This window comes from Periplaneta americana, chromosome 8, assembly GCF_040183065.1.
Source record: "Periplaneta americana isolate PAMFEO1 chromosome 8, P.americana_PAMFEO1_priV1, whole genome shotgun sequence".
NCBI classification, from domain to species: Eukaryota; Metazoa; Arthropoda; class Insecta; order Blattodea; family Blattidae; genus Periplaneta; species Periplaneta americana.
Genome location: NC_091124.1, coordinates 131,488,132 through 132,600,000, shown reverse-complemented (window position 1 = coordinate 132,600,000; position 1,111,869 = coordinate 131,488,132). Strand labels below are relative to the sequence as shown.

The following is a 1,111,869-nucleotide window of genomic DNA, read 5'->3' as shown; positions in this document are numbered from 1 at the left end:
GATAACGCCACAAAAATTTAAACAAGTATGCTAAACAAGTGAAAGTCCATTCTAGCTGTTCACTATCTTTTGTATTCAGCAAATCAATTAAATTATGTACAAATTCTGAATAGTGTGGGTAAAATTCCTGCTGTAAATCCCGAGCCAATGCCACAACCAATCTGAAATCACAAAAAAGAAATGGCGTTATTGTTCATCATTAAGAGAATGTGAACATAGAAAATGGCATCCTTTGGGAGCACATACATTTCCCTAAGAATATTACAAGACAAGATCAAAGAGCTGTGGTATGTATCACAGTATTATGTAATATGTTTGTTTACCTTTGCACAAGAGAGGAGAAATGAGATATTCGAAGTCTTTATAAGTTAGCAATAGTAAGTCCATGATTTCTATGAGGCACATAATTTCAACTGTTTAAGTAACAATTAGTTAGCAAATGTGCATATATTTTCGCTACTTTTCTTGACAGACAATGATATCACTCACTGAGGGCACAGTGACTGTATCTGGTGAGGCAAAACTACATTAAACATTAAACTCATTCAAAATGAGAGTTAACTCCAAACATCACACCACTTCTGTAGTGGAAAACCACAATTCAAGATGGAAAATTTCAGTGAAAGATTGAAACTTAATCACTGACCTACCTCGAAAATCTGCTATGGCCATGTTCAGATTAGTTACTAGTAGGGCCTATGACTGCCTCAGAAAACATCTTTATTGAACCATCTTATTGACTTCTCCTAAATGCTTATTATGCATAAAGGAAGAGGATGTGGACATGGGACACCAAGCAAATTGCACACCTCTTGAGACTTTTGTGGATCTGACGTCCAAATATTGGGAAGCAAGAAAGAAGATAACTTCATTGTTCACTCTTGAGCAAAAAAAAAAAAAAACACACGCACACACATACTTTCAATTTCTTTTTAGTTTCACTTTGTTCACACCATTTTGTTCATCAATCAAATAATGCAGTTAATTTCAGCACAATAAAAAAAAATCATATAAATATTGTGGACTTATTTATGAACAAGTATAACAACCACAATAGATATGACACATTGGTGCAAGTTTAATTATTTTGGCAGTGATATATGAGGGGGGGGGGGTACATGAACTATCCACAAGGTCTCAGAGTTCTGTCAGAACAATAATAAAGAGTGATTCAGTACTTGAGCTGGACTTCGATACAGTAGGTTATGTGTGTTTATTGTTAAAGAAGGCTTCACTTGTATTTACTCAAAACATGGTAAATGACAAGGATGATAGTATTAGCTCATCACAAGATGTTTCAACAAGGGCCAAATCTGTCAATAAGCCTAATGTTACAGGAGCTGTGAAATATGTTATGTTTTGTAATTAACTTCATAATTATGAAATTTCATTTAGCAATAATTGACATTGACTTTTACTGTTAGTATAAATAAATATAGTAATGCAAATAATAAACAAATTAAAACAAATGGCATAGTTTACAGTAAATTACAAAGACAATCAGACGATATCATGAACTAAAAACACTACAAATACAATTCAATACAAAATCAAGTGCAACTTCTAACACAGATTAGCTCACCACTTCGAAAAGTTTGAGCTTTCCCCCTAGCAGAAGGCCTTTGTCCTTCATGGGATACAATAGGCTATCGCTATCTCTATCTATAGTAAATTTTATTTTCTTTAACTATTAGGTCAGCAATAAGTAAGTCCTTTCTTAAATGATGAAAGTTTAAACATTAAAGACAAACATATTAACTTAAAACGTGTTAAAAGTAGGCTATTACAAACTTTTTTTATAATTGTTCTGTTCTGAAAAAATGGAGAGTCTGTACTAGATGGGACACAGAGTGTTTTTAGATTTTAAAAATGCCTAAAAAGCCTGATTTTTAGTAGCATGATGTTGAAAATACGATAATTTATAGAGTATGAAGATATTTTTACTTACTACACTAGGTCGAAAAATAGTAAAAAAAATAATGACCATGCAATTAGTGATGGGTCAAACTGACTCTTTGATGTGAGCTAGCTTGCATGCTAGCGTTCTCATGAGAATCGTTCAAAAAACGACTTCATCAGGAACTGGTTGATCTGGCTGCGTAATATCTCAAAACCGTTTCGATAATAGTCTGATGTCATTTAGGAATCAGAAGGATAACAGACACAATCGTATGAATTTAAAAAAAATACATGAAAATGCAAATCCTGTGATATAAACGTTATATCAAATATGTATGTTTTACCCAACATCAGCTGATCGAAAGCCACATAATACTGGTTCCATTTCCAACTGCTGCCGGCATATCATGCAGTTTCTCAAAGGTTATTCCTTCTCTAAGCTTCTATGAGCTGCAGATGTCATGTGACTGTGTAATAACTGCCACTGGTTACTCGAGAGAGAAAAACATGATACGAGCTGTATGCTACATGCGAGTCGATATCACTCACGAGTTGAAAGAGCTGGGTGTCTTTTGGTAACAACCAGCTCTCAATGAGCGAGCTAGCTCATTACCAGCTCACAGGAGAGTTTCAAAAGAGTTTGTTTCCGAATGACCCATAACTAAATGCAATGCAACCTACTGTCATTTATTACTCTCCCATCTAAACCACTCTAACCTTGTCACAGTCCTCGTCTTCCTGTCACTTATAGGATGACAACAGATTAAACATAGTGTTTCATTGCTACTTAGCACGTGACATCACACTTTCACACCACTAATTGATAACGAGAGGCATGACAGAGAGTAGGCCATTTTACACTTTAAGATTGATCTGAAATATGTTAACATAGTATGAATACAACAATGCTATATTTCACTATCTAGAGTCAACTGTAAATCACAGGAGCAGACTCTTACTCTTCAAGGGTTTCATGACAAATGACAATCTCCACTCCAGTATGACCAGTTTCTGCGCACTTTGAAATGTTTGTTTTTGGACTATAGCTATCCTGTAAGCAGTCTAGTCTAACCTTGTCAAAGTCCTCACCTTATGTCAGCTGTCCCCTCATCTAACTCTCTCTAACCTTGTCACAGTCCTCTGCTTTCTGTTACTTAGCTATCCTTTCATCAAACCCACTGTAACCTTGTCACCATCCTCGGCCTCCTGTTACTTAGCTATTGGGGAATATGCCACATTCTGCAGAGTATCCTCAAAAGCTAATATTGTAAATCTCTTATCCTGTGACACTCCAATAATACAGCTAGGCAACATTCAAAATGGTGCTTCTGTTCTCAATTCGTGCACGACATCATACTTCTACATCCGCAACTAAGAATGAGAGGCATGATAGAGAGGTAGGGCATTTTATACTTTAAGATTGACATGTAACATAACATAGTACATAATACAAATACAACAATGTTATATCAAACTATCTTGAGCAAACTGTATTTCACAGGAGCTGATCTGCACTCTGTCAAAGATTAAATTCAAATCACTTAATCCCCACTACAGTCTGACTGGTATGAGCATTTAGTTTCTGCACACTTTGAAATGTTTGTTGCTGGGCTACACCAACATCCACATCATGCTCGTACTATATTATGTAGTGTACAGTAGCAAGTGTAAAGATTGAGACTTGTGCGCAACAAGAGATTATGTACAGAGGTGATGTCATGATGTCATGATTATTTTAGGATTATTTTGCCCAAACTAAGGAGTATTAGCGAAAATGAGAAGACACAGGTTGCTCCATTTTTAAACACAATTAGCCTACCTAAAAATCCAACATCCTAGATTGAACGAAATGTCATTTTAGATATGATTAAAAATCCAAAAACTAGACTTATAGGAGACAAGGCCGTGACACATGTCCTCTTATTTTGAATATACTTTCACGTAGTTTAAAAAAATCCCTAATAAATCTGTGACATGGAAGTAACAACCTCCTTTTCAGAATCAAGATTAGCAACCCCAACAATCGAGACAAAACTAACTACATGAATTCAAATCAACAACACTATCATTGATTAATAGTTGGCATAACAAATGGCACAGTGAATAGTTTTTTAGCTGTGTGATTGGTCAAAATTGGGTTCCTACTTGCTTCTGTACACTGTACATACAGTATAGACTACCAAAAGCAAGGAACTGTCAATAATGAAGTTATTTTGTTTGGCCTATTGCTTATGGCAAGAATTATGTTTTTTTAATTGGTTATTTTACGACTCTTTTTCAACTACTATGGTTATATAGTGTCTGAAAGAGATGAAAGTGATAATTCTAGCAATATGAGTCCAGGATCATATACCAGAAGTTACCCAGCATTTGCTCTTAATGGGTTGAGGAAAAAGCTCAGAAAAAACCTCAACCAGGTAACTTGTCCCAAACAGGATTAGAGCCTGGGCCCACTCATTTCACAGTCAGGCATCCTGTTACTCCACAGCAGTAGACTAAAGAATTATGTTAACTGTGCCAGTCTATATACGAACAAATGTTCTCATACTCGTTATATTCTGCAAAAATTGACGATTTCATGTTTTTTTGTAATAGCAGAAAGATCTCAGACTCCAATGAAAACTTTAAATTAAAGTATTTTTGGTACGAGATCTAGACCCACACATAAAATGTCTTGTCTAGCTCATTATATGGTTCCTATAAACATCTGCAATAACATCACATCCAGGAAATCAAAACTGGACCACTTACATCATTATCACTATGAAATCAGAATTCTACAGGAACATAATATGTTCTATAGAATAAGCAGTGAATGAGAACACTTGACACAACAATATGTGGGACAGTAAAAGGTTATTACTAGGGAGCGGATGTTGATGAAAAGTCATCTTATTTTTCACATTAGGACGATGCTTATTAATATAGAAATCCTTTCTATGTTAATATCAATATAAAAAAATAATTTCTTATATTGCATTTTTTTTACGTTTTTGAACAATAGGTCATTTTTATATTTTTTCGGCATTTTTTGTCATTTTTAATACTTTGAAGAACTTTTACATCATTTGGAATGAATTTTACTTTTTTCTTTCCCGATGGAGCTGTTAAATCACTTTCTAAGCAAATAGGTCAGTAGTAGGCCTAATTACCTGCTGAATAAATGAATAACAGTGAAGTTTGAGTTTTATAGTTTGGAACAGACTCTAAAGTCCATCTCTCATTCCACTGAAGGCTTCACTTCACACAACGGAAGTAATATAAAATGTTTGACAACAGCTTAGTTTAAGTGAGGACTTTGACCGACCACCCCTGATTGAAACACATTGTCAACGATCATTAAAATCTGTAGTTTTTCCTTAAAACCTTCATTTTGTTGCATGTTCTTTTCCTTTATCTTAGCTAAATTCCAGGAAGTTGCCTCCTCTCTCCGAGATTTACAGGGCAGTCATTGAAACAAGGTGACTAATTTTTAAGAAGTTGCGGTTTGAGCATGGTGAATAATATTTAAATGTCATTCTTTCAATTTTATGTCATTTTTCTATTAGTTTAAGGGCATTTTGATGATCATTTTAAGTAGATTTTTAGGTCATCAACATCCGCCCCCTAGTTATTACTTTACTTTTATCCTCTACTTCGAATAGTCTTGCTGCAATCCAAGTCTCAGGTAATTCGAGTATTTTTATCGTCACCATAAATCTATCAAGTTAAGTACTGGTTCTTTCTGGATTAAGAGATAACCGAAGTGTGGTACTGAAGGTCAAGAAAGCTTGTGGATTGTATCTCCATGTCCAGCATATGTCGTAAGGGCCACTGTTATCTTACCTATCTCATCCAAGTTAGTATAGTCGGAGGCACCGATTTTGGCAGATGACCTCGATGACATTTCCAGTAGGCGAGCCAATATTGTTTGTGTAAGCTGCGAGAATGAGATGCGATAACATTCTGAGTCGTTCATATTTTCATAACAGCAGCTCATATCAATTATCCTTATTATGAAACACACCACGGTACAGTCCTACTCAAAGAATACCTTTAATAAATGTAAATGACTTCCGTTCGCAATGATTTTACAATACGTCTCCTACATTTTCTAAATTAAATTAATTCTTAATTAAAAGGAAAAAGCACTGCATTACGCATATATATATATATATATATATATATATATATATATATATATATAATCCTACCCTTACCAGATCAATATACAAGATTTGTCCAGTAATAATCTACGGATCGTCTACTGGTGGTGCGACAATTCAAGTTAATAAAATTACGATTCTTCTTAATAATCAAAATATAATTTGGTTAATTGGGTAAAATTGTATGCTGCGGAAGTTAGATTTATATAAGAGTATAATAAATAGGATTGTAATGGATATTACAAGGGCAATAATTTCTTCACACGCACATTGTGAATAGAATAGAGAAGAAAGCATTTTAAAATATTCGAAATCGTACAAAATATCGGAGAAACCAATTTTCCCTGCACAAATTGCACCAATTGAAAAATATAATTACCATTCACAATAAATACTGTATTTTATGGATTCTAAAAAGTTGTTTATTAATCTAGAGGTATTGGCTGATGACTATATTAAATTCCAGCACAACATTCATTCAGAATATGTAGAAATTACACTTTGGATTTTACTAAATGTATAGGCCTACTATCAAAAGGGTTACATACCCCCTTAAATACTGTACATGTGTTACCTGTGCGATATCCGATGTTTAATTTTTTAAAATATGATTCATAGTACTGAAACTGCCATATTGAATTCGCACAAATTGTATTATTCGTAATTTTCGTCTCGAAAACCCCTAAGATATCTAATTTAATTTTTCACCCATTTTTGTCCCACTCCACCACTTTGGGACAAAGTCGGACTAAATAATACCTTATTCGTATTCTGTGATCGCAAAGATCCCCAGATATTGACTTTCATCGAGATCGGATGACATGAGATTTCTCACTCCCTTCTGCCTTTTCATCAGTACCTTAGGATATGGTATTTAAAACATCTAAGAATTTTAACCAATATTGTAGAGAGTAACTTCATTTTAAATTTTACGTCTCTAGTTAAATATAGTTTAGTGAATTTTTAAAATCGTCGACTTCTTTCTCTCTCCTCTCTGCTCGGGGGGGGGGGACTGAAGTTATTTCAAGGGAGTAGCCTACATGAAATTGAATTTTTTTACTTTCCTTACACATTTTAGAAACAATTCTGAGAGATGAGATGATAGTCTAACCCAATTTTATGAGTGAATCTTTGTTTTAAATTTAAAGGCTGCACGTCTGCTGGTTAAAAAAAATAAATCGGTATAATTATTTTCATCATTACTGCCTCCCATTTTCCATCCCTTAATGTTCGTATTTCGTAAAACTCAGTCTTATCTATTGACTAAGAATTAACATATTTCCATATACATATACAGGATGTTTCAAAAGTACGGGGCATAATTTCAGGTATGTATTTGCCATATGTAGACAATCAAAATAGTTCATTACAACATGTGTCCGGAAATGCTTTATTTCCGAGTTATGGCCTTCACAACATTGAAATTCACGGAACGTTTTTCTTTCCGCAGGTCGTTGCCATCAAAGGAGACATTAAGAGGGCACTCTGACAGTTTATTCCGAGACGAAGGTTACATTCAGTGTTGTGTAGGTGTTAGACTGTGCGACATGTATTCAAATCAAGAGCTGGCAGAAATACACTTCATGTATGGTAAGGCGGACGGCAATGCTGCGCTGGATCGTCGTTTGTACCAGGAGAGGTACCTACAGCGGCAATGTCCAGATCGGAAGACATTTGTACGTCTCCATTACCGTCTGTGCGAGTATGGAAAATTTAACTCTCCTGGTTTGGGAAGGGGACGACCAAGATCTACAACTCCAGAAGTACAGGACGAGATTCTGGAGGCTGTGAACATGACTCCTTCTATCAGCACACGAAGGGTAGCATTGCAAGTCAATGTTCTTCATACGACTGTCTGGAGACTGTTGAAAGAGTATCAATTGTATCCTTATCATTTGCAATGTGTACAGGCCCTGTCACCAGCAGATTACCCTGCATGAGTTAGGTTCTGTCAGTGGTTCTTGCAGCAGTGTGGTGTAAATCCGAACTTTTCTGCCTTAGTATTATTTACAGATGAAGCACAGTTTACACGAGATGGCATAACAAATTTCCACAATCAGCATGTATGGGCATATGAAAACCCACGTGCAACTGTTTCATCTCATCACCAGGTGCGGTTCTTCCTCAACATGTGGGCCGGTATCATTGGTGATTGATTAGTTGGACCCCATGTACTTGTAAACAGACTTACGGGGCAGGCGTACACAAACTTCCTGGAAAACACCATACCTCATGTTTTAGAAGACACTCCACTGATCAATTGTCAACACATTCACTTCTTGCATGATGGCGCCCCTGCACACTTCAGTCGTACGGCTCGCCGGTACTTGGATCGAAGGTTTCCTGATCGATGGATAGGTAGAGGTGGCCCAATTGCTTGGCCTCCATGCTCACCTGGTCTGAACCCTCTCGATTTCTACTTGTGGGGCCATTTAACATCATTGGTTTATTCGTCTCCGGTGCCTGATTTGGAATCCCTTCGGAATCGAATTGTGGCATGTTCTGAGGACATACGCAATACTCCTGGAGTTTGGGATCGTGTTCGCAGGTCAATGAGACATCGATGACCTCGTGTGTATTCAAGCAGGAGGTGGACATTTTGAACATCTTCTGTAATGACAACGACCTGCAGAAAGAAAAATGTTCCGGTGAATTTCAATGTTGTGAAGGCCATAACTCGGAAATGAAGCATTTCCAGACACATGTTGTAATGAACTATTTTGATTGTCTACATGTGGGAAATACATACCTGAAATTATGCCCCGTATTTTTTAAACATCCTGTATATTTCCATATACATAACAGATTATATTTCCATTTCGTACAATATTCTGGTCACGAGACATAATCATATACTTTGTCTTTTCGGGATTTACTACCAAACCTATCGCTTTATTTGCTTCAAGTAAAATTTCCGTGTTTTCCCTAGTCGTTTGTGGAGTTTTTCCTAACATATTCACGTCATCCGCATAGACAAAAAGCTGATTAACCCGTTCAATTCCAAACCCTCTCTGTTATCCTAGACTTTCCTAATGGCATATTCTAGAATGAAGTTAAAAAGTAAAGGTGATAGTGCATCTCCTTGCTTTAGCCCGCAGTGAATTGGAAAAGCATCAGATAGAAACTGGCCTATACGGACTCTGCTGTTAGTTTCATTGAGACACATTTTAATTAATCGAACAAGTTTCTTGGGAATACCAAAGACACATATAGACTACTGTAATATTTGTTTAGTTTTTGGAGGTGACTGTTCAGAGTGCACAAATACTCAGGCGTGCATGTTTACTCTTTTGTCCTACCCATTCCACTGCGACAGGGATAACAGCCGATCTTGCAGCGGTGAGGAACTCGCTCTCCAGTTCACATTAAGAAAATCCATCTGCCAAAATCCCTGGCGCGACCTATACTTCGGTTGCTCTGTATATATGATTATGCCAAACATGGGATATTCTTACAATTTTATTAAGAACAACAATTACAATGACTTACTCTAATATAGGTTGCAGGCTCAAAGGATTTTTAAGTTTCATGTACTTAACAAGTGCAGCTACAACATCATCTTTTTGTTGCAGAAGTTGTGGAAGAGTATGTACAGAGGGAACTTCTTTCCGAAAAGATTCAAAACTTTCAGTCAGGTTCAAATCTCCCCATTTTTCCAAAGCCTGGTGAAAATAGGTTTCTGAATCTTCGGAGTTATCTTCGTACTTATGTCCCACTCGATGAAATACATCAACATCAATATTTGCTATTCTTTCAGAAAAGGGCTGGAACTGAAAAAGGAAATGCAACAAACATTTAATGTACAGTATAATGAAATAATGTAGTGGGCATCGGCCAAGCCACCATCTTCTTACAACAGAGGTTCATGGAACATACTTTCCCATTAGACTGTAAAGAAACAGACAATGTCAAATCATATGAAAACAGTGAAAATTTAAATAAGTAAAATTATATGTAGGCATTTGATAATGTATGTACTTTAGACCTCTATTGCGGAAGATTGCATGGGTGATGCTTAATACATAATAAGCCTACTGAAACAATTTCAATGAAACAAAAAAAGTTATTAATTTACTTAATTCAGTCCTAAGGAGCAGAAACACTGTAAACGAAATGTAATTCTCCAGGAAAAAGCTACAGTGAAGAAGGCACAATGTTCTTTTGCTATACTGCCTTCTGTCAGATGTAAGTAGTGACAAACCTGTGTTTTTAGTTTGCAGTCACAGTACTTACATAAAAATCGTTTGATACCTGTATTTTCTAATGCACTGTTATAGCTGCTCCTCTCATCCTGGACCTCTAACATGTGAGGTAAAGAGTAGGCCTAACAGGTGGGGCAGGGGAAAACAGTGTATTAGAATATGCAAGCATCAGTTTGGTAAAGGTTAAATTTTAAATAGTTTATGTATGTGCCACTAGAAAACATTCCTAAAATACCTGGAAAATTGCTAGCATTTATAGTATGGAGTAGTGGAAATTAGATGTGATCACTAGGAGAGCTGTATACGCACCCACCCATCCAGTCCAAAAACATACCGGTACCTTACTTATGGGCTATTCCATCTCAAATCGACCGAAATATAGAGAAAATTGACCTTGCAATTTTTAAATACAATGAAACTTTTTCTGTCCTTAGACAACTGTGATACAATGCTTTGTGCAAAGTTTGAGGCATCAGAACTTCAAAGTGTTTAAATTAAAAATATTTAAATTTATTGTATTTTCATAAAATTAGCAACTTTAAACTGTTGTGGCTCCAAAACCCTTTCACCCAATGATCAAAATCATGGTTTATTTTGATGCTGAAAAGTTAAAGTTCATATTGACATGTAAACAGTTTTTCTTACTTTTTATGGAAATGGAGAAATTTAGATTTTTCTTCATTAAGACGCTTTTGCCCCTGAAAAAATATTTTTAAATATATGGTTAGATTCCGCATTGAAAGTACAAATAAACACATATTTTTTACTGGTGCACTGTTGATAAGAAAGTACTGAAAATATCAAATAAAGAAAATAAATAGTACGCACATAAGCTAACCAGCTGACTGTGAGACGGGATCTAGCTGAGGGAAGCAAGGCCAGGAGACAAACACGTGATGTTTCGTCTAGTAGCGCATAGCTGGGCTAGCTTTATCACAGGTTTTCATAGACACAGGAGTAAAATGACGCCCAACGCTCGCTTATCTTCATCTCTCAGCCAGTGCGAGCGGTACTGCGCCATTCAAGTCCAGGCGTATGAAAATAATTTATTTAATACCTTCGAAACTTATTGCCGTGACACTAAGCAAAGAATGCCGAATCCCTCTTAATAATGCAAGGTTTTTTCTCAATATTTTTATACATTTTTACAAATGGACAAAAAGCCTAAAAGTAAGTAAAATCAGATTATCTGTCTCTCTGTGTACAATAAAAATAAGGATTACTTGTTAACATAACCTACCAAATGTCAGCTTCAAAATGAGCTCTCGTTCAATGTTCTGCAGTAAATGGTTCCAGAGTTCTGAGCACTGAAAGAGGCTTGTTTTTCTAAAATACACTAAATTTGTCACTCAACAATACGAAAACCGACTGACTTTCGATAGTATATTTTTGCAAATGCACTCTCCTCAGTACCTTATATAAATAGGGAAAAAATTAGGGTATAAAAAAAATGCAAGGTTTTTTACTGATCGATTTCATATGGAATAGCCCTTATATACCAATTTTGTCATGCATGAGGGAAGACCGACATATTTCCTTCATGTGACATAATATAAAAAAGGGGTTTCAGTGTAACCAACTGTGGAGAAATGCAAAGGCTATGCTTTTAGCGCGATGTTTGGTCGGGAGAATTATGGGAGAATAATACTGTACTCATGTGGCCTATCATGGAATTGGGGAGCATCCCCTGGGTGCAAGACAGGGGAAGGTCCGTCATTTGTTTCCAGTTCTTCTGGCTAAATCCAACAGACCCACTAATCAACAGTAGGTATGGTTCTCCAGTCATATTAAGTGTTGTGAATGGGTGATGTGACTGCCAAACATAAAAAAAAAAATGGTGCCCATTTTAAAGCAGTCATAATACTACATAAAATGGCAAAAACTATCGATGGGAAAAGATCTGGACATAAAAGAGCCACTCAGTCAGATGTCCAGGAAGAGGCCGCATTAAGAATTCTTCAGTGGAATGCTGGAGGGATGTCTCAATCGAAGAAGACTGAAGTTGCAAAGACATTAGTAGAAAATAAAATTGATATTATTATTGTGGAGGCTAACATCAAAGAAGAAAATTTGAAGTACTGCAGATTTTGTGGATATGAAATGCATCTGTTACGAAAGTCTCAGCAAGTAGCAAGTGGTATACTGGTGGGAGTAGATAAGACATCAGCCAAAGTAATAGTAGGCAATCAAATTACGAATCCATTCACAGTAAGCTCTGGAGTAAGACAGGGTGATATTTTATCTACTAGTCCTTTTAATTTAGTATTACATAAAATAATTAGTAAAATAGAAGTTACAGGAACTGCATGCAAATCCAGACAAGTTTATGAATTTGCTGATGATATTATAATAGTAGGATGTAGCATCTCCGATTTAAAAGAGATGTTTAAGATTGCAGATAATGAAGGCAAGTACAAGTAGAAGTGGGAAACAATTCAACAACTCTCTTAAGTGATCTTTCTGGCTATCAATTTAGTGGCTATTCTACGCAGAGTTGCTTTAAATGCAAGTTTATCTTTCGTTTTGTGTATTTACTATCTCCATGTCTATTTACATAGTCAATTTTTCGATTCTTGCTATATTTTGATTATGTCCGACATTGATGTCTCCACATCAGCGCCGTTTTACATGCCAACTCCACCTAACAATCTTCATCATTCCTCAAGATCATTGATTGGTGCAGTGAACGATTTTCAAATTGCGATATCAACACCTCTCTTACCGGAAATCTCTCCGATACTCCGGCTTTTGACAATCATGATACAAGTACTACTAGGGATAATGATTTTAATCTTAATGCACCGGTTACTACTAGTTGTGGCGATATTTCCAGTGATTCTTCGTCTTTATTGCCTGTCACTTATGCCCTTCTGGCTCTGCTAAACTTTTCAAAGGTTCCCGTGGCTTGCATGTTCATTGGTCTCGGGCCCACCCTAATATTCCATTTGCTCCTAATGACATTCCCTTTCCGAAATCATCACTAGACGATTTTCAAACACGTCTTATTCATAGTAAACAACATATACAGGTTTTGAGGAGAATTCCTAAATGGGCTCATGCATTAGCGGCAAGCCGTTTGTCTCATTTCATTTCCCAGTGTTTATCTCAAAATTCTGTTGAAAGTTGGTGCAATATCCTATTATTTGCCTACATCGCGCTTCGTGTTCCTGAGAAGTCTGGGAAAAAAAATCACTCGTTTCGAAGATAAAAGACAATATTAATAATTTTCAAATTGCTGATATAAAGACTTCTTCAAAATCTTTTAAGTCCTCTCATGTCCACCACATCGAACAGAAGGTAGCAGACGGTGACATACGTGGTGGTGCAGTTAGAATTCTGTCCTCTGATGATGGTGTAGCGGATTTTAACATTTCAAACTATCAAGCCTTATTAGATAAACATCCGGTTCCCTCAAGACCGAATACATTTCCTGATCCTCCTATCCTTACTGATCATTTGTTGAAGATTTCAGAAGATAATGTCATCATGGGATTACGAAGTTTTCTGAAGGGTTCAGCTTCCAGGATCGATGGCATCCGCCCACATCTACAAGATCTTGTGTCCATCTCTGCTGGCGATTCTGGCAAAAGACTGCTTACCTCTATTTCTAATTTCTGTAATTTTATGTTAGCTGGGAAAGTTAATCCTGAAATTTGCCCTTACCTTTATGGAGTGTCGCTATTGGCTATTCCAAAAAAGGATGGCGGTGTGCGTGCTATCGCAATAGGCAATACTTTTCGACGCCTTGTAGCTAAAATATCTTGCCTTCTTATTAGAGATGATATCTGTCATTATTTCCGACCATATCAATTAAGTTTTGGTTTGCCTCAGGGCTGTGAATCTGTTATCCACTCAGTTCACTCTTTCTTGAAAGATAATTCCTCCTCTAATAAGATCCTCTTAAAATTAGATTTTAAAAATGCCTTTAATTGTATTGAAAACGACGTTATGCTGGATGCCATTAAACAAAATCTTCCCCAACATTTTTCCTTTCTTTGGCAAGCCTATAGATACCTTACGAAATTGTTTTATGGATCTGACACTATCTTATCCCAATTAGGCTGTCAACAAGGGGACCCTTTTGGTCCCATTCTTTTCTGTCTTGTATTACAACCAATTATTACATCTCTTAATAGTGATTTTAAATCTTTTTATCTTGATGACGGAACCTTAGCTGGTGATCCTTTGGTTGTTCTTAGCAACCGTCAGAAAATAATTTCCCTTGATCTCAAATTGGCTTATAACTCAACCCAGACAAATGCGAACTTTATTTCTGCTCTCATAACCTCGAGAAAGTTGTATCTGCTTTTCAGCTTGTAGCTCCTGGTATTAAACTAATTTCTAAATCTGATTTAACCATTCTAGGTACTCCTATTTTTTAGATGCAGTTCAAGACATTCCAGAGCAGAAATTGCTTCGTTTGAAAACTTTGCTTGACAGGTTAGTCCCCCTTAATCCCCACATGTCTTACTTTCTCCTTAAGAACTGTTTATTAATTCCAAAATTTAACTACTTTTTGCAGACTACCCCTATATGGTTGTTTCCATCTTTCCTCTGTCAAGCTGACAATATGATATGTCATTACTTAGAAATTTTACTTAATATTTCTCTTAGTGATTGCAGTTGAATTCAAGCTTCTCTACCTATTAAATTTGGTGGGTTAGGTATTAGAAAATTGAGCAATATTTGTACGCCGGTATTTTTAGCTTCTGTGCATGGGGTTTGGACCAAATCAAATCTATTTTTCCCTCTTACAGTGATTCGGTTCAGATCCCTTTTGTGCAGGAGGCTTTAGTTCGATGGGGTGAGGTTTCCAATAACTCTGATCCTCCGTCTTTTCCAGTGGTTCAAAAGAATTGGGATGAAATACTAATCTCTCTTGTTAAGGAGTCCCTTCAGTCATCTTTTTCTTCAGATACAGATCGTGCTCGTTTTTTGGCTCTCCAACAAAATGTTTCAGGATCTTGGCTTCATGCATTCCTTCCCCTAACATCGGTACTCTTATGGATCCCAGATCCTTTACAGTTTCCGTGGCTTTATGCCTCGGTTGCAAAATCTGTCACATTCATAAATGTATCTGTGGCAATATTGTAGATTCTTATGGCCACCATGCCTTAAATTGTGTCATGAGTAAGGGGCATTTCTCTCGTTATTCATCGCTCAATGACATCATTAAAAGAGAATTAACATCCTCAGGGTTCCATCCATCTTAGAATCTTCTGGGATCAGCCATTCAGACGGCAAGAGACCCGATGGTCTGACTCTAGTCCCATGGCGTGTAGGCAAATCCTTAATTTGGGATTCCACATGTGTGGATACACTGGCCCCTTCTCATTTGTCTTCAACCTCTAAGACACCAGGATCTGCAGCAGAAAGTGCCACTGTCAGTAAACACCATAAATATAAACATCTTGCAGATAATTATATTTTTGTCCCTTTTGTGGTTGAAACGTTTGGATCATGGTGTAGTGAAGCCAAAGCTCTCATCTCCACCATAGGCAGAAGTTTAGTGCAGCTTTCTGGGGACCCTCGAAGCAGTCAATATCTACGTCAGCGCATTGGTATCGCCATTCAGCACAGTAATGCTACAAGTATTCTGGCGTCCTTCCCCGAGTCCTCTTATTTAGATGAGATTTTCTTCCTTTAATTATTCGATTTATTTGTTTTTTATTATAGAGAACCTCAGATATTCTATTACATTTAAATTGTGGATTTGTAATGCATATTTTAAATTTTGGATTTGTAATGTATAATATTTTAAATTGTGAATTTGTAAGGTACAATTTAAATTGTGGATTTGTAATGCATATTTTAAATTTGTGGATTTGTAATGTCTAATATTTTAAATTGTGAATATTGTAAGAATATTGTAATTGTAGTAGAAGAGTAATTTTATGAAGGCAAAGAGATTGACTTAAGAAAAACAAAATATATGAGATTGGATAAACAGACAAATGAAAGACTAGTAAATTTTGAAATGGAGAGTTATAATTTCGAAAGTGTTAAGGAATTCACCTTGCATCATCTATCAACAAGAAAATAAAATAGAGAACGAAATTTATAAAAGAATAATGTATGGAAATAGAACTTATTTCTCATTCTCACATATGTTCAAGTCAAGAATGCTATCTAAAGGAACAAAACTTGAACTATATACAACACTCATTCACCCAGTTGTTACTTATGGAGCAGAAACATGGACAATGAAACTGGAAGATGAAGATAGTCTTCTCATCTTTGAAAGAAAAATTGTACATAGGATTTATGGTCCAGTATACAATAAAGGAGATTGGGGAAAAAAAGAACGAATAAAAAGATTGATCAGCTATTGGAAAGCGAGAATATAGTGAGCTTCATTAAATCTATTAGGCCGAGATGGTTAGAACATGTAGTGAAAATAGAAGACTTTCTAATATGATAATGAACGCAAGAATGGAGGGAGAAAGGAGAAGAAGATCAAAGAAGAGGTGGATGGACGATGTATTGCGAGACATTACGAGCCTGGGAGTGAGGAAATGGAGGACTGTTGCTGGGAACAGAGTGAAGAGCCAAGAGAAGCCAAGGTCCACTTTGGACTACAGTATTATGATGATGATGATGATGATGATGATGATGATGATGATGATACTGGTGGAGTTAGAGCAATACAGTCAATTCATTTTCTAAAGTGAAGGAGGTAGCAGAAAATAATAAAACTGAAATAATTAAGTTAGATATATGGAAGCAAAAGGAACATATAAAAATATATAGTTTATACAATCCTCCAAGCAATAACACCACATTTGTGTAATCTTGAAACAATTAAAAAGACGGTAACGTTAGGGGATCTCAATGCTCACTTCCAAGATGTCAGATACAATGACATAAATGGTGCAGGAAAGAAAGTAAAGGACTACCTTTCTTCAAGTACCATGGAACTAGTGTACAACCTGCAGGATATCCTGACTTACCTTCAGTACAATGGAACCACGACAAATCCTGATTTATTAATGATCTCATCTGATATCTTCAACAAAGTTCATAGAAAGGTGAATAATGACTCAGGATGTGGCTATCGAATGACTGTGGTTAGTATTAAGATTGGAATAAACACAAATAAGAAATATAAAAATCCAAAGTGTAGTTGGAACTTCAGGAAAGCAAATTGAGAAGGTTTCAGAATTTAGCTTGAAAATTCCCTTACTCCAGACAATTTTGATTTTAATCAGCACAGACCAGATAAAGATGGTAAAAAATTTTGTCTAATAATAATAATGAAGGCTGCAAAGTGACACATTCCAAGAGGAAAACCATACCAATACAAACCTTTTTGGTCTGAGAAACTACGAAAGATTAAAATCGAATGGGAAGCAGCTAAAAAATAAGCTGAACTATTTAACAACACTGTCGACATAAAAAATGAAGACAAATTGACGTTCTTATGAAAAATGAAGTAAGGAAAGTGAAGAGAAAAAAGATTCAATGCAATTCTCAATCATTGGACTATCGAAAGAATAGTAAGGAAATGCACAAATTTATATCTTCAATGGATAAGGAAGAACAGCATAGAGCACCAGTCATAACAGACAAAAAAAACTTGAAGATTGAAGATAGAAGTTTTTTTACAAAACATTTCATTAAATCCGAACCACTGTCGAAAAAGTTGAAAGAAGAAAAAGAAATCATGAAAAAGGTCAAAGAAAGCTTTAAAAACAAGGATAACAAAGTATTCAACACAAAATTTTCAAATTCATGAACTAAAACAGGCAATTAAAGAAACAGAAACAGGAAAGAGCACTGGAAATGACAAAATTTGTGCAGAATTCCTCGAACATGAGTTAGTCAACTTGATCACTTGTTTATTATTGTTTAACCAAAAATGGCACTCCTGAAGAGTGGAAAAAATCTATTATCTCTCTCTTAAAATCAAAGAAGCCAATAAACAGTCTTTCGAGTTACAGCCCCTAGCATTAACGAGTATACTCTCAAAAGTAATGGAAAGAATGATTAACACTAGACTGAACTGGTATCTTGAGAGTAATAACATTATTTCACATGACCAGGCAGGTTTCTGTAAACATCGAACAACTCAACAAGTATTAAATGAATGTTAAAAATGCACTGGATGAAAAGAAAACCACTCTTATTGTGTTTGTAGATTTTAAGAGCAACTATGATTGTGTATAGAAAGCAAAATTCCAAAATAAATTACAAAATTTAATTCTGGTTTATTTAACGACGCTTGCAACTGCCGAGGTTATATCAGCATCACCAGTGTGCCGAAATTTTGTCCTGCAGGAGTTTTTAATGCCATTGACCTGAGCCGAGATCGAACTCACAACCTCGAGCACAGAAGGCCAGCACTATACCGACTATGCTACCCAGACCAACAACAAATAAAAATGGTAGAATGCTATATTGAATAAGGAATTTTCTGACTCAAAAATTGTGTTCCACCAGAATAAATAATGTTACGTCAAAATACAAAAAACAGAAGCTGGGACTACCTCAAGGAGAAGTTCTTAGTCCTGTTTCCTTACAGAAACATCTGAACTAAAAACAACCTTGTTTGCAGACGATCTGGCCATATGGATATCCTTACCCAGAAATCATCATAATGAATTATTTGAAACTATGAACATAGAATTGCAAGTCCTCGAAAGATAGTCAAATGAAAACAGAATAACAGTTAATACTGAACAAACTTTCTATCATATATTTTCTCTGGCACATAAAGTTGGAAAACTTGACCTGGAATATAAAGCTGAGAACATAAAGGAAAGTTCACATCCTAAATCTCTATAGACACAATGCTCACTACGAAAAATCGTGTCAATATAACAACTGAAAAAGTCGGAAACAAATGTCATGTATGTAAAATATGGGGATACTCATTAACAACTCTGAAGAATACATATAATACCTACATCAAACCAATAATTATACATGGAAGCTACAACTTAATAGCTGCTGCTGATACAAGCAAACTAAATAGAGCACATAACCAGGCCATGAGAATAATTACCGGCACTGTGAAAAGTAGCCCTGTTACAGCCTTGGAAATTGTGACTGATAATTCATCTCTGCATTCAGAGATAAACAAGTTGGTCCTTATACAATATGAAAAAGTAATTGGATTGCTCTCAGAGAACTTATGGAGAAACTATGTGAGAAAAGAGACAAATCTCAAAACGAAAGAATTTATTCAGTACATAGATGAAAAAATGAGACACAATTACAATCCAGACATAGAAGCAGAAGAGTTATTACACACCCGACTAACCCACTAGAATAGGTGGAGGTAAAATTAAATTTAGATCTTGCAGAAAAGGTTAAAAATGCCAAGTGCACCCTGACATATTAAAATCTATTGCATTACAGACAATAATATTTCATATCCAGACAATGAATGGCTCCACATAATCGCTGATTGCTTGTTGATGGAAAATAATCACCAGATTTCAAATATCCATTGACTTCCAGAGTGCTGGAAATACGATATAAACTTTCAAACTGGGGAAGAAGTTACATTTCAGTGGATTCCCTCTCATATTGGAATAAAAGGTAATGAAGAAGCTGACTACTTGGTGGAAAAGGGGAACAACAATATTAAACACCTCAAAAGGACATTTATCCTTCCACTCTTCAAAACTCAAAATAAAATTCAGCTTAAATCTAAATGGTTTGCAGAGTTAAAGAAATTAAGTAAAGAGAAACAATGGGTGGAGATTTTCAAGAATAAAAATTGCATACCAGAGTTACCATGAAGTGAAACTATTGCAACATTCCGCGTAGCAATGTACCATGGCTGTTTGGCAGAACACCTACACCGGATGAAAATAATAGTCTCACCCCAAATAGCATGCTATGCAATTAAGATGTCATAATGAACTTAATGAACTAGGACTATCTTAGAATGTGTGGTGCACTTCATACCTACTGGACAAGATACGATGGACAACTTTATTGGGAAGCCAGAAGATTAATGGCAAATGTTCCAAATGTCTAGAGCAGCCATTTTCAACTGGTGTGCCATAAATGATCCACTGGTACATCATGAGGAAATTAAATAGTAAAAAGTGGAAAAATAAAAGTGAAAAGAGTAGTAAAAAAAAGCAAGTCCACAAGTGTTAACTTTCTGCAAACGTGGCACAAATCAACATTCAGTAAACACAGCATGAGTGTGAGAGGGGCAGAGAAGAGATTAACTGATGCCCAGTCAGGATTGCCAGATCAGTAAAATTATAATATCGTACAAACCTTAAAAAATATCGTATTTTACTTTTCTTTATGAAAAAAAAAATTGTACATTAAATATCTTAGCAGATGAAGTTCATGAGAGACACTGCAGCAGTTTCGAAATGGGACCACAAAATAAATGATAATATCCTGAAAGAACTCACAACCTAACCAATATTACAATTTGTAAACAGCATTTCTACACCAAAGAGAATCAAATAATCCAATTAAATTAAATAGAAATATTGATAAAATTCCATTCCACCCATATTTCACAATTAAATACATTGTAGGATTCATAATTACAATAATATTAACTATTTTATCATTAAAAGAGTCTTATATTCAGTCAAAGGAAAAACTGGAAAAATTATGTCAGAAGGATGGATAGAACACACATTTGGAAACAAGTCCTGCAGTATGCTCCCCGTGGAAGAACATCTGTTGCATCTGTTGATTGCCCAGCTAAGAGATGCACTAATGTGAGACAGTAATGGACCACCTGGTATAATACATGTTTTGGATGCCGATGATTATGAAATACCTTAAGAAAACATGTAATAATATTGTATGTTTTCGTATTTTCTAAAATAACAAATTAAGAAAACGAGCATAATCCCATAATTATTATCATACTAATATTGCAGTAATGACTTTTTGCCATTAAATTTTACAGTTCTATCACAAACTTCAAATACAATTACAAAAAACGTATTATTTCTATTTGTGAATAATGGGTATTCTGTTCCTCTTCTCAACCTTTTATGTTCCATGCGCCCTTCACCATTCATCACCATACCATTCCGTGCTATATACTGACTCAAAATAATGCACAGGCAACAACATTCAAAATGTTTTATTTTACATATTAATGCATCTATATATTTAAAATATTTATTTGTTTTTATAGTCCTCATTCCCTCATAAAACCCTAAAAATTCCCCCCTGACTGGGAACCACAAATTTAAATTAAGTTAAATGAGTGCGTCACGATATTTTAAATTACACCTTTAGTGTGCCACATGTTGAAGAAGGTTGAAAAATGCTGGTCTAGAGCATTAGATTAATAATTAAATACTGTGAACCTATCTTAACCTAACCTATCACTAATCTCGAATGTAGCATCACTAAGCTCTAATGTAGGCCTCACATACTTTGTTTTGAGATGTTGCCATCTCTGCTAGATGCCAAGTTGAGAGCCACCTAGTGGAAGATGCAGAAAGTACCGCATCATGTTAAGAAGAAGTCAATATGGCGACTCTCTGAAAGCACTGCTCATAATGTTGTTTCTTAAGTGTGTTTTTTGTGCAATAGTGAATGCGTTAAAGTAGTGAACATTCCATTAGTGCAATAAAAAGAAATGTATTGTGGCAGTGATAACAGTATTGAAAGAATTTGTGGCTGCAAACCACGTGTTTGCCACTACTTTTCTTTAGGAGACAGAATCATGAACACAAACTGCAACATAAAAATATAATACTACTCACAGAAGTGGATTAACTAAGATCTTCAGCATGAATTTCAAGAATAAAGTTAAAAATAATGTTGTACCAGTAAGAAAAAAATTAAGTTAAAATAATACTGTTTAAGAAAAAGAACAACTTACAGGTAAGGTGGTATGAGCATGTAATGCGAAGATAAGACAGCAATTTAAATAGATCTTAGGCTACCTACCTTGGTTACCACCGGAAAGGAGAAAGCATGTAAGACCACAACCTAGGCCTACATAGAATGACGCAATAAGGGAAAGCATGCAATAAAGCTACATGCAAGATGAAGATTGTTTAGATCATGCCATTTGGAAAGAGAAGACTACATTTTTTGGTTCAGGGAACCTGTGCATGTAGCCCAACACATAAATGGGTCATTCTAAAATGAAAAGCAGATTTCATAAAAAAAATAAAACTATAATTTGTTCAAACAAATTGTGCATATCAGTTCCTTATATACTTCCATTTACTAATACGGCCACAATCAAAGTTGTCTATTTAAAATGAAAATAAAACTTCTGATTTTGTTCAGAAACACAGAGATGACATGGTACTTAAGTCAGCTCCATTACAATTTTCAATTAAGTACTCCACATTAAAGTTAAATGAAAAGAAGTTTACTTTTTTAATTTACAAGTTTTCTGAAAAGCAATCACAAATAAGCAATATGATAAGGAGGCCTAATTTAAAACTTCTTAATATCATGTACTGTCAACTGGGGTGCAACCAAACGAATTTAGAGTATTTTTAAAAGCTATTCATCAGGTATTGACATGTTTGAGTTTGTAATGTATCATATCACGGAGGAATTATTTGATAAAGTAATTCATGTTTCCAATACCCACATAATTAAAAAAAAATAATAATTTAAAGTGTGCGATGTCACCCCATGTAGTGGGTAAGTTCGGACACTCTTAATTTACAATATCTGTTCGAAGTTGTTTCATCATGGTGTGAAATCAGACAGTAAAAATGGTAGTACTACCAGTATTTTCTTAAACTTAGAAGAAAGGTGAAAATACTACACATAAATACTACGTCTATCATGACCGAAGATTTTAACACAAATATATATTTAATTTAAAGAAAACATTCTTATCTGTGAGTAATTATTTTCAACTTGTTTTATGAAACATTTTCTTTGAAAATAAACCTTTATTTTTCTCTTCCTGCAGCTTTTTAAGAACTTTGACAATCTTATCTTTCGGAACTGTATCATAATCATCAACATCAGGAAAAACAAATACAGAATTACTATTGCAGTGCAATCAGAGGAACTTCACTTCTACATCCTTCGCTCCTACATGTTACAACTCCTACATACTTCCTCATCAGTAATTTCCTTCCTTGTTCATAATCATAAATGACCACTACAAAAGCTTCTATATCTAATACACATTCCTGTGGCTGTCCTTCAGGTGCAGGTAAGTCTTCATTTGCCAGGTGTTCTACTTCCTCCTGCTTTAAGGCACTTTCAGCTTCTTCTTGCTCTTCAGTTTCTTTTTCCTTTTAAGCTTTACAATAATAAAGTTTTCCTGCTTTGACAGTGCTAACAGCAGCTTCTATCTAGCCTCGTAGGATCATAATTTCTCTTAGTTTAAATTTCAAGCAACTTCTTGTAAAAGAAAAGTGTGGTTTATTTCATTATAATTACACCTCAGTAAAGTACATGACAATGAACTAAAAAATTAAATTATGTGCATAAAATCAATTAGGCCTATAAGTAACAACTAAAATTCCTGATGACAGCTGGCCATTAAACATTAATTGTTGACATAAAAATACTTTAATTTGACCAGAAAACTCTCTTGTTACATAATACAAAAAAAGTGCGGAAGGAAGCTTTCAAGATGCAATTAATACAGAATGACCAATTTGGGTATGGATAAAATAAAAACACTGTTAAACATTTACTACTGAACTTTATTTGTTGAAACTCTGTGTATACGGCATTAAAAGACGGAATATTTCTCAAAACTTTCATGACCCCCATTGTGCACTCTGCACAACTCATAATGGTGATGCAATTCAGGCCATGCCCTATTTAGAAAACGAATCACCTCCCATGCCCAGTGAGGGGGTGCACCATCTTGCTGGAATACAATGTTCATATTGTTGTCTTCTTCGAGTTATGCCAACAGAAACAACTGCAACATAGAGCGTATTCCGAATCTCAGCGGTGAGCAATCTGATGGCATCAAGGTGTTCCGAATTTCACCGATGGCGTGACTGATGCTCCACCGGTGCCATCAGCTTGCAGAGGTGGTGGCAGTCTCTATAAGCTGCCATCAATAAATCTGATTGGTTCTTGTATAGGGCGGCAATTAGCAGAGGAATGACACTGTGCACTGTTGTGTCATGGCGGTGTGTTCTGCTTTAGTTCTGCTGTACTGTTTGTAATGAGCACAACGTAAAAACAATATGTTAATGGCTTATGAGCGAAAATGTCAACGGACCAGTTATTACTACCGGTTCAAGAAATAAATTGTTTATGCTCTCTTTTCTTTGAACGAGATGGCAGTAAGGAAATTTCGCAAAATTTTGCTAGCGTAGCACAGAAAACAACTTATATAGTCGCCATGACAGCTATCGATCCTTCCAGCAGTTTTTTTCCTATTTCACTGCAGCGTGACGTCATTGTTGTCCACCGGTCCGGTGAGATTCGGAATACACTGATATCCAAGTAAGATTCATAGAGTATTGTCTTTTCTGCAAAGAAGAATAGTCCATACACTTTGTGGCTCACTCCACACCATACGTTAACTTTTGGAATTGACCTTTCAAACTCATAGGAGACATGAGGATTTTCCCTTGCCTAAATAATGCAATTGTGTATGTTTACTCTCCCGCTGACAAGAAAAGTAGTTTTATCTGTAAATAGCCATTTGTTTAAGAAACAGTCATCTTCTGCAATCTGTTGGCACACCATGGATGAAAAATTGAAACGACCTTCATGATCCTCATTGCTTAAGGCTTGTAGACTTGTGAGTGATATGAGTACAGTTTCAAATACTTTCGAACAATACACTGACAGTAGTCTTAAACTTTTCGTAGGACTTCTTGTCACGGCTTCAGAAAAAGCTGCTTCTCATAGTGGGTTTTGCTTGCAATCTCTTGCATGTTTTTTTTTTTTTTAACACAGAACCTGTTTCTACAAATGTTCGATACCACAACATCATGGAATCATATTTAGGTCATTATGCACACCATACACACTGTTCTTTTTTGTTCCTGAACAATTTTTCACATACCAACACACTCATGAAATCGTATTTTTTTTTATATCTTCCCACTCGAAACTCTTGACAAAGCTTGACGAGCTATAAGAGACTTATTTTCCTTGTAGCTGAGAGTTACTTGGAGGAGGAAGTGCTTCTCATACTGAAACAGGCTGACTACTTTGGGGGATTCCGTTTCACGTCTAACAAGTCTTTAACTTTTGAATGTGATGTGTCCTTTTGGAAGTTTTCTTTAATTTGTCTATAATACCATGCTTGTTAGTTTCATTGAGCTTTTTCTCTAGTTTCTAATCTTTAGCCCTATGTTTATTCACTTGCATTCACCCTACTTGTTTCATGCTTCCCCTAGATTCTGCTTCTTCAATGTTTCACTAGCTTCACTAGCACTAGCTGAGACAGTAAGCCTATCTTCTTCAGAGCTACTGAAAAGAACTTTTATCTCGGCTTTCTTTTGCCAGGTACCATCTAGTCCTGTCCACCCAGTTTTTGATTGATCACTTAAATCAGATATGGTCTAAATTTTTACTACTGCTTATCTTTTATGATACCGTACTTTTACATTTCGTTTCTTCAGAGAGTATCAGATCAGCTATGATTCTCTCTCTAGGTATGTTTTTGTGCTGCTTCTCGTTTTTCCTTTCCGAGTTCTTCTTCATGCTGGTCACTTTGCTTATATTTACTCTTGTATATAGAAATTAAAAAGAAGTAACATCTTTTTCAACTGCATCTTCTCCCAACATATAAAGAAAATGTTTCATATATTAAATAAATTAAGGTCTACATTTTTATACCTTGAATTAAATATTTAATGACACATACTACGGTATCATGACAAAATAATAACTGAATAATCTGTTATGATTTTGTTCACCATCACGATTACTGTCACCTCCATGGGAAGCTACTTACATGGAGGTAAGTTTTCTGTTCTTCTGGACAGGGTATCTATCATATAGGAGCAACTGGCATTTCGTGTTCATTTATTAGTTAAACTTTAATATTGATAAACGTATTTTATTTTATTTTATGTGGAGGATGGTTTTGAGATGTTATATTGTAATATTGTATACTGATGTTCAAAGATTTCTGACCTAGACTTTTCTGATCATGTAAGCGAACTTTCTAAACTAGGATAAATCAGAACCAAAGACAGGCCTATAACAAATGGACTAACTCTGAAATAGTTCTGCTAGGTCTTAATATTGACAGTATTATTGGGACCAGTAAAAATGTGTTGGGGAGGGGGGGGGGGGAAATGATAATGCAGATTAAGTATAAATTCTTTGATGGGCGATCATAAGAGTACAAGTCAATTTTTTGCGAAATTGAGATATGTACAGTTTTGTCATCATCAGCTCGATATCTATGTCTGGTAAAAAGAATACAAGTCAAAACCTGCTGTAGAACGCCGCATTCTCTGATGCACATAACAGTATCTTCAAAATCATGTATGATGTTAAACAGTATTTTTGCTTTCCTGTAAAATAAGGTTTTTTGACTTGTACTCTTATGATCGCCCATCAAAGAATTATTCTCATAATTGATACTATCAGCATCTCCTGATAAACCTAGTGCTTTCTACAATGAACAGTGCGGGATGAAATTTTGAATATTATAATGAGAGTATATTTATGTGCTAGCTACTGGTGACACTGACTGTTATTTTCCCTTCTATTCATCTAAATAATAAAAACCACACTTATACGAACAAATTTCGATCACCATCGATTACTAGGTTTCAGGTACCTTTCAACATCAGTTTACAAGGTCATGTTAAGGTACTGACATGAAATACAATGATCTAAGTGCTACATCATTTCCGTGTTGGAAATATTATAGCCTATTTTCTCTGTTTATGTGATGTTGTCCATATATTGTGGGTCCCTATCACCTCGGCATAGCGCGTCCTCAGGTTGCAGATCGAGGAGATGGCCTCCAGCTGTGTAGCTGTGAATATATTGAATAAGCAGTCGCGGACAGCCGATGAGGGGTGGTCCTCCAGCTTAGGGGTTGGACGAACGGCTAACAACCCATCACCGTAAAAAACAGCTTGTTACGAATCCTTCAAATAAGCCTCGGAATGGGACTGATTCTCTGGCACGACCACAGCAAAGGAATAAGGTTTTGAGATTTGGTACTTGGAATGTTACAAGTCTATATAGAACAGGAGGGGTAACATTAGTAGCAAAAGAACTAGCTAGATATAGAATAGACTTTGTGGGAGTACAGGAGGTTAGGTTAGATGGGAACAGCATAACGCAAATAGGAGATTATTTGTGGTATTATGGGGAAGGAAACGATAATCACCAATTAGGAACAGGATTCTTTATTCATAAAAGAATAAAATCAGCAGTAAAAAAGGTCGAATTTATCAGTGATAGGTTATCGTATTTAGTACTTAAGGGTAGATGGTGCGATATCGTAGTTATAAATGCTCATGCCCCTACAGAAGAGAAAGACGACCATATAAAGGATAGCTTCTATGAGGAATTGGAACATACTTTTGATCAGTTGCCTAGATATCACATGAAAATTTTATTGGGGGATTTCAATGCTAAAGCAGGACGGGAGGATATTTTTAAACCGACTATTGGAAAAGAGAGCCTACACATAACTAGTAATGACAATGGAGTTAGGTTAGTCAACTTTGCCACATCAAAAAATTTAATTGTCAAAAGTACAACATTCCCCCATAAGGATATACATAAATATACTTCGACTTCTCCAGATGGATTGGCACATAACCAGATAGATCACATCTTGATAGATAAACAAAGACATACTAGTATAGTAGACAGTCGAACCTTCAGGGGTGCAGACTGTAATTCTGACCATTATTTGGTAACTGGAGAACTAAGAGAAAGACTATCAGTAGCCAAGCGAGTAGAGCAACAAGTTAATATTAGAAGATTCAATATTCCGAAATTAAAGGAGGAGGGAACTAAGCAAAATTATCAGGTCGAAATTTCAAATAGGTTCGACGTATTAGCAAGTTTCGACGAAGTTCAGGAAAAGTTAGATGTTAATAGCATGTGGGAAAATATCCGAGATAATATCAAAATTGCACCTGAACAGAGCATAGGTTATTATGAAACTAAGAAAAAGAAACCGTGGTTTGATGAAGATTGTTGCATGGTAGTAGAAAGAAGGAAACAGGCAAAATTGAAATTCTTAAGGATCCAGTTGAGGCGAATAGAGATAATTATTTCAATAAAAGACGGGAAGCAAATCGTACGCTTAGGAATAAAAAGAGAGATTACTTGAAGGAAAAATTGAATGAGGTAGAAACAAATAGTAAAAATAAAAACATTAGAGATTTATATAAGGGCATAAAGGAATTCAAGAATGGATATCAAGCAAGGGTAAACGTGATCAAGGACAAGAATGGTGACTTGCTTGCAGACGCTCATTCAATCCTGAACAGATGGAAAAACTATCTTGGATAACTCCTAAATATACATAGGCCAAATAGAAATGATCGGGACGAAATTGAAATACAAACTGATGAGCCATTTATACCGGAACCCACACTTTCTGAAGTCGAAATTGCGATAGAAAATCTAAAAAATTATTTTGTTGTTGTTGTTTTCTAATGTAAAGCGTTTGACAACAAAGTCATTTGACCTCTTGCACTCCAATATTTTTCAAATATATTATCCTGACCAGCCAATGAAGCACAGATTTTCTAAAAAATTATAAGTCTCCAGGTATCGATCAAATTCCAGCAGAATTAATACAAGAGGGTGGAAGCGCATTATCTACAGAAATTTATAAGCTTGTACTTACTATTTGGGAAAAGGAAATTGTACCAGAACAATGGAAGGAGTCCATAATCGTACCTATCTTTAAAAGGGGGACAAGACTAACTGTAGTAACTTTCGAGGAATATCATTTTTGTTGACGCCGTACAAACTTTTGTCCAATATTCTTTTTGAGAAGATTAACTCCATACATAGATGAAATTATTGGGGATCATCAGTGTGGTTTTAGGCGTAATAGATCAACTATTGACCAGCTATTTTGTATTCGACAGATAATGGAGAAAAAATGGGAGTATAAGGGTTCAGTGCATCAGTTATTCATAGATTTCAAAAAGGCATGTGACTCGGTTAAGAGAGAAGTTTTATATGATATTCTTATTGAATTTGGTATTCCCAAGAAACTAGTTCGATTAATTAAAATGTGTCTCAGTGAAACGCACAGCAGAATTCGTATAGGTCAGTTTCTGTCAGATGAGTTTCCAATTGACTGTGGGCTAAAGCAAGGAGATGCACTATCACCTTTACTTTTTAACTTTGCTCTAGAGTATGCCATTAGGAAAGTCCAGGATAACAGAGAGGGCTTAGAATTGAACGAGTTACATCAGCTGCTTGTCTACGAGGATGATGTGAATATGTTAGGAGAAAATCTACAAACGATTAGGGAAAACATGGGAATTTTACTGGAAGCAAGTAAAGAGATAGGTTTGGAAGTAAATCCCGAAAAGACAAAGTATATGATTATGTCTTGTGACCAGAATATTGTACGAAATGGAAATATAAAAATTGGAAATTTATCTTTTGAAGAGGTGGAGAAGTTCAAATATCTTGGAGCAACAGTAACAAATATAAATGATATTCGGGAGGAAATTAAACACAGAATAAATATGGGAAATGCCTGTTATTATTCAGTTGAGAAGCTTTTATCATCCAGTCTGCTGTCAAAAAATCTGAAAGTTAGGATTTATAAAACAGTTATATTACCGGTTGTTCTTTATGGTTGTGAAACTTGGACTCTCACTTTGAGAGAGGAACATAGGTTAAGGGTGTTTGAGAATAAGGTGCTTAGGAAAATATTTGGGGCTAAGAGGGATGAAGTTACAGGAGAATGGAGAAAGTTACACAACGCAGAACTGCATGCATTGTATTCTTCACCTGACATAATTAGGAACATTAAATCCAGACGTTTGAGATGGGCAGGGCATGTAGCATGTATGGGCGAATCCAGAAATGCATTGCGAGTGTTAGTTGGGAGGCTGGAGGGAAAAAGACCTTTTGGAAGGCCGAGACATAGATGGGAGGATAATATTAAAATGGATTTGAGGGAGGTGGGATATGATGATAGAGAATGGATTAATCTTGCTCAGGATAGGGACCAATGGTGGGCTTATGTAAGGGCGGCAATGAACCTCCAGGTTCCTTAAAAGCCAGTAAGTAAGTAAGTATGTGATGTTGTACATACACTGTAATGATCAGATCATTTTATAACCTGCTGTGTGATATTAGTTTACATATTTTTCTTCTTTTGGTGTTGCAGTGGCATTTTCTGGCAATGTGTTGATTATTCTATGTTTGTTACAAACAGAATGAGACGAAAGACGTAGACAGCCAGCTCATCACATCAATGATTGCAGTTTCGCCATCATAAGACTTACAATGCTAGGTTAATTAGCCTAATAGGACGGATATTAGTGAAAGGTTAGGGCTTGGTAAAGGGTGTATATCAGTGACAGATTAGGATTTTAGGAAGGGTATATTATTACAGAGAGGTTTGAAGTTTTTGAAGGGTATATGGGTGATTTTCTACAAATAGGCTGCATTTTTAAGTCCTTACACAAATAGCGTGCATCAAATCGGTATATCTTTCCAATTTATATAAATATTTGCTTTTATTTACATCTGTCCTCATATAACAACAATAGAAAAAATACAATTTTTTATTATAAATAATACAGGTTTTCCGAGAATGAATGGCGGGGTTTTATGAGCTCACTGTGAAGCATGTATTATGTGTAATGGATTGAAGGTGCTTGTAATTAGTTCAGTAACTCAAACAGTTTCCAAATAATGTTAGTAAATTTCAATATGATTACCATTACCAGTATGACAGATGTCTAAGTGAAATTCAATTTCAGCCCACACTCTGACAAGAACATCTGTCGTAATGCTTGTGATTACTTGTCTGATTCTTTGTTTTAGGTGATCAAAATTCTCAATTCCTTCACTCTAGACCTCATTCTTGACACAGCCCCAAAGCTGGAAGTCCAATGGAGTAATATCCAGACTCCTAGCGGACCATGGGATGAGTCCATTTCTGCCACTCCATCAGTCTGGAAATCGATGATTTAACTCTTCTCTGACATGGTTTGCAAAATGGAATGGTGCTCCATCTTGTTGAAAGATGATTTGCAACTCCATTTCCATTTGCTTCATTTGAGGAAATAAAAAATTCTGTAGTATGTCTATGTATGCAATGGCATGGAATGGACTTCTGACATCTCTGAACACAGGACTATCGGAAATCTGGTAAGATATGCAACAATGACGTAAAAGCAAACTGTTTGAGTTACTGAACTACTTACAAGCACCTTCAATCCATTACACATAATACATGCTTCACAGTGAACTCCTAAAAACCCACCATTCTTTCTTGGAAACCCTATATTTTTATTGTATTATATAAAATGTCAAATGGCATTAGCATTAATGTCCCAGGTGCAGATTTTGTTTCAAGAGATTAATTAAAGTGTCGGCTGGAACAACGTTGTAAGTTACAAAATTTTCATTTGGCATGTTTCCATGTAATAATGTTGTATGTCATGTTACCTTGCTATACTATTTGGCTTGCAACTGTCCATCAATGCAGTACGTGAAAACTGTCCACTCAAAAGTTTGCTACTCTATAAGAACAACGTTGTACGTGTATACATTTTTGCAGCTCCTGTAAATTTTACCAAATGTAACTTATAACATTGTTCCAGCCGACGCTTCAATTATTTTCTGGGCTGTTAAAGTACGTCACTACTACCCAATATAACAAAGCATCAAATAAAATATTAATACATTTTTTAAACTAATTAACATATTAGTTTCTATAAAAATTTGTCCTTTGATATTCAAGTCATTAGCATGAATAGAAAAGATAGTATTGTTGTGGAAGGGATATTTTGTAATTTCTCTCTCTCTTGTAAGGACATTTGGTTTCGTAAGTTGGAAACAGCAATATCTGTTTGGAGGGAAGAATGACAATGGCTGGTTGATTTTACACACTGCCTGCTCGAATGCATTTATGCATCTGATGGCTGCTTATACTGACTGCTCATTCAACGGTCAAACATAATATATTATATCCACAAGAGACTTCACTGACTGTTAGGAGCTGCCATCTAGCGACAATTTTTTTCTTTTTTTTGAGTTGCTCAGTCACAAAAGCTGACTATGTGACAGAATTAAGAACAGTTTCCAAGTTAAAATTGCAAATCAACTACTAGTAAGACATTTTATGGAACTTGTAAGGTTAAGTTATTATTTTTGTTCTTAAAACTGATGAAGACCATATAAGAAATGTTGGAGAAACTGCAGTTAGTGTCCCGCAAGAAATTTTTCAAAGTCCAATGATGGGACACTGCGCATGCGCAAGACACAGACAAGTAAAGTAGCTACCACACCATAGCTAAAGCTGGTGCTCTATCAGTAACATGTACTTAAACCGTTTTAGCAGGTACATTTCACAATAGCTGACACTCAACTTAACAAATGGCGGCAGTTATATTGCATCGTTTAGGGCCGTTTTCTCCAAAGTTAGTTAAATTTGGGATAAATTAAACCCGTTCAACTTTACTATTCAGTTTAAACATGCTTCCATTTTCTCCATAAATATCTGACAGCCCACCCGTTTAAACTAATGTTGGCACTAGATGCTCATGGCTTCTCATGTGTTGGCTACACTGAACAACTAGCCAATCAGAGCCAAGATTACTCATGGCGCGTCAGATTTTCAACATGTTAGCCACAGATCATGATGTCAGCTGTTTACAGAGAATTAATGCTATAATCAAATCAACGCGAATAAAGAAGGAATGCATCTACTAGTTTCACAAATAAATAAATCATTTATACCCATGTGAAGTGTTGTGTATCATTTAATCAGCTGTTTTCTTGAATTTATTGGAAAGCGTTCTCGATTCCACTTTTCTCTGATAGGCAAGATCGTACAATAATTTGTGTTTTGTGTTAATGTGCATTATCTGGTGGCATGTGTGGATCCATTTTAATATAAAAATTAATTGCTTTTAGTTTATTCCTTTCCCTCCAAAAATCACGATCTTAATTAATTTCAAGAAGACAACTTCCAGCTCTTTAACGTGTTCGGTAACCCACTAAATTAGGCCTACCTGATGTACCCAGGATCTTGATAATTCTAAGGGAAATAGCTTTTATTTTTAACATTGTAGTATGTGACCTTATCTATTTATGTAATATTCACAGGCCCTAGTTTATAATTGGCTAGAATGGGCAAATACCCAGAGCAAGGGAGTAAGAGAAAGTATTTTAAGGTCGGATGTTGAAATAATTCTTTGATGGGCGATCATAAGAGTACAAGTCAATTTTTGGCGAAATTGAGATATGTACAGTTTTGTCATCATCAGCTCGATATCTATGTCTGGTAAAAAAAGTATGTCAAAACCTGCTGTAGAACGCCGCATTCTCTGATGCGCATACAATAAATCTTCAAAATCACGTACGATGTTAAACAGTTTTTTTTTGCTCTCCTGTAAAATAAGGTTTTTTGACTTGTACTCTTATGATCGCCCATCAAAGAATTGTTAAATACATGCTCAATAAAAATATTTATAAATAATGTAATAAAAACAGCTTTTTGTTTGGTGAATTGGCACAATTATTGTTTCACATTTTTGTTTGATAACAGAAGGGATAAAGTTAAAGAAAGAGGTTAGGGTGCCAACATTTGCTCTGTCCAGTTTTCCAGTGACCTAAACCCAGGGCCTAAATATTCATAATAGGTGTCATCCTCTTGTATTATTTTTATTTCAGTAAACGGTTGGTTGCACTGTATGATTGCTTCATCATCCATTATGAATTTTGATCAGATTATCATAAGCTGATTAATGTACACTGTAAGGTCCTGTGTTTAGACATGGAGAATTCAGGGAAAAAAGTAAGAATTTTAGTCAAGTAGAAATTGATTTACGGCTCTCTTTAAAAGACAAAGAAAAAGCTTGGCAAGAGCTAGCAGAAAGTTTCAATGAAATTAATGGAACTGTAGTACCGGTAAGAGATTGGAAGATATTAAAGGGGAAGTATGAAAACCTCAAAAAGACCTGTAAAAGGAGATTTTCCGAAGATAAAAAATACACATCAGGTGCAGGTGGAGGTCCAAATCAACCGAACTTAATAATAACTTATATTAAAATAAAAGAGATTATTGGCACAATACAACTTGAGGGGCTACCATCTGTATGTGACTCAGATTGTCCTGGCCAGTCATCACTACTCGCATCTGTGGAGCACCCATCTGCAAACATTGGAAAAGCACAATTTCCTCCTCAAATCCAATCAATTCAAAATTCCAATGTAATTCCCTTTTCATCTGTGAATCTGTACAAGTCTATAGCTTCTGAATTCCAAGCATTTGTCGCAGGTGACGATTCAAATCCCACTGATCAGGTAATTGAAGATATATACCAATAGTATCTCAGGATAATATACAAATTAATGAAGTAGAAGCCATTCCATGTAGCAGTCAATTCAATATTAGGGATCTGAGGAAACCTACTTCCACTCCACTTCTAGTAAAGAAGAAAAGACCATCACTAGATAGTTCATTGACAGGAAAGAAACTTATGGCATTCTGGCAAGAAAAACAAGTTCTGCAGTTACAAAAACAAGCAACAGAGGATCAAATTCAGTTCCAAAGGATGGAGCATTAATTTAAAGTACCGGTAACATAAATATGAAAGAAGAACACAGAGTGAAGATGAAACTTACAGAACTTCATATAAAAAAATAAGGAGTTTGATCTTGAGATGAAAAGAAGAATTCTTCAACTTGATATTAGGAATAGACAATTGGACCTTAAAACAAACAGCTAACTGAAATCACAAGATTTTGAAGTAGTTATGGTGTTTATTTTGTTCAAGTCTATATGTTCTTTTTTATTTAAATTAAAAAATTTAATCTAACATATTAAATCACATTAGGTAACTTATAGACTGATAACTTCAGTTTTGTAGTGGTTTGTAGTGGTCGTAATATGTTATGATGTCATTTTGATATTTTCATAATGTCATTCAGTTTATATCATTCACTGTATTAATAATACCATATTCAACATATCACATCAGGTTATCATGCTACTTAAAACAGAAGATATTTAAATTTATGTAGCTTCTTAAATAATTGAATAACAAGTTAATCAGTAGGTAGTTTAACTTAATTCCAATTGAAAAATGAAATTTATTGCATGTTATCACCTATCACATAATTTATATATGGCTTATTTATAATATAGTAATAATACATAAGAAAAAAACAGTAGGCTAGGCCTAATTATAACATGACATCAAAATGTTCATAAATCAATTGTTAGTTTCATTTCTGATTATTTTAATAGACATGAACATAATATGAAATATACAGTATATTCCCTCCAGCTAATTTCTTATATGTTATAAAATAAACACACTGCATATTTCAAGTAATTAGTTACTTTCTTTCATTGAAATCCGACATTAATATGAATTTGATACAAATGCAGATATATTTCAACTTGTAACATCACTGCATAATTTGAAAAAAGTGGGATTTTTACATAAATTGTGACTACACTATAATGTGTTAAAATATTTGTGTATCAGTAGTAATATTTTATACAACACAGTTACAGTTAAGTCATGTCATCATTAGATTCTATATTATGGCAGTTGTGTTGCATCTAAAGCTACACCACACAAGATAATATGTCAGATTTTAAAAAATAACAATTTTAGGCTTAATAATTTATGGTGTAAGTTACTGGTACTGCTTAATTTTCAGTGAAGTAAAGTTATAATATATACTTTTGAAAATATCCAAGTTTAACATGAATAATAAACCATGTTACATGTACTACAATGAATGAAACTTACTTTATGTTAATTTCATCCCTTTGTTTCACTGATTCACAAACAAATTTTAGTCATGAACGTACTGATGGATAAGGTGCTGGTAATGCTTAATTTCCAGTGAAGTAAAGTTATAATATACTTTGGAAAATATGCAAGTTTAACATGAATAATAAACAATGTTACATGTACTGCAGTGAATGAAACTTATTTTATGTTAATTTAATCTCTTCCTTCACTGGTTCACCAACAAATCATGGAAGTACTGATGGATAAGGTGGTTTCGCCTGACATTATTTTCTGCTATATTTTGGTGGTTGTTAGCTGCTCGCGGGAAGTTATGCACAGCATTAATGGCATCCAACTGATCATCAGTAACAGGAGGTATATTTTCATTCTCATTGCAAGCTATATTGTGTAAAATAGCAGTTGCCGCAATTACACTTTAAATTCTGTCGAATTTTAGTCTGATTCCAGTAGCTAAAACAGGAAATCTTCTTTTCTATACCCCATAGCTCTCTCTGCTGAACTTCTAGTCCTTATGATGGCCTCCTGAAAAAGTTGTTCCTCTGGCGTGTGTGTAATTGTCAGTGGTGTAATGAGATAATTTTGTACAGCATATCCACTATCTCCAACTATAATCTTTTCGCTGTAAGAAAAATCCTAATGTAAACAATAGCACGTGACTGAAGTGAGGCTTCATTGGCCGCAGGTTGGCGCCATAGATTCTCCCGCCCACTCTTGTACATTCTGTTTCATGTTAAACATTTCCCGTTACTGTCAAGTAGACCTAATCTCATTACTATGCATTACTTTGCTTAGGAAACTTTTACTTTATAGTTACTGTAATTAAATTATTTTAAACTTACGTGTAAGGTCAATCGCTGCCGGACAAAGGAATTATTCCTTCCAGGATGTAGAAGCCATACTACAGTACCGCATGCTTATCTGAACAGCTACGAGATCAAGTGACGCCAGCTTGTTACAAGAACAGACTACCTCGGTGTTACTCTTGGTATTCATCCGCGTTCATAGTAAATAACAAAATATAAAAGTAGTTTTCTTTTACATAGCATTTTACATAGGAGTGAAGTTATATGTTTCATCGTATTTAACAACTAGAAATTATTTTTTTTATTTTCAAATAATACGAGATTATGTTTTACAAATACGGAACTATATTTTCCTGCGTTGTGTGAGTATTTCGACTGGCAGCCAATCACGGGTATGACAGCAACATGCTTGTGTTTACATTAGGATTTTTCTTACAGCGAAAACAGTATAGAATGGCTGCACCAAATTCTCCATCTTCAAATCGCCTCTTAATTCTTGAAGAATTAAAAATATGTGAGTCATCAGATGAGCCTGGCCACCTAGCCACAATGTCTCGAATCAACAAGGAAGAATCAGACAGTTTGCACATTAATTGAAAAAAATTCCTTGTGATTTCTGCATCTCCTCCACCTGGTGATTGTATTTTCACATGTGTTCAGTCAATTGCACTTACATAATTAGGAAAACGCGAAATCGTATAAAATCCGTGCTTAACCCTTGCCGTTCCTTTAGGTGTTGTTGGCATGTTGATATAACGCTGTGACAAATGTCCTATAGATGTAGAAGCTTTTGCAAGGACTGAGAGAACAGAGACTGGAATTAGAGTACAGAGAGTGGACTGAGAGGACAGAGAGTGAACTGAGAGGACAGAGGGGAGCCTGGGAGGATAGATAAAGCACTGAGGGATTTGGAGTAAGCTAAGAGCACAGAGACTGAACTGAGTGACAAGAAGGTGGACAGCGAGGATGGTGAGTAGACTGAGAGACCAGAGAGTGGACAGTGGGGACAGAGAGTAGACTGAGAGGAAAGGAAATGAACTGAAGAGAAGCAACTCTCCTTAATAGATTTACAATCTATCACCATATTGGACGAGGAATATACTACGGTTCATATAAAGTAGACAGAGATTACAGAGAGTGAACTGAGAGTACAAGAGTAGACTGAGGAGCAGTGAATGGAATGAAGGGACAGAGTGGACTGAGACGACAGGGAGAGGACTCAGACAACAGTATGTAGCCTGAGAGGATAAGGAGTGGACTGAGAGGATAGGGAATGAGCTAAGAGAAAAGAGTGGACTGAGAGGACAGAGAAGGGGCAGAGATTACAGAGAGTGAATTGAGAGTACATTGTGTGGATTGAAAGGACGGAAAGTGATACAAAGAAAATTGAGAGGATGAAGTGGGCTGAGGAGAAAAAGAGTGAACTGAGAAAACGCAGATTGGACTGAGAGGAGAGAGAGAGAGGACTGTAGTAGTAGAACAGGGAAAGGAAACAGAGTGGACCGATATCAAAGAGAGATTACTGAAATTACAGTGAGTGAGCACAGAGAGGACTGAGAGGAAAGAATTCTGACTCGCAGTTTCCCCAGTTCACTCTCAATCTTCTCTATATCCTCTCAGTTCACTCTCTGTACACTCAATCCACTCTCAGTTTTTCATCCCACTCTGTCCTCTCAGTCTACTCTTTGTCACCTGAGTCCATATTCTGTACTCTCTGTCCTCTCCATCCACACTGTCACCTCAGTCTACTCTCTGTCCCTTCCCTGTTCTCTCAGATCACTCTCTGTCCCATCAGTCCACTCTTTGTCTTCTCAGTCCATTCTCTGTCCTCTCAGTCCACTCTCTGTCTTCACTCTGTCCTCTGAGTCCACACTCTGTGGTCTCAGTACACTCTCTGTCCTCTCAGTCAACTCTATCCTCTCTGTCCACTCTCTCTTCTCTCAGTTCACTCTCTGGTCCCTCTATTCTTTTAGTTCCCTCGCTATCCCCACAGTGCTCCACCTATTCTCTCAGTCTACTCTCTGTCTTCTCAGACCACTTTCTGTCCTCTCAGTCCACTGCCTGTCCTTTCATTCCACCCACTCTCTGTAGGCCTACTCACAGTCCACTCTCTGTATTTTAGTCCACTCTCTGTACACTCAGTTCACTCTGTCATTTTTGTGCCTTCTCTACCCTTTGCCTTCCCTCTGTCCACTCTGTCTCGTCTCAAAGTTCAGTTCATGAAGGAAAGAGAAGACTGAGAATAAAACAATGACTGAGAAGACAGTGATGACTGAAATTAAGTGGAAGGGGTTCAATATGTAAGGTTTTTTTAGATTTAGATTTTCCAGCAAATCCTTCATACCCACATTAATGAATTTTAATTTTAAGGGGCTCGAACTAAGGAGATAGCACGCTCACTAGGTTCAAACTACAGTCCGATATTTCATGGAGGGGGTTCATTATGTATACAAGTTTAGATTTTTCCTGCAATTCTTTATTCCTACAATAAGCAATTATACATTTTCAGGGCTCGAACTCAGGATCCATCATTGGGTTAAAACTACAGACTGTAATGTGGCGGAAGATTTGCATTGTGTGTACAAGTTTTTAGTTTTTCCTGAAATTTTTTATTCCTTTAATAAAAAATTATAAATTTTAGAGGCTCGAACTCAGAGAATAATACCGTCATTGGGTTCAAACTAATTTGGCGGAAGTCGAGCAGTGTGTATACAAGTATTTAGATTTTTCCTGGAAATTTTTATGCCTCTAATAAACAATTATAGCCTATACTTTTGGTATTCGAACTCAGGAAATATTGCCGTCACTTTGTCCAAACAAGAGACTGTAATTTGGCGGAAGATGTGCATTGTCTATACAAGTTTTTAGATTTTTCCTGCAATTTTTTATGTCTCTAATAAAGAATTATAAATTTTCGGGGCTCAAACCCAGGATATAATGCCATCACTGAATCCAAACTACAGACTGTAATTTCGCAGAAGTGGAGCATTGCGTGTACATGTTTTTGGACTTTTCTGTAATTTTTTATACCTATAATGATGAATTATATATTTGTGCGAGATCGTGCGTATTTGCTTGTTTTCCGCACAGAACCAATACGCGGTAAGTGTGAAATACCACATTCAGTATTCCCAACGTAACACACATAACAATTTCCCTCTTCTTACTGCTTAAGCGCGACATTCATTTTACTGCTTTAGGCTTTTAACATATTATTTTTAGAGACGCTTAACATAGTAATAATTATAAATTGGAAACTTACCACTGCAATTTCACCTAAATTGCAATGTTAATTATTGTTTTTAAATATTTGCAAAAATTAAGTAAAGTCTACTACTCCACGAAACTTATTGCATTCCTGATACAAGTAACATTAAGGAAGCCGTGAAAAAATCAACAAGATTCCAGATGCCAATGTCATTACTGCAATATGTTATATAAATAATATTGTTAAAATATTAAAATGAAAAATAAATCATTACATAACCTTACCATTTGTTTTAAGTTCGCATTTATAGACTGGGGGAAAAAAAAAAGACAGACGTATATCACGGCCTGCTGGAGTATAGTAAACACAGAAAACATTTTATAGCAACAATGTTGAAGAAAGATATTTTGGTTTTCCGAAGTTGCCGTCATTAAACAGAAACCAATATGGAGATTTCATTGCAACTAATTAGAAATTCGTCTTTCAGGTATGTAATAAACTATCTTCGCACAAAATAATGTACGATACACGAGCGGTATGTTTGTTTTCATGTTCTCGGAAATTAAAAAAGCTCAACTCATCATCATCATCATCATCATCGACGCTACAGCCCAATTTGAGCCTCGGCCTCCCTTAGAACTCTCTTCCATGCATCTCTGTCCCTGGCAACCAACCACCATCCTTTAATTCCCACTTTCTTTAGATCCTCTAACACTCCATCCATCCATCGCAGTCTCACGATCTGCCATCCTTTGCACATGTCCTGCCCATCTTAATCTTGATATTTTAATGACTGTAACCACATCAGGGGACTTATATAGTTGGTAAAGTTCAAAGTTGCATCTTATTCGCCATTCTCCATTATCACATATTGGGCCATATATCTTCCTTAGAATTAAAAAGCTCAACTACGTTTCGATTTTTCAATCTTTTCCTCGAACATGAAAATGTCAACATACCACTCTTGTAACGTATATTACTATTTCGGCGCTCGAATTCGGCCTTACTTGGTTCCTATGGTGGCGGTTCTATAGATGAACATTTCCTACTACAAATACAATCTTTGTAATAAGACAGCAGTATTTTACACTCTTTGCGCATCTTGTACTCTCTGCTTGACCTGCATTAGGTTTTTATCGAGAGGAAGATTGGCATAAGTAACAATTTTCGTTACAGTGGAGGCAGATGAGTTAAGGTTGGTAGCGCAAAAAGCGCTAGAAATATGTTGGCACTCCTTCAGATGTTACAGCATAGCGGGACAAATACTGCAGTTGAGCCGAAATGTTTAATAGTATTTAATGTAACATTATTATCTTGTATCAAAACTGGATATTATGAGAAATATTGCATACCTTGTATTACTTTCCATAATTAATTGTTACATATTTTTTTCTTTGCTTTAGTGAGACAAAATTAATTCTGAATTCTAAGAATGAATTTACAATAACGCATTATATACCCATTGCTGACAGCTGTAAAGATAAAATTGGTAGTAATCTCATGCTTGTAATAATTAGTAAAGTTATGTGGACAACAACAGAACTTAATTTGATAAAACCTTAAAATTTCCAACACATTTTAACTTCTTTGTATTCATCAGATATTCGAGAAAAAAATGGGAGTATAAGGGTACAGTACATCAGTTATTTATAGATTTCAAAAAGGCATATGACTCGGTTAAGAGAGAAGTTTTATATAATATTCTTATTGAATTTGGTATTCCTAAGAAACTAGTTCAATTATGTGTCTCAGTAAAAATTACAGCAGAGTCCATATAGGCCAGTTTCTATCTGATGCTTCTCCAATTCACTGTGGGCTAAAGCAAGGAGATGCACTATCACCTTTAGTTTTTAACTTCACTCTGGAATATGCCATTAGGAAAGTTCAGGATAACACAGAGGGTTTGGAATTGAACGGGTTACATCAGCTTCTTGTCTATGCAGATGATGTGAATATGTTAGGACAAAATTCACGAACGATTAGGGAAAACGCGGGAATTTTACTTGAAGCAAGTAAAGAGATAGGTTTGGAAGTAAATCCCAAAAAGACAAAGTATATGATTATGTCTTGTGACCAGAATATTGTACGAAATGGAAACATAAAAATTGGAGATTTATCCTTCGAAGAGGTGGAAAAATTCAAATATCTTGGAACAACAGTAACAAATATAAATGACACTCAGGAGGAAATTAAACGCAGAATAAATAGTATGGGAAATGCCTGTTATTATTCGGTTGAGAAGCTTTTGTCATCTAGTCTGCTGTCAAAAAATCTGAAAGTTAGAATTTATAAAACAGTTATATTACCGGTTGTTCTGTATGTTTGTGAGACTTGGACTCTCACTTTGAGAGGGGAACAGATATTAAGGGTGTTTGAAAATAAGGTTCTTAGGAAAATATTTGGAGCTAAGAGGGATGAAGTCACAGGAGAATGGAGAAAGTTACACAATGCAGAACTGCACGCATTGTATTCTTCACCTGACATAATTAGGAACATTAAATCCAGACGTTTGAGATGGGCAGGGCATGTAGCATGTATGGGCGAATCCAGAAATGCATACAGAGTTGGGAGACCAGAGGGGAAAAGACCTTTGGGGAGGCCAAGACGCAGGTGGGAGGATAATATTAAAATGGATTTGAGGAAGGTGGGATATGATGGAGACTAGATTAATCTTGCACAGGATAAGGTCCGATAGCAGGCTTATGTAAGGGCGACAATGAACCTGTGGGTTCCTTAAAAGCCATTTGTAAGTAAGTAAGTAAGTAAGTTGTAACATTTTAACTTCTATTCATTTATTAGGCCTAAATAAAAAAGCTAATTTTTATTGTTCTATCAACACAGAGACGAAGGCATTAGGCCTACTAAAGAATGTTGTTTTATGATCCCTCGGAAATCGAAAGTACGATTTGGAGCAGTTTGTAATGCTGTAATTGTAGCAGTTATAAACAGCACATATACACCCTGACATTTTAACAAAGCACTAATTAATAAAACTATTTACTAGCCCAGTAACAATCTACATTATAGTATATTACAGCTTGTTTTACAGGTTTCAGCACACCCTGCCACCTAGGTAGCAGCACCTGCACAGTTCGCGCACAGAACTGCTAGCTGTGCGGTATTATTGTAGTAAGGTATTTGATACCAGTATTGTACCTATATTATTGATAAACATTTTTTAAATCCTTTTTTGTGTCAGTTTAAGTGAATAATATCACCATGGAAAAATTAACTGACAAATAGGCCGATCTACCATAGAGTTATTACTTTGATCTAACCTATTTTTATCATTAGCATGGACAGTTTCAATTGTCGTTAGTACGAACAGTACTGTACATGCTAATGATACCTGCCCAGGCTAATGACAACTTTCAAGTTCTGTTATGATAGAGACTATGTAGATATTATTTATTGGTCAGTAAAATATTTTTTAAGAATCAGTCTACATAGGGTGCCAAAGTAATAAAAAATTTAAACATCACTTTGTGAGATTGTTTGAGGTAGGGCTTTTTAATATTAAATTTCTAATGTTTACTATTATTATTATTATTTATTATTATAATTTTATAGGATCGTTACAATTAGTGCGATAGTAGTATACATAAGATTTTATTTAAATTGCAGTATTTTAATGTTTTTGCCACTTAGGTATATTGATAAAACCCTTATTAAACAACGCATTTAATTTCTTGTGATTTTATGAACGTCTCTGAGATTCTTTGTTTAAGTAATTTTTATTGTATAGGAATAACAAAAATGGCCAGATCTAAGACCGCTATGAGTAAAGAAGAGAGAAACATAACTTGCTCTTTTTTTTTTTCCAGATTATTTGAAAAAAAGTAATGAATGTAAAATTCTTGTAAGCTGAAATGCAGCCTAGGCCTATTTTAAGAATCATCCACATATATCAGCGGAAGCTGGAGTTGTTTGATGAAGTAGAGCATTTTTTTTCATAAGATGTGATGTAATGTGTGACATAACATGTGACATGATGTTTGAATTTCTGTCGAAGGTTTACTTTTGCATTGATTTCAAGGGACATTTTCGTAATGCTTCTCGCAGTTTTGGGGTTGACTATGAAGTACAGAAGTGATGGTCGGTGGTTCGAGTCTCGACATTGGTAAGGTAATTAGAATTGTGTGTTAATAGTACAGGAAATAGGTAGAGTATAGACTAATGTAAAAATTATATTGAGTAGTAGGAGTATACAGGTGGGGTACGGAAAAAAGAGGGCAAGAGTGGAAGAATAAGAGAGAGGGAATGGAAGGAGAGGATGTAAGAAAAGCGAGGTTATTTAAATTTTTCGAGGTAAAAAATTTGTCTATCATATTGTCATATTTTGAGAAAATCTGAAAGAATAGAACATACAAGCTCCGCCCACCATCTCCTCCACTTTTCCACTACTAGTTCACATGACATTCTAGTGGGAAAGAGTGAAAAGTAGGGATTTAGGGGACAAAAGTGAAACTGTAAGTCCCATCTACGAAGCAAAACGAGAACTCTGTTCCGTCTCCCTTCCTCTCTCCCCTCTCACTCTCTTTCACGCACCATCTCTATCTTTTTTACTTCTTATTTCTTCGCTTACGCTCGGATTCGATCTGTCGAATTTTCCTATGAAAAGCACGCACACCATTGGTAATGTTTAGATCACTCGGCTATGAGAAGACTTGCTGAAGGAGGGAAAAATGAATCTACTTATCTTCAATGGGGAGTACTCAATCTGCGAGTGAGGGAGGCTTTTTGGTTGGATGTGCAGTATTTCCATGTCATTTCCAGAAACTCAACACACTAGAACAATATGAAATATACAGACACACGAAAACACACCCCAACGATATTCTGGGAAAATTTTAGAACACGGACTGCACCTACCAATTTATGTCTTAAAATACTAAAAAGGGCAGATTTGTCTGCGTTTGTCGAATGCGCATCATTATATTTACGAAAAGGCACTTTTCAGTGCCAATAATTTATTTTGTGTGCACAAGGTTGGAATTTTGAAGTAATAGGGAAAGGTCATTGCAAAAGTTTTTTCTTTCTCCTGTAAAATTTCAGTTTCTTGACTCATGACCTTTTTGAAATGATCGATTCAATTGTCAGTGAGGAATCCGTATACTGAAACGTTCCCGAAAATATACACTTTTTATGATTATATAACAATGGCTGACTTAACAGCTTATGTAACGAGTACCGGGTACTAGGAAGGTTCCTTATGCCAAAATATGACCTCTTTCGACAATAATATCTATCTCCACTAACACTGAAAATGTATTCTTGCTGGTGTGATTCAAACCCCAAACACTTACTGTCCACAAATTTGTAGCTCCGCTGTGACTAAAAATGCGGGAATGCTTTCTTCCTGGTGTGGTTCAGGCCTCCATACCACACACTAATCAGAAATTTGCAACTGGACCTCTCGAGTAAACTTAAAAAGCTCACTTAAGTTTCAACAACACGTGCCATTAAGACGGTGATATATTCATTCATTACTACGTACAACAGATAAATAGTTCTAGGATCTTCGTACAATTAACCAACTATTTACCAAATAGGCTATGTACATATACAAATATTTTCCAAGCGGATATTTGAGTAACGATCAACCATTTAAGACAGGCCACGTTTAAGATGGGAAGAACTAAAAGAAAATTAACTGCGGGCCAAAACCTCATCCCATAATTTATGGTACTTAAAATTCCTTCTAAGACATAAAACAAAATATCTATTATTACCAACAAAAAATATCTCTTCTGCTAACCTGAAAAGTATTCTCTTCCTTGTGTTTCTTCGGCTTGCTTTTCATGGTTACTAAATTCAATTACAGGTATAAATTAAATCACTAAAATCTTCCAACTAACACAATTGAAAAATATATACACATTCACATTTCCAGATCCACGTCTCCACAAAAAATACCAACACCACGTGTCCACTTCACATGTTTCATCTTCCTTATTTACGAACTCTCCATCCAGTTAGTGCCTGGATATTAGCGTCATCTCGAAGTATAATGACGAACGCAGTGTAGCCAACACATAAATTATATCCCCTTCAAGTGACACAGTCTACTATATACAGTCGCGAAGCACAGTATGTAGTAAAAATGCAAACATGGGTACTTTCCCACCACTAGGATCGCTACTATCGCCTCATCATCGCTGATCTCTGGCCTAGCAGACGACGAAATATGTTACACTTTCTTTGTCGTGTTCTTTTGGAAAAATGAACACCTTCCTTCCATTATTGAAATATTAAATGCATAAAGTTAATTTATTATTTTAATGAAGTATATTAAATTCCACCATAAACTCGAAGATATCTGCAAGAAATAAGTTAATATAATTTTTGTTCGTGCAAAACGAACTGAAATTTACTATAATAGCTTCACTCATTCAAGATTATAGCGATAATTAACTATGAAACCAATAAATATTAATTTGCATTTCTCTTTACAACAATAATAATGGAAATATGAATTAATGGAGTAACTTACGTGTACCGGTACTTGTAGTGTAGGCTTACGTAGTTAACAAAGTGGGATGACGTTAAGCAATAATAATCATACCAGAATTGGAAATAAAACGTGATCAATAAATTTTATTGTAACAGACTTTTTCTACGTCTCTAGTAAGGCAACAAATAAAAATAACAAAATGAACAGCTATAATTAAAAACATATCCTTAGAAGAAAAAAGTAGGTCTAAGCAATAATAATCCCATCAGAATTGAAAATAAAACGTGATCAATAAATTTCATTAAAACAAACTTAATTTTTCTACGCCTTTAGTAAATTAACACATAAAAATAATAACAAAATTAATAGCTACAATTAAAAATATATCCTCTGGAAAAAAAAAGTAGACCTAACCTTTATTTCTCTGGAAATTTAGCAGCCCAAGTGACAGAAGTTTAACCGGTATCTAATGTCCTTTCGGTTTGACTGAAGCATTTCATTGTGAAATTTAAGGATATAATGTATTCTAACAGTCACAAAGAACTTCAAATTAACAGTTTTGTTTCTGCACAGCATTCTTGTGGAAACCCAGGAACCTTTCTGAATCTTTCGGAAATCGGAAAAAGGATATCTCTGGCCTCTTTCTCTTACTGTTGCTACAATTTATAGCACTACAAGCGTTTCCTCCTTGTCCCATATTATTATTCCAATTATTATATTTTAGCCATTAACATTTTCATTATAACCAATATCGAACATTTCACAAGCATCAATGTGAAACACGCAACGAGTTAGCACTCGATAGAAATACGACACAGTCCAAAGTCGATCATGGACAGTCTATTGTCTCTAGTTGCTTACCGCTTGGAGCGCTTTATCACCAGATTTGCAAAAAAAACACCTCAAACTTCGCGACTGTATATAGTAGACTGTGGTACGTATACGTTGGAGCAACGATAAACGATAAGAGAAATGATCTAGCGACGCTTTGGTATTATCACAGTCTACTATATATATATAGTCGCGAAGCTAAATATGTAGTAAAAATTCAAACGGGTAGTTGCTCACCACTAGGATCGCTACTATCGCCTCATCATCGCAGATCTCTCTCCTAGCAGCCGACAAAATATGTTACACTTTCGTTGTCGTGTTCTTTTGGAAAAGTTAACACCTTCCTTCCATTATTGAAATATTAAATGCATAAAGTTAATTTATTATTTTAATGAAGTATATTACATTCCACCATAAAGTCGAAGATATCTGCAAGAAATAAGTTAATACAATTTTTGATTGTGCAAAACGAACTGAAATTTACTATAATAGCTTCACTCATTCAAGATTATAGCGATAATTAACTATGAAACCAATAAATATTAATTTGCATTTCCCTTTACAACAATAATAATGGAAATATGAATTAATGGAGTAACTTACGTGTACCGGTACTTGTAGTGTAGGCTTACGTAGTTAAGAAAGTGGGATGAAGTTAAGCAACAATAATCACACCAGAATTGGAAATAAAACGTGATCAATAAATTTTATTGTAACAGACTTTTTCTACGTCTCTAGTAAAGAAACAAATAAAAATAACAACAAAAATAACAGCTATAATTAAAAACATATCCTTTGAAGAAAAAAGTAGGCCTAAGCAATAACAATCCCACCAGAATTGAAAATAAAACGTGATCAATAAATTTCATTAAAACAAACTTAATTTTTCTACGTCTTTAGTAAAATAACACATAAAAATAATAACAAAATTAATAGCTACAATTAAAAATATATCCTCTGAAAAAAAAGTAGACCTAACCTTTATTTCTCTGGAAATTTAGCAGCCTAAGGCCGGTTACACACTATACCGAGACATATGTAATGTGAAATGTGTGCCGAGAAATGCGCGAGCGAGGCGAGACAGCATTGTCCACACACAGCGCCGAGAAATGTGTAATCGAACCAAGAGTGCAGAATAGAAAATAGTTGCCAGTGTCGCGCGGTAGCTATCTTAATTTTGTGGCTACAAACCAAAACCATGTTATTATCATATTATACAACTCGTAGAAGCTAGTAAAACGAAAGAAAATTGTGCCTTTCTTTGGTGTAATTTTTCTGGAAAAATACCGTTATTCCCTCACTATATTAAACGGCATGTAGGAAATTGTATTTCACTTTATCGCGAAACGGAATGGTACTGTTCACTTTTTCATGACCAGGAATAGCATTCTCTTCAGTCCAATAATGCAACCCTTTCATCACGAGTAGGCCTACAATGATGAAAACTGAATCCTTAATAAATTATCGTGTTGACTAGCAAGTAATACATGCAGTAATATCTAATATAAAATCATATCTTTTCATTGTTAAGTATTATGTGATGTCTACACCTGTGGAGTAACGGTCAGCGCGTCTGGCCGCGAAACCAAGGTGGCCCGGGTTCGAATCCCGGTCTGGGCAAGTTACCTGGTTGAGGTTTTTTTCCGGGGTTTTCCCTCAACCCAATACGAGCAAATGCTGGGTAACTTTCGGTGCTGGACCCCGGACTCATTTCACCAGCATTATCACCTTCATTTCATTCAGACGCTAAATAACCTAGATGTTGATACAGCGTCGTAAAATAACCCAATAAAATAAAAAAATATATGTGATCATGAAGTCATAATTTCATTCGTAGCCAATGTTATGTTGAATGGCATTGCAAATTAGAAACCTAACCTAATTAATGTCCGATTATATCGGTTATCTTCTTCCATATTTATTTCCTTCTCTTATTTGAAAACCTCCCCCGAATTTGGACATAACGAACAAAACCGTAAATTGATGTTTCAATAGAGAGGAAAATTATTCAGGAGCATATTTTATTAGTGCTTTATTTACTATCACAATCATTTCACTAAAAAGGGATAAACATTTATTCAGCCATTGAGTTCAATAATTTGTTATAAATAAATGCTTTAAAATTTCTTTTCCTATCTACATCACATATTTTAATAATGTGATGTTACATTCCTTTTTCCGACGACGTCTTCAATTTAGTATTATTATAGTTATCGTCTCGTGCATCATACTTATTTGTATGACACCGATAAATTTCAATGGCCGATCTGACATATTAGGACAATTTTGCTGTTTTCTGAATTTCAAACAGCTGAAAAATGTTTTAGCGATATCTGTGTGTAATCATAATCGTTGACAGATGTCGAATGTGTCTTGAAAAATTCGCTGGGCTAGCGATCAGAACGAGAAATGTGTTTACCTCGCGCGAGGTGAGCGAGAAACTCGTTGTAGTGTGTGATGTTCCATTTAAAACAATGCTTTCGATCTGACGCATTTCTCGGCGCACATTTCACATTACACATCTCTCGGTATAGTGTGTAACCGGCCTAAGTGACAGAACTTTAACCGGTATCTAATGTCCTTTCGGTTAGACTGAAACATTTCATTGTGAAATTTAAGGCTATAATGTATTCTAAGAGTCACAAAGATCTTCAAATTAACAGTTTTGTTTCTGCGCAGCATTCTTGTAGAAACCCAGGAAACTTTGAATCTTTCGGAAATCGGAAAAAGGATAACTCTGGCCTCTTTTTCTTACTGTGGCTACAATTTATAGCACTACAAACGTCTCCTCCTTGTCCCATATTAGGCCCGTAACCAAAGACTTTGTAGTTACATATCTAGACACACAATTGGCGCTGGTGTCGTGTACAAATTTGAAACCTCTCGCGCAGGTTCGCGCGACGCCATGTTTGGGGAGCACGAATGATTGTTTCCATAAAGCATTCAGAGTTTAGAAAATACAATTGGGTATATAAGCGTTTTCTTAGCGAACATCCTCCTTCACTGTAATATAAGTAAACTTATTTACATATTTTCTAACGTATAATATAAAATAACAGAAGTAAATCTAAATATTGTAACTAAGCATTGCTTTAAATATAAACGCCTTTTATCGTTCATAAATAGACTTATTAATTTATTTATATTTCCTATGAACCGAATACATGGGATATTTTCACTTATGTTACTTTATATACGTCAGAAAATACGTAAATAATTTATTTAAATTATATTACAAAGAGAGGAATGTCGGCTAAAATGCCTATATACCCAATGGCATTTTCCAAACGCCTAAAGCAATGTAATAATAACCCTCAGTGTTTTGAGAATCTGAGGCGATATGATTCTTTAGAACTTTCAACTGCAGACATTGATTGCAATTCCCTGATTCTTACATCATTCTCAATGACACAATATTGTGAAAAGGTGATTGTATTCATTGCTGGCTTAGTTGTTAAATCATTAAGAAAATATGCCGTAATAAATCTAAAGACTCAATTTATGGTACGTGTCAGCAGTAAACAAAATCTCTTATTTTTTAACGAAATAATAATGGGAGTCTTGTCATACCATCATCTGAGATTGTAGAAATATGCCGCTTAAGTGAAAGAGCGATTATACAGGTGTTGACAGTTCAATGGCATATCCTTACATCGTGTGAAAACAATGTGATCTAACAATAGAACACTTGTACAATCTTTCCACACTTATAGGAATATATTTTAGAAAATGGATCTCAGATTCCTTCCGAGAATCATATTTTAAACTTGTTAAACTGACCATAGAAGTACATAAAGAGCTACTGACGTAGCTCAATGGGCTAAGGTCTGCCGATCCGGAGTCGCGCTCGGACGCGGGTTGGATTCGATTGAACGGAGTCAATAATAATAATAATAATAATAATAATAATAATAATAATAATAATAAATCAATAGGCAAGATGTTCTGTACACTAGGCCTGAGTTCCATTGACTAATTCATATATGTGACGTTTATTTCATACTATCATACAGTTCTGATAATAAGCTGATGCATGGTAGCACTACTTATATTTCAAACTAAAACATTAGGTATGTATTTTTATTTTACAGGAATATATTATGCAATAAGGAAGCGGATAAATCATAATAATTGTTCGTTTCTCGTCCACATCAAAGCAAACATTCGTTTACAATATAGGCCTAATATAAGGTCTTACACAGGCAGTGTTTTGTTAATAATAGCTAATACTAATAATTTTCTTTTCATCTGAACTATTACTACAATATGTATTTGTATTTCTGTTCTCTCTATATGTTGTCAAATAACTATACAACATTTTTGGTTGCGGTAAAAAATTGCTACAGTCTTCTTTCGTTTCATGTCAAACTAACGATAACTAAGGTTGATTATGTCCATAACGTGGTCGCTTTAAATGTTAATAGGTTTATTTTTTCATTTATCCATTCAAATTGATTTATGAGAGACACCAAACATATATATTAAACATTCAGCATTGTATAGTGCAGCCGTCTGCTAGCCGGTGCTTCTCCCAAAGCATGGCGGCGGACGCAAGCTTCAATTTGTCCCTACCCTAAACTTCTGCGCAGCCTTGGCTGTAGGGGCTCGCCCGTAACACACCTGCGGAGTTTTCTCCAGCGAGAAATGTGTTGCGAGAAAGAGGCGAAGAGCCTCCTCCACACACTTGGCGAGTTCTCGCCGAGCCCCTACCACGCAGTAGCGGAGAACTGAAAAATATGTTCCCAAATTGAAGCAGCAGAAAGCCGCCATTTGTTGGTAGAAAACGCGTGGGATTTCGAAACCGCTATTTGAATACGTGTCGTATTGCGTATCCGAAAGCTAAATGGTTTTGTTTAAAGGAACAATACTTTTTTTGCGATATCTTTAATAACGTGTCTCTACTGTCAGCAGAGTTGCTAGGTTTTCTGCGAGGGAAGTCGGGATATCAGAAGCTAACCTAAGACATTAGACTTGCCAACAGTTTAGCCTATCATAAGATTTATAGCAGTATTCTGCAGTGTTCGCGTGCTTTTTAATGTAATAGGCCTATTCGCCTCCGTGAGAAACACTAAAATACGAAGGACACACAGTACAGTGAACACTATAATATTTTTTTCTTTTACTAACCGCGAATAGCCTACCTTTTAACAATTTGCTAATAAATTAATTTTGGAACCGGTACTGCAACAGTTTCACTATCTGACGATGAATCCATGTTTAAACATAGTTCACTAAACTATAAAACGCAGAAATTGTATGTTTCTGTTATTAGTGTAAAGAGCGATATCAAAATCCTATCTTTCTTGCCAGTCAACGCACTTGAGATACACAATGTTTACAAATTGCGAGAACAGCGACTAGGGACCGGAACGGAATAATCAACAATGCGGTAGAACTAGAAGAAGTATTATTTTGCGAGTTTAGTTGCCTTACGGCAATCAGCTGGGCTACCTCATAGACTTACTAAATATCCGCAGGTTATCTCTGTGTTTACAATGTTACTATTTGAGTCAATATATATATATATATAAATATCGGATAATAGGAAATACAGACTAATTTGTTTAAGTATGTTCAAGGCTAATATCTGTAAAATCGGGAATTTTGTCAATCCCGACTCCCTTTAATCGGGACTCAACCAGGAAATTGGGAGAATCCCGCCTAAATTGGGATACCCGACAACCCTGGCTGTCAGACATAGGTACTGTGTTCAGACTTGGATCATTTTCATGGCAACTCTGAATGTGAACATTCATAACCACGGTTAATAAAAGAATTAATATGTCAACTTTTTAATTCAATCTGTAGGTTAAACTGATGTATGAAGTCAAAAAAGTAGTAGCAGCAGTAACAGGAATAGTAGTAGTAATAACTTAATAGCAGTAGCAGCAGCAATAGCATAAGAAAATGTTTCATTAATCCGTAAATAAGACAGGAATTACTTTCAATCAGTTATATAAAAAATATATATTTTTTATAATTTATGCAGTTTCTGTACGTTTAAGTTCGGTAAATAATTTTATTATTCATATATGCACTGAAACAACAGCTGTTTAAAGAAAATGAATGATATGGAGTAAGGACAATAACAATGTATAATAACGTAGATTGAAAGGTAATAACTATCTTAGAAATGAGTTGAACACACTGAATGATTCAATGTAGGGTAGAAATTCTCTCTGCGGATTGCACCTATCCACTTTCGGTTAAGGGAATCTTTACTCAGAGGAAACTTGAAGCATAAAGAGTCACATGGCAAGTTCAATAGTTTGTCTTCTGTAACATAATATGGAGAAAAAATCGTCGTAGAAATTAAGGATTAACTAACCAGTGATATATAACATTCCTTCCTTCTTTACCGTTACATCCGTGTGCATTGCTGCAATAAAAAGCAGCACACGAAAGAACCATTCTTATTCAGCTCTACCAAGCAAATGGCCGCTCGTAGACTGTTCAATTTGGGAACATCACACTAGCGCCAGTGAGCGGTCTAGCGGTTATTTATTAAGTCTATGGTTCTCGCTATCACAGATCACATCTCGCTATGATCATCTATGCACTGCCTTAATGCAGAAAGCAGTTTTCCGATTATAGTAATGACTCGTGGAGAGAAATATTATAGGTTATGCATTTACGTATATTGTCGTACTTAAATATATAACCTGTAAGTATATTGTCGTACTTTACAAATTACGTACGAACGCTATATTGAATCTGAGTATTCAGATGATGAGGAAATGGAGTTACATAAATATATTTAATTAATGAAAAGAAAAAGGCCTAAAATTAAAGCCAGAAATATCTGAAAATCACATTGTATCTTACGAAAATAAGGGCGAGTTTTGGACATTGGTTGCGATTTGAATGATGATACGTTTAGGCGTTATTTCAGGTTCAATGGACCACAGTTTTTTTCCATTCATGATATGATAAAGGATCCTTTGCTATGTTGTGATTAAAATTATGTAAACTGTTATGACATATTATAGTTACATTATTTCAGATGTTTAATTAATACTATTAAATCTCATCAAAATAAAATATAGCCCTATTTATTTTCAGATAATCTCCAGATTTCTTCTTTAAGTTTCGTGTTTTTAAATTTTTCATCCCGTGTATCATATAAATAGGCTTACGGGTGACATCGTACAAGTTCGATAAGTTTCTGACTGCAATTATCAGCCATCTTTCCTCATTTTCAAATAAAAACAATACAATTCATCGCCACCTGTGGTATCTTTTTGTACATTCATCGTCATAAAGAGTATAAATGTCAAACATCTTTCATAAATGTGTCAAGAAAATTCGCTCAGCTACCTATTCCATCGAGAAACTCGCGCGAGGTGTTTGCCTCGAGAGAGAATCTCTTCCAGTGTGTGGACGTCCATTTGAATCCATATTATCAATTTTTTAATTTTCTCGCAACACATTTCTCACTGGAGAAAACTCTGCAAGTGTGTTACGGGCCTTATTATTCCAATTATTATATTTTAGCCATTAACATTTTCATTATAACCAATAACGAACATTTCACAAGCATCAAAGTGAAATACGCAACGAGCTAGCACTCGATAGAAATACGACACAGTCCAAAGTCGACCATGGACAGTCTATTGTTTCTAGTTGCTAACCGCTTGGAGCGCTTTATCACGAGATTTGCAAAAAAAAAAACCTCAAGCTTCGCGACTGTATATAGTAATAAGAAAGAAGTGCGCACAAACGTGCAATATAGTTTGGTATGAGTTACTTCTCTTTACTATATTCCACCAGTGACTTCGTTCTATTCACACATTTACAAAATTATATTTTGGACACACTTCTTACACAGTTTGCACACGCATTCGGGGGAAGGTTCGTGGTACTCCGATCTTCTGCACAGTTTGTGGTGAAAACCGTGAACTCCTAGCCTTGTTATGGCGCTTCGTAACTTGTTGTTCGGCCCTGTCCAGTTGCGGTTGATCATCGCGTCCGTTCCCAACGAGCACAGAATACATAGAGTAGACACCATAGACAAATAAATAGACACTAGCATATTAATACCATTGGACGGAGTGAAGCCGGTTTGATGGACCTGACGCCATCTTGTTGCTACCAAAACATTGCAAAATAGCTATTACGCTATAGAAGATCTTATGATAATAGGAATTCCATATGTCCCTAATTTCCTGGAGGACTCACACTTTCTTGTTTGTTTCGTAATACAGAATCGCTAGGCACATATTTTTAGCAAAACTTGCAAAACTGTCATCGATAAATCACATATATACATATCTAAATTGACAGCTCTTCAAATTGCAGTATGGTAGGGTATTTATTAGGTACTCTGGAAGGTTAAACAAACAATAATGATAAAAAAGGAAGATAACAGTTTGACCTTATTTTGCTACTAGTCCAATAAAAATGCTAACCTATAATATTTACTTTTATAGGTTGATCCATTTGCTTCGATTTAATAATGCAACTTGCTTCTTAACGCAAATTATCATTCTCTTCCTTTTGCCAGTATTTCGTATAGATGTCCCGATTTTGTTTAGAGAAAAAGTGGAATATTCTTAACCATATAATATTTGATAGACTCTTCGTTTATAGTGTATAATTAGATTATAACGGCGAAAAAAAGTGAAGTTTTATCAAATGGGTCAAGTTAGATCACGACCGAGTTAATGAAGCTACTTTTGTACCAGTTTCCGGATAGGTCCTAGCTTACCAATGTTAAAAGTGCGTACACTTAATTTTCTTTTTCAGAGACTGTTAGGATTATAATCTTGAAAAAAAAATTTAAGTTGTGTGATGTACCTTTCTGATTGCTTTAATACAGCAGCTGTCAGCAACCTCATTATCATCTGATTTCGTGATTATAAAAATTAATTACAATAATATTAATACACTATTTCTTTTCCTTCATGAAACGAATACGTGTATTCGGTTGAAGAGAAACCTCGGTACACCCATTTTCTATAGCATGCGACACAAACTTCCAACTTGGGTTGTTAGGTTAGCTTCGCTCGTAAATGCTAAGTCTACAAAGCGTAAGTCTGATTTAGTGACTAAAAATTAATTAAAAAATATCAATACACTAATCCTTTCTCTTAATCAAACTAATACGTGAACAATATGAATCTAACCGACTAACCTAGGCTAAATCATTCATTATCTACCGGTAATAAGTACATTTCACACATGCATATTTACCTGTGAAAAGTTATTCCTGGAATTTTTTTTGAAAACCTGTTTGTGCAGCCATACGCAGCACATGTAGGCATATTGAAATTACTTCATTTATTAATTAAAACAACGATGCAACATCACAATCATCTGCCCATGTGCTAACCGGGAGCCCAATGTTTTGGTAGCATCATAATGGCGACTGTCCACAAAATCAGCTTCAGCTTGAAGCTGTTCATGTCTACTCTATGCATTCTGTGCTCGTTGTCCGTTCCATAGAATTCACTTTCTATTTCCGCCTTCTTCTCTTGCATGACCGTGCGTAGTCTAAGTTCTGCTGCGGTAGTTTCATGTCTACTCTATGCATTCTGTGCTCGTTGTCCGTTCCATAGAATTCACTTTCTATTTCCGCCTTCTTCTCTTGCATGACCGTGCGTAGTCTAAGTTCTGCTGCGGTAGATGGCAGCATGAGTCTGCTTCGTAGTTCCTCTATCAGGAAGGGTTCTCGCGCGAGTTCGTACGCCATTCTGGAGGGTGCATATTTTGAGATTCCCAGTGCTGCTTTTAAGAACCTTGCTTTGACGTTCTCCATGGTCTTGAGGTCATTGTAGTTTAGCCGGGTCCATGTGATGTCCAGTCCATATGACAGTATAGGGAGTTTCTTGGCATAGAAAAGCTGCATGGCTGTTGAGAGTGCTAGTTGGGTTATGTCTGTTATGTCGTGGATAGCTATTACTGCGGCCGTTGCTCGTTCTTGAGTCTGGATTCTGAAGGATTTTGCTGTCGTCTGTATCGTTACACCGAGGTATTTAAATGCATTTGTAATTTGCAGGGGTCGATTTTGTATCCAGATTGTGTCACTTTTTGCTATTCTTCCTCCCTTTCTGAATACAATTTGAACAGTTTTCGACTGGTTTATGTGCAGACCGTTTTCGTCAGCCCAAGCTGAAAGGTTGTTCATGGAGACCTGTAGCCACAGTCTAATATATACAGTCGCGCAACTTCAACACTTTTTTTGCCAACATTCGCGACACTAGCGCCCAAGCGGCAGGCAAGGCACTGGTCATAGGGTTGATACACCCAGCCAAGTCCCCACACTGCCGGCTGCGCAGAAGATAGGACCAGCGAATAGGGATTATAAAGAATGGACACTGAGCGAATTTTCCTGTGTTTTGTTTCTCTGTGCGCCAGCGTTTAGTTCCACTTTCAAGCGCTAGAGGTTAGTGTAATCGAACATACGCTAAGATAATAATTGAGTATAGAGTTGAGACACAGGATCCAAACATCGCCTACCTTATTGCATAATCCAGTAACGCTTTGCTTCAAATAAATTCAAGTTAACAGCTTTTCCTTATTTCTCAGTGACAAACTAGTTGTAATAATAATATTTTATATTTCAGATATAATAAGTTATATTATAAAATAATATAATACATTATAAAATTAAGTATCGAATTCGTTTAATATTTGTATATAATACACCGGTCAAAAAAAGTTAAGCATATTTCCAGTTTACCCAATAATACCTGATATTTATGTTTCTTTTGGTTTTATGTGGCACGTATTATGTTTACCAATTCAAACTCTTTCATTTGTTTTATTCTGCATCACTAGGTAACGTCCAAATCACGGCTAGTAAACAAAGCCTGTAATTCGAGCAAAGTTCAAGCAGTGTCGTTTTGCTAATAGTGCTTCATAGTGCAGTAAACAAAGTCTGTAATTCGAGCAAAGTTCAATCGGTGTCGTTTTGCTTCATAGTGCTTCATAGTGCAGTACAATGGCTCGGAACACCCTTATAATGGCAGACCGCATCAAAATCATCACTTTGATGAAACAAAACATGAGACAAGTTGATGTTGCTAACATCCTTCATGTGAATCAGAGTATTGTCTCCAGACTGTGGAGAAAGTTCCAGGAAACCCAGTCAATAGCAGATCGACCTCGCGAAGGCCGTCTACGCAAAACAACACCAGGTCAGGACCGGTATGTAAGGTTATCTGCACGTAGGAACCCCATAGCCTCAGCTACAACTCTGCGCCATGACCTGCGCGAAGCCACTGGTGTTGTTGTAAGTAGCCAAACTGTACGCAATAGACTTCATGACATAAGGTTGTATGCTCGAAGACCACTCAAGACTCCAGCACTCCGTCCACATCACAGGGGTGCTCGTGCAAGATGGGCTAGAGAACATGAGAATTGGGCACGAGACCAATGGACCAGAACTTTATTCTCAGACGAAGTGAGAATGGGCCTACACCCTGACAACAACTCTATTCGCGTATGGAGACGAACAGGGGAACGAAATCATCCCTCAATAACCGTGGAACGTCACCAACAGTTTGGTGGTTCAATCTTGTTTTGGGCAGGTGTCATGTTTGGACGCCGCACACCACTGGTTTCAATAGAGGGAAAAATGACTGCTGCCATGTATGAGAACAACATCCTCCAACCCATAGTAAGTGGTTTTGCAGAGACTGTAGGAGAAGGGTTCACTCTACAGGACGATAATGCTCGGCCTCATCGTGCTCATAGTGTGCAGCGGTATCTGGTAGAACATGGGATCCGAAGAATGGATTGGCCAGCATGCTCACCGGATATGAACTGCATAGAGCTTGCATGGAGCTTTCTCAGGAGAGCCATTTCCAATCGTCCACATCACCCATTAACGATTCAAGAACTCAGGAATGCTGCCTTGGAAGAATGGGACAATTTGCCTCAGGAGAGATTAGATGCGTTGGTACTGAGTATGCCCCGTCGCATACAAGAGTGCCTCAGGGTTCGTGGAGGACCAGCACGTTATTAAACAGGGTACTGAAAGCTCCATTTCCCTTTCTTTGATGATGTACGAATTTCAACTTCCCTTATCTTTTCCGTTGTTTCCAAACAATGCAACTTTTTAATTTCATATTGAGTCCATTGTTAACAAATAGTGTATTTCTACATTTAAGTTTATTCTGTGGAACCAAGAAACCCAATTATAATTTATCTATTTTATTTTAATTAATAAAAACCGTTATATGCCTAATTATGCTTAACTTTTTTTGACCAGTGCATAATATAGGTATATGGTTTTACTTCTCGTAAGAGTTTTGTTTTTCCATTTTCAGCGCTATCAAATCATTACATATTTTAATTGTTGTTGAGGTCAACGTCTCAACTCTCATTATAAAGGAACTCTTAGAGTTTAGACATTACAGTTAATAACGGATTTATTATTTTATGGATCAAATTTATTTTATTTGAGTACATAATGTATCTAGATATATTAATTATATGTGTTATATTTCCGCTGTGTCGACTGCTAGCTGGTGTGATATCAGCGCCAACTCTAGGGAGAAAGCAGAATCTCACGCTTTAGCTGGCTTGAATGTCATTGAAATCAGTCCGGCTACATCAAAGGTACCGACGCGAAGTGTCCATTCTTTATAATCCCTATTCGCTGATAGGACTGGACCCCAATTGAAGCCCCATCTTGGGGCTGTGACGATAGCGGACGGAAAGCAATGCTGATGGAACGCAATCGTAAAACAAACTAAGATTTATTACTATACAACATAAAAACAACCAAACATGAGCCTAAGAGTAACAAGGATAAAGACAAATATAAATAGTAAAACGTAATTACTTGCATTATTGTGGTATAACATCAAATAATCAAAGATATTAATACTGCAACTGTCAGTCAATAATCTTCGTCGTCTTTATGAATTGCGCGTATTTCTATTTACATAATTCATAATATCCGTAGGATGGGCTTCCTGAAATATATTTCAATGACCGAGTGAGAACATTAACTTAATCTTGCACATTGTGTGCATCTTGCGGTCGTGAAAATAGTGGACGAAAAGTAATGCTGATAGAACGCAACCGCAAAAGACACTAAGATTTATTACTACACTATAAAAAAAACAACCAAATATAAGCTAAAAGAGCAACAAGGATAAAAACAAATATAAACAGTGAAACGTAATCACCTGCATTCCTGTAGTAGTCTACAACAGCAAATAATTGAAGAAACTGGAACTGTCAATCAGTAATCGTCATCTTTGTGAACAACAAATATTAAGCTGTTATGCTAAAATTGCCAATTAAAAATACTTGTCTTCGTGATTAGGCCTATTCATATTTACACAATTCATCAAATCTGTACCGACGGAGTTCCTGAAATATTTAATTATTCGAGTTAGGACATTAACTTAATCTTGCACACTGTGTGCATTTTGCTTAGGCCTAATAATAAATATTTCAATAAACAAGGAAATGCATCAACTGTTATTATTAAATCGAATATGTGCAAGAATATCAAAATATTGTAACTAGGCTATATCTAGATAGTATGAAAATACTTAACCAGATTTATTTTGCACTCACCTATTGATTCATAAATAAAATTGATTTAGAGATTCTGTCTAACTATCTTCTTGTGCAAAGCAATACTGTATGATTTTGCAGTGTGATGACATCTGATTTTCACATACAGATTTATTGCGAGATGCATTATTCTTAAAATTTGGTTTTCGGGATATTCGTTGTCTAAAACATGGTCATGTAACTGGGGGAAAATGATTGAAGAACTGAGCTGGTCCAGAGCTAATTTTTTCACTTGACTTGCCAAAGATCCTTTTGGAGGCAGACCATTGTTTTCTTTTAACAATAACCTAACTACCTTTTCACACCAGCGACATACTGTTATCACATCCTTAGATGGAATATGAAGGCCTCCATTATTTTTCTTCAACAAAAATGACATTCCCTTGCTGTAGTTTTCATTTTCATAAAGCGCTTCTTCACAAGTGTCATAATTTATCGTTTTACTAATTTGCTTTACCACATAACCAGCTATGTATGTTACTACATTTTCTGAATATTCACTCAGTGCAAATGAAGTGAGGAAAAAGGTGCTATAGAGATCTTCTGCAGGTACAAGTAGATTACTACTGTTGTCATAGCCTATCATATTTCCGAAACACAGGGGATCTTCAGTAACGGGTTCAACATGTGCCTTGCTTGCTCCACACCAAGGTAATAATTGGACATTACTCCTCTCGGTGACGTTCCCAGTATTTTTACTCTTTACTTCATTTACAACTAATAAATGTTTGTATGCTGCTTTGAACTGCAGAGCTGTAGGGTTGTTGTTGTGTCCAAGTCTGCTTCGGATTTTATTAAAAAAGAGTTCTAAATGATCTTGACTGAATTTGTAGGTGGCTAAATAGCTCATCTGATCTGTCTCAATCAAGCCATTGTAAATGTTTCTAACTCCTCGACACAATGACAAAAAACCTATGATTGCAGTTTTTCTTGCTGTCTTATATAAAGGGATGTCATACTGATCTTTCAGCCCTAGCAAATAAGATTCAGCATAATCCAAAAACTGAAAAGAAATCACTTTATTTCTTTTACACAGAACAGACTTGTATCGCTTGGCAAATTTATTCTTTGAATTAAAAAAATCAAATAGTTTATCAAAGAATAAACAGAATTTTGCTGTTTCCTCTTAACCTTGGAATTCATTAAGACCTAGGTCATTCCAAAGAAATAATAGGGCATTACCAACAGAGGCACTAAGCACTTGGACAGCAAGCTTAACCTTCATTTTCTGTTGGACATAATTAATGTCACGCATTGATACTTTGTTTGCCAAAGTCAATCCTTCAATATCCTGAATATTCTGTAATATTTCAATAAATTTCCAGCTTATTATTTTGCCATTTTGATTTTTAATCGTTTTTAGTTCACCAAATAAATTTCTAACTAATTTTATCATGTGGCAAGCATCCGACATGACCTGAATTTTATGTTCACCTATTTCGAAAGATGGATCTAGTGATGTGGAATTTAGACATCTTAAATTTTCAATTTGTTCATTCTTTCTTTCCATCTGTTTTTCCATTAATTTACATTTTTTCTGGGACTAAGAGCATAGTTGTGCTCTGTTACGACCTGATCAGTATTTATTAAAATAGTACCGCTGTTACTTTCTTCATTTATTTTATGTTTGTCTGATTCTAATGATCTCTTTAATACTCTACGGGGTGGTTGTTCAATCTGAAATAAATTTTAGAAGTGGTAAGAATTCTGAATGTGGACATACGGGTTCCAACACATAAAAAAACATTAACTTATGAGCATTTTAATCATGATTTGCAAAATATAGACATGGATCTATGTTATAAGTAACTTTCAGTACCGTACTTCACTATAAGTTACAAATAAATGAACATAAAAAAACATTATTTTAAAGGTCAAAAATCTAACTAGGCTATGGCCTTTTAAACTTATTTTGTGATTACCTTTGTGAGATGGGCTGGAAAATTAAAAACTGATGGAACTGCGTCAGGTTTCAGTAATTTATTACCATTAGTCTTCCAGAAACAAGATTCTATGAAATGAATTGAACAAAGCCTGTGGTGAATTGATTGTATAAATTTATCGCGTTTAACAGCAGATAACTATTTACTGAGTAGCTCAGGCTTTTGCAATGGAAACCTAAAAAGAAAGTTTGCGCTTACTCCTATAAAACATTCTCTTCTATTAACACAATAAATATGTACTAACGTTCTCAGTCATTTTACAATATCCTAATACAATATATGTAACTAACTTAATTGTGAAAAGAAATTTCCGAATCCTTCTTACGTTGATTCGTACAGTTGTATGCAGGACAACTATACACCATGATTCCACTTGCGGATTTTATATAGGAGTACGATGAAAATAAATGATAAAAGAACACTCTTTGTACAGATGTATGCAGCACAAGAGCACACGATGGTTTTACTCATAACATGATTAAAATACTATATAAACACTATATGTATAGGCCTCAATATGTAGCAAAATAGTAGGCCTACACTGTGATTTCACGTATATCACAGAAGAACGATTCATTTAAACTATATAAACACTATATACACACACACACACTATTGATTAAATTAATACGCACTTACTCCTAACACATTCAATAATACTGAATAACCTTCTATGTTATCTCAAATTAAGCGGAATTGTGATGTAAACATATTGTAATCACATGGCTCTCTGCCCCAAGATGGCTATGCGCGAAAGTGTTCAATTTTTGGTCGAGGAACAGCGCTCGTAGTGAGTCTATGTTAAACTATAAAACGTCTTTGCACCCAGCACGTGCTTTAAAGCGATGCGAGATGTTATAATAACGTTTTAATCATGCGTCGGAATAAAGGCAATGTGTGCAATGACGAAAATTGCAGTAACTACAAGTTTAAATCTCCGAATTTGTCGTTCTTCAGATTCCCTAAAAGACCAAGAGAAAATCATAACCCAGTCATAACCAATAATCCACGTTGTAGATAGCCTACGTACTGTGTTCTATAAAACATTTATTACTTATCAGTTACCTATTTGTATGTAAGGAAGGTCAGTTTAAATAAAAACAAAGTAAATACCTGTTACAGTATATTATTTTTTTGCAGAGATCATATGTGTAAATGTGTAACCATTCCGATTTTGGATAATATATCTACAGTTTCCAATGCAAGTAATTCCATAATTTTTGTATTCGTGTTTTTTTCTTTATATTTTTCAAGATTGTTATATAGCATTCAAGTTGGTATCATGGTGTTAATTTTGCAAGAATTCATGGAGTATTGTAATCCTTTTGCAAAATATTCACTTCTTGAATAAATCCAGACTGTGTCGATAAATTTCTGATGTGTAGGTGTAGATTCATGTGGCAGACGTATTAAGTTCTCAAGAAATAAAAGAGCCTTTTTAAATGTAATATAAAAAGCAATCTTTTCTGTAATAATTTGCATGACTGTTATTGGTGTCGATTTTACATTCCCAGTGATTATTTGAGCCGTTCAGTGCAGAAGTGGTGTAAGTCAAAATCAGGTAATGAGGTTTAAAGTAAAAATTCTGTAAAATACAGCATAAAGTAGCAATTAATATATCCTTCGTGCTATTCACTGACTATTAATAGTTTAATTACTTTCAATATTAACTGCCACTTTGCGCCGTATTTTACAGAATATTTACTTTAACCCCTCCTTACCCATATTTGACTTACACCACTCCTGCTCTGAAAAAATTAGGCCTACATTTTCTGAGTTAATTGAAGTTACAATTTTTTCAACAAAATTGTGTTCATTTATTTGTTCTCACCTACGTCATTTTAACAGTAAGTGCATGTAAATTACGTATTATATAGGTAGGATAATTTAAAATTAGGCATTATGTGTGAAAACTTTAAATGTAATGTAAAATGCGGTAAAATTGCCATGAAAATTTAAACCATAACTTCAGCACTATTTTGACTCAAAATAATAAAGGAAATACCGGTTTTTAAGAAATGGAAAAATAATGAACTTCATATTAATGTTTAAATTCTCCCTTTTCTTTATTTTCAAGTTTACCTCAACGGCCGAGTTTACCCCAATTTGCGGTATGCAAAATCGTTAATTTCTCAGGAAATAGGGAGAGGAGTTCACCACGCGATGTACCCTACGAGATATGGCCTACAATTTTGAAGCTACTAATTTTTATTCTTCTCACAGGAAATACAAAGTTCCAATGATTCATAAATATATTTAGGAATGAATTGAATTAACCGATCACGCACGAAAAATTATATTATTTCAAACCATGATACGTGATCAGGGCAATGATTCAGTTGTAAGGAGCAGAAAGAATTGCATTTATTCCCAGCTTCTGAAACTTGTAGATTAACTGCGTGTGAAATTCTTCCAGGGTTCTAAAGTAGAATTAATAAGAACCATATACACTTATTGTATAGCATAAACATATAAAATAAATTACGCAAAACCCGTTTTCTGATGTGTTATCATATGTCGTGTGCACACTTTTAACTTGTCTGCCGCTAGAGGGCTACTGTCGCGCCAGCTGTCAAATGTTGGCATATTTTATACGTATGAGTTGCGTGACTGTATCTATTAGACTGTACTGTAGCTCTCTTCTGTTAGTAGACCCGAGCACCATGTCGTCTGCGTACATGACATGTACATCACTGTTGAGGGAGCCTGTGTCTGTATTACGTCCGCTGTCATGACGTTGAAAAGGAGCGGGCTTAGAGGGTCTCCCTGTGGTATCCTTCTAGTTTGGCAGACTTCCTTGGACTTCTGGACTGTATCGTCTACTGTATATAGTAGACTGTGGTATTATCCTAGATCATATATATTAACAGATAGCTCTCTTATATAGGCTTCAGAGTTTGCAGTTGAGGCCGGCTTGATGTAGTTCAATAATCGTCAACAGATGGCACAATGACCTACACCATCACGAGACACGAACTCTGAACCACTTGCGTCTAGAGCCCAACCATCAAAAGCAGGGGGGTGTAACTCAAATGATAGATGTTGGATGCTCATAGATGTTCCTTAGTTTGCCGCATGTGGTCAGGACAGCGCTGGCTGTATTTCGATCACACAGTTTGTAAAATTAGCAGTACAAAACTCTTTGGTTTCGAAAGTTCTTTGGTTATAAGTTTTGCCAATATGACAGTTTTAAACAGATATTATTAATATCCATTATTTACAGAATGTGTCAGTTTTATAACATTCGGATTATTATTACTATTACTATTTAGCTAATTTGCATTTTCATTCGAGGACAAAGTAGCCATACTAGTATACTGTGTATGACCTATTAACCTCATTTGTTCAGTTGATCAATTGTTGGATGTTGGCATTCCTATTCTGTTTAAATCTTGTATAAATTATGGAATGGACGAACATGGCTGCTTAAGGAAGAAATTTGAACTGATCGAGTTAATTTAGAAATTACTGGTGCTTTCCTGCAACAAGAAATAATTCGCAACGTTAAAGGTAAGAAAGAAATACGTTTGAGATTACATCTACACGGTTCAACTTTTCTTTCAACTTCACACATTCAAACAATGCCTGCAAAATTTGTATTTAATAATAACGGAAGTGCACACAATGTGCAGGATAATATATTATTTTAGCTTTCGCTGCTGCAGAACTTGGTCAATGAAACTAATCGGTTTTTACTCTCCATCACATGGTATCTTGGTATTTTAATATTAATATGGCGTACATTGTAGATAGAAAATCTTAATGGATCTTAATTCAACATGCGCTTTAAACTTGATTCTTTCAATATTCTTCCCAGGCTGCGTGCGTACGAGCATGAAAAACTGAACCGTGTAGATGCAGCTTAACTGCACCGTCATGTTTTCTAATTTAAACTGAATTCTTCCATCATATTTTAAACGTTTATTAAACTGAGATCTGTAATTGTTTTCAGGGATAAACTTCAGAACGCGATTACCTTTCCTTCTACCACTACCACATGATGAACTTACTTCTGTTTTGAATTACAAGAGTGTATTAGGCCTAACTGCAATTACGCCAAGAGCTTTAAATATAAGCTAACAGAGTTAATATACACTTTGGGTATCAACGAACATCTCATTTTTGTATATAGCTAAGTTAAGTTGGTCAGACATCTTAAAATTCGTGGGACAGAATCTGATATGACTAAATATGTTGTTCCCGGTTTAATTCTTTACAGTTGCGTTACCAAAGGATGGCGGCGTACCCTAGCTTGGTAACGCAATAGTAAAGAAGTGTCGTTCCCGAAAAAAAAGATATTTTAGAAAATTTGACTTTACAGTTAACAGTAGTACCTTTACTGGAATAATTTTGATAAAATAAAAAGAGTTAAATTGCCGGAGATATTTATTATTTTTATAGATTCTTGGATAGAATTCTTCCAGGAATATTTCACAAACGTTGATTATACTGCAATCCTTCAATTGTTCTATGAAATGTAGTGTTATTAATGCATTATATGATACTAGGCTACTGCTGGTTTGTTTCAGTTAATAGAAAGACAAATGGCGGAGTTTTACACTGTGAATGTGCTGCAGTGTACTGTCAGAAATCGGATAGTAATGAGAAGACCTGGTTATTCCTGTTTCCTGTGCCAAGTAATGCAGCACAGCTTAAAAGGTAAGCAATGGCATTGGCATAAGCTCAATGCAAAGATATCCTTATATATCTTCAGTAAATAGTCAGGGTTGGTAAACTGTAGTGATTTTTAAATTTAAGTGAGAATTATTTGTCGAATTCAGATTTGTTTATTAAAATGAGTTTTTGCCTTCTTTTGTAATTCATTTAAACTTAATTTGTGCATTCGTTCCTACATAATTGTGTATTTTTTAATGTGTTATTTTAAGTAAATAACAATATCGCTTCAAAAATAATTTACTATGTTTACACATAGGCCTCATTATTAATACATGAAGAGTTACAGCACTAATAACCTGCACTTAATGATAATAATAATTAGCTTAGACTTAGGCAAGATATTATGCTCAGTTTGTTATTCATTAGAAAAGAATTCAACTATTTAGGGAGATTAATATTTACAAATAAATTTATCAGAAGAGCTTAGCATTGTGTGTTTTCAAAATAAATACATAGTCCATTTGGCATTGTGCAACTTTTACTTTGAATATTGTTATAAGCTACAACTGTTCATTTCAATCCTCAGCATCATACTGTGCTTTAATTAGGTGGTGATTCCGAAAGTAGGCTCTACTTGACTACCTGTACCATGTGTTCTGTTGCTCCTTAATTAGGAGTTGGGAAAAGACATATGAGAAGCAAACTTTCAAAACCTGTCCATTTCTTGAGAAAATGCTAGAATTATATGTCTGTAATAAACAAAGATTTTTCTGTGGTGAAATTTTATATGAATTCATAGGAAGAAAAATATATTTCACCATAGAAAATATTTTGTTCATTGCAGAGATGCAAGTTTTTGGCGTCTGAAGTGTATTTTGTAAAAATGGACATGTCAAGTTTTGCAAGTTTGCTACTCATATATTGCTAATAGTTTTAAGAAGCAGCAGAACAATCATATGTAAAAACGTTTATATTTTTTTTCTTCAGGAAGTTAATTTCTCATCTTAATCATGTTAGGTGCATATAATTTTAATCTGTGCTTTAAGTAGTAACAATTATCTGATGTAAATAAAATGAAAATTATTTTATTTACATCATGATTAAATCATTAATTTAAATTAATACCAACCCTGGTTTGTGTATTTTTTGAAGATAATAATAGAATTTTGATTGTAACAGGTACCACATGTGGGCAGCTGTGGCAGAAAATCCTCATCCTTACAGAAGGGCCTATATATGTGCAAGCCATTTTCGCAGTAATCAGTATAACGGTGACTTCAGGCACAACTTACTAAGAGGGGCCATTCCATCAAGAGATGCTTGGTATCCCACTCAAGAACTACGACCCACTTCATCACCAGCCTACTTACATTAACCTTTTTCACCACCTAACATAATTGCTTCATTCATTGCACTTCACTGTGGCATCAATTTGAACCTGTATTCTCTTTCAGTGAGTGATTCATTCATTGTATTTATCATTTAACAAAATTGTGTCTAACGATCTTTAAGACCCTAAGTTAACATTACATAGTAATATAAATACAAATAATAATTACTAGTACAATGAGCATTTCAGTTGTGTCAGCTATAGGGCATAGGAGGGAGTCCAGTGGCAGCGATACGAATCTGCAGCTTCTGCAACTGGTGAGATTTGGGTGCATTATATAGAATTTTTAGAGTGTAAATATGTTGATGTTTTCTAATGCCAGGCATTTGACAAAGTCATTTCACCTCTTGCACTCCAGTATTTTTCAAAATTATTGTCATGGTCAGCCACTGAAGCACAGATTTTGAGGTGTTCCAAATCCATTTCTTGGTTTGAGTAGCACAATGGACAGTTAGGAGACTGATATATTCCAATTCTATGCAGCAAAATAGTCCCGCAATCGGATTTCCAGGCGGGACTACTTTAATGGTACAGAAGCAACTAAATTTCTTATAATGGAATGCTTGTCGTATAACATCAGCTAAGAAGAGAGTAAGTATGGTACAATATTTTGTCTCTTCTCACCTTATAGATCTCTTGGATATGGAACAAGTTTTGATGGTGAAATCATTGTAATAAGTGAAAGTCTCAGGAATCTTCTATGCCACATCAATAAATTTAAGAATGCAGTTATATTGTCAGACTCCAAAGCAGCTATTCTATCAATAGTCTCTAAATACACACCTTCATCTCAAAGAGCAGAAATAACTAAAATGCTGTCTCAATTAATATCACTCAATAAAAGAATTGTATTCCAATGGATACCATCCCATTGTGGAATCCTGTGAAACGAGAATGCGGATGCTATAGCAAAGAAGGGCAGCACTGCTACTTACAGACCTGTTACTAAATCTACGTATTACTCTGTGAAAAGATTTATTAAATCTACATATTTAGACTTCAACAAACAAAATTTGATAACACAATCTCAAGGGAAAAAATGGAACTCTCTGCATCATAATCCACAGTTAATTCCCGATTTACCACGAAAATAGTCTGTAGCTGCATTTAGATTGGCAACAGGCCATGACTGTCTGGCCAAACAAACACCTGCATAGAATTGGAATATATCAGTCCCCTAACTACCCACTGTGCAACTCAAACCAAGAAATAGATTCGGAACACCTCAAAATCTGTGCTTCAATGGTTGGCCATGATAATATGTTCGAAAAATATTAGAGTACAAGAGGTCAAATGACTTTATTGTCAAACCCCTGGCATTAGAATACAACAACATATTTTGAGCAATGGGGCCACAACCAAATAAAACAATCAGTATCAAAGCTCAAACTCAGGAAATGTTGCGAAGTATAGACTTACCTCTAATAAATTGTATTGCACTTTTTCTAATATGTTCAGTGTTTTGAATCAACTATACATCAGAGAATGAAAAATAATTTTTATTTGTATTTCTTAATGGTGTTTTTATTAAAAGTCTAAGTTAATTTTATGTCTGTTGTACACAAATAGTTTTATTTGTATTCTTTATCAGTGGTGATTATTGATTACTTAGATTTTTAATATCCATATATTTAACTAATGGCAGTTACTTTTAAAAATAGATGTTCAGCTCTGACGGTGTAAAACAAATAAAGAGGTGTTTTATAAATGTTTATGAACGTGCGTTGTACTATGTCACAGCAAAACATCTTATGACTATTTTCAAGCTAATGTTTGACATAAAAAAATTAAAGAGCGAATTATAATTATATAACTGACCAATAATAACTTCGAAGTCAATATTCCAAAGTCAATCTTTGTTTTTATCTTCCAATACATGATGCATAACATTATTTAAAAATAGTGCTTAAGGTGTTTTGGAGAGAAGTATCCTATCCTATTCGCATCCTGTATCTCAATTACATATTTGATCTAGAAGATGCAAAAAACTTTTATTAGTCAAATTTGATAAATTAATTTAATAAAAGGGTTAAAGGACGGTGTTAAAAGAGGGAATGTGTTAATGGTTTTCAGTTTCATGTTCAACCGTTATATTTATATTCACATGTTAAAACAAAAATGTGATATAAATATTGTGGTTAAACATGTTATTTAAACTGATAAACTATTACACACTCCTTTGGCGATATGAAAAATACTAGTATGTGTTGGTATAATAATTATCTGCAGTACCGATCGGGCTCTAATGATGGCATAGCGGATACCTGTAATACTGATCGGGCCGTGTAACAAGGGATGTAGTTCCGCATTCTGCCGCTATGTCTAACGAGATGTAGTTCCGATGTTTTGCCGCCAAGTGTCTCGACGTCGCGTCAATAGCGTGTCGAAGGTAATACATTGAGTTGGGGGTCTTTCTATTTATTTGTCTATGATCAAAAGCTTCCACTTGAGTAAGTAGTTGGAAATTCACTCACCATGTGGCAGCGGTGTTACAGTTTTCGTATTAATAGTATCTTTTGGCGCTAGATGGCGGTAACACTAAAGCCGAAAATAGTGACTGTGTTTTTGTTCAAGTTAAAAGTTATTGCATTCGTGTTAAAATGAGGTGTTAACAGTTAAATAATGGAGATAAAATTTGTTTGCAAGCTGTGCGACAGGGAGTATGATTATTATAATAACCTTAGGAGCACGTAAATAGATCTCATCCTGGGACAGTAGACGAAATTGTTCCTAAACTGAGACAAACAGACTTAAGTAAATACAAGTTTAAATGTTCTTATTGTCACAAAATGTTTTTAAAAAATATCATGCTACATTTCATGAGAGGAAAATTCATGGATTGCCCTCTAACTCAGCTCTTCATGAAAGTAAAAAGTGCCCTTTATGTAATTTTACTTGTGGATCAACAGAAGAATTATGTAATCATTTGCGTACAGTACATTCTATTACAATTGATAGAGAGACTGTAGAATTTCAAAATATGGACCAGTATGATAAATGGAAGTGTAATATTGAAAAGGAGTCATTTTCCAAATATACTAATGTTAAAAGTTATTCAAATTTGAAAGGGTATACCCGTGAATATTCTTTTTACTTTCATGAAGAGTTGAGTTAGAGGGCAATCCATGAATTTTCCGCTCATGAAATGTAGCATGATATTTTTGAAAAACATTTTGTCATAATAAGAACATTTAAACTTGTATTTACTTAAGTCAGTTTGTCTCAGTTTAGGAGCAATTTCGTCTACTGTCCCAGGATGAGATCTATTTACATGTTTCCTAAGGTTATTATAATAATCATACTCTCTGTTCCACAGCTTGCAAACAAAATTTTCCCCCATTATTTAACATCTCATTTTAACACGAATACAATAACTTTTAACTTGAACAAAAACACAGTCACTATTTTCGGCTTTAGTGTTACCGCCATCTAGCGCTAAAAGATTCTATTAATACGAAAACTGTAACACCACTGCCACCTGGTGAGTGAAATTCTTACTTACTCAAGTGGAAGCTTTTGATGTTTGGGACTCTTCGATAGACACTGCTGGTGAAAGGACGTGTTTTTTGACGCTACTTCTTACGAGCAAGTCATTGAAGAAAACTTAGTGAATTAGAATTATTTTCGTGTTGTGTTATTTAGTTCTACTGTTGTAATATATATATATATATATATATATATATATATATATAATTAAACTATTAGTGATTATAAAACATAAAACTTGTGTTGGCAGAATATCAGCACATCACCACAAGTGGAAACCCGATAGCGGGTTCTCACAACATGGCCAATTCGACTCAACGTGTCAACATGGAACACGAATCTACTACACAATCATCTGATTCTGTCGACGGCACAGCCTCTACACCCGTACGAGTCTACAGACGACCAAAGGAAAACCTGAGCATCATTGAAAGTCAACCAGGAGTATTCACTATCGTGACGGCGAGTAAAACATCGCCAACAACAACAGTAAAAAACAGCAACAAAACTGTAAGTACAAATATCACATCAACAGTGACACCGACAATAAACAATTCTTCAGCTTCCTCTTCAAAGAGAGAACCTAAACAAACGGAAACCACAAAGAAACAAAAATTAAACCAAGAGGGAAACGAACACTGGCAGTCAAATATACACCCAAGTATACCATTAAGTAATTCATTTTCTCCTCTCGAACAAGAAATGGAACAAGAACATACTTATGAACCCATGGATGACAACAATAAGCAGTCCACTACCCCAGATAATACGACTGAAAGAATTAGAATGCCACCAATATTTGTAAAAAAATTACCAGATGGAAATTTCTTTGAACAAAACAGGACAATACAAAGTAGGCTGAGTCAACCCATAAAAATTAGTTACACATCTGACGGCATAAAATACTACACTTCGTGCAGAGCTGACTATGATAAACTCTATAATATCTTACAAAATGAAAAACTTCCATTCTATTCCCATGAACCACGGGAAAACAAACTCCTACAAGTAGTACTAAAACGACTCCCCGCATCTGTTGAATCAGCTGTTGTAAAGGAAGAATTAGAAAAACTAGGATACGCAATAGAACATGTGCGACAAATGACGATGCCATATCATACACCAGACGGATCCACTCAGCGACGCCCAATTCCAATCTGGGTGATAACACTCCCAAACACTGAATTTTCTAGAACCATTTATCAATTACACGACATCAACAACCACTTAGTAACTATTGAAGCCTACCGACCAACTCCTCACGTAACACAATGTCACAAATGTCAGGGGTTTGAACACACATCAAAACGTTGCAATTTACAAACTCATTGCGTAAAATGTGGAAACGATCATTTATTTGTAGACTGCCCCTCGAAAGGAATCCAATACCCAGCTAAATGCGCCAACTGCCAAGGAACACATACTGCCAGTTACGGACAGTGCCCAATTCAACAAGAACAACGAGACTTGCTTCGACAGAAACTGAGAAACAAACAAACCATAAACTCCACAGCAAACAAACATCTATCAATGCCAACATAAGACGATTTTCCTACATTGCGACAACGAAGACCGAGAAATTTATCAGCTTTCGAAAACACTTTCGGTTCATCTTCAGCACATTCACAACCTGTTCCTGAATCTCTTGCCGATTCATTAAAAGATATTATTGCTCTTCTCCTATGAATAAACATAAAGGGAATTATTCGTACAATTAATATAATAATACAACGCCTCAAAACGACACCAGACCCTTTGTCTAAAATAATGGTTCTACTAGAAGGATTTACTCTATTCACAAATATGAACTCCACTGTCGATGGACCTTAAACCAATGATAGGACACAAAAACCTGTTATTACTAAATTTTAATGCAAATGGAGTCAAAAACCAAACCTACGAACTACAACAACTATTAAACAAATATGACATAGATATAGCATGCATCACTGAAACACACTTACAACCAAATACGAAATTTAAAATCTGCAACTATAAAATCCATCGTACAGGCAGACTTCAGAGAAATGGTGGAGGAACCGCTATAAACATAAAATCCAATATACCTCATAGATGAGCAATATTACCACAATTCAACATATTAGAAGCCACTGGAGTTTACATCAATTTCGATAATACTGAATTATTAGTGACATCTGTTTACCATCCACCGTATCTGCAAATGAACGAACCTGATATGACCTCATTAGTTTCTGTCCATAACAATTTCGTCTGCTGTGGTGATTTTAACGCAAAGAATACAGCCTGGAATTCCCGTATCACTACGCCAAAAGGTCAATTTCTATTGGACCATTGTGTAAAATATCATTATGCGATTGCAGGGCCATTAATGCCAACCCGATATCCTTGGTCACAAATACATAAACCAGATGTTCCAGACATCTGTTTATATAAAACCAATACTATCCCAACCAATCAGCAATGTCTCACAGCGTTGGATTCCGATCATATTCCAATCCTAATTACAATAAACAAACCGATCACAAAATATGAAATTAAAAATATAATAGCAAAGACGACAAATTGGGACGAATATACAAAACAACTCCACGAGTCAATACCAGTAAATCTCCGTATTTCTGAACCATCGGATATAGATACTGCACTACAATTATTTACTGACACGATTATTGAAACCTACAACTCTGTCACTACTACATCACCAATACCTTCATCCCTCAACGAATTTCCAGACCTGAAACCACTCCTTACAGCCAAAGCTAAAGCAAGGAAAAGATGGCAGGAATTCCGGGATCCACAAGCCAAGAGAGCATTTTACAGATACCAAAGGGCCATACGAAGAAAACATCAAACATACAAAATAAACGCCTTCGCCACAAAAATAGAAAATTCTCCACCAACTAAAAAATATTTCTGGAAATTAACAAAAATACTATTAGGTAAAACAAATACCTCACATAACACACCTATACAAAATACCAATCACCAAATGATATATGATCCTCGAAAACAAGCCGGAATTCTTGCAGATTCGTTCCAACATCGTTTTGAACCATATGAAGAGCCATCCCAACCTAAATTCACAGAGGAAGTCACGCAAATTGTGAAGAGCATACTACAACAGCCTACAAGACACACTATACCAGTCACCACCCCACGAGAAGTACATAACATAATCCGCAAAATCCCACTTCAGAAAACAGCTGGTCCGGACAACATTCCTCCACAAGCATTGAAGAAATTACTCCGACGCTCCATAATACACCTAACGAAGATCTACAATGCCTGTTTCAAATTCATTTACTTCCCACAAACATGGAAAGCAGCCATAATTATTGCAATCCACAAGCCAGGAAAGGACCCCACACTTCCTACAAGCTACAGACCTATCAGTTTACTTGACTTCCTAGGAAAGATACTGGAAAAACTTCTGCTATCACGACTACGTCCAATCTTAACTGCTCCAGATGTTATTCAAAACGAACAATTTGGATTCAAATCTGAACACAGCACTCGGGAACCATTGGTCAGGCTAACGCACTTCATACAGACAGGATTCTTATCTCAACAACATACCATTGCTACATTTTTAGACATAGAGCAGGCATTCGATACTATCTGGCATGATGGACGTCTGTATAAGTTACAAAAACTCTCAATCCCTGATGTATACATTCACCTAATAGCAAACTTTCTGGAAGGAAGAACATTTCAAGTTATCTCAAACAAACTTCCACTTCCAAACCAATTCATGCAGGAGTACCTCAAGGTTCCATATTAAGTCCAATTCCATATTTAGCTTACGTTCAAGATATCCCCTCGCACTCAAAATGTCAACATGCTCTCTATGCAGATGATACAGTTATATATACGAAACATTTCAATATACAGTATGCCCACAAACATATGCAACAAGCTCTAGATAAAATAACGCAATGGTCAACGAGATGGCGGCTTAAAATAAATAACACCAAATCAGAGGTAGTCATATTCACAAGACGTTTCCCCCGTATAAATGAACCACTTCATATTCAAAACCAAGCCATCCCCTTTAGTTCAACAGCAAAATATCTTGGAGTCCTCCTTGACAAGAGACTAACGTTCAAACACCATATTCATTCCGTGAGAAATAGAGCTTTTCAACGATTCATGTTCCTATATCCCATCTTCAAGAGCTCAATACCAACAAAAACCAAAACTGTACATATCCGTCATCAGATCACTCATTATGTATGCATGTGAAGCATGGTCTCACGCCCACCCCCGCCATCTTCGAAGACTCGACGGTATCCAACGTGCAGTATGCAGAACCATCACTGGAGCAGATTACCACATCCGGAATACCCAACTGTACAGAGACCTCAACATCAGTTTATTTAGTGACTACGTTCGAACGTTACGGAAAAATTATCTGGAAAAGCTACATTGTCACATCAACCCTCTCATGCAAGAATTAACTCAGTGATTACCCTCCACCTGCTACACTCAGCTCACCTATCTCCATCACTGATGAAGATAAAAGGAAGATGAAAACGTCAATGTAACATAATCATATTTCCCTACACGACTGCGAAAGGCAAGGGTCCATAAGAGACCTGGAACTTATTGAAACAGGCATATAAAGTGCCACCAATTAAAAAAAAAATTTGATGTTTGGGCTCTAGACGCAAGTTGGTCTGGTCGGTCTGAATCGATTATTTCTTGCTTACGAGATAATCTCGTAATTAACAGTATGTACTGTCACTGCCATCGTGATCTAATACAGGCCGTAAGGCAGACCCAGAGCCTTCTTTAGTTACAAGCCGGGGCATGGGTAGGTTTGGCAACGCAGAGTGGAGGCGGGAGATTTTAGAGTGATATTGTGTTTGCTCATTGCTTTCGTTATACGTAACGCGTATTTTTTTCCATATTACTTCATGCACAAAGGTAAGATCAAGATCGAGAGTATTGATGTAAATTATTACGGGTTAGAAAATAGTGTTTTATTGCAATCAATTAGCTATACTTCAGAATACGGTGTAAGTAGGCTACTTAAATATAAAGGCTGCCACTTAAAATAATTACAAAAAAAAACATGTTTTTATTGATAGTACGAAGATAAATAAATAAATAAATAAATAAATAAATAAATAAATAAAAAAGATATTCCTTGCACCGAAAATAATAAAATCAATAATGCAATAAAGACGTAAGTTCCTACGCAGTATTCTTAAGTTCCATTCAGTTAACAAATTTGTGGCTAGCAAATTGACAATGTTTTGCGACTTAATGGTGTTTCATCTGTGAAAGGTTTAGGATATATTTTAATATTATCTTCTGCGATTATCTATCGTGTTTTTCTACAAATATTTCAGATGCCTACAAAGTGCTGTGTGCCTATGTGTCGTAGCAACTACACTTATAATTAAAAAAAAAATAAAAACATACTTGGTTTTTTATTGATGGTACAAGGGAAAATAAATAAATACTTAAAGAAATGTTACTTGTACCAAAAATAAATAAAATAATGACGTACTTTCGCAATACCCTATTCCAATCAATTAACCATTATGTGGCTAGTAAATTGACAATGTTTTGCCGCTTAATGTTGTTTCACCTCTGACATGAAAGGTGTAGGATATCATATGCATTTTAATTTCATGTGATTATGTCGTGCTTTTCTATAAATATTTCAGATGTCCAGGAAGTCAGTTTTAGTTTGAACCTGGCCAGTCACCATAACAATACTGTTATCCTAAATTATTTGTTATAAACTTTTTAAAATATAATTTTAAATAAATATAACTACAGAAAACAAGCTAAGAATGTGAATTATGCAAATAGGCCTAAAATAAAATGTAAACAGAAGACATTCCTATTATAATAAAAGTATGAGGATGTAAATACAGTTAAGCCAAGTAAAACAATCTATTAAAAAAATGAAAACACATCCCTTCAACATAATACGTAACAAAACGCAAGGTGAATGTAGAGTATCCAACGCTCACTGAACGAATATTTCACTTTTATCACTGCCAATGTTGCGCTATAATCGTATATGCAAGATAGGCTATAACAAAAACCTAAACTAACCAAACCTAACCTGTCAAAGGAGCAACAAGTTATACTAAATATGTGTAAAATTGGCCTATGTCTCTATAGTGGGCGGGACATAAGTAACATTGACCAAACCAACAAACTACATGCCAATGTGCCATACATCATAAATTAATACACAATAGTCACACAAACACAATCAAACCATAATTACGACATTGCGACGACATCAAGCATCACATAACTGACTCACATACATAACAAATCAAGCATCCGTTACAACACATACACTTCAACATAGTAACCACACTTTTAAAAGTTACAAATTTGGCTCCAAGAAGAATAAATAGGACACTGTTACTAATTACTATTCTTCTACAATTCCTTAAATACATCTGTAATAAATCTGTGAAATTCCGATATGAATAATATTCACGTTTTTTTATATTGTTATCGTTCTTTAGCGATTTAAATAATATTCAAGTTATCATTTATATTCTGTTTTCCTTCATTAGCATTATAAAACAATATTCAAGTTATTTATATTGTTATTGTTCTTTCGCAATATATTAATTAAACAAACCGATATTTATCATTTATATTCTGTTATCGTTCTTTAGTGAGACTGTATAAATACTATTCAAGTTATTTATATTGTAATCGTTCTTTAGCGATATAAATAACATAAATTTAATATTAGGTTTGGAAAAATCCAGTTGCATAATACTGGTATTAGTTTTTCTTTTTGTATTATTACATACAATTGAACCACAATAAAATGAAAAGGAGTAACGAGGAATTGAACCTGAGACGTTGACATCTAAATTCCGACGTTCGTCCGCTGAGCTACGAGAGCAAAAGTGTGGAAACATTTTTGGAAAAATTGGCCCAATCACACTCTAAGATCTTCTGATGATTCGTAGAAGCTAGTCCAGGATGCGGGGGGCAAAGGCTAATTGAGATTTCCCGGTCTCTGACCGGGTCAAACATCCTGATAGAATTAATATTTAACCCTTGCCGTGACTTTCGGTGAAGTCCGGAGGGCCCAATTAGTCAAATCCACTCTCCTCATCTCCACGCTTGGGCCCCTTGGAATTTAATAAAATGTGAAAGAGATTGTGGTGTGCGGAAAGCAACGGGATGTTACCGCATTTAGGCCTATCCTTCCTAAGAAAACTGCAAACATGAACAAAGGAAGCTTTTAATAGAAGAAGAAGGATCTTCTGTGGACCTCTGGAAAAAGAACTAAGGAAGAGACTAGTGAAGTGCTTTGTGTGGAGTGTGGCATTGTATGGGGAAGGAACATGGACATTACGACGAAATGAAGAGAAACGAATTGAAGCATTTGAAATGTGGATGTGGAGAAGAACGGTGCGTGTAAAGTGGGCAGGCAGAATAAGAAATAAAATTGTGTTTGAAAAAGTGAGTGAAGAAAGAATGATGCTGAAACTGATTAGAAAGAGAAAAAGGAATTGGTTGGGTCTCTGGTTGAAAAGAATAATGGACGACATTAGGATATGTGGATCATATGCGGAGACTAAGAGGAAGGCAGAAAATAGGAAAGATTGGAGATTGCTGGGTTTGCAGTTAAAGACCTGCCCATGGACAGAACATTTATGTGTGTATGTTCAGAATGCCTGGAATATCGTGTCTAAGAACAGTCGCTATTTGCAAAGACTAGTCAATTCCATGCCCACTCGACTGCAAGATGATCGAGATAAGAGGAAGATAGACTAAATATTGAATTGTGGCTTTTTGTTTTGTTTTTTGAACGCTTAATTTTTTTAATATTTTAAGGCCGACGCCAGTAAATTTGTTATGTTTATGCCACGAAAGATATTTTATTGAGAATAAAATCTTTTTTCTTTCCATTTGCAGCCACAATATCATAATGATAATGATAAAGTCATGGCATAATATATTAATGAACCTGATGTTAATTACTAAAATAATCATAAAAGAAAAAGGAGCCATTATGTCTAGTTTGTCTCTCTCAAAAACAGAACAAAAAAGGACATAAAAAGCACGAGGTTGTAGTCGAACGCAGGACCTCATGAATAAGACGCCTGAATGCTACCATTATGCTATCGAATAACACACACTATACTTCAATTATAACTGTAGATATCAGGCAACGTGGTCCAACAACATGTAACATCGCCTGTCTCCGAATTGTAGCGAAGATACCCGAAGGGAACTTTGATACAGGAGAGCGGCCACTTTTTCTTTTGACAGCTGTACATTCTGAACCAATGGGTATAGCACCACTTGAAAATGTTGAGCACTTTAACAGTAACTTGTAAATTGTTCCATCACGTTGTCTATAGTGTTCATTTAATGTAGCACTTTTAGAATGAACGTGGTTCACATACATAAGAAGAAATGACGATGGAATGAGTCGAAGACATACAGTTTTCTTTAATTTTTAGCAAATGATGAAGTTGAATATATACTGTTACTTCATATCCTAACATAAGTAGAGTTGCCACCATAGATGTAACACCTCCGTAACAACTGAAATGAATATAAAATAAATTAATGTATTGGTAATGATACAAGAATAAAAAGAAATTAGGCTAGACATAACCTCACAAAATTACAAACACATGCTAAAAAAAACTTTACGTATCCGTATATAATAAAACTAGATATTCTAGATATAATTTGATTCACACGATAACCATCTCAGCCTATTTCGCAGCAGCCATTATTAGTTACCAGTTTGAGGTGCATTACCTAATCTCATACTAACCTTGTTAAGTTCTCTAACCTAATTCACTGATAATTACGTAACAATACACAGGTCTAAAATACAAACAAATACACATTAATTACCTAATAAGTACAGCATGAAGATAATTCATTACTTTTGTCGGTATTTTCTAAAAGAGAAAGGGAAAACAGTAACAACATTATCTTCAATGTTTACATCACGTCGTTCACATTTTCATTAGGCCTATATCAGTAATGCTTGGTAAGTGAAACAATGCATGAAATCATTCGAGAGTCGGAAAATGCAATTCGCCACTTTTAACATAAGGTTCGTTCCAACAAGCGGTTCATGGATCAGTTCATGTACGGTTCCTGTACCATCTTATGCTCATGCGCTAGTTGAGCAATTGCTATGGGATTGAAACTGGACTGGACGCTGTTGGAACGCTTTCGCGGATCGTTATGTACTAAATCCAGAGATGCTATAACTGTGATCATCTCTGCTAAGAACGGGATGCTTAATTATTATCGTTTCGCAGCTAATTCTAATTGCAGAAAATAGAATTTCGATCATTTTCTATAAAAAAGATGACAAAAAATATGGAAGGCAAGAATTCCGATAATTGACTTCAATAGTTCTTTTTTTAATTATCAATGTATGTACGTTATTTATTATATTTTTAATTAAAGCTGCATGTTGAAATTGTAATTAACTGTTTCAATAACCAAATAATTCCCATTCCCTTTCTTTTTGGCGAAAATTTAAATTAAATCTCTAGTTTTATTATTCGTCTGTACTGTCACTTTTCATCTTTAACCTCAATGATGTGAACAGTCGATCATGTCTTTCTTCAGTATCCAGGAGACGTTGGTGAGCTTATGCGCATGCGCGTCTTGCGTACTCTTCCGTACATGCCTCAATCCACGGACTATTTTTGACCGTTCCGAACCCGTGTCAAAAGCTTGTTGGAACGCCCGACTGCAGTACATGTTTCCGGTTCAGGACTGGTTCGGATTGTGTTGGAACGCTTTTTTTTTACTGCGCATGCTCACGATGGTTACGGACGGTTCCTGACTGTTGTTGGAACGAACCTATAGCATTGCTTGTTATATGAGAGAACTTTGACATTAACCTTAACCTATAAAGATACGACCTGTTGGTACAGAGTTCTTCACATAGCAAAACACAGACAATTTTCGAATATAACTTAGCTGAACAAACTTCAAATAACACTGTAATATGCTTGGCATATTTGTAATATTCGTACTCAATGAGTAATGCACAATTAATCGAACTATTTTCACGATGCACAATGCTTTGTAATGGTACTATTCATCATTTCATAGGGCAGGGAGGCGAACCTAGCGGCAGAAATTGTCATGACTCACAGAGACCTACTCTCCAGCTTGTGTAATATCGTAAGCAACGGTATTACCACAGTCTACTATATAGTAGATACCACCACAGTCTAATGGATACAGTCACGCAACTCATACGTATAAAATATGCCAACATTTGACAGCTGGCGCGACAGTAGCCCTCTAGCGGCAGGAAAGTTAAAAGTGTGCACACTACATATGATAACACATCAGAAAACGGGTTTTACGTAATTTATTTTATATTTTTATGCTATACAATAAGTGTATATGGTTCTTACTAATTCTACTTTAGAATCCTGGAAGAATTTCTCACACAGTTAATCTACAAGTTTCAGAAGCTGGGAATAAACGTAATTCTTTCTGCTCCTTACAACTGAATCATGGCCCTGATCACGTATCATGGTTTGAGATAATATAATTGTTTGTATGTGGACGGTTAATTCAATTCATTCCTAAATATATTTATAAACCATTGGAACTCTATATTTCCTGTGAGAAGAGTCAAAATTGTAGGGTATATCTCGTAGGGTACATCGCGTGGTGAACTCCTCTCCCTATTTCCTGAGAAATTAACTATTTTCCATACCGCAAATTGGGGTAAACTCAGCCGCTGAGGTAAACTTAAAAAAAGGGGAAGATTTAAACCTTAATTTGACAGACATTGATTTATGAAGTTCATTATTTTTCAATTTTTTTTTCTTATTATTTTGAGTCGCTAATAGTGCTGATATTATGGTTTAAATTTTTATGGAAAGTTTACCGCATTTTACATTACATTTCCAGTTTTGACACATAAGCTTAATTTTAACTTACCCTGCCTATATAACACGTAATTTACATGCACTTACTGTTATTATGACGTAGGTGAGAACAAATGAATACACAACTTTGTTGAAAAAATTGTAACTTCAATTAACTCAGAAAATGTAGGCCTAATTTTATTTTCAGAGCAGAAGTGGTTTAAGTCAAAAATGGATAATGAGGGTTAAAGTAAACATTCTGTAAAATAAAGCGCAAAGTAGCAGTTAATATTGAATTTATTTAAACTATTAGTAGTCAGTGAATAGCACGAAGGATATATTAATTGCTACTCTGCGCTGTATTTTACAGAATTTTTACTTTAAACCTCATTACCTAATTTTGACTTATACCATTTCTGCTCTGAACGGCTCAAATAATCACTGGTAATGTAAAATCAACACCAATAACAGTCATGCAAATTATTACAGAAAAGATTGCTTTTTATATTAAATTTAAAAAGGCTCTTTTATTTCTTGAGAACAATACGTCTGCCACATGAATCTACACCAACAAATCAGAAATTTATCGACAGTCTGGATTTATTCAAGAAGTGAATATTCTGCAAAAGGATTATAATACGCCATGAATTCTTGAAAAAATTAACACCATAATCCCTACTTAAATGCAATATAACATTCAACTTTTGAAAAATATAAAGAAAAAAAAACACGAATACAAAAATTATGGAATTACTTGCATTAAAAACTGTAGATACATCATCCAAAATGGGAATGGTTACACATTTACACATGATCTCTGCAAAACAATAATATACTGTAACAGGTATTTACTTCGTTTTTATTTAAACTCTCCTTCCTGACATACAAATAGATAACTAATAAGTAATAAATGTTTTACAGAACACAATACGTAGGCTACCTACAGCGTGGATTATAGGTTATGACTGAGTTATGATTTTCTCTTGGTCTTTAGGGAATATGAAGAACGACAAATTCGGAGATTTAAACTTGTTGTTACTGCAATTTTCGTCATTGCACACATTGCCTTTATTCCGACGCATGATTAAAACGTTATTATGACATTCGCATACCTTTAAAGCATGTGCTGGCTGTATCAACCGTATGACCAGTGCCTTGCCTGCCGCTTGAGCGCTAGTGTCGTGAATGTTGACAAAAAAAGTGTTGAAGTTGCGCGACTGTATATATTAGACTGTGGTAGATACCACAGTCTACTATATAGTAGACTGTGGTGTTACTCAATGTACTTTTCGGGTACTCTGCCAACTAATGTTGTTTATTGCAAGCTCATTTCTCGACACTAGCGACGCATAGCGTCAGTTATTTTCCAGTTGCGTCCAAATTTGATATAAGCTTGGCTGATCTGTTTTTTTATATGATCTAGGGTATTATCAAAGAATCAAGTGTTGATATTGGAGAAACGAGGATGCGGGAAGCGAACATTTTATTTATCAGTAGAAGATATTCTATGCATCCACTTAATGAAAGAAGATATATAGGAAATATCACCTGCTAAGTTCAAGGTTAATGTAACTTAAATACGTACAAAATAATAATAGGTAGAAAAGCGCAAAATATGTATATTTTGTGTCTTTGTTCCATGGATGCTTATTCACTACAGAAACTCGTTAGTGATTCGATTCTTAGTCTGCATGAGAAAATACGTACAAAATGGAACCCGTTTCTCATCCCAAAGATAGTATAAATTCGTTGTGTTGTGATTGGTTCTTGCGATCACATAACGTATCACGAATAAATACACAACTGATCAATTTGTCAATATCTACAATAATTAATTTAATAAGCCGAAATAATAATAAATCGATTAATATACGGATATATTGATAACCACCGGTATTTATACAGATTAATATTATCTTAATCAGAGATCATATGAACGACAAGAGCGAAGAAAATGGAACTTTGGTTTTTCGTCGCTTTTATCGTGCATCTTCGCTTTTATCGTTACTCCAATATGCACACCTCAATGACAATGCACGCTTCAATTCCCTCTGATATAGCATCGCTGCTTCTTTTATCGTTTATCGTCGCTCCAACGTGTACGTACCCTTATGGATAAATATCAACGAGTTGATATTATATATTTATCCCAACGAGATACAAAGAGAAGAATATAGAGTGGCCATGTTATCCTGTACAGAGCTCTTTGCGGAGCCACCGCGAAACACGGCAGATCTGAACTAAGCGCCCACCTTTGTAAAAATTCGTCTGCTTACAATGGTGTATAATGCTGGTGACAGACTACAGTAGTAATCGCGATTAGCACTTGTCGTGATCAGGCCCGATCGCGATTACCGAAAATGTGGTGACACACTACATCCCGTCTGGTCAACAGCTGAATTACCATAGAAGAAAGAATTTTCTCTATGTACATACGTATATGTTTGTTTCTCTCCTGGACAACACCTAAAGTTCATACTTTCTTTTGATGTGTGTTCATTGATTTTTTCCCCTTTCTTTGTTGTTTCTTGCAGCTTGATATGGGAATTTATTTGTTAAAATTGTTATATGCTTTACAATGTAAACTGATACAATTTATATCATTACTATTTATATTATTTTGAAAAGAGATTTTATAACCTATAAAATTTATATCATTTTTTTTTAATTTATTTGGCAATTTTTGTACATTAGTACTATAAATTGTGCTTAAATGAGACTTGTGGAGAGGGTGACGTCCATTAACGTTCCTCAAAGCATCAACAAATCAGTGTGCCTTTTCCTCTTGAGGCGACGATCAGGCCGTGCAGGGGGTAGGTTCCGAGGAATCTGGTTGATTAAGTTGTTAGAATGTGTTGACAATGTTGCAAATAAGCGTGTGTAGGAAGAATGAATTAGTCTCTATTTTGGCTAGGTCTAGATCTGAATGAAGTGTTTCATTTCTTACGTACCATGGTGCTCCAGTGATTATCCTTAGTGCCCGATTTTGGAATGTTTGAATACGCTTGATTTGGCTTATAGAAGCCGATCCCCATAATGAACATCCATAGAGCCAAATAGGTTTCAGAAGCATTACATTTCCTATTATCCGATATTTTTATTTATATATTGACTCAGATGGTTACATTGTAAACAGAGAGGTAACCCGCGGAAATTTAGAGAGGGAGAGAAAGATTTCAGCAAACTTCCGTTTTACTCTCCTTATTTCCTGACAACAATAATTCATATAACATAACGAGCCTACTTTATACACAGTATTGAATAGATATACCAATATTATTATGGTTAACTATCAGTGTAAGGTTCATCTAATTAACCTTTGGTTCTTCAGGGTGCAACTATATACTGCGTAGCCCCCTTTCTGAAACATATATTATAAGGTCGTGCGATCCATATCCTCCTCCCTGAAGTGACTGGAACAAATTGTGCTGCAACGACAACACGAGGTGTCCGAATATCTTTAACGTCAGGATCCTTTGGAAAACTGTAACACAAGTTAAATTTAAATATTAATAAACTACACACGATAACTCCGGATATTTACGTATATAATGTCTTTAGTCTCTCATACATACCCATGATAAGTTATTCCAAGTAAGTTCTTGGACTCTTCATTTCACTGCACTACAAAACGCAGCAATTGTATGTGTCTGTAATTAGTGTAAAATACGATATCAAAACGCTCTTCTTTTTTTTGGCACTCAACTCTACTGTGACAGTTGTAGACGAAGTTGGGACCTCCATTATGTCATTGGAAGCTGATACTGAAAATTAAATTCGGGTTATTCGAAGAAGAATAAGGAAGTTAAGGAAAGGATAGTTTTGTGTACAAAAAGAGCATAAGACATTGCAACAGTATAAATGGCGAGTGGTGAAATCAGTGGGTGACTTGAAAGATGTGTTGGAAACTGTGAAACAGAAAATCTTGTTTGAATACGAGTTTTGTGATATGTCACGTTCCATTCATATCTCTTCTCAAGAGACATATGAAAGGTTGATAGTAAAAAGCAAAAGAAACAGTGCGATGAAAACGTACCTACCGGTAACAATTAATTTTCTTTCCCCTAACAAAAAAGAATTTGATACAGCTCTTACTAATCTCGGACTCTATACAAATGGTAAAGTATCGTAAATGCAGTTCATTGTACACAAATGATATATTCGTATTCTTAGCATAATATGAATAAAATGTTAATATACAAATAATTGTGTTTTTTCTATGCTTATTATGTTGTAGCCTATAGTTTGAACCTTATAAATCATCAAATCTATACTACTAATAAATCTGTAGCCGAAATTTTTCTGGTAATTTTCGATTTTCCAAAAATAATTGGTCCTAACATATATAATTAACTACCCTGAAACCGAAAATCGCTTTTTTGAAATTTTTGTTTGTATGTCTGTCTGTCTGTGTGGATGTTTGTCACCTTTTCACGCAATGATGGCTGAACGGATTTCGATGAAAATTGGAATATAAATTAAGTTCGTTGTAACTTAGATTTTAGCCTATATGCCATTCAAAATACACTATTTAAAAGGGGGTTATAAGGGGGCCTGAATTAAATAAATCGAAATATCTCGCTTATTATTGATTTTTGTGAAAAATGTTACATAACAAAAGTTTTTTTTTTTTAATAATTTGCGATAAGTTTTATTCCTTGCAAAAATGTTGATAGGATTGATATTTAATGAGATAAATGAGTTTTAAAATTAAAATAACTGTCATCTAAGGCCGTGTAATGAATTAAAAAACAAATGACTTCGTCTATAAGGGACCTTGGACAGCAACAATCGAAAGCTATGAAAGATAGCCTACATACAATGTTTCTGTGTTTGTATGAAGTAATAGCGGAAGCTAAATTAACCGATTTGTATAATTAATTATTATTTCACCACTGGAAAGTGTAGTTTCTCTAGATGGACATAATGCTATAATGTTATTACAGTAACTTCTGATGTAATATGATATAATATAATATAATATAATATAATATAATATAATATAATATAATATAATATAATATAATATAATATAATATGCTATACTTTAAGTTATTTGAAAGGTTCAGAACCATAGTGGGCCAAGCGCCATTTACTGAATACGTAGAAAACAAGGGTTAAAATTAAGTTATTACCATAATTCAATGGAAACCTATAACAAGTAAAATAAAATATACACATTAAATCTAAACGATGTCAATCTTCATTAAACTATGGTTGCATGTAATAAAAATTAAGAAACATGTTAAAGGAATTGCTATTGCACCAAATGAGTGTCTCTGGACCAAAATGATCGCATTTTAATTATTTGGATGCAATTTAAATTAAGTAACATATTATACGATTTATCCTTCTATCAAACACGAATGTTCCCTGGATCAAATGTCCTATTTTAATTACTTTATATTTATTTCTAACGGGTGCAGCGGAGCGCACGGGTACGGCTAGTTTCTTAATAAAAAAATATAGCAGTGGATCAAACCAAGAACCAACAGTTTAGTAATTCTAAAAAGGTAAGTAGTGTACATAATTTCGTGGTGCAAAATATAAATTAATGAAATATAACTTTTGTTTATTTTCTTTGAGAAGTTAAATTTTGGTTGTTACTGCACTACCATGAAAAGAAAGAGATTTATATTGCATAAAACTGCAATAAGTGTATTTGTCAGACTCTTTGATGCGAAAGTGGCTCTGGAACTATGCGTTTTCAATTTTTTTTCACGGCCTTCAGTAACTATGACAATGTGGTCATAATAGAAGAGGTGTTGGAGCTTCTTTCATTGCACCCAATTATATAAAATATATTGAAAAATTATCAACATCAGACGCAATAATTCCAGCACGGATTACTAGGGAAATGACCAGTTTTCATAGTATTGTATCTTGGACCTAACGAGTATTATATTTGTAACAAGTGAGGGGGGCTGCAACAATCCATTAAAATGCAGAAGAATCAAATTTGTATAATTTTAATAAGTGTGGGGTACAAAATCGCATTAGAATACACAAGTATCAAAAGATTTTTAATCCTGAAAGTACAGTAGTTGTGGCTGCAAACCAAAACCATATTTTTATCATATTACACAACTCGCAGAAGCCAGTGAAACCAAAGAAAATTGTGCCGTTCTTTTGTGTAATTTTTCTGGAGAAATACAATTATTCCCTCACTATATTAAACGGCATGTAGTAAATTGTATTTCACTTTATCATTTTTTCATGACCAGGAACAGCATTCTCTTCAGTCCAATAATGCAACCCCTTCATCACGAGTAGGGCTACAATGAAGACAACTGAATCCTTAATAAATTATCGTGTTGACTAACAAGTAATACATACAGTAATATCTAATATAAAATCATATCCTTTCATTGTTAAGTATTATGTGATCATGAAGTCATAATTTCATTCGTAGCCAATATTATGTTGATTGGCATTGCAAATTAGAAACATAACCTAATTAATGTCTGATTAAATCGGTTATCTTTTTCCATATTTATTTGCTTCTTTTATTTGAAAACCTCCCCCGAATTTGGACATAACGAACAAAACTGTAAATTCATGTTTCAATAGAAAGGAAAATTATTTCAGGAGCATATTTTATTAGTGCTTTATTTACTATCACAATAATTATTTCACTAAACAGGGATAAACATTTATTCAGCCATTGAGTTCAATAATTTGTTATAAATAAATGCTACAAAATTTCTTTTCCTACCCACATCATACATATATTTTAATAATTTGATGTTGCATTCCTTTTACCGGGGAGGTCTTCAATTTAGTATTATTATAGTTAACGTCTCGTGTATCATACTTATTTGAATGACACCAAAAAATTTCAATGGCCGATCTGACATATTAGAACAATTTTGCTAAGTTTTCTGCATTTAAAACAACTGAAAAATATTTTCCCTATATCTGTGTGTAATTGTAACCGTGGACAGAGGTCGAATGTGTCTTGAAAAATTCGCTGGGCTAGCGATCAGAGCGAGAAATGCGTTTACCTCGCGCGAGGTGAGCGAGGAACTCATTGTAGTGTGTGACGTTCCATTTAAACCAACGCTTTCGATTAAACGCATTTCTCGGCACACATTTCACATTACACACTTCTCGGTATTGTGTGTAACCGGCTTCGGTTACACACTATACCGAAAGATGTGTAATGTGAAATGTGTGCCGAGAAATGCGCGAGCGAAGCGAGACAGCATTGTCCACACACAGCGCCGAGAAATGTGTAATCGAATCAAGAGTACAGAATAGAAAATAGTTGCAGGTGTCGCGCGGTAGCCATCTCAATTTAACCTATCATTGTATTATCATGGTGTAGTTGTGTTGTTTTAAATTTTTTTGGTAATATTTTGATAAATTGAAATATGTCGATCCGGTGTGCTATATGGCAGAGGAAATAAACAGTCCAAGAACTTACCTGGAATAACCTATCATGGGTATGTATGAGAGACTAGTGACATTATATATGTAAATATCCGGAGTTGTTGTCGTCTGTAGTTTATCAATATTTAAATTTAACTTGTGTTACAGCTTTCCAAAGGATCCTGAGGATAAAGCTGTTCGGACACCTCGTGTTGTCGCAGCACAGTTTGTTCCAGTCACTTCAGGGAGGAGGATATGGATCGCACGACCTCATCATATATGTATCAGAAAGGGGGCTGTGCTGTATATATTTGCACCCTGAAGAATGAGAGGTTAAGTAGATGAACATTACACTGATAGTTAACCTAATAATATTGGTATATCTATTCGCTACTGTGTATAAAGTAGGCTCGTTATGTCATATGAATTATTATTTTCAGGAAAGAAGGAGAGTAAAATGGAAGTTTGATGAAATCTTTCTCTCCCTCTCTCTACTGTGACAGTTGCAGACGAAGTTGGGACCTCCATTATGGCATTGGAAGCTGATACTGAAAATAAAATTCGGGTTCTGTCGAATAATAAGAAAGTTAAGGAAAGAAAAGTTTTGTGTACGAAAAGAGAATAAGACATTGCAACAGTATAAATGGCGAATGGTGAAATCAGTGGGTGATTTGAAAGATGTATTGGAAACTGTGAAACAGAACATCTTGTTTGAACACGAGTTTTGTGATTTGATGATTTGAGAGATGTGTTGGAAACTGTGAAACAGAAAATCTTGTTTGAACACGAATTTTGTGATATGTCACGTTTCATTTCAAAGACTTTTGTATCTCTTCTCAAGAGACGTATGAAAGGTTCTCAGTATAATATAAATAAATGTTAATAAACAAATAATTGTGTTTTTTCTATGTTTATTATGTTATAGCCTACAGTTTGAACCTTATAAATCATCCAATTTCTTAATAAAAATATACCAGTGGAACAAACCAAGACTCAACAGTTTAATAATACCCTAAAAAGGTAAGTTTACATAATTTCGTGGTGCAAAACATGAATTAATGAAATATAACGTTTATTTTCTTTGATAAGTTTGTTGCTCCATTACCATGAAAAGAAAAAGATTTATATTGCATAAAACTGCAATAAGTGTATCTGATAAACTAATGCTAAAGTGGCTCTGGAACTATGCGTTTTCAATTTTTTCACGGCCTTCAGTAATTATGACAATGTGGTCATAATATAGGAGGTGATGGAGCTTTTTTCATGGGACCCAATTATATAAAATATTTGGCAAAATTATCAACATAAGACACAATAGTTCCAGCAAGAATTACTGGGGAAATGACCAGTTTTCATAGAATTGCATCTTGGACCTAATGAGTGTTATATTTGTAATAACTGAGGGGGGGGGGAGCTACAAAAATGCATTAAAATACAGAAGAATTAAATTTGTATAATTTTAACAAGTGTGGACTACAACAACGTATTAGAATACACAAGTATCAAACGATTTTTATCCTGAAAGTACAATATTTCTTGCTGCACACCAAAATCATGTTTTTACCACATTATACATCTCCCAGAAGCCAGTGAAACAAAAGAAAATTGTGCCTTCTTTGGTGCAATTTTTCTGGAGAAATACCATTATTCCCTCACTACATTAAACGGCATGCAGGAAATTGTATTTCACTTTATCGCGAAACGGAATGATACTGTTCACTTTTTCATGAACAGGAATAGCATTCTCTTCAGTCCAATAATGCAACCCCTGCATGACGAGTACAATGAAGACAACTGAATCCTTAATAAATTATCGTGTTGACTAGCAAGTAATACATACAGTAATATCTAATATAAAATCATATATTTTCAGTGTTAAGTATTATGTGATAATAAAGTCATAATTTCATTCATAATCAATCTTATGTTGATTGGCATTGCAAATCAGAAACATAACCTAATTAATGTCTAATTAAATCGGTTGATATCTGCTTCCACATTTCTTCTTTTATTTGAAGACCACTCCGGAATAAAGACATAACCAACGAAACTGTAAATTCATGTTTCAGTAGAAAGGAAAATTATTTGAGGAGCATATTTCATTAGTGCAATATTTACTATCACAAACATTTCACTAAACAGGGATAAAAGTTTATTCAGCCATTGAGTTCAATTTACTGTTATAAATAAATCCTTTAAAATTTCTTTTCCTACCCACGTCATATATTTTAATAATTTGATGTTGCATTCCTTTTACCGAGGAGGTCTTCAATTTAGTATTATCACAGTCTACGATATACAGTCAAGAAGCTTGCTTGAGTTTTGAGGGTGCTAGAAACAATAGACTGGGACGGTACTATTTTGCATTGCTTGTAATGAGGCGATATTGCGATCCTAGTGGTGAGCAACTACCTAATGTTTGCATATTTACTACGTATTGAGCTTCGCGACTGTATATACAAGACTGTGGTATTATTATAGTTATCGTCTCGTGTACCATACTTATTTGTATGACATCAGAAAATTTCAATGGCCGATCTGACATATTAGAACAATTTTGCTAAGTTTTCTGCATTTAAAACAGCTGAAAAATGTTTTCCCGATATTACCTCGCGCGAGGTGAGCGAGAAACTTATTGTAGTGTGTGACGTTTCATTTAAAACAATGCTTTCGATCTGACGCATTTCTTGGCGCACATTTCACATTACACATCTCTCGGTATAGTGTGTAACAGGCCTGAGGAGGCAAACCATGTGATTCGCTTAACTCAATCACGAAGGCGGCGTTTCAACCATATTAATTAGTTGGAAAGCATAAAGAGTAACATATATTTATCTAAAATGTAATGTATTTGCATTAATAAAATTTAAAACAATGAGTATGAGACACTTCAGACATAATTCATTTGCGAGTTAAGGTGTAATATTATTCTTCGTGTGAAAATTACGTTGTTCGTATGTGTAATACCTGCCTTTATTTGGATTAAATATTGCGAAATTCTTGTACATTCATTTATGCACAATTCAATGTTAGTTTATGGAGTAGGTCCCGTCTATGACTAGGGCAAGGCATTTAATGACCTCTAAATTGGTAAAAAATGCAAAATAAAAAATGCATTTATGACCTAAAATTACAAAAAATGACCTAAAAAACAAAAAAATGACCAATAAAAAGTAAAGCATTGCCAATGAAAATACTTTTAATTACGTTAAGTACTCACTTGATTACTGAACTATATAAAATTAAAAAAATGTATATGTTACAGTACCTCGTATTGCAGAAAATTCATTTCAAGTGCACTTTTACAACAATTTTGAATTGCAGTTAACAATCAAAATTTGGCGGAGATTTTCAAACAAAAATTATTGGCTATTGTCTGCTAGTATCGACTTATAAATGGAAAAGCTTCTCTCTACTTCAACGGAAACAATTGGAGCAAACTGAAAGCAAGCAATATCTCCTGGATTTAGCTCATAGTCAGGAAGAGAAAATTTTTCACCAGACAAAGCTCTGCCAATTGAACAAAATGTTGTGTACCCCCTGTTCTTGCTTAGACAGATTTTCACTTTCATTGACACTGCATCACCCACTTTACCACATGAACGGCTCAAATCATTCATCACTTTATCCACTATTTGTAGCTGTTCCACTAATGTCACTTGGGATTTTTCCAGTGCAGTTATGACATCAGGAAGGAATCCAAAATTAGTATTTATGTAAGAAAGTTTACCAGCAATTTCTTTATCAGCTAACTGTTCTTGCGCCTTTTTTATTGACACTGACTCACCATTATCAAAAGAATCAACCACTTTCTTCACAACATCGAAATTCTTTCGGTCGAGGTGGGTTCCGCCAAGTTGGTGACCGGGGGATGCAATGGTGGCTCTCGTGCTTTTCATTTCGAACATTAATCGCCTTATCACCACCCAGCCCTTTTCGTTCTCTTATCTCTTTCATCACTGTATTTCTCCTCGCCGGCACCATTGCATGCGGAACGCCCACCACATCATCACAGCCATTTTCACCTCTCCATCCCCGCTGTTAGTTTTTGCCACGTCCGTTCCCATGACGGGATTTGTTAAGATTGCCTGATGAGGCTTCATTCTTCTTCCCCTTCTAATTCTTATATCAATTATTAGGTTAAGTTTCTTAGGTTTATAACTCCCGTCTCACCAGCGGGGATCTTTCCTATTTCCGCGGTCCTGTCCCACGGTTTCGAGCGCGACTTCCGACTTGTGTGGCCCCACAGGGCGCCCAGCAACGAAGCAATAGTGGACCCTTCATACTGCCCCTATATGCAAGTCTAGGTGCGGAGCCCGGACCAGTAGTCATGTACACTCACGTAGAGCCCCAATGGGGGCCCGGAGCTATTTAAACGTCCCGGTGACCGACTCTGCTCGCCGGGGCGGATATATCGCTCCGACGTGTTATCGCTGACGTATGGGTGTCGCAGTGTAATCAACCACAAGTCCCCTGAAGCTGCGTGCGATCTCGGATTTCTCCGGCTTTGGGAGGGTAGGTCGCAGTTACCGAAATAGTCTGGCGGTTGTGTTCAGTGTAGAGTGGGGAGCCACGGGCGGTTATTCCCGTGGTAGGGGGATAAAACTGCGACACGCCTCTGGTGTAAGACTTGCCATTAGGTGTGTAATGACCAGTTTGAAGGGTAACTTGCGTGAAGTGGGTTGCTTGGGATCGGGCTGTGGGGGGTCCCCACGGTCGGCACAGACCGAGAAGACTTTTTTGGTGTCTTTTTCTTCCGCCCCCCCCCCCGGTGGCAGGCTGACGCCGACGGTTCCGTAAGGGGGGGCAGTTTCAAAATTGCTTCTTCGCGCTCTCCTTCTCCCTCCATTAAGAAACAGAGACCAGAAGAACCTAAAAAAGTTACAGTGACTGGTGGTCTTATGTCGAACACGGCTAAGGATCTAGTCCCCGATAATGTGAAAGTATATGTGCCGCCTCCAAAGTTTACTTGTATTACATTGACAGGAACTGAAAAAAAAAAAAAACCATGAACATCAGTCCGTTTCACATCAGACGTGCACTCGATGGACTCGTGGGGAAAGTCAAGAATGACACTAGACTCCGCAACGGTAGCCTTCTCGTCGACACTTTGTCCGCCAAACAAAGTGAGACATTGCTGAAGGCGAAGTTGCTGGGGTCATATCTTATAAAGGCAGAACGGCACTCCTCGCTTAACACCACGCGGGGAGTGGTTCACACGGATGCTCTGGATGGAATGAGTGACGAGGAAATACAGCTAAAACTCGCAGACCAGTCCGTGTCCAAGGCCTACCGTTTATTGCGTAAGCGGGACGGACGGACTTATTCATTGAACACCGTTTTCTTGACTTTGGAGAAACCCCTCCTACCAGAGTACATATTTGTTGGCTATGAGCGTGTCCCTGTACGTGCGTATGTGCCGAACCCAATGCGCTGCTTTAGGTGCCAACGGTTCGGACATACGCAGAAACGTTGCACGAACGAAATCACATGTGCGAAGTGCGGCGGTGGTGACCATGGGGATTCCCCATGTCCCAACACCGCGCACTGTGTGAATTGTAAAAGGGATCATGCCGCAAATTCTAAGGACTGCCCGAAGTAACAGGTAGAGAAGGCAATACAAGAGCTCCGAGTCAGGGACAATGTTACATTCTTCTAGGCACGTAAACGATATTTTGAATCAGAAAAGAAACAGAAAGAAAAATCTTATGCGGCTGTTTTACAAAACGCAACGGAGGGAATCGATGTATGCACTCAAACGCCACCTCTTGAATGTATCCCTGGGAAGCGAGTTGAGATCGCAACCCAGACATATGTGGACTCTGGTACCCAGACCGACGAGACAGATGACAGCTGTGAGCTCGATATCACGCCACATGTACCTAAAAAGACAGGTGCGGCGACGTCACAGACAAATTCTCATCCTGAGAGAAAATCACGACGTCGCACTCCTGGTACGGAAGAGAAATCGAGAACTCGTTCTCGATTCCGTACCCGCTCAAGGTCACGGTCAGGAGCGAGACGTACTACAAGTGAGTCGCCACCATCGAAAACTAAGCTGTCACAGTCGAAGGTTCAGAGTCACAGGAAGGAACAAAAGAGAAAATCCCCCGTAAAGCCACCATCATGATTTAACTCCTCGTGATGATTGATATTATACAATGGAACGTGAACGGTGTACGCAGCAGATACACAGAACTACAACAATTGATCTATCATGAGAACCCTGCTATTTTATGTCTTCAGGAGACACACCTCCGATGTGAGCATTCCCTGAAAATCTCGGGATATAATGTGTACCGGTATGACCATCTTACCGGTATTCGTGCTAACGGAGGTTGTTCCCTTCTTCTCCATTAAAGCATCTTTTCCTCTGTTCTGAACATTAACAGTCCTCATCAATGCATAGCTGCCAGATTAACTTTACCTTCCATACAGTTTTCAATAGTCTCCGTTTATATGCCCCCGGATACACCCTTTACAGTGTTTGAAATTCAACATATTCTTTCACAGGTACCTGCACCATATCTCTTAGTGGGGGATTTCAATGCATCCCACCACTCTTGGGGCTCAAATTCCGATGACGACAGAGGAAATAAAATAGCAGAGTTATGTACACGTCTAAATCTTGTTACCCTGAATTCAGGGGAAGCAACACATCTCTCCTTGGCATGTGGTACTTACTCAATGATAGATATCTCCATTTGTAGCCCAGTTTTGTCCACGCATTTCGAATGGTCTGTGATTCACGACCTAGATGGTAGTGAACACTACCCCATCCGAATGCGTATATCCGCTTTAAATCCTGCGGAATCTCGCTCTTCAAACTGGGTTATTAAAAAGGCGGACTGGGTCGGATTTTCTGAGTCCATATCATTCGATGATAACAGACCTGAAAGTGTGGAATCAGTAGTAGACCATTTCTCAAACGTGGTTGTAAAGTCTGCGGAAATATCTATCCCCCGGTCGTCCTGCAGGCCGAAACGCTTCTCTGTTCCCTGGTGGTCGGATGCCTGCAGAAATGCAATCCGAGACCGCAGACGTGCCTTACGCCAATTTGAGCGCCATCCGACCCAAGAAACTTTTGTCAAGTTTAAACGTGTTCCAGCCAAAGCTCGTCGCACTGTATGCGATGCTAAGAAGACGTCCTGGGCAAACTACGTTAATTCAATGAAAATTAATGTCCCATCTAACATCGTATGGGACAAAGTCCGTCGAATAATGGGGAAACGTACTTCTGTAATTCCGGGAATATTAAACAATGGAGTAACGACCACCAGTCCAATAGAAATTGCAGAAATATTCAAATATTCACTACCTCGTTCGCACAGATTAGCAACTCAAATAATTATGACCCGGAATTTCTCAAAATCAAAGTTGCTGCGGGAAAACGAAATCTCAATTTTATATCAGATAACACAGAGTAGTACAATACACCGTTCACATCCGGGGGGATGGAGGGGGCACTAGACACATCCCCTGACACCTCCCCTGGGCCTGATAACATCCATAACCGTATACTTCGCCATCTTCCGCCAGCTGGAAAATCTTTTTTTCTGGCAATGTACAACAGAATCTGAACTGAGGAGGTCTTTCCATCTGCTTGGCGTTCCGCCATTGTAATCCCCGTCCAAAAACCGGGAAAGGATTCTTCTTTGTCTGGAAGCTACAGACCAATTTCTCTGACCAGCTGTGTATGCATGGTTATGGAAACAATGATAAGCAAATGCCTGATGTGGGTACTCGAATCGAAAAACCGATTATCTAATATCCAATGTGGTTTTTGTAAGCACAGATCCGCCGAAGACCATCTTGTTCTGCTAGAGACCGCCATTAGAGATGCTTTTCTCAAGAAGGAACATCTTGTGGCGGTCTTCTTTGATCTAGAAAAGGCTTACGATACCACATGGCGGTATGGCATTCTGCAAACTCTGCATGATTGGGGACTTCGTGGTAGTCTATCAACGTTTATTTCCAAGTACATGGCAGAGCGGTATTTCCGCGTTCGATTAGGCGCCACACTTTCTAACGAACATCTTCAAGAAAACGGCGTTCCGCAGGGGTCTGTATTAAGCGTTCTTCTTTTCTGCATTGCGATTAATGGAATTGCCCACTGTGTCGGTGACCGAGTATCTTCTCTGTTGTACGTTGATGACTTGAGTTTATATTATAGCTCCCGATATCTTCCATCCATCGGTCGACATTTGCAGCTGGTCATCAACGTACTATCAGAATGGGCTGTACGCAATGGCTTTAAATTCTCTACTCAGAAGATGATGTGTGTCCACTTCTATAACCATCGTGGACTACATCCACATCCTGAACTGCGTCTTAATGGAGTGGAGTTGCAATATACACACATTGCGAGATTTTTGGGCCTTATCTTTGATTATAAATAACGTGGGAGGCGCATATACGTGATTTGAGAAGGCGTTGCGAGAAATCCTTAAACATTTTACGCCTTTTGTCAGGGGTTCGCTGGTGTGCAGACCGTACAGTGCTTTTACGCCTTTACCGAGCTCTTATACGATCAAAGCTGGATTATGGCTGTTGTATTTATGGTTCGGTAAATAAATGGAAATTACGTCTTTTAGATGCTATCCATCACCATGGGATACGACTTTCTACAGGGGCCTTCCGGACCATTCGCACAGCGAGTCTTTATTGTGAAGCGGGAGAACCATCACTGTATCGGCGACGTATTGTCTTGTTGTGCTCATATGCTGTTAAGCTCCGCTCGCAGCATGAGCATAATTCTTACGACTCTTTCCATCATTCGTCTCTTTACGGCCGATACATTGAAAATCCACGGAGAGTTCGTCCAGCAGGTGTGCGATTTCGTGAACTACTCTCTGAGCTGGATATAACATCTACCATCAGTTCGCACACTGGAGTACACCACCACTCCACCGTGGATGATGCGACGTCCCATGTTTGATGTAAGAATTTTAAGAATTTTACACCAGCTTTTGTTTATAGACTTCGTTTTAGTGAACTTTTATCACGATATCCAAATTATTCATTAGTTTTTACTGACGGATCCCGGATAAATGATTGTGTTGGTTGTTCCTTCGTTACAAATGGAGAGATATTTAAATACAGACTAAGCCAATATACTAGTGTTTTTACTGCTGAACTCTATGCTTTTTACAGAGTTTTATTGTTTTTAATTAGGCAACTTCGGGGCAGATTCCTTATCTGTTCCGGCTCTTTAAGTGTCATCCAGTCATTGCAATCTATTAATGATGAACCGCTTGTCTTAAGAACTCAGGAGCTGTTCCACACTCTCCTTAGCTCTGATGATGAGATTGGAGTAGTGTGGATTCCGGGTCATGTAGGGATTCTAGGAAATGTGGCCGCAAATGCTGCAGCTAGGGCTGGTGCACTGAATGGCTCTCTGGTATATTGGCGCAAGAGGTGGCAGGCCATTCGAAACTACGTACTTGAAATATAAAATATGTTGGCAATGGGAAGGAGAATGGTCTGCACAAGAGGGAAACAAATTACGAAATATAAAAGATACTGTTCGAGTTTGGGATTCGTCCACAAGAGCGTCACGACACGAGGAGGTTTTACTCACCCGATTGAGGATTGGCCACTGTCATCTGACACATGGCCATCTCCTACGTGGCGAGCCTCAGCCGGAGTGTAATACGTGCCGTGTTCCACTTACGGTGGAATATTTTTATTGTGTTGCAGAAAATATGACAGTGCCCGCAGGCAATATGGAATTCGGCCGACACTACGTGACGCTCTTAGAAATTATTTTAATTGTAGAAATGCAGTTCTGAGATTTTTATCGAACACAGGTTTGGATAAGATGATTTAGTTTTTTATTGACCCTTTTCACCTATCCTCCGGACCTTTTACATCCGGAGGTTATATTTGTTGTTTTATATTTGATTTTACATTGTTGGCACTTCGGACTTTATACATCCAAATATTTTATATAATTTTATTGTTTTTAAAATGTGATTCTCAATTTATCTCTGGTGGCATTAATTTGTTTTATTTGTTCGTCTTGAATACCACCTAGGGTCATAGAATTGCTCACTTTTATGATTGTGTAGAAATCACCTGATGTAGACTGCATTTGTGTGCCTCGTTTTACAGTGACTACGCTTTTTAGTTCTTTTAGCACTCTGATTATTTTATTATTTATTTCTTTGTTATATTAAGAATTTTAGATAAGGGCGCAAATAGCCATAGTAGCTGACGCGCCCTTCTTAAATCCTACTACTACTACTACTACTACTACTACTACTCGAAAGTCTTGCAATAATAACTGCAAGCTTGGAGCCATGTTCCACATCTAGTCAAAACAGTTGAAAATGGCAATTGGATTTCTGGAGCTTCTGTTTTGAATGCTGAAATTCGAGAGGGGGCTTTCAAGAATACTTTCTTGACGCATCCAATTAATTTATCCACTTCAGGAAAATTTGGACGTACTTCTTCCGCGACCCGGTGTAATGGATGCGCTAAACACGTCACATGTACCATTTTTGGGTACAGTGCATTTAAAGAAGCAGCTGCTTTCATCATGTAGGTTGCTGCATCTGTTATAAAAAGCAATGCATTGGAATTTCGAATCCCATCAGGCCAAAGTATTCTCAATGCATGGTCAAATACTAAGCTGATCGTTGAGTAGTTGACTTCATCCAGCTGCTCACAATGTAGTAGAAATTGTTCTCCAGGGCTGTGTGCTTCTAAAACTCCAACAATAACATTAGCTACATAACGGCCCATAGAGTCTGTTGTCTCGTCAATGGACACGAATACATTTCTTTCTCCAATAATTTCTCTTTTTTTTTCTTTTCAAAGTTTTGCCATAGCACCGAGCTATGTATGTTCTTCTCAATGTTCTGGGATCTGGAATTAATTTTCCGGTCTCCTCTTCTAAGAAAGTTCGCAGCTTAGGATGATTCAGTTTGTGAAGTGAAATATCAGCCGAGAGAAAAGCTGCACATAGTTTCTCACAAAATGGCGAAAACATTGAACACGTATCCCCCAGAAGCATTTGCTGTAAGTTACACTGGATTTATTTTCAAGTCTCTGCAGGCCACGTTTATGTTTCTCCCGTGACATGTGTTGTTCTATCGTAAACTTTTTTTCTGCAGCCACTCTCACATCGCAGATCTTGCAGAATAAAATACGACCGTCCGTTGAAAAAATATTTTCTCCATATTTTGAAACAAATGCCTTTAATTTAACACTAGCACTTTTCTTTACTTTAGGCATTTTCCTCTTGACCTGTCCACACAGACGACTAGAAACAACTGACCACCTCAATTAACAGCATAACAATGCCAGTTTACCTGGAGAAAGGAATCTCTGTGGGAGTGTGAGTAAATTCCTAGAAGTGGGCAAGTTCATTACGCCTTGAAAAATAGGGGTACAAGCTAGCATACGCTCTAAGAATTTGAATAAAATTCCTAGAAATGGGCAAGTTCATTATGCACATACCTTGAAAAATAGGGATAGAAGCTAGCAAACATCTACTTAATTCCAAGAAATTGTATTGACAAGGAAAATACTGAATTATAATAAAAATCTCAAATCAAATACAAATAATGTCACAGCCTTCCTGAAAAGTGTAAAAAATGCTCAAAATTACCTACAAATTGCAAAAAAATGACATCCGTAAATAAGTTAAGAAAATGCAAAAAAAAAAAAAAATGCCCTAACGAATTGTTTTATTTAACCCGGTATTTAATGTCATAAATTTCCATATATGCTAGCAATGTTTAAACCTTCATAAGAAAAAGATGCAAAATCATTAATTGCCTTGCCCTAGTAATAACATAGCCTTGATCCTGGTATCACATCCGTTGAATTTCTGTACACATATCTGAGCATTTACGTAACTTTCATCACAATTTCTGTGAATGTTGCACGTAAGAGGAACTGCCATGTCTCTTAGGAAGGTATTCCGTTCTTTGTTATTTATTCGTATGATATGTGGTACATATTGTTACAGTTGTACCGCACGGATATTTAGATATGTTGAAATTATAAGTTATGTTTACTGTACTAGTTGCCCCTTAATGCCCTATTCTTTATAATCCCTATTCGCTGGCCTGTATTAGATCACAATGGCAGTGACACAGTCTATTGTTCCTAGAACTCACAGCGCTCCATGCGGCTAGCAACAATCGCGAGAAATGCAACTCGTTGGCAAAATTGCATCCCAAGCTTCGTGATGTATAGTAGACTGTGGTAATACTGGTGACAGACTAGAGTCACTAATCGCGATGATCGACGTATACTGTATAACCACAGTCTAATACATACAACTTCAAAACTCCCCCCCCCCCAACATTGGCGACACTAGCGCCCAAGCGGCAGGAAGGGCACAGGTGATAGAGTTGATACAGTCAGCACGTGCTTTTAAGGGTTGCGAGATGTTATAATAACGTTTTATTATTCGTCGGAATAAAGGCAATGTGTGCAGTGCTGTAAATTGCAGCAACAACAAGTTTAAACCTACAAATTTGTGGTTCTTCAGATTCCCTAAAGACCAAGAGATGTAAGTGTAATCAGAAAATCATAACTCCGTCATAACCAATAATCCACCATGTGTGTAGCCTACGTATTGTATTCTATAAAACATTAGGTTATCAGTTACCTATTTGTATTTCAGGAAGAACAGTTTAAATAAAAACAAGGTAAATATCTGTTACAGTATATTAAATTTGTTGCAGAGATCATATGTGTAAATGTGTAACCATTCCGATTATGGATAATGCATCTACAGTTTTTAATGCAAGTAATTCCATAATTTTTGTATTCGTGTTTCTTTTCTTTATATTTTTCAAAGTAGCGATCATGGTGTTAATTTTTCAAGAATTCATGGAGTATTGTAATACTTTTGAAAATATTCACTTCTTGAATAAATCCAGACTGTGTCGATAAATTTCTGATGTGTTGGTGTAGATTCATGTGTCAGACGTATTAAGTTCTCAAGACATAAAAGAGCCTTTTTTAATTTAATTTAAAATAGTAATCTTTTCTGTAATAATTTGCATGACTGTTATTGGTGTTGATTTTACAGTTCCAGTGTTTATTTATTGAAAATAAAAGTAAATTTTCTGAGTTAATTGAAGTTAAAAGATTTTTGAACAAAATTGTGCCTTCATTTATTTGCTCTCACCTACGTCATATTAATAGTAAGTGCATGAAAATTACGTACTATATATGTAGGATAAGTTAAAATTATGCCAATGTGTGAAAACTGGAAATACAATATGCGCCAAAATATAAAGTACTGGAACAATATGTTGCTGTTAGTTATCGGGATGATAATATAAATGTTCAAAATATTCTCCACTGCGCTGTAGACACTGTTCATAGCGATCACGCAGATTCTGGAACATAGGTTGCTGCAGAGTCCTGAAAAACGAGACGATCTTCTGACGTAATACAGGCACAGTTGTGGGTGGATCATTACAGTTGAAAATGTTCTCCTTTAACATTCCGCACACGTAAGAATCAGGTGGTGTAAAATCGGGGGAATGTGATGGGTAGGAGAACTCAGTTCCACGGGAAATGATTCGACCTGGAAAGGTTTCTTGCAGCATAGCCAGAGCCTGTCGAGCGGTGTGGCAGGTCGCCCCGTCTTGTTGGAACCACTATCTATTCATCTCAAATGTTCCTGGCACGACAAAATCTTCTTAGGTTCTGAATAAATGGCCTGACTTCGCTTTGGTGACTGCAACACCTGATTAAGGACACGTCCATGATTGTCATTTGTGGACACAGTTAATGGCCTACCAGACCTTCCCTTCCGTTGACACAATACACTACCCATATGACGAAATTTTGTAATGATATACAGCAGTGTTGCTTGGTGCCGGCTGATTAAAATGTTCACGTTATTGTTGCGCCACTAACTTTAAACTCGGCCCGCCTTGATAACCATTTCCGTACGAGAGAAAATAATACTCCACAATGAACACTTTTTCCTCCGTCGCGAGATCAATTGTCAATTCCAACCACACAGCACAGCGTTCGTTACACAACTAGCAATACATAATGGTGATGCAACAGCACGCAGACGCTCAGGCATGCGCATGCGGGCTGCGCGAAATCCAGTACTGTATATTTTGGCGCATACCGTATAATGTAAAATGAAGTAAACTTGCCATAAAAAATTAAACCATAATATCAGCACTATTTGTGACTCAAAATAATAAAGGAAATACCGGTTCCTAAGAAATGGAAAAAATAATGAACTTTATAAATCAGTGTCTATCATGTTAAGAATTAAATCCTTCCCTTTTTTATTTTCAAGTTTATCTCTGCGGTCGAGTTTACCCCAGTTTTCGATATGGAAGATAGTTAATTTTTCAGGGAATAGTGAGATGAGTTCATAACGCGATGGACCCTACGTGATACGCCCTACAATTTTGAAGCTACTAATTTTGACTCTTCTCACAGGAAATACAGATTGCCAATTATGCATAAATATATTTAGGAATGAATTGAATTAACTATCCAGGTACAATTATATTATTTCAAATCATGATACTTGATCAGGGGCATGATTAAGTTGTAAGGAGCAGAAATAATTACGTTTATTCTCAGCTTCTGAAACTTGTAGATTAACTGCGTGTGAAATTCTTCTAGGATTCCAAATTCAAATTAATAAAAACCATATCACTTACTGTGTAGCATAAAAATATAAAATAAATTACGCAAAACCCGTTTTCTGATGTGTTATCATCAGACCCCGGAGAAAGAATTGCTTACAGGGAAACGCGCGATGTAGTATAGCTAATGTTTATAAACCGAGGACTCTTGCACGCATCACTGTGCAGGTAGGAGTAGTGCCGGCGTAGCTTAGTACAACGCAGTCAAAAGCAATCGACACGGGTCTTCAGAATGCCGAGACCAAAAGTACGCAAGATAGAAGCACTAAGGAAATATGTTCGTCAATAAAGTGTGTTTTCCATCCATAGTAATGAACTGTTTTGTGAATTGTGTCATGTGAAATTGGCGGCCGACATGGCATGCAACTTTAAGAAGCATATAAATAGCAATATGCATAAACGCGCATGTAACAGACAACAGAATTTAAGCAAGGTGCAGCACGAATCTCCTTCACAATTACTTGAACGATCATTTTATGATGATATGTGTGACGCGTTTATTGCTTCAAATATTCCGTTAAATGGAAGACAAATTCGTAAAGAAGCAACACTGTGGAATAAGTATGAGCAACATGCATATAAGAAATGTCTGCGTGAAGTGAAGTGTAAATTATAAAATGAGAAAATATGGGTTTCTTTCTATAGATGAAAGCATGGACTCCGTTGGACGTCACGTTGCAAATGTGGTTGTGGCTGCCCTTAGTGCGGAATGTTGCTGTAGATCCTATTTCTTAATGAGTGAAGTGTTAGACAGGGTTAATTATTCCACCATTATGTGAACCTTTTGATAGTGCTATGGAGTTGCCATGGCCATCGTGTGTGCAATTCAAAATGTGTTACTATGCTGCTAGCTATATGAAGAAATCCGCTAAGTTTCTTGAAACACGTTATCCGAATATGATACACGTTACATGTCATGTCATAGTTCATTGCAACGCATCAATACGTAAATAATATTACCAGTATGTCAAGCACAATGAAATATTTAGGTTTCTTAATGAGAATAAAATTAGAATTTATTGCACTTTGTAAGCTTCATAGCTAATCACTGTAAACTAGTCAAAAAGACGCACAAATATTGAGACTTTCGTGTATTACTTCATTTCTGATGAACCAAACTGTACTACTGCCAGCGTCACGCTGTCTATCGTTATTTACCGCATCCTTCTCAAAGCAGGTATGCAATGTTGCATACTAAGCTGATAGCAATACTTTTCCCGGGGCGTAGTTATCATATGTCGTCTGCACATTTTAAATTGCCTGCCGCTAGAGGGCTACTGTCGCGCCAGCTGTCAAATGTCGGAATACTATTATGTAACTCAATAAGATTTTTTTCAAACCAAACAAATGTCAATAGACATAAAAGAGAAGTGCTCGGGAACAGAGAGAAAGAAGTTATTCAATACGGCAGATATGTTTCCATGTATAAGTGCTTAGAAAGTTGTGAGGTGACACGGGTGGGGGACAATTTCCTTTAGCATCATTTTTTAAGTGAAAACTGCAAACTAAGTAGTACTTTGAAGGTTGTCTGTCAACTATCCTGCAAAGCAATACATAAAATAATGTACGTAGGTACAATAGAAAGAGCCATAGGAATCCATTTTCTTAATTTTAGATTTGATATTGTGACAGCCCGGAGTCGATCGCGTCCCACAAAGGTCGGGGGTGCACGAGGAAAACGAACGACGCAGCCACCTTCTTCGCTGCGGCCGCTCGGGTCTGGAGGGGACAGACGTTAGAGGGGGCACGAGGTGGAGACGAGGACGCGACGAAGGGTGAGGAGGGAGTAAAGCAGCTGGTGACTGAGGGGAGAAATCCAGAGAACTCTGGATAGGCGTTATCTTCTAGGTATCTGTCGACCGATCGCGAACTCTCCAGAAACTATGGTTTAGTTATAAATACAACACTCGAGTGCACTTAAGCAGTGTTGTTGTAATCGTTGGATAGCAAGCCAGCCATTCTTATGTAGCAGTGAAACCAGCTTTGAGACCGAAGTTCGACTTGAGTTGTATCCGTAACTGTGGAGCCGGAAGTCTTGAGTTTGACTGCAGTGGACTGCAGTTGGGGGACCTGAGTTCGAAGTTCAGCGGATTGTCTCTGAAGGTCTGGGGTTCGAGATACTGTGAACTCGAGTGACTGAGCTAGAAGAACTAGCCAAGGCAAACGAACTGTGAACTAAGAACTGACAGTTCTGATTTGTAAATAGTGCTCTGTGAACATTAGTTAAGATTAACAGTTCACTGTTGTTCTCAATAATACAAGTAAATTGTCATTGTCGTATGTGGAGCGCAATAACGAATAATGTGTTGTTGTGTGGAGTGCAAATCCCATTGTTGACGGGAGTAGAATTAAATTGTAGAAAGTGATTATTATTGTCGTAACAATAAAGTTACATTCTTGTGTAATAAAATTTACAATTGGTGCCAGAAGCGAGACATTGTTGATACAATGGAGAACCTACAGCAGGTCCTGCAAGCCATCGCAGAAATGAAAGCAGAAATGAACAAACATATCAGTGAGGTGAAGAACGATATATTAGTGAGGTGAATGCAGACATGCAAGACGACACGAGCAAGCAAATTAATGACGTCACTACGCAAATTGCAAGCGTTTCGGCCCACGTAGATGGAATTGTCGCCATCGTGAAAGACGAACTCAAAGCCGATTATGACAACCTAAACAAGAATTTTACAACGATAAACGAGACAGTAGCCGAATTGAGACAGGATATAGACCATTGCGACGGCAAAATCCGCGATCTCGAGCGTCGTCAAGAGCAAACGAGAGAGTTGCTGGACAAGACGAGTGAGGTGATGAACAAACACGCTGAGGAAAACAAGCACATACTCGCGTTAATGGACCAACATGCTGAAGAAAACGAGCACATCCTCGCGTTGGTGGACCGCCAGGCTAAAGAACTTAAACAAATAGTTGCCAAGGAGGTTCGACGGGCCATGCAAGAAGCAGCAACAGATTTGAGGACTCCATATAGTGATCCTGCGGAGCCAACACATTCAGCCAGACATTCGAACGTCAAGACGCCGAAGTTCGTAGGAACAACGTCTTGGGCGATTTTCCGTCGCCAGTTCGAGACCATCGCAGAGCACAATGGATGGACGCCGGCAGAGAAAAGTACTCAGCTGCTGGCCGCGCTTCAGGGACAGGCATCGCAGATTCTTCACAGAGTTCCAGAAGATGGAACAGACGCTGAGATAATGGCGGCATTGGAGGGACGCTATTGTGGCTATAAACTTGCGGCAGCATTTAGGACCCAACTAAAAACGAGGGTCCAACAGTCAGGCGAGTATCTACAAGAATTTGCAATGACGGTGGAACAACTGGCACATAAGGCCCTCAGGGGCCTACCTACTGACTTCATCGCTGGAAAGGCGGTCTACACCTTCGGCAGCGGAGTTCGAGACCCCGAAATCAGACAACAGCTACTCTTGGCAGAGCATCGCACCATCAACGAAGCTCTGGCGGCGACCCTCAGGATGGAGGCGGCAAGTTGACGGCGAACGTCTCGGCATCGCACCGGATTAGGACCGTCGCGGCGGCCGACGTCGAGGAACATCAACCAAAGTCAACCGAGCGACGTAGACGAGAAGTGCCCACCTGCTGGTCCTGCGCGAACCTGGGCACTTGAGGGACTGTGAACGATCTGGTCACAAACAGGAAAACTAAAAAGGGCCTATGCGAGGAGGAATACGTCTGCGACGTCATCACCATTCCCTCGGTTGATCTTGAAGACGGTTAACAGAAGATGCGACGATGGGATGATTGCTGACGGATGGATAAGAGGCCGCCCATTCAGAGTACTGCTAGTCACTGGGGCGTCGCTCACTACCGCAAGACCGGAAGTCGTGCGTTGCCTACCTGGCAGGACGCCGCTGAGCCGATATGAGCTACGCACAGCCTCAGGCGAGAGCCTGCCCATCCAAAAAGAGGTTTTCCTGGATCTGACATTGGGAAAGAGGAGACTGGAGATGTGGGTGTTCGTCGCCAACGTCACTGAAGACGTCATCCTGGGACTTGACGCCATGCGTATAGTCAATGCAACGGTCGACGTCCGGCGCCGTATCCTCCGTTTTGGTCAGGATGAAGTGTTCCTGAGGGACGTCGAAGACCAACCCATGACTAGGAGACTCACCTTGGAGAATCAAGTGAATATCCCAGCAGGCTGCGAGATGGTGATGACGGCAAGCCTAAGAGAAACCTGCTCCTCGATTCGCAAACAACTCCGAAAGATGAGGTTTATGTTGCCAGATACCTACTCGCCAATCAGAAGGTGGTACGGGTGAGGGTCCTGAATGTCACCAATCGGGAGAAGGAGGTGCCTAGTGGAACTGTACTAATTAGCGTCCAGCCGGTGGTGTCTGTGACGTCTCTGCCAGATAACGAGGAGTATCACCGACCACGTCCAGATCTAAGCCCATCACTGAAAGAGCTGGCTCAACAATTGACGGATAATTTAAGCAAAGGAGAAAGAAGACAAGTCCACGATCTACTGACAGAATTTCAGGACGTGTTCAGTCTGTCTAAAAATGTCTACGGGAGAACGGAGAAAGTTCGGCACCGCAAGACACCGGAAATGATCGCCCAATCAACCTCATCTAAACAGAAGGGGATTGACAGCCAACTGGAGGGCATGAAAGCAAGAGGGGTCACCGAAAAATCCGACAGCCCTTGGTCATCACCTGTGGTGCTGGTGAAGAAGAAGAATAGGGACCTGCGTTTCTGGGTGACCTATGGAAGACTGAATGACGCCTTAAAGAACTGCTTTCCCCTTCCAAGAACTGACGACAGCTTGGACATCCTGACAGGAGCACAGTGGTTCTCCACGTTGGATCTCAAGTCAAATTACTGGGAGGTGGCGCTACATCCTGAGAACAAGGAGAAAACGGCATTCCCTACAGGCCAGGGACTATGGCAGTTCACGGTTATGCCTTTCGGCCTCTTCAACGCTCCGGCTAAATTCCAGAAACTAATGGAGTCCGTAATGAGAGGCCTGACATACGACACCTGTTTGCTGTACCTTGATGACGTCATCGTGGTCGGCAAGACATTCGGCGAACAACTGTCGAACATGAGGCAAGTGTTCGAGAGAGTGCGAAAAGCCAGGCTGAAGTTGAACCCGAAGAAATGTCATCTCTTCCAGAAAGTCAGCTACCTGGGGCACGTAGTGGGGACCAACGGAGTGGCCACGGACCCCTAGAAGTTACATACGTCAGAGGATGGCCGAGACCGAGGGACAAGCAGGAGTTGCGCCGCTTTCTCGGCCTCTGCACTTATTATAGAAGGTTCGTAGCTGGGTACGCCAACATCGCTAAGCTTCTAACCCAGCTGATCGAGGAGAAACGACGATTCCAGTGGACGGACGAGGCGGAGTCATCCTTCCAGTCGCTGAAAGAAGGGATCTGCACTGCTCCTGGACGGAGATATCCCAGTTCACGCTCGATACGGACGCTAGCAACGTAGGCATCGGCGGAGTACTCTCTCAGGAACAGGACGGGCAAGAGAGGGTGATTGCCTACTTCAGCCGAACACTATCCAAGGCTGAAAGAAACTACTGTGTGACGCGCAGAGAACATCTTGCCATTTTGGAAGCCCTGCAGCATTTCCACAAATATTTGTATGGCCAGGACTTCCACCTGAGGACAGACCATTCCGCACTCACCTGGTTATTGGGCTTCAAGAATCTGGAGGGGCAGACTGCCCGTTGAGTTCAACGACTGCAGGAGTACAACTTCACTTCTGAACGCCGACAAGGGAAGAAACATTCCAACGCTGATGACTTATCACGACGCCCGTGCCCGGATGGCTGAAAACACTGCCTGAAGGTAGAAGAACGAGATGGCGCTCACGCAATCAGAGCAATCGTCGCCCAACCGAGCCCAGGATGGGATAACGCCGCCATAAGGAGGGAGCAGCTGAAGGAACCCAAACATTGGACAGCTACTGCGTGGTGTGGAGTCCGGCCAGAGACCAGTGTGAGCCGATATCGTCAACCGTAGCACCACTTACAAGAGCTACTGGAACCAGTGGGAATCCTTCACTGTTAAGGACGGTATCCTGAAGAGGATTTCGGAGTCGGCCGATGGAAGGACCCGCATAGAAGAATTTGTACTGCCCAAGAGCAAAGTGAAGGAGGTGCTGGAGGAGACACATGCTGGCGTGACTGGAGGCCACCTGGGAGCTGGACAAGTTAAGACAGAGAACTACATCAGAGGACCGACACGGAACAATGGTGCCGATGGTGCGACACATGTGCAGCCAGTCGTGGACCAAAGACACGCACTAGGGGAGCCATGCAGCAGTACAACGTAGGAGCTCCTTTTGAGAGAATCGCCATCGACGTTGCTGGACCGTTCCGGGTCACGGATCGAGGGGACCGCTACCTGCTAGTCGCCATGGATTACTTCACAAAATCGCCAGAGGTGTACCCGATTCCCAACCAAGAGGCTTCGACGGTGGCAGACGCGCTGCTTGACAACATAATCTGCCGATTCGGGGTGCCCCGGGAATTTCATAGTGATCAGGAGCGCAACTTCGAATCCAACCAGATGGGAGAATTGTTCGAGCGTCTGGGCGTGCATAAAACCAGGACCACTCCTCTCCACGCACAGTCCGACGGCATGGTAGAACGCTACATCAAAACCATGGAAGAGCACCTGCGGAAGGTGGTGTCCAACCATCAGCGAGACTGGGATGCCAGAGTCCCACTGTTCCTCTTAGCCTACAGAGCTTCGGTCCACGATACAACAGGGATGACACCGGCAAACATGGTCTTCGGGAGAGATCTGCGCCTGCCCTGTGATCTGATTGGCACGCCACCCAGCGCCGACCAGCCATCAACTGACTATGTGGCAGAACTGACCGAGAAGTTGAATGGAGTCCACCAACTGGCTAGCGAGCACCTCAAGATTGCCAACGACAGGATGAAAATGCGCTACGACAAATTTAGCGAACTCTGCAGGATTCCAGGAGGGCGACCTTGTGTGGCTGGATCAACCTACCAGGACCAAAGGAAAATCACGGAAGCTGCAGCGTGCCTGGGATGGACCATACCGCGTGGTGACCCGATCAACGACGTGGTGTACCGCATCCATCGACAACCCCGAGGGAAGATGGTGGTGCACCTGGACCGACTAGCGGCCTACCAAGGGACTGTCCGGGACGGCCAGCCCTAAGGAGGGGGCAATGTGACAGTCGGGAGGCGATCGCGTCCCACAGAGGTCGGGTGTGCACGAGGAAAACGAGCGACGCAGCCACCTTCTTCGCTGCGGCAACTCGGGTCTGGAGGAGACAGACGTAAGAGGGGGGCACGAGGTGGAGGCGCGGACGCGACGAAGAGTGAGGATGGAGTAAAGTACCTGGTGACTGAGGGGAGAAATCCAAAGAACTCTGGATAGGCGTTATCTTCTAGGTATCTGTCGACCGATCGCGAACTCTCGAGAAACTAAGGTTAATTATAAATATAACACTCGAGTGACCTTTAGCCGTGTTGTTGTAATCGTTGGACAGCAAGCCAGCCAGTCTTGTGTAGCAGTGAAGCCAGCTTTGAGACCGAAGTTCGACTTGAGTTGTGTCCGTAACTGTGGAGCCGGAAGTTCTGAGTTTGAGTGCAGTGAACCGCAGTTGGGGTACCTGAGTTGGAAGTTCAGCGGATTGTCTCTGAAGGTTTGGGGTTCGAGATACTGTGAACTCGAGTGACTGAGCTAGAAGAACTAGCCAAGGCAAACGAACTGTGAACTAAGAACTGACAGTTCTGATTTGTAAATAGTGCTCTGTGAACATTAGTTAAGATTAACAGTTCATTGTTGTTCTCAATAATCCAAGTAAATTGTCATTGTCGTCTGTGGAGTGCAATAACAAATACTGTGTTGTTGTGTTGAGTGCAAATCCCATTGTTGACGGGAGTAGAATTAAATTGTAGAAAGTGATTATTATTGTCGTAACAATAAAGTTAGATTCTTGTGTAATAAAGTTACAATATTATTATATATGATGGTACGTCCTTTATATAAACTAACATCGTTAATCCATTTCGTTGCTTTATTCTTTTTAAGGAAATGAAAAAAAAAACTGGAAGAATCTCTTAGGAGTGTTTTAGTCGAAAGACAATCATAACGATGTACTAGTGTATTGAAATAACTAGAATTCGTATACTTTGAATGTACACAGACACGCACACAAAAAATTAACAAAACTTGTAACAAATGCACTTAAAAGCTACTTAAACTATTTTTCCACTTCAACACTATAAACGCGCTACCAATTTACAACAACACAATACACGATTTAGAAAAGAGAGTTGTTTGGAAAATAAAATGCCGTCAATGGCAATTTATTAAAATGATGCTTGACTTATGCTGTCAAGCCTGGTTCAGACGGTGCAAGTTTCTGTGATGGATTCCAAGGGGGTGCGCTGATGGCTGTCCTGCGTGCTCACTTGCTGGCTCCCGTGTTGGCTACGGTGATGGTAGTTCACACGGAGCTGGCTCTGTTCACAGTTCAAATTGGAAAATCATCTGCTGTTTCATCTGTTGCCAACACTCATGGATGAAAGAAACTAAACCGTGGGTGGAAAACAACTAAAGTCCTACATTAACAGTTGTAAATGTCGTAATAAAGTAATTAAGCCATCAGTGCAAAACAGCTGAAGTCCGATATTGAATTGCTGTTTCTTAGAAACTAAAGAATATTGAAAAAAAAAAAAAACAAGTTTAGTTGGAAAACAACGAACATGGCGACATGGTTTCAGTGGTGATATATTGTGGCAACACTGCTAGAAAATTCTCGCTGCATCGGGATTCAAGCACGCGTCCGGCAGAAGGGAGAGCGCGCAGGAGGCGCGAGAGACAAGGCCAGCGATTGTGAGCACTGCGGGCGCGACGCGGCGAATGGAAGGAAGACGGGCCTGCGCGAAGCGAGAGGGGGAAGCTGGAAGTTTCGAAAACCCACGCGAGCCGATTGTTGTAACGGAAGGTCCAGAAATCGAAAAGACGAGAACGTGTAATTTACTAATAAATATAGGACGCGGAGAAAAGCGAGTTTTAGTTTGGACAGCAAACCAGTCAGTTTGGTGAAGCAACTGTGAGCGAGGAATCCAGCCTGCGAGACCGGGGATCGACTTGAGTGAGTTTGTGAAGCAGTGAGTGTCCAGGCGGAAGCAACGCAGTTGGAAGTCTTGAGTTCGAAGTTCAGTGGACTGTCTCTGGAAGTCTTGGGTCCGATATACTGTGAACTTGAGTGAATGAGCTAGAAGAACCAGCCAAGGCAAACAAAATGTGAACTGAGAACTGACAGTTTTGTTTTGTAAATAGAGCTTTGTGAACGTTAGTTGAGATTAGGAGTGCATTGTTGTTCTCAATAATCCAAGTGAATTGTCATTGTCGTCTGTGGAGTGCAATAACGAATACTGTGTTGCTGTGTGGAGTGAAATACTCATTGTTGACGGGAGTGTTTAAATTCAGTTATAGAAAGTCATTCTTGTTGTAAATAAAAGTAACGTTATTGTTTTGAATTAAAAGTCAGAATATGATTATCTTTGGTTCAAGCCTGGAAACCATCACGAAAAATAGCAAGGAACCTACCCTCGAAATCCAGCAAGCTAGCCATCCAAGGAGCCTCCACAGCGCATTACTTCCGGCAAGTGAGCGTGCAGGCTACCCATTAGTGCAGTCACCTTGGAATCCATCACAGAAACACGCACCGTCTGAACCGGGCTTCATATAGGCCCCAGTGACTGTGTGAGATCTTTGCAGTGCTTATGTGCCAGCGGGGCGCGGGGTGCGGCGAGCATGTATCCAGCGCTGCGTCATCGTCTGCGTGGCTACGGTCTTCTGTTTGTGACGTCACTTCTGCACATGCGTTTCCGCGCATGCGTATTTCGTGGAACATGTTCCTGTCGTTAGTCGCTGCCAACGAGCACAGAATGCATAGAGTAGACATGAACAGCTTGAAGGTGAAGCCGATTTTGTGGACAGTCGCCATTATGATGCTACCAAAACATTGGGCTCCCGGTTAGCACATGGGCAGTTGATTGTGATGATGCATCGTTGTTTTAATTAATAAATGAACTAATTTCGATATGCTTACATGTGCTGCGTATGGCTGCACAAACAGGTCTTCAAAAAAAAAAAAAAAATTCCTGGAATAACTTTTCACAGGTAAAATATGCGTGTGTGAAATGTACTTATTACCGGTAGATAATGAATGATTTAGCCTAGGTTAGTCGGTTAGATTCGTATTGTTCACGTATTAGTTTGATTAGGAGAAAGGATTAGTGTACTGATATTATTGTAATTAATTTTTGTAATCACTAAATCAGACTTACGCTTTGTAGACTTAGCATTTACGAGCGAAGCTAACCTAACAACCCAAGTTGAAAGTTTGTGTCGCGTGCTATAGAAAATGGGTGTACCGAGGTTTCTCTTCAACCGAATGAACGTATTCGTTTGAAGAAAAAGAAATACTGTATTAATATTATTGTAATTAATTTTTATAATCACGAAATCAGACTTATGCTTTGCAGACTTAGTAGCTTCATTAACTCGGTCGTGATCCAACTTAACCCACTTCGTAATAAAACTTCCTTTTGTTCGCCGTATAGTAATGTAATTATATACTATAAACGAAGAGCCTATCAAATATTATATGGTTAAGAGCATTCCACTTTTTCTCTAAACAAAATCGGGACATCTATACGAAATACTGGCAAAAGGAAGAGAATAATAATTTGCGTTAAGAAGCAAGTTGCATTATTAAATCGAAGCAAATGGATGAACCTATAAAAGTAAATATTATAGGCTAGCATTTTATTGCACTAGTAGCAAAATAAGGTCAAACTGTTATCTTCCTTTTTTATCATTATTGTTTGTTTAACCTTCCAGAGTACCTATTAAATACCACACTGCAATTTGAAGAGCTGTCAATTTAAATATGTATAGCCTATATGGGATTTATCGATGACAGTTTTGCAATTTTTGCTAAAAAATACGTGCCTAGCGATTCTGTATTACGAAACAAACAAGAAATTGTGAGTCCTCCAGGAAATTAGGGACATATGGAATTCCTATTATCATAAGATCTTCTATAACGTAATAGCTATTTTGCAATGTTCTGGTAGCAACAAGATGGCGTCAAGTCCATAAAAGCTGCTTCACTTCGTCCAATCACAGTCTACTATATACAGTCGCGAAGCTTGAGGTGATTTTTTGCAAATCTCGTGATAAAGCGCTCCAAGCGGTTAGCAACTAGAAACAATAGACTCCACGGTCGACTTTGGATTGTGTCGTATTTCTATCGAGTGCTAGCTCGTTGCGTATTTCACATTGATGCTTGTGAAATGTTCGTTATTGGTTGTAATGAAAATGTTAATGGCTAAAATACAATACTTGGAATAATAATATTTTACTAGAGACGTAGAAAAATTATGTTTGTTTAATGAAATTTATTGATCACGTTTAATTTTCAATTCTGGTAGGATTATTATTGCTTAGGCCTACTTTTTTTGTCAAAGGATATGTTTTTAATTATAGCTGTTAATTTTGTTGTTATTTTTGTTACTTTACTAGAGACGTAGAAAAAGTCTGTTACAATAAAATTTATTGATCACGTTTTATTTCCAATTCTGGTGTGATTATTATTGCTTAACCTCATCCCACTTTGTTAACTACGTCAGCCTACACTACAAGTACCGGTACACGTAAGTTACTCCATTAATTCATATTTCCATTATTATTGCTGTAAAGGGAAAGGCAAATTAATATTTATTGGTTTCATAGTTAATTATCGCTATAATCTTGAATGAGTGAAGCGATTATAGTAAATTTCAGTTCGTTTTGCACAAACAAAAATAATACCAACCTATTTCTTGCAGGTATGTTCGAGTTTATGGTGGAATTTAATATACTTAATTAAAATAATAAATTAACTTTATGCATTTAATATTTCAATAATGGAAGGAAGGTGTTAATTTTTCCAAAAGGACACAACGAAAGTGTAACATATTTAGTCGTCTACTAGGAGAGAGAAATCTGCGATGATGAGGCGATGGTAGCGATCCTGGTGGTGGGCAACTACCCATGTTTGAATTTTTACTACGTATTGAGCTTCGCGACTGTATATAGTAGACTGTGGTCCAATGGTATTAAGATGCTAGTGTCTACTCTATGCATTCTGTGGTCGTTGGCATAGACTTACTAAATAACCGCTAGACCGCTCACTGGCGCTAGTGTTATGCTCCCAAATTGAACAGCCGACGAGCGGCCATTTGTTTGGTTGAGCTGAATACTATGGTTCGTTCGTGTGCTGTTTTTAATTGCAGCAATATACACGGATGTAAAGATAAAGAAGGAAGGAATGTTACAGTTCACTGATTAATCTTTAATTTCTACGACGATTTTTGCTCCATATTACGTTACAGAAGACAAACTATTGTACTTAAACGACTGTATTATGCTTAGGTTTCCTTTGAATAAAAATTCCCTTAACAGTATGTGGATAGGTGTAATCCGCAGAGAGAATTTCTACCTTACAACGAATCATTCAATATGTTCAACTCATTTCGAACTGCTTTCAAACTACGTTATTACCATATAGATTGTTATTGTCCTTCATCCACTCCATATCCTTCATTTTCTTCAAACAGATAATTATTCGCCGAATTTAAAGATACAGAAACTGTATACATTATAAAACGTTAATATTTTAATATGACTGATTGAAAATAATTCTTGTCTTAGTTACGGATTAATTAAACAGTTTCTTATCTTACTAGGTACTACTACTACTGCGACTACTTACTGCTGCTGCTGCTACTACTACTACTACTACTACTACTACTACTACTACTACTACTACTACTACTACTACTACTACTACTAATAATAATAATAATAATAATAATAATAATAATAATAATAACTATTATTAATAATATTATTATGCTTTTTGATTTCATATAGCAGTTTAACCTACAGATTAAATTAAAAAGTAAACATCCTTTCATTAACCGTGGATATGAATATTCACATTCAGAGTTCCTATGAAAATGATGAAAGCCTGACAGCCAGAGTTGCCGGGTATCCCAATTTAGGCGGGATTCTCCCAATTTCGTGGTTGAATCCCGATAAAGCGAATCGAGATTGGTAAAAAATCCGATTTGAGATATAACAGCTTAGAACGTAATTTAAACAAATTAGCCTGCATTTCCTATTATCCAATATTTTTATTTATATATTGACTCAAATGGTAACACTGTGAACATAGAGGTAACCCGCGAAAATTGAGCAAGTCTGTGAGGTAACCCAGCTGATTGCCGTAAGGCAACTTACTCTACTCGCAAGATAATAGTTCCCCTAGTTCTACAGCATTGTTGATTAATCCGTTTCGGTATCTAGTTGCTGCTCTCTCAATTAATAAACATTGTGTAGTTTAGGTGGGTTGAATGACAAAAAAGATAGCGTTTTGATATCGTATTTTATATTAATAACAGGCACATACAATTGCTGCGTTTTATAGTTTAGTGAACTATGTTTAAACATGGATTCATTGTCAGATGTACTGTTGCAGTACCGAACCCGAAAAAGAAAGTTGCAAAGTTAATTTAGTAGCGAATGGTTAAAACATATTAGTGATCAATAAAAGAAACAACGATTAGCTTATAGTATTCACTGTACTGTGTGTCCTTCGTATTTTAGTGTTTCTCAAGGAGGCGAATATTACATTAAAAGCACGCGAACATTACTTTGCAGAAAACAATTATAAAGCTTATGATAAAGTGATGATAAGTCTAATGTCTTAAGTCAGCTTCTGATATCCCGATTTCCCTCGCAGAAAACCTAGCAACTCTGCTCACAGCAGAAACATGTTATTAAAGGTATATCTGAAAGGAAGTATTGTTCCTGCAAATAAAAACATTTAGCTTTCGGATACGCAATACAACGCTTATTCAAATAGCGGTTTCGAAATCCCGCGTTTTGAGTCACAAATAGTGCTGATATTATGGTTTAAATTTTTATGACAAGTTTACAGCATTTTACATTACTTTTCCAGTTTTCACACATAAGCTTAATTTTAACTTATCCTACCTCTATAATACGTACATTACATGCACTTACTGTTAATATGACGTAGGTAAGAACATATAAATGAACACACAAGTTTATTGAAAAAATTGTAACTTCAATTCTCAGAAAATGTAGGCCTAATTTTATTTTCAGAGCAGAAGTGGTGTAAGTAAAAAATGGGTAATGATTCTGTAAATTACAGTGCAAAGTAGCAGTTAATATTGAATTTATTTAAACTATTAGTAGTCAGTGAATAGCACGAAGGATATATTAATTGCTACTTTGCGCTGTATTTTACAGAATTTTTACTTTAAACCTCATTACCTAATTTTGACTTACAACACTTCTGCTCTGAACGGCTCAAATAATCACTGGGAATGTAAAATAAACACCAACAAAAGTCATGCAGGTTATTACAGAAAAGATTGCTTTTTATATTAAATTAAAAAAGGCTCTTTTATTTCTTGAGAACTTGATACGTGTGCCACATGAATCTACACCAACACATCAGAAATTTATCGACACAGTCCGGATTTATTCAAGAAATGAATATTTTGCAAAAGGATTACAATTACTCCATGAATACTTGAAAAATTAACACCATGATTCCTACTTGAATGCAATATAACATTCAACTTTTGAAAAATATAAAGAGAAAACACTGATAACTAATAAATGTTTTATAGAACATAATACGTAGGCTACCTACGATATGGATTATTGGTAATGACTGAGTTATGAAGAACTACAAATTCGGAGACTTAAAGTTGTTGTTACTGCAATTTTGTGTCATTGCACACATTGCCTTTATTCCGACGCATGATTAAAACGTTATTATAACATCTCGCATCCCTGTAAAGCACGTGCTGGCTGAACGAGACTGTATCAACCCTATGACCAGTGCCTTGCCTGCCGCTTGGGCGCTAGTGTCGCGAATGTTGGCAAAAAAAAGTGTTGAAGTTGCGCGACTGTATATATTAGACTGTGACTATACTCCTTACCGATGAGAGAAAGGCTGATATCATGTATTTGAAAAGCCAATAAGTTTTAACTGTATGAAATCGTGGACGTAATTTATAGACAGAACACCAGAGTTGCATTGATACGATACCTCCAGCTCAGGAAACCCGTACGGCAAAAAACTGTTGACCAAACACATTAACCGGGTTCGATCTCCGTATAAACGTAACTGAATAGGTCATTAGAAAATGGGCCCAAATCCACAATTCTAAATTTTTCAGGAGAGACAAAAAAAAAAAAAAAAAAAAAAAAAAAGGAATAGTGACTTCTTGTCTTTTGCAGAGCTCAATGATTTTTTCTCTGATGGTAGATAGGGTATCCACACGCATGCGTGTAATGTTTGAATGTTCTACTTGCTTTAGTTTATTAAGTACATAATTATTAATTCTGCGAATTTGGGCCCTTTTTATACTGAATTAGTTTAGACGACATAAAGAAAGGAAAATGGGAAACAAATTTTTTTTATTCTGTCATCACTGCATAAAAACAGTTAACTACTAGTTACATGCAAAATATGTAGCACATTTAGAAACTAAAGAAACAAAAATATGCACGTATGTGCAATGAAAAAGCATCATTATGTCTTACTCGTCGTCTGTAGTAGTGTTAGTGGTACCTATTAAGTTCCTATAATAGACAAGAGCAATTTGTTTGGTAATGTACTTTGTGAGTTTAAGAACATCTTTGAGTTTATTTGCATTTATAGGTAGCATTGCGGTATACAAAGGCTGTGTTGGGATAGGTACTGTTTTAATACCAGGTTTTACTAACTGAAATTTCCCACCCCAGGGAAAGATATTGTCATGCATGCCTCCACACTATCTTTATGTTGATCCCTAAATACAAACTTCTTATATTTGGTTATTTGAAATTCATAACCTTTGTTTGTTACAACATTTTTGAAATACGGTACACCGAGGGCAGAAACATAATCTTTGATCATAAATCCTTTGACGTCAACAACAGTAAATTTTTCATTTATCATTGTCACCCATTCTTCATAATGTTCAGTCTTGTCCACTTTCCGCTGCATTCTTTCAAGGACGCCGAAGTGTCGATCGCATGGTAAATAGCTGTGTCCCCGTTGGAGAAAATGGTGCCTTATTTCCTGAAATCTGCCTTAAGAACTTGGGACTGCCAAAATTTTAACATAGTTAGATTATGGTTTTGCCCTCTGCAGCCGTCAGTAAATACAAACAACTTTTTTACAGAATCGGGTACAAATGCTGGTGAACAAGTGATACTACTTCGTTTGCCCCCCTTTTGGCTTCCGTTTCGGGCCAACAATACATAATACTTTATGATTTCTTCCCTGAGTATATTGACATTACGTACATCCACACTTGGCGTGAGTAAAACACATCTGTAGTAGGTAAGTTTGGATACGGCATATTCTGTTTAAAATCAAAACATATTACTTCTATGTCCTCAGTAGATTTTGCTAATTCTGTTCCTATTCTAAGTTCCCTATAAAAGGATTTTGCACGCATCTTATGGATCTTTAACTCATTAGTGAACTGGCGTATTAGAGTTGGGTTTGATTCTAGCTCTATTTTTGCTGACAGCTCTTCACAAGTGGTACAAACGTCGCATCTAGGACGCCCAAAGCCATAATTAAAGTTTCTATTAAAATAATTTAAGTAAAATTTGTATTTAACTTCTGATTTTAGTTTATGTATACCTACGTTCCCCTGTTTGAGTAACAAATAGTTTTCGACATCATAATTCTCTAAATACAGTTCATATATTTTTCTTACAGAAAGTTCACTGGAGAGGTATCTCCGTTTACGTCCGCAACCCTCATAATGCGCTACTTAATATGGAAAACTTTTAATATGATCGTCAATACTTTCAATAATCCCATCAGACTTTACATTTCCCCTTCTCTGATGTTGCCCCCTCATGTCCTTCGGTGATCGTGCTTCAGCTTTCAAAACAGCAACGCGTCGGATTCTTTTCACACCTATTCCATGCAAGCTAGCAAAGGCTTCTCGACAGACTACCTCCCCAACATGAACATCATAATGAAAATTAAAGTTACGTGTCAATTTATCACACTGTCCTCTCCTTCTTTCAACAGATGTTACTTTAATCAAAGATAGTAAATAGGCATCCTGATCTCCGTACAGGTTGAAGTTCTCCAGTATCCGCTGGCGCACTGGTTCAGTTATAAATTTCAAGCAGTTTCGTTTAGACCTAAAATAACGAAATATGAAACTTTATTGTTAGTAGAATTAAACGAACAGGAAAGAAAATAGTGATTTTATAACAGAAAATATCTACACATACCTGCACAGACTACCAGTACGTCTTTCCAGTTTTGTTTCTCCCTTTCTATTTATGTGTGCTTTCTCTTCAGCCCTTAATCTTTTAGCTTTATTGTCTTTCCAGTCTCGAGGATTCGATTTCCGTTTGCCTCCCACAAACTCAACATCTTCATCACCACTATCCATATTGTATTATTAACAGCCACCACACAGTTGCCTCCTCTTTCTTCAACTGACAATAATATAAATAGTTTTGGCGCCATCAACAGCTTGAGTAGAGACAATGTAATAAATAAAATTTCCCATTACGCAAGTAAATTTACGAACTTGAATGTACCTACGTTTAAGGTTATACCACAGTCTAAGACATACAGTCACGAAACTTCAACACTTTTTCTGCCAACATTCGCGACACTAGCGCCCAAGCGGCAGGCAAGGCACTGGCCATAGTCTCGTTCAGCCAGCACGTGCTTTAAAGGGATGCGAGATGTTATAATAACGTTTTAATCATGCATCGGAATAAAGGCAATGTGTGCAATGACGAAAATTGCAGTAACAACAAGTTTAAATCTCCGAATTTGTCGTTCTTCAGATTCCCTAAAGACCATGAGAAAATCATAACTCAGGAATAACCAATAATCCACGTTGTAGGTAGCCTACGTATTGTGTTCTATAAAACATTATTATTACTTATCAGTTACCTATTTGTATGTCAGGAAGGAGAGTTTAAATAAAAACAAAGTAAATAACTGTTACAGTATATTATTTTTTTGTAGAAATCATATGTGTAAATGTGTAACCATTCCGATTTTGGATAATGTATCTACAGTTTTTAATGCAAGTAATTCCATACTTTTTGTATTCGTGTTTTTTTTTTCTATATATTTTTCAAAAGTTGAACGTTATATTGCATTCAAGTAGGGATCATGGTGTTAATTTTTCAAGAATTCATGGAGTATTGTAATCCTTTTACAATATATTCACTTCTTGAATAAATCCAGACTGTGTCGATAGATTTCTGATGTGTTGGTGTAGATTCATGTGGCAGACGTATTAAGTTCTCAAGAGCCTTTTTAAATTTAATATAAAAAGCAATCTTTTCTGTAATAATTTGTATGACTGCTATTGGTGTTGATTTTACATTCCCAGTGATTATTTGAGCTGTTCAGAGCAGAAGTGGTGTAAGTCAAAATTAGGTAATGAGATTTAAAGTAAATATTCTGTAAAATACAGCGCAAAGTAGCAATTAATATATCCTTCGTGCTATTCACTGACTACTAATAGTTTAAATAAATTCAATATTAACTGCTACTTTGCGCTGTATTTTAAAGAATGTTTACTTTAACCCTCATTACCCATTTTGACTTACACCACTTCTGCTCTGAAAATAAAATTAGGCCTACATTTTCTGAGTTAATTGAAGTCACAATTTTTTCAACAAAATTGTGTGTTCATTTATTTGTTTTCACCTACATCATATTAAAAGTAAGGGCATGTAAATTACGTATTATATAGGTAGGATAAGTTAAAATTAGGCATTATGTGTGAAAACTGGAAATGTAAAGTAAAATGCGGTAAACTTGCCATAAACATTTAAACCATAATATCAGCACTATTTGTCACTCAAAATAAAAAAGGAAATACCGGTTATTAAGAAATGATAAATAATAAACTTCATAAATCAATGTCTGTCATATTAAGGTTTAAATCTTCCCCTGTTTTATTTTGAAGTTAACCTCAGCGGCCGGGCTTACCCCAATTTGCGGTATGGAAAATAGTTAATTTCTCAGGAAATAGGGAGAGGAGTTCACCACGCAATGTAACTTACAATTTTGAAGCTACTAATTTTGACTCTTCTCACAGGAAATATAGAGTTCTAATGATTCATAAATATATTCAGGAATGAATTTAATTAACCATCCACGTACGAACAATTATATTATTTCAAACCATGATACGTGAACAGGACCATGATTCAGTTGTAAGGAGCAGAAAGAATTACGTTTATTCTCAGCTTCTGAAACTTGTAGATTAACTGCGTGTGAAATTCTTCTAGGATTCTAAATTAAAATTAATAAGAATCATATACACTTACTGTATAGCATAAAAATATAAAACAAATTACGCAAAACCCGTTTTCTGATATGTTATCATATGTCGTGTGCACACTTTTAACTTGCCTGCCGCTAGAGGGCTACTGTCGCGCCAGCTGTCAAATGTTGGCATATTTTATACGTATGAGTTGCGTGACTGTATGTCTTAGACTGTGGTTATACTTTCCTTCAAATTCTGTCTTGAAGGTATTAATCATATTATTAAGTTGGCAATAAGATTACGTAAGTAAACAAAGTGGCGGCAAAACAAGAGCAAGATAATCAGGAAGTCTGAAAGTGATGAGAGAGAGTGCAACGTTGAGTGACTAGAAGAACGTCCCATATCCTGGAAATGGAACCTTCTTCTAGTCAACCCATACTTTAACAGCAATTTTAGCATGCTTAGAATCGGTTCAGCAGGACACTTTTCCACTCAACAGATGCGCGCTTACATCTAGTACGTTTATATGCAAAAAAGTGAGTTTCAAAAAAAAAAGTGGAGATGGGCCCTTTTTCTAATGACCTATTCAATTCCTTGGAACATGTATCAATACGAGAGAATTGCAAATAATCGTAGAATTAGAATATATGGGCAAATCGTAAAACAGCGAATGCTAAGCTCCGCCCACCCACGACCCCATTCCACTTTTCCCCTACAAGCTCACCACACACTCTAGCGGGAAAGAGTGGAAATAGGGGTTTAGGATGGGATGACATCTAGTGGAGGAAAGTGAAACAAAAAGAGTGAATGCGGCATCTATGAAGCAAAAGCGGAACTTCGTCCTGTTTCCCTCTCCAGCCTCTCCTTCTCTCTTCATGTCTCTCTCTCTCTCTCTCTCTTTTTTTCTTATGACTTAACAGAGGGTAGTATTCGACCCGGTGATCTTCCCAACGAAACGCACGCACGCTTTTTGGTCACGTTTTATACCTCTCGGCTACCAAGACGAGTTGGTGGTAGAAGGGAAAATGAATATATTTATGTTCAAGGGAACTGCCATAACTTATTGCAGAAGTGCAATATGTGTCATTGGATATGTCTTAGTACGTAAGTGATTGTCGTCTAATGCACTTCAATTTGGTTGTATTGTGTTGTGTTGTAAAATATGAAATACATGCGAGGTGGTAGGCAGTGGTCCACCGAAGCGGGGCATATAGTAGAGAGAGAGAGAGGGAGGGAGGAGAGAGCAGGGGAGCTAGGTGCCGAGCGGCGAGGGTGGGGATAACTTCCCCTACTGGCGTTCCCTGTTTTAGGATGTATCTGAATATATAATGACCCAATGACAGGACAGGGAATGGACTGAGAGCACATAGAGTGGACTGAGGGGACATAAGAGTGCACTTCGAGGACAGAGAATGGATTCAGAGGACAGAGACTGGACTGGTAGCACGAAGAGTGTAGTGACAAGACAGAGATTGTACTGAGAAGACAAAAAGTGCACTGAGAAGACATAGAGTGTACTGAGAGGACAGAGAGTGGACTGAGAGGACAGAGAGTGTAGTGACATGACAGAGATTGGATTGAGAGCACATAGAGTGGACTGAGAGGACAGAGTGTGTAGTGACAGGACAGAGATTGGATTGAGAGCACATAGAGTGCACTGAGCAGACAGACAGTGGACTGAGAGAACACAGAGTGGACTGAGAGCACATAGAGTGGACTGGGAGCGGACTGATAGGACAGAGATTGGACTGAGAGCATACAGAGAGGACTGAGAGGACACAAAAGGACAAGGGCTCGACTGGTAGGACAGAGAGGGTAGTGACAGGAAGTACATTGGACTGAGGGCACTTAGAGTGGACTGAGAATACACAGAGTGAGAGTGGACTGAGAGGACATAGAGTGGACTGAGAGGACAGAGAGTGTACTGGTAGGACTGAGAATGTAGTGACAGGACAGAGATTGGACTGAGAGCACGTAGAGTGGACAGAAAAGACAGACAGAGGACTGAGAGAACATAGAGTGGACTGATAGGACAGAGAGTGTAGTCATAGGGGAGAGATTGGACTGAGAAGATAGAGAGTGGAGTGAGAGGACATAGAGTGGACCCAGATTATATAGAGTGGACTGAGAGGACAGAGAGCATAATGACAGGAAAGAGATTGGACTGAGAGGACAGAGTGCACTGAGACGACATAGAGCATAGAGTGGACTGAGAGGGCAGAGAGTGTAGTGACAGAACAGAGATAGAACTGAGAGCACATAGAGTGGACTGAGAAGACAGAGAGTGGACTGAGGGGACATAGAGTGGACTGAGATGACAGAGAGAACAAAGACTGGACTTGTAGGACAGAGAGGGTAGTGACAGGAAGGAAACTTCTGAATTTGATGTTCCTAATTATATCAGGTGGAGAATAAAATGCATTCAGTTCTGCATTGTGTAACTTTCTACATTCGCCTGTAACTTCATCCCTCTTAGCCCCAAATATTTTCCTAAGGACCTTATTCTCAAACATCCTTAACCTCTGTTCCTCTCTCAAAGTGAGAGTCCAAATTTCACAACCATACAAAACAACTGGTAATACAACTGTTTTATAAATTCTAACTTTCAGATTTTTTGAGAGCAGACTGGATGATAAAAGCTTCTCAACCGAATAATAAGATGAATTTCCCATATTTATTCTTATTTGCTGACATATTAAACTAAATTTCACTAGTATTATTTTTGGAGAAAATTTCGTTCTGGCACTGGGAATCGAACCCAGGACTCCCCAGCTTGACGCGCTAAGTACTCTCTACCAACTGAGCTATGTCAGGATCCGAAATACAATGTTAGCTCAAACGTTCCTCCTTTAGCAACTTTTATGGCCTACACCTGTATTTAGACACTACTGTTATGCCATATTTACAGAAGGGCATATTTAAATGACTTTGTGGCCATTTCAACAACAATTGAGCCAGCACTCTGGATCAGGTTCCGGCATAGTTCAGTTTGTAAAGAGCACTCAGCATGTCAAGTTGAAGGGACCTGGGTTCGATCCCCAGTGCTGGAACGATTTATTTTTTCCGAAAATAATAGTATACATATATGTGATAACTAGAGCCTGGATTTTATGTATTACATATTCTGTTCCTATATATGTAGCTGTAGCTATAAGAAAAGCTAAAATGTCAGTGAATCACACCAAAGGGATCATTATTCCGAAGTTTTAAGTTACATATTTTGGTACATAATAAATATCAAGGTATATATTACATATTGTACATATTTTGAAGGATATTGCATACTTTGAAAGAATATCTATTTTTTCACTAATTTTCCCTCGACTTAATTCATAAGTTATACGTTTGAAAATTGTTTATAAAGCTCGTCCCTTCGTCTCTAATGCATAACAAATTTAATAATTGAAAATAATCATGTATTCTGTCAAAGAATGGACATCCCTTTGCCATGCTAAGTTTGTTTATCGCTTAAGAAGTAATGATAAAGTAGGAACAAATACCAACCCAAAGGGTGGGTCATTGACTCATTGTACTTCACTGGGTGAAGAACAGAGTGAAAATTATCATGTGGGTATGACCATTTGGCACAAACACTTCCGATCAATTGCTCTGAAAGAAAACAGTAGTTCTTTCAGTTTTCTTGAGTATCTTATTCTAACATCAGGTGATACAGCTACTATGGTAAGTATAACATGGTACATGTCATGGACTGGATGCACAGTAGCAAACTCTGCCAGTGACGTCAGCCATTGTACACTCCAAATGGCAGGAGTTGTCAGTCGAACAGTAGTTTGACGGTTTGAGTGGACTGACCTCGTGAAATTGTGTTACATCTGTTGCTACGTATTTTTAAACTGTTTCTTTTTTTACGTGTGTAAATAGTGTTGTACATTATTTTGTGTTTGGTTGTGATAGGCCTACTGTACATATAAGTAAGTTTAATCATATGGTAATTTCTTTCAGTAATAATTTCTGGAAAATGTTAATAGAAATACTGTTTATGCTACATATCTCAGTAAAATGTTCTATAACTGTATATTGCATAATTGAAATATAAATTTAATTTGTTCTAGGGACTAACATCATGACGTATTATTGAAAGTAACTGTTGTGAAAACAAATAAAGGAAAAAGTGCCTTTTGCATGCTCCAGTGCTACCTGCTCAAATACAACAACTGTTCGTGCGAGTATCCCTTTCCACAGATTCCCTAAACAACATAAACATATAAAAAGATGGGACTATATGTAAAAGACAAAATTCTTTCTATGAAGAAAACACAAGAGCCTGTTCTAATCTTTTGATGAAAATGATTATGAAAGGGATCTTAAAGCAGAGCTTTTAAATTTGAAACCTACAAGAATACTATGTTAATGCGTTGAACCGCATCTAAATATATCAAATTCTAATCCTGATTCAAATCAAATGGGGATTCTGCAGAATGCCAGGCGCAACACATGGAAAGAGGAAATAACAAAAAGATCCTAGAAAAATGTGTTGGATTCTAGCTTCTCGAACACAAGAGAGAAAATTATTGTCCTACAATTAATAATGAAAATAAAAAGTGTCCAGTAACTCTAGTATCTCTAACATGGAAAAATTGATATAGGAAAATAAACTGTTGAAATCATAAAATGAAATTGAAGCAAATTGTAGAGCTAGAAGAAACTTTGAAGAAATTAAAACATGAAAATGCGTATTTAGAAGCTCGTATTAAGACCTTTTAAAATGAAAATATTAAATTATCCTCCATTTTTAGTCTTCAACAAAAATTCCTGTTAATAACTGGAAGAACAGTAACTTGGAGGGATGAGGATGTTGCTACAGCAGTCACGTTACGAGCTCTCCCTAGAAAAGCCTATGATTTTGTAAGACAACTTAAATATCCATTATCCTCTAGTCTTCTACTAGTGATTTGTGCATAGCATTGATTGCTGCAAACATACCATGATATAAACTTGGAGTGCCAAAGTTTCAAGCATTCCTATGCAAATACTGCAACTTCAATATTCCGGATGAATCAACACTCCAGAAAAATTATTTGAACTCCTGCTACACTGACACAATGCAAACGATTAGAGCTGAACTTGGTGGTTGCTGTTGAAGAGTCACCAATGCCTTGGATTGTTTTATCGCAAATCTGGTCACAGGTAAATTGGTTCTAGAGATTCGTCTAAGCCTTATTTAATTTTCTGCAAACCACTGGAACAGACAAATCATGCTACAGTTTCGCGATTCGTCAAGAACGGACTTAAAAGAGATAAGGCAGAAACACATTATTGACATGGCATGGCAAAGAATGTAATTGCCTGTGCTGTCATGTTCTGCATTCAATGTGTGGCACTCGTTTTCTCCATTTATTTAATGTTGCTTAGAATCACACTGTTCCCACACCACGAACACCACATCCTCTCCAGTGTAGCACTAGTGCCATCACATTTCGATTTTCTGTTGCACCGGACCATTGCTTACGAGATTATATACAAGCTGGCGCAAAGCACGATCAAAAGAGTGTCTTTGAACATCATGACAATTTCTGCCACTAGGTTCGCCTCGCAGTTCTATTAAATGATGAATAGTTCCATTACTAAGCATTGTGTATCGTGAAAATTCTTTGATTAATTTTGCATTACTGATCGAGTACGAAGATTATAAACATAACAAGCATAGTACAGTCTTATTTGAGATTTATTGATGATCTGTTAAATATCAATATGGAGATTTTCAGCGTCATTTAATGGAATTTACAATTTTGTTTCCCGAAAGTCTGAATTTGTTCAATTAAAATTTTTGCTTCCAAACTATAATTATTGTTCATCTGTTTCATTTACTTTGGCAAGTTGATTGTTTTTAGTTCCGTGTTTTTCCTTTATATTTTGTTCCCTCTAATTTGTTATAATTGCTGAAAGTGAACTACCGGTGTCTTTTATTTCAGACATTATTATTATTATTATTATTATTATTATCATCATCATCATTAAACTAGTATAGTTCTTAGTTTATCTTGCCTTAAACAATCAGCAGCGTTATTCGAGGAAAAGAGTATGACTTACCATCTTCATTTATAGTGGCGAAATATTTCACGACAATGGTTAATTATTACTGCTGAATATTGACACATATACGATTTGCATTATTTAGGATACAACATACGCAGCAATGCGATTTTAATGTTGAGCATGCTGAGCATAGGCGGAGAGAGAATCGTTTCCTTGGCGGGGGAGTGCACAGCAAAACTATACAATCCCGATATAACGAGGTTATGGGGGATATCATTTACTTACTCCCCTGTTATAGCGTGACTGTGGTACAGTACAGTATATCGGAATATGATCATTTAATAAAAGTATTTTTGGGGTACATGTTTATTATAATGTTACATCTATATCCACGATGTTTCAGACCGAGTTATATAGGGCTTCAACTGTACATCTACTACAAATTATAATAGGGCATAACCATAGGCAGAGTTATGGGAGGGTATGTGGGAGCACTGCTCTCCCCCCCCCCCTCAAAAAATTTGTCCGAACTCTTTTTTTTTCTATTAACATTACAAAATATTGAATTCAGGAGACTTTTCTTGCTTTTGTTTATGAATGGGATATTATTTGTAAATGCTACCATCGTACCATCTTCCTGGAAAATGGCTGTTTTCACAAAAAAATCTTTGAGCTATGGTTGTTTTATGAAAACTACTCAAAATTTTCACTCCTTTAACATGGGACTATGATTTTCTTTTTTTTTTCACTAACACCTAATTCAGTAGATGGCCACTGCAGAATTCTAACACAGGAGTACAGGCTGTTGCAAAAGAAACATTACAGTGCTTCCATTCCTCAAACGAGGTATAGAAATTCTTATAAATTCAGGAATTCAAAATAAATATAGTCTAGACCAGCGGTTCCCAAAGTGTGCTCCACGGAGCCCTTGGGGCTCCGCAAGTGAGTCTCAAGGGATCCGACCGCGGCAGTTATGAAAATGACAAAAATTTCTGCTTTCATCTAGTCTCTAGTGCGAAAAACGTACATTACTTCCATCAAGCGAATAGTACTTTCTCAGAAAGTAGTTTGATTTTTTCTTGCTAGATAGAAGCAGGAATAATAGATTTACTAGAGTCATCAGCCATCAATCAGTGCTCAGTCAAAGGGGGATAACATCAGCTGTAACCTTACTTTCGAAGAAGATAGTGCGAATTATTTAGGATTGAGTTCAGAATATGCTGCACATGATCCTGCTTCAGAGTTTACGATGCCTAGTGTAGAGGTAACCAAAGGAAGTAAAAAACGAAAATATTGTGATTCATATTTGGATATGGGATTCACTGAATTTGCTGACGGACGTCCACAGTGTGTGAAATGTAACAAAGTACATCATAATAATAATATATGCGTAAATAATCACTTAGTGATTGAAGATGGCGCTCATCCCGTCGGATCCCGGTCACTTAGTCACTTGTAATGAGTGTACCTCTGTACATAGTGCATTGGATATTGTGCTACTGTCACACAGTACATGAGGGTAGGCACAAAAGGTAAAACTGAGAGACAGAACTTAAATTGAGGGGATTCGATCTGACATTGGAACTGGAATCTGGTGTGGCTTAGTGGATAAAGTGTCAGCACGTAGAGCTGAAAACCTGGGTTCGAGTCCTGGTGCTGAAGAGAATTTTTCTCTGTTCTATCCTCCTTCATCGATACCATGAGACATTTGCATTAACGTATGCACAGATGAAGCAAAGACCATGTTAGGTCCTGTTACTGGCACTGTTACAAGGGTCAAGAAAGTTTGAAAAAACTGTACAAGTAGTCATTGTGCACTACACCGACACGCCCTCGCAACGAAAAAAAAATGCCAACATTATTAAAGCGAGTACTAGACAACGTCGCCTAAATTATCAACTTTGTTAAGGCACGACCTTTGCAGTGTAGGCTACTCAAAATCCTGTACGCAGATATGGGAAGTATACACAAGTCATTGTTATTAATTATTTATTACACAGAGAGGTGTGCTGGTTGTCGCTTGATAAGCGTTGTCTTCACTTTTGAATGACCTAAAGTGTTTGCTAGCAGATTATTTGAATGATTAGGAATGGTTTTGTAAATTATGTTACTTGGCACATATTTTAAAAAAATTAACAAATTCAGCACATCCATACAAGGGAAACAGAAGAATATATTCAATGCTAATGACAAAATTGCCGCATTGAAGAAAAAAATAACGTTCTACATGAAAAGAGTCTAGAATAAGGATCTGACATGTTTCTCATTGACTTCAAACTTTATAGAAGAAAATAACATAAAATGAATAACTCATTCATAGCAATAATAAAATAGCACCTTGATAATTTTCTTCAAAATATGAATTCATACTTTCCAAGGGACACTCAAGAATCGATTCGAAACAAATATGAGTTGATAGTAGATCCATTTCGAGTGAAGTCAAAACTATCAGCCCTCAACGCAGCAGAATATGAGGTCCTTATAGACATGGTTTCGGACAGCCACTGTCAGGCATCATGTAAAAGCAAACCATTTCCCGAATTTTGGGCTGTTAGGGGAGGATCATTCCATATTAAGTTCAAAAGCTAAATTGTTTGGATGCAGAAGACTCTTTCCTTCCATAAATAAGCTTCAAATATGACGAACAGTTTCAAAACTTTCTCATTCCATCCTATGTACTGTCACAAAACTGTCTAGATTAGATTAGATTTATTTATTTAACCTGGTAGAGATAAGGCCGTCAGGCCTTCTCTGCCCCTCTACCAGGGGATTACAACTATAACATGAACAATAAGATTACAATTAATATTAAATTTACAATTACAATTACAATAAAAATTAAAGTACGACAAGAATACCTGTCTAGTGCCATACATGAATTTATTTTTCAAAACTTTCTCCATACATAACTAGGATTGGTAATAGTCATTCTTTGGCTTCCAAAACTCTCTCCATCCGTCTTTTAAATTTCCTTACAAATACCCTCTTATTTTATGTTTCTAGCAGTGTTTCCAGCAGTTTTCAACAGTGTAATAGCACAAATTATAATTATGAACATTGTCACTCTCATACCCATTGTTACATGGTCATAAATAGTACAGACACTCTATAAATAAGAAGACAGTGTTTTCAGTTCACTGCTCAAAAATACAAGCTAATTAAGTACTATTCTTACAAAATGGAAAGTAAAATAATGATATCACCTCCTGGTAAAGGACTGAAGAAATTGAAAGATATTTCGAAGTGGGAAAAAAAAATCAAGAAAAACACTAGAGGTAGGAGGAATTATTATTTCACTAAATCAGTGGAAAATAGGCCTATATGTTATTTGAACTGTTGAATAAGTTGCTTGTAAAAAGGGACGATTATTAATTCTTTGTGACTTATTTCGAGTTAAGACATAGACCAACTTCTCTCCCAAGACACCCTGGATGTAAACACAAAAAGAGTACGTATGGTTGTGCAGATTTGACAATGCAGGATATTAGAAAATTTCATAACGCCTTTTATGCAAATAATACAAAAATTGACCAAAATAAATTCATTATGAAGCACACGTCGCAAAGGTTGCCTACAAGTAAGCGTCTCGTAACAGGAACTCGCCCAGGTAACTCAGTTACTACATGTTATTTTGTAAAAACAAACAAAGGAATAGTTTCAGTCTGCAGTGCTGCCTTCCTCAAAATCCTTGGAATTTCAAGGTTTCGAGTACAGAATCTAAGCAGAAATTTCATTATCAGTGGCAGTATTCCTAAAGAAAACAGAGGGGATGATAAACGCAGTAATGTTCTCAGGAGTCGTAAGGAGGCAGTTGTTAAATCTGGGAGATACCGAGGTCATGAAGCTGTATGCCGATGGTGTCCAGGACAAAATAGAAATATTACAATGATGGGAATGTTAATGTCTTGGCTCTAAAATAGCAAATCAACTGTGAAGGAACTGCATGCATGTTACTTTCACTATTGTCGGCCACTCTTTTCTTCCAGCCGATAGAATTTTTGGAAGAATAAAGAAAGTCATTAGGAAAAGGGATAGGCCTACTATTATCGAACCATGTGAATATAGAGAAATTATTGGACAAGTGCAAATGTGAAGTAACTGGGGAAGGATTTTGTTATTTTTGATTGGAAGAAAATAATGCAAGCTATTCTCAAACCTTCTGGACAGTGGCACTTCCAGTTGTCCGCAGCTAAGTGAATCATTCTAAAAAAAACTGTCTCTGGAAAAAATGTGATTGTGAAAGGGAAGTAAATTATTTAACAGATATAGGAGCATTCAAATCTGTGTTAAAGAGAGGAAAAAACTTTTCGCAGAAGATACCAGAATCCCTCTCAAATCAAGTTTCCTTGAAGGAAGAGAAACTATCCGATGTCAACACTTTACTGAAGAAGCACTTTGGTTCCGAGTGGAGAAACATGACTGATTTGTCATTTTACAAGACTGTAATAGAGGGTTATTCAAGGTTAAACAGAGAAGAAAATGCAAATGAGGATTTATTATGGAAGAAGAAGACTTAAGAATCTGAACTGAAATGTAATAACCAAACAGAATAATGCATTCATTTTGTATGAACATTAATTTTAATATTTGAGTTCAATGTCATAGAAAAAAATAGGAATTGTAGTTGTAATAGATTATCGGTATTGTTTTTACATTAAAAAGAAGCCTCTTCTAAAATATTAGTAACGAAACAGAATTGTGTAATTTTCCAAAACTCTCTCGTTCCAGCCTTCAGTTTCAAAACTGTCTCAATCCAAACAAAAATCTGAAATAATTCCTGAAATATCGATCCCTGATTTTCAGGAATATCACTCATTCCAAGAGTGTTTCTCAACTGTAAAATAAAAAAAAAAAAAAAAAAAAAAAATAGAACACTGCAAACAATTAGGAAAAAAAGTTATCAGTTTTTGGCCTTTCCTGAAAAATGTTAAAAATGGATTAGACAGTTTTGGAATTGGAGGCTTCATATATATATATATATATATATATATATATATATATAGACACACACCTTATTATTCATACTTCCGTATACATATCATGTGTATTATGTTTCATAGAACATATACAGACAGAACTAAACACTAAACATTTCTTGGGGCTCCACGAGAAACTTTTGCTTGAAAAAGGGCTCCGTGGCTCAAAAAGTTTGGGAACCGCTGGTCTAGACACATGATCTATGAAATTCACCAAATTCCTCCCATTCCAAGTTTATATCATGCATCCACTTCCGATACTATTTTTCCTGAATGATAATAGTCGGAACCACATTTTCGATGTCTTCTTCCAACTCTGAAGAATTGCGGGAACTACTAATCCATTCACCTTCCATTTCTGCTACAGAAAAGCTACTGAATAAAAGAGTGACTAAACTGATTGTAAGTGTGAAGTGACATGGCGTGGCTATAATGTGCACACAGCATGACACAGCACGTGCCTTCCAATTTATATGACCTCACAGGAGAACACATGCCATGGCAATAGTGTGATTCCACCTTTAGGGATTAACAAAGGACAGGTACTGGTGCTCTACTCAGATACTGCATTCTATATGCTAAAACAGTGGTCATCAGCACTCGCTGAAATGTGCAAAGGGTAGACAGAGCTGTCCCGTGTGCCCCGTCGTGCAGCAGGAAGAGGTACAGAGCATACCCGCTAGCAGCTACGAGTGCACCATGGTGTACTGTGTTCTCTGCGGGTAAGAGACGCTAGCCCCAGGGTGCTCTGTGCTGACGACTGCTGTGCTAAAAGCTGCAGGTGCCCTGTCTTTGTCTTACCCCAATATGGTTCACTTCATGTGTTTGGCACATGGACTACACTGAGTGGCTGAGACCATAAGAGATAATCAGCAACTAAAAAGTGCTCCATAAATCTCCCAATCACATGCACTGCTACAAGAAACTGTTACCAGATGTGCCTTTACCTCCACAGCCTGTGATTACTAGATGGGAAATGTGGATAAAAGCTGTGAACTTCTTTAATGAACATTTCGAGACAATGAATCGGTCGTGGAAACATTTTCTCTCGAAAGTGTGCGTGAGTCAATGAGTGCCTTTCAATTCGAAGGTACTGGACTGGCCCTCCATGAATCTATGTCGGTAGTGGAAGATGCAACCAATAAACTGACTGTTGTGCTGGGAGTAATCGGTGAGTGTTTCACTAAAATTTAATGATGTATTGAAAAAAAAAAACCCAGGATACACAACTTTTTCCAATGTATAGAAAATACTTAAAGATGAGAGTGTGCAGCTCCCTGAGAATATTGTTCTGAGTATCATTCCTCATCTAAAATACTAGCTAATTACTTCGTGTGAAGTTGAGAGGCTGTTTTCCATTTATAAGAACATTCTTAGAGACAAAAGGCAATTGATAACCACAGAAAATATGGAAAAATATTTAATTATTAATTGCGCCTCCGAACAATAATTACATGAGGTTGAATCACATGTGCAGCTGTAATTTTTTTCAGTTCTGTTTTTTTTATCTGTGAGCAAAAATACATCTAATAAAGCTTAGCTTTTGAATTACATATTTCTCATTTTCATATTACATAAAATTCGGACTCTAGTGATAACTACAAAAAGTAATGTAAAGTACACAATATTCAATATATTTACAGTATAATATGCTTCAGTCATATACTAAATTTTGTTGCTTTTAATCTCTCTCCATAGCACTATACATTTCCTTACTCATTTTGTACTCCCCACTCATCAGCTCTCTCCTCAGCCATAGTTTATCTGGGTTAATCACACACATACGCTAATTTAATTTATTTCAATAAGTATAAACAATGGCACACTTTTTCAATATTGCTACAGTTTTATCTCATAGATATAAATAAGTGGTAGGTATTTGTATTCATAGTATTCGTATAAGATTATGAATAAATTTCTGTGACAAGAAACACCACTTTGTTAAATTAGAACTGTTTTAATGAAAACTCACTTTTATTTTAAAGAAGCAAAAATGCACAATTCGACCCTCCCAAGTACTAACATTGTAACTCAATTTTTTTATGGTTTCGAGTTATCCTTGTTAATATGGTCTTAAATCAGTCTTGCGATGGATACTAATAACTGCGGGTGAGAGCTATTTTATGCCCGCTGGGCGCGCCTGGAGCTCTTTTACCTGTAAACATTGCTAAAGGATGTACAGATCTTAGAACACAGCGCATCATGACGGAACGGAAGCGCTTGAAGCTTTGAAGGAAGAGTGGAAGATACAATATTTATGCTTCGAACATGGTGATGAAGTCCAGTGTTTGTTGTGCAAAAAAAAATATATATATCATTTGCAAAAAAAAAGCAACATAAAACGGCATTATGAGACCAAAAAAATATAGGCATTATTCAGGAGAAGAGAGAAATTAAATTCATTTCGAAATTGACATCGAAGGTAAATTAATTTACATTTGGGTCAGTAGATAGTATCTAGATTCCTTTTATTTCTTTATTTTAAATGTATTGTTGATTTTTATTTTAGTAGGTTATTTTACGACGCTTTATCAACATCTTAGGTTATTTAGAGTCCGAATGAGATGAAAGTGATAATGCCAGTGAAATGAGTCCAGAGTCCAGCACCGAAAGTTACCCAACATTTGCTCATATTGAGTTGAGGGAAAACCCCGGAAAAAACCTCAACCAGGTAACTTACCCCTACTGGGAATCGAACCCGGGCCACCTGGTTTCGCGGCCAGACGCGCTAGCCGTTACTCCACAGGTGTGGACTGTATTGTTGATGTTTTATTTGTTGCTTGTTTCTGGATATTTACTTTTATTAGACTACGTGTTTCTTTAATTTAGAAATAACATTTTATCTTTGATTGCACTTTAACTTATACTATTACTAAACTCAAAATGCTAATTCACTTTTATTCCAATAACTATTTTCAGGATTTTTAGCAAATATGAACTAAACATTTTGAAAACTTTGATGCAAGGAGCTTTTTTAGTAACGTCAATATAAAATATACTTAAAAATATAATTTCAAAACTATTAGACCTAATTGCACCAAATTTTGTACAGATGATATTATTATTATAGATCTGTTTATATTGTTTAAATTTCACAAATTTTGGCCGAAATTGTGGAAGCTTTATTTTTTTATTTTATTTTATTGGGTTATTTTACGTTGCTGTATCAACATCTAGGTTATTTTGCGTCTGAATGAAATGAAGGTGATACTGCCAGTGAAATGAGTCCAGGGCCCCTCAACCCAATACGATCGTAATGGGTTGAGGGAAAACCCCGGAAAAAAACCTCAACCAGGTAACTTGCCCCGACCGGGATTCGAAACCGGGCCACCTGGTCTCGCGGCCAGACGTGCTGACTGTTACTCCACAGGTGTGGACTGAAAGTTTTAAAAGTCATACATATCCCCTTAAATGATTGACCCCAAAAATTACGATAGCTCTTAATATCTTAATTTAATCAATTTCTTTTTTTCGTTTTACGTCTGGAGAGTAAGGACTACATTTTCACAATCACATAATCAATATACTCTATTGCAATCAATATTGCCATTATTATTTTTTCAACAAATACTCAAAAGTACTTAGAGATCACACACGTCGAGCAGGTAGACCCTATTAGTTTCTCCTAACCAATGAAGTGAAGTATTTACATAATAAATAATTGCTTTTAACAATAACACGGTTTACATACAATTAACTTTTCCTATTTCTCTTTTTGTTCCTAAAAACCCTTCCCTTTGCGATTTTTTATATATGTACATGTATATTAAATAACTTAGTAATTAGTTCTATTACATAGCCAGAAATTTAGTAACGCAAGTTATTGTAATAATTGCTGCCTTTATTCGCTGCATGTGCATGTACTGTACATCCCTGTTGTCTACGTTACGATGCCAATAAGTGGATGCGCTATGCGCTCACAATCAAGGTCGAGCTCTTCTACCGTGATTGGGAGCTAATATCGTCTCATCCCCGTCTTAAATTGTTTCTTTTTCTTCCAGTACTATCATTGTAACTCTAAACCTCCCTAATTATATGTAAAATCTTATTGTTACTCTACGTATCTGTATACACTAATTTACACGATCATTTTGAAACTTCATTTTCATCTCCTGAAAAATGTAAGAAAGTGAGTTACAATGTTAGTACTAGTGAGGGTCGAATTATGAAATACAATCTTACTAAATATACTGGCTTTTGAAGTACAGAGTGTTTCAAATGTTAAATGTATTGTTGTGCCCTCTTCTCACAAGGAGGGCAGATGGGATTCGAGCGGTGAGCACTTGAATTCATTATCTCTGTTTATACCCCAAGTATACTCAATGTTATACTAATGCAGATTCTGACTCCATTACTGCATAATCAATAGAATTATTAAGGATTAAGATGAGGATTCCCACTTGGCAATAACTTGAGGTTATTCGTAATTTATTTAGAAGTTTGCACTTCTAGAAACTGAAGTCTAGTTCACAACAACACAAGATTTATTTAGACTAAGTTTGGAACTTGAAGTACAGAGTGGGGCATGGGAACCAAGTGTTTTTGGAATGGCTTGTAGTCGGTCAATATGAAAGGGAGAGACGTGCGGCATGTGAGATTCCATTCCGTGGCTCATAGCATTTCACCTGCAGTTGGCATCATGGAGCACATTCCGTGGCTCATAGCATTTCACCTGCAGTTCGCATCATGGAGCAGAGGACGCATGTTTTTGTATGATTGTTTTATTAGGAGTGTCGAGTCAGTGACCATGGTACGGCGTGAGTTTTGCTACAGATTCTGTTCCCGCGCGTGACACAATCTTATGTTGGGTTAACAATCTTTGAATAAAAGGCGCAATACTGAAGAATAAACTGCCCAGCGATACTGCGCAGCCCAGGCCACTCTGCTCAAAGACATTCAGCTGCACTTGGAATCAGCAATCGTACGGTAAGACAGATTTTGCATGACGATTTACATTTACACCCATACAAGATGGGTGATTGTGTAGAAATTCAATGTAAGGGATTACCCCAACGATGAATTTCGCACTCCACGAGCAGTATGAAAACATGATGGTTGCAATGAGTGATGAAGCCCATTTCCACCTTAATGGAGCCGTTAACAGGCAAAATTTTCGGTATTGGGCTGCTGAAAATCCGCGACACTTAACGAAAAATCTCTGCATAGCCTTAAAGTAACGGTTTGGTGGGCGGTGGGGCAGTTTCGCGTCATCGGTCCCTACTTTTTTCAAGAAAATAGGGTTACAGTTACTGTAAACTGTGTGCGTTACGTTGAGATTATTAATACCTTTTTCTTCACCTCTTAGTTACAAAGAAGGGGTATTGATCGTCAACGTTTGTGGTTTCAGCAAGATGGGGCCACGGCGCCATACCGTCAGAGCGTCAATGGCAGTTCTTTGCCCTCTGTTTCCCAATCATCTCATTTCAAGATCTGGTGATGTTTCATGGCCCCCTCGTACCCTGATCTGTCCACATGTGATTTTTTCTATGGGGGTACCTAAAGGCACGTGCTTACGAAGATAAGCCCCGAATATTAAATGAATTAAAGGACGCGATACGTCAACACATCACTCAAATCAACAGAGATCTCCTCGAAAGAAAAGACGTGAATTTTCGTCAGTGCCTTCAACAATGCGTCAACGCAGATGGACATCACATCCCAGATGTAATTTTCCGCTCATAAATGAAATGGTATGTTCTCACAAATGTTGTTCTACCAATAAATTGTGTTGAAAACAAAAAATAACTATTTTATGATTATTTTAAAAACACTTGATTCCTATGTCCCACCCTGTACATGAAAATATGATAATTTCTACTTACAATAAATTGTAGACCTGATGCCTCTATCCATTGGTAACTGGACGTCCTCGCCTGATGCCATAGTTACTGCTTTGTCTCGAAGTCCGGCCTTCTGGCTTCTGACTTCATCAAGTTGAACCTTCCATTGGGAACCAAACTGACTGGCTGCCTCCTAATTGACTGACTACCGACTGTTGATTCACTGTCGAGACATCTTGGTCTCTATCTTCACTTCCGAAAAACTGCCTTCCAACGTCGACTTGGGGAAGGGGTGGGTGTGAGAGAAGTCAAAGGGCTTATGTGTCGGTTTTACCCGAAACTAAGATATTTCTTCAATGATATACAAATGAGAATTTATGGTGGAAAGAACGTCTTAAGGGTCTTAAACGAGTTACAATCACGTGATCAATGACGTATATCTTAATTAGATCAATAGCTTCATACAGTAACGCCTTTTGGGTGTTGTTTGTAAGAAATCATTTGTAAGTCTCCCTGCACAGGGTTTGAAGTCACACGCTATTGTATGTTTGCTGACACAGGTTCATGTGGAATGACAAGTACTTTTCCACACACTGTTCACATACTAAAATACTGACGGTGGAAAACTGATGGCTAGCGCTTTGGGAAGCAGACTGTGCAGCTCGGATATTACCTTGTCCGGTCTGTTGCTGCTATTACGAAAAACTAAAAGTAATGTTCGTAAATCTTAGCCAATAAATGCAAATATCATTAGATTCAATAAATGAATAAAATAATTATTTCCTAACCATATCTCATGATCAAATAAATGTTAAAAAAAAACGTCCTGTCGGGGCATAACAATATCATCAGCTCTTCAAGTATAGAAAGATGCAAATGTCCTGTTATTCTGCTCTCTTTTCAATGGATACCAATGAATATCAGGATTTTAATGTTTAAACACTCTGTCTGCTTTCAGCTGATTAACATAAGTACAGTAAAACCTCGATAAGACCCGCTTATTACGCTATACCATGTAATACGCTTTTTTTTTTTTGTCCGATTCCTGCACATTTCATATATAACGCCTTTATAAAATACCCCATTTGTTGCACTCTAGTCCCGCATAATGCGCTATTTTTGTGGAATATTTCCGATGCATTTTTCACCAATGTAACAACAATGAAACATTTTGGCCATTGAACTCACTGGTGCCATTAACCTGAAAAATACTGGTATTCGGCCCTATACCTGCGCACTTAATCTTCATACTGTGCAATACCCCACCCTCTTGTTATGCTCGCTTGTTCGACTCTCTACCTGCGCACTTAAAGCCTACATACAGTTACAATATCCCACCCTCTTGCTAACCCTCTCTCTCAAACAACATTCCTCACTCGGCCATAATAAAATTCTGGAAATTTTTGCTAGTCAGTTTGTTGTCCTTTAGTGTATTGAAGTGTTGCTGAGTGTGATTACAATGAATGTTAAACAAAAAGCGCTTTCTGTGTCTGAAAAATTGGAAATCATACGAAAGTACGATGAAAACAGTACTCTTAATCAGAAACAACTCTCTGATTCATTAGGAATCCCATCATCGACATTAAGGATGATAATAAAAAATTGCGACTCAATCACTGCAGTTGCGATGTCGGGAGGATGTAAGCGGAGGAAAGTGAAATGTGGTGAACATGAGGACTTGGAGAACATGCATACGGCAAACAACTATAAATGATCTTTTTCGAAAGAATTAAGTACAGTACATATTGGAAATGTCTTTGACGCACAGTACAGTAATTACATAATGGAGTAATACTGTATCATGAATCATGTATTTCAATAAAGAAAAATACTAACAGATACTGTATATAAGTAAAAATTAGTATACCCGCCTAATATGCAGTCTCAGTTAATACACGGTTTACACACGGTCCCTTGAATGGCATCTTATCGGGGTTTTACTGTAGATAATGTGCAAGAATGGCTAGTAGTGTGTGTATTGACACATAAACGTCCAAAGACTGGAAAAACAACAGCCCCACTGAAACAGATATTACTGAAGTGGGAACATAAGCTATTCACAACTGAAACAATGTTGGATAAAATGACTGGGAGACCACAGACAAGGCAGGGATATTTGGACAAGGATGTCTCAAGAAGTCACTGAGAAAACAATCAGCAGAACTTAGTATCCCAAAAATCGCAATGCTAACCCACAGGGAAAAAAAAAAAAAAAATTGCAACTGAAGTCCTTTCGTCCTGTTTTATCAATAACTGAATGATAATGATGATGATACTGAGAAAAAGAGTGCAGCATCTGCGATATTAATTAAGATATTAGTAACAGTCTCTCAACATGGGAAGGTTATGTGCAATGATGAATGTGTAATTTATCAACATGCCTGACAAAGGAGCTTTTATTTTTAGAACAAAGAAAATTCACATTATTACGGGGAATTATGAGCACAATCCACTATATACGAGGAGTATTGAATTAAAATGTGCTGAGGCTATCTACAAGTTATTTTAATAAGGCTTTCACCTATTTTGATAGAGCTAAATCCATTTATGTTGTTGGTTTGTCTTAAAAATCGCTTCTTCCATGTCTATATGAGCCTCAAATTACATTGTTTGGTTCAAAAAGCATGATTTATCAGTGAATTAAACTTTCTCTCTTTCGAAAAGTATTTTATTATGGACTAAGTCCACTTTGATTCAATGTTCCTATGATGATTTTGGCAGCTATGTTTAATAAGCTTTTGATGGGTCCATACTTCAACAATTCGATCAAACAACATTCCTACCTCATCATGCTGAGGGGCTGGCTTGTTCCTTGCTACTCCTGGTAGAACAAGATCAAACTCCACTACCAAGAGAATTCTTAAATGAAGTGTTTCAGGATTTGTGAATTGAGAGAGGATCTATTATGCCTGTGCCTCTCACATGGCCTTTGCAGAATTTAGAGCTCATCTCTTGTAACAATTCTCCACCGGACACTGTGAGAAGAAGCTGTTTGTTTTGCCTTTACATAAATTTATAAGGACCTGATCTGTAAAATATCGTACAGGATATGGAAACCAACATTTTGTATCATAAAAATAGTGAAATTCATATTGACCTTCTGGGTCACCACGGTGGTCTAGTGGCTAGAGCACTGGACTTACAATCTTGTGCATCCAGGTTCGATCCATAGCTTACCTCCGATTTATAACTTGTATTGGGCAAACCTGTGGTCCAGTTAACACAGGAATTCTCTGGGAGCTCTGGTTCTCTTGTGGCATCCCAAAAAATCTCCATCATCACCATCATCATCATCATCATCATCATCATCGTCATCATCATCATCATTTCATCGCGGGTGAAGTGTAGATCAGTCTTCTATGGTGCACCCTGGGCAATGACTCTGTTAGTAAATTAGTCTACACAACTCGCTTCATATGGGTGAAGGATAAACAGTCAAAGTACCTGACATTGGTTAAAAAAATATTGACCTTCTGAATCCGTAAATATACAAAACAAGTGAGATAAATGAGAAGGGAAAAATGGAATAAAATCAGTATGAAGAACTGAAGTATTCAGAAAAATCTTAGATCACAAATATGAATTCTTTAGATTCAAAACCCCCTAAAGACCATTTTGTTCATAATTGAGTTATGCCCACATATTGCTTGCTAAGAATGAATTCTAATGATTTATATAGTTTGAATTTTAAAAAAAAATCACTGAATTTAGAGCAAAAGGTTTGTTAAAAGTCACTATTAGATTGAAAATTTCCTCTATTTGCCACCAGTTACTGTCAAAATCCTTTAATTTGTGAAAGTGGATATAGGGGATTTTGAATCTATTGGATTCAAATGTTTTCCAACAACATTCTACATGATCACTTCAGAATTAAACTTCTCTCCTGTATGTCGGATTGTGACTAAGTAACATCTTGCCCACCATCTTGAGATTATCTCGAAATCAATTATTTGTAGCATCACAATACTTTCTGTTTATACTTCACATAATGATATTTATAATAATTTTATATGTGTGCATTTAACATAAAGAATTCAACAGAAAAAAAGGAGGGAGGAACAGCAGTCTAGCAAACAGGTGTACTCTGAGAAAGTCTGCCCAGCACTTTCCTATTCATCATAAATTCTTCTTGAATTCGTTTATGAAAAAAATACTCTAGTAAATCAGTATATAGCACATGTATTAGGTTCCTATGAAAATGATTTAGCACGTACTTCATTATGTGAGTCATTTAACCTTCAATTCCTTTCAATTCACGAGCATCAGATGAAATTCTTCATACCAAGTTGTGTTGTATATAACTGAACACATATTCACAGATGTCACATAAATATCACTAGCCACCATGTAAAGTAGAAATGAAGAGAATGCTGTCTTTCTCCTTCACTTCGTAGTTCAACTGCCCCTGCAAGAATTTTTTTACATTAAAATACATGTACCTTATATATCAATATGTCATCTTCATCAAGAATTACAGAAAAAATATAAAAGACACAACCTATATTATTCCGATTAACAATAATTCTAGATTTCAATCCTGAAAAACAACAATTTTAATACATGATTACTTCTCTGATAGATTACAGATTCCAGCATCATCATCATCATCATCATCATCATCATCATCATCATCATCATCATCATCATCATCATCATCATCATCTTCATCATCATCATCATCATCATCAACAGCATGGCTTAGGCTTTTGGCCTGTTCCGGCTTCAAGTATTGTGCTTAGGTGAAATATTAAAGTGCTATATTATAATGGTGTTGAGTTTTTGTAAAATATTAAAATTTACAGCTTAAAATACTAAAATATTATTCAGTGTTAATTAAAATTGATCTCTCCATCGTTTACACAGACGTCCTTGATCTCTTCCGCTCTTGGGATAATAATTCAATAATACTCTTGGGAATCGATCTTGATTCATTCTTTCCACATGTTCCAACCATTTTATCTGATAGTTTTTTATTCTGGAAATGATATCTTCTATCTGCAATTCTCTTCTTATATCCTCACTTCGTCTTTGATCAATAAGCCGATATCATGCCACCGCTCTTAAAAAACGCATCTCGGCTGCTTCCAGTCTCTTTTTTAGTTGTTGAGTCAATGTCCAACATTCAGATCCGTACAGAAGGGTTGGGATCGCCATTATGTTGTAGAACTTTAAGATAGTCTCCTTTCTAACCCTTCCAATCAGGGTTCTTCTTAGAGTTCCACATATATGTTGGAATCTTTGTAACTTATCATTGATATCTCGTCCTGTATTATATCCCACGTTGAAACCTAGATATTTGAAATACATTACTTGTTCTACTGTTACCTTTGTTTTCTTCTCCGAAATTTTCATATTATATTCGCCAGCAACTATGTTTAACTTATATATTGCTCTTTGTAGACCATCTTCCGAGTTTGCTATTAATACCTGATCGTCAGCATAGAGAAGAGTATCGATTTCTATATTGTTAACAAAAAAAATTATTTTTAAGTTCATTTTTCCATCTGTTAATGATGTCGTCAATGTATATATTGAACAATGCGGGTGATAATAGACACCCTTGTCTTACTCCTTGATTTATAGCCCTTTTAGTATTATTCCTTTTCCCGTTTATTTCAATCATTATTTGATTATGATATAGACTCTGTATTGCTCTCACTAAATGTTGAGGATAGCTTTTCATCATTATATTCCAAAGCTTGTTTCGATTTACTTTATCGAATGCTTTTTCGTAGTCAATGAAGGCTAAAAATGTCGGGAGATTGTGTTCCTTCCTCTTCTCTATTAACTGTGTCATGGTGAATATACAATCTGTGCAAGAGCGGCCTTTTCGAAAACCATGTTGGTAATTTGATATAATATGTTCCGAGATTGTAGTTAATCGAGTGTTTAGGATTTTTGAATACAACTTATAACAGGAGTTTAACAAACTTACACCTCTATAATTATTACAATCATTTCTATTTCCTTTTTTATATATCGGAATAACAATTGCTAGGTTCCATTCTTCCGGAACATGTCCAGTTTTCCAGCATCTGTTTAGTGAATCTAACAATCTTATTAATAATGTAGGTGGTGCATATTTTAAAAGTTCTGTATTGATATCATCGGAGCCTGGAGATTTCTTATTTTTAAATTGTTTCAAACATAACATCAATTCATCAAGGGTAATGGGATCCACATTTACATCATTTGGTATCCATACAAATGATCTTGTTCTTTAGTTGTCCATAATGTTTCGAAGAAGTCTAACCATTCATTAGCAGCAATTGGATTTAGTAGTACATTATCTTTCATTTCCTTATTTAGATTCTTTAATATCTTAAAAACTTTATCTTGTTTCCCGTGTACATTATATTCCAAATTAGCTACATATCTATCCCAGTGTTCTCTATTTAACTTTCTGGTTTCTCTCTTAACTATGGCGCTTTTCATTTTATAATCTGCTTTATCTTCACTTGAAGCAGTATTTAAAAATTTAAAATAGGCTTGCTCTCTTTGACAGTAAATATTTCAATTGCAAATCAATGTCCTTTTTAAGCTACTGAGAGAATTCGTAGACGGAAATTGGCTGAACAAGAATGGTATGTGACATCACAGTACTCTTCAATATCGTATACATCGCGTTTAGTTGTTACTGTATTTGCCTGTGGACCAAAAGTATTATGGATTATGGATTTCTGAACAAAAAAATCCATGGTGCAACTCCCACAAAAAAGATAAAAATAGGAGATCGTATATCACACAAGTTTGTGGCATATAAAGAACAACCTTCAACAGATTAATATAAGAGTCAAAATTCTGAACAGTCTTTGCATCATCTTGGTGGCTCCACCAGAAAACCCTTGACAGTGCCGAATTTCAAATATTCAATTCAATTATTGTAAAGTTAGCAGAATTCTGCACATATCTTACAAAATGAAGTTGCAAATTAGAAAAGTGATATTTTAAGGATATTCATACCAAATTACAGGGTTTGAAGTGTAGACTGCTCAAATAATAATAATAATAATAATAATAATAATAATAATAATAATAATAATTTATTTTATTTAATATTTATGTGCTGTACAACAGTCAGAGGACAATTAAAGTTCAGCACAATACAAAGCAATACAATAGAGAAGGATACAAAGAAGACAAAATATTAATTAAAATGAATATAAAATACAATGGATAACGAGAGTAATAAATAAATAAAATACTAGCAAAATACATAATTAACTTATTTACTAATATATTTTGTGCTGTACAACAGCCTGGGGCCAATAACAGTTCAGCACAAAATAAAAGTTAGCACAAGATTTACAGTGAACAAGGAATTACAAAAGCAATGCATAAAAATAAAATTAGAGACAAATACAAACAGATAATAATGACAAAATGAATAGATAACTGCAAAATACAAGATAAAGAATAGCTCAAAAACAACACAAACGAATGAAACTGATGTGAATGTGATTTTGATGTGTATACTTAATACAAGAATAACCAAACAACAAACTATACGTTAAATGGATCCGAATTAATACCATGTAATTGGTAGCTTTCATGCATCTGACAACTGGAGAGAGAGATTTCAGCTTATAGGTATGAACATTTTCTTGAAATCTTAAACCATTACAAGGGACACGAAGGTAGATATTGCTTATGAAGGATTCACAATCAATATCGCCCTTTAATGCCTTACAAAAGAATAAGCAGTCAAGTTCAAGACATCTAGCATAAAGGCTAGAAAAATTAAAATATTTACAGGTACGCTCATAATTCAAAACAGATGAATTTGGTAAAAACCTAAAAACATAAATTTTCTTTGAATGATTTCCAATTTAATTGATCTAATACAGTCTTTCTTTATTATGCCGATATTATTAAGAGTATAATTAAATTTAAAGGAAGTGGTTTTTTTAGAGACGGAAATGACTAAGTTTTCGATTCATTAATTTACATTCCATTATCAAAAATAGCGTTTATATCATTTTGCAAAGTTATACAATTTGCCAGACTATTAATTTTGCGAAAGATTTTCACGTCATCAGCAAATAAAAGGCAGTTAGAACTTATTCTTTTATACATATCATCTATAAATAATAAAAATAACAGAGGCCCCAAAGTGGAACCCTGTGGAACTCCACATAAACTTATAAATGGATTGGAGTAAGAATTTTCAAGTCTAACACAGGACTGTTTATCTTTTAAATAATTTCCAAACCACCCTAGGTAGTTAGTGGTAAGACCAAAATATTTAATTCACTCAATGACATATTATGGGGAACAACATCAAACGCTTTGCTAAAATCAAAATAAATGGAATCAATTAGACCCCAAGTTTCAACTACATGCATAGCAAGACAGATATGATACTAAATTAGTAGTTGTAGATTTAATTTTTGTAAATCCATGTTGGGCCGAATTGATTTTGTTTTTCACGTAAAAAGAAATATGTTTATGAATTATTTTTTCAAAAATGTTTGAAAAGTTATTAAGAATGGAAATAGGTTTATCATATTACTTATAATAGCTTTATTACCACTCTTAAATATAGGAATAATAGATGCTTCTTTCCAAAGAGAAGGATATATCCCTATTTTCAAACTCAAATTGAAAATGTAGGTTAAAACAGGTACAAGAATTTCAGAGCATCCTTCAATAATAAAATTAGGGATGCCAACCGTACCTCTAGATTTATTCGACTTGTCATTTTTTATGGCCTTCCTGACATCCTCACAAGAGAGAATTTGTGGATACAGATTATTGAAAATGGATAGTTTGAGATGTTCTAACGTATGGTCCCTTGCCCCTTGTTGACAATAATAAAGTGTTGATGGACTTAATTAAAGAACATTTACTAATCTTGTGGCAAGTACAAAAATTATTTTGGAGAGTGTGTTCAAGATTTTGATTGGGTTCGTGATCCATTCATTGTTGATTCAAAACATCTTCCAAATAATACAAGAGGAACTGGCAGATTTAAAAGCAGACAGAACATTGAAATTAAAACTTTTCGAAGTGCCTTTGGAAACATTTTGGTTGTCAATAAGGAGTGAGTACCCAGCTATTTCCGAGATGGCAGTTATTGCCATTTTCAACTACATATACGTGTAAACTGTTTTTCTTGACGTTAAATTAAAACATCACAGAGGGAGAAACTCAAATCCACTGATGAAAAAATTAGGCTTGCACTGTCAATGATCTGCCACAGATCGATCACCTGTGTGCAGCTAAGCAGACCCAAGTATCATATTGTAGGTATGAGTAGAGTTATTTACTTTAATATTAGTAATATAAGTGTGTATTTTCTGAAGTGAATTACAGTTAATAAACGCAAGAGTCGATTTCTGTTTTATAATAATGATGACAATAATAATAATAGTAATAATAATAATAATAATAATAATAATAATAATAATGATAATAATAATAATAATAATAATAATAATAATAATAATAATAATAATTCATTAGCCCCTATGCCGCTAAGCATCGGGGCACCTTGTTTTGTCCATTTCATCCACTCCTCTTGATCTTGGCTCATTCGCTTCATCTCCATCCTAGTTTTCCCACGCTTCAGTCCAACTTTTTCTTTTCTATCCTCCCATGTGTTTCTCGGCAGTCCTCTTCCTGCTGTACCCTACACCCAAATTTCCATTACTTGCTTTGCTTTCCTGTCCTCACTCATTCTATTCACATGTCTAAACCACCTTCAACTGACACTCCTCTACCACCTCACAAATTGCCTTTTTTTATTTTACCTCTTCTTGTATTCTCTCATTGCGTATTCTGTCTCTTCTAGTTCTTCCCATTATTCTTCTCAGACATTTCATCTCTATAGTTTGGAATTTGCTGAGATGTTTATCCTGCAGTGGTAAGCTTTCTGTGCTGTACAACATGATGGGAACAAGGATGGAATTGTAAAGCTGCATTTTAGTTTTTATGCTGATTTCTCGTTTACTCACTAATGTGTTGCTCATTTGATAATATGCTGAGGCTGTCTTCTTTGTCCGATTCATTACTTCCTGTTCTATTCTCCCATCACTGCTTAATATAATGCCTAGATATTCATATTCTTCAAATCTCTCTAATTGCTTTTCATCACATGTTATTATTTAGATCTTCATTTTGCTTGCCCTCTTTAGTCACCCATATTACTTTACCTTCATGCCTTTTCTTTATAACTCCTCATTCCACTCCTTCACTGCCTGTTGGAGCCTTTCGGGTGTGTCTGATATTAAAATGATATCATCAGCATATTGCTGGCTAAATGTTACAAGGGTGAATGTAGTAATATTTCTGATATAGACATAGAACCTTGTAATATTGAGCCAGCGATATAGCAGAGCTTGAAGGTACATTGTTTGTAACCTCCACATGCCTAATTTCGATCTATGGATTTGTTGCTTACACATTTTAACAATTTCATCTAAGAAGAAATTGAATAGGATTGGACTAAGGCTGTCTTCCTGCTTTATACCTTTTTCAATATTGAATTCTCCTGAGAGTTCTCCATCCATTCGCACTACGCCCACAGGACTATGATATACAGTTTTCACTGCATTGAGCAATTTTGTTGGAACATTCTTTGCCTCCAATGCTTCCCATATGTGTTGTCGAGGAACTGAGTTAAAAGCAGCTTTCAAGTCGAGGAAGGCTAGGAATACATCTCTATTTTTGGCGATTCTCTTCTCCATAATAATTCTTATGATATACACATGATCTTGTATCTGTCTTTCGGGATGAAACGTTGCTTGTTCTTCTTCCATATCTTCCTCTACTATTTTTCTGAGAAATCTCTCTAACACCCTTGTATAAAGTTTATATACAACTGACGAGAGGCATTTGATCCTGTAGTTGTTACAATTATAACTGCTTCTCTTCTTGTGTAATGGAATTATAAGATTTCTTCTCCAGGCATTTGGTATCCGGTTCTCATTCCATACTTTTTGAAACAGCTTAGTCAGGAGCTTTATCACTTCTGGCCCCCCATATTTTATTAATTCTGGAGCAATCTAATCCGATCACAACAATAATAATAATAATAATAATAATAATAATAATAATAATAATAATAATAATAATAATAAATCTGATTACATTACATAATTATATTGAGAGAGTCAGATCATATGTTTTTGAAGGGATTAACATTTTGGTGTGCTGTGTTGAGTGTAGGTCTGCATAGGGTATGCCGTGAGTAGAAAAAGGTTGTGGAACACTGGTGTAGAAGGTATGAGTATGTAGAAATTTGATTAATTCTGTTCTCAACCTTTATGTACTCTTTTTTTTTTAAGTTTCCAATCATATGATTTATCATATTTTGCAAAATTATTATTTGCTAATACATTTTACAGAAGAAACTCTATGAACATTTTCACCAATATGACATCATCAGATATTCAAAATGTTACAACGAAATCTAAATGTAAGTCCAATAAGGTATATATATTAAGATATATGTAATTTTAAATTGGTTTAAATAGAATGTAAATATTTGTGATAACTGGGAGGGATGCAATTTAAGCTAATATACTGTATTTTAGTTTTCAATATTTAAAAAGGGTTATAAAGTGCGTGTCACTCGATGTTACGAAAACTATTGTGTCGATGGTTTAAACAGACCCTATAGATTGCAGAAAAGTCGTATTCAGCTGCAACTACTTGCACTTTTCTGTTTAATGTGCGAAAATTAAGATACATATAGTATTATTCATTACTATTCAGATGACTACTGTTTTTTACACCGTGAAATCATGGAAGCCCTGCTACAAAATAATAATAATAATAATAATAATAATAATAATAATAATAATAATAATAATAATAATAATGACAGCAGTACATGAGTTTATTTCATAATTTAGAATTACGTGAAAATTGTCCACATGATTTTTCTTCAGAACTAAAGAGAAAAATTAGTTCATTCTGCAGTAATTTTAATAAAAGATAGCAAAACTGCTACAGAATGAAAAATAAATAGGAAGAAAAATATGGCAGTTCACTGGATCAAGAATTTAAGCTGTCTCCATGTAATAAATTTCATGTTGAACATGTGGCTGGATGTTCATAGTTGTACAGTCACTCTGATCAGCCAAGAAAATTGTTCTCTGAATCGTCTAAGAAGACTAAGAGGAGGAAAACTGAACATCTCAGAGAAGCTGCTGATCCTGCTGTGCTTGCTCTTGCTATTCAGATAAGTCTGAAGGCTTCTGGTAAAGAGAAGCAGCTACTAATGGAAAATGCTCTCAGTACACCAACCCATGCAGCAAAAATTCTAACTGCATATAACGAGCACAGTGGTTCCTGCAAAAATGTTGCAAAATATAGTGGTGATGACGTTTTAGCCCTGATAATGAATGCGAAATTATCTAAGTACCAGTACACTTTATTGAGACTACAAGCAAAACGTAGAACTGTAGATTTATATCCAAGATACAATGAAGTTCGAGAAGCAAAGCTGCATTGCTATCCAAGTGATATTACTGCGACAGAAATAAGTGCAGAAGTGAAGTTACAGAGTCTATTAGATCATACAGAAAGACGAATTATTCAGAGCGTTACAACAATAATTCCATCACTTTCTTCTGAAACATAAAATTTCGCATTGTTTAATAGTGGGATTGTGATGGCAGTACAGGACAACACCAATACAAACAGAACAGAAGGAGAACAATATAGTGACAGTGACATCTTTTTAACATCCTGTGTGCCTCTAATTCTGTATGCAGAATAAGAAGACGACTCTAATGTGAGAAGAGTGTACTGGGAAAATCCTCGACCCTCTTCAACCAAATACTGCAGGCCTATACGCATTAGGTAAACTGCAGCAGGAATAAACAGAACTCATAAATGAAGAAGTTGCTCATGTAAGAGAGCAGATAGAAATTCTTGTGCCCACGACAGTCACGATATCAAATCATTACGAATGAAACATGAGTTGATGCTGACAATGATAGACGGAAAAGTTTGTAATGCTAGTGTTGGGATTAAATCAGCTCAGGTGTGTTACGCTTGTGGAGCATCACGGAAAGAAATGAATCGTATTGATGTCATTCAACAGAGACCAGTTGACTACAGTACATTTGCCTTCGGTTTGTCTACTCTCCACGCCTGGATCCGCTTTTTTGAATGTTTATTGCACGTAGCATACAGAATTAATTTTAAGAAATGGCAAATCCGTGGCAAAGACTTATGAACTTATGAAAAGGAGAAAGGAAGAAATTCAGAGTCGGTTTCGAAATGAGATAGGACCTCGTGGACAAAACAAAACCAGAGGGGAGTGGAATCAAAATGACGGGAATAGACCTATTACTAGATTCTTCTCAAATCCCAAATTAACATCATCCATAATCGGGAGAGATAAAAAATTAATTATACGTTTTGCAGTTATTCTTCGAATAATTTCTAGTGGAAGAGACATTAAAGTTGATTATTTCAATCAATATGCGCTAGAAAATAGAAAATTGTTCTTTCAGAAGTATCCCGTAGCGTACATAAAATTCTCATCCATGGGTCTCAGATTATATTAACTCAGCTCTGCTTCAAATTGGACAGTTGTCTGAGGAGGCTCATAATAAAGATATTAAGATATATCGAGAGCTCCACACAAGGAAAAGTTCTCGTAAAAACACAATGACAGATTTAGTCAACAAGCTTCTCAAATCTTTCGATCCTCTCATTTCAAGACTTATCAGACAGTCATACAAACAGCACAAAACTCCCTTGTGGAAGGAAGCATTACAGCTACTGAAAGACTCAAGTGAAGAAGAAGAAGAAGAAGAAGAAGAAGAAGAAGAAGAAGAAGAAAGTGCTATTCATGAAGAAAATGTCAGTGATGAAAATGTAATGCTGAGGAGTCAGATACTGAATAAAAACAACTGTGTGATGTGAAAGTACTTTTAATTTAGAGCAAAAGTGAAAACTATTGAATAACTATTGATTTTATGCATCCAAGAAAACAATAGAGACAAAAAATAATTCTGTCCCATTTTGAGTCGATTCTGGCCCACTGTGCAATGGAAAAAAGTTTCCAAAACATAATACAGTAAAATTCCTCATAACCAGCACCCAAATAATCAGCAATACCAAAATAACGGCACTTTTGGCTGGGCCAAAAAATGTTTAAATCTGCCACATTGCCACAGTTTGAGCCATCAGTTTTGCCACATTAGGAAGTTCACACGACTTCCGTTTTCAGTAAATATTCTAATCTAAAATTAGTGTAATATTTGTGTTGTGTGATGTCTTTTAATAAAGAAAATCCACACAGTTTTTATGTTTGTTTAGTTATGTTTGAAGTGTCAGTGTTGCCACATTAGAATTTCGCACGAAATTCCATTTTCAGTGAATCTTTGAACCTAATATTAGTGTATTATCTGTGTTGTGTAATGTGTTTTAATAAGAAAAATCCACACAGTTCTTAATGTTTATTTAGTTATGTTTGGGCAGTCAGTGTTGCCACATTAGGAAGTTCGCATGAACTTTAATTTTCAGTGAATATTCTAACCTAGAATTAGTGTATTATTTGAGTTGTGTGATGTGTTTTAATGAGGAAAATCCACACAGTTTTTATGTTTATTCAGTTATGAGCAAGTGATAGAGAAATAAGCTTCACATGAATGCAGTTTCAACATTTGGTACCATGAAATACGAACTTTTTTTTCGCATATAACAGTATTATTTATTCAATTATCCGGAAAAATCTCGTATCCGGAACTAGTCTGGTCCCTTTGGTGCCAGTTAAGAGTGATTCTACTATAATAATAATAATAATAATAATAATAATAATAATAATAATAATAATAATAATAATAACTCACAATCTGGACAAGAATTTTTTCGAGAATAACTGCAGGTGTCGCATTTCTATAGCCATAAATAGCCACTGGTTGGACCCAATTGTGCAAAAAAGGAACAAACGTAAATACTAATGCATGACTGCCTATTTGATTTTTCTGAGGAGCTGAGTTATATCACCCATGTCAACGAACTCGTCTAATTGAAGAAACCAATTATTAAGATTAAGCTTTTCCCTCAACTTCATCGAAAATTACTATCCCATATTTTTTATTTTCATCATTTTCGGCTTTGTAACATTCAGCCTGAAAGAACATTTAAGTCCTTTACAAAGGTTCCTAGATGATACTATGAAAGGAGAGGTAACAATCAATACTTAAGACAGTGTCTGTATCCGTTTGGGAATTTTATTTTTAGCAGCAAAGTCTCTAAATTGAAATCATACTATATCTCATGCCACGGGAACCTCTTAATTGGCATTTCTTAACCATAGCATCAATAATAATTTTTTTCTTTTTTATTGAGATTTTTATTATTTGTACATTGACAATTACTTGATTTCAGTTTTTGTTCAAGTAAATTAATCCTAGCATTGGCTGTACTGAGATTAATTTTAGTTGAGTTAGTGTCCATTTTAGACTTTTAATTTGTCTTTTTAAAAGTGCATTTTCCTTCAAAGAGTCTATTTAGTTCTCCTCGCCTGAATGGAATATGAGGCCTCTTGTTCCATTCTGTATATTCTTATCTTCATTCGTCATCCTTCTTTTGTAGGCACTTCATGTCGAATCACTGGTATTTTTCGGGACTTAATCGGAGATGATAAATATTTAGGCAAATTAGGGAATATATGAGGGACTGTTCCTGGTTTCAGTTTTCAATTGTCCCTGGGTATTTCCACCTTTTCACCCCTCACAGTGAAAGAATCTGTTTAATTATCAACTCTTCGCTAAAATGTAAATCCTACTTTTATCTGAAAGCTGCATATCTTTTCGAGGACTCACTCTAACCTATTTTGAAAAAATCATGTGTCTTTCGGTGGCTGTCCTGCATGTGAGCATAGTGGCATGCTAATAAAATCATACATCTATTAATAAATTGAGTACCTCAGTGGAAAAACGGCAGATTCCAACTCAAAGCAATTGTGAGATAATCGCAGTTAAAGTTTATTGTAAATTACTACTGATGTATAGGACATACATGTATCAAACCTGGAATAGAGGAAAGAAGACAGATGTACAAATACGACTGCAAATCGGTAGTGCCATAGTTATGAACATAGTGTATTAGTATTTATTCAAAATTGAAGATAGCATTACAGGTATATATATATATATATATATGACTACTCAAACTCTGTCTCATCATCAATAAATTCGATGTTTTCACCCATACTTGTGTCATTTACAGTCTTAAAATTTCTGATAAACAGGAGGAATCAGTGGTAAGAGTTTCATTAGGTCGTCATACTTGGACAGCTTGATGCAGTGTCCACTTGGGTACCTGAGGTTGAAAGTGATCACTGTGCTTGCTTGTCGACCCCTTCTTTTGTGTTTACTTTTATCCACTCATCTTGATGGCCATAAGTATAACTGAGACCAATAATCTCAGGTTCATCACAGTGACGTTCATAAAAATTAAACATTTCCTGAACAGAGTGGACACTTGAGATGTACGTCTTATTTGGGGTTCTTGATCTACTGTAATGTGATTGGTACTTTGGAAATGACTGTATGTGTTTCCTGATCTCTTCTTTGTCCTCATCTTTGATTTAGTGTGGCTGACTAGTATGCCTAACTCGCTGATCTTGCGAAGGTGTGAGACGTGCTGTCTTTGGAGACGGTGTCATATTAATGTTTTCACTTAGAATGGGGAAACCGCGTAAAACTCACACAGAAAACACGTATCATAATAATAATAATAATAATAATAATAATAATAATAATAATAATAATAATAATACTTGATAACAATGGTAATAATAATAATAATAATAATAATGATGATACTAATACTAATAAATTAATAATAATAATAATAATAATAATAATAATAATAATAATAATAATAATAATTCTTGGTAATAATAATAGGCGTACCTCGTACTGTTCGCAGTCTCCATACAAAATATTGACAACAGGGCCTTCTGGCACACAGGAGCTCGCCGATTGTTAATAGGATCACAGTACTTGTCAGTCCAGTTTCTTTGGGAATAGTCTGAATTCACTCTGTATTTTTATAAGCCTTCTTCTTCATACATTTTTCAATAAGGCCAAAAAGGTAGGTGTTCTGTCTGTTGTAGTTCCCCATATCATAGAACAAGGTAAGGCTACTGTATTGGCATACCGACTCGGGCATTCGACAACATGAGACCAAATTCACCCTACACTTTTTTAACACGTGCTTGTGTGATGCATTTATATATTCCTCCCCTCTATTTCTACATATTTTTCGTTTATTCTTCACCCAATCCTGGAAAGTTCGTGATCGTTTTCTAGCATTCACAGCAGCAACTTAGCCACTCCACTCATTGCGGACACCATTCTGAGACTGGTTGGGATATGCCGATCTTCCATTAGGCTAGAGCGCGGCAAGCAGTTTTGCAGAAACAAAGAATACAGGTTACAGCCAAACGACATATCCCAACACAACAAATCGTTTCTCAACATGTTACTAGATCATAGCAGTGTACAATTCTAGTGAAACATGCATTTTGATGGCGAGTTGGGATCTGCCGTTTTTCCACTGAGGTACTCAATTGGTATAGACCCTCATTGCATATTCTATCATAAACAACTTACAGATGTCAGTTTAGGCTAACATAATAAATCTCACTTCTCTTCCACTTTTTAAATATAATGAAATCCTGCTGTGGAACTTCGCTTTATTCACTACTTATTCTACCCCGAACTACGAGATTTAAGAGCTCATTACAATCGTCATGCCTTTAGTTCAGCAATCCACCACCAACAATGGGTTTATACGGAAGTCAGAACACTATTAGTTCTATTCATTCTGGGCATACTCTAGAGCAAAGTTAAAAAGTAAATGTGGTACCGGTATTGCATCTCTTTGCTTTAGCCCACAGTGAATTGGAAAAGAATCTGACAGAAACTGACCTATACGGACTCTGCTGTACATTTCACTGAGACACATTTTAATTAATCAAACTAGTTTCTTGGGAATATCAAATTCAATAAGAATATCATATAAAATTTCTCTCTTAATCGAGTTGTATGCATTTTTTAAATTTATGAATAACTGATGTACTGTACCCTTATACTTCCATTTTTCTCCAATATCTCTCGAATACAAAAAAATTGATCAATATTCCATCTATTACGCCTAAAACCACACTGATGATCCCCAATAATTTCATCTACGTATAGATTTAATCTTCTCAAAAGAATATTTTATACAATGTCGACAAAAGTAATATTCCTCTAAACAAAGGTCAAATTACAGAAATAAAATCTGATCTGACTGACACTTTTCAGAAAAAAATGTAACAAACCATTAAATGTGCCATAGACCTAATTTCACAAAACAAATATATTACCCAAAACCCAATCATATCAATTTTGAAAACTTTACCTAAAACCCATAAAGAAAATCTTTTCATGAAGCCGATTCTCAATAGTAGGCTATGCAGGCACCAAACCATAAAATCAATAAATTTCTCTTGGAATATCTTAAAAAGAATCCTCAAAATTGAAAATAAAAACACGTTACTAAACACCAAACAGCTCATAGATCAATTAAATAAACTGAAAATTAACAGTAAATTGAAAATGGTTTCATTAGACATCGAAAATTTATATACAAACATACCTATTAATGACTTAATACAAATAATAGTCAACAAATTACATGAATTATATACGGATTCAAAATTAATCGAGCAGAATCAGAATTTGTTAAATGTTTCCCTACAACAAAACTATTTCCTTTCCGACAATAAATTTATAAACTAACAAAAGGTGTTGCAATGGGCGATCCTTTATCCAATTTCATAACCGAAATTTTCCTACAAAGCCTAGAAAATCTCAACATAGAAAATATAGAACAACAATATAATATAGTTTCCTATTCAAGATATGTTAATGATACCTTAATAATATATGACGGAAATACACAAGGAATAAATACAGTCACCACATTCAATAATCTGCACTCCAATCTCAACTTCACTTTCGAAGATGAAAAAAACTGTTCAATAAATTTTCTTGATATAACTATTACACTAAAACGCTCAAAAATCTTTTACAAAATTTTTCGTAAACCCACAGCCACAAACCACACCATACATCAAACTTCAAACCACCTTTTTCTCACAAAATTAGCAAATTTAGGTACCTTATTGACCGATTAATAAATACACCTACAAGTAAATCCCACTGTAAAAAGAATACGATTACATAATACAACTAGCTACAGAAAATGGCTTGGGAAAAAAAAAACATACCAAACATCATTAATAAACATAACAAAACATACTCTTCAACTAGTAAATTCAAGAAAAGGTAAAAGAGGGATCACCATGACACCATAATCAAAATATTCAGTTAATAAATGAACAAATCACGAATCCTCAGAACCCTCTCTATCACATGTCACGGAGAGATTTATAATCTATTACTTCCGCCTGTCAAGTGAGCATTCCCCTCCCAATCTTCCATTGCTCTCGTAAACCCTCTTGTGAAACCACTATGATCTAGTTAATTGGCATCCGAGCTACAGGTAAGGTCTCCATTCGACAAACTGTAACTGAACCCCCAGGTTACATCCTTTCAGCAGTTTAATTACAATATCTAAAGTCACAAAATCACATATTTCAGATGCCTGTTAGCTAGAAACATCAAGGTTAAGCAGGTACAATGGAAATCTCCAAATACAATCCCAACTGACACAAACTGACCAATTTGAACGAAATTTATACCAACATGTAATAACTATGTTATCAAGTCTTTTTAATGTTGATTTTAACACTTGTTTTTAATTTAGTTATATTGTTAATATGTATGATCTTAATATATCCTTTTTAAAATTTAACTCATAACATAATGCCCTGCTTCAACCATGTGTACCATATTTCACTGGATTTTTTGTTCATATACTTGTTCTTAATAACCTGAAGATGAACTAATAGGGTCGAAAACGTTTTTTAAATAAAATATTTACAACAAAATTATAATGGGTCATTAACCCATCACCTACTTGACAAGTTATTAGATCGAATCATCTTTGAAAAATTTAATAACTCGTAATATAAGTTAACTTGTTTTGTTAGTTCCAAAAGAATTAAAATAAGAATTTATAAAAAATTAATTTAAATCTGTTGTAGTATATGGAAGCGAAACTTAAACTTTACCTGATCAAACGATCAAAGCCCTTAATACCTGGTAAAGGAAAATACTAAGAAAATATCGACCTAGGGCTGTATGTCACTAAGGAGACTGACGAATTAGAACAACAAACATGGAACTTCAAAATTTATATAGAGATATCAATACTTTCATTTATATTACACTCAGAAGATTGGAACTACTTGAACACTTACTTAGAATGCTTTATAACAAAATTTCAGTAACCATTCTGGATAAAAATAGAGGTAGAAAATAAAGAGTTGGCAAGCCGAAAATACGATTGCTAGATGATGTCCAGAATGACTTTGTTAATGTGGGAATAAGGAGGAGAAGGAGATTGAGAACTTTAGATCGGAATGACTGGAAGGCTGTTAATTAGGGAGGCAACAACTAAACTATAAGAGCAGTTTACCAATTGCCATATAAAGATAAAGTTAATAATGATAATGATATTTATATGAATACTTACAAGCAATTCCCAGTCTGCATCATTCACCAAAACCAGGATACCAGGTCTTCTGCAAGACAACATATATAGCATTACTACAGCATACAAATTTAGTTAAATGTTAAATTTTAAGGAATTCAGAGGAGAAATTTTGAAGCTAATTGCTTTCTTTGAACGGTGATCTACATATTTTGTAAGTTGTGTTAAACACAAGGGTGGAAACGAAGATTCATTGAAGGACACTGTAACATCAAAAAGCATTGTAACATGTAGCATTGTTAGAGCAGCAAAAGGAGTATTCACTTCAAATTCAAAGGCAGTCGGAGATTTTTTCGTCACTTTCCAATTTATAAAATAGATAACCTTTTTTGCAAGCATTTCACAGAAAAATATACACACAAAAAACTTCAGAATCAACACTTCTCAAAAGGTATCTGAAAGATCTGTTATGCTGATATTCTTGCCAACATAAGAAAAACAGTGGCAGACAGTAACATCTGGATTTCCTTAGACGAAACAAGAAGATGTGTTGCCAATGTTATTGTGGGAATAATGCTTCACGATACATAGATCTGGTAACAAGTTTTTGTTAACCTCCGAGGTAAATGAAAAAGTGAATTACAGTACTATTGTCTTAGATCAAAGAGCATGACAATATCCTCCTCCTAATCACTCATGGTGTTCTATATGAGGAGCATCGTTTCAATATGTGTTTTCTGCATTCTGTGAACGCAGAATTCAAATCTGCAAAGGTAACATAGCAAAATGAGTTTTCTCCCATCCTAATATGATGTTAAAAAGGAAGTGATGGTCTCAGCAGACCGGATAAAAGCATTCAAACGACAGTGATATATCTAGAATTGATTTTCAACTTGACATTCAAAAGTACCTGGCAATATTGCAACATAACAAGAAGGTGAAGGAAAATAGAGAGTTAGTTAAACACTTAATTGATATTGTCTGCCATTTAGGAAAGAGAGAATTGGCCCTGTGTGGTCACGACAGAGGCGATAATTAGGTTGACAGTGGTAATTATGTTCAAGTAGTTCATTTATTAAGGAAATATGTCCCTATATTGAATGACTACATTAAGGATAGTATGCATTTACTGGTTTATCTAATCGAATTCAAAACGATCTGATTGAATCAATAAGTAATGTAATTATAGCAGAAATTAGAAAAGAAGTCCACAATGCCCCATTTCTTGCAATAATGGTAGATGAAACGACTGATATTCAAAGCCAATCAGCACTCTCAGTTGTACTTAGATATATAACTAGTGATAGAGTAGTGCAAGAACGATTTGTAGGATTTTCAGATGCGAGTGCTGATCAAACTGCTTTAGCATTAGCCGATTGGGTTATTGACTGTATAGTTCAGTAATGATTTTGGTAGTAAAACAGTGACTCAAACATATCACAGTGTAGCGGTCATGCCAAGTGAAATTAACAAGCTACAAGATAAAGTCAGAGACAAGTTTTCGGATACCATATTCATTCATAAACTTAACCTTGTGCTTTCACAATCTGTGTCATGCATTAAGGAGTGTAATGTATTTTTCAAAACTCTTAACGGTTTTTCTTTTCTTTTTCCTCAAAATCATCAAAGAGGGCTTATTATTTAGACCAAGTAGTGAAAAAGAGATTTCCAAAAGTCGCACCAACAAGGTGGAACTACAACAGTCATCTTGTAGAGACCGTGTATGAGAATAAATCTGAATTAAACACAATGTTTGAAAATATAACTGAAAATCCAGATGGTTGAGATAACGAAACCTACATTGCTGCTCGAGGGTTTCTTTCTGTTCTGAAAGATTTTACCTTCAATTTTCTTCGGAATATGTATGGTAAGACTTTCCTGTGTTAAATTTCAACCAAGTCTGCTCAAAATGGGTTTCCCGAAGTCACACTAAAGACCACAAGCTGCAGAGGAAAGCCATTTCTTCTGAATTGTCAGAATGCTTTGAAGCCGAAGAGGAGACCTTTTCGTCCTGGACTGCTACAGGTGACAAAACTTGAGTGGAGAGCTTGAGACAAAAAGGCTGCAAGTATCATCACCCAGAAAGAAGAAATTCAAAACAACCCCCATCTGCAGGAAAGTCATGGTTACTGTCTTTTGGGATTGTGAGGAGTCATTCTTGTGGATGTGATGCCAAGGGGAGCAACCATAAACTCAAAGGTGTACATCAACACCCTGAATAAGTTCAAGAAATGTTTCTGACGAGTTTGGCCTGGCAAGAATCCAGCAGAAATGTTACTCTAACATGAAAAGCACGCCCTCACATTAGTCTCCAAACCCGAGAACACATTACCAAAATGGGTTGGATCATGCTGCCCCATGCATCCTACAGTTCATATCTGTCACCATCAGACTTTCACCTTTTGGGTCGCCTAAAGATGTTTTGCGTGGAACTCATTTTGAAAGTGACAAAAGCGTAACTGATGCAGTGAGGAAGTGGTTATGCATGCAGGACAAGAGCAGGTACTGCCAAGGAATATATGCACTTGTGCCATGCTGGCATAAGGCCATATGTGATGAAGAATTTCTAGAAAAACAGTATGTGAAGAAGAAACATTCAAAGCATTCTAACAATTTGTATTGTCACCAAACTGCAACAATTTCTGAGAAAAAACTATAGGACATAATTTTTTGAATGATCCTCATATATTAAGCAAACATCATCCATCACTTTGGATCACCATGACAGACTGTGTAACATCATTTCCGATATACGAGGTGTGTGTGTGTATACACATCGTATATCGCAAATTATGTTACACAGAGTGGCGTGCGCATGCACGCACGCACACACACAGGGTTAATTAAAAGTCCTGTACCACCTAAATAACTTTTGAAACATGTAGTTCAGTGACATGAAACTTAGTGTGTGGGGATAATGATATACTAAGAACTCGATAATGGTATTAACGTGTTTTTAATACTTCCGGTTTATCCGGAAGTAACTCCAACTCTCTTATTTTCAATGGAACATACAATCAATATATATATATATATATATATATATATATTTAATAATGCTCATTAAGAGCTTTTCAAAAAATATCCACACTTGATACTTCTGTACAAATGCAATGTTGCTAAATTAAGAAAACAGAAAAGTGTATCAAATATTAAAATAATAAAACACTCCTTCCTTAACAAAAACAAAACGAAGCTAGTTCACCTTCTAAATTCTGTGTTCAAACTGGTAGCCCTCATCTGGTCGACAATATGCCAGTCAATCATAGAAACCATTCAAGGAATGTTTAACCAGGCTTTAGGAATATCTTGTACCACTTCCATTATTCAATGCCCCAGATCTTCTAAGTTGTTGGGTCTTTCTCGATATACTACTGACTTCAAATGGCCCAATAAAAAGAAGTCTAAAGGTGACAAATTTGGGGATCTAGCTGGCCACTCTATGTGGCCTCTCCTACCAATCCATCGAGGTGGAAAAACCTAGTCTAAATGCTCACAAACATTCTGTTCATAGTGAACTGGAGCTCTATTTTGTTGGAAATAGATATCTCTGAGTAGATGATGGTTGGTACTACCTGATTTTGGAGCAAATCCAAGTATCTATTAGACTTTACCGTTTCTCTAAAGAAAGGATCAGTAATATGGTCACCAATAATACCAGCCCAGACATTAAGTTTCTGTGGAATCTTCGTGTGGTTCTCCTCCATCCATTGTAGATTTATGTCTGTCCAGTAACGACAATTGTGTCTGTTGACAAATCCATTCAGGCAGAATGTGGCTTCATCTGAGAATACAATTTGTCTAAGAAAAGCCGGATTGTTAATGCGTTCCATCATTAATTCACAAAACTTTATTCTTCTGTCAGGATCATCCTCTGAAAGTTCCTGCAAAAGTTGAATTTTATAAGGATGTTGCTTGGCACTTTTAAGGATTTTCATCACGGAACTCTGGCTTATATTAGATTCTAACGCCAAATTTGTAGTAGATACTTTTGGATTTTCTTGCACATGGAGGACAATATCCAATAAAATCTTATCACAGTCTGTATATACAGTCACGAAGCTTGAGTTTATGAGGGTACTAGAAACAATAGACTATTTCGCATTGTCTGTAATGAGGCGATAGTAGTGATCCTAGTGTTTAGCAAATATCTACGGATGCATATTTACTACATATTGAGCTTCGTGACTGTATATACTAGACTTTGGTATTATCATCAGTTGCACTTTTCAGGCGACCTGATCTTGGTAAGTCATTTAAGCTTCCAGTTTCAGTGAATTTCCTTACGATCCTTGTCACTGTTGTATGTGGAATTGGATTGCAATCCGGATGCATACCATTAAAAAATTCGCTACCTCTCGATGAGATCATTGTCTGTCTCCATAGCCAATAATCATCAAAATTTGAATTCTTTCCCTTTCATTCAACATCAGACAGAATTATTTAACACACTAGAATGTCAGATTCAATTCCTTAAATAAGATGTCTGTACCAATAAACATGTTTCCATGGATATAAACAATGGACAATCAAATTATAGTAAACAAAAGAAGCGTTTATCCATATTCCATGGATATAAACAAAGAACAGTCAAATCATAGTAAACAAAAGAAGTGTTTTACCTGTATTCCATGAATATAAACGAAGGACAGTCAAATCACAGTAAACAAAAGAAGCATTTTACTCGTATTATTCGTTAGATCTACACTTTTCTGTTTTCTTGATTTAGCAACAGAAGTATCAAGTGTGGGTGCTTTTTGAAAAGCTCTTAATGAGCACTATTCAAATATATAAATATATATATATATATATATATATATATATATATATATATATATTTTGGGTGTTCCATTTAAAATAAGAGAGTTCTAGTTACTTCCGGTTAAACCGGATGTAGAAAAATCTCTATAATACCATTATTGAGTTCTTAGTATATGGTTATCCCCACACACCAAGTTTCATGTCACCGAACCACATGCTTCAAAAGTTATTTAGTTGGTTCAGGATTTTTTTTTAGTTGGTTATTTAATGACGCTGTATTAACTATGAGGTTATTTAGCGTTGATGAGATTGGTGATAGCAAAATGCTATTTGGCGAGATGATGTCTGGCATTCATCTTACAGTTGGAGAAAACCTCGGAAAAAGCCCAACCAGGTAATCAACCCATGGCCGAGAGCAAATTCAGACTGGCAGGCAAGCGCCTTATCCAACTGAGCCATGCTGGTGGCTGCGGGACTTTTAACTAACCCTGTATGGAATATTGCTAATAACTAGTTAAATTTTAATTTTACAAAAAAAAAGTTTTATACACAAGCTGTTGGAGATAAACCATAGAATATGATACCAGTGTTCGAAAGAAGTTAGATATTCAGGCATACAGAGTGTGGCAGTAAACTTAATTTCTTTAAATGGCACCCTATATTAAAATTTGCATATTACGTAAGAGTGCGTAAATGTTTTACCCGTTCACTCGTTCCAGTCTTTTAATCAATTATTTATTAATCTTGTTTCATGGACTTCAAACTTGAGATAAATAAGTATCTAAAATGATTGATGATCGATGTCCCAGTCTATCACGGGGAAAAAAAAAAAACACGCACGCACATACACACACACACAAACAAAAAGAAATATATGTAGGTTGAGATTAGGAGACCTTGGGAGTCATTCAATACTTCCTCTTTTGCCAATACACTATCCTAGAAGTTTTTGGTTCAAACAATTCACTATCACCCTTCCATAATGTGCATGGTACCATCTTGTTGGAATAAGATATCATCTTGAATTCCTTTTGGTTCTCCAGGGAGTAAATACCAGGAGGTGGAACTACTTCATTCTGCAGAAGGTTTAAATACAGTTCAGAATATAAGTTCCCACTATGAAAAATGGATACACCAGCCCACACATTTACATTTTGTGGACATTATGTTTGGCGTTCTATCTTCCTATGTGGATTCTCTGGAGCCCAGTAATGGCAGTTGTGAATATTTACAGTATCATCACACAGAAAACATTTTATCAGTGGATTTAGAAAGCAGCTCTGAAAATAATTATTTTAATCTCATAGCATCCCGTCAATATATAATGAAAATAATGGCAGTGATAAAGGACAGTCTTTCCTAATATACTAAATTATGCAAAAAATATCTGTAACTAAACAGCAACAAAACAAAAATAAAGAACAATGAAACCATTATAATTTATGAAGTAATAGAACAAGATCATTCAAATACTTAGGATGTACTATCTTGATACACGAAATGAATATGTATACAGTATGTTTCAAAAGTTCAGAAACTCATATTTTGAGAATTGCATTCAGTCTAACAATCTGTGCTTTCAGCATGTGCAGGTGATCTTGAGAAAGATCTCTGAGAAATGTTATGGACAACTGATTGTGCCCATGAGCGGGCAAAGGCAAGAAGTGAGTGCCAGTCAACCATGAATCTTAACCAGTCACATGGTTACTTTGTTAAAAATGTTGACTAAATCTTATGAATGTTGTATGATGAAAGACGAGTGGAACAGAGCAAAACTCTTTCAGGTACCGGGATTTGAACCTGGGTTTTCAGCTCTATGTGCTGACGCTATATCCACTAAGCCACACCAGATTCCCATCCCAATGTCAGATTGAATCCTCTCAGTTTAAGTTCCACCTCTTGGGTTCCCTCTAGTGGTCTATCCTCATGCACTGCGTCATAAGATATATGACAGTGGCACAATGTCAATACATGAGCAGAGGTGCACTCGTTATGAGTGACTATGAGCGTATTCCGAATCTCACAGGTTAGCAATCCAATGGCATCACGGTGTTCCGAATTCCGATGACGTCATTGATGCTCCACCGGTGTCGCAACGGTGCCATCAGCTTGCAGAGGTGGTGGCAGTCTCCATCAGCCGCCATCAGTGAATCTGATTGGTTCTTGTATAGGGTGGGAATTAGCAGACTAATGACATTGTGCACTGTTGTGTCATGGAGGTGTGTTCTGCTTTAGTTCTGCTGTATTGTTTGTAATGAGCACAATGTAAAAACAATATGTTAATGGCTTATGAGCAAACATGTCAACAGACCAGTTATTACTACAGGTTCAAGAAATAAGTTGTTTATGATCTCTTTTCTTTGAATGAGATGGCAGAACGGAAATTTCGCAAAATTTTGCTAGTGTAGCACAGATAACCACTTACACAGTCGCCATGATAGCCATCGATCCTTCCAGCAGTTTTGTTCCTATTCTGCTGCAGCGTGACGTCATTGTTGTCCATCGGTCCGGTGAGATTCGGAATATGCTGTATGTGGCCGGGATCTGACAGAGTAAGCGCCGTCTTAAATCACTAAGGGTGCTATTCATAGACATTTCGCAGCACGCGCTACGAGTGTACTAAGCTAGCCCCGGCTATCGACTGGTTACTTGTACAGAATTAAAATCATATCCTATCGCTAACACTGGTTTATGAATACGAAAAACGCTGATCATCCACCAGAAACCAGCGCTAAAAATATCTATGAATACGGCCCTAAGTGATTATTTTTCGCATATCATATATTATTACGATGTACTCAAGTACATATGATATTTCCATGCAGAAACTGAGAGGTTTCAATCCGACATATCGAGATGGGAATCTGGTGTGGCTTAGTGGATAGAGCATCAGCATGTAGAGCTGAAAACCTGGGTTCCAATCCCAGGACCGGAGAGAGTTTTTCTCTGTTCCACTCATCTTTCGTCATATGATGACGCAGAATTTCTGCACAGGAATATCATATGCACTTCGGTACATCGTAATAATATTATCAATGTTGTGCTGAAATCCTTAGTGGGAAATTTCTTGATATGCCCAGACCAGGTACAACTACAATTCACTACAATGAAGTAGTGAAACATCTTTGCAACACACGAACTGCAAAAGAAAACAAGAAGCAGGCAGCCATCAATAGTGACCAGAACATTTGGAGCAAGCTAACCTATGATTGTTGCAGTGTACCAATAAATCACCGATGCATTTGTGATAAGAAGTGAAAGCATCTGGTTCAGCTGTTCACAAGGCTACTAAAATATTGAAACTACGGCCATAGAGTCAGAGTAGCACAAGAACTATACCCATTGCAGACAGCTAAGTGTGTTCAGTACTACATTAATACAAGAAATTTGTACTCAACAATAAAAAAACGAGCACAACTAAGGAAAACTGCAGAGCACAGAGGCAAACCAGAAGATATACAGAAGTGGCGCCAAAAGGCACCAAGCCTAAAGAAAGCAGTACAGGAAGCTAAACACAAGGTCTTCCACAACTTTATTTCAACTACCAACTTTCGACAAGCACAACATAAATCTCACAAATTTTTAAACAATATACTGTACAGATCAAGAGATCCACTATAAAGAAAGCACCAGTAAACTATGAAAATCAGATACTTACATCAGATCATGATATTGCTAACGATTTTGCCAAATCTTTTACCCAGGCACAAAAGAAAAGCTCCCTTGCTATGAAAATGTCGAAAATCTTAAACAAAGACATTATCAAGATGAAGAAAGAACCATGTAAGAATCCAAACTCAGTCTTTGACGAGGATTTCTCATATGAAGAGCTGATAACTGCAATCAAAGAACTAAAAAAACAAAAAATCTCCTGGAGAAGACAGGATCCACAATGAATTCATCAAACACCTCAGACATAACACCCAGGGAAACAATACTTTTATGGACAAACAAACTCTGGCAAACAGGTATCATACCAGCACAGTGGAAAAAAGCGATGATTATACCTATCCTAAAAAAGGATAAAGACCCCTCATATATTATACAAAATTATAGACCTATCTCACTAATTAGCAACTTGGGTAAAACTATGGAAAAAATTGTTAATGAATGATTAAACTCTTACATAGAAACATCTCACATATTGATAAATGAACAAACAGGCTTCAGAACAAACAGATCTACTAATCAACAGGTCACAAAATTAAGCCAACATATAAAGGATGCATTAAACAGAAAACATATCTTAACAGCAATTTTCGTTGACTGCTTATGATTCTGTATGGAAGGAACGACTACTCCAAAAACTTATCGGAGCTGGCATAAATTCCAAAATGCACAATTGGATAGAAGCCTTTATCCGTGAAAGATCCTGCAAAGTCAATTACAACAACCATCTATCAAACTCCAAACTACTTCAAACTGGTGCTCCACAAGGTGCTGCAACTAGCTGCACATTATTCAACATTTATGTCAACGATCTGATTTTGGAACTCAACAAAATTACAGGAGTGAAATGTCTCATGTATGCAGATGATATAGTCTTTTGGGTGGAAACTCCGAAATTGAAAGCTAAAATTAAAACTGGACAAGCCCTGAACGCAGGTCTTATTGAACTCGAAAACTGGTGCTCTCAAAATATGAGGCATGTTCTTAAAGTACGTTCCAAAAGGGTGTAGTAAGTAAATGGGAAGATATTTACAAACCATTTTTGTTGCATTGTATTCCCCACACTTCAATTACTTCTCAACATAATCTCCACCATTATTGAGGCATTTATCGAGTCGTGGCACAAGTCTTTCTATCCCCTCATTGTAGAATTTGCCCGCCTGCGATGCGAACCATTCCCGCACTGCTGTTTTCACTCATCGTCGCCATCAAAATGTTGACCACCGAGGAACTTCTTGAGGTGCAGAAAGATATGAAAGTCACTCGGAGCCAAATCCGGTCTGTAGGGGGGATGGTCAATTTGTTCCCAGCCAAATTTCAAGATGAGATTTTGGGTGTCATGAGCTGCGTGTGGCCGAGCATTGTCATGAGCAACACAACTCTGTCGATCAGCATCCCACGTCTCTTGTTCTGAATTGCGTGACGGAGCTTCTTCAAGGTCTGACAATAGGTTTCTTTATTAATGGTTTCACCCCGAGGCAAGAATTCGATGAGTAGGACTCCTTTTCTGTCCCAAAAAACAGTGCACATGATCTTGCATGTTGACATGGTTTGTTTGAATTTCTTTTTCCTTGGCGATGCACTATGCCTCCATTCCATGGACTACTGCTTCGATTCAGGTGTCATGTGAGACACCCAAGTCTCATCACCTGTCACGATATGGTCAAGAAACTCATTGCCTTGCTCACTGTAACGTGTGAGAAAGCTCAATGCACTGGAAGCTCGTTTGGATTTGTGTTCCTCGGTGAGCATCTTGGGTACCCATCGTGAGCACAATTTTCGATATCATAATCGATCTGTCACAATTTTGTAGAGAACACTCCGAGACATTTGTGGAAAATTCAAGGAAAGCGAAGAAATTGTGAACCTCCTGTCCTCATGAATTTTTTCATCGACAGCACACACCAAATCGTCATTGATCAAAGATGGCCGACCGGTACGCTGCTCGTCATGCACAGAGACGCAGCCCTCGTTGAACTTCCTAACCCATCTCCTGACTATTCCATCACTAATGGCATCATCACCATACACCTCACAAAGTTGACTATGAATGTCGGCTGGTTTGGTGTTCCTCGCATTCAAGAAACGGATAACAGACTGCATCTCACAGTCAGCAGGGTGCTTGATCACTTTAAACATTTCAACTGATCTCGCACACGCGCACGCGCACACGCACACGCACGCACACACACATACACACAAACACACGGACTGAAGCTCTGAAACTGCATGCACAGCTTGCCTGAGGACTGAAGAAGAAAACACGCATGTGCAAAATAACAATAGCAGTGATGCGACGGCTATAATTGAAAACGGAACTTACTTTAAGAACACACCCCGTAAAATCTTATGTACAACCAATGTATTCTTTTATGTAGCAAAAATACGTTGTTAAGCACTTTAACATAGAAATAAAACCTGAACTCTCAATTGGGAAACTTTTCTTACATCATAAAATGCACTGAAAGCTCGCATTAGTGGCTATTAATTACTGAGGAAGTACTGTACATGAGGAAAGAAATAAAATTATGACTATATAATGTAAATTCTGTATGTCTTGAAAATAATCAATACAATCAAATCTTGTTTGAAATAACAAGGAACGTAAGTCAACACAGAAATTTTCAATGTAAAGGAACAGTCTCGTGTTTGGTTTCAATATGATGGGTCTCTCAAGTAAGAAATATAACCAAAATACACAGTGATATAACAATTGTAGAATGCTATGAATGTGAAGTCTGAGTACTCAATGAACATTTGAACATTAATACAGTATATTAAGACAGTACCCATCTAGAAAAGTGTAATATTATTTACAGTTGCGCTCAAACCTCCTGACGTTTCGCGAAAGCCAGTAACATGCGAGCGCGATGTTGTCACAACTACTCTCTCCGTCTCTGTCTCTGCCTGTCTCTTCAGGCTGCATCGAATGAAATTAAAAGTCACAAAATATAGAAAAATTAGTTGAGTCAGATGTAACTCGCTGAATTTATATCGGTTTTGTAAGTTTAACTTTTATTAGGGTTAATAAAGTTGTCGAATAACACAAAGGCGCAGTTTCATCAAATAAATTGAATGATAGGATTAATATTTTAAATAGCAATTTTCTGTACAAATGAATTGATTGAACTGACATGGCCCTAAATAGCATTATGTCCATGCTGTCTGTGTTTCGTTGAAGGAAAATGATGAATTAATAAAACGTACCTTTTGTGCTGCAAATGTCTACTCCAGTGGCAGAGCTAATGGTGAGCCAACATCGTCGTCGTCATCCCCCTCACCATCAGTTTTACTGTCATCTGTGTCAATGTCTTCTTGTAAATTAATGACCACTGGTTCTAAAATGTTTCCCCGACCTAACTCTTTAGCGAAATCTTCCTCTTGTAATTTCACCGCGTGTTTCACGCATTTTACCCAGTCCTCAATTGTAACATTATCAAGTTCCTTATTTACAAGTTCTTCCACATCCGACATTTTAAAGTTTTGTTGTATCTAGCAACCTCCCTTTTCACCCAGATCCAAATTAGTTCTATTGGATTATACTGGCAATGATAAGGTGGGAGTCTTATCACTTATGCCCCATTTCATTGGCCAGCTGATCAAGTTCATACATTTTTTCACTGCTTTTGAAAGGCAACACTTTTTCCTAAAGTTCTGACTTAGTTTCTGATGGAGAAAAACTAACAACTTTATTTTTCAGCCATTCACTGAATTCATCGTTTTTAGAGGAGGTATTTGGTGTTCTATTAATGCTAGTGGAATGGTATGGAGTATTGTCCATTATAATTATACTCCCTTCCTCTAGATGACTTAGAAATCTGTTTAAGAAACAATCGCGAAATGATTGTGCCGTCATTTCTTCGTGATAATCACTGGTTTTCTTTGATCTGAATACCCATTTACAACCTGGAACGAAACCTGTTTCAGCTGATCCTACATGGCAAACAATAAGTCTACCTCCCTTTCCTAAAGGCACATTAAGACCTCTATTTCTATTTGAGTCTTGCCAAACATATTTCAGAGAATGATTTTTGTTGACCCACGTTTCATCAAGGTAAAATGTGGGTCGAGTGTCACCTGATGATCCGATCATGTTTATTTTGCGCAGAAACTTCAGTCTTGCGGCAACAATATCATTCCGTTCCATTAGATATTTTCGCCCATTAATGGTTTTCCTATAGCGGAATCCCAACTGATTCAATAATCTTTTAGTGGAAGATACTGAACCTGAGTAATTAATCTTTTTTTCTAAGCAGTATGGTTAGTTTGTCAGCTGTCGGAAATTTTCCGTTATCATAAAAGTAAAAAAATGTACGTCGTACAACGTCTTTTTGGAAGTCATCTAGATTTGTAACTCTTTTAGGAACAGTTATATGCTTTCAAAGAGAATGGAACAATTTATCGGCATCCTGTGTTTGCGCTCTTTTAACTTCTCTGCATACACGGGACACTATACAGACACTTAAAGAACACGCCTTGGCAATCAGTGCTTGGAATTTTGAAAAGTTAATATTTTTACGCATTTCTTCAGAAGAGTATTTCCTAAAGAAATTATAAACACTAAACACCATTTTCCGAATTTTACTGACATATTCACTCGATCCACCATTCCCATTTGTACTGGGCTCACTAAGAGACATATTAATTGTTTTGAGAATGCCAAATTGCCAACACACGAAAAAGATATTACATTACACTTTCATATACCGTACTTTTAACAGAGCCAACTGCACACAACACCATCAGAAATCGAAGTGACACTTCAATTTAGTAGTCTCTCTTCTCCCCTCTCACAAAGAGATAACTCTGTTTATATTGTGACAGCTGTGTCGGGATTCGAACGCATGTCCGACAGGGCGCCCGGCAGACGAAACATTGGTCACTTAGGTGTGGCGGCGAGGGGAGCGTCTGCAGCCGAGAGAGGGCAGAGGGGCGGTGTACTACGACGCGGCGAGGGGACGTTGCGCGCGCATCTGGTGCTTGCAGAGAGAAGAAAGGGGAAAGAGCGACCGCGGCAGAGAGGAGAGGGGTCCGGATTGTTCGAGTGCTACCTCTGGAGTGCTATCTCTGGACACGCGTGGAAATTTCGAGAACTCGTACTTACTCGCAATTATGGTGTGAGTATAAATTACGCACGCAAGTGAACTTGAGTCAGTCAGTCAGTAAGCCAGTGTTGTTACAGTCAGTGGACAGCAAGCCAGCCAGTCTTGTGTACCGGAGTTCGACTTGAGTGTGTGTCCGCAACTGTGTGAGCATCCGAAGGCCTGAGTTCGAGTGCAATGGACCGCAGTTGGAGGGACCTGAGTTCGAGTGCAGTGGACCGCAGTTGGAGGGACCTGAGTTCGAGTACAGTGGACTGTCTCTGAAGGTCTGTGGTTCAAGATACTGTGAACTTGAGTGACTGAGCTAGAAGAACTGTGAACTGAGAACTGACAGTTCTGATTTCTAAATAGTGCTTTGTGAACATTAGCAAAAAATTAACAGTTCATTGTTGTTCTCAATAATCCAAGTAAATTGTCATTGTCGTCTGTGGAGTGCAATAACGAATACTGTGTTATTGTATGGAGAGCAAATCCTATTGTTGACGGGAGCAGAATTAAATTGTAGAAAGTGAAGAGTAATTGTTGTGTTGGAAGAATAAACTACATTATTGTTGAGATAATAAAATTACACTGGTGTCAGAATCGGGATATTATCGACAATGGAGAACCTACAGCAGAACCTGCAAGCCATCGCGGAAATGAATGCTGAGTTGAAGAACGATATAAGTGAAGTGAAAACGGAGATGGAAAGTGACATAGGTGAAGTGAAAACGGAGATGAAAAGTGACATAAGTGAAGTGAAAGGCGACATAAGAATGAAAGATGACGTCACTACGCAAATTGAAAGTGTTTCGACCCACGTAGATGGAATTGTCGCCATCGTGAAAGACGAACTTAAAGCCGATTTAGATAAACTAAACCAGAATTTTACAACTATAAACGAGACAGTAGCCGAGTTGAGACAGGATGTAGACCATTTTGTCGGCAAAATTCGCGCTCTCGAACGTCGTCAAGAGGAAACGAATGTGCTGATGGACCAACATGCTGTAGAAAACAAGGACATCCTCGCGTTGGTGGATCACCAGGCTAGAGAACATAAACAGATAGTTGCCGAGGAGGTTCGACGTGCCATGCAAGGAGCGGCCGCAGAGTTGAGGACTCCATATAGTGGCCCTGCGGAACCATCGCCTTCAGCCAGACATTACAACGTCAAGACGCCGAAGTTCGACGGTACGACGTCTTGGGCGATATTCCGTCGCCAGTTAGAGGCCATCGCAGAGCACAATGGGTGGACGCCAGCAGAGAAAACTACTCAGCTGCTGGCCGCGCTTCAGGGACACGCGTCGGAGATTCTTCACAGTGTTCCAGAAGATGGGACAGCTGCTGAGATAATGGCGGCCTTGGAGGGACGTTATGGTGACCATCAACTTGCGGCAGCATTCAGGACCCAACTGAAGACGAGGGTCCAACAGTCAGGCGAGTTCCTACAAGAATTTGCGATGGTGGTGGAACAACTTGCCCATAAGGCTTTGTGAACATTAGTAAAAATTAACAGTTCATTGTTGTTCTCAATAATCCAAGTAAATTGTCATTGTCGTTTGTGGAGTGCAATAACGAATACTGTGTTATTGTATGAAGAGCAAATCCCATTGTTGACGGGAGCAGAATTAAATTGTAGAAAGTGAAGAGTAATTGTTGTGTTGGAAGAATAAACTAAATTATTGTTGAGATAATAAAATTACAATATTGTGAAGAGACCCTTTGTTTGCTCAAGCTGTAAGTTTATGGTTCTCAAAATTCTTACATATAAACATTCCTTATCGCATCGCAGCTGTATAAACACCGTCCACTACTTCATTGCTGGAAGTCAGCACAAAAGCAATGAGAAAGAGGCAACTATGACGGAAAAAATGGAAATCTTACGAAATTACGATGAAAGCAGTAGGCCTACTCTTAATCAGAAACAACTCTCTGATTCATTAGAAATGCCATCATCCACATTAAGAACAATAATAAAAAATCGTGACTTAATCTCTGCAGCTGCGACGTCGGAAGGATGTAAGCACAGGAAAGTGAAGGTGATAAACATGAGGACTTGGAAACACGCACGCGACAAATAACTATACATTATTTTTTTCGAAAGAATTGAGTACAGTATATACATTGTAAATGTCTTTGACGTACAGTATAGTAATTACATAATGGAGTAATACTGTATTACCTTTCATGAATCATGTATTTCAATAAAGAAAAATGCTAATAGATACTGTATATAAGTCAAAATTAGTATACCCATCTAATACGCAGTCCCGATTAATACGAGGTTTACACGCGGTCCCTTGAACAGTGTCTCATCAGGGTTTTACCATATTAACCCATAAAATTGGAACCACTGGGAGTAGAAATGTGATTTTTGTTCCTATGTGTTCAGAAAACATTAAACATTCATCATATATACATGCAGGGTCCCAACAACATACCAATTTGCCCAGCACACTTGTTATTTGATTTTGAGATTTCTAAGCGGCGACTATGCAGCGGGTCTGCATAGCCCATATGTTGCAATGCAGCACTGCCGCTATTGGCTATCGCCGATAAGCAGACACACCTGCAAACATCAGGAGGTTTGAGCGCGACTGTAGAATTTACCACAACAATCACGAAAAAAATTAGAAACTATATGTGATGCAGAAAAGTGTTTTTTATCCGTGGCGCTACAGCCCGTGAAGGGCCTAGACTGACCAGCTGGCTGCTGGCCTCACGCCCACATGCCGAAGCAGAGGTGGACGATCATCCAACCAGAATGGAGGTATCGTGTGGTTAGCACGATGATCCCCCCAGCCGTTATAGAAAAGTGCTAGTGAACAAAATTAAAAGTAACTTATTCGTGCATGATTCCAATACTGAATATTGCTACAGTCATCACGATCCTTCTATAATTTAACTGGTAATTACCAATACGTGGGTTTGCTAATTTTGTACATAGTTCTAATTTACTTATGTTGGTGCATAACTAATTTTTTTAAAGTACTGTACATCTTTACTTTAATAAGAATGTTCACCTGTCGCAAGATTTCTGCAAGCATGGATGATGTCACAGAGAGAATTAGTGCGAAGCTCAGTACAAACATGAATGTGTAATATGAAAATATTGACTGTGACCACTTCTAACCACTAAAACATACCACAGCTATATTATCCAATTCTGTATCATCTTCAGATTTAATGCCATCACTATGATTGTCATTGACAATGTCATTATCTATATCACCCAAATGTATTATTATAAAGACAAACATACTAGAAATTGGAATTATTTATTGTATGTTTTGCCATCAAAATAGCTTATCTTATGCTAAGTGTTCACTAAAATAGCTTGATTTATAAATTAAGTTAAATTAAAACATGGTTTATTTAAAGACGCTCGCAACTGCAGAGGTTATATAGCATCGCCGGTGTGCCAGAATTTTTGTCCCGCAGGAGTTCTTTTACATGCCAGTAAATCTACTGACATGAGCCTGTCGCATTTACACACACACTTAAATGCCATCGACCTCGGCCGGGATCAAACCCGCAACCTCGAGCATAGAGGCCCAGCACTATACCAACTGAGCTACCGAGGGCAACTATTGATTTATATGACAAATACAAATACAGATTAACATTTTCGACAAGTTATTTTGCAATCTTCAGATCAATTAAATATGAGTATAACAATAAAATATATGAACACATTACAGGGATAAAACTGCAGTGTTAAAAATTAAAATGTAGTTACATATAAATGTAGTTAAAATAATTGTTGACAGGTAACAGGTTGTTTGATATATAAATTGAAGAAATGGGCCGGCGACAAATGTCTAAGTTCCAAAAATCAGAACAATGCGCATGTCCATCTCCTTGAAGCTTCAGTTCACAAGATGACACAATTAAATCATGTAAATGTGCTGTATTTTGTTCTAAAATATGTTACAAAGTAAAACGAAGGGTTGATTGTAGCTGCATCAGGGCCTCTGAAGAGTGAAATTGCAATAAAATTGATAAATACTCAATCCATCGAAATGGGGTACACCATTTATCGAAAAGATGATGAACGAGAAAGCTAGGTAATACGCCGGATTAACCATTATAATGTAGGTGCCTTAAGCATGGTTCTAAACCAGATAGCACTGGTTATAGTAGGTTCGAATCTCCGTTACTCTTAATTTTTTACATTACAAATTTACCATAATAAAGTTTTTATAAACACCATTTACACAAGTACCAAATGGTGACATCGACTGGAAGGTCGACCTGGTTGGCACGTTGGTATAGCGCTGGCCTTCTATGCCCAAGGTTGCGGGTTCGATCCCGGGCCAAGTCGATGGCATTTAAGTGTGCTTAAATGCGACAGGCTCATGTCAGTAGATTTACTGGCATGTAAAAGAACTCCTGCAGGACAAAATTCCGGCACATCCGGCGACGCTGATATAACCTCTGCAGTTGCGAGCGTCGTTAAATAAAACATAACATTTTAACATTTCGACTGGTAGTCGACTGAATGTATAGCAAATACCACAACCCATCCCACAGGGAACACTATTCTCTGTTAATAAAACCGTCTCCATTTATATCTGATTTATACCTTTTAAAAATATGTTTAACTACAAGATTAAAACATGTTACCTTGTAAACATTAATTTAGTTCTATTTGTTTTGATAATGGCAATACTGAAGTGATACTGTTTACCATTCTTCAGTTCATATTGGAGTTTAGCTTTCTGTATGTTTTGTTTACCTATATTCTTTACAGAGAGCATTGACAACGTTTGAAAGCCAATTTTCATAAATAATAAAACAATATTAGAAATAGTTAAAGGTATAGCTAAAATATGTTATAATAATATATAACATATTATATTGATTTTTCATATTCTTCGTCAGTCATATGTTGGATACTTACAGACGTTTAGGTTCTTGAAGCCCTTTTTCGGACCTGTCATGCTACTGCAAAAATTAATTAGGGCCTACATATTGAATTAAACTGTAAAATTGTGCGTGGGATCTAGATCAGAGAAGGATAGTTCGTCTTTTCATTTCGCTATATATTAAAATTATTTTATTTTGATATGTGTTTTGAATACTAACTCCAGAAATAAATGTATTTTCGTCCAAAAACACCCGTGACACCTACAAAAGTTTCACAACTCTCATAATGTAGGATCACTCACATCTTACAAATGTGTTATGACAAGGGAAGAGAATCCTATTACAATGAGACAATCTTCACTCGGAGCAACGATTATGTGGCTTGGTCTGGAAAATTTATCAACAAACAAGTAGAAATAATATCATCATCATCATTATACTTTACGACATGGATTAAGTCAAGTTTGTTCCGGCTTCAAAGTGGTTTAATATTTGTCTGATCAGCTTTTCTTGGGCGTCCTATGTTTCTCCTTTCAATTGGTTTGTAATGCAGCAGTTTATATGGTATTCTAGGAAGTTCTATTCATTCTACGTGTTCTTTTCATTTATTATTGTAATCTTCTGCTTATTGAGATATTTAATTGTAATTTCTCCCATATAGCATATAAATAATATTGCATACAATTGTTAATTTCTGCGAAGTATAAAGGTCTGCAATAATAATAATAATAATAATAATAATAATAATAATAATTATTATTATTATTATTCTAATACTTCTATACACTGAATGGATCGAAATCGCCTACATGTAAGTTAGCATGTTTAAATACGTCTGGAGACCGGCGAGGAAGATTTAGAATTTCTAATATAGAAGAGTTTGTGATGTCTCATGTCCTTCATAGGAATACGAAGGCTGACACTGTTTAAGAAATATTGACAATTAATGTTACCTTTAAGGACCTTACATAAGAATAAGTAATCGAGATCATGACGTCTAGCATACAAGTTTCGGCATTTAAAGTGCTCGCATTTTTATCAGAGTTATACCCAGAGTTATTAGGCAGAAATGTGTACGAACATAATGAAATAAATTTCCTTTGAATATTTTCCAGTTTTGCTGAATCAGTACTAGTAATAGAGTTCCAAACTACAGATGCATATTCGAGTTTCGATCTCACTAATGTATAGTATAGTATTAAAAGAGAGTCAGGTGTTGAAAAAGAATAATTAATTGACCAGATTGTTCCTAACATTCTTATTGCATGGTTATAAATATAACAGTGGCGATTCCTCCATGGAACAGAGGGAACAGGCTGTTCCCTTCCTCCCTGCCCCTTAACTGAGATTGTGAGATATACTTCATTCTAAAGAATAGGCCTACTTGCAGTTTTCGAAAAGCGAAAACAGCTATCGTTAGCAGGCTTATTGCAGTGAAGTGAAAACGGCTCGAGCCCTTCTCGTTTGCTGTGCGTGATGATGTGAGTGGGAGTCTCAAGCAATGTTTTCTCCGAACCAGGCTCGAGCGGACACAAACTTACCCAAGTATCGTTGGAAGGTGTAGAGTTATCTCTTCCCTCGCAAAGTATTGAGAAGTGTGGAATATACTCTTTCATCAAGCTAGATTATTTATATAGTGATAATTTGGAAAACAATTAAGTTCGAAGAGTTTTTCGTGTGACATAATATTGTGTGTGAAATTATACAATAGTTCTAAAAAAATCCGTACGATTTAAGCATTCACGGCCTAAGTTAAATCTGTCGAAATAATGACAATGGAACAGGTGACTCCTGCCTGTTCCAACTTCAATGAGGCCGAGTGGGAGCGCTCTGATGCGAACCAAGACAGCGAGTGTTGTGTTATCGATCAGCTTAAGTCGAGAGCATTTAATTCGATCCATGTTGCTGAGAAAAGCGCGGTTATTTTGAACCAGCTGTACCCATGCACTCCACTGCACTTATTAGAAATAAATATAAAGTAATTACATAATTAAAATAGAACATTGGGTCCAGAGAACATTCGTTTTTGATAGAAGAATAAATCGTTTAATACGCTACTTAAATGAAATTGTATTTAAATAATTAAAATGCTATCATTTTGGTCCAGAGACCACTGATTTGGTGCAAATATAATTCGTTTAACATTTTTCTAAATTAGTCTTGAATGCATCCTTTAATAAATCACTCCAAATTAATAGAGTTGATTGTGTACGAAGATCATTTTATTTAACCTTACTGTGCATCTTTTTTTTTTGTTAAGTTTATTTTATTCACGCCTTAACATCTGTCGTCATGTTGCATGTTTAGAATGTGTGGGTATATCAGTAGGCCGTTTTTACTCTTGTTGAGTTCCTGTTTCTATTGTGTGTTGTAGATGGCTTGTGTTCATGTAACTGATTATAGACTTTGATTAATGTTTTTGGTATTGATAATTGAGAAGGTGATGAATAATGGCATGTATCTTTCCAATCCGGCATTTGCCTTTATGACTAAGGGAAATCATGAAAAACCTCAGTCAGATTGGTCGGCCACAGGGTTTGAACCCGGGACCCCGAATGTGTGTCTCAAATGCTACCGCCTGAGCCAACTCGCTCGGTTGTATATCATTGTTTATGCAAATAAAAAAATGAGGTACACTACATAAATATTATTTTAAGAAACACAGGAAACGAATATGGGTAAATTATGAGCGCAGGAACGCCATTTCATGACACCTTTTAAAATACCTCAGCTCCAGTGATATCTATGTTAAAATGAGTGTATAAAATTGGAGTATTTTATGTGGACCAAATAAAGTTGCAATAATCAAGTTATACAATATTTCGCAGAATATCAAGTTTTCTGTGCATACAGATTTCTTTTCATCTTATGAGGTCATTTGCAGCATTACGTCTATCTAGAGAAACTACAAATTTCAAATAGTGAAGGTTAATTAGCTTCTGTGATTACTTCATACAAACACACAAAATATTCTCTGTATATTAATATTGATAAACATCAAGGCCGCCTTAAATAGACAGAGTCATTTGTTTTGATTTCATTGTAGCCATCATCATCGTTCCTGCAATAACTCCTATGTCACATACCGATTTTCAGAATTTTGCTCTGTTAAATAACTTAAAATAGTGATGCAGCAAATAATACAATCTACTATATATAACTTAATTATATTTATTTCTTTCGAAAATGTAAGAATTCACGATCTCCTATGCACTACTGCCATAGAATGAATAAATTTGTTTTTCTTCCTACTAAAAAAATTAATATTTTGCACATAGAAGTTACGGAACAACGACACTATAATCTGAGGCGGCGGTGGAAATGTATTGTATTGCTATTTTAAAACTCTTGTATATCCTTAAATATCAGTCCTATCAAAATTTTTCCTGGGATAAAACTTATCGGAAATCCTTTTTAAAGAAACTTTTGTTATGTAACATTTTTCACAAAAATCAATAATAAGCGAGATATTTCGATTTATTTAATTCAGGCCCCCTTATAACCCCCGTTTTAAATAAAGTATTTTGAATGCCATATAGCCTAAAATCTAAGTTACGACGAACTTAATTTATGTTCCAATTTTCATCGAAATCCGTTCAGCCATTATCGCGTGAAAAGGTAACAAACATCCAGACAGACAGACATACAGACAGACAAAAATTTCAAAAAAGCGATTTTCGGTTTCAGGGTGGTTAATTATATATGTTAGGACCAATTATTTTTGGAAAATCGAAAATTACCAGAAAAATTTCGGCTACAGATTTATTATTAGTATAGATGACAAACCTACTCCTCTCCTTACATACTTAAAACTAAAACAAAATCTCATACAAGACATTTTCAAAATTCTGTGAAATGGTTAACTGGGTGGTCGTGAGGTTTTTTTATTATTAATTAACTGTATTATATATTTAGGCCTAATAATAATAATAATAATAATAATAATAATATCATTAATACGTTTTACATTAACATATTTTTTTTTTGATTACGTTGTAAATGAAGTAAAAAAAAAAGGAATTGGTAATGTTGCTAAATCATACTTATTATTATTATTATTATTATTATTATTATTATTATTATTACTTACAAATGGCTTTTAAGGAACCTGCAGGTTCATTGCCGCCCTCCCTATCCTGTGCAAGATTAATCCAGTCACTATTATCATATCCCACCTCCCTCAAATCCATTTTAATATTATCCTCCCTCTACGTCTCTGCCTCCCCAAAGGCCTTTTTCCCTCCGGACTTCCAACTAACACTCTATATGCATTAACAGATTATTATTATTATTATTATTATTATTATTATTATTATTATTATTATTATTGTTGTTTCTGACCTGTTCCCCATCGAGAAATAGCACCGCACACCACTGAAATATAATCAATGTGGTTGTGAAAATATAATTTATTGTCAATTAATACACCGAGGTCTCTAATACAATCTTTTCTGTTAATTAATACTTTTTTTAGATGATAGTTATATTTTAGTGTAGAGGTTTTCCTTGAAAATTATATTACGTAAGTTTTGGATTCATTAATCATCATCCCGTTATCAACAGACCAATTGGTAATTGAATTAATGGCATCCTGAAGAAATTGACAGTCAGCAACACTGTTGATTTTTTCGAAAAATTTTAAGATCATCAGCGAATAACACTGGTCAACTGAATGTTTCCTGCACTTGATGAGTCAATTCACACTAAGTTTGGGTTGAGAAAAACGAATATGACAATGAAAAATTTTTCTTAGCTCTAGTTTCTGTGATACACAATAGGTGGAAGTATTTCAGTTTAACAAATTAAGAGAAAACGATACATTTTAATTACATATGCCAACAACATTGAAAGTGGATTTGAATTTTTTTAAATGGCAGTTACATTCTAAGAGTTCTAAATTGATGGAAGAATATCTGGCAGATGGTTCGGTCTGAAGAGAATCATGTGGTGGCTTCATGAGATCGTCGTCTTTTAGGTTGCCTCTTGTAAGTGAGTTCCGGAGCATCCCTACACAAAGATCAGCAGTAATCCGCAAGCATTGTTTCATTCCAACGGCCCTGATATCTTTGTTCTATAACAGAAATATCCTGATGGAATCTTTCTCCGTATTCATCACTGACAGCTGCACAACTAGGAGGGAAAAAGTCTAGCTGGGAGTGGGGAATATGGATTTTAAGGGACATGTTGCATCCGAGTTGATGGTATTTTTTCAGGAGCACTGTCACCAACTGGGTGTAGTTATCATCTTTTTTTTGCCTAAAAATCCATGACTAACTCCCTTGAAGGCCTCCCAAGCTTCCTTTTCTTTCCCCTCCAAAACTTGGTCAAATGGAGGATCCTTTACAAGTTCTCGAATTTGTGGGCCCACAAAAATACCTTCCTTAACTTTGGATCACTTAATTTCGGAAATTTCTCTTACGTACTTAAAGGTCTGTCCTTCTTGGTTCATACCTTCGACAAAACTTTTCATCAAATCCAGCTTAATATGCAAGAGTGGAAGAAGAACATCTTTTGGGTCCACGAGAGACTCAGGAACGACATTTTTCTCGCTAGGGTTAAGATTTCTTGCAGGCCAGTCTACTTGAATATAATGTGATTTCCTATCCCTGCTGTCCCACATACATAGAAAGCAGCAATATTTTGGGTACCCCAGTTGCATTCCTAAGAGTACAGCAATGACTTTTAGATCACCACAGATTTTCCACTTGTGTTCATGATATTTGATTGAGTCGAAGAGGGCTGTCATATTTGCATAAATCTTCTTCATATGAACTGTATGACCAACAGAAATAGAAGAAAGACAGTTGCCATTGTGAAGTAACACAGCTTTCAAACTAAGCTTGGAGGAGTCTATGAATAGCCTCTATTCAGTTGGATCATGGTTCAAATACAAACATTTCATTAAGCCATTAATGTTGCAGCAAACAACAAGATTGTTTTTCTTCTCAAAAAAGGGAAGCAGATGCCTGCGACGTTGTCTGTACTGTGAGACCCTGACATCACGTTCGAGAAGATTCCATTGCAGTAGTCTAGACCCTAGAATTTCTGCCTTCTCCTTTGACAGGTCAAGGTCTCTAATGAGATCACTCAATTCCGCTTGACTCAGTCTGTGCGGTTTATCATCTGTTTTCCTCAAAATCAGGGTCATGGGATGTGGAAGGCTTGTTGGGTTCTTCTTCTTGTTCCACACTGTCTTCATTTTCTACTTCAAACACACAATTTTCGTGGCATTTTTACAAATTTTACACTTGAAAAACACTTCCAAACCAGAAATTCTGCATTAATTACAGCAGAAACAATATGAAATGCACAGTCACAGCAACAATATCTATGTTTGTAACTTACAAACAGCTGAAGAACATTTGTGTTTTGTTATTTGACAAGTGTGCCAACTCTCAAAACAAAATTTCCCCCAAATTTCCCCCACACTGAAAATGTTGACTCTAAAAAATGAAATGTCACTTTATCTCCAAACCAAGCGCTAATCTGTCATTTTTATGGTGATTTTTGAATTCAGCAGGTGGAAATACATAAGAATTAGCTATTTTTGAGCCCGAAACATTTTCATTGTTGCCCAGTGTAATAGATAGTCAGAACCCTAGATCATATATGTAACAGATATGTCGGGCTTACAGGCTTTGAGGTTAACAACTTTTGTCAGGTTTACTACGCTGCCATCTAGTTGTTACATAAGGAGTCACGTCATAATTCCCATTTGAAATGCATTAGCGACTGTACTGCCATCTCATGTTCATTTACAGCGGACGGGTGGCGATCCTGGCGGTTGTTCTCTTCAAAGTGCTGCCGATTTTAACATAGCGAGGAGTTATCCGTTACATATATGATCTAGATCAGAACTTATTCTTTTGCAAATGTCGTCAATGAAAATTAAAAATAGAAGAGGTCCTAAAGTTGAGCCCTGGGGCACACCACAAATAATATTAAATGGACAGAGAGAATATTCGAAATTCGTATACTTGATTGTCTATTGTGTAAATAATTTTCAAACCAGCTTACGTAGCTTACCGATAGTCCTATATTATCTAATTTAGACATTAGAATAGAATGTGGAACTATATCAAATGTCTTACTGAAATCAAAATATATTGCATCTGTTTGGCCCTGGGATTCAACAACTGGTACAATCTAATTCAAATAAGAGACTAAGTTAGTTGTAGTAGATTTGGATTTAATAAATCCGTGTTGTACAGAATTTAATTTGTTTTTTACAAAAAAAGAAATATGTTTGTGAATTATAGTTTCCAAACTTTTTGAGAAAATATTTAAAATAGAGATAGGTCTATAGTTACCAACTACATTCCTTTTCCCAAATATCAATAAATAAATAAATAAATAAATAATTATTATCATTATTATTATTATTATTATTATTATTATTATTATTATTATTATTATTATTATTATTATTATAAGAGTCCTATGGTGAACACACGAAACTGACTATAAATTTTATTTACTTATATTTTTTGTGTGTTTTTGATTTTCGAGAAAGCAAATAAACTATTAATTTTGTATATACGCCAGGTCATGCCTAATAATAGTCCACGAATGATGGGCTGTAATATGTTTGCAAGACTTGCATAACAAAGTTTATTAACAAATTCCACTAACACTTGTCATCAAAAATATTAAATAATACAATAAATAAAATCAACTCCACCGGGAAGCAAACTTACATCCTCTAATCCCGAAATCAGAAACCTTACCCCTACGCGTACAGCACCCTTGCTGCACTGTAGACGAATCACTATCAAAGAATCAACCGAAACAAACATCACAGCATTGCCTTCGAATCCAATGAGCTTACTTATGTGAACGTGACTTAAAACTTTACATTTAAACTACCAAGTGTCGGCCCATTTTTTTTGAACCCAATTATACATATCTCAGTTACATATCTTATATTACATGTCACAACCGTCTATTCATTGAACCTAATTATTCATTTCTTCAATGTTACATATCAAACAACCTGTCATTTATCAACAATTATTTTAGCTACAGTTACATGTAACTACATTTTAATTTTCAACACTGTTTGCAATTTTATCCCTCTAATGTGTTCATATTTATTGTTACACTCATATTTAATTAATCTGAAGATGACAAAATAACTTGTCGAAAATGTTAGTCTGTATTTGTATTTGTCATATAAATCAAGTTATTTTAGTGAATAGTAAGTCACTTAGCATAAGATAAGCTATTCAGACGGCAAAACATATAATAAATAATTCCATTCACATCAGCTTATTGTAACTTATACAATATGACCGTAAAAAAAAAAAAAATTAGAAATTGTTACAACCCACGGTAATTGCCACATGATGAATTGAAACGTAAATATTTTTATGTTACACACAACCAACTTCCACATTAGGATGGAGTGAAAAAATGAAATTTTGAGTTCGATTGATGTAATACTCGCCAAAAACTGATTTGTATAGTATTATTTTTCTGTAAAATTTCAGCCATTCTAAATAATATCTTCAGGACTCTACCAAGCTTTAAAGCTGAGCTAAGTTACATAAAAATCATTAAGTAGAAAACAGTTTCCTTCAATTTTCGCAGTTGCAAACCAGTTAATAATTTTATTAGTCTGATCATGTTCATTTTCACTGTTCAATCTATTTCATTCTTTTCATTGAGCTGTTGCAGATATAGAAGAAAAATGGGAAATGATTTACAAAATAATGTCAAATGCAGGTGCCTTTTCCTACTGGGGCAAAGACGTGAAAGGATTGGTAAAAAAAAAAAGACTGCATTAAGGAAAAATTTAAAATGTATTTAATCGAAAATTAGTCATTACTTGAACAGCCAGGATCCGAATATTTGAGACAAAGTACATAAATATCTAGTTCAGCACAGAATATTGCAAAGCTCATAAATCGGGCATCAATTCAGATAGTCACTTAACAATATTATTGATTGCAATGGTATGGTGGTTAACACAATTTACAAAAAAAGATTATGTACAATTCTTACAGCTAAAGTAGGACCTCGCCCATTTGAGTTGCTTATATACCAATTACATATGAATGAGTTTCCTCTTCGTCACTTGATAGAGGTATTGTAGGGCCAAAAGAATAATCTGGAAAGGCAGGGAAGGCATTAGCATCTTGTGAATTGTTGCCTGTTGTGACATTATTTCCTTCAGCTAGGGGAGATTTACCACAAATAGAAACAACGAAGGTTCATGAACTCAGTACTGATCAGAAATACCTACATGACATTTGTATAGCTGTTCTTTCTGGGAAGTATCTACTGATTTGGCATTAAAAAGTCCAGGGAAAATTTGACATGCTTAATGGCTCACAACTGTTAGTCTTATAATTATTGCGCCTTTACTCATAGGCACTGAGAACTCATTGTACAATTTAATAATAACTGCAACCTGCATTGTTTAGGTCCATATGCCCACATGATTTTTTCAGTTGATTATTTAACGATGCTGTATCAACTATGAGGTTATTCATCTACTGTCCATGTTTCCATAACAACCAAGTATTTATTTGCACTACGAACTTACGCACCAATCCAATTTATACTATGTACTATTTTATGTTTGTTAATCTTGTCAAAATATCCAATTTATGTGACGCAGCAAAGAAGTATGATTTTCCCTTTATACTCTACATAAATCCTCTGATTGAGGTTCTGTCTGATATCAGGCAGTACATCTCACTTGACAATATGTGTCAGAGGAAGAACAATTGTTTGTATGCATCTGAAGTCTGACTAGTGTAATATGTAGCTAGTCGGCGATGTATGCAATGAAGGGGGAAAGTAACTGGCCACCCTACCCCATTATCTTCTCGCCTAGTTGCCTAATAAGTGGTGCCTTCTTAGTATCACTTGTGATGATCAGACCTGTCTTCGGACAGTTGACTAAACAACAACAACAAATAAATAAATAAATAAATAAATAAATAATTAATGTTATGATTTCATTTGTAACTTTTCTCTTTTGGTGGTACCTCTTATTATTATTTTATAATTCTTACTGTGATGATTACATTACTATTTACAAGACATACTATCACTAACTACGTATAATTACTGAAGTAATTTAAAAACTCTAAAACATGACTGATTAATATCTTTTGCTACATATTTCTAAACATTCAGTTTATGTGAAAGAGCAGAAAATCCATGTTTTTTCCCCCTTATTTCTGTCTACATGGCTGTTAATTTGCGACTTTGGTGACATTATTCCTCTTTATGGGATTAAATCATTGTACTTTTATTAATCTGTGAATTAAAATATTATATATCTACAGGAAGCATGAAAAACCGGGTAAGTCCACTTTTTGTGAAATATGAGTTATTAGCATGTATCGAGTCCCAGTGCCGAGTTTTATGACGTGAAAAACCGGGGAAGTTTAATACAAATTAGTGTAGGTGCTATAACATACTGAAATAACGGGTAGAACAGAAATTTATGTAAAATTGTTGGTAAGTCGACTAAGCTTGTTATTCACCTGCTAAGGCCGTATCTCAAAGCTACATTTTCAGCTGAAGTAAACTAGACTGTTGACTAAATAGCCAGATGTGACGTCAGAAGTTATGATCCAAAGCTACATAGTGCATAGCAATCAAGTCCGTAGTAGCTAGTAAACGAAAATGCTTGCTCGATTGTTGACTTGTTCACTAAACAAACATGGATACCTCATCAGCAATTGGGGTTGGAAGTGAAATTATGTAAATATAATGTAGAATAACACGTTAACTTTGAACACTGACATTGTTAGTACCTTCTGTACAATGTTTTAAACATTATTTTAATATATTAAGCCCTCATCTTTTCCACGTAATTCGTAATGAGACTGCATTAGGACACTGCCTTCTTAATTCAGTGCTGCACCATGATGTCATGGTTTTTAGAAAAACAGTCTATGAAGAAGGCCATATTTCAAGCATACATTTCCAAAGCTCTCTAGTGTGTAGCTTACAAGTCACCTAGTTGTTAGTCACTAGTGTGTAGTATGGACTTGAGCTTTGAGACACGGCCTAAGTACAAACGAGCAAAAGCATGTAAGTCCAATAATTACATCACTATTCGTTTGTCATGTCTTCATTTTGGTTGTGTGAAAAACCGGTTAAGTCGAATTACTTAGTTATTATAGACATTAGAGTTTCGTCTCAAGAGGAAAGCAGTGCAGTAAGTTGATTTGTTCTCTTCTTCACGTCCACATAATTTCTTCTGTGTCGAGTTACCAAACATTTTGCTTGTCAGTTTCCAACAAGGAAAAGGAAATCGATTTATTATAAACAATTAGAACACCCATATTCGGAAAGAAAACGTCGACAATATGGATCGGAATTAAATTTGCTGTATTACTTTTTCCTTGTGTTAGCAGCAGACAGGCACGAACTAAGTTATTTCTGTATCCACAACAATCACAATCCCACCAAATCACATCTGCCTTGTGAATAAGCTGTGAGTTAAGCATTTATTGTATGGTTTAATGTCATACAGCAGCAAAGTGCACTGTGGTTCGACTTACACAATGTCACATCGTGCACGTCTTCTTGTTAATCTTGGTATAAAAAATACTCAAAGTGATAACTTGTTTTGAAGAAGATCCTAAGAGAATAAAGATAACTTATCCTCAGGAAATTGCTGACCACAGTGGTATTGGTAAGTGATATTGTTTTTAACAATGTTGACAGCCTTGACACAGTATTTATCACATATGCTACTTTCTTGGTACTTCAATTCAGCGGTCCCCAACCTGTGTCTCACGGATCCCAGGGAGTCCATGATAGATTCAAAAGCGGTTCCAAAGCCAAGATGTATTTTGAAATAGTATTTCAATTATTAAGCCTAACTTTAAGTTTTTCTATTGCTTTTCTCAGCTTCTTGGAATATTTATTTGTTATGCCCTACTCTAATACAGAGTTCACCAGGAATGCTTTCTGCTATAAGTTAAGCATTTTAAACTGAACCAAATTTGAGTATGAACGTTAAGGGGTCCATAACACTAAAAAAGTTGGAAACTCCACTTTAATTGACTGGTGTGCAATATGCGGCTCATGGGCAACTTGTAAGCATAAAGAAATTTAAAAGACAAAACATAACTTAAAATCCGATTAAGCAAATAGTTACAAATTATCAGATGTATGAGGGGGATCCAGGAAATAACGACCGTTTTGTTGTAATAATTAAAAAAAAAATATTTATTTGAAAAAACAAAGTCTGTTACATAACTGAAGCTTCCTTTACTTCTCTACACAATCACCACCTACATTTTAACATTTGTCGTATCTGTTCACTAGCTTTAGAATTCCCGTGTTATACTCCTCTGCCGCCAGTTCATTAAGCTACGTGTTCACTGTCTTCTTCAACTCTTCATCACTTCCAAAAGTGTTTCAGCTTAGTAAAAAGGTGAAAATCGCTAGGAGCAAGGTCTGGACTATAGGGCGGAGGATCAAAGATTTCCCAAACGAATTGATCCAGCAATTCTCGAGTTGAAGCAGCAGTGTGCGGGCAGGCGTTGTCGTGAAGAAGCACAACTCCTCTCGAAAGCATTCCTCGCCTCTTGTTTTGGATGGCTCGCCGTAGTTTTCGTAAAGTCTCACAATAACGATTTGCGTTGATCGTAGTGCCTTTTGGCATGAAATCCAGCAAAAGAACACCTTTGCGATCCCAAAAGACAGTAGCCATGACTTTTTGTGTTGAGTCTGTTTGAATTTTCTCGGTTTCTTGGGTGATGAGGGATGATGTCACTGACGTGATTGGCGCTTGGTCTCTGGGGTGTTGTGAGACACCCAGGTCTCACCACCAGTCACAATTTGATCAAGAAAGGCGTCTCCATCTGTGTGATATCGCATCAAGAATGTCAATGCTGAGGCCATTCTCTGAGTTTTGTGTTGGTCACTCAGTTGCCATGGAACCCATCGTGCACAGATTTTGTGGTAGCCAAGATGTTGCGACACAATTTCACCAAGCAAAGGACGAGAAATGTTAGGAAAGGCAATATGCAATTCGTCGAGTGATGTGCGCCTGTCTTGCAAGATTCTGTTCACTTTAGTCTTCAGGTCTTCTGTGATGAGTGATGGGCGTCCGGGTCGAGTTTCATCGTGGACATTTGTTCGCCCATTGTTGAACATTTCGCACCATTTTCTCACATTTCTTTCATTCACTACAGTATCACCATACACTTCTTTCAATTGCCGGTAAATTTCTGCAGGTTTCAAATGTCGGGCATTCAAAAATCGAATCACACTCCTCACCTCACAGTCGGTGGGATTATCAATCACGTCATTCATTTTGAAGTAACACAAAATGCACAATGGCGACTTGTTGCAACCAGTACTCACAACATTATGAGAACACATGTTAAGGAAGCCAGTTGACCTTCAAACATGGAAGGGGAATCAGCTGCGCGGCGGGTATGCGCGAACGGTCGTTATTTCTTGGATCCCCTCGTATGTTCGACATTCATTTTTTCATTGTTGTGAAAAACATTGAAATCGTGAGCTGATCTGAAAGTAAACATATGGAGGACTGAGTGTTACAATTTTAGGACCCTTATTTTTAGGTACATTTCCATTGGCGCCTGCACAAAAATCATGCAGTGAAGATCTACTGAATATATTTGGACCAGATGTAAATCAGTGTACTGAGCCTGTATATTTCGATTCCGATGACAGTGTAAAAGATGAAGACATAGCAAACAATCAGTTTTACACCGTAATGGATGAGAGTGAGGAGGAAGAAAATTCTGAAGACACCAATGTATTCAACAACGATCAGGAACAGCAGTCAGAAAATTCTGAGCCAGATGCTGCTGTTCAGAATGAAAGGACTAGGAAGGACAGACAAATTAACAAAGAATTGAGGAATAAAGAAAAATCCTATGTATCAGAAAAAGGGAAGGAAGTGAAAGCAAGGGAAATGCTTTCCCTTAAACCATGCCTAATGAAGAGTCTTGAAAAGTTTATGGAAAAAGATTGCCAAAAGTGTTTTGAGGAATTTGGGCTACTGGTAATCATGATAACTGGGTCAGATATATTTCCTTATTAATAACAACTAGTAAACTCATCATGTGGTTGAAGACAACGCGAAGCTACGGGAAATAGTTTGTAAATATGAAATTATAATTCAAGGCAATAATCAGCCCATCTGCATGGAATGCTTTCGTAGAACATTTGGGGAAACAACCAGTTTCACTGAATGGGTAGCTAGTAAGAAGCAGAAATCGTTTTCTGGAATTATTGCACCTGATACCAGAGGAAAGTTTGCTCCTGCAAACAAAACAAGAATGGAAGATTTACAGTCTGCAGAAAGTCATATTCTCTTCATCTCCATCCCTAGCTATGAGAGTCATTATTGCCGAAATAGAAATTCTAAGCGGTGTCTGTCCTCTGATCTTAATATATCAAATATGTATGATTTGTACAAGGACTGTACTAAAAATCCTGTTTCACTGAAAATTTATTCTAATGCTTCAATGAACTTGATCTGGAATTCAAAAACCTAAACAAGACACTTGTCACAAATGTGATGTACTGAAAATGAAGATCAACACTTTGGCAGGAGAAGCTAGGGACTCTGCAATACAAGAACGAGATACCCACCACAAGGCTGCGGAGGAGTCATACGAAGCCAAGAGACATGATAAGGAAGTGGCTCAGAAAGATGACAGAAAAGTTGTGTTAGCCTATGATTTGCAGCAGTGCCTACTGACACCTTACCTTACAACATCAGTTTCCTTTTATAAAAGGCAATTATGGACATTCAATCTGACAGTCCATAATCTAGTCACCAACGAAGCTACATGTTTTATGTGGGATGAAACATCTGGAAGAGGGCCTAATCAAATAGGTTCCTGTCTCTATCAGTTTATTTTGCAGTTGCCAGGTCATGTAGAAGAGATCACATTTTATTCAGACTCTTGCGGGGGACAGAACAAAAACAGTATTGTGGCAGCTATGTTTTCTTTTGTTATTCACAAGAATCCTAACATCCGTGAAATTCACCACAACTTTTTTGAGTGGGCATACACATATGGAGTGCGATGCAGACCATGCAGCTATCGAGAGAGAAAAGAAGAGGACAGGGATGAAAATAAACCATCCAACTGATTGGTATCAGCTCGTGAGGTCTTGCAAACGTAAGAAGCCATTAAAAGTATTTGTGATGGAGGGACAACATTTTTCTAGACTTCAATTCCTTGACGAAAATAAGTGGGCCCTGCCTAATGAAGAAAGTTGACACGGAAGGTAATAAATTTCTGTGGACCAGCACTCAATGGCTGAAATACACTCGAGAGACAGCGAAAATATTTTTCAAGAGTTCTCTCTCCAAGGAGGAATCTTTCCGAGAACTATCCATCCGGAGTCGTGCAGAAGTACATTACCCACATCACTGCCTATGATTCATGAGGGTCCTGTTTCTGTCAGTGCTGAAAAGAAGGACATCTTGAAACTTTTACCATTGATCGACAATGTCTTCCATGATTTCTACAAGAACTTGAAAGTTGACAACATTCCCAATATTGAATAGGACTTGGAGGAACTGGATGCAGATGCAGAAAATACCAAATGATATGTGTAATAACAAAAGATTTTGTAAATGCCTTAGAAGACATTATTGTATTATGCAAAAGTTCTTATACTGTATTATTAAATATTTTGAAAAGTAATGAATAATAATTAAAATGTATGTTTATGTATATACGTAAATAATGATTTTTTTAAATTTGTAGGCTACATAAATATGTAAGTCCCTGTAAGAATTTAACAATAGACAAGAAAAACCGGGTGTCACTTTAAGCCAAGAACCATTAGTGATAGATGACTGTACTCATTTCCTTTTGAAACCCCGTATGTGAATACACATTTATGCAGGATTTCAATTCCCCAAATTAATTACACAATTTAGGAGAGTCTTGTAAACTTTGTTTTCTTCATCCTTTGAAATTTACTTATGGAGACTTACCCGGTTTTTCACGCTTCCTGTAGATTTTTTAAAAAATTTTATTGGGTTATTTTACAAAGCTGTATCAACATCTAGGTTAGCTTTAAAGTTAAAGTTATGTTTTATTTAACGACGCTCGCAACTGCAGAGGTTATACCAGCGTCGCCGGATGTGCCAGAATTTTGTCCCGCAGGAGTTCTTTTACATGCCAGTAAATCTACTGACACGAGCCTATCGCATTTAAGCACACTTAAATGCCATCGACCTGGCCCGGGATCGAACCCGCAACCTTGGGCATAGAAGGCCAGCGCTATACCAACTCGCCAACCAGGGCTCTAGGTTAGCTTCCTGTAGATATAAAGACATGGTAATTCAGGTTTTACTTGTAAATAAATTTACAGAATTTACGAAATAAAATAAAAGGTTGGATAAAGGCCCCAAGATGTTACTCCATTAGAAAATCAAAGCTATTATATTAAATATCTCTGTAAGACAACTTTTCCTTACTATTACAGATGTCTCTGTAAGACGAACTTTTTGTCACTGTTACAGTTTTCAAATCAAATAAAAGCTAAATAAACCATGTTTTTTATGACCCTATGAAAAAAAAACACAGAAGAAACTTTGTTTATGCAGGCAAGAAAACTTTATACCGAGCAATGTAGCTCTGTGGTCTGGAGAGGTCTCAGGTTAAGAATCCTGGATATGCTAGTCTCATCAATGTTTTTAGTAGTTTTCTCGACCATAAAATAACTAGGAAATTCGTTATTTAAAATGTAATTGCCAGATTAGTTCCCAGTTCGCACGCACGCACGCACACACACACACACACACACTCTCTCTCTCTCTTTTTTTTTTTTGTAAGATTGAATCCCTAAGGACTGTACTTGGTGGGCATTAGATAGCTGTAACTGTGGGTGTTTAATGACTGGCCAGTAATGGCACCAATCCAACATATAATTCCAAAGAGACAATCGACATTCAAAATATTATGACCTTGCAGTTAAAGTGACTACAATAGACCTAAAATAATTAAAATAAATTGTACATTATTGTGTGCAATCATGTTTTTTTTATTTTTATGGTTGTTTTTTAGCTGCATAAATCTGCTACTGTTCAAAGCAGGTATCAATGGAGATTTATTAATGGTTTCCATTTTTATACTTATTTGTAAACCAAATTAATTTACATGATTATTTCCAAATATCAAACAATTTCACAGTTTCGATTTATTCAGTAATACATATTGATGGTGCTTCTATAGACTGCCATGCACGAACAGTGGAACCAAAAAATAACTCTCTCTGCTGTAGTAAGTCATCACTTACACAGAATCTCCTTGAAGAAAAAGTTCTGGTCGCTCCTTCAGTAAATTATCTTTAATCCACACCAGTAAACTTTTTATTGTCCCTGAAATTAAATTAACAACATTCTATTAGGTTGCTTCTATTGCAAGACAGAATAATCATCCTCCTTTGCCACCAGCACCTCCACCATCACTATTATTATAAGTATTATGTTATATAAACACTTTGTTATTAGCATCATGACGTTGGACAGCTATATCTACAGTGTAATTCTTATGGTTGTCCGCATAAGTAGTTTCTGCAAGCTAGCACCCAGCGAAGATACAATGTAAGAGCCAAGACTATACCATTCACTCGCATGAAGAAAAAAAAAAGACCTGACTATACAATGTGCATGTATGTAATAAAAGAACAATTGTCATTATTAATAAACAGAATTTAAAAAAAAATAATCTGACATACCACATTACAGCAGATGTTCAAAATGCTTCAAAAGATAACATTGAGGATTTAAAGACACTATATTGAGTGCAATACTTAATGGCATATGAAGGACAGCCAATGCCTGTGCAGAGTGGTTTTGCCAAACCTAGTAGGCATATAATAGTTGAAACCCTTCAACACACTGAAAATTATGCAGGAATGAAAATCTTACCTTGTTGATATTAATTACTAACATACTTTAAAGCAATGGAACGATAAGCTGTTCAGAGGTGTCATCTTCATCACTTCACTCAGAATCATCACTTTCTTCTCGCAAGTTAATTATAATACACTGCACACTTTCATCCCTTGCAACTTCTTTGTTAAAATCTTCCTTCTGAAGCTGTTCTGCATGCCTAACATTCTTTTTTTTATTTTTATATTATTTTTATTTTATTTTAGTAGGACGCCTAACATGAGAGACCCAGTCTTCTTTAGTGACATTGTCTACTAACTATGTCATGCGTAAGTTTTTTGACATCCGTTAATCTAAAGTTGTGTTTCAGTTGGTGACTTTGGCAGTGGTGGCGGCAGTGACAGTCAAGGATTTCCCTCATGATGTGGTGCACTTGGGCACGTCAAATATTCAGTGCTGAGGCAACATTACCCATGATAACCTGTCAGTCGGCGATAATCATGGCATTCTCACATTCGACATTCATCTCTGTAGTCAATGTCCCTGGGCATTCAGGCTGCAGTTCGTCTGTCACAATCTCACGCCCATCACATACAACATAAATTTCTAAACTTTATCACTATGGTATCATCAGAGTCGAATTGGAACTGTTTAGAACTTATCTGAAACGGCATAATCAAATAGTATTTCATAATGATACATACTCGAATGAGACTGAAATTGAGAGCAAAGTTTCTCAAGGATCGGTTCTTGGACCCTTTCTGTTTTTGGTCATGGTTAATAATAATAACCTACCATGAAAATGTGGACAAGTAAAAAATTAAAAATGTATTAACTCTATTATTAATGGAGCATAAGATAGGAAAAGCATTGTAGTTTTGTAGCATAAAATAATTGTGTTTAGTATTTTATCATTTATTCATTTTTAATATAATTTATAGATAAGAGAAATACTTACCAGCAGAGGGGTTCTGACAAATAAAATTAGCAATAAGTTACTGTGAAAGTGAAGAGGAATACCAGGTCATTGTTGGCTGAAGACTGCTTTAAGAAATCTTATTATCTACTCCATAGCTTATGTTAGTAAGTTTTTGTTTGTGTAATTCTTGGGTAAATATAACACAGTTCCAATATCACACCCGTTACAAAAATAGTAAAAGTTTATTGCAGTGACATATGATAGTGATTAACATGCTTTTTTTTTTTGGAGAGTGAGGTTAACATTGGTTTCTAACAATGTACTTTAAATGAACTTTATTTTCACTGAAAGAAATATGTAACAGGTGTGACAAGCAAAATAAGAAGAGATTTAAATATCGTCTATAATGACTACAAAAAATTCACTGATATACATTGGTTTGCAAGAATATTTAAGTAGGTACATACTGCATAATAATTATTCTTTTAGTTATTGTTTTATATAAAATTTCATGAAATTAAGCACACAAATTATTTTCGATTCTCTCTTAAGAAAATGAAATTATAAGCTGTATACAACTAGAATGCAAAGAATGAGAAAAAATTAAGAAAGATTTAGAAAAATGTGAAACTCACTTTGAAAGAGAAAGAAAGAGGGATGCAGAAAGAAGAAAAGGGAACTATTAAAAAGAAGGCCAATACCAACCCAGAAAATCTCATTGCATCCATGAATTCTTACAAAAACTACTCGGTCATTAGGAAAAGCCACAAACAGGGTGAAACATCATTTGCCACATACACTAGTCCCAGGAAGAAATTAGCTTTTGTTCGTAAATTAATTATGGATATAATTCCACCAGAAAATGAAAGAAGACAACTTTTTCATAAAACGAACAAGGAATTGACAAAAAAAAATGGTGTAGCAGAAGAAACAAAGAAACTGGTAGAAGAATTTTGCTGCAAAGACAACATCAGTTGGCAAGCACCTGGATGTAAAGACATATCACTGAAATGGCATGGCACTGGGAAATGCAAACATGTTTCTAAGCATTATTTCATCAAGTTCATTGGTGAATTATTAAAAAATTTTCAGTTACAGTGTCCTGATATTAAAATCAGAAGATCGTTTTTTTTTTAATTTTCACCCACATTTGAATCAGTCAGAGATAAAAGGCATTATGTCAGTTTTTACAACTTTCTAGGAGATTAAAAAAAATTTACATATCTTCAAAAGTTTTTTTGTACACATTTTTCACTCATTCAGTATTGTAGAGTACCGACAGAAGCAACATTTTCAATAATGAATAAATATTTAGAGTTGTTTAATCTTTTACAAATAAGTATATAAAACTGTCATAATGTCTTTTAGCACGGAAATTGATTTCCAATAATGGAACCAGTTTGAAATTTTATATAACTCAAAATTAATAACTAGATAATAATAGGTTTACTTGTATAAAAAGTCAACACAGGCTATTTAAAAAAATTTGAAAAATTAGCAAAAAAAAAAAAAAAAAAAAGCTGTTCAAATACATTACATGTTAAATTCTCTATCCATTACTGATCTGTCATCATCTCCTCCCCTGGCGGTAGTATCTCCTGCAAGCTATTTCAGAATTTTTTCTTAAAAACTCAGTGCCTTAGGTTTCACACATTTAACTAATATTTTAATATCCTGTATCTTTTAGAATTGGTTCGTACTTTCCCATCAAAATATGCTTTATCTTGAAACTTTGTACAAAGAATGTTTAACTCTGACTTTCTCAGAGAGAGTGTCTGTTTCATTGAAGAAACTGTAAAATCTGAAATATACAAGGGATTAAAAAAGTATCCATTATTTTAAGAGGTTGAATTGAATTTGAATTGAATTTAACGGAGGGGGGCACTATGGCCCAGCACTGCGACCTGTTAAGATCTATTGCGTTGATCCTCTGGTGATGCATTCCCAAACCCACACCAGCTGACCACACTAAGGTTCTCTGTGTGTCCAGGTTTCGAGCAGGCAACCCCACTCGTCCCTAGGCCAGCACCCTTCATACGTCACCAGCTGACATTCGGGGAATGAAAAAAATCCCAGATCTGACCGAGAATCGAACCTGGGCCGTCTGTGTGACAGTTTGAAGGTCTTCAGCCACTGCAGAGGTTTAGGAGGTGATAGTATGCATCAAAACAAGAAAATAATGTCTAATAGACAATAGAGTCCTACAATACACACTTCCTGAGCTCTGTACATTTGTTAATAAGAAGTGCTCAATGTGACGTCCATTTATGACAATGCATTTCTCTGCCCTACAATACAGCAGACTGCCTCATAATCATACCGTAATTGACACCCCTATCATGGAATAATGATACGTCACAAGGAATACTGAAAACAAAAGTCTGGTTGCTGATTTGAGTGGGATTCAACAGAGATGGTGTTGTGAATTTTCATAATCGGCATGTGTGGGCAGATGAAAATCCCGATGCAGTTGAAGAAACAAGGCATCAGCACCAATTCTCAATCACTGTAGGGGACAGGCATTCTTTGTGATAGATTAATAGGGCCATACATGCTATCATAGAGATTAACTGGGGATGGTTATCAGGACTTTCTTATTAACATATTAAAACAAATTTCAAAGAGTGAATGAGTCCTTACGCCTAAGGGTAGAGGAATGCATTGCCATGAATGGATATCACACTTAGCACCTCTTATGAACTAGTGTTCAGATCTCAGAAAATAGGCTACGTGTTGTAGGACCTATGTTTATTAGACATTATTTTCATGTTTCGATGCATACTAACACCTCCTAAAATATTGGATACTTTTTTTAACACCATGTATAAACTGTTTAAAATATGCAGTAGAGAATACTCTTGCTTTTGTTTCTTTCAAGTAATTTAGTTTCATTAGAGATAGCGATTTTCTTGAATAGTTTAAGCCACCGGGTATCAAAATTTAATATTTCACCTTAGTCCACAACATGAACTTCAACTTACTTCTTGCTATTTGCTGCAAGTTCTACATATTCTTGGGGTTTGTGCGCTCTGTCAAACTTGTTAAGTTTTTTTAAATTGCCGAAATTTCTGCCATATGACAGATGAAAATGCCTGTGTTCAGGAAATCTATGTGTTATTGTATTAAACCTTCTTTTGACTGTTAAAGACATGCACATTCTTATCATGGTGTGGTTTTTATTTTGTAGGTATTAAACTTGTCAGAATATAGTTTTTTTTCATCTTCACTAAAATGTTTCAAAACATCAAAATCTGATGTATTTCTTCATAAGTTCTGTAGTGCGAAATTAAGTGATATAATTTGTAATAATACATTTGCACTAACTTGTAGTCTTCTCCTGTTTTCATTTACTTGTTGTCCACCATTAATTTACATCAGCCAAGCCTTTAACAACAGCATTTTTAATAACATTTCTTTTGTGACTAGATTAATTTCTTTTCCTTTTTGGAACATTTCTCACAAAATCACCACACAAAAATAAACTATAACACACAATATAATCAACAGAATAAGTATTGAAAATTAAAAAGAGCATGTTCATTGTTGAGTGTGATATTTACATGTGAAATCATAACAAAGCGAGTTATACCTCAGTGTTGCCACACAGCTCACAATGTCTATGGCATGTTGTCAGTGACATAATGCTTTTCCCCTCCGTATGCCCTAATATAAATAGTGATTCCTAGCATAAGGAGAAGTCTGACAAAATTATTTTCTCCATCGTTCGATACAGCTTACTTTTAAACCCCTAATTAAATAAAAACATAAAAATAGGATTTTTTGACATAATGCCTTTTAGCTACGACCAATTCATTTGTTTTTTCACTTTCTGCAGTCTCATAATATTTGAGTATGTATTTACCATGAAAATTTCAAATACTTAACTAAACTTAATTCTCTTTCTACGATTTTGACTAATTTTCCATCCTTGCTCAATGAATTTCTTTCCAAAGTTTCTTGTGACATTCAGTGGCGGCTCGTGAGTTCTAGGCTAGGGGGGCCAGATAAAAAATAAACTCATGTCTTATACCGTATGACTCTATAGGTTCCTCTCGAATGTCGTTATAGTTACATCAACATATGAGTTCATATTATCAACCGTTGGACTAGAAAAAATACTTAAGAATAAAACATCAATCAATCTTCTTAATGTATCCAGCTGTTTGCTGACAACATATAGTCCACTGTAGTCCATTCAGCCGTTGCCCCTCACGAGAAATGAGGGATATTTTAATTGGTGTTCATTATAGATGCCTGTTGCTAGTAGCCAGAGTTGGGGTGTAGTCAATATATACTGCAGGGCTGTGTCTTCTGCAACTGGTATTGATGATTTTAATTTACTTGTTTTGTGGTTTATGGATGGATAGTATAGAAGAATGTGTTCCAGATCTTCATCATGATTATTACACCACAGACAAGTAGGATTATCATAAATGTGAAATAGGTATAGGTACAATTGAGTGACAATGTGATCTGTTCTGGCTCTTGTTAAAAATGTTTGAACATGTCTGGGCAAGTTTTTGTACATTTCCAGGTCATTTGGTTTCTTTTGAACAGACTGTAAAATTTTTCCTTTGTCAGAAGAGAGCCAATTGTTGATCCATAGGTTTGTAAAATGAGACTTTATTGAAGCAAAAGCAATGGATAGAGATATCACTTGAAGAGATCTTGGTTGCAAATATGTTGCCTGTTTTGCAATATTATCGACTTTCTCGTTTCCAAGTATGCCACAATGACTAGGTATCCAGTGAAATGTTATTTCCTTTTTGAGTTTTTTTAGTTTACTTAGTTGTTTCTGAATTGGAATAATTCTATGTGCATATAGGTTTGGTACATATTTAATTATATTAAATATAGCCCCTTTGGAGTCAGTAAGTATGCAAATAGATTTTTCAGAAATTTGAGTAACACACTGAAGAGCAGCATCAATAGCTAGCAATTCAGTGTCAAGGCTGGAGGTGGATGAACATGGTATGAAATAACTTTCTTAATATTTTGGAATATGATACCCTACTCCTGATGTCTCATTATTAGGATTTAGAGATCCATCTGTATAAATTTGAAGGAGATCCTTATATGTGCTGCAGAGTAGTTCCATGGCATCTATCTTAAGAATGTATGGAGGATCATTTTTGGAATGATTTCCTGGAATGTATATGCTATGTTCTGGAATCACCCATTTCCATGGAGGAATTTCGTTCACAACTGGAGTTTTGGCAATGACTGTGTCTGTGATATAGATTGGTATTTCTTCTTTTTTTATTTTATAGAAATTACACAGGATATCATCTGACAATTTGAAGGATATCTGAGATCTGGATGACGCTTGCAATTTTAAATGTATTTTTAGATCCTTTCGTAATATATAGTGTCTGATTGGTTGAATATTACATTCAATTTCTAGGGTAACAGTTGATGTGGTTTTTGGTACCCCTAGGCATAATCTTAAGGCTGAGTTTTGAAGAACAGAAATTTTTTCTAGATGAGTTGCTGATGCTCCTCCCAATATTTCACATCCATACGTCAATTTTGATCATATATAAGCATCATAAAACAGGCGGATTGTCGTGATATCTGATTCCCATTTCCTATTAGCTATGATCTTCATGAGATTTAATCGTGGTAGACACTGTGAAGCAACATTGGTTAAATGTGTTTTCCATAAAAGTTTTTCATCAAAAATTAATCCTAGGATCTTAGGAGTTGGATTGTACTGAATTTCTTGATTTTTCAAATAAATGTGAGGTTTATAGTTTTTTAAGCTATATCTTCTTGTGAAGATAGTATATTCAGTTTTTGATTGTGAGACAGATAGATTCCACTTGGATGCCCAATTACTGATATTATTTACAGCTGTTTGTATAACTCTTAATGATTCGTTTGGATCTTTGTTCGTAGCCCATACTGTAACATCATCTGCATAAATACTTATTTTTACCTCAGGTGAAACAACATCAGGTAAGTCATGTAACATTATATTAAATAAATTTGGGCTTAAAACAGAACCTTGAGGTATACCACCTGCAATTTTTTTGGATAAAGATAAATGATTACTTACTGAGGTACTGAGGTGGGTACTCACTTTGTCGTGGTGAGGGGGCTTAAACTTGTTGTTTAAGCTAACAAGTAACAAAGAGGTACCCACATAAGCTGCATTAACACCAACGCAGTCCCACTATATTTTTCACTGCTTATGATTCATGGAGTCCCTCAGTGTAAAATTCTCCGGAGATAAAATAGTCCCACAATCTGATCTCCGGGTAGGGACTGCACTGAGAGATGCCAAGAATCGTACTGAAGTACTTATTTGAAACACCAAAAGTCACACCGTCCAGTCAATCCGAGCCAAATTTAATATTGAAAAGAATAAAACATGCAATAATTAAAATATTTCTACACAATGGTTATAGTACCTGCATAATTAGCTTAATAAAACAATAATCAAGTTAAACAAATCAACAAACTTACAGTGGCCGATTATTTGTATAGCTATGCTGCTTTTCTATTCTTTTGATGCGCAAATTTTTCAATCACTTTCGAATTATAGTTCGTTATTTTGTGTACGTAGTTCCTTGTGAATATAAAGAACACCCTGTGAATTTAATCTTTCTTGTGTCATAGTGTTTCTCAAAGATTTTATGCGCTTAAGAGTGCTGAAACGACGCTCTGCTTCGGCAGTAGCCACAGAGTCACAAGAACTATTTCCAACAATTTTGTTACTTCCTGGAGTGTGTCTGTAAGGTCATTTGTATGGAGTAAACATTAACGACTAGAGATACCTAGGTACATTCCTGAACATGGGATTAGAGTACAATGCACTTAGTTCATTTCTAAATCTTTCCGTATTCAGCATTTTGTATCGCACAATAAGGGTATGAAGCAATGACTCACGGAAATTATATAGGGAATTTTTTTGGATAAACTATCGAAAATGCAGAAAAAATTCCCGAAGTTTGGAATCTGTCACTTTATTTGACAAGTTATGATGTCACACGCTTCTTTTGAATTGACACAACACTTAAAGTTTTAGCCTATATGCTATAGCGTTGTTAATATGTGTTGTAGAATTTTCACATGATTTTACTCTCCCAGACAAAAAATGCTTTAAATCTGTGCACCCCTTGTTAGACCACAGAGTTTTGCCCCCAAAAACCAGACAATGAAAACAATAAGTTACTATAACGATTTTCGTTTCTCACATGCTTATCAAACCATTCAGAACAAAATTTTCTGCATTTCTTTCCATCCTGTTGAACGATATTAATATTTTTAGGCTGAAAAGGTCCGAGAGCTTTAATTGTCAAAGAAGTGTGAATCAAACTGTCTACTGTATTCATTCTTTCAAACGCTTTTGCACACTTTATAATACTTTTACTTAATGGTATAATGTTATACACATTTTTGTAAACATACTTATACACATTAAACGCTGTACATACTCACATGCACTTTTCGTGTAACTTAATGTATTATAGGCAGAACTAAGCAGAAGGGCCGGCCCCAAGTAACACTAGAAGACTGTGAAGGGATGGGGAAAGGGATGGAGAAGAACTGCTTGTGTTACTGTCCAAACTTTAGCGCTAAAATGAACTACGTACAGGGAGGACTGTCACAGGTCCAGTCAGTCCATTCTCTCGCGGAATTGTGTCAATGTAGCCTATATATATATATATATATTTTCCATATTGGAAACACATTAAGGAAGACGATTTTAATATGAAATATACTGCATTATATTGTAATTTGCGTTCTCAAAAATGGGGACTGGGGCAGGGCCTAAATGGCCCTTAAAGAGGAGCCATTCATAGTGAAACATGGATGGAAAATATTTGTGAAAAATGTAAAAAATATAGGCTACCTTATGCATGATGCAATCAATGCAGAAACATCAATAACATTACTTACTGTTAGTGGACATTATGATGAATGTGGTAAACGTAACTTGATAGAGGTAAATGATTCAACTCCTGGGTCATGTTTCAGGTAAGCAAGCAAAGATGTTCCAGGTGAATGCAGAAGAGATTTCATATGTAAGTTTTGATCAAATAAAAGCCATTCTTCCAGAATCAGAACTAATGGTAAAAGGCAACAAAAAGTATTACAAGTTTCAGAAAACTATAAATATATGGTAAATATAATGTTTTCTATTCTGTGAATTCCTTGTGTTCCATTCTTAATAAGTCACACCAGTTACAAAAGGGTGTCACACCTGTTACACTTTTTTTTTATCTTTCTCATTCTAGTGCCGAGGTCATGGAAAGCATGGGGCTCTACCTCCATGCCCCCCAAGTGCCTTCATGGCATGTTACGGGGATACCTTTACCTTTTACCTTTACTCCAAACTATTTATCAGCTTTGTATTTTGAGAGGTTTTGCGAATATTAGGCTATATTGTAAATTATTTTCATTTGTTAAAGATTTAACAAATCATAGAGTCTTACAAATGAATTAAGTAAGTTGAATGTTGTGTCCATACATTGTCACACTCATTATAGCACTTTAAGGAAATATATTTCTGTTATCAATCAATTTTCTAAATCCATTTTCTTGTGATTGCAGCTTGAGACCTAGGCCTATATTTTAATGACGTTTTCTTCAGATTTTCACTTTAATGGGAATTGTAAATTTTACTTCTTTCTTTCCAAATGTCACACCCATTACAATGGATTGACCCTTTAAATATTAGTGGCAACTGCTCCCAATTTGCAGATGACACCACTCTATTTTGTTTGGATAATAATATTGTTTGTTTAATCAACTGTCTGAACCTCACAAGCAATACCAATATAGCACCACTTTTGAGACAACTAGACCAGGAGATAATGGAGTAGGGTGACCAGTTTCTTTCTCCCTCCATTGCATACATTATCGATTAGCTACATATTACTCTAATCAGACTTCAGATGCATACAAACAATTGCTTTCCTCTGACACATATTGTTAAGTGAGATGTACTGCCTGATAACAGATGTACATATCAGTCAGAACCTCAATCAGAGGTAGATAATAATATTATAGGATTATAATTAAATTAATCTATGACCTGATTTTTGAATGAAACATCTTAATGGTTCGGTTCAAGGCTAATGGTTTTTGTCTCAATGAAAATAAAACACACAATATTTTATTTTCTTTAAGTAAACTTGACAAAGAATGTATTGATTCTCAGGTGAAACTTTTAGAAATAATTTTGGATTCTAAAATGACATGGCCACCACATATATATTGATTCTTTCTTGTCTACTGTCAATAGTTACATATCTTTTAAAAGGTTTTAAAAAAATCTCATATTAAAAATTTATCTGAAAAACATATATTTGGCTCTTTTTCATAGCATATTGAGTAATTTTAAAGATATGATGGAAGAGCTGTGATGTCGATACAGCAAGCATATGCATAGATTGAATATAGTCGCCATTTTCGTAATAAATTTTATGAAACCCACAGGATATAAAATATACAAGTTTATTAAATTTTAGGGGCTATGCTCCCTATCTCCCGAATATTCACTGCATCAACAAAGCTTCCAAACATCATATAGTACCACAACATAATAAAACAAAACAATATATCACACAAAATCCTATGGTTTTCATAAAATTTCTTATGAAAATAGTGACTACCGGTACATCAAATTAATCCAATATGGCCACTGTATAGGGTACAAAACTGTTTGCGATGCCAACAATATGATCAGCATGCTTTCGAAGTTGTGAAAATTTTTCTTGTGGTAAGAGTGCCATAAATTCCTTTGGTGTCATCCTCAAATTGCTGTCCTTCAGAATTCTGTAACATTGTAATTCAATGGGTTCCATCTGAAGTTCCAACCTGACCTCTGACAGAATAAGGGGAAGAGAAAATAGAGAAATATTTTTCCAGACTTGCGAAATCCCTGAATCTGCACTAAAATTCTTCTTTTAATTCCTGTTATAGTTGTGTATACTTTGAAATTAAATTCTCGTTTATTTCTACTTGGAAAGATTGTAGGGCTTTAAAGTGATACAAACTCTTTGCTATTATTTGTAAATGGAGTAAGTTAATGTCAGCTTTGTTTGGAAGGCCCTTATCATATGAAACAATTCAATAATTATAACCTCTCTGCCTTGCACTGTAGTATTTAGAATAGGTTGTTCAGGTGATTGGTGATGTCGCAAAACAAAGAAAGATCCTATAGGATCATAGTGTCATATAGTTCAGGAATGTTTTGCCCTTTCATTTCCATAAACAAGATAATTTCTTCCTTCAATTCGAGAAATTGTTTCAGAACAACTCCTCTACTTACCCATCTCACGTAAGTGTAATATGGCATGTCTTCATAATCGCTGTCTAAGTCAACCAACAGTGCTCCAAAATGTCTATGGTTCAAACCATAGCACAGTGTTTCCAAGAGGCTCAAAAGCTGGTCAAAAATGATTTTTTCACTTTTAATTTTATGGTGTTTGCAATATACCCCAACTATCTCCAAGGTCTGGCGGTCATAAAACAGCCACCCTCGTAGCAGGTCTAATTCTACGCAGTTGTATTCGAACCTTTGAAAGTAGTGCCTGAAGTGTCGTTTTTGCTGTGTTGTGATTGTTTGTTTTTCAATTAGAATTTCAATTATTATTTTTTATACTTCTGTGGTTGATTCTCAGGTAAATGTTATTATGGATTGTTAGAGTTATGTTTCTGAATTAAGAATACGTTATTATTATAATGATTAAGTATATTATGATTCGCTGAGGAATCATAATCATATTATGTAAAATTTTATTTTGTGATTCCTTATGTTCGGTCTTTATGCAGACCAGCAAAAATTGCCTCACGTTGCCCCATGTTATTTCCTTGACCAACGTGTAGCCTGACATGTTTACTTGATGATCTTGAAAGGTAAAATTGCCCATATTTGCCCCTTTTGATAAAATTTAGATAAATATATGTATTGGCGTATTTCAAATTAATCGTCTAAAATACGAATATTCTCAGTATCAGTTAATTTCTTCTCTACAGCAAAACTATGTTCAATTTGGCTATCAAATAGTTATAAAAGTAAAAAATAACAAATTTTTAGTAATTTATTTTGGTTCCAGAATTGAGTACCGTTGCAAAAGGAAAGAATTGTTTGATACTTTACAGAAGGAAAAAAGTGGTCGTAAGAAACAGAAAGACGTAGTATTGCAGTTTCTTATTACAAAATCGGTCTAGAAGTCTCCCATGATCAAATTAAATTGTTAGAAAGACATGTTTCTCGTTTTTTCATTAATTTGTTTCGCAGAATCGATAAATCTAACAGGATGAGTGATAGATTAAAAAAAAACGAGTAGTGGTTTAGATAAAGAGTTTGTATGTGATTTAAATACTATAAAACCTACTCTACAGAAAAGAGGAGGACCACAGGCAAAGTTTGGGGAGAGCAGTAGTAGGTCTAAGCATAGAAAAACTCAAAATGTAAAAAAATCTGCAGAGATTGCGAAAAATTTAACATTCGCTGCAAAAATAAAGTAAGTGCAGAAATAACAGGCATTGACAGGAATCTCATCCACAGATGTGGAATTATACTTAAAACCATATCCCGTGGATCTGAAATAAACACAAATGAATTTGAAAAATATACAACTGAGACTGCCAGATTATTTGTCTCACTGTAGCCTATTTTTGGTATCCCATGCCTGTCACTATACATAGAATAAACATTCATGGTTCGACTATTATTTCCGAGGCATTACTTCCAATTGAATGCTGAATTTACAAAACGACTTATGTCCCTAGAAGTAGTTTTGAGAAAATTAAAGAAAACTGTTTTTGACTTCGCTGAACCATATATTGTTACAATATAATTTTTTATATGTAAAAGAAAAATTTTTAGTATAAAAATTCATACTTCTGTACTCTTCTTCAGGTTGTAAAAAAATTTAATTATCTTCAGGACTTAAGTTGTTCTGCAAATTAACTTCAATTCTGCATCATAATTATTAGCTTATTGACACATAAACATGTTTAACTAAATGTATTTAGCCTATTCAAAAATCATAAAATAACCTTATTGCAATTGTTGAACAACATTATTTTGAACAATTTTTTAATCACAAGAGCACAGACCTCTGATGGAGAAAAGTATGATGTTGAAGAAATGTTTCTGAGCACTTATTGCCATTAAGAATTGGATTAGTGGGCTGTTCTTATTTTGTCCCGGATAGTTCTTTAATATACTGGACGTGACATAGTTATCGAAGTAGTGTGCAGGAGAAAATTACATACCTCATTAAGACGTTTCTTGGCCTGTCCCTCATGGTAGACACAAAAGGACATTTCACTAGTTTTCATGCTGTGCACAGAGAAAACTGAGACGGTGAGCTGGCGATAGTAGTACATATCCTGAACTGGTGTTAGGCAAGCATACATTTTTCATGTAGTCAAATGTGACAGCAAGGAAATCCTCTCTCTCTAGATACTTAACTTGGCTCCATTTTGCAATACTTTTTACTTCAGCTACAAGTTTAGCACGATTACTGAACATATTGCTTTTCATTTTCATGCTCTGTTTTTCAAACGTAATAAATTTTCTCAACTGAAGAATTACCAATGACAACAGACAAAAAACATTTTGTCAGCTGATTATATAATTAAAATTACATATTATGTAAGTTTCTTCAGTACTTGACAGGCAAAATAACTTAAGACCAGGACTAAATTTATTTTACCCCTTAACCAAACATTCTGCTGCTAAGGAAAACTATACAAAAGTCGTGGATTAAAGTCATTCTGTTACTAAGCGATGACCCTTGCACATAGTAACATAATCATGCTCTCAACTCAAAACCCCCAAAATGTGGACTTAAGTCGTTTTGCAAATTTACCATTCAATTGGACAAATTTCAGAAGAAGCACAAGAAGCAAGGTATAAACGCCTTAAGCAATTTCGTGAACAGTATGCCAGAAAGATTTCAAGAGAGGCCACTAATCGGGATGTATTCAATTGACTCCTTGCCACCTCTGATCCTTTTATAACATCCTTCCGCCAAGAGAACCGAACAAAATACAAGAAAAGGATACCACATGTGGCAGTCATAAACCTATTGAGTTCTGAAACAAACAAGGGACGGCTCAGGCCTACTGCAAGCGCAGTCGCAACTTTCGGAGGGGAGGACAGTACCAATACTAGTAACAGTGATCAATGAACATTCTTTACCCTACTAAAGTGCTACAGTGTTTCTGAATCTGTATTGTGTGCGTGCTCACTTAGAATTTATTATTTATTAAGTGCCTCCGTAATAAATATAATAAACAGTGTAGTTACTTTAACATGTAACAATCATTAAAAAGTTACTATTAAACAGTCCTGAACATAATCGTAAAATGTTTGTAATACTTAATGCACAGATTAATTCAATGAATACTAATTATATATATAAAGTGTTAAATTAAGCGCCTTTAATATGGACGGAAAAAACTGGGTCTACCACTTTACTGTTCAAGTATACCCAGTGGAATGCGAGCCATTAGTTGAGAAACACTGTCCTAAGATAAGCAAGTAGACCTGATATATTGTTAATATGATATTATCTTTCAGTTGGTACCAAAAATTGGTAAAAAAAAAAAGTGTTAAAGTGGCTTTTAGTATTTTTGGCCAGCTTTTATGCCTCTAGGAAACACGTGTACAGGCACGTATACAGAGTGAACTGTAAGTAGGCCTAATGTCATCAATTTCAGAGGGTTATTCTTGAGATGTTTCAAACAAAAAGGTTTAATACAATTTCACTCGTTTTTCTTCCTTTTCAAGATAAAAATTGTTTTATATAAAACATTTCATAGTGTGTTCTGGGAAAGCCACCAATGTAATAATTCCCAATGTGCTCAGTCAATTTAAGAGAGCAGTGTATTATGATAATAAATGATTGAAAGAATTTTAGTTTTGTCCTTTAACTGTGCAGAAATTTGATCTGAAGAAATGTAACTTTTCGTTCTGCAAAGGAATTTTACAATATATGAGAGTGTAAATAAGCAATGGAATATTTTATTAAACAATAAAAATTTAATTCCAGAATGTCCAAGAATGAAAGCTGTCGCACTTTTTCGATTATTTACAGTACAGGATTGTTTGGCTACCCATCAATATAAAATAAATATTTTTCCTACTAATTGTTTATCAGTACTTTGTAAAAAATATAATACTATAATGGATATGACACACCTCAAGAACATTTAAGTTACTGTAAAATTTTAACAGCTGCAGATCTGTCATTACAATACTGGAAAGCATGAAAGCAAATGGGTGAACTTCAACATGCTAAGCATCAGCAACTAACTAACCACCCAAGTCTCTCAATACTACCGCCATTGAAAAGAAACTAGTTAAACAACTTGCTATTGATCAGAGTTTCAAGAAATGAGTAACTGACACTTTTGCAATCAAGAAGAATCGATCCTGGACTGCTGCATAAAAAAATATAAGGTAAGCAGATTTTTTCAGCCTACCCAGAATTTACACCTTAGCTTTGTCACTGCTAACTTGTTCACATACGTCTACCAGTGAAACTTCAGTATCTTCCCACACTCCACACATGAGAGAAAAAGTACTTACATCACAAAAACCTCTTCACATTTTTCAGTCTCACATCACTTAACTATCCCCTCAACTAGTCCACTAACCTTGTCATATACCTCTGTTTCATGACACTTGGCTATTCCCTCATTCAATCCATCTAATTCATAACGAAATGCAAATTAGAGGTCAGTTCCGTATGTGGTGTGAAAAGATATCAAAGATTGGCTGGTCTACCTCGACCTCATGTCATTTAGTTATCTCCTCATTTAACCTATATAACCCATAACAAAAAGCAAATCAGACGTCAGTCCCGTGAGTAATATGAGGAGATATTAAGATTGGCCCCCAAAATTCCTAGCTCTACTTATCTTGAACCACATATTTTACAAGCATCTTCGGTTATCAATTATTTGGTTCAGGGCACATCTATTTGTGCACATAACTTACTGTATAAATAACATATTCTTATATTATTCAAATATAGAATATAATGTAACTAATAACGAGTACAGCGTCTGGCCACGAAACCAGGTGGCCAGGGTTCGATTCCCGGTCGGGGCAAGTTACCTGGTTGGGGTTTTTTCCGGGGTTTTCCCTCAACCCAATATGAGCAAATGCTGGGTAACTTTCGGTGCTGAACGCCGGACTCATTTCACCGGCATTATCACCTTCATCTCATTCAGACGCTAAATAACCTAAGCTGTTGATAAAGCATCGTAAAATAACCTACTATAAATAACGAGTACAGTGACAAGTGCAATAAAAGGACCTGGACAGAAGATGACCAGTGGCCAGTGGGTTCTTATTTTGGCAACACTGACTTTTCGAAATAGGTAATTGTGCATAAATGGCATAAAGCCAGTCTGTGGGAACTGGTCTAAAGAATGACCCCCCCCCCCCCCCCTCTTTTTGTTAGGCTCTCCTTTTATTACATTTAGGGTTGCCAGATTTTGAGATGGGAAATAAAGAACACCTTCATCCACATTCGGTTTCTTAGAAAAAACATTGAGTATATAAGAAGAGAATTCATTCATTCTTAGTTTTCTGACCAAATGCATGTATTTCACTGAAACTCAGCATTCTGCAATCTTTCCTATGTTCTGCCTTCCTCTTAGTCTCTGCATATGATTCATATATCTTAATGTCGTCTGTCATCTGATAGTTTCTTCTGCCCCAAACTTTTCTCCCCTTCACCATTCCTTCTCAGTCAGTTACCCAACCATATTACATATTAATTAATACAATTAATCTTATGATTTATGCATTATATATTGTAATTATTTATTACGTCATATAGGTAATTATATTGTTAACTTACGCTTTCATTTTATATATTCCTGTACTTAACCTGTATTTCCCACTTGAATATGCCATATTTAACTATTTAGTTATATAACAAAATCTTCTCGTAAAATTCACTTTAGTTTTCATCATTGTTGAAATATGCAAAAAGTTCATTTTTTATAACATTTGCAGTATTCTATTCTTTTCATCCTTCCATTTAGTAGCCATAACTGAAAATAATCGCCATAAATGGGGAAAAGCTTAGCAAGAACTTTATTACAAATACAATTATGTTTCGGTTTTTGTGCATCAGTTTAATCTATAAAATACACCAATTTTCCTGGTAGGCCTACTGTCATACATACTACTATGCCACCACCAACAATACTGAAAATGTGACGTAGATACTGTGCATGTGATTTGGAATTTGAAAATGAAACATTTGGCATACAGTTTAAGACTCGCACCATACACAAAGTAGAAAGAGCTAAAATCGTATTGTTCTGGGTAAAACTGTACATCTGGCAACCCTAATTACGTTACATAATGCTAAGTGGTCATTTTTCAAATTCAAAACCAGATTATTTAAAATAAAGAAACAAAGTGTAGCAGCAAAACAACATGGTTTTAATGAAAAAGATGCAAAAGTATTCACTCTACACTCCTAATTTTACTTCTTATATCTTATTTTTTTTTTAAGAGTAGATTGATTTTAATAATATTTCGTTTTCCTGGATGTTCTTATAAAATTCCATACAAGATTGGTTAAAATTATATTGGAGTACATTTGCAATAAGTCGGCATGTCTTCCAGTCAACAAAGCCAGTGACTAGGCACTGTTCCATGTCGAAAGCAGTTGCTTTCAGCATTCTGTACAAGGATGACAAATTTTTAGTCTTATACCTATTAAATTTGGATGCAAAGTGCGAGGTGTGGATCATAAAACTGAAAACTGTGGAGATGCAGTTGATTGTATGTGCAAGGCATAACAAAAACCAAAAGTAACCAAATCTAACTTGTCACAGATTCGTATATATGCAAGGTGTATAAGCAGAGTATGAAGGGAACACCTCAGCGCTAGTTTAGCCAAAATTATTAATGGCTAAACTAGTGCTGAGTTTGTTCCTCGTACTCCACTTCCACATCTTTAGCTGTCTCCTTTGTAATACTAACATAACTTTGGTGACATTACGAAAGTTTCACGTTATGCCTTGCACATATGAAACTGAAACAGATCAGGTTAGTTTAGACTTTTATTATGCCTTGCATATTCACTGGGCAAAGGCTGGTGATTTTTTATTTTCTGATGTCAGTAATAAGGCAGTGTAATGACGGATTTTCCCTTCCGAAATCATCGGAAAAAACTCTGGTTTTCTCGATGATTTCGGAAAGGAAAATCCGCCATTACAGTACTTTATTGCTGACATCAGAAAATAAAAAAATATGCAAGACATAATAAAAGCCTAAACTAAACTAACCTAACCTGTCACAGATTCGTATATGCAAGGTATAACAAAAGCCTAAACTTACTTAACCTGTCACAGATTCGTATAGACCCTATGCAAGTCATAGCGTGAGTGTACAATAGCTTGAAACTTTCGTAATGTTACAAAAGTTATGTTGGTATTACAAGAGGGCTAAACTAGCCCTAGGGTAGTTCCCTTCGTACTCTGCTTATACACCTTGCATATACGAATCTGTGAGCTACATTTGGTTCGTTTAGGCTTTTGTTATGGCTTGCATATACGATCAACTGCATCTCCACAATTTTGTTTTCAGATCCACATGATTTTCCCCTTCCGAAATCATCGGAACAAACTCAGTGCTATTTTCTCCATAATTTTTATAGCTTGCTTCTTACAGATTATCCTGGTCAAGTTTTATTACTCTACTGCCACTTCCAACGGACTCCTAACGAATATTCACATGTTTATCACTGGGATTGTGGCGCTGGAAATCAATTTAGAACACTTTTATCTCAGCCAAGACACATTAAAATTTTTAATGTACAATAATAAATGCAATTATCACTACAATGACACAATAATTATTGCAGATAATACAGAAACAACTTCGCAAACGTAATTAACAGAGTCGCAGTTTCACTTCACTTCCACTAGATGACTCTTGAGTTCCAGGCTATAGGCGTAGCAGGGATGCCAATATTGGCAAACGAAATGAAACTGTGAGGAATGTTACAACAGGTGTGCTAAACGTTAGGAATGTTACAATAGGTGTGTAGTATGTTAGGTTAGGTTACGTTAGATTAGGTTTTGTTAGGTACATAAAGGCGGCTTTACATTGAAGCAACCATAGGCAATCACGCAGCATGCGGCACGATCGCATGCTGCAAGATTCTCACTTTGAGTATGGCTTGCGGCGCTAATCCTCCGGTTGCTCCAGTTCGCAAGCTTAAAATGTCTTTACACTGAAGCACCCTAGGCAATCACGCAGCATGCGGCACGATCGCATGCTGCAGGGTGCTCACTTGTCTAGGGTGGCAGGACTCGAACCCACAACCTTTCGGACCAAGCGATAGAGACAAAAATAAAACAAAGCTTCTAATTGCAGAATACCATGAAAATCACATTTTGTGGGACTTGCGAGATCCCAATTACAAAGATAATAGAAAGTAGTTGAAGTTATGGGAAAAAAATAGCTTTAAAGTTCGATTGTGGCAGTAAAGGAAGCTAAAGACAAAGTAAAAAATTTGAGAACAACATTCCACAGCTACAGGAAGAAAAAAAGCTGGTCAGCTCAGGGTGATCAGTGGGTGCATTTCGCTTCACTGTGTTTTCTTCTTGATGTTGACGCGCCAAGAAAGTGACTTTCAACTGATAAGAATATTGATTCCGAGGCAAGTGTTTGTATTTAGTGTACATAAAATCATGATATTATTGATCAAATGCATTTTTATGTAAAATTAAAATAATAGGATGCCTGTTATGAAATAAATGCATTGTCAGGAAAATAATAAAGAGCCGGTTTAATTATTTAAATGCCTTTATTATATACAATAATAGCAATGAACATTTTCCATAAATACTTTCACTTTTAGCACAAATCTTCAGTTTTATGCCAAATTTTAACAGGATAAACACGTCTAAATATAAGTGCCTTGCTATGAGACACTTCCTTCACTTGACACGAAGTAGGCTTTAAACTCATCCCTGATAGCCTTTGTTGCTTCTTTCTGTCTTCTAGGAAGTCTCTGAAGGTCTAGAATGCCTGTGTCTCCTCGAGTTACAATTCGCTATGCCCCGGGATAATTGTTTCATCCTGCCTTTCACACTCGAAACTTCCTGACCCGTTTTGTTTTCTACATTCAAAAGTAATGTTTTCGGAATACACAAAATACCGAACACATTAAAAATGTGCAATGTAGTTTTTCAGCTGGTATACTACCTCGATAAATAATTTGTATCGGATTTTGAAATGAGAAGGTAATCGAAGTCCTCTTTACTAATTCAGGTAAAATTTCTGAACAGATAAGCGTCATCAGCAAGCAGTTTATTTAAAAAGTCATTGCGATGTATATCACTATTTATGAAGCTCTTCCTACACCAAGTCTTTCCCTGAATAAGTTTCCTCCTCCTGTTCAAAAGTAGGTAGGCAACAGCAGCAACTGTCTGCACCGACATTTCTGCATAAACTCGCTCAAAAATTAAAGCAACCAATCGCAATGGGCGTAAATGAGTCGGCAGCATGCTGCAATGATTGCTCCCGACAGCATGCTGCGTGGCAACCCAAGTGGCAACCAACAATCGCAGGCTGTAGGCAACTAGTTGCCTCGGTGTAAAGGCCCCTTAAGATAATATGAATGGTTACCACAGTTGGCGACACTGCAATCATTCTCCCACTCTACCTATATAAGTAAGGAACCTATTTAGGGCGGGTTGGGTGGAACCACAGCTCTCCCAGTGATCACATCGAGTTTCTACTACTCCACACTACAAAACTAAGGTATTTTCAGTGTTTGTTTTTAATTTCCTATGCTGGCAGTACATCAATAAAACTTCACCATTGCCCTTTACACCTAACTAAACTGTACTGGTTACATTTCACGACTAACCAGGGCAATGTCCCAAAAACCAGTACTATACTGGTAAAATCAGTACCTACGTATGGTCATCTTACATAATGCTATGAGCTAATTGCTACAGTAATGAGGTTAGGTTAGGTGTATTTCTGTACTTGAGTAAATAAGATCGAGATGTTGAGGATGTCTCAACATTTATTCCGTTAATGGAATTCCAACTCCAATCATTTACTACATTACGTGTCTTTTCGGAATGTGCAATAGCTATTCAAACACATTATCGTGAAAGAAGAACCCTTTTACTTACACTTTTCCTTTGTTTCTGGTAAGGTAACATCGTGTTTCTTAATATTGTCAAACAGTAATTCTGCTCCTCCACTGTAACAAGTACAATAAAAGTACAATAGTTTAAAGCCTTCAGTGCGAATATTACGATACCGCGCAAGAACAGTAATCAATGCAAATTGAAACTGTTTATACATATATCAACGTTATGAACTTCAAAAAAAAAAAATTACCCAAATTCAAGTGTCACATGCATATCTTCCGCAGCCATTTTCAAACAATGGTGAATAACCAGTGTAGCCAACGCGATTCTTAAAAATCCGCTAAGATACAGAGCAGAAACCGCTAAATTGCTACATTGTCAATGTAAAATAAGATTATTTTACCGCTGTGCGTGTTAAAAAGGACCGCTAAACCCCCATATGAGCAATAGAAAGTTCATAAATTTTACCTGCTACACTAACACTGAAAAACGCTAGACATAGCGGGAAAACCGTTTAATTGGCGACACTGTGAACAATTGTTCCCAACAACTTTGTGATAAAATCTCTCTATTAAAAACTTAGAATAACTCTTCTCGGGTTCTCAGCCAGGTGAGTTTGAGATTAGCTTCCAAGGTTTCGACGGCTAGCTCTGCCATCTTCTTCATCAACCTGAGAAGAGTTATTCTATATCAAACGCCGGGAAAGCCACAAGTCATACATTATTAAAAATTTGTAAATTAGCCAAAGAGTACGGTACTGTTTGAAATTACCTCCTATTTTTTTTTTTTTTGGTAATGGAAATTTTTCGTATTTTTGGGTTCTTTACGCTTTCGTCTATCTATTTAAATATGTCGTATAGGAGTAGTTGACGCATAGTTTGAAAATTCTTTAGTTTCCCAAAATATTTGTCAATATAATTCTTCAAAGTGATAAATCACGGCCATCTTAATCAACGATGGACATGATTTTAAGATTAAGATGGCCGTAAATGTTTTCGATAACATTTTTTTCAGTAAATACCATTTTATATTTGTAATTCAATAAAAGTGAGGAGATTGACAGTTAATAGTGAAATATTTCGCAAGATATTTTTTTAGAAAAAATTGGTTGCGTGGAATATTGTAAAGCTGATATGTGATATCCAAATTGGTGCAAGAATAAAGAAAAAATCTTCTAAATCTGGAGATGTCAAACATTGTTTATGGACGTTTGTGGTGTATACTTTGAAAGTTTTAAAAGCGCACCTGTTTAGTTGTTAATGTAGTTTGTTTGCTGGGTGATTGTGATGTGAAAAAACAAGTATTGGACTATTGATAGCATACAGACGAGAGAGAGAGAAAAATCCAAAGTTTACAAATATTTATGCGCTTTAATTATACCGATACCAACGAAACTAGAGAAAATGAGCGATATGGAGACATCAGCGTTTTCAGTTTCGAAAGTCGAAAGCGCAATAATTTAGTCCTCGTCTGAATCTCAATTTCCGCAGATCATGGTTACTAACTTCTCAAATTTATCATTGAAATTTGACAGCTTTCAGTCATTACCAGTTCCATCATTGACCCGTGTTGACAGCGTTTGTGAAGACGTCATTGAGGAAGAAATTATACCAGGCAGTGATTATGGCCCGTATGGAAAAGACTACAAGGAAATAACAGAAAAACATTTGAAGCAAATAGCACTGGATCTTGGCCTTATTAAATTACATTGGCCAGAAAAGTCAATACCTGACGCTGATCAGTATGTTTGAAGTACTGTACAATATGTTGTATTTGCATAGTAATTAATTCATAAACATAATGAAAATTGGCACCCTTGTGCAAAACAAATTTCTAATAAGTTTACGGAATTGCTATATCTGATAGCCTATGGAAAACTGGTTAATCACACACACACATGCTAAATTATACATTCGCTACCTATGTATGTCCCCAAATTTAGAGTTTGCATAATTATGGACCCAAAAATACATCTTTGTTTCCCCAAAAATATGATTATGATTAGCATTAAAGAATAATAGCTTTATCTACTCAATTGTACCAGTACATAAAAAAGATATATCATAATTCTATTCTCATAAAAATAACAGCGAAACTGAATAGGCTATATCAATTCTACTATAATGACATTAATACTGTGATAGTTACTATACAAAGAGAGAGGCTAGTCTGAGTGATTTAATAATAATAATAATAAGAAGAAGAAGCGCACAATGTGCATATAGTTAGTAACCTAATTACGATTCACAAAATTTTGTTAAAGACACTGTTCTACGTTCGCACTTCGCTGCATGGTATCTGTCGCAAATGTCTCCACAGAGCTTACAAACACAGTGATCATTCGGCTGGTGGTATTTTTCGACACTACATAGTTTGAAGTGAAACCCATGGACTGCGAATCGCATCACATGTCTCAGTTCGTAGTTGGCCTTCTTCCATTCTGTGTTCATCATTGCGTCCGTGGCGTAGAACTCCGTACATATATCTGCTCTCTTTGCCTTTAGTTCCTGGAGTAGGTCCTCATATGCCTTCGTAGATGTCAGTAGCAGTTGATATCTCAGATCTTCGATGTTGAAAAATTCCTTGGATAATATGTAGGTAAGACGTGATGGGGTGTATTTGGATAGACATAATGCTTTCTTCAGGAATGTCGCTTTGACTCTCTCGATGTCTGCTAGATTGTTTTTCCTTAGGTGTTCCCATATTAAATCTATTCCATATGTTATTATGGGTGTGATTTTGAGCTCGAAAAGCTTCATTGCTGTCGACAGGGATATCTTGTGTAGGTTTTTTATTCCGTTCATGGCTATCACTGCTGCTGCTGCTCTTTCCATTACATGCAATGTGTATACATTGCCCTGCATCTGCATGGTGATCCCTAGATATTTAAAGTGTGGGACTCTTGTCAGTGGTTCCTTTCCATACATTATGACGTCGTTGACTGCTGCTCTACCCCTTTCCTGAACGTCATTGTGACTGCCTTCTTTTCGTTTAGGAGTAAACTCGTTTTTGTTTGCCCATTCTTTAAGGTGATTGAAGGTTGTCTGAAGGTCTTCTATGTCTGTGGATAGAATCACCATGTCATCCGCATAGGTGTAGATTTTGACATTGTCTGCTTCAATGTCTTTGTAGACATCTGATGTTGCTATGTTGAATAGCAGCTGGCTTAGTGGATCGCCCTGTAGCACTCCATTTGTCTGTTCCAGTGGCTGAGATCTGTCGATATTGTCGTCAATTTGCACATAGTTGCTTTCCATGATGTTCCTTAATAGTCTTGTGATGTAGTTCTTTCCAGTGATTTATCTATAAGCATTGTTCTGTTCACAAGATCGAAAGCCTTTGTATAGTCTATAAAGACTGCATGTAGTTTCCCTTTTTGCTTATTTAGTCCTTCTTCTATGTGTTCCTGGAGGCACATCACTGCCTGAAGCGTCGACTTCCCTTTTGTGAAACCGAACTGCACTTCTGGTATTGCATCTTCTGTGAGCTTGTATAGTCTTTTCGTTATTAGACTTGTCAGTATCTTAAATGGTGCACATCCCAGGGCTATGCCCCTGTATGAATTTGGGTCACTTATATTACCTTTGCCTTTGTACAGGACTTTTAGTGTTGCACGCCTCCAGTTCTCTGGAATTTTTTCTTCTTCTAGGCATTTATTGTAGATTGTTGTCCATATTTCTTTGAAGTATGTTGCCGTGATTGATTTAAACATAGAAAGGAGATATCAATTGCGTCATTCATCATCATTCTCATACTTCTGGGAAGAAGGTACTTGCTTTAGAAAATAGATTAATTGTTTTCTTTGACGAAGACATAAAAATATACGCATGAAAATTGTGAATTTACTTGTTTGAACCAATACTTTTACCTCGTTTACTTGAAGTCTATTCCTTTCAGATGTCCAAATGATTTTCATTAAAAAATGCTCTCTCCACACGTGCAGAAATTACTGGGAGACAGTAATATCCTGCACAAATTCTAAAACGTATTTAAAACTGTTGTATTTCGCTTCACTTTCATTCAATTTGTTGAAAAAGTTAACACACAGAGTTACACTTTTCAGTTTTGTATTCGAGTCTGTATCTTCTCCTTTCTCCTTCTCCACAATTATTTTGATTTTTTAAGCACAAGATTGGCGAGCACGATCTCATCAAAATGTTTGTCAATGTTGATGGTAGCATTAGGATTAGAAACGAGTGTATTTTTTGTCAACGTTGATGACAGCATTAGAATTAGAAACGAGTGAATTTATATAGGCTAAACTGAACTAATTTCTCGTTACTGCTGCAGTGTAATTCATAATCAGGAAACTGCTTAGCACCCTCAAAACTCCCCTCGAGATTTGAAATGCACTTACCATAGATGTTCTGAATATTTTCTCCAAAATCCTCGTCATTCGTTCCACCTTTAGTGATCAATATCGCCAGCTTTGTTTAGCTGTCTCGGGAATAAATTGATATTTTCTTCTAGAAGTGAACTTCGTAATCTGTGAATGCATTAGTTTGGTCTTTGATGCGTCTTTAAAACGAAAGTACAGTACAAAACAGTGGCTATTGCCATTGGTTACTATGTAGTACTCCTCTGATTGAGATTCTGGCTGTTGTGTAACTTACATCTATTAATCACACAGCATATCTTACTAGATCTAATATGTCAGAGGAAGAACATTTGTTTGTATACATCTGAAGTCTGATTAGTGTAACATCTAGCTAATCGGTATGTATGCAGTGGAGGGGGGAAAGGAACTGGTCACCCTACCGCGTTATCTCCTGATCTAGTTGCCTCATAAGTGATGCCTTATTGGTATCATTTATGAGGTTCAGACCTGTCTTCGGGCAATTGACTAAAACAAACTATGTAGTGCAGAGGCACCAGCTATGACCCCTTCCAAGCGTTTTTTATCAGTATTAATTTAATTGCTCATCAATATCTAAATTTGGAACAAGGGAAAAATATTTAAAAAGAACAAGGTAAACATCTATCAAATGGATTCAGAGTGTAAGGAATAAAATATCTGACATGGTTTTTTAATAGTAATAGTTTTTAATGTAGGCCTAAGTATATTTAAATATGTCACTTTTCTTCAGCTATGGACATCTGCATCTCACTTATGGACACCTCTGTCTCCAGCTATGGCCACTTCTGTTTTTTTTTTTTTTTTTTTGCAAATAGGTTCAACATTAAGCAGTAATTAAATTAAACAAGGAAATACTAATATATGATATGATTTATTGTCCTGCTGGCCCTTCACATTTCTGTATTCGGGCCACCATTCCTATTTTTACACTACTTACATCAATTTTAATTTAGTAAATGATTCATGCACTTATCTTCCTTTATTCAATGCTGTGTCCTTTCGTGTTCGTTCTTTTACGTATCACTTCATCTATTTCACACTTTATTCATCTGACAGTATGTATCATTCTAACACCTATTTAAACCTATTTTCCTACCCCTACCATTATGTTTGCTATTTATTTCAGACTCTATTTTCACTATACATACCTTCATTACCGTTTCTATCTCTTACTTATTGTACTCATATGACATAAAACATTTTTTTTCGTATTCTCTATCCCACCTGATATTACTATATTCCTTACTTTTCTAATTCTTAGTCCTTGCTGACATGTAACATGGTTAATTCACTTTGCTATTTACACCACTTCACTAATTAATTTACTACCTTTACACTATATTCTTACACTTTACATAATTTAAATGACTCATGCACTTATCTTCCATTGTTCTACACTGTGTCCTTCTATGTCCTTTCTTTTCTCTTATCACTTCGTCTATTTTGTACACAATGCAGGAGATAGTATAACCATATCTATGCACAGTGTGCACAATCCCAAACTATTATTATTTGTACTTTACTCATCTGACACTATTTACCGCTCAAAATCTATTTCAATATAAATCTAATTCCCTATTCCTCACACTAAGTTTACTATTTATTCCAGACTCAACTTTCACTACTACTTAGAGCTTACTGACATGTATCATGGTTACTTCCTGCTCCTAGCTCAATTTACTTCTTACATCACTTCATTATTTCAATTATCTCTACATTATATTTATATTCTTCTCAACATGTGTAACATTATGATTTTCTCACTCTTTTTCATTTTTTCTTTTCAATGTCCTTTGTCATTTTCTCCCCACTTACACACCATTTTCTTAAATAAAATTGTAAGTTGGTTTTTCTTCCCTGTTACATTTTTGCTTCACACTCTCTGTTTGATTCTCATTGTCATTTACTATTCGACCTATCTCTTTCCTTCCCTTTATCTTCATTTCCGGCCTTCTCTTGACTCTTCACCAGCTGACAGTCTTCATTCCCCTCTCCTCTTGCTCAGTCTTGGTTTGACGCCATCAGTGCTTTACCCCAAGCCTCGAAGCCGCTATTCCCCACTCTTTTCCTGACGTCATTCCCTCTGCTCATTATCTTCATTGTCACGCCTGTTAAGGTTCTTGACCTCGCACCTGTGGAATTACTGAAATTTGCTGTGTCTTGATATTTAAACACCTCCACACTCTCTTGTGTTCTTGACCTTCCATTCCCATCTGTTTCGACCATTTCTATCCTTGAATGTTTCCTTACTGTGTCTCTTACTCTGTCTTTCAGGTCTCTTCTTTTTTTCTTTATTTACATGTTCCCCTAATCTGTCTGGTTTATACTTTCTAGGCAAAATTCTACATCAAAGAGCTCACCATTGATTTTCAGCTTATCTTTGTATAGCTTTGTAAAATATTCATTTCCCCTTGCTGCCAACAAAAAAGATACCAAAATATTTCTCTTACATCTCACTTCGTATTCGAAGTCATTTTCTATACTAATATTTGAGCCTTTTAGTAATTTTCTCTTTCCCAAAATCTTCTCTTTTGTCATTACATTCTCGAACTTCACCAATATAAGCCTGTTTTTCTTTCCTCTTCCTAACCTTGAAACATCCTTCACTTGTCCATTTCCAATATCAAGTCCCAACCATTCCCATCACATTCACTATCATTTCATAAGTTTCCTATGATTGTTCCTTGTCTTTTTCTTCCTTTGTTCGTCTTCCAAATATTTTAATTTTCTTTTCAGCTTATTATTTTCCTCCTGTAAAGTCTCTATCTTCCTATTTATTTAATCAGTGTTCGCCCTTATGCTCACTATATCCATTATGTTCAGTTCTTTTCCACACACTTTCTTTCACTCTTCAAGTCAATTACTTCACTTCGCTACTAATGCAGGAACTGAGTTGTCATCCTTCTACACTTTCTCTAAACTCTATATATTCAAGTTGCATCATTTCTTCCTTGCCTTTTTCCTTCTGCAAGTGTGAAGGAACTTCTCTCAATACAATTTTTGTGAAATCAACATTTTTGACATCAAAGGGAAACAGACTTGTTGCTTTGAAGCCAGACTGTATGTTCTTAGGCACTGTGGTATCACTAATAATTTCCGATAATAGAACAGGAACATCACTTTAGGATATTTCCCTGCTGTTGTGATCATTACGCCATTTTCTAATAGTCTTTTCCCCACTTCTTTTTCATTGGGCCGAATACAACCACATCCAAGGATTGAAGAATGTGCATGGAATTAGGGAACAAGGTGACAAGAATTATTTGATTTTCACGGCAAAACTGACTTGGATGCAGAGTTACATGTGACCAAGTCCACACCTGTGGAGTAACGGTCAGCGCATCTGGCCACGAAACCAGGTGGCCCAGGTTCGAATCCCATTCGGGGCAAGTTACCTGGTTGAGGTTTTTTCCAGGGTTTTCCTTCAACCCAATACGAGCAAATGCTGGGTAACTTTCGGTGTTGGACCCTGGGCTCATTTCATTGGCTTTATCACCTTCATTTCATTCAGACGCTAAATAACCAGAGATATTGATACAGCATCGTAAAATAATCTACAAAAATAAAAAAATACATGTGACCAATACCATCCAAAATATAATTACAGGTCGTACAATTTTAATCTCATTCAGAAATGGAACAAATACATTTGTCATAAGTTCAAAGAAACTTTCTGCTGTCATCCATCATTTTCTGTTTTACCAATTCCCCAGTTCTTTGGGACTAATTTCACAACATGTGCAGATAACCTTTCATATTTGTACGAGGTCAGAGAGGGTGCAAATTTACCTTCACCATTAACTGAAAATAATGTTGCATTTTCCTTGTCTAAGTTAATGTGCTCATCATAAACATGCATTCCTCGTGGACTAATAATAATTATATCACCTTTTGGAGTAATGAAGAAATATGTTTCATCCATGTTAAACACTCTTTTTCTTTCTTGTAGAATTTCAACATTATCACCTAGCAAATCACTGACTTCTGTGAAACAGTTTCCAATTTTCTCCTCTGTTACTGTTCCTCTTGCTTTATTCACGTACTCAGCATGTTTTTGGGAGAGGTTGGGGTGTCTTACCATGAAGGAATAATAACACTTCTTTTCAGATCGGTTGTTAATGAATGGAGTTTTAAATTTTGAATCATCAACAAGTTTTTTTACAGTTGAAAGTAGCCCTTCCTTGTCAATAGGGAAACCTATGTCTGCACATGTTAGAATCCAATCTACTAGTGATTTTTCAACCTCCGCACCAAGGATAGATTGTGTATCACTATGTTCTATTATTTCAGTAGGGGATTTTCCTATTAACTTATTTTGGAGTGTTGTTCGAGGAACTCGAAATTGTTTGCTGCCAGTTGAAACATGCTTTCCCTTATTAATTGCATCAAGTACCTGCTTTACTTTGGATGGGGAATACTGAAATCTTCTCTTGGCTTGCATCTGAGACTTTTTGGGAGCCATTATAAGGAAACCTATAAAAGAGGACAGAAATAATGTAGAACGTATCTCCTGTGTTTAAGGATTCTAATACAAGTTAGAACAGACATAATATTGGAATTTTTTTTTAACCTGACCGTAAGTGGAAACTTATTTAATTCTACCTATGCCCACTTAGTCACTATAACTTAAATGATAAACAGTATCCATTTGTGGCCTTGTGGATTACAGGTTATATTGATATTTTTTGTGATTGTTTGATGATAATATAAAATGTATACACTATTCCTTATCTTTAGACACTTTGCAGAATTTGAATAATGAAGTTGATTTGCAGATGTCATCAGATTAAAATCGGTTGCACCTTAAGAAAACTTTAACAGTGGGAACTAAGTCACATCTTCTCCTTTTTTCCCTCCAAATCTGTTATTGGTTGCATGCAAGAATGCTAACTAAACACATTCAAGTGGAACTGGAACTATGGAACTATACTAAATTTTAAGACTCTTGCTGAAGGGATATTTCAGTAACTTAATATTTGCAAAGAATTTTAATGTGGCCATAGTGTGTGTGTGTCTGCGTAAGTGTGTAGGATGTAGGAACTAATTATTATTATTAATCCCCTTTCCTAGCCTGATCCAGAAAATACGGACATTTCGTCACTTTTTTCTTGCACGATACGGACACAGACACGAGTCTTAAAATACAAACTGTCTGTACAAAATACGGACATATGGTAACCCTACCCAAATTCATTACAGTGTTGGGTGGGCACCAGTCCCGTACACACGCCAAAATTTCATGAAAAATTTCCTTCCCCATGAGACTCAAATCAGTTTGCATTTCGTAATGTTAGTCCTAGCTATGATGTCTTAAATCATGATGCTATGGAGTGGGACCTTAAATTAATTAGGCTGTATTAATTTGCAAAAATCAACATTTTATTTATTAATATGATACGCAAAATTTCATTGCTGTCGAATGAAATATATGTGATTTACTGTTGGACAGAATGTACCAGTATGTAGGCTAATGATTTATTTATCACAGAACATGAAATTAAACCCTTATTAAAATGTAGGAAAATAAAACAACGAAACTCAATTGGAATTCACTGTTTGTCTTTTCTAATAAAATAGCTTAAGTTGTATTTTTTTACACCTTTATTTTGACGAGTTTCATGTTACTGCACTTGATACTCTTTTAGTTAGTTATTTGTTGTTTAATGTCTTATTAGGCCAAGCCTATAAATTTGTGTGTATATTAATGATCTTGGGGAAATGTACACTCCTAGAGAAATGGAACATTAACTTTTATAGTGGCCACTGGTGTATCTCAGGCAGTAGTGCGTTTGCCTGCTAATGTGGAGTTGCACTCGGGCTTGGGTTCAATTCCCACTTGGGCTAATTACCTGGTTTGGTTTTATCCGAGATTTTCACCAACCGTAAGGTGAATGTCAGGTAATCTATGGCCAATATTCGGCCTAATTTCGCCAAATACTATCTATCAACAATTCCTCGATGCTAAATAACCCAGTAGTTGATACAGCGTTGTTGAATAACCAAGAAAAATAAACTCCTACAGTAACATAAAAAAATTCCTAGAATTATTGCACCCCCTACAATATAAACTCCTATAATTATTCGAAACACAAAATCTTGATCAGAATTTGGCCAGTCAGTGACTACTGTGGATTGTAGGCCTATATTAAAATAAATACACCTAGGTACTTGGTGCAATCAACTTCGGTTATAGTGAACCTCTGCAGACCAGCATATTTCGTTCACTATATCTGAGGTTCACTAAAACCGAAGTGTCTGTGTTTATACTACTGAAATTGGTGTACATACAGTATTAATGCCCGTTTGGGTCAGACCATGTTCAATATCAGTACTAATGTTCGCTGTATCTTCCACTTTATGCTTCGACATCCTGATGTTGACAGTTCGAAACTTGAATCTAATCTGGTCATGTAGGTAATAGGCATTGACTGATTTCGCACCTCTTCCCACTAGAGGTATGCTGCTATGTACCGGTACTCGGCCTTGGAATTTTCCCGGGTTCACTTTTACCAAGATGCGGGAGGAAGGGTTGAGGACCATTATACTCTAATTCTCCTTGTATTTACACTTTGGTCATCACTCTACTCCCTTTTACAAAAGAAAACCTCTTTTAAAGGAGTTGGAACTAATCCTTCCTTCATCTCTCACTGCGTACACTATTCTCTTTAACATGTTTCAAACTGTCCAGAAAGTGGAACGAATCCTTTGTCTTTCAATGCACTTAAAGAGTAGAAGGTTTGAGATTTTGTTCTGAACATATTCATGGAAGTTTATAGGAGAAAGGGTTTCCTAAATTACCATTTTGGCCATTTTAAAATTACATTTTCTTGAAGTTATAGTTTTAGGTTCACTATAACCGAAGTGAGGGTTCACTCTAAACAGAAATATTAATGTACTTTTTAATGTATGTGGGTCGGGACCAACGATTTAGGTTCACTATAGCCGAATGTTCACTATAACCGAGTTCACTATATCCAGAGTTGACTGTATTAGGTATTACATAATAAAACATTCTCATTAAATCAGTGGTGTGGTTAAAAATTTTGTGCTTGTTTCTGTCTTTAAAAAATTCTTCAATAAGCCTGCACTGATACTTAAAAAAATCTTCAGTAAGCCTAATACTAAAACATGTTTTGTTAACAACAATAGTCTTTTAACTCTTTGCAGCATAGTGGTTGTTCAGAAGAACCACCATTTTCTTTCGTACTATATTTTATGGCACAGATATTCCACCAAGGAACCACCTCCTGAGTATACACAGAGGTGCTATCTATGTTTTGAAATTGTGTGCAGAAAAATGTTGAAAAAAATTGACCGAAGCTTTGTTATGATCCATGAAATGAAAAACATAAAAAAAATAATTTGTGCTGCAAATGGTTAACAGTAAAATCTTATTATCTTATTCAGTTTTGTGTGTAAAATTGTAGTGTACTTTGTAAATGTGTAGTGTTTTTTATAACGCAGTTTTGCTCGTGGTTGAGTGTTAGAGAAGGCCATATGGCCATTATTATTATTATTATTATTATTATTATTATTATTATTATTATTATTATTATTATTATTATTAAAATTACTGTAAGTCAGTATGTGATAAAATCTTTTGTGCTTGTTTCTGTTGTAAAACATCAATGCACAAATACTAAACACACATAGAACTTGAGTTCACACTTTTCCAGTGGTGCGTATTCCATAGACGTAGGGTAAGCATTGCTTACCTTCAGTGGTGGATTTAACATTTTTGCGTCCTTAGATACAGTGTATAATATATACCCTCCCTACAAACATACTTTAATACCTGCACATATAGTTTTAAAATAACCAGGAATATGCTGTAAGTTGCAATGGCAAAGCTAGTTGTAATTTACGGAGAGTCTGAGACTTACTTTAGATCTTTTTGTAGATTAACTCCATACGATGCTCTTTCTTCTCTGCAAATACATCAACATGATCCCTGAAGCTCTCATTCTTAGATAGCTCATTCAGTAGAGATTTCTCTATTGAAAGTGTACTCAAGTTGTTTAGTCTAGTGTTCTTCATTGAGTTCCTTGAGAATGTTTGATGCATTTTAATGTGCTCATGAGTCATTCACTGGAACATGTTGTCATAGGAAATGTGGGGACTAATGAATTAGACGTGTTGTCTCTTCATAAACTTATCAAGACCATTGTCCGAAATATATCATAGTAGCATTTGTGGTGGTAGATGTTTGGTTTAATCAGAGTAGGCCTGCATGTTCACAAGTTCATTCTGTAATTGTTCACTCTCAAAGAATGGATACATTTTCAAACTTACTTCAATTTCGTTGTTGGGAAAGCTTTGTTATACCCTTGAAATTGCTTTTCATCTAACAGTTCAAAAAAATGAAAGTTTTCAAAGTCTCCAAACCTCATTTCCATCTGAATCACTATGGTACTGGTATCAATTATTTCATATTTAAGCATGTTATGTGTTGGTGCTGGAAATGATTGTGATGCCGTGAGATTGATACATTCGTTAAATGATTGTGATGCTGTGAGATTGATACATTCGTTCACTGTATCTTCACTTCGTAGATTTTTTAAATTTCGTATGGTTTGTTTTATCTCGTGGTTGCAAATATTTACATTAGATGTGCATTTAGTTTGCAGTATTTTAAATAAATGAACTGTGAAACAAAATATCTTGTTATACAAGTACAGCAGGAAGACGACTGTACAGTCTTCCACTCTCTTAACCATTCTTATAGCACCATTAACAGATTCCTGTGTCCCATTTTCATCATTATCAACAATATTCATAAGAGCTTCTTTTTTAAGTCCTTGAAATGACTCGCAATTGTTGCTTTTGTTCTGGAGTGGAAGTTTCATCTTGTTATGCATGCTTGGAGTAGTTTCAAATCTGCATCTCTCAGGACTTTAGCTCTCTGTGATGACTTGCTAAAATATGTATGGAACACTCTCAGATCATAAATGAAGAGATTTTGATCCATACAAGTTTTAGTTTTTGTGCGTAACAATGAATGAACATTGCAAGTGAACACTCATGTTTTATGATTCTTTTCACACCACCACCATTACAGTCAGGGCCGTATATTGCGGGTGTTCAAGGTGTGCGCTGAACACCCTGTAAATTCGGTAATCTCATTTTTTAAGTTGTTTTATATAATAGGCTACAACAACAATTTTAGTTTATGACAATTTTAATTTATCACAATTTAAATGCATGGTAATCTCATTGGAAGTTGACGTATATAGTTCAAGACTAATTTTAATTTATTACCATTTAAATATTTTAAATGCCTGCTGGTTGAATGTGCACACCATCCCCAGAATGGCTTTCATTTTATAACGTAGGCTGCGCTCTGCCTGACAAAGTGGAATGAGGTCTGGTCTGGTTGTCCTGCCCATACAAAAGAATATCCTCGGTTGAGAGTTACTGCTATAATTCTCTGCGTGTGCACGGTGGAGTGGTCGTCCTATATACAGGCAGCTCAACTTGTCAATTGTAGCCTTATAATATATTGTGTTTGACTGCTTGTGTGAGTGAATTTACTGTGTTTAGGTTTTATTAGAGTTCATAGCTCTGTGCCAGCTGTGTAACAATAGCACTTGGAAATGTATACCGTACTGTAAAATATCTTTTGCAAAAATCATCCTCTTCTCCCCACTAGAAGAGAAATAATTATATATAATGAATAAGGGTAGATCTACCCCGCCACTTCCGAATTCAGTGCAGCAATATAAAACAAAAAGCGGACAATACACTAGACATTTTCTATTTCACAATATGAATGGTTAGCGGGTTGTGAAATTTCAAACAGGTTATTTTGCTGGCCATGCTTATTGTTTTGTAACAAAAATGAGGTTTGAAGTAAGTATATGAATTTGCTGACTTAAATCACTTGTGTAGTGCAATACAAAAACATTCAAAATCTGAAACTCATGTACAGTGTTTCCTGAAATCAAAACTTTTCGGCAAACAATGAATTGATATGCAAATATGACTTCCAGGTAGAAACTCCCTGTGAAGTAGGCTTGAATAATTTCAAGGGAAAAATTGTTCCGGGGCTGGGTATCGATCCCGGGACCCTTCGCTTAGTGCATGAATGCTCTACCGACTGAGCTACCCCAGGAACCATACACGACACTATCACAATTCTTCCCTTTATATCCACACAACTTAAATGGGGATGATAAATTGTCATATTTAGTACACTTGTTTAGATACTGAACTTCAAATTCTGTTTCACAAATCTTCTTACAAATTCTACCAACAAAAGATTTATAGTTAGTCTCTCTTTCCTGCCACACGAATTAAAGAAAATTTTCTTCTTTTATTTCTTCTAAATTTGCTTGAACAATCAACTTAGTGTCACTTAAGTTGAAATGGCATCTTCAATATCATTATCATTAGCACTAACACATTCCTCGGCTCATCTGCAGTCTCTTCTGAATTATCTTCTGGAAACAGAACTTGTGGCTTCAACTTCTTCTGTTTCTGAACTTTATCCATCATATTTCTCTTCTCACTTAAATTTATTTTTCTTTCTTCTATCTTGGTTTTCGCTAGCATATCTGTTAAAAGGTATGCCTTTCCTTTTTTAGGATTATGAGTTATTCTTTTTCTGGGAGGAGCATAATTTAGCTTTGTCAGGGTTTGTCTCTTGATTTTTAATTTGCTGTGCGGCATTTACACTGAAGCTGATACCCCATAAAAGTCATTATTAAATGATATGTTTGATTACTCATCATAAGAGTAACTTATTTACAAAAATATTTAAAATATAATGAGATTTACCTGAAGACAGTTGTCCCCAGGTACATCATCCCTAGGTACATCAGGAACCAGTAAAATAAATCTCAGCAAGTTTTCAAGACCGAAGTTAGGAAAACAAGCCAGTAACCACATGGATTCGTAGCTAGAATAACAGGGTTTAAAAATATAGATTTAAGTTTTTAATCGTGTATTAAAGAATTGATTTAAAATATATCATTAATTAAAAAATTACTTACATTTTAGGTTCAAAAACAGATTTTTTAAAAATAAAATCTCTCCAGATTGCTTCAACAAAAACTAAATCATTCACAAAACATCTGAATGATGAAATTAGAGTGGTCAGCTGTGAAAACTAAAATTCCACCACATAACTTACTTATATCTTTTAAGGAATCCAGAGGTTCATTGCCGCCCTCACATAAGCCAACCATCACTTCCTACCCTGAGCAAGATTAATCCAGTCTCTATCATCATGTCCCACCTTCTTCAAATCCATTTTAATATTATCCTCCCATCTATGGATCAGTCTCCCCAAAGGTCTTTTTTCTTCCAGTCTCCCAACTAACACTCTATATACATTTCTGGATTCGCCCATACGTGCTACATGCCCTGCCCATCTCAAATGTCTGAATTTAATGTTCCTAATTATGTCAGGTGAAGAATACAATGTATGCAGTTCTGCATTCTGTAACTTTCTCCATTCACCTGTAACTTCATCCCTCTTAGCCCCAAATATCTTCCTAAGCACCTTATTCTCAAGTACCCTTAACCTCTGTTCCTCTCTCAAAGTGAGAGTCCAAGTTTCACAACCATACAGAACAATCGGTAATATAACTGTTTTATAAATTGTAACTTTCAAGTTTTTTGAGACCAGACTGGATGACAAAAGCTTCTCAACCGAATAATAACAGGCATTTCCCATATTTATTCTGTGTTTAATTTCGTCCCTAGTGTCATTTATATTTGTTAGTATTGCTCCAAGATATTTGCATTTTTTCACCTCTCGAAGGATAAATGTCCTATTTTTATATTTCCATTTCATACAATATTCTGGTCACGAGACATAATCATATACTTTGTTTTTTCGAGATTTACTTCCAAACCTATCTGTTTACTTGCTTCAATTAAAATACCCGTGCTTTCCCTAATAGTTTGTGAATTTTCTCCTAAAATATTCACGTCATCTGCACAGACAAGCAGCAGGTGTAACCCATTCAATTCCAAACTCTCACTGTTATCTTGGACTTTCCTAATGGCATACTCTAGAGCAAAGTTAAAAAGTAAAGGTGATAGTGGATCTCCTTGCTTTAGCTCGCAGTTCCAAAGCTTATTGTGTGGTTTCGTAACAAGCTGTTTTTTTATGGTGATGGGTTGTTAGCCCTTTGTCCAACCCCCAAGCTGGAGGAACACTCCTCATAGGTTGTTCATGACTGCTTATCCAATATATTCGCAACTACCTTCCATATCTGGAGGCCGTGATAGGGACCCACAATACATGGTTCCACCACATAACCATGAAATTAAACCAAGTGTCTCCAGGTATAATTTGTCCCTAGGTACAACAGCTTCTCCTACTTATTTCAACCTGAAAACTTTAAAACAAAGATGAAGAAAGAAAAGAAAACTCACCACTCAGAAATTTGTGACAGGCTTTGATGGTAGCATACTCATTAATCATATTTTATAGTTCATTTTGGAGATTGTTCCAATAAGTCTGTTATCAGATGATTCAAGATATAATAGTTTATTTTCGGTTTATACGACTTACCAAAGTTAATGTTTAATGTTAAAAAAAATTATTACACTTACATATACATATAACATTTGTTCTTACAATAAATGAAGAGCAACTCTTCAAAATGCATAATGTCACAGGAAAGTAAATTTTCAGGAGAAGTGAAAAACTGATCACCTAAGAAATATTTATTGCATTTTTTTCAAATTCACAAACACGAATAAGGACGAGAACCTGAAAGAGGACATGTTTTTGAAAAGTGAAAAAAATTAGTGTGTGTCTTATTGGAAAAGTTTTTATGATGGACTAAATGCACTTCGTTTCGTCCTAATGGACAAAATTCTATTTGATTAGTCAGTTTTGGACATTATGCATTTTGTCAATAATTTATTAACATTAAAATGATAATTGTGATGAAACAGATTTTAATCATGAATTTATTATTTAGGCACATTTACATTATAACTTAATTGTAATCAAATCCTTATAAAATAATATGACAAATTTTGGGTCCAAGCAATTTGTTTACAATTTTCTAAGAACTTTTCCTTATCTTAACAGTCAAAACGATTGGTAGTTACGTAATCAAGAAAAATTATTTATAATATTTTCCCAAGAACAGGTTCCTCATCTGAACAGTCACAAGCAACGTCTTCTTCGTCGCCAAAGTGAATACAAGGAAGGCGGAGGCAGTTTATGAGGAGCTTCAGTTCTTCATTTTGCTTCCAATTTTCTTCAAATCTGTGTGTTGGCAATTTTTTCACGTTATCCTTTTTTTCTTGTTTAACTCTACTTAAAAGTGGTACTAAAGATCTGTTGGCAATTTTTACAAAGATATGTCCACGTTTACTCAAGGACATGAAACTCTTTGATGTATCATCAGCGAAATAACTCAACTGGGTTTGGATTTCAACATCATTAACCTTACTACCTATCATTAATTTCTTTAACTCAATCCTTTTTACGTCACTGATTCCATTAATAAGTTTCAGGTTGTAGCCCAGTTCTTTGTAATCACGTATGTCCCAATCTTTTCCTAACACTCTCATTTCACCCACCTCCATGTAAGTTTTTTGGTATGTCTTAGGATTCAATATTTTTGGGATTTTTCAGAGCTTCTTTTCCACACGGCAAAGACTCGATCAGGTGGTAAAAATGAGTGTCCTCGAACTGGGAAACAAAGATGTACTTCAGTCACATGTGGTGGGGATTCTTTGAATAGCCAGAAAGCAATGGCATGTATCATTTGTTTATTTTTATTCTGACCAGCACATCCGTCGGCAAAAAATCTGAGACTAGTTGTTGAGTTATCAATGTCCATCTTATTTAAGAAATCGGTGATGGCTGAAGAAACTTCTTCTGCCCCTCTACCTGCTTGCGTTTCATTCCAAATGTAAAATATAGGCTCTGTGGCTTCTATGTGTGTTACACACAAACTATAAAGAGCTATCTATCTGGCATAATACACCTCTCCAATGTTTAATTTTGACAATGGTTGAACCTGTTACAAATCAAATGCGAATGTCTTGCTATAATTAGGAATAAGCCTCATTAATTATGAAAGGATTTTGCCTTCAGTCTGTGTGATCCAAGTTCAGTCATTAGCTTATTCTTTTTATTCATGTCTGTGGCAATATTCTTTTCATTTCTGCTCTGTGCAGGCTGTTTACTGGAATAGAACAACATCGGAAACGTCCTACTCTATGTTGGCATGGCAGATCAAATTTCATTAGTTGAGTTGAGGATCGTTGTCTCGATACCTGTAATGCAAAGCAACAAAACTAAATGAATGAATGAATTATTAAGGAATTAATTAATTAAAAGCTAATACTTCAATTTTGTAAACAGAGTTATGTATTTTTAATCTCCTTTTATATGTTCAGGCCCTGCAATACCATATTACATTGTTCTTACCTGTTTTCATGTTCAATTTCTCTTATTGATTTTCTCTTTATCTGCTTCCTTGTTCCTCGATCTTTTTCTTCTCCAACTATAACACTAGAACTTTGCATCAGATGACCCATTGTTCTGATAGTGAAAGTACAGAAACTTCCACCGAACAAATTTACTTTACAATGAGAATGAAAAATATCTCGACAACGCATATAAATGAAAATAAAAATTATTAATTAAAGTGAACACTAACATTGTTGTATGATTCTGTTGATTGTTTGAATTTAAATTCTAGTTTAACATAGTTGCTACACTATTTCGTGTCGGAAGGAAAACATTAGTTTAGGGAGAAATGGACAAAATTCTGTTCACACTAGAGAACAAAATGCTATTCGGTCTGTCCACTACATTTCGAAGCTCTATTACAAAGTGTTAAAATGCGTTTTGTTGAAATCTGAATGCAGGAGCGTGTACGGCATGTTAAAAACTATACCATTTGATATCAAACTCAATTTTGTCCATGGGTGGACATTATGCGTTTTGAAGAGTTGCTCCTCAAATGGTACCTGTACATACAGCACAATATGAAGTTCCAAATACTACATAATACAGCTTAACGGATGACAATACCAGTCTCCCAATACAATGTGAATTGCAATATATGAAATATCTCAGATTAAATTTTATAATAATATAAACAAACCACGAACTAATCATAAAATACAATATTAAATTCACTACATGTACAACAAAATACAAGGTTATGAATTGATAAACAATATAACATCAAAAGGAAATGAACATTTAACTGTATTTATTTAGTGTAAATCAATATATTGGAAATTTCATTAATTTATTCATACGTATATAGGTTTGAATTTCAGTGTACTAGTTTATACATACAACATCATACATACTTTTAATAATTATAGCATGTAGACTTATATACATATCTATTTATTATATTATATTTTATGTATAATTTTAACATTTAACTTATTATATTCCAATGTATATCACTTCAACCTCTTCATATGCAACATATAATTAGATATTGTTACTACCATCTGATTATACCGTATTAGACGAAAATGTTAGGCTTATATAATGTAAGTGTTTGTGTTGGCTTCCGCAGATGGTGTACATGGTCTGTGGATAAGCTCCGGGGCTTCTACCGCGTTGTCTTGGTGTTGGTGGCTGACGTTTTGACCGCTGTGTTGTGGTCATCTTCAGAGCAGTTGGATAGGGAAATAGTCTGTGAGCTCTGAAGATGACCACAACACAGTGGTCGAAACGTTAGTCACCAACACCAAGACAACGCGGTAGAAGCCCAGAAGCTTATCCACAGACCTTATATAATGTAAGTTTAATAATTTGTTTTTAACATTAAATATTACCTTTGATGAGTCCTATAAACTACTATATTTTGAATCATCTCATTGATCATAGCTTTATAGTTGTGACTGTCATCCAGTGAGGAGGTCAGCTTCACTGTGAAGAATTGAACAAGGTGTTCAGTTTATTGTCATAATCCGAAGTGCCGCGAAGTGTACACATTCACTTGGGAGGTTGGTTCTAAATCAGTGGCGGCTTGTGAAAAGTGAAATTGGATGGTTGCATAATATTGGGTTGTAAAAAGCACATAAACGAAGAAAACCCCATGAAAGACACTATAAGCAGAAAATAACACAGAAATATCCTAATACACATACCTAAAAATTTGTATATCAGATGAATGTGCCTTTCTTTAGCTATAGCAAATTCAAGTCTGCTTCACAGGAAGCTTTACCTGAAAGCTAGATTTGCTCATTAACATTGTCCATTTACTATCAGTTCTGTAACATTTCGTTTTTTGTAACATAGTGGTGATATCATGCCTTACCAGCCACTTGAGCTGACAACATGCAAAGAAAGGATAGAAAAAAAAATTGATAAAAAATTACTTCACGTTCTTGTTGAATTCAGAAATGTCACGAATCACTTTCTTCTCCAGAGTTTGTGTGCACTCAATGTGGGTTTCTGGCTTCTTGTCAGCCCACTCGAGTTATATGTATAAAAAGGGAAAATTTGAGATGATGTTGGGTGAAGTTCATGGGTAGCTCAGTTTGTAAGAGCATTAGTGCATTTAGCCAAAGGTCCTGGGATCGATACCTGGCCCCAGAACAATTTTTCCCTTGAAATTATTCAAATCTGCTTCACAGGAAGCTTTACCTGAAAGCTAGATTTGTATAATATATACATTACGTTAACAGAAAACCACAATTTCAAGTCACACAGAGTTTGTGTGCACTCGATGTGGGTTTCTAGCTTCTTGTCAGTCCACTCGAGTTATGTGGACATAAAGAAAAAAGTTGAGGTGGTGTCAGTTGGAGTTTGTGGGTAGCTCAGTTGGTAAGAGCATTGGTGCATTCAGCCAAAGGTTCCAGTATCGATACCCTGCCCTGGAACAATTTTTCCCTTGTAATTATTCTAGTCTGCTTCACAGGGAGCTTTACCTGAAAGCTAGATTTGCTCATTAACATTGTCTATTTACTGTCAGTTCTGTAACATTTCGTTTTTTGCAACATAATGGTGATATCATGCCTTACCAGCCACTCGAGCTGACAACATGCAAAGAAAGGATAGAAAAAAATTTGATAAAAAATTACTTCACGTACTGTTTGTACTAAAGTAAATAATTAAATACATCCTTAATATTTCTGTTGAGAAATACATTTATTTATTAGTTTATATATGTATTTATATTTACTCATGTCCATTACCCTGTCATTACATCTGTTTCGAATATGTGGTGTCTACTGATTCCAACTGACTTTTGCAGTGCACAACTATGACTAGTGATATTAAAATCTATAAAGGCTCTATCGTACCAAAGTGGGAACATAAAATTTACTCTTAGCTGTTGGGTGAATTATAAATAAGTGATTCATAATTAAATCATTTATTAGATATTAAGTAATACGAACACTTTACACGAGGCAAACCTAAGTTAATTACGTTATCTGCTTGTAAATAAAGCCATTCTTCTTCTGTATTGCACAGTGGTATATGACAATTTAAGTTCGTGAAGCCAAAAGCTACTTTTCAATCAAACACACTGTAAGTTCACAAAGTCGGCCCTATTTCATTGTATTCTGCACTAATGTTTTCACTCTTAAAATAAAGAAGCACCATACTGCATGGTCGCTATCACTGTGATCTGCAAGAATTTGACAGTCTCCAGAAAAAAACTCAGCAAATTGATTTCATAGATACAGATTAGCAATGTTAAAGCACCTTCTGCATTTGCACAATCTGTTCAGTTGAAGGGCACATTCAGTTCATGGCATAATTTCTGACTCATCAGCTACTCTCAAGAAAAAAAAAAAACGTTACCAACACAATACCCTAGTGAAATCTGAATAAGCGAGAGAATGCCAAAGGCAATGGAGGAGGTATTATTAAGACTGCAGTTGAGTCTTATTCGCACTGTAGTGACACTTTCAACCATTCGATCTTCTAAACACTACAAGATTCATCTATGCTACTACAGTTTCGGTTCTCGAAAACATCTTCACATTTTGTTGTCATATCAGCAATTCCAAACATATTTACTACCAGTACAGATAACGACTGAAAAGAGCAAGAATTCATGAAAGTTAAGCACCCATGATAACGTTGAAAAATATTTTCCAAATTTTTGTAGGAGCAGCTCTGTCTAAGAGCCTTACATTAGGAACTTCAGTTGCTAGTATGTGTCTAACAGTATCTCTAATAGTAGGCACTAAATAGATGAATGGTGGAAAGGAGAGTTATTCTATACAAGCTGATACTAAGTATAATTTTATCCATATTTTTGAGCTCAATTTTAAGGGAATATGAGGGAATGGCATTTTTCTGACTATTTTAAGTTTATAGATAGAGCTATTCAACACACCTATTCTCATTGATTAACTTTACAACTTCTATACTGTGTTAACTTTTTAGGAAATTACCTGGCTGACTAGTTTCGAAGTGTTTTGGGCAATGAACAACACTTCGAAACTACTGGGTGTTCAGTTCAAAATGTGTCATGGCTCGCTGTATGTCGTCATGTGGCTATCCGATGAGCCTAGAGAATTCAATCTTCCTACACTTCCGCAGAGGCGTATTACCTAAATGCGAGAGAAGTTGCCTAGCAAGTACGGCGTTCATTCTGAAGATTACTTACCGATACGTACGGTAACACCAATAGTGGCAAGAATGTGAACTGTTTGAAAACACGTACTGAAGTGAGTTTTTTTTCTTACGTCGGGATATGGGGAGAGGGTTAAGACGATTACTTACGTATTTCTTAACATTAACTTCGATGGTCAACATGGCACGGAGCATTTGATTTGTATTGTGGAATGTTGCCGTACGCAATCGATGATAACAAATATCCTGCGTACGACTTGCCCACGCAAAACACAGTTCGAAAGAGGTTATGGTAGCACACAGACTTTGCTACATCTGTTGCTACGACATTCAAGTTATACCGTACACGTTCTCAAGTTCAGATTATTGAATGCCTTGATTAATAGGCAACTTCTCTGACATAAAAGCTGAAACTCTCTTCAAATCGCTGACTCACAACAGTGACGTCATGACACACTTTGAAATGAACACTCAGTAGTCAGCCAGGTTAACACAGTAAAGAAGTTGTAAAGCTAATCAGTGATTATAAAAATGTTAAAAGTATATATAGGACAATGAAGACACCAATTCTTTTTGGAGGAATGAGCTCAGGGAGAGTTCTCCCACGTTATTGGCTACAAAGTAATCACTGCTTGAATGTGATGAAAAGTTGACTCAGTTTAGTGACAAACACAGGAAGAGGCTAGAATTTTTCTTCTTGCCGTAAATTCAAGAATGAGTCTATGGTCCACTCAACTTCCTTTAAAATTAAGTACTGATTATTTGTTATTGATCAGTGAGACCAAATTGTGCTGATTACATCTCTTTCTTTTATAAAGATCCAGAAAGTGTGGGAGTTATACCCCTGATATAACTGTAAGAACTATAAATAGCTACCTGAAAATAGACTTACGATACTTATAAATAAGAGGCTATGTTCTTCTAAGAAATTGACAGTAAACAGTGAGAATATTACTAAAAACTGCTTTTCAACATAGATATTAGGAAAATTGAGGCATATAGTGCGCAGAAAGAGTGCCTCTGCTGTTCCATACACATTCTGAAAGCACATTTCACGTGTGATGAAGACGTTGAATACAATGCTAAAAAGTGGCTGAAACAATAGAGACATTCCTGCTCTGCATCCGGAACCAAATCCTATGCTGTGACCTGTCTGTGAGTCCCTGAGTCACTATGTTGATAAGAATATCTGTATGCTGTGCATTCAGGTTCTAGGTCTCCTAATTTTTTCCTCAGGACTGGGTGCAGATAGAAACATACAATTGAGCTTAAAAGATGCGGACACTCTATGAATCCGTGACACAGATGGCAGTACTGTAAGGCACACAGAACTCAAGTGGCTGCAGCGAGAGTTAGAAGGTATTTCCGATACATAAAATGGCGACGTTCTCATTACAAGATCAATGTGTTATAATCCGGTTTCTCCACTTGCGTGATGTGAAACCCATCGACATTCATTGTCAGTTGAGTAAGACATGCAGTAATGGTGTCATGGATGAAACAGTTTAAAGGAGGTCGAATGTCTTGTGAAAACGAACCGAATGAGTCTCAGCCAGACTAACTACAGGATTGCATGATTGGAGCATCCATGATACCATCACTGCAAGTCTCACTTTACTGACGAATATCAATGGGTGTCACGCCACCAGATGATAACATGATGGTCTTGTAATGAGAATGTCGCTATGTTAAGTATCACAAACACCATCTAACTCTCTGCAATCGAGTTCTGTGCCCTGTACAGTGCTGCCATCTCTGTGTCACGCATTCACAAAGAATGCCGCATCTTTTAAGCTCAGTCGCAGGTTTCTGTCTGCTCCCGGCCCTGAGAAAAAAAATTAGGAGACTTTAAAATTTGAATGCAATTTGTACTGCCCATTCTCATTTTCTTCTAAAATATTTTCGACTTATGTGAGCTCATTTTCACGATTGGCCTATTGGGTACTTTAAATCCATTACATGTTCATAGTTAAATATAAATTTTAAAGGAGAATGTGGCATTAATGAGAATATCCACTTCCAGGAGGAAGCACTATCCATCGTCATATATCCAGAATAACAATAAGGAGAAGTTGCTGCTATGGTATACTGAAAACTTCAGGAGACACTATCACTTTGTGTATAAAGATCGGAAGCCTCTCTTCTTAGCTGCTGCAAATGAATGTGGGCTTCAGGTAATTTTATACACTCTCATCATGAATATATAATATGTAGGCTACAATATAACATTTAGTTGATCATTACGCCTATTCAGCTGTTTGAGAGCTATGTGTTAGATTATTTTGTTCTCCTGTCTCATTCCATTCCTTGACTTCAAACAACTAACAGGTGTATTATCATCTTGCGTTTTTATAATGTTCGTTTGCAGTGTTTTAAAATGTGTTTTTAACAGTTTAATTGCCTATTCCTGTCTATATAATATATCAAGGCATAAAGGGAGAGGTAGGGAAAGAAGAGAGAGATAAGGGATATACAGTAGAGCGTCTTGTTTAGGCACAGTGAAAACGTAAACAAAGTGCAGGTAATGTGTGTGGGGGGAGGGGGGGGAAGACGAGCCGCACAATAAACACGAGAGATGCACAAAGTTTTAGTTACAATATTTATGGCGGAGCATTAATTGAAATTATATTTTCCACAAATACATTAATTGCATAATGTTATCATATACAAATTTTAACAAACAAGCAATTCTAACATTGAAATAATTCAATATAATGAATCAAATTTTGCTACTTACATGATGTTGTTTTCAAGCAGCATTTTTTACGGTCATGAATTTCATTTTCTGTATGACTAACATAATATCATTGTCTTCTGTGGCCGAATTAACAAAATTACAGTATATTGATCTGAACTGTATCTGAATAAATTGAACTTTGAGAAGGGATAATTACGTTTAGGAAGTAGTGTTGTCACTTCAGATCAGTACAGAAAATGAAATTCATGACCGTAAAAATGCTCCTTGAAAGCAACATCATATAAGTAGCAAAATTTGATTTGTTATATTGAATTATTTTAATATTACAATTTTATTGCTTGTTTGTTAAAATCTGTATAATTATGATAACGTTATGCAATTTGTGTTCTTTTGTTTTGTATGTTTTTGAAAGATATAATTTCATTTAATGCTCCATCATAAATGTTTTAACTAAAAGCTTGTGCATCCCTTGTGTTTATCGTACGGCTCGTCCTTCCCCCACACTTTACCTGCACTTTGTTTATGTTTTCACTGTGCCTAAATGAGATGCTCTACTATACCACCTTTATCCCTTGCCCCCTCTCTGTCTCTCTGTCTGTCTCTATCTCCATCTGTCTCTGTCCGTCTCTCTCTCTCTCCCCCTCCCTATCCCTCCCATCCCTCCCTCTCCTCCCCTCTCTCCTTGAAATTATATAAGTAAGCATTGAGCATTAATCGCACAACTAAATAGCATAGCTGCACTCTGCAAATTGAGGATTCAATCCTATCGAAGGTAGCTTTCAGTTTGATCTATAAGCCTATCCTGAAATAAGATGTTATTATGTCTTAGAAAAGTCATGATTGCTACGTTGTAAATCTCTTTCATTTTACCAATTCATTGCTGTTATTAACACTGATTAACCTTTACTGCTGAAAGCACTATGAGAGAAAATGCCAAATAAGTGAACAAAATTGAAAATACGCTCGCTGTATTAATATGTAATTTTCCGGAATGCATATGTAGTAGATAATGATGATTTGCGTGTTTTTCATTGCTTAAATCTGCAAGTGAGACCATCAGTATGGTTTAAAAACTACTCTTTGTATAAAAGAAGAGATACTTATTACTCGATAGGAAAATAGATGTGGTTTTTAAAACTGCTTTTTGTATAGAAAATAAGATACTTTGTGTGGAAAGAGGTAGAGCACCTATATTTATTTATATAAATTCGACACTGAAAATATATGAGCGATTAATATTATAGTTCGACCGTAGGTGAACACCATCACCATATTGTTTAAAATTGTGGAAAAAATCTTTGCCCTTCAGGAACATAAATAACAACTCTCTTATTCTCTGTATACTATCCAACAACCAGAGAAAACCCAGTGAAAAAATTTGTCGAACATTACGTCATTTACTACTGAAGCAAAAGATAAGAAGTAGGAGAAAAATAACAGTTCAAAAACATATGCCTTTCTGAATGCGTAACTTCCTATATGAAGAGATTTAAAGGCGGTATAATATCAATCAAATGTTATTAAAAGGGTAATGTGATAATGCATTATGTTTATACTATGTCAGATAAGATGCATGTGAGCTTGCTTGTGAAGTCAAATACAGTAAAAGCCTGAGATAGCATGGTTGTTGGAAGACGTACTTAACTCCTTCATTACAGCTGAACTGCGATATATGGGAAGTGATTATAGTCCATGTGTTAAGGAAATGACAAGTCACATGGAGATGGGTAAATTCGGTAACTCTATACATGAATTTAAATAATATAATACATTTTGTAATATAAACTGAACATTCACCAGTTATGCAGTTTATTCCATAAAACTTGTTGTTGTATTATTTTTAGCAATAGTTCACTTCACTGTTTAGACTATAAACTAACACTGATTGGTTCACTTTGCCTTTCCGACCAAGACATTACATTATTTAGATGAGGTGTCACTTCAGTAACATTTGGAATATTGTCTTTTTCTTCTACAGCATTTTCATCACTGCCATCTTCATAGTCGTTTTCTTCATTTTCACCACCATTTTCGTCTTTTATAACATTTATGATATTTTCACCCTCTAATTGTACCTTCTGGAATGCTGCATTCTCGCAACAAGTTTGCCTTTGTTTCTCCACTTTTTACATGGTCAATTATTTTAAGTTTTTGACTCATTGAATACTGTATGTTTTTCGTTTTTGCGACATTACTGCACTTAACATTTAATTATATTGAGACTCAGAACGTGTGACACAGACTAAAACACGGTACAGTAGAGCTTTCATTTTACAAGATTTGAGAAAACTAAAATAAAAACACATTAATGACTTTTTAAGGTACAAATTGTTCCCATTATGCCTCAAAATCTCCTGGAATGCAGTTTTATAACCCCGAAGAAAAGGTCATTGTCCACTAAGAGCTGTGCATATACCTGCTGATGCAGCACATTATACTGCAGAAGCGTTATACTGGTTTTTTTTTTAAGATTAATTCCACTAAATATATTGTATATTTTATGTTTTCATTGGGGGACATACTTTCCCTTGTTAAATACGAATTCGCGATAAATCAGACTGCGCTATATTGGGCTTTTACTGTAATATCAAGTTACCCCTGGACAACTCAGACCGCTGAGAATATCTCCTGCTTGGCATAGAGTATGTATTTTTTTTATCCAATGACGGTTATTTGACTTTGCATTAGTCACCCAAGCATCCCCATCTAGGAGCAACGTGCTAAAGCTGTAGTTCTTCCTGCTGCCATATGCATTGCACTCATGCACCATGGGAGGCACACACATAGTACTGCATTGTGGTGATAGTGATTAATGGAACAATGGTAGAATGCTGGTAAGAAAAACAAAAGTACCGGTACACCACAAAAACTTATCACCAAGGACTATCTTTGTTCACCACAGATTCCATTTGAACCTGCTGGAATTCTGACCTAGATTACTTATCATGGAAAGCCAATGCTGTAGCCGTTCAGCTAATAGTGCATTGAATATGTATTATAACAGTTATTACTTTCCACTTAATTTTTCTAAATAAAAAATAATCACACACACACTATCTCTTTCTCTCTCACTCATTCTCATGGTCACTGTCTATCAGTCTCTCTCTCTAAAAAAAAACAATAATATTGTACCACTGCAGATCTTATATTTCATTTCTTTAATTGTTTTCCATAGGTCTTACATCATTACATCAGCTGTAGCTCTAAGACATGGAACAAGTCAAAAGTTACACAAAAATATGCAATACATAGCAAATAGATAATTCAGTTTACAAGTATAGGCCTAAACAATTCATCAGTTGAGCACAAGGCAGAAAGTTGATTAATTCTGTTCTCAACCTTTACTCTTGGCCTTCACACGTGTCATCATCCTTATAGCTTCTTTTGTATAACAAAAATATGTTTAACTTCAGATGAGTTGCTTCAGAGTATTAATCCATATTTCACTGTAGAATGTAAGCATGCAAAGTATAACATTTTAAGGATGTTTATATCGCCAATAGAAGATAAGAATCTTAGTGCATAACAGGCAGAGCTCAATTTAGGAATAATATATTCTAGGCCTATATGTGTTTTCAGTTCAAATGATTCTCCAACTCCAAACCAACAGATTCTTTGAGATTACATTACATACCGATACTGTATTGTAGGAAAACTAAGCATTATTATGTGACTAAATTTATTATAAAGTGCTGGTTTATTTGCACTAAACTTTTCATTCATCAGATTTAACGCTGCATTAGAAGTACATATAAAGTGATCATAATGGGTCATTCCATGTCAATTCATCCAGACCATGTCTCCCATTGTGTCCAATTTTATTTTGCTCATACTTCGCATATGTGTTACATATTTCAGTGAATGGCTTCCTTTAAAATTGTATTGAAATCCGTAAAGTTGTTGAAGGAGAAAATAGTAATATTGTTATGAATGTAGTAGCATTTCAACAGTTGGAAAAATTACAAATAATGCCACAGTTTCCAATTCAATCATTGGATTTTTATTAAACTTGCTCTGTCACTGAGATTTATATTGAAGATTATAAAAATTGTACATTTAAATTGCTATTATGCTTTTACCTTTTTTTTAGGATTTTTTTTTGCGTTTATTGGAAATTATTTTTTTTCCAAACCTTAGAAAATGCTGAAAATTATGTGTAGTAATGAGAACACAGTAGATAAAAAATTATAATGGAAAAATTATAACTCACTTTTTGGCAGAGAAATGAATGCAGTTATACCCCTTTCACTCTTTATATGTACATATGCTCGCATGGTTAAAGTAATGTATAAATGTGAAGATTTTAACAGCTTAATGGAGTGCAACAAAAATTCTAATACAATATTAGTCCCAAATGAATACTTTTCTCAGAAAAAAAATAATTATCCCGTAAATGTTCACATTGCATTGTTTTACTTGATCAGTACTATCCATACGATTCTGATTTTTACTCTTTATCATTAGAGAAACTGATAAGGATTATTTATCCGTTTGCAGTTTTTAAATAAAATGGTTTTCTTGCAAATTAACCCTTTCTGCTCGAATGAGTCCATTTGGAATCACTACCATTTCTGTAATCTCTCACTCATATGATTTGCCTGATGATTCCATTTGGTATCCTCAGAAGTAGTTTCGTTCTTTACCGATAGAGTGCAGCACCCGCCAGTTCCTTCGCCAGCTGTTGTTAGGAAGAGAATTGCTTTGTTTTTTGTTTCTCTGGAGTGTCTCTATGAAGAAATTCAGGTCAGAAAGGGTTAAACAAAAAATTAACAAATAGCCTTATTGTTATTTCTTGCCATTAGAAAGTCTAGCAACCCTACTGCTGCGTGACTAAGAGACTGAATGCTGCTATTCAGACCGAGTTCGTGTGTGAATTTTTAGATGATCTGGCGATGCGCTTTTGCCAAACTACGGAGACTTTCTGCCTAATTTTCTAATTAACCATAACCATGCACTTTATTACAAAACATATAATAGGTTTTTTATTTATTTTAACGTATCCCATTGCCCCCTTCAGTCTGCACAATTACATCATTTTCACCTCGACATACATACATACATACATACATAGACAGAGGACACATACACAATTATAAAATGTTTAATTATATATACTGGGTGTTCAGTTCAAAGTGTGTCATGGCTCGCTGTATGCCGTCATGTGGCTAGTCAATGAGCCTAGAGAATTCAATCTTCCTACACTTCTGCAGAGGTGTATTACCTATGTGCCAGAGAAGTTGCCTAGCAAGTATGGCGTTCATTCTGACGAGTACTTACTGATACGTATGGTAACACCGCTAGTGCCAGGAATGTGAACATGTACTGAGGTGAGTTTTTTCTTACTGTCGGGATATGGGGAGAGGGTTAAGATGACTACTTACGTATTTGTTAACATTAACTTCGACGGTCAACATGGACATGGAGCATTTGATTTGTGTTGTGGAATGTTGCTATACACAACCGATGATAACAAATACCGGTACCCTGTGTAGACTTGGCCGCGCAAAACACAGTTCGAAAGAGGTTATGGTAGCACAAAGACCATACAGACCGCCATCTGTTGCTACGACGTTCAAGTTATACCATACACGTCCTCAAGTTCAGATTGAACGCCTTGATTAATAGGCAACTTCTCTGACACAAAAGCTGAAACTCGGTTCAAATCGCTGACCCATCAACAGTGACGTCATGACACACTTTGAAATGAACACCCAGTAGACAAACACATAATATTATATGATGTTGTAAGTATAAAATATTCTATTGATGTAAGTCACGAATAATAATAATATTAATATTATCGTTATCATCATCATCATCATCATCATCATCATCATCATCATCATCATCATCATCATCATCACCATCACCATCACCATGTAAGAACTAAACAAACTTACATTTAAGTGTAGCCTAAGTACTGTTCAACTTTCTTTTAAAATTGATACAATTTCTGTAGGCCTATAGGTTTTGTTTCTATTAGTAGGAAGTTATAATATTGTGACTTTTAATTCAAACAATAATGTTGCTTTTATTCACAACAATAATGACTTTCTATAACTGAATTTAAACACTCCCGTCAACAATGGGTATTTCACTCCACACAGCAACACAGTATTCGTTATTGCACTCCACAGAAGACAATGACAATTCACTTGGATTATTGAGAACAACAATGTACTGCTAATCTCAACTAATGTTCACAAAGCACTATTTACAAAACAAAACTGTCAGTTCTCAGTTCACAGTTTGTTGCCTTGGCTAGTTCTTCTAGCTCATTCACTCACAGTATATCGAACCCAAGACTTCCAGAGACAGTCCACTGCACTCGAACTCAAGACTTCTGGATACGCCGCACTCGCCGGGTCGCTGCCACAGTTGCGGTTCTCCTCAAGTCAAACCCAGGTCTCGAAGGCTGGCTTTCTTGCTCGTCCACTGATGCTTAACAAGACTGACTCGCTGTTCTAAACTGAACTGGCTTGCTGTCCAAACTAAAGGTGGCTCTCTTCGAAGGCTGCTCGCTTTTTATTAGTTAAACCACACTTCGCGAACCTTCGACCGTGGAAGTTTCTGTTTCTGGAAACGACTCGAGTTTCTCCACTACCGCCGCAGTCAGCCACCTTCCCTTCTTGGCATATAGACGTTCCCCTCTCCTCTCTACATCACGCTCAGTGCCCCGCAGAGCTCGCCTCGTCCCTCACGCCTCCTGCACACCCTCCCCTCCGCTGGATGCGCGCCCAAACCCCAAGGCAACGAGAAGCTTCTAGCAGGGTGGCCACAATATTTAAAGCCTCCATATACTGCAAATTGAATGCCATATTGGTAGAATTTGATGATGTTAGTTTTTTTATTTTTTTTTTTTTTGGTACCGGTACAATGATTATACTACGTAACAAAATTTAAGCAACTTTTTGTTTATCTTATTTTTGTTGTGTTTATTGCTTAATTTGGTGATGCTGATTATGAATATGAGGGTGGTTTTTTCCCAATGTCGATATTTTGGATGTAATAATCCAGTCTTCAGTATTCTTAAAAACAACCAAAATTACATGTTTACTTAATATAACTAGAGAAATAAAGTAAAATCTAACCTACAATACATTCTATAGTGGTTCACACAAGTTCAAATAATACTGAATAACACTGAAAAAAGGAAAACAACAATACTATCATTCAAAAATGTACATGAGAACGGCTTCTCCTTTTATGTTCTGTTGACTCCTCTGCACATACGATGCTCCATATATAGTCTCCCATCATTGCACAATACCAACGACCCTGATACCTTCTTTCCATAAGCTGAATGTCCTGGTGAAACCATTCCCCATGTTCCTCGCTTACATCTCCTAAATTCTAAAGAAATCAATATGAGAAAACAAATAGTGCATTTTGACTGAAATTCTGCACTCTAGTATATGGTAACTCTGTATCAAATTCTCAATCAGTTTCTTATAATTGTCACTTTTTTTGTTGCCCAAAAACTATTGCACTACCATTCTAAACACTTCAAAAGCATTGCGTTCGTCAAGAGTCGTAACATCTACAAGTTCTTTAGACTGTAACATCACTCGAATCTGAGCCCGGTAAAAATTCCATCTTTTATTTTGCTTCAAATAACTTGGGAACTACAGGGGCGGACGCAAGGGGGGGGGGATTAAGGGGATATATCCCCTCCCGAAATTTTGAGAAAAATACGAAACAAGAAACAGAAATAATATTGATTTTAATTCGTGAATGTACATAGCAATTAGAGGGTTTTCCACGTAAATTCTCTTTGCTAAAATGTTAAATAAATGTATCTTTGCATTGAAAGAAACCCCTATATCTAGGATTTTTCTTGTCTCTGCTTCGCAACTCTGATCCACTGCCCACTGGAGAGTAGCACTGTTCTCTGACACTTACTACAAGAGATCCAACGCAAGAGGACTAATAATATAACTCGTTATGAGTGACTAAGTGGCCAGGATCCGATGGAATAAGCACCATCTTAAATCACAAAGTGATTATTTTTCGTATATCATGATATGCACCTCTGCACATGTATGGACATTGTGCCATTGTCATACATCTCTATGACGCAGTGCATGAGGGTAGGCCACTAGAGGGAACCCAAGAAGTGGAACTTAAACTGAGAGGATTCGATCCGACATCGGGAGGGGAATCCAGTGTGGCTTAGTGGATAAAGCGTCAGCACGTAGAGCTGAAAACCCGGGTTCAAATCCCAGTACTGGAGAGAATTTTTCTCTGTTCCACTCTTCCATCATCATATGATGACGCAGAATTTCTGCACTGAAATATTATCATATGTACTTCGGTACATCGTAATTTAAGCCACAGAGAGATCAACATTTTTGGTATCTATAATTGTAGCTAGCCATGTTTTTAGCCTGTCACATGGTTTAGAAAGTCTACTACAGTCAGAACAGATGGACCTTAAGACATGCACTGAACTATGTGGGAATCTAGAAAGAGAACTAGAAGATTTTCGTTTAAATTTTCAGCCAGTGAACCTAGAGGCAAAAAGTGTTGCTGAACTTACTGGAATTACGCTGGAAATTCCAAGAACTGCAGGGAGACAAATACAGCATTCTAACTTCAAGACAGAGAGTCCTGAAGAGTATTTTAGGCTTTCAATTCTCCTTCCCTTCTTAGACTATTTCATTAGTCAGCTCAAGGACAGGTTTTTAAATCATAAGGGAATCCTAAAGTCCATACAAACTTTGCTGCCTAAAAACATAGTGCGAGCATCAGATGAAGATTTAGAAACTGCTGTTGAGGCTATAGTAAATCAGTGGCCCAATGATGTTGATGCATCACCAGAGTCTTTCTTCAATGAATTGAAGATGTGGAGAAGAAATTTCCTTGATCAGAAAAATCTTCACCTAATACTTACTGATTTTATATCATCTTTGAACAGGTGCAATGAAATTATTTTTACCTGCACTCACAAGGCTCTGAAACTTTTCTGCACGTTGCCTGTAACTACAGCAACACCAGAACAGTCGTTCTCAACTTTGCGGTATTTGAAGACTTACTTGAGGAGCATGATGGGAGCAGACAGATTAAATGGACTGGCCTTGATGTATATACATAAAAATGTAGAAGTAAATGCTCATGAAGGACTGGATGAAATGTCTAAGAAGCCTCTCCGCCTTCTCCTGTAAATGTCATTCTGTCATTGTTTTTGTATTGCAGTCATTATAAATATTAAAATTTAAAAATTGTGGTTTATTTAACAACTCTCGCAATTGCCGAGGTTATATCAGCATCACTGGTGTGCCAGAATTTTTTCCCGCAGGACTTCTTTTATATGCCAATAAATTTACCGATATGAGGCCTGTCACATTTAAGCACACTTAAATACCATCGAACTGTGCTGGGATAGAACCCGCAACTTCGAGCACAGAAGGCTATACCGACTATGCTACTTGTAAATGTTTGTGACTCCGAAAAAAATTGTGAGTATATAAACTTATTTCTCATTATTCCATTTTTACTATCTCCTCAAATCCCTCCCCGAAAAAAAATCCTGCGTCCGCCCCTGTGGGAACATGTGTCTGATGAGAGCTAGAGCCTCAGAGTTACTGTTCACACCTTTGATAAATTGTTTGATTAGTCCAAATTTGATATGCAGTGAAGGTAACAGAATCTTCTCTGTAGACACAAGAGGTTCATTTATTACGTTGTGTGTGCCTGGCTTCAATTCTTTTCTTGTTGCCCAGTCTCTTCTGTGTAATGCTGACCGTCTACCCTGTTGTCCCATAGGCAGAGGAAGCAGGAATATTTGGTGTAGCCGCCTTGAAGCCCAACATTTTAAAATCACCACAAATATCCCACTTGTGGCATCCATAGTTGAGTTTTTTCAAGAGGAGCTTGACATTTTCATTTGTTTCTTTCAGCCGTGCAGAATGAGCCACTGGAATGGAAGGAAATTTGTTTCCATTGTGTAGTAGGACAGCTTTAAGACTGGTGCTTGAGCTGTCTATAAAAAGACGCCACTGGTCTGGTTCATGAGGAATCTGGATATATTGAAAGAGAGCATTAATATTGCTACAAAAACATAGATTTTCAGACATTTCATAGAAGCACGCAAAATGCTTATATTTTGTTATTTTGCATCCTTTAGCAAGCAAGTTATGTTCCTTAAGACAGGATGCAAGGAGTTTGGCCTTTGATTTGGTTAGTTCCAACTCCCTTATAAGGTTGTCCAATTTTTGTTGAGTGAAGAACTATGGTTTATTTGTTTGGCTTTCATCACTATTGCAGAAATCACTGTCATCACTAGGATTTTGTACATCTTCATCTTCAGCTACATTCTGTTGCAGTGGCGATGGAATTGCAGCTCCTCAGAGTGCGGTACTGGAGCAATAGATGACTGTATGCTAGGATATGGAATATGTTTTCTGTTCTTGGTACTTTTATAATGTATAATGTCAACCATACAGATGATATAGTTTTGTGGACTTCTGGATCTTACAGACATAGAGACAAAATTCAAAATTCTGCTCTTAAAGCTCTAAATCAACTACATGAATGGAATACATCAAATTTGATGACACTCAATTTAAGCAAAAGTAACTACCAAATATTTTCATTCGGTAAAAAAGAAAGAGAATTCAATATCCAATACAATGGCCAACACCTTCCCAGGACTTATGAATCCAAATATCTTGGAGTTATTTTCGATAGTAAGTTAGCATGAAATACATTTCTGAAAAAGCTCGTGAAAGATTCTCCCTTGTAAAAAGACTAGCAGGAAAGAAATGGGGATGCTCTAGGAATACTTTGAACACTACATACAAAATGTTTATACAGCCAGTGCTTACATACTGCGGAGAAATTTTAATTACTTCACCTTTCATAACCGACATAGAATATGTTCAAAACCAAGCTCTCAGACTCATTACTGGTGGAATCAAAACAACGCCAATAGATTCTATGAGATTCCTCACTAATATTAACAGCATCAAAATGACAATAGAAGAAAAAGCACTGATTCAATATGAAAAACTTATCAGATTACCAGGTAACAATTGGCATTCATACAGTCCTCTCTGTAGATTGAAAACTCAAAAAAGTTTAATATCCATTGTTCAAGAATTAAAACAGAAAATCAATATCCCGAATTTAAAAGAAAACTTACAAATTAAACCAAACCCTTTAACGCTATTAAATATAGAATATAATCTAAATTTAACGAAGAAATACTGAAATCAGAAGTAAACACTGAAATACTGAAACAATTGTCTTTAGAGACAATTAATATTAGGTACCCTCCACAAAACTGGCTTCATTTATACACCGACGGATCCTTGATCTCCAGAGAACAAGGTGCCGGTGCAGGCGTTACGTGCTGTCTCTTCTCACTTTATAGATCTCTTGGATATGGAACAACAAGTTTTGATGGTGAAATCATTGCAATAAGTGAATGTCTCAGGAATCTTCTATGCCACATCAATAAATTTAGGAATGCAGTTATATTGTCAGACTCCAAAGCAGCTATTCTATCAATCGTCTCTAAACATACACCTTCATCTCAAACAGCAGAAATAACTAAAATGCTCTCTCAATTATTATCACTCAATAAAAGAATTGTATTCCAATGGATACCATCCCATTGTGGAATCCTGGGAAACGAGAATGCGGATGCTTTAGCAAAGAAGGGCAGCACTGCTACTTACAGACCTGTTACTAAATCTACGTATTACTCTGTGAAGAGATTTATTAAATCTACATACTTAGACTTCAACAAACAAAATTTGATAACTCAATCGCAAGGGAAAAAATGGAACTCTGCATCAGAATCCACAGTTAATTCCCGATTTACCACGAAAATCGTCTGTAGCTGCATTTAGATTGGCAACAGGCCATGATTGTTTGGCTAAACACCTGCATAGAATTGGAATATATCAGTCCCCTAACTGCCCATTGTGCAACTCAAACCAAGAAATGGATTCGGAACACCTCAAAATCTGTGCTTCAGTGGCTAGTCATGATAATATCTTTGAAAAATATTGGAGTGCAAGAGGTCAAATGACTTTATTGTCAAACGCCTGGCATTAGAAAACAACAACAACAAAAGTAACAGTTGTCGTGATGGTTGGTTGGCTCTCTCCATATTTGAGGAACTGCAAAAGGCATAAATTTTCTTGCTCCACATAGCCAACCCTCTAAGGTAGACCTACAGCTACTGCAAGACACATGAGGATCCCATCCAACATTTTGATCTCCAACTAGTACACCGAAATAAGCTTGGTAAGCAGTACAGAATTTTGTCCCAAACACAATTCTGTTTCACTTTTTTAGATGCGATATAATGTCCACAAACATAAACAAAATGAGTCTGCATACTGCATACGTCTGGATACTGACATATTCCACTAAAAAACAACAATCAATCGTTTTTATAATCCCTGAACTGCAATAGTTGCAATTTAGAATTTCACAAACAACAGGAAGACGTTTTGTGCAAAATATCGATATATATCGATATTCATTGATATGAAAAAGATGTCGATGAATACTGATGTTACTAATGAAAAACCCCATTACCATCTACCGATAATCGCTTAAACTATGTACTAAGATTGTCATAAAAGAGCGAAAAATTCAAAATTATTAGCAAATTTTTAAAAAACCATAATAGTTGTTTATTTAAAAAAGTATCGACATTTGAAAGAAACTAATGGTATATTCGTGTTTAGCAGGTCGATTTCATCCAGTAAACACTAAGAAATGAACATAAACAATTTTTTGTTACATAGTGTTATGTACTTCAATGTTAAGTTTGAATTTGAGATTTAAGTGGGTAAGTTTATTTTACATTTTACATATGAAAATTATTCCTAATGCTTTTACTAACATTTAACAGATAAAATTTTGGCATTGAAATACAGTATAATTCTCTATTTGAAGTTCCATATCATGAGATCTCATAGAAGATTCTGATTGATCGCCTTTGTAGTATTTCCAATTCTTCAGTTAATTTTTTGTTATATGTTCGCCGAATTGGATTCAGATAACTAAAATGGGAATTGACCAAGGCATAATATGGTATACATTTCCTAGTTGTTACTTTCTTAATACTCCTTTTAGTCTGCATAACACCTGTAACTGGGATAATAAATTTGTCTTCTTTGTATAATTTATGTGATCCTGCCAAGTAAGATTACTATCCATTAAGTTATTAGTTCTACGTATTTAAATTTTCTAACTATTTCTAAGATTTCCTCACCTAGTTTTAATTACCAGTGGCAGCTCGTGATCATTTTTGTTGGTGGGACCAGATATTTCACAAATTTTGTGGTATAGTTAAATAATGCACCAAGATTTTTTTATATACTTACTTACTGGCTTTTAAGGAACCCGGAGGTTCATTGCTGCCCTCACATAAGCCCGCCATTGGTCCCTATCCTGAGCAAGATTAATCCAGGCCCTACCATCATATCCTACCTCCCTCAAATCCATTTTAATATTATCTTCCCATCTACGTCTTGGCGTCCCCAAAGGTCTTTTGCCCTCCGGCCTCCCAACTAACACTCTGTATGCATTTCTGGATTCGCCCATACGTGCTACATGTCCTGCCCATCTCAAACGTCTGGATTTTATGGTCCTAATTATGTCAGGTGAAGTATACAATGCGTGCAGCTCTGTGTTGTGTAACTTTCTCCATTCTCCTGTAACTTCATCCCTCTTAGCCCCAAATATTTTCCTAAGAACCTTATTCTCAAACACCCTTAATCTCTGTTCCTCTCTCAAAGTGAGAGTCTATGTTTCACAACCATACAGAACAACCGGTAATATAACTGTTTTATTAATTCTAACTTTCAGATTTTTTGACAGAAGACTAGATGACAAAAGCTTCTCAACCGAATAATAACAGGCATTTCCCATATTTATTCTGCGTTTAATTTCCTCCCGAGTGTCATTTGTATTTGTTACTGTTGCTCCAAGATATTTGAATTTTTCCACCTCTTCGAAGGATAAATCTCCAATTTTTATAGTTCCATTTCGTACTATATTCTGGTCACGAGACATAATCATGTACTTAGTCTTTTCGGGATTTACTTCCAACCCTATTGCTTCACTTGCTTCAACTAGAATTTCCGCGTTTCCCCTAATCGTTTGTGGATTTTCTCCTAACATATTCACGTCATCCGCATAGACCAGTGGCGTATACTGGTTTAAGGGTCTGGGCTACCACTGACCCTATTATTACACAAAATATATTTTTAAAACCCTATAATAAAATTCCTTACCTATTTATATGTGAATTCCAGACGTCTTGATTGGGACGAAAATACTTTGATGACTTCGTCATTGAAATTACAGTTGGGCCGCTTGCGAAGTTTCTGTAGAAATGACTTTTCAATTGACATCAGTGCCAAGCCGGATAAACGTTCTTGTGTATGAGTTGATCTACAGTAGGATTTTATTCTCTTCAACGCAGAAAATGTCCTTTCTACCGATGCTGACGTAGCTGGTATTGTCACAATTAATGTTGCCAATTTAAGGACTTCAGGAATAACTTGGTTCAGCTGGTTTTCATATATGGCAGATAATATTTCATGGATAGATTTGTTCGAAAAATCAAAGACTTCTGCTGAATATATTACACTTAATTCATTTTTCAAACGTACTTGATCAAAGTGACTGTTATAGGACTGAAATAATTTGTTTAGTGCCTCATTCGGGAAGTTTTCTCTATAAGCAGAAAATTTTTGAGAATCTAGAAGATATATGAACTGAAGCTTTCCATAATCAGAAAATCTGTCAGTAATTTCCATGTGCATACGATCTAGTATGCTGTAGTACAGCTGCCTGTATTTCAATTCATCATCTCCTTTTCTTCGCATTAATGGTGGTTCCATTGTATTGTCTGAAGAATTTTCATTTTCCATATTACTCCATATGGACGGAAACCCACTACATCTGAACGCGGATATAGTATGTTTTAACTTTGATACCTCTTGCAAGCAGTATGCTATGTCTAGACTTTTTGTCTGAAGAATATTGTAGAGCACATCTGTATGTGCGAACACTCTAGCATAGACTTCAAGAAGAAATATATTCTGAAACTGTGTGAACAAATACAAATATCCTTGAGCCTGCACAATTACATCATCAACCCAGTTTTCTTCAGAGTCATTACAAATGATATTTTCAAAGAAAGCAGTCAGTTGTTCTCTGTATTCCTTTACTGTATTTACAACCAGAGATGTAAAATTCCATCTAGTTGGTGCTACTTTTGGGAGTTTCTTTTTCATAAATTCCTTGAGTTTTTCTGATCTTTTAGGAGATGATGAGAAAAATGCAGCTAAACCCGACAGTGTTTTGAAAAAAATGCGGCATTCTGGAATGGATAAAGTAGTTTGTTGCAAAACTAAATTGAGAACATGGCTGTAACAATGGACAAATAGTGCTTGAGGATACTTTTCTTGAACTTTTGTTTTTAAGCCATTAATATTTCCCGCCATAACTGAAGCACCATCGTATGTCTGTGCAATTAACTTATTGCCGACATTTTATTCTGCTATAACACCTTCCACATGCTGAAACAAAGCAGCAGCAGTTTTGCCCGAACTGACATTTGTGAATCCTATAAACCGTTCTTGAACATTGGCAGTACTGTCGACGTATCTTAAAACAGTGGGCAATTGACTCTGATTAGAGCAGTCACTTGTTTCATCAACAACAATGGCCGCAAAAGGTGCTTCTTCTATTTCAGATTTTATGTTCTTTATCATAACCCCACTTATAGCAAATATTAAGTCATTCTGAATTGCGGGAGAAGTACCACGGAATACTATTGAACTCTCAAGATGATTGGCCAGTAAATGGTCAAATTCACTTAAGGAACTTAAATATTCAAAATAATATCCTCTATTGTCTGATTCCATACTCTCATTATGACCCCGAAAAGCCAATTCTTGTTTTCCTAGAAAGCAGACTGTGTTAATAAGACGCAGTAAAATCTCCCGATTTTTTTTCACAAGAGCATTGTGTTGGTTGATGTGTAGAACTTTTTGCTTATCTAGCTGTAAATCAATTCTTGTCTTCCCAAAGTTTGCAAAGTTCATGTTACAATAAATATGAGCTTTTGATTTGTCGTGTTTTAGGACTGCCGTTCGAAGGGAGTTCATATTAGAAAACCACTCTTTTGACCACACATTAGTTTCGCAGCTAAATAACAAACATGGCCAGCAAAATAATTTAGACAGTTTAGAACTACCACACAACCAATTCCACTTACCATATGATGTTGAAGTGAAATGGCGTGTGTACTCACGCTGTTTTTCTTTTACGTCCATGGACAAATTTAACTCAGGAGTTGGTCTTTCCATTTTCACAATTTCAAGTTTCTCGTTGTATGTACGACGGTTAAAATGTCTACATGTTGTTATATTATGTCTACAAATGTACATATTTTAGCGAAATGTCTTAATATGATCTACAAGTTCAACATGTCTATTCATGTTAAATTCTCTAGGTATTTCGATTATAATTTCAAGCCTTCAATCAAATTAATGTTTATTCACCGTATGTATCTATATGTTATGTCTCTACATACGTAAGTATGCATGTATTTATGTATGTATGTATGTATGTATGTATGTATGTATGTATGTATGTATGTGTGTATGTGTGTGTATGTGTGTATATTAGCTAAGTGTCATAATATTATCTATAAGTGTAACATGCTATTCATGTTAAATTCTCTATGTTTTTCGACTGTAATTTCAAGGCATTAATCTAATTAATTTATATATGTTACACTCTTACAAGTGTATATTTATTGTATGGTAGTCTGTAAGTTTCAATTTGTTATGATTAGTTTAAAATATAACCCTAATATACTATATGTAAAATAGGGTTTATAAATATGGAATAAATACTACTACTAATATACCTTCTATTACAGTCATTTTCAACAGAAACCTCTCCAGAAACTTGTTCTGCCATATTTTTCACAATAGCACTTAATTGGGAAATTAAAAACTTAATAATTCACAATTAATATAACTCTTAGACACTCGAACAAATCACAAATTTAAAATACTGCACTGCAAGAACACAATCACATTAATGAGCTAGCGTACTAAGCATAATGTTGCTTCGCGCCTTCCAAGAAACCGATCACGAGAGTGGCAACTCACCCACCTACAGTGCACGATGGAAACAGGAGGGAGCGGGGGGACAGGGAGTTGTGCGACGTGAGCGGAACAGTCACAGGCTACCCTTCGCGGCAGCGGTTTCTCCAGTGATGCCGCTTTGACAACTTGTTTCTTTTTGAGAGCAGAGAGCGCATATAAATCTAACAATTACTTTAATTTTAATTACTGTGGTAAAACTAATACGGTAATACAAAATTATTACATTATGTTATATTATAAACTTTTTCTTTTGTAATTTCCTTGGGCTACTGCCGGTAGCCCCGGTAGTCCGCAAAATACGCCCCTGGCATAGACAAGAAGCTGATGCAACCCGTTCAATTCCAAATCCTCTGTGTTATCCTGAACTTTCCTAATGGCATATTCTAGAGCGAAGTTAAAAAGTAAAGGTGATACTGCATCTCCCTGCTTTAGCCCACAGTGAATTGGAAAAGCATCAGATAGAAACTGGCCTATACGGACTCTGCTGTAAGTTTCACTAGGACACATTTTAATTAATCAAACTAGTTTCTTGGGAATACCAAATTCAATAAGAATATTATATAAAACTTCTCTCTTAACCGAGTCATATGCCTTTTTGAAATCTATGAATAACTGATGTACTGTACCCTTATACTCCCATTTTTTCTCCAATATCTGTCGAATACAAAAAATCTGATCAATAGTTGATCTATTACGCCTAAAACCACACTGATGATCCCCAATAATATCATCTACATAAGGAGTTAATTTTCTCAAAAGGATATTCGACAAAATTTTGTACGACGTCAACAAAAGTGATATTCCTCGAAAGTTACTACAATTAGTCTTGTCCCCCTTCTTAAAAATAGGTACGATTATGGACTCCTTCCATTGTTCTGGTACAATTTCCTTTTCCCAAATTGCAAGTACAAGTTTATAAACTTCGCTAGATAATGCCCTTCCACCCTCTTGTATTAATTCTGCTGGAATTTGATCAATACCTGGAGACTTGTACTTTTTCAGATTTTCTATCGCAATTTCGACTTCAGAAAGTGTGGGTTCCGGTATAAATGGCTCAGTAGTTTTTTTATATAATTTTAGTTAATTGTTTCTGCTTAAAAATTAGTTCATTATAATACAACTAAAAGTACCAACTACATAATAACGCAAATTCAACATTAAACTAGTTTCCTAATAAAACAAATACAGGGGTTGGGGCGAAGCCCCCAATTAATAATTTTATTTTTCTGTCGCTTTTCTACATAGGCCTAATAAGCTAGAGACTTACAGTTCTAAAAATAGTTTCCTATTAAAACAAATAGAGGGTTTGGGGCCAATTAATACTTATATTTTTCTATCGCTTTTTTACATAGGTCTAATTAGCTAGAGGCTTACAATTCTAAAAATAGTATCCTAATAAAACAAATAGAGGAGTTGGGGGCGAAGCCCCCAATTAATACTTTTTTCTATCACGTTTTTACATAGGCCTAATTAGCTAGAGGCTTACAATTCTAAAAATAATTTCCTAATAAAACAAATAGAGGAGTTGGGGACGAAGCCCCCAATTAATACTTTTATTTTTCTATCGCTTTTTTTTTTACATAGAGGCTTACAATTCCAAAAATACTTTCCTAACCATACAAATAGGTGGGTTGGGGGGCGAAGCCTCCCCCAGTTGTTTTACTAATCATTTTTGAATGTTGAAAAGTAGATAAAATTTACTAACTGCTTTCGATGTACTTGTTTGAACAAAATTCAGTGATGTTTTTCTTCCTTCCCTATTTCTACTAGCATGTCTTTACTACCTTTCTTCTTTTTTTTGGGGGGGGGGGGAGGGGGGAGGAGGCTTTCTCTATTCCGTGGTCTAAACATACCTCTCGGCAGAGCAAGCTCTAATCCACTATTGGTTTTGGTGTTGTACAGTACTTCTGAATACCTCGTAAGTACTTACGTCGTTATTGCATTATTGAATTACTTATTTTTGGTTTCAAGGAACATCTTGTAAGTCTAAAGCATTCAAGGAGGCCTTGCCTTGATAGTTCATATGGCATATTTATGGATATTTTCTAGGTATAATAATGAATATCATTATATGTGTTGTGCTAAAGTGAAGTTCATCGGCTGGTGATTTGTTACAAATATTAGTAAAATGTGGCTTACTATAATTGGACAGTTATATTGATTTATCTTTTAGTGATACAATTTTCATCAAGATTTACGAACTTTTAAGCTAAATTTAATGTGTTTTATTGTTGGAGTTGTCGTTAGAAACCACATATTTTATTTTACAAGATAATCCGAAATTTCTGTGAATAGAAACAAATCCGATAAAGAAATCAACTTCTGTTAAATGTAAATTATGTCATAAGCAATTTACTGTCCGAGGTCTGCATCTTCATATAGCTCGTAGTCATAATAATGATGATGGTGATGTATTGCCTCAGCACACATCTGACAAAATAAGTGATTCTACTCCAAACTTACATTCAGTACATCTAATGACAGAGACATCATTGCACCAGGAGGATGATTCGCCTAAGCAGTTAAAATGTGAATTATTTGGTCGTTTCTTTAAGAGTATTAACCGCCATTTAGTGTGTTCCCATCATCAAGAAATAGGAATAAAATAACTCAGTCCTACCAAAAAGGAGAATCTCTCTCACAGCTTCGTGCCGTCCAAGAGACTTGCACATCAGCAGACACACATGAAGACGCTGACCTTCAGGTATGGGAACACAAATTTGAATCACTAGCGCTTTTGGACCTCCCTAATAATAATGTATTTGATGATACTGTACATAGTTATTGCACCTTTTTAAAGGATGCTATTAGTAGATGTAAAGGGCCTGAACATCCATCCATTACATATTACAAACATCGATAAAAATGTAAAAATAATCCTGATGGAATGACTTATAAAAGATCAACTAATCCCAAGAAAACTAGTCGTAAAAATGTCGAGCGGAGGAAAAATAAATTTAACTTTGAATTAGCTCAGTTCTATTACCATTTTCAGCGTAGGAAAGTTGTTCAGTAGATGTCTTCTTTTACTTCGGTTGAATGCAAGATAGTTGAACCAATTGTCTCCGACCATTTTAACAATCTGTTTGGAGTCAGTAATAACTACTCGCTCAAAGGCTATGAATATGCTACTAAAGAAGAAAATTTTGAATCAGAGAATGTAATAGTGAAAGATATTGAAGCAATTAACGCTTGCAAGGGTATCAAAATTGACACTGCTCCTGGCAAAGACAGTATATGGATGAAAGTTATAAAAGATCTTAGAGCTTACAAAACCATCTCATATATTGCTTCCTGTATGCTTCGATGGGGCCATGTTCCACCCTGTTTAAGATGTGGTAAAACCATTCTCATTTACAAGAATGGTAATCCTGATAATATCAATAACTGGCGGCCTATAACTATCTTTTCGTTACTTCGCAGAATAATCGAAAGGGTAATTGATAAAAAACTCCGATCATATCTTGAACTCAACATCAATCAGCGTGGATTCATGTCCAGCCCTGGAACGTTTATCAATTCATCAATTTTGAATGGTTGTCTGAAGGACTCTAAACTGAACAAGAAAGACTGCTGTATCGTTATGCTCGATATTTCTAAAGCATTCGATAACGTCTCTCATGCTCATATTGAAAGAAGCCTTAACAAATTTCCTATTCCTCCCAAACTCAAGGCTCTTGGCTCAGCCCTTCTTCAGGAAAATTCAACCAGCATATATATATATATATATATATATATATATATATAAAAATAGAACCACAAAAAGTCGACAAATTCCAATGAAAAAAGGAGTGGCCCAAGGAACCCCCTTCTCCCCTATCCTTTTTAATCTGGCCTTAGATTTCCTATTAAATGAATTAAGTGAGAGTCAGATCACAGAAGAATATGGTTCTGATGTAATTCCTCAAATGGAAAACTTATTGATCCTCGTTTTGCAGATGATTTGTCCCTTGTATGTAAAGATGAAGATGCAGCTAAACACCTTATAATGCTAGTCATGAGCTCTCTAGCAAACATAGGTCTAGAGATAAATACTAGTAAAAGTAATGTAATTTCACTTCACAGAGGTCAGCTTAGTTCCCATTCTCTTACTACAGCTGATGGCAATGAATTCCATTGCATTGCCCCTCACGAAACGATTAAATATCTAGGGATTAACTTCAATGATGAAATAAAATTTAATGCTTCTGAAGTTATTGCTCAACTCGCTACAAACCTGAACCAACTTGTGTCATCCGCCTTGCTGATTCCTGACCAAAAGTTAAACATCATTAATCAGTATATCTGGCCGCAGCTCATATATCTCCTGCAGTGTGCACCATTGAAAGATCTAACTGCAAAGCTTCTGCTCACGTGGATAAAATTATCCGTAGTTCTGTTAAAGAAATCATAGGATTATCAATGGACATCCCTGATGCCATGATATTTGCACCGTGAAAGTTAAGAGGTCTAGGAGTTTTCAGAACTCAGTGGGAAGCATTTCTTCGGCACATAAATGTATGTTGGCTGCTTCTGAATGAAAACAATCCTTATATTGCTGCTACCCGAAACCTTCAAGACGAAATTGATCTGAGTATTAGTCACTTACCCCTTCAGCCAGACCAAGTTAACGATTTTCGTCCAAAATGTTTGAGAAGAACACTTCGTGAGGACTCCTTTAAGAAATGGAGCGAACTTCCTGGAAAAGGGAAAGGTGTCACATTTTATTCCCACTGGAAGGAAGGGAATGCATGGATTTCCAACAAGAAGGGTCTCTCCAGCAGCTAATGGACTGAAGCGATCAAAATGAGCTGCAACGTTATTCCAGTCAGAACCCTCCCAGGCAGAAGCCTTGGTACTACCCATTGCAGAAGATGCGATGAGCAAGAAACCTTAGCCCATGTACTGGGTTTTTGCTGGAAGGGAGAATTACTGAGAATTGACTCTCATAATAAAATTCGCTCCATGATTGCCAATGAACTTCGCCAGGCTGATAAGTATGAGGTGTATGAGGAAATTGGGTGCCTTTCTGCTGACGGTTCAACTCGAAGAGCAGATATCTTTATTATAGACCAAAAAAAAAAAATTGTGGACTCATTCACGATCCCACAGTCTGTTTTGAGAACAGCGAGGAACAACCTAGAGAAGTCTGCAAAGAAAAACAGGCAATTTATCTGCCATGCTGCAGCGATTTGGGGACCAAATATAACATCAAGACAGGATGTTATAGGAATTATGATTGGGGCTAGATGCACAATCCCATGGGAGTCCTTAGAAGTCTTCCAAAAATTAAAAGTTCCTGACAGCACCCTGGACATGATATCCTCCACTGCACTGAAGTCATCGATTAACATAATTAATCATCAATTATATTCATTTTAAAATGTAATTTTTCTTGTTGCCTAAATTGTTTGTTGCATTTCCAATAAATTTCTCAATGATAGCCTACCTAACTAGGGTTTCTATTAAAGAAAAAACTGAATTAAATATAAATATTCATTTAGAGTTGCTTAGGAGGCGATTATTAAACCCTGGTTGGGACAGCTATCAACTATCTATTATTTTTCCATGTACCATCAATGCAAGCCATGTGTGTTTTTAATTACTCTAAGTGGCATAGACTTTCTGTATCAGTACTTACGTGGGTACACTACTCCGTCGATTTAGTAGAATGCGTTTGAGTCTAAAGAAAGCAACATAACAATACCGACCCTAAAACAAAATTCAGGTGGCCCAAATTTTGTTTCTGGGTCTGTGCAACATAGTCTGTAATTGTGACAATATTCCCAAGCCTCCGCATACTGACAAGGCATCGTGTCACAATCACTTTCACGTCTGAATATTTTTCACAAAGTAAATATTATTCAGCCCCTTGAAAGAGGCGCAAATATTAAAGATATTGCTGGAGAGATGGAGGTAATATTTATTTATCCATTAATTTATTTATTTTTCATATTTATTTATTTATCTATATGTTTACTTATTTATGTACGTGTAAAGAAAACACCATTTAGAATTTAAGGCTTTACTAAACAGAAAACCAATACAGGTTACTACAACAAACAAACACGTTGCTATGACACCAAGTACTTCATTTTTACTACATTCTTCCCCTCTTTGATGTTACTTGCTAACATAGTCATCCAGGTACTTAGATGATACTCTTGTCCGATTAGAACGACGAAGCTGCTGTTCTTGGAGACCATTATCACTGTTATTTTCGTTCCCACCATTAACTGTAGAGTCCTGTCTTACAGGGATGCTGTTCTGTTCATCATTGACATACTCTGTGTGTTTTTCTATGAGATCCCACTCTTTGTTGTCATTCTCATGTGGTAACAAAGATGGCGATTCCTGGGCACATGGAGCTAACTGCCTTGTAGATACAGTATCTTCTCTACCATCCGAGTAGCGGACATGAGCATACTCAGGGTTCGCTTCTAGAAGTTCTACCTCATCAACCAAAGGGCAGTATTTTGTAGGATGCTCATTACGTTTTAGCAACACTGGTCCAGGTGTTGTTAGCCATGTTGGTAGAGAAAAACTGTAAGATGATCTCCTGGAATGAATAAACATACGTTCGTGGGGAGTCTGGTTAGTTGCAGTGCACAGCAACGATCTTATTGAATGAAGGGCATCCATGAGAACTGTCTCCCACTGTGATACTTCTAACTTTCTGTCTCTCAGAGCTAATAAAATAGTTTTCCATATTATCCCATTGTACCTTTCAGCTTGCCCATTGCCTTGAGGATTATACGGAGTAGTGCGACTAGATGCTATACCATGACTTGCTAAGAAAGCTTTCAATTCATACGATATAAGGGATGTATCTCTGTCTGAATGGATGTAAGAGGGCATACCAAATATGGAGAAAAGTTGTCATAAACATTTAATTACTGTCGAAGACTTCATATCTGAGCAAGGAAATGCGAAGGGATATCTAGAATATTCGTCCACAACTGTCAGAATGTACCGATTTCTAGTAGTTGAAGGGATTGGTCCCTTGAAGTCTATATTTAATCGTTCGAAGGGTGAGGTTGCCTTTATTAATTTTCCATTGTGTCTGAAAAATGTAGGTTTAAGTTCTGCACATACATTGCATGATGCAGTTACTTTCTTAATATCATCAAGCGAGTACGGTAAGTTTTTACTTCTTACCCAGTGATAAAGACGAGTTATTCCAGGATGGAAGAGTGCTTGATGTAATGTTCTTAGTTTGTCTCCAGGCATTTCTGTAGCAGAACATATATGGGAGAATGCATCAGCAACTGCATTTTCTCGTCCAGGCTGGTAAACTATATCATATTTATAACACGACAGTTCAAGTTGCCATCTCTTAATCTTCTCATTCTTTATCTTGTTCTTTGTAGTAATATTAAACATGAACATAACTGATTTCTGATCGGTTATCAGCTTAAAATAACAACTTATGAGGTAATGTCTCCATTTATGCAAGGCCTCGACAATAGCATAGGCTTCCTTTTCGACAGCAGAGTGCCTCTGTTCGGTTTTAGAAAGAGTTCTAGAGAAGAAAGCAACTGGTCTCCCTGACTGTGACAAAGTCACTCCAATAGCAAAATCAGCGGCATCTGTTTCAGCTGTAAATGTGGAGTCTTCGTCAATAGAAGTTACAATTGAATCTGCAACTTCTTGTTTTAGACCTTCAAAAGCAAGTGCAGCATCCTGAGTCATAGGAAAAGCCTTACATTGAACAAGAGGTCGTACCTTCTCGGAAAATTTGGGTATCCACCCTGAATAATGTGCAAACATTCCCACTGCACGTCGTAAAGTGCGACTGTCACCAGGTTGAGGTAAATTTAACAGAGGGCGAAGTCGTTCAACATCTGGCTTGATAGTTTTATTCACAATTGTATAGCCTAATAAATTGATACGTCTAGTAGAGAAGACAAATTTATTCTCATTTAGTGTGAGTTGAAATTTCTCTGCAGCTTTGAGAAAACGTTGCAAATTAATATCATGTTCTTCCTGAGTACGTCCACATATTGTTACATCATCCAAGTACGAAAATGTGTATTTTAGATTTTGTGATTCAATAATAGCGTCAATAGCTCTTTGGAAACATGCGACCCCATTCGTTACACCAAAAGGAATTCGACAGAACTGATATAATCCACCACACGCCTCGAAAGCCGTATATGGCTTATCTTTCGACATAATAGGTATCTGGTGATACGCACTACGCAGATCTATAGTGCTGAATATTTCATATTTACTCACTTTCCTTACAACGTCTTCTAATTGAGGTAGAGGATATGTGTCTGAAAGAGTGAATCTATTAATCGTCTGAGAAATCTATTACCATTCGTCTTTTATGATTATCACCGGAAGTGATTAAGACCTGTGCTCGCCATGGAGATTGACTTTCTTCTATGATTCCCTCTGATAATAATTTTTCAACTTCTCGTTTTATGAACTCATTGTCCTCATTTGAGTGTCGTCGAGATTTTATGGCAACAGGAGTGCAATCAGAAGTAAGTATGTTAAAAAGTGATGCTGGAGAGACAAGAGCAGTAACTAAACTGCATACTGAAAGAGGATCTTTAGATCCACCAAACGAAATATTGAGACTAGTGTGCTGTCTTAAAATGTCATGTCCAATAATTACATCAGCACATAAGCCTTTTAAAATTAGCAGGCTAATACGATTATATGTGTGATCCTTTAATTGTAATGTTACTATACACATTGCTTTCACATGAGATTGGAGAGATGTAGAAGCCATAGACACATGACCTTGAGCTGGTAAAATCTTGAACTTATGAGTAGATACAAATTCAAGACTAATGAAACTTGTGAACTTCCTGTATCCACTAATGCATCAGTTTCAGAGCCATTAACTTTAATTTGTATAATGGCTTTAGAAAGACAGGATGGTGAAGCAGTTAAGAGGGACGCTGAAGTTTTATCTTGAGATTGTTTAAAAAATTTCGATTTACAAACTTTAGCAAAATGCCCCATTTTGGCACATTTCTTACAGATGGCATTTCTAGCCGGACACAGAGTACGAGGGTGCTTTTTGTGACCACAAAAATAGCACAACATTTTCGTAGCTGCAGAAGTAGATCCGTCTCCATAAATAGAGTTTTCATGGTTTAAAGGTTGTTTATTCTGGTCAAGTTCAGCATTAACAGACGGATTTACAGCAATAAAAGATTTTGAATTTTGTTCCGCCATTTCTAATGATCTGGCTTCACTAATGGCAACATCTAATGGCAGTGTTAAATTTTCAAGTAGATGTTGCCTTAAATGCTGTGATAATAGACCACTGATAAATGAATCACGTATAAATTCATTTTTATTTTGGTCAGCTGACACAGCCTTGAAATTGCAATCTTTGCTTAATAATTTTAATGCTTCAACATATTGATCCACAGATTCACCCTGAAACTGACATCTAGTAGAAAGTTGGTACCTGGCAAAAACTTCACTCTTCGGTTTAACATACAAGGATTCCAATACTGCGATAGCAGCAGAGTAGGTACAAACTTCGCTGATATACTCGTATACAGAGGGAGCAATGTAATTAGTGAGCAGCAAAAACTTCTGTTCTTCATTAGCTTTTGTAGATTCCACGAAATTTTTAAACGTACAATACCAGTGCTTCCACTGCTGTTCTGCGCCATTAATATTTACCTCTACATCAAATCTTATAGGACGTAATAATTTATCCAGAGTTACTTTATTATTTTATGTTTCTGTTAATTAAATTATAAAGAAAACGCCTTTTAGAATTTAAGACTTTAATAAACAGAAAACCAATACAGGTTACTAAAACAACAAACACGTTGCTATGACACCAAGTAATTCATTTTTACTACAGTACAGTACTTATCTATTTGTTTACTTATTTATTTATTATTGTATTTTAAAGATATTCTACGAAATAAAATTAATTTCTATTAACGTTGTATCAGTTCCACTTTTTTTAAATGAATTAACAACTCTTAAATGCCCATCCCGTATGATCGATTTTTTAATTCCCATAATATTCCTTGATTTTCATGCTTTACCTTAACATTATGCTTGCTGATTGTAGGGGATTTGCTCCGTGTATTATATGAATTATATCTATGTAGGTAAACATTGACTTTCTCCTTTATCGACTGAGCACTGTATTCTAAAGAATAGTGTGCACAGACCATTTTGTATCGAAGTTTGCCTTGGCTGTTCTCGTGATAACCATTTGTAGACCTACATAATATATCGCTACACTTTTTAACAATATAATAGTAAATGAATAGAAATCGATAGTTCTAACTTTCTTTATTCTATTATGTAATCTTTGATGTTATGTAATTATTAACATATGAATAGCATTTATGTTTTGCTCCAATCTATTTTTGCAACAGTTTCAAAAAATGTTGTTATGTCTTCTCCCTTACTTTTCAATAATTTCTTGAACATGTATTGAGCATGGTAGTTAAAGTTTCTTTGTTATATGCTGGTAATGAGGCCTTAACATGCCTCCATGTGCTCTCAGTGGTATTGGCTGCACTCCTGTTTTCTGATGTCTGAATTCAATTTTGTGATTTATGGTAAGACGCTGGAAACCATAATTACTTAAGTTTGAGTACCCCTTCCAACAATGTGATATTACTGTCGTCTGTGGTAATATCCACTCTCTTATTATCTCAATAAGAGTTTTTTCTCTTCTATTATCTACTGCTACCAAAAAGCAGTTGCCACTTTCCCTTTCTACTCCTCTGAAAACCCATGGTCCTTCAATGAAATGGCCTCGATTATACTTTCTTTTTCCAAATTTACTTCCGTCAATGTCAACCATTTTTCCAAGTCCTCCTATTTTGTCACTATTTTCTTCAATGTATTCTACTATTACCTCATCAACAAATTGTCTGCAATCTATTATTGTATGGTCACTAAAGAAGTATTCTTTTTCTATTTGTGTATTACTGCAACCATTTAAAATGTCATATGTTAATAGCAATATTTCTTGAAATTTCAATTTACTTTGTGAGAACCATGATCCAAAACGAACTGATTTCATTTTTCCACATCGTTTCCCTTGAATTCTATGATTGCATCTCTACATTTATCCGTCACGTTTATCTGAGCGCTTCTTCAAAGTCCTTTCTATATTGCATTGTTCACAAAACATTAAGTTTCTAATTAAACATAAATCACATAAAAACGAATACAACATATCTTTGTTTGAACACACGAAAATTAAAAAAATTCGAGTAATAACTCCATAATTACCATTTTTTGCCTTGCAATTTAACCCTGTAGGAAGTTTTTTTTTTTTTTTTTTCAATTTCACTTTGATATTTACACGTTTGAAATACCCGCCATGGTGACATGCAAACAAACTTTGTTTCTCAATATTATTCAAACAATAGGTATCGATAGTTGAATGTCGATAGTTTCATTTATCGAACTGCTAGGAAATTACAAAAGAAAAAGTTTATAATATAACATAATGTAATAATTTTGTATTATTAGTTTTACCACAGTAATTAAAATTAAAGTAATTGTTAGATTTATATGCGCTCTCTGCTCTCGAAAAGAAACCAGTTGTCAAGGCGGCATCGCTAGAGAAACCGCTTGCTACGTGAGGTAGCCTGTGACCGTACCGTGCACGCTGTTCTGTCGCACAACTGCCCATCCCCCCGCTCTCTTCTGTTTCCATCGTGCAGTGTAGGCGGGTGAGTTGCCGCTCTCGTGATCGGTTTCTTCGCAGGCGCGAAGCAACAATACGCTTAGCACGCTAGCTCATTAATGTGATTGTGTTCTTGCAGTGCAGTATTTTAAATTTGTGATTTGTTCGAGTGTCTAAGAGTTATATTAATTGTGAATTATTAAGTTTTTAATTTCCCAATTAAGTGACATTGTGAAAAATATGGCAGAACAAGTTTCTGGAGAGGTTTGTGTTGAAAATGACTGTGTAATAGAAGGTTTATTAAGTGCCTTTTAACCGTCGTACATACAACGAGGAAGTTGAAATTGTGAAAATGGAAAGACCAACTCCTGAGTTAAATTTGTCCATGGACGTAAAAGAAAAACAGCGTGAGTACACACGCCATTTCACTTCAACATATGGTAAGTGGAATTGGTTGTGTGGTAGTTCTAAACTGTCTAAACTATTTTGCTGGCCATGTTTGTTATTTAGCCGCGAAACTAATGTGTGGTCAAAAGAGGGTTTTCTAAAATCAACTCCCTTCGAATGGCAGTCCTAAAACACGACAAATCAAAAGCTCATATTTATTGTAACATGAACTTTGCAAACTTTGGGAAGACAAGAATTGATTTACAGCTAGATTAGCAAAAAGCTCTACATATCAACTAACACAATGCTCCTGTGGAAAAAAAATCGGGAGATTTTACTGCGTCTTATTAACGCAGTCTGCTTTCTAGGAAAACAAGAATTGGCTTTTCGGGATCATAATGAGAGTGTGGAATCAGACAATAGAGGAAATTATATTGAATATTTAAGTTCCTTAAGTGAATTTGACCATTTACTGGCCAATCACCTTGAGAGTTCAACAGTATTTCGTGGTACTTCTCCCGCAGTTCATAATGACTTAATATTTGCTATAAGTGGGGTTATGATAAAGAACATAAAATCTGAAATAGAAGAAGCACCTTTTGCGGCCATTGTTGTTGATGAAACAAGTGACTGCTCTAATCAGAGTCAATTGCCCACTGTTTTAAGATACGTCGATAGTACTGCCAATGTTCAAGAACGGTTTATAGGATTCACAAATGTCAGTTCGGGCAAAACTGCTGCTGCTTTGTTTCAGCATGTGGAAGGTGTTATAGCAGAATACAATGTCGGCAATAAGTTAATTGCACAGACATACGATGGTGCTTCAGTTATGGCGGGAAATATTAATGGCTTAAAAACAAAAGTTCCAGGAAAGTATCCTCAAGCACTATTTGTCCATTGTTACAGCCATGTTCTCAATTTAGTTTTGCAACAAACTACTTCATCCATTCCAGAATGCCGCATTTTTTTTCAAAACACTGTCGGGTTTAGCTGCATTTTTCTCATCATCTCCTAAAAGATCAGAAAAACTCAAGGAATTTATGAAAAAGAAACTCCCAAAAGTAGCACCAACTAGATGGAATTTTACATCTCTGGTTGTAAATACAGTAAAGGAATACAGAGAACAACTGACTGCTTTCTTTGAAAATATCATTTGTAATGACTCTGAAGAAAACTGGGTTGATGATGTAATTGTGCAGGCTCAAGGATATTTGTATTTTTTCACACAGTTTCAGAATATATTTCTTCTTGAAGTCTATGCTAGAGTGTTCGCACATACAGATGTGCTCTACAATATTCTTCAGACAAAAAGTCTAGACATAGCATACTGCTTGCAAGAGGTATCAAAATTAAAAAATACTATATTCGAGCTCAGACGTAGTGGGTTTCCGTCCATATGGAGTAATATGGAAAATGAAAATTCTTCAGCCAATACAATGGAACCATCATTAAAGCGAAGAAAAGGAGATGATGAATTGAAATACAGGCAGCTGTACTACAGCATACTAGATCGTATGCACATGGAAATTACTGACAGATTTTCTGATTATGGAAAGCTTCAGTTCACACTTCTTCTAGATTCTCAAAAATTTTCTGCTTATAGAGAAAACTTCCCGAATGAGGCACTAAACAAATTATTTCAGTCCTATAACAGTCACTTTGATCAAGTACGTTTGAAAAATGAATTAAGTGTAATATATTCAGCAGAAGTCTTTGTTTTTTCGAACAAACCTATCCATGAAATATTATCTGCCATGTATGAAAACCAGCTGAACCAAGTTATTCCTGAAGTCCTTAAATTGGCAACATTAATTGTGACAATACCAGCTACGTCAGCATCAGTAGAAAGGACATTTTCTGCGTTGAAGAGAATAAAATCCTACTATAGATCAACTCATACACAAGAACGTTTATCCGGCTTGGCACTGATGTCCATTGAAAAGTCATTTCTACAGAAACTTCGCAAGCGGCCCAACTGTAATTTCAATGACGAAGTCATCAAATCATTTTCGTCCCAATCAAGACGTCTGGAATTCATATATAAATAGGTAAGGAATTTTATTATAGGAACTTTAAAATACATTTTGTGTAATAATAGGGTCAGTGGTAGCCCAGACCCTTAAACCAGTATACGCCACTGAAATTTTCAGACATTGACAAACTGGAATTCCTAGTGTTTCTTAATTCTGAGGGGTATACGAACTTCGCAGAAGTGTTTCCGGGAAAACCCTTTCTGATCTTGATGCAAAACTATGAGTCATTCTTTAATATGATGCGATTGAAAAATGAACTGTTGTACATACATTCTTCTCCCGAATGTACTAACAAGTCTGTGTATGAGTTAGGTTTGAACTTTCATGCCATTGGTCTCACAGAAGCTCTGCCGGAAGTTACCAAACTCTGTAATTTGATTTTAACAATTCCCGCGACAAGTGCTTCAGCAGAAAGGTCATTTTCAGCTCTGCGACGTATACATACTTACCAGCGGAATATTCAAGGGCAGAACAGACTATTTGGACTATCCTTAATGTCGATAGAAAAAATGTCTTCTCTTGAACATGAAAAAAGGACCGACGTTCAGTGACTCTGTCATAGATCTCTTCTTACAGAAGAATCGCAGAATCGAATTTCAGTACAAGTAGTCTACAATATCTCAGTAGCAGTAAGTCTGAATAAAGTTCTGATGTTGTGGTCAGGCTAAGTTGTATTGATTAATGACCGGTAACACCCATGTAATACTCACGCCACGTCACTGGTAACGGGTAAGGGGTATATCGGAATATGCACCATCGTGGAGAAGGGAGAGGGAGAAAGCATATCTGCCAGCAGCCACGGATTCTCGTACATTTTGTGTACATCGCACAAAAAATAAGAAACCGCGTATGAGTACTGGAATATTTGTACATAATGATAGCCGTGATGTGATAAAAATGGCGTGTCAGTGCTCATGACTGTGATGTCAGATGAGCACTCCGTAGTGTTGATGTTGTCTTCATGAGTGGCTAAACCAAGACCTTCTCCAATACTCAGACCATAGTACAGAAACAAAGTTGGCCCCCATTGCGGTTCAACCATTTCCATGGTGTATATATATATAAACGGTTCCGCCATGTTCTTATGTGAAAATAGTATTTTTCGTATTTATTAAGTTGAATTACTAAATTGTGTCTTAAATAAACTTCCAGCGTTAATTTATGAGCAATGTTAGGTTCAACTATTTCAAAGGTGAGACAACAAAATAAGTACGGTACGAGTAGAAACACATTGCTATAATATTATGAACTTGACAGTGCAACTCAGCCTGAAAATACTAGTTTTTAATAAGTTGAAAATCGTACCCTGAATTCCGTATAAGTTACTGCTGTAAATGCAAACGTTTGCTAATAGTTGTTGAGCATACAAAAGGATAACACATACTCCCCAAAATCAATAACACAAACAAATACAAATAGTAAAATGTAATCACCTGCATTCCTGTAGTATACCGCAAATAATTAAAGATGTAATGCTTAAACTGTCAGTCAGTAATCCTCGTCACCTTCGCGAGTTAGGACAAAGGGTATACAGTAATTATATATATATATATATATATATATATATAGTACAACTGTTATTTTTTGTTAGTTTAATGATCTCTTTAATACTCTGCGGGGTGGTTGCTCAATTTGAAACAATATTTTTTGCACGATCGTGTTTTTTGTTGTATTTACAGCTATTGTCGTTAAGCCTTGAAAGTTAGAATTCCACACAGAAACTTGTTGCTAGGGAAACACTTCTTCATAACCAGGCAGCACATTTTCGTTCCCAAACGTACAGTGGATCGAGTGGTTTCTTCTGGTAGCTAATCTATTACGTCACATGGATGCGTAAGCAAGGTCGAATTGCAGCCAGGTACGCATGGGGTCATTGAATAATAACGATGTAATGTATTATAAATATGCTCTTGTAACGTCATGTGACGTAGAAAGAGTTTACGTGAGTTTAAACAAATTTTATGTGATGTTCGTAAAAGATTAGCATTTCATAACCTCAGATTATATATTTTCGTCAACTGCAACCGGATAGGTTGATAAACGAATTATTTGTATATATTGTGTAAAATACAAATATTGATAATTTGTATATTGATTTTTGTTATTATTTTGTCCCTGTAGCGTCATGTGAAAAAAACATTTTCTTAGCTTAAACAAATTTTTACTGGCAGTTATAGTAAAAGATATGAATTTCATAATCTCAGTATATAGGGTATATCTTTTTGTTCACCGTAACGGAGTTGATTTCATTAAATTAATTAACTGAATATATTATATAGGCTAAAGAGTATTTAAAGTTAATGTGTATTATGTTCAATATTACTACTTACTTACTTACTGGCTTTTAAGGAACCCGGAGGTTCATTGCCGCACTCACATAAGCCAGCCACGGTCCCTATCCAGTCTCTATCATCATATCCCACCTCCCTCAAATACATTTTAATATTATCTTCCCATCTACGTCTCGGCCTTCCCAAAGGTCTTTTTCCCTCCGACCTCGCAATTAACACTCTATATGCATTTCTGGATTCGCCCATAAGTGCTACATGCCCTGCCCATCTGAAACGTCTGGATTTAATGTTCCTAATTATGTCAGGTGAAGAATACAATGCGTGCAGTTCTGTGTTGTGCAACTTTCTCCATTCTCCTGTAACTTCATCCCTCTTAGCCCCAAATATCTTCCTAAGCACCTTATTCTCAGATACCCTTAACCTCTGTTCCTTTCTCAAAGTGAGAGTCCACGTTTCACAACCATACAGAACAACCGGTAATATAACTGTTTTATAAATTCTAACTTTCAGATTTTTTGACAACAGACTGGATGATAAAACTTCTCAACCGAATAATAACAGACATTTCCCATATTTATTCTGTGTTTAATTTCCTCCCAATCATGTTTAATATTATGTTCTATAATATATATAATATATAATAGTATACAATATATAGCCTATTATAGAACATAATAATAAACATGATACGCATTAACTGTAAATATTCTATATATAATATATTCAGTTAATTCATATAACGAAATCAACTCTGTTACGGGGAACAAAAACATATATACAGAGGGTTGTTTCCGATCTCTGATAACGAATTTGAATGACGTCATGTGCGTCAGGAATCACACCGACAGCTGAATTGCGGCGAGAAGTGGCAGAACAGTAATGAGTGATTTCATAATCAGAGTGCACGGTGTACCACAGTAGCATTGCCCAAGAAAATCGAGACTTTTTGGGAGGGTTACATAACAACTCTTTCCAATGCCAAGTACAGTTACGTGAAAATCATGAGAGCCTGCAAAAAAACGTGGTTTCGTTATTTCCAAGAAAGACATCTTGTGTGTACGTAATAAGACTGGCAAAGCTCGGATGGGATTAATTCCAGAGTGGAAAAAGCAAGCAAATCCACCCCCGTCACAGTCACCGCACCCCACGAGATGATACAAATTAATTCCATTCGAGCTTTACCAATCTTATTAAGTACACAGAAGATGTCTTTCTTGGAAATAACGAAACCCCGTTTATTTCAGGCTTCTTTTATTTTTACTTTACTGTACTTGCCATTGGAAAGGGTCGTAATGTACTCTTCCCAAAAAGGCTCGATTTTCTGGGAATTTCTGCTGTGAGTCGCCGTGCACTCTGACTATGAGATCACTCACTACTGGTCTGTCACCTCGCGCTACAGTTCAGCTGTCGTGTGACTCCTGACGCACAAGATGTCATTCAAATTCGTTATCAGAGTTCGGAAACAATTCTGTATTCTGAGATTATGAAATTCATATCTTTTATTATAACTGCCAGTAAAAATTTGTTGAAGCTAAGAAAATGTTCTTCCTACGTCACATGACATTACAAGGACAAAATAATAATAACAAAAATCAATATAAAAATTATCAATATTTATACTTTACAGAGTTTTTTTTACTTTTTATTTTAGTAGGTTATTTTACGACGCTTTATCAACATCTAAGGCTATTTAGTGTCTGAATGAGATAAAGGTGAATAATGCCGTGAAATGAGTCCGGGGTCCAACACCGAAAGTTACCCAGCATTTGCTCATATTGGGTTGAGGGAAAACCCCTGAAAAAACATCAACCAGGTAACTTGCCTCGACCGGGAATCGAACCCGGGCCACCTGGTTTCGCGGCCAGACGCGCTGACCGTTACTCCACAGGTGTGGACCTTTACAGAGTATATACCAATAATTCGTTTATCAAAACCTATTCCGTTGCAATGAACGAAAACGTATAGTCTGAGGTTATGAAATGCAGATCTTTTACAAACATCACATAGCATTTGTTTAAACTAAAATAATGTTCTTTCTACGTCATAAATGACGTTACAGGGACATATTTATAATAAATTACATTATTATTATTTAATGACCCCATGCGTACCTGGTTGCAATTCGACCTTGCCTACGTATCCACGTGACGTAATAGATGTAGCTACCAGAAGAAACTATTCGATCCGCTGTACGTTTGGGAACGAAAATGCGCTGCCTGTTCATAACATAGAACTATGCTAAAATAGACCCATTATAGTCCACTTATTGTTACTTAGTTACCATTACAGTGCAGTTTTACGAAGGCTTTAGAATAATATTGCTATAAATTTTCAATGCAAAATACAGAGTGAATCAAAAGTCTGGAACCATATAAATTTCTTTCAAATGCTTGATTTTCGATTACCGTACTACAGTGTTACCAGTATTTGTAAGACAGAAACACAATGAAGTGAGCAAAGCGTATGGTATAAATTTGTCGCGTTTAACAGTAGATAAACATTTACTGAGAAACTAAGAATTTTGCAAGTTTGCGCTTATTCCTACAAAACCTTTTATTATCAAAATAAAAATGTAGAAATAGTTTTCAGTCATTTTACAATATCCTAATACATTATAGGGTGTGTCGAAAAAAAGTAATTTTTGAAAAATGAAGGTGGTTAGTGCGGAAAAGTTGCGACTTGTGGCAGAAAGAGACTGCAGGAGAAAGAAAATTAAATTTAATCAATATCTTGTGTCTCCACATCAATACTGAAGATTCGAATTTATAACGCATACTTGTAAAAATTATTATAACGACAGTTCTCATACCTATACAACTACTCCCCCGTCAATCAGATCTTTTCAACGTTAGCAAAGATAGTACAGGAAGAGAAGCATCTGGCATCTGTATATTCTTGTGGAGTGAGAGAAGAGGGGGATTCTGGAAGCCAGGGTAGCTTCTGCCCAGCAGTCGTATTTGGTAAGCTGCGCTGGCCAGGTTTGTATCGTTGTTGTTCCTGTGACATAGTGTACCATGTCATTGGTTTAGTTGTACATGCAATAGTTCTTATGCATCGTGTTGTCATGAGTGGAAAAAAATAATTCCGTACTCGCCGTACATACTGTTGAGAGTCCTTTGTTCGGTACACCAGGACCGATAAGAGAGTCGCAAATTCCAACCTATAAGGATGTGATAACTAGACATCGGATTTTTAGGCACTAAAAATTGCAGTTTTAGGCGCCTAAAATAAGCTCAAAATTTGTAAAATTAGGCTCTATTTTAATGAAAATAGGCATTTTCGGCACATCAAGGTATCATACTTATTTCTTTCACTGAAATTTTTAGTTATACACTAAAATACGCACAAAAAAGTATGTTTAAACATTAAAAAAGAATACTACATTATATTTATAAACAGAGCTGCACAAATGTAATATATTGAAACTAATGAAATAATGATTATTAATATCAAGATTACCGTACTCATTTTAAGTTATTGAAATTCAGTTCCATGCTCAGACTTTATTATAATTATCTGCACAGTACACCACCAGAATTTTTTCTAAATTCTCCACAGTTAACATTTGCCTTTTGTCACTGAGAATCATTTTGAAAGCAGAAAAACTTCTTTCAACCGAAACTGATGTGAGAGGCGCAAATTTTAAATTAGGTACAATAGAAACATCAATACTTACTGGGACATTTACACTTTCCCCCGATATCACTCTTGATACTTTTTCCAACAATGAAAATCCTACATTCTTATTTAATACGTTGTCCCACTTATTTTTAACTTTTTTCCCAGTTTCGCCCAAAGCAGAATGTATGTTCACTTGAGCTTCCTTTACTATTGCTATTTGGCTACAAAGAGATTGTTTTTCACGTTCTAATTGTTCAATGCTTGCAGGTATGAAAGAAAAGTTTGATGTTATGTAGGCAATATCGTTTTTCACTCGTGAGTCATTCAGACAATCTTTCACTGCTTTCACACACGCTGCACTATCAGTTTCAGGTAATTTATCAATAACTGTGACCACTTCTTTAAAATACTTAGAATAATACACCACTGACTGAATCCAGGTTCCCCATCGTGTAACAACCGGCTGAGGTGGGAGTGGGATATCTGGAAAGTTCTCTCTGAATATTGAAATCCTGGATGGGGCTTTACAAAAACATTTTTTTGTGTCAGAAATAAACGAATTGACAAGAGGAAATTCATTCCGGATTGTTTCAGAAACCATGTGAAGCTAGACAGGTTACATGCTTGAGGTTAGGATAAAATGTTTTAAGAAGTGGAGCTGCAGCAACCATGTATGAGGCAGCATCACTACAAAACAACAAAACTTTAGAATCGTCTATATTACCTGAGTATAAAGACTGTAGGCCTTTATTTACAAAATAAGCAATGGCTTGGCTATTCACTTTCGAAAGTTCCTTAACACATACGAGGTGTGGAATCGAAGGTCCATCAGGACTAAGTTTTCCTACTACCATATTTGCTATATACCTATTCATAGGATCTGAGGTTTCATCCACAGAGACCCATATGTAAGAATCACCTATATCCTCCCGAATGGAAGCTAAAGTTTCATTGTATATTCTAAGTAATTTTTTCTTAGGGTCGACTCAGATGGGATATTTTGTTTGCAGTATTTTTGTAAAAACTGTCTTAAAACCGGATTTTCAATTGCATTCCAGGGAATGTTAGCAGCAACAAACGCTCTGGTTAAATCAGCATAGAAATTGCTGCTGAGATTGGATGAAGTAGGCTGTGTTAGTAAAGTTTGTTGCAGTTGATTTTTCTGCTGAGCTTTAGCCTTATGAGCCGCTCCTTGCACATGCTGCTTTAGGTGGCACTTCTTTTCTTGCGAAATCTAAAAATGTAAAGTAAACTGAATTAAAATAAAATCCTAATTGTTGTATTGCCGTATTTCTATCACAAAGTTAGTGGGTTCGAACAATCAAAATTTTAATGACCTGCAAATACTTTAACTATCGGAATTTAAAAGGTTAAAGTGTAGTGGTCTTAAAAAGAATTATACCTCAGGATAGCTCAGTCAATGTATAAATATTATGGGCCTACTCATTAAAATTAATAGAATTTATATATTTCAACTATTGTTACATACCTGTTTGCTACAAATCTAGCAGAATATTATTTTTCCATCATAAGTGAATTCTGAATATTTTGTTAGCCATTGCCGGATCAATGTAGATTTTGCACTTATATTTTTCGGCATTATCGCGTTAAACTTCACAGGAAAACGTCCTACCGCTCAAAACTTCTCAACACAAATAAGGTGAGGGAAAGAGCAACTGTTAACGAGCATTCAAATGAACCGTTGTTATTGAGATTCAATTGGACAAAAATACGATGTTCCACTTATTGTTGCATTTCCTGGTAGTGTTAACACTAGGAGGGCCATTCTTTTAAATATTTTGTAACGGTTTACCCTACTAATTCGCAGTTTTACGACTTTTCATAAATATTTCAAAAACACTCTTTCTCCAAAAATTGTGATTTTATGACACAACTAATCGGTTTCAGACCGAAAACAGTCATTTTTGTAATATAGTATATCTCTGAATCGGTAGCAGCACATGTTGTGATTGTTGCCTGCTTCAAAACTAAGGTTGGTTCTTTGTCGGCATTTATGCCTCCGAACATGTTAAATTCGGTGAAATCTATTGCGAGTGTCGTGAGATTCAAAACATTTTATTTCCTTTATCAATGGTTTCATGGCCGGTGTGAAGCAAACTTTCCACTTTTTAAATACCTTAAATTTCGCAGTGAATGCATGTATAAATGATAAAAAGTAAGAGTAAAATACGAAACTTTACAGTGAGTTAGGCATTTTTAGGCGAATATTAACAAATTAGGCTCTAATAACCGTTTTAGGGCATTTTAGGGCACTATAAAACTCTTTGAATACCTTTCAATTTCCATGAAACACAAATATTAATAATTATTTTTACTTTTCTCCTAAAGAAACAAAATAGGCATTTGCCCTAGAATCCGATGTCTGGTGATAACACACTTTCTTTGGATCAGACAGTTAAAGACAAACGAACTAGGTGGAAAACACCTTTCAGTAAAAGATACACCTCAGCTCATGCTACTGCCCACAAACTTACCGAGGTTTGGAAAACAACAAGCCTTCCTACCATCAACAAGCGTAGAGTAGTGGAAATGATAAAATTGTATCATAGTATCAGAATATTCTGAAATCGCACAAACGAAGTGGGCCAACCTCAAGGGCGCATTACTAGGCTTTTATTAATAAAGGTCGAAAATTGTTTGATATATCCACTTGTAAGTGCCCGGACCCCGACAGACTCTGTGAATGTGAGTTATGTAGGAAAGATCCGTCGATAGAACTATCCTTTCTAAAGACCAGAGAAATGAACGAAATATGATGATTGGTAATATCGACATTGTGACGACCAAGACACTATTTAAGAGTGAATATTAATTTGTCTTCTCATGCAAATGAACTTCTACTTCGCCATCTAATGAAACATTTCGCTGGTATCACTACAGGCCCAGGAACACGTTCTGGGCACATCGGAGAAGAGTTACTCCATTGTGAGACAAAATCAGTGGCGAATTTCAAAGCTCTTGAAGTATCCTGGATCAAAAAAAATTAATGTGAAACGGATCTCCAATCTTAGTACTGACCAGGAGTATCTCCTGGGTCTCTGTCAAGCTGTTCATTCTGGCCATTGTCCGACAGAACTTGAAAGGAAGAAACCAGGTTCAGTTGTTCAATCTCGATAGCTTACAACTGCTTGTAGGATTCTCGCTTGTATGTGAGCCGTAGGAATCCTTCACATAATTTAGTGTGCATAGCTGAGAAATGCCATGCTTCGGAACGAAGTCTGTCAACATTTGACACCGGAGTATTCTACTAAGGGTGGGTGGAGGGATGGGGCTCGAAGAAAAGTCACCTCCTCGTAGTGAGCCCTGGGTTATTTCTGAGTGTAAATTTAAAGAAATAGGCGAAGAGCTGCACTAAAAAAATTTGAAAACAGACATAGAGCACTAGGCTCGCGAAACTTTAGAGCTGATGCGGAGACACAGGATATTGTCGAATTACTATTTATTTTTTTCTACGCTCTTTCTGCCACAAGTCGCAACTAGCCATCTTCATTTTTCACAAATTTTTTTTTCGATATACCCTGTAATACAATATATGTAATGTATACAATGTATTAACTCAATATGTAGATGAAATTATTGTGGATCATCAGTATGGTTTTAGGCGTAATAGATCAACTATTGATCAGATATTTTGTATTCGACAGATAATGGAGAAAAATGGGAGTATAAGGGTACAGTGCATCAGTTATTCATAGATTTCAAAAAGGCATATGACTCGGTTTAGAGACAAGTTTTCTATGATATTCTTATTATATTTGGTAGTCCCAAGAAACTAGTTCGATTAATTAAAATGTGTCTAAGTGAAACATACAGCAGAGTCTGTATAGGCCAGTTTATGTCGGATGCGTTTCCAATTCACTGAGGGCTAAAGCAAGGAGATGCACTATCACCTTTACTTTTTAACTTCGCTCTAGAATATGCCATTAGGAAAGTTCAGGATAACAGGCAGGGTTTGGAATTGAACGGGTTACATCAGCTTCTAGTCTATGCGGATGACGTGAATATGTTAGGAGAAAATGCAGAAACGATTAGGGAAAACACGGAAATTTTACTTGAAGCAAGTAAAGAGATAGGTTTGGAAGTAAATCCCGAAAAGACAAAGTATATGATTATATCTCGTGACGGGAATATTATACGAAATGGAAATATAAAAATTGGAAATTTCTCCTTGGAAGAGGTGGAAAATTTCAAATACCTGGGAGCAACAGTAACAAATATAAATGATACTCGGGAGGAAATGAAACACAGAATAAATATGGGAAATGCCTGTTATTATTCGGTTGAGAAGCTTTCATCATCCAGTCTGTTGTCAAAAAATCTGAAAGTTAGAATTTATAAAACAGTTATATTACCGGTTGTTCTGTATGGTTGCGAAACTTGGACTCTCACTTTGAGAGAGGAACATAGGTTAAGGGTGTTTGAGAATAAGGTTCTTAGGAAAATATTTGGGGCTAAAAGGGATGAAGTTACAGGAGAATGGAGAAAGTTATACAACACAGAACTGTACGCATTGTATTCTTCACCTGACATAATTAGGAACATTACATAAATCCAGACGTTTGAGATGGGCAGGGCATGTAGCACGTATGGGCAAATCCAGAAATGCATAAGAGTGTTAATTGCGAGGTCGGAGGGAAAAATACCTTTGGGGAGGCCGAGACGTAGATGGGGAGATAATATTACAATGGATTTGAGGGAGGAGGGATATGTTGGTAGAGACTGGATTGATCTTGCTCAGGATAGAGACCAATGGCAGGCTTATGTGAGGGCGGCAATGAACCTCCGGGTTCCTTAAAAGCCAGTAAGTAAGTGAGTAAGTAAGTAAGTAAGTAAGTAATTAACTAAGTAAGTAAAGTAAGTAAGTAAGTAAGTAAATGTATGTATGTAACCAACTTACTTGTGAAAAAATATCCCCGAATCCTTCTTACGTCGATTCTTACAGATACATGCAGCACAAGAATGTAATATGATTCCACTTACAGAGTTTTGCACAGTAGTACAAATAAAATAAACTATATATTCGCCAAGTTGTATGCAGCACTAGAATATAACATGATTTCACGTACTCCACTGAAGTAAAATTAAAATTAACTACATAAACACTATTTGTACAGTTGTATGCAGCATAAGAGCACACGATGGTTTCACTTGAATACAGAAGTCCGATTAAAATAAATTACCGTACATATATAAACACTATTCGTAGGTATATTATTATTTATTATCTATATTATTATGACGTACCGAAGTACTATTTCCGTGCAGAAATTCTGCGTCATCATAATTGTGATGAAGGATGAGTGGAACAGAGAAAAATTCTCTTATGCACCGGAATTTGAACCCGGGTTTTCAGCTCTACGTGCTGACGCTCTATCCATTAACCCACACCGGATTCCCATCCAGATGTCGGATTGAATCTTCTCAGTTTATGTTCCATTTCTTGGGTTCCTCTAGTGGCCTACGATATGTCATAATAATATATGATATGCGAAAAATAATCACTTTGTGATTTAAGACGGCGCTTACTCCGTCGGATCTCGGCCATTTAGTCACTCATAACGAGTGCACCTCTGCACAATTATGGACATTGTACCACTGTCATACTAGGGTAGGCCACTAGAGGGTAGGCCACTAGAGGGAACCAGAGAGGTGGAACTTAAACTGAGAGGATTCAATTCGACATCGGGATGGAAATCCGGAGTGGCTTAGTGGTTAGAGCTTCGACACGTAGAGCTGAAAACCCGGGTTCATATCCCGGTGCCGGAGAGAATTTTTCTCTGTTCCACTCATCCTTCACTATTTGTACGGTTATATACAGCACAGAAGTACACCATAATTTCACGTGTATCATAAGACAACGATTACAACAAACTATATAAGCTGCATACATACGCCCTATTGATTAAATTAATACATACTTACTCCTAACACATTAAATAATATTAAATATCATTAAATAACATTCTATGTTATTTTAAATCACACGGGATCGTGATATAAACATGCTGCAGTCACATGTGTCTCGACCTGAAGATGGAGATGTGTGAAAGTGTTCAGTTTTGGGTCGAGGAACAGCGCTCATAATGAGTCTAGGTTAAACTATAAAACGTCTTTGATAATACCGGAGGTACTCACACTATTCGAAATTGTAAACTGTAATGAATTTACTTAAAAGTTTATTATAAATGGAAAAATGTTTTCCCTCATTAAATCACCTTTTTTTTAAATACTGGGCACAGTCTAGAAGACGTGCAGACTATATATCCACATTACAGATTAAGTTGTATTAATCTCTACTAGCCTCTAAAAATATTACATTGTAGGCCAACTTATTTCTATTGGAAATTTATACATATTATAAAATCCTTATAGTATAATAAATACTTACCTCTGACTTAACAAATTTTTATTTCTTAAATCTTTCTGTACAAAGTGATCCGAGCATACTACGAAACATTTATTCAAATGCTCTGGTCCATTTTGGTTAAAAATGTCATCAAAGTCTGGTCTCCTGCAGGGAACAACTCATTGTCTACATCTAAAAGAAATAATAAAAATTAGTTAGCATATGATATATGTATATGTATATGTATATATATATATATATATATATTGATATATATATATATATAGTCGCGTCGCTGTTATTTCCGGCGTGACTCCGCCTCTTTGCTTACGCCTTAGAAAGTGAAGGCTCTATACTATTTAGGTAGGTAGTATCGTTCGCCGTTTTTGTTCTTCGTTGCCGAGCTACCAGACGAGGAATCTAGAGGATGGCACACGAAATGTCATACCATTTAATTATCTCATTAAAATTTTAATATTGTAGTTGCGATGTTTCTAACTGCGCTAGTGGATGCCGAAATTCATGGAAAATCCGATAGGTAGCATCACAATTCGATTGTAACCATAGCTACGAACACAAACATCAATTTGTGAAATGGCGGACAACGAGCGATTGACTGGTGAACACAAGGTGAAAGTTGTTCTGTTTTTCGCCGAAACGAAGAGTGTTGTGAGGACTCAGAGACGTTTTCGTGCTCACTTTAATACAAGATGGGTTCCTAGTAAGCAAACAACTTACAGATTGTCCCAACAGTTTGAAACTAACGGTTCTGGATTGGAAAAAAAGCGGCCGCGACGCGCTAGTGTCCGTACACCTGTAAACGTCGAAGCGGTTCGCGTGGCTTTGGCTCGAAGTCCCTCTAAATCAACAAGGAGGGCTTCTGCCGAGTTGTGAATCGGTCGTCGGTCAGTGCAAAGGATCATGCATTCAGATCTTCAATTGTATCCCTACAAAATTACCGTTCCGCATAAACTTACAGAGAGATAAGGAGCGGAGGCCACAATTTGCGTTGTGGGTAATGGAAGAAGAGGCTGTGCTCTACAACACATGGTTTATAGAGGAGGCCTACTTTCATGTAAACGGTGTTGTGAATAAACAAACAAAACGTTCGATTCTGGGCGAAGAAACCTCCTCGCGTACTGCATGAAAAAGAAATGTTTGGGGCAAAAGTTTCTACATTTCGACCCAAGAAATCATCGGTCCAATTTTCTTTGATAAAACTGTCAACCAAGTTCGATACAAAACCATGTTGGAAAGCAGTTGTATCCCCCATCTCATGACAAAAGGTCTTCCTATGGAAACACAGTGGTTCATGCAGGATGCAGCCCGTCCACACATTGCAAACACCGTTCTGGATTACCTGCACGTGATGTTTGATCTTCGTGTGATGTCACTCGGTTTCCTGAACGACATGGGTGCGGCAAAATGTGGCCGCCTCATAGCTCGGACATTAATCTGTGCGATTTCTTTTTATGGGGATTCCTAAAAGAGAAAGACTACCAAAGGAGGCCAGAAAATGTGATGCACCTCAGAGCCCTTCTAGTGGAGTTGTGCCATGCGCTATTTGAAGACTTGTGTCGAAAAGTGATGACGAATGCAAGGGTTCGTTTGCAAGAGGTTGTGAGGCAAAACGGCAGTCATATGGAACATGTTCTGCATTAGAGATAAAATTCCAAATCCTAATTATTAATTCTGTATAATTTTGTAAAGTTTTAATACAAATCAATACGTGTTATATGTAAAATAAATGGTATGACATTTCGTGTGCCAACTTGTATTTGCCGCACAGTTAAACATTATCATGTTGTAGCTCCTATGATAATAAATCAAATGCATTATAGTTGAGCAAATAATTGAGCGACAAATAATGTCCTTGTGTGCTTTTTGTGAACGCCAACGAAGAACAAAAATGGCGGGCGATTATATTAAGTAGGCTATTTAGCGAGTCTTAGGAAGTGCATAACGTCATCAGCAGCGAATGACAAGACGCACACGTTTAAATGTAACTGACCTGCAACGTGATCGGCTGCCGGAAATAAGAGCGACTGGACTATAAAATAGATATAATATAATATATAAAAATATACGCGTAATTAAAAGAGAGAAAAATATAACCTCATTTTAGAAGTCATACTTGCATTTCTTTATTTCTTGAAACCGGTAGAAAGACTTTGGATTGTTTGTTATCTGTAATTATTACATCGATATACAGCATAAAAACTTTCTCTTCCATTAATTTTTGTGCTATTAACATAATAAACCGGTCGAGGTGGGTTCCTTCAAGTCGGTGACTGGGGGGTGCAATGGTGGCTCTCGTGCTTTTCTTTTCGGCCATTTTTCGTCTTATCACCGACCACTCCTTTTGTTCTCTCGTCTTTTTCGTCACTCTATTTCTCTCCGCCGGCCACCATTGCATGCGGAACGCCCACCACATCATCACAACCATTTTCACCTCTCCATCCCCGCTGTTGGTTTTGCCACGTCCGCCACAATGACGGGATTGATTTGTTAAGGATGCCTTGCTAGGTTACATTCCTCTTCCTCTTCTACTTTTTATATACATTATTAGGTTAAGTATCTTAGGCTTATAACTCCCGTCCCACTAGCGGGGATCTTTCCTATCTCCGTGGTCCTGTCCCACGGTTTCGAGCGCGACTTGTAACTTGTGCGGCCCGACAGGGCCCCCAGCAACGAATCAATAGTGGACCCTTCATACTGCCCCTATATACAAGTTTAGGTGCCGAGCCCGGACCAGAGGTCAAGTACACTCACGTAGAGCCCCAATGGGGGCCCGCGGCGATTTAGAGGTCCCGGTGACCGACTCTGCTCGCCGGAGCGAATATATCGCTCTGACATGTTACCGCTGACTTATGGGTGTCACAGTGTAATCAACCACAAGTCCCCTGAAGCTGCGTGCGGTCTCAGATTGCTCCGGCTTTGGGAGGTGGGTCGGAGTTAGCCGAGTGGTCCGGCGGTTGTGTGCAGTGTAGAGTGGGGAGACACGGGCGGTTATTCCCGTGGTAGGGGCATAAAACTGCGACACGCCTCTCGTGTAAGTCTTGCCATTAGGTGTGTAATGACCAGTTTGAAGGGTAACTTGCGTGAAGTGGGTTGCTTGGGATCGGGCTGTGGGGGGGGGGGTCCCCACGGCCGGCACAGACGGAGAAGAATTTTAGGTGTCCTTTTCTTCCGCCCCCCCCGGTGGCAGGCTGACGCCGACGGTTCCGTTGGGGGGGCAATTCAAAATGTCCTCGCGCTCCTCTTCTCCTCCCTCAGAAAAAACTAATAAGAAACAGAAGACAGGAGAAAGTACGACTGGTGGTCATATGACGAAAATTCCTATGGAATTGGACCCTGAGAAAGTTACTGTAAATGTGCCGCCTCCAAAATTTATCAGTATCACCTTGGACGGAACGGAAAAGAACTATGAAAGACATTAGTCCATTCTACGTGAGACGTGCGCTCGATGGACTCGTTGGAAAGGTCAGAAATGCAACTCGACTCAGCAACGGTAGTCTCCTCGTTGAGAGTGCGTCTGCAAAACAGAGTGAGACACTGTTAAGAGCGAAGTTGCTGGGATCCTACCCCATCAAAGTTGAGCGACACTCCTCGCTGAACACCATGCGAAGAGTTGTGCATACGGATTCTCTAGATGGTATGTCCGATGAAGAGATCGAATTAGAGCTGGCGGAATAGTCCGTGTCCAAGGCTTACCGTTTACTACGGAAGCGGGACAGAAGGACTGAACCCCTAAGCACAGTCTTTCTGACCTTTGAGACGTCTCTTTTGCCAGAACATATCTTTGTCGGCTACGAGCGTGTCCCTGTGCGTGCGTATGTGCCGAACCCAATGCGGTGCTTTAGGTGCCAAAGATTCGGACATACGCAAAAACGTTGCACAACCAATATCATCTGTGCAAAATGCGGCGGTGCTGACCATGGGGATTCCCCATGTACCGGCGCCGAGCACTGTGTGAATTGTTCTGGGGACCACGCTTCAAATTCTAAAAACTGCCCAAAGTATATGCTGGAAAAGACGATTCAAGAGCTTAGAGTCCGGGAAAATATTAGCTTTTTTGAGGCACGTAAGCGTATTTGAGATAAAGAAAAAAAGGCAACTGAAAAGTCCTATGCGTCTGTGCTGCAGAAAGCAACAGAGAGAATCGATGCAACCACACAAACGCCACCTCTTACAAACATACCTGGGAAACGAATTGAGATCGCAACCCAGACATATGTAGACGCCGCTACTCAGACTGCTGAGTCAGACGACAGTTGTGGACTTGACATCAGACCTTACGTCCCTAAGAAAATCATTGCTGTGACAGCAGAGAAGGATTGTAGGCCTAGTGGAACACCAGAACGTCGCACTCCTAGTTCGGGTGGCAGGTCGAGATCACGTTCTCGATCACGTCCTCGATCAAGATCACGATTAGGAGTGCGACGAACTGCAAGTGAGTCGCCAGAATCGAAGACAAAGCAGTCACAGGCAAAAGCATCTTCCCATAGAAAGGAAAAGAAGAGAAGATCCCCTGTTAAGCCACCAACATGATATAGCTCCTCTTGATGACTGATATTGTACAGTGGAATGTGAACGGTGTACGCAGGAGATATACAGAACTACAGCAATTGATCTATCATGAAAACCCTGCTATTTTATATCTCCAGGAGACTAACCTTCGGCCCGAAAACTCCCTGAGTATCTCGGGATACTACGTTCGCCGGTACGATCACCTTGCCGGTAATCTTGCCAACGGAGGTTGTGCCCTCCTATTCCGCCAAAGTATCTTTTCCTCTGTTATCAACATCAACAGCCCACATCAATGCATAGCCGCTCGAGTCACTCTACCTTCCATCCAGTTCTCAATAATCTCTGTATATATGCCCCCAGACACACCTTTCACAGTGCATGAAATTGAAGACATTCTCTCACAGCTACCTGCTCCATATCTTGTAGTGGGGGATTTCAATGCATCCCACCATTCATGGGGCTCAAATTCCGATGATGACAGAGGAAATAAAATAGCAGAGGTATGTACCCGTCTAGATCTTGTTACCCTGAATTCAGGGGAAGCAACACATCTCTCCTTGGCTTACGGTACATACTCCATGATAGATGTCTTCATTTGTAGCCCAGTTTTGTCCACGCATTTCGAATGGTCTGTGATTCACGACCTACATGGTAGTGACAACTATCCCATTCGAATGCATATATCCGCTTTACGTCCTGAGGAATCTCGATCTCCAAATTGGGTTATTAAACAGGCGGACTGGGTCGGATTTTCGGAGTCCATATCATTCGATGATAACGGACATGAAAGTGTGGACTCCGTAGTAGACCATTTCTCAAATGTGGTTATAAAGTCAGCGGAATTATCTATCCCCCGGTCGTCCTGCAGGCCAAAACGCTTCTCTGTCCCCTGGTGGACGGATGCCTGCAGAAATGCTATCCGTGACCACAAACGTGCTTTACGCCAATTTGAGCGCCATCCGACCCAAGAATATTTTGTCCGGTTTAAACGTCTTCGAGCCAAATCTCGTCCCATTGTGTGCGATGCTAAGAAGACGTCCTGGACAAACTACGTCAATTCATTGAAACACAACGTCCCAGCTAACACCATATGGGACAAAGTCCGTCGAATAATGGGGAAACGTAGTTCTGTAATTCCGGGCCTTCTAAACAATGGAGTATCGACCACCAGTCCAATAGAAATTGCTGGAATATTTGCTACCACATTTTCACAAATAAGCAGCTCAAATAATTATGATCCGGAATTTCTGAAAACCAAAGATACTGCAGAAAAACGAAACCTAACTTTTCAATCTGACAACACTGAACACTACAATGCACCGTTCACATCCAAGGAGCTGGAGGCGGCACTAGACACATCCCCTGTCACCTCCCCTGGCCCTGATAACATCCATAACCGCATGCTTCGTCATCTTCCACCAGCTGGAAAATCCATTCTTCTGTCTATATATAATAGAATCTGGACTGAGGGTGTATTTCCATCTGCTTGGCGTTCCGCCATTGTAATTCCAGTCTAGAAACCGGGAAAGGACCCTTCTTTACCTGGCAATTACAGGCCAATCTGTCACACCAGCTGTGTATGCAAGGTTATGGAAAAGATGATAAGCAAACGCCTGATGTGGGTACTCGAATCGGGAAACCGATTATCTAATATCCAATGTGGTTTTCGTAAGCACAGATCCTCCGCAGACCATCTTGTTCGGCTGGAGACCGCCATTAGAGATGCTTTCCTCATGAAGGAACATGTTGTGGCGGTCTTTGATCTAGAAAAGGCTTACGATACCACGTGGCATTATGGAATTCTGCAAACTCTGCATGATTGGGGACTTCGTGGCAGTCTGCCAACGTTTATTGCGAAGTTCATGGCAGAGCGGTATTTCCGAGTTCGAGTAGGCATCACACTTTCTAACGAACATCTTAAAGAAAATGGCGTTCGCAGGGGTCTGTATTAAGCGTTCTTCTTTTCTGCATTGCGATCAATGGCATTGTCCCTGTGTGGGTGACCGAGTATCTTGTCTCTTGTACGTTGATGAGTTCAGTCTATATTACAGTCCCCGATACCTCCCATCTATCGGTCGACAGTTGCAACTGGTCATCAACGTGCTATCGGAGTGGTCTTTTCGCAATGGCTTTAAATTTTCCACTCAAAAGACGCAGTGTGTCCACTTCTACAACCATCGTGGATTGCATCCACATCCTGAACTGCGTCTTAATGGAGTGAAGTTGCAATATACAGACACTGCGAGATTTTTGGGCCTTATCTTTGATTATAAATTAACGTGGGAGGCGCATATCCGTGATTTGAGAAGGCGTTGTGAAAAATCTTTAAACATTTTACGCCTTTTGTCAAGGGTTCGCTGGGGTGCAGACCGCATAGTGCTTTTACGTCTATATCGTGCTCTTATCCATTCAAAGCTGGATTATGGCTGTTTTATCTATGGCTCCGAAAATAAATCTAAGCTACGTCTCTTAGTCACTATCCATCATCATGGGATACGACTCGCTACAGGTGCCTTCCGAACGAGTCGGATAGCGAGCCTGTATTGTGAAGCGGGGGAACCATCACTGTATCGGCGACGTAATGTCCTGTTGTGTTCATATGCGGTTAAGCTCCGCTCGCAGCCTGAGCAGAATTCTTTCGACTGTTTCCATCATTCGTCTCTTTACGGCCGATACAGTGAAAATCCACGGAGACCTCGTCCAGCAGGTGTGCGATTCCGTGAACTGCTCTCTGACCTCGACGTCCATCTACCATCCGTTCGCACACTAGAATACACCACCACTCCACCGTGGATTATGCGACGCCCCATGTTTGATATAAGCCTGATCCAAAGTTTTAAGAATTTTACACCAGCTTTTGTTTATAGACTTCGTTTTAGTGAACTTTTATCATGTTTTCCAAATTATTCTTTAGTTTTTACTGACGGATCCCGAGTAAATGATTGTGTTGGTTGCTCCTTCGTTGCAAATGGACAGATATTTAAATATGAACTGAGCGAATATACCAGTGTTTTTACTGCAGAATTATATGCTTTTTACAGAGTTTTATTGTTTTTAGTTCGACAACCTCGGGCAGATATTTAATCTGCTCCGACTCTTTAAGTGCCATTCAGTCTTTGCAGTCTCTCTATTTAGATGATCCCCTTGTGTTAAGAACTCAGCAGCTGTTCCACACACTCCTAAGCTCTGATTGCGAAATTGGAGTGGTGTGGATTCCTGGCCATGTCGGAATTCCTGGGAATGAGGCCGCAGATGCTGCAGGCAAAGATGGTGCTACGAATGACACTCTGGTATATTGGCGCGAGAGGTAGCAAGACTTACAAAATTATTTGAAATATAGAATATGGTGGCAGTGAGAAGGAGAATGGTCTGCACAAGAGGAAAACAAATTACGAAGAATAAAGAATACTGTTCGAGTTTGGGATTCGTCCACAAGAGCGTCACGACACGAAGAAGTTTTACTCACCCGATTGAGCATTGGCCACTGTCATCTGACACATGGCCATCTGTTACGTGGCGAGCTTCAGCCGGAGTGTAATCTATGCCATGTTCCACTTACGGTGGAACATTTTTTGTTGCATTGTAGAAAATATGATCGTGTCCGTCGGTAATATGGAATTCGGCCGACTCTTCGTGACGCTCTTGGAAATGATTTTAATTGTACAAATGCAGTCCTGAGATATTTATCGAGTACTGGACTTGACAGGGTGATTTAGTTTTTTTTATTGACCCGTTTTTCTGTCCTCCGGACCCTTTACATCCGCAGGTTACATTTGTTATTTAGTATATAAGTTTTTTAACAAACTTGACATTCGGACCTTTTACATCCGAGTATTTTAGAAATACGCCAGATAATTTATTTATGGTAGCATTTATATTGTTATTTTATTGTCTCTTTTTAAATACTAGTCAAGGTATGAGATTTTTATAATGTTTTATGCATCACCCTGTTGAAACTACATTTGTGTACCTCGTTTTAACCGTGACAACGTTTTTTAGTTCTTTTAAGCATTCTGATTATTGTATTATGTCTCTGTTCTGTAAAGAATTTTAGATAAGGGCGCAAATAGCCATAGATACTGACGCGCCCTTTTTAAACCCCACTAACTAACTAACATAATAAATCTTTAAGTATTATATCACCTTCACATTGTATGACAACAGCTGATGAGGGCGGGATATTAGTGTTAACTTCGTGCCACCAGAGTGAGTTAGTATCGGTGTCGCAACTTTTTAGGTAGAATTTCCGCTATTATTTATATAAGCTATTTGATGTTACCTCTGTTGAGGCGAAGGGAGAAGTGTTTTTCCCAAGATTTCATAGTATCTACTACTACTAGTTGTTGTAGTATTGTGTGGCTAGAGCGGGTTAGGGACGATCCTTCAGCACATCGGCTCGACAGTAGCCTATTGTGCACCCCGAATTATGGGATGAATAAGAATGAGGTATACCAACCCACCGGCCGCACGAGACTCCTCACCCGCTCACCCTACCCTACGCTTTAAATTCATACCGCCAAACAGCACAGGATCCATTCCGACAACCTTCTAACGTATCTAAGCGCCCTCGAAAATGCTCTTAAGGAATGAATCCTGGCAGAGATATTGCGAAAGCTTGGAACCCAGCAACGATTTCGGAGAGGACGTCCCTCCTGCAAGCGGACGGAGACATACGTCATGGCCTCAATATGCCTATGGAATGAGATGATATGAAATCTAAATTCTTTTTCCACAGGGAAGAGGAAGGAAAATGGACCGTGGCAATGAAAATTATAACCCGGCATTTGCCTAAGTGACTGTGGAAAACCACGAAAAAACCACAGTCAGGTTGGTCAGTCAGGGGATTTGAACCGCGGACCTCCCGAATGCTTTCCTTTTCTCTGCATAAATATTTAGATTTGCATCGGAGATGTATGTTTGTGCTCTGTGCAGGAGTTCAATCGTTTCTTTTCACTGTTTGTAGCACTCAGCATTAAACGAAGGTTTGACTGTCCTTCACCTCTGGAGGATGAGTGATGAACTGATTATGTATATAGCAGTGATACTCATTACGCGGCCCGCGGGCCGCATACGGCTCTCAAAGATATTTATTGCGGCTCTTGAACTGATATTCTCTTCCTGGTGATATTTTTTAAATTTTTGTAATGTTCAACTGGAGAAAACTTTGGTTACCCTACATTTATAGGCAATAGTCTAGTTTTCTATTCTTTTCAGAGCATGACCAAATTGGCCCTTTTTAAGGAATGATGAAGCTTCGTCAATTGGTTGTTTTCTGGTTTCTAGTTATATTCCCTACAGTTTTCTTGGGACAGCAGGAAATGTTAATGCTTTTTGTTGGCTTCTCTGCTTTGTTACTGTAATTGTTGACTCTACCAGTAGAGGTTTTCTTAGAACGGCAACTGGTGAGGAAGAGCATATTACTTGTCATAAGGTCATTTGAAAATGAAAGCTACTCGTATTATAGGCTATTATACCACGTGGAATGAAAACATTCATTAGTCCCAGCCAATGGCTCATAAGTCATAATCACAGGGCGTTGGAATACTGGTACTGCCATTTCCTCTCATTGGCTACCCACCATAATTGGTAACTCGTCAGTGAATGGAAAACTGAGCATATACGCGCCATAAGGTAGGATAAAAACAGATCCTTACGCACAGAAAACTTGATATGGTATTGAACATTTTTATTACATAACTAGCTATACCCGTGCGCTTCGCTGCACGTCTTGTTATAAATAAATATCATTGACTTAAATCTGTTATATTCCAAATACAGCTTTGTTATTATTAATGAATATGCCAAGTAGTTTATAAGTTATAAATCGTTTGCTCCTGAATTATTTTCGAAGTTGTGTTCACAAGTATGAATGAAACTATTATTACCATGCAATACACTCTGAAGTTGTTCAATTAATTCTACTTTTAAGCGTGGTATTACGACCTAACAGCGTCTGAAACAGAATATATTTGTAAGAACAGAGGATTGTTTTCTCAACTGGAAGAAGGCTTTGTGATCAAACGACACCACCTGGAATGAGATGTTGCACTTGCCTTATGTTATTTAAAACGTGTGTTGATAACGGATATACTACTGTAAGTTTTTTAATGTTTATGGGGGATCTTGACTCTCAGAAATAACAACGCTTCCAGAAACACAACATAATCCGTTTGGTCCTTACCCCATTTTGCGTTTCTTTTGATCTGTTTTACCTATTTGACTATCATTAAAATGAGCATAATCGATATCGTAATGGAATGCTAACATACATATTAACATGCGCATTAACTCTCGAATACGCTGTCCAGTTCTAGCAATACCCTCTCATTGTTAATTCTCTGAGAACGTTCAGCGCTGTTTTCTGTTTTTCGACCCTGGTAAGTTCGAACTCTCTTATTGGGGTCATTCCATATCAAATCAACAAGGCGCTCAACCCGACCGACTCAGATTCCTTTCAAAATTTGAGGGTTTGTTTTACCTGCCGCGCTAACTAAAACTGCCGAGTTTCATATGTTCTGTGCTTTTTGTTTCCTGTCAGTGGCGTTTCAAACATGAAGAAAAATCATATTTTTTTAAGCACGCCGCTTCAATTAAAATTATATATCTCAACAACGTCTCCAGATAAATTTACAAAAATTGGTGATACATTCTTAATATGTGATAGTTTTTATTGCTTATATTGTTTTCTGCATGTATTCAATTACACAAAAAAAAAAAAAACGTGGTGAAACAATTTTCATATATTCATATTTAAAAATGCGGGGATTCTATTTTAAGGGAAAAATATATATAGTACGCCTCAATTAGTGATATAAAGAACTGATAAGTTTCAACTTGGAATCATCATAGGTTACAGAGATAAAAATTATTATGTCACTGCAAGCGTAAGCTAACCGTATAAGTCGCGATAATTATGTCCCACACATTCGTTGTATTTAATTATATTTGATCATATTTTTGAATGTCGCAATGTAATTTAACATGTAGTACATAATTCGAATTTTTTAAATTATTACCTCAAATAAATTATTGTCACATGGATTTTGTTAAATCTGAAGTTCTGTAAGAAATGCTTACCTTTCATTGCTGAGATGAAATAGCCTGATCATCTTTCCAGACAGGATGCTGCGTTGTTTCAGCTGCATTTTAAAACTGCTTAGCAAGTATAATACCCATTCTAAACAGCAGGACTGTATGACACTTATGTTCCAGGCACTGCGGTGGATTTTGCAAATCGAAGAGCAAGCATTTTTTTCTCTTCAGTATAGCTTTTTCAGTCACATAAACGGTATTAATGTTTGAGAGATGATCCCTTGTCCAGTCGTACAATTCCCTAGGTGTAGTTATTTGTTTATCGGATGGTCTCTGCAAACTAGCACAAGCCGCAAACCTTTTAAGTGTCCCACCTACAACGTCGCATGCTCTTTTGCCATCCGATATGCAAAAATAATTCAATTCTGCTGGAAATCCAAAATCTTCTTCATGTATTGTGAGGTTCAGGAAATTTTTTCCTGTTTTTATACTGAGCAGAGAATCCATCGGAGAAATGCGTAATTTTTGTGGTGAATTACAGATGTTTGTTTTAATGACTCCATTAGATATTTTTGAAACAGATGTACAGCTGTAGTGTGAAATTATTACCAGATTTTTAATAGAGACTGTATCGGATGACGATTCGTTATAATATATTACGAAAGTATGAATGGTTGTCTGCACATTAGTCCTGTGATATGTCTGAATTTCATCTTGGATTACGAAATAACAGTTTTCAGCGAAGTCGCATAACACAACAAACTGGCATGGCTGTAGATATGATTTCATATCACGTAGAAACTTACTTTGTTCAGATGATATAAATGAGTGAGTCAGTAAATCACCAAGTTTCTCCATGAGACAGTCGAAAAATTTGTCTGTGGGTTTCATTATGGTCTCAAGCGTTGATCGGTCAGTCGTCATCCACTGCTTGTAGGTCACTGATTCACTGAAGTCTTATTCGAAACATTTCTCTAAACCCTCTCTTATTTTGAAATGTTCTGGACATTCCGTACATTTCCTGAAAAAGCAATTTATATGAGGAGGATTGCACACCATAGTAGTCAAGAGAGTTGATAAATTGGAAGGTATAAAGAAAAATTTTCTAGAAATCCACGTAGACTTGAAACTTTAATAAATTGCTTCCGGGATAAGTTTTACATTCTGATGAGGACACAAACACAGACAGTATAGTTCCACTAACTCCAGTTAGAATACAATTTCTTGGTCTAAGAGCTGAAAATTTGGAGAATATTACCTTCATTTCAGGGTTAGAATTTTTAAACGCTGCATGTAATTCATTTCTGCTCATGTGATTTACTTCCCAATTCTTTAATCATAACAAATATTTCTTACCAGGCATCATTCTGCTTATCTCGTCAGAACAACAGAATTCTCTAACTTTACCGGCAACATCCGCGAGCAAGGGTTTTCCAGGTTTCGGATTTGGTGAACACAAAATTCCCTTTCCCTTTGCCAGAACTTAGGCTTTCCGAATTATGTATTCGAAAGCTGAAAGACACTCTTTTTTATAATTATTTATGCTCCAGCTTTTAAGTAGTAGTGTTAAAATGGTGATTTTCTCACGTTTACCCGAATTTTGACAATTTTCCTGCAACTGAGACAAAATTTCAGAATCAGGACTTGATGAAAGTCCTGGTTCCTCGAGTCTTTAATATCGAAGACTTTATCTTTTACAATATTGTGACAGCGACGTGAGAATCGAACTCACGACCAGCGTCCCGCAAGAAAGCAGATCGCACAGGCTCCACGGAACATTGAGTGACGTCGCGCGGTGGAGAGAAGAGAGAGGGTGTATTACGTCACGCGACGAGTCCGCGCGCGCAGCTGCTTACGGAGGGAAGGGGGAACGGACCTTCCCGGCCCTTCCAGAAATGTCGATGTAGAGATATTGAGATAATTCTCTACACACCTGTAGAAGGTTCTCGCAACTATGATTTTGCTATAAAAGAGCAGGCGCCAGCGAACTAGGGAGTTGTTGTTGTAGAGTTTTCCAGTTTTCAGTTGATTAGTCAGCCAGTCAGTGAGAAAGCAAGCCAGTCTTGTGTACCGGAGTTCGACTCGAGTGTGCGTCCGCATCTGCGTCAGCATCCGAAGGCCTGAGTTCGAGTGCAGTGGACCGCAGTTGGAGGGACCTGAGTTCGAGTGCAGTGGACCGCAGTTGGAGGGACCCGAGTTCGAGTACAGTGACCTGTCTCTGAAGGTCTGTGGTTCGAGATACTGTGAACTCGAGTGACTGAGATAGAAGAACTGTGAACTGAGAACTGGTAGTTCTGATTTGTAAATAGTGCTTTGTAAATATTAGTTAAGATTAACAGTTCATTGTTGTGCGTAATAGTCCAAGTAAATTGTCATTGTCGTCGGTGGAGTGCTATAACGAATACTGTGTTGAGTGAAGATCCAATTGTTGACGAGAGCGTTTAAGGTGAATTGTAGAAAGGAATTATTGTTGTGACGAATAAATTACATTGTTGTTACTAAATAAAAATCACACTGGTGTCAGAAACCTCTTTAGGAGCGTCGCGGCGGCCGACGTCGAGGAACGTCAACCGAAATCACCCGAGCGACGAAGACGAGGAGTGCCCACCTGCTGGTCCTGCGGCGAGCCTGGACACCTGAGGAGGGACTGTGACCGATCTGGTCACAAACAGGAAAACTAAAAGGGGCCGATGCGACGAGGGGCACGTCGGCGCCGTCATCACCATCCCCTCGGCTGATCTTGAAGACGGTTAACAGAAGATGCGACGATGGGCTGATTGCTGACGGATGGATAAGAGGCCGCCCATGCAGAGTACTGGTAGACACCGGGGCGTCGCTCACTATCGCCAGACCGGAAGTCGTGCGTGGCCTACCTGGGAGGACGCCGCTGCGCCGGTATGAGCTACGTACTGCCTCAGGCGAGAACCTGCCCATCCAAAAAGAGGTTTTCCTGGATCTGACATTGGGAAAGAGGAGACTGGAGATGTGGGTGTTCGTCGCCAACATCACTGAAGACGTCATCCTGGGACTCGACGCCATGCGGATCTTCGATGCCACGGTGGACGTCAGGCGCCGTATCCTGCGTTTTGGTCAGGATGAAGTGTTCCTGAGGGACGTCGAAGACCAACCCATGGCCGGCAGACTCACCCTGGAGAATCATGTGACAATCCCGGCAGGCTGCGAGATGGTGGTGACGGCAAGACTGGACGGACAACCTAAGAGAAACCTGCTCCTCGATTCGCAAACAACTCCGATAGATGGGGTTTATGTGGCCAGATCCCTACTCCCGAATCAGAAGGTGGTACCGGTGAGGGTCCTGAATGTCACCAATCGGGACAAGGAGGTGCCTAGTGGAACTGTACTAGGTAGCGTCGAGCCGGTGGTGTCTGTGACGTCGCTGGCAGAAAACGAGGAGTGTCACCGACCACATCCAGATCTAGACCCATCACTGAAAGAGCTGGCTCGAGAATTGCCGGCGAATTTAAGCAAAAGAGAAAGAAGACAAGTCCACGATCTACTGACAGAATTTCAGGACGTGTTCAGTCTGTCTGAAAATGACTACGGGAGAACGGAGAAAGTTCATCACCGCATCGACACCGGAAATGCTCGCCCAATCAGACAACCTCCTCGACGCGTCCCTCTAGCTAAACAGAGGGAGATTGACAGCCAACTGGAGGGCATGAAAGCAAGAGGGGTCATCGAGGAATCCGACAGCCCTTGGTCATCACCTGTGGTGCTGGTGAAGAAGAAGAATGGGGACCTGCGTTTCTGCGTGGACTACAGAAGACTGAATGACGTCACCAGGAAAGACTGCTTTCCCCTTCCACGAATTGACGACACCTTGGACACCCTGGCCGGAGCAGAGTGGTTCTCGACGTTGGATCTCAAGTCAGGATACTGGCAGGTGGCGCTACATCCGGAGGATAAGGAGAAAACGGCATTCTCTACAGGCCAAGGACTATGGCAGTTCACCGTTATGCCGTTCGGCCTCTGCAACGCCCCGGCTACATTCCAGAGACTAATGGAGTCCGTAATGAGAGGCCTGACATACGACACCTGTTTGCTGTACCTTGATGACGTCATCGTGGTGGGCAAGGCTTTCAGCGAGCAGCTGTTGAATCTGAGGAAAGTGTTTGAGAGACTGCGACAAGCCAGGCTGAAGTTGAACCCGAAGAAATGTCATCTATTCCAGAAGAAGGTCAACTACTTGGGACACGTAGTAGGGACCAACGGAGTGGCCACGGACCCGGAGAAGCTACAAGCCGTCAGAGGATGGCCGAGACCGAGGGACAAGCAGGAGCTGCGCCGCTTTCTCGGCCTCTGCACTTATTACAGAAGGTTCGTAGCTGGGTACGCCAACATCGCTAAGCCTCTAACCCAGCTGACCGAGGAGAAACGACAATTCCAGTGGACGGACGAGGCGGAGTCATCCTTCCAGTCGCTGAAAGAGGCGCTCTGCACTGCTCCTGTACTGGGATATCCCATCCCTGGAAGGAAGTTCACGCTCGACACGGACGCTAGCAACGTAGGCATCGGCGGAGTACTCTCTCATGAACAGGACGGGCAAGAGAGGGTGATTGCCTACTTCAGCCGAACACTATCCAAGGCTGAGAGAAACTACTGTGTGACGCGTAGAGAACTTCTTGCCATTGTGGAAGCCCTGAAGCACTTCCACAAATATTTGTATGGCCAGGAATTCCATCTGAGGACAGACCATTCTGCACTCACCTGGCTATTGGGCTTCAAGAATCTGGAGGGGCAGACCGCCCGTTGGGTTCAACGTCTGCAGGAGTACAACTTCACCTCTGAACACCGACAAGGGAAGAAACATTCCAACGCTGATGCACTGTCACGACGTCCGTGCCCGGATGGCTGCAAACACTGCCTGAAAGTAGAAGAGCGGGATGGCGCCCACGCAGTCCGAGCAATTGCCGCCCAGCCGAGCCCAGGATGGGATAACGCCGCCATAAGGAGGGAGCAGCTGGAGGACCCAAACATTGGACAGCTACTACGTGATGTGGAGTCCGGCCAGAGACCAGTATGGGCCGATATCGCCAACCGTAGCACCACTTACAAGAGCTACTGGGCCCAGTGGGAATCCTTCACTGTCAAGGACGGTATCCTGAAGAGGATTTGGGAGTCGGCCGATGGAAGGACCCGCATAGAACAACTTGTCCTGCCCAGGAGCAAGGTGAAGGAAGTGCTGGAGGAGACTCATGCTGGAGTGACTGGAGGCCACCTGGGAGCCAACAGGACGCTGGACAAGTTAAGGCAGAGGTTCTATTGGTTGCATCAGAGAACCGACACGGAACAATGGTGCCGAAGATGCGACACCTGTGCAGCCAGTCGCGGACCAAGGACCCGCAGCAGGGGAGCCATGCAGCAGTACAACGTGGGAGCTCCTTTTGAGAGGATCGCCATCGACGTTGCTGGACCGTTCCCGGTCACGGATCGCGGGAACCGCTACCTGCTAGTCGCCATGGATTACTTCACAAAATGGCCACAGGTGTACGCGATTCCCAACCAAGAGGCTTCGACGGTGGCCGACGCGCTCCTTGACAACTTCATCTGCCGATTCGGGGTGCCCCGGGAATTGCATAGCGATCAGGGGCGCAACTTCGAATCCAACCTGATGGGAGAATTGCTCGAGCGTCTGGGGGTGCATAAAACCAGGACCACTCCCCTCCACCCACAGTCCGATGGTATGGTGGAACGCTACATTAAAACCTTGGAAGAGCATCTGCGGAAGGTGGTGTCCAACCATCAACGAGACTGGGATGCCAGAGTCCCACTGTTCCTCTTGGCCTACAGAGCTTCGGTCCACGATACAACAGGGATGACACCGGCAAACATGGTCTTCGGGAGAGAGCTGCGCCTTCCCTGTGATCTGCTGTTTGGCACGCCACCCAGCGCCGACCAGCCAGCAACTGACTATGTGGCAGAACTCACCGAGAAGTTGAATGGAGTTCACCAACTGGCCAGAGAACACCTCAAGATGGCCAGCGACAGGATGAAGGTGCGCTACGACAGATTAGCCAACTCTGCAGGATTCCAGGAGGGCGACCTGGTGTGGCTGTATCGACCTACCAGGACCAAAGGGAAATCACCAAAGCTGCAGCGTGCCTGGGATGGACCATACCGCGTGGTGACCCGGATCAACGACGTGGTGTACCGCATCCAGCGACAACCTCGAGGGAAGATGATGGTGGTGCATCTGGACCGATTAGCCGCCTACCAAGGGACTGCCCGGGACGAGCAGCCCTAAGGAGGGGGCAATGTGACAGCGACGTGAGAATCGAACTCACGACCAGCGTCCCGCAAGAAAGCAGATCGCACAGGCTCCACGGAACATTGAGTGACGTCGCGCGGTGGAGAGAAGAGAGAGGGTGTATTACGTCACGCGACGAGTCCGCGCGCGCAGCTGCTTACGGAGGGAAGGGGGAACGGACCTTCCCGGCCCTTCCAGAAATGTCGATGTAGAGATATTGAGATAATTCTCTACACACCTGTAGAAGGTTCTCGCAACTATGATTTTGCTATAAAAGAGCAGGCGCCAGCGAACTAGGGAGTTGTTGTTGTAGAGTTTTCCAGTTTTCAGTTGATTAGTCAGCCAGTCAGTGAGAAAGCAAGCCAGTCTTGTGTACCGGAGTTCGACTCGAGTGTGCGTCCGCATCTGCGTCAGCATCCGAAGGCCTGAGTTCGAGTGCAGTGGACCGCAGTTGGAGGGACCTGAGTTCGAGTGCAGTGGACCGCAGTTGGAGGGACCCGAGTTCGAGTACAGTGACCTGTCTCTGAAGGTCTGTGGTTCGAGATACTGTGAACTCGAGTGACTGAGATAGAAGAACTGTGAACTGAGAACTGGTAGTTCTGATTTGTAAATAGTGCTTTGTAAATATTAGTTAAGATTAACAGTTCATTGTTGTGCGTAATAGTCCAAGTAAATTGTCATTGTCGTCGGTGGAGTGCTATAACGAATACTGTGTTGAGTGAAGATCCAATTGTTGACGAGAGCGTTTAAGGTGAATTGTAGAAAGGAATTATTGTTGTGACGAATAAATTACATTGTTGTTACTAAATAAAAATCACAATATTTTCAAATGTCTGTCTCTTATATTGGTCTTGTTGTAGCCTTTTTTTGTTTAATAAGGAACACACCTTGGTCAAAAAGACTTGTATGTAATTAACTTACATTTGCTGTAGAATCGACGTATTCTTCATTACTAGAGTCATTCCGAGGATTCTGCGTAATAGTATCATATTATATTTTTATTTATTTGCGACACATAGCGCACACGTTTTGTTCCTGTTTTAAATCAGGAAATACATTAAGCATCCATGATAAAACACTTCTTAAATTTTTTCTCTAATTACAATGCCCTGATTTCTCGAAGGGATTGCAGCAAACATATAACTTAAAACGCGACTCCATTACATCGCACAAAACTACCACATACTACAAAAACTAACGACACTGCACTTGAAACAGATCGCACGTTTTGTATAAATTGAAGACTGTATAAATTGCCACTCATGACGGCCTGACAGATCAACGACGCAGATAATCAGACAAGTACGAACTCGCACGCATGCAGTGTTGGTGTAAGGTGGGTTTAAGTGCTACAAACGAAGACATTGATATATATTTTTTTACTGATATTCCTGAAACGTTACCAAAATGAAACTTACACCAAGAGGAGAATGCTCTTACCTGTATAACATATATCTTTTGCGAAATAATTTGCATCCTGCATTTTTAGATATTCATTGTTAAAATGTGTTTCACGTGACCATTCAATAAAGCATTCGATACTTTGACGCAAACCTATTTTTATTGAAAAGTATGATTCCTTAGATTTAAATTAAGCCCAAGTTTAAGATTCTACCTCAATTAGAAGAGAAGTTATGAATTATTTTTGTTGACATAGTATGCAACATTTTTTACATTTTTTTATCATATTGACAGAATTGCTGTATGGATATTGTGCATTATTGAGGGCTAAAATTTTACATAATTAATTAACCAAATTTAATGAAAATCTGAGGTGGTCGGGTTGAAAAGTCCACTTTTTTTGTGTTGATTTGACATGGAATGGCCTGAATGAATTGGCATGTCAATCAAAGCGTTTGATGCTACTTTCTCTTCCTCGAACCACTGAAATGTTTGCATAGTTATTTAAAAAACGATTCTCCCGTTCTTCCTCACTCTTATTAAGTCTCCGAATTTTGTTTTTCCTTCAGGCAGAAGTGTTTCGGTATAACTGAAACATTTGCTTGGCATATTCAAACAGCACAGGCCTGCCTGCCTATTGTTAAGGTATACAATTTTTTCTCACAGAACACTATCCGAAATGATTAATGTCCAACTTTTATTTAACCATTAAATGAACGAAACACAAATCGAATTCAAAACACCACATGCACTACAACTCCTCTAATAATCAGCAGAACCTGAGTGCTGTCTGCCACGATTCTCGGTAGAGCAAGGCACAATCGCATGGTGTTATCTACAGAGCGTTCCTTTACATAATATAGGTCGACCGACATGAAGGTGTAGCAACCCGCGGCAAACCATCTCTCGAACGCTCAACAGTCCATTTCAGTAAATCTGTTAGAGTGGCTGTGTTGACATTAGATTGCGTGTTATTTTTCTGATTGTGTTAGTAAAGTGTTTAGATTAGCTCGTTCAAATAGCGCCACAGAAATGTTAAATTTAAATTAAAGCAAAGGATTTTCATGGTAGAGACTTATCGGAAAAGAGTGATTGCGGAAAGGTAAAAAATAATTTGCAAGAAGATTTTCTAATGTTACTGTTCCACATGTCAACATTATACGCAACCTCGTTAAACATTTAGAGAAACTGGGTTAATATTGATTAAACGCAGCAAAACACCAACGTTATATATTTACTGAGGAAAAACTGGATAAAATATGAGAAAGATTGGATCACACCTCATAAAAGCATCTCCTTCATCTCGCGCAAAAAATTGGTGTCTCTAAAACCAGAGCATATGAAGCCATTGAAACTCTTAAATCCTTCAAAGGTATCAGAGATATGTTGCAGCAGAAGGTTATCATTTCCAATACCTCTTATATTTCAAGTAAGTTCAGTAATAAAACTGCCGAGCGGACGCGAGACGGTTTGCCGCGTGTTGCATGACCTTCGTGCCGGTCGCGCGTCGCCCGGTCGATATACATTTTGTAAGCGAATGTTCTCTAGTATATAGAACCAAAAAAATTGGACACATTATTTATTGATGTTCAACTTACATAACAAACTAAGATGAAACTTCGATATCCTCACACCACAGTGTACCTAAATAACCTCAGAATTATAACACACTACTCCACAGACACGATGTGATCACTGAGAAAGTTATATACTTAATAAGTAAGAGTTCTGTATTGTTATGGCCTAATTTTATGAGTAAAAATAATTAGCAATAGGTATCTCAGTCATAACGTCATACAATATCAGATGGAACTATGAAGTAATTACGTAATTAAAATACGACTATTTGGTCCGGGGAGCATCCATTTTTGGTGCAAGAATAATTCGTTTAATATGTTTCTAAATTAGTCTTGAATACATTCCTTAACAAATCATTTCAAACCAATATGAATATAGCGAAGATTGTGTACGAAAGTAATTTTTGTGTTGGCATCATTGCGCATCTTTGTTTACGTAAATAAAAGGACATTAAAGTAAACATGGTACATAAATATTATTAAAAAAAACATAGGAAACAAATGTGGGTAGTTAATGCGCAAAAGAACGCTATTTCATGGCAGTTTGTAAAATGACTCGGATAATCTTAAAAAAAAAAAACAGTTCCAGTGAGCTCCAAGGTAAAAATACTAATATTTACTCAATTTCTATTTAGTTTTGGTCCAGATGAAATAGGTTTACTTGCCTTTAACGACAACATTCGTAAAAATGCGATTATATTCCAGGGACAAAAGAAAATCTAGTGAAAAGTAATATTTTACATGGACCAAATAAGTTTTAAATACTGTATGCATTACCTTAACCTCACCCAAATATGTAATTAAACAATAGAAATATGTACCGTTATCTTACTGAATAATTAATACTTAATACGTATGTGTCGCGTGTACAATATATTTGTAAAAGTATTCCATACCTGACTATCGTTGGTTCATAAATAAAGCCAACGCAAAAGCAGACATAACATTTTATTGCTTTCTAATAACATTAAATTTAACTACATATCGCTCGACAGTATATCAAGTTTTCTGTGCGTAGGCCTAAGAGTCTGTTTAATCATACCTTATCATGCAATTGAAGACATTATTACAAAAAAAAACAGCCCTTGTCAATTTTTAACGAAAATGAGTTAAGAGCACCATCGCGTGAAGGCGCATTTTTGCCACAATCTGAAATGTGTTTAAAAGCCAAAAACTATCTGCGTCAGGTGCAGTTGCCATAAGAAAAAACATGGATTCTACAAAAACAGCCAATATCATTCTGCTTTCGTACAAAATTGCTGACATGGGTTGTTCTTTTGTTAAATGTTTTAGCATTGAATTGATTAGGTACATTATACATTAAATAATAATTATTGGCAGCATTGTGTTAAATTGAATAAATATTGCAACAATGAAGTCATTGAGCATTCCATTTTAGTCTCTTGTACAGTAGTGGCAAAAAAACCCGGACCGACCTTTGTAGCTGATTTCAGAGCCTTGTTCACTCCAGAGCGTCGGTGCATATTCCTTGGACCCGAATAGCATTTTCCAATTATCCGGCAAAATCAGGTATCCGGCACTGGCTTTGTCCCACAGTTGCCAGATACGAGGAATTCTACTGTATAAACCATATTTTGCCTACATATTACTCATTTTCTTTATGAAGATAATATGGGTTTTTGCTACTCAATGAAGACGAAAACAGTAACCAGCTGCGTGGCTGTTGTTCAACTGCACAGGTGGTTTGAGGTCCAAGGAATATGCACCGACGCTCTGGAGTGAACAAGGTTCTGAAATCAGCTACAAGGGTCGGTCCGGTTTTTTTTGTCACTACTGTACATCATGGCTAGTAACGATGAAAGTGGATTAAAATTTTAGAAAAGAAAACGAAAGGGCAGAAAGGAAGATTTTATTAAGAAAATTAAAGTAGAGGGACAATAACATACTAATCACGTAGGGAAATATGTGGCAGCTTCTATTATAAGGTGAGAATAAGTTCAGATGGTATATCCAAATATGTGCCTGTTTGTCGCAATGTGTTTATGAGTTTGCATGGGATAACAAGAGGGCGTCTTCGTACTGTACAGTCATAATTGCTGAACTATCAGAAATCTCCTACTGACTCCAGAGATAAACACACTAATCGCCCCAAGGCGGTTTCAAAGAAAATTGAAACGCTGATTATGCATCGATTATCATTCAAACCTCGTCAGTATCATTACTCTATACGGAGAAATCCTCATAAATTGTACCTCCTAGAAACACTTTCAATTAAAGAAATGCGCAATATGTTTATGGAGGTAGGCTACATCACATTCAAGTATCATACGATATCTAAGTACTGGTATATTTTTACAGAAAAATTTAATATTTCCTTCGGACTACCTAGCTCTGATACCTGAACCTTATGTGATACCTTGACCCAACAAATAGAAGCTTGTGAAAGCAATGATGAAAAATGTCAAACTCATGACCAGAAACAAATACATCTTTCAAACAGAGGCTTTCTATGACATGAAACGATCATACAGAGAAGGAGCTCGTAGAGGCATAGCTACAGTATCGAGTTTCGATTACATGCAGAATTTGCATTATCCATATCTAAGATCCAATGTAACCTATTACTCTCGCCAGCTTTGGCATTATTGTTTTGGAGTACATGATTTGTCAAATGATGAGGTAACACTGTTTACCTATCATGAAACAGTTGGTAAGAAGGGACAAAATGAAGTTATGTCTTTGCTCTTTGGTCACCTAATATCAGACGGCTGTCCAGACAAAAATAAACATTTTGGTATGGTGTACTTCTTGTACATGCTAGTACACTGTTTTCGAATGTTCAAACGAGTTATATACTTGTTCCCCATAAGGGGCCAATATTTTTGTCAAACGATCAGGACTTTTTCTTAATTGCAAAGAAAAAACGAACTGCTTTTGTGCAAACTCCAAATCAGTGGGATGATATAATAGCTAGGTGCAGAGTTCATCCAAAACCTTTTGAAATATTGTTACCTATCATGCGTTCATGAATCTTGAGTCCAGTTGCATATTATAGATTCTATTCCAATTTCAACCAAAGAATGTGAATGAGTATCACTCAGTGGCGTGTGGTGATAAATAACCCTGGTGGTGCACAACTATTTATTATGATTATGATTATCATATTATTAGTACACCCTATTATTATTATTATTATTATTATTATTATTATTATTATTATTATTATTATTATAGGTACTAACTACGAATATCTATTAATATATGTTATATAGGTATAGATTTACATAATTTTGTTAGTCAAGAAATTGCAGTTAATCAGTTTCCTATGTAGGTCCAGTAATAGCAAAGTAAAGTGTTCAATTTCTATTGCAGCACACCGTAAATAATATTATTTTCACTATATTGCGTTTTATAACAAAGTTCACACGTTCAGAAGCATTCTATACGTGTGTCGTCTCATCAGCCTTAACTGCTAAAAGTCAGTAGCATTCTTTATTTCTTTGAAATCTCATCATGGCATACATGCAAAATGGCTTGGAGGATTTCGTTCTGTATAGTGTTTGATGTGCTCTTAAACACTGTTGCTCTTTCCAAATGTTCCTTAAGAGTGCGTCTAATTCAGAACTAAAATTGATGAGGCCAAGAAAAATACTAGCGTTTAAAGATGAGTTTCCGTCATCGTGACCTCTTAAAGCCAACTCAAAAGCTCCACAAAACCGCACGCACATATCTGTTCCTGGTAACTTTATCATTGTGAAGTTCGACAGTCTAATTGAATCCAATTGTGTCTGTATGTTTGTTTGAACCAACACTGCTAATTTAACATTATTGATGTGTCCAGGGATGTAGTGGAGGCGGAGCGTCGCTCCGGCACTGTGTTCGAAGGTGGAGCGGAGCTCCGGCACTGATTAGGAATTTTAAAATCTGATATCACAATATTTTCCCAGCTAACGATATCTTAGTTAATGTCAGAATATTTAGTGATTATATTTTCTGTGCTTCCTTTAGAAAATCGGAACAAGTTCGGAAGTAGAGGTTCGCGAGACCATTATAAGTGACAGGACAACCACCAAACTAAACTTTAGTGCGTCTGCGCGAAATGATCACATTCCTAATTCACTTTCGTTTCGTATCGTATTTCGTTAGTTTTCGCGTCTTTGTACGATACAGGAGATTGTCTATGGTGTTACTTACCGAAATGTGTTGTGTTTGTTTCCTAGTTATTTTACGAAGTGAATTTTAAACAGCTAATTTACTGCCTATAACGTGATTAAAAGACTGCTTGAAACTTTTGTTTTTATCTATTGTCCTTCAGTAAATATGAAACAAAATAAACATAGACAAAAAACATTAACTTCTTTCTTTTCTCGTGTCATTGCTGTTACTAGTGGAGTTACAAAAGCTTCCTCTCCTGATGTTGTTGATATCTCAAACCTATCGCTTCTATTTGATGAACCTAGTAATTCAACCAGAGGTACTGTTATAAAGGATACAGACAGTTCCAGTATGACTGCGAAGAATATTCAACGTCATAATGTTCAAAATAGTGAAAGCCAAACAGTCGGCCTGCAAAGTGAGTGGCCAAATATATGGAATGAAAAAAATGTGTGGTCAAGAAAAAAAGAAGTTTATCTGTTGATTGAGTGTAAGCAATGTAAGCTAGGCTGTAAAGTGTGTCATGAAATATCTACATTAGGTGCATTAAAAAAAGACTATTTATGTATCTAATGAATGGCGCTCATATTCAGTAAATTACTACGGATCGAACAGATCAGATCAGATCAGCTTAAGTCACTACGAAAAAAATTATTGAACACAAGAAATCCAGTGCTCATAATATAGCACAAAAAATTATTCATATGTCTGAAAAGCAATCAATTGAAAATGTTGGCGAATAAACGAGTGAAACAACAAAAGCGAAATTAAATCAGCTTAATACATTGCGCAGAATGATTACCCTTACAGTGACCATTTCGGTTTACTTGAGCTTCAGAAGCTAAATGGAGTAGATATTGATTGGTTTTGCTTTGCATTCTCCTTACAGTCTTACTTTATGGAATTTCTTTCTTTGTCTTTTTTTTTTTTTTTTTTTGCATCCAAACCTTCCCCTTCCCCAAAAGTTAAAAAACATAAAGAGCTCCGGCACTGTAAAGTTTGGGTCTACAACCCTGGATGTGTCCACATAAAATATCACTTTTACTAGATTTTATTATTATTTTTTTGTCCATGGAATATGACCGTATTTTTACGAATGTTGTCGTAAAAGACAAGTAGGCTTATTTCACGTGGACCAAAATTAAAAAAAAATAAATAAAATGAGTAAAAATTTGTATTTTACCTTGGAGCTCACTGGAACTGTTAAATTTCTAGATTATCCGAGTCATTTTACAAACTACCATGAAATGGTGTTCTTTTACGCATTATGTACCCATATTTTTAATGATATGGTTCTTAAAATAATATTTATGTACCATGTTAACTTTAAACTTTTTTTTTATTTGCGTGAACAAAGATGCGCAATGATGCCTACACCAAAAATTAACTTCGTACACAATCCACGCTATATTTGGAGTGGTTTGTTAAGGACTGTATTCAAGACTAACTTAGAAACATGTTAAACGAATTTTTCTTGCACCAAAAACGGATGCACCATGGACCAAATAGTTATATTTTAATTATGTAATTAGGCTACTTTATAGTTACATCTGGTATTGTATGATGTTATGACTGAGATACCTATTGTTAATTATTATTTTTACTCATAAAATTAGGCCATAACAGACTGAGTACATAAGATCTCGCGCTCAAAGGAGTGGAGTTCGAGGTTTGGGGTGGCTTGCAAATCTTGCTAAAGATGTTTCTTTGTTAATTATTCAGTATAAAGTGTTGTGTACTATACATAACTATTACCTATTAAGTATATAACCTTCTCAGTGATCACATCGTGTCTGTAGAGTAGTGTGTTATAATTCTGATGTTATTTTCAGTAGGCTGGGAATTAATAAATAATGTGTCCCATTTTGTATGTTCTACTGTACAGTATATGAGCCGTTCAGAGGAGAAGTGGTGTAAGTCAAAATTAGGTAATGAGGTTTAAAGTAAAAATTCTGTAAAATACAGCGCAAAGTAACAATTAATATGTCCTTCGTGCTATCTAGTGACTAATAATAGTTTAAATAAATTGAATATTAATTGCTACTTTGCGCTGTATTTTACAGAATGTTTACTTTAACCCTTATTACCCATTTCTAACTTACACCACTTCTACTCTGAACGGCTCATATAGGCCTACTAGAGAGCAATCGCTTACATAATGTAGATCGACCGGGCGACGCGCAACCGGCACGAAGGCCATGCAATACGTGGCAAACTGTCTTGCGTACGCTCGGCAGTTTTATTATTACTGAACTTACATTGAATATAAGAGGTGATAGAAATGACGATCTTCTGCTGCAACAAATCTCTGATAACTATTAAGGATTTAAGAATTTTAATGGCTTCATATGCTCTGGTATTAGAGACACCAATTTTTGCGCAGGATGACGGAGATATTTTTGTGAGGTGTGTTTCAATCTTTCTTATATTTCATCCAATTTTTCCTTAGTCAGTACACAACGTGGTTTTTTGCTGCTTTTATTCAATACTGACCTAGTTTCTCTAAATGTTTAACTAAGTTGCGTATAATGTTGACATGTGGAACAGTGACATTAGAAAATCTTCTTGCAAATCATCTTTTTATCTTTCCGCAATCACTCTTTTCCGATAAGTCTCTACCATGAAAATCGTTTGCACTAATGTAAATTTTAAATTTCTGTGGTGCTATGTAAACCAGCTAATCTAAACACTACACTAACATAATCAGAAGAATAACACGCAATCTAATGTCAACACAGCCACTCTAACAGATTTACTGAAATGGATTGTCGAGCCTTCGGGAGATGGTTTGCCTCGGATTGCTAGGCCTTCGTGCCGGTCGACCTATATTAATGTAAACGAACGCTCTGTAGATGACACCACGCTGAACGTTCTCAGTACGCATGTTAATACGTATGTTAGCATTCCATTCCGATCTAAATATATCGATTATGCTCATTTTAATGATACTGAAATAAGTAGAACGGATAAAATGAAACGCAAAAATGGGGTAATGGACCTAACGGATTATATATACAGTGAAACCTCTGATTTACGGACATCGAAGGGACGTAACAATCTGTCCAAATCTGGGAGGTGTCCTTTATTGGGAGGGAGGCTCCCCAATCTAACAGTAAATTTATAATATGCATTATGTATCCTTTCACGCTTTAAATGAAATTATTACTGTAGTTTAATTCTAAATACAGTCTACTGTACTACAGTAAATTCTTTGCGACTCTGAACTACAGTAGATAAGACCGAAAAAGGGAAAAACAGTACTGTGCCATGCAATTTTATTCTAAGTCTACAGTTATGCAGTACTGTAATTTACAGTTTTCAGCTAAACTTTTACGTTCAGGTGCCATGTCTCTCGAAACCGAACAACTGATTGAAGTGAAGAGAATAATCCTACTAACCCTATCATGTGTCGAATACAATTTCACAATCGCTGAAACCTGGACCCATCAGACAGGGTAAATTTTATGACTTTTGTTTATCCACCAGCTTCCAGCCAACAAGGGTTAGCAAGCTGGGCTAGTGGTAGCCTCGAGACCCTTATTATCTTCTTTCATGTGAAGGAATTTTTGTACAGTTCTCAAAACTAAATTTTCCATTTTTGTAACGCATTACGTCTTGAAATCCAAGTTCTGTCCACAGTCAGGAGGTAAAGCAAGCTTTAGGACTATGTAACAGCTGTCCGTGTCCATGTCTGAGAGTGTCCGAAAACGAGAGTTAAATTTATCTTTATTTCTATATCTGTCCGTATATGAGGAGTGTCCGTATCTTGCGGGTGTCCGTAAGGAGAGGTTTAACTATATATTTCTCTCGCTGTTATTTATTTATTTATACTTTGGTCACATCGCGAGTTAATCTTTTGGGTGAAATCCGAAGGCTTGTGTACTATTGTTGAAAATTTGTCTATTGTTGAGAACTAGATGGCGACTGTATATTAGGCTGACCAGATTTTTTATGGTCCAACAGGAGACATCGGAAATTTCAAGAAAAACCACGAACGGTTACCTAGTCGCTCTCCGTTGAAATGTTGCAGAAACAGTAGATACAATGATATAACTTTGCATATTAAATTTTTAGAGTACCTATGTTAACTTTTTTAATTAAATGCATAAACACACGTAACTCCTATACATAATTATAGCCACTAAGAATTCAATTTCAGTACTGACGCATGCATGGAAGTCTTTCACATAATATTGTATACATTGAACTCTAACACACATTTTACTACGTGCTTGTCTGAAGAATGTATCTTTTTAAGAATCCACATTAAGTTCTTCAAATGAGGAATGGAAGTTTGTTTTCACTTGTAAAAAAGCTTTAAATGTTTCAACTTTCTTTCTTGACTTTTCATCAGTCCAGATTGAGTTCATTGTGGAGACAATTTTTTTAACTGATGAATTACTGACTGTGAGACACTTTATTAATGATTATTTTGAGAAGATTTTGAAATGGAACGGATTTTTTTTAAATGTTGAAAAGCATCATAGCATATTTCACCTGTTGGTTTGTCACAAAATTCCTCATTTTTTTAACTACTTAAAATGGACGCTGCGGCAGTTCTAATGTTTCCGCGCAACGCGAATGCTAAGATGACCAAAGACAAAGATGCTATGTTCTTCTCGAAGAGTGCAGAATATCTCACACTGTGCTCGCTGGTTCTTCTGTCTGATAGGCTACTGAGAACTGTTCAGAAATGTACACGAGTCGCAGCAGTTCCAGTAAAATGTTATTGAAACAAAATCAAAGCTTCTAGGGACAAAATTAATTTCCGGGGACAAAACTGGTACTCAAAATCGGGGACGTCTGGTCAGCCTACTGTATATGTATCATTGATTTGTTATGAATATGATTTCGGTGATCAATGAGGTCGGTGATATTCAGGGATGTTGTGACCCGAATTTCCTGGCATTTGCCTTACGGTTGAAAGAAAACCCTGAAAAACCTCAACCAGGGAATTCAACCCGACCGGGAATCGAATAGTAGTACATCCGTTATCAACACACGTTTTATATAAATAAGATAGTGCAACACCTTATTTCAAGTGGTGCCGTTTAGCGACAAAACCTTCTTTCAGCTGAGAGAACAATCCTCAATTCTTACAAATACAGTAGGCCTACATTCTGCTTCAACGCTTATATAGGCCTATACATACATAATTATAAATTCCAAATGTATATGTTCTAGAGCATATCATATCTTTATAATTTGTTCATTGCAATTCGAAATGTTGCGATTAATAATAGAATGGATTATAATATAAGAAATAGGACTTAGCTACTACAGTCGTGCATAACTGGTTATGGAAAATAGAAAAAAAATCATATAATTGCTATTGAATGCCTGACACTGTAGTCAGTATGCAAAGCTCTTCAGTCTCGCGGAGTGTCTCAGTATTCGGTTTAACGAGTATTCGAGTTGTTTCTCACTCTTTGTGAGTGGACGGCTAAGGCAGACCACATTGATTAATGCAGGAGTTCCAAGAGTCTTTGCAAGGACGCGTTTGTCATCGTGTACGACTACCATTTAATTGATCATTCTTTTTCTCTCACTACACCCAATCGATCAATTAAACACCGATCCATCCAACCATTGACTCATTCATTCATTCATTCATTCATTCATTCATCCATCGATTCATTGATTGGTTAATTAACTAATTGATTCATTCATCCATGTATTACAGTTGGGTATCAACAACATGCATCGTGAAAGTACAAGCATTAGAGCTGAGAGTACTTTAATTTATTTTTGTTAACAACACTCGATCTTCTTAAAAAAAAATTATTAAAATAATAATAATGCAGCTGTTTAGAGTAATTAAGAGGCATTATATATTAACAACTACTGTCTTAGAAATATGCATTTTGAGTTTAAAATGTAAATGTTACATTAGAATGTATCTACTTATTTGCTCTTATATTTAGTATAAATGATTAGAATTCATTCTATTTTTGTATTTCTTTGCATTGTTCATTTATGTATTAGTTATGAAGATAAATGTATTATAGTGTCCAATCAATAGTTGTAGGTCTGTATCAAGCAAACACATTTTTTAATAAGACAAAGTAAATTTCCTTCAATTGTTACTTCAATTGTGTACTCAGAATATGTCAGTTTCATGTATGATGAAGTACGCCTGGTGTACTGTTTAAGTGTCTAGCATGCAAAACATAAGGGGTAACCGGTTGAAATTCGAACATTCGGTTGGATGCCCGACCTTGACAGATGTTCTTTGACCGGTGGAATCTAAACCGGTTCTATGCCCTATTCTGCAGCTCTCTATTAGCTTAACCAGATCACACTAACGCCATCTGTTGTTGAAATATTGTAACTTCCCATTACTGCAGTTCTCTCCATACAATTTTTGTTTATACTTAGTTTTTTGAAAGATGGGACATGACAGGAGCGTTGCGATCGGAAAAACAGCTGAATGTCACATAGCGTGGTAGGCCTGTTGCTATGGTAACAACGGTTGAGTTGCCAAACTTACAGTTCCCACGTGGTGAGTGCTTAATAGCTCTCTTGACAACATTTATTGTGCACACAATGTTAGCATTGGTACGTTTCGTGTTTGATTCTCTGTCGATTTTTGTATTGTTTTCTTACCTTCGCGTCAATTGTCAATTAATGTTTTAACGTCATTCCATCAGCTGGCAGCATGATAGTCCATATTGGCAACATAGCACTGTAGTTCCAAGCTCGGCCGCTTAACTGTCATGTCCCATCTTTCAAAAAAACAAGTATAGTAAAATTATTATGATTTTATCTTTACGTAATTCTTAGTAATGCTTACAATTTCATTCAATTAAATCATTTCCAAGTTCTTATTCCTTTACACTTAACAATCTGTGTAGAGAAATGAAATTCTGTTTATGATTTCCATATACACTATCCTTTTTATCTGGTATTTATTTACAGTCGCTTTAACTCCTAGATCATATCGCAACTGTCTGTAGTTTATTGTTGGGGATGCTTGTTTCTGTTGTACTGTCTATTATTCCATCGTAATTGGGGTCCAGTCGGGCATTCGCCTTTATAGAAATGAAATAGTTATATTCAGTCAAGGAAAACCACGGATAAACTTCGACCAGATTGGTCGGCGTCAGGGATCGAACACAAAAGTTACCGAATGAGAGTTTAGTGCATTAGCACTGAACCATCTCGCTCGGTTATATTTATCTCCTACGACAAATTACAGACAATTGTTACAGTTATGAATTACTGAAGATGAATACAGATGTAGAAGAATATCACTACAACATTTTCTCATTTTAGAAACCAGCTTGAGATCGGATCTGAGCTATTCAGTGTTGTTTGACGTAGACAATTATTTTTTTGGGATGATTGTAACTCATTCAAAGGTGCTATAAATGATGAGAGTAAAATCACGGAGACACGATGCTATTCATAGATATTTCGCTAGCCCGCGCTACGAGCGTGCTACACTAGCCCCGGCTATCGACTGGTTACTTCTACAGGATTCATATCATATCATATCATATCATATCATATCATATCATATCATATCATATATCATATCATATCATATCATATCATATCATATCATATCACTTTACAGGAAGCTTTACCTGAAAGACTAGATTTGCATAATACGAAAAACGTTAGTTCGCTGATCATCCACCGGAAGCCCGCGCTAAGAATGTCTATGAATACGGTCCTTAAGTTTTACGAGTATATACAGAGTGTTTCAGAATTCAACAGAAGAAATTTATCTGGTTATAGAGAGGTTGTAAATAAGCAATTTGATGTTATGAATCCAGGGTCTCCGACAAGTTATCAGTTAGCCTATTATTAAAGTTGTTTTCATTTGATACTCATAGAATAGAATAGAACAGAATAGAATGTTTTATTTTCGCTGGCAGAGTTAAGACATAAGGTCTTCTCTTCCACTCAACCAACCTTAATCAATACAATACATATTTAAATTACGAATATTTACACTACACTTAAAAGATTCTCCATCAATATTCTTCAGTTAAGTTTTAACGACTAGTACATGTGTATTTAAATTTAGATAAACCTATAAGATAAAGTAGTAACTTAATTTATGAGTTAATTTAATTCAATCAATTATAATTAAGCTGAAATAGCCAGCAAAATGATGAGAATTAATTTAATATAATTTTACTATAACTATGTTATAGGGAGTTATCCAGCATTAAAATGAAATAGAAGTGTGGAATGGTACCCTACCTATGCGATGGTTTCGGATCTTACTAGGGAATGCATGAAGCCCAACTGTTAAGGAGTAATCAACCGCGTTTCCAAAATTTAACTTTCACGAAATCTGTAAAATTGCCGGCAAATAATGAGACAGCACGCCACTGCACTGCTTGTTTTCGTTATTGTACCTATTTTAGAATGGGATTATCGACATAAGGTTTCGGAGTAACGGATAACGCGTCACACCTCAGGCCAAAAGGTAGTATGTTCGAGTCTCATCACGGTAGTTTTGTCTTTAATCGCAATACTTTTTTATTTTATTGATGAGACATCTAAATTCTTTCTTTTCTGGACCATCAAAATACGTATTATAGTATTTATTTATGCTTTCGGTAAGAATATACTGTATAACACTAACCATTGGTCCATTACAGTTCACTCGAGATCAAGTCAGTTGTATTGGACTCCTACGGAGCTCAGATATTAAATTTGTTAGAAACATGCTGGAGTTTGGTTGGAAATGCGAAGAGTGCATGGCCTTTTTGTATTCTGTATTATTATTTTCATGCATTTTTGTCCCATTTTGATTTTAAGTTATATGAAATTCGTTGTACGTAGTTTGTAATGGTCAAGCCAGAATAATTAATAAACTTCAGAAGAAGTAGCTACTTGATTTGTTGCACAAAAATACTGTTCTTAAGGCGGAGACCGTTACTTTGAACAATCCTGTAACTTGTTTTCCAACTGGCAGTGAGTAGTGAATAGTACTTTATGCAACGAACCTATAATGGTAGTAATTAATACGCGAGTATGTTTTCATACGAGCGTCTTAATTACCATTACAGGCAAGTTTCATACGACTTTTCATGCTCGACCATATTTCTAACTTGAAATTATTCATAAGTATTCATGTTATGGTTATGTAAGTGACGAGCGGAACTGACCTGAATTGTGAGATGTGCGCAGACGCGAAAGTATTGATTTTTTCCGAGGCACAAATGTCATTGACCTTGATAAGTTATAACCTAGAGAATAAGATGAACATTAGTCTTGATATAACCTGGAAATTGATTTAGAATTGAAAAACGAGATGACAAATTGAATTTATTTGAATATTATTTACAATTAACGCTAATTATTATAGTAACAGAACATAACCTTCTGCGACATTATTGGATTTCCAGCCTCCGTGACTTTTCGCTAATTGTCTTTCGATTGCATATCCGAGAATAATCGATACTTGCGGTTTTATAATGGTACAAAGGTGATTTCTCATTGACTGAATAACTGAATTACAATGAATAGGTGTACTTTAATGAGGTGCATTAAAGGGCTACTTCCAGGTGTATAATTACTACATTTCGGCATGGTCGAGCATAAAGAATAATTTGTTTTCCTTTATTACAATATACGTACGTACTGTACAATAAATCGTGAATATTGCTTACTTCCTCTTCTAAGGAAGACGAAAAGGGAAATTTCTTTCTTTTCTCATTTATCCATATATATATATATATATATATATATATATATATATATATATATATATATATATGGGATTTTCCTCTTATGTAAAGTATCTTGTTTATCATATCCAAATAACTGTTATATTAGCATCCGGCGTTGCCCGAGTTGTCCTTTATGCTTTTTCTTTCTTTTCTTTTTTTTAATTAAATGGTTGTTAAGACTTTTCAGAAATCTCAGAAACTCAACTATAGACAACCAAAACCAATTGTCTTTAATAAGCTTTCCTCGTCCATAAAGATGGATCTTTATATAGCGTCACGTACATGAAATAATAAACATTTAACAAAATGCCTGAAAGGATTAACTCAATTTAAAACAACTGCAGATCAGGCAACGAAAGAAAACATTTCATCACGTTCCTTACTTTCAAATGTTTTTTAATTTGTATACTATATACGTAATATGCTTATTAATTTATTTTGGCGTAGTTAAGGCCATCAGGCCTTCTCTTCCACACCACCAGAAATACAAGTAAAATAATAAAAAAAACCAAACTACAAATAAAGTAAAGTGTATATTATATGCTAGTCACACAAACTTTAAACGAACTAGCAATGTCTTGAAGTTCAACAAAACAAAAAACACACCCCTCGGTCTCTATAGGCCCACTTACCAGTGTATCAATTTCTACAGATCTTTCATTTTATCTCTGCCGGTCAGTGACTGTTAAATTTCAAGTGGCTTATCTTAGTCATGGGAGTCAATGTATTAAAAAGCATTACAACCTTTCTGCCGTCTCCTTCCCTCCCTAAAAATGTGACGTTGCACAGAGATAGAGATAAAATAATTATAAGATCTGTACATTGATCTGAAGCTGTGAATTTCACGTAATTTCATGCTATGTGTGCTTTCACTTGAATTTCAGAGACAGCTGACGATAAACAGGGAATTCCCTTCTTCCCAGTCTGAACCCGTTGAGATGTCATTATTAGTCAAAATTTATCTCTGTCAGTCGTACCAAAGAATCAATATAATATACGTAGGATAATATTTAATTTATACTGGAGGATTTTTTACCCCTTGACCGCGGTACAGTTGTCAAAAAAAAAAAAGTGGCCGCACTCGTGAACAGTGAAAATTTTCTAAGTCCACTTCGGGTCACGGCGATGTTACACGATGCATATCCTTGTAGAAGCAGTTCTGGAACTAAGTAATTATTCCGTATCTGCGTCTCATAGATCAACAGTAGAGTGCTCACTTAATGATTCGAAGAGTGTGAGTTCGGGCTTTGTTCAAGTTCTCATTTTATTTTTTTAATAGTTCTTTAGTGATATAAATAATATTCAAATTATATTTTGTATTCTGTTATCGTTCGTTAGCGTTACAAATAATATTCAAGTTAACATTTGTATTCTATTATCGTTCTTTATCGATATAAATAATATTCAAGTTACTTATATTTTGTTATCGTTCTTTTAGTGATATAAATAATATTCAAGTCATCATTTGTAATCTGTATCGTTGTTTAGCGATGTAAATGATATTTAAGTTATCATTTATATTCTGTTATCGTTCTTAGTGATATTAATAATATTCGAATTATAATTTATATTCTGTTATCGTTCTTTAGCGATATAAATAATATTCAAGTTATTTATATTCTGTTATTGTCCTTTCGCGATATAAATACTCTGATTTTATACAAGTAATATAAATAACCATTTTTCTTTGTAAAATAGGTTATTTTATTTAAATATATAATTAATTATATATTATATAATATCTTATATTAATTAAACAAAGCGATATTTATCATTTATATTCTGTTATCATTGTTAGCGATATAAATAATATTCAAGTTATTATTTATATTCTGTTATCGTTCTTTAGCGACATAAATTTAATATTAGGTTTGGAACACTACAGTTGCATAATACTGGTGTTAGTTTTCTTTCTTTTTATATTATTACATTATACTATCTTCAAACACAATAACATGAAAAGGAGAGACGAGGAATTGAAACTGAGACGTTTAGTCAAATCCACTCTCTCACCGCCACGCTTGGGCCCCTGGGATCTATTAAGATTCGAAAGAGACAGTGGTGTGCGGAAAGCAATGGGAAGTTAACGCATTTATCCTTCCCATGAAAAACTGCAAAATTGAGCAAAGGAAGCTTTTAACAGAAAAAGGAGCAACTTCTGCGGATCTCTGGAAAAAGAACTAAGGAAGAGACTAGTGAAATGTTTTGTGGAGTGTGGCACTGTATGGGGAAAAAACGTGGACATTACAATAAAATGAAGAGAATCGAATAGAAGCATTTGAAATGTGGATGTGGAGAAAAATAGAATGTGTGAAGTGAACAGACAGAATAAGAAATGAAGTTGTGTTGGAAAAAATGGATGAAGAAAGAATGATGGTGAAACTGATTAGAAAGAGGAAAAGGAATTAGTTGGGTCACTGGTTGAGAAGAAACTGCCTACTGAGGGATGCACTGGAAGGAATGGTGAACGTGAGAAGGGTTCGGGGCAGAAGAAGATATTAAATAATAGACGACATTAAGCTATGTGGATTATGTGCGGAGACTAAGAGGAAAGCAGAAAATAGGAAAGATTGGGGAATGTTGGGTTTGCATTGAAATACCTGCACATGGGCAGAACACTTAGGCCTATGTATGTCCAGGATGCTTGGAATGTCGTGGCTGAGAACCGTCGCTATTTGAAAAGACTCTAGTCGATTCATGCCCACTCGACTGCAAGATGTAATCGAGATGTGGGGAAGATAGACTAAACATATTGAATCGTGGCTTTTTGTTTTGTTTTTTGAACGATTAATTTTTTTAATGTTCTAAGGCAGACGTTAGTAAGTTTGTTTTGTATATGTCACGAAACAGATTTTTGTTGAGAATAAAATCTTTTTTTCTTTTCATTTGCAGCCATAATGTCATAACAAATAATGATAAAGTATGGCATAATACATTCATGAACCTGATGTTAATTGCTAAAATAACCATGAAAGAGAAAGGAACAATGATGTATATTATCTATCTGTCTTAAAAACAAAACAAAAAAGAAGATAAAAAAAGCAGTAGGTTGTATTCGAACGCAGGACCTCACGCATAACAGGCTGGAATGCTATCATTACGCTATTAAGTAACACAATGAATATTTGAATTATAACTGTAGATATCAGGCAACGTGGTACAACATGTAACATCGCCTGTCTCCGAATTGTAGCGAAGATACCCGAAGCGAACTTTGCTTCTGGAGAGCGGCCACTTTTTCTTTTGACAACTGTACATCCGCTTATATCTTTTTTTTTTTTTTTTATTTTAGTAAGTTATTTTACGACGCTTTATCAACATCTTAGATTATTTAGCATCTGAATGAGATGAAGGTGATAATGCCGGTGAAATGAGTCCGGGGTCCAACACCGAAAGTTACCTAGCATTTGCTCATATTGGGTTGAGGGAAAACCCCGGAAAAAACCTCAACCAGGTAACTTGCCCCGACCGGGAATCGAACCCGGGGCCACCTGGTTTCGCTGCTAGACGTGCTAACCGTTACTCCACAGGTGTGGACTCCGCTTATATCATAACCTGTTTTTTTTTTGTAATGTGATTTGATAAATCATATCTCACAAATTCAGAACATATCAATTCTTATTTTATACAATTACATAGTACAGATACAATATAAACTTGCAATATGTCATTTTTTAACATGAAGACTAATATTCTGGGAGACGTATACAGGTGTTTTAATGCAGTGTTATTTTCAGTCGTATTACTTACTCGTACATTCACACAACCTACTACATTAGGACCATGACAAAATTATCATTGAATTGCTTTTTGATATGTGTAATATATATTTTTTTCACTCTTTGTGTAAAATATAGTTGAGAATGTTAAAATCACGCAGTTTTTAAGTTAATGTCTGCTACTTTGAGCGACTGTCCTTGAGCATCATTTTAACCCGAATCTGCCTAGCGGTACCGTATGGTACCACAGGTACATATAGTAGTTTCCAGTCGCTGTGTTGGCAACAATGATTATTTTCACAATTTCTCATTGTTTAATTTACTCACTGACATTCCAGTCCTTGTTAGGAAAACAATATTTTAAATATATTTGGCTTGGTATGCGTAGTGGCATTCGGTAATTATACACATTTTCTTGAATCACTCAATTTTGGTATCGGTTTGAAGTAAATATTTGAATACATTCAATTAGGATTATAATTTTGAATAAATTCTGATTTCATATATTGGAAAAGGCTTATAGTAAAGCATTCAATTCATGTTTTCACTATAAATATACGAACTGCCAAATATATATGATGTAGAGTTAGTCTGGTACCGTATGGTACCACTAGGCAGATGCCATAGCATTTTGTAAGGAATCGACTTTTTCCTCTATATAGCATTCATATTGATAATTTATTATGGTTCCTGGGACATAACTCTTATTGAAGCTGTAAGAATTATAGGGGATGACAGTATAATAATCTAAGTACTACTGTATCTATATTGATCCACCAGACGTCACAGTGAATTCTGATGAAGATTATAGAAGGGAAGATACAGGCGGTTTACTTGATAATCTCTTAGGAAATCAATTTTATTACAGTGAAAGGCATATGATTTATCTAACTGTGATGAAGATAGTGATGTGACAAATAAAGAAAGTTAGAAGAAATAAGAAAACATAAAGAAAACTTTTACTTTGAAGAATCGAAAGAGGTTTGAGTCTAAGAATAAAGATGAGATGAGGACAAGTAGTTCAATTTCGTGCTCACAAAATACAGAAGGAAAGCATAACCAAGAAGGAAACAATCAAACTCACACGAAAACCAACTTCATAGATACATGATGAACATCCTCATTCTAACAGTAGCATTTTTCCTGTAGTTGACTACACATTTTATAGAGGAAAATAGCCTACAGAATTGTTTGAAGTATTCTTTGACTGTAATGTTATTGATTTTATTTTGTAAGAGAAACCCAGCATTACGCTTTATTTCCAAATGTACAAGGTTTACAAATAACAGCTGAAGAAATGAAGTTCTTAATCGGAATTCTTCTCTTCAATGGCTACAGTTTTATACCTAGCAGAAGATGCTACAAGGAAAATGCACTGGACACGCAATGAATTAGTTTGCAATTGCATGTGGTGTGATCGATTTGAAAAAATCGTGCAATTTGTCCATTGTGCCGATAATGCCAAATTTTAGATCAGCAAGACAAAATGTGTAAGCTCCGACCTCTGGTAAATCTGATGAAGGAGAGATTTATAAAAAATTACATTCTGGCATAATGTATGAATTTTGATGAATGTATGATTCCCTATAGACGTCATCCTGCAAACATTTCATCAGGGGAAAGGTTCGGCTTCAATTATGGTGCCTAAACATTGTTTATGGACATATCTGATATCTTTTGAAATATGCCAAGGGAAGAGGGTAAGTGCAAATGATCACTTTGAATTTCATTATGGTAAATGTGCAGCACCTCTCGCTGAAATGCTCGACAACTTACCACATGATATGAAGAGCCTACCCTTCCGACTGTACGTACTTTGATAACCTGCAAGGACAGGCAGGCTGGCTAGCTGACTGTCCTCGTATACTCACACAATGCACTATGAGTGAAGTGGGACTCTGTGTAAAATGTTTTGAAAAATGATATGTAAAATCTTAGCAAGTGCAACTAAACCAAGGAGCATTGAGGTACGAACCCTTGCTATTTGTAAAAGCTAGCTCCATTGCCCTGTTATTATCATACAAGAAATAAAATAATAAAAGATAGTGAATGATATAGTGAAGTTTGTCTGTCATTCCAATAAATAACGACTTAAAATGATGAAATCTGAAGAAAAGAAATCTTGCACCCGTATCTGCCTAGCGGTACCACTCCTTATCTTTGAAAGTAGATGATTTTAAACAAAACCGAGTTTAATTCCATAATAAGGACGTAAGTTTGAACAAATGTTGAAAAAAATTACAAAAATCGCCACATGTCAGAAAACCAGGCAGATTAGGGTTAATATGGCCATTACAAATGCTAGCTGCGCTGAAATTGCAATTGCTTAAAATCGAAAGGGATGTTATTGGGTATCATAGCAATACGTGGGATAAAAACATCTTTCGTTTTTCCAGTTAATATTTCCACTTCTATTACGTTTCGCTCGAGTTTTTCACACTAATTCTTGTTCCATTGGATAATTTTAGTGGGTCATTACTTCGCAGTAGTACTATTGGTGATTCAATATTAAGTATTAAATTATGTGGTAGCAATCCTTGTAGTCTCAAAGAATTCAAGAATTCAGTTGAGTAAAACACAGCCTGTTCACTGTCTACAACTGCATCGAGAAATTCATAATATGGTCCTGGATTGCGTAAAGATACTTACTGCATGAATTGTCTACATTTTAGCCTTCATGATGTATCAACAGTGTTATTTAATTTCGTGTTATAATTTTCATGGCCTCGTGAAAGTTGATGTTGAACACAACAGACGATAATAAAAAAAAACAATTCACTATAGAAGAGTTCATTTTAAAATTACATAAAATGTTTGATCGTATTTATTTTTTTATCTTTTATTCAATTTAACACCCATATGCACAATTTTAATATAGCCTGTTTTTCTCCTGGTTATGAAGGTTAAATGTGCAAACTTTGGCACATATTGGTCAAAGCGTGATTTGTATAGAGAACATACACACTCACATTCACTTATATATATAATTGTGTAAGTGTAATAATGACACTAGCATTTTTTATTATACAAAATTAAGCACAAGTTAAAATTTGTTAAAAATTGGATCGTTGTCAAAAATTACGTTTAAAAGATTTTATAAGGATATTCATGAATATATTCTATTAGAACATAGTACAGTAATAATAAATATACTGTAACATAACAAAATAATAATACAAAAAATTTAAAATACCGATGATGTAGATTGTAAACAACTTTAATAATGACCGCTCCCTGACAAACTTCTGTGCACAATAAAATTTATATTCACAAGTTAATGGATAATCACATTGTGATTACTTTGTCGACAGTAATTGATATGCATTTCTCAAACTACATTCCCTTTTCACTCTTCTAAATAATAAAATTATTGTCATTATTATGTACATTACAAAATAACTAGAACTGGCCTTTTAATGATACCACACTAGTTTAAAATTACATACCTTAAGTTAAAAAAAAAAAATTACCTGCTGCAGTTTAAACTTTGGACCTCCTCTGGCAGAAACCATCTACAATGTTTACTGATTGTGCCAGACACATAGCAGTGTTGTATCCGACACATTTGGAAATGTATCGCTATGTCGTGTGCAGGTTCAATCAGTGGTGTACTGGTCCAAAAAATATTTCACGCCATTACGCGCAAATTTGAACCTGCAGATCCCTAGTTCCTATCTCAGAATACTTTCCTAGGAACCTTCTACAACTCCTTAAATTCGACTGAATTCTGAAACACCCTGTATAAAATCCCAAACCTACCAGCTTCCTAGTCTGGTCAGTCCATTCCATTGTCACCATAATTTCCAAAATGTTCTATTTCATGAAGCAGTGAAAGCACTTTGTTCTTTTTGGTTCTACAAGAGAAATCTTAAAGCACATACATGACTAATTAATGTCCTTACTACCTCTCCTCTTCATTTTAATAGCAGAATTTGGATTGTAGACTGATAATTTCTCACAAACAACTTATAATTTAGACGCTCAGAAACTAAATTTATCTTGAAGAGAATTCGTTGACTCTGTAGGAAGAAAAAACCAGAGGGAGTGAGGAAATGGAATTCCTGAAATAATTTTAACACAAAAATAACATCGTGTAGTAATTCATTCCCCAAAAGAAATATGTTTTTAAAATATAATATGAGTTTCAATGTGCAGTAACACGAGAAGAACTAGGAAACTTTGTCAACATCAATTGTTTTGATTTTTGTCTTATTCGTGAATCATTATGAAAAGTACAAAAGAACAGATTTCAAACTTTTATTTTACAAAATAATAGAACTTGTGAACATGTCACACATACAACTGATGTACAATTTACATGGCTTTATTACACACAAAATGACCAACATCCTATTAAAGGGAATAGTGATATTTGTACAAGTGAGTAGAAAATATATATATAATATATATTTAAATCTCCTTTTTGGTAATATTAAATTATTAACTATTCTTAATTTTTAATGAGGAATATTATTTTTCCTCCAGACTTGTTTCCAAATAAAGGAAAATCGAACAAAAGACATATGCCCTGATCATACATAAATGCGGCAGACCAGGAATTGTCTACATTTCTGCTCATACCCTGTTTCTCTCACTTCAATTACGCATATCAATTAAGCATTGGTATTTAAATGATCTTAACCATGTCAAAAACATTCGTTCAAACTGGTACATCTGTTTGCTATCTCAGTACGAGAAAGCTGGCCAGTCTTCCCAGCAACATTGCCCATAGAAGTCCATGAGCACAGCTATGAAATTTTTAAATATATAATACCTTGAAAATTAGTTTACAGAAGAGGACATAATAGTCTAATAATTTCTTCTCATTAGATTTTCAGATGCTTAGTGGTCAACTCCAATACATCTCTTTAACACTCCATAATAATTGCAGCTTCCTAATATTTAATTATAGTCTACTGTGGTGTCTTACGCAAATAGTGTATTTATCTGAACATAACGTGATATTTTTTTTCGTAATACATCTCAAAAACAGAAGCGATATATAGGGTATAAACCACACAACTGGAAGTTAATTTGCCACAATGGAATTATCAAAATAAAGCATTAGTAAATCTTTGGTTTTGTCAATTATTTTGGCTCTCATATCACTAAAGCAGTCATGAAATTAGATCCTTTGTACATAAAGGCCAGAGCTCAGGGCAGCGTGGGCTTCCTAAATGTGTGATCACATATCTGGTTTGTACAGGATTCTACTGATTGTTAATTAATGTAAGAACTATGAAGATCTTCTTTATCCGAGGTATTCTTATTTTGAGAGAAATTTACGGTAACCACATTGCAAAACAGAGTTGAAAAATAGTAACGATATAAAAGATTATGGTGTCTAATTGCAACAGCATATATATATATATATATATATATATATATATATAGTGTGTGGCATGTAAGTGTAAATAACTCAACAGATTCTGTAAATCAATGTGAAAAATTAAACCTAAGAACCCACCCTATCTCCAAACCTTTTGTTACAAACAGTTATAGTGGATAATTTTTAATTCTGATTTGCATTCAAATAAACACAGTATGATTCATCGACTATAGGCCTATTTAAGTAAAATACAGATAGCTAGCTTGATCTATTCCAAAGGAACCAGGTCACAAGATGGCTCAGGTGTGGAATGTTATACTAGTTGAACATTTCTTGAAGTGAACAGTGTTGTGTTCGGTTATAATTGGAATTTGCGAGTTCATTTTGAATTACACTAAACAATCAGAGCAAAGTGTTCAGCTGTCAAATTAATACAAAAAAATTCTTCCCATAACTATGGACAAAGGCTACTGCTGTAGTGTCTTCTGCAATATTTACATATGAAGAGATATTTCTAACATACTGTAATTCACCTTAAGAAATAAGTTACTCAACAATAGGATTCAGATACTCGTATGTTTAATATTGTTTCTTCTGCTGTAAATATATGTGATAAACTTCAGTCCTCAGATTTGATTTCATAGTAATTCTATCTCCCTACCCTTCTATACGAGTTTAAGGTATGCACACCATGTAGTTTTATTACTATATAGAACACTAATCTCACTGACAGATGTGTTTTAGGACACAGTGTTCCAAAATATAGTGGAGAAATAAGTCCTGATTCAAGGGAGGTGATAGAGATTTATGATCGGCAAAACATGCTGAAAATTTGTTATTTATTGTGAAAGTTGAACAAATCTTCAAAACGCGAATTCTTTTGATGGCCAAATTCATAACCCCCTGCAGGTCGAAGACAATACACTAAATCATTAAACTAAAGCCATATTAAGTATCATCTAGATGATCTAGTGACTTTCAAGGAACAGTTCACTCTTTATTATTAAAAGATTATATTTTTTAAAGAGATACTGTATACTTTGAAAATTATGGACTATTTTAAAATAAATTATGTGCGCAATACGTATCTATTAACAATTACGTTCGTTCTCTTCATTCTGTACCACAGCCCATAAAGATAGAAATGAGTCAGGAGCCAGTACTGTTACATTTGAAATGTTTAAAGGTATAATACTAATTCATGTTTTGATATTGGGCACATAACATTATGCTATGATGATATTGGGCACACAATATGGTATGCATAAGTTGTTTCCTTCCTCCATTAAAAAAAAAAAAAAGAGAAAAGAAAAAGTTCAGGTCATAGTCGAAACGAAAATAGAATGCTTGTATAAAATGGAATTAATGTCCTAGTACTGTGAATAGAATTTACACATTAAAATGATTTGGGTTATATGTATATGAATTCATACTTGAACTATGCCATTTTTATCATGTTTAGGCCTACTGCTTTGTATAAAAATGTAATGGCGAAGCTGCAGCCAGTAACGCATCAGTGAAATAAACTGATATTTAACCGGCTATTAGTACTACGACTTCATAGTTAATACACAAATACGGCACAATTGTTAAAATGTTCCCATCATTTATTTCTCTTGCTACTCGTCTGTTTTTACTATTTGAAAATTAAGAACTATGTTAATAGCTAAGTATAATAAGTAATAGAAATGTATTAATTTTGCTATAAAATGTTCATGATATTAAAATGTCACCAAAACTAGTGTAACTATTTAATTTTGAACTATTCTGTCTTCAATGCTGCACACAACTCAATTACAAGAGAATATATTTTTATATGTAATTATAATTTGTAAACAGGTTGTTACAGATCAACATCAGATTTGATATTTTTTAGTTTTATGAAGTCCAAGTATCTTATATAAGTATATTTACATTAGAGAAAAAAGAAAGGAACATGAAGTTGATATTTTATTTTTAGAAATAGTGTGAAAGGACGAAATAAAAACATAGCCTACAGTTTATGTCCGAAAATTAATAATCTACTTTAAATTATTTTGAAGCTATTAAACACTTGGACACAAAAGAAATAAGCCTATGGGACGTAACTGTTGTTTCTTTATGGAGGCAGATTGAAGCTAAACTATCTAATATCGTAACCTGCCAAATTGTGAAGATACAGGATGTATGAAGTTACTTCGACTCATTTCCACTTTAGTACCGGTACCCTGAGACTGCTTTCATTATTATTCTTTACCTTAAAAAAACTCCAATAAATCACTTTACAGTAATTAAAACCATAGAAGAAAAACTAACTGGTTTAAACATTATGGAATTTCTAACAAGTTTCTAACATATGTTCATTGAACAAAAGTCTTTGCTAATGTGGGAGGGGGGGATAAATATATATACTATTCCTCATTGAGACATTATAATAACATAAATAAAATCTTTACTTCTCTGCGATCACATTAGAGAAACAATTTGGTCTCACTTTTCACCTGCAAATGAGGCAACAAGACATGTAGGAACTTTACAATAAACACAATGACACCTGATTATACAGATGAATCTCAGAACATCAAGTGGTGTAGTGCCACCATGTGACCTAAAGATGGTTATCTCAATAGGATATGCAAGAATAAAGTTGATGCGGTTGTACTCAATACTGTTGTACTTTTAGACTGCTTGCTAATGCTGACTTTTTACCTCTAAAATATATTTTGCTGAATAAAAAGACGAGGAAAGTTTTAATTTGAAAATAGTTTTTAACTTATCAAATTATGTTACCAAATTAACTGAGTTATCTTCGTTTTTGTGAGAAAAATACGTTCAGAATTTAGATTTGTTTTGTTATCTTTTTCATGGTAACGAAGACAGACATTTTGTGATGTGTACAATGGTGTGATAATTTGAGTTCACACTTGTTACTTATATAAGTAATTCAGCTTTTGATCTTAATACACACAACAGTTATTTTATACAGGCATATGGAGGAAATAATTATTTTAGTTTTAATTATTGTAATATTTGCTGTGTATGTGTGTAATCCGAATAGTTTCAATAATTATAAAATACATGTTTTTATTTGGAGTCATTTAAAATTACAAATTGTAAATATCCTATTACTGGATAGTAAATGCATAAGAGATTATCAACATTAGCAAGGATACTTCTTTCATGAGTACGGCAGTACTGCCAACTTCTCAAGAACCCCACATCCTTTGTTTCTTGCCAGTGTAGTGCAAGTCAGGTTGAGATAATAAATGTAAACAAGTTTGGAACTGCCACAGTAGAATAAAGGAAACACATACAGTATATATGTTGCTGACCAGATGCAAACAAGCTACCGGCAAGCACCAATTACCTGACTTAGCAGTGTTAAATACAGAACACACACAGCAGCAATATAGTTCATGTTTATCTTTACCTTATTTACTTGCACTGGGAGCAAGCCTGTGTAATCACGTTTTAAACCTGAAGACAAGTGTTTTCTGACATTCAATTTTCAAATCGTAGTTGATGACAAAATGCAACGCCAACACTGAAAAAAAAAAAAAACATTCACAAAATAATAATAATAAAAATAACATCTTTTATATAGAAAATGGTGTGCACCACAATCCGGCCAACTACCATCCGGTTTCCAGAGTTCAGAACGTGGGAGGGCTGTTCCAGCTTTGTGGCCGATCATCTTGATTACGAACCACTAGAGAAACCAGGACTGCCGGTAAGTGAAAAAATACACATTGCCTCTATGCATACATTTCCTGTAACAATCAGTCAAGTTTTTCTTTAAGTATCATTTTAAATTTTACGAGCCAATCGCATAAATGAAAATTGTTTAGGATGGAAGCTATCACCTATTAATGAAAGAAATGGCCTAACTGTTCTGTTATCATGAAAAATATACTGAATACTGTTCGTGACACGTTGGCGATTGGTTATGGACTTGTATATTAAAGCTGGACTATTACCTGTAAACATCATGGTTCTACAGTACTGACAATAGGTACAGTAGATGGTAACACTGACAGCAGGTACAAGAGTTCCAACCTACTTGCGCCTGGACCGTGTTTTGGTCTTGGTTTGTTTTGCTCTTCGATCTGCACAGGCACGAACATTGTTAAGGAGATACCGAAACTGTAAGATCTGCATAGCGGTGACACTTGGGTCGGAGCAACACTCCAACCAGCGAAGGAACTTCTCTCCGTGATTGACAGCCTCTGCTGCCGTTGCCGGAGGCTCATCTTCCTCTTCGTCATCGTCGTCAGACTCTTCTGTCTTCAGTGGACTGTTCACGTTGTTATTGTCTTTAGCATTCAATAGTACACAATCCAGGGTTGATCGGATATTAGTGGTATTGTTAGTTACCGGTATCGTGTGACCGTTGGCTTTCGGAAGTCCAGGGGTCAGGGACTCACAATTCACTTTTGTCTTTTCCACCTGTTGGAGGGGGTCCGGGTACTGGGAAAACCCATAGCGCTTGTACCATCGCCAGAACCAACTGCTTCCGTCGGCCACACCGTTCTTGTTGAGGTCGGTGGCGCCCTTGGTGTCGAGCAGCTGGCTGGCACTCACAGACAATCCTACCTGCTGCTGCTGCTTCAGCCAGAACCACAGGGCTTCGTCCAGCTCGGGCTGCTTCACTTCCGCCGCTTCCGGGCGCGCGCGTTTCCGGTCCGATGGGCCGCCATCGGTGACGTCTCCTCCTCCCCCGCCCACGCCCGGCTCACTCCTCCCGATATCTTTGTTGTCTGGTTCGTCCACAGAGTGTTGCGATTCCGGGGTGCCGCATGAACGGGCAACATTGCGAAGTTTATCTTCACTCTTGCACCACCCCCGCAGCGTCGACTCCGGTACGCCGATGTCTCGGGCGACGGACGCTTTCGATTCCCCATTATGCACACGCTGGATGGCGTCGAGCTTTTCTCGCACGGATAACTGTCGTATAGGTCTCTTGACGGAGACCAGACCCTTCGTGGCCATCTCCACCTCTCTTTCTTTTTTCAAATTATTTCTGTATACGCTGCGAGTTGATTCACAAATACTGCAGATAATTCGATAGCTCCACCCACTGTTTCGTATTGGCGCGAAACAACGACCAATCAGAACACTTTTTACCACGCACACTTTCACTCGTAATGTAAAGTTATTAAAAACTTTCCGGCGGCGCGGCGGCGAAAACAAAAGTTGGAAAAGTTATGCTGCGCGACTCCTCGCGATACTGGATCCAGGAGGGAAGTAAGCGGACGTACGGACGGTCAGCTTCGTGAAGGCAGCAGCAGGAAGGAAAGGGAAGGTCCTTTGTCCGATCAATAACCCCCTGGCCCACAGCTTGCTTGCCTGTTGGGTCGCACGGTCGGTTCTGGCCAGGCAGGCAGGCGGGCGGGCGGCCGGGTTGGGTGGACATCACTGCCCGCCCGCGGCCGCCGCGAGAGGGGCGGGGAGGGAAGCCCGTTACCAAGCAACGTGTGGGGAGGGGAAGATGGCAGCTGCAGTGTGCATGCCCACGCTCTCTCTCAGAGGGTGAGGACAACCTGTTTTTTGTTTCTATTCCCAATATGGAACTTCTTGTAACCCATTTTACTGATTAATTGCAGAAAGTCGCAGGCTCCAGTTTTGTTATGAAACCATATCGACGCACGCGCAGAAGCCCGGAGAGCAACTTTTATTGTAAAGTAAAATCATATTTACATCCTAATTCAATTTGCTTGCACGTCATCAACTCGAGAACTGCGACCGTAGCAGTGGTGCACTGCCCGTGTATTGCATATTACATTCCCCTTCGTAGAGTAATGTGAGGTTCGAGCGGGATATTCGCGCAAAATCTGCGAAACAGAAGAACGGTATTATCCTAACATTTCTTTTCAGAATTATATTCTGTTGTTTAAAAGTGATACACGTCAAATACCGGTATGCACTTATTGCAATGCACTGCATTAAAATGTCATTCTTGCGCGTTGGTAAGTTTCTTATACTTTCTCATTGTTGGAAATGTCAAGATACTGTAACCAGTATCTAGTCATTGTTTGGAGTAGATATTTTCAGATTCCTCATGCCGAAAAAATTGGTTTCTTATTTCAAGTGTTACGTAAGTTTTGTCTATACAATTTGTTTTATAGCAAGTATTTATGGATTATTTAAAATAAAAATGCTCGCGTACCTTTTACAGTCTTAGTTCTAGTTATTAGTAATGTAATGATAGTCTATATCATATAAATTCAGAAACTACAACAACAAAAATCACAAAATGGAAATTTGTGTGAAATAATTTTTCCTCATTTTCTTATCTTAATTAAATAATCATGACTGTGAAGTGGGTAGCAAAACGAAGTCAGTTTATATATTTTTATTAGAAATATATGTATCTTGGGCTCGGCTCTCGACGTTGGAAGCAGTGCTCGGGGCACTTTTTTAGTACTACTCCTATTTTTCTGCCTTTATTTATTTCTCCATAATTCACTATTCTTATATTTGGCGCACTAGCAACGAACCTTTCAAATAGTAGTAACACTTGGAATCCCTGGAATAGATGCCGACGCATTACTTTTCGGGTAGGACCAAGAAAGGCGCAAATCTTAATAATTTTATAATTGTTTTTAAGCAGTAATGGTCTTACAAAATAGGATTCTTCAAAATTGACTTTTCTTCAGGAAAAAACTATACCGGTTAAATACATTATATATTTTACAGTTAAACACATAGTGTGCTTGCAAAATGTCTAGCTCATAGAATTTGTCTCGCAACGTTCGCCGCTATCCTTTTCATGCAAGACTCTGGAGCTGTTACACGAGTATAATACGTGTAGTTCACCATAACAACCGTTTCTTAGCTATGTTAGTTGCATTTAATTTTTTTGAAGAAATTAACGGTGGTGGTAATAATAATAATAATAATAATAATGATGATGATGATGATGATAATAATCGTAGATAATATATGCCTTTAAACGGTATATCTAGCACACTGTTAACACACCAAAAGAGATGACGGTAATAATAGGAGATTAAGTCTTCGCAGTAGTCCAAATGTTTACATTTCCGGCTACATTTGCAGCAGATCCGGATTCGATTCCCGATAATGTCATAGATAGGCTTATTTATCTGCCTATCATAGTTATAAAGGCGTTTAACGGACAGGACATGGAGCAATCCAAAGCACTTCAGCCAAAAGAGGCTTTTGTGCACTCGTGATGGAATGAGTTGCGTGCCTATTGTGCTGTCCGGGTAAGCCGGCCTTATAATTCCCCATATTAAGTATTCCTCTCCAGCCTTCATCACCGTACCTCTGGTGATGATCTGCCGTTCCTCATTGATCTACAAGTATACAGAACGTTAAAAAGAAATATTCCATATTTTGAGAGAAGGTAGTATGCACCAAAACAAGAAAAAGAACTCTAACAATTATAGATCCTAAAACTCGTACCTTAAGATCTATGAGCACTTGCTTATCATCGCTATAGGAGGTGATCAATGTGATTTCCATTCATAGTAATGCATCCTTCTGCCCTACGTCTTAGGAAATCACGCACTCTTTGAAACATTCCTGGTTGGTCTCGGATGTGCTGGCAGGCATTGATGACGCGCTCCTGTAGTGCTTATAGTGCTGTTAAAAGAAAAAGTGGCCACTCTCTGGAAACTGAGTTCCCTTCTGGTATCTCCGCTACAATTCGGAGACAGGCATCCTGGACGAGTTTCCACAAATCAGGACGTCTTGGAGGGGGATTGGGCCAATTTTTCCGCATGTGTTTCTTTACTTGTATCCCCGTAGCTCAGTCGGAAGAACGTCGCATTTAGATGTCACGTCTCAGGTTCATATCCTCGTCACTCCTTTTCATTTTATTGTGTTACAGGATAGTATATAATGTAATAATATAAGAAAAAAACTAGCATTAGTTAGTATTATGCAATTGTATTGTTTCAAATCTAACATTAAATTTATATTACTTATATCGCTAAAGAACGATAACAGAATACAAATGATAACTCGAATATTATTTATATCGCTTAAGAACGATAACAGAATACAAATTACAATAACTTGGATATTAATTATATCGCTAACGAACTATGACGAAATAAAATGATAACTTAAATATTATTTATAACGTCAAAGAATGATAACAGAATATAAATGATAACTTGAATATGATTTATATCGCTGAAGAGTGATAACAAAATAAAATGATAGCTCGAATATTATTTATATCGCTAAAGAACGATAATGGAATATAAATGATAACTTGAATATTATTTATATCGCTAACAACGATAACAGAATATAAATAACTTTAATATTATTTATACAGGATCACTAAAGAACGATAACAATATAAATGATAAATATCGGTTTGTTTAATTAATATAAAATGGCGGCCGGGTAGCTCAGTTGGTAGAGCAGCTGGCTACGGACTAGAAGGTCCGGGGTTCGATCCCAGGTGGTGACAGGATTTTTTCTCGTTTCCAAACTTTCAGAACGGCCCCGAGGTTCACTCAGCCTCCTATCAAATTGAGTACCGGGTCTTTCCCGGGAGTAAAAGGCGGCCAGAGCGTGGTGCCGACCACACCACCTCATTCTAGTGCCAAGGTCATGGAAAGCATGGGGCTCTACCTCCATGCCCCCCAAGTGCATTCATGGCATGTTACCTTTTTACCGGTATTTAAATAAAATCAGAGTATTTATATCGCGAAATATTGGTAAAAGGCATGCAACCAATATATTAGATATAAGATCTAAAAGAGGAGCACATTGTAATTCAGACCACTATTCAGAGTAAAATACAGGGCTAATGTTAGAATAAAGTACCGAAAACAAGGAAAAGGTAAAAGAAGAGAAAAAATTAATATATTCATATTAAAGGATGAGAAAGTACTAAATGAATAAAAGATGAAATAAACAAGAAATTAAATAACAATATAATCAAGGATATATCAGATGTTGAGGAAGCATGGAAGTATCTGAAAGAGCAGATAATACTGTAGATACGGCACAAGTGGTTTTAGGGAAGGAACCCAAGAGAGACAGAAATGAGTGGTTCGTTGAGGAATGTAAGAATATGATGGAAGATAGTAACAAGGCATATAAGGAATATCTGACGAAACTTATACGTCAAAAATATGAATTCTACAGAAATCAAAGAAGAGAGGCTGATAAAATCTGTAGAAAGAAGAAGATAACAGTGATAAATAAATATATTATATGTATGGCTGAAGATTTTAAGGATAACAGAATATTTGATGGCTTTAAAAAAGTTAAACAATTAAGAGAAGGCTTTAAACCCAGGACGACACTATGCAGAGATACTAATGGAACATTTTTAAGTAATCCTAACGAAATACAGAATAGATGGAATGGCTATTTTAATACACTATTGAACACAAATGAGCATGTTGATGAGAGGATAGAACAGTTAAACCAAATATTGGGAAATGGCGATGGAGAGGATGTAGAAGGAATGTGGAAGCCAGATGAATTGGGTGTGGAGATAGCACTATCCAAGCTGAGAAACAATAAAGCACCAGGAATTGATGGAATAGCATCAGAATTAATTAAAGTAAATAGTGGACACATCATTATTAAGCAACTACATGAAATAATAACCGAAGTATGGGAAAATGAAGAAATACCAAAGGATTGGAGGCAGAGTGTAGTATGTCCAATATCTTATATATAAAAGTCAATGTGACTATGTATGTATGTATGTATGTATGTATGTAGGCTCAATACAAATCTACACGCTTTGACCGATATTTGCCAAAGTTGGCACATTTAACCTTCATAACCCGGAGAAGAACATAGGCTACATTAAAATTGGACAGATGGACGTTAAATTATTGAAAACAATAAAAATTAGAACGTAAAAAGGCCTTTATGATATTAAAGTGGCCTCTTCTACAATCAATTGTTTTTTATTGACGTCATCCAGTCACGTCTTCTTCCGTTGTAAAAGGGACCATCTTTACTAATAATAAATCTGTAGCCGAAATGTTTCTGGTAATTTTCGATTTTCCAAAAATAATTGGTCCTAACATATATAATTAACCACCCTGAAACCGAAAATCGCTTTTTTGACATTTTTGTTTGTATGTCTGTCTGCCTGTATGTTTGTTACCTTTTGACGCGATAATGGCTGAACCGATTTCGATGAAAATTGGAATATAAATTAAGTTCGTTGCAACTTAGATTATAGGCTATATGGCATTCAAAATACGCCATTTAAAAGGGGGGTTATAAGGGGGCCTGAATTAAATAAATCGAAATATGTCGCTTATTATTGATTTTTATGAAATATGTTACATAACAAAAGTTTCTTTAAAAATGATTTCTGATAAGTTTTATTCTCTGAAAAATTTTGATAGGACTGATATTTAATGAGATAAATGAGTTTTAAAATTAAAATAACTGCCATCTAAGGCGGTGTATGAAATAAAAAACAAATGACTTCGTCTATAAGGGGCCTTGGACACAACAATCGAAAGCTATGAAACATAGCCTACACACAATGTTTCTGTGTTTGTATGGTAATATCGGAAGCTAAATTAACCGATTTGTATAATTAATTATTATTTCAGCATTGGAAAGTGTAGTTTCTCTGGATGGACATAATGCTATAATGTTATTACAGTAACTTGTGAGTGAATTGAGGACAGGTAAGATTAAAATAGCTTCTTATGCACAGAAAACTTGATAGGTTATTCTGTATATTAATTTCCTGTATTTCTTATAATAATGTTTATGAACATATTCATTTTTATCTCAGAGAATTAACGAACAACGGGAGTGTATTGATTTAGTATGTAGTAATAGTACGTTAGCTTAGCAATCCATTATTTTATAATTCAAATTTTAACTATGCTCAATTGAATCGTGTTAAAATACATAAAATACATATGCAATAAATGCAATGCAAAAAATTGGGTAATGAGCCAAGCAGATTATGTTGCGCTGTTTTAAAAGCTGTTCCTCCTGAGATTCAAGAGCTCCCACAACAAATTAAAAACTTTCTAATTCGAGTACATCCGTTATCAACACACTTTTTCATAATATAATATAATATAATATAATATAATATAATATAATATAATATAATATAATATAATATAATATAATATAATATAATATAATATAGTATAATAAATCTGTAGCCAAAATTTTTCTGTTAATTTTCGCTTTTCCAAAAATAATTGGTAATAACAATTAAGAAACATGTTAAAGGAATTGTCATTGCACCAAATGAGTGGTTTCTGGATCAAAATGATCGCATTTTAATATTTTAAATACAATTTAAATTAAGTAACATATTAAACGATTTATCCTTCTATCAAACACGAATGTTCCCTGGATCAAATGTCCTATTTTAATTATGTAATTACTTTATATTTATTTCTAACGGGTGCAGCGGAGCGCACGGGTACGGCTAGTATAAAATAAAATATTAAATTAAAATTACGTAAATGAGGTACGATCTCTTGATTGAATGTATCATGGGCAATAATATACAATACAAAATGACATAAAACATATATTTGTTTAGTTTTTATAAATTCAAAATCAAACATAATAGACAGCAAACGTAAAACATTCATAATACTTAAATTCAAGCATTTCAATAGATAGCTCTCTGTAGCGTAGTGATAAGATGAGTGATTATAGTGTAAGGGGTCACAGGTTCGAACCTGAGCTCAAGTCCTCTTTTTTTTAATTTTGATAATTTATTTACATTATTTTAGATACGTTATTTTATTTTAACCCGCCATAAAGGGAGTTTTACTACATAAATAATATACCCGTAGTATTTTATTTATGCTGTCTCAAACAAAGTTACCATACAATTAATACAATGATGTCTTAATATATATGGTAAAAGTGAATGTGGGTATGTATGTTCTCTATACAAATCTACACGCTTTGACCGATATGTGCCAAAGTTTGCACATTTAACCTTCATAACCAGGAGAAAAACATAGGCTATAATAAAATTGTACAAATGGACGTTAAATTAATTAAAATAGAAATAAATACGACCAAACATGTAATATTAAAATGCTATCTTCTATAGTCAATTGTTGTTTTATTATTGTCTTTTGTATTTAACATCGACTTTCACAAGGCCATGGAAATTATAACACGAATAACATTGTTGGTAAACATCATGAAGGCTAAAACTAGATAATTCGTACAATAAATATCTTTACGCAGTCCATGACCGTATTATGAATTTCTCGATGCAGTTATAGATAGTGAGCAGGCTGTGTTTTATCCAACTGAATTCTAGAATTCTTTCAAACTACAAGGATTACTACCACATAATTTACTTAATATTGAATAACCAGACGTACTATTGCGAAATATTAACCCACCAAAATTATGCACCAATATGAATTGGTGTGAAGAACCCATGCGAAACGTAATAGAAGTCGCAATATTAACTGGAAAAACGAAAGTATAAGATGTTTTTATCTCACGTATTGCTATGATACCCATTCTATTTAATACAATTGCAATTTCAGTGCGACTAGCATTTGTAATGACCATATTAAAATGAAGCTCAAGGACAGTACCTCAAAGTTGCAGACATTTACTTAAAAACTGCGTGTTTTTCACATCCTCGACTATACAGTATTTTGTACAAAGGAGTGGGGGGAAAAAAAAAAAAGATTTTACACATATCAAAAAGCAATTCAATGATATTTCTGTCATGTTGCTAATGTAGTATGTGAATGTACATAAGCCGACTGACAATAGCATTGTATTAATTCTAAAATATACGTATCTCAAAATATTGTTGTTCACGTCTGAAAATATGTTACTGCGAAATTCTATCTGTATAATCACGTTGCAAATGTAGTATGTTATGCGTTGTGGAAATAATCTCTTAATTTCTAAAATACCGTCAAACCTATACGTCTCTCAGAATATTAGTCTTTATGTTAAAAAAAAATACTTATTGCAAGTTTATATTGTATCTGTATTCTGTGTATAAAATAAGAATTAATATAATATGTTCTGAATTTGTGAGATATAGTTTTCCAAGTCATATTAAAAAAAAAACTGGATATGATAGGGGAACTAGGCCTAAAATGACATACCTTAAGGAAATCTTGAAAAAATATGTATCCTTACCAAATTTGTTTTTGTCAATTATATATATCTAATACTACAACATTAACACATATATTAAGATCAACAGAAAGTGAAAAATACTGACAGACAATCTTTAACTGAAAGGTATGTTTGAAAATAGACAAACTATGTCATTTTACCCAAGTTACTAGGGTAAAGTGACACACTTAAGTTAATTTTTACATAGTTCAAAAAAATTGTTCCCTTAGATACACTTGCACATTCATTGTGTGCCCATGAGAAACATTTCTTTGCATTGTAGCCATGTTTCTTCTGGTTTATATTGGCTGTAAAATTCATTGCAGTACAGACACCATCGAAGTCACTCTCTTCATCTTGGTCCCCATTGCTTAGATCAAACTGAAGCTGTGTTTTTCCTCTGTTTGCTGAACACCTTTCTTCTACAGCTTTTCTTTCAGCTTCCTTTAATTTTAATTGGTTAATAAAAGAGATGCTCGATTTGGGACCCTTCATGTGTTCTCTTTCTTCTCGCCACCGATCTAGTGCCAGAGGGAATCGGGGAGATCTCTTGCTATGTCACATGAGGTGAAGGCCTCGTTTGTGACGTTTCCGCTGCTGGAGCAGTTGTTGGTGATGGCTCTATCATATGTTCTTTTGCATTTCTTGTTGTTGAACTGCTCTTCTGTGTTGCATCCTTTGGCCTTTCTGTAGGGACTGCATTCGTTAGAGGTCTGTCTGTGGGCGCTGCAGGACTAAATAAGTGATCAGGAAATATGTCCGAATTGAGTGGACAAATTCTTGTTGAAGAAAATCCACCCAATGCATTGGTGATGGTTGCAGCTTTTCCATAGACTTCAGAAAATAAGTCCGCAATTTGAAACTGTGTTATCACCCATACAGGATGGTTGCTATGCCACTTTGTAACGACCTGATCATATGTTTTCAAAGGCGCGAAGAAAGAGCCATCAAGTGGCTGGAGTCGGTGGGTGCCAACGAGCACAGAATGCATAGAGTAGATATAAACAGCTTGGAGGTGAAGCCGCTTTTGTGGACAGTCGCCATCATGATGCTACCAAAACATTGGGCTCCCGATTAGCACATGGGCAGTTGATTGTGATGTTGCATCGTTGTTTTAATTAATAAATGAAGTAATTTCAATATGCCTACATGTACTGCGTATGGCTGCAGAAACAGGTTTTCAAAAATAATTCCTGGAATAACTTTTCACGGGCAAATATGAAAAAAATCGAAAAATCGAAGGAGAATTGGGAGGAAAATTTAAAAGGTACGCAAAACGCGTCCTTGCAAGGGGTTGGGGGCTGTACAAAACTAAATATGTGAGCTCCAAGCCTGTTGGCCACTAGTCTCACTCCGGGTTACGCTGCTCCCCTGAAGGAGCTCTAGAAAATTTTGAAGGGGAAGCCGAAATTGGACGTAACCTCTTAGGTACCACATACGCGAGGGGGGCTGAGATTGATCAATTGATCACTGAACGGGGCGAGGTGGAGTTGGCTGGTGTTTGCCGTTAGGATGGCAAGACGCCGTCATCTGTTGTTCGATGACAAAGCAGGTGAAGGCCGTCGGAAGAAGCGCCGTGATATCTAAGCTGCAATTTGAGAGGTCCCTGTCCTTTCAATTTGCGACTTATTGAGTGACCTCGTATGTTTAATAGACTATTAATATTATCTGAACTAGGGCATACATAATTTATAATAAAGGTGGAGTATATATGGGGAAGGGCATATAGGTCCGTGGCCCATTTCTTATAATGCTCATCCCGACATTTGTCTTACGCCTGAGGAAAACCACGGAATACCTTAGGCAGGATGAGTTGTCTCATATAAGAGACTAGCCAATTTGGCTATTATGTAGGAGGTCATGAGCCTTGTTGATTTGTCTCAATTTCGAGACCAGCCATTTGGCTATATGATGGCTCAATTGCGAAGAGGGGGGAGAGATGTAATTGCAAATATGCATGTGTGAAATGTACTTATTACCGGGAGGCTAGATACGGTAATGAATGATTTAGCCTAAGTTAGTCGGTTAGATTCGTATTGTTCACGTATTTGTTTGATTAAGAGAAAGGATTAGTGTATTGATATTATTGTAATTAATTTTTATAATCACTAAATCAGACACGCTTTGTAAACTTAGCATTTACGAGCGAAGCTAATCTAACAACGCAAGTTGGAAGTTTGTGTCGCGTGCTATAGAAAATGGGTGTAACGAGGTTTCTCTTCAACCGAATGCACGTATTCGTTTGATGAAAAAGAAATAGTGTATTAATATTATTGTAATTAATTTTTGTAATCACGAAATCAGACACGCTTTGCAGACTTAGCATTTACGAGCGAAGCTAACCTAACAACCCATGTTGGAAGTTTGTGTCGAGTGCTATAGAAAACGGGTGTACCGAGGTTTCTCTTAAACCGAATGCACGTATTCGTTTGATGAAAAAGAAATAGTGTATTAATATTATTGTAATTAATTTTTATAATCACGAAATCAGACACGCTTTGCAGACTTAGCATCTACGAGCGAAGCTAACCTAACAACCCATGTTGGAAGTTTGTGTCGAGTGCTATAGAAAACGGGTGTACCGAGGTTTCTCTTAAACCGAATGCACGTATTCGTTTGATGAAGAAAAAGAAATAGTGTATTAATATTATTGTAATTAATTTTTGTAATCACGAAATTAGACTTATGCTTTGCAGACTTAGTAGCTTCATTAACTCGGTCGTGAACTGACTTGCCCCACTTGGTAATAAAACTTCACTTTTGTTCGCCATTATAATCTAATTATATACTATAAACGAAGAGCCTATCAAATATTATATGGTTAAGAGCATTCCATTTTTTCTCTAAACAAAATCGGGACATCTATACGAAATACTGGTAAAAGGAAGAGAATGATAATTTGCGTTAAGAAGCTAGTTTCATTATTAAATCGAAGCAAATGGATCAACCTATAGAAGTAATTATTATAGGGTAGCATTTTTATTGGACTAGTAGCAAAATAAGGTCAAACTGTTATCTTCCTTTTTTATCATTATTGTTTGTTTAACCTTCCAGATTATCTATTAAATACCATACTGCAATTTGAAGAGCTGCCAATTTAAATAACCTGTATATATGTGATTTAGCGATGACAATTTCGTAATTTTTGCTAAAAATACGTGCATAGCGATTCTGTATTACGAAACAAACAAGAAATTAGGGACATATGGAATTCTTATTATCATAAGATCTTCTATAACGTAATAGCTATTTTGCAATGTTTTGGTAGCAACAAGATGGCGTCAGGTCCATCAAACCGGCTTCACTCCGTCCAATGGTATTAAGATGCTAGTGTCTGCTCTATTGTATTCTCGTTGGTGGGTGCAGTGACGAGGGAAGGCTAACATGACGTGTAATCACTGTTGCCAACTTCTGTGCACTATAGAGCTGCAAATCCAAACTCATCTTACAATGTTTTGCACAAAAGCGCTTTTTGGTGAAGTAGGTGCAAGTAAACTTCAGACTCTCAAAGCCTAGCTCATTCATAAGAGGATAAATCAGAGTAACAAAATTCAGTGCATATACATATTGAAAATATATTTATTTTAGAATCTTTAGGGTTTTATATATTTTAAAGAAATCCCCATCTCACCTATTTTAAAATCAGTTAGCTTTACGAAAAATTCAGTCGAGCAATGAGAGAGATGCCACTAAATATTACATAATTTCACAGAAGTAATCACTAATCAGCCATTGTAAACAAATTTGACACCAATTTTGCAAATCGCTATCGCCCATAATATATGGCTTCTCATTTCCAGTCAGAAACATGCACTTAGGTAAAATGACATAGTATGTCAATTTTAGCCAAGTAGGTGGTATGTCATTTTACCCGGAATGAAGAAGAATAAGAAGTAGTGTTAGTACGACCTAACCTCTTTATGAATTTTGATATTGTAATGCTTTTTATATAGGGAAATATTCATGTTTTCAGTCATGAACATTATTTCACCAGTATCTGAAGCTTAAAAGGACAAAAAATACATAACATACCTCAACAATATTATATCGTCTTGCACTTTTTCCTTTAGTTGCACTTGCTTCACCAAAAAGCGCCTTTGCTTGCTAAAACTTGGATGTAATCACTGTTTCCATCTTCTGTGCACTATAGAGCTGTAAATTCAAACTCAGCTTACAGTGTTTTCACAAAACACATAGTATGTCATTTTAGGCCTAACTCCCCTATAAGTGGGTGTACAGCGGTCAAGGGGTAAAAAATCTTCCAATATAAATTAAATTATATATGTACATATTGATTCGATGCTGAAACTGATCAGAAAGAGGAAAAGGAATCATATTATCGTTGGGTTTTACTTTGTTCATAGTTTGATTTTTCTATCATTTTATTTGTATTTCTGGCGGTGTGGAAGAGAAGGCCTAATGGCCTTAACTACACCAGAATAAATAAATAAAAACAAATATATAAATAAATAAAAACCTTGAACGTCAGGCACATGATGACATGTTTTCTTTCGGTGCCTGATTTACGATTGTTTTAAATTGATTTAACGCTAGCAGGCATTTCGCTAAGGAGTTCATCAATTCATGTAAGTGACGTTAAGTAAAGAATAAATCTTAGCTTAGTAAAGGCAATTCGTTTTGGTTGTCTATAGTTAGGTTTCCGAGATTTCCAAAAATGTAATAAGCAGTTTAATTGAAAACAGAAGCAGAAAGGAAAACCCGTGCAATGCCGGGTGCTTTTAGCTAGTATAAAAATAAAGGAGATACGTTGAAATGTACAAACTATATTATGTAACTGCTATAAAGTCTTTACAATGATATTGAAAAACAGATTATAACCACATGCAAAACAGGTAATAGGTAGATACGAAGCAGGATTTAGAAAGAGTAAATCAACAATAGACCATGTATTTACTGTTAAGATAATTCTGGAAAAAAAAAACTATAGGAATTTAAAATAGACTTATATTAGCTTCTTGTGGACTTTAAACAGGCATATGACTCTATTAATAGAGAGAAATTGTATAGTATCATGCTGGATTTTGGTGAAAATAACCATGGATAATTAGTCTTCAGAGTTGAAAAACAAGAAGAACTTATGGATATGGTATATACTACCAAACGTTGATGGGTTGGCCCCGGTTCTCTTTAATATAGCACTGAAACATGTAATAAGGAAACTATAAAATACATACGGATGGAACTCTGATTCACAAATCCTTGCAACTCGTCGCTTATTAAGATGACATAAACATAATGGCAAGGACAAAAAGGGACCTAACTAAAACTTTTCAAGATCTTCAAGAAATCTCGAAAGAAATTGGTCTATAAGTAAATATGGAGAAAATCAAAATGTTAATACAAACATGCAGGAATAACCTGAATAATAATACACAACAATTAGATCAAATAGAAATAAATACAGAGTGTTTAAAAATACGGGGCATAATTTCAGGTATGTATTTCCCACATGTAGACAATCAAAATAGTTCATTACAACATGTGTCCGGAAATGTTTCATTTCCGAGTTATGGCCTTCACAACATTGAAATTCACCAGAACGTTTTCCTTTCCGCAGGTCGTTGTCATTACAGAAGATGTTCAAAATGTCCACCTCCTGCTTGAATACAGACCTCACATCGATGTCTCATTGACCTGCGAACACGATCCCAAACTCCAGGAGTATTGCGTATGTCCTCAGAACATGCCACAATTCGATTCCGAAGGGATTCCAAATCAGACACCAGAGACGAATAAACCAATGATTTTAAATGGCTCCACAAGTAGAAATCGAGAGGGTTCAGATCAGGTGAGCGTGGAGGCCAAGCAATTGGGCCACCTCTACCTATTCATCGATCAGGAAACCTTCGATCCAAGTACCGGCGAGCCGTACGACTGAAGTTTGCAGGAGCGCCATCATGCAAGAAGTGAATGTGTTGACGATTGATCAGTGGAGTGTCTTCTAAAACATGAGGTATGATGTTTTCCAGGAAGTTTGTGTACGCCTGCCCCGTAAGTCTGTTTACAAGTACATAGGGTCCAACTAATCGATCACCAATGATACCGGCCCACATATTGAGGGAGAACCGCACCTGGTGATGAGATGGAACAGTTGCACGTGGGTTTTCATACGCCCATACATGCTGATTGTGGAAATTTGTTATGCCATCTCGTGTGAACTGTGCTTCATCTGTAAATAATACTAAGGCAGGAAAGTTCGGATTTACACCACACTGCTGCAAGAACCACTGACAGAACCTAACTCGTGCAGGATAATCTGCTGGTGACAGGGCCTGTACACGTTGCAAATGATAAGGGTACTATTCAACAGTCTCCAGACAGTCGTATGAGGAACATTGACTTACAACGCTACCCTTCGTGTGCTGATAGAAGGAGTCATGTTCACAGCCTCCAGAATCTCCTCCTGTACTTCTGGAGTTGTAGATCTTGGTCGTCTCCTTCCCAAACCAGGAGAGTTAAATTTTCCATACTCGCACAGACGGTAATGGAGACGTACAAATGTCTTCCGATCTGGACATTGTCGCTGTGGGTACCTCTCCTGGTACAAACGACGAGCCAGCGCAGCATTGCCGTCCGCCTTACCGTACATGAAGCGTATCTCTGCCAGCTCTTGATCTGAATACATGTCGCACAGTCTAATGCCTACACAACACTGAATGTAACCTTCGCCTCGGAATTAACTGTCAGAGTGCCCTCTTAATGTCTCCTTTGACGGCAACGACCTGCGGAAAGAAAAACGTTCCTGTGAATTTCAATGTTGTGAAGGCCATAACTCGGAAATAAAGCATTTCCGAACACATGTTGTAATGAACTATTTTGATTGTCTACATGTGAGAAATACATACCTGAAATTATGCCCCGTATTTTTTAAACACTCTGTATAGTTCAAGATTTTACATATTTATTTAGGTACGATAATCAACAACAATAATAATGGAATTCAAGAGATGAAAATAGATTGTCTAAAGCAAACAACGCCTACTTTCAATTATTATCCATATTTAAGACTAAAGATATAGGCTTACACCGACAAACAAAGATAAGACTTTATAAAACAATAATAAGGGCATTACTAATATATGGTTGCGAAACAAAGACAATAACAAAGAAAATAGAAAACACGTTAAATGCTTTTGAAAGGAAGATATTGAGAAGGATTTTTGGTCCAGTGAATGAACGCGGGCTGTAGAAAGTCAGATATAATAACGATATATATTAGATATGTAAGGACCAGACATAATGAAAGTAGTTAAATTGAGAAGGTTGCAGTGGGCAGGTTATGTGCTAAGGATGAGCGCACAAAGCATACCTTTAAAATCTTTAAAGGGAAAACGTATGGAAATAGACCAATCGGTAGACAGAGAGATTATGGTTTGATGAAGTCAGAGAAGATGGAAGGATTTTGGATAGTAGAAACATGGAAAGGGATGCGACAAATTGGGAAGAGTGGAAGCAACGTCTGAAAGAAGCCGAGACCCGATTTGGACTGTAGAGCTACAGAAGAAGAAGAAAAAGAAGAAGAAAGAACGATAAAATAAAATGATATCTTGAATATTATTTGTAATGTTAAAGAACGATAACAGAATATAAATGAAAACTTGAATATTATTTATATCACTAAAGAACGATAACAAAATAAAATGATAACTTTAACAAAGCTCAACCTCACAACTTTCGAATCATTAAGCGAAAACACTACCGTTGCTGTACGAGGCCCAGATGTGAACGACTCCTGCTTAAACATCTTAGTTCCGAAAGTGCTTCTAAAAGCGCATGCATCATGTAACATCACCGTTATCCGAAGTGGACTTAGAAAATTTTCGCTGTTTACGAGTGTGGGGCCACTTTATTTTTTATTTTTTTTTTGACAGATGTACATCACTGATGAGGGTTGCATACACCAAAGCCTAGATCATATATGTAACAGATAACTCATCGCTATGTTAAAATCGGGAGCACTATGAAGAGAACAACCGCCAGGATCGCCACCCGTCCGCCGTAAACGAACAGGAGATGGCAGTACAGTCGCTAATGCAATTCAAATGGGAATTATGACGTGACTCCCTATGTAACAACTAGATGGCAGCGTAGTAAACCTGACAAAAGTTGTTAACCTCAAAGCCTATAAGGCTGACCTATCTGGGTATATATGATGTAGGACCAAAGCCTTCAAGTGTCCCCAAAACAAAAATAAAAAATCCAAGGGATTAAGGTCAGGTCAGGGGAACGAGCAAGCCAACGTACTGGACCTCCCCGACCAATCCATCGTCTATTAAATTCTGTGTTAGATGTTGTCTCGGTGGAAATATGCTTGTGCTCCATCATCCATGAACCACATCCCTAACCTTCGAAAGTATGGCATTTTCTCCAAGACAGGCAATTCGTTTGCTTTGAAATGATCATACATTGCACCATTCTGTTTGGTAGTATGTAAGATCCTATTAGTCTATCACCAATAGTTCCTCCCTAAATATGAATTGAAAATTGCTTCTTTAACTGCGAGAGGATTTTCATCAGCACACACATGTTTATTATAGAAATTAACAATCCCATCTCTCGTGAAACCAGCCTCATCTGTAAACAACATCTTTGTGTATTTTACAAAAAAGCGATGGTGAACAAGTGCTCAGAGCTCTTAAGTTATGACTTTTAGGATCCATGTTTGTTAAACTTTTTTCTTTATTTTGGTGCATAGGCTCTACTGCCTCCTCTCAAAATATGGAATACTTTTGTAACACACTATAGGCTATATGTATGAGTCCTCATCCCCGATTGGCAGGAAAGAACCGGTACCTGTTATATAAATCTTTGAGTCGTCTAGAACCCACTATCTACCAATCTTTGTAAGAACATCCAATGTGAGGAATGGCCGATTCAGAGTCACGCAACACAGGAGATCCCATATTTTTTCGAGATAATAATAATAATAATAATAATAATAATGATAATGATAATGATGATGATAATAATAATAATGAAATGGGAATTGTGGACAGTGTTAGTATGACGAGGGAAAACGGGAGAAACCCGAGAAAATTCCTTACAAGTTTGGCTTTGTCGACCACAAATTTAACACCGTCATCGCGGAGTTGCCTTGTTAGATCACTTCGTAGAGCGCTGACCTACGATGACTTCAGACCTTAGCTCTGCAAGTGAACTAATAAGGCGATTTCCTTATTATTGATATTCGGTACCGGTAAATGTTCTTTAAATTATGTTCATATTTTGTTGACTTAAGCAGTGTCTTTGCATCGTGATAGTGCTCTGGAAGTTATATTGAGTTGTAAGTTTTTCAGAGTGAAAATTTCCTCGAAATGTAGGCCTATAGAAATTGTCCTCTATAGGCGACATTTTTTTAGACGTTTTACATTTTAAATATCACAGTTTTCTATTTTACTTAGTATAATTTTTTTAATGTAAGAACATTCAATAAATATGTGGGGAAAATGATTACGTAACTATGAATATCTTTCTTCACAACGTTATTGTTGATTTAGATATATTACTCACTCCACGGGCGTACGCATGAAGGGGTTACCGGGTTTGAACCTCCCCACCTTGAACTTAAAATGATATTTAGATTTCAATATATTTTTTATACATAATCGTTTTCCCTTCTATAATGTTTCACTGTTAGAGTAACAAAATTTACATCGATATAAGGCATAGTGCTGCTACCCTTCCTTCAGTATAATCGCTGTGCTTAGTGCTGTGGCATATTCGAATTATGACAATGCTGTCTTTGTTATAGAGAGACCTACCGCATAGTACCGACCTTGTAAAAAAATGAAGCCCACACAATATGAAATTGAACTTGTTTGTTAAAAATTGGATGACTGTGAAAAAATTCCGTTTCAAAGATTTTATAAGGATATTAATGAACATGTATCATTAGACCATAGTATAATATTAATAATTATACCGTAACATAATAATAATAATAATAATAATAATAATGCTGATAATAATAATAATAATAATAATAATAATAATAATAATAATAATAATAATAATAATAATAATACACAAAATTTAAATTTAAAATACCGATAATGTAAATTGTAAACAATTTTAGTAACGACCCCTTTCTTGACAAAATTCTGCTTTCGCCACTGGTGCACTTTATCAAAATCGTAAAAGGGATAAATATTGGATATAGCTACCACTTGACAGTGTAACTTGAATGTGTTCACTCATCCTTACTTTATTGTTATTAGGTTCAGTGAAAACTAACACCTGCACAATTTTGAAGCCAGTTGTATTAATGTGAAAACGCGTTTGTCATTGTCGAGTTCTGGAATAACGGGAGTTACACAGAAGTATCAATATATTTATTTTGTCATCTAACGCAACCGTATGAGTTTACTGAGCGAGAAGCGGAAACTTGGCTATTGGCAGATGCGCTCCCACGCATAAGTTACGGAAAGAGCGCTTTATTGATGAGTGAACAAGCGATTGGACAGCAGTCTCAACTTAACTTAATCTTAGTGGAAGCCAAGACGAGATTATATGTGTTATATGTTCTCATGTTTATAATTTGTAGCTTGAAATGGCACACATATTATAGCATTGAATAGTGAGTGTTTATTACGATAATTATCAGTTCTCAGTGAGCGACGAGTGGAGCTGGACGTGAATGATCGCGCGCCGTATGAAGTAGCGGAGAGAAATAGTACAAGCAAATCGTTCTGAAGTTTAAAGAATTGTGAAGTGAGGGGTTCCGATTAAAATGGATCCGGAAAGTATTAGTGAAAGCATCGTTAAATTAATAAGATGGTAGAAGAATTGCAAAAGGGAAACAAGACGCTGAAGAGAAAAGTGAAAGACTTGGAAGAAGAGAAGCGGAAGAATAATTTAGTATTTTTGGGGATTGAAGAACAGGAAAGAGAGCAATCTTGGGATGAGGTGATATTGAATGTGTGTTGGGAGTGGTTGGGATTAAACATTAGTAACGGGCAAGTGAAAGAGATCTGTAGAGTAGGATGTGGGGCCAACCGGCCTATAGTAGTCAAATTAGCGAACGCAATGATAAAGAAGAAGATAGTGAGCAAAAGGAAAGAGTTAAAAGACTCAAATATTAGCATTGATAATGACTTTGATTACGAAGTGAGATGCAGAAGGAAAGTGCTAGTGCCTTTTTTGAAAGCACCAAGGTCCAACGGTCACTACGCGAGACTAGTGAAGAACAAATTAAAAATAAATGATGAGATATTCGACGTAGAATTATATTAGGATAGCCTAAATAAAGCTGGGATAGGAGAGAATATAAATGAAGAAAAGAGAAAAGTGATCAAGAATAAAGTAAGGGGAATAGTGAAAAAAAAACTCAATTAGTATTAGGAACGAAGTCGTGAAAAGTAAGAAGTCAGAAATGCAAGAGAGTGCGGAAGTTGAATGCAGCAAATTCCGATCGAGCAGCAGGCAGCACAACGAAGACTCCGGACATTTGGCTGACGACATGAGAAAATAGAGAGAAGGCCGTGAGGAGTCGAAAGAGGAGAAGTGGGAAAGAGTAGTACATACTATAAAGATGGTAAGAGTAGATGAGCTAAAAGTAGAATTAGCCTAGATAGGTATCAATAGGGACAAAGAGGTGATACAGAGTGATGTAAAGTAAATAATAGAGTGTAACTAAGATTATTATGTATTATATAGTACAGTAACATGATTATAGTGTAATTGTAAATAAATAGGGACTGTAGGAATACGGAAGTTGTTATGTTTTGTTATGAATAAGAAATAGCAGAAAGGATTAGAGCGTTGCTCATTCGGTCCTCAAATTTTGTTAATATTATTGTAATAAATAATCCGTGGCGCTACAGCCCGTGAAGGGCCTAGACCGACCAGCCGGCTGCTGGCCTCACGCCCACATGCCGAAGCAGAGGTGGACGATCATCCAACCAGAATGGAGGTATCGTGTGGTTAGCACGATGATCCCCCCAGCCGGTTATAGTTGGTATTCGCAACCAGATTTCACTACCTATCGTAGCTCCCCAAGTGCATCATGATGCTGGGTGGGCACCGGTCCCATACACTGGCCGAAATTTCATGAGAAAATTTCTTCCCCCCTTGAGGACTCGAACCAGCGCGCATTCCGTAACGCGAGTCCTAGGCGGGATGCCTTAGACCGCGACGCCGCGGGACTAGTATTATTGTATCTTCTTTTTATATTTATTATATTATTTCTATTTCTATTTCTATTTCTATTTCTATTGTTGTAATTATATTATGTAGTCTAATGTATTATTCTGTATTACATGTTCTGTTCAGTATTATTACATAAATTTGTACTTGACTATGTTATAGCACCTTCCGATGCATTTGAAATTTGAAAATTTGACATTTGAAATTTGAAATAAACATTTGAAATACTAAAAAATAAGGTAAAAAGGATTAGATAATAAACGTAGAAATATAGTAACAAGTGTAGGAAATTATTGGGGATCATCAGTGTGGTTTTAGACGTAACAGATCGACTATTGATCAGATTTTTTTGTATTCAACAGATATTGGAGAAAAAATGGGAGTATAAGTAGTGGCGTCCTTGGCCTAGAATTTGTTCGGGGCTATTTGATTATAGTTTGTCATGCATGGTACTAAAACTAAAAAGTCATTTCATTATTGCTCTTATGAATGAGCCTTCACTTGCAACATCTATGTTATAGGATCTAGCATCTCCGTGCACTGAGCGCTACGTCGAACCAGGAACCATAGAGAAATAGCGCACGTTGAATTAAGATGGATGAAGATTTTGTATTGGTACGCCATATTACATACCAATCTTGCATGCATTGCTTGAATGTGTAAAGTTCAAAGAAAAGTTGAACCGTGTAGATGACGTTAAGTCTGGTAATCTCAAACGTATTTCTTTCTGCAAATTAAACTTTCAGGAAGTTAAGTTAATTTGAATAATTTCGAGGGAAAAATTGTTCCGGGGCCGGGTTGCTTGACGGTTGTCAGCCCACTTTGAGGTCTGTGGATATAGAGGGAAAAATTGGATCAGTGTCGGGTAGAGTTCCCGGGTAGCTCAGTGGGAGAGCGTTGGTACGTTTAACCAAAGGTCCCGGGTTCGATACCCGGCCCCGGAACAATTTTTCCCTCGAAATTATTCGTATTTCTTTCTTACCTTTAACGTTGGGAATTATTTCTTGTTGCAGCATAGCATCAAATATCTTCCTTAAGCATTCGTCGTCCTTTCATAATTTCTTCAAGATTTAAACGTAACGGACTGCCAACATCGAACAATTGATCAACTGAAAAAATGAGTTTAATAGGCCATACACAGTAGAATAATATGGCTACTTTGTCTTCGAATGAAAATGCAGATCGGCTGTACAATAATAGTAATAATAATCCGAATGTTATAAAACTGACACATTCTGTAAATAATGGATATTAATAATATCTGTTTAAAACTGTCATATTGTCAAAACTTATAACCAAAGAATTTTCCAAACCAAAGAGTTTTGTATTACCAAATACTCTCTAACATTAATACTGGAAAGCTTTCCTGTTTAGCATTGCAAGCGGCGGCGAAAAGTAACAGTGCTGCCATCTAGCGGCTTGAAACGTTCGCACACTCCGTGCGTCGTGCTGGGTTACGTGAGGAAAAGAGAAGTGTGCATTTGATTTCAATAAGAAGCTGCAAAGCAATAAATAGTATACTTTAGAGTCACTTTGTTCACAACATTTTTAATTAATAACAAATTACAAAGTTATTAGAATAGAAATGAATTGATAAATTCTTATATTTTCAAATTTGATGAAATTTAGTTGTGCATGACTTTAGCAGCTTTCATACATCGCTTGTTTTATTTTTTAGCTGTATGGTTGTCCATTTTATTTTTTATGTAACAATTTATTAACACATTGAAATAGTTATCAATGAAGACATTGGCACAGTCACTGCAAATGGACATGTTAACAGGGAGCACTACCATTTCAACTAGTTCTTTTTTACACCAATTCTAGTTTTACAAATAACATGATCAATTTCTTTGAAAACATCAGAACACAATTGGCTGAGCATTAGAGAAACATCATTAGGGAAAACAATTTTTGAATCTTTACAGTATTTTTTATTTGCGATGTGCGTTGTTACGTCATCGTTGGGGTTTTCTTTACAAGATAAATTTCTTCGACAAATTTCGTGTTTTATTCTGCTACACACCCAACCTGCAACATATGCCATTGCATTTTCTTGCAACACAGTTTCTTCATTTGTATGCTGTACATTTTTGTCATCAACAGTTACATCCAAATCGGAGGCATCTGTAATACCGCCTTCCCATTTTTTCTTTCTTTTTAAGCGCACTTGCGACATAATGAATTCATCATTAGAAACAATTTTGATTAAATCAGTATTTGAACTGGTTGTCTTCAGAGCTCTCACTTCCGCCCGAAGAGATGAAATAATTTTTTTGTGTTTAGATACCAGCTTTTGAGCTGCAATCAATTTCTTAGAAAGTGTCTTTATCTGAAGATCTTGAGCCATCTTTGACCTTTTAGGATTTCTTGCATCTTAAAAAATAAACAGGGACTTAATTTAGTGAAATATTAATAACGTCTTGAAAGTCTAGCGCTAGGTAAATAATATTTTACGAATAACTAACTGAATCAGTTTTTATGAGAAAACATGAGTTCACATACTTTCTTCACAAAATCAATAATTCGTATTTTTATGTTACGTAATATGCGTCTATTTAGTTTGAAAAAGTCATGACCTTCAGTATTTTATATGGAGAAACTATAAAGAAATTGTGTTTGGTATGATGGAAGTAAAGTAGTTTTATGCAGTTTAATAACTGATTCACTTAGCACAGAGAACATGTTATTGCTAATGTACTATCTGATTATGAGGTACCTGGTAGAGGACTATCGTCGTTTCTGTCTGAAATCGGAGAACCTGTCGCCTCCTCGATGGAAGGTCTCATTCATTCATTCATTTATTTTATTCCATAGATCTTACATGAGCAATGAAGCTTTAAGATGTGGAACATGTCAACATTTTACAATATTACAATTACAATTTTTACAAATTTGTATAGTTTTACAATTTAGTAATTTTCTACAATTTTTACAATTTTGTACAATTTTTTTACATTTTTTTACATTTTTTTACATTTTTTTACATTTTGGCGAGATGTAGTGAGATGAGATGAGGTCCGAGGATTCGCCAAAATATTACCCGGCATTTGCCTTTTCGGTGGGGGAAACCTCGGAAAAACCCAACCAGGTAATCAAATCAAAGGGGTTGATGTCAAGGACTCGCCATAGACCATCCGGCTTCAGTCCCACGGCTGGGGAAAACCTCCGAAGAAACCAAAGTCCAAAGGGGGGTCCAACCCAAGCCCGAACGCAGCTCCGGATCAGCAGCCCAGCGAGTCTGTCGACTGACCAACATCGATGGCTCTACTAAAAGTATACAATACATAGCCAATCAGATTATTAAATTTACAAACGCAAACGATCATTCATAAGTTGAGCTATATTATAATACAAAACAATTTAATTAAATTTAAGGCATAAACAATTCAACCAGTTGTGATATACAGAAATTGATAATACATATCATGCAAACTACTTCAAATTACAAACAAACAATTTATCAGTAGAGCTATATAGATTACTATTCAATTTAAAGCATATACAATTCATCGGCCAAATCTATACAAATATATACAATACAAAGTAGCATACTTTCATTAAGCTATACAAATTTGTGCAATTAATATCAAGTAGATTAATTCAATTTATAATCATAAACAATTCATCAGTTGAGCTATACATATTACCATTCAATTTACAGTAGGTCTGTATACAATTCATCAGTAGAGCTACACTGACTAGTAATCATTTAAGAACATATACAATTCATCAGCCAAACTATACAAACATATACAATCAAATTAGTTCAATTTACAAACTTATTTTCGTTAAGCTATACAATTCATATGAAGTAGATTAATTCAATTTATAAGCTTAAACAATTCATCAGTTGACCTATACAGTATACTATTCAATTTACAGTACATACAAATCATCAGTTATGCTAAACAAAAAATACAATACATAGTAAACAGATTAAGTCAATATAAAAACATATTTTAGTTGAGCTATATAAAATTGTACATGTCATTTAAGTAGAATAATTCAATTCACAAGCATAAACAATTCATCAATTGTGTAGAAGGTATGAGTATGTAGAAATTTGGTTAATTCTTTTCTGAACCTTTTCTCGTTGTTCTTCAAATCTTTAAGATAATTAGGCAGTGCATTGAAGACTGTTATACATGAATAGCGAACTCCTTTTTTAAAACAGCTTAGACTAACAGAGGGTAGATGAAGATCTGATTTATGTCTTGTATTAAAATGATGAATGTCTTGATTAGTACTGAATTTATCTTGGTTCTTAATATACAGCATCATTACGGAAAGAATGTATTCACAAGGTAAAGTCAAGATTTCTAAGTTTCGGAAAATATTTTTACATGAGGTCCTTTTATGCACACCGGCCATTATTCTTATAGCTTTCTTTTGTAAAACAAAAACGTGTTTAGCTTCAGACGAGTTACCCCAGAATATTAAGCCATATTTCATTACAGAGTGAAAATATAATGCGTTTCTTTGGGGACCTTCGCGGTTCTTTCATCGTACTTTGACCCATATTTTCGGAAGAAGGAGCTGTTAAATTCAGTGAAGGAATAGCTGTTCTCTTCAGTCTGTTATTTAAAAAAATATTAAAAATTAACAGGTCTATGACTCATTTGAAACTTCGGTACTTTTCCAATTACACCTTATTTTTACTTACCCCTGACTTTTCAAATTTGGGTTATTGAAGTCCGATAATCTAAAGTGATCTGAACATATTCTGTGATTTTTGTACAGATACTCTGTTCCTCTAGTTTTAAACGTTTCGTCTAGATCCTGTCTTTTACATTTATTTACCCATATGGCACATCTATAAGACAAAAACAAATAATAATAATAATAATAATAATAATAATAATAATAATAATAATAATAATAATAATAATAATAATAATAATGTGATGATGATGATGATGATGGTGAGGACACGAGACCTATCATGTGAATCGTGCGAGTGGGGAAAGAATGAGCTAACAGAAAGAGAGTTTGTTTCATGATTAAAATTATACGAATCTACTGACACGAAAGTTCATCTCAGACTAATTATCTTCCTTCTCCATATCCATTGGTGATAGCCACAACACATGATAAGGTCACAGAACAAGTTATCTACTGTCTCCTCTACTGTAATAATAATAATAATAATAATAATAATAATAATAATAATAATAATCGTGTGGCAGAAAATTAATAGACTTCTCGTATTTACATGACTACTCACTCACCTATCTGTATCTTTCGGAAATCTGAAGAACGATCTAGCATCTTTTTGCCAAGCGTAGTTTTTACAGAAGAACACAGAACAAACAATTCCACTTTTCCCTGACATTTTGTGGAACAACCATGAGAATAATCCTTACGACTTACACCACGTGTTGAAGTACAAAATTCTTGTTAGATGCAGTTTACCGCGCTACGTGTCACGTTATCCTCACTGTCAACATTCCCTGCCGCTAGATAGCACTGATGAGTCATTCGCCTCTCTTATCGTGAACTTTCCAGTATTAATGTTAGAGAGTATTTGGTATTACCCTAGATCATACAAATTCTTTGATCAAAATACAGCGCTGTCCCGACCACTGCGGCAAACTAAGGAACATCTATGAGCATCCAACATCTATCATTTAAGTTATACCCCCCTGCAGGAACTACGCCATACTCTCCTCGTAAGGTCTGTATCGGGGATCTAGCATCTCCGGGCTAGAATTTATCTGTCGCTTCTACAACAGAAGACTGTAGCATCTCCTCTGGGCAGATGAAGTCCAAACCTTGACTATAAAGAGAACGAAACATTCTCTATATTTGAGAGTTATTCGTAAATATCTGAAATAATATATTACGCAAATTTTCATGCGGGGCTGAGCCCCGAAAGCCCCAAACGACGAAACACCCCTGAGTTTAAGGGTACAATACATCAGTTATGAATAGATTTCAAAAAGGCACATGACTCTGTTAAGAGACAAGTTTTATATAAAATTCTTATTGAATTTGGTATTCCGAAGAAACTAGTTCGATTAATTAAAAAGTGTCTCAATGAAACTTACAGCAGAGTCCGTATAGGCTAGCTTCTGTCTGATGCTTTTCCAATTCACTACGGGCTAAAGCAAGGAGATGCACTATCACCTTTACTTATTAACTTCGCTCTAGAATATGCTATTAGGAAAGTTCAGGATAACAGAGAGACTTTGGACTTGAACGGGTTACATCAGCTTCTTGTCTATGCGGATGCCGTGGATATGTTAGGATAAATTCCAGAAACAATTAAGGAAAACACGGAAATTTTACTTGAAGCAAGTAAAGCGATAGGTTTGAAAGTAAATCCCGAAAAGACGAAGTATATGGTTATGTCCCGTGACTAGAATATTGTACGAAATGGAAATATAAAAATTGGAGATTTATCCTTCGAAGAGGTGGAAAAATTCAACTATCTTGGAGCAACAGTAACAAATATAAATGATACTCGGGAGGAAATTAAACGCAGAATAAATATGGGAAACGCGTGTTATTATTTGGTTGAGAAGCTTTTGTCACCTAGTCTGTTGTCAAAAAATCTGAAAGTTAGAATTTATAAAACAGTTATATTACCGATTGTTCTGTATGGCTGTGAAACTTGGACTCTCACTTTGAGAGAGGAACGGAGATTAAGAGTGTTTGAGAATAAGGTTCTTATGAAAATATTTGAGGCTAAAAGGGATGAAGTTACAAGAGAATGGAGAAAGTTACACAACGCAGAACTGCACGCATTGTATTCTTCACCTGACATAATTAGGAACATTAAATCCAGACGTTTGAGATGGGCAGGGCATGTAGCAGATATGGGCGAATCCAGAAATGCATATAGAGTGCTATACTAAAAGCCAGGTTATGAACCGACTAAACCGGAAGCAACGTCCTGTTGGTCTCTTTCTGAGCTCTGTTGCCACATAGTGGGGAGAGATTCAAAGCGTGTTCAGCGTTTGTCACCGATATGTTTAAAATAACTACTGTATATAGTTCTCGATAACACTATCAACAATATTAGTAATTAAAATTACTGTTTTTAAGAAAGCACGAGCTAATGACGCTGGTACGAAATGCGACTCGTAATGCACGTGGTACTGCAAATGAACTGGCTACACTGTCTCCGTGATTCCGTTGCCAGATTTTCGTTAGCAGACGACATTTTCACGCGAGGTCCAATGAAAAGCTCCGTTCTCGTTCTCCCCTCCATCCCTCACACTCAACGTGTCATCACTGCACTGGCTACCCCTCTAACCCGCACTTACCTCTCGCCCATCCAACTACTTCCTGTTTCGTCGGTTCATAACCTGGCTTTTAGTATAGTTGGGAGGCCGGAGGGAAAAATACCTTTGGGGAGGCCGAGACGTAGATGGGAGGCTAATATTAAAATGGATTTGAGGGAGGTGGGATATGATGATAAAGACTGGATTAATCTTGCACAGGATAGGGACCGATGGCGGGCTTATGTGAGGGCGGGTTCCTTAAAAGCCATTTGTAAGTAAGTTGTAACAAGTGTCGTGAATGAACATGAAATACATAGTGGATGAGCAATGAAATGATGAATATGCGTCGGTCTTAAACGTGTGGTAGTGTAAAAGTTGTAAATAGTGTAAGAACGGGAATGCTGGCCCTAATACAGAAATGTGGAGGACCAACAGGACCATAGAGATCAGTGTGAGATCATATATCATATCATATCATATCATATCATATCATATCATATCATATCATATCATATCATATCATATCATACCATATCATATCATATCATACCATATCATATCATATCATATCATATCATATCATATCATATCATATCATATCATATCATATCATATCATATCATATCATATTATATCATAAAATCGATTCATCGTGTTTCGCAGGAAATTGATATAATTTTATAGTTATGTGCATGCTACAATCCTATTGAAAATTGTTGTTGAGTAATGCTGAGTTCTTGGCAATAAAGCGATTAACTGTCTTGCTGTCCAATATTTCTCACACACAATCGTTTTAGACGCAGCCGTTCAGAAGCGTTTTGACTCGCGGAGTCCTTTTAGAATCAGTTTTTGTAGCAGAACCCATTAGGCCTTCAGTATGTCTTTCAAGTTAATGATGTTTAGAAGTGGTGTTACGGGGGGGAAGAGGAGATAGATATTAAGAGAATGTAAAGTAAAGAGCTGCCTAAACAAATGTGCAATGTCCATGGAATGAAATTACATTTTAAAAACTCTGAAATTTACTACATCTGAAATCATTCTCAACTTCTGTCAATACACATGATGTTGTCAAAATTTGACCATACATAAAAAAGTTCTTTCAAAGTTCAATAAAAATAATAATAATAATAATAATAAAATAATAATAATAATAATAATAATAATAATAATAAATACAACATATATCGTATTTTACATAGTTGGTGAGAGCAACAATGTTTAATGAGACACTTTTGGTGCCATTTTTTTGCACAGTTTTCTTTTTTCAGATTTAATGCTTTCTCAGACAAGATTTTGAATTCATCTCATAAGTGCAGCCAAAACTCCGGTAGACTTCGGTTTTGAAATGAGATTTTTTGTTCGCTGCGAGATTCAAATCTATGAGGACTTCATATTCCGCTGAGTTTAAGCTTTATGATTTTTGTTCACGCTGAACACATTCAGTACCCAGGTAAAGTCATCAAGAACCTTCTCTTGAGCTGTCGGAAAATAATATTCAAACGAGTCTTTCAAAGCTTCGAGATGCGCCAGAATATTTTTCTGTACCTATATTTTCCTGAATCTTGATTTTTTCATTCAAGAAACGTTTTGTAAGAAGAAAACAATCGATATCTTCCTTTTCCTCGCACTTCAACCGTACATCAGTTTCATTTTAAAAGAAGACACTTTTGCGCTTGCGTAATAAACTGTAGCAGTTTTTCCTCGCAATGATACTAGATGCACTCCTTTCATTTTCCTGAAGAAGTCGGCTATATACTACAGTTTGCATATTCAGTCCTTATCATTTAAACCAGGCATGTCAGAAATCAGACTCTAAATATGCAGTTATGTGCGCGGATCGCCGGTCTATGCAGGTTGCATCAATCAAGCGTTGCTCTTACCCGTTCTTAGCTGGAGGGGCGTACAATAATCTATTTTGCGCTTCTAGGGTTGGATTAAATAGACATTTGGACATTATAAACGTAGTTAACAGAACGAAAAAAACACAATTATTATCAGTGTCTATATTTGACAATTGTAATACAAGAAACTTTAGGCTTACTCAGTTATACTTCACAAAGTAGTGGTTTGTAAAGCATAATTTATTAATATGATTTTTATATTTATTTTATTTATTTATTCTGATGTAGTTAAGGCCATCAGGCCTTCTCTTCCACAACACCTGGAATACAAATACAATAATAGAAATAAACAGAAAAAAATACACTATATACAAAATAAAGCTACACAAGAAATAAAGAGAGAGAGAGAGAGAGAGAGAGAGAGAGAGAGAGAGAGAGAGAGAACACTATAAACAAAGTAAAGCCACACAAAAATATACACAGGTTGCAGTCACATAAACTTTAAATGAGTGATTAAGTATCATAATTAATTGTATCCTAACTAATTAACTAAACAAGAAACTTGGAATTTTAATCTAAGCAGTATTTGAAGAAAAAAAATTTCAGTAATTTTGAAACAACAAGAAACGAACAAGTATTTCATTTTACGTAGTAGGTACTAATTATTTTAAAGTAATAGACCCTACTCTTTCATTGTTCGTCAAGCATTATTATTTACTGTGACCATTGGTGCACAAATGTTGAAGAAAATATTATACTCCCAATTAATTACATGCAGTAGGACATTGTGAAGTTTTTACATGAAATAATTTCTTTTCTGTACGTCAATATAAATTAATATTAATATTAATATTAATAAATATAAATTAAGCTTAGAATTTAAATTCATATATAGTTTATTTGAAAACGTTGAGAGCAAGTATCGAAAAGTTGGGAGCGTTACTCAAAGAAATTAAAAGTGTAGTTCACAAGCTGTGAAGCGACGATATTCTCTTTATGTCAGATTTAAAGATTTATTAATATAAGTATATTGAATTAATATTGTGACGTTAGATGGATAATTTGCCATTATATATTTTTCCAGAAAAATTTTCCGCCTTGCAAATAGTTGCTTTCTTCTCTCCTTACAACCTCAAGAGCCTCACATGTATTCCTCACTATATTCTCATCACTTACCAGTTTATGAAATGAAAGTCGTAAGTCGTCTAACCTTTGATTGCTGTGTTAGTACAGACTCCAAAACAACGCCATTGTCAAGTAATTTTGCCGTGAGAGTACTGATTAAGAAATAAGCGCTGGCAATATCATATTTTGAGAACTTTACTAATCTGATCTAAATTGTCACCTCACAACACTATTACCTCGACATAGGCTGATGAAAGCCTTTCATTTTAAAATAATTATTATTGTTGGCTGAGGAAAACAGTATAACAATTATATTATATAATTCGTAATTTCTCTTCTCCGTTATCTGTGAACTCCTCACTTTATTTATCATAACTCATTTACAGACACAGCCAAATCGGCACTCGTACTGAAACTGTGTTACTGAAACAAAAGCTGCTGCTGGTATTGTATAGCCCTGTCGCGTTCCCCTCCAAAGCGATTCACTACCTCCAGGTAGGGGAATAGAGAGTGCACATCGCACAGAGACAGTTGTACAATGTGCGCGACTGCACAATGTGCAGGGTTTTGACATGCCTGATTTAAACCGTCGCCAATAGAACTTTATGGTCAATCAAAAATGCTGTTACCTCTGTACGCATTTCCCTCAAACGTGTCGACGCTCCTCGAGACAACCACTTTACTTCAGAATGCAGCAGGAGTGACTGATGGTGACTTCCCGTATCTTCATACATTAGTTTGAAGAGCCTGCTTTTAAGAAGTCGCGATTCAATATATTTTATTATTATTATTATTATTATTATTATTATTATTATTATTATTATGGCATCATTCAACACTATCATGCATTTTTCTCGTGGCTAACGCGTGTGTATGAAGAACACAATGGCTGCTGCTACATTTCTTAGCCTTTTCTTTAATTTTGGCATCGGTCCCAGCATTGTGATCCATCATTGCCTTTGTACCATCACTGCATATATTTGCACAGTTTTCGACGTATTTCATTTGATGAGAGGAATCCATCCAAAATATTAAATATTTCGCCCCCTGATGTGTTGGTTGGTCTGCAAAGAAGAAGTCTTCCTGAGAACTTTGTAAGTAAACTTAACGAAAAAAATACCATTAAAACCGCCAACCCAGCGACGTATGTCCATTCATCCATTTGTGATGCGAATTTGGTACACCCTATGCGACTGATAAGTATCTCTTTCACGTTATCAGCCATATCACTGATTCGTCTAGCAATGGTATTATTTGACAAAGGAATATTGGAGACTAACTTAACAACTTTTTCATCAAAGAAACACTTGACAATATTGATTGTACAAGGTTTAATAAGAGTCTCTGGAATGGTATGAGCCTCACCAGCTCTAGCTCTATAGGTAACTTATGAGGTAGGACGCTTTAAGTACTTTTTCATTATTGATTTCAGCAAGTGTTGTCATAGTTTTCTGTGCAGCCAAAATTTCGCTGCACTTTCTCTTGAAAAAATCAGACGGTTTATCTTTAAACTCGGGTTGGTTTCCCTCGAAATGACGCCACAGTTTAGCCGGAAACGTGGAACTGTTGGACAACACACTTCCGCAAATCACACGAGAGACCGACCATCATTTGTTTCTGTGAATCCCATATTGGAGTAACTTTATTCGTATTTTCGTTTTTTACTGGGAGGTCTTTGTCCCCACTGCCCACTTCTGTCGCGTTTTGCAAACAATGAGTGATGTGGTGCCGCAGATTCAGAAATTGATTCTTTTGCGGAAAGCTTCCCTGACAAACAAATGCTAGAGTGCATTGCTAGGTTATCATCTTTCTTGTCGTTGGCTCATCTAGCGAAGTACTAGTAGGCTAATGGAGTGAGCTGCTGGTTTGTCCTCCTTTTCAAACGTAAATCGTTTTCTTCAAAGTACCTGTTTGAAACCAGCGATCCATGCCTAAAAGAAAATCACACAGGAATATGAAAATAACCGACTTTATCTGTCATAATCCAGGACACAAAATAAAGCAAATAAAATATTTATAGTAAAATACGAATACTCCTCTGATTGAGGTTTTGGCTGATATGTAAATCTATTATCAGGCAGTAGGCCTACATCTCATTTGACGGTATGTGTCAGAGGAAGAAGAATTGTTTATATGCATCTGAAGTTAGGCTTGTATAAAATGTAACTGCTCGGCGATGTATGCAATGGAGGGGGAAAGGAACTGGCCACTCTATCTCATTATCTCCTGGCCTAATTGCCTCATAAGTGGTGCCTTCTTGGTATTACTTGTGAGGTTCAGACCTTTCTTCGGACAGTTGACTAAAACAACAACAACAACAACAACAATGCGAATACTTGCCTACTTGAAAACTAATAAAAGTACCTGAATCAATCAATAATGTAACATTCTTTTTACCGAAAATGTATCGCAATAGTTCTAGATTCGAACATAAGAGCAGAGCGTTTAGAATACCCGCTCTGATAAGAGTATAACAAAACACAACACTTCATTAATGAGCACTTAATAACTACACAACTAAACTCACAGGAAGAACCTCAATGTTATCGCTATCAAAATTCACTGTGAATTGACTCCAAATCAACTAGCCTGCCTTTATTTATATATGAGAGTAAGTTTCGAGAAGCTTCGAGTAGATTCCAGGAATTCTCGAGAGGTCGAGAATGAGCGAGAAATTTCCCGAATGTGCAGTTCCAAGAAATCACTCGGACATTCAGTTCCCTGCGGCACACGACAGGCCGGAAACCCCGCTCAATCTCGTCTCTCCATCTCGCGCTACAATAATTGAGGAACTGAGATCAAAAACGGGACTAGCCATGCAGAGATAATTTTAAGAAAAACACAAGAAACTTCACAGACTGCATATCATTTACTTTAACCCCTCGTTTTTGGTATTGTTACTTTGCACTTGGCCAGATCTACTTGTTTCAAAGGAGTTAATTTAAAAGAAAAAGTAACATATAGAAAATAGTTTTGAAAACTGTTGCCATGTTCCCTTTTTGATCTAAAGGAACAGAATTTTACAAAAAATAGTAAATAAATTAAATACGATAATCTTTTTTGATATTATATTACTATTATTACATAAACATTAAAGCACAAAATTCTATTTGTAAACAAGTTGAAACCTCTGTAAAACATTATCCAATAGGATCACCTTCACTGTCTCACAACTCATTCCACAACTTCATTTTGTTTAACACTGTATTTCGATATGCATGAAACACTTTGTTAGAAGAAGGGAACTAGTCTCTTGAGAAGTGTTACTTCTTATGTCCCTTAACGCTAGAATTCTACAATGTTCCATTTTTACATTAAATGGTGAAGGGTCGCTCATATGATATGGGTTAAATCTTAATTCGGATGCCCCAAAATTGATGACAAGTCCCGTTTTTGATCTCAACTCCTCAATTTTGGAGCTAGTGGCAGCAAAATGGCCAAGCGTCGTCTGCTATCATCTGCTACAGGAGGCGCAAAATTCAACTTGGTAATTTCCAGTCATAATGTAATTTCTATTTTTTTTTATTTTGATTCCACTTTTTGTTTCTTATTCTTTAATTTCATTCCATTTACATTTATTTTATTTTCCTGGAGCGGCTGCGGAGCCCCTAGAAAGTGCACTAGGGACTCCGCAAAGCACAGATTAGGAAACACTGGTGTAGAGGAAAAGGCTGGACATCGCTGAAGATGATTCTGATTATTTATTTCGTCCTGAAGACTGTACAATGGACAAAGTGGTGAAAAAGTAATTCCAATTTTATTCAAGTGTTTTGACAGTCATGCCCTGTGAGCAGGGCTGGGCAAAATACTGACATCCAAGTATTTCAAATACAAATACAAAATACTTCAAATAATTGTATTTGAAATACAAATACAAAATACTTTAAAAAAATTAACCAAAATACATTTGTATTTCAAATACTCAAAATACATTTGTATTTCAAATACTCGATAAAATATATAGGCCTAAAGAAATAAGAATATTACTGAAAATCTAAAATATTATATTAATATTAAAAGTATTTTTACCTCGAAGTTTTATATAAACACTGTAACTGAACTTCTTCCTTTTCCCAGTCAGCAATGAAATTATGCTACATATGAGTAATTACTGCTCCCTTTGAAAACAACCAGTTCCTCAAATGTTCATAAGATAAAGATCCCCTTGCTTGTGAATGAACAAATCCTGCAAAACAGAACAGTCTTTCTACGGGCGTAGAGGAACACAAACTTGTATTATATTTATAAAAGCTTGTTTCACTGTTGGGTAATTCTCTAGAGTGCACAGGGTTGTCCTTTTGCCATTGAAGAATTGTATGAGCTCATACTCCACAACACATATTCTGTGTCCTCTTCTTATCACTTAGTGAGGAAATGTCAGGTAGCCATCTCATTATCAATGATGGGTGGAGCAAGCTGCCAAAATAGCTCAATTTTCTTCTGGGATCAGATCAAACATCACCTTAAATCTTGATGAAAGTGAACTTATTAGGATTGGAGTTGGAATAGATGGCGTAGATTAATAGATAACAGAATATGTAATCTGTTTTTAAGGGAAATTAATGTGGACAAAAGTTGGCCGTAAAAGCACGTCTTCTCATTTGCATTAAATTAAGGGCTACGGCAATGGGTTTCAGAACTACACAATATTCTTCAAGGTACTGAAACTCAACATCTTTGAAGGTTGGCAATCCCAGTTTTTCACATATACTGTTTATATCATGTTTGAATTGCAATATTTGAGAGATTGAGTCATAAAGAGAATTCCATCGAGTTGGGAAAGGAAACTTTAATGAATATTTCAAGACATCTGATATAATTTCTGAGTATTAGAGTCTCCTAGACGCATTCCATAATGCTAAACATTTAGCAAGTGTTGGGTGATGGATCCTTGATGCTGTTGGAGATTTCTTCATGGCATTAAGGAAATCAGTTGTGGCAAGAAAACTAAGTGTATGGCTAGCACAACTGAAATGGGTAGGCAAATAAGACAAAAATTCATTCTTCAAATCGAAATCCAAAACTTGAAGAACAAGAAGAAGAAAAAAGTATTTTGAGTATTTGAAATACAAAATACATCAATTTTATGTATTTAAATACAAAATACTTTCGAAAATCCTTACAAATTACAAAATACAAGTGTATTTCAAATACTGCCCACCCTGCCTGTGAGTAATCGAAAAGATGTAAGTGCAAATTTCCTTGGATACTCAGGAATTATATTTTGTTGTATATTATTATTATTATTATTATTATTATTATTATTATTATTATTATTATTATTATTATTTGAAAATTCGTGAATATAGTATGGTATTACATCTTTATATTTTGAGTTGATTGATATTTTAACCTTTGTGAATTGTAAAATTGACATGGTGTTTCGTAAGGTATTACTTTCCTTCTTAATAAAACGATAAGCAGCTTCATTACCAGATAATTCACTGTGTAGCGATACCAATTGAAAACTATCCTTTTGTTAAGCTCTATCGTACAAATTCTAGTAATCAGTTATTTTTTGGCTCTTATGTGACAGATCGTTTGTTGTAGCAGTAATAATTACTTTAGAATTACTGAATATAACAACAAGAGATCCGGTACAGCAGACTTTGAAGTGTCGAATAGATGGCTTCAACTTTTCCATCAAAATTTGTAGCTCCTTAACCTAAGGATATATATATATATATATATATATATATATATATAGGAATAGACATGTAGCACCAGCACCTGCTCCATTTTGGTTGGACAGTAGGGATCCATAAATGAAAATATGAAGCCATTCTTTGTTACGGTATCTATCATGAATAGCTCTCAATGTTAGCAATTTTAGGACATCTTTTGGAGTGTCACTTTTCTTACTATCTTCAACCAGCTCTAGATAATACTCTTATTTCTTGTGTATAAATTAGTTTTATGAATTACATATTGTTTACTTGTTAGGAGATTTATCTTTTCATAATTTCATGTAGGTCTACTCGTACTTTAGAGAGAAACCTTTCCTGAGATTTAAAGTTAACTATGAAGTTTCATAGCTCCCAATTGCTAAATGGAAATGATCAATTTTTGGTATTGAATAATAATAGCTTTTTCTGGTTCATATTCAGTAGGGGACTGTTGAACAAATAGCTGCATTGCAGAGATATTGGACTAGAATGACAGTTTCTGTAAATAATCAGAAGTAAAAACCTAAAAAAAAAAAAAAAAAAATGTACAGTATTGCAAAAACTGAGAAGCAGTGATGTTATAATCAGGCGTAGATTTTGTAAGTGAAATTTAAATGATAGGGCATAAAGGCGAAATTGACTCCAATCTCTCTCTCTCTTTCTCTCTCTCTCTCTCTCTCTCTCTCTCTGCCGCTATTGCTGGGAAAGGAACTCCCGGTATGTTTTTAATTTTTAATTATACAATGTATGAAGGGAAAGTACTATGATGCTGCGAAAATTCATTTCGAGATTTTCATCCTTCATATAGATTTTCTTTTAGCATCCTATCTATTTACAGCGATTTCTGCTAAATCATCGTACGGGAGTAGCATCTTGGTAATTCAGTTGGTAGAGCGATGGTTTACGATGTCTGAGGATCCGACCTCAAATCCCGGCGTTAGCAGAGCAGTATTTGTGGTAGTCAAAGCCAAGGTTGCGAAGGTTTTCTGGAGCTTCTCCTGTTCTTCCTACGTCATTCCACCACCACTACCCATAATTTCTCTCATTATCATCCCCGCTTCGAAAAAAATAATGTATACTAATGTTTTTACGGTGCCAAATAGATCGTTAGCCGTGTTGGATGTCCAATTATTGGTAGATGACAGTTGTTGTGGTGGAGCCAAGTTTCCCAGGAACTTACCTTCCTTCTTGACACGGACATGACGACTTCAGCATGATTACGAGGTACGACAGACCACCGAAAAATATAGTATACGGATTTGATGGCTGCAAAAGATTCATTTCGTTATCTTATTTTTTCTTTCACTTACACGAAATGTAAACCATTATGAATAATGGTGCAAAAAGAAAGCGATTTAAATATTTTCACGGCAATTTGCGTCAGTTAAACCGAAGGAGTGTTTTTGGATAGGCCTACCTATGCCATTTGTCTGTGTACAACGATTGCTCCTGATGTGCTGGATTAATTTTATTTATTTTAATTCATTCGGGAATAATACACACAAAATATATTTTTTCCTAAAATGAAAACAAACATTAATGATGAGTAACGTGGTATAGAGTATTTATCTCCAAATACTTGCGCCCAGAAATTATTATTTATACAATACTGTAACAGCCCCAATAGAAAACTTATTCAGACAAGCATTTTGAGGCTTAAAAATATCTTTTGTAGACATAAATAAAAACAATAGTAAGTGAGATCTGAAAAAGGAATTGCATACAACAAACAGACATAATAATGAACTTATTGGACAATGGGGTAGTATGTTTTAGTAACAAGTATTATCAGAAACAGTATGTGTTCGATATAAGTGTACTCAAAACAAGAACAAAGTCGTAAAAGTGGCAATTTAGGATGATCTAAATCAAGTTGTTAAGCTTTTAAAGGTGAGAATTGTCGAATGATCTAAATCAAGTAGTTAGGTTTTTTAAAGATGGAAATAATGGTCAATTTAAAGAGCGTCTATATAAGGTATATCTGTAATGAACGTAATTGTGGCACCGGATACAAAAATTGTGAGGTCCACATTACATGGATGCAAATGTTGGCAATCAAATACAATACAATACAAATAAAAACAATAATCATGTTCTATTAAAGCTTGATTTTAGAAACGCCTTTAACTGTATAGAACCCGATTCTATGCTCGAAATCGTTCAAAATTGTGTCTCCCAATTATATGCTTTTGTATGGCAAGCCTATCGGGAACCTTCTAACTTGTATTATAATCTTGATATAATCTCCTCTCAAACAGGAGTTCAACAAGGCGACCCTCTCGGTCCCCTTCTTTTCAGTCTTACTCTTCAATCCGTAGTATCTAAATTAAACAGTCCTTTGAATCTCTTCTATTTGGATGATGGCATTTTATGCGGTCCTCCGGATATTGTCTTATCTGACCTTGCAACATTTATTAATTCTTGCCAACCTATTGGTCTTTAGTTAAACCCGGATAAATGCAAGTTACATTTTTGCTCCTCACAGGATGATACTGTATTTACAACTTTTAATGCTCTCACTCCTGGAATTCGACTTTCATCCCCTTCCACTTTGACACTCCTTGGTTCTCCAATATTACTGCCAGCTGTGAAGGTTGTTATGCGTGATAAATGAGATACTATGAAGCATTTATTTATTGGCCTACAATCTCTTTGCACTCATACAGCGTGTTTCCTTTTAAAAAATTGCTTTCACATACCTCGCCTAACATATTTCCTTCGCACTACCTCTCTCTGGTTATTTCCCTCTCTTCTTCTAGAGCAGAGATCTCCAAAAAGCGTATCGTCATTCGTACTCTCGATGCTGCCAGCGAACACAGTGTGCTGTAAGGCTAGAGAAGGGGGAGAGACTCGTACCTCAACACATGGAAGCGATCAGTGGGGGATCGCGGCAACAGTCTGCTTATGTTTACAAATAATAACATCAAAAGAATAAGAAATATCATACGTTTGTATATTATTTTGACATACTATGAAGCTGGAGCCCCGTCTGTTGCTATTGACACAAGCCATTGCAAATTCAATCAGTTGTATTTTGTAATTACATCTAGAAGATATTCAGACACAGTAAAATGTTCATTAACTCCTCGGATGAAAATGGCTAGGCGAGGTTTGTCATTTCTATCTGTGCTTTCATCCAATGCAAGTGAATAAGCTACAAACTGGTTAATTGTGGTTTCGACTTCAGATTCAATTGCATTTACAATTTTGAAATCCCTTCTCTGAACTGTAATTGGAAACAATTTAATTTTCTTAAACTTTGACTTTGTTTTGGACACAGTATTTTAGTAACGTCGTGTATGCACGATTTTATAAATGATGCTTATGTAAAGGGCTTCATTGATTTTCCAATATTCCAAGCTAGAACATAGCTAACAAGAAGCTTCTTTTGTTTAATACTGAGGACACGTGTGTGATTTGTGTTTGTATTTTCTTGTTTTATACTGTATTTATCAAAATATTTGTAGGCCTACGCATTTCACCTAAATTAAACGAAAAACTATATGTTTGTCATGCGGAACTGCATGTAAAAGTATTGTAATATACTGATTATTATGTATAACCAACAGTTATACAGATAGCCCCAAAATAATTATTTTCACATGTCCAACATACCTATAATTGTTTGATATTCTTTGTGAAGAGTCGAGTATTGTTGAATTTCAACACACTCTTAAGAATTTTCGAACAAATTAAGCATTTAACATTCTCCCCACTAACACAAAAAATGTCTCTTCCTATTCAACCTTGACTGTACTACGTCCATGATTAGAATACATTGTGAAACGTTGGAACACTCCGACCAACACAATGATAATGGCAGTCCGCCACTGCTCTTCCTTTGCGCATAAACATTGAATACAGTACAGGTGGGGATGGGTGAGGCGGAGCTCGCTTATTACTTACTGGCTTCGGTTCCGTTCAGGGGCTTACTCGCGAGTATGCTTTTGGAGACGTCTGTTCTAGAGGCTGATTGTATTTTGCGGGATTGTTTGGAATCTATTCTTAATATCCAACTTGACAATCATTCTTGGTCCTTCGCTACTTTGCCTATTTCATTTGGTGGTCTTGGCATTCGCAATGTTAGCGATATTTATGTGCCTGCGTTTTTAGCCTCGGCTCATGGAGCTCTGAATTTCGTCAAATCTACTCTCTCTAGTCACAGTGATGAAATCAGAATCCTTCATATATCTGAGGCCTTTGAACAATGGTCCTCCGTTACTCACATTGTGGATCTTCCAAACAGTCCAGAGTCTCAAAAATGCTGGGATCTTATTCTTGCTTCCAAAACATTTGACAACCTATTTGCGTCTTCCTCCTCAGATTTTGACAGAGCCCGTTTTCTTGCGTTACGAGAAAAAGGATCAGAATGCTGGCTTCAAGACTTACCTTCTTCCAACATAGGCACCTTAATGGATAATACATCCTTTAAGATTGAAATTGCCTTAAGGCTTGGCATTAAAATTTGTTTTCCACATAAATGTATTTGTGGTGCAGATGTCGATTCTTCTGGCCTCCATGGATTAAGTTGCCTCAAAAATTCTGGACGATTTTCCAGACACGTCATGATTAACGACATCATTAAAAGGGCCCTAATAAAGGGCATAAATCGTTCCGATGGCAAACGTCCAGATGGCTTAACTTTAACACCATGGTCCAAAAGCAAATCACTTTTATGGGATGCCACTTGTTATAACACCTTCGCTTCTTCTTATTTGCCCAAAACTTCCAAACTCGCTGGGTCAGCCCCTGCATCTGCTGTGTAAACGCAATAAGTATCTCGATCTTCTGGATCGATATAATTTTGTCGTTTTCGCCGTAGAATCTATGGGTCCATGGTGTTCCGAGGCGAAGTTGTTAACTCCTGATATCGGCAAATATTTATCAGCACTTAACGGTGACTCTCGCTCTACGGCTTTCCTCCGCCAAAGAATTAGTATTGCCATTCAACGAGGGAACGCTGTAAGTGTTATGGCGACTTTTCCAGAATCTAAATCGCTGGAAGAAATATTTTATTTCGTGTAGAGCTGTAGAGAGTATTTCGCATCCTTTAGTTTTGTTGCTAATTTCTAGTTTGTCCCTTACTCAATTTTTTAATTTAATTTCAAAATTGAATTAAAGTTTATTTTGTATAAGACAGTTTTCTATATGAATTAGGTCTACTTAGAAAATTTAATGTAACCTTAGCCGATGTGGAAATAGAGCAAGAGAGATATAGTACGTAAATAATGTTATGTAACAATTTTACGATCGACATAAATCGTGAATGCACCTTAGGAAATCTTTTCTCGCCATAAATAATTTTTGTAGCTCCAAGTCCACAGGTGTTATGTCATTTTTTTTTTTAATTTTCAATAGACAGAATTTAAAGTTTTAACAAACTCCTCATTTTCACATAGGTACCTGTATTCACTACTTAGGCTTAATATTGGTCAGTGTAATTTCAGATGACATTAGTAATTTCCTGAAAAAATCGCACTAAATGGACATATCACTTTTTGCCATAAAATTATGGTTCATATTTACTCATTTATTGTTAACGACCAAAGCTCAGTGTTTGGTCACTTTTCACACTAATTAGGTAAGTAGTGACTCTAAGCTAAGGCTATAGACAGGCGCAAATGATGCGTTAACGTACTGTACTTTCCTGCCTCTTGTGTATCAGATACACGGATGCAGTCGGTTAACACAATATATTTTGTACAATTGTAAACAACGGCTTCATTATTTATATATATTGTATATAGGATATGAGCCGTTCAGAGCAGAAGTGGTGTAAGTCAAAAATGGGTAATGAGGGTTAAAGTAAAGTAAAGTAGCAATTAATATTCAATTCATTTAAACTACTAGTAGTCAGTGGATAGCACGAAGGATATATTAACTTTGTCTATAGGCTGTGTTGCCAGTTTAGCGCCTTTGAACTGTTTTTTTGGGAACAGTTTCTTTTAACTTCTCTATTGCTTAACTTAAATAGAAATTTAACGATTTTTCAGCACCCTCTAACGACAAAAATAAAACTTTCTCCATTGATAATAAGGAATTGAGCGACTTTTGAACTACTGTTTGGTGACTTTCTGTATACTTCAGTTGGTAACACTGCATACGTTGTTATTTTGTCAACCGTAAAACCTCATCTTAAACGAATCGGATTACGTGTCACTTTATTAGTGTATCGGTACGGGAAAGTGACTCATGCGTAGAACATGTCAGCTACCTTAGCGTTTAACGTAAATGTCAGCAAGCTGAGCAAAATATCTCTAATATTTGTTTGGCTTAAAATACGTCGTATTAGAATTGAAATATCGAAGTGTCTACTTAATTATGCATTGTTGCCGGTTCCATCAACTAATATTTTTTAATCTAATAAGGGCCCCGTAAGACGTAAAAGGAAACGGCGATGGTGCAAATTTTGGTTACTCCAACGAAACATATTTTTTCCCACATTAACCCTGGACTGCTCACCCTTTTTTGGATATCATTACTGCTCACCTGGGGTATGTTGTCATCCAACGATTTTTTTATCCTCTCTACCTCCACTACAGGTAACTGAAACTTTTATTGTCTTTAAATAGCACAAGCTATTGTTAAATTATTAGACAAAACTACACAATAAAATGGAATCATCTGGGTGACGCGTCACCCCGGGGAGCATTGCAGGGTTAATTTGTTACAAGAGCTCAGATATAAACCTGTTGATTGGTGAAAGTACTTGAGGATGCACGAAGGGCTATAGGTCTATATAAATTTATTAAACTTGGTAATATCTTTAATAAAAAAATCGGGATTAGGCTGTATCGGAGAAACAGCCACAAGTTTTATGTGTGAATACATCACTAAAAAAATTGCAGTTGAGGTAAACGTCAACAGTGACAGTCAACATCTCTTCTTACCAAATGCTTGAAAACCCGGTATAGGCCTATCTTCGCTGTGCTTGGACTCGTAGTAGTAGCCATATTGTATGCTTTGAGAGTAAACATATCGGTTGCTATGGTAGCCATCGTGTTCTATCATTTGCTACTCGTTGCTTATACGCCAGTTCCATTTGCGCTGCACATGTCTCCACATTACTCAATTTCACTCGCGAATTTTTGCAATTTAACTTGTTGACTCTTGATTTTTGCTCAATTTAGATTGTAGCCTGATTCGTTACGAATCGTTTGACATCACTGTGAACGTCCTATCGCTTCATATTCTCAAATTACACTGCGTCGGCTTCCGCGCGATCTGTCAGTTCGTGCAACTTTCCCCTCTCGCTCATCCATTCTAACTCAAGATCACTTGAATACAATGATTCGCCTTTCGATCGCTGTTTACTTAATTGGAATATGTTGTGTAGCTTTTATAGGCGCGACAAAGCTCGCCTGAAAATATGTCGATCGACTTTCTGGGATGGCACCGTAATACTGGACTGAACTTATAGACCTATTCACGTCAAACAAGAAGATACCAATCTCAGGTCCCCCCATATCACCTCATGAATAGAGACTGGCACAAAATAACAATTTTACCGAAATGTGAAATTTATTTTGCAAAATATGGAAGTATGAAATAAATATTTAAATGTTACAATATCTTCGTTCCTAAACCATTTTGAGCATGTTTAAGTAATTATTTGCAAAGTAAGCGTTTAGAGATTAATAGTTTTGGCTATATTTAGGCCTAATATGCTATAAAATGAAATACAATAAATCTGCATAATAAAATAAAACATCTTTCATCATCATCAAATCCTTACGTGGATGCAAGGGCTAGGTAACTCGATTCTTTTTTTACACTGAAGAGAACAAAAACACAAAATATAGTTATTATATTGGATGAACTCAACACGGTTACAATACAACACAAGTAACTTTTCTATGTTTTCTGGCAAAAGATTAGATATAGGCCTACCTTCTGTAAATTAAGATTGTTTCGTACTATGAAATACTTATGAAGTTTCAAAAAGAGCAAACATGGAGTAAACGAAAAATTGATTGTTCAAGCCCGCTTAAGACATTAATTTTCCGTATAGGAAATAGACATGGTTACACTGAAAAGAGTTCGATTAGAAAGAATGAACAAAGTCAGAATAGGAACCATTTGCTTTGTTTTGTCTTCTCGAATTCATTGACGCTAAAGTGGAATTTGGACATTTCACTTGCTCTTGGGAATCCCAGAAATTTGGTGGAATGGGTGGCTTGGCTTTTTCAGGTATTTCCTGCAAAACATCTCTTTTGTGTCCTTGTAATGTCTGGAAAGTGTGGTTCAGTGGTACCGTAGTAGTAGAAATATTATCGGGAGGAAGAAAATCGTACAAAATAAAATTAAAAAAAAATGAAGATTTTTATGAAATGTAAAAATTTTACCAAAATATTATGCAACATGACATTTTTTGGGCGTTAATTGCGTTCTATATATGAGTCATTCCACGTCATTTCGGACAGTTTAAACAGAAAAATGACTTTCATGTCACTAGTTTTTATGAAACATTTTAAAGGCATTTTTGAGTAAAAATACACATAGCCTACAGTTGTTTTTATTGTCCCCAAACTCCTTTAAATTAATAGTCACAAAATACATAAATTTTCATAAATATATGCACATCATTTCATATTAACTTTAATATCTCATATTCTAATTGTCGTAGGAACACCATTATAAGCTCGTTTTAAACTTAATTAAACACGCTTTCGATACGTATGACGTTGTAATAGGTAAAATGTCTCAGTTTGTGTGTAAACTATAATTATATTTTAAAGTTTTCAATTTAAGGAATTCATATTGTAACTTTTATTACAAAACAATAATGAAATTTTATTGTTTCAACAATAGCCACTTCCAATAATTTAAACTCTTCCGTCAACAATGGTATTTCCACTCCACACAGTAACACAATATTCGTTGCACTCCACAGACGACAATGACAATTTATTTGGATTATTGAGAACAACAATGAACTATTAATCTTAACTAATGTTCACAAAGCACTATTTACAAAAACAGAACTGCCAGTTCTCAGTTCACAGTTCGTTTGCCTTGGCTAGTTCTTCTAGCTCAGTCACTCGAGTTCACAGTATCTCGAACCCCAGATCTTCAGAGATAATCCACTGAACTTCGACCTCAGGTCCCCCAACTGCGGTCCACTGCACTCAAACTCAGGACTTCCGCCTCCCACAGTTACGGACACAACTCAAGTCGAACTCCGGTCTCGAAGCTGACTTCACTGCTACACAAGACTACAACAACGATTACAACAACTGCATCTAACTAACTCAAGTTCACTTGTGTCTCTTCTTTTATAACCAAACCATAGTTTCGAGAAGCTACGATCTCGCGAACAATCTTCAGATGTCGAGGAGATGGCGTCTTTCGATTTCTCTAGATTTTTTCCTTCAGTCGCAGGCGCATTACTTATCCCCTCTCTGCCGCGGAACAGCGTGTCGCCTCCTCCCCTCTCCTCTCCACGCCGCGCGCCGCCCCGCAGTGCTCCGTGTCCCGCGCGACCTGCCCTCTTGCGGGACGCGTGATCGAGTCTCGATGTGGCTGTCACAATATGTTTACAAAATTCTTTCTATTCTTATATTGTGCACTCACGCCGTCAAGAAGAATTAAATCATTTTGTTAATATTCTCTACCTCTTCCTTTAGAAACGTTATTAAATAAAGTTGAAAAAGATGAGCTGCTCTGGTTTCATATTTAAGACACTTAGGTATTACACTAGATTCCTCTGTTTCACTTCACATTCTTGATACAAACGGATGCAACGTGGTCTGTGGCCTGATCGTTATTCCAGCGAGCACTCCACAGAATCTTGAATGACGAAGGTATAATTTTCCGAAAAATCACATTTGACTAAGCACTCTCCTTTCTGCACGTTTTCATTCTCTGAGAAATTTAGCTTGCAGCTGTCAAATAAATGCATGGGATGCAAGGGATTCTAATTTTGTGAACAACTTTTCTAAAGAAAATACTCGTCTTGTGACTATAATTTCTCAATTTGTTCTATCAACTACCACCCATTGCTTGTAAGTAATTTTCTCAATAATATTTCCTTCATAAAAATCTTGCAAGTTATTAAATAAGACCCCTTTCTGGAAGGACATATGTTATACATTTGTGAAGTGTTAATGGCAGACTTGCTGTTTTTCTGAACACGCGTAGGCAATGCGATATTTGAAGTACTGTAGCTGGAAAACTAATTAAGATTGTCATGAAATAATGTGATTTGTAGACAGAGTCCATAGCAAACCTTGCAATGAGGCGTGATAACCTACTGTATTCCAAACACGAGAAAGTCTCCAGGGAATTAAACGAAGCGGGATGATGCTGTGAATGAATGTTGATGTCATAAGGTCACACACATGGGTACTCGTATCTCTATTGGCTATCTCTCAAACCACAAACCATAACACTGATATACACATTTTTATACTACCCTAGTTACAAAATTAGATCACTGTTAATCTCCTGGTCTTTTAATCCCTCCATACAGGAAATAACATATGCAGGAGAGCGCATGATTTTTAAACTGACGTTATAACTCTAATATTATCTATCTACTTCGCTCCAATAGATGACGCAATAGTAAGCACATTCCTTTCACGGTTTATCTCCTGGTTGGAGGACAGTAACAAGGAGGTCGTGTAATGGTGCGTCACCACTCAAAACACAAACTCGAGATGTAGAAACGATGGTCGGTCAGTCAGTTTCTATTATTATTTGCGGTTTGTTGTGTATTATAATACGGCGTACTTTGTCGGTGCTGTGCAGTGTTAAATTGCGTGTAATCAACGACTTGCGACTTACGTACTGTACAGTAATAGTACAAGCTATAATGGCTAGTCAGTTACCAGTAATTCAGGCCTTAAACCTCACAGGATCATAAGGAGAAATCCTTTAGATACAGTCCGTTACTTGACGTGGACACTTCGTAATATAAGTACATTCTTGTAAAAATCCCCTATGCATTGGATGTTTTATGTTAGGTTGTTAGTTTAAAATAATTATCTATTATGTCACGTCATCTGTCATTGTTCCACACGTGTCGATGCATGCTTCATTTTCCGGTGTGAACACAGAACCAATCGTCTGTTGGGGCTTAGAAGGATTTTGCGGTATGTTTGTTGATATACGGAGTCTTTATATACTTATGGAATGAGGATTAGTGTAATTTTCCGCACGGAAGTGTTTACTCAACAGCATTGGTGAATTCTTTCATGACGATCAAAATATATCTCCCGTCAGATCCTAATAGCTGAGCGGAGCTATGTATCCTACGAGTACAGGCAGTGCACGCACTTTCCAAAATATTTCTTTGCAATTCATTTTCCGCAGTTCCAGCCTCAAATTACACACACATTGATAAAATTAAAACGGGAAACAAATTGATTATTTATTTCTTTTTTTAATTCTTGCGAACAAGTTGAAAATTCAACTTTAAAAATGTATTAGTGTTGTAAAGAGCGTTCGAGCCAAAATGGCCTCCACTACTATGAAAACTGGTTGGGGGCGGAAATCATGCGAGCTCCGGCGTTATGCCTTTCGCTAGTTACGGCAGATTCCCACGGCTCTCAAGTCAATATACAGTGAGTCTTTGTTGTGCGCATTTGTGTTGGGATGTACAGTATAGAACAACGCATTTTTATATGCAAGACTGTCGTGAAATATACGTGGAGAACGTGTTGCCGTAAATTCGGACGTCGTTTCCCCGATGGTCCTGTGCCAAATAAGAAAACAATATAACTTACAGGCTAGTAAAGAAATTTAACGAGACAGACTCGCTTCAAAATAATAATCGTCGAGTAAATAAACGGATCTTAACTGAGGAAACATTAGGTGAATTAGATTTTCGATTAGAACGAAACCCTCAGAAATCTTTGCGCAGATTAGCCCAGGAAGTAGGGGTGTCAAAAACCTCAGTTTAACACGCCACTAAATTGTTGAAGTTAAAACCATACAAAACCATGTAGTGCATCACATAAGTGAAAATATATTACAGAAAATGTCTGGGAATGTGCTGAAGCGATGTCAAGGATGCCTGAATGCCGAACGTCACCATTTCCAGCAATTAGTACAATAAGGTAGGCCTAAGTCTTTTATTTCAATATTGTGAGTTTTATTTTGCCGTAAATTACGGTCACCGTTTGTCGGTAGACAGGCGACCCTATAGCATGCGGAGGCCGCGCGGTCACCAGTAGTAAGTGGACATCTTGACTCGAACGCTCTGTATTTACAATAAATTATTCCAAAAAACGATATTAGTGATGTGAAATAGAACTTTCAACTTTCAGTTGAGCCTAAGATGAGTTCTGCGAGACACACGGAACCAAAGTTATTATCAATGCGCGTTCATTTTTAATTTTTTCAATTTTGATTTAAATTCCAACAATTTTTTTTTGGCTGAAATAAAAATATATAGGGTTTATTTTTTAACCTTAACACACACAAAAATTTTCGAACTGTTTCGGAACATCAAAGTCGCAAGCTTGTCTCGATTTAATGTGGAATGCCTCATATCGTGAATCGTGAAAATCCTTTTCCCATACCGCTAACCGGAATGGTCCAGAATTTGAAATTTCATATTTAACGTGTTTACTCATGAACGTCTGAACTCTTGCTACAGGGCATAAATACGCTGATCTGAAGTATTGAACAGTGATTCCAGCGTCCTCTCTTATTTCTGAAACTTGCCGGGCCCTAATTAAAGTAATGGAAGACTTCATGAAAGCAAGTAACTTTATTGAAACTCCATAATATGGTAACATGAATTCTGGTGCTACGATAATATCAACATGTAATAACATAAACGCTGCAAAGTAAATATTCAGGTTTGCTACTAGAGAGACCTACGTACTTATTGGAATTATAACCCTGGGACCTATTTCATAAAAGTAATAATTTAATACCATTACTAAAAAGGTAATAGCATTAAGTAATATTTTTACTGTTCTGTTTCATAAAAGTAATAGTTAATAATATTATTTATTACTGTAAACGCTCATAATATTACTGAAATAAATAATAATATTACTAAAGTGTTTCATAATGCAGCAAAGATAATTAAATTTATTAATAATATGAACGTTAGTTCCATGACTGTATTTTAAGTAATAGTTTAATAATTTGTAAAAAGTAAATGTTAATGTAGCGTTAGATTTTGAAGATATAACCGTGAAAAAATTTGAAATGGATAATTCTAACTCAAATAGTGATGAAGAGGGAGTGTTTGTTAGACGTCCAAGAAATTTTAGACAACGAATATCCTACAACCATACAAGAAAGTTACGAATATAATGAAAGGTTTTGCTTAAATTTTGAAACATTTGGATATGTCCTTCAAAGAATTGATAACTTGTTAGAACATCCCACAGAAAGGAATAAAGCGTTAACTTCTCAGCAACAGCTACAAATTGATCTGCATTGGTTGGGTAGTGATGCACAATATCATTGTGTATCAGACATGCATGGAATTAAATTAAAACATACTAAAATACAATTGTAGACAAAGAAAAATATTACGTACTTAACACAGTTCTGGTTCTCATGTTTGGCCATGTTGCGTTACGTACATAAATATAATTTTTATCACTCGTTACCAAGCCAATTGATACAGCAAAATCCCGCAATTCCATCCAAGCTTCTTTCTTAGAGTTTTTTGTTACGTTGGTGAAAACCCCCAAATAGTTGACCTTTCAATTTGTGAACTTTTCGCAAAAAAAAAGTCTGTTTCTTCAAGTTATTTTCACGTCTTTTCCCCATTTTAAAAACCACCAGAGACAAAATGAATGACTAACCAAGTCCCTCTCCATACTTACAAATACTTACAAATTGTCATAGACGCCAATGTAGGTGGACCATGCTGAAATTGAAAGCTATCTTATCTAATTGTAAAAGAGGAACAATTGGAAAGAGTCAAACCTAAATTAAATTCAATTACAGTATAGAACTGTTAGAAAGTAATTACTGTATATTTTACATTATTTTATGTTCTTTGAATGATTAAACTTAACGTTTTTTCCCTCCTTTCTCGTCATTTTTTAAATTATAATAATTGTTCAGAAATATATGCCTATGGGATATTTACATCACAAAATACAGTAATATTAACATTTTCTGTACCTATTGAAATGTTTTTTCAGTGTATACTTGTGACAACCTGAATCTATATAGCCTACTCTTCACTAATTAACATTGTGAAGATCTTGGTGAGCCAAGATCTTGTGCAGACATATATCAACAAGTAGATCTATTACAAAATATATGGACTACTTTAAACCACCCCTATTGATAAACTAAAATTAATTTACGAGATTTATAGGTACCGTATCCTCAATTCCACATCACAGTCTCTAATTAGAACATATTTGCATTTTGTATAGTCAGGTAACTTCTTGAAAACACTACTTACAACATAATCAGCAATAAAAACCCATTAAGACAATTTCAGTATTTTTATTAATTTCGTCATAACATTAATCTTCTACAACATCCACACATTCAAACTCAAATACGATATTTTCTAGGAACAACTTCACCTCGTAAGTACGTATGTCGTTATAACATTTGTATTTATTTACTCTTGCACCAATAATTTTTAAGCTTTTTTATGTAAGTACTTACGCAGTATTCCGAAGTATAACAGAACTTGAAATATCGTACATAAGACGCTTTATAGGGTCCACTAACCCTGTCGTTAACACTGTCCGTAAGGCTGCTACAATACTATTATCATCAAAAGTTTTCACTGCTTAACATTTTCATATGGTACTTCTTTAGATAAAGAGCGTGCAAATTTTACACACATACACACACGCAACACAAACACACACACACACACACGCTTCTGTCACTGATACACTGTTTTTGGAATTGCAAACTTTACAACAGCAGAGACGTGAACAATTAGGAATGATAAATATCTGGGTGTACCAATATCTGTTCACAATATTTTAGATTTATAAATTATTTCTTTTACTCGTAAATCAACTGAATCAAATAACAGAAACAATAACTTCGAGTTGCAATGATTTACAATCTTATCTTAAATAAATTGTCTCCCAAACCTTTACACATATTACGATTTACTCTGTTGTTGCTATTAAACATAGTACTTCAAAACTTATTTCATTCAACAACTGTTAACAGAGAGGATAATATAAATAGCTGTAGAGTGCAGACCAACTAGGTTATGTTTGTCAGCCTTAACCTCAAATCATCTGGCTGCAAACGATATAAACATACTATAACCACTGTTTACTATGCATGACCATTCATAACCGAAGTCTGATAGAATGCGCTCATTAAGAAATTAATAATATTACTGTACGTATTTTATGACTCGTGCAAAACGTTTATGAAACAGAATTTAATCGGTTAATAAAATTATTTTCATGACTGTAATACTATTACTTAATATTATTACTGTGTTTATGAAACAGGCCCCTGGTCATTATTTAACTGGAAAAGCTGTAGCCTATGTAAATTTCCGTGTGACGTTGATGTAGAGGTTCGAGTTCTTTAATTTCATCTACTAACATTCATAATATCATCTATTTTTATCCTTATTATTATTATTATTATTATTATTATTATTATTATTATTATGTTCATCTTTTTGTTGCCAAAGACACGCACGTGCACGATATGTTTCAATAAATGATAGACCTACTATAAATTCACGCTCCATGTTTATTGTAGCGGACAAGTGATTGTGAGCAGTGTTATCAGAAAACTAAGGCTTGAAATGACGCGTCCGTTAGACGATCATATGTCATGAGGCTGCAACTGAGACCTGACGTATTGACTTTCACGCATCACACCACGCCTCGAGCCACGTCTGTCCTTCATTTCTTCCGTTTACACGATCATTTGGCGTGAATTGAGGCTTGAACTGAAAGGAAAAATGAATGTCTATGCCCGGTTGCATAAAACTCGAGATATCTATTGTTACCTGTTCCATAATTTTATGAGATAGATAAGCCTGTGCCCGTTTCTGAAAGCAAGTTAATCTATCCAATAGCTATCCATTCGATAACACGCTTTAAATTTGACCCCTAGATGGTGGGACGTGCTTCTAGTTTGATTTGAGGAGTCTTGCAAAGTTGATAATTTTTAAATTCAATTTAGCTACAGAATATTACACATTACTGAAGTTCATATAGGAATGCATCGACTTTTTAACTTCTCACGGGACAAAAAACATAATACTCCTCATCGATGATACAGGTATTTATCGACTTCAGCACAGTTTCTTTAAGGCCTTTCATAAATTATAGTTGCCAACACTGATTATATGTAATTACTTGCTGTAAAAATTACAATGAAACATGAAAGAAATTTCTACGATTTTCAAAAGAATTTCGTTATAAAAATATTTTTTCCGCGACGCATTTTTCTATTCTTGCACATTTATCTTCTTATATTAAAATAAAGTTCTTATTAGGGGAAGGTTGTCATATATTTATGCTGCTGAAGTGTCCTGTATGTGCTCATAGTATGTTATCAGGTTTGACGACAATAAAATAAATATAGGAATAATGAGAACTGACAAAAATACAGTACAATTCAAAAGCAAAAATCTAAACAAAATTACGCTAATTCGATAGGGTTTTGGGTGAGTATTTATTTGCCTATATTTCTAATGGTCAAACTTAGCTTATTGTAAGATAATCCCGTAAAATATCATGGGAGAATATAATAATTTACTAGGGAACACTATTTTTACCTAAGGAAAACTAATGATTGTTCTCTTTGTCAATTTTTATGTGTAGAAACCGAATATTTTGTTAGATTAGTTTATCGGGCCTTTGTCTTTATTTACATTCAACTTCTGACCATGATATAATTAGGTTTAATATCATGTACAGTAAATACAAAGTTTTTGTTACTTGTATTTTGTACAATGAATACTTAAAAGTCTTTATACGCAGTTTAAAACATACCTAATTCTTGCACTGCATAATATTTAAACTTGGTGGATTCCCTAATCCTTAAACCTTACGTATAATGCAGGTAGAACTTTGTTACCTGAGATGGGAGCGCCAGAGCAGAAGAACTAAATTGTTTTGTATTGAAAATAAGTGTTATCTTAAAATATAAATATTGACCCTACTAATAAAAATGTTATTTTATTACTTATTTTAAAGAAAATTGCTCTGGGTGAAACTTTCCTTTGGAGATTTCGTTTGATAATTTAGTCTAGTGCTGTTGCTCTCTGAAGCGAGATAGTAGTGTCTTATTGTTAGTCTATGCCAGCAGTGATTTTATTTCTGTGCTCAACATGGATGAAAGTAACAGACGTTAGTGTCGTAATCATTCAGACAATTTTTGTGATGATTGTGAAAAGTTCACACCAAAATACCAGAGGAAAAAATCTATGAAATTACTAAAACTGCTTATTTTCACTCTGAACATATAATTGTGATTAAAGAAAGCAGATTGTCAGTATACTGAATAGAGGTAGCAGTGGTTTCTATTACCCACAAGAATTATTTCTCAGTTCAACTAAGGGTGTTTTCGTTGGCCTAAAGTTATGGAACCTTTTGAAAGTAAGTTAACAAATGTGGTACTGGCGGCCTGGCGTGTTTTTTAGGTAGTGGTGAAAGAGTTTCTTGGCAATAGGAAGGATGAACAATATGAATATTTAGTGGACACATTACTACATTGTTATAAAGAAATGTCACCGAAAGTGCATTTTCTCCATTTGCACTTAGAAATATTTTTTCTGAAAATTTGAGTGCTGTTAATGATGGCTAGGGAGAGAGTTTTTTTATCAGGGGACATCCATAATGTAAAAACTTTAGGATCCTGCAATGCTGGGGGATTATTGCTGGTTTCTGCAAAGGGACAGTATTTCTGAATACAAGAGAAAGCCACCAAGTAGCAAGCATTTTTAGGATCTATGTAGGTATGAGTTATAAATTATTTCTATAGCTAATATTTTAAGGAGTTTATATATATATATATATATATATATATATATATATATATATATATATACATTTTATACATTGTCCTTAAATGTATTATAATTTCAGTTGACAATTAAAAATTGCATAGTTTTCATTTTATTTCATTTTTCTTTAATATCTCATGAACTAAGCCGGCTAGGAATCACTGCATGGATTTCCATGAGAATAAACTGTTTTCACTTTGGAGGTATGGCAAAAAAATGTATTACTGAATTATTATTATTATTATTATTATTATTATTATTATTATTATTATGAATTATTTTTATCCGATATTATTTTTCAGTGTTACTGAATTTATAATTAACTTTATGTAATTGTTGTCACAGTCCATACACATATGACAAATGTAATTTTATTCCTAAACTATAGTATGTAGCTATTAATTATAATTCTCCAAGCTGCATTCCCTTAGACATCATTAATTTGTGTAACATCAAGATTTTCTGGCTCGGGTATCAGTGCCATATTGAATATTTATCGAATACATAAGAAGTTATCTGGTCGTATAGTTTCAAATAACATATGGGAAGATTTATGTAATCGATAACTGCTATCGACGTTTCAGAAACACTTATCGAACAAATAGGGCTATTGAATAAATATCTGACGTTCCAGAAACCGGTAATAAATGGGCCTTTAAACAGAGAACATTCTTCTAGCTAAGGGATCCAACATGATCTCTGCGTTGAAAGAGTCGTTAAGATAAAACTGTAAGTTCTCAATGACTAAAAACGCACAATAATCGGTATTTCGCTTGCATTGTTCTCGAATCTTGATAATCGGAATGTTAATGCTTGTTAACATTAAATGTGCATAATTACATATCACATTTCAAACGGAACGTAATTATATTTATTTTGTATGCATTTTCCAAATGCCTAAATTCCATTTTATACCAGTGCAGCAACATTACTCGTCGGCTGTCCACGTCAGAAATCCGGATTCACTACTCTGAAATTTGTGACGGAAAAACACGGCACTGACGGAAGTTTTCTCAGGTTACTCCAGTTTTCTTGTGATGAGCATAGCGGTTCTTCACCCACTGTTATCCTTACAATGAAATAGACTAAGTATTTTGCTACTAAGATGTGACCCACCCATCAAAGACACATTACTCGTTCACCTAATTCAATACGCCTAAGAATAAATCACAGTTATTTTCAGCTTATTCTCAAGTACCACAAATATAATACAAGTTCTTAAGGCAATGCATTAAAAAGTAGCAGCCATATAGAACACATTTCTTAGCAATTGACATAAAACCAGATTTTACAGTGAATTAATTCGTGTTATTTTTACTTTCAGTATTTTTATAATTATCTAATCAGCAACCTATAATAAAGCTACTGGTTCTTAGAATAAAAAACTGAAAAATGTTTTTGGGGAAGAGATTGATATTTTATTAAAACGCCATTAATGCTTTTTAATAACTTACAGAGAGGGTGTAGCATACCATTATGATATTACTTATAAGGCCTACTTATATGAAATGCACAGACGAAAAATTTAATACTTTCAATATGTTATAATATTCATGCTTATTATTCAATACTTTTTTAATTACTCTGAAAATAGTTTAACTAAATGCAACACTCAAACCCAATGCCAGAAGACACTGAAAGTTCTCTGTTCCCGATGCCCTGTAACGCTATGTTGGGTACCAGGACATGTGGGTATCAGTGATAAGGAAATTGCCGATACGTTGGTGAGAGAGGGCTCTGCAAATACATTTATGAGGCCAGAACCTTTCTTGGTATCGTTCCACAGAGGACCAGATGAGAAGTCACGCAATCGGTAATAGACCAGCAGGGCTCACTATGGAGAAATCTCATTAACACAAGGCAAACTCTAACATCGATAGAGGGTTCTACCAGAAAGATTCTTAGGATACTCTTATCCGTTAACTGTGCACTTGTAATCTTCTCTCCACGTATTACGTAAAGGCAGTGGCGGCTCGTGAACTTGTGGATTGGGGGAGCTGCAGTAGATTTTGGTACATACAAATTTCACTTCTTGATATCATTACTAATAAGTATAGGACAAAAATAAATGCACTACATATCGAAAAATCAAAACTTCCTGACTTAGTTGGGAGATGTCTGTGGCATCATTTGCCATAATCGCTAAAAAAAAAAAAAAACTAATACCATCGATTTCAGTCTGAATTTCAAATCGGCAGACACTCAACATGCAATCTACCAGTTCATCCTGAATTGTTTTAGAATTACCTTCAAACAGTGGCATGTTCCAAATGATTTTTGAGAGACTCGTTTAGATTACTTACGAAATACACCAGAGTTCTTCGAATCGTTTTTTCATCACGTCCCCTAAGGGGAAGTTCATATTGGCCACAAAATTTGATACAATAAATATTTTTTAAAATAATTTCACGACTTTTTTTCATTTCTTGATTATGTTTGAGAATGTTTGTTCTGTTCATTTCTCTTAGTTGCGCAGCAATATTAATTTTTCCTAACATAGCCAATGAAACAACATTTTTCAGATGAGATTGCGAAGATTCGTGCTTTTTAATTTTTAGGGGCAAATGTCCTAAATCTGTCACATCACTCCTAGTCTATGCAGTATCACCAGGGAAGAGGAGGCAAGGAAAACAAAATACAGATTCTTTTTTTGTTCACATCCACGTAACCACAAATGCTTAGCGTAAATTTCATTGTTAGACTTCCTTACATAAATGCACTATTTCGGCTGGATGAAGCATGAGTAAGATTTAAGTCGGGTAACGGACGACCCTGTAATTTCACTTCATTACATCAATCTTCTCCGCGAGGGAAAGTTGAGAAAAATAAAATGAATATTCTGTAATTCACACACACTTATGCTTGCACATTTGCACTGGTTAAGTTACGGTACTAAGACGTCACACCAAAGCAACACTCAGATATACTGATGGTCAACAATGTTCTAAAACTGGAAAAGAAGTCTCTTTCGTATTTTACGTGCTGTATGAAAAGGATTCTACTCGTGCAATCATTTTGAGTTAAGGCAAATCCTAAGATTCTACTGGAGGCTGGATATATACGTAATAATAAGGCAAAAAATATTAATTTCGCTATATTAACTCGATAAGATTCTACAACAATAAGTATGTGAAGAGAAAATAAAAATATTGTCATTAAGTTTCAAGGGAATAGAGAATCCATTTGACGTAGTATTACAATAGCGATGTGGGAGTGGAGGAAAGACCTTCCCTTATGGCCTGGCTCTGCAAGCCACTGCAGCGAAATATGGGTTTTAAACAGCGGCAGTTTCCCTCTGCTTTCCTTCACCTCTCTACCCCCTGACCTTGCAAGACACACTCTCTCATCCTGCAGATCCCAGGACGACTTTGAATGCAGTGTCAATTCCAATACAGTCGACGCGCAAAAAGATTATGCATAAGATAATAGTACATATTCCCGGCCAGATGAAATATAAAGCAACTTACCAATAAAAGCTGTAACAATTCTTCTACAAATTAAAACAAATATTATTATTATTATCCTGTCAAAGCAGGGAGTGCTGCAGCTCCGCAGCTCTTATGAACGAGCCGCCCCTGTGTAAAGGCCTGAGAGCCATAGTGAGCGAAGTTCATTTTCAGAGGTTTGAAGCTCACACCATCTCTTAATTGTCTGCTGAGTCATGTACTCAATATATAGCGTTATTTGGTCCAAATCCCTCACGTCATGAAATAATTAAGGCAAAAAAAAAATACTCTCTCAAGCAAACGTCAATGTTCTTGAGAAGAAGAGTGGGTCATGTTCAAACGTTCAATGAAAACTGCTACTTCTTGTCACGTGATTAGATGTAGAACATGGCGGGCGAAATGAAATAAAATAACTCAACTAAGGTGAACTCTAGGAAGAGTGTGAAAAACTGCGATAATTTGGAAAAGAATGTACGTAAGATAAAGAGAAAGAAATCGTGGCCAAGAGTATGTAAATGCAAGTGAAAGATCTGTATCTACCAAAATTTACACTGACAAAGACTACAAAAATGTGGATTATGTTATATTGAACGTTTTGGTGATGAAAATGATCGTGCACATGTGAATGATACATTCTGGTCAACATCTTGCAGGAATGGTTCATGTTATGATTATAAACAGGTACAGAGGATTTACCGATGCAGAAGATAGTCATAAAGAGCATTCACGTATATACCATATTTAATATTAAGTCAATGGTAGCCTACGTACCATAAAATCAGAAATTATACTTTCTGCATAGTCATAATCAACACATCTAGCTGTTTAAATAATTACATCTTTTAATATGAAGACTTTACTTTCTGATGTAATAAAATTTCATTAATTTAGCGGTGTACTGTACAATTTTGCCTAACTTTGTTAGATAATGCAATTAATTTATACTAAATGAAAAAATGTGCTTATTTCATAAATTAGTTGTCATTCAATTTATAAAATCGTATTTCAAAAGAAGACGAATTTTTGAGCAAGGAAATTAGTTTAAATTGAAGGGTTTAGAACAAAAAGCATGTAAGTGACATTATTTAAAGAAATGAGGTACGGTATGTGAAAAAAATATTTTTATTTCATAAATTAGTTTTCATTCAGTGCATAAAATCGTATTTCAAAAGAAGGCGAATTTTTGGGCAAGGAAACTAGTTTAAATTGTTATCGCTGTCAAAGTAGCCTATGTGTACTTATGACAGAGTCCTGCAGGCTGGCCCACCGCTCAGCACTGTCAGTCCTAATGCGTAAGCAGCCCAGCCCACCCAAGACTGCTTGGCGAGGCCGCTTCCTAGCCCATCGCGCTGGGCTTCGCAGCCTACCTTAGCCCACCGCACTGCTCAGCTCTCGTCTCAGGATTGACGTCATCCCACCAGTTGATTGTATTCTACTGTTTTCGTGCTTGCCCGCATTGGTTGTGCTTTCGCTTGGCGTGTGGCATGAACATACCGGACACATTACAAAATTAAAATATTTTTCACTGTTGTCGAACACAGTTCTAAAAACTGTCCCTATGGTACTTTTTAAAATTTCCATCCGACTCTGTATTTTTAAACTTTCTAGCAATGATTTTCTCCTTCACTACTTTTTCTCTAGAGAGATTGTATTTTAGAATGTATGCTTTCACGGCCGGTGTCTGTGATAAAGTTTCTCCGGGCTGAGATGTCGTGGTCTACTGGTAGACCACGGCATCTCAGCCCGGAAAACCTTAGTCAGGCTGCTATTACACTATCAAAGTTTTTTTGGCAAAGATCTTTTTATAAACTATATATTATACAATATATGACAGTGTAGTGGGTTTTCTTTTATTAAAGTTCCCTTGATAAAAGATCTTTTATAAAATGTAAGTGCAGCTTGTTACGTTTGATCAAAGATTTTTATACCGTGAAACAAATATGGAGTAATGCAAATATAACTGTACTGTTGCTACCACAAAAATTCTTATATCGGAGTATGAAGGAAATGAAATGTAAATAAATAATTTTTATAATATAATATAATATTAATATTATATGGGCGAATCAAGAAATGCATATAGAATGTTAGTTGGGAGGCCGGAGAGAAAAAAGACCTTTGGGAAGGCCGAGACGTAGATGGGAGGCTAATATTAAAATGGATTTGAGGGAGGTGGGATATGATGATAGAGACTGGATTAATCTTGTGCAGGATAGGGACCGATAGCGGGGTTATGTAGGGCGGCAATGAACCTGCGAGTTCGTTAAAAGCCATTAGTAAGTAAGTAGGCAATATTTTATAATAATTTGTATAACTTTTCAAGTTTTCTCTTTGTAGCTCTTTCAATAACGTCTAATGTATACCTCTCTTATCACCAGGCTTCGATTCTTTAGACCCGATACAATAAGTTTACTGTGCATGCACTATAGGTTGTTGACTCGCTGCAGGTAGATAGAGCGTATTCCGAATCTCAGCGCTGAGCAATCTGATGGCATTACGGTGTTCCGAATTTCACCGATGGAGTCACTGATGCCCCACAGGTGTCGCACCGGTGCCATCAGCTTGCAGAGGTGATGGCAGTCTCGATCAGCCGCCATCAGTGAATCTGATTGGTTCTTGTATAGGGCGGGAATTAGCAGACGAATGACATCGTGCACTGTTGTGTCATGGCGGTGTGTTCTGCTTTAGTTCTGCTGTATTGTTTGTAATGAGCACAATGTAAAAATAATATGTTAATGGCTTATGAGCGAACATATCAACGGACCAGTTATTACTACCGGTTCAAGAAATAAATTGTTTATGCTCTCTTTTCTTTGAACGAGATGGCAGTACGGAAATTTCGCAAAATTTTGCTAGCGTAGCACAGACAACAATTTACAATATACAGTCGCCATGACAGCCATCGATCCTTCCAGCAGTTTTGTTCCTATTTCGCTGCAGTGTGACGTCCGGTGAGATTCGGAATACGCTGATAGGGATGTGTTGAGGTAACAACGTTGCTATTTAGAGTAGAGTACGGTAGTATGGGGAAACACACACATATGTACATTCTGAAAGTAAATATACATTACACAATGATAATGTCAAAAGAATGTGAAAAGCATTATTCTCCTGTCTTTTATAAGCATTTGAGTTTAATTATACACAGTGTTAATGGTGGAAATAAGCATGTAGCAATTTTAATTTTTTCATTTATCCTATTGGTCGTCTTTAGGAAGTGCAGTTACAATACCTAATTGCGATGTACCTACTACAAGATACATTCTCAGTGTCTCAAACGTAAATCTTTTTCGGTTATCTACCAAAGTTTGTACTGTAGAAAGCTGCGCTCTACGTCGCATGACGTGATAGGAGCAAAACGAAAAAACCTGACATCATTGCAGTCTCTAAGAGACTGTCCTTTATTCTCGGGTGACTCTATGTCCACTAATTTGCTGTTTATGTTACACAATTTTCCATATCCGTTATTTTTACATAAAATTGATTTCCACTTCTGTTTTACACATTCAGTAACCGGTGTACTTGATGTCTCATTAATTCTCTGCATCATTTTCTAAATTAATTTGAGGGCTTCCGGCATCTCTTGCTCTGACTTTTCTAACCGTATAATAGTTTCAGACACAGTTTGTATGAAAACCAAATTATTCATCAGAACCTTCACATCCAGAGCGTTTTCCTTTGCATATTTTGTTGGCATTCATTGTACAGTACCCCCACCCACTATACGCTTTACCACTATACTCAGTACGCCGTTACGCGGATTTCCCACTGAACTGCTCTATTGGGTCCGAAGTCTCAAAGCCTGCTGATCACGTTTTGCAATCCATGGTTTAACCCCTAATCACATATTTGTATTGTAATCAGGAGTTTAACCCAAAGGCGTTTCTTTCTCAGTAACATGTATATTGTAATAATTGAACTAATTGAAGCTAAACAAATCATAAACTTAAGGCGTAAATATCAGTATCAACAAATCCATGGAACACATATTCATTGTTGTGGAACAAGTGTTAGGAGAGATTTGTTCCTAATTTTATGTTATGTTTGATAAAATCAAAGATATTTGATGAAATATTTTATCATAATATTCTCTGTCAAAGAACTTCGATAGTGTAATAGCAGTCTCACAGAGACTGTATTTTCTTTGCGACGCACCATTACAGTATTTGGACTCATCTTGAAAAACAGAAATCAAAAACGAAAACGTTTCAAACAGTAGCTGATCGTTGATCGAACCGTATACACAAGCACAAACCCGCGCCAACTCAATTCATGAGTAACTGATAGAAGCGGAAACTTGGGCTCGATGCTTTGATAGAAACAAGTCCACCGCACTAAACCGCTCCACAAGCAGTCCACCGCGACCCGTGCGGTGATGCTGGGTGACGTCACGGGATAGTTCCGTGCGACACTGTGTAGCCCAGTGCGGTGCAGTGATAAAGCAGCCCATGGACTGGGCCGTTATGTAGGACTCTGACTTATGGTAAACATTAATTTTTATTTTTATGGTGACACTAATATCCGAGTGTGCAAAACGATGGTCCTCAATTTGTATGACATTAGTAATAGGCGGCTGTTTCGTATACTTCGAAGCAAGTGAGATCTTCATCCCGGTACTCTGCATAATGGACCTCGTGGCAAACATGAACCAAAGTACAAGATGCCTGAAAGAGGCATTGGATTTATGGAAGAACATATTAGATATTATCCGACTGAAACGAGCCATTATTGCCATATAGATACTGAAGAACGCCAGTATTTTTCACAATAATTATCACTAGGGCTGGGTTTTTTATGATCTAAAAATCTAAAAAATATGCAGTATAAAATATGTACTTATGACCTAAAAATTCCAGAAATAATATTATAATTAGGTAATAATTTCAGTTGTAAAATATATTAGTAAATCAGTTTATGACACTGAACTATTTATATTTATTTTTAAGAATAAAATGCACATGAGAAGCAACCTAAAGTATGGAATTTGACATTGTTATATGCTTTTTATTTTATTAAGATTATCAGTAGTTGGCGTATGCAAAGTGTTTTCTTCGCATGCTTCTTTTTGTTCAGTTTATGAGTCCTGAGTTGCAATGTACAATGAATACCTTGTGCAAATTTTCAAATGAAAAAGATTTCTTATTGTTAGCCAACAAAGCCTTGTACTTCGAAAAATTTCCTTCTACTTCAACTGACACAAGAGGAGCATATTTAAAATGGGAATTATCATTTGAATCTAATTCTGAGTCATTAAGAGAACAATTTTTACTCGACAAAATCATTGAAATGAAACATAATGTATGGATACTCTTTGTTTTTTTCTAACACTTTTTTCATTTTCTTTGACACTTCTTGCCCAACTTTACACAAACAACATAAAAGTTATTCACAGTTTTTTTCACTGATTCTATCTGCTTCACTAGTAGCACTTCTGATTGCACCAAAGCAGTTATAGCAGCAAGAAGAAACCCAAAATTGGATTTGGTATATGAAAGTTGGCCTGAAGTGTTGGAATTAGATATTAATTCTTGGGCTAGTCTAATTGAAGCGGCTTCCCTGCTGTCAAACGAATCAGTGATGTTTTTCACAACCTTGAAATTCTGACAGTAATAGTTGTAGGCATCAATCCAGGACCTCCATCTTGTCAAAATGGGAGAAGGCGGCAAGGAAATGTCTGTAGCTACCAATTTAAATGATGCAGACATGAAGAGGCTTTCAAGAAGAACTTTTTGACACAACCAATTTATTTATCAACCTCACTAAATTGACCACGAATCTCTTCTGCAACTCTGTATAAGGCGTGAACCATATAAGTCACATGCACCATTTTACTTTATAATGCTTTGATTGAATCCGCAGCTTTCACCATATAAGGCGCAGCATCCGTTACATAGAGCAGTACATTGTCATGCTGAACGCCTTCGGGTAATATGACACCCATAGATCTGTCGAACAGTTTACCAATGGTGGAAAAATTGGCTTTTTCTAAATGTTCACAATTTATCATAAAATTTTCACCTGGACCATCTTCTTCCAAAGTTCCCACAATAACATTTGCAATGTATCTTCCCATAGAATTTGTGGTCTACTACACACACTTCCGACTTCAACAAGATTCAATAACTCAATGAGTCCCTTATCTGCAGTCCGGTACCCAGATTATAAAGACAGGCTCCAGTAGCTACCTGCTTGTCGCGAAACAATAGGTCTACAAAAATATTTGTTCACTGGTACGTAAGGGTAAAGTCCATATTGTGAATTTAAACGAAATAGGGGAAGAAGGTACATTTTACCGTTTTCCAGGAAACAAAATGCGATATGTAATTCTGAGAAATTTAATATCTAAAATGAACATGGAAGAAAAAAATTGTATGAGGAAAGTTCTCTACTTCTTGAAAGGGTAAAAATATGTCGAATATGACCATTAAATTACTCAAATATGCTCTATCACATAGAAATGATCAAATGTGCATACATATGGCTGAACAAAGTACAGTTACCCTTAAAAGGAATGAGACGACTCTTGGTCGTCGGAAGTTAAAGTTCTACAGCGCGGTTCACTCGATATCGACGTAGGCCTAACAATAAATACCATGACATATACAACAAGAATTGTTACAAGGACCACAAGGACAAGGACCAGAATAAGAATCACGAAGAAGATTGCCATTTAAGGCCACGATTTCACAACATTGCTCGAGTCACAAAATATCATTGATTCTCTGTACCGAATGGCAAATGCCTGCTATGGGATCTATATTCTGGACTGCTACTATCGCTGTCTTATCTCGGTAGCTCATATAGTAGCGTGTCGGTTCCACTGTATAACCGAAACGTCTCGTGTTCGATCCCAGGTAAAACTTTTTTTTATTGAGGTGTAATTAATTTCTTCAGATTCCTTCGACTGTCTAATTTGTCGAAAAATATGGAATAATTTATGCCCAATTTCTGTGGGATGAACCTCGTCAAAAAATATCTTACTTGGAAGTTAAAGTATTCTTCCTCAAACAATAATCATAAGAAACAAAAAGAGACCTGTTAACTTAAAATCTTGTCCACATTCCATCTGCTTCTATTATAGCTCTAAGTCAATCCGGCATGGATGTCACGAGATTGTGGAATAGGTTCTGATCCCCGGCGAGATCTTCCCAGGTGTCAACAACGTGATTCCACAATTCGTCTCGCTTTCGAGGGCGTCGGTGGGCATAGGTGGCTATTCTGTAGTGACATAAACATAGATTATCTCTCGGAACTTTTCCGTAAAAGTAAATTAAATTCACTCCTTGAAACTGACAACCTCTAGTCGTAGCGTAATTTTTCCACCAGCATAGAAGCTTAAGTAGCACAGTCATTGATAAAATTTTTTTACATAGAATTAGACTGAATTTCTATAATTGATGGCTTGTCTCAACATGATAAACAAATCCTAAGTGTTTCCAATGTCACTGAATAATTTCAAAATATTAATTTAAAAACTAAAAAAGGGTCGTAAATACTGTATCTAGTGATTATTTACATTTATGTCTACAAAATGAATCTTGGAAAAACGTATATAATATTGGTCCTACGGATATTAAGAGTAAATGTATTGTATCTTTCACTTAATTTCAGAATCACTTCAGTGGATGTTCTCCACTCAATGTTGTGAAAAAATTCAAAAGTAAATAAATATAGATAACGCAGGGACTTAAAAATCTCATGTATTAAAAAGAAGAATTTCTATGTAATGAGCTGCAATGTAATGATCCTCATGTTCTTAAATACTATAAGAAGTACAGTGTAATTTATCAAAAATTATGAAAGAGGGAAATAGAATACATTTGAATAGAAAAGTACAAAATTCAGATAATGCAATTAAAGCTATTCGGAATGTTATCAAAGTTAAACTTGTAGATATTCTAAGAAAGAAAATATTTTTTCATTAAAACAAGTGATTATAAAGTAGAGGATTCCAAATCTATTGCAAATTCTTTCAACGTCTTATAGTATATGGAACAGAAATATTATTGACAACTTAAACATGAAAGATTTTGCAAAAGATACTACAATTAGTTACTTAACAGTTGCATTTAATAATTAGTATTAATACTGTATATGTAATTAGTCAATAACTGCAACATTGATTTTTCATTCAATCATAACATGAATAAAATTGAATGTACATTAAATTAAACACTATTGGAAACACGTAGATAAAATAGTTAAAATCAACTAAAGGGGTGAGAATGAAATAATCCAAAGCCACACTTTTAACAAAAAGTGTTTTGTGCGAGTGCATTTCTTACACATATGGGAAAGCTACTAATAAAATATTGTAATAATTACTCAGCAAATGACATAGCCTAAGGACTCTAAACCTTTGTAAAAGTTTGGTTGTGTGGCTTAGGAATATTTTTAAATTTCATTTTAATTGTTAGTTTTTAATATATATGCATTTACATTGTATATGTGTGTGTATATAAATGCATTCACTAGAATAACGTTTATAATATTATAACTTGTAATTTTGCATTGTCTGTGATCATTAACACTTAATCTCAGGACTTTGTGAAACTCTATTTCAACGTTACTTAGCTATTGAACATTATTTAGACAAAAAAAATCGTTGATGTAGACTGAGAATCGAACTCGCTCTTTTCTACACAACAGGCAGAAGTCTTAGCGTCTGAGCTATTGAAACGACACGAAAGTTTTCCTTTCTGTGCGGAGTGTCGAGCTAGCCATGAAGGTCCATTGTCGATTTATCTACACGATTTACGTATATATTTATATTTTATTTACGTAATATCATATTTTTTGCAGTATTTGAAGTGAATTTCGGAACGATGGTAGTAACAAACCAAATAGCCTGCATTTAAGTAACTCAATATTCGTTATCTTGTGTATCAGTGCTCTGGTCTCCGATCATGCGCAGTATCTTACATCTGAGACTTAGGAATATTCAATCGTCTCATCCTTTTCCAGGGAAACTGTACATTAAATCAATTTTTTTTTTCATAACAAGCTATATATATATATATATATATATATATATATATATATATATATATATATATATATATATATATTTAAGGAACACATCAATTTTACCAAAAAATATATGCCACATCATAAAATACCTGGCCCTACTTATCAATCAGAAAAATGTATGAACTGTATTTTAAGATATGTAAGGAAAGAAATTTTAGTCTCGTTAATGAATGGTGCTATAGAAATACATTTAATAGGCCTACTAAATTTAATTTCTTTTTCAAAGAACCAAAGAGTGACATATACTCTGTTTGCAATAAAATGCCCGTTTCTGTTACTGTGGGAGGGAGTAATGAAGTAGAAACATCTCAACTGATGTCTGAAAGGGAGTTACACAAGAGGCGTGCAAAGAAGACTCAATGTGAGTTGAAAAGAGACATTAAGAATTCTAAAAATGGTAGGCCTGCAGTGCATACATGGAGCAAACATTACCTTTACCTCTTCTTACTACTAACGTGTAATTCTATAAGCGAAAATTCTGGTTATACAACGTGGGAGTGCAAGACTGTGAACATGATGTTGAGTACATGTACTTGTGGGGAGAAAACATTGCTCAGAGATGATGTCTGAAGTGGAGTCATGTCTACTGGCACACCTTAAAACTGGAACCAACCATTTACTAGCATATTCAGATATATGTGTAGGAACAAAACAGAAACCAGTACATAGCTTCATTGTGGGCCTCTATTGTGCAACATTCACACACTAAGACAATAGACTATAAATTTCAGAATCTGGGCATTCTTTCCTTTCTAATGACAGAGACTTCAGCACTATTGAGTCAGCTAAACGCAAAACCAAAGCTCTCCTTACCGTAAACAATTATGTGGGTTTAATGCAAGAGGAGAAAAAAAACCTTTGCTGCTGCAAAGAAAATGGAATGGAACAGTCAGCTTTCTCAATATCAAAGATCTTGCAAAATTCAATTTTTTGATGCGCAAAGAAATTACAGATAATAACAGGTTCAGTGGATGAAAATTAAATGGCTCAGGTGCGAATCAACTGAACCAATGAAAATTAAATTCCGTTATTCTATAAATGAGCTATAAGCATGAAAGGGAGGCCTTATAGTTACTTCTCTAGTAAATAGATGAAGGAAGTCTATGAAGGTTACATCTACTGTTTTCTCCAAATGATTGTTACCACCAGCTTACAATGAACCTGTGAAAATTGCAAAATCAATATACAATATGATGACCTGATGTCCTTACTGCTTCCACTCCACCAGTTTCCAGTAATATATATATATATATATATATATATATATATATACTTTTTTCAAAATTTATAAGTGAAAACTAGGCACTGAGACAGCTTTTGGAGATGACCCACTAGCACATTTTTGTTTAGACGAGATAAATATAGAGCCATATTGGGCCAACTCCAAGAATTTGAAATATTATACAAGGTGCGGCAAAGGAATCGGATGGTTTATAATGCCGTTTACTGAGCAACATGAGGGTTTATGGATATCGATCGACCGTCGTTTATTAGCATTTTTTATGCCATTTTGTGTCATCATGGAAGTATGGAGCTCGGAGCATCGTGCTTTCGTTATCGAGACATTTTAAAAAAATGGTGATTCAGTTGTGAAAACCCAGCATGCCTTTCGTCTGCAATTTAATGTTGGCCGCCACGGAGCCGTTCCTGCTCGCAATACCATTTTGAGATGGGTACAATACTTTCGATTATCAGCATCTGCTTGCAAGAAGAAATCACCAGGACACGTTCGAAGTGTTCGAACGCCAGATAACATTGAGCGAGTAAGAGTGGCTGTTACGAGGTGTCCACATCGATCAGCTAGACGCTAGCTATAGCACTACGACTTTCAGAACGTCCTGTGCGCCGAGTATTGCATTCAGATCTTAAGTTTTCATTCATATAAACGTATGATTGTTCAGCAATTGAACGAGGGAGACTATGTCCAACGCAGGACATTCCCGAGAGAATGGTGGAAATTTAGGTTGATGAAGTTATGTTCATGAATGGCGAAGCACATTTCCATTTAAATGGTTATGTTAATAAGGACTTCAGATACTGGGCCCCCAAAAACGAGCGTCCACTTCACTGTGCAAAGGTTACAATTTGGTGTGCTGTGTCTAGATACTGCGTCATAAGTCCATGTTTTTTTTTTTTTTTGAGGAGAACGGGAACACTGTGACAGTGAATAATGAACGCTACGTCGAAATGCTGAGGAAATTTCTTCAACCAGAACTGCGTAGGCATCTACGTGGTATTAACAGACAAATTGTATGGTTTCGGCAAGATGGTGCCACGGCTGATACGGCAGAAAATCCAATGACTGTTCTGCGCCGCATGTTTCCAGGGCACATCATTTCTCGGCGTGACGACATTCCCTGGTCTCACCGCTCGCCTTATCTTACTATCTGCGACTACTTTCTTTGGTGTTACCTGAAGTCCAAAGTGTACGTAAACAGGCTCCAAACAACTGAAGATTGTCATTGCCCAGGAAACGCCAACATTGATGGCGAAATGTTGGAAAAAGCGATACACAACTTCAGGGAAAGAGTTGAAAAGTGCATAGAGAGCGGCTGACACCATTTGAAGGACTTAATTTTCAAGACAATTAAAATGTATGTCAACAAAATGGCATACATAGCCAGCTTCTTTTTGGCAGTAATAGATTTGTTCTAATAGACATAACTACTGAGTTATTTCCATTTGAAAATCGACGGATTCCTCTGCCGCACCTTGTATTTGATTTCATGATGTTATAAGTAGGGTGAATTTTTTTCTTTTTCTTGTCATACATATTATAGTTTCATCAGTGCCTTGTTTATGTATTAAATTCACAATTACTTATAAATATACATTCAATGAATAATAATAATAATAATAATAATAATGGTTTTATTTAACCTGGCAGAGTTAAGGCCGTAAGGCCTTCTCTTACACTCAACCGGGATTAAAACTTGCTTACACAGTATTATGTATGTAACTTTACCTCAATTTTTCTCAGTTTCAAGTCGGAATTGCGAGCTTTAATGTTTTCATTACTGCAAAAATTAAGTATCATTTGAGATTTGTGTCCTCCTGCTAAGAACATTGTTGTAAATGAAGTTCAGGGCTGGTGTAATGCGACTAACCTTTTTCTTCTTGAAGAAGGTGAGATGCTGTTCTTGCGTAGTTGCCTGCCGTCGCTGCCTTATTACGCTAATCTCTAAGCCAGTGTCAGAGTTGTAAGCTCCAATACCGGTTGCGGAGTTAGATCGGAGCTTGAACTTGCTTATGTCTGTGGAAACACCGGAGCACGCAACCAGTCTAGTGGAGCGCTCCGCTCCGTTTAGTCCCTGTCTGACATCGCTGCTCTAAGCTGTGAGCATTTCCCACCTACACCGACCGATCGCGCTAAGGCACGCTGCGTATCCAGGGGGCACGCAGTCAACTCCAAATGCCCTTGAACTAGCATTATCTGCAGTTTGCCGACCGGTGATCGGGGAAATACTGGTGAAATGAAAGAATGTTGCTTTCGTCTATAACGGGGAAACGAGAGAACTCTGGCATTGTCACTTTGTATTTTTCAATGAAAAACCTGAATTCTTACCGGGACTCGAACTAGGACTGATGGCCCAGACCACGTAGCTATCATAAGTCACACACAAGTAAAACCTCTGTCGTGCATCGACAAGGATTATATCTAATAACAGAATGATGGGTATGAGCTGACGAGGGAACCTGCTGTCCTAATATAATAAGTGTTTATTACAAACCGTATAATAAATGTAATATGAACTGTGAAGTAACAGCAGTACAGAATATGAACTTAATTAACGCTGTTGAGATGCAATTTTATTGGACTGCTAAGAATAATCGGCGAAAGATACCTACTGTTCTCCAACCAGGAGATCAACCGTGAAAGGAATGTGCTTACTATTGCGACATGCATTGGAGCGAAGTAGATATATAATATTATCGTTATAACGTCTGTTTAAAAACCATGCGCTCTCCTGCATTTGTTATTTCCTGTATGGAGAGATTAAAAGACCAGGAGATTAACAGTGATCTAACTTTGTAACTAGGGTAGTATAAACATGTGTGTATCAATGTTATTGTTTGTGCTGTGACAGCGAGCCAATAGAGATATGAGTACCCACGTGTGACCTTATGACATTTTATGACATCAACATTCATTCACAGCATTACTCCCTTTCGTCTCATCCGGCGGAGACTTTCTCGTGGTTGGAGCACAGTAGAGAAGAATAAAGAAGTGTACTGCCCGTGCCTCACTTCCTGAGCTGTTTCTTTGCGGGGCGAGACGCAGAGGGGGTGAGTGGGCGGTCCTGGATACCCTACGTTCAACACATCGGCCTTTTCAGGATTCCTTTCGTCAGCTATGGAGCAAGATCAGCCATGGACAAGCGAATGTATAGGCTGTCCCCTCACAAAATAAATTATGTCCTTCTCATCAATTCCTGTAACTAAACACTAATACCAGTGGTAGACTACAGTCTCTACTTGAGATTATCGACCTAATCGCGATTATGGTTGTCACGTGTACACATCCGTAAACTCTTTCCTCTATGGCAGTGTTTCTCAAACGTTTTTCCACCGCGAAACCCCTTTTAATCTAAAGTGTAACTGCGGAATCCTTGTAATATTTTATTAGTATTTAATAGTTAACAGACAAGTGAGGGCTAGTATCTCAATAATTCTGTTCAGTGGGACGAATGTATTTGTTTTTTAAGCCTGCAATTTGGTTTTATGGCGGAAAGTTGTAGTCTCATTTATGCTATACTTCTGCATTTTGTCTTTTCGGTATTTTGTTTTAGTGGACACTTACGCAGAGAATCCAGTGATGAAAGTGATAAGTATTATGGGTATTTTCCGTTTTAGATGTTTATTAGGCCTAAACGTATTGTTATTACTAGACTTCGTGGAATTGCCACGAGAATCGTAAGGTTTACTACGCATGCGGTATAGACTGTATGAGAAAGGGGCGTGCAACGGATGGAATATGCCTCTAATGTAAACACTGAACAGTATACTACGGTTACAATAAAAACTGCATCCTGCATTCAAGAAATATAATAATGATCATTGAAGTAGGAAACGTCTAAACATGTAAATACACAATTATTTTATAGTTAGATATATTAACTCTTAAAATTTAATGTAATATACTCACATCATTCTTGAATATGTGCATTGCAGTGAAGAGTTACGTACATTTTGAGCGACTGCAAAGTGAACCTCCTCCGATGGTCACTCAAACAGATTTTATATTGGGAAAATGTATGTTCAACAACACACGATGTAATACGTACTGTCACTTTATTTCAACTCAACAATAGGATTTTATTCTTCCAACAATAATTCCTTTCTACAATTCACCTTAAACGCTCTCGTCAACAATAGGATTTTCACTCAACACAGTATTCGTTATATCACTCCACTGACGACAATGACAATTTACTTGGACTATTACGAACAACAATGAACTGTTAATCTTAACTAATATTTACAAAGCACTATTTACAAATCAGAACTATCAGTTCTCAGTTCACAGTTCTTCTAGCTCAGTCACTCGAGTTCACAGTATCTCGAACCACAGACCTTCAGAGACAGTTCACTGTACTCGAACTCAGGTCCCTCCAACTGCGGTCCACTGCACTCGAACTCAGGCCTTCGGATGCTGGCACATTTGCGGACGCACACTCGAGCCGAACTCCGGTACACAAGACTGGCTTGCTTGCTCTGGCTTACTCGCTGACTGGCTGACTAATCAACTGAAAAACTGCTCGAGTTCGCTGGCGTTTCTTCTTTTATAGCAACAGCGACGTAGCCTCGAAAGTTCGACGCGTCTCCAGAGATAGCACTCCAGAACAATCCAGAGCCCTCTCCTCTCTGCCAGCACCAGATGCGCGCGCAATTTACCTCGTTGCGTAGGCCCTTTCCCCTCTCTTCTCTCCGCCGCGCGCCGTCCCTCAGTGCTCCGTGGAGCCTGTGTCGGCTCACGCGCGGTCTGCTGTCTTGCGGGACGCTGGTCGTGAGTTCGAATCTCACGTCGCTGTCACAGTACATATTTGAAGAACGGAAAATCACTACTTTTTAGTACACCAACTTCAGACGTCTTGTCGTGACCTGATGGTACATCATTAATAATACGAAGTTGTGAATAGGCACAATTTTTAGCAATAATGTTTCTCAACTTACATTTCACTTTTTCTGAAATTAGTGAATTGTTATTTTGGATAACGGTTTGTGATACTTTATACACTATATTAAGAGCTTCTGAGAGTTGTAGTTTAGACGATTCTAACACACGATTTTAAAATTAGAATCAATGAACAGAATATCTTCCAATAGCTGTTCAGAAGGCAATGATTTAAATCTGCAAAAGCAGAACTGTCCGTACTATCCAATGCATCAATTACCTCCATTATTTTGCCGTAATGTTCTGCATAATAATTAACAGCATCCAACCACGTTCCCCAACGGGTCAAGAATGGCGGCGGGGGTAAGAGTATTCCAGGGGCAATTATTTGGAACAGCAACACTCTCATTGTAGTATGTTTGATTGAATTCTTGTCTGTACTGAACAAATGTTAAGCTTTGACTATTCCAACCACAGTAATGCAAAAACAAGTGCTTACATAGGTATACATTAGCTGTAGCTGCTCTATCTATTTGGACCGGTCACAACTCTTAACATGAACTGCTTATACTACGAGACCGGGCGGACGCTCACCTCCTCTATACTACCGTACATCGGCAACCTGATTGCATGCTGCGTGTGGCAATTCAACGAAGTCTAGTTATTACGCATATTATTGTAATATTATTATTACTCATATTCTTGGAATATTATTATTATTATTATTATTATTATTATTATTATTATTATTATTATCATCGGTTGTTTCATGTTATTATTGATTCATATTTTCGTAACATTTATATATTTTTATAGTATCCATTAAGTATAAAATAGCCACTGGTGCAGCCCAGTCGGCTAAGGCGCTTGCCTATCGATCCAGAGTTGCGCTCGGACACGGGTTCGATTGCCTCTTGGGCTGATTACCTGGTTCGATTTTTCCCCGAGGTTTTCCCCAACCGTAAGGCGAATGTCATGTAATCTTTGGCGAATCCCCGACCTCATCTCATCAAATACCATTTCGCTATCATCAATCCCATCGATGCAAAAAAACCTAGTAGTGATATCATGTCGTTAAATAACCAAGTAAAAAAAGTATAAAATAAAATTTAAAATCATGTAGGGCTCACGAAACTCCGGAACATACTTTGAGAAATGCTGCTCTATGGCAATTCAGCAATTGTCCAGACTGAACGAAGAGGGCCTAGTGTGTATTTACATCGCCATCGCCGTCAGAGATAATAGCGATAGTGGTAACCACGATTAGAGTATCCAGTATTATAAACAGTAAAGACCCCTGCAATGGCATAGGATAATGTTTTCAGCACATGTAATATGCTGCCGTGCCACACGCTGGAACTGCCGTGCCGTCCGAGCAGATCTAAGAGGCGTGGTTATAAGCACTAGGGAGCTCTCGGTTCAGGACGTGAGACACGGGCAGTATGTAGTATTTGTGGACCTAGAAAAGGCTTTTGACAAAGTGGATTGGAATAAACTTATGGGGATCATAAAGAAAATAGGTGTGGAGTGGCTGTTCAGTAATCGTTATATGAAACAATGAGTTCAAGTCGGGATAGGAGAAGAAATGTCGGAAGAGAATGAAATAGCGAGAGGAGTACGACAATGATGCCCCTTATTACCTACTCTGTTGAACATCTACTTGAAGGATATAGTGAAGAATTGTTTTCAGAAGATGGGAGGTGTGATAGTAGAATGAAGAAGAATAAAGTACATAAGGTTTGCTGATGACATGGTATTGTTAGCGGAAGACGAGATGATAGTAAGGCATATGCTACAGGACTAAATGACAGCTGTGAGCAGTATGGGATGAAGATGAATGGAAATAAGACGAAGACCATGGTCATAGGAAGAAAAATAAAGGCAAACGTGCGAATACTACATGAGGCATTACACTACATTAATCGCCTTATCACCACCCAGCCCTTTTCGTTCTTTCATCTTTTTCATCACTGTATTTCTCCTCGCCGGCCACCATTGCATGCGGAACGCCCACCACATCATCACAGCCATTTTCACCTCTCCATCCCCGCTGTTAGTTTTTGCCACGTCCGTTACCATGACGGGATTTGTTAAGAATGCCTGATCAGGCTTCATTCTTCTTCCCCTTCTAATTCTTATATCTATTATTAGGTTAAGTTTCTTAGGTTTATAACTCCCGTCTCACCAGCGGGGATCTCTCCTATCTCCGTGGTCCTGTCCCACGTTTTCGAGCACGACTTCCGACTTGTGTGGCCCGACAGGGCGCCCAGCAACGAAGCAATACTGCCCCTATATGCAAGTCTAGGTGCGGAGCCCGGACCAGTAGTCATGTATACTCACGTAGAGCCCCAATGGGGGCCCGGAGCGACTTAAACATCTCGGTGACCGACTCTGCTCGCCGGGGCGGATATATCGCTCCGACGTGTTGCCGCTGGCGTATGGTTGTCGCAGTGTAATCAACCACAAGTCCCCTGAAGCAGCGTGCGATCTCGGATTTCTCCGGCTTTGGGAGGGTAGGTCGCAGTTAGCCGAAGTAGTCTGGCAGTTGTGTTCAGTGTAGAGTGGGGAGACACGGGCGGTTATTCCCGTGGTAGGGGCATAAAACTGCGACACGCCTCTGGTGTAAGACTTGCCATTAGGTGTGTAATGACCAGTTTGAAGGGTAACTTGCGTGATGTGGATTGCTTGGGATCGGGCTGTGGGGTGTCCCCACGGCCGGCACAGACCAAGAAGACTTTTTTGGTGTCTTTTTCTTCCACCCCCCCCCCCGGGTGGCAGGCTGACGCCGACGGTTCCGTAGGGGGGGGCAGTTTCAAAATGGCCTCTTCGCGCTCCCCTTCTCCCTCCATTAAGAAACAGAGAACGGAAGACCCTAAAAAAGTTACAGTGACTGGTGGTCTTACGACGAACACAGCAATGGATCTGGTTCCTGAAAATGTGAATGTTTATATGCCGCCTTCGAAGTTCATTAGTATTACTCTGACAGGAACGGAAAAAACAATGAAGAACATCAGCCCGTTTTATATCAGACGTGCACTCGATGAACTCGTGGGGAAAGTCAAGAATGCCACTAGACTCCGCAACGGTAGCCTGCTCGACGAAACTTTGTCTCCCAAACAAAGTGAAACGTTGCTGAAGGCGAAGTTGCTGGGGTCATATCTTATAAAGGCAGAACGGCACTCCTCGCTTAACACCACGCGGGGAGTGGTTCATACGGATGCAGTGGATGGAATGAGTGATGAAGAGATACAACTCGAGCTTGCAGACCAGTCCGTGTGCAAGGCCTACCGTTTTTTGCGTAATCGGGACGGACGGACTTATCCATTGAGCACCGTTTTCTTGACTTTCGAGAAATCCCTCCTACCTAAATACATTTTTGTCGGATACGAGCGTGTCCCTGTTTGTGCGTATGTACCGAATCCAATGCGCTGTTTTAGGTGCCAAACGTTCGGACATAGGCAGCAACGTTGCACGAACGACATCGCATGTGCAAAGTGCGGCGGTGGTGACCATGGCGACTCTCCATGTCCCAACACCGCGCACTGTGTGAATTGTGAAAGGGACCATGCCGCCAATTCCAAGGACTGTCCGAAGTATCAGGTAGAGAAGGAAATACAAGAACTCCGAGTCAGAGACAATGTAACTTTCTTCGAGGCACGTAAACGTTATTTTGATCTTGATAAGAAACAGAAAGAAAAGAAATTCTATGCTGCTGTCTTACAACAAGGAACGGAGAGTACCGATGCGTCAACTCAAACGCCACCTCTTGAGTGTATATCTGGGAAGCGAGCTGAGACAGGAACCCAGGCGTATGTGGACGCCGGTACCCAGACTGACGACTTAGACGACAGCTGTTGCCTTGATATCAGGCCCTATATACCGAAAAAGACGGTTGCTCAGACGTCACAGACAAGTTCTGAGCATGAGAGAATATCACGACGTCGCACTCCTGGTACGGAAGAGAAATCGAGACCTCGTTCTCGATCCCGTACGCGATCAAGGTCACGATGAGGAGCGCGACGTACTGCAAGTATTTCGCCACCGTCAAAACCTAAGCTGTCGCAGTCGAAGGGACAGAGTCATAGGAAAGAACAGAAGAGAAAATCGCCTGTAAAGCCACCACCATGATTTAGCTCCTTGTGATGATTGATATTATACAATGGAACGTGAACGGTGTACGCAGTCGATGCGCAGAACTACAGCAATTAATCTATCAAGATAATCCTGCTATTTTATGTCTTCAGGAGACACACCTCCAAATTGAAAACTCCCTGAATATCTTGGGGTACTATGTCCACCGGTACTATCATCTTGCCGGTATTCCTGCCAACGGAGGTTGTGCTCTCCTTCTCCGCCAAAGTATATTTTCCTCCGTCATCAATATTACCACTGTACATCAATGCATAGCTGCCACAATAAAACTACACAACATTCAGTTTTCTATAATTTGTATGTATATACCCACTCATACAGCTTTCACAGTAAATGAAATTGAAGATATTCTGATGCTGGTACCTGCTCCATACCTGTTAGTGGGGGATTTCAATGTATCCCAACACTCTTGGGGCTCCAATTCTGATGATGACAGAGGAAATAAAATAGCAGAGGTATGTACCCGTTTCAATCTGATTACCCTGAATTCAGGGGAAGCAACTCATCTATCCTTGGCTTACGGTACATTCTCTATGATAGGTATCTCCATTTGTAGCCCAGTTTTGTCCACGCATTTCGAATGGTCTGTGATTACCGACCTCCATGGTAGTGACCACTACCCATTCGAATGCGTATGTCCGCTTTACGTCCTGAGGAATGTCGCTCTCCAAACTGGGTTATTAAAAAGGCGGACTGGGTCGGATTTTCGGAGTCCATATCATTCGACGATACCGGACATGAAAGTGTGGACTCCGTAGTAGATTATTTCTCAAATGTGGTTATAAAGTCAGCGGAATTATCTATCCCCCGGTCGTCTTGCAGGCCAAAGCGCTTCTCTGTCCCCTGGTGGACGGACGCCTGCAGAGATGCTATCCGTGACCGGAAACGTGCTTTTCGCCAATTTGAGCGCCATCCGACCCAAGAAAATTTTGTCCGGTTTAAACGTCTACGAGCCAAAGCTCGTCGCACCGTGTGCGATGCTAAGAAGACGTCCTGGACAAACTACGTCAATTCATTGAAAAACAACGTCCCAGCTAACACCGTATGGGATAAAGTCCGTCGAATAATGGGGAAACGTAGTTCTGTAATTCCGGGTCTTGTGAAAAATGAAGGAACGACCACCAGTCACATAGAAATAGGTGAAATATTCGCTTGATCATTTTCACAGATAAGCAGCTCAAACAATTATGATCCGGAACTTCTACAAATCAAGGATACTGCGGAAAAACGAACACTGAACTTTATATATCTTAACACTGAAAACTACAATGCACCGTTCACATCCGAGGAGTTGGAGGCGGCACTAGACACATCCCTTGACACCTCCCCTGGCCCTGATAACATCAATAACCGCATGCTTCGCCATCTTCCACCAGCTGGAAGATCCTTTCTTCTCTCAATTTACAACATGATCTGGACTGGGGGTGTATTTCCCTCTGCTTGGCGTTCCGCCATTGTAATCCTAGTCTTGAAACCGGGAAAGAATCCTTCTTTACCTGGCAGTTATAGGCTAATATGTCTCATCAGCTGCGTATGCAATGTTATGGAAAAGATGATAAATAAACGCCTGATGTGGGTACTCGAATCGGACAACCGTCTATCTAATATCCAATGTGGGTTTCGTAAGCACAGATCAGCCGCAGACCATCTTGTTCGGCTGGAGACCGCCATTAGAGATGCTTTCCTCATGAAGGAACATCTTGTGGCGGTCTTCTTTGATCTGGAAAAGGCCTACGATACCACATGGCGGTATGGCATTCTGCAATCTCTGCATGATTGGGGTCTTCGTGGTAGACTACCAACGTTTATTGCGAAGTTCATGGCAGAGCGGTATTTCCGAGTTCGAGTAGGCACCACACTTTCTACCGAACATCTCCATGAAAACGGCGTTCCGCAGGGGTCTGTATTAAGCGTTCTTCTTTTCTGCATTGCGATCAATTGAATTGCCCACTGTGTGAGTGACCGAGTATCTTCTCTGTTGTACGTTGTTGACTTCAGTTTATTTTACAGCTTCCGATACCTTCCATCCATCGATCGACAGATGCAACTGGTCATCAACGTGCTATCAGAGTGGTCTGTTCGCAATGGCTTTAAATTCTCCACTCAAAAGACGCAGTGTGTCCACTTCTATAACCATCGTGGACTCCATCCACATCCTGAACTGCGTCTTAATGGAGTGGAGTTGCAATATACAGACACTGCGAAGTTTTTGGGCCTTATCTTTGATTATAAATTAACGTGGGAGGCGCATATACGTGATCTGAGAAGGCGTTGTAAAAATCGTTGAACATTTTACGCCCTTTGTCAGGGGTTCGCTAGGGTTGCAGACCGCATAGTGCTTTTACGTCTTTATCGTGCTCTTATCTGGTCAAAGCTGGATTATGGCTGTTTTACTCGTATCTATGGCTCAGCAAGTAAATAAAAGTTACGTCTCTTAGACACTATTCACCATCATGGGATACGACTCGCTACAGGGGCTTTCCGAACGAGTCGGATAGAGAGCCTGTATTGCGAAGCGGGGGAACCATCACTGTATCGGCGACGTAATGTCTTATTGTGCTCGCATGCTGTTAAGCTTCGCTCACAGCCCGAGCAAAATTCTTACGATTCCTTTTACCATCTATCGCTTTATGGCCGATACAGTAAAAAACCTCGGAGTCTTCGTCCAGCAGGTGTGCGGTTTCGAGAACTACTGCCCGAGCTCGGCATCCGCTTGCCAACAGTTCGCACACTGTAGTACACCACCACTCCACCCTGGACTATGCGACGTCCCACGTTTCACGTAAGTCTGAGCCGATGTTTTAAAAAATTTACGCCAGCGTTTGTGTACAGACTTCGTTTTAGTGAACTTTTATCACAGTATCCAAATTACTCATTAGTTTTTACTGACGGATCCCGAGTAAATGATTGTGTTGGTTGTTCCTTTATTGCGAATGGACAGATATTTAAAAATAAACTGAGCCAGTACACCAGTATTTTTACCGCAGAATTTTATGCTTTTTATAGAGTTTTATTGTTTTTAATTAGGCAACCCCGGGGTAGATTCCTTATCTGCTCCGACTCTCTAAGCGCCATTGAGTCCCTGCAGCATCTGAATTCTGATGATCCGCTTGTGTTGAGAACCCAGGAACATTTCCACACTCTCCTAACCTCTGATTATGAGATTGGAGTAATGTGGACTCCAGGTCATGTTGGCATTCTTGGAAACGAGGCAGCGGATGCTGCAGCAAGGGACGGGGCTATAAATGGGTGTGAGGTGTACTGGCGTGAGAGGTGGCAAGATATTAAAAATTATTTGAAACATACGTTATGGTGGCAATGGGAAGGCGAATGGTCTGCACAAGAGGGAAATAAATTACGAAGAATAAAGAATACTGTTCGCGTTTGGGATTCGTCCACAAGAGCGTCACGACATGAAGAAGTTTTACTCACCCGGTTGAGGATTGGCCACTGTCATCTGAGGCATGGCCATCTCCAACGTGGCGAGCCTCAGCCGGAGTGTGATCTATGCCATGTTCCACTGACCGTGGAATATTTTTTATTACAGTGTCGAAAATACGACCGTGCCCGTCAGCAGTATGGAATTCGGCCGACTCTACGTGACGCTCTTGGAAATGATTTTAATTGTACAAATGCAGTTCTGAGATTTTTATCGATTACAGGACTTGACAAGGTGATGTAGTTTTTAATGACCCGTTTTACCTATCCTCCGGACTCTTTACATCCGGAGGTTTCATTTTTTAGTGTACTATTTTAACAAATTTGACATTCGGACCTTTTACATCCGGTAATTTTATTAATGCGCTAGATAATTTATCTCTGGTGGCATTTGTTTTATTGTTTTGTTGTTTCTTTTTAAATACTACACAGGGACTGAGAACTTCTCACTTTTAGGTTTTTATGCTTCACCTTGTTGGAACTGCATTTGTTTGCCTCGTTTTAACCGTGACAACGATTTTTAGTTCTTTTCAGCATTCTGGTTATAGTATTGTGTTTATGTTTAGTGAAAGATTTTAGATAAGGGCGCAAATAGCCATAGTAGCTGACGCGCCCTTTTTTAAACCCCACTACTTGGGGTTTACTACAAGCAGTAACATGAGCTGCTGCCAGACGTCAAAAGGAGAATAGCAATGGCAAAATAGGCTTTTAATAGAAGAAGGAGAATCTTGTGCGGACCTCTGAAAAAGTAACCAATGAAGAGACTAGTGAAGTACTTTGTGTGGAGTGTGGGATTGTATGGGGCAGAAACATGGACATTAAAACGAAGTGAAGTGAAGCGGCTAGAAGTATTTGAAATGTTGATATGGAGAAAAATGGAGAGTGTGAAATGGACAGACAAAATAAGAAATGAAATTGTGTTGGAAAGAGTGGGTGATGAAAGAATGATGTTGAAACTGATCAGGAAGAGATAAAGGAATTGGCTGGGTCACTGGCTGGGAAGAAACTGCCTACTGAAGGATGCACTAGAAGGAATGGTGAACGGAAGAAGAATTCGGGACAGAAGAAGATATCAGATGATAGAAATCTTGTCTGACATTAAGATCTATGAATCACATGCGGAGGCAAAGAGGAAGACAGAAAATAGGAAAGATTAGAGAATGCTGGGTTTGCGGTGAAATACCTGCCCTTGGGTAGAACACTATGAATAAATGAATGTCATATTGTTTGATAAAATAATATATTGTACAGTGTTTTCATTTCAAAACTAGAACGTTGCAACAACTATCTATTGAAAGTAAATTTTATTAAAAAATACGTTGTTTTAGTATATGGAAGAAGAAGTTTGAAACCAATATTGAATATACATTAGGTTTCTCACCCTTACCAAAGCCTCTCTGAAATTTCAAATGGTACCCCCGACCATGTGTTATACCATGTTAAGAGTGGGATAAGGCCTCACGTAGCCAACGTACCTTCAGATTCGTCTTGGATATGATCCACCTTGTAAACATACTTTATTTACAGACACAATTTACATGCCCTGTAATCAATAACCTGTCTAATCGCCTTTTGCTGGAAATAATTAAGCTGTAGATGAAAGTGAACGATTATTTTGCGTTGGCGAAAACACGCGCGTACTGGATTTTACAGCTCTCAAAATCAAAGCGACTCGGTCCCAAGTGCCTCGTTCATGAAAATAAGACGCACACGGCAAGTTGTGGGTGACAGTGAGAGACGGTCCTACGCCTCCAGCCTCCGATAGAACATGAAATATCGATCAGTCAACAGAGTGGTTGGTCAGTCGCTCCACCCCTTCCCAAAATAGGGATTATCCGCGAGTGGCTTTATCAGTGCGCGTGTTTGTTTTTAAATATAACAATTTGCGAAACATGTCTTCTGGGCTTCTTCAGATGCTTTTTCCTTATCACTGTCGTCTTTATCATCATCATTATCCACTGTTGGATTGAAAAGTTCTCTCTGCCTCAAATTGCAATTTTTCTGCTTTTATATTGTGTTTTTTTTTCAGCTGTATGCTACGATTTAATGTCTATTCTTTTGAGGTCATGTAAATATCCATTAAAATGATCTGTTTTATACTTACTACTCATTCTATCAGTATTATACTGCCACTGTTACTATTACTCCTATTACTACTACTGATACTATCAGAGTGCTGCATTGGAGTTAAATCGCTCGCTTGAACTCGGTCGAATGTCGCACGCTCGAGCAAGATAAGATCGGTCATGATACGCTCGTAATAAATAGAAGCACAGTACAAGGTCATCTCACCGACATGTCTTATCTTGTATGGAAGGCGACAGATAAGATATACATATGTTTTACTCACACGATAAAAAATAAGGCTTTATTTTATGCGTTTATGACAAACGTCTAATGGAACGTACCAAAACAGTAACATGAAGTTATAAATAAAATAGTATGAAAAGCTTCGATATACAGTTATTATTCCTAATTAATAATTATTTAGTATTTGATTTACCACATACATATGATAGGTCCATACATAGTGTTCCGCCTATATACTGCGACAATGTAGAAACGTTTTACAAAATATTATTATATAGCAGTAAATTAATAACAATATTAGAACAGAGATAACGTCACAGAAAATATAATAAAACGAATAATCATGCTGCACAACTGTTACAGATGCAAAGATTGATACACTAATTATTAGAGATTATTATTATTATTATTATTATTATTATTATTATTATTATTACTAGAAAACTTTGTACGATTCTTGCATTATCGTGATTATGTTCTCCGTTTATTTACATCCATATTCAATAACATCTATCAGATGTGGCAAAAACAAAATCGTTTGGGGGGGGGGATATCTACAACATTTATATTACATTTTAAAGCAAGTTTTGTAGTTGTACTATGGAGAGGTTAGTTAAACACTGAAAAGTTTTGAAATGATAAACATCTATGATGTTACTACACAGTTCATCACTGTAACAAGAACGAATGTCTAACGCTCGACCTATACCGTTCGACGATTTATCGCTCGCGACAATTTTACCCATTATGCATGTGCGCTACCTATCGGATTATGCTATGAACTACTTGGCGCTCGAGCGAAAACGTCCGATGCAGACCTCTTGATACTTACTATACACTATAGTTAATACGAGTACTACTGCTAGAACTATCTAGAAGTGTCGGTTGGACAAAGAGGTACTTCTTCGCGACCTTCACTTTCTCAGCTTCTTCGCTTCCCGCGCTGTTAGGAAAATAATGCATAGACGCCGACTATGCGGCAAGAGGGCACGTGCTTCCGAGGACGTCATCGCTGCCCCCAAGCAATTCGCCGCTGCATTATAAAATTATTTTTTAACATAAATTATGTAAAGCTATTCTATATGAAAAGAACATGGATTGCCTAATGAATTAATTACCATTTCATACAGTCTCGGTTATATGCAGTCTAGCTATGTTTTATTAGTTCACGATGTCGTCATGGTTACTGTCGGTTCTACAAAAGTTTCTGCTATAAACATATGTGTTGACTCGGGTTTTCTTTGACACTGATAATCTAGCCAAATGACTAATACGTGCCGGTTAATTGCTCGTCATTCCTCACACGGTGCAAAACGTAACAAAACAATTCCGCGTCCAGCCGCACGCGTACCGAGCCAAGCGGCGCGTTGTTTAAAGTATCTCTGGCCTAAAACAGCAGTTCTCAGAGAGCTTGCTTAGCTTCTCTCACTACAGTTGCTGTTGTACGTAGATGTTTACAATACGAGTTTCACATTCCTGCTCTACCCTATCAAAGCGCTTTATTTGTTTTTATATCCCATTATAACGGGAGGTTATTGTTATTATAATGAGGGTCACGTAAGAACAGTTCCTAAACAGCAAATATTGCCGTCTTGTCAGTGTTGCCAACTGTTACCAGATATCACCATATGAAGTAAAATCACGACCCTACGTACTGAATGACTTATTTACTTACCGTACTTTACCTTCATTTGGAAGGTTATTCTACTCGTAAATAATTCAATAATTTGTAACATATTTTCGTATGCAAACTATACGAGAAAGGGATCAACATGTTAGATAAGGTAAAGTACCCAAATAAGAGACAGGTTCCTAATAAGAGATACATTGTTAATTTCTCCGGTATAATTTTCCATCTCTCGACAACTATAGGAAATCAATCTGTGTGCTTCTAAGACATCGTATTCTTTGTCTAACCTCAGTTGAAAGTAAGCAACGAAGCTGAGAACAAGCAAAGTAGTTTTTCACATTTTGAACTTTTTGATGGTTTCTGTTGAGGAATTGAACAGCAGTTAATGTAAGGTACAACAAAATTATTATTAATTTTATTAAATTGCTGGCAAAATGTTGCATATAATAAGGTAGGTTGCTAATAAGAAAGATAATAATTTATGACCTTGGGTAGCTATTTCGTTTTTATTTATTCCGTTCCCTAATATGAGATACCTAGGGGTCCTATTAAGAGATAGTACTGTATCTCTTATTTAGAACCCTTATTTGGTTTTATTATGATGCTCACCTTTGAGGATTTACGAAAGGCGTTAATGCTTCTAGTCGTGTCAGTTTGTCTGCCATAAACTACATAAGAACCAATGAAAGATTAATTGAACTATTAATTAAAATTAATTACAAATTAGGTCAATCATTAATTATCCATTCTCCTCAATTATCCATTACAAAAATTACTAATTGAAATGATTGTTATCATTATTAACGATTAAAATTAATTATTCATTGAGATGACAATAATATCAATAGTTAAAATCAATTAAAATTGGCTAGTCCGACAATATTTACCTTACTTAAAGATCAAAACATAAGTGCGTAATTCGTGAAATATTCTCCACATAATTCAAATAAAAATCTTGTGCAATTATTAAAACTATTAAATTTAATTTTGATTCCTGGTTTCAAGAATTTCGTTTGACCCGTGTAAATATCGCCATTACAGCCAGTGCCAGCGTTTGTGGCGCTTGTCCTTGAGTAAAAAGCCAGTCAGTGAGCACTTGTTGCCAGTATAGCTGAGAACGGTAACACCCAACACGTCATGAAAGTAATCTGCCAATCACAGTTGTCAGTCTTATTGGCCACTGATTGCATCAAAGGCAATACACTCTCACTTTGCGTTTCTCAGATGTGTCCTTGAGTACACTGTCTAGTCAGTGGCATCTGTTACCATTTCGGCTGAGAGTGGTACCATCTCCTAAACAGATGTGACGTCAACAATCTGCCAATCACAGTTGTCAGCTTTCATGCCCACAGACTGTGGCAAAGATAAGTTATTCGCTCTCAACGTTCCCATTACTTATTTCACGTGCCAGAAACGGTGACTTTAGTTATATCACAGTTACAGAAGCAGCAACAACCACCTCAAGACCCGCAAGATTCAACCAGTGAGGAGTCGCATGTTAAGTATCTAGGGCAGGAAAAGGAGCTATCATAATATCAACTCTTTAATAGAAACAAATGAGAAAGAGTTTAGATAAGAAAAAACAAAGAAAAGATGGAACTCGCAAGAAGTTGTTCGAAAAACAACAAAAACCACAGAAAAAATCAGTCCAAGAAGCACTGCTTGAGTTCGTCCAGTAGTGAAGAATCCGATGTGGGAATGCAATTAATTAACTCTAGTGACTCGGAATATGGAGAAAATTATTATGATGGAGAGTGCTTGTTTTGCACTGGATTTTTTTCAGAGGACATCAGGGCCTGGGGGGGGGGGGGGAGAAATAGACTCAGTGTTCAAAATGTCGTCGTTGGGCACACGAAGACTGTGGCTATGATGAAGAACTTTTTATTTATCCAACTTGCTCAATACAGCGAAATAAGAATTGTGTCAATTAAAGGGGTCACAAAATAAGTGCAGTCAACTTAAATTTAAAATATGGAGATCGAAGTTTAATATTCTACCATTTTTTCTTTCTCTAGTAAAATATTAACGTTAGCAATAGTCTCCTAAGTAAGATTAGTACATTCATGTCCGATTTTACCGACTTTGTGTTATTTTCGTAAACCATCTTAATTTCACTTGGAAAGATTTCAAATAAACAACAGAATTTCTGTTGAGAGGACTTAGACTACTGTTGCACGGTCCCCTTCAATTTTAAAATGTTCCTGAATTTATTAAAATATCTATATGATTTAACAATGTTATATATTGCTTCAATTTTCATTCAATGATAATAACTTTTGTCCATGTTCAAAAATAGAGTTAAATAACACTCGTATCTCTTATTTGGAACCTCTTTCCAAAACATAATTATTTCCCAGTTTTACTTCTTTTTATAATTAAAAATAATAATAAAAACTGACTAAAATTTTTATTGTCAATTCTAAAAATAGACGAAATGCTGTATGCATTCCACTCATTCAGATAAAAAAAGTCTATTCTCATCCTCATTTATAAGCAGTTAAAAAAAGGTGTCTCTTATTTGGGTACTTTACCTTATTTTGTCTGGCAATATGAAATTCATTGGTTTGACTAGACAATTGATTCACGAGCCCTAACCTAAAAATATATTTTTTTGATCACATGAAATTATTAGTACTAACTCCGAAAACCGAATTATCACCATGAAATGTATGCTTAAGAATACTTACTCCTAATAATTTTGTTATTCTAGTTATAATTGCTGTCTCGATTAGCATAATTCCTTCTTCATTATCTTCTTTCGGTTAAATCTGAAAGAACAGAACCCCAGTAGAGGAAGTTATCGCCACTCTCGCAGCACGTTTTACGCTGACTTGGTGGAGTCGCTGACATGCTTTTTCCTCTTTTTGACGTTATTATAATAAAAATCTAATCACGAAAGAAATTAATAAAAATGTGAAATAGTATTCTATCGATCACCCAGCTGCATTATCACACCCAAGTATGTTATATTTATTTACACTAGGCCTACCTGACTATAGTCTTGAATTGTAACCACAACGCAACACATAAAATAACTATTATGTATTAATATTAATCTGATATTAACTGATTATTACTATGTTCAAATTTCACTAGCTTCCAGTAACAGCTACTAACATAACAGTTACAAAATCACTACCATTTGTAGTATTTAGGTTATCGAAATTCGAAACGAAGTTGGCAAAAGAAAATTCAACCTGCAAACTATATAACCTTTATTTGAAAATAAAGTGAACATAAAAAAAAAACGTAGAAAATCACCACAATCTACTAGCATATGTAGTAATGGGTATGGTATCCAGATCATTGTATACCCAGATTGCTCGGCCTTATAGGCTTTGACGATAACAACTTTACTATGCTGCCATCTAGTTGTTACGTAAGGAGTCACGTCATACCTCCCATTTGAATTGCCTTAGCGGCTGTGCGTGTTCGTTTACGGCGGACGGGTGGCGATCCTGGCGGTTGTTCTCTTCGAAGTACTACCGATTTTAACATAGGGATGAGCTGTCTGTTATATATATGATCTAGGAGGGTATGAAGTAAGCTGATCCGGACTACAGCTGTGGAACGGAGTGCGTATGAACTGCAAGGCCGACGCTGATAAGCGGTATGGCATAGTTGCGCCCCACGATCAATTGGGAGGCCTAAGCATGGCATAGTTGCGCCCCGAAGAAATCAGGTAGCAGAATGGACATGGCATAGTTGCGCCTCGAAGAAGTCAGGTAGCGAATGGACATGGCATATTTGCGCCCTGATGGGCATAGTACACACGAAAGTGATTGTCAGAAAATAAATAAATTACTTAAAAATATTATAATGGTAGCTGCACTGAAATCAGATAGCATATGATCAATTTTGCTATTTAAAATAACACTTTTCTATCGATCACACACAATAAATGAAATTGCCTTTTTTATTTGTAAACCGATATCTTAACCCTACGGTACAGGTCTATTAATGTGATGTTACTTTGGCAGATATTAATAAAACTGCTTGAGAGTGAGTGAGATGTATCGGACAACTCAGTGAGTGGTAAAGGGTCGAGTGAGTGATTAGTCTGAATTTAATATTAATAAATATTTTCCCCTCCTCGACATATCTCACTCGTGACTCTGAGTTGTTACTCACATTTTATCGCCTAGACATAGCTGTGCAAGTTATCAATGTTTAGACTAGATCTCTTTGCAGAGGGAAGTCTTCCTTCTTAAATTTGTACAAATCCTTTAACTATGTTTACAAGCTTGTCTGCGATGTTTATACCTTTTCTTCTGCGTTATACAACAATAATATACCTCGTCATTACGATTTTTTAACTTCACTCAACCTCTTTGAGTCACCTATTCATGTAACTCAGAAAGTTGGTAGTATAAACTCAGTTATATGAGTGAGTAGTAACGTTTATTAATATCGAATAGTGACTTGTCTCTCGTCTGTTGCGTCATCGAGAGTTGTTACTCAAAGATCAAAGGTCAGTGCCAGCCAACGTGAGAGATAAGTACCTAATACACATGCGAGTTAGAACTCGGAATTGTCGAGTGATAAGTAACAACTCAACATTGTTAATATCTCCCACTTGACAGAAAAACTTGCTACGATTTTTCGAAGAGTTTAAACACATTATAGGATTTGGTTTTTATTGATACTAATTTCGTAATTTGATGACGACTAAAGTCTTCAAGTCAGTTCATTTTTTATTGTGAATAATTTATCTGAAAATTGGTATTAGCCATTATGTTAATGCCCTCCAGGGAATTTAGAAAACTCGGGTCTGTGGAGTATCATCGTCTATGGTCATGACGTGTTGTCATGTCGAAATGAACTGCGAGGCTCGCTCCCACGTTACCAAGCTTTGTGAAAAAGTAACAAATGAAGTGAATAAAACAGCGTATATGGAAATAAACGATAATGGGATATAGGCTATATCTTCCGTTGGTAACAGGCAAAGAAAGGATTACAAAATATGTGTGCGTGTGTGTGTGTGTGCGTGTGCGTGTGCTTGCGCGTGCGTGCGTGTAAAAGAAACTAATCCTTTCCTCTTATTAGCTCTTGCGTGTCTTAGTTTGGCTTTATGAGGCTGGACCCAAAACGGGTCTTTGCACTTAGGCTTGCTTTGGCCCATTGTAGGCCCTATATATGCTATGATTTTCCAAGTGCGTGAGGTGGCCTGGATGGCATTTGTGACAGGTGGGCCATCCTGCCTCAACCCTGACGGTACCAGGTTCTACCCTCGGAAGAGTAGCCGGATAAACCCCAGAGCCCGGTGCCCCAAGCCCTTCCTATATCAGCATCGGAAATCCGTTCTATTCTAACTCTATATTTTATATGGCAAACGACAGATGAGATGAGATGAAATTTTGATGGAATGATAGAGGGAAACGGGAGTATCCCGAGAAATATTCTCTGTACTCTCTGCTTTGTCCACAAATTCCAACACGATCTGGACGAGAGACCAGCGCGCGGATAGCCACTTCTATTTCTAGTACACTGTTGTCGCTGCTACCACCACCACTATTGCTATTGTTACTGCTGCTGCCAACGCTAGCACACTGTACTATTATTGCTCAATTTTGCGTGAAGCTCCGAAATACCGTTCAGTGCACATCAAAATTCTCTAACTCTATTTTTATTACTTAAACCCCTGATCAAATATGACAGATCGATCAGCTTAACGACTTTCAAGGCAACACTTTTTATGAAGTTCACTTTACTGTTATTTAGCGACTGCAAAAGAAGTCACGTTATAACCCCTATGGAATTGCATGGAACAACTGTAGGATACTTCCATCGAGCTGTCGTTGCCAAAAAATGTCTTTTCGACGATGGAGGCTCTAACAATAGTAATAATAGTTTTATTTTCCTTGCCAGAGTTAAGGCCATCAGGCCTTCTCTTCCACTCAACCAGGATCAAATCACATACAGGAAAATACATACCGGTATACAAATATTAACTTAAAAATAGTGGTTGTTCTCAATTTATGTTGCCATTTCATAACATGGGAATGGCCAGTGTGGTATATACAGGTTGAACCATTAGTAATGTCATTAATTTCAAGCTGTTATTCTTTGAGTTATTTAAAACAAAAAAGTTTAATATAATTTAGCTCTTCTGTGCTTCCTTTTCGAGAAAAAAATTATTTTATATGAAACATTTCATAGCGTATTTTGGGAAAGTTAATGAATTAATTCCCAATATGTTCAGTCAGTTTAAGAGAGGAGTATTTTATGATGATAAATGATAGAAAGAATTTTAGTTTTGTTCTTTAAATATGCGGAAATTTGATCCATACCAATGGAAGTTTTCGTTCCGCAAAGGAATTTTAAACCCTGCTGCGCTGTGACAACACTGTAAAGCTGCCTAGACAGATGCAGCTCGCGTATGCAAGGAATGGCTGAGACAACGAGAAAAGGAACGTAACACATTGCTTTTAAATGTGGCTCGAGAAATTTGATTTCTTGTATGTAAGTTTATCGATTACTACTTAAAAATGAAATTGGAGGTAATTATTTCTAATTGGCTGAAGAAAATGCTCGTAGTACGACAAAAATAAATTTTTTAAATAATCATTAATTACATTTGTATAACCCTAATATAAAGTAAGCTTTTCTTATTGGTCGTGTTCACCGAATATGTAATTAAAATTTAGTCGAAGGGTTTGAAAATAAAATTGTTTGTACATCAGCATTATAAACAGTCTTTATCGTTAGTGAAAATCGTGCTTAATATCCCACATTATCGTACTAGTGCTGTAAAATATTACAATGACAACTAAAACGTCATGAATTCCTTTAAGAAGCAAAACTTGTATCATAAAGTTAACATCATGAAACGATTTTCCAGGGCTAGCCTATAATATTTAATATATCAAATTTGTCATAGCAACCTCTTTTTTTATAGAGCATGATATCAAACTATACATCATTACAAATCTGGTGTTATTTCTTTATATATATGTGTGTGTGTGTGTAATTTGAACTGGTAATGAAAATTACGGGAAAACAGCTGAACGGATTTTAATAAATGACCCCTCATTTTGAAGCTTGGAACCCAAAGTTTTTTTCAGAAAAATAGTAATTTTTAGTGAAATGTCAATTTTCCTACATAATTTTCCTATTTTCCAAAATCCATCTGTCGTCAGTTTTGAGAAATAGGCAATGACTCTTTCAGAATAAAATAAAACAAAACACAACACACTACAATAAACAATATCACACGAAGGCTATGACCTGCAGAATTGCTGACATATTTGGAGTTCAGATGGCTGACATAATGCCAATATGTTGATCTTCATTTGTGTAACTTTTTCTGAACGTTTCTTTAATATTGGTTACCGGTATTAAAAACTTCAAGACTTACTAAGAAGAAGATTCTCTGGTGTGTAATTTTCTGAGTACAGCTGTCTGTGTATTGAATATTACAAACTACAAAACTTAAGAATGTTTGATGACATTATTACCATTAAAAATGAAATATTATAGTGAATGCCATGGTGTATTTTGTCACTAATTATAAGATTAATGCTTTATTGATGATATGAAAATGAAACCTTTTAGGGTTATATATGTAGGCGTAGAGAATATCTGAAGTTAGATCTTCATTTCTATAATATTTACTGAGTGACGGCTATATATCGTAGTAGTATACAAAACTTACGTAAGATAACAATATTGTTATGAAAGTTAAATATTTTATAGTTATTAATCAAGTGGTATGGGTCTTTTCCATATATTTAATGGCGGTGTAGTGTAGATGTTTAAAGCTGAAAATTAGAATTTATAAAACAGTTATGCTACCGGTTGTTCTTTATGGTTGTGAAACTTGGACTTTCATTTTGAGAGAGGAACAGAGATTAAGCGTGTTCGGAAATAAGATGCTTAGGAAAATATTTGGGGCTAAGAGGGATGAAGTCATAGGAGAATGGAGAAAGTTACACAATGCAGAACTACACGCGTTGTATTCTTCACCTAACATAATTAGGAACATTAAATCCAGACATTTGAGATGGCAGCTCATGTAGCACGTATGGGTTAATCTAGAAATGGTATAGATTGTTAGTTGGAAGACCTGAAGGGAAAATACCTTGATGGAGGCAGACGTAGATGGGAGGATAATATTAAAATCGATTTGAGAGAGGTGGGATATGATGGTAGAGACTGGATTAATCTTGCTTAGGATAGGGCCCGATAGTGGGCAATGAACCTCAGGGTTTCTTAAAAGGCATTTGTAAATAAGTGATATAGATATTTATATGTGTGATTCTCTTTAGCATTATCTAGAGGAAGCGCAAAAATTATAATGCCTAAGGAAAGACCAAAAGGTATTACTTTCTGATAAAATAAGAGGCTTACAAAATGTTGTAGTGTCCCGATCACTTTAGCAAGATCTCTTAGCAGGATAAAATGATTTTACCCTCTACATTCCAAGGTAGTTCACGAAACATGCAGCAGCTATACCAAAACGCTATGCCTATGTTGGAAAGCATGGCAAACCTGATATTTTCTTAACTCTCACAATCCGTAATGACCTGAAATAGCTACTACTTCACTCCCATATGAAAAACGACTGATCTCCTGACATTGTTACTTGCGTTTTCGCATTGAAACTCAAGATCTGAAGATGTAATAGTAATATTACAGGTTCAGTAAAAAGGATTTAGCATAAATAAAACCATTCAAAGGGGTATAATTCTTTATTATGGAAGCAAATAACTTCCAAATGTCTGGTATTCTTCATTGGAAATAAATTGGAAAAATTTTAATTCGAATTTTAATGAACTTAGTTTGCAGCATTTGCTGCACAAGCCACTAGTTCTTTATAATATTGTCTTAAAAATAGCGTATGAAACCCATTTAGAATGTTATACAAATTACATTCGTAAAAGGTATGAAACGTGAAATAAGCATACGGTATCGTATTTCTATTTTTTCCTTTAGACTTTTAAATGTTTTAAAATTTTGTTTTTATAACTTGAAATATGCATCTTTACTGTTCACGATCTCTAAAATATTCAATTGAAATGGGGGTGTAGAAATATTTCTTAAGCTTATCCATTTAGTTTGAAAGAAGCATGTCTTATTGCCTATGTTAATTAAGATTAGGTTATACAGTTTATCTTAAATTGTCTAAGATTTTGTTTAACTTGACACAAGCAGTGTTCATTCTCCGTTATCTAACACAGTTTAAACACAAAAATTAAACGGTATATCATCTGTATTCTTTCTTATAGTTTAAATGCTATGTACATGGCATGATGGGATTGACCTTCAACAACTCAGGTGAAGTTCTTCATCGTCCCCAAAAATAATGTTATGTCAATTAAGCATTAAATGTTTTCTTTATCATGTATTATCTGTCACAAATAAGCCCAGTAAGAATGCAAACTCGCTTGGATTGTGGTGCTGTTCTTATGTGGGTAGATCTAGGTTGGTCTAGCTAGTAGGCCTTTGAAATGACTGTATATATTTCTGAAACATGTAGAAAAGGCTCAGTTTAGAATTAGGCTGAATTTTTAGTTAGAAATCAATTTGATAAATGTTACTTTTTAAATGGAGTTCTCTGGTATTCTATAAATTTAGTCTACGGCTCTGAGCATAAGTCTAAAATGTTGGTTCTTCATTAATAGTAGTAGGCTCATTCCAAAGTAGGTAAAGTAGATTTATTCAATAGAATTCCAACAATAATACAACTTCTCGTGGATATATTTGTATGTAGATGCTCTGTAAAATAGTTTATTTTTTACTAATTTCGACACCGCAGCCTGAGGTTTATTGTGCCTAGACCCACAACTATACTGAACACACGCGCACACTGCAGGACTCCCCCGTTTACTGGGTCAGGGTACCAGGGGACCACTGCGAGACACCACACACACTGGGACAATGGATAGACAACAGTCTCCGTGAAGAGGTTAGAATTAAATCCTCCGACTTCATGACCGGAAATCGAACCCGGGCCACCTTGATCAGAAGTCCAGCACGCTACCTCAAGACCAAGGAGGGGGACTCTGTAAAAGAGTTGCTGCTTGGAGAAAGAAAATAATGACTGATCCTGACTTGAAAAAATTTTAATTATTGAAAGAAAAAAATGAATGAAGAAACAAGAAAAAAAATTTGAATTGTTATCAGATTATAAATAATTAAAAGATAAACGAGCAAGAAACAATATTTGTCGGAAGAAATGTCAGGAAAGAAAAAGACTTGCTTCCATGCAACAAGAACCTCAAGAAAAAATGTCACCATTGGGTCCGTATCAGTTCGTTCAGACACTCGGAAAGGCTGTCAGCAGAGTGAAGAAGTTAACGCCCAAAAGTCCATTGAAGCAGCAAGCTGTTCTCATGAAATTAACATCGGAAATTTCACCCGGGTTTAAGAAGACTGAAGGCAGCAAATTGAACTCGTGCGCAACTTTTATTGCAGAGATGCCAGGAAAAGAGATACTAAGTCTGTCAAAGATCCAGAAACAGGCAAGCGACAGATTCTCTAAAAGAGATACATGGTTGTTACTGTAAAGGAAGTCCACCGCTGTGGAGTATCGGTTAGCACGTCTGACCGTGAAACAAGGGGGCCCGAGTTCAAATTCTGGTTGGGCTAGGTTGCCTGATTGAGGTTTATTCCGAGGTTTTTCCTCAACCGATCGAAGCAGAATTGCTGGACAACTTTAGGTGTTGGACCTCGGATTCATTTCGCCATCATACACAGGTTGGATAAAAAGTTATGGCAACACTGCTGTCACGTGACGATGGTGCGTTCGAGAGCTGCCAGCTGTGTGGACATGAACAAGGACTGCTAGATGAGTTAGTGCAGTCAGCGATGACAGTACTCTGTCAATCTACTGCAGTGTGTAAAAGTTGACTTTCATAGGGATAGTACGAGCGCCCTAAGACCACGTTTACAAAACTAGATCAAAATTGAAGTGACACGAGGTCGTAGTGCACAAGAATGTTTTCAGGGACTGCATGAAGCATGTGCCGATCCAGCGTTGCCATATCGCATAGTAGCACGATGGGTTAAAGCGTTCCGGGAAGGTAGGGATGCCGTTCAGGACAACCTCCGTACAGGACGACCCTGCATGGAGGACAACACAGTTCAACTCCTTGTTCCCTGTTGGATGCTGATCTCCGATGGACTGTGCGTGAGTTAGCACCGGAAGTCGGAGTATGTCACAAAACTGTGTTCCACATTCTGAAAGACATTCTGGGTTACCGCAAAATTACAGGGCGTTGGATAACCCATGAAATTTCTGAGGTTTAACAATGGCACCGCTATGCAGTCGCATAGACCTTGTTGGAACGGTACCAAAGGAAAGATGCCGACTTTCTTGGACGAATCGTCGCTATGGACGAAACCTGGGCTCGCTCATACGAACCAACCAAACTTGAAAAGTCAATCAAATGAATGGAAGCATCCAGGTTCTTCTCGTCCGAAGAAAGTGCGCCCTACACAAAGTGCTGTGAAGGTGATGTTCATTGTGGCGTATGACATTGATGGGGTAATACTGCACTACCATGTACCTCCAAGGCAGACGGCAAACGCGGACTACTACTGCAGGTTCCTGCAGCACCACCTTCGTCCAGCCCTCAGGAGAAAACGATGACACTTGGTGGTACAGAGTCCCATCATTCTTCATGGTATTGCAAGGAGTCACACCGCTGCTGCTGTCAAGGACCTCTTGCGCCGCTGGCAATGGGATTTCTGGAACATCCACCGTACTCACCCGACATGAGTCCATGCGATTACGATCTTTTCACCAAAGTGAAAGAACCACTGCGAGGGATCCGGTACAATACCGGAGATGAACTTATCCGTGCTATAGGGCGGTCAGTATGGAACATCAACAAAGGTGGACGCCCTGATGGTGTACGACGCCTTCCAAACATTTGGTAAAAGGTAATAAATAAGGGGGGTGACTATATAGAAGGTACGTAAATGTTGTACCCCTGTGAATAAAGCCATGTCAGAAATATCGAACTGTTGCCATTACTTTTTATCCAGTCCTAGTAATTACACTTCCCCTCTTTCATCATCATCATCATCATCATCATCATCATCATCATCATCATCATCTCCGTTTCTCTCCTAGGTTTCGGACTTGCTGCGGGCCGCCGCGGTATTCACAGTGGGCTCTCCACTGGGCTCATTGTAACTCGTGGGACTGGGGTTGAGGGATCACAGTGAAAAGTTAAAGGGATCATGTAGGCTGTAGGGGAGTTCGGTGGTGGCGCACAGGGGGGGAGGGTCTGTAGCACGGGGGGGGGTCTTAGTACATGCACACTATTCCATCCCGGTTAGTACAATGGGCTCACCAGAGCTATCTGCGCGCGAGGACAGTTTCAGTCCGTGCAGCAGTAGATACTGCAGATAGATTGATGCTGTAAAGGAAGTCTTTCAGTTTTAATGACAGTGAAAGTGTTTCTGTCCTCCAGTTAACCTCACAATGTTTGCTCTACCACTATCATATAAATTTTAACATTGTAATTAAAGCTGTAAAAAAAAAAAAAAAAAAAGAAGGAAGTATCATATTTTCCTGATACATCTGGCGAAATTTTGTAAATCTTATCTTGCAACATTGCTGAGGAAAAATGTATGTCTGGTCTGTGTTATTCTTGTAAAACAGTTATTTTTTACTATATTATTCAACCTCACGCAAATATTGAAAAGAACGTTACTTACAGACCGTGGAATGAAGTACATAGTCGACCGAAACTTAGAGAAGTGGAAACTTCACTCGAAGATATCATTGAGTTGAACGACCAGTATTTGAGGTTCAAAATCCATTATTTCGTTAACAGGGTCCAACAATTGTTATTTTTTGTTTTGTTGTGTATAGTTTATAAGTAAAATAACATTTTTCTTTTTAAGGAAATCAGTTAAGTAGGTCCTGTTATCTTAATATTTTTAGCAGTAGTGCAAGGAAATAGGTCTACCAAAGTCCATTGTAGGTTCTTCTTCTTCTTCCTTACAAGGTTTAGGCCTTTAGACCTGTTCCGAAGCTAACTAAACTGGTCGCTCCATCTCCTCCTTTGTCGTCCAACATTTCTTCTTCCTGAAGGTTTATAAAGTAGAGCTTGTCGTGGATACCTTAAAGGGGGCATTCGTGTTCTTTCCAGTGTTTTTGGTACCTCTGCATTTCTTCAATAATGTTTTCTTCCATCCATTACTCTCTTATTACAATATTTTCAATCCTATCTCTTCTAGTAATTCCCAACAATGGTCGTAGAAACCACATTTAGGCTGCTTCCAATCTTGTCCTTTCTCTGGTTCTTAGTATCCACGTTTCACAAGAGTACATCAACGCTGGTTTTGATATAATGTTGTGGAGTCTTTGTTTTATTTCCGTCCTCATGTTTTTACTAAAATGACGTTTTATAAATCCATTTAATATATTATATGTTTCAATATTCTCTTCAACATCTACCTTGGTATTCAAAATCTATCCATTGCAGGTTATGGTTTGCAATTATATATTTCAATAGAAATAAGTTTCAAAACCTATTTCTGATTTACCTAGGCTTTGTAGCAAAATACATTATTTTTCCTACATATTAGCTACTCACTTCAACACCTTGTTGCATTCATCACACCCGTAACAAATTTATGTTACAGCCGTAACAAAAGAAATCATACCTAAAATAATTATAATCCAAAAGTAATTTCAGACTGTGGAATAGATACTTCATTAGAAACCGTTCCACCGTAAATGAAGCATGGCCTTGTCATCTCGCGCAGGTTACGTGGGAGGCAGCACGTGGAAATCTTACGGAGTAGACACGTTTTCATCTACAGCGCATCCAAGGTCATGCTTCAACCACCGTGGAACGCTTCTAACTGTATATTCTTGGAAAAATAATGTATATCGAAAATGTTTGAATTATAATTGACAATTATAAGCAAATCCTGCAGGAGATATAGCAAACTCTAAATATAGAAATAATAAGTCAGTCAAATCCAATAAAAATAAAATAACTGTAAATAAATCTTGTATATCCTGTTACTTCACAATACGTTGACATAAAGATGTGTAATGTTTAATTATGTTTCTGATAGAATTCGGCCATCAGGCTGACACAGATATATTACGAGGATTCCACCAGGTTGTATTGTATTGTATTGTATTGTATTTATTAACATTCCATGGTATTCATACATGCTTACAGCTAGAATATGGAACAAGTCAAAATACTTAATACTATTATAAAATCTTAATTTATAGTCACAGTCGAGATGAAATATATATAGACAAGATTTACAATATAGTCTACTAGTACAACACAAAGTTTTAGTATCAGTTTCATGAAGTGTTATTGAATGTCATGAATTCACCTACAGAATAGAAGGCGTGAGAAATTAGGTACTTCTTTAATTTGGCCCTAAATAATTTTATGTTTTGAGTTTCATTTTTTATATCGATAGGGAGGCTATTAAAAATTTTACTGCCATATAACGCACTCCTTTTTGATAGCACGATAGACTTGCCGATGGAGTATGAAAGTCATTTTTTTGACGTGTATTTATGCTATGAACTGTTGAATTAGTTACAAAGTTTTCACGATTACATATGAGGAAGATTATTAATGAAAAGATATACTGACAAGCCATGGGCATTATTTATAGTTTTTTTTTAAAATAGCCCTACACGATTCCCTAGATTTGGCACCTACTATTATTCTAATTACTCTTTTTTGTAATGGAAATATATTGTTACTGTCTGTGGAATTTCCCCAGAATATTATTTCAAAACTCATTACCGAGTGGAAGCATGCAAAGTATATTGTTTTTAAGGTACTGATATTTACTATCTTTTGCATAGATGTAATAGCAAAACAAGCTGAATTTAGTTTGGGGGTAATTTCTTTAATATGATTTTTCCAATTTAACACATTATCGATTTTTAAGCCAAGAAATTTGGTTGTTGTTGTTTCTAATAGGGATCTATTACACTAGCCTGCGAATTTCAACTTTGTGTTTGTTGCCTAAAGTAAATAATGTGATTTTATATAATGTCGATGTGCTGAATTCGAATTTTCAATCCGTTTACTTCTATCACGTCAGGTTTGTTTGCAAAATCACTTTAAATGTATTGTATAATTACGTGAATTTCATCACAAACGTTTTCATTTCACTTTTTTATTTCAAATGCAAAAGCAATATTTTAAAGACACAACTTGCTGAAATTATGTGTATGGTTGTCCATACATGCCACTAGAATGTTTTGCTTTGTTTTGTCTTGTTTACTTCACTATTGGATGTATAAATTAGCACAATGCATCACATAAAAAATTACACCACTTGCTTCTTAGTTGAGAAAGTCCTCCTGCTCCTCTTTCTTTTATTTTTATCTTCAGGTATTTTACGCTTTAACATCCGAAAATAATGAGGATGCATACTGATGCTCCATCGTCCCTGGTATCTCCTTTCGAACTCCTGCAGATCCTTGTGAAATCGTTCACCTTGCCCTTCGCTCAAAAATCCTAGATTTTCGGGGAAGTAATCTAGGTGAGAAAACAGAAAATCAATTTTGATACTCATGTTACAACCAAGTTCCTTGTATGCTTCAAGCATGTTAGCCACAATGTTTCGGTAATTAGGACCCTTGTTGTTACCAAGAAATTTTAAAACAAATTCACAGGAAGATATCCATGCTGCTTTCCCCTTTTCATCCACAGTGTTTTTAAATGCTGCATCAGACATCTGTTTTCTTTAGTCAGGACCATTAAATATAATTTCTTTTAATTTGCTTCAGATAGTAGTGGAAATTTCTCACATATGTATTTGAAACAGTCTCTTTCCTTATTTATAGCCACGTTCTGCAGCACCCGACTCTGATAAATAGTCACTGTCACTGGTCACAATTTTCCTCACCATTACATCAGACTCAGATGAAAACTATTCAAGATTTTCTAGTTGCACAGTGATTGGTACATCAGGCCCATGGGGTACAGGTAAAATGGCTGACCGAATAACTGGATACACGATATGCTTTTTATTTTTAGAATCGTACCCCTTCACATCACACGAACAGAAGTAGTAGTTATTCTCTCTCCAAACCGTAGGTACTCCAAAAGATAGCAACAGTCTTCTGCCGTTGATCCAATGATGAAGTTCTTCAATGCATACTCTACATACTTTGTGTGGTGTCCAAGCTTTACTTTGGTCTCCAAGTTTGATTCCAAAATAGGCATGGTATGACTTTTTCACAAAATCTGTAAAATTACGCCTCTGCTTAGGCAATGTGTATATCCTACATAAGTTATATAACAAAAGTGGTCTGGATTATTTAGACATCCTCGATGCAACATGTAAATACTTTCTTACTGAACTAAAAACTCTCAACTTTCTACTCCACAATAAAGCTTCAAAAACTGATTTCGTTTCGTTTCCAGGTGAAACACAGACTATTGAAATGTGAGAGGAACTAGACGAGTTGAGTTGAGTTTCTCACCAAGGAGTGGCTGACATTTCTATCTCCCACAAATAAAGATAATGGCAAGGCTGCACGTTATTTCACCCTAACTTCCTTATACGCGTACACCCTCCATCTGCTAAGAAACATCTGTTATCCTTGATTTTCAATATAAACATCTTAAAAATATGTTGAATATATTTGGTTTTCATATCTTAACATACTAAAACTACAGTTGTTAAAGTATTATTGTTTAAATAATTACTCTATAAATTGTCGTAATATATTATAAAAAAATTAAAATAACAAAAAAATGGTACGCGATAGGAACTTTCTGGCTTCGAATTTGACTTCAGCATGCTAAAAATACCCTAAAAACATTCAAACTTTGGAGGCAGTAATTTCATCGCAGACTAGTGTTATTAATTATTGTGCTAGAAATTTGCGACGTTGAATTTGCGCAGGATTTAAATTGAATTATTGCGACTGACTTTCAAAGCCTGTAGGAACGAAATTCTTTAGATTGTAGCTGTACGACATGGAACAACCGTGATGTACGCACTTGTTAGGTCCAGTCTTTAAGCCACATGCAAATGATAATTGTGAGTTCAAAACCCTTCAAACAGCATTTGATATTTGTTTTCAAAATTATGTCCTGTAACGTTTCAGATGGAGATAGTCAACGTACTGTCGTCACTAAACCGCGAAACTTAATACAATTGCATGTTTCTATTGATTTGGCATTTTGAAAAGAAAAAAGTAAACGGGAATCATTGCCGATCATGGTTTTTACATTCGAATGAAGCCAAAATTATTTTGCATACATGGATATTTCGAGGGTTTTCCTTTTTAAATGCATATATAGTTTTATTTTGTATATTTAAATGCATATAATCACATCTTTCCTTGTTTTGCCCTATTCATTATCTCATTTCAAAATTTCTCGCTGATAAAAATAAGAATAATTCCCAAGAAATGTAAAATCGTCACATATAAAATTATTTAATTACTGTTGACATGAAATTGCTGCGACGACAAATTGATACTTGTCCCTAGTATATAAGTTGGGTGGTTTTCCATTTTAACATGGAGCTCTCTGCTGCTCTGTGTATAGTCCGGATCAGCTTACTTAATACCCTAAGGGTGAAACCTAGCTATTTCTCCCCATTACTACAATGCTAGTGGATTATGGTGATTTTCTAGTTTGCAGGTTGAATTTTCTTTTGCCAACTGCTTTTCGAATTTCGATACTGTCAAATATTACAACTAGTAGTGACTTTTTGTTATGTTGGCAGCAGGAATAGCTGTTATCGGTAGTGCAAATTCTGAAAATTTAAATTGTTCTAGATTTCTGAACCGATTACTGGAATCTAGTGAAATTCGAATATACTTACTTACTTAATGGCTTTTAAGGAACCCGGAGGTTCATTGCCGCCTTCACATAAGCCCGCCATTGGTCCCTATCCTGTGCAAGATTAATCCAGTCTCTATCATCATATCCCACCTCCCTCAAAACCATTTTAATATTATTCTCCTATCTACGTCTCGGCCTCCCCAAATGTCTTTTTCCCTCCGGCCTCCCAACTAACACTCTATATGCATTTGTGGATTCGCCCATACCTGCTATATGCCCTGCCCATCTCAAACGTCTGGATTTAATGTTCCTAATTATGTCAGGTGAAGAATACAATACGTGCAGTTCTGTGATGTGTAACTTTCTCCATTCTCCTGTAATTTCATCCCTCTTAGCCCTAAATATTTTCCAAAGCACCTTATTCTCAAACATCCTTAACCTATATTCGTCTCTCAAAGTGAGAGTCCAAGTTTCATAATAGAACAACCGGTAATATAACTGTTTTATAAACAACCGGTAATATAACTGTTTCAGATTTTTTGACAGCAAACTGGATGATAAAAGCTTGTCAACCGAATAATAACAGGCACTTCCCATATTTATTTTGTGTTTAATTTCCTCCGGAGTGTCACTTATATTTGTTACTGTTGCTCTCAGGTATTTGAATTTTTCCACCTCTTCAAAGGATACATTTCCAATTTGTATATTTCCATTTCCTACAATATTCTCGTCACGAGGCATAATCATATACTTTGTCTTTTCGGGATTTACTTCCAAACCTATATCTTTACTTGGTACAGGTAAAATTCCCGTATTTTCCCTAATCATTTGTGGATTTTCTCCTAACATATTCACGTCATCCGCATAGACAAGCAGCTGAAGTCATCCGTTCAATTCCAAACTCTCCCAGTTATACTGGACTATTCTAATGGCATACTCTAGAGAAAAGTTAAAAAGCAAAGGTGATAGTGCATCTCTTTGCTTTAGCCCACAGTGAATTGGAAACACATCTGATAGAAACTGACCTATACGGACACTGCTGTACGTTTCACTGAGACACTTTTTAATTAATCGTACTAGTTTCTTGCGAATACCAAATTCAATAAGAATATCATATAAAACTTCTTCCTTAACCGAGTCATATGCCATTTTGAAATCCATGAATAACTGATGTACTGTACCCTTATACTCCCATTTTTCTCCATTATCCGTCGAATACAAAATATCTGATCAATAGTTGATCTATTACGCCTAAAACCACACTGATGATCCCCAATAATTTCATCTACATGTGGAGTTAATCTCCAAGGAATATTGGACAAAATTTTGTACGACGTCAACAAAAGTGATATTCCTCGAAAGTTACTACAGTTATTCTTGTCCCCCTTCTTAAAGATAGGTACGATTATGGACTCCTTCCATTGTTCTGGTACAATTTCCTTTTCCCAAATAGCGAGTACAAGCTTATAAATTTCGTTAGATAATGCGCTTCCGCTCTCTTATATTAATTCTGCTGTAATTTGATTGATACTTGGAGACTTATAATTTTTCAGATTTTCTATCGCAATTTCGACTTCAGGAAGTGTGGGTTCGGATATAAATGGCTCAGCAGTTTGTATTTGAGTTTCGTCCGGATCATTTCTATTTGGCCTATGTAATTATATTTAGTAGTTGCCCAAAATAGTTTTTCCATCAGTTCAGTATTGAATGAGAGTCTGCAAGCAAGTCACCATTCTCATACTTGATCACGTTTACCCTTCCCTGATATCCATTCTTAACTTCCTTTATGCCCTTATATAAGTCTCTAATGTTTTAATTTTTATTATTTGTTTCTACCTCATTCAATTTTTTCTTCAAGTAATCTCTCCTTTTATTCCTAAGTGTACGATTTGCTTCCCATCTTTTATTGAAATAATTATCTCTATTCGCCTCAACTGGATCCTTAAGAATTTCAATTTTGTCTGTTTTCTTCTTTCTACTACCATGCGACAATCTTCATCAAGTCACGGTTTCTTTTTCTTAGTTTCATAATAACTTCTGCTCTGTTCAGCCGCAATTTTGATATTATCTCCGATATTTTCCCACACGCTATTAACATCTAACTCTTCCTCAAGTTTGTCGGAACTTGCTAATACGTCAAACCTATTTGAAATTTCGACCTGATAATGTTGCTTAGTTTCCTCGTCCTTTAATTTCGGAATATTGAATCTTCTAATATTGACTTGTTGCTCTACTCGCTTGGCTACTGATAGTCTTTCTCTTAGTTCTCCAATTACCAAATAATGGTCAGAATTACAGTCTGCCCCCCTGAAGGTCCGAATGCCTACTGTACTAGTAGGTCTTCTCTTATCTACCAAGATGTGATCTATTTGGTTATGTGTCAGTCCATCTGGAGAAGTCCAAGTATATTTATGTATATCCTTAAGGGGAAATGTATACTTTTGAGAGTTAAAATTTTTGATGTGGCAAAGTTGACTAACTGAACTCCATTATCATTGCTAGTTACATGTAGGCTCTTTTTTCTAATAGTCGGTTTAAAAATATCCTCCCGTGCTGCTTTAGAATTGAAATCTCTCAATAAAATTTTCATGTGGTATCTAGGTAACTGATCAAAAGTGTGTTCCAATTCTTCATAGAAGCTATCCTTTAAATGGTTGTCTTTCTCTTCTATAGGGGCGTGAGAATTTATAACTATGATATCGCACCATCTAACCTTAAGTACTAAATACGATAACCTATCGCCATTCCCATCTAACCTAACCTCTTGTACTCCTACAAAGTCTATTCTATATCTAGCGAGTTCTTTTGCTACTAATGTTATCCCTTCTGTTGTATATAGATTTGTAACATTCCAAGTACCAAATCTGATAACCTTATTCCTTTGCTGTGGTCGTGCCAGAGAATCACTCCCATTCCGAGTCTTATTTTGAGGTTTCGTAACAAGCTGTTTTTTTTTACGGTGATTGGTTGTTAGCCCTACGCCTAATCCCCAAGCAGGAGGACCACCCCCCGTCGGCTGTCCGCGACTGCTTATTGAATATAGTCACAGCTACCCTCCATATCTGGAGGCCGTCTCCTTAATCCGCAACCTGAGGACGCGCCATGCCGTGGTAATAGGGACCCATAATACATGGAAATTCGAACATACTAATAATTAAGTAATATCAGTATTATATTAATACAAAATAGTTATTTATGTGTTGCGTTGCGGTTACAATTCAAGATTATAGTCAGATAAATGTAAATAAATATAACATAAGGTGTGATACATGCACTTGGGTGATCGATAGAAATTGCGCACTGAGACAACTTATTATAACTAGAATAGCAAAATTATTGGGAATAAGTAAGTATTCTTAAGCATAGATTTCAAAGTGGCATTCCGCTTACAGAGTTTGTACTAATCATTTCACGTGATCAAACAGGATACATTTTTAGGTTAGGTCTCGTGAATCGTAAACTGTTTAATCAAAGCAATGAATTTCATGTTGTCAGACAAAATGCATTTTAATATTATATCACATGAATCTACTAATTTACAACATAATGTGCGAGAGGTCCTGGAGGAAAATATAGGCCTATTCTTTCACAAATTATTGAACGCCTCCCAACATAAAGATGAGCTTTGTAAATAAGTAAATAAGCAAGACGTTATTGTTAATAGTATATTATTATTATTATTATTATTATTATTATTATTATTATTATTATTGTTATTATTATTATTATTATTATTATTATTATTATTATTATTATTATTGTACCATGGCATTGTGATTTTACCCTCTTTGGTGATATCTGGTTTAGATGGCAACACTGAGAAGACGGCCAAATTAGCCTTTTAGGAACTACTCTTACGTCATCCTCACTATACATACTGGCCGTGTAAGTGTAATTTATCGGGAGCCATGGTGAAGATAGACAGATGTCATTGAGACTTTTATCACTTTTTACTCTGATTTCGTAGGACCAAAAACGAATGTATTTAGACACCTGCGACAGTAAAATCATGTATTGTTGAGATCATGAAATTCCTGCGAAGGCAATGCTGATAGTGCGCTCTGATTTCATAGAAACAAAACAATGTATTCAAACATCTGTGACAGTGAAGTCTCGTGGAGTGTAAACTTTCATTTCAAAAAGTTCTAGTGCACATTCAAGCGAAGAACCGGTACAGAATCGCTCTGCTTACAAGTTTAACCGCCGACATGCCGAAAGGAAAAAGTGACAGAAAATACTTATTGAAGAAATGGGTTTCTGAAGACAAATATTTTTATACTGATGGGAAAACCGTCTCCTATGGAATGTGACTTCTTAACACTTATTACTGTAAGTTATTTTCATTTATATCGTATTCTTAAACTCTATTTCAATTTTTAGCGCATATTCCAAATAGTTGGAAATATATTTTCAGGTTTTTTAGTGCATAAAGTTCCGTGGTCTAGTTATCACTTTGCGAGAGTCCTGTAGTGTGTTCAAATTCTGTGTCGTTTTGAAAAGTCTGCTGGGTGAATAATGGATTTGGTAAGCAGCAATAAGTCATGCACTCAGTCAATAGGCTTGTATTTAGCTACAGGTCATTAACATGCACAAAAGCAACCAACGAAGTGGGAGTAACGATGGCATTCAAGAGATCGGAGCCGCTTCAAGTTGCAGCGAGAGGGATCTGAACCCACAACAACCTGTATCGATTTCCTGTTAATTTGGATACTAGGGGCAACTTAATTACAAGTAGCATGTACGGAAATCAAACACGCAGAACATTCTCATTGGATTGGATCCATTTCCATGCCGTCCACGCATGTACCAATGACAAACACACAACACCAGTGCAGCATGCAGTACAGTCTCATTCGAATTCATAGTACAGACAGAGTCATGCAATCTGTTGACTTGGTCCTTGATGAAGTCCTTTGTTCAATAACATCCATAGAACAACTTTCGAGACCATCTTGGTGAAGAAGTCTCTCTACTTGTGAATTGTATGTATGTATGTATGTATGTATGTATGTATGTATGTATGTATGTATGTATGTATGTATGTATGTATGTATGTATTTTTGTATGTTTGTATGTATATTAAATTAAATTATGGTTTATTTAACGACGCTCGCAACTGCAGAGGTTATATCAGCGTCGCCGGTGTGCCGGAATTCTTGTCCCGCAGGAGTTCTTTTACTTGCCAGTAAATCTACTGACATGAGCCTGTCGCATTTAAACACACTTAAATGCCATCGACCTCGACCGGGATCGAACCCGCAACCTCGAGCATAGAAAGCCAGCGCTATACCAACTGCACTACCGAGGGCGACTGTATGTATGTATGTATGTATGTATGTATGTATGTATGTATGTATGTATGTATGTATGTATGTATGTATTAGTGACGTCGCGTGACATTTTGACATAGGGATGCGATTTTTTAAATGATTGAAATACAGTAGTCTGCTTTCGTTATACGTGGGAGTTGCATTCCTGGAAATAGCCGCTTATTGATGAACGTTTGAGTTGAATTTTCAAATTTTCTTTATAATTTCCTTGTAGCATAAGATAAGGATATTTACTAGGCCGAAGCCTGCCCGTGTATACATAAGAAACGAAAGAGGAAAGTCCATAGAACGAGACCGACTACACTGTTGATAATACAGTAAATCAAAATAAGCTTCATAGTGTTCTTTTAGAATTAAGATTATTTCTTCAGGGAGCGAATTTGCAAAGGTGGTAAATTGTGTATGATCGAGCACACTCAAAAGTTTCAATTTGGAATTTTCAGAAATCTTTTGAATAATATCATTTCTGATAACATGCAGGATTTCATTGAACAATCGCCTATACACAATTTTCTTATCCTCTCCAGGGATTGCATCCAGCCGTGATTTTTCAGACTGAGAATAATTTTCAGCAGCAAAATCATCCATGCGTTTCCAAAAGTCCTGAAAGTAATTTCTCAGTCCTTGTTTGTACTCCACGAAATCATGAATTTTTGTTTTACAGGAAGCAACATCTGTTGCTTTTTGAAACAGAATATCAGAGTGTGAATATTGCAGCGAATAATATTAGCAGAAAATAAAATCAAAATCTTTCATGAAGATGAAGAATGGGTGGAGCGGAGTTAGCTTAACATCCCTCTTGCACAAACGACAGTTTCATGGTCCCATTCATCTTCATTATCCATTATTCATTCAAATAAACAGTCCAACTTTGAGGATTTAGAGAAAAAACTCGAAAATCAGGAAGATTAGTTAACTTTACTTTTACTTGTTTCATAAAATTGGCAGACTGAGTTAAGACGAGGTTTAATAAATTTGCACGCAGCGTACACAAGAATCGCTAACTTACAGTGGCTGCGAAATTTTGCATGTAAATCATATGTTCTCCCGCCATCACATCGGTTTCAGCATAGGTTTGACTCAGTTTGAGCAATAACTTTATCATTGCAATCAAAATCGTTAATGACTTCGAGAGCATGTTCAAGGAGAACATTTGCAGACTATTTATGCTGACATCTGTTCCTTTTTAAACTCCTTCAATGTCGCCATCTTCTGTTATATATCGCAGAATATTAGTAATAACAAAATATGTAATGCAGCAAAGCTATAAAAGACACCGAAAAATTGAATGTAAGCACACGCGCGCTGCCAAATGTGGAATCTATATCACATCCGTTGCTCACGGTATATGTGACGTTCTTCCACTCAGCAGTTGCCTGTTTTCATATAGCTTTCAACTGATGTGACGGACACTGTCACGTTTTGTCACGCAGGCGCAGAACGGTTATGCGTAATCTACATTGCATTCTCTGCAGTCTGCACACTGCTTAGAGATGAGAAACGATATTTTCAAGTATCTGTGACAACTGTGACTGTGACAATTAAATATCTGTGACTTTTATATCGATAAGCAAGCACAATATGGATGAATTGCACCGATATTTTGTCACACCGATAAAAATTAACAGAAAATATTGAAGAGCAGTGAAATGTGAATCCGATTTCTCTATACACGCCACACATCAGTGATTTATGTGGGAAAATCCAGTAAATAAATTATGTCTACATGTACCATTAACAAATAAATACTTACCTAATTGAATAGTAACATGTCAAAAGTTAACCTCATGTACCAAGAGGTTATATTGTAGATATTGAATCAGTTGATCATTTTTAAATGTAGTTGGGTATGGAGAAATTGAGGTTATGTGATTATCCTAATCGTTTAAAAAATTTATCCTTTTTATTGTGTATAATATAATGGATAAATTATTTTAAGTCGTGCATTAACATAATATTGAGTCGTAGAATAAAAATTAACGAAACATAAGTATTCGGAAAAAAAACTGGAAAATAATTACAAAATAAAACAGTTGTTCAGACAGAATTTTACACAAGATAAAGTACTGGTAACCAATACTGTTATTATTTAAATCGTTTAGTCACCACATCATTTATAATAAGATGGTGAAACTAGTGCTGAAGTAGTGTCGGCGATTTCGGACGTGAAAATCGTTTCATTTATAATAATTTTTTTATGGGAGATGCAGTTTGATCGGGTCAAACTAGCGCTGAGGTACTTTCGGTGATTTCGGAAGTGAAAATCGTTGAATTTGATATTTTGTGGAAATGCAGTTGATCGTATATGCAAGGCATAACAAAGCCTAAACTAACCAAACCTAACCTGTCGCAGATTATTATATGCAAGGTATATACGGGGAGTACGAAGGAAACTATATCAACGCTAGTTTAGTCGTTGATCGTATAATGTCTAGGCATAATAAAAGCTTAAACTAACCGAACCTGACCTGTCACAGATTCGTATATACAAGATGTATAAGGGGAGTACGAAGCAAACTACCTCAAGGTTAGTTTAATCAAGTAAGTTGCCCACCCACCATATTAGCCAGTTTTGTCTCGTTCGGTTTTAATTCTATGGGTACGGTACTGTTGTCGGTTTGTGAGAAATGCTTCGAAATTTCGGAAGAGCATATATAACGTTCAGTGACACAAGAGTGAACTAACATGATTTACGTCTGATACCCCTTATTTTCAAATGTAGTTAATTATCCTATTTATGTGTAAGTATAGGCCTATTTTAGAAGTGTGCAAGGACAATGAGAACAATTTGATGGGGCAGTGTCTGCTAGATGTCAGATCTTTTTGGAATTTATAAAATTACCGATTTTTGCTTACTACCCTATATTATTATATTTAAAAGTTTAAAATTACTTGTAAGTTGATGATTTTAACAATATCCAGACAAATATCACTAAATATCAAGTTTAGAACATTGATTAGGCCTATTATTTGGGGTGGAATAACACCCCATACGAGTAGGTATCAATGTTAGGAAGCAATGCTCGATTTCCTAAGAGTTACTAACCATAAAGAACATGATGAACTTATTAGAAATAATGTTATTTTAAGTTTAATTATTGTAATTAATACTACCATGCACTGGTATGTTTGTGTTAGAGCTATACATTAAAACTGGATCATACATAAATGAGAGAAGTACAGATAAAGTTATTAAAATAATGTTGTAGGCTCCTTTAACTATTCAGTTTGTAATTAAAAAAAGAACTGAAAAAATTTTGTTACTGCGTAAAAATTGAGTGGAAAATACATATAAGTTATTATAAATTCACAGTTATATGAAAATGTAAAGATCTCGGAGAATACATAAAATATTTATAAAACATAATAGCTACAGACTAACTATGAAAACAAAATGTCAGACTCATGATTATATTATTATAATGCCGCTAATAAGTTTGCAACAAATCATCACTTTGCAAAAAAATAATATTGAACAAAATATCACGAAAAAATAATCAAATATCACCGCCCGCTTGCTGTTATTGTATCAGGTGCATGCACAAACCCACGGCAATATACAAAAAGGGAGATAAATGTACCATTGCTAATTGAAGACCTCCCTCGAATAATGGTGTAACATCAAATTTTGCTTAAGTGGGATTATAGTGGAAACAGTACCCAACATCGATGTGTTATGTGATGCTGCGATCTGCAGGTCATACTCGTAATATTAAATGAGCTAGAGACAGTTGAAAGTAGCGGTCCGTGGAATACAGATGTAACATCGGTCAAGGTGGCAGCCAACTACTCTGTTGTGGTAACTCCAGTGTATAAAAAAACTATAAATAAAGGACGTAAACGCAAGATTAACATTGACGAATGGAAGGATGTCAAAAGGAAATCATTAAAAGATCATGAGATGGAGTATATAACAACAAATGTATAGTGAAACGTGCAAAACAACCTCCAAATTGTGTAAGTGGAATAAAGATGTAACATCATTACAAAGTCTTTATTTATGTTTAATATCCGCATTGTATACAAACGTTTCCGATGTCATTGCTAACATACGACAAATACATAATGTAATCATTATTACAATACAAAAAATTAGTTCTATAGGTTAGACGTAATGTTGGTGAGATTGAAATGTTAATGCAGTTCAATGTATAAATTTAAGTGAAAATGAAATAAATTTGTCTTAATTTATACATATATTGAAAAGTTTAAGTTTGTATGGTATATTTTATATTTCAGGAAACTGTTTGCAAATGTAAATATGCAGGAAGCAAAATTCTCGACCATGACACAAAACTACACTTGTTTACGGATTATTAGGCCTATAATAAGACACACGATGAGCAATCATCATTTCTTGTTCACCAGTGCACTGAATTGTGTGACATTGGAAGACGTTACAGAGAAGAAAATCTCTCACGTAGGCAATGTAGTTTAAAGTATTTCCTATTCATTCGAAGTAAGAGAGTGCAAGTGTGTTTAAAGGCTCTTCTTCAAGTATATGCTATCAGCTCGAAACGCATACAAATATTGCAAGCCAAAATGAAAAACAATGGACCATTAGCGGGTCAAAGAGGCAAGCATATGAATCGCCCTCATCGTACCACAAATGAAACTATAGTCTTGATTGTTCAACATATTCAGTCATTTCCTACTCAGGAAAATCACTATAGCAGAAAAAAAACTATATGCAGTTACCTTCCACCAGGTTTAAATGTATCGACAATGCATTCAATGTTTGAGGAAAAGTATCCAGACACCCATATATCACTTCACCAATATGGAGATGTGTTTAGATCCAGATTCAATTTAACATTTGGGCTTCCACGATCAGACACATGTCAAAAATGTGAGAGATATTTTGTACAACTTCCCAATACTACGCTACAACTGCTGAAGAGACGAGAAGGATTGAATTTGAAACAAACTTACACCATAGGAAAGCAGAACAAGCCTACGCTGTGTTGAGGGAGGACATAGAAATAGCTAGACAAAATAATAGTGTCGTAGTCTTAAGGCGGCTTCACAATTGCCCGGGAATGGCAACTAGAACGAGAACGGAATCGAGAAAAATCTTGGAAGCTTTATTTTTTAATGTATGGATACACAATTGCTTTCTGGGAACGGTAGATCCTGGAATGAGAAACAAAACTTCACGAAGTTTTAACATTTCCATTCCCGGGATACTTCTGCGCATGTCAAATCAGTCATTTATTCAATTCCGATTGTCGATTGTTCGTCGAGATTATCATGGCAGCTACGGAATTTGAAGAATTATTAATTTAGTATGTGCAAGAGAAAGAATTCTTATATGACAAGACAAATGTTCAATACAAAAATGTAAGAATAAAATAAAACGCTTCGTGTACAATCGCAGACATCCTGAATAGTGATGGTAAGTTGGCAATATTACAACATTTCTCTTCTGATTTTGTGAAACTGTACATTTCCTTTCATTTCATTTTATATGTTGATATTATTTATCTATGTTCATATAAAATGCATACACTCAACGTTTAATGTTAATTTGATGATAAATTAATTCTAGTTATATATTTTACTTTCGGAAAGGCGAGAAAATATTAATATATTGCATTATTTTTAGCCGAAACTGTTAAGAAGAAGTGGGACAACCTCAGGGACAGATTTGTGAGAGCCTTGAGGGATTCTACAGCTATCCCCCCTTCTGGTTCTGGGGCTCAACAGAAGAAAAATAATTTCTCCCTTTATAATTCTATGTTGTGGTTGGCACCTTACATTAGGAAGAGGAAGTAAGTATAAATATTTTTGGCACCCACTATTCTAGCTGAAAGCGAATTAAATTTAAGATTCTCGTATATATATATATATATATATATATATATATATATATCAGTACCCTATGTATAGTTCCAACTAAAATTCTGTTTGATGGCATTAATATTTTAATATTGATACCATGACCAATAAAACCTAACCTAAAACTTACATTATCAAAGGATCATGTAGATAGTCTTCTTTTCTACAAGGCCTACTAAATTATTACACATTACATTAAATTCCACTTTAAATTTTTTATACATGCATTTCTTATGGCATTATTAATTTCCTATGTACTATAGTTTGTGAACCGTAAGTAATGTCATTAATTCTAGTAGATTATTTCTTTAGTAAAGAGCAACAAAAAAGTCAAATACCTTTTTGCTGTGTTTAGAATAGTTTTCCAGAAAAATGTGCATTTCAAAATAAATGGTTTACGATTTTACGAGATTGTGCAACGCTGTGTAATCAGTGGGGAGTGCACATAAGCCTCTGTTGTTCTGAACAACCCCTTCACCTGGCTTGTTCTGAAGTTGAAGGTCACTGCCACGTACCTTGTTTTTAACTCATAAAAAATACAGCTGATGTTATACCTACTGTATGAGAATGAATACTGCTCACTTCATGTTAAACAAAATCTTGAAAAATTGGAAATAAATTCTACAACCTAATTTTAACGAAATATTCAGAGAATATAGTCAATAAGATAGGCTACGCTTATTTCAAAATAAATTTAAAACATTAAGAAATATTTCTACACTCCCATTCCAATTAAATAAGCTAAAGAACTAAAACAATAATGATGCTTAATTCACATTATAAAAACAAGATTTTGAAACATTTAAAACTCCACAGGCAAAGATAAAAATACGATATTATGCTATTTTACATTAAACGAAAATAAATTAAAAATAATATTCATTTGTAAACTCTTTCAATTTAATTTTAATTATACTATCGGTGAACACAGGCAATACGAAAAGCTTATTTTTACGTTACACAAATCAACTTATTAAAAAAAAACTCAATTTGTTATACGCAAGCATTTTCTTCTGGCAATTAGAAATTATAGTTCCCTCGCACTTTCATTTTAAAGTAATAACTGGTGAACTTATACAACAAATCAAATTTCCCGAGACGTCTTTAAAATCAATCGTATGTGATATGTGTACATTTTTCATTTCTCAACCGTCGTCTCGAACACGCCACCTGTTCAGGTACCTGGCCTACGACAACATATATTTGCCTTTCTGCAGGCAGTATAATAACCTTCACAACGTTCTCACACTGCACTACGTATTAAAATTACTTCTCAGAACGAAAACATACATTTGTTCGGATAAAAATTTCTGCACATTCAGAGGACAAACTAAAATTATTTCAGTCATTTATGACCATAATACACTGCTCTCTTAAATTGACTAAGCATATAGGGAATTAATTCAGTAGCTTTCACAAAATATGCTATGAAATGATTCATATAAAATAATTTTTTTCTCGAAAAGGAAGCTAAAAAAGGAGCAAAATGTATTAAACGTTTTTGTTTGAAATATCTCAAAGAATAACCCCTGAAATTAATGACATTGCTTATGGTTCATTCTGTGTATAACTATAGTATATACACTCATACATACAGAGTGAACCGTCAGTAAGTAATATCATTAATCGAAAGTGTTAGTTATTGATTTGATTTGATTTTGAGTGTACAGACATACCCTGTAGTAACATCTATAATGTACATCTTGCACTTTGGGAGGTATTTCAGATTCTGGAATTTGTTCATTTCCAGATAGATTTGATAGATCAGAGAGGGTGTAACCAATTGCCCAACAACAAGGAAGGACTGTAATTTAAAAATATCAAGATACTTAAAAGAGAATCACAATAAAGGAGAAAAAATGTTCAATGCACAAAAGAAATAAAAAAGAATGCTATTTCTCCACATTTTTAAAGTTCTGACTTCTGAGCTGCATTTAGGCCTATATGATCTAAACAATGTTGGAAATATTAATGACAGTACCTATCTTTACAATCTATAGCTCAATTCCAATTTGAAGCAGATAATATTTTATTACTATCTGAAAAGATAAGTTCGCTTAAATATTATGTGTTCATTCTGATTTTCCTTTTAAAAATGTTTTCCTAATATACAATCTGGTTTCTATTCATTATTAATTGCTGAATTCATTAGAAATTACAATGAGAAATTAACAATCTGTTTCAATTGTCTGTTAAACAATTTACAATTTATTACAATTGAAAATCTAAATTATTAAATGCCACTCAAATTACAATTAATTAATCTTCATTGTTAACTGATAATTCTATTAAACTTTTCCCAACACATGTTGGATTACATTATTATTGTACTCAAGAAATTCACTGAAATTTTTATAATCTTATGTATATTTTACTGATAATATGTCTGTAACTTATGACGTTGTTGTTTGCTTAGAATGACTTCAACTGTAAGCTCACTAGATGTCACCCCGAGCACAAGTGTTGAGGCTACATCAGAAGCAATACACCTTTCCGATGATGCCAGTACGAGTACAGAATCACCAGCTCCCATGTAGGAAAGTTCCTTAGGTGGAAGTTTCCAAGAGGAATTTCGCCCTAAGAGAGCCAACCTGCACGATACCCTCTCTAAAGTTGTTGATTCTTTTACGTCTTTTGTGGCAACGAGGGAATATTCAGGACCAAGTGACCTCAATTTCATGAAATCTGTACTTGAAGACATGAAAATGATCCCACACAAAGATAAATTTAAATTTAAGAAGGAGATGTTGGACCTGTTAGAAAAATATATTCCATAAACTGAGACAAGTTAATTTAGATGTTGGTATAAGAGTATTCATAAATTTAAAAAAATAACAATTTTCTGTAATATTTTATTGGATACTTATAAATAATCAAATACTCTGTGTTCCTATTTTTGTGTTCAATAAATACTTTCCATAATGCAATTGAAATATAGTAACATTGACATACTTCTATCTCCCATTGTTTACATATCTATGTTGGTAGGATATTGCTCCAGCATCTGAAACCAAATAATCCGCTAAATTATCCCGTAATTTATAAATTGCCTGAGCAGAAATATTAGATCCCATTCGACCAACTGATCTGAAATTTGTGTCATTTCTTGTGATTTCTCTCCAGTTTCCCAAATTTTGAGATGGGTGCTGGCTGCAAGCTTCTGTTCTCAAATAGTTATGTAAACATAATGTGGCTTTAATTATTGATTCTGCAGTCTTCACTGAACATAACAATGGTTGTCTGTAAACTCTCCATCTACTTGCGAGTATACCGAAACTGTTTTCGATATTTCTCCTAGCCCTAGACAGTCTAAAATTAAAAATATTTTTTTTTCTCTCCTAAATATTTACCAGGATAAGGTCGCATAATATACTGCTTTAGAGGAAAAGCCTCATCTGCTACAAAGAAATATGGCATTAAAATATTACTGCCTGGTAGAGTGCGAGGTTCGGGTAGTTCTGCAGATCCATTCTCCAATTTTTTTCCTATTTTACTCCTAAATACACCACCATCGCTTTCAGCGCCATATGCTCCAATGTCAGCTCAGATAAACTTATAGTCTGAATCGCAGCATGCCATTAATATTAAACTGAAAGTGTGTTTATAATTGTAATATATACTGCCGGATCTTAAAGGGCACTGGATTTGGACATGTTTTCCATCAATGGCACCTAGAGTATTGGGAAAGTCCCACCTCTCTAGGAAACGTTCACTTATATTACACCACTCTTCTTTGGTGGGAAACGGAAAATATAAAGGATAAAGTACTTCCCAAAAGACAGCACAGGTTTCAGCGATCACTTTCGAAACGGTAGACTGCCCAACCCTGAATTCCCAACTCAAATTTAAAAATGAACCACCATGAGCCAGATACTTTAGAGTCATCGCCAATCGAAATTCTGGGCTCAAGCATTCTCGCCTACTCCTCTTGAGTAGCTTGTGTTTCACTAATGATAATATTTTTTCGAAATGCTGGGGTTCCATTCTTGTATAGGCTATTTGTAAAACGCCTCACGATCATGTACCTTTATATATTTGAATATATTCACAAATGCTCCACGCTCATTTCTTTGTTGGTTCATTGGTCGAATCCACCATCTGAAAATAGGGAATACAATGTAACGAACATCATGATGTCGACTAGATAGTAGCACATAACCTTATTAAGAAACCCAGTGCAATGAAGTTCTCATTTTCCACTTTCATACGTATTAAATTTGTGTAAGACATTAAATGTCTTTTTATTTTACTATAGGGAGTAATATTTACCTTCTTTTAGTGCTCTGAGCGACTAAAACACATATTAAAATAAGTACCGTCGTCGTCCATCTTGAAACATTAGAATAACGCAGACGCTTCAGCTTTCCGTTCAGTTGTGAATATTAGTATTCCCGTTCTCGTTTCTCGGCTTTCCCTTCTCGTTCTAGTTGCCATTCCCGGGCAATTGTGAAGCTGCATTTATGCGCAGACATGCAGCAGGTTTCGTTTTCACCTATGTTATGCTGGCTCTATTCAAGTAACTTTGCATTTATGGCATGAGGGAGTTGCAAATCGAGGAGCCTCTGAAGTTGCTTCTTGTTTATTTTCCTATATCATGCAAAATTTCAAACCTTTATCTACTAGGGAAATAAGAAGTCTTATTGTGTGGTCGGATAGATGTATGTCACAGAATAACAATCACAAAATGCTGTCACTTCTGAGGCATTTTATTTTGTGGGTATATTTTTCTACTGTAGAGCAAACATTTCTGTCCAGTGGACACAGTTTTCTGTCCTGCGACAGATATTTCGCACTAATAGAAAAACAAAAAAGGAGTGCAAAAGTTTATGTACCATTCCAAAGGGTTGAAGTGATTGTGGCCGCAAGACCAACAAATCCATTCCAGGTTACTTATATGCAATCAGAGGACTTCAGAAATTTTCATACGTTGGACAAGAATGTCACTCATCCCAAAATATTTAAAATAACAGAAGCAATGTGGCTTAAATATTCACAACATGAATCCTTTTCCATTTATGTGCGAAAATCTCATGGGACTTTACAGTCATGGGTTGTGTTATACATTTCACAAAAAAAAAAAAAAAAAAAAAAAAATAACAGCGTATCGAGGTCCCTTGCCCATCAAAAAAGAGAAGAAGCGAGATCTTACACACATGTGTGAGTTCATTACTGATATTGAGCACCGCAAGTTCTACATGGATTTACCTGTTTCCAACTAGAGCAGGGGTCGTCAGCACAGAGCACGCTGAGGCTAGCCTCTCTTATCCGCGGAAAACGCAGTGCACTATAGTGCTCTCGTAGCTGCTAGCGGGTATGCTCTCTATCTCTCCCTCTTGCACGACAGTACACACGGGACGTCACCGCGTACCCATTGCACATTTCAGCGAGTGCTGACGACCACTGAACTAGAGTATAAGGAGTAGTATCATATCGTGTGCTGTACTTTGATAACCTTTTTCTTACATTTTACTTTTTTTTCTACTTTGCAGTGATTTTGAGCATGTGATGGCCTATGTTCTATGAACATTACATTGTTCTTCCCTTAAAAGTAAAGAATCTTTCATTTTTTTTCATAACTTTTATCTTACTTTTTTTTTTCTCCTTTGTAGAGCATGTGATGCCTATGTTGTCTGAACATTAGATTGAACTGCCATTAGAAATAAAAAATATTTAATTTTCGTTCATAACTTTTCTCTTAAATTTTAGTTTTTTTCTACTTTGCAGTGATTTTGAGCATGTGATACCTATGTTGTATGAACATGAGATTGTACTGCCCTTAGAAATAAAGGACTTTCATTTTTGTTCATAACTTTTCTCTTATATTTTAGTCTTTTTCTACTCTGCAGTGATTTTGAGCATGTATTGCCTATGTTGTATGAACATTACATTGTACTGCCCTTAGAAATAATGAATCTTTCATTTTTATTCATTTTCATACGTTTAATTTGTTTTTTAATTGATGATACACCCTTATTCCATTGTAATCTCAAAACAATGTCTGTTATTTCAAAACTATGAACTTGAAATGTTACTACTTATTATCTAATATTATAATAAACCCTCAAACAAGATTGTACTGGTAGCTGTAATGTTACATGACTTAAGAAAAGCCTATCAGACGTTTTTTGTTCATAACATAAAAGTAGTATTTTGTTGGTTACATCGTTATTCGAGGGAGGTCTTCAATTATAGACCCATATCATTATTAACAACATTCTCAAAAGTGTTTGAGAAAGTTATGTATAATAGATTATATCATTATCATAGATTAACAATATATTAGTTTTAGAACAGTTGGATTTAGAAAACAAAAATCGACAGAGAATGCCGCTTTTAGTTTGGTGGATGAAATACTAAATTCATTAAATTCGGAACTACATGTAGGTGGAATTTTTTGTGACTTGGCTAAAGCATTTGATTGTGTAGACCATAGTATATTAGTAAAAAAATTGAAGTTTTATGGTATTAAAGATGAAACGTTGGGTTGGTGTACATCGTACTTATCAAATAGAAAACAAAAAGTAGAAATAAATGTACCAAATAGTCATAAAGTTACTTATTCGGAATTTAGAAATATTAAACATGGTGTTCCGCAGGGGTCAATTTTAGGTCCGTTGTTGTTTCTAGTTTATATTAATGATTTAGCCTTGATCATAAACAATTTATCTCATGTAATTTAATTTGCAGATGATACAAGTGTAATTATTTCAGGCAAACAATACGATCATTTTATAAACACTTCTAATACAGTGCTGAATCTAATGAATGAATGGTTCCGTGCAAATAAACTAGCACTTAATGTTGATAAAACCAGTGCAGTAAAATTTAGTACACACAATAGTTCTCAGGTTTCTTACAGTATTCGATTAAACGGAACTCATCTCAAAGAATCTAAGAGCACAAAGTGTCTTGGTTTAGAATTGGATAATCACTTGAACTGGAAAACGCATATAGAATGTATTACTCGTAAATTGAGCTCTGTCTGTTATGCATTAAGATCCTTATCTACTATTGGTGATATAAACTTACTTAAAATGTCATACTTTGCATATTTTCACTCTGTAATGAAATATGGATTAATATTCTGGGGTAACTCGTCTGAAGTTAAACACATTTTTGTTTTACAAAAGAAAGCTTTAAGAATAATGGCCGGTGTGCATAAAAGGACATCATGTAAAAATATTTTCCGAAACTTAGAAATCTTGACTTTACCTTGTGAATACATTCTTTCCCTAATGATGCTGTATATTAAGAACCAAGATCAATTCAGTACTAATCAAGACATTCATAATTTTAATACAAGACATAAATCAGATCTTCATCTACCCTCTGTTAGTCTAAGCTGCTTTAAAAAAGGAGTTCGCTATTCATGTATAACAGTCTTCAGTGCACTGCCTAATTATCTTAAAGATTTGAAGAACCACGAGAAAATGTTTAGAAAAGAATTAACCATATTTCTACATACTCATACCTTCTACACAACTGATGAATTGTTTATGCTTGTGAATTGAATTATTCTACTTAAATGACATGTACAATTTTTATATAGCTCAACTAAAATATGTTTTTATATTGACTTAATCTGTTTACTATGCATTGTATTTTTTTGTTTAGCATAACTGATGAATTGTATGTGCTGTAAATTGAATAGTATACTGTATGATGAATTGTATATAGGCCTACTGTAAATTGAATGGTAGTCTGTATAGCTCAATTAATGAATTGTATATGCTGTAAATTGTATAGTAGTCTGTATAGCTCAACTGATGAATTGTTTATGATTATAAATTGAATTAATCTACTTGATATCAATTGCACAAATTTGTATAGCTTAATGAAAGTATGCTTGTAAATTAAATTATTCTGCTTATTTTGTATTGTATATGTTTGTATAGTTTTGGCCGATGAATTGTATATGCTTTAAATTGAATAGTAATCTGTATAGCTCTGTTGATAAATTGTTTGTGTTTGTAATTTGAAGTAGTTTGCATGATATGTATTATCAATTTCTGTGTATCACAACTGGTTGAATTGTTTGTGCCTTAAATTTAATTAACTTACTTGTTTTGTATTATACATATAGCTCAACTTATGAATGATCTTTTGCGTTTGTAAATTTAATAATCTGATTGGCTATGTATTGTATACTTTTAGTAGAGCCATCAATGTAGCTCAGTCGGCAGACTCGCTGGGCTGCTGATCCGGAGCTATGTTCGGGTTTGGGTTGGATCCCCCTTTGGTCTTGGGTTTCTTCCGAGATTTTCCACAGCCGTGGGAAAGCCGGATGGTCTATGGCGAGTCCTCGGCATCAACCTCTTTGATTTGATTACTCCCTTTGGTTTGATTACCTGGTTGGGTTTTTCCGAGGTTTCCCCAACCAAAAGACAAATGCCGGGTAATATTTTGGCGTATCCTCGGACCTCACCTCATCTCACTACATCTCGCCAAAATATTGTAAAAAATTGCACAAAATTGTAAAAATTGTAGAAAATTAGCCTACTAAATTGTAAAACTGTAAAAATTTGTAAAAATTGTAATTGTAATACAGGGTGATTATAAAGTAAGTACCCATTTCTAGGAAAACGGACTTCAACGAAGCTGAAATGATAATTATAAGGAAGTACAGTGATATACCATACAAAATCACCGCATTTCGACATGACCACCTCGCATGTCTCGACACATCTCCCAGCGTTGCACCGAGTGTCGAAACACCCGTTGCAGAATATCCGGTGTAATGAGGCGTACAGCGTTTCTGATGCGACGTTTGAGTTGGTCCACATCTCTTATCTTGACCCTGTACACTTGAGACTTCACAAATCCCCAAACAAAAAATCTAGTGGTGTTAAGTCTGGAGAACGGGATGCCCACAACCTTGTTGACCCACGGCCAACCCATCGTCCCGGAAATGTAGCATTAAGATAATCCCGGACAATGAGAGCAAAATGGGCTGGTGCCCCATCCTGATGGTAAACAACAGTGTCCAGAATTCCATTGGCTACCAACTGAGGCTCAAGAAATTGTTGCAGCATATCTAGGTAACTGTTTCCAGTAATTGTCGGTTCGCCAAACATGAAAGATTCCATAAACCGTCGATTTTGTTATTCCCAACCAAACGTTAACTTTCGGTGTATCCCTTTGCCATTCTCGGATCTCATGTGGTTGTTCCGTAGCCCAAATTCTGCAATTGTGACGATTCATTACGCCACACGTGTGAAATGTTGCCTCATCGGAAAACAACACATTGTTCATCAATTGTTCTTCTTCTGCAGCCTGCACTAAATCAGCACACATAGCCTCTCGGGCGGCATAGTCCTCTTGCTCAAGGTGATGCAGGACTTGAATTGTGTTCGCTTTCATGTGCAGACGATAGTGCAATGTTTTCCAAACTGTCGACTGAGGGATACCGAATTCTCTGCTAAGCCGCCTGGTGGAAGCAGATGGGCTACGTGTGATAGCCTCCTCAATACGCGCCACGGTGTCATCTGATGTGGATGGCCGCCCAGAACGTTTAACATCGGCAACATTGCCTGTCCTCTTGAATTTGTTCACCAACTTGCTTATGGTCTTCCTGTTTGGCCCAGGTTTTCGGAACCTACGATTGAAGTCCTCTTGGATCCGTTGGTATGTCCATCCACGCAACCTTCCACAAACAACTGCTATTCGTTCTTCAATGGACAGCATTCTTTCAAATTAACTGAAAATAAAAAGTAAAAAATTGTTATTTCACAAAAATGGGTACTTACTTTATAATCACTCTGTATTGTAAAATTTTGACTTGTTCCACATCTTAAAGCTTCATTGCTCATATAAGATCTATGGAATAAAATAAATGAATGAATGAATGAATGAATGAATGAATGAATGAATGAATGAATGAATGAATGAATGAATGAATGAACGTAGAGGAGAAAGTGTGAGAACGTCACAGATTCACTGTCCTAAGACATAAGAGTATTGAATCGATCACATGATAGAAATATCAGTCACAGAGTACTAAATATGGAGCAGATTTCGATAGCGATATTTTGTCACAGATATTTCGCGTCATCAGTCACAGGTTTATCTGTGACAAAAAATACCTGTGACAAAATATCGGTTTGTGAAATATCGGCCATCTTCGTACATCCAACCCGCGTATAGTGCGTAAAATGTATGATCTTATCGTTAAAGAGAGTAAAATATGTCAAAAAGAGAGGATTTTAAACATCTATTACCATTTACGACATTTGAAATTTTATATAGGCTACAGGCCTACATTTCTGCTATATTACTTGTATTTCATTTATACATTTATAGTGTTTTTTGCATGTAGCACTTATGTGTTACGAGTACTGTACAAGTTGACTGTCGTAAAACATATTTCTATAAACATAGCTCTCCTATGTCTCCAAGTCCAGGTAACATGACAGCTTGATTTTGGTAAACATTATTATAGCGACAAGGGATCACGTAGTGTCCATTACTTGCGGCTATTAAAAAATGATGCTGACAAACATTCCTTTGTTTATTTCTAAATATCTCAGAGAAAAGGTCTCTCCAATCCTCTCCATACCCTAAACATAATTGTATTATTGTTGCACGTAAGGATATAATAACTAATAAGTTGGTTGTAATGTTTTGAGAACCCCATAACAGAAAAAGGGAATAAACATATTCAATATATGGCCTATTTTGTACATACAAAGGAAAAAAGAACAGCCTGTTACAGTACTCGCTTGTGCCAGTCGTATTTCGTGGTAGTGCACGGGCGTAAGAAATCAGGTGTCATTGTGATAGATTCCGAAGTGAAATAGTGGCAATGGAATCAGAAGATAGTGATAGTGGTCCTAGTATGTCCTACTCCCAAATAATCTATATCCGGTGTAGGCTATCTAAATATACAGGACGAAAACAAAATTGTACAAAATTATAGTAAACAGTTCCGTAATTTAAAGCTTGGTTTTGCTCTGATGAAATAAACTATAAAAAGGCTAGATGTAGGTTTTGGCTGTTCTGTTCCTATATTATTACGATGTACCGAAGTACATATGACATTTCAGTGCAGAAATTCTGCGTCATCATAAGATGATGGATGAGTGGAACAAAGATGACGCAGAATTTCTGCTCTGAAATATCATATGTACTTTGGTACATCGTAATAATATATGTTATGCGAAAAATAATCACTTATTCCGTCGGATCCCGGCCACTTAGTCACTCTTAACGAGTGCACCTCTGCACATGTGTGGACATTGTGCCACTGTCATACATCTATGACGCAATGCATGAGGGTAGGCCACTAGAGGGTACCCAAGAGGTGGAACTTAAACTGAGAGGATTCAATCCGACATCGGGATGGGAATCCGGTGTGGCTTAGCGGATAGAACGTCAGCACGTAGACCTGAAAATCCGGGTTCAAATCCCGGTGTCGGAGAGAATTTTTCTCTGTTCCTCTCATCCACCATCATGTGATGACGCAGGATTTCTGCACTGAAATGTCATATGTACTGCGGTACATCGTAATAATATATGATATGGGAAAAATAACCACTTCGTGATTTAAGGCGGCTCTCATTCCGTCGGATCCCGGCCACTTAGTCACTCTTAACGAGTGCACCTCTGCACATGTGTGAACATTGTGCCACTGTCATACATCTATGATACAGTGCATGAGGGTAGGCCACTAGAGGGAACCCAAGAGTTGGAACTTAAACTGAGAGGATTCAATCCGACATCGGGATGGGAATCCGGTGTGGCTTAGTGGATAGAACGTCAGCACGTAGAGCTGAAAACCCGGGTTCAAATCCCGGTATCGGAGAGAATTTTTCTCTGTTCCTCTCATCCACTATCATATGATGACGCAGAATTTCTGCACTGAAATATCATATGTACTTCGGTACATCGTAATAATATATGATATGGGAAAAATAACCACTTCGTGGTTTAAGACGGCTCTTATTCCGTCGGATCCCGGCCACTTAGTCACTCATAACGAGTGCACCTCTGCACATGTGTGGACATTGTGCCACTGTCATACATCTATGACGCAATGCATGAGGGTAAGCCACTAGAGGGGACCCAAGAGGTGGAACTTAAACTGAGAGGATTCAATCCGACATCGGGATGGGAATCCGGTGTGGCTTAGTGGATAGAACGTCAGCACGTAGAGCTAAAAAACCCGGGTTCAAATCCCGGTGCCGGAGAGAATTTTTCTCTGTTCCACTCATCCATCATTGTCCGTTTCTGCTGTTGTTAATCATTCTGAGGATTCTCGCAAGGTAAGGAGACAACAGTGTGTTTAAAAAGTCATTTAATGTGCTGATATTTAATTTTTAACAATTATTTCCTTATAAGAATTAAAAAAAATCGTTAAATAAAAAACTGTGGAGGGAGTTTAGATAAAATAATCAAAAAGGCCTATTTTATATGTAGTATACGATCCGCCAATCAAACGTGCGATAATTTGGGACCAATTGTGCGATCCAATCAAGCCTCAGGGTTGACAACGCTATTCACACATTTAGTTAATTACAGATTTTCAGAGAGGAATTTTTGGTGTTCAGTTTTCATAGTTTCATTCGGCCATACCTAAAATAAAGCCAATTCTAAATCGTATCACTTAAGACAGACTGTATCTGAATTTGGAGATGATGTGTTCTGTACGGACGATGAAGTATTATTTTGTAAATTGTGCAAAACAAAGGTATCAGCCGAAAGAAAATTCACTGTTCAACAACATGTGAGTCGCGATAAGCATATACGACAGTGCAACTCGCAAGTAAGAAGAACTCCACACAACTTTTACTGCATCAAAGTGTATCCATGAAGGAGAATAAATAGTCAGATTTTTACGGAAACTTTCGTGAAGCATTTGATACTTCCAGCATTGAAGAAGATCTCGCTATCAGTGATTTAGCTCATTTTCAGCATGCTCCAGTTGTATCAGCGGATGTGGAAAGGAGTTTCTCACAGTACAAAAAGGTGCTTTCCGATAACAGGCGTTGCCTAACTTTTCGAGAACCTGCGCATTCTAGTGGTTACCTACTGCAATAATTCTGAATAAGGTAATATTTTTATACATGCTCTTTCCTAGAACATACAAATTCCCGAGTTTAAATTAATATCATTTTTTAATTTCAGTTCTAACGTTACATAAGTAAGAACTGTGCTGTACTGCCATACCCTAAAATGAAGACAACAAATTTTAAGTAATTTTTTAGATCTTTTTATTAATTTTTAGGTCATTTTATAGATTTTTTATATATTTTTAGGTCATCAAAATCAGGTCCCTGGATGTCTTAAAGCTTTAGTAATTTTTATTAATTCTGTTTCAATAATAGGGAATAAAAACATAGACAAATGTGGGTGTAGAATAGGGCTGGGGACGGAGCGGTTCGGTTCGGAGCAGTTACTGTGACGTCATTACTCGGTTGAACCGAGTACAAATTTGTGGCGGCAGATTTGAAATTTAGATAGATTAAGTCGATTTTAGAGCGTACTTTGAAAGCGAAACCAAGCGTGTTTTAAAAGCGTTGTAGTAAAGCGCTTTCGCTTTGCCAATTGACGAGAAAAAAGTGCTTCTCTTGATTGCAAATTTCATTTACGTGATTACAACTATTTTCGGAGTTATTTTGTATGAAATGCCTATTTAACTTCCAGTGTTGTTACATATGACAGACGAAATAAAATTGATAAAATAATTTATAATACTAACAGCTATTAAATTAACATGTGATGTAAACGTTAAACGCTGTAGCTAATTAAAAAAGAAGATAGAAAGAAACGGGCTCCATGAAGCGCTGCCTAAAACACTTAAAAATAACACACAGAATTATTTACTATTACGGAAAGTGGATAAAATAATCAATAAAACGTGGAATCTTAAACTGAAGAACATAATGTTTATTTATTTTATAACATTACTAGCCTTCAATACAACCATGTTCTCTTTGGTGAAGAGTAATATTATTGATAAATTAAAGTAATTAGGTAACATAATTCGTATAAATAAATACAAATAAAATGATAACTGATGAGGTAATACAAATCCAATAAACACAAATAGAAGAAAAATATAATTCACTTCCTTTTTAACATATTTTAATATTAATCAAACACCTCTAATATGATGATGATGATGATAATAATAATAATAATTTTATTATTATTATTATGTATAGTAATATGTTCAGACTGTCAATGTTCATTAGGTCCACTTGACAGGTCATATATGCTAATAGGATGAACTCCTCTTCAATACTAGGGCCTTTCAGCCCGCCTTGGGGATAAGGAAATAATTTGTCCTGCAGCAGAAAATATTTAAATACAACAGTACCTACGTTGTTGACTGCTAGAATTAAGTAAAACACGGGAACTCTGTTCGAATGTTTGAACTGACCGGTAACGGCTACGGTTAACCGAGTAACTTCGGTGCTCCGCTGCCAAGCACATAAAACCGATAGAACCGAGTATCTCAACAGTTCTACTCGCTCCATCCCCAGCTCTAGTGTAGAATGATACTCTCAAAATGATTATCGTCAGTATGATTGTTACCATTATCATTGGTATTACTTAAAGTGTTGATTTTGTTATTGTTACAGCAATTACTAATCATTATTATTATTATTATTATTATTATTATTATTATTATTATTATTATTGATGTTCTTTTAATGATTCTGGTTATTTGTAACACCAGAAATAATGTTATGACCAGTATTGGAAAAATAGCAATAATTGAATTCTGAACCAATTTCATACTTTTATGTAGAATTTTACCGTCTGAAGACAATATTTCATTAATGTAAAAAGGTTTTCTATTTGTATCCGTATTTGTTGCCTCTTTTAGGATCCGTTTAGACGAGGCCACTTAATAGCGCCACTAATGGCGCTTCGAACGGTCGTTAGTGATGCTGCAAACGCATGTTAGTGGCGCTGCTTAATTCACTAAATTTTTGTAGAGAATTGTTCAGTCTTCTAGTGAATATGGATGTAAAAGGGGATATACTTTGGAAACTTTGCTCATAAGGAGAAAGAATGGACGTAAAAATAGAAGAATCCGGGTCCATCGATGGTTTTGGAAAGACAGAATGGAGGACTATTTCATACTTTGATGATTTACACCAGACGATAAAAAGTTTTTTTTTCTTTTTTGGTATTTTTTCCTGTTTAAAAAATATTTAAAGAGCTTCTAGCAGGAATCACCAATGAAATTCGAAGAAAAAAAAAAAAAAAAGATACCGTGGCACAATAGGCTGTATACTGTCGTGGCGGTGTAAGACAGGGCCAGCAAGGAATACTCCCGGCTTTGGCAATACAGAACTGGAGCGTGCCCTTAAGGGAACACAGCTGAGTCGCTGAGGTATCTGCAGTCTGTGGGGTGACGAGAACTAGGGCTGTACATTGTGCTGTACATTAGCGGCGCGGTAGTGGAAGGTCATGCTTATATCTTATCACTATCAGTAGTATCACTGCTTGTGTGATTGTAAATAAACTGTTCGTAATTAATAAAATAAGCAGTAACTAGAGAAACAAACTAAATTAACAGTTACTAACCACGTTTCACATTATAATACTCTTTACTATGCTTGAATAATAATGATAGTAGTAGTAGTAGTAGTAGTAATAGTAGTAGTAGTAGTAGTAGTAGTACCGGTAGTAGTAGTAGTAGTAGTAGTAGTAGTAGTGATAATAATAATAACAAAATTATGGTAAACAAATCACAGCTTTTACGTTAAATGTCTTGTCAAAGGAAACACAGTTTGTAAATGTAAAACTTTGTAAACAACATAAGCGTACCTAGCAAACAAGCACATTATAGTAAAAATAACACTAGGGAACAACTGTTCTGCGGTAAAAAAAGAAAGTTGGTAATTCGTATGGAAACCGATGCCTGAGTCCGAAAATGATTTCATTTTTTATGTATCACGTCTAGTTTTGTCGCAACTTCAATTTTTCGATATATTTATTGCCGCGCCGTATTCACTATACATTAAGCCGAGGTGCCCCCTAGCTGATGGCACTAAATTTCCACAACTAAATATTTTTGTTCTAATATTGATCTCAGAATGATGTTTCATCATCCCATGTCCTATCACCCCATCCCCTTTCTCACTTTGCCGGGAAGTTGTTCTTTACAGAAAACCCTAATATACATTTCTTAAATCTGGTCAGTTGAGCAGCTGGCTTAGTTCCGTGAACACGTGTGAATTTTGTTACAGTGGAGTTCCTAGAATCGTAGTGGAAAAGCGTGATTTTAAAAACTGAATATGGCGAGTACATCAGGATTGCGTAGGAGACAGTGTATACAAAATCCTTAGAAGTTTTGCTATATTTGTGGGTGTTATAATATGTTCGATGGAAAAGTCCGTAAAATAGATTCGTTTGTAAAGAAGCTATGTTTTGCTTATTTCAAAGTAAAAGTTGGTGACATGGATAAATCATTTGCACCTCAAAGTGCCTGTAACAATTGTGTAGAAGGATTGCGTTACTGGTATGCAGGAAAACTGAAAGCAATGCCGTTTGCTATACCAATGGTATGGGGTGAGCAGAGGAATCACTATGTTGACTGTTATTTTTGTATGTGTAATGTTACTGGTTACAACAAAGAAAACAAGGAATCAATTAAGTATCCAATCTTCAGTCAGCTCTGAGGCTTGTTTCTCATGGTCTTACCTGTACCTACACCACCAGCAAACTTGGGTGACAGTGAATCTGAAAGCAGTTCCCCGAATGCAGATACTGAGATGTCTTCTGATCCAGACGAATTTGACAATTCACCAAAAAAATTTACCCAACCCGAACTGAATGATTTGATAAGGCAATTAAGACTCACCAAAAAGAAAAGTGAATTACTAGGCTCTAAACTGCATGAGAGGAACATGTTGGCACATGGAGTTACATTTTCGTGGTACAGGAATCGTGAAAAACTTTTCCGGAAATACTGTACACAGGAAGATAGATGGTATATTGTACAGATCTGAGAAATCTACTAAAACAGTAGGAAGAGGAGGTATATGAGCCCAAAAGTTGGAGGGTTTTATTGATTCTTCGAAAAGTAGCTTTAAGGCAGTATTGCTTCTTAACGGCAATAAATTAGCGTCCATACCATTTCCACATTCTACAGTCCTAGTGGAATCATATGAAACATTAAGGTTGGTTCTCGAAGAAATTAAATATCATGAAAATGAGTGGCAAATACGCAGTGACCTGAAGGTTGTTGGTTTACTATTGGGACAACAGGGAGGATACACAAAATTTCCGTGCTTCCTGTGCGAGTGGATAGCAGGGGCAGGAACAAACATTGGAACATTGTATACTGGCCTAAAAGAAAGCAACTAACGCCAGCAGACAAAAATATTAACAATGTAAGTCTCGTTGCTCATAAGAAAATAAATACTCCCCCAGTTAACTTACATATAAAATTGGGAGTTATGAAGCAGTTTGTCAAGGCACTACACAAAAATCTTTCTTGCTTCCAGTACTTATGTACGAACTCTTCTTTATTGTTACACGCTGAAATCAGGAAGTGAATATTTGATGGCCCACAAATTCGAAAACTGATGATGGACCACAATTTCACCAGTACTTACAATGAAAGAAACAGAAGAAAGTGCATGGAACGCATTCAAAGAAGTTGTGAAGAAATTTCTTGGTAACGTGAAGGATCCACGGTACAAATAAATTGTTGAAAAATGTTGGACAAACTCAAAGTGCTCGGTTGTAACATGAACCTAAAGCTCCACTATGGGCCATATAGATTACTTTCCTGTGAATTTAGGAGCCCTCAGCGAAGAGCAAGGTGAAAGGTTCCATAGGATCTAAAAGAGGTAGAGCAACGCTGCCAGGGACGTTGAGATGTAAATATGATTGCCGATTACTGTTGGAGTGTTAAACAGAATACTCGAGGACTTCACACACACTAAGATTCCATGAAAAGAGAAAAAGCGGAAACCGAGGACGTCTAACATAGGCTACATTCCGAAGCTGAGCTCTCTGCTCTTATAATTTAGTTTAGTAAAATGTTTTGCTTGTACAGTATATAGGCTTAATGTTTCTGTGAATTCTTAACTGTTTATTTTATTGTTATACATCGTAGAAAAAATAGATGAATGTGTTAACGAATCAGATACACAAAATAATTATATGATTTCTACGAACACGCTGTAACTTATAATTTTATTTTGTGGCAAAATAACGTTTTGCTACATTGCCAAAAAAAACCTGACGTGGTACGGCAAAACAAAATGCATTTTTGAACTCAGCACACCGAATTAGTAAAAGTTGCATATTTACATTTATACCGCAGAAAAAAAATTCTCATTTGTTCCCTAGTGTAATTAACGCAACAGAAACAAATACATAAATTTCACACACGGCAACATTTTTGAAAATCAGAATACAAAATAATAATAAATATATCTTATTTCCAAAAAAAAAAAAAAAAAAAAAAAAAAAATTCAAATGTCTTATATTTCTTTTTTTCTCTGTATATTTTCAATTGATGGTGTAATGAACTTTGATAAAGCAAGCCTCTCTACAGCTCTTAACCTACGAAGTGCAATCCGTCACACTTGCTCATAATTGTCTTCATTCTGCTTGTGGATCGAACTTTAGATGGTTAAACACATTAAATACAAATTGCAATTATACCACTTAGCCATACGTCCTCACTCAGTACAGTGAGTAAATTCATTCGTTCATCACTAACGATATCTTTATATTTTTCAGCATTGAACACATCACTATGCCGCTTTAAATGATATTTTCTGCACCTGACATGTTTTTACGAATAAGACACTCTCTCCCTACAATTTCCAGTCATTGTAAACTCATTTCCAGGTTTCTGCTTTGCGACGGAGATACGTAGTATATACTTCACTCCTGATCTGTACGAAACGAACTCCCCACTCTCACCTTCACCGCTAACTTAGAGAAGGTTGCTAACCCTTTCTTTCCGCGAAGGAACAAACTTCTTTTCAGTTGCCCGTACGAGTAAAACGCTCATTGTAATTGGTGGCTCAACAGTTATTCGTTAGCAGCGCCACAGACGCGCCACTCACGCGTCACTAAAATAGTGTCCTGGTTGTTGCCTCGTGTGAAACAATTTAATTCTTTGATTCTGGTTCACGTTAACACTTTGTTTAAAAAACTTGTAATTGTTTAACGACACGTTAATCAACACCATAGACCTAGTTAACAAAATAAAACACAAACATATTCCAGACAACACAACATTAGCATCATTTGACAGTGGAAACCTATATACAAACATACCGGTAACAGAAACACTTGAAATACTTCGAAAAATGCTTATCAAAAATAACATACCACAGACTCACATTGACGAAATTATACACATTACAGAGATTATTACAAAACAAAATTATTTCACACATAACAATAAATATTATTCACAAACTGAAGGATTACCAATGGGTTCACCTATATCAAGTATATTAGCTGACATCTTCATTCATAATATAGAACAAACACTCATACTAAACACTGATAACAATAAACACGGGGCGAGAATAATGTACTGGCATCGATATGTTGATGACATAATAGTCCTATATAATGGAAACAAAAGACAAATAGAAAACCTACATCAACAACTCAACAAAATACATCCCAAATTAAAGTATACAATAGAAACAGAACATAACCAAGCTATAAATTTCTTAGACATGACATCACTATAACCAAAACAAATAATACACATGAATTCAAAATATACAGGAAGCCCACCACAACTACAACACACATACACAATTCATCAAACCATCCCATACAACATAACATACCAATGAACAATGACAACTATACTGAAGAAACAAACACAATAAAATATATAGCACAAGACAATGGATATAACCCTAACATGGTAGAGACACTAATAAAAAAGGCAAAACAAAAACAGAACAAACCAACACAAACACCGTATGAGAATAAATACATAGCATTAAATATCACAATACCAATACATACAAAATTGCAACTTCATTCAGAAAACTAAAATACGAGATAGCATACAAAACAAATAACATAACACAGAAATATCTAAATAATCACATCCAGCATTCAAATAAATATAATTCAACTGGGGTTTACAAAGTAAAATGCACATTTTTACATAGGACAGACAGAAGAAACTTTCAAACAAGATATAAAGAACACATTAAAGCTATAACCAAACCATACATCACATCAAATTACGCAGAACATATTATCAACAATAATCATGACTACAATAATATAGAAACAGATATGGAAATTCTACACATCACACCAAAAAGTCCACAGTTAAACATCTTAGAACAATACGAAATATATAAACATACAATAACATACCCACAACATTTACTTAATACACAATTACAGTTCAATATCCACACATTATTTGATATGATACATAGCACACAAACAACCACCCCCACCATAGGAGCAACACACCCCCACCCCTACAACTGACGAATGCAAATGGCAGTATGCAAGATCAACAGGAACATCAATAGTTCGTAGGACACTGAAGATGACGCAGAACCGGCGTCGAAACGGGCCGTCTGTCTAAGGTACATAACCTTTTTTAAAAATTCTAACACTTTTAACGTGTCGTTAAACAATTTTAAATTTAATTTTATGTATCGCGACGGGAAGCGCCACTTTTAGTAGCTGCCACCAGCGGCGAAGGCCACCACTCAGAGCGTCTGCAGCGCCACTGTACTGTGGCTGTGGCTGAAGACCTCTAATTAAATGCATTATTCACAAACGGCAGCGCTTCTAAAAGTGCCTTCGTCTGAAGGGGCTCTTATTACTTGCCAGAATTTTTAGAGTCGTTTATAATCTCTCAGAATAGTATTTAGTTTTCATATTTTTTTATGATTTTAATTAACATGTTTCCATATTTTTTCATTTTTAAAAATTTAATATTAAATGGTTCCTTTTTAATTTTCTGACGATTTTATTTCTAGTACGAATCGATTATATAATGCCAATCGTAATTCACTGTTTGATTTTTTTTTTTTCCAATTTGTTTGTAAGCATCTGTGTTATAATTGTTGTATGCATTGCCAGTAAATTATTCAGCCTTGGTATAACAAATCGAGGGAAATTTCAGGGTCGTCACAATTTATAATAGCATCCCAATTTTTTTTATACCTGAAGTTAAATTATCATGGCTAATTATAAAGTCATGCAAATCTAGTCTTTCAGGTGAAGCTCCCTGTAAAGCAGATTTGAATAATTTCAAGGGAAAAATTGTTCCGGGGCCGGGTATCGATCCCGGGACCTCTGGTTGAACGTACCAGCGCTCTACCACTGAGCTACCCGGGAACTCCACCCGACACCGTCTCAATTTTTCCCTTTATATCCACACAATTCGCGTGGGCTGACGAAACGCCAGAGACCCACATCGAGTGCACACAATCTCTGTGTGACTTGGAATTGTGGTTTTCTGTTAACGTACTCAGTAACGTATATATTATGCAAATCTAGTCTTTCAGGTGAAGCTCCCTGTAAAGCAGATTTGAATAATTTCAAGGGAAAAATTGTTCCGGGGCCGGGTCAGCCCGGGTCAGCCCACGCGAGTTGTGTGGATATAAAGGGAAAAATTGAGACGGTGTCGGGTGGAGTTCCCGGGTAGCTCAGTGGTAGAGCGCTGGTACGTTCAACCAGAGGTCCCGGGATCGATACCCGGCCCCGGAACAATTTTTCCCTTGAAATTATTCAAATCTGCTTTACAGGGAGCTTCACCTGAAAGACTAGATTTGCATAATATATACGTTACTGTGTACGTTACAGAAAACCACAATTCCAAGTCACACAGAGATTGTGTGCACTCGATGTGGGTCTCTGGCGTTTCGTCAGCCCAAGCGAGTTGTGTGGATATAAAGGGAAAAATTGAGACGGTGTCGGGTGGAGTTCCCGGGTACCTCAGTGGTAGAGCGCTGGTACGTTCAACCAGAGGTCCCGGGATCGATACCCGGCCCCGGAACAATTTTTTCCTTGAAATTATTCAATTATAAAGTCATTTGTAAAAAGTTTCTGTTCATCATATAATTCATTACTAGATTTTGAAAGTGAAAAGAAAGCGAAAGTTGTGTAATGATATTTTATCGCGATTTCATAGATATCCTGGTAAAAATTTCATGAAATTATTGAAATTTTTATAGAATATATATGATCTAAACATGAATCTGTAGTCGACGGTCTAGTAGTGGCACGCAAAAATCTGTTGCAACCGAGTTCGTGCATAACATTCAGATACTTATGGTCATAATAATCTAAATGATTTTCAAGAATTTGTATATTGATGCCACCAACAATAATATGAGATTCAAAATTTTTGTGAACTTATAAAGATTTTTCAAATGCATCTATGAATCCATTCATACAAAGACTAAGGAGGGAATGGTCTATAAATAGCTGTTAAATGAAGTATAGGGTTTTAAAATTTAAATTTAAAATGTAAACAGTTAGAATTCATAATTTCCGACTCTAATTCAATAACCTCAATATCATTTTTAAAATACATTATCAAACCATCACATTTAGGGGAGAGTCGGGTAGTATCGGACATCGGGTAATATCGGACAGTGAGTTTCTTTCATCTACAACACGATGATAGTACCTGATTGACATGGTTACGTTTCAGTAATGTCGCATAGAAAAACGTAACCATGTCATTCAGGTACTACCATATGGTGGTAGATGAAAAAAACGCACTGTCCGATACTACCCGACTCTCCCCTATTGTGCTTATAAGGTTTCAATCAGTGACGTGCAGTCCACCCAAGCAACCCAAGCACGGTTGAGCAGCACTGATTGATTATAAGAATCACAATATCTACGTAAATCCATTATTAAACTTTCTGTTTATTTAATTTAATCATAAAGTCCTGAAACGTTTCTAAATACGTTTTGTTAATTGTAAGTCGCGTGATGGGGCATATACAATGCACATACTGCGGTCCTGAGCTGGCAGGTGGCCAGCCAAGAGTCCTCACGAGACTGCAGTAAATGTATATACGCCAAGCAGCCGGTAGCCTGCCTGGGCTGCGCGAAGTCGAATGAGTAAAACGTACTGTTTCTCTCACGTTTGTTTGTACCGATATTTTGTAGTTACATTGTGTGCGTGTATATACTGTAAGTGCAATAAAAAGTTTTGATTATGTCTGGTGATAACAATAACTTAATTCAGCAACAAAAGCTAAATACAGTAATTTAACTAAAGCAATACGGGATCATGATGTTGCAATTGCACATATACGTGCTTCTAACGCACTCGCGACTTTTGGAACTGTGCTTATTGAAACTGAGCTAAGTGACCAAACACAACAAAGTATTATTCTACATAATAAAAAAGGTAACATTCAATAGAGACATTCTGAAATGGCTTATAAACGCCATTTGTTTACTTGCAAAACTGGAACTTTCATTTAGAGGAAACGGTAAGTCGAAAAGTCCAAAAACAACGGTAATTATTTAGAACTTTTGGACTACACCGCCCAGTACGACCCTCTTCTAAAAAATCATTTGGAGACGTCTACAATAATCAGATGGCTTGGTCATCTGTGGCGGACAGAGGAGAGTAATTCAGTGAGGAAATTGACTTTTAATAACCCAGATGGCATCAGAAAAAGAGGAAGATCACCATTGAGATGGATGGATAATGTAGAATCGGACTTGTATGATATAGGAATTAGCCCTTGGGGAAAGAAAGCAAAAGATAGGGACCAGTGGAAGATTGTGGTGAAGGCGGTCATGGCCTGAAGCGGGCTGTCGCACCTATGAAGAAGAAGAAGAAGAAGAAGAAGAAGAAGAAGAAGACGTCTGCAGTATTCACAGATGTATCAAATCGTATTCAAAATGATTTAATTGAAGCTATTGCCAGTGCACTAAATAAAGAAATTAAACAGCAATTATTACAGAAATCTGATTTTTTTTTTTGCCATATTAGCTGATGAAACAACTGACGTCTCGAATAAATCACAATTTTCTCTCATTTATCGATATACGATTGAAGGAAGGGTGGTAGAGCGGTTTGTGTGCCTCCGTGATGTAAGTAAGGACAAAACAGCGGCAGCACATTCTGATCTTATTTTTAAAACATATTCAAGACTTTTCAAACTGCAGTAAGAAACTTGTCGCACAGAGGCAAGTGCAGTGATGGCCTCTTCATTACATGGTGTCAAGCTAATATTAAGGCGCCTTTTCCACAAGCTTTGTTCATTGCTATGCACACTGTTTAAATTTAGCACTGTCCCAAAGTGCTTCAAGTATTCCTGAATGCCGTATATTTTTTGCTACTCTTTTTGGGCTTGCAGCGTTTTTTTCCAAATCATCAAAGCGCACAAAATTTCTAGATGAATTTCTTGGTCGACGATTACCACATGTTTCCCCAACAAGATGGAATAACTCGTCACGACTTACTAATACTTAGGGTAGTCTTTTATAATAGTATTTTTAATTTTAGGCAGTAGTTGCAGTAGGCCTAATCTTATAGATTTTGTAAAAACAAATTTGTACCAAATACCAATGTATTTTTATAATTAGTAATATTATAAGTATTTTAATCAATATAAATAGTAAGAAGGAAAAGAAAACTTGACTACGTGGCTGCTTGGGTAATCTGTTGGGCCACCGCACGTCACTGATTTCAATGATCTAAATTTATAAAAATCACTAGAGTAATCAACACCGTCTTTAAACCCTCCAAGTTCAAAAACATATGAGGCTAAAAGTGTATAAAACACTAGCTCGACCAGTTCTGACTTACAGAAGTGAGGCATGGACAATCAGAAAAGCTGATGAGAAAAGGCTAACAACAGCTGAAATTAGGTTTATGAGACGGACAGCGGGATGCTCATTGCTCGAACACCGTAAAAATGAATGGATACTGAAAGAAGTAAAAATAGATCCTATAGTTCATTTTGTTCAACAATATAGACTTCATTGGAAAAAACTTGTCGAAAGGATGGATCGCACTACAAGTCTATACAAAACTAGAAAGGTACTGAGTTCTCTCTCGCACACGCGGGAAGAGAGCGACGCATAGTAGTTCCAAACTCAAATCTGACTTGACGAAAGGTATAAATGTTTGAGCTTCAAAACAACATAAATACTGCAGTTCTATAATCCTAAATAGTTGTAGCCTATACCTATGATTCACATTCAATTTTCCATAAGAATTATTGTGTTCTGCGCAGGAGCAGGTAGAAGTCATGCGTTCAGCACAAACATTCTCTTCTCGTTAACATTGCCCAGCAGTTACTTTCGGAACATCGATGTGTGAAGATATAATTGTCAATTCTCTTCGAGTTTTCGGTGAATAAAACTGCAGGTATTTCCCTACATTTTTACTGCATTTTAAAACTTTGACATTGTGTTATTTAGTTATAATACTCATTAATACAAAGAAAAATGTTACATGAAAATTTTCAAAAGTTTATTTTCTTTAGCAGGCCCGCAAAAACAAAGACAACAAAAGGCCACTGTCAAAAAATGTTCAGCGTTTACATTAATCATTTAGGTATGTAATTATAAAGGTTTTGTAACCAACTTCAATCACTTTCTCCTTTTATTTCTATTTTAGTGATGGTGGACGGAATTCTAAGAAGAGAATTGTTTGATATTTAGTGGAAAGAAAATAATATTTTAAGAAGATTAGCCTGTGTGTGTGAGTATTTATTAATTAAAATGGTTTAGGAGATCCTAAGGGACATGATTGTCAATTAGTGCAGGAAAAAGTGCTGAATTCTGTAGAGCAATGGACTAATTGCCTCAATGCATTAAAAAGTCTTCTTAAAGAAATAGAAGGATTGGTTAAGTGTTAAAATGACTTCTTTTAAAATAGACTGTGTCCAAGAACGAGAAAGTTAACTTTTATTCCTGTGTCGATTTTACAACAGGCAATATTGTTCGTCACAATCGAAAGTACGGTGTGGGTGAAGGGTTTGCTGAAAGGCTGTATGAGGACGTAATTTCTCGTGGTTCTGTAGAAGGGTCATTGGGATTTGCAACAGATTAGACATACTCTTCCCTTCTCAATACATGAATTGAAACTTAAAGTGCTCTAAAGTCAGAAGTGGAAGCTGAAGCCTTTGCTGGAAACACACTCGATGACGGATTTGATGCACTCGCTCGCAATTCCATTGACATGCGTATGAGAAGAAAATTCTGGTTTGGGAATGTGGACAAAAAGCCCCATTTCTTTACGAAAGCGATCTTGTATTCTTTTCTTTCTCATTTTCGTGGCCCTTTCTGGGTAAAAGCTTGACACTTGCTTTACTATTTCTACTGCACCACGCCTACCTGTTGATCTCAAATTCATTTCTGCGACAAGAGCAATCTCATCAACCGAACGAGAAAAGAAAGATCGTGCACAAAAGCCGTTTCATGAATGTGCTGAGAAAAGTCGACCAATGACGGGAATAGCGCGCGAAGATTCTTTGAAGATCCGGGTTTGGCATCAGAAATTACTGGCGTAGATGAAGACTTGATTCGGCGATTTGGAACCATCTTTAAAAACCAGTGGTCGGCATTTCGTACGCATTGCAATTGTGTGACAGTACAGTTATTTCCCTACATTTTTAGTGCATTTTCAAACTTTGACATTGTGTAATTTAGTTATAATACTCATTAATACAAATTTTCCTTGAGTATACGTTCTCTTAAACATGATAGATCACGAGCAATTTCCTCTGACCCGATGGTAAGCAGTCTTCGTACACGGGCGCGACAATTACTGCTCGGTTCTTCGTTAAATGTCGCTACGTGTGGCCACATGACATGCTAGCTAGCTAGTTCTTCTGCGTTTTGCAGCACTCAGCACTACTAAAGATCTTCTTCTTCACCTCCTTTCTCCTTAACCCTACTTCCATTTTTATGACATATCTTAGGACTGTACATTATTACGGTCACTGCGCACCATTGATAAGTATTTTATGCACACTTTGCGGCATTTAATACCACTTACATTTCTGTAGTGCTCGGGGAAAAAAATTAGAAGAAGGAAAAAAACTGTCTTTACACTGGTTTATGTCGATTGATTTTCTTCTGTATGAATTATTGTAATGGGAGAAATACTTATATCTCTTTTCCCAAGCGAGCAAATGTTCCGTAAGTTGTAAATAAATTAATAACAAATGTTTGTGAAACTGACATATGCCACTTTTCCCAAGCATTGCAGATTTCTGGATGTATAATTCTACAGTGCCCAAACAGTATTTTTCAAACTCTCCGACATTAATGCTGTACCCACTAGCGTTTGTTTTAAGCAGTGGTCGGCAAAGAGTATGCCATATACAATGCAGCCCGCAATACAGGAGGATATCCAGACTGCTTAACCACAGTATAAGAAGAATATACTGTGGCTTAACGTTGAATGAACAAATGCTAGCTAAGGGGAGGGAGATCATGCCTTACCTCTCCGGCCTGCTTGTATATTAAGGGGTTGACTCGAGGAGGGGGAAACTGAAAGGTGAATCTTAGGGTATATTACAGTCTCATGTCTCATAAAGTTTTTGACAAACAAAAGATATTCTGACGCTATAAGATATATAAGCGTGGTGGTACAAATTGCCATATCTTATATCTAATTCGAGAGACAAATTTCACTGCACTCATCAATGTCACGTTTTATTTTTGAATACATTAGGCCTAAATAAAATGGCAAGGTGTTGTATGCCTGGCTGCAAATTCAATTACCAGAAGGGAACTTAGTGGCGATATTTACTATTCCTTCTGGTGAAGTAACAAAAAACAGGAGTAAGATTAAAAAAATAGTATTTAAAATTAACTTACACATTTGTAATTGTCTACTGTAACTTTGATTTGTTATTCCACTATTTTTAAAGTCTTAATCTGTGTGTCCTTTACATGACATTTGATTTTCGCTTTATATCTCATTCCTAAAAAATTAAAGCATGGCCACTCATTTTACATGGTTGTTTGTACTTTCATTACAATTTTTTTTTTGTTTTCTTTTGCATGATATTTATTCTTTATTTATTGTCAGTTAGTAGATAAAAGTCCATTGACTTGTATATTCTTTGATTCTCTGAGTCTCCTTTGGGAATTACTAATAAATATGTTACTATTAATTTAAAGTTTAAAAATATGTATTTCATAATAAGAAATTCCCAGTAACTAACAACAATGTTAATTCGTTTGAGAAAAATTAATTGGTCACGAATAGACCTAACATGTCAGACGGATACCCTTAAGTTTTATTATTATTATTATTATTATTATTATTATTATTATTATTATTATTCGTTGTTTCTAAAATTAATTTTCCCTAATAAAGGATTATTATTACGTGCGGGTAGTCTACTGAGAGGGAATTTTTGTAGAATAACTTTACAGGATATTTAAATAACTTGAAAGTTTTCGTTGAATAAAGAGACACAAAAATATCACTTTATTAATGACTTTATCGCTGAGTATTGCTATTATTATTATTATTATTATTATTATTATTATTATTATTATTATTATTATTATTATTATTATTATTATTATTATTATTATTATTATAAAAATAAGAAATATATACGAAAAAGTTTATACAGGTTTTCCTACGTGTGATTTAAAAACTACAGAATGCCAGTTTGTGTCGTGTTCGGATGCAACAATTATGCGAAGAAAACCAAAGGCAGAGAAGTCAAATACTTCCAGTTTACGAGAAATGATGACCTGGCTACAATATGTAAACGAAATGACAAACATACTCACACACCACACATCGCAGCGACATTTGTAGCTGGACGTGTAGCCACCCAATGTCGCTACGTGTTGCCACCCAACAGCAGTAAATGTCGCAGAAGAAATGGACCCGGACCCATTCCAGTTGCGACACGACCTTGGGATGCGCCAAACTTGCTACATTTACTGCTTCGTGTGGCTGCTTCCATTTAACTCAACGCAGTCTATAATTCCAGCTACATTTTTCGCAGAAAACCTGCAACAAATGTAGCTGCCGTAATTGTCGCAAAATGGGTGGCCACAAGGGCGCGACAATTACTGTTCAATTCTGCGTTAAATGTCGCTACAGATTAGGCATGCTCTTCCCTTGTCAATACATGAATTTCTAAAGCATCTCCAAGTAAAAAGAAGTTTTAAACATGACCCAAAACACAATACAAAGAGGCAATCTGTTTGTAACATATTTGAGAGATCTGTCTTGTAAAAGAATTGTGTGTGTGTTTTTTTTTTACCAAATGAAGTCGCTGTGAAGGGTTTACTGGAACGTTATTGTATAAGTTACATCTTATTATTGAAGGATACCTTTGGTCGAAAATGAAAGAAAGAAAAAATATGTACTCTCAAAGAACGATATTTTGAAAGAGTATAAGTAAACTTCATCTATTACAAAAGTTCTCTTTTCTTGGTTTTGCAGGATGCTTATTGGACGTTGCAGCAATTTAAACTTGACCCGTATATCCCAAAATACAACTCAAAGTGGAAATGTCTTTATAACACAATGATATTTATAAACAATACTGATTTTCTAGGTCTGTCCTGCAAAAGAATTATATTTTTGTTTACCAAACAAAATTGCTGTGATGAGTTTGCTAGAACGGTTTTGTATACATTTTATTATTGAAGAATTCTTTAGGTCGAAATTGAAAGAAGAAAAATATATGTACTTTTAAAGAAAGATATTTTGAAGAGAGTTAAAAAATGGGACAACTTAGCCTGGACTATACATAAGCGAAGCAATATTATTGGCACCGCATTGTTAGTAACAAAATATGTCATATATATTGGCATCGTATTGTTATAAATCTGTCATGATAATAATTTCCCATCTAAAGTCAACCTCCCTCTCTACTTCACTCCCTCATAAACACGAGTTGATTCTGTTGTTATGACTACATACAGCCTACATACTGAGAAATTCAACCATTAAAAAAACGTGTTTTCTTTCAAATTTGAGAATGCCTTTCTCCCATTGTACATCTTATCCAATAGAAAACAGAGTTTACGTTCTCTTAAACATGATAGATTACGTTTCTCAGATTATTAAATTTCTGGGGAGGGGGGAACTGAAAAGTGAACCTTAGGGTATGTTACAGTCTCATGTCTCATAAAGTTTTAGACAGACAAAAAATATTCTAACGCTATAAGATAAGCGGCGTGGTACATATTGCGATATTTTATAGCTAATTCGAGAGAGAAATTTCACTGCACTCATCAATGTCACTTGTTTTATTTTTGAATACATTAGGCCAAGGTGTTGTATGCCTGGCTGCAAATTCAATTACCAGAAGGGAACCTAGTGGCGATATTTACTTTTCCTACTGGTGAAGTAACAAAAAACAGGAGAAAGATTAAGAAAATAGTATTTAAAATTAGCTTACGAATGTATCCATACGCATTTGTAAATTTACATTGCACTAAATTATTGTAATTCTCTACTGTAAAATGAATAACTTTGATTTGTTATTTCACTGTTTTTAAAGTCTTAATCTGTGTGTCCTTTACATGACATTTGATTTTCGCTTTGTATCTCATTTCTAAAAAAATTAAAGCATGGCCATTCATTTTACACGGTTGTTTGTACTTTTATTACAATTTTTTTTTCTTTTGCGTGATATTTATTCTTTATTTATTGTCAGTTAGTAGACTCGCTGGGTCTCCTTTGGGAATTACTAAAGCGGAAATAAATATATTAATATAAATTTAAAGTTTAAAAATATGGATTTCATAATAAGAAATTCCCAGTAACTAACAGCAATGTTAATTCGTTTAAAGTGGAAAATTATTGGACACGAATGGGCCTAACATATCAGACGCTTATCCCTAAGTTTTATTTTATTAATACTATAATTTGTTTCTAAACTTAATTTTCTCTAATAAAGGATTGTTAATACCTCCGGGTAGTCTACTGAGAGGGAATTTTTGTAGAATAACTTTACAGCATATTTAAATAACTTGAAAGTTTTTCGTTGAATAAAGAAACACACGAATACCACTTTATTAATGACTTTATTGTTGATCATTGCTTGCTATTATTATTATTATTATTATTATTATTATTATTATTATTATTGTTATTATTATTATTATACAATTAGGACACGTATATAAAAAAGTTTATACAGGTTTTCCTACGTATGATTTAAAAACTACAAAATGCCAGATTGTGCCGTGTTCGAATGCAACAATTATGCGAAGGAAACCAAAGGCAGAGTGTACTTCCAAGTTACAAGAAGATGACCTGACTACAATATGTAAACGAAATGACAAACATACTGACACACCGCACATCGCAGCGACATTTGTAGCTGCACGTGTAGCCACCCAGTGTCGCTACGTGTGGCCACCCAACAGCAGTAAATGTCGCAGAAGAAATGGACCCGGACCCATTCGAGTTGCGACACGACCTTGGGATTGCGCCAAACTTGCTACATTTACTGCTCCGTGTGGCAGCTCCCATTTAACTCAATGCAGTCTATAATTCCAGCTAAATTTGTCGCAGAAAACTTACTACAAATGTAGCTCGTGTGGCCGTCAAAAGAGAAGAAAAAGTGTATCTTCTGATGTAGACCTACTGAGACTGCTCCGGGATCACGACAGCGATGATGGTGATGACGATTATTATTATTATTATTATTATTATTATTATTGCAAATTAATAGAGTTACATCTGTCTATAATATCAGTAAATATTTCAAATGCAAATATTTAACGATAGTTAGCAGTTTTGTTAAAATTCTATTGATATGTAGGCTATTTTCTTAAAAAAAAAAATAAAATGATGTTTGACTGAATATGTACGACTATTGTGTGTATTTTTTTTTTTTTTTTAGTATCTTTCACTCAGTAAAATTAAATAGAAAGTATATAATGCATTTGTGATTTCGTTTCAGTCTCTGCGAGAATCTATTTTATAAAATTATTATTATTCTTTTAAACTCAACCCGTATGAATCGGTGGCTTACCTTATACAAACGTAAACAGAGTTTACATGCAAACGTAAAATGCTACTTGTAATCTGTATATAAAATTTTATGAAAATCTGTTAGAAACGAGAAGACGTTATTAAGTTTGTCCTGCTAGATTTGTATTTGGAACCACTGTGCGACGTTGTGAAGTTGTGGGTAGTGCAGTGCGCCTTTTTGCGCCGCTTGAACTAAGTAGTTGACATTAAATCGTAAACTCATAAGTTTGTATCATACGATAGTCTTTGACCACACTAACATAATAGTAATAATAATAATAATAATAATAATAATAATAATAATAATAATAATAAATGTATGAAGGAATGAATGCGAATATGGTACATGGCATAGACAAATAAATGTACATAGTGTGTCAGCGATAATTTCTCTCCATTAATACGTAACGACCATTGATTTTTTTGTGCTAGAAATCTAAATTCTTTGAGACAGTGTGCAGAGAAGAAACACTGCCGTGGAAAAGATCTGCATCTCGAGGCGAAGTTTGCAGATTTTTTAACGTAGAATGCTCCTTCCGTCGGTACTATAAATATACATGCCCCCGGATTGCATCTTTCTGAAAGGAATCTAAATTAATCATCCGCTTTTCCAGTTTCCTTTTCTTTCCCGAGGTTTCAAGTTGGGAAGGTCAATCCTCTTGCTCATTCAATTTAAATTACTCCTTTGCTATTTTAACGGTGGTGTTCTTTCCTATTTTGAGAGCCTCTGCAGTACTATTTACCATCTGTTGTACAGGAATAAGAGGCCCGCCATTTTCGAAATTGTGCACATTACAAACCAAAGCTCTTCTGTGTGTAATATTACTAACAATGATTTGTGTATACTATCCATATCTTCACACAGGATTTTAAGTAGCCTACACCATAGACAAATAAATAGGCCTACACTGCGAAGGTCGTGCCTTAACAAAGATGATAATTTTGACGGCGTTGTCTAATATGAGCTTTAATAACGCGGGCATTTTTTTCGTTGCGAGGGCGTGTTGGTGTAGTACACAGTGACTACTTGTGCAGTTTTTAAAACTTTCTCGATCCTTGTAACAGCGCCAGCAACAGGACCTACCATGGTCTTTGCGCCATCTGTGCACACGTCAATGCAATTGTCCCACGGTATCGAGTTTTCAATGAAGAAGAAAAAATTTCAGTACCGCTTGTAGAGGATGGCAATGGCTGCAGAACAAAATATTTCATGAAAGAACCAGAAAATTCATACCGCATAAACTTCATTAACATAGCTAATCCGGCAACGACCGTGGATTTGTCAAGGTGTAACGAAAATTTCGTTTAACTGATACGGGAAATCATGATTTTTTTACGTCTTTTCATAGATTCTGGATTCGATTATGCACAGTGTTATTTGATAAGGGCACACTGGAAATCAAGTTTGCAGTTTTCTCGTCCACTATGCACTTCACTACCTTCACTAATAGTGGTTTCATAAGAGTTTCATCAAGGGTGAGGTTTACCAGCAAGAGCCTGGTCATGACTAACCAAGTAGGCTACGACGTTTTCAGCGCTTTCTCGTTGTTTGTTTTTACACGAGGTAAAATGTTGTCTGAACTGCATGGAGTTCGTCACTTTTTCTTTCGAAGTAGTCTCCAGTTTTATTTGTGAATTTTTGAATTGAGAAATTCCGTCTAAGCTTGGCAGGGAACATTGAACTATTGAGAAAAACTCTGTTACATATCACACACTGTGGACGTTCATCAGCAAACTCAGTGAATCCCATGCCCAAATATAAATCACAATATTTTCGTTTGTTACTTTCTTTCAATACCTTTACACTAGGTATCGTAGACTCTGAGACAGGATCATGTTCAACATATTCCGAACTCAATTCCCAGGAATTCGCACTATCTTCTTTGAAAGTAAGGTTATAGCTGTTGTTATCTCCTTTTGACTGAGCACTGGTTGATGGCTAATGACTCAGACGCAAACTACTTTCTCAGAAAGTATTTTTCGCTTGATGGAAGTAGTTTCCGTTTTCCCACTAGAGACTAGATGGAAGCAGCAATTTTTGTCATCTTCGTAACTTCCGCGGACGGAGCCCCTGAGAATCATTCGCGGAGCCCTAAGGGCTCCGCGGAGCACACTTTGGAAACCGCTGGCCTATACAAATATTCTTGCCTATGTACCAACAGGAAGGAGAAATTTGGGAAGACCACGAAAACGATGGCATGAGACCGTAACGGATACACTAGGGTCTGACAGATGAAGGGCATGATGATGATGACGACGATGATGATGATGATGATGATGATGATGAAACGGCCTACTGAAGGATGCACTGGAAGGAATGGTGAAAGGGGGAAGAGTTCGGGACAGAAGATTTCAGATGATAGACGACATTAAGATGTATGGATCATACGAGGAGACAAAGAAGAAGGCAGAAAATAAGAAAGATATTGGAGAATGCTGGATTTGCAGTGATGAGAGACCTGTCTTTGGGCAGAACAATGAATGAATGAAATGAATTTTATTATTATTATTATTATTATTATTATTATTATTATTATTATTCAGTCAGTTTACAATGTACTGTACATCAACATCTTCTGACAGCCAAATCAGTAAATTTGTCGTACTGCAAGAAACCACTCTCCTCTATCCAGTCATTGTCCTTCTCTTAAGTGTCTTCTCTCCATCGCTTCTAGAATGCCCTTTTTCCATGTTGTCATTGCTAGGTCCTAATCTGGTAAAATTACATAATGTCACAATATACGATGTAACATGTATCCTATTGTTATGTTACATACTGTTGGACCCACTAAAATATGAACGCAGTTTTGAGATTGATCTTATGTATACACATGTAAAAAATAAAGTTACAAAACAGTGATACGCAGTTCTTTTCCTAGTTCATCCCACAACTGATCTTTCTTCCTTACATTCCTGTAATCTTCATAGCTCATATATTGCGTGGAATGTCTCTTAAAACCTTTATTACCTGTTGAGTTGCCACTGTCAAAGTAAATGCGGGACGCGGGAAAACGCTGCTTGCAGCGAAGTGCGAATAGTAACGCTACAGTTAGTGGATTCATATCCCGCTGTATTCAATAATTTGCGTCGGTTTCGCATTCGCTACCGCTCCCGCGTTTCCTTTGGTGTGAGCAGACCTCAGTGGAAGCGGTTTAGCTTTCTTTCAAAGAATGCTACAGACTTCTCTCTTATGTCTGGCTGTTTGGTATTTAAATGTCAAAAAAGTTTTGATGGTTTCATTCTTTCTTGTGACAACACTTCTCGATAAACTAAATATTGAGGTTCATATTCCATCTGTCTTTAACAAAATGCGTATAGCTATCATTAGTTGTTTAATATTCTGTATTTCACTGTCCCTCATCAGTACGATTTAACTATTATCGCAGCGGCATGGCGGTAAAGGCTGGTTCACAATAAACCGGGAACGGAAACTACAACGACAACAAGAACGGAAATAACGTTGAAATAAATGTATTTTCCTTCTCGTTCCCGTTGTCTTTTCTATTCCCGGTTTATTGTGAATCAGCCTTAAGAGTTTATACAGTGCGCCTAGAGCGGCGATGGCCTTGGACTGGGTGAGAGTTGCCGCACCTACTGCCAGATTTAGGCTACATGTAAACAGGCAGCAAGTCACGGGCAGCGGAACTAACATTAACGTACTATACTACATACATACTGCATCACAACAGGTGTTGAAAATGAAGACCTTGAGTGCGAACATAGTCATTACATGTCCGATAAGGATATCTGTTTTACTCGCAAAAGTTCTTGTTGATTGAGTCGGCTTGGGTAGCGTAGTCGGAATAGCGCTGCCCTTCTGTGCTCGAGGTTGTGGGTCCGATCCCGGCCCATGTCGATGGCATTTAAGTGTGTTTAAATGCGACAGGCTCATCAGTAGATTTAGTGGCATGTAAAAGAACTCCTGCAGGACAAAATTGCGGCACACCGGCGACGCTGATATAACCTCTGCAGTTGCCAGCATCGTTAATTAAACAATTTTCTTTCTTGTTGATTAATTGCCTGTATTTCTGTCGTGATATTGTTCTTCAATTCTTGTAATGTGTGCGGATTTGTCGCATACACTTTATTCTTTAACGTTCCCCATAAATAAAAATCGCATGGGGACAGGTCTGAGGAGCGTGCTGACCACAATCCTCGACTAATTATTCTGTCACCAAACACACTTCGCAATTCACGCATAGATTGATTAGCAGTGTGCGCTGTAGCTGAAATCAGCTATTCAGTCTCTCATCGTCTGTTAGTTGTGGAAAGAAATTTCTTAAAATTGAATATATATAAACTTCTGAATTAACAGTTGTGTCAAAAAATATGGGGCCGATAATTCTATTCGCATTTATTGCGCACCACACACCAACTTTTTGGTCATGGTGAGGGACTTCATGAATGATATGGGGATTTTCGGTAGCTGAGTATTTATTGTTCTGAGTTGAAATGTAACCATTGAGTTGAAACCGCGCTTCATCTGTGAAGATGGTTAAAAGTGGGTCTACGTAACCATCATGGACGGATTGCAAAAACCAATTGCAAAATGTACTCTACTGATAGGGTCTTACAGTTGTAAAGCATGAACTACAGTCACCTTGAATGGCTAAAGTTTCAGAAGTTTCGTTGCCGCAGCAGCTGACGACATGGAAATGCCAGTCTCTTGCGCTAAACGTTTCAGTGATTTTTTGGATATGTTCTAACCTGGCCCCTATTTCATCCAGCTTCTCTTCAGTCAACACACGTCGTTCTTGAACTCGTTTTTTGTTCAAAAAATATCCTGTTCGCCTGACTTTATTCACAAGATTATGAACCGTGTGTCCTGCAAGGAATTGTAACATCTGGAAAATTACGATGGAAGTTTGTCCGACACTGTCTTGCAGAAGAGTATTTCATATACGAAGAAAAACATGTTGTTCTAAAGAATACTCAACCATAATAATGAATAACTTATAACAAACAACACAATTTTACTTCTCACGCGCACAACTTATCATATACACGGTTAGAAAAGTCAGAGCAATAGATGCCGGAAGCCCTCAAATTAATTTAGAAAATGATACAAAGAATTAATGAAACATCAATTACACCGGTTACTGAACGTGTAAAACAGGAGTGGAAATCAATTTTATGTAGAAATAACGGATATGGAACATTGTGTAACATAAACAGCAAATTAGTGGACATAGAGTCACCCGAGAATAAAGGGCTGTCTCTTAGGACTTAGAGAATGCAATGATGTTAGGATTTTTCGTTTTCCTCCTATCACGTCATGCGACGTAGAGCGCAGCTTTCTACAGTACAAACTTTAGCAGATAACCGAAAAAGATTTACGTTTAAGACACTGGGAATGTATCTTGTAGTAGGTACATTGCAATTCGGTACTGTAACTGCACTTCCTAAAGGCGACCAAAAGGATAAATGAAAAAAAAAAAAAAAATAAAATAAAATTGCTACATGCTTATTTCCACCATTAACACTGTGTATAATTAAATACAAATGCTTATAAACGACAGGAGAATAAATGCTTTTCACATTCTTTTGACATTATCATTGTATAATGTATATTTACTTTCAGAATGTACATATGTGTGTTTCCCCATACTACCGTACTCTACTCTAAATAGCAACGTTGTTATCTCAACACATCTCTATCTTCCTACAGCGCGTCAACAACCTATAGTGCATGCACAGTAAACTTATTGTATCGGGTCCAATGTCTCGAAGTCTGATCATAACACAATTTTACTCCTGACGATCACAACCGTCCTTCGCGCGCAACAGATACAACTCAACTAACTGAACTTGCAGCGAGCAGCCGTGAACTGCGCGGCAACTATCACTTGGTGGAAGGCCTCCGCCGCGCCGCCGCGGTCCACTCTATCTCTAGACGCTCTGTATTATGTTCTCGTAATATTTCGTGTCATTGTTGCACCGTATATTATTATTATTTTGGTCGTTCTTTGAGTAGTATCTACTGCTTTTTTTTAGTATTAACGTTGTTTTAGATCTTACAGAAGTTTGTATTTTTTTAATGGGGTTAAGTACGGGTATGGTATTCGGTGGTCGAAAACTAAATTTTGGTCGAAAAGTGGGTCGCGTCTTCAAAAAGTTCTGGTACGAATCCCCTGATGGGGGTTACAGCAAGGTACCGATACTGGTTACAGGAAGACGTTCACTTGTATCAATTGCATTGAATTTTGGTCCAGTTAGATTCAACAACTAGTCAGTATTTGACATCCGAAAAAATTCTGGGACTACTATTGAATCTGTATTCCAGCTGTAACTCTCTCGCAAAATCTTTCTTGTGAGATGGTTCTGCAGATATTATCACAAAAGCAAAAGCAGCATACAGCACATTTTCCTCGTACATTTTGTTATAAATTATAGCCTTGCATGGACAGATGAATAAACACTGAAGTTGTGTTGGAAATAGTGAGTGAAGGAAGAATGATGCTGAAACTGATCATCAGGCTTCGAGACTTCGGACCCAATAGAGCAGTTCAGTGGAAAATCCGCATAACGGCGTACTGAGTATAGTGGTAAAGCGTAGAGTGGGTGGGGGTACTGTAGAATGAATGCCAACAAATACGCAAAGGAAAACGCTCTGGATTTGAAGGTTCTGACGAATAATTTGGTTTTCATACAAACCTGTTTTCAGACTGTGTCTGAAACTATTACACGGTTAGAAAAGTCAGAGGAAGAGATGCCGGAAGTCCTCAAATTAATTTATAAAATGATGCAGAGAATTAATGAGACACCAAGTACACCGGTTACTGAACGTGTAAAACAGAAGTGGAAATCAATTTTATGTAAAAATAACAGATATGGATCATTGTGTAACATAAAGAGAAAATTAGTGGACATAGAGTCACCCGAGAATAAAGGACTATCTCTTAGAGACTGCAGTGATGTTAGGTTTTTTCGTTTTGCTCCTAACACGTCATGCGACGTAGAGCGCAGCTTTCTACAGTACAAACTTTAGCAGATAACCGAAAAAGATTTACGTTTGAGACACTGGGAATGTATCTTGTAGTAGGTACATTGCAATTCGGTACTGTAACTGCATTTCGTAAAGACGACCAATAGGATAAATGAAAAAAATTAAAATTGCTACATGCTTATTTCCACCATTAACACTGTGTATAATTAAACACAAATGCTTGTAAAAGACAGGAGAATAAATGCTTTTCACATTCTTTTGACATTATCATTGTGTAATGTATATTTACTTTCAGAATGTACATATGTGTTTCCTCATACTACCGTACTCTACTCTAAATAGCAACGTTGTTACCTCAACACATCTCTATCTACAAGCAGCGAGTCAACAACCTATATTGCATGCACAGTAAACTTATTGTATCGGGTCCAAAGTCTCGAAGCCTGCTGATCATTAAGAGAAAAAGGAATTGATTGAGTCACTGGTTGAGAAGAAACTGCTTACTGAAGGATGCACCGGGAAGAAATGGTGAACGAGAGAAAATTTCGGGGCAGAAGAAGATATCAGATGATAGATGACATTAAGATATGGAACATATGCTTAGACTAAGGAGAGGAAGGCTGAAAATAGGAAATATTGGAGAATGCTGGGTTTGCAGTGAAAGACGTACCCTTGAGCAGAAAACTATGAATGAATGAATGGATAAGGGCTTGCCGAGACCAGTGTGGACAGACGTTTGGGTTCTGGCTTTTGCCGATTGATTTTTGACATGCGGCAATACCAATTGGCACAGCGGCCTCGGTGTAGACGCATCTTAAGGTTGTTTTCGCACCGAGCCCGTCCAATCAAGTCCTTGTCCGTCCAGTTCAGAACAGCCAAGTCCAGTCAACAGATTTCACACGGAGTACGTCTTGACTGACAATCAGTCTGTGTTTCCGTGCTGTTCACTTCACATCTCTTTGCCAAGCTGCGTTTTTGTGTGATGAATGCGAATTGTTTTTAGAATGATTCACATAAAAGTATTTACAAGTTCAGTGCCAGAATTTAGGACAATAGCCTAATGAATTGCAACATTGGATGGGGAGAATTTACATGAGAATGTAAATCTGCAGCATTTGAATGGGATGATGATGGTCCTGGGAACTGCTTCGTAATAATTGATACAAGACGATTGAAATTTTTTTCATTGAATCAGTGTTTCTAAAAATTTTCCACTGCGAGACTCCATTTAACGTATATCCATAGAACCTTTGTAATCAGTTTGTTATTATTATTATTATTATTATTATTATTATTATTATTATTATTATTTGGAAGTAAATCCCGAAAAGACAAAGTATATGATTATGTCTCGTGACCAGAATATTGTACGAAATGGAAATATAAAAATTTGAGATGTATCCTTCGAAGGGGTGGAAAAATTCAAATATCTTGGAGCAACAGTAACAAATATAAATGACACTCAGGAGGAAATTAAACGCAGAATAAATATGGGAAATGCGTGTTATTATTCGGTTGAGAAGCTTTTGTTATCTGGTCTGCTGTCAAAAAATCTGAAAGTTAGAATTTATAAAACAGTTATATTACCTGAGTTTTTGCAATTTATTATTCAATGTTTTATACTTATTCTCCATTAAAATCTTTATTTTGTTATTTATTATTTGATCTAAAATAGGCCATGCAGTAGTTGAAGCTTTTGAATTTTGTAGATGAAGTTCGTATAACTTAGTATTCATGACATCTTTTTTCTTGTGTAAGAATTTAATTTCGTTTCTGATCCAAATTGTTTGAGCCATAGTTTTTGTTCTCTTAGCTGATTGGGTTTTGTTTTTAATTTTGATTTTTGCATAATTGGGTACTAAGTTTTCTTTCAAACATTGTTTGTTAAACCAAATGTTTGCGTTGGTATTGTGTAACTTCAATACATCCCCAAAACCAAAAACAAAGTATGTTTAATTACCTAATAAATAGATTAACACAAATACCATTATCCAAAAATAAATATAAAAAAGAAGTACAAAGAATTTTAGACATTGCAAATGATAACGGATACAGTAAAACCCTTATTCGAAAATTAATTCGGAAAAAAGAAAACAATAGACAACGACAGACAAACACTACCTTAACAAAAACAAACAATAATAAATCAAAATTTTGGTCAACACTCACTTACAATAAATACATACCTAACAAATTAAAAAACTTCTTTAATAAAGAAAACATAAACATAGCATTCAAAACAAATAATAAGTTAAACAATAATATCCATAACACAATAAATCCTATAGATAAATTAAATAGCAAAGGCATATATATGCTTAAATGTCACACATGCAGTAAGAAATACATAGGCCAAACTAAACGCAATATAAAAACAAGATATAAGGAACATGTCAACGATTTAAAAAATAATAGAGAAAAATCAAAATATGCAACACACTTAATTAATACTGGACATGAATTAGGTCATCACCAAAACACATTAAGTATCCTAAAAACATACAATGACAATAAATTCATAAATGCAGCAGAAGAATTCTTCATTGCCTACTACCATAATAAAGATCAAAATATAATCAACGAAAATTTATTAAACTTTAAAAATCCACTGTATGCAATTTAAAACAGACCTATTCACATTGATCTTAATACGCCATTCAAATAGTTCCTTTCATATTCTTGCGCCGTTACATGCCTCAATACACACGATTATCTAGGCTTCAGTTCTCTTAAAACCTCCAACACATCAACACCAGTACATACAAATGTAAGTATTCGAATGCCGTCAAAATTCATTAAAACAATTATATCCCCATATCAAAATTGAAAGTAAATTAATAGTTAATATTCTTTCAGTTATAGAACTTCTTCATTTATATACTTCAATAAACCTGAGAACACGTAATAGGATGTCATCACATGAGAGTAGCCATTTCAAAGTCAATGACCTCTAAGTAAGTAATCTTATAATAATTATTACTGCTGCCGTAAAATCTTTTACATATATTTGGTATTATAGCTCATCTAATTATTACGAATTATAATATTGATCTTTCTATTAATTTTCAATGAATGATTAAAAATCATACCCAACTCATGATTTATCTATTACGAAATTTATCGTACATTCCACTACATTCACAATCAACGAGCATTTATTCAATATCTCAACTAATTACACCCAACAGTAATTCTTTAACATAAACAACATTTTTAACAAGTAATCTTATAATAATAATAATAATAATAATAATAATAATAATAATAATAATAATAATAATAATTATCTGCGTCTCTATATAATAACTTGTCTATATTTTGCATTTATTATTATCTCTTAATCTCTATTTTCAGGTGAAACAATTACAAAACACACAACATCAACTACGAAAACTATCTTGAACTTACGACAATTCCCAGCCATGATTATTCTAAATATTTTATTATCTTCATTATAAAATTTAAATTTTAACATTGACTAATTTAATCACTGTATATCAATTGTAAAGTAGTCATCAACGTCAAACAACATTCATTCAAATGCCAACGGCCTCTCTAAGCGAAATAATTACAAAACACAAGAACATTAACTACGCATACTATCTTGTAACTTACGACAACTTTCAGCCATGATTACTTTAAATATTTTATTATCATCATTGTAAATTTTAAAATTAACATCATTGACAAATTTTAAACATTGTATATTAATTGTAACATGAGCTATATGTATAAAATAAAATATTCGTCCAGTCTAAGTTCAAATTCAAAGATTATCTCAATATTCATCCTGTATCATGTTATATCTACATAAAGCTCATGAATTTCATGTACCTCATATATTGTTCTCTATTTTCCTTGTTATTTGCATAATATGTTATTATAGGTCCAGATAATATGTTTCGTTATATCTGAAGATGCCCTAAACGGCGAAAACGTTCATATATTGTTATTAAATAGCAAATAAACATTTGCAAGTTTATATGCCATAAGATTGAAATTCATTAAATACTTATTAATGGATTAATCTTGCACAGGATAGGGACCGATGGCGGGCTTATGTGAGGGCGGCAATGAACCTTCGGGTTCCTTAAAAGCCATTTGTAAGTAAGTATTATTATTATTATTATTTATTATTATTATTATTATTATTATTATTATTATTATTATTATTATTATAAATAATACTACTAAATATACATAGGCCAAATAGAAATGTTCGGGACGAAATTCAAATACAAACTGCTGAGCCATTTATACCGGAACCCACACTTTCTGAAGTCGAAATTGCAATAGAAAATCTGAAAAAGTACAAGTCTCCAGGTATTGTTCAAATTCCAGCAGAATTAATACAAGAGGGTGGAAGCGCATTATCTAGCGAAATTTATAAACTTGTACTTGCAATTTGGGAAAAGGAAATTGTACCAGAACAATGGAAGGAGTCCATAATCGTACCAATTTGTAAGAAGGGGGACAAGACTAACTGTAGTAACTTTCGAGGAATATCACTTTTGTTGACGTCGTATAAAATTTTGTCGAATATCCTTTTGAGAAGAATAACTCCATATGTAGATGTAATTATTGGGGATCATCAGTGTAGTTTTAGGCGTAATAGATCGACTATTAATCAGATTTTTTTGTATTCGACAGATATTGGAGAAAAAATGGGATTATAAGGGTACAGTACATCAGTTATTCATAGATTTCAAAAAGGCGTATGACTCGGTTAAGAGAGAAGTTTTATATGATATTCTTATTGAATTTGGTATTCCCAAGAAACTAGTTCGATTAATTAAATTGTGTCTTAGTGAAACTTACAGCAGAGTCCGTATAGGCCAGTTTCTATCTGATGCTTTTCCAATTCACTGCGGGCTGAAGCAGGGAGATCCATTGTCACCTCTACTTTTTAACTTTGCTCTAGAATATGCCATTAGGAAAGTTCAGGATAACACAGAGGGTTTGGAATTGAACGGGTTACATCAGCTTCTTGTCTATGCGGATGACTTGAATATGTTAGGAGAAAATACACAAACGATTAGGGAAAACACGGAAATTCTACTTGAAGCAAGTAAAGCGATAGGGTTGGAAGTAAATCCCGAAAAGACTAAGTATATGATTATGACTCGTGACCAGAATATTGTACGAAATTGAAATATAAAAATTGGAGATTTATCCTTCGAAGAGGTGGAAAAATTCAAATATCTTGGAACAACAGTAACAAATATAAATGACACTCAGGAGGAAATTAAACGCAGAATAAATATGGGAAATGCCTGCTATTATTCGGTTGAGAAGCTTTTGTTATCTGGTCTGCTGTCAAAAAATCTGAAAGTTAGAATTTATAAAACAGTTATATTACCGGTTGTTCTATATGGTTGTGAAGCTTGGACTCTCACTTTGAGAGAGGAACAGAGATTAAGGGTGTTTGAGAATAAGGTTCTTAAGAAAATATTTGGGGCTAAGAGGGACGAAGTTACAGGAGAATAGAGAAAATTACACAACGCAGAGCTGCACGCATTGTATTCTTCACCTGACATAATTAGGAACATTAAATCCAGACGCTTGAGATGGGCAGGGCATGTAGTACGTATGGGCGAATCCAGAAATGCATATAGAGTGTTAGTTGGGAGGCCGGCGGGAAAAAGACCTTTGGGGAGGCCGAGACGTAGATGGGAAGATAATATTAAAATGGATTTGAGGGAGGTGGGATATGATGGTAGAGACTGGATTAATCTTGCTCAGGATAGGGATCAATGGCGGGCTTATGTGAGGGCGGCAATGAACCTCTGGGTTCCTTAAAAGCCAATAAGTAAGTATTATTATTATTATTATTATTATTATTATTATTGTTATTATTATTATTGTTATTATTATTATTAACGTTAACATTCATCTTAACGGTTAATATTTCCGCGACCATTGCAGGATTAAATGAGAAGTTAGTTCGTATGGAAATATGTTGACGAGCGGAAAAGCCATTGATTGATTTATTTTACGAGGGCTGGATCCGGAATGAATCCTTGAACTTAGACTCTTTAGGTACTTTGTACACCCTATATGTCCGAAGGATGGTCTGGGTGGCATTCGTGAATCCGACGCTGACAGGCGGGCCATCCTTCCTAAATTCTAATAGGTAAGGTCCCACATCTACTGACGAGCCCGAGCCCATAGCTCGAAGCCCTAACTCCTTTAGAGCCTAAAAGAGTGTTGCTGGAATGAAAGAGGTAAACGGGAGTACCCCGAGAAAAATTGTCTGCACCACGAGTTCCACCCAGGCCTAATCGGGAATCAAACCTGGCTCCCCTGGATGGAAGGCTAGCGCGCTAGCATTGTAGCCACATATGCGGCCATGTGAAAGGTATACAAAAGAAATCTGAATTCTGTGTTAATGTTTGCAATACAGTATGTTTATGTTGAAGGTGAACAGACGCTATCCGATTTCTGCTTACAATATCTTCATGTGAACGGTCAACAATTCAAATCTGACGAAGACACAGTCTTTCAAATTATTACTGTGTAGTAATATTTTTCAATTTTATTAAATACGTACTTTAGGCAAAAGTTGTTTGTTTTTGTGTGTAAAATCAGAATCCGATGAAAAAAGTGTGTGTTCCTATTTAATAAAAACGAAATTTAACTCAAAACGACATTGATAACTTACATTAATAAAAAATAACTAATGCCGCTGGTTTGCCCCTCAAACGAAGAAACGTTTATTCATTTTCGCAAACGCGCTGTACAATTCTGAGACAAGTTGAAGATTAGCTTCTTTTTATCTGCTGTAAGTTCAGTAATCTCACCATGGAAAAAAATATGTTTATGTAAAATAATTTTTTATCATGGTGATTAAGTAATTTACGAAAGATTAGGCCTATGTAATTTCATAAATTCATTTAAAATAAACATTTACTGTAATAGTATCTTATTTACTCGTTTCCGTTTGTCGTGTAATGATCTTCTACACAGCAGCAATGACATCTTTATTGCGATGTTTCGAATTCTTAGTGGTTAGGAGAATTTTCGTCCAGTGTTTATCGTCCAGTTCTATATTGGTAAATTTTAAGCTTTCGTCCATTTTTTTTGGTCCAAAACATTTTATGTCCATAGCTTTTTCTCCAATTTATTCATAATCCAAGATGTCCGATGTTACATCTGCATTTGGAAATTGGAAAACATAAATGAAAAGGAAGATAATTTAATTGCATATTATACTGATAAACAAGTGGTAGATATCTGACGTGATGTTTACTGTTTGTAGTGTAGTTTTTCATGCTGATTTCAAATCTGAAAACCGTTTTGCTCTATCACGTCAGGTTTTGAAATTATCGACGAAATTTTATTTTTACATGGAACACCGTCGAAATTTTTTTTTGTCGTTTTTCGTTATTTTTAATGCAATGCTGAAAAATTTCGTCGTTTGTGTTCTGTTGTATTAATATAGTTTAATTTGTTTCTTATTTATTTATTTTCACTAACAGTGACAGTGGACAGTGGATATTATGACAACCAGAGGTTGTAGAAATTCACCATATCTGTTTTGCTACGTGTGCGGCTATGTAACTTCCCATCGGAAGACTTTTACGCCGTTTGTGAAGAAAGCATATGAACTATACTTTGATTCGAAGGTGGATAGTGGTAAGTCGTGGGCACCACAGTTCATCTGTTCGACCTATGCATGCAGCTTGCGCGGTTGGATAAGGAACGAAAAGAAGAACAATCATCTGGTATTTGGAGTTCCTGTAATATGGAGGGAATCAAGCAACCACATCACAGACTGCTATTTCTATTTGTCAAACGTCACCTCTCCTCCAAAACTCGTGCATCTGTAGAGTAACCTGACGTTTCTTCAGTTTCTAAACCAATTCCATATGATCCCGTCACTTGTCCAATACCAACAGCACCTGCAGAATACACATTTAATGAAGAAACGCAAGAAGAATATCCTCTTTCATGACCTACCAACGATTCAGACTCTGACTACTACCAACCTGGAGAAGATATTCCTTTGATGAACAATGATTAACTCATACGGGATCATGCGATCTCATATGGAACCTGGCACTAACAAAAGGTCAAGCTGAACTGCTCGGTACGTCTTAAAGAATTTAATTTCCTTGCACCGAGTACAACGAATTCACAGTTTCGGCACAGACACAAAGAACTTGTGAAGTTCTTTGCAATGAGTGACACTATTTGCTCCTGCACGGACGTTCAAGGTCTTATGTCAAGTCTCGGGGTAGAACACAGCATTGAAGCATGACGACAATTTATAGACTCATATAAGACAAGTTTGAAGGCAGATTATTTCACAACGGAAACAGGTATGCTTCAGTACCAGTTGCATATTCTACGCACCTGAAAGAGACTTACGAAACCTTGTCGCTACTTCTTAAAAAAAAAGTACGCTATCGCGAATACAATTGGCGTATCTGTGGTGATTTAAAAGTTATCATAATTCTCATGGTAATGCAGACAGGGTACACCAAGTACTGCTGCTTCATCTGCGAGTGGGACAGCAGAGATAGAAAGAACCACTACATAAAGAGAAATTGGCCGATTAGAGGTACTGTCCGTTACTCAGGAGAAAACGAGCGGAAAGAATTGTGACCTTCTTGACTGTCGCTGTTGATTATTATAAACATAACTCAGATAAGCATCCCAGTAGCCAGGTTATTACTCGTGCAGGAAACATGAGTAACAATGCATATGGAAATTAAACATAAGTTGAACACTAGGAGACCTAATGTTTCCGCTTACTGCAGTACAAATATTGCACGTGTTGTCGTACGGTATCTGTTCACATCCCTTCCTCTTCAGTCCGCTCTCGTCTTCTCCTGAGTCACCGACAGTAGAATGCAGACAGAAAGCAAAATGTCCTTCCTGTGCCGTTGGTTGAAGATGACAAAGTTATGCCACCACTTCATATAAAGCTGGAGCTCACGAAGAATTTCGTGAAGGCACTAAACGACGACTCAGATGCTTTTGGGTACCTGTGTAACAAGTTTCATGAGTTGAGTTACGCGAAAGTGAAAGAAAGTATGTTCATAGATCCACATATAAGGAAGATCATTGCTGACAGCCACTTCCAAGACTTACTGGGTGGTACTCAAAGAGATGCAAGGATGGCATTGAAGTCAGTCGTAGCCAATTTCCTTGCAAAGAATAAATCTACTAATGTGAATGTTGTGCAGACAATTTATAGACTCATATAAGACAAGTTTGAAGGCAGATTATTTCACAACGGAAACGGGTATGCTTCAGTACCAGTTGCATATTGCTAGGTTGCAACACGTCCCTCAAAATGCATCTCTTCGACTCATATCTTGATTTATTTCCCGAGAACCTAGGTTCAATCAGTGACAAACATGATGAACATTTTCATTAAGACATCTCGGTGATGGAATCACGCTATCAGGGCCGATGAGAGTGCAGCGATGCTGGCTGACTACTGCTGGACGCTTGAGCGCGACATGACAAATGCTGAGCACAAACGAAAGTCTACAGCCAAGAAATTCAATCCAGACACACCTTAAATGAAGGAAATATATTCTCTATAGTCTATGTACCTATGTATTATACCTTCAACTATGTTACTGTTATAATTATGCGCTATGTGACGCATTTGCATAATTTTCTTAGCTAATGCCATGTTCATTAGTACTCCATGTAGCAATAAATGCTCTACTGAAACGCCTGTCTGTGAATTGTTAAACATAATGGTTGATGTCGTATATCTCAAGAATGGTGGGCAATAGAGACAAATTGTTTGCATATTTGGAATCAGCATGTTTCAGTTGTCTAGAACGCTTGTTGGATACCACTAAATCCACCGATTTTTTTTTTTTTTTTTTTTTTTGTTATTCAGTGTTATTTAATCACTACAACATAATAATGAATATAGGAATTAAAGACAGGAATTTATTTATTTTCTTCATGTGCTTCATGAACCGGATTACTAGATATCTTCAAATGGTACACAGTTGCTCGCAGGTACTGCTTGATGTTGCCATTATCTCTATATGGAGCATAATTTCGTACAATTTCTTCAACCCGTTGTTGATTGGTCACATACTTCTTTGATAGAGATGGTTTATATCATAAATGTCCTCCTCAAATTTGGACAATAATGCTTTCAGTCTCTTGTTGTATACTTTTAATGCCATCTAAAAATCACCATATATTTGCATGATGTATAGCAATCAACTTTCAAAGTTTTTAATGAAATCCTTCAACGACGTTATTCGTTTTATGTTGTATTGACAGTACAAGCTCGTACACATTCCAATTTGGCGAAGGAAATGTTAGAGGAACTTGGCGACGACGATCTCTTGCTGATCTTCCCCGATGTAGGTTATTTCTATGTAAGAAGCGAAATCCAGAACTTCCTCCTCTGAGTCGTCCATTAAATTGTCAAAAGTAACACATTGTACTTTAGTTTTTTAGAGCAAGGTTGACACCAGATATGAGTGCAACCATTACACATAGCGCATCATTAACAACCATTATTCACTAAAAAGTCAACTTATGAGAAATTGCGGTTACAACTTGTTCTGGGCGGCTATTCAAATGAAAAATGCAAGCAGTCCTAAGTACATTGAAATTTGCAATTTCGAAACCGCACATTGCGTTTTGAGGATTTAACATTTTAAGTTGCAAAATGCTTTAGTTCTTGGTAGATAGTTATGTAAGTTCTTTCGCTTTATCGGACTGACAATGCAAAGATTAGAGGAAGGACATGACCAAAGTGAATTACATGAATACATGTTCGGAATGTTCCAACTGAAAAAAAATGTTGGACTTGCAGCAAGTATTGTCATGTTTTGTAATGTAGTGAAAATTAAGATTCTCTCAGGATCATTTACTCCGCTTTCATGCAACAAGAACTGATGATTTGATACTGTTACGTTACACGGATGGTTTATAATTAAATGCTGCAAGTTTCTTGGTACGACTGGTCTAGTCCGATTTTGTTACAAATTAATCATTATTTTCATAGAGTTCCTTTGTGGCAATTTTACCAATACCTCTTCATTATTGACATCCTCCGTACCTCGTCTCAAAATTTCAATGGGAGCCGCATTAGGAGATGATCTTGCCAAATTCTTGATTCATTGCACAATTTCTTTAGTCTCCATGGCAGCGCCATCTGATATAGATGCGAGACAAGATACACTTGTAGACTATTACATTGTGCTCATCAGTATTCGTTACACAACATGCATTACATGTCAGGCGATTCTCACATCTCCAATAACGTCTGGTTTGATCTCTGTTATAAAGGTAATGGTGGTAAACAAACCCCTCATTTATCAACATGGTCTTGTCATCAGGATCTTTGGAGGCATTGTAATTTTTACGACTTACTCGAAATCTGGACTGGAACGTTAACAAATTTAAATTTCTAACTATGCTTGCATTGTCACGGAAACGTACAGATTAGCAGCAGTAATCACACTCGTTTGTGTTCTGCTTGAATATGCAGAATTTCTTTTAAAATAAAGGAGTAAAATGTACAAAGAATACAACTGTACAGAAAAAATAAAATGGACAAAAATTGCTATTGGACAAAATCTTGTATGGACGTATGAATGTTGGGCCAATAACCGTAAATTCGTAAATTTCGTCATGGTCATTAATAAGAGCTATGAATTTAGCAATATCCATGATAGTTTAAATGTCCGAAAAGACTGACAAGAATCTGGCACAAATATTCTACTGGTTGAGTCATTCCAGTCTTAATGCAACTGGCATAGTGATGACATTGACATTGTGTGCGAAAATATCTGATAATCTTATTGCACTGCAGTGTGACTCATCTTGGGCGAATCTTAGTGCGTCTGACTCGTCTGACTTGACTCGACGTGTCTTGACTGGACGCGCTCGGTGCGAAAGCAGCCTAAAATCTAATGGTTTATGACACTCTCTTCGCTGTTTCCTGTCTGACCTTCTATTTATTGGCAAGCAATTAAAGTTTATTGCCCTGATAGGAAGAAACCAAAGCAATATTCCGATATTATACGTACAGCATGATTCAGGGATTTTGGCCCCTGCAAAAAGTAAGTAGATAGACTCAGAGCGAGTTATTCATCACTACTGGCGGGCTGGGTCACACAGGTCAGGCCGCGCAATCATAACATCTAACACTTCCTTCTTATCATGTCACAGTAGTGCGGTACACTCCGTCTTAAAAACACGATATTCTTCCACACGTCTGATTACTAAACAATGTCATGATGACATATTTTCTCGACATGAGTGTCCCTCAGCTATAAGCATAGATATTATTTTCATTCTTCCTTTTCCCTCTTCAACTCTTTTGCACGTTTGTGATTAAATTTCTTTCTTATGACGCAACACACAGCTAGCTCACTAGCCAAACAACCAAGGACAGGGGCCAATAACGTTGAATCGAGCTGTACATACATACATACATACATACATACATCAGGGGCGTATTTTGCGGACTACCGGGGCTACCGGCGGTAGCCCAAGGAAATTACAAAAGAAAAAGTTTATAATATAACATAATGTAATAATTTTGTATTACCGTATTAGTTTTACCACAGTAATTAAAATTAAAGTAATTGTTAGATTTATATGCGCTCTCTGCTCTCGAAAGAAACAAGTTGTCAAGGCGGCATCACTGGAGAAACCGCTGCCGCGAAGGGTAGCCTGTGACCGTTCCGCTCACGTCGCACAACTCCCCGTCACCCCGCTCCCCCCTGTTTCCATCGTGCACTGTAGGCGGGTGAGTTGCCGCTCTCGTGATAGGTTTCTTGGAAGGCGCGAAGCAACAATATGCTTAGTACGCTAGCTCATTAATGTGATTGTGTTCTTGCAGTGCAGTATTTTAAATTTGTGATTTGTTCGAGTGTCTAAGAGTTATATTAATTGTGAATTATTAAGTTTTTAATTTCCCAATTAAGTGATATTGTGAAAAATATGGCAGAACAAGTTTCTGGAGAGGTTTGTGTTGAAAATGACTGTGTAATAGAAGGTTTATTAAAAGTTCCTTTTAACCGTCGTACATACAACGAGAAAGTTGAAATTGTGAAAATGGAAAGACCAACTCCTGAGTTAAATTTGTCCATGGACGTAAAAGAAAAACAGCGTGAGTACACACGCCATTTCACTTCAACATCATATGGTAAGTGAAATTGGTTGTGTGGTAGTTCTAAACGTCTAAACTATTTTGCTGGCCATGTTTGTTATTTAGCCGCGAAACTAATGTGTGCTCAAAAGAGGGGTTTTCTAATATGAACTCCCTTCGAACGGCAGTCCTAAAACACGACAAATCAAAAGCTCATATTTATAGTAGCATGAACTTTGCAAACTTTGGGAAGACAAGAATTGATTTACAGCTAGATAAGCAAAAAGTTCTACACATCAACCAACACAATGCTCTTGTGAAAAAAAATCGGGAGATTTTACTGCGTCTTATTAACGCAGTCTGCTTTCTAGGAAAACAAGAATTGGCTTTTCGGGGTCATAATGGGAGTGTGGAATCAGACAATAGAGGAAATTATATTGAATATTTAAGTTCCTTAAGTGAATTTGACCATTTACTGGCCAATCATCTTGAGAGTTCAACAGTATTCCGTGGTACTTCTCCCGCAATTCAGAATGACTTAATATTTGCTATAAGTGGGGTTATGATAAAGAACACAAAATCTGAAATAGAAGAAGCACCTTTTGCGGCCATTGTTGTTGATGAAACAAGTGACTGCTCTAATCAGAGTCAATTTTCCACTGTTTTAAGATACGTCGACAGTACTGCCAATGTTCAAGAACGGTTTATAGGATTCACAAATGTCAGTTCGGGCAAAACTGCTGCTGCTTGGTTTCAGCATGTGGAAGGTGTTATAGCAGAATACAATGTCGGCAATAAGTTAATTGCACAGACATACGATGGTGCTTCAGTTATGGCGGGAAATATTAATGGCTTAAAAACAAAAGTTCAAGAAAAGTATCCTCAAGCACTATTTGTCCATTCTTACAGCCATGTTCTCAATTTAGTTTTGCAACAAACTACTTTATCCATTCCAGAATGCCGCATTTTTTTCAAAACACTGTCGGGTTTAGCTGCATTTTTCTCATCATCTCCTAAAAGATCAGAAAAACTCCAGGAATTTATGAAAAAGAAACTCCCAAAAGTAGCACCAACTAGATGGAATTTTACATCTCGGCTTGTAAATACAGTAAAGTAATATAGAGAACAACTGACTGCTTTTTTGAAAATATCATTTGTAATGACTCTGAAGAAAACTGGGATGATGATGTAATTGTGCAGGCTCAAGGATATTTGTATTTTTTCACGCAGTTTCAGAATATATTTCTTCTTGAAGTCTATGCTAGAGTGTTCGCACGTACAGATGTGCTCTACAATATTCTTCAGACAAAAAGTCTAGACATAGCATACTGCTTGCAAGAGGTATCAAAGTTAAAACATACTATATCCGCGTTCAGACGTAGTGGGTTTCCGTCCATATGGAGTAATATTGAAAATGGAAATTCTTCAGACAATACAATGGAACCACCATTAAAGCGAAGAAAAGGAGATGATGAATTGAAATACAGGCAGCTGTACTACAGCACACTAGATCGTATGCACATGGAAATTACTGACAGATTTTCTGATTATGGAAAGCTTCAGTTCACACATCTTCTAGATTCTCAAAAATTTTCTGCTTATAGAGAAAACTTCCCGAATGAGGCACTAAACAAATTATTTCAGTCCTATAACAGTCACTTTGATCAAGTACGTTTGAAAAATGAATTAAGTGTAATATATTCAGTAGAAGTCTTTGATTTTTCGAACAAATCTATCCATGAAATATTATCTGCCATATATGAAAACCAGCTGAACCAAGTTATTCCTGAAGTCCTTAAATTGATAACATTAATTGTGACAATACCAGCTACGTCAGCATCGGTAGAAAGAACATTTTCTGCGTTGAAGAGAATAAAATCCTACTGTAGATCAACTCATACACAAGAACGTTTATCCGGCTTGGCACTGATGTCAATTGAAAAGTCATTTCTACAGAAACTTCGCAAGCGGCCCAACTGTAATTTCAATGACGAAGTCATCAAAGTATTTTCGTCCCAATCAAGACGTCTGGAATTCACATATAAATAGGTAAGGAATTTTATTATAGGGTTTTTAAAATATATTTTGTGTAATAATAGGGTCAGTGGTAGCCCAGACCCTTAAACCAGTATACGCCACTGACATACATACATAGAATTTCTGACAACATAAGAAAAATCCTGGTTAGGACACGTTATCTGATTGAGGTTTTTACCGGGGTTTTCCCTCAAGTCAATAATGACAAATGCTGTGTAACTTTCGGCGCTAGATCCTGGATTCATTTCGCTGACATTATCACCTTCAGCTCATTCAGATGCTAGATGACATTAGCTGTAAAATAATCCATTAAAAATAAGATTTATGGCAACTTTTACTGGTATTATCTCTGTAGCAGGTTAGCAACTTTGTCACGTGGCAGTACTGTACAGAATATTATGAGAATATCACAGAATGAAATGAAAGAAACTGAAAACTGTGTTCCAGGGAGACAGGAAGGTAGTCTAATGGCATGCAGTATTGTTAAACTAAATAAAACAAAGCTGTGATTATAAAACAATATCGAGTGAGTGTGTGACAAGGCACTAGTTCTGTACTGCTGCTGATGGCTTAATTAAGATGGCCCTTCCTCTCCCATCACAGAGCTAGTTAATCAATTCGAAGCCCCCTCTCCGCCGAACAAGTTGTCTAGCTATAGGAAGCCTGTCTAGTGGGTGGGTGGCATCGTGATGACATGTCAGTAGGATCTACAGTACACTATCCTCTCTCTCTCACTCTCTCTTTCTCTCTTGCTACCCCCTCCGCACTCCCTCCTCTTTTGTACTCCCGTGGGCTGCATCATCGTGCATGACCCAAGCTTTTGCGTCGCTTGGTCGCGTTCTCTGTCACACGGAGCGCCTACTGTACCGTGTTGCCTGTTGCTGTGCTCTTCCTCGCGGTGCAGGCAGCAGCACAACTTTTATTGTTTGCTACTGAGAGAGCTTCACGTGATCGTCCCAGGTGGCCGGTTTTGCACTGTAGGTCGTCTGTTTGGCGCCGCCCTTCTCACCGCCGCCATCATGTGTGTGTGTGTGTGTGTGTGTGTGTGTGTGTGGCTGGAAGCAGAGGCAGGACACGACAGAAGCTCTCCCTGTCCGTCCGTCCGTCCGTCGATCCGTCCTTCCGTACCACATTCGTGTTGTTGAGCATGGTTTCGAGGTACTGGCTTGTAAAGTCTGTATACTATGACAAGATCACTGTGCGTTCTCACTCCCTGTGCAACCATGTTCAACCGAACGCAACGCTAGAAATGTCAAAACCCAGAATAATTAGATTTAAAATATCAATATATAGGTTTAACGTGCGCAATAAAAATTACATCATCAAAGGTCTCAAACATGTCATTTACTAACGTCGAGCAATTTTTATATCCATATTGTGATTTAAGATATACTTACCTTCTTGCCTTATTCTTCTTCACCCTACACTAGACTGAAACACGATGGGACTTTATTGACGTATGCAGTGTTTCCACACTATGTTAACCGGCTAAGGAAACCTGAAAATTCTTTCCGTGAGAAAAATTAAAACTATTTCTAATATACATAATAAGACATAAATGCGACTGGCAAATCCTTTCGGTACTTTGTAGGCACTAGACAGCACACAATTTTAAGAATCGACACTTCCTAAGGATTAAAAATGTCTTATTAAGAAGTGCCCGCATCTCTGAAATAGAATGCTTATTAAGACTGTTATTTATAGTCTAAGTCCTGATTATGACGTAATGGCGATAAGCGAGATGTATTGACAACATTGTGTCCACACCTGTGGAGTAACGGTTAGTGTGTCTGGCCGCGAAACCAGGTGGCCCGGGTTCGATTCCCGGTCGGGGCAAGTTACCTGGTTGGGGTTTTTTCCGGTGTTTTCCCTCAACTCAATATGAGCAAGGGCTGGGCAACTTTCGGTGCTGGACCCCGGACTCAATTCACCGGCATTATCACTTTCATCTCATTCAGATGCTAAATAACCTAATATGTTGATAAAGAGTCGTAAAAAACCTACTAAATAAAAAAAAAGACAACATTCTACAACAGGCAGTACTAGCGCACAAAAAACTACTCTATATCCCAACACAAGTATATTGGAATTCCAATGAGAATAAGACTACGCTATATGTAATGTAAAATACAAATATAGACATAGGCTATCCAACTTGTGTGAATTAGCAATTAAATGCCATTTTTTACATTCTGCACATATATACAGTATATATATATATATATATATATATATATATATATATATATATATATATATATATATATATAGTTTTCTCCCAAGAGCACTTCTTTCAATGCAAACCCAGCAATTTCAAATCTTTCCTATTTTCTGTCTTCCTCTTAGTCTCTGCAACTTTGTATCTTAATGCAATCTATAATCTGATACCTTCTTCTACCTCGAACTTTTCTTCCGTTCACTATTGGATCCAGTGCATCCTTCAGTAGGCAGTTTCTTCTTAGTCTGTGACACAGCCAATTCGTTTTCCTCTTCCTGATCAGTTTGAGCATTATTCTTTCTTCACCCAGTCTTTACAGCACAGCTTCATTTATTATTTAGTCTGTACATTTCACACGCTTCATTGTACTCCGTATCCATATTCCAAATGCCTCTAGTCTCTTCTCTTCACTTCGTCGCAATGTCCATGTTTCCGCCTCATATAATGCCACACACCATACAAAGCACTTCACTAGTATTTTCCTTAGTTCTTTTTCCAAATGTCCGCAGAAGATGCTCCTTTTTCTACTAAAAGCTTCTTTTGCTGTTGCTATCCTCCTTTTGACTTCCTGACAACAGCTCATATTGTCCACACCTGTGGAGTAACGGTTAGCGCGTCTGTCCGGTTCGTTTCCCGGTCGGGGCAAGTTACCTGGTTGAGGTATTTTTCGGGGTTTTCCCTCAACTCAATATGAGCAAATGCTGGGTAACTTTTGGTGCTGGACCCCGGATTCATTTCACCGCCATTATCACCTTCATCTGATTCAGAAGCTAAATAACCTAAGATGTTGATAAAGCGTCGTAAAATAACATACTAAAATAAAATAAACAGCTCATATTACTGTATATAGTACAACCCAAATAATTATATATGTATACATATACAGTATATATAAATGTTATTACTCTCACTTAAAACAGTATATTTTTCACTCCTAAGCCAGAGCTATCACTAGCACTACCACTTCCATCATCTCCACTCAATCGAATTATTTCGTCTATTGTAGACTCGCATTGTTACAGAGGCAGGTTACTCACTCCCTCAACCATTTCTCGGTGGTAGTCACCAGTAGTTGAGTCACCTTTATAAATGAGAAGACCTTCATCATGAAATCCAGTTTCTGAACCTACATATATCTACTATTATAAACATTTTGGACTTGTTTCCTTCTAACATATTTTTCTTTCTGCCTCCATTTTTTGGAAAGTCAAATCGATGTCTATTCAAGACTCATATAGATAAAATATATTTTGTCTTTGCTCTGCTCTAAAAGTTTAACTTTTTTTGATAGGGTAAACATTGGTAATTTCGTGGCAGTAGTTATTTCGTGATACTTTTTCTTGGCTCTTTCGTGAACTAACCAATGGCCTTAAGAGATTAATATTTCCGCCAAGGGATTGCATATATTGTCCGGTTTCCAGAAACATACAGCCACGCTTTGTGTGACTATTGTAGCTGCTTCAGTGAGCTTCTATGTTTGGAGAGAGCAAGTTAGCGTCGACTTCTCAGACGTACAAATTTGGTGGATGTTTGTAATTACATTACAGGCGTATTACTAAAGGTAAGCACATGATATTTGGTACAATGATTTATTACACCTTAATGAAATTTTAGAAAATATTTTTGGAATTTCACATACAGCTGTAGTCGCCTTATAGGCTTAGCTTCACTGGTAGAAATCTTACCTGTTTCAGGCGAAATTTTGTTGAGCATTAAGCGTTACATTTTATACTATTTTAAAAATTGTATTACAATACGAATTTTAGAAATCTGGAGATAAGATGTGTTGACAAAAAAGAAAAGGGGGACGCAATGGGTTCAGTATAGATTCTGTTTTATTTGTTATCATGCTAAGTGCCAATGATAAGTGCTAGATGACTTACTTGCAATAATTATGACAGAAGATGAAACATGGCTCCACTATTTTTGACCGTAGACAGAGGCAGACAATGGAGTGGCATCATGAAAGATGCACCAAAGAAATAGAAATAGAAATTCAAAAGTGCACCTTCGGCAGGAAACGTTATGGCTACTGTGTTTTTCGATTCAGAAGAACTCTTGCTTGTGGACATCATGCCACACGGAACCACCATTAATTCTGACGCGTATGTGGCAACTCTCAAGAAACTTCTAGCTCGACTGAATCGTGTTCGACGACATTGGGAGAAGCAGGATGTTCTGCTATTGCACGACAATGCACAGCCATATGTCAGTCACAAGACCACAGACCAGATCAGAAAATTCGGACAGACACACTGAAACACCCGCCTTACAGTCCTGAACTGCCATTACCATCTCTTGGGTAAACTGAAGGATCCCTTCGCGGAACGAAGTTAGAAGATGACTCATGACTCCCTTGTGCACGCTGCTAAATAGTGGCTCAGACGTGTTGGTCCAGAATTTTACCGTGCTTGTCTACAGGCCCTCGTTCCTAGGTTACGTAAGGCAGTTGAAAGGGATGAGGATTATGTGGAAAAGTGACATTTTGTTCGTAAGGAATGTATTTACATTCTGTGAAAATAGCAAAGCTGTAGGATAAGAATATAATTTAAAAAAGAATGCTATGCGTTAGGTTTGGAATGAATGGGGCTGTCTATTGCTTATCTTACACTGTAGTATTAATATGTTACATTTTATTGATGAACGTTTACGGCATATTTATGGCATCTTCAGATCTTAAAAGTTGCATTACTTTTGGAGTTACCCTAGTAATATAAGCTATAGTAAAGTCCGTAATAAAAGTGTTCACCCTTTCAGGGCAAAGAAGATCCCGTTTCAATTTCAATTTTTACTTTGATTTCATTCTTATTATGTGTTGATATGTATTTCTATGTTTTCTTGCTATGAATATTAGACGGAATTACTATGTTTGAAGTCTTGTAACAATAAATGAGAATTTCAATTGACGTTAATGCATTTTTCCACAATTCTTCTACCTCTCACGAAATTATCAATGTAATATCACGAAATTACCAAGGTTATCACGAAATAACCAACCTTTCAGCTTAAGTTGTAAAAATGGTTTTTGGCACTTATTCAATAACGTGTCCAGTCTTTTATGTATCCAGATTTGTACAGCAAATTATCGTCTTTTAGATGAAAAAATCGGAATAAGGATATATTTACACATTTACATTTTAAATTAATTTTCATGAAATTATCACGAAATTACCAATGTTTACCCTATTCCTGCAACGCCAATCAATAATGTTCGGTCGTTCTCGAATGAGACTTCGGTCCTGTAATTTCTTCCGTAAAAATCCCATGCTTTTTAGCATAGTATTAAAAAAGAATTACAACCTTTTGCTATTTCTCATCCCGATAAACGCAAACTGTGACGCTGCACAGAGGCAGAGATTTAATAAAAGATCTGTCCAGACTATGGAGCGGTAATGTTTTTGAACGGATAATAGACCCTACTAGCCACCGACGTGACTCAGTCGGTTAAGGCGCTTGTCTGCCGGTCTGAAGTTGCGCTGGGGCGCGGGTTCGATCCCCGCTTGGGCTGATTACCTGGTTGGGTTTTTCCGAGGTTTTCTCCAACCGTAAGTGAATGCCAGGTAATCTATGGCGATTCCTCGGTCTCATCTCGCTATCACCAAGCTCATCGACGCTAAATAACCTCGTATTTGATACAGCGTCGTTAAATAACCAACTAAAAAAATAGGCCCTACTGAATGTTATCTCAGGTCGGCGTATCGCACGCGTAGGGCGCGATTTTACCTTACCCTAGCCCCACTTCTCCGCTTTCAGAACTAGCTACTAAACGTGGCCTATCAATATGTGTAACATTGTGTAAGTTTACATAAGAATGCGATTCAAGTGGTATGTTTTAGTTATAATCGAGCAGACTCGAATTCGATTCTCGACAATGGCAATTAAGTGTCATGAACTTTGGCACGTTCATAATAATGGAGCTGTATATTCTCTTCAACTGCCCTTTCTAACATTCTTCATACCAGTAGCACTTGACGGCAACATGCGGTCAAAAAGCATTCAATTTTAAAACATTGCACTTATTGTATTTCCTACATCCAGATTTTGATACTTTGAAAATTGTCAGTAGCTTACAATGCAAGAATAGTGAAAAACCTGATTATGTACTGACCTTCAATGGATTGGTTATTATGAACCAGTGTTTAAGAGAAAATATCTTTTAATAAAAGGGAAATCGATCTTATAAATTTATGGGTCCCGTGTTGTAGATTTTTTTAGTCAGGTATTTAAGGACGCTATATTAATTGCACGGTTATTTATTGTCGATAGAGTTGGTGACGGCGAGATTTATATTTTGTCGGAATAAGCCCAATCATTCCCCATATGATTTCCTGACATCCGCTTTACAGAAAAACCTCGGAAAAACCAAACCACGGAATCAGCCAAAACGGGAATCGAATCCACGCCCGAGCGCAGCTACGGATCGCCTACCATCTGTGGTCTGTGTCGTAATTTACGACGCGCAAAAGAATTACAGTATAAAGCTCCAGGCAATATTTTTGTCAACCATTTCTCATTCACGTTTAATTTCGATGGTGAATAACCTCTGCAACTGAAAACATCGTTAATTGAAATACTGCTACTGCTACTACTACTACTACTACTACTACTACTACTACTACTACTACTACTACTACTACTACTACTACTACTACTACTACTACTACTACTACTAACATCATACTACTACTACCACTACTACTAATACTACTACACTACTATTCAAAACTTCTGTTGAAAACATTATATATGTAGGCCTATAAACTGCAGTGTTACAAAAACAATACACTAATTCTATGAATATAACTTCAGTGTTCCATATTTCATAATGCGTAAATGTAAGTAACAAAAAATGTCATCGTGCAAATCTTCTTCATTCATAAACTTTGTTTCTGAATCTGAAGTAAGTCTATTTGTACAAAAATAAGCAAAAGGTTGACGTAATGACGAATTGTATCGATGTACGTACATATTATATCTCCATAAAATAGGCCTACATAGGTATTGTGAATATGTAGAATCACCATCATTATGTATTGCTCTAAATTAATATTGTATATGTAAAATAAGCTATAAAACAGTTATAAGGTAAATGTACCAAAATCTGACACTTTAAGAAACAAATTATGAATTTTGCTTCATTACAGGCAAGTTAGTTATGTATATGAGTTGGTACAGGTATCAGAGACAAGGTACTTATTTCTGTAAATTGGAGAATCACATAAACAAAGGTTATATGAAGAGCAAATATATTTTTTATTGTTTTCAAATAACATGTTACTTGCACCAATAGCTGACACGTCAAAAATTGCGTTGTCCCGAAGGCTGACATATACATGCTCCAAAAGTTGACACTTAACATAAATGAAAACGAGAAATCGGCTGCCAACAATTAGGTTATGCGCCACCATGGGGGGAAGTTTTCGAGTTGATACCACTGACTGAGAGCTGTATTGTCTGAGGTTGGCCAACCTGCATACGCAGGGAGTGACGCGCGGCAGCAAGACAAAGATGACGTTCACAGTAACGGGAGTGTCCAAGTTCTCGCAGCATAATGTGATGCAGTTTCTAGCCGCGGAAGGCGTTTCAACAATTGAAATTTATCGCCCTATGAAAAAGGTGTACGTGGACAACTGCATGTCGCGCGCCCGAGTGTATGAGTGGACAAAGCGATACCAACAAGGGCGAACATCACTGGAGGACGGACGACCCGCGCCCTGGCCAAGTCCCACACAATCATCACGGAAGAAAATATTGTTGCAGCGGACAATCTCATCCGCGCAGATCTGAGGTGTACAGTGGACGAAATGGCTCAGAACCTGAATATCAGTAATGGATCTACATATTCAATAATCCACAACTGATTAAAGTACCATAAACTGTGCGCAAAGTGGGTGCCAAAATGGCTTACAAGTGAGCAGAAACAATACTGAATGAGACTAAGTTTGCAACATCTGATGCGTTATGAACAGGAGGTGGAGGCTTTCTTCGAACGTATTGTGACCGTGGAATGTAACATGGTACAACTACGAACCGCAAAGCAAGCGACACATCATGCAATGGAAGCACGGCACATCACCATGCCCAAAAAATTCAGAAATTTCGCAACCGTAGGCAAGGTGATGCTCATGCTGTTCTTTGAATCAGTGTGTCTATTACTCTGCCACTTCATGGAGAGAGGAGAATCTGTTACCTCCGCTCGATGCTCCGAAATTCTCCGTACTGAATTGCGTCGTGTTGTCAAAAACAAACGACGTGGACGTTTGCATGAAGGTGTCATTATGTTACACGACATTGCGCGACACACACAGTTCGGCACACCATGGACACCATTCGAGACCTGCGCTGAGAGGTGCTCGAACATACTCCTTACAGCCCGGACTTGTCACCTTGCGTCTTCCAGATTTTCAGCAAGCTGAGAAGTGACCTGGAAGGGCGCCGGTTTGCTACGCTTGGTGACGTGATTGAGGTATTGCAGCAGTGATGCCGCCAGTAGCCAAAATACGTTTATGAACAAAGTATCAAAAATCTGGTGAGCAAGTGGGAAAAATGTCTGAACACTGCTGGAGATTATTTTGAGAAATAGTAAAATTTTGCAGAGAAAACCATTATTTTTCGTTTTCATTTTACTGACCCTCGTACTTGGGCCTAGGATAGGACTGTCATTATCATCTCTGTCCTTGCAATTCTTGTAGCTTCATCTTAAATAATTACTATCTATCTTTCCCTTGAAGGACATGGTGGAGGCATAGTGAACCCTAAGCTAAATTAGGGACATATAAGAAAAACAAAGTATTCTAATTAAACATTCCTTGCAATTACCATAATAAAACGAAGTGATTTGAGTGAAAGTAGAGATTTTTTAATTTCAAGATGAAGAAGAAAAAGTATTATCTTTTACTAGAACTAAATCTCAGAGTTACAAAAATATTCATGTGACAGGAACAAAACTAATGAAAACCACAATTATTAAAATTTTAATATGAAACACCGGCACAGATACAAAAAAATTAAATGTACCGTATTTTAATGGATATAGTAAAAGTTTAAAGAATTCAGACAGAAGAATACAAGGAAAGAATTTGTTGAAACAGACGATTTAAAATTATTACTTGGGTGACAAAAAATTTTGTCAGCTTTATGAACAAAATTTTTGAAACTGCTCTTATAGTTGACACTCCCTGTCAGCTTTTGGTACAGAACTTCCTATTGCCAGTAGATTTAAATACCAGGTTCTTGTAACGTTTCTGGAATAATATGAACAAGAAACTCATTTACATGTTAATTTTTTTATTTCACCGAAGCCTGACACATTGTGTCAGACACTGGAATATCTGTAAAATTAAGAGTACCAATGGCTGACACCCCTGTGGCAGGTTATTCTAATTTCATTTTCAAACAAACCATGTTCTTACTGTCTTCTGCATACAATTTTACATATTCAATATTAATAACAATTTAAAATTCCACATAAAATGGAATTTATGATTAAAATTATTGTATGTGCACGCTTACCGTTTTGCTTAACAATAATGGCGATTCCATGCAAAATGATACAACAGTCTACTTTATGCAGCATCCATCATGTTGAAATCCGGTGTATTTCCAGGAGAATATTGTGCGATGTTGCCAAGATAACAGGAAGTTAGAACAACTTCAGAAATTTCGTTTCTTACTGCACATAATCTTATTACGACACATTGAAACTGAAAGTGTCAGGCTTTGAGTCAGTGTCAGCTTTCGGTGCAGTTACCTTATTACCGGTTGTTCAGTATGGTTGTGAAACTTGGACTCTCACTTTGAGGGAGGAACAGAGGTCAAGGTTGTTCGAGAATAAAGTGCTTAAGAAAATATTTGAGGCTGAGAGGGATGAAGTTAACAGGGGAATGAAGAAAGTTACACAACACAGAACTGCACGCATTGTATTCTTCACCTAACATAATAAAATTAGGAATATTAAATCCAGGCGTTTGAGGTTGGCACAGCATGTAGCACGTATGGGTGAATCCAGAAATGTATACCTATAGATTAGAGTGTTAGTTGGAAAAACTGAGGCGAAAGCCCTTTTGGGAGGTCGAGACGTAGATGGGAGGATAATATTAAAATGGATTTGAGAGAAGTGGGATATGATGGCAGGGACTGGATTAATCTTGCTCAGGATAGGGACGGACGCCGGGCTTATGTGAAGGCGGCAATGAACCTTCGGATTTCTTAAGAGCCATTTGTAAGTAATATGTAAAGTAAGGTGTGTCTATAGTCTTTCCTAATAATAGAATCTGCATTGTTAATCATATTCTTAGTGCTATTATATTTGAAGGGAAATTAGCGTTATGCTATTTTGTCTTACCGCTTCTCATTTAAGCGAGAAGTCTGTCACTGCTAATGGTTTAAATGGAAAATGCACGCACTTTTTCTCGGTTTATATCTTTTCTTATACGTCTGATGTCACTGTTTTTTTTACTTTTCTATTTTCATCACAAAAGTTTGCGCTAAAAGTATCGAAATTATGTAGAATGTTATAATGTGTAAGTTCATAATTGTTGGACTAGATAACGTACAAGAAGATTTTTGATAAAGAATTCACACGTATCATGTAACGAACAAGTTGTGATTCTACGCCCGAAAGGTAGGCAACTCTTGTTGCATGCCTGCTGCTGCATGACAGTATGTCGGAAGAGCATACGTCTTAAGCTTTTCTTTTTTAATTGATTGTGGTTGGGGTATCTAGCGTCTGAGCAAGATGAAGGTGATAATGCCAGCGAAATAAGACCAGGGTCCAGTGCCGAAATTTACCCAGCATTTGCTCTTAATGGGTTCAGGGAAAATCCTGGAAAAAACCTCAACCAGGTAACTTGTCCCAACCAGGATTTGAACCCGGGCCCGCTCGTTCCACGAGCAAAGCATGCTAACTTACTCAAGCTTTGTTACGATTTGTTTTGTTTTACATAATAAATTATTATTCATTACAACCTGTTATCACTTGCCATAAGAGAATGCATAGAGAACTGACTCATTAGCTTTTAAAAGGGCAACTACGTTACAAGAAAATTGTGTTTTCTTATCAAAATATCTCATCTTTCCTTTCTGGGAAGCCGAGTTGACTGTGACAAAGCTAGTAACTACTTCCAGATCTGTTGCGACATAATCAATAGTTATCAGTACATTTAAATTATGATCTTCTCTGTGGTTTATTACTTGGGGAGCTTTGTTCGATTATTTATATAACAAGTAGGCCTAAATTTGAAAATATTCTTTCTATTTTTTTTTCTGTGGAGGAGTGGGTTGAAGTACTCTTGCATTGCGAACCATTTATAACTTCTTGTGCATGTAATCTATTGCAATAGAAGTATGAGGTGAGGGAAATAATAGCTCTGTTTGCAGTCTAAAAATACCACATATATTACCAAATTAATTTCCTAACGGCCACCAGATTTTATACCATTTTCGCAGACGATACATTTCCACGACAGTAGCATCGATTCATGGTCATGAACTTTGTCATCTAGTCATCTGTCTCTCACATCGCATAAGTTCGCACACCATTCTGCACACCTTATTTTTAAATTAAATTAAATTTTATATAGTAAGATTAAAGGGATGTTATAATGGCAAAAGTTGGCGAAATGAAATTCGTAATATTGGACATTCTCTTTCATCTTCGTTGCCTAAGTCCTATGTTTCACGCGTTAAGTAAAATTACGAAGAATATTGTTTTGTAAATGTAGGGATTTGACTTCCAAATAACAAGAACAATAATAACAATAATAATTACAGTTTATATAATATAGACTCAGTTTTTTTATGTGTGACACAACTTCCGATAGCCCTGTTTCATTGTTCTTCATCCAAATTTAATCTCAACACTATTTGTATATTATTCTTCCAGGTTGTTGTAAGACTTCCTCTTTTTTTAGTGTAATTGAACATGTTCTGGAGTAGCAGTAAAGAGGTCGATGGATAAGAACCTTACTTTCAGGAATCGTTGAAGCATGTCTTAATGACTGCATAATAACTATGTCTGTCACAAGAGAGTGCCCTCAAAGGGGTATTTTATCACCCTTATTGTGGTGTCTAGTGATAGACGAACTTACAGATAACACTAGGGGACAAATGAGAACTTTTTTCTGCGGTATCAATGTAAATATGCCACTTTTACTAATTTCGGTGTGCTGAATTCAAAAATGCATTTTGTTTTGCCGTACCACTTCAGGTTTTTTGGCAATGTAGCAAAACGTTATTTTGCAACAAAGTAAAATTATAAGTTACAGCGTGTTCGTAGAAATCATACAATTATTTTGTGTATCTGATTCGTTAACACATTCATCTATTTTTTTCTACGATGTATAACAATAAAATAAACTGTTAAGAATTCACAGAAACATTAAGCCTACATACTGTACAAGCAAAACATTTTACTAAACAAAATTATAAGAGCTCACCTTCAGAATGTAGCCTATGTTAAACTCCTCGGTTTCGCTTTTTCTCTTTCCATGGAATCTTACTGTTTGTGAAGTCCTCGAGTATTCTCTGCAATAATTCAACCTTTCACCTTGCTCTTCGCTGAGGGCTCCTAAATTCGAAGAAAAATAATCTATATGGTCCATTAGAAAGTGAAGCTTTAGGTTCATGTTACAACCGAGCACTTTGAACTTGTCCAACATGTTTTCTACAATTTCTTTGTACCGTGGATCCTTCACATTACCAAAAAATTTCTTCACAACTTCTTTGAATGCGTTCCATGCACTTTCTTCTGTTTCTTTCATTGCAAGTACTGGTGAAATTGTGGTCCATCATCAGCTTTCGAATTTGTGGGCCATCAAATATTCACTCCCTGATTTCAGCGTGTGACAATGAAGAAGAGTTCGTACGTACTAGTGCCTTGACTAACTGCTTCATAACTCCCAGTTTTATATGTAAGTTAACTGGGGGAGTATTTATTTTCTTACGAGCAACGAGACTTACATTGTTAATATTTTTGTCTGCTGACGTTAGTTGCTTTCTTTTCAGGCCAGTATACAATGTTCCAATGTTTGTTCCTGGCCCTGCTATCCACTTGCACAGGAAGCACGGAAATTTTGTGTATCCTCCCTGTTGTCCCAATAGAACCTTCAGGTCACTGCATATTTGCCAACCATGTTCATGATATTTAATTCTTTCGAGAAGCAACCTTAATGTTTCATATGATTCCACTAGGACTGTAGAATGTGGAAATGGTATGGATACTAATTTATTGCCGTTAAGAAGCAATACTGCCTTAAGGCTACTTTTCGAAGAATCAATAAAACCCTCCAACTTTTGGGCTCATATACCTCCTCTTCCTACTGTTTTAGTAGATTTCTCACAACTGTACAATATACCATCTATTGTCCTGTGTACAGTATTTCCGGAAAAGTTTTTCACGATTCCTGTATCACGAAAATGTAACTCCATGTGCCAACATGTTCTTCTCATGCAGTCTAGAGCCTAGTAATTCACTTTTGTTTTTGTTGGGTCCTAATTCCCTTACCAAATCATTCAGCTCGGATTGAGTAAATTTTTTTGGTGAATTGTCAAATTCGTCTGGATCAGAAGACATCTCAGTATCTTCATTCGGGGAACTGCTTTCAGATTCACTGTCACCCAAGTTTGCTGGTGGTGTAGGTACAGGTAAGCCCATGAGAAACAGGCCTCAAAGCTGATTGAAGATTTTGATACTTAATTGATTTCTTGTTTTCCTTGTTGTAACCAGTAACATTATACATACAAAAATAACAGTCATCATAGTGATTCCTCTGCTCACCCCATACCATTGGTATAGCAAATGGCATTGCTTTCTGTTTTCCTGCATACCAGTAACGCAATCCTTCTACACAATTGTTACAGGCACTTTGAGGTGCAAATGATTTATCCATGTCACCAACTTTTACTTTGAAGTAAGCAAAATATAGCTTCTTTACAAACGAATCTATTTTTCGAACTTTTCCATCGAATACATAACACCCACAAATATAGCAAAACTTCTAAGGATTTTGTATACACTGTCTCCTACGCAATCCTGATGTACTCGCCATATTCAGTTTTTAAAATCACGCTTTTCCATTACGATTCTAGGGACTCCACTGTAACAAAATTCACACGTGTTCACGGAACTAAGCCAGCTGCTCAACTGACCAGATTTAAGAAATGTATATTAGGGTTTTCTGTAAAGAACAACTTCCCGGCAAAGTGAGAAAGGGGATGGGGTGATAGGGCATGGGATGATGAAACATCATTCTGAGATCAATATTAGAACAAAAATATTTGGTTGTGGAAATTTAGTGCCATCAGCTAGGGGGCACCTCGGCTTAATGTACAGTGAATACTGCGCGGCAATAAATATCGAAAAATAGAAATTGGGACAAAACAAGACGTGATACATAAAAAAATGAAATCATTTTCGGACTCAGGGCATCGATTTCCATACGAATTACCAACTTTATATTTTACCGCAGAACAGTTGTTCCCTAGTGTAATCTTAATAGGGCAAAGTTTCATATTCAGGCATATGCTGATGATTTAGTTATAACTCTTGTATTTTATGTCAGTCACTACGCTGTTTGAGCTACAAAAGGAGGCTTTGAGCATAGTGCGGTCATGATGTGTGCCTAGGTCATATATGCCCAGATTGCTGTGCATTATAGGCTTTGACGGTGACAACTTTTGTCAGATTTACTATGCAAACATCTAGTTGTTACATAAGAAGCCACGTCATAACTCTCATATGAATTGCATTAGCGACTGTACTGCCATCTCGTGTTCGTTTACGGCGGACGGGTGGCGATCCTGGCGGTTGTTCTCTTCAAAGTGCAACCGATTTTAACTTAGGAAAGAGCAATCTATAATATGTGATCTGGGGTGTGTGGAAGAGGGATTAAGCGTAAATCTTAACAAAACCGAAATGTTTTGTTTACGAAGAAAATAAAACTGGGAAATAGCCTATATCGAGAATTTCCTTATTTGGTAAGGATGTAGTTTTAAGTAAATCAGTAAAATATCTATGAATAATCATTCATGCACAACTGAAGTGGAAAACTCTTGTGGAATATCGTACAGAAACGCTATTCCTGTCTTCTGGGCCTTCGGACGATCCTTTAAAGTACTTGGGGACTACATCCGAACATCCTTTATTGCATATACTGTCCTGTTTACGGCTCCAGACCTTGATTTCCCAAGCAAGGACCTTGTTCGATCGCGTACAACAGCTTCCATGTCTATATATCACAGGAGGCATGAGGACCACACCGGCAAGTGCTCTTGAAGCTGTAACCTCCTATGAATCTCGCAATCCAGAACGCCGCCATGTTAGCTGCATTTCGACTCCATGGCCTTGGCCAATGGACCGGAAGGGATGGAGCAACTGGTCACACACGTATTTGGAAAATGAGTCATGTTGTTGGTATGAGGCAGGATAGTATGATTCCTACTCAACATGTAAGTCCTCTTGTTTGTATTATTCCTGTTAGGGAAGAATGGGAGGGAGACTATCTTAACCAATTTCCACCTGGTAGCTTGATGTGGTTTACTGATGGATTCAGGACTGATAACGGTACTGGAGCAGGGATTTATGGTATAAGACCTAGGGCTAGAATATTTATTCCCCTTGGTCAATATAAGCTACTACGGTTTTCCAAGCTGAAGTGTTTACTGTATTAGTTTGCGCTCAGAAAAACCTAAAAAGAGCTTGCCAAGGCATGAATGTCTATATCTGTTCTGATAGCCAGGCTGAATTGGGTGCGCTAAGTGCACACAGAGTGAACTCCAGACTTATTGAAGGAAGTAGAACTCTATCCAGAAGAAATAAAGTACATCTCCTCTGGGTCCCAGGACACAATGGAGTGTACTGCAATGAACAAGTTGACCTATTGGCCAAGCATGGAGCGTCAATCCATTGCCCGGAACTTTGTGTTGGCATCTCTAAGTGCATATTCAAACAGGTTTTAAAGAAAAACGTGATGAAAGGATTATTAGGAGCCTGGAGATCAGCAACAGTTATGAGACAGGCTAAACGTCTTATTGAAGAACCAAAACCTGACTCAACTAAACAACTTCTGGCTCTGGATACGAAAATACTAAGATGAATTACTGGGATTTTGACTGGATATTGCCATCTGAATAAGCATCAACACATTTTAAGCCTTACAGTGATGACCTAACTTGCAGGAAATGTGGGATGGAGCCTGAGTCATCACTTCGCATTTTTCTGGACTGCTCACGTCTAACCCAAATCAGGCATCTTTATCTCCTAAAACATACATTATCTCCTGAAAATCTTCAGGAAATTAAACCTAGTTGTAGCACAAGGCTGGTGCCATCTGGGTTGATTTCCAGCTTACGCGGTGTACAGTGAGTCATATAGTACCTAAGTACACTAGTTAATTTCACACCTTAAATAATAAGAACAAGAGGTGTGTGTTACGTACTTATCGCCTTTACTCCTTACATACAGGGTGATTCAGTAAGAATAGTAAACATTTTAGTGGGTAGTAGTGTGGACTATTATGAGTAAGAAAAATGTTCGTGTAAACATGTGTCCAATTTTCACTTGGTGTGGAGATACAGGTGTTTGAATGTTACGCTTAACAATTCTTAAAAAAAGTATGAAGGAGCGATAAATGACTACGTACAGTTTCCCTGGAAAAGAATAAGACGATTGAATATTCCTAAGTCTCAGATGTAAGACACTGCGCATGATCGGAGGCCAGAGCACTGATACACAAGATAACTAATATTGAGTTACTTATATTCAGGCTATTTGGTTTGTTACTAGCATCGTTCCGAAATACACGTCAAAAACTGCAAGAAATATGGTAATATGACGTAAATAATGGATAAATATAAACATAAATCGTGCAGTTAAATTGACATTTGAATCTTCTTGACTAGGTCGACATTCCGCGCAGAAATGAATATTTCCGTGTCGTCTCAATAGCTCAGACGGTAAGTCTTCTGCATATTGTGTAGAAGCGAGCGAGTTCGATGCTTAGTCTACATCAACGATTTTTTTTTTGTCTAAATAACGTTGAAATAGCTAAGTAACGTTGAAATAGAGTTTTACAAAGTCCTCAGATTAAGTGTTAATGATCACAGACAATACAAAATTACAAGTTATTATATTATAAACGTTAATCTAATGAATGCATTTATATACACACACATACAATGTAAATGCATATATATTAAAAACTAACAATTAAAATGAAATTTAAAAAATATTCCTAAGCCACACAGACAAACTTTTACAAAGGTTCAGAGTCCTTAGGCTATGTCATTTGCTTAGTAATTATTACAATATTTTATTAGTAGCTTTCCCACATGTGTAAGAAATGCACTCGCACAAAACAATTTTTTTTTAAGTGTGGCTTTGGATTATTTCATTCTCACCCCTTCAGTTGATTTTAACTATTTTATCTACGTGTTTGTAATAGTGTTTCAATTTTATTCATGATATGATTGAATGAAAAAGCACTGTTGCAGTTATTGACTAATTATATATATATATATATATATATATATATTAATACTAATTATTAAATGCATCTGTTAAGTAATTCAGTCTAATTCTGTGTACAAAACTATTATCAATGGCTGTGCTACTTCAGTTTGTACGCTGGTGGGAAAATTACTCTACGACTAAGGTTTTCAGTTTCAAGGAGTGAATTTAATTTACTTTTACGGAAAAGTTCCGAGAGATAATCTATGTTTATGCCACTACAGATCACAAATTCCATATGAGATTTCTAAAATATTTTCTTTACAAATTCAATGTTGGCTATAAATATTAATAAATAACGTAAGAAATATGAATGATTGTAGTTATAAGTCTGATTTACATTATAAAAAGCAAAAAGTTACATTCCTCGGCAAGATTCGAACTTTCAATGTTTGGTTTTGTCGTCCAACGCTTAAGTACGGACCTATTCAATGCTTATTTTAATAACCTACAATTTAGCTGTAGCAATGTGGTGTCATACTTTGGGGGTTGTTTACTTAATGTAATTAGATTTAATTTTGATGAGTGTCGAAACAATTGGACTTCCTGTTATGTCCTGTTATTTAAATATTTAAGTTAGAGTTGATTTATTAACTCTTACAGTGCAAGAAGCCCCTTATTTCAATAATTCTATATCACGTCAAATAGTCATTGTCTACACTAAAGTATTATCGTCATCCCTCATTTCTCATCGTAATGGCGAATCGACGTGACATGAGACAGTGAGTTATAGCTCTAGTTGAGGCTGGATATGGGGCAGGATCTGCTGGCCGTTTGGTCGGTATTCCTGGAAGTACAGCCGCGAGGTGGGTTCATTGTTGCCAAAATTCAGGGGAGTTCGAAAATCGCCCTATTCCTGGGCGTCCGCGGATTTCTTCATTGGAAGAGGATGCTCTCTTATTCGAGACAGTTCGACAAGACCCCTTTCGGACTGCTAACGAAATTAGAGCAGCATCTAACTTTCCCGGTTCTTCGCAGACTGTGATCAGCAGGTTGAGGAACCGCGGTATTAGGAGCCGGAGGGCTGCGCAAATGGAAATATTGGGGGAAGCACAAGCTGTCGACCGTCTTACCTTCGCTACCAATCGAGTGGATTTCGATTGGAGAAATGTAATTTTCTCCGACGAAACAACCATCTCGAGTGATTACGAAGGTCCAGTCCGTGTCTATCGTGAGGATTGTCTCCGACATGATCAGCGCTATGTGCACCGACGTGAAAGATCGGGGCGTTTTAGCATATCGTGGTGGGGGTGGATGTCTTACGATGGACCTGGCGTTATAGAACACATCGATGGCCGGTTTAATGCGGGAACTTACGAGCACATTCTGGAAAATATATTCCTTCCTTCCGCCCGAGAACGTTTCCGCGAAGGAACATTCCTGTTCCAGCAGGATAACCATCCCGTGCACTATGCCGCAAGCATTCAAAGATGATTTCAAAGGAGACCCAAGATCGAAATCATTAATTGGCCTCCGAAGTCACCTGATTTGAATGTCATCGAAAATTTATGGGTGGAATTGAAAAAGAGAAGAATAGACACCTATGCCCACCGACGCCCTCGAAATCGAGACGAATTTTGGAAACAAGTTGTTGACACCTGAGAAGATCTCGCCGGGGATCAGAACTTATTCCACAATCTCGTGACATCCATGCCGGATTGACTTAGAGCTGTAATAGAAGCTGATGGCATGTGGACAAGATTTTAAGTTAACAGGTCTCTTTTTGTTTCTTATGATTTTTGTTTGAGGAAGAAAACGTCTAACTTACAAGTAAGATTTATTATTTTTTTGACGAGGTTCAGCCCACTTGTAAGACCCAGAAATTGGGCATAAATTATTCCATATTTTTCGACAAATTAGATTGTCGAGGAACTCTGAAGAACTTAATTACCCTTCAATAAAAAAAAAAATTTAGCTGGGACCGAACACGAGACGTTTCGGTTATATAGTGGAACCGACATGCTACTATATGAGCTACCGAGACAATACAGTGACAGCAGCAGTCCAGAATGTAGATCTCATAGCAGCCATTTGGCATTCGGAACAGAGAAGCAATGATATTTTGTGGCTGGAGCTATGTTGTGAAATCGTGGCCTTAAATGGCTATCTTCTTCGTGATCCTTATTCTGGTCCTTGTCCTTATTGTCGTCCTTGTAACAATTCTTGCATTTGTCATGGTACTTATTGTTATGTCGATATCGAGTGAACCGCGCTGTAGAACTTTAACTTCCGACGACCAAGAGTCGTCTCATTCCTTTAAGGGTAACTGTACATAGGAATAGTACGTGTCGCTCTTCTGAGGGCAGCCCTTTTTCTAATGGGATTAGAGATACACTGCTCTGTCGATGTAAGGGAAAGCCAATGTTTAACTACTTGGATATAACATGAGGAGCAAATCCCCTGCAATCGGCAAGCATCGTGTTTAAGTAGAGCAGGAAAGCCAAGGAATATTATAATAATCCGTGGCGCTACAGTCCGTGAAGGGTCTAGACCGACCAGCCGGCTGCTGGCCTCACGCCCACATGCCGAAGCAGAGGTGGACGATCGTCCAACCAGAATGGAGGTATCGTGTGGTTAGTACAATGATCCCCCCAGCCGTCATAGCTGGCATTCGCAACCGGATTTCGCTACCTATCGTAGCCCCCCAAGTGCATCACGATGCTGGGTGGGCACCGGTCCCATACACTGGCCGAAATTTCATGAGAAAATTTCTTCCCCCATGAGGACTCGAACCAGTGCGCATTCCGTAACGCGAGTCCTAGGCAGGATGCCTTAGACTATGACGCCAAGGCGCGGGACCAAGGAATATTATGGACAGTAAAAAATCGATCATACGGGAATGGATAGTTAGGGGTTGTTAATTAATTATGCACTTAGCTATAGAAGACGAAGCAATCGTATCAGAAGACAAAAAATGATTTTATATTTTAAGGGAAGAAGCTGAACTAGCGCTTAGGGAAATGAAGAATGGGAAAGCAAGAGGAGTTGGTGAAATCCCCATTGAATGAGTGAAATGCTAGAGGGAAGACAGGAAGGAAATTTTATTATTATGCAGCGAAATGTATGAGAAAGGCGAATGGCCTGAAGATTTCACGGAGACAGTGTTACTGCCAATACCGACGAAAAATAATGCCAAGAAATATAACAAGTTCAGGACTACCAGCCTGATATCGCACTTGTCTCAGATTCTGCTGTGAATATTGAATCGACGTTTCTATTCTAAGATGGAAGGACAGTTAGAAGAAGAGCAATTTGGTTTCAAAAAGGGAAAAGGTACGATAGTTGCAATTGGACTGTAGTATTTGTGGACCTGAAAAAAAAAACCTTGAGAGAGTGCATTGGAATAAACTTATGGGGATCGGGAAGAAAATAAGTGTCGATTTTAAAGAGAGGAGGCTCTTCTGTAACCCTGATATGAAACGAGTCAAAATCAAGATAGGAGAAGAAATGCAAAAGGGAAGTGAAATAGGGAGAGGAGTACTATTAGGAGGCCCTTTATCACCTTTCCTGTGTAACATCTACATGAAATATTTAGTGAAGAACTGTTTTCAGAACATGGGAAAAGGGTGATACTAGGATGAAAAAGAATAAAATGTACAAGATTAGCTGATATGGCGTTATTAGCAAAGGAGGAGACGATACTAAGTGATATGCTCACATCTGTGATTAGTATGAGATGAAGATAAATGAAAACAAGACGAAGACCACGGTTATCGGAAGAAAATTAAAGAAGGTAAATTGCGAATTCGAAATGAGACAATGGAACAAATGGACAGCTTCAAATACTAGAGGTGTACTATAAGTAGTAATATGAGCTACTGCCAGAAAGTCAAAAGGAGGATAGCAATGGCCAAGGAAGCTTTTAATAGAAAAAGAAACATCTTCTGCAGATCTTTGGAAAAATAACTAAGGAAGAGACTAGTGATGTGCTTTGTGTGGAATCTGACATTGTATGGGGCAGAAACATAGGCATTCTGACTAAATTAAGAGAAACAACTAGAAGCATTTGAAATGTGTATATTAAGAAGAATTCAGTGTGTGAAATGGACTGACAGAATAAAGAAATGAAGCTGTGCTGGAACGAGTGGGTGAAGAAAGAATAATACTGAAACTGATCAGGAGAGAAAAAGAAATTGGTTGGGTCACTGGCTAAGAAGAAACTGCCTACTGAAAGTTAGACTGGAAGGAATAGTGAACAGGAAAAACGTTCAGGGTAGAAAATATCAGATAATAGACAACATTAAGTTACATGAGTCATATGTGGAGACGAAGAGGAAGGTGGAAAATAGGAAATATTTGAGACTGCTGGGTTTTCAGTGAAAGACCTGCCCTTGGGCAGAACACTATGAATAAGTGAAGTGAAACTAACCTGTAACACTTATTGTGAGGCTCTCTGTATAGTATATATATATACAGGGTGGGTCAGGAGAAAAGTTATTTGGTATAAGAGGTGATAATATTTGTGATTCTGAACAAAAACTTTTATATGAACGTATGTCCTGTTCTTAACAATATCTGACATACAGCTGTTTGGAAATCACGGGCGTCGGTCTCATGTCCTTCCTCAGCACTCATATGTGGACACAATCAAAAGACATTAGTTTGTAGTAGGATCAATGAAACGTATCCTGGGCGTTGTAAACTTTTCGCTCACATTTTACATGCTTGTCCTCAAGTAAAGAAATGTCCGTATCACCTCAGACCAGCAACACAGCAGGTACCTACAAGAGCTGCAAAGTGCATTGAAATTGACGGTGAACTTTTTGAACATGTTCTGTAAAGAAAAATACACAATAATTAAACAGAATGAAAGGTAAAAATGTTTTAATTTACTATCAGCTACACTTTACATGTTCCTCATTGTTTCCATTAGTTATATGTTCATTTAAACTTTTTTGTTCAAAATCACCAATATTATCACCCCTCTGACAAAGTAGCTTTCCTCCTGACTTACCTCGTATATATACAGGGTGTTAAAAAAAGTATCCCATATTTTAGGAGGTGCTAGTATGCATCAAAACAAGAAAATAATGTCTAATAAACATGGGTCCTACAACACATACTTTCTGAGATCTGAACACTTGTTCATAGGAGTTGCTCACTGTGACGTCCATTCATGGCATTGCATTCCTCTGTCCTTCGGCGTAAGGAATCACGCACTCTTTGAAATTGACCTGGTTCCTTTATGTGTCCCCATAACAAAAAGTCTAGGGGATTTAGGTTTGGGGAACGAGCAGGCCAAGGTGTGGGGCTTCCCCGACCAATCCAGCGGTCCTGAAATGTCAGCATCAAGTGTTCACGCACATTCTCCAGCAAGGCAGGCAATACGTTAATAAGAAAGTCCTGAAAGTCTCTGTGGTAGCACGTATGGCCCTATTAATCTATCACCAAGAACGCCTGCCTACATTGATTGACAATCGGTGCTGATGCCTTGTTTCTTCAACTGCTGCTGATTACAATAGCGTCTCTGCTGAATCTCGCTCATATCCGCAACAACAGTATTCCTTATGGCGTATCATTATTCCATGCCAGGGGTGTCAACTACGATATGATTATCTGGTAGTCTGCTCTATTGTAGGGCAGGAAATGCGTTGCCATAAATGGACGTCACATTGAGCACCTCCTTTGAACAAGTGTTCAGATCTCAGAAAGTGTGTTTTGTAGGACCCATGTTTAGTAGATATTGTTTTTTATGCATGCTATCACCTCCGAAAATATTGAATACTTTTTTAACTCTCTGTATATATACACAAGGCGATCTTCAGATTCTATCTTTTCGGCTGTTTTCGGGTATCTTAATTGTTACATGTAACAATATATTCATTCGATAGCATTTGTTTATAATGGATCGTTGGACGGGTGAACAACGTGTTTTTGCTTTTAAGGCATATTACAAAAATAATGATAGTTCCATTGCTGCACAACGGCTATTTCGACATCATTACAATATCCACGCAATGATCCGATACCATCAGCCCATGAAAGAAAAAATCTGAATTCAAAACTTTGATGTAACTGATTCTGCGTTAAAGAAGTCTCCAGGTAAGCAAATATTTGTACGTACGTACCCAGGAAAACATCAACGTTGTAAGAGCGTTCTTCCCGTCGTCATGCAATTTCACGTATCTTGTCAAACACCAACATACAAAGAATTCTTCATAAGGACTTCAACATGCATCCATACAAAATTCAACTAGTGCAGACATTAAAAGATGCTGATAAAGTAAACCACATGACTTTTTGACAACAATAATTCTTGGATCTAAATGTTAATGAAGACATTGTCCACAATATGCTGATGAGTGATGAAGCTCATTTTCATTTCTCTGGATATGTCAACAAACAAAACTTTCGATACTGGTCACCAACTAACCCTTATGAAATGCATGAGGGACCATTACACAGTGTCAAAGTCACAGTTTGGTGTGCAAAAGCGTCATTTGGAATCATCTGTCCTTATTTCTTTGAGGACGATAATGGGATATCTGTTACAGTAACATCATAGCGATATGTCCGAATGATTAAAGATTTTTGTCTCCACAAATTGCCAATAATCCTCTCATCAGTACGGAAGAACTCAAAATCAAATTTGCCATGAAGTTGCTGAAATTCGTTTGAATATGTTGCGTCGTGTAATGCGAAACATACAACTTACGCTTGAAGAATGTGTGCAACGAAATGGTCCCAACTGCGGGATGTAGTGTTCAGAAAATAAGAATTTCATAAGGTTAACAGGTAGCCTAAATGCTATTGTGTATACTTTAACTGTAAAATGAAAGTTTCGTTTCAAAGTAATCAGTGGAATAATTTATTAAAGTTTTAAAATCGCTCGTTTCGTTGACTCAGCTTGTGTGTGTGTATGTGTGTGTATACTGTGTGTATATAATATATAATATATTATATACAATATATATTATATAAACACACACCAAACATGAAATTTATATATATTTAATGTGTGTTGCATTTTTTTTTTTTTTTTGTATTGTCTGTGTAGAGTTTTGGTGTTCTGTTGGTTAAAATCTTTCTAAAAATCGTATCTGTAGCCACAAGGTTTCTGCCGGGATAATTTATGTGCTAACCGTTATTCTGAAGCACTTGGGACATGATATTTACATTTTTCTCGGAATTCTGCACTTCGATAAACATTTCTTTTAACAATTATGTCGTTCATTTGTTATTCTATGCGAATGTTAGCCTATCCATTTTATGCACATACAGAGTGTCCCAAATTGATGTAAACATTCTTTGAAATACTCTTTTACAGCAAAGAAATGAGATAAAAATAAGATTTTTGCGCTTTATGATTCAGAAGGCAGTGGAAAACATGGCAACATGTTCATCTGTTTATAAGCAAACATGGCGGTCCAATTATCGTTCGATTACTGAAATATTATTGTAAAATGGAGAATGTTGTTGAGGTTGAACGACATTGAAGGGTTGAATTTGTAACACAACCATCATCAAGGTTAACTATCACAAGAATCCGAGACAAGTTTGAAGTCGACGGAACGGTGCAAGATGTGTTGAAAGGGCGATACGGAAGAAAGAGAAGTTCCACAAATAACGAGTGTGTTGATGCAGTCATGCAGGCTTTTGCACAATCCCCAAAGAAGTCAATGAGGCAATGTTCTCATGAGATTGGTATCAGCTAATCCAATGTTCATCGAATTTTGCGAGCTCAAAAATGGAAGCCTTACATTCCGAGACTTGTCCACGCAATAAATGAGGACGACCCAGAGATGGATAGGACGAAGAGGAAGTGCTGCGGAGTTCCCGCCTCTATCTCCGGATCTAACCCTTCCAGACTTCTACCTATGAGGAGCTCTTAAGGACACGATGTACGCCACTAAACTACAAACACTGGAGGGACCGCGAGTTCAGATTGAACATGCCTATAATTATATTCCATTAGCAACAATCCAGTTAGTATGTCGTTGTGTTGTACGTCGTTGTTGGGAGTGTACTGTGGTGAAAGAGAACCATTTTGAACATGTACGAGCTTAAGGAATACAAAACCTCAAAAATCGTATTTCTATCTCATCTTGTTGCTGAGAAATAGTTTCAAAATGTGTATACATCAATTTGGGACACTCTGTATTATAGAGATACTTCAAAAGAAATAGGAACTTTCAATATTGTATAAAACAAAAACTATCCGTGATATCGACATTCATTTGGCGCTGTTAGGTTGAGGAATTGTAGAAGTTTCGATAAGATTATGACTGCGAAATGAGTCCGAGTCCAAAGCCGAAAATTACCCAGCAATTCTGCTTCGATTGGTTGAGAGTAAAACCTCGGAAAGATCCCAAACAGGTAACCTTTCCCAACCAGGACTTGAACCCGGACCCGCTGTGTTCACGGTCAGACGTGCTAACCGTTACTCCACAGCGGTGGAAGAACTAGGGTTTATCTTCGCAAAGAGTTTAGAATACTTGTGGTGGACAACATCGGAGGATAAGGGTTTTCCTTGGGCTATTCAACCACCATTTCCCTAATCAGTCGCGTTTTGGTCGAACCGTGTGCGGTGCACTCAAATACACTAGAAAGTGCTCGCAAGCAACCGGTTGCCAACTCGAGTTACTAATAGTGGAGTCGTGTGCGGATGGTCTTAGAAAGCTATTCAAGTCTATCATTGTGATATCTTGGGATTGTATTGAATATAGTCTATTTCACCTATCTCATCTTAACTCTCTAATGCAGTAGGCCTACTGATAATGATCGCAATGCAGAAGTGCTTTGATCGATTCCTTTCGTAAGTGAAGAAAAATGTTACGCAAATGGGTTTCGAACACAGAGCCGTGGCTTCTGTGTAGCGCTGAGCTGCGAACCAATGTAACACTCGTACCTGTGTTGTGTTATTTACGAAGTTAATAAGTAGAATGTTGACTACATCATTACACGACCTGACGAAAATCGACTGATAATGATAATGCTCAACTTTGACAATTTTACTATAACGTTTTTTTCTACCGCAAATCAAGAATTCAGCATAAAAGGGCAGCCTGAGTTCTCTACAAAATTGTTCAAAATGGATTTAAGTTCCAACATGAGGATTATCTAGTATCGACAACTCTACAGGTTTACCAGACCATTGAAAAGCAAAGTTTTGAAGTTGAAAATAAAGTTGGTTGATGGATTGGAAGAAGAGAACACATTAAGTGGCCAGCTAGATCACCTTATCTCAACCCATTGGATTTCTTCTTGTGGGGTTACTTAAAATCCAAGGTGTATTATGATAGACCGAACAGTATTGAAGACCTGAAATTAAGAATTAGTAATGAGATGTAACTGATCATTCCTGAAACTGCCAGAAAGTCAATGAAGTGCTTTCGTGATAGACTGGGGCATTGTTTTTCCGTGAATGGTTCTCATTTTGATCATTTGTTATAATTTTAAACATTTTCTGAAACAGTTATGTTATTGTTTTGTTTATTTCATGGCCTACTCCACATGAATACACACATTTATTTTGTGTTACATTATCAAAGCATTTGAAAGGACCATAAAATTTACAAGAGAGTATTCATCATTTATGCTGAGTCAAACTTTTATTTGTATATAAAATTGAAAGGAGATTTCAAATATGTAAAATTTAATATAGAATACCATTTATAAAAAAAGCGTTATTTTTGCCATACCCTGTACATTAATCAATACTTTTGTGAGACCACAGCCATAAGTTTTAGTTAGATATCTCGAACAACTTTTTTTGGTATTTTTTCATAAAATGAATATATAAAGAGTTATTAGCAATACTCCATACTTAATTAACATACTGTATGTGTGTGCAGTGCTTTTTCAGCAATTAAATAAAAAACGAGAAAACGCACTGAAAGCGTTGCACTAGAATCAAGCCTGAGACTTCCCTCACAGAGTTTAAAGTGGACATTGAAAAACTTGTGTCAGAAAAGCAGCGTCAATCTTCACATTAATTTTCTTAATTTTAAAGTGTGTCAAATGAGTAAATTAGTTGAAGTTGTAATGTTTTGTGTTAAATTGCCTGTCTTTTATATTAAATAAGTGAATTGTATTTGCATATATTTTTAACAATTTGTTAGGTGTAAAATTAGTAAATTGAAGTTTCCATGAACCAGTTTTAGTGTAAATGTAGAGTACATGATAGGCAGGTACAATTTTAAATTGAAATCATGGCCTTCTCCGCTCATAGAATATTTCGATTGGCGCTCACATAGTGAAAGGTTGGACCACACTGTTCCAGAGCAAAGTTAAAAAAAAGTAAAGGGGATAGTGCATCTTGCTTTAGCCCATAGTAAATTGGGAAAAACGTCAGATGGAAACTGACCTATATGGACTCTACTGTACGTTTCACTGAGACACATTTTAATTAATCGAACTAGTTCTTCGGAATACCAAATTCAATAAGAATATTATACAAAACTTCTCTCTTAACCGAGTCATATGCCTTTTTTGAAATCGGATGTACTGTGCTCATACTCCAATTTTTTCTCCAATATTTATTGAATAAGCCACCGGCGTAGTTCAGTCGGCTAAGGCGCTTGCCTGACGATCCGGAGTTGCGTTCGGGCGCAGGTTCCATTCCCGTTGGGCTGATTACCTGGTCGGTTTTTTTTAGGTTTTCCCCAACCATAAGGCAAATGTCAGGTAATCTATGGCGAATCTTCGGCCTCATCTCGCCAAATATCATCTCGCTATCACCAATCTCATCGACGCTAAATAACCTCGTAGTTGATACTAAAATAACTATTTATTTGTCTATGATCACAACAGCTCACATTGGTTCTTAGGTTTGGTTTTGTTCAATGGAGCATGAATACATCTTACCATGAAGCGATTAAGATGCAACCCTAAGAAGCAGTTTTTGGCAGTCGAGCTAGAATGGGGTTGAAATCAACTATTCTTGAGAAATTTTTAAAGAAAATTTCAAATGTAATATAGGCCTACGAGGAAGACATGGTTAAAGAAATTGAAACTGACAATTAAGTATAAGATAAAGATTCTGAAAATGAAGAAACAAATGAAGAAATGTATTCTCAAGAAGTTGTAATTCGATAATAATCTATGGCAGAATATGTATTTTAACCAGTCATAGATACTCCTGTTATAATTGAAATACTTGGACCTCGTTCTTTAGGTGTTCAACAAAATGAAGATTCCTTGCAAATTATTGATGGAAATGGTTATAGAAATAGTTGAGATGAAAAGTTTTAAGGGATGTTATAGTGGATAGTTCTGAAAACAATTTAAATGACTGTGTGGCGGCTGCCTCAGATGAAGAAGTGTCGATTAATAAATAAAAATGAATATATGGTTATTGCTAATCATCAAGCAATGCAAGAGAGACAGATTGTAGCTGAAAATCTTTTTAAACAAGCAGAAAGGATGGTTAATAGATCAAACAGAAAACTTGGTTCTCTGAAATTAGGAGACAATGTATTAGTAAGTGTGAGCCAATTTGACAAGGGTAGGAGTGATCTATCCAATTTAATTGCAGTAGTTTTAGAAGAGAAAGATGGAGAGTACAAAATTGGTACTAAATGTGGCATTGGTGATTACTGGCTTGAAAGGAATAGCCTGCAAAGTGTAAAATATTTAAAACTGACAGAAAAGATGTCCCAGAGAATACAGAAACTGTGGGAAATTTGGTGAGGTAATCTTCTGTTGGTAATGGCCAAGGATATCAGATATAAGAGATGTTGACGTATACGTTCCGTCATTCGAGCATTAAAGTAAATGGAGAGGGCGTGCGATAATACTCTACCAAAATAACAGCGCTGTCCGATCAGCTGGTATAGGGCAAAAATTACTCAGTGTACTTTACATACAATGTATTACCATATAATGGTAGCGTATCCTAGAATGTGTTAAGTTAAAATTTTGGTAGATCCTAATTTAACAACTCCCTTGTTTTATTGTGCATACTGCTAGCTTGTTTTCTAGTACCGGTACAACATCAAATATCCTAAAGATCTGTTCACTTACTATTTCGCCTGCAACGAGAAAGGTTAAGGAAACAGAACGAATTATACGCATGAGTCTTGTCTTGTTTCTGAGTAAAAATCATAGAAATATTATATAGAAATTAAATAATTTACCCTTACAGTGCATTCTCAAGCTTGTTATGAGTGCTTTGAAGTTATTCTATCACAATCATTAACTAACATAAATCATAATAGATGTTTACATCAGAATATAATAGTAATAATTATTCTGACACGGAAAAAAAGTTAGGCCTATATAATCCATAGTCTAATAGGTATTAAACAGAATGTGCACAAGAAACAAAATATGATAAATATAAGCCCTACTGTGATAGAATTATAGACCATCGTTAAGGTTATCACTATACCGGTAAATAATAATTAAGCCTACGTGGAAAAAATTGGTTAGACTAGGCCTAAACTCCGACCTCATCTAATAGGTATCAAACGCAATGAGCACAAGGGACAAAATATAACAGATCCAAGAAGTTAAATATAAATACAGCCCCTTCTGTAAAAGAATTACAGACACTCGTTAAGGATAATCCTTGCAGATGGGAAAAACTGGTACTATAGCTTGAGCCCAAAACCGACCCCCTTTATATGTTATTTTATACTCCAATTTTACAGAGAATCCTATTTTACCTGAGATAGGTATGTTAGGGTTATAAATACATAATAATAATAATAATAATAATAATAATAATAATAATAATATGATATTGATTAATGAATTCTCCTATTTGATTAATCTTACGTTTCAGTGTACTTTACATACAATGTATTACCATATAATGTTAGCGTATCCTGGAATGTGTTAAGTTAAAATTTTGATAGATCCTAATTTAACGCTTCCAAGACGTTAAGTCCATTGAAAGCATGTCCATGTGACTTATGTTCTCTAATATTTTTTGTCCATTTTCATTTATATCCACATTTTATGTGCGTCCATTTTTTTGGGTCCATGACTATTATGTCCACTTTTATTTGAGACCTTTCAGAACAAAAGTGGCGTAAGCGAAAACTGGGTAATGAGGTTTAAAGTAAAAATTCTGTAAAATACAGCGCAAAGTAACAATTAATATGTCCTTCTTGTTATCCACTGACTACTAATAGTTTAAATAAATTGAATATTAATTGCTACTTAGCGCTGTATTTTATAGAATGTTTACTTTAACTCTCATTACCCATTTTTGACTTACACCACTTCTGCTCTGAACGGCTCAACTAATGTCAATTCCTTTTGTACCGCTGGAAGATGTTCAGGCTGTTTTTCATAGCCTTATAGATAATATTGAGCCTGACGTAATGGATTTAGCATTGTACATGGAAAGAACTTACATCCGAGGAACACCTGCTCAAGGAAGAAGAAGAGCAGTGCTACCTACATTCGCACCTGAAATATGGAACACTTATAATCAGGTTCTGGCAGGACAACATCGAACAACTAACGTAGTAGAGGGCTGGCACAATCGCTTTCCGGAACACAACATCATACATCACGCGTCGGTCTGGAAATTCATGGAATTTATCAAGAAAGACCAAAGGAATAATGAAATTATAATAATCCAATTGCTTGGCGGGCATTTTAATGTGCGACACCCTATTAAAAGATCGTACCTACAAAATTTAAGTCGAGTAGAAGAGATTGTTCGGAATTACAACCACTACAACGAAGAAGGACACATTAGAACTTACCTCAAAGTTACTAGTTATCATCTGAACTGTATGAAGATGAACAGGCAGAAGAGATCGAGTAGGGAATTGAAGCAAATTTGTAGATGCACATAATGAATTGTACAATCATGTAATGGATATAAAAATGTGGACATAAAATTTGTGCAATTGGACTAAAATAAAGTGGACATATACTTCATTGGACATATATTTATGGACATAATGTAATGGACTTCTATGTAATGGACATAATAAAATGGATATTACAATTGTGGACATTATAAAAAGGGCCTAATGTCTGTGTTTCAATTTAACAACTCCCTTGTTTTATTGTGCATACTGCTAGCTTGTTTTCTAATACCGGTACAACATCAAGTATCCTAAAGACCGACCCCCTTTTATTAAGTATTAAACACAATTTGCACAAAATACAAAATATAACAGAACCAAAAGCTTAAATAATATAGGCCCCGCTGTGGAAGATTACAGGCACTGATTAAGGACATCATAGGATAATTTTAGGTAGGTCTGGGCCAATTTGTTTGCTTTCATATATTTGAAACAAACATCATTATATAAGTTTACTACACGTCCCGTAAAAAGCGGGACAATCTCCTTTTTTAGCCTAGTTGTCCGGCATCCACGTAATGTTTGTCGGAACGCGCAAAAGTCCCGTATTTTATTCAAACTTCATTTCATAATGTAAAACTCATGTTCACTTCATACATTAAGGTTGAAAGTATTGTTTTGATTTGTATAAATGTTTGCAGATGTTTGATTTTGAAATCAGTAAACCATGAATGAACTACATAGGCCTACGTATGAAAGGCAGGCTACTGTTAAGACAAAAAAATAAGTACAAGGTACTTTCAAGTGACATAAATAAATTGACATGAATAAACATTGCCTAAAGGCAATAGTGTTCTTTATTTTGTTAACTCCCTTGTTTCAATCTTACTTAATAAATTTTTCACTAACTTCTGACTTCGATTTCCTTAAAAACCAAATCGATAGTAAAAGTGTCTCGTATTTCGATGAAGAATTTATGGCAGGATTAATCATTAAATAACATTATCGTGCTTTAATACATTGCAGTGGGGTTACTAATATGCATCCAGTGTACCCGCCTATGAAATATTATCGTGATTTCTAATTTCTGTGCTCAAAATCAAGCCAATATCTTATATTCCGCTAGATGTACAGTGATCTTCCTATACTTCACGTCCATACCATATCGCTTCTTTGCCCGACATCACGTGATTTATTCTCAACGAGCTAGAAGTAGAAAATAGAGTGGCGTTCACGTCTGTATGAGCGCTCTTGTTGGTACTGGCTTGAACTACCGGCCACCATGTTTTAACTGGTTAGCTCGCTTTAGCAGAAGCAGACGTATAAGCACGTTTAGATTTTTAAATCCCGTAATTAAGATGCCTTTTGTGTGCTCTGCTTATGACTGTAACAACCGAAGCGATAAAACAAAGAATATGTCAAATTTTAAGTCAGCAGTCTGCCATAATTTGGCATTACGTTACATATAATTACAGTTACTGATAGAAATATTCTGTAACGTGTTCATTGTTTTCACAGATTCCCACTGAAAAATGATTTGTTAACTAAGCAGTGGGTTTCACAAATTAAGAGAGAGAGAAATGGTTTCCCACAATACATAGTGTTCTGTGTTCCGCACATTTCGATACTAAACACATATATTTTGTAAACGAGAGGAGACGTTTGTTGCTCAATGCAATACCAACTATATTCGATTTTCCATCTCATTTAAAAAGTCAGACTTCTAGGCATCCACCGAAGAAGCTTTCTCTTCTGCGGCAGAGGAAAATTCAGTAGAACACCACCAGGCACCAGAATTCAGGTCTGTATAACATACTGGCATGAATACGACTTCAAGTAACCTATATTTGTCCGACGAAACTGAAGCTTACGTGTCTTCCACTGAAAGTGTGTTCGATCTCGTCTACATTTTCTTAATGCCATAGTTACTAATTTACAAAAAGATAATGTGTTTTTAGACATTTGAATGAATATGCTCATTACTTACGTTTCACTCCATCGACGATTATTGCAATATAAAATAAGATTCACAAGATACAACTATCCTGGACTACCCTTTCCGTCTCATCCTAAGGAAACCAAGCTCACTTCTGTATTTGTTTCACATCTTAAAGCTTCAATGACAATGGAAATTGTATGGAATAAAATGTTTCGTGGGTTTCCTTCCCACTGGTAAAAATTTGATATATGAGTTACTGCACTATAAAATAAGATTCACAAGATGCAAGAAGTTATATACAGCCCTTTCAACCTCGTCCTATAGGAACCACGCCCACTTGTATCCACATCTTTAAGCTTGGATGTTAACATAAGATGTAGGGAATAAACTGTTGCTGCATGGGTTTCTTGAAAGCTGTTAAAATAAATAAGTGTTAGTAAAATGGAATATATGGGTTAATGCGATATAAAATAAGATTCGTAAGATACAACATGTTCTATAAATCACTTTTCGTACTGTCCTATAGGAACTACGCCCACTTGTTCACCAGTTAAAACATGGCGGACATAGGTTCAAAAGTTTCAAATATGGCTGCGCGATCGTCACTCTATATTCTTATTTCTAACTCGTTGTTTATTCCGGTGCCACTACCCAGCAAGCCTTGTCCCTTCTATATACTTTTTTGTTCGAGGTACCGTCCGCCCCTCCGTCGGTTCGTTCGTACCAAAGACGTTATATAGTATACTAGACTCACATGGAGCGCTGATGTCCTGTCCAAAATTGAAACCAGTCTGCGCATGATTACGCCGTCATTAAATTGGTAGAAACAGCGGTAAACACGGTAGTGGCCTGCTTGTGATGTGTTTTGTCTGGGTGTTTTTTGTGAACATTGTGAAAGTGATGTAAATTGTTGTGATAACAGTATGAAATTTTATGTCTTGTAAATACTATTATAGTTGATATGAAGTGATGTGCTTTGTAAATAGTGTAAAATGGTAGTTTCCTGTGCGGCGTACAACTGCAATAACACGTGGCTTAGAGGGTCAGGAATTTCTTTTCACAAGTAAGTCCACAAGCTTTAAAGTAATAAAATTGAATTCTGGAGACTACATTGAAACTGTAACACATGTATATCTTAGATACCATAATTGAAAAAGTTTATAATTAGGCAACAATCTACCTTTACAGGTTCCCTTTGACGAAGCCCGAGCTACTTGCTAAGTGGCTTGTTGCTATTAAAAGAGATAAATGTGTGCCTTCACCTAACGTAAAATTGTGTTCGGGTCATTTTAAAGACATAGATTTTTGAAAAAGTAATGGCAATAGAATTTTGAAAGATGATGCTGTACCATCCCTGCTTAATTTTCCAAGCCATTTGCAAAAGGTACGATATATTATCTCTGTTGTTACACTATCAATATCATTAAAAATCAATCACTAATTTACGACAATAAAGAATACTTAATTGTTAGTACAAGTATATCAGACTATAGAGAAATCCCACTGAGTGAATTATTTAGACTTACACATCAGTTATTAAACATAATTAGTGGAAAGAAATTTTTGTTTTTATTATGTAAATTAATTTACCTGCAAGATAATAAAAATCGATTCAAAATCTATAGGTGGATAAATAAATAAATAAATAAATGAGTGAATGAATGAATGAATGAATGAATGAATGAATGAATGAATGAATGAATGAATGAATGAATGAATGAATGAATGAATGAATGAATGAATGAATAACCTTACTTTGTGAACTTATGTTTCAGGGTTCATGATCAATATGTATAGGCCTAACTAGACTAATAAATTAGCCAGCTGTGGGTTTGATCTTTTTGGAGAACATGTTATGTTTAAGATGTAAGGAAATGAATACATACAACTTAACAACAGGTCTATACTGATTATCACATATTTATTTCACTGAAGAATTTGAGTATAATAAGAACTTATGTAATCAAAGTGCAATGTATGTTAATATAATTTTCGATTCTCTGAAACCTAACAATATGCTGATTAACGTAAAATTATACATTCTATAATGTGTGTTGTGTAGGCCTATTTATGGATGTATGAGCATGATTTCTATCAATTGCTGCGTACGTATTTTCTTTCCTTTAATGCTCGGACCCATATCAATGAAACTTTGAATATATTTATTTCGTCCTAATTTTACGTTAAATGTCGAAAATGGACATAATCTGTCAATTTTAGATCATCACAGCGTTAAATTGTGTGATTTACGTACTGGTATTAGCGTCTGCTCTCGTATCTAATGGCGGCAAGCGCAGCGTTCAAATTGCCCCGGTTTCCTCGTTCCGCGCAGCCGAGACTGTAGGAGCTTGGTTCGTACATGCATACGTTCGTCCGTGCTTCTGTCTGTTCGTTACTATGTCTTATTAAATAACAAATAAGTAGGCTTCACGTAATTAAACCAGAAACAGGCAATTGAATAAAATGTACACAATAAAAAAATAAAAAACAACACAGTGAAATACATATTGCTGTTAAGTGATACATAAGCAAGATTTACATGATTACACAATAAAAATAAGAAACAAAAAATACAAATAAATAGAGTGGAATACATTGCATTAAGTATTTATAACGCGTTAGGTCTGGCAACTCTTCATGAGCTATTCTTCTAATTTACATTTAAAAGAAATTAAAGTTCGGCAGCCCTTGACTTCAGACGGGAGAGAATTACAGTGACAAGAAGCAGCAACAGTGAAAGACGAGGAATACAGAAATGATGTGTGAATTGGAATTTCTAGCATCTTATATTGTGACCGAGTATTTAAGTTATGATAGCGAGAAAGATCGTGGAATCGAACAAAAGGGAGCAGAGGTGCGCAAAATTCGGTATAAGACAGAATGTATCTTTCTCCTCTCATATAACCTGAGCCACATAATTTATCGAAAGAAGGCGAAATGTGATCGTAGTAACGAATATTACAAAACAAACGAACACACGCATTATGAACACGTTGCAGTTTCTGGGATAAATTCACCCTGAGGTCACTGAATAAAGCGTCACAATAATCGAAATGAGGCATAATAAGAGTCTGTACAAGCGTCTGCTTTAATTTGTATTGTATTGTATTGTATTGTATTGTATTTATTAACATTCCATGGTATTCATACATGCTTACAGCTAGAATATAGAACAAGTAAAAAAACTTAATACTATTATAAAATCTTAATTTATAGTCACAGTCTAGATTAAATATATAAAGACGAGATTTCCAATATAGTCTACTAGTACAACACAAAGTTTTAGTATCAATTTCATGAAGTGTTATTGAATGTCATGAATTCACCTACAGAATAGAAGGCGTGAGAAATTAGGTACTTCTTTAATTTGGCCCTAAATAATTTTATGTTTTGAGTTTCATTTTTTATATCGATAGGGAGGCTATTAAAAATTGTTACTGCCATATAACGCACTCCTTTTTGATAACACGATAGACTTGCCGATGGAGTATGAAAGTCATTTTTGACGTGTATTTATGCTATGAACTGTTGAATTAGTTACAAAGTTTTCACGATTACATACGAGGAAGATTATTAATGAAAAGATTAACTGACAAGCCATGGGCATTATTTGTAGTTTTTTGAAAATAGTCCTACACGATTCCCTAGATTTGGCACCTACTATTATTCTAATTACTCTTTTTTGTAATAGAAATATATTGTTACTATCTGTGCAATTTCCCCAGAATATTATTCCAAAACTCATTACCGAGTGGAAGTATGCAAAGTATATTGTTTTTAAGGTATTGATATTTACTATCATTTAGATAGATCTAATAGCAAGACAAGCTGAATTTAGTTTGGGGGTAATTTCTTTAATATGATTTTTCCAATTTAACACATTATCGATTTTTAAGCCAAGAAATTTGGTTGTTGTTGTTTCTAATAGGGATCTACTATTAATTATTGCGCTAGAAATTTGCGATGTTGAATTTGGGCAGGGTTTAAATTGAATTATGTTAGTTTTGTTACTATTTAATACTAATTTATTGACTGAGAACCAGTCACATATTTTGAAGAGAATTTCCTCTGTTGAAGATTGGAATGTGTTGGAGTTCATTATTTTTATTTTAGTAGGTTATTTTACGACGCTTTATCAACAGCTTAGGTTATTTAGTGTCTGAATGAGATGAAGGTGATAATGCCGGTGAAATGAGTCCGGGGTCCAGCACCGAAAGTTGCCCAGCATTTGCTCATATTGGGTTGAGGGAAAACCCGGGAAAAAACCTCAACCAGGTAACTTGCCCCGACCGGGATTCGAACCCGGGCCACCTGGTTTCGCGCCAGACGCGCTAACCATTACTGCACAGGTGTGGACTGTGTTGGAGTTATTGGCTGTAATTACTATACTTGTGACATCTGCAAATAATATAGCATGACCTACATCTTTTATTAGGGGGGCAAGATCATTTATAAACACTAGAAAAAGTAGGGGACCTAATATTGATCCTTGAGGAATTCCATTATTAATAGTTCCCCATGTCAATGCAGATTTCATAGTTGTATTGATTTCAACTTTCTGTTTCCTATCTATGAGATATGAATGAAACCATTGGTGTGCAACACCTTTAATTCCATAATAATCTAATTTATCTAGCAGCATTTTATGATTTATACAGTCAAATGCTTTGGATAAATCACAGAAAATCCCTCCAACTTGTAATTTTTTATTAACTCCCTCCAGAATTTTGTCAGTTAAACCAAATGTTGCATTTTCTGTGCCTTTATTTTTCCTAAATCCAAATTGCTCTGGGACTAAAATGTTGTATCTTTCTAGATGATGATATAATCTTTTATACATCACTTTTTCAAAGATTTTGGAGAAGACTGGTAGAAGTGATATGGGTCTGTAATTTTCTGGAGATGTTGTTTCTCCCTTTTTGAAGATAGGAATAACCACTGAATATTTTAATCTCTCGGGAAATGTACCATTGAACATTGAATAGTTACATAAATAACTTAATGGCCCAGCTATAATATGTGAACTCGCTTTTTAATATTTTGCTTGTTATTTCATCATACCCTGAGGAGTTTTTTGACTTTAGATTTTTAATAATTACAATTATTTCTTGTTTGTTTGTTGGAAATATTTGGGAATTTTGTCGGAAAATATTGTGTTAAAGACTCTAAACTGTTAGTAACATTATCTTGGGGGATGCTGAGGTTATCAGTTATTGTAAGAAAATATTTGTTAAATATATTTGCAATTTCACTTGGGTCTGACGTTTTTGTATTGTTAGATAATATAAAGGGTATAGTTTGTTACTTTACTTTTTGATCGCCCACTTTCTTTTTTAATTATGTTCCAAGTTGTTTTGATTTTATTTATTAAAGTTTTGTACTGTTGTATTATAGAGTAATTCTTTAGCTTTTTGAGTTACTTTGTGTAATATTTTTGAATAATTTTTATAGTGTTGTTTTAAGTTTGTATCATTACTATTTCTGCTCTGTACGTATAATGATCTCTTCATTTTCGCATGAGATTTTAATACCTTGTGTAATCCATTTATTGTTACATATTGTTTCATTTTTATACTTTACAGGAAAACTGGATTCAAAAATATTTAGAAATGTTTTATGAAACTCGTTGAATTTACTGTTTATATCAGTTTGACTGTATACTGATTCCCATGTTTCATTTTTAAGATTTATTTAAAAATTATTTAATGATTCCCTGTTTATATTTCTGAATCTCACTTTAGTTGTTTTTTTGTTTTTCTTGATGATGTGTTAATATTTATACTTAGGAGTTGAGCATCGTGATCCGAAAGACCATTAATTATTGGGGTTGTTTGAGATATACCTATTCTTTTTCCGATGAATATGTTGTCTATTGCAGTAGCTGAATCCCCTTGTATTCTGGTCGGAAAGTTTACTGTGTAAATTAAATTGAAAGATGCTAGCAATGAATTTAGTTGATCTTTCCTATTGCTTTCTATTAGATCAGGGCCGGGCATGAGAGCGGCTCCATTTAGCCGGCCAGAGCTGCTCTCGCTGCGCAAGGCAAGCCAGAGCAGAACGCTCACGCAGTGGCGGACTCACATTACAGCTACCTTCCCTGCATTAATATAACAAGAGCCACGGTTGTTCTAGTCATTCAGTCTGTCAGTACATAATAGTTTATAAGGATATTACATAAATTCATTGCACATTACAGAATTTATAAGACTCTTATTAATTTAATGAAATGAACTTCGCTCTATGCATACACACAAATCATTAGGCTTATTTACATAACCCATACGCACATACTGCAATCTCCTCACCACGGTTCTACGAGACAGGCATATGGCTTCCACTTCCTCTACTTGCTGTGGACAGAGTTCATCTGCCAATGTAATTAAACATCGCTTGATGAAGTTACCTTTGTTCAATGTTTTCAATTCTTTTGCAATTTCGTGGCAAATTTTGTAGCTAATTCTCATAGCCGATTCATTAAGTGCATTATTGTCATCCTGTTAATACATAATATATGATATATGATATGATATGATATGATATGATATGATATGATATGATATGATATGATATGATATGATATATCATAATACTTGTATAATTTAAAATTGTATATTACTAAATGTATAATAACTTATAATGCAATATAAATATCAAATAGATACTATAATATAATGTACCTGAGAAGCATTTTCTTTAAGTTGTTGTATTAATTTATGGCGTTCATTACCAACATATTTGTCATATTCAGTAGCATGTTGTAAAGAATAATGCCGATGGATATTGAACTTCTTAATACGTTGGAGTGTTTTAATGACAAATTAAACACTTTGCTAATCCACTGCTCTCTACCAAAAAGAACTCCTCCTCCCATGATACATTAAAAGCATTGGGAATAGCGGGACGCTTTAGTGTATGAGCGGAAGCTCCGTCTTCAAAGTTCGCATCATACTGCAGAGTCACCATTGCACCGAAACTGAATTACGTAGAGTATGCATACGTCACAGTGCTCGCAATACCCGCTCTTTAAAGCACACAGCGCTCATTTCTCAGAATCACGTAATGTGCCCAGCCCTGTATTAGATAATCGACATTGATGTCTCCGCAAATAATGCATTCACGTTTCAGTTTATGTAAGTATTCTAGTGGCTTTTCCAATAAATTAATAAAATTTTCGTAGTCTCCAGATGGCGCTCTATATAGACATATTATAATGAAATTATATGTTTCATTTTCTAATTCAACAGCACAAATTTCTAAATCCCTGTCTTTGCAAAGATGTGAAAAATCAATATTTTTAAAATTAAGGTCAGATTTGAGAAATACATTCACATATCCATCCTCAAGAGTTTGTCTGCAGTAACTAGCATCTAATTTATATCCTTCCGGTGAGAGACAATATTTCCTCTTGTTTCATATGGTGTTTGGTAATACATAGCACATTCGGATTTAAATGTTCGGAAACTAAGGATGCAAGGAGTTCATCAGTCTTATTTCTTATACTTCTTATATTCTGATGGAATACACTGAATGTTTAGTGTATTATGATAGTGGTACAGTCTTTTTAATGAGTGAAGGATGGAAAATACTTTCTTGCATGTGTGTTTGATATGCGTGTCCTAGGTAAGATTATATTCAAAATGAACTCCCAGGTTTTTCACAATTGAACTGAATGGAATGATCGCTTTATTCAGGGTCACAGGAAGGTTCAGCTTATTAATATCGGTGATTAATCTTTTATTCGCAAGTAAGAGCCTGTAATTTATTTGTATTTAAGTTAAGTCCGAATTTTTGAGACCATGATGAAATAGATTCGAGATCTTTATTGAGTCTATTAATACAATCACTTAGCCTATCAAAACTGGCGAAAATGTATAATTGAACGTCATTTGCGTAAATATGATATCTGCAATGTTTAAATGACTTAGCGATATCGTTAATATAGAGACAGAAAAGCAGTGTACCCAATACCGAACCCTGAGGAAATCTTGACTCTACAGTCTCCAGGAGGAGAACCGAGTATTAAAGACAACACGTTGCTGGCGACCAGTAAGGTAGGAGTGCATCCAATATACTGTAGGGCTATAATATATTAGATTGATATTTCATATTCTTCTTCTGTCATATGTCCGATAGTTGCAGCCGTTTAAGTTCTTGAAGCCCCTTTTTGGACCAGTCATGATATTGCAAAAATTAATTAGGGCCTACATATCGAATTAAACCGTAAAATTATGCGTGGGTTCTAGAGAAGAATAGTTCATCTTTTTATTTCGTTACATATTAACATTATTTTACTTTGATATGTGTTTTGCATATTAACTCCAGAAAGAAATTGTATTTTCGTCCAAAAACACCCGTGACACCTACGAAAGTTCCACAACTCTCATAATGTAGGATCATTCGGTTCTTAAAAATGTGTTATGACAAGGGAAGAGAATCCTATGATAATGAGACAGTCTTCACTGAGGGTAGCGATTATGTGGCTTGGTCTGGAAAATTTGTCAACAAAAAGTAGAAATATCATTATCAACATCATCATATTTTACGACACGGATTAAGTCGAGATTGTTCCGGTTTCAAAGTGGTTGAATATTTCTCTGATCAGCGTTTTCTTGGGCGTCCTATGTTTCTCCTTTCAACTGATTTGTAATGAAGCAGTTTATATGGTATTCTAGGTAGTTTTATTCATTCTACTTGTTCTCTCCATTTATAATGAAGGGCTCAGAAAAAAGTTGGAACAAGTGACATTTCTAAAACTTTTGGGAAAATGTGAATGTATTATAATATGAAATTTAAAAATCAGAACACATATTCTAACTATAAATTGTATTACTTTTGCCACAAACATACGAGGCGTGTCCATAAAGTAACTTTCCCACTCGTCCCACAACTAGCAAACCATATGTTGCGCGAAGCGATTGCGTGTACGTGATAATGTCCTGGCATGGCGCATGCGCTAGCGGAACTTCCCGAGTGCTCTCGGTAGCTTCGTTGCATTGGTTGAAGATGGACGTTCCTATTCCAGCTCCCGCCGAGTGTAAAGTGCTGTCAGTGATAAAGTTTTTGAATGCACAGGGCATAGCCCCGATAGAAATTGATCGTCACCTGTACCAGGTCTATGGACCTAACGTCATAAGCAAGCAGATGCTACGTTGCTCCACAAGGTCGTCTGTGGCCTCCCACTGCGCTCCTCGTCATGCACATATTGGCGTCCTGCTGAAAATTGTCTACAGCAGTAACGCACCATCTGCTTACCCATAGACCTTATAAGGATTAGGAAAAAAATGGTACAAGTGCACTAGTTGTGAAAATAATGTGAAATTAAGTCTAAGCAATATTAATATGATTGATAGTAGGCATACATAAAACTAATATGTGAATAATTGGGAGAAAAATAGTATATTATGTGCAGGAATTGTGAAAATATTGTTTCATGTGTTCAGTATAATCCTGTTGCTTTTCAAAATTCTGTAGCACACTGTCCGAGTCACACTTTGCACTATATCAATCATTACAACACATTAGCCACTGTCTGTTTCAAACATACTGCTGTATGAGTCACATTCAGTGTTTTTTGACAGTGTCACAGATGCTCTTTGTCCTCCTCCAGATCCACGTACCCCTCCAGATCAACATCCCCGTCCTCTACCCCTACCATTATCTGTTACTTTTACTGATTCGCCATTATGTTTAAGGGAGGTATGAAATGTATGACATATAGGAGGAATGAGAGGTAACAGTCCCTGGAGATTTCCCCACTTTAGTTCCTTGATTTTAAGAGATTCCTTGTACAGACTATGAAGTTTAATGATTAGTGGTCTTCAGGGGCGGCTTTCGAAGGGGGGCTGCGGAGCTGCAGCACCCCCAGACGTTTGTGGCTCTTGTCTCGTTTTATGTTGTGAAATACATTTATTATACAGTCTCTATATAGCGGCTCGAATTTTTTTTTTTAATTTCGCTCTCATTGACATGCACGCAATCACTTCCTCCCCTGGTGCCGCCAGAGCGAACCGAGAGACAAGGACGGATTGGTGAAGCCACTTTCTGCCCTGGAGCTGCCAGTCTCGTCTCGGATGCTTTGCGCGTTAGTTTTACCCCTCCCTCTGCTGCCCCTTGCCGTGAATCAAGAGTTTCCAGCAGTTTGTCAGTAGCGCGCAGTTTTAAATACATTTTCTTTAATTTCGTGAGTACAACAAGTGCAACAATGTTTAATTCTGTACAATATTTACAGTCTATTCAGTTCAATACCTAAACAATTCAGGAGAAATGTGAAATTAAGTGCACATCAGTTGAATCTCATAATGGAAAGAGCCGCTAAACAAAATAGCCTACAAAGCTCGCATATTTCTTGCTAATTTATCCAGTATCCCTGCTTTCTTCACTCGATCTCCACACAGTCTGTATTAGATTAATGTGTTTCAAAGACAATTCCATCAGCTGGGGCAACAAGGTGGAGTTTTAAAATAAGAACAGTAAATGTTGTTCATGAGAAGAAGGAGCCATTGCTAGAATGTTTTCAAAATATAATGGAACCTGAAACATGTAACAATATCACAATAAATGAGGCAAGCGCCCTGGTGCGTACTCTTGAAGATCCTGAATTCAATTTCTGGCTCAATTTTTTCATTTATTGATGTATCACGTAGATATATTATACAACCAACTACAACATCGCCAGTTAGATATTTCTAAGGTTCAAATCTGCATATAAAAAATTAAATTATGGTTTATTTCACGACACTCGCAACTGCAGGGGTTATATCAGCGTCGCCGGTGTGCCGGAATTTTGTCCCGCAGGATTCTTTTAAATGACAGTAAATCTACTGACATGAGTCTGTCTCATTTAAACACATTTAAATGCCATCGAGCTCGGCCGGGATCGAACCCGCAACCGACTATGCTACCGAGACCGACTCTGCATATCAAGCTTTGTTAATGCCATATAGACAATACGGAACAGTGCACAGTGGAGCAGCTAGATCTGTGAAAATGAAATCCCTAAAAAGCGCCGTAAGGACGAAGGGATTCAGACAAGGGTTGCGGCAGCCAAGGAAGTGTGTGACCTTATTTTCACACAACACCCGATTCCAGTTCATAGATCATCTGATATTATCTTCTCTTCTGTGTCAAGAAAAATTTGAATGCTACAAAAGCTCATTTCCTGAAAATGACCTAAATGTATGTGTGAAGCTTTTTCTAATGTTCGATAGAGACAAACTAAAAACGGAACTCGCTGTATTGCATCAGAGACAAGAATTCACAAATATTAGTGACGCAGTCAAGCTCTTGCAGTTTCTTCTATCTGAGAACTTGCAGGCCTCATTTTCAGAAGTTGTGGAACTACTGCGCATAGCTATCACCATACCAATGACAACTTCCGAACCAGAACGTTGCTTTTCGTGTTTGAAGAGAGTAAAATTCTATTTCAGAAATACGATGAGAGAAGAGAGACTGACCGCATTAGCTATGTTTTCCATTGTATCTAAAGACTATGTTTTAATAAGAAGATGATTCAAAAGTTTGCAACCTACAAGACAAGGCGCATGGAACTAATCTTTAAATAAGGTAAGTTGTATGGTTTATTTTTGTATGCAGCCCCCCTGAATTCAATACCTACGAGCCGCCACTGGTGGTCTTCCTTTCAAATATCTTTGGGAGTCTATCTGCAGAAATTCGAAATCAGCATGACTAACGGTTTCTGTTTCTCGAAGCGCATCCAGTGAACTGATGACCACTTGAGCTGATGCCCTGATTCATCTCTACATGTAGGAGGACTTATATCAACAATGGAATCCATTGCATCACTTAAAATGAAATCATCTGTTTCATTTTTATTACTCTGAGGCCAGTTTCGCTATCAGTTGTCATCGTAAACCTCCCATTTGAAATATCAAGCGTTTTTAGGAAGAAGTCTTTACATACCCTCTGCGCCATCATGTAGATTAATTTTGTAGTCTTCTTATAAGAAATAGCTGTCTTCCTATGACGTGATGGTGGTTTCAGTGTTACGCAAGAGACTATGAATGAATTTGTAGTTCCCAAGAACTCAAAGCCGAAATAGCATGGAAGATATCTCACCGACTTTCTTAATCTATATTATTGCAGTGATGATTAAACTGCTTTAATCTTCTCCTGTCTTTCATTTAACCCCCATGCCAATGCTTATAAAATATGTATTTTGATACCAACTATAACCCTAATATACCTCAGGGTGAAATAGGGTTTATTAAATTGGATAATAAAATATATATATATATATATATATATATATATATATATATATATATATATTCCTGACCACTGTTCCGTAAATGCTTGGCTACATTATGCTTTCAAGAACTAGGATATCTTTTTTCCTTCCATTTCACTTGGGATAATATAGATTCTTCTTTAGGATCAGAACCTGATTCGTCAGAAGAAGTAGCATTTGAGTCTGGAGTAGCTCATGAGTATCACTTCAATCACCGAAGTTCACGATTTCCATGTCACGCTGGTCACCTGTTTTACCTTTTCCATCAGTACCATATTCTGAAATAATACATGTGTGTTGAAATGTTCCATTATTTCTATTAATAATAGTAATTTTTATTATAATGATGACCGTATGATTATATGTTGTTTGTTGGTTTGTTTCGTAAATAATAATGAATAAGAACATCTTACATTTCATAATCACTGATAATCCATGATATAAATCATTTCTTCTTGTTTTTAGCCACCTTACACAAGACATAATTATAAACATATGCAGAAGATAGTGCACTTATATATACCACATTTATTCTGAGCATTCGACTGTTTTTCCAAAGAGTCCAATAATAAATAAATAATAATAAAAAAGCCGCCCTAAATAAGGGTTCGAATAGATCGGCCTACTAATCAATTCATAAAGAATAATCATGAAAACCAATTGCGTGACAATTTGAAAGGTTAAAAAAAACATTACGATAAATGATATGAAAACATAGGAAATCATTTACAATAAAAGTTTGTTGGGTACAAATGATTACTAATTATAGCTAAGGATGATTTTAACACATGAGATCCTATGGCATCAACCGTTGCATCAGAAATTTTAAATTCTTTAAGTTGATTTAAAGTTTCTCGTGGGATCGTGCCACGGGCACCGAACATGAGCCCAGAAACTGTCCAATGTGTGATGTGGTATTGTGCTCCAAGATGCTGACAACAAGGCTCATATATGACTTTTTTTCACGACACACCTCTTCTGGCTGTTGCTCGTGCATCTCGAAACTGATTGTGGGATCAAGAATGACACTCTTATCCTTCTGCCGATCAATTATGATATCAGCACGTCTAGTAGAGCCATCAGAAGAGACGCAACCAACTTCCTCATAAACCTCATAGGAAGCATTCTGACGGATTGAAGATGCGATGAGAGAACGAACTGTATTATATCTGTTGATTCGGAGCAATTCTCCATGGTGGCAGAAACCCAAGACGTGAGGAAGCGTTTCTTGCTCGTCGTATCTTCTGCAACGGGTTGAGTCAAGAGTTCTACCAGGGAGAGAACGTACAGGTATTGTATTACAGTTCATCTTAATGGCTTGCATCCACTGACTGCTCGAAACTCCCTTTTTGGTTGAGATCCACGAATTACCTCTCTTCCAGTGAGTATAGAAAACAACTCCCAAACCTCTACTTTTCAATTTGCTCCATTGATGAAAAGAATCTTCACGCAATGCTTTTCTTAGTTTTTGAGAAGAAATACGTTCAGAGCACTCCAAGGTAATTGGTAATTGTTTGATGCAATGTTCAATTTCGTTTGGAAGATTCCGAGTGGCTGCTACATGAGGGTTGTCAACGTGTAAAAGTCTTTGACAAATATTGAAATGCTGAAGGTAAGCTTCCCACTGGGCTTTAAAGATTCCTAAACCTCGCAATCTTCTTGGTGCATACAACATAGCATCCGGGGTGATCGCAGCACCAATCGAAGATTCAACTGTACCACTTTTTTCCTGAGCTTTTCACATAACACAGAGTACTTATGTCGTATAAAATCAATTTTTCAGATTTTGTCACTTGTACCACGTTTTTTTCTGAGTTCTTCTATTGTATTGTTCATTGAGATATTTAAATGTAATTTCCCCCCGTGTATCATGGCTATACTTATAAGGTAATGTACCCAAATAAGAGACACTTTTTTAACTGCTTATAAATGAGGATGGGAATAGACATTTTTAATCTGACTGAGTGGAATACATACAGCATTTCGTCTATTTTTAGAATTGACAATACAAATTTTAGTCAGTTTTTATTATTACTTTAAATTATATAAAAAAGTAAAACTGGGAAATAATGATGTATTGAAAATGGGTTCCAAATAAGAGATACTTGTCTTATTTAAGTTTATTTTTGAACATGGACAAAAATTATAATCATTTGACTGAAAATTGAAGCAATATATAACATTGTGAAATTATGTAGATACTTTAATAAATTCAGGAACATTTTAAAATTGAAGAGGTCAGTGCAACAGTGACCCAACTCTTCTCAACAGAAATTCTGTTGTTTATTTGGCATTTTTCCAAGTGAAATTAAGATGGTTTACGAAAAGAACACAAAGTCGGTCAAATCGGACATGAATGTACTAATCTTATTTAGGCTACTATTGGTAACGTTAATATTTTTCTAGAGAAAGAAAAATGATAGAATATTAAATTTCGATTTCCATATTTTAATTTTAAGTTGATTGCACTTATTTTGCCAACCCCTTTAATTGACACAATTCTTATTTCGCTGTACTGGTATTGAGCAAGTTTGACAAACGAAAGGTTCATCATCAGTGCTGCAGTCTTCGTGTGCCCAACGACAACATTTTGAACACTGAATCTATTTCTCCCTCCTGAGCCCTGGTGTCCTCTGAAAAAAAAATCAGTGCAAAACAAGCACTCTCCATCATCATAATTTTCTCCATATTCCGAGTCACTAGAGTTAATTAATTCCATTTCCACATCGGATTCTTTATCACTGAACGAACTCAAGCAGTGCTTTTTGGACTGAGTTTTTCTGTGATTTTTGTTGTTTTTCGAACAACTTCTTGCGAGCTTCGTGTTTTCTTTGATTTTCTTTATCTAAACTATCTCTCATTTTTTTTCTGATCAGAAATGATCTTATGATAGCTCCTTTTCCTGTCCTGGATGACTTTACATGCGACTACCCAGTGGTTGAAGCTTACGGCTCTTGAGGTGGTGATTGTTGCTGCTGCTGCTGTTGCTGCTGCTTCTGTAGGCCTAACTGTGGTATAACCAAAACCACCGTTTCTGGCGCGTGAAATAAGTAATGGGAACGTTGAGAGCGAGTAACTTATATTTGCCATAGTCTGTGGGCATTAAAGCTGACAACTGTGACTCGCAGATTGCTTACGTCACATCTGTTTAGGAGGTGGTACCACTCTCAACCGAAATGGCAACAGATGCCACACATCTTTGAGTACACTGAGCAGTCAGTGGACTGGTCAGTGTACTCAAGGGCACATCCCAGAAACGCAAAGTGCGAGTGTCTTGCCTTTGAAGCAGTCAGTGGGCAACAAGACTGATAACTGTGATTGGCAGATTGCTTACGTGACGTGTTGGGTGTTACCGTTCTCAGCTACACTGGCAACAAATGCTCACTGACTGGCTTTTTATTCAAGAACACGTGCCACAAACGCTGGCACTGGCTGTAGTGGCGATATTTACACAGGTCCAACGAAATTTTCGAAATCAGGAATCACAATTAAATTTAATAGTTTTATAATTACACAAGATTTTTATTTGAAATGTATAGAGAATATTTTACGAATTAAGCACTTATATTTTAATCTTTAAGTGAGGTAATATTGTCGGACTAGCTGATTTTAATTGACTTTAGCTATTGATATTATTGTCATCTCAATGAATAATTAATTTTAGTCATTAGGCCTAATAATGATAACTTAATCATTTCAATTAGTAATTTTTGTAATGAATAATTGAGGACAATGGATAATTAATGATTGACCTAATTCGTAATTAATTTTAATTAATATTTCAATTACTGTAATCTTTCATTGGTTCTTATGTAGTTGCTGGCAGACAAACTGACATGACTGGAAGCATTAACTCTTTTCTTAAACTCTCAAAGTTGAGCATCATAATAATACCAAATAAGGGTTCTAAATAAGAGATACTATCTCTTAATAGGACCCCTAGGTATCTCTTATTAGGGGACGAAGTAAATAAAAATGAAATAGCTACCCAAGGTCATAAGTTATTGTCTTCCTTATTAGCAATCTACCTTATTATATGCAACATTTTGCTAGCAATTTTATAAAATTAATAATAAATTTGTTGTAGCTTACATTACCTGCTGTTCTCTTTCACAACAAAAAAGAGTAAAAAGTTCAAAATGTGACAAATTACTTTTCCTGTTCTCAGCTTCGTTGCTTACTTTCAACTGAGGTTAGACAAAGAACACGATGCCTTAGAAGCACAAACATTGATTTACCATAGTTGTCGAGAGATGGCAAATTATACCGGAGAAGTTAACAAGGTATCTCTTATTAGGGCCCTGTCTCTTATTTGGGTACTTTACCTTATAAATATTACCACATAAAGTTATTAATTTCTGCGAAGTATAAGGATCTTAGAACTTATTATTATTATTATTATTATTATTATTATTATTATTATTATTATTATTATTAGTATTATTATTATTAATGTGCTTCTAATTTTCGAGAAACTACTCGTATTAATTTTGTATATAGGCCAGGTCGTGCCTAATAATAGCCCACGAATGATGGACTATAATATGTTTGCAAGGCTTGTATAACCAAGTTTATGAACAAATTCCACTAACACTTGTCATTAAAATATAAAATAATACAATAAAAATATCAACCCTGCCGGGAAGCAAACTTACAACCACTGCGCCCGAAATCAGAAACCTTGCCTCTACGCTACTTCCTTGCCCTTCCGGCAATGTAGACGAGTTACTATCAAAGAATCAACCGGAACTAACATCACAGCATTGCCCTCGAACACAGTGAGTTTACTCGTGTGAACCTGACTTTAAAAGTTTACATTTAAACAACCAAGAGTCGGCCCATTCTTTTTGAACCCTATTGTACGCACGTCTGAGGTTGAGAGACAATAAGATTTCACTTTAGTTGCCTGTGAAAGAAGCAAATACAATGGTAAAGTAAATCCATATGAATAAATTAAAGTTTGAAAGAATATTAAAATTATAAAATATAGTAAATCCTATGTGCATTAATTTAAGTGAAAATTAATTCAGTAATTAATTTAAAAATGTAATATATGTGGCCTAAAGTAAAGTAGACCCTATGTATGTTAATATTTAGATAAAAATTAATGAATTCAGTAACTAATTCAAAAATATAAAATAAAGTAGCCTCTAATGTGGATTAATATTCCGATGAAAATTAATTTATTACAAAATAGGCTATTAAATAAAATAAATACTATGTCAATGTTTAAATGGAAATGAATAAATTAATTTGAAGGTAGAAATCAATTACAAATAAAAAATAGAGCTGCACGTGGAGACTCGATCCCTCAAATTTTAAGATCATCATTTTGACCACTAAACTACCAATGGAAACAATGAATTAAACTCTCTATATGAAGTAGTGCAGCCTGAATAAATGTTTCAATAGATGCACTTAGAACCCACTGATGACTACTGAAAGCAAATATTGAAATTACGTTTCATTTCTTGGAACATTTGACCAGAAAATAATATGTTGAATCATACTAACATTACAAAGATAATTATTTATTGTTGGCGTTCAATACTTGCGTCTCGAATAATTATGAGCCACTTATTTCTTCTTTCTTTGTCAGCAGTAAAATGGTAGAATTTGTAGTCAATTAATTATTTGTCAACGAGTTAGATACTATAGAGAGGCTGAAGACCTCTGATAAGCGCTCCCTGCGGAGGCCAACAGTACTATGGATCGTTCCCTAAAAAACATGGCGGTGTATAGTACCGCTAGCCTCCGCAAGGAGTGCTTATCAAAGGTACACTGCAATTAAGACTTTAAAATTTCCAAAAATGTCTCATTCCCTCGGATTTAAATGAAATGTACCGTAAATCATAATATTCGTTGCTGGATAATTAAACCCTCTCAATACAGATAGGCCTACCATTGCCGCAGAGAATTATAAGATAAGACGACTGAGCAGTATTTATTGTGTTTATAGGGCCTACTCCAATTTTCTTTTTATTAATGCGTAGGGCTCTTTTTGTTAACAAAGAGGAAAGTTAGCACTTGTATCACACACAATTTGTCATTATTGTTCAAAATGATGTAAGAACAGTTTTATTCTGCAAAAGCCTCTGCCTAGTTGCGAGACACGTGTGAGATCAAAGTTTGTTTCAAATTGTATTAGACTACACGATGTCTCCATCACGCGACAATATTTGTTGCAAACTATATTAGACTACACGATGTCTCCATCACGCGAAAAGAAGTGTACCTAGCTGTAGCTCCTGTTGTTTCTGATAACAATGTTAATCGTAAGTATCTTATCCTTTCAATAAATGTGGTGAGTTATGATCATGAGTAACTTTCTATTAGTGTCATTCTTTAATTATTATGTTGCATGCTAAGAGGTTATTTGTAGTTTTAATAATTGCATTTTTCAAAAGTTCTCTGTATTAATTCCAATTTCAAATGAATTTTTCTCAATAACTTAATTACTGCATATATTTTTTTTTAATTTTCGCCACTACCTTTCCTATATTTTACTCCTATTAGTTACATAAGTCGTCTCTCTTGAAATCACCTGGTGAGCACTGAATTACATAATTTCATATTAGGTTAGATTAGCTGTAAGGTAATTAAATTTGTGACGAAGTCAAAAAATTATTTATTTTTCTTCTACCGATTAAATTCATCCGTCTTTAGGTGCTTTGCTTTGGTTGCATCGAATATAGCTTGTCATTTAATATCTGGGTTATAATTATTTAGTGAAACTAATAAAACATAGGCCTACAGCTGTTATAAAACGTAAAGTTTTGTGTGTATTTTACTTTTTACTTATTAACATAGTCTTAATATGTAACTCAATTCATAATAATACTAACTTCATCACAGTCATTTCCTACAACATCCGAGCCACGCCCCTTTGTTTTGACTAACCGAAACATGGCGGACCAATGTTCAATTGTCTTCAACTTTCTGAGGTCTTTGGCCTCTCTATAGTATCTAACTCGTTGATTATTTGTATAGTTTGGAACCGTACAATCAACCATTGCGTAAAATTAATAATATAGTTTAATGTTTGAATCTAAAATTCATTCACATGTCAGATATTTTACTTTTCGTATTGTTGTTTCCACCACACATATTCAACATGGCAGATTGGTCTACTCGGGAAATATAGTGCTTTAGTACAAATGATGACATCAGTTCTAGATATTCCACGAGAGATAGCCTACTTAATCCAGATTCTCATGGTAATGTTATTGTAAAAATACGTCCACTTCTTTCTGCATTGATATGGACAAATATTGTACACATAATGTACGTATGTGGCAACAATGGTATGCCAAATCGGAATACCTGGGAGGAATCGGCTTGTTTGCTCTTTGGATGGGAAGTGGATGTTTTAGCCATTTGGTACCATTTTGACATATGAAACTGGATTTTCTCAATATCAACCGATCGCAAAGATTACACACAGTTTTCATCGACAGATGTAATGACCTCCTGCCCAAAAGTAGAACTTGACACTAAGATCTTTTGAGGAGTATTATTACATTCTATCTTCCATAACACTTTTAAGCTAGGCGATGCTTTGTTCAGCCTTATCGAACTTAGGCCTATACAAATTTACAATGATATTACATTCCAGTTCATTAAGGTGGAGGATGTTTTGATTTTCAGCCACGCCCATTTTAGCACCACTCCCGCTTTACCGCCAATATTTGCAGTAGACAAACAATTTGGTCAATATTAGGTTGATTGTATTTAGATTTAATATATCTACTGCACTTAGTCTGTAAAATCTTGCGATTTTGGGAGGAAATATCATTGAACACGTTCTTCAATCCGTGGGCTTTCTTTCGTTCAATATAACTTTTGTGTAATCGAAGGCCTATAATTAAATTTCATGTACTCTCCTTCAAAATATAATGAGACAGACAGTATCAGAACAATTCCAAAAAGAAAACGTTAGCAGCCATTACCAAACTCTCTGTTCGTCTATAAATATGTACATAGAGACTGGGTATTCGCGATATATTTTTCACAAGTTTATCATTTGTGATTCCAAAAATTAATTTAAATGAATATTTATTTGTTTTTAATAATTTGCATACCCTTCATATAGGAGTAACACTAAAAATGTTACCGGATTTCTTTCATTTGATCGTTTGAAAGTCTTCAAGTGTTTGAAATTCATCAGTCCTCTCCATCCTTGGAAAACTTGTACGTGCTTCCATTTATCTACAGCAAATGAATCTTTTTGTCACTGTTCATTTGAATTTTGGATGGAGGTATTAATTATTGTATTTCTTCACGATCAGTCATACCGATGTCTTTGTCAGACTACGTCAACTGTTCTTCTCGATATGCCTTGAAAACCTAACAATCCATTCATCAAAGGACTTCCAAACTTGACTGGCACAAACAAAATTCTAGAAGATTGATAAGTGGGCAACTTACTAGTGTTATATATTTATTAAAATATATTAAATATTACATCTATTAAATATATTAAATATATAACACTAGTAAGTTGCCCATTTATCCTATGAATAAGTGTTAAAAGTAGTGTACGCAAGACTCAAGATGGAAACCAAATTCTGTTAGACACTAAATGGGTGAAACACTAATAACATTTTCTTTCTCTTTTTTTTTTTAGTGGTCCCATTTGGTTTCTATTTATTTATTTGTCTGTTTATTTGTTTCTTTATGTACTATTTAGGCTGTTTATTTGCTTATTTATTTACTTACTAGCCATACCCGTGCACTCCGCTGCACCCGTTAGAAATAAATATAAAGTAATTACATAATTAAAATAGGACGTTTGATCCAGGGAACATTCGTGTTTGATAGAAGGATAAATCGTTTAGTATGTTACTTAATTTAAATTGTATTTAAATAATTAAAATGCGATCATTTTGGTCCAGAGATCACTCATTTGGTGCAATGACAATTCCTTTAACATGTTTCTGAATTGTTATTACATGCAACCATAGTTTAATGAAGATTGACATATCATTTAGTTTTAATGTGTATACTTTATATTCCTTGCTATGTGTTTCCATTGAATTATGGTAATAACTTAATTTTAATCCTTGTTTTCTACGTCTTCAGTAAATGGCGCTTGGCCCACTATGTTTCTGAACCCTTCAAATAACTTAAATAGTGATACAGCATATATAGTGATATGTAATTATTATATTTCTTTCTTTCGAAAATGTAAGAATTCATGATCTCCTATGTACCATTGCCATGGAATGAATAAATGTGTTTTTTCTTCCTACTCAAAAATTTTATATTTTGCACATAGGCGTTATTGCAGGAAAAACAACGCTATAATCTGAGGTGGCGGTGAAAATGTATTGTATTGTTATTTTAAAAATCTTGCATATCCTTAAATATCAGTCCTATCAAAATTTTTCATAGAATAAAACTTATCAGAAATTATTTTTAAAGGAACTTTTGTTATGTAATATTTTTCACAAAAAGCAATAATAAGCGAGATAATTCGAAATATTTTATTCAGGCCCCTTTAAATAAAGTATCTTCAATGCCACATAGCCTAAAATCTAAGTTACAACGAACTTAATTTACAGTATATTTCAATTTTCATCGAAATCCGTTCAGCCATTGTCGTGTGAAAACGTAACAAGCATCCAGACGGACAGACAGACATACAAAGAAAAATTAGAAAAAAGCGATTATCGGTCGCAGGCAGAATAATTATACATGTTAACACCAATTATTTTTGGAAAAGCGAAAATTACCACAAAAATTTCGGTTACAGATTTATTATTAGTATATATTATATTATTTTATATTATATTATATTATATTATATTATATTATATTATATTATATTATATTATATTATATTATATTATATTATTTAAAAAGTGTGTTGATAACGGAAGTACTCCGATAAGTAAGTTTTTAATTTGTTGTGGAGGCCCTTGAATCTCAGGAGGAACAACTTTTACAACAGCGCAACATAATCTGCTTGGCTCATTACCCAATTTTTTTGCATTGCATTTATTGCAAATGTATTTTATGTATTTTAACACGATTCAATTGAGCATAGTTAAAATTTGGATTATAAAATAATAGAATGCTAAGCTAACGTACTATTACTGCATACTGAAACAATACACTCTCGTTGGTCGTTAATTCTCTGAGATGAAAATGAATGTGTACATAAACATTATTTTAAGAAATAAAGGGAACGAATATACAGAATAACCTATCAAGTTTTCTGTGCATAAAAAGCTATTTTAATATTACCTATCCTGAATTCACTCAGAAGTTACTGTAATAACATTATAGCATTATGTACATCTAGAGAAACTACACTTTCCAATGGTGAAATAATAATTAATTATACAAATGGTTAATTAGCTTTCGATATTACTTCATACAAACACAGATACATTCTCTGTAGGCTATCTTTCATAGCATTCGATTGTTGTTGTCCAAGACCCCTTATAGACGAGGTCATTTGTTTCTATTTCATTACACCGCCTTAGATTGCAGTTATTTTAATTTTAAAACTCATTTATCTCATTATAAATAAATAAATAAATAAATAAATAAATAAATAAATAAATATCAGTTGTATCAAACTTTTGCATAGAATAAAACTTATCGGAAATCATTCTTAAAGAAATAATTGTTATGTAACATTTTTCACGAAAATCAATAATAAGGTAGATATTTCGATTTATTTAATTCAAGTCCCCTTATAACCCCCCTTATAAATAAAGTATTTTGAATGTCATATAGCCTAAAATCTAAGATGCAACGAACTTAATTTATATTCCAATTTTCATATAAATCGGTTCGGCCATTATCGCGTGAAAAGGTAAAAAACATCCAGACAGACAGACAGACATACAAACAAAAGTTTCAAAAAAACGATTTTCGGTTTCAGGATGGTTAATTATACATGTTAGGACCAATTACTTTCGGAAAAGCGAAAATTACCAGAAACATTTCGGCTACAGATTTATTATTAGTATAAATTTATTAATTTGTTTGTTTGTTTATTAATTTATATATGTATACTATACCTATTTACTTAATTATTTATCTATTTATTTTATCTGGTGGAGCGAAAGCGATCATGATTTCTCTACCATACCACCAGAATACAAATGTACAACACAAATGAACAAATACTGAGAGGATAACTAAATAAGAAAAAAAGTAATAAAAGTACAAACACAAAAAAAAAACACAAATACTAAAAATTGGAGGAAAAAATACAAAGATAAGATCACAATACATACAAAAAATACTAATGTAATATATATTCATTTCCTTATATATTTAGAGATTAAAAGAAATTACTAAACATCTAAAAAAAAATAAATATCTGATTGTACAAATTTCAAAAGAAACAAAACATTCACAACATAGTTAAAATATTGAGTTACTGCATTACATTCTACTCAGTAAGAAGATGCTTACTAGGCAGAAGTCTGTTTTTTTAATACTGTTAAATTCCGACAGTCTCTGAGTATACTCATTAGGATATTCCACAAGCGCGATAGCGAGATAGTGAATGATGATGTTTCATGTGTTGGCATAGCTAGTATGCGGCTATTTTTCGTGCGTTAGTGAGATTGCGATACGATGATGGGTAACTGAAACGGGAAGCAAGATAGATAGTTGTAGAGATGTGAAGGATTGGAAAAAGAGAACAAATGAATGAACATGTCTACGTTCCTTAAGCAGAAGCCAGTTTAGAGTTTGGAAGGATGGGGTAATGTGGTCAGCACGACGGACATCGCAGACGAAGCGAACACAAGAAACGTTGTAACCTTTGCGACTGGTTGACATTGAGTTTGGTCAGTAGAAAATCACAATAATCAAAATGGGATATTGTTAGTGATTTCACTAGTATTTGTTAGCAGTAGGGAGAGAAATTTTCGAATGCTGTTTAAGGAATGAAGTATATAAACACTTTTTTGTTATATGAGTTACTTGGCTGTTCTAATTTAAATTTATATCGAAGTAAACTTCAAGATATTTAACAGGAAGCAAAAGGAATTATTGTGTTTTTAATTTGACTGGAAGAGCAGGAGTAATGTTGCATAATAGACGTTGTTGTCCCATTAGGATACTTGTGATTTTTCTCCATTGCGAGTCAGTCCAAACTTTCTGGTCCATGCAGATATAGATTCAAAGTCATCGTTAAGTTTCTGTTTTTTTATCATTGAATGAGTCACAGGGTGTATGGATATAGATTTATAAATCGCCTGAATAAAGGTGGTGTTTACATTGTTTTAGAGTCGAGGGGATGTCATTTACGTAAATAGTGAATAGCAAAGGTCAACACAGATCCATGCGGGATACCAGAATCAACTGCACGCCGAGAGGAAGTTAGACTTCCATTGGAAACACACTGCTGGCGTTCGCTGAGGTCAAAGTGGAACCAAGAAGCTTAGCTTTTTGATAAATTGTAATAATCATAATTTTCTCGTCAGTAAGTCGATATTTACGTGGAGTCAATCGCTTTGCTAATATTTAATAGTGTGAGTATTGTATAGATTTTCGAATGTCTTCTGTTACTTCCAACAATGCAGTCGCTGTACTATGTCTAGTCCGAAAACTTGACTGATATAATATGAGCCAGTTAGAGTCACAACTCACTTGTTCCAAAAATGAAAATTTTCACAAAAGAGGGAAAATGTATTTGTAATACTTGGAGTCCATTTTCTTCACAATGAAGGTTAATAAATGAAAGAGCAATAATTAAAAACTACTATTCAGATCTGTAGCCGTATTTATTTACACAGGAGTAAAAGTTATTTAGCGTTAAATTATGGTTCATACGAGTTTTGACAATGACCTTTGGATCATGAGTGTTCTGAGAGTGCTCCGTTTGGAACACGTGCGTTTAAAAAGTGACCAGTTGGAATCATATGGGATTTGACAGTAACAAATTAAAATATTACACAAGAACATTGCCTCAAGCATATTTTTAGATTCAATGTAAAAAAATACATGTCCAATTATTAAATTCTTTAGACGAGTACATTTTACAAAATAACAACGTACAATATAAATTGAGGGGTCCAGTCAGAGAGAAGGATAAGTCACAAATCTTGGAATAGAGAAATTAAATATTCTGAGAACACACTGAGAATTTCTGGTGGAAATTTAAAACTCCAGTCAGATAAGCTAATGCCAGAGATATTGCAATTATGACACAATATTATAGAAACAAAAAAACTGAATTTTCTTAGAAAAGAGGATTCTCCCCTTATTTGAGTCGACCCCTCAATTTACAACCTACAAAATAAATTCTGAATATAAATTTGATCAACACTCAAATTTTCCTTATTAAGTTCCTTTATATCACAAGATTAACTTCTGCTTCCATAAATTCGCACATATGTTCAGTATTATTATTCACAGCACCATCAATGACATACATGTAGAACTTGAATATATTATAATTGTGATAAAATACTCGGCCTTGCTTGATTTACCAATACATCAGTAGGAGCCAAGCAGGATCAGAAAAGAATACTAACCTTGTTAATTTGGCCGGGTTTATTTTCGTTATTTCTGGAGCTCCTATACATTTCCGTAGTTTCCTCTCTCTCCAACCCGTGATATGTTCTCTCCCATAAAATTATTTAAAAAAAATGCTCAATTACAGCTGCTAAATTCACTGATATTTATAAAAAATTACACATCACATGCAAGATACTCATCCACAACCCTATTCTACACAATTAGAAGTGGAGAGGGGAGAGAAATACTGATTGGTGATTTGTCGAGAAACGTTATACAACAGAATTCACAAGATCCAGTGGATCATGGGACTTTTGACAGTAACCGGGTAGTTTGTTGCCCGTTTACACAAGCATCATGTACGAAATGTGACAAATTAACCTCTGTATCATGTTCTAAGCAGATAAACACATGGAAATATAACGGTATCTCAATTTTTCGATTTTTGGAGCATGTGAGTTATGACTCTAACCTACTCATATGTCGAAGAGTTCATATCTGTTAGGTAGTCAGCAAGGGATGAACAACAGTTCCTCTTTTTCAAAACCACTCAATTATATACACTTCACTTCGATACTTAGCACAATATGTATTCTTTTGGCAGTTCTGGAAGACATTTTGGAGAGAAATTAAACATGTCACTCGAACAGTAGATCATAATATGTGTACGTTTCCTGCAAAATATAGACGGATAATCCAACAATTGGTTAATAGGATGACGTATGGTGTTACTGTAACTCATAAACTGTTGTCGAAAATGGCCACAGAGTCATTTAAATATGCGCTCCTGCATATATGGCTTGTATGTTTTAAATGCGGGTAGTAGGCCATTGATGATACAAAAAGTAGGAGAGTTCTGCCTGCGCATGAATCGAGTCCCGGTATAGATCAAATAGAACGAGCGCTCAGTGCGCAGAGCTGAGAGGTCCTGGGTTCGATTTCCAGTGCCGGAACGAATTTTTCTCCAATAATAGATCTTACTTACTTACAAATAGCTTTTAAAGAACCCGGAGTTTCATTGCCGCCCTCATATACGCCCGCCATTAGTCCCTATTGTGAGCAAGATTAATCCAGTCTCTACCATCATGTCCCACCTCCCTCAAATCCATTTTAAAATTATCTTCCCATCTACGTCTTGGCCTCTTTAAAGGTCTTTTTCCCTCCGACCTCCCAACTAACACTCTATATACATTTCTGGACTCGCCCATACGTGCTACATGCCCTGCCCATCTCAAACTTCTGGATTTAATGTTCCTAATATTATGTCAGTTGAAGAATACAATGCACGCAGTTCTGCGTTATGTAACTTTCTCCATTCTCCTGTAACTTCATCCCACTTAGCCCCAAATATTTTCCTAAGAACCTTATTCTCAAACACCCTTATTCTCTGTTTCTCTCTCAAAGTGAGAGTCCAAGTTTCACAACCATACAGAACAACCGGTAATATAATTATTTTATAAATTGAATCGTCAATAAAATTGTTAAAACCAAATAAGTGAACATTTTCGATTTTTGTTTTTTTTTTTACACTGAATAGGGTAAACATTGGTAATTTCGTGATAATTTCATGAAAATTAATTTAAAATGCAAATGTGTAAATATATCCTTATTCCCATTTTTTCATCTAAAAGACGATACTTCGCTGTACAAATCTGGACACATAAAAGATTGGGCACATTCTTGAACAAGTGCCAAAAACCACTCTTACAGCTTAAGCTAAAAGGTTGGTTATTTCGTGATAACCTTGGTAATTTCGTGATATTACATTGATAATTTCGTGAGAGGTAGAAGAATTGTGTAAAAATTCATTAAAGTCAAATGAAATTCTCATTAAAGTCAAATGAAATTCTCATTTATTGTTACAAGACTTCAAACATAGTAATTCCGTCTAATATTCATAGCAAGAAAACATAGAAATACATATAAACACATAATAAGAATGAAATCAAAGTAAAAATTGAAATTGAAAGGGCATCTTCTTTGCCCTGAAAGGGTGAACACTTTTATTACTGACTTTACTATAGCCTACATTACTAGGGTAACTCCAAAAGTATTGCATAAAAATTATATTTTTATCCTACAGCTTTGCTATTTTCACAGAATGTAGATACATCCTTTAGGAACAAAATGTCACTTTTCCACGTAATCCCCGTCCCTTTCAACTGCCTTACGTAACCTAGGAACAAGGGCCTGTAGACCAGGACGGTAAAAGTCTAGACCAACATGTCTGAGCCACTCTTTAGCAGCGTGCACAAGGGAGTCATCTTCTAACCTCGTTCCGCGAAGGGATCCTTCAGTTTACCCAAGAGATGGTAATCGCACTGTACCAGTTCAGGACTGTAAGGCGGATGTTTCAGTGTTGTATATCCGAATTTTCTGATCTGATCTGTGGTTCTGTGACTGACATATGGCTGTGCGTTGTCGTGCAATAGCAGAACATCCTGCTTCTCCCGATGTCGTCGAACACGACTCAGTCGAGTTTGAAGTTTCTTGAGAGTTGCCACATACGCGTCAGAATTAATGGTGGTTCCGTGTAGCATGATGTCCATAAGCAAGAGTTCTTCTGAATCGAAAAACACAGTAGCCATAACGTTTCCTGCCGAAGGTGCACTTTTGAATTTCTATTTCTTTGGTGAATTTGCATGATGCCACTCCATTGTCTGCCTCTGTCTCCAGTACAAAATGGTGGAGCCATGTTTAATCTTCTGTCACAATTCTTGCAAGTAAGTCATCTAGCACTTATCATTGACACTTAGCATGATAACAAATCAAACAGAAGCTACACTGAACCCATTGCGTCCCCCTTTTCTTTTTTGTTATCACATCTAATCTTCAGATTTCTAAAATTCGTATTGTAATACAATTTTTAAAATAGTATAAAATGTAACGCTTAATACTCAACAAAATTTCGCCTAAAACAGCTAAGATTTCTATCCGTAAAACTAAGCCTATATGGCGACTACAGCTGTATTTAAAGTTCCAAAAATATTTTCTAAAATTTCATTAAGTTTTAATAAATCATTGTACCAAATATCATATGCCTACCTTTAGTAATAAGCCTGTAATGTAATTGCAAACATCCACCAAATTTGTACGTCTGGGAAGCCGACGCTAACTTGCTCTCTCCAAACATAAAAGCTCACTGAAGCAGCTACAATAGTCACACAAAGCGTGGCTGTATGTTTCTGGAAACTGGACAACATATGCAATCCCTTGGCGGAAATTTGAATCTCGTAACACCATTGGTTAGTTCACGAAAGAGCAAAGAAAAAGTATCACGAAATAACCTCTGCCACGAAATTACCAATGTTTACCCTACTACATTTCAGGACTAAGGTTGTGAGATTTGGTAGCTACTTGGTACGTAACTAGTCTTTATAGAACAGGAGGGGTAACATCAGTAACATAACTGGCTAGGTATAGAATAGACTTCGTGGGAGTACAAGAGGTTAGGTTAGATGGGAATGGCATATCACAAATAGGAGATTACTTGTTGTATTATGGGGAAGGAAACAATAATCACCAATTAAGAAGAGGATTCTTCGTTCATGAAAGTATAAAAACAGCAATAAAAAAGGTCGAATTTATCAGTGATAGGTTATCGTATTTAGTGCTTAGGGGTAGATGGTGCGATACAGAAGAGAAAGACGACCATACGTATAAAGGAAAGCTTCTATAAGGAATTGGAACATACTTTTGATCAGTTATCTAGATACCACATGAAAATTTTATTCGGGATTTCAACGCTAAAGTAGGACGAAAGGATATTTTTAAGCCGATTATTGGAAAAGAGAGCCTACACGTAACTAGTAATGACAATGGAGTTATGTTAGTCAACTTCGCGACATCAAAAAATTTAATTGTCAAAAGTACAACATTCCCTCATAAGGATATACATAAATATACTTGGAAATCTGCAGATGACACACACCAAATAGATCACATCTTGATAGATAAACGGAGACATACTAGTATAGTAGACATTCGAACTTTCAGAGGGCAGACTGTAATTCTGACCATTATTTGCTAATTGAAGAATTAAGAGAAAGACTATCAGTAGCCAAGAGAGTAGAGCGACAAGTTAACATTAATAAATTCGATATTCTGAAATTAAGGACGAGGAAGCTAAGCAACATTATGAGGTCTAAATTTCGAGTAGGTTTGCCACTTTAGGAAGTTCCGACGAAGTTGAGAAAGAGTTAGATGTTAATAGCGTGTGGGAAAATATCAGAGATAACATGAAAATTGCAGCTGAGCAGAGCATATGTAGGTTATTATGAAACTATGAAAAAGAAACCGTGGTTTGAAGAAGATTGTTGCGTGGTAGTAGAAAGAAGGAAACAGGCAAAATTGAGGAGAATAGACACAATTATTTCAATGAAAGAAAAAGCAAGTCGTACACTTAGGAATAAAAAGAGAGGTTACTTGAAGGAGAAACTGAATGAGGTAGAAAGAAATAGTATGAAATAAACATTCGAGATTTATATAAGACTATAAAGTAATTTAAGAACGAATATCTGGCAAGAGTAAACGTGATCAAGGATGAGAATGGTGATTTGCTTGCAGACGCTCATTCAATCCTGAACAGTTGGAAAAACCATTTCGGCAACTACTAAATGTACATAGGCCAAATAGAAATGATCGGGACGAAATTCAAATACAAACTGCTGAGACATTTGTACCCGAACCCACCCTTTATGAAGTCGAAATTGCGATAGAAAATCTGAAAAAGTGCAAGTCTCCAGGTATCGATCAAATTCCAGCAGAGGATGGAAGCGCATTATCTAGCGAAATTTATAAACTTGTACTTGTTATTTGGGAAAAGAAAATTCTACGAGAACAATGGAAGGAGTTTATAATTGTACCTATTTTTAAGAAAGGGGACAAGACTAACTGTAGTAACTTTCGAGGAATATCAGTTCTGTTGACGTCGTACAAATTTTTGTCCAATATTCTTTTGAGAAGATTAACTCCTTATGTAAATGAAATTATTGGGGATCACCAGTGTGGTTTTAGGCGTAATAGATCGACTATTGATAGATGTTTTGTATTCCAAAGATATTGGAGAAAAAAAGGGAGTATAAGAGCACAGTACATCAGTTATTCATAGATTTCAAAAAGGCATATGACTCGATTAAGAGAGAAATGTTATATAATGAAACTAGTTCGATTAATTAAAATGTGTCTCAGTGAAACTTACAGCAGAGAACGTATAGGCCAGTTTCTATCTGATGCTTTTCCAATTCACTGCGGGCTAAAACGAGATTCACTATTATCTTTACTTTTTAACTTCACTCTAGAATGTGCCATTAGGAAAGTTCAGGATAACAGAGAGGGTTTGGAATTGAACGGGTTACATCAGGTTCTTGTGTATGAGCATGACGTGAATATGTTATGAGAAAATCCACAAAACACAGAAATTTCACTTGATGCAAGTAAAGCGATAGGTTTGGAAGTAAATCCCGAAAAGAGAAAGTAATTATATGATTATGTCGCGTGACCAGAATATTATACGAAATGGAAACATAAAAATTGGAGATTTATCCTTCGAAAATATGGAAAAATTCAAATACCTTGGAGCAACGGTAACAAATATAAAAGACACTCGGGATGAAATTAAACGCAGATTAAATATGGGAAATGCCTGTTATTATTGGGTTGAGAAGCTTTTGTCATCTAGTCTGATGTCAAAAAATCTGAAATTTAGAATTTATAAAAAATTTTATTGCTGGTTGTTCTGTATGGTTGTGAAACTTGGACTCTCACTTTGAGAGAGAAACAGAGAATAAGTGTGTTTGAGAATGAGGTTCTTAGGAAAATATTTGGGACTAAGTGGGATGAAGTTACAGGAGAATGGAGAAAGTTACATAACGCAGAACTGCGTGCATTGTATTCTTCACCTGACATAATATTAGGAACATTAAATCCAGAAGTTTGAGATGGGCAGGGCATGTAGCACGTATGAGCGAATCCACAAATGCATATAGAGTGTTAGTTGGGAGGCCGGAGGGAAAAAGACGTTTGGGGAAGCCGAGACGTAGATGGGAGGATAATATTAAAGTGGATTTGAGGAAGGTGGGATATGATGATAGAGACTGGATTAATCTTGCACAGGATAGGGACCGATGGCGGGTTTATGTGAGGGCGGTAATGAACCTGCGGGTTCCTTAAAAGCCACTTGTAAGTAAGTAAGTAAGTAATTAAGTATTACATTTCAGTCTACAGCCGATCGATTGGTGTTAAAATGAAACAAGTCACGGTTCTGCATGTGGTGGAAACAGAGGAGCGATTTTCCCTGTTTGTTGTTGAAACCAAATAATTTGTTACTGACTTATTTCAGCTCAACAATCTTTCCTCATTTTCGGTCGGAAACTCTGTGTATCCAATAATAGCCAATATTGGCATACCTATTCTCGTATATACTTTTGACGGTATAAATCACATAGAGACCAGGCTAAACTGTAACAATATTCTTCATTATTTCTGGCTGCACAAATCGTCTACGTGTCCATTGTGTTTATTTGAGAAGCCGTTTACATTATTATTATTATTATTATTATTATTATTATTATTATTATTATTCATACAGTGATCTCAATTGTAATAAAAATAATTTGTAACTGTTGCGTCACTGTGTAACTGCTCAGTTTTAAATGTTTAATAAAAATGAAATCATAAATCGGGAAAAAGGAACTTAAAAAAGTGGTAAATTGTTGAATCCAAATAATTAGAAAAAAAAAATTAAGTTTAAAATCGAAATTATACGCAATAATGGTTCCCAATCGGTGTGTGTGTGTGTGTGTGTGTGTGTGTGTGTGTGTGTGTGTGTGTGTGTGTGTGTGTGTGTCGGTTTGTCGCGCAGCCCCATGGAGTGTGTCGCGGAATTTTGAAATTGAAAAATAAATTTTAGGCCATACAGGAAGTCTCTTTACAAGGAATTTTTTTTTTTTTTTTTTTTTTTTTGTTTACAACGAAATCTTTGATATGGTACATTTTATTTTGAGACAGACTTTACCAATGAAACGTGAACACCTGCAAGAATGCTCAGTTTAATTTTTTTGTCTGGACTGACTACAATGCTTTGTAATTCGTTTACTCTTCCCACTTAGTAAAAAAACAGAGTTTAGAATCATCAGAAATTATCGGTCAGTTCATTATATACAGTAGGCATGGATAAATATATTATATATTCATCCATGCAGTAGGGCTCAAAAGTATTTTGTAATTAAGGTTTTATGTTGTCAGTACTGTGTGCATGCAGTTACAATGCAAAACACACAGCTGGGTCATTCTGTGAGTAGCGTCACATTGCTGTGGATACGTATCTAGGAAACAGGCAAGTTCATAGAATAACAATATGAATGTACCTATATTCCATTAGCTCATAAGTATTTTGTGGTTTGATTTGGTGGCATAGTATACATTAAATATTGGTATTTAGGTGTTCAGACAGTGCTTGTGTATTTGTACAGACCATTGCAAGCATGCCAAAACAAAAGGAATACTCTGTGGATGTGAAACAAGTTGTTTTAAACGCTTAGAAGAAGGGAAGATCGCAGTCTAACGTTGCTAAATATTTTGGTATATCACAATTCATAAGTGTGTGGAGTCGATGGCAAAAACAAGAAGGGTCAGTAGACAATAAGCCCAGGTCTGGTCGTCCTTGAAAACAACAGTGAAGGAGGACAGAATGATTTGTAAGCAGTCGGTTGCTGATCCACGAAAATGGGATCGACAAATTAGGGATGATCTAGAGCAGCACCATGGATTGAACCTACATGTCTCTACTGTGAAACGTCGCCTAGTAGCTGGTGATTAAAATGGTAGACGATCATCACGAAAACCACTCATAAATCTAAAAAATAGGAAGGCCAGGTTAGAGTTTGCAAAAATGTATCAAACATGGAACACTGCAGACTGGTACAAGATGTTATGGAGTAATGAGAGTAAATTTAATTTCTTTTCTTCTGAAGGTGTGGAGTATGTATGTCGACCAAAAAACCAAACAACAAAATATACCAGGTACCGACCGTTAAGCATGGCGATAGTAGCATCATGGTGTGGGGATGTTTTTCTAGAAGTGGAGTTGGTTATCTAGTCCAAATGGAAGGGAATATGGATCGTTTCATGTATAGTGATATTTTAGAAAAGAATATGGTTCCACATGGGAGGAAGCATATGCCACGTAATTGAATTTTTCAACAGGACAATGATCAAAACACACTTCCAGCCATTAAAAAAATTCTCAGAGTCCAGAATATTTTTGTTTTATTATTACATACCTACTTCGACTTATAATTTAATTTTGATCCAGAAGAATTGTCAATTATTTTTATGCAAGCTAACTCTGTTTAAACTAAATGTATTTTCGTACTAAATGGATTAGAAATAAGTACATACTTTTCAATTATCCACGCATTTTTTTTCTATTCAATACTTATATTTATGTAATTGTGACATATGTTTTCTACAAAATACTTTTGAGCGGTACTGTACATGTGAGCGGGTGGTAGTGCGACTATTTTATCAAAAGTGCTTTATTTGCGTTTCGTAAATATAGTGATGAATACAGTACTTGTACTATGGTTGTACGTGGCGTGGAGATGGATATAAACAAAATCCCGAGTGTCTTATATGCGAAAATGTTTTGTCAAATCAGTCGATGGTGCCGAATAAACTGTGTGAATCAGCATTTTGTACGACGAAAATAGTGAAATATAAAAAAAGGAACAGACTGCTGCATCTTGATGATTTACGTGTTGGCCTGTCAATCACAAAGCCACCTATAGAGAAACTCTGTTCAACCCATCAAGCGCAAACTTCACATTAATTTAAATAGGTGAGTTTTCAAAAGGATAATAAAAATCTTTTATCGGTCATCCAGTATAAATAAGTTGGAATTTTTTACGCACAGGTATTGTACTTTTGCTTTTTTTCTAACTTAAGTTGCTGCTTGTTTTCTTTTTATAATTTTCCACCTATCTACAACACTGGATGTCCGACACTACGTAGAAATTGTTATCAGTGCTTTTTTTTATGGCGGAACGCGCTGGAACGGCCTAGACCTTGAAAGTCTTAGTTGGACGAAAAGGAGGTTATAAACGACAAAATTCTCGTGCAATTAACAGTAACCATCTCCCCGTTCGCTATAAAATATTCTACACAGAGTTCCACCACCTTTTTGTCTAGAAGAAAGCACTGATTATTATTATTATTATTATTATTATTATTATTATTATTATTGAAAACAAATAAGTGTGTCGCGATGTCGTGGGCGTTCAGTCAAATGTGTCGTAAGTCAAAAAAAGGTTAGGAACCACTGGGTTAATTATTTCTCTTGGATTGGAATATAAGCCAAATCAAGTTCTCTTTCAACTAAAAAAAAAAAGAAAAAAAATACAGTTCAATTGCACTAATACAAACGACAATCAGTTTTTTGTTTCTCCTGAAAAATGAAAAACAAATGACTTATTTGGTTTCAACCATTGACGATTCAATTCTTTCAGTTGTTTGAGAGTAGATTGGATGACAAAAGCTTCTCAACCGAATAACAACAGGCATTTCCCATATTTATTCTGCGTTTAATTTCCTCCCGAGTGTCATTTATATTTGTTACTATTGCTCCAAGATATTTGAACTTTTCCACCTTTTCGAAGTATAAATTTCCAATTTTTGTATGTCCATTTCGTACTATGTTCTGGTCACGACACATAATCATATACTTAGTCGTTTCGAGATTTACTTTCAAATCTATCTGTTTACTTGCTTCAAGTAAAATTTCCTTGTTTTTCCTAATAGTTTGTGGATTTTCTCCCAACATATCCACGTCATCCGCATAGACAAGTAGCTGATGTAACTCGTTCAATTTCAAATCCCGTGTGTTATCCTGAACTTTCCTAATGGCATATTCTAAAGCAAAGTTAAAAAGTAAAGGTGATAGTTCATCTAACAATTCAACTCTAGTCATTACAATGCCAGAAATCACTAGTAAGGTTATCTTTCGAATGAGTTACATTCATGGCACAAGAGAAGAATTAACTAATTCATTAATATAGCTGTTGTTTTCGTGGACTTCTCGTTGTGTCCGTTTGGCATACAGCTAGAGAAAGGGTAACACGACATCACATACAAGTGGGCCGGAGCTTCAGAGTATTGAGTTGTTAATAACAAAAAAATAAACTTGTTGATTAAAAATGTGTTCAGTTACGTTAAATATTTAACACTGACATGCTTGGTAAGGAAATGGGGTGCTGCGGTGCAAATACAGAAAGTTCGTCTTGGAGCTTCGATGTAAAAGAAGGTGAGAAAATCAATATATTATAACATACTATAGGTCTATTAGGGCTATAAAGATATACAAGAGGGATAACAGTATTGTTTAATCAACGCTTGCACTGAGAAATTCTCAACAGACTGCAAATGTCTACTACAGACAGACAGGATTTCATGGAAATATCGAGGCAATCGAAGTCAGAAATGTTAAGAAGATGAATGATGAAGAGTGGTCGATTTTGCTGGCTGCAAGTCCCGAATAATGAAAGAGGAGAAAATAATAGGAGAAACAAAAGGTTCGCGATCGCGCTCCCTTGCAAGTGAATTTGTGGTTCTGAGAAAGAATCAATCTGAACTCCAAGCCAGTGGGGCACTTGTCTCAATAAGGTTATCGCCGTCCCGTTGAATGGACTTAGAAAATATTGAATTGAAAATGTACACAACCTAATAGGTACCACATAGGCCTAAGGAATGTCGCAGAGCACAATAAACAGCACGTTTGAAATAACAGGGCAGTGTCGCCGAAAATGGTAGAAACCTGGGCAGAACTAGTGGTAGGCAATGACATATTTCATTTTTCATTTCATTCCATTAATTGCATTCCACCAGCATTGTAGCTTTGAGACGTGGAACAAGTGAAATATTATCCAAAAATGTACATGTAGACTACAATACATAGCAAGCGGATTAATTCAACGCACAAACATAAACAGTTCAATGGTTGAATGCAAGGTACGCGTATGCAGGAATTTGGTTAATTCTGTTCTGAGCTTTTTCCCTTAGGCCTTCAAAGTAGAGTTGGGTCGATTCGTGAACGAATCATTCATTCGAACGACTAATAATAAAAAATCGTAAGAATCGATTCGTGGTATGAACGAATTATCGTTCAAAATAATCGTAACGAATCGGCATGGTATCGTAACCAACAATACGATTCGATTCCTTTTATTGTTTGAGGTAATCTGTCAGCGGTCATTTCCAAACCGTGCCGAATGCTCCCAAGCGAGCAGAGAGAAAAGATTTACGTTATTTTAACGAAGTTCGGTTAAATATTTGATGATATAGATGCCACACTAATACGCAGCTGATAATAAGCAAAGATTTCTAACCCCTATGAATCAAATACTGTGCAAATGATTGAAGAAAAGGTTAAAAGAATGGACTCAAAATACTGCATTTGTTAAGTGTGAAAAATGATGAACGCTTACCTGAAATTTGCATAGTTAAATAGAGATGTAATGCAAAAAATGTACTTGTACTTATATCAGCTTGACATTCAATGTCTCATCTCTCATGCCATCTATTAAAGATGTAGAACATTTTTGTTCTACCCGTAATTTGCAAAAGGAAGTGCCCTGTGAATCGTTCGTTAACGATTCAAAAGAATAATTGGAAATCGCACACTGGAAAGTATCGTGAATGAATGGTTAGAATCAATTCGTAATGTATGATTGAATCGTTGGAATCGACTTCTGAAAAGGACTCGTGTTGCCCAACTCTACTTCAAAGCTTTAAGAAAATTGAGTAGTGCATTGAAGACTGTAATATATGAACGCCTTTTTATAACAGCTGAGATTACTAGAGAGTAGATAATAATAATAATAATAATAATAATAATAATAATAATAATTGTTTTACCTGTGATTGAGATTCTGACTGATGTACCTATAGGCTACATCTATTATCAGGTAGTACATCTCACTTGATAATATGTGTTAGAAGAAGAACAATGTTTGTATACATCTGAAGTCTGATAAGTGTAATATGTTACTATAGTCAGCGATGTATGCAACGGAGGGGGAAAGAAACTGGCCACTCTACGCCATTTAACTCCTGGCTTACTTTTCTCATAAGTGATGCCTTATTGGTGTCACTTATGAGGTTCAAACCTGTCTTCGTACACTTGACTGAACAACAACAACAACAACAACAACAACAAATGTTTATTTAACCGGCAGAGTTAAGGCCATGCATTCAAATTTACAAAATATAGACAAAGAAAATTGAAGGAGATATTCATAACACAGTCTAAACAAATAAGTAGAAATGAGACATATATCTATTATATAAAAGTGTATGTATGCATGTATGTATGTATGTATGTATGTATGTATGTATGTATGTATGTATGTATGTATGTATGTAGTCCACACCTGTGGATTAACGGTCAGCGCGTCTGGCCGCGAAACCAGGTAGCCCGGGTTCGAATCCCGGTCGGGGCAAGTTACCTGGTTGAGGTTTTTTCCGGGGTTTTCCTTAACCCAATACGAGCAAATGCTGGGTAACTTTAGGTGCTGGACCCGGACTCATTTCACCAGCATTATCACCTTCATTTCATTCAGACGCTAAATAACCTAGATGTTGATACAGCGTCGTAAAATAACCCAATAAAATAAAAATGTATGTATGTATGTGTGTATTCAAATTAAAATTAAAATTTATTTACAATTTACATTTGAATTGAATACATATGAATAGATACCCGAAATGAGCATATGCTCGTGCTCGGGCATAGTCCAGTAGTCTACATAAATTTTACAGGGTTCAAATAATAATGCTGATGATATAAATAACAATAATAATAATAATAATAATAATGATAATAATAATAGTAATAATAATAATAATAATGTAGTGTATGTATGTATGTATGTATGTAATGTAATGTTAGGGTGGACTCTGAGATACTTCAGCAATCAATGTACGCAAGCATTCACTATAGCATTTACACACTCGGTACTGGGCACACACTGCGGACATAAACAAAGGTAGTACAGTCTGGTAATGATTGAAAATAAAATACATGAATACATACCTTATACATGCAAGGTTCCATCTTCTTCGGTTTTGTTGCCAGCATTACAATGAACAACAAAATACATCCGAAGATTTGCGAACTGAAACGTCCTGCGGCGATCACTTAAACAGCTTTTATATTTTGAGAACGACCGTTCAACATCAAAGGATGTCAATGGTGAATGCAAATAATACGACTGGTGTTTCGACATTGCACTTGTACACGTTACCAAATACAGTAGAGCGTCTCGTTTAGGCACAGTGAAAACGTAAAGAAAGTGCAGGTAACGTGTGGGAGAGGACGAGCCATACGATAAACACAAGGGATGCACAAGGTTTTAGTTAGAACATTTATGGCGGAGCATTAATTGAAATTATATTTTCCAAAAACACACAAAACAAAAGAACACAAATTGCATAACTTTATCATACATACATTTTAACAAACAAACAATTGTAATGTTGAAATAAGTCAATATAACAAATCAAATGTTGCTGCTTATATGATGTTGCTTTCAAACAGCATTTTTTTTACGGTCATGAATTTCATTCTCTGTATGACTAATATAATATCACCGTCTTCTGTGGCCGAATGAACTAAACTAAATTATATTTGACTGAAGTGACAACACTATTTCCTAAACATAATCCCTTCTCAAAGTTCAATTTATTCAGGTACAGTACAGAAGACGGTGACATTATGTTAGTCATACAGAGAATGACATTCATGGCCGTAAAAATACTGCTTGAAAACAATGTCATATAGACTAAGTAGCAAAATTTGATTTGTTATTTGAATTATTTCAACATTACAATTCCATTGTTCTGGTAGAATTTCCTTTTCCCAAATATCAAGTACAAGCTTATAAATTTTGCTAGATAATACGTTTCCACCCTCTTGTATTAATTCTGCTGGAATTTGATCAATATCTGGAGACTTGTACTTTTTCATCTTTTCTATTGCAATTTCGACTTCAATAATTTGTATTTGAATCATTTCTATTTGGCGTATGTATATTTAGTAGCTGCCCAAAATAGTTTTTCAATCTGTTCAGGATGGAATGAGTGTCTGCAAGCAAGTCACCATTCTCTTCCTTGATCACGTCTACCCTTGCCTGATATCCGTTCTTAAATTCCTTTATAATCTTATATAAATCTCGAATGTTTTTTACACTATTTCTTTCTACCTCATTCAGTTTCTCCTTCAAGTAATCTCTCTTTTTATTCCTTAGTGTACGATTTGCTTCCCGTCTTTCATTGAAATAATTATATCTATTCATCTGGATTGGATCCTGTAAGAATTTCAATTTTTTTTGTCTCTTTCCTATTTTCTACTACCATACAACAATCTTAATCAAACCACGGTTTCTATATAAAATTTTATATAACTTATATCAGTTTGATGATAGAGAAGTTATTAATTTTGTCTAAAATTCACCCTCTACGAAGGGGTAGTTTATTTTATTCATACATTATCAGGATTTATCAATAAAGTATAAAGAAAGTGCTAGCTCTGACTTCCGTCTGAAATGATACAACAATCTGTTCGCTAGGAGAGAATTGATTATGTCTAAATTTACTCCCTAGAAAGGGATAGTTTACCTTGTCCAAACGTAATCATTAATCAGGATTTCTCAATATAAAGAAAATACTACCTGTGACTTTTGTATAAAAATTATAAAATATTTTAGATTGGAGAGACGTTATTACTTTTGTCTAAATTCACTCCTGGGAAGGGGTAATTTACTTTATCCAAACATAATGAAAGAGAATTAATATTTGAGGAGATATTATTCTGCAGGACAAATTAATAAAATATCATTTAATATAATGAAAGAGTGTCAGTATAAAGAAAATCCTACTTGCGGCTGCAGTATAACAATTTCATAAAAATCTGTCATGTAGGCCTATGAAAGAAGGTATAGAATTTCGTCTTAATTCACCCCCTACAAAGGGGTGGTTATCTTATCCAAACGTAGCAAGAGTTTGCCAATATAAGGAAAATGTTACCTGTGACTTCTGTATAAAATGTTATGAAAATCTGTTAGATGGTAAGGATAGTTTATTTTATCCAAAAGTAAGAATTTTTATGAATACTAGCATAAAGAATGCTACCTGAGTAATCCGTATAAATTTTTATAAATATATTTTTGAGAGGAGTGAAGTTATGAAATTTGTCTAAACTTGTCCCGTAGGAATAGATATTATCTCATATCTTATCCAAACGTAATCAGAAAATGCTACCTGTGACTTCTGTACAAAGTTTTATAAAAATCACTTCGATTGGAGAGAATTGATTAATTTTGTCTAATTCATCATAGAAAGGGGTCGTTTATCTTTTCCAAACGCAATAAGAGATTGTGAGTATAAATGAAATTCTACCTGTGGCTGCTGAATAAAATATTATATAAATCTGTTTGGTAAGAGAGAAGTCATTTCTTTTGGCTAAATTCACCTCCCAGGTAGGTGTAGTTTATCTTATCCAAACGCAATAACAAATTGTGACAGTCGTTTGGTATAACTCTTACAGTTTTGTAAATGCGTGTGTGGAAAGTGTATAAATTTAATACTGTACACAATCTTAATTTCAGCAACATTCGAAAAAGGGTGATAGTCGTTAGCAGGTCATTCCATTACCAAGTGTAGAGGCGTCTGGCCGCGTTTGTTGACTCAAGTGCTAGCGCGCTGCTCTTCCATACAGGCGGCCTTGGTCGATCTCTGGCCAGACCATGATGGAATTTGTTGTGGACAAAGCAGACGTTGCAGAGGGATTTCCTCGGGACACTCCAATTTCCTTCTATCATTCCACCAACACTTCACCTCCCTCTCATTTCATCTATCATCCGCAATAGTAAAAATAGGCTGGGGTGAAGTCTTGGGGGTAGTAAGGGTTTCTGATGCTGATATAGGAAGGACTTGGAGCTCCGGACCCTGGAGCTTATCATGCTACTTGTATGCGGATTGGGGCTGAGGCAGGATGGTCCACGTGTTAGCGTCGGATTCACGAATGCCACCCAGACCACCTGTCTGACTTGGACAATCATCGCATATAACCTACAGAGTGCACATTAGGCCAAACCAAGCTTATATGTATGGACCCGTTCCGGGCCCTCGCAAAGCCTACTGTCGGTGACTCAGGAGAAGACGAGAGCGGACTGAGGAGGAAGGGATTTGAACAGATAACGTACGACAACACGTGCAATATTTGTACTGCAGTAAGCGGAAACATTAGGTCTCCTTCTGTTCAACTTAGCTTTAATTTCCATATGCATTGTTATTCATGTTTCCTGTACGAGTAATAACCTGGCTACTGGGATGCTTATCTGAGCGATGTTTATAAGCAGCGATAGTCAAGAAGGTCACATTCTTTCCGCTCGTCTAATACAGTTTGTTCAATGACTCCCAATGCCATGCAGTGAATATTGATGGAAAGAAATCCTTCGCCTTTGCACAGAATTGAGACTACCGTGCATTTAACTTAGCCAATGCAATAGAATTACCTCGTGTCGTAAAGTTTTGCGTGGTCTGTATCTCGCACACCAAGACTAATGACAATTAGCAGCTGTGAAACCTTCACCTTCTACAACCTGGCTCCTCTTGGTTTTTAAGGTGTGTTAATCATTTCTTCTCAAGGACTCAAACCCCCTGGGCATATTTCGTATACAATACGAACATCACAACTAGTGCAGATGCCTGTCTATCTGGTGACGCAGCACGGCGTGGAGTTGTGCAGACCAGAATTCTTCAGTCCTGCGCAGTGATAAAGGTGAACCCGTGTTCCGCTTTTCAGATTCCTACAATTTAAATTCACTTTAATTCAGATTTTATCTTTAATAATATCTCACTGATCAAGTCATTTCGCTTATTGACAAAAGGTCGCTGTTTAAAAACCAGATGAGAGGCAGAGATTTTTAAGGGCGGTAGAAAACTCTAGCACACCTTAGCTTCTTTCGGAAGAGAAATATATTCGAGGCTTCTATATCATAAATTTAGAGAGGGTAAAATAGTCCATAGTCCTATTCCTGACTAAAGGCTAGTTCACAATAAACCGAGAACAGAAATGATAACGAGAACGAGAACGGAAATATTGTTAAAATATATGTATTTAAATGTAAGGATTCACAATTAACTATTGTGAATGCACACATTTAAATGCATTTATTTTAACATTATTTCCATTCTCGTTCTCATTGTCGCTTTCATTCCCGGTTTGTTGTGAATCAGCCTTAACATGCACAACGTTACCCGAACAGCTACTGCATCGAGTGCGACAACATTCATCTGTAGTAAGGAACTCTGTTCTATCATCTGGGTTACGCAACCCATATGATAGAACAGATTCCCTTACTACAGACGATAAGGCTGTGTTGGATTGGATTAGGTCCTAAGTTTAGCTTATAACTTAAAGTCAGTGCTTTCAGTAATACTGATAGTGTTTCCATTATTCAGATTCTGTGCTTCCATATTGTGTTTGAACGTGAATATTCTCATAGTTATTTCCGTGTCACTCATTCTACGCATTGTGCTAAATGCGTACAGTTATTATGTGAAAATTTGTGTTTTTATGTATAAACGTTATAATATATAAATTAAGTCAAATATGTTACTTTTTAATGATAAATATTGGCTTTTATGTGCAATGCAGAAAATAAAAGTTCATTTTTTTTACATGGGCACATACTAGGCCTACATTATTTAATTTTCATTGTAAGTAGCTATGTGTTTTATCATATGCGGAGACTAAAAAGAAGGCTCAAAATAGAAAATATTGGAGAATGCTGGGTTTGCAGTGAAAGATCTGCCCTTGGCGGAACACTATGAATGAATGAAATAGATCATAAGCAATATTATATTTCGAAACATTATAAAGAAACTGAATTATTTTGAAACATGTAAAACAACCGAAATGCTAGAACGTCTGCTTTCTATGCTGGAGACCATAGTTCAAATACTAACAAATCACGATGGAATTTTTGCTAAAAGACGGTATTCGGGAAGCTTCCCCTCCCCCCCCACAAACTACTGTTGTCACATTTTACTTTTCTCCATAACCATAATCACTCCGACCATCAATGCAATAGTAACGGAAAATTGTTTAATGTATAATTGCCATTGAAGTATAGATTGAAGGAAGATTGGAAACTGCATGAATAAAACGAAGAGAATCATAAAAAAGCATGATAACCGATCTCGAGGATATAGACTTCCATCTCCAGAATATAAAGAATTGCACAATATTTTGCGACTCTTTTCCTGAACTCGTAACCTACAGTACAGATGAACTACCATAAATAGACGCCTGCTATAAACGAAATTCAAGTTAATGCATTGTTCTTGTCAACCAAGTTGAGGTTAGGGGCCGAAGGATACAATTTCAAGAATATGTTTTAATAGAATTCTCCGCTGGGCTCAAGTGACAGCGTTTCCGGCAACGAGCTAGAATAGGGGCTATAGATCGGCTGTTGCACCGCCATATTTGAAACAAAGTGAAACCGCGTGCGCCACTTTTAAGGGACTAAAACAAAGTGGGTGTGGTGATAAGTGTAGGTCGAGTCGAATAGTTCGTCAGATTTCGTTTAGCTACATATTATATCAGTTCAGGTAAACGAGAAAGAAACTTAGTGATTCGTCAAAATGTGGACTTTAATGCTAGTAAATTAATCTAAATATAGAACATTTTTATGTACTGGATTTAATCCATGGCTAACGCTAAATTTAAAGCATTTGAGTTATTCCTAGAACGGAAGCTTAAGAACGATCTAATAACTGACAAGCAAACGTTCTGATGGGGGCAGATAAAAAAGTTAAATTTTTTCCTTCTACCATGTTAATAATGTCAAAAGAAGTGCTTATACAAATTTTGCCCACTCGACCGCAATTATGAGGCCGTCAGGAAATGATTTTTCCTGGGGCCGTTTATAGAAAAAAGCACAATTGCATAGAAATATTTATTGAAACAGATACAGCAATTGTTGCGCTATTTGTCAACATATCCTCCACTGGAATTGAGACATTTGTCATACCATAAGATCATTTTTTGTGTCTTAGAAGTCAGCCGCCTCAGATCGGAACCAGCGTTTGACTGCGTCTGTACCTCTCTTTGTCGAACCCATGATATAAAAAATGTCTCAATTCCGATGGAAAATATGTTGAAAAATAGCTCAACAATTGCTGTGTCCGTTCCAATAAATTTGTCCTATCAAATTGTTTTTTTTTTAGCGGCCTCTGGCGAATTTATTTGTTTACGGCCCTCTTAATTGCGGTCGAGTGGCCAAAATTTGTATAAGCACTTCTTTTGACATTATTAACATGGTGGAAGAAAAAAATTTAACTTTTTTATCTGCCCCCATCAGAACGTTTGCTTGTGAGCTTGTACCTACGACAAGAGCTCCAGAAATTAGTAAGGCCTACTGAAGACAATGTTAATATTCTAAAGCTTTTTAAATGCGACCTGCAAGACCGCCTATAAAATAGACGAGTATAATTCGGATTATTATAAGATATTATGGAATGGAAGTAGGCCCGAACTGTAATAAAGAGTCTTTCTTATTTGTATACTTATAATTTGAGTAAGACACGACATATCACAACATTTATTATTTAGTTTCTTTTGCAATATATTGTATAATCATATTCTTTCCAGTCCCTCCAGTTCAAAATACTGTCAACAGCAACAGGCCTTACTCAAGAATTTTGCAGACTTTTGGATGTCAGGGTTGAAATCCTGTTTCATTATACACCATGTATAAAAAAGATGGACCAAATTTCAAAAGTCTACATCTCTGCAGTCACGAGTCGCACGTGAATGACATGCATACCACTTGAAGCGATACGTCAAAGAGTTTCTAATGGCTAAGGAACAAAGTTTAGACACCAAAACATTGCCTAGAGGCGACTACTAGAGGTTTTGGAACACGGCTATAGGATGTCAGTTGCTTATTTTACTGATGTACCTTCAGGTTCGTAAGCAAAATAAAGGACGTCATATGAAGTGAGCTCTATTCATTCGAAGCTTAATGGGTGCGGGCTCTGTATTGTTTATTGCGTTATAATAGTTGTTTCAACCCAGCACTCCTATTTTATATTCAAAAAATAAACCTTTCGTATGGAGTTCAGTTGTGACCTAGCAAAGGTACTGTGAAGGTGTATTGAAATGCTGCCAATAAAATCTGAAACTTTGCCTGTGCTTGTAAAAGAGTTCAGAGATGACTGTTTTTCAGTCAAGGACGAAAATATTCATTCATAGTGTTCTGCCCAAGGGCAGGTCTTTCACTGCAAAACCAGCTTTCCCCACTCTTTTCTATTTTCTGTCTTCCTCTTTGTCTCCGCATATGAAACATATATCTTAATGTCGTCTATCATCAGATATCTTCTTCTGCCCCCAGCTCTTCTCTCGTTCACCATTCCTTCCAGGGCATCCTTCAGTAGGCAGTTTCTTCTCAGCCAGTAACCCAACCAATTCCTTTTCCTCTTCCTGATCAGTTTCCGCATCGTTCTTTCTTCACCTATTCTTTCCAACACAACTTCATTTCTTATTCTGTCTGTCCACTTCAAACGTTCCATTCTTCTCCATATCCACATTTCTAATTCTTCTAGACGCTTCTCTTCACTTCGTCGTAATGTCCATATTTCTGCCCCATACAATGCTACACTCCACACAAAGCACTTCACTAATCTCTTCCTAAGTTATTTTTTCAGAAGTCCACGGAAGATGCTCCTTTTTGCCATTACTATCCTTCTGTTGGCTTCCTGGCAGCAGTTCATGTTACTGCTAATAGTACACGCCAAATATTTGAAGCTGTTCACTTGCTCTACTGCCTCATTTAGAATTCGTAAGTTTACGTTCTTTATTTTTCTTTCTATGACCAAGTATTCGTCTTATTTGAACTTATCTTCATCCCATACTGCTCACAGCTGTCATTTAGCTCCAGTAGTATATCCCTCGATATCATCTCCTCTTTTGCTAACAACGCCATCATCATTAGCAAATTTTATCTGTTAGACGAAAATATATTATGGTGTAAAGCTTGTAAGTTAGACATGAAAGCTAATAAGCGTCATGATTTACAAATATATATATATATATATATATATATATATATATATATATATATATATATATATATATATATATATTGTCACTCTAAAAAGCGCATCTAACATCTGGAATTGTTTAGTAATTCTATTTCGGATCAGTCCACTTTTTATTATGACTTGTGTCTGATGCCGATATGTGCCAATATTCTTTTTCATAAACTTGATAGTCCACATTTTAAACTTCTAATTGAAAGATATACTTACGTTTAGAAAATTTCCGATTCCAGGAACAATCATGCGTACAAAATACAGTATATACACTTGTGTTATGAAATAACTTTAAATTCTATACGATCAGTTGCTAGTAATAATAAAAGGTAAAGGTATCCCCGTAACATGCCATGAAGGCACTTGGGGGGGCATGGAGCTCTACCACCATGCCCCCCCAAGTGCCTTCATGGCATGTTACGGGGATACCTTTACCTTTTAGTAATAATAAAAGTGTTAAATTAAAACTGAAGAGAGTTCTTGAAAAGATCCTACATATTGGAAACTGTAGCGCAATATAAACTAAATAATGAACAGGCACCAGTTTATGTTATAATAAATAAAAACTATTTCAAATTCACACCAATAACATCGAATAATATCGAAAGAATATTTTCTTGTTTGAATGACAATCGAAACAGGTTTATATTTGACAATTGATGAATGTACACAATTGTACATTGCAATAAAATCAGTGACACTTAAAGTATATCATTATTATTTAAAATGTATCACCATTTCCTGCAACGAAGATAATGAGGTAAATCGCTTTCGTAAGTGTGTGTTATGGTGTTATACCCTACTTGTTTTAGTTACCTGATTATACTGAGCAATGTTTTCATTCAAACACAGCAGTGCCCTGTAGAAGTCTCTGTACTACCCTGAGTTGATGTAAACAATATGACTTGTGTAATACACGACATAGTTAACTTCATAGGTTCGGTGTCTGAACTTCCATCCATATAATGACCAATGCTAGATGTCTCTCCCAACACAACAGTAGTGAATAGCCGAACGTAATAAGAGCCGCTAAATTTACTGACTTCACTTAAACAAGAATTTTCATTGAATTGAGACTAAAGGATTTAGTGAGTGAAGCTAAACGTATTCTGTGCTTTTTGTGCAAGAAAGGTTTACGGCACTACACTCTTGGCCCCAATGTCCCCAGACATTACACCGTGCGACTTCTACTTGTGGGATTACGTCAAAGACTGTGTTTTTGTGCAGCCATTACCAATTTAGATCATACCTGCACAAATAGCGCTCAACGAGCGCGCGGGCTCCTTCGGAGCGGGAGAGCTGTGTTTACCGCTCGCCGAATTGGAGAGGAAGATAAGTCAGAATGACATAGACTTGCTATAGGTAGAGGAGACGGAAACGACGACTCAGCTACCTAGTGGAGTGCAGTGCGTATTCTCAGTAACTGTTTCACGTTGCTTACCTACTGCTACAGTACAGTATGAAGGAATCTAAAAGACGGAAAAGTGGTGATCAGGCAAATTCTTTCAATGTTGCATGGGGAAATGCTTATTTTTTCATAGCTGCTGAAGTAAATACTCAGTGCTTTATCTGACACAACATTTTGAAAGGTAGAAAGAAACGTAACATAATGCGTCATTACGAGTCCAGACATAAAGAGACTAAAGATATTAATCTTCAACAATTTAAATATATGTCTTCAGGGAAAAGGCCAGCTCAGTGTTGATATTATGAATAAATTACGGGATTTGAGTCGTAAACTTACACTTTCAGTTTCGGGAAGATATTAGGGCTTACTTTCGAACGATAGAAACTGCTCGTGATGAAGCCATGTTAAACGATTATGTACAAATATTAATTGAAATTCAAAATGAATTTAATTCTAGGTTCCAAGATCTTGTCTTAAGGTCCACACCTGTGGAGTAACGGTTAGCTCTTATAGCCGCGAAACCAGGTGGCCAGCTGTTGATAAAGCGTCGTAAAATAACCTACTAAAAGTCTTGTCTTAATTGGAAAGAAGTTTAAAGTTATCATAGTAAATTCTTTCAACACCAGTTGAAACAATGTCATATAAGTTACAGGTGGGCCTGGTTGGCGCAGTTGGTGTAGCGCTGGCCTTATATGCCCGAGGTTGCTGGTTCGATTCCGGGCCAGGTCGATTGCATTTAAGTGTGCTCATATAACCTCGGCAGTTGCGAGCGTCGTTAAATAAAACATAACATTTAACGATATACAGCTCGGACTTATTGATCTTCAATGTGGCCTAAGGGCTAAAGATCGTTTGAATAATACTACAAGCCTGGTTGAGTTTTACAAGACTAAACATTATCAATAATGTCCACGGCTACACAGGCTGGCTGTGAAAATGATTGCTATGTTTGGCTCAACATTTATATTTGTGAGCAACTGTTTTCTATAATCAACATTAATAAAGGCAGGCATCGAATATCTGTAACTGATGTTTCATTACAATCAGTAGGCTACTGTTCCTTTCAGCTGCCAACAACATAAAACCTCGTTTTCATGTACTGATAAAAATATAAGAAAATGATATTGTACATTTAAGTAGGTATAAAATTTCTGTAAAATAAATATTTCTGTATTAATTAATAAGTCCAAGATAGATTTGCAAACACTGGACGGGAATTCATTTCATGAACCTCGTGATAGTGCTTCCTTTTGTGTACATTTTGTACGAGATCACCACTTCTTCCAGCGCAGCTAATACCTGCATTCCGCTCATGAGCTGTGAGCCGGCTCGGAGAGCACAAACCTTGTACAGGCCTGATATAGATGATCTCAGAACCAGAACCATAGCGGCAGTGAATTCAGTAGAAGAAACACTCTGAGAAGAATTTGGGACCAATTCAACTATTCCCTCGATGATGTCAGTGCTGCACTCTCTGAGCCGTAACATTCCGTAACTCTAGTCCTAGGTATGATGCCTAGGTCACGACGCTATGTCGCGGGACAACGTCCTTTTTACCGACTTAAAATCCAGTGTGGGATGGGGGAGATCTTGGAACCATAACTAGACTCTGACAATCCAGGCCTCCTTGATCTTGTGGTCAGCACATTGAAGGGCCACCGCAGAGACGTTACAAGGTACAAACATTCAGTAAGGGACAAACATTCTGTCTCATCGAATGGAAGAAATGTCAACCCACGCTGGGAATCTAATCACGAATCACTTAGTTGAGAAGCATGTAGTGCTGCTCATCGGAGTGACTACTACCGCGGAGGAATCGGAGATTACGAATAAAGCTCTCCACCGGTGATCTCCGGTACTATAGTAGGTGGAACTATCGTAGGGGACATACGGAAGGATGCGGTGGTTCGGAGCGAAGCGAAATTGGAGGACGTAGAGCTCAAGGACGACCGGCGCGTACGGACTGACGGTAGTTGGAGTGGAATAAAATGGCACCAAATCGAATATCCGTCGCATGGAAATTCTTTAATTTAGTTGAAGATAATAACAAAGTCGCACGCGGGGAACTTTGTGGGCGAATTTACTCTAAGGGTAGTGAGACTTCGAATTTGTTAGACCATTTGAAGCGATCGCACAATCGCGAACTTGAAGAAAGCGCCGACAATTATGTTGGACAGCAGCTCGAACACTCAGCACAACTGTCGAACAGTGCTGAAAATGTTAAATTGGATAAACTTTTAATTCAGTTTATGTCCAATGATATGCAACCACTCAGCGCCGTCGAAGATGCCGGATTTAAATATATCGTCAAGGGTTTAAACCCAAGATATTCACTGCAGTGTCGTAACACTTTTTCTCATGTAAGTAAATAGAGCACGTGGTTTACGTGATATAAACATTGTGATAGAGTGCAGAAAACATAAAAAACTATTTATTATAATTTAACTAACCAGGATTCTTAGTTGCTTTTTTCAATTGGTATCTACTTTTACGTGAATATTGCAAGTTATTTTAGGCGACTTATACGACAGGGTTCAGAATAAACTGCGAACGGAATTAAAGGACTTAAAAAACTGTTGGTCCTCCAACAGGTAAGATGGATACGTAACAGTAACAGGTCACTACTTGACAGGTGATCAATTAACTTCTGTTCTTTAGACTTATCTATCATCAAGGGAAGTCATACAGCCGACAAAATTGCAGGTTGAATTCAAGTAATTAATTCATGGGGATTAAGCAACAGAGTTTCTGCCACTGTCACAGACAATGCCCCAAATATGGTTGCTGCCGTAAAAAAAAATTATAAATTTTTGCCATCTAGGCTGTGGTATGCACATCTTGAACCTTACCGTGAAAGTAGGAATTTATAAGACCCCAGATGTGGGTGAATTTCTTTCATACTTTTCGGCAATCGTTACTTTTTTCAAATAAGTAAATTTAACTGTTCAAAACACTTTTGAACTCTTTTAAAAGCGTGTTTACTTTGATTTATATATAAAAGTTCTAATAAATAATTTCGTGGTTTGGTGTGTAGACAGAGTAACATTGCGAATGAAAAACTGAAAAAAACATAAGAATTTCAGCAAAAAAGGACCCTCTAAGATTGATCCAGCATATTGTGCTATTGTTCCAAAGGTCCACAGTCTAGAAAAAAAGTCTTGAAATTTCTATAAAACGTAACTTTCGAGGCAATAAAAACATACATAACTTATATGGAATATTTAAAAGACAACTTGAATTATATTTTAATGTTTAGATTAAAATATTGAGTTTCATTCTGAAACTAAAGAAACGTGTGGTAATAATATAATTACGATTATCCTTAAGTTGATATCAGCTTATATTTTTTATTACAGAGGAAGAGTGACGCGTTTTAGAAGAGACAGTTCAAATACTGGCACCCTTTAACACAATGATCACAATCCTGCCCGGTGAAGAATCTGAATAAATTATTTTGGACAGTAAACTTTAATCCATTGATACCACACGTTTCTTTTTTTCCATTCTGAAACTCCCTTAATATATTTTACGTTAAACTAAACCGATTAGAATAATAATTGACAAAAACTGTTTGTGAATAAACAAGTATTTCCAGGAAAATTATAAATGTTTACATTAGCTACTGAAAAGCTTTACTTCTGCGTTAGTTTTCAGTTAATTTTAATGTTATTAATTTGATCATTGACTTAAACTAATACGCTTTTCCACATGTACTATGAATTTCTAAACTAGAAAAAAAAATCTGTCAGCTAACTTAGTACTTCAAGCAAAACAAGAAAAAAAGAAGAGCCGAAGAAAGAGAGAGAGAGAGAGAGAGAGCGAGAGAGAGAGAGAGGTAAATAAAAAAGAGAAAATAAACAACAAAAAATTATACACTTATTTTAGAAGATACGCGGACGTCAGCGGACTCGAATCACTACCTGATCCGATTAAAGGAATGCTCAGCGGAAAGTGTATGTCTGCGCCGCAGTACATATGCAACCCGCGCGGCATCAATCGGAAGTAACCGGAGGTCTCCGATTGAAAGCGCACAAACAACCGCTCCGGAGAAAAACCTAATCATAAGCAGCACTATCCATTAAATCATAGCGGCAGACTTGTATTATTATCACACTCAACGAATATTATTTATTATCATTACCATTATTACAGGATTAGCAAATGTATTCTGTTATGTATTACATTTGTATTATAACTATTTAATGTATCATTGTCTTATGAAACTAATATTATTATATATTTATCATTAATAAATTTCACTATTAATTATTACACACAAATAGAAAGAGAAGTTACATAGATTATGTGCTTAGTTCATCTCTATTCTGCCTATCTTTCTCTTTTCTCTCACATCTATTTATTTATTTAATAATCCATTTGTTCATTCATTCAATTATATATTAATTAATTAAATTAATACGTATTTATTTATTTGTAACTAGCCATACCCGTGCGCTTCGTGCGCTTGTTAGAAATAAATATAAAGTAATTACATAATTAAAATAGGATATTTGGTCCAGGAAACATCTGCAAGGATAATTCCTTTAACATGTTTCTTAATTGCATTACATGCAAATAATTAAAATAGGATCATTTGGTTCAGAGAACATCCGTTTTTGGTGTAAGGTTAATATTTTTCTAAATTAGTCTTGATTGCATTCTTTAATCAATCACTCCAAATTAATGTCAATATAGAGTGGATTGTGTATGGAGATAATTTCTTATGTTAATCTCACTGTGCATTTTTTTTAAGTTATTTATACACTCTTTAACATTTGCGGTCATGTCGCGTGTTTAGAATGTATGGGTATAGGCTACCAGTAGGCCCTTTTTACTTTTGTTGAGTTCCTGTTTCTATAATGCAGTAGTGTCAGAGTTGTAAGCTCCGATACCGGTTTGGAGCTAGATAGGAGCTTGAACTTGCATATGTCTGTGGAAACACAGGAGCACGCAACCAGTCTAGTGGAGCGCTCCACTCCGTTTAGTCCCTGTCTGACATCGCTGCTATAATGTATTGTAGATGGCTTGTGTTCATGTAACTGATTATAGATTTTGATTAATGTTCATCTTATTGGTAATTGACGCGGTGATGAATGATGGCATATACATTTCCCATCTGACATTTGCCTTTATGGCTAAGGGAAACCATGAAAAACCTCAGATTGGTTGGCCATTGAGTTTGAACCCGTGACCTCCCGAATGCGAGTCTCAAATTCAATTGTCAAAGAAATTTAAATAACAATTGGTATAAACACATCTAAAAAATCAATGTCTCGATCATAAGACTAAAGTTTGTGGTGAATAATTAACACTAGTCTCTTACGCAGAGGGCCCGGGTTCGATTCCCGGTCAGGTTGAATTTCCTGGTTGAGGTTTTTCAGAGTTTTTCCTCAACCGTAAGCCAAATGCCAGGAAGTTCGGGGCACAACATCCTTAATATCACCGGCTTCATTCATCACCGAAATCATATTCATAACAAATCAGTAATACATATACAGTCGCCATCTAGTTCACAACAATAGAACCAGTTTCAACAATAGTACACAGGCCTTCGGATTTCAACCAAAGTTTAACTCGCGATATGACCAAAGATGTTAAAGCGAGTATAAATAACAGCAAAAAGAAAAAAAAGAAACATTATATACACTTTTCAGACATAAGTTAATACGTTAGAAGATAATACCGGTACTTAAAACTCAGAAATAAACAAAACGTTAAAATTTGTTACATAGTGTAATCAGTCACATGAACACAAGCCACCTACAACACACAATAGAAACAAGAACTCAGCAATAGTAAAAACGGCCTACTGGTATACACACAGGTCCTAAACATACGATATGACCACAGATGTAAAAGCGTGTATATTTGTAAACAAACTTAAAAAAACCGGAACAGAGCAGAATTTGAGAAATAGAGACCAATCCAACAAGTATGTTGTCGGAACGTAATTTAGACGACATTCTGCAGAAAGATGCCAAACTATAAATAAAAAAAACTAATGTTATAAATTTGCTCCCCTGCGTTAGTATTTTACTGTACGCGAAGGTGGAGGACGTAGGCTGTATTATGTTGACTTCTGTGATAACTTTCTAAAGAATAGCCCATGTAGAACATGAGTATGCAATGGAAAACTCAATTAAATTAGGAAAAGATTACCTCTTCACAAACAAAATAAATTCATAAGAGTAAAGGAAATGTTTTTAATTCTGTTATTAAAAATGTTGAAGGTGAACCTGCAGAAGTCGACGTGGGGAAATGACGGATAAGTAGACCATTAAGAGGTTTACGTGAATATGAGTAGGCCCTAATTCCCTCCAATAGGAATAGCCTAATGCCTGAGCTTAAAGACTGGAATCTGTGATGTGTATAGATACGGTGTGTGAGATTGCAACGACTCTTTTTTTTTATCAATTACGTAGGATATAAATTAATGTAGTTGGCTCTACAGGAATTCCATGTTCTGTTGCGAAACGATGTTCTCTAAAAAAGAAAAACAATTACGTAACGGATATTTTCAGAAAGACATGAACCTGACACCCAACAAAGCCTGCTGAGGTCTATTGAGTGACTAATGATTATTACTTCTCTACATTCCATTCTGTCATCATTATCACCATCAAGTAGGAATTTATTTCTGTTTGTCGAATCTCAATGTCTTTGCTCTCTCAGTTTCTCTTTGATCTTTAGAATCGTCGTCGTTTCCTGCTGGGATTAGTTTTGGTGTTCGATTCTCGGCCATCCTGTTGATATTCTGTTGTAACCATTGTCCTTGATTTTATCTGCAGTACTTCGTACCTTAAATCTTTAACTTATGTGTGAAGGAACTAAAGAAGAGTTTAACTTGGCAAATGGTAATTGAACTCACTTTTCTGTGCAGAATTGAATTCAATTTATAAAAGCATTTTGAATGAAAACTACAGTGGGTTATATGAAAAGAACTGGTGTATTTTATTGAAATTGCTTGTTGTATTAGTAATAGAATTGATTGGTTTCTGTCCAATTATAACTTACTCATGTTGGTTGTAATTAACAATGCTTTGTAACAGTTTCTACGATACAGCTTTGATACCCTCATGGGGGTCGCGACCCATCCGTTAGTAATCGCGGAGCCGATTTTTTGCAACGGTTGCTAGCTGCACGGCTTCGCGTTGTTGCCGGGTGCGTCGCCCAACCGGTCGGCCACTGATTAGCGCGGCGACGATAGCGATGGCGACGACGGAGGAAAGGAGAGAGGATGAAAAAAAAAACTCCTCGCGGGTCGGAAGTGCCTGCGTGACGGGCTGCTTGCCCCCCGTCCCTCGCGACCCGCGGTTTTTGTGCTCGCCCCGTGTACTGCCCGCTTACCTCCACAAAGCTCGCGGGCACGACACACAGCAAACTCGGCCGTCTCGCGAGAGACAGAGAGGGAGAGAGGTGATGAATTGCTTACTCAGCGAACGAAGGGGTGTTGCAGAGCAGTACAGTCATTGTCCGTTTCAAATGAACTCATCCCGACTCAAATCTGATTGATTACAGCGAGCTTGCGGACAGAGGGTCCTCTCAAACGAGTGAAATAGAATCCGGATTTTTGCCGGTACACATTTTATAGAGAAATGTTTCCTTTGTATAGGAATGTTCTCGGCAAGTGATCGTATGAGAAAACCCGTGAATTTCGCCTTACGAACTCCAGACGAATCCACGAAACTAAAAACGTGTGTAGTTGAGGCACGGAGCGCAGTACGTAAAACACTACTCAGGTTCCGTAAAGACAGATGCATGCCGACTTACTTTCGCTTGCGTGACTCCCTCTTTGACATTCAGCAGATGACGCACTGTGTGCTCGCAGACTGGGCTCGAATTCTTTCGAACATCTTAGCAATATTCTCTTTATTGTCTGAGTTGGTCTAGTTATTGTTTGTCTTGTTACCTATAAAGTTGGTAATGACCTAATGGATATCGACGGTTGTGCTATGTATGTAAAAAATATCCTACACAATCTTCAGGTGGCATCTGATATAGAACCCTAAATACGAGCATTTTAAAGCAAGAAAGTAGGCGTGTCATCTTCTGTACACTGATCAATATTCCACAAACAGTTGAAAAAAAAAACAACTTACACATTTCGGTCTGTAGCCTATGTGAATAATGACGAAATTCTTTTCACTAGGGTAAAGAATGTCAAGTACTGTGTCATTTTATTTTTTCACTATATTAGGTATAGAGGAAATATAAATGAAGTAACGGATTTCGAACTCTTATGAACATGTACGTTTGCAATATTATTTCTTGTTCCTAAAAAAATCATTTTTGCCATGTATATTCGTCGTTTTACTGCACACTGTATCTTAAACTGCTCAATATCTACACTTACAGTAAGACTCAATTAATTGGTAAGTATACACGGAGTAGAAGTGAAATAACCCGGCAGATTTCCAGAGCGAATAGCTTATGTTGTATGTAACAAAAAAGTGTAATACCATATTGGCGGAAAGTCATAGTTTTGTCAGAAAAAAAAAGTGTTTTCCCTCCCCCAAATGTTTAATACCCTCTTATTCGATAACTATTGTGAATAGGATCGTGATTTTTGTCCATATCGATAGAAAATCTAATAAAGAATCATTTATCCCTCTGGCGTATTTCAATAGCATCCCGGGTTCGAATCCCGGTCGGGGCAAGTTACCTGGTTGAGGTTTTTTGCGGGATTTTCCCTCAATCACTGGCGTAGCTCAGTCAACTAAGGCGCTTGCTGCTGATCCGAAGTTGCGCTCGGGCACGGGTTTGATTCCTGAGAACATTGAAAGCGCACCAACTATTGCGTTTTCTCTATCAAAAGCGCAACAAAATAACGCTAAAAATACTTCGTAAACGCACCGCAGAAAGCACGAAAAAGGCACAGAATTTTCCTTCCCACTTTTACAGACTTAGGACTATATACTGCTAACCACACATAAAGGAATGTAAAATTGTATTTCCCAGAAGGGTTAGCGTACAAGGTTAGCAGTGATGTAGTTACAAAATGTGTACGTTAAAATCTTATAGGTCATGTAGACACATATGTCTGCGGTTTCAATTTACGGGCAAGTTTAATGGATTGACCTTCTTTAAAAACTGTAATCGGCTGATAGTTTTTCTGTCGTGCTCCTCCTGACATGTATGAATGTACTGCATATGAATTTCATTTGCTGCCTTCTTGTTGACTACTTTCTGACTGGCACCTTGAAATTTCAAAAATGTTTCAGCCTGAAACTTTATTAGTACGTCAATAGCTTAGATGGATTAGACGTGTAAAATTTTTCTTGAGATGCTTGGGGACGCATCCGGCTCCATTAGTAGAGCGAAGAATGTGCAACAGTATAAACCCAAAATACAGGAGGAAAGGAAGTATCTTCCGCGACGTAGATTTCAAGAATGTAGTCGAAAAAATTGCTAACTCTGCTGTCCATTTGCGGTGAAACGCTGATCAGGTCAATAAATGCACAAAGTGTCGTGCGCTTCTCATTGATAGGTTTTGGTGCGCTTTCATTACTGCATAAAAATCTACCTGGGTGCGCTTTCAATGCGTAGTCGTCTGAGTCCCGCTTGGGTTTTTTTTCCGAGGTTTTCCCCAACTCTAAGGCAAATATCATGTAATCTATGGCGAATCCTCGTCCTCATCTCGTCAAATATTATCATCCCGCTGTCACGAATACCATCGACGCCAAATAACCTCGTGGTTGATAAAGCGTCGTTAAATAACGTAGTAAAATTGCGGGAACAGTTTTCGTGTAGGCTACGTTTAATTAAATATAAACAATAATTTGAAGCCACTAACCTATGCGACCAGCTTGCAACATTGCAGTCAGGAAGGGAGATGAGAGGTAGTTCACTGAGACAGACCCGAGTTCATTGACCACTTACATCTGTATTACGAGAAGAAAGAGGGATGTGTTAGTGGCGATGTTGCCAGACTGCTGAAACTTCCAACTCAATAGTCCACACCTGTGGAGTAACGGTCAGCACGTCTGGCCGCGAAACCAGGTGGCCCGGGTTCGAATCCCGGTCGGGGCAAGTTACCTGGTTGAGGTTTTTCCCGGGATTATCCCTCAACCCAATACGAGCAAATGCTGGGTAACTTTCGGTGCTGGACCTCGGACTCATTTCACTGGCATTATCACCTTCATTTCGTTCGGACGCTAAATAACCTAAGACATTGATACAGTGTCGTAAAATAACCCAATAAAATAAAATAAAATCCAACTCAATATTCTAATTAACCGTGCATTTAATCACAAAACGTAATATAGGTGTTCTATTCATTCAAGTATACCCTATCGTCCCTTTCAATCTGCAGGATTATTTCACTTCCACTTTGTATGTAGGCCTATACAAAGCACATTAATTTTAACTCTCAAAACATTAAGTTACATCAAATGGCAATTCACTCATAATAGGCTCGACGATTTTCATTGTGATATTTGTATTAGAAACAGAAATAGTAAGCCTACGCACCTATGTCCTAAATATTTTTTTTTCAAGACAATCATAGATAATTACTTGAAGCACCCATGCCGGTTAGCTTTTCAACCGTTAAGGATGGCACCATCGTATAAGTGATCATACAATATGAAAACTAACGTACAGGGAATTATAAGTAGGGACACTGCTCGTCGATACCTTTGATGTAGCAGTGACTATTTCATTTACCTTCAAACCAGTTGTACCTGCATCACCATGAGGTCCTGCCCTTTTCTCTTGAGTTGGAACCGATATCGCACCAACATTCGACAGCAGAAATCGTAGCTTACGTAATATGTAATTGCGAAAGCAGTGGCAGATATACTTTTAAGCAGACTTGCCAGCGAATAAGGAATGCTGTTCCTCCGTTCCCTGTTGCTCGATTACATCGACCTCTAGCGTATTAAAGTAGAATTACACAGAAAAACAATAGAAGAAAGTTCGTTCACAAGCAAACGTTCTCATTGTGGCAGGTAAAAAAAATATATTTTTTTTTCTTCCACCACGTTAATAATGCCAAAATAAGTGCTTATACAAATTTTGACCACTCGAGCGTAATTACGAGGGCCGTAAAATAAGTTTTCCTAAGGCCGTTTACAGAAAGAAAACACAAGTTCATGAAAAGATTTATGGGAACAGATACAACAATGTTGAGCTTTTTTCAACATATTCCCCACCGGAATTGAGAATTTGTCATACCGTGAGATCAACTTTTGTAGCCTATCCCTGTGTCATAGAAGTCTGCGTCTGGGATTGGAACCAATGTGTGACAGCCGTCTGCACCTCACTGTCGATCCCATGGTATGATAAATTTTCCAGTTCCAGTGGGGAATATGTTGAAAACAGCTCAACAGTTGTATCTGTTCCAATCAATTTTTCCAATGAAATTATTTTCTTTCTGTAAACGGCCCCAGACAAACTTAGTTTTTTTCGGCCCTCGTAATTGCGTTCGAGTGGCTAAAATTTGTACAAGCACTTGTTTTGACATTAATATGGTGTGATGGAAGAAAAAATTAACTTTTTTATCTGCCCCATCAGAATGTTTGCTGGTCAGTGTCCATTCTTTATAATCGCTGTGGAAGCCGTGTGTTAATAGTGTTATGGCAACCTCTTAGCTAACTACATTCTCACAAAATCTATTAACTTGGGAAAATAACTAAACACATCACAAAATATGTAATATTTGTTGTGTATAACAGTCCATTCCAAGACAGAGTTTGAGGGTTAGGGCGCCCTGAAGCTGCCCTGTGTCTGCCCAGGGCGGACCCCCACTCCTCTCTGTCGCTGCTGCTGTGGTGTGTACGAACGCATGCGATCATCAACTCTACACGTCTGTTCGATGATATTCTGCAGGCATTGCTGGGTTATGCGTTCCATAAGTCATTCATTCATCCATATGGTGTATTGTCATTGCAAGTTATCTTGAACCTTACATCCCCTAAGTCTGTCTTTGGTACTGCTCGGTACGGCGTGTACTTATCAACGTAACGACACGGCAAGGATGTCCCTCCCTCGGGTGACGTGACTCTTTTCAAAAAACGTTGGTTCTTTTACCTTACGGCTCTCAACTGTATAAGAACTTGGTTCAATACAGACATCATCTTCTCTCGATACTCCGGTTTTGAGAGGAGATCATAGTTTCGTAGCAAGCTTTAATTAACCTGTAATGAGTAAGTATTTAAATATAATCGTGTGTACACTCCTCTCTCATCCGGGCTGGGGACCGGCAATGGAGGAGTTACTACAGCTACTTCTATACTTTATATAGGCCTGCATGACTTACACCTTCAGCTAATATGTACATATTCTTATAACAATATTTTACAGGCTTATTATTTGAATTTACATTAATTTACAATTATACACAATCCATATCCCTATCATTGCTGCCATCATCTCTTGTTCCAAAATTAATTATTTCGCCAATGGCATCATCCATTCGGAATTATCTTCTTAATCGTAGGTACTACTTTCTGAACACGATAGAATTCTTCGATTGTATCCCGAATAACATGTTGATCGAAGTCGTCCATTTCAACTTTACACAAGTCTAATTCTGGAATGAAATAATATGTTTAGTAGAACTATAAGAAAATAATAACTTGCAACAGTAATTCATTATGTCGCTCTCAATACACACACTATTGTACATAACTATTATAGCAATAATTTCTAAACATTACATACCTATTCTTTCCCGGAGTACCGGTAGTGTGAGGTTCATTCGGTTGTAATTTTTATTATTTTTAATTCTGTTCACGGAACTAATACTTTTGCCAGAGTATTTAGCCGCTCTCTCATATCCTTAGCAAGAGGTTCCAGCAACTATTTGTTTAATTTTTCCTCCTCGCAACGCTTAATTTTATTATTTTTGCGATAATTTCTCTTTCTCGGCAATGGATAACAGCGTTACTTTTTCTCCGCGGTGGTGTGATTTCACCATAATTACTGCCCTGTGGTTGCTGCTCCATGGCAACACTACTGGTACGCTGTGAAGGAAATAGTACTATGTTTCTTGACAAGAGATTATGCTGCGGAGCATGCGCAAACAACTCAGTTGGCTCCACACGCGTTACGCGCTTCCTTCCCTCTGCCCCTCTGTCACCGCTCAGAAGGTTCAAGATAACTTGCAATAACAGTACTATCGTTTGTGCTTAACTGTTTTGAATAAGAATGAAGAGAAGTGCGTCGACAGTCGGTTCAGGATTTAACCCCTCTTGGGAGGGCTTGTATCTTGACGACAACAATGTTCAGTGTTTAATATGCCATATCAATGTACGGGCAAAAACGTATAACATTAAGCGCAGTGGCGGCTCCTGCATATTTCTTAAGAGGAGGAAAGAAATTAACAGCACTAAATGACACCTTCTTGAATGAAACAAGCTACAAATTAGCCTACATGCATACATGTAAGACCAGGTAGTGTTGGGGTTGGCCTTCCCTTCTGTATAGCAATAATCTGTTCTTGTAAACTGAGTTTCCTAAATTGTCCAAAATATATTATGATTTCACTTCCATTCATTGTTGAATAATTGCACAAATTAACAATTACAAGGAAATTTACAACCTCGTAGCATTTTTCGAGCACACTACAGCATCACACGTGTTGGAAGAGACTAGCTACTAACTCGTAACTGGAACCGTTTTACGGAAATGGAAATGGGAATGGGAATGGGAAATAATCTGAGGAAAGCGAGAACACTGCACCTACCCACGTGGTCTGTGTTGCCACATGTACATTTTACAAGTTCAGTATCACATGCTTTTGAAGAATGTCAGTTCTTGTAAAGTCATACTAGACTATCATTATTATTCAAAGCTGCCGGTGGCCGATTAATTTTTTATGTTAAAAATGATGTAGTTTGGACTACCTACTTTCAGTTTCAAATATATTTGTACAAAACTGACAACTTGGCTGTTGCCCTGTCTAGTAAACAATGAATAGAAATGAATTTCAGGGGCCAACTACGTAAAACTACTTCCTCTTTGTTTTACATAAACATAAACTTTCAAATATCCACGAAAGTTTCAAACCATGAATAGTAGCCTATATAAAGTGCAATGAATAATATTTTTGATTTATAATTTCAAAAAAAAGTTTACATGGTGTCTTTCATAGCGTTGCGTTAAAACTGTTTTTGTTGTGCCTCCTCCTAGATGTGTTATAGACTGGTTGAATACAGCATCGTTAGATGGCAGCGGTAGCGAGCTTGCTGCACGACCAGTCGGTTTCTATTTCCCGCCCATGACTGATTCAGAGGAGGATCTCCTCCCTCTCCGTTCATTTACTTGCTTTAAAACTCTGCTTCTTTCTCTGGCCGCTAGTGCGCTGTTGTCTATGTGTGTTAACTGCAGTAGAGGAGGAATGGAGTGCCTTTCCTCTACACAGACAATCTCGCATCTTTCTCACAGTTTTCTACAGCACATGAGCGCGTGTCGTTTAAAACTCGATCAACCGAGTTTTTCTTATAGCTGTGAACTTAAAATTATCGAATCTTCCTCGAATTTCAAGGCACATATTTCATTTGGTATTTACTTTCAAAAGAAGAAAATGTGAGGAGGCAGTAATGCAACAAGGGTTGAACAGAATTCGAGGCTTCGTTCGCTCGTTTATACGCGATTTCAAGCACGCGCTGCGGCAAGAACCCGCACGCCTTGAATGCCGCGCAGCGATCCGTCGGTTTTTCTCGCGAACACAAAGGGATTCGTTGCCGCAGCGTGGACGGATTCGTTGCCGTTTGTCTCGTGAAGCGCGCACATCCCAAGCATGGAGTGGTCTGAAGAAGACTGGACATCATAAATTATGTCCTGTCTTGTGGAATCCTGGTGATATTGACTAGGCTATTATAATAAAAAAAAAACGGAACGTGCCAGTGAACACGCAAGATGAGACAGGGCTCCAAAACGAGCGAAAAGCAGGATGATAGTATAGAATTACTGGCACACGACGTTGGAATTATGCAATCTGCTGCTGGGACGTTAATTTTTTTAATTGGTTATTTTTACGACGCTCTATCAACTACTAGGTTAGGCCGTATTTAGTGTCGATGAAATTTGTGATAGCGAATTGGCAATTGGCGAGATGAGGCCGAGACAACCTACTCAATCAATTACTCCCTCAACTTCCTATGCTTCAGCTCCCGAACCACCGCAACGTCCTCCGACTCAAGTCTTCTCAAGATGACTTTAATGACAAAATCTCCAATCCCATTCTTACTACACTACACTTTATCACTTTCGGATTTGAATCAAACTCTCTTGGCTCTCCCCAACATCATCCAGTCAAAACTCCGTCCCCAGAATGTTCATCACATAGCCTACTCCGATAGTCAAAACCAGTAGGCCTATGTTTAATGTCTTCTGTTTGTTCTTATTATTATTTTCAATGAATTGAATAATAATTTTTGTAGTATTTGTTGTGTATATTTTCATTCCTATGTTTTATTTTGTCCCGCACCGTGGCGTAGTGGTCTAAGTCATCCTGCCTAGGACTCGCGTTACAGAATGCGCGCTGGTTCGAGTCCTCATGGGGGAAGAAATTTTCTCATGAAATTTCGGCCAGTGTATGGGACCGGTGCCCATCCAGCATCGTGATGCAGTTGGGGAGCTACGATAGGTAGCGAAATCCGGTTGCGAAAGCCAGCTATAAAGGCTGGGGGGATCATCGTGCTAACCACACGATACCTCCATTCGGGTTGGATGATCGTCCACCTCTGCTTCGGCATGTGGGCGTGAGGTCAGCAGGCGGCTAGTCGGTCTAGACCCTTCATGGGCTGTAGCGCCACGGATTATTATGTTTTATTTTAAAATCATATTCTTTGGCTGATTTAAAATACTCGTTTTGACTGCACACTTAAATTAAAAACATCATTTGACAAAGTCGACCTGGGCAGCGTACTTGGTATACCGCTGACCTTCTATGCTCAAGGTTGCGGGTTCGATCCCGGCCCAGGTCGATGGCATTTAAATGTGTTTAAATGCGAAAGGTTCATGTCAGTAGATTTACAGGCATGTGAAAGAACTCCTGCGGGACAAAATTCCGGCACACCGGCGATGCTGATATAACTCTGCAGTTGCGAGCGTCGTTAAATAAACCAATTTTTTTTGGGAATCAAATTTTGATTACTCGAAAAAGAAAATTTTTGTAGTTTTATTGTACGTATTCCTTTATTACAATACGACTTCAAAATATTATTGATTTTTCTTTGTGTGATATTTCGAATTTTTTTAACTGTAATTCTCTCACAGTTTCATTATTTGTATTGCAATTAAAATATCCCCATTAAAGAAACACATTATGTTGGTACTATGATTTAACTCATCTTGATATTTTTCTTTAATGCGCTGAAAATTGCTGGGCAAGCTTCTGGAATTATTTCTCCGATAATCTGTTTTGAAATTCGCAAAAGGTATTGAAGGCTTGTAAACGAATTCCCTGTGACCAAGAATCGTAAAGTCATTGCGAACCTAGAATATTGACATACACAGACAATCAACCAAAAATAGTGTTTTACATGCTTTGTTAATTACACAGTAACATTCTTCAAAGGATGAATTGAGTTCAGTACAATAAATAGGCCTACTGTCCTATCTTGACTTCAGATTAGTTTTCGCACGTTGATGGCTGATTTTTTAGTTTGGCCCAATTTTTTATCAATGATTCTCCAGGATTGGTGGAAATCAGCGGAGTAGTCCTAAGGTTTTTATACGACCGCTTATTTCTTGGAAGTTTATAGCATTTAACAAATTACTCCCTAGCCGCTTCTTGTAGTCTGTAGGTCTACGTTTCTTTCTGTTGAAAATGTATCCTATCACTACCAAAGCGCAAATAGCAGTTAACAAAGCTTCCTCGTTTTTCCATGGTCGTGCATCATGCTAGATAGAATTGAACAAGAAAGATGTTCGAGGTTTGCGCGCTGCTCAGTTGGTTCGTATCGTACACACCGCTTGTTCGAGAGAACACAATTCACTCCGCGCATTGCTTGTAATGCCGCGTTAGGCCGGGAATACACGGGCGCGCTGCGGCAGTAATGCAACAAGGGTCGAACAGAATTCGAGGCCTCGTTCGCTCGTTTGTACGCGATTTCAAGCACGCGCTGCAGCCAGAACGCGCACACCTCAAATGCCGCGCAGCGATCCGATTCTTATCGGTTTTTCTCGCGAACACAAAGGGATTCGTTGCCGCAATGTGGACGGGTTCGTTGCCGTTTGTCTCGTGAAGCGCGCACTCCCCAAGCAAGGAGTGGTATGAAGTAGACTGGACCTCATAAATTATGCTCTGTCTTGTGGAAACCTGGTGATATTGACTATTATAATAAAAACAACGGAACGTGCCAGTGACAACGCAAGATGAGACAGGGCTCCAAAACGAGCGAAAAAGCAGGATGATAGTACAGAATTACTGACAGACGCTGTCGGAATTACGCAAGCCACTGCTGGCACGTTAATTTTTTAATTAGTTAGTTTACGACGTTCAATCAACTACTAGGTTAGGTTCTATTTAGCGTCGATGAAATTTGTGATAGCGGATTGGCAATTGACGAGACGAGGATGAGGATTCGCCATAGATTACTTGACATTCGTCTTACAATTGAGGAAAACCTCAGAAAAACACAATTAGGTAATGAGCCCAAGCGGGAATCGAACCCATGCTTGACCGCAATTCCGGATCAGCAGGCAAACGCGCTACCACCTGAACCACGCCGATGGTTTCTGGGAGGTTAAAGATCACTGTTCAACAGTGTGAAGTCAAATCATTTTGTACTTTCTTTGATCGAAAATAATAGCATATTATGCGACTATTAAGAAAATGAATTCAGCAAGCTATTTATGACATTCAGGTGAAAGCAAAACGAAACTTCTTTGAAATGCCAACTTATATGGATAAGAACTTTTTCACTCATCTGCACCTTCATTTGATGTCTTATTCCCAAATGAATTACCCTAGACAACCTACTCAATCAATTACTCCCTCAACTTACTATGGTTCAGCTCCCGAACCACCGCAACGTCCTCCGACTCAAGTCTTCTCAAGCCGACTTTAATGACAAAATGTCCAATGCCATTCTTACTACACTACACCCTGCCACTTTCGGATTTGAATCAAACTCTCTAGGCTCTCCCCAACATCATCCAGTCAAAACTCCGTCCCCAGAATGTTAATCACATAGGCTACTCCGATAGTCAAAACCAGCACGTTTAATGTCTTCTGTTTTTTCTTATTATTTTCAATGAATTGAATAACAATTTTTGTAGTATTTGTTGTATATATTTTGCATTCCTATGTTTTATTTTAAAATCATTTTCTTTGGCTGATTTAAAATACTCATTTTGGTTACACTTAAATTAAAAACATCATTTGGCAAAGTCGGCCTGAGTAGCATAGTTGGTATAGCGCTGACCTTCTATGTTCAAGGTAGCGGGTTCGATCCCGGACCAGGTCGATGGCATTTAAATGTGTTTAAATGCGACAAGTTCATGTCAGTAGATTTACTGGTATGTAAAAGAATTCCTGCGGGACAGAATTCCGGCACACCGGCGATCTGATATGACCCCTCCAGTTTGCGAGCGTCGTTAAATAAACCATAATTTCTTTTCATTTGGCAATCCAATTTTGATTACTCGAAAAAGAAAATGTTTGTAGTTTCATTGTATGTGTTTCTTTATTACAATGCGACTTCGAAGTATTATTGATTTTTCTTTGTGTGATATTTCGAATTTTTTGACTGTAATTCTCTCAATGCCTCATTATTTGTATTGCAATTAAAATATCCCCATTAAAGAAGCACATTATGTTGGTACTATGATTTAACTCATCTTGATATTTTTCTTTAATGCGCTGAAAATTGCTGGGCAAACTTCTGGAATTATTTCTCCGATAATCTGTTTGAAATTCGCAAAAGGTATTGAAGGCTTGTAAACGAATGCCCTGTCACCAAGAATCGTAAAGTCACTGCGAACCTAGAATATTGACACATAGAGACAACCAACCAAAAATACTGTTTTACATGCTTTGTTAATTACACAATAACATTCTTCAAAGGATGAATTGAGTTTAGTACAATAAATAGGCCTACTGTCCTATCTTGACTTCTGATTGGTTCTCGCACGTTGGTGGCTGATTTTTTAGCTTGGCCCAATTTTTATCAATAATTCTCCAGAATTTGTGGAAATCAGCCGAGTAGTCCTAAGGTTTTTATACTGGCCGCTTATTGAAAGTTACTCCCTAGCCGCTTCTTGTACACTCCGTAGGTCTACGTTTCTTTCTGTTGAAAATGTATCCTATTACTACCAAAGCGCAAATAGCAGTTAACAAAGCTTCCTCGTTTTCCATGGTCGTGCATCGTGCAAGATAGAATCGAACTAGAAAGATGTTCGAGGCTTGCGCGCTGCTCAGGTGGTTCGTATCTTACGCACCGCTTGTTCGAGAGAGCACAATTTACTCCGCGCAAGCCTCGAACACCTTTCTAGTTCGATTCTATCTTGCACGATGCACGACCATGCAAAACGAGGAAGCTTTGTTAACTGCTATTTGCGCTTTTGTAGTAATAGGATACATTTTCAACAGAAAGAAACGTAGACCTACGAAGTGTACAAGAAGCGGCTAGAGAGTGTGTTGTTCGATTCTATCTTGCACGATGCACGACCATGGAAAACGAGGAAGCGGCTAGGGAGTAATTTTTAAATGCTATAAACTTTCAAGACATCAGCGGCCAGTATAAAAACCTTAGGACTACTCGGATGATATCCACCAATTCTGGAGAATTAATGATGAAAATCGGACCAAACTTTAAAAAATCAGCCACCAACATCCGAGAACCAATCTCAAGTCAAGATAGGACAGTATTTATTTTACTAAACTCAATTCATCCTTTGAAGAATGTTATTGTGTGATGAACATAGTATGTAAAACACTATCTTTTGTAGGTTTTATATGTCAATATTCCAGGTTCGCAGTGACTTTACGATTCTTGGTGACAGGGGATTCGTTTACAAGCCTTCGGTACCTTATGCGAATTTCAAAACAGGCTATCGGAGAAATAATTCCATAAGTTTGCCCACCAATTGTGAGCGCATTAAAGATAAATATCAAGATGAGTTAAATTATAGTACCAACATAATGTGTTTCTTTAATGGGGATATTTTAATTGCAATACAAATAATTAAACATTGAGGGAATTGCAATTAAAAACATTCGAAATATCACACCAAGATAAATCAATAATATTTCAAAGTCGCATTATAATAAAGAAATACGTACAGTAAAACTACAAACATTTTCTTTTTCCAAAAAAAATTTGATTGCCAAATACTGTTTTTAATTTAAGTGTACAGTCAAAACAAGTATTTTAAATGAGCCAAAGAAAATTATTTTAAAATAAAACATAGGAATGCAAAATATATACAACAAATACTACAAAAATTGTTATTCAATTCATTAAAAATAGCAATAAGAAAAAAAAAACAAGATATTAAACGTCCTGGTTTTGATTATCGGAGTAACCTATGTGATGAACAGTCTGGGGACGGAGTTTTGGTGAGATGATGTTGAAGAGAGCCAAGAGAGTTTGATTCAAATCCGGAAGTGACAGGGTGTAGTGTAGTAAGAATGGAGTTGGAGATTTTATCATTCAAAGGTCGACTTGAGAAGACTCTTGAATAGGAGGACGTTGTGCTGGTTCGGGAGCTGAACCATAGGAAGTTGAGGGAATAATTGGTTGAATTGGTTGTCTAGGATAACCCATTTGGGAAAAAGAAATCAAATGAATGTGCAGATGAATGAAAACGTTGTTGTCCATAGTAAGTTGGCATTTCAAAGAAGTTTCGTTTTGCTTTCACCTGAATGTCATAAATAGCTTGCTGAATCCTTTCCTAGTAGTCGCACGATATGGTATCATTTTCGATGAAAGGAAAGCACAAAATGGTTTGACTTCACATTGTTCAACAGTGATCTTTAACCTCCTAGAAGCCATCGGCGTGGTTCAGGCGGTAGCGCGTTTGCCTGCTGATCCGGAATGGCGCTCAAGCATGGATTCGATTCCCGCGTGGGCTGATTACCTGTTTGTGTTTTTCCTATTTTTTTCTCAACCGTAAGGCGAATGTCATCGGCCTCATCTCGTCAATTGCCAACTCACTATCACAAATTCCATCGACGCTAAATAGCCTAATAGTTGATAGAGCGTCGTAAAATAACCAATTAAAAAATTAACGTCCCAGCAGCTGTTGCATAATTCCTTCGGCGGTTGCCAGTAATTCTGTACCTATCATCCTGCTTTTTCGCTCGTTTTGGAGCCCTGTCTCACCTTGCGTGTTAACTGGCAGGTTCCGTTGTTTTTTTTATAACAGTCAATATCACCAGGATTCCACAAGACTGGACATAATTTATGACGTCCAATCTACTTCAGACCACTCCATGCTTGAGGTGTGCGCGCTTCACGAGACAAACGGCAACGAACCCGTCCACACTACGGCAACGAATCCCTTTGTGTTCGCGAGAAAACCTATCGCTGCGTGGCATTTGAGGTGTGCGCGTTCTGGCCGCAGCGTGTGCTTGAAATCGCGTACAAACGAGCAGTGTTGCCACGACCTACTCACGAAAATCAGGAGAAAATCATCGAAAAAAACAGGAGCTTACAGTAGATTAATTAAACATGAATTTCTTCTTTGTATTATAATATTAATTACAAAACAGTGTACTGTGAGAAAGATGATACTGTTGTATTACTATATAGGACATCCCTAACCAATGAAATAGAACAATTTTGCTAAATATCATTACTGTCATCTCTACTCAGCTTACGTAACTAAGTCATGAAATTTGGTTTTACACAGTAATGTCTTATTGACAATGTGTCGCATCAAAATGCATTAATCAGGAATTTTTCGTGTATTCACAAAAGATTTTCGATACAACGAGATTTATTTTAAAGGTGATATTAAATACAGTAGCCCTACTGCATTAGCTGCGACTATAACAAACGAACAATTAGCCCCTTTCTTGCTTTTACATTACTATCCTTTAAACTGTTCATCATTTCCCCACTTCGACTTATAATATTCTGGGAATATTTACTTTTCTTTCTAGCTGGGACACTTTCACTGAGTTTAAAAGATCACTGTACAAGATATGCAACACAAAATGCCATTGCCTACATTTCACTCTCTTCACGTGCACACAATCAGAAACAAACTTCGCTACTGAATGAGTTTCGTTCTTCTTCTGTTCCCCAGTCTCCAAAACAATAATGAAATAATTTAATTCTGTCGTCGATTTGCAGAAGGGGATACGTCCAAAATAACAAAGTGTTGGAAAACCGCAACAAAAAAAATCATAACAGACTTAAAATATTAAAATGTTCATGGATCCTGAATGTATGCATCTATAGTGATCTATTTAGAAAAAAATGTATGAACATTTTAATTTAACTTATAGTTTTTACGATTTTCCAACACTTTGTTATTTTCCACATGTCTCCTTTTGCAAATTGACGACAGTTATGACATGCTTACCTTTCATGAAGAGTGTGAGTGTGTGTGTGTGCTTTCGTCGTATGATTTCAAACATTCGTTTTCTATCATTCTGTAATTATGTTTAGTCCAGGGCTGGGCAGCAAGAGCGGATTCTACTCTCTTACGCGGAGCCAATGATTTTCCTTCATCCCCTTTCTTCCCCGCCGAACACCGCGCAGAGTTGAATCATTGACGGATGAATATTAAGCGACCCCGTTTAGAGTCTAGTTCCGCTCCCGATGCCCAGCCCTGGTTTAGACTATCGAGTGGATTGGAGAGACCCATAACTGAGCCACGTGTATAAAACATTGTATTTACCTGTTGTGTGCTGATATCATAATCCGCCGCTAAATTCCAGGCGAGAGGCGACTCCTTGCTTCTTGTAAGCATCATTGTGGCAAAGCATTATGAGTAGGGAGACAAATGAAAACATTGACTTGTGTATAAGATGCAAAAATAAGACATGATGACATAATATATGTGTGCTAAAGTAATGAGTTGAAAATCCGGGCATAGAACTAGGTGACTGCAGCATGCCAAAAAGGCAGGAGAAACTCGGACTTTTGACAAAAAAAATTAGTAGAGCAGTAGATTCAATAGAAAAACAGGAAATCTCCTGCTAAATCGGTAGGTATGGCAACACTGCAAACGAGCGAACGAAGCCTCGAATTCTGGTCGACCCTTGTTGCATTACTGCCGCGGCGCGTCCGTGTATTCCCGGCCTAAATATCGCCAAAAGTAGCCGGCCTTTTACGGAAGGAATGTTTGTAAAGGAGTGCAATGATTTCAACTTCTGAGATATTGTGTCATTTCCTGGTGACGTTATTCGAGTCAATTAGTCTCTCTCCACAAACAATCTGTCGCCGTGTGCAGGAAGTTTTTGAACATTTTTATGACGCCCTTTTCTGTAAATGTTGAGCAGGCTCCAGTCAGATTCCAAAGTGAATTATAAGGCTTCAGTGTCGCACAATTTTGAAAGATAAATATTACAATATTCCAGGCGGCCTCGTTGCGTTTTATAAGAACTTGGAACAAAAAGACTCCGTTTATCCACGCATTGACATGCAAGTTAATTGTTACGTTTGCCTGTATATACCTTTGCGAACACATATTCTCAGTTATGAACCTGAATAAGAGTAAAACTAGGTCATGTTTGTTCGATGTTGCGTTGGAAGCAGTGTTACGCATTAATTCTACTCAAAGAATATCCCCTGATATAGCTGAAAGCGAAAGAAATCAAAGAAATATCATTATTGTTTCCCTCACTACAGAAAAAAGGGACAATTTTAATTTGTTTTATTATTTTGTAATGGCCAATTGTTGTAATTCGTAAATTCTTCCTATGTGTTATAAAATGTGCCATCCATATAGGCTATGTATCGCACTGGCTCATTCTACCCCTTGCACGCGTGCAACCCTCTCAGCGATCGGTATTCCGTCTCTTTTCCACTCACTCGCTATCTCTCTCCGGGGCTTGTCACGGCTCCAACAAACCCAGGGCAGCCACAGGGCAGCCACAGGGCATCACGGGGGCTGTCCACTTGGAATGATCTGGTGTATATAATATTTTTATGCCCGTGCGTCCTACTTAAGTTCACCTTCTGAGCAAACAGTTCAAATGTGCTTGCGTCTTACACTAGTCGCTGTTCTCTCTCTCTCTCTCTCTCTCTCTCTCTCATAAAAGTCGGTTTTCTCGCTCCTCTCTTTGTACGGAAGAAAGCGAGTAGACTATGGCGCCGCAATGTCTGCGTGCCACGTGGAGGAGGAAATACAAAGAGAAGAAGTGAGTGCCCTCGGTAACGCTTAAGTCCAGTAGCTTGGGATATGACGATAATCGCGTACCTACGCTACTGACGCGTGATGTGCTTCCCGAAAATGGGTATATAAGACAGGCAGTTTCCGACAGCCACAGAGAGGAGGAGGATTGATCGATCACTGATCGAAGAATCAGTCAGAAGACGAGCAGATCATCAGGAGGAGTCGAAGAAGAGGAAGAAGAGGAATAAGTCGCCAGCAGTCTCCAGCCGATCGACCGGCCTACCAACTGGCAGGCAGCAGCAGAGGCACCATAGGGCCAACGCAGCACCCATCCGACTAAGCTTATCTCAAGCTGCGGAGCGGAAGCCTCGACCGTTGCTCACAGCGCGGGAGCGGACCGGAACTTAAACTTCTACGGCGGAGATAAAACATCCAACTTCCTGGCCCTCATAAGGGCCTCCAACAACCGAAGCGCCCCTGCCGTAAACCACTACTTCGCCTCCAGTAGCAGGAGGAGAAATATTCTAGCAGTCTGCAGCAGAGGCATCAGTCCACCAGCGCAGCTCCCATCCGACAAAGCTTATCTCAAGCTACGACGCGGAAGCTTCGAGCGTAGCTCGCAGAGCGGGAGCGGACCTGAACCTAAACTTCTACATCAGAGCTAAAACATCCATCCTCCTGGCCCTCATAAGGGCCTCCAACAACCGAAGTGCCCAAGGAACGACGAAGACGCCACCCCCAACGCCGTGAATCAGCAAGAAAAGTGCTCAGTGCGAGTTCCAAAAGTGTGATTGCCAATTTAGTGAAAGCATCTCTCTTATTTTATTCCCACTACTCTTTTTTTATTTTTTTATTTTTATTTTATATTTTTTTAACCGAAGTGCCCAAGGAACGACGACGAAGACGCCACCCACAACATCGTGAATCAGCAAGAAAAGTGCTCAGTGCGAGTTCCAACAGTGTGATTGCCAATTTAGTGAAAGCATCTCTCTTATTTTATTCCCACTACTTTTTTTTTTAAACCGAAGTGCCCAAGGAACGACGACGAAGACGCCACCCCCAACGTCGTGAATCAGCAAGAAAAGTGCTCAGTGCGAGTTCCAACAGTGTGATTGCCAACTTACTGAAAGCATCTCTCTTATTTTATTCCCACTACATTCCCCCCCCCGCAAGTGCCCCCTTTCCTGTGAGAGTGTGAATTAAAGAAGTTAAGTGATAACCATCAGTAGTGCGTAAGCAGTGAATAATTACGCCCCCTTTTCTGTGAGAGTGTGAATTAAAGAAGTAAAGTGATACCCATCAGTAGTGCGTAAGCAGTGAATAATTACAAGTGGAAATTAATAAACACAAGAAATTTAAAACTTCAATCTAAAGTCATAATGCCAATTTAGTGAAAGCATCTCTCTTATTTTATTCCCACTATTTTTTTTTAAACCGAAGTGCCCAAGGAACGACGACGAAAACGCCACCCCGAACGTCGTGAATCAGCAAGAAAAGTGCTCAGTGCGAGTTCCAACAGTGTGATTGCCAACTTAGTGAAAGCATCTCTCTTATTTTATTCCCACTATTTTTTTTTAAACCGAAGTGCCCAAGGAACGACGACGAAAACGCCACCCCGAACGTCGTGAATCAGCAAGAAAAGTGCTCAGTGCGAGTTCCAACAGTGTGATTGCCAACTTAGTGAAAGCATCTCTCTTATTTTATTCCCACTACTTTTTTTTCCCCGCAAGTGCCCCCTTTTCTGTGAGAGTGTGAAATAAAGAAATAAAGTGATACCCATCAGTAGTGCGCAAGCAGTGAATAATTACAAGTGGAAATTAATAAACATAAGAGATTTAAAACTTCTATTTAAAGTCATAGTGTGTACAAATACGAATTCCAAGGAATACAACGCGGAAAAAAGTTAAGTGGTGCCAGTGAAAAAGTGAAGTGACCATTTCTCTTGTGACTTTTCATAAACAAAAGAAACGCAACTTATCAGACCAACATGGAACACGACAAACCACCCGACAAAATACCCACAAACAACCGCAGATCCCAATCCCTAGACAGACTGACATCCTCACGAGACGCAAGACGCACAGACACAAAAACGACTACTGTTGGACTGATCCCGGAACAAGAACCGCCCGATACCTACTCCGAATCTGACGCAGACCGCATATTAATAATATACAACTACAGCGCTACTCAACTGCAATCCACCTTAAAAGAGATTTCGATACACGTCCGCTGGTTCAAGCTAAAGGACCACCTCTTCATTATCAACTTCCACTCCCACACCCACCTATCCAAATTCACTCTTCACATTCCACCCACAGCTTTCGGCCCCCACAATCAAACGCAATACCTCCTACCTTCCCAAGCAAAACAACAAGCCCCATGGCTTAGCCAGCCCGCCCAGCGCCCATTCAATCCCAAATCTGCCTCCCAAGAAATAACCACACCCCCCCCACAAAACTACGGCCATAACATCACCCAGAGAAACCCGATATAGAATTGAAACTCTCCTATCATCCTACCCTCTTACCACCACCCCTAATAAAGCCAAACAAACAACTAACCAGCCTACACAACCAAACAAACCATCGACAACGACAAACACACAACTAACACCAACCCAACTCTCCCTTACTCTCCGCATCCAAAATCAATCACTCCACAAAAACAACCCAACCTTCATATACAAGAAATCAGTAGATCTAAAGATAACCCCTCCCAAGCAAACCTGGTCCCAAAGATTCTCCTCCACCACACTGACATTTCAAGAACACACCGACATCGAAACATTCATCAACCATATACACCCATTCACTTTCGGCCCAGACGGAGACTACTACCAAAAAACACACAACCCCACAACCAACTCAGCTTCCCTCAACCTCCACGTCCTCCGCGAATCCAATGTAGTAGCCTCCGGAATAACCCCTGAAATAGAACCAGAAACAATCTCAGGAGCTATGAAAGCAGCCAATATCCCACATACCCGTGTCACCAGAATCTTAAGCAACAACGGCCCCACACCACTGATCCGTATTTACTCCACCAACACCGACACCATCGCCTCTCTCCTGACACATGGCCTCCAACTCTGGGGGCGGACATACAACTGCCAGCCCCCGAAACTCTCCAGTCGACACCTCCCATGCAGAAACTGCCAGCAATACCCAGAAAAACTGCCCCAACCCCTCCGTTTGCTTCAAATGTGGCAAAATTGGAAACAACTGCCGACATACAGACGGACCACACCGATGCGCGACATGCAAACAAGACGGACATTACACTGGACAAATGCACTGCCCTTTGTATCCAAAAGACGTAGACCTACCAGACGAACCAACTCTCAGACCAGTCCTAAAAAACCCACTCCAAATTCACCTACCAAACCAAGCAGTATGCCAAAGACAACCCCCGCACCACCCCCACCAATCTTCAATATAGACAACTTCCCCCCACCCACCAACACATCGCACGCACCAAGCAGCACCAAGGTCACCCAATCTTCCTCACGCACATATGCCAAAGCCGCCACCCCTCCCCAACCCTCCCTCCCCAGCCCACAACAAATTTCCGACTATATAGACCGACGCATAAACGACCAGATCACAACCCACATACAGCGCCTTGAAAAATACATTGAAGACAAACTAAACCAAGCAATCGACAAACTGACTTCCTTCTTTACCGCCACAACCATAAAAACAACCCCCCCCTCCAGGCTGGAGGCCACCACAGCAGCTATCAAAACAACAGCCAAACGAACAATCAATAGAAATGTATCAGTAACCCCATATGGCAACAATATAGATGTGATTATCACCCCCATTGTTCAGAAACTACAATCCGCCATAGACAACGCATTTCAATCGGCTCTGACGGACAGCCTTGACCAACTTCCCGGACCAACCCCCACCACCAACAACCCCACGAACCCACATCCAGACAACACCTAAATAAAAGACACTTAATAGGCACTATCCGACTCAAACACGACACGACTATAATTCACTGCAACATTCGACACCTGTACAATAACAGAACCGAACTTACGCACTAAATACAAGAACAAGACCCAGACGTTATATGCCTCAATGAGACATCACTGAGACAGACAGACAGATTCACAATGAGAGGCTACAATACATACAGATACGATCGACAACCGCACGCCCTCCCCCCCCCCCCGTGGTGGAGCCATGATAATGACAAAACATGACGTCCACACAACACACATTCCTATCCCCCCCTTTTCTCGATGACAACGAATGTGTAATTGTACGAATCGACCACGGAACTTCACACATAAATATGGTTTCTCTCTACTCCCCTCCCAACGACCCTATCCCAGAATCTCTTCTCTTATTTCTGAACAACTTTACCAACATAGTAATAGCAACGGACATTAATGCCCACCATCAAATCCTCCACGACAACAACAGAAACCCCAAAGGAACACAATTAGTTACCCTCCTACCCACTCTCACTTACACCCAGGTCCCGCTCCCAGCACCAACAAGAACTCCATATGGAAACCAACACTTCACGACACCCGATAAAATCTTCGCTTCCCCCCTCCTTCATAATCGCATCACCTCACTACAAGTCCTGCCACCTTTAAACACAGATCACTCCCCCATCCTACTGAAACTTGCTTCACCCTCATATCACCACACCCAAACAAATGAAACCATATGTATACGAGACTTCAAACACGCCGACTGGACTAAATTCAAAACGCATATGACAACTAACCTCCCCCATGCTGGAATTACAAACACAGACGATATCAACGACGCAGACACCACTTTCGCACAGGTGTTGAATGAAGCTCTAGAAATAGCAGTACCGACCAAAAAACGACGCACAGACGCACGGAGGCGACTACCACCTGACATAGTTAAACTAATAAGGACGAAGAGAGCGGCGCACCGACTCTACATGAGAACGCACGATGACGATGACAGACGATTATACCGCTCCCTACAAGAAGACGTTCGCAATGCGATCACCCAATACGAAGCGCAACGATGGAAAAGACTAATAGACAAGTTAGATGACAATAGAACATCAAACCCGAAGCGCTTCTGGGACACGATAAAGCGTATTCGGGGGAGAAGTACTTTCCCAGACCACCCACTCCGCGACGGCGACACGATTATACACGACAAGCCAGGCAAACTAAACCTTTTCCGCAACACACTTGAAGCCATCCACACTACTCCAAACGACCAAAACTTCGACGCAGCACACTACAACACAATAACCAGACACATCACAGACAACCACCAACTCCGCTTCCAGCGCCACAAGAACGCTCCACTAACGACGCTATACTCGACGACATTACAGCCATCGACTTAAGAATAGCGCTAAAACAATGCAAAAACTCAGCCCCCGGACCAGACGGCATCACGTACGACGTTCTAAAACAACTCCCACCTACTGCACTCCACTACCTTGCCGGACTCTACACAGTATGTCTTAGACTCGGACACACTCCCCCCGCTGGAAGCACTCACACGTTCTGCTCTTCCCAAAACCTGGCAAAGACGCGTCCCAACCAACGAACTACCGACCAATTAGTTTGACAACAACAATAGCCAAATTAATGGAGAAAGTAGTCGCGTCATGTCTACACGTGCACCTGGCCGAGCGGGACCTGATCCCGGTCACTAAGGCCGGGTTCAGACCGGGCGTCCGGCTGCACGACCAACTGATACGGGTGCTTACCCCCATTGAAGTGGCTCACACACATAGACATTACGCCATCCTCGTTGCGCTTGACGCACAACGTGCATTTGACACGGTGTGGATAGACGCCCTTAAGTACAAACTTTCCCTACTCCTTCTCCCTCATGAAATAACCAGGTGGATCTCTAGCTTCATATCGAACCGTACAGGACAGGTGAGACTCGGAAGGAGCGAGTTGTCTCAACCCTTCCGAATCGAAGCTGGAGTCCCACAGGGTTGTGTCCTCTCTCCAATCCTCTACAATATATTTGTGTCGGACATCCCTCCCCCCATAGACAATAACGTTGGACTAGCTCAATATGCAGACGATGTCGCATTCTGGGCGACACACCCCCGACTATCTTCCGCCAGATTCAAAATAAATAGATCACTGCGGCGATATATCACCTGGACCAACATGTGGCGAATACAAATAAACACAAACAAAACACAAACATGCGTGCTCCGTCCCTCCCTCCGCTCCCGCATAGTAAATGCAAATCCCATCACAATCGGTACCACCCAAATCCCACTCCGGCGACAACTCACCTATCTCGGCATCCCAATAAACTCCAAATTATCCTGGACCACTCTTGCCAATAACACCTGGAACAATTTTAATGCGGCCACCAAAGCAATCAGCTATCTTAGTGGCATCAGACGCCCAGGCTGCTCAACTCCCACACTCCTACATCTTTACAAAGCATTGGTTCGATCTCTTTGTATGCACCCCTCCATATTCCTAGTACAAACATCCAACTCCAACAGACGCAAATTTGAGGCAAGAGAAGGGCGCATTCTAAAATCAATTTCCGGACTCCCAAGACGAAGCACCAATCACACCGTATATCAAACAACAAACATAACACCACTCTTCACACACGTACAATACATCAACGACAAATACACATTCTCCGCACTCAACAGGCAATACACACACACACTCTCTTCACACAACCACTCGACACAAATAACAGAACAACAATAGAAAAACTACTCACACACTATCACGACCCACAACATCCACAGTAACACCTACATAAACATAAAACAACTACATGTTGATTCATCTGTGTATCGCCGCCAACCAATAAAAGAGAGAGATACGATGGTGACCAACATCCCTAAGCACTAAAAACATGAACCAGCGGACAACCTTACCAGAGTTAATAGAAAACTACAATTGTCAAAAGATATAATGAAAGGCATCGTGATTTCTTGTTCCAAAAAATTAAAAACTGGCACCAAAAAAAAAACATTGTTTATCCTTTAAAATTTTAATTTTTTTAATTATCTGTTTTTCTACATTATGTAAACAATTTCTTTGTTATTATGTTATGTATTCCAAGTGTATTAATCACGACGGCTGAAGAGGGCACACAAATAAGCCCCTGAAACAGCCGCCGGCAATGTATACTCTTTGTATATTTTACCGGAATAAAACATTCGAATCGAATCGAAAAATCGAACAGCCACAGAGAGAGAGAGAGACTCTGACTTCGACTATCACACTTTCCTCGTCCAGAGCTCTCCTTCTCAGCCCTTGGCCGCGGACTGGAGGACAGCTACCACGCTTCCTCCGGTCAGAGCCCATCTTCTCGCTTCGGCTCAAGTACATTTCCTTTCGTTCGGACGTGTACATACACGGCCATCACTGTCTCCTGTGCTCTTCCTACACTCGCTGCATCTCTCTCACCTTTTTCGTACTATGTAGTCATTATTCTTTTCCTCTTACCTCACTACAGACCTCCACTTTCTTATGTCCCCTACTCTTAACAGTTCATTCCTCGGCTTGTGAAACCAAACCTCTCCTCAACCCCCTTTAGTGTCGGTAAGTCGTGAGTACGTTTTGTTAATCCTCCTCCACCATTTACCCCGCTCCTGGAGTCGAAAAGTCGCATACTACGGTGTGTTAGATCCCCCAATCGAGAGAACTAACCGTCTACCCGATTCCATCGCTCTCGTTATCCTGCCGTCACCCATAACGTACATCAGAGCAAGCCGAAATTTCCCAAGGCACTCCCGTTGCCCTACCTCCCTCACACAAATCTTATTTTACTAACACCCATCGTAACTCTCCCCGCATCGAAGCCTCAGGAGGAAATTCTAAATTACCAGTTTCTATCACGACTCACACGTTTCTTCCGCCACAGAACTAGAAGGGAACCACCGTTATACTTTGTTCTGTAATAAAAAAATGTTATTTTAAAAACAGTCTTTCCTTAAACTTCACCATAATTTCGTATCATCACCCCCACAAGCTACAGCTATCTTGTCCCGTTACTCCCGTTTCCCCTCTCACTACACCCAGACTACACGTCGGAGAGGAACGACCCACGGAGACCGGCGCACGATGATGCACATTATTGCATGTCTGACATCTTAAATTTGAATAACTTTAAACAAGGAAACAATATGGAGAGCACAGAATTTTACTTGAGAACTACCATTATTTTCAAATGTTACTTAACCTGTAATTATAAGTTATATACTGCAGGCCCTATTATTACAAGTTAAATGACTCCAAAATGATTCATTGGAAGGTTAATATTTTGATTTTATTAAAAAATAAAAATTGATACATCAATAGAATATAAATATTATTATACAATAAATTGAAAATTAATGATAAAATGTACGATCGCGACTACTGTGAAAAGAATTGCGACAAACCTGAGTTTTGGGACTGAAATCGAGCGAAGTCAGGTGAATCAAAGTACCATAAGTAGCGGAGCGGCAATGAACGTGAAAATATGCATACACTCCGTTTCTGGAATCTCTGTTTCTGAGTAAATCGACGCATTTGGGTGGAGACTATGACAAGCAAATAGGCGGAGTCTATCAGTGCGGGAGTGTATTGCGGGTTGCATCGGCTCACGGCTGCTTAGGAGTAAGATGCACGTGACAGAAGGTGATAGGTAGGGGTGGCATTTTAGACTCTCGTCTTCAAACAATGCTTTCCTCCAGAGCGGTCATTGGACTGACCCCCTCCACTCACCACTTCCGCAAAGGAATTGTTTCGGTTCCTATACTCTACAGATTCCAGAAACGGAGTATAGGTCAGCAGAGGAAAGGCAGCATGCTAGGAATAAAGAAATGCAGACGACACGAAATTTCAACAACGATGAGACGAGAGAATAGGGCCTATGTACAACGGGATTACTTGAAACCGGCTCCGGGAATAAATCAAGGGAAAAGACAAAGTGAGCGGCAGATAGCAGATACTGCTGACAAAAGTGCAGGGAAACAGCTGAAAGTGTCTGTGGTCAGGAGCACAGACAAGGCCTCAGAGGACACAAGGACGATGCGGACTTAGGCACAATGTAAGCAACCGAGCGCACGGTCGAGAATAATGCAGAAATCAGCATGTAAACAAAAGATAACGGAAGAGTGAAGTGAATCGTCGACGTATCTTAACTACACAGCAACAAATCGACAAAGAAAACAGACGATGTACGAAAAACTATAACTTAAGATCAAATAGCACACATGAAAATAAGGTAAGGGCTAGGAGTGAAAATGAAAGTGAAAATGATCTTACGAGTAAAAAGGCGTTAGACGAGGAGACAAAAAATAAATCCGAAGCAGGGACGAAGAATGAAGAAGATTCAAATCGAGCGACTCTTGAGGATTTTGAGAAATTTATAAATATAATTAAAAAAAAAAACAAAGAGTTGTGTAAAACTCTAAATGAGTCGATGGGAAGGAGTAAAGTAAGCGAAAACTATAGTGAGGAAACGAGTTAGGATAGCAAATCACAGCACAAGGAACACGAGTGAGTCGGCCGGATGCGAGTCTCAAATTTTGTCAGAGCCATCTCGCTCAGCTACAGCAGTTTTAATTGAGTTCTTATTGGAACTCATAAACTCGCTGCTCCCGAAGTGTTCCGTGTATAGACGGCAATTTTCAGTTAAATATTTTGTATTTTATTTTGATAAGTTCTCTCACCGACTACTTATTAAATAAATCAAAATATCTCGCTTATTATTGATTTGTATGAAAAATATTACAATAACAAACGTTTCTTTAAACACGATTTCCGATAAGTTTTATTCTATGCAAAATTTTAATAGGACTGATATTTAACGAGATACACGAGTTTTGAATTGACAATGCGTTATATCAGCGCCGCCTCTGACTAATAGGCTATAATGAAATGAAAACAAACGGCTTCGTCTATAAGGAGCCTTGCACAACAAAAAACGGAAGCTATCTATTCATTTAATACTATTTTATACGGATGTAATAAATTGTAAGATGGGAATAGAAATAAATGTTTATCAATATTAACATACAGAGAATGTTTGTGTGTTTGTATGAAGTAATCTCAGAAGCTACTTAACCTATTTCTATAATTGAGCCGTTCAGAGCAAAAGTGGGGTAAGTCAAAATTGGGTAATGAGGTTAAAAGTAAACATTCTGTAAAATACAGTGCAAAGTAGCAATTAATATGGCCTTCCTGCTATTCACTGACTACTAATAGTTTAAATAAATTGGATATTATTTGCTACTTTGCGCTGTATTTTACAGAATGTTAACTTTAACCCTCATTACTCATTTTTGACTTACTCCACTCTTAATCTGAACGGCTCAATTATTATTTCACCATTGGAAAGTTTAGTTTCTCTAGAAGTCTAGATGGACTTAGAGCTATAGCCAATGCTATTGCGGTAACTCCTGAACGAATCGAGGACAGGTAAGATTAAGATAGGTTCTTACGCACAGAAGACTTGATATTTTGTCGCAATATTATTTTACTTGATTATTTAAACATTATTTGGTCCACATAAAATACTCTAATTTTATATACTTAGTTTTATTTTGTCCACAGAACACAATAGCATTTTTGAGAGTTTTGTCATAAAGATGAGTATTTTCCCGGGACCAAAAATACAGCATAAGCCTATATGGAATAAAAATTAGTATTTTACTATTGAGCTCACTGGAGCTGAGTTGTTTTACGAAGCGTCACGAAATAGTCTTTCTGCGCTCATAATTTATCCATATTCATTTCCTGTGTTTCTTAAAATAATATTTATTACCACATTCAATTTCATCTCAGAGAATTAACTAACAACAAGAGTGTGTATACTAAATCAAGTATGCAATAATAGTACTTTAGTTTATTATTCCATTATATAGTATCAATCTTAAAAGTAGAATTGACTGAAAACTCCAGGAAGTATTGCATGATAATAACAGTTAAATTCATAGTCTTAAATACAAATTTCAAAACGATTCAGGAGCAAACGACTTACAACATACAAGAAGCTATTATTTACCATAAAAGAAGCTATTATTTGCTAAATAATTACAAAACTGTATATTTAAGTCAATATTTATCTCTAACAAGTGCAGCAAAGCGCACGGGTATGGTTAGTATACAATAAATTAGTTTCAACAATCAACAAAAAATGGGTAAATACCTAACCGTTATTTTACCAATAACTGACAAAAACTGCAATTCACACCTTTTAACATCACCTAAGAACTTTGGAATTTTAAAGCCAAGCAAATGTTTAGAATTTCTAAGCACTCATGAAAGCCTCGTATTCAACTCTGCAATTGGGAAAATAAATGTAAATACACAGAGTGCAGTGGTAGGAAAGACCTTGTTTCCAATGTTAGGCGCAATGCACACAGAGAAGACGTGGCTCGGACAACGGGCGGAGGCATGATGCCTTTTCGAGTCTCTCCCATGTAAACAAATGTGTCAATGCACACAGAGAGGACGGGATGGGGGCACGCCACTCCGAAGCCTGCGCTGCGTCTCCTTCCAGTCACGAGCGACCTTTCAAAGCGACACGTGGCGTCTGACTTCATAACAAAATGCGCGACGATTTTGAACTTAACATTCAATTTTGTGAAGAGGTTGAAAAGTATTCATCATTATATCACTTCAATCACTCAGATTATTGTAATAGAAGTGTACAGGGCAAAACATGGCGAATAATCGCAAGAAAAGTAAACGAAACAGGTAAGTTTATTAACTATTTATTATTAGTTTCTTTGAACACAAAGCTTGAACTAGTGTTCTTTTAGCAGAAACATCACAAAATGCAAGTATTTAATCCATACAATATCCATGGGAGCGCGCTCTTTCAAGTATTTGGTTTGTTTTGCATTTGTTTTGCCATTGTGCAACACAATGGAAGAGCGAGATTTCAAAAATTTTTTTCAAATATTGTAGATGTGGTGCCAGATAATACTTTTTAACTGGTTTAACTGCAGAACCTGAGGGCTGAGTTCTTTTCTTATTATACTTGGAGTACCGCCCTCTAATATTTTTCCAGCGCTCCTTGCAGTCACTTACTGAACACAAACGAAATCCACTTATGTATCGACCAATTAATAATTTAAATACTATTTTGCCAGAATAACACATGATATTTTAAAATTTGTTATTTGCCGTACAAGTTATAAAAGAATGAAGAGGATGACCATACAGTCTCCCACGACGACAATGATGAACATGATCCGTTACCAATCTCTTCTTCCAACAACATCATTTCTTTCTCCTTATATCGTTCCTCCTAGAAAGCCGTCTCCACCAGTAGCCAGTGATAAGTATAGGAAGAAAAGAACACGAACTTTGAGTGATGTAAATGATATTCCGTGTAACTACTTTGAAGAAAAAGAAGAAAGAGTTTGTTGAACAAGAACGTTACCGGACATGACCCAGATATGGTATTCTTACAAAGCGTTTTACCAGACGTGAAAGCCATGAATTTGTCATCAAAAACTGAAATTTAAAATGGGAATCCTGCAATTAGCAGAACAAATTCTTGAGAAAAATATTTCTAACTACTCCACGGACAACGGTTCTCTTAGCAGGGAAGTGATCGCTCCATCAAGGCATGACGTCATAAGTTTGGAATCAGTCAACGCAACTCCAACATATGCCACTTTATCAACATCGTCTGCAAACAGCATTGCTTCAGGTCAGCCATCAAACGAGGCATTGATTTCTATGAGGGAGAATATGACGGAAAATATTTTCAACTTAAGTGAATTTTTAATACATCTTGATTACACACTTTTTAACACTGTATCACTTCGGAATATGTATGATAAGAACTTTCTTGTGTTACGTTAAAATTTAACACAAGAAGATGATTTTTTAAGTTATAAACAATAAAACAAATCTCGATTAAGAGATGTGAAAGTTTACTCCTCAGAATACTTTATTTCTTCCTAGGAGTTCAGAGATGCTGCAAAAAAAAATGGTATGAGACTTGTAATTTCTAGAAGGAGATACATTCCGATATATGCAACTTTCTTTTGTCAAAAGGATGGAATAAGTAAAAATAAATATTAGGCTGATAGTAACATAAATATGTCAATTCTTATAGTAGCCTAATATAATGTTTTGTTTAAAAATTTACAACTTTTAACCAAAAAATTCTAGAAAATAAAAATTTCATCCATCATCTCCCTTAAATGGGTTTTCAAATGTTTCTTGTATTATGTAATATAAAAATAAAATATCTGGTAATTAAGGTCTTTGTTTAGTTTACCTCAATGTTATCAAAATCTTCTCCTCTGGACAAAGAGGCAGTCTCCAATTTATAGCTTTTTTAAGGCTGTCCATTAATTTGTGTAATATGGTATAGAAGCATTGATGGGATATTCTATAAAAAGTCTGGAAACGGTTCAATTCCTTCATCACATCGAATATGACATATTTCTTCGCTTTTTCAACCACAAAGGATGATCGCAAAATCTTCTCTGTGTTTGAACTATTAGAGAGTTGTACGACAGCCAAGGTATCCTCATCTTCTGAAGAAGACATTACGAAGGCTGTACGACGCGCAAATGTCGCAAGGACTTTTGACTCTTCAGTATGCTTTGCTCACGTCATGTCCGCGTCGTGTTTCCGCCCGACGTCCGAGCCATGTCCTGTCCACGTCTTCTCTGTGTGCATTGCGCCTTAAACAGAAAAAAGTAGAAAATACAGACTCCAAGAATGCTGTCGGTACTATAGTTTAGTTCCTTTCATGAGATTGATTTATACAACCATTAACATCTATGGTCTTATCGCGCGTGTAGGATCTATGGATATATCAGTAGCCCGTTGAATAGGCTATTGTTGATATTCTGTGTCTGTTGTCTGTATTATAGATCGCTTGTGTTCATTTACCTAACATTTTGTTTTAATGTTTATGGTATTGAAGATTAAGGCGGTGACGAATCATGGTATGTAAATTGCTCCGATATTTGCCTTAGTGACAGAAGAAAACCATGAAAATCTTAATCAGATCGGCCGGATGCGAGTCTCAAATGTTGTCAGAGCCATCTCGCTCGGCTACAGCAGTTCTGAGTTCTTATTGGAATTCATAAACTCGCTGCTCTCGAAGTGTTCCGTGTATAGATGGCAATTTTCAATTAAATATTTTGGGTTTTATTTTAATAAGTTCTTTCACCGACTTCTTATAAGCTAATCAAGTTTTTACATCTGAAATCATTACAACAGAATTTAACTTAATAAAAAGATAAAAACCGAAACTTAACTACATTAAGAACATGATGCAAAGCTTAAGCTAGTAGGTCTGTATTAAATACGTGTTAATTTTTTTTTTATCTTTGACAAAAGCGAAAAAATGAAATTTTCGGTTTCAAACTTTGTTGTTCCTGCTGTAAGTTGCAGGAAACCCTTATTCTTCTAATAAATCTTTCGCTTCTGCATCATTACTAGACCGCTGATTTCTGGGGAAGAAAAAAAACTACTTTTCCATTGATAACATATAGATTTGGGACTTAGTATTTACCCGTTTCATAATGTTTATGCTGAAAAAATGCTGCTTGAGAGTGTCTAAAACAGCCTATTTTGTGTTTTTGCCTATTTCAAACTAGACAGCAAAATTATAATCCCCCCCCTCTTTGAAGTGCTATTTAAAAAAGTCACAATTCTACGTTGTAAGAACTGCAAAAGTGACTATTATCTTTGTCTATTTCTCTCTCTCCCCTCGCCCCCTCTCTTCTCTCTCTCTCTCTCTCTCTGATTGGAAGAGCGCTTCTATTATTGACTGTATGAATCTAGCTAACTTTACTGTCAACAATAGGCGGAATAAACAGTCTGGTAATCTATATACGCTAAGGATTTCGAAATTGAGTATCCAACTGTGTGTAGTCTTTTCTTTAGTTCAGTTCAGTTTTCATATCAACGAGCACAGAATACAAAGAGTAGACACTAGCATCTTAATACCATTGGAGGAGTGAAGCCCCTCTGATGAACCTGACGCTATCTTGTCGCTACCAAAAGATTGCAAAATATCTACTACGTTACAGAAGATCTTACGATAATAGGAACCCCATATGTCCCTGATTTTCTGGAGAAGTCACAGTTTCTTATTTGTTCCGTAACAGAAAATCGCTAAGCACGTATTTTAGCAAAAATTGGAAATTGTCATTGATAAATCACATGCATACAACTTATTTAAATTGATAGCTCTTCAAAATGCAGTCTGATATTAAAAAGTTTGGAAGGTTAAAAAAACACTTTGACCTTATTTTACCACTAGTCCAATAAAAATTCTAACCTACAATAATTATTTTCATAGATTGATCCATTTGTTTTCAGTTAATAATGCAACTGGTTCCTTAATACAGGTTATCATTTTTTTTCCTTTTGCCAGTATTTCATATAGATGTCCGAGTTTTGTACAGAGAAAATATAATCTCCTTCACCATATGAAAATTGGTACGATCTTCGGTAAAACTGTTTGGTATGACATTTTTTTTATTGCCAACTTCATTATGTACAAAATACAAGGTGTTACCAAGTTATTGCATTATTATTGATGTTTGCGAATGAAAATAACGTATGAAATAAAAACTTGTACAAATACTGAAATTAATTTCTACTGCTGGTTGCAATTCTTTCCATAACCAGGAGAAGAACATAGGCTACATTAAAATTGGACAGATGGACGTTAAATTATTGAAAACAATAAAAATTAGACAGAAATACGGCATGTATGATATTAAAATGGCCGATTAAATAGTCAATTGTCTTTTATTGACATCATCCAGTCAACTCTTCTGTTGTAAATGTGGCCATGTTGTTATTGAAATATTAAATAAAATAACATTAAATTAAAATTACGTAAATGAGAGACGATCTCTTGATTGAATGTGTGATGTGACAATAATATACAATATAATATGGCATAATACGCATTTTGTTTAATAGTGAAGAATTTAAAATCAAACATAATAGGCAGCAAATACGAAAGCATTTATATAACACATAAATTCAAGCTCTTCAATACTTAGCTCTCTGTTGCGTAGTGTAAGGTGAATAACTTTAGTGTAGAGGGACCAAGGTTCGAACGTGCTGCTAACTCATTTTTTTATTATTTTAATAATTTATTTACATTATTTTAGATAAGTTATTTTATTTTAACCCGACATAAAGGAAGTGTTACTACATAAATAATATATCCGTTGTATTTCATTTATGCTGTCTCAAACAAAGTTACCATACAATTATGTGAATGCACTGTAGCTACGTACTTAAGCTCATTGAAAATAACAGTGTAAACCTTTAGTTGGTGTTGCATTTTTCTACCTTTTAACTGGTGTTGGCGGTATGCTGTACCTCTCGCGGTAAACATCTCTATTGTTATATTTTGAACACTCTAAATAACTTCAGAAGACTGAAAAACTGTTTTTTCAAACACCTTAATGTCTTTAAAGTCATTTATAGAAGTATTACACACCACATTAATGACTAAAAAGTCATTTACAGTAGTATTACACACCTTATTATGGGTTTATTAGTCTTTCACATTTTTCACACAACTTTTGCACACCTTTTTTGCACACTGTAGGCATATTGGCTTCTGGCAACACAAACACAGGAAAAATGTCTTTCTTTTCAATTTTGGAGGGCAGAGGTAGCAAGTTTTCTTGACCTCCAGACGCTCTGCAGTAGAATTTTCACTGGCACTTGACCCAGAATCCTGTCGTTTCCTCTTGAAAGAAATTACGTGCTCCATGCAGGAACGGAGTTCTGACGAAAGGCTTCTTGACATTTCTAATCTTCTGGTGATAAGCGGTATGACCAAAGAATCGGCCAGCTTTTTCATGAAGTCAAAACGTGTCAGCTTTTCGTCCTTTTTGTAGCTCTGATGCAGTATATAAGCGTTCACGGTGCTTATGTCCAGTAACATATAAAAGACAGCCATAGGCCATCTATTTGTGCGCCGATTTGAACTGTATATGGAACATTTCTTATCTATGTTGTCCACTCCTCCTTTTGTCAAATTATATAAAGAAATTATCTCTGGTTTGTTGTTTGTAGGGTCGGTTTCTACACTGTGATGCATTGATGAGACTAGTATAACTGCTTTGCCTTTCTTAGGAACATGTGAAAGTAAAGTGATGTCATCCTGGAAGGCGTATATGTCACTACCTACTAGTCTTGATCTATTAGGCAAGAACGAGTTCGGGATTTCCTTTTTGTTCTTTTTTAGAGTTCCGACGTATGTCATACCTCTTTTCTGTAATTCTTCTACTAGCTGAATTGAGGAGAACCAATTGTCTGCCGTTACGTTTCTATTAGATTGTTCAATTGGTTTGGCCAGTCTAATTACGGCTTGGGTGGGTATGGCCAGATTTTTCTCTTCCGGACTTAGAGTGTCTCCATCTGAGCCTTTCCCAGTGTACAGGTAGGCATTGTAAAAATAACTAGTTCTTGCATCCGTCATGCACATTACTTTCAAACCATACCTTGCAGGTTTTTTAGGCATGTACACTCTGAACTTGCATCGTCCTCTGAATGGTATAAGCATTTCATCGACTGTTACATAAGCACCTGGATTGTATGATTGCTGACAATTTTCAACAAACAATGAGAACAGTCTTGAAATTGCTGCCGATCGATCAGTCTTCAGTCTTTCTTTTCGCGTTTCTGTATTGTCAAATCGAAGGCAACTTAGGACAGTAAGGAACTGTTTCATTGATATAGTAGCGCGGAAAATATCGCGACCAGATCCATCTGTAGAAAATAGGCTTAGTACACTTTCATGAGATGACTTGAAAATTGAAGTGTAAATGATGATGCCCAAAAATGCTTTCATTTCCATATAGTCCATAGCCTCCCATTCAGCACGCCTTTCAGCGATACCAACTCTTGCTTTCTCGAACTTCAAGTTTGTCATTTCAAGAATTTCTCCAATAATTTCATCGGTAAATAATAATTTCCACACATCATACGGTTCAGGACTTTCACCAAGATCCCTTGCCGGACCACGTATGATCGGCAATTTCACCACCATATTGTGCCTCCTCGTTCTTACATTTGTAGGTGGAGGTTCCTTACACCACTTGAAACCGTTCTTTCCATAAAAGAAACTTCCACCTACAGGGCCACTATCAGGGGAGTCTGCTTCATCCTCTTGCTCGTCCTCATCGTCTACCTCTTGCTCCGTGTCAGAATCGTGATCTGACTCCTGCACGTAATCTGAATCACCCCCACTGTCCTCCACGGGTTCACTGTCATTTATAGCGTCAACTGTTTCGTTGATAAATTCTTCAAACCTGTAGTCATCAGCCATCATTGACGAGGGTAGAGGTTTTTCCGCCATTTCCTACAATACGATATTCGTAAAATATAGGCCTACGCATTGTAAATGAATATTTCATAAAAATCATAGAATAAAATTACATTAACAGAATACTTACGTAAGTAGTGTTGGCTGTATAGGATACCTCGCGATGAAAAAAATAATTCTTTATACACAACTGAACCGCTGTCGCACATGTAGCACTGAGCACTATTAGATAAAGACTGGCTGAAAAGGTATACGGAAGCACAGCAATAATGGTGATTCATAGCGTCTGCTAGACAAGTTTAAACTTGTCTGCGCGGTATGTCATACCGGCCACACCAACTAAAGGTTAATTCTAAAATATAGGCTATGTCTTTCACAATGTTGTTGTTCGTGTCCAAATATGTGTTATTGCTAAATTATATCTGTATTACCAAAATATTATTCTTCAAGTCCAATTTATTGCGAGATTATATTGTATTCTGTACATAAAATAACAATGACATAATTAATATACCACATTATTTTAGATACGTTATTTTATTTTAACCCGGCATAAAGGGGGTTTTACTACATAAAATAACATATCCGTAGTATTTTATTTATCCTGTCTCAAAGTTACCATACTATTATGAGAATGTACTGTGCGTACGTAAGCTCACTGAAGATAACAGTGTATTAATTCTAATATATATGTCCTTCAAAATATTGTTGTTCATGTCCGAATATGTGTTATTGCTAAATTATAGGGATATGTATTATTATGTCGTGAATGTACAGTAGTATGTTTGTTAAGCCTACTGAAAATAATAATCTGTTAATTTTTAAAATAAGCTTCTCTCAAAATATTATTCTTCAAGTCCAAAGACGTTTAATTCGGAGATTATACTGTATTTTGTACATAAAATGAAAATTACATAATTAATATACAGTAGCCTATTATGTACGAGTATTTGTAAGACATCATTTTTCAAGTCATATTTAAGAAACTGGGTATGACATAAGCGGGCGTAAAGCGGACAAGGGGTACAAAATTTTCCAATCCTATTATATATATTCTTTATTTACATATTGATTCTTTGTTATATTACCTGTTGTTCTGTATGGTTGTGAAACGTGGACTCTCACTTTGAGAGAGGAACAGAGATTAAGCGTTTTTGAGAATAAGATTTTTAGGAAAATATTTGGGGCTAAGAGGGATGAAGTTACAGGAGAATGGAGAAAGTTACACAACGCAGAACTGCACGCATTGTATTCTTCACTTGACATAATTAGGAACATTAAATCCAGACGTTTGAGATGGGCAGGGCATGTAGCACGTATGGGCGAATCCAGAAATACATATAGAATGTTAGTTGGGAGACCGGAGGGAAAAAGTCCTTTGAGGAGGCCGAGACGTAGATGGGAGGATAATATTAAAATGGATTTGAGGGAGGTGGAATATGATGATAGAGACTGGATTAATCTTGCACAGCATAGGGACAGATGGCGGGCATATGTGAGGGCGGGAATGAACCTGCGGGTTCCTTAAAAGCCAATTTCATTTGATTTGATTTGATATTGATTCTTTGACACGAGTGATGATAAAGAGGTAAATTTTAACTCACCATGAGACCCCAAGGGGTTCAGACTGGTAACAAGAGAATTCCCTATTTATTGTCAACTATCTTTAAACGTCAAGCGAAAGCAAACATAGACAGGGAATTTTATACATTAAATTTATGTCAGTACAGCATTAGATCTATGTAGAACATTGAGTATGCCACACGGATGTAAAGGGACCGAGGGGATGCTTTTGTTTAGCTAAACTACAAGATAAAGATAATTAAAAACAAAAACAGTAAGGTACATGACATCATCTTTTCTTTTCGGTGCTTGATCTTCAGCTGTTTTAAATTCTGTTAATCTTGGCACGTATTTTGGCTAAGGTCATTAATTCATGTAAGTGACGCTAAGTAAAGATTCATCTTTAGGGACGAGGAAAGCTTAAGTGTCCTTGCACAGCTTGTGTTTGTGATGTTCTTGGGAGAGTAGTAATGTCTTTTCCAACGCAAATTTCACTTCAATTTTCGGCTAGAGTCAGATCGTACTCAAACATGTTATCTTGCAGTACGTCAGGATGTCTGTTCTCTTACTTATTTACTTACTGGCTTTTAAGGAACCCGGAGATTTGCTGCCGCCCTCACAGAAGCCGGCCATTGGTCCCTATCCTGTGCAAGATTAATCCAGTCTCTATCAACATATCCCACCTCCCTCAAATCCATTTTAATATTATCTTCCCATCTACGTCTCGGCCTCCCCAAAGGTCTTTTTCCCTCCGGCCTCCCAACTAACACTCTATATGCATTTTTGGATTCGCCCATACGTGCTACATGCCCTGCCCATCTCAAACGTCTGGATTTAATGTTCCTAGTTATTTCCGGTGAAGAATACACTCTTATGTAATTATTAATTATTAATTATTAATCCCTATAGCCTTTAGAATCAAGATGAAGAATATGCCGAACTAATTGTTCTTCCAGTTTTTAATCGAGAGTTATTACTTTTCCTATTTGTCCGATATCAATGAAAATTAAAATATAAAGTTTAATTAGGATTGATTCACTGGAAGTTGAGTAGTTTCTTACATGCAGGCAGACACCCAGGGAGAAAAAAAAACAGATAGACGGACAAAGTGGCACTAAAGAGCTGTATGAAAGATTGTGAACTCTCCTAAGACAAAAAAAAATAATATATACAGGCTCACATGTTTATTTATTTAAACAGATTGTCTCCCAATGGAGGTAGTCCCAAAAGACTCAGTATAATCACAAAATTTGGTACAGGTAGGCCTATCACTGATACAATAACACTGCAAAAAATCTAAAAAGGGACCACAAGCGAAATCGACACATATCGAGATATCCCCATAACACAGTGTCGAAATCTCCCCGAATTACATCTTCATTCAAAAGATGACAGCATACCCGAAACAAAGATAATTTTTTTAGGATAATCACTTTGGTGCCTTTACTAACCTGTTATGTGTGTATACAGGGACATCATTTTATTTTTACTAACATTTTTAATATTAACCTGGCTATACCTTTAGAGAACCGGAAACACAGTTTGCTACCCCCTTCCACGACTGTAGTTCGATGATACTGGCGTAAAACACAAACAAATCACTTTACTAGGTATAGGAGGGAAGAAAAGTAGTTCATCCATTTACGTAAACTAGAAAATATCGCGATTCTGAGTTTGATAATTTTCATTAGGATTTTGTTTAATCAAATACAGTATTGTATTAAGAATAAGTCTTTTTACTCACGAACTGAGTTATCCATGCGAACGTATTCATTATGCAGTGTATAATCATAATATGATTATTTAAACACATTTTTGAAAATGGTGGCTGTTCATTTCGATACAGGCTTCAGTTCTTTTGTGCATATTATCGCACTAATGCATCTAATTCCAATTGTCAGTTTCGTCCTTCGTACTAGTAACTCATGTTGAAATAATTCTGTACCTACTCTATAAAAGAGTACCTTACGTACTATAAATTCAATCTTCACTTCTGCCCGACCCACACAGATAAAATTACTCAGACATGCTATCTACTGTCCGTCCAAGTGGTTATGCCGCAGAATCGTAGAATGAGGGGAAATCACTTAACAGTTAATTACTTAAAGAGGCCCTTTTATTTAAGTTATTTTAAACAGTTGTATAACATTACGTAAACGTCCAATTCCTAGCAGAAATTAATGTTTTCAGAAAAGAACCAAGACAGCCCAGCTTTTACAGAGGGGCGAGCAGAAGCAGGTGGGGGAAATCGGGATGCGATGTAGGCAAACGGACAGTAGGCCCTACCTGTGCGAAAATATGATTCAATATTAAAAGCTCTTTCATCACTGGAAAACGCGAACATTTTCCTGGAACGTACTATACTCATTAACTCAGTGCTGTTTACTATATGCGGCCTTGATTATGTGTGGAGGACAGTTGGAACTTCATTAGTAGAAGGGTTGAGAGTGAAGTACATTCAAAAACTCAGATACAATAAAAATTGAAGTAAAAATAAAAAATGTCCCTGTACAATAATTTGTGCATCTACTAATGTCACGCATGTCCAGTCATCGTACAATAAACTAAAATTGGTGTCTTATATTTCGTGACCGAAAAGAAAAGTGTAACTCATATGTATTGTGTTTACTGCCTTCTGTGAACGTAAAACTTAATTTGGAGCCACGAGATTCACTTAAAGAGATTACAAACACAGTCAACACAGATCTCATATAGTTCGAATTTTTTTTCACTAGGAACAAGTGCTCGCAATGGCAACTTAAAAATGTCGAGATTTCCCAAATGTCAAGATCTCCCAGAATGACCATATATTTTACAAAAAAAAAAAATTGAATATAATATAACAATATAATATTTTGTATCATGTTGTAGTTTACATGTTAGGTTGTTAAGCTTTTAATGTGTGCAACACTACCTTTCGAAGTACATTTCCAAAATGGAGGCTAACACTGTGGCTGTTCGTGGGGGGGGGAACTGTTGGTAATGAAGAATAATGGAAAAGAAGTCTTGCCAAAAGAAAACGAAATAGTGGAGATATCTGCAGTGCTTGGGAAAAGTGACATAAGTCAGTTTCCACAAACCTTTTTTGATAATTTATTGACAACTTACACTGGTTTATGTCGATTTGATTTTTGTCTGTATGAATTATTGTAATGGGAGAAATACTTATGTATTTTTTTCCAAGTGAACAGATGTTCCGTAAGTTGTCAATAAATTATTAAAAAAAAAAAAGTTTTTGGAAATTGACTTGTGTCACTTTTCCCAAGCGCTGCAGATATATTAGTTATGAAACCAAAAGATACTGTGTCTGCTGGGAAACGAAACAAGGAGTAGAATGTAACTTCAGTAGCCGTTAAGTAAAGTCTAATCTAAAGTGATGTCAGTACTCTCCTTTGGATCAGGAGACGAAAGACTCTCTATTTCGAAAATTTTATAGGTTAAGTGACTACGACCTGTAAAATACGTACCACTGTTGATAAAACCAGACGCAAATATACAGTGTATTCCAAACTTTTAGGGCCAAAATTCTACAGATGGTAGAAGACTATAAGCTGAGTTATTTGGGATAGAGAACCAACGGTCGGAAATGCATAGCTATTTCATACGCCACGAGATCTTGAACGAGTAATACGTGTGAGTAACGTTTTAGTAAGCAATAACCAGTTGAAAGCTGCGAGAGCTTATGAAATGTTAAAGGAGTACAAACTAGGGGTACTAAGAAAGCAGACTGTGATTATTTTTTTAATCACATTATGATCTACAACAAGCTCTGCCGACTCCTAAAATACCCTAATGTACGAGTATTATTATCAGGCAGTACAACTCACGTAACGAAAAGTGTCAGAGGAAGAACAATAAATTGTTGCACACATTTCAAGTCTGATTAGTTTACTTACTACTCGTTTGTGACGTATGCAGTGGACGGGGAATGGAACTGGCCACCCTACACAATTATCTCTTGGGTTAGTTTCCTCATGAATGATGCCTTATAGCAACCACTCGCTATCTCTCGTGTAGTCCGGATTTGTGCGAGGCGAGCCTCGCATGGGTCGGTTCAGAAAAACCACGGCTTAACTCCTCGAGACAGACCAGAGAAACGATGGAAGGACTTGCCAAGTCGGAACATGCAGTACGTATACTGTACCTACAGTTAATAAGAAATCATCTACTACTGTTCACAACTGAGGTAGGCCTATAATCCTATGCGGATTATGTACCAACGCTAAGTAGACAGGGCTTGGCATTTCGAGGGCCGGATCCTTCCACTTAGCCCAGGGCTGGGCACATTACGTAATTCTGAGAAATGAGCGCTATGTGCTTTAAAGAGCGGGTCTTGCGAGCGTTGTGACGTATGCATACTGTACATCATTCAGTGTCGGTGCAGTGGTGACTCTGCAGTATGATGGCGAACTTTGAAGACGAGCTTCAGCTCATACACTATACCGTCCCGCTACTCCCAATGCTTTTAATGTATAGGGAAGACCAGGTAACTTGATACCCTAAGGGTGAAACCTAACCATTTTTCCCCCATTACTACAAATGCTAGTGGATTATGGTGATTTTCTAGTTTGAAGGTTGAATTTTCTTTTGCCAACTTCGTTTCGAATTTCGATACTGACAAATACTATAAATGGTAGTGATTTTGTAACCGGTATGTTGGCAGCTGAGGCAAATATCGACAATATTTGCTGGTACTGGAGTTCCATGAAATTAAAATTGTACTAGATTTCTCATCCGGTTACTGGAAGATAGTGAAATTCGAACTTATTAATAATTAATTAATATTAGTATTAATATTAATACATAATAGTTATGTTATGTGTTGCGTTGTGGTTATAATTCAAGAATAGTCAGATAAGTACGAATGAATATAATATACTTGGGCGTGAGAATGCACGTGGGTAATGGATAGAAATATTATTTCAAATTTTAATGAATTTCTTTCGCGTTTAGATTTTTATTACTATGTCAAAAAAATGAAATAGTGTTGCAGTGACTCCTCCAAGGAAGAAAATGTGTGGCATTCAGAGTACGCTTCAGAAATCTGTAGTTCACGTGTATAATGAGTTGAAGAAAGAAGATAATGAAGAAGGAATTATGCTAACGGAGACAGCAATTACAACCAGAATAGGACAATTATTAGGAGTAAGTATTCTTAAGCATACATTTCAAAGTGGTATTCAGTTTTAGGAGTTTGCACTAATAATTTCATGATTGTGGTCAAACAAAACAAATTTTTAGGTTAGGCCTACATGTTTAATCAAGTCAGTGATTTTCATATTGCCAAACTAAATACATTTAAGATACTGTAATACTGCAGTAGGTGATAGCTTAAATACATTTACAAATTAGACGAACAAGTAATCAAACAGCACGAAAGTAAATTTCCAGTTTTCTCTTTTGGTATTAAATTAACCGTTCAGATCACAATTTACATGCCACATCGGCCGAAGAAAATACAAGTCATATTGTAATTATTAACTTGATATTGCAGCAAATATTACATGAATGTTGGCCTGTTATGGTGCTTAAAAATAATTCAGTTTTATATAATAACTATATAACATACTTTATAAAGCATAGGAACGTTGACTCTGGCTGAATAATTTATTCATGACTGGTCTAAGTAATATTAAATATGGTGTTTCTTCAGAAAAGCTACCCCACTCAAAGTACTTGTTAAGATATAACACTCGAGAGGACGAGGACGCACTACTGGGAAACTAACCATTTCTCTTCGTCCTGGACCTCTCGCATGTTATATTGGTAATTAGTAACAAGTTTGAGGGAGGGACTACAACAATGCATTAGAATATACAGGTAAGTGTCAAAGGATTTTTGTGCTGAAAGTATTTGTGGCTGTGCACTAAAACCACGTGTTCATCACTATGTAAATATCACAGAAATCAATTAAACAAAATAAAATTATGCCTTCTTTGGTGTAGCTTTTCTGGAGAATTACCTAAATATTAGCCTACTTAAACCTATCGTAGACCCAACCTAACATGTTGATCATTTTCTATTCATATAGCTGTAAATGTTGGTATTATGCATGAATTTTATGATATAACAATTTTTAGAAGTATTATGTTATTGTTTGTTATTACAGCTTGGCTTAACTACAGCCACGAAAGTGATAAATTCACACAAGGGGACCCCACTCGTGACACCAGGAAAACATAGACTACGTAAACATCCAGTGACTGATGCTGATGATTTTACGAAAGATGCAATTGCGAGATTTATTTATGACAAGTTACATAAAGGTAGGGAAGTTACAGGAATTATTGTGTTGATTTATGCAATGTAATTCTGATATTAGTCATAGGCCTATGTATAAAAATATGGCATAATTTTCATTTACTGTTACAGGGGAAGTACTAACAGCAGCAAAAGTTCTGGAACATATGAATGATGATTATGAAACATATTTATTTAGAGTATCCTTATCATCGGTGAAAAAAATTTTGAAAGAGATGAAATTTCTATGGAGCAAAGGGGATCCTTATACACATGTATGAGAAAGTGATGTTATTCGTTTTTAAGAGAATATATAAGAAATGTGGAGCGTGAGAACCCTAAACCCGTAGTATTCTTGGATGAGACTTGGATTTTTATGAATGGTAAATTTCAATGTATTGTGAGACATTGAGTGATTGAATTTTTTACTAACAAATAGATTAACACTTATGTGGAATATGAAATTGCAATTAATATAGGCTACTAGTAATGAATTCAGGTGGGAACAACATGTTTTGCAATTAATAGTTTCATATTATAACTAGAGGTTAGTTATAAAATTCTTGAACGGTTTTCCTGTCTTTAAAATTTTTGTGTCTCTTAGAGTGTCAATGTGAATTGCTTTTCTCTCTCTGTTTTTTTAAGTATGATCACCCACTTATTCATGAAATAAACCAGGTGAAGTTTCCAGTGACATGAATGGTGTTATTCATAGACCAACAAATGAGGGTGGAAGATTAGATGCCGGAACGAAAGGTGGATTTATACTCGGTAAGTTATATTGATTTATATTTTACATAAAATTGGCAAGAGTAATTTTTTAAATCAGGGTACAAAAATATAAAAATTGGTGACTAAATAAAAACGTGGGAAAGCCTTTCACCAAAGAGGATCTCATGTCATGTCATGTTATGTTATGTTATGTTTTATTTTCTTTATTTAAATGCTGTGAATTCATGTGACGTAATTATATGCCCAGGTATAATTTTTATTGCAGGTGCTGATTTAATTTTTTCATGCAATTGAAAGAAAAGTCAGGACTACCATAGTGCTATGAATAGCCCTGTAGTTGAGAAGTGGGTGCAAACACAGTTGTTGACCTGAGAACATTAGGGCAATGCGTTATTGTCATGGTTAGCGCTGCATATCATAGCAGACTTGTGAAAAATCAGCCAACAACAAAATGGAGGAAAGAACAGCTACTGGTGATTGCAACTGAATATAATAGATTTGTTGTACTAAATGATAAGAGTTGTACTAAATGATAAGAGTTGATGGTGTGAAATCACCTTTTGATATTACATTGCAATATTAATTTCCATACTTTACAGTCATTATTATTATTATTATTATTATTATTATTATTATTATTATTATTATTATTATCTTTACTACTACTACTACTACTACTATTATTACTACTTATAGATGCTACTTTTTTCTTTCAGGTGAAATTGAATCTACATAAGAATCCTAAAACAACAGAGCCTTGCCAATTACTGTTCTGAAGCGGCCTTGTCTTATGTGTTGTGTCTATATACAATTAATTCTTTCAGTTTTTTTTTCCCCTTTAATGTAATGAAGTTGTTGGTTGATTGATATCAAGTGTTCAGCAGTTGATGTCATTTGTTATCTTGCACTCCAATATTTAACCAGATGATTGAAAGCTGTGTAAAGTTAAACAGTCAAGACAATGATCCATATCTTCATTGAGATTTCAGAAATGGCATGGGGAGATTCTGAAATATCAGTTCTTTGTAAATATTTGAGACAATCATGGCCTGTGATAATATGAGTACTGCCACTGTAGATTTTCATAGAAGTTCAGTTATTAAATTAGGTGTATTATTTTTACTATGTATTGTACTATATTTTTGTTTCGCTTAATTGATGAATTATATATGCTGTAAATTGAATAGTAGACTGTAGGTCTATAGCTTAACTGATGAATTGTATGTGCTGTAAATTAAATAGTAGGCTGTATACCACAAGTGATGAATTGTTTATGCTTGTAATGTGAAGTAATTTGCATGATATTTATTATCAGTTTCTGTATATTTCAACTGATTGAATTGTTTATACTTTTAAATTGAATTAACTTGCTTGCTATGTATTATATTTTATAGCTTAACTGATGAATAATTGTTTAGGTTTGTCAATTTAATAATCTGAGTGCCATATACTTCATATTTTTAGTGGAGCCACCAATGTAGATTAGTCGGTAGACTCGTTGGCCTGCAAATTCAGAGCTGCACTCGAGGGTAGTTTGGATCCCCCATTTGGTCTGATTAGTTGGTTTCTTCTGAGGATTTTCCTCCATCGTGGAGCAGACGCCGGATGGCCTATTGCAATTTTTTCATTTGCTTTAGAATCATTCCGATTTTTGTTACCACATTGTGATGTTCTGATCTTGTTATTCTTTTAACAGTGTGGTAAGCTGCAGGTATAGATAACCTTACAGTAATTTTGCTACCTTTCAGCTACCTCATTACCTCCCACTCCATAAAGTTCATGGATCCACGGAAGTACCAGTCGTCGATGTAATTCGACCATTTTGCTTAAAATATTAAAACACTGTAAAATATTGAGATTTCATGCTGTTACGTCCATTACTGCAGCAAGAACATCTGATTTTGAATCTGATAGTATGACAGCCTTCTCAGATTTATGAAGTCGATACTGGAGATTTTGTAAGCCTAAAAGTGTATCTAAATTTTCACTATCAAAATTAGTCAGTGTTTGAAGTTAATTAGTTAGTTAGTTAGTGGCGTTTAAAAAGGGCGCGTCAGCTACTATGGCTATTTGCGCCCTTATCTAAAATCTTTCACTAAACACAAACACAATACAATAACCAGAATGTTTAAAAAGCTAAAAAGCGTTGTCACGGTTAAAATGGGGCAAACAAGTGTTTGAATATAATTCCCTGTAAAAGGGAATATACTGGTATTGTACTACAACACCACTACATCTATGGCTTGGTAAACAGGATCCATCTATAAAAAATACTGTATGTAGTCACTCACTGACCAGATCATTTATCGTTTCTAATGATTTTTAAAATGTCTGGAGAAGTATCACATTTCTTAACATCATCTGTTAAAGTTAACTTATATACTATTCATTTTGAAATAACTTGGGATTGTGTTTTATTAGTAAAGTTTCCCTTAATTGAGCAAGTTTGAGTTCTCCAAGTAGAGTCAAAAAGTCTGTTGGGATTTTGGCTCAGTTTATTAATATTTGTGGACTGTGATTTTTTGTTCTAGACAACCATATTATCTGCAAATGATGAGATTATCATAAGATCTATTTCTTTAGTTAGACCATCGACATTAATATTGGAAAATGTATTCCTGAAAACAACAATGTGGGAAGCCCAGATGAATCTGTCTCTATTTACATATTTGTGACAATGAATCAAATAATCAAGTCACTGACCCAGTGTAACACTTTATCATGGACACCCTAAGTTTGCAATTTCTTAAGTGATTTATATCTACAGAGCCATATGATCCTTGAAAATAAATTAAAATTGTTAAGTTGTTTTGTTTTCTGTTTAAAATATCTTTAATATCTTGACCAAAATTTAAAATCTGTCCATTTGTTGAATGCAATTCTCTAAAGTCAACCCAATAAAATGAAAGTTAGTTACTAGATTCCAGGAACCAATTCAATCTATGAAATCATCTCTTCCATAATTTTGGCTATCATACTAGTAAGTGGTATCTGTCGATAACTCGAAAAGATATTAGTTGAATAATTGCTTTTCAAAATTGATGTTATGATAGATTTTCTCCAGACAGATATTGTATTTTAGATGAGATTACAAGATAAAAGTAGTGAGTTTGCTTGTTTGCCAACATGTTTAAGAAAATCAGCATGTGTATTGTCTGGACTTGGAGATTTTTTGGGTCTTATGTCATTAAATTAATAGTAATATTCAGTTCTTGATTAAATATTGTTATATAAAGTAGATAGTAGATTTAATATTTCTTTCAGTTATTCCTTAATAGTCTGACGTACACAGATAAAACTAACAACCACACCACCAACTAATCTAATAGAAATTAAAATATAATCAAATGTAGAAAAAGTAATTAAAATTATAAATACACGTAATAAACCATAACCCCCTAATTTCAACAATATACTATTTTATTCCCTTTTACAGCTTGTAGATAATTATTAATTATAGTTATTACTTATTAGCATAATATTTATTGAACTTATTGGCTATTTCACTTCGTTTGAAAGATGTTATTGTGTACAAAAAGCATTTTTGATTATCGTTTCATGCTGTATGTTGTGTATAAATCTATGATTTCTGGCCATCTGTTCTGTGTAATCCATCTTTTGTATAGAATTAATAAAATATTCTTTTGGTAGTAATTATTTTATTAATTGAGTATTTAATTTTCACCAGCTCACATTTCTTGAATCATTTGTTTTTTCTTATTTAAATTTAGGACACAAGAGCCAAAAAGAGACTTCACAGTTATGTATCATACATTTTTTCAATGACAGACGTGGAGTTGCAGAAATAATAAGTGTAAGTGTAGCATTATTAAGCAATTTACAAACAAATGAAATCTTTAAAAAGGTATCTAGAAGTGAAATTACTTATGGCTTTTAAGGACCAAAATTATTTTTGTAAGTTGATTTATTATTATTTCAGTTTTAGCCTAGTTGTATTATCCATTTCCTTACTAATTTCAAAAGATAATCAGAAGTTCATTCGAATTCCAACCAAAAGTCAATTGGTTATTAATTTATCTACCTTTAGGAAGTACAGTATATGTACGCTGGAATCTTTGAAGTGAAGTGACAATAATTTAATTGGTCTTGGAACAGATTTGATTCTTGAATATTATATACTATACTTTGTTGTATATTTACGTCTAGTAACCTATTAATGCTAATACTAATAATAATGTAAAGGAATAAAAGAATAGAACATAGCAATACATTTCTCATTATTATTGAAACTATTTAGAATAACCTTCCAACATTAAGGTAAAGTACGGTGAGTAAAGAAGTCATTCAGTACATAGGATCGTGATTTTACTACATGTGATATCTGGTAACAGTTGGCAACACTGACAAGGCGGAAATATTTGCTGTTTGGGAACTGAACTTACGTGATCCTCACTATATCATGGGAGGAGGAGTTCTTTTTGGTAGAGAGCAATGGATTAGCAAAGTGTTTAATTTGGCATAAAACACTCCAACTGATTAAGAAGTTCAATATCCAACGGCATTATTCTCTACAACATGCTACTGAATATGACAAATATGTTCGTAATGAACGCCAAAGAAAATGTTTTTCAGGTATATTATATTAGAGTATCTATTTGATATTTGCATTGCAATTATAGATTATTATACATTTAGTAATATATAATTTTAAATTACACAAGCATTATGATATATCATAGTATAGTATATTAAAGATCATGATATATATATATATATATATATATATATATATATATATATATATATATATCATATTATATATCATGAACTGTAATATACTATACTATGATATATCATAATATATGTATAATTTAAAATTATATATTACTAAATGTACTATAATAACTTATAATGCAGTATAAATATAGAATAGATACTCTAATATAATGTACCTGAGAAACATTTTCTTTAAGTTGTATTAATTTATGGTCATATCATATCATATCATATCGTATCGTATCGTATCGTATCTTATCGTATCGTATCGTATCGTATCGTATCATATCGTATCGTATCGTATCGTATCGTATCGTATTGTATCGTATCGTATCATATATCATATCATATCATATCATATCATATATTATATCATATCATATCATATCATATCATATCATATCATATCATATCATATCATATCATATCATATCATATCATATCATATATTATATTATATTATATATTAACAGGATGACAATAATGCACTTAGTGAATCGGCTATGAGAATTAGCTACAAAATTTGCCACGAAATTGCAAAGGAATTGAAAACATTCAACGAGGGTAACTTCATCATGCGATGTTTAATTATATTGGCAGATGAACTCTGTCCACAGCAAGTAGGGGAAGTGGAAGCCATACGCCTGTCTCATAGAACCGTGGTGAGGAGATTGCAGTATGTGCGTATGGGTTATGTGAATAAGCCTAATGATTTGTGTGTGTGCATAGAGCGAAGTTTATTTCATTAAATTAATAAGAATGCTATAAATTCTATAATGTACAATGGATTGATGTAATATCCGTATAAACTATTACGTACTGACAGATTAATGACTAGAACAACCGTGGCTCTTGTTATATTAATGCAGGGAAGGTAGCTGTAATGCGAGTCCGACACTGAGTGAGCGTTCTGCTCTGGCTTGGAATTGAAGTGCCTTGCGGAGCGAGAGCAGCTCTGGCCCACCAAATGGAGCCGCTTTCATGCCCGGCCCTGACTAAGCCTAACCTTGCTTCGGCTCATTGTGCGCCCAATATAATTATGCGATAATAATTGTTCAAGTCCAACAGATGGCCTGGGTGGCATTCGTGAATCTAATGCTGACAGGTGAGCTATCCTTTCTCAACTCCGACGGAGCCAGGTCCCATCCTCAGAGGAGTATCTGATAAGACCCAGCGCGCAGAGCCCCAAACCCTTCATATATTCGCATCGGAAACAGTAGGCCCACTAACTACAAGATTATTTCCAACTACTGCAGGCCTATTGCAAATAAGGAGAAGGTGGAGAGTGTTGGTGGAATAATAGAGGGAAGCAGGAATACCCTATAAAAGCCCTCTGCAACGTGTTTTCCCACCACAGTTTCTATAACTACACAGTCGGGGATCGAACCCGGGCTGCCTGGATGAAAGACCAGCTCGCAGTTAGGTAGGCCTACACATACACACGAAGCGGAACTCCTTATTCGCATGATCGACATTGCGCATTACAACATACGAGACAAGAGGGATACACTCTCTATGGTCGGGAGATATTCTCTTCTCTCTTTCCGGGATTTCGGCTCGCATCCACCAGAAATTCCACCTAGAGCAACAGAGCAGAAATGGACATGGGAGGGGATTCGCAGTAATTTCGGTGAAAGTGATCGCAAGACCATCACTAATGTATGAGGGCCTCTTTCTGTTGTCCCGTTAGGACAACTTACAGCTAACATGCTTATCGACCTATGGAATCTTCGAAACTTCCTTCGTCAGGCGCCACTGAAAATGTACTGAAAAGACCCAAGATTGAAATGGTCAATATGCCTACTGAAATGTTTTGAATGCTTGTGAAGTGACGCGGAAACGAACAATCTCGCGTCAGACATTGCTACGGGAGTGCATTACGCACAACCTTCCACAACCAAAAATTATCACATAGTATAGACGCACAGAAGTCAATAAATGCGTTGCCTTCCTGATCTGTGTGTCCGAGGACCATACTCGAGACTCTCTAATCTGCATTCGGTGGTTTTTCCCATTTCTTGAAACTGACATCTGCGAATTGCAAGAAGCAATGTTACTTTATCAATATCATTGGCCTATTAAAGTGACGGCATTAAAATATAATCTGATGTCGTTACAAAACATGAAGGTTTATAGTACTACTACTACTACTACTACTACTACTACTACTACTACTACTACTACTACTACTACAATAAAATTACTCATTATTATTATTATTATTATTATTATTATTATTATTATTATTATTATTATTGTTGTTGTTGTTGTTAGTATTGCTAAGTCCTCTGGAGCACAGCAGATATCTAAATGCAATGATTGATCCGAAATTTGAATGATTATGATGATAGTGATGACTCGGGATGGAAGTTCAGACATAGAACCTAAAACGTTAACTACGTCGTGTATAACATAAGTCGTGTTGTTTACATCAACTCAGCGTAGTACAGAGACTTCTACAGAGCACTGCTGTGCTTGAATCAAAATATTGTTCGATATAATCGGGTAACTAAAACAAGTAGGGTGCAGTGGCTGTTACTCTATTAGAGCACTGGAGCACGTGAATCCCCAGTAAAAATGTAGTAGAATAGTATTCAATAAGTAAATAATTATATATTATAACAGAAAAAGAACGTCATAGAATTATTTGCTTCCGAGAGCTCTAAGAGAAAGGATAAACATTCTTGCACTGCAGCAGAAAGATTCCATTTGTTTTCTGCTTAGGAGCACGTGGTATGACACGTATAAGCTACCGTGTGTGCACATGCCATTGGTGCTCAGGAGATGATTGCTAGTAAAGTTTAGGGAGTTGAAAAACTCCTGTTTTCTAATTTATCGTTGCATAAGAAATTGGAATTAAAACAAAGTGGTACACAAACATCTCAGCAGGCAATAAAATAAAAAAAAAAAAAACATAGATTTTAAAAGAGAATTTGTGTGTGATGTTCATGAAAGAAATGCATGGATTTGCGGCTGTGAGGTGATCAATCGTTTGTAGTGTTTTGCATGCTTGTTATTTAAGAAAAAAAGAGGTGGTAAACGTATTTGGATAAAAATATTGGCGCACTTAAGTCATAAAATAAATAAATAAATAAATAAATATGAAAGTGCGCATTCGCACCTTTATTCTCCCCTAGAGTTCAATATTCTACGAAAAGTGGACATTCACCAACAGCCTAATAGTGCTTATGGCCTGAACATAAAGATACAGTACATAATGAACAATCTCGGAAAATCGTTATGTGCTTTCTAAATTTGTTGGCTGCATTAAATTTTGCAGTGCATTCGAACAGGTTGTGATAATGTGTCCTATGTTTTCTTATTCATTTCTTTCTTCGTTACACGTACTAAACATTAGTTTGTAACCTTATCCTGTATGAAATTATATTTAAGTGCTTGACGTCAGTAAAATTAAAATCCGTTAATAAGTCAGACAGTTACTTCACTTTCCCTTCGGGTGTCCGCCTCCTCCATAGGTGCTATGCACGTTGCAGGTTACACAGTGGCTCGGCGCACGATCACATTTTCGTCACGGCTGGTTTGGTCTATAACAACGATTCTTTTTGTCTAAATAACGTTGAAATAATAATAATAATAGTAATAATAATAATAATAATAATAATAATAATAATTATAATAATAATGGCTTTATTTAACCTGGCAGAGTTAAGGCCGTAAGGCCTTCTCTTACACTCAACCAGGAATAAAACTTGCTTACATAGTTGAACATACAACTGAATCAGAATTAAGTAATTACATACTGATACAATTTAGGTACATAATGAGATCAAAAGAGGTAGTGATATACAAATTTACCTCATAAAATAAAAATAAACATAATGGAATACATATTAATGTTGTTAGAATCAAATACGAATCACATAAAAACAGAAGCCGGTATTTCAATAAAAAATGCACGCAGTAAAAATAAAAATAAACACATTAGTATACATATTAGTATTATACGATGAAAGAGTAATGCAACGGAGAAAAATTCTCTCCGGCATCGAGATTTGAACCCGGGTTTTCAGCTCTACGTGCTGATGCTTTATCCACTAAGCCAAACCGGATACCCATCCCGGCGTCGGACAGAATCGTCTCAGTTTAAGTTCCAACTCTTGGGTCCCCTCTAGTGGCCGCCCTCTGCACTACGTCATAGATGTCACTCTAGGCCAACTAGTCACTCATAACGAGTGCACCTCAGCACATGTGTGGACTTCAGTCTTACGTTCATAGACATCTATGACGTAACGCAGAGGGCGGCCACTAGAGGGAACCCAAGAGTTGGAACTTAAACTGAGACGATTCTGTCCGACATCGGGATGGGTATCCGTTGTGGCTTAGTGGATGAAGCATCAGCACGTAGAGCTGAAAACCCGGGTTCAAATCCCGGTGCCGGAGAGAATTTTTCTCCGTTCCATTACTCTTTCATCGTATGATGACGCAGAATATCTGCATGGAAATATCATATGTACTTCGGTACAAATAACATATACAGTACATTAGTATTAGATTACAATCAAGTAGATTCACATAATTCACTAAATAACTAAATAACGTTGAAATAGAGTTTTAAAATGTCCTGAGATTAAGTGTTAATGATCATAGGTAATACAAAATTACAAATATAATATTATAAACGTTAATCTAATGAATTCCAATGATATATTGTAAATGCATATATATATATATATATATATATATATATATATTAAAAACTAACAATTAGAATGAAATTTTAAAAAATCCTAAGCCACACAGACAAACTTTTACATAGGTTTAGAGTCCTTAGGCCTATGCCATTTGTTGAGAAATTATCACAATATTTTATTACTAGCTTTCCCATGTGTGTAAAAAATGCACTCCCACAAAACAATTTTTCTTAAAAGTGTGGCTTTGGAGTATTTCAATCTCACACCTTTCAGTTGATTTTATCTATTTTATCTACTTGTTTGCAATAGTGTTTAATTTAATGTGCATTCAATTTTATTCACTTTATGATTGAATGAAAAAGCACTGTTGCAGTTATTCACTAATTATATATATATATATATATATATATATATATATTATTAATAATTATTATTACTATTAAATGCATCTGTTAAATAACGAATTGCAGTATCTTTTCCAAAATCATGAATGTTTAAGTTGTCAATAATAATATTTATGTACTATATACTATAATGCGTTAAATAGCAGGAGACGTTTCGGTTACACAGTGGAACCGACACGCTACTGTACTCGTATGGGCTACCGAGACAAGACAGTGACATTAGCAGTAGTCCAGAATTGTTAATCCCACAGCAGGAATTTGCCATTCGGTACAGAGAAGCAATAATATTTTTTGACCCGAGCTATGTTGTGAAATCGTGGCCTTAAGTGGCTGTCTTCTTCGTGATCCTTCTTCTGGTCCTTGTCCTTGTTGCGGTCCTTGCAACAATTCTTGTTGTATATGTCATGGTACTTATCGTGGTTTTGGTCCTTATCGTGGTTCTTTCGTATTCCTAGTCGTGAACCATATCGTAGTCGTTATTGTAATCCTTGTCGTGGTGCTTTCCGTTGTCCATGTCGTCATCATTTTCGTAGTCCTTGTCGTTTTTCTCCTGATTCTTATCGTCATCTTGTGCCTTTGTTGTAGTCCCAATCATGGTCCTTGTTGTCTTTGTCATGGTTCTAATCGTGGCATTGGTGCTTGTCGTAATGCTTGTCATGGTCCTTGTTGTGTCCATGTCGTAGTCCTGATTGTTATCCGTATCGCGATGCATGTCCTGATCCTTATTGCGGTCGTTGTTATTCTTGTGTTTGTGTTCGTCCGTTTCGTGGTCCTATAATGGTCGTTGTTTCTTTGTCGTAATAGTTGTCGTGGTCATTATTGTTGTCGAAGCTATGGTGTCTTATTGCGATTATTGCCGTGGTGAATGTCATGGTCCATGTCATGATATTTATCGTGGTCCTTGTTCTTATCAAGGTCCTTATAGTGGTCCTTAATATCTTTGCTATGGTCTTTATCGCGATCATTGTTGTCTCCGTTGTGGTTATTCTCTGCTTTGTTGGGGTCCTTATCACAGTGCTTGTTTCCATTGTAATGCTTTTTTTTCGATCTTGTTTTTGTCATGGTCCCTATCGTAGCCTTGGTCCTTATCGTAGTCCATGTCGTGATTCTTATAGTTGTCTCTGTGTTTGTCCAGTTCGCGTCCTTATATTGGTCCTAGTTGTCTCTAGCATGGTCCTTACCATGATAATTGTTGCCTTTGTCATATTTTTTATCGTGAACATTGTTGTCTTTGTCGTGGTCCTAGTTATCATTGTAATGGTCCTTATCGTTCTTTCTGTTATTGTCATGGTTCTTATCGTGGTCCATGCCGCGATTGTTATCGTGGTTCTTGTCTTCGTCCATATGACCCTTCTTACATTGGTCCTTGTTGTCTCTGGCATAGTCCTTATCTTGAGCCTCATGCTTTTTGTCATGTTTTTGTTTGAGATCATTGTTGCCTTTGTCGTGATCTTTGTTGTCATTGTAATAGCCCTTATCTTACTCTTTGTCTTGGTCCTTACCGTAGTCCTTGTCGTGATCCTTATCGTAGTCAGTGTCGCGATTCTTAAAGTGGTTCATGTTATGGTTCTTATCATCCTGAACATTATGGTGGATGTCGTAGTCCTCGTCCTTATCCTTATCGTAATTCTTATAGTGGTCCGTATTCTCCTTCGCATAGTCCTTATCGCTGTATTGGTCTTTATGAACCTTATCGTAGTGTTTGTCATGGTCTTTATCGTGATACTTATCATAGTGTTTGTCATGACCCATGTCGTTATTCTTACCGTGGTCCTTGTCTTTGTTTTGTTGTTGTCATGGGTCTTAACATCGTCCTTGTCTTTGACGAAGTCATTATGGTGATTATTCCGTGGTCCATGTCATGGTCCTTATCGTGATCGTTCCCGTAGATCTTGTAATGATTCTTGTTGTCTTTGCCACGGTCCTTATCGTAGTCACTGTTGTCTTTGTCATGTTTCTTATCGTAATCCTTGTCTTTGTTGTGGTCCTTATTATGGCCCTTATCGTGGTATTTGTTGCCTTTGTTATGATCCTTATCATGGTCTTGGTCCTTATCGTGGTTCATGTCGTGACTCTTATCATGAACCTTGTCCTTATCGTGGTCTAATTCGTAATTATTATCGTGGTCCTTGTCTTTATCCATATCGCGTTTCTTACATTGGTTCTTGTTTTCCTTGTCATGGTCCTTATTATTTTGTCGTAATCCTTGTTGTCTTTGACATGTCCCTTATCGTGATCTATGTTGTCTTTATTGTGGTCATTGTTGGCATTGTAATAGTCTTTATCGTCCTCCTTGCTGCTTTTGTCATGGCCCTTAATATGTGTTTGTTGTCTTTGTCATAGTTCTTATCTTGGTAAATTTCGAAGTCCTTATCGTGGTCCATGTCGTGGTATTTATCGTAATCGTATTGTCGTGGTGTTTGTCGTGTTTCTTGTCGTAGTACATTATCATAGTCCTGATTTTGGTCCTTATCGCGGTTCTTGTTGTCTTTGTCGTGGTCCTGTTCCTTTTAATTCTTATGGTGTTGTATGTCATGGCATAATCCTTGTCGTGGTGTTTGTCGTGTAACCGTGGTCCTGATCTTTGTCCTTGTCTCGTGGTCCTTTTTGTCTTTGTCGTGGTCCTTACAATGTTCCTTGCTGTTTTTGCCATATGTCTACATTTATCATTTCAAAATTAATATTGTTTTTGCACTTTGGCGAATGACTTTCGTGTTACACGGTATATTTCAATCTTTCATTAAAGGTAAACGATCAAGGTCGTAAAAAGAGACTACACCAGAAATACACATATAACTGATAACATTTTGCACTGGTGTGCACTTTGGAGTGGGATGAAAAGAGGCCTACGCATGCACGAGCAGATATTTTCTTGGCTACGTCGATATCGAGTGAACCGCGCTGTAGAACTTTAACTTCCGACGACCAAGAGTCGTCTCATTCTTTTTAAGGGGAACTGCACATTTAAATATAGTTGATCTCTGATCCACTGGCCATACACCAATAGAAAGCACAACCAATGTGCGCAAGCAGAAAAACAGTAGAATGCAACGGACTGGCAGGTTGATGTCAGTGCAGTGCTGAGCAGTGCGGTGGGCTACGATGGGCTAGGAAGCTGCCGCGTCAGACAATGTTGGTCTTGGTTGGGCTGACGCGCGAGGACTGGCAGTGCTGTACTGTGGGCTATTCTGCAGTACTCTGGCTCACAATTGCAATATCTGATATTGTTCCCGATTTCAGACTACACTTGTGGAATGGTGATGAGTGATTTGATAAATTTAGTGGATTTATTTTCTAGTAGCCTATTTCCTAATAGCACATTATTTTGATTTTGTTTCTTATATTGTAATATGCATTTTTAAGTGTATAGTTTAAAATGTTTGTCATTTGATGTAGGCTTATAATATTTTGCAGTCCACCGAATATAGATTGGAATGGAACGGGAATTATTTAATTTCCATTGTCGCAATGTACACTCTTCGACACAAAAAATGAGTGATCATCTGTAGTCTGAATTTCTCTTAAGTCCACCTTTAAACAGCGCTTGGTTCACATGACGAAGGGAAAGGAAGTTTATTTTTCGTCTAATTTACTCCTTGAATTTACCTTTGTTTTAAATTATTTCTAATACTTGATTTATAAACAGAAAGAACAACAAAGAAACAGGTCCACACCTGTGGAGTAACGGCTAGCGCGTCTGGCCGCGAAATCAGGTGGCCCGGGTTCGATTCCCAGCCGGGTAAGTTACCTGGTTGAGGATTTTTCCGGGGTTCTCCCTCAACCCAATATGAGCAAATGCTGGGTAACTTCCGGTGCTGGACCCCAGACTCATTTCACCGGCATTATCACCTTCATCTCATTCAGACGCCAAATAACCTAAGATGTTGATAAAGCGTCGTAAAATAACCCACTAAAAAAACAAAGAAACAAAAGAAACACAGAGCGGAAACTTGCACTCATACTCTCTCTTTTATTAAACCGCCACGTTAACCCTGAGTTTCGAGTAACAGTTACGTGTTCCTACAATAAGAGTAATTTGAAATAATAACAAATTATTGGCACTCTTCCGCCGCATAATACTTTCGTTCACGTGTGAAAGTAAGATCTCACGAAATTTTCCGAAGGGACTTAGCCTATTGCTGCTGATAAATATTTGTGTCTAAGATGATACCTTTAGTTTGCACCAGCCACCACTGGTTACATATAAAGTTTGCCAGATGGCCATACGTCATCATACGGCTGCTTTACACCATAACATATTTTCGTCCTTGATTAAAAAATAGTCATCTTCAAAGTCTTAAAAATGTACAGAGAAAGTTTAAGATTTTATTGGCGGCATTTTAATACATCTTCACAGTACCTTTGCTAGATCACAACTGAACTCCATACGAAAGGTCTACTTTTTAAACAGAAAATAGACGTGTTGTGTCGAAACTATTATAATGCAGTAAACATAGCACCCATTAAACTTCGAATGAACAGAGCTCACTTCATATGACGTCCTTCATTTTGCTTACGAACCTGAAGGCACATCAGTAAAATAAGCAACTGACGTCATTCTACAGCCGTGTTCCAAAACCTCTAGTAGTCGCCTCTAGGCAATGTTTTGGTGTCAAACTTCGTTCCTTAGTGATGACATGACGAGTCCCGGCTGTAACTTAGGCGGTAGCTTATTTAGGTGACCATATTTCTCAGAATCGAAGCTGGGTCCAAATGGGTAATTACCGGAGGTACAACAACGTTCGATAATTTTTCCGATCAGGTATAGGCTAAATATTATTCTACGCGCACACGACCATGGCTGCTTGCTCGGCTTCTGCACTTACAGGGACATCAACTTATGAGTCATGAAAACGCGATTAATCTTATGATTGATTTTTTATTGTAAAACTGATTCAAAACTGATGTCATATTACTAAATGCAAGAGTGGCATATCTAACATGCTAGTAGTTTTACTAGTGACTAATTTTTGTAATAATTGTATTTGCTTGATGAAATGCAAGAAATGTCGTTACATGAGATATGCCTTTATTTAAGGTGACCAGACGTCCCGATTTGGCCGGAACAGTTCTGGTTCTCAGAGTCATGTTCCTTTGTCCCGCCAGGTTCGTCCGGCATCCTCGGATCTTCTGGTTTTTCGAAGTAAAATGAAATAAATGATTTGAGAGTGTAAATGTAACTGTTTAAATTTGAAACGCAAGTGAATCGTTATGATTGTGGGCAGAATTAGGACGTTAGCGTCAGTTGTGCGCTTGAGGCTCTTGGAGGAATCGGGGATTCAGTTATTGTAAATAATATAAACAATTTGTAATTGCAACATGTAAAATATAAAATCTGTGAGTTGTAAACCGTAATAGTAGCTTGCATAGTCACTTAGGACTCTATTGCTATAACTTTCTATGCATATGTTGATATTCTAACATTATATCTATTAGTTTAATATTGTATTCTATATTATTTGATGTTTGTTATCAACATAGGTAGAAAGTTTGTACCAAAACAATAGTATACGAGGCGTATAGATGTCACCCGCGTGTCACCCTACTCCCGCTCGCTTCAGACGTTACGCAGTTCACATAAACAACACATATTATCATTCTGTGGAACTGTGTGCTGTCGTGAATAGTTTGAAGAATATTGTTAATTTATATTCATAGTTTAGGTTTTAAACAAAGTGAACTATTCTGTTATTATTGTATTATTTACGTAATGTTAATACTATGCATGATTCCATAACAGTAAACTCATCTGTTATTAAATAATTATGCAAACAGGCATGTGTAACACGTTTATTATTTCCCGGATTATTCTTTGTTAAATTTGGTTGAAAGACAAGTTTATTTACCAGCCGTCAATGCTTGTTTGTTTTGCTGATCTGTTGACGCTTCGTGCTGCTGTGCTACTATGCATTCGGTTGCGTTACAGTCCAAGTTCATTCAACAACAGAATTACGATACGAACTTCCTAGCTGTCATTACAATACAAATGTTTTTTTCTTTAACAATTCACGTCTTTCACTGCAAAGCCAGCTTTCTCCAATCTTTCCTATTTTCTGCCTTCCTCTTTGTCTACTCATTTATATATATATATATATATATATATATATATATATATATATATATATATTTATTTATTTAACCTGGTAGAGATAAGGCCATCAGGCCTTCTCTTCCCCTCTATCACGGGATTACAACTACAATATTAAGAATATAATTACAGTTATAATTACAATTAATATTAAATTTACAAATACAGTAAAAATCAAAGTACTAAAAGATTAACTAATTAATAAAGGCTAGACAGTTTATTGTAAAAGTTAAGAAGAGAGAAACATTTCTCTTATTGACTAAGTACAAATTAAACCTACTCTAGGCAGAAAGAAAATGCTTAATAAGTTTGCTTTTGAACGCTACTAAATTCCGACAGTTCTCTGATGTTACTGGGTAGGGTATTCCACAAGCGCGAGAGAGAGATTGTTATGATGATGAATACGATGATGTCTTATTTGTTGGTATGGCTAGTATGCGGCTATTTTGCGTGCGTGTGAAAAGATTATGATATGATGACAGGTAACTGAAACGGGAGGCAAGGTAGGTAGGTGTAGAGGTGTGAAGGACTTGGAAAAGGAGAACAAGAGAATGAAAATTTCTACGTTCGTTAAGCCGTAGCCAGTTTAGAGTTTGGAAGGATGGTGTAATGTGGTCTGCGCGACGGACATCTCGGACGAAGCGAACACAAGAATTATGAACACGTTGTAATATTTGCGACTGATTGACATTGAGGTCAGTCAGTAGAAAATCACAATAACCAAAGTGAGGCATTACTAGTGTTTCTACTAGTATTTTCTTGAGTGATAGCGGGAGGAATTTTCGAATGCTGTTTAAGGAATGTAGTATGGAAAGCACTTGTTTTGGTAATATTGGTTACTTTGTTATTCCAGTTTAAATGCGTATCAAAGTAAACTCCAAGGTTTTTAACACAGGAAGCAAACGGGATTATTGTGTCGTTTAACTTGACTGGAAGAGCAGGAGTAATGTTGCTTAATAGACGTTGATGTCCCACTAGGATTGCTTGTGATTTTCGTGCATTGAGAGTCAAACCAAACTTTCTGGGCCATGCAGATATAGACTCAAGGTCCTCATATGATCCATATACGAGTATCTTCATATCGGCAATAATCTGATATCTTCTTCTGCCCCGAACTCTTCTTCCGTTCACCATTCCTTCCAGTGCATCCCTCAGTAGGAAATTTCTTTTCAGCCAGTGACCCAACCAATTCCTTTTCCTCTTTCTGATCAGTTTCAACATCATTCTTTCTTCACCCACTCTTTCGAACACAGCTTCAATTCTTATTCTGTCTGTCCACTTCACACGTTCCATTCTTCTCCATATCCACATTTCAAATGCTTCTATTCGCTTCTCTTCACTTAGTCGTTATGTCCATATTTCTGCCTCATACAAAGCACTTCACTAGGCTCTTCCTTACTTCTTTTTCAGAGGTCCGCAAAATATGCTCCTTTTTCTATTAAAAGTTCTTTGGCCATTGCTATCCTCGATTTGACTTCTTGGCAGCAGCTCATGTTACTGCTTGTAGTACACCCCAAGTATAAAAAGCTGTCCACTTGCTCTACTGCCTCATTTAGAATTCGTAAGTTTACCTTCCTTATTTTTTTCTATGCCCAAGTCTTCGTCTTATTTACATTTATCTTCATCCCATACTGCTCACAGCTGTCATTTATTTCCAGTAGCATATCCTTTAGTATCATCTCCTCTTCTGGTAACAACGCCATATCATCAGCAAATCTTATAGACTTTATTTTTCTTCCTCCTACTGTCACTCCTCCCATATTCTAAAAACAGTTCTTTACTAAATCCTCCAAGTAGATGTCGAACAGGGTAGGTAATAAAGGACATCCTTGACGTACTCTCTCATTTTTCACTGTCAGAGTAACAAAATATACATCGATATAAGACATAGTCCTTGCCCTCCTTCAATATAATCTCTGTTCCTGGTACTGTGGCACGTTCGAATTATAACAATGCTATCTTTATTATAGAGAGACCTATCGCCTAGTATGGGATTTGTAATAAAATGAAGCCGACACAATATGAAATTGAACTTGTTGTGAAACATATTGAAATAGTATATTACGATACATGGTTGGGAAGTGCTTTTTACGAAATTGAAGAAAAGTTTGAAAACCGAGCAGAGTGAGTTTTTCAATTTCCGATATTTTTAATGCACTTAACAATCATATATTGTACAACATTTTTCGCACGATCATATTTTTAAAATTGCAAATACATTTATATTTTGCATTGAAAAATTAGAGCATTATAATTCCAAAGCCTTCGCAAAACTGCACTGTAATGGTAACTAAGAAACAAAATTGCACTGTAATGGGTCCATTTCAGTACAGTTTTATGTTATGAAGAATAGTTTCCATAGTAACGAGTTTCTGTGTGGGAATTCTAACATTTAAGGCCTAACAACAATAGCCTGTAAATACAACAAAAAACACGATCGTGCCAAAAAGGTTGCTTTGACAGTTCTGCAGTGCAGATGTTAAATATTGTGCGCTGTCGATTGTAACCTCATTTTGAGAGCGGTATTTACTCGTTCGTTAGTTAAGTTCTGACTTTATTATGGAACTTTCGTTTTGTACCTACATTTGGCAGTTCATATTTTAATAATAATAATAATAATAATAATAATAATAATAATAATAATAATAATAATAATAATAATATAAGAATTTTAAATACTGGTATTGTAAATTGTGAACAATTTTAATAATGACGCCTCCCTTGACAAAATTATGCGTACTACACTAAACTTTCGTTTATTAGAATTACATTTATTATACGCACATATTGAACTTCTACCTTGAAAATAGCTAGGCTATTTAACACAGCATATTATTAAGTTGGGTACCAAGTATCTACTTTCTTTAAACTCTGCAACTATACTTCACAGTACAGTAAATTGATGTCTTTAATTTTTATCATTCTGGATAATAGGTTTCAAGAACATTATCTATACATAAATTGCAGTTATTGTATATATCATCCTCCCTCTAATGACGTAACCACTGGAATCAAGAAAGCATTAATTACAACTATTATTATGGGGTAAATAACGTGACAGCCGCGTGAGATTCGATCTCACGACCAGCAGAAGGAAGTGCAAGGTCGGCCGTGACGGGCAGGTTGCGTGCGCATCTGCTTCCTGGGGCATGTGCTGTGGGGAGAAAGGGGAAAAGCGACCGAGGCAGAGAGGAGAGGTGTCCGGATTGTTCGAGTGACGCTTGGAAATATCCAGAACTCGAAATTTCTCGTCTACATCGCTGTGGGTATAATTTACGCACGCGAGTCAACTTGAGACAGTCAGTCAGTCAGTAGGGCGCAGTGTTGTTACAGTGAATGGACAGAAAGCCAGCCAGTCTTGTGTACCGGAGTTCGACTTGAGTGTGTGTCCGCAACTGTGTGAGCATCCGAAGGCCTGAGTTCGAGTGCAGTGGTCCGCAGTTGGAGAGACCTGAGTTCGAGTGCAGTGGACCGCAGTTGGAGGGACTTGAGTTCGAGTACAGTGGACTGTCTCTGAAGGTCTGTGGTTCGAGATACTGTGAACTTGAGTGACTGAGCTAGAAGAACTGTGAACTGAGAACTGACAGTTCTGATTTGTAAATAGTGCTTTGTGAATATTAGTAAAAATTAACAGTTCATTGTTGTTCTCAATAATCCAAGTAAATTGTCATTGTCGTCTGTGGAGTGCAATAACGAACACTGTGTTGCTGTGTGGAGAGCAAATCCCATTGTTGACGGGAGTGGAATTAAATTGTAGAAAGGGAAGAGTATTTGTTAAGAATAAAATTACATTTATGTTCCGTATTAAAAAACTTACTCTGGTGTCAGAATCGGGATATTATCGACAATGGAGAACCTACAGCAGATCCTGCAAGCCATCGCGGAAATGAAAGCTGAGTTGAAGAACGACATAAGTGAAGTGAAAACGGAGATGAAATGTGACGTAAGTGAAGTGAAAACGGAGATGAAAAGTGACATAAGTGAAGGGAAAGGCGACATAAACGGAGTGAAAGGCGACATAAGCGGAGTGAAAGATGACATCACTACGCAAATCAAAAGCGTTTCGGCCCACGTAGATGGAATTGTCGTCATCGTGAAAGACGAACTTAAGGTCGATTTGGATAAACTAAACCAGAATTTTACAACTATAAACGAGACAGTAGCCGAGTTGAGACAGGATGTAGACCATTTCGACGGCAAAATCCGCGATCTCGAGCATAGTCAAGAGCAGACGAGTGAGGTGATGGACAAACATGCTGAGGAAAACAAGCACATACTCGCGTTAATGGACCAACATGCTGTAGAAAACAAGCACATCCTCGCGTTGGTGGATCGCCAGGCTAGAGAACATAAACAGATAGTTGCCGAGGAGGTTCGACGTGCCATGCAAGAAGCGGCCACATAGTTGAGGACTCCATATAGTGGCCCTGCGGAACCATTGCCTTCAGCCAGACATTACAACGTGAAGACGACGAAGTTCGACGGTACGACGTCTTGGGCGATATTCCGTTGCCAGTTAGAGGCCATCGCAGAGCACAATGGGTGGACGCCAGCAGAGAAAACCACTCAGCTGCTGGCGGCGCTTCAGGGACAGGCGTCGGAGATTCTTCACAGCGTTCCAGAAGATGGGACAGCCGCTGAAATAATGGCGGTCCTGGAGGGACGTTATGGTGACCATCAACTTGCGGCAGCATTCAGGACCCAACTGAAGACGAGGGTCCAGCAGTCAGGCGAACCCCTACAAGAATTTGCGATGGCGGTGGAAAAGCTTGCCCATAAGTCCCTCAGGGGCCTACCACCTAATTTCGTCGCTGAAGAAGCGGCCTACACCTTCGGCAGAGGAGTTCGAGACATCGAAATCAGACAACAGCTAATCCTGGCAGAGCATCGCACCATGAACGCAGCTCTGGCGGCGGCCCACAGGATGGAGGCAGCCAAGTTGACGGCGAACGTCTTGGCTTCGCAACGGATTAAGAGCGTCGCGGCGGCCGACGTCGAGGAACGTCAACCGAAATCACCCGAGCGACTATGACGAGGAGTGCCTACCTGCTGGTCCTTCGGCGAACCTGGGCACTTGAGGAGGGACTGTGACCAATCTGGTCACAAACAGGAAAACTAGAAGGGGCCGATGCGATGAGGGGCACGTCGGCGCCGTCATCACCATCCCCTCGGCTGATCTTGAAGACGGTTAACAGAAGATGCGACGATGGGCTGATTGCTGACGGATGGATAAGAAGCCGCCCATGCAGAGCACTGGTAGACACCGGGGCGTCGCTCACCATCGCCAGACCGGAAGTCGTGCGTGTCCTACCTGGGAGACGCCGCTGCGCCAATATGAGCTACGTACTGCTTCAGGCGAGAGCCTGCCCATTCAGAAAGACGTTTTCCTGGATTTGACCTTGGGAAAGAGGAGACTGGAGAGGTGGGTGTTCGTCGCCAACATCAATGAAGACGTCATCCTGGGACTCGACGCCATGCGGATCTTCGGTGCAACGATGGACGTCCGGCGCCGTATCCTCCTTTTTGGTCACGATGAAGTGTTCCTGAGGGACGTCGAAGGCAACCCATGGCCAGCAGACTCACCTTGGAGAATCAAGTGACAATCCCGGCAGGCTGCGAGATGGTGGTGAAGGCAAGACTGGACGGACAGCCTAAGAGAAACCTGCTCCTCGATTCGCAGACAACTCCGATAGATGGGGTTTATGTGGCCAGATCCCTATTCCCGAACAAGAAGGTGGTACCGGTGAGGGTCCTGGATGTCACCAATCGAGACAAGGAGGTGCCTAGTGGAACTGTACTAGTTAGCGTCGACCCGGTAGCGTCTGTGACGTCCCTGGCAGATAACGAGGAGTGTCACCGACCACGTCTTGATCTAGACCCATCACTGAAAGAGCTGGCACGAGAATTGGCGGAGGATTTAAGCAAAGGAGAAAGAAGACAAGTCCACGATCTACTGACAGAATTTCAAGACGTGTTCAGTCTGTCTGAAAACGACTACGGGAGAACGGAGAAAGTTCAGCACCGCATCGACACCGGAAATGCTCGCCCAATCAGACAACCTCCTCGACTCGTCCCTCTAGCTAAACAGAGGGAGATTGACAGCCAACTGGAGGGCATGAAAGCAAGTGGGGTCATCGAGGAATCCGACAACCCTTGGTCATCACGTGTGGTGTTGGTGAAGAAGAAGAATGGGGACCTGCGTTTCTGCGTGGACTACAGAAGACTGAATGACGTCACCAAGGACTGCTTTCCCCTTCCACGAATTGACGACACCTTGAATACCCTGGCCGGAGCAGAGTGGTTCTCGACGTTGCATCTCAAGTCAGGATACTGGCAGGTGGCGCTACATACTGAGGACAAGGAGAAAACGGCATTCTCTACAGGCCAGGGACTATGGCAGTTCACCGTTATGTCGTTCGGCCTCTGCAACGCCCCGGCTACATTCCAGAGATTAATGGAGTCCGTAATGAGAGGCCTGACATACGACACCTGTTTGCTGTACCTTGATGACGTCATTGTGGTCGGCAAGACTTTCGGCGAACAGCTGTTGAATCTGAGGAAAGTGTCCGAGAGACTGCGACAAGCCAGACTGAAGTTGAACCCGAAGAAATGTCTTCTATTTCAGAAGAAGGTCAGCTAACTGGGGCACGTAGTAAGGACCAATCGATTGTCCACGGACCCGGAGAAGCTACAAGCCGTCAGAGGAAGGCCGAGACCAAGGGACAAGCAGGAGTTGCGTCGCTTTCTCGGCCTCTGCACTTATTACAAAAGGTTCGTAGCTGGGTACGCCAACATCGCTAAGCCTCTAACCCAGCTGACAGAGGAGAAACGACAATTCCAATGGACGGACGAGGCGGAGTCATCCTTCCAGTCGCTAAAAGAGGCGCTCTGCACTGCTCCTGTACTGAGATATCCCATCCCTGGAAGGAAGTTCATACTCGAAACTGACGCTAGCAACGTAGGCATCGGCGGAGTACTCTCTCAGGAACAGGACGGGCAAGAGAGGGTGATTGCCTACTTCAGCCGAACATTATCCAAGGCTGAGAGAAACTACTGCGCGACACGTAGAGAACTTCTTGCCATTGTGGAAGTCCTGAAGCATTTCCACAAATATTTGTATGGCCAGGAATTCCATCTGAGGACACAATATTCTGCACTCACCTGGCTATTGGGCTTCAAGTATCTGGAGGGGCAGACCGCCCGTTGGGTTCAACGACTACAGGAGTACAACTTCACCTCCGAACACCGCCAAGGGAAGAAACATTCCTACTCTGATGCCTTATCACGACGCCCGTGCCCAGATGGCTGCAAACATTGCCTGAAAGTAGAAGAGCGGGATGGCGCCCACGCAGTCCGAGCAATTGCCGCCCAGCCGAGCCCAGGCTGGGATAATGCTGCCATAAAGAGGGAGCAGCTGGAGGACCCAAACATTGGACATTTACTGCGTGATGTGGAGTCCGGCCGGAGACCAATATGGGCTGATATCGCGAACCGTAGCACCACTTACAAGAGCTACTGGGCTCAGTTGGAATCCCTCACTGTAAAGGACGGTATCCTGAAGAGGATTTGGGAGTCGGCCGATGGAAAGACCCACATAGAACAACTCGTCCTTCCCAGGAGCAAGGTGAAAGAAGTGCTGGAGGAGACTCATGCTGGAGTGACTGGAGGCCACCTGGGAGCCAACAAGACGCTGGACAAGCTAAGGCAGAGGTTCTACTGGCTGCATCAGAGAACCGACACAGAACAGTGGTGTCGAATATGCGACACCTGTGCAGCCAGTCGCGGAACAAGGACACGCAGCAGGGGAGCCATGCAGCTGTACAACGTGGGAGCTCCTTTTGAGAGGATCGCCATCGACGTTGCTGGATCGTTCCCGGTCACGGATCGCGGGAACCGCTACCTGCGTGTCGCCATGGATTACTTCACAAAATGGCCAGAGGTGTACGCGATTCCCAACCAAGAGGCTTCGACGGTGGCCGACGCGCTGCTTGACAACTTAATCTGCCGATTTTGGGTGCCTCAGGAATTTCATAGCGATCAGGGGCGCAACTTTGAATCCAACCTGATGGGAGAATTGCTCTGGGTGTGTATAAAACCAGTACCACTCCCCTCCATCCACAGTTCGACGGTATAGTGGAACGCTACATCAAAACCGTGGAAGAGACCTGCGGAAGGTGGTGTCCAACCATCAACGAGACTGGGATGCCAGAGTCCCACTGTTCCTCTTGGCCTACAGAGCTTCGTTCCACGATACAAAAGGGATGACACCGGCAAACGTTGTCTTCGGGAGAGAGCTGCGCCTGCCATGTGATCTGCTGTTTGGCACGCCACCCAGCGCCGACCAGCCAGCGACTGACTATGTGGCGGAACTGACCGAGAAGTTCAGTGGAGTCCACCATCTGGCCTGAGAGCACATCAAGATGGCCAGCGACAGAATGAAAGTGCGCTACGACAGATCAGCCAACTCTGCTGGATTCCAGGAGGGCGACCTGGTGTGGCTGTATCGACCTACCAGGACCAAAGAAAAATCACCGAAGCTGCAACGTGCCTAGGATGGACCATACCGCGTGGTGACCCGGATCAACGACGTGGTGTACCGCATCCAGCGGCAAACCCGAGGGAAGATGATGGTGGTGCATCTGGACCGATTAGCAAGTTACCAAGGGACTGCCCGGGACGAGCAGCCCTAAGGAGGGAGCAATGTGACAGCCGCGTGAGATTGGATTTCACGACCAGCAGAAGGAATTGCAAGGTCGGCCGTGACGGGCAGGTTGCGCGCGCATCTCCTTCCTGGGGCATGTGCTGTGGGGAGAAAGGGGAAAGAGCGACCGCGGCAGAGAGGAGAGGGGTCCGGATTGTTCGAGTGACGCTTGGAAATATCCAGAACTCGAACTTTCTCGTCTACGTCGTTGTCGGTATAAATTACGCACGCGAGTGAACTTGAGACAGTCAGGCAGTCAGTAAGGCAGTGTTGTTACAGTGAATGGACAGAAAGCCAGCCAGTCTTGTGTACCGGAGTTCGACTTGAGTGTATGTCCGCAACTGTGTGAGCATCCGAAGGCCTGAGTTCGAGTGCAGTGGACCGCAGTTGGAGGGACTTGAGTACGAGTACAGTGGACTATCTCTGAAAGTCTGTGGTTCGAAATACTGTGAACTTGAGTGACTGAGCTAGAAGAATTGTGAACTGAGAACTGACAGTTCTGATTTGTAAATAGTGCTTTGTGAACATTAGTAAAAACTAACAGTTCATAGTTGTTCTCAATAATCCAAGTAAATTGTCATTGTCGTCTGTGGAGTGCAATAACGAACACTGTGTTGCTGTGTGGAGAGCAAATCCCATTGTTGACGGGAGTGGAATTAAATTGTAGAAAGGGAAAAGTAATTGTTGAGAATAAAATTACATTTTTGTAGAGTATAAAAAAACTTACAATAATAATACTCTATACTAATAATAAATCTGTAACCAAAATTGTTCTGATAATTTAAAAAAATAATTGGTGTTAACATGTAAAATTAACCATCCTGAGACCGAAAGTCGCATTTTTGACATTTTTGTTTGTATGTCTGTCTGTCTATTTGGATGTTTGTTACCTTTTCATGTGATAATGACTGAACCGAGTTATATGAAAATAGTAATATAATTTTAGTTCGTTCTAACTTAGATTTTATGCTATATGTCATTCAAAATTTCTTTTGAGATTAACTCCATATGCAGATGAAATTAATGGGGATCATCAGTGTGGTTTTAGGCGTATAAGATCAACTGTTGATCAGATATTTTGTATTCGACAGATAATGGGGAAAAAATGGGAGTATAAGGGTACAGTGCATCAGTTATTCATAGATTTCAAAAAGGCATTTGACTGGGTTGAGATAGAAGTTTTATGATATTCTGATTGAATTTGGTATTCCCAAGAAACTAGTTCGATTAATTAAAATGTATCCCACTGAAACGTACAGCAGAGTCCGTATAGGTCAGTATCTGTCAGATGCGTTTCCAATTCACTGTGGGCTAAAGCAAGGAGATGCACTATCACCTTTACTTTTTAACTTTGCTCTAGAATATGCCATTAGGAAAGTCCAGGATAACAGAGAGGGTTTGGAATTGAACGGGTTACATCAGCTGCTTGTCTATGTGGATGACGTGAATATGTTACGAGAAAATCCACAAACGATTAGGGAAAACACGGAAATTTTACTTGAGGCATGTAAAGAGATACGTTTGGAAGTAAATCCCGAAAAGACAAAGGATATGATTATATCTCGTGACGAGAATATTGTACGAAATGGAAATATAAGAATTGGAAATTTATCCTTTGAAGAGGTGGAAAAATTCAAATATCTGGGAGCAATAGTAAAAAATATAAATGATACTCGGGAGGATATTAAACACAGAATAAATATGGGGAATGCCTGTTATTATTCGGTTGAGAAGCTTTTATCATCCAGGGATGCTGTCAAAAAATCTGAAAGTTAGAATTTATAAAGCAGTTATATTACCGGTTGCTCTTTATGGTTGTAAAACTTGGACTCTCACTTTAAGAGTGGAACATAGGTTAAGGGTGTTTGAGATTAAGGTGCTCAGGAAAATATTTGGGGCTAAGCGGGATGAAGTTACAGGAGAATGGAGAAAGTTACACAACACAGAACTGCACGCATTGTATTCTTCACCTGACATAATTAGGAACATGAAATCCAGACGTTTGAGATGGGCAGTGCATGTAGCACGTATGGGCGAATCCAGAAATGCATTTCGAGTGTTAGTTGGGCGGCCGGAGGGAAAAAGACCTTGGGGAGGCCGAGACGTAAATGGAAAGATAATATTAAAATGGATTTGAAGGAGATGGGATATGATGATAGAGACTGGATTAATCTTGCTCAGGATAGGGACCGATGGCGGGCTTATGTGAGGGCGGCAATGAACCTCCGGGTTCCATAATAGCCAGTAATTAAGTAAGTAAGTAATGTCATTCAAAATACTTTATTTAAAAGGGGTTATAGGAGGGCCTGAATTAAATAAATGGAAATATTTGGCTTATTATTTGTCCCTTGTTAATTGACATTACAAGGTTGTAGGTATATAAGAATTTACCCATATTTATAACATACAACCTTCTAACATTGAACCTGCGATTCTGTTATTTACTTGTTATATATCTCAAGATGTTAGATGATCAACTTATCCTGGAACTTTACGCTTTCCGTTCATACTTTGCACTCCCAGCAGACTCTCGCGCACGAGTAAGATTATGGCAACGTCTCACTTCATACATAGTGAGGGTCACATAAGAACAAGCAGCAAATATTGCCGTCTTGTGAGTGTTGCCAACTGTTACCAGATATCACACGATCCTACGTACTAATCACTTATTTACTTACCGTACTTCATGTTTGGAAGGTTATTCTAAATAATTCAATAATTTGTAACATATTTTCGTAGCAAACTATACGGGAAAGGGATCAACATGTCAAATATTTTGTCTGGTAATATTGCAATTCATTGGTTTCACTAAACAACTGACTCACGAGATCTAACCTGAAAATGTGTTTTGTTTGACCATATGACATTATTAGTACTAACTCCGAAAACTTACCTGACTATAGTCTTGAATTACAACCACAACGCAACACACAAAATAACTATTAAGTATTAATATTAATACTGATATTAATTAATTATTAGTATGTTCAAATTTCGCTAGCTTCCAGTAACAGTCTCAGAAATCTAGTACAATTTTAATTTCATGGAACTCCAGTACCGACAATATACCAGTTACAATATCACTACCATTTGTAGTATTTGTCAGTATCGAAATTTGAAACGAAGTTGGCAAAAGAAAATTCAACCTGCAAACTAGAAAATCATCACAATCCACTAACATATGTAGTAATGAGGGGAAAAATGGTTGGGTTTCACCCTTAGGGTATGGAGTAAGCTGACCCGAACTATACCTGTCTCTGCTCGAGATCCGCCATGGTTCGTGTCGTTTACAATAGTAGCTGTGATAACTTAACTGTGAGTTATCGCACATTGGCTTCAACAGTATACAAGAAGTATAGGAAGGAATTGTCATGACAGAACACAAGCCGGAACAATAGTGTCATACTTCAGGATAGAGTGTGTCGTCCTGATGGTTGTTTAGGGATATTAAGCAATTTAATCTTAGGTAATAGAAAATACTTGTTACGGGTCGTACATGAAGCAGATTAGAGAGATAGCGGAAACCAGACAAGTGACTGAGCTTATTGTTACTTTCTCATCCACCCTCTCAACACGACCCATAGCGGTAAAAATTTGTTCTCCAAGTCGAAACCATCCCCCTCAAGTTCATTGTCAGCTATCCGAATGCATCCATGAACGGAGTTCAGTATTTCGTTGTCACTCAGAACTTTGAAAGCTCGGTAGAAAGTCTATAAAGAAAGGGTCAAAATCTTCAAACAGAATGACAAAATCAAAGCTATTCTTACAGACTAAGCGCGGTTTAGATAATCCACCTACGGCTACTCTATAATCAACTGTACCGAAGTTTTATATGCACATTTACTTTTTAATTAACTCAAAAATTTAGTGGGCCTAGCTATCAGAATTCCACACAAAATCCACGCAGCCAGTCATTCCACACAATAATAAAAATTCCATTCATTTTGTGGAATTCCTCACAGTATGGCAACACTGGCCCCATACAATGTCACACTTCACACAAAGCACTTCACTAGTGTGTTTTTTAGTTTTTTTCATAGGTCCACAGAAGATGCTCCTTTTTCTATTAAAATCTTCCTCTGCCATTGTAATTCCCCTTTTGACTTCCTGGTAGCTGCTCGTGTTACACTTACAGCCCAAGTATTTCAAACCTTCTTCGTTTTGTTTGCGTTTGTCTTGATCCATATTGCTCACAGCTGTAATTTAGCTTCAGTAGCATATCCCTTAGCATCGTCTCCTCTTTTGCTAACTAACTTACGCTATATCGTGAGGAAATCTGATGCAATTTATTCTTTTGCCTCCCTCCCTACGTTCTGAAAATAGTTTTTCAACAAATCCTCCAAGTAGATATTGAACAGTGTGTGTAATAAAGGACATTCTTGTCGTACTCCTCTTCCTCTTCCACTTTCTTTGACATTTCTTCTTCTATTATATAAAGGCTACAGAATAGCCTCCTTTCTTTCCAATCCACACCTGTTTTCTTTAGGATCCCCTTAAGTTTATTCCAATTCACTCTGTCACAAACCTTTTCCAGGTCCATCGGTACACTTCGTTATTTTTCTCTCGGTATCTTTCGCCGATTATTCGCAGCAGTCCAATTGCATCTGTCATACTTTTTCCCTTCCTGGAGCCAAATTGCTATTCTTCCTACTCACCTTCCATCTTAGAATATAAACGTCGATTCAGCATTCGGAGGAGAATCTTTGCCGAGTGCCATATCAGGCTAATGTTTTAAATTTGTTTGCTTGAATAATTTTTCGATTCAAGGTGTAATTTGTTAATTATTAACTAATATCTCTGAAAGAAAAATCTTTGGAGACGTACTCTCTATACGGTTTCATTTGTCCCTTTATATTACTTAAGAACAAACATATGAAAAATAGTTTTATAACTGTTCCAGTAATGCGCCATTTTGTATTATTTATAAATAAAATACGTATTAAGTTCTGAATATAAAGTAATCTTATCTCTCCCAAAATTAATATTTTAAATAGTCAAATCTTTTTAATAAAAATCATAATTTTAACAATAATATTTTTTGCTTTATTTATGGTTGAATTCATCAGAAGTACGAATAGTTACAGGGAGAGTTGCCATTATTGTGAACAGGTTGTGTATTAGCTATTGGAATTATCACTGTTATAAAGTTGCAGAGCTTCAACAGCGTTTCGTTTTCTTCTTTTTCTGTGGGGCTCTGAGAGGGGTTACCTCCCAGAACTCCCTCGCTGCACCAGTGGCTTAATGTTTTATCTAAACATGATGCCTGGATATTCTTCCTTTTCTTTCAATCAGAAATTAAATTACCCTAAACATGATAATTGCTGTTATTTTAAAAAGAAAACAATTTTTCAAAAAATTCAACAGATGAAGTTCACCGTACTAATGAATGTATAAAGCCTGCAAAGAGAACAGTCTTTCTACAGCGCAAAGAACACAAACTCAACAATAAATATCGCTTAAAAACAGAATATTAACACATCATCGGTTTCAATTCACTGTAGAAACACAACGGGAAACACACACAAAAAAAATCTAAGTAGTGCAACCAACTCTTTTGTAGCCAAGGCAAGAAACTTAAAATCCCGCAGAGTCAACACTTAATAAAAAAAACCTACATCGGCCCAGCCCTGTTTACAACAATATTGTGATGAATGTCTAGAAGTGAAAATCTTGTGAGTTTAGTTTTAGAAGGGCTGAAGAATTATGAAAAACAAAAACGCTACGAACTTATGCACCAACCTAATAACAAATACCTTACTATAATAATACCGGACCGCTAGTAGTACTGCGCGCGAACGACGCTGGTGCTGCTACCTAGGCGGCCGGTCTGGTTATACTCACGATACAAGCTGTAATCCTAGGTAATAGATGATCAGTATGATCTAGGTTGTAATCAACTGCAATGTATATTGTTGCTGGGCTAATTAATAGTTTTATTAATTAGTGCTGTGTTAAAATGTCAGGGTGTATATGTGTTGTTTATAATTGCTACAAAATTACAGCATTACAAATTGCTCCAAATCGTAGTCTACTTTCTATTTCCGAGGGATCATAAGACGTGAGTCAACAACATTCTTTAGTAATTCTAATTTCTTCGTCTCTTTGTGTTGATAGAAAAATACAAATTAGTTTTTCTATTGGAAATTTTAAGGTTTTATCAAATTAAGTTTTATTGCTGTCCACATGGCTTATTACAAACATCAGATTACTATCAATTTTATCTTTGCAGTTGTCAGCAATGCGTATATAAAGCATTATTGTAAATTCATTCTTAAAGTGAGAATTGATTTTGTATCAATAAACCAAAACCAAAGAAAAAATTAATTACGGAAAGTAATATGAAGTCTGCAATATTTCTCATAATATGCAGCTTTGATATAAGATAATAATTGTACATTAAATACAATTCAACATTTCTTAAACGTTTCATATAACATTATTCCACATTAGTAACTCACGTTTTAAGCAATAGTCCGAATCCTGCTATGTTAATTTTTGTATTTGTGGACGTAATTCCACGCCGCTCCGCTAGATGCCAAGTCCGCGATATTTCGCACTCACGTCAATGCCGCTAGTATACAGCTTAGTATACAGGTGTTTGCTAATAATATAGTCCCACAATCAGCATTTCCTAAAAGTTCAGAGAAGTAATCGAAACATAAGGTACATTATTCTGAAATCAACAGCATGCCTCCGTAATCCCCGTCATTTGAACACAAAGTATCACTCCTCATAGCTTTCATCAAAGCTTGATCAATGGTAAAATTCGATTTTATCTTGGGAGACACAATAGGCCTATAAATGCAAAATGCCTCTATACTGATTACGGTAAGAATAGCCCAAGAATTCTTACAATAAATTTATGGAAAGAGATACAGGCCGAACCACATTACAGAATATAATAAACAGATTCATGCGTACACTTAATTCTAAACTGATGTTCATGTAAATCTGAAAGATTAATTAAGTCATTATTCATTAATCATGCGAAATGACACTAGGTAAAATAAAGACCAATTGGATACTTTAAAGTAGAAAGGTGCAAAGTGCCAAAATCATAGAAAACGAAATTATTATGCAGAAAAGTGCAATGTACCTCGGAGGATGATGTATGAAAGAGGCTACATCCACCTGTGTTTCTTAAGCGAGATATTTAGATGTCACGTTGCCAGCACCATGCAGTTTCAGACAGTAAGCGCCCTCTTGAGCTGCATCATAGAATGCAATGGATCTTCAACAGGTCATGTTTGTGCCCAAACTTACACTTTACAAATGTCAGCTTTCACGTTATAACTTTGGAGTTTGTGTATGTGATACAATACAGTCTTATATGTGTATGTGGGATGAAAGCATCGCGAGTAGAGGTGCCAATGAGATTGTCTCGCGTGTACTAAAACTGATGAATATGGACATAACAAACAAGAAGAATCTGATAACTGTCCAGCTGAAAACAAAACTCGTGTAATGGTTTTCAAGTGTCTCTTTTTAGTTGCTATTGGTTTATTTGAGCATATAGAACAACGTTTCCTTCTCAGCGGCCACAGTTTCTTGCAATGCGATTCTGATTTCGCTTTGATTGAAAAACGACAGAAAGTGACAAAAGCCTTCATTCCTAGTGACCTGCTTAAAATCGTACAAGACTTTAAAGTTGTAAAACCATTTCAAACCGTTTCAATGCTAGAGTCATATTTCCTTAATATGCAAGATATTGCTGATCAACTAATTTCCATCAAAAACTTTAATATTTCTAAGGCATATTGCATTCCGTATGATGTCATTAAAGCAGGTAGTGTTTCTGTGAAACAGTCCCATGATAATGAAGCAATGCATACCATTAAAAAGGAAAAAAAAAAAAAAAACATGAAAGATGTGCAGTCAGCATTGTTTCAAGTTAAAGCATAAAATAGGGAAATTACTGAAGAAAAGAAGAGGGATCTACTAGCAATGACTCCCTATCTTGCAAATGAGGAGCATAGGCAGTTCTACAGGCAGATCTGTGAGTAAAAATTGCTCCAGAATAGGAAAAAATAGGTATTGGACTTTGCACCATTCTACTGCAACTGTACCCATTACTTAACCCTTTTCACAATCTGTGTTATATAATTAAATATGGAGAAATAATGTCTTTACATACCACTATTATTAATGAGTAAACACGGTACTACTGCTGTTTTCTATCAGTAAAAAAAAAACATGACACAAATATGTGTACAATTATTCTTATAGCTACATTTTTTTATCTCCAATGTTTCATTTTGGCACTTTTCACCCTTCTACTTTAAAGTATCCAATTGAGGGTTACCCGTTACTAAAAGAAAATTACATCTTACACGATGTAGTGTATTAGGCCTAGTGTCTTCTACAACTTACGTGAGGAATTTTCTCACATGCACAAGTAGCCAAGGACTACTTAACTCTTTGCAGTCCTGGATCCTATTATGCGTCATATTCTCATATGAGAGATTCAGAGTCATAGTGAACCATTCATCTTAAGTAATTATGTTATTTTTTTCTGAGACAGATATCAGTTTGCAATAATGTAAATGATCACGGGTTCTGAATTTAAAATACATTAATATGTATGAATTCTTCTAATACAATAGCTAATAAATAATTTATTATTGATTTAATGTAAATAAACTAGCATTGAATGTTGATAACAAAATGTAATCAAATTTAGCACAAATAATAATGCTGTGTTCCTTCGATATTAAATTAAACAGAACTGATTGAAAAGAATCTATATATGATTATGATATGATATCTATGATATATATTTCGTTACAGCATTTCTTACATGTAATGGTAGACCTCACATTTTCACGTATATGGTGCCACCATTAACAGTCATTACAAATAACATTTCTTTGCAGTAGGTCTATACTTTATTAAAACTACCCTATTCCCACTAGCTATCTCCTCTCTACTGCTCATTCTATTGTCTATTTAATATTTATTCTACCTTTCTTTTGCTAGTCATTTATTCACTAGTTCACATCATATACCCTACTGTTTATACCAGTTCACTTCCACGGCCGATTCGTTGTTAAGTTCACTATTTGCTATAGCCACTCCACCATCGAGGAATTCCTACTATTCATATCTTCGTTACTCTGTTGCTTTGATATTAATCTAATTCAGTACCACTAGACAATTCCTATTACTCTTTTCTTGATCTTTTATTAGTTCATTAATGTCGGTCACTTATTACTCTAAAAATTCAATTCATTAGTAATTTTTCTCCCTGATAGAACAGGTCGTTATCAGTACTGATCACTCCCCCTCACCTCTTCTTTGCTTGCACTTTCTTCACTCGCATGTTTTACTTATCGCTATTAAATATCGTCTCCCCCACCAAATTTTTCACACTTGTCTTTATCCCCATTCACTTAACTTTTGACTACATTCCTCGATTTTTTTTACTACCATGCTTCTAAAATTTTCAATATCCCCAGCAGACACTGGATTAATTGAGTCTTCTATATGTCTCTTTACAATTCCACCCCTATTACTCTCACTTCCTCCCCCATTTTCTCTTCCCGACTCCTGGATTATTTTTTTCACCACTTGTCTATACTTTCCCATACTAATTGTGCTGTTCATTCTCACATTCAAGAAGTGGCGGTCGGTGACTTGAAGTATAGGGGGTAGCATATTTTCGGTGACAGTACTTTTATACTGTAAACTTTCATAAAATTGCTCAAGCACTACAACTACGCAAAGTGGTTGTCGAGCACCATGCAGTTTGATTAGTAAATATCTCAATTACTTTACTTTAACAAAATTAGACTTAGGCCTATATGACTCACCTATTTGAAGAGAAAATCCATTCTCCTATCCTTTCTGGATGCAAATTTGTCAATAACTCTTTGGTTGAAATCAGGTATTTGCATAATAAGGTCTCGTTCCACAGAAAGCATGGCAAGAGCTGAAAGTCTTTCCTGCGTCATTGTGTTGCGCTGAAATGTTTTTATTCTCTTCAGAGTAGAGAAACTCCGTTCTGCCTCGGATGTGGTCATGGGAATGGTGAACAGTACTTTCAGGAGTTTTACAATTTCACTAAATGCTTCTTTTAAGTTATTCTCATTTATGAAGTCAAACATGGGCAATGCATCCGTAATTTTCCTAAACTCTTCTCTTTCATATATAGCAGTCAATTCGGTACGGAGTTTCTTCGTATCCAAAAAGTTATAATTAGTGTATGCTGTTTGTAGATGATTTTCAGGAAAAGCAGTACTATATTCTGAAAATCTATCAGGTAGAAATAGCATAGCTGCTGAAAGATGACCTTTGAATTCAAAACGGCTTTTAGCTTGTTGTACTATGATATCACAGATTTCTTTGGCCTCCTGATTTTTTGTTTTCGAGTTATCTTCAATCCTCCTTTTTTTCACTGTACTCTCCTGCACAAAAGAAACTTGCACACTATCCCGGATGCTAGAAACTACATGCTCAAATGCTTGGATTTGTTTATGGAGATATGATGGCTCCCAAATTCTTTTCTGAACCTGATCGAAAAGAATGTCAATATGAGGCATTATTCGATGGAAAAATGACAGCCAGAATACAAAATTTCCATTCCTGAGAATCTCTTCGAAACCACAGGCTTGTGAAATGGTAGAAGGGTTTGATATTGTATTTTCATCCTGAATTGCCCTCATACAGTCAATAAGATCATCTCGGTATTCATATACGGTATTCACACTCCTTGATTGAAAGTTCCATCTAGTTGGAACAGATTTTGGTAGTCGTTTTTTCACTACTTCATCTAAAACTGCTGTGCGCTGTGAAGAAGAGAAAAATGTACAGAGGCCCTGAAGGTTAGCAAAAAATATTTTCACATTGCGATTCGTTGTTGCAGCATTTTGCATGATCAGATTAAGCTGATGCGCATAGCAATGAACATAAGCTGCGTCTGGATAAGTTTGTTTGACCAATGCTTGAACACCACGTAATGAGCCACTCATGACTGAAGCACCATCATATGTTTGAGCGATCAGTTTCCTGGGACAAGCTCCTAAATGACGATCAAGCTCCTGTGATATGCTTTTAGCCAAAGATGGTGCAGTAGGAACAATGAAATCCCAGAATCTCTCAACAGGCTTGTTGTTGTGGATGTATCTGTAAATAACCACCATCTGAAATTTGTTGGAGACATCTGTTGTTTCATCTGCAATAATAGCTAAAAAGTCCGCAGCTCTTATCTGCCGTGAAATCTCTTCGTGACAGACTTCTAGCATAACCGCCAAAGCTCGTTTTGAATGGTTTTTGACGTCCCCTTGAAAACTGTTGAATTTTCTAGGTGGGTCTTTAGAGAGTTGTCTAGCTCAGCACTGAAATTTATGAGACCACGAAATACGCCTGGATTAGAAGACGAATCCGTTTCATCGTGACCTCTCAGTGCTAATACAAAGAAGCCACAAAATCGAATACAATTTATGATGATGTTTAGCACGTATCTGTTATTGGCTACTTTCTGGTTGTGAAGTTCAATGTTTCTTCTATAGGCACCGTCCAACTGAGCAGCAATATTTACATTTCCCATGAGGGCTAAACTAAGGACATTTTTTACGTGGGTTGACGATGACTCATGTTTCTTAACCCTTTCATTTAAATTATGCACATCAATCATTCCTGTTTTAGTCCAAACTTCTTCGCCATCAAATAACACACACGGAAAACAGAATAGAGCATTCTTGACATCACAGCTGCACAACCAGTCATGTTTTTCGAACATATTAGCATTAAAAATTCCGTTGAAAGTCCTACCTTTCGTAGAAATTGTTTGCGAAAGCTTAATAGCAGGTGTTGATCTACTAAGCCTTTTTATTTCTATTTTCACCTCTAATGACCTAGATGAAAATGGTTGTGAGTGTAAACTACTAATGGAATTCATTTCTGTACACTAGAAATTACTTACTCTCTTATAATTAACACTTTTAACAAGACAAGAGAAACTCACACAACACCCGGAGCATAAAACGCGGTATAGCGTACCGTATAGCAATACGATCAAGGAGGCAGCGATTTCAAGGCGCGAAGCGATTGTGTATATACGTCATAATCTGTCTGCTAGCGAAAGCCACGCCTCCAGAGTCTCTCCCCGCACCTGCCCCTGTAGCACCCAAATTCTCTTAGCAGACACAGAGTTAACAAGTCTAGTGCAGACGTACATACAGTACAAGTCCTCTACAGATAATAGGGGTATTTCTTATTATGTTTAAAAGAGTATGTAGGCATATTGGTAAGTCATCATTGATTATTGTACGCATTATTTACTTGTAAAATTTCTGGGGGTAGCGCTAACTTGCTACTCCCTTCTAGAGCCGCCACTGCATTCAAGTGCTTTCTTAAGAGACTTGCATTCCTCTTACTCTGCAGCTTAACGTTGCTTCCCTCTTCATGTCGATGTTTATACTTCTCGTTCGTCATCATATGAATTCTTATGGGCATCCAACAAGGAAAACTCAGTGCGCAGAGACCAGCGGGCGTGACTGTCTCGCGCAGATGACGTATGCTCCCGTTCCCAGCATGCTCTTACGCCTACTGCAGGGGGGTAAGAGGGGTATAGCATGCGCGCCGCGAGAGGTTCGAGCTGAATTTTGCTTGCAGGATAACTATAACCTCGTTAGACCTACTATCTCCTATTGCCGTGTGGTGACCTTCGACTATCTGATGTTCTGTCCTTGCAGTCGGGTTGATTTTTTCCACCATTACTGTTCCTTCCCTTGGTTTAAGTGGTTATCCTCGACTGTCGGCTGACTTACTATTTCTTCCCTCAGTAAAACTGACCCATTCTCCATTGGAATCTGTCCGCTTCTCTCATTTGTTCTTATCTTCGGTGCCTGTAATCCGAATTCAGGGTGCCCTTCGTTCTTTAAGCAAAACTCCAAGTCATAAAATTTACCATTCGCTATCAGCTTACCATCATACATTTTAGCGAAATGTGCTTTCATGTAAGGTAGTAGCCGCTTTCTTCTATTTCTGACTTCAACTGGCGTATCTACTTCTATTCTCACTCCTGAACTACTAAGCTTCCTTCTGTTATTCAGCATAACTTCCCTTATTCTTGTATTATTGAAGTTCACAAGGATGGGTCTATTGGAGCCATTTCCCAAATTGTACGAATAGCCGACATCGTCTTCCCTTAATCCCTGATTAAAGATCTTTCTACATTTATGTCGCTTATTGTCTCCAAGGTTTCCATCTCTTTTTCGCGCCTCAATTTTTCAACACCGAAAATTATTAAGTTCCTTTTCCTCATATTGCGATCGTAGTCACTTATTTTCTTCTTTAATGTGTTGTTCTCTGCTATAAACTTCTCTGTCTAATCACTGATACTTTCTACCTTTCAACTGAAATTTTCCAAAGCCTGGTTCTTCGTTGGTACTTCACCCTAATTCACTTCCGTACTAAACTTCATTTCCTCTCTCCTTAACTCACTAACTTTATCATTTCCTGAAATCACTTGCACCCACTCTTTCATCTTCTCTATCTGTACTTCATTTATTCTTCAATTCTCACTCAGGCCAATGACCTTTATACGTGGCGGGCGGAGCGTTGTGTACACGCGACTTCTTTCAACAGAGTTCTGCTGTAGACTGAAAGCAGGGGCATAGCGTCCATGGATGTGATGCAAGCCTTGCTTCCCGTTTCATTTTTTAGAAGAATGATTTTTTACGGATATACGGGTGAATTAATTGTTATTCGTTTTTTCTTATATTTCGTAATTGTGTGTTTATATTGTATAATGTTTGACTCGGGAGGAATTTGAACGCACGAGTCGATGTGAGGTGTTTGCTTCCGACTACCTGACTTGTGACAATGGATTGCTGGGATGAAAAAGGAGACAGAAAGAGAAGCATAATGTTTTTCTTCTCTTTAAACTACTCACGGTATGTAACTTCGGATTCGCTTCCAGTCTCGTTTCTGATGTTCCTACACTGTATTGACAAGCATCAGCAAGTAACATGTGGTACTCTTCACAACGCGAAAATGTGTAGCGTTTTAAAAATTAAATTCCTAGGATGTTATTAGTACTCGTAGTCACTATGTCAATACTACAATTGTAAAATATAACATTACCAGTACTATTAAATAATAGTAATAATAATAATAATAATAATAATAATAATAATAATAATAATAATAATAATAACAATAATAATAATAATAGGCTAATAATAATAATACCATAATTACTAAGTGATTCTATCAGTCCATTTGCCTATGTCCATAACACCAAACTTATTCAATGATTTTATTCATATATAGGATATTTAGGGTATTTTAACTCTAAAAAACACGATTAGACACCTAAAGTAGATTTTAAAATATTAAAATAGGCTCTAAAATACTATTGTTAAGTATTTTATAGGCATAGCAGAAGAGGACAGCAATGTTAGAATTAAGATATAAATAACTAAACTTATGTACCTAAGTATAATTATACAAATTTGAATTCATTATAGATACGGTACTTTAGAAGGAGACAGCAGTGTTGGAAAACAGTTAAAATTATACACCTAAATTTAATTATATAAATTTGATGTCACATATTTTAGAAGAGGACAGCAATCTTTGAATTGAAAGGGAAGGCAGGGGATTGTAGAATCCCTGTAATTGCGTAGAACATGACTGCTCAAGAAATTAGTCATTAATATCGTAACTGCAATGCATATACGATGATAATATTCGAACTCCATTTATTTTTGCAATGTTGATATGTTGCGGGTTGCATAAGCCCGCTACCGCTGAAGAGAAACGATATGTTGCGGAATGTATCGGCGTGCTTCCATTAAGGAGCAAGAGGCGGATAGAGTGTTACAGAAATGCCAACGGACTTTCTTCCCGAACGGGTGCCACTTAAACGTTCCACGTTAATAAAGGAAACAAGAACTAAAAGTATATAGGCTACCTCGATTTAATTAAACTATTAATATATTTGAAAATATAGTATATGTATATTATAAAAATAATGAAAATATTACAAATGCGTTGATATTACATTTCAATGAAGAAAATGTATAACTTTTAAAACAAAACCTTTAAAAATGACACACTGCAATATAAACGGTACGGTAAGACTCTTACACCGGGGATATAACAACTAGAGGCTTCAGTAACGTCACTACAGAAGACCCCACACACAGCAGAATTGTTCGTTGGACTACAAACTGAAAATGTTGACCACTTACTTTCACTGATCCAGCTGCGCTCTCACAATACAATAACTTCCGTTCAGAAAATGTTTTGCAGATGAATGGTCTGCTAGTGCGGAAGGGGGGGGGGGGTGGTCGGACCGCTTAAAAGTGACGGTCTGCAAGCCTCTAGATATTCTGTCCCTGGTGTAGCGGAGTTTTACTTTACTTCTTCAAACATCTGTGATTCTTAATTATTGATTAACATTTTATACTTCTCTTTAATGAATTTTTAGCTTAATTATTACTAACTTAATTTTAGTTGCTTTGGAAGCCACGCTACGCCACTGACTGAAAGAATCTATATGTTAAAGTCAGAATGCGAAATCCGTCAAAACCCGAAGTTTCTAGGAAATTCTAGTTCTGACAAAGCTCTTTAGGAAATTACAGTTTTCACTTATGTAGTTTAGTTACATCTAGAAATAACTATGGCTTTTTAGGAAATTCTAGTTTTGACTAATACAATGCAGTAAGATCTAGAAATAACTAATTATCATTAGTAAAAACCCGTTGTAATTGTAATTGTGGAGTGAAGAACTTCATTTCAACAGGTGAACTTGTGAAATATTATTTACCTGCCGAGGAAATATTCGATGTTATTGAAAGCGCACGTGTAGCTATATAGGACATGGAACTAGAGACAGGCTGAAAATAGAAACATCAAGAAAATATGCCAATATAACTCTTCAAGTGATAAACTTTTTTTTATCGACATGCGAAACTTGCCAAAAAAAAAAAAACGTAAGAAGAAAGGCATTGTTTCTAAGCCCATTCTGCACTCTGAAATGAATAGCCGTTGCCAGGTAGATCTAATTGACATGAAGTCTCAAGCTGACGAAGGGTTTAAGTTCATTATGGTTTACCGGGACTAGCTTACCAAATTTGTTGTTACTGCGAGCGCTTCTTAGCAAGAGAGCTGAAGAGGTTATCTTTCAACTAACTGATATTTTCTTGACATTTGGAGCACCCTGTATATTACACTCCGATAATAATGGAAGAGAGTTTGTAAATTCTGGTACAAGCAAGTTATTAATGTAACTGGCCAGAGTTAAAAATGATTCATGGGCAGCCACGTAACAGCCAGAGTTGGGGTTCAGTGGAAAGGGCTAACTAGGATGTAGGAAATATGTTAGCTTCATGAATGAAAGACAACCGTACCACCAATTGGTCAAATGGTCTTCGTTTTATGCAATTAATGAAAAATAGAGCCCTTCATTCGGGAATCAGTCACCATATTCGAAATTGAACCAAGAGTTAGGCTGACCACATCATCTTTGCCACCGGATATTATTAGAAATGTGTATGAAGGGGATGAACTTGAAATAATAATTGGACAGATGAATGCAGAACAGAAAGAAAGAGAAGCACGAGAGGAAGAAGAAGAAGGAGATGATGCTAGCTAGTACAGGGACATCACTTTATTTTTACCAACATTTCTAACATTAACCTGGCTGTACTCGGAAACACTGTTACCCCCTTCCATTACAGGAGTTTGGTGTTACTAGTGCAATAGCTATGTAAACAAATCATTTTACTAGCTATAGGAGGAGAAAAAGTAGTGTATCCATTTATGTTACAGGGAAATACGATATTAGGATTTTTAGTTTGATTATTACTTTTACGGTATTTTATCAAAATACGGTAGAGTAGTAACATTTTTTTCACAGACTCAATTCTTCAGGCGGTTTTATTCATTATATATTGGCTACTTTATTCAGCATATTGCCGTACTTTCGGTAACTCTAATCTCCACTTCTGCTCAGTCCACACAAATAAAATTATTCAGTCATGCTACACACCGTACCTGTGCGAAATAAGCAGGGCCAGGTGTTTATGGAGATTGCGAAAATCACGACATTTAAATAGATATACAATAGATTTTTACTAATCTTTACGAATTAAGTGATTCTGATTAATAATATGCGGACAAAACAATCACGACAAATCACGAAATAGAGTTCTAATAGCGAAATATGAACACATTCGCGAATTATTATTATTGTATCGTTTTATAGCGAATTTCATATTCTAAGTTCTTTTTTCAGACTTTTTTTCATTTGAATTTGTTGCACATTCAAGTAGGCTACATTACATGGTATTCCAGGTGTTCTGATTACATTACTGAACTCAAAAAACGGAGAATTCAACATTTCATTAATAATTTTAAAGTATTAATTTCAGGGCTGCAAGTTTTTTTTTTTTCGTTTTTAATGAATGTGTGTTAAATACAGTCTCAATCCAACAAATATTGTTTATTGGCCATACCGTACCTTTACCAGAATCCAATGAACATTTAATGTCAATTATTTGGAAAGTAATATTCATACTGATTTAATACTCCAATTTCAAAATAATTGTAGTTTCCAAAATTTCCATTAATATCCAACAAGAGTATAAATAAATCTCCAACAACCTCCGCCGAAACCAATATTAAAAAACACAAATGATAAAATTACTCTCCATAAATACCTGCCCCTGAAAATAAGCTTCAATAATATAGGCTCTTCCTTCTATGGAAAACGCAACTATATTTCTGAAACACACTATACTCTGTACTGTTTACTTCACTGCTAGCAGACTTCGAATGCAACAGCGGCCGTAACTTTGTGTGGGTGACGGGATCAAGAACATTAGTGAAAGGGGTGGGAGTGAAGTACATTCAGAAACACAGGTACAATAAAAATGCAAGTAAAAATAAAGTGATGTCCCGGTACATCTTCAAAATTATACGTAGCCAGAAAGGAAACCCAAGAAAATTTAAGGAAACAGAAGAAAAGAGTGAAGCTGATTTCCGATGCAACGCATCCTCAAGTTGGTATAGGAGGTTTCATCATAATACGTATTCCGGATGTCGAAAGTCCGACTTGCAAAACATCATAGGAGTCGTGTTTGGGAGAACTGACGAAGACTTGCGCAGAATTGGAACAAAAGATGGAATTTTGAGTAAACTATATTGCAGATAGGTTCCCTGAATTTTAAAAACTAATAGTGTAGTTAATTTTATCAACACCCGGAACACAACATTTTCTTTCTTTTAAATCCGAATTTGATGTATGTCCTGAAATTTCTTGTCACGGCAACAGGTGCCAGATGCAGAAATTTCGCCGAGGACTACAGCAAAGAAAGAAGCCACTGGAAGCGGACAAGGGTTCGTCCGTTGTGCTTGAAAAAAAAATGGGTTTCGAAGTGGTGCTTGTGTGTGAAAAAAGAAAATTCTCTGCAACTCTAAATGTCACTATAGCAGGCCTTTTTGCAACAAGTGATTTGTCAGACAAAAAATAATAATATTGAGTTCTGTAACATAATTATTCGTAATTCAACAACAAAAATAGTAATGTTTAGGCACCCCTTAACATAATTATTTGTGTAATAAAACTATTTTGTGTTTAATCGGCACCCCTTAACATAATTATTTGTGTAATAAAACTATTTTGTGTTTCGACAAAAACAACAATGACAATAGTAATAATAATGTTCATGTGAAAGTACAAATTTCCTAAAGTCTTTTTAGTAATAAGTTATTTCTAGATGTAACTGAATTACGTAAGTGAAAACTAGAATTTCCTCTGGTTTTTGACCGATTTCGCGTTCTGAAATCGTTACAGCGGGTTTTTACTAATAACAATCAGTTATTTATAGATCTAACTTAATTACATTAGTCAGAACTAGAATTTCCTAAAGTGCCATATTTATTTCTAGATCTAACTGAATTACGTAAGTGAAAACTAGAATTTCCTAAAGAGCTTTGTCAGAACTAGAATTTCCTGGAAGCTTTGGGTTTTGATGAATTTCGCAGTGACAATATATCCAGCGAGTTTGCTCAGATGGTAACGTTTGAGACTGCATTAGGGAGGTCCCGGGTTCAAACCTCGTGGCTGGCCAATGTGACGAGTTTTTAATGATTTCCCTCAGCCACAAAAACAAATTCCGGATTGGAAGTTTACATACCATGAATCACCACCGCCTCAATCATCAATTTCACAAACATTAATCAAATTTAAAATCAGTTACATGAACACAAGCCATCTATAACACCAAGGCCATATTAAATAAACAAGCCATCCTGTTGTTAGAATTGGCAACGTTGGCATAAGGTTGAGTCAGACTCCGAGCTGGAGTTTAAAGTCAAATGCGGGAGAATGATCGAACATCGCAGTGACATTTTAATTTAAAGTACCAATTGGGTTTCTAAGGCTGGATATTGTTTTTAACAGCTGCTTTTTACTGTATTACAGGAAAAATATAACGGTAAGAATTACTATTATCATTTTTGTATATTTATTTAACTTACCAAACCTAAGAATTTTGACATTTCGTTTCAGACGTACATATTTGTATCGTTAAAGTTTAATTATTTAGGTTTTAAATGCCTAGACGATACTGTGTTCCCGAATGCAAGCCTAACGCGATACTACAGTAAAATTAGGCACTCATATTCAACGTTTTCATTCCCCAAAGATGAAAATAGAGGAGAAGCCTGGATGCGTGCAGTAACTCGGAAAGATTGGACTTCTACCTTTTCATCAGCTGTGTGCAACAACCACTTTGACGGAAAAAAAATGTTATGACAACTACAGACAACCTGATGACACTCTTATGAAATTACTTCTTAGGTATCCTAAACTTTCGAAAGATGCAGTGCCTCGTAAATTGCAAAATGAAAAACACAGGCCTAACCCAAATTCTAGAAAAACTAAATAAGGAAAAAGAAGAACAGGTATTGGAAATAGACTAATAAGTGTTTTTAATAGTTTTATGAAAGAGTTGCCTGCAAATTTAAGTCTGTGAAAATGGTTCTTCAAACAAAATTATGATTGTGTGAGGCTATACAAATTCAACTATGATATAGTGAAACAGTAAGTTAATAGCGGCATAAGTGTGTAAATAGAATTTTATTTTATAACAACCTTACAGTACTTTAAAATTAGATTTAACAAACATTGAAAATGATCTGAAGGATGTGCTTCTTATTCATTTGACAGACTTTGATTTGAAATATAATAGTGTGTTGGTAAATGAACAGTGTATAGTCTGTATGGACAGCAATTTAATGTAGCCTAATAATTCTAATAATTCACATTTTTTTTCTGTGTTTGCCAACATAATTTTGAACAACTACATAAAGTGTGTAAATGAAACAGTAGAACAATAGAAAACGTTTGGCCTACATTAGTCTATTACCCTACTCACTTATTTTTTAAATTTATCCATCAATTCAGTCACTTATATTTAAGCTTAAGGTGTTGTAAATTTTAAATTATTGTCTAATACAATTTTTTTTGAAAGCCCATCATCATCACATTATTATTATTGTAGTAATATTTTTTTTCCCAACGCCATCAGGTTGTCATTTGGCATTTCTGGTCTCTCCTGTCAATGGCTTATTTGTAAACCCACTTCTTAGGTTGAGGCGCCTGGAATACGGAGTTACGGATGATGATGATGATGATGATGATGATGATGATGATGATGATGATGATGATGTTGAATTCCCAGGAGAAGTCTTAAACCTAAACCTAAACCTAACCTAATTTCTGGTCCATGGACGAACACAGGAACATTCCCTTTCAAGGAAAAATTTCTGTGTTCTAATCAGGAATCGAACCCAGGACCTCATGAACTGTAGTCAGAAGCAGGCTGGTCTTAGTGTAGTAATATAGTCCACGTAATTTGATAGGCCTAACGGTTGACTTCATGGATAGCCCTACTGATTTTTAAAACGTCAATTTTTTTAATACATTGGTTGAAATTGAATTCAAACGAAAGAAAGAAAATGATCCATTATTTTTGTTTAATGTTTTCATTTTATCGTGTAGTGTGTTGTAGAAATGTACTTATTAAATTAAGTCTATAGCTTGATTACTAATACCCTACACCGCAACTGCACATAACATAAATACAGATTTTGTGTTTATATTTCCTAATTATGGAATTATATATATATATATATATATATATATATATATATATATATATATATATATATAGATCATTAATCACTTTGATGCTGAAATCATTCATAAGTTTTTTCAGTCCCTACGTAGTCTTTAAAAATGAAATTTGAAACATATTTCGTAAATGTACCGTTTGCTATGTTTTCTGCAATCGGACAACCATATGCTGGAGTAGCAATGTTGCCAAGTGTAAGAACATGGCTTGTTATTTTGAGATGGCTATGACACCACACGACAGTAGAAATAGAAACTCAACAATAGTAATAACAGTCTACTGATATACACTTGAAATGACCACTGATGTTAAATGTATAAAAAAATCTATAGCACAAAATATCTTCGTGTGGAATTGGCTAATAACTTGAATTGGAAAACACAAACAGAATAACATATTATGCAAATCTAGCTTTCAGGTAAAGCTTCTGTAAAGCAGACTTGAATAATTTCGAAGGAAATATTGTTCCGGGGCCGGGTATCGATCCCGGGACCTTTAGCTTAGCGCATCAACGCTCTACCGACTGAGCTACCCAGGAACTTCACCCGACACCGTCTTAATTTTTCCCTTTTTATCCACATAGCTCAAGTGGGCTGACAAGACTCCAGAAACCCACATAGAGTGCACACAAACTCTGTGTGACTTGAAATCGTGGTTTCTTGTTAACGCACCTGCAGTAACGTAAGTATTATACAAAGCTAGCTTTCAAGTAAAGCTTCCCGTGAAGCAGACTTGAATAATTTCAAGGGAAAAATTTCTCCAGGGCCGGGTATGGATCCCGGGACCTTAGGCTTAGCGCACCGACTGACCTACCCAGGAACTTCACCCGACACCGTCTTAATTGTTCCGTTTTTAGCCACATAACTCGAGTGGGCTGACAAGACGCCAGAAACCCACATCGGGTGCACACAAACTCTGCATGACTTGAAATTGTGGTTTTTCTGTTAACGTAATACAGTAATGTACATATTATGCAAATCTAGCTTTCAGGTAAAGCTCTCTGTGAAGCAGACTTAAATAATTTCAAGGGAAAAATTGTTCAGGGCCCGGGCATCGATCCCGGGATCTTTGCCTTAGCGCACCAACGCTCTACCGACTGAGCTACCCAGGAACTTCCCGTGGAATTATTCAAGAATAACATATTATTCCTAAGTTAAGCTCTCCACCTGTTAAGAATTTATTAAACTCCTTATCCTCTATTGATAATATAAACGATCTTCAGTGCTTATCCTAATATTAGTAACTATAATGCAAAACATACACTAGATCTCCATCTGCTTTCTGTCAGTCTCAGCTGTTACAAGAAAGAATTTCACTAGGTATGAATGTATTGCAGTCTTCAATGCAGTATATATTCATGTCTTTTATTCAAATGATGAACTGCTTATGCTGGTAAGTTAAATTATTTACTCCTTCTGTATTAATAATAAATTGTGTATTATATAGTTTTGTATAACTATTTACTTATTAGTATTACACATTTGAAATGTACAAAGTTAATGTACGATATATGTTAAATTTAGGGAACGCATTTTATGTAAACATATTTACTTGTAGATAAAAGACTGTAATTAAGACAAAAAATCCAAACCAGAACATGATAATTTGTATATGAAATTTTATTTCACATAAAAACATAATTTTGTCATATCTTTATGTAAATACATATTTTAAATTATTTGACTATAAATTAATACAATACATGAATTGTTATTTTTTTTTGTTCTGATTTTTAAATGTAATCTAAAAACTGGTACGTACTACGTATTAACTAAAACACATGAGTATGACCTTGACTTCACGTGCTGGCTCGCGCTCTCGAAGGGGAATCCCTTATCTATGAAATGACGGTTGACGCAATGCAATCGACTCGAATGTTCTTCTTCAGGTCTTCTTGACTCGATTTATTCAGACCGTTTATATAGTAGGCCTACCGGTTAGAGATGGGATAAACTGTTCTTTTTAAGAAACAGTTTCGACTGTAACTGTTTCACGAACGAAACTGTTCCAAAATAACAGTTTCAAAGATAACAGTTTCATAAGAATATGTTTATATAACTACAACGTCTTTGGCTTACAACATCAGTGCCAACTGTTCCAACTGTTTGAACCTCTCGTCTGCTTCGGGAACATGTTTCAAAGCCCTTGAATCGTCTTTAAATCACCTGTTCAGTGCATTATGACAACGAAAGATAGTTGTCGTAGGTTACTATTAAGGGTACAGTAAATAACTACAATTCAAAATAAATCGATTTTAGTAAAATAACGCATATAACCCTAGGAGAGTTTAATAACGATGACATTAGCCGATGATATTTTTCGCGGTATATTAATAATTAACACTATGTCAGGGCACTATGAACATATTCTCCATCAATGGACAGCTAATAATTAGGAGATTTATTAGGGAATTTCGTACAATTAAATTGCGCGATCCTACATAGGCTACTGTTGCACGAAGGCCGTGTGGAACATGGATATTATATTATCTACTTTCGAGTGGAGGTCAATGATAGTGCTGCACGTGGTCTTTGCAAACAGCAACGAAGAGGAATACTGTTTAGAAACTGAACTGTTTATCTCTTGGAACCATGTGGAACGTTGAAGTGATCACTGGAGCAGTGTAACTCTCTTTGGAACAGTTGGAACAGGTTATATTACGAACCTGTTTCGATACGAAACAGTTTCAAATAAACTGTTCCAGCTTTTTTTACCCATTTCTACTACCGGTACATAAGTGAAGTGATCGGTGATATAACGCCGAAAGTGAATGTTCATTCTCGTTTGCAGCAATATGTGTTACTGAATTTAACGGATTTTTTTTTATAAGTTATGGAAAAATTCTATTCTAAAAAATGTGAGAAATGTGTAAATGCGTATTAGCGATCTCAAGTCTTGGAGCATTTAGCAACTAATAAACATAGAATGGCCACTTCACGTACAACCTCTATACATGTTTTTTTTTTTTTTTTTTTAATTTTTAGATGAAGTAACTTCATCTTCACATTATAGATAGCGTGTCAACGGTCATTATTTAGATAAGGGATTCCCCTTCGAGAGAGGGATATGTGACTCTAGGGGCTACAAATGAACCTCAAAGAAGTAAAATTTATAATATGGAATAGACATAGCATATGTTTTCGTCTACGGATCCGAAATTCGCGTGTTCAAATCCGGTCGAGGACGATAAAAGTATTCAGCTTTCCTTTCCTTTTGAAGTCTAGAGTAAATCCGCGACTAATTAAAGACGTCTTTCCGTCCGTCCGTGCCTCCGTCCGTACGTGCGTCAGTCCATTCATCCATCCATCCATCCATTCATCCATCCATCTACCTGGTTGGCGAGTTGGTATAGCGCTGGCCTTTTATGCCCAAGGTTGTGGGTTCGATCCCGGGCCAGGTCGGTGGCATTTAAGTGTGCTTAAATGCGACAGGCTTATGTCAGTAGATTTACTGGCATATAAAAGAACTCCTGCGGGACAAAATTCCGGCACATCCGGCGACACTGATATAACATCTGCAGTTGCGAGCGTCGTTAAATGAAACATAACATTCCATCCATCCATCCAGGATGGAAGTGAAATAACCTTGCAGATTGAAAGGGACGACAGGGTACACTTAAATGAATAGAAAACCTATTTATTACGTTTCGTGTTTAAATGCATGGTTAAGTCGCCCTCGGTAGCGCATTTGGTATAGCGCTGGCCTTCTATGCTCAAGGTTGCAGGTTCGATCCCCGCCGAGTTCGATGGCATTTAAGTGTGTTTAAATGCGACATGCTCATGTCAGTAGGTTTACTGGCATGTAAAAGAACTCCTGCGGGACAAAATTACGGCACACAGGCGACGCTGATATAATCTCTGCACCTTGCGAGTGTCGTTAAATAAACCATAATTTTAAAAGCACGGATAATTAGAAAATTAAGTTGGATCTTCCAGCAGTCCGGCAACATCGTCGCTAACACACCCGTCATCCTTCTTTCTGTAATACAGATGTAAGACATAAACGAACTCTGGTCTAGGTTAGGCATGTCAAAGTCAGCCATAGCCGTTTTCGTCTTTTCTACAGTGGCCAGATGATTGACAGCTCAGCTGACAGTTGAATTGCTGTGTGTTAAGTTGTTACTCCCCTGTCATAGTAGACATACTGTAATTTTTAAACTAAACAACAATGTACTTTATTCTTCCAACAATAACTCTTCACCATCTACAATTTAATTCCACTCCCGTCAACAATTGGATTTGCTCTCAACACAGTAACACAGTATTCGTTACTGCACTCCACAGACGACAATGACAATTTACTTGGACTATTACGAACAACAATGAACTGTTAATCTTAACTAATATTCACAAAGCACTATTTACAACACAGAACTGTCAGTTCTCAGTTCACAGCTCGTTTGTCTTGGCTAGTTCTTCTAGCTCAGTCACTCGCGTCCACAGAACCCCAGACCTTCAGAGACGATCCGCTGAACTTCGAACTCAGGTCCCCCAACTGCGGTCAACTGCACTCGAACTCCGGGCTTCAGGCTCCACAGTTACGGACACAATTCAAGTCGCGCTCTGGTCTCGAAGCTGGCTTCACTGCTACACAAGACTAACTCGCTTACTGTCCAAATCTGCCTGTAACAACACTGGCTTACTGACTGACTGACTGATTTTCACTTGCGTCTTCTCTTTTATAAGCAAACCATAGTTTCTGGAGAGTTCGCGATCTCGAGATTTCCGCGAGTGTCCATTCTCGAATCATCCGGATATCTCTCCGCTCTGCCGCGGTCGCTGTCTCCCCACTCCACTGTACTCCCTAAGCCACAGCACATGCCACAGGAAGCAGATGCGCGCTCAACCTCCGCGCCGGCCGACCTTGCACTTCCTCCGTCGCTCGTGAGATCGAATCTCATGCGGCTGTCACATTGCTCCCTCCTTAGGGCTGCTCGTCCCGGGCAGGCCCTTGGTAGCTTGCTAATCGGTCCAGATGCACCACCATCATCTTCCCTCGGGGTTGTCGCTGGATACGTTACACCACGTCGTTGATCCGGGTCACCACGCGGTATGGTCCATCCCAGGCACGCTGCAGCTTCGGTGATTTTCCTTTGGTCCTGGTAGGTCGATACAGCCACACCAGGTCGCCCTCCTGGAATCCTGCAGAGTTGGCTAATCTGTCGTAGCGCACTTTCATTCTGTCGCTGGCCATCTTGATGTGCTTTCTGGCCAGATGGTGGACTCCACTGAACTTCTCGGTCAGTTCCGCCACATAGTCAGTCGCTGGCTGGTCGGCGCTGGGTGGCGTGCCAAACAGCAGATCACAGGGAACGCGCAGCTCTCTCCCGAAGAACATGTTTGCCGGTGTCATCCCTGTTGTATCGTGGACCGAAGCTCTGTAGGCCAAGAGGAACAGTGGGACTCTGGCATCCCAGTCACGTTGATGGCTGGACACCACCTTCCGCAGGTGCTCTTCCACGGTTTTGATGTAGCGTTCCACCATACCGTCGGACTATGAGTGGAGGGGAGTGGTCCCGGTTTTATGCACCCCCAGAGCAATTCTCCCATCAGGTTGAGTTCGAAGTTGCGCCCCTGATTGCTATGCAATTCCTGGGGCACCCAAAATCGGCAGATTAAGTTGTCAAGCAGCGCGTCGGCCACCGTCGAAGCCTATTGGTTGAGAATCGCGTACACCTCTGGCCATTTTGTGAAGTAATCCATGGCGACACGCAGGTAGCGGTTCACGCGATCCGCGACCGGGAACGGTCCAGCAACGTCGATGGCGATCCTCTCAAAAGGAGCTCCCACGTTGTACAGCTGCATGGCTCCCCTGCTGCGTGTCCTTGGTCCGCGACAGGCTGCACAGGTGTCGCGTCTTCGGCATTACTGTTCTGTGTCGGTTCTCTGATGCAGCCAGTAGAACCTCTGCCTTAGCTTGTCCAGCGTCTTGTTGGCTCCCAGGTGGCCTCCAGTCACTCCAGCATGGGTCTCCTCCAGCACTTCCTTCAACTTGCTCCTGGGAAGGACGAGTTGTTCTATGCGGGTCCTTCCATCGGCCGACTCCCAAATCCTCTTCAGGATACCGTCCTTTACAGTAAGGGATTCCAACTGGGCCCAGTAGCTCTTGTAAGTGGTGCTACGGTTGGCGATATCGGCCCATACTGGTCTCCGGCCGGACTCCACATCACGCAGTAAATGTCCAATGTTTGGGTCCTCCAGCTGCTCCCTCTTTATGGCAGCATTATCCCAGCCTGGGCTCGGCTGGGCGGCAATTGCTCGGACTGCGTGGGCGCCATCCCGCTCTTCTACTTTCAGGCAGTGTTTGCAGCCATCTGGGCACGGGCGTCGTGATAAGGCATCAGAGTAGGAATGTTTCTTCCCTTGGCGGTGTTCGGAGGTGAAGTTGTACTCCTGTAGTCGTTGAACCCAACGGGCGGTCTGCCGCTCCAGATACTTGAAGCCCAATAGCCAGGTGAGTGCAGATTATTGTGTCCTCAGATGGAATTCCTGGCCATACAAATATTTGTGGAAATGCTTCAGGACTTCCACAATGGCAAGAAGTTCTCTACGTGTCGCGCAGTAGTTTCTCTCAGCCTTGGATAATGTTCGGCTGAAGTAGGCAATCACCCTCTCTTGCCCGTCCTGTTCCTGAGAGAGTACTCCGCCGATGCCTACGTTGCTAGCGTCCGTGTCAAGTGTGAATTTCCTTCCAGGGACGGGGTATCCCAGTACAGGAGCAGTGCAGAGCGCCTCTTTCAGTGACTGGAAGGATGACTCCGCCTCGTCCGTCCATTGGAATTGTCGTTTCTTTTCAGTCAGCTGGGTTAGAGGCTTAGCGATGTTGGCGTACCCAGCTACGAACCTTTTGTAATAAGTGCAGAGACCGAGAAAGCGGCGCAAATCCTGCTTGTCCCTCGGTCTCGGCCATCCTCTGACGGTTTGTAGCTTCTCGGGGTCCGTGGCCACTCCGTTGGTCCCTATTACGTGCCCCGGTTATCTGAACTTCTTCTGGAATAGATGCCATTTCTTCGGGTTCAACTTCAGCCTGGCTTGTCGCAGTCTCTCGAACACTTTCCACAAGTTCGACAGCTGTTCGCCGAAAGTCTTGCCGACAACGATGACGTCATCAAAGTACAGCAAACAGGTGTCGTATGTCAGGCCTCTCATTACGGACTCCATTAGTCTCTGGAATGTGGCCGGGGCGTTGCAGATGCCGAACGGCATAACGGTGAACTGCCATAGTCCCTGGCCTGTAGAGAATGCCGTTTTCTCCTTGTCCTCAGTATGTAGCGCCACCTACCAGTATCCTGACTTGAGATCCAACGTTGAGAACCACTCTGCTCCGGCCAGGGTGTCCAAGGTGTCGTCAATTCGTGGAAGGGGAAAGCAGTCCTTCTTGGTGACGTCATTCAGTCTTCTGTAGTCCACGCAGAAACGCAGGTCCCCATTCTTCTTCTTCACCAGCACCACAGATGATGACCAAGGGCTGTCGGATTCCTCGATGACCCCTCTTGCTTTCATGCCCTCCAGTTGGCTGTCAATCTCCCTCTGTTTAGCTAGAGGGACGCGTCGAGGAGGTTGTCTGATTGGGCGAGCATTTCCGGTGTCGATGCGGTGCTGAACTTTCTCCGTTCTCCCGTAGACGTTTTCAGAAAGACTGAACACGTCTTGAAATTCTGTCAGTAGATCGTGGACTTGTCTTCTTTCTCCTTTGCTTAAATCCTCCGCCAATTCTCGAGCCAGCTCTTTCAGTGATGGGTCTAGATCTGGACGTGGTCGGTGACACTCCTCGTTATCTGCCAGAGACGACACAGACGCTACCGTGTCGACGCTACCTAGTACAGTTCCACTAGGCACCTCCTTGTCTCGATTGGTGACATCCAGGACCCTCACCGGTACCACCTTCTTGTTCGGGAATAGGGATCTGGCCACATAAACCCCATCTATCGGAGTTGCCTGCGAATCGAGGAGCAGGTTTCTCTTAGGCTGTCCGTCCAGTTTTGCCGTCACCACCATCTCGCAGCCTGCCGGGATTGTCACTTGATTCTCCAAGGTGAGTCTGCTGGCCATGGGTTGGTCTTCGACGTCCCTCAGGAACACTTCATCCTGACCAAAATGGAGGATACGGCGCCGGACGTCCACCTTTGCATCGAAGATCCGCATGGCGTCGAGTCCCAGGATGACGTCTTCATTAATGTTGGCGACGAACACCCACCTCTCCAGTCTCCTCTTTTCCAAGGTCAAATCCAGGAAAACCTCCTTTTGGATGGGCAGGTTCTCGCCTGAAGCAGTACGTAGCTCATATCGGCGCAGCGGCGTCCTCCCGGGTAGGCCACGCACGACTTACGGTCTGCCGATGGTGAGCGACGCCCCGGTGTCTACCAGTACTCTGCACGGGCGGCCTCTTATCCATCCGTCAGAAATCAGCCCATCTTCTGTTAACCGTCTTCAGCCGAGGGGATGGTGATGACTGCGCCGACGTGCCACTCAACGCATCGGCCCCTTCTAGTTTCTTGTTTGTGACCAGATCGGTCACAGTCCCTCCTCAAGTGCCCAGGTTCGCCGCAGCACCAGCAAGTAGGCATTCCTCGTCTTCGTCGCTCGGGTGATTTCGGTTGACGTTCCTCGACGTCGGCCACCGCGACGCTCCTAATCCGATGCGAAGCCGAGACGTTCGCCGTCATCTTGGCTGCCTCCATCCTGTGGGCCGCCGCCAGAGCTGCGTTGATGGTGCAATGCTCTTCCAAGAGTAGCTGTTGTCTGTTTTCGGGGTCTCGAACTACGCTGCCGAAGGTGTAGGCCGCTTCTCCAGCGACGAAGTTAGGTGGTAGGCCCCTGAGGGCCTTATGGGCAAGTTGTTCCACCGCCATCGCAAATTCTTGTAGGGACTCGCCTGACTGCTGGACCCTCGTCTTCAGTTGGGTCCTGAATGCTGCCGCAAATTGATGGTCGCCATAACGTCCCTCCAGGACCGCCATTATCTCAGCGGCTGTCCCATCTTCTGGAACACTATTTAGAATCTCCGATGCCTGTGTTCCTGAAGCGCGGCCAGCACCTGAGTGGTTTTCTCTGCCAGCATCCACCAATTGTGCTCTGCGATGGCCTCTAACTGGCGACGGATTATCGCCCAAGACGTCGTACCGTCGAACTTCGGCGTCTTGACGTTGCAATGTCTGGCTGAGGGCGATGGTTTCACATGGCCACTACATGAGGTCCTCAATTCTGTTGTCGATCTTTCCACGGCTAGTTGAACTTCCTCGGCAATTATCTCTTTCTGTTCTCTAGCCTGGCGATCCACCAACGCGAGGATGTGCTTGTTTTCTACAACATGTTGGTCCATCAGCACACTCGTTTCCTCTTGACGACGTTCGAGAGCGCGAATTTTGCCGTCAAAATTGTCTACATCCTGTCTCAGCTCGGCTACTGTCTCGTTTATAGTTGTAAAATTCTGGTTTAGTTTATCCAAATCGGCCTTAAGTTCGTCTTTCACGATGGCGACAATTCCATCTACGTGAGCCGAAACGCTTTCAATTTGCGTAGTGACGTCATCTTTCACTTCGCTTATGTCGCCTTTCACTCCGCTTATGTCGCCTTTCACTCCGCTTATGTCGCCTTTCACTCCGCTTATGTCGCCTTTCACTTCACTTATGTCACTTTTCATCACTTTTTCACTTCACTTATATCGTTCTTCAGCTCACTGATATCGTTCTTCATTTCTGCTTTTACTCGCTTATGTCCTTTTTCATTTCTGCTTTCATTTCCGCGGTGGCTTGCAGGATCTGCTGTATGTTCTCCATTGTCGATAATATCCCGATTCTGACACCAATGTAATTTTTAAACTAAACAACAATGTACTTTATTCTTCCAGCAATAACTCTTCACCTTCTACAATTTAATTCCACTTCCGTCAACAATGGAATTTGCTCTCCACATAGTAACACAGTATTCGTTAGTGCACTCCACAGACGATAATGACAATTTACTTGGACTATTACGAACAACAATGAACTGTTAATCTTAACTAATATTCACAAAACACTATTTACACAGAACTGTCAGTTCTTAGTTCACAGCTCGTTTGTCTTGGCTAGTTCTTCTAGTTCAGTCACTCGCGTTCACAGAACCCCAGACCTTCAGAGACGATCCGCTGAACTTCGGACTCAGGTCCCCCAACTGCGGTCCACTGCGAGCTTCAGGCTCCACAGTTACGGACACAACTCAAGTCGCGCCCTGGTCTCGAAGCTGGCTTCACTGCTACACAAGACTAACTCGCTTACTGTCCAAATCTGCCTGTAACAACACTGACTGACTGACTGACTGACTGACTTTCACTTGCGTCTTCTATTTTATAAGCAAACCATAGTTTCTGGAGAGTTCGCGATCTCGAGATTTCCGCGCGTGTCCATTCTCGAATCATCCGGATATCTCTCCGCTCTGCCGCGGTCGCTCTCTCCCCACTCCACTGTACTCCCTAAGCCACAGCACATGCCACAGGAAGCAGATGCGCGCTCAAACTCCGCGCCGGCCGACCTTGCACTTCCTCCGTCGGTCGTGAGATCGAATGTCATGCGTCTGTCACAATACTAAAGGCATAGGTTGTATTTGTTTGTTTTTGTTTTACTATTGATTGAGTTTAATCCTTTTTAAGATGTATCATTGTTGTAATGTTATAATAAAGTTTTTTAGTGAAAGCAAAAAGTACAACCTTGATAAATTTGTGAGTAACGAAAGATTTTTATTGAGTACAATACTTACGAACAAAGTAGACATTTAGAATAACTCTTCTCGGGTTCTCAGCCAGTTGAGTTGGAGATTAGCTTCCAAGCTTTCGACGGCTAGCTTTCGAGAAGAGTTATTCTACAGTACATCAAACGCCGGGAAAGCCTCAAGTCATACAAAGTAGACATTTCCTTGTGCCATATTTGAAGTGAGAGATAATTCAATTTTAGTGATTTCAAAAATCGAATGTTTATAAACCTGTTTTCCATACTTCAGAATATTAAAAATAGCAATAGTTTAGAATATATTATTTAACTAGCTGTACCCGTCCGCTCCGCTGCACTTATTAGAAATAAATATAAAGTAATTACATAATTAAAATAGAACATTGGGTCCAAGGAACATTCGTGTTTGATAGAAGAATAAATTGTTTAATATGCTACTTAATTTAAATTGTATTTAAATAATTAAAATGCTATCATTTTGGTCCAGAGACCAAATATAATTCGTTTAACATTTCTCTACATTAGTCTTGAATGCATCCTTTAATAAATCACTCCAAATTAATAGAGTTGATTGTGTACGAATATCATTTTTATGTTTACCTTACTGTGCATCTTTTTTTTTTTTTTGTTAAGTTTATTTTATTCACGCCTTAACATCTGTGGTCATGTCGCGTGTTTAAAATGTTTGGGTATATCAGCAGGCCGTTTTTACTCTTGTTGAGTTGCTGTTTCTATTGTGTGTTGTAGATGGCTTGTGTTCATGTAACTGATTATAGACTTTGATTAATGTTTTTTTGTATTGGTAATTGAGGCTGTGATGAATAATGACATGTATCTTTCCAATCCGGCATTTGCCTTTATGACTAAGGGAAATCATGAAAACCTCAGTCAGATTGGTCGGCCACGGGGTTTGAACCCGGGACCCCCGAATGCGTGTCTCAAATGCTACCGCCTGAGCCAACTCGCTCGGTTGTATATAATTGTTTATGCAAATAAATAAATGAGGTACCTTACATAAATATTATTTTAAGAAACACAGGAAACGAATATGGGTAAATTATGAGCGCAGGAACGCCATTTCATGACACCTTTTAAAATAACTCAGCTCCAGTGATCTCTATGGTAAAATGAATGTATAAAATTAGAGTATTTTATGGGGACCAAATAAAGCTGCAATAATCAAGTTATACAATATTTCGACAGAATGTCAAGTTTTCTATGCGTACAGATTTATTTTCATCTTACCTCAGTCCTCATTTGTAGCATTACATCCATCTAGAGAAACTACAAATTTCAAATACTGTACTTAAGGTTAATTAGCTTCTGAGATTACTTCATACAAACCGTTAGCAATGATACAAACACACAAAATATTCTCTGTATATTAATATTGATAAACATCAAGGCCGTCTTAAATAGACGGAGTCATTTGTTTTGATTTCATTGTAGCCATCGTCGTCGTTCCTGCAATAACTCCTATGTCACATATCGATTTTCAGATTTTTGCTCTATTAAATAACTTAAATAGTGATGCAGCAAATAATACAATCTTCTATATATAACTTAATTATATTTCTTTCTTTCGAAAATGTAAGAATTCACGATTGCCATATATTGAATAAATTTGTTTTTCTTCCTACTAAAAAATTTAATATTTTGCACATAGAAGTTACGGAACAACGACACTATAATCTGAGGCGGCGGTGGAAATGTATTGTATTGTTATTTTCGAACTCTTGTATATCCTTAAATATCAGTCCTATCAAAATTTTGCCTAGAATAAAACTTATCCGAAATCATTTTTAAACAAACTTTTGTTATGTAGCATTTTTCATTAAAAACGATAATAAGCGACATATTTCGGTTTATTTAATTCAGGCCCCCTTATAACCCCCCTTTTAAATAAAGTACTCGTATTTTGAATGCCATATAGCCTAAAATCTAAGTTACAACGAACTTAATTTATGTTCCATTTTTCATCGAAATCCGTTCAGCTATTATCGCGTGAAAAGATAACAAACTTCTAGATAGACAGACAGACAGACAGACAGACAGACATACAAACAAAAATTTCAAAAAAGCGATTTCGGTTTTAGGATGATTAATTATACATGTTAACGCCAATTATTTTAGAAAAAGCGAAAATTACCAGAAAAATTTCGCTTACAGATTTATTATTAGTATAGATATGTGAGGAGGAAAATAATATATTATGCAATTAATTAAATATTTTTCAATAAGCATGTTTAATATTACAGTTTTGGAGTAAACCGCTTGTATGAATCTATTTCAGTACGAACATATTTTGCACAGAGTTCTGGATTTTATGTATAATATAATACATTTAACATTTAACGTGAGAACGTTGTAACATTTGTAAGTATTCGAAGGTTGTAGTTCTTAGTAGATTGTTGTTACAGGAGACAGCTGCTACAATTGCCACGCAAGCCACAACCCTCTCGTAGTGGCGAAGTGGCAACTTTGACAAGACTGCCCTTGGTGAACTTCTCCTTCTCTGGTAATGTTGCAATCTGTTCGCATCGTTCATTGGCTTAAAATTAGTAATTTTGAAATTAAATTTACATGAAAACCGTCCACGCTATGGAAATACATACGTCAAACAGTGGTCTAAAATCCATATTTAGGAGGACAAATGTAGAAAAATGACATGTAACAAAATTAAATAAAACCCTTAAATTATATTTCCTATGTAACTGAGTAACAGTCAACCGATTATCTTAATCAGCGGAGGTGGCTGCATAGCGAGATAAGAAGCCGGTAACATGCCACATTTCGCCACCCAGCATGTCTGCCCTTTTCTTTGTGCTGTAACTCTGTTGTAAGCAGGGGCGTATTTTGCGGACTACCGGGGCTACCGGCGGTAGCCCAAGGAAATTACAAAAGAAAAAGTTTATAATATAACATAATGTAATAATTTTATATTATTAGTTTTACCATAGTAATTAAAATTAAAGTACCTAATTGTTAGATTTATATGCGCTCTCTGCTCTCGAAAAGAAACAAGTTGTCAAGGCGGCATCGCTGGAGAAACCGCTTGCTACGTGAGGTAGCCTGTGACCGCACCGCGCACGCTGTCCTGTCGCACAACTGCCCGTCCCCCCCGCTCCCTTCCGTTACCATCGTGCAGTGTAGGCTGGGCGAGTTGCCGCTCTCGTAATCGGTTTCTTCGCAGGCGCGAAGCAGCAATACGCTTAGTACGCTAGCAATTGAATGTGATTGTGTTCTTGCAATATATTATTTTAAATCTGTGATTTGTTCGAGTGTCTAAGAGTTATATTAATTGTGAATTATTAAGTTTTTAATATCCCAATTAAGTGATATTGTGAAAAATATGGCAGAACAAGTTTCTGGAGAGGTTTGTGTTGAAAATGACTGTGTAATAGAAGGTTTATTAAAAGTGCCTTTTAACCGTCGTACATAACGAGAAAGTTGAAATTGTGAAAATGGAAAGACCAACTCCTGAGTTAAATTTGTCCATGGACGTAAAAGAAAAACAGCGAGAGTACACACGCCATTTCACTTCAACATCATAAGGTAAGTGGAATTGGTTGTGTGGTACTTCTAAACTGTCTAAACTATTTTGCTGGCCATGTTTGTTATTTAGCCGCGAAACTAATGTGTGGTCAAAAGAGGGGTTTTCTAATATGAACTCCCTTCGAACGGCAGTCCTAGAATACGACAAATCAAAAGCTCATATTTGTAGTAGCATGAACTTTGCAAACTTTGGGAAGACAAGAATTGATTTACAACTAGATAAGCAAAAAGCTCTACACATCAACCAACACAATGCTCTTGAGAAAAAAAAAATCGGGAGATTTTACTGCATCTTATTAACGCAGTCTGCTTTCTAGGAAAACAAGAATTGGCTTTTCGGGATCATAACGAGAGTGTGGAATCAGACAATATAGGAAATTATATTGAATATTTAAGTTCCTTAAGTGAATTTGACCATTTACTGGCTAATCATCTTGAGAGTTCAACAGTATTTCGTGGTACTTCTCTCGCAATTCAGAATGACTTAATATTTGCTATAAGTGGGGTTATGATAAAGAACATAAAACCTTTTGTGGCCATTGTTGTTAATGAAACAAGTTACTGCTCTAATCAGAGTCAATTTTCCACTGTTTTAAGATACGTCGACAGTACTGCCAATGTTCAAGAACGGTTTATAGGATTCACAAATGTCAGTTCGGACAAAATTGCTGCTGCTTTGTTTCAGCATGTGGAAGGTGTTATAGCAGAATACAATGTCGGCAATAAGTTAATTGCACAGACATACGATGGTGCTTCAGTTATGGCGGAAAATATTAATGGCTTAAAAACAAAAGTTCAAGAAAAGTATCCTCAAGCACTATTTGTCCATTGTTACAGCCATGTTCTCAATTTAGTTTTTCAACAAACTACTTCATCCATTCCAGAATGCCGCATTTTTTCAAAACACTGTCGGGTTTAGCTGCATTTTTCTCATCATCTCCTAAAAGATCAGAAAAACTCAAGGAATTTATGAACAAGAAACTCCCAAAAGTAGCACCAACTAGGTTGAATTTTACATCTCGGCTTGTAAATACAGTAAAGGAATACAGAGAAAAACGGACTGCTTTCTTTAAAAATATCATTTGTAATGACTCTGAAGAAAACTGGGATGATGCTGTAAATGTGCAGGCTCAAGGATATTTGAATCTTTTCACACAGTTTCAGAATATATTTCTTCTTGAAGTCTATGCTAGAGTGTTCGCACATACAGATGTGCTCTACAATATTCTTCAGACAAAAAGTCTAGACATAGCATACTACTTGCAAGAGGTATCAAAGTTAAAAAAAAAATACTATATCCGAGTTCAGACGTAGTGGGTTTCCGTCCATATGGAGTAATATGGAAAATGAAAATTCTTCAGCCAATACAATGGAACCACCATTAAAGCGAAGAAAAGGAGATGAGAATTGAAATACAGGCAGCTGTACTACAGCATACTAGATCGTATGCACATGGAAATTACTGACAGATTTTCTGATTATGGAAGGCTTCAGTTCACACATCTTCTAGACTCTCAAAAATTTTCTGCTTATAGAGAAAACTTCCCGAATGAGGCACTAAACAAATTATTTCAGTCCTATAACAGTCACTTTGATCAAGTACGTTTGAAAAATGAATTAAGTGTAATATATTCAGCAGAAGTCTTTGATTTTTCGAACAAACCTATCCATGAAATATTATCTGCCATATATGAAAACCAGCTGAACCAAGTTATTCCTGAAGTCCTTAAATTGGCAACATTAATTGTGACAATACCAGCTACGTCAGCATCGGTAGAAAGAACATTTTCTGCGTTGAAGAGAATAAAATCCTACTGTAGATCAACTCATACACAAGAACGTTTATCCGGCTTGGCACTAATATCCATAGAAAAGTCATTTCTACAGAAACTTTGCAAGTGGCCCAACTGTAATTTCAAGGACGAAGTCATTAACGTATTTTCGTCCCAATCAAGACGTCTGGAATTCACGTAAATATGTAAGGAATTTTATTATAGGGATTTTAAAATATATTTTGTGTAATAATAGGGTCAGTGGTAGTCCAAACCCTTTAACCAGTATACGCCACTGGTTGTAAGTGGTAGATTTCATTCATATTTGGTACCAACATGTCAAGTTGTTCTTTAGGTATGTAAAACTGTATGTTTTTGTTATATTTAATGTTATTATAGCATATCAAATTAGCATGAATGGACACGGGACAAAATATAAATATAACCATTGAGTGCAGACTTTGCTAAGGTAGAGAAAGAAAACCCTTTGTTTCGTCCCAAAATGAATTCTTTTCACTTCCTCCAGTAGGGTATTTAACTCTATTTGAAATGAAGTGTTAAGGTGCGCAGATTTGCGGAAGTAATAAATTATGAGCACTCTTCTTTCCAGGTGCAGTAGTGCAATTTTTCTCGATTGCAGTTATTTAAATATCTGTGAACAGAATTTGCTTCCGAAGTACAATTGAGGGAACTCAAGATGACAGCTTGTTAATTATGTATCAAATAAGCTTCCCGAGTGCCCAAAAGGTGCAATAGTACCTAAAATGTTACATTTTCCCCCAATAAGATAATTTATCGTTGGAGAGCAAGAGGATAAAGAATATGCTTTTTTTTTTTTTAACGAAATGGACATTGACTTAGTGAGCTACTTATTATATTAGGTTCTCATCGTGATATTAATGAAAATTTATATAAAACGTACCCCTGGAAGAAGTCGTGGCTGTCCAAGAAAGCTTTTCCATTACAGCAAGTATGAGGTCGAAACAAAGACAAGTCGACCTGGTTGGCGAGTTGGTATAGCGCTGGCCTTCTATGCCCAAGGTTGCGGGTTCGATCCCGGGCCAGGTCGATGGCATTTAAGTGTGCTTAAATGCGACAGGCTTATGTCAGTAGATTTACTGGCATGTAAAAGAACTCCTGCGGGACAAAATTCCGGCACATCCGGCGACGCTGATATAACCTCTGCAGTTGCGAGCGTCGTTAAATAAAACATAACATTTTTTTGAAACAAAGACAATCCAGAGAATTAAAGCTTGTATACAAAACAAGTTTACTACCTGTAACTACTGTATAAAGTTTTATAAAAATCTGTTGAGACGAAGAAAAGTTACAATTTTTGTCTAAATGCATCCCCCTGTAAAGGGCACTTCTCCTTATACCAACGTAAACAGAGTTTGTACACAAAACAAATGTACTAACTGTAGCTCCTGTATCAAATTTCATAAAAGTCTCTTAGATAGGACAAAAGTTACTAATTTTGTCTAACTGCGCCCCCCTATAAGGGATAGTTCCACTTAGACCAACGTAATGAGAGCTTTATACAAAACATATATGGTACGTGTAACTACTGTGTAAAATTTCATAAAAATATATTGGGTAGGAGAAAAGTTACTAATTTTGTCTAATTACGCCCCCTATAAGGGGTAGTTTCCCTTATGCTAACGTAATCAGAGCTTGTATACAAAAAACATGTATGCTACCTGTAACTACTGTGTAAAATTTCATAAATATATTTTAGGTAGGAGAAAAGTTACTAATTTTGTCTAATTACGCCCCCTATAAGGGGTAGTTTCCGTTATACTAACGTAATCAGAGCTTGGATGGTAGAAGAAGAAATCTCCTGTCTAGCTGAAAATGGGTCAAGGAAAGAGTAGATATTTTAGCGTACAATGCTGACACTAACAGGGCGTCATTGTGGATCCTACAATACGTTTTGAAGTAGGATGTCATCAGTCAGCCGAGGTCCACCATGAGAAGAAGTCGGTCTATGAGCCTAGTCAACTATTTCAAGCTGAAATATGACTTAATTCACGTTGAGGTATTCGATTTCCTTATAAGTGCTCCAGGGACTATGCCAGCTTTTTTCGAAGAATTTCGACGGCAATTTGCTCTGCCAATATCTCTGAGGGATGACATTGTGATAACAGTGTTAAAAAATCCTGTCAAATGCTGATTAATCACATGATCCCACATTAATAGCAATTGTAATTTTTCATGCCCTTTTCTTTGTTTTTTTTTTTTAATTTAATTATCTATGATAAACAGGCGGCCGGTTAGCTCAGTTGGTAGAGCAGCTGGCTACGGACTGGAAGGTCCTGGGTTCGATCCCAGGTGGTGATAGGATTTTTTCTCGTTGCCAAACTTTCAGAACGGCCCCGAGGTTCACTCAGCCTCCTATAAAATTGAGTACCGGGTCTTTCCCGGGGGTAAAAGTCGGTCAGAGCGTGGTGCCGACCACACCACCTCATTCTAGTGCCGAGGTCATGGAAAGCATGGGGCTCTACCTCCATGTCCCCCAAGTGCCTCCATGGCATATTACGGGGATACCTTTACCTTTGTATCTATGATAAACATGTATATTTATTTTTTGAGGATATACTGAGTCCGTAAGGGCTACTCTCAATGGGGGGCAGTTTGTAATATTACTTTAATGCAAAGTTGATGGATTTTCTTTACTTTTAATACTGTAGATGTATTATTGTAGTTATCGTAATTCCACAGTTCTAATGTATAAAAGTAAGCCTTAAAACAAGGTTCTTCAATTTTTCCAAACTCATCGTTTCTTTTTTGTCTGTCCGGATTAAGCGAAGTCCGGCTTATCGGTTCCAGATTAACGAGGTTTTACTTTGTAGATGCACAAATTATTGCATACGCTATACTACATTTTACAGGTTAGTAAAGGCGCGTTAAAGTGTCATCCTCAAACAATTATCATTGTTTCATGTGTGCTGTCATCTTTTTAATGAAGGTGTAACTCTGAGACATTTCGATACTATGTTTTGGAAAGATCTCAACATGTGTCTAGCTCTCCCTGATTTCGCCTGTGGTTCATCTTAGGTGACCTAGGGCGGCTGTCTCTGTCAAAATTTTGGAAGGTGATAATCAGCGCCACTTTCACCTTTTTTCCTAACCGAGATGGTGTACACTGCGCCACCGACATATGTAAAGTTCACCAACTAGATAGTGTAAATAACATCACCGACATATGTAAAGTGCTGCACGCTAACATTTTCCTTCCCACTTTCCCAGACTTAGGACTGGCTGCGAAATTACGTAGGTGTGGTTAAAAATGTTAGGCTTAGTAACTTTGTCACTTATAAAATGATTTAAAATGTTAGACTTAATAACTTTGTCACTTACAAAATTGTTAAAGATGTTAGGCTTAGTAACTTTGTCACTTATAAAATAAACATTCCTCTGAACTTCATTCCTCCTTCATTTCATGAGCATTTTGTTTTCATATGGCGCCTTCTTAATGAAATCGAAACGGGATATTTCATTGTTTATGTATTGGTGTCTCCATTTGCGTAGGCGACAATACTTGCCATTTATTTTAGCTGATGTTCTTACAGGTATTACTTGTTGAATGCTTCTTACTTTTATGTAGGCACTTATTTTGGATTGGAGAAATACATCTAAGGAAAGGAAAATGTTGGAAGAGGCGTGGTAAAACATGAAATTATTATATTTTGCATAAATTAATTCTACTGCATTATTTGTTTCTTTGTATGCAGTGGATTGTTCATTCGCCCATAGTGTGGGTGGAAACGGTTGTCAAATACAGTCACAGAATTTAGTGACGTTATCATGAAGTTGTCAGTAAAACAATCATCCACCTTAGTCAATTTACCAAAAAAATAAATAAAATAAAATAAATAAATAAAAATTCAATATCGCAAGATCCTGCTGTATACAATTTCGCTAAGTATAATTCAATTATTTTGTGGTACTATTTTTGTGATAAGTGGAAATTGCATCCATCTATTTTACTATTTTGGAAAACTTCACTTACAGCGCTATGTATGGTCTGTTCAAAATAAACTCGCAATTGTTGCAGGATAGAAAGTTAAGCGTCGTGTAGTAGGCCTACATGTTTCCTGAATTTGACGGAAAATATGTATGTAATTTGCAGTCGATTTATTTGGCAACAACTTATAAACCAATGGTACATAATGACCATTTTTGTATCCATGAATACTGAATAGCTGGCAAAGGAATGCTATGCAATATTCGAATGTACCATTTACGTATGTTTTTTCGCACTCACAAAGAAATATTAAGTTATTGTTGCATGAAAAAATTATCACTACTCACCGTGTCATTAAGAAACAAACATTCTTCCTACCTGTTAGTCTTAGGAGATGCAGCACGAACTGCTTCGTGTACGTCAGCTCTGCTTTGTGGCAGTGTTGGCATAACACTTCTCTTTAAGTTCCGACGAATACGAGAGGTGTCAATAGTACTTAGATTACTTTCCTCCTCGTACTCAGAAATTTCTTTAAGTATCACTTTCGTAGGTTTCTCTCGAAGTAATGCATCATCTTCTCTTAATTTTCTTTTAAGATGATTGGCGGTTTAAGTTCTGATCGCCTTCGTGATTATGTTCTAAATTTGATTTCTGTAAGTCAGCGTTATAGTCTGACTCGCTACACGTAGTATATATTTTACTGCAACACGTCTTATTTACACAGGACCATCTGCACCGACCATTTTTACTTTTATGTTTCAGTCGGAATTTGTAGTCGTCAACGATGATGAGACGTTTCCCATTTTGGTAATTGAGAATGACTCGCCGGCGTTACTTATGCCGCTTTTCGTCTAACGGGGTAAGTTAGGAAATACAGGGTTTTGGGCAGATTAAAGAAACTTAAGTTAGACTTGTCTTCTTTCCTTTCCTCTTTTACCTCATTTCTTTTATTTTTTATATTCATTTATATCTAAATTACACATTATATTATATGTTATTTATAGTGCTATTAATTATTTGATATTATTATAGTATAATTTACTTATCTTGCCGAAGAGTAGAGTCGAACCGGTTCCGTACTGTTTGCTTGTCTGAAGTCTTATCTATACACCACGAGATCATTTGCAAAACACCCGTTTGAAAGTTCCTGATATGTAGCATTAATAAACGTCGTAGATGGCGACATATAAACATAATATATTTCATCATTCGTCATTATTCTTTCATATTTTCAACTATCAATATATCTTAATAGTAGCCTACTGTGGCATGTTCGACGCAACAGTCCATTTTTAGTACCGCGTAGTGAATAGGCTACATCATTGAAGTGCCTTCTACAGTACTTCATCGGTAGGTCTATATGAAAGTGAATGTGAAATCACATTATGTGAATTATGTGACGTTTTGAAAAACGAACAGTTATTCATTCCATTTTTACGTGACTTGAGGTATATCCCGGGTATGATAAAACCAAATACGTTGTAGTTATATATAATCAAAGACGTTATAGTAACACCGCCGAGTTGTTCTCAATTACTCCCGTTTTTTTTTACTTTGTTATTTAACGACGCTGTATCAACTACGAGGTTATTTAGCGTCGATGGGATTGGTGATAGCGAGATGATATTTGGCGAGATGAGGCCGAGGATTCGCCATAGATTACCTGACATTTGCCTTACGGTTGGGGGAAAACTCGGAAAAAACCCAACCAGGTAATCAGCCAAGCGGTAATCGAACCCGCGCCCGAGCGCAACTCCGGATAGGCAGACAAGCGCCTTAACCGACAGAGCTACGCCGCGCCGGTGGCTTACTCCCGTTTTGACTCACCATTACAGAAACCATTACATCCATGGCTGCGACAACGATGATAGTTTAGACACAAGTGAATGACTGGTTAGTGAGCGTGTGTTATGATCTATTTTGCTATGATATAGAACAGTTGTTACCAACCGTTGGCAAGTCGTATAAACCTATAGATACATTCAATATCGATACAACCAGTGATTTTAACATTATAAACTGGATACACAACTCCTGTAGACAAATGCTGAGAAAACCGTGACATGTAACTTTTGTACTATTGACACATCTGGAGAGTATATATATATATATATATATATATATATATATATATATATATATATATATATATATATAGTTGAAAGAAGTGCATCTTTTAATTATATTTATTTAATTTTGCCGTTATAATGGTGAAATACTGTGCAGCATACGGCTGTAAACAGTTACAAATACCAGGAAGTGGAATTCTGTTTTATAGATAAGCTATTTGCATCAAAACACGAATTCGAAATTATAGTAGGCCTATTGGCCACCTATTTAGTCAATGATTTGATCACGATGTGATATTACAGGGTGGACAAAATAAAACTGGCCCGTGGAAAATTTATATGAAGTATCCGTCACGGTCGGTTATTCAGGTGAAGTAAGTGAAGTGCCACTTCATCTATTTATGTGTAAAAAATTTTATCTCATATTAATAATTAATTCTAGTTATTACCGGTACATATTTCTAAAAGAAAAAAAGTTTTCTTTTCAGTCGTTATGAACAGTGTTTGGTTGTATAAATAGTACCTGGAACCATCCGCTGAATAGAATAATGTCAAGTGTTACGAGCACCGAGCGGCGGCTATTGGAACTTACAATACTGTAGAGGTGAAATTATTTGCGTTCCCATTCTCATACAGCACTTGGTTTCCATGGTAACGTGAAGTCACTCACTAAAGAAAGATTGTATGAGTGAAGTGCGTTTCTGAGTCTTTCAGTTACGGAGAACTGTCAGACTTGTAGGTGGAGTAACCAGTTTGCAGATCTAACGGTACTAATAATATATTGTCGTACCATCGGATCTATGCCCCTTCAGCGCTGTCGTTCTTGGAAAAGTTAACGCCTCTACTCACCCCATTCCACCCGTTTCTCTCCCACTACGTCAAACAGCAGGCCACGAAACTTGCCGAATAGGGATGTTGCCAAACTTCCGTCAAACAGTGTCATGTCTCTTGAATATTGCTTATAATACTGTAAGGTTAATTATTACTTATTCATAATTTAATTTAAGTAGGTCTAATGACGCTGATTGACTTATGCAAAATGCTATTACTTGCTTAATAATATTTCTTTCACCACTCCGTGCTACAGTATTCATGTTGAGTTGACAACACTGGACTGCAAGTGCAAATAAACTGTCCCGCAAGAAGGCTCAAAATTGTGAGTAGTGGGGGGAGAGAAAGAGAGCGGGATAGAAAAGAGAGAAATAGGAATACAGGGGGAGAAATGAATTGCCGAGGCTGAAAAGGAATTAAGATTCAGTTCGCATATCTTACGGGGGCACAGAACCGATGGTCGGACTATAGAAGGGTTGAAGCTGGTCTCCAAGGTTGGGAGCTATTGTTTAAGGGCCGTGAAATTTTACAGTATGTAATACTTGACTCAAGAATATAGGGAAGACCAGGTAACTTGATACCCTAAGGGTGAAACCTAACCATTTTTCCCCCATTACTACAAATGCTAGTGGATTATGGTGATTTTCTAGTTTGAAGGTTGAATTTTCTTTTGCCAACTTCGTTTCGAATTTCGATACTGACAAATACTGTAAATGGTAGTGATTTTGTAACTGGTATGTTGGCAGCTGAGGCAAATATCGACAATATTTGCCGGTACTGGAGTTCCATGAAATTAAAATTGTACTAGATTTCTCAGCCGGTTACTGGAAGATAGTGAAATTCGAACTTATTAATAATTAATTAATATTAGTATTAATATTAATACATAATAGTTATTTTATGTGTTGCGTTGTGGTTATAATTCAAGAATAGTCAGATAAGTACGAATAAATATAATATACTTGGGCGTGATAATGCACGTGGGTAATGGATAGAAATATTATTTCAAATTTTAATGAATTTCTTTCGTGTTTAGATTTTTATTACTATGTCAAAAAAATGAAATAGTGTTGCAGTGACTCCTCCAAGGAAGAAAATGTGTGGCATTCAGAGTACGCTTCAGAAATCTGTAGTTCACGTGTATAATGAGTTGAAGAAAGAAGATAATGAAGAAGGAATTATGCTAACGGAGACAGCAATTACAACCAGAATAGGACAATTATTAGGAGTAAGTATTCTTAAGCATACATTTCAAAGTGGTATTCAGTTTTAGGAGTTTGCACTAATAATTTCATGATTGTGGTCAAACAAAACAAATTTTTAAGTTAGGCCTAGATGTTTAATCAAGTCAGTGATTTTCATATTGCCAAACTAAATACATTTAAGATACTGTAATACTGCAGTAGGTGATAGCTTAAATACATTTACAAATTAGACGAACAAATAATCAAACAGCACGAAAGTAAATTTCCAGTTTTCTCTTTTAGTATTAAATTAACCGTTCAGATCACAATTTACATGCCACATCGGCCGAAGAAAATACAAGTCATATTGTAATTATTAACTTGATATTGCAGCAAATATTACATGAATGTTGGCCTGTTATGGTGCTTAAAAATAATTCAGTTTTATATAATAACTATATAACATACTCTATAAAGCATAGGAACGTTGACTCTGGCTGAATAATTTATTCATGACTGGTCTAAGTAATATTAAATATGGTGTTTCTTCAGAAAAGCTACCCCACCCAAAGTACTTGTTAAGATATAACACTCGAGAGGACGAGGACGCACTACTGGGAAACTAACCATTTCTCTTCGTCATGGACCTCTCGCATGTTATATTGGTAATTAGTAACAAGTTTGAGGGAGGGACTACAACAATGCATTAGAATATACAGGTAAGTGTCAAAGGATTTTTGTGCTGAAAGTATTTGTGGCTGTGCTCTAAAACCACGTGTTCATCACTATGTAAATATCACAGAAATCAATTAAACAAAATAAAATTATGCCTTCTTTGATGTAGCTTTTCTGGAGAATTACCTAAATATTAGCCTACTTAAACCTATCGTAGACCCAACCTGACATATTGATCATTTTCTATTCATATAGCTGCAAATGTTGGTATCATGCATGAATTTTATGATATAACAATTTTTAGAAGTGTTATGTTATTGTTTGTTATTACAGCTTGGCTTTACTACAGCCACGAATGTGAGAAATTCACAGAAGGGGACCCCACTTGTGACACCAGGAAAACATAGACTACGTCACGGCCTACTTGATTGGAAGGCCACCGCGTTGTAATTGCTGCAACGTTACATGGGGGCTCAAATTTGTGGCAGATTGAAAGACTGCTTACAGAAGATATCACTGTCATCTGTAATATTAATCTTTACCTGAAGTAGCTATGTATGTAGAGATAATTTCACATACATAATTCTTTGTCATTTCAGACATGTTGATATTTTAACGAAAGGTAGGTGTAGTTTAAATTGGTGGAACAAGGATCACACGAGGATGAAAATCTTAGTACATTAGTTTCAGATGTCTGCCCTTGAGGCAAACCAGTGTTCGATATTTGTAAACAAATAATATCTGTCGTAGCCTACTACTCAACAATTAGGCGTACTGCAAAATTTAAAATTATCTTGCAAGTACTAGCTGCTCTGGCAAAGAGGGAAAATTAGAAATATTGTGTAGAATTCCATGATATATTGCAGAACCCTTACTTTCTTACTTACAAATGGCTCTTAAGGAACCCGGAGGTTCATTGCCGCCCTCACATAAGCCCGCCATCGGTCCCTATCCTGTGCAAGATTAATCCATTCTCTACCATCATATCCCACCTCCCCCAAATACATCTTATATTATCCTCCCATCTATGTCTCGGCCTCCCCAAAGTCTTTTTCCCTCCGGCATCCCAATTAATACTGCCTATGCATTTCTGGATTCGTCCATACGTACTACATGCCCTGCCCATCTCAAACGTATGAATTTAATATTCCTAATACGAATATGAAGAATACAATGCGTACAGTTCTATATTGTGTAACTTTCTCCATTCTCTTGTAACTTCATCTCTATTATCCTCAAATAATTTTCTAAGCACCTTATTCTCAAATACCCTTAATCTCTGTTCCTCTCTCAAAATGAGAGTCCAAGTTTCACAACCATACAGAACAACTGGTAAAAACCGGTATAAATTCTAACTTTCAGATTTTTGAGAACATACTGATTACAAAAGCCTCTCAATCAACCGAATAATATTAGGCATTTCCCATATTTATTCTGCATTTAATTTCCTCCCGAATGTCATTTATAATTGTTACTGCTGCTCCAAGATATTTGAATTTTTCCACCTCTTCGAGGTATAAATTTCCAATTTTTATATTTTCATTTCGTATAATATCTGGTCACGAGACATAATCATATACTTTGTCCTTTCGGGATTTACTTCCAAATCTATCTCTTTACTTGCTTCAAGTAAAATGTCCGTGTTTTCTCTAATAGTTTGTAAATTTTCTCCTAACATATTCACGTCATCCGCATAAGGAAGCAGTTTATGTAACCAGTTCAATTCTAAACCCTCTCTGTTATCCTGGACTTTTTTAATGGCATAATCTGGAGCAAAGTTAAAACGTTAAACAGTGCATCTCCTTGCTTTAGCCCACAGTGAATTCGAAAAGCATCCGACAGAAATTGGCCTATACGGACTCTGCTGTACGTTTCACTGAGACACATTTTAATTAATCAAACTAGTTTCTTTGGAATACCAAATTCAATAAGAATATTATATAACACTTCTCTCTTAACCGAGTCATATGCCTTTTTGAAATCTATGAATAATTGATGTACTTTACCCTTATACTCCCATTTTTTCTCCAGTATCTGTCGAATACAAAAAATCTGGTCAATTATAGTCGACATATTACGCATAAAACCGCACTGATGATCCCCATTAATTTAATCGAAGTAAGGAGTTAATCTTCTCTAAAGAATATTGGACAAAATTTTGTACGAAATCAACAAATGTGAAATTCCTCGAAAGTTACTGCAGTAAGTCTTTTCCCCTTTTATAAAGATAGGTACAATTATGGACTCCTTTCATTATTCTGGTACAATGTCTTTTTCCAAAATAGTTCATACAAGCATATAAATTTCGCTAGATAATGCGCTACCGCCCTCTTGTATTAATTCTGCCGGAATTTGATCTATAGCTGAAGACTTGTACTTTTTCAGGTTTTTTTTTTTTATTGCAGTTTCGACTTTAGAAAGTGTGAGTTCGAATATAAATGACTCAGCAGATTCTATTTGAATTTCGTCCCATTAATTTCTATTTGGCCTATGTACATTTTAGTAGTTGCTCAAAATAGTTTTTCCATCTGTTCTTGATGGAATGAGTTTCCGAACCCTATTAAATAAAAATGTAACAATTACGGATAATGCCTTTTTTAATTAATTAATGTTATGTTTTAAGTTCCGTCTTCAGACCTGCAAGAAAATGACATGTGTTACCTCAATTTTGTATTATTATTATTATTATTATTATTATTATTATTATTATTATTATCATCATCATTGTTTGTAAAGCTCATAACAAAATTATTTCGGACAATAATAATGAAACGTATTATAGTGCCTACATGGCGTTAAAAACTGAATTATTTCCTTAATTGTGAGATATTAAGTAGGCTATATGCTGGAATCGTCTTTAATTTGCTCACTGATACAACATGGTTAATGTTTTATGAATACATATCCAGCAAAGTTTGAGAATCTACTTTTATTTCATGATAGAATTTAGAAACATTTTACATTCAAGCAGACTATAATGTGACAGATGTCGGCCCCCACAAATGCATTGTAGCGGCGTTGCCACATTCAGTGCGGTGGCCTTTCATCAAGTAGGCCGTGAGACTACGTAAACATTCAGTGACTGATGCTGATGATTTTACGAAAGATGCAATTGCGAGATTTATTTATGACAAGTTACATAAAGGTAGGGAAGTTACAGGAATTATTGTGTTGATTTATGCAATGTAATTCTGATATTAGTCATATGTATAAAAATATGGCATAATTTTCATTTACTGTTACAGGGGAAGTACTAACAGCAGCAAAAGTTCTGGAAAATATGAATGATGATTATGAAACATATTTATTTAGAGTATCCTTATCATCGGTGAAAAAAATTTTGAAAGAGATGAAATTTCTATGGAGCAAAGGGGATCCTTATACACATGTACGAGAAAGTGATGTTATTCGTTTTTAAGAGAATATATAAGAAATGTGGAGCGTGAGAACCCTAAACCCGTATTATTCTTGGATGAGACTTGGATTTTTATGAATGGTAAATTTCAATGTATTGTGAGACATTGAGTGATTGAATTTTTTACTAACAAATAGGTTAACACTTATGTGGAATATGAAATTGCAATTAATATAGGCTACTAGTAATGAATTCAAGTGGGAACAACATGTTTTGCAATTAATAGTTTCATATTATAACTAGAGGTTAGTTATAAAATTCTTGAACGGTTTTCCTGTCTTTAAAATTTTTGTGTCTCTTAGAGTGTCAATGTGAATTGCTTGTCTCTCTCTGTTTTTTTTAAGTAGGATCACCCACTTATTCATGAAATAAACCAGGTGAAGTTTCCAGTGACATGAATGGTGTTATTCATAGACCAACAAATGAGGGTGGAAGATTAGATGCCGGAACGAAAGGTGGATTTATACTCGGTAAGTTATATTGATTTATATTTTACATAAATTTGGCAAGAGTAATTTTTTAAATCAGGGTACAAAAATATAAAAATTGGTGACTAAATAAAAACGTGGGAAAGCCTTTCACCAAAGAGGATCTCATGTCATGTTATGTTATGTTATGTTTTATTTTCTTTATTTAAATGCTGTATAATTTTTATTGCAGGTGCTGATTTAATTTTTTCATGCAATTGAAAGAAAAGTCAGGACTACCATAGTGCTATGAATAGCCCTGTAGTTGAGAAGTGGGTGCAAACACAGTTGTTGACCTGAGAACATTAGGGCAATGCGTTATTGTCATGGATAGTGCTGCATATCATAGCAGACTTGTGAAAAATCAGCCAACAACAAAATGGAGGAAAGAACAGCTACTGGTGATTGCAACTGAATATAATAGATTTGTTGTACTAAATGATAAGAGTTGATGGTGTGAAATCACCTTTTGATATTATATTTCAATATTAATTTCCATACTTTGCAGTTATTATTATTATTATTATTATTATTATTATTATTATTATTATTATTATTATCATTACTACTACTACTACTACTACTACTATTGCAACCGTTTCTCTTATTTCTCATAATTAGGCATACTTATAGATGCTACTTTTTTCTTTCAGGTGAAATTGAATCTACATAAGAATCCTAAAACAACAGAGCCTTGCCAATTACTGTTCTGAAGCGGCCTTGTCTTATGTGTTGTGTCTATATACAATTAATTCTTTCAGTTTTTTTTTTCCCTTTAATCTAATGAAGTTGTTGGTTGATTGATACCAAGTGTTCAGCAGTTGATGTCATTTGTTATCTTGCACTCCAATATTTAACCAGATGATTGAAAGCTGTGTAAAGTTAAACAGTCAAGACAATGATCCATATCTTCATTGAGATTTCAGAAATGGCATGGGGAGATTCTGAAATATCAGTTCTTTGTAAATATTTGAGACAATCATGGCCTGTGATAATATGAGTACTGCCACTGTAGATTTTCATAGAAGTTCAGTTATTAAATTAGGTGTATTATTTTTTACTATGTATTGTACTATATTTTTGTTTCGCTTAATTGATGAATTATATATGCTGTAAATTCAATAGTAGACTGTAGGCCTATAGCTTAACTGATGAATTGTATGTGCTATAAATTAAATAGTAGGCTGTATACCACAAGTGATGAATTGTTTATGCTTGTAATGTGAAGTAATTTGCATGATATTTATTATCAATTTCTGTATATTTCAACTGATTGAATTGTTTATACTTTTAAATTGAATTAACTTGCTTGCTATGTATTATATTTTATAGCTTAACTGATGAATAATTGTTTAGGTTTGTCAATTTAATAATCTGAGTGCCATGTACTTCATATTTTTAGTGGAGCCACCAATGTAGCTTAGTCGGTAGACTCGTTGGCCTGAAAATTCAGAGCTGCACTCGAGGGTAGTTTGGATCCCCCATTTGGTCTGATTAGTTGGTTTCTTCTGAGAATTTTCCTCCATCGTGGAGCGGATGCCGGATGGCCTATTGCAATTTTTTCATTTGCTTTAGAATCATTCCGATTTTTGTTACCACATTGTCATGTTCTGATCTTGTTATTCTTTTAACAGTGTGGTAAGATGCAGGTATAGATAACCTTACAGTAATTTTGCTACCTTTCAATTACCTCATTACCTCCCACTCCATAAAGTTCATGGATCCACAGAAGTACCAGTCGTCGATGTAATTAGACCATTTTGCTTAAAATATTAAAACACTGTAAAATATTGAGATTTCATGCTGTTACGTCCAATACTGCAGCAAGAATATCTGATTTTGAGTCTGATAGTATGACAGCCTTCTCAGATTTATGAAGTTGATACTGGAGATTTTGTAAGCTTAAAAGTGTATCTAAATTTTCACTATCAAAATTAGTCAGTGTTTGAAGTTAGTTAGTTAGTTAGTTAGTTAGTTAGTTAGTTAATTAGTTAGTGGCGTTTAAAAAGGGAGCGTCAGCTACTATGGCTATTTGCACCCTTATCTAAAATCTTTCACTAAACACAAACACAATACAATAACCAGAAAGTTTAAAAAACTAAAAAGCATTGTCACGGTTAAAATGGGGCAAACAAGTGTTTGAATATAATTCCCTGTAAAAGGGAATATACTGGTATTGTACTACAACACCACTACATCTATGGCTTGGTAAACAGGATCCATCTATAAAAAATACTGTATGTAGTCACTCACTGACCAGATCATTTATCGTTTCTAATGATTTTTAAAATGTCTGGAGAAGTATCACATTTCTTAACATCATCTGTTAAAGTTAACTTATATACTATTCATTTTGAAATAACTTGGGATTGTGTTTTATTAGTAAAGTTTCCCTTGATTGAGCAAGTTTGAGTTCTCCAAGTAGAGTCAAAAAGTCTGTTGGGATTTTGGCTCAGTTTATTAATATTTGTGGACTGTGATTTTTTGTTCTAGACAACCATATTATCTGCAAATGATGAGATTATCATAAGACCTATTTCTTTAGTTAGACCATCGACATTAATATTGGAAAATGTATTCCTGAAAACAACAATGTGGGAAGCCCAGATGAATCTGTCTCTATTTACATATTTGTGACAATGAATCAAATAATCAAGTCACTGACCCAATGTAACACTTTATCATGGACACCCTAAGTTTGCAATTTCTTAAGTGATTTATATTTACAGAGCCATATGATCCTTGAAAATAAATTAAAATTGCTAAGGTGTTTTGTTTTCTGTTTAAAATATCTTTAATATCTTCACTAAAATTTAAAATCTGTCCATTTGTTGAATGTAATTTTCTAAAGTCAACTCAATAAGATGAAAGTTAGTTACTAGATTCCAGGAACCAATTCAATCTATGAAATCATCTCTTACATAATTTTGGCTATCATACTGGTAAGTGGTATCTGTCGATAACTCGAAAAGATATTAGTTGAATAATTGCTTTTCAAAATTGATGTTATGATAGATTTTCTCCAGACAGATATTGTATTTTAGTTGAGATTACAAAATAAAAGTAGTGAGTTTGCTTGTTTGCCAACATATTTAAGAAAATCAGCATGTGTATTGTCTGGACTTGGAGATGTTTTGGGTCTTATGTTATTAAATGAATAGTAATATTCAGTTCTTGATTAAATATTGTTATATAAAGTAGATTGTAGATTTAATATTTCTTTCAGTTTTTCCTTAATAGTCTGACGTACACAGATAAAACTAACACCCACACCACCAACTAATCTAATAGAAATTAAAATATAATTAAATGTAGAAAAAGTAATTAAAATTATAAATACACGTAATAAACCATACCCCCTAATTTCAACAATATACTATTTTATTCCCTTTTACAGCTTGTAGATAATTATTAATTATAGTTATTACTTATTAGCATAATATTTATTGAACTTATTGGCTATTTCACTTCGTTTGAAAGATGTTATTGTGTACAAAAAGCATTTTTTGATGATCGTTTCATGCTGTATGTTGTGATGCTATGATTTCTGGCCATCTGTTCTGTGTAATCCATCTTTTGTATAGAATTAATAAAATACTCTTTTGGTAGTAATTATTTTATTAATTGAGTATTTAATTTTCACCAGCTCACATTTCTTGAATCATTTGTTTTTTCTTATTTAAATTTAGGACACAAGAGCCAAAATGAGACTTCACAGTTATGTATCATACATTTTTTCAATGACAGACGTGGAGTTCCAGAAATAATAAGTGTAAGTGTAACATTATTAAGCAATTTACAAACAAATGAAATCTTTAAAAAGGTATCTAGAAGTGAAATTACTTATGGCTTTTAAGGACCAAAATTATTTTTGTAAGTTGATTTATTATTATTTCAGTTTTAGCCTAGTTGTATTATCCATTTCCTTACTAATTTCAAAAGATAATCAGAAGTTCATTCGAATTCCAACCAAAAGTCAGTTGGTTATTAATTTATCTACCTTTAGGAAGTACAGTATATGTACGCTGGAATCTTTGAAGTGAAGTGACAATAATTTAATTGGTCTTGGAACAGATTTGATTCTTGAATATTATATACTATACTTTGTTGTATATTTACGTCTAGTAACCTATTAATGCTAATACTAATAATAATGTAAAGGAATAAAAGAATAGAACATAGCAATACATTTCTCATTATTATTGAAACTATTTAGAATAACCTTCCAACATTAAGGTAAAGTACGGTGAGTAAAGAAGTCATTCAGTACATAGGATCGTGATTTTACTACATGTGGTGATATCTGGTAACAGTTGGCAACACTGACAAGGCGGAAATATTTGCTGTTTGGGAACTGAACTTACGTGAGCCTCACTATAGTATTCTCATTCCCTGTGTCCAAGCAGCCACCCCTGCAGTGGTAAATTAGCTGGCTCTATGTTATTTTATCAGGAATACACCCCACATACATCAGCAAAGCTTAAAAGTTGTTTTCCGCGGGGTGTATTATTTCTTCTCATGAGCTCGTCAGTTTTGTTCCAGCTCTTGTATTTGAAAGTTTAACGCGCGTGTAAATGTACACACGTAGTTTAATACTGTGTACGTAATATTTAATGCATTTAGAGTATATTAGTTATAAGTGTATATAGTGTATTAATGCTACATCTAAGTGTATATATATATATATATATATATATATATATATATATGTATATCACTATAGTGCTATTATACAAATGCGAGTACTTAGGTACCAGTACATAGAAAATGTTGATAAACGAGTGCGAAATATGTATCCCGAAAATGACACAGTTTGTAATTTATTAGAAATGCCGTTTTGTAGACTTAAATATGAGGATAAGAAAGTTATTTTAAATTCTGGACGACCTACAGTTCCATTTGTTCTTTGTTTTAAAAAAATGCTAAGAAAACAGAGAAGTTGTATAAAATAACTTAAAAACTCTTCTGATGAAAGAAGCTTTTCTGTTTGAAATATCGAAAATTTCACTCGGAATGCTACATCACAGGAGGGACTTTAATCATTAGCCCCATAGCTTTGCATAGAGATATTGTCCACCCGCAATTAAACTCAGACATTTTATGAAGACATCATCGACAGGTTTGCTGCTTAAAAGATAGGAGGATTGACTTGGTATGCAAGAAATTGGGTGAGTCCTGAAATAAATTAGTTTTCCTGTTTGCATGTGTTCTGGAACTATTAAAATTGTACGTAGTTTACGAATAGTAGGCCTACTCATTATATTGTAAAACTGTTCGTGCATTTGTTTATGTGAACAGCACTTCATCTATATTTTTTACGGCTAGCCGCTACTGGTATTCGTGGCCCGGTACTACAGCCCGTGAAGGGCCTCACGCCCACATGTCGAATCAGAGGTGGACGATCACGCAACCAGAATGGAGGTATCGTGTGGTTAGCACGGTGATGCCCCCCCCAACCGTTATAGCTGGCTTTCGCAACCGGATTTCGCTACATATCTTAGCTCCCCAAGCATCACGATGGTGGGTAGGCACCGGTCCCATACACTGGCCGAAATTTCATGAGAAAATTTCTTCCTCCATGAGGACTCGAACCAGCCCGCATTTCGTAACGCGAGTCCTAGGCAAGATGCCTTAGACCACTACGCCACGGCGCGGGACTTATATGAAATATATGAATTTATATGTATAAGACTGACGCATAAATGACCCTGACAATGCAGGAAACCGTGATTTCTTCTGTGATGTTCAGTAACAAAGGTCAGTCTTAAACAGTCTTATAACTATATATATATATATATATATATATATATATATATATATATATATATGTAAATATTACAGATTTTCCGGGCCAGTTTTATTTTGCCCACCCTGTATATCATTATTACATTGCGGTATATTATAGTATTTATAGGTGAAACTTCCGATATTTTCCACGCTACATAGATAATAGTGCAAGTAAATTATCAAAATTCTTCAGTCAGTGAATCCACTTTTTGTTAGCTGAATCAGAATGAGGATCAACATCAAAATTTTCTGTTATAAGATATTTACGCATTGTGAATATATTCATTTAGTTGATTAAATTGTAACGAAAATACATAATACATCTGTTTAGGTGTTAATCAAAAATGGATTTTTTTAAGATTTTTACACCAAGTGTTAATAATTCGTTCTTCTACTTGGTCCCAAAAATCCTACTCAGTTCCGAACAGTCTTATATGTAGTCTAATACAATTTGTAACTACAAAACATGATAGTATAATACGTGTGAAATAAGCGTATTTTCTGTTAAGAATTTTGTTGTGAATAAACTATCGACTATAGTTACGTGAATTTGAGTAGGCCTACTGGTAGTATAACTAAACTGTTCCTAGCAGTATCTAAGACTGAGTAAAAAACAAATGACTATATAGACCTACTTTATTTTTTCAAACAAGCCCGGACGTAGAGACTGAGGGCCCTTAGGCAGTTAACAGAATAGGATTTATTTAACATAGATAGTTTGAATTTAGAAAATAGATGAGCAGACTTAGAAATGAAGTAAACAAGCACCAACTATACTTTTTACATTTATAATTACAAACTTACCTCTGATTGAGGTTCTTGCTGATACCCCTGATCACAAATACGTAATCATGGTTGATATGTATATAGAATAACTCTTCTCGGGTTCTCAGCCAAGTGAGTTGGAGATTTGCTTCCAAGCTTTCGACGGCTAGCTCTGCCATCTTCTTCAGGGAATGAAGTCACTTCATTCCCTGAAGAAGATGGCAGAGCTAGCCGTCGAAAGCTTGGAAGCAAATCTCCAACTCACTTGGCTGAGAACCCGAGAAGAGTTATTCTACATCAAACGCCGAGAAAGCCTCAAGTCATACATGATATATACAAAGACATCATTTTATTTTTACTAACATTTTTAATATTAACCTGTCTATACCTTTAGAGAACCGGAAACACCGCTTGCTCCCCCCTCCAAGACTGGAGTTCGATGATACTGGCGTAAAACACAAATCACTCTACTAGGTAAAGGAAGGAAGAAAAGTAGTTCATCCATTTACGTAAACTAGGAAATATCGCGATTTTGAGTTTGATAATTTTCATTAGGTTTTTCTTTAATCAAAGTACAGTACTGTATTAAGAATAAGTGTTTTTACTCACGAAGTGAGTTATCCATGCGAACGTATTCATTATGCGGTGTATATTATACTGTCTACAGAACATTAGCGTACAATATAGACAATGAAGTTAAATTGAAAAATAATCATAATATGAATATTTAAACACAATTTTGAAAATGGTGGCCGTTCATTTCGATACAGGCTTCAGTTCTTTTGTACATATTATCGCACTATAGACTATTGCATCTAATTTCAATTGCCAGTTTCGTCCTTCGTACTAGTAACTCATGTTGAAATAATTCTATACCTACTCTACGTACTGTTAATTCAATCTTCACTTCTGCCCGACCCGAAAATATAAAATTACTCAGACATGCTATCTACTGTCCGTCCAAGTGGTTATGCCGCAGGATTGTAGAAAGGGATAAAATCACGTGACAGTTAATTACTTAACGAGGCCCTTTTATTTAAGTTAAATTAAACAGCTGTATAATATTACGTAAATGCCCAATTCCTAAGAGAAATTAATGTTTTCAGAAAAGAGCTAAGACAGCCCAGCTTTTACAGAGGGGCGAGCAGAAGCAGGTGGGGGAAATCGGGATGCGACGTAGGCAAACGGACAGTACCTGTGCGAAAATATGATTCAATATTGAAAGCTCTTTCGTCACTGGAAAACGCGAACATATTTCTGGAACGTACTATACTCAGTAACTCAGTACTGCTTACTATCTGCTGTCTTGGCTCTGTGTGGAGTTGGAACTTCATTAGTAGAAGGGGTGGGAGTGAAGTACATTCAAAAACTCAGGTACAATAAAAATTGAAGTAAAAATAAAATGATGTCCCTGTTATATTATCAGGCAGTACATTCCATTTGACGATATGTGTCAGTGGAAGAACAATTGTTTGTATACAGCTTAAGTCTGATTAGTGAAATATGTTACTAGTCAGTTATGTATGCAATGGAGAGGGAAAGGAGATTGGCCACCCTATTCCATTATCTCTTGGCTTACTTGCTTCATGAGTGATGCCTTATTGGTGTCACTTATGAGGTTCAAACCTGTCTTTGGACTAAACAACAACAATTTATTACAAGATTAGATTGCCACGCGAAAGTTTTAGTGTCCAACAAATAGCATTATTATTATTATTATTATTATTATTATTATTATTATTATTATTATTATTATTATTATTATTATTATTATTATTATTATTATTGGGCGGCCGGATAGCTCAGTTGGTAGAGCCGCTGGCTGCGGACTGGAAGGTCTGGGGTTCGATCCCAGGTGGTGACAGGATTTTTTCTCGTTGTCAAACTTTCAGAACGGCCCCGAGGTTCACTCAGCCTCCTATAAAATTGGAGAGCGTGATGCCGACCACACCACCTCATTCTAGTGCCGAGGTCATGGAAAGCATGGGGCTCTACCTCCATGCCCCCCCAAGTGCCTTCATGGCGTGTTACGGGGATACCTTTACCTTTTTATTATTATTATTATTATTATTATTATTATTATTATTATTATTATTAAGCTGGGAATTTAGGGCTATATGCCTATTTTAATCCTTAATCTGAAGGCGCAAGCTTTTAGGTTACATATCCATTTTAAGACATTGTGAGAATTATATGCGAATTCTATAGTGCCTATAATTGCCTATTTCACCAGTAAATGCCTATTTGGTTATAAATACCTAAAAGTTGCCTAAATATCCATATTATATATTATACTTGAATTTATTGACCTTTCTATCGATATTTCTTGAATCTGTAATTTGTTTCTTTTTTTATTCAGCAGAGAGCAGTGATATAGAACTATCGATAATTCTGTGTGTTACGTTTTACTGCCACGAGAGCGCGGAGAAACCGAATAATTTAAAATCAACCAATAAGAAAAAATGCATTTCGAAAGCCGCGTGAATCATTTATCTATTTATTACTTTGCAAATGGCTAATACATGACCAATGGAGTCATTGATTACAAACAAACAACAACAAAAGACAATAATAGGAAAGTTGTAGCTAACTAAAGTACATCTTCATACTGACTTCCCAGTAACGGCCAATTTTAGAGGAGTGAAGGGCTGGACCTGAGAGGATAAAAAGAAAGGAGATAGCGATCCAAGGGGAAATGCTTGCAAGCGATGGGACGGATGTGACGTCAAACTACACCTTTTGTCCCATAATTCTCCGCGAAATACCGCCAAGTATTTAATTTTGCTACAGGCTGTTATGTTACATGGCGAAATTTAAATGTCTAATTCAGATTTTAATAATGGTTAGTTGTTACGTTTGTGGTGTAACAGCTAAACCAAAATCTTCAGGAAATGCCGTGACCTTTCATATCTAAGCATTATATTGTTATATTTACGTATAATGAATGGAATAATTATTCATATAATAGTATGTAGGCCTAACCATTATGACTTACGTTCTTTACAGATTTCCGAAAGATTTAAGTCGTAAAATTGAACGGCTAAAATTTATAAATACGCCAAATTGGCAGCCAACGGCAAGAAGCGTTATTTGTTCGCAACATTTCCTAGAAGAATGTTTTGACAGGTCCTCCTCCTGCTCTAGTGTTAGACTGAAATCAAATGCAGTTCCAACTTTGCACGTGGAAAGACTTAAATATGTAAGCATATCATCCACCTATATATATATATATATATATATATATATATATATACAGAATTTAACAATGATGAAGTACAGTGCATTTAATTACAGTCTATAAGATTTCATATACAAATTAGCCTAGTTTTTTTCTATTCCCTTTGAGGTTCGGCATCATAATCCAGAGACTCTAAAAGAAGTTTCTTATATAATTTCAACATCATCAGAACTGCCATCAAACTCTGACACACCAAGAAAGTTGGGCGAAAAGGAGGTTAAAAACGACACTGGATAGTAATCACCGCCCAGTCTGTTATAATACTACTCAGAATTCCAGTACTTTTTTCTCCAGAAGAAAAACACTTGCTATAGCCTGTGCAACAAATGCACACTTTTCTCATTTTGCTGTAAATTTAGACATGATAAAGTATAGTTATATAACTTAGTACTGTGTTAGGCCGTATAATGATCCATCTATATAAAAGATAGGCCTACTACATAACCTATATAAAAATGTGGCCTACACTTTTCTGAACATTTGTTAATAAAACAATTGATCATTAAAAATGTAATTTAGCATTATAATAGGACTGTATATATTCTTTGTACTGTATATAAAAATGTAAAATATTTTATAGCCTATCTTTAAAAAATAATGTAATTTACCAGTATTAGGCCATGTAGCAACATGATAAAAAATAATAGCCTACACTCTTTGAAAATACTGCAGCCTATAATATTTTATTGTCGAACAACCTTACGTAATTATATTTGTCGACTTTCACCCTGTACTTTTCTGTATAGTAACTTACGATACTTTATAAAGCTAGGTATTTAAAAAATTAGACTCAACAGCACAATATGTCCACCTATGTTCTATCTAACATATGAAGCTTCAAAAATTATATTTTGTCTTACGTAAATGGCTTAGAATGGATGTGGAGACAACAGGAGTAAATAGTAGATTATTATATCAATGTACATTTCACTGTAGCTTTATTACACGTATTATGGTTGTTACATGGACTGAACACTTCATTTCTACTTTCTTTTATTGATGTTCACTATATTCACCAACAGAAAAGAATATTAGCTTTTATAAAAATAACACCCGCTGAATTTTACTAGACTTTCAAAATATTCACAACACAAAACAGAAGTCATAATCGTAATACTACGAACATAACAGCTGTTTAACACGCCGGAAAAAGAGATGGACTATGGGTAATGTGGCGGCCATACTAGTACACCTTTTTGGTTCCACCGTTTCAAGCTTATAGCCCGGGGTTGGGCTGGACACTTTCTCAGATGATGACGATCCATCTCTTCATTAAGATTGCAGAGCATACAGTTTGGGGATTGCATTATCCCAATGCCGCGTGAATTATTGGTGGTAGTTGGTGGTAGTTGATTGAGGTAGTTGTTTTAAACTGTGTATCCGGTTTGTGAGTTTGTTACTTGTGTATGGAGTTGAGTTTTCTGCTGTAATACGTGAAATATATCGTGGAGATATGCCAAAGCAAAAGTCATCAGAAGCACTGATTGGAAAAGACATTGACATTACTGCGTTCCCACTGGTTTGGTCCCCAGCTGAGATTGGATTCCGGAAGTATTGCCCCATCACTTCATGTTAAGTGGAGAGGAGTTTCACTCAGTTTAAGAACATTCTTACAGACATCAGTTCTCATTACAACATTTGGAGGAATATTTAGTTATTCACTGCTTTAATTACATTCCTACAGAAACTAGTGTATGTTGGTACGCTTTGGTCGTGTTAGCCATTAAAAATTAGACATTTATAGTGCCTTTTTAAATGCCTATTTTAGAATTTTGAATGCCTATTTTGCCTGCCTATTTCGGTAATTATAGACGAGATGTCGCTGAGTCAATGATTCAATTGAATTAGTTCTTGATTCAATTCTTTTGAATTGAATTAAAATAATTTTAAGGCTCTTTCCTGCACGTCTCCCCTTCTTCTGTTTTCTCTTCAACTTCTCTCTCCTAGATGTCCCTACCTCTTATTGTACCCCTTCTCTCCTATACATGTATCTACTTTTATTTTACTACTACATCTATTGTGTCACGTAATTCTACATATTTCAAACTATACTACTATATCATACAAATCCAATTTTAATTACCTTGGCGGTTTGGATGGGATTCGTTCCTGGGACCTTTGACACCATAATACTTTGCCTTAATACACTCGGCTAAACAGCTACGTTGTGAAATAAAGTTTAAAATAGGTCTCTTATGTTTAGGGTAGGATTAAAGAAAATAAATAAAACAGATAAAGCAAATTTACGTAATCTAAATTATTCCTGACGTTTAAAAAACAATAATTTACTTGTTTATAGCAAAAGAAAAGCTGGAAAAATATGCATAAAGAGGACAACATTGACGTACATTATCTATGACGTCACATTTCCAAAGCAACCTGATAAACAAGCATTGTTGGTTCAAGCGCCATTTTCAAGATACTACGACGTAACGACAGTAATAATAATTTATTGCATTAGCCATGGAAAGTAAAAATAATTGTAATTTGAGAAAACTTTTCAGTAATTTGAGCAGTGAAGAAGAAGAGATTGATTTCGCCATGTCGTATAAACTAATACCTGACAAAAGTGCAAAGAAATGTGTGAGTTGCAAATCAAGTGATAGTGTGAATTGGCAGAGAAGGGCAAAATACTCAAACTATTCATTCTGTTTGAAGTGTAAAAAGTGTAAACAGAAACGTCTATAACCCACAACACATGGTTAGAAAACACAAAAATAACTATATGTCAAAGCTTGGTTCTTATTTATATGTGGTTGCTTCAAACAACTCTTCAGATAGCTGCTTCAGAGGCAGAAGTTCACTTCAGTACTGCACTAGATTATTTCTGTTTCTGCAGAGAAATATGTTATGTTATAATTACACAAAATACCAAACCCATAGGAGGAGAAGGACGCATCGTGGAATTAGATGAAACACATGTCTACACCAGAAAATATAAAAGAGGCAGACTTCTCAAAAACGAGAAAAATAGCGTATGGGTTTTTGGAGGTATCGATAGAGAGATAAAAATACCTTGATACCCATAATTAAGTCATTCATCAAACCACATACTAAAATTATGACAGATGGTTGGAAGTCTTACAGTGATTTGAAAGATGAAGGATTTATCCATGAAGTTGTGAATCACTCGATAGAATTTGTACGTGAAGATGATCGTTCTGTGCACACCCAAAAAGTGGAACGAATGTGGAAAACGCTGAAATCGGTTTTAAAAAGAGAAGGCAGGGAAAGTGAAAATGATCATTTATACGTGTTTGAGTTCTTTTTTCGTGAATAACAGAAACTGAAAGGAATGACTACACCCAGTGAAATGTTTCCGCAGTTTTTACAGCATATCCACGACACATATCCAGGGTACGGAATAGAAGGATTAAAACCTAAAGACTACATTCCTCAGCAATGAGTGATAGTGTCATACGAACAATGTTTTTTTTAGGAAGTGTTCAATTATTGAAAGAAAAACTTGGCGAACTATACAGTGTTACGTATTATAATACGAACAATAATTGTAGGAAGTCTTCAGTTAATAGTGAATAGTATACCTAGTGAACTATACAGCGGTCACCAAGGAATCACTCATTTATATGAACTATTGGTAGTTTAATTCTGAGCGTGTTACCTAGCTTCGTATTACAATGAGAACAATGATTGTGAGAAGTGTTCAGTTAAAGAAGTGTTCAATTAGGTGAATGTCACTTATGTCCCGCCCACTATAGGAGACATATGACAGTTTTACACTAATCCTAAACATATTTAGTATAACTTGTTGCTTGCGAGCCATCCAAAACCCCAACCTCCACCCGATACCCCGCTTTTTTCATCATGTGCTACACGTCGGATCATCATCGGGGCTTGCAGCCCCGATACCCCGCTTTTTTCATCATGTGCTACACGTCATCATCATCGGGGCTTGCAGCCCCGATACCCCGCTTTTTACATCATGTGCTACACGTCGGATCATCATCGGGGCTTGCAGCCCCGATACCCCGCTTTTTTCATCATGTGCTACACGTCGGATCATCATCGGGGCTTGCAGCCCCGATACCCGCTTTTTACATCATGTGCTACATGTCAGATCATCATCGGGGCTTGCAGCCCCGATACCCTGGTTTTTACATCATGTGCTACACGTCGGATCATCATCGGGGCTTGCAGCCCCGATACCCCGCTTTTTTCATCATGTGCTACACGTCATCATCGGGGCTTGCAGCCCCGATACCCCGCTTTTTACATCATGTGCTACACGTCGGATCATCATCGGGGCTTGCAGCCCCGATACCCCGCTTTTTACATCATGTGCTACACGTCGGATCATCATCGGGGCTTGCAGCCCCGATACCCCGCTTTTTTCATCATGTGCTACACGTCGGATCATCATCGGGGCTTGCAGCCCCGATACCCTGGTTTTTACATCATGTGCTACACGTCGGATCATCATCGGGGCTTGCAGCCCCGATACCCCGCTTTTTACATCATGTGCTACACGTCGGATCATCATCGGGGCTTGCAGCCCCGATACCCCACTATTTACATCATGTGCGTGTAATAAACAATAAGCAAATCATCTTTGATTACAGCAGTCACCAAAGAATCGTTCACTAAAGTGAACTATTTAATTCTGAGTGTCACCTAGCAACAAGAATCGTTGCTTTAAATAAATGATTTAATTCTGAGCGAGTCGCCTAGCAACAGGAGTCGTTCATTCAATTGAATCATTGACTCAGCGACATCTCGTCTATAATTACCCCTATATTTCAACTATTTTAGTGCCTAAAAATCCGCAGTTTGATTATTATTGTTATTATCCCTGGCCTGAGCCCCCTCCGAAGTTGAGGCCCTAGGCAGCTGGTAGTTTGCTTAGGCAGAAGTTCGCCGCTGTTCGTGCATAATGTTTGTATATTTCGTATTTGTCAAGTATACCCATTTAACTATGGACCTTTTGGTGCAATACCGGTATGATGTAATATTTTGTGTATATTGTTATTTTGATAAATTTGAATTTTTCTTCTAGGGCTTATGTACTGTTTTTTAGTATTTATTATGTTTATATTTGTTTTTTTTTTTACTGATAATTATGTATTTATGTTAACAAGAGAATAAATTTTAACAGGAAACTCAGCTCTTATATCACATACATGCAATTAAGTATAGGCTCTAACAGGTTTTTATTTTGTAAGGTCTAAGTACAGTTATCGATATGTACCTATAAAAATTTGTAAATTTAGTTACATTATTAAATGTTAAATTATTCAATTTTAATAGCAAATCTTCTTACTTCGAAATATAACTTTCGGTTTACTACCAGTATTACAGTAGGCCTATGTATATGTTTAAAAACCCTATGTGCTTTTCTTGTACCGTACTTAACTTCTATTTTAACTTAATCTTACTATTCCTAACCCATATTTATCCTTCTGATCTGGAGTAGTGCATGTAAATATGTGACGTAGAAGAGGTAAGAGATTTCTTTTAGGTCTATATATTTGTCATTAGTTTTGATATGTTTACATTGGTATATACTTCTTTTAGTTAGAAATAATGTAGAGCACTTTATACTTTATTTCATTTATGATCTATACGTGCAAATTTAGACAATTCATAGCCCATATTAAATTGATATAAATAGTTCATGATAACCCACAATTATATAATTTCAATATGCATACATGAATTTGGGCGGTAACATCGTGCAGCAACTGTGTTATAAAGATATATATATATATATATATATATATATTCCCTCACCAACATGGCGACGCGCGAACCCAGTGCCACGATATTTTAACATATGGTGTTTACTCAATGGATAGAACTCCCTCGATTTTGTTTACCGTATTACTCCTGACGCAACCTACAAATCTACGTGACGTAGTTTACAAATCTTCGTGTCGCATTCTACATATCTAATTTTCATTCAATTACAAAATCTGGGTTATCACTCCTACTACCGTGGGGTCAATGGTGACCCCGGACATTAAACAAATCGTTCGTATCTCCTTCAAAAAATGTTTTATATTTCTCCCTTTCTGACTTCTATTTATTTTAGGTTAATGCCACTCCTGTAAAATATTTCTCGTCTACTGTTTACAGTTTCTGAAATATTGATTTAATTACATCTAGTACCGCGGGGTCAACATTGACCCCAAAACGACATTTTGTGTGGTTTATAATTTATTGCGGACAAACCACTCGTAATTAACTCTTACGCTACCTAGTTGAAAATTATGACACTCCAGTCCAGTTCTTAATTTTTTCGGCAAGATTTCACTAATACTTCAGCAATTAACTGCCTTTGTTTTGCGGTCTGATGAGCGACTACACTACGGCTGCTATAGGTTTAAATCTGCCCGATCATGAAGTATGAAAATTTTGTTAGAACAAAATTATGCGATTGTGATGCTACGTTGTTGACGAACGATGACCAGAACCTTTCTGATGACGATGAGGAGATTGAGGCAATCTAAAGTCTTGAAATAGTTATTGTGCAGCAAGTATCGAGTCCTCGTCTGACGGTGAGGATGAAAATTTTGACTACTGCTGTCCAACGAATTTTCAAGTCATGGTCACTGACGTAGTTCAGGCGGTAGCGTGTTTGCCTGCTAATTCGGAGTTGCTCTCGGACGTCGGTTCGATTCCCGCTTGTGCTGATAATCTGTTGGGTTCTTTCCGAGATTTACCCCAACCTTAAGGCGAATGTCAGGTAATCTGTACCGAATTCTCTGTCTCATCTCGCGAAATATCATTTCGATATCACCATTTCCATCGACGCGACGCTAGATAACCCAGTAGTTGAATAATTTCAAGGGAAAAATTGTTCCGGGGCCGGGTATCGAATCCGGGACCTTTGGCTAAACGCACCGACGTTCTACCAGCTGAACTACCCAGGAACTCTATTGAGTCTGTGTCTGGTAGAGTTCTTGGGTAGCTCAGTTGGTAGAACGTTGGTGCGTTTAGCCAAAGGTCCCGAGTTCGTTACCCTGCCCCGGAACAATTTTTCCCTTGAAATTATTCAAATCATCTTCATAGGGAGCTACACCTAAAACCTAGGTTTGGATAATACACGTCACTGTTCGTTAACAGAAAACCACAATAAGTCACACAGTTTGTGTGCACTCAATGTTGGTTGCTTGACGTTTGTGAGCCCATTTTGAGGTCTGTGGATATAAAGGGAGAAATTGAGTCGTTGTCTGGTAGAGTTCCTGGGTAGATCAGTTGGTAGAGCGTTAATACGTTTAGCCAAAGGTCCAGGGTTCGATACCCGTCTCCGGGACAAGTTTTCCCTTGAAATTATTTAAATCAGCTTCACAGAGAGCTATACCTGAAAGCTAGATTTGCAACCCAGTACTAGATACAACATTGTTAAATAACCTAGTACAAAAAAGTAAGTCATATCCTTATTGTGTAATATCCTAAAATAGAATAAAACCTTCCAGTTTATCAACGTTACGCGTGTCCCTATCACTAAGTGCTCTCGGGTTCAGTTTCCAGTGTTGACCGAAATAATAATTTTGATTGATAAAATCGGAAGATTGGGACTTTTATAGGGACACTTCTGTTAACCGAAAACATTCAAGCAAGTGCTCAAGTTGCGCAAAGATTACATGTCAAGACCATTTGTTATGCAACCAATAAAGTAATTGGAGAAGGACATATGAAAAATGATTGAAAAAATGCATTACCTCTCTACATATCACTATCAATAACTGTATAAAAATGTTAATATCGTAGTTAAATAATTATTTTATGAATAAATTGTGATGAAAACAATGGCTGAAGACTAATTTTGTGGATAAATGTCAGTATTGAAGATGTAAGTTTTTTTTCTGATTTCTTAATACTGGGGTCAGCATTGAACCCATGGCATTCAGTGTCACAAAAATGTCTGGTAGTATAAAAGTTAACCGTGGCGCACATTACAAACACCCCGTGGAGGGAGTACGTATATGGAGTAAGCCTTAGCTCGCCAGCGTGCGGCCAGTTTTCAGGAAAGTCGTCTCCTAGAAGCCCCGCCCACAGCATTGTACTAAAGGAGAAGAGCGTGTATTGAAGTACTTACATCAGGCCATTCCTAGAGCTCTATATAGAGCTCTAGCGATTCCAAGTGGGCAGCCCCCCGTGATGCCCCGTGGCCAAGAGGAGTACTACTCTTGCCCGTGGCTGCCCTAGGTTCAGAGGAGCTGTGCCGAGCCCCACAGAGAAACAGCAAGTGAGTGGGAAAGAGACGGAATACCGATCGCTGAGAGGGTTGCACGCGTGCAAGGGGTAGAGTGAGCCAGTGAGGTACATATGAGCCGTTGAGATCAGAAGTGGTGTAAGTAAAAACTGGATAATGAGGGTTAAAGTAAACATTCTGTAAAATACAGCGCAAAGTAGCCATTAATATTCAATTTATTTAAACTATTAGTAGTCAGTGGATAAAGTTAGAATTTATAAAACAGTTATATTACCGGTTGTTCTTTATGATTGTGGAACTTGGACTCTCACTTTGAGAGAGGAACATAGGTTAAGGGTGTTTGAGAATAAGGTGCTTAGGAAAATATTTGAGGCTAAAAGGGATGAAGTTACAGGAGAATGGAGGAAGTTACACAACACAGAACTGCATGCATTGTATTCTTCACCTGACATAATTAGGAACATTAAATCCAGACGTTTGAGATGGGCAGGGCATGTAGCACGTATGGGCGAATCTACAAATGCATATAGAGTGTTAGTTGGGAAGCCAGAGGGAAAAAGACCTTTAGGGAGGCCGAGACGTAGATGGGAAGATAGCATTAAAATGGATTTGAGGGAGGTGAGATATGATGATAGAGACTGGATTAGTCTTGCTCAGGATAGGGACCAATGGCGGGCTTATGTGAGGGCGGCAATGAATCTCCGGGTTCCTTAAAAGCCAGTAAGTAAGTAAGTAAGTCAGTAAGTCAGTGGATAGCACGAAGGACATATTAATTGCTACTTTGCGCTGTATTTTACAGAACTTTTACATTAAACCTCATTACCCAATTTTGACTTACACCAATTCTGCTCTCAACGGGTTTATAGGGATGGCACATTTTATGACACATAGGAAGAATTCAAGAATTACAACAATTGGCTACTACAAAATAATACAACAAAATAAAATTATCCTTTTTTTTCTGTAGTTCGGAAGACAATCTTTGATTTCTTTCCATTTCAGCTATATCAGGGAATATTGTTTGAGCAGAATGAATGCGTAACATTGCTTCCAACGCAACATGGAACAAACATGACCTAGTTTTACTATTATTCAGGTTCTTGACTGAGAATATGTCTTGGCAAAGGTATGTACAGCCAAACATGACAATTAACTTGCATGTCAATGCGTGGATAAGCGGAAACTCTTTTTGTTCCAAGTTCTTATAAAACGCAACGAGGCCGCCAGGAATATTGTAATATACAGAATGTTTAAAAAATACGGGGCATAATTTCAGGTATGCATTTCCCACATGTAGACAATCAAAATAGTTCATTACAACATGTGTCCGGAAATGCTTTATTTCCGAGTTATGGCCTTCACAACATTGAAATTCACCGGAACGTTTTTCTTTCCGCAGGTCGTTGCCGTCAAAGGAGACATTAAGAGGGCACTCTGACAGTTCATTCTGAGGCGAAGTTTACATTCAGTGTTGTGTAGGCGTTAGACTGTGCGACATGTATTCAAATCAAGAGCTGGCAGAGATACACTTCATATACGGTAAGGCGTACGGCAATGCTGCGCTGGCTCGTCGTTTGTACCAGGAGAGGTACCCACAGCGACAATGTCCAGATCGGAAGACATTTGTACGTCTCCATTACCGTCTGTGCGAGTATGGAAAATTTAACTCTCCTGGTTTGGGAAGGGGACGACCAAGATCTACAACTCCAGAGGTACAGGAGGAGATTCTGGAGGCTGTGAACATGACTCCTTCTATCAGCACACGAAGGGTAGCGTTGCAAGTCAATGTTCCTCATACGACTGTCTGGAGACTGTTGAATAGTATCCTTATCATTTGCAACGTGTACAGGCCCTGTCACCAGCAGAGTACCCTGCACGAGTTAGGTTCTGTCAGTGGTTCTTGCAGCAGTGTGGTGTAAATCCGAACTTTCCTGCCTTAGTATTATTTACAGATGAAGCACAGTTCACACGAAATGGCGTAACAAATTTCCACAATCAGCATGTATGGGCGTATGAAAACCCACGTGCAACTGTTCCATCTCATCACCAGGTGCGGTTCTCCCTCAACATGTGGGCCGGTATCATTGGTGATCGATTAGTTGGACCCCATGTACTTGTAAACAGACTTACGGGGCAGGTGTACACAAACTTCCTGGAAAACACCATACCTCATGTTTTAGAAGACACTCCACTGATCAATCATCAACACATTCACTTCTTGCATGATGGCGCTCCTGCACACTTCAGTCGTACGGCTCGCCGGTACTTGGATCGAAGGTTTCCTGATCGATGGATAGGTAGAGGTGGCCCAATTGCTTGGCCTCCACGCTCACCTGATCTGAACCCTCTCGATTTCTACTTGTGGGACCATTTAAAATCATTGTTTTATTCGTCTCCGGTGCCTGATTTGGAATCCCTTCGGAATCGAATTGTGGCATGTTCTGAGGACATACGCAATTCTCCTGGAGTTTGGGATCGTGTTCGCAGGTCAATGAGACATCGATGTGAGGTCTGTATTCAAGCAGGAGGTGGACATTTTGAACCTCTTCTGTAATGACAACGACCTGCGGAAAGAAAAACGTTCCGGTGAATTTCAATGTTGTGAAGGCCATAACTCGGAAATGAAGCATTTCCGGACACATGTTGTAATGAACTATTTTGATTGTCTACATGTGGGAAATACATACCTGAAATTATGCCCTCTATTTTTGAAACACCCTGTATATCTTTCAAAATTGTCTGACACTGAAGCTTTACCAATTCACTTTGGAATCTGACTGGAGCTTGGTCAACATTTACAGAAAAGAGCGCCATAAAAATGTTCACAAAGTTCCTGCACGCGGCGACAGATTGTTTGTGGAGAGAGACTAATTGACTCAAATAACGTCACCAGGAAAGGACACAATATCTCTGAAGCTGAAAGCATGCACTCGTTTACAAACATTCCTTCGGTAAAAGGCCGGCTACTTTTGGCAATATTTAGGACAACAATATAGTTTGCATGGACAGCTCTTTCGGAACTTGGCTCAATGTGCTGCGAAAGAAAGGGAAAATTAATTTTTAATGACTTCGTCACTCTACAAAAAATACATACACAGTTAAACGGATAGAAAATCCTCTAACAATTTAACAAACGTTTTTATAATAATTCTAATACATTGTTGACAACTGTTCAAAATAAACTTACTATAACCTAACCATTAATTGAATCATATTGCCCTTAGAGTACTTAATTAGTTGAAATTATATTTACCTCATCGTAAGAAGACTGCAGTTCGACCTTTAGTTTCGTTATTAATGCCTTCCTCTCTTTTCTCCAATATAATATGAGCCTGGGTGTCAAAATGTTTAACTTCAAAGTGACGCTTAATGTTGTACGTTTTCGCCGTACATAGATATGATATATTAAACATTGAACATTGTTGTCATTAGATTAGACAAGATACAAGCCCTCCCAAGAGGGGTTAAATCCTGAACCGACTGTCGACGCACTTCTCTTCATTCTTATTCAAAAAACAGTTAAGCACAAACGATAGTACACCATATGAATGAATGAATGACTGATGGAACGCATAATCCAGTAATGCCTGCAGAATATCATCGAACAGACGAGAAGAGTTGATGATCTCATGCATTCGTACACACCACAGCCGCAGCGACAGAGAGGAGTGGGGGTCCGCCCTGAGCAGACACAGGGCAGCTTCATGGCGCCCTAGCCCTCAAACGCTGTGTTGGAGTGGTCTGCATTACATAGATAATTCTTACATATCTTGTGTATATTATGGTTTCAGATGTTAATACGAATGATATTTATGTATAGGCCTACCTATTTAAAACCAAGACGGCCTTTTGACTGCTTTTGGCTGCAGTTATATGTCATAAAGAAAAAGCAAATGATAGAAATAAAAACTGAAATGATCATTAATTTATATTGTATGTCAGTAGACTACAAGTTTTTTTATATAAAATATAATACAGATTAGCTATATCACAAAGAAAGTGTTACTTCACATTGTAGACTACGATATTATAGTATATTTGGAACCTAACAAGTAGACAGTTCAAAACAATTTTCAAGAATCTGGTTATGCTTCAATGAAAATTGCATTTCATTAGAATATTTGAGTATTTTACACGTTATGTGTCTCCTGAGTTAGTTTTTATATTAATTACTATTAACAGATGATGATTGTGTGATTCATGACCACTTATATTTGTTCCATTCTGAATGAATTTAGTTACAATCAGGACTCGAAATGGAACTCATAAGATCGGAATGGCGTTCCGGTTCATGAATTTCAGAAAACTTTCAATTTCGTTTCGTAAGAAATGTCTATAGTCCGTTTTTGTACGTTCTACTTTGGTGTAGGCTACATTAATTAGGCCTAAGACATGGTATTCAAATACCATTTTCAATGAAGTGTAACTTAAATTATATTGTTAAATAGCCTATACTGACAATAGCACTGACGGCACTGCTCTATTGTATTAGTCTTCAACTTTCGTATAAGCTCTCACTAATTTGCAGGCTTAATAAGTACTCTTGCGTCATACCTTTGTTACGTTTGATTATGCATTGAGTATCGTTGTTCTTAGTAACAGCGAAATTAAAAGAAGCGGAATTTAGTCAAATTTTATCACTCCATATCTAGGTAATGAACAGATATCATACGCCATTGCTGGGCAGTAGGTCGAATTTCTAATTAAGTTGCGATTGGAGTATCCATTCCAAATATTCTGAGAAACAATAATGCTCAGGTCATAAGTGTAGCATCGGAAATCATTCCCTTATACTAATAAAGTATGTGTCGAAGTAAATTATTAAAGATATGTGCATTTTATTAAATATATTTTTTCAGCTGAATGAAGTGATTACTCTTGGTTTCCGTCTGTGTAAATATGATAAAGGGGTGAAAATTTCCGAAGGCATGTATATATATATATATATATATATTATATTAATTGATGTGTATATAAATATTTCAATGTTAATTATATACTTATACCGTTTATCGTGGTAATACTCGACGTCATGTCACTGGTCATTAATATCATCTTTGTAATTATTATCTATCTGGTTATGTGTCAATCCATCTGGAGGCATATGACTCGGTTAAGAGAGAAGTATTATATGATTTTCTTCTTGAATTTGGTGTTCCCAAGAAACTAGTTCGATTAATTAAAATGTGTCTCAGAGAAACGTACAGCAGAGTTCGTATAGGTCAGTTTCTGTCAGATGCGTTTCCAATTCATTGTGGGCTAAAGCAAGGAGATGCACTATCACCTTTACTTTTTAACTTTGCTCTAGTGTATGCCATTAGGAAAGTCCAGGATAACAGAGAGGGTTTGGAATTGAACGGGTTACATCAGCTGCTTGTCTATGCGGATGACGTGAATATGTTAGGAGAAAATCCACAAACGATTAGGGAAAACATGGGAATTTTACTGGAAGCAAGTAAAGAAATAGGTTTGGAAGTAAATCCCGAAAAGACAAAGTATATGATTATGTCCCGTGACGAGAATATTGTACGAAATGGAAATATGAAAATTGGAAATTTATCTTTTCAAAAGGTGGAGAAGTTCAAATATCTTGGAGCAACAGTAACAAATATAAATGATAATCGGGAGGAAATTAAACACAGAATAAATGTGGGAAATGCCTATTATTATTCGGTTGAGAAGCTTTTATCATCCAGTCTGCTGTCAAAAAATCTGAAAGTCAGAATTTATAAAACAGTTATATTACCGGTTGTTCTTTATGGTTTTCAAACTTAGACTCTCACTTTGAGAGAGGAACATAGGTTAAGGATGTTTGGGAATAAGGTGCTTAGGAAAATATTTGGGGCTAAAAGGGATGAAGTTACAGGAGAATGGAGAAAGTTACACAACACAGAACTGCATGCATTGTATTCTTCACCTGACATAATTAGGAACATTAAATCCAGACGTTTGAGATGGGCAGGGCATGTAGCAGGTATGGGCGAATCCAGAAATGCATATAGAGTGTTAGTTGGGAAGCCGGAGGGAAAAAGACCTTCAGGGAGGCCGAAACGTAGATGGGAAGATAATATTAAAATGGATTTGAGTGTCAGTCTCGCTTCAACCACGGCAGAGTAAGGTCGAGGTTACGGGAGCGGTTATCTAGTGAGTTCGTGTACGCGGAGTGTGTGTATACTGTAGACTAGTGTTGCATTACACCGGAGTATTTTCGTGCAGTGTTTACATTCTACGAATACTTTCGCGTGTTTTTTAGTTTTTTTTCTTCTTCTTCGTAGTAAAGAAAAGTGACAACAGGAAAACCAAACATGTCTACAATTCGACGTCTAAATACAATTAAAGTACAATTTGACAGTAGTGCTACTCGTCCTATGGCAATGGATGTACATCTTTGGATACAACAAACTCTCAAATTAAACACAGAACAGGTAGAAATGTTGCAATTAAATACACAAGAAAAATCATTATATATAAAAGTGATATCGCCCACGATATACGAAAAACTGATACACAAACATGAAGGTACAACGGATTTCAAATATAATAATGGTGAACAAACACAAGTGAAAGTAAGCAAGGCAGATATTCCATCCGTAACTGTCCGAGTGTTTAATTTACCCCCGGAGGTGCCGAGTTCATTAATTCAAACAGTGTTAAACACGTATGGTGTAGTTCATTCAGTGCGAAAAGAACAGTGGAGCACAGCTTATCCTTTCCCAGTTAACAATGGCGTTCGTGCGGTAAAAATGGAAATCAAGAAGCATATTCCAGGATCGATAGCCATTGCTGGATATAACGCACACATCACGTATGTGGGACAACCAATTTTGTGCTATGTGTGCCATGAGCCCAATCATAAAAAAGAAGACTGCCCTCAGAGGAAAACTACCTTTAATGTTAATGTTAAACCAAGACAACTGTTATTAAGTGACATTGTTTCGGGAACAGTCGTTCAGCAACGCGAGGAGCAAACGACGGAACGGCCCACGCAACGTGACGCACCTGTAGAAGAGGAAACCGACACCGCATCAGAGACTGAGGCAACAAAAACAGTGACTACCGAAGATGAACAAAATATCATGGACACCACAGAGTATACAGCAAATGATGCAGCTGATCGTGCACAGGATATGGAACAACTTGCAGTTATCGCCGATGACGTGGAAATAACGAATATTTCATCTGGAATAAAAACACCTCTGCATCTTGGGGAATCCACACTCGATCTCGAAGAAAACAAAATAGGGCAACCTACCGAAACTACCGAAACACCATCTAAGAAACTTAACCTATGGCGCAAAATGAGTTTACACGGGACCCACGTCTGAGAAGTCGCGAAGATGGGGCGGCGTCTGGCAGCAGCTCCAGCGAAAAGAACACATCAACCACGTATCCTAGCAATAAGGTCAAGAACAGTCCACGACCTCACCCCTACGCAATCTACGGTCGCACCAAAGACGGCAGTAAGAAGGACGGTCCTGATGGAAAATCTCTTCCGAAGGAGGATAAAAACGTTAGGGCTGGAGAATCCCTTAACGACGGTTAGCCATAAATAATTTTGGGACGTAGAATATGCAGACGGGGATATCCATATCGTACGGCAAGTCAGTACTTGTACTACTTTATTTAATTCAATATATGGTGCTACTACGAAATTATGCAACATTAAACATAAATTGTTTACAAAGTAAAAATAAACAGTCGTTACTCAATGCATTCATAAGACAAAATAGCATAGATATTCTATTGTTGCAGGAAGTGAATACCGAAAACTTTGATTTCATAGGACCGCAGTACGATTATGTTGTTAACACTGGTGATGAAAATCGTGGTACGGCAGTTATTTATCGTTGTGGACTTACGGTTGATGCCATCGAAAAACATCCAAGCGGACGAGTGATAGCCATGAAGATTAATAACATTCAGGTGCTCAATGTATATCTCCCTTCTGGAACTAATCATCGCCAACAGAGAGAAAGTTTTCTAAGTAAGGAACTCCCTTTCTTCCTTCGTCACAGATATGACTGTCTATTGATAGGTGGGGACTGGAACTGCGTGCTTCACGCGAAAGATCAAACGGGGCAGTATAATCCATCTCCGGTTTTAGCAAACCTAACACAAGACTTACATTTAGTAGATACGTGGGAGCTTCTCCATGGTAATAGAGTCGAATATACTTTTCGCCGACAAAATGGAGCATCGCGATTAGATCGTTTCTATATCACTCGAACACACAGTAAATGTATTTACCGTATACAAGTTTTTCCAACGCCATTTTCTGACCATGACTGTGTCCTCCTCTCACTTCAGACTGATATTACTCTTCCCATATATGGTAAGGGCTCTTGGAAACTGAACAACACTTTACTACACATTCCTGAAATTAGTGAACAATTTTCTCAACATTTTGAAAAATTAATAAGCAAAGCCAACAAGTCCAAACTCAACATCATGCAAAAGTGGGTAAACATTATAAAACCTGGAATAAAAACTTATTTTCAACAAGCAGGTATCATTCGAGCCGAAGCAAATAGAGACACACTGAATTTTTATTATCAGCTGTTAAATGAATTGTATGCGGTACAACAGGCGGGTGGTAATAAGTGGCAAGAAATTCTGAACATCAAATCGACTATTTGTGCTCTTCAACAAAAATTCATGGACGGTGTAAAGATACGTGCGAGAACGCCAACAGTAAGCGAAGATGAAAGACGCGCCCTATACCATCTTGTAAAGGAAAAACGCAACGCTAGGACTAAATATATATCCCACCTCCAAACAACGGAAGGAACACAATTAACATCTAACTCAGATTGTATTAAAGAAATTGAAACCTTCTTCAGAGCCCTTTATTCTGCATCTCCCACATCTGCAACGGAAACAGACACTTTACTTAAGCACGTGAATAGACACTTGAATCTGCAGCAGCAACACGATCTTCAGCTACCAATTACAGAAGAAGAAATTCTTAGGGCAATAGAAACTGCACCCAAGAATTCTGCCCCTGGACCTGATGGACTTACATATCAATTGTACAAAATGCAATGGAATTTAATTAAAGACACATTAGTGGACTTCTTCAATTACATTTTTGATAGAGGGATTGTAGTTGAGGGGTTCAGTGATGGGATTGTAATACTTCTCCCGAAGGTTACAAATCCACGTACAGTGTCGGAATATCGTCCAATTACACTCTTGAACACAGATTATAAGTTATTTATGAAGATACTAGCGTGCAGAGTAAAAACAACTTTTCGGGATATTATTGAAATAGGCCAAACTTGCAGTGTACCAGACAAATCAATAATTCACAACCTTGCCACCATTCGTGATTCAATTTTATATTATGAAGAATTCCCGGATGAAAAAGCAGCACTGTTATCAATAGATTTTAATAAGGCCTTTGATAGAATGAACCATCTCTATCTACAACGAGTTATGAAACACTTCTGTATACCAGAAAAATTTGTTAATGCTATAAGTAGTTTGTATGATAGTGCATACTCCAAAATTCAAGTGAACGGTTTCTTTACGAAACGTATCCCAATTGCATCATCGGTACGACAAGGATGCCCTCTGTCAATGTGCCTGTTCGCTATTGGTATAGAACCACTTATTCGAATGTCACATAACATCTTACAAGCTGGACGAGCCACGTGCAACATGTTCACGATCCGGGCTTATGCAGACGATGTTGTAATCCTACTCCGAGATGAAGACGAGTGTACAAAATTACCACAGATTCTACACACATATAGTATGGCATCCTGTGCACAAATAAATGTACAAAAGTCATCACTAGTACCATTAGGCAACTGGGCTGCTACACACACTGTTAATCATATCCCTATAAAAAGAAAAGCAAAGATTTTAGGATTGACAGTATGTGCATCCTTCAAAGAAATGGTTGACATCAATTGGTCCATTACGTCTGCAAGAACTCGAGCAACAATGTTTCAGCATATACATAGAAACCTCAATCTCCTTGAGAGGATATGGCACATAAACGTATTTTGCCTGTCCAAATTGTGGTATCTAGCACAGATTTTGCCTCTTCCTTCCAAATACTCCACAGTGCTAGACAGAGCAATCAGCTTCTATGTCTGGAAAGGATATTTTTACAAGCTTCCGAAAACGCAGTTGCATCTACCAATAACGAAAGGAGGTTTACAGCTGACGGCAATAAAAGAGAAAAGTCAGGCCCTTTTGACACGGAATATTCTTCGCGCGAAACACGATGAAAGCGATCCCATGGACAACAAATTCTGGCAAGACCACATTCCACTACTATGCAGTAAAACTACCACCTTACCGCACTCGCTGAAAATGATTTGGGAAATAATAGAGTCATATCCACCAACAACAGTCACGAATGAAAAGAATCAAAACACCAAGACTATCTACACTTACCTCATGAAGAAAGCCGTGCAAACGCCACGTATCGTGGAAAAGTTGCCAAACCAAAAATGGGGAAATATATGGCACAATTTGCATATGGCAAACATCCCGACTGCGTGGAAGACAACAGTATATTGCTATCTCAACCAGATTATACCGACTGAAGAAAAGAGACATCGTCATAATTTAACAGACTCCCCGGCATGCAAAAAGTGTAGGTGGTTAGACACACTGAAACATCATGTCACAAATTGTGGTGCTGCGAAAACCATATGGGAAGGAGCAAAAGCTTTACTAGTAAAAGTATGGCCAGATTCGCAACTACATGATTGGTTCCAAACATTATTGGTATTAGACCCACCAACAAAACAAAACAAATTTGTAACGCTATGGCTTGCTTCAGGATTCCTGCACTACCAGTTGACAAAGTCCTTGCACAAAATGGAAGAATTCCTACATATGTTGAAAGAAGAGGCAGCCAAGTTGGAAATGAAGGACGACAAATCATCCCAAATTTTAAAAGAACTCAAACTATTACAACTGAATAGCTCACTCAATTTAGTTTAATTCAGGAATTACAAACGTGTTCCCCTTGTTGTTTTGTTCTCTAACCATTGCATGCTCGCTCATTGGTAATATTAAACCAACACTGAACAATATTTAGTGTACATTTTACCTCAACTTATATTCAGTATTTAAATGTATGTAAATATGTTGTTATTAGTGAAATAAGGAGAATTTTGAGGTAATAGATTAACTTAATTTCAGTTATTCTCAGTTTAAAAAATAATGTAAGTTTGTAACTTATTCATTCAACATCACAGGTTCTCGTAATGTAGCTATAATGATAAGCCAGGAATTACTGTATGATTTTATGTAATTTTAATTTTACAGTTAATAGCATAGAACTTTAATTCTGTTAACTATTGAAACTATATAGTATATTTTGACTATGAAGATGAATTAGAGTGAAAAGTTCAAGCCATGAAGTTAACTGAGGTTATTGACGATAAGTTTCAAAATAATTATACTATCAGATTGCGTTGGGCATCTAGGATAGCAATGTAGTATGCGCTTGCAACACAGTTTAAGAATGTAAAAGAGTAATTATGAACTTGTAGGAATTAAGTTTCACATAATGTGAAACTGTTTCAGTTTACATAATGTTTGAGATAATGTTGTAAGAAAGATAAGATATTATTGATATTATTTTAGTGTCAAATTTCTGATCTTTCTAAGACGATTAGATATGTAAAATTGAGTTTGAAGAGAGAACATTGATTTACTGTTGTCTCGGGATTCACTTTTCAATGGTGTGTTGAGAATTTTTTACAAGGTATATAAGAGCAAAAATTTAATTTTCAGAATGCTTGTTACCATAATGCCTTTTGTAGAACTGTTTTGCAGAATGACATCTATATCTGGGGTTAAGTTACCTCTAAAATAATTTTATGAAGTCTTTGTTCTGTATCTGTTTTAATAAAAATAAAAAAAAGGGCGAAAAAAAAAAAAGGGAGGTGGGTTATGATGATAGAGAATGGATTAATCTTGCTCAGGATAGGGACCAATGATGGGCTTATGTGAGGGCGGCAATGAACCTCCGGGTTCCTTAAAAGCCAGTAAGTAAGTAATTATTAACAGCACCGAGTACACGAAAATAAGATCGTTTCTGTTCGTGAAAACGTTCATTTCGAACCTTGGTTGCAATATTATATTTTATATAGTAGGCTTTGTGGTAAGGCATTTAGAAACAAATTTGAAATGCAATCCTTGTGTAGAATGTTTAACTTCATAAGACAATGTATATTAAGATTTTATAATCTGTTAAAACAAAGGAGGCCTATATTGTTTCCTTCAGTGTCTGCATTACCGCAGAAGTTCAGTGGAGACTATTTTGACAAAGTGCTATGCCACAAGAATCTAGAGGGGGGAAAAGAATTATACGTTCACTTGTTTAAATCGACAAGTTTTTCTATAAGAAGCATTGCAAATCCATTCAGTATATTTAATGAAGGCTGAAGGATGTGAATATTCGCTTTTGTACACCTGTAAAAAGTTAGTAGACAGTGCTGGTTCTATAAGAAATGTTGCAAACAACACTGCATTATTCAAGGGACAGTAACATTGATGTCGTAGAAATATCAAAGTTTGGATATATTAATGTTTCTATTAATTCCTAGTTTCAGCCAATGTGCCTATATTATGAAGTCGAACCTTTTTCATTCTACTTGTAATAAAATATTATTTTATTGATTTAAATTTCAATCAGTTCTCTATCTTAATTAAGAAACCAATAGAGGTACACACTATTACAATCATTATTCTATTGATTTCATATGCTTATAAGTTTTAGATAGTGAAATGAAATAATTAATTTACAATAAAAATACATATAAAATATGTAGCCGACGGGTGATTTTCTTTTTCTTAAATGTTCAAATCGTCGTTGATTTTATGAGACCTCCTACGTGGCAGTGCACAACATATTTTTTCAGAAGGAAGAAAAATTAGCCTAATTAAAAGTCAATGCGCTCACATAAAATATATGATTTAATTCGGTACAAAACATTGGTAATTATAGCGTACATAAGTGACATCATCGAGGATCAGTGAAGGCCTACTGATATTTAATTTATTTACTCTTCCTTCTTAAAAATAAATTATTTTCTGTACTGTCACATAGAAGGTTTAATAAAATCAACGACGAAATGCTTTCGTTTCTTTCACCCTGTCTTATTAAGTAGTTTGTGTATTTTTAAAACCTGATTTCCTCTTAAAAACAATTTCTCTGTATTGAATCGCGTAGCAAAGTGGCGTATAGGCTGTGCTCTCACACCTCTTCCCCCATTCCGTTACCTGGAACGCTTCCCCTCGTCGTCATTCACCTATAGCGCCAACTCCATATTCTTACTCCCTCCATGCATTAACACCCAAAATTTTTGTGTAGGCTTATTTGATCTTAGGAGAGTTCACAATCCTTCATAGAGCTATTCAGTGCCACTTCGTTCTTCTATCTGTTTCTCTTTGTGTATCTGCCTCACTGCCTGCATGTATGAAGCTATTCATCTTCCATTGAATCAATCTTAGTTAAACTTTATGGAGGAAAGTACCCAAAACCGGACCCCCATTTTGTTTTTGATTTAAAAAAAATATAAAACAGTAAAAAAATTATGTTTTAAAAGCATGTAATATTTACTTTATAATGTTATGCACTATTTACATTTTACTTTTAGAAAATATAATAAAAAATTGATATGAAAAAAAAAATTATTTTCAATAATCTTACACTTTGGCGATTTGAAAAATAGTTGCCGAAATCGGGCCCCTTGTGAAAATAATAAAAATGACACTAAAAAAAATTTGGAAAAATGTATTAAATAAGAGAAAACATAGTCTAGTTTCAAAGTATAAGTATAATATTACAATTACAGGTTTTAGTTTTTAAAAAGAGATATAGGATGTATTAAAAAAATCCACAAAACGTACAACAGAATTATATCATTTAGCGACAAAAATCGCAGATGTTCATGTCCTTTTCAGTCCCAGCACATAACGCACATGACCCAAAGGAACTTTAGAATCCTCCGAAAATGTTCTGTCACAAAACACACATACCAAGCTTCATCTTTGGATGGGGAAACTTTCGAGAAAAGATCCAATTCAGATATTCCAGAGATCACGTTGTTTTCATCTTCAGTGCTTGATTCTCACATTTTTCACAAAATGTATACGCTTTTTCACGAGCCCTTTCCCTTTTTTTGAAGGCTGTACTTCTGAACCACGTCCCTGGCCGCGATTGCTTTTGCGTCCTTGAGCACGATTCCGTGCTTGTTGTTCAGCTTCCATGGCTTCTTTAGCTTTCTTAGCTTCCACCAATTGGGCTTCATAAGACGTAGATATGATGATCGTAGAACTGCAGACCTTTTGCCCCCTATTCGAGAACCTCATTTTTTAATTTTGGAATGGGAGTGATGTCAAACGGGCTTGTCTTAGAAGATGTGGAACCCTGAGGATCCTCAAGTGTAGCTGATGACAGAGGAAAACCCTGACCTGCCGAAGATGTTGATGGTTGATTTGGGTCAAACTCTACAATAACTTGTGGTTCGTTCACACCACATTCTTTTCCGTTCTCTGGAAAGCTCTGATTTTCTGTTGTTCGTTTCTTTAACACAGATTCATAGAAAGAGAAATCTCGTTTTTGTTTGCCTCTTCAATGTATTCGGTATCTGAAAACAGCTTCTTGTTCAAGGGTTGCTTTAAATCCATTGATTGCTATTTGAGCTGTTTGGCATCTAATATAGGCTTTGCCAAACAGGTTCATTGCATCAAAAGCACTGACAGCACGTTCATTGTGCCTTAAACACTGCCTGATTTCCTTGCTGTAGTGAACTTTCAGGTGGCCCATGAAAGTTTGTCCAAAGGTTGTAGTTTATGTGAAGAGTGAGGTGGCAGCGACACAATTGTAACATGATTTGTTTTTGCCAAGTTGATCAGCTCAATATTCTGTGTGTAGCTAAAGTGGCCATCCAAGAGCAACAGCACAGGTTTTTCCTTTGTAGGATTGGCAAACTCGATGAAGTATCGACACCACTGAGTGAAGAAGTTCATTCGGATCCACCGTGAATGGTACGCTGTAAAGATTGTTCCTTCCTTCCCCATTATTCTCTTGAAATTTGGAACAGAATTCCAAGAGAATAAGAGTGTGTACAAATACAGGTAGACTTTAAACATGAAAAAAGAAGGGGTCCGGTTTAGGCAACTGAAGGGGGTCCGTTTTACGCGACTATAGCCAACATTTTGTTAACTCAATAGATTTTTAACCAAACATCTAAATTAAACGGTTTAATGACAAGCAATAACCTTAAACCTTAGCATTTAAGGATATATATAGATCGAATGGCTTAATTGCCAATATCTAGGAGAAATAACGTAAAATGTAGTACAATGTAAAATTTTTTTCCACTGTCAAAACACGTAATTGCAGACTGATAAGCAACAAGTGAAGCGGGCGACGTGTGTGCTCCGCTACAGAGTGGTAGAAGCCTAAACTACTATTTACACTTAGTTCTGCTAGAGTTCAAGAGAATGCAGAGCCAGGAGACCGGGGGTCCACTTTAGGGGGAGGAGTCCGGTTTAGGGCACCTTCCTCTATCATGCAAATAACACAAATTTATAATGAAAGTGCAAATAATCATGTAAAATGAATGGCCATGCTTTAATTTTTTAGCAATAAGATAGAAAACGAAAAATCAAATTTCATGTAAAGGACACACAGATTAAGACTTTAAAAACAGTGAAATAACAAATCAAAGTTATTCATTTTACAGTACAGAATTACAATAATTTAGTGTAAGCCAATTTATAAATGCGTATGGATATATGTGTAAGCTAATTTAAATATTATTTTCTTAACCTTACTCCTGTTTTGTGTTACTTCACCAGAAGGAAAAGTAAATATGTCCACTAAGTTCCTTCTGGTAGGCTAATTGAATTTGCAGCCAGGTATGCAACATCTTGGAATTTTATTTAGGCCTAATGTATTCTGAAATAAAACAAGTGACATTGATAAGTGCAGTGAAATTTGTCTCTCAAATTAGCTACTGTGCTCCAACCACGAGAAAGTCTTTGCGGAATGAAACGCAACGGGGTAATGCTGTGAATGAATGTTGATGTCATAATTTGTCATAAGTTCACACACGTGGGTACTCGTATCTCTATTGGCTCTCTCTCACAACACAAACAATAACATTGTTACACACATATTTATACTACCCTAGTTACAAAATTATATCACTGTTAATCTCCTGGTCTTTTCATCCCTCTATATAGGAAATAACATATGCAGGAGAGCGCATGGTTTTTAAACTGACATTATAACGATAATTTTATCTATCTACTTCGCTCCAATAGATGACGCAATAGTAAGCACATTCCTTTCACGGTTGATCTCCTAGTTGGAGAACAGTATAAGATACCGCAATTTGTACCACTCCGCTTATCTCATAGCGTTAGAATTTCTTTTGTTTGTAAAAAACTTTATGTGACACAGTCTGTAACATACCCTAAGATTCACCTTTCAGTTTCCCCTTCCCCCGAAATTTAATAATCCGAGAAACGTGATCTATAAAGTTTAAGATAACGTAAAGTCTCTTTTCTATTGGATGAAATGTACAATGGGAGAAAGGCATTCTCGAATTTGAAGGAAACTCCGTTTTTTAAGGTTGAAAATTTCAGTATGTACATACTGTATATGTAGTCAGAACAAAAGAATCAACTTGTAACCGTCTGCTGCTGAGTGCTACAGATCGCAAAAGAACTAGGCTACAAATGTCGCTAGTGTGGCATGTCTTGTGGCCACATAGCTACATTTAACTCGGAAACTAACTCAGAAACTGAGCAGTAATTGTAGCGTCGTCTGGCCACCCATTTTACACAATTACGGCAGCTACATTTGTCGCAGAAAACCTGCGACATTTACAGCTCGTCTGGCCGTAGCCTAAAGTGTTTGGATTGAAGGAATTCTTTATCGTTTGTGCAGTGCTTTCTCGATGTTTAGCTCGATGTCTTCGAATAGATCAGTCATGTCAACTGATGCCCATAGGCGCAAGCTCGCGCTTTAGAGCTCAGGAGAGCCTGAGCGCTTTAGATTTTTTTTAGATTTAGATTTAGATTTATTTATTTAACCTGGTAGAGATAAGGCCGTCAGGCCTTCTCTGCCCCTCTACCAGGGGATTACAACTATAACATGAACAATAAGATTACAATTAATATTAAATTTACAATTACAATTACAATAAAAATTAAAGTACGACAAGAATACCTGATTAATGAAAGCTAGACATTTTATCATAGAAGTTAAGAACAAAGAATATTTTTGTATTTACTAAATTACAAATTAAACCTACAATAACAAAATTCTATAGTGATGAAATTACCGGATATTGAGATATTTTGTGGTAGATTAAAAGAACTATTTACAAGAAACCATGTCTGAACGAGTCTCAATTACTGACCAAGTACCTAGTAAGTTTGCGTTTGAATTGAATTTTATTTCGACAGTCCCTGATGCTAGCAGGTAACGAATTCCAGAGTCTTGGCAGGGCTATTGTGAAAGAGGATGAGTATGAGGAGGTGCGATGGGATGGTATTGTTAGTATTGTTTCATGGCGAGAGCGTGTGTTCAGATTGTGGTGGGAAGAAAGGTAAGTGAAGCGAGACGACAGGTACGAAGGAATAGAAGAGTTCAAGATTTCGAAGAGAAAGAGAAGTGAATGTAAATTTCTTTTCTTATCTAGTTTAAGCCAACCTATTGCTTCCAGGGATGGGGTAATATGATCATATTTACGAACATTGCTTACAAAACGTACACACAAATTATGAGCACGTTGAAGTTTCATTTTGTTGTCGCTGGAAAGGTCAGTCAGTAAAATGTCAGCATAGTCAAAATGGGGAAATACAAGGGTCTGCACAAGGGACTTTTTTAAGCAAGAGGGAAGATGAACATTTATCCTTTTTAGCACATGAATAATAGAATATACTTTTCTGCAGGTTTCTGTGATTTGCATGTCCCAGTTGAGATTATTATCCATGTGAATGCCAAGATTTTTTACCGAAGAACTGAAAGGGATATGCACTGTACTTACTTTAACGGGGGAAATGTCGAGGTGCTTTACAGCGTCGGTTTGCCGTTTGTGTCCTAATATGATTGCTTGTGTCTTTCCAGGATTGATATTAAGATGGAATTTCTTTGTCCATGTCACAATCGAGTCAATGTCTTTGTTCAATTTATCTATAGCGTCATTTATTCGATCTAAGCGGGAAGAGATGTAGCATTGAAGGTCGTCAGCATACAAGTGATAGTTACAATGCCTTACATGAGATGTAATATCACTGACATATATCGTGAACAACAATGGTCCGAGTACCGAACCCTGTGGTATACCTGATGTTATGTTAAACCAGGAAGAGCTTCGATTCCCGGATACAACACATTGTTGTCTTTCCCGTAAGTAGGATTCGAACCAACTCACAGCAGTCTTTGACAAATGCAGATTTCTCAATTTATGGGTGAGCAGGTCGAAATTTACAGAGTTGAAAGCTTTGCTAAGGTCAAGAAGTGTTAGTATTGTTACTTTATTAGAGTCGATTGCTTCACGAATGTCTTCTGTCACTTTAAGTAGAGCAGTGCTTGTGTTGTGTCCAGCTCTGAAACCTGACTGATACTTGTCGAATAGTTTGTGTTCGTTCATGTAGTTAGTACTTTGTCTGTGTACGATTCTTTCCAGTGCTTTTGATATGGCTGGCAGGATACTGATTGGTCTATAGTCGTTCGGGTCGGTGGGAACTTTGACTTTTGGAAGAGGAAGAACGAAAGCTTGCTTCCATATTTTAGGGAAAGTTGAAGTGATTAAGGAACTATTGAATATGTGTGCAATTGTAGGTATTACTATGTCTTGTATTTTCTGTATGAGTAATATGCTAATGTTGTCTGGCCCTTGAGCTTTCGTCTTGATGCGTCGGATGGCTTTCATTACGTCAATAGGAGTGACGTCAGTAAAATAGAATTTGTCTCGAGTTGGGGGAGCTGAGTCAGGCAAAACTGTGTCTTGTTTCGTTGTGTTGTTTAAGGTCGGGTCCTTTACAAAGTGTTCGTTCAATCGGTCAAGTGGGATGGGTATGTCTGCTTGTTCACTAGCCCTTCCAAGTCCAATGACCTTCAGATTTTTCCATAACTCGGAAGGGGTTGTGTTGGGCTCTATAAGTTTGTAGGAGTATTTGAGTTTAGCGTTTCTTATTAGTTGAGTCGTTCTGTTTCTTAGGTGTTTATATAAGTTAAAATATTCGTCGTTTTTATTGCGGGTGTATTTCCTATAGGCTAAGTTGCGTTCGGACATCAGGCTACGTATTTCAGTCGTCATCCAAGGGGCTGGGGTCTTTCTGGTACGTTTGGTCTTTAATGGTGCGTGTTTGTCATAAAGTTGAAGTATTAACGTATTGAATAAGTCTACTTTCTCGTCTACAGTTCGTAATGTCCAGATCATGTGCCATGGAAGTTGCGCAGCGTCTTCTTTCAGTGCAATATCATCTATTCTTTTGATATCCCTGTAAGTAATTACTCTAGGAGTCGATTTAGGACACTGCAGATTAAACGATAGATAAATGATATCATGCCCTGATAGTCCTGGTGCAGGCAACTGTCCATGCGTCAGTATTTTGTCGGCATTGTTAGTAATTATCAAGTCCAGTAATGTGTCTGTACCTTCCGTATGATGTGTGGGAGCTAGGGGTAGGATTACCATATCAAGGCACTGAAAGAATGATTTAAGTCTTTTAGTCGTACTAGAATGTAAGTCAAGTAAGTTTGAATTGAAGTCACCCATGATTATAACGTTCTCTTATTGCGGCGTTACGTTTAGTAAGGCGGTTTCGAAATCATCTACGTCATATATATGTGGGGGTTTATATACGACACACACTAGACATTTTGTAAATAAGGTGCAAATTTCAATGAACATGAACTCGGGTTTGGCAGAGTACTGGCTTGGAGAATGATGAATAATTTTAGGTCGCAAATCGGATCTAATATAACCAGCCACCCCTCCGCCTCTCTTGCCCTCTCTGTCATTACGGCAAAGCGTATAGCCAGGAAGGTTTACGAGAGTGGAAGGAAGATTAGGATGTAACCAAGATTCGGAGATAAGAATAACGTGAATGTCTAAAGGTGAGAAGATAGAAGAAAATTCGTCAAAATGACACAACAGACTTTGAGCATTCACGTGAACAACATTAAGTGACAAAGGAGAGAAAGAAAGCGCAGCCTTGAGTATGTCTGCGGTACAGGGCAGTGGGCAGGTAGGATTGCTATTGTTCGTGTTAATAGAGGGGACCGGTCTCTGTACACTGACCTCAGGGACTGTCGGGTGAACATGCTGCTTTTTGTTCTCAATTGTACCAACTTATATGCAATTCAAGTTTTTAAATTATTTTCTAGCAATAATAACTTAAAATTACAGTACTAAATGATAAAGAATGTGAAGAAGAAAAATAATTAATTAATAAATAACGTTATTATATGGTAAAAGTTAAAGTGACTTACAGTACTAAATGATAAAAATAAGAATGAAAAAGAATTAATTATTACGTAAAGTTACTGATAGAGTAAAATTTAATATAGATTGAATATTGCAGTATATTAAAATTAGTTGCCTTACTAGTTTTACGCAGCCGACTCGTTCAGATCATGTCTTCTGGGCATTTAATTCTGTGTTTGTGCTCGCCTACTTTGACAATAATGTCTCCGTCTTGTGTCCACACGTTTTTCAAGCTGTATTTAGTTATGCATTCTTTTAACAGATTATGCCTGGCTTTAGTTAGATCTTCACGGACGGTAACAAGACTACCCTTTAACAGTTTTTTGTTTCTGAATACCTCAGCTCTCTTTCTATAGCTGACGAATTTGACAATGATAGGCCGAGGCCTATCACTGTTTCTTCGCCCCACTCGGTGACTTCTGTCGATATCACTTTCAGTTAATTGTACTCCTATTTTAGAAGCCACGTCAATGGCGATAGTGTCCGTGTTCTCAGACTCACTTTCACTCACACCGAAAATCCGTAAACACTGTCGCCTCTGATATTGCTCCAGATCGTCCACCTTCATCTGGAGCTGCCTAATGTGCCTGTCCTTCTCCTCTAGAGCTGTTTTCAGGCTTTCTATCACAGCACTGTTTTCAGCAATAGTTTGTTTCAAGTCCTCCACAATGGCGATCCTGATGGCCTGCGTCAGTACCTGCAGCATGCCGGGATCTTTCAACGCTTCCACCATGACGCGTCGGACAGCTTCTTCGGAGAACTCGCTGGGAGATGACTTCTTATTATTGCTATTTCCACCCATTTTGTCGTAGAAATCGAATGCGAAATAACACAAAATTATATACCACGACACTTTTAAACACTTTCAAATAGTAATGCACTCTAAAACCGCTGCTAATAATCACCTAAGTCGGAGCGTAATAACACGTGTCTAGCAGCTATCCGCCATGACAGTACCGCTTTACAGCGGAAAGAAAAGAGACGAACGAAAGAGGTAGTATATGCCGCTTGGTCGAGCTATACTGTATACAGAAATGGCGAGCACTGATTCAATGGATAAAGGGAACGTAACTTATTAAAACTGTATTCATGTTAATTTTTAGATTTATTTGAGAAGTATAAGTGCATTATAAGAATATAAGTTGTAATTTTCATGCTTATTTTTCATAAGTTTGCTTTTTTATTCAAAAGAAATATTTTGTCTACTTCTTTTACAGAAAAGTGAAATTATCAGATTATTTTTAGTAGCCTTACAGGTAGTGAAACAATGTTTTCGTAAATTTAATACATCGTAAATACGTATAACTGAAGATCGTGCATTACAAATTTTGAAAGCATTCGCATGGAAAATGTTTGTAAGGAAATGGATTAAGAAAGCAACTATTGTTACATCATAAACAAAAGATATGTGCCAATGTGTTGTACGAAAGTCAGCTCTATAGCTTCAGCACATTTCAAGAAAATAATTTAATATTCTAATGATAGGAAGTTGGGCATCAATACCACCTTAAGAGTATAATGCGATAAGAGATTTGTTATGTAATATTAGTTACAGTTAAAACATATACCTAGGTAACTTTGCTTTGTACTGTATGTCATAATATTGTTTTGATTAGTTTATTGATTACTTTTATAAGGCTAAAGATACCATCAATATCAATTCCAACTTATCATGTCATACGCAATCTCTTTTCTTGGGATATCAGTTTCTTTATTAATGATGTTTCATTCATTCATTCATTCATTCATTCATTCATTCATTCATTCATTCATTCATTCATTCATTCATTCATTCATTCACTTAGTACAGTATAGTTAAACTACTATGGAATTTATGTGAATATTACTTCTTAAATATTTATTATGTTATTGACGTTTAAAACACAACTGCAAATTAAGAAATTGGTGTAAATAATTTTGTTTTACAAATAATATAGATAATATAAAACAGAAAGAAGCCATATAAAAATAACGACATAAAAGTTCACGTTCCGCTTGAAGTTTGTGCACCACTGTTTTTTTTAATCCAACAGCCTGCTTATTCATATACATAATCCTTCGTCCTTCCATACCTAGCGCTTAATGCCCGCGCACGACGTCAAGGTCAGAAAATGCGCTTCCTTTGACATCACTGGAATAGATGAACGAATTACATTTAAATATGTACTAGCACAACTAGCAATGAGAAGCGCCACTTTCCTGTCACTTAACGTAGCACGATCAAGAGTTTGTGCTAGTTCAGGGCTAACAACATCTTTATAAGCACGCTTCGTTGGAGGAGAAGAATAAGAACAGGATGCTGAATTTCCAGGAGCAAAAAATTCCTCTTCGTTTTCGTTTCCAGAGGATAAGCTTGTTGATTCTTCAAAGTATGGTGGACCTGGACTGATATTCATCAGAGCTTTTCCTATGTTTTCTCATTATTTATCTTACAATGTTTTTCTTCAAATCATTGTTCTCTTTTTATTTTGTCACATAGGTATATAATTGTTTTTAATCATTGTTCATTATGAATGGATTAGTAGGCCGATCCATGAACCCTTATTTACGCCGGATTTTTGTTGTTAATAAACAAATTTCTCTCTTCCGTTCATGTTTCTGATTTTTTGGTTTCATTTTCTTTTTCTCCTTTCTGGTTAACGCTATATCGATGGAACCAATCTTTCCAGGACGTCCTTCTTATTTTTGTGCAATCAGAAATCTATCTTCTTCAATTTGTATCATTTCCATTGCGTTAGCATGAGCTACGTCGAAAAATTCATCCAACTCACTACTGAATTTGTTTTCGTTAGCTATAATAATTGTAGCTGAGCGTTTCTTTTTCTTTCCTTTGTTCTCTTCAAGTTTCATCCAAAAATTGAAAAGTTTCTTGACTTTAACAATTATGTTCCTTTTATGTTGAGTTGGTATCCTAGCTTTCTGCCACACATTCAATATTTTATCTACCACCAAGGCAGAACTAGAATTGTTTCCTTTTCAGTTAAAAGATGGTGAAAAAATAGAGCCATTGCTCTCTTTTTTTGGTAGCTTCGTTTCATTGAACATTTCCAGCCGATGCCCAATCAACCAAATTTCTTTTGCCTTTCTTGCCACTCCTCGTACGGAGTCCAACATTTTGATATATGTGATAAAAACTGTGTGTGTTAGTCATATTCTTTAAAATAATAATGTAAATTAAACACCGTCATTGTTTTTAAATTAAACAGTTACAACCAGTAAAACCCAATCACAACTTCAATAAAAACCAATAAGGAAACAGTACCTCATTCCAACTTCATAGCAATATACAGTATTAATAACAAAAGTTATCTTCTGACAGAGTATACCAGCAAACTTGCTAAATGGCAGGGCTAACCACAACATAAGACAATATAGCCAACCTTCATTTTTGGTGGGAATTCAAACAAATAAATGTAAATTAAAGGAATTCAAGTCAAAGCATTATAAAATATATAATAATTATTTCTTATTTGTGGGTAATTAGGTATGTTTATTAATACGCTCAATTGAAAATTTTGAACTATTGTAGCGACCTCTAAATATGATTTCATTTTTGTAAAATTTTGCAGACATTCATTTTACACCATTTGCCACAATTTCCAAGGGTAGCTCAATAAAATTTAACAACTTAAAAAATAAGGACTACGTTAGTGTGTAGGCCTATTGATCAATACACAACTGAATTTCAGAACACACACACTATTTGACTCCACACACATAACACAAACGCACACTCCAGCAAGTTAACTGAAGAAATCGGAAGTTGCAAAGACCTCTCAAAGTACAGGGACATCATTTCATTTTTACTAAGATTTTTAATATTAACCTGGCTATACTTTTAGAGAACCGGAAACACCGTTTGCTACCCCTTTCCATGACTATGACTGTAGTTCGATGATACTGGCGTGAAACACAAACAAATCACTTTACTAGGTATAGGAGGGAAGAAAAGTAGTTCATCCATTTACGTAAACTAGAAAACATCGCGATTTTGAGTTCGATAATTTTCATTAGGTTTTTGTTTAATCAAAATATAGTACAGTATTAAGAATAAGTGTTTTTACTCACGAACTGAGTTATCCATGAGAATATATTCATTATGCAGTGTATATTATACTGTCTACAGCACATTAGAGTACAGTATAGACAATGAAGTTAAATTGAAAAATAATCATAATATGGATATTTAAACACATTTTTGAAAATGGTGGCTGTTTATTTCCATACAGGTTTCAGTTCTTTTGTACATATTATCGCACTATAGACTATTGCATCTAATTCCAATTGCCAGTTTTGTCCTACGTACTAGTATCTCATGTTGAAATAATTCTGTACCTACTCTATAAAAGAGTACCTTACGTACAGTAGTGTAAATTCAATCTTCACTTCTGCCCGACCCGCACAGATAAAATTACTCATACAGGCTATCTACTGTCCGTCCAAGTGGTTATGCCACAGAGTCGTAGAAAGGGGGAAATGACGTGACAGTTAATTACTTAACGAAGCCCTTTTATTGAAGTTATTTTAAACAGTTGTATTAATACTACGTAAACGTCCAATTCGTAACAGAAATTAATGGTTTCAGAAAAGAGCTAAGACAGCCCAGCTCTTACAGAGGGGCGAGCTGAAGCAGGTGGAGGAAATCGGGATGCGATGTAGGCAAACGGACTGTACCTGTGCGAAAATATGATTCAATATTGATAGCTCTTTCGTCACTGGAAAACGCGAACATATTTCTGGAACGTACTATACTCACTAACTCAGTGTTGTTTACTATATGCGGCTTGGTTCTGTGTGGAACTTCACTAGTAGAAGGGGTGGGAGTGAAGTACATTAAAAAACTCAGGTACAATAAAAATTGAAGTAAAAATAAAATGATGTCCCTGTATATTCTATTATCCATGTGCTAAAAAAGGATAAATGTTCATCTCCCCTCTTGCTTAAAAAAGTCCCTTGTGCAGACAATTATATTTCCCTATTTTGACTATGCTGACATTTTACTGACTGACCTCTCCAGCGACAACAAAACGAAACTTCAACGTGCTCATAATTTGTGTGTACGTTTTGTAAGCAATGTTCGTAAATATGATCATATTACCCCATCCCTGGAAGCAATAGGTTGGCTTAAACTAGATAAGAAAAGAAATTTACATTCGTCCCTCTTTCTCTTCGAAATCTTGAACTCTTCTATTTCTTCGTACCTGTCGTCTCGCTTCACTTACCTTTCTTCCCACCATAATCTGAACACACGCTCTCGTCATGAAACAATACTAACAATACCATCCCATCGCACCTCATACTTATCCTCTTTCACAACAGCCCTGCCAAGACTCTGGAATTCGCTACCTGCTAGCATCAGGGACTGTCGAAATAAAATTGAATTCAAACGCAAACTTACTAGGCACTTGGTCAGTAATTGATTTCTTGTAAATGCTGTAGTTTCCTTAATCCATCACAAAATATTTCATTATCCAGTAATTTCATCACTGTACAATTTTGTTATTCTAGGTCACCTGACATAATTAGGAACATTAAATCCAGACGTTTGAGATGGGCAGGGCATGTAGCACGTATGGGCGAATCCAGAAATGCATATAGAGTGTTAGTTGGGAGACCGGAGGGAAAAAGACCTTTAGGGAGGCCGAGACGTAGATGGGAGGATAATATTAAAATGGATTTGAGGGAGGTGGGGTATGATGATAGAGACTGGATTAATCTTGCTCAGGATAGGGACCGCTGGCGGGCTTATGTGAGGGCGGCAATGAACCTTCGGGTTCCTTAAAAGCCATTTGTAAGTAAGTAAGTAAGTAAGGTTTAATTTGTAATTCAGTAAATATAAAATATTCTTTGTTTTTCTATGATAAATTATTTATCTAGCTTTACTTAGTGAGGTAATCTTTTCGTACTTTGATTTTTATTGTAATTGTAATTGTAAATTTAATACTAATTGTAATTTTATTTGTAATTGTAATTGTAATTTTATTTGTAATTGTAATTGTAAATTTAATACTAATTGTAATTATTCTTCATATTATAGTTGGAATCTCCTGGTAGAGGGGCAGAGATGGCCTGACAGCCTTATCTCTACCAGATTAAATAAATAAATACTAATACTAATACTAATACTAGTTCTGAAGATGGCTCCTACTAAGCTAAAACTAGTCAACTATGATATGAATCCTGTTTACCACGCTCGTAACCCGGGCTAGCGAAATGTCTATGATTAGCACCCCTAGATATTAAATTTATAAACTTAAAAGCAAACATTCTGATGGGGACAATAAAAAAAATAATAATTTTTTTCTTCCACAATGTTAATAATGTCAAAAGAAGTGCTTATAATAATTTTGGCCACTCGACCGCAATTACGAGGGGCATAAAAATAAGTTCGTTAGAGGCCGTTAACAGGGAGAAAACACAATTTCATTGCAAAAATTTACTGGAATAGATACAGCAATTTGTTGAGCAATTTTTCAACTCATTCCCCACCGGAATTGAGACATTTGTCATATCATGGGATCGACAGAGATGTGCAGACGGCTGTCAAACGCTGGTTTCGATCCCAGGCGGCTGACTTCTGCGACACAAGGATACAAAACTCATCCCATGGTATGACAAATGTCTCATTTCCAGTGGAGGATATGTTGGCAAATAGCGCAACAATTGTTGTATCTGTTTCAATAAAACTTTCCATGCAATTGTGTTTTTTCCTGTAAACCGTCCCAAGGAAAATCACTTTCTGGATTGCCTCGTAATTACGGTCGAGTGGCCAAAATTTGTATAAGCACTTCTTTTGACACTTTTTTATCTGCTCCCATCAGATGTTTGCTTGTTAGTTCACAATTAACACGTGAAAATGGATACATAAATTATATTCCTAAGTGATATAGTGTTAAAAGTTGTGTAATCAATATGTATAATAAATTTGGACCAGCGTCTGGGTGGCTCCTTCCCATTCCAACTCAGATTAAAGAAAATTAAATATCGTAAATAAATTAGTAGGTCCTACACTAAGGAGTGTCTTGGAAAATAACATAAACGTGGAAAATGGAATTTCATTGACCGATACCTTTGCAAAGAAACTAAATTTAAAGCGTGAATATTGGGATGAATCTGATTCTGATTTTTTAAAAAAGGAATTAATTACTAAGCTGTTAGAAATAATCCCAGCGGACAGAACATTTCTCATCTTGATAAAAAATATGTCTTAGGTACTTGAAAGAGATATTAAATCTACCGCTTATCCTCTGCATCAGGGAAGTTGGAACATTAAGGGAGTAAGGAGAGTTGATCATTCCTGTCACGCTCCGGAGGAGGTGGTTGAGAATTAGGAGATCAGGGAGAGTTGAGTAACTGTGGGGTTGCAAGAATTGTTAATTCGGAAACCGGAAGGAAGAGAACTTGCAAGAGGAGGAGTAGAAGACTCTCACAAACCTAAATAATTCGATTTGTATTATTTGCGCATATTGTTTCACATCAATTCAGGGGCGTCATTTCAGTTTTTGCTTTGGGAGGGGACAAGATTTCTTAGGAAAGACCTTATAGGATATATCGTATGGCGTACTCCCTACCTATTTCCTCTGAAATGAACTATTTTCCATACCGTAAACTGGGTAAGCTTGACCATTAAAATAAAAATTAAACCATCATATCAGATGTACTCAACATATTTCTAAAGTTCATTATTTTTCTCCATTTGTTAAGTATTTTTAATATTTAAGACACATATAGGCTCATATCATGGTTTCATTTATTTCTTGTTGTTTTATATTCATGTTTAACCCATTTTACAGTAATTTTCGTTTCCACATAGGTCCAGTATTGACTTATTATCTTAATTATACAATACGTAATTTACATCCAATTTCTGTTAATATGATGTACGTGTGAACAAATGAACACACATAATTTTATTAATAAAGAAAGTTTAATAAGAAACGTAAAAAATTATATATTACAGTTATATGAACACTAATAAATATAATGTAATTATTAAAAATTAGTAAAAGTCAGACATGTTTCGAAGACTGCTTCTCCATCCTCAGTGACTTTACCACGACGGCTGGTTCAGGTGATCGACCGCGTTGTTGCGTGGCTTAAAGGAGACTAACCCTATTTTAAGACGCACGTCGTAGTAAAAGTTGACCAATTTTTCTTCACTAGCTTTTTTCATATTCAAAGATAAACCACACATGTTGGGCCAATTATACAGTGTTCATAGATTTGATAAGAAACGTAAAAAGTTATATATTACAGTTATATGAACACTAATAAATATAATGTAATTATTAAAAATTAGTAAAAGTCAGACATGTTTCAGAGACTGCTTCTCCATCCTCAGTGACTTTACCACGACGGCCGGTTCAGGTGATCGAACCGCGTTGTTGCGTGGCTTAAAGGAGACTGACTGGTCAGCCGTTGTGGTAAAGTCACTGAGGATGGAGTAGCAGTCTCCGAAACATGTCTGACTTTTACTAATTTTTAATAATTACATTATATTTATTGGTGTTCATATAACTGTAATATATAACTTTTTACGTTTCTTATCATATCTATGAACACTGTATAATTGGCCCAACATGTGTGGTTTATCTTTGAATATAAAAGAAATTTTAATTTAAATTAATGAAAAAAGTTGTAGGCCTACTTACATTTGCAATAGGTAACAACCAGTAATGTAGCGAAGAGTAGACCTAACACATTGGTTTCATATGAGCAAAGTCATTAACTAGCTGTCTTTTATTTCTTAAAGAGTTTATAAAGATGCCAAAAAATTGAAACCTTTATTGACAGAATCCTGGAGGGTATTAAAAAATAAGAAGAAATACTAAAGAACACAGTATTGTAAATGCAGACCTATTAATCTTTAATCTTGGGAAAATATTTCAAAGAATTGCTGATAGAGACTAGAGAACAATATTTCGATAACAGTGAGAATGAAATTAAGGGATCATTAGATGATTACATTCATTCGGATATTGAAATAGTAAAAGATGCTATTAAATCTTTGCTACTGTAATTGACGGAATTAATGCTGAGTTATTAAAGTATGGCACTGATAAATTATATGAGCTTTTAAGAGATTTCTTTGAAAAATGTTTAAATGGATAGGATGTACTATATGACTGCAAAATATGATATATTTGTACGGTAAATAAGAAAGGAAATAAAAAAGATGATTGTAAAACTTATAGAGGAATTACTGTAACCAGCAAATTGATCAGAACTTATTGGTACAAAAAATATCTATAAAGGAGCCTCATTCATTTTTCATCTCAATATTTTCAATAATCATATTCATTAATTTTCTAGATCTATTCACATACATTTTTACCAGAATAAGGCATATAACATTAACATTATCACTAGCATTACCACTATGAATTAGTTTTATATGATTTGGTTTAATCAGTAATACTCAACATATATTTGCACATCTTGTACCACAAGGAACTCCTCCAATTCTAATACCATTTATGGTATGTGTTGAAACAATCAGGACTTAAATACTTTCGGAAGAAGATTAATAATATGAAGTTCTGTAACCTAAGTAGAACAAGCAGTCTTTCGTACAACTGTAGATCATATCTTTGCTTACAACTTTTATAGTTTAATCAACTATTCGATTACAGGTTTGAACCTCATAAGTGACACCAATAAGATCACTCATGAGGCAAATAAGCCAGAAGACAATGGGATGGATGGTCAGTTCCTTTCCCCGTCCAGTGCATACATCTCTGACTAGCAATACATTACACTAATCAGCTTGAGACCCCTTACAAGAGACAATTGGAAAGAAAATAGTTCGAAGCACAGCCTCTTCCTTCCAGGTCCGTAGACACGGACAGTCGGTCGCTGTAGCGAGCGGTAGTGACCGACCGTTGATGAACCTTGCTCTTCATTTGGTGTTCATAGATATAGGTGAAGCTCACGACAAAATAGGGCCTACTCGTATCTTTATCTAAATTGTAAACCCTATTTTAATAAAGGCCATGTATTGTGGGTCCCTATCACCACGGCATGGCGCGTCCTCAGGTTGCGGACAGAGGAGACGGCTTCCAGATATGGAGGGTAGCTGCGAATATATTGAATAAGCAGTCGTGGACAGCCGATAAGGGGTGATCCTCCAGCTTGGGGGTTGGGCGAAGGGCTAACAACCCATCACCGTAAAAAAAAACAGCTTGTTACGAATCCCTACAATAAGCCTCGGAATAGGACTATTTCTCTGGCACGACCACAGCAAAGGAATAAGGTTTTGAGATTTGGCACTTGGAACGTAACTAGTCTTTATAGAACAGGACGAGTAACATTAGTAGCTAAAGAACTAGCTAGATATAGAATAGACTTCGTGGGAGTACAAGAGATTAGGTTAGATGGGAATGGCATATCACAAATAGGAGATTACTTGTTGCATAATGGGGAAGGAAACAATAATCACCAATTAGGAACAGGATTCTTTGTTCATAAAAGAATAAAATCAGCAGTAAAAAAGGTCGAATTTATCAGTGACAGGTTATCATATTTAGTACTTAAGGGTAGATGGTGCTCACGCCCCTACAGAAGAGAAAGACGACCATATAAAGGATAGTTTCTATGAGGAATTGGAACACACTTTTGATCAGTTACCTAGATATCACATGAAAATTTTATTGGGGGATTTCAACGCTAAAGTAGGACGGGATGATATTTTTAGACCAACTATTGGAAAAGAGAGCCTACACGTAACTAGTAGTGACAATGGAGTTAGATTAGTCAACTTTGCCACATCGAAAAATTTAATTATCAAAAGTACAACATTCCCCCATAAGGATATACATAAATATACTTGGACTTCTCCAGATGGATTGACACACAACCAAATAGATCACATCTTGATAGATAAACGGAGACATACTAGTATAGTAGACATTCGAACTTTCAGGGGTGCAGACTGTAATTCTGACCATTACTTGGTAATTGGAGAATTAAGAGAAAGACTATCAATAGCCAAGCGAGTAGAGCAACAAGTTAATATTACTAAATTCAATATTTTGAAATTAAAGGACGAGGAAACTAAGCAAAATTATCAGGTCGAAATTTCGAATAGATTTGCCACTTTAGAAAGTTCCGACGAAGTTGAGAAAGAATTAGATGAATAATTTGAATAATTTCGAGGGAAAAATTGTTCCGGAGCCGGGTATCGAACCCGGGACCTTTGGTTTAACGTACCAACGCTCTACCACTGAGCTACTCGGGAACTCTAACCGACACCGATCCAATTTTCCCTTCTATATCCACAGACCTCAAAGTGGGCTGACAACCGTCAAGCAACCAACTTCGAGTGCACACTAACTCCGTGTGACTTAAATTGTGGTTTTCTGTTAACGAACAGTGACGTGTATTATGCAAATCAAGATTTCAGGTATAACTCCCTGTAAAGTTGATTTGAATAATTTCGAGGGAAAATTTGAAAAACGGAGACTAGTATGTCTCCGTTTTCCCTCGAAATTATTCAAATCAACTTTACAGGGAGTTATACCTGAAATCTTGATTTGCAAAAAGAATTAGATGTTAACAGCGTGTGGGAAAATATCAGAGTTAGTATCAAAATTGCAGCTGAGCAGAGCATAGGTTATTATGAAACTAAGAAAAAGAAACCGTGGTTTGATGAAGATTGTTGCATGGTAGTAGAAAGAAGCAAACAGGCAAAATTGAAATTCTTACAGGATCCAGTTGAGGAGAAGAGAGATAATTATTTCAATGAAAGACGGGAAGCAAGTCGTACACTTAGGAATAAAAAGAGAGGTTACTTGAAGGAAAAACTGAATGAGGTAGAAACAAATAGTAAGAATAAAAACATTAGAGATTTATATAAGGGTATAAAGGAATTTAAGAACGGATATCAGTCAAGGATGAGAATGGTGACTTGCTTGCAGACTCTCCATCATTCCTAAACAGTACATCAGTTATTCATAGATTTCAAAAAGGCATATGACTCGGTTAAGAGGGAAGTATTATATGATATTCTTATTGAATTTGGTATTCCCAAGAAACTAGTTCGATTAATTAAAATGTGTCTCAGTGAAACATACAGCAGAGTCCGTATACGTCAGTTTCTATCTGATGCTTTTCCAATTCACTGCGGGCTAAAGCAGGGAGATGCACTATCACCTTTACTTTTTAACTTCGCTTTAGAATATGCCATTAGGAAAGTTCAGGATAACAGGCAGGGTTTGGAATTGAACGGGTTACATCAGCGTCTTGTCTATGCGGATGACGTGAATATGTTAGGAGAAAATACACAAACGATTAAGGAAAACACGGAAATTTTACTTGAAGCAAGTAAAGCGATCGGTTTGGAAGTAAATCCCGAAAAGACAAAGTATATGATTATGTCTCGTGACCAGAACATTGTACGAAATGGAAATATAAAAATAGGAGATTTATCCTTCGAAGAGGTGGAAAAATTTAAATATCTTGGAGCAACAGTAACAAATGTAAATGACACTCGGGAGGAAATTAAACGCAGAATAAATATGGGAAATGCGTGTTATTATTCGGTTGAGAAGCTTTTATCATCTAGTCTACAGTCAAAAAATCTGAAAGTTAGAATTTATGAAACAGTTATATTACCGGTTGATCTGTATGGTTGTGAAACTTGGACTCTCACTCTGAGAGAGGGACATAGGTTAAGGGTGTTTGAGAATAAGGTGCTTAGGAAAATATTTGGGGCTAAGCGGGATGAAGTTGCAGGAGAATGGAGAAAGTTACACAACGCAGAGCTGCACGCATTGTATTCTTCACCTGACATAATTAGGAACATTAAATCCAGACGTTTGAGATGGGCAGGGCATGTAGCACGTATGGGCGAATCCAGAAATGCATATAGAGTGTTAGTTGGGAGACCGGAGGGAAAAAGACCTATGGGGAGGCCGAGACGTAGATGGGAGGATAATATTAAAATGGATTTGAGGGAGGTGGGATATGATGATAGAGACTGGATTAATCTCACAGGATAGGGACCGATGGCGGGCTTATGTGAGGGCGGCAATGAACCTTCGGGTTCCTTAAAAGCCATTTGTAAGTAAGTAAGTATTTTAATAAAGGCAGTTCGAAATTTCTACAGTAACTCAATGCCAAAATTAGGAAAATAATATGTATTACCTGGATTTGAAGTTACAAAAGGATTATGTCAGGCATGTTGTTGTCAGCCACAATACCTATAGCCTATGAAATGTATTCAGAGAAATTTTTGGGGATTTGGAGGAAAAAAAAAATATATATATATATATATATAAGAGCATGAGAATTCCAATTAATCAAATACAACCACATAATGAACACAATGTGTTGATGATCAGCTCTTTTAGCTAAAGAACATGAAGATATATCTCAAATGCATCACTAGGAAATTGATGCAGCAGTATACAAATGATTCTAAATACAAACCTGCTGAAAACAAAATATATGACTATTAGAGATAGTCATCAAAATTTAATAATAGAAGAAGGAATAGTCACAATTGCACATGCAGAAGAATACAAATACCTTGAAGTCAAAATCATAAGTAGTGGAAAAAAAGACAAAAAGATTAAAATAAGAGAAAGTCGACCTAAATGCGGTTTTGTAGGATAACAACCATGTTACAAAACAAAGACTAGGGTGTGGAGTAACGGTCAGCGCGTCTGGCCGCGAACCCAGGTGGCCCGGGTTCGATTCCCGGTCGGGGCAAGTTATCTGGTTGAGGTTTTTTCCGGGGTTTTCCCTCAACCCAATATGAGCAAATGCTGGGTAACTTTCACTTCATCGGCATTATCACCTTCATCTCATTCAGACGCTAAATAACCTAAGCTGTTGCTAAAGCGTCGTAAAATAACCTATTAAAAAAAAAGACTAGGGCGTCGTGACCTAAGGCATCCTGCCTAGAACCCGCATTACGGAATGCGCGAATGGTTCGAGTTCTCAAGGGGGAAGAAATTCTCTCATGAAATTTCGGCCAGCTTATGGGACCGGTGCCCACCCAGCTTCGTGATGTACTTGGGGAGCTACGATAGGTAGGGAAATCCGATTAAGAAAGCCAGCTATAATGGCTGGAGGGATCATCGTGCTAACCACACGATATCTCCATTCTGGTTGGATGATCGTCCACCTCTGTTTAGACATGTGGACATGAGGCCAGGAGCCGGCTGGTCGGTCATGGTCGTTCACGAGCTGTCGTGCCTCGGACTATTATTTTTTGTTCTAAGTATTATGACTTATAGCTCCGAAGTATGGACTCTGAAGTCTCAATTAAATGCAAAATTAATGGCAGCAGAAATTGATTTCTGGAGATGTTTTGCAAAGATATCTAGGAGAGGTGAAATAAGAAACGAAATTATTAGAGAAAAATAATGAATTTTCAGAGTTCAATATTAGATTTCATAATACAAAAACAAGTTGGTATGGTACGGACACACTAGAAGGATAAGAGTTGAAAGAATGTCAAAATGAATATTAGAACGGATACCACAGGGAAGAATAAAGACAGGAAGATGAGTTGCTGCTTTGGTATAGAACATCAACGCAACAATGGCAGAATGAAATATTAATGAACATTTATGGATAGAAAGACACGAATGGAGGGAAAAAATTGAAATATCCTGAATTTTGTAATCATAACTTATGTTCCATAAAAATATGTAGCCTATGCGTTGTAAAACCGGAAAAAAATAAAAGTATAGTTGTCACATTTTTTCCTTTGGTAGTACTACTCAATTTCTTTTAATCTCAAACTCAGGGAGCAATCGCCTTTCTTGCCCCCCCCCCCCACAAATGACGTCTTTGCATCAATTTCCAGGCGGCCAAGATTGAGCTTGGTGAATGAATCATCATAAATATCGTTCGTAGGATAATTGGGTCTATTACTGAGAAACTGGAGCAGCGGTGTACCATGCAGGAGATACAAATTAAAAACCCAGGGAGTCCAGATGAAATTTGAGATAGACAAAGACGGTGCTGAAAAGGGTTTACTTAGAATACTCCTATTGTCATGTTATTTTGGTAATAGTTCATCATTCATTGTCAGGTCCACACCTGTCAGCGCGTCTGGCCGCGAAACCAGGTGGCCCGGGTTCGAATCCCGGTCGGGGCAAGTTATCTGGTTGAAGTTTTTTTCGGGGTTTTCCCTCAACCCAATACAAGCAAATGGTGGGTAACTTTCGGTGCTGGACCCCGGACTCATTTCACCGGCATTATCACCTTCATTTCATTCAGACGCTAAATAACCTAGATGTTGATACAGCGTCGTAAAATAACCCAATAAAATAAAAATAAATAAATGCATTGTCAGTACCCTCCTTAAAAACAACTATATATGCAGGGTGTAACAGGACCTCACCGACAAACTGATAGGGATGATAGGCCATGCAGAGAGAATCATTTTTCGTTAAGGAACATATACTCCCAAACACGTCGTTTATGAGTTATGAGCATTTAACAAGGTGCGCACTGAAAATAACACTGTATTAATTCTAAAATATAGGCTATATCTCTCAAAATATTATTGCCCATGTCAAAAAATGTGTTATTGTGAAATTCTATCCGTGTAATCATGTTGCCAGTGTAGTATGTTAAGCACTGTGGAAAGAACAGTCATTTCATTTCTATAACATATTATGTTTCTCAGAATATTATTTATGTTGAACAGTGACTTCTTGCGAAATTATATTGTATCTGCATTCTGTATATAAAATAAAAAGATAATATAAATATTATGTTCTGAATTTGTGAGATATAATTTATCAAGTCATATTTAAAAAGACCGGGTCTGATACAAGTGGGGGTACAGCGGTCAAGGGATAAAAAATCTTCCAATATAAATTAAATTATACACGTATATATTGATTCTTTGGTACGATCGATAGACAGATAAATTTTGGATCACGAAGAAACTCCAATGGATTCAGATTGGGAACAAGGGAATTCCCTAATTACCGTCAGCTGTCTGAAGTTCAAGTGAAAGCACACAAAAACATGAAATTACGTGAAATGTAGTATGTCAGCACAGCTTCAGATCAATGTACAGATATTATAATTATCTTATCTCTGCCTCTGTACAACGTCACATTTGTGTTGAGGAGGAAAGGAGACGGCAGAAAGATTAATGCTATGTAATACGTGGACAGCCACGACTAAGATAAGGCATTTGAAATTTAACGGTCACTGACGACCGGCAGAGATAAAATGTAAGATCTATAGTACATTGAGCCAACATTAAGTGAGCGTTTAGGGACCGAAGAGTGTGTTTTTGATTTGCTGAACTTCAAGACAGTGCTAACTCATTTAAAGGTTGTGTGATTGTAGCCTGTATATATTTTCGTTGGGTTTTACTTTGTTTGTAGTTTGATTTTTCTATTATTTGATTTGTATTTCTGGCAGTATGGAAAAGAAGGCCTAATGGCATTAGCTACATGAGAATAAATAAATAAATAAATAAATAAATAAATAAATAAATAAATAAATAAATAAATAAATAAATAAATAAATAAATAAATAAATAAATAAATAAATAAATAAATAAACAAAACAAATAAATATGTAAATTAAAAAAACAGTTGAATGTAAGGCACAAGATGAAATGTTTTCTTTTCGGTGCCTGATCTACAGTTGTTTCAAATTGAGTTAAGCCTGGCAGGCATTTGGCTAAGAATTTCATTAATTCATGTAAGTGACGTTTATGGGCGAGGAAAGCTCAGTAAAGACAATTCGTTTTGGTTGTCTATAGTTGAGTTTCCGAGATTTCCAGAAATTTAACAACCAGTTTAATTAAAATTGGAAGGAGAAAGGAAAACTCGGGCAACGCCGGCTGCTTTGAGCTAGTATAATATATTTTACAGGGTTTTTCAAAAGTAACACACTGCAATTAAGGTTGAATGAGGGGATTTCTGACAAATAGTTCAGACGCCTCAAACATTGTATTTAGAAAGGAATATTTTATGGGAACAAAATATTTTTGCGACTATAGTTGTACAAGTGGTGACGTCATTAAGAATTTCATTAATGATATCCTAAGGCTTTTTAATGCCCTCTGAAGGATCGTATTTTTTAAGTTACATTCATGGAAGTTCTTATTTTTTCAATTGAATTGGGCGTTTCTCTCAGTTTATTGAACTTACAAATTCCTTTCTCTGGGTATAAACATTAGGATCGATTAGGGACATCTCGACACGCTGAGAAAAATATTTACTTTGGGACCAATTTATGTAAATTTTATTCTAATTACTTCCCCGAATATGTATGGACATGTTTTTCGTACATTTGACCTATCTGGTGCCAATGTGATCATTTTATGTCATAATATTCAATATATTTACCTGTACAAATTGATGCCGAAATGTCGGCATAGTACGACAAACATAGGAAACATTTTAAAATTCAACATATAAGCCTATAACATAAATTTTTCTCCTGAAATAAAAATATTTTATAATACTCTTACTCGCATTGGTCACATGTGAATTTTACATCGGTGACATTTTCCACATGCATTGTGAAACCATTTTTGGTATTCTCCAACATACTGAACACAAAGTTCTCCAGCATTCTTTTCGTTAAGTTCATTTACTACTATACACGCTTTAACAATTGAAGGGTACACCAGCGAATAGGGATTATAAAGAATGGACACTTCGCGTCTGTACCTTTGATGTAGCCGGACTGATTTCAATGACCTTCAAGCTAGCTAAAGCGTGAGATTCTGCTTTCTCCTAGAGTTGGCGCTGACATCACACCAGCTAGCAGTCGACACAGCGGAAATATAACACATATAATTAATACATCTAGGTACATTATGTACTCAAATAAGATAAATTGGATCCATAAAATAATAAATCAATCATTAACTGTAATGTCTAGACTCTAGAGTTCCTTTATAATGAGAGTTGAGACGTTGATCCCAACAACAATTAAAATATGTAATGATTTGATAGCACTGAAAATGGAAAAACAAAACTCCTATCAGAAGTAAAACCATATACCTACAGTATGTTATATTATATACAAATATTAAACGAATTCGATACATAATTTTATAATGTATTATATTATTTTATAATATAATTTATTATATCTGAAATACAAAAAATTATTATTATTACATCTAGTTTGCCACTGAGAAATAAGGAAAAGCTGTTAACTTGAATTTATTTGAAGCAAAGCGTTTCTGGATTATGCAATACGGTAGGCGATGTTTGGATCCTGTGTCTCAACTCTATACTCAATTATTATCTTAGCGTGTGCTCGATTACACTAAACTCTAGCGCTTGAAAGTGGAACTAAACGCCGGCGCACAGAGAAACAAAACACAGGAAAATTCGCTCAGTGTCCATTCTTTATAATCCCTATTCGCTGGGTACATGGGAAAAACAATCAAGGTCCATCAAAAATCGAAATTGAGTTAATAATGCTATCTTATAGTGGAAAGGAAGTACTATCATGTGGTCTAGCTAGTAATAAGAAATCATCGTTCTTGACGTTCCACTACGTCAATTTCTATTAAATACACACATAACAAAGTATTAAGTGCTTAAACTATAAAATTCGTTTTTCTCGAAACTTTCTAAGATGGACCTTGATCGTCATTCCCTTCAACTGTGGTCATATTCTGTGTTCAGAATATGTGGGTATACCAGTAGGTCGTGGTTACTATTGCTGAGTTCCTGTTTCTATTGTGTATTGTAGATGACTTGCGTTCATGTAACTGATTTTCCATTTTAATTATTGTTTATGACATTGATGATTGAGACGTTGATGACTCATGGTATGTAAATTTTCAATCCGGCATTTGCCTTTATCCCTGCTGTTCTGTTCGGGTCTATATGACCCGAAGTGAATATTGTTTTCTTAATATTTTCTTGAAATAGTGAGATATGCTTACGAGACTCAGTGACTTTGTCTAATAATGCAATATGCATTTGTGATTTAAAAATGATTTAAAATTTTCAAATAGATTTGTCACAATCTGGAATTGTTACTTATGTAACGTTCGGGTCAATATGACCCAACATAAGATTTTATTATTTTCTAATGTGGTATTAATATTTTTCAAGAATTTGTATTATGCTTTTATTATAATGAGTAAAAATTGAATTATTGCCAACAATCAGATACACTAATTTACAACAATGGACTGGTTTCCTGTTGTTTTTCTGAATGAATTCCTTCTAAACTGTTACATTTTATCTGGATAAATATTTCAATGTTGTTTCTCAGTTTGAGTTCACACACCATGACGGAAAGACCATTGAGTAATACTCAGTATCAATTGTGAGTTCCTCCGGCAGTGAAGAGTTTGTTTCAGAATTTGAAGATAATGTAGGCCTTAGTTATGAATCTGAAAGTGAAAATGATGACGATTTTGACAGTCAACAACTAGTCAATATTGTTCAGTCAATTCTTTCAAGAATAAAGCTACAGAATGGAAGTTGAATCCACCTCCACAACAGGGCCATCTTTCTGCCTCAAACCTCATCAAGACTACACCAGGATTTACAAGGTATGCCATCATAATGAAATAATATAAATGCCAAACATAGAAGAACGGCGAGTTTATGGCCAGCTATGGACAAATATCGACTGTATTGTTTTCCAGGCTTATGTAGGACTCTTGCTTCTTGCTGGTGTTACTCGATCTCATGGGGAGTCAACAAAAAGTTTGTGGGATCAGAAAACGGACAGGAACATTTTGCGGGCAACTATGTCACTTGAAACCTTTTGCAAGATATCGCGTGTCTTTCGATTTCATAAGAAATCTACTAGAGAATAACGAAGACGCACTGATAAACTTGCTGCTATTCGTTGCATTTGGGAGAAATGTCTGGAGGTCCTTCCTAAATTCTTCAATCCTGGCGAAAATATAACTGTCAAACAGTTGGTACGATTTTGAAGTCGCTGTCCATTCAAGGTGTATATTCCCAGCAAACCATCGAAATACGGAATAAAAATATGGACGCTTTGTGACAGCAAAACTTCATATGCATTGGTAGCACAAGTTTATACAGGGAAAGAATATGGACCATCAGAAAAAAGTCAGGGTATGAGGGTAGTGTGTGATCTTTCCAGTAATCTAAGGGTTCAAAATTTAACTTGTGACAAATTTTTCACTTCTTACAATTTGGAACAATACTTTTGAAAAAAATAACAATGTTGAGGACTTTACGGAAAAATAAGCCAGAACGTCCACAGCAAATGAACAAAAAGAAAATACATAGTTCTTTATTCTACCTCACAAATGATAATACTGTGGTCAATTGTATCACAAAGAAAAACAAAAATGTTTTGCTAATGAGTACACTGCATCATGTCAATGAAGTCAGCAACAGGAATAATAAGAAGCCTCAAATGATTTTAGATTATCATGCATCCAAAGAGGCTGTAGACACACTTGACCAAGTAACATATACATACACTTGCAAAAGAAAAACAAACAGATGGCCAGTGATATTTTCTACAACATTCTTCATGTATCTGCTTACAATGCGTATGTCTTGTGGACTTAAATAGACCCAAATTGGAATGCAAATAAATTGACTAGAAGGAGATTATTCTTAGAGGAACTTGAAAAATCACTGACAAAGGAACATATTTCTTCAAGAAAGCACTTTTCAAGAACAGAGGAAGCAATCAGAATTGTCAAGAACATTCAAAAACCTATAATTGTGACTACAGTACCGGTATCAGAGTCTACAAGAGGAAAAACTGTAAAACGTGAACGCCGTAAGTTCTGTCCATCAAGCAACGACAATATAACGAACATGTATGGACACTACAGCAAACATATTGTAAAGGTTGTCACATATTTGTGTCACATAATTGTAAGCAATGAGAAAGAATTGTGATTATGTATATCATGTGTGTTACACAAAACATAAGACAGAAGTTAATCCTTATAACATAGCACAAGCATTTAGTTCAATCTATTATTTTTCAAGGCCTATTGTTGTATTATAAGTTAAACATTTCAATCAAACAAGTATGTTTCTTCAATTTGTTGTTATTACTTTTAATAAGAATGTAGAAAAAAAAACAAATGAATAATATAGCAAAATAAAATATCACAAACGAATAATAGTAAAAAAAGCAAAATAATGTAAGATTATAATAAAATAAAAAAATAAATAATAATATCAACAATAACAATAATGATAAACTATGTTATTGTAGTCATGCAAATGTTCACAAACATGATTTTATAATTTTGTCTGCAATTATAATAGGTCGGGTCATATTGACCCGAACAGCACATTCGTATAGTAAAATTTAACAGAACAGCAGGGTTATGACCAGTGGCGAAGCTACGTGGAGACAATTGAGGCAATGCCTACCCAGAAAAAACCTCAAGATAAAGAATTATAAATAAGCCTACTAACATAAACTTGTAGACAGTAATAATTGTTGTGATTAAGAAAATCAGCTGTTTTTATCGGCCGCAAGATAGTGGCACATGTCAACGATAAAATCTGTCTGTTGTACACGGCCAGGATGATGGGCATCTGCGAGTGAGACAATTTCTCGCTTGCCTCTTCTGCCACTTCAACAGGCTTTGGCTTTACGACAGGGATTGGAGGGGACGGAAAATAGCGTGAGATTGTTTGAATTTCTAGCAACCCCCTCCACGTCGCAAGGAGGCATGTCTCACGACCAACCACAGTGACCAACAAAGAAAATTTAAACTTTCTCTTGCTTGCAGTTATAGTGTTGCCAATTTATGGTAGCTACATCTAGCTATTTTTAACTAATTTTCAGCGGCAACATAGATGAAAGTTTTGTATTGCATTATTTTTTTTGTTAATTTAGCGAGTTTTTAAAGCCCTCTTAGCGACAGGAGTAAACATTTTCTCCATTGATAGCATATTTATAGTGAATTTTTACTGCTGTTTAAGGACTTTATCACAAACACTGTTGGCAACACTGCTTTAGTGGGAAATGCTCCTTTTGATTTAATCGGCGCAAAAGTTACTCAAGACCATTTTTGTTGTTAGAATTAAGTGTGAGTTTACTAGATTGTGCCCGAAATAATGAGTGAGTGAAGATCATTTTTGTATTATTTTGTGAGAATTAGGTGTATTTGTCCCCTCAAAGACTTTTAGATTATATTGTCCTAAATGGCCTGGAAAGTGTATATGTGGAAGTGTTCAAATCAGAGCCTTCTTCAGTTACAAGCCGGAGCCATACGTCGGCAACACTGTAATTAACTGTCAGCCGGAGGCCGACCATGCAGTACACGTGTTTGTGCTAATGCCGATTTTCAACAGTAATCTCACTAGACGTTTTGATTTATCTAGAGAAAATCAAAACTCGAGTGGGATTTAATTGACTATTACACGATTAGAAGAAAGTATATAAAGATTAGAAGTAACGAAGTACTCCAATACAATAAAATATTAATTGACTTACGAAAATACAACTGTCTTCAAATGTATTATTGTACCATCTCAACATTACAAATATTACGCTAGATGCATGCTAGATGGCAGTAGTGTCTTTATACAGGCACTGTAATGATTACTATTCAATAAATCTTAATATTAAACAATCTCTGATACGTGACTATCCATAATATATAGCTGAAGTTCTTTTTATCCTCTCAGAGCAGAAGCTATAACATAACCTAACTAATATACACAAGTGTTAGAAAAGTTTTAATTAACAACGATGACATAAAAAATAAACATGAATAATTTTAAAAGGAATAATTATTGAATGTACAATTTTCAAATTTTAATGTGGTTGGTGGTTCAATTGATGTTATATTGGACGTGTGCGTAATAGAAGTGGAACTCGTTGATTTAGGCCTACATGGTGTATTCAACTTATTCAGAATTTCCGAATGAATAATTTTAAAAGGAATAATTATTGAATGTACAATTTTCAAATTTGAATGTGGTTGGTGGTTCAATTGATGTTATATTGGACGTGTGCATAATAGAAGTGGAACTCGTTGATTTAGGCCTACTTGATGTATTCAACTTATTCAGAATTTCCGAATGAATAATTTTAAAAGGAATAATGATTGAATGTACAATTTTCAAATTTGAATGTGGTTGGTGGTTCAATTGATGTTATATTGGACGTGTGCGTAATAGAAGTGGAACTCGTTGATTTAGGCCAACATGGTGTATTCAACTTATTCAGAATTTCCGAATGAATAATTTTAAAAGGAATAATTATTGAATGTACAATTTTCAAATTTGAATGTGGTTGGTGGTTCAATTGATGTTATATTGGACGTGTGCATAATAGAAGTGGAACTCGTTGATTTAGGCCTACATGGTGTATTCAACTTATTCAGGATTTCCGAATGGTGCTCTTCATTTATTTGTAAATCGGATTTCAGAAGATGCATAGGTATGATCAGTGATTTTTATTAATTCTTGTTCTTGAATTCCAATGCGAGTCATATTTGAAACTGCTGTGCATCAACTGGAGTGGTTTGTAATTTTATATATATTTTTGACGTCCAGACCAGCGCAGTTTCAAATGTTGGCAAACAAAAAAACAAATGCTAGGGACGCGATAAAATTAAACAAATGCTAGGGACGCGATAAAATTGTGCGATAAGCAGCCATGATTGGTTGAAATACGTCCTTTCGTACCGTTTTATTGGTCAAAAGTAGTATGACGTAGTAAGAGTGTAATAGTCAATGTAAATTAATGTTACAATATAAGTGTGTGTCGATGGAATTATGTTCGCGGTCGTACCAAACGTTCATTATTGATGTATTATAAACTATGTGCGTGTTGGCAATAAAATCAAGACAATAAATGAAAAAAAAAATTGGTTGCAGTCTTTGGAAATTTTTACGGTTAGTGATGACAAAGTAAATAATAAATATTGTATTAACTACATTTTTATAGTCTTACTTGTGGTTTGTGATGTATCAGAATTCTAGCCAAATTGTTGGGTCTCGCCTGCTGTATCAATAAAGTTACGCCGTTGATTTTCAAGTTCATTGTAAACAGCTGGTTTGTGATCCCATAAAATAAGTTGCAGTTTTGAAGATTCGGAATGCCTGCTATACGTCAGAATTATCTATAATTTGTAGATGCATACACTCACTTTGTTGGTTTTCAAGTTTCATTTATTAATATTATTCCTTTTGTAATAAATCAGTTATAACATGTTTCTTTTCACTTCGTATTTACAGGATTTAAAGTTCGCTAAGTTTAAGCTAATTGGCACATACTTAATACATAATGATGTGTTTTGTTACGTATGTTGAAGGTATTTTTCTTAATTTTTTCATAGATCTTTATACTTGGCCTTGGCTTATTTAAAATTATATTTTTAAAAATTTATAACAAATAATTTAGGATAACAGTATTGTTATGATGACTGGCGAGGTTCAAACTAAAACTGGCTTCCTGGGTATCGGAAATATTTATTGAAAAGCACGACAGATCACATGGAATTAAAATGTAGGCTTATACGATAGGCCTATTCTAGACCTTTCACGTCAGAGGTGAAACAACATAAAGCGACAAAACATTGTCAATTTAATAGCCACATAATGGTTAATTGATTTGAATAGGGTATTGCGAAAGTACGTCGTTATTTTATTTATTTTTGGTAGAAGTAACATTTCTTTAAGTATTTATTTATTTTCCCTAGTACCATCAATTGAAAACACGTATGATTTTAATTCTTTTTGAAGTTATAAGTGGCTGTATGCAAGTACTTAGGCGCTATTCTGAAATTCAAATAAAATATCATTTCGGATCCATAATAAATTACGTACATCAATACGCTGAATCTTGATCATATGCACTTAGTCTTGTATCAATTAATGTCGAAAATGTACATGTGACAACGAAATCAAAGCACTAAAACGTCAAACGTCATGCCTTTATTTCGCCTCCGCCCGCCTCCACTCTGCGTTGCCAAACCTACCCGTGCTCCGGCTTGTAACTGAAGATGGCTCTGGTTCAAATTAGTTCGTTTTTAACTTTTCCTGTGACCACAGTCTCTTCTGAAAGGAGTATGAGTACTATGAAAAGAATAAAAACATACGTAATTTTGATCAATGAAAGACTCAGCTGTCTTAGTGCCATTGCCATTGAGAAAAAGCTAGTGAAAGAACTGTTGAGTGACCAGATGTTCAAGGATCGTGTCATTGACAATTTTTCCACCAAGAAAACTCGCCGTTTGGAACTACTGAACAAAAAAATTTAAGGTAAGACTTTCTGTCTACCCACTCTTTAAATACTGGCTTCGCCACTGGTTATGATTAGGGGAAATCATGAAAAACCCCAGTCAGATTTGCCGGCAACGCGGACTTGAACCCGGGACCTCCCGAATGCGAGTCCCAAACGCTATCCTCTGAGCCAACTCGCTCCAGCATTGTCATCGTAGTAATATCCACTACACTCAGCACAATAGATTTCTTGGATTGTCCAGATGATTTGGTGAACTAGCTCCCTCCCCCTACAAACCGAGCATTAAATGGCTATCTTCTGTGGAAAAGTCTAGCTTCTGTTTGCTGTTTTCTTCAGCTGTTTCCTATAATTTTCAAACGTTATTACGTCTGACTCTTGCAGTTTCCTTACTTTCTTGCCACAAGATGTAAGTGTTAGCAGTGGAACTGCGACGGTTCTTCAAAGGAAGTATCAATAGGTGAGGAATTAGGCAAGCCTAAATGTCCTTCTGCAGATAGTTTCTGTGGTGTTCTTGAAGTGGTAATGTCTTCTTCAACGCCAATTTCACATCAATTTTTGGCTAGAACCAGATCGTACTCAAACAACTTATTCTGCAGTACGTCAGAATGACAATTCCCTCACGTAATTAATTGTTAATCCATATAGTCTTTAGAATCAAGGCCAAGGACATAGGCGGAGTTATGGGTGGGCATGGGGTGCATTGGCCGAACTCATTTTTTCTTCTATTAACGTTAGAAAATATAAAATTCAAAAGAATTTTCTTGCTTTTGTTTATGATTAAGTTTCTATGCTTAAATTGACGAATTAATGTCTTCAGACCATGTGTCTGGATTACAATATTTATTTTAAATTTCTGAATGTATAAGAATTTCTATACCTCATTTGGGAAATGGAAGCACTGTAATGTTTTTTTTGTAACAGCCTATCCTGATGTGTCAGAACTCTGCAGTGTTCAAGCAGCCACTTGGAGAAATATGAATAATATACTCTACAACAATGCAGAAAAAAGAAAAGTGATCTCGGTATAATGTGTAAACCTAAAGACGAAATTAAATAAAATAATTATGAAATTTTGCTTTTTTAAACACACAGATAAAGCAAATGTAAAATTGGTCCGCCACTGTGGAGTAATGGTTAGCATGTCTGGCCATGAAACTAGCGGGCCCAGGTTCAAATCATGGTTGGGACAAGTTACTTGGTTGAGGTTTTTCCTCAACCAATTGAAGCAGAAATGCTGAGTAATTTTCGGTGTTGGACCTGGGACTCATTTCGCCATCATCAATTCACATAACATCCATACAATAGCCCTGGTTAAGTTTACGGTGTGGCGTGCTGTACTTGTACAAGAGCGCGGCCGTTCGGCTACCCAATCATTCACAGAATAAGAGTGGTAAGCACAATAAGCCTCAAGCTGCAAGCCTTCGGGTCCCTTCTCCGTACAAGAGGAAAAAAAAAAGTAAAATTGTCTGTATACTCGTATTTTGCTCCAATTTTACTTTATTTTACAATACCTTTATTAAATGATCACATTCCGATATACTGTACCAAAGTCAAGGTATAACGGGGAAGGAGATAAATGATATCCCCCATAATCTCGTTATATCGAGATTCTATGGCTATACTTTGCCCCCTCCCCCCTAAGGAAACGGTTCTCTCTTCGTCTATAGCGAAGGATATGTCGAAGTAATTCATTTTCCATGTTTGTATCGAGAGTTGTGCCTTTTCCTATTTGTGCTATATCCTAATGAAAATTAAAATAGAGGAAAGTGCCCTAAACCGGACTCTTCCCCCTAAAGTGGACCCCCGGTCTTCTGGCTCTGCATTCTCTTGAACTCTAGCAGAACTAAGTGTAAATAGTAGTTTAGGCTTCTACCACTCTGTAGCGGAGCACACACGTCGCCCGCTTCACTTGTTGCTTATCAGTCTGCAATTACGTGTTTTGACAGTGGAAAAAGTTTTTACATTGTACTACATTTTTCGTTATTTCTCCTAGATATTGGCAGTTAAGCCATTCGATCTATATATATATATATATATATATATATATATATATATATATATATCCTTAAATGCTAAGGTTTAAGGTTATTGCTTGTCATTAAACCGTTTAATTTAGATGTTTGGTTAAAAATCTATTGAGTTAACAAAATGTTGGCTATAGTCGCGTAAAACGGACCCCCTTCAGTTGCCTAAACCGGACCCCTTCTTTTTTCATGTTTAAAGTCTACCTGTATTTGTACACACTCTTATTCTCTTGGAATTCTGTTCCAAATTTCAAGAGAATAATGGGGAAGGAAGGAACAATCTTTACAGCGTACCATTCACGGTGGATCCGAATGAACTTCTTCACTCAGTGGTGTCGACACTTCATCGAGTTTGCCAATCCTACAAAGGAAAAACCTGTGCTGTTGCTCTTGGATGGCCACTTTAGCCACACACAGAATATTGAGCTGATCAACTTAGGCAAAAACAAATCATGTTACAATTGTGTCGCTGCCAGTGGCGTAGCGTCAATGTAAGCTAAAAAGCTTAGCTTCCCCAGTTAATAATAATTTCATAATAAACCTGCAGTTTATGGAGAAAATTATTTATTAATTTTAATAGAATTTATATTTACGCGTTAAATATTGCGATGCGGCAGCTCAGGATGATTTGTGATGCAGCAGTAAACAAGAAGCCTGCACGCACCAGCTTCCAAGCAGACCGGTTTCTTCTGTGTAATCCACCCCGCAGATTTCCCATCCCTTTGTAACTAAGCTACCCTAGTCGCAAGGCTCGCAAAGAAGCTAGCTTTAACATTTAAAATAAGTAGTTTCCGAGTTATCCCTTTTCGTCAGTTGTGTTCAGTTGAAGTGTTAGTGTGCATTTGGCTGATATAATAAATAATGAGCGAAATAACAGTTCCTGACATTAATTTACTTGACTTTTTTTAGGATAATTGTATTATCAAGACCGACTTACGAACAAAAGTGTGATTTAAAAAACAAATGACCGACTCCCTTGCTGTCAATGAAGGACACAACCAAAAGACAGACGCGTACTTACGTAATGATACTAATATTGTGATTTCTCTAAGTATGACAGGGAGTGAGCTAATGTTATACGTATACGTGTCTATTTGTTAAGAGATATGTGTAAACCGTGAAATCATATTTTATTACGTATCATTTGAGGTCATGCCTTATTGGTGTTACTTACGATGTTCCAACCAATCTTCGACTGCTGACTTGAAATTGACTACTATTTATTTTAAGACTGTATTTTTGTAATACTGTACGTTTTCTCATATTGCATGAAAGACAACTTGAGTTAGCTTCCCCTGCTCAAAATTTCATGCTATGCCACTGGTCGCTGCCACCTCACTCTTCACATAAACTACAACCTTTGGACAAACATTCATGGGCCACCTGAAAGTTCACTACAGCAAGGAAATCAGGCAGTGTTTAAGGCACAATGAACGTGCTGTCAGTGCTTTTGATGCAATGAACCTGTTTGGCAAAGCCTATATTAGATGCCAAACAGCTCAAATAGCAATCAATGGATTTAAAGCAACCCTTGAACAAGAAGCTGTTTTCAGATGCCGAATACATTGAAGAGGCAAACAAAAACGAGATTTCTCTTTCTATGAATCTGTGTTAAAGAAACGAACAACAGAAAATCAGAGCTTTCCAGAGAACGGAAAAGAATGTGGTGTGAACGAACCACAAGTTATTGTAGAGTTTGACCCAAATCAACCATCAACATCTTCGGCAGGTCAGGGTTTTCCTCTGTCTTCAGCTACACTTGAGGATCCTCAGGGTTCCACATCTTCTAAGACAAGCCCGTTTGACATCACTCCCATTCCAAAATTAAAAAATGAGGTTCTCGAATAGGGGGCAAAAGGTCTGCAGTTCTACGATCATCACATCTACGTCTTATGAAGCCCAATTGGTGGAAGCTAAGAAAGCTAAAGAAGCCATGGAAGCTGAACAACAAGCACGGAATCGTGCTCAAGGACGCAAAAGCAATCGCGGCCAGGGACGTGGTTCAGAAGTACAGCCTTCAAAAAAAGGGAAAGGGCTCGTGAAAAAGCGTATACATTTTGTGAAAAATGTGAGAATCAAGCACTGAAGATGAAAACAACGTGATCTCTGGAATATCTGAATTGGATCTTTTCTCGAAAGTTTCCCCATCCAAAGATGATGCTTGGTACGTGTGTTTTGTGACAGAACATTTTCGGAGGATTCTAAAGTTCCTTTGGGTCATGTGCGTTATGTGCTGGGACTGAAAAGGACATGAACATCTGCGATTTTTGTCGCTAAATGATTTAATTCTGTTGTACGTTTTGTGGATTTTTTTTAATACATTCTATATCTCTTTTTAAAAACTAAAACCTGTAATTGTAATATTATACTTATACTTTGAAACTAGACTATGTTTTCTCTTATTTAATACATTTTTCCAAATTTTTTTTAGTGTCATTTTTATTATTTTTACAAGGGGCCCGATTTCGGCAACTATTTTTCAAATCGCCAAAGTGTAAGATTATTGAAAATAATTTTTTTTTTCATATCAATTTTTTATTATATTTTCTAAAAGTAAAATGTAAATAGTGCATAACATTATAAAGTAAATATTACATGCTTTTAAAACATAATTTTTTACTGTTTTATATTTTTTTTTAAATCAAAAACAAAATGGGGGTCCGGTTTTGGATACTTTCCTCTATTTATTCTTTATTTATTGTCAGTTAGGGGATAAAAGTCTTTTGCCTTGTATGACTACGTGCGGGTAATCTACTGAGAGGGGATATTTTGTAGCATAACTTTACAGCATATTTAAATAACTTGAAACTTTTTCGTTGAATAAAGAGACACACGAGTATCACTTTATTAATGGCTTTGGCGCTGATCATTGGTTGCTATTATTATTATTATTATTATTATTATTATTATTATTATTATTATTATCGATGCTATTAGTATGCAGGTTTTCTGCGACAAATGTAGCTGAAATTATAGACTCCGATGTTTGATTCACAATTGCACAAATTTGGGGCTAAATGTAATTTCTGTTGCTTGGACTGGTATCGCAGCAATGTTGCTACGTCAAGACCATACTGTACACAGTCAAGTCAAATTAATTCTAAATTTACGTGAAGGTTCTTTATCAGGTGTAAAAGTTAGTAACAAAGAAGCTTCTCATATTCGTTTATTTCAATTTTAGTGTGTGATGTGGTTAAAATGTGATATGTGATGTGCCACTAAAATGTTAAACCTTTTAGCTTACCCCTTTGCTTATGCAGCACAAATGGGAGCGTGCTAATAAGCAACGGGCAGCAAACGATAAAGCTTGATGGTTACTATAGCAACCAACATGTTTATTATTATTATTATTATTATTATTATTATTATTATTATTATTATTATTATTATTATTATTATTGGTGTATTAATAGAGACAGGAATATCTTTTATCAATAATAAATTATGGTAAATGGCGATCCGTAATGTTGGATCCCCTGTTTCTAAAGTTCTTGCGTGTATACTGTAATTACTTCTAGTCCTGCGGCTGCGTGGTAGCATTTGCGACTATGAATCCAGTAGACCTGGGATCTATTAACTTTCTTCTTTGTTGTGCGTTGTTTAAACGGCAGTTATGTGCCATGTTGACTACAGGACCAAAGAAGACTCGCTACTACTGTATGTCTAGTACTGATTCACACATCACACTGAGAGCGACACGGTTATGCGTATGAAATCTTAAGTACTTTCAACCACATTTTCTCACAAATAACTTATACCCCTTTGCTCCTGACCCCCTCAATTGAGATTGTAAGCTTGTTCCTTACGAATAGTTTGACATCACTACAAACGTTCTATCGTTTCGCATTCTCGAGTTACACTGCCTCCGCTGCCGCGTGCCCGCCAATTCGTGCCTTATCTTCCCTCCTCCCGCGTATCGCTAGATGACGTCAATCGCTCCAACTCAAGGTTATATCGGATAGCATTAATCCTTCGTCTGTCGACCACCGTTTACTTCGCTATAATATAATATAATATAATGGATGCTAGGTAACTTTCGGTGCTGGACCCCGGACTCATTTCACCGGCATTATCACCTTCATTTCATTCAGGCGCTAAATAACCTAGATGTTGATACTGCGTCGTAAAATAACCCAATAAAATAAAAAAATAAAAATATAATATAATGTAATATAATATAATATAATATAGGAATATTTATTTTATAGGTTCAGTCGAAATGGCTTGTCATTAGGCCTATTTAAAAAAACATTTATAAATATAAATAATTCATTGAAGTTAAAAGATTTAATGCTAACGTTTTCGCCTATTTGGCATTTTCAGGCACATATTCAAATTATCTCATGTGGTGCATTCATTTTACAGTGATTGGAATAACCATTAAATATATACATGAACAATCTTAAAATAAACATATTAAAACCATGTATACAAATTAAATTAATAAACAACAGTTGAGTTAATTATTGTTTTAATTAATTTATTTGTGTGATGGTTAAAACCAAATCAATATTCCTATATTATGAGGCACTCAGAAGCAAAGTGATACAAGTGACATTTAGTAAGTTTTGAGATAAGTGACTTTGAAGTTGAAAAGGAAATTAAAAAATCTGTTACAGGACTATGTTGCTGTAAATTTACAGTTGTATATGTTGGTACCTATATTTTTTAACTTCTAAATAGAAATGATCTGTTCTAAAACAGTTTAGGTAAAATAGGGTCCTAAAGTCACTTGTATTATTTTGTCACGAAAATATTTTTGTGGAAAAGTAATATAAGTGCAAGGGTTTTCAGTATTCTTATATTATTTAAAACAAGAATAAGGACATTGCTTACAACATTGAAACATTTCTGTCTTAACAGCACTTCAGCTTTCTTATTATCATATTATAACAAAAAATGTGTCTGTATAACCGAAAGAATCAATCAATCAATCAATCAATCAATCTTCTTAATATATCCAGTTGCTTGTTGACAACATAAAGTCAACTATAGTCCACTGTAGTATTTTCAGTTCTTCTTTTTCATAGTAAATTAGGGGTATTTTGATCGGTGTTCATTACAGACGCCTGTTGCTAGTAGCCAGAGTTGGGGTGTAGTAAATATATACTACAGAGGTGTGTCTTCTCCAACTGGTACTGATGATTTTAATTTACTTCTTTTGTGATTTATGGATGGACAGTATAGAAGAATGTGTTCTAGATCGTCATCATGATTATTACACCACAGACAAGTAGGATTATCAGAAAGGTGAAATCGGTGTAGGTACAATTGAGTGACAATGTGATCTGTTCTGGCTCTTGTTAAAAATGATTGAACATGTCTGGGCAAGTTTTTGTACATTTTCAGGCCATTCAGTTTCTTTTTAACGGACTGTAAAATTTTTCCTTTGTCAGAAGAGAGCCAATTGTTGATCCATAAGTTCATAAAATGAAACTTTACTGAAGTAAAGGCATTGGATAGAGATATCACTTGAAGAGGTCTTAGTTGCAAATATGTTACTTGTTTCGCAACGTTATCGACTTTCTCGTTTCCAGGTAGACCACAATGACTAGGTATCCATTGAAATTTTATTTTCTTTTGGAGTTTTTTAGTTCACTTATTTGTTTCTGAATTGGAATAATTCTATGTGCGTATAGGTGTGGTACATATTTGATTATATTAAATATAGCCCCCTTGAAGTCGGTAAGCATTCAAATAGATCTTTCAGAAATTTAAGTAACACACTAAAGAGCAGCATCAATAGCTAGCAATTCAGTGTCAAGACTGGAGGAGGCTGAACATGGTATGAAGTAATTTTCTTAATATTTTGGAATATAATACCCTGCTCCTGATGTTCCATCATCAGGGTTTAGAGATTCATCTGTATAAATTTGAAGGTAATCCTTATATGTGCTGCAGAGTAGTTCCATGGCATCTAACTTAAGAAAGTATGGAGGGTCATTTTTGAAATGATTTCCTGGAATTTGTAGGCAGTGTTCTGGAATTATCCATTTTCATGGAGGAATTTAATTTACAACTGGAGTTTTAGCAATGAGTGTGTCTGTGTTATAGATCGGTATTTCTTCCTTGTTTATTTCGTAGAAATTACATGGGATATTATCTGACAGTTTGAAGAACATCTGAGATCTGGATGAGGCTTGAAATTTTAAATGTATTTTTATATCCTTTTTTAATACATAGTGTCTGATTGGTTGAATATTATATTCGATTTCTAGGGCAACAGTTGATGTGGTTTATGGCACTCCGAAAGAAGAGGGCTAAGAAAATTTCAAATTTTAAATGAAATTCAGCCTTAGTCGCTGTTCATTACGTCACTACTCTCATCTAATGAAGTCACATCTCTCTCTGTTGAAACATCTATGTTTCTGTCATGAAGTGCATCTGTAGTGCTCCTACAGCGAATATTCCTTCAACTTCCTCTTCCACGCACTTTCCCACGCCCTACAGTCCTTATTATAGGCCCATCCTAATGCTTCAGGTCGTCAAAGAAAGAGTAGTGTATGAATGGGATGAATTTCATTAGCTATTGCAAGTTGCTTCACTTAGCAAAACTTATCCTTATTGGATCACTGTATCGTTGGTCCAGCTCAATGTGTGCAGCCTTTCCACGAAGATGTTTCGAATATGTAATCTATTACCTCTCTCCATTATGGCAAATGAATTAGTCATACACAGAAGAAACGCAACAATAATATGTAAACAATGCACTTGTATTAGTTTGCCTCTCAGTGAAAACTCTGTATGCATTGTAATACAAGTGTAAGGCCAACATGGATCAGTAATGACTGGAACTGCACTTATATTACTTTTTCTCTGAACAGAAGTGACGTTAAAGATTTAGAATATATACTTAACTCACTTTTTAAAAAAATATCACTTATATTACTTTGCTTCTGTGTGCCTAATATATTTCAATTTATAACAATAATTAAAACAACTGTAGAAATACAAAAATTAAAAATTATAGACATTAAAACGGGTTAAAATTATATAAATGTTACCTTGTGTTTAAGATTAATTATTTTTGAATGTATCTATTAATGTATTGCACATGATCATATAGCCTATGTGTTTTACAAATTAATGGTTTGTGTCGTTATGTTATGTCAAGCATTATTGTTAAAATTATAACTGTAATGAAGTGATAATACTCGTATCTTGTAGTGCATGTTAATTCCAATATTAAACTTCATTTATTAGCAGACGTGGAAATGTTTCAAATGGATGCTTCAATTTAAGTTGCAAAGTAGGATGATATTTTTCTCCAATAATAATTATCTACAGTATGATTACTTATAGTCATTGAGGACGACGAGGCCTCATATACGAATATAAGTACAGTATATATCAATATTAACAGTAACTCATAAACTGTTGTCGAAAATGTCCACAAAGTCATTTAAATATGCGCTCCTGCATACATGGCTTGTATGTATTAAACGCAGGTAGTAGGCCATTAATGATACAAAAGGAGGAGAGTTCAGCCGGCGCCATTAATCGGCTCCCGGTATAGCTCAGATGGAAAGAGCGCTCAGCGCACAAAGTTGTGAGATCTTGGGTTCGATTCCCGATGCAACAACGAATTTTTCTCCAATAATATGTATTAGAGGGTAATTTTTCGCTTGGTGTAGACTGTAACTATGGAAATTTTTGCAGTTTATGGGTAATTGTAGGTGAAATTTCTAAACTCTACAGTTTTTGGATTACTAGCTTGAAATTTTACACACATACTACTAACAGCTGGTTAGGTATATGTAGAGAGTTTCATTCGGATATATGTAATGGTTATGGAGACATTGATTTTTAACTCTAATAAAGATATTTTATTTATTATAATATTTAGAAAGAAATAGATCGTCCACATCTGTGGAGTAACGGTTAGCACGTCTGGCCGCGAAACCAGGTGGCCCGGGTTCGATTCCCTGTCGGAGCAAGTTACGTGTTGAGGTTTTTTCCGGGGTTTTCCCTCAACCCAATATGAGCAAATGCTGGGTAACTTTCGGTGCTGGACCCCGGACTCATTTCACCGGCATTATCACCTTCATCTCATTCAGACGCTAAATAACCTAAGTGGTTGATAAAACGTTGTAAAATAACCTACTAAAATAAAAAAGAAACAGATCAGCGTTAGAGCCTACATCAACCTGGATCTCACCACGTGGAGGTAGTTGCCATCCCACCTGCCCGCCAGTCATTTCACTTCAATTAATTTTTCTTTCTCAATACAAAAAACTCACTTTTTTCTCATACGACATCGACAAAGTTTTGATAGAAGATAGTTGTTGTGTTTCGCGTTCTCGCCATACACAGAAGCAAAAGCATCAGTGACAATTTTCATAAGTCTCTCCTCTACTTGGAAATGGCAAGGTAATTCTGGGATGGCAATCTGAGGAAAGTTGTTGTTGGAAGACATTATTGTAAAGTCATTCGTGCTGACATGACTTAGAGCAGGGGGTTCTGTAACAGGGCACTCTTCCCACTACACTTCAGTGTAGTCTTCAGCTAGTAAGTTCATTTCCGGCGTTGCAAAAATTCGAATGCTGTTTTCCTTTCCACTATCTGTAGCTGAATCTCTGGCTTGTACTTTTTTGTCACAGCATGTCTTATTTCTTGTATCTTTGTTTTCTGTTATTATGGCCAGCAAGAAGTTCTCCGATTGAGCGAAAAATGAGCTGCTTATAATTACTATTCATGTTGCAAATAACGCGTAAGGCAAATCACTAGAAATAAATGTCTCAGCCCATCCTTAAAGCCATGAGTTTGATTTTACAGTGAACTAAAGTAGTACGTAAACTTTTAACTACAAACTCCGCACAATTTTTAAGGATTTTTATTGTAGATCTCCAAACGCAGAAGTCTGGACGCCATCCTACTTTTTTTTTTTTTTTTTTTCATGGTTTCCTGTTTTCCTAGCTTTTTTATATTGTTCACTTATAACACACTGACTTATTTGTAATAAATATCTTTGATCTGAGTTTAGGTCGGTAACACTTCTGGCAGCTCTGCTGTGATAGGAGTAGAAGTCACTACCACTCGGTTTTCACATTTCCCTAGAAGCTTTACGAACGGTCGCATGAAAAATGATGGATCTGTAGCATTTCCGTTCGCATGCTATAGTAGATGTCTTAGAGGCAATTCGGCGAAATGAAGAAGACAGGCCAGTGGAGTTGACGCCCAACATGATTTTAAATACTTCGAATCACACGTTTAGCTCCGACATTTGTGATTGTTCCGTCACATCCAATTGCTGGTAATTCCACAGTATCTATGTTGTGAGAGTCCAGCTCTCTGATAAGTGAGGAAGCAATGTTTTTTACTGTGGCTGGTAGAGTTAAAATTGTGTAATCAAAATATTTATCATCTGGTTCTTCCAGTAGTACAGGTGGTCTTCATTAGTGATGGTCATATAGTTTCTGGTTCCTTTCTTTACTAGAGTCAAAGTTTGACCTTTCGCCCGTCGAAGTAGATACCAACTGGTGATTTTATTTTATATTGCAAATTTTATTGTGGTAATCTATGATTATTCTGAGAATTTTACACATCCAAACTGTCGGGATAGATGCCTTTAAGCATGCTTTCTTGACTTTCTTCGCAACATCATTATAAATTTCATTTTTCACTGGTTCTTTACTCCCTTCTACTTTCAAATTTAGACGTGAATAATAATAATATCTCATCCTGTCTCGATATGTTGCAGGACTCGCGAACTCAGGTCATCTGCTAAACAGAATACTGCTTTACGTTTGGTACTTGTTGTCTTTATCGTTGATACACCCTATTTTTCCATTTTATATTTTACTTAAAATCATAACAACACTGAGAACAAAACTTTCTGTAATCTGCGACTGTCTTTCGACGCTGTGCCATTGCATCGCGTTCCACGTAACCCTTACTCATGTCGAAAACCATCCATTCTCACTGTAAGAATTCAACAACTGCAGAATATCAAACTGCATAAAATCGATACAAATACCGAATTGCAGAGAGTTATACGGTACACTTCTTGAAATTTTAAACATTTGCAGTGTTTTTAAATATTTGAAGAGATTGCTCCTCGGTGAAAAATCATCGGATCTGTTTAAAATTTATTGTGCATTCACATGAAGATACATAGGCCCAGTATGCAACTTTTTAGATGTGGCGTATTCTGAAATTCGGAAAAAAAAAAAAAAAATATATATATATATATTTAGTTACAGCGTAATAAGTATACACAACTTACACACATAGCCTATATATGTATGTATGTATGTATGTATGTATGTATGTATGTATGTATGTATGTATGTATGTATGTATGTATGTATGTATGTATGTATGTATGTATATAGCCAATGAATGAACTTAATTATGTGTGTGTGTGTGTGTGTGTGTGTGTATGATGTAGTAAATGCATTGAAATATGAATATTATTTTGAAAATATGTCCAATACACGGCTTAAGTTTTTCATCCTGTAGTCACTAGTCACCCTTTTTTGACACCAAGTGCCTATTTTTAAACACTGCATTGAGTTCCATAATATTCCGATTTATAGAGCAAAGCATGTGTACAGCGGTTTTCTTGCATTCACGTGTACTGTGGTAAGTCTGCTAATTGTGCATATCGACACTTGGCTCCGAGGGAAGATCGATGGAGACATGAATTTGCGACTGTCTCCGTGTCTCCGTATAATCTGCCTGCCTGGGCCTGCCTGGCCCCTAACCCAGATCACTTACGCCACGCCGCCATCCCGCCTGCGGGTGTGCGGAGAAAACCGCGAGCGAGCGAGCAGGAGCGGAAGTGGACGAGAACAAAGAGCTTGCGTGTAGTTTCAGTCGACGGCGCAGTTTTTTCTCAGACACTCCGTATTGATCGACTAGGAATGCGTGACTGTTGGCTCACATACGCTTTTTCGAGCGCTCGTCATGTGCCTCACTGTTTCACGATAGTCGACGAGGTGTTTTGTCTGTGTTACATTACGCAGCTCATTCTAGTAAACTTGAATTGCGTCGTCAAGATGTGCTTGGTGTAGATGGCATTTATTATTTTCCTGATTACGAAGCTGCAATTAGATGGTTGGGTTGTGTGGTGCATTATTGTTAGGATTAAGCTGCGGATTTTTAGGCACTAAAAACAGTTGAAATAGGCAGGCATAATAGGCATTCAAAATTCTAAAATAGGCATTTAAAAAGGCACTAACAATTTCCAATTCTTAATGGCTAACACGACCATAGCGTTGCATTATACACTAGTTTCTATGGTAATGCCATTATGGCAGTGAATAACTAAATATTCCTCCAAATGTTGTAATGAGAACTGATGCCTGTTGTCTGTAAGAATGTTCTTAAATTGAGAGAAACTTCTCTCCACTTCACATGAAGTGATGGGGCATTACTTCAGGGATCCAATCTCAGCTGAGGACAAAATCAGTGGGAACGCAGTAATGTCAATGTCATTTCCAATCAGGAATAACACTTGCTCCCAATCAGGATTTCTTTTCACAATTTTCAAATACTTATTTCTCATTGTTTCTCCCACACTGCTTGGTATTTCTTTAAGAATAGTTTCTACTTGTTTCATAACTTGCACAGCACTGTGAAGTAGAATGGGCCTACTCCTCGTTCCCAGTTCCGTTATGTAAGCGGGCAGTTTTCCAAAGTTTGCTATGATGAAAGCAAGATCAGATATTAGCTTTGGGTTTGCCAGGATAATATTTGCTGCTGGATAAAAAAGAAACAAATTACATATTAAAAAAATATCGATAGAATAGTCAATAAATTCAAATAATTATAATATATAATACGGATATTTAGGCAACATTTAGGAATTTATAAGCAAATAGGCATTTACTAGTGAAATAGGCAATTATATGCACTATAGAATTCGCTTATAATACTCACAATGCCTTAAAATGGATATGAAACCTAAAAGCTTGCGCCTTCAGATTAAGGATTAAAATAGGCATAAATCCGAAGCTTAGTTATGATTATTTACTAGTACTCTGTTAATATAAGCTCCCATTCTTACGGAATGACATTTATATTAGCAACAGTGTACTCGTAATAATGAAATTCCTTTACCTGTACGTGTACGCAGACAATTTCTCATAATGTGGCAAGTATCAAGTACCTAATGTGAATATTTCAAGCACAAGAACCAGCTGTTCTAAAAACAACAGTTTTAGTGCCGAAATGTTGATTTTGGTAATACTAATAATAGTAGTAATAATAATAATAATAATAATAATAATAATAATAATAGAGGAAAGGAACTGGCCAGCCTACCTCATTATCTCCTGGCCTAGTTGCCTCATGAGTGATGCCTTATTGGTTTTACTTACGAGGTTCAAACCTGTCTTCGGACAGTTGACTAAACAACAACAACAATAATAATAATAATAATAATAATAATAATCATAATCATAATAATAATAACAATAATGATAGAGGAAAGGAACTGGCTATCCTACCACATTATCTCCTGGCCTAGTTGCCTCATGAGTGATGCCTTCTTGGTGTTAATTACGAGGTTCAAACCTGTCTTCGGACAGTTGACTAAACAACAACAACAATAATAATAATAATAATAATAATAATAATAGAGGAAAGAAACTGGCTATCCTACCACATATCTCCTGGCCTAGTTGCCTCATGAGTGATGCTTTATTGGTGTTACTTACGAGGTTCAAACCTGTCTTCCGACAGTTGACTAAACAACAATAATAATAATAATAATAATAATAATAATAATAATAATAATAATAATATAGACTGCCTACTGAAGGATGCACTGGAAGGAATGGTGAACGGGAAAAGAGTTCGGGGCAGAAGGAGATATCAGATGATAGACGACATTAAGATATAGCTATGGATCATATGCGGAGACAAAGAGAAAGGCAGAAAATATGAAAGCCTGGAGAATGCTGGGTTTGCAGTGAAACACCTGCCCTTGGGGAGAACCCTGTGAATGAATGAATGAATGAATGAATGAATGAATGAATGAATGAATGAATGAATGAATGAATGAATGAATAGCAATAAATTATTAACACTCTCGATGAATTCAGTTTTGACGTATTTGTCAGTGATAAACACCGTGAAATAGGGAGGCATATTCTTCATTGGAACTTATATTGCATAGCGAAGGGTGGGAAGGAACAAGGTGGGGGAAGTATGCCATAGAGAAACAGGTTTACTACTGCTTTCTAATCCAAACTATTGTACTTTGTCAATTAAAATAAAACTCATGTTAATACTTTCTCTAAGTTCATCTGCAATTTTATTCGAGTTTTTTTTTTCTTTTTTACAGCTCTTTGAATCCGACACAATTCTTTATGAGCTCTCGTGTTTGCTAGGCTACCATGTTAGCATTTATGCGGACATGTCCACTTTTTGATAATAAAAATAGTCGTCCGCATACATTTTTGGAAATCCTCTGATTTGTCCGCGTTTTTCATATTGAAGTGTTATTTATTCATATTTGTTTTGTTTGGTCTCATGTTGCTATGAACTGAGAGATGCATATTGCAATGTATGTGATTGTTAAATGTGTAAATGCTGTTTATCCATATAATAATAATCCGTGGCGCTACAGCCCGTGAAGAGCCTAGACCGACCAGCCGCCTGCTGGCCTCACGCCCACATGTCGAAGCAGAGGTGGACGATAATCCAACCAGAATGGAGGTATCGTGTGGTTAGCACGATGATCCCCCCAGCCGTTATAGCTGGCATTCGCAACCTATTTTGCTACTTATCGTAGCTCCCCAAGTGCATCACGATGCTGGGTGGGCACCGGTCCCATACACTGGCCGAAATTTCATGAGAAAATTTCTTCCCCCATTAGGACTCGAACCAGCGCGCATTCCGTAATGCGAGTCCTAGGCATGATGCCTTAGACCGCGACGCCACGGCGCGGGACGTTTATCCATATACGGCCTTCATTTTGTTATTGTAAATAGCAGTGAACTTATCAAGCAAGTTTTTACATTCCTCGGATTAGACTTACCATCCATTCTGTAAAAGACATGTTTCAGTGAAATTTAATTTCAGACATTTTGCATACAAACATAATATGTTTGACTATTTTTATTGTAAGTATCAAGGAATTGTTAAAGAAAATTAGATTTAGTGATAAATTTAATATGCAGAAGCAACAGAAGTGATATAAATGACGAAGTTGGTACAAGGAGTTCGTTGGTGAGAGGAATGTGTCAGCATTTTCAGATTTCAGAATATGGAACCCTAGTGTTTGCGAAATGCTCGTGTAATATTGTTAAAATCTGCCACGCTATTATAATTCCGCGCGCCATTTTTGACACCGATTAGTAAACACGGCCAACAATAAAGCCATACCAAGAGGGCTTTGTGCCACATCTATTTATGTTTAACACATCATGTTTGTCGTAGTTTTTCAAAGAGAAAAATGATATCTGAAGTAAGGAACACATAAATTATTTGTTGGATTCATTGTAGTCCGCCAAATAACTATGAAGATCCCAGTACTGAACACTTAAGCCTTTTCAACAAATTGTAGAAAATTTAAGTAACTGATTGCAGTATTAATAATACTCCAAATATGATAAATTTACTTTTACTCACACAATCTCCATGAATTTAATGATCTACAGTTAAGACAAATTATATAAACAATTAAAGTTAAACAATTTTGATAGCCTATTACAGTACAGTAAAAAAACGGATCCCAGTATCGGACATATAGTAAACACCACATGTCATACAATTTAAAACAAATACAAGCAATTAAAAAGAAGGAATCATTAGCATGAAAGCATTTTGAATCAAAAGTGGGCATTTTTTATATTTATAAAAAATAAGAAATTACATAAGCTTATTGATTATACACAAATACCATAGCAATCCTTTGCCACACTACTTGAAGACACTGATTATGTGGGACAATTATTATTGGATTTATTGACAATGATCACATATAAAACTTCAATTTTATTTGAAGAGTCCACTGCAAGAATGATGGATGTTATTTGGAATACATTTTGCAGGAGAAGCAATTGAAAGTTTGAAATGCTTAACGCTCAAAGCTTAACTGTGATTTTCCGATCATTACTGGACAATGACTATGAGTGTTAATGCCATATAATTCTCTATGCACATTCTATATGTCTTAAGCTATGCATTGACAGTCTTGGTTCATTTTCGACAAGAAAGTGACATCCATCATTCTTGCAGTGGACTCTTCATTTGAATCGGCACAATCCACATCCGCTCAGTCTGCACATAAATTTCACTGTACTCAGGTTCCATAAAATGTTTTCAAATAGATTATGCATTCTGTTTCATCTTATGTTAAGTGCCAAGTCCATAGTTCTCTTTTATGATTCGATTTCCTTTGCCAGATTTGCACTGTAGTAATTGAATTTTATGATTTCAGTTCCTTAACTATGTCTTCTAAGGTACTTTCAGTAACAGAGAAAAGGAGCAGCTTCCGTCCTGATAGTGATCCCCTCTTCCATAACTTTCTGCAATGAATATTTCACTTATTCTCTTCCTATTTGCCTCTCTTATTATTTTCCACGTCAGAACAAAGGCCTTGAAATAATAAATAGGCTATGAAATCTTATCCTTAAAGAAATTCTCTTGTCCAGTACTGGAGGAACAGATACTGTCCGATACTAGGTGACTCGCGCGCTGATCTAAAATTTCCCGCTTCCACATCATAGTCACTCGCAAATCAAAATAAATTATATAGTACGTAACTCTTTTAATATATAATCTAATAATTGCAGATAACAAATGCTATGGTCAGTCACCTCAAGAGACAGTAGAAAGTGTAGAAAATAAGACATAGTACTTTAAAAACATACACCTCACACTAAAACACTCACATAACCTACTGTAGAGGCCTAACACGTGTCTCAACCTATCGAATGCAGCCAATCAACCAGTGTTGCCATATTTAGCGATAAGTCGCTAAATCTAGGGAATTTTGAATCAGTTTCGACGACAAATTTTGTAAAATACGATTAGCGACTTTTCTGCTAATTTTGATATTCTGCCACTTTTTTATTTCTTTTAGGTTGAAACATTCAACTGAAGTCAAGCACTTCTTAGTTTTAGAAGAGCCATGATGACTGAGCATGACTGAGTAGTCTAATGATTCATACGTGAAAGCCTGATCTCATATATTTGTGATCAGTGGTCAGGGGTGAAAAATGCTGATTCAATGATTCTCACAGGTAAGGTCTCTCTCTCTCTCAATGCTACTGCTCCAACACCATAAAGGTGGCAACTTTGATTGACACGTGACGAGTCGCGAGCTGAGGCTAATGTAATCTTGGTTCTTCCCCGCAACGCGGAAATTTTCCACTCCGAGGCAATTGAGTTTTGGAATTTTGTGTCGACAGTTCGTGTGAACCAAATGAGACTGTAGTGTTTGCTGGTTTTAATATATTTTAATATATATTTAAAAAGTGTTAGATTTCACACAAAAAATTGTGGTCAAACGCTTAGATGAAAATTTCCATGCTTACAATTTGCCAGAAAGTGTTGTGTCAATGATTGGATCAAGTGCAGTGTATTCACACCTTCGACCTCAACATCACAGCCGTCAACAACACAACCAGACTACGTAGAAGAGGGTGATGAAAAGGAAATGATATTTTTCTCCGAATATATATGTTTTCACTTATTTTAATTTAGTGATATTTATTATTAATTTCTAGCAACATTTCTGGGGATCGTTAACAAACTTTGGAGAGATTTAGCTACCTTTTGTTGAAAAGTTAGCGAGATGTAGGGCGATATGTTGGCAACAGTGGAATCAACAAATTCTCTGTAATGAATAATGATACATCAGAGCAGTATATATTGCAGAGTATCGCATTCTTTTGATCAGACAAATGCCGACGCGGCGGCCATATTTACTCCTGCGGAGACTCAGTACACCGTAAGACTTGCGTAGGAACACAGGTTTCTAGTGTCATTTTCCATCGTTATCATGAAGAATGCCGTGTTGTTGTGCAGTTAATCAATGTGTAATCAATTGCTGTTGTACTGAATTAGCATTACAGCTTGTTGTCTATGCGGGTGACATGAATATATTAGGAGAAAATACACAAACTATTAGGGAAAATACGGGAACTTTACTGAAGCAAGTACAGCGATAGGTTTGGAAGTAAATCCCGAAAAGACAAAGTATATGATTATGTCTCGTGACCAGAATATTATATGAAATGGAAATATAAAAATTAGAAATCTATCCTTCAAAGAGGTAGAAAAATTAATATATCTTGGAGCAACAGTAACAAATATAAATGACACTCGGGAGGAAATTAAACGCAGAATAAATATGGGAAATGCCTGTTATTCGGTTGGGAAGCTTTTATCATCCAGTCTGCTGTCAAAAAATCTGAAATTTAGAATTTATAAAACAGTTATATTACCGGTTGTTATGTATGGTTGTGAAACTTGAACTCTCACTTTGAGAGAGGAACAGAGATTAAGAGTGCTTCAGAATAAGGTTCTTAGGAAAATATTTTGGGCTAAGAGGGATGAAGTTACAGGAGAATGAAGAAAGTTACACAACGCAGAACTGCACGTATTGTATTCTTCACCTGACATAATTAGGAACATTAAATCCAGGCGTTTGAGATGAGCAGGGCATGTAACACGTATGGACGAATCCAGAAATCCATATAGAGTACTGTTGGGAAGCCGGAGGGAAAAAGACCTTTGGGGAAGTTTGCGATTCTAAACAATTAGTTGAGTTTCTAGGTACAGATGTAAGTAAACCCGAAACAGAAAGGTCTAGTGAAGATGAATCTGAGCAAAAGGAATTAATATAGGCTAAATTTTAATTTAACTGAAAATGGAAATATTGACTTGAGTGAATAACAAGCTCTTTACTGTTTGTTGGGATCAGTTTTGTTCAAAATAAAACAAAATAAGTTGTATAATATTTGTGAAAACTGTATTTCATATCTAATAACTAGACATCGGATTTTTAGGCACTAAAATTGCAGTTTTAGGCGCCTAAAATAAGCTCAAAATTTGTAAAATTAGGCTCTATTTTAATGAAAATAGGCATTTTAGGCACATCAAGGTATCATACTTATTTCTTTCACTGAAATTTTTAGTTATACACTAAAATACGCACAAAAAAGTATGTTTAAACATTAAAAAATAATACTATATTATATTTATAAACAGACCTGCACAAATTTAATATATTGAAACTAATGAAATAATGATTATTGATATCAAGATTACTCATTTTAAGTTATTGAAATTCAGTTCCATGCTCAGACTTTATTATAATTATCTGCACAGTACACCACCAGAATTTTTTCTAAATTCTCCACAGTTAACATTTGCCTTTTGTCACTGAGAATCATTTTGAAAGCAGAAAAACTTCTTTCAACCGAAACTGATGTGAGAGGCGCAAATTTTAAATTAGATACAATAGAAACATCAATACTTACTGGAACATTTACACTTTCCCCGATATCACTCTTGATACTTTTTCCAACAATGAAAATCCTACATTCTTATTTAATACGTTGTCCCACTTATTTTTAACTTTTTTTCCAGTTTCGCCCAAAGCAGAATGTATGTTCACTTGAGCTTCCTTTACTATTGCTATTTGGCTACAAAGAGATTGTTTTTCACGTTTTAATTGTTCAATGCTTGCAGGTATGAAAGAAAAGTTTGATGTTATGTAGGCAATATCGTTTTTCACTTGTGAGTCATTCAGACAATCTTTCACTGCTTTCACACACGCTGCACTATCAGTTTCAGGTAATTTATCAATAACTGTGACCACTTCTTTAAAATACTTAGAATAATACACCACTGACTGAAACCGGGTTCCCCATCGTGTAACAACCGGCTGAGGTGTGAGTGGGATATCTGGAAAGTTCTCTCTGAATATTGAAATCCTGGATGGGGCTTTACAAAAACATTTTTTTGTGTTAGAAATAAACGAATTGACAAGAGGATATTCATTCCGGATTGTTTCAGAAACCCTGTGAAGGCCATGTGCTAGACAGGTTACATGCGTGAGGTTAGGATAAAATGTTTTAAGAAGTGGAGCTGCAGCAACCATGTATGAGGCAGCATCAGTACAAAACAACAGAACTTTAGAATCGTCTATATTACCTGAGTATAAAGACTGTAGGCCTTTATTTACAAAATAAGCAATGGCTTGGCTATTCACTTTCGAAAGTTCCTTAACACATACGAGGTGTGGAATCGAAGGTTCATCAGGACTAAGTTTTCCTACTACCATATTTGCTATATGCCTATTCATAGGATCTGAGGTTTCATCCACAGAGACCCATATGTAAGAATCACCTATATCCTCCCGAATGGAAGCTAAAGTTTCATTGTATATTCTGTCTAAGTAATTTTTTCTTAGGGTCGACTCAGAAGGGATATTTTGTTTGCAGTATTTTTGTAAAAACTGTCTTAAAACAGGATTTTCAATTGCATTCCAGGGAATGTTAGCAGCAACAAACGCTCTGGTTAAATCAGCATAGAAATTGCTGCTGAGATTGGATGAAGTAGGCTGTGTTAGTAAAGTTTGTTGCAGTTGATTTTTCTGCTGAGCTTTAGCCTTATGAGCCGCTCCTTGCACATGCTGCTTTAGGTGGCACTTCTTTTCTTGCGAAATCTAAAAACGTAAAGTAAACTGAATTAAAATAAAATCCTAATTATTGTATTGCCGTATTTCTATCACAAAGTTAGTGGGTTCGAACAATCAAAATTTTAATGACCTGCAAATACTTCAACTATCGGAATTTAAAAGGTTAAAGTGTAGTGATCTTAAAAAGAATTATACCTCAGGATAGCTCAGTCAATGTATAAATATTATAGGCCTACTCATTAAAATTAATAGAATTTATATATTTCAACTATTGTTACATACCTGTTTGCTACAAATCTTGCTGAATATTATTTTTCCATCATAAGTGAATTCTGAATATTCTGTTAGCCATTGCCGGATCAATGTAGATTTTGCACTTATATTTTTCGGCATTATCGCGTTAAACTTCACAGGAAAACGTCCTATCGCTCAAAACTTCTCAACACAAATAAGGTGAGGGAAAGAGCAACTGTTAACGAGCATTCAAATGAACCGTTGTTATTGAGATTCAATTGGACAAAAATACGATGTTCCACTTATTGTTGCATTTCCTGGTAGTGTTAACACTAGGAGGGCCATTCTTTTAAATATTTTGTAACGGTTTACCCTACTAATTCGCAGTTTTACGACTTTTCATAAATATTTCAAAAACACTCTTTCTCCAAAAATTGTGATTTTATGACACTCTGAAGGGCAGTACAGCTAATCGGTTTCAGACCGAAAACAGTCATTTTTATAGTATAGTATATCTCTGAATCGGTAGCAGCACTTGTTGTGATTGTTGCCTGCTTCAAAACTAAGGTTGGTTCTTTGTCGGCATTTATGCCTCCAAACATGTTAAATTCGGTGAAATTTATTGCGAGTGTCGTGAGATTCAAAACATTTTGTTTCCTTTATCAATGGTTTCATGGCCTGTGTGAAGCAAACTTTCCACTTTTTAAATGCCTTAAATTTCGCAGTGAATGCATGTATAAATGATAAAAAGTAAGAGTAAAATGCGAAACTTTACAGTGAGTTAGGCATTTTTAGGCGAATATTAACAAATTAGGCTCTAATAACCGTTTTAGGGCATTTTAGGGCGCTATAAAACTCTTTGAATACCTTTCAATTTCCATGAAACACAAATATTAATAATTATTTTTACTTTTCTCCTAAAGAAACAAAATAGGCATTTGCCCTAGCTCCGATGTCTGCTAATAACTGATAACAGGGATGAATCTATCAATTTTATTAGCATATTAGTGACTCTCAATTCGTACATGGAAATGTCACGTATACCCTTATAAATTCGTGTTTGATATAATTCTAAATCCAGAAAAATGTGAAACGTTGGTAGAAAATGTATTGACACTAAAGGATTTGAAGTCTTTATTCATTAACACTTCACCTCATACGTTCCCAATTCGTTATAATATATTTTAAAAAGTCTTATCACTATTTCAGGACTAGAATATATATATTGTTAAGAAAATTGTCTGTTATACCAAATGCACGACAACAATTTGCTAAATGTGGCGGTCGAAATGTTGGCGTGAGAATTGCACTAGAACATTGCTGATGTTATCCCTATTGAAATGGACATAACATAAATAATAAAGTATTATCTCTCATGAGTCATTTCGCTATGACAATAATGTTTATTAATTCTTGTCTCCTGTGTTCAATAAACCACATCATGTATGAAATCGCCTTTAATTACCATCGTTCTAGCATTACTGCTTACGCTTCTGTGCCGAGCAAGGAGTAAATATGGCTGCCGCCGCCGAGAATGCGGTACTCTCTAATATACACTGCTCTGTGGTACATAGTTGCCGTCTACCATCTACCGGGCATAGCAAGAACTATGTTTGTCCGATACTGGGAGCTGTCCGGGGCTGGGGAATGTTCCCCTAATTTTACGAACAACCGCACACGTCACGCAATTATTATAATCATAGAAATAGTACATGCTAACATTCAAACCCACGCTACAACTAGTGAAGTGGCGCCCAAAGAGTTTGTAATACTTACTAAAGACACATACCCGTGAGTGGCGGGCAAGAAAAATGTCACAAATTGAATCGGTTAGCATCCGCCATTAAAGGGAGTGTTTGCGGCGCGAAATTCGAAAACAGTACCACAATACATTGATGTAGCCTGGTGATAGACACTGTTTTAAACATCTTTTACAAAGGATGAGTCGTGATGAAATAAACATGAATGGCAGAGGAGCGCTATATTTATTAAAGTATTATAATGATTCATCTTTGGCGATATTCTAAATGATAAATTAAATCACCCATATACACTCGGGATAAGTATGTGAAATATTGAATAATGGCAATGTCAACATTAATTTTCAGTATTACTAGTATTGTTTTAAGGACATAATAATGGATATTTACTGTAATATTTAAAATGATCTATATTTCAGTCCTTTCATGCAAAGGAAGAGGAAGGTACGGTATATGGGGCTTAGAAAATATTTAGTGGTGAAATATGAGATCATAAAAATTCTGGAAACCGATTTAAAATATAATGAGATTAATGAGAATAAATTTTATCACAAAACAATCTATTCATTGTTTAGTTGATGACCACCAAGTTAGAGGTCAGTACAGACTTTTTAATACAATTAATAGCGGTAATAGAAGGCCTAGGAGTAGTGGTAATACTAGGCCTAGTAGTAGTGGTAATAGTAGGCCTAGTAGTAGTGGTAATAATAGACCTAGTAGTAGTAGTAGTAATGATAGGCCTAGTAGTAGTGCTAATAGGCCTAGTAGTAGTGCTAATAGGCCTAGTAGTAATGGTAATAGGAGGCCTAGTTTTGGTAGTATTAGTAGGCCTAGTAGTAGTGGTAATAGTAGGCCTAGTAGTAGTGGTAATAATGGGCCAAGTAGTAGTGGTAATAATAGGCCTAGTAGTAGTGGTAATAGTGGGCCTAGTAGTAGTGGTAATAGTAGGCCTAGTAGTAGTGGTAATAGTAGGCCTAGTAGTAGTAGTAATAATAGGTCTATTAGTAGTACTAGTAGTAATAATAGACCTAATAGTAGTGGTAATAATAGGCCTAGTAGTAGTGGTAATGGTAGGCGTAGTAGTAGTGGTAATAGTAAGCCTAGTAGCAGTGATAATAGTAGGTGTATTAGTATTTGTAGTAGTAGGTCAAGTTTTTGTGGCAATAGTAGGCCTACTAATAGTGGCAATAGTAGGCCTAGTAATACTGGTAATAATAGATCTAGTACTTACTTACAAATGGCTTTTAAGGAACCCGAAGGTTCATTGCCTCCCTCACATAAGCCCGCCAGCGGTCCCTATCCTGTGCAAGATTAATCCAGTCTCTATCATCATACCCCACCTCCCTCAAATCCATTTTAATATTATCCTCCCATCTACGTCTCGGCCTCCCTAAAGGTCTTTTTCCCTCCGGTCTCCCAACTAACACTCTATATGCATTTCTGGATTCGCCCATTCGTGCTACATGCCCTGCCCATCTCAAACGTCTGGATTTCAAGTTCCTAATTATGTCAGGTGAAGAATACAATGCGTGCAGTTCTGTGTTGTGTAACTTTCTCCATTCTCCTGTAACTTCATCCCGCTTAGCCCCAAATATTTTCCTAAGCACCTTATTCTCAAACACCCTTAACCTATGTTCCTCTCTCAGAGTGAGAGTCCAAGTTTCACAGCCATATAGAACAACCGGTAATATAACTGTTTTATAAATTCTAACTTTCAGATTTTTGGACAGCAGACTGGATGATAAGAGCTTCTCAACCGAATAATAACAGGCATTTCCCATATTTATTCTGCGTTTAATTTCCTCCCGAGTGTCATTTACATTTGTTACTGTTGCTCCAAGATATTTGAATTTTTCCACCTCTTGGAAGGATAAATCTCCAATATTTATATTTCCATTTCGTACAATATTTCCGTCACGAGACATAATCATATACTTTGTCTTTTCGGGATTTACTTCCAAACCGATCGCTTTACTTGCTTCAAGTAAAATTTCCGTGTTTTCCCTAACCGTTTGTGTATTTTCTCCTAACATATTCACGTCATCTGCATAGACAAGAAGCTGATGTAGCCCGTTCAATTCCAAACCCTGCCTGTTATCCTGAACTTTCCTAATGGCATATTCTAAAGCGAAGTTAAAAAGTAAAGGTGATAGTGCATCTCCCTGCTTTAGCCCGCAGTGAATTGGAAAAGGATCAGATAGAAACTGACCTATACGGACTCTGCTGTATGTTTCACTGAGACACATTTTAATTAATCGAACTAGTTTCTTGGGAATACCAAATTCAATAAGAATATCATATAATACTTCCCTCTTAACCGAGTCATATGCCTTTTTGAAATCTATGAATAACTGATGTACTGTACCCTTATACTCCCATTTTTTCTCCATTATCTGCCGAATACAAAAAATCTGATCAATAGTCGATCTATTACGCCGAAAACCGCACTGATGATCCCCAATAATTTCATCTACGTACGGAGTTAATCTCCTCAAAAGAATATTGGACAAAATTTTGTACGACGTCAACAAAAGTGATATTCCTCGAAAGTTACCACAGTTCGTTTTGTCCCCCTTTTAAAAATAGGTACAATTATGGACTCCTTCCATTGTTCTGGTACAATTTCCTTTTCCCAAATAGCAAGTACAAGTTTATAAATTTCGCTATATAATGCACTTCCACCCTCTTGTATTAATTCTGCTGGAATTTGATCGATACCTGGAGACTTGTACTTTTTCAGATTTTTTATCGCAATTTCGACTTCTGAAATCGTGGGTTCGGGTATAAATGGCTCAGCAGTTTGTATTTCAATATCGTCCCGATCATTTCTATTTGGCCTATGTACATTTAGTAGTTGCGCAAAATAGTTTTTCCATCTGTTTAGGATTGATGAAGAGTCTGCAAGCAAGTCACCATTCTCATCCTTGATCACGTTTACCCTTGACTGATATCCGTTCTTAAATTCCTTTATACCCTTATATAAATCTCGAATGTTTTTATTCTTACTATTTGTTTCTACCTCATTCAGTTTTTCCTTCAAGTAACCTCTCTTTTTATTCCTAAGTGTACGACTTGCTTCCCGTCTTTCATTGAAATAATTATCTCTATTCTCCTCAACTGGATCCTGTAAGAATTTCAATTTTGCCTGTTTCCTTCTTTCTACTACCATGCAACAATCTTCATCAAACCACGGTTTCTTTTTCTTAGTTTCATAATAACCTATGCTCTGCTCAGCTGCAATTTTGATACTATCTCTGATATTTTCCCACACGCTATTAACATCTAATTCTTTCTCAACTTCGTCGGAACTTTCTAAAGTGGCAAACCTATTCGAAATTTCGACCTGATAATTTTGCTTAGCTTCCTCGTCCTTTAATTTCAAAATATTGAATTTAGTAATATTAACTTGTTGCTCTACTCGCTTGGCTACTGATAATCTTTCTCTTAATTCTCCAATCACCAAATAATGGTCAGAATTACAGTCTGCACCTCTGAAAGTTCGAATATCTACTATACTAGTATGTCTCCGTTTATCTATCAAGACGTGATCTATTTGGTTGTGTGTCAATCCATCTGGAGAAGTCCAAGTATATTTATGTATATCCTTATGGGGGAATGTTGTACTTTTGACAATTAAATTTTTCGATGTGGCAAAGTTGACTAATCTAACTCCATTGTCACTACTAATTGCGTGTAGGCTCTCTTTTCCAATAGTTGGTCTAAAAATATCCTCCCGTCCTACTTTAGCGTTGAAATCCCCCAATAAAATTTTCATATGATATCTAGGGAACTGATCAAAAGTATGTTCCAATTCCTCATAGAAGCTATCCTTTATATAGTCGTCTTTCTCTTCTGTAGGGGCGTGAGCATTTATAACTATGATGTCGCACCATCTACCCTTAAGTACTAAATATGATAACCTGTCACTGATAAATTCGACCTTTTTTACTGCTGATTTTATTCTTTTATGTACAAAGAATCCTGTTCCTAATTGGTGATTATTGTTTCCTTCCCCATAATACAACAAGTAATCTCCTATTTGTGATATGCCATTCCCATCTAACCTAACCTCTTGTACTCCCACAAAGTCTATTCTATATCTAGCTAGTTCTTTTGCTACTAATGTTACCCCTCCTGTTCTATAAAGACTAGTTACGTTCCAAGTGCCAAATCTCAAAACCTTATTCCTTTGCTGTGGTCGTGCCAGAGAATCAGTCCTATTCCGAGGCTTACTGTAGGAATTCGTAACAAGCTGTTTTTTACGGTGATGGGTTGTTAGCCCTTCGCCCAACCCCCAAGCTGGAGGACCACCCCTTATCGGCTGTCCACGACTGCTTATTCAATATATTCGCAGCTACCCTCCATATCTGGAGGCCGTCTCCTCTATCCGCAACCTGAGGACGCGCCATGCCGTGGTGATAGGGACCCACCATACATGGAATAGATCTAGTAGTAGTGGTAATAATAGGCCTAGTAGTAGTGGTAATAGTAGGCCTAGTAATAGTGGTAATAATAGACCTAGTAGTAGTGGTAATAGTAGGCCTAGTAGTAGTGGTCGTAGTAGACCTAGTAGTAGTGGTAATAATAGACCTAGCTAGGCCATCAGCTATATTTTCACTAATTTCTTTGGCTTTAATACAACCAAAAACTAGAAGTACGTACTGTACAACACGAAAATTACATGATTAGTTCATTTATTGTGAAACAGTTTTAGACAGATATAGTCTGAGAATTTTCTTATGCACTCTGCTATTATAATCCACTGTAATGCGATGGCACCTAACCCTTACATACATTGTTGAAATCAACCTTATAAACCTGATTAATGTGTTTCTGGAAAAACTTTATCCAAGAAATATTCCGACATTCTGTAAACGAAACACATTCAAAGGAGGAACTGCATTTGGAACATTCTTCCAAATATTAAGATATGGATGGTTTCCTGAGCATCCTACAGTAGCAGCTATGTTCGAACAATTATTTGCGGCGCAGTATTTCACCATTTTCTTATTATTTCTCTTCAAGTGTACTTATATTTATTCGTACTCCTCAATAAGCATGAACTGCTCGCACTCCCGGCGAAGCATCAACTCCCTTTAATGGCGGCCGAACAGCGGTTCAATTTTGTACGCGAAACTAGCGCCGTTGGTGTCTCTAGTTATATATTACAAACTCTTTGGTGGCGCCAAAAATTGAAATAGCACGTATGCCAACCATCTCACAACAAACAAGTCAATAAAATTGAAGCGTTATGTTGAGAACACTACCTGACACGAAAAAGATAGTCAACACCTGACGAGTTAGTTATCAGCGTATTCCGAATCTCACCGGTCCGGTGGCATCAATGACGTCACATTGCAGCGAAATAAGGAACAAAACTGCTGGAAGGATCGATGGCTGTCATGGCGACTGTACAAGTTGTTGTCTGTGCTACGCTAGCAAAATTTTGCGAAATTTTCGTACTCCCATCTCGTTCAAAGAAAAGATAGCATAAACAATTTATTTCTTGAACCGGTAGTAATAACTGGTCCGTTGACATGTTCGCTCATAAGCCATTAACATATTGTTTTTAAGTTGTGCTCATTACAAACAATACAGCAGAACTAAAGCAGAACACACCGCCATGACACAACAGTGCACGATGTCATTCGTCTGCTAATTCCCGCCCTATACAAGAACCAATCAGATTCACTGATGGCGGCTGATGGAGACTGCCACCACCTCTGCAAGTTGATGGCACCGGTGCGACACCGGTGGAGCATCAATGACGTCATCGGTGGAATTCGGAACACCGTGATGCCATCGGATTGCTCACCGGTGAGATTCGGAATACGCTCTATGGTTGGGTTGTCATGGCAATCAACTTACCTCTCATCCCTCTCTGGCTGGACATAGATCTTTTGTATGCACTAGATCTCATATTCTGAAAACGAATCATAACATGCGAGCTCCGATAAATGTGGAACTTTTTTAAGCTGCCGAGCGTGAGCGCAAGGAAAAAGGTTCTCGATAAGTGTCAATAATCACAGACAATGCAAATCACAAATCACAATTGAGGTGCTTAGAACAAAAATCAGGTAAGTGACAGAAACCTAGTTTTGAGGAAATTACATTTAAAGTTCTACAAGCAATGAAATATTATACACTAGTTTGGTGAAATGATGCCCATATAGCAGCACTGCACAGTGTGATCACTTACCCGATTTTATCCCAAAGAAACATTCTTTTGGGCTATCACAACACGCACTTACCTCATTTTTTTTAATAATGTCACTTACCTGCTTTTTGTTCTAAGCCCCTCAATTATTATAAAAGATATAATGAACGCAATAATTAAAAAAAAATTGTAGGCTATATATACATAGGATATAGTCTACATTAAAAAAACAGGTGACTCGGCGACTCATTGCATCAATGGAGAACCGTCATTTTGAGGTATATATATATATCTTATTCTTAATCCCACATTTTTTCTCAGTAGCCCATAGATCTAACCAGCCGTGGCGAAAACGTCATCGTGCGCCGAGCCACTGTGTAACCTGCAACGTGCATAGCACCTATGGAGGGAGGCGGACACCCGAAGGGGAAGTGAAGCAACTGTCTGACTTATTAACGGATTTTCATTTTCCTTACGTCAAGCACTTGAATAAAATTTTATACAGTACAAGGCTACAAACTAATGTTTAGTACGTGTAACGAAGAAAGAAATGAAGAATGAAACATAGGACACATTATCACAACCTAAAATTAACTGTCTTCAGAATGTCTCTGCGACAGAGTTTCAAAATGAGGAATGATGTCACTTACTGCCAGTCGTAGTTGATCACGAAGGTATTTGTCTGTCAGTCGTGATCTAAATTTGGTTTTTACTATTTTCATTGTTGAAAATAGTTTTTCAAAAACGTTAAGTTGTAGTGAACATAGCTTCAAAAGAGAAAGCGAAAGAACGAAGCTTCGGATATTTATTTTGGCAAAGATTAGAAAAGTTCAACATTTGTCAAGTCCTTACATCTAGCTTTCATTTAACATCACATTGTAAATCTGTGAGTTTAAATTGAAGATCTAATCGCATTATTCGTACATCTGCTGAAAAAGGATCGATGTACAGAGATAATAATAATAATAATAATAATAATATTAATAATAATAATAATAATAACAATACAACCTTTTAATGTTTCATCAGTAACATATAGTATAATGCCGTTTTATGCTATACCACCGTTTTCTCGTAATACTTGTGAACAAATCATACATTTAATATTCTCATTCATATTGACAGCAAAAAAAATGCGTTCTCCCATCCTACTTGAAACTTTCGTTTTTGTAGATGTACCGGTACATGTATTCGAGAAAGACATTTCGACGATATGCCACTCGCAGATCAGAGACAAATACAAATGGAACGGAGTTTGACTTCAGTGAGTGAGAGGGTGGGGGTTGTGGGAGGTAGAAAGCACAGCTATCATTGCGAGCCACAATGTGCTCGTGAGTCGCATTTTTGCCACCGCTGGATCTAACGAACGATGAGAAAATGAAGACCGAAAAATGGAGGAACAAGAATGTTTTATTGTTTTTAATTGGTAATTTTACGACGCTTTTTCAACTGCTATGGTTAGGCCTATATAACGTCTGAATGAAATAAAGGTGATAATACCAGCGAAATGAGTCCAGGGTCCAACGCCGAAAGTTACCCAGCATTTGCTCTTATTAGGTTGAGAGGAAACACCGGAAAAAACCTAGCCAGGTAACTTGCCCAACTAGGATTTGAATCCGGGCCCGCTCGTTTCATAGTTAGGCGTGCTAAACGTTACTTCACAGCAGATGACTAATTTTGACTGTTGTAGGACAAGATTAATTACTGCTAAATAACTCTCTTCTGTCAATATTAATAATATATTCCTCGTGACTCAAGTAGTAGCGTATAGCCTACAGCTGGCCTGTGTTCCATGCCCAGCAGTACCGGTAAGTGAAAATTTATCTCCCACAGGGACTAGGTGTGTCCTTGTTTTGCCTTAGGGCAGGCGGTGGTCTTCCGACATATTCACCATTAAGATACTAGAGTTCTGCTATTTGCGAGAGCAGCAGCAGTAGCAGTAGCAATAGTAGTGGCTCAACATGTTTTCTACTGCGTAGATTATTATTCAGCGTCTAAATTCAACGTGGACGGAAGATGACCGACAGGTTTTATCCGGAGCCCTCTATCTTTTGGCTTTCCAACTTTAATTCCCTTCCGAAATAATAATTCTAATGATTTATCGTCCTAAAGTCCATTGTCCTCGGCGGGTTTTAACCGGTGAACCTCGAATTCAGCAGCTGGCATAATAATGAATAGACCCCGAGGATGACTGCACTGGTGATACACAAACGCTCACAATAGTGAGGACTAAATGAGGCGAAGAGTTTAATCCTTAAAATATATTATCATTATTATTATTATTACTTACTTACTTACTTATTTACTTACTTACTTACTTACTGGCTTTTAAGGAACCCGGAGGTTCATTGCCGCCCTCACATAAGCCCGCCATTGGTCCCTATCCTGAGCAAGATTAATCATTCTCTATCATCATATCCCACCTCCCTCAAATCCATTTTAATATTATCTTCTCAACTATGTCTCGGCCTCTCTAAAGGTTTTTTTTTCCCTCCGGCCTCCCAACTAACACTCTATATACATTTCTGGATTCGCCCATACCTGCTACATGCCCTGCCCATCTCAAACGTCTGGATTTAATGTTCCTAATTATGTCAGGTGAAGAATACAATGCGTGCAGTTCTGTGTTGTGTAACTTTCTCCATTCTCCTGTAACTTCATCCCTCTTAGCCCCAAATATTTTCCTAAGCACCTTATTCTCAAACACCCTTAACCTATGTTCCTCTCTCAAAGTGAGAGTCCAAGTTTCACAACCATAAAGAACAACCGGTAATATAACTGATTATTATTATTATTATTATTATTATTATTATTATTATTGTGGTTGTGGTTGTGTTGTTGAATTTGGGTTCTTTTTGTGTTTTGGTAAAGATAGGGTACATGAATGCTGCGACATTTCTTAAATTAATTTCGGAATATGTATTACTGTATTTAGCTTTCGCGTGTTAAATATTATAGCGCCTGGTTAACTAGTTTCAGTCTGTTATGAGCCATCTTCAGTTGGTTCTAAAGATGGCCCATAACAGGCTGAAACTGGGTAACCAGGTATTATAATATTTAACACGCGAAAGCTAAATAATAAATATTCCGAAGTGATATAGTGTTAAAATTTGTATAATCAAGAAGTGTAAATTATTGTTTGTAGTAAACCCCTACGATTAACATTTTTACAGCCAATAACATAATTTAACTCCATTAGTTAAATATTAATAGCGCTAAAAGTCGTACACAAAGCGCTTCTCACACAGTTCAGTATTTTTGGCACAATCCTCCTCTTCCCAGGGATATGAACTTTTCTGGTTTACATTAATAATAATAATAATAATAATAATAATAATAATAATAATAATAATAATAATAATAATGGCTTTATTTAACCTGGCAGAGTTAAGGCCGTAAGGCCTTCCCTTACACACAACCAGGATTAAAACTTGCTTACATAGTTGAACATACAACTGGATCGGAATTACGTAATTACATACTGATACAATTTAGGTACATAATGAGATGAAAAGAGGTAGATACATAAAATTTAGCTCATAAAATAAAAATAAACATAGTGGAATACATATTAATGTTGTTAGAATCAAATACGAATCACATAAAAACAGAAGCCGATAATTCAATAAAAAATGTACACAGTAAAAATAAAAATAAACACATTAGTATACATATTAGTATTAGATTACAAGTAAGTAGGATTCACATAATTAAACAGAAACCGACAATTGAATAAAATGTACACAATATAAAATATATTAATAATAAAAATACAACACAGTGGGATACATACTGGTGTTAAGTGATAAACAAACACGATTTACATGATTACACAATAAAAATAAGAAACAAAAAAAAATAAAAATAAATACAGTGGAACATATTGCATTAAATATTTGCAACGCGTTAGGTCTGGCAACTCATCATAAGATATTTTTCTAATTTACATTTAAAAGAAATTAAAGTTCGGCAGCTCTTCACATTAGACCTATTACATAAAATATAGCACAACGAAATTTGTGTTAAAATCTTTAATCGAAACTAATTCCGTCTTAAGCGCGATTTTGCTGTGAGACGCCTTCCCTATTCGATAGTGAAATCAAATTTATTGTATTTTATACAAAAAAATTCTTTGTTAATATTCATGTGGTTCTCATCACTTCAAAAACATGGCTCTTACTTGCAATATGCTGTAAAATTTAATAAAATTATCGATGATAAATCTATAAGTGTGAATTTGATTACAGTCTAATTGAGAATCTATAGAGTAGAATTTCGACTACTTTTGGCATACCTACGAATAAGTTACTTTAAGCATTTTCTCGCACAACTCACTGACAATACCAAGTTATTATCGGTTTTCTCTTTTGATCTCTTTTCATCAGTGGTGTAGGCCTGTTTCTAAAGAGAAAGAGCCTGGTTCCGGTATTTCGCTAGTACAAGCAGTAGTGGTCTTCGTCGTTTCGTCGTCATTACCATCATCACCGTTTCCGCAAGAATACTTATAGAATGTCAGGCGAAAATACTCGGGTTTGAATCTAAATAAAGAAGTTATTAAGTCTGCAAATTGTTTAAATGTGAATAAAATGCAAAATCTGATTATAGGCCTACAGTAATGTGAAAATCAGAAAAGTGCCCTGGCCTCGAAAAATAGTACCTTGGCGCCGACAGGGCCCTCCATTCCTGAAATACATCCTTGCTTTTCACCTCTAATGTCTTCACTGCTCTTGTTTCTTGTTGCTATGACAATTAGGTGATGGTGAACAATTTGTGAAATGTTGGCAGGGTAATGAGGAAATCCTTAGAAAACATTCCGAATACGTATTTATTTTGTTCATGAAAAAATTAACTTCAATTCTACTGAACTCGAATCCTTGTCTCCGGTATGGAAAGCCGACCTTCTAACAACATTACTAACGGTACAAGTTTGGTAAATTTCGGAGCACGTTCAAAATAATTTCATAAGTATTTTTATTACAATATTCTTTGTAAGGATTTACCGAACGCGATAATTATGAACCGAGAGTACTGAAATAGACGCGTCAGCGTGTCTATTAAAGCGTAAAATCCAGCGAGAATGTGTCCTCACTTTGTTCACGTGTACAACAAACGTCTAGTTCAGGTTACAGCGAACAATGCTAACGGATCTTGGAAGTAAGGAAGAGCTTTGTGTATTCGTGTTGGTTGTATTTGCTTTAGTTTCAAATTTCAATATACATAGTGGACCAAAAAAAAAAAGGCATAAAATTTAAATGGTTATATTCCATTAGCTAATGATTTCACTTGAAAGTTTATTTCACAGGCAAATTTCACAGTCCTTGTAGACCGGGAAAGTACTGTAAAATTTGAAGGGCTGAGAGCCATAGTTGGCCAAGTGCCATTTTCATGAAACAGAGAAAAATTGAGGTAAAGTTAAATACATAAAATAATTCATTAAATGCATATTAATAAGTAATTATGAATTTAATATATAAAAAGGTATTGATGAAATTATGGCCTATACAGTATATGACATAAAAAGGAAAAAAAAACATATTTTGCCCTAATTATAACATCATGGAATTACACGTATTTCAAAGTCTTCGATTGTCTAAACAAAAATGTGCTAGTAAGCCATCTCTAAAAGCTGTCTCAATGCCTATTTTTCCATTTTTAAATTTTGGAAAAATTGATTCTAGCTCATTTAGAGAATAACGAAATTTAAGTTTTATTGGTTCAGCTGATTCGCACCTCAGCCATTTAATTTTCATCCATTAGACCTTGTTACCATCTGTAGTGTCTTTACACATCAAAAAATTGCATTTTGCAATATCTTTGAGATTAAGGAAGTCTGTTCAATTTTCTTTACAACAAAAGTTTTTTTTTTATTTCACAGTGTTGCATTAAACCCACATAATCGTCTACGACAGGGGTCGTCAGTACAGAGCACGCTGGGGCTAGCCTCGCTTACCCGCAGAAAACGCAGTGCACTATAGTGCTCTCGTAGCTGCTAGCGGGTATGCTCTCTATCTCTCCCCGTTGCACGACGGTGTTCAAGGGACGACACCGCGTACCCATTGCACATTTCAGCGAGTGCTGACGACCACTGGTCTACGATAAAGAGATTTTTGGCTTTACGTTTATCTGACTCAATAGTGCTGAAGTCCCTGTCATTAGGGAGGAAAGAATGCTCAAATTCTAGAAATTTATGGTCTGTTTCTTAAACTGTGAATGATGGACGATGGAGGTTCAAAATGAAGCTGTGCACTGGTTTCTATTTTGTTCTCCGCACGTTATTTGAATATAACTACTGTTAAGTGGTTTGTTCCAGTATTTATAGTTTTACGGTATGGCAATAGATATTATGATCCAGCATCAGATGTCCCCTCTGAGCAGTGTTTTCTCTTCAAAATAGCCTAACTTCATGTTCACAGTTATGCACTCCAACGTTTTATATGCAAATTGAAGGACATCGTTTTGCGTACTCGGATATTAGTGTCATCGTAAAAATAAAAATTAATGTTTACCATAGGTACACATAGGCTATTTTCATAGAGATAACAATTTAAACTTGTTTTCTGGTCCGAAAATTCGCCTTCTTTTGAAATATAATATTCTAAATTGAATGAAAATTAATTTATTAAATAATTTCTTTTTTCATTTCATTATAGATTAATACATACTCTAACGAAGTTAGGTAAAATTGTACACACCGCTAAATTAATGAAATTTTAATAGCTCGGATATATGGTTTTCATATTAAAAGAGAAAATTATTTAAATAGGTACCTTGTTTATGAATATACTGCAAGTATAATTTTGAGGTTATATAATATACGCGTGAATGCTGTTCATGACTACCTTGTACATCAGCAGATCCTCTGTGCCTCTTCATATTCATTATATGAACCATTCCTGCAAGAACTGCATTTGCTGGTCAAAATTATGTATTGACGAGAATGTATCATGCACATGTGTGCTCGATCACTTTCATTATCCAAATGTTCGACACAACATAACCCACAGTTGCAATCTTGTCAGTGTACATTTTTCCAGACACAAGATTTCCACTTAATTTACATACTCTTGGCCACTATTTATTTTCCTTTTTCGTACATTGTTTCCCCACTCATCACAGTTTTCCACACGCTTTCTAGATTTCACCTTAGTTGAGTTATTTTCTTTCACTTCGTCTGCCATGTTCTACATCAAGTCACGTGGCAAAAATCAGGAGCTTTCATTGGACGTTTGGATATGGCCCACTCTGCTTCTCAAAAGAACTAACATTTGCATGAGAGAGAATTTTTGTTGCTTTAATTATTTCATAACGTGAGGTATTAGGAACAAATGACGGTATCTGTTGAGTTTACGTGAGTCAGCAGGCAATCAAAAGATGAGATAAGCTTCAAAACTCTGAAAATGGATTTGGCCCACTACGGCTGTCAGCCCTTCATTTAATTTTTTACTATTTAACATTTTTTTTTATTTTTTTTTTTGTAAGACAGTGTAAAATCGATCGTTTATGCCGAACTAAGCATTATGGTCTTACGAGTTCAGCAGGCCAAGTCGTTTGTTGTGCTATCATCATTTGTTTTCTTTCGTTTTGAAATCTCATTTTATGAATAATGGGTCCCTTAACGAACGAAGATAAGATTTTAATTAAACATTTGCACTAATATGATAATTTATCTGTCAGTCATATTGTAAGGAATTACGCTCAACGAAGATGGTCTGTTGCAAGTATAGCCTACAACGATTGATTAGCAAGATACGGACATGATATCCCTCCTGGGAGATTATTGCGTGAAAGATCGAATTTTTCAAATTCTCTGATGGTTTCCTCTGGAGTTTCAAACGAGAGTAAAACTAAATTGCTCAATGCACAAACATACTGTGCAAATGTCTTATCTTAGATACTTCCAGAAATAGAAGATATACCGAATTATTGTTTTTTGAAGGATGGGGCGCCATGTCACCGAGCAAAAGTCACAGTGGAATACCTTCAGATGAACTGTGCTAATTTCATAGAACCCAAATTATGGCCACCTTGTAGCCCAGATCTTAATCTTATGGTCTATTTTGTATGGCGTCAACTACAAAAAGCAGTTTACTACAAACAAGAATTCGTAATATTGAACATTTAAGACAACGCTTTCTTGAATGTTGAGACTGGCTTGATCAAAGACAGATATCCAGTGCTATTGGACTATGGAGAAGACGCTTAGAAATGGTTGTGCGGGCAAATGGCCGTCACATAGAGGATCATTTTTTATTCTGATTATTTGAAAGATCAATAATAATTATTAATTGTACCAACATTCAGTTTCTTCATTTCGAAGTAATAAATTCTCTTTAAAAACCACATTTTTCACGTCATTATGTATTGACCTAAATAAGAGTTCAATTGAGCCTCAAAAAACGTAATAAAAAGTCCTGCTCATCTTTAAAGTCTACTCTTTCCAGCAATGTATTCATTATAAATTAATGTTATGTATTTTCGAAAATAGGATATTTCTAATTTTGTACTTTTTTTGGCCTTATATATATATATATATATATATATATATCTTTTTAATCTAGTGAATTATAAGAAAAAAAACAAGCGCTTTTGCAGGAGAACACCATTAAAGTCAGAAATTCTTCTCATTTACACAATATCATTTCAAGATGAACATTAAACGTGCGTAAGTCAGAAATGCAAAATAACAATTCATACCAGCAAAAATATTTTGCACCAAATAGGAAAATCTACAGTGCCGTTTTAACGCATGGGCGAACCCGGCGGCCACTGGGGGCCTCAAAATGGTGACAATATCAATAATAATCTATACTAATAATAAATCTGCAGCCGAAATTTTTCTGGTAATTTTGGATTTTCCAAAACTAATTGGTCCTAGCATATATAATTAACCACCCTGAAACCGAAAATCGCTTTTTTGAAATTTTTGTTTGTATGTCTGTCGGTCTGTCTGTCTGTCTGTATGTTTGTTACCTTTTCACGCGATAATGGATGAACGAATTTCGTTGAAAATTGGAATATAAATTATGTTCGTTGTAACTTAGATTTTAGGCTATATGGCATTCAAAATACATTATTTAAAAGGGGGGTTATAAGGGGGGCCTGATATCTCGCTTATTATTGATTTTTGTGAAAAATGTTACATAACAAACGTTTCTTTAAAAATAATTTGCGATAAGTTTTATTCCTTGGAAAATTTTGATAGGACTGATATTTAATGAGATAAATGAGTTTTAAAATTAAAATAACTGCCATCTAAGGCCGTATTATGAAATAAAAAACAAATGACTTAGTCTATAAGGGCCCTTGGACAGCAACAATCGAACGCTATGAAAGATATCCTACAGAGAATGTTTCTGTGTTTGTATGAAAGAATATCGGAAGCTAAATTAACCGATTTGTATAATTAATTATTATTTCATCATTGGAAAGTGTAGTTTCTCTGGATGGACATAATGCTATAATGTTATTACAGTAACTTGTGAGTGAATTGAGGACAGGTAAGATTAAAATAGCTTCTTATGCACAGAAAACTTGATAGGTTATTCTGTATATTCATTTCCTGTATTTCTGAAAATAATGTTTATGAACATATTCATTTTTATCTCAGAGAATTAACGAACAACGAGAGTGTATTGATTTAGTATGCAATAATAGTACGTCAGCTTAGAAATCCATTATTGTATAATTCAAATTTTAACTATGCTCAATTGAATCGTGTTAAAATACATAAAATATATATGCAATAAATGCAATGCAAAAAAATTGGGTAATGAGCCAAGCAGATTATGTTGCACTGTTGTAAAAGCTGTTCCTCCTGAGATTCAAGAGCTCTCACAACAAATTAAAAACTTTCTAATTCGAGTACATCCGTTATCAACACACTTTTTACATAATATAATGTAATATAATATAACATAATATAAACACAATAATAAATCTGTAGCCAAAATTTTTCTGTTAATTTTCGCTTTTCCAAAAATAATTGGTAATAACAATTAAGAAACATGTTAAAGGAATTGTCATTGCACCAAATGAGTGGTCTCTGGATCAAAATGATCGCATTTTAATATTTTAAATACAATTTTCCAAAAATAATTGGTAATAACAATTAAGAAACATGTTAAAGGAATTGTCATTGCACCAAATGAGTGGTCTCTGGATCAAAATGATCGCATTTTAATATTTTAAATACAATTTCAATTAAGTAATATATTAAACGATTTATCCTTCTGTCAAACACGAATGTTCCCTGGATCAAATGTCCTATTTTAATTATGTAATTACTTTATATTTATTTCTAACGGGTGCAGCGGAGCGCACGGGTACGGCTAGTATAGAAATATAAGGACAAATCAAGTATGAATTTTTGGAGTATCACTTGATTCATTGTACAAAACAAAACAAAAATTATATAGTTTGTTCCTGGCTCTTTATTCTCCCTACTTCAATACTGTACTAGCATCTCTGTCACTAGGCCTATGTCTCAGATAGAGTGCCCACAGTTTAGACATGGATGGATAGGCCTATAATAGGATGTGAAACTTATTGACTTTTCCGTTTTAAACTCTAGAGTAGAGGCGCTAATGTAGATACTGATCTTGCTGCCATCTATTATTCTATAATATAGAAATATAAGGTCAAACCAAGTATGAATTTTTGGAGTATCACTTGATTCATTGAACAAAACAAAACAAAAATTATATAGTTTGTTCCTGGCTCTTTATTCTCCCTACTTCAACAATACTGTACTAGCATCTCTGTCGCTAGGCCTATGTCTCAAATAGAGTGCCCACAGTTTAGGCATGGATGGATAGACGACCTTCTTCATTTGTATTATTATTATTATTATTATTATTATTATTATTATTATTGTTATTATTATTATTATTATTATTATTATTCTTATTATTATTATTATTGTTCCGGCTTCATGTAAGCCTTGACAATTATTCTTTTTCCAGAATATTATAGTCAATTCATCATGCACAGCAACTCAAATATAAGTTACTGCTGTACTATTTTACATTAAAATATGTTTTGGAGTCCTGTGTTTGTGGTACATTGCAGCATTATAATTTCCAAGATTTGAAATATATTTGTTTTCATTTTCCTTGGCAGTATGATAAAAGGTTTTCGAAACTATTTTGATATATTCAGGTATAGTTGATATTTCAAGGTCATCATGCATTTGAACTTGAGTTGTGTAAAAATCATATCCACCGATAATTCGTAATGCCTTATTTTGAACAATCTGCAAGTGATGCATAGTAGTTCGGGGAGCAAACCCCCACGCAGGAGCTGCATATGTCATTTGGCTGCGTATGTACACTCTGCATAATGTCATTTTACATTTCAAGGATAAATTTACACTTAATAGAATTGGTATAAGTTGTTTCAGGCGATTCAGTACTGTATACTTATTTCTTATATGATCTTTCCAATTTAGACGTGGGTGAAGCAGAATGCCCAAATATTTAGTTTTCTGTACATATGATATTCTAAATTTATGGAGCATTAGCTGTGGTGGTGGCACTGGTCGACATTTAGTAAAGATAATAGCGTTGATTTCATGTTGTTTATTTTAATCTTCCAGGTTTTTGCCCACTTATCTATTAACTGAAGATGTTTCTGTACAGCTCTATATGCAGATAATAAGTTTATTTTTCGGCTGATGATGACAGTGTCATCAGCATATATTGCCAATTGTGTGGCATTATGATGAGGAATATCTGATGTATATAAATTGTAGAGCGCGGGAGCCATCACTGAACCTTGAGGAACACCTGCTGAAATATGTTTAATTGGAGAGTATGCCTTACGCACTCTGACTCTGAATTTACGATTAGAGAGAAAAGAGGAAATTATAAGTATGAGATTATTCGGAATTTGTAGAAGGATGAGCTTTGCTATGAGGCCATTGTGCCAGACTGTATCGTACGCTTTCTCAATGTCCAAGAATGCAGCAATTGTACTATATCGATAGTGGAAACCTCTGATGATATATTCTGTTATTCATGTCAGTTGATGTACTGTAGACCTGTTCGGCATAGATCCAAATTGTTCATCAGGAATAATGTGTCGAGATAAGATGTATTCAGAGAGCCTCTTAAGTATAATTCTTTCATATATTTTCCCCATGGTATTTAGTAGGCTAATCGGTCGATGATTGGTAACAAGTCGTGGTGATTTTCCAGGCTTAGGAAAAGTAATAATAGTTGTTTCCTTCCATATTTGTGGGAAATAGAGAAATTGTAGAGCAATATTATTTATAAGGATGGTTAGTTAAATGTGCAATTATATTTCCAGAAAGATTCTGTAACATATGATTCGTGATACCATCTGGACCAGGAGCCTTATTAGAATTGGATTTCTTAATATATCTACGAACTTCTGAAACAGTGGCAGGCTGTATCTGTATTACATGCTGTGTGTTTTTGAATTCATTTACTAATCTTTGTATTGAGCGATGGTATACTTTATAGTGATGGTAAGACTGATAAGGCTTGAAGACATTCTCAAGTTCATCTGCTATAATACCTGCTTTTTCATCATCAGAGTATAAAAGGCCGGTACTGCTTGAAATTGGGAAATTAGTATATTCCTTGGATTTAGTAAGTCTACGACTTATTTTCAAGGGTACACTGGACTCCCTTGTTAATTTATCAAGATCACCTTCAAACTTTGTTGCCCTCATATATAGAAGTTGTTTTTGAATTGTTCTTGTAACTTGATTTAATTTTGTTTTATCTGCAGGATCGCGATACAGTTGCCATCTTTTTCAAAGTTGTTTCTTCTGTAGGATTAGTGCATTAATATCTGGTGATGTACTGTTCATGTTATGTTTATTTGGTTGAAGAGCTTGAAATTTTGCCGACTGTAATGTTTCAGTCAGGCATTCCACGTGAAAATCTAGTTCCCCTGTAGTAGTAATGTTTGATCTTGGTATGTGGATGTCAGACAAATGTTTTCGGAAATAATCCCACCGGATGACATGCCTAATTCTTGCCCGTATGATTTCTTTTTCTAATGTAAAATCTAATTGGAGAAGTACTGGAATATGATCTGAATTCAATTCATCAAGAGTTTGGATTTCTTTTACTGTTAATTTAGGAGAATGAATGAAAAAATCAATAATATCCAGTGCATGATGACTATTTGTAGGGAAATGCGTTGGAGAGTCTGGTCCTGTAACCACATAATGAAATTTATCAGAATACCTCTGCAAAATTCTGCCATTGGGTGTTATAATCCGTGATTTCCACTGATTGTGCTTAGAATTCCAGTCGCCTCCTACTAGGAACGAAGGTTTTAATGATGTTAGTGCTTCCAAATCTTCTGACAGTAATTTTTTGCTTGCTGGTTGGTATATGGCAGCAATAAGAAATTCTTGTTTGTTGATTGTAGTAGTAATAGTTGTAGCCTGAAGATTTTTTTAATTTTGGAGGTGTAACTTCTATATGAGATAAAATGGATTTGATAACTATTGCAGTACCGCCAAAATCTTGTGTTGGTTCTGGTGTATGGTACATGCGATATCCTGGAATACGCCAATTAAATTATTGAGGGAGACGAGTTTCACATACTAATGCAATATCAATGTCATAGCGTTGAAGCAAGTTTGTAAAGAGCAGATAATCACTAGAAATGCCATTAGCATTAAATGTAATTATATTAAACGAATTACTAGGTATTTTAATCAAAAAGGTTAGCTACAATATCAATAAAACCTGCACAGAAGGTAAATATCTTAGACATCTTGTCTGGTTGGATTCTAACATCTGTAATTAGTGTCTTGAAACTTTTGATACTATTTTTAAACTTATCTGTTCTAAGAAACTGGATGATATGTTTAATGTCTTCAAAATCTGTAGCAGTGGTTTCTTCATTGTTGCTATGATATTGGAAGCCAGGAATTCTCGAGGTTGTTGGCCGCAATTTAGGAAATGAATTTGTTGGTCGTACAGGTTTTTGTGCAGACTGTCGATGCTATTTCAAGATTTTTGGGCAGTTTCTAAAGTTTCCTGGATGCTCTCCTCCATAATTGGCACATGTAGCCGGAATTTCAATAGGTTTCTTGCAGTCTCTGGTATTATGACCCTCTCCACATTTAACACATTTAGGTGGTAAGGTGCACAGTTGTGCCTTATGGCCAAGGCCTTGGCACCTGTAGCATTGAAGTAATGAATTGTTACTTTTGTAGCTTTCAATTTATATTTTAATGTGCTCAATGCCAGTCAAGAGCTTTAATTTTTGTGTCATTTCTGGCGTGCGTGGAATAGTAAGCACCCATACTGGAAGAGGAATTATTTCTTTGCTATTTGTGTCATCGTACAATGCACGCTTAAGTTGTCTAATATGTAATAGTGTAATCTCATTCTCTTGAAAAGCATTAATTATATTTGCCTGGCCAAAAGAGGGAGGTAAACCTTTTAATACATACTTGATATTGGAAATCTCAGGTTCTCCATACGTATAATATCCTATACTATGGTCTTGAAGTAATTTTAAAATCATATTTCGTTCTTCAGTAGTGGTGGGTTTTATTTTTAGTTGTCCTTGAGGTAAGTACTCTGCAGAAGTGTCATTATGGAATTGTGTCTTAAATAATTTCATTAGTTGTTCCGTATCTTTATTGTATTGCACAATGATTGGTGGTGGTTTCTTGGTTTTTGGCACATTTATACTTGTGCCAGGTGTAGTAGTTTCGGAAATAATACTTGAATGCTCCATTTGTTCAGAAGTATTCAGCACTTCATATGCATTGCTAGTCTCAATTGGTTGTGATTCATGATGTTTGGCTTTGCTTGTTTTAGCCGGTAATTGGAAACCATCTTCAAGTTGTTGTCCTTGTCTTCGTTTACCTCTCTGGTGATAAAGCTTTTCATATTGATCCACTAAACTATCGAGAAAAGCAGTGCTGATCTGACGTTCTGTTCCTACTTCACTTATGAGATTACGTTCAAACAGGAGTAGCCTATTGATATCAATCTGGGTTAGTGTATTGATTGACGGTGGAAATGGTAATCCTTTTTCTCTGCATTTCTCTTTGAAGTATGATGTTTTATCGTAGGCCGACATTGTGAAAAATGTTCAGACCGAAATTGTTATAATTTTAACAAATCACAAAAAATAAACGTTTATAACTATTTAATTGTTTGTAGTAACACTAATGAACACAAAACACTATTAACTCAGGAAAATAAAAACAATAATTATAGTAAAACACAATAAATTACCAACTTTCACTATTTCAGTTCGAATTTCGCGGTTGCCAACAATATAACTCCATGGATGGATAGGCCTATAATAGGATGCGAAACTTATTGACTTTCCCGTTTCAAACTCTACAGTAGAGGCGCTAATGTAGATACTGATCTTGCTGCCATCTATTATTCTAAGGATAACTTCACACTTCCAGCAGCACACCGGGTGGCAAAAAATATGTGCGTAAAATATTATGTTATATCAAATAGCTAGGTTATATTCATCCACGGCATAGGTATTCATACAGTAAAGCGATGCTTCTCAACCGCCGGGTTGCGGTAATGTAAAAGAAGTCCTGAGGGGAAAAAATTCCGGCACACCGGCGACGCTGATATAACTTCGGCAATTGCGAGCATTGTTAAATAAACCATAATTTTTTAATTTTAACATTTACAATGACTGCAATACAAAAACAATAACAGAATGACATTTACAGAAGAAGGTGACGAGGCTTTTTAGACATTTCATCCAGTACTTCATGAGCTTTTACTTCTACATTTTTATGTATATACATCAAGGCCAGTCCATTTAATCTGTCTACTCCCATCATGCTCCTCAAGTAAGTCTTCAAATACCGCAAAGTTGAGAACGACCGTTCTGGTGTTGCTATAGTTACAGGCAATGTGCAGAAAAGTTTCAGCGCCTTGCGAGTGCAGGGAAAAATAATTTCATTGCACCTGTTCAAAGATGATTTAAAATAAGTAGGTATTAGGTGAAGATTTTTCTGATCAAGGAAATTTCTTCTCCACATCTTCAATTCATTGAAGAAAGACTCTGGTGATGCATCAACACCATTGGGCCACTGATTTACTATAGCCTCAACAGCAGTTTCTAAATCTTCATCTGATGCTCGCACTATGTTTTTAGGCAGCAAAGTTTGTATGGTCTTTAAGATTCCCTTATGATTTAAAAATCTATCCTTGAGCTGACTAATGAAATAGTCTAAGAAGAGAAGGAAAATTAAAAGCCTAAAATACTCCTCATGACTCTCTTTCTTGAAGTAAGAATGCTGTGTTTGTCTTCCTGCAGTTCTTGGAATTTAACATTTTAGCAAAGAGAATTTAAGTGGAAAACTCTCTAATTCCTATGTACATTCAAGAATTAAAATTAATATTATTTTTGTTTCTTGTTTCGTATTTTTCTCAAAATTTCGGGAGGGGATATATCCCCTCAATCCCCCCCCCTTGCATCCGCCCCTGAAGCCACTTATTTTTCAATGTTAGGGAATTTTTCAGGCTTAGAAATCTTTCAGCATTCGGGAAAGGGAATGCCACTGTTTATGACTGGTGATAAAAGTTGCCTGCAAGCCGATTACAACAATGGACGGCGAATTCTCTCTTCTCAAAACTGAACGAAATAATATTAATTATGTTGCACATGTCAGTGAGCAATTAGCTGGGAAGTATAATAAAAAATTTTCCACTTAAATTGAAGATTAAGGCAGACTGTATCCGATTCTCTATACTGAGTAGTTATACTGAATACTGTCTCTTTGCAAGTTCGCATCATTGTAATGTGTAAGTGCTTGTTTCAAAACACCAGTGTCTTCATTTTTTTAAGTAATAGGCATACAGTGTTGAATATTAATATGAATAAAATACAAGGGACTTTGTTTAATTTTGGTATTAAGAAATTTCGTACTGGGGTGTTCATAAAACTAGTGATGCCTCCACCTCAAGTCCACAAAGCGATCTTCAGGATAAGCAAAAGGAGAGGAAAACTACCAGCACACAGAAGAAAAAGTCTGCTTTCGCTCGTAAATATATGGAAACCTACTTGAAATTTGGTTTCATGCAATGCCTTGACACTGACCAATTGCCACGACCTCACCTAAGTCATTTTGTGCTACTGTTCTGGGAAATTAAGTATGAAATCATCGCGACTTTTTCGATATCTAAACACAAAACATTCCGATTTAATCAACAAACTCACTGAATTCTTTATTCGTAAAAGAGATCCACTTAAAATAGAAAATAAAATTATTTCCCAAGTTTCAACCACTGAGATTGCACTTCTGCGGCATCCTATGTAATAGCATTAAAGATAGGCAAATGTAAAGAACTGTATTCAATTGGCAAAAAACTCATTAAGCCTTCTTTGATTGCCGTCTGCAACTTTCTGACTGTCTCCGTTTGGCTATAATTTCAATTCATCCCAGAATCAACAAGCTAACGAGTTGAAAGCAGCTACAAAAGTCGCATAAAATTACATATGTTGAATATAAAAACATTTAGCGTGTGTATGTGTGGTAAGTGTTTGGCCACCATGTTGACATCCTTCTTCTGTCGGCCTCGGTAGCACTGGGCTTCAGTGCTCGAGGTTGCGGGTTCGATCTCGGCCCAGGTCGATGGCATTTAAGTGTGCTTAAATCCGACAGGTTCATGTCAGTAGATTTACTGGCATGTAAAAGAACTCGTGCGGGACAAAATTCCGGCACACCGGCGACGCTAATATAACCTCTGCAGTTGCGAGCGTCGCTAAATAAACCATAATTTGATTTTTTTTTTTACTTTGACATCCTTCTACTGCTTCCCCCTACTCAGCTGACTTCTGTGGTGAGTTATAGTGAATAATAATTCTTCCCATTACCATTTCTTTTTCAAACTAACATCATTAAAATAATCGATTTAATAATGTATCATTCCATGCAAAAAAGTATGTTTTTGAACCATGATGTTTCAAAAGTTAAAAATATTGTAGTAGGTTATTTTGTATGTTCCAAATATGAATTTCACGTATATTTATTTCCTTCATAGTTTGGCAGCAATCTGCATTTAAAATATTGGTTTAACAAAGAATACGGTTTCATTCATTGAAGTTTTCTTACTATGTAAATGAAGATGGAAAAATCACTTCAATGCAATTAGAAAAAGGAGAGAATTGTTTATAAATGCCCTTAAAATGAAAGAAATATATATATAATTTTTTAAATAGGCCTAGTTACCCACCGTAAAATAATTAAAAAAAATATAGAACACAAAATGCACCTCATTTTTACAGACGAAAAAACTTGTGTTTAATTCTTTAGGGTATATTGATTCCACTGCGAAAAATTTCAGAATGTAGACTTAAATATCATGTCAGTTTTTAATAAAAATAACTCACCGGAACAAAGGAGCTCAGCAGATAGGCTCTCCCGTCGTACAGAATGTTGCGCGATCAAGGTCAGAGAGACGGTCGTTTGAGATTACTCATCGTTACGAAGTCTCGCGAACGCTGCGACCGCTAGACACAACAAGCGATTATCGACCGTTGGAACAAAGATTAATAATTTTATTAATTTAATTATTCATAGATTTTTTGATTATGTCATAAAACTTGGGAGATGGATTAGGAATAAGATTTTCTTTAATACGAATGAAATTCGCAGAATTTAAATTGGTGCAGTCGAATATAAAACTATTTATTTTTTTCAGTGAGCCATTTTATGAGCATGCCTTATTATTATTCGGATTAGTCTTTAAGGTATTAAAATATGGTTATTCAGGTTTACAATGGCGTCTGATTAGCTTCGATGACACTTCATATAGAGTGTCTAGAATATTTTAAATGATGGATAACATGTAACTGCCACCCATTTTTCAGTCATCCGTATGACTAAAATATTAATGATATGGCGGCCACAGTTGGCAGTTTAATTTATTTTCATAATAACATTATTAGATTAAAATCCCCAAAAAAAATTCATGACATCGCTGGCACATTCTTAAAATTTTGTATGGAATGACACTAATACAATTGATGTATTTATAAGTTCTTCTTGGTGAGAAAGGGATAATATGTCAATAAAAATTAGCATAATGAGGAAATGAGGCTCTAGGAAATTGCAACATGCTACAAAATTTCATTAATCCAGTGACTGATAATAATTATTAATTAAATTATTTGTCAACATGTCATGCCGTTTTCATAGAGTACTAATATTCTTCAAGTCTTCAGATTACGCCATGCTTAACTACTAACACCTATACATAAGTTAAATGTATGAACTTTAAAAAAATTGGAAAGGTGTTTACGGGTAAATTTGTTGGGACCGGGCCCTCGTCTTATAGAAAAAGAATTTACCGGCCCGCGGCCTCTCAGTCCCTGTTTACATTTGCTTAATGTCGTTCGACTTATAGCGCGGGCGCATGCGCAGTACAGATTTCGTTCCTTCCCTTTCGACATCTGCTGGGTAGAAGCATAGACTTACTAAATAACCGCCAGAAGCTGTTTCTATTTCTGTGCGACATTTCCGTAGGTGGCCCAGACGAATTCACGCGACAGGACCCGAACATGGTTCGGAAAAGGCAGTAGCAGACAACTCTCAGCTGTTTCTCTGTTTCCGCGCGCTTTGTAGCGTCATGTCAGAGTGGGACAAAACCAAGTAATGAAATTAATGGAGCTTTACGAACAATGTCTGAAATAAGGACTATCACAATAGGATTTGGAGGGAAAATGCGCTGGAGTTTATTTGTAAAAATTTGGTGTCTGTTTTTCCTAATACTATTCCGTCCTACATCAAAACAAAAATAAAGAACATCAGGAGTTAATATGCAAGAAGAAAAATTAAATTGACGATTCTTTTTAATACAATAAATAGTTATTAGACAATTTCGTTCCAGTTTGAAATCTTTACTGAGAACATGGAATAATTCTTTCTCCTGCCTTCTGGATATCCATTTCCTTTCCCAGAGTCTCTTTGGTTTTTTTTTCTTTTTATTGCAAGCTAACAAAACACTTGAAGCTGCAGAAGCTAAAACAGGTGCTTTTCTATTGCTCAAATCCATTCAAAAGGCTCACCACATCACTCACACGTTGCTCGAGCTCAACAACAAGCCTCGAGTAGCAGACGAGAAAATCTGCCAAGATTAGCCGACAGAAAGCTCTTGATATAGGACGTTGCTCGACGACTTGCGTGGACGAGAAATCTGCCAAGTGTAAATGGTGATGCTACATATAGCCGACAAAAAGCGCTTGATATTGTGCGACAAATAGCAAGTGTAAATAGGGACTCAGAAGTTGAGAACCACTGCAGTAAAGAAACTTCGCCACATTTTCTGCCAGAGAGACATGCGCGCGCATACAGCTAGCGATCCAAGCAGCAAATAAATAACACTACGTGACACTACTAGGAAAGTCAGCTGTTTTATAATGTTATGGTGTTGATACAGAAGCGAAAGACTTATCAGAATAATGAGGATTTCGAAGGAACCTTTTGTTCAGGCTGTATATTGCAGCAACAACAAAGGACGAAACCCAGAATTGCATTTTTTGCTTCCTCCAAAGATTAAAGAAAAAAATCCATACGTATTTAGTGCAGGTCTACGCTAGACATGTTAACATGGTTAACCCAGATAAGACTGACTTCCTATATATAGGACACCGGACGTTTCACACAAATATGTTAATAACAATGACTATGACAGACTAAATATAAGAAAAAAAATTGGAGGCAATTTATAACACATAAGGATTATGGTATCATGATTGCCGACTATGAAAATCTTACACAGCAATGTTAAAAAAATAAAACGTTCCGTCCTATATATAGGACGTCAGTCTTATCTGGGTTAAGTTTCGGCTTTTTATATTTTTATTTCGTTTAATTGGTAGACCAAGTTAAATTCTGTTGTAATGATTTCAGATGTAAAAAATGGATTATAAATAGTCGGCAAGAAGATTTACTAAAATAAAATACAAACTATTTGAGTGCAAATTGCCGTCTATACACGGAACACTTCCAGCACAGTCAGTTTCTGAATTTCAATAAACACTTATTAATTAAAACTACTGTAACCGAGGGAAATGGCTTAGAGTTTAGACGGTAACGTTTGAGATTCGCATTCGGGATGTCCCTGGTTCAAATTCCGTATCCGGCCAATCTGACTAGGTTTTTTTCACAATTTCCCTCAGTAGCTAAGGAAAATATCGGATTGGAATTTTACATACCATGATTTCATCACCGTCTTAATCACCAATGTCATACACGATCAGTAGTCCCCAAAATTTTATGTAATATCAAAGCGCGAAATATATACATAAAATGTAGTAAATATCGGGGAAATATGTAATTAAATGTGCAATATTAATAAAACATGTAATTTAAAACCACTATTTATTAATGCATTAAATTCACAAAATGTCACAATTTAACTGGTCAGTTAAAGTGGGAGGATGTATCTACGTAAAGATAATTATTTTTTGGTCCTACAGAATACATCTGATATGGTAACAATTAATATTAGAGGAGAAAAATTCGCTCCGGCGCACAGTGGTCCAGAATCTAAATTTAGCGGGACAAACTAATAACTTTTCAGCTACCTAACAGATTTTTTATGAAATTTTGCACAGTAGTTACAGGTAGCATATATGTTTTGTATACCAGCTCTCGTTACGTTGGTATAAGGGGAACTATCCCTTATATGGGGGCGCAATTAGACAAAATTAGTAATTTTTCTCCTATCTCAATGATTTTTATGAAATTTTACACAGCGGTTACAAGTAACATATATATGTTTATGTATACGAGCTCTGATTACATTTGTATAAATGGAACTTCCCCTTATAGGGGACGCAATTAGACAAAATTAGTAACTTTTCTCATATCTGATAGAGTTTTATGAAATTTTACACGTAGTTACGGGTAGCATATATGTTTTGTATACAAGCTCTCATTACGTTGACATAAGGGGAACTACCCCTTATATGGGGGCGCAATTAGACAAAATTAGTAACTTTTCTCCTATGTAAGAGTCTTTTATGAAATTTTACACAGTAGTTACAGGTAGTATATATGTTTTATATTCAAACTCTGATTACGCTGGTATAAGGGTAACTACCCCCTTATGGGGGGCGAAATTAGACAAAATTAGTAACTTTTCTCTTATCTAACATATTTTTATGAAATTTTACACAGTTGTTACGGGTAGCATATATGTTTTGTATACAAGCTTTCATTGCATTGCTCAAAGGGGAACTACCCCTAATAGGGGGGCGCAGTTACACAAAATTAGTAACTGTTCTCTTATCTAACATATTTTTATGAAATTTTACACAGTAGTTATAGGTAGCATATATATTTTGTATACAAGCCGTCATTACGTTGATCTAAGTGGAACTACTCCTTATAGGAGGGCGCAATTAGACAAAATTAGTAACGTTTCTCCTATATAACAGATTTTTATGAAATTTTACACAGTAGTTACAGGTAGTAAACTTGTTTTGTATACAAGCTCTAATTTTCTGGATTGTTTTTGTTTCGACCTCATACTTGCTGTAATGGAAAAGCTTTCTTGTGTAATGGTGAGAGCTCTTGGTATGTAGACCCATGGATCCGGGTTCGACCTCCGGCGCCGGAGCGAATTTTTCTCCTTTAACCTTTAATATTAATGGGAGGATGTAGCCTGAAAAGTCGATTTGCCATTTCCACCCCATTGTATAGCTTGCAAATACAACAGTCTCTGCCACAATCTATGCTTTTTCTTGTGCCTTAAGATTTCCTAGAAAAATATTTTGTGGCGCACACATTATGGTATTTTGACTTACCTGACACCCGACCCAAACCCCTCGCTAATAGCCTACATTCAATTTAATAAGAAAGAAGTGCGCACAAATGTGCAATTTAGTTTGGTATGAGTACATTCAATTTGTAACATAGTTAAATGACCGGCGCACCTGACCATCCCAGATTCTGAGAAAGCATTAGTGCAAATGTATAGAGTTCAGGCACTCCGAACTACAGTGTTTTAAAGACAGAGGGTTGGAATTCCCAGTTTTATATTTGTTTTTGTTTTAAAAGAACTATTCTCTTAAGCCAGCTTTAGAAATTGAAGTACCGGCACTATATTTTCTATAGTTGTGAACAGAACAGAAAGATGTCAGTTTCGGGCCCTCCCTTTTTACCAGCATCGTGTACTATAGTGAGAGCAAAAGGCGGTCCTCCAGGCAGTATTATGGGGCAGGGACGTTGATATTTATCTCCAAGTATATATAAAAGAAAATTCAATACTTTACTCTGAAAAATAAAACGAATTTAATAAGAACTCAATAATTGCCTAGATATGTAGGCCTACAAAAACCTTACATTCTTTACATAATATGTAAAATGTAATATTACTAAGAATATGTAAAAATATGTAAAATGAAACTCAACTATAACCATATCAGAACCACAAATCACCGACATTTGTCATTTTCAGTAGTCTACAAGTAAAGGAATGCAATATGTAATTATATAAGAATACGGGCCCTAATTATTAGGCAAGACATCTCACTTGACGACACGTGTCAGAGGAAGAACAATTGAATACGACCCCGAAATAAGGATCTAAGTACTGTACACAGAGAAACAATGTACCATATACCATTATTCCGGGGATATTCCATTGTTTGTACGCATCTGAAGTCTGACTAGTATATAATATGTAGCTAGTCGGCGATGTATGCAATGGAGGTGGAAAGAATGGTCAATCTACACTATTATCTCCTGGCCTAGTTGCCTCATAAATGGTACCTTCTTGATATTACTTATGAGGTTCAGACCTGTCTTCTGACAGTTGACTAAACAAAACAAAAAAAAATCATACACATTAAAACAATATCTAAATCAGTTAAGTAGGTCAGTGGTCGGAATTTCGTGACTCGCGAGTCCTTAATACACAGCAGGGCGGAGAGGTAAGGCATGATCTCCCTCCCCTTAGCCAGCACTTGTTCATTCAACCTTAAGCAGTCTGGGATCCTTCCCCTCCTTCCTTCTCCTTTGCTGTATATTGCAGTTTACATTTTATGTGGTGTAATCTTTTCCGACCACTGAGTTTGGTACAGTAACATGAACGTGTAGCGAATACAAAAATGCATATAGAGTGTTAGTTGGGAGGCCGGAGGAAAAAAAGGCCTTTGGGGAGGCCGAGATGTAGATGGGAGGATAAAATTAAAATAGATTTGAGGGAGGTGGGATATGATTGTAGAGACTGGATTAATCTTGTTCTGGACAGGGATAGATGGCGAGCTTATGTGAGGGTGGCAGTGAACCTCCGGGTTCCTTAAAAATCATAAGTAAGTTTTTTTATGTACGAGTTACTCCGATGTTATATAATTTAGAAACTGAGCTGTAGAATAATGTAATGGCAGTCACTTTAGCATAGGCCTATTCTTGTCCCAATATAGCTAACAACATCTTCAGGATAAGAGATGGCTTCCTCATGTATGCTCTCCTAATTGTGCTAGCCGTACAAGAGGATGGTTAAAAATGAGCGTGAAATATCTCTGCCGTTCGCAGTTTATATGGTTTGGAGGAAACAAACTAATCATATAGACGACTGTTATTTTTGTGTTACCGGTACTAAAAGGAAAAGATAGGAAAAATTCGAGTGTAAAATGGCCCAACTCTCTGTCACGGCTTTCGATATCAGTTAGTGGGTGTCGAACAATGACGTCATGGAATACTAGAGAATGCATGCGCTATGTTTCTGTGGACGTAGAAATGTGTGTTGCCTGACTATAGTTTTACTCAGTTAGGCCTAATGTTGAGTTCTTTTTGTGTTGACATAAAATTAGAGTATTCAATCTAAATAATGAAGTACAATTTTTTCCCTGCTCATCTTGGAAAGAGGAGGAAAATAGGCCTACTAAGAAATAGTGAAAATGCTAAATGAAAGAAAAGTAGGCTATATCTTTCTCGATTCAATCGTTTGCACTGTACTATAATAATTCCCCAAGCTTAGGATTGTTTGTGTTAACGGAAAACTGAAATACGTAACTAATGCACTCAATAGCCCGTTCATCGGTGCGTGTTTTTGGCTGAATAGGTTGTCATTCAGATTCTTCTTCCTTCACCTTTTCTACGTCGTTATTCTGCATTGCCACCAAATCTGTAGCCGATTCAAAAGTACGAGTATGTATAGTGGGTGACAAGACTTTCATTACCGCAAATGAAGTTTTCTGCATCGGTGGAGAAGTTTATTTCCTGACAAAGATTATTTATTGCTATTGTGTTTTCTCGCATTTCGATCATTGCTTCTAAACTAAACCCTGCTTTATTGAAGCTTTTCATTAATGATGGCCTCACTTTTGATTATTTTTTGCTCTCAACCCAATCCAATTTACTGCATCCAAAATAAAAACCGATCTTGCCAAAGTATAACAGCTCTCAGCAGTTTCTACATTTGCAATCAGACTGCATTAAGAACCGTCTGTAACCTAATAAGATGAAGGTATACATCGACTCTTCCTTATGCCCGTAACACACTTGAAGAGTTTTCGCTAGCGAGAAATGTGTTGCGAGAAAGAGGCGAAGAGCCCTCCTCCACACAATTGGCGAGTTCTCGTTATCACAGATCACATCTTGCTATGATCATCTATACACTTCCTTCATGCAGAAAGCATTTTTCTGATTATAGTAATCACTCGTTGGGGGAAATATTATAGGTTATGTATTTACGTGTATTGTCGTACTTAAATACTCTTTGTCCCTTGTGGCAGCTCACGAATGGTGAGAATATATATAAATTTAAAACCTGTCAATATATTGTCGTACTTTACAAATTACGTACGAACGCTATGTTGAATCTGAGTATTCAGGTGATGAGGAAATGGAGTTACATGAACATATTTTGTTAATGAAAAGAAAAAGTAGGCCTGAAATTAAAGCCAGAAATATCTGAAAATCACATTGTATCTTACGAAAATAAGGACGAGTTTTGGACACTGGTTTCGATTTGAATGATGATACGTTTAGGCGTTATTTCAGGTTGAATGGACCTCAGTTTTTTGCTATTCATGATATGATAAAGGATTCTTTGCTATGTTCTGATTAAAATTATGTAAACTGTTAAGACATATTCCATGTATTGTGGGTCCCTATCACCACGGCATGGCGCGTCCTCAGGTTGCGGATAGAGGAGACGGCCTCCAGATATGGAGGGTAGCTGCGAATATATTGAATAAGCAGTCGTGGACAGCCGATAAGGGGTGGTCCTCCAGCTTGGGGGTTGGGCGAAGGGCTAACAACCCATCACCGTAAAAAACAGCTTGTTACGTATCCCTACAATAAGCCTCGGAATAGGACTGATTCTCTGGCACGACCACAGCAAAGGAATAAGGATTTGAGATTTGGCACTTGGAACGTAACTAGTCTTTATAGAACAGGAGGGGTAACGTTAGTAGCAAAAGAACTAGCTAGATATAGAATAGACTTCGTAGGAGTACAAGAGGTTAGGTTAGATGGGAATGGCATATCACAAATAGGAGATTACTTGTTGTATTATGGGGAAGGAAACAATAATCACCAATTAGGAACAGGATTCTTTGTTCATAAAAGAATAAAATCAGCAGTAAAAAAGGTCGAATTTATCAGTGACAGGTTATCATATTTAGTACTTAAGGGTAGATGGTGCGACATCATAGTTATAAATGCTCACGCCCCTACAGAAGAGAAAGACGACCATATAAAGAATAGCTTCTATGAGGAATTGGAACATACTTTTGATCAGTTCCCTAGATATCACATGAAAATTTTATTGGGGGATTTCAATGCTAAAGTAGGACGGGAGGATATTTTTAGACCAACTATTGGAAAAGAGAGCCTACACGCAATTAGTAGTGACAATGGAGTTAGATTAGTCAACTTTGCCACATCGAAAAATTTAATTGTCAAAAGTACAACATTCCCCCATAAGGATATACATAAATATACTTGGACTTCTCCAGATGGATTGACACACAACCAAATAGATCACATCTTGATAGATAAACGGAGACATACTAGTATAGTAGATATTCGAACTTTCAGGGGTGCAGACTGTAATTCTGACCATTATTTGGTGATTGGAGAATTAAGAGAAAGATTATCAGTAGCCAAGCGAGTAGAGCAAAAAGTTAATATTACTAAATTCAATATTTTGAAATTAAAGGACGAGGAAGGTAAGCAAAATTATCAGGTCGAAATTTCGAATAGGTTTGCCACTTTAGAAAGTTCCGACGAAGTTGAGAAAGAATTAGATGTTAATAGCGTGTGGGAAAATATCAGAGATAGTATCAAAATTGCAGCTGAGCAGAGCATAGGTTATTATGAAACTAAGAAAAAGAAACCGTGGTTTGATGAAGATTGTTGCATGGTAGTAGAAAGAAGGAAACAGGCAAAATTGAAATTCTTACAGGATCCAGTCGAGGAGAAGAGAGATAATTATTTCAATGAAAGACGGGAAGCAAGTCGTACACTTAGGAATAAAAAGAGAGGTTACTTGAAGGAAAAACTGAATGAGGTAGAAACAAATAGTAAGAATAAAAACATTCGAGATTTATATAAGGGTATAAAGGAATTTAAGAACGGATATCAGCCAAGGGTAAACGTGATCAAGGATGAGAATGGTGACTTGCTTGCAGACTCTCCATCAATCCTAAACAGATGGAAAAACTATTTTGCGCAACTACTAAATGTACATAGGCCAAATAGAAATGATCGGGACGAAATTGAAATACAAACTGTTGAGCCATTTATACCCGAACCCACGCTTTCAGAAGTCGAAATTGCGATAGAAAATCTGAAAAAGTACAAGTCTCCAGGTATCGATCAAATTCCAGCAGAATTAATACAAGAGGGCGGAAGCGCATTATATAGCGAAATTTATAAACTTGTACTTGCTATTTGGGAAAAGGAAATTGTACCAGAACAATGGAAGGAGTCCATAATTGTACCTATTTTTAAAAAGGGGGATAAAACCAACTGTGGTAACTTTCGAGGAATATCACTTTTGTTGACGTCGTACAAAATTTTGTCCAATATTCTTTTGAGAAGATTAACTCCGTACGTAGATGAAATTATTGGGGATCATCAGTGCGGTTTTCGGCGTAATAGATCGACTATTGATCAGATTTTTTGTATTCGACAGATAATGGAGAAAAAATGGGAGTATAAGGGTACAGTACATCAGTTATTCATAGATTTCAAAAAGGCATATGACTCGGTTAAGAGGGAAGTATTATATGATATTCTTATTGAATTTGGTATTCCCAAGAAACTAGTTCGATTAATTAAAATGTGTCTCAGTGAAACATACAGCAGAGTCCGTATAGGTCAGTTTCTATCTGATGCTTTTCCAATTCACTGCGGGCTAAAGCAGGGAGATGCACTATCACCTTTACTTTTTAACTTCACGCTAGAATATGCCATTAGGAAAGTTCAGGATAACAGGCAGGGTTTGGAATTGAACGGGTTACATCAGCTTCTTGTCTATGCGGATGACGTGAATATATTAGGAGAAAATACACAAACGATTAGGGAAAACACGGAAATTTTATTTGAAGCAAGTAGAGCGATCGGTTTGGAAGTAAATCCCGAAAAGACAAAGTATATGATTATGTCTCGTGACCAGAATATTGTACGAAATGGAAATATAAAAATTGGAGATTTATCCTTCGAAGAGGTGGAAAAATTCAAATATCTTGGAGCAACAGTAACAAATATAAATGACACTCGGGAGGAAATTAAACGCAGAATAAATATGGGAAATGCGTGTTATTATTCGGTTGAGAAGCTCTTATCATCCAGTCTGCTGTCCAAAAATCTGAAAGTTAGAATTTATAAAACAGTTATATTACCGGTTCTTCTGTATGGTTGTGAAACTTGGACTCTCACTCTGAGAGAGGAACATAGGTTCAGGGTGTTTGAGAATAAGGTGCTAAGGAAAATATTTTGGGCTAAGCGGGATGAAGTTACAGGAGAATGGAGAAAGTTACACAACACAGAACTGCACGCATTGTGTTCTTCATCTGACATAATTAGGAACATTAAATCCAGACGTTTGAGATGGGCAGGGCATGTAGCACGTATGGGCGAATCCAGAAATGCATATAGAGTGTTAGTTGGGAGACCGGAGGGAAAAAGACCTTTAGGGAGGCCGAGACGTAGATGGGAGGATAATATTAAAATGGATTTGAGGGAGGTGGGGTATGATGATAGAGACTGGATTAATCTTGCACAGGATAGGGACCGCTGGCGGGCTTATGTTAGGGCGGCAATGAACCTTCGGGTTCCTTAAAAGCCATTTGTAAGTAAGTAAGTAAGTAAGTTAAGACATATTATAGATACATTATTTCAGATGTTTAATTAATACTATTAAATCTCATCAAAATAAAATATAGCCCTATTTATTTTCAGATAACCTGATATTTGTCTCCAGATTTCTTCTTTAAGTTTCGAGTTTTTATAGTTTCCATCCCGTGTATCATATAAATAGGCCTACGAGTGACATCGTACAAGTTCGATAAGTTTCTGACTGCAATTATCAGCCATCTTTCTTCATAAATAAAAACAATACAATTCATCGCCACCTGTGATATCTTTTTCTACATTCAATTGTCATAAAGAGTATAAATGTCAAACATCTTTGATAAATGTGTCAAGAAAATTCGCTGAGCTACCGATTCCAGCGAGAAACTCGCGCGAGGTTTTTGCCTCGAAAGAGAATCTCTTCCAGTGTGTGGACGTCCATTTGAATCCATGTTATCAATCTTTGAATTTTCTCGCAACACATTTCTCGCTAGCGAAAACTCTTCAAGTGTGTTACGGGCCTTAATGTCTTTCAAATTTTGGTGACGTGATTCTTGGAAATAATCTAAGCAAGTTATATAACTGAAACTTGAAAATCGAATTTGGGGGCCCAAAGAAATGTTTTTTGGAAAAAATTAATAAAATTTTGTACTGACCTAACTCCATTAGAAATTGACGTAGGGTAAAACGTCTTTTGCCAAAATGATCCGTTACATATGGAGAATGTTACATACTAAAATTATTTATGTAGGCCTATCTTGAACCATTTAAAAGATATGACACATTATATAAGCACGTTATACTTACTTTCTTACTTACTTCCTAGCTTTTAAGGAGCCCGGAGGTTCATTGCCGCCCTCACATAAACCCGCCATTGGTCCCTATCCTGAGCTAGATTAATCCATTCTCTATCATCATATCCCACCTCCCTCAAATCCATTTTAATATTATCTTCCCATCTACGTCTCGGCCTCCCTAAAGGTCTTTTTCCCTCAGGTCTCCCAACTAACACTCTATATGCATTTCTGGAATCGCCCGGAGGTTCATTGCCGCCCTCACATAAACCCGCCATTGGTCCCTATCCTGAGCTAGATTAATCCATTCTCTATCATCATATCCCACCTCCCTCAAATCCATATTAATATTATCTTCCCATCTACGTCTCGGCCTCCCTAAAGGTCTTTTTCCCTCAGGTCTCCCAACTAACACTCTATATGCATTTCTGGATTCGCCCATACGTGCTACATGCCCTGCCCATCTCAAACATCTGGATTTAATGTTCCTAATTATGTCAGGTGCGTGCAGTTCTGTGTTGTGTAACTTTCTCCGTTCTCCTGTAACTTCATCCCTCTTAGCCCAAAATATTTTCCTAGTCACCTTATTCTCAAACATCCTTAACCTATGTTCCTCTCTCAAAGTGAGAGTCCAAGTTTCACAACCATAAAGAACAACCGGTAATATAACTGTTTTATAAATTCTAACTTTCAGATTTTTTGACAGCAGACTGGATGATAAAAGCTTCTCAACCGAATAATGACAGGCATTTCCCATATTTATTCTGTGTTTAATTTCCTCCCGAGTATCATTTATATTTGTTACTGTTGCTCCAAGATATTTGAACTTCTCCACCACTTCAAAAGATAAATTTCCAATTTTTATATTTCCATTTCGTACAATATTCTCGTCACGAGACATAATAATATATTTTGTCTTTTCGGGATTTATTTGCAAACCTATCTCTTTACTTGCTTCCAGTAAAATTTCCGTGTTTTCCCTAATCGTTTGTGGATTTTCTCCTAACATATTCATGTCATCCGCATAGACAAGCAGCTGATGTAACCCGTTCAATTCCAAACCCTCTCTGTTATCCTGGACTTTCCTAATGGCATACTCTAGAGCAAAGTTAAAAAGTAAAGGTGATAGTGCATCTTCTTGCTTTAGCCCACAGTGAATTGGAAACGCATCTGACAGAAACTGACCTATACGAACTCTGCTGTACGTTTCACTGAGACACATTTTAATTAATCGAGCTAGTTTCTTGGGAATATCAAATTCAATTAGAATATCATATAAAACTTCTCTCTTAACCGAGTCATATGCCTTTTTGAAATCTATGAATACCTGATGCACTGTAACCTTATACTCCCATTTTTTCTCCATTATCTGTCGAATACAAAATATCTGATCAATAGTTGATCTATTACGCCTAAAACCACACTGATGATCCCCAATAATTTTATCTACATATGGAGTTAATCTTCTCAAGCACTTTATAGAAAAATAAATGTGTATTTGTATATTTTTGGGATAAAATAATTATAATCGATTGAAAACAATAATTTTAGTTTACAACATAGCCCTAAGGCAAAAAACATTTTTACCAAATTTTAAAGAAATCTGACATTTCTAGAGTCGATGTATAGGCCCAACCTTAAACGTATAAATCACGCCCATACCCATAGGTTGCAGTACGCTTGTTGGGTTTGGGGGAAACCAGGCGAGTTACATATGAAAGGCTTAGCTTAGGTTGACATGTGGCGTTGTCTAGAAGCATAATAGCCTTCCGATTTTCGCTCTTCATCCTTGAATTAAATGTGTTTAACCACTTTTCCATTGATGAACTCGTCATCCATGCTTTTTGTTGTTTCGCCAAACTACCGGGAGATTATTAATTTTCATGTTTTTTTTTTTAATATCTTGGTTTAGTTGACTTTCCTCTAACTAAAGGTTTCTCCAGTTCTCCTGCCACATTTCCACACATCAGGACCGATAACCTTTTTTTCCCCAGCGCATTTTTCTCATTTCAGAGCGAGTAACTTCGACGGTAACATACGAAAAAACATCCCGTTTCATCAGCGTTAAAAATGTCTCGGTTTCCACTCATTCACTACACTTTCGTCGACATCCGTTGATCCCCCGCAATTTCATTTCACACTATATTGTGTCTTCTTTTAAAACCATCTAGCCAACCTGAAGATGCCTTGAACTCGTTCGCTAGGAATTTAGCAACAGCTTCAGTTTGGCATTGGAAATTTACAGATTTTTGATCGTGCATTTGTAAACCACTCGCACACTACCTCGTTGATTTCTTAATTTCCTGTTTTTTTATGCCTTTCATTTGGTCGTTTCCTTTTTCTTTGTGTTTTAAAGTTTCCTAAATTTCAGTTCTTCCACCTTAAATTTAGTCATTATTTCGAGCTCTGAGTTTATGTTTTTCTTTATCTTCAATCACTTTCACTTTTTCGTTTAACGATAAGGCCCGTATGATTTAGCCCTCTTTATTAGCCTACCTCAGTGAAAGATACACAATCACACAGAACTGATTTCAGATTTTACAATGCACAGGTATCGTTTGAGACAGGTCTCGCGTGTCAAAGCTCATTGTTATTTTGCATAGCGAGAGTGTAATGAAGTGAAAGAAAATTAGTAAACCTACCTGTCCAGCGAGAGGAAGCATCCCTTATACAGTATTTGGCCTAACGGGATTTCAATGAATTACAAACTAATTTCTCTCTCTCTCTCTCTCTCTCTCTCTCTCTCTCTCTCTCTCTGCCTTATGGAATACATTTTTCATGAATTACATATAGGCTAAACATCTTTCCGTTTTCACGTTGAACATATTCCGCTTTATGCAAACTAAATACACGTAAAATTATTATTATTTCACCTGGACCAATAAATTTGTTCACTTTAGACAGAATTTCGCATTATTTACTTTCTGGATTAGACAAGTTTTACGATATATATATATATATATTTGCTGCATCTTTGCTGCATATATATATATATATATATATATATATATATACAGTATATATTAAAGATGCAGCAAATAAATACATCCACAAAATATTAAGAGAAAAGCGGGAAAATAGGGGAAGTGGGAAAATGGTAGATTTGCAGTGAAAGAGTGGCCCTCGGACTAAAAACTATGAACGAATAAAATATTACGGTGCTATTCATAGACATTTCGCTAGCCCACGCTACGAGCGTGCTAAACTAGCCCCGGCTATCGACTGATTACTTGTACAGGATTCATATCATATCATATCATATCATATCATATCATATCATATCATATCATATCATATCATATCATACCATATCATATATCATATCATATTATATCATACCATATCATATATCATATCATATCATATAATATCATATCAAATCATATCAAATCATATCATATCAAATCATATCATATCATATCATATCATATCATATCATATCATATCAAATCATATCAAATAATATCATATCATATCATATCAAATCATATCATATCATATCATATCATATCAAATCATATCAAATCATATCAAATCATATCATATCATATAACATGTCATATATCATATCATATCATGTCATATCATATATCATATCATATCATATCATTTCATATCATATCATATATCATATCATATCATATCATATCATATCATATCATATCATATATCGCTAACACTGGTTTATGAATACGAAAAACGTTAGTGCGCTGATCATCCACCGGAAGCCCACGCTAAGACTGTCTATGAATATGGCACTTAAGGTTTTCTCCTGTAATCAACTCTGTGTAACCTTAGAAACGAACACAGGTATTCCTAATACTTATTCACTTACTTACTTATGGCTTTTAAGGAATTCGCAGGTTCTTTGCCACCCTCACATAAGCCAGCCATTCGTCCCTATCCTGTGCAAGATTAATACAGTCTCTATCATCATATCCACCTCCCTCAAATCCATTTTAAATTAATATTATCCTTCCATCTACTGTACGTCTCGGCCTCCCCAATGGTCTTATTCCTTTCGCCCTCCCAACTAACACTCTATATGCATTTCTGGATTCGCCCATACGTGCTACATGCCCTGCCCATCTCAAACGTCTGGATTTAATGCTCCTAATTATGACAAGTGAAGAATACAATGTGTGCAGTTCTGCATTATGTAACTTTCTCCATTCTCCTGCAACTTCATTCCTCTTAGCTCCAAATATTTTCATAAGAACCTTACTCTTAAACACCCTTTATCTCTGCTCCTCTCTCAAAGTGAGAGTCCAAGTTTCACAACCATAAACAACAACCGGTAATATAGCTGTTTTATAAATTCTGACTTTCAGATTTTTTGACAGCAGACTAGATGACAAAATAGTAACAGCCATTTCCCATATTTATTCTGAGTTTAATTTTCTCTCAAGTGGCATTTATATTTTGTCACTGTTGCTCCAAGATATATGAATTTTTCCACCTCCTCGAAGGATAAATTTGCAATTTTTATATTTCCATTTTGTACAATATTCTGATCACGATATATAATCTTATACTTTGTCTTTTCGGGAATTACTTCCAAACTTATTGCTTTACTTGCTTCAAGTAAAATTTCTGTGTTTTGCCTAATCGTTTCTGGATTTTCTCGTAACAAATTCACGTCGTCCGCAAAGGCAAGAAGTTGATGTAACCCATTCAATTCCAAACCTTCTCTGTTATTCTGGACTTATGTAATGCCGTATTCTAGAGCGAAGTTAAACAGTAAAGGTGATAGTGCATCTCCTTGCTTTAGCCTGCAGTGAATTGGAAGAGCATCCACTAGATAAACATAAACATTTAATGGCCATGCTCTTGTACATTATTTACAATGACCTAGCCAAGGCCCAATATACTTAACTATAAACTGTAGCTCATTTTTCTGACTTAAGTTCATTGTCATGGCTTTCATTGAAGGAAAATCATTTATTACATCATTTAAATCAATTTCTGAAGCCAGTTTATGTTTAATAGCTAAACGAGAAAGAGAGTTAAGGTGTTCTTGTCCTGTAGTAAATCTCTGCCAAGTTTTTAGTTGATTTCCCAACTAACTAAAAGCTTCACATATTCATTATATGAGGTCTCGTTATCCTCATTGAATATTAACACGACTACTATGAAGTAGTCAATGTGTATTATCACTATTAAATCGAGAAAAATTCGTTTCGGCACCGGGGATCGAACCCGGGACCTCTCAGCTCTGCGCGCTGAGGGCTCTTCCAACTGAGGTATGCCAGGACACGATCCACATTGGTGATAATACATATTGACTACTTCATAGTAGTCGTGTTAATATTCAGTGAGGATGGCGACATCTCACATAATGAATATGTGATGTATTAAATGTTTACAGTTATCACAAACTGTTGTTGAACATGGCCATAAAAGTCATTTAAATATGCGCTCCTGCATACATGACTTACAGAGGTTTAAATGCAGGTAGTAGGCCGTAAAACAGTACAATGAGAGGAGTTCGACCGGCACCGTGGATCGTGTCCTGGTATAGCTCAGTTGGAAAGAGCCCTCAGCACGCAGAGCTGAGAGGTCCCGGGTTCGATTCCCGGTGCCAGAACGAATTTTTCTCGATTTAATGGTGATAACTAAAAGCTTTTTCTGACTCTGAAACAGTTACTGGAAGTACAGTTACCCTTAAAAAGAATGAGACGACTCTTGGTCGTCGGAAGTTAAAGTTCTACAGCGTGGTTCACTCGTTATCGACATAACAATAACTACCATGACAAATACAAGAATTGTTACAAGGGCCAGAATAAGGATCACGAAGAAGATAGCCATTTAAGCAGGGGAGGCTCGTCCATAAGAGTTGCGGAGCTGCAGCACTCCCTGCTTTGACAGGAAAATAAAAATAATATTTATTTTAATTTTTAGAGGATTGTTACAGCTTTTATTGGTAAATTGCTTTATATTTCATCTGGCCGGGAATATATACTATTATCTTATGCATAATCTTTTTGCGCGTCGACTGTATTGGAATTCACACTGCATTCAAAGTAGTCCTGGGATCTGCAGGGTGATCAGCTCATAGATAGTGTGTCTTGCGTGGTCAGGGGGTAGAGAGGTGAAGGGAAGCAGAGGGAAACTGCCCCTGTTTAAAACCCATATCTCTCTGCAGTGGCTTCCAGAGCCAGGCCACAAGGGATCTTTCCTCTCCTTCCACACCGCTATTGTAATGCTGCGTCAAATGGATTCTCTATTCCCTTGAAACTTAATGACAAAATTATTTTCTTTTCACATACTTATTGTTGTAGAATCTTATCGAGTTAATATAGGCCTAACGAAATTAATATTCTCTTTTGCCTTATTATTACGTATACTGTATATCCAGCCTCCAGCAGAACCTAATATTTGCCTTAACTCAAAATGATTGCACGTAAAATACGAAAGAGATTTCTTTTCCAGTTTTAGAAAATTGTTGACCATCAGTATATAAAATATCTGAGTGTTGCTTTGGTGTAACGTCTTAATAGGTATTAAGACGTTACGGTACCGTAACTTAACCAGTGCAAATTTGCAAGCATGAGTGTGTGTGAATTACAGAATATTAATTTTACTTTTCTCAACTTTCCCTTGCGGAGAATATTGATGTAATGAAGTGAAATTAAAGGGTCGTCCGTTACCCGACTTAAATCTTACTTAATCTTCATCCAGCCGAAATAGTGCATATAATGTAAGGAAGTATAACAATGAAATTTACGCTAAGCATTTGTGGTTACGTGGATGTGAACAAAAAAAAAAAAATCTGTATTTTGTTTTCCTTGCCTCCTCTTCGGTGGTGATGCTGCATGGACTAGGAGTGGTGTGACAGATTTAGGACATTTGCCCCTAAAAAGCAAAATGCACGAATCTTCGCAGTCTCATCTGAAAAATGTTGTTTCATTGGCTATGTTACGCAACTCATACTGCTGTGCAATTAAGTGAAACGAACAGAACAAACATTCTCAAACATAATCAAGAAGTGAGAAAAAATCGTGAAATTATTTTTAAAAAATATTGATTGCATCAAATTTTGTGGCTAATATGAACTTCCCTTTAGGGGACATGATGATAAAACGATTCGAAGAACCCTGGTGTGTTTCGTGGGTTGCTACAGTTCGTGAGTAATCTAAACGAGCCTCTCAAAAATCATTTGGAACATGCCACTGTTTAAGGTTATTCTAAGACAATTCAGAATGAACTGGTAGATTGTAAGTTGAGTGTCAGCCGATCTGAAATTCAGACTGAAATCGATGGTATTAGTTTTTCTTAGGGATTAGCAAATGGTCCCACAGACATCTCCCAACTAAGTCAGGAAGTTTTGGTTTTTCGATATGTACTGCATTTATTTTTTGTCCTATAATTATTAGTAATGGTATCAAGAAGTGAAATTTGTATGTACCGAAATCTACTGCAGCTCTCCCAATCCACAAATTCACGAGCCGCCACTGCATTTAAGGCCACGATTTCACAACATAGCTCGAGTCACAAATTATCATTGCTTCTTTGACCGAATGGCAAATGCCTGCTATGGGTTCTACATTCTGGACTGCTCCTGTCACTGTCTTGTCTCGGTAGCTCATATAGTAGCATGTCAGTTCCACTGTATAACCGAAACGTCTCGTGTTCGGTCCCAGCTAAAACTTTTTTTTATTGAGGGGTAATTAATTTCTTCTGAGTTCCTTGACTGTCTAATTTGTCGAAAAATATTGAATAATTTATGCCCAATTTCTGGGTCTTACAAGTGGGCTGAACCTCGTTAAAAAAAATAAATCTTACTTGGAAGTTAAAAGTATTCTTCCTCAAACAAAAATTATAAGAAACAAAAAGAGACTTGTTAACATAAAATCTTGTCCACATGTCATCAGCTTCTATTACAGCTCTAAGTCGATCCGGCATGGATGTCACGAGATTATGGAATAAGTTCTGGTCCCCGGCGAGATCTTCCTAGTTGTCAACAACTTGATTCCAAAATTCGTCTCGATTTCGAGGGCGTCGGTGGGCATAGGTGGCTATCCTTCTCTTTTTCAATTCCTCCCATAAATTTTCGATGACATTCAAATCAGGTGACTTCGGAGGCCAATTAATTTCGATCTCGGGTCTCCTTTGAAACCATCTTTGAATGCTTGCGGCATAGTGCACGGAATGGTTACCCTGCTGGAACAGCAATGTTCCTTCGGGAAAACGTTCTCGTGCGGAAGGAAGGAATATATTTTCCAGAATGTGCTCGTAAGTTCCCGCATTAAACTGGTCGTCGATGCGTTCTATAACGCCAGGTCCATCGTAAGACATCCACCCCCCAACACGATATGCTAAAGTGCCCCGATCTTTCAGGTCGGTGCACATAGCGCTGATCATATCGGAGACCATCCTCACGATAGACACAGCCTGGACCTTCGTAATCACTCGAGATGGTTGTTTCGTCGGAGAAAATTACATTTCTCCAATCGAAATCCACTCGATTGGTAGTGAAGGCAAGACGGTCGACTGCTTGTGCTTCCCCCAATATTTCCATTTGCGCAGCCCTCCGGCTCCTAATACCGCGGTTCCTCAACCTGCTGATCATAGTCAGTGAAGAACCAGGAAAGTTAGATGCTGCTCTTATTTCGTTAGCAGTCAGAAAGGGGTCCTGTCGAACTGTCTCGAATAAGAGAGCATCCTCTTCCAATGAAAAAATCCGCGGACACCCAGGAATAGGACGATTCTCGACCTCCCTTGAATTTTGCCAACAATGAACCCACTTCGCGGCTGTACTTCCAGGAATACCGACCAAACGGACAGCAGATCTAGCTGCATATCCAGCCTCAACTAGAGCTATAACTCACTGTCTCATGTCACGTCGGTTCGCCATTACGATGAGAAATGAGGGATGACGATAATACTTTAGTGTAGACAATGACTATTTGACGTGATATAAAATTATTGAAATAAGGGCATCTTGCACAGTAAGAGTTAATAAATCAACTCTAACTTAAATATTTAAATAACAGGATATAACACGAAGTCCAATTGTTTCGAAACTCATCAAATTAAATGTAATTACATTAAGTAAACAAACCCCAAGTTATGGCAACACACTGCTAAAGCTAAATTGTAGGTTATTAACATAAGCATTGAATAGGTCCGTACTTAAGCGTTGGACGACAAAACCAAACATCGAAAGTTGAATCTTGCCGAGGAATGTAACTTCTTGCTTTTTATAATGTAAATCAGACTTCTAACTACAATCATTCATATTTCTTATATTATTTATTAATATTTATAGCCAATATTGAATTTGTAAAGAAAATATTTTAGAAATCTCACATGGAATTTGAGATCTCTAGTGGCTTAAACATAGATTATCTCTCGGAACTTTTCCGTAAAAGTAAATTAAATTCACTCTTTGAAATTGAAAACTTTAGTCGTAGAGTAATTTTCCCACCAGCATACTAGCTGAAGTAGCACAGCCATTGATAAAAGTTTTGTACACAGAATTAGACTGAATTTCTATTCGACAGAATCTATAATCAATGGCTTGTCTGAACATGATAAACAAATCCTAAGTGTTTCCAATGTCACTGAACAATTTCAAAATATTAATTTAAAAACTAAAAAAAGGGCCGTAAATGCTGTATCTAGTGATTATTTACATTTATGTCTACAAAATGAATCTTGGAAAAACATATATGATACTGGTACTACTGATATTAAGAATAAATGTATTGTATTTTTCACTTAATTTCAGAATCACTTCAGTGGATGTTCTCCACTCAATGTTGTGAAAAAATTCAAAAGTAAAAACATGTGGATAACGCAGGGACTTCAGATTCTCATGTATTAAAAAGAAGAATCTATATAACTTATATATAATGAGTTGCAATGTAATGCTCCTCATGTTCTGAAATACGACAAGAAGTACAGTGTAATTTATCAAAAATTATGAAAGAGGGAAATAGAATACATTAGAATAGAAAAGTACAAAATCCAGATAATGCAATTAAAGCTATTCGGAATATTATTAAAGCTAAACTTGTAGATATGATAAGAAGGAAAATATTTTTTCATTAAAACCAGTGATTGTAAAGTAGAGGATCCTAAATCTATTGCAAATTCTTTTAACGTCTTACAGTCTTACTAATAAACCGTGTATAGTTTTTATACGAGACTTATGCAGAGTTGAGACAGAAAACGTTACTAATAAACCGTGAATAAGCTATGGACGTATAAACAGGCTGTAACTATACAATGTTAATTGCTTTGCAGTAGTTATATACACGAAACCCCTTGTTTAAGCGTTGTATATAGAGAAAAAATGGCCGCCCCTCTAACAGCTGTTCGTATCGACTGTCATTTTATGATGATGGATGCCTTGTAACCAAAGAAGAACAAACCAAAGATCATAGAATTATTAGAATAATATTGCTGTAGCTTGTACTCTCTGACCAAAATGTAGTGTGGTAATCGATTAGAGCCAGTTGTACTATCGATACTTATCATGCAACACTAGAGCGCTCTACCGGATGCAATAGAGAACCTCAGATATTCTATTACTTTTCGTAACGAAGTAATGACGAAACTATGACGTAGCTGTGTAATAGTTGTACTGTTATACACGACGTATGTAGTGATTATTAGTAAGGAATTTACACACGACGTATAAACGAGCTACTCATTGTATAAGTATAAGACAGTTAAACGTGTGTATATAGAGTTTTTATTAGTAAGACCGTTATAGTATATAGTACAGAAATATAATTGACAACTTAAACATTCAAGATTTTGCAAAAGATACTGCAATTGGTAACTTAACAGATGCATTTAATAATTAATATTAATATATGTAATTAGTCAATAACTGCAACAGTGCTTTTACATTCATTCATGAATAAAATTGAAACACTATTACAAACACGTAGATAAAATAGTTAAAATCAACTGAAGGGTTGAGAATGAAATAATCCAAAGCCACACTTTTAACAAAAATTGTTTTGTGCGAGTGCATTTCTTACACATATGGAAAAGCTACTAATAAAATATTGTAATAATTACTCAGCAAATGACATAGCCTAAGGACTCTAAACCTTTGTAAAAGTTTGTCTGTGTGGCTTAGGAAATTTTTTTTAATTTCATATATATACATCTTGCTTACACAACATTTAACACTGTATCACTTCGGAATTTGTATGATAATAACTTTCTTGTGTTAAATATTATTAATGTACAGTTACCCTGAAAAAGAATGAGACGATTCTTGGTCGTCGGAAGTTAAAGTTCTACAGCGCGGTTCACTCGATATCGACGTAATCATACATACCATGAGAAATAGTACAAGAATTGTTACAAGGACCACAACAAGGACAAGGACCAGAATAAGGATCACGAAGAAGACTGCCATTTAAGGCCAGGATTTCACAACATAGCTCGAGTCACAAAATATCATTGCTTCACTGTACCGAATGGCAAATGCCTGCTAAGGGACCTACATTCTGGATTGCTGCTGTCACTGTCTTGTCTCGGTAGCTCATATAGTAGCATGTCGGTTCCACTGTATAACCGAAACGTCTCGTGTTCGATCCCGGGTAAAACTTTTTTTTTATTGAGGTGTAATTAATTTGTTCAGAGTTCCTCGACTATCTAATTTGTCGAAAAATATGAATAATTTATGCCCAATTTCTGGGTCTTACAAGTGGGCTGAACCTCGTTAAAAAAAATAAATCTTACTTGGAAGTTAAAAGTATTCTTCCTCAAACAAAAATTATAAGAAACAAAAAGAGACTTGTTAACATAAAATCTTGTCCACATGTCTTCAGCTTCTATTACAGCTCTAAGTCGATCCGGCATGGATGTCACGAGATTGTGGAATAAGTTCTGATCCCCGGCGAGATCTTCCCAGGTGTCAACAACTTGATCCCACAATTCGTCTCGATTTCGAGGGCGTCGGTGGGCATAGGTGGCTATCCTTCTCTTTTTCAATTCCGCCCATAAATTTTCGATGACATTCAAATCAGGTGACTTCGGAGGACAATTAATTTCGATCTCGGGTCTCCTTTGAAACCGTCCTTGAATGCTTGCAGCATAGTGCACGAGATGGTTACCCTGCTGGAACAGCAATGTTCCTTCGGGAAAACGTTCTCGGGCGGAGGGAAGGAATATATTTTCCAGAATGTGCTCGTTAAGTTCCCGCATTAAACTGGCCATCGATGCATTCTATAACGCCAGGTCCATCGTAAGACATCCACCCCCAACACGATATGCTAAAGCGGGACGATCTTTCACGTCGGTGCACATAGCGCTGGTCATGTCGGAGACCATCCTCACGATAGACACGGACAGGACCTTCGTAATCACTCGAGATGGTTGTTTCGTCGGAGAAAATTACATTTCTCCAATCGAAATCCACTCGATTGGTAGCGAAGGCAAGACGGTCGACAGCTTGTGCTTCCCCCAATATTTCCATTTGCGCAGCCCTCCGGCTCCTAATACCGCGGTTCCTCAACCTGCTGATCACAGTCTGCGAAGAACCAGGAAAGTTAGATGCTGCTCTTATTTCGTTAGCAGTCAGAAAGGGGTCCTGTCGAACTGTCTCGAATAAGAGAGCATCCTCTTCCAATGAAGAAATCCGCGGACACCCAGGAATAGGGCGATTTTCGACCTCCCCTAAATTTTGGTAACGATGAACCCACCTTGCGGCTGTACTTCCAGGAACACCGACCAAACGGACAGCAGATCTAGCCTCATATCCAGCCTCAACTAGAGCTATAACTCGCTGTCTCATGCCATGTCGGTTCGCCATTACGATGAGAAATGAGGGATGACGATAATACTTTATTGTAGACAATGACTATTTAACGTTATGTAGAATTATTGAAATAACAGGCATGTTGCATAGTAAGAGTTAATAAATCAACCCTAAATTAAATATCTAAATAACAGGCTAACAGAAAGTCCAATTCTTTCGAAACTAATCAAATTAAATCTAATTACAGTAAGTAAACAAACCCGAAGTTATGACACCACATTGCTACAGTTAAATTGTAGGTTATTAACATAAGCATTGAATAGGTCCGTGGTCGTGCGTTGGACGACAAAACCATCTTCGAAAGTTCGAATCTTGCGGAAGAATGTAACTTCTTGCTTTTTGTAATATAATCAGACTTGTAACTACAATCATTCATATTTCTTACATTATTTATTAATATTTATAGCCAAAATTTAATTTGTAAAGAAAAGACTTTAGAAATCTCATATGGAATTTGTGATCTGTAGTGACATAAACATAGATTATCTCTCGGAACTTTTCCGTAAAAGTAAATTAAATTCACTCCTTGAAATTGAAAACTTTAGTCGTAGAGTAATTTTCCCACCAGCATACTAGCTGAAGTAGCACAGCCATTGATAAAAGTTTTGTACACAGAATTAGACTGAATTTCTATTCGACAGAATCTATAATCAATGGCTTGTCTGAACATGATAAACAAATCCTAAGTGTTTCCAATGTCACTGAACAATTTCAAAATATTAATTTAAAAACTAAAAAAAGGGCCGTAAATGCTGTATCTAGTGATTATTTACATTTATGTCTACAAAATGAATCTTGGAAAAACATATATGATACTGGTACTGCTGATATTAAGAGTAAATGTATTTAATTTTTCACTTAATTTCAGAATCACTTCAGTGGATGTTCTCCACTCAATGTTGTGAAAAAATTCAAAAGTAAAAACATGTAGATAACGCAGGGACTTCAGAATCTCATGTATTAAAAAGAAGAATCTATATGTAATGAGTTGCAATGTAATGATCCTCATGTTCTTAAATACTGCAAGAAGTACAGTATAATTTATCAAAAATTATGAAAGAGGGAAATAGAATATATTTGAATAGAAAAGTACAAAATTCAGATAATGCAATTAAACCTATTCGGAATATTATTAAATTTAAACTTGTAGATATCCTAAGAAAGAAAATATTTTGTCATTAAAACCAATGATTATAAAGTAGAGGATCCCAAATCCATTGCAAATTCTTTTAACGTATTATAGTATATAGTACAGAAATATTATTGACAACTTAAACACTCACGATTTTGCAAAATATACTGCAATTGGTTACTTAACAGATGCATTTAATAATTAGTATTAATATATGTAATTATTCAATAACTGCAACAGTGCTTTTTCATTCAATCATAACATGAATAAAATTGAATGCACATTAAATTAAACACTATTGCAAACACGTAGATAAAATAGTTAAAATTAACTGAAGGGGTGAGAATTAAATAATCCAAAGCCATACTTTTAACAAAAATTGTTTTGTGCGAGTGCATTTCGTACACACATGGGAAAGCTATTAATAAAATATTGTAATAATTACTCAACAAATGACATAGCCTAAGGATTCTAAACCTTTGTAAAAGTTTGTCTATTATTATATATATTTCTTTAATTTCATTTTAATTGTTAGTTTTTAATATATATGCATTTACATTGTATATGTGTGTATAAATGCATTCATCAGATTAACGTTTATAATATTATAAGTTGTAATTTTGTATTGTTTGCGATCATTAACACTTAATCTCAGGACTTTGTAAAACTCTATTTCAACGTTACTTAGCTATTTCAACGTTATTTAGACAAAAAAGAATCGTTCTGTAGACTAAGAATCGAACTCGCACTCTTCAACACAACATGCAGAAGTCTTACCGTCTGAGCTATTGAAACGACATGAAAGCTTTGCTTTCTGTGCGGAGTGTTATTTAGTCATGAAGGTCCATTGTCGATTTGACTACACGATTTATGTATATATTTATCTTTTATTTACGTAATATTATCATATTTTTTTCAGTTTTTGAAGTGAATTTCGGAACAATGCTAGTAACAAACCAAATAGCCTGAATTTAAGTAACTCAATATTCGTTATCTTGTGTATCAGTGCTCTGGTCTCTGATCATGCGCAATGTCTTACATCTGAGACTTAGGAATATTAAATCGTCTCATCCTTTTGCAGAGAAACTGTACCTTGTTAACATGTTTCGACCTATTTTTCGGTCATTTTCGGAAGATGACCGAAAAATAGGTCGAAACATGTTAACAGATACATTAATAATATTTAACACAAGAAAGTTATTATCATAGAAATTCCGACGTTTTAATTTCATTTTAATTGTTAGTTTTTAATATAGTCTATATGCATTTACATTGTATATGTGTGTGTATATAAATTCATCCATTAGATTAACATTTATAATATAATAACTTGTAATTTTGTATTGTCTGTGATCATTAACACTTAATCTGAGGACTTTGTAAAACTCTATTTCAACGTTACTTAGCTATTTCAATGTTATTTAGAAAAAAAAATTGTCGATGTAGACTAAGAATCGAACTCGCTCTTTTCTACACAACATGCAGAAGTCTTAGTGTCTGAGCTATTGAAACAACACGAAATCTTTCCTTTCTGTGCGGAGTGTCGATCTAGTCATGAAGGTCCATTGTCGATTTAACTGCACGATTTATGTATATATTCATCTTTTATTTAGGTAATATTATCATATTTTTTTGCAGTTTATGAAGTGAATTTTGGAACGATGCTAGTAACAAACCAAATAGCCTGAATTTAAGTAACTCAATATTCGTTGTCTTGTGTATCAGTGCTCTGGTCTCCGATCATGTGCAGTGTCTTACATCTGAGACTTAGGAATATTCAATCGCCTCATTCTTTTCCAGGGAAAATATATGCAGAGCAATACAAACATTCACAAAGATAACCTGCAGATTTTTAGAATAAATTTCATTTTTATTTCATTTCATTTATTGTATTCCATAGACCTTATATTGGCATTGAAGCTTTAAAATGTGGAACAAGTCAAAATTTTACATGATTACAATTTTTTGGCGCGGATTAGTGGAGGAATTTCCTTATCCTGTAATACTGAATTGTAAATTTTTCTCAGTTGCAGTAATTCATCTTTTAAATGGAGTGAGCGAACATCACAGTATTTTTCAACAACATCTTTTGACTTTTCTTCATTATCTGTTTTGGATAGTAAAATATAATTGAACACTGGAGGAAATAAACTAAGACTTTCTTTATATAATATCTTTGGATTTTTTAAATTTTATTTTTCTACTGGTTTAACTGTTTGTTATTCTTTTCAAGACAATTTTGTAGATAATTTAGTACAAAGTCCAAAGTAGTAAATATTATTTCTCATTTAAAGATATCTTCTGCTGCAGCTTTCTTGTTAGTGTCTTCCGAATTGTTCTCATCATGAAACCTCTTCCTCTTTTTCACTCTTTTTCCATCTTCAGGAAAACTTGGTTCTATGTTCACATTTTCAGCAACTAATTGAACTCATTAAAAATGTGATGACTATTATGTTGTAAATTCTGCATTTCCTTTGTTATTAAGTCATCCATTAAATTTCTCTTAACATCAAGTAATATGCCCCTAGATTGTATTATTAGATTTCGTTCATTGATGGAAGACAGAACTTTGTGCGAAATGGAGCCATAACTATGCACTCAAATCAAGAGAAATATCCTCTTAGAGATTTTACTTTACTGTGATTTTTCTGGCAAATTTATTTCTGTCATAATACGTTCAAGAGACTTCAAAATACCAGGCAGATGGTTGACAATGGGCCGAATGCTTCTACTTCAGATTTCCAACGTGTTTCAGACTGGGGTATGACTGCAATGCCAATCTCATCCCTTAAAATGACCCATTTTGCAGGACTGCTGCTGAAAAGCTCTTAAACCTCTAAATGCAGCCAAGAAATGTGTCCACACGATGATTCATCTTGACAGCATTTACACCAGTAAGATTAAGGGAATGTGACTGCACAGAGAATACAATGCAAGACTGTTTTTCTCTAGTATTCTCGATTTTACATCCTTTATTTTGCCACTCTTATTAGAACATTTATCATACCCTTGGCCACGGCAGTCAGCTATAGGGATGAAAGCAGTTCAGAAGCAATACCGTCACTAGTTTTCTCATTAAAGTTCAGGAATTCAATAAACCTCTCCTTAATTTGGAATTGTCTAGTTACCTTGTTCTGTAACAAATATCTCCAAATAAATGCATTTTGCTCTTCATGCGAGATATCAGGTGTAGCATCAGCAATAATATTATAGTAAATTGCTGCCTGTCGTTCCTCGAGAATATAAATTATTTTATCACTTTTTCACCGCACAAGGAAATAAATTCATTTTGATTCATCCATGATAAATAGCAGACTTTGCATTTCATTCCTTCTTCTTCCAGTTGACTGTTTTGTACTTTAGTTAAATGTTTTTGTATTACTGGATCATAATGGCCAAAAAGTTCTAAAATACCTAGAAAGTTTCCATTGTTAATGTCACCAATTCTCGAGCTGTCTCCTTGAAAGGACAAACCTCTGGATGTAAGAAATAATGTCACATGAAGCAGTCTTTTGAATAAAGCTTTCCATTTTTCAGCTTCACTGAGAAAAATGTTTTTGTAAGGCATTATCTATTCCACAACCCATCAAAGACTGCTGCAATTCTTTCCATCTATAGTAACAATTTTATTGTAATGAAACACACTATTTTCATGAAGCGGTAATTTAGTAGGCTATGCAACTTCTTCCACGCACTTCCACTGGAGAAAATCCTACCATTTCAGCCAAATTCCTGCGATTTAGAGTACAACAGATATTCTGTGAATGACTTACAATTTAAATCCTTTGGCATTGTTTTAATGAATTTTAAAATATTTTCTAACGAAGAGCTGGTATTTGCTGACGAACGTTTTCACTTATTGAGACCACAAAGTGATATATTTGAAATTAAATTCGTCTTTTTGGATGTCTGGTAATCTCTCCCCATCCCCATTTTCAGGTAATACCTTTTTAGTTTCCCTGTCTGTGATAATAAAACAAATTTCAGAACTATTAATCATCTCACCTTCATGAATAAAACTGAAACCAGAAGGTGATGAAATAATATTGTGAACATCATGGGCTGAAAATGATTTGATAAAACTTCATGATTTATTACACCTTTTTCCTTCCTTTCTGTTTTCAATTTCCTCCTTTGACTACGTACTTGATTTATGTTTATAGCTATTCAACATGGTCCAATTAAAACAACAACAAAATTTGGCAAAGATGACCACTAGACAACATGAATATTAAAATTCCAATACTAGTACACTAAATGATAAAAAGCAATAAAAAATAAACACATTCACTGTGCACTTGTAACAGTCACTGCTCACTGATCTGTAATGAAACACATTCAATCTCAGACTGAAGACACAGAAATCTGAAATAGGCAATAATAATTAGTTGATTGATTCTAGTTCACGTTAACACTTATTTAAAAACTTAAAATTGTACTAGTCGAAACGTTAAAAGTGTTAAAATATAAAATAGGTTATGTACCTTAGGCAGACGGTCCATTTCGACACTGGTGCCGTGCAGTGGCGTATACTGGTTTAAGGGTCTGGGCTACCACTGACCCTATTATTACGCAAAATATATTTTAAAATCCCTATAATAAAATTCCTTACCTATTTATATGTGAATTCCAGACGTCTTGATTGGGACGAAAATACTTTGATGACTTCGTCATTGAAATTACAGTTGGGCCGCTTGCGAAGTTTCTGTAGAAATGACTTTTCAATGGACATCAGTGCTAAGCCGGATAAACGTTCTTGTGTATGAGTTGATCTACAGTAGGATTTTATTCTCTTCAACGCAGAAAATGTTCTTTCTACCGTTTCTGACGTCACAATTAATGTTGCCAATTTAAGGACTTCAGGAATAACTTGGTTCAGCTAATAATATTTCATGGATAGGTTTGTTCGAAAAATCAAAGATTTCTGCTGAATATATTACACTTAATTCATTTTTCAAACGCACTTGATCAAAGTGACTGTTATAGGACTGAACTAATTTGTTTAGTGCCTCATTCGGGAAGTTTTCTCTATAAGCAGAAAATTTTTGAGAATTTAGAAGATGTGTGAACTGAACCTTTCCATAATCAGAAAATCTGTCAGTAATTTCCATGTGCATACGATCTAGTATGCTGTAGTACAGCTGCCTGTATTTCAATTCATCATCTCCTTTTCTTCGCTTTAATGGTGGTTCCATTGTATTGGCTGAAGAATTTTCATTTTCCATATTACTCCATATGGACGGAAACCCACTACGTCTGAACTCGGATATAGTATTTTTTAACTTCGATACCTCTTGCAAGCAGTATGCTATGTCTAGACTTTTTGTCTGAAGAATATTGTAGAGCACATCTGTATGTGCGAACACTCTAGGATAGACTTCAAGAAGAAATATATTCTGAAACTGTGTGAAAAAATACAAATATCCTTGAGCCTGCACAATTACATCATCATCCCAGTTTTCTTCAGAGTCATTACAAATGATATTTTCAAAAAGTCAGTCAGTTGTTCTCTGTATTCCTTCACTGTATTTATAAGCCGAGATGTAAAATCCCATCTAGTTTGTGCTACTTTTGGGAGTTTCTTTTTCATAAATTCCTTGAGTTTTTCTAATCTTTTAGGAGATGATGAGAAAAATGCAGCTAAACCCGACAGTGTTTTGAAAAAAAATGCGGCATTCTGGAATGGATAAAGTAGTTTGTTGCAAAACTAAATTGAGAAGATAGCTGTAACAATGGACAAATAGTGCTTGAGGATACTTTTCTTGAACTTTTGTTTTTAAGCCATTAATATTTCCCGCCATAACTGAAGCACCATCGTATGTCTGTGCAATTAAGTTATTGCTGACATTGTATTCTGCTATAACACCTTCCACATGCTGAAACAAAGCAGCAGCAATTTTGTCAGAACTGACATTTGTGAATCCTATAAACCGTTCTTGAACATTGGCAGTATTATCGACGTATCTTAAAACAGTGGACAATTGACTCTGATTAGAGCAGTCACTTGTTTCATCTACAACAATGGCCACAAAAGGTGTTTCTTCTATTTCAGATTTTATGTTCTTTATGATAACCCCACTTATAGCAAATATTAAATCATTCTGAATTGCAGGAGAAGTACCACGAAATACTGTTGAACTCTCAAGATGATTGGCCAGTAAATGGTCAAATTCACTTAAGGAACTTAAATATTCAATATAATTTCCTCTATTGTCTGATTCCACACTCTCATTATGACCCCGAAAAGTCAATTCTTGTTTTCCTAGAAAGCAGACTGCGTTAATAAGATGCAGTAAAATCTCCCGATTTTTTTTCACAAGATCATTGTGTTGATTGATGTGTAGAGCTTTTTGCTTATCTAGCTGTAAATCAATTCTTGTCTTCCTAAAGTTTGCAAAGTTCATGCTACTACAAATATGAGCTTTTGATTTGTCGTGTTTTAGGACTGCCGTTCGAAGGGAGTTCATATTAGAAAACCCCTCTTTTGACCACACATTAGTTTCGCGGGCTAAATAACAAACATGGCCAGCAAAATAGTTTAGACAGTTTAGAACTACCACACAACCAATTCCACTTACCATATGATGTTGAAGTGAAATGGCGTGTGTATTCACGCTGTTTTTCTTTTACGTCCATGGACAAATTTAACTCAGGAGTTGGTCTTTCCATTTTCACAATTTCAACTTTCTCGTTGTATGTACGACGGTTAAAAGGCACTTTTAATAAACCTTCTATTACACAGTCATTTTCAACACAAACCTCTCCAGAAACTTGTTCTGCCATAATTTTCACAATATCACTTAATTAGACACTCGAACAAATCACAAATTTAAAATACTGCACTGCAAGAACGCAATCACTTTGATGAGCTAGCATACTAAGCGTATTGTTGCTTCGCACCTGCGAAGAAACCGATCACGAGAGCAGTAATTCACCCGGCCTACACTGCACGATGGAAACAGAAGGGAGAGGGGGACGGGCAGTTGTGCGACAGAACAGCATTAGCGGAACGGTCACAGGCTACCCCTCGTAACAGCGGTTTCTCCAGCGATGCCGCCTTGACAACTTGTTTCTTTTCGAGAGCAGAGAGCGCATATAAATCTAACGATTACCTTAATTTTAATTACTGTGGTAAAACTAATAATACAAAATTATTACATTATGTTATATTATAAACTTTTTCTTTTGTAATTTCCTTCGGCTACCGCCGCACAGTGGGGCCAAACCCACTTATTCTTGGCGAAAAAGATTTTATTGTCTCAATGTCATTTACGTAGTAAGAAAAGTAGTTTTTGGTTTTTGTAAAGCTATTCTATCAACGAAAAGCGCGGTTTCAAATCACAAAGCAGAAAATTAGGAAGTAATTACAAAAATCTAACATCGGGACTCTTCAGCCTCGTTCGCACTGTCAGTGTCGTCGCTGCTGTCGTGTACTGCAGAACGAATATCCAGCATGTCCAGCACTCCTTGTCAAACTGCTTGGCTTTCTTCTTCGACATCTTCCAGAGAGAAAAAATAATCGGATCCGAGGATATCAACAGCACGTGGAGGACATCTTCATATGTTTTTGTTCGGGACACCTTCCGGATGAAACCTTATCTGTACTTTTTAAATTCCTTGTTTCTAGCTTCTTGGGCTTCCTCACTTAGTTGACCAATGGGAACTATAGCGTGACGGATAATTTCTGGACCATTGATTAGAATTTTATGAATTGTTGGAGGCATGACGTACCATGAGTATTTCCGTACAAAGAGCTGGGCTGTCTCGAACGCATACTTGCGAAACTTTTCCACATCTATTTCGTGGCCACAAGAGATCACTTGCAAAATTATATTGAATGTTCTGATGATTTCAATGTCAACACCAGTGATGCTTGCAGATAATGCCGGATTCTCAAAAAATCACCTTGATGTATTCCCATCATTTGTATTGCCGAAGCCTGGTTTTGGCTTGTCTACTAGAATCCCATATCTTTTTTAAATCTATATTGAATGGGTTTCTTTGTGTTCGAGACAACATTCTTCTACTCGATGCCCCGAGCTTGCCATTTCTCAAGGGGAAGTTTATATTCAAGATGGAGCAAACACTCAAAGAACCTAATGCGTGCTTGAAGGACGGATAACTTCACTCACTGATGAGTCTAACCAGTCCTTGTTCTTCTCTAAAAATATTTCTTCTATCCTACGAGCTTGCTGCCATCTCTTCTTAAAATCGGACACGAAAAATGAAATTTGCTTGTAGAGAGCCATTTTGTCTTCGTCTGGACGAAGTCTTTCATAATCGTAACTTGCTCCTGTAATTTTACACGTCCTGTATCATAAAGTTCTCTTCTAGTTATAAAAACACCATCGTTGCAACCAGATCCTGCAAAGAAGAAAATGTATACGAATGCTTTGGGTGTTTAGGTCAAGCGTACTTGGCTATCTAATTTTTAGAAGCTGTCAATTTTTTAACCGCTGCTGTTCCAAAATGAGCAAATATGAGCAGGGTTTGTTTCCATTTACGGCAAGTATAATGTGTGAAATAAACATAAATGTCAAGATGCAGAACATGATATGCCCTGACATATACTAAAACCTTAAAAAAGCTTACCCCTTTTTCACATTTTCGGTTCATTTCTTTATCGTCCCATAAACCACTACAAAATCCACAAAACCTATATGTAATTGCATTAAAATTTTCTTACCTGATGGTAAAGACATCATGTTAAGCCACACTTCGTAGTTCCACCAGGACACGACAATATGACGCATTTAACTACTTCCCGTGCACAAGCTTCTCTCTCACTGACTCAGCTAGGCTCAGGTTCTGACATTCGCCGTGACGTCAGCTGCACCCCAGTGACCTTGTCACTATCAAAAACGTATAGTTCAGGGATTTATCTATCGTTAGAATATAAAATATTGCTACTTTTGTAAGATTCGTTTTTTGTTTTTTTGCCAAGAATAACGCTGTTTGGCCCCACTGTGCGCCGGTAGCCCCGGTAGTCCGCAAAATACGCCCCTGGTGCTGTGTCATCTTCAGTATCCTACGAACTACTGTTGTTCCTGCTGATCTTGAATTCCGGCATTTTCGTTCGTCAGTTGTAGGGGATGGGGATGTGTTGCTCATATGGTGGGGGTGGTTGTTTGTGTGTCATGTATTATGATGTCGAATAATGTATGGGTATTGAACTGTAGCCTAATTGTGTATTAAGTATATGTTGTGAGTGTGTTATTGTGTGCTCGTATACGAGGCGCATCCAGAAAGTAAGTTTCCCGATTTTTTTCCCTTGAAAGTAAACGTAATTAGCCGTGTCTATTGCGCATGTGTAACAGATCTATGACGTATCAATCATATGCCAGCAGGAAAGGTCCCGCCTGGTGCCATAGCGTGGCAGCAGTGGTCCGAAATGGAAGCTCTTATTCCTTCTCCCGCCGCCTGCGAGGTTCGGTTGGTGATAAAGTTCTTTAATGCACAAAGCATTGCGCCAATTGAAATTCATCGGCAGCTCTGTCAGGTCTATGGGCCGAACATCATGAGTAAGCAGATGGTGCGTCTCTGGTGTAGGCAGTTTTCCGAAAGTCGTCAAAGTGTCCATGATGAAGAGCGCAGTGGGCGACCGTCCCTCATCAATGATGATCGTGTTGAGCTGGTGCGGCAGTGCATCATGGAGAACCATCACTTCACGATTACGGAGCTGAGCAGCCATTTTCCGCAGATATCGCGATCCTTGTTGCATGAGATTGTCACTAAGCACCTGCTGTTCAAAAAAGTGTGTGCCAGGTGGATGCCGAAAAATCTGACACCCGAACACAAAATGCAACATTTAGGAGCAGCACTGACATTTCTGCAATGGTATCACGATGACGGTGACGAGTTCCTCGACAGGATCGTCACGGGCGATGAGACTTGGATTTCGCACTTCACCCCAGAAACCAGGCAGCAGTCAATGCATTGGCGGCATAGTGGATCTCCGGTCAGGACGAAATTCAAACAGACGCTGTCGGTACGGAAAATGATGTGCATGGTGTTCTGGGACAGGAAGGGGATTCTGCTCATTGACTTCCTTCCAAGAGGTGAAACACTGAACGCTGACTGTTACTGTGAAACAATGCGAAAATTGCGACGTGCCATTCAAAACAAGAGGCGTGGAATGATTACTGCAGGTGTTGTGCTCCTCCATGACAATGCTCGTCCACATACGGCTCGGCGCACAGCAGCTGTTTTGACGGAATTTGGCTGGGAGTTGTTTGATCATCCACCCTACAGTCCTGATCTTGCTCCCAGCGATTTTTACGTTTCCTTACACCTCAAGAAATTCCTGTCCTCCAGTGAGCATTTTGGTAATGACGAAGAGCTGAAGACGTCTGTCACATGCTGGTTCCATTCACAGGTGGCAGAGTTCTACGACAGAGGGATACAAAAGTTGATCCCACGATATGACAAGTGTCTCAATTCTGATGGTGGCTATGTTAAAAAAATAGCTGAAACAATGCTGTACCTGTTGCCAATAAATGTTTTCCTGAAAGTGTGTGTTCTTTTTTTTTTTGATAGGGAAACTTACTTTCTGGATGCACCTCGTATTTAATATTGTTCTAACGTGTTTAATTGTGGACTTTTTGGTGTGATGTGTAGAATTTCCATAACGGTATCTGTTTCTATGTTATTGTAGTCATGATTGTTGATAATATGCTCTGCGTAACTTGATGTGATGTAAGGTTTAGTTATAGCTTTAATGTGTTCACTGTATCTTGTTTGAAAGGATCTTCCTGTCTGTCCTGTCATATTTATTGTGTTTAGTTCTTCAGTGTAGTTGTCATTGTTCATTGGTATGTTAATTATCTGTGTGTGTCATTGTACGGAAAGATGCATGTTTATGTTGTATGGGATGGTTTGATGAATTGTGTCTGTGTGTTATGGTTGTAGTGAGTTTCCTGTATATCTTGTTATTCGTTTTGGTTATAGTAATGTCTAAGAAGTTTATAATTTGGATATGTTCTCTTTCTATTGTATACTTTAATTTGGCATCTATTTTGTTGAGTTGTTGATGTAGGTTATCTATTTGTTTTTTGTTTTCATTATATAAGACTATTATGTCATCTACGTTTCGATGCTAGTACATTATTTTCTCTGCGTATTTGTTGTTGTATTTGTTTTTATATTTTAAATTTTAACACTTTTAACTAATACAATTTTAAGTAATAATTAGTATCTTATTACCGGATGGAACCACTGTTGCATCTAAATTTTGCATGAAAAGACAAAAATGACACCTGCATGGAGTTTTGAAATGCATAAGCCATTTATATAATTTTAAATTAACCTTATTCACTGAATTTTCCCTGATAATATATATCGTTGGCTTAGAGTGTAAACCTGCTAACCGCCAAAAAGAAAATTAAGGGAAGCAAAAAACTGAGTTTAAATTAACTCTGAAAGTTTAGGACCAATTCCAAAGTACAGGTACAAATGCCACCTATACTTTGGTTTTGGTCCTAAAATATCAGAGTTATTTGAACTTAGTTTTTTACTTCCCTTGTAAAATTTTCTTTTTCACGGTTAGCAGGTTTACACTCTAAGCCGACGATATGTAATATATTTATTTAAATATATGAAAATTTTAAATTTTAAAACGACATAAGGAGAAGGATGATTGCACTGCGAGTTATAACAGAGACGGAAGCTATAATGTGATCCTCAGGGAAGTGGTGTATAAGCTACGTTTGCATTTAATTGTAGGTAAATACCATTGATATTCATTGTTGCCTGTTGAAGTTCTGTTAATTTATAGCAGTGCGAAGCTCTTAAGAGGCTTTTGAGGCTTAGCCTACCCAAAACATTTGAGTTATTATACCTAGTAGCAATTGGCCTATAAGTTCGTGATAATGCTGTATTGTGTTGTTGTTTGCTAATGCTGAATTTCTGACAATGACATCATTAATTCTCTCGCTCTCCAGTATTTTTCACTCAAGGACGCCAAGTTGATAGTGGCTGGGCAGTTTGAAGATGATTTTGAACCATTTCCTCTTGAAGATCACATAAGGGGCAGAGTGGTGAAGGAGATATTCCAATCCTGTGGAGATGCTGGCCAAGCAGTCGTGGCCCGTAAACAGTCTAAAAATTGCAACTGCATTCTTCCTTGGGTATCCAGGGACATTTTGGGTTGAGACAGAGTCCCACCTTTTATTTTTGGAAATTTGGATATGATGATTTGTTATAATTTTATGGTATTGTGAAGTAATTATTCTTTTTGTTGTATAATGGGATAATTGTTTAGCAGGTTTTTAAATAGTACCATAGCCCTTTTTGGCAAGATAATCAACAGTATCATTGCCAGTCAATCCACAGTGTGCTGGTATCCATTGAAAAACTATTTTTTTTTCTTTAGGTTGTTGAGGTGAAATAGACATTTCCAGCACTCAAGAATTTGTTGACTTTTTTGGTGTTAAAAGTGGCTGCTTTTGACTCAGAAAGAATTACTGCTTGCTGGAATTGAGCTATTCTGTAGGTATAGAAGATTTTGAAGTGTCGTAGATATGGCCTCAACTTCTCCATCAAAATTTGTAGTACCAAATCCAAGGAGCACAGACGGCATGTAGCTCCAGCACTTGCTCCAATTTTATTTGTTAGCAAGAAGCCGTCAGTAAAAATATGGAGCCATTGTTGTTCTGGGAATGGGTTGTTTCTAAGGCTAATGATTTCAGTACGTCTTTTGGAGTGTCATCTTTCTTGACATCCTCCAGTAGATCTGTATAATGTTCAATATCTAGTATGTGTAACAGTTTACTTTAAGAAGTAGATTTTCTTTGTTAGGAGGGAGAGTTATCTGTTTTTTATACGGTATCGTGAACTTCAGAGAGAAAACTTTCCTGTGTTTTGAGATTTGTCATAACATATTTTTTGTCTGCCAGGTGTTGAAGGGGAGTCTAATTATCTTTTCATGCTGTATAACAGCAGTCTTTTCTAGTTCGTATTGAAGAGGTTGTTGGTTTGTTATTTCCATAGCTGCTGTTGGGGTAGATTTTACAGCCCCTGTCATTAGCCTGAGGCTTTAGTTCTGGAAACATTGGATTGTGTTAAGGTTTGCTGTTATAAGAACTTCACCACAATATGTGAATAAAGGTTTTACTACTGGGTTCAAAAAGTTCCCGGAATTTTACTACCATTTTCTATTTATATATAACAAGGGATATTATACATTTGTTTTGTTGGTAACATTCATGATGTCATTTCCTTAAAGTTTGTTGATAATGGCGATTGTTGGTTTTGAGTTGTAGGCAATTGTTTATCATAGTGTTTTGTTTGTTCGTCGCATTTTGTAATTATGTCCACAGAGCAACGTACAAACATCAAGTTCTGTGTTTTGTTACACAAAACTCGTAACAAAACTCCTGCAGAGACATTAAGATTGTTGGAAGAAGCATATGGCGAAGCAGCAATGAAAAAAACTCAAGCGTATGCCTGGCATAAACGCTTTTCTGGTGGCCGTGATAGCATCAAAGATGACGTATGCAGCGGCCGACCAACAACTGCAACAAATGAAGCAATCGCTCAGCGTGTGCGTAATGTTGTGAGGGACGACCGACGTAAAACCATAAAAGAGATAGCAGCAGAGGTCGGAATATCATCGGAAGTGTACAAAATGTTCTTCACAAGCATCTCAACATGCATTACGTGTCTCAGAAGTTAGTTCCGAAAATGTTGTCGGCAGAACAGAAAGGAACAAGAATGACTCTTGCTGGGGACATGATCAGTATGGCTGATGAAGATGGTGATTTCTTAAACAAAATTATTGCTGGTGATGAAACTTGGTGCTACTTGTACGATCCAGTCCCTAAACGACAGTCATCCGAGTGGAAATCGAAAACATCTCCTCGGAAGCAAAAATTTCCTAGGGACACTTCCAAAGACAAAGTTATGTTTGAAGTTTTCTTCGACTCTCAGGGTCTCATCCACCATGAGTTCATTCCAGAAGGTCGTACTGTAACGAAAGAATTGTACGTAGAAATCCTCCGTTGCCTCCGGGACACAGTGAGAAGGAAACGTCCAGAAAAGTGGGTAGAAAACAACTGGTTCCTTATGCATGACAATGCACCTGCTCATCGCGCAATTATTGTAAAGAATTTTCTTGCCAGGCACAACATAACTGCTTTGGATCACCCACCATACTCTCCTGATCTCTCACCACCTGATTACTTTCTGTTTCCCCGTCTGAAAAGTCATCTGAAAGGACGGAGATTCAATGCTGAAGAGGTTATCGCAAACGCGATGAGAGCACTAAGACAGGTTTCACAAAATGGCTTCCAGGAACTCTACATGCGTTGGCAAAAGTGTGTTGTTGCAGAAGGCAACTATTTTGAAGGGAATGCTGTAGAATAGTGTTTAAGGTACGTTGTTTCTATGATACTAGCAAATTCCGGGAACTTTTTGAACCTAGTTTGTACTCATATATACACATTATAATATAACATATTATGTTGTATTTAGCGTATCTCTTGAGCATCCCCACTTTTCCTTGACAGCCTTTTCAATAGTGACAGGCACCTTTCAGCTTTTTGTTTTATGTATTCTAAATGTGTTTTCCATGTAAGTTTAGTGTCAAATATCATTTCTAAATATTTTGCTGTTTGTGTTTCTGCTAAGAGTTTTCCATCAAGGGTTAGTTTTATGGTTAATGGTTTTTTCCGTAATGAGAAAATTTGGTAACTGGATTTGAGATTGTTTTTTGTCATTGACTTTTTGGAGGATCACCATTTTAAGGTATCCTCCTCTGTCCTTGGGAAGAAATATGATACTTAGAACTTTATTCATATGCCATTCGTTATGGGCGTATATAGATCCGTGACATGTCCGTGACCTGAGGTATCATCACAGTCTAGTATATACAGTCACGAAGCTTGAGTTTTGAAGGTGCTAGGAACAATTGACTGTGCCGGTACTATTTCGCATTGTCTGTAATAAGGCGATATTAGCGATCCTAGTGGTTAGCAACTATCCATGTATGCATATTTACTACTTATAGAGCTCCGTGACTATATAGTAGACTGTGGTACCATATTCTATACCATCTGCGCTCTCGCCTCTCTGCCTATCATTTGTTCTTGTTACTTACTTACCCGTAGAAACCATTCTACAGCTTGGAAACACCTTCGGAACCACGGAAACTTCTAGAGCCAAAATCCCAAGGAAACTAGATGTGGGAAAGATTCAGGAAAAGGACTTGGAAAATGTATTCAGCATCATCCAAGAAGGAGACGTGGATACCGCACTGGAGACTATCGAAAAACGCATGAAAGAAGCCATCCCTCACCATAAAGACAATACCTGTACAAGGAAAGCTAAACCATGGTTCAATGCCGAATGCTATAGTCAGAGGAAAGCCACACTCAACGCACTAAACTCAGCTAGGGAGTTGAAGACAGAAGCAGCCTACAGGAATTACGCCGACAAAAGACGAGAATACAAAGAGACTGTAAGAGAGGCAAAAACAACATACCATCTGAGCAAAGGAAAGAAGTTAATAGAAGAAGCAGAATCGGATCCATACAAAGCATTACACCAAAAGAATCCCAGATTCCCGAAGACAATACCGATACAGACGTGGACGCAACACCTAAGTAGCATCGTAGGTGCGAAAGATACACGCCCCTAGATCGACTCATCACCAGCTGTAGACTTCGAACCCATTAATGAAGAGGAGGTAACATATACCATAAAAATGAGCAGACCAAATAGAGCACCAGGTCCTAACCACATCACAAATGAACACTTGAAGCTCGCGGTTCCAACCATGGTGCCGGCATGGACAGCACTCATGAATGAATGCCTGCACACAGGGCAAATCCCTGCACAGTGGAGAACAGCAATAATAAAAATGCTGTATAAAGGAAAGGGAGACCCCAAGAACCCAGACGCCTACAGAAATATTTCCTTGGAAGATGTGCTGTTGAAAATTTTCACGAAAATAATAATAGATCGCTTGGCAGAAATGATAGACCCGAGTATCCCGGAGGAACAATTTGGATTCAGGGAAGGAAGATCGACCATTCAAGCTGTCCGATGCCTCCAAGAAGACATACAAGATGCACTGCGACATCTAAAAGGAAAGCTGTATACAGTTTTCGTGGATTACAGCACAGCGTTTGACACCATCAACAGAAACATGGTAATAAAGAAACTGGGCTCGATGATTGGAACAGGTCATTACGTCACCACAATAGTAAACAACATATTGCACAAAAACAGCTTAGCAATCGACGACAGCGTCACATACTCAGAACCTATAGAGCAAAGTATCGGGGTGTTGCAAGGCGATCCACTAAGCCCCACGTTATTCAATGTAGCAACAGCTGATATTGTGAGCAGTGTCAAGCTAGATGGAGTCAGCATGTATATATATGCCGACGACATGGCCCTAGCGTCCACATCACGGCAAAAGCTTCAATCCTCGCTAGACCAATTATCAATATGGGCCCGAGAGAACGAATTAGCCATCAATGTAGACAAAACCGTATCCATGATCTTCCGCCGAGGAGGAAGAATAGCAGCTGAAGATACATTCCGTCTGGAGCACAGGGAGCTGCAAAATGTAACCCAATTCAAGTACTTGGGAATCACCCTCCAAACGCATGGGGATACGTATACACAACATGTAAACGAAAGAACCATACATGCTATAAAAGCAATGCATGAAATACAGCATGTAAGCAAATTATCGCTAGACACAGCCATGACATTATTCAAAGTCAAAATCAGCCCTATATTGCAATATGGTCTGAACATCATATGGGAGAACCTTACAAAGAGCAATTTAAAACGCATAGAACGAGTGAAGGCAACATTTATTAAAAGAGCCCTATCCATATCAAAATATGCTCCATCACGACTATGCTACGAAATGTCAAGGGAACCCTTCTATATCGAAGAAACAGTCTACTATATACAGTCGCGAAGCTTGAGGTGTTTTTTTGCAAATCTCGTGATAAAGCGCTCCAAGCAATTAGCAACTAGAAACAATAGACTGTCCATGGTCGACTTTGGACTATGTCGTATTTCTATCGAGTGCTAGCTCGTTGCGTATTTCACATTGATGCTTGTGAAATGTTCGTTATTGGTTGTAATGAAAATGTTAATGGCTAAAATATAATAATTGGAATAATAATATGCGACAAGGAGGAGCCGTTTGTAGTGCAATAAATTGTAGCAACAGTAAGAGAAAGAGGCCAGAGTTATCCTTTTTCCGATTTCCGAAAGATTCAGAAAGGTTCCTGGGTTTCCACAAGAATGCTGTGCAGAAACAAAACTCTTAATTTTGAAGTTCTTTGTGACTGTTTGAATACATTATATTCTTAAATTTCACAATGAAATGTTTCAATCTAACCGAAAGGACATTAGATACCGGTTAAAGTTCTGTCACTTAGGCTGCTAAATTTCCAGAGAAATAAAGGTTAGGTCTACTTTTTTTTTTCAAAGGATATATTTTCAATTGTAGCTATTAATTTTGTTATTATTTTTATGTGTTATTTTACTAAAGACGTAGAAAAATTAAGTTTGTTTTAATGAAATTTATTGATCACGTTTTATTTTCAATTCTGGTGGGATTATTATTGCTTAGGCCTACTTTTTTCTTTGAAATGATATGTTTTTAATTATAGCTGTTAATTTTGTTATTTTTATTTGTTGCTTTACTAGAGAAGTAGAAAAAGTCTGTTACAATAAAATTTATTGATCACGTTTTATTTCCAATTCTGGTGTGATTATTATTGCTTAACCTCATTCCACTTTGTTAACTACGTAAGCCTACACTACAACTACCGGTACACGTAAGTTACTCCATTAATTCATATTTCCATTATTATTGTTGTAAAGGGAAATGAAAATTAATATTTATTGGTTTCATAGTTAATTATCGCTATAATCTTGAATGAGTGAAGCTATTATAGTAAATTTCAGTTCGTTTTGCACAAACAAAAATTATATTAACTTACTTCTTACAGGTATCTTCGAGTTTATGGTGCAATTTAATATACTTCATTAAAATAATAAATTAACTTTATGCATTTAATATTTCAGTAATGGAAGGAAGGTGTTAATTTCTCCAAAAGAACACGTTGTTCTTGTTTAATTTTCTTGCCACTAGATTTCACTAGCAGATAGAATTTATTTAACTCGTTGGAATTTATCAACGAGTTAGAAAGAGAAGACTATAGCACAGTCTACTATATACAGTTACGAAGCTTGAGTTTTGAGGGTGCTAGAAACAATAGATTGTGACGGTACTATTTTGCATTGCCTGTAATGAGGCGATATTAGCGATCCTAGTGGTGAGCAACTATATAATGTTTGCATATTTACTACGTATTGAGCTTCGCGACTGTGTATACTAGACTGTGACTATAGAGTGGCCATGTTGTCCTGTACAGCGCTCTTTGCGGTGCCACCGCGAAACACGGCATATCTGAACTAAGTGCCCACCTTTATAAAAATTCGTCTGCTTACAATGTTGTATAACGGAGGTAAGAAGTACAAAGAAACGAAGAAAAAACATGCCTGTTGTGTGTGCTCCATATAACTGCAATGTCAAAAGGAAAAATACAACTGATATATCAAATTCATGTAAATTTTATGAAGTTAAGTCTATAGTTTTGTTAATTAGCAGCATTTTTTTTTTTTTCACGCATACATGTGTAACAACGCACGGCATAAACAAAATAAATGGTTCACTGGTAATGTACTTAAACTAAATACGGATAAAACCACTACGATTTCATTTCAGACCCAGTGAAAAACAAATAGCAATACAATATTAAAATTGTATTTCAACACCGGCATCCTTTATTTCTGCTCCTTCTGTCCTTACTGCTTATAGAAGAAGACGATGAGCTGTAGCTTATAAAAAGTAGGCCTATTTCGAAGATAAACGATTAATCAAATAAATGGTTCACTAGTAATAAAGTTAAACTAAATACGGATAAAACCGCTACAATTTCGTTTCAAACCCAATAATAGCAATCAAATATTAAAATTGTATGTCGATACTCGCATCCAAAATAACGCAAAACTCTGGGGTAGGTCGTATTGTTAGTATTTTGACTGGAAGGACATGAAAGAACATAATTGATCACCCACGTGCACTAATGGGGTAAGTATAAATATATTTCGTAACTTCTTACCCCATTATTGTACGTGGGTGCTCAATTATACACTAATAATAATCTGTGGTGCCACAGCCCTTGAAAGGCTCAGACAGACCAGACGGCTGTTGGCCTCACGTTCACATTTCGATAATAATTATACTCTACTGTAAAAAAAAAAAAAACTGAAAGCGTGTTTGGCCATGTTTTACCCACGTTACAAGCTTGGCGGTAAAGGTTGTTTACTACAGTTAGGGCCTACTTTCATTCTATATCTTATGGTATAATAGGCCTAAATAGTTTTGCAACGTTTAGAGACTGGGAAAACAATTTTATAAAAACATCCGAATCATAGTCGTTCATGTTATAGGCAATCTTGCAGGTTGCATTTAAAAGAACCTAGAAATATTAACATTTTCTTCAGTATATTTGCTAGGGCTTCTGGTCATACTATACATGACAATTTTCCTTAGGTTATTCTTTTAAGCATCCCTTCTAGGAATAGCTCAAGTTTTGCAACGTTTAGAGACTAGGAAAACAATTTTATAAAAACATCCGAATCATACTCGTTCATTTTATAGGCAATCTTGCATATTGCACTTAAAAGAACCTAGAAATATTAACATTTTCTTCAGTATATTTGCTAGGGCTTCTTGTCATACTATACATGACAATTTTGCTTAGGTTATTCTTTTAAGCATTCCTTCTAGGAATAGCTCAAGTGTTTTAAATTTAGTGTGGATAAGTTTAGATTAAGTTCCTAGCACGTATTTGACGAAATACTAGGTTTTTCCACTTCAGTTTAACTGATTTATGCAAACGAAATTTTGACAGCTGACGATTCTAATGCCACGCCCACTTTGTTTGGGCGCATAAGTTCATGGCGGACGGTCGTTCAATTTTCTTCAAACATGGCGGCGCAATGACCACTCTATAACTTTCTCTTTCTAACTCGTTGGAATTTATCATATTATCGTCTCATTGAGCTCTGTATCGTCTAGTCAGCAGCATGGCGGAGAAAAGCGAAGGTAATTTTGTTGATTTGTTACATGTTAAATGAAACAACTTTATTTGTTGATACCAGTGGCGAAGCCAGTATTTAAAGAGTGGGTAGGCAGAAAGTCTTACCTTAAATTTTTTTGTTCAGTAGTTCCAAACGGCGAGTTTTCTTGGTGGAAAAATTGTCAATGACACGATCCTTGAACATCTGGTCACTCATCAGTTCTTTCACTAGCTTTTTCTCAATGGCAATGGCACTAAGACAGCTGAGTCTTACATTGATCAAAATTACGTATGTTTTTATTCTTTTCATAGTACTCATACTCCTTTCAGAAGCGACTGTGGTCACAGGAAAAGTTAAAAACGAACTAATTTGAACCAGAGCCATCTTCAGTTACAAGCCGGAGCACGGGTAGGTTTGGCAACGCAGAGTGGAGGCGGGCGGAGGCGAAATAAAGGCATGACGTTTGACGTTTTAGTGCTTTGATTTCGTTGTCACATGTACATTTTCGACATTAATTGATACAAGACTAAGTGCATATGATCAAGATTCAGCGTATTGATGTACGTAATTTATTATGGATCCGAAATGGTATTTTATTTGAATTTCAGAATAGCGCCTAAGTACTTGCATACAGCCACTTATAACTTCAAAAAGAATTAAAATCATACGTGTTTTCAATTGATGGTACTAGGGAAAATAAATAAATACTTAAAGAAATGTTACTTCTACCAAAAATAAATAAAATAACGACGTACTTTCGCAATACCCTATTCAAATCAATTAACCATTATGTGGCTATTAAATTGACAATGTTTTGTCGCTTTATGTTGTTTCACCTCTGACGTGAAAGATCTAGAATAGGCCTATCGTATAAGCCTACATTTTAATTCCATGTGATCTGTCGTGCTTTTCAATAAATATTTCCGATACCCAGGAAGCCAGTTTTAGTTTGAACCTCGCCAGTCATCATAACAATACTGTTATCCTAAATTATTTGTTATAAATGTTTAAAAAGTATAATTTTAAATAAGCCAAGGCCAAGTATAAAGATCTATGAAAAAATTAAGAAAAATACCTTCAACATACGTAACAAAACACATCATTATCTATTAAGTATGTGCCAATTAGCTTAAACTTAGCGAACTTTAAATCCTGTAAATACGAAGTGAAAAGAAACATGTTATAACTGATTTATTACAAAAGGAATAATATTAATAAATGAAACTTGAAAACCAACAAAGTGAGTGTATGCATCTACAAATTATAGATAATTCTGACGTATAGCAGGCACTCCGAATCTTCAAAACTGCAACTTATTTTATGGGATCACAAACCAGCTGTTTACAATGAACTTGAAAATCAACGGCGTAACTTTATTGATACAGCAGGCGAGACCCAACAATTTGGCTAGAATTCTGATACATCACAAACCACAAGTAAGACTATAAAAATGTAGTTAATACAATATTTATTATTTACTTTGTCATCACTAACCGTAAAAATTTCCAAAGACTGCAACCAATTTTTTTTTTTCATTTATTGTCTTGATTTTATTGCCAACACGCACATAGTTTATAATACATCAATAATGAACGTTTGGTACGACCGCGAACATAATTCCATCGACACACACTTATATTGTAACATTAATTTACATTGACTATTACACTCTTATTACGTCATACTACTTTTGACCAATAAAACGGTACGAAAGGACGTATTTCAACCAATCATGGCTGCTTATCGCACAATTTTATCGCGTCCCTAGCATTTGTTTAATTTTATCGCGTCCCTAGCATTTGTTTTTTTGTTTGCCAACATTTGAAACTGCGCTGGTCTGGACGTCAAAAATATATATAAAATTACAAACCACTCCAGTTGATGCACAGCAGTTTCAAATATGACTCGCATTGGAATTCAAGAACAAGAATTAATAAAAATCACTGATCATACCTATGCATCTTCTGAAATCCGATTTACAAATAAATGAAGAGCACCATTCGGAAATCCTGAATAAGTTGAATACACCATGTAGGCCTAAATCAACGAGTTCCACTTCTATTATGCACACGTCCAATATAACATCAATTGAACCACCAACCACATTCAAATTTGAAAATTGTACATTCAATAATTATTCCTTTTAAAATTATTCATTCGGAAATTCTGAATAAGTTGAATACACCATGTTGGCCTAAATCAACGAGTTCCACTTCTATTACGCACACGTCCAATATAACATCAATTGAACCACCAACCACATTCAAATTTGAAAATTGTACATTCAATCATTATTCCTTTTAAAATTATTCATTCGGAAATTCTGAATAAGTTGAATACATCAAGTAGGCCTAAATCAACGAGTTCCACTTCTATTATGCACACGTCCAATATAACATCAATTGAACCACCAACCACATTCAAATTTGAAAATTGTACATTCAATAATTATTCCTTTTAAAATTATTCATTCGGAAATTCTGAATAAGTTGAATACACCATGTAGGCCTAAATCAACGAGTTCCACTTCTATTACGCACACGTCCAATATAACATCAATTGAACCACCAACCACATTAAAATTTGAAAATTGTACATTCAATAATTATTCCTTTTAAAATTATTCATGTTTATTTTTTATGTCATCGTTGTTAATTAAAACTTTTCTAACACTTGTGTATATTAGTTAGGTTATGTTATAGCTTCTGCTCTGAGAGGATAAAAAGAACTTCAGCTATATATTATGGATAGTCACGTATCAGAGATTGTTTAATATTAAGATTTATTGAATAGTAACCATTACAGTGTCTGTATAAAGACACTACTGCCATCTAGCATGCATCTAGCGTAATATTTGTAATGTTGAGATGGTACAATAATACATTTGAAGACAGTTGTATTTTCGTAAGTCAATTAATATTTTATTGTATTGGAGTACTTCGTTACTTCTAATCTTTATATACTTTCTTCTAATCGTGTAATAGTCAATTAAATCCCACTCGAGTTTTGATTTTCTCTAGATAAATCAAAACGTCTAGTGAGATTACTGTTGAAAATCGGCATTAGCACAAACACGTGTACTGCATGGTCGGCCTCCGGCTGACAGTTAATTACAGTGTTGCCGACGTATGGCTCCGGCTTGTAACTGAAGAAGGCTCTGATTTGAACACTTCCACATATACACTTTCCAGGCCATTTAGGACAATATAATCTAAAAGTCTTTGAGGGGACAAATACACCTAATTCTCACAAAATAATACAAAAATGATCTTCACTCACTCATTATTTCGGGCACAATCTAGTAAACTCACACTTAATTCTAACAACAAAAATGGTCTTGAGTAACTTTTGCGCCGATTAAATCAAAAGGAGCATTTCCCACTAAAGCAGTGTTGCCAACAGTGTTTGTGATAAAGTCCTTAAACAGCAGTAAAAATTCACTATAAATATGCTATCAATGGAGAAAATGTTTACTCCTGTCGCTAAGAGGGCTTTAAAAACTCGCTAAATTAACAAAAAAAAATAATGCAATACAAAACTTTCATCTATGTTGCCGCTGAAAATTAGTTAAAAATAGCTAGATGTAGCTACCATAAATTGGCAACACTATAACTGCAAGCAAGAGAAAGTTTAAATTTTCTTTGTTGGTCACTGTGGTTGGTCGTGAGACATGCCTCCTTGCGACGTGGAGGGGGTTGCTAGAAATTCAAACAATCTCACGCTATTTTCCGTCCCCTCCAATCCCTGTCGTAAAGCCAAAGCCTGTTGAAGTGGCAGAAGAGGCAAGCGAGAAATTGTCTCACTCGCAGATGCCCATCATCCTGGCCGTGCACAACAGACAGATTTTATCGTTGACATGTGCCACTATCTTGCGGCCGATAAAAACAGCTGATTTTCTCAATCACAACAATTATTACGGTCTACAAATTTATGTTAGTAGGCTTATTTATAATTCTTTATCTTGAGGTTTTTTCTGGGTAGGCATTGCCTCAATTGCCTCCACGTAGCTTCGCCACTGGTTGATACATTCTTACACCCCTTATGAGGTATCATTGGTGATGCCTTTGGTCACTAGCATGACTTTTTATAAATCCCATTACTATAATTTTGTGTAATAAATAGAATACATTACGTTGTGTATGCGTGATATCTGCTATTCCATGCTTGTATAATTCAAAATATCATTCTTTACAATATATTAATCTTCACAATGTGCTTATATCATTATGAGAATGTGAGGTTATGTATGATTTATTTTAGTCTTGACTATCAACGAAATAACTGAACTTGTCAACAACATCAATCCCAATATTTCTGATTTTGAGATTGAGGACGAAGAAAACAATGATGAAGATATCATAGTTCCTAGACCTCCAACTCCTGTAATCGATGAAAGTTCATCTGATTCCGAAGATGAGTCGTTAACTCTTGCGGAGATACAACGAAGGGCCGTTATTTGGAGGCACAAAAATGAGTAAGTTGTTAGAAATTGTGACTAAACATATCTACAGTTACAAATAGAGGGAGATGGAAATAAGTATTAGATTCTTATAAAATTTTGTTTTTTGTTCTTTTTTATTTATTTATTTTATTTTATTATTTTTTTTTTAGATTCCAGTCGCCATTGACTTTTGAGAATGTTTCATCACCTGAACTATCAGAAGTAAACGATCCTTTCGAGTACTTCAGTAAGTACCTGCGAACTTAATTTTTTGATGAAATGGCGCAGTTCACAAATTTGAAGCATGTATCTCTAACCGGGAAGTCTCTAAACTGCACTGGACGAGAAATTAGAAAGTTTTGGGGCATTAGTATTGTAGCTGCGCTCTTGGGCTTCCCAAGACTAAGGATGTGTTGGGAGAGCAGAACCCGCTGGTAGCAGAAAATATGGCCAGAGATAGATTTTATTTGCTCCACAGAGGTATTAAGGTTGTTGATGACAACTCTGTTTCTCAGGATCAAAAGCAGGACAGTTTCTGGAAGGTGAGATCAATGTTAAATAGTATTAGAGATGCATGTCTACAACATCGCAGAACTAAAAATGTTTCAATCGATGAACAGATGATCCCATTTCACGAACATGTGCGCATGCGCCAATATATCAAAGGAAAGCCACATCCTGTGGAATTGAAGAATTTTGTTTCGCCAACCCCTTCTGGCCTACCTCTTGACTTCATGGAAATATCTTCAGAGAAAAGCACTGTTCCAGAAAAGCTTGATGTGGGTGGCCGAGTTGTTCTGAAACTTGCAGATTCTTTGCCACCTGGGTCGTCTATTTTCATAGATAGATATTTTACTTCTGTTGAGCTACTTGACTGCTTGATCCTAAGAAACATTTCGGCAACTGGAACAATAATGATTAGTCGTGTACCAGAAAAGGTACAATTTCAAAGCGACACTGATATGAAGAAAGAAGTTAGGGTTAGCTACTATCAAGTGGTGAGAAATGACGGCAAACTAACTGTCCTCAAGTGGTTTGACAATAGGGCCATTTTTCTGGCATCAACAGATTTCAGTGTGGAACCACTGGAAGACTGTAAGCGCTGGTCAAAAAAGGATAAGGCTTACATCCAAATTCCTCACCCTGCAACAGTGAAGATGTACAATTCATACATGGGGGGAGTTGATCTCTTGGATAGGGTGTTGGGAAAGTATGCCATGAGAGGGAGGACAAAAAAATGGACAATTCGTGTTGATTTTGCTATTGCAGTAGCCTGGCTTGAATACAGGCAGGCTGCTATGGAATCTGGTTGGGCAAAGAAAGATATTTTGTCCTATTTCGGTTTGAGGTGGCAGGAAAACTGATATATTTTCATGGAAAGAACTTTGCCATTCATGATGAATTAGATGAACAGGAAGATGAGGAGGAAAAGGAGGATGAAGAAGACAGTGCTGGATCTTCCCAAAGGAAGCGTCCTAGAACACCAAAAGCTTTACCACCCAGGGCTGCTAAATTGGACCAGGCCTTACATTTACCACAGATGATGAATAAAGAGCAAACAAATAGGTCGAAATGTAGAACTCCTGGTTGTAAGTCTTTAACATTTGTCAGATGCACAGAATGCAAAATGTTTTTGTGTTTTACGACAGAACGGAACTGTTTCTTGGAATTTCATAAAAAATGGTTTCTAACTTGTGCATATATATTAAACTATTTTTTGGAGTACTTATAAATTTATATCATCATGAACATTGAGAATTTGACTATATTGTATTTTGTAACACATATATAATTTTTTTATTTTTTTTTATATATAACTAATTATGATAATAAATATACAGTGTATAAATGTTCAATTGTATGAAAGTCTGCAATAATGTATTCTACATTCCCTTTCAGTATTTGTAAGCAATTTGTATGCATTTTTGTAAAATAAATAAAACTGAATGGATACAAAATAAAGTCCTGTAGTTAACCAAAAAGTCCTCATAAAATCCTAAGGTATCATATATGATACCTAGCATAAAACAAGATCAGAGATCGTGACAAAAATTCTGATTGGTAAAAGTTTCTATTTGTATCACCAAAAACCCAATAAATGATTTTTAAACACTTTTATAATGATATTTATTTTTATTTTAGTAGGTTATTTTATGACGCTTTATCAACAGCTTTGGTTATTTAACGTCTGAATGAGATGAAGGTGATAATGCCGGTGAAATGAGTCCGGGGTCCAACACCGTAAGTTATCCAGCATTTGCTCATATTGGGTTGAGGGAAAACCCCGGAAAAAACCTCAACCAGGTAACTTGTCCCGACCAGGAATCGAACCCGGGCCACCTGGTTTCACGGCTAGACGTGCTAACCGTTACTCCAAAGGTGTGGACTTTTTAAAAATTTTTTTTTATAATTGTAAACTTGTCTCGGTACTGAAGAGGGTATTCAATGATTGTTGTACTTTTTTTGCTTTCATAAGGCTAGTTTTTGGAGTGGAATCCCATATTACAAGATCATCGGCAAAGAGTGCACATTTTACTCCAGATTCTTGGAGTGTACTTGGCAAATCATTGAAATGAATGTTAAACAATGTTTGCTTAGAACTGCTCCTTGAGGTAAGCCACGGTGTATCTGTCTATATTTAGATGTATTCTTTCTGTATCTGGTAGCAATGAAGCATTGGGTTAGGAAGTGGGATATCCAAGTATATAATTGACCTTGTATACTCAAAACTTGCATTTTTTTCTAATAATTATATTCTGCAGATAGAATTGTAAGCACTTTGGAAATCAATAAAGACTGCTAATGTATCTTCTCTTCTATTGAATGAATCTTTAATTTCCTGGCTAAGTAGGAGAATTTGTTAGTTTGTTGAATGAAACTCTGAATCCAGCTTGACAAGGCGAAAGTAAATTTTGTGATTCTAAGAACCAGTTTAACTTGTTAGAAACCATTTTTTCCATGATTTTTTGCTATAATGTTGGTAAGGGCAATGGGTCTGTAGTTTTTTATGTCAGAAGCTAATTTGTCTTTCTTTAAGATTGATATGATTATTGCTTTTCTCCTTTCAGCAGGTACTTTTGTTTTCCATGATAGATTATAAAGAATAAGAAGTTTCTGTTTAGCTATTTTTCTTATTTATGAATTATAGGTATATCTGATCAGGTCCAGGGGATTTTTTGGTTCTCAAGCTATTGATTGTTATATTTAGTTCTTGCATAATAAATTCTTCAGAAGAAATGTTGTAGTAATTATTAACATTATTTTTTTTACATTGGTTTAAAATCTTTCTTAAATTTTTGGTAGACTTTGTAGGTTTGTGGGAGTTAGCATAATGTTTTTTAAAAGTTTCTGCTCTCATTGTGTCATTGGTCAGGGATTTGTTATTGTGCACACTGGGTGTTTTGGTTTCTTGTTTTTGGACATTATTTACTTTTTGTATAGATTTATATGCTTTTTTCCCGCCTGTTTTGTAATCCATTTTTTGTAAGATATTATGAAAGTGTTCTCTTTTTGCTGTGTTAATTTCTCTTTTGAATACTGGTATTGCACATTTTTTCCTCCATCATTTGTATTTTTTGTGCTGTCTGCTAGCTTTCTGGCGGTATCTCTCTCTGATTTCAATTGTTCTAAGTGTGGATTCCAGAAGGGTTTTATAATGTTTTACTCGGCCTTGAGGTATGCATTTTTTTTTAGCTGTTTCTAAGATTGCAAATCTAATATTGTTTTGCATAGATGTTTGTTCATGTGGTCAGGTTGTTCTGGTTGATCAGTATGCTCTTTAAGTTTACTATCTAGTGTAGTTCTGTATTTGTTCCAATCACCCTTTTTAAAATTCCAATATAATTTCCAATTGTGATTATTCTTTTGTATGTTGTCTAATTTTATGGAGGCAATGATTGCTCTGTGGCCAGATCCTGGGTCTTCTGTAACGTTTCATTTGATGTTATGGGTAATATCTGAGGAAGCAAGCAAGAGGTCGGATTTACTGCCTGATCCTGAAAAGTGAATAAAAGTTTTAAATCAGTTCAAAGATTGTGGTATTTATGAAATCTTCTATTATCTTCCCTGTTGGCTCTATGTTGCTGTATCGTGACATTTGATTTAACTCCGATCTTTCACTGTTAACAGTCATTCCAGGATCCGAGAGTTCAGTGCGGGGTGAGACTTGTGGCCATAAGTCTCTAAAGGCATGGCTATGACCTTGACTCGTAAGCTTGAGGGGAGACCGTGGAGGAAGTATCGATTCGCTACATCTCCATGCTAAACAAGGCTAGCCTTGTAGCCTACCATCACAATCATGTGTCACGCTATATTGGTGTTCTATTATTGGGTTGTGTTGTTGAGTGTTTGTTTATTCAAAAGTAAGTTTTGTGTGTGTGTGTGTGGGTGCGTGCGTGTGCGTGCGTGCGTGCGCACATGTTTTTTTTACATAAAAATTTTGTGTAAATTGGCTCATACTGAGAGAACATTAGGTCATTAATATTTATTTGTAGAATTGAAAGAGAACCCATTATTTTATTAACCAATAGAATTACAGGCATTCATGGCATCGTCAGTACACAAGAAAAATGATATAACATACAATATAATACAAATAAACTTAATTCTAAATAAGTTTCGCATACAAAACTACAATTTCTTTAAATATAGGCTACATTGAAAGTGAAAAACAATATGGATTATCTTGCAGTGTAGGCTTTCACGGCCGGAGTCTATAGATGTAGATTAATTTTCCGGGCTGAGAGGCCGTGGTCTATTAGTTGGTTTTATACCAGACGTCTGGTATAAAACCAACTAATAGACCACGGCCTCTCAGCCCGGAAAATGAATCTACATCAATATGGATTATACAAGGTAATTACTGTACAACTTAATACCGTACTAAATGACATGCAAAAAAAAAAAAAAAAAAAAGCATTCTTAAATATATAAGCTAGACCTTCAGTAGCCACTGTTCTATTCAGTTTCTTCTCTGTTTCATTTTTCCAGTCTTGACTTCAACTCTAGGTTACCTGAAACATAAAATGATCAAGGGCAGTATCAAGGAGAGAATGTTAATTACTAAAATTTTAAATTTAGATATTCATTTGTGCAAAATAGCATAGGCCTATGTGTTAATAAAATGTTCTTTACCTCTTTTTTTATTTTCACAAATTAAGTTCTTAGATATTTTGTGGAAGTTTTATGCAGTGGCGGCTAATGATCATTTTCGTTGGTGGAGCCAGATATTTAAAAAAATTGCAGTATATGTTAAATAATGCATCAAGATTTTTTATTTAATTTTAGTTGATTGTTTCTGCTTAAAAATTAGTTCACCATAATAGAAGTAAAACTATCAACAACATAATAACGCAACTCCAACATTAAACTCAGCAATTTGCAGAATTATTTATAAAGAAGATGTGTTTGTCTGTCCTTCTGGCTGAAAACTTTTCGATGACCGTGTTCCTGAAGTTCGGAATTTGATGGAGATGCTCTTTATGAATAGAACAGAAAGCCAACGAATTCAGCCTATATTGACCTATGTTGTTTCTGAGAAATGTTTTTATCCTGTTTAATGTACTGAAACTCCATTCTGACTCAGAGAATGAATCTTCAAAGGATCGTTCTGACTCAGAGAATGAATCTTCAAAGGAGTAATCCTTAAAAAAATTGAACAAATCACAAAAAGAGGAAATGTCTTTAAATGTATCATTTCGATAGATCACTGATAATTCATTAATAAATTTTTCTTTCGAAATTAATGGACTGTAATTTTTTACGAAAATATTAGCCAAGTCGATGGTGAACTTATCTCTGTAGGAAGCAAATTTATTTGGATCAAATAGGCTATATTAAAGTTGACAAATATATGTGTTTGCAGGAAATGTCCATTGAATTAGTTGATAATGATATTGCATACTTGTTTGACATCTGCCGACAGATTTACTTGCCTACTGAGTTTTAGCCTTTTCCTTGGAGGAAATGAACATTCTTCTTCATCATCGACATTTATTTCATATCTGTTAGTGTTCTCTCTTATTTCCATGCATAGAATATGCATAAGATATGCTCAATCTATTTCCAGTTTGCATCTGTATTATATTATATAATATATCAACATGTTTCATCAAGTCATAAAAGAAATTTAGGAAAAACAAAAATTCATTATTAATTAACAAGTTTTTTAGGCCATCCCATTCATCTGAATCACCTTCCTCTTCAATCCTTTCGAAGCATTTCAATAGCTCTGCTTTATTTCCCTTAATGGAGGATACAACTCGGGACTGAAAGTTCCATTGTATTGCTGAAACGGTTGGTATGCTCTTACTGCTCACAAATCGCAGTAGGTCACTGTGTTTAGGTAAAGTGGAGAATAAGGTTGTGAACCCAGTAATATTTGAAAAAAACAACTTCACTGATTTAATGAGTTTTGAACATGCATATTTAAAAACTAGATTAAGTTGGTGGGTGTAGCAGTGAACAAATTTCGCATAGGGAAATGTTTTCTGCATCAAAGTCTGGACCCCACCCTGGTTTCCATTCATTACTACAGCACCATCATATGCTTGAGCTATGAGTTCATTTTTTAAATTGAAAGGTTGTTGACTTTGTTTTAGAACCTCGCTCAGACCATTAGCTGTGCGATTGTTTACCTCTTTGAAAGAAAGAAAACTTTCCACAGGTTTACACCTTTTATGTATCTCAAAATAATAACAAATTGACTTTTACAGGTTATGTCTGTTGTTTCGTCAGCCTGCACAGCCACAAAATCTGTAGAATTAATGTCCTACTTCAGATCTTTGATGTATACTGGTACCTCATACTTAGGCCTGCTGTCTAATAATTCATTTTGTATAGTTAAGGCCATAAGGCCTTCTCTTCCACTCAACCAGGTTTCAATAATATACATGAAATACAAAAATTATGTGATAGAATACAGAACAACACAAAAGAAGAAAATGCTATGAGCCAGGATTTCGTAATGCTTTTTTCATACAATTCTTAAAGTCAACAACATTGGAGTCTTTTCCTACTGATTTCAATGTTGCAGGAGTTGAAATTATACCATATATTGTTTCAGGTGTACTATAACTTCTATCTTTTTAATTTTCATTTTTTCATTTCTATGTTTCCAAATACCCAATCCGGAAGAATATAGCTATGACCAGTGACTGGAAAAAACATCTCCATTTCCTACATATATGGTGGGGCTTTTGTGAAACCCAGAAAATGCACATACCAACAAAAGTTGAATGTTTATTTTGTGCAGCACATCCACAAGATATTAATCGCACTTTCTTGTAAGAAGACATATCAGGAGTATTCAACTTATCAAAGACGCAAGAAGTTATTGTGTTAGAGTCTCTCTTAAATTCATTTTCTGTACAACAATATGAAGTAACATAAATAGGACCCAAGCAGGATCAGAAACACAAATTCCACAATTTGGGACATCTAGCTGACATCTACGGCTGACCACTAGGATCCAGAATACAAAGCAGAGGTTAAATTAAAAATAAAATACAATATGATTTGTGGAGAGAATACAGAACAATGATAAATTTAAAAATAAAATACAATTTGATTTCGGAGAAACATGAGATGAAAGTACAATGAAGAGTAATGAAATGAAATAAAAAGAAAATATTACGTAGTGTTATACAAGTGATTGTGTAAAATGGATAATGAATCTCTCAATACCATTAGACAAATTTTGTTAATGTTCTCATTAGAAAATTTAAGAGAAAGGAGAATGGTTTTAGTTAATAGGATGGGTATTTTCCAGGCTAGAGGGCCGTGATCTGTTGGTATTACAACCAAACGTTTCGTCCACTACTCCGGTAGACATCTTGAAGATGATTATATTTAAAAACCACAAATGTTGTCTGATGTCACCCCACACATGGAGGTGACTTCAGACACTCATTATTTTTTTATATTGTGACGGCAGACCGAATATTCTCGGCACTTCGGGGAAATTCGTGCGCGTCCGGCAGATGAGAGGGGGCGCGAGGAGGCGGCATGCTGTTCCGCGGCAGAGAGGGGGAAGTAATGCACCTGCGACTGAGGGAAGAAATCTAGAGAAGTCGAGAGGCGCCATCTTCTCGGCATCTGTAGAAATTTCCGGCATCGTACTTTCCCGAAACTATGGTCTACTGATAAATAGGAGACGCAAGCGAGCTGACGGCAGTCGTTGCTAGTTTTTGGACAGCGAGCCAGCCACTCTTGTGTAGCAGTGAAGCCAGCTTCGAGACCAGAGTTCGACTTGAGTGTGTCCACAGCTGTGTGAGCGTCCAGTGGACTGTCGCCGGAAGTCCTGAGTTCGAGTGCAGTGGACCGCAGTTGGGGGACCCGAGTTCGAAATTCAATGGACTGTCTCTGAAGATCTTGGGTTCGAGATACTGTGAACTTGAATGACTGAGCTAGAAGAACTAACCAAGGCAAACGAACTGAGAACTGACAGTTTTGTGTTGTAAATAGTGTTTTGTGAACATTAGTTGAGATTAGGAGTACATTGTTGCTCGCAATAATCCAAGTGAATTGTCATTGTCGTCTGTGGAGTGCAATAACGAATACTGTGTTGCTGTGTGGAGTGGAAATTCCATTGTTGACGGGAGTGTTTAAACTAAATTGTAGAAAGTGATTACTGTTGTGAGAATAAAATTACATTATTGTTTTGAAAAAAAAAAGTTACAATATTATAGTATGTATTACATCATGTGGATTGATTTCGGACAGTTTTGAAGATTTGAAAAAACGAAAAGTGACTTTGACTGATATGGAAGATTGTTTTTATTACACAAAAAACACCAACTTACATAAAAATTACCTCTCGCTTACAAAAAATCTACAACAAAGACAATCATCCTTTTCTCTTCTCTTTGAGATCATAACAACTTAGCAATTTAATCTTTTGACACTGTAACTTATCAGGAACTGCTGGAAACACATTCTCTTGCTGTTATTATATTGGCTCTTCTTGCCAGTTCATCATAGTTAAGTACCGGTATTACCTCTGAATGAGATTCTGGCTGATATGTAACTTACATCTATTATCAAGCAGTAAATCTCACTTGATGATATCTGTCATAGGAAGAACAATAATTGTTTGTATGCATCTTAAGTCTGATGTTACTAATTAGCGATATCTGCAATGGAGGGGGGGGGGGGAAAGAACCGGCCATTATTTCCTCGGCTCAATGTCCCAAATCAGGAAAACAACGTCGGTTGCATACACTTTGGCTTGATCGTGGTTCTTGTTTCAAAATGATGCTGTTATACGAACTAAAGCTCCTAGATTTGATTAGGTGTAGTAATGCTCGGATATTATTATCTTTTACACCATTTACTCTGACCAACACGAATAAAAGGTTATTACATTTTTAGTAATCCGCTTGATAATTAAACAATTACCAGCATATATAACATTACGATTTGTCAATATTGTTTAATTTTTCTAAAGACAGTGACACCAAATACAAATCCGTCGAAACAGCTCAGGATCGAGCTTCAGCCAGGTCATGATGGAATTTGTGGTGGACGATCAGGCATTGAAGAATGTTTTCTCGGGTTACTCCCGTTTCCTTCTTTCATTTCACTCACTCTTTCCATTCCCCCTTATTTCATTTATCAGCTGAAATACCTAATTAAAAAAAAAGGCTGATGTGAAGTCTTGGGGAGGGGGGTGGTTCAATTTCAATAAAGACATAGGAAGAGCCTGGAGCTCTGGGCCCTGCTGAGTCTTAGCAGGTCTAGGCCTAGGAATGTTACCTGGCTCTATCAGAGTTGAGACAGAATGGCATCAGATCCACGAATGCCATCTGTCAGACTTGGACAATTGTTGTATATACAGATTGCACAAGGGTCAATATAAACCTAAGTACATGTATCCGTTCCTGGTCCAGTCCTCGAAAAGTCAAGTCAAAACAGTTCAAACTGTTTGCATATGATAACAACAACAAAACTACCGTATCACTGTGATGTAAGTTTTTTATTCTCTGTTACAGCCAGAAAAGTTGTTTTCGCCTACTGCAGTGATGGAAAGACAGAAAGGAAATATTTTTGAATACAGTATACTCCTTACTTCTTTCCTTATTGGATCGGGATATGATGCTTATGTTGCGTCTGGCTATTCTACAAGGGAGTTCTGCAAATTCGATCAGACAAGAATTTTGTGTCCTGGTCTTCCTGACTTCACACTGGTGGGTAGCCTGTAATAAACATTTTCATTTTTCTTTTTCATTACAACTTTGATGTAACATAGATCTTACATAAACGTGATAGCTTTGATATGTAGTACAAATGAACATTTATATGAAAATATGCAGAACATAGCAACCAGATTAAATCAATTTACAAGCATAAACAATTCATACTTGAGTAGAATGTACGAGTATGGAGAAATTTTGTTGATTCTGTTCTAAAGCTTTTTTTTTTTTTTTGACCTTCACAGCTTTAATATAATAATAGATTAATAGGCAATGCACTGAAGACAGTAATACATGAATAGTGTACTCAGTTTTTATAACAGCTGATTGTGAGACTAACAGAGAGTAGATGGAGATCTGATTTGTGTCTTGTATTAAAATTATGAATGTTTTGTTAAGTACTAAATGCATCTTGATTTCTAACATAAAGCACTACCAAAAAAAGAATACTGATATATATGGTAAGCCTATTTACAAGGTGCGGTCAATATTTATATATGTTGGAAAATATTTTTACGTGATACTACCTATCCTTTTATAGGCACCTGTTATTATCCTTAGAGCTTTAGCTTCAAATTACTTGTCCCAGAATATTACCAGTACTCAGAATTTCATTATAGCATGAAAGTAAGCAATTTTAAGAATGTTCATATTGCCCATAGAAGATAAAGGATCTTATTGCATAACAGACAGAGCTTAATTTAGGAGTGATTATATTCTATGTTTGTTTTTCAATTTAAGTGACCAACCAATTTCACACGAAGAAACTTGTGCTTATAAATTATTTGATGTCAGTTCCATGAAACCTAATATTATAGGAACACAGAGCAAATATTATGTGTAGGCCTGTTAAATTTGATTACACTGGTTTTATCAATGTTAAGGGCTAATTTATTTGCATTAAAACATTCATTGATTAGATTCAACACTGTACTGATATTAGAAGTGTTTATAAAATGAAACATATTGTTTGCTTGATATAATCACACTTGTATCATCTTAAATGAAAACAAATGCAAATTTTCTTGCACTTCTGTAAATCTGTTTGGCTATGCTATTCAAGATCATATCATCAAACCAGTAGTGGCTCACTGTAAATAAAATAGGTGAAGTGCTGTTCACATACACAAATGCATGAACAGTTTTTACCAATATAATGAGTAGGCCTACTATTCGTAAATTACGTACAATTTTACTAGTTCTAGAACATATGCTAATAGGAAAATTAATTTATTTCTGGACTCACCCGATTTCTTGCTTACAAAGTCAATTCACCAGCAAACCTGTCGATGTTGTCTTCATAAAATGTCTGAGTTTAACTGAGGGTGGACAATAATAATAATAATAATAATAATAATAATAATAATAATAATAATAATAATAATAATAATAATTGCAAATCAAGATTTCAGGTATAACTCCCTGTAAAGTTGATTTGAATAATTTCGAGGGAAAAATTGTTCCAGGACCGGGCATCGAACCCGGGACCTTTGGTTTAACGTACCAACACTCTACCAACTGAAATACCCGGGAACTCTACCCGACACCGATCCAATTTTTCCCTCTGTATCCACAGACCTCAAAGTGGGCTGACAACCGTCAAGCAACCAACTTCGAGTGCACACTAACTCCGTGTGACTTAAATTGTGGTTTTCTGTTAACGAACAGTGACGCGTATTATGCAAAACAAGATTTCAGGTATAACTCTCTGAAAAGTTGAGTTGAATAATTTCGAGGGAAAAATTGTTCTGGGGCCGGGCATCGAACTCGGGACCTTTGGTTTAACTTACCAACACATTCGAAGTTGGTTGCTTGACGGTTGTCAGCCCACTTTGAGGTCTGTGGATACAGAGGGAAAAATTGGATCTGTGTCAGGTAGAGTTCCCAGGTTGCTCAGTTGGTAGAGCGTTGGTATGTTAAACCAAAGGTCCTGGGTTCGATGCCTGGCCTCAGAACAATTTTTTCCTCGAAATTATTTAAATCAACTTTACAGGGAGTTATACCTTAAATCTTGGTTTGCATAATACACGTCATTGTTCGTTAACAGAAAACCACAATTTAAGTCACACGGAGTTAGTGTGCACTCGAAGTTGGTTGCTTGACGGTTGTCAGCCCACTTTGAGGTCTGTGGATACAGAGGGAAAAATTGGATTGGTGTCGGGTAGAGTTCCCGGGTATCTCAGTTGGTAGAACGTTGGTACGTTAAACCAAAGGTCCTGGGTTCGATGCCCAGCCTGGGAACAATTTTTCCCTCGAAATTATTCAAATTATTCAATAATAATATTTATTTGTCAGAAACCAGTGTACAAGGCCTGGATATGACATTGTCAGGTTAGATAATCTCTATATATCTCTATGCAAAGCTATGGAGCTAATGATGAAAGTGTCTCCTGTAATGTAGCATTCTGAGTGAAATGCTCAATCTTTTCAAACAGAAAAACTTCTTTTATCAGAATTTTTTAAAGTTATTTTATACAATACCTCTATTTTCTTAGCACTTTTTAAAACTAAGAACAAATGGAACTGTAGTCGTTCAGAATTAAAAGATCTTTTTTATCCTCATAGTTAAGTCTACAAAACGGCATTTCTAATATATTACAAACCGCGTCATTTTCGGGATACATATTTCGCACTCATTTATCAATATTTTCTATGTACTGGTACCTAAATATTTGTATAATAGCACATCCAATATGTTGTAGGATTCATACACTACATATATATATATATATATATATATTAAATCCAATGCCACCAGGTTGTCTTTTCGACATTTCTGGTCTTCTCTCCTGGCCATGGCTTAGTTGTAACCCACTTCTGGAAGGCGGAGTTACATTACCCCGATGATGTGATAGGATGATTATGATGATGTGGTGCCAGGAGAGGTCTTAAATCTAAACTTAACCTAAATTCCAGACCATGGACGATATATATATATATATATATATATATATATATATATATATATATATATACTCTAAATACAGTACCTACATTAAATAATGTTGTTGTTGTTTTTTTATGTCTAATAAAGTCATTTGATCTCTTGCACTCCAATATTTTTCAAAGATATTATCATGGTCAGCCATTGAAGCACAGATTTTGAGGTGTTCCGAATCCATTTCTTGGTTTGAGTTGCACAATGAGCAGTTAGGGGACTGATATATTCTAATTCTATGCAGGTGTTTGGCCAAACAATCATGGCCTGTTACCAATCTAAATGCAGCTACAGACTATTTTCGTGGTAAATCGGGAATTAACTGTGGGTTATGATGCAGAGAGTTCCATTTTTTCCCTTGGGATTGTGTTATCAAATTTTGTTGTTGAAGTCTAAGTATGTAGATTTAATAAATCTTTTCACAGAGTAATACATAGATTTAGTAACAGATAGCAGTGCTGCCCTTCTTTGCTAAAGCATCCACATTCTCGTTTCCCAGGATTCCACAATGGGATGGTATCCATTGGAATACAATTCTTTTAATGAGTGATATTAATTGAGAGAGCATTTTAGTTATTTCTGCTGTTTGAGATGAAAGTGTGTGTTTAGAGACTGTAGATAGGTAGGTAGGTGGGTTAGTAGGTAAGTATGGTCCGCGTTTCACGAGAAGAGCCGAGCAAGGAATGCGAGTTTTTTCCCCCACTCTTATAACCTGAACTGGCCTGCCATTGACCGAGCCTTGTTTGTACCAGCCAGCCAATTACATCACTCCCATCCACCTGCTCCTTCAAGAACACCGAGTCACTGGCTTACTCTCCTCTTACCCCGAAAGGACCATCACCCCTCGCAGGGATCTTCTCGTGAAATTTGGACAGTAGGTAGGTAGGTTGATTATTAACCGTTGGAATACAATTATTCAAGGCATCGTCGGTGTACATTAATCTAACAATGATATAATAATTTTACAGTCATCTTAATCTATGGTAACATGTCACATGCTTATTTAATAGAATACTAGTTACTTAGAATATAATGTATTTAATCACTAAGCAAATAACGTACTACTAATACTACTAATTCTGTCAGTAATGCATAACACACTAGAATAGTTACTTGTAAATAAGATGCTGAGTTTATTTTAAGAGATACACAATTAATTATTTTGTAATCACACACTAGCAGGCAATTGATTTTCTTTCTTCTGAGTCTTGATGCTGCCTCTCGTCCAGTAGGATCTCCAGGCACATGAAACAAGAGAGAACAGAAGGGCAGTACTCACAAGAATAAATGGTTAAAATTTAAAACTTTATATTCAAATATTCCTTTGTGCACATTGGCATGTGTGTCAGTAATATGTTTTTAACAGATTTCTTAAACATACAATTGTTATGTGCCTTGACATGTGGGGGAAGTTTATTATATAAATTACTGCCAGTATGTGTAGGGGTATTGAGAGTTCGTGCTTCCAATTCTTATTGTCTCTGGACGGATTGTAGCATTCCTTCCTTTCACCGTATAACACCATCTCTGAACGAGAACAACTTCATAGTGTGCAGCAATCTGTGCTTGCAAACAAACAGGTGATCGACCATCTTTGCTATTGTTGCGCAAACCACCTCTCATGCCCACCACCTGTAATACAGACGCACAAAAGTTCAAACTGTATTTAATGATTTATATGTACACACTATTTTCATTATGGTTCTATCGGTATTAAAAATGATACAGCCAATTAATATCTAGTTACTTTGCGTCTGCACTGTATTTATGGCTTTTCATAAAATATAACATTGTTGAGTGCTCAGAAATCTGACGTAATGGTAAAAAACCTGATTACATATTCGTAATCAGCCATCAGACTTGGTAATAATCAGCATTTTGTTTGTCGACACAAAAACTGTTGTTGACATGTGTAATCCGCAAGGAAATGGACAGATTGAGCGCTATAATTGGATGGTACCTAATTTGAAGAACAGTAACTCTAGCTTGAAAATCAAAACAGATATCCATAAAACAAACATGCTCTGCTTGATGTATTGCATTCTATTCGCTCTTTGTTATGCACTGCACTAGTGAAAACCCTCTTGAGCATATGTTTCATCACCCTCGTCACTCCCCTAATGGAAGATCTCTACTTACTTGGTTAATGTCACCGGGTATTGAAGAGAAACATTTAGGCTTAAGTCAAAGCAAATATTATCCACTAGTTGAAGAAGTGGACTTAATAGAAGCAAATTCTAACTATACTATTGTCAGACAGTCTGATGGGAAGAGGTTACTGTTTCTACCACGCGTTTGGCTCCTGCAGACAATTCTGTGGATATTTATGTTGAAACTTCACTGCCAAATAACAATGAGCCTCTAAATCCCACCACTCAAGGATCATCGATGGAACAACCTGATCTTTTGGATAATTCTGAAGAAACAACTTTTATGCCTCAAGGAGTCTGCCCAGAGTAACTCTGGAAGCTCTTCGTCACAGAAATAGAGAGAGAAACCCCCTGAGTACTTAAAGGACTTATAAAATAATATTAATAATAAACAGTGGGAAAAATAATATAGTCACTTGTTTGTTACTCAGTCACTTAGATTTTGTTAGGAACAGTGTGTTAAAATGTATGTAGAGTTCTTGATTAAAGCCTAAGCAAGTGTATTAGGTCTGGTACCGGTATTTTCACTACAGTCTAATATTGGAACTCTTTTTACTGCAATCTACACATACAGAAGAGAACTTAGAAATTAGTAAGCTTGGTAGGTCTACTTCATCCTTGAATAATGTAGAGACAGTGAAAAGTAAAAATAGACAGTTTACAAGGACATTTAAGAAGGTAGTTTATGAAAATATATATCGTTGTTTTATTGTTATGAAAACATTCATTGCACAGTTTTTTATCAGCGTATTTCGAATCTCACAGGACTGGTGGACAAGAATGATGTCATGCTGCAGCGAAATAGGAACAAAACTGCTGGAAGGTTCGACGGCTGTCATGGTGGCTGTAGAAGTTGTTGTCTGTGCTACGCTAGCAAGATTTTGCGAAATTTCCGTACTGTCATCTCGTTCAAAGAAAAGAGAGCATAAACAATTTATTTCTTGAACCAGTAGTAATAACTGGTCCGTTGACATGTTCGCTCATAAGCCATTAACATATTGTTTTTACGTTGTGCTCATTACAAACAATACAGCAGAACCAAAGCAGAACACACCACCATGACACAACAGTGCACGATGTCATTCGTCTGCTAATTCCCGCCCTATACAAGAACCAATCAGATTCACTGATGGCGGCTGATGGAGACTGCTACCACCTCTGCAAGCTGATGGCACCAGTGCGACACTGGTGGAGCATCAGTGACGTCATCATTGAAATTCAGGACACCGTGTTGCCATCAGATTGCTCAGCGCTGAGATTCGGAATACGCTCTATGCTTGTTGTTCGGTGGAGAAAATCTGTGGAAAAATTGTTTGTGCCAGATAATATAAACCAATATTGATGCATAAAATAAGCACGAATCTTCGAAGACTCACATACTAGTAGTTTAAAGAATGTGTTAAGATTGACACTTTTTTGTCAGTAAATATAGCATATCAATTGGAGAGTAGATGTAGAAAGCAATTCCCGTGCATAATGAGAAAGTGAAGCACAAAGATAAATTTTAAATATAATATTATTAATTGCGTTATATTTTGTTGCGCATTTGGATTATCATTGTGGGGACAGAACAAGTCTGTTTGTCTTTGACTCCTAGTGTTTTTAAGGGTTTAATTCATTTTAGTGCAGAATTGGCTTTTCTCTTTAAAGTTCACATGGAGAAGGCGAATAAAATCCTGTAAATCATGTTGTATTTGATGAAGAGATAAAACGATAAATCAGAGAACCCAATTTTTTAACCTGTTACAACAGACGAAACTAGTGATGTCTCCAATATATTTCAGATGGTTCTAGTTTTTAATATACCATACATTGTGAATGACAAACTTGTAAAAAGGTTTCGGAATATCATTGCTTCCACTAAATATGACGCCAAAATTGTGGATTCTGTCATCATAAACCAACTTGAAAGACTTGGCATTAATGACAATAAGTAGAAGTAAATTTAATTTCACAGATGTACAACAATGCAGCTGTAATGGGAGGCTCTACACGAGGTGTGCAGATACTTGTAAATTAAATTATCCTCATACTGTATACATTCACTGTCATGCCCATTAATTAAATTTGGTAGATGTTGAAGCTACTTGTGACAGTAGAAATATATGTGTATTTTATATTTACTTGCAAGATTTTTGTAGGCCTACTTTTTTCTTCTGCTAGCCTACATTGAATGTCCATACTTGATAAAGTACTGGTAGTATGGAAACATTTGCCTCACTGTGCTTCTGCAAGACGAAATTTTCATTCCTTATATATAAACACAGTTTTTTTTTTTGCAGGGAAGAGATTGTCGAGTATTGGTATATGAGAGTGATTTTAAATAGAGATGAAGTTACAAACAACACTATTTGTCAAGTGTCTGGTCACGTTTTGCTAACATTTTTTCTAAGATATTATTACATGTAAAAATACTCATTGGTCAACTTAAAAAGAGTCGACTTAAGGGGAGGTGGTACACCATGGCAGGTTAAAATATAATGTGTATGTGTCCTGATCCATTTACAAAAATGTCAATCAATACAGAAATCATCAATATATAAGTGTACCAAATTTCATCGCCCTAGGATTGGTAGTTTTAGAGAAAATCCAAAATAAAGATAGCAAATTTAACATTGCGGAGATAGGGTGTACCACCTCCCCTTAAGTCACATGAGGAAGTACACAAGTTTCGAAAAAAAGTTGTCAGAATCAGAGGTAATATTGAAGTAAGTGAAACATCTAGCAACACAGAGGTGAAAAAGAAACAGATAGAGGAGAACTAAAGAATTTTGTCATATTATATCTGTCAAGATAAAGAAAGATTTAAATTCATACATAGGGCATCTTGTTGTTACAGTATTATTTCGACATAATGTATTCGAGCTCTTAATCTAAATTTCCTGAAACAAAAATGAAAGAAACATGTGAAGTATTAATGATGATTAAGATTAAGCAACTGAATGTAACTAGAGACACCAGTACCGGTACTTAAAGTGCATTGAAAATATTTTTAGGATACATAATGCACTTAATCTCGCTACTCACATTTTTTGCTCAGTTCTGAAGGTAAATAATTTTATTAGTTGTATTCAATGTAAAAATGTAGATTTTGCAGAAATGTTATTGCACAATTATATAAAAGTGCTATATAATTATTAATAGATAATAGATTATTAATAATTACTTCAAAAGTGTCTCGCATATAATTTTTAAGATAAACTTAAAAATCTTCCACTTTTTAGTTTTTTTAGTAATAAAATTAAGTAATATACTTCTTATTGAACAAGTCAATGCATATTACTTACAGTATATTATCATGAGTCACCACTGATTAATTTACAAAGGTTTATACTTACTGGTATTCTTGTTATTGAGTCTTGGACTAAGAAATTGTGATAGTTATTTCACAGATCAATATTTTCCAGTCTAGTACTTGAGTGTAAGATTGTTTATAGGTTGATGCATTTTATATTAAACAAGATTAATGTTAGTCATTTATTAATGGATTTTCAGAGAGAAGAAGAACCTGAAGAGGAGAAGGGAACTAAGTATGTAGTGAAACCTCCTGCAGACCTTCAGAGTAAGTTCCTTTTAGAAATGGAAATGAAGAGAATGCATAAAATAGAAGAGGAGGAACAGAAACTTCGGGATGAAGAAAGATTGATCATAGAGGTAAGGAGTAGAATCAGAGAATATTACACTTTTCTTTGTCTGACTCATTGTGTAATGAGCCTATTTTGATTTTTTTTTAATTAATGTACAGTGACGTGGGGGTAATTATAATGCTACACAGTACTACCACTGATATTTAAAAGAAAATGCATAGCCTATGTAATGATAGTATTAAGAAATATGTAGCTAGGCTTTTGTACTGAAGTAGGTATTTAATCATTGTTAAAATAGTAAAAAAGAATATATGTAAAATATTTCTCAATTAATTTGGTTTATAAATAACTTGACAGTGGTTTAGTTTGCCTGGAATGCACTGAAACATCGTTCTAGAAAATAAAAATCTATGCATGTCGAAAAAATGAGGATGTTAAACTTCAGTCTATTTGGTGATTGCTAAATTGATAAGGTGAGTTCCTGTAAATATTATTTTCCAACTAAGTCACTGTAACTTGAAATATAACAAAATAAAACCATGAAGCTGAGAAGATACGTAAGAATTAAGTAGCTTGTAAAGGGAATATTGGCACATCAGTACGAAATTTTGTTATTTATTTCACTCTGATTCAGTCATTATTCATCTAAGTAGTATGTTTAAAACTAAAATATGAACAGAAAAAGAATCATAGTATTCATAGTTTATACTATCAAATGCATTAAATCAGCGTTTCTCAAACTATGGTCCGTGGATCACCTGTGGTCCTCGAGGTCTGCCCTTGTGGTCCTTCGAAAAAGACAGAAGAAAAAATAAAATTCAAACGAATTGCGTATCACACTATAGCTGAAAATCTCAGTTTGGAAATAACACATGGCAATCGCCTTTCACTTTTTCTCCCCGTACTGACATTTTATGAAATTTATTACCCTACTCGTCTATCGAATTCCCACTCTACTCTCAGCAAAAAAAGAGGGATTTAAAGCACTGTGAACGTGGTGTTCCTCTCCAACATTTCCCTGTACATCCCGCGTCTGTAACCCAGCCAGGGACCACCCGAATTCATAACAGAGGACCAAAGTACGGAATATTTTCATGTATTTATGACTTTCTTAATAGTTTTGCCGACATTCAGTCTGCACACCGAAATTGTTACATAATATACGTCGTAGACCAATAATAGAACGTGCCAAATTGCATATTTACTTGTTGAAAATCGGGCATGTTTCTGCATTAATTCTTTTTATTTCTGTTTTTCCAGATGACGATATAAGAAATTTTAGACTCCGCCTATTTTAAAATCTGGGCGAATCAGATCCAGAAATTCAAATTACAATACTTTTCTAATTATATTTTTTGTAGCCAATCACAAGTAACTTAAAACAAATTCTGTGCATTTTTGATTCGTCGCTTGCCTTTTAGCAGTTATTTGTTTGAAATCCTTCTTATGTGGTACACGCTAGTAGTTGTCTATGTCTCTGTTAAGTAGTGCCCATTATACATAATGGAAAGCTGGCTTCGATCCAGATCTTTGAAAAGAAAGGAACATGATTATACGCTTCATTTAGGCAGTGCTAATAGTTCAGAAGCTGTGTGTGAAGATATTAATATCAGCGATTCTAGTGCCATTAAAGAAATATCTAGTCCTGTTCAAAGAAAAAAATACTTTCGTAAATATTAACAAAAGTTATTTGGAACTTGAATTTACTTGGTGTGGCAATGAGAGTGAAGCAAACCTCGGTGCGTTGTTTGTTACAAAGTGCTTTCAAACGAGTGTATGAAACTCGTGAAATTGAAACGGCACTTAGAGACGAAACACGCAAGTGTAAAAAGTAAACCTGTATAAAATTATTAATGTGAGTACCAACATTTATTTATTTTGGTAATTAATAAGTTAAAGATTATCCAAACTCTAACAGCCTTGAATTATTAAAAAAAAATAAATAAATTTTCTTCTATTAACATTAATTTAATTAGTTAATACTAATATAAAATTAATTGAAATAAATTAATTCCATTTAAAAAATATAGGTATACTGGTATTAAAATATGCTACAAAAATGATAAATTTGCTTTCGAAGGGAACTGTTCTGACTTAAAAAGGTGGTCCCCACTTCAAAAAAGTTTGAGAAACGCTGCATTAAAGAATTAGAAGTTATGCAGTATCTGGATACATTAATAGGTCTACTTGAATTTATTCTATGTTAGCCACTGACGTAGCTCAGGTGGTAGTGTATTGCCTGCTGAGCTGGAACTGTGCTTGGGCGTGGATTCGATTCCAGCTTGGGCCGATTTCCTGCTTGGTTTTTTCTGAAGTTTTCCAAAATGTAAGACGAATATTATGTAATTCATGCCGAATTCTCAGCCCCATCTCGTCAAGTAGGCCCACTATCTCGTTATCACCAATTCTACAGACATTAAATAAACCCAGCAGTTGATACAGCTTCGTTAAATAACTGTAGGGGGAAATACCTTTTAGAATTTAAGGCTTTAATAAACAGAAAACCAAAACAGGTTGTTGCAACAAATACGATACCGGTACTGTGACATCTACTGTATTACCTGTGTATTTCAAACTGGCAGCTCAAGGTCAAGCAATGGACAGCATTTCCCACGTGTGCTTACCCCAATCCTGTACCACTCTCCTTAACTAAAATCAACTGGGACAGTCGAATTACCAGTGCTTCAGTTCACAGTTTTCAGTTCAGTGACTCGTGCGTGGTTTGTACTCCTGTATGTTTGTACATGACCTTGATCCGTCAGTTCGAAATGCACAGATAATAATAATAATAATAATAATAATAATAATAATAATAATAATAATAATAATAATAATAATGGTTCCATATATTGTGGGTCCCTATCACCACAGCATGGCGAATCCTCAGGTTGTGGATACAGGAGACGGCCTCCAGATATGGAGGGTAGCTGCGAATATATTGAATAAACAGTCGTGGACAGCCGATAAGGGGTAGTCCTCCAGCTTGGGGGTTGGGCGAAGGGCTAATTACCCATCACCGTAAAAAATAGCTTGTTACGAAACCCTACAATAAGCCTCAGAATGGGACTGATTCTCTGGCATGACCACAGCATAGGAATAAGGTTACTGGTATTTAAAATAGCTAAAATCATTCCAATACACAAGAAGGGTGATAAATGAAAAGTAGATAATTACAGACCAATGTCACTACTATCATCCTTCATATCTTTGAAAAATATTGGAGTGCAAGAAGTCAAATGACTTTATTGTCAAATGCCTGGCATAGGAAAACAACAACTATCGTCCTCAAAAATCTTAGAAAAAGTAATATACAATAGAATAATATCTTTTCTCGAAAATCATGAAGTATTTTGTAACTCACAGTTTGGTTTCCGAAAAATGAAATCCATTAATAATGCCTTATTCTCCTTCATTAACACTAGGCCTATATTGCAAGCAAAAGACAATAGAGAACAAATACTAGGGCAATTCCGTGATCTTTCAAAAACATTCGACACTGTGAATCTTGATATCCTAATAAGGAAACTCAATAATTATGGAATAAGAGATATAGCAAATGATTGGTTTATATTCTACTTAAGTACTAATCGAAAATAGATTGTCCAAATAGTTTAATTTAACTCTAGCCCAGCTTTCATCAAAACTGGTTTTCCCCAAGGCTCAGTACTGGATCCAATATTATTTCTGCTATATATTAATGACTTGCCAATAAATATATCTCGCTCAGAAACAGTGCTCTTTGCAGATGACACAAATATGATTTTCAGAAGCAGAAATGAGAATATCCCATAGAGTAACATAAATGAAGCTAATAATCAATTAAAAGAGTGGCTAATACATAACAGGCTTAATCTAAACATCGACAAAATCGTGTTTATTCATTTTAATGGAAATTAAACTCATAAAAACTTGAAAATATATATTGACAATCAGAATATAAATAAGATGAGTGCACAAAATTTTTGGAAGTATGGATTGATTCCAATTTGTCCTGGGCTCAGCTTGTAAGTTTTCTCTCTGGAAAACTGTGCAAATTATGTTATGCTTTCAGAATTCTTACAAAAAGCATCACTTGCCCAACTTTAAATGTAGTCTACTATGCTCATGTACATTCCATTCTTTCATATGGTGTAATGCTCTGGGGCATGTCCACTGTAACTATAAAAATATTTTAACTTCAAAAGTAAATAATAAAAGTAATGAAACAAGTCCCTGTATACACTCCAAGCAAAGAAATTTTTCCAGAATTAAATATTTTACCACTCCCCTGCATGTACATTCTAGAAACAGTTTGCTTCATTCATAAAAATCTTAACGATTTTAAAAGGAACTCTGAAATTCATGACCATTTAAATTATAAATGTTTCAAAATCAGAGTAAAAACTACTTTGCTTCAGTCCATGGCTTTCAAAATTACTGGTTTTTTTACATTAAAGCCACAAAATGGAATACCTACTTTCATTACTGTTGCACGTAATTTTTGCCCTAACAATATTAATAATAAATATACAGAATAACTAAGATGAAATCTCTTGGTTCTTAAAGGATCAATCCCTGTCCTAATAAATCACCTCAGATGATAACTTTGTTTCATGTTTCTCATTATGTACCTTGTCTTATTTAATCTATGTTAATTATTCTATTTATTTTAATATCTCTGTAAACTAAAAATGTATTATGTAGCCTATCTTGTTATTTATTGCATCTTTTGGTAGTTTTACTATTTCTCTGAAGAATTTAAGTGTGTTAAAATTAAATTCTTACTATAAATCTTATTTTGTTTGTGTACGTGTGTGTATATGTGTGTGTGTGTGTGCGTGCGTGCGTGCGTGCGTGCGTGCGTGCATGTGTGCGACGAACTTATAATCTGTAATAGATTGTACAGAGAATAAATAAATACAATACAATACATATTACTACAAACACATTCCCCGCAACTTTTCACACAATGAACGTACGGTACTGGTACTCTTGTTCAAGTTTCATTGCAATATTCTCATTAGTGGTAAAATTAAAAGAACCAGAATAGCATAGAATAGCAGTTCGGTAGCAAGTGAGACACATTGTATTACATCACATTATATAATTATTTATTATGTTATATATTTGAAGACTGTACAGTATTTCAGTTTGCCCACTTTATTATCCATTTGTTTGGAGATTTGTCATAATTACATTACCATTACAAATAGAAATTAGGTTTATCAAGATATTATGTGGACTCTCTAAATACGTGCTTTGCATTTGCAGGAATTTGAGAAGCCTCCTCCAGATGAAATTTTTGGTACGCGAGTCCATAGCTGGGTGGTTGTGCTACCCACAAGCATAAAAGTTATGGAGCCTTTCTTCATTGATCCTTTGACAGGCAACAAATATCAGCTAAGTGAACCCAATTACTTAGGAGTGGAGAGCATATGGAACACCACCAATTATTGGGTGAATTTGCAGAGCTGCAGTGAAGGTTGCAAGGTAATGTAATGCAATTAATTGTTACATAAAACGCATTTTTATCTTTCTTTAATGTATTGAGTAAGTCAGAATTCAATAACCTTTTTATGAGTATTCTGCCAATTTAATACTTTAAAATGACGGTCTGATTATATGTACCTCTTAAATAAATCTAAGCCTAATTTTCTATGGTCCAAGTAACATGGCAAAGTTATAATGCTTTTAAAGATACAGAATTAATTAAGTACATTAGGACATAAGTACCAATTCGTCAATTCACTTCACATCTGTGTGTATATTTCTGTATATGGTATGCAGTGTCGTGTTGTGATACTTCAAGGTAGGGAAGCAGTAACTAAAAACAGTGAATTTTTAGAAAATAAATTATCTCCTCACCTGTCATTTAAATTGCAGAACGATTCTCCTGTTTTATTTAGCAAACTCTTCCATAACGTCTTATAAAACTCAGATTGTTGTGATAGTTTTTAATAAATGATTTTTCAATAATTGACATAACTACCAACAGGTACATCCACTCTTGGCTTGTAGAGTTTCTCACAGATTGTTTTTATCCTTTTAAGAGCTGGAAAGCTTCGTTCTACAGAGGAAATGGTGGCAGGAATTGTTAACATAAGTTCACAAAATTTGACAACTTCAGACTAGGCCGCCTCTAGTTAATTTTCTTTAATAAATTTGAACAACTCTCTGATGCTATTGACATTGTTTACACTAATGCTTTCTTTTGCACTGAGTAGTACAGATGATTAGGAACGCACAGCCACTGTACCAAAGAAACATCGTAATTAGCAGTTAGTGAATCAAAAGCATTTTGATGTAATGAAGCATTGTAGGGCTAATGCTTTTGCAAATTTGTGAGTTCCAGAAATTTTAGATTCTCAACATTACTGAATCTTGAGATTAATCAATACGAATCCTCTCGGCTTTAGATCCTTAGGCTTAGGCTTTAGAGTGTCAGAAATGTTTTTATACATTTCCAAATATTGAGAAAGCTGTCCTTTTTGTCTTGAATGATTGCCTTGAAATCACCGATTTTCTGAATGCAATATCATTTGTTTTACTTTCAAACACATAAAACATATTTTGCATTCCTTTATTGTTCCAGCTGACTAAGAAGGACTAAATTAAGACAATGAGCAAAGCAATAAACTAAGAGTGCACAAGGGAATGATTGTTTTACTCTGTTCTGTATCCCACTTAAGTAACGATACATTATTACTTTGCCATCGTAACTCTGAGCCACTAACTTTGAATCACATTTCAGTTTCTCCACGATTTCACGCACTTTGCTGTACAAAGCCCCAGCAATTCTGTCTGATGAAACATTCTTAAATCCTATAAATCTTTCCTGGACATTTCCATCTTTGATCAGATATCTAACTGCTACAAATAACTGATTGGCATTCCTGACATCCGTAGTTTCATCCAAAGAAATAGCTACAGCGGAACTTTTTTTTTTACACTTTTTAGAGAATTTATAAAAAATATATAAATTACAGGAAAGTGTAAATGACAGAATATGCAAGAAATAAATTAAAAAGTGCAAAATAATCAATCAATTAATTTGGCTATAATTTAATCATCTTAACACAAAGTAAATTACAATTAAATGTACACTATTTCAAAAAATGTGGATTCGTTGCTTGCACTTGCTTCTTCTGCATTTGAATTTGTTCCATCTGTCCATTGCATACAAAGCATTGTTTGCCTCCTCCTCTCCAGATGCATTTGCAATATACCACCACAAGATAGTAAGAGTATCCATTGCTTCTTGACTTGTTGGGACTGCCATTGGTTCTGTTTTTTCTTCTTCTCCATCATCATCGTTCCTTGATGATTGGAAATAATGTCATCTACAGTAGGCACCTTGGATGTAATCACATAAGTATCGATGTTGACGTATTCTTCAAGTGATGATGACTCTGCTACCATGGACCAGTTGCTGTGCTGCTCATCATGCAGTTGCTCCTCCCTCATATCTACTTGTTCTTCCTCAGAAGCAGTTAGACACTGTTGCAGGAGTAACATTTAGCCGTGCATGGGCAACATAGTGCATAGCAACGAGAACTGACACACTCATTTCACCAGCATTTACACCAGTGTCATGCATAAAAACAGCTTTATTGACGAGTCTCTTCCTGTATTTGGATTTTAAACCATATATTACAACCAGAACTAAAGGCTGAAGCTCACTGATGAACTTGCTGGGAAGAAAACTAATTTTATATTCTTGAGCTGCAAATCTTGTGGATGTCTATCCTGCCATTGGAAACAATGAATTCGGTTATATCCAACTTCGATGCATTTCGCAAAGCCTTTGCTTGGAATACAGTGCCATCGATTGGAATGCCCAATGCTCTCACAGAAACAAACCATTCTGCTACCAATGTGTCAAATTCATCATACTTTTAACTACGAATGTATTTACGTTTTTTTGCCCATAAGGCCAACTTGTCTCGAAGAAAGTTTGATGTTCGACTGTTTGTATGCATCTGAAGTCTAATTAGTGTAATATGTAGCTAATTGGCGATGTATGCAATAGAGGGGGAAAGGGACTGGCCAATCTATCCCATTTTTTCCAGGCCTAGTTACCTCTTAAGTAGTGCCTTGTTGGTATCACTTGTGAGGTTAAAACCTGTCTTCGGACAGTTGACTAAACAACAACAGCGACGACGACATATGGAATAATATTTTCGAGAAATTCTGCAGATCGAGTAATTAGAATAGTAGTCGAGCAAAGCCTAAAGAATTGTGTGGACCATTTTTTTAAATTAGAAATTTTGACGTTAACAAATGAGTAGACTACATATAGCCAACTTTTTTTAGTAAACTTCCTCTTATGTAATAAAGAACATTTTCCAATTAATTCAGACATAAATACTCGTACTGATACGGAATACTATTAACAAGTTACAAGATTAACAAAATGGCCTCTGCTAAGAAAAGCACAGAACTAGCATCAGTATCTTCATTAGAAGGCTTTTTCCCAACCGTAATACTGACTCCAGTGAATCGTTTCTCACGTCTTTTCTCGAACTGCCTTTATGGCTACTTGCATTGCCTTTTCATTCCACTGTTTTCTAAGCTTGTTGGAAGGTGAGGTTTTCCCTCCTCCTACAGGTGCCAACACTAGTAACAAAACAGAAAACCATGATATCAGTGGAGTGCGGTCCAATTTCATGTGAGGGAGCAATAATACAAATTTTTATGTACAGGGCTATTCAAAAAGAAGGAGCAGATTTCAAACATTTATTTCTTCCAAACTACAAAAGATAGAAACACAATTCCAACGTTCCAACATTCCTGGACAGAGAAAGATTCAATGTTGTATGCATTCAATACGAGCACCATGTGTTACACGACAAATATCAAAACGGTGGCTCATTTCTTGCCACACACGAATCAGCTAGTCTCTAGTTATCAAAGTCACAGCTTCAACAATTCGATGTCGCAGACTTTCAAGAGTGTCAGGCATAGGGGAGATAAAAACACGGTCTTTTACATAACCCCGCAGATAAAAATCACAAAGAGTGAGGTCTGGAGACCTGGGAGGCCACTGGCAATGAAGTTGAGCTTCTCCTCTTCCTCCTCTTTCAATCCAACGTCTCTTGCATGAAGATGAAGTCATTATTAAACTGACGGCGAAAAGCACGTTTAACTTCAATAATGGACTCTAGTTTTGCTAATTGCAGCACACAAAATGCTTTTTCCTGTTGTGTCGCCATTTTACTACAGACAATCAACAGCGCCAGTGCGACCATGCATACAAGCAACAGTGCCAATGCGGCCGTGATTGGAACTTCTACACGGACTGTTCAAAATTTAAACTTTCGTCTGTCCAGGAACGTTGGAATTGTGTTTCTATCTTTTGTAGTTTGGAAGAAATAAATATTTGAAATCTGCTCCTTCTTTTTGAATAGTCCTGTATATAGTACAAAATTGATATCAGCCCACTCACCTAAATATATTTGAAGACCAAAGCAATTCTCTTTTCTTTAGCAGCAAACTCATCGATGACCCAAGCATAGAAGTCCTCATTGCTGTGAATGCTTTCCAGTAATTTTTTTCTCTATAGAATATGAATAACGAATCTTGCCTCAATCAGGACAGGTGCTCAGAGAAAGAATTTTGTGACTTTTTAAGATTAGAGAATTCATAGTTCTCACAATTAAAATATAATTTGTGCAATAAATTTCTTTTTTTCACTTTATAAATTGCAGAAGAAATGCTTCCCTTGCCTTCCATGTATGGTATGCCACTGCAAGGTATAAGATTCTACTAGTATTTCATATTTGTGACACTGATGTTGTAAGTCATAACCTTAAAATATATCATAATTTAAAAACGAATTCAATTAAATACTCATTGCTATAAACGTAGATATTTTTCTTTAAGAATATGTAGGATGAATATGAAATATAGGGACAAACTTTAGAAAGTGATTCCTGACAGGAAAAGAAGCAAAAAAGTTCATCTGAACATATGTCCGGAAATGCATACATTCCATGATAGATGAGAACACTGTTCTTCATGATGTTACTCTATCGTAAGAATTCTCATCAGGTTCAGCATCAATGTTTGGACTGCAATTTTTGGTGACTTCCTACTTGAACCGGTCCTTCTTCCACAACCACCACACTTCAGTGGCCATGTATTTGTGATTCCTGCAGAACACTCTGCCTCTCTTGCTGGAAGATGCATCATTGGCAGTACGAAAGGTCATGTGGTTAGTGCTATCAACATTTTCCCCAGCAGATAGTTCAGACAAGGTCCTATTGTGTGGCTCTCCCGGCCACCGGACTTAAACTCACATGAATTTTACCTGTGGGGGCACCTGAAAAGTGTCGTGTATGCTGAGCCAATTCCTAATGTGCAGACACTTCAACAATGTGTTAATGTAGCCAGTTTGGATACAGATCGTAACATTCAAATGGGTGCATCAATCCATGATGCAACACGTGCCATTTGCACTGAAGCTCATGAGGAGCCTTCTGAACATATATTCTAAAGTCGCCAGAAATTAAATGGATAGTGTCTTGCAATTGAAATTAATGTAATTAAGCTGTATTCCGGACATATTATGTTCACGTGAACTTCTCTGTTTCTTTTCCTGTCAGTAATCACTTCATGAAGTTTGTTCCTATAGTTAATATTCACTCTGTATATTATTACGATTTCTAACATTGAGGAATAACAATATATATTCAAGAAAAGAACTTACTGCCAAAATTTTCACTTTCCTCGAAAATGCATTAATGATAAACGTTTCAACAGTTTAGCTTCTAACTGCAAACTAACACATTCCCTTGAAAGAGAGTATGTGTGTGGTAATTTGGAAGGCTTCTGCTAGAATATAACACGTCTCACTATTTCATATTTGTACCCCTATTTCATATTTGTAACAGTTCCTTTACTATTCATAATTAGTGTCCACATCTGTGGAGTAACGGCTAGCACATGTGGCCACGAAACCAGGTGGCCTGGGTTCGATTCCCGGTCAGGGCAAGTTCCCTGGTTGAGGTTTTTTCCGGGGTTTTCCCTCAACCTAATATGAGCAAATTCTAGGTAACTTTCGGTGCTGGACCCGGACTCATTTCACCGGTATTATCACCTTCATCTCATTCAGATGCTAAATAACCTAAGATGTTGATAAAGCGTCGTAAAATAACCTACTAAAATAAAAAAATAAATTCATAATTAGTACTGGTATATAAAACATTCTTATTTGCAGGTGCTGCTTTATTTTGTTTTATTTCTTTTTTTTTTATCAGAAGTTTTAACTCTCCAAATGCCATTTCCTTCTTGTTCACAGCTTTGCAATTTTTCTATTACGTGAGCTACTATTGCATGTTGCACACTCCTTGTGCAGGCTGTGGGATTTAAAATTAAGTTGTGAATTTAAAAGAAATTACAGCTATTTCTGTTACTCCCTTATGCCATAGCTTGTTGTTCTGTGTTGACAGTATTAGCTCTAAGTATAGTATGAGATGAAGTTCCTGAAGAATAACATTATAGTACTGTAATTTTATTTAGAACATGAAGTTTGATCTAATGGATACGGAATGCTGGGAACATCTTTTACCGGGTGAACCACGGCAAATTCGAAGTTCAGAACAAGTGGATGATGAAGAAGTTTCTCTATACAATATATTGGCAGAAAAGCATTTGGATATGCCAGCATCCTGGGTGAAGAAAATTTGTATTTCAAATACAGGTAAATACTAGTACTACTAGAAATACTATTACTGTTGCTTGAAGGTTCCAAGACACGTTGTCCACAGTCAACGTCCAATCATATTTATGTTCAAACATTCTTTTGGTAATTGTATTTAATATATTTAATATCCACTTTTCATATAGTCCCCTCATTTTAAGTTCATTTCTGTTTTCGTCTGCAGCTTTATGTCCACGTAATGTTATGTCCATATTCTACAATACCCATATAATATCCATATTTTGCAATGTTGGGTGCATGCTGTGGCTCCATCAATTAAATTATTTTTTCGGAATATGTATTATAAGACTTTCTTGTGTTAAATTTTAACGTACCTTGTTAACATGTTTCGACATATTTTGGGTCATCTTCAGAACTGGTCGTTGTTGGTCTTGGTGCCTCTTGTTCTAGTGTGTTGAGTTTCTGGCATGGAAATACTGCACATCCAACCAAAAAGCCAGAAACTAAACACACTAGAACAATATGAAATATAGACACACGAAAACACACCCCAACGATATTCTCAACTCACAACTAAATTTCAAAACACATACACTCTTTGACTCTACAATACGAACGCACCCTCACAGGAAACAAGAGGCGTCAAGACCAACAACGACCAGTTATGAAGATGACCCAAAATAGGTCGAAACATGTTAATAAGGTACGTTAAAATTTAACACAAGAAAGTCTTATCATACATATTCCGAAGTGATACAGTGTTAAAAGTTGTATAATCAAGATGTAGGCCTATAAATTATTTTTCTTCCATTTCTGTCAATTGTTGGTTTGGGTCTGAAAACTGCTTACAGCAATTGGCAAAATTCATAAGACGTGAGAAATTATGTTAGAAAATTAGTGGCTATCTCAGTGTCAATGAATGATGCACTGAACATGTTTGATAGTCTTGTAGGTACCATTGAATCTGATATAATGAAATTAACTTTGTATATAGAAAGAACCTGTGAAAGAGGAAGAAAAAGCGCGAGACCATCTAATTTCTAACGTGAAATATTAAATGTTTGTGCCATGATGGTACATTGGTAAGAGCGCTGGACTCATAATTCTGTGGATCTGGGTTCGATCCCTCGTATATCTCTAGTCCCCCAATTTATGATTTGTGTTGGACAAATCTCAGCTCGTCTCGTCTCTAGTGTAGCATAGTCTTCTATGGTGCACTCGTAAATTGATCTACACAACTGGCTTCATATGGATGAATGACAAAGAGTCTCCGTTAGAAAAAAAAATTATCTTGTTTTGGCAGATCAACTATTTTCCTATATTAAATTTTGATTTGACACTGTACTCTTAACGCTAACCAGTACACTCTCACAGTTCCTACTACTTTATCCAGGCGATGAAGCAAGTGAACAGTGGTAACTAGCGTATTTCATGTCAATAATTGAAATAAATTATGATGTTAATACTCTTCTTTTGTTTTCAGTTTATGAGAATCGTTTTCCAAATGGCAAAAAGGTAAATCTATACAAGAAAGCAAAACTAGAGCGATTTGCTCCATATGTGCAAGAAGATGGTTTGGTTACACGAATCACCACATATGCTGATTATGACTGGAGTGATACAATTTGGATATATGAATATTATCACAATCGTGCTGACTGCTTATTGGAAATAAGGAAAAATCTGCTAGATAATTCCATCATGGAAATATTCAAGAGAGGACGTGATGATTGCCTCAACGGTAGAATTTTTTTGGTTATGTACAAGTTCCAGAATGTCACGAAATGAATGAAATTAAACGAAATTGATTTACTTTTACGTAAATATCTTTAATTCTCGTGCTGATTAAAGTTTTCAGAAAGTACATTCACTAACAGGACCAGTTATAAGAATTAAACCAGCCAATATAATAATTATTATTCTCTCTCATTTCAAAATGAATGAAAGAATAGTTTTCCTTTGAATAGACCTAGTATATTATTGTCACTAGAAAAGTAAGATCATAGGAGAGTAATTATTAATTATCCACCCTTATGAATGAATGCAATAACTTTTTGTTGTAATATCTTCTTGTTTCTGCAAAATACTAATCCTCATAGGCATTTAAAAGTATTTTCTATTCCAGAAACTATATTGTGAGAACAAACATATTGTTTGGGATCCAGATTTGTTTCAGAATTAAATAATTACTTTAAAATATGGTATCCATAATTTTTAGATATTAAAGCATTGAAGTTTCCTCCTCTGTAAAAAGAAAAAGTCAGTCTCTGAAATGGATGTAATCCTCTATCTTTGAGTATGTGTTCACACACATCCTCATAAAATCAGTTTTTATACAGAATGTCCCAAATTGATATATACACATTTTGAAACACTATTTCTCAACAACCCATGTATTGTGGGTCCCTATCACCAGGGCATGGGGCGTCCTCAGGTTGCGGATCAAGGAGACGGCCTCCAGCTTGGGAGTTGGGCGAAGGGCTAACAACCCATCACCGTAAAAAACAGCTTGTTACGAAACCTTCAAATAAGTTCCCAAGAAACTAGTTCGATTAATTAAAATGTGTCTCAGTGAAACGTACAGCAGAGTCCATATAGGTCAGTTTCTGTCAGATGCGTTTCCAATTCACTGTGGGCTAAAGCAAGGAGATGCACTATCACCTTTACTTTTTAACTTTGCTCTAGAGTATGCCATTAGGAAAGACCAGGATAACAGAGAGGGTTTGGAATTGAACGGGTTACATCAGCTTCTTGTCTTTGCGGATGACGTGAATATGTTAGGAGAAAATCCACAATTAGGGAAAACACGGGAATTTTACTTGAAGCAAGTAAAGGGATAGGTTTGGAAGTAAATCCCAAAAAGACAAAGTATATGATTATGTCTCGTGACGAGAATATTGTGACAGTCGGGAGTCGATCACGTCCAACAGAGGTCGGGGGTGCACGAGGAAAACGAGCGACGCAGCGAAGAAGGTTGCGGCCGCTCGGGTCTGGAGTGGACAGATGTAAGAGGGGGGCGCGAGGTGGTGGCGCTGATGCGACGAAGGGTGAGGAGGAAGTAAAGCAGCTAGTGACTGAGGGGAGAAATCCAGAGAATTCGAGAGGTGCCATCTTCTAGGCATCTGTCGATTGATCGCGAATCGTACACTCCAGAAACTATGGTTTAATTATAAATACGACACGCGAGTGAACTTGAGCAGCAGTTTAGTAGTAGTTGTTGTTGTAGTCGTTGGACAGCAAGCCAGCCAGTCTTGTGTAGCAGTGAAGCCAGCTTCGAGACCGGAGTACGACTTGAGTGTGTCCGCAGCTGTGTGAGCATCCGAAGCCCTGAGTTCGAGTGCAGTGGACCGCAGTTGAGGGACCTGAGTTCGAAGTTCAGTGGACTGTCTCTGAAGGTCTGGGGTTCGAGATACTGTGAACTTGAGTGACTGAGCTAGAAGAGCTAGCCAAGGCAAACGAACTGTGAACTGAGAACTGGCAGTTCTGTTTTGTAAATAGTGCTTTGTGAACATTAGTTAAGATTAACAGTTCATTGTTGTTCTCAATAATCCAAGTAAATTGTCATTGTCGTCTGTGGAGTGCAATAACGAATACCGTGTTACTGTGTGGAGTGGAAATCCCATTGTTGACGGGAGTATTTAAACTAAATTATAAAGTGACTATTGTTAAAACAATAAACTTACATTATTGTTCTGTAAAAAAGTTACATCTGGTGTCAGAAGTGGGATATTGTTGACACAATGGAGAACCTACAGCAGATCCTGGAAGCCATCAAAGAAATGAACAAACATATCAGTGAGGTGAAGAACGACATACGTGACGTGAAAGATAACATGAACAAATATATGTGAGGTGAAAAACGACATAAGTGAAGTGAAAGCAGATATGAAAAGTGACATCGCTATGCAAATCGGTAGCATTTCGGCCCAAGTAGATGGAATTGTTACCATCGTCAAAAGGAACTGAAAGCCAATTTTGACAACCTAAACAAGAATTTTGCAACTATAAACGAGACAGTAGCTGAATTGAGACAGGAGGTAGACCATTTCAACAGCAAAATTCACGCACTTGAGCATCGCCAAGAGCAGACGAGTGAATTGCTGTATAAAAATGCTGAGGAAAACAACCACATACTCACGTTAATGGATCAACATGCTAAAGAAAACAAGCACATACTCGCGTTAGTGGATCGCCAGGCTAGAGAACATAAACAGATAGTTGCTGAGGAGGTTCGACAGGCCATGCAAGAAGCGGCAACAGATTTGAGGACTCCATATAGTGGTCCTGCGGAGCCTTCACCTTCAGCCAGACATTCGAACGTGAAGACGCCGAAGTTCGACAGAACGACGTCTTGGGCGATTTTCCGTCGCCAGTTCGAGGCTACCGCAGCACATAATGGGTGGACACCAGCGGAGAAGACTACCCAGCTGCTGACCGCGCTTCAAGGACAGGCGTCGGAGATTCTTCACAGCGTTCCAGAAGATGGGACAGCCGCTGAGATAATGGCGGCCTTGGAGGGACGTTATGGTGACCATCAACTTGCGGCAGCATTTAGGACCCAACTAAAAACGAGGGTCCAACAGTCAGGCGAGTCCCTACAAGAATTTGCAATGGCGGTGGAACAACTGGCCCATAAGGCCCTCAGGGGCATACCACCAAACTTCGTCGCTGGAGAGGCGGCCAACACCTTCGGCAGCGGAGTTTGAGACCCCGAAATCAGACAACAGCTACTCTTGGCAGAGCATCGCACCATCAACGCAGCTCTGGCGGCAGCCCTCAGGATGGAGGCAGCCAAGTTGGCGGCAGGAGTTTCAACACCACAATGGATCAGGAGCGTCATGGCGGCCGATGCTGGGGGACGCCAACCGAAGCCACCCGAGCTGCAAAGACAAGGAGCGCCCACCTGCTGCTCCTGTGGCAGACCGAGACACTTGAGAAGGGACTGCGACCAATCTGGCCACAGGCAGGAGAGAGAGATGGCTGACATCGAGGAGCGCCAACAGTCAACGGAGCGGCAGAGATGACAGGCGCCCACCTGCTGGTCCTGCGGCAGACCGGGACACTTGAGGAGGGACTGCGACCAATCTGCCACAGGCAGGAGAGAGAGGTGGCCGACGTCGAGGAGTGCCAACAGTCACCGGAGCGGCGGAGACGACGGGCGCCCACCTGCTGGTCCTGCGGCAGGCCAGGACACCTAAGGAGGGACTGCGACCGATCTGGCCACCGGCATGAGAGAGAGATGGCTGACACCGAGAGGAGCCAACAGTCGCCTGAGCAACAGGGATGACGGGTCCCCACCTGCTGGTCCTGCGGTGAACCTGGCCACTTGCGGAGGAGTTGCGACCGACCTGGCTACAGTCAGGAGAGAGAGGGGGCCGATGCTAGGAGGAGCACGTTGGCGCTGTCATCACCATCCCCTCGGCTCGTCCTGAAACCGGTCAACAAAAGATACGATGATGGACTGATTGCTGAAGGACGGATAAAAGGCCGTCCATGCAGAGTACTGGTGGATACCGGGGCGATGCTCACTATCGCCAGACCAGACATCGTGCGTGGCCTACCTGGGAGGACGCCGCTGCGCCAATACGAGCTACGGACTGCTTCAGGCGAGAGCTTGCCCATCCAGAGAGAGGTCTTCCTGAATCTGACCTTGGGGAAGAGGAAACTGGAGATATGGGTGTTCGTTGCCAACATCACCAAAGACGTCGTCCTGGGACTCGACGCCTTGTGGTTACTCAATGCGACGGTGGACGTGCGGCGCCGTATACTCCACCTTGGTCAGGATCAAGTGTTCCTGATGGACGCCAAAGACCAACCCATGGCCAGCGGGCTCTCTGTGGAGGGCCAAGTGGATGAGCAAGATGGCGCCCTTGCAGTACGAGTAATCGCTGCCCAGCCAAGCCCAGGACATCACCATTAGGAGGGAGCGGTTGGAGGACCCAAACGTTGGACCGTCCAGCGGCCTACCAAGGGACTGTCTGGGATGGACAGCCCTAAGGAGGGAGCAATGTGACAGTCGGGAGTCGATCGCGTCCCACAGAGGTCGGGGGTGCACGAGGAAAACGAGCGACGCAGCGAAGAAGGTTGCGGCCGCTCGGGTCTGGAGGGGACAGACGTAAGAGAGGGGCGCGAGGTGGAGGCGCGGACGCGACGAAGGGTGAGGAGGAAGTAAAGCAGCTGGTGACTGAGGGGAGAAATCCAGAGAATTCGAGAGGTGCCATCTTCTAGGCATCTGTCGATTGATCGCGAATCGTACTCTCCAGAAACTATGGTTTAATTATAAATACGACACGCGAGTGAACTTGAGCAGCAGTTTAGTAGTAGTTGTTGTTGTAGTCGTTGGACAGCAAGCCAGCCAGTCTTGTGTAGCAGTGAAGCCAGCTTCGAGACCGGAGTACGACTTGAGTGTGTCCGCAGCTGTGTGAGCATCCGAAGCCCTGAGTTCGAGTGCAGTGGACCGCAGTTGGGGGACCTGAGTTCGAAGTTCAGTGGACTGTCTCTGAAGGTCTGGGGTTCGAGATACTGTGAACTTGAGTGACTGAGCTAGAAGAGCTAGCCAAGGCAAACGAACTGTGAACTGAGAACTGGCAGTTCTGTTTTGTAAATAGTGCTTTGTGAACATTAGTTAAGATTAACAGTTCATTGTTGTTCTCAATAATCCAAGTAAATTGTCATTGTCGTCTGTGGAGTGCAATAACGAATACCGTGTTACTGTGTGGAGTGGAAATCCCATTGCTGACGGGAGTATTTAAACTAAATTATAAAGTGACTATTGTTAAAACAATAAACTTACATTATTGTTCTGTAAAAAAGTTACAATATTGTACGAAATGGAAATATAAAAATTGGAAATTTATCCTTTGAAGAGGTGGAAAAATTCAAATACCTGGGAGCAACAGTAACAAATATAAATGATACTCGCGAGGAAATGAAACACAGAATAAATATGGGAAATGCGTGTTAATATTCGGTTGAGAAGCTTTTATCTTCCAGTCTGCTGTCAAAAAATCTGAAAGTTAGAATTTATAAAACAGTTATATTACTGGTTGTTCTTTATGGTTGTGAAACTTGAACTCTCACTTTGAGAGAGGAACATAGGTTAAGGGTGTTTGAGAATAAGATTCTTAGCAAAATATTTAGGGCTAAGAGGGATGAAGTTACAGGAGAATGGAGAAAGTTACACAACACAGAACTGCACGCATTGTATTCTTCACCTGACATAATTAGGAACATTAAATCCAGACGTTCGAGATGGACAGGGCATGTAGCACGTATGGGCGAATCCAGAAATGCATATAGTGTGTTAGTTGGGAGGCTGGAGGGAAAAAGACCTTTGGGGAGGCCGAGATGTAGATGGGAAGATAATATTAAAATGGATTTGAGGGAGATGGGATATGATGATAGAGACTGGATTGATCTTGCTCAGGATAGGGACCTATGGCGGGGTTATGTGAGGGCGACAATGAACCTCCGGGTTCCTTAAAAGCCAGTAAGTAAGTAAGTATTTCTCAACAACGAGATGAGACAGAAATACGATTTTTGCGGTTTTGTATTCCTTAAGCCCATATATGTTCAAAATGGCCCGCCACAGTACATTCCCAACGACGTACAACAGAGCAACTTACCAACTGGATTGTTGCTAATGGAATATCATTACAAGCATGTTCACTCTGAACTCTCAGTTCCTCCAATGTTTGTGTTTTGTGGTGTGCACTGTGTCCTTTAGTGCTCCCCATAGGTAGAAATCTGGAAGGGTTAAATACGGAGATCGAGGCGGGGATTCTGCAGCACTTCCTCTTCGTTCTATCCATCTCTGATTGACTGTGTGATCGAGAAAATTCCTCACATTGACATGAAAGTGAGCTGAACCCCCGTCTTGTTGAAAGTAAAATGCATTTTCATTGTCAAAGAGGTCATTAAGACGTGGAATCGTGGTTTCCAACATTTGCATGTATTTCTCAGCTGTGACAGTCCCTTCGAAGAAGTACAGCCAAATTATTCCTCTGGAAGACAGACCACACCATACTGTTACTCCTGGAAGATTGACGGCCTTTCCTTGAAAGATGTGTGGGTTTTCATTAGTCCAGTACACACAATTGTGCCATTAAGTTTAAATGTGGCTTCATCTGACCAAACAATTAAGTCTTGAAAATCTTCCCTTTCATCACACATATTCAAGAATCACTCACAAAATTCCAGTCACCTATCTGGATTTCCCTCATTTAGTGTGTGGACAAGTCTCGAAATGTAAAGCTTTCATTTTTGAGCTTGCAAAATTCGATGAACACTGGATTTGCTGATACCAATATCACGAGAACATTGCCTCATTGACTTCTTTGGGGATTGTGTAAAAACCTGCATGATTGCATCAACACTCTTGTTATCAGTGGAACTTCTCTTTCAACATACAGTATCTTGCACTGTTTTGTCGACTTCAAACTTGTCTTGGATTCTTGTGATAGTTAACCTTGCTGGTGGTTGTGTTCTAAATTCAACCCTCCAACGTTGTTGAATCTCAACAATATGCTCCACTTTCCAATAACATTTCAGTATCCACTTACTGCACCACCATGTTTGTTTGTAAACAGATGAACATGTTTTCATGCTTTCCACTGCCTTCTGAATCATAAACCGCAAAAATCGTATTTCTATCTCATTTTACTGTGAAATAGTATTTCAAAGAGTGTAGACCTATACATTTGGGACACTCAGTATTTATTTGTAGATGAAATAAATAGAAGGCATACATACAGTACTACAATAATTGTGTGAGTTTTCTTTCTGGTTTAAATCGTTTTACTATCACAAACAAGGCTAACATATTAATAAACTGAAGTTTTCGCAGTACTAAATTGAGCAGTCGGTAGCCTACTTAGTTAGATATTATGAATTGGGTAGTGACTTACTTCAGATTTCCAGAATATACCAACAGTTATTAAAACATTATGGTGTTACTAAAGCTGCATGTACCTACACTATGCTGACGTGACGTGTTAATACATATTAACACATGTTATATAAAAAACCATATATTTCAGTGAGAGTGTTCACATTGCTCTTATGTGTTATTGCGGAATCTGACGCATCAGATCAATGTGTGGACTCCCAAATTTCGTCAGAAGTTTTAAGGCATCAGAGGTGTTCTGCTTATTGTCAAATCTTGTATTGTAAATATGAACAAGGCAGAGGAACTTATTGAACATGTGAGAAAGTACATATGTATGACCTATCAGAAAAGGAGTACAGAAACCAAGTTGCATGCAGGGAAGCGTGGGAGGAGATTGGCGAAAAAATAATTTCTTTTCTCTTACCTTAAACACAATGAGAGCCTTTCTTCGGCAGACATAGGCTACTCATTCTCAACTGGGTGTTACATTTCTCCAGCTTTGTTGGAACCATTTCCAGAGCTGATCTTTTGACATCCGAAAATACAATAAAAATCCGTCTTCATCGCTCAAGTGATTAAATTTGCCTGCCCACATTTATAGGATGTAACCATATCATTCTTGTTTCATGTTGAGCTGCAATCATGCACATTGCTGCTACATCCAGGAACATCTCTGCCACTCCAACAATGATGCACTTATACAATCAATTTAAATGACGCAACACATCAGAGCATTGTAAATACCTTGAGCCCCAGCTGCCATGTTAACACGTCATCTGATATAATGTGTTAACATGTCACGTCAGCATAGTGTGCACGCAGTTTAAAGGAATTACCGGTTTGATCACATTGCACACAGTTTGTTTGCTATCCCTACTTTGTTCACACTGTATTAGTAAAAAGTCATATTGTGTGCTTTTTGAATACCGGTATAAGCTTTAGAATACTGAAATCCGTAGTACCACCTAATCTTATTCCAGAACAGTTCGGTCTCTTAAAGAAGATACTCGAGACATATTCGCGTTTATTCTTGTTTGGTTGTATAATTTTTATTGGTTAGTCTTCCTATACTTAATTCCAGATAAGAAAAATATTGAGGTAAACAAAATGCGAAATATATTACACTGCTGTAATATGTAATGTGATTTTTCATCTTATTGCAGCACACAAACTCTCCATGAGCATTAGGTATAATCTGTTAATATGGAAATTTGGAAATTAGTTTCCATTACTATAAAGACAGACATTGAATTCTATAAAGTAATGCATTTTTATAATACCTTGTTGATGATTAGTCCAATTTTTCCACACAAGAACGATGTGGAGATAAATATTTGATAACTGTATGAAAATTGTATTGTGCAGTCGTCCTAATGCTGTGCAGTAGAGTGGATCGAAAATGGGCGAACATTTTTTTTTTTTTTTTTCAAAATTCAAAGTTGTATAGGGAAAAAAAGTTGTATTAAGTCCCTGTACTGAAGCATAAAAATTTTCTATTTTCTAAAAACATTTTTAGCCGAAATTTTTGAATTTTTAGAATTTTTGTAAAGTTATCTCATTTACTAAATAATTATTTGACAGGCCCCACTTGACATAGACTTTAACCAGAAGTTGTTATGGCTTATTTAATACTGTAAAAATAGTGACAACCCTCCACTTGACATAGATTGGCTAATTTAATACTGTAAGAATATCAAAATTTAGATATGAAGACCTGGAGAGGAGTGAGAAATGTCCGAAAATTTTGAAAAGTAATTCTAATGTGAATGGTTAAAAATGAAGGTATGAATTCTGTGTTACAGGCAATCACCACAGGAAGGTCGGTGTCTACCTACAAGATCCATCCCTCCCTTACTCCCACCCATCCACCCACTCACAAATAGCATCTTTAATTACGCAGAATTGCAATAAGCATATGCACCTCTGTAAAGATCTCGGTAAGAGGGTTTCAAATTCTTGAATCACTCCTTTAGATCCCACATTCACCAGCCTATAGCTACCAAATCTGAATGATCTATTTTGTTTCCTTTTACTTCGCTGGAGATGACACTAGCAACATTGTTGGTTGTTGCTGATTCTATGAAATATGCATGACCGAAATATTTGTTGCCCAGTTCTTTAATTCTAGAATAACAGTCTTTCATTTTCATATTCCTGTGACTTCCAGACATCATAAGCATCTTTCTTCCCGTCGAAATATATGAAGGGAGGCTTCACTACATTTGCCATTTATTTACTTCATAAAACTTTCGATCTTTAGCGCTTTAGCAACCTTTCTTCGTATTTCGCTTACACCTGTCAATTATTAATACATTTTATTTTGGCTCAGTATATTGAAGTCAAGTCCTCTAGATCTTCAGTAGCAATTGCTGCAACATTTCTTGATGTGACACCAGCTCTGTCCTTCACTTTTGCTAATGCTGGGAGATATTTTCTCATTTATAAGGTATATCTTCTCTTCGGTTGTCTTCTTGATGGCCCTAAATGACAATTCCAACGAAACTCAGGATCTTTTTTTCTCTGAAGAGTCTGATGAGTTGGTCCTCTGCTGTAAAGTAATGGTTAGCATTCCTGACCATAAGTGAATGGGCCTGGATTCGAAACCTGGTTGGGACAAGTTACTTAATTGAGGTTTTCTCTGGGGTTTTCCCTCAACCCAATAAAAGGAAATGCTGTGTAACTTTCGGCACTGAACTCTGGACTTATTTCGCTGGCATTATCACCTTCAACTTACTCAGACGCTAGATAACCATAGTGTTGATAAAGCTTCGTAAAATAATTCAATTAAAAAAGAAGTCTCATGAGTTGATAGACATGGTGTTGGCACTGATAGAGCTTGGTTGAAAGCTTCAGCCAAAGATTGCTTCTTGTTTTTTTGTTCTTCTCGGTGTTGCAATTTCTTTGTTGTTGTAACAATGATTTCAGTGATCACCATTGTCCTGTATGTTCTTTGATCTGTTAAAAACTTCTTTCCATTTGAGGAACATTGTTGTTCTTTCCACAATGGCACAATACAAACCGCAATATCAAACAATGTCTTGTCATTTGCTTTAAATTCTAGAATCTTACTTGCCCTTCCACTTCCCCTATTATCACCAAATTTGAAAACATTTCTTACTTTTTCGTAGTAACTGCTCATCATCATAGACATTCGACGAAGAGGAACCATGGGAATAGAACCACTTTTCTCAAATATCTTCTAATTTTTTTGCTACCTTGAAATCACATTCTCGTCTGGTTCTTTGCTTGTGCTTCCCTTCAGCTGCTGATATCTTTCGACATTCCTAATATCTCTTCTGCTCTCGTAACAGATTTCTTCCTAATCGATTTAGCCACATTTACTTCTATTTTATAATGCATAAGACACAACAGCAATAGAGAAAAACACACTGCTACACTGCGAGGCACTCTCAACACTGTCGTCCACACCTGTGGAGTAACGGTCAGCGCATCTGACCGCGAAACCAGGTGGCCTGGGTTCGATTCCCGGTTGGGGCAAGTTACCTGGTTGAGGTTTTTTCCGGGGTTTTCTCTCAACCTAATATGAGCAAATGCTGGGTGACTTTCGGTGCTGGACCCCGGACTCATTTCACCGGCATTATCACCTTCATCTCATTCAGACGCTAAATAACCTGAGCTATTGATAAAGCGTCGTAAAATAACCTACTAAAATAAAAAAAATCAATACTGTCATGCTGATCGGAAGAATTTCATCACTGAGTCACCCTGTCGAAACCACCCTCAACCCAACAGCCCTTACAAATGAAGTAATAGTACCACTTTCCGAACTCTTGTAAGTTATTAAAGGTACAGTCAGCGAAAAATATTAAATCAAAATTAAGTAGAATAAAACTTCAAATTTCATCATTTTTATTTAGATTATTTAAACTTTAAGTCAGTTGTGCTTCGGTGAAAATTTATTTTACGTGAATAAGTTTTCGTGTACTTCAATACAATGCCATTTTTCAACTTTTATCCCTATCCAAAATAAATATTAAAAAAAAAATTTCGATTGTTCATTTGATTATGTTCAGTATATTATTAATAATGTTTATATGCTTAGGCACATACAGGAGAGATAACTCTGTACTCAGTTGTGTATTTCTAAACAAAAAAAGTGCCCTGGCTCTGTGATTACGATAGTACCAGTAGTAGTTGTCTCTGCCACCGTCACCACCACCACAACCATTTCCGCAGGAATATGCTTATGGAATATCAGACGAAAATACATGGATTCGAATCTAGATATAGAGATTGTTAGGTCTGCAAAGTAGCTATACTTCAGTATGAATTTTTTTAAAATGAATAAAATATGATTTCTTATAAAAGCAAATTTGACGATAATATGAAAGCCAGAAGAATGCCCTGGCACCGCCAAGGCCTGCCAGGCCTGTTTGTAGGATTATGAAAGAGCGAGACAAGTCTCGAGATTACATGCAAAACGCTAGCAGCAGCAGCAACAGCGGCAGCAGTTTATTCACCAAATAGATTTTTACAAATCATGGGTTCTAAAGGAAGCCTGCCTAATTTAGACAGTTAATATTCATTTTGTGAGAATGAATTTGTGATAACTCATATCTGCATTCTGAAAGTAAGTATCACGGATCTCGATTCATGATTTTATCATTTTTCACTTCTGCCTAAGTTCTCATAAACAATCAACATCTCGATAAGGAATTGCGAACTAATTTCTAGGGCATACATCAACACTAGCCAATAGAACGACATTTGTATGATTTGGTACAATGGTGTGGGAGGTGGTAAAACTCCACTCTTTTGTTTGCCTCAATATTTTTCTTATCTGAAATTCAGTATAGGTCTTCATTGTTACATTCCTTTTTTTAGTATTTAATATAATAATAAAACTCCACTCTTATGTTTACCTCAATATTTTTCTTATCTGAAATTCAGTATAGGTCTTCATTGTTACATTCCTTTTTTTAGTATTTAATATAATAATAATAATAATAATAATAATAATAATAATAATAATAATAATGATAATGATAATGATAATGATAATGATAATGATAATGATAATAATGATGATGGTGATGATAATTGATGATGATAATGATAATGATGATTATAATAATAATAATAATAATAATAATAATAATAATATGGTACATCCGGAATCTTTTACTGTGGAAAGACTCATCAAGATAAATGCGTTAGCTTACCGTTGCTTTCCGCACACCACTCTCTCTTTTGCATCTTAAAAAGATCTTGGGAGCACCAGCGTGGAGATAACGAGAGTGGATTTGACTAATTAGGCGCTCTAGACTTCACTGAAATTCACTACAAGGGTTAAATATCAATTATATCAGGGGATTTTGACTCTATCAGAGACCGGGAAATCCCAATTACCCTTTGGCCCCCAAAAACAAAGTGGATGTGATGGGAATATCAAAAGTGAGGTGGGAAAATAGTGGTGAGTTGATGAGTGATGAATTTGGGTTGTTTTATTCAAATGGTGAGTGCAAAGGAAGTCACAGTGTTGGTGTATTACTGGGACATGTGTGAAAGATAAAGTGATATCAATGTATTATGTAGATGACCGGGTGATAATGGTGAGACTACAAGAAAGAAAATGGACTTAGTGCTAGTGGAAGTTCATATTCCACATAGTGGATTAGCAGACGAGGAAGTGGAAGAAAGCTATAACAAGATAGTTGAGATGGAGAAGAAGGGTGCATGCATAATCCTAATGGGCGACTGGAACGCAGTTGTAGGAGAAGGACAAGATGGAAGAACAGTTGAAAAATATGCATTGGGAAAAAGAAATTATAGAAGAGAATATTTGGTGAATTTCTGTAAAAGAAATGCAACGACTGTTGAAAATACATTATTCCAACAACGTAAACTAAGAAGATCACATGGACATGCCCAAGGGATGAAAGGAGATATCAGATAGACTATATCCTGGAAGAGCAGTTTGGCTTCTGGAAGGGGAAAGTTACGAGAGATGCAATTGGACTGCTACGGACAATCTGTGAAAGATACCTAGAGAAGAATAAAGAAGTATATGTAGTATTTGTGAATCTAGTAAAGGCTTTTGATAGAGTGAATTGGAATAAACTGATGGGGATCCTAAAGAAAATTGGTGTGGATTGCAGAGAGAGAAGTCTGTTCAGTAATCTTTATATGAAACGAGTCAAAGTCAGGATATGAGAAGAAATGTCAGAAGAAAGTGAAATTGGGAGAGGAGTACGTCAAGAATGTATTTTATCACCTATCCTGTTCAACATCTACTTGGAGGATTTAGTAAAGAACTGTTTTTTTCATAACATGGGAGGAGTGATAGTAGGAAGAAGAAGACTAAAATGCATTAATATTATTTTAATGTACCGAAGTACATATAATATTTCCATGCAGATATTCTGCGTCATCATACAATGATAGAGTAATGGGACAGAGAAAAATTCTCTCCAGCGCCGGGATTTGAACCCGGGTTTTCAGCTCTATGTGCTAATGCTTTATCCACTAAGCCACACTGGATACCCATCCCGGGGTTGGACAGAATCGTCTCAGTTTAAGTTCCAACTCTTGGGTCCCCTCTAGTGGCCGCCCTCTGCACTACGTCATAGATGTCTATGAATGTAGGACTGATGTCCACACATGTGCTGAGGTGCACTCGTTATGAGTGACTAATTGGCCGGGATCCGATGGAATAAGCGCCATCTTAAGTCACGAAGTGATTTACGCATATCATATATATTATTTTAATGTACCGAAGTACATGCGGCCGGGTAGCTCAGTTGGTAGAGCAGCTGGCTACGGACTGGAAGGTCCGGGGTTCGATCCCAGGTGGTGACAGGATTTTTTCTCGTTGCCAAACTTTCAGAACGGCCCCAAGGTTCACTCAGCCTTCTATAAAATTGAGTACCGGGTCTTTCCCGGGGGTAAAAGGCGGTCAGAGCGTGGTGCCGACCACACCACCTCATTCTAGTGCCGAGGTCATGGAAAGCATGGGGCTCTACCTCCATGCCCCCCAAGTGCCTTCATGGCATGTTACGGGGATACCTTTACCTTTACCGAAGTACATATGATATTTCCATGCAGATATTCTGCGTCATCATACGATGAAAGAGTAATGGAACAGAGAAAAATTCTCTCCGGCGCCGGGATTTGAACCCAGGTTTTCAGCTCTACGTGCTGATGCTTTAACCACTAAGCCACACCGGATACCCATCCCAGCATCTGACAGAATCGTCTCAGTTTAAGTTCCAACTCTTGGGTCCCCTTCATCGTATGATGACGCAGAATATCTGCATGGAAATATCATATGTACTTCGGTACATTAAAATAATATATATGATATGTGTAAATCACTTCGTGATTTAAGACGGTGCTTATTCCGTCGGATCCCGGTCAATTAGTCACTCATAACGAGTGCACCTCAGCACATGTGTGGACATCAGTCCTACGTTCATAGACATCTATGACGTAGTGCAGAGGGCAGCCACTAGAAGGGACCCAAGAGTTGGAACTTAAACTGAGACGATTCTGTCTGATGCCGGGATGGGTATCCGGTGTGGCTTAGTGGATAAAGCATCAGCACGTAGAGCTGAAAACCCGGGTTCAAATCCCGGCACCGGAAAGAATTTTTCTCCGTTCCATTACTCTTTCATCGTAAAATGCATAAGATTTGCTGATGATATTGCATTGTTAGCAGAAGAGGAAATGATACTAAAGGATATGCTACTGGAATTAAATAACAGCTGTGAGCAGTATGGAATGAAGATAAATGCAAATAAGATGAAGAGCATGGTCATTGGAATAAAAATACAGAAGATAAAGAAGTGTAATTAAGTGAATTAAATATTTCTTGTTTTTCAGTGTTATGGGTTGGGAGTAGTATTAGGGGTACTATAACTGTAGGAGTATTATAGAAATAAATATATGGAAAGAGGTAATGAAATAGGAAATTTAGGAATGAAGCGTAGTGAAAGAGATCAATAAGTAAATAAACAGAGGATAGAAAAAAAGTGATGTATGTGTTATAAAATGTAGAAAAGAGAAATGCAGACAATCAATTTAGGAGGAAATAGCTGGAAAACAATGATTAAGAGTAGAGAAGAAATTGAGTAATAATGTGAATTATTAAGGGAAGGAATATGCAATATTTAATAGGAAATAGAGAAATGGATTGGAGACAGTCTATGTATGTGAGAGAATAGAATAGGATAGATATGGAATAATAGATAGCAATTCAGTTAAAACAGAAGAATAGGAAGTAAAAAGTAAACAAAGAAATATTTGACAAATGAATATATTAATAAAAAAGGGTGGTATGTATTAAAGGGATGGTGGATCGAAGAGCAAAAATGTGAAGGTCCACCATAACTGAGAATTGTAAAGTTGGCTGACAAATATGTCATATGTATCATTATAACATGTTATGGTACTTTGTGAAGCTCATGTTCTGCAATAGTGGGATTCAGGTAAGGAGTTATGAGCCATGGTGCACCTCCCACATATCATATCTTCAAAAAATATGTATCCATTGTTGTTGGTTATAACTGCAAATACCAGAATTTGTTCAATACTAGAATTTTGGACCGAACTAGGCCAATTCACATCAACACTAGCAAACTTATCAATTGCAGTGCACATAGCTTGAACGTTAAAACTGCCTACAGTTTTTCTATTGATATATTCGTGACCATGTGCTTCTGTTTTTTTGTATTAGCACATGTGTGAAATCCAGTGGCATCAGGGAATGTGTACCATTCTTACCATTTGGTTTCACCTGTTTGAAATGCAGCACTAGTCATAATAAACTGGATCCAATCAGATGCTTTTCTTTAATTGCAGTTACAACTTTCCAGAATGCTTTAACATTGTAAAAAAAAATAATATACTAAAAAAAATAATGTAAATAAATCCTATGAAACTTAATGGTGAGTTTCATATAAAAAGAATATTTTCAAATTTATCTCAGTTTGGCTGCTTATATTTCCTGAAGATCTAGCATCTATTAACAGTGAGAAATCATTTTTGCAACATTATAAAAAAGCTTGACAGTCCAGTTTTGAATCGGCACGAACTTGTAATTCTGATTTGATTAAAACAGTGGGGCATGTGTTTCTGCTGTTTGACCATTTGTGGTTCATTGTGAGCTTAAGAGGGATTACGTGTGAGCACAATACAATTTATTGTATACATCTTCTCACCTCTTTAAATAAGCACATTTTTTTAATGGAGAATCCTCATAATCAGAATTTCGCTTCCCTAAATATTTAGACAGCATAATTAAAACACCGATTACTTTGGTTTTACTATTTATTAACTTGGGCCATACAAAAGAAACACGAAAACACATTTCCTATCAAAATGAATATCCGGACTTCTGCTTTCTTATGATGTCACTATCGAGTGTCATTTAGTGAGCAAGTGATCATGATCGAATGATTACTTGTACCACAGAGAAGACTGCCAAACGTGCATACATCATGTATTCCATGAGTAAATGAGCCTGTGGGTAAAATTTTGAAACTGGAAAATTACTGCTATAAACAACTTTTATTCCTTAATAAAGTATTAAAGCAGCGACTTTTTAAATTACTCTACACTTTTCCTTCACTTGTAGCCACTTATATTACATTTTTTAATGTTTGTATATTAAAATTTTGCAACTTGCTGTTATTAGTGGAGAGAACCAGTTGCTAAAATTTTAGAACAGTTCAGAAAACTCAGAAATTATTTGCAGACGAAGAAATGGAGGGCAAAATGGCTTACATCGAGATCAAACTTTGTCCTTTACCGTCAACCATCGAACACCTTCAGTGGAGGGATTTGAGTTTTGTGTGTGATGACATTGGTAAGAGGATATCTTCTAAACAAAAATTGAGGCTACAAAACCTTGTACTCAATTGGTAAAATATTTCCAGGGGAAAATTTTACATTAGACTTAGTGCAATTACAAGAGGAATTAACCCTCAGCGATCTACCACTTTTCAAGTACCAGTATACTTCTCTGATCACTGCGCAAATTCAAAGGAGTTTCTCCATGTACGAAAGTGTCCTTGCCAATAATTGCAGGATATTCGAGAATCTTCTTATCTATACCCATCATCCACTGGAATACTGAGAAGGACTCTTAGTTAAAAGAAGGCAACTATTTAAGTTTTTACGGAATTTTATTGGTCATGTGCAGCAAATTTTTTGGTACCCAGTAATTAAAATCCGATCCTTGTTCATTACAATTCTATAAGTAAATACATGCACAGATTCCCTTAATATTTTGTAAATTTATTTAAGTCAAGTTTACATATCTTACTAGAAGTGGCATGAGGTGTGTAATAGCAAAATATTTCGGTTTTTAAAGTAAAATATACTTTTGTGTCAACAGAACACAGCTATTTTGTGGGTGGAAATGGAGTTGAAGACAAGCGAACAATGCTGTTTTACCATAAAGCTCGTACAGATGGTTTAAAGAAACTAGAAATGGATCCTGTATATCTTATAGAGAATTTCCAGGATCGTCTAGATTACCTGTACTATCGTAAAGTGGACTATCAGCCAAGAGGTCAGGGTCAAGTAGAAGGACCGAAGAGAAATGTACTGGTAAGGAAACAGTATACTATTTAATATATACTATATATATATATATATATATATATATATATATATATATATATATATATATATATATGTATATATATACATACAGTTTTTAGTAAGGCATGAAGTTAGACTACTATAGTAACTTATTATAAAAAGAAAAGCGCTCATATATTATTTTTATAACATAGTGCTTTACTACTTTGTCCTCTACATACGAAGAAATCAGTGAAAGTTATGATACCAGTTTGTAGGTACTGTATGGCCACAAATTGATCAAAATTGATATTTCACTCAAGTTTAGTGTTGAAATAGTGACAAGTCACTGAATATTTTATATTTGTATAATAATAAATTGACTCCATTGTATCAGTGGTTTTGATACTGTTATTATATACCAGTATGTATTTGACATCATTATTAAGAAAATGAATCCATATTGCTAAGTTTAAAATTAATAGACAGATTAAAATACGGTAATATAAAAATGAAATTGTTTAAAATCTTTAAAAATATTCTCCTTTAAAATACCACCAGTATGTCATCTGCAATAAAATTACATTAGAGCAAGTCTTTCACGTAATAAGTATTTCTGTGTGTTTTGGATAGAGGAATATTTTTATTCGTGACTTATACTAATATAATTCTTTGTAATAATTAAGCATTATATTATAATCTTGTATGTGTTTAATATATGTCTATATATGGAGTAATGGTTACTGCCACATTACAAACATAATGGGTTTATACCAGCAAGCAATTCGGAACGTGTTTCGTGTCAGAACTAATTCGGAATTTTACGTTGTTGGAACGTTTCTTGAATTCTTCTTTCACAGCCTTCGGAGTTTCTTCTCATATTAAAATTATATTTATCTTCCGAACTTAATTCTTCGTAAAATATATCACTATCACCTTCCAAATCACTCATGATGGACAATTTTTTTATTTTAACTTGCCTAGTCTCGAAGCATTTTACCCATAACTTCAATTGTTACCACAATAGATAACAGATAAATTCTGTAGGACCAAAAATTAATCTTTACGTAGATAACTTCAGATTAAACCATCAGGCATGCGTCAGCAGTTTAGAATTCTCAGTTCCTGCTCTTAATCGAAAAACAATTTCACTCATTCTGAACGAGTTCTAAAGCATGTTGGAACAAGGAACTGCAAGTTCAATATCGGTTCAGAATCAGTTCTAGTCTTGTTGGAACGCACAGTGAGCTAATACACATGAGCAAGCAGTTCATAATCGATTCTTAACCATGTTGGAACAAACTTATTATATATATATGTACTGTTCTGGGTAAACTAGTAGCTCATTGAGGGTCATTTGTGCAATAATAAGTAATCCGGGCTGGTGTTACAAACTTTCAGGGATAATGGGGAAGGGCACATGTATCAATTTGAGATAAGGAACCGGAAATGGCTGAGTCGAAAGTTATAAGCAAAAATAGTTGTGTGGAAATGGAATTGTAATTTCGCTCCACTTGCCCTCCTTCCCTTAACCTTTGGAACAGTCATGGAAAGATGGTATGGGCCAGGTGTCTCCTACGTGGGTATTCGACCCAATACAATCTGTGAGCTTGTCTACTGTTCCCATTGGCTCATCTGTATTCGAAAATCAGGTCCGCATATTCCACCCTCGTGTACATTTCCATTTCACTAGGACTGATCGACTGGACACTGCAACTTGTACATATACACTTCTGTCTACAGACGTACATATCAGGACCGACCATGTCCGGCACTGCAACTTGTACACATACATTGCTGTCTACAGACGTGCATATCAGGACCGACCATGTCCATTACAAATTACGCCATCTGCATTGCTTTAGTGTAGTTTCCTGTCCCCACCCCTCAGACAGTGCACTGAATGGAATACTCTAAGTAGACAACGTAAACGTCAGATGAATACAGTATGTATAAGATGTATAGATAAATATACATAAATAAGATGTACAGAGGAATAAAATTATTCCATTTCTACACAAATATTTTTGCTTGTAACTTTCAACTCGGTCATTTCCGGACCAGGGTTTCTTATCTATCTCAAATTGATACATGTACCCTTCCCAACCATCTCTGAAAGTTTGTAACACTAGCCCAGAAACACCATATACAGGGTGTATCAAAAATACGTGTACAAACTTCAGGTATGGGTTCCTTACACCAAAAGAAGGAAAAAAGTGCATATGAACATATGTCCCATAATCCTTTGTTTCCCCGTTAGGAATTGTTCAACACATTGGTACACTCATAATGTGCCAACACACAAAACTCATAACCAATGCTCGAAATGTCCTCTTCTTGCTTCTAGACATGCATGCACTCGTCGAATCATGGACTGTCGCACCCTTTCAAATACTCCAGGATGATGTTGAATGATTTCGCAGGCTTCCATGATATGTCGATGAAGAGTTTCTTGATCCGGGATGTCTGCTCCATAAACCAATTGTTTAAGGTGCCCCCAAAGATAAAAATCCAAAGGATTGAGGTCGGGAGAACGTGCTGGCCATTGAACTGGTTCTCCTCTGCCTATCCATCTGTCATGGTAGACACCAGTCAGTGTATCTCGAACAAGGCGACTAAAATGTGCTGGAGCCCCATCATGCATGAACCACATGTTTTGTCTTATGTTCAGAGGCACATCTTCGTGCAGTAATTCTGGAAGAGTGTTTTGGATAAAGTCCCTGTAGATAGCACCTGTAAGATGTGCTGGTAGAACGTATGGACCTACCAGACAGTCACCTACAATTCCAGCCCACACATTAATCCTAAATTGTTGCTGATGTCTAGCCTGAAATACAGCACGAGGATTACGATCTGCCAATACGTGTTCATTGTGGAAATTGGTAATTCCATCTCTCCCAAACGTTGCCTCGTCTGTAAACAAAATGATGAGACAAACAATGGATTGGCTATTTGTGCTAGAAACCATCGGCAAAAGTTCTCCCGTGGCGGATAGTCGGCAGGCGAAAGGCCCTGCACACGTTGCATATGATACGGATACAAGAGCTGCTCCATGCTGTACTGTGTGATGCCACAGCCAATTGTCTTGTACCGATACCTCGATCGTCTTCGACACAGTGTAAAATGTCTTCTTCGAGGTTCGGCGTACGAAGAACTCTTGGTCTTCCTCGATCACCAGTCTGTGGTGCAACGGTTCCTGTCTCAGCAACGCGACGATACACAGCAACAAAGGTTTGATGATTCGGTTGTCTTCGGTCTGGAAACGCCATCTGATACAGCTGTACAGCCTCGCGTCCATTACCATTCGCGCGACCATACATAAAAATGATGTCAGCCTGCTCACGAAATGAATATCGTCCTGCCATGGTTGAACGAAACACGTTAACTCACTCCACGTTCACAATTGCAACGTTGAAGACAGACTAATGACAAATGACACATGTAAACAAGTCTCCATGGCAACACTTCGCCATCTGCAGTCCATTTCTGATACAACGAGTCACAGCCTTCTATGAATGAATGCATAAAGAAATGAAGTTTTGAGGTTGGACCTCAAAGGCCGTTGAATGCAAACTTTTAGTAATAAATGAATAACGGGGAAACAAAACAAAAGGATTATGGGACATATGTTCATATGAACTTTTTTCCTTCTTTTGGTGTAAGAAACCCATGCCTGAAGTTTGTACACGTATTTTTGATACACCCTGTATATATAATGAATTCAGTGACGTGCAGTGTAGTTTTATGTGAGGGAAGCAATAATACAAATTTATATATATATATATATATATATATATATATATATATATATATATATATAGTACAAAATTGAGAGCAGCCAATTCATCTAAATATTTCTGAAGACCAAAGGAATTCACCTCTCTTTAGCAATAAAATCATCGATGATCAGGGCATGGAAGTCCTCATTACTGCGAATGGTTTCCAGAACACAATCTAATCTAATCTAATCTAATCTAACGAATCCACCTCAACCAGGACAGGCACTCACAGAAAGAATTTTGTGACATTTTAATATTAGAGAATCATAGTTCTCGTGGTTGAAATAATTGCTGCAATGAATTTCTTCTTTTTCGCTTTATGAACAAGGAAATCAATGCTTCCCTTGCCTTCGATGTACAGCACGCCACTGCATAGTAATCAATATTTTGCACATACATTCGGACATGATATTGTGTATGCTTGTTTTTTTTACAGAGTTTTATACTCATACTAAGGAACATTGATCCATTTTTAAACATTTAGTTTAAGCATTACATATTACTAGTGGCTTGTGGAGCAAATATGCTGCAAACTAAGTTCAAATAAAGATTTTTCAGGTTTTCCTGAAAGAATATCCGACATTTTGGAAGTTATTTGCTTCCGTAATAATAAAACATATTCCGCGGAAGATGTAACATGGAAAGTAACGTAATAACTCAATAAAGTGTAACCAGACCTTTAGCTAGGAACTTCTTTTAAGGAGGGCAGCTGTGACTTTGGGAGGGGGAGGGGGGGAGCAGAACTTACATCACAGTTTTTCATGAAATCATGTAACTATTAATCAAACAATATATTTCAATGCCATCTTTTTTTTTATTTTGGAGGAGGGTCTGCAGGCAAGCACCGCAGTCTTAGGCTTATTATGGTAATAATGTCAACAAGTCTTAAGTTCTGTAGTTTTTAATAACCAATACACAGCTGTAGGTACCCAGAAAAATCACACAACAGAGAATCAGAGCTGTAAATTCGTTATATAACCTTCATAATAAGTATGGTTCAGATAAACTAGCTGTATCAGTATGGGCATCCTTGGACCATGCATTTTGTTTACAAACGTTAGCTGCTGGGAAGAGCTCTCCCCAACCCCTAGCTAAAAATCAGTAAATGAACAGTACAGCCCCAATGTGTGTAAACAAAACACACGGAACAAGGATGTCTATTCTGATACAGCTACTTTATCCGAAGGTAAAATAGTCCCCCAATTGGATCTCTGGGTGGGAACTACTTTAATGGTACAGAATCAACTAAACATCTTACAATGGAATGCTGGCGGTATAACATCAGCTAAGAAGACTGAACTAGCCAATATACTCTCAGATAATAATGTAGATATCTTCCTTATTCAAGAAGCAAACCTTAATGCTGACCAATTAAAATATTTTGATTTTAAAGGTTTTAATATCAAACTGTTACCCAAAGGTAGGCAGATCAGTAGTGGAGTTCTCGCAGGTATATCAAAGAAATTAATTACAAATTTTCAAATCATAAAAGAAATGGATAATCAAGACAAATTAGAACTAATAAGAATTGAAGTATGGAAAAATCAACAACATTTGAAAATCTACAGTGCCTGTAACCCACCTAATAATCCTCTTGATCTAACTTTGTTTGATATACAACCTAAAACTATCATAATTGGTGACTTTAACGCCCACTCACAACTTTGGGGCTACGATAATGTAAACCAACCTGGAAAAATGATCATGGACCTCCTAAATACTACAACCGCAGAACTTGTCTACAGAAAAGAAGATCCCCCACTTTCATACATTATTCTGGTTCTGGTACAAATCCAGACTTATTACTAGTAACATCAGATATCCATCACGAAACCAAGAAAAAATAATTGAAAACCCTGGATCTGGCCATAGAGTCATCATTGCTTCTATCCATCTCCACCAAAACCGTAGAAAAGAACCCTACAACAACAAAACAACAGGAACTTTAAGAAAGCGAATTGGAAACTATTTACAACAGAACTCGACGAACACCTCAAGCTTGAACTCACCACTAATGGAAAATACAAACTCAGATAGATTGAACAAATATTTCTGTGAATCTATTCTTAAAATTGCAAAAAAAGGCACATTCCACGAGGCAAACCAAAAAAATACACCCCATTCTGGACAGAAGACCTGAACTTATTGAAACAAGACAGAGATAAAGCAAGAACCAAAGCAGAACATAGCAAAACACAAGAAGATACTCAAGATTGGAGGAAGAAGACTGCCATTCTTAAAAAAGCAATCATAACAGCAAAAAAGAACAGTTTTAATAAATTCATTGAAAATATTAATTACAGAACCAATAGTGCTAAAACATATAAATTTCTGAAGAATATTTCCAATACACAGGAAAATACTAGCCAACCTATTATTCATAATAACAAAACGCTAACAGATAGTAGAGATATAGCAAACGCATTTAATAAACACTACTCAAACTCTCACAGATTACATTCCAATATAAAAAAAACTGACAAATTTATCAAAAGAGAATTACATAAAAATAATAATAACACTATTACTAGCAATATCACGAAACCTGAAACATTTCATCAAAATTTTACTCCCAAAGAATTAACTATAACTATACAAAATTTAAAAACCAAGAAATCTCCTGGCCCCGACAACATTCATTCCAAATTTTTTAAACATCTGGGAGAAAAAGCCAAGTCTGTACTTTTATCCATTTTCAATTTATCATGGAACACCTCAATTCCTGCAGTTTGGAAAAAAGCAATCATTATACCAATTCACAAAAAAGGGAAACCTGCATATGATGTTAATAGTTATCGACCAATAGCACTATTAAGCATGATAGCAAAAACCATGGAGTCAATGATCTCCAACAGATTAACTTGGTATTCAGAATCCCAAAATCTTCTGTCACCAAGACAAGCCGGCTTTCGACAACTACACTCTACCAATGAACAAGTCATATGCCTCGGCCAAGAAATAAAAGATAGTTTTAACAAGAAAGAAGATACCTTGGCAATATTTATTGACTTTCAGTTAGCATATGACTCTGTTTGGAGAAATAAATTATTACTAAAACTCCAGAAATTAGGTATCTCCAGCAATATGTTCAGATGGATATCAGAATTCCTTAGTCAAAGATTCATTGCCACTAAATTCAATAATTCACTTTCTAGTTACAGACAAACATATCGAGGTCTACCTCAGGGCGCTGTCCTCAGCACAACTTTATTCAATATTTATATAAATGACTTACCCTCCCTATTAAAGGAATCAAACATGAAAACAGCACTATTTGCAGATGATATAGTTTTGTGGACTTCCGGATCTTACAGACATAGAGACAAAATTCAAAATTCTGCCCTTAAAGCTCTAACTCAACTACATGAATGGAATACATCAAATTTGATGACACTCAATTTAAGCAAAAGTAACTACCAAATATTTTCACTTGGTAAAAAAGAAAGAGAATTCAATATCCAATACAATGGCCAACACCTTCCTAGGACTTATGAATCCAAATATCTTGGAGTTATTTTCGATAGTAAGTTAACATGGAGCAACCATTTGAAATACATTTCTGAAAAAGCTCGTAAAATATTCTCCCTTCTAAAAAGACTAGCAGGAAAGAAATGGGGATGCTCTAGGAATACTTTGAACACTACATACAAAATGTTTATACAGCCAGTGATGACATACTGCAGAGAAGTCCACAACGAACAGCGGATCAGTACAGACGTGTGCGAAGGGAGCTCGGCAGTGGAGAAATATTGTAGTAGAGGCATTGACACTGACATCGCGTAGCAGAGTAATAATGGCGAATAGTGAAGAAAATAGTCAAGCAGTAGTGAAACTGGAAGCAAATATTGAAGAGATCTACAAGAAGTTTGAAACGCTACAGAAGGAAAACGATCTAATGAAAAGTAAGGTGAAATATCTAGAAGAAGATCAGAGAAGAAAGAACTTAATATTTTTTGGAATCGAGGAAAGGAAGAAGGAACAGGCATTGGAAACATACGAGACTGTAATGAAAGTGTGCTGGGATTGGTTCAGGATTGATGTGAGTGATGGACAAATAAGAGAAGCATACAGAATCGGGAAAAATGGAAATAGACCTATACTAGTTAAATTCACAAGTATAATGGCAAAAGAAAAAAACTTGAGCAAAAGAAAGTACTTAAGAAACTCAAATATTAGACTGGAACATGATTTTGAATATGAAGTAAGATGCAGGAGAAGAATATTGATTCCTTTTATGAAGGCTGCAAGAAAAAATGGTCATTTCGCTAGATTATACGGAGACAAATTAAAGATAAATGGGCAGATGTTTGATGTGGAATTCTGCTTGGAAAATTTGAACCATAAAGAGTTACGGACAATGAAAGAGGAAATAAGGAACATTATAGTAAAACATACGATGGGAGAACTATTTGAAAAATTAGAAGGTGGAGAGGTCATCACACAGGAAAGAATAGCAAGCGATGGAATGAACCAGTCACCGAATAACATGAACCAGGAAGAGAGGCCAGCGACCAGAGGATTGCATAGCTCAGCAACAGCAGCGGACGAGGATGTCAACAAGCAATTAAAGAAGAAACAAGTGACTTGCACTGAAATTATGATGACGACATCAGGTAGACAGGGGAGAACAGAAGGACGGCATACAGGAGCTGAGAACAGCAAAAAGAGCTCAGTGAATCCAGCTGGGAGAACAAATATGGGTCAGCAACTACAGAAGGGATCGAGAGATGAAGAAGATACCAAGATAAGAAAAGATTCTACAAGAACTGGAAGGGATGAAGCAACATTAGGGACACCGAATAGAGGTTTGTCAGTGGGAAGAAGTAAGGGACAGAAAACATAACTTAAGAGGTTGGTGCTTGAGTGGCATGAGTGATAAAACGTAAGAAAGTGATAAAGTGAAAAGAGTGATAGTGACAGAAAAGACGGTAAGGCAAGGGAATAATGGTGAAAAAGGATAAGATATAATAAGTAAGTAGTGATACAAATATAATAAAGAAAGTGGGAATGGAAAGGTCATGAAACGGTAGGGACTACTTCGTCTGAATATATACAGATTAGATTAATGGGAATAAGTGGTCAGTGAATGTTAGTGATTCAAGTGAATAAATAAGTTAACAACTATGGAAGAGTTCAACAAATATAATCAATGTTCGGACCAATTAATAAGAGATTGAGAGAAGTCATTGTTTAGTTAATTGTGATTAGTAAGAATAAGATAGATAACTAGGAAAGGGAAAGGTAAATATAAGAAGAAGGGAGGGAAACAGAAGTGAGGGACGTGATAGAAAAGTGATCAGGGTCATTTATATGTAATAACCGGAGGTTTAGGAAAAGCATAAGCAGAAATTCATGTATCCAAGGGAGTGATGGCACTGTATACAGAAATGTGAAGAGCCATCATGACCGATGTAAGCTGGTGGAATAAATATATATCATATCATATCATATATCATATCATATCATATCATATCATATCATATCATATCATATCATATCAAATCATATCATATCATATCATATCATATCATATATCATATCATATATCATATATCATATATCATATCATATCATATCATATCATATCATATCATATCATATCATATCATATCATATATCATATCATATCATATCATTTCATATCATATATCATATCATATCATATATCATATCATATATCATATCATATCATATCATATATCATATCATATCATATCATATCATATCATATCATATCATATCATATCATATCATATCATATCATATCATATATCATATCATATCATATCATATCATATCATATCATATCATACTGCGGAAAAATTTTAATTACATCTTTCATAAACGAAATAGAATATGTTCAAAACCAAGCTCTCAGGCTCATTACGGGTGGAATCAAAACAACTCCTATAGAGTCTATGAGATTCCTCACTAATATTAACAGCATCAAAATGACAATAGAAGAAAAAGCACTGATTCAATATGAAAAACTTATCAGATTACCAGGAAACAATTGGCATTCATACAGTCCTCTCTGTAGATTGAAAACTCAAAAAAGTTTCATATCCATGGTTCAAGAATTAAAACATAAAATCAATATCCCGAATTTAAAAGAAAACTTACAAGTTAAACCAAACCCTTTAACTCTATTAAATATAGAATATAATCTAAATTTAACAGAAGAAATATGAAATCAGAAGTAAGCACTGAAATAATGAAACAATTGTCTTTAGAGACAATTAATATTAGGTACCCTCCACAAAACTGGCTTCATTTATACACCGACGGATCCTTGATCTCCAGAAAACAAGGTGCCGGTGCAGGTGTTACATGCTGTCTCTTCTCACTTTATAGATCTCTTGGATATGGAACAACAAGTTTTGATGGAGAAATCGTTGCAATAAGTGAAAGTCTCAGGAATCTTCTATTTCTCATCAATAAATTTAAGAATGCAATAGACTCCAAAGCAGCTATTGTATCAATAGTTTCTAAACACACACCTTCATCTCAAACAGCAGAAATAACTAAAATGCTCTCTCAATTAATATCACTCAATAAAGGAATTGTATTCCAAGGGATACCATCCCATTGTGGAATCCTGAGAAACAAGAATGCGGATGCACTAGCAAAGAAGGACAGCACTGCTACTTACAGACCTGTTACTAAATCTACATATTACTCTGTGAAAAGATTTATTAAATCTACATACCGTACTTAGACTTCAACAAACAACATTTGATAACACACTCTCAAGGGAAAAAATGGAACTCTCTGCACCATAATCCACAGTTAATTCCCGATTTACCACGAAAATCGTCTGTAGCTGCGTTTAGATTGGCAACAGGCCATGATTGTTTAGCCAAACACCTGCATAGAATTGGAATATATCAGTCCTCTAACTGCCCATTGTGCAACTCAAACCAAGAAATGGATTCGGAACACCTCAACATCTGTGCTTCAGTGGCTCACCATGATAATATCTTTGAAAAATATTGGAGTGCAAGAGGTCAAATGACTTTATTGTCAAACGCCTGGCATTAAAAAACAACAACTTTATCCGAACCGCAGTAATAAGTTTTTAGTAACCAACATAGGAACATTTTCAGAAAATTACAGAAATGAAGATCGACCTATTGACATTATGATGTCAATTTTTATAATTAATAATGCTAGTTCCAAATTAGCCTTTTATCATCCAGTCTGTTGTCAAAAAATCTGAAAGTTAGAATTTATAAAACAGTTATAGCCTATTACCGGTTGTTCTTTATGGTTGTGAAACATGGATTCTCACTTTGAGAGAGGAACATAGGTTAAGGGTGTTTGAGAATAAGGTGCTTAGGAAAATATTTGGGGCTAAGATGGATGAAGTTACAGGAGAATGGAGAAAGGTACACAACACAGAACTGCACGCATTGTATTCTTCATCTGACATAATTAGGAACATTAAATCCAGACGTTTGAGATGGGCAGAGCATGTAGCACGTATGGGCGAATCCAGAAATGCATATAGAGTGTTAGTTGGGAGGCCGGAGAGAAAAAGACCTTTGGGAAGACCGAGACATACATGGGAAGGTAATATTAAAATGGATTTGAGGGAGGTGGGATATGATGATAGAGAGTGGATTAATCTTGCTCGGGATAGAGACCAATGGAGGGCTTATGCGAGGGCGGCAATGAACCTCCAGGTTCCTTAAAAGCCAGTAAGTAAGTAAGTTCCAAATTAGTACCGGTAGGCCTACTGTTTTCATATTAATTAGTTAAATTCTTATGTTGTTATTCATTGATTGATTACACTCTTTTATAATCACTGAATAACTTTATGATATCTTTACTGTGTTAACTTTTGCATAACATTATTCATTCTTGTGTTGTATTGTAATCTGGATCTGAATGGTCACCTGGTTTGTCAGGCAGATCTCCCTTTCTTTATGAAAAGTTATTATTTATTGTTATGTTGGCAATCCTGCCTTCATGATATTGTTTATTTCATAAGGTGTTTTGTCTTCTTCTGAAAACTCATTAAGTTAGTTCTGAAAACTGACAACAGATGATTTTTGGAAAATAGGAAAATTATGTGGGAAAATTGATGTTTCACTGAAAACTACTGTTTCCCTCCGTATGCTTGGATGCTAATTTTGAAATGAGGGATCATTCATTAAAATTTGTTCAGTCGTTTTCCCATAATTTCCATTACCATTTCAAATATGTAAATAAATAACTACATTTTATTACTATACACTGTTGAGAACACTTGAAACAATTTTTTACAATAGTGAATTTTGGTAAATCGTGTCTTTTGGACGACCTTTGTCAAGCAATCTTTTGTACGAACTCTCACATTCTCCTTAATCTTTTGCAGAATTTGTTGTGTTATTGCCTCAATTTCGGTTTGAATGTTGTTCCTCAATTATAGAATGTTTGCCAGTCTATTTGAATAGATTATGGATTTAAGAAAGCCCACAAAAATCACAGACTGATAAGTTGGGTACCAGAAAACAATGTTGTACAATTTTGTTCTTAAAGTCGTCATGGGCATTCTTGCTGCGTGAGCTGTTGCGCCATTCTGTGGAAACCATACTGACTTCATATTGATATCCTTTCTGTTCAGTTCTATTCATATGAATTGTCGTAACATAGCCTTATATTGATCAGCTGTGACTGTGACAGTTACACCAGAGTCATTAAAAAGCATTGGTACCAGTAATACCTTGAGACCATTTAAATGGAAGTGTTCTCGTCAGTCATTTCCAGAAGCTGAATAGAGAAAAATTTTTCAACAGCAAAGACAAGATTTTCATTCAACCTTAGCTCCATACTGATTGCAGTGCTTTGAACTGCACTGCCCAATGGAACATTGATTAGCACTCTAGGACACAGTAATCAAGAATGGCGCAAGATTTAAAATGGGTCATTGTTTCTGCCACATTTTGTATAATATACAGAGTGAAAAGTAATTAAATCTATAAACTCTGGGAGATTATACGGGACACCGATACAAACAGTTTTCCCTAATATCATATTGTGCTGTGAGGCACTATTTCGCGAGGACATCAGATCTTAATATAACACAAACCACTGTCATACTTTATTGCTTGAGTCTTTTATAAAACTTTTACACACCAAAATCACTGCAAAAGATGTTCAAAAATTCATCCATTGTCCTGTACACAAAGGTTACATCAGCGGGACATGGATTCTCTAACATGGTGAAAGACTTCAAGATTATCGTATATTTCCTCTGCTGCAGCACATATCTCGGCCACCAGATCATCTTGTGATTCAATTGGGGTCGTGTAAATTGTTTACGCATCTGTCTCCACATAAGGAAAAAACCCAGAGGGTCAAGTCAGGAGATCGAGGAAGCCAAAGTATGGTACAGGACCGCCTCTGCCAATCCACTTACCTGGAAATTGTTCAAGTAGTCACGCACACAATGTGAATTTGTAGAGTAGTCGTGAACTGAAGACCCATACACCCTCTACCGGTTTAATGAAGCATTGCACTGGATCAAGACGTACAACAAAATGTAAATTTGCAGAGTAGTCATGAACTGGAGAACGCATACACCTTCTGCTGGTTTAATAAAGCCTCTGAGGAAAATATGATATTGGATAAAACCGTTCATTTTGGTGTCCCATATAACCTCCCAGAGTTTGTCGGTTTAATTACTTTTCACTGTGTATAGTAATAGTGTGCTAATATTATAAAATTTAATAATACTCTTAGGAAAGCTAAATCATGTCTAAAATGTATTGGATATATGTGCAGGAATTGTAGGAATAAAAAATACAATAGTTAACACTATTTTCTTTAATCTTTGTCATTGGATTTTACAGTTTATGACATACTAATTTGAGGGACATTGCTTTATGTTAGAAACTTGTTGAAGAGTTTCATCGAAATGAAGAGAAAATTGCCGACAAGGACATTGCACGCCGAACTTTTGCTGTAGCAGATGGTCACATCTTACTGAAGTTTCATTATACACTTGGGAAAATCACTGCAGCAACTCGTGAGTTCATCAAGTCACAGCTGACAGAAATGGCTGAGGGACTTACTTTCAACCCAGAACTTACAGCAGGATATCAGGTAGAATAATGTGTGACTTAAGAAATTGGTAGGCCTACTGGTAATTGATTATAAAGCACGTTGAAGGTTACTACCGGTACACAAGTTTTGGCAGCATCTGCTTAACTACAGTCCATTCTTTTTTTTTCAGACAGATCCCACTGATGTACCACAAAAACAACTGTATTTGTTTAATTTATTGGAGGAACAACTGCAAGCAGAAGAAAATTCCCTTCTGTCTATAAGACAAATGGAAGATGAGGTAAAATAGTTCTAGTGGATAATACTTAAGCTTTTATTAAGTTCATTGACTTTCTTCCATCTTCGTCCAGTTCCCTGATTGGTTAAGCATCTTGCACCCCATAATGTGCTTCATATTTTCACTACATGCTCTTTTCTCCAGATGATAATTTACCTTCTTATTGTAATCCTCAAAATGTGTATTGTGTAGCTAAACATTCTAGACTATATGTAGATAATTTGTTCCACTTCCTTTTCCATTGTTTAGTTAACTCTCCGAAGACAGGTCTGAACCTCAATAGTGATATCAAGAAAGATCCACTTATATGGTAACTAGGCCAGGAACTAGTGGGGTAGGGTGACCAGTTCCTTTCACTCTTCAACAGAGAATCAGAGCTGTAAATTCGTTATATAACCTTCATAATAAGTATGGTTCAGATAAACTAGCTGTATCAGTATGGGCATCCTTGGACCATGCATTTTGTTTACAAACGTTAGCTGCTGGGAAGAGCTCTCCCCAACCCCTAGCTAATAATCAGTAAATGAACAGTACAGCCCCAATGTGTGTAAACAAAACACACGGAACAAGGATGTCTATTCTGATACAGCTACTTTATCCGAACCGCAGTAATAAGTTTTAAGTTTTTAGTAACCAACATACAGAACATTTTCAGAAAATTACAGAAGTGAAGATCGACCTATTGACATTATGATGTCAATTTTTATAATTAATAATGCTAGTTCCAAATTAGTCTTTTATTCTTTAATAGAAATAAGTACCAGAAGTATATCCTTGTGGATAAAGGCAGTAGGCTTGTAGGCAGGGGCGTATTTAGGCTTAGGCAGACTAGGAAGCTGCTTAGGGCAGCAGATTTTAGGGGGCTGTTTTAAGCTATTACCACAGTCTAGTATATACAGTCACGAAGCTCGATACATAGTAAATATACATCCATAGATAGTTGCTAACCACTAGGATCGCAAATGTCGCCTCATTACAGACAATACGAAATAGTACCAGCACAGTCTATTCCTGGCATCCTCACAGCTCAAGCTTCGTGATGTATATAGTAGACTGTGCTATTACTGTTAATTTTTTAATATATTTTTTAAATTTTATTTATAAATCTTTAAAAGAGTACATAAACTTAAACACACAATGAAAAGGATATGAATGACATTGGCAACAATCAGTTCAAATTTAATCAACCATCTGCCAACGAAAAAAGGACAGTTTTCCAATAATAGTGTCACAGTGTGAACATAGCACTGTGAGAGTCTAACGTGATAACATTAAAGAACTTAATGGTATTATACACTGCTCAAAAAGTCTAAGGAACAATTGTATCACATTTCTTGTGTATTTTATGCTACATGTGTGATTATGACATCAGTAAAATACTTTACTCCTTGGCATTGTTTATTTTATTTTATTTTATTTTATTTTATTTTATTTTATTTTATTGGGTTATTTTACGACGCTGTATCAACATCTAGGTTATTTAGCGTCTGAATGATATGAAGGTGATAATGTCGGTGAAATGAATCCGGGGTCCAACACCGAAAGTCCTTGGCATTGCCATGACAACATTTTGAACAATTAATTATGTATATATTATTTCAATGTACCGAAGTACATATCGTATAATTAATTATGTATTTTATAGATTTTTTTATAGATATTATACTGTTAAAAGGTCTTTATGCTTGGTTCTTAAATGTACCGGTAACATTTTTAAGATATCTTCTTGTTTTCTTACTGGAATCATACGAAGTCATTTTATTTAATCATGGAACATCGTCATTTCACAACTTCTGAAATGCTCAGAGTTGTTGGAATGATAAAAGGTGGTCAAAGCCAGACTCATGCTGCTCGAGTGTTGAACACATCACAAAGTGTTATTAACTGATTATGGCTATGTTATCAAGTCGCAGGTGAGGTTAAGGAATTTCATCAAGTTCGAGGAAGAAAACAACAGTACGGCAGGATCAATTTCTGGTTCTGCACACTACGCATCAGCAGACTATCACTGCCTGGCAAGTTGCATCTGTCCTCCTGTACACTCGTGGAGTTGTTGTAAGTGATCAGACTATAAGAAACCGACTTCATGAAGCATCACTCTTCTTTCGACACCCTCTTGTAGTACCAGCCTTTTGGAGAAACAATCAGGCAGCGAGTCTAACATGGGCAGAAGAACATGTCAATTGGGTTTATGAAGAATGGGCTCATGTTATGTTTTCTGATGAGTCTAGATTCTGGTTTCACCCCAATAGAAGGCGTATCAGGATTTGCCATCATCCTGGGTGGTGTAGTCATGGTGTAGGAAGGAGTAATGATGGATAAAAGAACACGGCTCATTTTCCTGGAAGGGACAATGAATCATAATGTGTATTTAAATTCTGTTCTGCAACCAATTGTGAGACCATTTGCTAATGCCCTAGGAGAAAGTTTCATTCTTATGCATGACAGTGCCCTAGCTCATATTGCTCGAGTGGTTTGTGAATGATTTCAGCAAGGGGAGATTTCAGTATTGCCTTGATCTACTCAGTCCCCAGATCATAATCCCATAGAATATGCACGGGGTCAACTTCAGAGAGGTGTAACACCACGTATGGATAATATAGAGAACACTGGAAACTTCCAGACTGCTCTGATTCAGACTTGAGATAACCTTCTGCAAGTTGACATTGAACATCTGATTTCAAGCATGCAGAGTTGATGCCAAGCTGTGTTAAATGCACGAAGTGGTCATACTCGTTACTAATTACTGGATTCATTTCAATCTGTATGAAAATATTCAAATTTTTCCTGTCAAAATGTTTCTAACATTTTACTCAACATGCAGCATTTCAGTTATTGTTTAGTTTTTAACATAAAAAATAAAAATAATCATTTGAATTTACTTGATTTCTTTGTTAGTCAAGATAATTTATTTCTTAGATAAGGTAATATCCATTTCACTGCTATGAATAATAAACTGAAGCAAATAATGTATTTGTCCCTTAGACAATTTTGAGCAGTGTATTACGATACCTATGTTAGGAAGGCAAATCTCGTTGCTCGCAATTATAAAGCTTTGTGATGAGAGATGCCGCTAACTCTGTCATAAGAGTAGCCAGTATCAACACTCATTAATGTCCATTCAGACTTAATTTAAAAGGAAATACCACCAGCCATTGTATCAGGCGGACGCTTGGCAGTTCAGTTTAATTTGAAATGGTAAAGAGTGCAGTTGTTTTGTACCTAGGTGATTTATATTTTAATATTCATTATAATGAGTGACAATCTGAAAAAGCTAAGTGATTCTCAATACCGGAAACACCTCTGATTGAGGTTCTGGCTGATATGTACATCTATTATCAGGCAGTACATCTCACTTGACGATATGTGTCAGAGGAAGAACTGCATCTGAAATCTGATTAGTGTAATATCACATGTAGCTAGTTAGCGATGTAACTTATGCAATGGAGGGGGAAAGAACTGGTCACCCTACCCCATTATCTCCTGGTCTACTTGCCTTATGAGTGATGCCATGATGGTATCACTTGTACGGTTCAAGTCTGTCTTCGAACAGTTGACTGAACAATATCGGAAACGCGCGAAAGACAAGGCAATAAAAAAAGAGGAAATTGTGAGAAAAAGTGCAAAATAGATGTGCTATTTAAAAAACCAAACACAGCCAGCTTGTTCCAGTTCGAGTCCAGATACATCAGAGTGTAATAATGTAGCGAACAGTACTGAAAATAGTGGAACATGTGGTTTATCTGAGTCATGGGTTTCTGATATTGGAAACAGTAATAATGACGCAGAATCAATTACGGTATTTCAGTTGATCCAAATGACGCATATAGGGCGAAATAAGGGGCGGAAATATTTTTCTCTACCTGGAGGTGCCAAGTAGCTAGATTCGCCCCTGCTTGTAGGACTGACATCATCACTGCCATTAATGCCGATTTTCTGTAAGGATGAGAATCTTAACCATCTGCCACTGACGAGATTAGGAAGTGAACAAAGATGTGCTAATTTACATTCATTGGTAAAAATTGTAGTAATTAATTTTGTTCTTTATCTTTCTTTTCTTTTTTTTAGGTATCAACAGTATTAAAACAGCGATACCATGAAATGTCAGAACCGAACTTAGAGATCTCAATATTCAATATGGAAAGAAACGAATTGGCTAAGGAGAGTATGAAAGAAAGAGTAAGCTATATCATAATATAATATGTGTTAATCAAGCAGAAGTAGGAAGTTAGTATCAGTGCAACAAGTTCTAAATTGAATTCTTACATGATAGTCAGAAGGTATAAAAGTCAATTTATTAGTTTTTTTACACCTTCATTTATGATAATCTGGAACTTTCCTGGCTTCTTTTCATAGGAATAACTTCGGAGGGGGGCAGTAAAAGTGACGCACTCAAATTTATTTTTTATTTTTTCAACAAGAATATTAAAATATTTTGTACGATGTGTTCAAAATATGTTCTCATAGAATTTTTAATAATAATAATAATAATAATAATTATTATTATTATTATTATTATCATCATCATCATCATTAGCATTATTACTACTACACAAGGGAACAAAAAAGAATTTTTTCCATACCTCTGGAGTGAAAATAGCTGATTCTTATGAAACTCATGCGCTTATTCCGAAAATGCCTTTAGATTTTTTCCTTTCGGGTTAGTTCATGAGATATACAATAAAAATGAAATCAGAATAAAACTGTGCAATTTTTAATTGTCAATTTAAATTTTAGAATTTTTAATGACACTGAAATGTACTTGTTAGACAAAATAGTAATGAAATGAATTTATATAAACCACTTAGTTATAGAAGTAATTCATAACTCATACCTGCATAGGTCCTTAAAATGTTTGCTACTTTGTGTTTCTCTTGTAGTCAGAATTACTGTTCCTCTGCAGAAACCAGCAATAATCCCCCAACACTGCAGGATCCCAACAATCTTGATAACGTTTTTTCAATGCGGCTAAGTCCTGATGAAAATGCTCTCTCTGTTCATCACTAACAACACTCTAATTTTCAGGGAAAAAAGTCTAAGTGCAAATGGAGGAAATATGCACTTTCAGTGACATTCTGCAGCCCATTTCTTTATAACATTTTATTAATTTGTTCACTAAAGATTCATATTGCTCATTCTTCCTATTGTCAAGAAAACCTAACACCACTGCTTTAAAAGCATGCCAGGCCACCAGTACCACATATTTTGTTAACTTACTTCCAAAAACTTCATCTTTTAAACGCTTCCTTATCTATGGGCCAACGAAAATACTTACCCTTGTTCAACTTTGCATATGTTAAACTGGGAAGTAATTCTTGCAGATAACAAAAACCACTGCATTCTCTATTAAATGTTCTGACAAACTGCTTTCTTTAATCTCAATTTTATGTGCAAGTGAACATTTGTGAGATCCAAAGTGGGTTATGATTCACTTTGCATTGACCAGGATTGAATTTCCGTCTACTTTACCTATGTTTAATGTTATAAAGCGATTCCATGAAAATGTCATACCAGGTGATTTTTTTTAACCTTCCGTCAGCCGCTACATTACACTAGACTCTAGTTAATCCAGTCCTCAGTAATCTGGCCTCTCAATTATCCGGCCTCCTTCTAAAGTTCTTTCTATCACTTCTACTGTAATAGTTTTCTGGAAAATCTGCATCAGTGTCATGTGTTACATTGTATTATTTATACTTATATGTGTACACGTGCCGATCACGTGTGGAATGTTATAGTTTCAATTTAGAAGTGCAAGTGAAGTGGTTGGCGCAACTTAAACATTAAACTCAATTATGTTTTTAAAATCTACATACTTAGACTTCAACAAACAAAATTTGATAACATAATCCCCAGGGAAAAAATGGAACTCTCTGCATCATGATCCACAGTTAATTCCCGATTTACCACGAAAATCGTCTGTAGCTGCATTTAGATTGGCAACAGGCCATGATTGTTTGGCCAAACACCTGCATAGAATTGGAATATATCAGTCCCCTAACTGCCCATTGTGCAACTCAAACCAAGAAATGGATTCGGAACACCTCAAAATCTGTGCTTCAGTGGCTGACCATGATAATATCTTCGAAAAATATTGGAGTGCAAGAGGTCAAATGACTTTATTGTCAAACGCCTGGCATTAGAAAGCAACAACAACAATTATGTTTTTAAGCACTCTCAGTAATCCGACACTCTTGCTATTCTGGCATCCCTCTGTGCAAGAAATGGCTGGATTAGCAAGAGTCTACTGTATAATGATATGAATTGGTCGCAATGTATCATATTGATACATTTTGCTCTGACCTAAAATAATGGCTATAGAATTTATGGTATACTGGTATATAACATTCAAGATTCATTGCCACTAAATTCAATAACTCACTTTCTAGTTACAGACAAACATATCGAGGTCTACCTCAAGGTGCTGTCCTCAGCACAACTTTATTCAATATTTATATAAATGACTTACCCTCCCTGTTAAAGGAATCAAACATGAAAACAGCACTATTTGCAGATGATATAGTTTTGTGGACTTCCGGATCTTACAGACATAGAGACAAAATTCAAAATTCTGCTCTTAAAGCTCTAACTCAACTACTTGAATGGAATATATCAAATTTGATGACACTCAATTTAAGCAAAAGTAACTACCAAATATTTTCACTTGGTAAAAAAGAAAGAGAATTCAATATCCAATACAATGGCCAACACCTTCCTAGGATTTATGAATCCAAATATCTTGGAGTTATTTTCGATAGTAAGTTAACAAGGAGCAACCATTTGAAATACATTTCTGAAAAAGCTCGTAAAATATTCTCCCTTCTAAAAAGACTAGCAGGAAAGAAATGGGGATGCTCTAGGAATACTTTGAACACTACATACAAAATGTTTATACAGCCAGTGATGACATACTGCGGAGAAATTTTAATTACTTCATCTTTCATAAACGAAATAGAATATGTTCAAAACCAAGCTCTCAGGCTCATTACTGGTGGAATCAAAACAACTCCAATAGAGTCTATGAGATTCCTCACTAATATTAACAGCATCAAAATGACAATAGAAGAAAAAGCACTGATTCAATATGAAAAACTTATCAGATTACCAGGAAACAATTGGCATTCATACAGTCCTCTCTGTAGATTGAAAACTCAAAAAAGTTTCATATCCATGGTTCAAGAATTAAAATAGAAAATCAATATCCCGAATTTAAAAGAAAACTTACAAATTAAACCAAACCCTTTAACTCTATTAAATATAGAATATAATCTAAATTTAACAGAAGAAATACTGAAATCAGAAGTAAACAGTGAAATAATGAAACAATTGTCTTTAGAGACAATTAATATTAGGTACCCTCCACAAAACTGGCTTCATTTATACACCGACGGATCCTTGATCTCCAGAAAACAAGGTGCCGGTGCAGGTGTTACGTGCTGTCTCTTTTCACTTTATAGATCTCTTGGATATGGAACAACAAGTTTTGATGGAGAAATCGTTGCAATAAGTGAAAGTCTCAGGAATCTTCTATTTCTCATCAATAAATTTAAGAATGCAATAGACTCCAAAGCAGCTATTGTATCAATAGTTTCTAAACACACACCTTCATCTCAAACAGCAGAAATAACTAAAATGCTCTCTCAATTAATATCACTCAATAAAGGAATTGTATTCCAAGGGATACCATCCCATTGTGGAATCCTGAGAAACGAGAATGCAGATGCACTAGCAAAGAAGGACAGCACTGCTACTTACAGACCTGTTACTAAATCTACATATTACTCTGTGAAAAGATTTATTAAATCTACATACTTATGGCCAGTTTTTCCAAGTAATGTTTAATTTGGCTTAACAAATATTAAATTAACAGCTGGTTTATTTTTAACGTTTTGTTAAGATGTTTTCCATTTTTCCAACAAAATTTTGTTTAAAATAACCAACATTTAACTTTAACTGTCGTTAATACTATTCTAACTACTCAATAGCAGTTGGTAATGATTTTGCATATGTAAGACAACTTCTTATTGGCTGATATTATTATTTAAATTCTGTACTGTAGAGTAAGTCATGAAACATGTATAAAATCGTAACCTGTTACAGTAGCCATGATTCATACAGTACAGAGAGTTGATAAATGAAAGTTGCATTGACTACTATTGAATAAAAATTATTATTATAAGTATGGTTATATTTTATAATGCTAAATATGAATTTCTGTTTAGAAAAATCTCAGTATTATGACCACTAGGTGACAATAATTACACGAATGTGTGTGTAGTCAACTGTACACAAAACCCCGAGGAGAATTCCATATCATATAAAATTCTCTAATTCAGGTCCATGTATAAATTATATGTAATTTCGTCCTAAAGAAGCAATTGCTGCTGAAACATTTTATTATTTACTCACTGCGTATTTTGAAGCATTATTGACATCGGCTATAGTTGAAGAGCCAGTAACATAGAATCTAGAGTTAACAGTAGCTGGTGAATTGGAACAAGTGGCCTATTTCTGTTTGTAGGATATTCAAATCTGACTTCAATTTCTTGCCACGTTGAGATCGCACATTTCCTCAATATTAAATGGATAATAGCAAAGTATCGAAATAAGCGTCAGTATGATAATCAGTTGACTTATAAAGATTATCTCCCATATATTAATATTCCAAAATATCTTTTAAATTATATATTACCAGTCTTATGGCCGGTTTCACAAAGCTTCATTAAGGTTTTAATGATTCATTAATGTATTTACTGGTTCATTAAATCATTTTTATATCTCACCAAGCATCTTTAGCCTAACGAACCAGTAAAACTATCATTAAATTTAGTGATAGAAATTTCCGTCTTCAAATTTTTAATTATTCATTAGTTGCAATATAAAATGGCGGAACGTTTCGACGCAGAATTGTTATATCTGGAACTGCTCGAAAATTAAGAGTCAAATGGAGATAATGTTAACCATTTAAAAACCGATCATTTTGAAAATTTGAATGACACAAAAATTCACAAAAGATACCACGTCACGAAGATCGTGGTACCGGTACTCAAAATTTTAGAAGAAACTGATCTTAGATTAGAATATCATAAAAACGGCTGAGACAAAGCTGAAACTAGTCAACTAGGTAACATACAACTGAGTTTTATTTTAAGACATGAAAGTGATTAGCCTATTATAAATACATACCGGTACCTAAGAAATATTAGTAAATTAATACATAATGTGCATTTGAAACATAACAAAACTTAATTGGTATATTAACTTTCATTTATTAGAATTATATTATAGCTAGCAATAAGATATGTTTGCACTGGCTTTAAAACAGAAGCGAAAGAGCTGGATTCTTGGAATTTATAATCGTTTTCTTTCCGATGGAAATTTAATTTTCCATCAAGATAATCACACCGCCATAAACATTCAAAGACGGTTCACGGAAAAGCATGAAAAAAGAGGAGGATTGAAAAATATCGAGACATCCCACCTCAAAATCCAGATCAGTTCTGGGATCAAGTTCTGGCTACCTGGGAAGATTTTGCTAAGGATCAGAACTATTTCCGCGATCTGGTGGACTCAATACCCCGAAAATGCCAGGCAGTGATAGACGCTGGTGGCATGTAGACAATGTATTAGATCCACATGTGTATTTCTTTTATTTTTCTTTAATTTGTTTGTTTATCTTAGTTTTATTTCGGGAAGAAAATTGATCTCCCAAGAGTTTTTTAAATTCTCCTAGTGGGGCCAGAGTTGCGAAATAATTCGTTCCACTACAGAAAATTTAAAAAATGAAGAAAAGTAACATGTATAAAAATTAGTTACGTTAATAAAAAAAATTGTTCCCGCCGAGAATCGAACACGGGCCCCTTGAATGGCATGCCAACTCGCTACTGACTGCTCCACCGGAGAGTCATGACGTGATTAGCGCGACGAGGCACATATAGCTGCTGGGCTTGAAGTCTATGGAGACAGCACACATATTATAAACGTATTCGTGTAAATATTTTAATGTTCAGTACTAGTTAATGTTTCATTTGAACTGATTTACTGAAGCTTGGTGAAACCTGCCCTTACTCTAAACATTCCTCAAAGAGAAACATTACATGTTATTTTCACAACTTTTGTCTGAACAGCTGTGGTGTTATCCGCCATGTTTAACTGTTTGTTAAAAGAGTTAACGGCCTGAAATCCTACATTTAAAGTTAACAAATGGTTAAGAACTTGTTAAGCCAAACTGGTGTTGAACAAATGGAAAAACTGTATTTAACAAACTGTTGAAGGTTTAACAGTCGTTAAGTGTTCTAACAATACTTGGACAAACCGCCATTAGACTTCAACAAATAAAATTTGATAACACAATCTCAAGGGAAAAAATGGAACTCTCTGCATCATAATCCACAGTTAATTCCCGATTTACCACGAAAATCGTCTGTAGCTGCATTTAGATTGGCAACAGGCCATGATTGTTTGGCCAAACACCTGCATAGAATTGAAATATATCAGTCCCCTAACTGCCCATTGTGCAACTCAAACCAAGAAATGGATTCGGAACACCTCAAAATCTGTGCTTCAGTGGCTGACCACGATAATATCTTTGAAAAATATTGGAGTGCAAGAGGTCAAATGACTTTATTGTCAAACGCCTGGCATTGGAAAACAACAACAACAACATTTATTTTTATTATACACTTTAATACCAGTATGTTTATTTTCACTTGGTAATAAATACAGGGTGAGTTTTAAGTCCACCGACAAACTTCAGGGAGTGATTCCTGACTGAAAATGGAGCACAAAAGTTCATATCACCTTGTGTCCGGAAGTGCGTAGTTTCCACGGTAGATGGCACTGACGACATTCTCTCATAACTTGCAGTGTGCATTTTGTGTGTTGCAGATAGTGTGATTTAAGCAACGTAGAAGCACAATGGTCCAGTATTCATTCCAGAAACAAGCCGAGATGATGTTCGTGTATGCCCAAGCAGGTGGAAATGATCGAGAGGCAGCACAAATGTACCGAGCCACATACCCTGACAGGCAGCACCACCCACATCACACAACATTTGGAGCCATTTTTCGGTGTTTGTGTGAGCATGGGTCCTTTGAGACAAACGAACGTGCAGGGCAGCCGCAAATGATGGCTCTAAATGTTGTGTGATGTGGGTGGTTCTGTCTGTCAGGGTATATGGCTTGGTACATCCATGCTGCCTCTCGACCATTTCCACCTGCTTGGCCACACACAAACACCATCTCGGCTTGTTCCTGGAATGAATACCGGACCATTGTGCTTCTACGTTGCTTAAATCACACTATGTGCAACACACAAAACGCACACTGTAAGTTATGAGAGAATGTCGTCAGTGCCATCTACTGTGGAAACTATGCATTTCCGGACACAAGGTGATATGAACTTTTGTGCTCCATTTTAGTCAGGAATCACCCCCTGAAATTTATCAGTGGACTTAAAACTCACTCTGTATATTTATTAACTTACGTATTGTTATGATTTATTTCATATCTGAATAGTTCACGTCAAAATACATGAACATGAATAATATCATTGGTCACAATGTATGAAAATGATACACGGACTCTGAGAAAGTGTGTCATATACATATTTTAGTGATTTTTTTTAACACGGATTTATTATTTATTGTTTATTTTCAAAATATCAAGTATAACTCACCAGTTTTATTCTAAAATTTTAGACAAATATTAAAGAATAATAAAAAGAATACAAACTGCTAAATAAAAAATAAACATAAAATAAAGAGTAGCCTGTCTATTCAGAGAAACATGAAATATGTCAGTTTTATACTGTCCATTACATTATCAGTCATCACTCAAGCAATTTTCTTTTTCTTGAAGTCGAGAATAACATTCTGTACAGACTGCGGCTATATGATCATTTACAATTCTTGCAAATGGTCTTAGTTAGCCTGGTTTTCTGAGACGTGTGACACAGGATGCAGAAACGCCATTTTGCAGAAGGAGAGGAATTTTTTTCTCTCATAGCTGGACCAGCAATTCCGGCTTCCTCAGCAAGTTCACATCAGGTTCTTCATCAATTCCACTCACCTGAGAATCAGAATTACCCATCCTTCCTTCTTCTGGCTCATCATCCGCATCTGTGTCATTTTCATCTTAAAAATCTTCTTTTAGTGCGTGATTTTCGTCCTCTACATTGTTATCACAGGTTAAATTTAGTGAAAACTTTTAAATCGCCTGAATCATCTAAATCATACACTTGCCTCTGATTCAGTTACATTGTATATCGCAATGTATCAATCTGATACAAGATGCTTGCAGTCTCACACAACCTAATGGCTAAAGCAGTTGAGTGACACTGGTTTGTAGTAAGTTGTTGTTTGTCGTTTTCTAATGCCAGGCGTTTGACAGTAAAGTCATTTGACCTCTTGCACTCCAATATTTTTCAAAGATATTATCATGGTCAACCACGGAAGCACAGATTTTGAGGTGTTCCGAATCCATTTCTTGGTTTGAATTGCACAGTGGGCAGTTAGGGGACTGATATATTCCAATTCTATGCAGGTGTTTGGCCAAACAATCATGGTCTGTTGCCAATCTAAATGCAGCTACAGACGATTTTCGTGGTAAATCGGGAATTAACTGTGGATTATGATGCAGAGAGTTCCATTTTTTCCCTTGAGATTGTGTTATCAAATTTTGTTTGTTGAAGTCTAAGTATTTAGATTTGGCTTGTAGTAAGTATGAAGATAGGAAGGTATTGTAACTTTAAAGCTGCAACAATAGAAATTTAAAAATTTACGATAGAAAAACATACGCTTGAATAAATCTGATACACATGCGATCGACAGAAGGTTAATTAATATAGAAATGTTTTTGTTGAAGAAATATGTTTCTTTATGGTGTAAGTTGACTTATTCTATTAAATAATGTTTCAAATACTCTTTGTTTTAGTCTGTAACTTGCTGCAGACCTTGTGATATTCCAAACACTTAAAAACTCATTTAAGGAAACGTATGTTTTGTATCACAATTTGGACATGTAAATATGTTTTATTTCAACCCCTCTTTTTTTTTTATATCACCATATTTTGGTCTTTCCTTGAAGTAAATATAGAAATATCCTAAGGTTCTAAGTAACTTAAAAACACTATAATTATTTGTTACTGTAAGTTACACTCATTCACGATAAACATGCAAGAACTCTTCCATACAGCACATTAACTGACATTAAAATTTCCTTTGAGATTCTATATTATCACTACATCTAAAGTGATATCATTTTCCACTGCAGCACCATGACTGACTAACATGTTGCGCTCTCGGTTATGCTATTCATTCTCACTGCATACACTTGGAAGACCTTGGTAAACTTATACGTGAACTGTGTTAAGTGGAGCAATATAAAGGGAAATCTGCCACAGAAAGACAACATGAGTAGGCAGTTAGTGTGAACATATATAACTGCGATGGGCATTATGGGTGTGACCTGTGTCTCCATATCGCAATAAGGCAATTAATGGCATATTGTTAGGAAGGTGCCTGGATAACGTAATACTCTCGAAGTTTTTTTATTTCACCTGGACAGATTAATTTGGCAGCTTTAATCATACACCTTGTTATTGTTTCTTCGTCACTGAACTGTTTTAGATCACTGCGAGTTCAGAAGAAATTGCATAATAGCTATTAATATTCCATCATGTTGTCTACATTTGTTCTCTTGAATAATATTGCGTTTCTTAAGGTTGCTTAATAGATATACACGTTCTCGACACAAAAATATTTTCAAATAATCATATTTAATATTCGTCACAAATTTCATGTTGATAAATTTTCTGCGAAAGTGATAGGCTACATACAAACATTTAATTTCTCATACGTTTTAATTTAGCATGTTCCTTATGGCATAAGGAGTATAAATTTATTAGTGTGCAAAAGGATTTTTGAACATAACATAAATTTACAGTATATTCTCTTCTTCCAAACAGAAAAAGATCTCTTCTTCCTATGACACATGTTATAGTCGTTTTTAACACATACACACTGATTTGATAAGCCACGATTTCACTACTGATACTGAAGAGTTGGTACGGAACTAGGGTTAGGGAGGAAAGTGGAGTAAGAAGTTGATGTCACACAGTGCGATAAGCACGTCAAGATTGGTTTGACACCAGTCCTCAAATGAACAACTAATCCCTATGACTGTTGACAGTATTTAACTACAGAGCAAGAGCTTTGTTATCAAGTATGTAATATTTGCGTTATTTTGTGTCATTTAAGGTGCATGGTAGGAAGTTAAGTTTTGTATTTCGGAAAAGATATTATTCATTTAAATGAATCTTTATGGGTGCTATGCATAGACATTTTGCGAGCCCGCACTACAAGTGTGCTAAACTAGTCCTGGCTATCGACTGATGCATCAGTCAGTAATTACTTGTACAGGATTCATATCATATCATATCGCTAACACTGGTTTAAGAATACGAAAAACGTTAGTTCGCTGATCATCCATCAGGAGCCTGCGCTAAGAATGTCTATGAATATGACCCTATGTTACCAAGTCCGACCATGGAACTAGCGGGTCTGGGTTCAAATCCTGGTTGGGACAAATACCTGATTGAGATTTTTTTCGGGGTTTTCCCCCAACCCATTAAGAACAAATGCTGGGTAACTTTGGCATTGGACTCTGAACTTATCTCGCTAGCATTATCACCATCTCACTCAGTCAGATGCTAGATAACCATAGCAGTTGATAAAGCGTCGTAAAATAACCATTTCTATAAACAATTTATGTTACTACTTATCAAGTTTAATGTTATTTTGTACTACTTGCAGTTCCATACTATAGAATTTAAAATAAAATTCAGAAATGTCAGTCACACCGCACTTTTTCGACCATAACTCCATTGCTAATTGTGGTTCAGATATCTTTTTTAATTTAACAGAAGTTTAAAACTTCCTCTCCAAACAATATTTTGGAAAACTGTGTTGGGAATGACAGTCAGTAACACACACTTTGGAAATATACTTTTTTTTTTTTAATGTCGTTTGTTTTTATATATATCTTAATTATAAACTTTCCTCTATCAAATCATGTGGTGACACATTCTAATTTTAACTCATTAACAATTATTTAGGCAGACATTTTGCTGCCAAAATATACTGTACATGTCAGTCAGTCACACGTGGAATTGCTCCATAATGTTTTGGAGCCCTCTTTTTATCTTTATCATCAATTTTGCAACCAAAGTAGTGAAAGTAAGCTCTTTTAGTAATTTTATAGATTTTTTTCCTTTGGGATTTTGATATGAACTTTCCACAAACATAACAAAAATTGTTTGGATGATTACGACACTGACGTCTGTTACTTTTATCCAAGTTGAATATAGAAATAAAATAAAATAAGATACTACTATCATGCTTCAAAGAACAACAGCACTAGATTAATTCATCAAACTAAATCTCCAAACGAAAGTTCCACCAAGAACAATTTAGAAAAAAGTAACATGTTTATTAGTATATTTACATTTTAAGATAACGCTAATTTTCAATACAAAATAATTTAGTTCTTCTTCTCTAGCATTCCCATCCCACGCAAGGAACATCTGGTTCTTTTCTAGGAGCAACCTGTCAAACTTTCAGATCTCTTTGCTGCCCTTGCATTTTCCCTAATGCATCACTAGTTCATATTAGAGTTGAGTCTTCAGTACTTTCGATACCTCGATATCCTCGATAATGGGAGTATCAATAGTGATCGATACATCTGGGAAAGGACTCGATACTTTTTTCATATTTCTTAGTTTTTAGGAGTTCTCATTTTTCTTTCTATTTCAGTGATGGATTAGATTTCTTTTACATAAAAGTTTATAGAATTATGAGGTGTGTCCATTTATGTTCTGCATTTTACAGAAATTTGCCTTGCATTGAAAAATATGTTATAATCGGTTGTAAAATAATCCCCACCCCTAGTAAACCAAATATTTCAATAGCCCCAATTGTGGGGTTCGGTTGGGAAATTCCTCAGGTTTGAAATGGATTCGGAACACTTCAAAATCTGTGCTTCAGTGGCTGACCATGATAATATCTTTGAAAAATATTGGAGTGCAAGAGGTCAAATGACTTTATTGTCAAACGCCTGGCATTAGAAAACAACAACAACTTTCGCTGATATGTTTTCGCGGGATATCGGCCGAGTTAAGATTTTGGAATGTTCCAAGCTTTCAACTGCTATCTCTGCAGCCATCTTCAGGGAAGTAGTGTCTAGACAGAAAGTCGTAGGTTATATAGATGTTAGGCTGTCTCAGGTGGTACGGGATTGGTTGGCAGATCGGCCAATCCGGGGCCGGGAATTATCATTCCTCGTAAGCTCCGCCCCTCCCGGGATTCTTGTGTGACGTTTGGCGGGCGACGAGTCCTGATCCACCGGCTGGAATCGGTTGCTGTCCCCGGTCCGTGATCTTCGTGACCTCAATTGTAAGAGGGCCTAAGCTGGTCCAAGGCCAGTGTCCATGCCTGACTGAGCTGTAGTCCACTGTCTCTGTTAAAGTTGTTTTTCTCCAGCTTAATCTCTATGGCCTCCTTGATTGTGCGATCCCAGTAGTAGTATTTGACCACACCAAGGTCATTAACAAATCAAGCCACTACTGGGATCGCCCATTTCATTCGTCGCCTCGGCCCTCATAAGGCCGCAGGAGCCGACGGTATCCAAGGAATTATATTGCAGCATCTCCCAAGGTCAGCTATGAAGCGCATAGCAGAGATAATTAATAACATCTTGGCTTCCGGTCACTATCCCATTCCCTGGAAAGAAGCTCACGTAGTTCTCTTCCCAAAGCCCGGAAAGGATAAGACGAATCCAAGCAACTATAGGCCTATTAGTCTCCTCAGTTGTCTCAGCAAACTGGCGGAGCGGGTCATACATAGACGCCTCACTGAAGTAGTATTGCCCCAAATCAGGAACGAGCAATTCGGTTTTCACCCTGGTCGTTCCACTACACTCCAGGCACTCCGCATGACGGAGGACATTACCTGGGCTATGAGCACGAAGCGTGTAGTAGCTGCAGCTTACCTGGACATCGAGCGAGCATTCGACAAGGTTTGGCATGAGGGACTCCTCGTTAAGTTACTGGGCATGGGAGTCCCAGATGGAATGATACGACTCATTTCTAACTATCTCCGAGGCCGTACATTCAAAACCCGTGTAGGCACTAGTTTCTCCACCCCCCGTGAAATTCACGCACGAGTCCCACAGGGTTCCATTATCGGGCCCATACTTTTCAATATATTCATTAATGACCTCCCGTTTCGCTATATCCACGGCAGAAGTAGTCATCTGTATATCTATGCAGACGACACTGCCCTCTTGGCGATGGGCAAAACCTATAGATTAGCGTCCCGTAGATTACAGTCGATCTTAGATCACCTCCAGCCGTGGTTCCACGACTGGAGAATCAAGGTCAATGTAGAGAAATGTCAGGCCATACTCTTTTCACTAAGAGCGAGGCTCGAAGACATACCACCACCACCCACACTTTTCGGACGAGAAATGCCGTGGATGAACCAAATTAAATATTTAGGGATCATTATGGACTCTCATCTCAACTTCCGAGATCACATCCAATCCCTTCTTCGTAAGGCCAACGGGCTGATAGTTAGACACTATCCCATTCTGGCGGCCTTAACTCCTGACAACCTGAGGGTAGGACTTACCATGTATAAGGCCCTCATTCGCTCTGTCATTACCTATGCCGCACCCGCATGGGGGTTTGCGGCAGTGTCCCATCTCCGTAAACTCCAAGTTGTCCAAAACCAGGTGATTCGACTCATTACCCATCTCCCCCGAGTCGCCTCGAGAAGAAAGTTCCATGATGAACTAGAGTTGCCAACCATAGACGAGTTCATTGCTCGACTGGCTAGGAACCTGTATGCGGAAGCTCGTGCTAACCCCAACCTGCTCATATCTGGCCTCGGCCAGTATGATCCTAGGTTACGGCGTAGACACCAGACAGGTCCATTAGCTATACTATTGAGACAGGAGGACAGGGAGGCTGGCGTTACTCCCAGGTTTTGGTAGCCACGACTCAACTCCATGAGACTCCTTGGATAGTGCAACCGCTGTAAAATGACCTTGTCTTAACTGGGCTAAACAAAATCCCTCCATAACATTATCTACTTTTGTTGATCGATGGAAATCTAATAGAGCCAATTGGCTAGTATATATCCATCGATTCATAGAGTCATTCAACCTAAGAGCCAACTGGCTAGTCTCTGATATTGAGACAACTCATCCTGCCTAAGGTTTTTCCGTGGTTTTCCTAAGGCGCTAAGACAAATGTCGGGATGAGCCCTAAAAGAAATGGGCCACGGACCTGCACTCATATCCCCATGAATCTCCCTAATTAACAATTATATCTCTCCCCCCTCTTCGCAATTGAGCCATCATATAGCCAAATGGCTGGTCTCGAAATTGAGACAAATCAACAAGGCTCATGACCTCCTACATAATAGCCAAATTGGCTAGTCTCTTATATGAGACAACTCATCCTGCCTAAGGTATTCCGTGGTTTTCCTCAGGCGTAAGACAAATGTCGGGATGAGCCCTATAAGAAATTGGCCACGGACCTATATGCCCTTCCCCATATATACTCACCTTTATTATAAATTATGTATGCCCTAGTTCAGATAATATTAATAGTCTATTAAACATACGAGGTCACTCAATAAGTCGCAAATTGAAAGGACAGGGACCTCTCAAATTGCAGCTTAGATTTCACGGCGCTTCTTCCGACGGCCTTCACCTGCTTTGTCATCGAACAACAGATGACGGCGTCTTGCCATCCTAACGGCAAACACCAGCCAACTCCTCCTCGCCCCGTTCCGTGATCAATTGATCAATCTCAGCCCCCCTCGCGTATGTGGTACCTAAGAGGTTACGTCCAATTTCGGCTTCCCCTTCAAAATTTTCTAGAGCTCCTTCAGGGGAGCAGCGTAAACCGGAGTGAGACTAGTGGCCAACAGGCTTGGAGCTCACATATTTAGTTTTGTACAGCCCCCAACCCCTTGCAAGGACGCGTTTTGCGTACCTTTTAAATTTTCCTCCCAATTCTCCTTCGATTTTTCGATTTTTCGATTCTAGACACTACTTCCCTGAAGATGGTTGCAGAGATAGCAGTTGAAAGCTTGGAACATTCCAAAATTTTAACTCGGCTGATATCCAGCGAAAACATATTAGTGAACCAACGCCGAGAAAGCCTCAAATCATACAAACATCACCTTTGTTTAGCCAGCATTCCGAAGACTGTTTGGAACCTTATTAGTACATCAATAAGGCATCACTCATGAGGCAACTAAGCGAGGAGATAATGGAATACAGTGGCTCGTTCCTTTCTTCTTCAATTGCATACATTGATAACTAGTAACAGTTCACTAATTATACTTGAGATGTATGCCACAACTGTTCTTCGTCTGACACATACTGTCAAGTGAAATGTAATGCCTCATAATGTATATGTATCAGTTAGAACTTTAATCAGAGCTAAATCACACATTCCTTCTAAAATTGTCACACTGACCTTTTGTCCAGCAATCTGGAAAGTCATTTTCTTCTTGGAGATGTGATCATGAATGTTCAAGTGGCTGAATTTCATTTAGGTATGTCCTCTGTGAAATTACCACTGCGGAATCACCACTACCTGTGCTGCCTTTTCGGAACAGAGTTTTCTGCATCACAGTCACTGTTAGGACGTTAAGAGACTTATTCTGTTATAAAAATACTATTTGAATTCAGGCCCGGACAAAGAGACCCAGGGCCCCTAACCAATTTAACAGAGTCTGGCCCACTTTTTCATAATTTAGCAAAAAACCAACCTTACATTTTTTTTATTTAACGTACTTTGGCTTTGCCATGCAACGAACTTTCTTCTCCCCAAAGGAGTGGATGACCTCACTATAGTCCACAGGCTGCATTATTTCTGACCCTGTATACATCACAGAGAGTGAATTAAGCCTGTTCTGTTCTGTGGTAGATCTTAAATAATTCTTTACACTCTTTAGCACTGAAAACAAGCATTTGATCCTGATGTATATAACAGGATCCAGAGCGTTATTCCCACGTATAGATAGATGTCGAAAAAGTATTTTTCCAGTATGTATTTATATAGCTCCAGTGACGATAACCAGTAGCACAGCGGACAACAAATGAGCTCGCAGGTGTAGACATATTTGTTTTCTAAAGTACCGTCCAAATCTCTTGAATAGAAGGCTTCCAGATTCTGTACTTTGTCATGGGTGTCTTGAGATTCCAAACCATGTAGCTTCGTGAGAAAGTCAAACTTTTTACTTAACTTCTCGTAAGAAAAGCCACGTCTCTGTAGTTCTGCAATCAACCTGTCGATAATGACATTGAAGATGGTAATTCTGAATCTGTCCTTGCCGGAAAGTTCGATCTCATTTCTCTCACCTTCGTCAAACTGTACTTTTTGCTTACGTTTTCTCTTCATATCGTATGCATAGTTCTGTTAACCAATTGTTTCCACAGCTTTTGACTCATAATGATCAAAGGTATCGACTTTCCTTATATCTTTTAGGTGTATTACCAAAGACCAACAAAGTTGAGCAATGATACTCAGTTTGATGTTCACAGATTGCGAAGATTTGCTCACTTTGTTAAATTTTTCCAGGATATCATTCTACAGCGAGATCAGGAAGCACATTTTCAGGGAATCGAGTGAATTCAAAAGACCCAAAGCCTCAGGTGGTTTTTCACTTGTGTCACTGCTGATTATCTGAAGAGCTACCATGATCTCATTCGAGAAGCAACAGAAACTTCGGCAGGTGTCACTCCGAGCAGGCCATCTTGTCTGAGAAAGGCTCTTCACAATTGTTGAATTTGATTTCTGTTGAGATATAAAAACTTTTTATCTATGTGTCGAGGCCAAGAGAAAATTGTTCAGTTTCTGTAATTTACCGAAGAAAGATACGGCAGCCTCACAACACTCAGCAGCACATGAACCGTCAAGATTCAGTGAGAGAGCTGAACGGGGGCTAAAAGCTACTAGAGGACTCACTTATTTATTTTCGCTTGAAGACCGGAATATACACTCTTATGTTGCTTGCAGTGTTATAATACTGTCCATGACAATTGGCGATATCCAAGTCGTGATTTTCCAAGGTCTCGAGAATGACGTTACCCAGGTCTTCTGCTTTATGACCACAATTTGGTATGAATTTTATAGATCGTTTGACAGGGCATCCGTTTGCATACACATATCGTACTATGAATGCAAGTTGATCCATTTGGGAGATGTCAGGAGTCGAGTCAATAGAGATGGAGAAATACTTGACATGCTTTATCTCAGTCACGATCGTGCTTATAATCTTTTATGCCATGATAATCTTTTCTTTGCATATTCTAGACAAAATATATTATATTGCGCCGCATCCTTTGTTTCCATGGCATATTATGTAGGTGGTCAAAAAAGGATCAAACGCAGCCAAAAGTTCTAGGGTCATAACATAGTTCCCACTATTTCTCGACCCAAATCTCTCCTCTGTACTTACAACCGACAATCCGCGTGCAGACAGTGACCTCACAACAGCCACAATACGCATAAAAAATTAATGCCAATATTTCATTTCTTCTTCCATTTGATCAAGACTCTTGTCAACTCTACCACAAGCATTCTTCCTTGCTAACAGTGTTGCACAGTGACCTCACAACAGCCACAATACGCATAAAAATCGAATGCCAATATTTCATTTCTTCTTCCATTTGAACAAGACTCTTGTCAACTCTACCACAAGCATTCTTCCTTGCTAACAGTGTTGCACAGTGACCTCACAACAGCCACAATACGCATAAAAATCGAATGCCAATATTTCATTTCTTCTTCCCTTTGAACAAGACTCTTGTCAACTCTGCCACAAGCATTCTTCCTTGCTAACAGTGTTGCACAGTGACCTCACAACAGCCACAATACGCATAAAAATCGAATGCCAATATTTCATTTCTTCTTCCCTTTGAACAAGACTCTTGTCAACTCTGCCACAAGCATTCTTCCTTGCTAACAGTGTTGCACAGTGACCTCACAACAGCCACAATACGCATAAAAATCGAATGCCAATATTTCATTTCTTCTTCCATTTGAACAAGACTCTTGTCAACTCTGCCACAAGCATTCTTCCTTGCTAACAGTGTTGCACAGTGACCTCACAACAGCCACAATACGCATAAAAATCGAATGCCAATATTTCATTTCTTCTTCCCTTTGAACAAGACTCTTGTCAACTCTACCACAAGCATTCTTCCTTGCTAACAGTGTTGCACAGTGACCTCACAACAGCCACAATACGCATAAAAATCGAATGCCAATATTTCATTTCTTCTTCCCTTTGAACAAGACTCTTGTCAACTCTGCCACAAGCATTCTTCCTTGCTAACAGTGTTGCACAGTGACCTCACAACAGCCACAATACGCGTAAAAATCGAATGCCAATATTTCATTTCTTCTTCCCTTTGAACAAGACTCTTGTCAACTCTGCCACAAGCATTCTTCCTTGCTAACAGTGTTGCACAGTGACCTCACAACAGCCACAATACGCATAAAAATCGAATGCCAATATTTCATTTCTTCTTCCCTTTGAACAAGACTCTTGTCAACTCTGCCACAAGCATTCTTCCTTGCTAACAGTGTTGCACAGTGACCTCACAACAGCCACAATACGCATAAAAATCGAATGCCAATATTTCATTTCTTCTTCCATTTGAACAAGACTCTTGTCAACTCTGCCACAAGCATTCTTCCTTGCTAACAGTGTTGCACAGTGACCTCACAACAGCCACAATACGCATAAAAATCGAATGCCAATATTTCATTTCTTCTTCCCTTTGAACAAGACTCTTGTCAACTCTACCACAAGCATTCTTCCTTGCTAACAGCGTCGCACATGCTGACCTGTGATCGCCTGAATTTTCATGTTCCTTCATCCTCTGACCTGCATTTTCCAGTAGCTAGTCCCTTCATTATAAGCTAGCAATCCCGATTTTCCAAACATCTTACAAGGGGCGCAGAAGATGTTACCCTTGCTCTTCTAAAATACTGGCCAAGGCTGAGGTCGTTTTTCATTATCAGGCAATATTCGGATAAAGAGTGAAAGGGATAGATACCTAGTTGTATCTGCATACTGGCACTTTGAAGAAGATAAATCGGCATCCATATTTTGTTTCACACCATTTTGTACCAAGTGTTCGAGTGTGGCATCATCCAGTATCCACTTGTCAGGATCGTCAGTAACAGACAGAAATGATGGAATTGCAACACAAGTGTTCGCATGTGATTCAGGATGTTCACCAGAATCTTCTCCATTGACTACTCCGGGGTTTTCGAAAGTCAAGTTTTGGGGAATTTGGGTAGCTCGTCACAGTCAGACTCGCTTGCCAGTTAATGGTCATCACTCCAATCGCCAGAGACTGATGCACTGGTACTAGTACTAAGTCTGGAAGAGGCGAAAGATGAGTCGAACTTAGGAACATTACGAAGAAGCTCCTTTCCTTCTGCAATTTCTCCTTATTCCTCTTTCTTTTCTGGAACCTGCTTAGTCTTTTGTTGATGTCAGACATCAGTAATTTCTAAAACTTAAGAGGATAACGAGTAACAGTCGGCCACGTGATAATTTAGCTTAAATACTAACTTACACAACTCTTTTAACACTCTACGAGAATCAACGTTCACTACCGTAGATCTCTGTGATTTCTTTTCGCTTGATCTCTTTTCTTGATCTTACTGTGTCCTTGTGGGCTGAGCCCCCTATTTATACAGCCCCAGGAGTGTGGAAGTTGGTGGGGTTCGACCAGTCAGAGTGCATGGTAGTATCTACACTATTCCAGAACGTTCCCTAATCGAACTTTTGAACGGATTTTGTTCGTGTTCAGTATTTACCATGCTTTCCATTAGAGTCGAGGATCATAGGTGCAAATTTTACCAAGAGTTATGGGTTTTTGAGGCTAAAAACTCTTAACATTGCTTCCTTCGAGAAGGAAGTAAACCTGGGAAATTTCCGTAATAGATTTGGAGCACGTGGAAAAATGGGAGGAGTCTGAGAAAAATTATCAGTAAGGGCTAACAACCCATCACCGTAAAAAAGAGCTTGTTACGAAAGTCCAACATAAGCCTCGGAATGGGACTGATTCTTTGACGCAACCACAACAAAGGAATAAGGTTATGAGATTTTGTACTTGGAATATCATGAGTCTTAGTATAGAATAGACTTTGTTGGTGTACAGGAGGTGAGGTTAGATGAGAATGGCCTATCACTAATAGGAAATTACTTGTTGTAGGTAGTGAATGAAACAGTAATCACCAATTCGAAACAGGATTCTTTATTTATAAAACTAGCCGTACCCGTGCGCTCCGCTGCACCCGTTAGAAATAAATATAAAGTAATTACATAATTAAAATAGGACATTTGATCCAGGGAACATTCGTGTTTGATAGAAAGATAAATCATTTAATACGGTATGTTACTTAATTTATATTGTGTTTAAATAATTAAAATGCGATCATTTCGGTCCAGAGAGCACTCATTTGGTGCAATGACAATTCCTTTAACATGTTTCTTAATTGTTATTACATGCAACCATAGTTTAATGAACATTGACATCATTTAGATTTAATGTCTATACTTTATTTTACTTGCTATATGTTTCCATTGAATTATGGTAATAACTTAATTTTAACCCTTCTTTTCTACATATTCAGTAAATGGCGTTTGGCCCACTATGGTTTTGAACCCTTCAAATAACTTAAATTATATTATATTATATTATATTATATTATATTATATTATATTATATTATATTATATTACATTACATTATATTATATTATATTATATTACATTACATTATATTATATATTATATTATATTATATTATATTATATTATATTATATTATATTATATTATATTATATTATATTTATTATATTATATTATATTATATTATATTATATTATATTATATTATATTATATCAGAAGTTACTGTAATAACATTATACATTATGTCCATCTAGAGAAACTACACTTTCCAATGGTGAAATAATAATTAATTATACAAATCGGTTAATTTAGCTTCCGATATTACTTCATACAAACTCAGAAACATTCTCTGTAGGCTATCTTTCATAGCTTTCGATTGTTGCTGTCCAAGGCCCCCTATATACGAAGTCGTTTGTTTTTTATTTCATTATACGGCCTTAGATCGCAGTTATTTTAATTTTAAAACTCTTTTATCTCATTAAATATCAGTCCTATCAAAATTTTTAAAGGAATAAAACTTATCGCAAATTATTTTTAAAGAAACTTTTGTTATGTAACATTTTTCACAAAAATCAATAATAAGCGAGATATTTCGATTTATTTAATTCAGGCCCCCTTATAACCCCCCTTTTAAATAATGTATTTTGAATGCCATATAGCCTAAAATCTAAGTTACAACGAACTTAATTTATATTCCAATTTTCATGAAATCCGTTCAGCCATTATCGCGTGAAAAGGTAACAAACATACAGACAGACAGACAGACAGACAGACAGACATACAAACAAAAATTTCAAAAAAGCGATTTTCGGTTTCAGAGTGGTTAATTATATATGTTAGGACCAATTATTTTTGGAAAATCGAAAATTACCAGAAAAATTTCGGCTACAGATTTATTATTAGTATAGATAATAAAATCAGCAGTAAAAAAGATCATTTTATCAGTAACAGGTTATCGTATTTAGTACCGGTACTTAAAGGTAGATGATGCAATATAGTAGTAATAAATGCTCACACACCTACAGAAAAGAAAGACCAACATATAAATTATAGCTTCTATGAGGAATTGGAACACACTTTTCATCAGTTATCTAGGTATCACATGAACATTTTATTGGGGGATTTCAATGCTAAAGTAGGACGCGAGGATATATTTAAACGGCTTTTGAAAAAGAGACCTTACATGTATCATAACTGTAATTTTACTGGAGTTAGGTTAGTCAACTTAGCTATATCCAAAAATGTAATTGTGAAAAGTAGGTACAACATTCCCGCATAATAATAATAATAATAATAATAATAATAATAATAATAATAATAATAATAATAATAATAATAATAGTGATTTATTTTAGCTGGCAGAGTTAAGGCCATAAGGCCTTCTCTTCCACTCAACCAGCATAAGGATATATATAAATAAACTGGATTTCTCTAGCTGGATTGACACACAACCAAATAGATAAACGAAGACATAATGAGGGTCGTTCCGAAAGTAATGCCTCCTATTTATTTTCACGGGAACTACAACAGATACAGACAGCATAATAAGACAGCTAAATAGAGCAAGATTTCAGCTACAGGCAGTTGTTTTTACACAGTCACAACTATTCTTTATGCACTTTTTCCAGTGATGAATGAGAGTCTGTATGCCATACTCGTAAAAATTTGAACCAGCAGAGGCAAGCCACTTTGTTACAGCTGCGATGACAGTATCCTTGTCTGGAAAATGTTGTCCTCGTAATCCATCTTTTGTAAGCTCAAAGAGATGCAGTCTAACGGCTCTAAATTCGGATTATACAGTGATTGTGGTAGGACAGTCCAGCCAAATTTTCTTTGTACTCTGTGGTTGCGAAACTGGTATGGGGTCTGGCCTTATCATGTTGAAAGGTTTTCTTCTGTGGTCTGACTCTGGAAATTCAGGCTTTTAGCTTAGCCAACCTCTGCTTGCAGCATTTAGAGTTGGCAGTTCCTCCAGGCTTGAGGACATCCAAAAGTATCACATCCCGCCCATATGAAAGGACTGTCATTTTCGTCACTGTTGAAACGCACTACCCACCATCTCACTGTGCTCGCATCCACTGTATCATCTGCGTACATCTTTAACAAGCGTCGATGGATGTCATTGAGTGCATTTGTTAGGCAGTGAGGAATTCCATAACACATCTGTTTCTTACACATCTCTATATCAGATGACATTTTAGTAGACTGCCCTGCTGCCATTATTCGTCACACAAAAACCAAACTAACAGGACATTAACGTGAAGGTTCAACCTTTACTATAATGCCACTAACATCTGGCTCAGACGTTACAGGTCAACAAAAAAAAAAAAAAAGGCATTACTTTCGGAATGATCCTCGTAGTAGTATAGTAGACATTCGATTCTTCAGAGGGGCTGACTGTGATTCTGACCATTAAGTGGAAAATTAAGAGGAAGATGATCAGTAGTGAAGCAAGTAGAGCAATAAGTTAATAGCCTATTAGGAGATTCAATATTCTGAAACTGAAAGATGAGACAACTAAGCAACATTATCAGGTCGAAATTTCAAATTGTTCTGCCACTTTAGGAAGTGCTGACGAAGTTCAGTTAGATATTAATAGCGTATGGGAAAATGTCAGAGATAGTATTAAAATTGCATCTGAGCAGAGCATAGGTTATTATGAAACTAAGAAAAAGAAACCGTGGTTTGATGAAGATTCTTGCATAATATTAGAAACAAGGAAATAGACAAAATTAAATTCTTACACGATCCAGTCCAGGTGAATAGAGATAATTATTTCAATGAAGACGGGAAGCAAGTCATACACTTAGGAACAAAAAGAGAGATTAGCCTACTTGAAGGAAAAACTGAATGAGGTAGAAACAAAATAGTAAGAATAAAAAAAATTAGAGATTTATATAAGGGCATAAAGGAATTTGAGAAGAGACATCAGGCAAGAGTAAATGTGATCAAGGATGAGAATGGTGACTTGCTTGTAGACACTCATTTTATCCTGAACACTATTTTGGGCAACTACTAAATGTACATATGCCCAGTGCTGTCATGGATATTATACAGGACCATACAGCTTATGGGAACCTACAATTTTTTATTGAATTGTATGGGTAAGAGAAAATTTTGTTCATACAGAGCCATACGGCATAATGGGTGCCTAAGTTTTCTACACTGAGACCAATATTTTGTACAGATACGGAAATAAAATTTGCAGCTCCCTTATTGTATAGTCTAAATTTTGCTTACAGCACACTGCGCATGTGCAGTAAACAAGAGCCCCTGTATATATGCTACTTGTGGACAGTTGTGCGAAGTTGTTGCCTACATACAGGTGGACTCTCATCAAGATTTGCTTCAAATTTTAATTCTATATCTTTACATGGGGATGTGTATTTTGTACACATAGATCTGTCTTGATCTTAGATTAGTTCTTGCTTTTCATAATATCTTCTTTGATATTCATGAACATAAATGATCCACATTTACAATCCGGGAATCAATAATTATATATAAAATAACTGTTGAAAAGCACCGAAGTGCTGCTGATTTATCAAGACAAGTGTGCATGAACTGTGAAAGTTTCATGGGGATATTCTGTCAATAAAGCTACATATTTAAATTAAGATATAGGCATAGGCTATAAAGCAAAACAACTTCTTTACATCTTTCACATAAAAATAAAAACATCCATTAAACGACTATTGAAGAAATAGAGTGAGGAGAGCAAAATCTATTGAAGGGAGAAATGAGGGGGGTGGGGGGTATGGTCAAGAAAAAAATTACTGTGACAGCACTGCATAGGCGAAATAGAAATAATCAGGGCGATATTCGAATACAAACTGCTGAGCCATTTATACCCGAACCTACAATTTCTGAAGTCGAAATTACAATAGAAAAGCTGAAAAAGTACAAGTCTTCAGGTGTCGATCAAATTCCATCAGAATTAATACAAGATGGTAGAAACGCATTATCTAGTGAAATTTATAAGCTCGTATTTGCTATTTGGGAAAAGGAAATTGTACCAGAACAGTGGAAGGAATTCATAATTGTACCTATCATTAACAAGGGGAAAAGACTAACTGTAACAACTTTCGAAGATTATCACTTTTATTGGCGTTGTACAAAATTTTATCCAATATTCTTTTGAGAATATTAACTCTATATGTAGATAACATTATTGGGGATTATCAATGTGGTTTTAGGCGGAATAGATCGACTATTGATCAGATTTTTTTTTTCTTTTTTTGTATTCGACAATTATTGAAGAAAAAATGGGAGCATAAGGGCACAGTACATCAGTTATTCATATATTTCAAAATGGCATATGACTCGGTTAAGAGAGAAGTTTTATACTACAGAGCAATCAAATGAGGTGTAGACAGGAGCGATGGGATTTTCATTGTGCACTGCTGATGAACTCACAGCGGGGAATGGTGGACTGACAGAGGCGATGATGCAAGCATGCACGTGTTTGTCCTTGATCATGTCAAGGTTAATGAATCAGTCTCCAATTGGCGAGTGACACGGAACACAGGACATACATGGTGTTTTCTTGTGCGTTTAAAGTGAATGTGTGGATAAATGTAAATTGTATAATACTTATATGAGTTTCTAGGCTTTTATGGTGACTGTGATTGCAATTAGACTTTTGGGTAAACCACATGTACCCAAAAGTCTAATTATTCCAATGTACAATGGGTAATTAAACTTTTACTACTGAACAACGTCTATATATTTATGATTCATATGTGTTAAACCATTTTGCCACCCAAGTACAAGGCCAGTTTGAAACATGATTCCCGGATGTACAAATTCCATCACATTCAATGATCCACAATCTTTATAATAAATTTCAGGCAATGAGAAGTGTTTAACCTAAGAAACAAAACAGACAGCATAGGGTTACAGAAGGAACGTTAGATGACATTGGCCATCTATTGGAACAGTCCCTTAGAAAATCACTTAGGCGCCTTTCACAACAAGTACGAATTTCTTATGGCTCTATGCAAAAAGCTACTAAGATAATTGTTAAAGTTGCAGCCATATAAAATAACTGAGACAAATGGTCTTCAACCAGGTGATCCTGCACGAAGGCGCGCATTTTGTGAATGAATGCTGAATAATATTCATAACAGACTAATAGGTCCACATTTAATATTTTTCTTAGACGAGGTATGGTTCCACCTCCATGGTGTTCACAAAACAATCGTTATTGGAATGCTGAGGAACCTCATATGGTACGCCTCCATGATGAAAAAATTGGTGTATGGTGTGCCATGAGCGGACAAAGAATTATAGGGCCCTTTTTTTTTTCGGAATACAGTTGATTCCCTCACATATGTGCATATCATTCTGACCCCCTTCTTTATAGAATGAACCAGCAGTGAGCATAATTTCGCATTCTTCCAACAGCCGATATTTGGATGCAAGAAGTTGAACGTGGACAGAACTATTAGTAGGAATTTGTGGCTCCCTAGCTCCCTCTAACCTAACCCCATGCGATTTTTATCTCTGGGGTACATTGAAAAATGCTGTATACAAGACAAACCCATGCGCCCTAGGAAGAACTGAAACCTAATATCCGTCACGAAATTAATAGCATTAATTGACCAGAACTACAGCGAGTTATGGGACATTTCATAAAGAGGTTCAAAAATCAATGGACTATGAAGGCGGCCAGTTTCAACATTTCTATCAATAAAGTTGGTAAGTAAGACACTTTTTGAAATAGTTATGGAAACTTTTATGATTGTATCATCGCAACTCTACACTGTCTTTTCCCCGCTATGAGTGCGTCAGCAGCGCACAGTGAAATCCCCATCGCTCCTGTCCACACCTCAACTGATCTCTCTTATAATAATCTTAGAATTTGGTGTTCCTAAAAAACTAGTTCTTTTATTAAAATGTGTCTCAGTGGAACATACACCAGAGACCATATAGACCAGTTTCTGTCTGACGTTTTTCCAATTCAATGAGGGCTAAAGCAAGGAGATGCTCTATTACCTTTACTTTTTAACTTTGCTCTAGAATATGCCATTAGGAAAACAGAAAGGGTTTGGAATTGAACAGGTTACTTCTACTGCTTGTTTACGAGGATAACGAGAATATGTTAAGAGAAAATCCACAAATTATTAAGAAAACACGGGAATTTTACTTGAACCAAGTAAATGTAGAATATATATATATATATATATATATATATATATATATATATATATGATTATATCTCATGACCAGAACATAGTACGAAATGGAAATATAAAAATTGGAAATTTATTCTTTGAAAAGGTGGAGAAATTCGAATACTTTGGAGAAACAGTAACAAATATAAATCATACTATAGAGAAAATTAAACCCAGAATAAATATGAGAAATGTCTACTATGTTGGCAGTGGATGGAAAATGTTATGTTTTATTTAATGACGCTCGCAACTTCAGAGGCTATTTTAGCATTGCCGGATGTGCCGGAATTTTGTCCCACAGGAGTTCTTTTACATGCCAGTAAATCTACTGACATGAGCCTGTCGCATTTAAGCACACTTAAATGCCATCGACCTGGCCTGGGATCAAACCCGCAACCTTGGGCATAGAAAATCCAGTGCTATACCAACTCGCCAACCAGGTCGACGGCAGTGGATGGATACTGGATACATTGGCATTAAAAAAAAATTAACAATATGTCCTCGGAATACTGGTGGAAAACCATTTACCTAGTATAATCATGAAAAGTACCTGCCAGTTATTAACACTTATTGTCTGCTTCTTTTATTATGCACTTGCTGTTTGGCTGAAGACAAGGTAAAATTTTTTACACAGCATTGGGAAAGAAGTCAGAATAAATTTAATATCCACTCACTAAGTTATTAGTATAATTTCATAAAATTTCGTTTTTCGTCCAATTTTTAATTAACATGTATCAAGATAAATTGTTTACACCTGCGAGACTTTTAACTGTTATATAAGTAATTACAAATTACCTCTGTGTTTTGTGACTCATGTCTCTCTGCACAGGATAAACAAATATGTGCACAAGTTGCTAGACATGTGGAAGGAGACATTGACTTTTTAGCTCCGTATTTTGCTCGTATTGGCAATCCAGAAACAATAACTCAGCAACAAGCTCTGAAGATAAGGGAGGACTGCATCTCAGATTTCAAACATCTCCTCACAGAAAGGATGAATAGGATTCAAGAGAACTTTGAAAAGGTATGTACTGGTACTTAGTTAAATTCTCATATTACTTTTCTAAATAACTTCTATAAAGGGCAGTATGTCTGTATTGTTACTGTAATATAGGAGTATAAAATTTACATTATTTTATATGTTTTAATGTTTTAGTTTTATTCAAATCAAGTTCCAAGTTATAATTAATTAACTAGTTTATAAATTATTAAATACAGTACCGGTACTCGTCATTAAGAGTTATTAGCATAGGTGTATATTTCTTACAGTTTTATTCACTATAACTTCTCATTTGCTTATTGTCACGCATTGCTGTTGCTACACATCCTCCTTTTCCTGCTGCTGCTGCTGCTGCTGCTGCTGCTGCTGCTGCTGCTGGCACTACTGATTCACCAGGGTTGCCAGATTTTAGATCTACCAAAGAGGGGCATTTTTGTTTCATCATAATATACAGTACTTACGTTTTGTTTTAAAGAATGAATGATATGAATATAGGCAGAGTTGACATTTTCACGACTACAAAAAAAATATATACCTTTACATACATTTGAAGAAACTAATATGAATCTCAAAATTGAAATTTTAATTTAAAAAAACATATTGTAGATACAAGTTTCCAATACAAAATAATATTTATCTGTCTGAAAGTTACATCACGTTTCTCTGGCGTCTTTCTGAAGGGCTTGTAGCAATAATATGTTATGCCAAATTATTAACTTAATGACTTAATAGTAATTCTGACTCATAGATTTCCCCAGCTGTTTAAATAATTCTAAAGCACAAATTCCAAATGATGGCACCAGATGTGACAAAATATTTAAATTTCAATGCTTATAAATTGATAACAATAACATAAAATTTACTGAAACTTTAATTCATATTTATTTTGTGACTTACCATATTACTGCTCAAAACGCATAATTTAACATACCGTGCATTTTCAGAGCTTCCTAAATATTTATTACTGGACTTCAGCATTTCCAGCAAGCTTTTCTCCATTCTCTTTGCCATGCATTTGGGATGGACGTCTCTTTTTAAATGTTTAGAAATATCATATTAACCACAGAATTAGCTGTTACAAACCTTACACTTGACAAAATATTCGTTTTTTCCAATACGAAAGCCTACATTGTTAAGAAAATTAATTTAAATTTGTTGTAATTATTTAGGCCTAGAACAAAATAGTTACTAGGTAATTATACAAGTGACGTTAATTTTCTAAAGAAGGGACTTTTTGCATCCCGTCTCGAATCGAAACGGGACTCGAAACTTTTATATGAAAATCGGGACATCTGGCAACCCTGTGATTCACGTATACACTTTTGAGCAGGTCGACACTTTTAACTAATTAGGAACTGATATATTGTTAAACATTTTTAAAAGTCTGTCGTTTAGTTTAAAATTATGAGCACTGCTCCTGGTGTTCTGCTTTGTCACAAATGTACAACAGTAGTTGTCACCTCACACGTCACATCTCTTCGGCATCCTGCCTCAGGAGGAAGTGGAAGAAACTGCCTGTGCACCCTCTTGCTGCCACCTGCCATTCACCTGCTGACTTACACTTTGTGTGCCTAGTGCTTGCACAACTCTAGATGGGAGGAAGGCAGATTCAGAAAAGGAAAACAAAACAAGTGTTATATAAACGTGGAAGAAAATGTTTTATGACACCAAAACTAGTAGCCATTTTAGATAGATACCAGTTAAGTCCTTGAAGCTGCAGCTAAGGCTTTGGGATATAATGTTAATGAAATAGCGCTCAGTCATAGTTCAATTCAAAGATATCGAGAACAATTAAGAAAGAAACAGGCAAAAAATATTAAAGATTTGTTTGAAGAGAAGAATCCAACCTTGTGATTGTGATTGGAATGGTGAGCTGCGTTAAATGTCAGGGATTCAAGAACTGAAAGACTACCAATCATAATTTATGAAAATCAGGAACAATTAATTGGTATGTCTGCATTACCGAATTCTGGTGGGAAAGAACAATCATGGGCAGTTTGGAATGCCATAAAAAATTGGGGACTGGACAACAAAGTTAAAATTCTTTGGAATATGTATGATAAGCAGACATCGGATTCTAGGGCAAATGCCTATTTTGTTTCTTTAGGAGAAAAGTAAAAATAATTATTAATATTTGTGTTTCATGGAAATTGAAAGATACCTATTTAAAGAGTTTTATAGTGCCCTAAAATGCCCTAAAACGGTTATTAGAGCCTAATTTGTTAATATTCGCCTAAAAATGCCTAACTCACTGTAAAGTTTCGCATTTTTCTCTTACTTTTTATAATTTATACATGCATTCACTGCGAAATTTAAGGCATTTAAAAAGTGGAAAGTTTGCTTCACACAGGCCATGAAACCATTGATAAAGGAAACAAAATGTTTTGAATCTCACGACACTCGCAATAGATTTCACCGAATTTAACATGTTTGGAGGCATAAATGCCGACAAAGAACCAACCTTAGTTTTGAAGCAGGCAACAATCACAACATGTGCTGCTACCGATTCAGAGATATACTATACTATAAAAATGACTGTTTTCGATCTGAAACCGATTAGCTGTACTGCCCTTCAGAGTGTCATAAAATCACAATTTTTGGAGAAAGAGTGTTTTTGAAATATTTATGAAAAGTCGTAAAACTGCGAATTAGTAGGGTAAACCGTTACAAAATATTTAAAAGAATGGCCCTCCTAGTGTTAACACTACCAGGAAATGCAACAATAAGTGGAACATCGTATTTTTGTCCAATTGAATCTCAATAACAACGGTTCATTTGAATGCTCGTTAACAGTTGTTCTTTCCCTCACCTTATTTGTGTTGAGAAGTTTTGAGCGATAGGACGTTTTCCTGTGAAGTTTAACCGATAATGCCGAAAAATATAAGTGCAAAATCTACATTGATCCGGCAATGGCTAACAGAATATTCAGAATTCACTTATAATGGAAAAATAATATTCTGCAAGATTTGTAGCAAACAGGTATGTAACAATAGTTGAAATATATAAATTCTATTAATTTTAATGAGTAGGCCTATAATATTTATACATTGACTGAGCTATCCTGAGGTATAATTCTTTTTAAGACCACTACACTTTAACCTTTTAAATTCCGATAGTTAAAGTATTTGCAGGTCATTAAAATTTTGATTGTTCGAACCCACTAACTTTGTGATAGAAATACGGCAATACAACAATTAGGATTTTATTTTAATTCAGTTTACTTTACATTTTTAGATTTCGCAAGAAAAGAAGTGCCACCTAAAGCAGCATGTGCAAGGAGCGGCTCATAAGGCTAAAGCTCAGCAGAAAAATCAACTGCAACAAACTTTACTAACACAGCCTACTTCATCCAATCTCAGCAGCAATTTCTATGCTGATTTAACCAGAGCGTTTGTTGCTGCTAACATTCCCTAGAATGCAATTGAAAATCCGGTTTTAAGACAGTTTTTACAAAAATACTGCAAACAAAATATCCCATCTGAGTCGACCCTAAGAAAAAATTACTTAGACAGAATATACAATGAAACTTTAGCTTCCATTCTTACATATGGGTCTCTATGGATGAAACCTCAGATCCTATGAATGGGTATATAGCAAATATGGTAGTAGGAAAACTTAGTCCTGATGGACCTTCGATTCCACACCTCGTATGTGTTAAGGAACTTTCGAAAGTGAATAGCCAAGCCATTGCTTATTTTGTAAATAAAGGCCTACAGTCTTTATACTCAGGTAATATAGACGATTCTAAAGTTCTGTTGTTTTGTACTGATGCTGCCTCATACATGGTTGCTGCAGCTCCACTTCTTAAAACATTTTATCCTAACCTCACGCATGTAACCTGTCTAGCACATGGCCTTCACAGGGTTTCTGAAACAATCCGGAATGAATTTCCTCTTGTCAATTCGTTTATTTCTAACAAAAAAAAATGTTTTTGTAAAGCCCCATCCAGGATTTCAATATTCAGAGAGAACTTTCCAGATATCCCACTCCCACCTCAGCCGGTTGTTACACGATGGGGAACCTGGATTCAGTCAGTGGTGTATTATTCTAAGTATTTTAAAGAAGTGGTCACAGTTATTGATAAATTACCTGAAACTGATAGTGCAGCGTGTGTGAAAGCAGTGAAAGATTGTCTGAATGACTCACGAGTGAAAAACGATATTGCCTACATAACATCAAACTTTTCTTTCATACCTGCAAGCATTGAACAATTAAAACGTGAAAAACAATCTCTTTGTAGCCAAATAGCAATAGTAAAGGAAGCTCAAGTGAACATACATTCTGCTTTGGGCGAAACTGGGAAAAAAGTTAAAAATAAGTGGGACAACGTATTAAATAAGAATGTAGGATTTTCATTGTTGGAAAAAGTATCTAGAGTGATATCGGGGGAAAGTGTAAATGTTCCAGTAAGTATTGATGTTTCTATTGTACCTAATTTAAAATTTGCGCCTCTCACATCATTTTCGGTTGAAAGAAGTTTTTCTGCTTTCAAAATGATTCTCAGTGACAAAAGGCAAAGGTTAACTGTGGAGAATTTAGAAAAAATTCTGGTGGTGTACTGTGCAGATAATTATAATAAAGTCTGAGCGTGGAACTGAATTTCAGTAACTTAAAATGAGTAATCTTGATATCAATAATCATTATTTCATTAGTTTCAATATATTAAATTTGTGCAGGTCTGTTTATAAATATAATATAGTATTATTTTTTAATGTTTAAACATACTTTTTTGTGCGTATTTTAGTGTATAACTAAAAATTTCAGTGAACGAAATAAGTATGATACCTTGATGTGCCTAAAATGCCTATTTTCATTAAAATAGAGCCTAATTTTACAAATTTTGAGCTTATTTTAGACGCCTAAAACTGCAATTTTTAGTGCCTAAAAATCCGATGTCTAATGATAAGACTTCCTTGTGTTCTGGTTTTCCAACCAGAAAGTCAGAAACTAAACACACTAGAACAATATGAAATATACAGACACACGAAAACACACTCCAACGAAATTCTCACCACACAACTCAATTTCAAAACACACACACTCTTTGACTCTACACTATACCACACGAACGCACCCTCACAGGAGACAGAACAAGAGGTGCCAAGACTAACAACGACCAGTTCTGAGGATGACCCATAAATAGGTCGAAACATGTAAGCAAGGTACGTTAGAATTTAACACAAGAAAGTCTTATCATACATATTCCGAAGTGATACAGTGTTAAAAGTTATGTAATCAAGATGTATAATCAAATTCTTTGTTGCAACACCACTGCATCAGCACAGGTCGTTTTATTGAAGCTGTTACTTTGCTGGATTCCCTTGCTGCTATCACATGTACGAGCTAATGTTACAAAGTGTGTTCGAAAATGAGTTATCCCAAGTAGCAGTTAGTCCTGGATGTAACATAAAAAAAAACTTAGAGAAAAGTGGAATGCTATGGAAAAAGCAAATTATCAAGATTGGCATGAACATTTGCATGAGGCTTTCAGTGGTGTCAGAATTGAAGAAACGCTTATTTTTTTTCTGAAAACTACTAAAAGAAGAACACCTCAAAAATGATTACTGTAAATTCATTGAATTGTGCATCATGTGTTGGGGCAACTGTGGACTCAAAACTAAAAGTAAGGCCACCTGAAGCTTTGCATCATGCCAGATGAATGGCCAGAAGAAGAAGAAAATGGTCCTCTTTCGCTCTCAGCTGTTGCTCAATGTCAGTGAATTGAATAGCCTAAGGAACATTTGTTTGTTTGTGGTAAAAGTATATGCAAAATGAGTTCATCAGCAATGGGAGCACCATACCATGACTTGTGCTTTTTGAAAGATATTCTCAAACCTTTCTTCACCACAAAATTTCTGGTTTAACTGTCTCTGTACCTTCACTCTAGCCCTTGTGTTGCACAGTGTCATACTCACCAAATTAATTATCTTCCTTGGTACTCTCATTTCTTTCAACACCGTCTTCAGTTTGAATCTATTTATACTATCATAGCCTCTTTATAGTCAACAAAGAGTTGGTATATACTGACATATTCATAACACTTTTCCTTTATTAAGCATAATGATAGGATATGATCTATGGTTGATCTATTCCATCGAAACCAGTGACGTGCAGTCCACCCAAGCAACCCAAGTATGGCTTGGGCAGCACTGATTGATTATAAGAATCACGATATCTACGTAAATCCATGATTAAACTTTCTGTTTATTTAATCGTAAAGTCCTGAAATGCTTTTTAATACGTTTTGTTAATTGTAAGTCGCGTGATGGGGCATGTACAATGCACATACTGTGGTCCCGAGCTGGTACCAGCATGCCAGCAGTGCTGAATGTAGGTTAGCATGGAAGTTGCCATGACAACCCACATCATCATAACGTCTAACCAATGAGGGACGCCTCACGAGACTGTAGTAGATGCATTACCCCAAGCAGCCGGTAGCCTGCCTGGGCTGGCTGTGTGCGCGAAGTCGAATGAGTGTAAAACGTACTGTTTCTCTCGTGTTTGTTTGTACCGGTACTTTGTAGTTACATTGTGTACGTGTATATAAGTGCAATAAAAAGTTTTGATTATGTCTGGTGATAATAATAATTTAATTCAGCAACGAAAGCTAAATACAGTAATTTAACTAAAGCAATAACTTACGGGATCATGATGTTGCTATTGCACATATTCGTGCTTTTAACGCACTCGCGACTTTTGGAACTGTGCATATTGAAATTGAGCTAAGTGACCAAACACAACAAAGTATTATTCTACATAATGAAAAGGTAACACGCAATAGAGACATTCTGAAAAGGCTTATAAACGCCGTTTGTTTACTTGCAAAACTGGAACTTTCATTTAGATGAAACGGTAATTTGAAAATGTCCAACAACCGCGGTAATTATTTAGAACTTTTGGACTACACCACCCAGTACGACCTTCTTCTAAAAAATCGCTTGGAGACATCTACAGTATTCAAAGGTGTATCAAATCGTATTCAAAATGATTTAATTGAATCTGTTGCCAGTGCACTTAATAAGGAAATTAAACAGCAATTTCAGAAATCTGATTTTTTTGCCACATTAGCTGATGAGACAACTGACGTCTCGAATAAATCACAATTTTCTCTCCTTTATCGATATACGATTGAAGGAATGGTGGTAGAGTGGTTTGTGTGCCTCCGTAATGTGAGGACAAAACAGCGGCAGCACATTCTGATCTTATTTTTAAGAGATATTCAAGACTTTTCAAACTTCAGTAAGAAACTTGTTGTACAGAGCTATGATGGAAGTGCAGTGATGGCCTCTTCATTACAGGGTGTCAAGCTAATATTAAGGGGTCTTTTCCACAACCTCTCTTTGTTCACTGCTATGCACACTGTTTAAATTTAGCACTGTCCCGAAGTGCTTCAAGTGTTCCTGAATGTCGTATATTTTTTGCTACTCTTTCTGGGCTTCCAGCGTTTTTCTCCAAATCATCAAAGCGCACAAAATTTCTTGATGAATTTCTGGGTCGACGATTATTACCACATGTTTCCCCAACAAGATGAAATAGCTCGTCACGACTTACCAATACTTAGAGTAGTCTTTTATAATACTTAATTAATAGCTTTTAAGGAACCCGGAGGTTCATTGCTGTCCTCACATAAGCCCGCCATTGGTCCCTATCCTGAGCAAGATTAATCCAGCCTCTGAAGGAGGTAGAAAGAAATAGTAAGAATAAAAACATTCGAGATTTATATAAGGGTATAAAGGAATTTAAAAACGGATATCAGGCAAGAGTAAACGTGATCAAGGATGAGAATGGTGACTTACTTGCAGACTCTCATTCAATCCTGAACAGATAGTCTTTTATAATAGTATTTTTAATTTTAAGCAGTAGTTGCAGTAGGCCTAATCTTACAGATTTTGTAAAAAAAAAAGTGGGTACCAAATACCAACATATTTTTATAATTAGTAATGTTATAAGTATTTGAATCAAATATAAATAGTAAGAAGGAAAAGAAAACTTGATTACGTGACTGCTTGGGTAATCTGTTGGGCCACTGCACGTGACTGATCGAAACCCATACTGATATTCTCCTAGTTCTCTCTCCACATACTTTTTCAATATTCTTGCTAACACTTTAGAGAAGATCTTATATGCTACATTTAACCCCTTTCACGGTAATTGCTGCAGACCAGCTTGTCATTCTTTGTGTAGATGGGGCATATCACTGCCACATTCCATTCTTCCGATATCTCTTCCCTTTTCCATATATCTCGAATCAAGACATTCATATGACTACTCAACTCCTCTACATCATACTTAAAAAGTTCTGTCGCAATTCCATCCTCACCCAGTGCCCTATTGTTCATCATTAATTGAATTGCTTGCTTCACCTCCTCCAGAGTCACTTTCGGCACTCTCTCATCTTCCTCATCACCTTCCATTAGGCTATCTCTTTCCTCCACCTGTTTTGGTGTTTCTTCTTCAGTTTTTGTAGATGGGGCATATCACCGCGACATTCCATTCTTCTGATGTCTCTTCCCTTTACCTGGGAGTTCATTTTGAATCTAACCTTACCTGGGACACGCATATCAAACACACATGCAAGAAAGTATTTTCCACTCTTCACTCATTAAAAAGATTGTACCACTATCCAACTGAATTAAAGCAGACGCTTGTACAGACTCTTATTATGCCTCATTTCGATTATTGTGACGCTTTATTCAGTGATCTCAGGGTGGATTTATCCCAGAAACTGCAACGTGTTCATAATGCATGTGTTCGTTTCATTTGTAATGTCCGCTACTACGATCACATTTCTCCTTCTTTCGATAAATTATTGTGGCTCAGGTTAAATGAGAGGAGAAAGTTACATTCCGTTTCTCTCTTATACCGAATTTTGCACACCTCTACTCCCTCTTACTTATCTGTCCGATTCCACAGTCTTGCTCGGTATCATAACTTAAATACTCGGTCACAATATGATAACACGCTAGGAATACCACTGCACACAACATCTCTTTATTCTTCATCCTTCACTGTTGCTACTTCTCGTCACTGGAATGCTCTGCCGCCTGAATTCAAGGGCTGCCGAACTTTAATTTCCTTTAAATGTAAATTAGAAAAATATCTTATGATGAGTTGCTAGACCTAACGCATTGCAAATATTTAATGGAAAGTGTTCCACTGTATTTATTTTTATCTTTTTTTATTATTTTTTTTTTTTTGTTTCTTATTTTTATTATCTAAATCGCGTTTACTTATTATTTAACGCCAATATGTACCCCACTGTGTTGTTGTTTTTTTATTATTAATCTATTTTTTGTGTACATGTTATTCAATTGTCGGTTTCTGGTTTAATTATGTAAATCCTACTTAATTGTAATGTAATACTAATATGTATACTAATGTGTTTATTTTTATTTTTACTGTGTACATTTTTTTTATTGAATTATCGGCTTCTGTTTTTATGTAATTCGTATTTGATTCTAGCACCATTAATATGTATTTCACTATGTTTATTTTTATTTTATGAGGTAAATTTTATGTAACTACCTCTTTTGATCTCATTATGTACCTAAATTGTATCAGTATGTAATTACTTAATTCCGATCCAGTTTTATGTTCAACTGTGTAAGCACGTTTTAATCCTGGTTGAGTGTATGAGAAGGCCTTATGGCCTTAACTCTGCCAGGTTAAATAAAGCCATTATTATTATTATTATTATTATTATTATTATTATTATTATTATTATTATTAATTAATTAATTAATTAATTTTTTCTTTATTGTGCTAAAACAGCAGGTTCCATTGCAAACAAGATTTGCAATACTACATGCTATGTTTATGTTACATATTTTATAGTTCATAGTTGATATTCATATAGCAGCACACTATTGCAATATACAGAGTCGGTTAAAATAGATATTACAATCCAAAAACTAAAATAAATAAAAATTATCTACTCTACACAATATATGATCAACTAGCCTATTATAAATCTTATGCTTAAGTACATTACAAATCCACAATTAATTAATACATTACAAATACACATTACAAATCCACAATTAAATTATCTATGTACTATATACAATCAATCCGCTCGCCAGTTACAAAGCTTATGCCTAAATGCATTATAAGAAAATTTTGTAAAAGTGTTGCAATATTACATGCTATGTTTATATTATTAATCGAATTTGATATATGTAGAATAGTTCACAGTTCATAGTTATCTAGCAATACACTAATGTAATAGATAGAGTCAAATTAAATTATACCTTACAAATCCAAAATTTAAAATATGTATTACAAATCCACAATTTAAATTGTACCTTACAAATTCACGATTTAAAATATTATACATTACAAATCCACAAATTTAAAATATGCATTACAAATCCAGAATTTAAATTATACATTACAAATCCACAAATTTAAAATATGTATTACAAATCCACAATTTAAATTGTACCTTACAAATTTACAATTTAAAATATTATACATTACAAATCCACAATTTAAATTGTACCCTACAAATTCACAATTTAAAATATTATACATTACAAATCCAAAATTTAAAATATGCATTACAAATCCACAATTTAAATTGTACCTTACAAATTCACAATTTAAAATATTATACATTACAAATCCACAATTTAAATTGTACATTACAAATTCACAATTAAAATATTATACATTACAAGCCCACAAATTTAAATAAAATTTTCTACTCTATACAATGGATGATAAGCTAGCCAATTATAAGGCTTATGCTTAAATACATTACAAGACAACGTTGTACAAATGTTTTAATATGATATGCTATTTTTACGTTACATACATGTTCACAGTCATTTAGCAATACACCATTGCAATAGACGGAGTCATATTTGAATTGTACATCACAGATCCACAATTTAAAATCTTATAATTGTATGCTTATTTGGATTCATGTTTACAATGTGTTGTACTTATTTGTATTCATGTTTATAATGTGTTAAAGTCTATTGATTGTATGAATGTTTTGAATTGTTTGTAGTGTTTCAAAATGAGTTGATCTTGAGCAACTGGCCACTTTCCATGATTCATTACTATTTGATGTTTAAAGATGTCCCTCGGCTGCTGAAGTTTTCTACACCTGTATATTAGATGATCCACAGTTTGGGCCTCTTGAAGACAGGAGCATGTGGCATCATTTATTATCCTAAATCTTTGGAGATAGGATTTTAGTATGCCGTGTCCAGTTACCATAGCTGCAATTGAAGGCATCATTATTATCCTATTCTCTGTCTTAATCTCTGTCGAACTGATGGGAAGAAGGTCCTGCAGACAACCCCTTTGGTCGCACTAGTCCATTCCTCCTGCCATTTTGCTAGTCCCTCTTCTTTGATCCTTCCAATAATAGCAGTTTTGGGTTTTTTTAGTGTATATTAATTCACTATATTCTTCTGCTGCTGCTTTCTTGGCTAGCCTATCTGCCATCTCGTTCCCAGGAATTCCCACATGGGCTTTAATCCATCCAAAATGAATTTTCCAATGGAGATCCTGGAGTCTTTTAACATGGTTTCTGATTAGCTCTATTATATAGCTGTGGTTGCGGCTGTTCCTGAGTAGAGCTATAGTGATTTGGCTATCCGTGAAAACTGCCACTGTTCTTTCCTCTGGTATGATATTTAGTCCATTAACTTCTTCTACAGCTTTTAAGATGGCCATCTGTTCCGCCTAATTATTTGAACAGTCACTGTGAAGTCTGTTCTTCATGGTGTGAATTAATATACCCTGTTTGTAAAATGCGGCTGCTGCTCCCACTTTCTCTTGAATTTTACTTCCATCTGTGTATATTTTCATTGCATATGTAAAAGAATTCTTCACTTCACCTATTGTTATCCTGTCAGCTGGATGTGGCCAGTTCTTACTTGAAGTGGTCTGTCGTAATCTTCAGGGTCTTCATTGCTTTCGTGCGTTGCTTGATAGATTTTCACAGATTCTGCTATGCTTATACCTATAGGTCTAACTCCGGCAATGACACAAGATGCTTCAAAGGACAGTGTTCTATGAGCTTTGGCTATTTTGATAGTCATTATTCTCTGTACTCTTTGTAGTTTATTTAGATTTTTCTGTTTTTTGCAGAGCTTCACTTCAAACTGAGCACCCATATGTCAACATCGGTATTATTGCTCCTTTATAGATAATTTTCAAAGCACGATGTCCTAAACCCCATTGTAGTTTCGCTGTTCTAGTCAGCATATTTACGACTTGAGTTGTTTTTTCTGTTATTTTATCAATATGTTTCCCAAAGTTGAATTTTGCGTCGAAATAAATTCGTAAATACTTTAATTCTGTAACTTGTTCAAGTGTCTTGTGATTGAGATATATTCTAGTCTTCTCAGAGTGATCTTTCTTCTTTTTTGATATTACTAAGACTTTCGACTTGCTATCGTTGAATTCAACTTTGTTTTGATAAGCCCAATTTTGAATTTTGTAAATATCTGAATTAGCATAATTTTCAGATTCTATGCGTGTAGCTCCTTTAGTCAAGACTACAAGATCATCTGCAAATGCGACGATGTGGGGGTGTTTTGATAAATTTATGTTAAACAAGGAATTGTACATAATGTTCCAAAAAAAAACCTGGCCCACAGCAAGATCCCTGTGGGCACCCCTTGTTTACTTGCTTTACAACTTTATAAGTATTTGTCTGCAATGTGGCATATCTGTCACTGAAATAACTTTGTGTCAGCTTATATAGATTTTTAGGACATTTCAGTTCTTTCAGATTTTTTAGAATACTTGGCCACCAGGCTGCATCAAATGCACCTCTTACATCTAGACTGACCATAGTTACACAGTTCTTTTCTCTTATACTGTGTAAAATAAACTTTTTAACATCCATAGCAGCATCTACTGTTCCTTTTTGTGGAGTAAAGCCATATTGATTAGGATTCATCAAGGAATGTGAATAAATTTTATGTAGTATTCTATCAATTAAAAGCATTTCGAGTACTTTCCCTGCTACATTAATTAGGCTTATAGGTCTATACTTAGAAACTTCTCTGCTTTGATCTTTACCTGGTTTGGTTATAGGTATTATAACAGATTTTTTCCAGATCTTTGGAAAGTATCCCCTCACTAAGCATTCGTTATAAATGTTTGTTATAAAGGAAGGAAAAAGTTCGAAGACCCTCAAAAGAATCTCGCTGCTAATCCCGTCCTCGCCAGGGGCTTTCTTCGGGTTGAAGTTTTTGATGGCAGTAAATATCTCCTCTCCAGTAAAGATTCTGTCGTCATTCTCTTCAGAAGGTTCTACAGTTTGTCTCCTTATTTCTCTTTGATGATCGCTGTCACTCTTTTCGCTATCATCAGGAACAAAATAGTCCAACATATATCCTAGTGTGCTTTCCATGTCTTCAGTATATGTGCCATTAGTTTTTTGTATTGTTGAGACTATGCATTGAGTTCGTATTTTTCCAGCTGATATTTTATATGCTGTGTTCCACGGATTTGAACTTGTTGTAGAGCAGAATTGTTTCCATGACTTTGTTTTCTCTTGTTGTATATGTGATTGATATAGTCGTTTCTCTTCTATATACTGTGTTTTCCTTTGAAGTCTTAAATTTTCTTTATTTTGCGTTCTCTGATATTATTATTATTATTATTATTATTATTATTATTATTATTATTATTATCATCATCATCATCATCTTCATCACCATCATCATCATCATCCCATCAGAACATTCATATGACTACTCAACTCCTCTACACCATATTTAAAAAGTTCTGTTGGAATTCCATCGTCACCCAGTGCCTTGTTATCCTTTATTAGCTGGATTGCTTGCTCCACCTCCTCCAGAGTCGCTTCCAGCACTCTCTCATCTCCCTCATCACCTTCCATTAGGCTATCACTTACACAAGTACACATTGCAGTAATAAAACAATGCTTAAGAATTAAAGTTTAGTCACCCTTGTTACTCTTAGTCTCTTCATCTGCACCACACTGGAGAGATTAATTAACTCACGGTCGACTATAATTAACTGCATGTTTTAGTTGAGCATCAAGAATTTCTTCTGTCCACTTCGAATTCAAAATCCAACTGAGCATAGAAAATCTTATGTCAACTGAAGCAGATGATGCAGGAATCATAATTGTCTTCATTTCCAGCTTACTTGATGTAGGGATGTTTTGAGGAATGTTTCTGTCAGAAGGATAAAGCAGAAGAAGACAAATTTTATCCATGTACAAAGTTGCTATATATGTTGATATTCCTTCCAGTGAAACATCAACAGTAGAGAAACGTTTCAGTTCACTAAATGTAAAGATGGAAGAAATTTGCTCAGACTTGACTAATGTTGGATCTAAATTCTTCTTCCAGAAGTTAATAGCAAGATGAGGGGCGTAGCTTCCAAGGATGTGATAGAAGCATTTCATCCCCTTCTATTTTTAGAGTAATTTTTTTTTATTTATATACAGATAAAATTGCCTTATTATTCGTTCGTTCTTATATTTTGTGTTTATACACCACAACGTTTTGACTCGGGATGAATTTGAAAATGCAGGTGATGTGAGATATTAGCTTCCAAATATACCTGCTTGTCACAATGGGTTGTTGAGGAAAAGAGAGAGGCAGAGAGATAAAGAAGCATTATGCTTTTTCTTTCTAAGGACATGTAAGCAGTCATAATTTGCTTGAAGTTTATTTCTGACATTTCTTTGCTACATTGACAACAGCAGGTGCTATTGTTCGCAGAGCAATACTGTGTAGCATTTCAAAATTTAAGTCACCATGATGTTATTAGTAGTCACATATATGTTAGTATTACAACTGTAAAATATAACGTTACTTGTATGGAAATGGTGATAATAATAATAATAATAATAATAATAATAATAATAATAATAATAATAATAATAATAATAATAATAAATTTTTTTCTTTATTGGGTTATTTTACGATGCTGTATCAACAACTCAGGTTATTCAGCGTCTGAATAAAATGAATGTGATAAGCCTGTGAAATGAGTTTGGGGTCCAGCACTGATAGTTACCCAGCATCTGCTCATATTGGGTTGAGTCCACACCTGTGGAGTAATGGTCAGCACGTCTGGCCGTGAAACCAGGTGGCCCGGGTTGGATTCCTGGTCGGGGTAAGTTACCTGGTTGAGGTTTTTTCCGGGGTTTTCCCTCAACCCAATATGAGCAAATGCTGGGTAACTTTCGGTGTTGGACCCCGGACTCATTTCACCGGCATTATCATCTTCATCACATTCAGACGCTAAATAACCATAGATGTTGATAAAGCATCGTAAAATAACCTACTAAAATAAAAAAATATATTGGGTTGAGGAAAAATCCTGGAAAAAACCTCAACCAGGTAACTTGCCCCGACCAGGATTTGAACCCAGGCCACCTGGTTTTGCGGTCAGACGCGCTGTTACTCCACAGGTGTGGACAATAATAATAATAATAATAATAATATTATTATGTCAATAAGCTTAATACATAATTACTAAATACGAATAAGTGCTTTTCATGATTCTGTCTACCCATCTGTCCACGCCCATAGTGCCAAAGTTATTTTAAGGATTTTACTAATTTTTTATGAGTAGATCTGGGATATTTTAACTCTAAAAAATCACATTTAAGTACATAAATTATGTTTTAAAATATTAAAATAGGCTATATTTGTACACATATATACCGTATGTTTGTTCTTATAGGCACATCAAAAGAGGACAGCAATGTTAGAATTAAGATATTGAAAACTGAATTTATGTATCTAAATCTTATATATAAAAGTCAATGTGGCTATGTATGTATGTATGTATGTACTCAGTACAAATCTACACGCTTTGACCGATATTTTCCAAAGTTTGCACATTTAATCTTCATAACCCAGAGAAGAACATAGGCTACATTAAAATTAGATGGATGTTAAATTATTGAAAACAATAAAAATTGGAACGTAAAAGGCCTTTATGATATTAAAATGGCCTCTTCTACAACCAATTGTTTTTTTATTGACGTCATCCAATCACGTCTTCTTCTGTTGTAAAAGCGGCCATATTGTTATTGGAATATAAAATAAAATAATATTAAATTAAAACTGCGTAAATGAGGTACGATCTCTTGATTGAATGTATCATGGGCAATAATATACAATACAAAATGACATATTTGTTTAGTTTTTATAAATTCAAAATCAAACATAATAGACAGCAAATGTAAAACATTCATAATACTTAAATTCAAGCACTTCAATATGTAGGTCTGTGTAGCATAGTGGTAAGATGATGGAACGTAAAAAGGCCTTTATGATATTAAAATGGCCTCTTCTACAACCAATTGTTTTTTTATTGACGTCATCCAATCACGTCTTCTTCTGTTGTAAAAGCGGCCATATTGTTATTGGAATATAAAATAAAATAATATTAAATTAAAACTGCGTAAATGAGGTACGATCTCTTGATTGAATGTATCATGGGCAATAATATACAATACAAAATGACATATTTGTTTAGTTTTTATAAATTCAAAATCAAACATAATTGACAGCAAATGTAAAACATTCATAATACTTAAATTCAAGCACTTCAATATGTAGGTCTGTGTAGCATAGTGGTAAGATGAGTGATTGTAGTGTAGGGGGTCACAGGTTCGAACCTGAGCTCAACTTCTCTTTTTTTTTTTTTATAATTTATTTACATTATTTTAGATACGTTATTTTATTTTAACCCGCCATAAAGGGAGTTTTACTACATAAATAATATACCCGTAGTATTTTATTTATGCTGTCTCAAACAAAGTTACCATACAATTAATACAATGATATCTTAATATATATGGTAAAAGTGAATGTGGGTATGTATGTTCTCTATACAAATCTACACGCTTTGACCGATATGTGCCAAAGTTTGTACATTTAACCTTCATAACCAGGAGAGAAACATAGGCTATATTAAAATTGTACAAATGGACGTTAAATTAATTAAAATATAAAAAATAGAAATAAATACGACCAAACATGTAATATTAAAATGCTATCTTCTATAGTCAATTGTTTTTTTATTATTGTCTTTTGTATTCAGCATCGACTTTCACAAGGCCATGGAAATTATAACACGAATAACATTGTTGGTAAACATAATGAAGGCTAAAACTAGATAATTCGTACAATAAATATCTTTACGCAGTCCAGGACCATATTATGAATTTCTCAATGCAATTGTAGATAGTGAGCAGGCTGTGTTTTATCCAACTGAATTCTAGAATTCTTTCAAACTACAAGGATTGCTACCACATAATTTACTTAATATTGAATAACCAGACGTACTACTGCGAAATATTAACCCACCAAAATTATGCACCAACATGAATTGGTGTGAAGAACCCATGCGAAACGTAATACAAGTCGCAATATTAACTGGAAAAACGAAAGGATAAGATGTTTTTATCTCACGTATTGCTATGATACCCATTCTATTTAATGCAATTGCAATTCAGTGCGACTAGCATTTGTAATGACCATATTAAAATGAAGCTCAAGGACAGTACCTCAAAGTTGCAGACATTTACTAAAAAACTGCTTGTTTTTCCAGGGGCGTATTTTGCGGGCTACCGGCGGTAGCCCAAGGAAATTACAAAAGAAAAAGTTTATAATATAACATAATGTAATAATTTTGTATTATTAGTTTTACCATAGTAATTTAAATTAAAGTAATTGTTAGATATATTTTGTGTAATAATAGGGTCAGCGGTAGCCCAAACCCTTTAACCAGTATACGCCACTGTGTTTTTCACATCTCGACTATATTTTGTACAAAGGAGTGGGGGGGAAAAAAAAGAAAAGATTTTACACATATCAAAAAGCAATTCAATGATATTTCTGTCATGTTGCTAATATAGTATGTGAATGTACATAAGCCGACTGACAATAGCATTGTATTAATTCTAAAATATACGTCTCTCAAAATATTGTTGTTCACGTCCGAAAATATGTTACTGCGAAATACTATCTGTATAATCACGTTGCAAATGTAGTATGTTATGCGTTGTGGAAATAACAATCTCTTAATTTCTAAAATACCGTCAAGCTCTCTCAGAATATTAGTCTTTATGTTAAAAAAATGACATTGCAAGTTTATATTGTATCTGTATTCTGTGTATAAAATAAGAATTAATATAATATGTTCTGAATTTGTGAGATATAGTTTTCCAAGTCATATTTAAAAAAAATTGGGTATGATATAAGTGGGTGTACAGCGGTCAAGGGGTAAAAAATCTTCCAATATAAATTAAATTATATATGTACATATTGATTCGATGCTGAAACTGATCAGAAAGAGGAAAAGGAATCTTATTCTCGTTGGGTTTTACTTTGTTCATAGTTTGATTTTTCTATCATTTTATTTGTATTTCTGGCGGTGTGGAAGAGAAGGCCTAATGGCCTTAACTACACCAGAATACTTACTTACTTACAAATGGCTTTTAAGGAACCCAAAGGTTCATTGCCGCCCTCACATAAGCCCGCCATCGGTCCCTATCCTGTGCAAGATTAATCCATTCTCTATCATCATACCCCACCTCCCTCAAATCCATTTTAATATTATCCTCCCATCTACGTCTCGGCCTCCCTAGAGGTCTTTTTCCCTCCGGCCTCCCAACTAACACTCTATATGCATTTCTGGATTCGCCCATACGTCCTACATGCCCTGCCCATCTCAAACGTCTGGATTTTAAGTTCCTAATTATGTCGGGTGAAGAATACAATGCGTGCAGTTCTGTGTTGTGTAACTTTCTCCATTCTCCTGTAACTTCATCCCACTTAGCCCCAAATATTTTCCTAAGCACCTTATTTTCAAACACCCTTAACCTATGTTCCTCTCTCAGAGTGAGAGTCCAAGTTTCACAACCATACAGAACAACCGGTAATATAACTGTTTTATAAATTCTAACTTTCAGATTTTTGGACAGCAGACTGGATGATAAGAGCTTCCCAACCGAATAATAACACGCATTTCCCATATTTATTCTGTGTTTAATTTCCTCCCGAGTGTCACTTATATTTGTTACTGTTGCTCCAAGATATTTGAATTTTTCCACCTCTTCGAAGGATAAATCTCCAATTTTTATAGTTCCATTTCGTACAATATTCTGGTCACGAGACATAATCATATACTTTGTCTTTTCGGGATTTACTTCCAAACCGATCGCTTTACTTGCTTCGAGTAAAATTTCCGTGTTTTCCCTAATCGTTTGTGTATTTTCTCCTAACATATTCACGTCATCTGCATAGACAAGAAACTTATGTTACCCGTTCAATTCCAAACCCTGCCTGTTAACTACACCAGAATAAATAAATAAAAACAAATATATAAATAAATAAAAACCTTGAACGTCAGGCACATGATGACATGTTTTTGTTTCGGTGCCTGATTTATGACTGTTTTAAATTGAGTTAACGCTGGCAGGCATTTCACTAAGGAGTTCATAAATTTATATAAGTGACGTTGAGTAAAGAATAAATCTTAGCGTAATAAAGGCTATTCGTTTTGATTGTCTATAGTTAGGTTTCCGACATTTCCAAAAATGTAATAAGCAGTTTAATTAAAAACAGAAGCAGAAAGGAAAACCCGTGCAACGCCAGGTGCTTTTAGCTAATAGTCTATAATTATGCAAATTTGATTTCGATATAAGTACTTCAGAAGGGAAAACAGTGTTAGATTTAAAGTATTGGAAGCTAACCTAAATTTAATTATATAAATTTTATTTTATGTATTTTAAGTATCTTGGAGGAGGATACCGGTAACAATTTTTGAATTAAAGAAGATGACAGGAATACGAATCCCTATAATTGCCTGAAATGTGGCTGCTCATGCCACAAGTGATATCTTGAATGTAATACAAACAGGCCCTAATTACGATGAAATTCAGAGTTAATTTATTTTTCCAATAATATGTTGCGGGTTGCATCGGCCCACTGTCATTAAGAAGCAAGAGGCACGTGGAGTATTACAGAAATGGTAACAAACATTTTTCCCGAACAGATGCCCACTTAAACGTTACATACAGAAAACTAAAATTATTGTATTTTCCTAAATGTTATTATAATAACAAGATATTGAAATATTAAAAATATGTATCATAAAAATAATGAAAATATTACAATTGTATTGGCGTTATATTGCATTTAGGTAACCTAGTAAGAAATTACTGTATATTTGTAACTTTTAATTATAAGGAAAGGAATTTCATGTAAGTTCATGTATATGTTTCAATGGATACTTAATGCATAGGCCATTTATTACATGATAATTGAAAATAAAAGTATTAGTACCGGTATCTTTCAAACAAACCATTTAAAAATAATACTGCATTATAAGCGATAACATAAGACTGTTAGCAGAGGATTACTTTTACTTATTCAGACATCTATGATTCTTAATAATTGTTGTTGTTGGTCGTTGTTTAGTCAACTGTCTGAACTTCACAAGTGATACCAAGGCACCACTTATGTGGCAACTTGGCCAGGAGATATTGGGGTAGGGTGGCCAGTTCCTTTCCCCCTCTTAATAATTATAGACGTAAAATTATAGCTTTAATTTTAATTAATTTAAAGACTAATTATTATTATTACTATATTCATCTTGATTGCTTACCCTGTTTTGAAAGCCACACTACGCCACTGAGATAGTGTTCATTCCTGTAGTTTGCAAATTTTTACAAGCAACACCAGAACTTCGCAATTATTGAAGTGATGAGAGAAGAAGTCAGCTCTAAATTGAGGTTGAAGGGCTTAATTTTCAACCAGTCAGTTTAAATTTCTTACAGCCATACTATCTTCTCCATCTTCTAAATTGATCTAGTGTTTAACTACCATTGAAATTTATGCTGTGCCCTTAGCCATGTGCCCCAACGAGTTATTTACAGGACATGAAGATAGAACAAATATTGCTGCTTTTTTTAAGCAATCCAGTAATCTCTACCTTCTGGCTGGAGTTTTTGCTAATGAATTCATCAACAATTTTCAGTGAAAATCTAATCTCTTCAGCACAAAGATGCGATACGTCAGCCCAACAGGTGCAACTCCAACTAGTCACATGCCAGCAGAAAGCATATATGTTGCTCTGTCTGATATTAAAACAACTAAGTTACGCCAATAGGATCCAGTGCATCAAGTATTAAATTTATTATAACATCAGCATTGCAGTGTTGAACAATTTTTGCCTTCAAAGGACGAGGTTTTTCACTCACAACACCCAATGGAGCAACAACAACAGTCATCAACTTAAACGATTCTTTACAGCTATTGTTTCCTCAACCACTAGATAAACAGAGTTTTGACTTAGTTTCCTGGAGGTCTTCTTCAGTAGCCCTACATTTGGCGAAATATCTTCTCAGAGTGGTTTCACTGGGAGCTGGCTTCATACATGTAGATGTTGCTATCCACTGACGAAATTGTTCATTTTGGAAGACATGAAGTGGAATACCGGCAGAAGTGAATGTTTTGACCATTTCTTTCATATTAGACTAGCGCGTATGCTGCTAGGACCACCTGAAGTTGAACTATGTTCTTCGTTCTGTTTCCGAGATTGATATTTAAAACTTTCCACGTGGCTTTGTTTAATGCACTTCTCTTCAAAATTAATACACTCTGAACATACAGTGTACCATATAAAAGTTTCCCCTTTTCAGCCACAGAGTAATCCGAAAGAAACTCACGAACCCTTTGTACTGCACTTACTGATGTTTTCTGCATGATGGTATTCAATAGAAGTGAACTGCTCTGATTCAGAGTGCACACTGACCAATGGCAATAAATAACATTGTTGTTCTGTTTCTCATAGAACTGTAGTTTTATATTCATTACGATATCCATTGTTGAAAAGCATTTTTATCAGACTTATCATTGTTGCTGAAATGTTTAATTCTTAGTTACAACAATTAATATAAACAATATGTCAGACTAACACTTAAACAGACTTTATTATGCTTTTAAAATTAGTTTCAACTAGATCCCTAGATAACCAAAATCATGTTCAATGTCCAACCACATATCTAAAGTGAAACTTGATGGTTTTATGTTTTGAATGCTTATTGATAAGTATGAAATTGTTTTTTTGGACTATTATTTTTTTTTAATTAATATTTTTATTGGACATCCGTCCTTTGCCACCTGTTTTACGAGGGCTGGAAAGAAATAAGTGGCAACACTCTTTTATCCCCGCGCAAGGAGTTTTGTTCGAGCTGCTGTTGGCAACACATGTAGAGGGTGGGTGGAGCTATGCAACTCGGGTGGCAGTGCTAGTGTAGGTGCTGCAGTGATAGAAGTGGCGTGTGTTGAATGCAGGTTGTTAAATCACACCGCCCGAAACGGGATGTTTTCCAAGATAGAACAACATACCTGGATAAAGATCGAAGTGGCCTGTGGAAAAAACGCCAGGGAATGTCACACTGGACTACATGAAGCGTGTGGGAATGAGGAATTGCCTTATCAGACTGTGGCACATTGGGTTGCAGCTTTTCGTACAGGACGTGATAGTGTGCATCAGGAACCAGGTGGAGGTCGACATGGGGTCGAAAACCGAGTCATATTCAATCTTTGCTGCATGTGGACAGATGATGGACTTCAGGGAATTGGCTAACGAGGTAGGAACAACCCACACTACCGTGTTGAATGTGTTGCACAATGCCCTTGGTTATCGAAAAATTGCATCCTGGTGGGTACCGCACCACCTTACAGACATTCAAAAATGGCACAAATATGCCCTCGCTAGTGATCATTTGGCACGTTACAGACAGAAAGAAGTGGCGTGTGTTGATGCAGGTTGTCAAATCACACTGCCCAAAACGGGATGTTTTCCAAGTTACTCGTAGAGCAACATACCTGGATAAAGATCGAAGTGGCCCATGGAAAGAACGCCATTTGGCGTTCTTTGGAAAGAAGATAATTTGGCAAATTACAGAGGGAAGGTCGCGCGTTCCTGGACAGGATCATCGCATTTGACGAAACATGGGCGCGCTCTTATGAGCCAGAACTTAAGTGCCAATCAAATGAATGGTGCCACCCATCATCTCCCCAACCCAAGAAGCTGCGGCAGGAACCGGGGAATGTGAAGGTGATGCTGATAGTGGCGTACGATGTACGTGGTGTCATTATACGGCATGCAGTTCCTTCCCTTCGTATATCAGCATTGGAAACCCGTACTATCCCCCAAACACTTCACCCCAGCCTATTTTTACTATTGCAGATGACAGATAAAATGAGCAGGAGGCGGAGTGTGGTAGTGGAAAGATAGAGGAAAATGAGAGTACCCCGAGATAAACTCTCTGCAACATCTGGTTTGTCCACAAAAAATTTCATCACTACCTGATAGGGGATCGAACCTGGGCCGCCTGGATGAAAGATCATGCATTAAGCATTTGAGTTGCAGACGCGATAATTTTGACTATTATCATTAAGACAGTCTAGTGACTGCTGCACCCTGCAGACTCAGTATTAAACTTTAGTATGAACTAAGTTCACTACTACTATAAATAGCTAAAGTAGCAAAGCGCAAAAGTACAAGCAAATCGTTCTAAAGTTTAAAGAATTCTGAAGTGAAGGTTCCGATTAAAATGGATCCGGAAAGTATTAGTGAAAGCATCGCTAAAGTTAATAAGAAGATAGAAGAATTACAAGAGGAAAACAAGATGTTGAAGAGAAAAGTGAAAGACTTGTAAGGAGAGAAGAGGAAGAATATTTTATTATTTTTCAGGACTGAAACATATGAGGTAATATCGAATGTGTTTTGGGAGTGAATGGGATTAGACATTAGTAACGGGCAAGTGAAAGAGATCTATAGAGTAGGACGTGGGGCCAACCGGCCTATATTAGCCAAATTGGCGAAGATAATGAGCAAAAGAAAAGAGTTAAAATACTCAAATATTAGCATTGAAAATGACTTTGAGTACGAAGTGAGGTGTAGGAGAAAAGTGCTAGTGCCTTTTTGAAAGCAGAAAGGTCCAATGGTCACTACAAGAGGTTAGTAAAGGACAAATGAAAAATAAATGGCGAGATATTCGACGTAGAATTATGTTTGGATAGTCTAAATAAATCTGGAATAGGAGAGAATATAAATGAAGACAAAAGAAAAGTTGTGAGGGAAAAAGTAAGGGGAATAGTGAAGAAAAACTCAAATAGTAGTAAGAGCAAAGTGTTGAAAAGTAAAGTCAGGAATGCAAGAGAGTGCAGACGGAGTTTTGTTGAATGCAGAAAATTCCGATCAAGCAGCAGGCAGGAGTATGGAGACCCAGGATATTTTCTGACGTCAGAAGAAAAGAGGGGAGAAGTGGTATGGACTCATGGAGAAAGTCGATCGTGATGTCACCACAAGATCACTTAGGAATGAAGTGTGTCAAGAGAGTGAGACTGATAACAGAGGTGCTTGTGGTGTCAGCGAGAGGAAACAAATTAATGTAAGTCAACAGCTGGTAAAGGTTAAGGAGCACTAGTAAGACAATAGGGAAAGAACAGAGGGTTAGGGGTAAGAAGAGGAAATACAGAGGAGGAGATAGTGAAAATAAGCTGGGAGTAGCAAGGATAAGCCAGCTTATAATCTAAGAAAATGGTGTGTTAGTGGAATCAAGGATTAGTTACGAAGTGTGTAGTGAAATGTGGATGAGTAGTGATTGAGTATTAGGAATAGTTCGTGATGATTTTATTTAACTGTTGGCAAAGAGTAGTACTGGTATGTACTGTAAAGATGGTGACAGTAGATGAGCTAAAAGTAAGGATTAGCCTAGATAGGCATCAGTAGGGATGAAGAGGTAACATAGACAGATGTAAAGTCGATAATAGAGATTATTATGTAGGCCTATTATATAGTCCAAGAGTAATATAAGAGCGAGTTAGTAACAGAATCGTAGTGCAATCATATAATAAATAGGTGCTGTAGGAATAGTAAAGGAAATGTTATGAATATGAAACAGAATAAGATAGGATTAGAATGTAAGAAAGATTAGATAATAAATGTATAAATATAGAGAGTAACAAGTGTAGTGAATGGACATGGAGGACATAGTGGATGAACAAAGAAAGTGATGAATATGAATGGGTCACTAACGCCTGGTAGTGTAAAAGTTGTAAATAGGGTAAGAAAGGGACTGCTGGCCCTAATACAGAAATGTGAAGGGCCAACAGGACCAGAGAGATCAGTGTGAGAATAAATTATATATATATATATATATATATATATATATATATATATATATATATATATATATATATATATATCATTGTATCATATCGTTTATCAATATTAACTATGCAAGAGTATAAATAGTCTCTGATTTGTAACATTCTTGGGCTTGATCCACTTCAGTTCTGAGCCCACTGCCTTGAAGAAGGTTTAGTTCATTTCATCATTAGGCTATATTTTCCGCTCCATAAACTAGAGCAGTGGATTAGAGAAGATTACAAAATTATGATACTTATAATATTGAAAGTAATAGGCCTATGCCTAATGTCTAATATAAGTTTCGAAATCACTGCCATATTATAATCCGTTTTGTTTTAAACCAATATTCACATCTTCTGACCTCTACTGTTAATCACTTTTGACACAACATTTTCATCATAATGCCATAAACCAGTAGTATTTAATTTATTTTTTCTAGAGTCGACGGCAATTCGGAAGGCGGTTGTCTGCTAGCGTTTGCGTCGAGAGAGACAGATAGAGACAGCAAGGCAGCATACAACATTGCCACATCGTACTTCACGAGCACGTGCAATACAAATAGTGCAGGAGAGAATTTAAATTATCAAAAGACAATAATGACCTTAGCCGTTGATTACTGTAAGCATGACACAAAACAAACCCTCTTTCCTTCACTAACAATATTCTTTGCACGGTTCTCAATCCCACACATGCTTCTGCAGTTGTTTCTTGCACGTTGGCAACATTGCTGCCAGCATCAAGATGGCTGGCAGCATTGTGCTCCTTAACGTTTTAAAAATAATTATACACCTTAAACACTATTTTTCACGCCTGCTTGTGTAATACTTGTATTTTTACAGTCTCTTCTTCCATTTATTTACCTTACATACACACAGTAAATGCTAGTTTTACTTATTCAATGTATTGAAACACTCGCACGTGAACAAATGAACTCGGGAAGTGCTTGTTATAGACAGATTTTGATTGGTTCTACTGTACAAGCTTGTGACGTCACATACCAGAAATGCTACGGCGCATATAGAAGCTAACCGCCTTCCAAAATGCCGTCTAGTCTAGTGTACCCCCAAAATATATTTGTACCCCCAAACTGCACTGCAATTATATAAGAATTAACAGAAGACTACCGGTATGATTGATGTTGTACGGTACTAAAAATAAAATTATTATTATTATTATTATTATTATTATTATTATTATTATCATTAATTATTATACAGTAGTTATTGATGCAATAATAATAGTACTGTAATGATTTACGTAAAATGATATTCAAGCAAGGAAAAACAAGAGTTGATATTGCAAAAGAAACTACAGTGTATATACTGGGTGTTCAGTTCAAAGTGTATCATGGCTCGGAGTATGCCGTCATGTGGCTAGTCGATGAGCCTAGAGAATTCAATCTTCCTACACTTCCACAGAGGTGTATTACTTATGTGCCAGAGAAGTTGCCTAGCAAGTACGGCGTTCATTCAGAAGAGTACTTACCGATACGTACGGTAATGCCGGTAGTGGCAGGAATGTGAACTGTTTCGAAATATGTACAGAGGTGAGTTTTTTCTTACTGTCGGGATATGGAGAGAGGGTTAAGACGATTACTTACGTATTTGTTGACATTAACTTGGACGGTCAACATGAATACGGAGCATTTGATTTGTGTTGTGGAATGTTGCCGTACGCAACTGATGATAACAAATACCCTGCGTACGACTTGGCTGTGCAAAACACTGTTCGAAAGAGGTTATGGTAGCACACAGACCGTACAGACCGCCATCTGTTGCTACGACGTTCAAGTTATACCTTACACGTTCTCAAGTTCAGATTGAACGCCTTGATTAATAGGCAACTACTCTGACACAAAAGCTGAAACTCGCTTCAAATCGCTGACTCATCAACAGTGACGTCATGACACACTTTGAAATGAACACCCAGTATATATATATATATATATATATATATATATATATATATATATATATATATATATATAATATCCAATAATTATCAACAAATACAATAAAATAAATGTCTGCATTTTTACATAATAATCAGTGGGATGCGTACCCCTTGAGACAACCCTGCATACCCCTAAGGGTACGCATAGAGGGGTACACATGCCATAGATTGAATACCACTACTATAAAGATACTGAAATGGGAATGTTATTGTGGACTACTGCCTTATGAATATGAAGAAAATTGTTAACCATAAGTTATCTAGTAATCTACTGTGAATTCTGAAGTTGGAAGTCCACATTCGCTCTTAGTGCTCCAAAAATGACATTGAATTCTAGCCTTGGACAAACAGATTCTCGTAAACTATTGCGAATTGAACTACCAACTTCTGAGATATAATAGAGAAGCCTTTCCTTATTAAGAATCATTAAGAATCCGAAAATAGCAAAAATGGACACTCGCCCTTAGTGAAATAAGATATGGAATTCAGTGGCGTATACTGGTTAAAGGGTTTGGGCTACCACTGACCCTATTATTACACAAAATATATCTAACAATTACTTTAATTTTAATTACTATGGTAAAACTAATAATACAAAATTATTACATTATGTTATATTATAAACTCTTTCTTTTGTAATTTCCTTGGGCTACCGCCGGTAGCCCGGGTAGTCCGCAAAATACGCCCCTGATGGAATTGAGATTGAACATTTTTTCACTTTTTGTAATTAACTGGTACTACGTCTAGGTTTTAAAGAAAAGTAAACTGATAATAAATGAAAGATAATTTAATTAGCTTTTATTTGAGCTGAGATTCAATTTCCTGTGATAAAAACTTGTTTAGTTATTTCAAAATAACTGTAAACATGCGCCCAGAATAGCCTCATTTTGGTCAGTACTTAAAAAATCGAGATGACTTTAAAAATGACTCGATTAACATAAGAAAAATTGTTTGCCTCATATTTTCCCCTGTAGAATGCACTAAAAATATTACGAGAATAAAAATGGTGCATTCAGTTTTCCTCAAAAAGTGTTTGATTAGATGTGGAATGCCTCAATTACGAAAATTGACATTAATAATAATAATAATAATAATAATAATAATAATAATAATAATAATAATAATAATTCATTCATACTTTTCAACCCAAGGGCAGTTCTTTCACTGCAAACCCAGCAATCTCCAATCTTTCATATTCTCTGCCATTCTCTTAGTCTCCGCATATGATCCATTTATGTAATTGATTAACTTACATAATTACATAATTAACACGAGTAAGTCTGCTAGTTAATCAATTACTTATATTCAAGTGTTAAAAATAGTATACGCAAGATTCAAAATGGAGATCCAGTCCACAGAATGTGCTCGTTGGTCCACACCTGTGGAGTAACGGTTAGCGCGTCTGGCCGCGAAACCAGGTGGCCCGGATTCGATTCCCGGTCGGGGCAAGTTACCTGGTTTAGGTTTTTTCGGGGTTCTCCCTCAACCCAATATGAGCAAATGCTGGATAACTTTCGGTGTTGGACTCCGGACTCATTTCACCGGCATTATCACCTTCATCTCATTCAGACGCAAAATAACCTAAGATGTTGATAAAGCGTCGTAAAATAACCTACTACTGGAAGATCCATTTATCTTAATGTTGTCTATCATCTGATATCTTCTTCTGCCCCGAACATTTCTTCTGTTCACCATTCCTCCCAGTGCATTCTTCAGTAGGCAGTTTCTTCTCACACAGTGTCCCAACCAATTCCTTTTTCTGTTCCTGATGAGTTTCAGCATCATTCTTTCTTCGTCCACTCTTTCCAACACATCTTCATTTGGTATTCTGTCTGTTTCTGTCTGTCCATTTCACACGCTCCTTCTTTTCCAAATCCACATTTCAAATGCTTCACTTTGTCTCTCTTCACTTTGTCCTTCCCTCCAATAGTAGTAGTAGTAATAATAATAATAATAATAATAATAATAATAATAATAATTTACAGGAAAATGGAGAAAGTTATATAACGCAGAACTGCACGCATTGTATTCTTCACTTGACATAATTAGGAACATTAAATCCAGACATTTGAGATGGGCAGAGCATGTAGCACGGTTGGGCGAATCCAGAAATGCATATAGGATGTTAGTTTAGAGGCTGGAGGGAAAAAGACCTTTGGGGAGGCCGAGACGTAGATGGGAGGATAATATAAAAATGGATTTGAGGGAGGTGGGATATGATTGTAGAGACTGGATTAATCTTGCTCAGGATAGGGACAGCTGGCAGACTTTTGTGAGGGCGGCAATGAACCTCCAGCCATAAGTAAGTAATAACAACAACAACAATACGTGCAATGATAGTTCATGAAAGGCTAAGGTCTACTAGTTAATTACTGGCCTAACGTCCACATACCTCAGCGTGCAGAGGTAATGTGTGGTCAGCACAATTATTCCTCCCACAGTTTATATCTGAAATACGAAATCGGATTTTCCTACTCATTGTAGCTCTCCAAATTCATTACAATGCTGGATGGACATTGGCTCCATACACTGCACTGGCCGAAATTTCATGATAAAATTTCTTCTCCATGATCAATCGAACCACCAGTGTTCATTCCAAAATGCGAGTCCTAGGTATGACACCTTAGACCACGCAGCTACGGCGCGGACTTTGATATTAATAATATTTATTAAAATATTAGTGGCATCATTACAGAAGAAATGAACTGTTGGGAAACGTGTATAAACGTACGAGGTGCATCCAGAACATAAGTTCCCGATTTTTTCCCCTTGAAAGTAAACGTAATTAGCCGTGTCAATTGCGTATGCGTAACAGATCTATGACGTATCAATCATATGCCAGCCGGACAGGTCCCGCCTGGTGCCAAGAGCGTGGCAGCAGTGGTCCGAAATGGAAGCTCTTATTCCTTCTCCCGCTGCCTGCGAGGTTCGGTCGGTGATAAAGTTCTTTAATGCACAAAGCATTGCGCCAATTGAAATTCATTGGCAGCTCTGTCAGGTCTATGGGCCGAACATCATGAGTAAGCAGACGGTGCATCGCTGGTGTAGGCAGTTTTCCGAAGGTCGTCAAAGTGTCCATGATGAAGAGCGCAGTGGGCGACCGTCCCTCATCAATGATGATCGTGTTGAGCTGGTGCGGCAGTGCATCATGGAGAACCGTCGCTTCACGATTACGGAGCTGAGCAGCCATTTTCCGCAGATATCGCGATCCTTGTTGCATGAGATTGTCACTAAGCACCTGCTATTCAGAAAAGTGTGTGCCAGGCGGGTGCCGAAAAACCTGACACCTGAACACAAAATGCAACGTTTAGGAGCAGCACTGACATTTCTGCAATGGTATCACGATGACGGCGACGAGTTCCTCGACAGGATCATGATGGGCGATGAAACTTGGATTTCGCACTTCACCCCGGAAGCCAAGCAGCAGTCAATACATTAGCGGCATAGTGGATCTCCAGTCAGGACGAAATTCAAACAGACGCTGTCGGTACGGAAAGTGATGTGCACGGTGTTCTGGGACAGGAAGGGCATTCTGCTCATTGACTTCCTTCCAAGAGTTGAAACAGTGAATGCTGACCGTTACTGTGAAACACTGCGAAAATTGCGACGTGTCATTCAAAACAAGAGGCGTGGAATGCTTACTGTAGGTGTTGTGCTCCTCCATGACAATGCTCGTCCACATATGGCTCGGCGCACAGCAGCTGTTTTGACGGAATTTGGCTGGGAGTTGTTTGATCACCACCCTACAGTCCTGATCTTGCTCCCAGCATTTTCACGTTTTCTTGCACCTCAAGAAATTCCTGTCCTCCTGTGAGCGTTTTGGCAACGACAAAGAGCTGAAGACGTCTGTCACACGCTGGTTCCATTCACAGGCGGCAGAGTTCTACGACAGAGGGATACAAAATTTGATCCCACGATACGACAAGTGTCTCAATTCTGATGGTGGCTATGTTGAAAAATAGCTGAAACATTGCTGTACCTGTTGCCAATAAATGTTTTCCTGAAAGTGTGTGTTCTTTTTTTTTTAAATAGGGAAACTTACTTTCTGGATGCGCCTCGTACAATGAGGTGGTACGATCTTTTAATAGCTGTGAGATTACAGATGAAATTGAAGATAATATTGATGTTCATTCCCAGTCTTTCTGTCTCTTTCCATCTTTTCCTCTCTTTCCCTCTATGCCTGCAAAACATAATTTGACCTTTATTTTTCCTGGACTCACTAAATGACTGATTTTATCTTAAGTAATAAAATGATTCCATGATTTTCGGCTGATTTGAAGAAGACTATATATATATATTTTATAAGAATAGAGAAGACTATACTATACTAACATTTTTGGACTGGGCCCATGAAGTAATGAATCGCGGACTGTGTTCTTTCCTTAAACTTTAGTGACATACGGTATTCTTTTTGCTTTTTTACTTTAAAAATGGTCTTTGGCCTTTGTATGAGATGGAGCTCACACTGATATTTCAGTCTAGGTGTATGAAATAGAGCTCATTTTACAGGCATTTCAGTCTAGGTCCATAATGCAGGGACGTGTGCTTGTAGTGCAAATTGTTAACCCATTCATCCACTCATACATCGTTTCAACATTGTTGTATTACAATATAATTATATATTTTTAACACCGCGCATATTAATGTATATAGTCATTCTGGGAGATCTCGTCACTTTTTTAACAACTGTTTTTACAAAATGTTTCTTAAGTCCATTTTTGCAAGAGTGTTGGCATTTTCGTTCCCTGTTAATCCATTGTGGATGGATATCAATGAAGTACAACTTATTAACTAAACTAAATTTCTTTCTTAATTTTATGTTTTGAATGTGAAATGTGGTAATGGTAAATGTAACCTCTTAATTATAATGTTGATATATAATTACAGTTGGGTGAAGCAATCGAGACAAAAAATATGTGGTACGAACAGGAGCAGGACAATCTTACAAGAGCAGAAGAAGAAGCATATTTGAAAACTAATACTGAAATGATGTTCATGTTGCATGTGCTGGCCACTCGACTGAATCGTTTTCGAGATCTTGCAACCATAAGGTATCAGAACCTTGAAGCTTTCTTCCTTGCTGATAAACGTTTGAATATTCTGTATTAGGCCTATTGAACATTAAAATCGTATGTAACACGTTATAGTTTTAATAAAATTTTGTTCAGAGTAATAAATGTTCACTGTTATTCATTCACTTTGTACCCTAAACTTCTCAGGGCACCAGCTGCCATAATGCTGTTAAAAATCACGAGGATAAGACGAAATCTGGCTGCCGCAAGGGGTTCAACTAGTGGCTAATTTAAAAAAGGTTTGTAAACAGCGCATTTTTATAGGCATTAATTAAGTCAACAACCTTAAGTATAACTAGTTTGGGTAGTGACTTAGACGTTTCTGGATAAAAGATAGAAAATGCAGACACGAAAACAAATTTACCTTACCTACATTGGGTATATCATTAAATAGATAATACTGCATTCCAGCCAATCTCTCCGAACAGAACGTTTTATAGCTGGTACTTCTCGCATGAATGATTCTTTTTCAGAAGATCCTTTTTGTCACACAGCATTTTGTAAAAGTTGTTGACCCAGTTTAGTTTGAAGTTTAGTTTAGTAATTAGCATCGCTTTCAGAGTTTTATGGTTAGTAGATTTTTAACACTTGCCCAAAAAGTATTCATATGCTAAAACACTCATTCGGAAGGTGCATCACTTCTAGGCAAATAGAAAAGAAACTCCAATATTTTAAGAATAGTTGAATATGGAACATTATGAGAATTGAATTGAAAAAGAGTCTCCACCCGAAATTAATGAAGGTGAAAGCTACAAATATGTGAGAATTAGATCGTGTAACAGTATTAGCATTTAATTAAATTATTTAAATGAGTAGTTTTCTTTTAATGCAAGGAAGAACAAATAATTGGACCTCATAAGGCAGTAGGCCAGACTGTTTTTGCACGTAGTTTGTTTGTAAGATGGAAGGAGCCATATCTGCTATAAATGTGATGAGACAAAGACAAAAGAAATCCTAACAGACATAATTTGCCAGTTTAGGAGATAGTGGTTTTACCGGTTGGAAGTTGCCAGTCACAGATAAATATATCCATTTTTTCTGCTGGACAGACATGCGCGTGCATACAGCTAGTGATCCAACCGGTAGATAACTAACACTACTGGAAAAATCAGCTGTTTATATTGTGACAGCTGCCTCAGGAGTCGATCACGCGTCCCACAAAAGGGTGGGCGCGCAGGAGGCTTGAGAGACGAGGCGAACTCCATGGGGCACTGAGCGCGACGTAGAGAGGAGAGGGGAGACGACGACATGCTGGGCCGTGGCAGAGAGGGGGGGAAGAAAAGCAACTGCGACTGAGGGGAGAAATCCGAAGAAGTCTCGAGAAGCGCCATCCTCTCGGCATCTGTAGAAATTTCGAGCATCGAAGGAACGAGAAAGTGTGATTTCGCAATAAATAGAAGACGCGAAGAAGACCCAGCCAGTTTTAGTTTGGACAGCAAGCAAGTCAGTTTTTGTGAAGCAGCCTTCGAAACCGGGGTTCGACTTGGGTGAGTTTTGGAAGCAGCAGTGAGCGTCCAGGCGGAAGCAACGCGGCCGGAAGTCTTGAGTTCGAGTGCAGTGGACTGTCTCTGGAAGTCTTGGGTTCGATATACTGTGAACGTGAGTGAATGAGCTAGAAGAACTAGCTAAGGCAAACGAACTGAGAACTGATAGTTTTGTTTTGTAAATAGTGCTTTGTGAACATTGGTTGAGATTAGGAGTACATTGTTGTTCTCAAAAATCCAAGTGAATTGTCATTGTCGTCTGTGGAGTGCAATCACGAATACTATGTTGATGTGTGGAGTGAAATACCCATTGTTGACTGGAGTGTTTTAAATTCAGTTATAGAAAGTCATTCTTGTTGTAATAAAAGTAACATTATTGTTGTGAATTGAAAAGTCACAATATTATGTCATGATACAGGAGCGAAATATTTATTATAAGAATGACGGTTTCAAAAGGACCTTACACTCGTGAAAGCGATGTTTTGGACACTAATGTGCTTGAAATAAAAGCCCTATTAGGTCTACTGTATTTGGCAGGTGTGATGAAATCATCTCATCAAAATATCGAAGATTTCTGATCAACTGATGGAACTACTCCAGAATATTTCCGACTTATGAAATACAACCGGTTTTATATGTTACTGAGAGCACTTAGGTTTGACGATATTAGAACCAGAAGTACATGAAAGGCTGTAGACAAACTTGCTGCCATTAGAACGCAGTTTGAAGTAGGGATGGGCAAAAAATAACGTAGCAGTTATTTTGTAACAATTACTTAATTGTAACGGTTACAAAAATAACTTGGACACGAAATAATTAGTTACTCGCTGTTACACTCCATCTGTTACAAAAACATCAACTAAGTCCGCAGTAGCGTAGCATGAAATTTTGAGCAGGGGAAGCTAACTCAAGTTGTCTTTCATGCAATATGAGAAAACGTATTACAAAAATACAGTCTTAAAATAAGTAGTAGTCAATTTCAAGTCAGCAGTCGAAGATTGGTTGGAACCTCGTAACACCAATAAGGCATGACCTCAAATGATACGTAGTAAAATATGATTTCACGGTTTACACATATCTCTTAACAAATAGACACGCCTACGTATAACATTAGCTCACTCCCTGTCATACTTAGAGAAATCACAATTTTAACGGTCAATAGATACAGTATTAGTATCATTACGTAAGTATGCGTCTGTCTTTTGGTTGTGTCCTTCACTGACAGCAAGGGAGTCGATCATTTGTTTTTTAAATCACACTTTTGTTCGTAAGTTAGTCTTGATAATACAATTGTCCTAAAAAAAAAGTCAAGTAAATTAGTGTCAGGAACTGTTATTTCGCTCATTATTTATTATATCAGCCACATTGCACACTAACACTTCAACTGAACACAACAGACGAAAAGGGATAACTCGGAAACTACTTATTTTAAATGTTAAAGCTAGCTTCTTGCGAGCCTTGCGACTAGGGTAGTTTAGTTAGAAAGGGATGGAAAATCTGGGGGGGGGGGTGGATTACACAGAAGAAACCAGTCTGCTTGGAAGCTGGTGTATGCAGGCTTCTTGTTTACTGCTGCATCACAAATCATCATGAGCTGCCGCATCATAATATTTAACGCGTTAATATAAATTCTATTAAAATTAATAAATAATTTTCTCCATAAACTGCAGGTTTATTATGAAATTAACTTATTATTAACTGGGGAAGCTAAGCTTTTTAGCTTACATTGACGCTACGCCACTGTTATTATTATTATTATTATTATTATTATTATTATTATTATTATTATTATTATTATTATTATTTTGTTCGCAATCCCCCATTAATAGCTGTGCGGATACTCTGGTGCCGCGGACCTATGGTTGAAAATCACTGATCTACGCTATATGCGTATTTATTATAATAAATAAATTCATAATGTAATAATATTTTAGGTATAATATGATTCATGATTGTGTTTGTTAAATAACAGTCGGTTCTGTGGCGTATTGATGATGATGATTATTATTATTATTATTATTATTATTATTATTATTATTATTATTATTATTATTATTATTATTATTATTATTTTGTTCGCGATCCCCCATTAATAGCTGTACGGTTACTCAGGTGGCCGTGGACCTCCGGTTGAAAATCACTGATATACGCTATATGCGTATTTATTATAATAAATAAATTCATAATGTACATAATATTTGAGGTATAATACGATTCATGATTGTGTTTGTTAAATAATAGTCGGTTCTGTGGCGTATTGATGATGATAATGATTATTATTATTATTATTATTATTATTATTATTATTATTATTATTATTATTATTATTATTATTATTTTTATGTGTTTGTTACGAATGTTGAAATCTTAATTACTGTCCTTTCTGTTAATATTTTTACTTTTGAAGTTCAATCAAACCAATATTTTATGGTAAGTTACAGTATTTCTGCTACGAATGTACTTGTCAACGTTTTCAATCATTTTTACAATGTAAGTTATTTAACATTCAAATATAACTTGTTCGTGGATAACTAACTGCTTCTATGCCTCTGCTTAACCGTTAAATACAACTTCTTATGTGACTGCTATTTTGTCTCCGGCAGGAAATTGTAACCGTTACTTATAACCGTTATTTATAACTACTGAACAAAAGTAACGGAGACAGTTATAACAGTTACAAGAAAATAACCGTTTGTCACATCCCTAGTTTGAAGACTTCATAAAATGTAGTGGTGATTGCTACTCTTTGCGTGAATATGTCGCACTCGATGAGATGTTGGAGAATTTCCGAGGAACATGTAGTTTCAGGCAACGAGTTAGAAAGAGAAAGATTCTCTTTCTAACTCGTTGGTTTCAGGCAATATATGACCAAAAAACCCGCCACATACGCAATTAAAATCTTTGCATTAGTTATGGTTGAACATTCTATACCTCCAAAATGGAAATTTATGGTGGTGCACAGCCAGGCGGACAATTTTCTCTTAATAGTAAGCCCATCAACGTTGTCAAAGAATGCTAGGTAGAACCCATTGTGGGTTCTGGGTGTACCGGTAACATAACAATGGACAATTGGTTTAGCTCTGTAGACCTTTTAAGAGAACTTGTGCGTGAGAAAAATACGACTGTAGTTGCCACTTTAAATAAGAATAAGCGCGAAATTCCACTAGAAAATACAAACATAAGAACAAGGCCAGTGAACAGTAGTCTGTTTGCGTTTAGTGAAGATTCAATGTTAGTTTTCTATGTTCCTAAGAATTACAGAAAGGTTATAGCCTATTCATATTCAGCATGAATGATACAGATGATATTAACATTGCTTCTGGCAACTTATTGAAACTAGAGATCGGTAAAAAAGCTGGAACAGTTTATTTGAAACTGTTTCGTAACGAAGCAATTTCGTGATATAACCTGTTCCAACTGTTCCAAAGAGAGTTAAGCCCGGTTCAGACGGTGCGTGTTTCTATGATATGGATTCCATGGTGGCTGCGCGGATGGGTAGCCTGCGTGCTCACTTGCCGGAAGTAATGCGGCTGCCGAACTTTAATTTCCCTTAAATGTAAATTAGAAAAATATCTTATGATGAGTTGCCAGACCTAACGCGTTGCAAATATTTAATAAAATGTGTTCCACTGTATTTATTTTTATTTTTATTTTTTTGTTTCTTATTTTTATTGTGTAATCATGTAAATCGTGTTTATTTATCACTTAACGCCAATATGTATCCCACTGTGTTGTTTTTTCATTATTAATCAATTTTTTGTGTACATTTTATTCAATTGTCGGTTTCCGGTTTAATTATGTAAATCCTACTTAATTGTAATCTAATACTAATATGTATACTAATGTGTTTATTTTCATTTCTATTGTGAACATTTTTTATTGAATTGTCGGCTTCTCTTTTTATGTGATTCGTATTTGATTCTAACAACATTAATATGTATTCCACTATGTTTATTTTTATTTCATGAGGTAAATTTTTATGTAACTACTTCTTTTGATCTCATTATGTACCTAAATTGTATCAGTATGTAATTACTTAATTCTGATCCAGTTTTATGTTCAATTATGTAAGCAAGTTTTAATCCTGGTTGAATGTAAGAGAAGGCCTTACGGCCTTAACTCTGCCAGGTTAAATAAAGCCATTATTATTATTATTATTATTATTATTATTATTATTATTATTATTATTACTATTATTATTATTTAAATATTTGTACTACCTCAAGTGGCTCGTTCTGCAGTGTCAGGGTGCCTTTTTCTCTTTGTTTGCCGCCGTTTCTGAAGTTCATTTGGCAGTACTATGGATCGTTCCAAACAAAACATGGCGCCCATAGTACCACCCTTCGAACATATTAATGCTCGAAGGTACCGCCACAGTCTACTATAGTCACGAAGCTTGTGATGAATTTGTTTAATTCTCGCGATAGTTACTACCCGCTTGGAGCGCTTTGAGTACTAGGAACCAATGAGATAGAAAGAGTGGCCATGTTGTGCTGTACAGCGGTCTTTGCGGTGCCACCGCGAAACACGGCAGATCTGAACTTTTTTTTATATTGGTCGACCAGCAAACTTGCAATTCAGACCATTGCTAAACTATGGAATATCACATACAGAATATCATGCTGAGGTTGGCTCCAAAGGCTCCTCTAAGTAATTTAAATTAATTAATTAATAATTTTGTGAGTTATGCGAATAAAAATATGATAATGATTTCCGTGTTAAATTTATGAAGAGTCGTCAGTATTGCTGAGGAAGATGTCTTGAGGAAGTTTCCTTTTAAGTCTAGATGGCTGACAAGATCTTGCTCCAATGTTATATGTCACAGCTCCAGGAACGTCAGGAAATTTGTTGAAGAAGGATTTTGATATTGAGTGAATGTATTGTTCTAGTGGAAGAATTCCCAATTCTGGATGCAGTTGTTGATTTCTTACAAACTAGGGGGCATTTGTTGCTGTTCGCAGGAACTTGTTCTGGAGAACTTGTAGGCGATGCATGTGAGTCTTATTTGCTGTCCCCCATACTGGCGCTGCATAAGTTAAAAGAGGTCGTACAAGCGAGGAGTAGAGTAGCATTGAACAATCCAATCCAATTTGTGAACGTCTATTAACCAAGGGGTATAATTTTCTAATTCTGGAAGAGCCTAGTGTAACAATGCGAGTTATATGGGCATTCCATGTAAGTTTCGTGTCTAATAATAGTCCCAAATATTTTACAGCTTCTTGAATAGAGAGCCATGTAACTTGTTCATTTAGAAGAATCAAAGAAGGTGGATTATGAATAGGCCTTAAAGAGAAGATTTTAGCTTCTGTCTTGGTAATGTTGAGTAGTAATCTCCAGTCGGAGAACCAGACAGCTCCTGTAAGAATGTCTGAAGAGGGATCTGAACTAAGCGCCCACGTTTGTAAAAAATTCGTCTCCTTACAATGTTGTATAACGGAGGTAAGAACTACAAAAAAAAACAAAGAAAAAACATGCCTGTTGTGTGTGCTGCATATAACTGCACCATATTTCATGTAAATTTTATGAAGTTAAATCCATAGTTTTGTTAATTAGCAGCATTTTTTTTCATGCATAAATGTGTAACAACTCCCAGCATAAACAAAATAAATAGTTCACTGGTAATGTACTTAAACTAAATACGGATAAAACCACTACAATTCTGTTTTAGACCCAGTGAAAAACAAATACCAATACAATATTAAAATTGTATTTCGACACCGGCATCCTTTATTTCTGCTCCTTCTGTCCTTACTGCTTATAGAAGACGATGAGCTGTAGCTTATAAAAAGTAGGCCTATTTCGAAGACAAGCGATTAATCAAATAAACGGTTCACTAGTAATAAAGTTAAACTAAATACGGATAAAAGTCACTACAATTCCGTTTCAAACCCAGTAATAGCAATCAAATATTAAAATCGTATTTCGACACTTGCATCCAAAATAATGCCAAACTCTGGGGTATGTCGTATTGTTAGTATTTTGACTGGAAAGACATGAAAGAACATATTTGAGCACCCACGTGCAATAATGGGGTAAGTATGAATATATTTCGTAACTACTTACCCCATTATTGTATGTGGGTGCTTAATTATACACTAATAATCTGTGGTAACACAGCCCTTGAAAGGCTCAGACAGACCAGTCGGTTGTAGGCCACACATCAAGAGGGCTTAGAATATATATTATATTATATATTATATTTCTAAGCCCTCTTGCCTCACATTCACATTTCAACAATTATACTCTACTGTAACAAAAAAAAACTGAAAGCGTGTTTGGTCATGTTTTACCCAAGTTACAAGCTTGGCGGTAAAGGTTGTTTACTATAGTTAGGGCCTACTTTCATTCTATATCTTATGGTATAATAAATAGTTTTGCAACGTGTAGAGACTGGGAAAACAATTTAATAAAATCATCCGTATCATACTCGTTCATTTTATAGGCAATCTTGCAGGTCGCATTTAAAAGAACCTAGGAATATTAACATTTTCTTCCGTATATTTGCTAGACTTCTTGTCATACTACATGACAATTTTGCTTAGGTTATTCTTTTACGCATTCCTTCTAGGAATAGCTCAAGTGTTTTAAATTTAGCGTACATAAGTTTAGATTAAGTTTCTAGCACGTATTTGACAAATACTAGGTTTTTCCACCTCAGTTTAACTGATTTATGCAAACGAAATTAATACAGCAACGATTCTAATGTCACTTTTCGCCATGCCCACATTGTTTTGGGAGCATAAGTTCATGGCGCAACGGTCGTTCAATTTTCTTCAAACATGGCGGCGCAATGACCACTCTATTACTTTCTAACTCGTTGCTAGGACCAATGGACTGTGCCACAGCCATCGTGATCTAAAGCCCGGTGCGTGTTTCTGTGATGGATTCCAAGGTGGCTGCACGGATGGGTCGCCTGCGTGGTCACTCACCTGAAGTAATGCGCGGGGCCCGTTTCACATTCCTTACAAATCAAATTTACAATTTACAAATAGGCCTAACATGTAAAAGATTACAAATGCTTGTCAATTGTGTTTCCCAATGCTATCTTTACAAAATCAGCTAAAGAAATTTACAAATACGCATTACTGGTTACATAATATCACCAACGACAGTTTACAAAAATCGCTAAGGAGCAGAGCTAAAGTCGCCATATTTTTGTTTATATTTTGTACTAAAATAGATTATTCTAAGCTTGCTGATTCCTATTTCATCAACACAAAATATAAAGTGTTGTTAAGCTACGGTTTGGCTACGGCGATCTTCGCCGACGATCATCGCTGGCGGTCTTCGCTGGGATTCTGTCCCGTTGATTTGAATGTGCATGGTTTCTTTACGGCGATGAACGTCAACGAACGTCGCTGGGCTCGACTAACCAACGAGTTAGAAAGAGAAAGATATAGAGTCGTCATTGCGCCGCCATGTTTGAAGAAAATTGAACGACCGTCGGTAATGAACTTATGCGCCCAAAACAAAGTGGGCGTGGTGATAACTGACATTAGAATCGTCAGCTGTCTTAATTTCGTTTGCATAAATCAGTTAAACTGAAGTGGAAAAACCTAGTATTTCTTCAAATACGTTCTAGGAACTTAATCTAAACTTATGTACGCTAAATTTAAAACACTTGAGCTATTTCTAAAAAGAATGCTTAAAAGATTAACCTAAGCAAAATTGTCATCTAGTATGACAAGAAGTCCTAGCAAATATACTGAAGAAAATGTTAATATTCCTAGGTTCTTTTAAATGCGACCTGCAAGATTGCCTATACAATGAAAGAGTATGATTCGGATGATTTTATTAAATTGCTTTCCCAGTCTCTACACGTTGCAATAATTTACTATACCATAAGATATAGAATGAAAGTAGGCCCTAACTGTAGTAAACAACCTTTACCTCCAAGCTTGTAACGTGGGTGAAACATGACAAAACACGCTTTCAGTTTTTTTGTTACAGTAAAGTAGGCTATAATTATTATGGAAATGTGAACGTGAGGCCAACAGCCGGCTGGTCTGTCTGGGCCTTTCAAGGGCTGTGGCACCACAGATAATTATTAGTGCATAATTGAGCACCCACGTAAAATAAAGGGGCAAGTAGTTACGAAATATATTCATACTTACCCCATTATAGCACGTGGGTGCTCAATTATGTTCTTTCATGTCCTTCCAGTCAAAATACAAACAACAATACGACCTACCCCAGAGTTTTGCGTTATTTTGGATGCGAGTGTCGAAATACAATTTTAATATTTGATTGTTATTACTAGGTTTGAAACGGTATTGTAGCGGTTTTATCCGTACTTAGTTTAACTTTATTACTAGTGAACCATTTATTTGATTAATCGTTTGTCTTCGAAATAGGCCTACTTCTTATAAGCTACAGCTCATCGTCTTCTTGTATAAGCAGTAAGGACAGAAGGAGCAGAAATAAAGAATGACGGTGTCGAAATACAGTTTTAATATTGTATTGCTATTTGTTTTTCACTGGGTCAGAAACGGAATTGTATTGGTTTTATCCGTATTTAGTTTAAGTACATTACCAGTGAACCATTTATTTTGTTTATGCCGGGCGTTGTTACACATTTATGCATGAATAAAATGCTGCTAATTAACAGAATTATGGACTTAACTTCATAAAATTTACATGAAATATCATATATCAGTTGTCTTTTTCCTTTTGACATTGCAATTATATGCAGCACACACAACAGGCATGTTTTTTCTTCGTTTTTTTTTTGTACTTCTTACCTATGTTATACGACATTGTAAGAAGACGAATTTTTACAAAGGTGGGCGCTTAGCTCAGATCTGCCGTGTTTCGCGGTGGCACTGCAAAGAGCGCTGTAAAGGACAACATGGCCACTCTATAGTCTTCTCTTTCTAACTCGTTGCGACTAACACAACGAGTTAGAAAGAGAAAGATATAGAGTCGTCATTGCGCCGCCATGTTTGAAGAAAATTGAACGACCGTCCGCCATGAACTTATGTGCCCAAAACAAAGTGGGCGTGGTGATAACTGACATTAGAATCGTCAGCTGTCTTAATTTCGTTTGCATAAATCAGTTAAACTGAAGTGGAAAAACCTAGTATTTCTTCAAATACGTTCTAGGAACTTAATCTAAACTTATGTACGCTAAATTTAAAACACTTGAGCTATTTCTAAAAAGAATGCTTGAAAGATTAACCTAAGCAAAATTGTCATCTAGTATGACAAGAAGTCCTAGCAAATATACTGAAGAAAATGTTAATATTCCTAGGTTCTTTTAAATGCGACCTGCAAGATTGCCTATACAATGAAAGAGTATGATTCGGATGATTTTATTAAATTGCTTTCCCTGTCTCTACACGTTGCAATAATTTACTATACCATAAGATATAGAATGAAAGTAGGCCCTATCTGTAGTAAACAACCTTTACCTCCAAGCTTGTAACGTGGGTGAAACATGACAAAACACGCTTTCAGTTTTTTTGTTACAGTAAAGTAGGCTATAATTATTATCGAAATGTGAACGTGAGGCCAACAGCCGGCTGGTCTGTCTGGGCCTTTCAAGGGCTGTGGCACCACAGATATTTATTAGTGTATAATTGAGCACCCACGTAAAATAAAGGGGTAAGTAGTTACGAAATATATTCATACTTACCCCATTATTGCACGTGGGTGCTCAATTATGTTCTTTCATGTCCTTCCAGTCAAAATACAAACAACAATACGACCTACCCCAGAGTTTTGCGTTATTTTGGATGCGAGTGTCGAAATACAATTTTAATATTTGATTGTTATTACTAGGTTTGAAACGGTATTGTAGCGGTTTTATCCGTATTTAGTTTAACTTTATTACTAGTGAACCATTTATTTGATTAATCGTTTGTCTTCGAAATAGGCCTACTTCTTATAAGCTACAGCTCATCGTTTCCTTATATAAGCAGTAAGGACAGAAGGAGCAGAAATAAAGGATGCCGGTGTAGAAGTACAGTTTTAATATTGTATTGCTATTTGTTTTTCACTGGGTCTGAAACGGCATTGTATTGGTTTTATCCGTATTTAGTTTAAGTACATTACCAGTGAACCATTTATTTTGTTTATGCCGGGCGTTGTTACACATTTATGCATGAATAAAATGCTGCTAATTAACAGAATTATGGACTTAACTTCATAAAATTTACATGAAATATCATATACCAGTTGTCTTTTTCCTTTTGACATTGCAATTATATGCAGCACACACAACAGGCATGTTTTTTCTTCGTTTTTTTTTTTTTGTACTTCTTACCTATGTTATACGACATTGTAAGAAGACCAATTTTTACAAAGGTGGGCGCTTAGCTTAGATCTGCCGTGTTTCGCGGTGGCACTGCAAAGAGCGCTGTAAAGGACAACATGGCCACTCTATAGTCTTCTCTTTCTAACTCGTTGCGACTAACACAACGAGTTAGAAAGAGAAAGATATAGAGTCGTCATTGCCCCGCCATGTTTGAAGAAAATTGAACGACCGTCCGCCATGAACTTATGTGCCCAAAACAAAGTGGGCGTGGTGATAACTGACATTAGAATCGTCAGCTGTCTTAATTTCGTTTGCATAAATCAGTTAAACTGAATTGGAAAAACCTAGTATTTCTTCAAATACGTTCTAGGAACTTAATCTAAACTTATGTACGCTAAATTTAAAACACTTGAGCTATTTCTAAAAAGAATGCTTAAAAGATTAACCTAAGCAAAATTGTCATCTAGTATGACAAGAAGTCCTAGCAAATATACTGAAGAAAATGTTAATATTCCTAGGTTCTTTTAAATGCGACCTGCAAGATTGCCTATACAATGAAAGAGTATGATTCGGATGATTTTATTAAATTGCTTTCCCAGTCTCTACACGTTGCAATAATTTACTATACCATAAGATATAGAATGAAAGTAGGCCCTATCTGTAGTAAACAACCTTTACCTCCAAGCTTGTAACGTGGGTGAAACATGACAAAACACGCTTTCAGTTTTTTTGTTACAGTAAAGTAGGCTATAATTATTATCGAAATGTGAACGTGAGGCCAACAGCCGGCTGGTCTGTCTGGGCCTTTCAAGGGCTGTGGCACCACAGATAATTATTAGTGTATAATTCAGCACCCACGTAAAATAAAGGGGTAAGTAGTTACGAAATATATTCATACTTACCCCATTATTGCACGTGAGTGCTCAATTATGTTCTTTCATGTCCTTCCAGTCAAAATACAAACAACAATACGACCTACCCCAGAGTTTTGCGTTATTTAGGATGCGAGTGTCGAAATACAATTTTAATATTTGATTGTTATTACTAGGTTTGAAACGGTATTGTAGCGGTTTTATCCGTATTTAGTTTAACTTTATTACTAGTGAACCATTTATTTGATTAATCGTTTGTCTTCGAAATAGGCCTACTTCTTATAAGCTACAGCTCATAGTCTTCTTGTATAAGCAGTAAGGACAGAAGGAGCAGAAATAAAGAATGACGGTGTCGAAATACAGTTTTAATATTGTATTGCTATTTGTTTTTCACTGGGTCTGAAACGGAATTGTATTGGTTTTATCCGTATTTAGTTTAAGTACATTACCAGTGAACCATTTATTTTGTTTATGCCGGGCGTTGTTACACATTTATGCATGAATAAAATGCTGCTAATTAACAGAATTATGGACTTAACTTCATAAAATTTACATGAAATATCATATATCAGTTGTCTTTTTCCTTTTGACATTGCAATTATATGCAGCACACACAACAGGCATGTTTTTTCTTCGATTTTTTTTTTTGTACTTCTTATCTATGTTATACGACATTGTAAGAAGACGAATTTTTACAAAGGTGGGCGCTTAGCTCAGATCTGCCGTGTTTCGCGGTGGCACTGCAAAGAGCGCTGTAAAGGACAACATGGCCACTCTATAGTCTTCTCTTTCTAACTCGTTGCGACTAACACAACGAGTTAGAAAGAGAAAGATATAGAGTCGTCATTGCGCCGCCATGTTTGAAGAAAATTGAACGACCGTCCGCCATGAACTTATGTGCCCAAAACAAAGTGGGCGTGGTGATAACTGACATTAGAATCGTCAGCTGTCTTAATTTCGTTTGCATAAATCAGTTAAACTGAAGTGGAAAAACCTAGTATTTCTTCAAATACGTTCTAGGAACTTAATCTAAACTTATGTACGCTAAATTTAAAACACTTGAGCTATTTCTAAAAAGAATGCTTAAAAGATTAACCTAAGCAAAATTGTCATCTAGTATGACAAGAAGTCCTAGCAAATATACTGAAGAAAATGTTAATATTCCTAGGTTCTTTTAAATGCGACCTGCAAGATTGCCTATACAATGAAAGAGTATGATTCGGATGATTTTATTAAATTGCTTTCCCAGTCTCTACACGTTGCAATAATTTACTATACCATAAGATATAGAATGAAAGTAGGCCCTATCTGTAGTAAACAACCTTTACCTCCAAGCTTGTAACGTGGGTGAAACATGACAAAACACGCTTTCAGTTTTTTTGTTACAGTAAAGTAGGCTATAATTATTATCGAAATGTGAACGTGAGGCCAACAGCCGGCTGGTCTGTCTGGGCCATTCAAGGGCTGTGGCACCACAGATAATTATTAGTGTATAATTGAGCACCCACGTAAAATAAAGGGGTAAGTAGTTACGAAATATATTCATACTTACCCCATTATTGCACATGAGTGCTCAATTATGTTCTTTCATGTCCTTCCAGTCAAAATACAAACAACAATACGACCTACCCCAGAGTTTTGCGTTATTTTGGATGCGAGTGTCGAAATACAATTTTAATATTTGATTGTTATTACTAGGTTTGAAACGGTATTGTAGCGGTTTTATCCGTATTTAGTTTAACTTTATTACTAGTGAACCATTTATTTGATTAATCGTTTGTCTTCGAAATAGGCCTACTTCTTATAAGCTACAGCTCATCGTCTTCTTGTATAAGCAGTAAGGACAGAAGGAGCAGAAATAAAGAATGACGGTGTCGAAATACAGTTTTAATATTGTATTGCTATTTGTTTTTCACTGGGTCTGAAACGGAATTGTATTGGTTTTATCCGTATTTAGTTTAAGTACATTACCAGTGAACCATTTATTTTGTTTATGCCGGGCGTTGTTACACATTTATGCATGAAAAAAATGCTGCTAATTAACAGAATTATGGACTTAACTTCATAAAATTTACATGAAATATCATATATCAGTTGTCTTTTTCCTTTTGACATTGCAATTATATGCAGCACACACAACAGGCATGTTTTTTCTTCGTTTTTTTTTTGTACTTCTTACCTATTTTATACGACTTTGTAAGAAGACGAAATTTTACAAAGGTGGGCGCTTAGCTCAGATCTGCCGTGTTTCGCGGTGGCACTGCAAAGAGCGCTGTAAAGGACAACATGGCCGCTCTATAGTCTTCTCTTTCTAACTCGTTGCGACTAACACGAGTTAGAAAGAGAAAGATATAGAGTCGTCATTGCGCCGCCATGTTTGAAGAAAATTGAACGACCGTCCGCCATGAACTTATGTGCCCAAAACAAAGTGGGCGTGGTGATAACTGACATTAGAATCGTCAGCTGTCTTAATTTCGTTTGCATAAATCAGTTAAACTGAATTGGAAAAACCTAGTATTTCTTCAAATACGTTCTAGGAACTTAATCTAAACTTATGTACGCTAAATTTAAAACACTTGAGCTATTTCTAAAAAGAATGCTTAAAAGATTAACCTAAGCAAAATTGTCATCTAGTATGACAAGAAGTCCTAGCAAATATACTGAAGAAAATGTTAATATTCCTAGGTTCTTTTAAATGCGACCTGCAAGATTGCCTATACAATGAAAGAGTATGATTCGGATGATTTTATTAAATTGCTTTCCCAGTCTCTACACGTTGCAATAATTTACTATACCATAAGATATAGAATGAAAGTAGGCCCTATCTGTAGTAAACAACCTTTACCTCCAAGCTTGTAACGTGGGTGAAACATGACAAAACACGCTTTCAGTTTTTTTGTTACAGTAAAGTAGGCTATAATTATTATCGAAATGTGAACGTGAGGCCAACAGCCGGCTGGTCTGTCTGGGCCTTTCAAGGGCTGCGGCACCACAGATAATTATTAGTGTATAATTCAGCACCCACGTAAAATAAAGGGGTAAGTAGTTACGAAATATATTCATACTTGCCCCATTATTGCACGTGAGTGCTCAATTATGTTCTTTCATGTCCTTCCAGTCAAAATACAAACAACAATACGACCTACCCCAGAGTTTTGCGTTATTGTGGATGCGAGTGTCGAAATACAATTTTAATATTTGATTGTTATTACTAGGTTTGAAACGGTATTGTAGCGGTTTTATCCGTATTTAGTTTAACTTTATTACTAGTGAACCATTTATTTGATTAATCGTTTGTCTTCGAAATAGGCCTACTTCTTATAAGCTACAGCTCATCGTTTTCTTATATAAGCAGTAAGGACAGAAGGAGCAGAAATAAAGGATGCCGGTGTAGAAGTACAGTTTTAATATTGTATTGCTATTTGTTTTTCACTGGGTCTGAAACGGCATTGTGTTGGTTTTATCCGTATTTAGTTTAAGTACATTACCAGTGAACCATTTATTTTGTTTATGCCGGGCGTTGTTACACGTTTATGCATGAAAAAAATGCTGCTAATTAACAGAATTATGGACTTAACTTCATAAAATTTACATGAAATATCATATACCAGTTGTCTTTTTCCTTTTGACATTGCAATTATATGCAGCACACACAACAGGCATGTTTTTTCTTCGTTTTTTTTTTTTTTTTTGTACTTCTTACCTATGTTATACGACATTGTAAGAAGACCAATTTTTACAAAGGTGGGCGCTTAGCTTAGATCTGCCGTGTTTCGCGGTGGCACTGCAAAGAGCGCTGTAAAGGACAACATGGCCACTCTATAGTCTTCTCTTTCTAACTCGTTGCGACTAACACAACGAGTTAGAAAGAGAAAGATATAGAGTCGTCATTGCGCCGCCAGTTTGAAGAAAATTGAACGACCGTCCGCCATGAACTTATGTGCCCAAAACAAAGTGGGCGTGGTGATAACTGACATTAGAATCGTCAGCTGTCTTAATTTCGTTTGCATAAATCAGTTAAACTGAAGTGGAAAAACCTAGTATTTCTTCAAATACGTTCTAGGAACTTAATCTAAACTTATGTACGCTAAATTTAAAACACTTGAGCTATTTCTAAAAAGAATGCTTAAAAGATTAACCTAAGCAAAATTGTCATCTAGTATGACAAGAAGTCCTAGCAAATATACTGAAGAAAATGTTAATATTCCTAGGTTCTTTTAAATGCGACCTGCAAGATTGCCTATACAATGAAAGAGTATGATTCGGATGATTTTATTAAATTGCTTTCCCAGTCTCTACACGTTGCAATAATTTACTATACCATAAGATATAGAATGAAAGTAGGCCCTATCTGTAGTAAACAACCTTTACCTCCAAGCTTGTAACGTGGGTGAAACATGACAAAACACGCTTTCAGTTTTTTTGTTACAGTAAAGTAGGCTATAATTATTATCGAAATGTGAACGTGAGGCCAACAGCCGGCTGGTCTGTCTGGGCCTTTCAAGGGCTGTGGCACCACAGATAATTATTAGTGTATAATTGAGCACCCACGTAAAATAATGGGGTAAGTAGTTACGAAATATATTCATACTTACCCCATTATTGCACGTGAGTGCTCAATTATGTTCTTTCATGTCCTTCCAGTCAAAATACAAACAACAATACGACCTACCCCAGAGTTTTGCGTTATTTTGGATGCGAGTGTCGAAATACAATTTTAATATTTGATTGTTATTACTAGGTTTGAAACGGTATTGTAGCGGTTTTATCCGTATTTAGTTTAACTTTATTACTAGTGAACCATTTATTTGATTAATCGTTTGTCTTCGAAATAGGCCTACTTCTTATAAGCTACAGCTCATCGTTTTCTTATATAAGCAGTAAGGACAGAAGGAGCAGAAATAAAGGATGCCGGTGTAGAAGTACAGTTTTAATATTGTATTGCTATTTGTTTTTCACTGGGTCTGAAACGGAATTGTAATGATTTTATCCGTATTTAATTTAAGTACATTACCAGTGAACCATTTATTTTGTTTATGCCGGGCGTTGTTACACATTTATGCATGAAAAAAAATGCTGCTAATTAATAAAACTATGGACTTAACTTCATAAAATTTACATGAAATATGAGATATCAGCTGTCTTTTTCCTTTTGAAATTGCAGTTATATGCAGCACACACAACAGGTATGTTTTTCTTCGTTTTTTTTTTTTTGTACTTCTTACCTCCGTAATACAACATTGTAAGCAAACGAATTTTTACGAAGGTGGGCGCTTAGCTCAGATCTGCCGTATTTCGCGGTGGCATCGCAAAGAGCGCTGTGCAGGACAGCATGGCCACTCTGTAGTCTTCTCTTTCTAACTCGTTGGACGAACATCGTCGGCGTTTGCCTTGTAGGCAAAAACCTGGCGATCATCGCCGAGAAACAATTGTAAAATTACAGTAAGTTATGAATTAAACCATTTAATCAGGGACGTATTTTGCGGGCTACCGGGGCTACCGGCGGTAGCCCAAGGAAATTACAAAAGAAAAAGTTTATAATATAACATAATGTAATAATTTTGTATTATTAGTTTTACCATAGTAATTAAAATTAAAGTAATTGTTAGATATATTTTGTGTAATAATAGGGTCAGCGGTAGCCCAAACCCTTTAACCAGTATACGCCTCTGCATTTAATAACATGTGATTTATACATCATACATACCATACCAATTTCTTCACTAACGAGGACGATATATTAATTGATTAAACACAAATCCCTTTTCGACATGAGCCAAAAAGAAGAATCAATGTAAACAATAACAAATCTATATTTTGCAATAACCAGAACTGTTAATACAATTGAGTAAAGTGATTCATAATTGAAGGACACACACGATGCGGCAGATTTAGATTCTGAAGCAAAGTTTAAGTGTGAAATAGTAAGTGAAGTGGAATTCCGAGCAAAGGAGACAAGTGCAACAACCTCCTTCGCACATTTTTTTTATTTGTAACATTATTTCCTAAATAAATGCTCCTAAATGAAAAAAAATAACATTGTAAAAAGCAAAAATAAAGTTTTTATATAATTGGTTTTTACCTTAAAGTTATGCTTATCTTTCAGCTGGGCTGATTGGTTTGTGAATAAATTTTGTGGGTAATTTTACAACATCATTTTCAATTGAACTTAAAACAAAATGAAATTGTTCGGGAGAAAGTCTGAAATATTCCTTAAAATTGGTGGGTTCATTTTCAAGATGTCTTAATATCACTTAATTAAAGACCCCCTTGTATATCTATTTATAAACATGACATTAACTACTTAAAAGATCCGTACTTGTTTTTCAAGGCAAAACTTATATTATAACATCATATTGTCATCCACATATCAGCTGATCAGACATGGTCAACTATATAAAACAATAAACTATCCACGTACCAAGTTCGCCGGTAAAGAAACCACTCTCTGACGATGACCGCTGGCGATATCAATCGTCAGCGAAGTTCGTTCGACGAAGACCGTCGTAGCGAAACCACAGTCTAATACTTACAGTCACGCAACTCATACGTATAAAATATGCCAACATTTGACAGCTGGCGCGAGAGTAGCCCTCTAGCGGCAGGCAAGTTAACAGTGTGCACACGACATATAACACATCAGAAAACGGGGTTTGCGTAATTTATTTTATATTTTTATGCTATACAGTAAGTGTATATGTTCTTATTAGTTTTACTTTAGAATCCTAGAAGAATTTCACACGCAGTTAATCTACAAGTTTCAGAAGCTGGGAATAAACGTAATTCTTTCTGCTCCTTACAACTGAATCGTGGCCCTGATCACGTATCATGCTTTGAAATAATATAATTGTTCGTACGTGGACGGTTAATTCAATTCATTCCTAAATATATTTATGAATCATTGGAACTCTATATTTACTGTGAGAAGAGTCAAAATTAGTAGCTTCAAAATTGTAGGCCATATCTCGTAGGGTACATTGCGTGGTGAACTCCTCTCCCTATTTCCTGAGAAATTAACTATTTTCCATACCACAAATTGGGGTAAACTCGGCCGCTGAGGTAAACTTGAAAATAAAAAAGGGGATGATTTAAACCTTAATATGACATTGATTTATGAAGTTCGTTATTTTTCCATTTCTTAAGAACCGGTATTTCCTTTATTATTTTGAGTCACAAATAGTGCTGATATTATGGTGTAAATTTTTATGGCAAGTTTACCGCATTTTACGTTACATTTCCAGTTTTCACACATAAGTTTAATTTTAACTTATCCTACCTATATAATACGTAATTTACATGCACTTACTGTTAATATGACGTAGGTGAGAACAAATAAATGAACACACAATTTTGTTGAAAAAATTGTAACTTCAGTATTAACTCCGAAAATGTAGGCCTAATTTTATTTTCAGAGCAGAAATGGTGTAAGTAAAAAATGGGTAATGAGGGTTAAAGTAAACATTCTGTAAAATACAGCGCAAAATAGCAGTTAATATTGAATTTATTTAAACTATTAGTAGTTAGTTAATAGCACGAAGGATATATTAATTGCTACTTTGCGCTGTATTTTACAGAATTTTTACTTTAACCCTCATTACCTAATTTTGACTTATACCACTTCTGCTCTGAACGGCTCAAATAATCACTGGGAATATAAAATCAACACCAATAACAGTTAACAGTCATGCAAATTATTACAGAAAAGATTGCTTTTTATATTAAATTTAAAAAGGCTCTTTTATTTCTTGAGAACTTAATACGTCTGCCACATGAATCTACACCAACACATCAGAAATTTTATCGACACAGTCCGGATTTATTCAAGAAAAGAATATTTCGCAAAAGGATTACAATACTCCATGAATTCTTGAAAAATTAACACCATGATCCCTACTTGAATGCAATATAACATTCAACTTCTGAAAAATATAAAGAAATAAACACGAATACAAAAATTATGGAATTACTTGCATTAAAACCTCTAGATACGTTATCCAAAATCGGAATGGTTACACATTTACACATATGATCTCTGCAAAAAAAAATAATATACTGTAACAGGTATCTACTTTGACATAGAAATACGTAACTGATAACTAATAAATGTTTTAAAGAACACAATACGTAGGCTACCTACAACGTGGATTATTAGTTATGACTGATTTATGATTTTCTCTTGGTCTTTAGGGAATCTGAAGAACGACATATTCGGAGATTTAAACTTGTTGTTACTGCAATTTTCGTCATTGCACACATTGCCTTTGTTCCGACGCTTGATTAAGACGTTTATAACATCTAGCATCCCTTTAAAGCACGTGCTGGCTGAACGAGATTGTATCAACCCTATTACCAGTGCCTTGCCTGCCGCTTGGGCGCTAGTGTCGCGAATGTTGGCAAAAAAAAGTGTTGAAGTTGCGCGACTGTAAGTATTAGACTGTGGCGAAACCGTAGCTTTAAAGAGAATGAAAAGTATTTAGATTTTTACATATTGGCGACAATGGAATTTCATGTGATGTGATTGGTCGAATATACCAATACGTCTATTACTTAAATGACCAAAGTTAGCACCAAATTCAGTCAAATAAGTAAATAACAGGTTTAGTCCACGTACAAATACGCAATTGATAAAATGATTACGATGTCTAACTACAAAATCAGGTTCATCTTTGTGTTGATCCATCAGTATTATTTATTAATGTTGCATCCATAACCTCACAAACATTAGTGATCCCAGCAGCAGCATAAAAATTCTGTGCTAGTAAATAACATTTTGGTGATCAAAAACCTGCCCCGAATTTAACTCTTAACAACATCAACTACCCTGTGGGCACTTTTGAACACTGATATCTTAGAAATTCCGTGCTTATCTGCTAACGCAGAGAACTGACAGATACTATGCAACCAATGCAAAACAATACCGTTCTCGCTTTGAGGTTAGGGCATCACTTTTCCCTTTTAGATGTTGGATATGATGTCCCATATCTTGTAGGAGAGATTCCAGCGAAATGGCTCCAGAATACCGCATAAGTAGTGACGTTATTGCATTATTGAATTATTTATTTTTGGTGCAGGGAACTTTTCTTATAAGTGCGAGTACTTATTAAATACAGTCTTCGTACATAAATACTTACGAGGTATTCTGAAGTATAGCGCGGGACTAATTCGAAAACTTTCATTAAATTCATACAAAGATACGAACGTGTTATTAATTCTTGACCGAAGAATTTTACGTATACCTCTTCGTTTGATTAGACTTATATTCAATATATTTGTCAGAGTCATTAGAACTCCTTAATAACATCAAAACTGCGTTAGTTTAATTCTTAATATTATCCATTTACTCAAAAATTTATTTAATAAGTATATCTTTATTGTATTTATTCATAATTTGTTGCAATATCAAACTTTACACGTCTCACAGGTATTGTAGAAAATGTGCTAATTTTACAAATAAAGTTTACACGTTTGTAAAAATTACTCTTCATTGTGAAACAATACTTGTAAAGTGAGCAAATTTTAATTTGTAAAGATTTGATTTCCTTTGTAAGGTTCAACATTACAAACAAAGAGTTGTGAAACAGAAGTTTACAATTACAAGCAAAGTTTACAATTTACCAAGCTTGTAAACATAGTGATACAGGCCCGTTAGTTGTTTTCCGCTCACGGTTTAGTTTCTTTCTGACCATTAGTGTTGGCAATAGATGAAGCAGCAGATGATTTTCCAATTTGAACTGTGAAAAGAGCCAGCTCCGTGTGAACAACTACCATCACCGTAGGCAACACGGGAGCCAGCCAGTCAGCATGCTGGCTACCCATCCGCGCAGCCACCTTGGAATCCATCACAGAAACACGCACCGTCTGAAGCAGGCTTAATATAGGTCGTAAGACGGACTATGTAACTCGCTTAACCTGATCACGATGGGAGGCGTTTCAACCATATAAATTAATTGGAATGCATAAACGATAACATATGTTTCTCTAAAATTCAGTGTAATTCCATTAATAAAATTTAAAACAATGGGCGAATCCAGAAATGCATATAGAGTGTTAGTTGGGAGACCGGAGGGAAAAAGACCTTTAGGGAGGCCGAGACGTAGATGGGAGGATAATATTAAAATGGATTTGAGGGAGGTGGGATATGATGATAGAGACTGGATTAATCTTGCACAGGATAGGGACCGCTGGCGGGCTTATGTGAGGGCGGCAATGAACCTTCGGGTTCCTTAAAAGCCATTTGTAAGTAAGTAATAATAAGACACTTCAGACATAATTCACTTGCGAGTTAAGGTGTAGTATTATTTATGATATTAAAATTACGTTGATCGTATGTGTAATACCTGCCTTTATTTCGATTAAATATTGCGAAATTCATGTACATTCATTTATGCACGATTCAATAGTCAATTGCACCGCACGGATATTTAGATATGTTGAAATTATGGGTTATGTTTACTGTACCAGTTGCCTCTTTCCGTCTAAATTTAGTGATCTCCAATGCTTTGCCATTTATATGAAAATTATAGGTTATGTTTACTGTATTTAACTTATATTCCTAAATTTGCATTTATACATTATAATTAAGCACGATGTCATGTATGATACCCCGGACATTCAATTTCTCTGTATTTTAATACTACAATTGAGTACATACTGAATTATTATATTTATATACTACTTAAGAGACGAAGTAACACAATTGTACGTACACTAATTTCGTAGGAGTGGTATGGTAAATGTTTTGTCTAAAATAACAAAATCGCTTCTGTAGTTCTTCTGCATAATTACCCACAATATAAAAACGTTTTTATTAAACCTCAAAATAGCTTCCATTCTAAACTTAAAATGCTGACGCGAACAGATTATGTTAACATGTAAAATTCTCTTCACATTAAAATAACACAGTTTTGTAATTATTTCTGCAATATATTATGCAACAAGAAGTAAACGGAACTTATGGACACATCACACTAAATAAAGCTTAGCAATGATACGCAATAAAGTTATAATACAGCGAATAGAGATTATAAAGAACGGACACTGAGCGAATTTTCCTGAGTTTTGTTTCTCTGTGCGCCAGAGTTTAGTTCTACTTTCAAGCGCTAGAGTTTAATATAATCGAGCATAGGCTAAGATAATAATTGGGAATGGAGTTGAGACACAGGATTCAAACATCGCCTACCTTATTGCATAATCCAGTAACGTTTTGCTTCAAATAAATTGAAGTTAACAGCTGTTCCTTATATCTTAGTGACGAACTAGTTGTAATGATATTTTTTTTTATATTTCAGATATACTAAATTATATTATAAAATAATATAATACATTATAAAATTAAGTATCGAATTCGTTTAATTTCTTGTATATAATATAATTTAGGTATATGGTTTTACTTCTCATAAGAGTTTTGTTTTTCCATTTTCAGTGCTATCAAATCATTACATAATTTAATTGTTGTTGAGGTCAACGTCTCAACTCTCATTATAAGGAAATCTAGAGTCTAGACATTACAGTTAATGACGGATTTATTATTTTATTTGAGTACATAATGTACCTAGATGTATTAATTATATGTGTTATATATCCGCTGAGTCGACTGCTAGCTGGTGTGATGTCAGCGCCAACTCTAGGGAGAAAGCAGAATCTCACGCTCTAGCTGACTTGAAGGTCATTGAAATCAATCCGGCTAAATCAAAGGTACCTACGCTGAGTGTCCATTCTTCATAATCCCTATTCGCTGTATAATATTTCACTGAGCTCCATACACTGAAATAGAAAACCCGAACAAACATTACGGCCTGGTCTAGATCGAAAAGGCATTGACTGTGCCGTATTTCGCATTTTTGTGAAAAGCTACGGAAACTGTGAAATGTTCGTTATCGGTTGTAATAACTGTAAATGGCTAAAATACAATAATTGAATAATAATATAGGGACAAAGAGACGTTTGTAGTACTACAAGTTGTAAGAAAAATAGGTTAGAGTTATCCTTCTTCCGAAAGATCCAGGAAGGTGAGTTTATAGAATATAATATATATTTTAATAAAATAATATATAAACCTTATGTATTTCATATTTCAATAGTGGAAGGAAGGTGTTAATTTTTTTCAAAGGGACACGATATCGAAAGTACAATACATTTTATCATCTGCTAGGGAAAGAGTCTGTGATGAGGCGATAGTAGCGAACCTGGTGGTGAGCAACTATATATGTTTGCATATTTAGTAAGTATTGAGCTTCGTGACAGAATATACTAGACTGTGGTGCCGCTAGCCTCTTCAAGGAGTGCTTATCGAAGGTATACTGCCTCTCTATTATTTTGATAAATGTAATGATTTTTTTTTCATTTTTGTTTGTACCGTTATATCATATCGTTAATTTTTGTCAGCTGCCATATAATGTACAGATAGACATATCAGTATATTTAATTACAATAAAATTCTTGATGCAAATAAATATTGTAACTTTAATTCAAAACAAGAATGTAACTTTTATTGTTACGACAATAATCACTTTCTATAATTGAATGTAAACACTCCCGTCAACAATGGGATTTCCACTCCACACAGTAACACAGTATTCGTTATTGCACTCCACAGACGACAATGACAATTTACTTGGATTATTGAGAACAACAATGTACTGCTAATCTTAGCTAATATTCACAAAGCACTTTTTACAAATCAGAACTGTCAGTTCTCAGTTCACAGTTCGTTTACCTTGGCTAGTTCTTCTAGATCAGTCACTCGAGTTCACAGTATCTTGAACCCCAGACCTTCAGAGACAGTCCACTGAACTTCGAACTCAGATTCCCCAACTGCGGTCCACTGCACTCAAACTCAGGACTTCCGGCTCCCACAGTTACGGACACAACTCAAGACGAACTCCGATCTCGAAGCTGGCTTCATTGCTACAAAAGACTGCCTTGCTGTCCAAAACTAGCAACGACTGCAACTAACTGCTCCAGCTCACTTGCGTCTCCTCTTTATAACCAAACCATAGTTTCCAGATATAATAGTACGATTTCGCGATCAATCTACAGATACCGAGAAGATGGCGCCTCTCGAGACTTCTGGATTTCTCTCCTCAGTTACCAGCTGCTTTATTTCCCCCTCTCCCTTCGTCACGTCCGCGCCACCGCCTCTCGGCCCCTCTCCTGCCGGACGCGCACGAAGTTCCCCGAGCGCCGAGAATATTCGGCCTGCCGTCACAATATTATGAAAACAAATAGTCCTTTAACACTATCTTAAACTTATTACAAATTTAAAATTATGTCAAGTAGTAATTTGGTTATAATGTGTCAAACGGAAACAACGGGAAACTTTGAATAATAAGTTGTCTCGTAGTTTTCAATTAATATTTTATTTCTTATTCTTGTAAGATACAGTTTCAATAATAATAATATTCCACAACATATCTAGTATTATTACTATTACTAATATTATGTATTTGTATTAATTATAGACTGATAAGAGCAGGCCTTAACTCTGCCAGGAAATATATAATAAATTATTTATTATTATATTTTTCGGATACATCAATATTAAATTCAAAATGTTGCTATTGTTTTAGTAAAAAGCTGATTTATAAATAAAATGGTAATAATTAAGACTTTAAAATTGCCAAAAAATGTCTCATTTCCTCGGATTTAAATGAAATGTACCGTAAATCGTAATATTTGTTTCTGGATAATTAAACCCTCTCAATACAGGTACCATTGCTCCAGAGAATTATAAGATAAGACGGACTGAGCATAAGCGAAATATCTGCATTAATAAGTTTGTACCATCAAGAGTTTAGTATTTATTGTGTTTATAGGGCCTACTCCAATTTTTTTTAATTAATGCGTAGGGCTCTTTTTGTTAACAACGAGGAACGTTAGTACTTGCATCACACATAATTTGTCATTATTGTGTCAAATGTAAGAACAGTTTTATTCAGCAAAAGCCTCTGCCTAGTTTCGAGACACGTGTGAGATCAATATTTGCTTCAAATTATATTACACTACACGATGTGTCCATCACGCGAAAAGAAGTGTAGCTAGCTGTGGCTCCTGTTGTTTCTGATAACAATGTTAATCGTAAGTATCTTATCGTTTCAATAAATGTGGTGAGTTATGATCATGAATATCTTTGTATTAGTGTCATTCTTTAATTATTAATTGCATGCTAAGAGGTTATTCGTAGTTTTCATAATTGCAGTTTCGAAAGTTATTTGTGTTAATTCCAATTTCAAATTAATTTTTCTAAATAATTATTGGATTTTTTCTTAATTTTCGCCACTACCTTTCCTTTATTTTACTCCTAATAGTTACATACGTCGTCTCTCTTGAAATCAGTCGGTGAGCACTGAATTACATGACTTCATATTAGGTTAGATTAGCTGTAAGTTAATTAAATTTGTGACGAAGCCAAACAATTAATTATTTTTCTTCTGCCGAATACATTCATCCGTCTTTAGGTGCTTTGCTTTGGTTGCATTGAATGTAGCTTGTCGTTTAATATCTGGGCTATATTTAGTGAAACTAATAAAATATAGGCCTACAGTTTTATATAAAACGTAAAGTTTTGTGTGTATTTTACTTTTTACTTATTAACATAGGCTTAATATGTAACTCAATTCACACTAATACTAAGTTCATCACAGTCATTTCCTACAACATCCGAGCCACGCCCCTTTGTTTTGACTAAACAAAACATGGCGGACTAATGTTCAAAGGTAAGTATTCACTACATCGTATCGCACGCATCGGACGAATCGCACGTATCGGAAAAAGACTATCTTTGCTGTAATTGTTATGTAACCGCGTTCACTACATCGTATCGGACGCATCGCCTATCGGCAAATCCGTCCACGTTTCTCGGATGGGCAACTTTTCGGATGCGTGCGATCATGGCCTCCTTTAATAAATCAATTTTAATTGGTCAACTGTTACTATTATGTTGTACCATGTTCAGTGTCGCGCCCAACGAGTTAGAAAGAGAGTGGCCATTGCGCCGCCATGTTTGAAGAAAATTGAACGTCCGTCGGTAACGAACTTATGCGCCCAAAACAAAGTGGGCGTGGCGATAAGTAACATTGCAATTGCCAGCTGTCAAAATTTCGTTTTCAATAAATCAGTTAAACTGAAGTGGAAAAACCTAGTATTTCGTCAAATATGTGCTATTAACATAATCTAAAATAAAGACCTTATGTACGCTAAATTAAAAACACTTGAGTTATTCCTAGAAGGAAAGCTTAAAAGAATAACCTAAGCAAAATTGTCATGTACGTATGACAAGATGTCCTAGCAAATATACTGAAGAAAATGTTAATATTCCGAGGTTATTTTAAATGCACCCGCAAGATTGCCTATAAAATGAACAAGTATGATTCGGATGATTTTATTAAATTGTTTTCCCAGTCTCTACACGTTGCAAAACTATTTATTATACCATAAGATATAGAATGAAAGTAGGCCCTAACTCTAACTGTAGTAAACAACCTTTACCTCCAAGCTTGTAACTTGGGTAAAACATGACCAAACACGCTTTCAGTTTTTTTTTACAGTAGAGCATAATTATCGAAATGTGAACGTGAGGCCAACAGCCGGCTGGTCTGTCTCAGCCTTTCAAGGGCTGTGGCACCACAGATTATTATTAGTGTATAATTGAGCACCCACGTACAATAATGGGGTAAGTAGTTTCGAAATATATTCATACTTACCCCATTATTGCATATAGTTGCTCAATTATGTTCTTTCATGTCCTTCCAGTCAAAATACTAACAACAATACGGCCTACCCAAGAGTTCTGCGTTATTTTGGATGCGAGTGTGGAAATACAATTTTAATATTTTATTGCTATTATGGGTTTGAAACGGAATTGTAGCGGTTTTACCCGTATTTAGTTTAACTTTATTACTAGTGAACCATTTATTTGATCAATAGTTTGTCTTTGAAATAGGCTTACTTTTTATAAGCTACAGCTCATCGTCTTCTTCTATAAGCAGTAAGGACACAGAGAGCAGAAATAAAGGATGCCGATGTCGAAATACAATTTTAATATTTTATTGCTATTTGTTTTCACTGAGTCTGAAACGGAATTGTATTGGTTTATCCGTATTTAATTTAAGTACATTACTAGTGAACCACTTATTTGGTTTATCGTTTGTCTTCGAAATAGGCTTACTTTTTATAAGCTACAGCTCATCGTCTTCTATATAAGCAGGACGGACACAATGAACAGAAATAATAGATATTACATAATTTTGTTCATTAAAAAGCACTCAACACTTAAAGATTTTTTCTTCAGAAAATATATTAATTACATATTAAATGTAAGAGAAAAAATCTTTTCAATAATTACAAATATAATAATACAAATAATACACTGCAATTACTTACGCATTAGGTATATACAACAGAGAAACCTACACTTTTTCTTTAGAAAACAAAGATTTGTTAAATCAGTGGGTAAAAAACACGACAAGGGTTAAATGGCATCCCACGAAAAACGGTTTCCTATGCTCTCCACATTCAGGAGACAAATATATGTACATGACAAGGAGTATGAGACAGTTGTTGACAAGGCAGTACTAACAATTGCTGGTTTTACTGCACATTTACAGAACAACATGAACCGCAGACCTCACCTACGAAACGTAAAGCTTATGATATAATGAAGACAGTGTTAATTTCATTTTTTTTTTCAAGAAAATGCAGTTCACCAAAACTACAGTAAATAATTTAGAGACTTGAACAATAGGTTGTGTGAAACTGCATCATAAAATATAAACAAGTGTTTTGATCGAGTACTGAAAGAACTTCTAGAAATAACAGCTAGGAGAGACACCATTTGTCTCGTTTCATATTTATTATCCACTGTTTCAACAGTTCCTTTTTTTCAAAGGCAATCTGCAAGAAAAGAAAAATTGGTTACTGTATGGTATCTTGGGCGTTGTTACACATTTATGCATGAAAAAAATGCCGCTAATTAACAAAACTATGGACTTAACTTCATAAAATTCACATGAAATATGATATATCAGTTGTCTTTTTCCTTTTGACATTGCAGTTATATGCAGCATATACAACAGGCATGTTTTTTCTTTGTTTTTCCGTAGTTCTTTCCTCCGTATACACAACATTGTAAGCAGACGAATATTTACAACGGTGGGTGCTTAGTTCATATCTGCAGTGTTTCGCGGTGGCACCGCAAAGAGCGCTGTACAGGAGAACATGGCCACTCTATATTCTTCCCTTTCTAACTCGTTGGTCGCGCCAAAATGGCAGACGGAAAACTTATTTCGCGTGTAGAAAATTGCGAAGAATTATATAATTTGAGGCGTTCCCATTACAGTAATCAAATATATTATGTAAACCAATATTTCTTTTGTTTCTTCCTCTTTAATTAAGACGCATGAAGCAATTACAAATTCTTATTCGCTAACAGACGTAATTAATAGACCTAACCTCAACTCCTTTGCTTTCAGTAATGTCAATATCGTACGACGTCATGTTTTAAACAGCTGATAGGGGAATCCGATGAGGCGATGAGGTGAAGCCGTTACAGTGAACGCACTGCACTTAAAATATCCGTTGCATGCGATTCGTACGAGCAGTGCGATACGATGTAGTGAACGCTTATCTCAATAGGGATATCTTATGCGAAGTTTTACCGCTTGATGACAGGAGCGTTCCATGCGGCGCAACAAGTTGTAGGGCTATGTTATGTCATATGCTACAGTTGATTACGTTTTCCCTCTTGTTGGTTTTCTGTGCGTGTCAAAATTATATTTACAATTACTTTGTATAACCTAGAATAATTTAATATAATTCAATATTTTCTTACCTCTTAATTTAACTTACAATAAATAATAACGTAAACCTGTATAATATTGAGCGATTCCTCGAGATGGATGGAGAAATCTGCAGTATGCAGAATATAGATACGAGTAAATGGAGTTCGAGAACTTTGAGAACGAGATGCACGAATGAAAAAATAGGAACTATGTCGAAGGTGAATATTGTCCCTTTTAATCATTAGTATTTAAGAACTGTACGCTAAAATCAGGATATGCAGCCACCAATGTGTTTTTTTTATAGGGAAGGGACTATCGATATTGAATTCCTCGTACTTTTTTTCTGTAGTTGCAGAAAGATCAAATGCAATTTTTAATAGGATGATAATTATAATGTGATTGCAGTAGTTATCAGGATTAGTCGTGCGTTTTGTAGGTTAAGGACATGCAGTTTTGAATACTATGTAGGATGATTTTGAAATTTTGAAGTTAAAACATGGTTTTAATAATTAGGGTACGGTACATTAAAAACATTATTCACGAAATAGATTTCACTACGGATCGTCCTGGATAATAAACATCCCAGTTTATCGAGAGTTTACTGCAGGCGTAAACTTCGGAGACTCCTACAACTACTGCATATAATCTAAACTAACATAGCTCGCTGTCGAGATGACACATGTTTTATTAATTTTTCTTTTTCCTCTTCCAGAATGAAACTGTAGTCAAGAATTCCTTACTTGAAGTAGTTACTTTTGTTTAATAGCTAGCACTTTCGAGGCGCAATTTAATTACTTATATTTTTTTAAGGTTTAAAGCATATATTCGTAATATTTCGGGACTTCATTGAAGACAAAAACCTTTCCTTGGTTTTTACATATAGGAACATAACAAAAATTTGCCATTTTTAGTTGTTTTTAAGAATATTTAATTCACGTACATCCTCAATGTTTATATACCGAAAAACAAATACGCACGCAAAGCGCATCCCTCAAAGTACACGTGCGCCATCTGTTGGTGCTAGTTCAGGATATCTCTATTGTCTTCAACTATAAGGCGTTGTGGCCTCTCTATAGTATATTCCACAGTCTAGACTGTGGTATATACCATAGACATACTAAATATAATAAGAGAGAAATGCGCACGAGTGTGCATTGTTAGAGATACTAGTAAATGTCACTTTTTCCTATCTCGGTTATTGATTTGTCTGCCCTCTGACACGTTAGTATGTGATATTGCCGACATAGTTCACCACATAATTTGCACACGCAATCTCCGTCAGCAGTATGGAAGCCTGATCTGATGCACAGTCTGTGGTGGTAGCCATGGATTGATAATCTCGTCACCACATGTCGCAACGGTTGGTTTGGTCCCATCCAGTTCCTGTCTATCACGGCTCCGGTGCTGTAGAACCCGTCCGGAATCTGGCGTCTTTTCTCTTCTCTTTCCGATAGAAGCTGCTAGTAGCCGCTGGTAGATGGCAGTAAGTAGTCCGTTCTGAGGTCTTCTATCAGGAAGGTTTCCCTTGAAAGTATATATATCAGCCTCGACGGTGCATATTTTGATGTTCCCAGGGCTCTTTTCAGGAAGGTGACTTTAACACTTTCTAGCATCTCTAGATCCTTCTTCTTTAAGTACTGCCAGATTACTTGAACCCCGTACGTCAGTACTGGCATTATCTTCGCCCTGAATAGGTTCATTGCTGTTTCCAACGACAGTGATTGTAGGTGCTTTATGTCGCTTATTGCCCTGATCGCGGCCACTGACCTCTCCTTTACATGCATAGTAAAACAGGTCCCTGATGTTTGGAAGATCACTCCGAGGTATCTGAACGAGTTGACTACTCCTAGTGGCTCTTAGTTATGCTGGATTATATCATTCCTCGATATCCGACCTCCTTTGCGAAATATCATAACCTTAGTCTTTTCTGTGTTTATATGAAGTCCGTTGTTATTCGCCCAGTCATTCAATCTATCGAAGCACGATTGCAGATCCTCCACATTTGCTGCTGTTAAGGCCATGTCGTCCGCATACACGTATACGTCCGTCTGTCCACCTCCGCGAACTGCTTCTATCACGTCCGCTGTCATTAGGTTGAAGAGTAGGGGGCTGACGGGATCTCCCTGCAACACACCGTTTGTTTGCGTGATGGGTCTTGATGTCCTTAGGTTGTCGCTTATGTTCACCACATTATACTCTAACATATTCCTTATTATGTTAGTGAGATAATTCCGTCCAAACTTGGTCTCCAGCTTTGAAACTAATATCTGTCTATCTAGCAGATCGAAGACCTTTTTATAGTCTATGAAAACTACGTATCGTTTCCCTTTGTCATGACGTAGAGCTTCCTCTATTACTTGTAATAATTTTGTGACAGCCTGGAGCGTTGATCTTCCTTTCCGGAAACCAAATTGCTCTTCTGGTATTATATTTCCTGCAAGTTCCGAGAGTCTTTGTGTGATGATTTTGGTGAAGATCTTGAAAGCAGCATTCTCTAGAGCGATGCCCCTATAAGCGTCCGGTAGCGTTGTATCTCCTCTCCCTTTGTAGAGGACTTTGATTGTCGACGTCCTCCATACTTCAGGCAATTTGCTTGTCTCCAGGCACTTATTGAAATGTTTCCCTCAAGATTGGTAGAGTGTCTTTTAAATTCTCGTTGAAGATTGCGTCTGGACCTGCGGCTTTTTTGCATTTTAGACTTCGTATTGCTGCAGTGACTTCTTCTTCTGTAATTTTTGGGAAATCCTGTGCTTCTGTTTTATGGTTGTAGGGTATGCTCTCTCAGTATGCCTGTTGTTTAATGTTTTCTGGAAGTGTTCCTCCCAAGTACTCATAGATATTTCCTGTGAGAACTTCGGTTTTCTGGATTTTAGTGCTACATATGGGTCTTTCACTGCTTCTTCGACAAGTCTTCTGCCTTCTTTCTCTACGTGCGCTGCTTTTTTCTCTTTTATCAGTAGTTTGTATTGTCTTCTAGCCTGGCCATACTGTTGTAATGTCTCCGGGGATTTTGTTTTCTTGGCTGAGTGTAGAAGGTTGAGCACATCGCATCTCTTCCTGTAGCAAGTAATGTCAAACCATGGTTGGGCCTTTCTATCTCTTTTTTCAGTTACAATTTGCACTGTTCTAATGATGTCCGTTATTTTGCAAGCAGCTTCATTTACTTTGCCATCCTCAATGTTCTTGTTCACCGTTATTATTTGTTCTGTGGCTTCTTCCAGTGATGCTGTGTCTACGTGTCGTGTTGTTTTCTTGCTATTGCTTAATTCTTCCTTCTTATGAGATATCTCGAGGTTTGCCAAAATGGGAATATGCTTCCTGAGAGGGGTTGTAGCCGACTTTGTCAGTGCTTGAACGGAGATTTTTGTGACACGCGGATTCAGGAAAATGAGATCGATTGTGCTGGCACCATTATAGCTGATATACGTGGGTTCTTTTGGATCGTTTATAAGCTTGAAACCTTCCTGTTCAAGATACGCTATTGTTTGGGCTGCTTTAATGTTGTGAATGTCCGTCCTACAATTGAAGTCACCGGCTATCAAAACCGCTTCTTCTGTACTTGGTGTTTGCTATAGATTCGTTCAATGCTTCAATTATCTCTTGGGCAGAAAATTCCGGCTGAAAGTATCCGCCAATGATAGTGATGCAATAGACATACTAAACTGTGGTATACAACGAGTTAGAAAGAGAAGACTATAGAGTGGCCATGTTGTCCTGTACAGCGCTCTTTGCGGTGCCAGCGCGAAACACGGCAGATCTGAACTAAGTGCCCAACTTTGTAGAAATTCGTCTGCTTACAATATCGTATAACGGAGATAACAACTACAAAAAAAACGAAGAAAAAACACGCCTGTTGTGTGTGCTGCATATAACTGCATTGTCAAAAGGAAAAAGACAACTGATATATCATAGTTCATGTAAATATAATGAAGCTAAGTACATAGTTTTGTTAATTAGCAGCATTTTTTTTTTTCATGCATAAATGTGTAACAACGCCCGGCATAAACAAAATAAATGGTTCACTGGTAATGTACTTAAACTAAATACGGATAAAACCACTACAATTCCGTTTCAGACCCAGTGAAAAACAAATAGCAATACAATATTAAAACTGTATTTCGATACCGGCATCCTTTATTTCTGCTCTCTGTCTTCCTTACTGCTTATAGAAGAAGACGATGAGCTGTAGCTTATAAAAAGTAGGCCTATTTCGAAGACAAACGATTAATCAAATAAATGGTTCACTAGTAATAAAGTTAAATTAAATACGGATAAAACCGCTACAATTCTGTTTCAAACCCAGTAATAGCAATCAAATATTAAAATTGTATTTCGACACTCTCATCCAAAATAACGCAAAACTCTTGGGTAGGCCGTATTGTTGTTAGTATTTTGACTGGAAGGACATGAAAGAACATAATTGAGCACCCACGTGCAATAATGGGGTAAGTATGAATATATTTCGAAACTACTTACCCCATTATTGTACGTGGGTGCTCAATTATACACTAATAATAATCTGTTGTGCCACAGCCCTTGAAAGGCTGAGACAGACCAGCCGGCTGTTGGCTTCACGTTCACATTTCGATAATAATTATAGCCTACTTTACTGTAACAAAAAAAAAAAAAACTGAAAGAGTGTTTGGTCATGTTTTACCCACGTTACAAGCTCGGAGGTAAACGTTGTTAACTAGCCCACAGTTAGGGCCTACTTTCATTCTATATCTTATGGTATAATAAATAAATTTGCAACGTGTATAGACTGGGAAAACAATTTGATAAAATCATCCGAATCATACTCGTTCATTTTATAGGCAATCTTGCAGGTCGCATTTAAAAGAACCTAGGAATATTAACATTTTCTTCATTATATTTGCTAGGACTTCTTGTCATACTAGATGACAATTTTGCTTAGGTTATTCTTTTAAGCATTCTTTTTAGGAATAGCTCAAGTGTTTTAAATTTAGCGTATATAACTTTAGATTAAGTTCCTAGCACGTATTTGACGAAATACTAGGTTTTTCCACTTCAGTTTAACTGATTTATGCAAACGAAATTTTGACAGCTGACGATTCTAATGTCACTTATCGCCACACGCACTTTGTTTTGTGCGCATAAGTTTATGGCGGACGGTCGTTCAATTTTCTTCAAACATGGCGGCGCAATGACCACAGAATATCTTTCTCTTTCTAATTCGTTGGTGGCATATAGTCTTTTTTTTTTTGGTGTTGGCGACGCTGGAACAATCACGATAGTGTTGCCATATTTAGCGATATGTCGCTAAATCTAGGGAATTTTGAATCTCTTTCGGCGACAAATTTTGTAAAATACGATAGCGACTTTTCTGCTGATTTTTATATTCTTATATTCTGTAATTTTGTTAAAACATTTGGAGAAACTGCAGTTAGTGTCCCGTAAGAAATTTTTCAGTCCAATGATGGGACACTGCGCATGCGCACGACACAGACAAGTAAAGGAGCTACCACACCATAGATAAAGCTGGTGCCGATATTTTTCTCCGCATTTTGGCTCTACTGCAGTATTTGTCCTGCTATGCTGTAACATGTGAAGGAGTGCCAACATATTTCTAGCGCTTTTTGCGCTACCAACCTTAACTCATCTCCCTCGACTGTAACGAAAATTGTTACTTATGCCAATCTTCCTCTCGATAAAAACCTAATGCAGATCGATCAGAGAGTACAAGATGCGCAAAGAGTGTAAAATACTGCTGTATTATTACAAAGATTGTATTTGTAGTAGGAACGGTTCATCTATGAAACCGCCAACATAGGAACCAATTAAGACCGAATTCGAGCCCCGCAAATATATGATTCATCATTATAGGTATTAAAAATTACAGGAAAAGTCCAAAAACATGTACACTCAATGCTTCACTTCCGCGAAATTACAGTCTGTAGTTTGGATTCAGTGACGGTATTATATCCTGGGTTTGAGCTCCGAAAATTTATAATTCTTTATTAGAGACATAAAAAATTGCAGGAAAAATCTAAAAACTTGTACAGACAATGCACATCTTCCGCCAAATTACAGTCTCTTGTTTGGACAAAGTGAAGCAATATTTCCTGAGTTCGAATACCGAAAGTGTAGGCTATAATTGTTTATTAGAGGCATAAAAATTTCCAGGAAAAATCTAAAAACTTGTATACACACTGCTCGATTTCCGCCAAATTACAGTCAGTAGTTTGGACCCAGTGACGGCATTATTCCTGGGTTTGAGCCCCGAAAACTTATAATTTTTTTTATTAAAGGAATAAAACATTTCAGGAAAAACTAAAAACTTGTATACACAATGCAAATCTTCCGCCACATTACAGTCTGTAGTTTTAACCCAATGACGGAATTACTTCCTGAGTTCGAGTCCTGGAAATGTATAATTGCTTATTGTAGGAATAAAGAATTGCAGGAGAAATCTAAACTTGTATACATAATGAACCCCCTCCGTTTGATATCGGACTGTAGTTTGAACCTAGTGAGCGTGATATCTCCTTAGTTCGAGCCTCTTAAAATTAAAATTCATTATGAAGGATTTGCTGGAAAATCTAGATCTAAAAAAAACCTTACATATTGAACCCCTTCCGTTAAATTTCAGTCGTCACTGTCTTCTCAATCATTGTTTTATTCTCTCTCTTCTCTTTCCTTCATGAACTGAACTTTGAGACGAGACAGAGTGGACAGAGGGAAGGCAGAGGGCAGAGAAGGCACAAAAATGACAGAGTGAACTGAGTGTACAGAGAGTGAACTAAAATACAGAGAGTGGACTGAGAGTACAGAAAGTGGACTGTGAGTAGGCCTACAGAGAGTGGAATGAAAGGACAGGAAGTGGACTGAGAGAACAGAAAGTGGTCTGAGAGGAAAGAGAGTAGACAGAGAGGATAGATGGAGCATTGTGGGGATAGCGATGGCACTAAAAGAAAAGAGAGGGACCAGAGAGTGAACTGAGAGAAGATAGAGTGGACAGAGAGGATAGAGTTGACTGAGAGAACAGAGAGTGTACTGAGAGCACAGAGTGTGGACTCAGAGGACAGAGAGTGGACTGAGAGAACAGAGTGGGGTGAAAAACTGAGAGTGGATTGAGTGTATAGAGAGTGAACTGAGAGGACAGAGAGTGGGCAGAGAATAGAGAGAAGACTGAGAGTGAACTGGGGAAACTGCGAGTCAGAATTCTTTCCTCTGAGTCCTCTCTGTGCTCACTCACTGTAATTTCAGTATCGGTACTCTCTCTTTGATATCGGTCCACTCTGTTTCCTTTCCCTTTTCTCCTACCGGTACCTCAGTCCTCTCTCTCTCTCCTCTCGGTCCAATCTGCGTCTTCTCAGTTCACTCTTTTTCTCCTCAGCCTACTCCATTCTGTCAGTTTTCTTTGTATCATTTTCCGTGCTTTCAATCCACACAATGCACTCTCTGTAATCTCTGCCCCTTCTCTGTCCTCTCAGTCCACTCTCTCTTCTCTCAATATACTCAACATTCTCTGTGTCCACTCTCTTTTCTCTCTGTTCTCTTAGCTCATTCCCACTCCTCTTGTTCATTCCCTATCCTCTCAGTCCACTCCCTATCCTCTCAGGCTACACACTGATGTCTGAGTCCTCTCCCTGTCGTCTCCGTCCACTCTGTCCCTTCATTCCATTCTCTGCCCCTCAGTCTATTCTCTGTACTCTCAATTCACTCTCTGTAATCTCTGTCCACTTTGTCCTCTCAGTCTACTCTCTGTCCCCTCCGTCTACTTTCTGTCCTCTCAGTCCACTCTCTGGTCTCTCAGTCTACTCACTATCCTCGCTTTCCACCTTCTTGTCACTCAATTCAGTCTCTGTTCCCTCTGTTCTCTTAGCTTACTCCCTATCCCACAGTGCTCTATCTATTCTCCCAGGCTCCTCTGTCCTCTCAGTCCACTGTCATTCCTCTCAGTCCACTCTCTGTACTCTAATTCCAGTCTCTGTTCTCTCAGTCCTTGCAAAAGTTTCTACTCCTATAGGACATTTGTCACAGCGTTATATCAACATGCCAACAACACCTAAAGGAACAGCAAGGGTTAAGCACGCATTTTATACGATTTCGCGTTTTCCTAACTATATAATTGCAATTGACTGAGCACATGTGAAAATACAATCACCAGGTTGAGGAAATGCAGAAATCTTCAGAAATCGCAAGATTTTTTTTCAATTAATGTGCAAACTGTGTCTGATTCTTCCTTGTTGATTCGAGACATTGTGGCTAGGTGGCCAGGCTCATCTCATGACTCACATATTTTTAATTCTTCAAGAATTAAGAGGCGATTTGAAGATGGAGAATTTGGTGCAGCCATTCTAGTTGGAGATAGTGGATGTGCTGTACAAAATTATCTCATTACACCACTGACAATTACACACACGCCAGAGGAACAACTTAAAGACTAGAAGTCCAGTAGAGAGGAGCTATGGGGTATACAAAAGAAGATTTCCTGTTTTAGCTACTGGAATCAGACTAAAATTGGACAGAATTCATACTGATGACCAGTTGGATGCCATTATCGCTGTGCATAACTTCCCTCAAGCAGCTAACAATCACCCAAATGTAGCAGAAAATAATGTCAGGCGAAACCACCTTATCCATCAGTACTTCCATCATTTGTTGGTGAACCAGTGAAGGAAGAGATTACATTAACATAAAATAAGTTTTATTCACTGCAGTACATGTAACATTGTTTATTATTCATGTTGAACTTGGATATTTTCAAAAGTATATATTATAACTTTACTTCACTGATAATTAAGCAGCACCAGTAACTTACACCATAATTATTAAGCCTAAAATTGTTATTTTTTTTAAACCTGACTTATTATCTCGTGTGGTGTAGCTTTAGATGCAACACAACCTCCATAATATAGAATCTAACGATGACCTGACTTAACTGTAACTGTGTTATGTAAAATATTACTAAGTTACTGATACACAAACATTTTAACACATTATAGTGTAGTCACAATTTATGTAAAAATTCCACTTTATTTTAATTACACAGTGATGTTACAAGTTGAAATATATCTGCATTTGTATCAAAATTATATCAATGTCGGATTTCAATGGCAGAACGTAACTAAATACTTGAAATATGCAGTGTGTTTATTTTCTAACATATAAGAAATTAGCTGGAGGGAATATACTGTATATTTCATATTATGTTCATGTCTATTAAAATAATTAGAAATGAAACTAACAATTGATTTATGAACATTTTGATGTCATGTTATAATTAGGCCTAGGCCTACTGTTTTTTTCTAATGTATTATTACTATATTATAAATAAGCCATATATAAATTATGTGATAGGTGATAACATGCAATAAATTTTATTTTTCAATTGGAATTAAGTTAAACTACCTACTGATTAACTTGTTATTCAATTACTTAAGAAGTTACATAAATTTAAATATCTTCTGTTTTAAGTAGCATGATAACCTGATGTGATATGTTGATTATGGTATTATTAATACAGTGAATAATATAAACCGAATGACTTTATGAAAATATCAAAATGACATCATAACATATTAGGACCACTAAAAACCACTACAAAACTGAAGTTATCAATATTGCCTTTAAATATATAAGTTACCGGTACCTAAAGTGATTTAATACGTTAGATTAAATTTTTTAATTTAAATAAAAAAGAACATATAGACTTGAAGAAAATAAACACCATAACTACATCAAAATCTTGTGATTTCAGTTAGCTGTTTGTTTCAAGGTCCAATTCCCTATTCCTAACATCAAGTTCAAGAATTCTTCTTTTCATCTCAAGATCAAACTCCTTATTTTTTATATAAAGTTCTGTGAGTTTCATCTTCACTGTATGTTCTTCTTTCATAATATTGTATATGTTACCGGTACTTTAAATTCATGCTCCATCCTTTGGAATTAAATTTGATCCTCTATTGCTTGTTTTTGTAACTGCAGAACTTGTTTTTCTTGCCATAATGCCATAAGTTTATTTCCTGCCAATGAACTGTCTTGTGATGGTCTTTTCTTCTTTACTAGGAGTGGAGTGGAAGTAGGTTTCCTTAGGTACCTAATACTGAATTGACTGCTACATGGAATGGCTTCTACTTCATTAATTTGTATATTACCCTGAAATACTATTATATTGGTATATCTTCAGTTACCTGATCAGTGGGATTTGAATCGTCACCTGCGACAAATGCTTGGGATTCAGAAGCTACAGACCTGTATATATTCACAGATGAAAAGGGAATGACATTGGAATTTTGAATTGATTGGATTTGAGGAGGAAATTGTGCTTTTCCAATGTTTGCAGATGGGTGCTCCACAGATGCGAATAGTGATGACTGGCCAGTACAATCTGAGTCACATACAGATGGTGGCCCCTCAAGTTGTATTGTGCCAATAATCTCTTTTTTGTTTTAATATAAGTTATTATTAAGTTCGGTTGATTTGGGTCTCCACCTGCACCTATGTGTATTTTTTATCTTCGGAAAATCTCCTTTTACAGGTGTTTTTGAGGTTTTCATACTTCCCCTTTAATATCTTCCAATCTCTTACCGTACTACAGTTCCACTAATATCATTGAAACTTTCTGCTAGCTCTTGCCAAGCTTTTTCTGTCTTTTAAAGATGTACTATCGGTTTTCTTACATTGTAATATATCTTTCTTTGTACTAACTAAAGAGAGCAGTAAATCAATTTCTACTGGTCTGATATTCTTACTTTTTTTCCCCCCCTGAATTCTACATTTCTGAACACAGGACCTTACAGTGTACATTAATCAGCTTATGATAATCTGATCAAAATTCATAATGGACGATGAACGAATCATACAGTGCAACCAACCGTTTACTGAAATAAAAATAATACAAGAGGATGACACCTATTATGAATATTTAGGCCCTAGGTTTAGGTCATTGGAAAACTGGACAGAGTAAATGTTGGCACCCTAACCTCTTTCTTTAACTTTATCCCTTCTATTACCAAACAAAAATGTGAAACAATAATTGTGCCAATTCACCAAACAAAAAGCTGTTTTTATTAAATTATTTATAAATATTGATTTTTATTGAGCATGTATTTAACAATTATTTCAACATCCTACCTTAAAATAGTTTCTCTTGCTCCGGGTATTTGCCCATTCTAGCCAATTATAAACTAGGGCCTGTGAATATTACATAAATAGTAGATAAGGTCACATACTACAACGTTAAAAATAAAAGCTATTTCCCTTAGAATTATCAAGATCCTGGGTACATCACGTAGGCCTAATTTAGTGGGTTACCGAACACGTTAAAAAGCTAGAAGTTGTCTTCCTGAAATTAATTAAGATCGTGATTTTCGGAGGAAAGGAATAAACTAAAGGAAATTAATTTTTATATTAAAATGGATCCACACATGCCACCAGATAATGCATATTAACACAAGACACAAATTATTGTACGATCTTGCCTATCAGAGAAAAGTGGAATCGAGAACGCTTTCCAATAAATTCAAGAAAACAGCTGATTAAATGATACACAACACTTCACATGGGTATAAATGATTTATTTATTTGTGAAACTAGTAGATGCATTCCTTCTTTATTCGAGTTGATTTGATTATAGCATTAATTCTCTGTAAAAAGCTAATATCGTGATCTGTGGCTGACATGTTGAAAATGTGACGCGCCATCAGTAATCTTGGCTCTGATTGGGTTGTTGTTCAGTGTAGCCAACACATGAGAAGCCAATAGCATCTAGTGCCAACATTAGTTTAAACGGGTGGGCTGTCTGACATTTATTGAGAAAATGGAAGCATGTTTAAACTGAATAGTAAAGTTGAACGGGTTTAATTTATCCCAAGTGTAACTATGGAGAAAACGGCCCTAAACGATGCAATATAACTGCCGCCATTTGTTATGTTGAGTCTCAGCTATTGTGAAATGTACCTGCTAAAACGGTTTAAATACATGTTTCTGTAGGGCACCAGCTTTATCTATGGTGTGGTAGATCCTTTACTTGTCTGTGTCGTGCGCATGTGCAGTGTCCCATCATTGGACTGAAAAATTTCTTACGGGACACTAACTGCAGTTTCTCCCGCATTTTTATTTAGTGATATTTATTATTAATTTTAGCGAGATTTCTGTGGATTTCTTAACAAATTATGGATTTAGCTACTTTTTGTTGAAAAGTTAGCGATATTGTAGGGCGAAATGTTGGTGATGGTGAATCGCGAAGATGGCGCGGAGTATTATTAAAAGTCAACTTGTGTGACAGTTGCTTTAAACAAATCAAGATGTTTCAGTATTAACAATTCTTGTGCAAGTTTGTGTAGTGAATTATAGGAGAATGTCAAACATTAAATCCGTAATATCATTACTATGCAGACATTTGAACATTTCCTTTAACTTGGATGTGAAACCAGAACATTTTAGATTGTCAAAATTCAACAAAACTGAAAACAATTGTGTAAGTTACCTGGTATGTTTCTAATGTAAGAAGCCCGAACTTTAAATCTTATACCGTACTTTGCCCATAATAAAGAGAAAGCCTAACCACAACATTTCGTACATTGTGGGAATAATTCAGCACTGCGATGCCAGTTATTGACTCTAGAAGTGACACTAGATAACCACACTTCAATACCGGTGTAGTCTGCCATATATGCATTGTAGAAAAAATAAGATTTACATTTTTTTTTTATTCAGCATAAATCTGTGTTTCAATATTCTCCAGTGTCATTCTACAGGAACTCACGTTACATTCACACACATTTATTAACTTACTAGCCTTTACCCGTGGACTTCGCTACACTTGTTAGAAATAAATATGAAGTAATTACATAATTAAAATAGGACATTTGGTCCGAATAACATCCGTGTTTGATAGAAGGATAAATCGTTTAATAGGCCTATATTACTTAATTTAAATTGTATCTAAATAATTAAAGTAAGATCATTTTGGTCCAGGGAGCACTAATTTCCTACAAGGATAATTCCTTTAACGTGTTTCTTAATTATTATATGCAAATAATTGAAATAAGATCATTTGATTCAGAGAACATACGTTTTTGGTGCAGGGATAAAAGAGTATATAATGAAATATAATAAGTTAAATACAAGAATACAAATTCATATAAATACAATTAAGTAAATGAAGAAACCAATAATAATAATGACTAAACAATAGGTATAATCAATGTAAAAAGAATATATGCATGCCGACTTTACATTAAACTGTGCACAATATGTACAAACTAATTCGGCTCATAAGAAAGCAAGTTAACACATACAGAGCTGTATAGTAGTAAAATGTTTTAAATATGAGATAAATCGACGAGAGGAGAAGTTTTCCTAACAGTTTAATGAATACTAATAGAAGGCATATCTCTACTCGTATTCTGGAACCTTCCGAGACATTAACTCTCATTCCTAACTATGTCTACACTTCCCACGGACAAATTTCCAAGTCTCTATAATTGTCGTTCCTAACCATGTCTGCAGCGCTTATGGTTGAATTTCCGAGTATTTATAACTTTTGTTGATAAACATGCCTACATCTCAGCGTAGTGAATCTCTGAGTGATCATAACTATGAATTTAGCCAAGCAGGAAAACTAGCTACCCTCTCCCATAATTCTTTGGTGCTGTGACTTATAGAGGTATCAGGAATGCCCAGGGAAAAAGGGGACACTTTTGGACGGGACGCAACTTCATCAATTGAGCCATCGTACATGGCTCACTGTAAACCAAAGTATTGATGCTGGCACATAAAAAATCTACGTCAAGTCCCTGAAGCCTAGGTGCCAGGTCGGGGTGGAAGGGCGTATGGTCCAGTATCTCCCACGAGAAGGGTCGAAAATGTCGAATGACATAATAAAAAATGGCTGCCATTTTTACATGAAAGCAAGTAAAAATAGACTAATACCAATTTCTGTCTACTTACAGGTAGGGGTCATTAGTATTAAAAAAATTAACATTTTTAAAAATGGTCGAGCTACCAATTAATTTATTTCTGAACCATTTGGTATGGCTCGATCCTTGGCACTAAATACCCAATAGACCTGGTTAATACAATATCATTAAAATATAATAAAAAAGGATGATTCTTGGCTTTCTCGTGGAACATTCTTTCTATTAAATTGGACACTGTAACTCCAGTAATGCTTCCAGCATATTGTTTAATTGTTGATTTCGATAGTGAACTCATTAAATTAATCTTTCTTACAGACCTGCCGGTGATCTATGCCACAGAATGCAGTATCTGATCGTTATGTTACTCTACCAAAGTTCATCTTGTGAAAAGACCCTCTCTTGTTCAAATAAAAGCATTTCTTAAAATATGTTTTCTTCTGCACTAGTTTCTCTGTTTTACTTACATTATAGGCATCAGTCTTTTTCCAAGTTCTTTTATTTTTTTTAGTCTTGGTCCACCGCATTGGCTCTGTGGTAGTATGTCTGCCTTTAGACTAGCCAGCCCAGTTTCGATTCCTGACAGGGTCAGAAATTTTCATCTAAAATTTCTACCTCGGAACTAGAAGAGATGGAGGTGCAAAACTTCTAATCACTAAATTGTGCACCAATATACCTGGGTTAAATCCGAATTATCTTCACAGTGCATATGAAGATGAGGCATATATCACTCACTGTTGATTGTGATTCATACGTTGAATGGGAACGTTAAACCTGGTAGGCCCCTTGGTGCTATTTAACAGGAGTAGGTTACATGCCAGTACCAGGTTTTCCTTTCTTCGTCACCTTTAGCATTATCCTCACCCATTCCCTACACTTACACGAACACTTATACACTCACCCTAGTACATGACATAATTTTACACAGATACACATCATGCATAACATGGCCTGCTGAAGTGGTGTGTAACTTGAAATTGGGTCACGGTTCTGCCATCTATCCTGAATCACGCAAGTAAAGAGGGTAGGCATTAGAACACACACTTTTTTAGTCTTTGTTGTCTTTTCTTCAGGAAGAAATTATTTGTGTCGAGTGCTGACATGCTCTTTGTAATTTACATTGTTTTTTCCTCTTTCATAAAATGTCCACTTAATGTTGTTGTTACTGAAGCATCCTTTTTAATTGTGTAGTAGTGCACTTACTACTGACATTGAAGCCAGTATCGTCAATAGTCAGATCACAGCATTAGTGAACATTTGTAAATGTATGCATTTTACAATTATCCTTTTTGGTTCCATAAATTTAATTTTCTTTCTTTCTGGGTAATCATTAAATACATTAGGAACAGCATCAGAAGTAAATTTATTTATTTTAAGGCATGCTTTGTAACCTGATGCATGAAATGATTTCTACAAACCCTGGAGTGATCTTTAGGCTGCCACAATTTATTCTTTGCATCACTTATTGTCTGATAGGTTTGAACTGGTATGTTTTATTCTTTAAGCTGAATATTAAACTGAAATAGGACCAGCATAGCTCAGTCAGCTGAGACATCTGCTGATTCAGATGTGCACTTGAGCATGGGTTAAATTCCTGTTGGTTGATTATGTGGTTGGGTTTTTTCTGAGGTTTTTCCCAACTGTAAGGCAAATGCAAGTAATCTATGGTGAATCCTCGACCTCATCTCACCAAATACCATCTTGCTATCACCAATCACATCGATACTAAGTAACCTAGTACACTGACCGGCAAAAAAAAACCGATCACTTGAAAAAAATATTAAAGTCAAATTTAAATGTAAATTATGAAGTAGTCCCAGAAATAACATAACTGTAATCGTACTCAATTTAAAGATTACACTTTTATGAATTTGTGACACGTAAATTCACACCAATTTTGAGTCAGTGACCGTCATATGTTCATAAATCTACACTTTTTATAAAATTTTTCACTTAACTTTCAGCTGAATATTTGTTCACTAAACTTCACTGCAAATGATGTTGACGCACGAAGCTTAAATTCACACTAACAATAACTGAAACGAACACTCAGTATTTGGTGTGTTCCCCTCTAGCCCTAATTACAGCCGCCATTCTCTCAGGCATGGTCTCAATTAAGTTTATGTCGTCTCTCTGGTCGATATTGTCCCATTCCTCGTGGAGTGCTGCACGCAGATCACCTGAGGTCTCCGGAACAGGATTATGATCTCGGATATGTCTACCCAACCTATCCCAGAGATGTTCTATAGGGTTTAGGTCAGGACTCCGAGCTGGCCAGTTGAGACGAACAATCTCCAGTGCATCAAGATACTGTGATATGCAGTGTGCTGCATTGTCATGCATGAATATGAAATCATCCCAATAAATGAAGCAAAGGGCACGACATGATCGACGAGAATCACGATGTAGTGGTGAGCGTTGAGACTACCATTCTCGACAATCATCAGTTCTGTTCGGGCCTCCATGGAGATGCTGCCCCACACCATCACGGAGCCTCCACTGAATGGCGTCCTTGCAGACAATGTGCACTGCATACCGGTCCCTACCATCTGGGGATTTCAGGGAGAACCTGGACTCATCAGAGAACAGCACACTGCTCCACTGCTGCACAGTCCATTGGGCATGCTGACGAGTGAACTGAAGACTGTTGGCTCGGTGCTGTCTGGTCAGATCTGGTCCCATAGCAGGTCGTCGTGATTGAAGATTTTGTTCTCCAAAGCATCATCGAACAGTCCTCTTGCTCACATTAACACCCCGCACATGTTGTAGTCGACTCCGAGCTTCAATTGCTGTGGTATGGCGGTTTCTTAGAACCTGGCTGACGAGAAATCAGTCATCTCGGGCTGAAGTCTTCCTTTTTCTGCCAGATCCAGGTCTTCTGGAGTAACTCTGTGTTTCCCGGAACCATTTCATAGCCTCTTGCACCGTGGTGTATGGTGTGCCTATGGTAGAAGTGGCATAATGGACACTGCGTCTGTCATCAATGAGAGCGACAGCTCTGGCAACGTCTTGGGGTGACAGAGGCATTGTCTGAACTGAACTTACTGACGAAATGGCAAACAAACCATTTTCGACAGTTGTTATTCATTTTCAAAAAGGAAAGGAAGCAATAAAGCAATAAAACCTCTTCAATTGTTTATTATGACCTACCCCACATGTTCAGCACAGAAACACACTCCTTCGTTGTTAGGCGATAAACCGAAGATTAATTGGTGTGAAAGGCGTGCATGAATTTACATGTCATAAGTTATAAAAGTGTAATTTTTAAATTTAGTACGATAACAGTTATGTTGTTTCTGAGATTACTTCATAATTTACATTTAAACTTGACTTTTAATATTTTTTTCAAATGGACTTTTTTTTTTTGCCGGTCAGTGTAGTTGATACAGCATCGTTAAATAACCCACTAAACAAAACTGATATGTAATTTTAAAACTGGGTATTACAGAACTTAAATTTGGCTCTAAATTGGAGTTCTCTTCTCTGCTAATGGCTTTTATTCATAATTGCTTCTGGACTCGTCACTGGGGAATTCATGGAAACTAATTCCAGCAGCCTTATTTCTCGAAAATTATAGATTTATTAATTTGCCCTACAGAATGATATCTGTAATATTGACAATTAATATTTGAGGAGAAATATTCGCTCCGGCACTGGGGATAATGGCAGTTGACATTGGACATATACGTCAACATATATGCCTAAGTTGGAGTCAGGCCACAAAGGGAAACATTGAAGGAGGTAGGTTCGATCCAGTGCTGTGGATTGAATTCGGCATAGCTGTGTTCAGAGCGCTTGGTACGTAGAACCAAGGACCTGAGTTCGATCCCGGCGCCTGAGCGAATTTTTCTCCTCAAATATTAATTGTCAATATTACAGATATCATTCTGTAGGACAAATTAATAAATCTATAATATTCTCATAGCTGCAGTGCATATGTCTGTACAGATTACTGTGCACTTAACTGCGGATTCCCGGCCAAATAAGTCACTCAGCTGAGTGCGCTCCTAATATAATGGCAGTTGACATTGGACATATACATCAACATATATACCTAACTTGGAGTCATTCCACAAAGGGAAACATTGAAGGAGGAAGGTTTGATCCAGTGCTGTGGATTGAATTCGATGTAGCTCAGTGGTCAGAGCGCTTGGTACGTAGAACCAAGGACCCGGAGTGAATTTTTCTCCTCAAATATTAATTGCTTATTTGTCGAGCTCTTTGTGCACAATGGCACACAGTTACATACCATTTTCGGTAAAACTAAACATGTTGAATAATCAAAAGTTGTGTGTCATCATCAACACACACAATAGGCCCTACAATAATTTAATTACATTAAAGAATCAGCTGGAGTGTGGATGTCTTGTGGTACACCTCTACCAGCTACCATCCCAACACGACAGCAGACATAATAGTGAACAAGCTTTGTGTTGCTAGCGAGCTAAACTTATACAGCCAACATTTTTTTTTTTTTTTCTTGAGATTTGTAATGCACGTTCAAAGTATTGAATGAAAGCAACTGAAATAGTAAGTTGGTATAGCCTATATTATTTCATTTTTCAGGTTTGTCACATGTGGCAAGTTCTATACAAGGCTTGTAATGACATCTATCCTGACCATAAGGAAGGTACAGTAATTACTGATTGTCACTAAATTGGTGAATGTTAATATTTTTGTAGGTCTTTTGTTGAATCCATCTTAATTGCCACACTAATATACTCGAAATTACATCCAGTCAAATTGCTGCATGTCTTCTATTACTTTTCTTCGAACAAATTGTTGTAATATTTTTGTAATATTGTGCTTTTATAGGTAGAGAATGGAGTCATTATTTGGAAAAATCTAGACAGCTATCCTTACTATTGTCAGAAACGTTTATTAATATTTATATGTCCTTGGTAATCTGGTGTTTACCATTAGGCATAGATCCATTCATTAGGGTGCCATATTATTGCTTCAGTAGAGATCTCTTTTACAATTAGTCAGTGACGCATTATAAGTATAGAGAAAAAAAGTGCTTTGTCCACTTTAGCAAATTGTTCAGGAGAGCATTGTGTCTGTCTTTAGCATGTTCTTTCCCTGCGTGCCAAATCTAAAATCTGCCTTAGCACTTGAACTGTTCACATTATCACAGTATTCGGTTCATAGAATTAAAATTATATAGAATCCTACTCCACAGAGCATACATAATTCATTTAAATAAAAGAGAGTTGACAAAGCACGTTCTTTCCCTGTACTCTTCAATTGAAAGTAATAATGATACCATTATTACTTACTGTTTATAAGTGGTTATGCTGAGAAACAATTTTGTCATAGAAACTGATTGTATTTAGATTGATACTTAATGTGGTGGGTATCTTCATCAGTCATCACTCTTCTCCCCTTCTACAACTAACCATGTGATAGTGAAGTCTAGAATTTGTATAACAACTTGAGCCATTATAGCATGCAGTTGCACACAGTGGTTAACCTCATGTAAAAACGATTAGGTTAGCTTAGATTAGCTTAGTGCTTGTTTAGTGACAAGGTTAGAGGGTTTAGTGAGATGATAGTTATCACTTGTACAAATGATTGTATTAGCATGGCTTGGCTTAGTCCCTATTTCTGTGACAAGGTTAGCTGTCTCTTGTAAGAAAGATTAGATTTAGATTATCTTACCTCCAAGCAAGGTTAGAGGGTTTGGTTAGGGGTTAGCTATCTCTTCAGGGAAAGATTAATCACAGTAGAACAGGGTGGGAATGGTTGCTTTTGCCACTTTATTTATTTTATTGATTCCTAATTGCTCGGTTTCTTTTTTGGTATAGAAGCCCTACCTCACTATCATCATTCTCAAACATACACAAAATTATCCACAACACAATTACAGTTTAGCAGCAATGCTCAATGGACTCATAACGGCACAAGTAGAATACATAGTATGTAAGTGCTTGTCTACATACATACATACATACATACGGTCGACCTGGTTGGCGAGTTGGTATAGCGCTGGCCTTCTATGCCCAAGGTTGCGGGTTCGATCCCGGGCCAGGTCGATGGCATTTAAGTGTGCTTAAATGCGACAGACTCATGTCAGTAGATTTACTGGCATGTAAAAGAACTCCTGCGGGACAAAATTCCGGCATATCTGGCAACGCTGATATGACCTCTGCAGTTGCGAGCGTTGTTAAATAAAACAAAACATTAAAAAAAACATTACATACATACATATGTTCTGTCCAGGGCAGGTCTTTCACTGCAAACCCAGCATTCTCCAATCTTTCCTATTTTCTGCCTTCCTCTTACTCTCCAAATATGATCCACATATCTTAATATCTGAAATTCCATGCAGCGACTGCAAGTTGGCAAGAGGAATCACCTACTTAGTACTTGTAGTCCATGTGATTGTTATGTCATTGTAAAATAATCATGTAATTATCACCATTTAATACGAGAAAAATTCGTTCCGGCATCGGGAATCGAACCCAGGACCTCTCAGCTCTATGCGCTGAGTGCTCTTTCCAACTGAGCTATGCCAGGACACGATCCACGGCGCCAACCGAACTCCTCTTGTAATGCTTTTTACAGCCTTACTACCTGCACTTTAGGCAATTTAAGTCATACATGCAGAAGCGCATATTTAAATGACTTTATGGCCATATTCAACATCAGTTTGTGACAACTGCTAACAGTTAATACATAACATATTCATTATATACATATACATATATATATGTATATATATATATATATATATATATATATATATATATATATATATATATATATATATATATACAGGTTGTTTCAAAAATACGGGGCATAATTTCAGATATGTATTTCCTACATGTAGACAATCAAAATAGTTCCTTACAACATGTGTCCGGAAATGCTTTATTTCCGAGTTATGGCCTTCACAACATTTAAATTCACTGGAACGTTTTTCTTTCTGCAGGTCGTTGCAGTCAAAGAAGACATTAAGAGGGCACTCTGACAGTTCATCATGAGGCGGAGGTTACATTCAGTGTTGTGTAGGCATTAGACTGTGCGACATGTATTCAAATCAAGAGCTGGCAGAGATACACTTCATGTACGGTAAGGCAGACGGCAATGCTGCACTGGCTCGTCGTTTGTACCAGGAGAGGTACCCACAGCGACAATGTCCAGATCGGAAGACATTTGTACGTCTCCATTACCGTCTGTGCGAGTATGGAAAATTTAACTCTCCTGGCTTGGGAAGGGGACGACCAAGATCTACAACTCCAGAAGTACAGGAGTACATTCTGGAGGCTGTGAACATGACTCCTTCTATCAGCACATGAAGGGTAGCGTTGCAAGTCAATGTTCCTCATACGACTGTCTGGAGACTGTTGAAAGAGTATCAATTGTATCCTTATCATTTGCAATGTGTACAGGCCCTGTCACCAGCAGATTATCCTGCATGAGTTAGGTTCTGTCAGTGGTTCTTGCAGCAGTGTGGTGTAAATCCGAACTTTCCTGCCTTAGTATTATTTACAGATGAAGCACAGTTCACACGAGATGGCATAACAAATTTCCACAATCAGCATGTATGGACGTATGAAAACCCACGTGCAACTGTTCCATCTCATCACCAGGTGCGGTTCTCCCTCAACATGTGGGCCGGTATCATTGGTGATCGATTAGTTGGACCCCATGTACTTGTAAACAGACTTACGGGGCAGGCGTACACAAACTTCCTGGAAAACACCATACCTCATGTTTTAGAAGACACTCCACTGATCAATCATCAACACATTCATTTCTAGCATGATGGCGCTCTTGCACACTTCAGTCGTACGGCTCGCCGGTACTTGGATCGAAGGTTTCCTGATCGATGGATAGATAGAGGTGGCCCAATTGCTTGGCCTCCACGCTCACCTGATCTGAACCCTCTCGATTTCTACTTGTGGGGCCATTTAAAATCATTGGTTTATTCGTCTCTGGTGCCTGATTTGGAATCCCTTCGGAATCGAATTGTGGCATGTTCTGAGGACATACGCAATACTCCTGGAGTTTGGGATCGTTTTCGCAGGTCAATGAGACATCGATGTGAGATCTGTATTCAAGCAGGAGGTGGACATTTTGAACATCTTCTGTAATGACAATGACCTGCGGAAAGAAAAATGTTCCGGTGAATTTCAATGTTGTGAAGGCCATAACTCGGAAATGAAGCATTTCCGGACACATGTTGTAATGAACTATTTTGATTGTCTACATGTGGGAAATTATGCCCCGTATTTTTTAAACACGCTGTATATATATATATATATATATATATATTAACTGTTAGCAGTTGTCACAAACTGATGTTGAATATGGCCATAGTCATTTAAATATGCGCTCCTGCATGTATGACTTACATTGTCTAAAGTGCAGGTAGTAAGGCCGTAAAAAGCATTACGAGAGGAGTTCGGCCGGCGCCGTGGATCGTGTCCCGGCATAGCTCAGTTGGAAAGAGCACTCAGCACGTAGAGCTGAGAGGTCCTGGGTTAGATTCCCGGTGCCAGAACGAATTTTTCTCGTATTAGATGGTGATAATACACATTGGCTACTTCATAGTAGTCGTATAATATTCAATGAGGTGGGCGAGACCTCATATATATATATAATGAATATGTTATGTATTAACTGTTAGCAGTTGTCACAAACTGATGTTGAATATGGCCATAAAGTCATTTAAATATGCGCTCCTGCATGTATGACTTACATTGTCTAAAGTGCAGGTAGTAAGGCCGTAAAAAGCATTACGAGAGGAGTTCGGCCGGCGCCGTGGATTGTGTACTGGCATAGGTCAGTTGGAAAGAGCACTCAGCGCGTAGAGCTGAGAGGTCCTGGGTTCGATTCCCAGTGCCAGAACGAATTTTTCTCATATTAAATGGTGATAATACACATTGGCTACTTCATAGTAGTCGCGTAATATTCAATGAGGTGGGCGAGATCTCATATATATAATGAATATGTTATGTATCATGTAATGTTATGCTTCATGAGCCCATCAAATTTTATACCTCTATTTAAATGTATGCATTGATTTTTTTTTTTTTCATATTTGTTGTTGTTGTTGTTTTCTAATGCCAGGTGTTTGACAATAAAGTCATTTGACCTCTTGCACTCCAATATTTTTCGAAGATATTATCATTGTAAACCACTGAAGCACAGATTTTGAGGTGTTCCGAATCCATTTCTTGGTTTGAGTTGCACAATGGGCAGTTAGGGGACTGATATATTCCAATTCTATGCAGGTGTTTGGCCAAACAATCATGGCCTGTTGCCAATCTAAATGCAGCTACAGACGATTTTCGTGGTAAATCGGGAATTAACTGTAGATTATGATGCAGAGAGTTCCATTTTTTCCCTTCAGATTGTGTTATCAAATTTTGTTTGTTAAAGTCTAAGTATGTAGATTTAATAAATTTTTTCACAGAGTAATACGCAGATTTACTCTACGCGTTACTACTAGAGTAAGTAGCAGTGCTGCCCTTCTTTGCCAAAGCATCCACATTCTCGTTTCCCAGGATTCCACAATGGGATGGTATCCATTGGAATACAATTCTTTTATTGAGTGATATTAATTAAGAGAGCATTTTAGTTATTTCTGCTGTTTGAGGTGAAGGTGTGTGTTTAGAGACTATTGATAGAATAGCTGCTTTGGAGTCTGACAATATAACTGCATTCTTAAATTTATTGATGTGGCATAGAAGATTCCTGAGACTTTCACTTGTTGCAATGATTTCTCCATTAAAACTTGTTGTTCCATATACAAGAGATCTATAAAGTGAGAAGAGACAGCACGTAACATCTGCACCTGCATCTTGTTCTCTGGAGATCAAGGATCCGTCGGTGTATAAATGAAGCCAGTTTTGTGGAGGGTACCTAATATTAATTGTCTCTAAAGACAATTGTTCCATTATTCAGTGTTTACTTCTGATTTCAGTATTTCTTCTGTTAAATTTAGATTATATTCTATATTTAATAGAGTTAAAGGGTTTGGTTTAATTTGTAAGTTTTCTTTTAAATTCGGGATATTGATTTTCTGTTTTAATTCTTGAACCATGGATATGAAACTTTTTTGAGTTTTCAATCTACAGAGAGGACTGTATGAATGCCAATTGTTTCCTACAATAAAATATTTGTAAAAATCTGCATTTTCTTAAAAATTCTTAAAGAATACCTTAATTCATTCAGTATAAAATTTCCTGTGACGAAGGGATTGATCCCTTGACCTAGCAACATTCATACCGTCTTTGCAGACAGATGTTCTGAGTGGGGTTAAATCTCGAATGAAAGATACTGTGGATAATATCTTTGCCGAACAATGTCTCATGAGACTGCAAAAGCCTCTAACTGGGTGTGAAGAGGGAAGAAGATGGACACAGTGATCTAAATAAGCTGCATTCTATAAATGATGTGACACATGTGCAACTTTTTTTTTTTTACAAAGAAGGCTCTGGGGACTGAGTCACAGCAGTCTAACTGTATCACCAGAAATGGAGGAAATGCTGTCCTACCACAACTTGTAGTGTCGCACAAGTGACGAAGGTGGAAATTGTTTTAGGACTCCAAGAATCCTTATAACTAGGTCCGAAGATCCATAGACCAAAGACAGGTGTGGTCTTCGGTCTTCCAGACACTCTAGGGGTTGTGAATGAGTTTTTGTAGCCGCCATATTATAAAAAGTTGATGCTCATGTAAAAATGGCTACAATTTTGTCTAAAATGCACTACAATGATGCAAAAGTATTGGAGTGCAAGAAGACTAATTGGAGGTTAGCAGTGTGGACTGTATGGAATTAGATCCTTCAGACTGCGACCATTATGGTTCACTGTGTACAGTGGAACTTCGATCATGGTCTTTGACTAACTTCAGCCATTATTTTATTGACAATAAAATTTTACTAATTATTATTTTTCTTAGATTATGTACCTGTACCTTTTTCCTGGGTGATTGATATTCACGCAATCTCAAACATCCAGTCACACATCAGAATGGTACATAATGTTGAGAAGCTCGTGGCCAGTTCTGGGAATTTAGTCTTCACAATTGATAATTTAAGAATTGAAGTATATCTATCAATAAAGTTCGTTGATATATTAAATTAAATTAAATATTTTGACTTATTTTGAGACAGATAAGGAAATTGTGGATATAGCCCATACATACAAAATTCTGTATGCAAAGATTGGAACAATCATCTCATTGCTGAAGTAATATAAAAGTTTGAAAAAAAATAGCTGTCCCTGTAACAATTAAAGTAGTGAATGCTCATGACAATACCATAATGAAAATGAAGAAGCACTTACTAGTACTAGTGCTTCTAAAGTGGATTAGTTAACAATGGGGCTGAAAGGACCATTCATTTTCATTTAATAGATCTATTTCAACATGTGCATCTATCTTTTAAATTATTGTAAGTAGAACAGTTACATTTGCCATAGGTTTGCCATGTTAGGAAGTGCCGACAAAGGCCGCAGAGGCAATTTTGAAAAACCTGTCAAAAAATAGTTTCGAAGTCTTTAAAGACTGGCAACATTGGGACAAGTGTATTGCAACCAGTGGGGGAGTGTTCTGAGAAAAATCATAAAAATTTGGAAGATAAATAAAGGTATGATATCATTATAATACGTTATTGAACAGCCCTCATAGCTTAATAAATGTGAGTTTAAAAAGTTTTAATTTTGTAGTTTAATGAAATCATATACTGTTATTTCTAGATTCTATAATGTCTTTTACAATTACTTTGTGCAGCGCTTTGATTAAAAGTTTTTATATAAATATTAAAAGATTATGGACGTGAATAGTCTTATAGAGGTTTGTGTTTGTAAACATTTGTATTCAACACAGTTTGAAATTTCCATAATTTGTTCCATAAGACACCTCGTTTATGAAGAATTTCTTAACGAACATGGAAAAGTACTCTTATTTACTGTTTTCTATTATACATGCGTATAAGCAAGATAATTATGTAAAGTGAATGAAGACTTTGTGAGTGAAAAGTGATTTCACACTACGAAATGCTATAATTGTTCATTTTAATCTAACCATAGGTGATAGATTTTTTCTTTATACATCGAAATGAATAAGAGTTATGTTAGAGATTTTTGTTGTGCAATAAAAAAGTGTACGGTTTTTCTGCTTATTAAATAATGAAGTGAGTTAGAAGTCTTCATAATAAAATAAAGATCCTGAAACGAAGCAGTAATGCTGTATTCTGTGTTTGGTTTGTTTCAGATGATGTTGTGCGTTTTGTGAAGCTGAGTTTTGCCGCATTGGAGTACAAAAATATTGACTTTTATTGCCTACCTTCTGATATGTCTTCAGGAAGCAGAGAACTTTTGTTAGCACTAGGCTGGCTACTGCTTGTTGAAAATCTTCTAGAAAAATCTACGGAAAAAAAATTACGAGACTCCTCAATGAACATGGAATTTGATGTTCAAACCATTCAGGTAAAGTAACTTAGAATGGTACCAGTATGTTAAGAATTGCATGTCAATCCCGAAATATATAATTTCCTTTTACATATATTTAAAATTGTTATTATGAATGATTTAAGTGTCTACCAATGGCGGCTTCTCCTTATGTGCTATCACCATAAAATTATCGTCGAAATGACCTTGTATAAAAAGACTTACATAATACAAATTCTACTTATAATAATTCACAAATGCTTTTCTGTTCCAAGAATTCTATTTGACTGGTGAGGTGTTAGACGAAGTGAAAGAAAATGAAGTGAGGAAAGAGAAACTATAGACTTATTAATGAATTTAAATACAATTTTAGTCACAATCATGCTATGGTATGAAAGAAAAATTTCACAACCTCGAGTGGGAATCGAACCTGCGACTTCCTGTACTCCGGTCAGGCGCTCTACCACTGAGCTATCGAGTTCGTCTCACGCCAAAGGCTTGGAATTATCCTTTCATACTGGCGACTCTGTTATAGAGTACTGTCCATAGCGTCTGATCTAGTCAGCACTGCTTATGGGTGTGAAGAAACTTTACAAGTGTAATCTTCATCTTACGATGTTTGGTGACGTATATACGTCCGTTGATGTGACATATTAATGAATTTAAATACTATTATAGTCACAATCGTGCCATGGTATGAAAGAAAAATTTCACAACCTCGAGCGGGAATCGAACCTGCGACTTCCAGCGACAGAGTCGCCAGTATGAAAGGATAATTCCAAGCCTTTGGCGTGAGACGAACTCGATAGCTCAGTGGTAGAGCGCCTGACCGGAGTACAGGAAGTCGCAGGTTCGATTCCCGCTCGAGGTTGTGAAATTTTTCTTTCATACCATGGCATGATTGTGACTATAATAGTATTTAAATTCATTAATATGTCACATCAACGGACGTATATGTGTCGTAAGATGAAGATTACATAGACTTATTATGTGTTTGTGAAATTCGTAAATAATCCTTTCAGCAAAAATTAACTGTAATGTTTTGAATGTAACACAGAAGAGAACATAAGGCGAGAGACAGAGGATTGAGCAAGAAAATTAAGAACCTGGAAATTATCTTCCTCACAATTCTTTGGAATGATGTTCTTGAGAGAGTGGACAAACAACTGAGGTCCTGCAGTCAGAAGATGTGAACATAATATTGTTCCAAAAATCTTCCTGAGCCTCTAAAAATTCATTTTAAGGAAATTAGAGACCAAATTTAGTGAATACGAATTGAAAGCCAGAAGTAGATGTCCAAATTCAGATTATAGAGATGTGCAAAAACGAGAACAACTGCGAAGTGTATATCTTAATAGATGTGACAGATCAGAAGAAGGGTACTGGTACTTCTCAGTAGAAGTAAAAAGTTCAAGATAAAATATTCCTTCCTGTTCTGGACTCTCTAAATCCTGAAAGGATAAAACGTAAACGTACAGAAGCTTATTCATTGATTACAAGACTGTTTTACTTCTTCAGTGAAATGAAAACAAAAAGTTCTGATGAGCTAAACAAAAAGTATGAATATCTGGGTAATGTGTATCACAAAGTCCTTGATTATTGTGGCCTTTTAAATGAGCATTTCAAGCAGTACTTTGTTCTTGATGAAAATTGTGGTACTCTCCCTGCATTGTACAAAAAAATAATTTCGAACAACCTGACATCTGTCTTTCCCAATGTTGAAATTTCACTCAGTGTGTTCGTGTACATGATGGTGATCAACTGTACAGGAGAATGTTAATTTTCAGTATTGAAACTGATAAAAAAATCAGCTTTGCTTCACAGCACAATGGCTTAGCACCGTTTGAATTAGCTTTCACTCATGTGTAGGCTATGGAAAATGACATCCTGAAAACCGCTGACTTCAAGCCATTTATTATAAAGGAATTGTCTGCAAAAGAAATTTCGCAATTGTTTGCGTTGAACTCTTCATCAGTAATAAATAATTCCTGTCAGTTTCATAATGTGCATCTGTGTTATCTCTGTGTATGATTTACCAACCAAGTGGCATTTTTATGTTGAATTTACTTTTCAAGTTCAAGGCTTATGTTATATTGTCCAAACATTTGCATAGACTCATATTTGCTATACATCATGTTTCTTTTAATGTCAAAACACCGAAATTGCGATAGAAAGTCTGAAAAAGTACAAGCCTCCAGGTATTGATCATATTCTAGCAGAATTAATACAAGAAGGTGGAAGCGCATTATCTAGCGAATTTATAAACTTGTACTTGCAATTTGGGAAAAGGAAATTGTACCAGAACGATGGAAGGAGTTCATAATCGTACCTATTCTTAAGAAGGGTAACAAGACTAACTGTAACTCTCGAGGAATATCACTTTTTTTTTGACGTCGTACAAAATTTTGTCGAATATCCTTTTGAGAAGATTAACTCCATAAATGTAGATGAAATTATTGGGGATCATCAGTGTGGTTTCGGGCGTAATAGATCGACTATTGATCAGATTTTTTGTATTCGACAGATATTGGAGAAAAAATGGGAGTATAAGGGTACAGTGCATCAGTTATTCATAGATTTCAAAAAGGCATATGACTCGATTAAGAGAGAAGTTTTATATAATATTTTTATTGAATTTGGTATTCCCAAGAAACTAGTTCGATTAGTTAAAATGTGTCTAAGTGAAACTTACAGCAGAGTCCGTATAAGCCAGTTTCCATCTGATGCTTTTCCAATTCACTGTGGGCTAAAGCAGGGAGATGCACTATCACCTTTACTTTTTAACTTCGCTCTAGAATATGCCATTAGGAAAGTTCAGGATAATACAGAGGGTTTGGAATTGAACAGGTTACATCAGCTTCTTGTCTATGCGGATGACATGAATATGTTAGGAGAAAATCCACAAACGATTAGGGAAAACACGGAAATTCTACTTGAAGCAAGTAAAGCAAAGGGTTGGAAGTAAATCCCAAAAAGACTAAGTATATGATTATTTCTCGTAACCAGAATATTGTACGAAATGGAACTATAAAAATTGGAGATTTATCCTTCGAAGAGGTGGAAAAATTTAAATATCTTGGAGCAACAGTAACAAATATAAATGACACTCGGAAGGAAATTAAACACAGAATAAGTATTGGAAATGCCTGTTATTATTCGGTTGAGAAGCTTTTGTTATCTAGTCTGCTGTCAAAAAATCTGAAAGTTAGAATTTATAAAACAGTTATATTACCGGTTGTTCTATATGGCTGTGAAACTTGGACTCTCACTTTGAGAGAGGAGCATAGGTTAAAGGTGTTTGAGAATAAGGTGCTTAGGAAAATATTTGGGGCTAAGAGGGATGAAGTTACAGGAGAATGGAGAAAGTTACACAACGCAGAGCTGCATGCATTGTATTCTTCACCTGACATAATTAGGAACATTAAATCCAGACGTTTGAGATGTGCAGGGCATGTAGCACATATGGGCGAATTCAGAAATGCATATAGATTGTTAGTTGGGAGGCCGGAGGGAAAAAGACCTTTGGGGATGCCGAGATGTAGATGGGAAGATAATATTAAAATGGATTTAAGGGAGGTGGGATATGATGCTAGAGACTGGATTAATCGTACTCAGGATAGGGACCAATGGCGGGCTTATGTGAGGGCAGCAATGAATCTCCGGGATCCTTAAAAGCCAGTAAGTAAGTCAGTCAAGACACTGACTTTGTCAGAGGTACCAATAAATGCACTGCTTGGTTTGGGGGCCTATAATGTTGTTAAGACAACCCTGTGATAACGTGAAAGAAATTTGGGAATGAAGAGACTATTTAAACATTTAGCTCTTATTTCATTATTGTTAGGGTCCTACAATATTAGTAGTGATTTTCTTGTAATATTGTCTTTCATATACACTGTGTTCTGTTTAGAGGGATCGAGAAATAAATGCTAACCATTTAAAATCAGATGAAGATATTGTTGCTATTTACATCTGACACGAGCAGAAAATGTCCAAATTTATGTAACAGTGGTTTAAAAACAGCTGAATGTGCATGTTCATGCTCATGCGCACCAATGTTTAACCAGAGCAATACCAACGGGATGAAGGGGTACTTTGTGCCCACCTTCTTCAAAATTTGCATTTTAAATATTGTGACTTTTTATTTTATTTTTACCGCCACTCACCTGATAACAATGTGACTTTTATATCTAATAATTCACCCTACAACAATGGGTATTCCACTCAACACAGCAACAGAGTAGTCGTTAATGCACCCCACACAGCGACAATGACAATACACGTGTATTATTGAGAAGAACAACAATGTACTCCTAATTTCAATTAATCTTCACAAAGCACTATGTGCAGAACATAACTATCAATTCACAGTTTGCTTGCCTTGGCTAATTCTTCTAGCTCACTCTAGAAGTTCACTGCACATCGAACTCAGGTCTTCTGAACTATGTTGCACTTGCCTGGTGGAGTCACAGTTACCGACTCACTCAAGTTCATTGCACGTTGAACCCCAGTCTTCCAGCTACGGTCCACGACACATCGAACTCGAGTCTCCCCAGTTGTGGTCCACCACATGTCGAACCCCGGTCTCGAAGGCTGCTTCCTTGCTGGAAGACTCACTCGTAGACTGACTTTCGTCAGCAACTATTTACCATGAACATCCAGAATGTTCTACATCTCAAAGCTTCTGGACCTCCACAACAATCCGCTTCCAGATGCATCCTTACTTCCGCCCAGCCACAGTAGCTATTCTCCCCCCCTAGCTCTGTACTGCTGCTAGCATCAGGGGTTTGTGTGTTTCCGTTTTCCCGCACCTTCCTTTCTTGCCAGATGCGCACACAACTCCCCAATGCGAATGGAATATTCCAGACAGGTGCCACAATATGTCATTGATAAAATATTAAAAATATAAAAATATTATTTATTGTCAGTTATGAATCCTTCTATCTTATTGTGCTGTTGTTTAATCGTTTCCACGGATAGTTTTACTAAAATATGAAAATATGTGTAAGTGGACAAAAATTATTCTCCCTTGTTAAAGTAATTTCAATTTTTCTCTTTTATTATAGTACATACTATTTGCTGATTGCAAATTAAAAAAAAAGTGTTCAAAACTAAGTTAAGCATTTTTGTAATAAAACTGATCTGTTCAGTATTTGAACGATGAGTGTAAAGAAAGTGATGCGTAACATTTTCCAGACTGTTATGTTGAAGTAATTGTCCAAAAATTTAGTGATATTTTAATTTTTCTATTATAGTACTTACTATTTGCTAATAATAAATATAAAAAAAATTGTTCAAAATTAAACATTTTTGTAGTCACAAAATACCTCCTCCCTCGCCCCTTCCCCCTCCCTCTCCCCTTCTCCCTCCTTCTCCCCTTCCCCCTCCCTCTCTTGATACTGCATGTTATTTAAAATACCTTGGTATCTCTAGACTTAACTTGGAAACAAGCCTGGGGTCATTCAGTAGAGGATTCTGTCATTGGACAATTCTTCTTCATTGATGTGGCAGTTACAGGAAATATGTATCTGAACACATTGCAGAACTTTTGTTGCTGTCCAACTCCCCCCAGGATCAGTTTTTTCAGCAACATGGGGCTCCACCTATGGTTGACTCTAGTAGAAGGTCGGAAGGCTCAACTTGGCAACACTGTGTCGTCTGCTGTTGTCAGTCATACTGCTGTCATACTTCACTAACAGAACCAGAGAGTTTTAATGTTAATATCAGAAGAAAACCATTAAAAAGTTAACCATACATCGTGCAACGAGTCAGTATAATACATTACGGACTATAAATAGGTATAATTATAGCTACATTTGCAACAAAGTAAAGTAATCCTCTTATATATTTTTAAAATCTTCAATAATGTCATCTCTTAAAAAATTGCTGTAATTTAATACAAGGATCCGTAAGTGGTATGACGTGTCTTCATTATTTTTCTCGTTATTTCCCACATGCTAAGGTTTTATATTATTTATAAAAATATTCCATTACATTATGTACAAAACTCAAACACGTACGATTCATAGGCGTGAATATTAAACACATTTTGATACATTGTAATTTATTTAGGTCATTGGCATACATTGGTTTTCAGCCAGAATTAATGGATCTATCCAGTTAGGCTAGGCCATTTTTTTCAAACTTCAGTAATATTCATTTATAAAAAGGTACTATAGATATCTTACAAGGAATCATTTCTTTATTATTAGATATTTTTATCTTATTTCCAACATCTATACGGCAGTTCTATATTATTTATCAAAACATCATGCCATTACATTACATGCAGTTCTCAACATATACTGTACAATTCCTAGGCCTAGGCCGTACACTATTAAATACGTTTTATCTTATTTAGGCCTATATTTTTCAACTCTTTCTAAAAATGTCTGCAATTTTCTCTTACCATACACAGCTTTACTGACAACTATATCATTCCTTGCCTTTGAATATTATTATTTAACCATGTTCATAATGGATGAAAGTATTTTATCAGCAAGTTTAACTTATTCCATCGCATGTGTGCATACATGTTTACAAAGCCAACATCACTACACAATACTGTTTTTGAGAGTAACTTCAACAACTTCTTTTGATTTCCACATTTTACATAGGTTTCTTCATTAACACTGTTAGAAATCTATGTATTTACAATGCAGTAGGCAACTGTGCAATGTAAAGTACAAAATCTGAAGGAAGATTAAAGTCCTCGATTCAAAGTGTCAAAATAAATATCTTGATTGTCAGTTCCTTTCCCTACCAAGTAATCAATACAAAGTGAGCATTGTAGTTTTGAGGATACCCAAGGTAACTAGAATATGAGGATACCTTGAAAGAGGCATAAGCTGATATGTTTAGAAGGCCGGATGTATCAGCTTCAAAGCTAAAATTATCAGGTTTTTGGATAACTCTAAAGAATAGAGCTGCCGGTCATCTACCATTTCGTTTCTTTCTGATTCTATATCGTCTGCAGCTTCAAATGTTTTATAAATCCATACTTGGCTGATTTCATGTCAGAACTTAAAAAGAAAAACTCAGCATACTATTTAGGTACTTTTCAATAAGCGAAAGCAAGGCTTAAATCGCATATATCACGCGCTCGTAAGAAGATTGATGCCTGATGCACATGTTGCCAAGTTTCCACCTTCCGACCTTCTATTAGAGTCGACTGTGCTCCACCCCATTGCTATGAAGCAGTGGATGGCTTCTTGGATGCTAGCTTTCTCAATAGGTTGTTCAGAAGAGGAGGATCCCTTGTCTGGCTACGTAAGTCACCCAACCTGATCCCTCATTGACTTTTTTTTCTGAGGCTTCGTGAAGGGCATTGTGACCAACATAGTAGAGTTGATATTACAAATGCAGCTGCGCTAGTCACTCCACAATGTTACAGAACACTTGGCAGGAGGTTGAGTACCATTTAGGTGTCTGCAGGGTAACTCGAGGTTCTTCTCTGAAACTCTTGAGAGTTTTTCCATCAAATTATGTTATCAATCAATCTCCTTAATGTATCCAGCTGTTTGCTGACAACATAAAGTCCACTATAGTTCACTGTAGTCTCTTCACTTGTTTTTCACGAGAAATGAGGGGTATTTTGATCGGTGTTCATTGTAGATGCCTGTTGCTAGTAGCCAGAGTTGGGGTGTAGTCAATATATACTGCAGGCTGTGTCTTCTGCAACTGGTACTAATGATTTTAATTTATCAAGTTATGTTATAAAATCATTATTTACACTTGAAACTGTCAGTTATTTTTCGATCTCTGTAAGTGGAACATGATGTATATGTCTTTATCTTCTGTTTGAAACATTTCCTCTGTGTATTTGGACAGTGTTTTCTTAATGTAGTTCATATTGATATAGTGGGGAAAATCCTGCCTGTTTATCATAATTTATTCTAAATTACAATCCGGTTTTCTCATGTGAAATATTCGACATTATATTCATTTGAGTTGATTTCAGAGAATGAGCTTTTTGATGAGATGATGTTTGTAATTGCATTAAATTTGCTATTTGAGGCAATAAAATGATGCTTTTTAGACTGCGTTATTGTTTGTAAGTCCCTGTGTCTAATGTATACAGCCATTTTTCTCGAAAACTACTGTGTGTTCGCGAAAAATTTCAGTAATGAAGCCTATATAATGAATTGATTGGTAGTATTTCCATTTTCTGGGACAACCAGAAGTAAGTAAGGATTATCGGGGTAAACTTTTAATTTCGAAATGAGAATCTCGGTCAGGTAGGGTATGCTTGGATAGAATTTCTAAAATGAAACAACTTTTACTAATTTTTTTTTCTAACTTTCATTCTTTATTCATAATCAAAGAATACGGAAAAATAAATTGTAAATACGGTATTTCAATTATTGTGATATTATGAACACTCATTCTCACACATTACTCTTCTTCATCATCATCATCATCTTCTTCTTCTTCTTCTTCGTCTTCTTCTTCTTCTTCTTACGTGTTGGACCTTAGTGGATTTGTTACGGTCTCATGCCAGCATTTTCGTGGTCTTCCCAAATTTCTCCTCCTTCTTGGTACATAGGTAAGAATTTGTCTAGGCCATCTAGTGGGATCTATTTTTTCGGTATGTCTCTTTCACTGAAGTCTATATTGTTGAACAAAATGAACTATAGGATCAATTTTTAGTTGTTTCAGTATGTCTTTATTTTTTGCAGTGTTCGAACAATGAGCATCCTGCTGTCTCTTAAACCTCATTTCAGCTACTGTTAGCCTTTTCTCATCAGCTTTTCTGATTGTCCATACCTCACTGCCATAAGTCAGAACTGGTCGAGCTAGTGTTTTATAGACTTTTAGCCTCGTATGTTTTTGAACTTGGAAGGATTTGAAGACGGTATTGATTACTGCAGTGATTTTTATAAATTTAAGTACTTTGTTTGACGTATCTTCATCAGTAATATAAGAAAAATTGTAGCCTAAATAGTTACATGAATTGACACATTCAATTAGTTTATTATTTATCATGATTTTACTTAGAATTGGATCTTGTCCTAAAAGTGCCATGATTTTTGTTTTCCCTGTTGAGATTTCCATATTGAAATCTGAAGCAATTATTTGTAGATTATAAACAGTTTTTATAGATCATCCTCTGTTTTAGTGATAAGAACCTGATCGTTGGCAAACAGTAATGTATCGAGAAACATGTTTTGGTTAATTCTAATTTTGGCATGATGACTTTGCCTCCTAACATACAAAATATGGTTTATACATATGATAAACAGAAGATAGGAACAGAGTCCTGCAGGCTGGCCCACCACTCAGCACTGTCAGTCCTAATGTGTAAGCAGCCCAGCCCACCCAAGACCAACACTGCTTGGTGGGGCCGCTTCCTAGCCCATCGCGCTGAGCTTCGCAGCCCACCTTAGCCCACCACACTGCTCATGACTTGTCTCAGCACTGCACTGACATTATCCCACCAGTTGATTGCTTTCCTGTTTGCCTGGATTGGTTGTACTTTCGCTTGGCGTGTGGCATGAGCATACCGGACACATTACAAAATTAAAATATTTTCCACTGCTATCGAACACAGATTTAAAAACTATCCCTATGGTACTTTTTAAAATTTCCATCCGACTCTGTATTTTTAAACTTTCTAGCAGCGATTTTCTCTTTCACTACTTTTTCTCTAGAGAGATATATTTTAGAATGTATGCTTTCACAGCCGGTGTCTGTAATGAAGTTTTTCTGGGCTGCTATTACGCTATCAAAGTTTTTTTGGCAATGATCTTTTATAAAATACTTATTATACAATATATGACAGTGTAATGGGGTTTCTTTTATAAAAGTTCCTTTGATAAAAGATCTTTTATAAAATGTAAGTGCAGCTTGTTTTCTTTGATAAAATATTTCTATGCCGTGAAACAAATATAACGGAACACAAATATAACTGGACTGTTGCTACCACAAAAATTTTGATATCGGAGTATGAAGGAAATGAAATGTAAAAAAAAAAAAAATGTATAATATAATATTAATATTATATGGGCAAATCCAGAAATGCATATAGAGTGTTAGTTGGGAGGCCGGAGGGAAAAACACCTTTGGGGAAGCCAAGACGTAGATGGGAGGACAATATTAAAATAGATTTGAGGAAGGTAGGATATGATGATAGAGACTGGATTAATCTTGCATGAGATAGGGACTGATGGTGGGGTTATGTAGGACGGCAATGAACCTGTGGGTTCATTAAAAGCCATTTGTAAGTAAGTAAGTAATAATTTGTATAACTTTTCAAGTCCTTTCATTGTAGCTCTTTCAATAAGTTCTGATGTATACCTCTTTCATCACGTTTTTCAATCTATGGTTTCACCCCAGACCACAAATTTTTGTACTGTGATCAGGAGTTTAACCCAAAGGCGTTTCTTTCTCAGTAACATGCATATTTTAATAATTAAACTAATTGTAGCTAAACAAGCATAATAGTGTTCTTTATTCATGGTGTTATAAACGTAACGTGTAAATATTAGTATAAACAAATCCACAGAACACATGTTCATTATTGTGGAACAAGTGTTAGGAGAGATTTGTTCCTAATTTTAGGTTATGTTTGATCAAATCTTTTGAAAAGATTTTATGTAGTGTAATATACCACAAATCCTATCTGTTATTAAAGATCTTTGTTGAAATATTTTATCATAATATTCTTTCTCAAAGAACTTTGATAGTAGGATGCGTATTTTCCGGGCTAGAGGGCCGTGGTCTGTCGGTGTTACAACCAAACGTTTCGTCCACTATTCCGGTGGACATCTTCAGTGGCGTGGTACACGTGTATGGAGAGATCTGCTGTGTTTATCAGGAACTGGCATTGAGACTGGTAGCACGTCGCTATTTAAGGTGTGGGGCTGTTGTTGCTTGTCGTCGTCGCTGCGGTCCGCACTAGTGGCTTCGGTGTACTAATTGTTTGTGGTAGTGTCTAATTGTCGGAGAAAGAGTTTGATGTGTGTGGTTCTGAGGGCCAGATACCAAGCTTTGTTGACCTTGAGTCCTTCCTCTTGATTAAAGTTATTTTTGTGTTTATGAATCTCAATAGCTTCCCGATGTAACCTGGCATAGAAGTGTGGCGTACTGCTTAGGATTTCGGTGTCCTGGAACCTGATGCTCGGCTACTGCTGACTTGTCCACGTAACCTAGATGGCAGTTCCTTCTATGCTCGGTGATTCGGGTCTTGAAGCTACGCTGTGTTGTACCTATGTACACTGACCCACAGGAACACGGGATTCTATATACTACAGCTGATGAAAGTCGGTCATGTTTGTCCTTGACACACCGTAAGCAGTTACGAGTCTGCCTAGTAGGAGTGAAAATTGTCTCCACGTTGTGTTGTTGTATCTTGCTGATCCGGTCTATAACTTGTCTGTAGTATGGAAGAAAAACCGTGCCTCTCTTGGTTTGGCCTTGTCTCGGATCAGATGGTATTTGCCGTCTTGGTTTTAAGGCTCTTTTAATTTTTGCTGTGGAGTAGCCATTGGCCTCCAGTGTAGACATGAGGTGACCAATTTCCTGTTTTAGATGTTGTCGATCAGAGACCCTATTCGCCCGGTCAAAGAGAGTTTTCATCATCGCCCGCTTCTGCCTGGGGTGGTGTTTTGAGTCGTTGTGAAGATATCTGTCAGTGTGGGTGGGTTTCCTGTAGACTTTGTGACTGAGAGAACCATTCTCCTTCCTGTAGACCATAACATCAAGGAAGGGTAACTGACCATCCTTCTCTGTCTCCATGGTGAACTGAATCTGTGTGTGGTGGCTGTTCAGATGGATTAGGAAGTCCTCGAGGGCTTGTCTTCCATGGTTCCAGATGACGAAAGTATCGTCCACGTATCTGAACCAACAGGCAGGCTTAAGTGCCGCAGACTACAAGGTCGCCTCCTGAAAGGATTCCATGTAGAAATTAGCCACTACAGGACTGAGAGGACTCCCCATGGCCACTCCATCTGTCTGTTCGTAGAACATCTGTGACCATTGGAAATATGTGGTAGTCAAAACATGTCTGAAGAGAGCCACGATGTCTTCAGAAAAGATGTCGCCTAGTCGTTCTACGGTGTCGCTGACCGGTACTCTAGTGAACAGTGAAACCACATCAAAACTCACTAGAATGTCCTGTGGTTCGACAACCAGCATCTTGAGTCTCTCGATGAAGTGGTTGGAGTCCTTAATGTGGGAGCTCGTTTTTCCTATGTATGGATTCAAGAGATTGGTGAGATATTTTGCCAATGCGTAGGTCGGGGAACCAATACTGTTGACAATAGGGCGGAGTGGTACCTCCGATTTGTGGGTCTTTGGTAGGCCGTATAATCTAGGTAGTAGTGCCTTGGAGTTTCTGATAGAGCGTTGTAATTCTGCTGGGATTGACGACTTCTTGATGAGTGTGTTGGTTTTCTTAACAAGAACCGCCGTTGGATCCCGAGAGAGTACTCTGTATGTGCTGATCTTCTGGTCATAGTCCTTGGTGTTCATGTTCACAGTAGCATTGCCTTTGTCCGCTGCTAGGACAACAATGTTCTTGTTGGCATTGAGTGTTCTTAATGCTTCTCTTTTGTTGCTGGTCAGATTACTCTTTGGAGACCCAGCGTGTTGTATGACTCTGGCCGTTTCCCATCGGATTTCTTCGGCTGCATCGTCCACTAGTCCCCTTATCCCTGATTCGATGTTGGCAATGATATCCTCAATCAGTAGATGTCTAGAAGTAATAGCGTAATTTCCTCCCTTGGATAGAACTGCTATTTCGCCCGGTGAAAGTTGACCATCTGAGAGATTCACAACTGTCCGTGTGGAGTCCAGGGTCCGTGACGACTTCTTGTTTACCGTGAGGTTCCTAAACTTCTCTTGTGTCTGTTGGAAATTTGTAGTAATCGTGACTGCATGACATTGTATGTAATCTTATCGATGTCTATCCAATCTTTATCATTGATAATGCTGCTGAGTTGTAGATGGAGTGTGTATAAGTTACTCTCGTTAATAGCTAGTTCTCGTCGTGTCTGAGTCCACACCTGTGGAGTAACGGTCAGCGCATCTGGCCGCGAAACCAGGTGGCCCGGGTTCGAATCCCGGTTGGGGCAACTTACCTGGGTGAGGTTTTTTCCGGGGTTTTCCCTCAACCCAATACGAGCAAATGCTGGGTAACTTTCGGTGCAGGACCCCGGACTCATTTCACTGGCATTATCACCTTCATTTCATTCAGACGCTAAATAACCTAGATGTTGATACAGCGCCGTAAAATAACCCAATAAAATAAAAAATAAAATAAATAAATAAAACTCGTCGTGTCTGATGTATGCGAGCCCTCAGAAGGGCCTTTTCTGTCCGGTTATAGATGCGGTGTGGCTGTGGCGTTAGTTGTTGGCATCTCATTCTTAGGAACCGTGGAATGATTCCCGTGTCTCGGCAGCATTGTAGAAAGGTCAGAGAGCTCAATAATTGAGCCTTCTTCTTATGTAGTACTTCCAGTCGCCGAACTAGTCGGTAAGTGTCCTCCCCGTATAAGGGGACTAGTGGACGATGCAGCTGAAGAAATCCGATGGGAAACGGCCAGAGTCATACAACACGCCGGGTCTCCAAAGAGTAATCTGACCAGCAACGAAAGAGAAGCATTAAGAACACTCAACGCCAACAAGAACATCGTTGTCCTAGCAGCGGACAAAGGCAATGCTACTGTGGACATGAACACCAAGGACTATGACCAGAAGATCAGCACATACAGAGTACTCTCTCGGGATCCAACGGCGGTTCTTGTTAAGAAAACCAACACACTCATCAAGAAGTCGTCAATCCCAGCAGAATTACAACGCTCTATCAGAAACTCCGAGGCACTACCATCTAGATTATACGGCCTACCGAAGATCCACAAACCGGAGGTACCACTCCGCCCTATTGTCAACAGTATTGGTTCCCTGACCTACACATTGGCAAAATATCTCACCAACCTCTTGAATCCATACATAGGAAAAACGAGCTCCCACATTAAGGACTCGAACCACTTCATCGAGAGACTCAAGATGCTGGTTGTCGAACCACAGGACATTCTAGTGAGTTTTGATGTGGTTTCACTGTTCACTAGAGTACCGGTCAGCGACACCGTAGAACGACTAGGCGACATCTTTTCTGAAGACATCGTGGCTCTCTTCAGACATGTTTTGACTACCACATATTTCCAATGGTCACAGATGTTCTACGAACAGACAGACGGAGTGGCCATGGGGAGTCCTCTCAGTCCTGTAGTGGCTAATTTCTACATGGAATCCTTTCAGGAGGCGACCTTGGAGTCTGCGGCACTTAAGCCTGCCTGTTGGTTCAGATACGTGGACGATACTTTCGTCATCTGGAACCATGGAAGACAAGCCCTCGAGGACTTCCTAATCCATCTGAACAGCCACCACACACAGATTCAATTCACCATGGAGACAGAGAAGGATGGTCAGTTACCCTTCCTTGATGTTATGGTCTACAGGAAGGAGAATGGTTCTCTCGGTCACAAAGTCTACAGGAAACCCACCCACACTGACAGATATCTTCACGACTCAAAACACCACCCCAAGCAGAAGCGGGTGATGATGAAAACTCTCTTCAACCGGGCCAATCGGATCTCTGATCCACAACATCTAAAACAGGAAATTGGCCACCTCATGTCTACACTGGAGGCCAATGGCTACTCCACAGCAAAAATTAAAAGAGCCTTAAAACCAAGACGGCAAACACCAACTGATCCGAGACAAGGCCAAACCAAGAGAGGCACGGTTTTTCTTCCATACTACAGACAAGTTATAGACCGGATCAGCAAGATACAACAACACAACGTGGAGACAATTTTCACTCCTACTAGGCAGACTCGTAACTGCTTACGGTGTGTCAAGGACAAACATGACCGACTTTCATCAACTGTAGTATATAGAATCCCGTGTTCCTGTGGGTCAGTGTACATAGGTACAACACAGCGTAGCTTCAAGACCCGAATCACCGAGCATAGAAGGAACTGCCGTCTAGGTTACGTGGACAAGTCAGCCGTAGCCGAGCATGCTTATAATGATGGGGATCACAACATCAGGTTCCAGACACCGACATCCTAAGCAGTACGCCACACTTCTATGCCAGGTTACATCGGGAAGCTATTGAGATTCATAAACACAAAAATAACTTTAATCAAGAGGAAGGACTCAAGGTCAACAAAGCTTGGTATCTGGCCCTCAGAACCACACACATCAAATCCTTTCTCCGACATTTAGACACTACCACAAACAATCAGAACACCGAAGCCACTAGTGCAGACCGCGGCGACGACAAGCAACAACAGCCCCACACCTTAAATAGCGACGTGCTACCAGTCTCAATGCCAGTTCCTGATACACACAGCAGATCTCTCCACACACGTGTACCACGCCACTGAAGATGTCCACCGGAATAGTGGACGAAACGTTTGGTTGTAACACCGACAGACCACGGCCCTCTAGCCCGGAAAATACGCATCCTATCAATGCCGGCCGTGAAAGCCTACATTCCAAGATTAACTTTGATAGTGTAATAGCAGCCTCACACAGACTGTATTTTCTTTGCGATGCACCATTATTTGGACTCATCTTGAAAAACAGATATCAAAAACGAAAACGTTTGAAACAGTAGCTGATCATTGATCAAATTGTACACACAAGCACAAACCCGCACCAACTCAGTTCATAAGTAAGTGATAGAAGAGTCATTCCACTTCAAATCGCACAAAATTATACAAATTTTGACCTTCATATTTCTGATTGCGTTTATATTTTTTTTTTTACCAACTCTATGGGTCTAATAAACCAACAAGTGTATTTTTATTTCCTCCTAAGTCCACATGTTTTTAAAATATTGCATGTTAAAATTCGTTAAAAATGTCGCACAATACAACATTTAAAGCATCATATTTCCGAGAATATTGATGTTAAAATTTTTTTGAAAAATGCATTTAAACACTTAAAATATTGTCTTTTGTTAAATATTTACTAACTAATTTTAATATAATTATTATAAATATTTTTTTATGATTCAATTTTTAAAAGTTAGATATCAATGTGAAATAGCCATATTAAAAATCTAAAAAAAATGCAACTAGGTGCACTGAAGTATTCTTAATAATTCGATAAAAAATCACAATGGGATCTCCAATAGTTTAATGGAAATTTAATTACTTACGATACAATGTGTAGCGGTCGATGCAGCAGCAGTGGACGGGAAGCGTTGTATCACGCTGGGAGGTTTATCGGTGCTGGATGATCGACTGAACATTGCAAGATTACACCCAGTACGGATCAAGTCACTTGAAAAACTGCTAATTTACTTATTATGATATCTTCAAATATGTGTGCATTATGCTTTTTAAACGTTTGTTTTCATTCACACTACACTTTAAATTTTCATTCGGCTACCTTCTTTCTTGAAAGCAAATTGTTTTACTAAATCTTCAGTTTTTGACAACGGAATGAAAGAATGTAATTTTAATGTATCAGTTATTGGTTTTAGATTGTGGTAACTGGCTTGCAAATTTTCAGTGTGGTTTTTGTGCTTATTCAATGGACAAAATATAAATGACACTTTAGAAATGTTTTTTTGTGACAAATTAAACATTTTCTTTTTTTGTTGGTGTTGTTATAGGATCTTGTATAGGTTGCTCTCGTGGCAAGTCTTTTAACAGTTCCTCCAATGTCACCACGTGGATCTTTACCATGCGACGTTGCAAAGAAGTGTCATTCAGCACTAATTCCATAATCGTCTTCATGTAAGCAATTATTTTTAAAATTTTATTTGTTTTTGTATTGTTAACTTGATCCATCAGAAAAGTAAATGATTTTTTTCATATCATTGAATTCTTGCTTTAAGAAATTGATTGCTTCAGATTGAAAAAAGTGGAAGGAATTGGTGTCATATTTCATGCTTTCTGAGATGACAACAATACTTTTGTGACGAATTTCTGTAGCTCCTTTGAAATATACTACGAAAGGATGTATTGTGTCTTGGCATTTGTTCCAATGCACACCTTGTACTGAATCTTGTATTACAAATGAATAATTTTCAGAAAAGTCTGCAATAACTATGTAATTTTCAGGTTGTACATTTTCTTTGCATTCCGTCAAAAATATAATATGGCTGACTTTTGAAGGGATGGCAATGCATCTTCTACATGAAAAACTTTACCTGCTAGAGAGCCTTTTACTTTTTGAAACTTTTCACGGGGGTATCATTTTTTGTTTTGTTGATAGGAGATTCTATTGACATCAAACTCTTGTTTAATTCCTCAATATTACTGATTTCTAGTGCTGTATCCATATAACTGCTAGAAGAAGAACTGGGATAATCACTTTCTCTGTCCGCTGTTTCATTTGATTCATGTTTACTAATATCACAAGAGCTACCGGCTTCACATGTAATTTGACCTGACCTATCCGGAAGTAGATAGATTTTTTTCGGAACGAATCACATATTCGCACATTCAAAGACTCCTTTAAATTGAGCTTTATCAATAAATTGCGACTTATGCATCTTAGTGTTCTTTTCTTTTTAAAAGCGTGATTAGGAAGGTCAAGTGGATTTAAACAATTGTTATATATTATGTGATCTTTACCTTTACTCATGTTGTATAGAAGTCACGTCACTCAGTGAAATTCAAACCCTGACTAATTATTTTTCTATTCTATATTTTGTCTCCTGCCATCTGTTTACTGCCATAAAGTTTACTGCCTTACCCAGCCTTGCTATCGTTAAACACTTGGCAATATTACAATATAAACATAGAGCTTATGAAGGGCTCCCCCTCTTAACTGCGCTGACAATAATAAAATAACTTTAGATATTTACTGTTCCTTAAGGTATTAATCATGTGATGTTCTTTTGTAGTGTGGCGAGATCAGTTAGTATATGCAATGGGGGATTTCGTAAAACTTTCCGTGAGCAGCCTTCTATGCTATGGCTGCAAGTAGTTCATTAGCTGGGAATCGCGAGTGCGTGCATGTCTCCGGAAACTAAATTGTTACAAATGTATGTATGCAAATCCCACATTTCTGAATGCAGTAGTTTACAGATAATACATCAGGGAACAAGTCTATAATTTTTTCAGATTTTTAACTTGGCTATTTAATATAGTAATTTTGCTTTGAAAAAGAAATGATTAAAACATAAGGCCAAATTTTAAATTTATTTGTGATAGGCCTAAAGTGATAAAAAGTGTTGTATTTAGTCTTTAAAATGCGCCGAATTGAAAATCTCAATTATTTGTAGACACAGAGTTCCAAGTGAGTTTATGTAACAGTGCGCGAATAATTTGCGTAATTTCAGATAGTCATAACTACACAAATAATTAATAATTGTAAAAATAAAACAATACGGGTCTCCTTATTTGATGTCTGGAATTCATGAAAAAAAATTCGACCATTTCCGAGAAGATTGTGTTTTATTGCTGTGCGATTTGACGTGGAATGACTCAGAAGCAGAAGCTTGGGCTCGATGCTTTGATACAAACAAGTTCACTGCACTAAACTGCTCCACAAGTAATCTGCCGTGACCTATGCGGTGATGCAGGGTGGCGTAACGGGCTAGTTCTGTGCGACACTGTGTAGTCCAGTGTGGTGCAGTGGTGAAGCAACCCATGGGCTAGGCCATTATGTTGGACTCTGGAGAGGAAAGACAACACCCTTGTCTAACACCTTAGTTTGTTGAAATCCACCTTGTAGTTCCACGTTTAGTTCTTATGGCAATTTTATTTTGTTTATATAAATTATAAATGGAAAAAAAATTATTTGATTTGGTACATTATCGTGGCATAAAATCTCTAGAAGTATATTTCTATTAACTTTATCGAATGCTTTTGCGAAAAAATATTCTTCATAATTGCTTCTGATTGAGAGGCAGTACATCTCACTTGACAATATGTGTCAGAGAAAGAACAATTGTTAGTATGCATCTGAAGTCTTATTGGTGTAATATGTAGCTAATCGGTGATCTATGTATTGAGGTGGAAAGGAACTGGCTACCCTACCCCATTATTTCCTGACCTAGTTGTCTCATAAGTGGTGCCTTGTTGGTATCACTTGTGAGGTTCAGACCTGTCTTCAGACAGTTGATTAAGCAACAGCTCTTCTTAAGTGTTCAAAATGTCTACCACTCTGTGCTAAACAACTCTATGATCTCTTTATGTCCTAGTTTGCTTGAGGACTTCAGCACTGGTGGGAGACTCACATGCATTCCCTTGTTGTTGGCTGCACCTGCTAGACAATATTTTTAATTCGCCCCCACAAAAAGAATTCATTTGACGATAAGTCAGGAGATCAGGGCAGCCAAGCTACTGGTCTTCCTTGTCCAATCCACTGTCCAGGGAATAACTCGTCAGCGAGTTTTCGAGTCATGAGTAAAAAGTGAGCTGGACAGCCATCTTGTTGAAACCACAATCCTATCTTTACAGCAAGACGAACATCACTGAGTAGTTGGAGAATTCTCAATGATAATTGCTTCCATCAGTACCATGTTCATCTTCATCAAGATCTTGGGGTAAATGAGTTCCAGAATCACGTTGATTTCTGTAACTGGTTTGTGAACAAGAATGGTGCTTTCCAGCATAGTGTTCTATGGACTGATGTGGCCACTTTCAAAGGTATAAGTAATTGGGAGAGATGAACATGCATAATGCCCACATGGTCTGCAGTTAATCTACACTGACTTCAGCAAGTGGATAACCAGCATGTGTGGAGTCTTAAGACATGGTGTGGTCTCCTTAGGCACCATGTCATAGTACCATACATTTTGAGGTTGCATTGGTGCAATATATGCAGACTTCGACAACATGTTGTACTCACTCGTAGTTTTCGGCTAATCTACACTGATTACATCAAGTGGATAACCAGCATGTGTGGAGCCTCAATACAAGATATGGTCTCCTCTGACACCATGTCATAGGACCATACTACCATACATTATGAGGAGATATGATGGTGCAACATATGGAGACTTCGACAATATGTTGTACCAACTGTTCAGTGATGTTCCTCTTGCTGTAAATATAAGGATGTGACTGTCCAGCTCACTTTTCACTCGTGGCTTGACAACTTGCCGACCAGTTATTCCTCAGATGGTAGATTGAACAAGGAGGACCAGTAGCTTGGCTGCCCCAATCTCCTGACTTATCTCTAATAACTTATTCTTGTGGGGCGAATTAAATAAATTGTTTACCATGTGCATTCAACAACAAGGGAAGACATGGAAGAAATAATTAGAGCAGCCTGTAGGCCAGATGTGTCAAACTCGCGACTACGGGCTGCATGCAGTCCCTGGCTCATTTGTGTGCAGCCCCAGCTTATTATAGGGAAGCAACGTTTGAAATTAAACGTGAAAATGGCATGCGTAGTAATTTTGAGGTTATACGTTGGTGACAGAAAGGAGATGTCAGATATTGGGAAGATAACATTAATCTGTGTTATTGTTGTTTTTTTTCTTACTAGCCAACAATATATATTTCTATAAATAAATACTGCTAATACATTATACAGATTAATCTGAGGTCCACACGATCTTACCCCAGATAATTTGGCCAAGTTGGCATTTTGAGTTTGACATGCCTGCTGTAGGGTCTCTCAGAAGTGCTGAAGTTCTCCGAGCAACCTATGCATAAGGAGATCACAGCATTGTTTATCACAGGGTGGTGTATATTTTAAGTACTTTTGAAGAATGAGTGTTCTCAATAGCACAATAACTAATATACCGCATTTAATTTTTTTTTTTCTGTTTTCTTTGATTGTGAATAAAGAATTTAAAAAAAAAGTGTTAGTAAAAATTTGTTTCTTTTTAAAAGCCCTACCCAAGATATCTTACATGACCTAGATTCTCATTTCAAAATTTAAACTTTATCCTGGTTACGTTACTCCTACTTCTGGTTTGTCCCAGAAAATGGAAGTACCACCAGTCGATTCTTTATATAGGTTTTGGTACTGACATTTTTTTTTGCAAACACCCAGTGTCATGTAGTTTTCGAGTAAAAGGGGTGGTATGGTTGCTTTGGAGCATCCTGTATACTGAATTGAAATTATGATTACCTCATTAGTGGTAGTATCACATGTGTGACTGATCTTGTGCTCATTAATAAAAAGCTGTATACTAATTTCATTACATATCAAAATTTTAACAGTCAGTTTTAGTACTCTTCTAATAGAGTATTGTAATTTATCTGAAAAGGTTAGTTTGATTGTCATATTATTATTATTATTATTATTATTATTATTATTATTATTATTACTATTATTATTATTATTATTATTATTATTATTATTATTATTATTATTTGTTTGTCCCGTGCCATGGTGTCATGGTGGTCTAAGGTATCCTGCCTAGGACTCGCATTACAGAACATGCGCTGGTTCGAGTCCTCATGGGGGAAGAAATTTTCTCATAAAATTTCGGCCAATGTATGGGACTGGTGCCCACCCAACATCGTGATGCACTTGGGGAGCTACAATAGGTAGCGAAATCTGATTGTGAAAGCCAGCTATAACGGCTGGGGGGATCATCATGCTAACCACACAATACCTCCATTCTGGTCCACCTCTGCTTTGGCATGTGAACTTGAGGTCAGCAGTCGGCTGGTCGGTCTGGGTCCTTCAAGGGCTGTTGCGCTACGGATTATTATTATTATTTTATTATTATTATTATTATTATTATTATTATTATTATTATTATTATTATTATTATCTGAGGACAGATCTGAACCTCACAAGTGACACCAATAAGATATCACTCACGAGACAACTAAGCCAGGAGGTAATTGGATAGAGTGGCCAGTTTTTTTCCCCCTACATTGTATATATCGCTGACTAGTTACATTATTACACTAATCAGACTTCAGATACCATCTACACTTCCCCTGGACCGGACCATGTATTAATGCGGGTTGTTTGAGAAGATTCAGTCTCTGATGTCATCACTCTAATTGCTACCAGAATGTTAGAAACATTCTATGTTCCATCCTGCTTCCAACAAACAAGAACAGTATTAATATTTTAATCTGGAAACAAGGCACCTACTTCTAACTGGTGGCTGATCACTATCTGTTCGATGTTAAGAAGAGTTGTCGAAAGAGTTCTTGACCACAGATTAAGAGAATTTGTAACTCTTACTGATTATCAGCGAGGTTTTACTCATTCACCTGGCACTATACTGAATATCACTACCCTACAATCAGTACTTAACAAGCTAAGAACGACAAAATGAACGCGACAATCGTTTTTCTTGACATCCGGAAGGTGTTTGATAATATACGTCTTATACACTTGTGACTGACGCTCGAGCATTCCTCCCTTCCATCAAAACTTTCCAAACTCATTCATTCATTACTAGAAGGGAACTATACATAAATTGAAAGTAACAACTCTAGGCCAAGACTAATTGCTATAAAGCGCAGTGTTATGCAAGGGTCCTCCCTTTCTCCTGTGCTGTACAATAGAAAGAAGAAAGACACTCTTTCAGCTTTCCCAATAACGGGACTGCCTCATTGGACAAAGCATAACACACAGAGTGAAAACAAAAACAGACCACAAAAGAGAAATGTGGGGAACGAACAAGAAAGCGAAATTAAGTACAGGAAGGATAAGAGCATACATATAACAGGCCTAAACATAATAAATGGATTAGATGTTCAAACAAAAGTTCTTCCTCTTTAGGAAACAAAGTACAAGAGGTATTTTAAAATGGCAAGTGATCCTCTGATAGCAGTAAGGGAAACATCATGAATGAAGTCGTTGTTCAGCTGGAACTTCTTGCAGAAAGTGACAAAGAGGCGAGGTATTGTGCCCCTAGCGTCAACCATTAGCCCAGCTACTTCAATGGAGGTGAGGTGATATTTCTCCAAATAGAATAGAACTGTGGGCTCATAAATCCTGCATTTTTCTGCGTGGACTTCAGTTGGCTGTTGTCCTGTGCCTCGAACCTGATAGTCGGGTCGATAATGTAGGCAGATGTAGAGCCTGGTGGAATGGCAAGCATGTCAATTCGCCGACAGGATCCCTCTTTAGAGATGCCGTGGACTTCTTCGTGTACAGTGAGACCTTTCTTCCTCAAGGCTTCGGCAATCATGGACCTGATTCTGTGATGTCTAGAGTTCCGCAGTGTCTCACTGAAAGGACAGGCACCCAAAACGTGACCAAGAGTTTCAATCTCACTGACGCAACGACGACAGTGCTTTCCGTCTCGGGACCTTCCTGGTATAGCACGCAGCGAACAAACATTAGCTGTCATTTTAAGAGCTAGTCTCCATTCACTGCTAGTGAGGCGATCAGGTTGTCGGATCCATTTATTGGCGGGAGTGAACTCCTTATAGAGGATGACGCCTTTCCGTTTCTGATTTAAAGAGCACCAAGATTGAAATGACTACAAACTCGAACTTGCCAAAAAAACAGTAGCCTTGGAATTCGGTTTCCCTCTACATTCTGACATGAAACCATTAACTGTACTCGGCTTTTCAGATGACACAGTTATCATTAGTAAGGACAAGGTGTCTGCAACTGAACTTACCAGAATGGCTATTCAGGGATTCCAAGAAATCAGATTGGACATTGATATGTGCAAGTCAGCCTGCATAAACATTGTGAAAGGAAAGCTCCAAGGCGGGAAACTGCATACATTCAATAGAGATACAGTGCTTTCACCAGGAGAGACAATTCGTTATCTAGGGGTGAACTTTGAAGATGAAATTACTTCATTTTCCTCTCCAGCCAGACCAAAAGTTTCTGTCCTCGATCTGTCCGACACTCATTTACCCTTTCCAAACGATCCCTTTAGAATGAATTCCCCTCAAATTCCTAGAAGACTCAGATAAGATGATCCAGATATCCTTAAAGAAATTCTACAACTTCCTCCCGACCTCCCAGATAGCATGATCTGTAGTTACAGTAGTCACAGGAAGTTTAAAGGACTTGGACTCATCTAATCTCTATGGGAATCTGTACTACAACACCTCAATTCCCTACGCACTCTCCACAATAGGCCTATAATAACTAACAGATTTTTACTCAGAGTACAGACTGCCTGAGTAGACTCCACCTTTTACCAGACGACACCTTATTTAATGTCAAAGAAGGTTTCCTTATGTACAGAAAGATCAAGATTACGGGATCTCAAATTCAAGAAATGATGTGAACTACCCCACAAAGGGAAAGGCGTTGAACTCTTCGTGGAACATCCCCCTGCTAATCGCTGGATAACTCATCATAAAGGTCTAACATGCAGCAAATAGTGTGACGCTTTGAAGATGACTGGTAACATAGCAGCAGTTTGTGCCGTACTGAGAAGGACCATAGACAACAATCGCTGGCATCATTGCGGCAATGAGATAGAACTCTCCCATGCCTCCTTGGTTCTTGCCCACATGGCGAGGCTTTGCGCAATACCAGACACAACAAAGTAAGAAGAGTCATTGCTCAAGCAATGCGTAATAAGTGTTCTATCAACCACCAGCAGCACTCGTAGGATAGATATGATAACTTTCCAGGACTATCGTAGAGGTTTTATAATTGACCCTACAGTTCGTTTCGAGACTTGCAAGAGCCAACCGCAAGATGACTATAAGGAAAAATAATATATGAACCAATAATCCTGTATTATCAAGAGAAATATCAACTGCAACAGATAGAAGTATTAGGCTTGATGGTCGGAGCAAGAGGATCCATCCCAAAGCAGTTTGTTGATTTTTGCAAGGCTTTTCATTTGCCAGCATCTATAATTATCAATGTTTGTTTACTTGCGTTGAAAGATTCAATTACATTGTTAAGAACTCACCTCAAATAAGACATTGCACTGTAATTTCTTTTTCTCTGTCTTGCATTGATTTTATATTCATAAATCATAACTAATTATCCATGTAATATATACTATTCAAAATTTGGTTTTGTAAATGGTGTACTTTTTCTTCTAGTCAATCCCTGTTTAGAGAAAGTGTTTGATAATAATGATACAAATATTTTGTTCTTCCTCTGACACACATCGTCAAATGAGATGTACTGCCTCTTAATAGATGCACACATCAGCCAGAACCTCACTCAGAGGATATTATTTTATTATTAATATTATTATTATTATTATTATTATTATTATTATTATTCTATTGTGCAGAAAGAAGCAGTGCCTTCACAGATTGTGCCAAAAACAGGATCTCTGCGAAGTAATGTAAATTGCATTCTCTTGATGGCTGGCAAAATAAGGCATAATGTGAATGCCATAGCTGAATTGGATCAGGCAAGAGTAGCATTCACAAATAAGGCAAGTATATAAATTTTATAAAGATATACTCACTTCTGAAAATATTGGCTTTTTCACTTCTTTCACTGTAAGATTTCTGTAATCTGCTAGTATGGGAGTGTTAAGAATCCCATTAAATGAGTTTATCTGTAAGATTGATTTCATTACCACCATTATAGGATGAGATGAGAAAGTGATAAGAGGATAACTGAAGCATGGGCCGTAACAATGTTGTAAGTTATATTTAAAAAATTTTATAGTAATCACTAAAAACTAATCAGAAGATGAAAGGTGTCACATCTTGTTGATCAAATAGTGAAGTGCGATGCAAATTAACATTATTTGTTAGCTTCTATAAATTTTGTGATCTTTTAACAGAGGAGAGATCATTTAAAGCACGATAGAATTAATATTTCATGTAACAACGTTGTATGTGTAGTGATATACAATGTTGCTACACTAACAAATGGCAAGTATTTATACAATTTCTAAAATACTGCATTTTAAGTTTATTACAGTACTTGAAGTATTACATAGATGTACCAAACATGAAAGATAATTATCACTATGAAACTTAAATGCTTATTTTTACTAACAAGCAACAAATCAAAAATGAATCTTGTATTTTTATAGAATGTGACATAACACGTTAAACAAGGATCGAATTTTCAACTGGCAGATACTCATAAAACTCCTTGTATTGAGACAAAAGAAATTGAAACGTGTTCAAAAGATCCTTCTTTGTAGTTGGTTTGATAGGAATGCTGTTTGTAAATGTTAAATATCTTGCAGTACAGGCACCTTTCCTCAGTTTGTTCCGAGGAGTATGATATTCAAGGTTGTTAAAACATTGAGATTTCCTTGCCCGAATTTATGTGGGTCATGACTGGTCATCCTAAGCTACATGACTTGAGTTACTTTAGTGTGGGATCTCTTTTCATACAAGTTTAATTTTGTGAGAAATATTTGAAATCTTGTGCTTTCATTTGAGTGAGAGTGAATGAATTGCTAGGTTGTGTCGTAGCTACATACACAGTGTTCACTTACTAGTTCGAATGGCTGTGTCCGACCGGCACGAAGGCCATGCAACTTGCAGCAAACTGTCTCCCGCATGACTCGGCAGTCCACTTTGTCTGTAGAAGTGGTTGTGTTGACATTAGATTGTGTGTTATTCTTGTGATTGTGTTAGGTGTTTAGATTTAGATTTAAGAGTGGTCTTTGTATGAGCTGTGGACTGCTGACCTGACGTAAGGTTCTAGTCTTATTCCAGTCCGGCCGAGCTACAAACGCATTGTACAATTTGTAAAAATAAATTTGTACTTAATTTGGAATTGCACATTATTGAAAATTGTTTAATGTAATTTAATATGTTTCGCAGGTTCATGAAGGAAGTTCCAAGTCCTGTGGTTTGTCTCATTTATCTGTCAGTGAATCCAAGTTAGTTCGTTATCCTCACTTGCTTCCAGAATATCTGAAGACAGTCAGTGAAACTAGCGCACTCATTGAGACACACCAACAGTGGCAAAAGAAGTGCCATTTATTCTGGGAGTGGATGGTGAGAATTGTAGACATAAAGTTCTGTGTATTTTAATTTCTGAATATATTATTATACTGTATTGTCTTTAATTTAATTTAATAGATATTGAATTCATATTCCTCGATGTCCGTGTCCAGTTATATTATTAACCAAATACACGATATCCATGGAAAAATTTACGTGAATGTGAGTGTCATGACATTTGATGTATCAAAAACCTATTAAAGAACGGTGTCAAAGAACTTACAGTATTGCCGATATCACCTCTATGCCGACGACCTGCAACTTTACATACATTCCAGACCCAATACGATCAGTGAATCAATTGACAAGTTGAATTGTGACCTAGCCACTGTCTCCACTTGGGCAGCCTATTTTGGACTCGCACTTAATCCAAGTAAGACTCAAGCTATAATATTATTGGCCATAAGCATTTAGTTAACTCTCTTAATAACAGTAATCTTTCAGTTATTACACTTAACAACACGCTAATCCCTTATTCATCTGTCGTAAAAAATCTTGGCTTCTTTTTCGATAATAATCTCAATTGGAATTTTCAAGTTAAAGAAACAATAAAAAAAATCTGTTACTCCATTCACTGTTTGAGTCGCTTAAGAAACTTCTTGCCCCAGCAACTAAAACTTACTCTAGTACAAACCCTAGTAATGCCGCACTTCGATTATTGTGGCGTTTTGTTAAGTGATCTAAGTTCTGAACTGTCAGTCAAGTTATAGCGGGTTCAGAATATGTGCGTCAGATACATATGCAACATCTGACGATATGATCACATGTCACCGTCCTTCGCAAGTCTTTCGTGGCTCCGACTTAAAGAACATAGAACTTTACACTCTCTGTCTTTACTCTTTCGAATTCTGCACATTTCAACACCAAATTACCGTTCGTCTCGTTTCTCTTATCTATACTCTAACCACGACGTAAATATCAAATCACTTATTTGTGGCACATTAAGTATACCTCTTCATAGAACATCTCGTTATTTATCATCTTTTACAGTATCCATTTCACGACAATGGAATTCCCTGTCACAAAGTATTAGGGGCCGCAAGACAATAAACACTTTTAAAAACAGCTTAAGAGATAACCTTCTTAGCATTTCACTCCAATCATACTGACTTAAACTATCACTGTCTACATTGTTACTCCAGCGAATAGGAAGTATAAAGAATGGACACTGAGCGAACTTTCCTGTGTTTTGTTTCTCTGTGAGCCAGTGTTTAGTTCCACTTTCAAGTGCTAGAGGTTAGTGTAAGCAAGCATATGCTAAGATAATAACTGAGAATAGAGTTGAGACACAGGATCCAAACATCGCCTACCTTATTGCATAATCCAGTAACGCTTTGCTTCAAATAAATTCAATTAACAGCTTTTCATTTCTCAGTGACAAACTAGTTGTAATAATAGTATTTTATATTTCAGATATAATAAATTATATTATAAAATAATATAATACATTATAAAATTAAGTATCGAATTCGTTTAATATTTGTATATAATATAATATAGGTATATGGTTTTACTTCTCGTAAGAGTTTTGTTTTTCCATTTTCAGCGCTATCAAATCATTACATATTTTAATTGTTGTTGGGGTCAACGTCTCAACTCTCATTGTAAAGGAACTCTAGAGTCTAGACATTACAGTTAATGACGGATTTATTATTTTATGGATCTAATTTATTTTATTTGAGTACATAATGTACCTAGATGTATTAATTATATGTGTTATATTTCCGCTGTGTCGACTGCTAGCTGGTGTGATGTCAGCGCCAACTCTAGGGAGAAAGCAGAATCTCACACTTTAGCTGGCTTGAAGGTCATTGAAATCAGTCTGGCTACATCAAAGGTACCGACGCGAAGTGTCCATTCTTTATAATCCCTATTCGCTGGTTACTCCTTCCTTTAGACATGCATCCTGATTGTGCTGTATTTTCAAAATTGTCTCATAATAATCTCTTTCTGTTATCTAACATTATTTGAAATATATTAACATTCTATGTATTTTAGCTTAATTCTGCTACACAGTTTGTATTTCAGTGTTTAATTAATAGTTCATAGTATTTTGTTGTTTAATTCGTAAATAACTCTTGTATACATGTAACTCTTATCTAAATCAAATTGTTGAATTCTTTGTAAGTTGAAACATATGTATGGGTATGTATACTTTTTGCTGGTTGAGTGGAAGAGAAGGCCTTATGGCCTTAACTCTGCCAGCAAAAATAAATCATTATTATTATTATTATTATTATTTGAGATTTATATTGCTGAAATTCAGAATTTTTCTTACAACATTAATTGTTCGAATGTTGTGTGTGTGCATGCGTGCGTGCACGCTCCAGGCTGAATTTTGCTAATCGATCTGTATAGATATGGACTCAGTCTTTGGACAGGCATTTACAGTACAGGTATTCAAACATAAGGAAACTTTGCCACATTTTCTGCCAGACAGACATGTGTTTGCATACGGTAGTGATCCAATCGGCAAATAAGTAACACTACTGGAAAACAAAGCTGTTTATATGTTATGGTGATGATACAGACGCAAAAAATTTATAAGAATGAGGGTTTCAAAGGGACCGTATTGTTCAGACTTTAAATTGCAGCAACAACAAATGACGAAACCCAGAATTCCATTGTTTCGCTTTCTCCAAAGATAAAAGAAAAATACATACATATATTTTAGTGTAGGCGTACTGGTTTATGCTTGGTATCTGTTATCTAGTTAAGTTTCGGGTTTTTATCTTTTTATTTCGTTTAACTGTCAAGTTAAATTCTGCTGTAATGATTTCAGATTGCTAAAATAAAATACAAAATATTTGAGTACAAATTGGCGTCCATGCATGGAACACTTCGAGAACAGCCAGTTTATAAATTTCAATAAGGACTTAAAAATTGCTGTAAACAAGTAAAATGGCTCACACTGTAACGTTTGAGACTTGCATTCTAAAGGTCCCAGATTTGAACTTTGTAGCTGATCAATCTGATTTTTTTTCATGGTTTTCCTCAGGTCACTAGGCCAAATATCGGACTGGAAATTTACATACCATGATTTATCACTGCCTTCATCACTAATATCATGCATATTGAAACAAAATCCAAATCAGTTAGGTACATGAACACAAGCAATCTATAACACATGACAATTGAAACAGAATCTTAACAATACTCAACAGACTACTGATATACCCAAAGATTCTACACACGCGATAGACATTGATGTTAAAGCATGTATAAATCAAGAACTAAACTGTTGTACCAGCAGTATTCTTGAATGTCTGTATATTCTAATTTTTTCTGCTTAACATCGGAAACAAGTTCTTTCCTATCACTGCATTCTGTACTATATTTACATTTCCCAATTAAACGTTGAAAACGACACTTTTATGAGTTCTTAAAAATCCTAAACTTTTGCTTGTCTAAAGTTCCAAAGATTTCAGGTATTTTTAAAAAAAATGTGAATTACAGTTTTTGACAATTATTGGGAATAGCAGAGTATGGGTATTTACCTATTTTTTTTTTGTTGATTATTGAATTTAATTTATTGTATAATAATTATAATTTCTATTGTAATGATTTATCATTTTTTATTTTTAATAAAATCAGTGACATTAACCTAAGGATGAATGATTTTGGAGTCATTAAACTTGTAAAATAGGGCGTGGAGTACATTTAATTACAGATTAAGTGCCATTTGAAATTAGTTCCAGTTCTCAAGTAAAATTCTGTGCTTTCCATACTGTTTCCTTGTCTAAATTTAAGATGTCAGACATGCAATAATATGCATCTTTTTATTTAATATTACATATTTTGTGATATGTTTATTTTTTCAAGATAATAGCTACAGTGAGCATGTAGTTATAGTTATTTGCCACCAGTCACACTAGTGATGCTCAGCTAACATGTTTTCATAGCCCTATTAACACACAGTCACCTTACTGTATGAATACCTATAGTGTGGTACTAATCCTTTCAACATTGAATTGAATGTTCCTGAGTTAGTTATGAATTTTTACAGATGAACTAAAGTGAACAGTTTCAAATATTTGAATTTAGAGATCATTCAGTAAAGTTGATATGAAAGTTTATTATAATTAGAGAAGAACAATTCGCTCCGGCACCAGGGTTTGAACCCACGTCCTTGGTTCTGTGCTCTAACCATTGAGCTATGCCGAAGTTCAATCCACAATACCAGATCGAATCCCCCTTTTCTAGCGTTTTTTTCCCTTTGTGGCCTTACTCCAAGTTCGATATGTATGTTGACATATATTGAGTCAACTGACATTATACAAGGAGAGCACTCAATTGAGTGACTTGGTGGCCGGGATTCCACAGTATACATATGCACCATTGGACGAAGAATCTACGTAAAGATTAATTTTTGATCTTACAGAATTTATCTGTTATAATAACAATTGTAATAGGATGCCAGAGCAAATTTTTCTCCTCTAATTACAATTGTTACTATAACAGATGAATTCTGTAGAACCAAAAATTTATCTTTACGTAGAAAGTTTATTACTTTTTTCTTACTTTATATATTTCACCATAACTGTAAAGAACTAATGATACCAGTACTCTGAAATTGTAACTGATCTTAATATCTTGTAGTCTTTTGTTTACAATGTTTGTTGCCTTTCAGGGAACTGTAGCAGCTGAGAAGGAGTGTGCTATTAAAGTAAATCGGCTTGGTGTTGATGAAAAGAAAACATTAAATTCTGTGCTGACATCATTGAGACTTCAAGCAAACTCTTTCTTGTTACAACGTCAAAAGAAAAAGAATGAAGATCTTAAGTCAGTTGTCCAAGGAGCACCCCGGTGTGTACTGGAGACAAAAGGAAAAGGTGTTCAAATGGATCAATTGATTCTAGATTCAGAACAACAATTGTCGGAAGTAATGAACATTCATGATATGAAGAAGGCTGATATTGCATCACAATTTCATGTACTTTCAAATGAAATACAAAATGCTATTGTTCTGTTTCCACAATTCTAAAACTTGAGGTTTGTCTGTAGTTGGTGATTGTGCATATATATATTACGTTCAATGTAGAGGAGACTTGACTCTGATCAGTGTACAGTTAATATTTCTCGGAATCTGTCTTTGCTGTTGTCTATAGTCCCAGTGACTTATGTCCTGCTAAGAACACACATCACGGAATAAATGTTTGTAAATAATATCCTTAACATTACTCTCCAGATTTCATTTTGAAAGATTCCAATAAGTCAAGTGCAAATTCAAAATTCTACACATTTAAATAGCAATTCATAACCATTATTTTATGCATGTAACATATTCAAACAAAACTTTTTTGCATTCCTGTTTAAATTATTTTTAACATGGTAATACAAGTCATACACGTATTTCATTAACAGTAGACTATTCACATACGCTTATTTCATCTTAACATGATATAATTACTTAATTTATTTCCAATTAAATATGCATATTTGTTATTTCATTTTAATTGTTACATGAAGTGTTTTACCGTTTTTTAATAAGATGAAGATTACAAATGTTTATAATATTTACATCAACTATCTATACTTTGATATTATGTAAACATCTTCACTACAATTTTAATGCAATGTGTTTTTCATAAGATATCTCTAGAGTCGCGCTCAAACTCCTGACATTTGCAGGTGTATCTGCTTATCGGCGATAGCCAATAGCGGCAGTGCTGTGTTGTAACATATGGGCTCGCAAATTCGCCATTCAGAAAGTCTTAAGATCAAATAACAAGTGCACTCGGAAAATTGGTATGTTGTAGGGACCCTGCATGTATATATGATGAATGTTTTATGTTTTCTGAACACACAGAAACAAAAATCACATTTCTACTCTCAGTGGTTCCAGTTTTATGGGTTAATACAGTAAAACTCCGATAAGATGCTGTTCAAGGGACCGCATGTAAACCGCATATTAACTGGGACTGCATATTAGGCGAGTATACAAATTTTGTCTTATATACAGTATCTATTAGCATTTTTCTTTATTGATATACATGATTCATAAAAGGTAATACAATATTACTCCATTATGTAATTACTGTACTGTACGTCAAAGACATTTACAATATGTACTGTACTAAAATATTTCGAAAAATGGTCATTTATAGTTGTTTGCCGTGTGCATGTTCTCCAAGTCCTCATGTTCACCACATTTCACTTTCCTGCGCTTACATCCTGACGACGTCGCAGCTGCAGTGATTGAGTCGCGATTTTTTGTTATTGTCCATAATGTCGATGATGGGATTTCTAATGAATCAGAGAATTGTTTCTGATTGAGAGTACTGTTTTCATCGTATTTTCGTATAACAATAATTGTAATCACACTCACAGGCACTTCAATGCTCTAAAAGACAACAGACTGACCAGCAAAGATTTCCATTCAATGGCCAAAATGTTTCATTGCTGAAAATTACATCGAAAATATTTCACAAAAATAGCATATTATGTGGGACTTGAATGCAACAAACAGGGTATTTTATAAAGGCATTATATATGAATCGTGGATTGCAGAAACAGCACATGTCACTATGTATGGCGTATTGACATGTGCTGTTTCTGCAATCCCCGATTCATATAAAATGTGCAGGCATATAATAACCGCAATTTTTGCAAGAATATGCTTTGACAGCATGGACATAATGCTATTTAGGGCCATGTCAGTTCATTTGTACAGAAAATCACTACTTCAAATTAAGCCTATCATTCAATTTATTTTATCACACTGTGCGTTTGTGTTATTCGACAACTTTATTAATCCTAATAAAAGTAAAACTATTACAAAAACTGATATAAACTCAGTGAGTATGATTGATTATTTACGTCTAACTCAACTAATTCTATATTTTGTGACTTTTAATTTCATTTGATGCAGTCTGATGACATTTATTACTATTATGATTATTATTATTATGATTATTATTATTATTATTATTATTATTATTATTATTATTATTAAGAATACTTCTGCATCTCCCTATCAAACCAATCTCGGGTAAATGGTCGTGCTCCACAGTTTTAAATCTACTGCCGCTGAGAGACAGAGATGAAGAGTGTAGTTGTGACAACATCGCGCTCACATATTACAGGCACTCGCGAAACGTCAGGAGGTTTGAGCGCAACCGTAATTATCAATGTCTGAAGATGCCATACTGAATGGCGAAAACGTTAACAATTTTTTAAAATATAATGTAAATTGATAATTGTATAATTTACATTAAAATAAGTCATATGACTGAATAACATTCGTTTTTAATTTGAATTACTCTCCAGACTTTCCACAGAAGTTTAGGTTGATCAGAGTACTTTAAATTAATGCAAAATAAAATTGCAGTATTAAACAGCGAATTTTTCCTGACCACTTAGGCAAAAAAAGAATTTACCAAAGTGCATAAGCAAATTTCGTAAAAAACCCTGATTCACTATTTCCCACAAAACCATGTGTTTCAAAATAACAGTTATTGGGTGTAATAAAAAAGCATTCAAAGGAGAATATACTCAGTGATAAAGATTAGGGACAGAGATGTCACAGAAGACTGAGCTTCTCCAGATCTCTAGATGTGAGAAAACCTGAAAGGTAGTGGTCTTTAACGCTAGGACCTACCTACTGTTACCTATAGCGGTCAAGTGACCATTTTTCGACATCGTCGTTTTTCGCCATTCTTGTAATTCATTATGTAGCATTATTAGACCAACGGACTCATAAACCAATTTGAACATTAATATTTGAGGAGAAAAATTCGCTCCGGCACCGGGGATCGAACCCGGGTCCTTGGTTCTACGTACCAAGCTCTCTGACCACTGAGCTACGCCGAATTCAAACCACAGCACCGGATCGAACCTTCCTCCTTCAGTGTTTCCCCTTGTGGCCTGACTCCAAATTAGGCATATATGTTGATGTGTATGTCTAGTGTCAACTGCCATTATACTAGGAGCGCACTCAGTTGAGTGACTTATTTGGCCGGGATTCCGCAGTTATGATGCACTGCTAGCTATGAGAATACTATAGATTTATTAATTTGTCCTACAGAATAACCTCTGTAATGTTGACAATTAATATTTGAGGAGAAAAATTCGCTCCGGCACCGGGGATCGAACCCGGATCCTTGGTTCTACGTACCAAGCGCTCTGACCACTGAGTTACGCCGAATATTCATCAAACCATTAAGAACCAAGCTATTTCTTCACGTGTGTGAAGAGATGGTAGTCACTACAAGTCAAATCCAGGCTGTACAGAGGATATCAAACACTTCCTGCTTGAACTGCTGAAGAGCTGAAAGGTGGTTAAAGTTCCAGGCAGCAAAGAAGAGATTTCAAAACTGGTTAAAAGATACTAAGTGCCTCAATTTGAAGGGCGACTATGTCGAAAAGAAGTGTAAGACTGTAGCTTCAAGTTGTTATAATGAAATGTTCTGTACCTGTATTTGCGCTTTTTTAATTACCAAACAGAGGTTAGTTTATGAATAGCCCTCGTAAACAGCTTATGTAAGCAATATCAAAAACACAGTGCTAATTTGTAATATTAATTAATTACCCACTGTTAGTATATGTATTACTAATTTTATTCACATGAATATTTTTAAGTAGATATGTAAATTACATATTGTCGTTGCACCTTCAAAATTAGTTATGTGTAAATATCTAAATTTTACAGGAGAGACAAAAAATTTAATAGAAACGAAATATATTAATTATTCTAAAGTAGATTTATTTTTCTCATAGTCTTACATTACTATACAAAGATTTACTGCAAAATAATTATATTACTGTAACTGTAATTAGCATTTACTTGTTTTATGAGAGACATGGCTGGTTTTGATTGTGTCTATTTCTTCACTTAGCTGAATTTGAGGTACAATACATGAGGTTTTACAGTCTCAAAATATAAAACAAATCATTGCACAATCCAAAATTATATGTGACTTTCAAACTTCATGATTTTTCTTACATTATAAGAGAGAGTTTCTTAAATCGTGAAAGAAATTAAACGACAAAAAAGATTAGCAAAGCCAGTTCATCTAAACTATTTTAGTTTAATATATTTAAGTATTTTTACACGTTACCTTTCCTTACAGTTTATTATTATTATTATTACTGCTGCTGCTGCTGCTGCTGCCGCCGCCGCTGCTGCCGCTGCCGCTGCTGCAAGTCTCACAAGGAGGGATTATCGATGGCAGGAGTTCGAACAAAATAATGCTATAAGGAAAAGTGGGCGATACAAAAGGTCACAAGCTAGCTTGAATGAATTTCAAGAGTACAGTCGGAAGAGAAAGGTCTTGCATTGTGATAGTTACATTGTGGTTTTAGTTTCAGTTCCACTGCATGCAAATACGTTTCGTGTTCCAAGTGCTTTTATTTTATTATACTGTATGTACTGATGGAGAGTTTCCCTCGCAGAGTTACGCATTCTGAAGGGAAGAAAATAATATACAATGTTAAATTCTGTCAGAATAAGAAGACGTCAGGACTGTTCATTCCTTTCAGCAGAGCAATGGAGCACGCGGCAAAGGCAGTGGGAAAGAGTATAAAGACTGTATATAATATAAAACAGGATATGGAAAAAGCACGTGCTAAAGGAACAAGAGTCTCAACTCTGCGATATGAAAGAAAATCTTACTGGATGAGTTTGACAAATGTGTTGTAAGAAGGAAATTTCAAGAATTTTACGAAGTCTATAAAGAAATTTCTACCATTCGAAAACTCCTTAAAGTTGTTAGAGACTAACTCCAGTTCACAGGGGCTTACACCACGTTTCGCACAATATTAAAGAAAATGGGCTTCAAATTTACTAAATTCAAAAGCAGTTGTGTATTGCTGACCGAACAGCAAGATATTGTAGTGCACAATGCCGCATACATTCCAGTCATTAGGCAAAATGAGAAAGGGCCCAAAATACCTTTGATTTATACAGATGAGACGTGGGTGCATACTAACTGTACTGTAAGTAAGTGTTGGAAACATGAAACTGTTATAGGCATTCTTCACATTCGAGCTTAACCGCAAGATTAATTATTTATTTATTTAACCTGGTAGAGATAAGGCCATCAGACCTTCTCTTCCCCTCTACCAGGGGATTACAACTACAATATTAAGAATACAATTACAATTATAATTACAATTAATATTGAATTTACAAATACAATAAAATCAAAGTACTAAAAGATTAACAGACTAATAAAAGCTAGACAGTTCATTGTAAAAATTAAGAAGAGAGAAAAATTTTTTTTATTAACTAAGTAAAAATTAAACCTACTCTACGCAGTAAGAAAATGCTTAATAAGTTTGCTTTTGAACGCTACTAAATTCCGACAGTCTCTGATGTCACTGGGTAGGGTATTCCACAAGCGCGAAAGCGAGATTGTGTATGATGATGAATACGATGATGTCTTACGTGTTGGTATGGCTAGTATGAGGCTATTTTGCGTGTGTGTGAAGAGATTATGAAATGATGACAGGTAACTGAAACGGGAGGCAAGGTAGGTAGGTGTAGAGGTGTGAAGGACTTAGAAAAGGAGAACAAGACAATGAAAATTTCTACGTTCATTAAGCCGTAGCCAGTTTAGAGTTTGGAAGGATGGGGTAATGTGGTCAGCACGACGGATATTGCAGACGAAGCGAACACAAGAATTATGGTGCATGCCAGGGGTGAAATGGGGCTTGCGAAAGGTGCCGAACTTATTTATGACTCGAAAACGAAACCTAATGGCTACCATCACGAAATTAATGGTGATAATTACAATAGGTGGCTTCAACACAAATTAATTCCAAATTTCTCGCAGGGAGTGATTGTTGTGTTCGATAATGTGTCATAACACACCATCCAAGAAAATCCAACCCCATCCACTTCTCATCACAAAACTGACAAACTCGCATGGCTAAGGAAAAACAACATTCAATGCACAGAAGATTTAATGAAAGCAGAACTATTGGAAATTGTTAAACGTTCAAAACCCCAACCCATTTATACAGCGGATAGAATTCTTCAGGACATTGGCTTTACTGTTCTTCGTCTCCTCCCCATCACTGATTTGTCACCTATTGAGCTAATCTGAGACATAATTAAGTAAAAAATTGCCAGCAGAAATATGAGAAGTGTGTCCTTTACCTCTCTCAGAGAGCTCACTAAACAACCCTCCAGTAACGAATATATTATGCAAATCTGACTTTCAGGTAGTAGCTCCCTGTAAAGTACGTTTGTATAATTTCAAGGAAAAATTGTTCTGGGGCCGGGTATCGATCCAGGGACCCTTGGCTTAGCGCACAAATGCTCTGCCGACTGAGCTACCCCAAGAACTATGCACGACACCATCACAATTTTTCCTTTATATCCGCACAACTCAAATGGACCTACAAGGCGCCAGAATCCAACTTTGAGTGCACACAAATTCTGTGTGACTTAAATTGTGGCTTCCTGTTAACATACCTCCAGTAACGAATATATTATGCAAATCTGGCTTTCAGGTAGTATCTCCCTGTAAAGGAGAAGAATTTTTCCTTGAAATTATTCAAACCTGCTTTACACGGAGCTACTACCTGAAAGCCAGATTTGCATAATAAATAATTATGTTCGTGATGAATAAACTGCAAAAGACAATTTTCTCTACTGTCTGATAATGTGAGGGGCCAAGAAAAGAGGGTATGTAAAAAATTCTTCGTGACAACTTTAAACATTGGTGATGAGATTGTAAGAACTGCTTTGGTCATAGGAAACGAGAATTGTAACTCCATAGAAGTGGGAAACAGAGGGAAAAACATGGGAATCAGAAATTCTTGTATCCAGATATTGTCCAGAAGTGTGCAATCATAATGACTCATTACCAAGGATAGAGTATTTGAAGTGTAGTTCTATTTACTGTGCTCAAAGTTCTAAAAAGAAAAGTAGAAATCCATTTGTAGTAAAGGAGCTTGTATCAGAGGACTTCGTAGATGTCAAGAAGCTTGCCCAGAGCATGGGAGATAACTTCACAATCAACTCTAATGGACAGAAGGTTGTTTGGCAAAATTTTAAAAAGTTATTGGAGCGAAAAAAAAAAATCCTTGGTAGATTGGATTCTATAATTTCTTACGCACAGAATGAGTGTGTTTTTATATGTAAACACCACAACGAAAAACAAGGAACAAACAGAAGCCAAGAGAATCGACACCTGTTTTGTAAAAGACCATCTAAGAAAGTCCAGGTATTTCAGGACTGAAGAAGAGGGATCTGCTGTAACTATGCCAGTCCAATCTCATTCCAAAGACTTGTGATGTATTCTACCAATCCCTCAAGACCAGGAAGAATGAGGACACTGTCAGTGATTCAGATTAAAATCTCCGTGTATGCTGTTGCTCTTATTGCAATGCCATTTTTTCAATTAAATATCTTAATTTAATAGTTTTATTGCAAAATTCACTATATCAATAAAATGATAATTCTTTTTCTCGCAGTATTATAAAATAACTTGACTTTTGACATTATTTGTGTTTATGTGTGTATGTTTTGTAAAATCATTATTTAACCTGATAGCTATTTAATTCTAATGTCTTTTTCGTGACAGTACATTTTTTTTCTAATTTAAGGTATGGTAAAGGTTGGTAATATTGTGATACGAGTAATATTGTAATAGTTCTTTTTGACAATATATTACAATTTTACTGAGCGAGAAAAGGACCGGTTTTGTGCAGCAACTTGTCCACGAACATTCCCTTAATATGTTGACGTAAAAAACCGATCTTCCTCTCGCTCAGTACAATTGTAATAAATTCTCAAAAAGAACTATCACAATATTACTCGTATCACAGTTTTATCAATATCTACCATATATGTTAACATGCTAAATGATTATATTATGTCCATGTCAGCAGAAGCATAATATGTATCTACTGATATATAATCATTGGAAGAGTTTGTATTCTAGATTACATTTTAATAAAACTCTTACATTGTAAGTTGCAGCATTAGTCTCTCATGAATCCGAAAATCAAAACTGCCATAATTCGAAATAAAATGTTAATTTCTTTAAAGTTACAGCATTATTGTAAAGCAACACTGCCACATTTCAACTTGCGGCTCTTATAACTTTTATTTCCACTTTTACCACCACGCACCCGATAACAATGTGACTTTTATATTCTTTAATTTACTCCACAACAATGAGTATACCACTCAACACAGCAACACAAAAGTGATTGTTGCACTTGCCGTTGAAGCCTCTTGGTTTGGAATCGCGTACACCTCAGGTAATTGTGTGAAATAATCCATGGCTACTAGCAGGTAGTGGTTCCCTCGATCCCTGGCAGGGAACGGTCCAGCAATGTTGATGGCGATTCTCTCAAAAGGAACTCCCACGTTGTACTGCTGTGTGGCTCCCTTGCTGCGTGTCCTTGATCCGCGACTGGCTGCGCATGTGTCGCACCTGCGGCACCACAGTTCTGTGTCGCTTCTCTGATGCAGCCAGTAGAACCTCTGCCTTAACTTGTCCAACGTCTTGCTGGCTCTCGGGTAGCCTCCAGTCACACCTGCATGAGTCTCACCAGCACCTTGCTCCTGGGCAGGATAAGTTCTATTCGGGTCCTACCATTGGGCGACTCCCAAATTCTCTTCAGGATCCCGTCCTTTAACCATCAAAGATTCCCACTGGGCCCTATAGCTCTTGTAAGTCGTGTTACAGTTGGCGATATCGGCCTGCACTGTCTCTGACCGGACTCCACATCACGCAGTAGCTGTCCAATGTTCGGGTCCTCCAACTGCTCCCTCCTTATGGCGGTGTTATCCCATCCTGGGCTCGGCTGGGCGGCGATTGCTCAGACCGCATAGGCACCAACCCGCTCTTCTACTTTCATGCAGTGTCTGCAGCCATCCGGGCATGCTCGTCATGATAGGGCATCAGCATTGGAATGTTTCTTTCCTTGGCAGTGTTTGGAGATGAAGTTGTATTCCTGCAAGCATTGGACCCAACGGGCAGTCTGCCCCTCCAGATTCTTGAAGCTCAATAGCCAGGTGAGTCCTCAGATGCCATACAAATATTTGTGGAAATACGTACGTCAGGGCTTCCACAATGGCAAGAAGTTCTCTATGGGTGACGCAATAGTTTCTTTCAGCCTTGGAGTGTGTTTGGCTGAAGTAGGCAATCACCCTCTGTTGCCCGTCATGTTCCTGAGAGAGTACTCCGCCGATGCCTGCGTTGCTAGCGTCCGTGTTGAGCGTGAACTTCCTTCCAGGGATGGCGTAGCCGAGTACAGGAGCAGTGCAGAGCAACTCTTTCAGCATTTGGAAGGATGACATCCTCCGCCTCATACTTCCATTGGAATTGTCGTTTCTCCTCAGTCAGGAGGGTTAAAGCTTGGCGATGTTGCCGTACCCAGCTACGAACTGCTACGAACATCAGTCTCTGGAATGTTGCCGGAGCATTGCAGAGACCAAACGGCATGACGGTGAACTACCATAGTTCCTGGCCTATAAAGAATGCCATTTTCTCCTTGTCTTCAGGATGTAACGCCACCTGCCAGTACCCTGACTTGAGATCCAAAGTTGAGAACCATTCTGTTCCTGCTATGAGTCCAAGGTGTCGTCAATTCGAGGAAGGGGAAAGCAGTCCTTGATGACGTCATTCAGTCTTCTGTACTCCACACAGAAACGCAGGTCCCCATTCTTCTTCTTCTTCACCAGCACTACAGTGATGATCAATGGCTGTTGGATTCCTCGATGACCCCACTTGCTTTCTTGCCCTTCAGTTGGTTGTCAATCTCCTTCTGTTTGGCTAGAGGGACACGTCGAGGAGATTGTCTGATTGGGCGAGCATTTCCGGTGTCGATGCGGTGCTGAACTTTCTCCGTTCTCCCTTAGTCATTTTCAGACAGACTGAACACATCCTGAAACTCTGCCAATAGATCGTGGACTTGTCTTCTTTCGCCTCTGCTTAGATTTTCCTCCAATTCCCGAGCCAGCTCTTTCAGTCATGGGTGCAGTTCTCAACGTGGTTGGTGATGCTCCTCGTTATTACCCAGAGACGTCACAGACACTACCGGCTCGATGCTACCTAGTACAGTTCCACTAGGCACCTCCTTGTCCCGATTGATGACATTCAGGACCTTCACGCGTACCACCTTCTGATTTGGAAGTAGGGATCTGGCCACATAAACCCCATCAATCGGAGTTACTTGCGAATCGAGGAGCAGGTTTCTCTTACGCTGTCAATCCAGTCGTGCTGTCACTACCATCTCGCAGTCTGCTGGGATTATCACTTGATTCTCCAAGGTGAGACTGCTGGCCATGTGTTGGTCTTCGACGTCCCTCAGGAACACTTCATCATGACCAAAACGGAGGATGCGGCGGCCGGACGTCCACCGTCGCGTCGAAGAGCAGCATGGCGTCGACTCCGGGGTCCAACAACGAAAGTTATCCAGCATTTGCTCATATTGGGTTGAGGGAAAACCTCGGAAAAAATCTCAACCAGGTAACTTGCCCCGACCGGGACTCGAACCTGGGCCACCTAGTTTCGCGGCTAGACGCGCTAACCGTTACTCTACAAGTGTGGACAAAAATTCAAATGTCTTGGAGCAACAGTAACAAATATAAATGACACTTGGGAGAAAATTAAACGCAGAATAAATATGAGAAATACCTCTTAATATTCGGTTGAGAAGCTTTTATCATCCAGTCTGCTGTCAAAAAATCGGAAAGTTAGAATCTATAAAAACAGTTATATTACCGGTTGTTCTGTATGGTTGTGAAACTTGGACTCTCATTCTGAGAGAGGAACAGAGGTTAAGAGTGTTTGAGAATAAGGTTCTTAGGAAAATATTTGGGCTAAGAGCGATGGAATTAGAGGAAAATGGAGGAAGGTACATAACTCAGAACTGCATGCATTGTATTCTTTACCTGACATAATTAGGAACATTAAATCCAGACATTTGAGATGGGCAGGGCATGTAGCACGTATGGGCGAATCCAGAAATGCATATAGAGTGTTAGTTGGGAGGCCAGAAGGAAAAAGACGTAGATTTGAAGATGATATTAAAATAGATTTGAGGGAGCTGGGACATGATGATAGAGACTGGATTGATCTTGCTCAGGATAGGATCTATGGCGGGCTTATGTGAGGGCGGCAATGAACCTCCGGGTTCCTTAAAAGCCATAAGTAAGTAAGTGAAAGATGCGAAAATGCCTTAAAGTGATTTCACGCCAAGACTTTGTTCCTAAAGCAACTCCCCATCTTCAGTCGTTTGTAGTTTACATTTCAGGGAAGAAGATTATTCTAATAATGGGAAATGTAGACTATTAAAACCAAATGTGCCAACAATATTCCCTCATTAACCTAGGTATAAAGTGTCAGATATCAGAAGACCATGACGAACAATTACTAAGACTGATCTCCCTCCGCCCAAGAAACGCAAATCTTTTAGTAATATTGGTTTTTCACTATTTGAACAAGATGTTCCGAGTGGCTCAGCATCAGTTAATGACATTCCCTTCTTGCCAGTTGAAAATGACCATAAAGTGACGCAAACAGACGTTGTCAACTTTATGGAGCTAAAAAGAAATAATTAACAGATTGCATGTGAAAATTAAACAACTTAATCAGGTGTTACAAGAGAAGCAAGATGAGATAACGAAAACAACCGAAAAACTCCAACTAATTGAAAGAGATCCGTTACATAAAGAACTGGAAAATGTAAGGAAAAAGGCCGATAAAGGCATTATTCATGGAACATTGATTCTAGATCAGCTGCTTAATCATCTAAAGAGAATACCAAACAAGAATATATCAGAAAATTTGTGTTCAGAAATTGAGCCATTACTGTGTAGATGCCCTCTCTTGCAATGCCAATTTGTGATGAAGACGGCCAAAAACGACTTGCTAATATCATTACTGTGAAATTTGTTAGGCCACTTCTAGATAATTTTGCAGCAGCTTTAACTGAAAAGCTTGTTCCTTCGAAGAATGCGGCTTATAACCCACTGAGTCGCAAAATCTTGAAACTATGATTCTTGAATCTGCAATATCAAGTGGAATGTATCAATGCAGTGAGTGAAATTATCAAACTTAGTACAAGTTATTGTAAATAATTACCCAAGTGATTACTTTGAAACATCGCAGTTTAGCCTAGGGGTGCTACTCAGTGAATGAACTACAAAATTACGCCTCTGTCTTCATGTTACGCAAACTGAACAGGTTACTATGTACTACCTTCCCTGCTTTTAAACTCTCGCTTTTACCATAATGAACAGAACTAAACATAATAATACTTATTATTTTCTTATTTATTACTTGTAAGTGTTATTATTACACTTTACTCATTTATTTTAATTCATATTGAGTATTTCTTCTGTGGACACCAGAGCTTGGCAGACAGTGCCTCGTGGTGGAATTGAGAAATTATCCAATTTCAAGAAAATATTACTATTGTCAAGGCCGTATACAAAAAAGCGAAGGGAACATTAAGTCGGCCGTGTTTTAAATTACGAAACACCCTACAATTAATATAGCCCCGTTTGAGGAAAACCACGTATAAACACTCCACGTTGTTGGTATCTTACTGTTATCATAATTCACACACTATCAACTCTGTAAATATATGCCAAACCTATTACAATCTGGTAGAAACGCCATCACAGTTAACGCAACAATGCCTTCTCACTCTCGCTTTCATGTATCCTCTCTCACTCCATGTAGCCTACTACTTCACAAACAGAGAAAGACTGTTATAAATACAAATAGCAAGCTTCGTTCGACTCTCAGTTGGTCCGATGTCACATCACAGCTAGAAACTTAAGATGTACATTCCTAATATCCGCCGGTATTTATCCAATCGTCTTCCTACTTTCTCACTTCATTATAACTACAATTCGGCTGCGCTCCTGCCTGTAGAGGTTATCGAACCCAGTTCGATTCCCGTTCTACTTCAATGCACTAACTTCTCAAACTTTCCACCTTCGCGATTCAATCGCGAATTCCCGCAATCAACAACCACGGTCACCACATCACAACAACAAGTCTGCTGGTAACTCTCACGCAGTTAAACCCGTCATCTACACATCCTTCCTACTCGAAGGTCTGCCCGCCACTGCCCAAAAATCTAAAAATTTATGCTCTCCCGAAATGAAAAAAAAAAAAAATTGATGCGCCCTCGGTCTAAACCAATCAAGAATCAAAGTCAAATCACGTGATACACTACTCGCTCCTTGTACGTGAGGAAAAGTAGAGCTATAATGGAAGAAAAAAACAAGTTACCTAAAGGAGAAAGCTATAATGGAAGAAAAAAACAAGTTACCTAAAGGAGAAAGTAAGACTGAAAATGGAGAGGAAGTAAGCCATCTATGAAGAGTAAGATGAACTAATACAAAAAAGAAAAGATAATAAGGATAGAAAGAAAAGAAAGAAATGGAAAAAAAAATAAAAGTAATACGCCAAAAATAAAACGGCACAGACTCCCCCCCCCCCGAAATTGGCGCAGTTCCTGAACAGAGCCAAACCCAGGACCAAAAATACTGCGTGGACAAAGTGAGCAACCAAACAGGAACAACCCCCCCCCCCGGGCATGTCCCACCGCATGCCCCGAGTTTCTGCATCGTTCTAGTGCACAACCAGCACTGATGCCACTGCTGCAAAATCCAGAGGGTCGAACATATATCGTCTAGGCTCCAAGCGTTCACGGGCTGAGCCGGTACGTCACCGTGCTCTCCCGCGACCCATTTGACCTTTCGGTATGGCTACAGTCCGTCGTAGTCATTCAAACCAACTAATTTCCTTCGATCCACAGCTCTCTACCACACATGGCGCAATCAGTAGAGAAATACACACAAAACGTAATCGGTGCAAATTATCCATACATAAGCAGTAACATCCTAAAAGAGACAGAAAAGAAGAAGAAAAGAAAAGAAATTAGGGAGAATGGAAGCTACAAAAGAAAAATGTCATGGAAGAGAAGAAGATGAAACATATAAGGAGCGAGAAGGAAAAGGTAAAGATAATTTCGCGGGTAAACGGCTCCCCCCTCAAAACAAATAGCCCGAGCTGTGATGGTGCAGAAAAACCAAACTAGAATGAAATAAACACTTAATAATACAGAACCAAAAACAAAGAAATACACAACAATACATCACTGTGGAAATAAATTAGATAATCCCAAGGTGAGTGAAAGCAATTGAACAATACAAACTTCTAAGTAATGCCTTTAAACTTGCTTTGACATATAGCAGTTCTCATATTATAGTCTTTCCAACCATGTTAACACTTCCTCTTCACCATATACGTAAGTATTTTAGTCTTCACTGTCTATATATAATACAAGAAAGTACACACTTCTTCACAATTTACGTCAGAACACAGTTTTCATAACACCGTCCACACATTATACAACAATGTACAAACTTCTTCTTGGCTTATATTAGTAAGTGTCACTGTACTGCTTAATGCGCCTTACTAGTAATATAACTAAAGCTCCCTAGTAGCTCACATAAAACTTTATGGAAAAATCGTCTGTAGTGACAGAATAATCAGAACTACTACCCAGATCTGCTGTCACCACAAAACCCCGTCTGCAATGTCCGTTAGCCGTTCGTTATAAACAAATCCCTGGAACGGCGAAACCGACCAGACCCATTACACACATCATAACCTTTTCCCCCTTTTAACAATCCTTAGGGAGAAAAGGTGTCCATTTTAGAAGATTCTTACTTCATGCATGGACTTGCAGTGGCGTTATTCTGACGCGATCACCACACAGGTATTTCCCCACGGGGAAAAACCCCTAACCATGTGACTGGTGGCGAGCACTCCCCACTTTCTTCAGCTGAGAAACGTGGACACGGATAGAGTCTCCCTGGGGACCACACAATTTAACTGTGGAGAGGAGAATCAAAAGACGAGATGCGGAAAGGTCCCCTATACCTGTATGCCAACTTGCTAGAGACACCTTTATCCCGACTACTAATAGGGTGGTCTAGTAAAAACACTTCATCCCCTACCGCAAAAGGAACAACTAAACGGGAGTGATTGTATCTATCTGCTCGCCGCAGAAAATCAAACCGTAGATTCCGTCTAGCCTTATTCCACAGCCGTCGCAAAGAGGCGGGATCAGGAGAATCTGGCAACAGGTCGCTGAGAGACCATAAGTTACCAAGTGGAGAATTGGGCATATACCCCATCATCAAAACGAACGGTACCTGTTTATGTGCCTCATGACGTGCCGTATTAAAAGCAAATTGCAGCCAAAACAACTGGGAATCCAACAAAGCCTCTTTCTCGGCATGATAAGCAATTAAAGCCGATCGCAAATTTCTGTTAACCCTCTCAGCTTGAGAAGGATTGGAGTAGTATGGGACAGTGGTGAAATGAGAAATACCCGCATCGAAACAAAACTTCTTAAATTCCCTAGACACAAATTGGGGACCATTGACGGAAACCAAAAACTCCGGACATCCAAAAGAAGCAATAATATGCTTCAACGCGGATAGTAAAGTACTAGTAGTGGCTTCCCGCAGAGGAAATAGCCAACAAAATTTCGAGAAGGCATCGACCACAAGTCAAAATGTAAGTATTCCCCAACTTAGAGCGGGGAAAACTCCCCACAAAATCGACAAACAACTTCTGCATGGGTCGCTCTGCCAACGATGAAGCCAGCTGTCTATATTTGGTCCTCAAGGCCGGTTTACTCAAACCGCAAATGTTGCACTTTTTCACATATAACGAGACTTGATTAGCCATGCCCTTCTAGGTAAACTGTTCTCTGATTTTCACCAGGGTTTTATAAATACCTAAATACCCCCCTGGGGGCGAATCATGGTAAAACTTCAAAACAGCGGGAACCAATTCATTAGGTAATACTACCTTTAACTTCTGGTCACATTTGGTGAGGTAACAGAGAATATCTTCCCTCAAGGTATACGGTGCCATATCAAGACCTTGCTGGATACTTTCGCGGATGGAACCTAGTTCACGATCCCGGCATTGAGCCTCTTTAACCCCTTGAAACAAAAGTGCCACTTTACTTAACACTGGGAGAGCAATCGGAGGGGCACCATGTACCAAGGGAACAGCATTACCCTGTTAATCAAACATGCGAGATAGTGTCAGCCACAACGTTCTGCGTTCCCCTAACGTGTTCAACACGGAAACGAAAGGCAGAAATCCTCAGGGCCCACCTGGCCAAACGCTCAGACTTGTGTGGACGCGCCAAAACCCAACTTAACGCCTGATTGTCAGCCTGCAAAATAAACTCACTATGCTCCAAATACAACCTGAATTTCTCCACCCCGAATAACACCCCGAAGCTTCTAATTCGTACACGGAAAACTTCCTTTCCTGGTCAGTCAATGTACGAGATGCATAGGCCACCGCACGCAAATGACCCTCAAAATCCTGCAGCAAAACTGCGGCTACAGCACTGCCACACGCATCCGTCAGCAAAACAAAATTCTTAAGGAAATCCGCCATGGCCAAAACCGATGGACTAGCAATAGCTTGCTTAAGAGCTAGAAAAGCAACCTCCTGTTCCTGATCCCAACAAAATTTGACTCCCTTTTTACGCAACCGATTCAAGGGTGCCGCCAACTCAGAAAACTTGGGGATAAACTTAGGAAAAAAAATTACCATACTCACATAACCAGCCACCGCCTTAACATTCTTGGGAGGGGGGAAATTCCTAATAGACAAGGTACGTTCAGGATCGATACTAACTCCCTCTTGCCTGACCAGATGCCCAAGAAATTTCAAGGAACTCGCCGCAAAAATCACCTTCGCCGTCTTAACAGTAAGACCTGCTCCCCTGAGCCTATCCAACACTTCCTTGACATGACTCAAATGTTCCTCAAAACTCTCGGAATAGACAACCAAATCGTCCAAGTAATGATACAAATACTTAAACTTAACATCAGAAAAAATCGAGTCCAACAAACACGTTAAGACCTGAGCGCCCGTGGCAATACCAAAAGGTACTCTACAAAATTCATATAGATTCCAGTCAGTGGCGAAAGCTGTATAACGACGTGAGTCCTTGAGCGGTATCTGATGATAGGCACTATTGAGGTCAAAGGTGGTGAAACATTTGGCCCCGCTGAACCAATGAAAAGCAGCATGTATGTCAGGGAGGGGGACTGATTCGATGCTCATCTTGCTATTAAGCACCCGAAAATCCACAACCGGCCTAAAATCCCCTTCCTTTTTCGGGACTAGAAATATAGGCGAGGAATAGTTGGATTTGGAAAGTCTAATGATTCTCTTATCTAGCATTTCTTGAATCTTCTTCTTCATACATTGCATGCGAGGCGGAGAAAGTCGGTAAGGAGGTAGACGAACCGGTTCGTGATCAGTCAAAATAATTTCATGCTCTACCAAAGTGGTCAACACCAATCAATTACACAGCACATCCGAATATTCAGGGATAAGTAGTCGCACCTGATCCGCATGATCTATACTTAAATGGCCCAAATCAACCTCTTTACTATCCTGCTCGGTCAATTGGAAAAAAGGATCCGCCGACGCTCCAACAGGGAGTAGCTCGGGTAGCTTCAACTGATCTCCAAAAGGGAACTTGTTCAATGGTGAGAACTTAGAAAAAATTCCTTCAGAGAAATATCGACCATCAGTCCAGTCTTAGCCATGAAATCAGTACCTAAAATGGCAAGACAAACCAAATCTTCAACCACACCGAAATTAAATTTCCACACGAATTGCCCAATCTGGACTCTCAAATTGACGCTACCAGATACAGAAAACGACTGAGAAATAGCCGAAAACAATTTCACCGCCCCGGTGTAATATCCCATCCTTTCTCTCGTCCTAATTCCGCTCTAACTAAAGAGACCACACTACCCGTGTCCAACAATACCTCAACAAGCTCTTTGCCTAACTGCACAACGATAACCGGACACTGACCATGAGTAGCTGCACATATACCACTGGACATCATCGCTAGAGAAAAATTTCTCCGTTTAGCGTTATTCGTGTTCTTAGAACCCGACCTTAGTCATTGTGATGAAGAAACCGACTCTTCACTCGTCCTTTTTCCTTGCATGGCTCTGCCCCGCTGGCGAAATGCCCTGCTCTGTTACAAACAAAACACCTATTGCCTTGTTCAGAAACGGTGGATCTAGTTGGGGTAGTTCCAGCCAAGACACAACCATCTAGTATCGCCTGACTCCGCACACATAGCGCGTCTAGTTGTAGAAAATTATGCGGCCGATCGGCGCCCACATACTGAGCCCTTACTTCGGGATCACGAGCCCCTGACAACACAGCATCCACTATTTGCCTCTCCGAAAGCCCAGCTACAAAAACTTTTTCAATGAGCTTTAACTCTTCGATGTATTCAAGCAGAGTCTCACTGTCACTTTGTTTGCGGTAGAAATATACCCCGAACAGAAGATGACGAGTCTTGTCAGGTATGAACTCGCTCAAAATACACTTATGAAAATTAAGTAAGGTTTTTTCATCTTCAATGGCCGCCAAAACTCTCTTAGTTAGTACTCCGTTGGCAAAAGGGAAAATCAGATGCAATAACGAGACCTCTTCCAGATGAAAAGCCCGACAGATATCCTTAAGCTGCACCAGCACCCTCAAAAAATGCATGACCGCCTGTGCACTTTTGATAGAGAAAACCATCCCTTTCTTTAAAATCGATTCAAAAGGATTAGGCATATTTGAAAACATCAAATTTAGATAGTCCTTCTTACTGCCCAAATTTGAAACTTTTACGGAGGTTTGAGCTTTAGTGGCCACCTCTGTGCCCTACGTCTGATCTCTCGTAATATCCTGATTTGAAACCTGACTCTCTTGGCTGCTACCTTTTTTCAAACCCGCTAGCTCAGTTTTCACTACACCCAACCTCTGCAATTTTCTCAAATTTTTCTCAATCCACGGCTTCCAAATTAACCTCAAGTATATCTTTGAGTCGTAACTCCCAATGTAGCACTTTATTCCATATTCTTCTTAAACGATCTTTCTAGAAATTCAACTTCAATTCTTGCAAAACTTTCAAAAAGGACTCTACGATCTCTGTCCATTTGAACAGTTCGTTAGCAATACAGTATTGGGGATATTTTCGCGGAGTCTGCTTAGATACGAAACCAGGTTCCCTAGCTTTGGCTAGGAGAGTAGTGACATCCGCGTTTGAGTCGACCTCCGCCCCACGCGCTCTCAGCTCGTATAACAACTCGTCTTTACGAAGTGTGTGACGCCACCAGCTACGTGTCCATCATGAAACATAAAATAAAACAGAACAACAGAAACTCAATTACCTCGTCTCTGAGATTCCAAACGCCGATCATAACCACGCGACTGGCTACCACTGTAATGGCCTGGGTCTGGTTATTCAAATAATTTGTTAATAATATGTAGTAAACAATATTTCCAACCAACGAATAACCCCGCCATGGAACGTTATGATCGGGATGGCAATCTCTTTGTTGAGGTGATTGAGGAAAAACACATAATATAAACTTAAATTCCCTCAAAGGAACGTTTATTAACCATGCAACAGTAAAAATGTCTGTACTGCGTCGTCACACTAAAATTCCAATCCCTGGTAATTTACTCTTTAAATAAATTAGTTGTTACTTTCCATTCAATGACCTGGTGTTCGTCAAAACTAGGGCTAGTAATGCCATCTGTTTTCTCTAAAGGAAAACATGAGTAATAAATATTGAAAATCAAACTTGTCTTCCACAACATAACTTTAAATTACGAAACACCCTACATTTAATATAGCCCCGTTTGAGGAAAACCACGTATAAACACTCCACGTTGTTGGTATCTTACTGTTATCATAATTCACACATAATCAACTCTGTAAATATACGCCAAACCTGTTACAATCTGGTAGAAACGCCATCACAGTTAACGCAACAATGCCTTCTCACTCTCGCTTTCATGTATCCTACTACTTCACAAACAGAGAAAGACTGTTATAAATACAAATAACAGGCCTCGTTGGTCCGATGTCACATCACAGCTAGAAACTTAAGATGTACATTCCTAATATCCGCCGGTATTTATCCAATCGTCTTCCTACTTTCTCACTTCATTATAACTTCAATTCGGCTGCGCTCCTGCCTGTAGAGATTATTGAACCCAGTTCGATTCCCGTTCTACTTCAATGCACTAACTTCTCGAACTTTCCACCTTCGCGATTCAATCGTGAATTCCCGCAATCAACAACCACGGTCACCACATCACAACTGCTCGTAAGTCTGCCGGTAACTCTCACGCAGCTAAACCCGTCATCTACACATCCTTCCTACTCGAAGGTCTGCCCGCCACTGCCCAAACATCTAAAAATTTATGCTCCCCCGAAATGAAAAAAAAAAATTGATACGCCCTCGGTCTAAACCAATCAAGAATCAAAGTCAAATCACGTGATACACTACTCGCTCCTTGTACGTGAGGAAAAGTAGAGCTATAATGGAAGAAAAAAACAAGTTATCTAAAGGAGAAAGTAAGACTGAAAATGGAGAGGAAGTAAGCCATCTATGAAGAGTAAGATGAACTAATACAAAAAATAAAAGATAATAAGGATAGAAAGAAAAAAAGAAATGGAAAAGAAATAAAAGTAATATGCCGAAAATAAAACGGCACACTGCAACAATGGATATTCCACTCAACACAGAAACACAAAAGTTATTGCACTCCACACGACGACAATGACAATGCATGACGTGTATTATTGACAAGAACAACAATGTACTCCTAATTTCAATTAATGTTCACAATGCACTTTGTGCAGAACAAAACTGTCAGTTCTCAGTTCGCTTGCCTTGGATAGTTCTTCTAGCTCACTGTTCAAGTTCACTGCACGTCGACCTCTGGTCTTCCGGACTGTGTCGCACTCGCCTAGTGGACACTGCCACAGTTACAGACTCACTCAAGTTCACTGCACGTCGAACCCAAGTTTTCCAGATGCGGTTCTACTGCACGTCGAACCCAGGTCTTCCAGATGCGGTTCTACTGTACGTCGAACTCCGGTCTTCCGGATGCGGTTCCACTGCACGTTGAACCCCGGTCTTCCAGATGCTCTCGAAGGTTGGCTTCTTTTCTCGCTCGAAGACTCAATCTTGAGTCTTGAAGACTCAAGACTGAATTCCGAAGACTGCCTAACGACTGTTCTGTCTGCACTCACGGTGTTATTTATTAAACCACATGTTCTTGAGTCTTCGGTTCGCGTGCCTTTCAGAATCTTCGAGAGAAGCCTGGTTCGAGATGCTTCCTTACTTTCTCCGCTTCGCGCCGTCACAGTAGTTCTCTTCCCCTTGCGCCATACCGCGCTAGCGTCAGGGGTTCGTGTTTCCATTTCCCCGCGCGTTCCTTCTCACGAGATGCGCAAGCAACTCCCTGACGCCACGAGAATATTCCTGCATGGCGCTACAATATTTAAGAAATAACAATGAAAACTGCCACATTTTGTGATGCAACAGTGTTGTGCTTTGAATACGACAGGTCAAACTACCATAGCAATAAATTCTCACGAATCTGCAGAACGTTCCAAACTTCTAACATATCTTGTGATACGATATGATATGATATGATATGATATGATATGATATGATATGATATGATATGATATGATATGATATGATATGATATATATTTCGTCACAGCACTTCTTTACATGTAATGGTGTACCTCACTTTTCTGTGTCCGGTGCCACCATTAACATATTATTACAATAACACCTTATTTGCAGTACACGTCTACACAAATATTCCCAATTACACTACCTTTTTTTTTTTTAACTTGGTCAATCTCCCCCACAGTATTTCTCCTAAATTTCAATTGCTATTCTCTATGTGTTCATTAATCCTAATATATCTAATATTATATACCCCTTTCACACCCTCCTTTTCCTCTAACTACTTTTCACTAAAATCTAAATTTCAATTTTTCTCTATAAATTATCATATTGAATTATTTGTCCTATATGTTCTTTGACCTTTTATTCATTTACTGTTCCAACGTTCAAATGTTAGTACCGTAGTTTCCCCTAACTATTGTCCACATTTGTCACAGTTTTCTTTGTATATTCAATACTATTCATCCAGATTAAGTGAAATTTTGGC

The 1,111,869-nt window shown here is 36.6% G+C and overlaps 5 protein-coding genes and 3 long non-coding RNA genes across 25 annotated transcripts in view; 5 read left to right on the top strand and 3 right to left on the bottom strand.

Moving 5' to 3' along the window:
• Nucleotides 1-46,115, bottom strand: part of LOC138705059 (small subunit processome component 20 homolog) — a 297,829-nt gene extending 251,714 nt beyond the window's left edge. For 2 of the 7 annotated variants that reach the window (XM_069833649.1, XM_069833650.1), the window contains exons 1-3: nucleotides 45,875-46,115; nucleotides 9,534-9,814; nucleotides 1-161 (exon numbers count right to left, since the gene is read on the bottom strand). The exon at nucleotides 1-161 is cut by the window's left edge and continues 173 nt beyond it. In XM_069833649.1, coding sequence (XP_069689750.1) covers nucleotides 1-161; nucleotides 9,534-9,814; nucleotides 45,875-45,919 — 487 coding nt within the window. In that variant the 5' untranslated portion in view covers nucleotides 45,920-46,115. Of the gene's footprint in view, nucleotides 162-5,724; nucleotides 5,819-9,533; nucleotides 9,815-45,874 lie in introns of those variants that run through there. The other 5 variants (XM_069833643.1, XM_069833645.1, XM_069833644.1 and 2 more) reach the window with 4 other exon arrangements.
• Nucleotides 46,116-137,018: 90,903 nt separating this feature from the next.
• Nucleotides 137,019-219,658, bottom strand: Urm1 (Ubiquitin-related modifier 1). Of its 2 annotated transcripts, XM_069833642.1 has the most exons (5): nucleotides 219,505-219,658; nucleotides 219,294-219,364; nucleotides 197,623-197,704; nucleotides 162,014-162,062; nucleotides 137,019-145,796 (listed from the first exon to the last, which is right to left on the bottom strand). In XM_069833642.1, exons 1-5 carry the CDS (start codon nucleotides 219,540-219,542, stop codon nucleotides 145,728-145,730), a joined length of 309 nt encoding a protein of 102 aa, XP_069689743.1. In that variant the 5' UTR covers nucleotides 219,543-219,658; the 3' UTR covers nucleotides 137,019-145,727. The 2 variants fall into 2 exon arrangements, with proteins under 2 accessions (XP_069689743.1, XP_069689742.1); XM_069833641.1 differs by lacking the exon at nucleotides 219,505-219,658 and having other exon boundaries at nucleotides 219,294-219,491.
• lobo (lost boys) lies at nucleotides 218,816-1,001,456 on the top strand. Of its 6 annotated transcripts, none has more exons than XM_069833628.1 (14): nucleotides 220,218-220,995; nucleotides 244,173-244,323; nucleotides 335,564-335,689; nucleotides 883,124-883,318; nucleotides 891,908-892,066; nucleotides 897,250-897,468; nucleotides 903,499-903,679; nucleotides 905,124-905,381; nucleotides 922,885-923,099; nucleotides 936,728-936,940; nucleotides 937,071-937,181; nucleotides 941,247-941,357; nucleotides 968,971-969,165; nucleotides 1,001,173-1,001,456. In XM_069833628.1, the coding sequence occupies exons 1-14, from the start codon at nucleotides 220,748-220,750 to the stop codon at nucleotides 1,001,392-1,001,394; spliced, it is 2,604 nt and encodes an 867-aa protein (XP_069689729.1). In that variant the 5' UTR covers nucleotides 220,218-220,747; the 3' UTR covers nucleotides 1,001,395-1,001,456. The 6 variants fall into 6 exon arrangements, with proteins under 6 accessions (XP_069689734.1, XP_069689732.1, XP_069689731.1 ...); XM_069833632.1 differs by having other exon boundaries at nucleotides 220,855-221,006; XM_069833633.1 differs by lacking the exons at nucleotides 220,218-220,995; nucleotides 244,173-244,323 and adding an exon at nucleotides 218,816-218,910.
• Nucleotides 330,889-337,343, bottom strand: LOC138705056 (protein distal antenna-like). Its single transcript, XM_069833640.1, has 2 exons — nucleotides 335,937-337,343; nucleotides 330,889-335,503 (listed from the first exon to the last, which is right to left on the bottom strand). The coding sequence occupies exon 1, from the start codon at nucleotides 336,946-336,948 to the stop codon at nucleotides 336,016-336,018; it is 933 nt and encodes a 310-aa protein (XP_069689741.1). The 5' UTR covers nucleotides 336,949-337,343; the 3' UTR covers nucleotides 330,889-335,503; nucleotides 335,937-336,015.
• Nucleotides 449,432-453,793, top strand: LOC138704337 (uncharacterized). Its single transcript, XR_011333326.1, has 3 exons — nucleotides 449,432-449,620; nucleotides 449,831-449,996; nucleotides 452,480-453,793. It is a non-coding gene; the product is annotated as an uncharacterized lncRNA (long non-coding RNA).
• Nucleotides 634,298-641,226, top strand: LOC138705053 (uncharacterized). 2 transcript variants are annotated; one of them, XR_011333566.1, is made up of 6 exons: nucleotides 634,298-634,971; nucleotides 635,936-636,092; nucleotides 636,199-636,449; nucleotides 636,712-636,837; nucleotides 637,064-637,271; nucleotides 637,515-641,226. It is a non-coding gene; the product is annotated as an uncharacterized lncRNA (long non-coding RNA). The 2 variants fall into 2 exon arrangements; XR_011333565.1 differs by lacking the exon at nucleotides 634,298-634,971 and having other exon boundaries at nucleotides 635,360-636,092.
• LOC138705058 (uncharacterized) lies at nucleotides 710,185-714,781 on the top strand. Its single transcript, XR_011333567.1, has 3 exons — nucleotides 710,185-711,172; nucleotides 711,363-711,570; nucleotides 711,823-714,781. It is a non-coding gene; the product is annotated as an uncharacterized lncRNA (long non-coding RNA).
• Nucleotides 1,001,457-1,043,751: 42,295 nt separating the features above from the next.
• Nucleotides 1,043,752-1,089,978, top strand: LOC138705052 (tubulin epsilon and delta complex protein 1-like). Of its 5 annotated transcripts, none has more exons than XM_069833627.1 (7): nucleotides 1,043,752-1,044,202; nucleotides 1,050,198-1,050,261; nucleotides 1,057,860-1,058,074; nucleotides 1,083,155-1,083,301; nucleotides 1,084,659-1,084,835; nucleotides 1,085,067-1,085,214; nucleotides 1,089,472-1,089,978. In XM_069833627.1, exons 1-7 carry the CDS (start codon nucleotides 1,044,071-1,044,073, stop codon nucleotides 1,089,486-1,089,488), a joined length of 900 nt encoding a protein of 299 aa, XP_069689728.1. In that variant the 5' UTR covers nucleotides 1,043,752-1,044,070; the 3' UTR covers nucleotides 1,089,489-1,089,978. The 5 variants fall into 5 exon arrangements, 4 of the variants coding, with proteins under 4 accessions (XP_069689728.1, XP_069689727.1, XP_069689725.1 ...); XM_069833626.1 differs by having other exon boundaries at nucleotides 1,085,058-1,085,214; XR_011333564.1 differs by lacking the exon at nucleotides 1,085,067-1,085,214 and adding an exon at nucleotides 1,086,585-1,086,678 and having other exon boundaries at nucleotides 1,043,754-1,044,202.
• Nucleotides 1,089,979-1,111,869: the final 21,891 nt, after the last annotated feature.

Excerpts from the sequence above, each read along its gene's own strand:
- LOC138705052 (XM_069833624.1), top strand. The coding sequence starts at position 1,044,071 with ATGTCAAACATTAAATCCGTAATATCATTACTATGCAGACATTTGAAC. Across the intron at positions 1,044,203-1,050,197 it reads ACAATTGTGTAAGTTACCTG|GTTTGTCACATGTGGCAAGT; the intron begins GTATGTTTCTAA and ends TTCATTTTTCAG. Across the intron at positions 1,083,302-1,084,658 it reads GAGTAGCATTCACAAATAAG|GTTCATGAAGGAAGTTCCAA; the intron begins GCAAGTATATAA and ends TATGTTTCGCAG.
- LOC138705056 (XM_069833640.1), bottom strand. The coding sequence starts at position 336,948 with ATGGCCACGAAGGGTCTGGTCTCCGTCAAGAGACCTATACGACAGTTA.
- lobo (XM_069833628.1), top strand. The coding sequence starts at position 220,748 with ATGGTTACTAACTTCTCAAATTTATCATTGAAATTTGACAGCTTTCAG. Across the intron at positions 903,680-905,123 it reads AATTTGTATTTCAAATACAG|TTTATGAGAATCGTTTTCCA; the intron begins GTAAATACTAGT and ends TTTTGTTTTCAG. Across the intron at positions 905,382-922,884 it reads ACGTGATGATTGCCTCAACG|AACACAGCTATTTTGTGGGT; the intron begins GTAGAATTTTTT and ends TTGTGTCAACAG.
- Urm1 (XM_069833641.1), bottom strand. The coding sequence starts at position 219,468 with ATGTATAAACAGTTTCAATTTGCATTGATTACTGTTCTTGCGCGGTAT. Across the intron at positions 197,705-219,293 it reads ACCAGAAACAAAGGAAAAGT|GGACAATAAAAAGTTTACTG; the intron begins GTAAGTAAAAGG and ends ATTTAATTTCAG. Across the intron at positions 162,063-197,622 it reads TTTCTTCAAGGAGATTCTGT|AAGACCTGGTATCCTGGTTT; the intron begins GTAAGTGATGAC and ends GTTGTCTTGCAG.